Raw genomic sequence first — 989,099 nt, 5'->3', positions numbered from 1 at the left:
GTGCACTGAGGTTAGGCGTTCGGGGGGCGAGAGTGTGGAGTTGGAACTTCCGCACTAAAAGGTGAATTTTAAAAGCCCAGCGAGTGCATTAATCAGGGGATGTGTGAATATATCGGGCTCATGCACACAGAGTGGATTTTAAAAGCTGCCAAGGTACATGCGTATCTACTAGAGCGCACCCATCTCAGAAGTTTTCAAAAAGGGGAAGGGCGAGGTCTAGGCAGGGCATGGGCATTTCGGGGTGTGAACCTGAGATATGTGCGTAAATACTTATGTGATCCAACATGTGCAGAAGGCCCTGCTCTGTAACTTCACTTCTGCTATGGATGACGTGTAAGTTAAAAAATAAAGAAAAATAGGCAGATCTGTGGGGTTTTAAGGGTCAGAGTAATCTGGGGACTGAAGGCTATTAAACTAGGGGTTTTGGAGGAACTCTCTCTTAACAGGGTGAACTGGGGACGTACCCTTTTAAAATCCCACAATTTACATGTAGAAGCAACATTTGCTGGCACTTGTGCACTCTCATTTATAATTTGGTACACATGTATGCGCAGCCAGGCCATTTTATTACATACGTGCATATTTGTGAGTATGTTATAAAATGGCCCTGTCCCTGGGCACGGGCCGATGTATACATGCCAATGTGCGTCCGCGCACTGATTTGAAAGTTACCATTCCTCTTTTTGATTTTAAAAAGTATTAATTTTCAAAGGAGTTACATCCATAAAATTAGCATATGCATATTTAAGTAGCTTATATTAGCATACATCAAAAGTATGTATGTATTTTCGATTTCATGTTCTGGGGATGTTCTGGGATGGGACAAAAGAACTGCATGTAGGTTGCTGTTTTATAAGAGATTTACGTGAATACATTAGGAATATTATTTGTGCAATTTTACACCCGCTAATTATCTACTTTAATTGATATCATCTGTTCTCTGCTATTTTTAGGTTGAAGGTCTGGGTGAACTGGGGGGAGTGCAGTGTGAAGTGGTAGGAGGGTCTCAGTGAATTGGAGACAGACTCAGTGAACTGAAGATCTCCAATGGCAAATTGGTGATTTTAAAGTACACATGCATATTTTAAAATATAACTACTTCTGTATGTAAATCAGGATTTTATCCCTGCATTTTTTCACATGTAAAATATACACGAGTATGTTTCTAAAATAGGTTGTGAAAGTATGCCCTTTCAATGCATTGCAAATATTCATGTGAACTAAAACATACGTGTGTATGTTGGGGGGGGGGGGGAGTGGGATATATGCATATTTTATAATCTGCATGGACCAGATACAGGCAGATTATAAAATACTATAGCATATAGGCATATATATGGGGCTGCTCTGAGATCTCTGAAGGTTATCCCTTATGTGCGTCATTTTACCCACACGAGGTATGCCCTCTGAACAGGAAGTGTAACTGTATGTGAGTTAATCTGTGCATTTACCAGTCTGATTACCAGCAAATGTTCAAAATGAAGTTATACACTTATGTTTGCTTTGAAAAGTTGGGGTAAAGTTTGCATGTAAATAATACATGCAGACTTTACCTGAACACACACACACATAAAATTACCCTCCCTATGAGAATAATTTTCAAATAAATGCACCCAGGAGCATAAATGCATGGATATGACTGTGAGTAGATCTATGCAGGTATTTTATAACATGCGTGTATGATATACACGCGTTTTATAAAATACACGTATCTCTATCCCAGCAACATAGGTAGGTATGTAGACTAGGGATGTGAATCGTATTTCTGACGATTGAAAATATCGTACGATATTTTCAAAATAATCAGAAATCGGGGGCTCCCCGAAACCGATAGGAAAACCCCATGAAATTGTTCATGGGGGTTCTCTTATCGTTTTGGGGGAGAGCGGGAAAAACGGCACACAAAATTAACCCCTAAACCCAACCTGACCCTTTAAAACTAATCCCTTAGCTTCCCCCACCCCCCCAAAACCTGTTACAGGTACCTGGTGGTCCAGTGGGGGTCCCGGGAGTGATCTCCCGATCTCGGGCCGTCGGCTGCCACTAATAAAAATGGCGCCGATGGCCCTTTGCCCTTACCATGTGACAGAGTATCCGGCCATTGGCCGGCCCCTGTCACATGGTAGGAGCACTGGATGACCCATTTTTAAAGATGGCACTGGCCATCGAGCGCAGCCGATAAAAAAAAAAACTGATCAGGCTGGACGAAAAAAAAAATCACGATGTGAATCGGAAGCTCCGATTCCGGTTCCGATTCACATCTCTAAAGTAGACTCAAGCATAAATACATGCAATGCATTGAAAGAATGTATATCAATGCATTAAATGTGTGTATTTTTCCTGCCTATTTAAAAAAATATGCTCATACATTTTACATGAGAAAATAAAGTAGGACTTGCATAAATTGGGATTTATGTACGCAAGTCGATTCATTTTATAACATGTACGCATCAAGGAAATTACCAGTTTTACCAATTAGTCCACCAGTTCACCCAGTTCTTCTCCAGGTCATCAAAACACTCCTAGTTCTTCAGTCTGAACATGCCCCAGTTTACCTAGACCTCCCATCCAGTCAATACTATACAATCAACACATTTAATATAATTTAAACCAGATAAAGAGCAGGTGTAAAATTATGTGAGTAAATTGTAGAGATGTACAATCGTTTTTGCCGAATTGGACTATTTCAAAGAAATAGTCCAATTCGGCATGGGTCGGAGGACCCAAACCCAAAGACGGATTTTCCCCGAAACTTGGGGAAAATTCATTGTTCGGGTTAGTGTGGGGTGGAGGGGCACCTTTATTTATAAAAAAAAAAACAAAAAACAAAACCCACCCAACCCTTAAAATTTAGTTATTTACAACCCCCCCACCCTCCGCCCCCCCTCAAAACTTGCCTAAAATCCGTGGTGGTCCACAGGGGGTCCCGGGAGCAATCTCCTGCTCTCGGGCCGTCGGCAGCCAGTAAACAAAATGGCACCGGTGTCCCTTTGCCCTTACCATGTGACAGGGGCTACCGTGCCATTGGTCAGCCCCTGTCACATGGAAGGAGCAATGGATGGCCCGCGCCATTTTCTAAGATTGCGCCGGCCATCCATTGCTCCTGCCATGTGACAGGTGCCGACCAATGGCACGGTAGCCCCTGTCACATGGTAAGGGCAAAGGGCCACCGGCATCATTTTGTTTACTGGCTGCCGATGGCCCGAGAGCATGAGATCGCTCCCAGGACCCCGCTGGACCACCACGGATTTTAGGCAAGTTTTGGGGGGTTCTGGAGGGTGGGGGCATTGTAAATAACTAAATTCTAAGGGTTGGGTGTGGTTTTTTTTTCAGCAAAAATTGCCGAGAAAAAAAAAACGACCCCATGGAAAATGAAGTTTTCCACGAGTTGGCCGACATGTAGCCCGACCGAGATGCAAAAATGAAGCACATCTCTAGTAAATTGGCCAATCTACATGCGTGTCTTTTAAAATAGCAACTGAATATGAGTAAATGTCAGCCCTGCCCGGAATATCCCTAGACTGCCCCTTTTTTACATGCATATATGTGTGTGCAAAAAATGAAAATATGCATGCATTTTTTACTTTTATAAAATATGGAATACATGAGTCTGTGTGAGGGTGTATGTGTGAGAGAGAAAAGGATCTTGCGTGGATGTGAGTGCAAGAGAGAGAAGGAGTTTGTATGAAGGTGTGTGGGTGTGTGTGTGTGTGGGAGAAGAGAGAGATAGATAGGGAGCCTGTATGAGGATGTATGTGTTTTTGTGTGTGTGTGTGCGTGCATGAGAGAGAGAGGGAGCTTGTATGAGAGGATGTGTGTGTGTGAGAGGGAGACTGTATGAGGGGGTGTGTATGTGAACTAGAGAGAGGAAGCCTGTGTGAGTGTGTGTGTGTGTGTGTGAGAGAGAGGGACAGAGGGAGCCTGCGTGAGGGGCAGTACTGAGCAAGGGGTCAAACTGGGAGTGGAGATAAAGTGGAAGGGATTGAGCCTAAAGTGGGATCGGAGAGATAGTGGCAGGTGGAGGAGTTGGGGTCTGAGAGGGCAAAGTGAAAGGAGACTGGCCAGAGGAGTAGGTAGAGAAGGTAGAAGAGACACTCTTACAGTGAACTCTTAGAGAAATTCTGCTCAAAATATTTAAAATTCTGTATCTTTAAGTAATAACTTTTTTCTGTATTACATTTTAAATTAATTACTTAAATTATAAATTGGCATTTATATTATGTTATTTTGACCAATATAAAGCATGCAGAATTTTTGCAGAATTTTAAGTTTTTGTGTGCAAAATTTTAAATGTTTTTGTGCAGAATTTCCCCAGGAGTAAAGTTCTGAGTGACTTTTCTTGCATAGTTTGTGTTTCTTCACAAAGTGCCTGGTGACAGAGTGAGTTTGTGGAACTGTTACTGAGATGACAACAGAATTAGAATTTTCTTTTGTATGGTGTCCCCACCCCCTCCTGTAACATCATCACAGCCCAACCTTAAGAAGTAATCTGCTGTAGGGGAGGAGAAGATTTCAAGGAAGATTTCCATGCTGAAGAAGAGGAACTTTACCAACATGATCTCCGCTGTGCTGGAAGACCTGCCATACTCAGTTGCCGGGATCATTAGATGGATTCTGCCCCTTCCCACTGACTTCATTGTAGGTCAATGATAAAAGCCAGCCTTCTGCGAGGGTGGGACACTTCCAAAGAGGTGACCCAAAGGGTGTTAGCCTTTGGAGAGCAACTTAGGTAGCAAATTAAGGGGCATATGTACTAAGTATTTTCCCCAGAGACTCAAAATGGGAAAAACACTTTAGTACATCTGGTCCTAAGTGTGAAACTTGGCCATGCTGCTCGTTGCCAAAGAGTTGAAGATTAGGCTGTGTGGCCTTTAGTGGGAGGAATCAGTGATTCTTGAAATTTGATTTTGGTTTTATATAGGGAGGGGATAAGAGGGGTGAGTTTTCTAATTGAGTAGGTGGGTATTAATGATGTTTAGCTCCTTGGTGAGAGGGGGATTTATTTATTTATAAACTAATATATTCAGCATTATATAATAAAACTTACCCAGCGGTAGGTGTTTTTTGGATTAAATAGTTTTATATTCTATTCTATCTTTAATAAGTCTTATACAATTTTAGAAATGTATTGATTTATATTATGATTTGATTATGTATTTATTGTAGAATGCATTGAGTTGTATTATGTATTTGTGATGTATTGGATGTATTTGATTATGCATATGATTATGAATCTTGTATTCTGTTATTTACTTGTGTTGCTGTATACCACATTGGGCAGTCCTTTGATGGATCAGAGAGGTGGTATATAAACCTCAATTTAGTTTAGATTAGATTAAGGGGAATCATTCTAATTCAGTCCAACCAGCCATTTCAGAGAGTAACATCAGCCAATATGGAATGAATTTCTTGATTTTTTTGCACTCTATCCCCAATATCACAGATGACACATTCATCAGAAATTGTGACATGATTTTCAAAATGGAGTTAGGCACATAAGTCTGCTTTGAAAATTATCCCACCAAATTTATCTGCATGCAATTACACCTGTTATTATGTACATGGAAACATTTTGGGAAAATTTTACATAAACGCTTTTGGAAATCCAAAACTATGCATATAAGACCAAACCCCTTCGCAACTCCACTCCTGGGAACCCATCTGCTCAGTCCATGTAAATGTACATGTGTACTGTGTTTTATGTAATTTTGCCTGTATATCACATAGGCAATATTGTAAAAGGCTATTTCTGTGGGTAAAACACTATTTTACCTATAGAAATGCCTTTGAATTACCCTTGCATTTAGTGCACCCTATTTGCAAAAATATTGTACCCTATTTGCTACTAGTGAAACCTATTTGCATATATTTATTTATTTAATTGATGTCCCGCATCATCAAAACATATCTGAGTAAGTAACAATTGAAACATCCATAAAATATAAATATATATCATAAAAATCAAATTGAATAAACATATAAAATAAAATACAAATACCACAGGACACATACAATAAAATAACCATATATAACAATAAAATAACAAAAATCAACACACACATATCACTTGCAGTAATGAGTTGTTCCAGAACCAAAACTTAATTCACCTCTTCCAGTATATAAATTTACTCCCATTATCACATAGCCACCATCATATGCCCAGCCTGCAATGCCCTTTAAAATAATAGTTGATTCTCCCTGACCAACATCATTCTTTCCTCCTCAACATAAATGGACATTTTAATTCAGAAATTCTAAAAGCAGATGGTTAAATTATGTTATTGAAGGCCAAAAAAATAAATGTGTTTTCAATGCTTTATAAAATGTCATTAGACAAGTTTCTGCATTAAGATTTTCTGGTAATGAGTTCCAAAGATTTGGGCCAGCAACATAAAACAAAGGTTCCCTGGATTCATCTAGTCTAATTTGCTTTAATGAAGGAACTACTAATGAATTATGATCAGAAGACCTCCGTGTGCAATGGTTAGTAAATTTTTAAAATGAAAGAAAACTAGGTGCTAACCCATGAATAGCCTTAAAAATTAAGGGCCGGATATTAAGAGTTACGCGTGGGCGTAGATTTGTGCGCACAACCCGGCGTGCACAAATCTACGCCTAATTTTATAGCATGCACACGGGCGCACGCAAGGGGGTGCACAATTGTGCAACTTGTGCGCGCTGAGCCACGCAGCCTTCCTCCGTTCCCTCCGAGGCCGCTCCGAAATCAGAGTGGCCTCGGAGGGAACTTTCCTTTCGCCTCCCCTCCCTTCCCCTCCCTAACCTGCCCCCCAGCCCTACCTAAACCCCTCCTTACCTTTAACTTAGAAGTTGCGCCTACCTCCAGGCAGGTGTAGGTTGCGCGTGCCGGCCGACAGCCAGCCCGAGATCCCGGGCACAGCAGCAAATGGCTGCTGTGCCTGGAGGCTCCAGCTCTGCCCCCGCCCTGCCCCGCCCACTCCCCGCCCCCTTTTTCAAGCCCTGGGACATAGGCGTGTCCCAGGGCTTGTGTGCATTGCTGGGCCTATGCAAAATAGGCTCGGCGCGTGCAGGAGCGGATTCTCGGGGTTATGCACCTAACTTACGCGCGTAACCCTTTGAAAATCCGCCCATAAGAATAAAACCTTAAATTTAATCCTCCATGAGACTGGCAATCAGTGTAACAATAAAATTGGAGTGATATGATCGCATATATGTGCCCCTGTTACAAGTTGCACAGTTGCATTTTGTACCAACTGTAGCGCACGTATTTTAGAACGAGGCAAATATAAGAAATTGTAATAATCCAGTTGATGTTACCAAGGAATAAATTATAGTTCTTAAATCCCTAAAGTTCAAAAAAGGCTTTAGGTGGCACAGCATACAAAGCTTATACATTTTTTTTTTAACTATTCCTTTTATTTGGTGATACAATCCAGTGGGAACACTGGGAGGAGAGGATCACCTTCTTGGTGGCTGAAAAGAATCAGTAAGTACTGCTTAGGGAAATTTTTAAAACTTAAAGCCATTGGGGAGAAGTAAAACTTTTGGGATATATTATTTAATGTGTTTGTGTGTCTGTATTGATTAGCTAGTAGAGGGCAGGCAGGCAAAAACCAGGAGTTTTGTGTGTTTTGTATTAAATAGGCAGTCAGAAAGGCAGGCAGAAAACAGTTTGTATGTTTGTATTTACCAACCCTCCCACCCACCCCTAGGTCATCCTTTAATTTATAGGCAGGAGACACTTTCATATTAAAAAGAAAATTAAAAAAAAATAAAAAAAATAATCAGCCTTTTAACAAATTCAGAAATTCCACACACTTATCAAGAGTTTAATCATTCCCTTGTAGATCACTACCAGATATATAGTATGCAGTCCTACTCGCAGTCTTCTGCATCAACTGTCACATGTATGATTTTTTACCTGCCAGTGAGAAATTGTACATGTGCATCCGATATCTGAAGGCTAGAGTGGCAGACCTGGAGGAAATGAGGCAGACAGAGAGGTATATAGATGAGACCTTCGTAGCTAAGTCCTTCGTAGCTAAGTCCTATCTCCAGTCTGGCAGACCTGGTGCTGCCTTGGAGGAGAAAGGTCTCATGGTTGGAAAGCATCAACCTGGTGCAGCAGGAAAGGATCCTGTAGCAGGGACCTGTTCTCCTGTTGGTGCATTGTCCTCTCGCACTGAGGATGTGTCTCCCAGGGCTACTGCTCAGGAAGGAAGGGTTAGGTCAGCCATCATAGTTGGTGATTTGATTATTAGGAACATAGACAGCTGGGTGGCTAGTGCATGTGAGGATCGCCTGGTAACATGCCTATCTGGTGCAAAGGAGGAGGAGCTCACATGTCATTTAGAAAGAATTTTAGACAGTGTTGAGGAGGAGCCAGCTGTTGTGGTACATGTGGGCACCAACACATAGGAAGATGTGGGAGGGAGGTTCTGAAGCCAAATTTAGGCTGTTAGGTAGAAGTAGTGTTCTATGAAATGCTCCCTGTTCATCTCGCAGGTCATCAGAGGCTGACAGAGCTTCAGACTCTCAATGTGTGGATGAGATGATGGTGGAAGAAAGAGGGATTCAATTTTGTAAGGAACTTTTGGGGATGAGGGAGTCTTTTCCAAAGGGATGGACTCCACCTTAACCAGGGTGGAACCAGGCTTCTAACCTTTAAAAAGGAGATAGAGCAGCTTTTAAACGAAATCAAACGGGAAAGCCAACAGTCGCTCAGCAGCACATGGTTCAGCGGGAGGTATCCTTGAAGGATACTAATGAAGCATTAGAATTAGGGCATCCCAACAGAGAGATTCCAATAATAAGAAAAGTAGTCCAAGTGCCTATAATTAAAAACTCACCTGAGCTAAAAGATTCCAGTTTATTCCTGTCGACTGAAAAGCAGAATGTTAATACAAACAAAAACATATTTTGAAATGTTTGTATGCTAATGCCAGACGTCTAAGAAGTAAGATGGGAGAATTAAAGTGTATAGTAGTGAATGATGACATAGACTTAATTGGCATCTCAGAGGCATGGTGGAAAGAGGATAACCAATGGGACAGTGCTATACCAGGGTAAAAATTATATCACAATGACAGAGAGGAGCATCTTGGTGGTGGGGGAGGTACTTTATGTCCGGGATGGCATAGAGTCCAACAGGATAAAGATCCTGCATGAGACTAAATGGATAACTGAATCTTTTAGGGTAGAAATCCCTTGTGTGTTGGGGAAGAGTATAGTGAAAGGAGTATAGGAGTATACTACCATGCACATGGCCAAGATGGTGAGATGGATAGTGAAATGCTAAGAGAAATTAGGGAAGCTAACCAAATTGGTAGTACAGTAATAATGGGAGATTTGAATTACCTATGATAAATCACATTGTATCAATAAAGTTTTTTACAATTTTTGTGTAGCATTATTCTTATATGAAAATCATTTTGTCATACCTTTATATGTATATATTGGACCGTCATACTACCCACGGTTTACAAGTATGTAACTTGTAATTTTTACCACTATGGATCTTTTTAGTCATTGGTCCACTAAATTATTTGTGTTTCAATTTTGCTAATTTTTCTTTGGTTTTAAACTGTTTTTGTAAAAATATGTGGAGAAAAGTACTTCCCTTGGCTGGCGCTATCGTGCTTCAGAGTCCAAAGTCCGGAGTTTAAGATGCAAGTCCGACAAAAGAAAATGGTGGCAGGGTCTGGAAAAATAAATTGGACCTCTTGTGAAAGTTAGAAAGCTGTGTGGAAGAAAAATCCGGACATTCCTGTTAATCAGTATCCAGAGAATTTTTCGCATAGTGAACTGTCTTGTGCAGTCTCTGAAGCAGCAGCCCACAAAACATGGACACTTCGGACTTGCAAGTTAAATGTAAAACATTGACAAGAAAGGCTAAGAAAGAATTTGAAAAGAAATTGGCCGTAAAGGCAAAAACTCACAATAAAAACTTTAAAAATATATATCCGAAGCAGAAAGCCTGCGAGGGAGTCGGTTGGACCATTAGATGATTGAGGAGTTAAAGGGGCACTTAGGGAATATAAGGCCATCACAGAAAGATTAAATGATTTCTTTGCTTTGGTGTTTACTGAAGAGGATGTTTGAGAGATACCCGTTCTGGAGACTGTTTTCAAGGGTGATGAGCTGAACCAAATCACAGTGAACCTGGAAGATGTGGTAGGCCAAATTGACAAACTGAAGAGCAGTAAATCATCTGGACCGGATAGCATACACCCCAGGGTTCTGAAAGAACTATAAAATGAAATTTCAGACCTATTTCAATTAATTGGAACCTATCATTAAAATCATCCATTGCACTTGAAGACTGGAAAATGGCCAATGTAACCCCGATATTTAAAAAGGGCTCCAGGAGTGATCCAGGAAACTATAGACCGGTGAGCCTGAATTCAGTACCAGGAAAAATTGTGGAAACTGTTATAAAGAATAAAATCACAAAACATTTAGATAGCCATGGTTTAATGGGACATAGCCACCATGGATTTACCCAAGGGAAATCTTGCCTGACAAATCTACATTTTTTTTTTTGAAGGGGTGAATAAACATGTGGACAAAGGTGAACTGGTAGACGGGATGTATTTGGATTTTCAGAAGGTGTTCAACAAAGTCCCGCATGAGAGGCTTCTAAGAAAACTAAAATGTCATGGGATAGGAGGCGATGTCCTTTTATGGATTGAAACTGGTTAAAAGACAGGAAACAGAGAGTAGGATTAAATGGTCTGTTTTGACAGTGGAAAATGGTAAACAGTGGAGTACCTCAGGGATCTATACTTGGACCAGTGCTTTTTAATATATTTATATATAAGCTGGAAAGAGGTACGATGAGTGAGGTGATCAAATTTGAGGATGACACAAAATTATGCAGAGTAGTTAAATCTCAAGTGGACTGTGATAAATTGCAGGAGGACCTTGTGAGACTGGAAGATAGGGCTTCCAAATGGCAGATGAAATTTAACATGGATAAGTACTAGGGATGTGACACGGGCTTCGGAAGATTGAAAATATCGTCGATATTTTCAAAATTGTCAAATTGGGGGCTCCCCCAAAACGATAGGAAAACCCCCATGATATTGTTCGTGGGGGTTCTCTTATCGTTTTGGGGGAGGGTGGGAAAAACGGCACACAAAAATAACCCCTAAACCCACCCCGACCCCTTAATACTAATTCTTTAGCTTCCCCCACCCTCCTGACCCCCCAAAAAAAACTTTTTACAGGTAACTGGTGGTCCAGTGGGGGTCCCGGGAGCGATCTTCCGCTCCCGGGCCATCGGCTGCCACTAATCAAAATGGCGCCGATGGCCCTTTGTCCTTACCATGTGACAGGGTATCTGTGCCATTGGCGCCATTTTTAAAGATGGCGCCGGCCATCCAGTGCTCCCTCCATGTGACAGGGGCCGGCCAATGGCACGGATACCCTGTCACATGGTAAGGGAAAAGTCCATCGGCGCCATTTTTATTAGTGGCAGCCGACGGCCCGAGAGCGGGAGATCGCTCCCAGAACCCCCACTGGACCACCAGGTACCTGTAAAATGTTTTTGGGGGAGTCAGGAGGGTGGGGGAAGCTAAGGGATTCGTTTTAAAGGGTCTAGGTGGGTTTTTTGTTTATCGGCTTGGGCGCAGCCGATAAACAAAACTGCGATCAGGCCGGACGAAAAAAAAACCCACGATGTGAATCGGAACCGGAATCGGAACCGATTCCGGTTCCGATTCACATCTCTAATAAGTACAAAATGATGCATATAGGGAAAAATAACCCTTGTTGTAGTTACACAATGTTATATTTTATGTTAGGAGTTACCACCCAGGAAAGAGATTTAGGCGTCTTAGTGGATAATACATTGAAATCATTGGCTCAGTGTGCTGTGGCAATCAAAAAAGAAAACAGAATGTTAGGAATTATTAAGAAGGGAATGGCAAATAAAATGATGGATGTCATAATGCTTCTGTATTGCTCCATGGTGAGACTGCATCTTGAATACTGTGTGCAATTCTGGTCGCCACATCTTGAAAAAGATATACCGTATTTTCCGGTGTATAAGACGACTGGGCGTATAAGACGACCCCCCCTTTTTTATACATATTTTTAAGAAAAAAAATAATTTTACACTCAAACAGGAGCAACCCTATCTATGAAAAGGCAACACTACAAATACCGTATATCAGGCCCTAAAAACCAATATACCTCTTATTAGGAAAACAGAACTAGCAAGCAGCTATAGATCCCCACACATAAACAATTGTAAAACTATACTAATAAGCAGAATAAATGTTTCAAAACAGCTATGAACAGAATAACATCCAACAATTAAAAACTCATAGAAACTATTAAACATTCTCCAAACACCAATAAAATATTTCAAAAAAGCAGACACATCACATAATATTAAATAATTAAAATGGCAGTCAATCAAGAAAAATAAACTTAAAAAGCCACCTTTCCTTACCCCCTCCAGCAGCTCTCCTATTCCTCTTCCTCTTCCTTAGGGCCCATGTCTCTCACACACACACCATACCAGTCATGCCCCCATGACCAGTTTCTGTCTCTCACGCACCAATCATTTCCCAAACAGTCTTTGACACACACACCAGACACCTTCCTGAACAGTTTCTCTCATGCCATACACACACACAGGCTTCCCACTCCCGTGTTCTGCTTACCGTACATATACGGGCTTCTCACTCTCATAATCACTTTCTCTGTCTCACACACACACACCAGTCTCTCTCTCATTTCCATGCTCACTCTCCACGTGCACAGGCTTCTCATTCCCTGAATCACATTCTTTCTCTCACATTCACACACAGCAGTCTCTTTCTCTCACACACACCGTCACCTTATCAACCAGTCTCTCTCTCATGCACGCGCACACACACACACACACAGCCAGTCCTCCCGCTCCCATGCTCTCTCTCACATAATCAGGCTTCTTACTCCCATGCTTTCTCACATACCCAGATTTCTCACTTCCATGCTTTTTCTCTCTCTCACACTCACATACACATCAGTCATCTCTCTGAGCAGTCACTTTCATTGTCTCTCACACACATGAGCTCGCTGACCAGTTTCTCTCAATCACACACATGCTCTCAATCAAATGCATTCTCTCACTTACACACAGGCTGGCTGCTTCTCTCTCTCTCTCTCTCACTTACACACAGGCTGGCTGCTTCTCTCTCTCTCTCACTTCCACGCCCCCCCCCAGCACAAATAGTAGCTGCAGCAGCTTCCTCCTCCAGCCCCCGCAGGCCAAGAAAGAAGAAACCCATCGGCCGCGGGAGGCTCACGCTGCTGTCTCCTTTCCCGATTACCAGCTCCTTCGACTGCTCGGGGGCCGATGCTGCTGCGCCACTGCTATTGTTTCACGCGGCACGGCTCTTTCTTCCCGCGCATCACTTCCTGTTCCGGTTCAAAGGGGGGGGGGGGGCGGGAAGAAGACAAGGCCAGCCGCGGATGCCACAGCTTTTTTTTTTTTTTGCACCGCTGCCGTTCCCGCTGGGCTTGAACGTGCTTTTAGCCCAGCGGCAACGGCAGTGCGGTGCGCGGGAAGGAGAAAGCCGTGCCGCATGAAAAGATAGCAGCATCGGCCCCGAGCAGTCGAAGTTGCTGGTAATCGGGAAAGGAGACAGCAGCATGAGCCTCCCGCGGCCAATGGGTTTCTTCTTTCTTGGCCTGCGGGGGCTGGAGGAGGAGGTGATGCAGCTACTATTTGTGCTCGGGGGTGGGGGTGGAAGTGAGAGAGAGAGAGAAGCAGCCAGCCTGTGTGTAAGTGCGAGAATGCATTTGATTGAGAGCATGTGTGTGTGATTGAGAGAAACTGGTCAGAGAGCAGGTGTGCCCGGCGTATAAGACGACCCCCGACTTTTGAGAAGATTTTCTTGGGTTAAAAAGTTGTCTTATACGCCGGAAAATACGGTAGTTGCACTGGAGAAAGTGCAGAGAAGGGTGACCAAGATGATAAGTGGCATGGAACAACTACCCTGTGAGGTAAAGCTAAGGAAGTTAGGGCTGTTTAGTTTTGAGAAAAGACGACTGGGGGGATATGTTAGATGTCTACAAAATCAGGAAAGGGCTTGAAAAAGTTAATTTAAATTGGTTATTTACTCTCTCAGATAATAGAAGGACTAGGGGGCACTCCATGAAGTTAGTAAGTAACTCATTTAAAACTAATTGATGAAAATTCTTTTTCACTCAATGCATAGTTCAGCTCTGGAATTCATTGCCAGATGATGTGGTTACGGCATTTATTGTAACTGGATTTTAAAAAGGTTTGGATAAGTTCCTAGAGGAAATATCCATAAACTGCTATTAATTAATAAGCAATAGTAGCTTGAGATTTATTTAATGTTTGGGTACTTGTGACTTGGATTGGCCACTGTTGGAAAGAGGATACTGGGCTTGATGGAACCTTGGTCTGACCCAGTATGGCAATTCTTATGTTCTTAATGATAGGGATGAATCAATATGAACACCCACGTGCCGGACTTGTTTTACAATTGGAATTTGGGTGCTAACTAGTGATAAAGACAATCGTCCTGCACTGGAAACTGATCAAGAAGTCTTACTTCAGTTTTCTTCAAATTAAGTAACAAATTATTAAAAAATATTCAGTTGCTTATAGCTTTTAGACAATGGGAAGCTGTAGCCAAGGCCTCTTTCACTGCTGATTAAAAGGTAATAAAAAAACTGAATATCATCAGCATATAGGCAGCAACCCACTGCAACATTTTCCAAAAGTTGGCAAAGTAAAAAAAAATGTTAGAGTAGCTGATATTGCTGAGCCTTGGAGAACCCCAGTATATAGCGGCATTAAAGCAGAATTAGCATTTCCCAGTCATATGGCTTGTGAAAGATCTGTTAATAAAGATTTAAACCATGCATTAACCATTGATGTGATACCTATATCTTACAAACATGACAGCAAAATATCATGATTTAGGGTATCTGACAACACTAAAATAAAACTTGTACCAATATCAAAGCCATGTCTAAAAACATATAAATATCTAAAAGGCTTTAACCTTCAATAAAATCCTGTAGATATAACAATATTGTTGACTCAATTATTTTCGATAAAAAAATGAAATGAGGTGATAATTATTAAAGTCCCATGATCAGAGTCTAGTTTTTTCAGGACTGGCCAAATGAAAGTTGACTTCAAAACAGAAGGTAAAAAAAACTATCAGGCGAGGAAGCATTGACCAATGATGTTGAAAAATCATTTCTCAGGATTTTCATAAGTGCAGTGGAACATTAATGCATTAGGCACAGAGTATTATTAAGAATGGCCATAATTTCAATAATGCCCTTCGAAGAGACAGCATCAAAAGATTCCCATGTCCGTTCTTCATTAAGAGGAGGAACCAAGATGGGACAAGTTGAATGTGGCAAGTCTTTTACTAAATTCACAACCTTTTTGTTGTGCGCCCTGTCCGCATCCGGCCCGCGCATGGGCCAGCTCACCTCGCTAGCTCCTCTGCAGGTCACGGGTCGGCCTCCCCAGCGGCAGCCGTGAGCTCCTCCAGGCCTTGGTGACCTACGGCGGCGATTGCTGGGCCTTCCATTGTGCACCAGGCCTCACGCCGGAGTTCGGCATCTCCAGTGGCATTGGCCATGCCCGGCCTCTTGTAGGGCCAGGGGTGGGTCCTAGCTCCGCGGCACACCCTGATTGAGTGAACGATATAAGGAAGTCTCTGCCTGCACTTCCTTGCCTTGGCAATTGGGTCGTCACTGTAAGTGTACTAGTTTGCCTCCGCATTCAGTCTTGTTCCAGTCTTGTTCCAGCGTCCTACTATTCCAGTCTTCCAGTGTCCTTCTGTTCTAGCATCTGTCTGTCCTGTCTCCCCAGGTAGTACCCTCGGACTGTCTCTCTGGTACTGACCTTGGCCTGCTCCTTGAACATTCTGTCTGCTGCCTGGATCCTGACCTCTGCCTGCCTTGTGACCTCGTCTGACCTCCGGAACCTGACCCCTACCTCGTTGACTACTCCTCGGACTGATCCTCGGATTCTGACCTCAGCTTCCATTGACCACGTCTCCTGATTCTGGCTCTGTCCCTTGCCTTGTCATCGCCTACGTTGTTCTGGTCTTCCTTGCTCCTCCAGACCTACAGCCTAGAGTCCGACCGCGCTCCCTTACTGTCCGTGGGCACGCCTATCTACTACCTCTCCAGGAAACCCTGCGAGGCCCACCTAAGTCCAAGCGGCCCGGAATCCTACGGGCTCCACCCGGGGGGGACCGCGGGCCTCCAGTGGTGAAGCTCATCCTAGCCTCTGTCTCCTCCAGTGCTGCACCCCCTGGGAGGCAGGAGCTTCCGGGTCCCTACCAGGGAGCCTTTTTCCACTGATCCAGGACAAGGGTCCAACTCCAAGCGCAACACTTTTCCTTAAAAGAAGCATGCTAGCTTCTCACAATTCTCATTTGTGTTATCCAAGAGTTGCGCTTACAGGTTGACAAGTTAGTGTTTTTACAATATGAAACAATTCTTTCACATAATTTTCAGATTAATGAATCTGCCTAGTGTAATAATTTTTTTTTGCAGTGTCAATAGCAAATTTAATAATAGCCTATAAACATTCAAAGTGTCAGCAGACTTAGCTTTTTACCACTCATGCTATTCTCTACTTATATTACATTTAAATTCCCTAAGTGTGCGAGAATTCCAAACACAATTTTTTGGTTTAGAAGAAATACATTTTAAAGGGGCAATGTAATCTAAAGCAGTGTTTAACAAAGATTTCCGTATCTGAACTGCAGAATTCACATCAGAAATGGTATATTTTTGATAGCATAGTAGCCTGAAGAACCTTAAGGGTTAATTTTTATAGAAATTACGTGCGTAAATGTAATATATTATTGGAGCAATTTTCAAAAGCCCACTTACTCAAATAAAGTGCATTTACTCAAGTAAAACCAGTTTTACTTGAGCAAATGCTTTTTAAAAGCAGGCCCTTATTATAAACTAGGATTCTTAATTGCAAACGGTAGTGATCTGACCAGGAAACCTCTGAATTTTTAACAAAAAAGGAGTCATCTAAATGATTTCTTTCCTTAAGGAAAATTAGGTGTGTCCTAATTTATGAGTTGGCATATTGACCTGCTGATCCCAACCTATGTCCAATATGGTACTTAGAAAGTCCTTACAACTAGTTGATAATATAATTACTATCCACAGGCAAATTAAAGTCACCTAAAATGATAAAATCCTTTTTATCCAATTTCAAAGCAAACAGGTCAGTTAATAAAGCATGATGCACATTTAGGAAACCCAAAGGAGCATAAATTAGACACCCTGACCATTGGCCGAAACTACCAACATTTCAAGGTCCAAGACAGAGTTGACCATGTCTTATGACAATTGCAAATCCTTTTTAGCAAGAATCAATAGACCCCCCCACCACCTCTTTTATCTAAATGTGATTGAGAAAACAATTTATATAGGAAGAGGCAAGCAGTTGATTAAACAAGACCAAATTAGACTGTAATAGCTAAGTTTCTGGATGTTGACATTTTAAAATATCAGTGAAAGCATGCAACTTCTTATTAATCAATTGTCCATTTATCAATAAACCAGACAAAATCATATGCTTAGAGTTAAGGGCAGACACTGAAACAGGAACATATTTCAATACTTGACTCCCTCTAACCCATAATGATACCTGCAAAATGGCAATACTGCATAATGACCTTGCCTCATGACAACTGGAATAAAGTCAGTCATTGTAAGCCTTATCTAAAGATATAAAGATAACAATATACCTTCAATGCCTGCAATCTACCAACTTGCCATGAAATCATGCACGAAGGAGTGCACAAAGGAGCATGCTTCTTAGCCACGCCCTTTTGTGCACACAACCAAGGTGTGCATCTGTTATTGTTTGTAAGGTTTTGGGTGGACCCTTGGACACTGTGGCAGATGACCATGCCCATGGGGGGGGGGGGAGTCCCTTGAGGGGCCACAGGTAAGGCTCAGCTTTAGGACACACAACACAGAATTATCTTTTATTAAACAGAGTTGTGAAGCCACCAGAGGTGGCAGTAGTGAGTAGAGATGAAGCCCGGCTGGGCTTGTAGTCCCTCAGGACACTGGAACAGCGATCCCTCAATAGCTGTGCTGTAGTGGAGAGAAACTGATATAGTAGGTACAGTGGAGCATACACAGGGTTCTGGTATAGAGCCTCAATGGTTGATTACTCACACAGAGGTTTCTCCCGGAAGGTAACACAGAAGCTGGAATAGAGGCAGGCCCTCGAGGACGGAGTACCTGGTTCCAGGGAACAGCTCCGAGAGAATATAGATGGTAACTCGCTGATGGTGTAGGCAGCAGTTTCTTCCAAGCAAAAGTGAGCTCAGGCAGCGAGTCCGGGAACATGGGCCCTCGAGGAGCAAGTACCGGTTCCAGACAGCGACCTGAAAGAAAAGAGAGAGGCCCCCGAGGAGCGGGTACCCCGATAGAGTAAGTCCAATAATGGAGAGGCAGAGTAGCTAGGTACAGAGAGCGAATCCCTTCACCTTGCTAACTCGATTAGCTAGTAAGGAGCCCCTTTACCTTGCTAACTCGATTAGCTAGCAAACAGAGTAGGCTTTTGTATCTGGGATGCGTGACATCATCACAGGGGGAACGCCCCTGAGGTTCACGCCAAAGAAGGAATAAGAAGCAGGGCCTCGTGGCGCGCGCGCCCTATGGCAGCTGAACAACATGGCGGGATGCAGCGCTCAAGCCGGACCGGGAACGCCGGAGAGGACGGCAGGCAGATGCCACGGCAGCCAGATGTCCATCGACCGCAGGAGGAGTCACCAAAGAGGTAAGGAGGGTGGAGTGAAGTCGTCGGGCAGCGATAGTCGTAACAGCATCCCACCGGCACTCAGTGCCTCTGGTGTTGGGCATAGGTTTAAAGAGATCCCACCCATGATGTCATCAAAGGGTGGAACTACACCCCAATGCTGAGAGAAACAGGAAGTCCAACAGCAAACCACTACTTGCAAATAGGGAGCACTATGTATCGCCCCAAAATACCCACACAAATGAAAATCCTGAAAACAAAAAATGAACCAAAAACATAAAAAAAACAAAACAAAGATGAAAACATTTTGCATTTTTATAGGATCATTTTGGGATGGGTGATGATATGGGGAATCATGATTGTGAGTTTAATTTTAAACATCTGAGTGGGAGCCTAGGGGCCTGAAAGTTAATTGAGGTTGGAGAAGGCAGAAAACGGAAGGACGCATAAGACCATTGCATTGGCCCTGTGACTAAGACACCTTAAGCTAGACAAATATTTTTTATTGTAAGGCCAGGAAGCCAGTGGTGGTTCCCATTGAGCCTGCGTGCAGCTCTCTAACTCTTTTTCTGCAATACACATTCACTCCATGAAGCTGCCATCCTCCACGCCCCCAAACTAAATCATCTTTTTAAACTTTAAAACACCCTCCCGTTTGTTACCCCCATCACTCACAGGGTCTAAAGGGGGAGGAGTGATCTCTAGTTGCTTCTGCTCAGCTGTAGCCATATGTCAAAATGGTGCTCCTTGACCTGAGGCCAATACTATTTTGGAGTATGGCCATATTACAAAGTGGCACTAGCATTGGGTTAGCTGGTGCTATTTTGAAGTGTCAGCAGTGAGGACAGGAGTGACTGGAGATTGCTTCTGCCCCCGTTTGGAGCAAGATCCAGGGGAGGAAAGGATCTGGTGTGTATGTCTGTGGGGAGGGGAAGATATAGGGGAAGCTGAAGGTGAGGGTTTTGTATACTTTAAAAACAGGGGTAGTCAGTGGGGTGAATGGGGCTGCATTTTAAAAAACACAAAAGAAATAAACAAAAGTGTGTGTTTGTTTTTCTTTATTTTTTTTTTCTGGACAATGAAAGAAAACAAAATTGTATATGTTTATTTTCTCTTTTGTTTTAAACGAGAGCACATCCCTAAAATGAGCTACCCTTTATCCAATTAATAAACTCATTGTTCTTTCTGCAGCTAGATGTATATAAATAATTAAGGTACATGTAAAAAAGATCAAGTAATATTTTCCTCTGCTGTTGAAATTCACTACCCACATGCCATCAATATTGTAATGCGTGTGTGAGATGGAACCTATGGTTACATCACCGTTAAGACCTGGGTGAGCCTTTAGGTCAGCTAGAGAGAGTGCAGGTTAGTGAGAGGGGGAAGTTATCATTCAAATGCAGCCCCTCCCTTTGAGAAGTCTGGATTGGCTGTCCCCCTGGAGAGTCTATATAGTAGCTCCCTATAGAGAACTCAGGAGGCAGTCCCTTTAGGTTTGATTAGAGTTAGGAAGCAGAGAAGAGTTTTGCTTGTTTTTCAGGCCCAGTCCGAGGAGCCAGGCAAACCCTGCCTGCTGGTCCTGACCAGGGTCGGAGGGATTTCCTTATCCAGTCCACTCACTGGCTGGTTAGGATTTTCTCTCTGGGTCTATTTTTCGGGTTTAAGTGGTAGGAGCCTGGGCTCAGGGCATGGGGAACCCTGTGTCTGGGGCTTTGCAGCTTAGGAAAGACCTGCCCTTCAGACCCTCTTCAAGGAAGGAGGTGTCCGTGACTTGCTGCAGGGAGGACCTCTGGTGTTAAACTCAGTTGGGGATAAAGGACTTTGAATTCAAGATCCAGGAGGAAGTTTTGGCTGCCCTTCCTTCCTGTTCGAAGCAAAGAGAGCTGCTTGCTTCAAAGGGATTCCTCCCATCATAGATCCAGAAAGAAGAAATAAAGAGACTGTGTAAGACCTAAGGAGATCCTGAAGATCTGCTAATCGTGAATAAGGGAAATCAAATATCACTGTGGATACCGCATCTAGTGTTTTCACAATCCTGGGGGGAGAGAGAGAAGCTTTACTCTCTGTGCCATAGACTCTACCATTTTTATCAGATTGGAAGGGTTTTTTTGATCAAGCTAAAGAGACCCTGCCCACATGGGGAGTCCACTTAACCTAGCCCTGGAGAGTGGATGTGACCCTGGCCCTGTCATGTGAGTCCTGCACAGACAGAGGGAAAGAGACTGTAAGAAAAGAAAACAAGAGAATTCGGTGGTGCTGTGGTTTGAGTTACTGTGCCATTCATCATCGTTGTTTGAACAATGAAGACTTTTAATTTTGGACACTAATGCATTGATGCCTGAGTATTTCTTTCACACTCACTGCACCCACCAGGAGGAAAAGTCCCCTCTCCCTAGCGTACATAAAGGAAAGGGAAATGTGTAAAAAGGACACCCCTGTCACATCAGGCCCTGGAAGTAACTCTTCCTCCTCACCTATAAAAGATCCGGTCCTTGAAGTAAGGGAGATTGTGAACGAGCTAGCCGGCAAGATGTTCCAGCCTCGAAGAGTAACAAATTCATTTATGGCCCCATCCGTAACAGGGGTGGGTTACATGTGTAAGAATCCTAAGATTATATTTTCTGATCAAAGCAGTAACTCAGCAGTTATGCAAATAATTTTTTCACGGATGCCATGTCATAACATATTACCAGAGCTATACAACATCTCTTGATTCATGACAAAACAGAGAAATATGCTACAACGAAAAGTACATATGTAGATTTCAAAGTACTCAATAGTATTTTACATTCAAATTTGAACACCATTTTTAGATTCTAGCTATTTACTGCAGCAGTAAATTGGTAAAACAAATTTGTTAAAAATTTTATGCAATGCCTGGGTTATGCATTTACTGCCCTAAATAAAGTTCATCTCCTGACAATAATTTTTATTGCTATCGCTTCCTCCTATGACTTCTTATCCCTCATATGCCAAACCTGAACCTGGCTTTAATAACCAAGGCCTGGGCAAGCAACCTTATGTTATGAAAAGGGTCCTGAAATGGTTTAAAAGATGAAGGATCAAGTGACAGCAACATAACACGGGTACTCGGGACCAGTCGTTCAGGCAAGCGCTCCACCTTACTCCCTTTACCTTATACAAATTAGACACTACAACTGATTGGCATAACAAATAAGGCCGCAGTTTATTGAACCTAACCCGAGCCACACTTTAACATTATTCCAAAATTAACTCCCCCACCTCCACCTCCTCTGCCGCATGCCTTTCTTCACTTACCATCGCGGCCCAATGGTAAGCATCTTGGAGCCTCCCCCCCTTTTCACCTACCCCGCCACGTCGTCGGCGAGGGTAAGCTTGCGGCCTGAGCATCGGCCCCCCCCTTGCTCTTTAGGCCTTCTCGTGCAGCAGCCCCAAACTGCACGAGCATTACCCCCCCTCCAACGTGCCCTTCCCAATTCCAAACAATATACAACCAAATAGGGCTCGGGTTTCCGCCTACTGCGACATTCCATCAACAGAAACGAAACAAAAGCGCGGAACGCCTGTAGGGCGGGAGGGAGGGAAGCAAAATCACCTCCGCTTGCTTCACTGCTGGATGCCTCACTGACCGATCCCAGCTAGCCCTACTCCCCTCTTTTCCCCTTAGCCCAATGGCAGCGCGGCTTTTCGAATTGCTGTGCTGCCATTGGCCCCCCGTCCCTTGCTCTCCTACCCCCCACCGGCCCCCCCCTCGCTTCCGGCTGCCGTACCTCCCGCCCGATCCCGTGTTACGTTCGGCGCCCTGGGACGAGCCCGGTTCGCCTCCTTTTAGAGTTGGGATTGGGCACCACGGATAAAAAAACAAACAAATGTATACAGCAGTTTGACTGAAAACATTTTCTATGAAGTTTTTCTGTGTGTGTGTGTTGGTGGGGAGGGTTCAACCTCCTTTAAAAATGTTGCTCATATTTGCAATAGGCAAATATGATCTAAAACAGAGAGACTAGCTGAATGTCCTTATTTTTCTTCATGAATTCTTAATAGAAAATACTTTTCAGATACCTATTACAGTATGCTACAATATCTATTCTCCTTGAATGGTTCTATTCCCTATTTTCTGAAAAGCTTAAAGGTTGATTGGATAGCAAAATTTATTACAAAATGATTTTATTCAAACTGCTGAACATTCAGCTAGTCTCTTAGAACAACCCTATCTAGGAGACATACCTAGTCACATTTTCAGATTTGCCACAGTGTATACATAAGATAGATTTGCATACTATGAGTATGCAGATCTATATCATGTATATCTATTATGGATGTTTAGGCATGCCTCCACAACATGGTTGGGAAATATTATTAGAAGAGAGTTTCAGCCTTTTTTTAGCTAATATATAACTCTCAAGTAGATGGCTTTATGCATCAGAAAAGTGAGAAATAGTCAACTGAGTGCACAGAACCCCAATACAAAGCAATACGTGTAGGCCAAAACCATTCCTCTTAAGCATAACCTGTAGTAGTATTGTAATAGAACATTCCAACATAAGTGATAATATTGTATATTTTTCTATTTTGGCATCACACAGTATATAAAAAAAAAAGTATTAGAAGCTATCTCCAGATGTTTACCAATGACTTAAGATGCCAATGATATGAAATGTCCTGGTTTAATCAACACACTGAATGCACAAGAGTAGCTGCAAATCACATTTCATTTCCAAAATCAAGTACAAATCAATACAATTGAAGGTTCAGAGTAATCAAGCAATTCATGAATCAGAGGATAGAGAGTTTTACCACTCCAAGAAAATAAAAATGAAGAGAAAATACAGAAGTCAATAACTAGTTCTATAGCTTAAATTCAACTAGAGCTAAGAACTAGGAAGAGATTAGAGAACACTTTTTTCCACCTAACAAAATTTCATGTGGTCAACAGCAGCGGAATATTTATAATATAAACTGGAACAGCTGGTTTTTGACATCTTATACATTTGATTTACTAAAAGATATTCATTGTTAAACACCAAATACTGTAGGTAATTATTCTAATAGTGGGCTGCTAATATGTATTAAAACTCTAGCATCTTCTAACAGAGGCTCTGCTGTTACGAGTAATCAGAAAACTTTGCAAGATTTGCTTTCTATGCAGCATCTGAGGTGGCAATTGAAAACTGAATGGTACAGTATTTCACATATTTACATAAAGTAATTAAAAATTTGACAATAAGCATTGAAAAACATTCACAAAATATAATTTATTGAACTTTAATGTATGTATCCAACATATTTTAGAAGACAGCATTGAATGTTAGTGAAATGAGCCTAGTTTCAGAGGTCTATTTTAATTATGCACCTCTTAAAGTGTCCCTTGAGGAAAGCCACAATACATACAAATCAATTTATTGTATTTAAGAATGTAATATGGCATTTAGCAAAGGCAAAAATGAATCTCTTGTTAGCTACCGCAAAAACATGTTTTCACATTTGTGTTCCTAAAGGATAATGTTAAAACATGCACAAGCATGCTCATGAACTCTCGTAGATGGGCAGGCATGTGCAATCAGATATATTTTGTATTATGCACACAAATATGTGCACAGTACTATACAAAATGACGGTAGCTTTCAAAATGGCGCATGGGGTACATGTGTCAGGTCACATCCAAGGACACGGCAGTTTTATAACATGCGTGCCTATATTGCGCGCATATTATAAAATAGCCTGCCTGCATGCACCAAATTTTAAGTGCATGCATGGGTGCGTAAATCTTGCTTCTATCACGGAAATTGGGGGATTTTAGAAGGGATCCACGCCGATGCTATTCCCAGTTTTCCCAGTTTATCCCCAGTTCTTCCAGTTAAGAGAGAGGTCCTCCAAACCCCCCTAGTTTAATAGCCTTCACTCCCCCCAGTTAACATCGACCCGTAATACCTCACAGATCTGCCTAGTTTTCTTTAAAGTTTAACTTACACTGCATCCATAGCAGAGGTAAAGCTACATGGCAGGGGACCTTGGTGCATGGGTCGCGTAAGTATTTATGCACCCATCTCAGGTTCATGCCCCGAAATGCCCATGACCCATCCATGCCCCACCCCTTTTTTGAAAACTTTCTAAATGTGTGCACGGTGGGAGATTTGTGCGTATCTCGCTGACTTTTAAAATCTGCTCGGTGCACACGAGCCCAACTTATTTGCACATCCCCCAACTAATGCATATATTGGGCTTTTAAAATTCACCTTAATAAGCGCAAATCGACCTATTGATAACACGCATATGTGTGTACATATGTGCATGCAATTAGCGCTGTGCACATGTGCACGCATTCGCACACGTCCGCAAGGGTGGCACTTCCGCTTCCTCTAGGGCATGGAAAGGAGAAGCAAATGGAACCACCTGCTAGGCAATTCAACTTCACCACTAGCGACATCACCCATCTGGCATTCCTGGTAGTGGAGTGTAACCCCACCCCAGTGTGCAGGTCTAGCATGGGTGAGGCCATAAAGTTATTTTTAACTCCTCAGGGCAGGGACCCTGACTAGCTCTTGCACCTCCTTTACTTCCCAGGGTGTGGATTTGCTGGATTGGGGGAAGAAAGGAGTCCTTTCAGGTCCCAATGTGTCTTTACATTCCGTATAGCATAGTAAGGGCAAGGTCCGCCAGCGCCATTTTTGTTGCTGGCATCCGACGGCCCTACTGAATGCGATGTGTCCCGGACCGTTCCTGTGGTGGCAGCGGAGAAGCACAGACTTGTTTCAGGTGTAGTGTGTGATCGTAGTGCAGTGCGTGGGTGGGTGGAAGAGGGTACTTTAATTTAAATTTGGAGGGTGTGTGAAATGCGTGGCTTCCCAATGTAGCAGCCAGGAATTTGTGTTTTGCAGTATTTTGGGAGGGTGGGTGAAGTAAGTGACATTGGCAGGCGTGTGGGTGGGGGTGTGTGGTGTGATGAGTGTGGATTTGTGTGTGTTATGAGGGAGTGTGAATGAAAAACAATAGCCCTGTGTGGGGGTGGGGTGTGGTATGTGAGTGTGTGTGTGAAAGGTGTAAGAGGTTGCGCTTGCGCCGACAGCCACCAGATGTCACTGTTTTGTGTAAGCAATTTTAAAACTTGTATTACCTGTCACAGGTGTGTCCTATATGTAATGTAAGTGTATAAGATCCTTCCTTTATGGGAAGTGAATGTTGTGTGCAAATTTGAACGCATTTGGTTAAGCGGTTGGCGAGATTAGCGATGACGTACAAACTATTTAACATTTTTATTTATATAGATAATTTGTGCATTTATAAACTGCAATATATATAATATAAATTAATACAGTTTAATAAGAAATTTTTAATGCAGGTAAGTGCTTGAAATAATTGAGATAAAATGTTTTAAAGTTTCATGCATGATGCATAATGGCTGATGCAAACTACTTTGAAAGCCATTGTAGGGTGCAGTATATGGCTTTATTTATCAATAAGATTACAACTAGTAGGTCTCAAACCTGCATGCCTACAGCCCACCCATGTTAAGCTTGTGCCCACCCAAAAAAATCAATTCTTTCTATGTCACTGGTGTACACTATCTGGGATTGGGAACTTTGGAGTATTCTAAATTCCTGGGTACCCAGATGTAAAGCTATAGAAAAAGGGAGAGTTAGCGGTTTTCTTTCTCATTGCTTAGATCTATGCTTAAACAGCCAGAGACTAGCACAGCTACACTGCATATTTGGTTACAGCCTGCATTGCCATTGTGGTCCTTGTTACTGCATGTTTTATTGCCATCCTTGTTCCCCCTTACTCTATTCCTAGTTGTATTGCTGATTGATCAATAAAATTTGTGAAACAATTTATCAGTGTGGTGTTTGCCTGGAGAACCCTAATATATCAAACAAGAGGAAAAAGGTGGCTTCTTGAGGGTGAGGAGAATCTGCGTGCAGGACTCGTCTCTCCCGGTGCTATTCCGAAACCCGCGATCACCACTCTGTCCCCCTCTATTCACAGGTGCAGAAGAGGTTATCCTATAGCAAACACCCCCTCCCCATACTATGATTCTTAGGAGAATCATACTAGTGTGATTCTCCTAAGAAATCAGACCACTGCCATTGGCTACCTCTAATCTTAGAAAAATCGTTCTGTGGCCTATTTCACTAGCAGTGCAATTCTACTCCTGGAATTTTACTTCATTATTAGACTGAAACAGAATATAAAGCAGCAGAGGCAATCAAAACGTACATACATTTGTACACCATGTGTCCAACATCAGTACGTTTCAACACAATAGGCCAGTAGACATAAAAAAGCTACTTAACTTTGATCAACTTAAAAAGCCACGCTCAGAAGGACAGGCCTCAGCACAGAGTTTAAATGTGCTGATGCAGCTGGAGATGGTCTTCCAAACTCTCTGCTTCAGAACAGGATTGAGTTAACCAGCATCTCTCTGGGCAAGTTTTACCAAGCTACCAGTACCTTTATTATTCATAACATTTTCACCCTTTACTGGACACACTGCTTTCTTCTCCCCGGTATGGATGAAGATGTCACACTGACAGCCTGAAGAGAAAGTTTTCCTTGGAGTAACTTTTCTTATACCACTCTCCCAAGAGTGGCATTAGGAAGGGATATCCTACAAAAGTCAAATAGTTGCTTTAGGTTGAAAGAAGCCCATAGGTCCATCTTTTCTAATCTTCAGCCACGTCACAGGGCATGAGAAAATGCCTGCTCTGCGTCCAGGGTACTGGTTGCTTTTAAATGTGAATCATTTCAGACTATTTAAACAGTCTTATTTTTCATAAATTAAAATAAAACATAAAGTTGACACTTCATGTGTACCTCAAACCACTAATGGCCCACCTGATAGCATGAAGTACACATCTGACCTCCTGACTCCGAAAGCTGAGATGACAGATGTGCTGTCAAAATACACTTCTATCAACTTCATCATGTAAATACCCACAGATGTTATTCAATAGATATCTAAAGGGAAACAAACATTTTAACTTACAAAGTAACCTTGTCAACAGGAACTTTTTACAAAAGACTTGTGTTAATAATTTATGACTTGTAACTGGATCATGCAGGGAAGGCTACTTAACATTGATTTTTGGCCGTGAAAGACGATGAAGGCAAGCTCATTGCTCCCGTGGCACAATACACTGTTCTAATGCTTGCTGATATCAATATTCATAGGCTATTTACATGTAGAAACATCAGGGAAAAAAAAATTCCTTCATTTTAAACTTTCTTGGATTTTGAGTCAAAGCTCTTAAACTCTTCAGAGAGGTCTGAAAACCTTTCATTTACCTTGTAGCTTTGATTTATTGGAAATGCTGTTAAAGATTTTTCCAGTGCTGTAATTGTTACTGAATACAACAATATGAAACTGTTACAACAATGATTTTTTTTTTTACAATATAGGCTGAATTTTTAAAGTCATTTGTACCCATAAACCAGCGTTTTACGCATGCAAATGGGCATTAGAAAACAGCCAAGGGCTCAGTGTGTGTAAAATTACACATGTAACTTGGTTTTGTGTGCAGTTGTATGTGAAATGGGAAGAGGCATTTCAGGATTTTCAAATGGAGCTGGGGCAGAGTTGGAATGTAGGTGCATTCTTTTGGATTTGAAAAAGTATGCACTTAAGTTAACCTGCACAAGTTATGCTCTCAGAAGAACAGATGTAACTTTGTGTGAGTTATTCTGGGCATGTATCAGGTCAATTTTCTGCAAATTTTCAAACATCGGGGGTACAGTTTAAATAGATCTCTTGGCTGTTTTCTAATGTCCATTTGCATGCATAAAACGCTGGTTTATGGGTACAAATAACTTTAAAAATTCAGCCTATATTGTAAAAAAAAAATATCATTGTTGTAACAGTTTCATTTTGTTGTATTCAGTAACAATTACAGCACTGGAAAAATCTTTAACAGCATTTCCAATACATCAAAGCTACAAGGTAAATGAGAGGTTTTCAGACCTCTCTCTGAAGAGTTTAAGAGCTTTGACTCAAAATCCAAGAAAGTTTAAAACAGGCCAATAAGGCATCAACACAGAGCCACCCTCAACATTCCCTCACCTAAACTATCTAAACTTGGTTTCACTAAAGCTCGGGCTATATCCTTAGCTGGACCCGTTCTATGGAACAAACTCCCTCCCTACCTATGGCAGGAACCATGCCCCAAAAATTTAAGCAGAATCTGAAAACCTGCCTATTTAGGCAAGCATTCCCTGAATAACCTTCTAGCCCCCTTTCCGCTTTCTATTCTGCCTTAGTTTATTACTTAATTAGCTATGTAATTAGACTGCAAACATTAAATAGTTATCTTTGTATCTGTATTTTGCCTCCTGTTTGCCCTAACCATATTTACTGATTTAATTAGCTATGTTACTAGACATCCTCCCTGTAATTAGTTATGAGTTCATGTACATATCCTTTGCTCTTACTCCACTACCCTGTTAAGTGGTTCCCCCTTATATGTTTATGTTACATTGCTCGCTGTTTTTCTATAGTATGCCCATTGTTCCTTGTTCTCTGTAAAGCTCGTTTAGCTGCTGTTATGTTTTATGTGAACCGATGAGATGTTCCCAACGTTCCTCGGTATATAAAAGCTTACAAATAAATAAATAAATACAGTTTGCACATAAAAGCTATATGCATACTTTACCCAAACATGCACAATTATAAAATTATCCTCTGAATTTTTATTTAAAAGCAACCAGTAACCTGGAAGCAGAGCAGGCATATACTCTAGGGATGTGAATCGTGTCCTCGATCGTCTTAACGATCGATTTCGGCTGGGAGGGGGAGGGAATCGTATTGTTGCCGTTTGGGGGGGTAAAATATCGTGAAAAATCATGAAAAATCGTTAAAAAATCGAAAAATCGAAAAATCGAAAAACCGGCACATTAAAACCCCCTAAAACCCACCCCCGACCCTTTAAATTAAATCCCCCACCCTCCCGAACCCCCCCCCCAAATAACTTAAATAACCTGCGGGTCCAGCGGCGGTCCGGAACGGCAGCGGTCCGGAACGGGCTCCTGCTCCTGCATCTTGTCGTCTTCGGCCGGCGCCATTTTCCAAAATGGCGCCGAAAAATGGCGGCGGCCATAGACGAAAAAGATTGGATGGCAGGAGGTCCTTCCGGACCCCCGCTGGACTTTTGGCAAGTCTCGTGGGGGTCAGGAGGCCCCCCACAAGCTGGCCAAAAGTTCCTGGAGGTCCAGCGGGGGTCAGGGAGCGATTTCCCGCCGCGAATCGTTTTCGTACGGAAAATGGCGCCGGCAGGAGATCGACTGCAGGAGGTCGTTCAGCGAGGCGCCGGAACCCTCGCTGAACGACCTCCTGCAGTCGATCTCCTGCCGGCGCCATTTTCCGTACGAAAACGATTCGCGGCGGGAAATCGCTCCCTGACCCCCGCTGGACCTCCAGGAACTTTTGGCCAGCTTGTGGGGGGCCTCCTGACCCCCACGAGACTTGCCAAAAGTCCAGCGGGGGTCCGGAAGGACCTCCTGCCATCCAATCTTTTTCGTCTATGGCCGCCGCCATTTTTCGGCGCCATTTTGGAAAATGGCGCCGGCCGAAGACGACAAGATGCAGGGGCGGGAGCCCGTTCCGGACCGCTGCCGTTCCGGACCGCCGCTGGACCCGCAGGTTATTTAAGTTATTTGGGGGGGGTTCGGGAGGGTGGGGGATTTAATTTAAAGGGTCGGGGGTGGGTTTTAGGGGGTTTTAGTGTGCCGGCTCACGATTCTAACGATTTATAACGATAAATCGTTAGAATCTGTATTGTATTGTGTTCCATAACGGTTTAAGACGATATTAAAATTATCGGACGATAATTTTAATCGTCCTAAAACGATTCACATCCCTAATATACTCATGCTCTGTAAAATGTCTGAATGTTAGAAACAAACCTATGGTTGTCTTTCAACCTAAAGAATTATTTGAGTTTGCAGGCTGTCTTCCTAATACCACTATTGGGAGGGTGGTATAATAAACCTTACTCCAAGGAGTAATTTCTCTTCAAGTTGTCAACATAACATCTTTGTCCATACCAGAGAGAGCAAATAGTGTGCTCAAGAGTGTGGTTTTATAACTGTGCTTGACTGGATAAAGTTTGCCCATACTTTACCCCAAATTTTTAATGTGAAGTTTTGTGCATAATTGACCTGGTATATGCACAGAATTACTTGCACAAAGTTATACCCGTGCTTTGGAAATAACTTGTATGGGCTAAGCTATGCACATACCTTTAAAATGAAACAGCATGCACATGGATTACAACTTTGCCTCGACTCCACCCCCCAGAATGCCTCTCCCTAGTTTGCATGAAAGTATGCACAGAACCAGGTTACGTACATACTTTTACATGCACTGAGCCACAGACTATCGTCTATCAGTCATTTATGAACATGAAACATGATTTTATGCACATAAAAGGCTTTCAAAATTCATCCTTTTATGTCTTGTAGTTCTCCTTTCTATTAACAATTAATATGTGGTTTGTGTTTTTGAGTAAGCAGATGTTTTTTCTACACAGAAATCTATTTATAAAAATGCATAACGTTTCAAACCACTGGCAGGTTTTTGGATCCAATACCTGCAATGTTGGTGGATTAAAATTGTATAGTGACTCACCCATGGTCAAAAAAGACCAGGATTTGAACTCAATCTTACCTTGAGAAATCACTATTCTGAGAAAACCACCTCATCCCAGAAAATGCCATATTTATATCATTCATATCGTCTAGCACATTGGTTCTCAATTGCTGGTCCGTGGAGTGGGGGTGAGTAATTTGACTTCCAGTGCTGGTTCTGCCAATTTTTCTTTCGCTGCCTTACCCGTGCCCCACCAGCTGATGAAGAGGCAGAGAAGGAATAGGAAGGGAGTGGTGCAGTCATGCACCAGCAGCCTATTGCTGCTTTGACGACTCCTCCAGCTACGTGCTGACAGCAGGGAGGTAAGCGAGAGAGGAGAGAGTGCAGGGAGGGAGACAGATGAGGGAGAATGTGCCCAAGAAGGGATAGGAGGGAGAGAGTGCTTGGGGGGGTGATGGGGGGAGGGGTAAAAGAGCCCAGAGTGAGGAGAAAGTGGAGGAGTGTGAGAATGTGGAGAATACTCCAACCAATTTCTGACTGTGAAAGAGGGATTTAAAAAAAAAAAAAAAAAGTGGCTATTAAGGCTGCTGCGCTCAGGGACCCCTCTCTCCCACTGGTCCATATTGTATTAATTTAGGAGGGCAGCCAACCAATATTAGGGATGTGAATCGTGTCCTCGATCGTCTTAACGATCAATTTCGGCTGGGAGGGGGAGGGAATCGTATTGTTGCCGTTTGGGGGGGTAAAATATCGTGAAAAATCGTGAAAAATCTAAAAATCTAAAAATCGCAAAACCGGCACATTAAAACCCCCTAAAACCCACCCCCGACCCTTTAAATTAAATCCCCCACCCTCCCGAACCCCCCCCAAATGAGTTAAATAACCTGCGGGTCCAGCGGCGGTCCGGAACGGCAGCGGTCCGGAATGGGCTCCTGCTCCTGAATCTTGTTGTCTTCAGCCGGCGCCATTTTCCAAAATGGCGCCGAAAAATGGCGGCGGCCATAGACGAACACGATTGGATGGCAGGAGGTCCTTCCGGACCCCCGCTGGACTTTTGGCAAGTCTCGTGGGGGTCAGGAGGCCCCCCACAAGCTGGCCAAAAGTTCCTGGAGGTCCAGCGGGGGTCAGGGAGCGATTTCCCGCCGCGAATCGTTTTCGTACGGAAAATGGCGCCGGCAGGAGATCGACTGCAGGAGGTTGTTCAGCGAGGCGCCGGAACCCTCGCTGAACGACCTCCTGCAGTCGATCTCCTGCCGGCGCCATTTTCCGTACGAAAACGATTCGCGGCGGGAAATCGCTCCCTGACCCCCGCTGGACCTCCAGGAACTTTTGGCCAGCTTGTGGGGGGCCTCCTGACCCCCACGAGACTTGCCAAAAGTCCAGCGGGGGTCCGGAAGGACCTCCTGCCGTCCAATCGTGTTCGTCTATGGCCGCCGCCATTTTTCGGCGCCATTTTGGAAAATGGCGCCGGCTGAAGACAACAAGATTCAGGAGCAGGAGCCCGTTCCGGACCGCTGCCGTTCCGGACCGCCGCTGGACCCGCAGGTTATTTAACTCATTTGGGGGGGGGTTCGGGAGGGTGGGGGATTTAATTTAAAGGGTCGGGGGTGGGTTTTAGGGGGTTTTAGTGTGCCGGCTCACGATTCTAACGATTTATAACGATAAATCGTTAGAATCTCTATTGTATTGTGTTCCATAACGGTTTAAGACGATATTAAAATTATCGGACGATAATTTTAATCGTCCTAAAATGATTCACATCCCTAACCAATATACCCTTTTGCCTGACTCTTATGCCAGGGCTTCCCGAGTCTTCCTTCTACCCTACAGTCAGCCACGTTTTCATGATATCCCCAATGACTATGATTAAGATAAATTTGCAGATACCTTGCCATATTTAGCATTCAATATTCCCCAATAATTAGTGATATGCCCTTAACAGATGCATCCACATCACTCAGATATTCTTCCAAGCCAGTTAATTGCCATAGAGATCTATTTAAATTAAAGCGGGTTCCAAGTGCTCCCCTAATCTGTAAATATACTGCTTGGGAATTCTCTTCAATTTCATATTCCTATTGGAGCACAGAGAAGGTTTTAAACCCAGATTCCTCCCAAAGGTTTGCTACAAAAGCTAATCTTTTCCTTCTCCACTCACGAAGTACCATATTAAAGGTACATACATCAGTCCTAGAATTGCTATATCCACTGGGGATATGGACATTAGGGAAATACCCAAAAGGCTAACAACCTACCACCAAGATAGCATTTTTGCGGCATACAAGTTGACTCAGAGGTGAAGAAGTAGGTAGAAGAACCAACGTAACTAACTCAACTGTGTATTCCTGCTCTTTTTCAAGGGGTAACCAACATTTCCCCTTATCAGTAACCAGACCTTTAATCCTAAAAGATGGGATGTCCAATAGGTAAATTAGGCAATACCATAACACATCATTGTTAGCCAGCCATAACCATCTTAATTTAATCCTTGCAAGTTTAAAGTTCCAAATAAATTTAGACATAATATTTATTTATTTATTTATTTATTTGTTGAGTTTTATATACCATCAATCGGTAGAGCCATCACAACGGTTTACAAAAGTATACATTTTTCTTAGCAGTTGTGTAACAGAAAAGCAATGTGAACGTTATACATTTTCTTAGCAGTTATGCAACAGTAAAAACAATTTGAACAATATCAGAAATAAGCACATCAAGTCCAGAGAGCATTATTAGGTTGGATGAGGAGGGTATGCAGGTTCAGGGTGAAGAGAATGTATTAAGAGGTTTACAACTGAGAGTTCAGTTGAGAGTTGGGATGATCAGACATCTGAAGATCAATGTAGAATTTGCAGAACATTAGTGTTTTTAGGTCTTTTTTGAATGTTTTTAGGTTGTGCTGGGTTCTCAGGACTTTAGGTAGGGTGTTCCAAAGTTTAGGGGAGGCAATTGAAAAGGCTCTTTCTCTTGTGGTTGCCAGATGCACATCTTTGATAGGGGGAATGTTTAGGTAACCTGAGTTATTAGAGCATAGGTTTCTTGGAGGATTTTGAGGGATTATGTTTAGGGTGTTAAGACCTTGATGATCATTGTTTAGGATTTTGTGGATTATGGTAATTGATTTGTAAGCAATACGTACAGTAATAGGGAGCCAGTGAAGTGAGATCAATATTGGAGTTATGTGTTCACTTCTTTTTGTTCCAGTTAGGACTCTGGCAGCTGAGTTCTGCAGTATTTGGAGTGGTTTGAGGGATGAAAAAGGTATTCCAATTAGTAAGGAGTTGCAATAGTCGAAGGTGGAGAAGATAAGAAGTTGTAGTACAGTTCTGAAATCGTAGGGGTTGAGAAATGGTTTCAGGTGTCTTAGGGTTAGGAGTCTGTGGTATCCTTCTTTAGTTTTATTTGCTATTTGGTTCTTGAAAGAAAGTTCTTTATCAATGATAACTCCGAGGTTCCTGGTGTGGGTGGTAGGGAGTATAGTTATCATTTGTTTGTCAAGTATTGTGAGGGGTGGCGGAGTTGGATTGGGTTTTTTATCCATGAGTATTATTTCAGTTTTGTCAAAGTTGATTATGAGTTTCAGGGAATTTAGGAGATGTTTGATTGAGATAAGTAGTTCTGAGGTTTTCTTGTAGGTGTCTTCAATCGAATTTTGTATGGGAATAAGGAGCTGAATGTCATCAGCATAGAGGAAGTGTGTGATTTCATATTCTTTTAGTAGTTGGCAGATGGGGAGAAGGTATATGTTGAAAAGGGTGGCTGATAAAGCTGATCCTTGAGGGACTCCAGTGTTGAGGTTGATTATTTTTGATAGGTTGTTGTTGATTAATACTTGGTATGTTCAATCAGGTAAATAGGAAGAAAACCAATGTAAGGTATTGCCAGTTAAACCAATTTGGGATAGTCGCTCCAATAGTATATTGTGGTTCACTGTGTCGAAGGTTGCTGAAAGGTCAAGAAGAATGAGCAAGTATTTTTCACCTTTGTCAAAGCCTCTTATAATAATGTCATTTAGGGAGATGAGGAGAGATTCCATGTTTAGGTTTTTTCTAAAATGATATTGGGATGGAGGTAGGATGCTGTTTGTCTCCAGGTAGTCATCTAGTTGAGTGTGTATGACTTTTTCAATGGTTTTGGCTATGAACGAAAGGTTTGATATGGGACTGTAGTTGGTAAGGATTTCTGGATCTAGGTTGTTCTTTTTAAGGATTGGTTTGATGACAGCACATTTGAGGCATTTGGGGTAGTTGCCTTCGGTCAGTGATAAATTGACAATTTTGGTGATGGTTTTTGATATGGTAGGTTTAATTGATTTGAGGGTTGTTATTGGGATGTTGTCTAATGGATGGTTGGCGGGGTTCATTTTATTTATTATAGATTGAATTTCAATGGTGGAGGCAGTGACAAAGTTTGACCATGATGAGGTTATCTTGTTGTTAAGTTTGGTGTTCTGGTTGTTGTTGGTTATGTTGGATTGGATTAGATGAGATATTTTGTTGTTGAAGAAATCAGCAAAGTCATCGCTTCCATGTTTGGTGCATGAAGACTCTTGGGTGGTTTTGGTAAATTTCTGAACTACTGTGAATAACATTCTGGGGTTATGATGAAATTTGGAGATTTTGTTGGAGAAGAATTCCTTTTTCGCATTGTTGATATTTTTATATTGAGCTAAGTTGTTCCGATAATTATTTAGTGTGGTAGTATTTTTGTTTTTTCTCCATTCTCTTTCTTTTTTTCGGAGTATGCATTTGGCAGTTCTGATATTTTCGTTATACCATTGGTTGTTGTGTTTGGGTTGTTGTTTAGTCTTTGTAATAATGGGATTGATGTTGTCTGCAACTTGTTTTGTGATGTTTAGCCATGATGAGGTAGCATTCTCGGAGCTAGATAGATTGATGTTGTTTAATTCGGATTGAAGATACCATGCAAGTCTACAAAATACTTTTGCCAGGACAGAACAGGGAAGATACTGACATAAATATAAAAGTTTGGGTAAAATATTCATTTTAATCAAGTTATACCTGCCCACCCAAGAGATCGTCAGATTTTCCCAGGATGCTATATATTCTTAATTCCTTCTGATCAAAGTTCCATAATTCTGAGGATAAAGATCTTTAGCCGCTCATGGGACAAAAATACCCAAATATTTAAAACCTTCTTGGATCATTTTGAACACAGAGAAGTAAATAGGAATATTTAACCTGTAATCCAGTGGGAACTGGTCTGATTTATTATAATTAATTTTATAGCCCAATTATGGAGGCATAATATTCAAGCATCCCCATTACAGTTATACCAGACTTAGTAGGTTCTGTGAAATAGATCAAGATATCATCAGCATATAATATCTTGTGTTCTCTACCTCTGAACTACATGCCTTTAATATCAGTAGTTTGACATATCACTGCAGCCATGAGCTTGATTGCTAAGTCAAATAATAGAGAGGAGAGAGAGCATCCTTGCCTAGTTTCTTGTGAGATATCAAAAAAGGGGGATAAGGCACCATTAATCACTAATCTGGCTCTAGGCTTTACGGACATTGCCTGAATCCAGGCTTGAAACCTATCAGGAATTACAAACTCTGATAGGCTTTCTTGGTAGTTTATGTTTGCATGCTTATCAAAAGTGTTGTCAGCATCCAAGGAAAGGATTAGGCCTGAAGTACCCTAACTTTATGCCAAATGTAAGATGTTAAATAGTCTCCTAGTATCAGATGTGGAAATTTTCCCCTTTACAAATCCAGATTGGACCTCATGCACTTTTACAGGAAGGATGCCCTCCAAGACCTTAGCTAGAATGAGATCCAAGTTTAGCTGCGATATATGTGGATCTATATGAAACACATTCAGTGACATCTTTACCCTGTTTAGGAATTAGTGATATTGCAGTATAAGCTATATATATCCCAGATAATCACAATAATCACCTACTGAATTATATAGGGCTATCAAAAAAGGTGCTAGGTCCATGTAAAATTTTGTATAGAGATTAATATGATATCCATCAGGCCCTGGACATTTGCCTCCAGGCAAAACTTGTATAGCAGTGAGAGTTATAGGTGATGCAAGCTGAGCACACTGCTCCTCTTGTATTTTGGGCAAACTTAGCTTCCCCAGAAATTGCTTAAATTCATTTAAAGAAGCAGTTTCAACCTTAGAATACAACTGGGAAAAGTGTTGTACAAATTGTTGTTCTATATCTAAGGGATTAGTCACCATTGATCCAGCTGGATTTATAATCTTCAATATATGTGCCCTGTTAGCTCTACTTTGAACAGCACATGCTAGAAAAGTGCCAGCCTTGTTACTGTGCTCATAAAAATGGAGCCTTGTATATCCCATAGCTTTCTTAATTTTCGCAATATCAAGAGATTTCAGCTTATCAAGAGATTTCTGTTATGGGAGTGGACCCTTGGGCCGGCTGAGACATATGGTGTTGCACTGTGGGGACCCACAGTGGGCGTCGCAGCCGGAAGGCTGCGCTGAAGAGGTGTTCCGAAGAAGGCTTCACCACTGGAAACCCGAGGTCCCCCCAGGAGGAGCCTGTAGGGACCCGGGCCTCTTGGACTTAGGTGTGATCCTATGCGACCAAGGACCAGAGAAGCTGCTGAAGAGGTAGTTGACGGAAGCGGCTGAGACAGAAGGCCAGAAGAGACTTCACCCTTGGAAGCCCACGGCCCTCCCAAGAGGAGCCCGTGAGGGCCCAAGCCGCTGGGACTTAGGTGAATCCTCCGGGCAAGCGACGAACCCGGTACCTGTAGAAGAGGAAAGGACTGAAGCCGAAGTCAGTAGACGAAGCAGGGTCAGAAGCCAGAAGTCAGGAGTCAGAAGCCAAAACCAGGGGCGGAAGTTGAAGCTGGGATCAATGGACAAAGCAGGGTCAGAAGCCAAAAGTCAGAAGCCAAAACCAGGGACGGAAGCTGAAGCCGGAGTCAATGGACGAAGCAGAGTCAGAAGTCAGAGCCAAAGACAGAAAGGAATCCAGATGCAGCAACTAGCAACTCAGAATGAGTGAACCTTGTTGCAAGGCAGGGAAAGAGCCTAGCTGCAGGGTTTATGTAGGCCTGCAGCGTCTGACGTATCGGGACGCAGTCCTGTAGTTTCCCGCGCTGGCCCCTTTAAGTACAGAGCCCCTGCGCGCGCGTGTGCCTAGGGGGCGGGGCCAGATGCGACGGATCACCGAAGTCTCTGAGGAGGGAGCGCCGCGGCCGAGGCCAGAACAGGCCTTGTTGGTGACTCAGCGACTCCGGGCAGCCTCGAGGTAAATGGAGGACACGGGGCACGGCCCGGGGCCGTAACAATTTCAGCTTAGCCCTAGCTTTTTCAAGCAAACGTAAGGTGTATAAGGAACAATTTTGCTTATGTAGATTTTCTATCTCCATCACTTTAATCAGCATTTGAGATAATTTTTCCTCTAAGGAAAGCTTTAAATGTTTCCCAACGAAAAACTGGGGTATAATCTTTTTCAGGATTGAACATATTAAATTCGGCAACTGCATTTTGTAAGAGTTGGAAAATACTTGTCAATTAATACAATATTTAATCTTGTGGTAACTGGAGTTGTAGTGGCTTGGGAACTGCCAGAGGAAAAAGGACGCAGACTCTGGCTGTTTCTTAAGTGAGGTTTATTTACAGTGAAATTGAAAAAAAGTGTACAGCTAAACAAACAAAACAGGCAGCTCACCTTAGAGTTCAGGTCTCTCACAATTAACATAGCATAGTACAAAGCAAAACAAACAATGGGGCCAATGCAATATTGGCGCACAGAAAACACGAGCTCAATGCTTAGTGCCCGCTTTCTTAACACGTGCCCAAACACTTCTTCTGAGGACCTGATGTCATATTTAAATGACCTGTTGCACTAAAAAGGTCATGCTAGGGATAGGGAAAATTGTGCACCCTTAGTGCGTCCTTGACATTGGTGCCTAGCAGACATGGTGGGGGAGGGGTTCAGTACCTGAATGGAGGTCCTTAGGAAAGCTCTTTGAAAACTTCAAATCTTCTCCCTCCCGCAGGCTTGGAACCCCTGCCGGAGAACCTCCTCCGGCAGGCCTGTTCCCGATTGGTCTTTTCACTATTTTTATATAATCATGAACTGACCACCTCCGTCCTATTTTTTATATATATATTTTTTATATTGTGAGGCAACCGGGATGGTGCCTGCTTTAAAATATATGAAACTACCACCTTCTTTCCAAAAAGTTTTTTTGCTTTGTTGAGCTCTATAAAAAAATTGTTTTTCACAAATAGGTGTGTATATGGCAATATTATTCAAGGAACAGATCGGATATACTGGGGAGTTTATGAATGCGAGATTGGTTTCAAATCAGTACAGTGATCTGGATTAAAGGAGGAGGTTCTCCGGCAGGGGTTCCCAGCCGCCGGAGGGAGAAGATTTGAAGTTTTCAAAAGGCTTTCCTAAGGACCTCCATTCAGGTACTGAACCCCCCCCGGATCTGACCCAGAGCACCTGGCTCATCGAGCCAGACCTTGGAGGTTGTCAGACCATTGAAAAAAAATTTTTTTTCTTTTTTTTACCTAACTCCTTTTGTTCCTCCGACTTAATACCCCCATGATATTAAGTCGGAGGAAGTACAGAAAAGCAGTATTTTCTACTTTTCTGTACAACTTTTTGAGGTTCTCAGAAATGAATGCCTACTCTGGGCAGGTGTTAATTTCTAAGTTCAAAAATGTGCATATTGGACGCACATTTTTTTTTTTTTACACTGGGAGTGAATAACTAATAGCGCGCATCACATGCATTTGCATGTGATGCGCGCTATTAGTTTCCCAGCACATTGAATGCATGTTGTGGAGGGCTAATCCCCCTTATAGCATAACGGGCTGTGCACGTGCTTACACAACCCATGTCCAACTGTAGGTTAAACAGTGCGCTCGGCTGAGCGCACTGTATTACATTGGCCCCAATGAGGCAACCCATCTTGAGTTTAGGCAAGTCCCACTCCTAAACAAAGCAGGTCTTTAACTTACTGTCACTCTCTAACCTTAAACGTAGCATATTTCCTCATATGATAGGTCTCTGTTTGTACTCTGGAGTCTGCTTAACCCTTCTAGACCCTGAGGTCTTATACTCTGGTGAAAGGCTTCTCCCTTCACCCAGGATTCCCTGTGGATCTCAATCTTAAGGAATTCCATGTGAGACAAGCTATGCCCGGTCCTTAAAGGTAGTTTGAGGGAATTTTCTGTACATTCCCTCACAAACCTCCATGAAGAAATTCTGGGCTTCATTACTCCAAAATCCAAGCATATAGCAATTGGAAAATGATCTGACAGAGAACCAGATAGTATTTGACTTGAGGAAACATACAGAAGAAAGCTAGGAGAGCACAAATAATAATCAATCCTGCTATACATCCGGTATCTTGGAGAGTCAAACGTATAAGTCCCACTCTTCTGGATGTTGCAGTCTCCAAACATCAGTAAAATGAAGAGTATCAACTATATCATATAGGGCCACATCTGTACCTGATCCCACTTGAGTAGATGAGGTTTTTTCTAAGAGAGGGTCTGGGCACACATTCCTGTCCATACCTATACACAAATTAACACTGTCAAACAGCAGCAGCTTATCTGTCAGTCTTTCTGGTTAACTTTAGGTTCATATATACATGTGAGTGTGAATTGAATTGATTTCAATGTACAATCCAGGATTATATATCTGCCCTCCATATCAGCCAGTGATCTGTATACTATAAGGCAGGGGTCGGGAACCCATGGCTCGTGAGCCAGATATGGCTCTTTTGATGGCTGCATGTGGCTCGCAGACAAATCTACTAAATCAGTGTGTCACCACACTTTCCAGTCCCCCGCTGACCCAGCTGCTCTCCAGTCCTCCTCTGCCCGGGCTTAAAATGCTGTCAGCCAGGGCGGAATGTGGCAGAATAGCTGGAGTCGGCAGCACCGGCATGCTCTCTTCTTTCCGCCCCCCCCCCCCCCCCCCCACGGCCTGGAAGCGGAAGTGGTGAGCATCGGGTGCATGCGCAGGAAGAAGAGACCACACTAGTGTGGTCAGCGTCGGTCCGACGAAAAGAAGCCTGTGCAGCGCGGCTCGGAGGAAAATAAAGGAGAGCTTCAACCGCGGCCGATGGGACTCCTCCTCCGCGAGGGCTGAAAATGAAGGTTAGTGTTGGGAGGAGGCTGTTGCTGCCGCGAGTTCCCGGGGTGGGGGTGGGGGAGAGAGAGAGTGAATGAACGAGCAAGCATGTGTGTTTGAGATCCTGTGTGTGTGAGTGAGAGATTGCATATATGTGAATGATTGAGAGCCTGTATATGTGAAAGAGAGTATGTCTGTGATTGAGAGCCTGCCTGTGAGAGAGAGAGCATGAATGTAAGTTTACGATTGGGAACCTGTATGTGTAAGTTTGTGATTGAAAACCTGTTTGTGTGAAAGAGTATGTGTGTATGATTGAGATCCCTTGTGTGTGAGAGAGATCATGTGTATGTATGATTAAGAGCCTGTGGGTATAAGTAATAGAGAGCATGTGTGTCTGTGTGCGATTGAGAGCTGGTTTAGGTGATGGAGCATGTGAGTATGTGATTGAGAGCCTGTGTGTAAATGAGAGAAAGAGAGGACATGTTTGTAACCATGTGAATGAGAGTCTGTGTGTGAGAGAAAAAGACAGCATGTATTTATGTGATTGAAAGCCTGTGTGTGTGTATAAGCGTGAAAAGATAGACTGCATGTGTGTAAATGTGTAATTAAGAGCCTATAGAAGTGAGAGAGAAAAAGCATGTGTATATGTGAGTGACTAAGAGCATGTGTGTATAGGTGTGTAATTGAGAGCCAGTGTGAGAGAGAGCGCTGGTATGTGACTGAGAGAGGAGAAAGTTCCAAGCAAACCACCCCTCCTCCTGCTAATTCAGAACAATCTCAGGACACCTGGATATCAAACGTTCCCAGGTATGCAGAGCAAAACTTTTTTTGTATCCTTATTATTTTTCATTACTGGGTCTTTGTGTCTGCTATTTTGAAATATTTTGTTGGTATCTGGAAATTTTTTATATGAGTTTTTAATTATTGGATATTCCACTCATCAGCTGTTTCAAAATATTTTCTTTTTGTTAGTACAGTTTTACTGCTGATGATTTTATATTTCTTGATTTGTTTTATAAGGATGGGTGATGTTTCTTTTTTCCTTTGTTACACTGCATACAGAGACTCTGGCTTGTTGCAGTTTCCAATTCAGTTTTTTCTGCATGCTTCTAGTTATGCGTTTTGGTCTCTTTATGCTATGTTAGGTGAGGGTCAGCATGTGATTCAGGTGAGGTTTTCTGCTGGCGTGTAGTTTCTGTGTAGGACTCTATAGCAGCCTGATTTGGTCCGTTTTCCTAATAGGAGATGTATTGGTGTCTTAAGGCCTGGTGTAATATTTTCAGAGACTTATTGTACTTTAAAAGTGTGATCTTACATAAAATGCACACATTTTCTTGTATTTAGTTTTAAACATATTGTATGGCTCTCATGGAATTACATTTTAAAATATGTGGCGTTCATGGCTCTCTCAGCCAAAAAGGTTCCTGACCCCTGCTATAAGGGGTAATGCTTGTCAATAAGAATACAGACCCCTCTGTTTCTAGAGTTGAAAGCAGAGTAAAACTATATGTCCAACCCATCTTCTTTTAGTTTTTCATTCAGTTTTAGTTAGGTGAGTTTCTGCATGCTGTTTTTCAGAGAACAAATATCTGCAGAAAAAGAAAATCTTTGTGGGTACTTTTCCCCAGGGCAATTGTCAAAGGCAAAGGATATGCATACTTTACCTTAGAGAACTGGTGCAAATTCCATGGGAAACAATGACCACAAAAAGCACCAGTGGGCTCTGATGTGAAGTAAAAGTGAACTAAAAAAAGAAAAAGTCTACATATACAATTCCAGACACTCATTACTTACATGAAGAATAGTAAAACCATTGCTTAAAGCAGTTCTATAGCATAAAGAAGCATTATAATGTAGTTTATCAGGGAGCATGACCTAGCAGAACAACAACATGTAAAGTATTATTATGGAACATAAAAAGTATCTACTTACTCTGAGAGTTTAGGCACACTATTATAAAAGGCAGTGCATTTGCTTTTATTTTTTTAAATAGATTTGTAAAGGAACTTTGCAATCATTTATTACAAGTCTATAATTTTGTAAACAGTATCTATTTTAAAAGTTGATTCATTTCTATTTATTATTTATTATTTTTAACATGATGCTTGTAATTTATTTCAAAAAGACCAAGAGTTGGTTTTAAGGCTCTGGTTCAGGAGGCGCACAATGGACATCACTTCCAGAGTGGTGCAGGAAGCATAACAACTGGAGCTAGACTTTGGCAGTCTAGTAAGGCTGGAGCAAGTGCAGGCAATGCTGGAGCTTAGGAACACCGTGCAAGCAAGACTGGAACTTAGGAACAGTGTGTAAGCAAGGCTGGAACCCAGGAACAGACTGGAACAGCATGCGGGTAAGTGTAGAGCTGGAACTCGGGAGCACACTGGAGCTCCGTGCAGGTAAATGTTGAGCTGGAACTCATGTACAGTCTGGAGCTGCATGCAGGTAAGAGTGAAGCTGGATGTCAGGATCAGACTGAAATAGCATGGAGAGAAGGGGATATTTTTAATCCATGTTAATTATTGGTGGTTGTTTAATATATGTGCTGTTTTGAAATATTTTATTTATCCCACACTTCCTCTAATTCTGTTCATTAGCTATTTTGAAATATGTTTTATTAGAAAGGATTTTCTGTTATGATTGCTTTATGTTTCTTGATATTGTTTGATGTTTTTATGAGGCATGGTGATGTTTCTGTTTTTTCCAGTGTTGCACTGCATACAGAGTCTGGCTTGTTGCAGTTTCCAGTTCAGTTTTTGTCTACATGTTTCTATTTATACTTTATGGTATCTTTATTCTGTATTTTGTGAGGATCTGACTGTGTGCATGTGTGACCAAGGTGAGTTATTATGTTATCATGTAGTTTCTGTGTAGGAATCTATAGCAGCCTGGCTTATTCATTTTCCTAATTGGAGGTGTATTGGTGTTTTAGAGCCTGGTATAATATTTGTAGAACTGACTTTTCATAGGTAGGGTTGTTACTGTTTGAGTGCTCGTAGAACTCTTTTGGGATATTGCAATTGTAATTTCGTTTCCTCATGGCTTTCTGAGGGTTAAGCTCATACCAAACACATGTTATAATAAGTCTAATACAAGTCCAGATATTGAGAGGAATAATATACTACTATAAGTCTTTCTATTAACCTCCCTGGTTACAGATACCTCTTTGTAACCAGGGAGGTTAATAGAAAGACTTATAATAGGCCTAATCCATATGAGTTCTAAGTGTCTCTTTTCCAGGGTTTTCTGGTTGGTTTCACAGTAGTACTCTTTGAATGTTAAATATAGTTATAAGTTATTTGTATGTATTACGTTGTTATCCTGTAAACCGGAGTGAAGGCAAAACGCTATACTTCGGTATATAAAAAACCACAAATAAATAAACAAATAAATATAAATATAATACATATGTTGTGATTGTTTTTACCTGAGAATTACCTTTTGCATGTTAAATCTACTGTAAATGCATACTTTTTAATTGTGTGAGGAGGAGGGGTGGAGGGTACAAGGCTGTAAGGTTCGCCTAGGGTTCCTAATTCCTTTGCATTGGCCCTGCCTCCAAATATCAATATAAAGCATCAATACAGGAAAGTATTTGTGATTAGGCCTGGAGTTTAGAAGACTGGAATTAATTTCCTAACTATGGCTATATTTAAACTAAATATGTGTGAAAGGCAACATTAAAAGACTGTTCTTTCTCAGTAGCTTTGCTTCTCTCCTTTCAGAGTGATATATCTGGGCACAGAATACTTTTGCTTTCCTCTGTTTAATTAGACTTGGCGATGCAAATGTTCTGTTTATTCAGTGAATCCCACTAATAATAAATGTAATGGACTTATTAAGAATCCTGACATTACTTCAAACTCTGCTAGTGAAGTGATGACTGTTCACAATCAGCGTGTATGGTACATCATTATCTGCTATCAAATACATCATTCCTGATGCATTTTACAGTATGGTATGAGCTATTAGATAATTGTAGGCCTCTTCATGTGTATCTGAGCTGTAAGTGAAGATGCAAAATCCCATGTTAAATTGAAAAAAAACAAAAACAAAAAAACCACACACACTAGGAGGGTGATTACAGTTTACCATGATGAACAGTACTTTAGTACAAGTTTTGTTTGCTGTGGGCATGGCAACAGCTTGTGTTTAACAAGGTAACAGAATGTGCATTATTTAATTATTAAACAGGGTCTTCACAACCAAATTGGCATTCTAAAATGCTTAATTGCTAAATGCATTGCAAGATATTGGGCAATAGTCAAAGAGATTGTCCAGATACCTTTTGGAGTTCCCAGGGCAAAACCTAAGATTTAAATATTTTCCCTCCTTTCGCTGGCTAAATTTTGCCTGGGCATTTTGTTTTCCACACATAATTTAACAAGGGTGAAAGAGATGGTGCTGGGGGAATTCCGGGGGTATGGTTTCACTGTGTCTGGACTGTGCCAATATTCAGCACAACCTGGACAAAGTTAGCTGGTTAAGTCTGTCCTAAAGTTACCCAGAAAATTTCATCTGGGTATATTCAGTGGAATACTTATCTGGGTATGTCCTACTGAATGTTATTTGGGTAAATGTATCTGGATAACTTTTCTGCTTCCTGGATTGCTCAATATTGACCTCATAATTGTCTCCAATTAACAAATCTTTATTTATGTGGGCATTCCAGCCTGTTTCCTAGACTCTTGAGCTAGGAAGTTAAAGGAGTTTTCTTCTAGACAGGGTACTGGGAACTCCACCCATGGTTCCATTATCAAACTGACTTTCTTGTGGAATGGACAGCCAAAAGAACCCATGCATTTTCTGGATGCTCCAACAATCCAAAACACTTGCTACCCTGTGGGTGCATTTCAGCCATTCTACCTATTTTGTCAAATGTAAAAAAAAAGCAGCCACCTCCTTTATCAGAGAAATATTTACTATGTGATGATAACTTCATAGAAATTGAATACCAAAAATACAATGCATAGGAATATAGAAGATGCAGATTTAGCAAGATATAGTATATCGAACTCCCCCAACTTATTAAGGAAGTGGAATATCATAATGCAGGGATTCCCAAGGCTGGATAGACAACTTTGAAATCTGTACATTTTTATATGGGCCCTTTATGATCAGTTCTTCCTTTTTAAGTATTTTGTTCCAGTTCTCTAGTGTAGCTAATTGCTACTTTTGAAGGGTAGAGGTAATGAATAGTAATAATAGCTCTTGAAATGGAAAAGGCAGAATGCAAATGATGTAAATTGTGAAGGAAAGCATAACAAAGCTTAGTTATACTTACATAGCAGAGGTACTTCACCATGTCATTGGATAGTGCATGCAGGTCTTCTAAATCTATTACTTGCTTCATTTCATTTTAGCCTTTTCTAGAGAAGTCCCAAGTAAAACGATTATATATCTACAGAAAGTAATATTGTAATCTTGCTGTACCAGTCTAGGTATCTTCCTTAGCCATCAGCTTTGGAGTAAAGAAGCATACTACAGATCACAACTTGCTACATAAGAGATGTAGTCAGGCAATACCTCTCAACCAACCCCAATCTGTCAGGAGCACTTACCACCAGAACTGGTTTTAAAACTCTTTTTCATTAAGAATTCCAGGATTTAGAGTCCTGCTTTTTGTATTGACAAAACAGGCTGACAGAGCTTAGAAGGCTTAGCTTTAGGAGTTTAAAACCCAGGCCTCTCTGCAAGTGTCACTCGTGGATTGGAGTTAGATATGATTCAGGCTTTAAGTAAGGTCATACTGTATGTCGCTGGTATTAAGTAGGAATTAACATTGCTCCCCATTCCCCTTTTACTGTTTTCTTCATTCAATTCTGGTGAATAAACAGCACTGTGTATACACTATCAAAATATTAATAATAATCATCATCATCATCATCAAAATTTCAATTGAGTTAAAAAATGTGCTCATTATCTTTTTCTCCCTTAGGACCTGATTTAAGGGTCAGTTTTCAAAGGGTTTAGGTTAGGGATGTATTGGGAAAAAACACTTGTTTCATTTTTTAATTTTGCTACTGGGGTGTTTTTTTCCACAAATTGAACTGAATTTAATGTTTATTTCATTTTATTTAGCTTACAAAAATGAAATAAACTTTAAACTCCCCCCCCCCCCCCCAAAAAAACAAATTAGAAAAAGAAACAGGGGTCCCTGAAGTCTCCAGTCACCACCATCCATCCCTCCTACCCGGCAAAATGCCAAGACCAGGATCCTGCTCTGCCCCCACTTACACAGTCTGGGGGGGGGGGGGGGACCTGCTGATGAGGCCCAGGACCAGGCCTGAGCCGTGACCTCAGCCTAGGCCCTATGCAAAGGCAAGGCTTGGAGTTCTGGTCCCAATACTTTGGCCTAGGCCCAGGCCAAGGCACAATGCTGGAGACCGGGTTCCAATGCATGGGCCTTGACCCAGGCCAAAGCCAAAGCCCAGGCCTGATGTTGGGGTCCAGTGCGGAGGCAAGGTCCCGACGCTTGGGCTTTGGGTCCTGACGCCAGCATCTCGTCTTAGGCCTAGGCTCGGAACCCAAACCTAGTACATCTACACCCTCTTCTTCAAAATGACGGCATCCACTGGAGACGCACTGGAATAAATTAATTTCAGCATGTTTCTGCTCAACGGAGGGTGTCATTATGGTATATATCAATTTAAATGCGGTTGTCTGCAACAAGTATCAACCCATGGGGAATGACGGTTACCTTAGGCAGAAGACCGGCTCCAGACCACCCAGCCTACCAGGTATGCCCTGACTAGCCACTTTGCTTTTCCCTTCCCCAGGAGAGTATGCCATGATATGATTGTTTATTAATATCTCCTTTCCAACAGCCACCTAATATGAAGCAAAAGCTGGTGAGGAGCAAACTTTAACTAGAAAAGATTAAAAAGAGAAGAGTATCAACCCCACAAGACTTCATGCTGCAAATTGTGCTAGCACTTACCGCAGAACTTACCTCAGAAGATTATTATCGATATAGGAAAATCTTTCAGCATAAAAGGATCATATTCATGCTTTACTATTGTATTAATGCAGTATATATTATCAAATACAGAGAATGTGATGTGTTATATTGGTGAAATGGATCAGAAAATAAAGGCAAGAAGGAAACTTCACTGACAGATATGCTTTTATTTGAAATAAAACAGGAAATGTTAACAAACTTTCCCATTTCGTTTCAATTTGTTTTGAAAAGGAAATGAAAGAAAATGAATAAAATGTTGTTCCTTTTGTTTTTAACAGAATGGTCCTGTTGCTATCCCTCCCCTCAAAAAGAATATTCTTCCCAGGGCCCTCTCTCACCATTTGGAACCTTTACCCCACCCAGATCTTGAAAATTGAGAAAAAGTGATCCTTAAAAACTCCTGTCTCACTGATTTTTGTTCCCCAATGGCACCAACCGATCTGAGGCCAGCACAATTTTTTAATACAACCAAAATGGCACTGTCCCCCTGTGTGGCAAACACTGAAAATGGTGCCAGCCTGGAGAACAGACACTGGTGGAGTAGGAGCGACTGGGGATCACTCCTACTCAACTTTCAAGCCTCGGATAGGGTAAGATGGGCTGGGGTTGGAAGTAATGAATATGTTGCATGAGATATTAAAAGGTTATTATTTAAAGGAACAGGTTGTGTTTACTTTAAATCAAAATATTTTAAATTATATAATAGGTTAAATGTTCCATCAGTAATTTTATTTATGTATTTATATTCTGGTAATAATAACCGTTATGCTCAATGGATCAGATAACATGTATAAAATTGTTTGGACATACATAAAATATTACATCAAGCTTAAAAACTTAAATCTGCTGACATTTCAATCATTTATTTATCAAATTTTCTATATCGGCATTCAGATGAGCCATCACAACGGTTTACAGCTTTATAAAATACATAGAATAAATACATACAAAACTAATAAACAATTAAAACCTAAATTGAGAAAGCTTCTAAAAACAATAGACACTTTATACTTTTTTCCTAAAAATCCAAAATTTACTGTTACAATCTGTTAACAATTTTATTTATTACAGTTTCCTTTACAAGAGGAATACTTAATACTACTTAAGTGGGGGTGTGGCACTTTATGTCTGGGAGGGTATAGAGTCCAACAGGATGAAGATCATAAAAGAGACTAAATGCTCAGTAGAATCTATATGGGTAGAAATCCCATGTGTGTTGGGTAAGAGTATATTGATAGGAGTATACTACCGTCCACCTGGAAAAAATGGTCAGACAGATAATGAAATGCTAAGAAAAATCAGGGAAGCTAACCAATTTGGCAGTGCAATAATAATGGGAGATTTCAATTAACCCAATATTGACTGGGTAAATGTAACATCAGGACTTGCTAGAGACATAAAGTTCCTGGATGTAATAAATAACTGCTTCATGGAGCAATTGGTTCAGGAGCCAACAAGAGAGGGAGCTATTTTAGATTTAATTCTTAGTGGAACGCAAGATTTGATGAGAGAGGTAACTGTGGTGGGGCCACTTGGCAACAGTGATCATAACATGATCAAATTTAAACTAATAACTGGAAGGGGGACAAAAAGTAAATCTGCAGCTCTAACACTAAACTTTCAAAAGGGAAACTTTGATAAAATGAGGAAAATAGTTAGAAACAAACTGAAAGGTGCAGCTGCAAAGGTTAAAAGTGTTCAACAGACATGGACATTGTTTAAAAATACAATCCTAGAGGCACAGTCCATATGTATTCCACACATTAAGAAAGGTGGAAGGAAGGCAAAATGATTACCATCATAGTTAAAAGGTGAGAACTTAACTCCTCGCTGAGGGAGGAGGGAGGCGTGGATTGAGAGGTCGCCCCATTTGTGACGTCATCCAAAAGAGCCCCCGGACCATCATAAAAGTCGGGCTCTGCAGCGCGCAGCTGCCGGCACGCAGCCAAAGCCGCACGCCAAAGGGGCGTGCCCCTGGTAATTTTTTTTATTTCTTATATGTTCTTGGTTCAGCTCTCCTTCCCTTTTGATATTTTCCTTTTTCATTGCCTTGTGTTTTGTTGTTAAATTATGGGAAGGAAACTTAAATCCAAGACTTCTTCACCAACAACTCCAGTGTCTAGGAAATTCGGACCCATGGATAACCATATTATACATATGGGTGAGTCCATCGTAAGGGACGAGGTAGAAGGGAACTCCCAGTTAGGGGTATCCCTAAGTCCCAGGTCCGCACAACCCCCTTTACAACCTTTAAGGGAGGGTATTGGTGAAACAAATATAGCTGAAAACCTTCAGTTAGTGACCCAAGACCGATCAGGAAATGGGAGCACTGCACAAGGGAATAGGCAGTTGATTAATGAAATAGAAGAGGAGAGAATAATTGTTAGTAATAGTTCTGTTCCATACCGAATGGTAATGCATGATATAATAGTTGAGGGTGAAGAAAGTAATGTTGAGCCAGAGAATGTAACTCTTCTAGATGTTTGGAGGTTATCTGCAAAAATAGATAAAAAATTGACTAAATCTGTGTCCCAAGTGAATGATTTTTCTCTCCAAGTGAGAGCTAAATTTGAAGACCTGGAAAGTAGGACTATAAAGGTAGAACAAGCGGTTGCAGTATTAACCCCACAAGTAAATGTTTTGCATGTCACCAATACCTCATTTATTAAAGATAATTTGATGCTGCATAATCAAGTTGAATTATTGGAGAACGAATTAAGGTCGTTTAATTTAAGATTATTGAACTTTCCTAAAACTAGATTAATGTCAGCTACTGAATTATTTAATAAATATGTAGTTGAGATATTGGCCTCTGAGATAGATAAAATTCCTGTGTTATCAAGATTGTATTACCTGCCCACTAAAAGATTGCCCCAAGTTCAAGAAGGGGGTACAGATGTACTGAATAGTCCTGGAGTCTCTACTTTTTTAGAGGACTCCATGGACAATATTCATACGAGAGCCACATTGTTGGTTTCTTTTTCTTAAAAAAAGATAAGGATGTATTTTTTTCAAAGTACTTCCAACTAAGGACTATTTTTTGCGGGCAAAAAATTCAAATATTTTCAGATGTTTCATGCGCTACACAAGCGCGTAGGAAACAATTCTTAAATTTGAAAAAACAGGCTCTCGATCTGGGAGCTAGTTATTTCCTAAAATTTCCCTGCAAATGTCATGTAATATTTCAGAATAATAAGTTTATTTTTACTGACCCCACACACTTGGAGCGATTCTTGAAGGCCAAGACTCAAAACAGTAGGTATAAATTTAGTTAAAGGAGTTAGGGTTGTATTAAATGTTAAAGACATGCAGCAGTCAGGAAACTCCTCCTGTACCCCTAGATGTGGGCTAGGAAATGAAATCTGTTATGTATGTACAATTTGAATTGTTTAAAATATTTTTGGTAATCGTTGGTTTATTACATTTGTAATTAAATGTTATAACTCAATAAAATATAAATTAAAAAAAAAAGGTGAGGTAAAGGAGGCTATTTTAGCCAAAAAAACATCCTTCAAAAATTGGAAGAAGGATCCATCTGAAGAAAATAGGATAAAACATAAGCATTGTCAAGTTAAGTGTAAAACATTGATAAGACAGGAGAAGAGAGAATTTGAAATGAAGTTGCCCATAGAGGCAAAAAACTCATAATAAAAACTTTTTAAAATATATCCGAAGCAAGAAACCTGTGAGGCAGTCTGTTGGACCATTAGATGACCGAGGGGTTAAAGGGGCTCTTAGGGAAGATAAGGCCATTGCAGAAAGAATAAATGAATTCTTTGCTTCCGTGTTTACTAATGAGGATGTTGGGGAGATACCAGTTCCTGAGATGGTTTTCAGGGGTGATGAGTCAGACAAACTGAACGAAATCACTGTGAACTTGGAAGATGTAGTAGGCCAGATTGACAAACTAAAGAGTAGCAAATCACCTGGACCAGATGGTATGCATCCTAGGATACTGAAGGAACTAAAAAATTAGATTTCTGATCTATTAGTTAAAATTTGTAACCTATCATTAAAATCATCCATTGTACCTGGAGGGTGGCCAATGTAACCCCAATATTTAAAAAAGGCTCCAGGGGCGAACCGGGTAACTATAGACCAGTGAGCCTGACTTCAGTGCCAGGAAAAATAGTGGAAACTATTCTCAAGATCAAAATCGTAGAGCATATAGAAAGACATGGTTTAATGGAACACAGTCAACATGGATTTACCCAAGGGAAGTCTTGCCTAACAAATCAGCTTCATTTTTTTGAAGGGGTTAATAAATATGTGGATAAAGATGTAGTATATTTGAATTTTCAGAAGGCATTTGACAGTCCCTCATGAGAGGCTTCTAAGAAAACTAAAAAGTCATGGGATAGGAGGCGATGTCCTTTTGTGGATTACAAACTGATTAAAAGACAGGAAACAGAGAGTAGGATTAAATGGTCAATTATCTCAGTGGAAAAGGGTAAACAGTGTAGTGCCTCAGGGATCTGTATTTGGACCGGTGCTTTTTAATGTATATATAGATCTGGAAAGGAATATGACGAGTGAGGTTATCAAATTTGCGGATGATACAAAATTATTCAGAGTAATTAAATCACAAGCGGATTGTGATACATTACAGGAGGACCTTGCGACTGGGAGATTGGGCATCTAAATGGCAGATGAAATTGAATGTGGACAAGTGCAAGGTGCTGCATATAGGGAAAAATAACCCTTGCTGTAGTTACACAATGTTAGGTTCCATATTAGAAGCTACCACCCAGGAAAAAGATCTAGGCATCATAGTGGTTAATACTTTAAAATCGTTGGCTCAGTGTGCTGCAGCAGTCAAAAAAGCACAGAATGTTAGGAATTATTAGGAAGGGAATGGTTAATAAAACCGAAAATGTCATAATGCCTCTATATCGCTCCTTAAATACTGTGTACAATTCTGGTCGCCGCATCTCAAAAAAGATATAGTTGCGATGGAAAAAGTACAGAGAAGGGCAACCAAAATGATAAAGGGAATGGAACAGCTCCCCTATGAAGAAAGGCTGAAGAGGTTAGGGCTGTTCAGCTTGAGAAGAGACGGCTGAGGGGGGATATGATAGAGGTCTTTAAGATCATGAGAGGTCTTGAACGAGTAGATGTGAATCGGTTAATTACACTTTCGAATAATAGAAGGACTAGAGGGCATTCCATGAAGTTAGCAAGTAGCACATTTAAGACTAATCGGAGAAAATTCTTTTTCACTCAACGCACTATAAAGCTCTGGAATTTGTTGCCAGAGGATGTGGTTAGTGCAGTTAGTATAGCTGGGTTCAAAAAAGGTTTGGATAAGTTCTTGGAGGAGAAGTCCATTAATGGCTATTAATCAAGTTTACTTAGGGAATAGCCACTGCTATTAATTGCATCAGTAGCATGGGATCTTCTTAGTGTTTGGGTAATTGCCAGGTTCTTGTGGCCTGGTTTGGCCTCTGTTGGAGACAGGATGCTGGGCTTAATGGACCCTTGGTCTGTCCCAGCATGGCAATTTCTTATGTTCTTAACTGCATGTTCTCTTTTGAAATCTTTTAAGGAAAATATGTAAAATGAGCAATATTTTCATGTTTAATGATGAATTAATATTTAGTGATAGCAGGAATTCAGTATTTTGGCTTTTCATGAGTCTTTTATCAAACTTATTTATTCTGATACGCATGTTGTGTCTGTAAGCCTCTGTTTTTATATCTTGTGTACAAATCGTCTGTCTGGAAATCTTCTGTATGTGTGGTATGTGTGCATTTGTCTGAAACTGAAGTTCAAATCTTTATCTCCTTTGGTATGTATGCGAATATTTTGCAGCTGTCTGTCTTTCTTCATTATGTTCTTATATTATTCTGCAAGGATTGCAGGGGCATCGGTCATATGTTGTATAGTGACCCAATCACCTAGCAGGACAAGGTAAGACAAGCTTTCTATGGTTCTTCAGAAGGAGGTAAAGGTGGAAAGATTTGAACATGGGCTGATCATCTGCTGGCTATATCAAGTGACATACCCAGAAGCTTCCAGATGATTACATCAGAGGTTGTTAATACTTGATCCTTAGTTGTAGACTATTGTCAGAAAAGATCTTTTGTTGGTGATGCCCTTCTTACAGATTAGTTTTCCAGTATTCAGTTCTCCAATGGACAGGCTTTGCTTTGGGCAGGGAAAGGTTACAGTCTCATATAATTTCTTCAACCAGAACATACAATATTCCCATGCATTATATAATAATTCAGCACAAAATACTTCAATCATCTTACAGCGAGAGGATGCGGGGAAAGTGTTTTATTATTGGTGGCCTGGACCTGACATTTTTTCTTTTCATTTTGTTTTGCATTTTTTTTGCTTTTTAATTTCATATGGTTTTTTTTTTGTTTGTTTTAAATAAATGAAAAGAAACAAAACATATGAAAAGAAGAAAAACAACAAAACAAAACAAAATGAAAATACTTCTTGTGCACACAGAAAAAAAGGTGACTCTCCTTTTAGGAACATTTTTCAGGCACAACTGTTGCATCAGTGACCTTATGACTGGGAATTACTAAAAGGTAAATTCAATCAAAACCACCTGTGACTATAAACCATTTCAGATTACAATGATAAAACATAAAGAGAGTTACTAGAGAAAGAAACTGGCTTCCTCACTTATTACTAGAGTCTTTCTATAGCTGCAAACTACTGTTTGTCTCCCTCACATTATTATAAATACATCACACAGATTGCCCCATCCTTTTAATCTATAACTATTTATACCTGTGAAATCAGTAATGGATGGCATAATCTATCCTGCAATTTATTTCTATGTTTCGGCAACATCATGTTTAGTTCATTTTGTACTGATCTGATGAAATAATAAAACTTGGAAGAGGCAAATAAAAAGGTTGCACCTATAACTTGCTTGTTGACTCTTTTTTGCATACCTAAGTCAACAAACCTAGGAATGGCACTACTTTAATTACTCCTAATTGCAATATTCATATATGAACTTCATTTGCTTGCTAAACACTTTCCATTAGTCTTTGTAAAGATAAGTGTCAAGCATTAGATATTACCAGTATTGAGCATTAGCAGTTAACAGAAAATGCAGAAAAATGTGATTTATTATAGGATAACAACAGGATTGTTCTACTGTGAAGTAATTCTTAACCATTATTGCTTATGCTTACCATCAGTCTTTGCATTGATAATGGAGCAATACCTTTACCTAGAGTAATCAAAGCGAAGCTTTGCTATTTTTAGAAAAAAAGAAAATAATCATAGCCACAGTCATTCTTCTCCCAGTTCTGCTTTTCACTGTTTCAAACTAACCATCCCCTTTTCACGCAACAGCTCTAACCTCAGCAGTTCTCACCCTCTTGTGTCTTCTGGCCATGTTTGTGTCCAGAGCTATTAGACTTGCAGGTCAAGGCTGATCACAATCTGCTAGTTAAACACAGGACAGGCTATCTCAGGTTGTTTGTCATGCTTTTTACCTGTGTGTATTAAAATGGATACCTTTTTTTTAAAATAGTGTTTCTACTTAAATTTTCCCAAATGAGAATTTTTCTTGCTGGTAGATTTTAAATTTACTAAGAAAACATAAATAAGAAACCAATATTATCTTAGGGAAGATAATTTGTATAACAAATTTTCACAACGCATAATTAAACTCTGAAATTCATTGCCAGAGGATGTGGTTACGGTGGTTAGTATAACTGGGTTTAAAAAAGGTTTGGATAAGTTACTAGAGCATAAGTCTATAAACTGCTATTAATCAATAAGGATAAGTAGCTTGTGATCTATTCATTTAAAGTTTGGGTACTTGCCAGATACTTGTGACTTGGTTGGCCACTGTTGGACACCGGTTACTGGGCTTGATAGACACTTGGTCTGACCAAGCATGGCATCTCTTATGTTCTATGTTCTTATAATTTATGCATTTCAAATACCCATTGGGTCCAATATTCAAAGATATCTAGTTATCTAAGGGGGTCATTTTCTATCCGTATTGCACGCGAAAAGGGACTTTTCGCACGTGAATAGTCCCTTTTCGCATGCGATACCTTGATGGGGCGGAGTCAGGACCAGAAGAGGAGGAGTCGGGGCGGCATCAGGGCGGACGCGGCGGTAACTTCACTGGCGGCGATAAGGTAAGACCTGTTATCTCCGCCAGTAGCGTGCCTAATAGCACCACCTTTCACGATGGCGCTATTGGGTGCGAAAGCCAGCAGCGATAACATCGCAGTGGTGCGATCCCTGCCGGCTTTCACAGGCCCGCCCCCCCGCTTCGCCTCCCGCCCCCTGTTACCACGGGATTCACAAATCTGTGCGACAATAGAAAATCCAGCCCTAAGTTAGGGCCTGATTCATCATAACATTTCCAATAGACACAGAATGGGAGAAATGCCTTAGTGAATCAGGCCCTTAGCCGGATATAATTTATCTGGCTAGAAGAGATATTCAGTGGCATGGCTATGCCGTTGAATATACTCAGATAAGTTCTAATTAGCTGGTTAAGTTATATCCAGCTAACTTTAGACCTGTTATCAAGCAGGTCTAACATACTTGGTTAACTTAACTAGATAAGTCTGAATATCGGAACTTATCTGGTTAAGTTAATAAAATAAGTAGCTCCACTCCAATCCACCTACTGCCCACTCCCAATATATCCAGCTATCTACTTAGCCAGATAAATACATATCCAGCTAAGTGGCGGCCACTGAACATAGCTGGATAATCAGTGGCTGCCACCTAGCTGGATAAGTCCCTATATATCCGGCTAAATAGTGCTAAATATTGACCTGCCCAGGGTGAATTCTGAAAACATTTAAGTGCATAAAATTAGCATATATGTGTGTGTAAGTAGCTTGTATTCATGTACACACTATTTTATAAACATCAAACACACATGCATATTTTCAGTCTCACTTGGACGTTTCTGAGTGAAAAAGAGCATGATTTAGGGATGTTTCAGGGCATGGCCAAGAGCTACGTGTACAAGTTGTTATTTTCTTAAGAGACTTACGTATATACATTTGGCAACTTATTTACATAATTGTACACCTGCTAATAATCTTGCACAATTGATATCACACTTGTCTATTGTTTACTATTGGTTGGATGGGAGGTCTAGGTAAACTGGGGGAGATCAGAGTAAAGAACTAGGAAGGTCTTGATGACATTGTGTAGGATTGGGTGAACTGGTAGAGGTTTCAGCAAACAGGTGATTTCAATTATGTGCATAGGTTTAAAAATATACCGCCTTCTGCACGTAAGCAGGGTTTTACATGAGCAAATCAATTTTTTGTGCATAAAATTTATTTAAAAACTTTTATATACCGGTATTGGTATGCATACATCATACCGGTTTACAATGTAACTTTAAAGGCAGAAATTACAATGAACAGGGAGGGCGAACAAGGAGGAATATACAAAGAGCAGGAGGTGGAGGAATTAAAGCAATAAATAAAACTGCAACGGACTATTTACAGGAATATACAAGGCGTAGGCAAGATACTTGCGGAAGTCAGTGTACTTAATCAGGGTAGGCTTGTATGTTTTTAAAATAAGTAGGAAAAGTATACGCTTTCAATGCATTGCAGATATTCACGTATATGTTATTAGTTGTGATAATTGTGGGTGGATCCTTGGGCCGGTGGCAGATGACCTCGCCCCCGGGGGAAGATCCCGAGAGGAGCCACCGGTCAGGCTCAGAGTTAGGAGACAGACACACACTAGATCTTTTATTAGACTGTATAGTGAACCACCAGAGGTGGCAGTAGTGAGCTGGAAGAGCCCGGCTGGGCTGTAGTCCTTCAGGCACTGGAACAGCGATCCCAGGATGGCTGAGCTGTAGAGAAACTGAATATAGTGAGTAGGCAGAGTATGCAGAGTTCAGGATCAGAACCTTGATGGTAACACTCACACAATAGTCTCTTGAAGCAGCCCAGAGGCTGGAATGAAGTAGGCCCTCGAGGAGCGAGTACCTGGTTCCAGGGAAAGCTCTGAGAGAGAGATGGTAACTCACTGGTGTTGTAGGCAGAGGTGACTTCCTGGCAGAAGTAGTATTCGGTAGCAGGTCCGTGAACGTGGGCCCTCAAGGAGCGAGTACCGGTTCCAGACTGCGACCTGAAAAGCAAGAGAGAGAGCGAGGCCCCCGAGGAGCAGGTACCCCTGGAAAAGTCAGAGGAGGCAGAGTAGCAAGGTATGCAGAGAGCGAATCCCATCCGCAGCGATACCCGGAGGAAGCCCTTGCTAACTCGAATAGCTAGCAAAAACGAAGACCTTAAGTATCCGGTGAGGATGACATCATCATGACATTTCCTCCTGCTACACGCGGCGACCGAAGACCTGCGCGACCGGCGCCGGAGCCCCACCGGGGGGAAGGTCAGGTCAGTGCTCGGCCTCCCCACCCGGGGGACCCCAACGCCAGCCGCGCGCGCCGAGGCCCAATCCGGCGGACACCACGAGGTAAAGCGCTAAGGCCCGCCCAAATCAGAAACTTACCAGCCAACCAGAGAAAGCCCGACAGGGCTTTAAATCCCGACTGCAGGCGCCATTACCTCCTTTTCCTCCTGCTACACGCGGCGACCGAAGACCTGCGCGACCGGCGCCGGAGCCCCACCGGGGGAAGGTCAGGTCAGTGCTCGGCCTCCCCACCCGGGGGACCCCAACGCCAGCCGCGCGCGCCGAGGCCCAATCCGGCGGACACCACGAGGTAAAGCGCTAAGGCCCGCCCAAATCAGAAACTTACCAGCCAACCAGAGAAAGCCCGACAGGGCTTTAAATCCCGACTGCAGGCGCCATTACCTCCTTTTCCTCCTGCTACACGCGGCGACCGAAGACCTGCGCGACCGGCGCCGGAGCCCCACCGGGGGAAGGTCAGGTCAGTGCTCGGCCTCCCCACCCGGGGGACCCCAACGCCAGCCGCGCGCGCCGAGGCCCAATCCGGCGGACACAACTCGACGAAAAGATATAAAAAGACAAACTAAAAGATTAAAAAAGCAGGGACACACGCTAAGACCCGCCCATAAATAATATAGCTAGCCAACCAGTTAAAGCTCAGCAGAGCTTTAAATCCCACCCAGCTAGGCGTCGCGCGCCGTGCGTCGCACGCCGAAGGAGCACGACAAAGGGGCTTGCCCCTTTGTGTGCCCCTTCGTGTGAACCTGAGCACAACAAGAAACCACCTATGCTAAACGACTCTGCCACACAACCCAGCCTACACTACAGAAGCACGCTACATCAACGTTATCCAATCCATTTGTCCAGCGACCTCATTCTCCAGGGCCCATACACATAACAGCCTTTCCAACACTCACAAGCTGCTCCAGCATGTAATCAGACTCTCCAGCATTCATCCAGCATTCTCCAGCACTCATCCAGCCCCCAGCGTCTCCAGCATTCATCCAGCCTCTCCAGCCTCTCCAGCATTCATCCAGCATTCTCCAGCACTCATCCAGCCTCCAGCCTCTCCAGCATTCTCCAGCACTCATCCAGCCTCCAGCCTCTCCAGCATTCATCCAGCATTCTCCAGCACTCATCCAGCCTCCAGCCTTTCCAGCATTCATCCAGCATTCTCCAGCACTCATCCAGCCTCCAGCCTCTCCAGCATTCACCCAGCCTCCAGCCTCTCCAGCATTCATCCAGCCTCTCCAGCATTCATCCAGCATTCTCCAGCACTCATCCAGCCTCCAGCCTCTCCAGCATTCATCCAGCATTCTCCAGCACTCATCCAGCCTCCAGCCTCTCCAGCATTCTCCAGCACTCATCCAGCCTCCAGCCTCTCCAGCATTCATCCAGCATTCTCCAGCACTCATCCAGCCTCCAGCCTTTCCAGCATTCTCCAGCACTCATCCAGCCTCCAGCCTCTCCAGCATTCACCCAGCCTCCAGCCTCTCCAGCATTCATCCAGCCTCTCCAGCATTCATCCAGCATTCTCCAGCACTCATCCAGCCTCCAGCCTCTCCAGCATTCATCCAGCCTCCAGCCTCTCCAGCATTCTCCAGCACTCATCCAGCCTCCAGCCTCTCCAGCATTCATCCAGCATTCTCCAGCACTCATCCAGCCTCCAGCCTCTCCAGCATTCACCCAGCCTCCAGCCTCTCCAGCATTCACCCAGCCTCTCCAGCATTCATCCAGCATTCTCCAGCACTCATCCAGCCTCCAGCCTCTCCAGCATTCATCCAGCATTCTCCAGCACTCATCCAGCCTCCAGCCTCTCCAGCATTCTCCAGCACTCATCCAGCCTCCAGCCTCTCCAGCATTCATCCAGCATTCTCCAGCACTCATCCAGCCTCCAGCCTTTCCAGCATTCATCCAGCATTCTCCAGCACTCATCCAGCCTCCAGCCTCTCCAGCATTCACCCAGCCTCCAGCCTCTCCAGCATTCATCCAGCCTCTCCAGCATTCATCCAGCATTCTCCAGCACTCATCCAGCCTCCAGCCTCTCCAGCATTCACCCAGCCTCCAGCCTCTCCAGCATTCACCCAGCCTCTCCAGCATTCATCCAGCATTCTCCAGCACTCATCCAGCCTCCAGCCTCTCCAGCATTCATCCAGCATTCTCCAGCACTCATCCAGCCTCCAGCCTCTCCAGCATTCTCCAGCACTCATCCAGCCTCCAGCCTCTCCAGCATTCATCCAGCATTCTCCAGCACTCATCCAGCCTCCAGCCTTTCCAGCATTCATCCAGCATTCTCCAGCACTCATCCAGCCTCCAGCCTCTCCAGCATTCACCCAGCCTCCAGCCTCTCCAGCATTCATCCAGCCTCTCCAGCATTCATCCAGCATTCTCCAGCACTCATCCAGCCCTCCAGCCTCTCCAGCATTCATCCAGCATTCTCCAGCACTCATCCAGCCTCCAGCCTCTCCAGCATTCTCCAGCACTCATCCAGCCTCCAGCCTCTCCAGCATTCATCCAGCATTCTCCAGCACTCATCCAGCCTCCAGCCTCTCCAGCATTCACCCAGCCTCCAGCCTCTCCAGCATTCACCCAGCCTCTCCAGCATTCACCCAGCCTCTCCAGCCTCTCCAGCATTCATCCGGCCTCTCCAGCCACTCCAGCATTCATCCAGCCTCTCCAGCATTCATCCAGCCTCTCCGGCATTCATCCAGCCTCTCCAGCATTCAGTCAGCCTCTCCAGCTTTCTCTCAGCATTTTCCAGCATTCAGTCCAGCATTCAGTCAACCTCACCAATACTTAGCCCAGCATCTTCAATATCGAAACATTGCTCCCAACCAACTGAACCACAACAATGCACCTCTGCACCATACCCAAAATCTGGCATAACCTCAGAAAGCACAAAAACTGCAATTCATCACATCGCACGACAACAAAGGCTTTTACCAATAATGATATCACCTATAACACAAATCTTAGGACTCTCTTTATTTACATTAACTCTATTCAATGCTCAGTCTCTTTCCAAAAAAATGGACATCCTCAGTGACTATCTCATAGAAGTCAACCCAGATATCTGTGCAATTACAGAGACATGGCTAAAACACACAGATACTGTACTTACAAATCAACTGCCCATTCAATCTTATGACTTATTTTCTGTCCCCAGACCCAAAAAAAGAGGTGGGGGACTCCTCCTTGCAGCAAAAAAAGGACTTAATATAACTTTACAACTTACCAACGCCTCCACCAAACTAGAATTCTCCCTCTTTAAATCGGATCAAATCCAAATAGCCTTAGTCTACGCCCCACCAGGTACCCTAGAACTGGATCCCTCCCCACTGATCGAACTTATAGCTAAACACATAAACACTGAAAAACCTGCTATAATCCTCGGAGACTTTAATTTACATGTAGACGCTACTCCACAATCTATCAACTGCCAAACCTTTCTTTCCTCACTCAACCACTTGGGCTTCGCTCAAATTATCAACAGTCCTACCCACAAGGCAGGCCACACTTTGGACCTCATCTTTATTAACGAACTCTTCAACATTTACACCAACCCCACTTGTTTACCAGTTCCATGGTCAGACCACAGAGTCATCCACACAACCCTTAGGATCAACAAACCTCCACCTCAAATCACTACCAAATCCACCATCCAATTCAGGAAACCTTGCTCTCTAGACATACTCAGTGAAAAGATGTCCGAAGCTTTAAATCAACTTGACCTCACAGACGCAACAACTGCTACCACCTCTTGGATCAATATTAACAATAAAATTGCAGATAAAATCTGCCCAACCACAACTAAAACCATACAACCTACATTAGACAATAGAAAACCTTGGTTTACAGCCGAACTTAAATCCCTCAAACAATCTCTTAGAAAAAAAGAGCAAAGCTGGAGAAAAAACTCATCCACTTCGACACAAACCATCTACAAATCCCACCTCAACTCCTACAGGAATACTATCCTTAGAACAAAGAAAGAATTCTATGCAAAAAAAATACACAACTTCATTTTCGACTCAAAGGCCCTTTTTTCTTACGTCTCCTCTCTAACCAAACCATCTCCTCTCACGATCCCAGACCACCAAGCGCTCAACAAAGCTAACGAGCTAGCCAACTACTTCAAGACAAAAATCACTAACCTTACCCATTCAATTACATCCAATAGCCCCACCTTAACACACCATCTAACAACAGTGCCGCAACAAAACACAAGCTTGGACTCATTCGAGCTCACTTCTTCACTGGAGATCGAAAATACACTCAAAAAACTAAAACCATCCTCACACCCATCAGACCCATTACCAACAAATCTCCTCATTGCCATACCAAACACCATCTCAAAACCAATAGCAGAAATTATCAACACATCCCTGTCTCAAGGCTCAGTTCCTAACCAGTTAAAATTGGCAATCCTGAAACCGTTACTGAAGAAACCAAATGCTTCTCCATCAGACCCAGCTAACTTCCGACCGATTGCAAACTTACCACTCATCGCCAAACTGATGGAAAAAATTGTCAACAAGCAACTGTCAGAATATCTGGAAGATCATAACATTCTATCCCCAGCTCAATATGGCTTCCGAAAACGACTAAACACCGAATCTCTCTTATTATCGCTCACTGATACCATCCTCGTGAACCTGGAGAAAAAACAATCTTACCTGCTGGTTCTACTTGATCTTTCTGCGGCGTTTGATACAGTAAAACATACTACACTTATAGACCAACTAACTAATATAGGGATCAAAGGCACAGCTCTCAAATGGTTTCACTCCTTCCTAAGCAACAGATTCTACAAAGTAAGGATAAACAACAAAGAATCGCATCCAATCCTTACAGAGCAAGGAGTCCCGCAAGGATCCTCACTTTCTCCCACCCTATTCAATATCTACCTCCTCCCTCTCTGCCACCTACTCTCAAACCTCAAGCTTACCCATTACCTCTATGCAGACGACATTCAAATCCTTCTCCCGATTACAGAATCCCTTCAAAAAACCATCACTTACTGGAACGAATGCCTACAGCCCATTAAGGAATTACTCTCAAGCCTCAACCTAGTATTGAATGCCAATAAAACCGAAATGCTCATTGTCTCTCAGGATCCTCTCACAATCTCCTCTAGCTTCTCTCTACCAAACGCTAATAACATGTTCTCACCGGACGTCAGAAACCTTGGAGCATGGCTTGACAATCATCTTAACCTAAAAAAGTTCGTAAACAATACCACGAAGGACTGCTTTTACAAACTGCAAGTCCTCAAAAAACTTAAACCCCTCCTTTATTTCTCCGACTTCAGGCTAGTACTTCAATCCATAATATTATCAAAGCTCGACTATTGCAACTCCCTGCTACTAGGTCTACCCAACAACACGATCAAACCATTACAGATGGTACAGAATTCTGCTGCCAGAATTCTAACAAGCACTAACAAAAAAGATCACATCACCCCAATCCTTAGTAATCTACATTGGCTTCCCATTAAACAAAGGATACTCTATAAGGTACTCACAATCATCCACAAAGCGACAAACAAAATAGCTCCCATCACGTTAAGCTTTCAACTCCAACCGCACACATCTTCCAGACCTATCAGAAGCGCTTACAAAGGATCACTGCATGCCCAACAAGTAAAATCATCTCTGAGCAAAAGAGCGCTATCCTTAGCAGGCCCCCACCAGTGGAACATGCTCCCCCCAAATCTAAGACTTGAACCCAATCATCAAGAGTTCAAAAAAAGGCTAAAGACTCTTCTTTTCCAACAAGCCTTCCCAGACTCACAATTCTACCAAGACGGAAAGTCTTCCAAATAAGAAGTATCCCCTAATTATGGTCACCATACCAAATCCTACCTTCAGGTCTCTGCAAATAAGAAGTATCCTCTTCAAATCCTCTGCAAATCCTCTTCAAATCCTCTGCAAATAAGAAGTATCCTCTTCCAAATAAGAAGTATCCCCTAATTATGGTCACCATACCAAGTCCTACCTTCAGGTCTCTGCAACTGGACAACAATCTTTGAGTTCTAAAAATTAATCTTATTTATATTTTCCTCTGCAACTGGACTACAATTTCTAAGTTCAAAATTCATTTTATCTTATTATTTATATTTGGCATGGTTAATATGTCACTATATCCAAGTTAAATATTTAAATTATACAGTTTATATTACATAATTTTATTAATTACAAGTAAAACTATTCTATATTATTTATTATCATTATGTTAAATTGTCATCCAGTTATAATGTTCCATATGTACCACTGTTCTATGTAAAGCCCCCTTATCTCTGTTGGGCAGTTTATCGTTATATGTAAACCGGAGTGATTTATAGTCTCTATAAGAACCTCGGTATATAAAAATTAAAAATAAATAAAAATAAATCTCAGGGGGACACCCCTGAGGTTCGCGCAAGAGCTGGTACTTGAGTCGGGGCCGTGCCGCGCACATGCCCTTAGCTTCAGGAGAACATGGTGGAAGGCAGCATCTAGCCGGTCCGGGGACGCCGGAGGAGGTCGGCAAGATGACGCCGCGGCAGCCAAACTTCCATCAACCAAAGAGGGAGTTGCAAAAGAGGTAAGGTAGGCGGAGTGGAGACGTCGGGCAGGGACGGTCGCAACAGTGTAAGGTGACATACACGTATTTCGTAATCAGAGTATTAGTAATAGATCTCTGCATGGTCATATATGCGCATATATGGGGCCATGCAAGTTATTTAAAAATTATACTCATAGGGGCGGATTTTCAGAGCCCTGCTCGCCTAAATCCGCCCAAAACCGGGCGGATTTAGGCGAGCAGGGCCCTGCGCGCCGGGAAGCCTATTTTACATAGGCCTACTGGCGCGCGCAGAGCCCCGGGACTCGCGTAAGTCCCGGGGTTCTCCGAGGGGGCGTGTTGGGGCGTGTCGGGGGCGGGTCCGGTCGTCGCGGCGTTTCGGGGGCGTGTCGGCAGCGTTTTGGGGGCGGGTACGGGGGCGTGGCTACGGCCCAGGGTGGTCCGGGGGCGTGGCCTCGCCCTCCGTACCCGCCCCCAGGTCGCGGCCCGGCGCGCAAGAGGCCCGCTGGCGCGTGGGGATTTACGCCTCCCTCTGGGAGGCGTAAATCCCCCGACAAAGGTAAGGGGGGGGTTTAGACAGGGCCGGGCGGGTGGGTTAGGTAGGGGAAGGGAGGGGAAGGTGAGGGGAGGGCAAAGGAACGTTCCCTCCGAGGCCGCTCCGATTTCGGAGCGGCCTTGGAGGGAACGGGGGTAGGCTGCGCGGCTTGGCGCGCGCCGGCTATACAAAATCCATAGCCTTGCGTGCGCCGATCCAGGTTTTTAGCAGATACGCGCGGCTCCGCGCGTATCTATTAAAATCCAGCGTACTTTTGTTTGCGCCTGGAGCGCAAACAAAAGTAGGCTATTCGCGCTCCTTTTAAAATCCGCCCCCATAATTTACACCAATTTTCAAAATGAATTTATGTGCATAAGTTCACTTTCAAAATGATCCACAATAACTACATACACTCACCCACACAAAATTATACCTAATCCTTGCAGGGCATAATTTGTGTGAGTTAATTTATACACAGGGCCTGATTTCAAAAAGCATTTACTTGCTTAAAATTGGGTTTTTCTTGTGTAAATGCACTTCAAAAGTGGGCTTTTGAAAATTACTACAATATTTGCCATTGAATTGTCCATAGGATTTCCTCACGTAAGTGCACTTTACATGCATAAATGGCTTTTGAAAATTGCTACGATAGTAGTCACATTTGCACATGTAAATCCTTTTGAAAATTCATCGGTATACTTTTTAAAATCAAAAGGGATGCATGTAATTCCCAGATCTGCCCCATGAATTGCAATTGTACAGGGTGGCCCACGGAAAGGTAGCCCGTCTCCAATACCAGTGCCACGCAGGCAGGCTACTTTTCCGTGGGCCACCTTGTATAACAAGCCAACGCATACATCAGTGTTTCATGCATGTAAATAGCTTTGAAAATTATCTCCAATCAGGGGCGGATTGTGGTAAAATAGTGACCCTGGGGATTTTTCTCCATACTGGCCCATGGGTATCCAATTACACATACAATATAATTTACATATATAATTTACATATATATGCACACACCCCTTAAAACATAAAAAAAAGCAACCCGGCTCGCACATGTCATAAAATCCATGGTCCCAAATACAGAATAAAAAAAGAGACCATGAAGCATAAATAGAAACCTGCAGACAAAATATGAAAAGGAAACTGCAACAAGACAGACACTGTATGTAGTGCAACTTGAGGGGGGAGAGACCCACAAACTAGCTCCTCTCTCTCTCACAGGCACACACTCTAACATGGACATGTTCTCTGTCATATATGCACCTCACTCACTCTTACATGCATGCTCTCTTATGCATGCCCTCCTATTCACATACATGCTCTGCCTCAAGCACTATTACCCTTTCTCTCCTGCACTCTCTCATGCACTCCCTCCTCTCTTATACACACACACACACACGTTGCCTCACCAGGGTTATCTCTCTCTCACTTTCCTTCTGCTACCAGCTGGGTGGGATTTATTTATTTGGTTACCAGCCCTCCTTCTCTCCCCCGCTCCTTCTACCTTTGGCAGTGATGGCCCCTACCAATTCTCTCCCTGTCTTCCATGCCAGGCCTAATTCTGTCCTTTCTACTCACCCACACACCTTCTTTCCCTTTCCTTCCCACCCATCCAATATTCTTCCTCTTCTTAGGTTGTCTTTCTGCTGGGGGGAGGAGAGAGCCTTGCTAGCACCCATCTTCTTTATGTTCTCTCCCTCCACTCACCTCTCATATTCCCTCCTGCACATTCACTTCCTTCCCACCTTTCCCTCTCTGTTGTGGCTCAATAAAAACTTCCCAAGTTTTCTCATCCAAAACAGCTAACTTCCCTCCCAATCAGTTTTCAAAACAAAGATCCTTTAAGTTTGAAATAATTTATTGCAGAGATAATTTCCTATTACTCACAATTATTGCTTCCAGACGCATATGCTTCTAACAGAGATCTTTGTAGCTGGAGATAGGCAGGAGAAGGGAGACAGAGTTCCTTGGGATGCAGGGTAAGAAGACGAGGGTTTGAAGCTGATTAGTCTTTTAGGGTTAAAGTGGTAGGAGGAATGTAAAAAGCTATTCGTGTAACACAGGTTACAAGCACGTGTGGCTTCTACATGGCATGGCTGAGACTGACTCACAGTCTTGGAGAGTGATTACAGGGAAAGTCCCCACAGGCTGGGGCCAGGGGTGAGAACCAATGGAAGCGAGCCTAGGATCCATGTGGCACAGGGGGAACGTGAGGGGCAGTCCCTTCAGCCAATAAGGCACTTAAGAAGACCAAAGTTAGATTGAGAGAGCAGGCAGATCCTTTCCCAATGGGAGGAGCAGAGGGGAGGGGGCTTCTGTTAAAGGCAAACTCCCTTTAAAGGCAAGGCTCCCAGACTTTTATCCTGGGTTACAGAAAGTGTCACAGTGTCAAGACTTCTCAGAAGGGAGGGGCTGTAGTAAACACAGGTGGGCTGCAATGTATACAGACACAAACATGTACCCTTTACTGGGGACAGAACACTCAGGTCGATCCAGTAAGGCCGCGGTAAAAACAGTGAGGTAGTGTCAGGCGCACCCTTCCTCCCCGCACGCACAGTTCTCTTCACTAACTCCCCGATACTCTCCTCTAATCGCATGCAAATGCATGCCGCGGCTGTGAAGCGTTAGGGAAGGGTTATGCCCGCGCAACCCATTTTACTGTATAGGCGCTGTAACAGCGCCTATACAGTAACCTGGGTGCGCTGGTACCTGTCATTTCAAATGACATTTGAAATGACAGGTACCAGGAAGTGTAAAAAAGTTTAAAAAGTGTAAAAAACAAAAAACCTGTGTGTTATATAAAAAAATAAAACAATTTTAAATACCTGTCGGAGGGCCGTGGGTCCAGGCGGCCGGTGGGCGGCGGGCAGCCATCAGCGGCATCCGGTAGTCCCTTCTCCCTTCCCCCTCACTCCCCTGCCTGGATGAGCGCCAAAATCGCATGGGCGGGGCGGCAGCGGGGGGGGGGGGCGGCAGCAGGATCCGGGAGCGGCGGGTAGGCAGCAGCGGGGTCCGGGGGGGCAGCGGCAGCGGGGTCCGGGGGTGGCAGCGAGATCCGGGGAGCGAGCAGCGGCAGCATGTTCGATCGGGCAGGCAGGTAGGTGGCAAAGTAAAGATGGCCGCCTGCACGGGAAAATCGTGCAATTGGCCGCTGAAGACGTGACGTCACACCCCGTGATGCCAAATGTCGTGATGTCACGTCTTCAGCGGCCAATTGCACGATTTTCCCGTGCAGGCGGCCATCTTTACTTTGCCACCTACCTGCCTGCCCGATCGAACACGCTGCCGCTACTCGCTCCCCGGATCTCACTGCCACCCCCGGACCCCGCTGCTGCCTACCCGCCACTCCCGGATCCTGCTGCCGCCCCCCCCCCCCCCCCCCGGTGCCGACCCGCCCATGTGATTTTGGCGCTCATCCAGGCAGGGGAGGGAGGGAGGAAGAGAGAAGGGACTACCGGATGCCGCTGATGGCTGCCCGCCGCCCACCGGCCGCCTGGACCCACGGCCCTCCGACAGGTATTTAAAATTGTTTTATTTTTTTATATAACACACAGGTTTTTTGTTTTTAACACTTTTTACACTTACCATAGCAGGCCCGAGCCTTGCTACTTTTTCGTTTGTTTTTTTTTTGCTTCGGGAGGAGGGGACCGGACGGGGCTGCAGGAGACCGGACGGGACCAGGGCGGGTAAGCAATGTTTTTACACTACACTACACTACACTAACTCCTACTAGGGGGAGGCGGTAAACTAGCAGGTTAAGGCCGCGGCAGAACAGCGGGTTACGGAGGAGATAATATCAGCGCCCGTTACAGTATCGCAGGGGAATAGCTAATTCCTTCATTATACAGCTTTTTCGTTCATTTACATGCCGGGTGCGGAAAGGGTTATGCGTCTGTTTTCAGAAGCGATACGGACGCGTGAAACTGGAGACTGTATCGCCGAATTGCCTTGCGCGCCCGAATTGTGCGCTACGAGCACGTTACAGACGGGCAATCCTCGAGCGGACGATACTGGATCGACCTGACTGTCATCTCTCCCTCTCTTCATTTAAGCCTCATATTCCATACCTTCTGCCTTCTTTTCCCTTTCTCATTCACTCCACTCATTCTCTCAATCTTCTCACTCCCTTCACCTCGCTTACTCTCTCATCCTGTCCCTTCCCTTCTTCCTTAACTCAGTTGTCTTTCGCGGGGGACCAGGGCCTGGCCTTCTTACCAGCGGCTTTTCCTTGCAGCGGCCCGAGTCCCGGCACTCTTTTTTCTTGTTGGGGCCTGGCCTTCCTCCCAGCAGCACTTCCTTGCAGCGGCATCAAGTCCCAGCACTTTTCTTCGCTGGCGGGGCCTCACTTCCAGGGGGAGTACTGAAACTACTGCTTCTGGGCCTCTTCCCTACTTTTTTGCAGCCTCGCCACCTATTTTGATGGAGGGCAGGCAGGGCTGAGGAAGATAGTGGTCTCTTGCAGCCTGCACTAACAGCCACTCGGCACCACCATGGAATCAAGACCACGTGTCCAGCTAGATCGGACCACCGGGGGAAGCCCGCTCCCCCGATAGGCCAATCCACCCCTAGGATGGGAATAAATAAAAAAGCTTGGGGGTAACCTGCACAGAGCGCCAGTTATTAATAGAAATGTGGGGGTAACCTGCACGGAGCTGCAGTTACTACCTTGGGAAGCTTGCTGGGCAGACTAGATGGACCTTTTTGTCTTTTTCTGCTGCCATTACTATGTTACAATGAATACACTGAGTTGATTTGCCCAAAAGAATCAGTTTGGAAGGTACCTATAAGGGATGAACCCGATCTTACCTAAATCATACTATAAACTTATATTGTTATATCCTGATATCCAGCTGCCTCTAGCTTGGCAAAAATCCACAGCTGGTACAATTTCTAGGCAGCAGAAGCTCTGTTTAGCATTCATAATTATTATTACTCCATTTTAGCACTGTCACAAGAGCAGGACAGTAAATATCTGTTTGTTTTATATAGAGGTCAGAGTTTCTCCTCCCTGCAGGACAACTGCACCACAAACATTTCCTGGAATGTCTCGTCCCAGGGGAATAGTTCATGTTTGGACTATGTCAGAGCAGACATAATTCTTATTTTGATATTTTTTTAAGGGGCTATTTGAAAATATAAACAGCAGTGAGTTATTCTAACATATTTTTATTGTAATGAGTAAGTTACACGTCACAGGGCTTTCTTGTGGATTTTTTTTTTTTAAATGCAGTACTTTCCTCTTTCTGATGCAAGCAAAATTCCAGAGAACAGCACCTTGTACTTGTAAAGCAAGTCACACCATTTGTGGCTTTGTCTCCAATTGCTTCAGTGGAACTATGGAAGAAAAAAAATCCTTTTGGCAGACACGTCTAGGCTGAAATGTGCTGTTGTTTTGGCTGCCCAGATTCAAGAAAGGGGCTTTGAGCAAAGAAGCATCTTAAGAGTTAGAAGTAAGCTCTGGGGTCTAATGTTGAAAATACCTGGGCAAAAAGAGGCTCCCCGGCAGAGATTAAGGAGAGGCTTCCTGCAGCTGAGATGTGAAGAGAGAGGGTGTTTCCTGCTGCCACAGTGATGAGGGAAGGAGGTCAATTGCATAACAAAGGTAGGCCCCTGTAGGCACTTGCTGCGGGGAGGGGAGACAAAGGTGGAGACGCGGCTCCAGCTGCACAAAAAGCAAACGTAAAGAAGTGAGCAGAGAGCCTCAGGAGAGGCTTCCATTCTGCTAAATGAACTGCTGCGTGCCCGATAGTGATCACAGTGGCTCTGAAGGCATGGGGCCCGCTGCGATCAACACCAGTCACGTGACTGACCTGACCAGCCCACCGGGGCATGCCCGAAGCCCCGATAGGACAATCCGCCCCTGTCCCCATTAATATTTACTAGACAACCTCGCTCACTCTTTAATGTGTACAAGTGTAATATTTAGAGGGACACTTTTAAGTTTGTCAGTGCAGCTTGGAGGCCCTCAGACACTCAAGCTCATTTTCAAAGGGAAAATCCCTGTGGCGTTTCCCATTGAATATACTCTGGTGACAGCACCTAGTGGGTACAAACCTACCTCCAGCTCTGAGCCAGCTTTGTAGCAGATGCAAAGTACATGCCGCATAGTGAATGCAACAATATCAAAATGATATCACTATCAGGCGGATTTTAAAAGGCCTGCACGTGTCTGGCGTGCCTTGCGTGCACCATGCAAATTTTCAAAGGGGTCCGGCTACGTGCGTAAATCCCAGTACGCGCACAAATTCCAGGCCTCTTCAAAGGGCCAGGCCGGGGAGGGAAGTTCTGGATGGGGAGGGGTGGGGTGGGACGGAGGCTGCTGTCCCAGGGAAGCACATGCTGGCAGCCGGCTGTAGGACATAAATTACTTCTGCTCCCAAGGAGCAGCAAGTAATAACATAAAAAAAATCAGGCAAGGTAGGCCTTCCCCAGTTCCTCCCAGTCCGAGCGGACTGGGAGGAACTGGGGAAGGCCCGATTGCATCGCTGCACAGACTTTGCATAAATTCACCCCTCCTTGCGTGCACCGCCCACACATGTGCGCGCTGGTTATAAAATCCGGCACGCATGTGCGTGCGGCCATCCGATTTTATAGCATGCGTGCGCCGGCACGAGCTTGTTATAAAATCGGCACGTCCATGTGTGAGCACCGGGAACCTCACGCACATGGACACGTGCACGCATGTTGTAAAATCTACCCCTTAGTGCACTTTCCCTCTCCCGACTAGGCTTGCCCCCCCTCCCTTTTCCCTACGCCCAAAGAGAAAATTTTCACAAGCCTTTTTTTTTTTTTATACAGGTGTATATGTGTTTTCCCACATAAAATCTTTGCAAATTGTCCTTCTCATGTGTTAGGGAACTGAGAAATCGACTGCTAACTTTCCATAAATTAACTGCAGGATCGCTGCAGGTTGTGATATTTTTTCCTTGGAATAACACCAGCTATATCTAAAGAAAATATTATCTGAACTTTTGAGATTACCTAGGTCCATAGTTCAGTCATAAAAGTTCAGTTCCTGCAAAGGAAATCAAGAACAAAGCATGAATAGTTCAAGATAAAATTTGTAAGGCTCAAAAGCGCAGAAGTTAAAAAAAAAACAAAAAACCCCAACAACTATCCATTATATATATACATTTGTTTTTATGTGTGTGGGTACATGCAGTATAAAGATGCTCACTCCAAACTGCTGTCTTAGCAAGTTATGACAATTAAAGCCATATCTCAGAGGAATCAGCAAATGGTGGAAATTGTCAAAAATAAAATATTGCAGAGAGAGTGGGAAAAGGACTATTAAAGTTTAATAACTGCCCTTTGCGCATACCACAGCAAGCTGTGTTCCTTTCTGCTTGCTTTCATTGATAAATCTTAAAAACCAGGTTATGGAAGGTTTGCAATATACTTCAATTAAAAATATTGTGCCCTATTCATTTAAACGGGTGCTAACATTTTTATTAGTATGTGTGTCACTAAAATTAACATGCATGCTAAAACACTACTTGGTGCCCTAAATTTTAACATGTAGGAAGTAAATAATGATTACAATAGTATTGCAACCACTATTAGCATTCACATTAATTCACACAAGTGTAAGCTTCTATGCTGTAACAGTGTCTGTGAGCTAAAATGTTGTATACAACCTCTACTGAGCATGTGCTGAAAAGTTGTATAAAAGTAAACCTGAGACAAAGAGATGGTTGTGAGAGCTGAGAGAAGAAGCAGAATACCTGCACCAGGAGAGTGTTAAAATTTTTTCAAGGGGCATACCAAGATTGGCACTGTTGTAAATTTTTGCCATACAAATTGACACCAATCTGGGCCTGGTCCCGGGCCAGCACCATTATATATGACAAAAATTTACAATGGCACTGACCTCAGTCATAGACACTGTTGCGATACCGCTTGTGGGAGGGCCCCGCAAGCAGCCTCACTCACCCCAATGCCGCTTCTGGTTCCTGTGCAGCCCTGAAATGTCGCTATCTTCCGGACACCGCCTGAGGCAGATTGCTGCCCCCTGTGGTGGGAGTGATGCCGCCAGTCTTCCAAATGGCCAGACGCTGCCTCCACAGTGATGGTGGCTCTAAAGTGCAGACATTCCAGCTGATGCTGGCCAGTTCTCTGCTGTCTTCCTATGTGTGCGCACATGCACCTGCCTGTGATTTAAAGGGACCGTGGTGAGAAAAGCCCCGGGGCCCCTTATGATGACATCACTGTCTCAGGCCTTTAAAAGACCACTCCTCCGGTTCCTCATTGCCTTCACAAGGGTTTTCTGTGGTCTCCAGGCCCTTAGAGGTCTCTTGTTCCTGTGGTATTCCTGGTCTATTCCTGTCTCCTGGTCATCAGTGGTCTCCTGTGGTCTTCTGTTCCTGTCTGAGTCTTCAGAGTCTGTTCCTGGTTGTGTCTTTGCCTTTGTCGCTGGTTCAAATCTTCGGAGGTCTGCAATCATGGTTTTAAAGTCTTGTCCAGAGTTCCGAGTTCCGAGTCTGAGTTCCTAGTTCCTGTTCCTGGTCTTCAGAGTGCTTGTATCAGTCTGAGCTCTGCCCTTGTCCTTCCTTGCCTGGACCCCTTGTCTTCAGTCTTCAGCCTTAGCGTCATGTGTCTTTAGAGTCTTCAGTCCTTCGTCTAAATTCAAGCTATTCCTAGACAGTTAGTCCGAAAGGGCTTTTGGAGGCTGCTGGTTCTCATCCAAGGCATCCTAGATCCTGGTTTGTTTTGGTTCCTAGTCCTGTATTCTGCTTCAGCCTTCAGTCTTTTCCAAGTTTTCAGCTCCGCTTCAGCTTCTGGGTGTGGCCCATGCTTGGATTCGCTCACCCACCAGCAGCGTGGACCACGGCCAGCCCTGGGGTTGTGTCGGTTGTGTCGTGGCACAGAGGCTCACGTTCACAGCCATCCATTTCACAACAGGCACCATTTATTTATTTATTTGATTTATATTCCGCCTTTCAGAGACTTCAAAGCAGATTACATTTGGATGCTGTAGGTATTTGCAATAGCGGCAGCTGCGGGGCAGAAGTAGCCAGGGGTCGCTCCTACTTCACGAAAACATTTTCAACAAGAGGGTAAGAGGGTTCAGTGGGGAGGGAGCTGGGATGGATCAGTGGAGGGCTCAGGAGTGGGATTTATTTTGGGTGATGGTGATTGACTTTTTTTTTTTTTAAACAAAATAAACAAAAAGAAATGAAAAATTGTTCATTTTTTAATTTCATTTTGAAAATGAAATGGGAAATTTTGTTAAAATTATCCATTAAGTTTCCGGTGAATGCACATCCCTAGATGTCTTCACCATCCCTGGCACATCCATCCCATTGATGGCAGTGAGGGAGATCTGCCAGCTGTGAGAACCAGATGGATATCGACATCCAACCATTCCCCATCTATGAGCTCCTGCCATTCAGTAATGGTAGGGCAGCAATGGCACATTGAAGCCTCAGTATGTCTGCAGTTGTCTTTGAATAGTATAAGCTTGGGCAGCTGGCGCCAAAGTGACATACTACACATTGGTGCTGGCCACAACTAAGACACTTTGGAACAGGTGTCAGAGCCATCAATGCCATTTTTATATTGCCATATTCCAAAGAAAAAGTCACATATATCGCATGGTTTTTTCAATAAGATATACCCTCATATCTGGGCTAATGCACACTTCCGTCTAACGGCGTTTTTAACTTTTATGTACAAATGCCAATTTGGCTGCCCTTTCACAGTACAATCATAGGGTAACCCTTTTTTTTAAAACCATGGTTAACACTGCCGCTTATTTTTAAGCAGGTTTTTAGGTTTAACTTTTCAAATTTTACCACCGTTTTAACCACCCCTTTTTTTTTTGAAAATTTTTTTCTTTTTTTCTTTTTTTGTTTTCTTTTTTTCTCGGGATAATTTCTTAGAGATAATCAATGGACTTATCTCTTTTCAATAAAGCAAAAGTCCCAACAGCTCATCTGCTCGCTAATACACTTATCTTTTTTTCAATGAAGCAAGAGTCTGTCCGCTCTGCTAGCATGCCCGACACCGCTGGTGTTTCGAAGTTTTTTCTTCGTCAGGGGCTAAATGAGCATTAAAGAATGGAACGGTTTTGCTTTATTGAAAAGAGATAAGTCTCTTGTGAAGATTTGATGGCCTTCGGAGTGAGGAAACTCACTCCAAGAAGAGATTTGGGCAACGTTCTCTCAACCTAGCTTGATGGACACTCTACCTGGGCAACAACAAGCTAGGTTGAGAGAACGTTGCCCAAATCTCTTCTTGGAATGAGTTTCCTCACTCCGAAGGTCATCAAATCTTCACAAGAGACCACTGTTCTGTTCGTACGTCTCATGTTGAATGTGAACGTGGCCCCCAACCCCCTACGCTCATACCTAATCCCCACCTCGAGTTACTAGGTGGGCCTACCATGGGGATACAAATACCTGTCTAGGGAGTAGGATCTATAGCAAGTCTCTCTCTCTCTCTCTCTCTCTCTCTCTCTCTCTCTCTCTCTCTCTCTCTCTCTCTCTCTCTCTCTCTCTCTCTCTCTCTCCCCCCCCCCTCTGTCTGGACACTTTCGTGCAGTGCGATGATTTGTTGGTTTTATGAGGCCCTAAGATTGATGGGGAAAGCGGAGTTGCTCCATTCACACACGCTCTCTCAGAAGCTGACACACACATGTAATGAAATTCTCTCATTCACATACCCTTTCTGAGACATGCTCAGGCACTCTCACACTCTCTCTCTCTCAGATAATGGCATAAACACTTTCACATACACTCACACACATGCTTCTACTGCTGCTCATGTGCTCACATAAAGGTGAATTTTAAAAGCTTGGCATGCGCCAAAAGCAGGAGATACGCGCACAAGTCATGCTCATGTGCGCCCACCAAATTTTAAAAGTCGCCCATCCCACTGCACACACGTCAAAAAGGGTGGGGTATGCGCCCAGGACATGCCCAGGGCATGGGCGTTTTAAGACGCGAACCAGATATGTGTGCATTAATACTTAAGTGCCTGCGTATGTACCCAGATCACTTGCCGCATAAGTTTACTTCTGCTATGGAGAAGGTGTATGTTAAAAAGTATAAAGAAAGAGCCATTTCTGATGTGTATAAAGGGTCTGGGGTAACTTGGGAAAGTGCAGATTATCAAACCAGGGGTGTTTGGAGGACCTAGCTATTAACTGGGTGAACTGGTGGATGAAGTGGTGAAACTGGCAATGGAATGGACATGTGTCCCTTTTAAAATAACCTGGGCGCGCTGATGTACGCTCGCCAAAATATGCCCGTGCGCTGGTTTGAAAGTTACTGTCTTAATGAGTATCCCCTCCTCTGGAATAGCTAACCAAGGGCACTACAGGATCATCATATAAAGTTCATGCCCTTTTTGCTAGCCCTATCCCAGTCTGCAGCAGCCACCTTTGCATTTCCTCCTTTCTCTTCAGGCACTCACTGTCTCCATTTGCTCTGTCAATGTCCTACTACACTGACCTTCTCTGAAATCAGCCCAGCCAGTTCACACAGTGGCCTGATGCAGGGCAGAGAATGTCCCCTGAGTCCCAGCAGCAAAGCAACAAAAAAAAGTTTACTGATGATAAAATAGCCCTTACTGTGTCTTCTGTTCTTCTGCTGCCTTCAGCCTATCATAAGGTGATGATAAAGTTGCAGCAGCTCTTGGTTTTATTTTTTATTGCTGGCTGTGATTTGTTCTTCCAGCAGAGAGAGCTCGTCCATGGCATCATCAGATTCTCCAGGGTGGGTGAAGAGAGGGGAGAGACTGAATCAGCAGTCTGTTCTGAGGAGGGAGGGGGCTGAATCATAAAGCATGGCACTCTAGCCAGAGGTTTCACTCTCTTATTCTTTCCTGCAGCACTCTAGCCAGAGGAGGTCTCACTCTCTTGTTCTCTCCTGCAGTACTCTAGCCAGAAGAGGTCTCACTTTGCACTCTCCTGCAGTGCACTAGGTTGAGGAGGTCTCACCCTCTTGTACTTTTCAGCTTCCAAATATGCTTGGTAACGCTGATAGATATTTAGGAGGGGAGGGGGAGCAGTCATTGCCTTGAAGGTCAAAGTTTTGGGATGGCCATGGCCCCTGAGTCCTGCTTATTCCAATTGGTGTTTGCTTTTGAAGGTGATTGGTTAAAGCATTTAGGATTGCTACAGAAGTACAAGGAGGGGGGGGGGGGGAGGACTTTTATCCAACTAAACTATTCTATGTTGTTCTTCTTACTTCCTTTTCTAAGGAATTCTGGAATATATTTTTTCACTTGTGTGTAGATACATGGAACAAATGCTGTTTTAAGGCATTTTACTCCCAGGCTATAAGGCAACAAAAGGTGAACATTTTGGGAGAGTGTAGACTTTCTATAGCTACTACATATATTCTGAGGTAGAGTATACCAATTTTATCTATAAAGAAGGAATACTCTATAGGAACTTCAGTGTTCAGTGAAAAGTTCAACTATGTGCAAAAGCAAATCTCTGCATAATCTGTAAATGATGCTTAATTTACACCCTACAAAAATATGTGCCCAGAAAGAGACTTTAATTTGTATTAACTGTACTTGTTTGTTCTGAGACAGGGCCAAATTGCTAATCTGTATTATTTCCAGTCCTATTACAACCTTCAGAATGAGGAATCATTGCTCGACTGTCTAATAAACCGAAATTACAAGAATTATATCTGTAGGCATTTCATAAACTGGAAATTAAGAACTGATGGAACTTGGCTATTAGCATATGTGCCACACCTATCACAGTTTAATTTACATTAAATTTGCATATATTATGCCAAAACAATATGCTTGCATTATTCATGATTATTTATTCTAGTCACATGCTTAAGATTTATATCCCTTGAATTGCAAATGAATATTTTAGGCAGAATGTGTGTAAATATAATTACAAGTAATAAACATTAATTGTGTGTTTGCTAAAAAAGCACTTTAGGATATATCTGTAGGTAATCATTATATTTCCTTCTTCATTTTAATGTTCATGCAACCACCAAATCAGATGCTTGACAAAGTTGAGCCGGGAAAGGGTTTGGTCAATGCTTATATACATGAAACTGCGCACACATTGTATTAGGAAATGTTCCACGCACCATATTTTATTTATTTTTATTTATTAGTAATTATTAACTGGTCTCTCTTTCGATTGAGACAGTGTACAATTAAACAAACATACAAATATACCATACCTATTAGCTGTGACTTACATACAGACATATAGGAAATTGGTGGATATAGATGTCAGGTCCATTTAATCTACACAGTCTATATGTTTAGTGCAATACTACAGGTCCTTTATAATCTGTGGAGTCACTGCCATGTCTTTTCGGATTCTGCTGGGAGTCTGTTCCATGTATCCAGGACCCTTTCCTTTTTACTTCTGAATCCACCATTCTCCAATCTCATTACATGTCTCTTTGTTCCAGAACCTCCTATTCCCTCCAAGTTATTCCACTCAGCTTCCTTTTTAAAGTTAAAAGATATGTGATAAAAATGCAAGTCATTCAAACTGAAGACAGTATAAAGCAAACTTTTTCAGATGTTAAGTAACAGAAGTTACTTTTATTAGCAATTTTAATCCAAGAATATATTGTCTATGTCCAGTACACTGTGGAAGTATAGAAGCTTAATTACTCAGTCCTTGACAGCTTTGTGAACTGACTTTCTAAGCATGTCACTGGAAAGCAAATTCTGAACCCTCAAGCGTATTTCAGTTTGCATTTCACTACATCTAAAATGAATGTATGAAAAAAATGAGCATCCAAAGAGTTGAATAGAGTTGTATGCAAATTCTCACTGATGTCTAGAACCTAAGAGCTGGACTTTCGTATTATAAACATACATACATGGACATGAACAAAGAACACAGAAATATATAAGAATGAGAAAACTAACGAATTGCATTCATCTCATTAAATTTATTCTCACTGTTTTATTTCTTGTCTTTTTTTAATCAAGCAATCATAGGTAAGTAAGCATCCTTTCAAACTTTTACAAAATAAAATATTCACCTAAAATGCAGGTTAAGCACTCAGTGCAGGTTGAAACAAACCTGAAGATAAGATGACCGAGGAAGATAAATTTCCAATAAAAGTTTTATGACTACTGGATATCTATCATAGATATGTTTTGTTTTTTTTAATAAGGGATGAACTCAAGCATTTCACATTACATGATGTACTGAACTAAGCAACAAAGTTTATGACTCCTAAAAGAACAGAATCATCATGGAAATCCACTCAGAAAAATAATGGTGCGTTGATCCAGTGAAACCTTTTCAGGCAGTCTAATTTAAGCAATGTCATGAGGTGGAAGTGTCGACTATCAGGGCTGTCATGCTTATCATAACATGTCACTTGAAGAGAAGACATACCAAGATAAATTCCTGCTAAAGAACCATATTATTTAATGGCTTTTAATGACTCCTCTTATATTTTGGAGTCTGGTTATATCAAATTTATAACAATGATAGCTACTGCACGATCTACACTACACATTTAGAGGCCAATATTCAAAATCACCCACTTTCTATCCACAGAAGTACAAGTCAATTTTCCAAATTCTGTGGTGGGCCAGTACAATGGCAAATCTTTACTCTGCATACTTTGCAGGTGCAAAATACATAGGGCAAAGTAAATGTGGAGATTTCTAAAAGAAATCCTTGCATGTACTTTGTTGGCCCGGCCTTAATCCCAACCCTACAGCCTCCCCATTTTTCCTGCATGGGGGGAGAGCAATTTTCAAATGATTGTTTTTGGATTTGTTGTTTGGTTATATATCATTCTAATGGATGTTATTTGTTTTATTGATTTTCTATAGAAGCATTTATATTAATTCATTTTAAGTTAAAAAAAAAAAAGCCCTTATTTAAATAATTTGTTGTGTGCAGCTAATGAACAAGATCAGCATAAATCACACTGGCCACACATGGTTTGAAGGCTGGTACACTTAAAGAAGCGGGAGAATGGGCTTCTTCCTCTTTTCAGCCGCTGGTGGCCTCCCAGACCTCTTCTCTCTTCAGCCACTGATGGGATGGGGTCGGCTGGTGGTCTCCCAGGCCTGTTCCTTTTCTTGCTCACCGGCAAGATGGGGTCTGCCAATGACCTCCCGGGCTTCATCCTCTTCTCAGCCGCTGACAAGATGGGGTCTGCCTGTGACTTCCCGGGCCTCTTCTTCTTCTCAGCCACTTGTGAAATGGGGTCCGCGGGCAGCCTTGTGGGCCTCTTCTTCTTATCGGCCGCCGGTGCGATGTGGGTCACTGGCGGACTCATGGGCCTCTTTCTTTTCTCTATCGCTGCTCTCCTAGATGTGCACGCAGTTGGTGGTGCCAGGGTACCACTGTGCACTATGGATGCTATACCCATGATACCCAAGTATCCAGGACCTTCATTGGATGAGGAGCTTGTATAAAAATGTATGGTAGAAAACATATACAAAATCGTTGCATACATGCACATTATCTGATATTCCTAGAAAAACTGCTCACCTTTCTGGCCTTCATGTGTGGTGTCCAAATAGCCAATCCCTCCTACAGCTGCATCTGATATGGTGCTCAGCACCATCAGTTCTGCTGCAGTGAAGGAGACCTGGCTGGCAGGCCTCTCAGCTCTCATAATGGCCTGCTTCCTCTTGATGAGACATCAGAGGTCCCTCCACTTGTGGCTTAGGTCTTTTACCCTGATGTTGATGTCATAGACTGCATTCAGCCTGTGGCAGACCTTTTCTCACAGCTTCTTCTTCTTCCTATATGAGCCCATTCTTCTGGACTGGGGACCAGAGATGCTGGACCTTCATGACCTGATGGACAAGAAGATCCATTTCCTTTGGTAGGAAGTTGAGCTTCCTCACAAGTGCTCCACTCTATTGGGACATGGTGCAAATAGGAAGACATGCACAAATAGCCAGCCCTTTATACTCATATACACACATAAATTGCACATATTTGCACATGTAAAGAGGTAGGGTATACACAAGTAAATATTATGGGGTAGATTTTAAAAGGAGCACACGTGGCCTATATGTGCGCACGCTTCCCGGCACGCACACATATATGCCCAATTTTATAACATGCGCGTGCAGGAGCACACATGTTATAAAATCCGGGTCAGCACACGCAAGGGGGTGCACAATTGTGCACCTTGCGTGCGCCGAGCCACACTGGCTTCCTCTGTTCCCTCCCCCCTAGCCTGACCTTCCCACCCCTTCCTTCCCCTAACCTTTCCTCCCCCTAGCCCTACTCTAACCCCCCGATCTTTATTTTACCTTTTGTGCCTGCCTCCAGGCAGGTGCAAGTTGTGCGTGCCAGCCGATTGCCCGCCCCCGCTCCGGACCACCTATGCCCCGCCCCTTTTTTCAAGCCCCGGGACTTGTACGCATCCTGGGGCTTTATGCGCACTGCCGGGTCTTTTGAAAATAGGCCCGGCACGCGTAACCCCCCCTATGCGTGTAAATCCTTGAAAATCTGCCCCTATATGTATAAATAATAAAAAATATCAAATATACATGTGTTTGTTATTACTAGCATGAATATGTGTACCTTATAGAGGTTATTTTTAAAGGAGTTACATATTTAAATGTAACATACTATCATAGGAATTTTCAAAAGCCATTTACTTGCCTAAAGTACACTTACATGTGCAAAATCTATGGACAATTCAACGGGATATATTGTAGCAATTTTCAAAAGCTCACTTACGTAGGTAGAGTACATTTACACATGTAAAATCCAGTTTTATGCATGTAAATCCTTTAGAAAATTACCGATACCTCCTATATGTATATATTCTATTGAAACAATTGGGATACCTGCATTTTGGGATAACAGCTTGATCCAACAGCTCTAGGACTTTAGGATGTCATCCAGACTGGACTTGCCTGTCCCTGCCAGTCCCTGATGCCATGGAACCTGCTGATATTCTACCAATGCAAGGTATATATTGGATGTTAGGAAAGCATGACAGGTGAGGATGAATACCTAATCATTGGGATCCTGGATGATTAATAATTAGGCTAGTCCTTTGGTCATGAAATAAAGTTTTTCTCTCCATATGTAACATCACACTTGATTTTCTACTTTCTATCTCCTAGTTATTTCAATGTATGCTCTATCTTAGAATATAGGATTGTAGATAGGTGAGTTACATATTTTTAAATAAATAAAGGGGTCATTTTCCAAAGCGATTGCACGCAATTACTAAATGGGGGTGGCGTCAAACCAGAACAGGAGGAGTCGGGGTGGCACCAGGGCGGTCGCCATGAAGACATCACGGAAAGCGAAAAGATAAGAACCCTTTTCGCTGCCAATTTTGCGCCCAATAGCACCACCTTTTATGATGGCGCTATTGGGTGCAAAAGCTGGCAGGCCCGCCCCCCCCCGCTTCGCCCCCCTGTACCGCGAAATTCAGGAAGCCACGGTAGCTTAGAAAATCTAGGCCTAAATGTCAGGCCCATAATTTCAAATGATTCTCTGCAGCTTATTCTACCCTATCTAGCCCTTTGTCCTGTGAAACACCAATTAAATTAACAGGTCTGAACCAGCTTCATGTGGTAGACAATCTCTGATAGTAGCTAGAACATCTTTGGGGTGAAGATGCTTGTGGATTACTGGTGGTGGAGGTGGGTTAGGGGGTGAGGTCAGAGAAACACTAAGTCCTTGATAGCTCACAATTTGTAACCTTTGTGTGAGAATATTCATATAGCAAAGGATCCTTGACGTGTATTAAAACACAAGGCAATGTAGTCTTTTGTTGCCAGATCTGCATTTCAAGGTAGGCTGGGAGAAATATGCGTATGCTAAACTCCATGCAGGTTTTGTCAGGTAGAACCAGACAGCTTTCTGGAAAAAAGCAGGGCCTTACAAGCCAGGCCAATCAGTGTGAGCATGAAGAGGGCTAGGCTTGTTGCTGTACATTTCTCAGTCACCTGTATTAAGGCTGGTAGGCCTTCAATTTCTGTAGTAAAGCAAAGATAACATTTCTTTTCAATGACATCTGAAGCCTATGGGACATGGAGGTAATCTACCTGACTTTTCAGCAGCAGCCTGCTTCCAGTTAATGCAGCTTCTAACAATACATCTATATAACACCCTCTTCTCTGTTGTAAACTGTACCAATTTAGAAAGGGCCACCTCATATGTGCTCTTTATTGCCATATGCTGAGATATTTGTTAAGGGATACATAATTGTTACTTTATACACTAAACCTATTCTTATGGCTTGGCAGCTCTCACATCTGGTGCCCTTTAAGGAGGGAAGTGGTAAATGTAGATTTAAATCTCAGATTTGATGTCTCCCTTTTCTGGTAGCTGTTTTAAGGGTGCAAGGTAAACACAACTGAATCAAATCTAAATTCTGATGTAAGAGCAGATAAAAGGAGGTTAACAAGGATATCCTATAGCCAAAATTCTCTGACCCACACACAGCCCTGCATGTCACTTGCCATACAGGTTTGATCACTCATTGTTAACCTCCTTTTATCTACCCATACATCAGCATTTAGATTTGGTTCAGTTGTGTTAAACTTGCACCCCTAAAACAGCTATCAGTAAGGGAAACATCAAATCTGATATTTAAATCTACATGTACCACTTCCCCCCTCAAGGGCCCCAGATGTTTTAGAAAATAAACACATATATTAGGGGTGTGCATTCATTTGCAACGTATTGGCAATCCGCAACGTATATGCCATATTCGTTGTATTCGTGGGGGTCACGAAACAGATGGCGAACCCCCACAAATACAATGTATCACTAATGAATAAACCCCCACCCTCCTGACCCCCCCAAAACTTGCCAAATGTCCCTGGTGGTCCAGCGGGGGTTCTGGAGTGATCTCCTGCACTCGGGCTGTCGGCTGCTGGTATTCAAAATGGCGCCGATAGCCTTTGCCCTTACCATGTGAATGGGGCTATCGGTGCCATTGGCCGGCCTCTGTCACATGGTTGGAGTAATGGATGGCCGGCGCCATCTTAAAAATGGTGCAGGACATCCATTGCTCCTACCATGTGACAGGGGCTGACCAATGGCACCGATAGCCCCTGTCACATGGTAAGGGCAAAGGGCCATCAGCGCCATTTTGATTAGTGGCAGCCGATGGCCCGAAAGGGGGAAATCGCTCCCGGGCCCCCGCTGGTCCACCAGGGACTTTCGGTAAGTGGGGAGGGGGGCGGGGGCGGGTGTCAGGCAAGTCTTGGGGGATCGGGAGGGTGGGGGGTTGCAATTAATTAAATTTGAAGGGTTGAGGGTGGTTTTTTTTTAATGTGTCCTTTCTCTCCCCCAAAAAACGATAAGAAAACCACATGAAATTTCGTGGGTTTTCCTATCATTTCGTTGACCACCCGAACCGCGACAAAATAGGAAATATCATCTGTATTTCCTATTTCGTCACAAATGAATGCACATCCCTAATTGTTACCTGCATAAATCTATATTTTAAATCCAGTGGTCGCAGCGTGCAGTTACCTGCTCATGTTTCCTTCTGCTCTTGATGAGTTGTAAGTCTGCATAAATCTCTGTTTAAGCATAAAATGACTGGGTAAGGGGGTGTGGGTCTACTGGGTGAAGTGAGACTGAAGAACCAGAGGTGTCTAGATGACCTCAAAATGGACCAGGAAAACTGGTAGACTGATAAAACTGGTAATGACCTTCATGTAAGCATGTTTCAAATTCTGCTTACCTGCACATGTTAAAGCCGACAAAGTCCTAAAGAAGATACATGCTCAAGTAAGAGCTAAAAATTAAGAGCACGCATACATGCGGTAGGCGTTTTTTAAAATCATACACGTGCAACTGCATGCATGATTTTAAAATTCCAGCAAATGTCCACCTGTGCACCCATGCACACGTATATGGGTGCCCATGCATTCCATTTTAAAGTTACCATCTAAAGTTGCACATATTTTATATAGTGCGAGCAAATCTGTGCACTTGTTATAAAAATTCATGATATGTGCATGAATACGGGCTTGCGCAAAATTGTTTTAAAGTTATCCTCCCTGTATTCATTCCAGCGGGCCACTTTTGGAGGTTCATGTGGTGGGGAATTGGCCAATACCTTTTTGTAAGAACATGGGAGGATCAGCACTCACTCTGCATGCTAGTTTTTCTTCCAATATTCAAAGGACTGGTAAGAGGCAAATTTACCCAGATAACTTTAGTATCTGGGTGAAAGTATAGTCAGTACGCAGCAGGAGACTTTCCTGGTTAAATCTCTCTGACTATTCTGAGGAAAATTAGTCAACCAGCTAATTTCTGGCTCACTGCACCACTAAATATTATATGGATTTCTATCTGTTCTAGCATTTTGCATTATTTTAGCTTGTTCAAGGTGATATCAAATCCATTTTTGCATTATGCAGATTTTAAAACATACTGAATGTTAGCATTTATTTTACTACCTCCACCACCCTTTCATCCCGATCTGAATGTAAAGAAAAAGTCATTCCTCTAGAAGCTGCTATGTGGGCTCAGACTGAGTTATGTTTCAGATGCTAGCTGCAAGAGATCAGGAGGAATAAAAGATTCTAATTTATTTTCATATGTTTTGAATTGTTGGATTAAGGGGTGACAAAGCAACATTTTCAGAGGGAAGAATAGACCTGGAATCATGAGGATGACAATGTTCAAGACCATTTGTTCATGTGAAGAGCAGTTTACCCAGGGAAAAGAGGCTTATCTGAAAAACTGCCCTCCTCTGGCTCACTAAAAGTGCTTGCAAAGTCTTCCATCACGTGAGAACTTATAGCTGGACTGCAAGGAGGCATTACCCGAGGCACGTTTATTTCAGGGAGGAAAACAGCATGTGCATATGACACTTCCACAAGCAATACCCCCCATCACTTGCACAAGAGAACGGGTGCAAAGCATGTGCGCATTGAAATCATTTTCAGAAAGAAATGGCGTGTCCTCTCTCCTTCTGGGGGGTGGAGGGGTGATTTCAGACTGCCTGTTTTAGGGTGCTTTTTACTCATGGACTTTTCATCTGCTTTCAAAGAGAATACATCTTCCTTTAAAACTTTATGCAGGTACAAAGTACTAGGTGGAATTATATAAATAGGTAGATTTTCTATAGAAAATGGTGCATGTGAACTAGAGAATACCATCTGCGCTTGTTATTTTCTGATCCATCCTAAAATACACTCCCCAGGTATACTTCCTCCCAATGCAGCTAAACGTTATGCATACTGTGGAACCAAACGTGCACTTTCTAGCTGTACTGAGAGGGGGCAATTTTCAGGCACCCAATTTATGCAATGTAAATGACTTGGAAAATTGCTTTTCCCCCAAAAGTAGTCTTAGGTTCTTGCCTGCTATCAACACTCGCTTAGGGGAAGATTTTCAAAGCCCTATGCACGCCGGGCCTATTTTCAAAAGGTCCGTGGCACACGTATAAAGCCCTGGGACACGCATATGTCCCGGGTCTTTTCTGAATGGGCGGGAAGGGGCGGGATGGGGGCAGAGTGATGTTCCGGGGGCGGTCCGGGAGGCGTGGCCGAGGACTCCAGCACAGCGGCTGGGGGATTGTGCGCCGGCACAGCACTTGGCCAGTGCGTGCATGTTATGCCTGCCTCTGGCAGGCGTAACTTCTGAAATAAAGGTACGGGGGGTTTTTTATTTTGGGCTGGGGGGGGCGGGACAGGTAGGGAAAAAGAGGGGAAGTTGGGGGAGGGAACTGGTCTCCCCGAGGGCTTGGCGTGCGTAACGTACATTAGTGTGCACCCCTTGCGCACGCCGATCCCTGATTTTATAACATGCGCGCGGCAGCGTGCGCATGTTATAAAATCCGGCGTATACTTGTGTGCATCGGGTAGCGCGCAGAAATGTACCCCGTGCACGTACCTTTTAAAATCTGCCCCTTAATTTACAGCTGCATGGGCTGTTTAAGATAGCTCCCAAAGTCTGTCAACAAACGGGCCGATACAGTAAACTACGCGGGAGAGCGGGAGAGTGCCCAGGGCACTCTCCTATGCATGCAATTCAGTAACTTAATTTATTTAAATTAGGGCCCGTGGTAAAAAGATGCGCTAGGGACACTAGTGCGTCCCTAGCGCCTCTTTTTTGAAGGAAGTGGCGGCTGTCAGCGAGTTTGACAGCCGACGCTCAATTTTTCCGGCGTCGGTTCTCAAACCCGCTGACAGTCACGGGTTTGGAAACCGGACTCCGGCAAAATTGAGCATCCGGTTTTCAACCCGCGAGCCGTGGGCCCATTTTACATTTTTTTTTTTAACTTTTTTTAACTTTTGGGGCCTCCGACTTAATATTGCTATGATATTAAGTCGGAGTGTGCACAGAAAAGCTTCGTGGCAGCATCCCCGGCACCGGCACCGGCACCGGCAGAAATTAACGCCTACCTTTGGGTAGGCGCTAATTTCTTAAAGTAAAACGTGCTGCTTGGCTGCACATTTTACTTAGTGAATTGCGCGGGAATGACTAATAGGGCCATCAACATGCATTTGCATGTTGATGGCCCTATTAGTCTCGGGGGGGGGGGGGGGGGGGGGGGGGGGGGGGGGGGTTGGACGCGCGTTTTCGACGCGCTATTACCACTTACTGAATAAGGGGTCAAGCTAGCGCGTCGAAAACGTGCATCGGAATGCCCGTTAACAGTGCGCTCCATGGGAGCGCACTGTACTATATCGGCCTGAAAGTGAGCAAAAAGCTTGGGTGCTGTCTTCCACTCAATATACATCCAGTTTTGCTGATTCAGACTTTTGACATCTAAATAGACTATTTTTGCGCATGTGGTCCTTTGTAGTTGATCAATGGTGTAACAAAAATACTGCCATGCTGCTCAGATAAAGGGTAATATGTAACCAATTTTGCTTTCCTTAAATGAAGGACGAACATGGCTACAAATCCATTGTTGTTAAAACTGACAGATTTCAGCTGCTGTTAAGTCCTGACAAGGCTACAATCACCTCTCTCACATGCCCTATTTACTCCTCTACCATACTGAGATTTATTTTTTTTTGACCTGGAGGATTTTGTTTGCTAACCTTTAGGTCAGGAACCACTAAATCTAAGTTCAGAATGCAATAATTTCCCCATTTATGTGGCAGCAAATGGAGCGTGTGAGAGCTGGGATTCTAACTTGGTAGAAGAGCCCAGGGCAGCCTGGATTTCTCGCCTTCTCATGCGACTTGATGATCTTGGGCCTTCCCATCTCTCTTCCTGTTGATATTGGACTGCCTCAAGCTTCAAAAATAAATTATTTCGTGCTCAAAGAAGGCAGAAGAAAGGTGTTCAATATTTAGTGCTTACTGGCCTTCTCTATGCTTTCAGTTCTTAGGAAAAAAAGAAATAAAGTGAGTGATTGCTTTGAAGTCAACCTATCTTTATTATGTTCAATATATTGATAATGGCAGGATGCCAAAATGTTTCTGTTTGTTCTTTTGTTCCAGTGGATTGAATACAAATAAAACTTAAACAGGTATTGAATATTGAAGATCTTTCCTCAGACTCAATTACAGGTGATTTTTTTTTTTTTTTTTATCTGTGATTGTCTCCAGTTACAGCCATTTCTATTATGGTTGATTACATTCACTTTTTTTTTTTTTTAATGTGTTGCAGTGGAACAATCCAACAAGCATTCTTCTGCATGCAGAAAAAAAAAAAAACAACAAGAAAAGAAACCAGGGCTATTGCGATTTGATTAATCGCAATAATTTGGTTTGGTGTTGTCAATGTAACAGGGTAGGGCAGGTAGCTTACACCCAATGTTAGAGTCACTTATATGATTTGGATTTCTCCTGCTGGACAGGAGAGAGGCTTGGACTGAAACCTGCAGGTTGCTAAGAAACAGGTTTCCCAGGTGCAAGCGTATCCACAGTCTGGAAAGCTTGAAAATCCTTACTTAGCTGGCCAGAGGGACAGAGACTCTGCCATAGAGACTGTGACACTGCATATTGGTACACTGTCCTGTACTGGAAACGTATCTATCTGTTGATGCTGCCACGAAGCTTCATCGTTGGTTCCAGATTCTGTTGCTGCCAAGAAGTTGTACAGTATATGTTGCTGAATCTGTTTGGCCTAGCAGCCTTAATAAATCTTTCTGAAGTGTTCCCAATGTGTTGGAGTTTGCGTGTTACTGCACCACCTACCCCTAGTCTACCACAGTTACATTATACACTTATTATAAGGAGGGTCATTTTCAAAGGTATTTCCTTGGATAAAATAGTGTTTAAACTGCAGATATAGAGGTAGATCTATAAAAAGTACGCGCATGCGCACTTTTGTTCGCACAGCCAAAAGTACGCCGGGTCGTGTATATTATAAAATTCGGGGTCGGCACTTGCAAGGCTGCGCAATCTCAGCAGCCTGCGTGCGCCGAGCCGCGCAGCCTGCCTCCGTTCCCTCCAAGGCCGCTCCGAAATTGGAGCGGCCTCGGAGGGAACTTTTCTTCCGCGTCCCCCCACCTTCCCCTCCCTTCCCCTATCTAACCCACCCCCCAGCCCTACCTAAATTCCCCCCCCACCTTTGCTGTACAAGTTACGCCTGCTTGAGGTAGGCGTAACTTGTGCGCGCCACCTCGGCATCCGCTGGCACAGGCCGCAGTGCCAGGGGACTCGGGACTGCCCTCCCGGCCCCCCCCCCCCGAACCATTGCCATGCCCCTGGACCCACCTCGGACCGCCCCCTGACCCCTGGACATGCCCCCGGACACCACCCCCAGCCGGCCGACATGCCCCCGGACACGCCCCCTCCCGCCCCTTTTACGAATACTTACACATGAACAGGAATACTGCCTGTTCATGTGTAAGTTTGCCTGGACTGAGTGGAGGTATTCCTGGGAGCAAAGTGGAGGGATTTGGATTTAAGCACATACATTTACATTTTCAAAAATTTACACATACATTTTCCCCAAAATATTTTGTGTATTTACGGCCAAATTTTAAATCGGCCAGGCGTGTAAATCTAATTTGCACTTACATATGTGGCTGAGCTGTGTGTGCGCCGCCTGCATTTTCAAAAGGGCCCGGCCACACGCGTAAGTGGCGATATGCGCACAAGTGCCAGGCCCTGAGAAAGGGCCGGGCTGGGGGGGGGGGCATGTACTGGGTGGGGAGGGGAAGGATGGAGGCCAACCAGGACAGCGGCCATTAGCCGCTGTCCCGGGAAAGGGTGCGCCGGCAGTTGGCTGGCGCGCACAAACTACTTCTGCTACAGGGGAGCAGTAAGTAGTAAAACAAAAAGGGCAGGATTTTCAAAGGGTTACGTGCGTAAATCCGGAGGATTTACGCACGTAACTGGTCTTACACATGCTGGGCCTATTTTCAAAAGGCCCGGCAACGCGAGTAAAGCCCTGGGACGCATGTAAGTCCCAGGCCTTGCAAAAAAGGGCAGCGTGGTCTGGGGGGTGGGGTGGGGCGGGGCGGGGTCAGAGGCTCCCGGCACAGCGGCTATTTGCAGCTGTGCTGAGAATCGCACGCCAGCAGTTGGCCAGCATGCCCAACTTACTTCAGCCCCAGGGCTGAAGAAAGTTTTCAAACAAAAGTGAAAAAAGGTAAAAGGTAGGGGGAAAGGGCGGGGGAGGTAGGGGAAAGGAAGGGAAGGTGGGGTGGAGGGTAAGGAATGGGGGAAGGCAGCGCGGCTCGGTAGCACACGTACATGTATGACCGCGCGAATGTTTTAAAATCTACCCGAAAAAATGTAAGTCACGGGGACGGGTTTAGGGGGTGGGGAGGAGAGGAGAGGGGAAGAGGGAGGGGGTTTCGGTAGGTGGGTATGGAAGTTCCCTCCCAGTCCGCTCCTTAATTGGAGCGGACTGGGAAGGAACTGGGGAAGGGCCGATTGCTTCGCCGCACGTCATTTGCAAAAATATACCCCCCCCCCCGCGTGCGGCCACCAGATTTTATAACATGTGCACACTGGCGCATGCACGTTATAAAATCGGTGTGTCCAATTGCGCTCGCCGGGAACCGCGCACGCATCTTTTAAAATCTACCCCTTAGTTTGCTGGGAAATTTGATGGGATAATTTTCAAAGTGGATTTATGCACATGTGGGCGTGGCTGGGCTGAGTGCAGAAGTGCCAGCAGAGCAAATAGGGGCAGGCGGAGGGCAGGGTCTGGGCAGGCCGGGGGCAGGGCCGGCTGGGACAGTGCCGTTTTGTGCTGTCCCTGTGACTCGCGTGCCGGCAGCCGGCAGGCACGTGCAACTTACTTCAACTCCAAGGATGAAGTAAGTTGAAAAAAAAAATAATTTGGATAGATAGGGTAGGTTTAGGGGTCGGGGAGGAGAAGGAAAAAGGGAGGAAGGATAAGTAGGGAGATAGGGAAGTTCCCTCCCAGTCCACTCTTTAATTGGAGCGGACTGGGAGGGAACTGGGGTAGGCCTGATTGTGTCACCACACATTTTTCACAAAAATCCCCCCCCTTTGCGCACGCGAGTTGTGACCCGCCCGCACATGCGCCGCCGATATAAATCGGGCGCGCATGTGCACATGGGTATCATATTTTATAACATGCGTGCGGCGACGCACACATGTTATGAAATCGGCGCGTCTTTTATAATCTATAAGTGTATCAAATATATATCTCAAAGTCTTTCTTTCTTATGGATCAGCTGCTATATGAGTAGGGAATGTGCCAGTTTTCTTTCACTCCTGACAAGTGCAAGAACATCTATCACTGATAGTGAAATTTTGTTAAAGCAGTCCTTATTCAATAAATCAATTTCACTCTTTCTTTTTGTTTAATGTGCATCCAGTCAACATGAATTCTTCCACAATACAATAAATGACCCGAAGGATATTGTGATGCTATAATGTGGTCAGCGATACACACTATTATACTTAGAGAGATAGGTACGATAATTTTTTTGGCATGGAATGTCATGAGAGTCAGCACATGGATTGTTTTAGCAAAAAATTCTAGAAAATTCCTTCCATGAAACTGTGAATAGCTTGTCATTAATACATTATTTATGTAAACTTTATCAACTTTTGCGCAACCTAGACATGATAGTTTTAACATCTTTATTTTTAGATATTTCATTATATGTAGGGTCGCCATCTGACCCAGGTCAATTGTGAGAGTCTGATCCAGTTCTGGTTTTACTCCTTTGAATCTAAGGACTTCTAATTCCAATATTCCTAAGAAAGGCAGAGTTGCAAGTCCATAAATGCAATGGGGAAAGCCAGAACTGGATCAGATTGCATCATCATGTGATATGCCCAGATTACTTCCATTGTGCTTTGCTTCTGCTCTTTTCTTCTCCCAGTATAGGAAAGATTGACCCATACACTGTACACTGGCCCCAGTTGATAACCTATCCCACCCAAATAGAAAGGTAAAATATTATGCCAATTTAAAAAAAAAAAAAAAAAAATGTAATCCTACTTTCCCATCTCTACCCTTCTGACATAACTCGAGCACTTCCTTGATTTCCATCTAGCAATGCTTTTAATCTGTTTCCCATTTTTCAATTATTTATTAAAAACTTTATATTTATTAAAAAATGTATATCCTGCCTATCTACAATTCTACATCACACTACAAAACCCACTACAATTCTAGGCAATTTACAATCTATACCCCCAAAAGTTGGTCACAATCATAGATAAATATAAATCTGATAAAAAAAAACAGCAAATACAGTCATAAAAGCAAAATCCAACAAAATAAAAATATGCATAAACCCATAATAAACATATAGTGACACAAACAGCAATAAAAAGGCTTGAAACGAGTAAAACATAAAAGAATACAAACGTGACAACAGTTAAAACCAAAAGCAAGTGATAGCCAGTAATAAATGCCGGTCATAAACATTTGTTAAAATTTCTTGAAATATGTCATCAGAGCCGCCCCAGAATAACAAATCATGAGCATAAAACTGGAGTCTATAACTGCTAAATAGATGATAGTGGTGCCTGTTCCCAATCAAATGCAAGGCAAAATAAATAAGCTTTAGGCCTTTTTTCTAAACTGTTTCTGCCTTTGGAGGTCTCATTCCACAACACAGGGCCTACCATATAAAATGAACACTTTCTAGATTTAGCCAGCTGTACCAGGTGAATTGAGGGACTTGTAAAAAAGTTACTGGAGGAGCATCTTAAAGTGCGGGGGATGGAAATTTTTTAAAACACAGTTAAAAACAGGAAAGGGCTAAGCCATGAATAGCTTTATAAATAAATATAAATAAAGAGGAATATCTATCTTAAAATGAATTCTCAAAAAAATTGGTAATCAGAGAAAATTAATAAGAACTGGCATAATATGTTCATGGATATGAGAACCCAAGATCATTCTGGGGGCAGAATTTTGAATCAACTGCAATGTCCTTAAAGTGGTCTGAGGTAGCCCAACAAAAAAAAATTGCAGTAGTTTTCAAATCTCCTTCTCTAAGGAGCGGTTTGATATGCCTAATGAGACGAAGCTTGTAAAAACACTTCTGCACAACACTCAATCTGAGGCTTTATGGAGAGGGAGGAATCCATGGTAATTTCTAAATTACTATCCTGGCACGAGATTTTAATATTTACTCCTTCAGAGGATAAAAAGGTGGAGGTTAAATTGATGAAAATCTAAAAAGGAATACAATGTTTAATATTTGCTGACAACTTATTACTGAATAGTCATGCTTTAATGCTAGTAAGACAAATGATTTTTTCAATAGATTTGGGCAAAGAAGAATTAATAGGAACAAAAATACTGCATATTGTCAGCATAAAGCCAATACCCCACATCTAAGGGGGTCATTCTCTAACGCTATCGCACGTGAAAAGGGACTTTTCGCACGTGATAGCTAGCTTGGGGCGGAGTCAGCCCCGGAAGAGGAGGAGTCAGGGCAGCACCGGGGGCCGACGCTGCAGACACATCGCTGGCGGCGAAATGTAAGATTCCTTATTGCCGCCAGTTTCGCGCCGAATAACTACACCTTGTATGGTGTAGTTATTCGGCGCGAAAGCCGGCAGCGATCGCCCTGTGGAGGTGCGATCACTGCCGGCTATTGCAGGCCGCCCCCCCGCCCACCGTTACCACCGGATTCTCTAAGGTCTGCGACCTTAGAGAATCCAGGCCTAAGTTAGCTAGCAGTTGGCACAAGGGGAACATAATATGCAAATTAAATAAGTTGGTCAATAAGGCTGAGCCTTGAGAGATGAATGAACCAACTCGAACAAATCTTGATTTGGATGTCGACACAGAAATTTGTGGAACATGATTGGCTAAAAAGGACTGGAACCAGGACAAAACTGTGGATGACAATCTGGTGTAGCCACTGTAATAGTATGGAATGATCTAGCATGTAAAATGCAACAGATATATCCAAAGAATAATTAAGTAATGTATTTGGTTGTCAAACCCACATCGAATAACATCAAATATTGACAGTAGTAAAGTCTTGGTTCTGAGCACATGGCAAAAACTGAATTGTTAGTTGTCCAATAAGTGTTGCTCATCAATAAAGTCTTCTAATTGCTCTGGTACCACATTCTTTAAAATGTTTGATAAAAATGTAGAGTGGAGAATGGGCAGTAATTGTTAGTCAGATGGGTCCAGGTCAGGTTTTTTCAAACGGGCACACAGAAGCTCTCTTTAGGCATTCAGGCACATGTCCTTCAGAGAATGATATGTTAACTAGTTTAGCAAGGATCCCTCCTAGCTCAAAGCTTAATAATTTAAAGGTCACATTTGAACAAAAACTCATAGAAGAGAATGTGTTTCTCATTTTAGCCACAATGTGAATGACTTCTTGTTGCGCCGGAGGTGGACCCTTGGGCCGAGGTGGGGTTAATGCTACCCATAGGAGAGATCCTACGGGTCCCCATCTTCAGCAGGCAGAGAGGGCTGATGGACAGAGGCTGGCCAGCGCTTCACCAATACCAGCCCTTTTTCCCCGCGGGTTGAGCCTTTGGGCGCCCGAGCAAGAGCAGGCCAAAGCCTGAATGAACCACATCAAGGACAAAGGTTGAAGAGGCATCTTAAGCAAGCTGGGATCAGGGCTGGCAGCAATCTGGAAGCAGTGGCAAGCAAGGCTGAGGTCTAGATGAGGAGAGAGTCAAAAGGATGGTCAGACGAAGCAGCAATCCAGGGCTAGAGAGAAGCAATGGCGTAGTCAGGCAATGCAGAGGTCGAGGGCTGGAGAGAGGCAACGGAGTAGTCAGGCAATGCAGAGGTCCAGGGCTGGAGAGAGGCAACGGAGTAATCAGCCAATGCAGAGGTCAAACCAGGTCAGCAATCTGAAGGAGAGACGAAGGAACAGGAACAGGAACACAGGAACAAGGAAACAGGAACGAAGGCAATCAGGATCGGGAACCAGGAACGGAAGAGGCAACAAGTACTCGACTAGCGAGGGGACCTGTTGCAAAGGCAGTTTGAGAGAGTGGAGCCTGGGCTTATATACTGGAGCTCTGCTGACATCATCATCCGGGGCTGCGGCCAGGTTCCCGTCGCGGGCCCTATTTAAGGACTAGCTGTGCGCGCGTGCCTAAGGAGGGGCGCAGTGCTGGTCGGGACGGCATCTCTCCGCGGGCCACGCGGAGAGGCCCAACACGGAGCATCAGGAGCTGCAGCAGAGTTGGAGGCACTAGGGGCGGCCCGAAGACGGAGCCAGCGGCCCACAACCACCAGAGATGAGAGACCAGATGCTGGATTACTTTGAAAGAGGTGAGGGGGCCAAGCCACGGGTCTGTGCTGGATATCTCTTGAAAGATTTCCCAAACATAGCCTATTTACGGATCCAAGGTCTTCAGGTAGGTACTGTGAGTCTGAGTTATCAAATTGTTCTACTAACTTTACATTTTTTCCCGAAAAAATACTGCGAACTGATTGAACTTTTAGGGAAAATGTCAACATCACTCTTTGCAAAAAGGATAGTTACTCTTTTTTAGAACTGGGACAGCCAAGTGAAACTCTTAGGCTCAAGTCCAGCAATCATTAAACCCGATATAGGAACCGTTGAGAATTAAAAACATGACAAGCAGTTACTGTCCTGATATGTGAAAGTATTCCTTTACATTGTAGTCTCATTTAAAATTTGTCTTCTGTTGCACTGGTCATTGTCTCCCTGTCTCCGTCATGGCCAACCTGGTCCATCTTTGATTATTTCAAGACTATTTTCAGGTGTTTCCTATTTGCACATTCTCTACCCCCCAAGTTTGGACACAATTGGTAGATTTTCATGAAAGTTATCATGCATCCAATTGGATGGACAGATTCAAGCAATCTTTAAGAGCCTTTCGATATAAATTGAAAAGTGCTAAAAATGGAAGAAATAGTGTCCAGAAATGGGAACATTTTTAAGTCTAGCTAGTACTGCTGTTTAATAACCATTCTTGTGGGGTACAGATGGAAACTTTCTTTGAATTGTATCATGACTGTTCATGTTTCACAATATCAGTGTAGAACTGTATACTCAAAATATTGCTCTGGTGCAGTTGGATGACATAAGTTGATAAAGACTACAACAGCTGACGCCAAATATATTTTAAAAAATATACCTTTTCTTCAAACCATAAAATAGTGATTTAACAAAAGAAATGTAATAGCCTATAATGTACACTTATAAACAACCCATAAAATTTAATGTTTAGAGTAATGGGACAGATGGAGTTTTTGAATACTTAATCAAGTACGGGTCTAGAAATAAATGGGTCATTCTTTATAAGCCTGATGTAAGGATTGAATAATGGGCCTGCAATGCATTTTTAGTGTCAAGTACAGGGAGAATCTACAATGCATGCTTCTAGATGAGAATGTAAAATGAATTAACCACCTCTGTGTTGTTTAAAATAAGATGCCAGATTTATGCTTCCATGTCTATGGGCCTGTATTCAAAAATCATTCACTTAAGTTATTCTAGTGCTTTCTCAATATGATTTGCATAAAATAGTTGTTCATAACTCTTGGTTTTATGCTTACTTCTGTATCACTTAAGTATGATCCTTGCAGTTAAAAATGAAAAATTCAGAACCAACAAAATACAAGTAAACTATGGATCGCGCACCAGTTTGGAGGGAGGGGGAGCATTATTTTCTTCATTGGTTTGCTCTGTGCACCCATATAATATTATAAGTAATTGTTGGGAGGGCCGTTTGCAAAACAATTTAGCCACATTAAAATAGACTAACATGCCTCGACTGCCCTGTCTAAAGATTGCCCTCCTCAGCCTGGCTAAAAGTACACATAGGACCAGATTTTAGTAGGTACGCATGGGCATAGATTTGTGCGTGCAACCCGGTGTGCACAAATCTACTCCCGATTTTATAACATGTGCGTGCGCCACAGTACCCCCCCCCCCCCCCTTCTAGGCCTTCCCCTTACTGCCTTGGGATTTTCTGGGTGTCGCTGATGGAAGTCTTGAAGGAGATTTTTATCGAGAATGTGGTGAGAGGGATCCCATGAACTCTCTTCTGGGCCGAAGCCCTCCCACGACAGGAGGTATTCCCAGTGGTCTCGACGGCGACGGGCATCTAAGACCTCTCTGACCTGTAAAGTGTTCTCAGGTTCCATTGAGTGTTGTGTTGGTGGAGGAGGCCTTCGGGAAGGCCAGGACAGGACCAGAGGCTTGAGTAGCGACACGTGGAACGTGTTGTGAATCCCCATGGAGGCTGGGAGTTTCAGTTGGTAGGTGACTGCTCCTATACGTTGAAGGACGGGGAATGGACCGATGAACTTAGGGGCTAGCCGTTGGGAAGGCAGCCATAGTTGGATGTGTTTAGTACTCAGCCAGACCTTTTGCCCTGGCAGGAATAGAGTTGCAGTCCGACGATGGGCATCTGTGATGTGCTTGGCCCGGTCAGCTGCTTGGTACAGCAGATCCTTCACTTGGTTCCAGAGCCGGCATATGGTTTGTGCTGTAGATTGGGCCACAGGTGAGGGTATACTGAGTGGAACTGGTAGAGGTATACGAGGTTGACGACCAAAGACTACCGCAAAGGGGGACACTTCCGTGACAGGAGTTTAGCACAGTCGTCTTGCTGGTCGTTGACATAGGATCTTAGAAAGGTCTTCAAAGACTGATTAGTCCTCTCGGCCTGGCCAGTTGCTTGCTGATGATATGCTGATGTTAAGTTTAACGAGATATTGAACTTTTTACAGACAGACTTCCAATATTTAGCAGCAAATTTAGGGCCACGATGGGAGACGATTTCTTGTGGTAGTCAATGTACATGAAATACATGGGTTAGGAAGAGTCGAGCTAACTCTGAAGCTGATTGGAGTCCAGGTAAGGGGACAAAGTGGGCCATTTTTGAGAAAATGACCCAGATCACAGTATTTCCTTTTGAAGGAGGCAGATCTACAATGAAGTCTGTGGACAGACTAGACCAGGGCTCGATGGGTGCAGGAAGTGGTTGAAGAAGCCCTCATGGGCAGCCAGTTGGAATTTGTTTGTTGTGCGCAAACCAGACAGGAGTACACGTATTCTTGAGAGTCCTTTGTCATACCAGGCCACAAATAGTGTCTTTGGAGCATCTCAAGATTTCGGGCTCGGCCGGGGTAACCGGCCAGCTTGGAGTTGTGAGCCCAACGAAGCACATGTTCGCGGAGATGGCGGGGAACCACCGTTTTCCCAGCTGGTACTGTGGTGGTGGCGGCAATGGATATGCAGGCTGGGTCAATGATGTGTCTGGGAGTCTCGGGTGTGTTTTCTGGCTCAACAGATCGGGAGAGTGCGTCAGCATGGAGATTTTTCACTGCTGGGCGATAACGGAGCTCAAAGTTGAAGTGTGCAAAAAATAAGGCCCAGCGGGCTTGTCATGGGTTAAGGAGCTGGGCCTCCCTCAGGTGCTCCAGATTTTTATGCTCGGTGAATATTGTGAATCTGTGTTGCACCCCTTCAAGCCAGGAATGCCATTCCTGGAGTGCAAGTTTCACTGCCAGGAGTTTGCGGTCTCCTATGGTATAGTTTTGTTCAGTGGAGGAGAATTTATGTGAGTAAAAGGAACATGAACTAGAGTGCCCTTGGTGGAGTATTGGCTCAAGACTGCTCCTGCTCCAATAGCGAATGCATCGACCTGCACTATGAAAGGGTAGTTGGGATCCGGGTGACGTAAGCACGAGCCGGTGCAGAAGGCCTCTTTTAAGGTATAGAATGCTGACTGATCCTTGGGACTCCACACTCGAGGATCACATCCTTTCCTGGTCATAGCAGTGAGTGAGGCGGCCAGCGTAGAGTAATTGGCGATGAAGTTCCAATAGTAATTTGTAAATCCAAGGAAGTTTTGTAGGGCTCAGGGACCCACTGGTTGAGGCCAATCTTGAATACCTTGGAGTTTGTCGGGGTCCATGGTTAAACCGCGGTTGGAGATGATATAGCCCAGAAATGGGAGACTAGGTTGCTCAAAAATACACTTCTCCAATTTAGCATAGAGATGGTGGTCTCTCAGACACTGGAGGACTATTTGAACATGGGTGCGATGAGACTTCAGATCTTTGGAGAAGATTAGTATATCGTCTAGATACACTAATACGAATGAGTACAAACGGTCCTGGAAAATTTCATTCATTAGCCGCTGGAAAACTGCAGGTGCGTTGCAAAGCCCAAAGGGCATTACTACGTACTCGTAGTGTCCATCTCTTGTGTTGAAGGTGGTTTTCCAGATATCTTCTAGTTGAATCCGTACTAAATTATATGCCCTACGTAGATCTGGTTTGGTAAAGACTTGAGCGCCTTGTAGGCGGTCGAACAGTTCACTGATAAGTGGCAGTAGATACTGGTCCTTATGGGTTACTGCATTCAAACCTCTGTAGTCTATACATGGTCTGAGACTGCCATCCTTTTTCTTTACAAAGAAGAACCCGGTGCCTGCTGGGGAAGTAAAGGGTCTTTACCCAAATTTTCCTTGATGTATGCTGACATGGCTTGGGTTTCTGGGAGTGACAGAGGATAGGTTCTGCCCTTGGGAGGCATGGTTCCAGGTAGGAGTTCTAAGGGGCAGTTGAACTTTCGGAGTGGAGGCAGGATGTCAGTATTTTGTTTGGAGAACACGTCTTTGAATACCAAGTATGGAGCAGGTAACCCCCGGGATGGTTTTAGAGCTTAGGACTGTCGTGGATGGAGACACTTGCCGTAAACAGTGGGTTTGACATCGAGGACCCCACTGGGTGAGTTGCAGGTATTGCCAGTCAAATTGGGGCACATGCAACTGGAGCCAAGGAAGTCCAAGGACCACAGGGTGTGTTGATCGTTTCAAGATCAGGAGGGAGATCTCCTTGTCATGGAGTGTCCCAACAGTGAGGCGAAAGGCCAAAGTACGATGAGTGATACAATCAGAGAGAGGTTCTCCTTGAATTGAGGCAATGTGTAATGGGACCTCCAATGGTTGGACTGGTATCTGAAGGAGTGTGACAATCTCCTTTAAAATGAAATTTCCACTTGCCTCAGTGTACACGAGGGCGGTGGTGGCGAATGAACATGACTCCCTAAGGAGGAGGCAGGCAGCAACAGTTGAGGGTCAGAAACTGCAGTGCCCAAGTTCGGGACCCCTGCCGGGCTTAAGCTTTGGTGTTTCCCGGACGCTCAGGACAAGTCTGGAGGAGATGTCCGGAACCACCGCAATACAAGCATAGACCCGATTTTCTTCATCAGAGACGTTTCTCTGGAGTCAGACGGCCACGGTTGGCAATGTTATATGCAGTTATATGCAGTTCTCACTGCATTGGCTCCTCAGGAGGTTGAGGGGCCGCTGGTAAGGCCTTCAACCAGTGACTCACCGAACGAGGCAGCCGTGGAGCAGAAGGTCGGAGAGTTCTTATCTCCTGATGTCGTTGCCAAAGATCAGGTCTTCCAGAGATACAGGGATCTTGAGGGCTGCTAGCTCACCTTTAAGGGCAGAAGACAGTTCCTTGAGGTAGAGTGCCTGCAGGCAGTCCTCTTGCCAACCCAACTCAGTTGCTAGAGTTCTGAACTCCACTGTGTATTCAGCGAGCAAGTGTGAACCTTGACAGAGGTGGAGTAGGTGGTGGCCAGCGACTGCCTGTTGACCTGGGTCCTTGAAGGTGCATCGGAAGACAGAGATGAACTGAGGAAGCTGGTGAAGAATTGCATTGGAATGCTCCCAGAGCAGGGAAGCCCATGCCAGGGCCTTCCCATCAAGGCATGAAAGGATGAAAGTGATCTTTGTTTCCTCGTCGGGAAAGAGCGAGCGTTGCAGTGAGAACCGCATATAACATTGATTTATGAAGCCTCAACAGAGGCACGGATCCTCATTAAAACTGGGAGGAGCTGGGAGGGCCAGCGGTGCCCGTGAGGGCAAGGTATGGGCAAGAGCCCCTGGGATGGCTATGGCAGATTCCTCCAATTGAGAACGCATCTTCTCTACGGAGGAGGTCAATGCTTCCATGGTCCGTTGTTGTTCTCGGACACGGGTGACCAGACCAGGGATGGCCTGCAAGGCAGGAGACTCTGCCGAGTCCATGGCCTTGGCCTGGTGCAGGATTAGTACGGCCCTCTGGTCAGACCCAGAGAGTGCCTGCCACCAGGAGGCGGAGAACACAAGGAGACAGAGGCTAGCTGGAGCTTCGCCAATAATGGTCCGGGGTTTCCGTAGGTTGAGCCCTTGGATACCCAGACTGCCTGGACTTAGGTTGGCCTCAGGTTATCTCCCGAGAGGTAGCAGAGGGGTGTGCCCACCACGAGCAAGGGTGTCCGGCTGATGCAGAGAGGATAGACGAGAACTGAACTAGAAGATCGGAGACCTCAGGGAGGTAACAGTTCAGGAAGGCCCTCCAGGTGAGACAGGCAGCATCCGTGAGTCTGGTTAGATGAAGGCCACAGATAGCTTCCAAGCAGGATGGTCTGGTAGTCACAGAAGGCCAGAAGAGAGTGTCCGAGTGAAGTGCAAGGGTCAAAGCCATTGTATCAGTCCAGAAGTGGTAAGCCAAAGCAGGGGTCAATACCAGGGTCAGGCCGAGCGTAGTCAAGGCAAGCGAAGGTCAGTTCCAGGCAGCAGACAAAGAGAGTAGTCAGGCAGGCAGTGGTCAGTTTCAGGCAGCAGACGAAGAGAGTAGTCAGGCAGGCAGAGGTCAGTTCCAGGCAGCAGACGAAGAGAGTAGTCAGGCAGGCAGAGGTCAGTACCAGAGATCAGGTCCAAGAAGGTACTGGAAGATTGGGCATCGAAATAGCAGATGAAATGTAATGTGGACAAGTGCAAGGTGATGCATATAGAGAAAACTAACCCATGCTGTAGTTACATGATGTTAGGTTCCATATTACGAGCTACTACGTCATAGTGGATAATACATTAATATCTTTGACTCAGTGTGCTACGGCAGTCAAAAAACTAAAAAGAATGTTAGGAATTATTAGGAAGGGAATGGTGAATAAAAGAGAAAATGTCATAATGCCTCTGTTTCACTCCATGGTGAGACTGCACCTTGAGTATTTTGTACATTCGGGTCACCGCATCTTGAAAAAGATAGAGTTGCACTGTAGAAGGTACAGAGAAGGGCGACCAAAATGATAAAGGTGATAGAACGGCTCCCTTATGAGGAAAGGCTAAAGAGGTTAGGGCTGTTCAGCATGGAGAAGCGAATGCTGAGGGAGGATATGATAGAAGTCTATAAAATCATGAGAGGTCTAGAACAGATAAATGTGAATTGGTTATGTACTCTTTTGAGTAATAGGGCACTCCATGAAGTTAGCAAATAGCACATTTAAAACAAATCAGAGAAAATTCTTTTTCACTCACCGCACAATTAAGCTCTGGAATTTGTTGCCAGAGGATGTAGCTAGGACAGTTAGTGTAGCTGGGTTTAAAAAAGTTTTAGATAAGTCCCTGGAGAAGTCCATTAACTGCTATTAATCAGGTTGTCTTAGGAAACAATCTACTTAATGTTTGGGTACTTGTAACCTGATTGACCACTGTTGGAAACAGGATGCTGGGCTTGATGGACCTCTGTCTGACCCAGTATGGCAACTTCTTATGTTTTTAACATTTATTTATATATGTATATTTTAAGTCTGCCTGCCCTAGAACCTGAGCAGCTTCCCAGGAAAAACAGCACCGTGCCTCATAGCCGTGGCCATCAGCAGTTTAGTGAGCCCCCTATCTGACTTGGGGAGCAGTGACTGAGAACAGCGGCTGTCGGCGGGTTGGCAATCCAAAGGGGAAAGGACTGGAGAGCCTGTCTCCTTTAAGAACAGCTGAGCCTCCTCTCCCTCCTGGGCCGCTGGCCAATCCTGGTGAACATAAAAGCAGGCTGGCCCCACATGTAAGCATGCTGATGTGCTTTTCAAGCCAGCCATCCCTTCTGCGCAGATGCGAGGCCAGCCAGGATTTCCTTCCCAGATGTGGCTGCGCACCCACGCAACCAGGAAGCCATGTGCACTGGGGGTTGGGCAGAGGACACAAACCCACCCATCGATAGGGACCCCTTTTTGATTCCACCCCCAGCTGGGACCCAGCTCATGGAGGTGGTAATTATACATCAGCCCTGGAGTGGAGTTAAGAGCCGCTGAAGGCTGCGCATGGGGTGGAGTGGCAGAGTGACCCATGCTCCCTTTATTGGCGGCATCTGGACACTGCGGGTGCCACAGCTGCTCCTTTTTTTTGGTCCCATCTTGGTATGCCCCAGACTGCCCCTTTATTGTGCAGGTAAATGTGCATGTGAAAACAAAAATATACACGTATTTTTTATGTTTACAAAATAGCATGTACACAAGTACAAGCTGCTTATGTGAGAATATGCTAATTTTACATGCATAACGCCTTTGAAAATTAACTGGTATGTGTGTAATTTTCCAATATAATTTCACCTGCATAAAAAGTAGTGTTAGCCAGCTAACTTCCTTCTGCCCATCCAAATACACCACTAGGGCCACCCACTTTTAGAGTGGTTAAATTTAGCCGCTCATCCTTGGTACATTTTCAAAGGGGTCAATCAATCCACCTGAAGTTATGTGGCTTGAACTTTTAAAAATTTACTGCTAATTTTATACATATAGGTCATTTTTGAAAAAAACTTGCCTAGTGGAATATCTTGACTAGGGTTTGGGTTTTCACCTGAAAATTCAAAATGTGTCCAGCTAGATTTATGTCTGTTATTTGTGTAATTGGAGTTGTGTGAGTGCATTTAGCAGAACTCCAGGTCGAGCTGCAGCATCAGACCTGGGCCCCAGGTCCTGGCCTAGGCCATGGCCCAGGTGTCGGAACCTGGAATCCGGGGCAGGGCTTGGTGTCGGACTTGGGTCAGATTCAAGGCCCCCTGCATTGGGACCCAATCTCTGGGCTGGGCTACAGCGTCAGGCCTGGGCCTTGGCCAAGGCTGAGTTCCAGGTGTTGGGACCAGGCCTCCGGGTCATGCCCCAGCATCAGGCCTGGTTCTGACTAAAGGCCCTGCTATCAGGACCCAGGTTCTTGGCTGCAGCATCAGGCCTGGGCCCACGTACCAGCCAAAGCCTCTGCCTTACATAGGATGAGGTTGTGGCGACCTACTGCATCCTTGGCCTATACAAGGCCAAGGCTTCAGTCTGGGCCTAGGCCTCATTGGTGGTGAATCCCCACCCTACCGGGTAAGTGAGGGCTGGGGTATCCTGGCCCCTGGATTTTTCTGGGAGCCCCCATTTTGTTTTTATGTCCATTTTTTTTATTTAAATGTTTGATTCGTTTTTTTTCACATGAATAAAATAAATTAAATATTCCATGAACTGAAATTCATGGCAAAAATCCTCCTAAAAATGAACCAAGAATGGAAATTGTTTTTCCTTGCACATTCCTAACTGGCAGTTGGCACATGGAATGTTTTATTTCTGGAGCAGAGCAAATAGGGGAGAATGGTAAGAAAGGGCAAAATTATGTTGTTTACTCCACAAGTTTCTGTTGCACCTTGCAAAAATAGTGTTGTGTAAGTTTTTAAAGGCAAAAAGCATGCCTGAAACCCAACTTTTTAATGTGAGATATCTAAAACATTTTTAAACCTAGTAGTTTCATAAAAGCACAACGCATTCCTAATTTGAATTTATTGAATCAATAAGTCAAATGGACACAAACTCTTTTTTTTAATTTGCTTGAAAATGTTTGCTTTGGACAATTTTGCCCATGGATTTTAGACCACCCAGCCTAAGTATATCTGGAGACTTAACTGCTCATTTCTGAGTGCTACGAATCAATAAGAAAGTGGAGGGAAGGTCAAAATGATTCTTGGGGGAGGGAGGGAGAGAAAGAGAGAGCATGAGCTCACCTGGTTTTCATGATCTTTGGTGTTAGGATAAGAAAGAGAAGAAATCCTACTGTGCGATAGTTTTTCATTACTGGGAGATGATGAAGATTTATCTGCTGCTTTAAGTGGCATAATGAGGTTTAAGCAAAATATACTTCTTGATTTTCTTAGAGTAAAGGAATGTTCTCTTAAATGGGAGAAATACGTTGATTATGCAGGAAGTTGTTTTCCAGCAATCTCTGGCACAGCAAAAGCAGTTTACTCACATATAGCTGAAGTTCATGAGCAGGGAAATATGCCAAATGTATGTCTAATTTTCCTTATTCTAGCCTATTGGAATTTGAATGCATACAAAATATTATGCACAGGAGTAACAGGGATAAGCAACCCCCAGTCCTCATGAAGTTCAATTTGCTCAAGAATACAGGATAATGTACATGAGATATATTTGGATGTGTATTATTTCAATTATATGCAAATATATCACATGCATATTTATCAAGGATATCATGAAATCTCAAACCAGTTAGTGTCCATGAGGACTGAATTTGCCTATCCCTAAGCAGTAAATGTCTGTGGGACAAGGTCAAATAGTATCTTTATCCCCATTAACCATCATTTCTTTGGTGCAGCACAAGAAAACTATCCTTGTTTATAAACAAGGCCTTTTGTAACTAGGAATGAGTAATAAGATATTTCAGCTGTTGTGGACACTAGTAAACCCTGAAAACCAATACTAGGTAAAAGTAAAATCTATGGTATTTTGTTATAAGATATCTCATATTAGGAGCATAGTGCAACTTAGCATACAATGTAAATCAAAGGACACTCTTAGCTCAGAGCTTCCAATCAGTTAAATATGTTACCTTCCCTAAACTTACACACCAATGGGTAAGTTTGTTTGTTACTCAAAACAAAAGTGACAAACTTTAGAGAGGGAAATAGTATTTTAACTATTACCACAAAAGCATTTAGAACAGACTAGAGACAATATCATCGGCATATGCTCAAGACAAGGTTTAATCTGCTGTCTCTCGCCCTCAATGGGCCGCAGGCAGTAGTCAGCCTATGAGCAAAAATTGTTTAATCATTTATTGTCTCACGTCTTCCAAAAAATATTTTTTATAATTTTTTGAATATTGTAATTATAGATTTCACGAATTCAAACCAATTCAAATATAAAGCATCTATTGAAAAAATCTCTAAACCAGCTTATTACCCAAATTTTAGTAACAGAGAATACTTAGCCAGTAGAAGGTCATTCAATATCCAACCCGACATGGGCCATGTTTCGACTCAAAAGAGTCTTTTTCAAGGGGAATGGATGTATCAACTCTACTACCGGTAAAATATTCAGAACTCCGGGACGTCAAACTCACATCTCTCCAGTTTAACGCCATGTTGAGAACTGGAGAGATGTGAGTTTGACGTCCCGGAGTTCTGAATATTTTACCGGTAGTAAAGAGAGTTGATACATCCATTCCCCTTGAAAAAGACTCTTTTGAGTCGAAACATGGCCCATGTCAGGTTGGATATTGAATGACCTTCTACTGGCTAAGTATTCTCTGTTACTAAAATTTGGGTAATAAGCCGGTTTAGAGATTTTTTCAATAGATGCTTTATATTTGAATTGGTTTGAATTCGTGAAATCTATAATTACAATATTAAAAAAATTATAAAAAATATTTTTTGGAAGACGTGAGTCAATAAATGATTAAACAATTTTTGCTCATAGGCTGACTACTGCCTGCGGCCCATTGAGGGCGAGAGACAGCAGATTAAACCTTGTCTTGAGCATATGCCGATGATATTGTCTCTAGTCTGTTCTAAATGTTTTTGTGGTAATAGTTAAAATACTATTTCCTTCTCTAAAGTTTGTCACTTTTGTTTTGAGTGATTATCTGAGAGGAGTTTGCTTCTGTTTTGTGATTAAGTTTGTTTGTTTGCATAACATATTTTGGCTGGTTGGCATTGTAATTTTATCTCATATATCTTAATAAGACTTGATTCCTGTAAGTCTTATGATTTCTTGTAAATTGACCCTAGCAAGCAGAAACAAAACTCAGTGCTGACCTTTAACATATGTTTTTACCTTTAATGTACATTTTAGCATTTTAGCAGCCTTGGATAGTTTTATAAGTCTGATCAGTGCAATTTCACTGTGCTGTAATTATCTCCATCCCTTATTACCACCAAACTAGTATGGCTTCATAGAAAACCTTCTGAAAGTACTCTTACACAGCAATGCAGGAAAAACAAAGACAAGGACTATGAATGTTTACTAGAGAACCTTTTTTTTTTTTTAGGCTTGCAGTACTTCTCTGGCAGAGTTCCATGCCTGAGTATTGATACTTTTGGAATGCCTCAGAGCCTCCAAGAGAAAACAAAAAGACAGAACCCAGTAAATGCACTAATCATTTTGAAAGATCAAAGGGAGAGTGGAAAGTACAGAGAATGTCATATTTTATTTGCTGCTCTATCAGAGCTCTACACTTTGTAACTACTGAACAGGAAGAAAGAGTGAGGACAAGACAGGAAACCAAGAAAGCATACTGCTTACTGTAGTTCTTCAATTGCTCTTTACTCTTTTGGCCTATGTCTGATAAAGCACAGTTCCATATCTATCACACTGATGTAATGAAAAGGGAACAGTTCACTTAACAGCGCCCCCCCCCCCCCATACACACACAGGCAAGAATGAGCACAGAAATTTTATTATATAATTATATTTTATTATATAATTATATATTATATATTATATCATTTTCTCTGGTTGAACAAAATTTCAAACCTCCTGCTTTTTGTCTTCAAACCCACTTCAATGCTAGACATGTTCACAAAGAAAATTAGACATAAATTTTGTTCACCCAGAGAAAAGAAGGAATGTTATATTTTGATTGAGTTACATCCTGTGGAAAAGAAAAACGGACATTTTTCATATTGGTGGGCATCTCTGGGAAATAACAGTGTCTGTAATGATTTTAGGGTGGATTTATATGTAATAAGAGGAAGAAATTCTGTTCTGTGTATGTTTTCTGATAAAAAGATTGTGAAAAAACAAAAAGAAATAAAAGTTTGTACACTAGGTTGGATGTACTTTATTTATCCTCATATATGATTATATACCTAATTAAGGGGAGGATTATTAATTAAATAAGTAGTCTGTCTTTTTTGACTATACTGTACTATATATATATATTTACTTAAACATGTTCAATATATTCTACAGTCTACATCATCCATTTCTGTACATAATTGTATAGATCTGGTAATGTTTGAAAAATAATAAACAGTAGTACTAGATGGGGGGAGGGGGGGGGGTCACGTGATATTGTTATAAAATAGCCTGGCTGCACACACATGTGCACCAAATTTTAAGTGGACACATGCACAGGTGCACAAATCCCGCTTCTACCACTCAAACTGGAGGATTTTAAAAGGGGTGCGTACCGACACTATTCCCAATTTTAACAGTTCGCCCCCAGTTCACCCAATTAAGAGAGAGGTCCTCCAAACTCCCCTAGTTTAATAGCCTTCACTCTCCCCAGTTAGTCCTGATCCTTAAAACCCCACAACTCTGTCTAGTTTTCTTTAAATGTTAACATATATGGCATCCATAGCAGAAGTAAAGTTACACCTTAGGGGGCATCAGCGTGCACTGGGACGTGTAAGTATTGATGCACACATCTCAGATTCATGCCCCGAAATGCCCATGCCCCTCCCAGGCCACACCCATTCCCTGCCCCCTTGCAAAAACTTTCTAGATGTGAACGCTGCGAGGGATACACACATATCCCACCGGCTTTTATTATTTGCTCAGTGGGGTAGATTTTCAAACCTGTGCGTGGGCGTACATGTGCGCTCAATTTTATAACATGCTCACGCAGGCATGCATGTTATAAAATCCGGGGTTGGCGCAGGCAAGATGGTGCACAATTGTGCACCTTGCAAGGGCTGAGCCCGCTCCGAGCCGCACTGCCCTCCCCCGTTCCCTCTCAGGCCGCTCCCTCCCAGGCCTCGGAGAGAACTTTCCTACCCCCCACCCCATCTTCCCTTCTCCTACCTCCCCCGCCCTTTCCCCCCTACCTTTGATGCTGTTTTTTTTCTTATTTTGAAACTTACTTTCAGCCCTGGGGCTGCTGGCGCGCGATCCCCGACACAGCCCGGGGCTTTACGCGCGTCGCTGGGCCTTTTTAAAATAGGCCCGGTGCACGGAAACCCGGTTACCCTTTTAAAATCCAGCCCATAGTTCATGTTACCTGTTGTCCATATTTGAACAAATGATTGATGAGTTGAATGGAAAAGGGAAATGGGTTGGGAGGGGTTAGGGATTTGGAGATAGGGAAAAGCACAGGGGGGAAGCTAGTTTGCTTTTCAATATGTTGGCAGGGAGGAAACATCCAGAGCTATTGGAAGCTCACATATGTGCAGTAGCCCATTATAATGGCTCGGATCTAGGCTGGGGAGTCCGAGCCAAGGAGGAAACTAATGTAGCCTCAGGTCTTCTAGTTAGTTTTCACTAGATAAATGACCACATCAAGGATCAGATATGTCACTTGGAATGTGGCAGGGATTGGGTCAGTTACAAAGTGGTACAAAGTCCTGCAAGCCTTACAGAGATACACAGATTGTCCTATGAGCAAGAACATCAGAAATTGAGATGGCAATGGGAGGGTAAAGAAGCCAACCTACCTCAACTTGGGGGGGGAGGCCACAACCGGCGAGCTGCTCCACCTCTGGAGCCAGGGAGGGGGCAGGCTGGCAAGCACGATTTAAAGGAGTGTCAGCCCACCCACCAGTGTTTTTGTTTAGTGTTTTTTTTTGGGGTTAAGGTCTGCAAACTCTGCACCTTCTCAACCCTCCCCCTCCCCTTGTAGGTCGCTTGTGGTCTTGGTTGGAGGGCCTCTGGCAGCCTCACTGGTTCCATTCTGGGAGTATCCTTCTGGTGGATTGCCTCTTGGGCGATTGGCCAGTGATCCCATTACAAGAAAAAGGAAGCAGTGGCATGCGCCTCCTGTGGCCTTTTCGGGGTGGCCTTCCAGGGTGGATCGGGTCCGGCAGGGAATGCAGCCGCTTCTCAGCACATTGAGGGGAGATGGCAGCCTGAACAAGGTTGACTGCAGCTCAGGCCAAGGGGGGGACGACCCCAGCAAGCTCCCAAGAGGATGGGAGGGGATGGCTGTAAAGTTATTTTTGCTGGTGGTTCCTGCATGCCTCCTGTGCAGCTTGGTGTCAGTGGGATATGAGGAGCCTGGCACATCTGGGAGCCTTGGTGGGTATGCCCAGCAGGTGGCGACGATTGGTGGGGGGCTTATGCAGGCAATGGCCACTCCCGGACCCCCCTCCATTCCAGGGGGGTGGCAGATTCCGGGCTTTGTGTTCCTCAGGACAGTGTGGGGGCCTTGGTGTCTGGCTGTTGTGCTCCCAGGGTAGGCTGGGATTGAGCTGGAGGGTGGTGTGGATTGCTAATGTGACTCCTGCAGTGATAGAGGACCCTGCCAGGTGTGTCTGTGGCCTGGCCTTCCATTGGGGCAGGCGGCTAAGGGCAGCCATAGCTTCTAGCACAGCATGACACAAATGGGCAAGTTTCATCGGCAGCACCACATGCTTAGTGCTGACTGTGGGGCCTACAGCGGACATTCACGCCAGTCCCTGGCTAGGATTATGGGGGGCAGTCGTGGTGCAGAAAGTAGGTGGAGGCTTCCCAGTGGTGCAACCTGCTTGCACCATCCTTCTGCGGACGTGGCCCCTTCTTTTTCTCCAGGGCTTCCGGGTGGGCTGGGATTGCTGTGGGCGGTTCCCGGGGTGTCCGGTTGGGAGAGCAAGGGCGGATCGTGAACAGGTTGTAGAGAGGAGGTGGGCATAGAGATGTACCTCTGATGCAAGGTCTTGTGATGCAGCAGGGAACAGCATGGTATGGTTGTGTTGGCAGTGTCTCTCTCAGGTAATGCAGTTCCTGATCAAGCCCGAGCAGAGCTTTCTATGTTCTTTGAGGTTCTGGAAGAAAGTGCGATCAGGTGTGCGGTAGTAGCACAGATGTCTCTTGGTCTTCAGACAGCACACATGTCAGATCTTACATTGGCAATATTATGAAAGTCACAATTAGCTTTTGCTCTATAGATTATTCATTGCATTTGGGACATTTGGTCTTTAGGTGCCCATACTATTCCTGTTTGCAGTTCCCAGGGGCATTGACCGGCTATGGTATTGATCCTATTGGAAAAGACTGCTGCATAGTGCTGTATCCTATATTAGGCAGCTGTTCTTAAATATGACCTCAGCATAGCACTAACTAGTCAGGTGTTCTTGGATGGCCTCTAGCGGTAGTAGCTCTTTCACACTGTTCTTTTTCTCTTCCATGAGCGTATGCCACAGCTAATGACCTTGTGTGCCAGACATGGCAGTTCTTCGAGTGTTCAGCTAGGAGTAATCATGGATGCAGAGCACTGGTGCTATCTTGTGGGTAATCACCTTGTTCTGGCAGGCGAATGGAAGTGTGAATTTTATGCACCCCTATTGTAGTCCATAATATAGGTAAGCTTTAGAGGTAACCTAAAAGCTACCATGTAATATGGTAGGCACATAATCTCCCTGAGATTTCTGATATGACTGAAGTCCTCATGGCTTTCCCAATGTTGCTCAAAATGATAACTATTATTATTTTCTTACTGCAAGGTCTACAAACCCTGGACTATGCAATTTGGCAGCTATATTCTTACCAATTTCATAATTTGTATGGACATTTCATCCCTTCTTAAACATTTTGTTTATGTTCCCATTGCTTCTCCTTACAGGAGTTCTAGTTTGCATCTTAAACAGGCCTATGGCATCCTCTTTGCCGAATCTGGCTGCCCGCCATGAATGTCTGATTCTCTGTCAAGGATATCAGAGCTCATCCCCTGCGCCTCTGGCAAAAAAACCCAAACAAAAACTTGCAAAGGGCATGTATTTCTGAATGAATTCACGTCAGCCTCTTAGTGAACATAAGAAATTGCCATGCTGGGTCAGACCAAGGGTCCATCAAGCCCTGCATCCTGTTTCCAACAGAGGCCAAATCAGGCCATAAGAACCTGGCAAGTACCCAAACTTTAAGAAGATCCCATGCTACTGATGCCAGTAATAGCAGAGGCCATTCCCTAAGTCCACTTGATTAGTAACAAGTTCTGTTCAGCTAAGTTGATAGAAATGTACTTGGTAAATCCCTTAGGGGTCAAGCAATTCAAGGATACCATATTTCCCTTTATTACTGTATACAGTACACCCTGCATAATATACCCCTTGAGTTTTGGATGGGGGCTTTGACCTGCATGGGGCAATATACAGCATGCCATTGCATTCCTGAATGAAGGCAATAGCATATATGGTTGACATCCTGCAATTATCTTCCTTTAGTTTTGGAGGCACGGTGCTATCTCTGCAGTAGTCTGGCAAAGATATTAATTGTCTACATTTATAGGCATATGTAGGCACCAATCCACAGTTTCATCCTTTGGTTTGCCATCTTGACAGCATTATGCAGTTACAACATTGTTATGGCTCCCAAGTTGTTGACCATGAGACTTATTGAACTTTACAGCTTAGGCAGCATTACATATGTCAGTGATATGGCCACACATAGGTTGGTGGGGTGCCCATGGCAAGTGAGGTGTCACTACCTTGGGGCTTGTGGCAGGGTTGACCACTTTCTCTGGTGCACAGCATGTGCAATGTTTGAAAGATGGCCAGGCAGAGTGACAGCTGCAGCTTGATAAGCAAGTTTACAATCATTGCTCAATTCCTAGAGAAGCAGATTGCTCTTAATAGTCTTCTTCACCATAGAGTTCAAAAAGGTCTATTATATTATAAATGCAATCATTATCATTTTGGCAATAAGGTAGGAAGGACTTTAGCAAATATAACTAAAAACTGGGGAAGTCAAAAGTTTTTTCCAGTAATATGCCATACCTCTGAAAAATTGGTAAGTTCTGCTAAAGAAGTGTGTGCAGTTTTCTGGGACTACTATTATACTAATATTAAACTGCCAGCCCTGGTACTTTACCTGATATTCAAGCTTACCTTCATTCAGCCAATCTGCCCAAGCTTAAGAGGAAATAATTAGCAAGGAATATAGGAAGCTAAATTGTTGAAGATTCCAGCATTTGATGGTTACTCGGCAGAATTTTACAAACTTTTGGTTCAAAATATTTCTACTCCATTAGGTAAAATGTTTGAATAGCTAGTCAATTTCGGGCATTTTCCTTTCTCACCAAATAAGGTTACTATTACAGTACTACCAAAGCTGGGTAGGGACCTGCAACTTCCATCTTCTTACCACCCTATTCATTGTTAAACTTTGATAGAAAACACTAGCAAAAATTAAATTATGGCCAATTAGTTAGTGCAGGTTTTACCATTGCTGGTGGGTACAGATCTGATGGGTTTTGTTAAGGGGCGTTGCTCCTTTATTAATGTGAGGCGCATAATAGGGGTGTGCATTCGGATTGACCGCATTAGTAAAACGCAACTCATATTTTTTTTTTACTTAAAAAATTGATTCGACATAAACGATCGGATTTCCCACATATCGAACATAGATATGTTCGATATGTGGGAAATCGCGATTGTTGAGCCAAAATAAAAATATAAACCCCCTCACCCTCCTTAATCCCCCCCCCGACTTACCACAACTCCCTGGTGATGGAGCGAGGAGTGAGGACGCCATTTCTGCAATCCTTGGCGAGAAGCATGTGACGTCGGCGGCACGTCGAGTGACGCCGGCGTCACGTGATTCCCGACTCGTTCGCGCCGGACGGCTCGTTCGGCCCAAAAAGAACTTTTGGCCAGCTTGGGGGGGTCTCCTGACCCCCTCAAGCTGGCCAAAAGTTCTTTTTGGGCCGAACGAGCCGTCCGGCGCGAACTCGCCGGGAATCACGTGGCGCCGCGTCACTCAGACGCGACGTCACGTGATTCCCGGCAAGTTCGCGCCGGACGGCTCGTTCGGCCCAAAAAGAACTTTTGGCCAGCTTGAGGGGGTCAGGAGGCCCCCCCAAGCTGGCCAAAAGTTCTTTTGGGCCGAACGAGCCGTCCGGCGCGAACGAGCCGGGAATCACGTGACGCCGCGTCACTCGACGTGCCACCGACGTCACATGCTTCTCGCCAAGGATTGCAGAAATGACGTCCTCACTCCTCGCTCGATCACCAGGGAGTTGTGGTAAGTCTGGGGGGGGGGAGTAAGGAGGGTGAGGGGGTTTAAATTTTTTTTTTGCACATATGTACATATACCCAACTCATTGGATTTTTTTTATGTCCATATTGGCCGCAAGTGGGACCCCCTTTCGGACATAAAAAATATGAACATAAAATTTTGCTCTGCACATCCCTAGCGCATAATAGGATCCTTGGAGAGCAGTCTTTGGAAACAAATACCCTCTAAATTATTGAGTTTAGATGCAGAGAAGGCATTTGTTAGGTTGGAGTGGACTTCATGTTTGCAACTTTGAGGGCCTTTGGACTAGAAGGATACATCTTGAAAGTAGTCCATACTTTATATGCAGAGCACAAGGTCTCTGTACTAGTTAATGGTTTTATTCAGAAGAGTTTGCTTGAAGTTGGGGCACCCAACAAGGGTATCCATTACCCCCTTTACTTTTTATTTTATCCTTGGAGCCTCTCTTACAGAAGATCTGGGATAATGAACGTATGGTAGGTGTTCCCATTGGTTCCCTAGCAGTTACTCCCTTTCAATTGGCAGTGTTTGTGGAAATATTTTCCTTCATATATCAGAACCAGAGTCTTCTCTGTGGGCACGTGGGGGAATTTTCAAAGTATGGAATGCTAGCAGCCTTAATAATAAATTTTGATAAGTTGGAAGCCCTGCTGCTTTCTGATCAAGTGAAACAGAGAGAATTTTCAAATGCATTGGGCTGCATATTCTTTTACTTTACTTACCTGAGTATTATTCTACATAAGGACCCAGCATATCTAAACAGGGTTAATTTTCAGAAAGTATTCAATGCTACTAAATCATTATTGCAAAGTTGGGAAGATTTTTCACTGTTGTTAGTGGTGCAAGTGGGCCTGTTTAAATGATACTTCCCAAGTGGCTGTACATGTTCCAAAAAGTTCCATGTTACTTAACAAATAAAGATTTGAGGAGTTTAGAGGGTCTTATCTGATCATTCTTATGGAAGAGAGCAAAACCACAGCTAGCAAGGTCAAAATTAATAGGTAAGTGGGACACAGGAGGGATGGATCTTGCTAATTTAAAACTCTATCATATGGCATGTAATCTTCATCATATAGGAGATTGGATTGTGGAAAATATGTATTATACTTCCAGTGATTTGGAAAGAGCTTTTTTGTCTCCCTTAATTCCCTAGCTATATATTGCATGCCTCTCTTGTCGTATTGACAACTTATCTTAGAGCTAGCCCCCTTGTGGCTCCACTAATGAAATCTTGGAAATATTTTTGTACCTATTTGTGTTTGCCTGGTGTATTCTCTCCCTATCTACCTCTTAGGGGGAACAGGAATTTTTACCTGGGAATCAGTTCTCCATTTTTTTATTATGGCCCTCCAAGGGCTTGAAAATAATGTCACAATTTCTTGATGATGATGGTCGGATCCAATAGTTTTCTGTTATTAGGACCTAGTATGAGTTAGATCAGAAACATTTCTCTGTTTATCTGCAAATGAGGCATTATATTCAATAATTGGGGATCACTGATTGGCTACTTGAAAATTGTATGTTTTTATCTGACGTGTTTGATATATCCGACCCTGGTCCTCACACTATTTCCTTTATCTATTGAACTTTGATGAAGAAGGGGAAAGGGCCCTGTTTTGATAAAGAGGTAGGTCTCTGGGAGCAGGAGCTATCGGTAACATTTACATTCCTGCAGTATTTACAATTGCTTAAAAGGATTTGTTCTTTGTCCAGTAGTATAACTTTACATGAAATGCAATACAAATTCCTTAGGCATTTTTATTTTCCTTGAAAGTTAGTTTTGTGGTTAAGATTTCTGATACAGATAAATGTGTCAGGTGCACACTAGTCGAAAGCATGCAAAACAGGCAGTGTAAACAGCACACACATAAAAGGCCAGATTTTATAACATGCGCGCAGGCGTAGATTTGTGCACGCAACCCGGTGCACACAGATCTACGCCTGATTTTATAACATGTGCGTGCAGCCATGCGCATGTTATAAAATCCAGGGTCGGCACGCGCAAGGGGGTGCACACTTGTGCACCTTGCGTGCGCCGAGCCCTAGGGAAGCCTTGATGGCGTTTCCCGTTCCCTCCGAGGCCACTCCAAAATCCACCTTCCCCTCCCTTCCCCATCTAACCTGCCCACCCCAGCCCTACCTAAATCCCCCCCACCTTTATTTTATGATTTACGCCTACCTCTGGGCAGGCGCAGGTTGCGCGCGCCGGCACGGCCGCTGTGCCGGAGGCCGCGGTCCCGCCCCGCCCCTTTTTTCAAGCCCCGGGACATACACGCGTCCCGGGGCTTGCGCACGTCGCTGAGCCTATGCAAAATAGGCTCGGTGCGTGCAGGGGCACTTTCTCGGGGTTATGAGCGTTGTTACACGTGTAACCCTTTGAAAATCTGCCCCAAATTGAATATACAATGAAGAAATAATGTGTGGCAAACTATTTACTGGTCAATATAATTTACAATGAACTTGTAGTAAGTGCATACAATCACAGATATGTCATAAGGTATTGCATTGGATATACATTTATAAAACAATGGTACACACAAGGACCACCACACTAGTGACAAGTCACTGGGACATCAGTTCTGGGATTGCCCTAAGATTAAGAATTTTTGGCAGAAAGTAATTAGTTACATTACTTCTCTAATGGGAGTATCCTTACCTCTTGACACCATGGTATTTCTTTTTGATTGTATGCAAGATATTGTTTGTGGTAATAAGTCTGTAAAGCAATGGATGCGTAAAGATCTTCTTCAAGTGTAAAACAATACTACACTGCTGGATGTCTAAGGACCCATCAACGTTAACTCAGAGGAGAAATCAACTGTATCAGATGTGTCATTGCGAAAGGTATGTGGAAAAAATAAGTATTTTAAGAAGAAGAAGAAGGATTTTCTGCATATTTGGGACCTTTACTTGCAGTCTCTGTCACACAGAGCAAGAAGCCTGGTTCTTAACATGAATACAGATGAAATATATTTGCACACAGTGGAAGCAGTATATGCAAATATACTTCCTGCATATTCATTGTTGATATAGAAATAAAGAAACATAATGGCAGAAAAAGACCATGTGGCCTACCTACTCTGTCCAGCCACACCAACTATTCAGCTCTCAATTCATATTACTTCCTCAGAGATCTTCTTTGTTTATCTTATGCTTTTGAATTTAGATACTGTCCTTGTCTCCATCACCTCCATGGAGAGGTTGTACCACCACTTATCTAAAAAGAAAAGATTACTCTGTATCTACCCCCTTTCACCTTCATCCCATGACCCCTTGTTCTAGAGCCTCCTTTCCATTGTAAAAGGCCTACATGAAAATCTTGTAGGTATTTAAATGTCTTTATCATATCTCCCCTATCCTGCCTTTCCTCGAGGATATATATTTTTATCTTTAAGTCTGTCCCTATATGCTTTAGAATGAAGACCACTGACCATTTTATTTATTTAAAACAATTTCTATTCAACTTATAAGGGATCTGCATGCCAGGTGGATTACAACAAGATAAAAATACAATAAAAACAATAAACCAATTATTAAACTAATAAATACACAATATTAGTAAAAACAAATATACCATTGCAATGTCACTTCCTGCAAAACAAAAATGTTTGTAAATGCTTGTGAAACTATAAAACCTCATCAATATTTCTCAAAGTTTTCGGTAGCGAATTCCACAATAATGGACCAATGACGGAAAAAAGCTCATTTACGAGTCTCCACTTAGGGGTCGATTTTAAGACCTATGTTCAAAGGGGGAGGGGATTTTAGCAAAATACATGCAGCGACGCAATTGGACCTCCCCCAGATCCCTCCTAGTCCGCTCCAATTAAGGATCAGACTGGGAGGGAACTTCCCTATCCCTACCCCTATCCTTTCTACCTCTTCCCCTCTCCTCCCCAACCCCTAACCTAATCCTACCTATTCCTCATTTTTTTATTTTAATATTTACTGCTCCTCAGGAGCAGAAGTAATCTCTGTGCACTGGCCAGCTGCCGGCGCACTTCCTCAGCACAGCGGCTAATGACTGATTCTTAGACTTTGACCCTGCTCGCCTGACCTTGCTTGATTCTAGCTTTGTCCCTAGCCTTGTCCTCACCAACTCTATTCTGGTTCACTCTCCTCCAACCTGTTTCCAGCTTCAAACCTGATAGTACTCCCCCAGTGTCTGTGGGCACGCCGGACTCTGATTCTCCCAGGAGACCCTGCGAGGCCCACCTATGTCCCAGCAGCCTGGGTCCCTACGGGCTCCTCCTGGGGGGACCTCGGGCTTCCAGTGGTGAAGATCTACACTGCTTCTGTCTCCTTCCATGCTCCGCCCCCTGTGGCCAGTCCCTGTGCTACCACAGGTCAAGGGTCCACCCCCGAGCACAACAATAAGTGTGTGTATGCAACAATTGTAAGCTCACAATTACACTTGGATGGCGCCCAATCGAAGGTGGTCTACAGCTGCTATCAGCTAGTCCCACAGCCAGGTACAGATGCTGTGAAGTAGGTCCCTCGATGCAGGCTTTCTCAGACCCTCTGATCCTGTAGCTTTGTTTTCCAGAAATGACCTACCTCCCTACATCTTCAAATCACAGCAGTTTGTATTGTGCACTAGAGTATGTCTCATGGACAAAGTGAGAGGGAACAGTCTCAATGTCTTTGATGGTTCCCTTATCTCCACTTGCAGTCATTCATATTAAACAAAATTCTTTCTTTTGGTAGGTGCTTTTCCAGTAACTACTCCAGCAAGTTCCACTTCCCTAAATACTGTCACAGTTCAGCAACTTTTCTAAAGCAGGAAGGCAAGTCTCTGCTCAAAGTGCTGGCTTCAGCTCTTCTGAATTCCCCTGGGGTTTGTCTGCTTCAGCAGGGACTCGGAGTGACCTGTTCAGCTTTTCTCACGCATGCACTCCCAGTGTTATTCCCAACTCTTAACGTTATCACAGAAAGAGAGATTTAATAATTCCCCTTATTGATTTTGTTTCTCAGGACCTGTTTCCTATTATAAGAAAGTTCTCCGATCCCCTAGCGTCTGTTCCCAGGCAATAAATGTCCGTTTTAACTTGCCTCCGTTCAGTCATCAGCTGTTTTGCTCCTCACACATCTCTTGTGGAGCTCCTGCTGTGATTATTTTCTGGGCAGTAACTTCTGATTTGTGCCAAATCTTCCCATGTCTCTCTGTCTTTTGTTTGCCTTCTATGTGCTTTTTCTCGCATAGCAACTCACAGTCATAGGTTTTCTTAGCTCAAATTACAGCTCCACTTAATAGAATAGTAGTAGCCACTTGCACCAGTACATGAATACTCAATAAAATAGTTTCCCCCCTTTTTTTTAACATTTCTACATTATAATCCCTGAATACATTAGTTTTTCTGAAGTCCAGGATCCTTTGCTTTGAATGAACCTTTATCACATGCACTCTAATAAACTACACCATCTGGTGATCACTGGATCCGAGATGATTGTCCACTACAACATCAGACACTTTGGCTTTTATTCATCAACGTATTTTCCTATAGACACAGAATGGGAGAAAAGCCTTAGTGAATCAGGCAGTTTGTTCCCATGGATAAGCACAAAGTCCCTCCAGTGCAGATTCAGTTACCAGTTGATGGATATCCTGGTATTTCAGGACTGGAGTTGTCTATCTTTGACCTAGATGCATAGTTCTCATACCTAATTTTCAAATTTTATAAATTGCCATGGATGGGGGTCACGTGATGCTCTTCTAGCGAGAAGACGTGGTACAATATATCCACTATTATTTTTTAAAATATATTTGCAATCCCTGCAATATTAAACATTCTTGATAATGTCCAAGGAATCAATACCAGCACTTTAGGATGAAGAAAATGCAAACAACAAATGGGACAGACAAAGAAATTCAGCTAGAAGAGACTGACTCAGAGGAGGAATGGCCTGTGCTGCCAAGCCCTCAAGATAAAGATCATGCTCTGCAGAGAATGTTTGATCAGTTTTCGAAAAAACTCTTGGATGATATAACAGCAAAACTAGCAATTGTAGTGGCAAACCTGGTTTCTTATGTACAGGGAAGCACTGCGTGCATTACCGAGACAGTGGAGCAAGTGGAAGAGGTAGAGATGATGATTATGCAAGCATTAGCAAAGGCTGACACATTGGAAGGAAATATGTATTCCTGGCCGATAAACTAGGTGACCTGGAAAATCGTGGCCGAAGAAAAAACATCAGGGTGGTCGGCTTACCGGAGTCAGCGGAGGGTAAAGATCTGGTACAGTTCTTTGCAAAATTGCTGCTGGGAGTGCTCTGCCTGGAGCAGAAAAATGGCCTCATAAAAATCAAGCTGCCTCATCGGGCACTGGCGGCCCTGCCGGCTCTGAGGGGATGGCTGCTTGCAGTTATTATACGTGGATAAAGCGCATGTTATGGTCAAGGTGAGGCTGGAAAAGGAAATTCTGTATAAGGAGAAAAGAATTTACATTTTTCAAGATTTCTCTCAAATTTTGCAGTAGTGGCATGCAGAGTTCCATGAGGTGAGTGAAGCATGAGCTACAAGAGAGGGAGAGCTCCCTTACTCTATGCTTTATCCAGCTGGCCTCAGGGTAAAAGCGGAGAAAAAGACATACAATTTTGACACGGTTGAAGTGGTGAAGGAATTTCTAAACCTCCACCTGAGGTTAGTCAGACCGCAGTCAAAATGTACAAGCGGTTGAGGCGAGAGGATCGAGAGATGGGCCAAGGGGATGAAGGACAATTACTAGAGGATCGCTACGAGTGAGAATATTATAACCCCCAGATTTTTTTTTTCCGAGTTTTTGGCTATTCACTTTTTGATTGCTATTTTTTATGGTTTTTTGTTTGCCATGAATTGACTGCTGGGTTTGGGTACTCCTGGAGCCATGCAGGTCAGAGGGGAAGCAGGGTAATCCCTTTATACTCAGCAAGTTTAAAGAGTGTGGAGGGAGTCGATAGGAGAATATGGACTGGGCAATTACCTAGTAAAGGAACTGGGATCTCTGGAAAGAGCAGAAAGCGATTTTGCTAACACAAATTATATCACTGAGATGAAAATTAATTTTCTTCTGCCAGTTTTGAAAGAGGAGAAGATAAGCTGTCTGTTCAGTGGCTCTGGGATGCAAGGCTCGGTATTCAAATCCTGGGCCGAAGATTGTCAATTTTTATTAGTTATGATACTTTATTATTATTATTACTCTCTTGGGTCTAGTTTATGCCCTATAGCATTCTGGTGTTGTTTTTATATTTTTTCTTATTTTTTTTTTCTTTTAGCTCCAGGTATGAGGTGTGGTCCTTGGGTACAGTGTTGTTCTTCTCTGAGGACTATATCTCTCATGGCATGGCAATGGCTAAAATGGTTAGGTGGTGGCCATGACATAATAGTTAATACTTGGAGCTTTGGTCAAATATCCAGTGGGTTGATTGCAGCAATGTTGTATGGGGCGAGGGGTTGGGGGGAGTGGGGGTTGAGTGGGTGAATACTGAGTTGATAAGTTGGTTATTGGGAGGGGGGTACTGAGGGAGAGTTAGGCAAGAGAGGAGGGGTGGAGGAGGGGAGGGTTGGAAGGTTGGGGTAATTCTAAAAACTGACACCAACATACAGATGTGCAGAGAGGGTAAGGGCACTGCTCGGTTTATTGGTTACAAAACACAGTTAATTAGGGACGGTCAAAATGGGATACATTTTAAATTCTTAATAGGAAAATGTGAGAGGTGTAATTATAGCTGATATACAAATTACTTCTTTAAATGTTAGGGGGATATCCATACCTGAAAAGAGGGCTAGAATACTCCAGTTTTTAAAGAATAAGGGAACTACTATCGCATTTTTGCAAGAAATGCACTTAGTGCCTCATGCACATAATAAATTAAAGAGGGCCTGGGTAGGTCAGATATGTGCGGTCTCATTCTCATCCAAATGTAGAGGGATGTGCTTTCATATTCATAAAAATGTTGGTCAGTCGTATTTTTACACTAAGGTGGCGGAGGTCTTGGCTGGGTATGATGGCACCAAGTTCTGTCTAGGTGGAACTGGAATTTCAGCCCCGATCCTAGACTTAATGGATCGGGAAAGTCTGGGCAACAGGCTGATCAGGGGGAAGCTTTTGAAATTTGATGCAGCTTTATAGCTTGCTTGATGTGTGGAGAGTTATTTATTTATTTATTTATTTATTTATTTATTTAAATTCTTTTACTATACCGATACTCAAGACAAAGGTCTTATCATACCGGTTTACAATGGAACAGGGGAGAAAACCAAATTAACAATTTAAGAAGAAGGTAAAGTTACATTAAACAGGGAGCGAAACCTGGAAGATGGAAGACAGGAAAGATTTTAAAAAATAACAACTGGAGAGTGATAAAATAATCAACGAAGAACAGTAGAGTAGCGAGACAAAAAACATAGATTTATCCTCGGCGATTATAAACATAATAAGTCCTGTGGAATGAAGAGAATGGGGAGGTGAGCAAGGGGGAGGGGTGGTGTCAGGGCAGGGGCTGGATGGGGGAGGGGGGGGGAGTTAGAAACCTATCTGGATGTAATTAAATATATTTCTCTCCCAGACATCAATCATATAGGCGGATAGATTATTTTTATGTAATACGGGCCTGGTGGTGGCTGTTGTAGATGTTGACTTCTTGTCATGTACTATTTCAGATCACCATGCGGTGATGATACACATCAACCTTTAGGGAGAACCAAGATCTGATAGGTCCTGAAGGCTAAATGGATCCTTGCTGGGACAGAAAGAATTTAGGGAAAAAATAGTTGCGGTTATTGCTGATTTTGATGTGCACAATCCCCCATCCGAATATGATCCTGCATTAAGATGAGAAACTTTAAAAGCTGTTGTCAGAGGGCATATGATCTTATATGCGAGTCATCAAAATAGGCGGAGGAAGTCTAAGCAAAAGAATTAGAAAACCAAATTGTCCTTCTGGAGAATAAACATAAGTCAGATGGCTCAGTAAAGACCCTTAGAAAATTGAGCTTGGCTAGGGATGAATTAAAAGAGCTATAGACATATCAGATTGAAAAATTTATGCATTTCCTAAAGCAAAAATATTATGAACAAGGGGGAAAAGCCAGCTGGCTGCTAGTTAAAATGATTCAAGCCAAGAGAGCGAAATACATTATTTTCGGTATACGAGATGAGATAGGGGGATATAAAAAGGTTGCCATTTGATATTAATGGGCTGTTTGCCATACGTTTTGCCATATTTTATAAGGCTCAACAGGCGCTGGATGAGGCAAGGATTAAAGCTTTTTTGGATTCACTGGCCTAGCCTAAATTGGATGAGAAGGAGACACAGAATTTTCCGATATTACTACAGATAAAGTGAATTGGACAGTTAAGGCTTTGGCTGGGCCAGATGGGTTCATGCTAGAGTTTTACAAGGCCTTTTTGGAACAATTGGCTCCTCAGTTATGCTCCTTATTCAATGACTTGAGGATTCCAGGGGCTACAGTGGAAACCCTTACAGAGGCGAAGATAGTTCTTATCCTTAAACCTGCTAAGGACCCATTGGAGTGCGCCTCGTATAGGCCTATTTCATTAACTAATACAGATATGAAGATTTTGGCTAAGGTTTTACAGTATCAGTTAGAAGATCCAGGAGGAAGTTTTGGCTTCCTTCTTGTCCATAGCAAGAGAGCTGCTTATTTCAAAGGGATCTTCCCCATCAAAGATCCAGGGAGAAGAAAGGAGACTGTGTAAGAACTATAGTGATCCTGAAGATCTGAGTAAAGAAAGCCAACATCACTGGGGATTCCCATCCTGTGTTTCACCATCCTGGGGAGAGAGAGTGAAGATTTATTCTCTGTCCTAAAGACTCTCTCACATTTTTATCAGTTTTGGAAGGGATTTTGATCATCCTAAGAGATCCTGTCCATCTGGAAACTCCATTGTTCTAAATCCAAGAGAGTGGATGTTTTCCCTGTCCATGATATAAGTGAGTCCTGCACAGAGGGAAGAGACTAAGAAATTGAGAAGAGAATTCTGTGGTGCTGCAGTTTGAGTTTTGTACCATTCATCACTAGTGTTAAACAGTAAAGTCTTTAAATTTTGGACTCTAAACCAATTACTCCAGCGTATTTATTTTGCACTCACTGCACCCACTTTAGGGACAAGACTACTCCCCCAGGAGAACTCAAAGAACCAAAAGGAATGTGTAAAAAGGACATCCTTGTCACATTGGGCCTTGGAAGTATATCTTCCCCCCACCTACAAACAATCCAACCCTGGGAATAAGAGGGAATGTGAAAGAGATAGCCAGTGAGAGGTTCCAGCCTCAAAGAGTAACAAATTCTTTTATGTCCTCACCTGTGCAGGATAGGCACACCGGGGTAGAGTTACATATGAATATTGATTTGATCAAAAAGAAGGACACTTTTCTTATGACCACAGAATTCAGATGCTTTTAGCAATGGGCACCTGATATAATACATTTCAACACTGAAATCAGCACCTCTGCAAAATAAGCAAAAAGAAGTGCGATCAAAACAGATGCTTGTATTGAGCGCCCATTTCAATTGTGGGGAACGATGCAATAAACTCCTTTGAGCTCCAGAAACGCACAATTCTCCCTTAGTGCACCCTATTTTATGCTGTCCCGATTTCCCTCTCATTTAAATACTGCATCGGGTGCACAGAGGATGTGGCTGCATGAGTGTTAGGAAAAAGGATGCTCGATCCAAGTGCCTGTTCTGAGCGCACATCTTATTGCATCAGCCCAGTAGATTGTGAGTCCTCTGAGGACAGGGAAATTACCTATTGTACCTGAATGTAACCTGCTTCAAAGTAACTGAAAGGCAAAATATATATCAAATAAATAAATAAATAAAAATTAGTGAGCTAGAACATAACATTTAAAAGCAATAAATAACTAGTCAGAGATTCAGAGAGCATGCAGCCCTGCTTAACCCTCTACAGTCTCCTTAGCTCCATGTGCAGGAAGCTTGCACATTATGGGATGAATTTTCAAAACTTTAAATTCATAAGTAGCCTTTACTAATGTATTTTGTATTTAATAAAAATAAATAATATGTGCAGCATATTTTCATTTTTGCTTGCACATATACGTGTGTAAAAAAGGGGCAGTCTAGTGGTATTCTGAAGCAGGACCGACACTTGTGCACATACATTAGCCAACTTACTAGTGTAGTTTTTCACCTGCTAATTATCTGGTATAAGCGATATTGCACGTCTATTGTGTAGTACTGACTGGATGTGGGGGTCTGTGTGAACTGGGGTGAGTTAAGGCTGAAGAACCGGAAAGGTCTCGATGACCTGGAGAGGACTGGGCGAACTGGTTAATTTCTCTTACATGTGCATGTTTTAAAACTGGCTGACTTATGTGAATAAGTCTTAGTTTACATTCAAGTGTAAAATATATGGCTGTATATTTTTAAAATAGATAGGAAAAGTACACATGTTCAATATATTGATATATGTGCTTCCAATACATTGCATGTATTTGTACAAAAGCATACATATGTATGTGTGTTGCAGGGTAGAGATACACATTTTGTAAAACACATGTATATTATACGCACGGGTTATAAAATACTTTTCATATATCTGCTCGTGGCAATATATGCACGTAGTGCCGCTGAGCATATATATTTGAAAGCTATCCTCCTAGAGGCAGAGGGGGGGGGGGGGGGGACACTGAAACTTTTTTCCTTGCAAACTTTGATAGATAGATAGATATTCCTCTTCTTTTACTTATTTATTTATTTATTTATTTATTTAAAGTCTTTTTTATACCGAAGTATAGCAAAAAATGCCTTCACTCCGGTTTACAGAATAACAACTTGATACATACAACGAGTTTGATACTTATAACTAACAATATGAAAGAGAATCCAAATAAAACAAGCAATGAACAATATAAATGGGTAACATGTAAACAAGATGTTACGGGGACTATTAAGTAATTATTTTAGGTTGAACAAGTCTAACTATGTATAAATATTGCTTATCAGGTTGAAAATAATAATAATAGTAAATATATATCTAACTATGTAAAATATTGCCTGAACCGGTTATAATAAAGTGCTGATGCATTAATTCTATGACAAGACAGGGTAATGTCAGAGAGTCATTTTGGGTGTGTGAGGTATGCTTAACCAATGTCATCTGTGAAAGACTGACTGAAAATCCATGTTTTGAGTTCTTTTTTGAAGGATTTTATGTCTCTGAGTGAACTTAGATAGACAGGTAGGGAATTCCATGCTTTTGGACCCGCAATGGAGAGGGCTCTGTTCCTAGTGTTGGAGTTTTTGGCCAATGGAATAGAGGGTATGGTTAGGAGCAGTTTGCTTGACGTTCTAGTCGTGCGTTGTGGTTTGTGAGTTTGGAGCATGTTATCAAGGATGGTGTTATCTGTTCTGTGGATCGCGTTGTGTATGATTGTTAGTGTTTTGAACTTTATTCTTTGTTCGACAGGTAGCCAGTGAAGGCTCTTCAGTACAGGGGTTATGTGGTCTGATTTTTTTTTGCCGGTTAGAACTCTGGCAGCGGCGTTCTGTAATAGTTGTAGCGGTTTTAGGGTAGATTTGGGTAGACCAATTAGTAATGCGTTACAGTAGTCGAGGCTGGTAAAGATGAGAGATTGCAGGACGGTTCTGAAGTCTTGTTGGTGGAGTAGAGGCTTGAGGTGTTTAAGTATGTGGAGTTTGTGGAAACCGTCTTTTGTTTTCATTGCAATGTACTGGAAGCTTCTTCACTCCATTCTCTGGGACACAGAAACCAAGTGGCAACCCTCATTGTCCTGCACAACATTCAAGCTGTTAATAACACAATTAGAATTTGGTGGAATTCTTTTTGTATTTCACATTTTATTACAATTACAAGCAGCCAGGGCTGGTGCAAGGGGATTGGGTGCCCTAGACACCTTCTGCCTTGCACCGCGCACTCCCCCCCATTCGTGCCTCCCCCAGTCGTGCCGACACCCCCCACCCTGCCACCGGTCACAGCCCCGAGTCCTACCCAGGGGCAGCTCAAGGCAATGTGCCACCTGAGGCGGGGATCACATGCCACTGCTCCCCCACCCCCTGCGCTGCCCTCCAAATTTAAATAAAATAACCGCCCCACCCTCCCAAACCCCTCAAGACTCACGAAAACCCCTGATGGTCCAGTGAGGAGCCTGGGAGCGATCTACTGCTCCCAGGCCGTTGGCTGCCACTAACCAAAATGGCGCCAGTCATCCATTGCCCCTACCATGTGACAGGGGCCGGACAATGGCACTGGTAGCCCCTGTCACATGGTAAGGGCTAAAGGTCACTGGTGCCATTTTGGTTAGTAGCAGCCGATGGCCTGGAAGCAGCAGATTGCTCCCAGGTACCCTGCTGGACCACCAGGGGCTTTCGTGAGTCTTGGGGGGGGGGGATCAGGAGGGTGGTGTGATGGGGGGGGGGGCAGGATGAGGCTAGGGCTGGGCAGAATTTTGAAGGGGCACTTTTTGTCACTTCAAATTCTTCCGCCTCAAGCGGCCGCCTCACCCTGCCTCATTATAGAACCGCCCCTGCCTACCTCTTGCGAGCGGTGGCGGCAAAGAGGAGTGGAGATTTGAATCCCCACTCCCCTTTGCTGCTGCCACTTGCAGCCATGGCTTGCTTGTGGTGGTGCCCAGGCCTAGCTCGACTAATACTTCCGCCTGCCCTGCAAGAAGCTATGCTTCTTTGCAGTCCTTTAGCCTTATGATCCTAAGTTTATAAAACAGTGCTTAGAGCTGAAGTCCCGTTTTGTTTCATATTAAAATTATTTCGTCACCCCTGGCACAAATGGTAAATTAGGATTGTGAGGGCCAACTAGATGCATGGGGCGTCAAGTTACATGCATCTGGTACAGTGCTACACTTTTAGCAAGAAGAAAATCATCTCTACTGAGAGTTATAAACCTGCTTTTGTTAGGGAAAACTAGAATACATCCCATCATGTGAAAACAATGAGGAGAATCTCTCTTTTTCTGCATCTCTTTTTGACGTGAAGCTTTTGTTTACTTACCTGCGGAGCATTTTATTGCCAAGTATTTAGTTTAAAATGTTCGCTTTTAAAAACGAATCTCCTGCTGTGTCTTTCTTTATTCATCTCCATGGTGTCAGACTCTGTATCAGAATCCACTCACAATATACAGAATATACAGAAGAGCATAGATAAGAGATAGGTGTAATTTTCTTCTATTTTTTTAAAGAAAGTTTTGAACCCGTTTTGGCCCAGAAGGTAGAGTAGATGGCTGCCAGTAAACAATTTGAAAGAGGCAGTTTGACAGAGATAGGCAGTCTAAAAATCACAGGCCTTTATTGGATCAATCACAGCTCTGGTTCACATGGAAATCCAATGGAAATGAACATCCCATAGATTCTCAACTACTCTGAGGTTCTGAGCATGATGGATAACAGTAGGACTAACTTTATTAGGGCTAAAAATAATAAGAAAAGATCATGGGAGGAAGAAGCCACAAAGAGACCTTCAGGAAAAAAGAATGAAAAAGTAGAGTGAAGTGACTAAGATACCATCAGATCAATTTTTCATAGATCATTGAGCAGAAAAGATATCCAGGTAATTTTACCTGGTTACTTTTAGCTGAATTTTCAGTTGCATATATCATGCCAGGTTTGTGACTGAAAATTTATCTAACTCTAGCTGGACAAAATTTGTCCAGCCAGATTTAAGCCTACAGTTTGTGCAACTCCAGTGGCCTGGCTACATTTAGACAGCCTGACAATCCGCTCTGATTGACTAAATCAAAAACCTGCCCTGGGAATGCCTCTAGAGCAGCTCTTTCCCCTTTACTTACTGGCTAAATTTGTGCACCTTGGGAATTTGGGAAGATAAATTTAACCAGTCAGCGGGGGCAGGGAATTTTTAAAGTCATAGGTTTACCCAGCTAACCTTGAAAGTTAGTCAGGTAATCTTTTGACAATTGACCGCTGTATATTCAAGTATTGAGATGCTGTTTTACGTTTCAGAGGTTCAAGCAGGAATTGGAGTTTGAGCAAAAGTTATTCCTCGAAACATAAAGACAGAAAAGTCAGTGTTGGAAAATGACTCTTATTAAAAGCTTACAAGGTGCCAAAGATGCAAAACTAATTCTATTACTATGTCATAAGCAAAGAGAGAGGTATTATATAGTAGATACAAAGTTAATATAACCTTGGGTCTTACTATTAATCAAGCTGAAAATGCCTGACAAAACATAATCATAAACATAACAGAAGGGCTTTATAGTTTCACTATGGCATTTGAATTTGCCTGTAGGGAACTATTATGATAAGGCAAATGGTGTGAAGTATAAAGGAAAACTGACAGAAATACACAACTATTAAATTCTTTCCCATGAAAACTTTAACCATCTATTGTGGACATCATAATAGGCACTCCCGGTATTATATCACCTTCATTGCCTTACGTTTAATCAGAGGCCAATGTCCATTTTTTAGAATTTTTATTTTGCACTTTAAAATACACTTATCTTAGTTGTATATAAAGATCATCCTGGATATGGAAAACACAGAGAACACATCCCTAGAATGTGTTCTACAATATTCTCATTTGGCAAAAACTATTGCATCTGTTATTTTCAAACATTGGCACTTTAGTGTTCAGAACTCCATCTTTGACTGCATACAAAAGAGGAAGATAAATCAGGGACTCAGATGTCCATTCATTATTACTTCCAGAGACACCTTTCCAATTGTCACTGCCATCTGGTCCCAGTCAGTGTGGCTTTTGCAAATTTTGTGCACAATCTATAGTTGGCACTCAGTGGACTAAGCCAACTTCAGGGAAAGTAATTAATCTGCTTGGAATCACTAATTGTCTTTCAATGCCCATGGGATGAAGTATATGTTAGATGTACAAAATGCAACATTTAAGGCCCGACTTATTGAACATAAAGTTGTAGGACGGATTTTTAAAAAGTTATGCGCGCCGGGCCTATTTTATAGAGGCCCAGCGACGTGCGTAAAGCCCTGGGACGCGTCTAAGTTCCGGGGCTTGCAAAAAGGGGTGGGGAGGTCTGGGGATGGGGCGTGGGTGGGGCCAGAGGCCTCCACAGCGGCCATTGCTGCTGTGTCGAAGGATCACGTGCTGGCAGGCTTCCTGGCGCGTGCAAAAGGTAAAATAAAAATTTGGGGGGGGGGGGGGTTAGAGTAGGGCTAGGGGGGGGGGGGAAAGGTTAGGGGAAGGGGGAGGAAGGGGGGGGAAGGTCAGGTTAGGGGGAAGGGAAGTTCCCTTCCAGGCAGCTCTGATTTTGGCGTACATGTAGGCCGCACGCGCTTCTTTTAAAATCTACCCCTGTGTGAACACTAGCAGAATTCAGGCTCCGATAGTATCTCACTGTTTAGAGTATAACCATCAATTTAATGATCTCAGATGGGGAATCTTGGAACAGGTAGTAGAGACTCCAAGAAGAGGCAATTAGATTGCACATATGAAGTTGTGGATTTATCATTTGGAGGGGACACTGTGACTTCTAGAGGGCTAAATTTGGAAATAGAATGGTATTCTGTGATTTAAAAATAAAAATAGAAAATTATTATACAGTTTGTTAGCGCATGACAATTATCACCGGATATTCCTTTTCCAGTTTCTGGTTTACACTTTGGCACCAAAAACAAGTCATGGCAAAAGTAGGTAAATTCAAAAGTCTTTACATTTTGTGGTTGTTATTGAAGAACTTAGAAGGCGTTTGTATATATCATGGATATTACATGTGCATTCATTTCTTTAATTCTAAAAAGTTAATATTTGATTCTGAGCACTTTCAACACAGAAAATGTTGATGTGATTGAATGTATTCTTTTATTATTTTTAGTAAAGTCCCAGCAACTAAGATAAAATTACAAAAAAAGAGATTGCTGTAACAAGATGAAATCCTCCTGATGCAGATATTGGAAACATGGTCCTGTGTCAAAAAAGGGGAATGATCTTCTTATACAACTAAAATGTGTATTTTGAAATGCAAAAGAAAAAAATTCTAAAAAATGGACATTGGCCTATGATTAAACATAAGGCAATGAAGGTGATTTAATACCGGGAGTGCCTATTATGTCGGCTACAGTAGATAGTTAAAATTTTCATGTGAAGGAATTTAATAGTTGGAAACTATTATGATATCATATGGGTTGTTTTAAGGACTTTTGGAGTCCAGTATGGAACATCATTGTATGTGAAATAGTCCTAGACAAAACACAGGAACAGTAACTTTCAAATGGGTATACATATGTGTGTCTGTGCGCAGCCAAAGACATGGCGGTTTTACAACATACACGCACAGACAGGCGTATGTTATAAAATAGTCTAGGCTCACGTGTGCCCAATTTTGCAAGTGGGTGTGCACAGCCACGCAAAGTCAGGTTTGATCCGCACAAGTGGGAGAATTTTATAACAGTCACCTTTCTCTGTCTGTTTGTTTAAATTTACACTTCCTCCATAGCAGAAGTAAACCTACACAGCATTGGATTTGGGTGTATGCCCAGGCGTGTAAGTATTTGCGTGTGTATCTCTTGAACCCACCCTGAAATGCCCACATCCCGTCCACACTACGCCCCTTTTCGTTCCACGAAAGATATTTGCATATCGGGAGATGTGATCACATGTAGGTGGCTTTTTAAATCAGGTGGACATGTGCATATTCTACATGCATGAACATCTCCCAATTTTGGCACATACCTGGCTTTTAAAATTCATCACTCAAGAGTTAGTGTCACAAACATATAAATGTTTACGTGGTGGTAGTAGTTGAAAAACGAATACCCCAAAATGGAAACTAACATACCACAAGTAATGAGCAATAATTTTTAGTGACCATCATATTTGGGCAATATGTGTTCATGAATACACATCATTGAATGTGCATCGTACCTCTTATCATTGCCACATTATTTAATCATCGGTCATTTTTTTCAAATTTTTAGTAATGCAGTACTTCAAATGATTATGTCATCTCCTATAATGTATATTCTTATTCACAAAATAGTTACGTCACTTAACTTTTGAGCTTGTGTAATTCACGTAGTCAGCCCAAAGGACTGATTTGTCAACATCCAAGATGTAAAAGTCACCTGACACGGTCCGTGTTTCGGAAAGCGGAGTTCCTTCTTCACGGGGCTAGTTGTTGGTCCGGCGTTGTTCCGGTGTTGTGAAATTCAACTTCAAAATATATCAAAATACAAAAATTAAAGGTATGTGTAGACAGGTTTCAACGTTAATTATAGACAGTGAAATACAATAACAAGTGTGTTTTGTTCTTCAAAATAGGTTTTTAACATAACCGGGTTCCATACCTTATAGACATGTTTGCGTCTTCCGCGGTGTTAAGCGTAAGTGACGGACTATTTAAAGACCGGTTGTCAGTATGACGCTAAATCAGAAATGACGTATGTGACCAAATAAGGAGATGGGGTATTGACAAGAATGACGTGTACAGAATTGGAAGAAGTCGTTCACATTATTCACGTTGTCTCGTCAAAAAACTATAAAATAGAATACCATTCAATAGCCAGCTATAATCTGTGAGGATGTACAGTGTTGAGTTTGTAAATCCATTGTTGTTCTCTGAGATTAAGTATTGCTTGAGGATCGCCCCCCCCCCCCCCTCATTCATCACAATGTGATCAATGACCCTCCATTTAAGATCCTCAAATGAATGCGACTGTTCTATACAGTGTGCCACTAAAGGGGCTTGTAATTTAAGAGTAGATAGACAGTTGTGATGCTCAATCAACCGGGTGCCGATCGGATCTTTTGTATGACCCACATATAGTTTATTGCAAGTGCACATAATCATATAGATGACAGACTTGGAATTACAATCTGTGTGGGTGTAAGCATTGTAATTGGTCCCTTTCTGGTCTGTCCATGTGGGTCTGGCAATGGTTGATGTGCACATGGAGCATTTAATACATGACCAATGACCATGTGTAGAAAGCCACCATGGGATTTAAATCAAAACACTGTTGGTCCCAAAAACCTCAAATTCACTTTTCTTTATGACAAATAATAAGGATCATAGGATTGTTCTGAGAAAGGAGACCAAGCAAGGTAGTACCAGATCAGTTTAAAAAAAAAAATGCACTCCTTTTAGATAAATACATGTTACAGTCATCATATGCATATATTTTAGTATGCTAAGGGTATACTTTTAAAAACAGCTTCACTTTTAAGTGATGTAATTTAGATTTGTTTTTATTCTCTTCCTTTTATGGATACTGATTTTCTTGGATTTAGGTCTTGCAGGTGCAATTTTGAAACTCTGCAGACCTCATGGAGTTTCCTTTTGAAAATGTAGGGGCAAGCTGCATCACAGGTACAGTTGTATCTGTGAAATTTGCATCTGCATCGCAGCAGGCACAAAGTCCATGGTTTCAACCACCAGTGGGGATTTCAAAATGAGCTCTCTACCCCACTCTCAGACATGCTCCTTTTTCCCATGAGTAAAAGTACCCAGGCTATTAAACAATGCACGGCATTTTACCAACAGAAGGCGAGGCCAATTTTTCTGCATGTAAACAGTTGTTTACCAGCAGAAAAATCTTAGAAAATAGCCCTCTCTTTGTCTGTTAGAATTGATCTAGTCTATTTGCCTTCTTCTTTTACTATACTGATTTTAAACCACTGTCATGACTTTATAGTTTACTGATATGTTTTATATTTTATTGTATTATTGATTTTGCTATTTGCCTAATTAATGTATTGCTGCATACTTGTTCTTATTGTATTTATTCTTATCTAGTTACCTTGTTTTGAGTATTATTAGATGTGAAAGTGAGAAACAAATACATTTTGATTGGATTAGCTTTCCAATTAATTTCACAATGGAGTTATATATAACTGATCAAAATTGTCAAAAAGGTGCAACTTTTCTATTTCAATAGTATAGACTCAAAAAATGAAATAGTGACATAAAGAGATCAATTCTACAATCATATAAAGTTAAAAGGGATAATGGCAAGCCAGGAAACTTCTTTTGTCTTCTCAAGAGATCATAATGGATCTCGTCTAAGACAACTTAGGCTACTCAAATCACTTATCCCGACAACATTTGGCACAGCATGCGATACCATCACATTTCTACCAAATAAAGAAAAATATTTTGTCTTTTTTGTCTTTATTTCAAAATATTTTCTGTTCCACATAAAACATCAACCACTGCTTTCAATTAAGATATCAGCATGGGACGAACTTAAGTACTAATAGATGATATGTTATTGAAAGCAGTGATTGATGTTTTATGTGCAACAAAAAAATATTATTTATAGATCATTAGTTTGGGGATAAATTTGGGACAAAAGGAATCCATGATTTTGAGTTTAGGATTCTGATTTGTTTTCTCTGCATGTGTACACTTTAAAGATTAGAATGGCATGTTTTCAAATGTTGTCTAGAAAAGAAGGGAAAATTAATGGTCAACAACTGGAGAAACGAATGTTAAAGAACCCCTTTTAACAAACAACTGAGGAAGGAGATGATAATGTTTACATTTATAAAGTAAAAGAAATAATAAACAAGTTATTAACCTCACAGAATAAAATTTATATTGTGTGTCTTTTGTTCAAAGAGAAGAACTGCAGCTTTAGTTGTGCTCTGTGAAATTACTAGCTTTGCTTACTTGTACTGGAATAATTACACTGGAAAATGGTTAAAAATGCAACTTTATATTCCATTATTGTCAGGAAAACTTGGGTGCTTTATTATCTACTTTGTGCCTATTAGTGCATCTTTTCCAGTAGTTTACAAAGACATCAGATGGAAAAAGACATCATGAGGCCTGCTCCAAGGCCTGGGTCTCGGTGATGGGATCCATCCTTGGGCTGGGTGCCAGCATCGGGCCTGCTCCTAGGCTCCGGCCTTTGCAACTAGATCCGGCCTTGGACTTGGGCCCAAGCCTAAGCCTCAGCCCTAGGGTTAGGTGATGGAATCTGGCCAACAAATGTTTTTTTGTTTGACGCAAACCTGATGAATAATTGTGCTTTACAAAATGAATGAACAAACTAAACCAAATATTTTTCCTCTGCATATTTCTACTAGTGAATAGCATGTGTGTGGCGTTAAAATCTCAAGAGTTTGCATTTTCACAACCTATTTATTTATTTATATGTATTTATTTGCCTACAGCTGAAATAAAAGTATGAGGATTGATAATTATTGTTACTCATTGGTTATCTATATTCTTACACATAGCTGACAATAATAAATTCACAGTAAGGTTTTTTTCTTGACTGAATAGAAATTGTTGATATTTTGGGCAAATGATGAGTTTACTTATAACAATAGATGAATCTTATCCATAATATATCGGGCTTGGTAGTGTGTCTGTCAGTGCATGCGCATGTTCCCCAGCCCGACGATAGATGTCGCTATATCGGGCTTGGGGCGCAGGCGGCTCCCTGGACAACACCAGGTACAAGAGGTAGTCCTGGGGGAATTCTGCAGCGGCCATCATGGGACAGGCTGAAAATAGCTGAGGAGACCCTGGCATGCCGCGAACAGAGTGTTCAACGCGCCCGGGCCTTCATCTTCGCCATGAACGGAGCATGTGCCATGGGACTTGCTCTGTTCGTGGCATGCCGGGGTCTCCGCTGCTATTTTCTGCTCAAGGTGAAAATGGAAGGCCCCCGTGAGCCATGAACAGTGCGCCAGGCCTTCATCTTCGCTGTGAATGGCACAGGTCCCGCGGCATGCCGATGAGAGAGAATGTGTGTCGGGGAGGGGAGAGTGGGAGAGAGCAAGAGGGTGAGAGAGAGAGCATGGGGGGAGATGCCGGTGAGAGAGAATGTGTGTGTGAGAGAGGGGGAGTTGACAGAGAGCATGGTTGGTAAGAGGGGGGTGGGGAGGGTGTGACAGAGAGCATGGGAGGTAAGAGAGGTGGGTGGGGGAATGCTTGAGTGTGGGTTTCAGACAGAGGGAGCTTATATGAGAGGAGGGGGATGCTGGTGAGAGAGAATGTATGTACGAGAGAGGAGAGGGGGTGTGGGGGAGTGCGAGAGACAGCTTGGTTGGTAAGAGGGGAATAAAAAGGTTCACCGCCCAGGCATAGAACGGGTACAGTTGCTAGTCTAATATATTTCTATATTTTCTCAGCTTTTATTTAGGTTTCTTAGAAGCTGCAAACAATCTGGGCATCTCTTTAAACATAGGCATCCAAAAAATCCTCACTTCATAGAGAAACAAAACACATTGGGGAAAAAGGAGTTTCAAAGTCCATGAGGACATTTGTGCTGGTTTACCAGGATAAGCAGATTTTCAAAAGTAAAAAAAATTGCATGCTGGTTTTTTGAAAATTGTATTTCAGTCTGCAGGGATAAAACAATGTGGATTTTGCTCCTAGGCAGACTAGTGAAACTTGCCCTCATTGATGGCCTGATTTTTAATGGCCCGCGTGCGCAAAAAACAGGGGTTACGCACAAGGCCAGGCCTTGCGCGCACTTCACACATTTTAAAAGGGGCGCAGCCATGTGCGTAACCCCTGTTATGCGCACAAAAGCCGGGCCTTGGCAGAGGGGTGGTCCGGGGGGGCTAGAATTGCCCGGTAGTGCGGCCATTTGCTGCTGTGCTGGGGGATCACGCGCCGGCAGGGTGCAGGCACGCGCAACTTACTACAGCTCCTTTGCAGGAGCAAAAGGTCAAAAATAAAAAAATAGGGGTACCTAGGGTAGGGATAGGGGCAGGTAGGATAGGGGAAGGGGAAGGGAGGTTAGGGTAGGGGGTAGGGAAGTTCCCTCGCAGTCTGTTCCTTAATTGGAACGGATTGTGAGGGAACTGGGGAAGCCGGACAATGCATCGCCGGGCGATTTATGCCTATGTCTGCCCTTCCTTGCATGCACCACCCGCAATTTTATAACATGTGCGCACCGGCGCACGCATGTTATAAAATCCCGCGTTCATGTGTGCGCGCAGGGTAGTGAGCGCACATGGACGCTTGCGCGTTCCTTTTTAAAATCTACCCCTATGTGTAATTTGAATTTCAGAAAAACAGCTTCTTTTGAAAACTTCCAGTAATTTTCATGAGCTATCTCTTTTACTGTTAAGCATTATAAAAGAATCCTTACCATTAACCTTAGTACAGTCTCGCTTTGGTGAAGAGCTTCCTTATCAGTTTTATTCTTCATATATGAAGGAGTACATGGCAATGTTGAGAGCTTACATATATCATCTTCTTTGGACGGTTCACATGTGGGCCCAGGTAAGGCCTGATAACAGTGTTCAGGATAATTAATGATACATTAGCTTGGACAAGAAGTAGTCACCACAAAATGTATTCTTTCAATTTCCAGTATTTGGATAAAGAAAAGAAAATGGTTGGAGGATACATTACAGAGTAAATACAAATATTTTTATATCTTCTGAAAAGATTTAGAGATTTAGCTACTGTAATATCAATTTTTTGTATTATCTCTCTCTCTGTGGGCACATACAGTGCATTCAGAAAGTATTCAGACACTTTCACTTTTTCCAGATTTTGTTATGTTACAGTCTTGTTCTAAAATGGATAATTTACATTTAAACATAATCTTAATATTCCTTATTTCCAACAGTGGTTTAACTAAACCATTCATATCATGTCAACAATGAGAGGAATATGCGGGATATGGAAAACATGGGAGATTATTACTACAATTCTTCAAATAAAAGGGTTGAAAGCATAGACCCTGCATACATATTTTCCCTTTTTTAACTGTTAGACACTGGAGATGAAGTTGTTAATTTCCGTAGTTCCAGAAAATTTTGTAATTGCTCAGGAATGAAAAAGATGTATAGCTCCTCTTGTTTTTTAATTAAACATTTACAGGGAAATCTTAAAGTAAAGGAGAAGCCCAGTGTAATAACTTCCTGACGAAAAGCCTAAAAGGATTTTCGCCTTACTTGTGTGGATGCCGCCAGGTCAGGGAACACCTTAACTAATTTCCCTAGGTAATTAATGGGGTACTTACTAAAATACCTTTTCATTATTGCATTAATATCATTGATTGATGATAAAGTTACCAGCAGAGTGCCCCTATCAATCACCTGAGCTGACGAGTCCTCAAGGAAATTTGTTAAATTGCCTTGAAACATCTGATTTGAACCTTCAGGTATTACATTTCTTGGTTTAGGAAGGAAATAACAACTTATTACCAAGGGAGACTCTTCTCTTACAAAACCCAGATTATCAATAAGAAACTTTTTCAATGTAATTAATGGAACTTCTCCAATTAGCCTGGGGAAATTTAAAAATCTTAGATTTAACCTCTTGGCATTGTTTTCCAAAATTTCAATCCGTCTTGTGATACTTTCCCTATCCTTAACCACTGCGAGGTGAAATTCCTGAGTTTTTTTTATCTTTAACCTCAAGCATTTTAACTCTATCTGTTCTTTAATTAGTTTTTGGGTTTGATAATACTCCTGTTGGTTCCCTGACCTTAGTGTATCCACTTTACTGTCCAAAGCCTTAATATTATTCATCATTCCAGCCATCATCTCCCATAAAATGTCTAACGTTACCACCACAGGACGGGTGAGTAAAACTGGGGGCATCTCGTTGGTCAGTTGACTTTCATTCCCTTTAGGGGACAAATTTGGCTCCAGTCCTCCTTCTGCTCCTACTGGAGACAAGTTAGGAATGCCCACAGCTACCTGAGCTTCCATTCCTATATTGCGGGTTTCAAAAATTCCCGCTCCAGGAGTGGAAGAGATGGTATCAACAGAAGCTTCTCCAGTATAATCTTCCCCAAGTCTCTGAGTGGGCAGAAGTCCAGCATTAGGACTTAAGGAGGCTTCCTCTGCCGGCCCAGGCAGTCCTCCCTGACTGTCTAGCACATCAGGCTCCTCTGTACCTACCTTGTTTAAAGCAGGTGAGATCATGAAGCGAGTGATTTCTTGATGAATAGGTGAAGGCAAAGGGATAGAGGGAAAGACCCTCACCTTCCCTTTCATTTTGGGAGGTATAATTTAATCAATTTTCAATCACCTATTCAACTGAAAACATTTAGCTTCTGCTCTAAACTATGCTAACCAATAACCAATTCCGCAAAGATGATCCGAAGAGATGATCAGGCTGGAGAGGAAAAATTTTTTAATGTAATGAAGTAAAGTACCTGTGGGAGCCAGTCCGTCAAAACAGTGATATCCCAGGCGAACTCCAAACGAAATCCAGGCAAAGCCAGGCTAAGCCTGTCATGCTGCGCGCCCCTTAGGCACGCGCGGCTTGGGTGGCGCGCCAGCGTCTGCTGCGCGCCACTCACAGCCCAATTTTGTAGGGCTTCCTGGTTCCACCTCCGGGTCCGCCCCTTGACATCACCGGGTCCTCAGCTGTGGGCTCACCGTTGGATCAAGCAGGAACCGTGTGTCCCGGGGTCCTACAGCAAAGAGCAGCAGACAGGATACCTCCAGCCAGTTCTTTTCTCTTATGCTCTCAAGGTAAGGTTCCTGGAAACCAGATTTTGTAGAGCTTCCTGGTTCCGCCTCCGGGTCCGCCCCTTGATGTCACCGGGTCCTCAGCTGTGGGCTCACCATCGGATCAAGCAGGAACCGCGTGTCCCGGGGTCCTACAGCAAAGAGCAGCAGACAGAATATCTCCAGCCGGTTCTTTTCTCTTAAGATCTCCCTCTATTATTCTTAAATGGAAGAAGTTTGGTGTTACGATTCATGGGTATGTGGGTCCTTTGGCCGAGGTGAGAGGTGGTACCGCCCAGGGAAGGAGCCCCACTGAGCCTCACTGTTGGGAGGCGAGGTCTCGGCTGCGGGATGGTATACAGAAGAGAGAAGGAGAAGGAGAGAGAGGGTGACCCCAGGAGGCGGGCCACGGAGTGACAGCGCAGGTGCTGACATCAGACTCAGCTCGGGACAACTGGAGTCAGGCAATAGGTGTGGCACTACCCGAGGAGTGGGGGAGCTGAGCAAAAGTACAGTCACTGAGGTCATACAGGGTCCGTAGAGATGGTACACGAGGGTTCCTCAGTGGGAGGTCATGGTAGTGGTCCACAGAGCGGGGTATACCGGCGAGGGTTCCTCTAGGATATCACAGCACTGGTCTGCAGAGCGGATTAGACCCAGAGAAGGCTCCACTAGCGATATCACGGCAATGGTCCGCAGAGCGGGGTACACCGGAGAGGATTCCAACGTAGATATCACAGCAGTGATCCACAGCGTGGTTACTCACAGTGACTGAAGACAAAGGAGTAGTTCCAAAGAAAGCCTCAGGAAGCAAGGCAGGCAGGAGTCCGGGTGAAGGCCCTCTGAGGAGTGGATAGCCAAGAGACAAGGAAGGGCCCCCGAGGAGCGGGTACCCCGTAGTCTCACACCACGGAAGAAGGAACCGGAACAAATATTCTTTGAGATGTAAATTTTCCTTTTCTGTATATGTGTATTTCATTTACTGTGTTTTAAATTTCTGAACGAAAAAGTTCTGTACATTTGTTTTGAAAAATCCAATAAATAATTAAAAAAAAAAAAAAAAAGGAACCGGAACAAGTACTGAAGCGAGAGTAGGTGGATTGAGCAAGATGAACTCATTGCCAAGTTGTTGGCTGTCTGGGCTGGTGGGTTTAAATATCTAAGATGAGTGACATCATCTGAGGGGGACGCCCCTGAGGTTCCCACCATGACGTGGTTAAAGTAGGCCCGGGAGCGCGTACACGCGCCTAGGGGACCCCAAGGGTAAGATGGCAGTCGGCGGCATCCATGCTGCTCAGGTGCGCCCGGGAACAGAGGCAGGAAGGCCGGCAGTAGCTGGCAGAGGCTGTGAGTTTGCCCAGTGGAGCCAAGGCAGAGAAAAAGGAGGTGAGCAACAGAGGTCGCAGCTGTCTGCGGCCGTGGAACATAACATTTAGAACCACAAGGACTCTTCCTAGAGCTGGCCAATTGCCCAAACTAAGCAATCAGGGGAGAAGGGCCTTGGTCAGGAGGTGACCAAGAACCCAATAGTCACTCTGACAGAGCTCTAGAGTTCCGCTGTGGAGATGGGAGAAACATCCAGAAGGACAACCATCTCTGCAGCACTCCACCAATCATGCCTTTATGGTAGAGTGGCCAGACGGAAGCCACTCCTCAGTAAAAGGCTCATGACAGCCTGCTTGGGGTTTGCAAAAGGCACTTAAAGGACTCTCAGAGCATGAGAAACAAGATTCTCTGGTCTGATGAAACCATGATTGAACTCTTTAGCCTGAATGCCAAGCGTCATGTCTGTAGGAAAATAGGCACCACCCCTCACCTAGCAAATACCATCCCTATGGTGAAGCATGGTGGTGGCAGCATCATACTGTGGGGATGTTTTTCAGTTGCAGGATCTGGGAGACTAGTCAGAAATGAGGGAAAGATGAATGGAGCAAATTACAGAGAGATCCTTGATGAAAACCTGCTCCAGAGTCCTTTGAACCTCAGACTAGGATGACGATTGACCTTCCAACAGGACAACGACCCTAAGCACTCATCCAAGTATCCATGCCAGATTTTATATTTTACCCATGTCTGTTCGTCTTCCCTCCCATCCCTTTGTGATGTCAAATCAGTATCAATGTGAACAGCTGAGGAAAACCCTACATCACCTGAACCTCTACCTGCTTGCTATACTAGCTCTGTTAAATACCGTCAATCACATCATTATTCTAGTCCATTCCATGTGCAACACATAGAAGAGGTTGAGAGGGCAAGGACATTATATCAGAAAGAAGAGAGTGATTGATTTCTGCTGGGCACTGCCTGAAGCCCTATGAAGGATAGGATGTAAGAGAGCAATGTTGTTTGCTTTGAAGGGATTTTCAATGGCTACAGATTATCAGCATGGAGATCAATTGACTGGTTGAAAGTTTTTTTTGTCAGGTAGCTATTGTATCTCTGTTTTTTGTGTCATATTTTATGTATGTTCTGTGACATCTGAAGTCCATGGGATTAAAAGAAATTTTTATTCTTAAACTTGTACCTTAACAATGAACACAGGTAACTAAAGGACTACTGCAGACTGGGAATGCAGGGTCACAGTGGAAAACTGTAGATGGCTGGTAGTGACTATGGGATTCTCTCACTCCAACCCTCTTCTTCTCTTTGCTCCGGTGATTCAGACCTGACATCCCTAGCCCACTCCTTAATTACAATGTGTTTTTGCATACTCTCTTCCCCCTTCACACTGTGGTAAGGCCTCTATATTTATCCCCCTACCCCTGGTGAGTCTGGAGTTGGCCCTCTCCCAGCCACACAACATCTGTTTCAACATCTGTTTCAAAATCAGTTTTTCGGGAAACAATCCAGAGTGGCTTTCTGGGACCCAAGGAAGTGGACTAGAGCCAGCAGTGTACACTAATTCTGCCTCTCCCCTGGAAATTAAGCTGAGCTGGGGGTGGCAACCTGTTCCTACTTTCCTGCACAAACAGAGCAGAACACTGATCACTTCTGGCCACCCAGGGAAGGCACAGCAGAGCTGAGTGTGTTGGAGCTGCTTACCCAGAGACAGGAGAGCCACATGACCCAGATTTGGGTGTTATGTGTGGTCATAATTGAGAAGGCCATGATTTTTAATGGCCAAGACTAAAGAGACATAAGGTGATTGCCTGTTTGGCCCACTTCTTCAGGCACTACAAGGTGTGTCAGCTTCCTGGCCAAGTTGCTGCTTAGTATATTGGCTTCCCATACTCCCCTATCACCTCCGGTGACCATACTAGGGTAAGGGGGAAGGTGCAAAAGAGTAAATTAGGGGATGGTCAAGGGAAACAGGATCACATTAAATTCGTGGACATAGAATACTGCGGGTGAGGGATTTTACTCCTAATGGGACTGTCCCTTTTTGTAGGTGCCTTCAGGTACCTGCCTGTGTTGCCTATGGCCACATCTGGCCCAGGAGGGAAGTGAATGAAGGGATTGGAGGGAAGCAGAATGAGGGTGAGGTTAATGTGGTGGGTGGCAGGGGGTGGGGGGCCCTGGCATGAAGAACAAGGATCACCACAGCAGAAAGGAGGAGGAAGGCTAGAGAGAGGGAATCCCATTCTGTCAACCCTCCTTCTTATCTCGGTGACTCTCTATCCCCAGCCTCCAGCAACTCACAGTTAGCCTTTATTCTCCAGTGCTTATTGTAATGTGCTTTATTGTTTTAACAATTTAATTGATGTTCTTTGTATTTGAAAATTACAAAATGTATTTTTTAAGATTTCTTTTGCTGTCAGGTTTTTGCTATGTTGTACACCACACCGATCAGGGTTTCTCTGCATGAGCGCTCTATAAGAATGAATGAATGAATAAATAAATAAATTGAGCTCTGCTAGAATTAGAATGGCTGAGGGTTGAGCACTGCAGAAGGCTGGAGGTGAAGGATCACAGGGATAAGTAAGCAGAAAAACATCTATGTGTGTACGAGTGTGTGCATTTAGGAGAGTGATCATTCCAGCCCTGGCTCCTTCCCCTCACACAGTCATTGCTGGGTCACTACCACTTCTTCTTTATTTCCCTGTCCTCTACCCAGCTACTTCCTTAGGGTCTACAAATTAAGCCCACATCTCTTTTTCTTCTCTCCTTCTTTAACCATTCAAATACAGGTCTCATCAAGTCAATTACCTCTGCTGGGGGGGGGGGGGGGTCAGAAAGGCAGAAAGCTGCTGGTGTGCTTGGTGTCTTCCTTGGTCTCCTTAGTCGTGGATGTGTTGCCTGATATTGTATGTACTGAATGATCTTCTCTTGTTCTCTTTTAGTGTGGAATGAAGGGATCTACAGCAAATGCTGTATTGCATTCCTATCTCTCCCACCATACCTAACCCTCTCAGCTGCTCTCCTTCTTTCCCTTTAAATAGTTAACTCACATACTGCCACACTAACTTTGGACTCAGGTACCACCTGCCTGCAGTCCCTCGGCAAAGGTCGGGAATCTGCCCTTCCAGACCGCTCACTGCCTGGCAGGGTTTCTATCCCAGGTAATTTGGGGATTCCAGAGATTTCTCATTGTCAGAAGCCTGTGAGACCCCTGGGTGGTGCTTGGGGAGAGGGCACAGTGACCCTTTCCTGGGAGAGGTGGGGGGGGGGACGGGACCAGAAAAGGGAGACCTGCCTCACTGTGACTTTCCTAGGAGGCAATGGTGGAGAGTCACTGCAGCATCTTCTCATTTTTCAGATATGTTTTAGGAAAGACAGTGTGATTAGAAGTCACAGAAGGGAGGCCAGAGACAGCAAATTTAGGGGTCTGGCTGAAACATTCCCATGTGCCAAGCCAAGGGCAGCAGCACCAGGCACTAATGCTGCTGGACCTCTGCTTGGTGCATGGATGCTTCAGCCAGACACCCAAGGGCTGCTCGAATCACCCTCAGCCCTTCCAGCAACATATGTGTGGCCTGTGCAAACTGCCACTGAGAATCAGGCTCATCGCCTGGAGCAGTTGCTCCAAATGATGAGCCTGGTTCTCCAGCCAGGTCAGCAGATGATGTTGGAAAAGGTGGAGGGTAATGCAGGCCTCTCTTAGCCAGAAAAGGTTGGGAAGTCTGGGTCTCAGCATCCCTGCTACCCTGGTCCAAAAAGGGCGAAGGCCCTAATGGGGTGGGAGAGGGTGCTATGGCTTGGGGTGTGCCTCCTGGAGGTGGGGGACCACCACTGCTGACGCTTCTCCTCCTGATGGTGGCAGGGGTGGGAGAGGAGCAGTCTACTCCTCCCCAGTGGTGGCAGCAGTATCAGCAGGGTCTAGGGCTAGGTCATCTCCGGCCTCCTCAATCTCCTGCTCCTGTTCCTCCTATTCCTCCTTCTCCTCCTCCTCCGGCGATGAGTTGTCATCTGTGAAGAGAACAGTGATAGTGTGTCATATGCTTCCATTCTCTTAGAGTGCATTGCTCTAGTTGGGAAGGTTTAGGGCAAGGAAAAAGCTAATAGGTATGAAGGTATGACATCCTATATGTGGTGCCTAACCGATAGATACATCCTTTGATATTCAGAATACCTATTTCAGCTGACTGTTTTTTGATGCTGCCTTTCATGTTCAATGGGCTGTGTGATTCTGACATGGTTTGAAGTGATGGGTAATGGTCTACATAACAAGGCATCTATGGCCATGAGGTTGTACATACCAGTTGTGTTGGACAGGGCCCAAATCATTTGCATGCAAAGAAATGTTTGCACAGTTGTGAAGTACCTGAAGGTTTCCCAGCTAGGCCAGAGGTACCTTTCAATGAACCCCTCATGATAGCACTGCTGTAACTCTGAGAGCCTTCTTGATGAGTGAATAAGAATTTTTTGTGTGTGAATGAGGATTTTTATAAGTTGAAAGCAGAGGCAGGTTCATGCAGAGCACTAGGCCCATGTGTGTGTGTGCTGACAGAAGCAGGACCTATACAGACCATGTGAATATGGCCTTGATGACTAGAGAAATAACTTACCTCAAACCCCAGCCCGCCAAGCCTGCAGCTGGTCCAGTCACCTCATCTTCTGCAGGCGCAACCACCGGGCCTTCTTTTTTAGGTCCTCAGTCTATAGGAAGTATTAGGATGAAAAACTTGAGTGTGTACTATAACTGTAACAGGGACTTTCATAATGGTCCATCATCATTTTATTTATTTATTTATTTATTTTATTTATTAAGGCTTTTATATACCGAATTTCTTGATACAAATCAAATCAATTCGGTTTACAATGAACTAAGTAGAATATACAATTAACCAATCAACAAGAGATACAGAGCATACAGTTACATTATAACAAGGAAGCCTTAACTTGGAGTAGGAAAATAAAGAAGGGGTGAACGGAGCAATAAATATATAAAGTGCAATAAAATAGAATAAATACTATATACAGTGGAGGGGGCTAGGAGCCAACCTCTCTTTAATGGATATTAGGCATGAAAAATTTGGAAAAGTTTTGTTTACAGAGATGTGTGGTGAACAATTCTAGATCAGGCAATGGAGTTTGTGGTGGGGAAGGCTTGGCTGAACAGCCATGTCTTTAGTTTCTTTTTAAAAGTTGTTAGACTAATGATGTCTGAAGTATGGCTGTTAGCACTCCAAAACTGTACATACAAGTGATACGATGGCACCTGCACAAACATTATACCTGCACAGGCAGTCTGCATGAAGGGCCTTAACACCCTTAACACTATTAAGGTAACTGTGTGGTTCAGGCAGCGGTAATATCCATTTACATAGAGGGGATAGCTTTGTGGAGTACGAAGAACATGCAACAGGCCCTAACAATGTATGACATTGGCTATATATAAAAATAAAATATTCTGCTATAGTAAGAGGCTCTTATTACATTACTTAATGAAAATTTAAAGTGACCATCATATGGTGTCTCTGGTGCCTCAAGGCTTATTTGGTGAAGCCTTTAAAGCCCGAGGACCCGGTATCACTGGTGCGAATGGCTTATTGGTGAAGCCTTAAAACACCAGGACCAGTTTAATCATCGGTCACTATTTTTGTTGTCTTAGCTGTGGCTATCTTAGCTATAGTTGTAGATGTCTCAAAGTAGTGCACAATGCAAAGTTTATGATGTGCACTTATCTCCTGAATGTGGTCCTGAAGTCGATCCTCCCAGGGAGCTTCAGGAAATGTAATAAGAGCCTCTTACTATAGCAGAATATTTTATTTTAATGTTGAATTCTTGATTTCTGCTTCTTGTTGGGTTTCATTACACTTATTGGCTATATATAAACATTAAGGCCAGAATTGTCCAAAATATAGCACCGGAGTAAATATCTTTCTCTCCCGACGCAGCCCATGTGGCGAAACAGTCTGTGTTGGGGGACCAAAACCTCGCTCTAAGTATTCCTGAATAAAAGGTGGAAACATGTGCTTTAAGTCCTCATCCTTTGATTAACTCACCACAAGGATCCGTGATTTTCTAGCGCTATACCAGTTCTACTCATGGTTAGTCACCACTAGCGTATACTGCTCATCAACTCCACTTCCTATTGGCTGCCTATATAATGTTACATATGTATATTAAAATATGCTTTATAATATACATACTATTTACTCTGGTGCTATATTTTGGATAATTCTGGTACCCTCGTACCCTTCTGATGCACTACATACCCACCCCAAGAGCCCCCCATGCACATATTTATTTATTTATTTATTTATTTTTAAACTTTTATATACCGGTGTTCATAGACATATCACATCGGTTTACATTTAACAGGGGAATAAATATATTGAAACTGAGAGGGAAGTATGAAATATAGAGTTACATGTAACAGGGAGTATAAAAACTTGGAAGAGTTTGAAGAGAAATGGTCAGGTGACCTAGGCAGGAGGGGTTAAGTAGATAGAACAATAACTATAATACCCAACCCCAGCCCCTACTGGCTTCCCCCATGTACTACTTATGTTAGGAGCGTGGAGGCATGGTCCTATCTCAAGGGAGGTTGTGAACTCTTGAATCACGGCGCGGCTCAGGGAGGAGCTCCAAGACACACCATGAGAGGTGAGCAGGCATGAACATAGATAGAGCAGGAGCAAGGCTGGACTTGAAGACAAGGTGAGGAATATCTGGAACAGGAACAAGGCAAACTCAGCCCTCCACTGGACCTACACACACCAATGAGACCCAGCAACACAATGCTGGTCTCGAGAGTAGCCCTCCAGCCACTCAATAGCCCTTCCAGACCCGCCACTTGGGAATGACGAGTGCGTGAGGCCAGACGGAGGCTGAGGGCAGGAACAAGAAGACTCAGATGTAGACTTGGACACTCAGAGGACTCAGATGTAGACTAGGATACTCAGAAGACTCAGACGAGGACTTGGACGACTCAGGATACTCAGAGGGCTCAGACAAGGACTCAGGATACTCAGAGGACTCAGAAAGGATTCAGGTTACTAGGAGGTCTCAGGCGAGGATTCAGGAGAAAGTACTGGGTGAGTGCTGCATCACAGCGCATCCTACACAGCTGCCCATGGCTGCTCGCGGACCAATTTGAAAGTGAGGCAGACTCCAGATGAGGCAATGGAACTTGAAGCCAGGACATGACGAAGATTCAGGAGAGGCCTGCACCAGGGCACACCCTACACAGCCGCCTGTGGCTGGTCATGGACCACGCTGAAGCAGAGCAGGTTCTGGCAGAGTCTTAGGCATGGACGGAAGCAGGCACAAAGAACTCCGAAGACCGGGACAGGATTGAAGACTCGGGATTCAGAAGCTTGGCATTAAAAACAGAAGTCTTCTGGAGGCTTGCGCTGCAGACAAGAAGAAGGCCTTGTGCCACGAGGCGCCCTACACAGCCCCCCATGGGCTGGTCATGGACCACAACGGTGGTGCGCCAGGAAGGGTGAACAGACCTGGGAACTGGACGAAGAGCTGAAGATGAGACGGACAGAGTCAGGACACGAACATCGAACATCAGGAACATGGAGCATGGTACCTCAGGATATGGAACATCAGGACATCAGGGGAACTAGACAGCTGGAACATCAGGAACATGAAACAGGCGATGAGGGAGCTCCGACGAGGGACGAGGCCAGGAACATGAAGGTGAAGAGGTTCAGGAACACAAAGAACATGGAACGAAGATCCATCAAGGCACAGGAAGACCACAGATGACCTGGATCAGGAAGAAGACCACAGAAACTGTGAAGACTGGATCCGAAGGCACCGAGGAACTGAGGCTGAGCCCTTTTATACAGCAGGTCCAGGCGAAGAGTGATGTCATCATTGCTGAGGGCCGCGGGGCTTTTCCCACCACTGGCCCTTTAAAATAGCAGGAGAGGCATGGGCCCGCGCCTATGGAACATCTGGGGAGCAGGAGTCTGCAGTGGTGTCCAGGCCGTGTGGAAGGCCCGACAGAAGGCGGCTCCTTGCCGCGAATAAGGTGGAGACAGGAAGTGGCTGAGACGGCTTCCCTGCCGCTCAAACCGAGGACCCTGGCAGTGGCTCCAGCTGCGGAGATGAAAAGACGGCATCGAGCGGCTCAGCCTGCCACGAGGGACAGACGAGAGCGCGGCCTCCAGGCCGCGGAGGACCGCATCGGCAACAGCCTCTCTAAAAGGTAGGGGACTGCCTGCGGGTCCAGCCGTGGGCAGGATCCCAACAACTTACCCCACGTCAATGGGAGGCTACTCTATTGAAATCATCCCTCAGCTCCTCTGGGGCCTCCATTCTCCTCCTTAGGTTGTGCCTCACACCAGTGTGTGAAAACAGCCTGTTTTCATTTTGTACCACCAGGGAAGCCAAGTGGGTGACGTCCCTGGTGGTAAAATTTGGCTGGCGTGCTGGTAGAAGCATCTTGGCGGCACACCTGGGAAGAACAGGAAGTTCCACCCTCGAGGAAGTGTGTGTGACTGAGCGTGCATTTGTGCACGTATGTACATGTACAACCGGCCGCATCTACATATGCGCATTTTGCAAAGTGTACCCACATTTGTGCACACATAATGAAATGCCCTTCTTTGTATATGCGCACCCATCTACGCATGTTCATGGGGTGATTGTGCATATTTCAGAGTTACCGTCCTCGGCTCTCTTGTTCTCAGTTGATGATTCGTTTCTGTTAAAACATTTTTTACAGTTCTAAGTTGGCTTATTGCACATTTTTATTAATTTATGTTGCTGTGTTACTATGATACCTTCTCTGAAGTATCTGCTGCTGCTTTCTCTCTACAGCTGTCGTGTGGACTGTGGGAGCCATCAGACATTCAGGACCTAGTAAACATACAGTGAAATATTTCTCCATGTTCATCATAGTGCACAAAAACTTGTGCCTTACATATTTTGTTTAGAAATAATTTGTGAATTATTTTCCTTACAAAATCTACCTGCAGAAAAAGCAGGAACAAAGTCTGCAAGTAAAATTTTGCCCATAGTAGTAATGTGAAAATTGCCCCTCAAATGCTTAAGGCTAGGTTTCCTTTACTGTCCTGATAATAATGCTCTGAAAAAGTCTACCATCAGATCTTTTTTGTGGCATTCTTCTCAAATGTTTTGAAGCATAAACTAGACATTTTCTTAGCTGATAAATGTTTTTTAAACTCTTATTTTGTTATACATTCCATGCCAAAGATCAGGATTACATAGTCAAAACAAAAAGCAAATACATAGAAAATAAACATATATTTTACTGCCAATCCTATGATCTAGAAAATAAAAATATTCACATTCCCAGTTTGTGGTTCTTGCGAGGTTATAGATCTTTAAAATGATCAAACAAAAGAACTTTGAAACAAAAATTAAAGAGATAGTAGGTAGTTAAACAGATATGAGGCAAAATATGTCATCAATGCCAGCTTTATGGACATACTAAAATAACTCAAGGATAATAACATAAAAAGCCAGGAAATCTAACACCGGAGTTCATATATCAGTGAAAATCAATAAGCATAGCTATTTACCAACTGATGAAAAACTCAACAGATTCATCTATCAAGCTTTCCCCAGACTGACTCTCCCTGCCTCCTCCCCAGGTCATTATCTAAAAATGACGGGCAAGATCATAATCATAAAAGATGTATCTAGGGTGAGCAGGAGGGAACAGAGCTCTGCGGGATACAAGATAACAGGTTCCATGTTTAAAAGGCCGAAAAATTTTCAACTGAAGGAAGAAAGTCTTTCTTCCTTTTCTGTGTCGCTCTGACTACATCTGGAAAAAAACCCAAATTCTAGATCCAATAAACAGAAGTACCTTGTTCCTTTTTAACCAAAGCTGCCTCCACTTTCCACTTTTTCCCAATTGGGAAAAGGAAACACATTCACAAGTTCAAAAAGGTTCAAGTTCCGTGACCTGTCAGAAAATCACCACTGCAATTGAGTGACGGAGTATATGCTGCACTCCTTATGTGCAATATCTTTTCATTGTTTATCCATTGAGACAGATCTGTGGGTGGGTGAGTGAGTGAGGAGGGAGTGCACGAGATAGAGCATGGAACAGGGCAAGCAACTATGCATGAGCAGAGAACACTCCTGAAAGCTGAACATGTAGGTAGGTCTAGCAGGGAAGAGATACAAGGGTGGGAATGAGAGGGAGTCAGATTACAGGAAAGAGGCCTACAATAAAGCAGGCCAAGGCAGAAGGGAGTGCTGGGGCAGGGGCACAGCCATAGTAGTCAGGCCACAGGGGCATAGGAGGGACCCCCCCACATAGTCTGGGTCAGACCCATTACACTCCAATTAGAGAAATGCAGGATAGCAAGCAAGGGGAAGAAGGGATGGAAGAAAGGAAAGGGAGGAGATGTCAAGGAGGCAGGTACTCCCCAAAGAATATATCTCCTGTGTATTTCATGGAAGTAAAACATGTCGTAGAAGAGAAGGATCAGGAAGCAACACTACAACAGAGAGACTCAGCAATGCCAGTGAATATTAGGGATGTGAATCGTTTTCCATATCGTCTTAACGATAGAAATCGTGTGGCAGGGCAAGAAAATCGTCTTAGGCACGATTTTTTAGTTAAAAAATCGTTAAAAATCGTTTTTTCCGATTAGTGCGCACTAACTCGAGTTAGTGCGCACTAACTGAAAATGATACAATTTGACACTTTTCAGGTCAGTTAAGGTCAGTTTAGGAATGAATATGTATTCCTATTGGCTGCCCTCTTATTTATTCATGTTACCAAGTTTCCTACTGACAGTATATGGGGGATGGGAAATGGAAACAGTTGGTAGCTTGACAAAACAAGTAATGTGATCAGTCAATGTGACTAGAACTTGTGCCCTAACCCTGATACCAGGGGTATTGTGATCTTCCTGCACACAGTGCCCTATCCCTATTAATACCAGGAGTGTTGTGATCTTCCTGCACACAGTGCCCTATCCCTAATACCAGGGGTGTTGTGATCTTCCTGCACACAGTGCCCTATTCCTGATACTGGGGGTGTTGTGATCTTCCTGCATGCAGTGCCCTATTCCTGATACCGGGGGTGTTGTGATCTTCTTGCACACATCCCGGTATCAGGGATAGGGCACTGCATGCAGGAAGATCACAACACTCCTGGTATTAATAGGGATAGGGCACTGCATGCAGGAAGATCACAACACTCCTGGTATTAATAGGGATAGGGCACTGCATGCAGGAAGATCACAACACCCCTGGTATCAGGGATAGGGCACTGTGTGCAGGAAGATCACAATACCCCGGAGGAGTGAGGGTCAGGCAGCTCCCCCCTGTCTGTGAAGCCAGCCTCTCACTAGTAATGCAGGGAGGGAGCTGTCTCAGACTTCACCATCCTCCCCCCCCCCTCACCCACACACCATTCACTAGCTGGGACATGGGGGAAGTCAGGAGTGAGGGTCAGGCAGCTCCCCCCTGTCTGTGAAGCCAGCCTCTCACTAGTAATGCAGGGAGGGAGCTGTCTCAGACTTCACCATCCTCCCCCCCCCCCTCACCCACACACCATTCACTAGCTGGGACATGGGGGAAGTCAGGAGTGAGGGTCAGGCAGCTCCCCCCTGTCTGTGAAGCCAGCCTCTCACTAGTAATGCAGGGAGGGAGCTGTCTCAGACTTCACCATCCTCCCCCCCCCCTCACCCACACACCATTCACTAGCTGGGACATGGGGGAAGTCAGGAGTGAGGGTCAGGCAGCTCCCCCCTGTCTGTGAAGCCAGCCTCTCACTAGTAATGCAGGGAGGGAGCTGTCTCAGACTGGTATCAGGGTTAGGGCACTGTGTGCAGGAAGATCACAACACTCCTGGTATTAATAGGGATAGGGCACTGTAAGAGATGACTGTAGTAGATTGAATAAAGATCTGATGTTTCTGCTCTCCTCACACCAAACAAAAACAACACACAAGCAGAGAAGCCCTTCTTACAAAGCTGAGCTAGTGAGTTAAGTAGGAGGAAAAGTAAACATACTTGTGCCAGTGTGGCTACTTGAAAAATACACTTACCAACAATCAATTACATATATTTGAACTGTGTACAGTTCCAGCCAGGACCACCTTTCTAAAATGCACAGTGATTGGCAAATTCAACATGCACTAGCATTTCAGGTGCCTGCTAACAAAAATAATAAACAAACAAGTTCTAGTCACGTGAGTGCTGATCATTACATTACTTTTTTGTCAAGCTTCCAACTGTTTCCATTTCACATCCCCCCAACCATTACCTCAGTATTAGCCTTGGTAACATCAATAGATAAGAGCACAGCCAGCCAATAGGAATACATACATACATATTCATTCCTAAGTGACCTTTACTGACCTGGGAAGTGTGAACACTTTGTTTCATTTTCTGTTGGTGTTCGTTAGTTTCCAGTTCCATTTCCCATCCCCCCAACCATCACCTCAGTGGTAACCTTGGTAACATCAATAGATAAGAGGGCAGCCAGCCAATAGGAACACATATTCATTCCTAACTGACCTTCAGTGACCTGGAAAGTGTTTATTTGTATCATTTTCAGTTAGTGTGCACTAAATCGAGTTAGTGCGCACTAACGGGGAGTTAGTGCGCACTAACTCGAGTTAGTGCGCACTAACACGATTTAACGATTTTTAACGATAAATCGTTAGAATTTCTATTGTATCGTGTTCTATAACGATTTAAGACGATATAAACAATATCGGACGATAATTTTAATCGTTGAAAAACGATTCACATCCCTAGTGAATATGGTGCTTCACACAAGAAGAGAACCACCATATTCTAGACATGGTTCTCAAGAACATCTGCATGTTTTTTGACAGAGACTCTACAAAGATGTCTCTTTGGAAATAAATTGCATCAAAAGGCAGCAGCTATGGAGTTGCACCCAGGATAATAGCAAAAGTGTGAAATAGCTATCAGAACACCAAACAAGGCCTCCAAGAAAAGTAAGCTAAGATTTGTGCCCATTAAAAGAAAATGGATGGTGATTGCATCTGTGGCATTTGCTTTACATCACTGGTACAAAACCTTGCTGAAAGGAGTTGTAAGGGACCTTTGGTTTCTCCTCACTAAAGGAATGTACCATTAAACTGGGGAGGTTTTGTATAGCAATAAGTGAGAGAGGTTTGGGTTTTGCTCCCTCATGTGGGGAACATACAAGTAGTGTGTTCTGGTTGCTTATCATCCCACAGCATCTCCCATCCTCGTGGATTATAGTTTGTATTTTATTGTAGTAAGAGCTCTCTGTTTCCTGTCTTCTAATTGTTTTCTGATTTATGGGAAAGGAGTACAGAGGTTCTCATTTAGGTGTCGGCCTCATCTACCTGCCTTTAAAGATTGTTTGGACTCTTGTAAGCCAAATTTTGAGACTTCCCTGTGAGAGCCAATTTCCCTTGTTGCAGTGGACTGGTCCCTGTTTTTGAGGTTGTATGTGGAGTATGGAAAACCTGCTTGTGCTATGTCTCCTTACAAGCATACACAGTGACAGTGACCTGCTGCAGAGGAAGAATATTTTTGCATTGTTTTGATCTATCATTTATGTTAGTGGCACGGAAGTTTTATTCCACCCTTCCTGCTTCTTGCTTAATTTTTCCTCTTTTGGGTTCAATTAATATTTTTCCCACTTGGAGCTGATAACCCATAGTACCAGGGAGTCAATATACCAAACTTTTGGAAGAGGGAAGTCTTACATCCAGAAAGATTCAGAGGATTTACTAATTCCATATAAAAGCAAGGTATCCCAGTAAAGTGCACTGATAGGGAAAATAAAGAAGTTACAACATAAAGGTAACAAGAACCTTGTTGCTATTGGATAAAGGTTACTTAAAAATGTGAGAGGTGCCCATCCAGTGCTGCCTAAAGAGTAGGGATGTGCAATTGCCTAATTCGTCCTGGGTCGGGGAACTCAAAACCGAGCCAAATTTTCCCGAAATTTCAGGAAAATTCGGTTTTCAGGTTAGTGCGCACTAATGGGAGTTAAAATGTTAGCATGCACTAACGCCCATTAGTGTGCACTAACCCAAAATTTGGATCCCCCGAATTTCAAAGGCCCGAACTGCAGGCTTTGCGCATCTCTACTAAGGAGTGGGAAAAATTCAGGAATATTACAAGGGAGAGAAAAGTACACTTCAGGTGGTGCATTCAAAGAGGATTTCCGGGAAAAGAAATTAAATCTGGGACTAAGTTCTGATTAAATATTGGGACAGTATTGTACATTCTGACCACCTCCAGTGGAAAGAGCAAGAAGGAAATAAATTAGGAGGTAAAGAAGATTAAACTAACTTTAATCTGTACCTCCGAGGAATTAAGGAATTGGATGCAAGGAGTAATTCTATGTAAATATAGAGTTTCCATTAGAAGTATGGACTTTACCAAGAAGTAGAAACAAGAGTATATTCTATCTGCTGTCTTATTATTTATTGCTGCTTATCAATCAAATCAGAGAAGTTAAATATTATTCAATCATCTAACCATTCTATCAGTAAAGAAGTTAGAAACCACAATTTCTCCGTGTGTGTTTATTGGATGCAAAGACAGTGTAAATTTGCAGTGCTGTGAAGTGAAGGATGGATACAGTTTAAAGAATCAAGGTATAAGAGCTATTGTTCGTCCCCACATATTGGAACTCTTGGACCTCAGAGAGTAAACCTATCTAGCAGGAGAAGGAGTTGAATAGAGACCGAAAAGAGTTGTGCAGAAAAGGTCCATTCTTCTTTTCTTTCTATGTGCCCTTAGGTGCCAAGTAAAGAATCTGTCCCGCCCAGGGGTTACATAATGATCCAACATTATCTTCATCCTCCCAGAATTCATGGTTATTAGGGATGTGCATTTGTCCAGGACGAATTAGGCAATTTCACGAAAAATTAATTTCGGGTTTAGTGCGCACTAACCTGAAATTCGGGTCTCCCCGAATTTTAAAGGCCCAAACCACGGGAATACGAGATTTCCTGTGGTGGGCCGAAAACGAATCGGTTTGGGCTTCGCACATCTCTAGAACATGTCACACCCATCCTCCGATCCTTGCATATCCTGTCGTATACAGTTCAAAATTCTCACAGTCATTCATAATTTTATATACAATAACTCTTCTTTCTGGCTATGTACAACCTTACATGTCTACAAACCTGTCAGACACCTCCATTCAGCAAATAAAAATCTTCTAGGCATTCCTGCTACTAAGTTAGCTTGACTTGATCTCACTAGAAAGCATGCTTGTTCTATTGCTGGGCCCTCTCTCTGGAATGCTTTGCCTGACTTTCTATGTTTAACATCTAGTATTAAAGTTAAAAAAAAATATTTATTTATTTTAGACATTTTATGTACCATCGTTCTATTTATAGATCACAACGGTTTACAAAGTGACATTCATAGTTATAACTTAACAGACAAACAATGATTGGTTTTCTATCACATATCAATAACTGGTCTAGTACTTAAGGTAAGGAGTATGGGGATTTCAAATGATAGATAATTTTCCACCTCATTTATTCTCTCAATGGGTACATTTTCAAGTTTTGATTATTATTTTAGTCATTCTTGCCTTTGTAGCTCTCTTTTTTTCTAGTGTTTTAAGTTAGTTTATATGTGTTTTTGAATTGCCATGTTTTTAGTTTGCATTTCAATCTCTTTCTATCAGGTAAAATGCATAGCATCTTGGGCAGAGAATTCCATAGCTTTGGGCCTGCTACAGAAAACACCCGATCTCTTATTTGTATTAGATGTGTGCTCCTTATTCTTAGGCGCTTAAAACCTTTACTGAACCACGATGAATTTAGAACTGTTCTCCAAGCGTTACTATTCACCAACATAGATTATTGCAATTCTTTATTGCTTGGTCTTCCAAAGTCATCACTTAGACCAGTGGTTCTCAACCTTTTTCCCATCGTGACACACCTGACAGGCCATGCTCACATGTGTGACACACTGCTCATTACAATTCACAGTGGAAATAAAAAGTAAAGGTCCAGTAATTATTTTTATTGCTTAAAATTACACAAGGAAAAGATACGTATTCTGTCTGAACAGAAATTGCGTAAATAGTAAACATCCCACACCAAAACAGCACCAATTTCCAGCACTTAAACAGTAACCACCTTACCTAAGAAAAGGCAACACTGAAAATATTACACCAGGCCATAAGGCACCAATACATCTCCTATTAGGAAAACGGACCAAGTCAGGCTGCTATAGAGCCCTACACAGAAACTACACGCCAGCAGAAAACCTCACCTAAGTCACATGTGCTGACCCTCACCTAACAAAGAATAAAGAGACCAAAACGCATAACTAGAAGCATGCAGAAAAAACTGAAAGGAAACTGCAACAAGCCAGAGTCTCTGTAGGCAGTGTAATAAAGGAAAAAAGAAGCATCACCCATCCTTATAAAACAAATCAAGAAATATAAAATCAGTAGCTGTAAAACCATATTAACAAAAAGAACAGATTATTTTGAAACAGCTGATGAGTGGAATATCCAATAATTAAAAACTCATAAAAATTTCTAGATACCAATAAAATATTTCAAAATAGCAGACACAAAGACCCAGAAATGAAAAATAAGGATACAAAAATGTTTTTGCTCTGCATACCTGGGAACATTTGATATCCAGGTGTCCTGAGATTGTTTTGAATTAGCAGGAGGAGGGCTGGTTTGCTTGGAACTTTCTCCTCTCTCTCAGTCACATACCAGTGCTCTCTCTCACACTGGCTCTCAAATACACACCTATACACACATGCTCTCAGTCACTCACATATACACATGCTTTTTCTCTCACTTATATAGGCTCCTAATTACACATTTACACACATGCTGTCTATCTTTTCACGCTTACACACACAGGCTTTCAATCATACACATATGCTGTCTTTTTCTCTCACACACAGACTCTCATTCACATGCTTACAAACATGCTCTCTCTCTCTCATTTTGAAGTCCAAGGTTCTGGGAGTTTTATCTCCATGGAGGTTAAAGTCTCCTACAATTAATGTAGATTCAGGGGATGGAAATACCTTAGTGAATAATTCAATAAGTGGTGAGAAATCTTTTTGGAGTATTCCTGGGGGACAGTAAACCAGTCCTATGTTTAATTGTGGAGATTTTAGAATTGCAACCTTATATGGTGGGTGAATCTCTATCTTGTATGGTGTAAGCTTGAGTTCTTTTTTTTACTGATTATTAATAACCCCCCCCCCCCCCACCACCACCACCTCCTTTTCATTTGGGTCTTGGAAAGTGAAATATGTCGCAGTTGACATTGGATATTTGGTCTAATAGCACATTGTCTTTGTCATTCAGCCAGGTTTGGGTTATGCAACAGATTGAGGGTTTAAAGTCCTCTAGCAGATCATTAATTAGGGGAATATTTTAAATAGAGATTGGGCATTCAATAGAAGGATAGTGAACATGAAGCAGGAAAAGAGTGGAGAGGGGTTGGTTCTTAGTGTGGGGGATCATCTTTGTGTTTCTTCTGTGTTTCTTTTTTCAGGTTTTCCTTCTTAGATCTCCATATAGACCTTGTCCTAGTGTGAGTTCAATATTGCTTATTTGTTCCATTGTGGTAGTAAAACCAGCTAAGGGCCAGTAATTAATGATATAACCACTTTAGGATAGCACTTCAGGCACGCTCCTTTGTGTGCTTGCCAAGGGCACACGCCTCCTAGCGCAAATGCCTTTGGTGTCGCCATTGGGTTTACCTCACCGGGATATTGGGCGGGCGGAGGGCGATGGGTGGGTGGAAGGTGGGATCCCTACCTAACACCGGCAACTTTCTCTCTTCTTCCTTGTTCCGTGGAGGGGTGAATCACCCATAGAGCGATTCTCCGCTGCCCCTAGTGTTGGCGCTCGGGCCGTCTACTGCTGCTGCGGCTGGATGGTCCTCTCCCTGTCTACAGTGTCGCCGCCAGGTTTATCTCTTTAAAAAAGCTTTTGGCAACACAGGATGAAAAGGTTTCTGTCAACATATATTAATATACTAAAGCATATCCGGAAGTATATGTTTTTTTCTGTAAATATTTCATTGTATATTTTAAGTTGTTACATTGTTTCATTTTATTATTGTTTTAATTGTCCTAAGTAGTTTTGTTATCTAACATTGTGAATATTATATTGTACACCACTGTGATCAACATTGTTTGTAGGGTGTGGTATATAAAAAACCTTAAATAAATAAATAAACAAGTTGCCAGGTTACCTGCATTACAAGAACACAAATAGGAACACAATGCATGAGACCTGTAACATTTCTTTGTAGGCATGTCCTACAGACTTTGATCTATGTATGGAAATTTATAGATTTAGTGGGTGAAGGTGGTTTGGGCTGGTTTGGGAGCTCACCTAGGGGTGCAGGAAAACTGGACCTGGAACTTTTAGGAAGGTTAGGCACTTGGTGGGCTATGCACAGATTGCAGGACAGAGGAGTTGCATGGTAAGGGACTTGCTGTAGAAGAATGTAACTTTTCTGATGGCATGAAAAGGGATGCATTGGGGTGTTCTATTGTCTTGGAGCAACACAAAAATATCAGCGGAATTTGATTCATTTTGTGTAATTTCCAATCTGAACCCCAGCCCCCCAACAAAAAAACAACAACAAATTTTGTTTCATTCTGTTTTAGCACCCATTAAAAATGATTTGATGCATGCTAATTGATTTTGTGCACGTTAAATTATTTTAATGCACACTAAAATAATGAAATGAAAAAAAACAAAAAGAGAAAACCAAAAACAATTGTTTTCCCCATATACAGTCCTAGGATGCATGTGGTTTTTTTTTTTTTAGGCCCATTGGCTTTACCAAAAGCATCAAAATCTCTCTGATGCCCAAGATGCATGCTTCTGGACCCTATAGCTATTAGTGAAGGACAGGAATTGGAATAGGCAGGTAATGGCTTTATCCAGAAGTCTGTGTATCCTCATCACGGACACCTGACACAATACTGTCAGATGACATCCAGCCTGAGACTCCTGAAGGAAAAGTGTAATTTTCAAATGTGGCCTGGTCCAGGACCATCAGATCCATCTCAGTGACTCTTTTAGGAATCTGAAAGCCCTGACTTGAGAGGGTGCTATAACCTGAGCATCCTCCCTCTATGAGCAACCTATAATGTTGGGGCAGCAATGGAGTCATCTTTGGTACCTTTCTTTCCTTTGCTACACACATCCAAAGCACTGCTAAAGCATGCTTTTCTTTCTCTATAACATTGCTAAAATTTGACCCTTCTTTTCTGTGCATGCTACCAAAACATTTACTCACTCTCGTATCACTTCCCTCTTAGACTACTTCAACTTGCTTTTCACAGGACTCCCATTGAATCATCTGTCTCCACTGCATTCTATTCAAAATCTGGCTGCACAATTGATCTTTCAACTTTTTTACGACCATATAATCCTTCTTCTCAAGTTACTACATTGAATCCCTGTATGCTTCTGCATAAAGGCCAATCTTGTCTTACTTGCCTACAAATGCATTCATTCTGCAGCTCCTCATTACCTATCTTTTCTTCTCTCTCCCTGCACTCTTCCTCATGAATTCTGGTCATTGGGCAAGTTGCTTGTCTGTACCTTTCTCCTCCATTGCCAACTCCCGATTCCATGTGTTTCACCTTGCAGCACCATATGTATGGAATAGACATCCTGATACGGTACATCATGCTCCCTCTCTGATCATATTCAAGATCAGTCTAAAAATGTACCTCTTTGATGCTACTTTTAAATCTTAAGCACTTCTGAACAATAAATACACTTCCCCACTTTGTCATGTATATTTGTCTTGACTAGATTGTAAGCTGAATGGAGCAGGAATGGTCTTGTATAAGTATCTGTACAGTGCTACATATGTTTAGTAGCACATTAAAAATGCACAATGTCATTATTTGTGAGGACCTCAAAGCTCTACAGAAAGAGCTCTGCATTCAAACCCACCAAACTGGAAGAACTGGTGAGCTGAAAGAAACCATAAATGCCCTGATGGTTGTTAATGATGACATCTCTGAATGTCTTTTGTGTTCACTGGACTGGCAAGACAAGATCCTGATGGCAGCTCAAAACTGTTGGGAGCCTCCTCTTAGGTGGATTTTGTCTGTCCTCATGTGTTTAGTGCCTGGTGCCTCCACCTTGGGAAGAACTGGGTGGGATTTCCCCCTCTTCACCCAGGAAAACCTGGAAAACAAATGGGACTGTGAACAGGGTTGGCAGTATTTGCAACTATATACACATTTTATTAGACTGGGCTGGATTTTCAAAGGTTACACGCATAAATCCCAGGGGTTTACACGCGTGGCCGGACCTTACGCGTGCCGGGCCTATTTTCAAAGGGCCCGGCCATGCATGTAAACCGCCGGGACACGTGTAAGTCCCGGGGTAAGTGAAAGAGGGTCCAGGGGGTGGGGTGGGGCGGGGCTAGAGGCACCCGGCACAGTGGCCATTTGCCACTGTGCCGAGGGATCGCACTCTGGCAGGGTGCTGGTGCACGCAACTTGCTCCTGCTCAGAAGCAGGAGCAAAAGGTAGGACAAGAAATTTAGGGGGATTTAGGATAGAGATAGGGGAAGGGGAAGGGAGGTTAGGTTAGGGGGTTGGGAAGTTCCCTCCCAGTCCGTTCCTTAATTGGAGTGGATTGGGAGGGTACTGGGGAAGGCCTCAATGTGTCGCTGCGCATAATACATACGTGCTCCCCCCCCCTTGTGTGTGCTGAACTAGCAGTTTATAACAATGTGCGCGGTTATAAAATCGCGCAACCATGTGTGCACGCCAGGTAGTGCGCGCACATGGACGCATGCGCGTAACTTCTGAAAATCTACCTCTGTATGACTATATACATTTCTACAAGTATCATATAGTACATTTAGCTATTTGGGGGTATTAGTCCCTATCAGATATCCCCAGAGAGAAAAGACAGAACCTTTTGTTTATTTATTTTATTTAGAACTTTTCTATACCGATTTTCCAGTAACAGAATTACTGATCAATTCAGTTTACATTTTGAACAATAACAACAGTGACAAGTAAATGTCTTACAAGGAACAGGAAGAAAATAACTTGGAAATAAATATGTGGGTTGATAACATAAAAAGTACTATATACAAAGCCTAAAGGTGGGTAGAGGCACTAAACAATGGCGTGGGACTGTCAAGAGGGAGGGTATTGGGTTTTGGACTGCCAAGGAGTTGGACTTGGTTAGAAGAATTCTTTTGGTATTCCTTGTGGTATTTTTGGGGTATTCTTTGGGGTTTCAAAGAAGTTCCAGAGCTGAACTTGGATAGTTCTTGTGTAATTCTCTTGTGTTCCCTTTTTTCCTTCCCACTGTACTCCAAGTTTTATCCATGTGAAGAAATGTAATTGTGCCGATGGGCACTGCCAGTCATAAAAAGGGGATCAATTGTATCAGACTTCTGTTGCTATCTCTTCTGCTCTACTGCTGGCTCCATGTCCTCCTGGGGGAGCTGACTCCCACCTCCCAATCCTTTGCTGGGGTCCATATCTTTCTGGGGGACCCAACTCCATCTCCCAATCAGTTGCTGGGGGTTCTTGCCTTCCTGGGTGAGTCAACTCCATCTCTGCACAGCTAATGCCCTGAGGTTTTCTTCCTAAGTGAGAGAGATTTCTGTTGCTAGGGTTTACAGCTTAGCTAAGCTCATAGCTTGCATTTTGTTCACTGATTATAGCTCTTAGTGATTGCAACTCAGCTGAATTTATAACCTGCTATTTCTTCTTTTGCTCAGCATAAAGAACCTCTTTCTTCAGCCACAAGGTCAGGACCCAAGCAGGATTATAAGAACAAAACAAATGCTAACTCTCTCATCCCACTTTTTTCCTCTGCTCTGAAAACCAGCTGCCTAAGGTTTTGACCTCCCTTGTCAGTCAGGGTGAAGAGCCATCTGTTTGTTAAGGCGATCTTTCAATACATTTCCTACACAAATTCCTATTTTTAGTCAAAGTTCTGCAATTTAGAACTTTGCTCTTATGGATTTATGAAGTGATATTTGACTGTAATTCAGCAGCAGTAAGAGTCAGGGGTAGGGGTGGAGGGGAAGGGGATGTGGTGGTACCATATACAAATCTACAACCTGAAACTGTGACTCATACATCTACTATACAGTCTGATCACCATTCCAGCAGGAGTCTTGATCGCCTTGTTAGCCTTCCAAGGCTGACATCTCATATTACCACTGCCTCTTCCTATTGCAGTTCATTTCAGTGGTAGCAAGATGTCTCTTCTCCGTCTCTTCCCATCTCAGGAGGGAGTTTGGCACTACTTGCAGACTCTAGCTCCAAAGGGCTGATAAATACCATGCACAGTGGCTTGCACATGGCTTAACAAGCGATTGGACATGTGTTTTGGACATGCGTCCATAACCCCTGATACAATACGAGGATTAGCACGTCCAAAACGTGCGTCCAAATCACTGTGTAGCTAATAGCGTTCATCACATATAAATATTCCATGTAGTTGAGGCTATTAGCTAATCCCCATGATGCAAATAATTTCCCCCACGGCCAATGCACCCATTGCAATGCGGCAAATTTTACGCCAGCCTGGGGCTGAAGTAAAGGTATACCATGCTCAAGGGAGCATTGAAAAAAAGAAAAATCCTGCTTTCTGTGATTCCTCCTTATACTATCATAATGATACTAAGTAGGAGGAATCAAATAAAGCAGATTTAGTTAAAAAAAAAGTTCTGGATGACTAATAGATACACACAAGATACATGGTCCAGGCTGTGTATCTTGTGTGTGTCTATGCCGGTAGCGGGAGAAAATGGATGCTCATAGATTGAACGTCCCCAACCCGCTTGACAGCCACCTCTCCTGTGCAGCCGATGCCGAAGAGGTGTTAGGGATGTGTAGATTTTCCCTAGTGCCTCCTTTTTTGTGTGACCCTTAATTTAAATATTGGATCATGCACCCAGGAGAAGTGGCTGGGCGTGCGTTAGGAAAACGAGTGCTCAGCACTCAGTGCCCTCTTTCTGCGCACAAATATTCCATTAGACCCCAAGTCTGCAGTTTCAATATATTTCCAGTTTTTGCTCCAGCCTTGGGAGTTACCTGCTTTCTGACTCCAGTTCTAGGCCTGCAGTTCTGGTGTACTTCCAGCCTTGTGATTTATCTGCTGTCTCCAGTTCCAAGCTTTCAGACCTTGTCTGGTTCCACTTCTGCTCCAGCTACTGCTAACTGCAAGTTTCAGGTTGGTGTCTCTGCCTATGTGAGTGCAAGGTCTTGTTCCAGTTCTGGATCTTGCTGTCTGCAAGTTCAGATCAGGCATTAAGATGGACAGAATGCAACTCCTGATTACTGGATGTTTTTCAGCCCTGCCTAACCTAGTCTGAGCATCCGTATCTGGAGCTAGGGATATGCAGAGGGTAACATTTTCATTTCAGTTTGATATTTTTTTCAGGATTTGGTTCATTTGCTAAACTGAAACAAACATTAAATTACACCCCCCAAAAAAAAACAACTAAAGAACAAAACAAAAAGAAACTCTCCCCCAATGGTCCCCACTACTCCTTACTCCTTCTGTAGTATTGCTCGATGGCTGAAAGGGACAGGAGTGGTCTCATTTGCTCCTGCCCTACCAGTTCATCTTTAAAAATGGCATCATGTTGTTTTACGGCTGCAAAGTAATACTTTATAGCTTTCTTTCTTTTTTATAAGCACTTCTATCCCACATTCTCCAACGTTTGGGGTGGGTAACATAAACAAATTCACAGAGATTGCATAAACAACACAACAAAAAAACTAATACAACTGTCTGGATGCAGTGGGAGGCTAAGGCTCCATTTGCAATGGGAATATTATCAGAGACTTAAGTATTTGGATGTTGTTAGTTCATTTTAGGCGTTGTTAAACAGAAACGTTTTAAGTGCCTTCTGGAATATTTTTGAATCATTGCTGCAATGGAATTGAATGGGCAGTGAGTTGCAAAATGTTGGGCCATCTACAGAGAAGGTTCACTCTATGCTTTATGGCAATATTAAATAATAAAATAAAATAAAATACTTTACAGCTGTACAACATCATGGTGTCAATCAGCCCTGAGACTATTTTAAAGGGGACCTGGCGGGGCAGGAGCCACTGGAGATTGCTCCTGCTCCTTTCAACCTTCAAGCAGCGCTATGGAAAGGGTAAGGAGATGGTGGGAGTCACAGAGGTTTATTTTACATAAAAATTCTCAGCACATAATGCTTGCCATTTACTTACAGTGTACACTGTTTGATGAAATGAAAATTCATTAGAATTTGTGAAGTAAACCCAACAAAAAATGGGTATTTTCAGTTCAGATTGCACATTTGTTTCAAAAGAATTCACATTCCTACCTGGGACTTGGTGTTGCTCTAAGCACCATAAGTACCTTATGGGTGGACATGGACATATAAAGGTAAAAACCATTAAAGAAGTCATCGCAGAGGTCTCTAGTTCAGAGGTGGAAAGATTTAGTAGGACATCCAAACCTTGTTAAGAAGATCCTGCCCTCTGAGTATACCTCATAGTACCCCCTTGATATTTCTATTAGTGATGTACAGGCCTAACATTTTTGTTTAGGTTCATTCTTCTTTTTTTTTTTCAGTTTTGTTCATTTTCCAAACATTTAATTAATCATTAAAACCCCCAAAGCAACCCTCAAAACATAAAAAAGAAATAAATGGACCTCTATGGCAATCCAAAAGAGCTTTATGTGATGGGCGGTGAAAGACTAATATGCAAGGACTGGGAGAGGGACCTTGGTGTGATAGAGTCTGTGATGATCTGAAGATGGTGAAGCAATGTGACAAGGCGATTGCTAAACACAACAAGTGCAGAAAGTTTCTTTTTGGTAAATTTTATAGTTTTATTGTATCATTCATATTCGGCAACTCCACTTGTATATAAATCGGTCCTTTAAAGGGTCCCCCGACACGGACCCCGTGTTTCGCCAGACAAGCTGTGTTGGGAGGGACAATATTTAATGGCACCAATGGGTGTTCCAGACTGTCCTTTAAAGGACCGATTTATATACAAGTGGAGTTGCCGTATATGAATGATACAATAAAACTATAAAATCGACCAACAAGAAACTTTCTGCACTTGTTGTGCTTACACTAATATTGCTGAGTGCAGCACAAGCTCCAGCAGTGGTATTAAGGCGATTGCTAAAGCCAGAAGAATGTTGGGCTGCATAGAGGAATAACGAGTAAGAAAAAAGTGGTGACAGGTCCTTGGTGAGGCCTCACCTAGAGTATTGCGTTCAATACTGGTGCCTATATCTCAAAAAGGATAAAGTCAGGATAGAGGCAGTCCAAAGAAGAGCGACCAAAATGGTGTGGGGTCAGCATTGGAAGACTTATGAGGAGAGGCTGAAGGATCTGAATATGTGCATCCTGGAAGAAAGGAGGTGCAGGGGAGATAATCAACAAACCTTTTTCGTTGGAAAGAAATCAATAGAACTAGGGGGTCATGAAATGAAACTCCAGGGAGGAAAACTCAGAACCAATGTCAGGAAATATATCTTCACTCACAGAGAGGGTGGTGAATGCCTGGAATGCCCTTCCAGAGGAAGTGGTGAAGATGAAAACAGTGAAGGAATTCAAAGGGTCATGGGATAAACACTGTGGATCCCTAAAGGTTAGAGGATGGAAATAAAGAAAAAAAAGAGTGCATGGAGGTAACTGGGGGTAACTTGCTGGTGTGGTAGTTGCTGCCCTTAACACATAAGCTTTGATACTGTTAATGCAACTCCATCATTGCTCTCTGCTTCAACGGCAGTGGGGAAAAGGGGAATGGGATTCAGACAGCAACTAACGAGGGCCCCGACTTTTATGGTTTGGGGAACAAATAAACATGGGGGTAACTAGATGATGTGGTGCTTATTACCCTTAATCACTAAGTCCAATACTTTTGATGCAACTCCAACATTGCTCTCTGCTTTTACAGCAATGGTTAAGGAAACTTGGATTCAAACAGCATCCGAGGGCCCTAACTTTTAATGTCTGGTAAACTGATAACCATGGTGGTAACCTGCAAAGTGCAGCAGATACTGGCATAATCTTGCTAGATTGGGTGGATCATTTGGTCCTTTTCTGCCATCATTTTTATGTTTCTATGTCATCCGCAATCCTCCTCCCACCTCCAAAATAGTAAACTGGTGTTTTCCCAGGCCTCTCTCATCCCCTCCCCTACCCAAAAGAAGATAATATGATCAGACCTACCTGGCTGGGCTTAGCCAAGCCAAGCTGTGATTCCCCTGGACCTCTGCAATCCCCTGCCTGTGCCCTGGATCAAATGCTAGGGATAGGGAGGTCCCCTGTCCCCACTTACCCCATCATGGGGGCTCCCGGTGGACTAAAAGGCAGGAGTGATTCCCACTCACTCCCGCCCTGACAGGTACTAGCTTTGAAAATGGCACCAGTCACATTGAGGTTGATGCCAAAGTGATGTCACTTTGGGACCCCAGGTGTGTCTGGCACCATTAGGATGTATAGCACCATTATGTTGTATGGCTATACAACATAAAGGTGCCATCCACACCTCAGGCACTCACCAAAGTGGCATCACTTAGGTATTGTTCTCAATGCAGCCAGCACCAATTTTAAAGCTACCGCCAGCTATGGCAGGAGGAAGTGGGGATGACTCCTGCACTTTAGTCCACTAGGAGCCCTCAATGGTGTCCAGGGACTAAGCCCAGCCAGGTAGATTCAAGGCCCTTCATCTTCTTTTGCAGATGAGAGGAGGGAGGGCTGAAGAGGGATGGAGAGATCTGTGGAAATCCAGGTTTGCTTTCTTGGGGGAAAGGGATAAGGTTGGAGAGTGTCGTGGATGTCATTTTTTTAAATAAATACATACGGTAAGTACCAGAAAACTTTTGGGTATTATCATCAAAGGCTATTTTTGTTTCTTTCCATTTAGAATGAACCAAAAATGGTCTCATTCATTGTTTTGGGGGTTTTTCTTTTTTTTTTACATTTGTTTTTAACAAATGCACGTACCTAGTTTCTTTGAAGGATTTAGCCCTCACCTGCTGCAGTCTCTTCTTGACTGTGACGCCTTTCTTGGAGACTATGGGAAACATCTGAGACCATGCAGGACACAGAACACATGAGTGAAATATTTGTGCACAATCCTGGCAATGGCTAAGAACATGTGGGAGGGCTCATTATTTCTAGTTTTGAAAGCATTATGCTTATACACATCTTGAGGTGTACAACAATCCTGGAAATCCTCTGAACTTTTTGCTTGGAAATTCATTTGTGCTATATACAGAAATGCAGATTTATTTTTGAAGTGCTCACATGTGTGTTGATGTTTTTCTCTTTTCCAAAGAGAGGTCTAAGCTCAAAGGTTTATTGTTAAACTTTTACTGTGTCATCTCTTGCACATCTCTTCCACCCATAAACCAAATGCTTACTGTTTGCTGAACCCTTTCAATAGCAAGCACACTAAAAGATCACTACCTGGTCTGAGGCAGGTTTTATATGCTACCTGGATGGGCACCTTGGGTAAGTGGTTGGGGGATCACAATAGCATGCATGCCTCTGAAAATCAAGTGTGTGCATGCTGTTTTCCTCCTCCAAACCTAGATAGAAATGTCATTTTTTAATGAGACTAAAATTATGCATGCTATGGAAACCATGAGTCCTTGTAGCCGGAAGGAGGTTAATTTTCAGTCAATGTCAGTTACCCATTTATCTTGGTAAATGCCTTTGAAAATTATTCTCCAACACTATTTAATATGTTATCTTTGAAAGCTTAGCTGTGATCCATATACAAAATATAAGTGAATTTTCAGTTGTACGTGCATATTTTAGCCAAATGAAAAAAAGATGTTCTAGGGACATTTAAGGGTTCTTTGGTTGGAAGCCCCTCCAGGACTTTACACCATCATTCAACAGATCTTAACATAAGAACATAAGAACATGCCATACTGGGTCAGACCAAGGGTCCATCAAACCCAGCATCCTGTTTCCAACAGTGGCCAATCCAGGCCATAAGAACCTGGCAAGTACCCAAAAACTAAGTCTATTCCATGTTACCATTGCTAATGGCAGTGGCTATTCTCTAAGTGAACTTAATAGCAGGTAATGGACTTCTCCTCCAAGAACTTATCCAATCCTTTTTTAAACACAGCTATACTAACTGCACTAATACATACATACTTTTAGCACCATTAACATCCTGAAAATCAAACACAATGTACATGAGCACTTTGTGTTTAAAAATTGGCTGGGTTTGTGTGAGCTGAAAAGTACACAAGCACTTTTGAAATGAGGCACCATAGTAAAAATTAGGGGTGTTTAAGGAAAAAAATTGTTTTGGTTTGTTGGTTTCTTTTCGGGAGGTTTTCCCCATAATTTTGGTTCGTGGAATGTTTGATTCATTTCATTTGTGTGAAAAAAATGAACCAAACATTTAAAAATGGACAAATAATGAAAATGGGGCCTCCCAAGGCTTTCCATCCCTTCCTCCCACCCACCCAGAAAAATGCCAGGGCCAGTATCCCCCTGGCCCCCACTTACACAGTCCAGTGGGGATCTACCAGTGAGGCCTAGGCCCAGGCCGAATTCTCAGTTTTGCAAAGGCTGCAGATGCAGTAGGTCACCACGACTTTGGCCTAGGCCTGAGCTGATGCCCAGACCCAGAACGAACACTGGGACACCTCTGAGAGGCTGGGTTCTGATGCCTGGGCCTCAGTCTAGGCCAGGGCCCTGGCCCAGAGCTGAGGGTACAGCCCAGCCCAGAGGCTGGGTCCCAATGCCGGGGCCTTGACCCAGACCCTGGGCAGGTCCTGATGCCCAGGCCCAATTTTGTGGCCCAGAGGTCGAGTCCCAATGCCGGGGCCTCTGCCCGGACCCAGGGATGACGCTGGGTCCCACACCTGGGCCTTGGCCTAGGTCAGAGCCTGGGTTCAGGCTCAATGCCAGGGCCAGACTCAGAAACCGGGTTTTGATGCCTGGGCCTTGGCCTATGGTCATGCCCAAGTCCAGAGTCCACGCCTCTGAGCAGCGCAGGCAATGTTCTCTTCTTTTGTCTTCTTCAACTGCCATCATCCACTGGGGTTGCGCTAGAGTTAATTAACTTTGGTGCATTCACCTCAGCCGATGGAACCATTTTGATGTACGGCATTGCCTTACAATGCCGTACATCAAAATGGTGCTGTTTAGAGGGGTGAATGCACCAGAGTTAATTAACTCTGGCATGACCCCCAGTGGACAGCATCTGTTGAAAAAGAAAAGAAGAAAGAATATAATATCACTGGAGCTGCTCCAGGCCTGGACCTGACCCTGACCCTAGGCATCAGGATCCTGTCTCCAGGCCAGGCCCCAGCATCACGCCTGGATCTGGGTTTAGGCCTAGGCATCAGGACTTGGCCTGCTCTTCTGCAGATACCCAATGGATCAGGAAAGTGATTTTTTTGGAAGGGGGGTTGGGACTCGGGTCTCAGCCAAGGCCCTGGCATCAGCCTGGGCCTAGGCCAAGACTCCAATGTTGCACTTGGGCCTAGGCCATGGCCCCTTCTTTGGGTCTCGGCCCTAGGCCCGATGCATTCATTTAAAAATAATGCAACAAATAAGGTTTGTTTCATTCAGGGGGGGCCCTTGATTCATGTCGCCCCCCCCCCCCCCCCGAATGATATGAATTGCCCTTATTCGTTGTGTTTTGCACATTTGTTTTAAATGAATGTGCATCCCTATTAAAAATTAACCCTCAATTGCTGGCATTTATAAGGTACTAAGCATTAGGGTCATCCCCTAAATGTCTTTGCAAAACTAATTTCTGGACCCTTACTCAGAAATAAAGTTTTATTTGTCCTGCTGGGTCTTCTTCAAAAGACTCTTTTCTTGTAATCAAACAACATTGAAAATAAAAATGTGAACAAAGATTTCAGTCTGTCTAGTTAGATTCACATCTTCTTTCATCAGAAAAGCAACAATGCTTTTTGTAAATCCCATCTGATTGTATTTCTTATCTAGAGTTTTTAAATACTTGTAACATGAATCTGATTTGGTTATTGTTTAAGCTTCTTTTCTATTAAATCAAATATTTTCTCCAATTTAACTTCAAGAGACAGTGTTATTGTCAAAACATTAGATTCTGAAGAAAATACAGCTGCTGTAGCATCCTTTAATAATTACCTCAGGAGAAAATATCTCCAATAAAGTTGAATCCTCCCAGTGTTTCTCGGGGTTTTGCTTAGTGAAATCCTCACTCTGCATCACAACTAGTGTAGGTACCTTATTAATGGCATGGAGCATGGAGGAGGGTATAAATTCACTGGTTGGCCATTGAACTACTCGGCTTCCCTAAGGTTTTTGGCATCACTGTGACATACCCCTGCAGACCCGTCACAGGCTATCTCAGATACTTCGCTTTCAAGAAAGTTTTCTCTGATATGGTGGGCTCCGACAAAGGTACCTCCTCATGCCATGTTGAAAGGCTAAGTCACAGTCTTCATGCCTCACTACATCAGGCCATATACCCGAGAGAAAGGTCTGATGCACCCGTAGCCAGTAATGCTCTGCTACTCCAAACACAGACCGTCCATCACCTACACATGCTCAAACTGCTAGAAAACCGTATTTGCCGGCGTATAGGACGCACTTTATCCCCCTCAAAAAAGGGGAAAAATAAGGAGTGCGTCCTTTGTGCTGGTAATCAAAATTAACAGCGTCCGTTGGGGGGGGGGGGAGTGTTATGGTGGCATTGGGGAGCATAGGACCTGCAGAATTGCTCCCCGAATCGGGCGGAGCGACACTCCACCCCCCCCACCGGACACTGTTAGTAAGTTTGATTACCGGCGCATAGGACCTGCAGAATTGCTCCCCGAATGGCCGGTGCTAAGGAAAAGGGGCTTGCAGAAGCAGGGCTTCCCCAAACCCCATTTGCCCAGCACCGGCCAATAGGGCAGCGCGCCCTCGCTCCCCGACGCCACTGCGACACTCCTCGCCCCCACCGGACGCTGTTAGTAAGTTTGATTGATTACCGGCGCATAGGACCTGCAGAATAACTCAGCTGTTGATTTTGATTGGGGAAGCAGGGCTTCGGCAAGCCCCATTTGCCCAGCACTGGCCAATCGCACGGCGCGCCCTCGCTCTCCGACGCCACCGCGTCACTCCCCCCCCCCCCCCACCGGATGCTGTTGATTTAGTGCCCCAAAGTTCTGATTATAAGTCAGTTTAACATATGCTAAAATTATATAGAAAAGTATTTTTTCCTTAAAAATATGTATAAAAAAGGGGGTACGTCTTATACGCCACTGCGTCCTATACACCATCAATACGGTATATAGCATGTATGCATGTAAGATGGCTACTAGATTTTGAAACATTTTATATTTAATATGCACACTACTCAGTGTTTTCCTATCACATTATAAAGTGTAAATTAAATCATAACATGAAAAAAGGAGCAGTTTGTTGCAATTCGAAATGTGGCAGATCTTCAGTAGTGCATAAAATTATTCAGTGAAGTGTGCAAAACCTCTGAGCAATTCCAGTCTTAAAGCTTTTCTTCCAACAACCCAAAAGTGCTAAAACAAGAAAGTATAGCTATGCATTTCATCTGTGAAGCAGCTTATTGAATTAATAAGACAAGTCAATTAATGTAATATTCTGTTGCTTCAGGATAAAATATGAACGCAAAAATCAATGGTGCTGTTTACTATTGTAAAACCAAGAAACCAAGACGCTTGTAATTCTGCACTAAATCTCAAATAGACTATAATTTAAAAGAAATAACAGATGTACTGCACAACATATGCAGCATTATAAATTCTGTTTGTTATTACATTCACATATCAGTCTCCATCTCTGGGGGAAATTGAGGCTCCATTCCCAGCAGGAGATCCCTTTTATGGATGGGCAATGGATGACTGACCTGCCTCTAGTTGTACTAACAATTTTTCTGTTTCACACATTAGGAAAAAAAAACCCAGGGTGAAATGTGTTAAAAGAAATCCATTTGACTGGTCAACTTCAGGCAACCAACTTATTTTGGGATGAAGATGCCAGATGTGTCCTGCTGCAATTCCATAATGTGATGCTTTTCCATATGTACCTTGGTTCCTTTGTAGGGATGTGTATTTGTTTAAAACAGATGTGCAAATGTGCAATGAATAAATTCAATTTGTTTCATTCAGGAGGCCCCAAAACAAATCAGGGGCCCCCTCGAGTAAAACAAATCTTATTCATTGCTTTCGTTTTAAAGGAATGCATTGGGCCTACATAAAAATGGCGCCATACATCATTTAACTCCAGCATGACCCCAGTGGACGAAGTCAGTTGGAGAGAGAAGAGCCAAACAAAGAAGACACAGGCTGCGGTGTTGGGCTCTGGCCTAGGCCGAGGCACAGGTGTCAGGACCCGACCTCTGGGCTAGGCACCGGCATTGGACCTAGTTCCAGGCCGAGGTCCTGGCATTGGAACTCAGTCTTCAGCCTGGGCTGTGGCAGACCATGACCTAGGCAGGGGTTTAGGCATCAGGACCCAGCCTTGGACCTGCGTCTGGGTCGAGACCCCTGTGTCGGGAACCAGTTTTCAGGCTGGGCTGCAGTATTGGGCCTGGACCAAATCCCAGGGGTTGGGACCTGACATCTGGCACAGGGCCTGGTTCTGGGCCAAGGATCCAGCATCAGGAAAGACAAATGGGCTGGGCCGTGGCATTGTGGGTTTTGGGCTGGGCTATGGTGTTGGGCCCTAGTCTGGGCTCCAGAATAGGCCAAGGCCCAGGCATCAGGACATGGCCTCTGAGCCAGGCCCTGACATCAGACGTAGGTCCAAGCTGAGGTCCTGGAATTGGGACCCGGTCTCTGGACTGGGCTGAGGCGTAGGACCTCATTTCGGGCCTGGGTTCGGGTTGAGGCCTCGGTGTTGGGACCTGGCCTCCAGACTGGGACCCGGTGTCAGGCCTGGAACCAAGCTGAGGCCCTGTGTTGGAATGTCCATTGTCCCTACTATGTGACAGGGGCTGCCCAATGGCACTGGTAGCCCCTATCACATGGTAAGGGCAAAGGGAAGCCGGTGCCATTTTGAATAATGGCAGCCACCAGTCCGGGAGTGGGAGATAACTCCTGGGTCCCCTGATAGACCACCATGGGCTTTGGATAAGTCTTTGGGGGCTTGAGAGGGTGGGGCTCTGCTGGTGGAGGGGTTTTATATTTAAATAAATCGGAAGGGTTGGGGTGTTTTTATTTTAATGGTGCATTTATTAATCATCCCCTTAAAAAAATGATAGGACAAACCATATGAAATTTTGTGGGTTTTCCTATTGTTTTTTTTTTCTTCCCGAAATGCAACAAAATAGGAAATATCATCTTTATTTCCTATTTCATTGCATACGACTGCCCAGCCCTACCAAAAACGAACCAAAAAACAAAAACAATTTTTTTATCCCTGCACATCCTTATTCCTTTGGCTATTTTCATTTGCAGAATAAAGGCAATTTCAAGGTGTGAAATGTTGTGGCTTCCTGAAAATAACAAATTATTTCAAATGTCTTCCTTGATTCACCTGAAATTGCACCTTCGAAAAATTTAGAAGCAAAAACTATTTGGCGATTTTGGCAAATAAAAATACTTGCATTCTCGATTAGAAAAAAAAAAAAGAAAGAGATTAGATGCTCTTGTCAAAATTACATAATCTCCTTCTCCTCTCCCCAGTATTCTTGTTTCAAAAGTAATCTGAGCTCTCACTCTCACAGTACACATGTATTAACCATATTCTAGATAATTGGGCGCTGTTTCAAGTTCTCTCTACGAGGGAAATGTGAAAGACCATCAGTCGCAGTTGAGCTTTTTTATTGGCTGCTTCACAGTTGTGCAACTCTGAGCTGGGGGAGGCACATCTAAAATTGAACTGCTTGGCATTTAGGGAAAAAGTGAAAATCTGCTTGTTTCCAAGTCCGCGTGCTTGCAGATAGGGGAATGGTGGATGAACAAAGATCCTTCTGGGGTCAGGTTGGTTGGCAAGTTTTGAGTTAGCAGTTCTGTATAAGGGTTTTTGGGACTGGGGGGGGGGGGGGAGCGCAGGGAGTAAATATGTTTTAAATTGCTTTTACAATTGCTTTTAAATTCTTTTGTTCATTTGTTTCGTTTTGAATTGCCTTTGTATGATGGTGTACACTGCCTTAGGCAGATCTTTTATCTAATTTGATGGTATATAAGAAAGAAATGAAATGAAATTATCCATTTTTTGATATGAGTTATTTTCTTAACATCCACAACATCTGGAAGTACATTGAGTTTGTCATGTCCTGATGTCTGCTCAGGACAAGAGCAAGAGGTAAGCAATGTTTGCCTCCACTTTAAACACCTCACTGGCTCATTTTAAAATGCAGTAAACCACTTACACATCCCACATAAAAATCAGTGGGGACAATGGACAAATAAAAGACTCAGAGAAATATTATGGATATGTATTCATTTTTAATGAATGCAAAAAAAATAAAATAAAAATGAAACAGTGGTGGAGTTAGGGCAGGGAAATTCGCAACTTAGCACTGATTTTCAGGACTAGGAACTTAATATACTGGGTCATTTATCAAATTGCATTAGGGCCTTATTGCGTGTGATAACGCCATAATGTGTATGATAAATAATGCAATGCAAAATGCATATGTAAATTAAACATTGAGTATTCGAGTGAGAGGAGTTTGGGCGGAGTAAATAGAAATGAGGGTCTGGTAGCACGGAATGCGATACAGTAATGCACACTAATGCGGGATTTAATGCCAGAAATAACTATACCTTTTTCTTTTGCGGTACGGTGAAAAAACTTTTTATCACACTCCCATGGCCGATATCACGGATCGCAGATATTATCGCAGTGATTATCGCGCATGATAAAACGAGGTATTCTAACGGACACACCTACCAGGCCTTTCTGGGCCAATAAAAACACCTGTTCTTACCTGGCCTAGCTTCCTAAAGCCATAATGTTTGTGGTAAGTTTAATTGTTGGGGGATACTGGATACTTCGGGAGGCTCGCTGCAGACAACAACAAGTGGAATAACAATAATAACCTCAAGAACAGGCAAGGGCAGTTCCAAGCCCTCTTAGGGAAGTCCCTGCACCGGAGGCAGAGCCACTGGTACCACAGGGTCGGGGCCCAAGGCAGCGCTTGGCACGCATGCAGAGACAGTGGAGAAGATACAGGGACCGCATTTCCTCCACATGCATCATTCCTGGGCATGCCAGAGGATTATGTGGTTAGCAGGAGTCGCCTCAGCTCTCGGGCTCTCCTGGAATTATATAAAGAAATCCGAGGGATCCAGATCCCGTCACGGAAAGGTCCCACACTATGCTTGGCCTCACCAAACTGTTGACCACCCTGCATTTCATGGCAACCGGCTCCTTCCAAACAATAGTAGGGTTCATAGGGGGAATTTCCCAAACCACTTTTTCCTGCTGTCTGGACCAGGTCAAAACAGCGATCTCTGACCGTATTAATCCTCAGGCCAGGCAGTACTTGATGGACTTGAAGAAAGGCTTTTATGCCTTCACAAACTTTCCCAATGTTCTGGCAGCTATCGACTGCACCCATGTGGCCATCATTCCACCCAGTGACAGGGAGGAGATGTACCGCAACAGTGGTCAACATGCAAGTGGTCTGTGACGCTCAAATGCTCATCTTCGACGAACCTTTATACTTGGCCAATCGGGCCTGTGTGAAAATTTTGAGGATGGTCTGTACGGTGACGGATGGCAAATGGCACGGGCATGGGGGAGGGGGCTGTTGGGGATGTAACAGCATCGCTGCCATAACAAATGGCTTTTACACTTATGTCTGCATGCCATTGCCCTAGGGTCTGCCTTTTTCTTCCCATGCTGCACAGGCCTGCTAATCTTGTGAGGGCAAACAATGCACTTACCCTAAAGCTCGATGTGGGAGCTGGCACTATACATTTTCTACATTTTCACTTTCTAAATTACTCTGTTCCTATCTTCCCATTGGGAGCAACTGAAATCTCACTGGTTAATCACAAGCTTGAAGTGTCCACACTGCTGGTACTGCCAAATCATGTGTGGCCTGTTAGTGATGCCTCAGCCAGAATGTCGGTCACAGTTTGTCTTGACCCTCACACAACTAAACCAGAAGCAGTGTCCTGTGCATTTTGGGGGCCAGGCATATTCTCTGTGTCAGGGCTCACAAATTGGTTTCTCTGGAGGACATACTGCTGAGCAGGCAGCTATCTGCCCAATCACACAATGAGGTAGCGTTTTTTTCTGCTAGCACAGGTGTGGCAGCTCTTGTGTATTGCTTCAAAGTTGGCTGACTGTTATACACCAGTAGCCTTAGCTCAGTTGCGAGAGCCTGGCATGCATTTGTTGGAATCCCCAGACGCAATTTAGTAGTCCAGAAGAACAAAGTTACATTTGGCTATTGCTATCCTGCACATATACTGGCCGAGAACAATGTGACATGCACCTAGGGTAGGAAAATTGGCCTTTAAGGCTCAGGGCAAAGCTACTGGCTAGCTTCTGTTGTCTTATAGCATGCAGTGATTTGCCAGCCAGATCTGCAAGTGATGCCTTAAATCTGGCATTGCCGCAGGAGATTCTGGGTACAGTTGCAAGACCTGGCTTCTCACCTGCAATTTTGTACATTTGAATGGATGCCATGGATTTACGTAATTGTGTTATGTTCGCCAATAAGATGTTGAAACACATTACGCACATGAAGTCAGTTTCATAGTGTATTTTAGAGTGCACATTCTTGAGGAGTTTAATTTTTTTCATTCCAATAACAGAACATTTTCATAACATTTTTTTTTAAATTGCATTACAGAGTGGAAGGAGCTTGATGGTTGATGATTATATTTACATCATGGTACTGATTACCTGGGTGATAGCAAAGTTAAGCTTAGATGAAACCACCAATCCTTCCACCGGTTTGTGGAGGTCTGCCTGCTCCCAAGCAACAGCAGGCCTCCTAGCTGTCTTTTCTTGGGCTGTGGGGTTTTTATAACCTATACAACAACCTCACTCCTCTTCAGTTGTCATACTGCTGCTGACACGGTATTAGAACAGGTGGTAAATAGACAGAGGTGCCTAATACACAGATTGTGTAGAGGACAAGTGATATGGGGAAATCATCAGCTAAACGTCCCCTAAAATCAGTTGCAGAAATGTGCCACCACTTCCATGTATGCACACAAAACATATCGAGCTACATATGGTAGCATTTTTGTAGGCATTACCTACCAACAAATACATCTGGCAGAGTAAGGCACAAAAGATGTGGCCAGGAGTGGCAGCCTCTTTGTGGAGTGTGCAGGATCTATACTACAGGTAAGCCAGGTGTCTCGAAAAAGGTAACCTCTAATAGGGGTGGTAGCAGGCCTCAAGCACCCCCTCCCCCCCCCCCCCAAACACCTAACCCTCTTTGTCAGCTGAAGGTCTTGGAACCATGTACAACCCATTTCAAGACTAGGTAGAAGAGCATCAAGGATCGGGAGGGGGGTGGGGAGGGGGTAGAAAGGGTACACTATAGGCAGATATCGACTCATCCAGAAACGTGACACACTATATCTGAGGTCGGACGCTGTCAACTTTCACATCCCCCCTTTTTCAACACAAGGAATAAACAGTGTGAGCCATAGGGGAAAATGGTCTTTGACTAAGTGTGACGCCATTGTCTCCCTCTGCGATACAATTGTATCTCCGAGGCACATGATATAAACAGTGGAAGCACAGAATTACTTGTGTCAAAAGACAGTCTATGCAAAATGTATGCACACACACATTGCCTGCTCTGGGGTGGCAATGGAAGGAACTATGAGGTAAACATCACCCACAGACACAGACACAGATGTAGTCCAAAGCTAACACAATACTTCACTCACCCAGACACACACAGGCACACAAATGTGTTTGCCTTTTTTGGGGACAGACTACCTCCAGCAGTTTGTGCATTTACACATAGCCAATGAGTATGTTCCTGGCAAGTCCATATTCCTGCATCATTGATGTCTCTGGCTTTTGGTACATCTTGGGGGGGGGGGGGGTTTTGGGGGATCGGGAGGGTGGGGGGTTGCAATTAATAAAATTTGAAGGGTTGGGGTAGGTTAAGGGGTTTTTTTGGTTTGTTTTTTTTTTACAACCTCCAGTTGGAATTCATTAAATCTGAAGGGTTGGGGTGTGTTTCGGGCTTTGTTTCAGGGGCAGACAAAATAAAATCGGCCTGAACCGCGGGAAAACAAAATTTTCCATGGCAGGCTGATAACGAAGGCCGAACCAAAAGGTTCGGCCGAATCACAACCCTAATCAGTACGTGTGATAAAATGCTTATCATATATGCTTTTCTCAGAAGTCTGTCATGCTGACAGTTGTTCTTAATCTTCTGTGTGTGCTTTGGACTGACTCCCTCATTATCAAGTATATCGTCTCTATTTCTTATTTCGTTGCAAACGAATGTACATCCCTAGTACTGATATGGGCCCCTCAAGCAGAGAGCAGGAAATGCTTGTATTGAAAGAGACCAACACAGAAGCCTAAGCCATCATGCTAACCACATGATACCTCTGGAAGCAGTTGCCCCATACATTCAGCACAGTGACAGGTTTCCCAATGAGGCAGGTTGTAGGCACCTGAGGTCATCAGCTGACAACAGCTTCTCTAGCCTTTATGATGTACACAGAGCTGATGATTGAGAATCTATCAGCACACCTACCCTGCTCACCACTAACTGTAAAAGTGACAACACCACAAGAGGCACAGCCTATAGGACAGCAACTCCTCCAGCTTGGCCACATGTCCTGCCAGCCATGTGAATCAGCAAGGGTTTGCAACCATTAAACCCCTGAAAGGTCATTACTGATCTTGGAAATGGACCATTCTGCAAGCTCTTTGTCCTAGGAGTCCTCAGCTTATGTGCTTTAAGGGTGGCTACAGATAGCATAAGGACGGTAACAGATACTAGCTTTCACAACAAGCAAAGTACTCTGCATATTTTCTTGGGCCATTCATACATATGGCAACACCACATAACTAGCCCTGAGCTAAACTGGCCAAGGGCCTTGCAGCACTGTGACATCTCCATATTTGACTATGGCTACCTGTAACGAGTCAGGCAAGGCAAATAGCTTATAACACACCTTTGCATTGGGTTCAATGATGTCAACCTTTTCTTAGGAGACATATTGGTGCTCTTAGAGTCATTTCAAATGATACTGTGATGTTGACATTTCTGAGATGACTTGCAAATACAAGTGAAGGCATGACAACATTTGATTCCCAATCCTGCCTTCACACAGTTTGACTAGCATCCTTGTGTCACCTCCTTGAGAAGCTAACCTCACCAACATGACATCCCAACGGCTAAGGCCCTCACCATCTGGACATGGTAGTTGACAATTTGCCTAGGTAGGTGTAGCATGGTGCATCACTGTATGGGTGCATGCAACCACAAAGAGAATGTGGGAATGCCACAATGTTGCACAGGCATTTTACCAAAAGCTGTAAGTGAAGGCCTGTTAGGTGAGCACTCTAATGTCAGCTGTGGCTCTGAAATAGCTGAGAAAGTGCTATCAACAGTGTCTTGGCATGCACATGTGACAGAAAACATCCCCAGTACAGGTGCATAACTCCATATGCAGATGTTTGTCAGTTATTTATTTATTTAGACATTGTATATACCGTCGTTTCATGTATAGATCACGATGGTTTGCAAAGTGACATTCATAGTTATAACAACAAACAGACAAACTAAGATTAGTTACAGATGTGGTATTCATGGGTAGGTCTTAATGTCTATCAAAAAATTTTCTAGAGCATATTAAAATTGATCTAGTGCATAATGCAAAGAGTAACGATAATTAGCACGAGATGATGGTTTCACATCTTAATCAGGGGTTGTTTGAGAGTCTTGCATTCTCTCATTTGATTTCTTCTTCATGATAGAATATTATCTTTTGCCCTTCCTGTCTTTGTGGTTCTGTATATTCTGATGTTCTTAAGTTAAATTATATGCATTCTTGAATAGCCATGTTTTTAATTCACATTTAAATTTCTTTCTATCTTGTACAGTACGTAATATCTCAGGCAAAGAATTCCAGAGCTTTGAACCCGCTACCGAAAACATTCAATTTCTTATTTATATCAGATGTGTGCTCCATATTGTGGGAATAGTCAATAGTCTTATACTTTGAGATCTTAGTATTTGCTGAGGATTGTAAGGTTGTAGTGTCAGTCCTAACAATCTGGTGTTATTGGAATGAATGATGTTGAATATTGATCCTATATTAATAGTCTTGCTACAACATTTTGTAATAGTTGTAGTGGTTTTAAGTGAATTACTGGAAGACCTAGTAGTAAGAAGTTACAGTGGTCAAGATTTGAGAAGATTAGACAGTGCAGAAGTCCTCAAAATTTAATAATGGTTTCAACCGATGTAGTATACGCAACTTGGCGTAACCTGTCTTGATTAATTTATTGATGTGCATTTTCATTGTGAGGTTTTCATCAACTGTACACCTAAATCCCATACTTGATTTGAAGGATTTATTTGAAAATATATTGATGAATTTCTATTCAGCCATATGATTTTGGTCTTTTTACGGTTTAATGTCAGTTTAAGTTGCGATAGTTTTTTTTGTATTACTTTCATATAGGTAGAGACTAGTATCGAAGCTGTATTTTCAAATGATCTGGAGAGTGGGATGTAAAACTGTATGGGATGAGGCAGTAAAATGGGAACTCTGTGTCTTTAGGCTTCTGAGCTACTTGTGATTTATAGGATTTCTAGAGTTGTTACTGTCCATGTTCAACACCTGGCTGGAGTCCCATCACATCTATGCCACTGTCTCACCACATGTGAGGGCTAAGACAGGGTCCTAGGGGGAGGCCTGCCTAGCCAAATGCTGCAAACTAGGCCAAACTATGTACACTGTGTTAGTAGTCGTTCCTGAACTCTCTTGTAACACATGTCTCTTTTAGACTCACTATCAGTCACAAAACATTAGGTCAGCCACATGTATTTGGTATTATCTTTAATTTTACTACAATTTTTCAAGTACTGTCTACTGCTCCATTGTCTAGATGAAGTCAAAGTAGGCATATGTCTTTTCTGTTACACACTGACCCGGACAGAGGAGCAGTGAGTCAAAGAAAGATGATAGAGAAGAGAGCAGCTGCAAACACTCCTCGGGCCTCCCTTCCATGGAAGGGGAAGGGGTAATTGAGGCTTAACAGCAAAGTAACATTCTATAAGGCTTTACCGAAGTGGACTGCCACTCAGTGTGGTGTCCTCGGCTTGTGCGGGTGCACATGGGGGATCCAGGGGTAGATACGGAAGTATCTCCATTGGTATCCCATGGCATAGAGTGAGGTTATGGAATACACAGCAGAATATCACTACATCTCCTACTTTGGGTGGAGCATACATTAAAGTTTCACCCGTTATGTCCAAATAGCGAAATCTACTTTTGAGAACTCCGAAGGTGCATTCTATGACACAGCAGGTAGAACATAAGGCCTCGTTGTACCTCGTCTCCACCGGCATGTTGGGAATAGCAACAGGGGTAAGAAGTCAGGTCCTGCACCCATATCCCGAATCTCCTGTGGCAAAGACAGAATGAGGGCATCAATCACACCACAGTCACTTTGAGATCTTGCTGCCAAAGCACAGCATGCAGTTAGATAGTAGAAGCTAGCCTGTAGCATAGCCTCAGCCTTAAAACCACATTTCCATTCCCTAAGTGTATGCCACCTTTTTCTGGAACATTATATGACCAGTATAACATTAGATGAATCTAGGTCACATCTTCCAGACTAATAAAATGCATCTGGGGATTCCACCAAATGTGTGGCAGCCCCTTACAACCAAACTAAGGTTACTCGTTCGTAGCAGTCATCAATCCCTAAAGCAGTACATCAGAGGTGCTACACCTGTCCTTAGCAGAAAACCTCTAGCTCATAGTGTGAATGTGCAGGTCCCTGGCTGCTCTGCAGATTGTCCTCCACAGATACAAATTTTTCAGCCCTGATACAGGGAATATGCTAGGTCCAAAAATGCACTACCTGCTGCTTCTGATTTATCTGTGTGATGGTCAAGACAAACTGTGCCTGACATCCTACTGACCCATCACTAACAGGTCACACCTGATCTGCAAGTACCAGCAGTGTGGACACTTAAAGGTTGTGATTCACCTGTGAGATTTCTAATAGTCCAAATGCAAGGATTGGAAAAGGGCACTTTTTCCAGTGAACCTGTAGAAAGTATCTAGTGGCTCCCTACAGACCAAGCTTTATGGCAAGTGCGTTGTTTGGCCTCACAAGATTAGTAGGCCTCTCGAGCATGGGGAGAGAAAGCCAGGCCCTAGTGCTATGGTGTGCAGACCTACTATACAAGCCGCTTGTCATGTCAGCAATGCTGTTACATCCCCCACAGCCCAAACACATAGCCAGAGATGGAATAGAGACAGAAGCATATGTCTTACCTATGAGCCAACTGTCATCGTAAAGGCTGTCCTCAAAATTTTCATACAGGCCCGATTAACTAAAAATAAAGGAATCGTACGCAGCTCCTAGGTATCTGGCCACCACATTGAGGATTTGCATTCGAGCATCACGGACCACTTGCACGTTGATGGAGTGGAAGGGCTTTTTGTTGCAGAAGATCTCCTCCCTGTCACAAGGTGGGATGATGGTTATGTGAGTGCAGTCGATAGCTCCCAGAACATTGGGAAAGTTAGCAATGGCATAAAAGCCTCTCTTCAATTCCATCAAGTCCTGCCTGTCCCGAGGAAATGCTATGTAGCGATTCATGTGGTCCAATACAGTTATGACTTGATCCGGACAGTGGGAAAAAGGAGTTTGGGACATTTTCCCCACAACCTCTACTGTCATTTGGAAGGAGCTGCTTGCCGTGAAATACAGGGTAGCCAATAGTTTGGTGAGACCCAGCACAGCATGGGACCTTTCTGTGACAGGATCCTGATCCCCTCTGATTTCTTAATTTAAATCCAGGATAGCCTGAGAGCTCAGCCGATAACTACTAACCACATATTCCTCTGGTATGCCAGCAATAAGGCAAGTGGAGGAAAGATGCACTTCCTGTATCTTCTCTGCTGTGCCCGCCTGCATGCCAAGTGCTATTGTGGCCCATGATCCTCTCTCTATGGGGCCAGTGGCACTGGCTCTGATGCAGACACTTCCCTAGGAGGGGTTGGAACTTCTCTTGCCTGGTCTTGTGGTTGTTGTTTTTCCTCTTGTTATTGCATGCGGTGAGCCTCCTGAAGCATCCAGTATCCCCCAACAAGTAAACTTGCCACAAACATTATGGGTTTAGGAAGACAGGCCAGATAAGAACACCTGTTTTTAATGGCCCAAGAGGGCCTGGAAGGTGTGTCTGATAGAATACCTTTTTTTATCTCGCACAATAATTGCCGTGATAATAGCCATGAATTGCGATAATGGCTGCGATGCGCGATAAAAGTTTTTTTCCCCCGATACCACAAAAAAAAGGTGTAGTTATTTTTTATGTTAAATCCCACATTAGTGTGCATGATTCTACCGTGGAATGTGATAGAACACCTTAATTTGCTTTAACTCTTTTCACTTGCATACTAAAATAGAAAGACATGGTTTAATGAAACACAGTCAACATGGATCTACCCAAGGGAAGTCTTGCCTAACAAATCTGCTTCATTTTTTTGAAGGGGTTAATAAACATTGGATAAAGATGAACCAGTAGATGTAGTATATTTGGATTTTCAGAAGGCGTTTGACAAAGTCCCTCATGAAAGGCTTCAAAGAAAACTAAAAAGTCATAGGATAAAAGGCGATGTCCTTTCGTGGATTACAAACTGGTTAAAAGACAGGAAACAGAGAGTTTCTCAGTGGAAAAGGATAAACAGTGGAGTGCCTCAGGGATCTGTACTTGGACCGATGCTTTTCAATATATTTATAAATGATCTGGAAAGGAATATGATGGGTGAGGTTATCAAATTTGCGGATGATACAAAATTATTCAGAGTAGTTAAATCACAAGCGGATTGTGATACATTACAGGAGGACCTTGCAAGACTGGAAGACTGGGCATCCAAATGGCAGATGAAATTTAATGTGGACAAGTGCAAGCTGTTGCATATAGGGAAAAATAACCCTTGATGTAGTAACATGATGTTAGGTTCCACATTAGGAGCTACCACCCAGGAAAAATATCTAGGCATCATAGTGGATAATACCTTGAAATAATTGGCTCAGTGTGCTGCAGAGGTCAAAAAAGTGTTATTGTTTGTAAGGTTTTGGGTGGACCCTTGGACACTGTGGCTGCTGACCACGCCCATGGGGGGAAGTCCCGTGAGGTCAGGCTCAGCTTAGGACACACAACACAGATAGATCTTTTATTGACAGTACTGAGGAGCCACCAGAGGTGGCAGTAGTGAGCAGAGATGAAGCCCGGCTGGGCTTGTAGTCCCTCAGGGCTCTGGAACAGCAATCCAACAATGGCTGTGACAGCGATTTCTCTCGGTAGGAAATCACAGGAGCTGAAGTAAAGGCTGGCCCTCGAGGAGCAAGTACCTGGTTCCAGGGAACAGCTTTGAGAGAAGTAGATGGTAACTCACTGATGGTGTAGGCAGCAGTATCTTCCAGGCAGAAGTGAAGTCCAGGCAGCGAGTCTGGGGACACGGGCCCTCGAGGAGCGAGTACCGGTTCCAGACAGAGACCTGAAAGAGAAGAGAGAGAGGCCCCCGAGGAGTGGGTACCCCAAATAGAGTAAGTCCAATAATGGAGAGGCAGAGTAGCTAGGTATGGAGAGCGAATCCCATCCGTTAAGAGTTCACCAGTACGAATACCTGACCCTTGCCAACTCGATTAGCTAGCAGTAGTGTAGGCATTTTGTATCTGGGATGCGTGACGTCATCACAGGGGGACGCGCCTGAGGTTCGCGCCAAAGAAAGCATTTGAAGCGGGGCCATGCAGCACGCGCGCCCTAAGGCAGCTGGACAGCATGGCGGGAGGCAGCGCCCATGCCGGATCGGGGATGCCGGAGAGGACGGCAGGCAGACGCCGTGGCAGCAAAACGTCCATCAATTGCGGGAGGAGTCGCCAGAGAGGTAAGGAGGACGGAGTGGAGACGTCGGGCAGCAACAGTCATAACAAAAAGCAAACAGAATGTTAGTAATTATTAGGAAGGGAATGGTTAATAAAACGGAAAATATCATAATGGCTGTATCGCTCCATGGTGAGATCGCACCTTGAATACTGTGTACAATTCTGGTCACCGCATCTCAAAAAAGATATATTTGCGATGGTGAAGGTACAGAGAAGGGCAACCAAAATGATAAAGGGGATGGAACAGCTCCCCTATGAGGAAAGGCTGAAGAAGTTAGGGCTGTTCAGCTTGGAGAAGAGATGGCTGAAATGGGGGGGGGGGGGGGGGGGTATGATAAAGGTCTTTAAGATCATGAGAGGTCTTGAACGAGTAGATGTGAATTGGTTATTTACACTTTCAGATAATAGAAGGACTAGGGGGCATTCCTTGAAGTTAGCAAGTAGCACATTTAAGACTAATCGTAGAAAATGTTTTCACTGAACGCACAATTAAGCTCTGGAATTTGTTGCCAGAGGATATGGTTAGTGCAGTTAGTGTAGCTGGGTTCAAAAAAGGTTTGGATAAGTTCTCGGAGAAGTCCATTAGCTGCTATTAATCAAGTTGACTTGGGGAATAGCCACTGCTATTAATTGCATCAATAGCATGGGATCTTCTTGGTGTTTGGGTACTTGCCAGGTTCTTGTGGCCTGGTTTGGCCTCTGTTGGAAACAGGATGCCGGGCTTGATGGACTCTTGGTCTGACCCAGCATGGCAATTTCTAATGTTCTTATATTCTTATTAAAATTTGCATTCTAACTTGCATTGCGCTATTTTTCGTATGTGCAACGAGCATTAGACCCCATTTAACGTGCAATTTGGCCTTAATACAATTTGATGAATGACCATATTTGGCTGCTATGTTTGGATGAAAATAGGCACCTAACATAGGATTCCAGTGTTTATTGAATATTGGCACACTTTGTTTTTAAATTGTAAAATTCATTGTGTTCCCTTGTGGAGGAAAGTATTCTAGAAGTAAAAAGATGCAAGCTAAATATAAATAAATAGAAGCCTTAAATAGAAATAGTATACCTGAGGCACCATTCAGAGCTAGACTTGTTCTAATCTTGAGCAAGAATAGATGCATTTGTGTCTGAGCTACAGTAATGAAGCCTTCTGTGAGCTCCAAATATCTACTCCACATCATAATAAGTATCTTCTTTGTGCCATACCTCTTGCCGGTCATTCTTTTTTACGACAGCTGCTAGTCAGAAAAGCCCAAATATTTTCTGTTTGGTTTTCAGAGGGGAAAAGGAATTTGGGTGAAGCAAAAGCCTATGGAGAATTCCAATGACGTGAGCAGCTTTTTCATTAGCAAAAGGTTTACAGTCCACGTCCACTCCTCTATCTCATATATAGCATTCTTACTATGTTGCCAATATCTTCATATTCTTTTGAGTTCACACCAGTCTGCAGGCAACTAATCAATTCAATGATCTTATTACTAGAGATGTGAATCGTGTCCTCGATCGTCTTAACGATCGATTTCGGCTGGGAGGGGGAGGGAATCGTATTGTTGCCGTTTGGGTGTGTAAACTATCGTGAAAAATCGTTAAAATCGTGAGCCGGCACACTAAACCCCCCTAAAACCCACCCCGACCCTTTAAATTAAATCCCCCACCCTCCCGAACCCCCCCCAAATGCTTTAAATTACCTGGGGATCCGGCGGTGGTCCAGAACGGCCGCGGTCCGGAACGGTCCCCTCAATAGAATCGTGTTATCTTCAGCCGGCGCCATTTTTCAGGAGGAGGTCGTTCAGCGGCGGTCCGGAACCCCCGCTGAACGACCTCCTGCAGTCGATCTCCTGCCAGCGCCATTTTCCGTACGAAAACGATTCGCGGCAAGAAATCGCTCCCGGAACCCCGCTGGACTCCCAGGAAACTTTTGGCCAGCTTGGGGGGGCCTCCTGACCCCCACAAGACTTGCCAAAAGTCCAGCGGGGGTCCGGAACGACCTCCTCCGTCGAATCGTTTTTGTCTATGGCCGCCGCCATTTTGCGGTGGCCATTTTGAAAAATGGCGCCGGCTGAAGACAACACGATTCTATTGAGGGGGCCGTTCCGGACCGCCGCCATTCTGGACCACCGCCAGATCCCCAGGTAATTTAAAGCATTGGGGGGGGGGGGGTTCGGGAGGGTGGGGGATTTAATTTAAAGGGTCGGGGGTGGGTTTTAGGGGGTTTTAGTGTGCCGGTTTTCCTGCCCTCCCCCTTCCCCCGATTTACGATTTTTTAACGATAAATCGGGGGAATTGGTATTGTATCATGGCCCTAACGATTTTTTGACGATTTAAAATATATCGGACGATATTTTAAATCGTCAAAAAACGATTCACATCCCTACTTATTACCATGTATTATTTGGAACTGAAATTTTAGGATTATAGGTTAATTAAACTTTCCTTGTTTTAATGGGTGCACTGAAGCTCTAGGTCCTCATATCTAACATTGGGATTTTTCTGGGCCTAGTTTCAATGGAAGAGGGCATATAAGATCACCATGTGTATGTATGTTTATTGTTGTTGTGTGTGTGTGTGTGTGTGTGTGTGTGCATGTGTCCTCCCTCCCCAATAATTTGGGTTTAGTACCCTAACAGCATCAAATTTTCAGGATATCCTGGGATATCTTTGGATACAGACACATGCCCAAATGCATTGTGCACATCCCAGAAAGTAGGTTCTGAATGGAACATCTTGATTTAATTTGTATTCTTTTGCCTTTTCCAGTGTTGTGCGGTGAAATTTATAGCAGAGAATTTAATCTTGCTCCCTCAGCCCCCTCTTCTCTCCATCCCATCCCAATCCCCACACAGTCTCCAGCTGTCTTGCTCCCTAAGTTCTTGCTCCTCTCCTGCACCCCCCCCCCCCCCTTCTCCAGGTCTCTAGCAGTCTTGCCCTTTCAAGCCTCTCTTCCCAAGATACAGTAAACACTTGGAAACCATATGGCATTAGGCCTATTGTAACATGTATTGATTGTGGGGCTTGGTCCTCAAAAAGCCATGACTATACAATTACAATATAATAAATCTCCCATAGCAAAACAGCACTAACTGCCAGCACTCAAACAGAAACAATCATATCAAAGAAAAGGCAATACTGCAAATATTAAAGCCCCTAAACACCAATGCAAATCCTATTAGGAAAACAGAACAAGCTAGGGCTGTCTAAAAATACCTGTAACATAAAAATGCATGTACCTAAAAATATTGTACAAAAGCTGCTTTAAAAACTATATAGGTCCCTTCTTCAGATGTCAGTTCAGAGACAGGACCTACATTGTCTCAATAGCTCACACAGTACTTTTTGATAATGCATACACAGTCCAATAAAAACTATCACAGCCTGCCAGGAATACAGTTACTCTAAAATACAAATCTGCTGTATGAAAAAAACATTAACTCCCAGGACTCAAACATTAACATTAAGCTACCCAGGAAAGATCAGCAATGAAAATATTACAATAGGCCTTAGAAAACCAATTCTCCTTTTCAAAACAGAGCAAGCCAGACTGCTATAGACCCACTATACAGAAACTATTCATTAGCAGAATCTTTCGCCTTGGTCATACATACAGAATACAGAAACAATAAAATCAAGAAGGGAGGTATTTGCAGGAGAGACCTCTCGTTGAGAGAGGGTTTGGCCAGGACTGAGCTCGGGGCTCCTACCCCTTTAGGGCCGGAGTCAGAGGAACAACATGGACCTGCCTGTAGCCCCGCCCCCGTGAGGTCATCGTTGGGGGACGGACTGTCTTACCTTTAAAATCGAGGCGGCTACGGCGTTGTTTTGGAGGTATTTGCAGGAGAGACCTCTCGTTGAGAGGGTTTGGCCAGGACTGAGCTCGGGGCTCCTATCCCTTTGGGGCCGGAGTCAGAGGAACAACGCGAACCTACCTGTAGCCCCGCCCCATGAGGTCATTGTTGGGGGACGGACTGTCTTACCTTTAAAATCAAGGTGGCTACAGCGTTGCTTTGGAGGTATTTGCAGGGCAGACCTCTCATTGAGAGAGGGTTTGGCCAGGACTGAGCTCGGGGCTCCTACCCCTTTGGGGCTGGAGTCAGAGGAACAACATGGACCTGCCTGTAGCCCCGCCCCGTGAGGTTATCATTGGGGGACGGACTGTCTTACCTTTAAAATCGAGGTGGCTACGGTGTGCAGCCGTCGGCGCGCTGCCTAAGCCGCGTGCCAAAGGGGCGCGCCCCTCCTGGAAAATTTTCTCTGTTTCTTTTATTACATCTTTATGGACAGGAAGGGCCACTGCTGTTGTCTCAACCAAATATGGAAGAGCCTAATCCTTTAACCCAGACAAGTCTTCTTGGACTAAGAGAATTGGCGAAAGTAAATCGTGAATTGACTAATGTAACTGCAAATATAGAAACTGTTGGGGTGCAGTTGGGCCCGGGACTGCAAGAAACAGCCATGGAGCCCATAGTTCCCCTGAATATTACCTTACGGGACATATAGAAGGCTCTAGACAATCTTCAGAAACAATGACTAATTCAATTGAGCAAAATAGAATCACTACTTGTGAATTTAAAAATGTAATGGAGAGACATAATAATCGTTTGATACAATTAGAAGAACAAAGTAAAACCTTGTCTACCCAGATAGATGTACTTAGGGATGAAAATAATTCCTCTATAAAGGGCGGGTTAGTAATCCATAGACAGATGGAAAATCTGGAAAACCAAAATCATATTCAAAATCTTAGGTTACTGAATTTTCCTGAAACCAGATTGATATCTGCCATGGAATTGCTTAAAAAGTATTTGGTTGAGGTGTTATCTATTATGTCAATTGATGAGGCATGTATATCTAAATTATATTATATTTCAAAATCTAGATTAAGGACACAAGTGGATCAAGAGGATATGGACCTTGTCCAACATTCTCCCAATTTAACTTCATTTTTGGAAGTATCTCAAGATGATATACCACAAAGGTCAACACTGTTAGTTACCTTTTGTAGAGAGAGAGAGATAAGAATCATGTTTTACAAAAATACTTTGAAAATAAGGATTACAATTTTTGTGGACAATGGATCCAAATCTTCCCTGATGTAGCCAGAGCAACACAGGTTAGGCGAAAACAATTCTTGACTTTGAAGTCTAGAATGTTAGCCCTGGGGGCAACATTCTATTTAAAATTTCCATGTAAATGCTCTGTGGTCTACTAGAAGAATAAATTTATCTTCCAAGATCCATCCCACTTAGATTCCTTCTTGGCAGATAAAGAATTGGGTTGAGAAATGAAACTGCAATAAAATGATATATTCTCCTATTTTCTGTAAGGTATGATTACAGTTTTCCTATGATTAGTTTTTCTTTCTTTTGAGAAACCTCCCGTAATGTGGACTAAATATTACTGTTTTGAATGTATATGGTAAAAGTAATTGCTTACTTTGTTGTTATTTTCTCAAAACAGAATATTTTCTTGTGTTTTTTACAATGTTAATTGTTTAAAAACTTAATAAAATATAAAGAAAAAAAAAGAAAAAATCAAGAAAAATAAAACATCAATCATAATAGTAAAATGATACTAATAACAATATTTCAAAATAACTGATGAATAGAACATCCACTAATTAAAACCTCTTTAAAATGTTTATAAATTTCCAAAAACACCAATATAATATTTCAAAACAGCAAGCACATCAAATAATATCCAATAATAAAACTAAAGGATTAAAAATCTTTTGTTCTCCGTACTTGGAATTTTTTTTATTTCCAGTCACCCTGAGATTGTCATGGATTGAGAGAAGGAGCCACACACACACACATACACAGGCTCTCTGGCTCTCATACACATGCTGTTCCTGGCAGTCTTGCTCCCCAACCCCCTCTCCCCTTCCAAGTCTCTAGCATTCATGCTCCCCAGTCTTCTTCCCCTCCCAGTCCCTAGCAGACTTGCTCCGTAGCCCCCCTCTCCCCTCCCAGACCCCACCAGTTGTGCTCCCAAGCCCCTCCTCCCCATCCAAACCTCCCAGTCCCCAGCAGTCATGCTCCCCAGCCTCTCTGCCCACCCAGCCTCCCCAGCCCCAGCAATCTTGCTCCCAGTCCCCTCTCCCATCCCAGATCTCCCAGTCTCCAGCAGTCATGCTCCCCAGCCCCCTCTCTCCTCCCAGGCCCCAGCTGTATTGTTTTCCAGCCCCCTCTCCCTTCCCATACTGTCGGTCCCTGATCATTTTCTGCTCAACTCAAAAGCTGGCACCACGACCCTATGAAAAACGATCGCAGGGAACACTTATCCTCTTACAACCTTTCCTCGGATCCGCATGGGTACAGATGCTAGTTCTGAAGGTCCCTTCCAGGTTCCACACTCCCTGCTTTTTGCACGGTGTAGAAAGCAGGACCTTGCTTCTAGCCAAAGCAAGGTCCCATTTTCTGTTCCATGCTGTGCTCTTTGTCAGTCATCATAATGGGCCAGAGGTGCTTCTAGGCTGCCTCCATGATTGGTCCCGCCATTGAGGTCCCCTACCTGCTCCATGAGCCTCCTTCTTATTGGCTCCCTCTGTAGTGCTATTGCAATCAGGAGTGCAGGCTGCTGTTTCCATTGGGCACAAAGATGCATAGCTTAAAATAAAAAAAAAAAAAAAAGATCGAGGGCAGGGTATTCACTGAATCCCTTGAAGGTCCCTCTGACTGCATGCCACTGGCCTTTTCTGTGTGAATGTTTAATCCTCAACAACACTGGCCTTGTTTTCACTCAGGTTCTGTGTGACAGGTTGTGGCATGGTACTATTGTGAGGTGAAGGGAGGAGGCTAAATTTGCTCAGAATGAAGCAGAACTAATTTGTTATTGTTCTGGTGTGCTTGAAAAGAGGACTTGTAATATTTACAAATACACCTACAGTAAAAGTCTTCTGTAGCCATACAATATGCAGACATGATTGATACTGTAACTTGACATGCATTACTGTAAAGATCCAAAGAATGAATGATTTACTGAGCTACGGAGTAAAAAATAATGTAACGGAGAAATTTAAACATCAATTATTATAGACAGATTGACAAATCAATGTCAATGTGTTCAGTTTTGGAGCACTTTATTCAGAAAGGCTGAAGTACATTTTAACGAGTAGTTTCAGAACATGAAATCAATTTCTGACATATTGTACTCTACAAAAGAATGAAAGAGGTCATTAGAAATAAAAGTACTCAATAACAGGGTAGATGTAATGCACTATATGGACCTGGTTTTGTAAAATTCTAAACTGTGGAGAAAGTTATGCACAGGAGTCCCCATGGGGTAGAGTCGAATAATTCTGTAGCTGTTACAAATATCTATCTTTGCAGCATCAACGCTCTCCATACCTCAACTCCACAATTGCTACAGGTTGACTATTCCAGATGTTCGCCCATTTATGTGGCTCAGGAAACTAATCCCTGGAGAAATGAAGTTACCTGATGGAAAGAAAATCCGAATGATAAACTCATCTAATTGTATTTGCAGTTAAAAATTCTCCTTTGTCAAATGAAGAATCTGGTGACCAGAAAGATAAAATATAAGAAAAGAGACAGGCTATAAGTATCTTTCAAGAAGTACTAGTGCATGAGTAAAATAATGGTTTATTGAAAATAAATTATGCTGAAGATCAGGGCTGTGGTTGAGGGGAGCGGTCAATGTGTAGGTACAGGAAATATCCTGGAATGTGGCATGGACAGAGCTGTCAGAGCTCATAAGTGGTGGCCACCATTATTACCACCCACTTGGCATGGGTAGAGTGCCATTTCAACACAGGGAGATAAATTCTCTAGCCACAGCATTACTGAAGATGGTTGACAGAAATCATGGTACTGTTTTTTGTACTGTTGTCTAATTAGAAATGTGGGATTCCAACAATTCAGTGTTAAGCAATCAAGCCAACTTTTGCAAATCACGGTAAATTAAAAAAGTAATTTGCTCTATTTGCTCTTTTTCTATTTTACAGTGAAAGTGACTCTCTTATATGCTCAAATTTTAAAAGCCCAGCGCGCGTACAAAACCGGGGCGGTACTCGCGTGGCCGGGCCGTGCACGTGCCGAGCACATTTTAAAAACGGCCCGACCACGCGTGTATCCCCCGGTACGTGTGGAAGGGCCGGGCTCCTTGAAATGGGATGGGGTCTGGGCAGGGATGGGGGCCGACTGGGACAGCGGCCATTAGGCCCTGTCCTGGGGGAAGCTGGCGCGCAGAACTTACTTCATTATTTAGATGAAGTAAGTTCCAAAATTAAAAAAAAAAGGTAGGAAAAGGGGTTTTAGGGGTTGGGGAGGAAAAGGGAGGCAGAGTAGGAAGGGGGTAGGGAACTGGGTAAAGATCCGATTGCGTCGCCACCTGTGCTTGAGAAAATTCTCCCCCACTGCACACGCAAGCAGTCGTATTTTTAGCATGCACACAGTGATGTGCATATGTTATAAAATCGGCGCGTCCATGTGCGCATGCCGGGAACTGTGCGCTCATGGATGTGCCCGCATGTTTTAAAATCTACTTAATAGTGTATGAGAGTCCTTTTGACTGTACAAATAAAAAAAAAGTAAATCAAATCACTTTTTTTTTTGTATAACTTAGCTCAACTTGCAAGAGTTGGATTGATTGCTTTACGTTGGTTTTTGGCATCCTACTCTTTATATTAAAATACATTACTATTTTCTACACGCCACATAAAATAAATATTGTTTTGCTTTTCATCTTTAAGGGTCAGATCAGTAGCACTGGACCTTCACTTATCTCAGTCAAATTTATGATACTGTGTGGAATCAACAGTAAATTCTAATTAAGGAAAATATATTTGTCACTGTGCTTTTTTCACTTGCTCTATTACAGTTGAAAACTACTCAGATATTGTTAATGGTATGTTAGATTTGCAAGGCAAGTGCCTCTCTTTTGTTTTTAGACCCTGTACACAACTCGTGATCTAGACTCCAGCAACATTCCTGTCAGGCAAACCACTATTTGACACTAAAACCAATTTCATAACTGGATGCAATACAACCTGGTTAAAAAAAGAACTTATAATGGACAAAAGAGAAAAAGACCATCTGAGTAAGTTATTTCAAATAGGGCCTCATTTACTAAGCATTTTCCCCATAGCCACAGAATGGGAGAAAAGCCTCAATAAATCAGGCTTTATGTTTTCAATAATGAGCAAAACAAATCTTGAGCAATAAAATTAGGAGGTGAGAAAAGTAAATCCACAAATAGCTGAGATGTGAGAAACTTGGCAATTCCTTGAGCAATTGCTTTGCTTACTTTTGAAAATTGAGTCCCTGCTACCTCTGTGTGCATTACTGCAGCTGTAACTCTTAATTCTTAACTCTGAAAGTAGCATTGTCAATCCCTACTGAACTTAAAGATAAACTTACCTTGAAAGTACAGTCACAGAGTTTCTGTATAACACCAAGATCAGCAAATTGGGTCTACCATGTTGTCAGCTGGTCCACCATGGGAGAAAAAAAATGACTGAACATGAATAGATAAATATGCAGATGGGTAATAGGCATCTGATTCTTCAGTCACCCGTTCCTGAGCATTGTCCATGGCCCTGATGGTGTCATGATGTGCACATTTTTAATGAATAAAGGGGTGCCATTTTGTGTAGTTCACCAGTAATGTCAAATTGATAATGCACCCCTTTATTCCAAGAATAAAAAAGTAAGAAAATAAAACAATTTTGAATGAAAACTTTAAATAAGAAAAAGGAATGTTGATATTTTGAAGATTCTGCTAAGATTACACCTGAAATTATTTGCTGCTTTAAGGAACATATTTTTCCTAGTAGGTTCTGCAACAAACCATCTATAAAAACTGAAGAAACTTATGTTGTTTGCTTCTTTTGGTTCTAACAAATGGACCAATTACTTGTAGAGGCAGGAAGTCATTATGTTATTGTAACTTTAATCAGGTAAAATCTTACCAACACCCTGGAGCCCTTGTATAAATCCTACTGTAATTAAATCCAATATACTGCTGGCTCAGCTGAGAATTTTAAATTGCACTAAAATGTACATTTCCAGATCTAAAAATGCATCAGGTGTTAAAGTGACAGATGTGAAAGAGAAGGGAAAACCTGTGGGAGAATCTGATTGACTTTTAGCCATGGATTAGTCTCTATGCTAAAGCAGCAACAACTTGTGAATGGGATTTATTACAAGACAGGTGGTGGTGTATGTAAGAGAGAAAAAAAAGTATCATAGCCAGAAATAAAGAGAGACTAGAACGTGGGACTGAACATACCATACCATCAGAAGTTACACATTTTTAATTCTCCTGTTCAGCTGGGTTTATGAATATTGCAATTTTACTGGTGCCATAAGATGTTTGCAGTGACATGAAAATGCCTGATGCATCAGATAGAATGCAAAACCTAGACAAACCTTATCAAACATTAAAAACAACATTTTGTTTGGCGTCATTTAAGGCCAGGTTTATCAAGACTTTTTTTCCCCATTCTGGGGGCAATTTTCAAACAACTCATCTAGTCCCCTTGTACTTTGCACCTAATTTTCAAAGGGAAAATACACTAGTTCTGTCCCTTTGAAAATTGGCCAAAAGTACCCTGTCAAACTTTGTGGGCAATTTTTCATGGCGTCAAAATTTCTCTGGAAAATAACACACATAGATTTGAAAATACAATCTACACGCCCTATTTTCCAATCCCATCCAAAGCACATGCCCAGGAATGCGTTCCCTTAATGCATCTAGAAAGTACATATATTATGAAACAGAGCACTTTTTTTTTTGGGGGGGGGGGGGGGGGGCTGAAGAGAGGGGTAGGAAGGTGGCAAGTTTCAAAACTGCATTTCTCCCAAGTAAATAGGTTTTTGCCTATGTAAATGTCTTTGAAAATTGCCCTCTTTGTGTCAGTGGGAACAGAGTTTAGTAAATCAGGCCTTCAGCTTTGAAGGACTGATTAGCAGTTAAACTGTGCAAAATTGCAGAGTCAGCAATACGGTTTCCTTTAAACTCCTGCCAGCCACACAAAGTTCATGAGATAGTCTATTTACACTTGTAGTACAAAGGGAATCCACAGTCTACCAAAACCGTAGCAAACTCTTAACAACATAGAGTTTTTTTTTACTGGAGAGTTGTCCTTTTCTGCCTTTCGTTCTTTAAGTTCAATAACTAAAAATATTTTCTCAGAAGAGACTAGAAATGTACTAGATATTTTATCAATTAAGTATAAAGAATGGTTATGTAAGCAAAGCCAGCATGCTAATATTATACAGGGGTGTAAAAAAAAAAAAAAAAAAAACCATATTTCTGTGAACGTTCATGTAGAAATGAAAGGAAGCTCTTGATTCAACATTTTAATCTTTTAAATGTCTGTAGCTTTTTGAGATTCAGAGCAAAAAAAAATTTTTTTTTTGGAAGTGAAATTGCCATGTTTTTCTCTGAAACTGTCAGACATCCTCCACACACCATGACATAAAACTGTTGCTCAGCTGCAGGAAAAAGAGAAATGGAAGTATTGTTTAGAAAATTATATTTTTAAAATGGTGGAAAGTAAATTATAGCTCCAAATTGCAACACGGTGATTCATGCTGTGTTTCTTCACCAAAGAGCAATGGTCAGTTTTCCTTCTGAAGTCTAACATTTATGATATTGTTATTTCGTACAGTGAAACCACTGTCAGTATCTGCTAAGAAGTCAAAGTGCAAGTAAGAAATCCATTTGGCTTGTAAATGCTTGAGATGGTTTTAAACTTTCCATGTGGCATCCTGTCCTTAAAAATATTCCTCAAGATGGCTTGGTGTTAGGTTCTCGGATGAATCTGCAACACACAGATAGAAAGGAGCATGACATCTCCTTTAACTATTGCAATAGTATATTGTTCTTACACTGAATAAAGTCATGCACATTGATCACATTGAAACTTCTGAGTGTCTTAAATCACTCCCTTTGGTCTTTATGCATTCTTGTATCCATCAGTTTGTAAGTAATTCAGAATATGCCCAGTTTCTGATTTAAAACCTCTCGAGGAGGTGTCTCAATTAGATCTGATTGCAAACTCTTCCAGGGTTCTATCAGCAGGATAGGAAAAAAGTATTTCTCTTAATCTAAAGTCAATTGATCCTTAACCAGTTTCATTTACCTTTAATAACTGCTTGCAAAAATTTATTCATGACACTGTTAAATGCTTATTTAATGTTATCATATCCCATCCCATCACTTTCTTGAAGATTTTAGCTTTCCACGCTGTCCTGATAGAATAATTACTGCATTTTCTTTAGAAGCCTGGCTGCTCTGTTTGACCATTAAAAGAATACAAGAGTAATATCAGGTTTTAATAAAGATCCCTTTCTAAGCTATGTGATGATTGCTTTAAAATAGCTTCCATTCTTTGAGCAAGTAAGTTTTCTTCTCCCTATAAAAATCTCCTCCTTGACCTTACTGTGACCTGATAGGCACCTTAAGTCAGAGGGAAAAGCAAACCTGATCCCTAACTGGAGGAAAGATATTTCCACAGGCCTCTATGTTGTCTGAATTAATTCCAAATTACCTTGGCAACAGGTGTGTGCTAGTCAAGAGCTGAGAATGGATCCCAATCTGAGGGTCCCATAGCATTGCAGGATCACTCCTGACTGTGCCTTTTGTATCTCCTGTTTCTTAGTAACTACTGCTCAGTTTTCTCTGTTCTAGATCTTCTCTGTGTTTTAATGTCTGAAGGTAACTCTCCAGCTGTTGCTAATAATCTAGCCCAACTGATTAAAGCTGTCTGAAGGAATTTATTGTAACCAAGGAATTAATTATTCCTGACCCTTGTTATGAATTATAGATGGCCCTATTAAATTCTGCTCTATTATAAACTTGGCCATGGTGGAACCACATCCTGTGTGTCCAGGGTGTATTCCTGGGAGTGGGAACACCATTTTGAGTTACTCATCATGTTACCCATTCAAGCTTCCACTACAAACAACTGCTCCACCTCCAGTCCAGTCCAAAGTGTCCAAGACCAACTCTGAAGGAACTCTCCCTGCTCTCCAGTCACCCAGGTTCATTCTCCTGAGGAGGACCATTAAATTCATTAACAGAAAAGATATAAAGAGCTCTTTGAGGCAATATTGTAATCCTACATTTAAACATGTGGAGGAGGGAGATAGTTGGTCCATTGGCACAGAAAGGATATATAGATTCTCTATAACATATATTTTAAAAACCATACAATTTTGGACACGTCTGTGACATTATCATGCCATTGAACGATTCAATCTCAGGTGCGATTTCCCGACTATCCCCTTTCCCAGTCACCGTTTCCATGTGGTCCAGCTGATCATCCCCAGGGAAGTGTAAGCATGTTTCAGGTGGATTCAGAATATAACAGGAATTTAAATAATTGTGTTCTAACTACACAATGTTGAAAACTATATGACACTGTGTAACTGTGCCACTGCCTGTTTTTCTCAAATGAACTTTCAGAAGGTCAGAGATCTGATTTTTTACTCTGCTCATTTAAAGTTCTCTCTCTCACCACATTTAAAGGTAGATTTTAAAAGGAGCGTGTCCATGTGCGCAGGATTTTCATGTCTGCGCGCACATGTGCAGGCGGGTGGCCTGCTCAGCGTGCGGGGGGGGGGGGGGAGGAGTTTAGAAAAATATGCGTGGCAATGGAAGTAGGGATTCCCCCAGTTCCTCTATACTCCTACCTAACTTTCCTACCTTTCCCCCTCTCCTCTCTTATCCAACCCCTAACCCTTTCCTAGCTATAACAATTTTTTTTGTTTTTTTACCTTGCTGCTCCTTTGGAGCAGCAGTAGACTCTGCACGCTGGCTGGCAGCTGGTGCGCGCTTCCACGGCACAGCAGTTAATAGCGCTGTCCCAGCCCGCCATGCCCTCCCTGCCCAGACCATGCTCCTGGGCCACCCCTTTCAGCAGTTCTGGCACTTGTGCACATATCGGGGGTTACGTGTATGGCCGGGCCCATTGTAAAATGTGCGCGGCGTACGCAAGGCCCGGCCACGTGCGTAACTCCCGAAATTTACACACGCACAGCTTTTAAAATCTGGTCTTTAGGGTGGTAATTTTCTAACAGCCCGTTTAAATTTGGCAGCTGAAATGCACATTAAGTTGCACCAAGTTTCATAGCTGTCTAAATTGCCATAAGTGTGTTTTAAAAACTATTCCACCAAATTTACTTGCACACAATTACACCTGTTATTATCTGCATAGAAACTTTGAGGAAAATTCACATGCAGACTTTTAAAAATGCACAAGTATTCACAATAGTGAAAACTTATTTTCAATTCTGCCCAGAAATGTCCTCATCTTAGTTTGGGTAAATGTACTGGAAAACAGGCAGTATATGTACAAGTTTACCAACATACTGGGTGAGCAATTTTGTAAAAAGCCACTTCTGTGTTATGTGCAGAAATGCTCTTAAATTCCACCTAAGAACTCTCCTTTGAGTCTGCTAGGCTACTGGGGTCTTGAAACCTGGTTCTCTCCAATCATGGCTTTGACCTTAACCAAAAGACACATTTTGTTTTGTCTGTTTTCCCTAGATTGCAAGCTCCCCTGAGAAGGATCTTTCTCTTATGTGTATCTGTACAGCAATGTGTACATCTAATAATGCTATAGAAATGTTTAGAAATAGTGAACATATGTTGTTTTGCAGTCACATGTACACTGCATGTATTCAGTCAATCCAAGGAATGAAACAATATTTTATTATATCTGCAAAGAAGGTAAGAACAAGCTCCACTGAGTGCTTTGATAGGAATTGCAATAGGGATTTGTAGGCAAATTGTTTTCGTATTTGTTTTGTTAATTTTGGGAGGATTTTCTTTTAATTCATTTTTTGTTTCCAGGGTTTATTTGTGATTTTTCATTTTCGGCAAATAGTGCACAACTATTTGCCGAAATAGCGTGTACTATTTGCATAAAGCATACACTATTTGCCGAAAATGAAAAATTCACTAAATTGTTTGCTCTTTTTACATTTTTTGATTTGTGTGAAATAAAACAAAAATGAGCTCATTTGTCCCATGTACGCTTTTGTTTCAAAAATGCCTACAATTGCACACGAAAGGCCTACCACCAATATGATCTTTTTATTGCTAACCTGATATGGCAATGGGCTACATTCAAAGGCTTTTACTTTTCACTGATGAGCAGTATTAGATGCTGAGGAACAGTGCTCAGAGTACTGTGCTCTCTTCACACATGGCCTGTAATGGTATAAACCTTTTTTACAGTTGGTAAGTCAGAACAGAGCCTTCAGTAATCCCAAACTATAGTGTAAGTATTTATACCATATTCCACATAGCACTTTCAAACCTAATGAAGCATGTGAGGCTAGGAATTTCTCTTAATTCAAAGAATGTTATATTCTCTATTAGTCCATGCATTTTTAATGATTTTATTCTCTGTAAAGCATTTCAAAATAAGACCAAAATTAAAAATGTTACTGCAATAGAGGATGCATCATAAACCACTCTCCCAGGATGCCTCCTGCCCCTCTAATAATTATAAGGATTCCTGTGGGTAAATATTAGAAATGTGGTACATTGCTAAATATTGCACATTCAGATATTCCAACTGCAGGAAATATAAGAATCTATATGGCTAATCAAAAAGTAACTTAGCAAACCATAATAAAGTCCATTTAGTCATTTGGCTACTAACAAAGAAATATCATATTTTCATCTCTTTTTATGGTTTTGGTGTGATACCCCTCCCTCAGCTTCCCAATATCTTTAAAACCATTTTTTAATTGTGTAATACAGACTTCCAGAAAACAATACTGCTCCTGGAAATATACTTGGAATCTCCAAGGGTCTGATCACTTTTATTGGCCAACAAAAAGGAGGCTGTATGCGAGTTTTCAAGAGTCTGAGACCACATGCATTTCTGAAGAGGGGACCTGTGTGGTTTTGAAAGCTCGCGTGCTCCATCTTCTTTTTTGTTGGGCTAGGAAATAGCTATCGTTACCTACAAAGATTCCTATTTTAATGATGGAAATAATAACTTCACAAGCAGCTGCCCGGGATTCTGAGAAACCTGCACACAGATGATAGCATCATAGTTTGCGTAAATATATGAAAAACAACATAGTGGAAACAAGCTATATCATTATTGGCAATTTAGTGACATTTTGCACTATGGGGTAGATTTTCTAAATCTACGCAGGCGCATACTTTTGTTCACACACCAGGCGCGAACAAAAGTACGCCGGATTTTATAAGATACGTGCGTAGCCGCACGTATCTTATAAAATCCGGGGTCGGCGCGCACAAGGGGTGCACATTTGTGCAACTTGCGCACATCGAGCCCTGCACGCGCTGCCCGTTCCCTCCGAGGCCACTTTGAAATCAGAGCAGCCTCGGAGGGAACTTTCCTTCTACCCCCCCACACCTTTCCCTCCCTTTCCCTACCTAACCCACCCCTCCGGCCCTATCTAACCCTTCCCCCTACCTTTGTTGGCAAAGTTACACCGGCCGGAGGCAGGCGTAACTCTGCGTGCACCAGCGGGCTGCTGGTGCAGCATCACCCGACCCAGGGGCTGGTCCAGAGGCCTCGACCACGTCCCGGGCCGGCGCCACGCCCCCAACACGCCCCCCGGAACGCTCCGAAAATTGAGCCGCCCACCCGGCACGCCCCGACATGCCCTCCCTTGCGAAGCCCCGGGACTTACGCGCATCCCGGGGCTTGTGCGTGCCGCCGAGCCTACGCAAAATAGGCTCGGCACACACAGGGGTTTTTAAAAGGGTTACGCGCATAACTTATGCACGTAACCCTTTTAAAATCCGGCCATATGGGTTCAATTTACAGACTGTCCAGATTAGGACAAAGCCCATACTCGCAGACAATATCAATTTTCAAAGAGAAAGTGCATACTTTCACTTTGAGACTTTAAGCAGTTGCAAAGTTCTCGTATACTTTGACTTTTGCGCTTTGTGGGGTGGATTTTAAAAGGGATATGCGCGTAATCCTTTTAAAAGCCTCCTGCGTGCGCCGAGCCTATTTTTCATAGGCTCGGCAATGCGCGCAAGCCCCGGGACGCGCGTATGTCCCGGGGCTTGAAAAAATGGGTGGGGAGTGGGTGGGGCCGGAGCCAGAGCCTCCAGGCACAGCGATCATTTGCCGCTGTGCCCTGGATCGCGGGCTGGCCGTCGCTGGTGCGCGCAACCTACGTCTGCCTGGAGGCAGGCGCAACTTAAAAATTAAAGGTAAGGGGAGGGGTTTAGATAGGGCTGGGGGGGGGCGGGTTAGGTAGGGGAAGGGAGGGAAAGGTGGGGGGGCGGAAGGAAAGTTCCCTCCAAGGCCGCTCCGATTTTGGAGCGGCCTCTGAGGGAATGGAGGAAGGCTGCGCGGCTCGGTGCACGCAAGTTGCACAATTGTGCAGCCCCTTGCACGCGCCAGCCCTGGATTTTATAACATGCGCGCGGCTGCGCGCACATGTTATAAAATCGGGCGTAGATTTGTGTGCACCAGGTTGTGTGCACAAATCTACGCCTGCGCATAGTTTTAAAAATCTGGCCCTGTGTGAGTACTTTGTCTATGGGCACATAGAGTTTAAAATACAATCTATGTGCATTATTTTCCTTCCCCCTCACACCGCCAATCTGTTTTATGGCCATAAAGCATACAGCAGTATGCGGCTGTAAAACAAAATGGTGCCAGTTTCAGAGCTAGCTGGTGCCATATTTTTAACTAGGACCTGCAGGGCAGGAGTGACTATGAACCAGTCCTACCCCTTTTCCTAAGGAGGCCCCTTCGGAATGGGTAAGGAGTGATGGGGGAGGGTCAAGTGTGTCCAAGGAGAGAGCAGCATTTTGGCTTTTATTTAATCATTTGGCAAATAATGCAGGCTATTTCTCAATAGTGTACAACGTTTGCCAAAACAAAAAAATCTGAACATTTTCAGACATTTCAGAATGACTTGAATTTTAGTTGTAACAAACTTAACTGAAAATTGAATCTTTCATCATGTTTTACACATTTGTTTTAAACAAATACACATCCCTAAGAGATATCTTACAAATTGTCACTTCTACTGCTTGCAGCCAGGATACATCCTTGCAGGGTGTACAGGAGTAACTGGGCAGATTGGATGGGCTGGTTGATCTTTTTCTTTATTATCTATTACAATACTATATTACTGTCATGGAGTGTGAGTTCTTCGGCTGTGATATGGTTGGTACTACCCTATCACGTAAATGGCTGGGCGCACACAGATGCAGACAGACCTGCTAGTGCTGGGACAGAGAAGGCTTCACCTGTACCAGCCCCTTCCCCTGCAGGTTGGGCCCTTGGTTCTAAGGCTGCCAGAACTAGACAAATCACCACAGCTAGGAGATCAGTCCACAGGTCAGCAGGTTGTGGAGAGATGGAGTTGGCGGCCAAATGATTTAGGCAGGCGGAGCTCAGGTGGAGTCGGTGTCCAGGCAAGAGTTTGAGGCAGGCCGAAGTCAAGACAGAATCAGAATCCAGGTAGAATTCAGGCAATGAGAGATCAGTCCGAGGAGCAGCCATGGACAATGGGGGACTAGAGCCAGTGGGCAGAGGTTCTAGGCAAGAATGAAGGAAGGACTGGAACAAGGCAAGGAAGAAGGCAGGAAGGAACTGCAAGCACATAGAGAAGCAGGGATAAAGCAGGTCAAAGAGAAGGGCAAGGATCATGGCAGGCAGGGACTGGATCAAGACTCGGAGCAGGAGCCAAGGCAGAAGGGGCAGCAACTGATCTCAGCGAATGCAGGCGGACCTGTTGCTGAGGCGCTGGCTGGGAGCCCTGCTGGGGTTTAAATGTCCAGGGCTGGTGACATCATCTCTGGGTGCCACGGCCAGATTTCCCGTCATGGCGCCTACAAGCGTGCTGAATGCGCACGCATGTGCGTCTTAGCAGCTGGGCCCCTGCTGAAGGAGAAGCAGCATGGCGGCAGCTGAGTGATACCATCAGCAGAGGTCTGGATAGCGGGCACCAATTCCTGCTTGTTTCATTAGATATTTCTTCAGCTTTTGATACCATCGATCATGACATCCTCTGGTATCGACTTTGAGAATGTGGTATTTCAGGGAATGTTCTGAATTGGTTTTATCTTAGCAACTGTTCACAACAGGTTAAATTTTGTAACGATTTCTCACAATGGCACATGTTAAAATCGGCAGTATTATTAAACCTATTTAGTACCGATTACTAAACTCCTTGCTAATGTTTGTGATGAGTACAAAATTTATGCTGATGACATACAATTTTTCATTCAATTACATCCAACTTGGAGTGAAACCCTGGAACATCTTTACATCTGTATTTTTTTTATTAAACAATAGCTACACCAAAATAAACTATCACCTAATATGTCCAAAACAGAGTTTTTATTGATGCAGAGACTACATTTTACTTTTCATCAGGAATCTAGTCTGATTGATAATTTAAGCTTTCCAATTAAAGCCCCGATAAAAAGCTTAGGGATCTCGATTGACTCTTCTCTCTCTTTTCAGCCCCAAATTAAAGCCATAGTCAAATCAGGGTTTTTTAAGTTATGTGTCCTACCAGGATTAAGACCTCTTTTGCATAATTATGATTTCCGTACAATTGTCCAAGCATCTATTCATCCTCGTATTGACTACTGCAATGGTTTATATTTGGGTCTTCCGTTAAATTCATCCTTTACAGTTGTTACTAAACTTTGCTGCGCAATTGATCACTGGGACTAAACAGCATAAACATATTATCCTGGCACTTAATAGTTTACACTGGTTGCCAGAGCAACAGCGAATTGTCTATAAAATCGGGATGACAATATTCAAGCTAATTAACTTGAATTCTTGTCTCTGGTCCAATGCTCTACTAAAAACATATGAAGCAACCCGTCAATTCAGATATTCTCAATGAGGACTGCTTGCTGTGCCCTCAGTCAGACTTGTTCGCCTCACGACACAAGGGAGTCTGCCTTTTCGGTGGCAGTGCCTATATTTTGGAACACTTTACCAATGGAACTCAGAATGTCTGAATGCATAAAGAAGTTTCGACTCCTCCTGAAAAATATCTTGCTCAAACAAGCATTTGATGAAGAATATCAATACTGACCCTCCTGTGAAATGTGTCTGCTTGGGGTACTGTGATTTCTGTCAAGTATTTATATGTTTTTATCAATGTTTTATTTCTTTGTACGTCGCTTAAGCCATATGTGTTAAGCGATCAATAAATTTTAATAAATGAAATGAAATGCTCATCACGGCACAGCTGCCATACCAGCACTTTGTAACAATTTCTATGTCAAGCAAAGAAGAAACATATATTTTAATGAAAATGAACTACTGTTGAAACTTCTAGGCAAGCCATACTAAATTCCAAGTTTCATTTAAAAATAACATAACAGCTGCTTCATTTGATAGCATATTGTCTTCTGTGGGAATGGATGATATTGATTCAGAGAACATTAGCTTAAATGTTATTAGTAGTGTTACTATGCCAAGAAGGGAAGCAATTTTCCTTAGTTGATTAGGTCTTGTAATATTTATGTTGCCTTAAATTATAAGAGCTTGATAGTCAAACATAGCAGGATAGATAAGTTAGCCGATAAGATTTATCTGGCTAACTTACAAGGGATATTCAACAGCATGGCTATGCTGCTGACTATGACTATCCCCATAAAAGTCTCTGGTTAGCCAGTTAAGTCTTATCCAGCTAACTTTAGACCTGCTATTGAGCAGGTTTAACTCGTCTAGTTAACTTAATCGGATAAGTCTGAATATCGGCACATATCTGGCTAAGTTAGAAAGTCATTTTCTAACTGTATCGCATAGCGATAAGAGGCTATCACATGCGAAAAGTCCCTTTTCACGTGAGATAGCTTGCCAGGGGCGGAGTCGGGGCGGCGAGGAGGCGGACGCGGCGGTATCTTCGCTGGCGGCGATAAGGTAAGGACTGTTATCGCCAGTAGTGCGCCGAATAGCACCACCTTTCATGGTGGCGCTATTGGGTGTGAAAGCTGGCAGTGATAATACTGCGGTGGGGCAATGGCTGCCGGCTTTCGCAGGCTCGCCCTCCCCCCTTCGCACCCCCCACCCCCTGTTTTTGCTGGATTCACCAATCTGCGGTAGAATGGTGAATCCAGGCCTTAGTCAGATAAGTAGCTCCTCCTTGATCCACCCACATCCTGCCCACCACTTATCTGGCCAAGAAGTTAGCTGGATAAGTACTTATCTGGCTAAATGGCAACCGTTGATCGCAGCTGGATATTCAGCCGCTGCCACTTATCTGAATAAGTAGCGCTGAATTATGGTCTCTAAAATTTTAAAGCAGCAGTGCTTTGGAGACATATATTCAAAATGTTAGCGCTCTTCCTCATCACCAGGATGTTTTTCATCTTTAAATTTTTCTTTGGTTCTTGTTCAGGTCCATTGAGGCCCTGCAGTATGGGATTGATGTGCTTCATTCTGTTTCAACCCAATGCTTCTAGTCTCTCTAGAACTTTATCCTTATCTTTGCTGTTCAGTCAACACAAAATCACGCTCCATAATGCAGGAGAGGCAACGCTGCAAATTATAAGCCATACAGAGAAAGACTGGAAGGGCTAAAGATCTACTTTCAGGAAGAAAAAAGGAAAAGGGGAGAGATGATGCAAATATTCAAATATCTATCTGGCTTCAATAAGGTACCAGACGGAAGCATTTTTTCATAGAATGAAAATCTCAATGACAAGTGGTTATCATATGAAGAGGAAGAAAGGAAGGTGCAAAAGGAATGTGTGAAAATTATTTTTCGCTGAGAGGATGGTGCACGCCTGGAACAGACATCCAGCAGAAGGGATAGGGGTCAAAAAGGTGGCAGAATTGTAAGTATGCATGGAACAGACACAAAAGTGAATTTCATGGTAGGGTGAGAAGGAAAAGACAGCACTGTAGGCAGGCATCAATGGGCAGAGTGGGTGGATCAAGGTGTCCTTATCTGCTGACACCTTCTATATTTCTGTGCAACTGAAAAAAATACAATTGAAAAATCTACCTTTGATCATACTTTAAACTGGCTCCTTAAAAATATTCTTAAATAGGGGGTAGATTTTAAGACATATGTGTGTGCGTCCATGTGCGCGTGCTACCCGGCGCGCAAGGGGGTGCACAATTGTGCACCTTGTGTGAGCTGAGCCGCGCTGTCTTCCCCCATTTCCTCCCAGGCTGCTCTGAAATTGGAGCGGCCTGTGGGGGAGCTTCCCTTCCCCCTAGCCTGACCTTCCCACCCCTTCCTCTAACCTTTCCCCCCCCCCTAGCCCTACTCTAACCCTCCCTGACTTTTATCTTACCTTTTGTGCCTTCCTCCGGGCAGGTGCAAGTTGCTCGTGCCAGCAACTTGCCGGCACACGATCCTCCGACACAGTGGGAATGGCTGCTGTGTCGGAGGCCTCTGGCCCCGCTCCCACCCTGCCCTGCCCCGCCCCTTTTTGCAAGCCCCGGGACTTACACATGTCCCGGGGCTTTACGCGCTTCGCCGGGCCTTTTTAAAATAGACGGCGCGCGTAGGGCTTTTAAAATCCAGCCCTAGACCTTTCCATTAATTCTGAGAAACCTAGGGGTGATTATTTTTCTAGAGAGGTGAAAGATCAATGTGTGACTTAATCAAATTTTCTCAAGACTGAGAGGATGGGAGGGCAGTATTGCTTTAATCCAGATTTATTTTCAGAAAAATGTTTTTTAGTTTAGGAAAGATTGTTGTATTTCCTTCTTTACATCCTGAATCACAATTCAGTTACTTAGAGATTTATGTTCATTCTACTAACATCTCATTATATTATATATGTAAAAAGTACATAAAAAGTACATATGTATGCAAGATATGACATGTATTGGTTGTATTCTGAATCATATAGTGTCATATCTTCAGAATCACAATTTATATAAAGATTAATTTAAACATTTTATTTGTATAATCAGAACTTTAATTTATTTTATGTGCTTAGATAGCACTAGTATAAAAATAATTGGAAGGCCTATTTATTCAACTGTGCTAGTTCTAATGCAGTACTTACTTATAACACATTAGAACAGTCTTAATATATGTTAAAGCAATAATGCGGTTCAGTACAATTTTAGAATTAAATGCAGCATTAATCCTGATTTCTATGATAAAATTCAAATTATTTTATTAATATGCAAAGCATGCAAATGAACTCATTCGAATGTTAATGTGGCTTGCATAAGCCGTATTTATGATACCATTTGGGAAAAGTTAACTACAGCTCTAGAACTATAGTTTTCTTTCTGAGGCTGAGCATTTCAGATGTGTTTAGGATTTTTTCTGTCAATAAGTAGGCTGAATTAGCCATGATATATGGGTGATGTTATCCAGCAGCACTGAATGGACTCATCTCTTCAAACAGGTAGAGCCTTGAGCTCTACTGAACATGTGTGGGAATGTTCATGTGGGTGTTGCCTTGAGAGACCCCTCAGTCATTTCTTGTCCAAGCTAAAACATGGATATGTACTCAGTCTGTCAGAATTTGTTTTTAAATTTTGTTTTATTGTCTTTTTTTTCTCTTCAGTTTTGTTGCGTCACTGTCTTAGCAGCACTCCCAACAGTACCTTTCAAAGCTATCAAAAAAAAAGAGAGAAGAAAGTTTTCCACAAAGGTAGAGGACAGATGTTTCTGGAACAGCTACCCCGCCTCTTAAAATCATGAAAGGGAAAAAAGAAGACCATTGCTAGTGGTTTCAAAAATTGCCAGGTGATGTCCATAATTGATGGACACAAACTGTGTTACTGCTGCTTGGGGCCCATCTGCGATTAGGCAAGCTGCTAGGCCTGCAATTGGATGTCCCTATGGTCTCAGTGATCTAGAGCAGGAAAAATAGAGGGCCTGTGTCGATCTTGTAGGAGCTAGAGCAAAATCAATAATCTAGAGTGCAGATTCTTCTGCCTTGCAGGAAAGAAAGTTGAGCCAAAGCTCCTCAAAATCTCCCCTATTGGCACAGACAGCAGCCATGAAGAGTGAAAATGACAGCCATGCATCAAAATTAAAATGGCGCCACTCAGCAAAGCCTCCCCATGCATCGAAGAAGTGTATGCATCGAGGTGCATAGGCATCGTTGATGCATGGAACATTGGTGCTGACAGTGCAGAAGAAATCTGGCTGCTTCTATTCAATGAAGATTCCATTTGCTAAAATGTTCAAAATAAGTTGCAGCAAATTTATGCTCTGTTGAAACCCCTGATGCAGTGTCATAAGAATCACAAAATGTAATATTATGTCAGTCAAAGAAGATGATGTGAAGTGGAACTTGAAGAGGGAAGTGTCTCAATTTTTGAATTATGAAGGGATTTAATTTCATTTTTTAAATGCAAATTTATAAAAAGTTTTAAAAAATTGATATAGGAGAAACAAGTGATTGAACTCTGAGTCCAATGATTATAAGTGACCCGAGAAGCATTTTAGATCTTAAATTAATTTGACCGATGCACAGATGGTATGAAAGTCTCATTCAGCAGCTGATTATATTTTGCCACAATATTTGAAGCATTACATTAAAGAATGTGCATTTTAATAAGTAATTTTTAAAAAAATGATTTGGATGTTTTGATAGTTAACATTAGCAAGACCATCTATTTTTTTACTGCCTAGTTGAGCTGCTGGATTGTTTTATGCCACTATATTTTAGGCTCCATAATTGGAAGAAAACAATTGTTTTTGATGCACAAATTGATGCTCTTTATTAAGTACAGACAATAATTCTGCATTTTGTCTGTTTATTTCAAAGTTTTGGTGGTACAGTCTATGACAGCCACCCAGGTGCAGCTAATACCCTACAAATGCTGCTGGCACAACAATATGCAACTATGTGTTAGGCCCTATAATTGAAAGAAAATTTAAGAATTACTTACAATACAAATAAAATTATCTTTCACATTTAAACGGTTTTTACACGTATTACGTATTTTATAACATTTTTTATATTTAAATACAATTTCACCAGAACCACTGTAGGTATGTTATTATACAACTGAGAAGTGTAAAAGCTCATGCAATCTGTGTACATGATCGCAGTGGGTTGACATGCTGTAAATTTTCATCGTTTATGACTGTTAGTATTGTACATATCCACAATGTAATTTGTTGGGCCTAAATGTACAGTATGATATACACTACACATATACCTGCCTTTATTTTCTTTAATGTACCCACTAATCTCTACTGTACTCACTGCCCTTGGAAACTGAACTCGGGACCTTCCATGTCATTACTAATAATAAGGTTATATGATTACCTTTGATTTTTGAAAATTTTACATCTCCCAACAGTTTTTGCTCAGAACTAGAACAGCCAGTGGCATGTTTTTATGCTAGTGAATGTTTCTCTCTTTTCGCTCATCCTGATTCGTCTTATGAGGTGCTTTGACTGCTATCTGCACTCTTTCTATTTCAGGCCCTACTTAGAAGCCATGAACTGCAAAAATTGGCAGTTGTCTTTTGTCGGGCATAACTGTTAATCTAGTGTGATGTGGGGGCCAGCTTTGTAGCTGTTGTGAAACTCACTGACTAGGAATTCAAATAGAGAGTGAACTCCAAGGGCAGGACACATGTTTTGCTGATGAAACAAACAAAGGGGAATAATAACAATATGCTTTTGCAAACCAAGACATGCTGCAAATGATGCAATCTCGCAGTGGGAGGAGAAATAGGAGTGGAGGGAGTGGGTGGGTGGAGGGAGCTGTACTGATTTGGGGAATCACCAATGCACTTGTCAGAGTACAGATAAAAGTCAAACCAAGTAAGCGCTATTAGAGCCGAATTCTTTGCAGATGAGGTTCTTGCTACTGCCAATTCAATCATACCATATTGTAATAATAACAGCAGACATGTTTAACTTTATTATTCACTTTGCCAATTCTAACATTATCGTCTATATGCTATGATTTTGATTTAGATCTTGATGTTGATATAGCAGACATTCATGTGCATATTGTTATCTGCAACTAACTAACTGAAATGGAACTAGGAAAGGGGGGGGGGAGGGGTATCACTAAGTGAATACGTAACTAAGTAAAGAGCAGCAAAGGCTACAAGGACTACAAGGAGGGACTTGTTTGATATGATTTATTCTGTTTTATGATGGTAACCCTACCATAGCTGTTTACTATAACGGGACAGTATTGATGATCTCATCCTATGTCTGTATCTTGTTGTGTTGTCATCCGTTATCCTGGATCTTGTACCATCGGAATTGAACATTGTTTACCTTCCGTGTTTTCACTGTTATTGTATTTTTATTTCACGAAAACCCAATAAAACATGGTTTCAAAAAAAAAAAAAAATAAAAAAATAAAAGTCAAACCACCTCACAAGAGAAATCAGGATGAGCGGAAAGAGAGAAACATTCACCAGCATAAAAACATGCCGGTGGCTGTTCTAGTGCGTGTGATATTTTGAGCAAAAACTGAAGGGAGTGGGGGTAAAATTTTCAGAAATCAAAGGTCATCATAAATGATGAGAAGACACAGAATTGTAACCCACTGCGATCATGTACACTGATTTTGCAAGCCTTTAAAATTTGCACCGGCATAAAAACATGCCGGTACTTATTCTAGCTTAATAAGCGTATATCTCTGAAGTACCTCACGTGGAAAGAAGTCTTCTTAGTTGTTGTAACCTCAGCATACGGAATAAGTGAGTTCAAGTATACAACTTTTTTACATGCAGTTTTCCACAATAAAGTAGTCCTTCATATGCATCCAAAATTCCTACCAAAGGGTGTCTCTACTTTCTCCATCAATCAGTCCATTGTACTGCCAACTTTCTTCTTGTGGCCACATGCTCATGATGGCGAGAAAAGCATCCACAGACTGTAAAAGAGCACTGAACTACTACAAGAGAAGAATCCAGCCTCATCATCTAGCTTCTTAGCTATTTGTCTTCAGTGACTCTAATAGACTAGGAATAGCATTATCTAAGCAAACTTTATCCAGCTGGATAGTAGGAATGTACATTTGTTTCAAAAGAATTTTGAAAATGCAACAAAAAAAGGCAATTCATTTCATTTGGGGGGGCTGAAATGAATCGGGGCCTCCCAATAAAATGAACCATATTCGTTGCATTCATTTGAAATTAATGCATCAAGCCTAAGTCTAGGCCTGGAGCCAGAGCCTCGCCTAGAGCATAGGTCGAGGCCCAAAGTAGGGGCCACAGCCTAGGCCTGAGCGCAATGGTGGGTCTCTTACCTGATCTGTTGGGGGTATCCAATGGCAAGGCTGGGCCTCGGGTCCCAAAGTCTGGTCCTTAGCCCAAACCCAGGCACAGGCCTGATGCTGCGACCTGGCCCAGAGACTGTCTCAATGTCGGGGTTTCGGCGTAGACCCAGGCCTGATACCATGGCCTCGGCCTAGGCTGGAGGCTGAACTGAGGCCCAATGCCATGACCTGGCACTGAGGTCAAGTCCTGACACCAAGGCCTTGGCCTGGACCCAGGCCCGAAGCCTTGTGCCAACCTGGAAGCTGGGTCTCAACGCCAGAGCCTAGGCCCGATGCCGGGTCCCAGTGCCTGGGCTTCAGCCTCGAGTCAGGCCCAGACTTGGAGTCCAGGCCTTGCACTGCTCCCTCATTGTCCTTTTCTTTCTTCTGATGCAATCTAGCACATTTACCCCACTGGATGGTACCATTTTGATGTATGGCAATTGTACAGCACGCCGTATATCAAAATGGCACTATCCAGTGGGGTGAATGTGCCAGAGTTAATAACTGCAGCACAAACCCAGCGGATGGTGTCAGAAGAAAGAAGAGGATGACAAGGGAGCAGAGCGAGTCCAGGGCTCCAGGCCTGGGTCTAACCCGAGGCCGAAGGCCTGGCATTGGGCCTAGTTCCAGGTTCCTGCCTAGGTTGAAGCCCAGGTGTCGACACCCAACCACCGGGTCATTTTGCGGCATTGGGAACTGACCTCTGGGCCAGATCATGGTTTCGGACCTGGGACTGGGCTGAGGCGCCGGCATTGGGACCCAACCTCTCGGATGGGTCATAGCATTGGGCCTGGGTCTGGGCTAGGCCAAGGTCCAGATGTCCCAGCTTCTGGGTTGGGTCATGGCATTGGGCCTGGGTCAAGGTCGAGGCCCTGGCGTCAGTACCCAACCTCCAGGGTGGGTCACAGTGTCAGGCCTGGGACCAAAAAATGAAGCAAAAATGAAAACCAATATTTTTCTCCTGCACATCCCTACTGGATAGCAGAATGCATTCAGCACTGTTACCCTTCAGCAGGATTTGATCTTACCAATTCAGTAAAAACTCGTCAGAGTTGTGGCCTCCTCCATAGCCCACTTGTGAGAAGATTCTGTGGAAGATAACTGCAAAGCTGCCACTTGGTCAGTGCATACCTTTACATCCCACTACTGTCTAGACACTCTCTCAAATATGGACAGTACATTTGGACAGGCAGTGTTTCATTTTGTCCTCTCTCAGTAGTCTAATGGTGGAGTCCGAGTTGCTTTTTAGTAGTGCTCCGCTGCAACCCTCAGTTTGGGATCCCCACTTATCATGACTAATTCAGCTTGCTTATTAATGGAAAAAGCAAGTTTTCTTACCATATAAAGTATTTTCCATAGATAGTGGGAAGAATTAGCCATGAGATACCTGCCCTTCTTCTTGGAGAGTAGACTACATAGCTAGCTAGTTCTGAAAAGACTAAGTGGGAATTCTTGCACATGCTCAGTAGAGTTCAAAGCTCTACCAGCTTGGGGATATGAGTCTGTTCAGTGCCGTCAGATGACATCATCCATATATCATGACTAATTCATTCTGTTTTACTTGAAAAACAATGTTTATGGTAAACAAACTTGCTTTTAATTTTATTCAAAAGTACATTTTTTTATATTTGCTTTGTATTTTTCAAATCTTTCAAAAATTCCCCCCAAATCTGTTAATTTGTTGGATTTTCCTGGAAGAAAACATGAAAATCCCATTCAGCTTGAACTAAGACAAATTCTAGAGTCTGACTTTGAATTGCTCACACATCTCTACATATGTAGTCTTAAATCTGAGGCAGACTATATCTCATTACTGTAAAAGAAAGCTTGCTGCTTTTACAACTAGTGTTAAAAATGGAAAAAAAGATATTGCTGGGGCATACATATTGAAAAGCAAAACTAATTTCATGTTGTTTCATTTAGTGAAAGGACATAGTGTATTGTCTTTGTTACGAAACTAACATATCAATGTTCTTATATTCCACCCCTCCCCCCTTTTAAATAATGAAATCATACAGAGAATTATAATTGAGGATATCATGCCTATAAATTAATAGGTAAATATATATATATTTTTTTTTGTTCTAGTAGTAGACGACCCCCTCCCCTCTCCAAATAGGTATCACTTACTCTGGTGGTCTTGACTTTATTGCCAGTTGCACACATCCATCCAGAATTATCAGGTAATGTCTTGCATTCTTCTCCTTCTAGACAGGGTTCCATTTCACACCACCATTTTCCAATAACGATAGAAGCTGAGAAACAAAATTATTCATTTAAGAAAAATAAAACACATTCGTTTACAATTTTATGAAAAATCTTTGACACAGAATAGGAGAAAAAACCCCTCTTTGTACATCTGGTCCCTCGTCTTTTCGCATGTTCTAGAAAATTTACAGGATTGAGTGAGCAAAGTGTAATTCTTGTCTGGAGTAAAGTCTAGGATAGGGGCCTGAAGGGTTTTATTGAGTAATCAGATGGTGTAATGGATCACCAGATGAATCACTCACTGGATAGGACTGACCAGACTCCTCTGTAGATAGTTATAGTTCCGGCTAAAACATAGACTAGAATTCTCTTAGAGAACCTTTTCACTCTCTCACTAGTTGGCAAGCTAGACTCCAGATAATAAAGGCAGGCTGCATGGAATTGATTGAGGTATAAAACAGAAGCCTATTTACAGAAGGTAAGTATTTATATAGTCCAGTCCACAAGTAAATTCACAGTGAATGTTTGTTCTAACAATATCTTGAGACAATAGCAGCAAACGCCACATTAAGTCCTTCTCAAACATTTTGGATTCAATAGGCAGACTTACAGAGATAAATACCACAGTATGGGCTGAAGTCCCTACCACCATGAGTAGACTGGTCTTCTCTCTAGCTTCTTGAATCACAAAGTCCAAGAAATATTATTAACCTTGCACTTCACAGATCTAAATCCTACTGATATAGGAGTGTGCATGTGCTTTTAAATAAAATGAAAAAAAAATGCAGTGAGAAGCATTTAATTTTATTTAAAAAAGAAACAAAAGTAGCCCCCCCAAATTATTGTTTCATTGACTTTCATTTGAGAAAGTTAATGAACCCCCCCCCCAAAAAAAAACAACAAAGACTTGAGATGCTACTGCCATGAACAACTTCCCCTAAGCCTCCCACCCCACCAGACCAAAATTATCCCTTCCATTGGTGTCTTAGATGAAGAAAGGGGTGAAAGTTCTCTCCAGTTGCTCCTGTCCCATTGCGTGTGGGGCTGAGAGTATCCTCTAGGGCTCTGGGCTCAGCACTGTCAACTTCAAAATGGCATCCGTGTTATACTTTTGCCCCATCATGTGATGGGGTAAAAGTAACTATGCAGCTGACCAGCACCGCTGGACCACCATGGCTATGTAGATTTGAACTAGGAGGGTTTGGGGGGGGGGGGGGTTACCAAAAGGGGGTTGGGTTTGGGAGGGAGGGGCATGGGCCTGCCCTGGACATGTTGCACTTTTCTTAAATTGTTTTTTTTACACTTTGGCTGCGTTAAGGGATGGTGGGCCTGGGGGATTGGGACAGAAGTTGTCTCAAAACATGTGGGATTCTTTTCATTTCTTGGGGGAGGGATTCCTTGGGCTGCTCTGGCCCTTTAAGAGCAGTGAGACACGCATTAGCATCCTGACGCTCCCAGGGAATATTTAGCTCTACCTCTTCTGGTGTAGCTAACTTTCCATAAAATAATACGACTTGCAATTTTTGATGAAAGCAATGTTATTTTAGTACCATAGAATGAACTATTGACTAGTAATCCCCAGCTCTGGGCTCCTAGTAGACCTGGCTGTAGAGCAGTCAAAGAGTAATTAAACTCACTTCTGCTTATTTCAGAGAACCAACTTTTCTTTGATGTCTTTTGTTTGTTTTTTGTTGAAATCTACTTTGAGCATTTTGTATGAGGGCAGAATATAAATTCTATTATATAAGTTAATAAAATTAAAATACTTGCGATGTGATGGGTTTCAAGGGGATGAAGATAACGCACAGTATTTTAAATTCTGCACGTTATTTCTGCTTTAGGCCATTTACCACCCAATAAAACCCTAACACATCTTGGTAAATCGCCCCGTTAATGAGGCACTTGGTTCCACTGCAAAGATGTCACACATTTATATTATTATTTTTTTTATTACGCCTATTTTAACATACATTTGGTGAGTGCTTTGCCTGCTAAAAGGGTTGAGTAAACTGATCTTCCATTACATTGCAAAAGGGACTTTAAAAAGTCACAGGTTTAAGGCAAGGCTGGAATCATAGTGCAGAACTCTGACTGAGTGCCGGTACTTTAACAAATTCTGGGCATTCTTGTGCTTGATAGGGAAGGCAGCAGTAACAAGGGTGAAAAGTTCAGGTAAAAGACATGAGGGGTGAGGAGCTGGTGTTGGGTTGACTTTGGGAATTTGTACACTCATCTACCCCCATGTGGAAGAATCACAACTAGGCAGGAAATGGATTGGCCAATTTGGTCTTTTTCTCCCGTTATGTACTGTGTTATTATCATTCTCTGCACCCTCAGAGGGAGCCATACTTCACATCTTCCTTTTGTTGTACAGAGGATAGCTGCACAAAATGCAAGCTCTATTTCTCATGAAGACAGCAAAAAAAGAATAAAACAGAAAAACTATCCTGGAATGTGTCTGTCGAAAAGCATGAATGATAAGATACTAGAAATGCCAATATATTCAAATAAAGTGCATTGAGAAAGCCTTATATAAAACATTCAGTTGAATCCAATCTAACCTTTATCCCAAGTGGTACTTCTTTCCTATTATGATGTTGATTGTACCACTGGCTAGTGTAGCTCTGTATTTAAATGAATATATACTGTACTATTCTGTATAATGCACTGGAAATGACTATGTACCACCACTTATCTGCCTAACTCATCCCACCCTCCTTTGTGAAAAATGAATGGCACTATTTACTTTTGCACTGCTGTGTCCCAAACCTGCATTTCTTGGCTAGACAATTTAACTTGAAACTGCATTTGCTACATGCTTACAGTATCCTGGAAGAAAGGCACATATGTTGGATTACTGCCCAGAATTTGTTGATTCTAGAGCCATTTGCTTTTCCCTTTTACGGCTCGGGGAGCCAGATACTCAGGTGGATTGTGTTTCATACTAAATACAACCAAAATAAAACACAATAAAATAAACCCTCATGCTAAGATACTAAGACTAACTCTGACTTGCCTTTGCAGTGGGGAGGTCCCTGTGCGAAACTTCTGGCATGCATTACTATTTAACATATCTGCAGGAAATTATAGCAAATTAGTTTCTTGAAAAGTTATGCATTATGAATTAAAGATACATGATTTCAGGGTTTTAAAGCTATATCCTTTTGCCTGCCCAAAAGAGTGTTACAGCGATATAATCTGGGCATGGATAGTTTTATAGCGAGACATCTATAATGCATCTTCATTCTGTAACCTGAGTAGCATTCAAACCCCCCCCCCCCCCCAAATCTGGCAAATCTTTACATACAGGAATTTAACAGAAAATGCTCATCGATTTAAGTCCATAGTGCATTGATAGATTATGCATTTACATACAGCAAAAATAAATAATGTTTATGCACACATATAAAGAAATCTTTCTCTCACTGTACAGTACACAGACTGTGCATATATCCACATTTACTTATAAATTATTACATAGCTGACAGCTGGGGGAATTATAATAATTCCTATCACTGGCCAATTTCTGGATGAAACTCAGAACTTTTATTCCCATTGGGAAAGAAAAGCTCTTTTTGCTGAAATTTCTCACAATTCAAGATGTTCAGGGTAAAGAACTGATAAGAAGAGACAGAGCAAACGCCTGTTAACGGTTCACCATTTCTCAGTGTTCGCTAAGTTCATTATGCAAAAACCAGAAGTTGGCAGTTTAGAAAATCCAGGAAAGTGAGCCTGCTTGGCAATTATGCAAATTTATTACAGCAACAGAAATCCCCAGAAGCAACACATAAATTCTTAATGATTTAGATCATGCTTCTTCAACACAAAAGCAGATCTGAGGATTTCACAGTACTTACCTAGGGTGGGTTGTTTTTTTTTTTTTTTTTTTAAATACATGCAGAAACTGTAAATACATGAATCTTTTTTAGAACATTCATTCTGTAACCTATAGCTTCATAGGGAAAAAATTTGAGCAAGGGGATCCTTCCATTTTCAATGCAATTTGTTTTAATGTGTGGCTATTCTACTGTGCTTCTTGAGTTTTAAGAAGATGGTCTATTAATTCTTTTGTCACTAGTAGATAAGATTGCTCCAGAAGCAATTCCAGAAGAAGTTATGCGATTTATTAAAAGATCTTAAGAAAGAGGGTTTCTGCTCTATATTTTGTCTTGCAGACTTGGGGTATATGGAATAAAAAACCTGAGATGCTTAATTTTGATTCTCATTTAAAATTCATTGATTAATACTGAGTGTGTTTAATGCTTTGATTTGTAGACGATTATAGGTCCTAGGTACCATACCTCGTGCAGATAGTGTTAAAAATGTAAAAGTGAATTTTGAAAAGGTTGTGCATGGAAAAGTGAGCATATATGCATGTAAATAGCATTTACATTCTATAACCTTCAAATATACATGCGTAAATAGGGCTCGCGTGTAAATATATGTTTGAAAAAAGGGGCGGTCTAGGGGGAGTTCTGGGGCGGGGCACATTAACACCTGTAAGTTGTGTATTATAAGAGAATTGCGCATGTAGATTGGGCAAATTACTCGGATATATTTACACCTGCTCATTATCTGGCGTAAGTGATATTAAACGTATATATTGGGAAGTACTGAATGGGTGGGAGGAGATCTGAGTGAACTGTGGGGAGTTCAGGCTGAAAAACCAGGAGGGCCTCAATGATTTGGAGAAGGACTGGACAAACTGGTAGACCTAATTGGTAAACCTTCTTCTTCTTCTTAACCTAGTAATTCTACTCACACATAGGTTAGAAAATTTGAGGACTTAACATGCGTAAAAGCAACTTGCCTGGGGTAAGCACTACTCAAATTTCGCAATTAAAAACTCCATGCATATATATTTAAAATATAAAGTAAAACACACATACAGCAGTTCAGCACCACTTAAGCTAGATAAGTCTTAAAAGTGCTACTGATCTGACTAACTGGGACATTTATCAAGCTGCATTATGGCTCTAACATGCATTATATTGCATATATTGTGCGATATACACAATCGATATTTTGATTCTCCCCACCTAGATATCCTCCCTTATTACAATGACCTTCTTTGCAAATATGTAGTTTGCCCAGTCCTTCTCCAAATCATTGGGGCCCTCCTGGTTTTTCAACCTGAACTCCCCACAGTTCACTCAGATCTCCTCCCACCTATTTTATCGCAGCCAACCAAGAAGGTGGTCAGCCATGATAAAATAACAACTCCCTCTAGGGAAGCATTAGATGTGCAACGAGAGGCCTGGGACCTGTGTTAGGATCCCAAGGCTCCCAAAGCACATTTAAAATAGCTGTTAAAAAAAAAGAACCACAGTCAAACAGGGAGTTTGAGCCGGGGTCAGTGCTGACCCTCATTTCAACATGGGCCCGCCAGTTGGGGTAGTCCCCACTCCCCCAAAAATGAAAAATATTTTCAATAACGTGCATGGAGGCAGCTCCCAAGTATAGGTTCCCTACCCTACTCCTGGCCACCCCAAAGTGGCTGGGCAAGATCAGGTTGGCGCCATTTTTTAAAATGGCATGATTGGGATGGGTGCAAGGGTGCACCCATCCCAAATGCAGGATCCAGATTAAGTTAAGGTGGGCTCTGGGGAGACCGGCAGGTGGGAAATGGGGGATTTACACTTCGGAGGGGTTGGGTGGGTTGTTTTGAGCATTGGGGGGGCTAGGGGTGGGGGTGGGAGGGTTGTATACATCAGGCAGCCGGGGGAGCTTAAACTTGAGGGAGCTGCCACCACTGTGTGTATTATTGAAAATGTTTTTTTTTAATTATTTGAGGCAACCATGATGGTGGCCCCAGGTGAAATGGGGGCCAGCACTGACCTCTGCTCAATCTCCCCATTTGGCCATGAGTTTTTTTTTATTTGGGGGGGGGGGGGTCAGTGGCCCTTTAAGGCATTGCTGGTCACGTGAGGTTGGGGCTGCCATCACGTTAAAGGGACATTTGCTGATTTCTTTAGTGTCTCGGTGTTGGACTGCAACACAAAAGAACATGCCATACAGCTGCAATGCTTTTTCGAGAGAGGGGCCCCGCTATTGTGGCAACACCCACTGCGTTAGTAGGACCCCCTTCTGCAAAAACACATTGTGACTTGATGAATCTAGGTGTATGTAAGCCTAAGTAGCACTATTTAAGATTTATCAGACTAACTTGAATATCTATTCATGTGTGTTTTTTACATACAGTACAAATGAATACTGCAGGGAAGATTTAGTGAATTACACATATTTTATGATACATGCAGATAATATACAAAACTGGGAGTAGATCTGCATACAGTCATATATAATATATGTGTATATGGCGTATATGCAGGTCTTTTAAAGTTATACTCCCTATATTAAAATGTTTAACATATGATGCAATAGATTAATTTGGGTGTGTGCTCATTTGAAATCCCCTGCACTAGCTGTTTAGCAAAAAGGATTTCATCACTGCCACATCTCTCCCCACAGGGACAGATCATCTCCACATTCACCAGTGCCCCCGACTCCCCCAAAATAAAAAAAAAAGTTTAAAGTATGTATGTGGTTGTGGTGGCAGACCCCCGATGTCCAAGCATTGTGTCATCCACATAGCCAAAACCCCCCTCCCCCTCCTGTTGGCTACCCAAAGGAGCAGTCGCTCTCTCCCTGTCTCCCGGCCCCCCCTCCGAGGAAGCAGCCCCCTCCCCCCACCCCAGCTCCTCCAACAGTCAAAGCCCCCTCTCCTGCCCCTGGTCCCCCCAATAGAGCACTTCCCCCTCCCCCCATTCCCCAGTGCTCCGATAGTCAAGGTCCCCCTCCCCTGCCCCCGCCACCCAAAGAAGCAGCACTCACATCTCGCTCCCCTGATAGAGTGGACCCCATCCCTTTCTCCCTCCAGCGACCCCCTTACCTTAATGTCGATCTCACATTGGGGAACAGGTGCACCCTCGCACCCGTCCCAGTCGGTGCCATTTTCCAATATGGCGCCAACCTCACCTTGCCCCAGCCATGTGACTGGGGTAAAGTCCGGAGATCAGACTCAGGCCACGTTTCAAGAAATGTCCTCAAGAGAGAATATTCTTTGGAATAAAACTGTATTTTAACGGGACTAGAGTTCTGAGAAATTTAATATTCTATGGGGCCAATGTTAAAAGCAGTGCTAAAGCTGCTGTGGTTTTCGCATGTACCTCGCTGGTTTCTGCGCAGGTTTTTCCCACGTTATCTCATGCTGATATGAAATAAAGTATTCAGCAATGGAAAAATGCACGCATAAACCCATTTAAAACACCCATGGTAGGTTCTGCACGAGTGCATGCTAATAGCATGCCAAGGAAGTGATTACTTAATCCTGGGCAATTCAGGGAGCCACTCTAGCAGGGAGATTGGGTGATTGCGGGTTTTTTAATGCGGGTTTTTAGCGTGTGGGTCAGGGAAGAAGTTACGTGAAAGCGCCAGTGTGGAGATCATTTTTTTGATGCCTTTGCGGGTCAGCTAAGCGATGGACAGAACTGGTAGAGAAAAGGCAGCTTCTCGATGAGGCAGAATCGCTGATTTGCATTTCATGCTGTCACTGGCGGTCGGAGTCTGTGGGAAATATGCGCTTGCCAGCAAGCCATTTCATCAGGTTTAAACACTAACTTCCCTTCTCCCTGACATTTGCCTGAATAAAAGCATCACTTGTGCTTAAGTCTCTGCCTGGGAAAGGATACCTGTTGGCCCTGAATTCCTGGGAGAGGGGCTGGGTTTTCCCTAGTCAGAGGCAGGACAAAGTCAGGAGGTATAGATTTCAGCAGCCAATGATATGATCCGTGCACACCCCCTGAGCCAAAGCCAATGGTGTAATGACTCTTCTGTTGCTATGGGAAAGTAGCCAATCATGTAATGACACATCATCTGCCTTTGTATGAATGTACAATAAAAGGAAGAGGCTCGTGAGGGCAAACCCTCTTTGCCTTCTCCCTCTTCCTGCCTGCCATGAAAACTGTCTGAGGCCTCTTCATTACTCCTATAGGAGTCCGATCATGAAGTGGTTGGATATTGCTCTACTCACCTTCACATCAACTTCCGAACCACTCGTTTATAAATTTTTTTGAAAAAGAAAGGCTTTCACCCCAAGAATTGATTGTAGGTGTTCACACAGGTTTCTGCACTTATGTCTGTGCAATTTACTAGGCAGGGCCATGAGCACACATTATGGCACGTGTGTTTGGTGTACACAGATTTTTTGCACGTATCTAATCAGCATGCTTGGCTGTTATCACATTTTACAACTGCCACTGTTTTTTTTTGCCGTGCGCACCCAAACAAATCTGCGCAGAAAAATCAGTGTGGATTTCAGTGCAGGTCTTATTACATCTGCCCCTACATGTCTTAAAAAAAAAACAGAAATAAATTTTATTTTTACATCATTGAAAATTTAAGTACAAGTTAAAAAGCTGTAGGTAATACCTTTTTATTGGACAAACTCAGTACATCTATGACTACTTTTTGAGAGCGGTACTCCCTTCATCCGGTCAGTTCAAGTGGACTAACTCAGTAACAACAATGCATTCTTATTTTTGAAATATATACTAGGAATATGCTGGGGATAAATTTGTTTTTATTCATTTCAAGGTTCCTTTTTTGTGGGGGGAGGGGGGGAGGTGTTCAGTTCATTTAATGTTTATTTCAGTTTGGTTCATTTGCCATACCAAAGCATATTTTACAAAAACAAACAAAAAAAAACCCCAAGAAAAAGGAAATTAGCCCCTGCTCCTTCTAATTAACCCCTACCCCAATCTCCTATTGTACCCCTTAATACTTCCATGGGGTCTCCGATGAAGAAAAGGGCAGGAGTGATCTCAAGTCACGCCTGTCCTGCCGTTCCATTCATTGTCTTTTTCCTATTTGGGTAAAATGAATGCACATCCGTAATATATACTGAAATATCAATGGTTGCTTGTTTGACGTTGACATACTGTAGGTCTACTCTGGAATGCTGGTGATGAAAGTCATTAATATTTGATAACTGTTAAAGAGAAAAGCAGGCTCCTTTTTTTATATGATATATGATTCTATTATATGCTGTGTGATTCTCATATTTTGTAACCACAAGCTATACTACTATGGGGTTTTTCTTTTTCACATATCTTGGTTTCTCAGGGATATCAAGTGCAAGACTGGAAATGAAATCTGAGGAGAGAAATCCCTGCTTTGGTTAAACAGAATTAAATTAAAGGAGAAAGAACTGGAAAGTACAAATCTGTGTACAATGTAGTCTTATTTTCAGTCATTGGATGCATATGTCAGAAAATTCATCAATGAAAAATTACTGCCCTGTTTGGATGGAATAGTTTGGGTAAAAGTGCGTAATATTTGCTCATTTAATACTTGGAAGCATATGTCATGGGACAGGCTTTGGATTCCCAAGGATAAATAACAGGGATTGGTAGAGGATAAATAATGGGCCGGTGGATAGATGGAGATTGACATAAGATCACCAGCTGATTGCAACACTCAGGGGACAGGCACAGTTGAGCGAGAGATAAGGCAATCTGAGCATTGGTCTGATGGATGGCCAGTTTTGATCTGGGTAAGCATGACTAAGCTCTGCAAGGATCTTGTCCTGTTTTGAAAGCTTACCTGAGATCAAGAAAAGGAAGGGCTGCTCAGAAAAAAAATCTTCTAATAGCACCTTAGTAGAGCAGGATGTTAGTACTCACATTTCTAGTAGACAACTAATAATTATTGTCTACACTTTTGGGCTTCGATAATCAGCTTTAAAGTAGGTTCTAAGAAATAAAGCCTAAAGCTATGACTTGGGAATTTGCTGTTTACTTTACTATAAAACACAGTTTTATTTTCTTCTAGTAATAACAAAAAATAACTCATTTCTCCTAGAACAGCTCTCATGCAAGGCTATGAATTGCTAGGAGACCGTGTGATAGTCTGTCAAGCATTAAGTATGTCACCCAAAATGGGTAAAACAGAGTGAACCATATAAAGGTGATTGCATCCTTTGAGTCTGCTGCACTAACCTGTGGGATTTCCTGCAGGTCTGGGGCCTTATTCAAGTACAAACTTTCCACCTATATAAATGTGCTAGATAGATAACTTGTATACCAATCTGAGCAACCAGGAAGACTGAAAAAAGAATTATACTTTAATGGGGTAGAACAGTAGGGATGTGCAGAGGGACGCCATATGTTGCATTCGGGATTCATATTTGTCGGGAGGCAGATACGTTGCATTCAGCAAGGGGGGCCCCCGATATGTACATGCGCTAATTCTTATTCATTTCCCGGCTAAAGTTGAATTAAGTACAACCCCCCACCCTCCTGACCCCCCCAAGACTTACCAAAACTCCCTGGTGGTCCAGCGGGGGGTCCGGGAGCCATCTCCTGCACTCACACACTCGGCTGCTGGTATTCAAAATGGCACCGATAGCCTTTGACCTATGTCACAGGGGTTACCGATGCCATTGGTCAGCCCCTGTCACATGGTAGGAGCACAAGATGGCGCCTGCCATCCATTGCTCCTACCATGTGACAGGGGGCTGACCAATGGCACCGGAAGCCCCTGTGACATAGTGAGGGCAAAGGCTATCGGTGCCATTTTGATTACTGGCAGCCGACGGCCCGAGTGCAGGAGATCACTCCCAGACCCCCGTTGGACCATCAGGGACTTTTGGCAAGTCTTGTAGGGGTCAGGAGGGTCTCCCAAGACTTGCCAAAAGTCCGTGGTGGTCCAGCGGGGGACCAGGAGTGATCTCCTGCACTCGGGCCGTTAGCTGCCAGTAATCAAAATGGCGCCGATAGCCTTTGCCCTTACTATGTCACAGGGCTATCGGTGCCATTGGTCAGCCTCTGTCACATGGTAGGAGCACAAGATGACGCTGGCCATCCATTGCCCTACCATGTGACAGGGGCTGACCAATGACACCGGTAGCCCCTGTGACACAGTAGGTCAAAGGCTATCGGCGCCATTTTGAATACCGGCAGCCGAGGGTGTGAGTGTAGGAGGTGGCTCCCGGACCCCCCCGCTGGACCACCACGGACTTTTGGTAAGTCTTGGGGGGGGGTCAGGAGGGTGGGGGGGGGGGGTGTTGTTTAAATTGGCTCCTTTAGACGGCTGAATAATTCGGCGAAGATTCGTTGTATTTGTGGGGAATCGCGATACGTTTCGCTTCCCCACGACTACAACGAATATGGCCCTATACGTTGCGGATTACAAATACGTAGGAAATGAATGCACACCCCTATAGAACAGGTATTGTACAGATCCACATGCTAGGCCACTACAGGGGGGCAGCCAGTCTGTGGAGGTCTGCCTGTTCTCAAGCAACAGCAGGCTTCCTAGCTGTCTGCTCTTGAGCTATGGGAATTCTCTAACCTGACACAACTCCCTCACTCCTCCTCAGTTGTCACACAGCTGCTGACACGGTTTTAGAGCAGCCTGCAAGTAGACAGAGGTGCTTAATGTAAAGGTTGCGTAGTGGACAAGTGATGCGGCAAATGTTTGCTACTAAATCTAACAACTAGCTAGTTAGTGTCCATTTCACATACAGGCTCATGTAGTGCCCAAGAATTAGCTAAGAGTATGCCTTATGGAGAAGGCAACTGGAGCCAATAATGAAGCTCCACAGTAAAGAGCTTTCTGTCTTGCTGTCTTCCTCTGGAGCATACAAAGAGATTCTGATTGTAGGCCCTAGACCATATGATCTTACCTGCCAGAAAAGTGCCTATCTGGAATGGCCACTGGCACTGTAGCATGCAAGGTCATGTGGATCCCAAATCTTTGACCTAGTCAACCCTTAAGACAAAAAGCACACAATGAAAACAGACAACTGGAAAGTGTTATTTCCAACCTGTGACCACTTTATTTTATAAGAAATGAAAGCAAGTCAACATCTTTGGTAATCACATTCTGCAAGGTCAGGATATCAAATTTGCATGACAGTTCAAAAAGGAGGGCTTTCCTCAAGCTGGCCTCCAAACATTAGTCTTTTTTTTTCTTTTTCCCCCACAACACACATTTCCTATGGACTTAATTCTACAGCCCACATCTCAAACCCACTATCCAAAGATTTCAGGAACTGAACCAGTGGGTACTCTTTAGGATAATGAAAGTAATCCTTCCACTCTCAAAACTGAACATGGTAGTGTTTCTTTCTGTCTTCTATGGCATCATTGCTTTTTGGAGCTCCCAAAAATGTGGCAACTGAAGAAAGCTGAACAGGATGAAAATGTGCTCTCCTCTCGACTGAACTTACTACGTTTTTACATGAGACTTAGTGCTTTTCCTTGATTGATCAACATTGCAACTTATACCATAGGCATAATGGGGCTGATTTTCAAAGGGTTACGCACGTAAGATACACGCGTAACCCCCGAAGAGCTGCCCCTGCGCGTGCCCCGGGACGCGCGTATGTCCTGAGGCTTGCAAAAAGGGGCGAGGTGTCGGCGGTCCGGGGGTGGGGGGTGTGGCTTGAGACTCCAGGCACAGCGGCCATTTGCTGCTGTGCCCAGGATCGCCGGCCGGCCGTTGGCCGGTGCGCGTAAATTACGCCTCCCGGGAGGCAGGCTTAACTTCTTCAACAAAGGTAAGGGGGGGTTCTAGGTAGGGCTGGGGGGCAGGTTAGGTAGGGGAAGGGAGGGGAAGGTGCAGGGTGGAAGGAAAATTCATTCCGAGGCCGCTCCAATTTCGGAGTGACCTCGGAGGGAACAGAGGCCGGCTGCGCGGCTCGGCACGCGCAAGTTGCACAATTGTGCACCCCTTTGCGTGTGCCGACCCTGGATTTTATAACATGCGCGCGGCTGCACGCGCATGTTATAAAATCGGGCGCAGATTTGTTTGCGCTGGGTTGCGCGAACAAATCTGTACCCGCAAGCAGGTTTTAAAATCTGCCCCAATAGTTGCATCCTCTTCCATTATTAGTCTGCACAAAGTGTTAACATTGTGGTCCATTTTTTTTCCAGTATATGTTGATTCAGTCCTGCTTTTACCCCACTGCATTCATGGAGTTGTAGTTCTGATTTCCCTGGATCAACTTGTCCTGAGAAAATGGACTCAACTAACAATTCTATTGTAAACAGGCTACGAATAACAAAATCAATAGGTTTACCAGGCAGGGTTAAGGATGGGGTGGCAGGAGGAAAGATTTCAGTTTCTCTCATGGTCTTTATGTGATAATTTTAAAATTGTTTGCATAAATGCATAAATCTGTGGGTACTTTTTTCACATGCGGACTTTACATTTATTTTCAAATTAAAAGAATGCACAGGCTTATGCTTTGAAAATTACCCCAGGAAAATTACCGGCACACATTTGTACCTGCTTATTTGAATGGGTGGTTTTCATGGCAAAAACTGTGTGTGTACTTTTGAAAATCCAGAAGTATGCCCTGCCCCGGGAATGCCTCTGTTAACCTTGGGTCAACCTATGTGCACACAGGCCCTATGTGCCTAAACGTACCTGCATATAGGGCAGGATTGCATTTGAACTAGATAAATAATGGGTTCATCTATGCAGTTGAGTCTACACATTTTTTCTTGAAGTTTGCATTGCATTTGAGTAAAATGTACGGTAAGTTTGGCACCATAACAATTTGCATCTACACTGAGGAGATGGGATTGTGAAAACTAGGACCTGTGATTACAACAGCTCTGATCCTTACAATGTTGGTTTTTGTGTCTGGGTCTGATGTATGATGCTCCACTTTTAAAATAAATGTTTAATTTAAAGAAGTTTGGTGTTTTGCTTTGTTATTATATATTTCTCAAAACTTAGGTATTTTTTGGATAGTATTCTACAATTTTTAAAAAGACTATTTCCAGATGTCAGTTAAGAAGGAAACAGTTTCTCCAATTGAAGCCCTGAGTTTTGGCCATTGGAGTTTCATTTTATCTTTTCCCCTGTAAGTGTGTGATTTGGTTTTAGGGCAACTATTTTATTAGAACCTGCACACTTTGAAGTATTTCTAGTTGATAAGACTTAATAAATATGTTGAGATTGAGACTATGGCAAAGTAGTTCTAGAGATGTATGATTAGTTTTCTTATTTCTATTTCTATTTTGCGCAACCTGTCCTCCATGTTATGTAGGCTTGTTTATGGATATGTATTTCTTTAAAAGAGATTTGATATATTTGTAATATGATTTTCCTGTCTTGTGTATCATAGATGATACACAAGAAAAAAACTCAATAAAATAAAAAAAAACCCACAACAAAACCAAAATGGTTTTTTAAATTACCCTACCTATAGCTCAAAATAATAAAGTCAAGTTATGATCAGCAGGTATTTTTTTTTAAATTAAGACCATAGTATTTCCAATGATGGAACCAATATGATAGGAAAATACTCTCCTATACTGCTCTTGATTATAACAATACAAAGCAGAATGTTAGGCATTAGGTTTGCTTGCTGAACTATCTTGAAGATTTTTCCAGACATGGAAAAAGCTGTACAGTAAACGTGAGGTATTTAATTCTAATCTAGTTCCACTAGAGAAGATTGATATAAATAAAAACTACATGGGGAACACATTTCAGATGCTGGTAGTGAAAAATACTTTGCTAGCCTAATGAAAAGATATCAATTTTCTCTGCTTAATTCAATAAATTGTGAGTCATTTTCTAAATGGATTAGATTAAAAGAAAACTCAGACTCCCAGTGAGAAGCTGGTGGCACTGATGGAGCCCTTAGACAAGGGAAACAGTACAGGGGCAGGCAAAACCCTTTTAAAGAGCTCCAGATCTATAAAATTGATACAGAATACTATAGAAGTATCTGCAACCTCTGGCTCACCTATTGCTTGAAAAGCAACATCTCAGAGAACTGAATGAGACACATTGTTCCTTTCGTTTTGTTGCAGTGTCATGGGTTGCCAAGCCAATTACAGGTTTGAGGACTTGAAAATTCTAGGGGAGGTGAAGACTGAAATGAAAGAATACAGTATGTGAATGCTTATAAATCAGAAGCTAACTGACCTTTCCCCTTGTGCTGGGAACTGTAACATGGGTATTTGGTCAGGTATAGCATTAACATGAACATTTGACTGGAAGGATCTTTCACAACAAAAATAGACTGCTGACTATTTATTCAGCCATCTAACTATAATAATTTTAATGACATTTAAAGTTTGTCAACCTTAGAATTAATCAATGGTTGGAATACAATACTTTCTGATTCATGCATAAAATAAGGAAGCTCAAGCATTTCTTGCAAACTGCAAAAGTTTTGAAGACCGTGAAATTCTGAAAGGCCAGCTCTCGTGCTATAATAATTATAATCATAATGGTAAAATGATTGCATAAGTGATGGCATTATTTCCTGCAGTTTTATTTAATAGCACCTCAATCACAACTGTAATGTGCAAACTACTTGCAATATTCACTTTTTGTTGTAAAATGGCTACAAAAAGTTAAGAAGAGCACATTTGCTGCCTCAGGAGCCTACTGGGAAATGGTACTTGTAACCAGTGAGGGAAAGGAGTGCTGCTTCATGACACAAGACCTCGGTTAAGAGTTAAGAGCTCAGACACAAGAGTTGAAAGCATATGAGAAGCTGACAGTCATCTGCTGGAAGACTCTAGTGAGAAGTCAGATGAAACAAAGGTTAGAACATTACAGTGTCAGGAAAGAAAACATGATTATAAGATTGCCTAGTAAGGGCTAAGAACAGTGATGCTATCATTTGTAAGCTTCCAGAGGAATGATAACAAAACAAGGAAGGTAAAAGGGATTCAGTGGAAGGCAAGTTTAGGCCAGGCTAATGATACCCCTACATCCTCTTGTTGTGCTAGTGTATGACAGATGTACCTGCCACCATCTTTGCAAAACTGGTTGGGATTTTTAAAAACATTTTTTTATTTGCTGTTCATGGAAAGAAACAGAAGTACATCAAGAAAACAAAGAAAATTGGTTGCTTTTAATGCCATAAATATGATGCAAAAGGGATGAATGCTCTTTGGTATACTGAGATACAGTAGTAATGGGAACTATATTGATGTTAGCACAGATCCTCATTGCCATTAGTTTGCATAATCAGGTGAATGTTCAAAAGAGTTAGGCATGTAAATGTAACATACAATCACAGCAATTTTCAAAAGCCTTTTACCCACATTAGGTGCACTAAATATAGGTAAAACTTATGGATAATTCAATGGCTTATATTGTAGTAATTTTCAAATGCCCACTTACAAGGGTATAGCATATTTACATGTGTAAAACCCAGTTTTAAATATGTAAATACTTTTGAAAATCAGGCACAATTAGAATTAAAACCACTAGGAAATTTCTCTTCCCTATATTTTGACACTTCCTTACGGAATTTAGTTAGATTTTAAATGACTTTTAGTTGAGAGATGTGTCCTTTAGTCTATTTTCTGGATTATACTGTAGAAAATACTTCTGCATGATACTAGAGGTGGGGGAGGGTGGGATGGGTTGGGGAAAGGAGGCAGGGGATTGGAATCAGGAATATGGTCTGAATCTGTATTGAATGATTACGGTTGCACTTTGAATCTGTACTTTAGAAATATGTATATAAGTTGGCTATTTTAATTGGAAAATAATAAAACTAATTTAAACATAAACCCAGCAAAATGACTTTATGTCATGTAGAGGTGTGCAGTCATTTTTAATGAATGAAAAAATAGCAACAAAATGTCATCCTGTTTTGGTAAGGGTGTGAAATTATAATTAGTGCGTACTAAATGAAAATTTGAGGAGCAGTTTGTTAACTAGAAGTATGAGTCTGCATTCACATTGGCTGTCTCCTTAGTTACTTGTTTGTGTTGCCAATGATGCAAGGTGGGGGAGGGGGGATGGCCAGTACCTAGTAAAAAATGTAAACAAATAAGTGATATAATAATACCATCAAGTAGGGATGTGCAGAGGGACGCCATACGTTGCATTTGGGATTCGTATTCGTCGGGGGGACAGATACATTGCATTCGACAAGGGGGGCCCCCCGATGTTTATATGTTAATTCTTATTCGTCCCAGCTAAAATTAAATTAACTACAACCCCCCCCCACTCTCCTGACCCCCCCCCCCAAGACTTACCAAAACTCCCTAGTGGTCCAGTGGGGGATCCAGGAGCCATCTGCACTCACACCCTCGGCTGACGGTTTCAAAATGGCGCCGATAGCCTTTGACCTACTATGTCACAGGGGCTACCAGTGCCATTGGTCAGCCCCTGTCACATGGTAGGAGCAATGGATGGCCAGTGCCATCTTGTGCTCCTACCATGTGACAGGGGCTGACCAATGGCACCGGTAGCCCCTGTGACATAGTAAGGGCAAAGGCTATTGGCGCCATTTTGATTATTGACAGCCAACGGCCCGAGTGCAGGAGATTGCTACCGGTCCGAGTGCAGGAGATTGCTACCGGACCCCCGCTGGACTACCAGGGGCTTTTGGCAAGTCTTGGGGGACCCTCCTGACCCCCACAAGACTTGCCAAAAGTCCAGCGGAGGTCTGAGAGCAACCTCCTGCACTCAGACCGTCGGCTGCCAGTATTCAAAATGGCACTGATAGCCTTTGCCCTCACTATGTATTACATGCTGTTGCTTTTGCTGACTAGAACTTGATGGTAGGGGTGTGCATTTGTTCCCTACGAATTGGCAATCCACAACCTATAGGGACATATTCGTTGTATTTGTGGGGAAGCGATATTCCCCACAAATACAACCAATCTTTGCCCGGTCGACCCCTGTGACATAGTAGGTCAAAGGCTATTGGCGCCATTTTGAAACCGGCAGCCGAGGGTGTGAGTGGAGGAGATGGCTCCTGGACCCCCCGCTGGACCACCAGGGAGTTTTGGTAAGTCTTGGGGGAGTCAGGAGGGTGGGGGGTTTGTTTAAATTGGCTCCTATAGACAGATGAATAATTTGGCGAAGATTTGTTGTATTTGTGGGGAATCGCGATACGTTTTGCTTCCCCATGAATACAACAAATATATCCCTATACGTGCGGATTGCCAATTCGTAGGGAACGAATGCACACCCTTACCATCAAGTTCTAGTCAGCAAAAGCAACAGCATGTAATACAAATGCATATTTTTAATTTGCCAATCCCTTTGTATTTTAGGAAAGGGGCCCTGGCATTTTGGGATATGAATAATTTTAATTCCCCTGGTGGGTGTGGGGGTCACTGGTGAGAGGGGAATGACTTGAATAACTGTAAGGGGTGACAGGTGGGAAATAGACTGGTTGGACTGGTGAATGGTGAGATAGGCAGCCTAGTGTGTGAGTGTGTGTGTGACTGGTGAGAGAGATGCAGCTTGGTATGTGTAGAGGTGACTGATGATAGGGGGAGTGCCTGGGGTGACTGTATGGGGTGACGGGTGGGAGAGACTGGTTAGAGTGGTGAATGGTGACTGGCAAGAGAGAAGCAGCCCAGTGTATGGAGAGTGATTGGTGAAAGGGGGAGTGAATGGGATGACAGATGGGAAATATACTGGTTGGAGTGGTGAATATGGCAGCCTGGTGTGTGAGTGAGTGACTAGTGAGAGGGGAGTGACTAGGGTGACTATATAGGTGACAGGTAAGAGACTGGTTAGAGTGGTTGTGGGTGAGAGAGTGGTAGCCTGGTATGTGGGGAATGATTGGTGAGAGGGGGGCATGACTGGGATTACTGTATAGGGTAACAGGTGGGGGAAAGACTGGTTGGGGTGGTGACTGGTGAGAGAGTCAGCCTGGTGTGTGAATGTGTGTGTGTGTGGGGAGGGGCATGATTGGTGAGAAATGGGTGTGACTGGGATGATTGTATGAGGTGACAGGTGGGAGAGAGAGGCAGCCTGGTATGTGTGGGGTGACTCAGGTGACTGTATGGGGTGAATGGTCACCCCTGACACACACCAGGCTGTCTTTCTCTTATCAGTCATTACCCCAATCAGTCTCTCTTCCACCTGTCACCCCATACAGTCACCCCCCTTAAAAAAACAGACACACACTAGGGGAATTAAGAGGTCCATAATAGTTCTCCATCTAAATGGTTTACCCAGCTTTATTCGGCCTTTATCTGGCTATCTTCTAGCTGGCTAAAAAGTTAGGGAGCTAGACTTTAGCCAGATAAATTAGGGTCAGTTCAGGAATGTAACTGGGAGGAGTTGAGTTAGCTGGCTAATGGGATCATTTTCGTAGCATATCGCACGCGAAAAGTCCCTTTTCGCGTGCGATAGTTAGCTCGGGGCGGAGGCAGCCCCGGAAGAGGAGGAGTCGAGGCGTCGTCGGGGCGGATGCGGCAGAAAGATCGCTGGCTGCGAAAAGGTAAGAACCTTTTTCGCTGCCAGTAGCGCGCCCAATAGCGCCACCATTTATGATGGCGCTATAGGATGCAAAAGCTGTCAGCGATTGCACCGCTTTGCCCTCACTTTGCCCTCCCCACTCCCTGTTAGCGCTGGATTCTCTAAGGTCTGCGACCTTAGAGAATCCAGGCCTAAGTTTGGTTGAGTCAAAGAGCTTTCCTATAGTTAGCTGGCTATATTCAGTCATGTGGTTGCACTGTTGAATATGCCTCCAAAGTTAGCTGGATAAGTTTTTCCAGCTAACTTTGCTATCCAGACAATGTCTGAATATAGACTTCTAAAGGTATGCATATCCCAAAATGCCAGGGCCCCTTTCCTAAAATACAAAGGAATTGGTGAATTCAAAATATGCATTTGGATTACATACTTTTGCTTTTGTTGACTAGAACTTGATGCTATTATTACATCACTTATTTATTTACACTTGCTACTAGGCACTGTCCATCCCCTCCCCTTTCAACCTTGGCAACACAAACAAGTAACTAAGGAGACAATTAATTGGAATGGAGAACTATACCTCTAGCTAATGAACTGCTCTCCCATTTGAAACTTTTTAACTTATCGGTAACATTTTCTATTAACTATAGTTAGTGCCCACTAACATTCATTCAATGTATACTAAGTCCTGTTAGTGGGCACTAACTCTGAAGTTAGATAACCCGAAATAAATATCCCAAACCATTTTAGAAATGAAATCAAACACATAAGGGCAGATTTTAAATGCCCTGTGCACGTAAATCCCAGCCTTTACGCGCGTGGCTAGGTCTTTCGCACACCGGGCGAATCTTCCAAGAGGCCCAGCCATGCGCGTAAATGCTGGGACATGCTGAAGTGCCAGGCCTCTTGGAAGGGGTGGGCCGAAGGGCATGTTTTGGGCAGGGAGGAGCGGGGCAGGAGGCGGTCCGGGACAGCGCCATTGTTCGCTGTACCAGAGCGTAGCGCCAGCTGGCTGCTGGTGCGCACAAGTTACTTTAGGTCGGGCCCTGAAGTAACTTGAAAAATAAAAGGTAAAAAATTTTACAATTGCTTTTTAGAGGTTGGGGGGGGGGGGAGAGAGAGGAAGGGAGGTTAGGGTAGGGGGTAGGAAAGTTCCCTCTCAGTCCACTTCTAAATTGGAGCGGATGGGGAGGGTACTGGGGAAGGCCCCAATGCGTTACCGTGTGAATGTCTACAAAAACGACCCCCCTTTGGGGACATGGGTACGCGCATGTTATAAAATCACGCGTCTACGTGTGCACGCTGGGTAGCATGCAAATGGACACGCACGTGTAGTTTTTAAAAATCTACCCCATAATGACTTGAAATGAAAATGACACACACAAAAAAACAATTTGGCCCTAATGCCAAGATCTCATTACATTTTACAGACATCACACACTATTACTAATAAATTATAATTAGTACTCATTTTATTTTCATTGCAAAGATAAAAGGTGGAGTTGTGCATTATCCCAGGATCTAACAGCATAATCCATTGCTTTGTAGATTGATGTTCTAGACTACAGAGATATGAATCTTATACATTCTTTGTCATGTGTTTTGTCTGTCCATCTTGAAGAGACTGTAAGCTCCAAGGAACAGGGGCAATCCATAGGAAGAATATTTTTCAAATTGACTTCTGCAGGAGTGTTTTTCTATGCAGATGTGGTCTCTTACAAAATTGCCAGCTAGATACAGGTAAATGGACACGCATATATGTCACGTTTGCACATGTTTACCCAGACTGAGCAAAGGCATTCCTGAGGCTTGGAGCTGGGGATGGGTTTGCACGAACATGGTTTGATTTTTAATATTACTACCCTTAACTTAAGGCTTGGGGTTAACCTGTAGGGATGTGCATCTTTTTTTGATGGATGAAATTTTCATGTGGTTTTCTTATCGTTTTTTTGGGGGGAAGAAAGGACACACAGAAAAAAAAACCCAAACCCACCCCGATCCTTTACATCTAACTATTTACAATCCCCCACCCTCCCGACCCCCCAAAAACTTTCCTGAAGTACCTGGTGGTCCAGCAGGGGTCCTGCTCCGTACAGGTTACTAGAGATGTGAATCGGGTGCTGGAATCGGTTCCGGTTTTGGGATCGTGGACCCACAGGAAATTCCGTTTCCCGCGGTCGGGACGGTTTTTGTTTTTGGCTGTCCCGAGCCGAAAAAAAAAACCCCACCCCGACCCTTTAAATTTAATTATTTAGATTTCCCCACCCTCCCAACCCCTGAAAATGTTCCTAAAGTACCTGGTGGTCCAGCAAGGGTCCCTGGAGCTATCTCTCGCTCTCAGGCCATCAGCTGCCACTAATCAAAATGGCGCCGATGGCCCTTTGCCCTTACCATGTGACAGGGGCTATCGGTGCCATTGGCTGTCCTCTATCACATTGTAGGAGCAATGGATGGCCAGTGCCATTTTTTAAGATGGTGCCGGCCGTCCTTTGCTCCTATCATATGACAGGGGCTGGTCAATGGCACCGATAGCCCCTGTCACATGGTAAGGGCAAAGGGCCACTGGCGCCATTTTGTTTACTGGCAGCCGACGGCCCGAGAGCCAGAGATAGCTCCAGGGACCCTTGCTGGACCACCAGGTACTTTAGGAACATTTTCGGGGGTTGGGAGGGTGGGGAAATCTAAATAATTAAATTTAAAGGGTCGGGGTGGTTTTTTTTTCTTCGGCTTGGGACAGCCGAAAACAAAAACCGTCCGGACCGCGGGAAACGGAATTTCCTGTGGGTCCACGATCCCAAAACCGGAACCAATTCCAGCACCCGATTCACATCTCTAGTAACCTGTACGGAGCAGAATTTACTATTATAAGAAACTTGTTGGGCAGACTGGATAGTCAATTTGGTCTTTTTAATGGAATAATTTTCAAAGTGGATTTATGTGCAAAGGACCATTTTGAACATTGGTGTAACTTATGGGTTTTTTTTCACAAACTTTTTTCTTATGAGAGCCATTTGAAAATTATCTCCTATTCATGCCCATATACAAAAGCATACATATGGCATGCACTATAAATTGTGATAATAAATAATAATCTGGATGTCAACTGTGAGTTGCAATCTGAAAAATTTATGACACCCCCTCACAAATATAAAAATACATCCTTAATTTCATGTTTCATAGTTGAATACATTGATGTATTTCCATTGTATACCTTTTAAGCACAGCAAACCAACATATTGGTAGTGTATTTGTATATTTTGAGAGTGCAGTAGAAAACTTTGTACTGCAAAGCAGAATGTCTATAAACTGTACATATGTTCAGAACAAAAGCAAAAAAAATTAAATTTTTCTTAACAAGCAATTTAAAGAAATAATGAAATAACTGGAGACAATTTTCAAAGGAGTTATGCATGTAAATGTAACATACTATTGTAGCAATTTTCAAAAGCCCATTTGCATGCTTAAAGTGCACTTACATGTGTAAAACCTATTGATAATTGAATGGCCTACATTGTAGCTAATTTCAAAAGCCCATTTTGAACCGCTGCTGCTCACCTCATTTTGCCCTGCAGCTCCGATTCTGGCTAAGATGGCCACCACTGCCTCTACATGCTGACCTCCATGGCACTCCCGGGACATCGTGGGCGATCCTAGTCGCCATCTTGAATCTGGTGACTTAGGGCACGTGCGTGCTCCTGCCTCCTTCTTATCACGTCATGGCGGGAACCTCGGGGGCATCCCTTCCGCATGACATCACCTGCCTACGTGTACTTAAACCCCTCGGACCTTCCTACTTACAAGTTAGCAAGGATTCCCATCTTGCTTAATTCCGCTACTCAGAGACGCTTCGCCTTGCTGTTCCTACGTTCCAGACTGAGTGCCTTAGGTACCCGCTCCTCGGGGGCCTTGCTGCGCTCAGGGCTATCCGCTCCTCGGAGGGCCTTTCTCTGCAAGTCTCTTCCAGCTACCTAGTGAGTGCCTCTCGCTTCTACTTCTGTCGGAACCTCCAGTGCTCCCATGCCTCGGGTCTCCACTGTGACTACGACAGTAGCCATTCGGTTGCACACAGGAGTGAGTATCAAGATCTGCTCTACTCTCCTCCTCTCCTCAAGCTGTGTGGATCCTCGGGTTACCCCGCACTGCAGACCACTACCGGATCTACACTGCTCTGTACCTGCTGTGAATACCAACCTCCGGTCTACCCTGCGCTGCGGACTAGTACCGGAGAATCCATCTCGGAGTTATTCTACTCTGGACTGTGCCTACATACCCGTTCCTCGGGTTATCTTCTCTTGCTGTATGATAAAGTCTCTCTGCCTCTTGTGTCCATCACTGCTGAGACCCTGCCTGTCGTGGTGAGTCCCCACAGGGCTCCTCCCTGTGGGTGGAGTCAGCTCTCACCATGAGCCAAGGGCCCACTACCAAGCTAAAGCATAACATTTACACATGCAAAACCCAGTTTTAAGCTTGTAAATCCTTTTGAAAATTACTCCCCATTGTCTTTAACAAAGCTTCCATGACACCGGCTCTTGCTCCTTCTTTTTCTTTCCCACACAATAAGCATTTCAAAAATGCTACTGTGAGAATACTTTTGGAATAGATTTTCAGAATCACCAGTTTAAATTAATTAGGTTCAATTATCACTAGTCACATAATCAAAAACCTGTTCCTGCAACTTACACCTTGCTCTCTTATTTTAGTGTTTTACAAACTATAAGAACTGGGGAAGTGGAAAACATTTTGAAAACAGGACACAAAACCAATAAAAAAAATCAGTAGGGGTGGGAGTGGAGAGGTTTAAAATAGCAGCACCCAACAGCTCTAGCAATCATCAGTAAAAGATCTGGAAAAGAAATATATCATTCACCCATCTCAGGAGAGCAAGACAAGAATGCTTCGCAAACAGACAGAGCTAATACCAAACTTGGGGCTGGATTTACTAATACCGCCGGGCTCTTTGAATCCGCGGTAACGGGGGGCGTAGCGCCAAATAACTACACCATAAAAGGTGTAGTTATTCGGTGCGAAACTGACAGCGATAAAGGTGCTTACCTTTTGCTGTCGGCGCAGTCTTCGCGGGGTGAGCCCCAGTGCCACCCCGACTCCTCCTCTTCCGGGGCTGACGCCGCCCTGACTCCGCCCCTATCTTGGTATCGCATGCAATAAGGGAAAATGACCCCCTTGGTCAGTTTAGAAATAAAAACTCAAAAGTGCCACAGAAAAATAACCCAGTAGATTATTTGTGGAATGGTTCTATTTTTTGAAGATATTTATTTCAATCCTGGCTTTTAAAAGAATTTATGTGCATAAAATAAGTTTCATGCATGTAAATGGTCTTTTGAAACTCCATCAGGGAGTCATGCAGGGAAAAGTATGTGCAAATCCAAATTTCAAATATACTTTTGTCCACACTTGCAAGAGACATTCCTTGCAGTGGCGTTGGGGCTGGACAAAGGATTTACGCGCAACTTTCGATTTGGAAAAGTATCCCCATAAGTCTACATTCAGAAAGTTGACCCCTGCTCCAAGCAGGGTGTAGCTTTCTGAGTGTAAGTCTACATCGAAAATATGCCCATTACTTCTTTGGGTAAGAAGTACTTGTAGACTTCAACCCTATATGTAGGATTATGAAACCATCCTCCCTAGGTACAAACAGGAGCATCAGAACATACTCATCTGTGCTGAGCTACATGTTATCATTTTTTATCTTATTTAAGAGAGATCTACCATCTACTTGGGTTGTAACCACATACGCTATGGAAAGAAATGGCAATATAGCTACATAGTCAAATTGAAATAATTGTTTCAGTTTTCAAGATTGTGGATAAAACTAACTTAGAACCTGATTAACATGGAGAGAGCCATTTCATTTAACACTGGCATTAAAAGTGATTTATTATGTACAGCATCAGACAACTAGAATGGCCCCATTTTCCTTGTCTTTTTATTTGTCTGCACATATGCAACCCATTTCCAATATAGCAGAGTAAAAAGTCAAACACTTGTTTTAACTGAAGTATAATACAGAGAGGCAGTAAATATTTTCAGAAATGAGCACATTTTTTAGCTTAAGTGGTTTAAATGCGATTGGTTTCAATCGGTTATGTAGTTCTTTTGTTTAGCACTTAATTTTATTTTGAAGTTAATAATTGTACATTAATTTAACAAAGTGCACAAATAGATGAGACCAGTGCATGATGCAACCAAATTCTCAACCATTTTCTGTACTCATTTTGAAAATAGAGCAGAATGTATGTAATGAGCGACTGGGCCAGAACTGGAAGGGAAGTCTTCTCTGAGATTAGATGTTAGAGATTTGTATTGAAACAATTTTGCTTTGTTTTCTTCATTTCATTTATTTGAAATTCATTTTTCCTATCATTTGATGTTTATTATAGTCTGTTTCATTTACTTGAAACAAAACAAACTCCCAAACAGGAAAACAAGAAAAAACGGAAGGCAATGAAGGGGCCAGTTTTCCCCTTCCACCAAAGCCCCCTCCTCAGCACCACTGATATTAAAAGTTAATCCCCCCAGGCCTTCTCCTATCCCTCCCACTCTTCCCAGACACATCCTACCTCATCCGTGGGTCGCAAGAAGGCAAGATAGGACAGCAGCAATCCTTGGCTGCTTCTGCCCACTGATTCCTGTTTCCAAAATTATGCCAGCCAGCCCTGAGGCCAGGATCATTCTGTTGTACTGTTGCATGTTTTATACCCATACAACAAAATGGCTAAAAGGTATAACAGAATGGCAGCCTCAGGGCTGCTTGGCACCATTTTGAAAGCAGGAGTGATTAGGGATACCCCATTTTGACTTTTAGCAACCCATAGATGGGGTAAGATGGGGTCATGGAGGGTAAGTGTAAAGCAGAGGGCATGGAGGTATAATCATTTTATTTTGGTAAGGTGGTACTAGGTGGGGGAGTGTTTGGCAGCGGCAGTGGGAGAACACGCTGGGCTTGCCTGAGCTGGCACAGTAGTAGCACCACCTTTGCTTTCCTCCCAAAGATCAAGTACATCACCCTCACTTCATTCCCAAATCTAATTAGCCAAGATCAGATGACTCAACTCAGTCCCTCCGAGGGTGCAGTGCAGAGCACCATGGCCGAGCCATGGGGCTAGTCCAGGCAGAATTCTCTTCAGAAAAATAAGTTGAATTTGAGACCAGAATGAGAGACCTCACTACCTTGTTTTACATTTATTTTATCTTTGTTTTTTAATATGTGACTGCTTCAATAAAATAATCCAAAATACAAATAATCAGAGAAACAGCAGCAGACACTTCTCTAGTCAGCTGAAAAATTTTTAGGAGCTGACAAAATAATGGACTCGAAACAGACACTTTTCAGTTCAGGAGAAAACCCTGTATTTGCATTACGATGCCTTTTTCTATAGTAGACTGGCTTATGAAGCATTAGAGGATAGTAACTGGTTTATGCCCTGTGTTGAGTGGCATGCAAGAGAGTCAATTTTCTCTTTTGTGGATAAAATGGTGTCAGGTACCCAGGAGAGGCAATTATCCTGCAGCTTCCCATAGGAGGATAATGATACAATGCTGAGTTGGCTTCTGTATGTCAATATAACCTCACTAATACTATATTTTTGAGCTGCATTAACATACTGTAATGATATGACCTGTTGACCAACAGTAACAATCGATAATCACAATGACTGAAAGTATGATTTTGTCTCCAGATCGCTATCTTTTTTTAATCAATTTCCATCATGTAATAAAAACTACCATTAGCCAAATAAAAAAAAATCCTATACAATTTACATTGAGAAAGAACTCAGATATTTCTCAATATGTAATAAGGAAGAGTCAAACAACGTACAGAATAGTAGCTGAAGTTACAAGCCTTACCTCACCATCAAAATAACATAGTAGGTAAATTATACTGTGAGAATCAGGATATATAAACTACACATGATTTTCTCCCCTTGACCGCTCCTTAATTTTATATCTATGTAAGGTTAGGGTCCTTTGGACACAACACAGTACTCATCTACAAGGGTTTTTATTTAAAGGACAATTAGTACTGACCTCAGTCCAACAGTCGATTACTCACTGTGAATGTTTAGTTCAGGTCTGATCATGTTAAGTTGCTTCACCAGATTTCAAATTCAAAATCCAGCAATCCAGCTCCACCATGTAGCACTCAGCTGTTAAATTGTCCAAACCCTGGGCCTTTCCTAGTAATACCCTTCTTAAGCACATTATGGACCAAACTGGATTGGGGCTGTGTGTTGCGCTGGAGGTGGACCCTTGGCCTGGTGCAGGATTGGTACGGCCCTCCGGTTGGACCCGGAGAGAGCCTGCCACCAGGAGGCAGAGCACAGGAGGAGACAGGGGCTAGCTGGAGCTTCACCAATAGCAACCCGGGGTTCCCTCAGGTTGAGCCCTTGGTTACCTGGGCCGCCTGGTCTTAGGTGGGCCTCGCAGGGTCTCCTAGAGAGGAAGTGCAGAAGAGTGCCCACCACGAAAAAAGGTTGCGCGGTCGATGTCCAAACAAGAATGTCTAGAGGTCACAGGAGGCCAGAACAGAGAGTCCGAATGGAAAGCTAGAATCAAGGCCAGAGTAACAATTCAGTATGGTCAGCCGAAGCAGGGGTCAGTACCTGTAGTCAATCCGGAAGTAGTCAGATCAGGCAGAGGTCAAGTTCCAGGCAACGATCAAGAGTAGTCAGTGTCCAGGCAGAGGTCAGTTCTGGGCAGCGGTCAGGAGTAGTCAGTGTTCAGGCAGAGATTGGTTCCAGGCAGTGATCAGGAGTGGTCAGTGTTCAGGCAGAGGTCGATTCCAGGCAGCGATTAGGAGTGGTCAGAGAACAGGCAGAGGTCAGGTCCAGGCAGCAATCAAGAGTAGTCAGGAGCAAGCAATGGTCAGTACCATGAGATCAGTCCGAAGGGTACTACCAGGGATGGAGAGACGAAGGAACAGGAGACGCTGGAACAGGAGACACAGGAGACGCTGGAACAAGAGACACTGGAACAAGAGATGCTGGAAGGCAAATTAGACACACTGGAGTGTATGACCCGATTGCCAAGGCAATGAGCTAGATGCTGAGCTGTAGCTTAAATACCCTGCTCAAATGATGTCAGACTCGTGCTGTGCCCGAAGTTTTCCTGCGCTTGGCCCTTTAACTTGGAGATAGCTCTGTGCGTGCGCGCTAGGGGGCAGGGCTGATGCCGAGCCCTGGCGCGAGGACAGCTTCAACAAGGAAGGCCGCGAAGGAGCCGGGGATGCCTGTGGAAGCTGCGGCTGAGCAGTGCAGGCACTCAGGGTGGAGCTGGTGGACAGTCGGGCCAGGTGAGCAGGCCCGGCCACAGAGCAGATGCGGCCGGGAAGCACAACACTGTGTCCTGGGCTATCAGTGATGTCAGGCTGCCTCATGACAGATTTACACTTAATGCATGGACTGTGTACATCGGTATTTAGGTGCAAGTGTTACAGTAACTCTGTGCAAAAGCACCTAACTACCGAAGTACACAGTCCATCCATTAAGTGTAAATCTGCCATGACCCAAGATACATATTCATAGACTAATATTTCCATCTCGCAAAAACTGAATCACGACATTACCCCTATAAAGCCCCAGTCTGTATCCAGTCCTAATCCCTGCTCAGTGTCCTGCCCAAGTCTGTATCCAGTCCTAGTCCCTGCTTAGTATCCTGTCCAGTCTTGTCCAGCCTGCTCCAGTATCCAACCCTCAGCTCCCTGCCTGTTCCATACCCAGACCTCTGCTTCCAATCTGTACATTCCACAATGTCCAGTCTGTGCCTGCCCTGCCTTGTCCAGCTAAGCCCTACTGGTCCCCAGAACCCAAGAGCTCAACCTGTGGGGGAGGGGCTGGCTAGGCAGAAGACCAGACCTTGCCCTGCCATACAGTCCTGTACCACACCTATGGGGGTGATTCCTAACCCCAGCCAGGCACCCCATGACAATGCATAATTAAATTCTGGAAATTGTTGCCAGAAGACATGGTGAAAGCTGTTAGTGTAGCTGGGTTTAACAAAGGTTTGGTCATGTTCTTGTATGAAAAGTCCATAAAACCATTATTACAATGGTCTTGAGGAAATCTACTGCTTATCCCTGGGATAAGCAGCAATAGAATCTATTTATCTACTTGGATCGGCCAGTGCCACTCTTGTAAACAGGATACTGAGCTTGATGGATCTTTGGTCTGACCCAGTATGGAAAATCATATGAATGTTTGTTCTTAACCTCCAACCCCCCCCCCCCCAAAAAAAAAAAAAAATCTCTAAAATGAAAACAAAACAAAAAATAATCACAACGTGCCTTCCACCTTCACCCAAGCTTCAGGGCTATTCTATGGCTTTCTTCCTTTCACTGTATCCTTCCTCCTCTTTCATTCCTACTTTCCTGCTATGTTTCTATTTTTGCAGCCAGAGCCTTATGAGAGGCTCCACCTTAGTAAAAGATGTTTTCCTGTTCAGGGTGGACTGTTTCTTCTGCATGGAAAAAGTCTGAAAACTCTGACAAATTTGAAAGAGGCAGCACACAGATAAAAGGTTGAACAGGCACAAACTTGAAACTTGGAAGGAGTAGTGCCAACTACCCAGGCTGAAAACTCACATGGTTCAATTTTGTTCTTGAACGTTGCACACATCTCTAAAAGATGCCACACGACAGCATACTTCACTTGACCATGCGGAAGTTTGGAGTTTAAGTTAAGGCTAAATACCTGGATTACACTGAAACACTTTATAGGGACTTTACCGATCAATTTATGCAATAATTTTAAAACCACAAAGAAAGATTAGATGGAAAAACACAGTGCTTGTTCTGTCACATTCCACAAAATACAGACTGTGGGCCTGTATATAAAAATCACAAACAAACAAGACAGAGCATGATTTTATGCTCCGACTGATCTATAGCTCATACTATGACAGAACACAAAAGAACAAAGAAAATACCATTGCAGTTAGTCCTTCACTCATATAACAACTGAGCGCCAATGTGATATGTAACTCTTTTATTCAAGAACCATCAAACTTTCAGGTTTCACTTCCCATCTATTATCCAAAAGTAGCTGAAAGGCCTCTGTCCTGAGGCAGCAATCACTGAACTTTTGCCTTCTGTCATGAGACTCGGGTGCACTGGCTGTCATTTCTTTCCCTCGTAAATCCTGCTATTTCATTCTGAAAACCTCCAGCCTTTTACACCCTCACTTGGAGTTTATCAGCAACTGAAGCCAATTCTATTACAAAGCCATCAATTAGTTATCAGGGCACCCAGAAAGGCTGCAGACCACAGCAGGTACGCCCTGGAAGGAACGCGTTGATTATTTTTATTTATATCTGGCCTACAATCCTAATGCAAGTATCTGGTACAGATCAATGGGGAAAATGCTCAGAAATGAGATCACTACAAATACAATCTGAAATCCAAGAGAATAAAAACAACTAGAAAGTACAAAGGGCTGGTGAGCGCTAAAGTTACCTGGATAAATGGACCTAGATATTCAGTGGCACAGAGGAAATTCAAGAAGCACAGTCCTAGCTTTGGTGGATGCATGGCCACTAGTCCTCTCCCACTGCTGCTGCTGCCACTCTCCGCTGAGTCTGCCTTCTTCCGCCTTTGCACCACACCAATGCCGGCAACGGAGATGGAAGCAAGCGGCAACGGTTCCAACCTCTCAGCCAGCCTTGCTCCTCTAGATGGTTTCCCTCCCTTAAAAATACCTACTCAGTTTGATAGAAGGGCTCCTGGTCTTCCTCTTATGTCTCTGGGTATCACCACTGCTACTTGTGCTCGCAGCAGGCGTCTCTGGAAGAAGAATGGTCTTCCTTCTTTCTCCTCCATTGCCACATTTGCCTCTTGATGCCAGCCACATGATGGCATGAAGATGGCAACTGTGCCTATGAATATATTTGGATAAAGTTATCTGGGTAAATTTGGAAATCACTAGGCTTTCGAATATTAAAAAAAAAAAAAAAAAAATAGCAGGTCAGCAGCATCCTGATCCCCCAAGACTGCCCAAGATAAAGAAAAGCAGTGGGCCAACAGCACTCCAATTATTCTCCCTGCCCTATTTCCTACCTATTCGGGCCGATTCAGTAAAGTCTGCGGGAGAGCGGGTGAAGCCCGCTCTCCCGGCACACGCACAGGCCACTCTCTTGTGCGCGCAATTCTGTATTTAAATGAGGCCCGGTGGTAAAAACAGGCAAAAGGAGGCACTAGGTACACTAGCACGTCCCTAGCACCTCCTTTTGGAGTGGAGTGCGGCTGTCAGCGGGTTTGACAGCCGACGCTCAATTTTGCCGGCGTCGGTTCTCGAGCCCGCTGACAGCCACTGGCTCGGAAACCGGACGCCGGCAAAATTGAGCGTCCGGTTTTCGACCCGACAGACGCCGGCCGACTTCAAATTTTTTTTTCATTTTTTTTTCCCTTTTGGAAAGTTTCGTGACCTCCGACTTAATATCGCCATGATATTAAGTCGAAGGGTGCACAGAAAAGCAGTTTTTACTGCTTTTCTGTGCACTTTCCCGGTGCCCAAAGAAATTAGCGCCTACCTTTGGGCGGCTTGGCTGCACATTTTACTTTCTGTATCACGCGGGAATTCCTAATAGGGCACTATTAGGTTCGGCGGATTGGATGCGCGTTTTCGGCCCCTTACTGAATAAGGGGTAAGGGAAAACGCGCGTCCAGTGGCGGGCTAACAGTGCGCTCCGTACTGTATTGGCCTGAGAAATGGTGGGCCAAATCCTCGCGGGCCCCCCCCCCCCCTACTAACAAACCCTCAAAAGTGTCCATGAAGACCAGTGGGAGGAGGAGGAGGAGCTCTTACCTCCTCCCATCGGGCTGAATATTAAGTTCTGGTACAGTGGACAGCTTCTACCACAATATTCATTTATTCATTGCTCTCTGGGGTGAATAAACCAATCCCCATTCAGAACGCAGTCCCTTGTACCCACAGGCCAGAAGTTGTCGCCAGCTGCTGAAAATTGCCCTCCCCATTGTATTGAAGTCTTTAGGCTTGATGAATAGTAACATAACATATTAACACCGATGAAAGCAGAAAAAGCTCAACCATCCCGTCCAGTCTGTCTGTTCTGCTAAGGATATATCCCAGCTGCTAGGCAAGGAGTGTTAATTAATTGTAAGATCTCTCTCTCTCTCTCTTTTTACCCAGGACAGTTTTTGTTATCTTTCTCATTTGTACTCTCCCATTTTAGGCAGGTTTAGCTCTAGTTCAAATGATGCTCTGGCAAAAATTGACAATGGTGTCCTCCCCAACTGATCCCCATTGCCCCTGTCCTTGGTGTGGATTGGCATGGGAAGGAGCCGGGGGTGGGAACAGTGGGGAAGGAGTCCCTCGTCCCTCAGCATATACCCCCTCCCACCTTCCCCAGCATCCACCCCCTGCCTATCCCCCGCTCCTGGCATCCTCTCCCCTATATACTACCCTCCCAGCAACCTCTCTCCTTCCCCAGCAATCTATCCTCTACCTCTTAACCCCCCCCCCATCGTCAGCATCCTCTCCCCACCTCTTTCTTTCCTCATCCCCAACATCCAAATCCTCTCTTTCTTAACCTCCACTCCCTAGTATAAGCTTCCAGTCTTTCCTTTCCTCCCTCCCTTCCTCCCCCACCCCACCCTGCCCCGCTGCTGCCATTGCATCTGTCTGTTTTTCCTGCCTCCTTCCCAGACAAAATGCCTATTTAGCAGGAGGGCTGCTGCCACCATGTCTTCCAGTCTGCGCTGGTCCTGCAAGCACGTTCAAAAACTTGCAGACCGGAACTTTTTTCCAAGCTGAATTTGCTATGTCCAGGATCAGTAGACTGGAAGTGCCGGCTCGCAAGTCTTGAAAGTGCTTGCGGGGGCCAGTACTGACAGGAAGGAGCAGTGGCAGCAGTGGCACAGGCTCGCTCTGCTCCTCCCATCCTTCCGCTGGCATTGGGTCTGGGTCTGCAAGGCCAGAGGTCTGGCATACGTGGCTGCTTAAAGAACCCTGCTTATTAGCCACACATGCATGAACGGTGCAGAGGGAGCAGTGTTGGTGGTGGTGAACCTGGGCTGTCAGTACCCCTTGTTTCAAAACACCCTGGGTGACCGCCCTGTTTGCCCTGCTCAAAAGCCAGCCCGGATCTGTTCAGCATAACCCAACTATTTCCCATTTACCACCCTCAAGAAGACAAAAGTTTTTTGTTTGCATTTAGCTCCATGATTCAAAGATAATACTGCATGAATTTAAGAAGTCATGATACCAATAGATGAATGCTCTGAATGCTGTAGCATTCGACTCTTTCCACTTACAGTCCAATAAATACCCTGTTCAAAAACGGATTCTCCAGGAACAAGATAAAATAAACTTGACATGATCCTTTAATTGGAAACCATTCATCCAAATCTAGTAAAAATGCTTCTCTGAAAGCCTTGTACAGTAACATATTACATCTTTCAAACATTCAGTTTGTAAGCACAAAAGCCTTTTTATGTGCATTTACAATTTGCAAACCACAGCAAAGTAGGACTAAATCAGCTACCACTGTAGTCTTCTAACATATCTCTCAGCAATCTACAGTGGAAGGAAGGCAGGTGTTCCAGGGAAATGTCATTGTAAATATCTTTCTATGGTAGTAAAACACTAAGAAGTCCATATTTAAAGACCTGCCAAATGCAGGGCTGGTTTTTCCATTAGGCAAACTAGGCAGTTGCCTAGAGTGCCAAAGTTTGAGGGAGGCAAAATCCTGCCAGCAAGAGACCCAGAGAGGTGTTGTGCCAGAGCCAATGCCACCAAGGAAGGGAATACCGGAGCTGCCACCAATAGGGCAAGTTGGGGGAGCGGGTTGCATGACCAAAGATTCATTTAGGGTACCAAATACTCTTGCACTGACCCTGGCCGAGTGAGCCAATTACCTGGATAACTTTATCTAGTTAACTTCACCCAGAAATTCATTGGCACTTGTTTGGGTAAAAATGTCACTGAATGTACCTAGATAAAATGAACTAGGCAACTATAGGACAATGCTGTCCAGATAAAGTGAAACCATGCCCTGGGAACATCCCCTTTTTTACTTGGCTAAATTTTGTTTGGGCAGCATTTGCCTGGATAAAAGTTAGTTTGGGAGTGGAAAAATATTTAAAACCTCAGGGTTTGTTTGGCACATTCCAAATTTTAACCACACAAATACTTTGAATATTGATCTATATGTTTCAAAAGAAAAGCTGAGTGACTGGTCAGCAAATGTGATGTATATTTGTGTTTAGAATCAAATACACTTAGGGGCAGATTTTCAAAGGGTTATGCGCGTTACTTACGCACGTAACCCCGAAAACCTGCTCCTGCGCGCGCCGAGTCTATTTTGCATAGGCTCAGCGGCGCATCAAGCCCCGGGATGCGCATATGTCCTGGGGCTTTGAAAAAGGGGCGGGGGACCGAGGCCTCCGGCACAGCGGCTGTGCTGGGGGATGGCGCGCCGGCAGCTGGCCGGCACGCACAAGATACTCCTGCCAAAGGCAGGTGTAAATAATTGAAACAAGGTGGGGGGGGGGGGATTTAGGTAGGGCTGGGGGGTGGGTTAGATAGGGGAAGGGAGGGGAAGGTGGGGGAGAGCGGAAGAAAAGTTCTCTCCGAGGCCGCTCTGATTTTGGAGCAGCCTTGGAGGGAACGGGGAAAGCCATCGGGGCTCCCCTAGGGCTTGGCGCGCACAAGGTGCAGAAATGTGCACCCCCTTGCACGCGCTGACCCTGGATTTTATAACATGCGCGCGGCAGCGCACGCATGTTATAAAATCGGGTGTACATTTGTGCGCGCCGGGTAGCGCGCACAGATTTTAAAATCTGCCCCATAATATTTAGAGTCAAAGTGATCTAGCCCAGTGGATCTCAACTTGTGGTCTGCAGACTTCTCATGGTCCGTATGACCATAATATTGCTTTGTAGGATGCAGGAAAGGGGGGAGGGGGAAAGCAGGGGAGCAGTGGGGCTGGGATCAATGGTGATCCCGCATACAGGAAGCAGCAGCAGTGGTGGAGGTGGTAGTGGTGGGGGAATCAATGCTGACTGTTCATGCAGGAAAGAGAACTGGTGGCACTGGGACCAGCGGCAGCTTGCCAGGACTGGGAGCAGAAGTGCAGCTGCAATAGGTGAAAATAGAGAGAGAGAGAGATTGGTGAGTTAGGCTCAGGGGGGGGATATAGTTTTGGGAAAAGGCAACAGGGGATACAGTGGTGGGAATAGGCTACAATGGGGGAGAAAGAGGCTAGTGGAGATAAACTGGGGTGGGGGAGAGAGAGTGACTGTTAAGGGATAGGCTAGGTAGAGAGAAAGAGACTGATGAGGACAGACTAGGGAGGGAGAGAAAGACTGGTGGTGCCGGGCCGAGGGTGAAAGGGGGGCTAGCGGGGGACAAGCCAGGGAGAGAAATGGAGATTTGTTGGGGATAGACTGACAGAGAAGCATGAGACATTTGTGCATCAAGTTGGGGGCAAGAAAGATTTTTGAGGAAAGGTTAGGTTAGGGGGTGAGAGGTTCTGCTCCTGCCCCTTCCCTGCAAGCAACCTACAGGGAAGAGAAGAGAAGACAGAGAAGAGAACAGCCATTCTGTTTTCTAATCCATCCCCTCCTCTCCTGCAAGGAACCGGAAGGGAGGAGGTAATCATGAATCAAACACAGCAGAGCAAAGTACAGACAAAAAAAAGAGATTTGAATTAGCACAAGTTTCAAACTTGTGAGCAGTAGTGGCAATTGTCAAGGCTTCAACCTTGGCTTTGATGACTAGTGCTGCTGCTCATAATTTCAAACTTGTGCTAATTCTACTCTCTTTTCTTTCTGTACTCAGGGCTTAGTTTTGGTTACTTTTTTTTTCTGAAACCCATGGAATCAGAGCAGAGCTGGTGGTGGCACAGATCATTTGCGATGCCTCAGCCCCCAAAAGAAGCAGAGCAGAGAGTGCTGGAGCTGCTCACTCTGTGATAGCAACAGCCACCAGGCCTTGATTTTATGTCCATATTCAAGTCTACCTAGCCAGATAAGTTGGGACTTGTCTGACTAAGTGGTGCCATTTCAATATTTAGCCACTTTCAATGGCCGCCATTTAGCTGGATAAGAATTTATCCGGCTAAATAGTTAGCCAGCTAAATGGGGGGCATGCTGGGATGCAGCTACTTATCCCGCTAATTTAGCCAAATATATTAGACCAGCTACGAAGTTGGTCTAAAGTTAGCTGGATAAACTTATAGATCGCTGGGTATTTCAGCTGTGCTGCTGAATATTCCAGCCAAGTTAGCTGGAAATGTTTATCTGGCTTAACTTGCTCAGCTGGACAGCAGTTCAGGAGGATGCAAGGGAAAATGACCAAATGCGACGAGACACGGGGCAGATTCTTGAAGGAGGATATAGGAATGCTAGTGGCGGGATGATAGACCATACTTAGTTTCAATAGATTGCAGCCTGGGAACTTGAGTACAAGACAGTTTGAGTTGGCAACTTGTTTAGCTTCAACTAGGCCCAGAGCCAGACATTCATGAAATACGGTTGCCCTTCCATAGCAACTGTAGACCTTGGTTTATAGTGGAATGAACGAATAGCCTTCTAGGCAGAGCTGGCACAATGTTAAAGTGTCACCCTCACATCCCCATATTTCAGTGAGGCACAGAATGTGTAACCTCAGTTACACATGAGATTAAAAAATTAGGAGGGCTTTGTTGTTAACAGAATGTGCATTGAGGAAGCCACAGAAGTCTCAAGAATAGGTTTACTCAAACTGGAGACCAGTGCCTTAATGGGATGTAAAGACACAGAAGTAAGGCACCTTGGGTAAGTAGACTTTGGGGAGTGAAACCTCCTCCTAACCCTAACCATTTTCACTTAAGAGATAACACCTGGTGTGTACCAAGTCAATTTCATAGACATATTGAACAGTATCACTATAAATATGAGGACAGAAAGACCACACATCTAAGTGACATGGTCAGTCTGTAAATAAAAAGAGAATCTAGTAAAATATATAGTCAAGTGAGGTACAAACTTGTCATGGGTCTCTAGGGCTTCCCTCAGTGCTTCCCAAAGGGGCTTATCGAAAGAGTGATCCAAACTTCTGTGTGACCTTCATTCTTAGGGGTGATTTGGGTGCAGGAAACAATAGAAAAAAAAAAAGGGATGGAGCTGTCCACATGGTATTTCTCATGGGGATGTTATTGACGATTACTCACAGAGACATGAGAGAAAGTTCCGGCATTTCTATTAGGTCCTCTTCATGAAGAACGCAGAGATATTATTTTAAACTGATTGCCTGTAAAATAAGGTAACTATCCCTTGTGTATTCAGGGCAACTGGAATAGCTGCAGTGATTTAATAGTGACTGGCAGCATTATCTTTAACAATTTGAAATTGCATAGGTTCCATCAGACGACTTCACAGATAAAATTAATTTTCGAGACATGAAAAGGCCATAATTCCCAGAGAACTGCTGTAGGAAATCCTGAATACATCAAAAGATATCCTTACAAGAAGCAGAGCAGAAAGGAAAGCAGCTCTGCCTGTAAAGTTCTCCTGGAGGACTTAGACCGGTTTACCTTAAAAATAAACAGAAACTTGCTGACTGGAGAGCTCTGTCTTTTACAGGTTAAAACAGGCTGGGAAGAAACAGGAAAGGGAACGTGATTAGATTTAGATAGAAAGGATATCGGAGGGTGGGGCTACTAGCCCTCCTTTGTGGCCCTTGGCCAAACTGGGTCACCCTGAATAGCTAGCAATGATCCTCCAAGGGGAGGGTGTCGTCCCCTCCCCACCGAGGTCCACTACTAGGCTGCTTTGGCCTGTGGCAATGCAAAGCCATGTCCATTACCGCCAGCACTTCCCTCTGCTGATTTATTTTTGTGGCCTCGCCCGCCACACACCCCATAGTGGGGAAAACCTGTGGGGCACCCCGCATGGACCGATGGAAGCCCATGAGATTAAAAGCAGGTCACTCAGCCAGACCTCAGGGTAGGATAGGGAGGCAACCTGCAGTTTCCACTCCTGCTGCAACCACCCTCTCTGACCTGCTTCCAACCCTCGTGGTCTGGCTTCATCATGCCCCATTCCTTTTGCAGGATAGGAGGGCAGAAGGAAGCAACATTTTGTTCCAAAAAGAAAAAGAGCGAAAACTTTCCTAATCAAGTATAAGACAGACTATTTGCAGGAAACCCGTGTTTCCTAAGCATGGTATTACAAATAAATTGTTTTTTTTTTGTACCCACTAATCCACAGTGGGCAAACACAGAACTCGAAACAGCTTCCAATTGATTAGACAGTTTTTTTTCAATACAGCATAAACTTGTTAGATTTGGCCTCAAGACAAGGAAACTATTACATTTGTAAGCCTTTGGTGCCTACAAGACTTGTAGTTTTAATATAATTCATTAGCCTGAACATTCTGACTGTATGCACAAAGCAGTTCAGAATGGAGGCATGGGCCTGGGATTAATGCAAGGCTACAGTACAGTTGGGTGGAAAAAAAACACGTCAAAATCGCAGACCTACCACTGTGATATAGCAGGGACATCCTCTGAAAAGCTGTGCAGATCTGCAGTGGCCCCCCCATGAGCAACCGGCTGGGGTCCTGCTACTTTCAACAGATCTATCCATAAAATAGCCACGGCCATTTAAGCTCCAGCCAGAGCTTGCTGTGGATTTCTGTAACTTTTTTTGTGGATGACATTGGCCTGCATGTCAAATCTCATATTGGTCGAATGTAGTGGTTTAACAGCACAGCCCTACTTGAAATGAATTTGTTTCAATGGGAAACACACCTAACATGATCAGTGTATTGGCAGAAATGAAAAAAAAAGGCAATCCCAGCAGGAATCTGTATTCTGTCCATAGTATTGCAAAGTCATTTCAATAGCAAAAGTGGACATATTCACAGCAGCATATAAATGGTACTACCACACTGACAAACAGGAATGCAAAAGGAGGTGAATTACGGTACTTGTGCCATTCTGAGAGAGAGGAAGAATAAAGGCAAAACTGGAATGGAAAAGATAGGCAGCCATACAAAGAAGCATCTTCTGTTTCTTATCACAGGCTGTACAGTACACATTTATTAAGTCTGAGGGCTTGATTCACTAAGCTTTTCCTCCCATAGAGACAGAATAGAAGAATACCTTTAGTGAATCTGGCCCTAAAAGTCTTTAAAGATGAACTCTTTTGCTTTTCTTTCCAAGTACACAGGGCTGTAAGAATGTATTTAATTAAAATCTACTACTTACGCACGTATATTTAGCAATTGTGTGTGTCCATCCATAAAATGTACTTGTATGCTTCTTAAACAGTCAAAGGATGGTTTTTCACAAATGTACTGGGGACATAGCGCTAGTACAGAGACGTTTACCTCTAGGTCACCGGTGGGAATCTGGGTCAGGCTGGTAGGGACTTAAAAAGCTGGCCTGCATGAAATGAGTCGATGGTCTCATTCCCATTTCAGGGTCCACAGCAGAAACATTCACACAGCACCGGTGGAACCACTAGGCAAACCAGGCTTGGGCCTAGGGGGCCGACCATTAGGGGGCATGAGCCTTGGCTTGTGCCGCCTAAAAGGGGTGGCAGCGTGACTGGGGGGGGGGGGGGGGGGGGGGGGGTAGTGCCGTGACTGGGATGGGGACAGCATGATGAGTGGGGGCGGGCCTAGGGCGCCTAATCCCCTTGCACCGGCACTGCATTCACATCACGTGCCAGTCAGATTCCTACAAATCTCTGAATTCTGTGACACACCTTGTCACTTATTTCTCACAAGGACAGAAGGAAGGAGACATGTATTGTCAAAACAAACAGGCAGCAGCAGCTGAATATTGGTTCTGCATGTCAGTCATTACAGGAAAAATGGTTTGGATTTAACTTGGTAATGCTGGCAAAGAGATCCTTTCACTATTCCCTCCTCCTCCCATGAGATGAACTGAATAAATAGAGATGGATTTTCTGTACAAGTCTCATGGTTATTGGTTACTACCATTCTGAATATAACCATGTGCATTAAAGAGTATGTTGTTGGAGACACGTCTACTGTAGCTTTGGAATTTTATCATCATTATTATTATCATTAGGGTGGGGGGTGGGGGGAGTGTTACTGATAACGTTTCAGTTTGGTCAAAACATTATTTGGGGTTGGTATGAGAAAAACTTGGAACGTAGTCTATACTTGAAGAAGTTTCCTGAGCATATGTAGGAGACAGGGGGTCAAAAGCGCCAAACATAGAGAGGGTAATTTTCTGTGGGTGAAACTGTATTTATATGCCCATTTATAAAACCTGCACACCTGATATGCAGGTATTTCATGTTCATATGTAAGTTTATGTGAGCTGAGTGGAGGCATTCCCAGGGGTGAGGCAGGGGAGAGCTATGTGAGAACTTTTCCCCAAAAAACGTTGTGCACATTTTAACAGGTGTAAGTGTGCGCCGATAGATTTGGTGAGGTAATTTTCAAAGCAAACATACGCATAAGCAGACTTATACACATGTCTGCTTTGAAAATTGGTGTTATTTATGTGTGTACATGCCAGCTAATTCATGCATGAAGTTACTGTAAAAACCTTTGGGCACCAAACTACCTTGGGCACTGTCACGTTTGTAGCCAGATGGTAAGGCAATTGGGGTTTCCACTTTTAAAGCTGGTATGGAGATAGTTTGCACACCCAGGGTATCTGCATCCGAAAACAAATCAAAATAGAAAAATGATTTCAGAGGCACTTTTATAATTAAATTAAATTAAAGGATTTATTTTGCTGGCAAATGGATAATTTTCTAGGTTCTTCACCTCTAGAAACAAGTGTAATTATTGAACAAACAACCCTTTCAATAATGTCAATATTTTCAATGAGAAATAATTAACTTCTGGTACACAAAAACAATTTTTCATATGTGACTCTCATTCTAATTCTTAACACAGTTTGGAATAGAAACTGGTTCCTATACAAAGATTACTTCTTAATGAGAACAAATTTTGAATTTCAACTTTAATTCAAGAAATCTAGTTCTTTGTGTTAACTTGTTACTTCAAGCTCTTTAGGCAATTCTTGAAATCTTCAGGTAAGTATTAATAAGTTTTATCTTTAACCTGTTTTAACTCAAGGACTTTGACCTCTTGTGTGTCATGTGTGTTGCACTAGTGCAATTTACCAAAATTGTGTCACAGTTTGTTGGTGCGCAATTATCTTTGATTGCTGGGTAATAATTTTTGAGAGTGCTGCTTGTGAATGCTGAGTAGAGAGTGCTGACCCAAGAATGATATGAAGCTTTGGTGGCTTGTGATCGAGGAATAGCTCACGCTGGCACAGACTAGACATGCTGGCACAGACTGGACCTGATCTACCACTCTTGACCACAAAGTCTCAGGAGACAGTGGTTCACCTACTACTCTATCTCAAACCAAATCACTAATAAAGACTGACTGCCTCACACTGCCAATCTTCCGCAGACTATATTGTTGCTAGCATGTGTGTATATGAATGACACTGGAGTTCTTGCTATTAGAAATACAAAAATAATTATTTCAGTCCTGTCTAAAGATGATTGCTTTGAGAGAACTCACAAAAGTAAAGAAAAATATTCAATCCACACTCTCTCTCTCCTCTCTTCTCACATTCCACACTTATTTGCCAGTAAAGACAGGAACAAGTTGTAGGACTTCTATATTACAAGTTATGACAAAGATTTATTTTTCCTCTAAGGAAACAACACAAATATACCTTTATTTACAGGTCCTGTGATTAAACACCCTAGCACCTTTATCTGCAGGTGGAGTGTACACAACCTGAAGTCTGTGGGGCTTAATGAAAATTTTTCTTTCTGAGATAGTATATACTTCAATTAAATCAGCTCAGAATCAGACCATCAATCATCCACTTTTCTCACGTCCACTTATCTATCAAAGCTGGAAAAAATACCGCAGACCAGCTATAGAAAGTTAGCCCTAATTTTAATTAATTCCTTACCTCAGAAAAGGATTAGAATTATAATAAACACTATTTTCACATACTGTTAGAAACAGCTTTGCCTGCCTGCAGCTTCTAACACTTCCAACACACAGCTTTCCTATAGTTTCCATGTGCTTTATCTGCAGCCTCTAGCACATAGCTCTTTTTGCAGTCTCTTAACACATGCCTGCCTCAGGCTTGATGACTTTCTCTGCAATCTCCAATGCAGCCCTGCCTCAGATTTCCAGCACAGCAGCTTCCTTGCAGTCTCTAGCACACAGCACTCTTGCAGTCTCTGGCACATAGCTCTCTCTGCCTCAGTCTTCATGTGCATTCTGAAAACACCCTAAGAAGAGATCCTTACTCCTTTGAAGTCTCTTCAAGAAATAGTTCTCATCTACTTTAAAAAACCTTATCCACCAAGAAACCATTTAAAAATACCATGATTAAGGAATGCAGCTTTCAAAAGAATTTTTAGTATATTCAAAACATTATTTTAAGGCAAATTATGTCTCAAATCTTTCTGTGCTTTGCCTCAACTTGGTGTTGCTACACAGACTAGAGATGTGAATCGGAACCAGAATTGGTTCGGATTCCGGTACAGATTCACATGTGGGTTTTTTTTTCATCGGGCCCGATTGCGGTTTTATCGGCTGCGCTTGAGCCGATAAACAAAAAAACCCACCCCAACCCTTTAAAACTAATCCCTTTGCTTCCCCCACCCTCCCGACCCCCAAAAACATTTTTAAAAATGGCGCGGGCCATCCAGTGCTCCTACCATGTGACAGGGGCCGGCCAATGGCACGGGTTACCACTGTCACATGGTAAGGGCAAAGGGCCATCCCTAACACAGACTGATCACCCAGCTGCCTTGCATAGATCCTGGGGTAGGCTATCGTTACTATGGTGTTATATCATGGCATTATCTATGGGATGCAAAGAGTTTTATTTCTCTGACTCCAGAGAATTGAACAGAACACTTTTTTTTACTACATTTTAGATTGCCCATTAAAATGAATGGGAAAATGAACCAATAAAAAAACTTCACTTGCACAATTCAAAAATCACACCAAACTTTCAGGTTAGCTTCTAAATAAATGTAACAGTAGTCTTGTGTCTTTTCATGACTATGGGGGTCATTTATCAAATTGCGTTATGGCATTTTCGCATGCAGAAACCCCTTAATGCATGCGAAAATGCCTTTAATGCATGCGATAGTGCCATAATGCATGGGCGATTGCAAATCTGAAAAAGAGGAGGAGTTAGGCTTCCCACAGTTTTTGCAAAGCCCTATTGCATGGCTTTAACTACACTTTTTTTCAATTAGGGTTAGGCTGTGTGATAGGGCTTTATTGCATGTTTTTTGCCCAGCTGGTTTTAGTATGAGAGAGAGAGAGAGAGAGAAACTAGCCATAATGCCCTCACACTAGATAGGTATTTATATCTCTATGGGAAGCCCACCTAGTCACTCGAGGTGAGGTTTAGGTATTAGTATAGGGGTTAGGGGCCACTTTGACATTCAAAGTGAGACGTACAATCAGCATAGTGCTCTCTTGTGAAGATTTGAGGACCTGAAGGTCATCCAGTGCTCCTACCATGTGACAAGGTCCGGCCAATGGCACGGATACCCTGTCACATGGTAAGGGCAAAGGACCATCGCCGCCATTTTGATTAGTGGCAGCCAACGGCCCGGGAGCGGGAGGATGGCCCGAAGTGGGAGATCACTCCCGGGACACCCACTGGACCAGCAGGTACCTGTAAAAAGTATTTTTGGGGGGTCGGGAGGGTGGGGGAAGCTAAGGGGTTAGTTTTAAAGGGTCGGGGTGGGTTTTTTGTTTATCGGCTCGGGCGCAGCCGATAAACAAAACCGCAATCGGGCCCGATGCAAAAAAACCCACATGTGAATCGGAACCAGAATCCAAACCGATTCTGGTTCCGATTCACATCTCTACTGTTCGTACGTCTCACTTTGAATGTCAACGTGGCCCCTAACCCCTACACTAATACTTAGACCTCACCTCGAGTTACTAGGTAGGCTTCCCATAGAGATATAAATACCTATCTAGTGTGAGGGCATCATGGCTAGTTTCTCTCTCTCTCTCTCTCTCTCTCTCTCCACCCAGGAGCTTCAAAACTACTAAAAATGGCCCACCCAGTGGTTGTATGCAGGAAATACAACAATTCTGAAATGTTTTGCTAGGTATTAGTGCACTTTGCTATAAACTGCCTATTACCATAAAACACGTCTCTTTTCCTATCGCCTGCGATATTTTTCACATTTTGATAAATCCAGGTCTATATTAGCTATTTTAACATTTTACAGCTAATTATATTTTTAACTTACATAATAAAGATTTATTTCCCTAAACCAAGGGTTAAAGCCATATTTATATGACCTCACCTGATGACCACCACCACCAAACCCCAGTTTCTGACAGGTTTTTATTAACTTTTAAACTTTAATTTTCCTACAGGCACTATGTAGACAGCTTCTCACTGACATCACTGCCCCAAGTCTGTGAGGACCCCTTGGCCTGAACTGTAATCATGCCAAGGCTTTGATTACAGCCCTGATGCTGTCTGCTGGCTTAAGCTGGCAGAGGCATCATTCCCAGCGCTGCTGCTACTGCAGTGTGGCACTAGCATTCAGCGGCATTTACCTATTTAAGAAAACTCATCGCAGCACTTCTGGGCTCTCTCTGGCTGCCGGGAGCTCCCCGGGCTCCCATGGCCCTAGCAACAATGGGGCAGGTATTTATTTAAATTTTATTTACCCCATTTACATTACAGAACCCTTAATCACAGTGGGTGAATTTTCAAAGGAAAAACTCACCACAGTTTCCTTCCTCTTGAAAGTCTGACAGCGGGCCTGGTGTTGCAGGAATTCTTTACCCTACGCGGGGTAAGGTTTTCATGATGAGTCCTATGTTTACTTTAGCAGGCCTGCCCAAGCCCAGCCTTTCTTCCACAGGGAAAAGTGCACTTGCTGTGGACAAGATGCATATTTTTTACTCTATACGGGGCAGGGGGACTGCTGTGAAAGGGGCTTTTGCCACAGTTAAACAGTCATTTAATCATGGAAATACCTTTGAAAATTGCAGTATCAAGGAGATCCCAAGTTCAGAAATAGATACAAGTTTCCTAATTTTACTTCAGTTTCTGCAAACATAATCACTCCCTTTTCTTTTAAATTCTATAGTGAACATGTATAGGTTACCATTTACAAAGAGTGAACAGAAACAAATTCTTAGAATTAAAAGTATCAAATATAAGGAGTAAATTCTTGAAAAGTTTTGAAATAAGGGATGTGCACAGAAACAAAATGTCATTTATTTTTGGTTGATTTCATTTAACAAAAATAAAATAAAAACCAATTCCAAACAATGAACAAAAAAAAAAAAAGAAAAGGAAGGGGCCAGATTCTCCCCTCCCCCTGCCAATCACCCTCCAGTGCCGCTGAAATAAAAAAAAAATGTGTTCCTCTATACTGGGGCTTCCCTATCCCCTCACCTTTCCTGTATCCATCTTATCTCATCCATAGGGGTCATAGAAGTTGAAATGAGGCAGATCCAAGACCCCAGTTGCTCCTGCCCTGCCTGGTCCTATTTTTAAAATGGCGCTGGCAGGCCCTGAAGCTGGTGTCATTCTGTGCCAGTCTCAGTGGTGGCTGGTACCAGTTTTAAAAATGGGATTTGGCAGGGCAGGAGCGACCGTGGATTGCTCCTGTGCCATTTTGACGTCTACAAACCTACTAATGGGGACAAAGAGGAAGGGAGTAAAGGAAACAATTTTTTTTTTTTATTGCAGCAGTGCTTGTGGTGATTTGGGTGTCTTTTGGCAGTGGTGGGGGTGGTGGTCCAGGGACTGCAATCTGAAACAAAAAGGAAAATCCAATGAATTCCATTGGGGTTTTTCTTTTCATTTTAATTTAAACTGACTTGTAAAGAAATAGAGTGGTTTTGTGGCATTTTTCAGTTTGTTTCAAAATGAATGCACACCCTTAATTATTATATGAGCTCCATATATATGTAAGATGGATGGATAATATGTTTGTGCAAGATAAATACAATAAAATGCATCTGAGAAAAGTTACGAAACATTTGAAGTGATAATGCAAGCAAATGTAGCAATGGTACAATATGAAATATATAATGTATTTATGTGTTTTTATTAATATACGAGTAGTTCTACGTACCTGATTTGTCCGTTATTTATAAATTAGAGTACAAGAAAATATATGGGTAGATTTTAAAAGGAGCACATGTGGCATACATGTGTGCGTGCCTTTATAGAATCAGGGGTCGGTGCGCGCAAGGGGGTGCACAATTGTGCGCCTTGCGCGTGCCGAGCTGCACTGCCTTCCCCCGTTCCCTCCCAGGCTGCTCCGAAATTGGAACACCCTGGAAGGGAACTTCCCTTCCCCCTAACCTTTCTTCCCCCCAAATTTTCTAACCCCCCCCCAATTTTTATTTTACCTTTTGCGCCTGCCAGCAGCCTGCCGGCATGTGATCCTCCGACACAGCAGCAATGGCCGCTGTGTTGGAGGCCTCTGGCCCCGCCCCTGCCCTGCCCCCGGACTTCCCCGCCCCCAGACCGCCCCTTTTGTAAAGCCCAGGGGCTTTACGCGTGTTGCTGGTCCTTTTTAAAATAGGCCCAGCGCACATAGACCCGGTTACGTGCGTACATCCTCCGAATTTAAAATCCAGCACTTACTTTTTACGAAGACATTCTGAAAGGAAAATCTTAAGGAAAAATATTCAAATATCCTTTGCACACATTTTTTAAAAATGTTGCTCTGAATTTGGTTTTAGACTCTGAAGTCATACTGGACAAGGGCACTATGTATGTCGGAAGAGTGCTGCACATGGCAATTTACATCACTGGACAACTGAAATAAAACAGAGCACAGAGTCTCACTAACATTTTTATAACGTGATCTCTTCTATGGCCCACGGCGTCCGTTCACAGCCATTTAAGACAATCCAATGACCCTACAGATTATACCGTTTGCTGCATGTCAAACTGTCACATTCCCTGTAAACAGTTTTCCTCCAAAGATATAACTCCGAGCCTAGCACACACAATTAAATGTATGGTTAAAAGCACTGTATGTTTAAATCCAGGCATGCCCAGGGCAAGCAAGATGTAGAAGCTGGGCAACTCATTACACAGTTAGTCTACTGATGCACTGTGGATGGGAAAATGAAAGCAGAAATGAATAGATTATATAAGTAAACCATGCTTTTCCTTGGTAGGGAAGACGACTAATCAAGACAGAATGAAAAATAAAGCCTTTAGATAAAATCTTTAAGTGGACACACTTGAGTTGCAAGCTATTTGCATCAACTAGAAGATGAAACAGTAGTTTTCCATTATACTGCAGGAAATAGATGTTCGCTAAATAACTCCTTTAACTTTCTTCTGGCACCTATTGATTATATTCAGTAGAAATTAAGAGTAGAAGGCAATTAAGTTTAAAATTTAATGGCGTTCCGCTGCTGTTAATTTACTGTCTGACCCAATCAATGCATTGCACAGGATAACCATCTATTCAACACGCTGAGGCTTCTAATGTCCTCCTAAAAAATGTAATAATCGTGGATAGCAAAATAAGCAAGGAACTGGAAAGAAAATCCTTTTGATAATAGACAAAACATTCAAAATAAAATGTTTCAGTAAAGTACAAATTAGATAAATTGCATAACCTTGAATGCCATCCTAATAAGAAATAAAATTTAAATGAAGGTAAAGAACGAGCCATTTCTAGTTCAGATTAAGAGTTAAGCTGAACTTATATGAACCAAACCATGTGGGCATGACTGGCTCAAATACATGGCTAGCTGACTACAAAGGTAAAAATATCAACATTTTCACCTTTTATGAGACATCTAACCATCTCTCATGACATATACTGGCTAATTTAAAAACATATTTGTGAGGGATTTTGGTGAGAATCCCAGTACATGAAGAGGCAGACCACCAGTGCTCCAATATTTGGCGAATAACACATGTGGGAGTGACATACTTGCATGCAGCCTCATTTCCAGTGACTCAAAGGTCCAGTCTTTGTCTTGCACCTGCCACACACTACCTCACTTTTGGGCCGATACAGTACAGAGCACTCCGGTGAAGCACACTGTTAGCCCGGGTTTAGCTGCACGTTTTCGGCGCGCTAGCTTTACTCCTTATACAGTATGGGGTAATAGCGTGTCGAAAAAGCGCGGCCAACCCCCCCAAAACTAATAGCGCCCGCAGCATGCAAATGCATGTTGATGGCCCTATTAGTTATTCCCGCGCGATCCAGAAAGCAAAGGCTGGCGTTAATTTCTGCCAACGCCGGGGAAGTGTATAGAAAAGCAGAAAAAAACTGCTTTTCTGTACACCCTCCGACCTAATATCATAGCGAAATTAAGTCAGAGGCCCCAAAATTAAAAAAAAATTTAAATTAAAAAAAAAAAAAAAGTAAATCGGCCCGCGGGTCGGAAGACGGACTCTCAGTTATGCCAGCGTCCATTTTCCGAACCTGTGGCTGTCAGCAGGTTTGAGAACCGACACCGGCAAAATTGAGCGTCGGCTGTCAAACTCGCTGACAGCTGCCTCTCCTGTCAAAAAAGAGGCTCTAGGGACTCTCTAGTGTCCCTAACTCCTCTTTTTACCACGGGCCTTCATTTGCATACTAAATCACGCGCACAGGAGAGTGGCCTGTACGCGCGTCGGGAGAGCTGGCACTCGCCTCGGAGTGCCGGCTCTCCCGCATATTTTACTGTATCGGCCTGGGTTATAATGTGCATAGAACTCTACTAATGCACATTATTTCAACTGGAAAAATGGAAATGGACAAAAACGGAACCAATAACCTCTACAATAAAGTTTCCAATCACATATTGAAGTCTTCAAAGTATCCAGGTGCAACCTCCTTCTGTGGCTGGCTATCTGCTGATACTAGGTCACAGACAGACAGACAGACAGACAGATGGACACAATCTCTATATAGTGTTCTTAATTTACTTCATACATGAAAGCCTACAAAACTGGAAAAAGTCTGAGTCTTGAATAAAAACCTATGGAGCTTTAACACTAGTCAGGGAAGTTTCCAGTTAGGAGACAGAGGCTATCAGGAAAACAATTTGGGACGGATTTTAAAAAGGTTATGCGCGCATGTTATAAAATTGGGCATACATGTGCGCGTGCCAGGTAGCACGCGCACATGTACACTGCCCACGCTCCTTTTAAAATCTACCCCTATATAGGGCATGGGTTGAATTATATTTGCTTTCTCTACCCCTTTGCTCTTCACTACCCCAACTTTGCTAATGATATGAGCTAGACTACAGCCATCTTTCTTAACCATCTGTTTCTATATCATTTATAATAAGCATGGTGAAAATAAATATCAAAATAGTAAAATTATTGTTTCTATGATTTTCAAAATTAGGGTTGATAAAAAAAATCATTCTAAAAAGATTATCCATTCAACTAGACAGTCCAAGTGCTTTGGTTAATTTTTCACAAAGTGCTAGACATATATTGCTTTTAAACAGAAATGAGTGACAAACCACTATCTTAAATACCATATATATCAAGTTATATTCTATACATGGGTTGACCATAGAGCTCCTTGTCAAAAGGGGACAAGCTGGGTTAGTCCTGGTTTATCCTATTACATGAATGAATGTGTTTTGATTTCCCTAACATCAGCAATGGATAAAAGACAATATTGGATCAGTTTAACTCTTTTGACAATTTACTCTATTTATATTTGATATATGTATGTGTGTTTGTTTACTCTTTCAAAAGGTACAAAGACCAGGAAGCACAATGAAGTTACTAGATAATACATCTAAAACTAATAAGAGAAAATATTTTTTTACTCAGCTCATAATTATGCTTTGGCATTCATTGCCAGAGGATGTGGTAAAAGCTATTAGTGTAGCTATGTTTAAAAATGGGTTGGACAAGTTTCTGGAGGAAAAGTGCATAAACCGTTATTAAGGTAGAGTTGCAGAAATCCACTGCTTATTCTTGGGATTAGGAGCTTGGAATCCTGGATTAGCCACAATTGGAAACAGGATACTGGGCTTGATGGACCCTTGGTCTTACCCTGTATGGCAAGTTTTATGTTCATATGTTCTTATATGTGTGTTTATATAGTATATATATATGTGAATAATGTATGCAGGAGGGAGGCAGAGAAAGATCAGGACTAGAAATTGCAGTTGACATGTAAGTGGGTGATCTGAGTTGGGAGGAAAGGGAAGAGGATAACAGAAGAGATGATGGGTTGGGGAGAAATAGAGGAACTTTGAAGGGCCACCATATTCCTTCACCAGGAATCCTTACATTTCTTTAATGTCATTGGTCAATCAAACCCATCCTACCACAACTACTTATCTTTTCTTGCTGTACTCCCCAAATCAAGGATTGAGTGAAAAAACATTTTGAAGGTCAAAGTGATTTTTCCAACCAGTTCATCTCAGCCTGAAGCCCTAAACAGGAATGCATTACACTGACCGGGCTGGTTTGAAGATTCTCCAGTTTCTAGTAGGGATATGCATTCATTTTTAAACAGAATGAAAAATGCAACCAAACAACCATTTTTCATTTTGTTACAAAAATGAATGGAAAAAACTCAGAAATTCTTTCTTTTAATTGACTTTTGCTTTGGAAAGTCAACCCCCCTCCCCCAAAAAAAAAATCAAATAAATAAATAGCCGCCATAACTGCAAAATTAAACAGTCCACCCTGGGCCTTCTTCCATAACTCAACTCCAGGACTGTCTTACCTCCTTCCTAGGTTCTGGTAAGTAGAAAGGGGCAGGAATGATCCCCAGTTATTCCTGCCCTGGCTGATGCCATTTTATTCTTTGGCTGTATGCTGTACATCCGTAAAATATACAGCTGTAAAATAAATTGGTATCAGCCTCAGGGACAGTCAGCACCATTTTGCAACTAAGAACTGAAAGGGAAAGAATGATCTGGAATCACTCCTGCCTCTTTCAGACCCCAGGATAGGGGTAAGAGACTGCTGGAGTGTTTGTGTGTGTGTGTGTGTGTGTGTGTGTGTGTGTGTATGTAGAGGAGGGGGAAAATTCTGCTGTTTTGGCATTGAGACGGGGCCGGGGGGGGGGGGGGGGGCAGTTTATTTTTATTGTTTTCTTTCAGGTTGTTTTAAAAAGAATATTTATTTTGTTTAGTTAACAAAACAACCAAAATAAACACTAAGGGGTAGATTTTAAAAACATAAGCGCTCGTCCATGAGCATGCGCTACCCAGCGTGCACACATGGACGCACAATTTTATAACATGCACATGCCGGCACAGGCATATTATAAAATCCAGGGTGGCACATGCAAGGGGGGTAGAATTTTGCAAGTTTTGTGCGGCGAGACATTGCGGCCTTCCCCAGTTCCCTTCCAGTCTGCTCCACACACTTCGGATCTTTTTTTTGGTTTTTGTGCATGCTGGCTGACTGCCGGTGCACACTTCCCTGGCACAGCGGCAAATGGCCGCTGTACCGGTGGCTTCAGCCCCGCCTCTCCCCGCCCCTGGACAGCCCTTTTTCTTTGGCCCGGCTCATGTGCCCGTAACGATTGTTACGCACGTGGCCAGGCCCCCTTTAAAATGCGCACGGCATGTGTAAGTTCCAGCCACATGCATAACCCCTGTTTTTTTACATGCGCCGGCCATTTAAAATCAGGCCGTAAATGAACACATTTTAAAAAACACTCAAAACAAAAACATTTTCTCTGCATTCCTCTAATTTCTACTATGGTTCTGTGCTTAACCTTAATTTCAGTCAAAAAGTAATATTTTATAAAGCTATTTTACTTGCTCGATTTGAAAATAGCTACTTTGAATAACATTAGCAAGCATATTAATAATCAAAACATACTAATCTTTTCATCTTCAAAGTTGAATTTAAAAAATCTGTTGTCAAACTAAATGGGAAGGAGGCATGTATATTAATATTCCACTTAATAAAAAATCTTTATTGTATGGTTGGTGAATAAAAGGAGGGCAGCATACAAAAGGTAACTGCAGGAAAGCACAGTTGCTTACCTGTAACAGGTGACTCCTAGTACAGCAGGATGTTAGTCCACATGTGGGTGACATCATCCAATGGAGCCCGGCATGAAAAACTTTTGTCAAAGTTTCTAGAAGCTTTGACTGGCACACTGAGCATGCCCAGCACGCCGCTATCTGCGCATCCACGCAAGGTCCCCCTTCAGTCTCGTAACATAGAGAAAAATACAATCGAAAAAATAAAACAACAAAACAGAAGGAGAACTCAACTCCGTGGGGAGGCGGGTGGAATTCCTGAGGACTAACATCTTGCTGTCCTAGGAGAATACCTGTTACAGTTAAGCAACTATGCTTTCTCCTAGGACAAGCAGGATGGTAATCCTCACATGTGGGTGAATGCCAAGCTCCAGGCTGTCCTTGTTAGCAGGTGAGATCAACAGTTATCGAACAAAGTGCCAACGGGCTCAACAACTGCAGTACTGTTGGTTGGCAGGGGACTGCCTGGTTCTAACCAGAGGTTCTAGGCAGGAAGAGTTGGGGGTCAGATCTGGAAGAGATTGTGTAAGATGGTCTGGCCAAAAGCACTGTCCTGTTGACCATCTTTGTCTAAGCAGTAGTGGAACGCGAACATGTGGAGGGAACTCCACGTTGCTGCATGGCAAATTTCGACGACAGGAACCGTTTGCAGATGAGCCACTGACGTTGCCATGGCCCGCCCAGAGTGAGCTTTGATTTGGCCTGTCAGCTGAATCCTGCTTGCGCATAGCAGAAGATGGTGCAATCCGCCAGCCAGTTGGATAAAGTCTGTTTACCCACTGCCACTCCCAGCCTATTGGTATCAAAGGTCACAAAGAGCTGAGTGGACTGCCTGTGACTGGCTGTGTGTTCTAAATAGAAAGCCAAGGCCCTCTTGCAGTCCAAAGTATGAAGAGCCTGTTCCCCTGGGTGGGAATGAGGCCTGGGAAAAGTTGATAAAACAATGGACTGATTGATGTGGAAATCAGTCACCACCTTAGCAGGAACTTAGGGTGCGTACATAAGATCACACAATCATGAAAAAACCTCATGTATGGGGCGTATGTAACCAAGACCTGAAGCTCACTGACTCTACAAGCTGAAGTAATCGCCACTAGGAGACTTTGATTACAAACCCCAAGGATTGCAGAGTCTGCACTGTCAGGGCAAAAGCGCTCAGCGCCCTTGTGCAGGAGTCACTCTTGATCAACCAGTTGTCTAGGTACTGAAAGATGTGCAACTCACGTTGCCTAAGGGACACAGCCACCACCGCTAGGCATTTGGTGAAGACGCGAGGGGCTGAGGCCAGCCCAAAGGGCAGTACCTTGTACTGGTAGGGAGCCTTCCCCACCACGAAGCAGAGGTATTTTCTGTGGCCGGGGAAGATAACTCATGAGAGGCTTCTAGGAAAGCCTCATGAGAGGCTTCTAGGAAAAGTAAAAAGTCATGGGATAGGTTGCGATGTCCTTTCGTGGATTGCAAACTGGCTAAAAGACAGGAAACAGAGAATAGGATTAAATGGACAATTTTCTCAGTAGAAGGGAGTGGACAGTGGAGTGCCTCAGGGATCTGTATTGGAACCCTTACTTTTCAATACATTTATAAATGATCTGGAAAGAAATACGACGAGTGAGATAATCAAATTTGCAGATGACACAAAATTGTTCAGAGTACTTAAATCACAAGCAGATTGTGATAAATTGCAGGAAGACCTTGTGAGACTGAAAAATTGGGCATCCAAATGGCAGATGAAATTTAATGTGGATAAGTGCAAGGTGATGCATATAGGGAAAAATAACCCATGCTATAATTACACAATGTTGGGTTCCATATTAGGTGCTACAACCCAAGAAAGAGATCTAGGCATCATAGTGGATAACACATTGAAAACGTTGGTTCAGTGTGCTGTGGCGGTCAAAAAAGCAAACAGAATGTTGGGAATTATTAGAAAGGGAATGGTGAATAAAACGGAAAATATCATAATGCCTCTGTATCGCTCCATGGTGAGACTGCACCTTGAATACTGTGTACAATTCTGGTCGCCGCAACTCAAAAAAGATATAATTGCGATGGAGAAGGTACAGAGAAGGGCTACCAAAATGATAAGGGGAATAGAACAGCTCCCCTATGAGGAAAGACTAAAGAGGTTAGGACTTTTTAGCTTGGAGAAGAGACGACTGAGGGGGGATATGATAGAGATGTTTAAAATTATGAGAGGTCTAGAACAGGTAGATGTGAATCGGTTATTTATTCTTTCGGATAATAGAAAGACTAGGGGGCACTCCATGAATTTAGCATGGGGCACATTTAAAACTAATCGGAGAAAGTTCTTTTTTACTCAACGCACAATTAAACTCTGGAATTTGTTGCCAGATGATGTGGTTAGTACAGTTAGTATAGCTGTGTTTAAAAAAGGATTGGATAAGTTCTTGGAGGAGAAGTCCATTACCTGCTATTAAGTTCACTTAGGGAATAGCCACTGCCATTAGCAATGGTAATATGGAATAGACTTAGTTTTTGGGTACTTGCCAGGTTCTTATGGCCTGGATTGGCCACTGTTGGAAACAGGATGCTGGGCTTGATGGACCCTTGGTCTGACCCAGTATGGCATTTTCTTATGTTCTTATGTTCTTAACTATGTGGGCCTAAGTTTCCTTGAGATTGAGGGAGCAGAGCCGGTATCCTCTTTTGAGGAGGGGTATCAGAGTGCCCAGGGAAACCATCTTGAACTTTTCTCTTAAGAGAAATTTGTTCGCCCTGAGGTCGAGAATTGCGGCACAAGCCTCTGTTTCTCTTTGGAATGAGGAAATACTTTGAATAGAACTCCCGGCCCCACTGAGGGCAAGGAATGGGCTTTACTGCTCCTGATGTGAGAAGGGCAGAGAGTTCTGTCCAAAGCATGACCTACTGGGTGGACAAACCCAATGATGGATATGGGGGAAGAGTTCTTTGGAAGCCATCTGAAATTGAGCCAGTACTCCTGATGGATTAAGGTAAAGACCCACTGGTCTGAAGTGATGGCCCTCCAGTGGTGGGTGAAGCCAATGAGTCTGCCTCCTACTGGGGGATCCAGTGCCGGGGGTACGATTGGCTGACTCATGCTCCCTCGCTGCCAGTCAAAGCCCTTAGCTGGGGCTTGCTGGGGCACTGGTTGAGGCCTAGGTGCTTGCTGTTGATGGGAGTGGCCCCTGGAGCTAGTTGCAGCATATGAGCTTGAGAGGCAGGAGGGATTATATTTCTTCTGCCTGTAAAAGGACTTCCTAAAACTTGGCCTGGAAGATATCCTGACAGAGGAAGGACCATCCAAAGCGCTAGCAGAGAGCTGTTGGAGGGTTTCATGGTAGTCCTTCAACTGAGCCACTGCATCTCGGACCTTATTCCCAAAGAGGTTGTCAACTGTGCATGGGAGGTCAGCCAGCTTCTCCTGCACCTCTGGATGGAGGTCAGAAGCTTGGAACCAGACCATTCTATGGGCGCCGATGCCCATGGAGAATACTAGGGCTGCAATCTCAAACATATTGTAGGTGGACCTCACCTCGTGCTTGCCAGCTTCTAGACCCTGTAGTACTGTGGCAGAGAGCGACTCCTGTGGCAAGCTCTCAGCGAGGTCCTGGACCCGTTTCCACAGGTTCCAGTTGTATTGGGTCATATACAGCTGGTAGGCGGCAATACAGGCAATGAGCATAGCTCCCTGAAAGACCTTTCTGTCCAGAGCATTGAGCTTCCTATGTTCCTGCCCTGGAGGAGCAGAGGTATGAGTACGAGCGTGCTTGGCCTTTTTAAGGGCAGATTCCACTACCACCGACTGGTGAAGGAAGTGCCGTTTCTCAAATCCAAAGGCCTTCCTATCGAGTGGAGATATGGAGATCGGGTGTTCCCACATCCGAAGGAGAAGGTCCTTAAAAATGTCGTGGATGGGAACCCCAACAATTTCCTTAGGAGCATCGACAAACTGGAGTACTTCCAGCATCTTATGTTGCGTATCCTCCTCTGTAAGAATTTGAAAGGGAATAGCCTCAGCCATGGCCCTGACGAACCCCGCAAAGGAAAGATCCTCTTGGGGGGACCGATGCCTTTCCTCCAGTGGGGAAGGCTTAGATAGGGGGTCAACTGAGAATTCAGATGAAGACTCCAAGGAATACTCTCCCCATGGGTCATAATGGTCTTTTTCCTCACTAAGGTCATCATGGGGCTGGCGCAGGTGAGGCCTGTGGAGGATTCTAGCCCTGGGCTCTGAAGGCTTTGAAGGCACCAAGGGCACCACAGGAATCACTGGTTCCCCTGGCAAAACGGGGACCTAGGGCCGCGGGTGGCCAGAGGGCCCGGGCAAAGGCTCGGGGAATCAAGGCCTCGGGAACATGCATCTTCCTTCTCCTCGAATCCAATGAGCGGCATCGCTCTCAAGGGGGGCATCGGTGGCTGCTGGGGAACCCTCGGGCACCAGCTGCGTCGGGAGGGCACCGAGAAGGAAGTCAAGAACGGGCGCCAAGATAGACGGCTCAGGCACCAGTATGGGGAATGGTGGCAGGGGCGGCTTGATCACAGAGCTCGGAGCACCACACTCTGCATCCTGCGGTCCAACTCCCCCTGAAAGTCCGGTAAGTGCAGGACTGAGGGAGGGGGACAAGGTGTCACAAGTGCTTCCTCGGTCCTCCAAGGAGGCATTGTGTCTGGCACCGATGTTGGTGGAGAACACCTGGGACTCCTGGGTATATCAGAGGATGGGGCTTCTGGGGTCTCTTCGGTGGTGGTACTGCACCGGAACCGGAGCCATGGGCCGATGGTGACTGGTGTCAATGCTTGCGGGATTCTCTCACGGTGCTTGGCCCGTTCATTCCCCGGAACTGAGGAAGTGGAGGATCCCGATGTCCTGGAAACCAGCGAAATTATAGAAGACCGCTCACCATTCCCTCGGTCCTTTGAAGATGCATTCAGAGAAGTAGCAAGGGCAAGTGTGTCAAGAGGCTCAACCCCCAAGTGTTGAGGACTCCGATGCGGATGTGGATGGAGCGGACTTTTGGAACCAAACATTTTCTCTGTTTTATCCAGGCATGCACGTCGGCTCTTGGGGGACATCTGGTCACACAGCTGACACTCTCGGATGTCGTGCGAGGCCCCCAGGCAGAGGATGCAAACCTCAGGTGCATCCATGATGACGGGCACTGGTGGCACCAGCGAAAACCGGATGACGCCATCAAAAAATAACTGGCGCGCGGTCAATGACTGGGGGACACCAAGAGTGGGATACTAGGAATCGACTGCAAAAGGGACAGACAAATATTTTCTACCTACTGTGCCGAGGAGAGGATCTGACTGTGAAGGGGGACCCAGTGATGGGACCAAAGAAAATCCTGATTCTAGAAGAAAAATTGAAGTAGAAGCAGAGCTCTAGAACCGCGAGGCAACTTCACCATGGAAAAAGAGAGACTGAAAGGGGACCTCGCGTGGACACATGGATAGTGGCATGCTGGGCATGCTCAGTGTGCCAGTCAGAGCTTCTAGAAACTTTGACAAAAATTTTCCGTGCCGGGCTCCATCAGATGATGTCACCCACATGTGAGGACTACCATCCTGCTTGTCCTAGGAGAATATATTTTCTCAGAATAATTGTATGAAAAATTAAATTGTAAAACAAGTTTGTCTGCACTGAAATATTTAAAGGAAAGGGGCTGATATACTAAACAGCTTTATCATTGGCCATTAATGATTGCAAAAGCAGTGTTTACCAAGTCACCGATTTTAATGAGATACAAATAAGGCATGCTTTATTGCTGATGGGAAAGGCATATGCATAAATCTAGTTGCACTAATGTGGACATTAATGCAAAATTGTAACACCCCCCCCCTCAAGGTGTAATTAATACATCTGCACTGTATTTTGTGCATTTTAATGTGTTTGCTATTTTGCTGTGCTAACAGATGATGAGCTATTTTGCATACTATTTAGTACTGATTTTGTGTTAACACTAATAAAAGTTAGTTTATGCCCATTAACAGCACTGTTAACATGTGGTAACCACTTGCAGAGAAAGCAGACATTTAATGCATTCTAATGCTTGCATTACTGTTAATGCGCTTTAGTGCATCGGTCCCAAAACCGAAAAATTATATGCGCTATATGTTGCGCATACAATTTTTTGGAGTTGTAGTGAATAACATGCTTTATTTTCCCCCCTCTTTGCAGATGAAGTCATCTGGAATCAACAGATCGAAAAAAAATATGAATTGCCTGCTGAGTTTCCAGCAGTGCCGAAGGAGGACAGGCCCATAGATTTTCCCAGGAGTGTGAAATAATTTACCGGCCTGGCTCGTTATTCATACAGACAGCACATTAATAATATGGAACCCAAAGATCTCTTCTTATCTAGGCCAAGGCATAGGTAGAGAGATGAGAAGCTGATGCCTTGGATTTAAAATAACATTTTTTTCCTTTCTAAAGAAATAAGAAATGATTGAAATCACTTTTATATGGAATAAAAAGGAACCGGTCTTTTGATGCCGCCTAAGTTACACATTGGGTGAACAGAAAAATATTGACTGTCACCATGAGAGGATCTGGCTTGATTTAAGTGCTTCATTTTTAAGGGCCTATTAATGAAAGTGTGGTAAAAGTGCATGTTAAAGCAGTATGTTCAATGCACTATTCATTAAATGGTATAAAGACTTTAGGGTTCAGTCTTCAAAAGAGCACCGAGTGGCCAGTTTATCCCGGCAAATTTTCACCTGCTGATTTAAGGTTATTTTCAGCAACATGTAGTTGGCTGCTCAGCTTGGGTGCCTAGATAGTTATCTGGCTAACTCTGAAAATCAGTACTAGCCAGCTCAAAGCCAGCAATCTCCCAATCTCCTGATCTCATGTAAAAAGTATCCTTCCTTCTTTTGTTCTCACCCAATCTGCCTCCCAGATTGCCAGCATCCCCTGATCTGTAAAACAAACCTCCTCCCCCCCCCCACAGAATGCCAGCTTTTTTCAATCACCCTTCCTTCACAATCTGTAAAAAGAAGTAGCCCTCTGTAGGGCTGGCATCCCTTGATTCCCCCTCACTTCTGTCCACTGACCTTTATAACCAAAAGCTACCTTCCCCCGAGTTCCAGCATTTCCTGATCATGCCTCTTTTCCTTCTACCCAATCTGTAAATCCAGAGGCTCCTCAAATGCCTTTCTCCTCCCAATTCTGCCTTCCATCTCCCAGAACCTCTACAAAAGTTCCCAATGCTTAGGTGTCAGAACAACACCAGATGCCAGATCGGTAGGAGGTAAGGGTGAGTCTTCCTATCATTGGGAGATTTAATGGTGGCTCTTTTTATAAATCAGGGGTGCAGGAGAGGGAAAGAGGGGATTAGGTAATGCTGGCATTTGCGGGGGGGGGGGGGGCTTTAGGTTTTTACAGATCAGACGGTGGGAAGAAGGATCGATGGATGCCGGCATTCGGGGGCATTTTGGTTTTACTGATTGGACTGGCGGGAGGGGCTCAATATTGGCAGGTTCAGGCAATGGGAAGGGGGAAGAGCACCAGGGTTGAAAATTCACCTAGATCTATCCCACTATAATGGCTGTCTACATTTAGGTTACAGCACGCTATTGGCTGTCTTCTCTGAACACCAATTTCGACTCCGTGACTGCCCAGATGATTAGTGACTGAAAAGGGACAAAGAATAAAAGATGGCACCAAAGGGACTACACTTTTACAAAACCACATACTACAGGCCACACTAAGGTGGACTTATTTCAGAAGGCATTCAGTGCATCAATATGAGATCCTCCATCCAACATTACTCTTTGTACAAGAGGCATGTGTTATGTCATTTAGTTTGCTTTACTTTCTATTTTTAAATTGTTATGGATGTTTTATTGTAACCCACCCTGATATTTGGAAGGATGGGTAAGAAATCTATTAAATAAATAAATAAATAAATAAATAAGGTATACAGCATTACTATAACCAGATCAAAAATAATACATTTTAAACCATATTTTGAAATAAAAGGCATTTGTTTGGTTAGTACTGGCTAGTGGCTATTACTGCTTGACTGCCCATGGCAAAATTCTATCAATTAAATATACACAATTGTTAATTAGGCATAATAGAGATACAGTACATATAATTTCATAGTTTTCCCCAATTTCCCAATGGTGTACATTTGAGCACTTTCTCCTACACATACTCTAGATCTGGGCTCATCTCACAAACTTGAATGAATACAAGTCTGACCCTGGGAAGGGAAGGGAGAGGAAAGGAGGAACTGGGGAGCCTGAAGCCATTATATGCTGAAAGCTGAAAGGAACATAGGGAGCCAATGCTCTTAGGCGGTGGAAATCAAGGTGGCTCTATAGCATTGCAGTGTTCTTTAGTGGACTGAAATAGCTTATAGTGACTCCCATAGGGAGGAATGGAAAAGAAATAGTGGTTTTTCCTGACATCTGCAGCAATATCAGAGCAGGTGCATGTGGTTATTCTTCTGTGCTGAACATGAGCTGGACAGCCAGCAGAACAAGGAAAAAAGAAAATCAAAGAAAACAAAATTTTCAGACAAGCAATTTGCAAAAAGAGAAAAAGAAAAGGAACAAGGAAATATTTTAAACAGATATACCCCTCGAGGAAGGAAGAGGGGGGGGGGGGCACACTTACGTCCCCTGCAGAGCTGGGAAGGGGACATGGGTTCTGTGAACTTGGGGCACGATTCAACTGCACACTGTCCAAAATTAAACAGACCACACCAATAAGTTGTGTTCCAGACAAAAGAAAAGTTTACTAAAAAGACATTCAAAGTCCAGCAGAAAAGAGAAAGTCCAGAGAATCCAATTTAAAAAGTAAAGTACAGTTTCTTCAATCGGTTCAAAGTAGAGATGTGAATCGGAACCGATTCCGGTTGCGATTCACATCGTTAATTTTTTTCGTGCGGCCCGATCGCGGTTTTGTTTATTGGCTGTGCCCGAGCCGATAAACAAGAAACCCACCCGACCCTTTAAAACTGATCCCTTAGCTTCCCCCACCCTCCCGAACACCCCCCAAAACTTTTAACAAGTAACTGGTGGTCCAGTGGAAGTCCCGGGAGCGATTTCCCACTCTCGGGCCGTCGGCTGCCACTAATCAAAATGGCGTCGATGGCCCTTTGCCCTTACCATGTGACAGGGTATCCGTGCCATTGGCCGGCCCCTGTCACATGGTAGGAGTAATGGATGGCCCGTGCCATTTTTAAAGATGGCGTCGGGCGTGGAGTTTTCCTATTGGTTTCGGGGAGCCCCCGATTTCTGATGACTTTGAAAATATCGTACGATATTTTCAATCGTCAGAAGCACGAGTCACATCCCTAGTTCAAAGATCACATTTGCAGATAACAGGCTTATGCTGCTTGAGTTCGAGTTTCCACAATAGGATCCCCCAAACCCCATTAAGGCTATTGTTCCTTTAACCCACACAGGAAATCTGCAAATCCCCTTTCTTCAACTCTCAGTTCCCCCTACTTCGCTGGCTTGCTTAGGACAAATCTTTCCACAATTTCTGATGGTCTGAAGTTCTTGAATTGGCCCTTGTCATTTGCAGAAGAGAATCTCTCCGAAGGTCATTCTGGAACCCCAAGAGAGGTTACAGCCCCTTGCTGCCTTCCCTGGCTCCCAGCCACAAAACTGGGCCCCTTCTAACACCAGGCTACAACCCCTTACGACTGGGGGTGTGAATTCATCTGAACAACCTAGACAACATCAGTTCTTGTTGTTTTCAAAAGGAAATGATAGAAGAAAAACACAAAATTTTGTGGGGTTTTTTTCTATTGTTTTAGTGTGCACTATTTCTGAATAATGTGTACTAATCAGAAATAGTGTGCACTCTTTCCGAAACTTATAAAACAAAATAAAAATAGGGAAAACATTAACAAAAATGAAAATCAACCCCCCAACGACATGACATGACATGAAACAACAATTTTGGTCTGCACACCCTTACTTACAACTCCTTCCAGTGCCTTGTTGAATCACTATATACACCATCAAATCTGCCCATTCCTTTTGGAAGATGAATCAATCCTTCTATCATTGAACATCAAGTATCGGTCCTCTTGACTCTCCCATAGCTGGAACATTTCTAGAATTTCCCTAATAGAAAGGTCTAGACACCCTTACACATATTTCAAAAACAGACCTTAAGAAAATAATTTATAATAGCTGTTAATTGGACCTATGTGACCTGCCCTCTACTCTAACATCATCTTCTGTCTTGTCCTCACTATCAAAAAGTATACTTGCAGAAGAATCTGATTTATTACTTTACTCCATTCCCCGGTCACTTGTGGCATTTCCCTGGTTGTTCCTAAAACAACAGGGATCTTGCTGCTTAGGATTTTAAACAAGCTTTGATAATTGCATAAGGGGGAGGAGGATCAGCTTCCTGAAACAGGTCAAAGTGGTGCTACCTTGATCACAAAAAAGAACTAGGGGCTGTGATAAAACCCTGTATTGTTTTCTGTGAGCTGCCACCAGTGTTATTATTGCCCTTGGTTCTCATGAGGTTTTTAGTTTTGAGCAGCAGGCATAGGCTACCTGCTTGTGCTAGACTGAGATTCTTCTTGTCACGACAGTGATAATTTTAGAAATGTGATAAAAGGGGAATTGCTTGATACCACATTAGCAGCGCTGCCTTTCTTTGTCCTGAGATTCTTTTCATACATACTGTCTTTTTGATGCTGTTCATACTTTCCCCCCTAAATTTGACTACAAATTACCACCGATGTGTTCTGTTAATAATATTAATGTCAAAATAGTGTCTGCCTGTTTTGGGAAGGGGGAACCTATCCTGACCCGATGGGCTCCACCTTAACCAGAGTGGAACCAGGCTGCTGGTGCTAATTTTTAAAAAGGAGATAGAGCAACTTTTAAACTAGAGGTTTCCTCTAAGGATATTGGCAAAGCAAGTAAGTTAGAAAGTCCCAACAGAGAGGTGGTGGTAAAAACTGAAAAATCCCAGATGGAATTAAATATAGAACACGCAGATATAAATGACTCCAAATTGCCTGTATCATCTGATAATAAACAGGTTGTGGGTACATATAAAAATAGAAATATAAATACAACTATTTTAAAATGTCTGTATGCAAATGCCAGAATTCTGAAAAATAAGACTGGAGCGTTAGAATGTATGGCACTAAAGGAAGATATAGATTATAATAGGCATCTGGAAAATCTGGTAGAAGGAGGATAACCAATGGGGCATGGTGATACTGGGTACAAACTATATCAACATCACAGGGCAGATAAAATAGGTGGAAGGGTGGCACTGTATGTTAAGGTTGACATAGAGTCAAGTAGGAAAACAATTTACAGGTAAGAATCTGTACTCTGGAAACCTTAAAGACAGAAATTCCAAGGGAAAAAGGGAAGAGTATAGTAGAGGGATATATTACTGCCCACCTGGACAGGATGAAGAAACAGAATGCAAATGCTAGTAAAATGGGCAACACAATAATAATGGGAGACTTTAATTACTTGAGACTTGATTGGTAAATGTCACATTAGGACATGCAAGTGAGGTAAAGTTCCTAAATGTCAGCAATAACTGCTTCATACAGCAGTCGGTCATGCACCTTCCACTCCAATTTACTTATTGGTGGCAGCTCCAGCACAGTGCTCCCTCCATTGGCAGTATTTGCTTTCCCCCTTCTGGGCCTCTTGCTGGCAGGATTTTGCCACCTCCAAAATTTTGACGCTCTAGGCAACTGCCTAGTTTGCCTATTGGAAGCACCGGCCCTGCATGCAACTGATGAAAGCAGAAACTACATTAGCTCTAGTTCTCAGTGGAAAGCAGGACCTGGTGCAAGAGACAAAGGCGGTGCATGGCAACCGTGATCATAATGTAATACATTTGGACATAATCTCTGAAGGAAAACTACTGCACTAGCATTTAACCATAAAAAAGGGAGATTATGATAAAATGAAGACATTTGTTAGAAAACAACTGAAAGGAGCAATCCACAAGGTTAAAATCTTGCAGGAGGCCTGCTCACTGTTTAAAATTACTGTCTTTGAAGACCAGACAAAATATATTCTGTGCTAAAAAAAGGTCAAGGAAAACAAAATAACTGCCAGCATGGTTTAGAAGTGAGATAAGAGGCAATTAAAGACAAAAGGGCACCATTCAAACATGGAAAGCAGACCCATATGAGGACATTAGGAAAAAGCATAAACAGTGGCATAAGAAGAACTGCTATGTTGCTGGGTCAGACCACACAGTCCATCGAGCCAAGCATCCTGTCTCTGACTGTGGCAAACCCAGGCCTCAAGTACCTGGCAGATCCCATAAAGCAGATCTAATTCCTGTTTTTCACTCCAGGGATAGCAATAGCTTTCTTTAGTTTAACTGGCTAATAATGGGACTGATGCAATAACATTTGCGGAAAGCAGGTGCTGACTTTTCAGCGCCCGCTTTCTTGGCGCACGCCATGCAATAAACAAATTAGGGGGTCGCACTAGCAAGGAGGCGCTAGGGTCGCTAGCGTGACCTTAGCGCCTCCTTGCTAACGCGACCCACGCGGTTACCAGCGGTCTGCCGGTATGAACACCGATGCTGATAAACTTGGTGTCAGTTTTCATAACTGCAGTCAGCCGGTTATGAAAAGTGATGCCGACTTTATCTGCGCCGGTTTTCATTACAGCAGGCAGCCGGCCGGTTATGAAAACCGACGCCGAGCATATCGGCGTCGGTCTTCAAAGCGGGCAGGAGAATTTTTTTTTCTTTTTTTTAACTTTAAAAATAAGTATAAAAAATTAATTTTTTCTGCTTTTCTGTACTTTTTTTCAGTGCGATGAGTTATTAACGCCTGCTCCAGGCAGGCGTTTATATCTGAGCGATAAATATGCATCTGAGAAACATCTGAGATGCACATTTATTTTTTTGCATTTGGAGTGAATGAGTAATAGCCTCATTCACATGCATTTGCATGTGATGAGTGCTAACTCATTCACTCCAGGTTGAATGTGCATTAAATAGGCGCTAATCCCCCTATTGCATTAGGGGGTGGATTAGCGCCTATTTAACCCGCTTCCAACAGCAGGTTAAACAGTGCGCTCAGCTGAGCGCACTGTATTGCATCGGCCCCAATGTGTTATGGACTTTTCCTCCAGGACCTTGTTCAAACCTCTTTTAAACCCTTTTATGCTAGTCACCTTGATCACAACGTCTGGCAACTGATTCCACAGCGTGATAGTGCACTGAGTGAAAAAGTACTTTCTACAATCTGTTTTGAATATGCTGGTGTTAGTTTCATGCAGTGTCTCCTGTTTTAGTATTAGTTGAAAAGGTAAATCACCATCTTTTATTTACCCATTCTGCCTTATTCCTAATTTTATAAACTTCTATCATGTCCTCTCTCAGCCATCTTTTATCTTTTTTTTTTTTTTAATAACTTTTTTTTCAAAGAAGTACAAGACAGCCTCTCTCAACATGCATATCTGGTTAAATAATGAATTAATACAGAAACAGAAACCCCCAAGCATTATAGCAAAAATAATTCCTTGCAGTCAACTATCATATTTAATATTCTAATTTGAATTATGCCATTTCCAAAATTTTCCCCAAATCTTGTTGTAAGCCTCTGGTTTAGATTTTAAAACAAAGGTTCTATGCTCCAAGGTGGCCAACTCTACAACTTTATTGCGTCAGACTGAAACCTGCGGTAGCACATGAGAAGTTAGTTGTTTATCTGATTTTGATAACTCCTGTTCATCTCAGCAGTTTACTAAACGTAATTGAGGTGAGAACAAAATATTAGTCCCCACTATAAGAATGACTATCTGTTGAATATGTTCCCAAAATTATTGTATTTTTCTACACCTCCACCACATATGAATATAGCTCCACTGCCCACCATACAGTTGCCAGCACATAGGACTGGAAGCACTAAATCGAGAAAAAAATAACGGGTATCGGTATGTGCGATATAAAAGCCGATGCATCAGCTCCTGATGCTTATTGCAAACAGACAATTTATATATGGATCTCCAAAGCAACATCCAGTCCGTATCGTCAAAATCTGAATACAAATCTGCATTCCATTTCTCTATTAAATTGGGACTAGACTCCTGTTCATCGTTACTATAAAGAAGTGAGTGTGATGAGCTTGGGGGGCCACAACAGACATGATGTCATGGAAGGCATTGGGACTGTGTTTTTTGGGACAAATTTGGGAGGGAGAGGTTTTTAAGTTTTCAACAACTGCAGGAGGAGTTTGGACTACCAGGTCATACCAATTATATATATTTTCAGTTGAGAAGAGATATTTTTAATGATCCTATGGGTCCGAATTCTTTGAGACAAAGGAGAATTTGCCACTCTCATCCTTTGTCTCAAAGAATTCGGACCCATAGGATCCTCCACCGTATGCTCTTCCACCGTATCTCTGATTTATGAAAGGCATACCACATTTTCAGAGTATCTGCTAAAATTGGAGCAGTTCTTTCTAATCTTGTCACCATTGAATTTTGTGAAGCGTATTGCAACAGAGTGGCTAAACTACGTCCCCCAGCCTGTTCTGTTTCCAACTCATACCATCCGGCCACCATATCCATCTCCAGCCGTCCCCTCAAACACGTAAGCCGTGCTGCCACATAGTAATAATAATGCACATTTGGTGATTCAAGACTCCCACAATCTTTAGGGAAGCTGCAATGTAACATATTTAATGTGAGGCACTTTATTTCACCAAAGAAACGAGAAAATCTGGCCTCTGAGCTGTGTGAATACCTTCCCCAGAATTGGGTAAGGGAGGTGCTGAAGAAGATAAAGAAGTTTCAGCAATACTACCATTTTTATCAGGTTGACCCTGCACCCATCTCTTTTCTAAACTGAAGAATCCTATCCAGTGTAATCTCTCATCCATCCCCTTTATCATTTTTGTTGTTCTCCTATGCACCTTTTCTAGTTCCGCTACGTCTTTCTTGAGATGGGGTGAGCAGATATTACGAAGACCGGCCACGAATCCTGAGAGTTAAAGGAGGTGCGACGCGCTAGGGCTGCCAGGCCCCCCTTGATGACGTCAGTCCCACAGTTCTATTTAAGGCAAGCTCTGACAACCAGAGCTTGCCTTTGCAATGAGTTCCCTCCCTAGTTGTCTTGGCTTTTTGCTATTTGCCTTTTCAGCATTCGCCTGACCACTGCTGGAACCTGACATCTGCCTGGCCTACGAATTTGCCTGGCCGCTGCCGTAACCTGACCTCTGCCGTTCTTGCATCCTTCCGTTCCAGTGTCCATCTGTCATGTCCCCAGGTAGTACCTCCGGACTATTTCAATGGTACAGACCTCGGCTTGTTCCTCGTCCTGTCTGCCTGCTACCTGCCTTCTGACCTCGGCCTGCCTGTGACCTCCAGAGCCTGACCTCTGCTTTGCTGACCCACTCCTCGGATTGATTCTCGGACTCTGACCTCTGCCTGCTTGACCACGTCTCCAGATTCTGGCTCTGTTCCTAGCCTGGTCATCATTACACTCTTCTGGTCCTTCTTGTTACATCTGACCTCCAGTTTCGAACCTGACCATGCTCCCCTTCTGCCTGTGGGCACGCTGGACTTTCTACCTGCCCAGAAACCCTGCAAGGCCCACTTAAGTCCAAGCGGCCCAGGTCCCTTCAGGCTCCTCCAGGGGGGACCTCGGACTTCCTAGCCTCTGTCTCCTCCAGTGCTCCGCTCCCTGGGGGCAGTTGTTTCCTGGTCCCTATCTATTTTTTATACTACCATACGTGGTTTTGACTCCAGTATCGACTACACTACTATTTTTCTTGATATTTCTGCTGTGTTCAGCACTCTAAACCACGATATCCTGCACTCTAACCTTAAACATTCTGGCACTGTACGACAATGGTTTATGTCTTTTTTATCAAATCGTCCTCAAGTTATCTTGGTAAACACCATTCTAAATGGTACTGCACTGACTCTGGTGTTCCCCAAGGCTCTTCTTTATCTGCTATCCTTTTTAATATTTACTTACTTCCTCTTTGTCATCTACTAGCTGGCTTGGGGCTAAATTTTAAAATATATGCAGATGATATTCAGTTCATAGTCCCCTATACAACTTCATGGACACTTTTTCACTAATTCACTTATACTTTAAAGCCATCAATACATGGCTAACACATAACTGTTTCAAATTAAATACCTCAAAGATAGAAATGGTTTACCTATCTACTATACCTTACTCCTCGCGCTGCCCACCCTCAGAATTTATATATGAAAGCTACACTATTCCAATTGTAAATCATGCCCGTAATCTTGGAGTGATTTTAGACTTTCCTTGTCCAATAATATCTCTACAGTAGTGAAAAAATCCTTCTATAAAATACATCTGTTAAAAAAACTAAAACCTTTGCTATATCCCACAGACTTCTGCACTGTTCTCCAAGCACTGATCCTAATTGGAGTAGACTACTGTAATTCCCTTTACCTAGGTCTCCCTGATATTGTACTTCGCCCACTGCAATTAATCCAAAATACTGCTGCTCGTCTCATTTTCAACTCAAATCACAGAGATCATATCACTCCTATTCTCCAATCTTTGCACTGGCTCCCAATTAAACAACGTATCCAATTCAAGGTCTTGTCAACTATTCTCAACCTGATTTATAACCCTAATGTCTCTTAGAAGTTCCCACAATCAAAACAGCAAGACTCAATTTAACGAGAAAACATGCTTTTTCAGTAGCAGGCCCTCTATTATGGAACTCACTCCCTGACTCCCTTCGACTACTGTAAAATATAACTGAGTTCCAAAAGGCTCTAAAAACGCACCTATGTTCCTCCGTTTTCAACTCAACTTCTACAAAGCTATGACCTCATGTACATAAACATAGTTTTTTAACATCACTTACTTTTAATATCTACTTTTAGTCTATGTATTTATATTTTTGCTATTCGTAAACTTTGACTTTAATGGTTTTTTAATCTTACCCTATTGTGTGTGTTCTTATCTCTTTTAAGCTCATTGTGCTGGGTGACTCTGTTATCAGAGGCACTAATTTGGGAACTCTTTTTGAGGGAAACACTACAGTTAAAAGCCTTCCAGGATCATCGGCCGGCAGAAATGCTATTCAGATAGTCAAAGCGATCAAAGAAGAAAGCAAAAACTCTAAAGTTGATATTATCACCCATCTGGGAACCAACGGCCTTGCTAGAAACAGCATCCAAGTGGTACAGAGAGATTTCCAGTATCTAGTGAAGCAGATTAGTCACATGTTGGCAACCATTGCCTTTTCAGAAGTGTTATCTGTTATGGAAAGGGGAAGGAGAGGCTAAGCCATATTGATAACTTCAATGTATGGCTCAAATCCTGGTGTAAGGAACAAAGTTTTGGATATCTTGGGGGCTGGGGCCGTGTATAGAACAGTAAAAAGCTCTTTGTCAAAGATGGCTTACATCTGTATTTAAAATGTGGAGAGGGAAAACTATATTCCCAAATATATTAAAAACAAATTAATCAATATATGCAAATAAGGAGACAGGTATCATAAGTAGATAAGGTGCCTACTAGTGTCAATCCACCGTCTCACGCCCACATAGGGCCACAAACGGTATCAGCTTTTATGGCACCATTAGTTGTCATCACGTACCCACTCTCTTATACATATATCTTTTAATTTTAATTTTTTGTTTTTGTTTTTTAATCTCATTATCTTATTTTATTTATCCATGAAATCTCTAAAATTGCTCAGATGCAAAATTATTTTGTCAAGATACTTAGCTCGATCACTGGCGTATTGATATCATCATCATCCAATACTGTATCATAAGTCACAAGTTGCTCCCAACATGGACCATGTTTCGGCTAAAAATAGCCTTCATCAGGGGATTTTCTTTCATACAATTGTTACCGCCTCGCCACGACCCCTTCGTATCTCCATACCCTTATACAGAGCACAAAAGAACTCTTAAGACAGGGTAAACTTTCCAATGCTGATTTTCAATGGTGCCAAAAGCGCCAGTATTGGATGATGATGATATCGATACGCCAGTGATCGAGCTAAGTATCTTGACAAAATAATTTTGCATCTGAGCAATTTTAGAGATTTCATGGATAAATAAAATAAGATAATGAGATTAAAAAACAAAAACAAAAAATTAAAATTAAAAGATATATGTATAAGAGAGTGGGTACGTGATTACAACTAATGGTGCCATAAGAGCTGATACCATTTGTGGCCTTATGTGGGCATGAGACGGTGGATTGACACTAGTAGGCACCTTATCTACTTATGATACCTGTCTCCTTATTTGCATATATTGATTAATTTGTTTTTAATATATTTGGGAATATAGTTTTCCTTCTCCACATTATATCATTTCTATATTGGGAGAGGAGGTCTGACTTCTGTGCTGTGATTGTTACATCTGTCTTTGGCAGGAAAAAGGATCCTAAGAGATAAATTCAAATCCTATGTCATAAGGCATTTAAACTAGATGCCGGGGGTGGCAGAAGGAATTTAGAGTGTCACTCCCCAAATACAAATGCAATGGAAAAGGGTGAAGTGGATAACAAAAGTCAGCAAAATAAGTCACAAAAGGAGTCCAAGAAAAGCAGTAACCTGAACGAGAAAACCTGGAAAGTTATGAGCACAAATGCTCTTAGTTTGGGCAATAAAATCCCAGATCTGCAAGCCCTAATGGTGGAGGTGATCTTGAACATTGTTGCTGTCACAGAGATGTGGTTCACGGAATCTCATGATTGGGATACAACCATACCGGGCTATAACTTGTTAAGGAAGGACAGAGAGGACAGAAAAGGGGGAGGAGTGGCTCTTTATGTCAAAAACAATATCCAAAAGTTATCGATGGGCACCCAAACAATTGTAGAAGGATCCTTACTGTACTAAATAGAACCTCAAAAATGGAACCTTCATAATAAATGTACCAACTCTCTCAAAAACTCTTAAATCCTCGTGAAACGAATGAAAGAAATTTTCAAACTTTAATATGAGAAAAAATTTTTTTGGAAGGAAAGGAATGTTTCATATACGAGATCATAAATCCCCAGCCGGGGTAATATGACTATAAAGTGTAATCATAAACATCCCTCCTCCGACCAATGTGTGCAATGTGTGTACAAAACAATATTGGAATAAAAAACTTTTTTTGAAAATTTTTTAGTAGTATGCTAATCTAAAAATTTTTGACTCTATGGAAGTGGTGCAGAAATGCACTCAAGTGTTCAAAGAATTGTAAAAAGAACACTCCTCGCAGCCTTGATAACTGATCCCAAACAAAGGGTATAAAACTTGAAGAGCCGCTGATGGACGCGACCCAAGAAGGCTTAAACGGCAGTCTCTTATGGCTTACAACAGAAGCTCATGCAACACCCCGACTTATCTGATGATTTGAGCTGCAAGGAAGATGGGGCAAAGAAGAAGCTCTATTGGCCATCCTAAAAAAAGATGATGGGGCATCCATTTTTATTGGAGTGGTTTACAGGCCTCCAAATAAAATGGAAGAACTTGACAGAGATCTGGTTGAAGACATCCAAAAGATGGGAAAGAAGGGAGAAGTGGTGATTGTTGGAGATTTTAATCTGCCGGATGTAGACTGGAGAATCCCTTCTGCAGAATCTAACAGTAGTAGAGAGATAGTGAATGCCCTGCAAGGGGCTCTGTTCAAACAAATGGTAACAGAACCCACGAGGGAGGGAGCTATTGCTACAGGACCGGGCCATGCCCCGATCCCTCCTCCTATCTCAGGGCCAGCCCGGCCCGGCCTGTACGGAGCTCTCTTCAGCCGTGTAGGCCCGATCCCCAGCCTGCCGCGGCTCTCCCTGCTCGAGGGAGACGCCGCCAACTCGCTGCTCTTGGCCCCGCCCCCTAGGCGCGCGTGCGTGCCCAGGGGCTGAGGCTTTAAAGGGACCAGCGCGGGAAATTCAAACGGGACACCCCAGATGATGTCAGACGCTGTAGAGTATTTAAACCCTGCAGCTTGAACAGGACAGGGCCTTGCAACGAGGTTCCTCAGTTGTCTGAGTCTCTAGTTGCTGCTATAATATAATCCCTGGATTGCTTCTGTCTTCTGGATTCTGACCCGGCTTTGTATCCTGACTTCAGCTTCTGCCCCTTGGTTTTGGTATCGACGTCTGACTTCTGGCTTCCGACTCGGCTCCGTCCCACAACTCCGTCTTCTGCTTCAACCCTGGCTTTGGTTTGGATCTCTGACTTCTGACCTGGCTTCGCTCTTGGACTCCGACTTTGGCTTCTTCATCACCTCAGGTATCCGGTATTCGCTGGCCCACAGGCTCCTCCCGGGGGAGCCGCAGGCTTCCAAGCGTGAAGACTCTTCCGCTACCTGGGTTCAGCCATCCTTCGTCCATCTCTTCAGCCACAGCCCGGATCCTTGGTCACATAGGATCCCACCTAAGTCCAAGAGGTCCAGGTCCCTATGGGCTCCTCCTGGGGGGACCTCGGACTTCCAGTGGTGAAGCCACATCCGAGTCTCTTCCGCGCCACCTCCCGGCTGTGGCGCTCGCTGTGGTCCTCCACAGCATACCATCCACTGTCTCAGCCGGCCCAAGGGTCCACGACCGTAACAGCTATACTCGATTTAGTGCTCACTAATGGAGATAATGTCTCTAATGTCTGGATGGGAGCCCACCTCAGCACCAGTGATCATCAAACAGTATGGTTTTATATCACAAATAGGATACAGAGAAGTCGCACGAAGACCCGAGTTTTGCAGTTCAAAAACACGGACTTTGTTGAAATGGGTAAGTACCTGGAGGAAGAACTAGAAGGCTGGGAGAAAATGAGAGATGTGGAACAACAGTGGGCCAAAGTAAAAGGAGCAATTACCAAGGCAACTAATCTATATGTTAGAAAAGTAAAGAAAAGCAAGAGAAAAATTAAACCTATCTGGTTCTCAAAGGAGGTGGCTGATAAAATCAAAGCTAAAAGAACAGTGTTTAAGAAATATAAAGGATCCCAAAGGGAGGATCACAAGGAAGCAGGAAGCATATCTGGTGGAACCGAGGGAGACGAAAAAAGTGATCAAGACAGCAAAAAGTCAAGTGGAAGAAAGGATTGCCAAAGAGGTAAAGTGAGGTGACAAAACATTTTTCAGATACATCAGAGAAAGGAGAAAAGTCCAAAGTGGTATAGTAAAATTGAAAGGTGAAAAGGATCAATGTGTGGAATGAGATGAAGAAATGGCAGAAATATTAAATGAATATTTCAGTTTGGTGTTCACTAAAGAGGACCCTGGAGAAGGAAAGTCGCTAGTTAACAAGAAATTGGAGGGGAGTGGAGTAGATGAAACTCCGTTTACAGAAGAGAATGTATGGGCTGCATAGAGAGAGGAATATCTAGTAAGAGAAAGGAAGTGATGATCTCCTTGTACAGGGCCTTGGTGAGGCCTCACCTGGAGTACTGTGTTCAGTTCTGGAGACCATATCTCCAAAGGGTCAGAGACAGGATGGAGGTGGTCCAGAGAAGGGAGACCAAAAAGGTGGATGGTCTTCATAAAATGACTTATGAGGAGAGATTGAAGAACCTAAATATGTATACCCTGGAGGAGAGGAGGAGCAGGGGTGATATGATACAGACTTTCAGATACTTGAAAGGTATTAATGATCCATGGACAACAACAAACCTTTTCCGTTGGAAAAAAATCAGTAGAACTAGGGGTCACAATTTGAAACTTCAGGGAGGAAGACTCAGAACCAATGTCAGGAAGTATGTCTTCATGGAGAGGGTAATGGATGACTGGAATGCCCTTCCAGAGGAAGTAGTGAAGACTAAAACTGTGAAGGATTTCAAAGGGGCATGGGATAAACATTGTGGATACATAAAGGCTAGAGGATGGGAATGAAGAGAAGAGCCATGGGGGTGGCTTGCTGGAATGGAGGCTACTACCTGGTGATTACTACCATTACTCAGGTTAATGCAACTCCAATATTGCTCTCTGCTTCAACAGCAAGGGGAAATGTGGAAAAGAGGATTTGCATTCAGACAACAACCAACAAGGGTCCTCGGGGTCCTATCTACTTTCTTCCAGGATCCTTCGGCGCTCCTAGGTACTTGCTCCTCGAGGGCCTAGCCTGCTCAGGGTATCATGCACCTCGGACCTAGGGTCCCTCTCTCCATTCTTCTACCAAGGAAGCTACCAGCACTGCTACTCTGTGAGCATCACTACGCTCCAGCTCTTCTTATTCCACCCTTCAGGTTCGGCTTATTCCGCGCTGCGGAACACTACCCAAGCTTGCTACATCTGGGTGAGACCATCATCTATAGAGACTGTCTGAGCTTACTGTGATATCGCTGGCCTACAGTACTATCCCTTCATTGAAGCAAGATTCAACTTACATCAGCAGTACAATAAGGCTTTCTTCCCTCAGTTTCTGCTTACTAGAGTCTAACCTATCGCTGTGGTTCTCCATGGGGCCCCTCTCTGTGGGAGGAGTCATCGCCACTTCGACCAAGAGTCCACAATATGCCACAAACCCAACAGGCAGTTACTACCCTAAACCAATTAAGTCTGATACTTCACTTTGAATGCATATACAGCATTGCTCTCAATGCTCTTTGCTTCAACGGCAGGGAGAAATGTGGAAAAGAGGATTTACATTCAGACAACATCCAACAATGCATTGATCTGTGCAATCTGGGTAAACAAGCATCAGGGGTAACTTGCTTGATGCGGCGGTTACTACCCTTATCCATTAAGCTTTATGCTCACCTTTGATGCAACTCCAACATTACTCTCTGTATTAATGGCGGAGTGTGGCAGGAAATTTGAATCAAACAGTTACCAACAAGGGCCCTAAACTTGGTGGTCAGTGAAACAGATAAGTATGGGAAAATAAGTGTGGGAGCTTGCTGGGCAGACTGGATGGGCCGATTGGTCTTTTTCTGCCGTCATTTCTATGTTTCTATGTATATTATTGTATTTCTACTATTTTTATTTGTAAGCCACTCAGATCCTACAAACCTTTGTATAGGCAGTATAAAAATAATTTAAAAAGAATATATAAATATTTTCCATTTTATTCTCCATTCCTTATTCGATAAATTCTAGCATTCTATTTGCTTTTTTGACCACCGCCACACAGCGAGCAAAGGATTTCCACAAGAACCCCAAGGTCCTCTTCCTGGGTAGTTACTCCCAATACAGAACCCATTGGGCTTATTCTTTCTTCCCATTTTTCCACATTAAATTTCATCTCCCATTTAGTTGCCTGGTCTCCTAGTCTCACAAGGTCTATCTGCAGTTTTTTGCAATCCATTGCGATTGCAATAACTTTGAATAATGTTATGTCATCTGATCACCTCACGCCTCATTCCCTTTTCCAGATCATTTATGAATATATTAAAGAGTTCAGGTCCCAGTACAGGTCCCTGTTGTACTCCACTGATCTTTCTCCATTTGGAAAACTGTTTCTGGTCTTTTAACCAGTTATTAATCCATAATAGAACACTGTCTCCTATCCCATGACACTTTTACTGAGGAGTCTCTCATAGGGGACTTTGTCAAATGCCTTCTGAAAATCCAAATACATTATATTAACTAGCACACCTTTATCTACATGTATATTTACACCTTCAAAAAATTCTAAAATATTGTTAAGATAAGACTTCCCCTTGCTAAAACCATGTTAATTCTTCTCTATTAAGCCGTATCTATCTACTGTATATGGCCAGAGATTTTGATTTTAAGAAATGCTTCTACCATTTTGCCTGGTACCAACATTAGGCTCACCAGTCTATAGTTTCTCAGATCACCCCAGGAACCCTTTTTAAAAATTGGCATCATATTGTCCACCTTCCAGTCTTCAGAATTTGTGGCTATTTTAAATGATAGTAAAACACAACAACATCGCCCTCCAATCCATCCTTAAGAATAAATGAAATTCATCACAACTATGTTTTATAAAAAAGAAGTGAAACATAAAACTGAACTGTAACCTTGCATATGATACCCCCTATGCTTAATAACAGTTTGTTCCTTTGGAAACCCTGTTTTAACACCCCTTATCCCTGTAACCTTGTATTTTGTAAACCGTTATGATGGCGTTATTTTGACGATTCCGAATGACGGTATATAAAACTCATTAAATAAATAAATAGCAAGGATACACTAAAATTTTTAATCGTGTATGCACTTATGCACGTATGTTTGAAAATGCACCAACTGTGCACTAAATTTAAGAGGTTACTCGAGCACAGCTAGCTCACATGTGTCTTCAAAAGGGCTAAGTCGGCTTTTGCGCCTTTATGTCAGTGAATTTTAAAATATGCTCATGTGAGGCACATTCCCAGGTTTCCAATTCGTCTACCAGTTTGTTTAGTTAATAGCGAAGTCTTTCAAATCCACCTGGTTTTTCATCCTGCACACTGCCCAGTTGTCTTGGATCCCTCAACCTTTCCTATAAGCAGTAAAGTTACACGGATATCTGGCATATGCATGCTGCGGGTTTCATTTTTATAATTCGGAATTATATGCACAAGTGTTGACCCTGCCTCGGAATACCCATGTCCCGCCTCTTTTCTGCTCCTTTATTCCTCACTCGCACACAGGTGATTACATGCATATATTGCGGCTTTTTAAAATCTTTGTTGCTCACAACATATAAGAGTGAATTTGAAAAAAGGTTTGCCATAGAGGTCAAAATAGGTAATTAAAAATTTTCCACAAATATATTTGAAGCAAAAAGCCTGTGAGGGAGTCAGTTGGAAAAAATAAAAAACTTCACATAGGCATCTTAATCAATTTAAATAGTAATGATTGTATGGGATGTTATCCAAAAGGAGGAAAAAGACCTCAGAGCTTCTATCTATACCTGTTCTCAATGGAATATTTATTTATTTATTTATTTGTTTGTTTGCTTTTATAAACCGACATTCGTTGGGGTACATGGTATTCAAGAGGTTATATCAATCACAGGTCTTAAAAAAACCTCCAGCCACTTGATTTACTTTTATTTAATCTTAACACTATTTTATCTCATATTTATTCTTTTTTTGTTTTTAATAAAAAAAATGTTTTGAAGAATTCAACACTGGCACTAGTATTCGCAAAAAAATCATATGCTTGTACACTATTTGATATATCCTCAATAGCTCTTTCAAACTTTAAGATAGTGAATAAAAAACTTATCTGAGTTTTGATGTTATATATCCATCTTCTTTTTGATGAAGGAAATTGTAAGCCAAGTTGAATATAACCAAATAGGTGACCGGTAAATGGCTTAAACAATTTAAAGACCAAAGAAGGAGCCGACGTCAGCTAATGTTTCGCCATATAGGCTGTGTCAAGGCTCAACACTTCAGTGCAAACTCTCTGCATCCATGATTTTACTTCAGCGAGCGCTCGCTACTGCAAATGTTTAGAACAAAAATAGTGAATGCTCGCTGAAGTAAAATCATGGATGCAGAAAGTTTGTGCTGAAGCCATTTACCGGTCACCTATTTGTTCTTTTGAGAACAGGTATAGAGGCTCTGAGGTCTTTTTCCTCCTTTTGGATGACATCCCATACAATCATTACTATTTAAATTGATTAAGATGCCTATGTGAAGTTTTTGTCTTTTTTGAATGATCCTTTGTATCTTCACATTTGTCTGTTCTTTTTTGGAATTATTTAGGGATTCAGTTGGGCCACTAGATGATAAAGGGTAAAAGAAGAGGTCAGGGAGGACAAGGAAATAGTAGACTTTTTAAAAAAATGGTATTTATATTCCTCTTATCAGCACTTAAAAGTGGTTTATATTCAGGTTCTGTTAATTTTCTCTGTCTCCAGAGGGCTCACAATCTAACAGGGTCATTTTTCAATTCACATTAGGGCCCTAACGCATGCGATATATATCATTATGCACATCAGTATGCAAATTTTTCATTTAATATGCAAGTGGGAGGAGATAATGGAAATGAGGGTCTGCTGGGAAGGAGTTAATGGAAATGAGAGTCTGCTAGTGTGGAATGCAGTAGAGTAATGCACACTAACACAGTAGAGTGATGTACCCTAATGCACACAAAAATGTTTTTATCGCATGAGGAGAGAGAGAGAGAGAGAGAGAGAGAAAGAGAGAGAGTTTCTTTGAAGCTAGATTGTATTGTACAAATGAACTCCTCTTGTTGGTACCTTTCAATGATTCAAATGATAGAAATTTATCAGTCATACTAAATTTGCAGTTAATTCCTCTGACTGTATATGTAAAAACCATCATCAAACCCACTCTGAGTTGAAAGTGACCCCTCTTTCAGTGCTATATATATATCATGTCATATTGCCTCTATATAGAGTCTCTCTCTGTCATGTGCATTAAAAAACAAATAATGTGTGACATAATAATGTGCTGTGCAATGCAATATTTATCAATGCAGGAAAATAGCCTAACCATGCCGATTTGTTTATCAAGGGTGCTATTTCCACTATATTTATAGCAATTTGATGAATCTAGGGGTCAGTTTGTACCTGAGGCAGATAAACTAAATGAATTCTTTGCCTCTGTCTTTACAGAGGAGGATGTTGGGGTCATACCCACACTGGAAACATTCTTTTATGGTGATGACTCAGTGACTAGATGGAATCACAGTGAAACTAGAGAACATAAAGAATAACAAATCACTGGGACTGAAGGAACTAAAAAATGAAATAGTAGACCTATTTCTGATTATTTTCAACCTATCATTTAAAACAGCCATGGTACTAGGAGGCTATCAATGTAACAAGAATTTTTAATGCAAAACAGTTTTTATTGAGTTTAAACATAGGCAGATACACCTGACAAATTTTAACTTATCATAAAGGGCAGTACACAGAAAAAGGCAAGCCAACAAACATGGTTTCAATAACTTGTCGGTACTTCCCCCAGTTACTCAAATTTATCCACCTACAACCTCCCTTCCCCGCTCCTCCCCCCCTTTTCCCCCGGGTCAGCTCTCCGAATACCACCAATGGTCCACTTATTCCCCTTCGCAACAGATCCCACAGATGTCCCATATATCTCAAGCATTCAGAATATGACTGCGGATTCGATGAGGCAAAGATTGAATATAAGAGTCCCAAATGTGAAGAAAATGACTGTCCCGCTGAAAGGATTCGGCAGCCCACTGCTTGTCCATCTGCATCAATCGATGAAGATGATTCCTCCATTGCCAGAATGATGGGGGATCCTGGGAGTTCCAGCTGAGGATACTTTTTTTCCCCACCGCAAAGGCCTTCCTCAGCAATAACCGTGGTCCTTGTCCCCGAATTAAGCCAATGGGAATCTGTCCAAACAATACCATATTGAGGGGACAAGGAATGGAAGCCTCCAATAGACCAGAGAGATAATGAACAACCCGAGACCAAAACTGCCTCACCCGACGACAACCCCAAATCATATGAAGTAGAGTGCCTTCGGTCCCATGACACTTCCCACATAGCCCCGTGGATACTAGTTTATAGTATACCGCTCTAGATGGCAGAATGTAGGCTTTCCAAAGAAATTTAAACTGCATTTCTCTATAATATGAGTTGGCAGAGACCGAGGCTAAATGTGGGAAACAACGGCGGAGAATACCCGCCGTTACCTCGGTTCCTCCCTCTTTTTGCCAACATTGGGCTAATACGTTGGAAATAGCAGCAGAGGAATTCCCCACCAATTTTTTATAATACTGGGCTAGGGATGGGGTCTTCTGTGAGGATAGTGCAAAAAATGTGTCCAAGGAGGCAAAATGACGAGGCTCTATACAATCATGCGGAAGACAACGGATATAATGGTGTAATTGTAGATATGAGAAAGTCTGTGCCGAAGGCACTCCATATTGCTGCGTTAATGTGGCAAAAGGCAATATCTTACCCTCCCCATCCAAAACATGGCCCAGATATGTAATACCTCGGGCATTCCAGTCTCGAAAGTGAGCCATCTGGGAGCCCGGTGTAAAGTCTGGATTCCCTCTTAGGGGCAGAAAAAAAAGGGCTCTAGGGGTGATCAAGGGAACTATAGAATGGTGATCCTAAAATGGTCAAAGCTATTATTAAAAACAAAATTACTGACCAAATACTGTAAATAGACATAGTTTAATGGGGGAGAGTCAACTTGATTCTTGCAAAGGGAATTCTTCTTGTCTTAGCAATTTACTAGATTGTTTTGAGGGTATAAATAAACATATAGATAAAGGTGAGCCAGCTGATAGTGTATTTGAATTTTCAGAACTTATTTCATAAAGGTCTTCATGAGAGGGACCTTATGAAATTGGGAGGTCATGGGAACGGAGACAGTCATTTTGTGGATTGGTAGCAGGATAAAAGACAAGAAACAGATGATAAGGCTAAATGATCAATTTTGCAAATGGAGAAAGGTTGTTAGTGACGTGCCCCAGGAGTCTGTATTAGAATATGTGCTATTTAGCATATTCATAAATGATCTGGAAAAAAGAACGATGAGTAAGGTGAGTAATTTGCAAAGTATGTAGGGCAAAATAATCCCACCAACAAGTACACAAAGCTGGGTTCCATGTTAGGAGTCACCACTAGGAAAAGGACCTCGGAGTCCTTGTGGAAAATGCCTTGAAACCTTCGGCTCAGTGTACGGTGTTCATCAAAAAGGCAAATAAAATGTTAGGAATTATTTGGAAAGGAACAGAGAATAAAACTGTATTATGATATTCCCTTGTTTAGATCCATGGTGTGACTGCACCTTGAGTATTGTTCTGGTCATCCCATCTCAAAAAACACATAGCAGACATAGAAAAGCTACAGAGAAGGGCATAAAAAATGGTAAATGGGATGGGAAAACTCCTTTATGGAGAAAGGTTAAACAATTTAGGGCTCTTTAGTTTGGAAAAGAGATAATTGAGAGGAGATATAATTGAAATTTATAAAATCACGAGTGGGGTTGAATGGGTAAATAAGGAACCATTATTTACCCTTTCTACCAACATTAGGACTAGAGGACACTCCATGAAACTAGCAACCAACAGATTAAAAACAAATTTTAAGAAGTATTTTTTTCCCTCAGTGTTCAATCAAGCTATGGAATCTGTTGCAAGAGTATGTGGTCAAAGCAACTAACATAATGGGGTTCAAAAAAGGATTGGATAAGTTTCTGAAGAAAATCCATAAATAGTAGACTTGGCATGCAAAGCCAGCGCTTATCCCTGGGAGTGAGATACAAGAAGTAGATCAACTACTGGTGATCTGATGGGTACTTGTGACCTGGACAGGTCACTGTCTGAGCCAGAATGCTGAGCTTGATGGACCTTGGTTGACCCAGCATGGCACTACTGCTCTACGCTACTTTCTTCTTCATTCACAACAGATATGAAGATATAAAATCAAATCAAAATATTATTGTTATTTTGGACATCCTCTCCAGGACTCATTGGAATCATCTGTCTTTTGGTTCACTTCACTGATTGCTGTAGCTGTCTTCTTGTCTTGATGCTGCAAACAACAGCTCTGTTTCTTAATAATACCAGGTTAAAGAATCACTATTAATTTTTCCTGGGACTTGGATATTATTATCTGAGGTTATCCTCCTGGTACTGCCTGACCACTAGTCTCAGGTATTTTTATTCACTAGCATTCTTTAATCATGGTTATTACAAGAATATAGGGGGACCTGATGTAAGGGCGTACAATGAATACTCTCTAGTATATTTGTAGACTATCCTCAATCGAATAGAACCCTTTACAATGCAGATATAATTGATTATCAAGCTCCTGTATTTCTGGGAACCCTGGTGCATTGCAGCATCTATAATTGCAGAAGCTACAGAACTAAGTTTCATAGCTCTGTTCAGACAGAACATATTTGCCACTGTGGTGACTCCAAATTTCATCTGGTATATCACATACTTTGTCAGTCTGCTCCTTCACAGTCCCTGGATCTCCTTTATTTCTGTCAGGATTACACCCTTGTTCTGAATGCAGGGAGAATGACTATAAAGGTAAATGTCAGGAATATATTTTTCACAGTGAAAGCTCTGTATTGAAAACTCTACCACAATACTGAGGATTCTCTAAGACTGTGTCAGGTGGGCCTCTGTTCAGACTTTTCTCACTACTGCTTCAATGAAGCCCTTTTTATCACCTCACTGCTATACATTTCTCTCCAGCTAACTCATTATATTGTTGTATCTTGCTTTGAGCTCTCTATAATTTTTTTTTAACACAAAGGTGCCATATTTGAAGCCTAACATTCCGTTTCTAGCACTATATCATCCTAAAGGGATTCTTTGAGGCATCAAGGAATACTTATTTTGAATTCTTCTGCATGTATTTATTATTTATAAAGAGGCCATCAATGCACACAGTACAGCAAAATGTAAGAAATGATAAAGCAAGGTAATAGAGTTAAACAGAATAACATTATGTATAAATTCAGAATAAACACAAAAACAGATCAATACAGAAGGCAGTAGGTCTCCATCTGGAAGAATTTAAAGTCTAAGTGAAGTCAATAATGATGAGCAAGACGTAATGCTTAACACTGGGTTATTTTTTTCATTTATGTCTAATCTGTATTCTGAGCCTAGGGTAACCTAAACCTAAATTTACTTAATTTTTTCCCCTTACGTTGCCAGGAGATGTATATATTTAAGATCAAGCAAGAATTTTCTGCTTTTCAGTCATTTTTTGGGGAATTTATATGAGTAGGCTCAATTGATTGAATATTGCCATTTATCAAAATCCATTTATTTATTTTTTTTATTTATAGTGCTGTCCCAACGCAATTAAAAACATAAGAAGTGCCATGCTGGGTCAGATTAATAGGGGCGGTTCTATAATGAGGCGGGGTGAGGCGGAAGCTTCAGGTGGCAGAATTTTGAGGCAGCAAAAAATGCCCCCCCCCCAAAAAAAAAAGAAATTGTCCCTACAGCGTCTGCCTCATCTAACTCAATGCACCATGTTACTAGAGCGGCATGAGCATCCCACGTCACCACAGCACGCAAGCTTACCTCTTCTGCCTCGTACTGCACAGCTTCATTGAGCATGCGGCAGTGCTGAAGCCCTGTTCAAATTGTGCTGCTGGCTATTGAAGGAAGCTATAGAGGTGGTGGAAAGGTCTAGTACTGACCACAGTGGTGCTGCTGCTGCTGCTGTTGCTACTACTTAGTCATGCCGGGGCTCTCCCCGTGAAGACACAGAGCTCTCGCAGCCTCTGCATGAAAAACAAAAACCGAAGGTAAGGACTTGGCTTTTCACTCCTTGGCTGCTAAGACTAGAGGCTCTGCACCTTAAGCAACGCACCTAGGTTTACCAACTGTCCGGAGCTTCGTATCGAGATTGGGAGGGGGGGGGGGGGGAGAAGAGTAATCCGTTCCTGCGCTGCATGCTCTTTGCTTTCTGCGTCCAGGGCTTGTTTTTCTGCTGATGCAAGCTGATGGTGGGCAGCTGATGCTCTGGCTGGTGGTGTATTCAGCTGCCCACCATCAGCCAAAGGAAAAGGGGCCCCTCTGTGATGTCAGAACAGAGCAAAACAAACAAAAAAAAAAAAGTCTAGCAAGGCCGTTGGCCTAAACAAAAGAAGAAGTCCCACAGGGCTGTTGGTGGCCCCCATCCTGCTGGTGGCCCAAAGAAGCAAAGAGGCCCCTGCTGTCGCTGTCGGCCAGAACAAAGAAAAAAGCCCTGCAGAGCCATTGGCAGACTCCGATCTTGCCGATGACCCGAAGAAGAGGAAGGGCCCAGAGGCCCTACATGTATGTCAGCCCGAAACAAAGAACAGCCCCATTGGCATTCCCTCTTCTGCCGGCGACCTAAGAAGAAAAGGGGTCTGGTGCCGGCAGGGCTATCAGCTAGTAGAAATAGAAAGGCCCCGCAGAGCATGACTGATCCCATCCTGCCGGCGATCCAAAGAAAAGGAGCGCGTGGACTGAGTTTGCATATATGCGAGAGAGAGCATGGGTGTGTGCATGAGAGAGAAAAAGAGTGCATGGGTGGCTGGCTTTGTGTGTCTGTGAGAAGGGGGGAGGAGTGGAGCACATCTCATTCCTTGCCTCAGGCAGCATTGCGTCTAGCATTCTGTCTCCAATGGTGGCCAGTCTGGATCACAAGTATCTATCAGATCTCCTATAGTTGATCTATTTCTTGCATCTCACTTCCAGGAATAAGCACTGGCTTTCCCAAGTCTTCATGGACTTTTCCTTCAGAAGCTTGTCCAATCCTCTTTTGAGCCCCAGTATGTTAGTTGCTTTGACCACATCTTCTGGCAACAGATTCCATTGCTTGATTGTGCACTGAATGAAAAAATACTTTATATGATTTGTTTTAAATTTGCCATTTGCTAGTTTCCTGGAGTGTCCCTAGTCCTAGTGTTGTTTCAAAGAGTAAATAACCATTCTTTATTTATCTGTTCCACCCCACTCTTGATTTTATAAATTTCAATCATATCCCCTTTTCATTTGTCTCTTTTCCAAGTTAAAAAGCCCTAATTTGTTTAGCCTTTCTTCATAAAGGAGCTTTCCCATCCTAACATTCCATTTTCCTTTTTGACCGCCACATTACACTGAGCTGAGGAATTCAAGGTACTTTCCACAAGGACTTCAAGATCCTTTTTCTGAGTGGTGATTCCTAGGACGGCACCCAGCATTGTGTACATGTAGTTGGTATTATTTTTTCCTATGTGCATTACTTTGCACTTGTCGGCATTAAATAGCATCTGCCAAGATGTCTGAGGATCCTCCTTCTTTTTGGCATTGGTGGAATGCACTACATAATATGATGCAGAAGGAGAGTCTCTCCTGTGGGACTACATTCCATTGTAGGCAAGATTTCTTGCAGTGTGGGAAATCTATCATCTATGATTTTCTCCCAGAGTATTCAATGAAGTTCTCCGGGTGTTGTGAAGACTTCCCCTTCACCAGGGCACCCAAGTGAGCATACTCTACAGCAGGGGTCGGTAACCTTTTTGGCTGAGAGAGCCATGAACGCCACATATTTTAAAATGTAATTCTGTGAAAGCCATACTAACTACAACCCCCACCCTCCTGACCCCCCAAGACCTACCAAATTAATTTACTACAACCCCCCCACCCTCCTGACCCCCCAAGACCTGCCAAAAGTCCCTGGTGGTCCAGTGGGGGTCCAGGGCTCGCAGACATCTTTAATAAAAAAGTAAACATCTAACAAAACCCCCCACCCTCCTGACGCCTCCCAAGACCCCCAAAATTAATTTACTACAACCCCCCACCTTCCTGACCCCCCCCAAGACCTGCCAAAAGTCCCTGGTGGTCCAGCGGGGGTCCAGGAGCGGTCCGGGAGCGATCTCCTGGACTTGGGCTGTCGACTGCCAGTAGTCAAAATGGCGCCGATGGCCCTTTGCCTTCACTATGTCACTGGGGTCGACCAATGGTGGCGGTAGCCCCTGTGACATAGTAAGGGCAAAGGGCCGTCGACACCATTTTGATTACTGGCAGCCGACGGCCCTTTGCCCTTACTATGTCACAGGGGCTACCCACCACGATTGGTCGACCCCAGTGACATAGTGAGGGCAAAGGGCCGTCGGCGCCATTTTGACTACTGGCAGCCGACAGCCCAAGTCCAGGAGATCGCTCCTGGACCACTCCTGGACCCCCGCTGGACCACCAGGGACTTTTGGCAGGTCTTGGGGGGGTCAGGAGGGTGGGGGGTTGTAGTAAATTAATTTTGGAGGTCTTGGGGGGGCATCAGGAGGGTGGGGGTTTTTGTTAGATTTTTACTTTTTTATTAAAGATTTGTCTGCGAGCCAGATGCAGCCATCAAAAGAGCCACATCTGGCTCGCGAGCCATAGGTTCCCTACCCCTGCTGTACAGGCTGGACAAGCTCCTTCTTCTGCCTGCACCACACCCAAACTCCAGCCCTGCTTAATCCTGTCTGTCCCTTGCCTCAGAGCTTCTGCATCGAGTCTCTCTTGGCTCCCTGCTCTAGCCACTTTTGCCTAGCTGCCTTTTCAGGCCTATCCTTGCATTGTCTTATGGCCTTTGGGCTTTCTGACCTCAGCTTTGCCTTGCCTTGTCTCCTGATCTCGTGGCCGTCCGCTCTTAGGCTTGTCTTGCCTTGTAGCCATCTGGCCTTCCTTACTGTGCAGCCTTCTATCCTATCTAGACTTTGCTTAGCTCTGTGGCCTCCCTAGGCCTCTCTCTGTCATTCCCCTCAGTGCCTTCCTGTATTTGGGCTTTGTGTTCCATATTCTGTGTTGTCCATGTCTTGCCCTGTCCTGTCTTGTCTTAGTTTGTTCCTAGTCAAGCCAGTGTTGCCTACACACCGTTCCAGTCTTACCTGCACTCTGTTCCTGAGTTCCAGCCTTACCTGCACGCTCTTCCAGTCCAAGCCCTGGTTCCAGCATTGCCTGAACTCCGTACCTGATAGTCCAAGTCTTGCTCCTGCCTTACAGGGCTGCCCTAACTTTGCTCCAGCCTCATCATGCCATCCCATGCCACTCTGGAGGTGGTGTCCCCTATGCTCCACCCGAACTGGAGCCACAACAAAGTGTGTATTCTTTAGCTAGTATTTGAGTCTCCCTCCAGTTGTCTTGCTGATATCACTCTCGACATGACCGGTGACAGATCTTTCTGAGTGAGATTTTTGAACGCTGAAATGTATCCTGTTTTCAAGAAGGAAAATACATTTTTTTTGTTATGAAGAGGTTTTAAGCCATCTCTCTTCACTGAGAGCCTGGCTGGATCAGCAGGTTCTACCCAAGGAGCCACTCTTCCAGAGCAGCTTAATGGAGTCAAGGAAGAGCGAGGAGACACCATCTGGATTCTCTCCTAATTTGGGACCGGGACACAGGACTGGGTGTTCGGGAAGATGCTGGACTTTAAGGTAGGGTTTTTGCTATGCTAGTAGGGGACCCCTGACCTAGGAATCCTAGATAAGCTGCTAGGAAAACTTTGAGTGCACAATTTACACTATCATAGGAAGCTCAACCAGTGTGCTGAAAGAAAATGACACCTACCCACAGTGGAACACTTTATCTGTAAAGAATAATCTGTAATTGCTCAAGTATTTAAAGATTGACCTTTGTTTGCCTTAAACCAATCAGTAAATTTATCATTTATCATTTAACACCCACCTAGTCCTGTTGGGTTATTCACAGAGGAAGCCAGAGCTATGAATACACACAAGGGACACACTACAATTTTTCATTGTCTGGGTCATAGAGGAGAGTCTCACCCATAAAAAGAATCCACCTCCCTGACAGGGATCAAGAGTTAAGCTGGGAAGGAGTCAGCTAGCTGGAGCAGCCCCAGAGGTTATAAATGTGATTGTGTGCCCTTGCGACTAAACACCCTAGGTAAGGGTTACACAAGCATTCACAGTCCATGTGTGGAGGTAGGGTGAGAGTCTCTCCCTTCAAAGAACTGCAGCATCTAGTAGTGAAATTTTAGGCTTACATACTATATACATGTAGTTTCCAGAGGAAGCTGTCGTCTCTGACTTCTGACAAAGGGCTTTTACTGCAATGGCTGGATTTAATAGGTCAAGGGTATGCAACTCCAGGCCTTGAGTGCCACAAACAGTTCTGAATATCAGGATATCCACAATGAATATGCATGAGATATTTGTATACAATGGAGGCTATGCTTGTAAATATGTCTCATGCATATTCACTGTGGATATCCTGAAAACCAGACTAGTTTGAGGACACTTGAGGACTGGAGTTGCCTACCCCTGAAATAGGAGGTAGGAGTAGGTTAAAAAATTAAGAATGAAAGCTTTTGGCATTGTAGATCCAACAGAGGCCAATGAAGCTGCAATGCCAAAGGGGCAGAAAAAAAACAGTTGGGGGTGCAGCAAATAAATAATAATAATAATAATAATAATGATGTGACAGGTCATTAAATGCTCAATTAAATTTCTTATATCAAAAATGGCAAGTGTTACCTCAAAAACAGTGCAAAAATAAAAAAATACCTTTGAAAAATACCTCTATATCAGGGCTTCCCAAACCTGTCCTTGGGACCCCATAGCCAATTGGGTTTTCAGGATACCCACAATGAATATGCATGAGATACATTTGCATACCATGGAGACTCAGTATATGCACATTTATCTCATGCATATTCATTGTGGATATCCTGAAAACCCGATTGGCTGTGGGGTCCCCAGGACAGGTTTGGGAAGCCCTGCTCTACATTCCTGTTGGAAAGGGAAACCTTTAGCATGGACTGTTATTAGGATACAGCTGGCACTCAAGTCTGCAAGCTCCTGAGCCAGCCTCTCAACCTTGCATACACCAAATAAGGGACATTTTGAGGTAATATAATAGCTTTCCAAAGCTTAAGTCTAACAAAGTCTACAATTGGACACAAATGGGCAGAATACAGATTTGGAATCATTCATGGAATGATCCAATATATTCCTCGACATTTGGAGCATTCCCTGGGGAGAAACTTTGGAGGTTATCACCTTAAACTATTTGATGATCTTCAGCCAGAAATTGTGCCCTCTCCTTGTAGGTAGAATAAATTACCATCAGAAATGTGTCAAGTAAATGACTGGCTAATTTTCAGGCATCCTCTGAAAGGGTATTTATTTGCATCTGATTAATTAGTTACATATAACTCTGATATTGCCTTGCTACTGATGTAATGTTGGGACTATATAATATGTGTTTATTCATTGTGTGCCACTGTGTTGTGTTCAGGGCTGGCTTTTGGGTAGGGCGAACAGGGCACTCTCCCAGGGTGCCATGTGACAAGGGGTACCGCTGACCCAAGGTCACAGCGAACACTGTTCTCTGTGGTATGTGCATGCAAGGTTGAGCAGCCACGCATGACACATTTCAAGCTGTCGCAATCCAGATCATGATCTGGTTCTGGAAGGAGAGTGGGATGAGCAGCAGAAGCTCCTAATGCCATTTAGGGATGAGCAGTAGGAGCTCAACCTTGCATGCACATACCATAGAGAACAGTGTTCGCTGTGACCTTGGGTCAGCAGTACCCCTTGTCACATGGCACCCTGGGAGACTGCCCTCCTTGCCCTACTCAAAAGCCAGCCCTGAACACAACACAATGGCACAGGTGCAATCAATGACTTTTTCACAGGGTGGTATTTACCCTAGGGCCAGCTCTGGTTGCATGTTCATATCTCATGGGCTGTAACTTCTAGTATACTGATCTCATGCATTGAGGTCAGCATATAGGATGTGCTGACTCAAAAGCTTTGAACATGCTCCCAGGGTCGGCACAGACCGAGAGGAATGATAGAAGCATCTCTGCCTCTAAACAGGTATTATGCCTGGGAAGGAGGCAGAAGGAATGAACAGATGTGGTAGCAGCAAGATGAAGGGGAGAGGCAAAAGAGGGATCCTTGGAAGGGAAAGACAGGAGGCAGATGCTAGGAGAGGAGGTTAAGAAGCTGAGGAACTGAATCTGGGGATGGTAGGGTTTAAGAGACGTGGGAGCAGATGCTGGGGATGGGATGATTTAAGAGGCAGGGGAGAAGATGCTGGTAAAATGAGGTGGGGCAGATGTGGGGAAAGAATGAAGGGGATCATGTGCAGGAATAGTGGCAAAAGCCAAGGTTGAGGATGCTGGGGAAGGAGGGGGGGGGGGGGGAATAAGAGACAGGAAGTGGATGCTGGAAAAGTTTAAGGAGGTGGGGGTGGATGCATTAGGAAGAGGGAAACTTCCCCTGCTGCTCACTTGTAGAGAAAGTTTGCATATACTCTCACCCCCGCTGATGCCCGCCAAGGATCAGTGGGGGAACAGGAGGTGCTATCACTGACTTTTACACAGGGTGGCATTTACCCTAGAGCCAGCCCTGGTTGCATTTTAAAAATTGTATTTATATTTCTTTGTAAGCTGTCCTGGATGTTCTCAGAAGGATGGGGTACACAATGGAAAAATAAAACTGAAATAATTTTGCATGATTTTCCTACCAATTTTTTTTCCCATCCTTAAAAACTAAAGCTAGTTTTAGGATGGTTTCTCAGATGCCCCAAAAATGTGGTGGATAATATAAAAACACACTGTTGGATCTCTAAATATGTTCTAAAGATTTGCCAGTCATGACTACTGAAGACATGGTATACAATACAATTAAGTACTGCTGTGGCACAGAAGAACTGTGCATCTTTTACATGAAATAAACTTAATTTATTTAAAAAGAAGAATGAAGTATTATAATCATAATTTACTTGCCATCGACGCAGGAAGGTCTGTTCCGGGTTGTCCCAGCCACTTTCCCAGGTAGACACGAGCATTTTACGGTCTGCGACCTTTCCTCAATTCGATTCTTATTGCAGCATCTGTGCGCCGCTATAACTTCACAAGTTCCTCCTTCTGGTAATAAAGAACATTGGTACTCTGATTAGAAATGACTGCACGGGCTTGCCAAAGCTTCATGCATCCTGCACTTTCACACCTGTAAAAGCCGAGAAAGAATTAAGATGGAAAAGCACTGCCTCCCATTTTTTGCAACTTTGTACAATCCAGTTGTTAAATTTATTTAGGTGGAGGAAGAGGAATGACAAATCATTATCTCTTTGAAACTGTCAAATGCTTGCACTGGGAATGGGTTAGAGGGCGAAAGAGGAAGAGCAGAATAAAGATTACATTTAAAATTCTCCTTTTTTTTTTCTTCCACTGACATCATCTGTTTAGCTAACTTTTTAGCGTCATCTTCTCCCTTTCTTTCATGGTCTGCACAGCTGATTCACACACTTGCACAATGGACAGACAACAGCAGCATCACTGCTCAATCAGACTTGAAAATGCATCCACTCCTAAGAACATAAGAACATGCCATACTGGGTCAGACCAAGGGTCCATCAAGCCCCGCATCCTGTTTCCAACAGTGGCCAATCCAGGCCATAAGAACCTGGCAAGTACCCAAAAACTAAGTCTATTCCATGTTACTGTTGCTAGTAATAGCAGTGGCTATTTTCTAAGTCAACTTAATTAATAGTAGGTAATGGACTTCTCCTCCAAGAACTTATATGTTTTATGTTATACTGCTTTGCATTGCCAAGCCAGTGGCCAAACCTTGATCGGATCTTGCATACTTATTTTGTTTGTGTTAAATGTCTTCTGTATCAATAAATACTGAAGTCTTTATTCCCTCTGCAGTGGATCATAAAGGGAAGGTTAATTTTTAAAGGTATTTATCTAGGTGGATTGGCCTGGATGGAATTAGGTCCATGCAAACAGCTAAAGACATGGCTATTCGGTCAAGCATTCCCTTAACTTACTTAGTCTTCCACAGCTCCCATAGACTGTTTTCATATTGTTGACGTCCAGAACCTATGCTCATGTTTTTACTCATCAATAAGAAATTTCTCCCTCCTTCCCCCCTCCACGAACAACCTTCCTTCCCCCTCCCCCCCCATTAGCAAACCTCCCTCCCCATGCGCTAGTTTCGCTCTAATAGTGCATACTGCTACTGTTCCTAATTATGTTATGTTATATTATCCAAGTTGTTCACTCCCTTGTTCATTGTAAGACATATGTTGTCATTGTTTTCTACTTGTTATAATGTAAACAGGAGTGATAAGTAATTCTGTTACCTGAACTTCGGTATAAAAAAAGTTATAAAAAAAAATAAAAAAACTATAAAAGCCTGAGGGAGTATAAAATGAGGAAATGATGAATCTTTTTTTATATCACCAAATCTTAACCATCTGTATTTTACAATTTGGTTGCTCGTTATGCACATGATTCATAGCTAGCATGGAAGATCATTCTCAGTTCTGGATTCTAGTGGTTGCAAAGCTGCATAGTGGAGCTTGAACAGAACTGGATGATGCCAGCCTATGACAGTTCTCACTTTCATGAAAGCCAAAAACATAGATCCAGAAGTTACCCTTTCTTAAAAACTCAGTCCAAATGGTTTGGATGGAATTTTTATGGGTTTGGCATTGTTAATTGTGTTTTTAAAGCAGCATTGCGACTTATGTTTCAAAAGAAGATAAAATTGATGTCATCTGTCAGCATGCAACATTTAAAATCAAATTTGCTGTGCCAGATTTAGTGAACTTGTTACATCTGGTGGCTAACGGGATGGCTCCGTGAGCCGCCACCCTCACACTTATTACTGCTGCCAGAGGCCTCCCTTTGCAGCAGCGTTCTGCCGTCACCAAATGCTGCTGAACATCACTGATACAGCCATCCCAATCAGGCTGCCGCTGCCTTCTCGTAGGCACATGCATGTGTATACGTAATATAGGCCCCTGTCAGGAATCCCTGAATGGCGTCTCCAAATGTCTTCAGCCTCCTGGCCTATTTAAACAAAGGCCCACAGCAGTCCCTCACCTCAGCAACAGGTCTTTTGCCTTGCAGTGTATGTGTGTTGCTTCCAGTTCCTGGTTCCTATGTCCTGCTTTCCTGATTCCTGCCTTGTCTCTCCAGCCTTGCCTCATCCAGTCTTCTGTCCAGCACTGCCTCGTCCTGCCATCTCATCCATTGTCTTCTGTTTCTCTTCATTTCCCTTTTGTTTGCCGGTAGCCCCTGTGACATAGTATGGGCAAAGGCTATTGGCGCCATTTTGATTCCTGGCATCCGACGGCACGCGTGCAAGAGATCGCTCCCGAACCCCCGCTGGACCCCCAGGGACTTTTGGCCAGCTTGGGGGGGCCTTATGACCCCCCCCCAAGGCTTGCCAATAATCCCTGGTGGTCCAGCAGGGGTCCGGGAGCGATTTCGTTGTCAGCTGCCAGGAATCAAAATGGCGCCGATAGCCTTTGCCCATACTATGTCACAGGGGCTACCGGCATCATTGGTCAGCTCCTGTCACATGCTCATACCATGTGACGGCGCCATTTTGATTCCTGGCAGCCGACAACGAAATCGCTCCCGGACCCCCGCTGGACCCCCAGGGATTATTGGCAAGCCTTGGGGGGGGGGGGGTGTCAGGAGGCCCCCCCAAGCTGGCCAAAAGTCCCTGGGGGTCCAGCGGGGGTCCGGGAGTGATCTCCTGCACGCGTGCCGTCGGATGCCAGGAATCAAAATGGCGCCGATAGCCTTTGCCCATACTATGTCACAGGGGCTACCGGCACCATTGGTCAGCCCCCGTCATATGGTATGAGCATGTGACAGGGTCTGACCAATGGCGCCGGTAGCCCCTGTGACATAGTAGTTCAGAGGCTATTCGGCACCATTTTGAGGAGCACGGCTTGCAGTGGCACACCGGGCATGGAGGGACAAATGGAACCCGGGAGCCCGCTGGACCCCCAGGGATGTTAGTAAGTCTTGGGGAGGGATCGGGATGGTGGGGGGGGGGGGAGGCGGGGTTGTATGTAATGTTTTAAAATGATTTTAAATGCTTGGGGTGGGTTTTTTTTTAGCTTCGTTTCCTGCTTCGTTTTTTGGGCCGGTTTCAGGTTTCCTCGTTTCGTTTTTCAAAAAAACTAAACGAGAAAACCCAAATTTTACCACGAAGTATCCGAGTCAAAAAACGACCCGGTAGAAAAAAACGAAGCACATCTCTAGTAGCTATCACCCTTTGCCACATGTTTAGAGTAGGCCAAAGGTTCTCTCCATGACTGCCCTGATTTACCAATGGGCCCCATTGTAGTGGACATCTGCAGTAGTCTTTAGATATGCCAATGGGATAATGAGCCAAGTTTTGAATGGATAGCCTCTATCATCTGTAGGGGAGAAGTCAGAAAAGAGGAAAGAGAGATATCTCAAACTGATAGGCATTGAGTCCTGGTAGATTCTGGAGTATCTCTCCTGGAGTATAGCAGTAAGACCACCTAGAGACAGAGGAAGAAAATGGACCAGGGTTAGTTGCTGTATCATTGTAGTGAGAGCAACATACCTACCTAGAAGCCAACCCTCAGTGATATGGTCATCCTGGAAGCGGTCATGAATTCCTGACTGTGAGATGATGTAATCATCACAAAAGGATCCCAGAAAACCATGATAATCACCTTGGCATTTGCAGACCACGTGCATGTTAAGGGAGTGGAAGCCCTTGTGTTTGTAGAAGGTGGCCTCATTGTCTGTAGGTGGCCTTATAAGGATGTGAATGCAATTGACAGACCACAGAATATAGGGAACCCTGCAATTTGGTAGAAATTAGTCATAATTTGTTGTTTTTGCTGTCTGCATCAAGCTATATACTGATAGGCTTTCCTGAGAAATGCAGCCAGAAACTGATCTATACATATAGAGGTGGCTCACTGATTTATTCCAGCTGTGACCCCTAGAGGTGTGTGTAAGATGCAATTGGCCAAAAAGGTTTACTGGCATGGAGTGGCCTCTTTGAGTGGAAGGGCACAGGTCTTGCTCTAAATGCTGGCATAGGTATAGTATGCTTTCCTTGTTGAACCTGAACCTGTGCAAAATTTGTTCCTTGGATCCAGAAAATGTGCTCTGGTACTGTATACAGTCTCTAAGGGGTACTTCCTCCTCTTCTTCTTCCTCTGATCTCTCTCCCTCCTCAAATATTGTGCCCTGAGTATCCATAATATTCTTATTTAACATTACTTCACCACTCACCCCCCTACCCCAATTAGCTCCAGTCAGCCCTAGTGACTGACACACACACACACACACACACACACACACACACACACACACACACACACACACCCTCAGATAGCCCCAGTGACACACATAGGAACATAGAAATAACGGCAGAAAAGGACCAAATGGTCCATCCAGTCTGCCTAGTAAGCTTATGGTAGTTTGTGCTGTGCCACGTAGTTACCCCATGCTTATATGTTTCCCAGTCCATAAAAGTCAGGGTCCTCATTGGTTGCTGTTTGAATCCAGTTTCCCATTAGCCCCCCAGTGCTTATCTGTTTCCCACGCTAGTCCTTGTTGATTGCTGTTGAATCCAATTCCCTGTTATGCCTTGCTGTTGAACCAGAGAGCAATGTTTGAGTTGCAGCAAATTAACAGTCTTATTGGTTAAGGGTAGTAACCACCGCATCAACAAGTTACCTCCATACTTGTTTCCCTTTCCTAGAGATGTGAATCGTTTTTGATTTTTGTATCAATCTTCATTTTCATCCTGCCATGGGGAATTTCGTTTTCCCGTGGTTCGGGCCTTTTTTTTCGGGAAAAATCATTTTTTGGGTTAGTGCGCGCTAACTCGAAAAACTATTTTTCCTGAAATTTCGGGAAAAACCTGATCGTATTTCGGGTCCTCCGAACCATGCTGAATTAGACAATTTTGTTGAAATTGTCCAATTCGGCAAAAATGAATGCACATCTCTACCTGTTGCTGTCGGCCAGAACAAAGAAAACGGCCCCACTGAGCCATCAGCGACTCCTATCTCGCTGTTGAGCCAAAGAAGAGAAAAGGCCCGGAAGCCCTACAATTCCATCAGCCCGAAACAAAGGATAGCCCCACTGGCATTCCCTATCCTGCCAGCAACCTAAGAAGAAAAGGGGTCTGGTGCCTGCAGGGCTATAGGCTAGAAGAAATAGAAAGGCCCCGCAGAGCATGACGGATCCCATCCTGCTGGTGACCAAAAGAAAAGGAGAGCATGGACCTAGTTTGTATATGTGAGACAGAGAATGGGTGTGTGCATAAGAGAGAAAAAGAGTACACTCTTTTCTTCATTTCCATACACTTTTTTCCTCATTTCCATCCTTTAGCCTTTAGGGTTCCACAGAGTATTTATGCCATGCCCTTTTGAGTTCTTTCACTGTTTTGGTTTTCACCACCTCTTCTGGAAGGGCATTCCAAGCATCCACCACCCTTCCATGAGGACATATTTTCTGACATTGGTTTTGAGGAGTCCTCCTTGGAGTTTCATTTTGTGACCCCTAGTTCTATTGATTTATTTCCAATGGAAAAGGTTTGAAGTTTGCATTTCATTAAGTGCAAACCTTTCAGTTATCTGAAGGTCTGTATCATATCACCTCTGTGCTTCCTCTCTTCCATGGTATACATATTCATATCCTTCAGTCTCTCCTCATAGGTTACCATTTTGGTAGCCCTTCTTCGGACTGTCTCCATCCTGTCTCTATTCCTTTTGAGATGGCTCCAGAATGAACACAATACTCCAGGTGAGGCCTCACCAAGGACCTGTACAATGGCATCACCACCTCCATGTTCTTACTAGTTATTCCTCTCTCTATGCAGCCCAGCATTCTTCTGGATTTAACTATAGCCTTGTCACATTGCATTGCCAGAAACTATCACCCCAAGATTCCGCACTTGGTCCATGCACATCAGCCTTTCCTCCCCCCTATCTCATACCGCTCGTTTGGATTATCGCATCCCAGATGCATGACTCTATACTTCTTGGCATTGAATCCTAGCTACCAATTCTTCGACCACTCTTCAAGCCTTCATAAATCACTTTTCATTCTCTCCTTCCGGTATGTCCAGTCTGTTGCAGATCTTGATATCATCCGCAAATATACAATCTTTACCTTCTATCCCTTCCGCAATGTTGCTCACAAAGCTATTGAACAGAACAGGTCCCAATACCGATCCCTGTGGCATTCCACGTACCATGGCTTTCTCTTCAGAGTAGGTTTCATTTACCATTACTCGCTGTCTCCTATCAGTCAATCAGTTTGTAATCCACTCCACCACCTTGGCATTCACTCCGAAGCTTCTCATTTTGTTCACAAACCTCCTGTGTGTAACGGTATAAAAAGCTTTGCTGAAATCCAAATAGATGACATCAAGTGCTCTTCCTCGATCCCTTTCTTTAGTCACCCAATCAAAATTAGATTTGTCTGACAGGACCATCCTCTGGTGAATCCATGCTGTCTTGGGTTCAGCAACTTACCGGATTGTAGATAGTTCAGTATCCTTTCTTTCAGCAGCGTTTCCATTTATGTTTCCACCACCGAAGTGAGGCTAACCAGCCTGTAGTTTCCAACCTCCTCTCTGCTACCACTCTTATGAGGCGGGACCACAATCACTCTTTTCCAATCTCACAGCACCTCTTCCATTTCCAGGGATCTATTGAATAGATCCCTGGAAATGGATCTCGAGGACATCTCTCATAGTATCCTGGGATGTACCTCATCTGGCCCCATGAACTTGTCCATATTCAGTTTTCCTAGGTCTTCCCATACATACTCTTCCATAAAAGGAATTCTGTCTAGCCCATTCCCTTCTATGGTCTTGTCATCCAGCAGTGGTCCTCTCTCCAGGGTCTTCTTTGGTGAACACAGAACTGAAGAATTTGTTTAATATTTCAGCCATTTCCTTGTCTGTCTCAGCACATTGCTCCTCGTCACCTTTCAATTTCATTATACCACTTCATGCTTTCCTTCTTTCTCTTATATGTTTGAAAAATGTTTTGTCTCCTCTATCTCTTGGGCAATCCTTTCTTCCGCTTGACCTTTTGCTTTTCTGATTTCTTTCTTCATCTCCCTCATTGTCACCAGGTATTGTTCCCTGTGTTCCTCTTTTTGGGAACCTTTATACTTCTTGAACACTGATCTTTTTGCCTTTACTTTTGCAGCCATCTCCTTTGAGAATCAAATTGGTTTGTTTTTCCTTGAACTTTTGTTTACTTTTCTAACATATAGATTTGTTGCCTCTGTAATAGCTCCTTTTCCAGTTTTTTGCATTGAGTGTCACGTGTATGATTTTTTTTACCCAACTGTGAGAGATTGTATGTGTGCACCCAGTGCAAGGAGCTCCTGGCTTACAGAGAGCGAGTGGCAGACCTGGAGGAGCTGAGGCAGACAGAGAGGTACATTGATGAAACCTTCAGGGACATAGCAGCCAAGTCCGAAATCCAGTTTGGCAGCCCCGGTGCTGCCTTGGATCAGAAAGGTCTACCGGATGGAGAGCATCACCCTGGTGTAGCAGGAAGTGATACTGTAGCAAGGACCTGCTCTCCAGGTGATGTGTTGTCCTCTCACACTGAGGACAAGTATCCCAGGGCTACTATCCAGGAGGGAAGGGTTAGGTCAGCCATCATAGTTGGTGATTCAATTATTAGAAATGTAGATAGCTGGGTGGCTGGTGGCCATGAGGACCTCCTGGTAACTTGCCTGCCTGGTGCGAAGGTAGCAGACCTCATGCGTCACCTAGTTATTTATTTATTTATTTATTTTGTTTTATATACCGGCAACCGTTTGCACATCGTGCCGGTTTACAGATAACTTACAACCAATGATATATAGGCAAAGCCGACAGTGCTGGGGAGGAGCCATCTGTCATGGTACATGTGGGCACAAATGACATAGGAAATTTGGGAGGGAGGTTTTGGAAGCCAAATTTAGGATTTTAGGTAGGAAGCTGAAATCCAGAACCTCCACTAATGTGTGGTGAGTAAGAGTATAGTGATAGGAGTATACTACTGTCCACCTGGCCAAATTGATCAGACAGCTGATGAAATGCTAAGAGAAATCAAGGAAACTAACTAATTTGGCAGTGCAGTAATAATGGGAGATTTCAATTACAACAATATTGACTGGGTAAATGTAACATCAGGACATGCTAGAGACATAAAATTCCTGGATGGAATAAACGACGACTGCTTCATGGAGCAACTGGTTCAGGAACCAATGAGAGAGGGAGCTATTTTAGATTTAATTCGTAGTGGAACACAGGATGTGGTGAGAGAGGTAATGGTGGTGGGGCCAATTGGCAATAGTGATCATAACATTATCAAATTTGAACTAATTACTGGAAGGGGGACAATATGTAAATCTACAGCTCTAACACTAAATTTTCAAAATGGAAACTTTGATAAAATGAGGAAAATAGTTAGAAAAAACTGAAAGGTGCAGCTGCAAAGGCTAAAAGTGTACCACAGGCATGGACATTGTTTAAAAATTCATTCTTAGAAGCACAGTCCAGATGTATTCCATGGATTAAGAAAGGTGGGAGGAAGGCAAAACGATTACCGGCATGGTTAAAAGGTGAGGTGAAAGAGGTTATTTTTAGAGATGTGAATCGGAACCGGAATCGGTTCGGATTCCGGTTCCGATTCACATGTGGGTTTTTTTGCATCGGACCCGATCACGGTTTTGTTTATCGGCTGCGCCCGAGCCGATAAACAAAAAACCCACCCCGACCCTTTAAAACTAACCCCTTAGCTTCCCCCACCCTCCTGACCCCGCCCAAAACTTTTTACAGGTACCTGGTAGTCCAGTGGGGGTCCCGGGAGTGATCTCCCGCTCCGGGCCATCCTCCTGCTCCCAGGCCGTCGGCTGCTACTAATCAAAATGGCGCCGATGGCCCTTTGCCCTTACCATGTGACAGGGTATCCATGCCATTGGCCGGACCATGTCGCATGGTAGGAGCACTGGATGGCCGGTGCCATCTTGTGCTCCTACCATGTGACAGGGGCTGACCAATGGCACCGGTAGCTCCTGTGACATAGTAAGGGCAAAGGCTATCGGCGCCATTTTGAATACTGGCAGCCAACGGTCCGAGTGCAGGAGGTTGCTCCCAGACCCCTGCTGGACTTTTGGCAAGTCTTGTGGGGGTCAGGAGGGTCCCCCAAGACTTGCCAAAAGCCCCTGGTAGTCCAGTGGGGGTCCGGGAGTGATCTCCTGCACTCGGGCCATCAGCTGCCATACTGGGTCAGACCCTTGGTCTGACCCAGTATGGCAATTTCTTATGTTCTTTTAATTTAGCCCACTGTTGTTCCACCTCTCCCATTTTCTCCCAGTCTTCCAGTTCTTCCTCCAGGTACATCCCCATTTTGTCAACGTCCGTATATTTGAAATTCAAAACTCGGGTCTTCATGAGACTTCTTTGTATCTGATTCTCAATATCATACCATACCATCTGATGATCACTTGCACTCACGTGGGCACCTGTCCAGCCATTATAGGCATTACAGACATTATCCCCATTTGTGAGTACTAGGTCCAGGATTTCACTGGCCCTTGTGGGATCCATTACAATTTGTTTTAGCACAGCCCCTTGGAGGGCATCCGGTATCTCTCTAAACACACACAGAGATCCACTTCAAGGTTCGAGGTTCCCCCAAGAATGGAAACAAACTATGGATCAGATAAAAGGACAGACCTGCAAAAAAACAGTTAAGAGATGCCAAAGAAATGTATGGTCAGTTGAGATTTCCCAATTAGCCCTCCGCACCCCTTGCCCTCTACTCCTAGCAAGCTGTTTTTTTCTGCTCTTCAGGAGAAACCACCAAGCTAAATGAAGACAATGAAAATGCTAAAGGCAATGAAAGTTTGAATTTGGAATGTTCAATAGCAGGTGTAAAAGTGGTTGCATATTCCTGATAATGTTTGCACTTACATTCTTTATAAAATAGCAAAATACACATGAACATCCAAAAGATGCCGACACCCCCACAGACACACTTTATTGCTGCACTTTATACTTTTCTGTGCAAACACGCATGTATACGCATATTCGGCCAGTTATTAACATTGCTTATATGCGTGTTTTTTAAATATATGTGCATTTGAAAATTTATTCCTAAGAAGGGAGTATCCAATAGCAGTGGAAGAAGTAAAAATTTAGTTCTGATTTTTGTTTCGTTTTTTTTTTTGGGGGGGGGGGGCCCACATGAAGTTTATTTTGTTTAATGTTTAATTCATTTTTAGTTTAAAAACATGAAATAAACATTAAAAAGAAAAAAAGAAAAAAAAAAAGAAATATGGCCTCCCAAGGGGTTTGGATAGTTTCCTGGAGGAGAAGTCCATAAACTGCTATTAATCAACAGGGATTAATGCCAGCATCAGTAGCATGGGACATGTTTAATATTTGGGTACTTGCCAGGTATTTGGACCTGGATTGGAGACAGGCTACTAGCTTGATGGACCCTTGGTCTGACCCAGTATGGAATATCGTATGCTCTTATGTTAAGAGTGGCATTCTACTCAAGAGGTGAGATTGGAAATTCCATTAGTGAAGGCATCTTTAAAGTTAAAACTGGGGAACAAGCCTTTTCAGGAATAGCATCTGGTATTTGGAACTCTGCCACTGACTCTAAGGAACCTTTCAAGTTATATGCTTTTTCATAGATGGTTCAAAACCTTTTTTTCAAACATTTGGAGCAAGGAGTGAAGGACAGATGAGTTTGTTTGTTAAGCAGAATATATATATATATATATATATATATATATATTGGGGGCAGGGATGTATATTTCAGTTTTAAGGGTATGGTGGGATATTGGTATGAAATGTAATAAAGTTGATTTTATTTTGTAATGGGCTTTGGGTTTTACATTATGTGATATGTTGGTATAATTTATTTTATTTGTTGTAATCTGCTTTGGAACAACTTTATTTGTGGAAAGCAGAATAGAAATCTGTAAATTAAATTAAATGAAATCTACAAGGACTTCAGTTTTCTCCAATAAATTACAGTTACTAGAACTCATACAGTAGCAAATAGGGATGTGCAGAGGCAAAATTTTCATTTGAGTTCATTCGTTTTGTAGCTCACCTCCGTTTGTTTAAATTAGTTTATAAATGAAAAAAAATTCATTTATTCATTTCATTCATCTCATTTGATTCCCATTAAAGGGCATGAAGGAAGCAATACAGCCTATTCTGAGCTTTATAATTGGGGTTTTCTAATCAATTACAATGAAACTTATGGATAGACAACATCAGAAGGGGGAAGAGAATGCTGCCAAGATACCAAAACTGTTGCAAATTGACACCAAAATTGGTAAGAATAGCCAAAGGCACCTTAAAGGGATAAAAGGATAGCAGCAGTGGCAGGAATTCTCCAAGGCACTGTTAAAAGGAGCAAAGCAGCTGTAAGCGTAACAAGAACACCCCAAGGTTTTAAAAGAGGGCACCTATAGCAGTAGCATGAACCCCCAAAGGCAGCACAAAACCACAAAGAATGGCATAAACATCCTAAGGCACCATGAAGGAGGAACAAAGCAGAAAGGTGCAGAAAAATTTCTAGGCACTGACCGAGATTCAGATAAGCACAAAGAATAGCAAGAAGACCCCAAAGCACTAGGGATGTGCAGAGGGACCGCATACATTGCATTCGGTATTCGTATTTGTCGGGGGGGGGGGGGGGGGCAGAAACATTGCATTCGGCAAGGGGGGCCCCCGATCCGTTCATGCGTTTATTCTTATTGGTTTCCCGGCTAAAATTTAATTAACTACAACCACCCACCCTCCTGACCCGCCCCCCAAGACTTACCAAAACTCCCTGGTGGTCCAGTGGGGGTCCAGGAGCGATCGCCTGCACTCGGGCCATCGGCTGCCAGTAATCAAAATGCTGCCGATAGCCTTTGCCCTTACTATGTCACAGGGGCTACCGGTGCCATTGGTCAGCCCCAGTCACATGGTAGAAGCACAAGATGGCGCTGGCGTCCATTGCTCCTACCATGTGACAGGGGCTGACCAATAGCACCAGTAGCCCCTGTGACATAGTAAGGTCAAAGGCTATCGGCGCCATTTTGAATACCAGCAGCCGACGGCGTGAGTGCAGTAGATGACTCCTGGACCCCCCGCTGGACCACGAGGGAGTTTTGGTAAGTCTTGGGGGGTCAGGAGGGTGGGAAGATTGTTTAAATTCGCTCCTTTAGACGGCTGAATAATTCAGTGAAGATTTGTTGTATTCGTGGGGAATCACGATACGTTTCGCTTCCCCACGAATACAACAAATATGGCCCTATATGTTGCAGATTGCCAATACGTTGCAAATGAATGCACACCCCTACAAAGCACCATGAGAGGTGCAAAGCAGCCACCCACAATGACAAGAACACCTCAAGATGTAGAATCTGGGGTATGGCAGCAAGGCAGAGTGTGAGAACAACCCCTAAGGAGTGGCATAAGTGGTATAGAAGGAAGGCAAAGTGGCAGCAAGAGCCTATAGGTGTAGCATAAGGAATATAACAGCAAGGAAGAATGGTAGAAAGATTCCCAAGGTATATCATCAGGGGAATAGATGGCTGCAAGGCAGAGTGGCAACAAGACACCCAAGGTGTAGAGTCAGAGTTATGGCAGCAAGTCTGAGTGGTTGCAAGACCTCCAAGGTGGTACATCAGGAGGGCTCCCGAGGTGTAGAATAAGGGGTATACCAGCAAGACAGAGTATGAGCAAGACCTCCTTGAGTGTAGCATCAGGGACATAGCAACTAGTAATGAGTGGCAGCAGGACCCTCAAGTGTAGCATAAGAGGTACAGCAGCAAGGCAGAATAGCATCATGACCCCTTTTATGTGGGGTATGGCAGCAAGAATCCCAAGGTGTACTGTCAGGAGCAGGGCAGATTCACCTTGATTCTTCCTCTATCCTTTCTACTTGCCCTCATCTCCCACCTTAGCTATGTCCTAATTACTACCTCGCTCAGGAATTTCTTGGCTGCTATACTTGTTAGTTTCATTGCAGCACTTTTCAATGGGCCACAGGCTTGAATGGAAAACAAACAAATGAAAAAAAAATGTTCATTTAATTTGTGGGCACCCTCTATTCATTTCAGGGATCCACAAAAGGAACAAAAAATGGTTTCATTTGTTGCAATGTACCCATTTATTTCAAATAAATGCACATTCCTAGTAGTATGACCCAGAAAGAGGCCAATTAACAAAAGTGCTCATTAGCTTAATCTATAGACATAGGTGCCAATGAGATTTAATGGCAAGAATCTTTCTCATACTATTCTTGGTTTTAAATAAATAAAAAAAGGTGTGATCCCAGAGCATGGTGCTCACATCTTAAAGATGGTCTTGGCTTCTGGGAGGCAAGAACTGATAAGGAACATAAAAAAAATCTCCCAGCTGTTCTGAAACGAAGTGCTAGCCATAATGAGGTACTTTGTAGCATATTTTGCAGAGAGCATACTAGTTTTCCATTTATTTGATTTCTTTGAGCTTTACCTACACACAATCTGTCCAGGTTAGGAGTAGATCTACTATCTCCAACATTAAGAGGCAGCAAGCTATTATTTAAAAAAGAATACATAGTAACATAGTGAATGATGGTAGGTGAAGACTCAAGTCTATCCAGGATCTCCATTAGCTGACAGTAAGAGTACTACTATGGCACAAAGCTTGCCTGAGGTATATTGTAAGACCTGAGGTCAAATGCAGAAATTTAAAAAATATTCCAATAAATTGGGAACTCAAGCATCCTAAAATCATCATAACAGAGACAACCTGAATAGATATTCTTGGTTTTGTTTAACTTTAAAATCTTTTGGTAGTCTAGTTCTACTTTACCTTGGCCCATAGAGGTTGGTGGAGTGTGTGTGTGTGTGTGTGGGGGGGGGGGGGGGGGGGGGAATCAAATTTTATAACTATATAGTTTCCCAACTAGATCCCTGGGGTGAAAATTGCACCCTGTGTGGTGGCTAAAACATCATGCAGGCTTTCACCATGCATGTACTTTTAGCCAGATCAAAAAGAGGCATTCCTGGGAGGATTGGTTAGATTGGGGGAGTAAGCAACATGTAGAATACATAGATAGAACCTTGTTTTAAATCGTGAAAAAAACAATTGAAAACTTTCCATTTTACAGAAGCATTTGGTGATAATAGCTAACTTGACACCCTTTCATCCTCACTGGGATATGATTCTATATGAATCTGCTTCACCCTGAAAGTTTTAAGCTGCACTACGCTTTCACGCTTTGCTACACTATGATCACTGTACTGTCTGAGTTTTGTTTTTAATGTAAATATGAATTTTTCATGTAACTTGCCAAGAACCTCGGCTTGGTGGGTTAGAAATATTTTAAATAAAACAAAAAAAAAAATAGAATGTTCCTCTACCTAAAGAAATAACATGTGCAAGCTTCGTGGATACCTTCTTACCCTTGTTCATTGTAGTTAATTTTCCATTTGCACCTAGGTGAGCTAATGAAAATTGCACCATAAAAATCCAGCACGATACCATAGGCCATGCCATCTTCATCAGCCAGTCAGACTGCAGATGTCATTCATTCGCTCACTTGCAAAGCCATGGCATAAAAGCATTGAACAACTTCACTCTAGTCTATGAGACATGTCACAAACTGATCAAATCCTTTTGCAGCTAAGCGAAAACATCATGGTAGGAAATGTGAAGATGCTAAAATCTGCTAAACAGCTGGTTACTTCCTATACTAACGAGCGAAAAAACTGGTGCACGAGGTCAGGCAGTGGTTTTCTCCCCTCTTCTTTGTTGCAATTAGAGCAGGCTAGAATAAATACCAGTGCTTCCAATGGCTCCGGAATGGTCCCCTACACAGATGACATAAAAGATCCTTGTTAAACTATTTTATAAAAACAAAGATCTGGTGGTAGGCCCTTGATAAAAAAAAAAAATGGGTACTATCTCCAGCTCTAAGGAAAGCAACAACAATTAATTTTTCAAATAAAAATTTTCAATAAGCTACATTTTTTATTTATTGTGAATTTTTGCTTCTTAAGGTCCTCGCTGCCACCAAGGAGTGGTTCATGGTATATGTCATATACCTCCACACATTAAGGGGCCTATGTAGTAACCAGTGTCATAACCGTCCTAGAATATGCTGTACAGTACACAGGCTTATTAATGCCTTACGTATGAAACTAGTGAGATGCAGAATACAGCAGATTTATCATAGCCACATTAAAGACAGAGCAGTCGTGCTAATTCTGCCACATTCAGCAGTTCAGGCTTCCTAGTGTTAACTTGTGCAAAGTCTTAAATGGCTAGTTAAAGTGGGCAACTTTCCCTGAACCTCCCAAAATCAAAATGCAGCACTGCACGTAAGAGTGACAAGCAGAAGAAAAGGCAGCTCTCACCTGCTGGTTATGATTTTAAAGGATTTGAGAGGTAGGTGAGTTTGGTCTGGGGGCTGGGAGTGGAAATTGAAGCAGGTGCAGATGGAATTTTCACTAGCCTGAAGATCTTTTTTCATCATGGAGGGCATCGGGTAGGGGTCTTTGGCCTTTGAGGCTCAAATTAACTAGCCCACTAAAACTAAGTTAACCATGCCTTTTGAAGTCCGTCCATTGTTAAGTAATTTAAATGGTTTTCAAATGAGTCATTTGCATGCACATGAGTGTTATTGCCAAGGAAACAGCAATACCTATAATTGTTCATTAAAACAAAGTACGTTAACACACTTAGTACATGGGTGTTAGCTAATGTCCATATTAATGTGCATTTAACGTGGGTGCTAACGATATCACACATTAGTATATAGGCTCCTAGGACTGCAGGAATAGTATATAGGCTCCTAGGACTACCGGAATACGCAAAAAGAATTCTCCTTATCATATCATCAGTTTTATTGCCCTCCTGCAATTAAGTACACAATTGATAATGCATCAGACAACCCTTACATTTATTTTTATGGCTACCTCAGAAAACAATACCTCTTCTCTCTTGAACATTAGTCTAAAACACATCTGTAGTACATTTAAGCAATATGTTTTACTACACAATCTGTAATGACTCTCTATTGTGAAAATGATTAGTGAACATCATTAAGGGCCATAAGACCTGAGAGCTTTCCCCACAACCCAAAATGGGAGAAATCCCCTCCTATATCTGGCCCCGAATGCAACAATAGAAAGAAAGTTACATTGCAAATGATGGCAGTCTGCCCATTTTTTAGGGTCGTCACTGCTGCTCTGTGTAGGTTACCCCTTGTAATCTGTTTTCATAAAAAAAACAAACATTACAAAACAAAGCAAGGGGCGGCTCAAGGCAAACTGCTGCCTGAGGCGAAGGATGAGATTGCGCTCCCCGGCCCCTCCTCCCAAGAAATGGCAGGGCACAGCTCAAATCATCAAGAGAGCCAAGGGTGGGGGTGGGGGTGTGGGGGGGGGGGTATCTTTGTAGCCTGGCCCTTTCGATGATTTGAAATGCTGCAGAAGGCGGAAAGCAGGGGTTCCAGGGGAGTTCCCAGAGGACTGGCAGACAGTGATAATGTTTCTAGGAAGCTGGCAACCCTGCCACACTCCCAGGAGTTCTGCCTCCCACCTATTCCCCACCATCTGCCCCCTGGAAGAGATGGGTGAATGCTGGGGGGTTGTGTGGGTGGCGCACTCTTATTGGGCCAGGCCAAGGGTATTAGAAGCTCTGGGCGATCCCCCTCCGCCTGGCCCTCACCACACACACAATTAAAAATTATGCATTTATAACAGATTTCACATGAAAAAAGACTTTCAAAGCATAGTTTTCCAAAGTAAAAATATCACAATAAAAAGCACTTGAAACCCATATGGTATTTGTCATATTGTAAAGCATGTTCAGTGTGGGCTTGGCCTTCAGAAAGCCATAAGTAAACTCAATTATAATATAGAAAAGCTCTCATACCAAAACAGCACTAACTGTCAGCATGCACACAGTAACAACCCTACCTATGAAAAGTAGAGATGTGCAGGCAAAAAGTTTTCGTTGCGTACGCGATCCGTATTCATGGGGGGTCAATTCCATTCCATGCGAACGTATGGAGAATTCAATAAGTTGTCGATCTGTAAATACGTTACTACTAAATTAACTACAACCCCCCACCCTCCTGACCCCCTCCCAAGACTTACCAAAACTCCCTGGTGGTCCAGCGGGGAGTCAGGAAGCCATCCCTGCACTCGTTTGTGGTTTCCTCACAGCGCCGATAGCCTGTGTCACAGGGGCTGCCGGTGCCATTGGTCAGCCCCTGTCACATGGTCACAGGCGCCATCTTGTGCTCCTACCACGTGACAAGTCACGTGGCAGGAGGTCGCTCTGGGACCCTCGTTGGACCCAACTGGAACTTTTGGCCAGCTTGGGGGGGGCCTCCTGACCCCCACAAGACTTGCCAAAAGTCCAGCGGAGGTCCGGGAGCGACCTCCTTTCACGCCGTCCGTCCAATCCCAATACTCAAAATGGCGCCGATCGCTGCCATTTTGAGACCTATCAGAATTCGATTAAGGGAACATAGGAGTAGACTTAACACAGGTAATTTGGAAGCCCCAATAGTCAAGCACTGTCTATCCGAAAATCACAAATTCTCTGATTTACAGTGGACCATTCTTGATATGATTCCATTGAACATTAGAGGAGGAGATGTTCATTCCCTCCTCAATTATAAAGAGCAAAGGTGGATTTTTAGACTTTTCTACGTCATTGATTTCCATGAATGATGTCATTGAATGGTCTTCTTTGATTTAAAGGGTTCAGTTATAGCCCTTTAATCATTTCACCTGGTCTATCCTATGCCTTTTTCTGATTGGCCGGATTTGAATCCTTACGTAGCGTTATAAACATCAGTTTAAAGATGGCGGGTCCTCGGATTTACCGCATAGACGCTTGTCTCCAACTTCGTAAGTTTTCCAAAACAAATTTTCAAAAAAACCTAAAAAAAGTTAATATTGTTGTTTAAAAGAGCTGCAGTTTGAAAATGCAATCCAAGAAGGTTACCCCGTGATTAAAATTGACTGAGCGGTCACACTTCTAATAAGTGGACAAAAGTAAAAACGCTGTGGCAGCGGATATGTGCAAGAGCTCACATATGAGGGTGTACCTACTTGCATTAATTGCGTTGGATATATGTGATTTTCTTTATTGTCATTTTGATCACATATTTCACCAGTTTTTTCAGATTAAGTAAGTAAATGGTATGCATCAGGAGTTAAAATAACATGCTAAGCCAAACTAAAATGTGCGCTCAGCATTTTGCATGCACATTTGCTTCTATTCCTCCAAAATAAAAACAATTTCTCCATGCTCATTCCTGTGCCTGCAACTGTGGCCATGGCTTTTCCTGGCTCACAAATCATCAAATCATCTCCACTGGGAGAAGCAGTGACAGCGGCTGCAAGAGGAGGGTGCACGGTGTACATAATAGTACATGCTTAGGGCCAGGGACACAAGAACACTTAGACTCAGTAAAAGGTATAAAGTACATTTTATTTGGCATTATAAGTGTTCTTGGGAGATGCTGGATACTGGGTGCCCTCTGTCTTACAAACTGACCAGCATCTCATTGGATACAGGAAGTGACCCTTCTTTTATAGTTAAACATACAGTATTGTCGAAGTTTCTAGAATTACGTGACTGCCCAAAGACTCATTTACAGAGACACATCATGCTGTTGACATGACAACCTATCCCTGAACTGCCCTGACAAGTTTTCCCAGATGTAGCCTATTTGCCCTCACTCTCCAGATAATCCTTTTGTTCTGTTAATGATCTTATCCAGTGAGATTTCAACAGAATAGTGCCTGAAGCTCCCGCGTTGGTTTCTCCTTGTGACCCATTGAATAGCCCGTCCCTTCATGGTGCCAGCTGGTCTACCTGCTCAGGGACATTCTGCAAGTCATGCTCAGAAAGTCACTCAGAGTTCATTCAGCTCTGACAGGCCACAGAACAGCAGAGGCGTCTGGGTATTTTCCTTCTCCATATTTGTTTGCTGTTCAGGCATAATCCTCAACGGAGATTATTTTTAGACTGCTTCCTTTGATCTGGCTTCAGTGAAACTAAAGGGGGTGGGATGGAGGGAGGAGGAGTCTCCAGCCACTTGCAGCTGCCCAAGCCCTCGGGCCTGTGGCAGGACCAAGCCCAGCTGTTTCATGCCACTTATCATTTTAGTGGCAGCTGTAAGGAAGAAGAGCATGGGCACTCAGCAGCATACCTTTTAAAAAAAAAAAATTGGAGTTCAGGGACTGCTCTGAGGACAATCGCATTAGCAGCAGCATCAACTTCTCTAGGCAGCGCAGTATGCAGGAACAGGGAAGGACTCAGTGTGTGCTCTTTTTCTAGGCCCTGTTGGTGGGAACTGAGGCTTTAAAGAAGATCAAGCGCTGATTCCTGCCCTGTCCTTGCACCCCCCCCCCCCTTGCCTTCAGAAGCTGATTATGCTGCCTGCAGCTTCAGTTTGCCCAGCCACAGGTGTACTTTGCTTTGGGCCCAGGGATTTCTGCTCCTCTCCAGCTCACAGCCTGTGCTGGGTTGTGGTTAATCTGCTAGGGTGAGAGGAAAGACGGGAGAGACCAGACACAAAAGGAAGGAAACAGCATAAGGAAGGGACAGAAGAGACAGTCTGACCAGAGGAAGAGACAGTGAGATTGAGGTGTGCGACTGACAAATAGAGGATACTGAAGGGGGGGGGGGGGAGTTGTGGATTTCAGGAGGAGAGATAAAGAGATGGGGAAGGGAATCAGAGAGGAGGAGTTGAAGGAACAAAATGTGCAGAAAAAGATAAATCACAGAGGTAGTGATGGAGTAACAGAGAGATACTGAGAAAAGGGAGATGGAAAGAAGTGAGCTTCCGGCAGATGGAAGGGAAGAAGAGAAAAAAAAGGGAGAAGTGACAGAATGGAAAGGAGAATCAAGAAAGGTGAAACTCAGGAAGGAGAAAAAAGAAACAAAGGTAAAAGAAATGTTATTTTCACTTTATATACTGGATTATGTGCCTTGAAATTTTTAAATGATTATAGTTTGCCTTCATATTTCTGTAATGTACTGAATTGTGGGGTTTATTTAGTGTTGTAGTTTGCAGTTTATTTATTTTACGATGCAGTCTGTCCTGACAGATTAATACTTTGCTCTTTGGGGCCACCTTCACGCCTGCTAAAAATGCAGGCAATATGGAAAGCATTTCTGCAGGTAATACATGTTTTACCTTTGGAAATGGGCATTTTGAAACTGAACCACCCTGAAGGTGGGTAGAAGTATGCGTGTTGTTCCACAACATACATATTTTTACCCACATACTGTGGAGGCATTCCTGTAGGTGGAGGTTATGCCAGAGGTCGAAACATCGTGAAATTTTGTCTGGAAAATGCTCCTGCAGAAAAAGAAGGTGTCAGTTCAGTGGGCACTTTTTCCTGTGAAAATAAGCAAAGCAAAGCTTTACAGATAGTTTGCTTTGATTATTGGGGTGTGTGAGAGTGTGGGGGAATGACAAGAGTGAAAGTGAGTGTGCCTGTGTGTGAAAGAGTGTGAGAATGATCATATAAGTGTGTTAGTGTGGTTCTGTATATGTGAGAAAGCTTGTACGCATGTTGCAGCAGTGAGTCCCTACCCTCCACCCCGATAATCTATGACACTCTCAGGGTGAGTCAAAATCAAAAGTTCACAGGGAGGGAGCAAGATCCGGACTCCAGCCCTGCCGGAAAAGAAAGCACTGAGGAGTATCTACCGTCTCCTCCCTTTTAGGCATAGAAAGCATGCACAAAACATAAATGCCAACTACAGGTCTTGGCACCAGAACTCCAGCTTCTGCTCTTAAATTATCCCTGAAAACTGTTACACCTCTGACTAGAAGTTACGTTTCCATGCCTAGGAAAACATACTCTCAGCCTTTGCTCCTCTATGCATGGGGCGTGGTAATAACTAATGCCATCATTAGCTTAGGATTTACAGTGGATTAATCAAAGCGCACAGTTTTTATGCGCAAAATTCCTTGCTGCAGTGGCAGTAAAGTTTGCGCACAACTGTGGTTTAAACTGTGTACTCTGCCAAATGTACCTTATCACATCACTCCCCCTCTATTTCTCTGCAGCTCTGCCGAAAGCCTCCCAGGTCCCCTTAGGTCTTGCAGCAGAACATACGCTCTGAGTTACCCAAGTAGTTTGACGCATACACGTATAGGTTGCAGACTATGCATGTAGGGTGGCACGAAAACTCATAAGCTCCAAAATATGTGCATACACCTCTCAGTGGCTGAAGTGTGCATGTGTGCTTACCTCACCAGCTGCCGGCAGACTCTGCTTCTGGGGGCCAAGCAAATTATACATATAGATGACAAATGAATTTATGCATGTGTGTATGGCATAAGGTAACTTTAGACATCTCAGTCTTAACTGAGAAGTAATAATGAAAGCATATTTTTTGACATCAAAATTATCACTTGCGTCTATAAAGTAACAGGGCTACAACTTAGCAGTAAACAAACATAAAAAAGTCAAACAGCAACCCTGATTTGTGTTGTACATTGTAGAAGTCATTAACTATGACTCAGGTAGCAAAACTTATAACTTCTATATTTGACAGTGATGGCAATTTAATAGTATTTGACTCTGCTGAGCTACTGAGAGCATCCTGCGGCAATGAAAGAGGTTGTTTATCAAAATGATAAACACGTTTTCATTTCCTTTTTGGCTGCTTGTATGTGATCAGAAGTCTAAGGCCATCAAGAATTCACTTATTCTGGCCACTGGGCAGGCATTAAGCTATTCGGGGCCATCTGTGCTTGAAATGAGCTCCACTTAATGGACCTTCCCAGGGCAGGTCAGCTATAATGGATGAACGTGTTCATGAATGCATGAAAAAAATCAGCATTTAACTGAAACTTTTTGGGGCTATCATGTACAAACATGATAAGCTGATGGACAGGAGATGCTTTTGGGGGATTTTTTTTTATTGCTATAACAATGTAACTGATGAACATACTTTACCATCTGTAGTTTTTTTTTCTCCATCCACATCTCAATACCCAGCGTAATTGTGCTGATTCTTCAGTGACTTGATGTGGGAAGCAGAGCTCTGGAAGACTTGTCCTAGTCTAACAAAATGAGTATTTACCCACCGCTTCCTTGTTGACCCTTATTTCAACAGCCCACAGAAACCATTTGGTTAAACCGAACACAGGTAGCAAAGTAAACTGCACGCTCCTTTTGTCAAGTACCACTAAAAAGTTTGTATACAATAAAGTTGTACCATTTTCTTGTTCTATTTTCCTGCCCTCAATTGCTCTTCAAGCCATACAAAGTCTCATCAGAGATCACCTCATAGTGTTTTGACTTGTTCACTAACTTTGTGGTGAAGGGTTGGAGTGCAGATTTTAGCTTCTTATGATTCTAAAAACCCCAAATCCTTGTCTAATTTAAATGCTCGTTTGTCTGCGGTATCCAGTTGGCTTACTTTTCACAGACTTAAAGTCAACCCTAATAAAATCAGAGATCACGTGCTTTTAAAGACATAAACCCCTGAGGAATATACTTCTCCCTTCATGACTGGTTTATTTATTGAACTAAAATAGGTATCCCTAAGGCATCAAATTTGATTCCCTTATGAATTTCTCTCCACATATTTCATATTAATGCAGCTTTCCTTTTATTTTTTACATATTATATGCCGACGTCAGTCCTTTGTAGATCCACCTGATCTAAGGACCTTGACCCATGCATAAGAACATAAGAACATGCCATACGGGGTCAGACCAAAGGTCCATCAAGCCCAGCATCCTGTTTCCAACAGTGGCCAATCCAGGCCATAAGAACCCGACAAGTACCCAAAAACTAAGTCTATTCCATGTTACCCTTGCTAGTAATAGCAGTGGTTATTTTCCAAGTCAACTTAATTAATAGCAGGTAATGGACTTCTCCAAGAACGTACCCAATCCTTTTTTAAACACAGCTATACTAACTGCACTAACCACATCCTCTGGCAACAAATTCCAGAGTTTAATTGTGCGTTGAGTGAAAAAGAACTTTCTCCGATTAGTTTTAAATGTGCCACATGCTAACTTCATGGAGTGCTTCCTAGTCTTTCTATTATCTGAAAGAGTAAATAACCGATTCACATCTACCCGTTCTAGACCTCTCATGATTTTAAATACCTCTATCATATCCCCCCTCAGCCGTCTGTTCTCCAAACTGAAAAGTCCTAACCTCTTTAGTCTTTCCTCATAGGGGAGCTGTTCCATTCTCCTTATCATTTTGGTTGCCCTTCTCTGTATGTTCTCCATCGCAATTATATCTTTTTTTGAGATGCGGTGACCAGAATTGTACACAATATTCAAGGTGCGGTCTCACCGTGGAGCAATTCAGAGGCATTATGACATTTTCCGTTTTATTCACCATTCCCTTTCTAATAATTCCCAACATTCTGTTGCTTTTTTGACTGCCGCAGCACACTGAACTGACAATTTCAATGTGTTATCCACTATGACGCCTAGATCTTTCTTGGGTGGTAGCACCTAATATGGAACCTCATTGTGTAACTATATCATGGGTTATTTTTCCCTATATGCATCACCTTGCACTTATCCACATTAAATTTCATCTGCCATTTGGATGCCCAATTTTCCAGTCTCACAAGATCTTCCTGCAATTTGTCACAATCTGCTTGTGATTTAACTACTCTGAACAATTTTGTGTCATCTGCAAATTTGATGCACATTCTTAATTGTATGGATTACAGTAATGATCTTTTTCATGGTCTCACTTTCCATTCAATTCATCATCTTCAATCAGTGCAAAATACGGCAGTCAAAGTCATTTTTGGTTAAGCGTAAGTATGACCACATGACCCCCTTTTTACAGAAACTTCATTGGCTTCCCATTTCCTCTCATATTCAGTTTAGGATTCTTTGTCTAACTTTTTAATCTAATTATTCTGTATCAACCTACTAGATCTCTTCAGTCTTCTAATCTTAAGCTTCTAAAACATCCCTCACCAAAGGAAATTTCTCAAACACACTTGTGAGATGGCATTTATTTTTCTTGCCCCTTCTTTATGAATCTCTCTGCCTTTGTCCTTGTAACGCGAGAAAGAAATTTAAGAAACAACTCAAGATCTGGTTGTTTATCAAAGTCTGTTTATAAGGACTTATCTCAATATGTTGATTTTAATTTGATACACGTATTTGTTATGTTTAATTTTTCCTTTTTTTATGTTTACGTTGTCTTGATTTTATTTTATATTTTATCTGTTTTAAATTTTGATATATTCTAATGTAATGTTCTGCCCACTGTGTACTCCGCCAGCAACCCTCTTTTCCTTCCCTCAACAAGGCAGTGTGCCCCATTCTGTGGGCCTGACAAGCCAGCTACTTCTGATTTTATAGGCCCAGCAGCTGGGAATTCCTGTGATGCCTGCTGATCACATCAGCACCTCCCAGGCATATAAGAAAGTTCAGTGCATCAGACGAGTGCATCAGACTCAGGTTCTATTATGGATTCCTCTGCCAAGTGTCATGAAGTGTGAGCCCTTGAGGTGTGGTGAGATTGGCATTGCCCAGCTGGTCACCCAATCGCTCAGACTGGGACAAGGTCTAGGTTTCATCTGTACCAGCCTCTTCCTCTACAAGTTGAACCCTTGGATTTTGAGGCCGGCAGGACTTAGGCGAGAGACTAGAGAGGAGCGTATAGGCAGAGTCAGTAATCAGGTGAAGGTCAGGACAGGCAGAAGACAAGCAGTGACATGGACCAGGCAGTGTCAGTATCCAGGCAATAGTCAGGGCAGGCAGAGATCAGGCAGTGTCTGTAGCCAGGCAAGGGTCAGGGCAGGCAGAGATCAAGCAGTGTCTATAGCCAGGCAAGTGTCAGGGCAGGCAGAGATCAAGCAGCATCGGTATCCAGGCAATGGTCAGGTACAAGAAAGCAATCTGAAGGGGAAATTAGATCAGGACTTGGGAAAAGCAAAAAGCAGGAGCAGGTGGAACAAAGCAAAAGGTAGGAGCAGGAAAGTCAACATGTACGCAGACATGGCGGGGAACCTATTGCTGCCATGCTAACTATTGCTAGGAGTATGGGCGAAGTTTAAATCCCTGGCCAGCACTGACATCATTGGAGAGTGTTTCTCCTGTTTTCCACTGTGTGGATTAGAAGTGTGGGACAGTAGCATGCATGTCTAAGGAGAGGTGCAGCATGACTGGTATCTGGAACATGAAGGTGGCATCTCAGCCACAAGGGAAATCTGCAGTGTCTTGGGTTGAGTGAGGCGGTTGTGGAATCGTCCTGCAATCTGCCCAACATTACACCAAGGTAATGTTGGAGTTGCATTAACCGTGTGTATGTTTATTGAATAAGGGTATTATCTTCGGGTAGTAGCCGTCATTCCCGCGAGCCACCCACTCTTCATTCACGTCCTCTAGACTTTAGGGATAAACACTGTGGACCCATAAAGTCTAGAGGACGTGAATGAAGAGTGGGTGGTTCGCGGGAATAACGGCTACTACCCGAAGATAATACCCTTATTCAATAAACATACACATGGTTAATGCGACTCCAACATTGCTGTAAGCTTCAACGGCAAGAGTAAACGTGGAAAAAAGGATTTGCATTCACAAAAAAGCAGGGAGTAGCTTGCTTGTTACGGTAGTTACTACCCCAAACCAAATAAGCCTGATACTTCACTTTCAATGCATATCCAGCATAGCTCTCTCAACGGCAGGGGAGAAAGACTGATACATCACGCATATCCAGCATAGCTCTCTGCTTCAACGGCAGGGGAGAAGGTCTCATACTTCACTTTCAATGCATATTCAGCATAACTCTCTGCTTCAACAGCAGGGGGAATGAAGAAAAGTGGATCTATATACAGACAACAACCAACAAGGACTGAATTATTTAGTCTGGGTAAACAAATAAGCATGGGTATAGCTTGCTTATTGCGGCGGTTACTACCCCTAACTAATTAAGCTAGATATTTCACTTAGATGCAGTTCCAACACTGCTCTCTACATTAATGGTGGGGGTGGAAGGGAAATAGAACCAAAAGGTTACTAAGAGCCAAGAGTAACAGATAAGTATGAGAAAAAAAAAAGTGCGAAACTTGCTGGGCAGACTGGATGGGCCGTTTGGTCTTCTTCTGCCGTCATTTCTATGTTTCTATGTATTTTCATCATTCCTGATCTGCCTCCTGTTCCCGCTTGGCTGCCTTACTGTTTGCCCTGATCCTGTTCCTGCTTGTCTGCCTGCTTGCTTGCCATGTTCCTGTCTCCATTTCAGTTCTTGTTGCCTATCCACCTTGGCTGTTTTTCCTTTGCCTTTGGACTGACTTCTGGTAACTGACCTGGCCTGGCCCTTTGACTTTGCTTTGCTTGCTGCCTGCCCTGATATCTGCCTGCCCTGACTTTAGCGTCTTCCTTCATCTCTGTCCGTCCTGCCGGTAGCCTGCAACACATCAGCCGCTGCCTGTCGGGGCCTAGTCTGTGCTCACATGAACCAGGCAGTGCCAATTTTACAGCAGTCCAAGGTTTCATAGTCCTGAAGTGTGACATCTAGCTTGTATTTAATTCAATGTATTTCTGTATTATGTTATGTTTGTTATACTATAACTTTGATTTTATGATTTTTCTGTCTATTTTATTGTACATTGATTTACTGTAAGAAATATGATTAATTAAATCAATAGACTAAAGTCTGCTAAGAAGAAACACATAAATATGCTGCATTTCAACTTAGTGATCAGTCAATAGTCTAGTGTCTGAGGTGCAATATTTCTGTTTACCCAACCTTAGTCAATCATGGGGAGAGTAGCCAAGATGGTGTTGTCCCTGCTGGGCTCACAGTCCTGAAATCTGTTCTCTTCTTTGAGTGATGCCGATAAAGCAAAAGCAAAAAAAAAAAAAAAAAAAGCCGGTCCAAAAAATACAAATGATCTGTAGCACATACAAAGCAGTTCATTAATGTTAAAATGGAGATAACATTTTATTTATTTATTTATTTATTTTGTTTTATATACCGACAACCGTTTGCACATCGTGCCGGTTTACAGATAACTTACAACCAAAGGATATATAGGCAAAGCCTTTACAAGGAACAGTGTGTAACATAAATGTTGCCATGCACATTATTCCTTTGAAAGTTAACTACATCTTCTGCCAGCAACGTCGGCAATATAATGCACTTGCTGATGCTCTCAGGGCACCCCCCAACCCCACCCCCCAAGATGTGTAAAGGGGCAAGTAGCACCATGGTAATGCTCATGACTAAATCCCTGGGGACCTAAAAACTCTGACCCCTTTCACTCCTTTCCCTCGCCCATGCTGGATTAATCCCTTTTCCACCAAGCCCCCTTCACCAGATTAATTCAGATGCCCTGCCCTGTTTTAAAGCCCCTCCTCACCTGAGCACTTTTCTTGCATATAAAGGGCAAAGAGAAGCCACAGGTCAGACAGCACCATTTTGAATTTCAGCACTGGCAAGGCAGGAATAATTTGGTATCGCTCCTGCTCCTGAAGACCAGGAGTTGCCGAGATTGTTTCTAAATCAAATGGGGGTCAGGGTTTGGGATGGAGGCAGGGCTTTCAAGTTAAGTCTGTTGGGGGAACACTCAATTTTACTATGGGTTAGTAAATAGACTCCTTAGTTATTAATACAATAGTTCCAACTGAAGTCTGTATACTAATTGAACTACCAAGCTAGCACTTGACAGATAACTGGCAAATGTTTTTTGAAAAACATACACGTGCATCATAGCTTTATCTCATGACAGTCAAACAATATTTGATATGCAAAACATAAAATATTTATTGCTTTACAACCTATTTTGAAGATATTTGTATGACTTATTTATTGAGATTTATAGATTTTTACTAGCACATTTCATACAAGTGGCCAAAAGAGTCTAGCTTACTTAAGCTATAGGACTTACAATGTATCTATGGCCCAATCTTTTCTTTAGATGATAAATCCTATAAATCTGTGTCTTTTTATTCTGAACTCCTTAACAGCAAAAAAAAGGCAATGCTGCGTATGGTGTGAAATGCCAACTACAAACCATGCCTATGCTGAAATGTTGCTAACTAGGAAAAAATTGCAAAGAAAACAGATACCTTGCAGCTAATTTTGAAAGGGCCTGGGCAGTTCCCCTATAAAATTAGCTACAGGCTAATTTTATAGGGGAACTGTATTCAAAGTGTCTTCATGCTTTACACCTACCATATCTGCGGGCTGTGGATCCAGGATAAAACAGCACACACATACATTTGGAATGCATGTGCATTGTTTTCTTCCTCAGCCTAAACACACCTCTGGGAATGCCTCGTTATAATCCGGTGCAGTGTGAAAGCCGGCGCATGATTTTAGCTGCTATGAGCGAAACAATTTTCACCCAGGGGGATCTACTATTTAGGTTTATAATCCACCTTCCTTCTCTAAAAATGAGAACCCAAAGCAGTTTATAGTTTAGAAACAAGATGCAATAATAAAGAACTATACATAACAGAACAAACAAATACATTAAAAAATAAACATATATAAAATCCCTAAATACCACTGATCATAATATTAACTCTCATGGAGTGGTGAAGGAGAGAAAAAGATAGTAACACATCTCCCCATAATACTTCTTCCCCGTTAACCAGCTGGATCGCTTTGAAAATAAGCACTGTTACTGCTACATTACATATCTGTGCATTACATATCTGTGTAATGCATTTCTGCCAGGTTCCAAGATAAAGGAGATAAGGAGGGTAGATTTTTCAAAACTGAAATGTAAAGAATCACCAGCGATATGCAAGGTTGAGACTTCGCCCAAAACCTGCAGCTTACCTTGCAATTAATATGCTCTAGCTAAAGAGGCAAGGTTTCCAGAGGGACTTTGAAGCATTCTGACAGCTCTGAGAATTTTAGACCTCAGGGAGTTTTCCTTCTTTTCCACCTAACTCTTTATTGCTGAATTTTTCCGCTAATAATGTCATATTCTATGGTTGTGCACAGAAAAAAAAATGTTGTTTTTGTGTTTCATTTGTTTTTTTAATTTAATTGAAATTAAATACCAAAGTGAAAAAAAACAAGAAAACAAAACAAAACAAGAAAAGGCTGGAAAGGGCTGGGTCCCCCTTCTCCCCCAGAATCACAACAATGAAAAAATTAACACCCCCAACCCCCACACTCCCTGCACCCTTTTTATCCCATCCGTGAGTCCTAATTCCAAAATGTTGCCGGCTGGCCCTGATGGCCAGCACCGTTCTGTTAAATGATTGCATGTTGTATGGTCATGCAGCACTATGGTGCCAGCCTTAGAACCAGCTGGCACTATTTGGAAAATGGGAGAAGAAAAGGCAAGAGCGACTGAAGATCACTCTTGCCCCATTTCACTTCTATGACTTCCATGGATGGGATCAGATGAGAATTGGGAAGGTGGAAGAATAGCGTTAATACTTGTTATTTTTATTGAAGTGGTACTAGGATGGACGTGTGAGTGTGTGTGTGTGTGGGGGGGCTTTGGTCACTGTTCTCTCTAAGCTGAGCACGTGCATAATGTTTTTCATAGCCACACCACAGATTTTAAAACCCCCCTCCCCCACCGTGCTGGGATTGATCGATCAATGGCATCACACCTCCCTATACCCCATCCTGGGCAGCAAGTGTTTTGTTTATCCAAACATCAGTTCCTGCTGCCGTGGAGGCAATTTTGCAGCTCTTACAATGAGATCAGCCCTGCAGCAGCAGGAGATGATGTTCATATAAACGTGACTCCTGCTGCCACTTACCCCACAATTTGGTAGTCTGCTGCAGAGCCTGCCCCACGGTGGCTGAAGAAAGAGGTCGTGGTGGCTGCCAGTGGATCCCATCCTGCTGGCAGCCGAAGAGAGGAGGAGGACACGATGGCCATCAGCAGATCCCATCCCGTTGGCTGCTGAAGATGAGGCCCAAGCCGTGGGGGTATGGGGGAATGTGTGTGGTTGGGAGAGAGCCACGATGGTGGTGTGGTGACTGTGTGTGTGTGTGTGTGAGTACCTGGATGTGGGGGTGAGAGCCAGGCTGTGTGTGTGTGTGTGGGGGGGGGGGGGACGACTGCCTGTGTGTGTGGATGTGGATGACTATCTGGGTGGGTGAGATCATGTGTATGTGTGGGTGAGAGGCTGTGTGTGTGTGTGCGTGAGAGAGAGAGATAGAGGCTGTATGTATGTAGGGATTAAGGAACATGAATGTGTATGTGGGGGGTGGGTGAGTTAACGCTTGTGTGTGTGTGTGTGTGTGCATGTGTGTTGCTGGGTGGAAGCCTGAGTGTGTGTGTGTGGATGGGTAAGATCCTGTGGGTGGGAGTGTTTGTGTGACTGCCTGTGTGTGTGATGGGGATGGTAAGAGCCTGTGAGTGGGTGAGACCCTGGATGTATGTTTGTAGGTAGGTGAGAGCCTGTGTGTGTGTATGCGTGTGTATGTGGGAGTAAGTGGCTGGGTGAGAGCCTGTATGTTTGTGTGGCTCGGTGAGAGCCTGTATATATAACTGTCAGTGTGTAGGTGTAGATGGAGGGAGGAAGAGAAGACAGGTGGAGAATGAAAAAACATAAAAAAAAGAGATCCTGTAAAAGGAATTGGGAAAAGATCATGAAAGGGAATGTGAGGAAAAAAAGCCTGGGACCAACTGATAGAAAAATAAGATCAGACAACAAAGGTAAAAAAAAATATATTTTGAATTTTTAGTGATTGGCATATGTTATATTTAGGAATGTGCATTACATATTGTATTTTTTTCTTTCTTCAGTATTCCACTGTTCAGAGTCTCGGGCTTTCAATTTTATTTTTGTCTGATGTTTCTGTTTCTAATTATGTATTAAGAAAAGGTCTGTCTGTATTCTGCATATATAAATGAGGTGCAATATTTCTGATGGCTTAGAGAGAACATTACTTTTGGTGATGATGGTGGGTTGGGTCTGCATTCCAAAACGAAAAGAATATCTAATGAATTTGGTTGGGTTTTTCTTTTCATTTCATTTTGAAAAGACACATAATAAAACAGTGTTTTGTTGCATGGGTCATATCGCTTCATAACAAATACACACTCCTATCATATTCACAGATGAAATCCTATCCACATTTTGCAAACCTCCACTTTTGTATCTAAATTTAGGGCCATCAGTACCTGAGCTTCTATCTTAGTTGACAGCTCAAAGTTTATTTGCTTTGCTTTTTAATATCCATAAGCACATGCCACAGTACATTGAGATCCATAAAAAGTCAAATATATTCAAATCTACAGAGGAACTTGCAATGGCTGTTCCTGGTTTAGCAACTTCACCATCATTCTCAGCTGAGCATGGAATCCCTAAAGAGCAATATTCCAGAGGTTTTTCTCCTACTGACTCATTTATGTATTTATTTATTTAACTTAATATACCTCCTTTCCTTCAAAGTAGCTTACAAAAAATCTCATCATAACAGATACAATCAATCCCAAATTAAGAGCAAGACCCCTATTCATCCCCCTTACCCCATGCAGTGAGGCCAGTTCCAAACAGGAAGGCTGGTTCAGGTGTGGCATTTTTAAAGCAAGAGATGCAAAGAATCAACTGAAGAAGCTGCTAGAATTACAACCTCAAACAGTGGACCGACATCTAAGGATGACCCAGCTACTGCTGAGGTGTTCCTCCCCAAAAGGCTGAGCTGCTGAACTCTGAGGGACCTCAGCAACAAAACTGTGATCATGACTTTTATGCTCTGTCATACTTCTAAGGATTGGAAAGGAAATCTTGTCGCTCCTCTTGACATGTCAAATAATGCCAAAACATAGGTAAGCAGAAAGACAAAAAATCAGGTACATTTTTAAAGCAAATCCGGGGAAAACCTGAGAATCTAGTTATCTGGAACTAGGTTAAAATTCCCCTGGGTCACATCTGACCTAAATTCTCTAATCGAGTTGAAATAATCAGTAGAAAAATGTGTAAAAAAAAAAAATCTATGAAGTAGATGCACAATACCACTTTTTGAAGTACAAATCACTCCACACAGAAAATAACAGGATGAAAAAAGGGAAATAATGAATGTACCCACAGTGTGTGCAAATTGTGCATAGCAGTCATTCTCCCAGAGAGAAAGCACTTTTCTTTAACAATGTTCAGCAAAACCATCCAGTCCACACAAGTTTCAACAAAGTCTATGTCAAGGATATTTCACTCATGTACATGTTGCTGTCATCGCTTATCTTTTTTTTTTCAGGGACTTTCATCTTAATCAAACTACAGCAACAGATCATCTTGCCTGACCAGGAAGAAAAGAAGGAGTTATGCCAAGGAAACAAACAAACTGTTCCTTGAATTCATAATTGACGGATTATTTAAGGCTGTGCCACACTGCTTATTTATCCTATGTTTGTCCTAGCTCTTTATACTCATGCTACAGTTTTTGTGTATGTAGGGTTAGTTACTAACAGCTCGATCCAGTAAAGTCCGTGGGAGAGCGGACTAACGCCCGCTCTCCCGGCGCGCGCACCGGCCCCTCGCCGGTGCGCGCGATCCAGTATTTAAATTAGGCGACGCGGTGCAAACGAGGAAAAAGAGGCGCTAGGGACACTAGCGCGTCCCTAGCGCCTCCTTTTGGCCTGGAGCGGCGGCTGTCAGCGGGTTTGACAGCCGACGCTCAATTTTGCCGGCGTCGGTTCTCGAGCCCGCTGACAGCCACGGGCTCGGAAACCGGACGCCGGCAAAATTGAGCGTCCGGTTTTCGGCCCGACAGCCGCGGGCCAAATTCAAAATTTTTTTATTTTTTTTTTTACTTTTTTTTTACTTTTGGGGACCTCCGACTTAATATCGCTATGATATTAAGTCGGAGGGTGCACAGAAAAGCAGTTTTTACTGCTTTTCTGTGCACTTCCCTGGCGCCGGAAGAAATTAGCGCCGACCTTTGGGCGGCGCTAATTTCTTAGAGTAAAATGTGCGGCTTGGCTGCACATTTTACTTACTGGATCGCTCAGGAATACCTAATAGGGCCATCAACATGCATTTGCATGTTGAGGGCGCTATTAGGTGCCGCGGGTGGGCCGCGTGTTTTCCTCCCCTTACTGAATAAGGGGTAAGGGAAAACACGCGTCCAGAGCAGGGTGACAGTGCGCTCCGACGGAGCACACTTTACTGGATCGACCTGTAAATTAGTTTCACATTGTATCCTGGCATTCTGTAGGTTACGGTTACATAGAAACACAGAATATGATAACAAATAAGGACCATGAGATAATAGAACAAAACTTAAATTAGACTAAACTCACAAGTTATCCATATAAATGACTAATGCAGCATACTGAGCCACTTATCTGATTATAATTTAGTTGTATGAAAAAAGGGTCGTTTCAGAGGCGATCAGGGCAGGGGCTGAGATATCCAGCTAATCTAGCTAAATATCGAGTATATGCGGATAGATTAGCCAGATAACTTTAGACCTGTCACTGCCTCCTCAGCAGGTTGAGCTCTTGGATTCTGGCAGATGGCAGGACCTAGGGCAGAGGTGGAACATTTATATTTAAAATTTATTTACAACTCGCATATATCTTATAGTTTGAAGTAGTTTACATATATAGAAACATAGAAATGACAGCAGAAGAAGACCAAATGGCCCATCCAGTCTGCCCAGCAAGTTTTCGCACTTTTTTTTTTCTCATACTTATGTTACTCTTGGTTCTTAGTAATCTTTCGGTTCTATTTCCCTTCCACCCCCACCATTAATATAGAGAGCAGTGTTGGAGCTGCATCTAAGTGAAATATCTAGCTTAATTAGTTAGGGGTAGTAACCGCCACAATAAGCAAGCTACACCCATGCTTATTTGTTTACCCAGACTATGTAATTCAGTCCTTGTTGGTTGTTGTCTGTATATAGATCCACTGTTCTTCATTCCCCCTGCCGTTGAAGCAGAGAGTTATGCTGGATATGCATTGAAAGTGAAGTATCAGACTTTCTCCCCTGCCGCTGAAGCAGAGAGCTATGCTGAATATGCACTGAAAGTGAAGTATCAGACTTTCTCCCCTGCCATTGAAGCAGAGAGCTATGCTGAATATGCATTGAAAGTGAAGTATCAGGCTTATTTGGTTTGGGGTAGTAACCGCTGTAACAAGCAGGGATGTGAATCGTTTTTTGATGATTTAAAATATCGTCCGATATATTTTAAATCGTCAAAAATCGTTAGAGCCGCGATACAATAACAATTCCCCCGATTTATCGTCAAAAAATCATAAATCGGGGGAAGGGGGAGGGGAAGGGGGAGGGCGGGAAAACTGGCACACTAAAACAACCCTAAAACCCACCCCGACCCTTTAAAATAAATCCCCCACCCTCCCGAACCCCCCCAAAATGCCTTAAATTACCTGGGGTCCAGAGGAAGGGTCCCGGTGTGATCTTTTACTCTCGGACCTCCGGTGCGTTGTAGAAATGGCGCCGGCGCTACCTTTGCCTTGTGATATGACAGGTCAAAGGTAGCGCCGGCGCCATTTTGTTTTTTGTCCCCCGACGTCAGGAGCGTAGGAGATCGCTCCCGGACCCCCGCTGGACCCCCAGGGGCTTTTGGCCAGCTTGGAGGGGGGCCTCCTGACCCCCACAAGACTTGCCAAAAGTCCAGCGGGGGTCCGGAATGACCTCCTGCAGTTGAATTGTGTTGCCGTACGGCCGGCGCCATACGTTTTTCCGTACGGCCGGCGTATGGCGCCAGCCGTACGGCAACATGATTCAACTGCAGGAGGTCATTCTGGACCCCCGCTGGACTTTTGGCAAGTCTTGTGGGGGTCAGGAGGCCCCCCAAAGCTGGCCAAAAGTCCCTGGGGGTCCAGCGGGGGTCCGGGAGCGATCTCCTACCGCAAATCGTTTTTCCATACGGAAAAACGATTTGCGTGCAGGAAGTCCGGGAGCGATCTCCTACGCTCCTGACGTTGGGGGACAAAAAACAAAATGGCGCCGGCGCTACCTTTGACCTGTCATATGACAAGGCAAAGGTAGCGCCGGCGCCATTTCTACAACGCACCGGAGGTCCGAGAGTAAAAGATCACACCGGGACCCTTCCTCTGGACCCCAGGTAATTTAAGGCATTTTGGGGGGGTTCAGGAGGGTGGGGGATTTATTTTAAAGGGTCGGGGTGGGTTTTAGGGTTGTTTTACTGTGCCGGTTTTCCCGCCCTCCCCCTTCCCCCCCCCACTGGACCCCAGGTAATTTAAGGCATTTTGGGGGGGTTCGGGAGGGTGGGGGATTTATTTTAAAGGGTCGGGGTGGGTTTTAGGGATGTTTTAGTGTGCCAGTTTTCGATTTACATGATTTACACGATATTCACGATATTTAAAAAACCCAAACTGCGACGATCCGATTCCCTCCCCCTCCCAGCCGAAATCGATCATTAAGACGATCGATCACATGATTCACATCTCTAGTAACAAGCAAGCTACTCCCCGCTTTTTTGTGAATGCAAATCCTTTTTTACACATTCATTCACGTCCTCTAGACTTTATGGATCCACAGTGTTTATGCAACGCCCCTTTGAAGTCCTTCACAGTTCTGGTCTTCACCACTTCCTCCAGAAGGGCATTCCAGGCATCCACCACCCTCTCCATGAAGAAATACTTCCTGACATTGGTTCTGAGTCTTCCTCCCTGGAGCTTCAAATCGTGACCCCTGGTTCTGCTGATTTTTTTCCGAAGGAAAAGGTTTGTCGTTGTCTTTGGATCATTAAAACCTTTCAAGTATCTGAAAGTCTGTATCATACCACCTCTGCTCCTCCTTTCCTCCAGGGTGTACATATTTAGATTCTTCAATCTCTTCTCATAAGTCATTCGATGAAGACCTTCCACCTTTTTGGTCGCCCTTCTCTGGACCGCCTCCATCTTGTCTCTGTCTCTTTGGAGATACGGTCTCCAGAACTGAACACAGTTCTCCAGGTGAGGCCTCACCAAGGACCTGTACAAGGGGATAATCACTTCTCTTTCCTTACTCGATATTCCTCTCTCTATGCAGCCCAGCATTCTTCTGGCTTTAGCTATCGCCTTGTCACAGTGTCTAAAGATCTGAAGTCGGCGAAACAATATCACCCCAAGGTCTCTCTCCTGCTCCATGCACATCAGCCTTTCTCCCCCCATCAAATACAGTTCATTCGGATTTCCACTCCCCATATGCATGACTTTGCACTTCTTGGCATTGAATCTCAGCTGCCATATCTTCGACCACTCTTCCAGCTTCCTTAAATCCCGTCTCATTCTCTCCACGCCTTCCGGCGTGTCCACTCTGTTGCAGATCTTAGTATCGTCCACAAAAAGACAAACCTTACCTTCTATCCCATCCGCAATGTCGCTCACAAAGATATTGAACAGGACCGGTCCCAACACCGATCCTTGCGGTACACCGCTTAAAACATACATATATACATACATACATAGTTAAAATCAAAACCATAAACAAAATAGACAGTAGGCTTATGAAAATCAGAGGTGAGCCAAGATCAGGACAGGCAGCGAGCAAGAGTAGTCAAGTCCAGGCGGCAGGCAACTGTAGTCAGGTCCAGGCAGGAGGTCAAGATCCAAAGCAGCAATCCGAGGGAGACGTGGACATTTCAGGAAACAATGATGACGAGAATGAGGGAGGCAAGCTGGACAGAAGTAGGGCAGGGGCATGGACTAGGGAAGAAGAAAGGCTATTACTGGCATTAGTGGTATGGGATCTATTTAATGTTTGGGTATTTGGCAGGTACTTGTATCCTAGATTGGCCACTGTTGGAAACAGGATGCTGAGCTTGATGGATCCTATGTCTGATCCAGTATGGCAAACTATTCTGTTCTTCTGCTCTTTATGTTGTATATTGAATATCTCATTAGTACTCTCTTTTTCTAAAATTCAATTCAGGAAACCTGAATATTTCCTTCTATTCAGTCTCCACAGGCTAATTTGGATGACAATTCAGAATGATGATTCAGTTTAATCAATTTAGAATATTTAGAACAGGAATTCTGAAAGCTGTCCTGGGGGACCTCACAGCCAGTCAGGTTTTCAGGATATCCACAATGAATATGCACGAGATAAATTTGCATGAATTGAGTCTCCATAATATGCAAATAAATCTCATACATGTTCTCTATGGATATCCTGAAAATCCAATTGGCTGTGAGGTCCCGAGAACAGGTTTGGGAAGCCCTGATCTAGAACTACATTCTTTTTTTTTGAGGTCCATATTCAGCTGTTGTGCGGCTGTTGTGAGGTCTGTATATTCAGCAGTGCAGCCGTGCCACTGAATATGCAGTTTATCTGGCTAACTTTAGGACAGGTTTATTGGGCAACCAGAGTTAGCTAGATAAGTTATCCAGCTAACTCAACTCCTCCCCATTATGCCATTTCCCTTCCCACCACTTAGCCAGATAATTTCTTAGCTCATTATGCCCAATTCCCTCCCATAGACCTTTCCTAATGTTAGCTAGGGATGTGAATCGTTTTTTGACAATTTAAAACAATCGTCAGATATATTTTAAATCATCAAAAATCGTTAGAGCCGTGATACAATAGCAATTCCCCCGATTTATCGTGGGAATTATGACCCGTATGACATAGTGAGGGCAAATGTAGCGTCGGCGCCATTTTGAATATTGGCAATACGGTCCGCGTGCAGGAGGTCACTCCCGGACCCCCGCTGGACTTTTGGCAAGTCTTGTGGGGGTCAGGAGGCCCCCCCAAGCTGGCCAAAAGTCCCTGGGGGTCCAGCGGGGGTCCGGGAGCGATCTCCTGCACTCGTGACGTCGGGTGACAGGAACCAAAATGGCGCCGGCGCTACCTTTGCCCTGTCATATGGTAAGGGCAAAGGGCCACCGGCGCCATTTCTATTAACGCAGCCGTGGCCTGAGAGCGGGAGATCGCGCCGGGACCCCCCCCCTGGACCCCAGGTAATTTAAAACATTTTGGGGGGGTTCGGGAGGTTGGGGGATTTGTTTTAAAGGGTCGGGGTGGGTTTTAGGGTTGTTTTGGTGTGCCGGTTTTCCCGCCGATTTACGATTTGATGATTTTTTAACAAAAAAAACCATGACGATCAGATTTCCCTCCCCCCCCCCCAGCCAAAATCGATCGTTAAGACGATCACATGATTCACATCCCTAATGTTAGCTGGATAAAATACGGCTGTTTAGGATAACCAGTTATATTCAGTGGTGCAGTCACACTGCTAAATATATAAGCTCAGTTAGCCAAAGAAGTTTATCCAGCTAATTTGTCGAGCTGCACAGCGGCAGAATATGGACCAAAAAAAAATATTGTGATTCTAGATTTTCTAAATATTCAGCCAAGGTCAGCAGCTGCTACATAGCCATTGAAAATAGCCAAATCTTTAAATTTCGCCACTTAGCTGCATAAGTTGGAACTTATGCAGCTAAGTGGCACTGAATATCGTTCTCTTTATTATTATTATTATTATTATTATTATTATTATTTAGTTCTAAAGGAAAAGTAGACTTATGCAATAATGAAGTAATGTTTACTTTTCATAATTAAGAATAATGATGCAAAAAAAAAAAATGGTACCAAACTGTCAATTTTGTAATCAAGGAAATACATTTTATCATGTGGTATATGACTATTTAGGTGCTTCAGTTATGCTACATGGAGCAAAAATCCATGGAGCAAAAATCCAGTCCTTCAACCTAACTCATGTTTCAGAGGATTATAAATAAAAATCTTACATAAATATATATGCAGACTGTGCCTGTAAGACACAGGTTCCCAATTGTACAAGAAGAGCTCTTGGATCACATGAGCATACAGGATGTGAACTGATCTAGGGCAAGCTTATGCATTTCCATCTCAAATAAATACAACCGCTAGGGACCTGGTCGTCTTACCATAAAAAGCCTCACAAATTGATCTCATGAGAAATTTGCACAGAATCTTATTCCTGTGCATATAAAAATATATCAGCAGTGAATCAAAGACAAATGGTAGTCAGAAGAAGAAAACGGGCAGTGTAAGCATATACTGTAACAGTTCAAATAGATTGATTTACAACAGCCTGCAGTGAAACTTTGAAAAAATAGAGCGCACATTGTGTAACATGTAATATCGGTCTAGTATTAGCCTCAATTTGGTGTGGCATTTAGTGTGCCTATAAATAGTTTTAAGATCACCACATTCTTTTTTATTTCAAGGAATTGCATCATAATATCTGACATTCAATTATAATATCCTGTGTAGTTCTATCTTTTTAATATCCAACTGGAAAGCTATTAGGTCATGTGGTATGCACTATAACACTGAAAAATTGGTCTTGTTTAGGAAGAATCATGATACAGCATGAGCAGAGATTCTTTTGAAGAGAGACTCAATCTGTGGCTCAAAATGGCTTGAAATATATTTTTCCAAAGGATTTTGCAGAAATGAGAATATAGCCAACCTATGTGTTTCTGTGTTTGCAGGATTTTGTTTCAAAGCAGCCAACTAGCACTTTTGGATAAACATTTGTATACTTATTTATTTATTTTCCAGTGCAATTAACTTTAAATACATTTCTAGGGAATTAAGCCAAAGACATACCAAAACTGTTGACATAGGGATGTGCCGGGGGAAAAATAGTATTTTGTTTCATTTTCTCATTTCCATAGGAGGGAGGGGCACGGGGGGATTTATTCAGGTTTCAGTGTAATATTTATTTCAGTTTGTTTCATTTGCTAAACCAAAATAAACATTTAATGTAAAGCCCCTCCTTCACAAAAGAAAAAAAAACAAAAGAATGTGTCTCATCACCCCCCCCCCCCCCCCACATGTACACACACGTATTACACTTACTCCTTTTGTAGGGGGTCTCTGATGTCGAAAAGGGCAGGAACAATCCCCAGTTGCTCCTGCCTTACTGGCTTTAGTTCAAATATGGAACTAGATGGCCCTGAGGCTGGCGCCGTATAACAAAATGATACTTGCCTCGGGGCTGGCTTGTGCCATTTTATAGCACCGTCAGAGGGGTAGGAGAGTCTAGGGATTGCTTCTGCTCCTTTCTACATTGGAGACCTCTGTGAAAGGGGTAAGTATAGTCCAGGGGTTGGAGGAGAGGTTTAAGGGTGGGGAAAATTTTGCATCCATTTTATTTTAATTGACTTACACAAATGAAAGTACATTTCATGGAAGGGTTTTTTGTATCATTTTTAAATGGAATACAAGTGTTTGTCACATTTTTCATTTAGTTTAAAAATGAGGGGGAGCAAGATGGTGCTTTGAACCAGACACTACAAACTGCTCTCTGGTTTCTCTATTTGTTTCCTGAACAATATCTTCTAAATGAAAGGAGAAGGTGCATGTCTTTCCTCCAGACACTTCCTTCCTTCCCGGGCAGCAGCTAATTTCATCTTTTGCAATCAGTTTGGCAGCATCTGTGGGGGTATCCAGCCCGAATGCATTGTTGGGTGAGAGAGCACCCATCTCACCTGGGGAAATTAATCTGAGTCTCCTGGATCTATGGCTCCCGTCGGCTCCCGGAGTCATTGAAACTCCTTTGTGTTGCGTCCGTTGGTCTCAGACGGCTTCGCCCGACATGCCTCACCTCTATTTCAGCCTTCTCCACTAGCCTCGGGAGAATGGCATCCATAGCGTCTCCTTGCCGCACCCTCCAGCGTCCCCGGAGCGGCTTTGGCGCAGCATCCTGCCATGTTGACCTGAGGCCTCCTAGGGCACGCGCGCGCACGCACGCCTCACATCTTATTGCAGTGTTGGCATGATCCTCGGGGGCATCCCCCTCAAGTGACGTCACTGTTTCCGACTACAAAAGGTTGCCCATTTGCTGACTCTTGCCGATTTAGCAACGGATTGGATTCGTTCTGGTCTGAAGCTGCTCTGCCACTTCTACTGCTGCTGGAAGCTATCTTCACCCTCTGGGGTTCTACTAACTTGAGTACCCACTCCTCGGGGGCCCTTTGCTTATTTCCAGGTGCCTATCCTGAATCCAGGTACTAACTCCTCGAGGGCCTGTTTGTCTATCCTGGTGCCTGCTACCAATTCTTCTACCTGCTGGAACACTACCTTTCAGCTACAGTGAGTGAGTACTACTTCTCCCAGTCTGTTCATCTACAGCTCCTCGTTGTCTATCTGCATCGGGCCCTATACCACTACTGTGGAACGGGACTCCTCTGCTGAGGATCACAGACTATTGCTACCTATCCTCTCTCTACTGCTTATTGGGAACTCTATCTACTCAGCTACAAGGGAGTGTGTAATAACATCTACCAGTCTGTCTCTCCTACAGTGCCTCACTGGATATCTGCATCGGGGACTTATACCACCATTGTGGGATGGGTCTCCTCCACCGAGGGTCACAGACTGTTGCTATCTAATCCACTCTCTACTGCCACCTCTTGTGAACCATACAAGCTGCATAATAAAGATATATTCTCTGTGTTTGTGCATCTGAGTCTAGCCTGGTGCTACAGTTCCCTACGGGGCTCCTCCCCGTAGGAGTCACTATCACTGTTGATCCTAAGAATCCACCAAACACCTCGATATCATAACAGATTGCTAACTCCATGGATTCGGCTCAGCTCACCACGTTGCAGGCCATTACTGGCCCAGTGAATCACCGAACAACAGAACACGCTGGATAGCTTGACTGTGGCCTTTAATCTATTGCACTCACAGATGAACACATCTACTACCTCAGGTAAAGAAGAAACACCGCCAGAAGTGACGGTTTAAACAGTTGTACCCCTCTCCACTCCTATTCGCATCTCAGGGGAAGCCTGGAGATGCAGGGGATTCCTCAACCAATGCTGTATGCATTTTGCACTTCAACTTAATAATTTTCCCACAGCTTATGCCAAGACCAAGTATATCCTGTCTTATCTGGATGGAAGAGCACTAGCTCGGGCTTCTCCGCTGTGGGAGCGAGATGACCCCATCCTGAGGGACCTTGCTGGGTTTCTGGAAATGTTCAAATCCATATTTGATGACCCTGCCAGGTACACAACCACAGGATCCACATTGGTTCATCTACAGCAAGGTAATAAACCTTTACCAGACTTCACCATCGAGTTTAAGTCTTTGGCTTCAGAGTTGAATTGGGACTCGAGATGCCTGAAGACCCTTTTCTTTGAAGGCCTGAACTCCTGGCTGAAAGATGAATTGGCGGCTTGAGAAATGCCTGAGACCTTGGAGGACCTGATGAAGTTAGCCACAAGAATTGACCAACGACTTCAGGATAAGGTTCAAAAGGTTAAAGGTTTCAAGCGATCTAGCCAGGGAGAAATCCGAGTCAAAACTATACCTAAGCCTATTCAGTCTAAATCGGTTGCTGGCAAAGAAGAACCTATGCAACTAGGCTATAGTCACCTAATTTCTAAGGAGAGAAGAACTCGAAGATTAGGTCTCTGCATGTATTGTGGTCAAGGAGGCCATGCGGTACAAACATGCCCTATCTGTCCTGGAAACGGTCAGACCTAAGTCCTGTGGGAGGACTCTTCTTAGGTCTAACTGCACCTTCTCCTCCACTCTCTCTGCTAGTCTCCTTGATAAACGGATCTCTTGAATTCCAGACTCTTGCCCTAGTGGACTCCGGGGCAGGAGGGAATTTTATACTGAGACGTCTAGTGGAACATCTGCATATCCCCACTATGATTATGAAGCCTCCGCTTCTATTATCCTCTATCCATGGGGAGCCCTTACCGGATGAAGTAACCCTACAAACGGAACTGGTCAGTTTAAGGACTGGAGCTCTTCATAGGGAATCCATTTCCTTCTTCGTGCTAGAAAAGGTTATGCACCCCTTGGTACTCGGGTTACCATGGCTACAAAAGCACATGCCTCAATTCAACTGGGCTACTCTGGAACTTTCACGTTGGTGCCCAGATTGTCATGGCAAATGTCTGAAGGAAGTTTCACCATTACCCTGTATGCCTACGACTCCATTGATGCCTGGGTTGCTACCCCAATATGCATCGTTTCAAGATGTGTTCTCTAAAGAAGCCGCTGATATACTTCCCCCACACAGATCTTATGACTGTGCGATCAATTTGAAACCGAATACCGAACCACCTAAGGGAAGAGTTTACCCCCTCTCGGTGGTGGAAAATAAAGCGATGTCTGAATACATCCAAGAAAATCTGCAAAAAGGTTTCATAAGGCCATCCAAGTCTCCTGCAGGAGCAGGGTTTTTCTTTGTGGGGAAGAAGGATGGAACACTACGTCCATGCATTGATTATCGTGATCTAAATGAGATCACGGTCAAAGACCACTATCCCTTACCACTCATCTCAGAGCTGTTTGACCGCCTACAAGGGGCTAAGATCTTCTCCAAGCTGGATCTTAAAGGAGCATATAACCTTGTTCGTATTCGTTCAGGTGACAAATGGAAGACAGCTTTTAACACCAGGGATGGACACCTTGAGTATTTCGTGATGCCCTTCGGCTTATGCAATGCCCCAGCTGTCTTCCAAAACATGATGAATGACATCCTGCGTGACCTACTCTACCAATGTGTTGTCTATTTGGACGACATCTTGATCTTCTCTCAAGATCTGAATACCCATATTATGGATGTCAAGACAGTGTTACACAGACTGCGGGAGAACCGTCTATACACTAAGCTGTTCAAATGCGAATTCCACAAGGAATCTGTACCGTTCCTAGGGTACATAGTGTCTAACAAGGGTTCCAGATGGACCCACAAAAGCTGGAGAGCATTCAGAAATGGTCCCAACCTACTGGTCTAAAGGCTCTCAGAAGGTTTCTGGGACTTACAAATTACTATAGAACCTTCATTAAGAATTACTCCTCACTGACTGTGTTTTTAACAGCTCTGACAAAGAAGGGTGCCAATGTTGCTAATTGGAGACCCAGGAAACACTAGTGGAGGCTGTTATACCGATGGCGAATGTTGTCTTGGGTACTTTGTCCCCTGGACATCTCAATGAGTTCCATGAATTGCCAACTAAGGGGGTCATTTTCAAAAGTGCACGCAAAAAGTCCTTTTTCGCGTGCAGTCACTAAATGGGGGTGGAGTCAGGGCAGAGTCAGCCCGGAAGAGGAGAAGTTGGGATGGCACTGGGACCGACTCTGCGGATATATCGCTGGCGGCGAAAGGTAAGGAGCCTTATTGCCGCCAGTTTCGCGCCGAAAGGTCTGTGACCTTAGAAAATCCAGGCCTAAGCCAGCTTTGGTAACCTTTGAAGCCATATGGGACCTAATTGCAGGCTTCAGTTATTGTATGAAAGGAACACAATGGCAAAATTGATCCTCTCCCTTCTAAAGTTGATATTATGGGGAATAAAAATGATGAACAGTTACATGATTTAAAAGCCCAAGTTATGGCTCCCGAGTCTGCTATCACCAAAATTCAGTCCTTTAATGTGAAGGTGGTTAAAGATTCAAATAATTTTTCTCATAGAATGGAATCACTTGAGAATTATACTCGGCATCTAAATCTTCATTTCCTGAATTTTGCAAAGGTAGTGTGGGGAAGGATCCCTATTTTATCTTGAGGAAATATTTCCTTGAAATCCTTCTATTTCATGCTGATAAAGTTCCTTAAATAAATAAAATATTTTTTCTCCCTGTGGTTAATAAAGCGAGATCTCCTCAAAATCAACATATTGATGTTTTTGGAAATTAAATTTTGGAAATTAACTCAATTTTTGGAGGACTCTAATGCTGAGATTTATGAGTGTTCCACCCTTCTTGTTTCCTTTATTTCTGAGTAAGGAATGAAGTGATGAAAAGATATTTCAGGAATATCTCCTCTCTCTTTCATGGTCAGATGATTTGTATTTTTCCTGACTTTGATCGTGCTACGCACGAGAGGTGGAGAGATTTTCTTGCTCTTAGGTCTCAGGCTATATCCTTGGGGTGTTCTTTTGTGCTTAGATATCCCTGTAAATGTATAATTCGATTTCATAATGAATGTTTTGTGTTCTTCCTACCTGAATAGCTAAAGTCCTTCATTAACTTGAGGAATATTTTGTCTTCTTCTCCTGGGAATTAATAAGCCCATATTGATTCTAATAATTTAAATGCTGTTATCATACACACTGTGCCAGTTTCTAATTTTTTCTTTTTCTTTTGTATCTGCCATTATTATAGTCCCCCTGAACATTTATCTTTTGGTAAAGATGATTTGTAAGTGGATGTATTTCCTTTTATTTCTTTTTATTATTCTTTTGTTAACAGACTAATCATCTTTTCTTTAAGTAAGGTTTAATTCTTGCTTCAGATTGCTGAAGTTAAAAAAAATGAAGCCACAATCTTACATATGAATTCATGTACAGGAAAGACAATTATTCCAGATAGTCAAACGAAAGCTACAGTTGAAAAGCTATGGGGCAGAGTGTGAGAGGGATAATATTTCACTATACTAGGTCAGAGTACTAAAAAGTGACCGATTTGTATCAAAATGGATAAGTTAAAAGTTATGCACATAGGGGAAGAAAACAATCCAAAATTTTCACTCATATCGAGTATAACTTTCAAACAAATGCATGAGGTGGCATATACAAGCGTATATGATCGCTAGCAGATCTACAATAGTATTTTATAACCCGTGCATGTGATATATGCACATTTTATAAAATATGCATATCTCTACCCTGCAACATACATGTGTATACAGGCTTATGTATGAATACATGCAGTGCTTTGAAAGCATATATCAATGCATTGAAAGTGCATTCTTTTTCTATATTAAAAATACACATGTGAAAATAAAGTAGAATTACTCGCATAAATCAGGATTTACATATATAGGTCAGTGTATTATAAAACATGTGGACAGCAAGAAAATTACCAGTATTATCAATTAGTCCACCAGTTCACCCAATCCTTCTCCAGGTCATCAAGACCATTCTGGTTCTTCAGCCTAAATCCCTCCCAATTCATCCAGACCTCCAACTCAGTCAGTAAGTACTAGATTAAAAAAACATGTTTAATATCACTTACTCCAGATAATTATCAAGTATAAAATAATGCAAGTAAATTGGCAAATCTATGTACGTGTCTTTTAAAATAGCAACTTACTTGCATAAATGTTAGCCCTCATCCCAGAATGCCCATAGGCAGACCTATTTTTACTTGCAGATATGTGCATGTGAAAGTGAAAATACATGCATATTTTTTATTTTTATGAAATATGTAAAATGTGAGTAGAGACTCCTTACACACATATATACTGATTTTTATGCACATGGGGTGCACATGGGGTGCACATGGGGTGCACGCCGAGCCTATTTTGCATAAGCTCGGCAGCGTGCACAAGCCCCTGGACGCGCGTACGTCCCGGGGCTTTGCTAGGGGGGGCGTGTCGGGGGGCGGCGTGATGTTCAGGTCGTTCCGCTGGGGCATGGTTCCGGCCTGGGGGCATTTCGGGGGCATGGCCGAGGCCTCCAAAATTGCTCCCGGGCCGGGGAATCACGCAGCGGTGGCCGACCGGCGCGCGTGAGTTATGCCTGCCTGGGGTTGGCGTAACTTTCACGATAAAGGTAGGGGGGTGTAGATAGGGCTTGGGGGGTGGGTTAGGTAGGGGAAGGGAGGGGAAGGTGGGGGGAGGCCGAAGGAAAGTTCCCTCTGAGGCCACTCCGATTTCGGAGCGGCCTCGGAGGGAACGGGCAGCGTGCGCAGGGCTCGGCGCTCGCAAGGTGCACAAATGTGCACCCCCTTGCGTGCGCCGACCCCGGATTTTATAAGATACGTGCGGCTACGCGTGTATCTTATAAAATCCGGCATACTTTTGTTTGCGCCTGGTGTGCGAACAAAAGTATGCGCGGGTGTACTTTTCTAAAATCTACCCCATAACATTTTGAAAATTTACTCCATTGTGCTTTAGTTTGGCTCCTGCCACTCAGGAAAGACCTTGGAGTCATTTTTGATCTGTAAAAAGATTAGTCTAATGTATAGTAGTGGTCGAAAAGGCCAATAGAACATTAAGAAATATTAAGAACAGGTATACAATAAAATAGAAAACATGACTACCATTGGACAATCTGCAGTACTCCTACAATTTAAACTACATGTGTTGTTTTGTTTACATCAGAAGTGGGGATTCTCCAGTGCTTGAGAGCCACACACCAATCAGATTTTCCAGACCTCCCCAATGAATATTTTGTATTTATTTACAGACATCTGATATTCTACCTTTTTCTATGAATGGTCTTAAGGCAGCTTACAAAACAAGTTTTAACTAATAGAAAGTCATTTACAAACACAGTTGAATGCTGAGCTAGCTTAGCATACAAATGAGGCAGTGCACCTGCACACCTACTACATGCATATTCATTAGAGATGTCGAAAATGAGACCAATGTGTGGCCCTTGAGGACCACTCCTGGTTTACACCATCTCAAAAGGTACACAGAATATCTAAATAATGGAATGAGAAGGGAAGCACAAATGGAGAGACTCAAAAACATGACCTTCAGTTTGGAAAAAAGAATATGGTAGATATGATCGAGGAATATAAAATTTTGAAAGGTGTGGAAAAGTACATTGAGAACTATAATCCATTATGTCTCATAATAAAAGAGCTGGAGGGTACCTAGTTAAAGTACCAGGTGGCAGGTTTCAAACAAATGTAAGGGTGTCACCGGAATGTCCCACATCTTGTGCCTTGAATTTTTACAGACGCTGGATGTGCAATATCATGAACAGTAGGAGTACATAGTATTCCTGGATATTCCCCAGTATGGGTGATTTGGCAGGGAGTGTGTTTAAACAAAACTCATTAGACCACTCTGGCTCATGATCTTTCATCCAGTCTTCCATCCAGGAGGATTCTGAGAGAACCAAAAGAGATGAAGAATAGTGAAAGTGGAGTTAGTCCCACACTCCTTACATTTCACTGAAGATTTGGCCTTGAAGGTTTGAAGAGTGTATTTCTGGTTGGAGTCAGAGAAAGATCTACCAGACTTGGAGATCTACTTTCAGAGACAGTAGAAGCTCATTTGTTCGAGTGTATTCCAGTTCAGTTACTGCTCTATAGAGATCTGCACACCAGAAAACAGGTACCAAAATAGGGAATGCTCAGGGAGGGTCGAGTAGCTCTGAGCTAGTGGGTCCTCATTGTGCAGTCTACTGATTTTATTCATCTACATCAGTTATTCCTGTAAAAGATATTTTTTATCCAACACCAGACCATGTGATAGTGTGTTGTTATTATTACGGGAAGATGTCAGAAGACCTCCAATTAGCCTAAGGGCCTTTAACTTTTCCCCCATCAGGAAAAAAACAGGCAGCATGGATGACAATTTGACCCAAGCACTCCTGTAGGAACCTCTGAGCCTGATGAGATGATGGTGCAGGTGTTGGATCAATGAAAAGACTTATTTCACACAGTACATAGTGAACCTGTGGAAATCTTTGCAACAGAAAATTGTTGAGACAGACTACAACTGGGATCAATATAGACTAGACACATTTGAAGATAGATTAGTTAAATATAAGAACATAAGAACATAAGAAAATGCCATACTGGGTCAGACCAAGGGTCCATCAAGCCCAGCATCCTGTTTCCAACAGTGGCCAATCCAGGCCCAAAGAACCTGGCAAGTACCCCAAAACTAAGTCTATTCCATGTTACCATTGCTAATGGCAGTGGCTATTCTCTAAGTGAACTTAATAGCAGGTAATGGACTTCTCCTCCAAGAACTTATCCAATCCTTTTTTAAACACAGCTATACTAACTGCACTAACCACATCCTCTGGCAACAAATTCCAGAGTTTAATTGTGCGTTGAGTAAAAAAGAACTTTCTCCGATTAGTTTTAAATGTGCCCCATGCTAACTTCATGGAGTGCCCCCTAGTCTTTCTATTATCCAAAAGGGTAAATAACAGATTCTAGACCTCTCATGATTTTAAACATCTCTATCATATCCCCCCTTAGCCGTCTCTTCTCCAAGCTGAAAAGTCCTAACCTCGTTAGTCTTTCCTCATAGGGGAGCTGTTCCATTCCCCTTATCATTTTGGTAGCCCTTCTCTGTACCTTCTCCATCGCAATTATATCTTTTTTGAGATGTGGCGACCATAATTGTACACAGTATTCAAGGTGCGGTCTCACCATGGAGCGATACAGAGGCATTATGATATTTTCCGTTTTATTCACCATTCCCTTTCTAATAATTCCCAACATTCTATTTGGTTTTTTGACTGCCGCAGCACACTGAACCGACGATTTCAATGTGTTATCCATTATGACGCCTAGATCTCTTTCTTTGGTTGTAGCACCTAATATGGAACCCAACATTGTGTAATTATAGCATGGGTTTTTTTCCCTATATTCACCACCTTGCACTTATCCACATTAAATTTCATCTGCCATTTGGATGCCCAGTTTTCCAGTCTCACAAGGTCTTCCTGCAATTTATCACAATTTTGTGTCATCTGCAAATTTGATTATCTCACTTGTCGTATTTCTTTCCAGATCATTTATAACTATATTGAAAAGTAAGGGTCCCAATACAGATCCCTGAGGCACTCCACTGTCCACTCCCTTCCACTGAGAAAATTGTCCATTTAATCCTACTCTCTGTTTCCTGTCTTTTAGCCAGTTTGCAATCCACGAAAGGACATCACCACCTATCCCATGACTTTTTACTTTTCCTAGAAGCCTCTCATGAGGAAGTTTGTCAAATGCCTTCTGAAAATCCAAGTATACTGCATCTACCTTCAAAAAAGTGAAGCAGATTTGTGAGGCAAGACTTACCTTGGGTAATGCCATGCTGACTTTGTTCCATTAAACCATGCCTTTCTATGTATTCTGTGATTTTGATGTTTAGAACACTTTCCACTATTTTTCCTGGCACTGAAGTCAGGCTAACTGGTCTGTAGTTTCCCGGATCCCCCTGGTGCCCTTTTTAAATATTGGGGTTACATTTGCTATCCTCCAGTCTTCAGGTACAATGGATGCTTTTAATGATAGGTTACAAATTTTTACTAATAGGTCTGAAATTTCATATTTTAGTTCCTTCAGAACTCTGGGGTGTATACCACCCGGTCCAGGTGATTTACTACTCTTCAGTTTGTCAATCAGGTCTACCACATCTTCTAGGTTCACCGTGATTTGATTCAGCCCATCTGAATCATTATCCATGAAAACCTTCTCCATTACGGGTACCTCCCCAACATCCTCTTCAGTAAACACCGAAGCAAAGAAATCATTTAATGTTTCTGCAATGGCCTTATCGTCTCTAAGTGCCCCTTTAATCCCTCGATCATCTAATGGTCCAACTGACTCCCTCACAGGCTTTCTGCTTCGGATATATTTAAAAAAGTTTTTTCTGTGAGTTTTTGCCTCTACAGCCAACTTCTTTTCAAATTCTCTCTTAGCCTGTCTTATCAATGTCTTACATTTAACTTGCCAACATTTATGCTTTATTCTATTTTCTTCTGTTGGATCCTTCTTCCAATTTTTGAATGAAGATCTTTTGGCTAAAATAGCTTCTTTCACCTCCCCTTTTAACCATGCCGGTAATTGTTTTGACTTCTTTCCACCTTTCTTAATGTGTGGAATACATCTGGACTGTGCTTCTAGAATGGTATTTTTTAACAATGACCATGACTCTTAGACATTTTTTACTTTTGTAGCTGCTCCTTTCAGTTTTTTTCTAACAATTTTTCTCATTTTATCAAAGTTTCCCTTTTGAAAATTTAGCACTAGAGCCGTGGATTTGTACACTATTCCTCTTCCAGTCATTAAATCAAATTTGATCATATTATGATCACTATTGCCAAGCGGCCCCACCACCGTTACCTCTCTCACCAAGTCCTGTGCTCCACTGAGAATTAGATCTAAAATTGCTCCCTCTCTCATTGGTTCCTGAACCAATTGCTCCATAAAGCTATCATTTATTCCATCCAGGAACGTTATCTCTCTAGCGTGTCCCAATGATACATTTACCCAGTCAATATTGGGGTAATTGAAGTCTCCCATTATTACCGCACTACCAATTTGGTTAGCTTCCCTAATTTCTCTTAGCATTTCACTGTCCGTCTCACCATCTTGACCAGGTGGATGGTAGTATACTCCTATCACTATAGTCTTCCCCGACATACAAGGGATTTCTACCCATAAAGATTCAATTTTGTATTTAGTCTCATGCAGGATGTTTATCCTGTTGGACTCTATGCCATCCCGGACATAAAGCACCACACCTCCTCTCTGTCATTGCGATATAATTTGTACCCCGATATAGCTCTGTCCCATTGTTTGTCCTCCTTCCACCATGTCTCTGAGATGCCAATTAAGTCTATGTCATCATTCACTGCTATACATTCTAATTCTCCCATCTTACTTCTTAGACTTCTGGCATTAGCATACAAACATTTCAAAGTTTGTTTTTTGTTTGTATTTTCATTCTGCTTTTTAATTGATAGGGATAAGTTAGAATTTTTTAGCTCAGTGAGTTTTTAGTTACAGGCACTTGGACTATTTTTCTAATTATTGGAACCTCACTGTCGGGATGCCCTAATTCTAATGCATCATTAGTATCCTTTGAAGATACCTCTCTCCGAACCATGCGCTGCTGAGCGACTGTCGGCTTTCCCCTTTGTTCTAGTTTAAAAGCTTCTCTATCTCCTTTTTAAAGGTTAGCGCCAGCAGTCTGGTTCCACCCTGGTTAAGGTGGAGCCCATCCCTTCGGAAGAGACTCCCCCCTTCCCCAAAAGGTTCCCCAGTTCCTAACAAAACTGAATCCCTCTTCCTTGCACCATCGTCTCATCCACGCATTGAGACTCCGGAGCTCTGCCTGCCTCTGGTGACCTGCGCGTGGAACAGGTAGCATTTCAGAGAATGCTACCCTGGAGGTTCTGGATTTAAGCTTTCTACCTAAGAGCCTAAATTTGGCTTCCAGAACCTCCCTCCCACATTTTCCTATGTCGTTGGTGCCCACATGTACCATGACAGCTGGCTCCTCCCCAGCACAGTCTAAAATCCTATCTAGGTGACGCGTGAGGTCCGCCACCTTCGCACCAGGTAGGCATGTTACCAGGCAATCCTCACGCCCACCAGCCACCCAGCTATCTACATTCCTAATAATCAAATCACCAACTATGATGGCCGACCTAACCCTTCCCTCCTGGGTAGTAGGCCTTGGGGAGATATCCTCAGTGCGAAAGGACAATGCATCACCTGGAGAGCAGGTCCTTGCTACAGGATCCTTTCCTGCTGCACCTGGTTGATGTTCTCCCATCATGAGACCTTCTTCCTCCAAGGCAGCACCAGGACTGCCAGTCTGAAGTTATAAGCTGATTAACATAAAGGGATGTCACTCCAGGTTCAGGGTATCCATATACCATGCTAGAAAGTGGACAAGAATGAGACCGGATGAACAACTTTATATATGTATTATTTATTCTATGCATCCTGTAAGCACCTGTTGTTTGTATCTGTCAGGCAGAAAATGCTGTTCTAGATGGACCTTTTGTCTGACCAACTTTGGGTCTGATTTACTAAGGCTGTTCTCCCATTCTGTGTCTATGGTGGAAAAGTTTAGTAAATTAGCCCTTTGACAATATTTATGGTCTTACGTACTTCTTGTTACATACTTAAAGTGGATGACCATTAAAGGGACTTTATAAAATTCAACCGCATGCCCATAAGTTTTCAGGGAATTTTTGTGCACATTAGAGAAAAGGTATAGCATGTGTGAGGTAATTCTAGTGAGATAATTTTCAAAGCGGACTTATACGTGTAAGTCCGCTTTGAAAATTGGTGTAATATATTTGCGGCACAAGTTATATGGGATATTTGAAAATTACCTTTCCTATACTGACTATCAGTATGGAACTGAATCCTAGAATAAGCTTGATTTGCACATTAGAGCATCTTTGCCTCTTCTGAACCAAAAAAGTAGAAGATAATTGGTTCCTGTGGCTAGTCAAACTTATATTGCATAGTAAATGAAATGATCCAATCTCTGCAAAAATAAAAGACAATGAACTGCAATAAGTCATGCCATTAAGAAACAAACAATATTATTTTAATTGCAGAGTTTCATCAGATGTTGTGAATACTAGATTGATAAAGAGCTAATCAAAAGCATATGAGACCCATCTGTCTAGTTATCCAGGAAGAGGTCTTCTTTTGGCAGTTATAGTTAGTTTTATTGTAACACAGTGCACAGATAAGAAAGATTGCTCTGAAACTGCCTCTGTATAGCATGTCTTAAGTGAAGAGAGAAATCTTGATGGAAAAGAGGCTATTGAGTCAATTGTATCCTTGAAACTACATTTTATACATTTTTAATGTTCTTTCCATTTAGGAATAAGTTACACCTTTTTCCTCGCTTAGGTTCACATTTTCTATTCCACAGTTTCAATAAACTTCAAGGAAGGAAGTTTCTGCTCTAATTTAAAAATGATCTTCCTATAATAGAGCAGAGAAAGATACATCACAGGCAAACATATGGCATAAAGACTACATGGATGAGATAGTTGAAGAGTCCGTATTTGCAGATCAATCTGGCATTGAAATATTTACCACTAACAAAGTAAAATGTTTTTGGTATAAATGTATTTTAAGGTAGAGAAAAACCACTTATTTAGGGCCTGATTCACTAAGCTTTTTTTTTTATTATAAATGCAGACTGGGAGAAAAGCCTATGTAAACAACTGGTACTAAATAATGATGGATTTTTACTCACTGAAATCCTTTTCTTTTGTAAAGCTATTTGAGACAAGATTAAGGCCTGATTTACTTTTCCCCACTGACACAGAATGGGAGGAAAAGCTTAAAGGTGAATTTTAAAAGCCCTGCATATGCACACAAAAATCAGGAGATGCGTGCGCATGTAGGGCTTACACATGCCCGCCGTGTTTTAAATGCCACCTACATGCGCACGTATCTCCCGCTGCACGCACATCTCACCCAGAATAAAAAAGGGGCGTTTTGCGGGCAAGGCATGGGAATTCCGGGCCGGGGCTAAGAGATGTACATGCAAATACTTATGCAACTGGCACATGTCAAGGTCTAGTGCCGTCTAACTTTGCTTCTACTATGGAGGAGGTGTAAGTTTAAAAAACAAACAAGACACAATCCTGAGGGGTTTAAAGATCTGGGATAACTGGGAGAGTGCAGGCTATTACACCAGGGGGGTTTGAGACCCTAGCTCTGGACGAACTGGTGGATGAACTTGGAGAAACTAGTCTTGGCGTGGATGTGTTCCGGTTATAAAATTCACTGACTTGAGTGGCTGAAATCCGATTTGCACGGATAAGTGCTCCTACTCGCAAAATTAGGTGGATATGTACATGCGCCAAGGCTATTTTATAAAGTTCATGTGTATGTGCGCATATGTTATGAAATCACCATGTCTCTGGGTGCACGCCGCTTGCTCCTTTAAATCACCATGTCTCTGGGTGCAACCGCTTGCTCCTTTGAAAGTTACTATCCCTGTGAATCAGACCCTAAATATACAATGCTGACAGCAGAACATGAACAAAAGGAGATGTTACTTTGCAAATATAATCTTTGATCTCTCTACCAACTATTTTATAGAGTAAGCCTCATTTAGCTTTCTCATAAATGAATTTGGTATGTTTTCCTTCTGAATTTTAATCTTTATTGCACAGTCTATCACAAATATCAGAACACAAAATAAAATGCATTTCAAAATCATTTGAGGGAAAGTTGCATGACAGCTGTACGTTAAGCTGAAGACAGTTTTTTTTAGGGGGAGATATGTCTGCTGGGAACTAGACCAAAGCATAGTTACAGACCATCATCAGACAGAACATCCCTTACTGAAGACAATTTTTAAGAGATTTAGCTGTGTAATTAAGGCATCAGGCAACTAGATTCACCTGATTGGAAATGACCTCCCTTTTAGTAGGTAAGTATAGCCACCTATTTTCACTAGGGGACATGGTGTATGTTTCCCTCTGGAACCTGGAATATGTATACCTTGAAACTGGTCAGTAGGTACAATTGGCCTAAAAATGTTTTAAAAATGGGACATATGATTATAAATTCAGGTGCTTAATATATCCTTAATCATTATCCTGTTCTTAATGCAAATCCCTAAAATATTGGTTCATCCTGTTTGTTATATTTCTAAGTGTCTGTGAAAATATTTACTAAACCCATTTCGCTTATTGATTTTATTTGCAGTTAGTAGATTGAACTCTTTTTATTTTTCATTTCAATTTGTACATTCAATTGCATGGAATTTACAAACAAGAATTTTCTTATATTTTAGTGAAATGGTATTAGATGAATTTACTTAAAATGTTAAAAGAGTAATGAATTTCTGGAGGAATGAGAGAAATATGTGATGTCTCCTCTTACCTTTAGCAAGCATGCATCATCCATCTTGTTACCAACGGTAGTAACAAAAGGGATGTGACATGGATTATTTTCCCTCTACCCTAAATTATTTTGATTTACAAGCACTGCACCATTCCTTGCCTGTCCTGCACAAATGATCACTGGAGTTAATAAATTGCCACTTTCACTTGGGAACAATAAAATTCACTTTTTCCTCTTGCATTGTGATGTCAACATGCTAATGTAGAGCACAATGATTTCTTGTTCAGCATAAAATGCTAGCATTTCCATATAAATCAGTTCTTCTAGTATCATTGCGTCTTAGTGCGCTGTCAAGCTGTGAATTTAAACAGCAGCATATGTCATATATTTTTTTGCATAGACTGTACATCAAAAGGCTAAGTATAACAATATTAGTAATATAAATTTGACAAATACTCAACCTGCAGAGTGAGCTGTTGTGATAAAACCTATATTAAATGACATCCCTACTGAGTAGCTAATGAGGTGAGCTTTGCCCTTTTCTATCTGTAGCCCTTTTGTCTATCAGTATTTATTGGACGACAACTGAAGTTGGCATCCCGTTACTGAAGAAAACCTTGCCTTAACCATTATAGTAGTACCTCTGGGATGTAATGACTGATGAACCATGCCAAAGTGGAGCAAAAATCTGAAATTAGGTGCTATTGTGGAGATTCTCAACTCTTTGCATTGCTTTGGATTAGAACTGCTGATCCATTAGCTTTTAGGTACATTTAATTTAAAAGATTCAGGTTTCCTTGTGTTCATTTTAATACAAAACTAGTGAATATAGTGAAACCTAGGCCATCAATGGGCTGTATATTTCAATCTTTATGGACCATGGCTCAATAATAAAATTCCTTACTGTGTAAGTATTGGGTATTTCACTAGTGATCAGTATTGTGGTACCTACTATTGATTTGTGGTCCTATCTTTTGAAAGGATTCATATATATATATATATAGAGAGAGAGAGAGAGAGAGAGAGAAGAGAGAGAGAGAAACAAAAATAAGGCAGTACAAAATCAAGCATTTCAATGATGATATAATCCAAAATATCACAATGTGAACACTCATGTATACATAGAGCTTAATAATTGATAAAGCACACAATTAAAACAATAATACCTGTTATCCTACAAACATTTATTATTTAATAACCAATATAAGTGATTCAAACAACCACAAAGTGAAACCCTTCACATATTTGAGGGAGGAGGAATAGCCTAGTGGTTGGAGCAGTGGCCTATGACCCAGGAGACTAGGATTCAAATCCTGCTGTCACTCCTTGTGACCTTGGGCAAGTCACTTTACCCTCCATTGCCTTAGGTACAAAAAACTTAGATTATAAGCCCTCTGGGGATAGAGAAATACCTACAGTACCTGAATGTTAACCAGTGTGATATCTTGATTGAGATCAATTGTCATTATATAAAAATAATAAATAAATAAATTTAAAATACGCCCCCACCAAAAGAGCACATTCTCTAAAGACATAGATGGTCCAATGCAGAACTAGGTCATGTAGATATTATTTAAATCCTCGCAAATAGCGTTTTCACTGTAGGTTTGCAAGCTGCGAGTAACTCCTCTTCATTGACCACAGATACTTTAAATCTTGAATGCCCTGAAGGCACAGGGATAAACAACTCCTCTCGACAAAGGGTCCTTTATTTCACCCTGAAAAGGGCTTTATCAGGAGAAGGAGTTCAAACGAAGCAACTAGACCATTAGAACTGTCCTTTACAGTGCTTAAATTTTCAAATCATCGGAGCATATTTAAAAACATTGCATTATGTGGTTGAACAACCTGACAGCAGCCTTCCATCCTACAACATCTCAATCTATCTGCTGTAAATTGAAGAGTTCAAAACAAAATTACCATGAATTTCCAAGTTTAAGGATAAGGTATGGAAGGCATAACTGAACTCACGTAACTGGTTAGTAAAATTATACTGCAATTCAACTTATTTGGCTAAGCTCCATTAACATCTTTGCTTAATTCATATAACATTATCTTGATTGGCCTGGCAATAGGAAGAAAAGCTCTTGTACAGACTAAATTGTTCAATTGTCCTTCAATATGTAATGGTAAAGTAGATGGAAACAGATGTGCATGATGATGTAATTAGACTCTTGGGGAAAAATGTTCAAGGGATATAAGCTAATTATCATATTTGGGGTCAAGATGGATTTTTCTCACTGTGCTGTAGAACTGACTGCAGACACAACATACATTCTGCATTTCCACAGACTACTGTGTAGCTAGAGCTGTTAGATAATTAACATAGGCGTCAACTTTTCAAAACAATTGGGTGCTGAACTCAACACAAATTACACCTTCCTAGACTCAGTGAGGGAGTTTGCTCTATAGTGGGGGTATTCAAACACCTATAGCACACATGGAGCTGGCACCTAGGATTAGAAGGTTGAATTTAATGGAATGTTTCTTTTCAACCAGACTATACCTTACAAGCAGATATAGGAAGTTCTCAAACTTAAGACACAATTGGTTTCTGAAAACCAGGTCCTAAGTCAAAACGTTGTAAATCTAAACCAATTGTTCCATAAGAACAATGTTAAAACTGGGGTATTGGTTCTAGCACTAAAGCTTAATCCCTATTTTCATCAAAATTACCCGGAATTTAGTAATATATCGTACTGTACAAAGCACAGACATATATTAAAAAAAATCTTTTTTTTTGTCTGAAGAAGAAAGTGCCAAAATATGCCTACAGGACATTTCATTGACACTGTTTTGAGGAAAGGAAGTCTCTGGTAGTCTTCCTACTGATTTCACCTTGTCAGGTCTCATGGTCAGCAGCACTCCAATGTGTCCGTCGGGAGACACTCAGGTGTAAGTTGAAATAAGTGTTGTAAGTTGGATATCAGGTGTCAGTTTAGGAATGTTGTCACTCTGTATTGTTATAACTCAAAATGCCTTTAATTCAGGGACTTTGTGTATTCAAATACAATGGACGCGGTTAATTTGTGTTTGAAAATAGACTGGGTTTGTGTGGACTAAAAACTAAGTACATACACGCTTTTGAAAATTTACCCCAGAGCACCTTACAAGAAATAAATGCTCCAAGTGCTGAATGGATATTATATTACAGCTTTCACTGTACTGCAGTTTATGTTATAATTCTGTACTACAAAGCAAGGAATTTGAACAAAGGGGGTAGCTGTCAGTAAGAGAACCCAGCAGAAATGACAGGCTCAGATAGTGTCTGAGGGGGAGGGGAGGCATTACTAGCTAGCACACTGGCCTATGATTCGGGAGAAGGTCTGAGCTGTGAAATCAGGACATGCTCATGACACTGTGTGACCAGTACCGGCCAGCCCGAGGTGCAGAAAACCGGATCTCAGGAGTGAGCCAGCAGGCACTCTCTTCACAAGGCAGTGTTTATCTCTGGCACTGAGCTGCCAGGTCGTCCCACTAACCATTTCTTTCCTTTTTTTATTTCTCTTGGAATAAGATGGCTTTGAAACTAGAGGGTATTAAATATTCAAAAATTCTGCTCCTTGGCTTGCTGTGTAGATCTGCCAGCCCCAGGACAAAAAAAAAAAAAAATACATCTTTTAGCTCTAACAGCTGCCAGAAGCCAGAGTTCCTTTAGGTCTCAGGCAAATCTTATATTAAAATCTTAAAGGCTCAACAGTGTATGAACTAAGATTATTGTTATTAAATTCTCAACAGATTACAAGATATCTCCAGCACATATCGTAAAGGACAGATTGAATCTCTGTGATTCTTAACACTTTGGGCACAAAAGAGGTGGGATTTTTTTTTTTCTTGAAGGGTATTTGCCTACAGCATAATGCCAATAATGGAAATAATATCAGATCATATGAAGCAGAAGCTTTTATTCTCCACTGTACCAAGGATTGATGAGAAGAGCACTCTGGGAATTTTCCCTTCAGATTAAATATTTGAGTCATGAATGTCTGAGACAATCATGTTCAGCTTCAAAATTACCTTGCTATCTCAAGCATGGTAAGAAAAAAGGACACTATCTGTATTACAATTAAGACATGAAAAAAAAAAATCTTATTTCCAACAGGTTTATTCAGATGTCTAGCGCTCTGCATGCTTAATGTAACAGAAAAAAAATGTTTTAAGATACAGTGGGGCTAATTCAGAAAGCATTATGACTGGAGCTAAGGGCTTAGCACCAGGCTTAACTCTCTCATCACCTTTACGAAGCAGCACATTTACATTTAGCCCTAAAAATAACACTGTGTTTAAATGAAGGTGATCGGTGAGGATGTGCTTCCATTTCAAATGACATAGGAAATGACATCACCTCCCATACCATTTAATTTTATTTTGTAAACAAAGGGACAGAAAATTGTACTAAATTTTGTTTTTCTCTCCTTTCGTTTAAGGCACTTCCACCCCTATTGATTAAACTGGGAAATAATCCTGACCCCAGAGTTCTTATAAGATGAAGAGAGGTTCCCAAGGGGGTGGGATGGATAGAGGGCAAGCTGGAGCGACTTTATAAAATGTTTTTGGGGGCAAGTATGCCTGGCTGATGTGGTTCCTTTTTATAAAAATAGAAGTAAGGAGGAGGCTAGGAACTACAGGTCAGTTAATATGACCTCTACGGTAAGCAAACTAAAAAAATTGTTGCTAAAACAGAGAATAGAGTAGTTTTTGGAATCCAATGGATTGCAAGATCCAAGGCAGCATGGTGTTACCAGAGGTAAATATTGTCAGACGAATCTGATCAACTTCTTTGATTGGTTGACTGACTAGAGAGTTGGATCAAGGGAAAGCCCTAGTGTAGAATATTTGGATTCAACAAGGCCTTTGACATGGTTCTGCACAGAAGGCTTATAAATAAATTGTGCAACCTTGGCATGGATCCTAGAGTAACTAACTGGGTTAGAAACTGGCTGAGAGGGAGGCGACAAAGGGTAGTGGTAAATGGAGTTTTCTCTGAGGAGGGGGTGTTACCAGCAGTGTGCCTCAGGGAGCGGTCCTTGGACCGGTTCTTTTCAACATTTCTGTGAGTGACATAACGGAAGGAATGTCAGGAAAGATTTGTCTTTTTGCTGATGATACCAAAATCTGTAACAGAGTGGACAGCAGGAAGGAGAGGAAAACATTAGGAGGGAATGGTCTAAGGTCTGGCAACTATGATTTAATGCTAAAAAAATGCAGAGTAATGCATTTAGGGGTAGAGTTTAAAATGTGTGCGAGCGCATCCATGTGCTCACTCTTCCTGGCATGCACGTGGACGCGCCGATTTTATAACAAGCGTGCACTGGCACATGCATGTTATAAAATCCATGGGCCACGAGCACATGCGTGCTGGATTTTATAATCTGTGCGTGCATGTGCAGGCAGCGTAAGCAGGGATGCCAAATTTTGTAAAGGTTCGCACAGCGACAAAATCGGGCCTTCCCCCATACCCTCCCAGTCCGCTCCAATTAAGGAGTGGACTGGGAGAGCACTTACCTATCCCCCTACCTAAACCCCCTTTCTCTTCCCCTCTCCTCCCCACCCCCTTAACCTGTTCCCAAAACAAATTTTTTCTTTCACTACTTACTGCTCCCCTGGAGCAGAGGTAGTTTGCGTGCGCTGGCTGACTGCCAATGCCGACTTTGAAATTGTCGGCTCAGTGTGCTGCAGCAGTCAAAAAAGCAAACAGAATGTTAGGAATTATTAGGAAGGGAATGGTTAACAAAACAGAAAATGTCATAATGCCTCTATATCGCTCCATGGTGAAACCGCACCTTGAATACTGTGTACAATTCTGGTCGCCCACATCTCAAAAAAGATATAGTTGGATTGGAAAAGGTACAGAGAAGGGCAACCAAAATGATAAAGGGGATGAAACAACCTCCCTGTGAGGAAAGGCTGAAGAGGTTAGGACTGTTCAGCTTGGAGAAGCGACGGCTGAGGGGAGATATGATAGAAGTCTTTAAAATCATGAGAGGTCTTGAACGAGTAGATGTGAATCGGTTATTTACACTTTCGGATAACAGAAGGACTAGGGGGCACTCCATGAGGTTAGCAAGTAGCACATTTAAGATTAATTGGTGAAAATTCTTTTTCACTCAAAGCACAATTAAGCTCTGGAATTTGTTGCCAGAGGATGTGGCTAATGCAGTTAGTGTAGCTGGGTTCAAAAAAGGTTTGGATAAGTTCTTGCTAGTAATAAAGTTGACTTAGGGAATGGCCTCTGCTATTACTGTCATCAGTAGCATGGAATCTTCTTAGTGTCTGGGTACTTGCCATGTACTTGTGCTCTGGTTTGGCCACTGTTGGAAACAGGATGCTGGGCTTGATGGACCCTTGGTCTGAACCAGCATGGCAATTTCTTATGTTCTTATGTTCATGCTTCCTCAGGACAGCTGCTAATGGCTGCTGCCCCGGCTTGCATCCGTCCCGCTCCTCCCCACCCAGACCACGCACCCCGGCTCACCCCTTTTTCTGGGCCCGGCAATTATGCACGTATCATCACTTACTTTCATAGCCGGGCCCTTTTGAAAATGCTCAGGGAATGCGCAGGGCCTGGCCAAGCGCATAAGTGATGATATTTGCACATGTACTAATTTAAAATTCAGCCATTAGGATGCAAGAACCCAAGGAAAAGGTACAGTATTGGAAGGGAACCTGGAGCACATCCAGCAGGCAGCAAAGTAGGGATGTGAATCGTTTTTTGACGATTTAAAATATCGTCTGATATATTTTAAATCGTCAAAAATCGTTAGGGCCACGATACAATACCAATTCCCCCGATTTATCGTCAAAAAATCGTAAATCGGGGGAAGGGGGAGGGCAGGAAAACCGGCATACTAAAACACCCTAAAACCCACCCCCGACCCTTTAAATTAAATCCCCCACCCTCCCGAACCCCCCCCAAATGCCTTAAATTACCTGGGGGTCCAGCGGCGGTCCGGAACGGTCTCCTGCAATTGAATCGTGTTGTCTTCAGCCGGCGCCATTCTGCGCCGCCATTTTGCAAAATGGCGGCGGCCATAAACCAACACGATTCGACTGCAGCAGGTCGTTCCGGACCCGCGCTGGACTTTTGGCAAGTCTTGTGGGGGTCAGGAGGCCCCCCCAAGCTGGCCAAAAGTCCCTGGGGGTCCAGCGGGGGTCCGGGAGCGATCTCCTGCTGCGAATCATTTTCCATACGGAAAATGGCGCCGGCAGGAGATTGACTGCCATACACGTATGGCGCCGGCCATACGCAAAACGATTTGCGGTAGGAAATCGCTCCCGGACCCCTGCTGGACCCCCAGGGACTTTTGGCCAGCTTGGGGGGGCCTCCTGACCCCCACAAGACTTGCCAAAAGTCCAGTGGGGGTCCGGAACGACCTCCTGCAGTCGAATCGTGTTGGTCTATGGCCGCCTCCATTTTGTGCCGCCATTTTGCAAAATGGCGGCGCAGAATGGCGCCGGCTGAAGACAACACGATTCAATTGCAGGAGACCGTTCCGGACCGCCGCTGGACCCCCAGGTAATTTAAGGCATTTGGGGGGGGGTCGGGAGGGTGGGGGATTTAATTTAAAGGGTCGGGGGTGGGTTTTAGGGTGTTTTAGTGTGCCGGTTTTCCTGCCCTCCCCCTTCCCCCGATTTAGCTACGGACCGCCGCTGGACCCCCAGGTAATTTAAGGCATTTGGGGGGGGGGGGGTTCGGGAGGGTGGGGGATTTAATTTAAAGGGTCGGGGTGGGTTTTAGGGTGTTTTAGTGTGCCGGTTTTCCTGCCCTCCCCCTTCCCCCGATTTAGCTACGGACCACCGCTGGACCCCCAGGTAATTTAAGGCATTTGGGGGGGGGGGGGTTCGGGAGGGTGGGAGATTTAATTTAAAGGGTCAGGGGTGGGTTTTAGGGGGTTTTAGTGTGCCGGTTCATGATTTTAACGATTTTCACGATACTCTAAACACCCAAACGGCGACGATACGATTCCCTCCCCCTCCCAGCCGAAATCGATCGTTAAGACGATCGAGGACACGATTCACATCTCTAGCAAATAGGAAGAGGAGCTCCACCAGACACAGCTCAGTCTGCAGCTGTGATTCCAGGACTTGAGATTCAACTGAGAGTAGAATGAGCATGCACAAATTAGGAAGCTGTGGCTTATAGAATAATGGGAGCAAAGAAATTGCTGAGTCAGGGAAGGAGGGAGGGGAAAATGCTGAGTCATCCCTGGGTGGGGAGAGTGGAGAAGGAGAGAGAGAATGGAGTGGGGGGGGGGGGGGGGGAACAGAAAACTGATTCACATTATTCCTTCCTTGTTCTTCCACCTTCCTCCTGCTAATCAACAGCAATATCAGTGTGACCAAACTCTAAACTTCTCACAGGGATTGTAGCAAGGCCTCTAGCTGCTAAGGCATGTTTACAAAAAAAATGCACTTATTTACATGTTTTAGTGCATGCTATTGGCAAATAATTAGGGACCTTTGTTTTCAGATTTTATTCTATTTTTCCTGTGAATTTATCAGTGTTCATTATAGCTAGAACAATAATGAGACGAATTAGTGGAAAAAGATGACATTTCTTGGATACATATAATTTTGTCCTAATAAATCCTGATAAATTTCCAGGAAAACTGAAATAAAAGCTGGAAAAGAAGGCCCTTACAAATAGCATACGCAAAAAAATGAAAACAAAATGAGACATAAAAAAAGAAAACATTTGTGCCTAAAAACCCTGTGTGAATAGGACATATCTTCACATATCACTATTGCAAGCTGTAACTTTTACTTGCATGGTGTTTCCCAATCCTCTCCTGGAAGTACACCTAAACACTCTGGTTTTCAAGATATCTGGAATGAATATGTATGAGACAGATTTGCATGCAGTGGAGACACGGTTTATGCAAATCTCTCTCATGCGTACTCATTAAGGATATTCTGAAAACCTAACTGGTTAGGTGTGCCTCTAGGAGGGGGGTTAGGAGACACTATATTAAGTCAACACCTTCTGTGGCAGATTATGATAAATTGCAGGAAAACCTTGTGAGGCTGGAAAATTGGCCATCTAAATGGCAGATGAAATTTAATGTGGACAAGTGCAAGGTGATGCATATAGGGAAACATAACTCATGCTATAGTTACACAATTTTAGGTTCCATATTAGGTGCTACAACCCAAGAAAGAGATCTAGGTGTCATAGTGGATAACACATTGAAATCGTCGGTTCAGTGTGCTGCGGCAGTCAAAAAAGCAAACAGAATGTTGGGAATTATTAGAAAGGGAATGGTGAATAAAACGGAAAATGTCATAATGCCTCTGTATCGCTCCATGGTGAGACCGCACCTTAAATATTGTGTACAATTCTGGTCGCCGCATCTCAAAAAAGATATAATTGCGATGGAGAAGGTACAGAGAAGGGCTACCAAAATGATAAAGGGAATGGAACAGCTCCCCTATGAGGAAAGACTAAAGAGGTTAGGACTTTTCAGCTTGGAGAAGAGACGGCTGAGGGGGGATATGCTAGAGGTGTTTAAAATCATGAGAGGTCTAGAACGAGTAGATGTGAATTGTTTTTTTACTCTTTCAGATAATAGAAAGACTAGGGGGCACTCCATGAAGTTAGCATGTGGCACATTTAAAACTAATCGGAGAAAGTTCTTTTTCACTCAACGCACAATTAAACTCTGGAATTTGTTGTCAGAAGATGTGGTTAGTGCAGTTAGTATAGCTGTGTTTAAAAAAGGATTGGATAAGTTCTTGGATGAGAAGTCCACTACCTGCTATTAATTAAGTTGACTTAGATAATAACCACCGCTATTACTAGCAATGGTAACATGGAATAGACTTAGTTTTTGGGTACTTGCCAGTTTCTTATGGCCTGGATTGGCCACTGTTGGAAACAGGATGCTGGGCTTGATGGACCCTTGGTCTGACCCAGTATGGCATGTTCTTATGTTCTTAGGTTCTTATGCTTGATGAAGGGAGCAAAACACTCAAAAGCTAATCACAAATGACCTAAGTTTAAGGTGAATTTTACAAGACTGACGCACGCCGAAATTAAGGATTGCATGAATATGCTGGGCTTGCGCGGGCCAAGCGGATTTTAAACGCTGCCCGGATGCGCACGTATATGGCACTGCGCACAAATCTCGGACCTTCTCTAAAAGCGCATGGTTCGGAGAGAGGTATCTTTAAAGGATACTAATGATGCATTAGAATTAGGGCATCCCGACAGTGAGGTTCCAATAATTAGAAAAGTAGTCCAAGTGCCTGTAACTAAAAACTCACCTGAGCTAAAAAATTCTAACTTATCCCTATCAATTAAAAAGCAGAATGAAAATACAAACAAAAAACAAACTTTGAAATGTTTGTATGCTAATGCCAGAAGTCTAAGAAGTAAGATGGGAGAACTAGAATGTATAGCAGTAAATGATGACATAGACTTAATTGGCATCTCAGAGACATGGTGGAAAGAGGATAACCAATGGGACAGTGCTATACCAGGGTACAAATTATATCGCAATGACAGAGAGGAGCACTCGGGAGGAGGTGTGGCACTTTATGTCCGGGATGGTATAGAGTCCAACAGGATAAACATCCTGCATGAGACTAAATACAAAATTGAATCTTTATGGGTAGAAATCCCTTGTGTGTCGGGGAAGACTATAGTGATAGGGGTATACTACTGTCCACCTGGTCAAGATGGTGAGATGGACAGTGAAATGCTAAGAGAAATTAGGGAAGCTAACCAAATTGGTAGTGCAGTAATAATGGGAGACTTCAATTACCCCAATATAGACTGGGTAAATGTATCATCGGGTCACGCTAGAGAGATAACGTTCCTGGATGGAATAAATGATTTATTTATTTATTTATTTAATTAAGTTTTTTTTATATACCAACATTCAAGACGGTAGTCCCATCATGCTGGTTCACAAGAAACATGGGTGCAATTAAATAAACTTTACAATTTGAACAATAGTGCAGAAAAGCAGTTACATGTAACAGGGAATCAATAACTTGGGGTAAGAAGGAAAATGAAGATCAGATATATATATATATACAAAAACATTATAAGAGGTGGCTATTAATGATAGCTTTATGGAGCAATTGGTTCAGGAACCGACGAGAGAGGGAGCAATTTTAGATCTCATTCTCGGTGGAGCACAGGACTTGGTGAGAGAGGTAACGGTGGTGGGGCCGCTTGGCAATAGTAATCATAACATGATCAAATTTGATTTAATGACTGGAAAAGGAACAGTGTGCAAATCCAAGGCTCTCATGCTAAACTTTCAAAAGGGAAACTTTGATAAAATGAGAAAAATTGTTAGAAAAAAACTGAAAGGAGCAGCTACAAAAGTAAAAAATGTCCAAGAGGCGTGGTCATTGTTAAAAAATACCATTCTAGAAGCACAGTCCAGATGTATTCCACACATTAAGAAAGGTGGAAAGAAGGCAAAACAATTACCAGCATGGTTAAAAGGGGAGGTGAAAGAAGCTATTTTAGCCAAAAGATCTTCATTCAAAAATTGGAAGAAGGATCCAACAGAAGAAAATAGGGTAAAGCATAAACATTGGCAAGTTAAATGTAAGACATTGATAAGACAGGCTAAGAGAGAATTTGAAAAGAAGTTGGCTGTAGAGGCAAAAACTCACAGTAAAAACTTTTTAAAATATATCCAAAGCAGAAAGCCTGTGAGGGAGTCAGTTGGACCGTTAGATGATCGAGGGGTTAAAGGGGCACTTAGAGAAGATAAGGCCATCGCGGAAAGATTAAATGATTTCTTTGCTTCGGTGTTTATTGAAGAGGATGTTGGGGAGGTACCCGTAATGGAGAAGGTTTTCATGGGTAATGATTCAGATGGACTGAATCAAATCACGGTGAACCTAGAAGATGTGGTAGGCCTGATTGACAAACTGAAGAGTAGTAAATCACCTGGACCGGATGGTATACACCCCAGAGTTCTGAAGAACTAAAAAATGAAATTTCAGACCTATTAGTAAAAATTTGTAACTTATCATTAAAAGCATCCATTGTACCTGAAGACTGGAGGATAGCAAATGTAACCCCAATATTTAAAAAGGGCTCCAGGGGTGATCCGGGAAACTACAGACCGGTTAGCCTGACTTCAGTGCCAGGAAAAATAGTGGAAAGTGTTCTAAACATCATAATCACAGAACATATAGAAAGACATGGTTTAATGGAACAAAGTCAGCATGGCTTTACCCAGGGCAAGTCTTGCCTCACAAATCTGCTTCACTTTTTGAAGGAGTTAATAAACATGTGGATAAAGGTGAACCGGTAGATATAGTATACTTGGATTTTCAGAAGGCGTTTGACAAAGTTCCTCATGAGAGGCTTCTAGGAAAAGTAAAAAGTCATGGGATAGGTGGCGATGTCCTTTCGTGGATTGCAAACTGGCTAAAAGACAGGAAACAGAGAGTAGGATTAAATGGGCAATTTTCTCAGTGGAAGGGAGTGGACAGTGGAGTGCCTCAAGGATCTGTATTGGGACCCTTACTTTTCAATATAATTATAAATGATCTGGAAAGAAATACGACGAGTGAGATAATCAAATTTGCAGATGACACAAAATTGTTCAGAGTAGTTAAATCACAAGCAGATTGTGATAAATTGCAGGAAGACCTTGTGAGACTGGAAAATTGGGCAACCAAATGGCAGATGAAATTTAATGTGGATAAGTGCAAGGTGATGCATATAGGGAAAAATAACCCATGCTATAATTACACAATGTTGGGTTCCATATTAGGTGCTACAACCCAAGAAAGAGATCTAGGTGTCATAGTGGATTACACATTGAAATCGTCGGTACAGTGTACTGCGGCAGTCAAAAAAGCAAACAGAATGTTGGGAATTATTAGAAAGGGAATGGTGAATAAAACGGAAAATGTCATAATGCCTCTGTATCGCTCCATGGTGAGACCGCACCTTGAATACTGTGTACAATTCTGGTCGCCGCATCTCAAAAAAGATATAATTGCGATGGAGAAGGTACAGAGAAGGGCTACCAAAATGATAAGGGGAATGGAACAACTCTCCTATGAGGAAAGACTAAAGAGGTTAGGACTTTTCAGCTTGGAGAAGAGACGACTGAGGGAGGATGATAGAGGTGTTTAAAATCATGAGAGGTCTAGAACGGGTAGATGTGAATCGGTTATTTACTCTTTCGGATAGTAGAAAGACTAGGGGGCACTCCATGAAGTTAGCATGGGGCACATTTAAAACTAATCGGAGAAAGTTCTTTTTTACTCAACGCACAATTAGACTCTGGAATTTGTTGCCAGAGGATGTAGTTAGTGCAATTAGTATAGCTGTGTTTAAAAAAGGATTGGATAAGTTCTTGGAGGAGAAGTCCATTACCTGCTATTAAGTTCACTTAGAGAATAGCCACTGCCATTAGCAATGGTAACATGGCATAGACTTAGTTTTTGGGTACTTGCCAGGTTCTTATGGCCTGGATTGGCCACTGTTGGAAACAGGATGCTGGGCTCGATGGACCCTTGGTCTGACCCAGTATGGCATTTTCTTATGTTCTTAGGGGCGGCATGTCGTTGTGGTCTGGGAGGGGCATGGGCGGTACATGGGTTTTTCGGGACTTTCACCAGAAATTTGTGCGTAAATACTTAATGGATCCGGCTTGCACCATTGTCCCCTTCGGTGTAACTTTACTTCTGCTATGGATGGCAGGTAAATTAAAAAAAAAAAAAAAAAGAGCCACTTTGCAGGGGTTTAAAGGGTCTGGGGTAACTGGGGGGGGTGTACAGGCTATCAAACTAGGGTTGGTTAGAGGACCAATCCATTAACAGGGGGAACTAGGAATGAGCTGGTAAAACTGGCAATGGCGTCGGTGCACGTCCCTTTTAAAACCTCCCCACTTACGCAGCAGAAGCAGGATTTGTGCAAACAGGCGTGTGCCACTTAAAATTCACCAGACATGTGCACACAGCCAGGCTATTTTATAACATACGCGCATGTACATGTGAATGTTATAAAACAGCCTCGTCTCCGGGCGCAGGCCGACGAAAGCGGGCCCATGTGCACCCGTGTGCCTGTTTGAATGTTACTGTCCCTGTCTAATAAAAAGGTATCACCTACAGTTTGTTTGCTGACCTTTATTTCTGCATATCCAAATGGATCAACAAGGCAACCAACCATGTTATTTTATTCTAGGGATGTGCACTATGAAAAGCCTTATTTTGTAAATAAAACGCAACAAAAAGCCTTGTTTTGTAAATAAAATGAACTTCCTGCCACTCCCAGAGATAAACCACCACTTATCCCTGGATATAGGCAACAATAAGTGCATCTACTCTTTGAGATATACTAGATATAGTGGTATTTACTTGAGATTCAGATTGGCCACTGTCAGAAGCAGGATGCTAGCAGGCCTGGATTTTCCAACAGGCACAGTAGGCCTGTGCCTGGGATAGCAAAAATTGGAGGAAGGGGAGGGGGGAAGTTAGCCAGTTGAAGATTTTCCACCTCCCAGTTGTGCTGAATTTCACTCAGCATAGAAGCCTTGCGTTTCCTACTCCAGCACCTTCCATTCCAGTCCAGAGACAGGAGGAGAGGGATAAGACTGGAAGGCATACCTGGGAACTTCTGAATTGTGCTCGCCCTGAGATTTCTGCTGATTACTGTGGGGGGAGGGGGCACGGGAAAGAGAGGGGAAGAAGGTAAGAGAAAGGAATAATGCATAACACAGAAATGTGACGACTTATCATTTGCCCATCCACACAACTGATCAGCTTCACACTCCCAGACCCAACCACTCCTTCCGAGATCCCCTGTGCTTATCCCATGCTTTACATACTGCCCTTGTCTCCTCTCTGTAAAAAAAAAAAAAAATATATATATTTCCTTAGATTACTGCTGAGCCTACCCCCTTTCATCCTCTTCCTATCAACTGTTCCACAATCTCCCTCTTTCTCTGCCACCACCACCACTTTTCCCTCAGCTGGGGATGACCCCATGTTGGGGGTTTGTCTAATTGCTGGCCACAATTAGCCAACCTCAGTTAGTGAAAGAACTCTCAGGTAAGAGATAGGTCACAGAGAAGGAAGATATTTATAACACCTGCTGCAAATGGTGTTATTTTTAGAGTCCTTTCTAGATGTCTCTGGGAACTAAAAGTTATTTTTTCCAAGGGATATGCAGATACTAAAAATGCTTATGTGCTGAAACTATGAGAACTGTTAGCCGAAGGTCAGACCAGAAACCTGGGAGTAACAGAGGGGGTGGCAGTAAACCCCAGACAGTACCAAGCAGATGTGCTGGATTGTGATAAAAACAGTAGGAGGAAGGGGGACTCTGCGCCTGCTTTTTGCAAGTTAGGATAAAAGTAAGCAGAGCTGTGAGAACAGCAGCCTCGCCTGTTACTTATTTCAGACTTATTTATTTATTTATTTATTTATTTATTTAAGGTTTTTATATACCGGCAATCATGAGAACATATCTTGCTGGTTTACATGAAACGGGAGTGCATTAAATCATCAAACTAGAACTGAGGTGACCGAATGTACAGTTACAATTAACAAGGGTAGCAAAACTTGGTGAAGAGGAAGAAATAGGAAAGAATAAAATGGTTAAACGATATACAAGTCAAATTACAAGTTATGTGCAAATGGCATGATTAATGGCTGAATGTTTTAGAGGAGTCCTTGGATTGTGTCCTTGGATTTCCTTGGATTGTGTCCTTGGACTTCCTTGGATTGTGTCCTTGGACTTCCGGAGCTGAACAGATTTTCTTGGGCCCATTTCATCTGTCATTAGGAACCTAAGATTTACTTTCTTTATAGGTATCATTTAATACCTTTCTAATTATTATTATTATTTTCTTGCAATCATCTCTCCAGTGCTTGCTGTTTACCATTTGTGTTATTATCCTCTTGCTTAGGAAGTGCTCAAATAAACCTTCCATCTAATACCTGGATCCTGGTGTACTCACTCAGTGTATGTGTGCATATTTGTGTTGCGCACGCAGGCCTTGGCAATCTGTTGCGGGAGCGCTGGGGAGCGATCCCGCTTCCGGGAGATGAGATGTAACCTTAGGCCTTGGCAATCTGTTGCGGGAGCGCTGGGGAGCGATCCCGCTTCCGGGAGATGAGATGTAACCTTAGGCCTTGGCAATCTGTTGCACTGGGAGGCCTTGGGAACCTGTTGCGCTGGAATGAGTAGAGTGTGCCCTTGGACCTCGGCGAACCAGGAGAGGAGCTCCGAGAAAGCGCCAAGGCAGGTGAGATGGAACCTTGTCTGGGCGGAACCGGAAGCCCAGGCCCTTGCTGACCTGCACGGGCCTCCATGAGGCCAACCATGCAAGGTTGGTCTCTGAGTAGTCCTCCGACCACTCCAAGTCCTTTCGGACCTGCCGCTGAGTAACGGCAGAGGTGGCAGGCCGGACAGGAAGCAGAGGTGAGTCTCAGATGAGGAACTTGGAATGTGGAGACTCGGACACAGGTGAGAAGGTCCCTCAGGCGTCATACACAGCCCAGCCAGGCTGGTCGCGGACCACACTGTCCCCTACGTGCCCTACACAGCTGGTCGGCTGGTTGCGGACCACTAGGGGAGCGGGGCAAGCTCTGGACAACAAACACAGGTCAGGAACGAAGCAACCCCTAGACCCTCTGAGGTCGGGACAGGATACTAGACTCAGGATTAAAACTCGGAACTTGGAACCCGGAACTCGGAACTTTAAAAACAAGGAACCTCTGGAGGTGCGGACTGCTCAGGACTTGGAACATCAGGACTTGGAACATGGAACATCAGGGCTGGCTCATGGAACATCAGGACTTGGATCAGGGAACATCAGGACTGGATCTCGGAACATCAGGACTGGAACATCAGGACTTGGAACATCAGGACTGGATCACGGAACATCAGGACTGGAAAATCAGCATTTGGAACATCAGAACTGGATCACGGAACATCAGGAACAGATGAGACATCAGCAGAGAGCAGGAACATGGATGACGAGGGATCCCAAGAAGACAAAAGAAATGCCAAGCAGGAGCAGGAAGTCTACAAGAGAACTAGCAAAGGCAACTAAGGACTGGAGCAGAGCCCTTAAATAGGGCCAAATAAGGAGACACCCAGGGAGGAGTCCACAGGTGGGGCCCGGGGCATATCCGGCCGCGGGCCCTTTAAATCAGAGAAGGAGGCGCGGCCCCGCGCCTATGGAGGCAGGAAGCAGAAAGTGTAGGACCTTGGACAGCAGCGTCCTTGCCGCTGCGTGCCGGAGCCAGAGCAGGCCACAACCAGGGCCGACACTGGAGTGGCGGCATCCAGGCCGCAGAGTGGACAGCTGGGAGTGGCTTCCCACCGCAAGCGAGGCTGGGGACTACGGCCTCCGGGCCGTGAAGCGGAGATGACTTCAGCGGCTCCTGCTGCTCTGGAATGCCAGCATGGCCCCGCCGTGCTGAAGAAGGAAGGCGGCCTCCGGGCCGAGGAAGGATGTCGGCGGCGGCTCCTGCCACTCTGGGAGGTCCGGGAATGACAGTGGCCTCCGGGCCGTGAGGTAAGCGCCTGCTCGCGGCTGGACCCGCGAGCAGGAGTGCAACAGTTTGTTTGTGTATCGGAGAAGCCCCGAGGTATAGAAGCCCCGAGGTATCTCCCTCTTTCCTGAGAATTAGCCCTGAGGTAGGCCTGTGGGAGTATAGGCAAGCTCCTCGGTATATTCTCTGTGTGTGCGGCCAAAACCCAGAACACCCCAGCATTCCTTACCTTCCTTCCTCCCTCCTTGACCCCAGCATTCTCTTTCCTTCTATCCTCCTATAAGTCACAGATCACAAACTAGTGCACTCTCAGCTAATTCCTGAGTCCTGAAATCATAGCTGCAGTTTCCCCCTACATGCTTCCTGCAGTGTGTGTGTGTGTGTGCTTCAGTTCTACTCTTCCTCAATCTACAGGCTTACTGAAGAGGAGTGGCTGGAGAAGCAAATAGAGAGGCGCTGAGTTTTTCAGTTTCCCAGGAGACCCAGCAATTAATGAAAATTTCCTGAGTCTCGTGGGGTGGCGGGCAGAATCCAGAGAGGTCAGAGCGGACAGCAGGGATCAAAGAAAAGTCACTCTTCTTCCTAAACCAGCTGCTCTCCTGTCATTCACACATGAGGGCAGAAGATGAGCCTGGAGCAGGCAGACTGTGGGGAGTGGGGGTGATAGTACAAACAGTGCCTAGAGAAGCAAATTCCTAAACCCATCACTGGATGCTGGGCTAGATGGACCATTGGTCTGATCCAGCATGACACTTCTTATGTTCTAATAAACCCCCAAAAAATGCAGATGAAATTCATTTTCCCTATTTCATTTTGTTTCAGAAACAGGTAAAGAATCCTATGTGTCACTGAAATTTAAAAATGAGCCCTTATCCCATGCCTTTCCATATCCCTCCATCCTCTTCATACCCGATATTACCTCATCCATGGGGGCCACATTAATGGGGCAGGAATGCTTCGTTTGTTTTTGTTTTTTTTTGTTGTTTTCCATTTTGGAGGGTTGCTTTTTTTTTTATTAATTTAATGTTTATTTAAATTCAGGAAACAAACCAAGCCAAGATAAACATTAAACAAACCGAATTGAAAAAGTTTCCCATGCACATTCTTATTGCATAGCATACCAACATTTTCACTGACTGCCTCAAGCACCCTACAAACATCTCTGTTTGTCCTTCTGGCATGCAATAAGAAGTTTAACCAAAGAGACATATCCCACAGATTAAGGACCTCTAATGGAGAAACTAAACAGCACTAAGTATAACAACTAAGCTGAACCTCAAAATACCTGACAAATTAAAGAGCTCAGAAGAACTCATTTTGATTTTAATGCATATGTGTGAAAACAATAAGGTGAACAGTGGGAACTGTCCCATGAGGCCAATATTCAAACGATCTAGGCACCTAACTCCTCTTATAGCTATTGATTGCTTTGAGTAACCAATACAAGGAAAATAAATGTTACGGGTGATGTACTTCACATGTACTATGCAAACTGAAAACGTTAGTCTGTGGGAAGTGCCCTTCATGTGACAAAATAAAAGTCCACTGAGCCAGATAAGCATCCTATCTAAACTCTAAAGGCGATAGGAAAATATAGTTTCAGTATTTAATACTTTCATCATTTTGCCCTTTACAGGGAATTGTCTGATTTTCCTTATCTTTCTCTGAAAAATCAATTTCAATTTTAATTTTCCAGATGTTACTCTGCTGACTCTTTCCTTACCAATCATGTCTTTTCATTTTGTGCTCTGTTATCAGGTGCTCTGAAAAACAAGGCAGCCAAGTTTTTTCCATTTAGTTGGGGAGCAAAATTTCAGAGAAGGCAAAACAGAGCCGACATCATGTGAAATGTCTTAGCAGAATCAAAATAACAAATGTGTTGAGGAAAAAATGGGGCATTTTCTGTGGAAACATGGGTCATAAACAGCAGTCACCATTGCAATTATTATTAAAAAAATGGTAAATTACAATAGCTAAGATATTCTATAGAGATAAAAAATAGAAAACATATTTGACACCCATTCTCCCACACACAAATACATTTGTTGAATCCTGTTATCAGGAGGGATTCTCCTACTCAGTACATCTTGGCAAAATCAAAGAACTAAAAATAGATTCTATAGCTAGGCTATACCATCTATAACTTCTTACCTTGTTCAATTTAACAAGATAATAATTTCATTCCCAAGAAACACAAGGCATGACACAGAGGTATTTACACTTGGTAACTCCTTTTCAAGATCTTCAAGACAGGAAGGTATCACTTTAGAAAATCACATCATCTTGAAACCACTATAGGACAGATATAGAATCTTATTTAAAATAAGGCAGCCATGATGTTACTGCACATAGAAAATTCCAATCATGACACTCCAGTACTCATGGTTTATATTGACTGATATTCCACTAAACACTAGCATGTCATGATCTGAATTTTCTATATGCAGTAACATCATGGTTGCCTTATTTTAAGATTCTAATTTATTTAATAAAAGTCTGCACCACTGACTGAACATTAGAGATGTGAATCGTGTCCTCGATCGTCTTAACGATCGATTTCGGCTGGGAGGGGGAGGGAATCGTATTGTTGCCGTTTGGGGGGGTAAAATATCGTGATATATCGTTAAAATCGTTAAAACCCGCTAAAACCCACCCCCGACCCTTTAAATTAAATCCCCCACCCTCCCGAACCCCCCCCAAATGACTTAAATTACCTGGTGGTCCAGCGGCGGTCCGGAACGGCAGTGGTCCGGAACGGGCTCCTGCTACTGAATCTTGTTGTCTTCGGCCGGCGCCATTTTCCAAAATGGCGCCGAAAAATGGTGGCGGCCATAGACCAACAGGATTCGACGGCAGGAGGTCCTTCCGGACCCCCGCTGGACTTTTGGCAAGTCTTGTGGGGGTCAGGAGGCCCCCCCCAAGCTGGCCAAAAGTTCCTGGAGGTCCAGCGGGGGTCAGGGAGCGATTTCCCGCCGCGAATCGTTTTCCGTACGGAAAATGGCGCCGGCAGGAGATCGACTGCAGGAGGTCGTTCAGCGAGGCGCCGGAACCCTCGCTGAACGACCTCCTGCAGTCGATCTCCTGTCGGCGCCATTTTCCGTACGGAAAACGATTCGCGGCGGGAAATCGCTCCCTGACCCCCGCTGGACCTCCAGGAACTTTTGGCCAGCTTGGGGGGGGCCTCCTGACCCCCACAAGACTTGCCAAAAGTCCAGCGGGGGTCTGGAAGGACCTCCTGCCGTCGAATCCTGTTGGTCTATGGCCGCCGCCATTTTTCGGCGCCATTTTGGAAAATGGCGCCGGCCGAAGACAACAAGATTCAGTAGCAGGAGCCCGTTCCGGACCGCTGCCGTTCCGGACCCCCAGGTAATTTAAGTCATTTGGGGGGGGGGGGGGTTCGGGAGGGTGGGGGATTGAAGGAGGTAGGATTTGGCAAGGAAATGTTTAAGTTATTTGGGGGGGGGTTCGGGAGGGTGGGGGATTTAATTTAAAGGGTCGGGGATGGGTTTTAGCGGGTTTTAGTGTGCTGGCTCACGATTCTAACGATTTATAACGATAAATCGTTAGAATCTCTATTGTATTGTGTTCCATAACGGTTTAAGACGATATTAAAATTATCGGACGATAATTTTAATCGTCCTAAAACGATTCACATCCCTACTGAACATACATTGCAAAACCTGATGACATGCCATCACAACATGGGCAAATATGGTGTTAATTGCTAAAATGTTCTAAGGGTCCGATTCATAGAAACAGAAAAGAAGATGGTAGTTAAGGACCTTGAGATTCATCTAATTTGTCCAACTCCATTTGTTACGCCCATCGGTCGCAGACGGCTGCGACCACTAATATTCACCTCTTTCTTTGCTGCCTTGTCATCATTGGGCAAAAACAACAACGAGGACTTATCCCGATGCTTTTGAGATAACACAAAATATTTTAGATGCATCGATCTATTCTTTGCCTTGTTCAATACAAATTTGAGAGTGTCACGTTGACAGATCGCGAAGGGAGATAATTATATGCAAGATTAAGATTGAAATTTGACAAAAAGAATCTACCTATGTAGTTCTATTTGACATCAGAAATCATCCCCTGATGCAGCCTTAATTGGCGAAACTCGGCCGGAGTCGGGCTTTGTAATACAAATAATAAATCTTTCCTGTTTCGCCAGTTCATCCACCAGTTTGACCAGACTGGGGCTAGGTCCTCCAAACTCCCCTGGCTCTTTAGCTTGCACTCCCTCCAGTTAACCCTAACCCCCTCAAACACTTCAGAGATGCCTGGAAATAGTTTTATTAAAATGTACCCCTCATCCATAGCAAAAGTCACCCTAGAACGCCTATGCTCCACCCACATTCTACCCCTTTTTTTCTCAATGCGACATAGTCACGCACCGGTACTTGTGCATGCATGTGGGTGGCTTATAAAATTGGGTGGACATGTGCATGTACTACATGCATACCTATCTCCTGATATTGGTGCACGTCTGGCTTTTAAAATTCATCTCTAAATGCATAAATTACCACTTTGTGCCAAATCTGCTTCCTTGAACACCTATCACGGAATCACGATTTATGTGTATGTTCCAGGTTATTTTGTAACAGTCATTGATGCAGATAAAACTGGGTTTTATACATGTAAATGGCTTTGAAAATTCAAAGAACAAATGTAGAAGCAAATAGAATCAAAGTGCCTTGTGGATATTTTTATTGATCAAGACAATACTACTTCAAGGTGAATTTTCAAAAGATGCGCATGTAAAAAAACCAGCACATATGCATATAAAATGGCATATACGTGACTATTTGCTATTTTAAAAAATGCAACATACATGTGAAAATTGGGCACCATGAGTACATTTGTACATGTAAAAACAGGGTGGGCCAGGGGCATTCTGGGGAGGGGCCAACATTTACATGCATAAGTTGCTATCTTAAAACCCTGCCAATGTGACACACATCTTTTACTTGTGTCTATTTACTCCTGCTCATTATCTGGTGTGAGCGTGGGAGGGAGGTAAAATGGGAGGACTTCAGGCTGAAGAGTCAGGAGGGTCTTCACGAGCTGCAGATGGACTTGGAGAACTAATAGACTAATTGATAAAACTGATTATTTCATTGCCACATGCATGTTATAAAATCCCCTGACTAACGTAGAAAAGATGATTTAAGAAGGGGGGGGGGGGGTAAATGCACCTAAATAACATGGGTATATCATGTTATTTAGACATTATATGTTGGGGTTGTGGACCCTTGAGCCAGAGCGAGAGGTGATGACCACCGAGGGAACCCCTCAATGGAACTTGTCTCAGGGAGGTGGCGCTGGTGAAGAGAAGAATCCATGTGGGATGGTTCCGAAGGATCAAGCAGGACGGCCCTCCAAGGAGTGGATAGCCTATGAATGCAGGACAGCCTCCGAGGAGCGGATAGCCTACGAACGCAGGAGAGCCCACGAGGAGCGGATAGCCTATGAACGCAGGAGAGCCCACGAGGAGCGGGTACTCAGAGCATTCACCCAGCGAGACAGGAACCGATCTCCACGAGGAGGCAGAATGGAGTCCAGGCCGAAGATCCTGGGCAGGCAGCGAAGATGCGGAATGAAGATACAGGCCAAAGGTCAGGATGGGCAGCAGACAAGCAGAGATGAGGAGATGAGCCGAGGTCAAACCTGGAGGTTAAGCCAAAGAGTGGGTACAAGGACGAAGGCTGGAACTTCGGAAACACAGCAGGAACACAGAGGCAAGGCAGGAGCTACGGAGACATAGCAGGAACACAAAGGCAAGGCAGGAGCTTCAGAGACACAGCAGGAACTCTGAGGCATGGCAGGAGCACAGTCAGAGAGCAACAGAAGAGACCTGTTGCAAAGGCAATGTGGAAGTGTAGCTGCGGGGTTTAAATACCCCTCTTGGCAGACGTCATCTTCTGGGACCGGGTTGATTTTTCCGCTGCGGCCCCTTTAAGAGGCGGGGTGCCCTGACGCTTGCTGCAGGGAAGATGCCGCTTGAGCTGCACGGTCTGGCGTTTGCGGCCTGCCGCGGAGGGAGGGCCGTCGCGCCGGCCCTACACAGGAGGTAGGGGGGACTGGCCGGCCAGGCGCCGCAACATTATATTCCGACTTATCTGGCTAAATAGGGCTTTTGTTGCTTCTTAGATGGACAAATTTGAATGTATCTGGATAAAGACTGTTTTTCTATTAGACTTATCTGGCTCTCTTACATACCTGGAGAAGTCCGAAAATTGTTACTTAGATGGACAAGTAGCGCTTTTCAGTGCTACGTAATCACATAAATCAAAACGTATCTGGATAAATGCCGCTACTTTTCCAGATAAGTCTGATCTTGCATGGCTTGTGTTTTTTTTACATATGCCCGCATGTTTGCATGCATTTGTACTCATATTTTATAACCTGCACATATCATTTCTGTGCAGGTTATAAAATCCAGTAGTACATTTTTGTGAGCCCGTATACACGCATATGAGCAATTCTGAAAGTTATCCGCCTTCACTAATAACATACGCAGATAAACTTGTACTATGGCATTCCCAACTTCAGCTTCCCTCAATCATGTTTCTGTATAAACTAGTATAACTTGTAAACTGCATGGACATGAAGGAAATAAGGAGGAAGAAAATAATCTGCAAAAATATGAAAGTTGATGGCATCTGTAAGCGAGGATGACAGCTTGGAACTAATGAAGTCAGCCTGGTCACCAAAAAAAGTTAAAAGCTGATTGCAACAGACAGACTCATTACCGTCCAAATGAGCACCAACCCAGTTCACCAATTAAGATTATTATTAATATGTTATAAAAAGAATGCATGCTCCTTCCTGTTCAATAGAATGTTAGAAGAAAATCAAAAGAACCTTGAACAACCCAAGATCTCTCTTTAATAGGCAATATTCTAAATAAAAAAACACCCAACTGTGGCGCCACATCAGTAATGCTACAATTACTAAAAGAGCTTTCCCTTTTTTTTTTCATTTTACATATCTCAATCTCTAATATTTTTCTGGCATTTTCTACAATTTTTTGCTGCTGTCCTAAATCATGTTTGGCTCCATTTCGGGTAGTGCACCTGTTATTCATCACGACATTGCTGGAAATTGGTTCTCTTTTGTGCTGTCACTATGTACGAAGAACTGCACTGATTAACAATGTCAAGCATCACAGTAATTCTCAGGCCTTGTGAACCTTTCTTTCCTAGCAGCCAAGTACTGTCCACAGTGTCCGAGATTTCAACATTTCTGCACCAGTTATTGCATCAAAACAATTGTTTATTTATTTATGGATATTTGATATTCCACATTTCCCAAAACTGGTCTCAAAGTGATTTACAACAAATTTAAATAAACAGCTTACAATCAAAATATGGAATTAGAGTAGCATTTGGAATCCAGCATGGATCATGAGTTTATTCTTCTAGAAGTCTGCCACAGCAATGCTCGAGCTATTGGACTCTGTTTGCAACTTGACTAACTTTCAAACCGACCTGCATTAGAGTATTTATGCATAAATTGGACACGCGGGATAGGTATTCAAAAGCCTTTTGGATGGATAACTGAAATGTTATCCATCTAAATGTCTTAGCCGTGATATTCTGCAACTATTTTGGCTGAATTCTAGCTGGATAACTCTTTATCTTTATTTTAATTAGATATGTCGGGGTGTTCCTGGGAAAGGCAGTAGGCTGGTTAGGTTAATTGGCTAACTCTGATATTTGGAGTTAATTGATTAACCTAATTGGCTAACTCTGGCCGCGCTGCAGGTAGGTCTAAAGTTAGCCGGATATACCTATCCGGATGATTTTTAAGATAGCTGGGTTTATTCAGAGGCGTGGATGCGCTGCTGACTATCCCAGTAAAGTTAGCCGGATAGGTATATCCGGCTAACTTTAGACCTGCCTGCAGTGTGGCCAGAGTTAGCTGGAAAGGATAGGTATGTACCCAAATAGGTATATAGGTCTATCCGGCTAACTTATCTAGGGATTTATGCTAGTATTATACAAATTGTGTGGTGGGAGCTGTAGAGGCTATAAAATACTGCAGAGTTCTGCTCTGAAACTACGTGCATATGTTTCAGTATGCATGGATATTTCAAATGCAAGAAAGCACATACGTTGACTATTTTATTAATATACGCACACATAGGTGAATTTTAAAAGCCCTGCGTGCGTCAAAACCGAGAGACACGCATGCAAGTTTGGCCAGCATGCACCAAGTGGATTTTAAAAGATGCCCGATGATGCATGCATCTCCTGCTGCGCACAGAAGTAAAGAAATTCCAGAAAGGGGCGGAGCATGAGCCTGGTCTGGGTGGGGCGCAGGTAGGTCAGGGCTAGGCCAATAAACGTTTGTGTAAAGACTTGCATGTCCCTGTGTGTGTTGGGGGTCCCCTGCCGGGTAAATTTACTTCTGCTATGGATGGCGTGTAACTTTTAAAACAAAAAAATTCAGGCAAGTCAGTAGAGTTTTAAGGGTCAGGGCTAATGAAGGGGAAGGGAGGCTTTTAAATTAGGATGGGTTGCAAGTCCTATTTCTAAACTGGGTGAATTGGGAAGAAACTGGAAAAATGGCAAATAGCATCAGCGCTTGTCCCTTGTAAAATTCCCTCACTTATGCAATAGATGCTAGAGATGTGAATCAGAACCAGAATTGGTTCTGATTCCGGTTCTGATTTACATCGTGAATTTTTTTTCATGCGGCCCGATTGGGTTTTTTGTTTTTTTTTTTTTTATCGGCTGCGCCTGAGCCGATAAATAAAAAACCCACCCGACCCTTTAAAACAGCTTCCTTAGCTTCCCCCACCCTCCCAACCCCCCCAAAAACATTTTAAATTTACCTGGTGGTCCAGGGGGGTCCCAGGAGTGATCTCCCGCTCTAGGGCCATCGGCTGCCACTAATAAAAATGGCGCCCGTGGCCCTTTGCCCTTACCATGTGACAGGGTATCTGTGCCATTGGCCGGCCCCTGTCACATGGTAGGAGCACTGAATGTCCCGCGCCATTTTTAAAGATGGCACCGGGTTGCGCGCACAAATCTACGCCCGTGCGTAGATTTGAAAATCTGGCCCACTGTGAGTACTTCTGAATCCCACCCCAGAACACTCCTAGCCAGCCTCTTTTTTCTGCCAGTAAAATATACGTATGGAATGGAAAATGCACACGTACTCTCAACTTTTATGACTTAGCATATGTGCATATACATGCTACTTAAATGGATATATTCTATTCTTACTCATGGAACCCCTTTAAGAAATTTATTCTTTAATTTAATAAGATTTCACTTGCCATCTGTTTCCTTTTTTCTACTTATCTAAGTGGACTAAGATAACAACCATCCTACTTCATTCAAATTTTTTATGGAATTTCTCAAATACTTCCTCAATTTTTTAATTTAAATAGGCACATGTGCAAATAAAAAATTGTGTTGTCATGATACAAATACTTACAAAAATTACACAACTACTCTACTAATGGTTTGAACATTCCTTTTGTTCGTTTCTGAAAATAGGGCTTTCAGGGGCTTATTTAAGAAAGCTAGTCTTAATCAAGTTGGAGCAAGGACAGAAATGTTCTGTGTTGCACCAAAGCACTATGAATAGCACTGAGGATATTTATAATTTGGATCAAATTAAAAAGATGCAGCAAAATTCATGCTCTGCTTAAAAAGAACTGGATCTGATGTCAATACTAGAAATAGAGCCACAGTTGGACTCCATCGAGCTGGTTAAACATCAGTTGGAAAATAGCTTTCTCCCCTCCCCCTCTGATCTACAATCAGATTAGGGTAAATTTGCAGGTTTACTATCAGGAAACTTTTGTAAGGCAACCTCAAATGAAAGGACCGAATGTAAGGGGTCACAAAGTCCCAGGGCCACACTCACTGTCTCGGACCTCTCACTCTTCTCCTCATTTTCTCTGCAGTAGTCAGCCATTGGGAAGCCTGGGTTCAACCAGTGGGGAGGAGGAATAGCCTCCGGGGCCCCTAGACTTTTGGGGTGGGTACCTGGTGCAGTATTGTTCCTTCTCCAGTCACTCCTTCAAAGCACTCACTTAGCTGTCCTCAGCAAGCTAGATCTTAACTTGAAGAAACAGGCAGAGACATGGTGTAGTGTGCAAAAAAATAAAGTTTACTGCAACTTAAAAAATAAGATCCAGGCAAAATGTGCAAAAAACCATCAACATGGGTAGTAGAATGATAACTCCAAGCACCCCTGCTCCCTTATCCATCTTGCAGCCTTTGAGCCTGTGTCCAGCTCTCCCTCCCTAGGAATGGGAAAGAAAATTTTGTCTTTTTCTCGCTTTCTCTTCCAAAACAGGCAAGGAGATGGTGGTGGAAAATATTTCTTTCCTTCTCCAAAAAAAAAAACAAACAAAAAAAAAAACCAACCCTGCTTCTTCCAAAATTCTGTTCTTCCTGGGAAGCCCCAGACCCTGCTTACTCTGGGTACAGGGCCATGCAGCATCCAGCCCACTGAACCACTGCTTGGGCTGGGAACAGAGCATAGAGACCCTGTCCTTTCCTCTTAGGGAGGAAGTAGCAGCCCTCCTGAGCCAGAGGCAGAACAAAAAATGAAAGCCAAAATTATACTCTTCTCTTCTTCCTCATGCCAAGGCAGTTCCCTCTAGGTCTGGGAGAGGTCTAGCAGGGCAATTAGCCTTGTTTATCCCATGGTGTAGGCAGGGGCCTATTGAGATCCACCAACAATACTCTTTTAAGAACATAAGAAATTGCCATGCTGGGTCAGACCAAGGGTCCATCAAGCCCAGCATCCTGTTTCCAACAGTGGCCAATCCAGGCCATAAGAACCTGACAAGTACCCAAACACCAAGAAGATCCCATGCTACTGATACAGTTAATAGCAGTGGCTATTCCCTAAGTAAACTTGATGATTAATAGCAGTTAATGGACTTCTCCTCCAAGAACTTATCCAAACCTTTTTTAAACCCAGCTACACTAACTGCACTAACTACCTTCTCTGGCAACAAATTCCAGAGCTTTATTGTGCGTTGAGTGAAAAATAATTTTCTCCGATTAGTCTTAAATGTGCTACTTCCTAACTTCATGGAATGCCCCTAGTCCTTCTATTATCCAAAAGTATAAATAACCGATTCACATCTATTCGTTCAAGACCTCTCATGATCTTAAAGACCTCTATCATATCCCCCCTTAGCCATCTCCTCTCCAAGCTGAAAATCTCTAACCTCTTCAGCCTTTCCTCATAGGGGAGCTATTCCATCCCCTTTATCATTTTTGTTGCCCTTCTCTGTACCTTCTCCATTGCAGCTATATCATTTTTGAGATACGGTGACCAGAATTGTACACAGTATTCAAGGTGCGGTCTCACCATGGAGCGATACAGAGGCATTATGACATTTTCCCTTCTATTAACCATTCCCTTCCTAATAATTCCTAACATTCTATTTGCTTTTTTGACTGCTGCAGCACATTGAGCTGATGATTTCAAAGTATTATCCACTATGATGCCTAGATCTTTTTCCTGGGTGGTAGCTCCTAATATGTATCCTAACATCACGTAACTACAGCAAGGGTTATTTTTCCCTGTATGCAACACCTTGCACTTGTCCACATTAAATTTCATCTGCCATTTGGATGCCCAATCTTCCAGTCTTGCAAGGTCCTCCTGTAATGTATCACAATAAGCTTGTGATTTAACTACTCTGAATAATTTTGTAACATCCACAAATTTGATAACCTCACTCGTCGTATTCCTTTCCAGATCATTTAGATATATATATTGAAAAGCACCGGTCCAAATACAGATCCCTGAGGCACTCCACTTTCTACCATTTTTCACTGAGAAAATTGACCATTTAATCCTACTCTGTTTCCTGTCTTTCAACCAGTTTGTAATCCACGAAAGGACATCGCCTCCTATCCCATTACTTTTTAGTTTTCTTAGAAACCTCTCATGAGGGACTTTTGTCAAACGCCTCTGAAAATCCAAATACACTTCACCTACCGGTTCACCTTTAGCCACATGTTTATTAACCCCTTCAAAAAAATGAAGCAGATTTGTTAGGCAAGACTTCCCTTGAGTAAATCCATGTTGACTGTGTTCCATTAAACCATGTCTTTCTATATGCTCTACAAGTTTGATCTTTAGAATAGTTTCCACTAGGGATGTGAATCGTTTTTCAACGATTAAAATTATCGTCCGATAATGTTTATATCGTCTTAAATCGTTATAGAACACGATACAATAGAAATTCTAACGATTTATCGTTAAAAATCGTTAAATCGTGTTAGTGCGCACTAACTCGATTTAGTGCGCACTAACTGAAAATGATACAAATAAACACTTTCCAGGTCACTGAAGGTCAGTTAGGAATGAATATGTGTTCCTATTGGCTGGCTGCCCTCTTATCTATTGATGTTACCAAGGTTACCACTGAGGTGATGGTTGGGGGGATGGGAAATGGAACTGGAAACTAACGAACACCAACAGAAAATGAAACAAAGTGTTCACACTTCCCAGGTCAGTAAAGGTCACTTAGGAATGAATATGTATGTATGTATTCCTATTGGCTGGCTGTGCTCTTATCTATTGATGTTACCAATATGGTTGGGGGGATGTGAAATGGAAACAGTTGGAAGCTTGACAAAAAAAGTAATGTAATGATCAGCACTCACCTGACTAGAACTTGTTTGTTTATTATTTTTGTTAGCAGGCACCTGAAATGCTAGTGCATGTTGAATTTGCCAATCACTGTGCATTTTAGAAAGGTGGTCCTGGCTGGAACTGTACACAGTTCAAATATATGTAATTGATTGTTGGTAAGTGTATTTTTTAAGTAGCCACACTGGCACCAGTATGTTTACTTTTCCTCCTACTTAACTCACTAGCTCAGCTTTGTAAGAAGGGCTTCTCTGCTTGTGTGTTGTTTTTGTTTGGTGTGAGGAGAGCAGAAACATCAGATCTTTATTCAATCTACTACAGTCATCTCTTACAGTGCCCTATCCCTATTAATACCAGGAGTGTTGTGATCTTCCTGCACACAGTGCCCTAACCCTGATACCAGTCTGAGACAGCTCCCTCCCTGCATTACTAGTGAGAGGCTGGCTTCACAGACAGGGGGGAGCTGCCTGACCCTCACTCCTGACTTCCCCCATGTCCCAGCTAGTGAATGGTGTGTGGGTGAGGGGGGGGGGGGGAGGATGGTGAAGTCTGAGACAGCTCCCTCCCTGCATTACTAGTGAGAGGCTGGCTTCACAGACAGGGGGGGAGCTGCCTGACCCTCACTCCTGACTTCCCCCATGTCCCAGCTAGTGAATGGTGTGTGGGTGAGGGGGGGGGGGGGGAGGATGGTGAAGTCTGAGACAGCTCCCTCCCTGCATTACTAGTGAGAGGCTGGCTTCACAGACAGGGGGGAGCTGCCTGACCCTCACTCCTGACTTCCCCCATGTCCCAGCTAGTGAATGGTGGGTGGGTGAGGGGGGGGGGAGGATGGTGAAGTCTGAGACAGCTCCCTCCCTGCATTACTAGTGAGAGGCTGGCTTCACAGACAGGGGGGAGCTGCCTGACCCTCACTCCTGACTTCCCCCATGTCCCAGCTAGTGAATGGTGTGTGGGTGAGGGGGGGGGGGGTGGATGGTGAAGTCTGAGACAGCTCCCTCCCTGCATTACTAGTGAGAGGCTGGCTTCACAGACAGGGGGGAGCTGCCTGACCCTCACTCCTGACTTCCCCCATGTCCCAGCTAGTGAATGGTGTGTGGGTGAGGGGGGGGGGGGGGAGGATGGTGAAGTCTGAGACAGCTCCCTCCCTGCATTACTAGTGAGAGGCTGGCTTCACAGACAGGGGGGAGCTGCCTGACCCTCACTCCTGACTTCCCCCATGTCCCAGCTAGTGAATGGTGTGTGGGTGAGGGGGGGGGGGGAGGATGGTGAAGTCTGAGACAGCTCCCTCCCTGCATTACTAGTGAGAGGCTGGCTTCACAGACAGGGGGGAGCTGCCTGACCCTCACTCCTGACTTCCCCCATGTCCCAGCTAGTGAATGGTGTGTGGGTGAGGGGGGGGGGAGGATGGTGAAGTCTGAGACAGCTCCCTCCCTGCATTACTAGTGAGAGGCTGGCTTCACAGACAGGGGGGAGCTGCCTGACCCTCACTCCTGACTTCCCCCATGTCCCAGCTAGTGAATGGTGTGTGGGTGAGGGGGGGGGGGTGGATGGTGAAGTCTGAGACAGCTCCCTCCCTGCATTACTAGTGAGAGGCTGGCTTCACAGACAGGGGGGAGCTGCCTGACCCTCACTCCTGACTTCCCCCATGTCCCAGCTAGTGAATGGTGTGTGGGTGAGGGGTGGGGGGGTGGATGGTGAAGTCTGAGACAGCTCCCTCCCTGCATTACTAGTGAGAGGCTGGCTTCACAGACAGTGGGGAGCTGCCTGACCCTCACTCCTGACTTCCCTCATGTCCCAGCTAGTGAATGGTGTGTGGGTGAGGGGGGGGGGGGGGAGGAGGATGGTGAAGTCTGAGACAGCTCCCTCCCTGCATTACTAGTGAGAGGCTGGCTTCACAGACAGGGGGGAGCTGCCTGACCCTCACTCCTGACTTCCCCCATGTCCCAGCTAGTGAATGGTGTGTGGGTGAGGGGGGGGGGGTGGATGGTAAAGTCTGAGACAGCTCCCTCCCTGCATTACTAGTGAGAGGCTGGCTTCACAGACAGGGGGGAGCTGCCTGACCCTCACTCCTGACTTCCCCCATGTCCCAGCTAGTGAATGGTGTGTGGGTGAGGGGGGGGGGGTGGATGGTGAAGTCTGAGACAGCTCCCTCCCTGCATTACTAGTGAGAGGCTGGCTTCACAGACAGGGGGGAGCTGCCTGACCCTCACTCCTCCGGGGTATTGTGATCTTCCTGCACACAGTGCCCTATCCCTGATACCAGGGGTGTTGTGATCTTCCTGCATGCAGTGCCCTATCCCTATTAATACCAGGAGTGTTGTGATCTTCCTGCATGCAGTGCCCTATCCCTATTAATACCAGGAGTGTTGTGATCTTCCTGCATGCAGTGCCCTATCCCTGATACCGGGATGTGTGCAAGAAGATCACAACACCCCCGGTATCAGGAATAGGGCACTGTGTGCAGGAAGATCACAACACCCCCAGTATCAGGAATAGGGCACTGTGTGCAGGAAGATCACAACACCCCTGGTATTAGGGATAGGGCACTGTGTGCAGGAAGATCACAACACTCCTGGTATTAATAGGGATAGGGCACTGTGTGCAGGAAGATCACAATACCCCTGGTATCAGGGTTAGGGCACAAGTTCTAGTCACATTGACTGATCACATTACTTGTTTTGTCAAGCTACCAACTGTTTCCATTTCCCATCCCCCATATACTGTCAGTAGGAAACTTGGTAACATGAATAAATAAGAGGGCAGCCAATAGGAATACATATTCATTCCTAAACTGACCTTAACTGACCTGAAAAGTGTCAAATTGTATCATTTTCAGTTAGTGCGCACTAACTCCCAGTTAGTGCGCACTAACTCCCGTTAGTGCGCACTAACTCGAGTTAGTGCGCACTAATCGGAAAAAAACGATTTTTAACGATTTTTTAACTAAAAAATCGTGCCTAAGACGATTTTCTTGCCCTGCCACACGATTTCTATCGTTAAGACGATATGGAAAACGATTCACATCCCTAGTTTCCACTACTTTTCCCAGCACTGAAGTCAGGCTCACTGGTCTATAGTTTCCTGGGTTTCCCCTGGAGCCCTTTTTAAATATCGGGGTTACATTGGCCACCCTCCAGTCTTCAGGTACAATTGATGATTTTAACTAATAGATCAGAAATTTCATTTTTTAGTTCCTTCAATACCCTAGGATGCATACCATCTGGTCCAGATGATTTGCTACTCTTTAGTTTGTCAATCTGGCCTACTACATCTTCCAGGTTCACAGTGATTTGGTTCAGTTCGTCTGACTCATCACCCTTGAAAACCATCTCCGGAACTGGTATCTCTCCAACATCCTCATTAGTAAACACTCTACCTTCAGCCCCAAAGAAACTCCACTTTGAGTATGCTCAACCCAGTTTACAAGAGGGAGCTTTGAGTAATCCCCAAACCAGGGGAAGGGCCAACACTTGAGGAGGATCTAAAAATGCAAAAATTTCCCAGCAGATGGAAACAGGGAAAATATTTGGTAAGGGTGTGAAGCTATCATTACACACATTTCAAAGTTGAGGAACTTTTTAAAATGAAATGCAACAAATAATTGCCCATACTTTTCAGCAGCAGTAAAGCTGGAATCCAAAAATTCTAGTCAGATCCCAATTTACTTTATTTTTGTGACAATATCTTTGAATTGAAAGGGCAGAGTTGCTTCGAGGGATGTGCTTTCAGTTTCAAATGACATGAAACATCAACAAAACAAGCTGTTTAGTTTTGTGTCATTTGAAAATGACATGAAAAGAAACACCAACAAAATTTCATGTTAATTTCATCAACCTGTAATTTTCATAAGTGAGGCGAGAGGGTCTTGGCTGCTAGTGGACCCATCTCTGCCAGTGGCTCAAGTGAAGCAGAGATAGTCCAGGCCACTGATGGATCCCATCTTGCCAGTGAATGAAGAGAAGGGGAGAGGTGTGGGCTGCTGACAGACCTTACCCACCAGCAAGTGAAGAGAAAAGGAGAGGTCCCTGATATTGGTGAAGCCCATCCCACTATCAGCCAAGGTGGAGCAGCGAATGCCCAGGGTGCTGATGGAGCCCCTCCCACCAGCTGCCAAAGAAGGGAGACAACCCTGAGCGCATCCTACTAGTGGCCAAAGTGGAGCAGAGAAAGCCTTAGCCACAGGTGGAGCTCATCAAGAGAGTAGCCAAAGAGGAGGGGAAACAGCCCAGTCCACTAACGAACCAGTGGTTGAAGTAGAGTGGAGAAGGCCTGGGCCACTGGTAGAGCTTTTCCTATTAGTGGCTGAAGAAGAGGGGAGATGGCCTGGGCCTAGTTCAATGAGGTACCCAAAACAGGCAGATCAGAATATTCCAAGAGGACTAAAATGTATAGGTTTTTAATTTTAAACTGTGTATTTTGTAGCAAGAAGGGATTCCCAGGGGCTCCTGGAAGCCACTTGTTATACTCTGTTTTCATAAAATAATGTATCACTAACTGGCAAGAAACCCTTGATAAGAAATTGGTAGCATATCACTGAATCCCTTCTCTGTTAACATGATGATTAATCTCTGCAGCTGAGGTAATACAGTAGCTATGCTGTTGTTTCTTTTCCTTAGGCCTTACCCACTACAAAAGGGCTCAGTGCCATTCTGACAGATTGAGCTGACACACAAATTAAGATTGTTTTTTACATACTTCCGCCTGGGACACACTCATACTTGGTTATTGCATATTTGTTTCTGAGATAGGCCAAGAAAATTCTAACAAATGCTTCCTTTCCAAACTTCTGAAATCCGACGAAGCTCACAATACAGCAATCATCATGTCATAGCATGCTAATTTTAATCCGTACTGATTTTTCCCTGGAAAACGGTTAGCCAGCTTGGTGAAGGGATCGTATTATGAGGCTGGCAGAAATCCCGTATTCCATCTAGAGTACTGAAAGCATACGTCCTTATCTTATCAGCTGCTTGGCCAATTTTCTGTGTGCTGCGCCAAGAGGATTACATTTCAAACCTGTCAAATAGATGGAAAATCCTAAAAGGAGGGCGAAAGATATAGTTTATCCTTTTGGCACCAAGTGTACAGCAATTAAACTAATATAAAAAAAAAAAAGGTGTTCCACTATTCCTGGTCACCATGGTAACCAGCATGTACTGTAAATAAGTCAATCAGCCTGGCTAAAGAAAAGATGTATTGATCAGATTTTTTTCTGAGCATTCTCAGCTCTGAAAGCCTTTGTGGATTTTTCTGTGCTGTATGTGCAGGGCAACATTACTTCAGTGACACAAATTACACTGACTTGAATTTATTTCAAGTACTTCAAGAACAAATAATGCAAATTTAAATTTGTAATCATAATCCAGTTTTACAATAAATATCAAAATAACCTTGCTATAAGTTTAATTGCCAGCCTCCGCATATAAAACGGGCTTATTATGGGTATATGTTATATTTTTTTTTATGTACCTAAAACATACAGGCATATGTTTCTAAAATAGCAAAGGTATGCATTTTCTTGTATTGGAAATATTTGTGCATACTGAAACATATGCAAGTACTTTCAGAGAAAAAAATCACAGTATTTTATAAACTGTGCAGTTCCCACTGCACAATTTATATCAAATACTAGCATTAATTTCCGCGTCTCTACTTACATGCGTGTATCTACCATGGATAGGTTGGAAATTTAGGCTCCCAGCCTATATATGGTATAAAAGCAACCATATATAAAATCATATATCTGAGTTTACATACAATGCCTAACAAACAGTATATTCATTTTTTATATATTCTATAATTGTGTGAATGGTTTATGTCTGATGTATGTTGTTTGTTGTGATTTGATCACTTATACATTTAGTTTTCATATAATGTAATAATGAATATGCATTCTTTGTAAATATTCATATGTGTTTTTCTGTAAACATCTTATGTATATGAAATTTTGAATATTGATTTTTTCTAATAAAATGTTATATATATTTTTGAAGTTTAATATTACATGATAATTCCTTTTTTTAATATTGAATAAAAGCAACCATGATATATGGGGTGAAAATTTTATGATAGATAAAAACCCTATCAAGAAGCAAATCCTTACAATAAATTGGTGAATTCTTTTCCCTTGAATACGGATCAAAATATTAAACACAGTCTACGGTTTCTCTCTGTTCACTAAATATAAAACCGAAGGCATCATCTTTCCAGTTCTTAGGCCAGCAGGGGCTCTGGGAACCATTCAGGTATGCCATCCGTACAGAGAGTGCTGAAGACGGAGGAGCAAAGGGCCAAGAAAACAAGAAATAAACCGCAAATCACTTTGGTTGCCCAGTTTTGAAATAGTGTATCTTTCGCCAAAGAATTTAGGGGCAGATTTTAATACCTACGCGCGGGCATACATTTGTGCATGCAACCCGGCGCGCACAAATCTACGCCCGATTTTATAACATGCATGGGCAGCCGCGTGCATGTTATAAAATCCGGGGTCGGCGCGCGCAAATGGTGCACACTTGTGCATGCCGAGCCCTGATGGCTTTTCCCGCCCCCCAGCCCTACCTAACCCCCCCCTAACCTTTGTTATTCAAGTTGCGCCTGCCTCTGGGCAGGTGTAGGTTGCGCTCACCGGCCAAGTGCCGGCGCGCGACCCCCCAGCCTAGAGGCCCTACGGAGGCCTCTGGCCACGTCCATGCCCTGTCCCCTTTTTTCAAGCCTCGGGGCATACATGTGTCCCGGGGCTTGCGCGCATCGCTGGGCCTATGCAAAATAGGCTCAGCTCGCATAGGGGTAGATTTTATAAATTTGCGCACATGCGTACTTTTGTTCGCGCACCAGGCGTGAACAAGAGTACGTGGGATTTCAATAGATACGCATGTAGCTGTGCGTATCCATTAAAATCCGGGGTCGACTCAACATAGGCTCAGCGCACGCAGGGGGAGTTTGGGCCAAGTTTTCGTGGGGGTACGTGCGTATCTTACGCCCGTACCCCCTTGAAAATCTGGCCCATAGGGCTTTTAAAATCTGACCCTAAATTTCCCGGATGATCTGGAAGGGAAAGAATTCCACAGTAAAAGTTCTGCAAGCAAAACGTGGACAAAAGATTCGGTGGAACTTTTGGCCAATTTTTAAAATGTAACTTTTTTTTGGCCAACAGATCCACAGTGCTTTTTTGTACAAGATTTTCCATGCACAATTATGTTTTCTGAGGGCTTTTTTCTTTCTTATAATTCCTAAAATATTAAATCTTTAGATAAAAGATTTGCTGAAACTAAACACACCATAGAGTCAATTTTTAAAGGAGCGCGCGGTTCTTGGCTCACATGGACATGGCGATTTAATAACATGCGAGCGCCAGGAACCGCGCTAATGGCGAGGTCCCAGCAAGCCCCACCTCGCCCAGACCAGGCACCCCGGGCCGCCCCTTTTCCCTCAGCCGGCACATCTGCACGTATCGGGGTTTACACACGTGGCTGGGCCTGCTGTAACAAGCGCGCAGCGCGTGAAAGACCCAGCCACGCGTGTAAACCCCGAAATTTACGCTCATGGCCCTTGGAAAATTTACAAAATGTGTCTTACTCATAAAAGGACTTTTTCCCATTCTGCGCCTGTTGGAAAAAATCCTTTTAGAATAAAACCGCATAATATCCTAATCGCTGCACTCTGTATTAGTATTCCATCCATTACACACTCTCTTCTAAATACAATGCTTTAAACTATTTTGATGTGTTTGGTGCATGTGTGCATTTATGAGTGTGTGTGTGTGTGTATATATATATATATATATATATATATATATATATATATATATATATATATATATATATATCTTTTTTAAGGGAACAAGCTGGTTTATATCCTGTCTCTCTTTGTATATCTTTCATTTAATTACCACTGGAAAGGTTAGAAACTTTTATCATGCACACACATTCTCTGGGAATTATCTTACTCTGAAATATAATTAATCATCCGCTGTCATGCTTTTATTATACCCACTTTTCTCCAGAGCATCAGCTTTATTCCTCCTTCATTCATATTCCTCTGACCTTCCCCCTTCCTCTACACAGACCTCAGGTGGATTTCCATCGACTGGTTAGAAATGACTGGATATTGTCAAGCTCATTTGTCAACTGCATTATCAGCTCACAAACATGAGATCTCTGCATATGTTTAGCATTTTCCTTATACAGAAATGATAAGTAGCATAGCAGTCCCAAGTATTAACATGGGCGGCATCTGTCAAATTTGACAGAAATTAAATTTCAAAAGTACTGTAAATAATAAAGCAGTCATTTAAAAGATTATTTCTCAAGAGCATACGCTACCAGTAAACATAATTTGCACACCGCTTACAGCTGTTTCAACGCGAGCTGTTCGCAGTGCTTCATTAAAATGATTTGATTTGTCAGATTCCAGGACAGTTTGGACATTTGCACTCCGCAGCAGTTATGTACAGGAGCAATGTGGCAACATCTTTTGAGTTTTCTGAACTTTTGGACACTCTACACATGGTGACCTCCTACAAGAAAACTGAATAATATGCTTTCCAAACAGATCGCTGTTGACACATTTACTTAACATTGGCTTCTCAAACCACAAACAAAAGTAAGCTATGTTATCAAACGCAAAGGCAGCTCTTTTCAACTCAGCATGGAATGTAAATTACTTTTTTTTGTTTTAATAATGACAGGTTCTCTCCTTAGGTTTCTGGAGCCCGTTATTAGGCCAACAGAAGAGTTATCCGATAGGGGTGTGCATCCGTTTTCGACGTATTGGCGATCCGCAACGTATTTTGTCCTATCCGTTAAATACGTGGGGAGGCGAAACGCATCGCGACTCCCCACGTATTTAACTTATTATCCGTGTAATTTGGTGTGCCCCGCGGCACGCGCTTTTCTTCGCCCCCATTAGCTACTAGCTACCTATGATTTTCACAAAATGGCAGCGCCCATGCCCTACATTCCGGTATCCATGCTGACCTGTCTGACCCTTTCCTGTGAGTCACAGTGATTCACAGGAAAGGGTCGGACAGGTCGGCATGGATACCGGAATGCAGCGTATCCGCGCTGACATTTTGTGACATGCACTGAATGCAGCCAATCGCGCTGTCATTCAGTGCTCTCTGTCGATTTTACTGATGAGCCAGCACTATATAAACATCAGCACGAGGAGCCATGCACTTAATTCCAGCGATGCTGTGGGGGAGGTGGGCTGGGTGTAAGAGAAGGCTGTACTGAGAGATAGGCTAGTTAAGCAAGTTAAGGAAAGAAAAAGCTAATTATTCTTTGTTTTGCTGCAGAGCCAGGGCCAGCTAGTCCTGTTTCTTTCAAGCTGTTTATTTTGGTGATCTCTGACTGAGAAGAGAAGCTGTGCTAGGTCAGCTAGCACTGACCACCATTTAGGGTGTTGGGCTGGCTTGGAGAGATATATTATTTTCAATTTCATCCATTTTTCTGGAGTGACAAAAATTCCAGCTTTTTTAAACTGATTTTTTTAAATTCAAATTACTTAGTCTCTCTGTACACTGGGCTTCACTGGGCAGTTTAACAGACTGAACCTAAATATTGGGTGGGTCTGTGCAGTCAAGTTCCCAGGTAGTGTGCCTCTTTTGTGCTTACAAGCAAGCAGCGTCTGTGTGCACACCACACACATTAGTGCACAGCCAGGCACCTTGATAGTGGACAGTGGGCATTTTTAACAGACTGAACCTGATTATTGAGTGGGTCTGTGCAGTCAAGTGCCCAGGGAGTGTGCCACTTTTGTGCTTACAAGCAAGCAGTGTATCTGTGTACACACCACACGCGTTAGTGCACAGCCAGGCACCGTGATAGCGGACAGTGGGTATTTTGAACAGACTGAGCTTTATTATTGAGTGGGTCTGTGCAGTCAAGTGCCCAAGGAGTGTGCCTCTTTTGTGCTTACAAGCAAGCAGCATCTCTGTGTGCACACCACACACATTAGTGCACAGCCAGGCAATGTGACAGTGGGCAGTGTTACTACTCAGTGACATTAAATCCATAATGTCAGGGAAAGAGAGATGTAGTCGAGTGATTGGGACTGGCAGAGGAGGCACCTCAAAAGACACTAGTGCAACACCACCAGTACAGCTAAAAAGGCAACTGTCGCAATCTAAACTCTTTGTAGGGGATGGCAGTTCCATGCCGAAAAAAATGAAATCTGACCATGATGCATCACCATCGCCACCATTTGTTTCTGGCCCTGTAGTTTTGGAGGTGAGAGAAGGGGAGGCACAGTCATGCCAGACAAAATGTAGACACCCAAAAGCAGCAGGGGGACAGAAGTCTCGACTAACACTTAGCGTTGACAAGGTAGCGCAGTCACTGTTTGCTTCTGATTCAGATGAAGAATCTTCTTGTGTGGGATTCTCATCAGAAACGAAATGTGCAGAAGGGGAGAGATGACAGTGATAAGGAGGAGGAGGAAGAGCAGTCAGCACAGGCACAGAGGTTGACTGAGGCCCCCCCCCCCCCCCCCCGGCATTGCTTCTCAGGGTGCACCCACTACCTCAGCTCTAGTGCCAGCATCCACCCCCAAGGTGTTAGAGAGGGGAGGATCACAAAAGACATCTGCGATCTGGAGACACACTTTAAAGTGACGGAAGACCCGCGTTATGCTCGGTGTAATTACTGTGCCAGGGATATTAGCAGAGGCAAGCAAATGAGACATCTATCTAATTTTGGCATGAACCATCATATGAAGAGGCAACACCCAACAAGATTACTGCCATCTGGGGATGGTGGCAGTACCAGTCAGGGGACCCCTTCCAACCAGTGTGCAGTGGTAGGAAAGCAGCAGAGTCACCCCACGCCCTCATTCCCTTCTAGCAGTCAGGTGGCAGGCCAGCAACCCCCTGACATGTGGCAGAAGCGACAATCCACCATGGAGGAAATGGGATGGAGTGCGGTAACGCTATCCCGGGGTAGGAGGCAGGCAGCCTCAAAAGTTGTAACCAGGACCATTGGGGAAATGATTGCCCTTGATGACCAGCCCTTGCAGTTAGTGGAGAATGTGGGTTTCAAGCGTTTTTTGAAGGTCGTACTTCCAAATTACAAAATCCCCTCCAGAACCACATTTAGTTGAAAGGTCATCCCCAGCCTGTACAAGCAGCGTTGCAGTCGCATGCAAGCACTGCTAGCTAAGGCAGAGGGAAGAGTGCATTTCACCTGCGATATCTGGACCACCATGAATGCTGCACACTCTTACCTCTCTCTGACAGCACACTGGTGGGACATGGCTGAGGCAGGGGCAGCCAGCAGCTCTATTACTGAAGAAGTATCAGGGTGGAGGTGGGCTTTACTGCACACCCACCTGACGGAACAGGCCCATACCACAGCCAATATTCTAGCATGCATCAGACAGATGCTGGAGGGCTGGCAACTACACCAGCGAGACAGGAAAACGTAGGCAGGGTTCTTTGTCACAGCCAATGGTGCAAACATGGTTAAGGCAATAACCGACGGGCGCTTTAAGAACATCCAATGTTTTGCACACACTCTGCACCTGGTAGTGAAGTCAGCTCTGGGCTTGGAGTCCAATGACAAAGATAATGAATACCTGCATAGGTTAATACAGAAGTGCAGGAACATAGCAGCACACTTCCACAGAAGTGTCAAGGCGGGGCAGGTTCTCCGACAAAAGCAGACTGATTTGGATATGCCTCACAAGCGTCTCATTCAGGACATTGCCACTCAGTGGAATTCCACCTTTATGATGCTGGAGAGGTTACTGGAGCTGCAGACATCCCTTCATGAACTTTCTGGTACAATGGACATAGGTGTGCAGAATCCCCTAGGGCATCATGATTGGTTAGTCATGAGCCAGATGGTAAAAATCCTGCAGCCCTTCAAGGATGTCACGGAGGAACTGAGTTCCAGAAGTGCCACCTTGGCTGACATCATCCTTATAGTTAATTTCCTGGATGAAGATTTGGAGGCCTTTAAACGGGAAGAGGGAATGACAGTTGAGGTGCTGCAGTGTCTGGACGTTTTGCAGCAGCAGGTGAAAGACAGATTAAGGCCTTTAACAGACAACTCGCAGCCAGAAAAATTAAAAAACAGCTGTTCAAATTTAAAATCAGCGCCGAGAACGCCGCGAACGGAAGCCCCGCCCGCCCTCCAATAGGAGCCAGCCCAGAGGGGATTTAAAAACTCTTCTGCCCGGCGCCATCTCCTTTTTCTCGCTGCTGCTGCCATCGGGGAAGGCCTGCGCGATCGGCGCCGAGCCCCGCCGGGGGAAGGTAAGAAACAAACACACTCCCCACCAGGCAGTCTCTGTGCCGACAGCGCGGCTTACTCGCAGCCAGAAAAATTAAAAAACAGCTGTTCAAATTTAAAATCAGCGCCGAGAACGCCGCGAACGGAAGCCCCGCCCGCCCTCCAATAGGAGCCAGCCCAGAGGGGATTTAAAAACTCGGTTTTCAGTCCCGGTCACATATCTCAATGCATCTTCAGCTGCCTACCGTTTCAGCACCCTCAGTATAACAGAGTCACCATCAACTGTTTGAAGCTTCAGAGCTCTATCATCTTAATACAGCCTTTTTAACCTTCTATCACTATCCACCAGCAACAGAACCTATCAAACCACTTCTAGACAGCTGCGCCCAAAATTCACATTCCAGACCTGCGCAAACCACGCTAGATTCACACCGATAGCCCGTGGAACGGTCAGAGTTGTCTGCAGTTCCTATCAGATCCTTCAGAGGAACTTCTTAGATCCCACAAAAAGGGACAATTTTTTGACTTCACTCGCCCACCATTCTTCTGACTGGATTCGCCAAGCTTCACACAGCGGTCTTCTAACCTCCAGCATTCCCAGCAGCCAGCCTCTCCAACTAACATTATGCATTCCTACAATATCCCAATCATTCAATACCAAAGGAGAATCTCCATAATCAACCCCACCTATAACATACAAAAAAGAATTATTCCAATCATGACTTCACCATTGAACCAACTACTAGGCCTCACACTTCTTTCAGTCACCCTTTTCAACGCACAATCCCTAACCAAAAAAACACACATACTAAACGACTACCTCCAGGACACAAAACCAGATATCTGCGCTATTACAGAAACCTGGCTAAAAAATACTGATATTGCTCTAATCAATCAACTTCCTATTCATATATACGACATCTTCACCTTCCACAGACACAAAAAAAGAGGAGGCGGCCTTCTTTTAGCTACCAAGAAGGATTTCAAACTATCCGCACATACCATCAAGACTGAGTCTAAATTAGAATTAGGCCTAGTTAAGTCAAAACAACAACAAATTCTACTAGTCTACGCTCCTCCCGGAGTTCTAGAAACAGACCCTTCGCCACTCATAGAATCCATCGTGAAACATATCAACTTAGACCTCCCATCTATGATCTTAGGTGACTTCAATCTTCACACAGACATTATACCTCGCTCCTCAAACTGCGAAGCGCTCCTCACCACCCTCAGTGCGATGGGATTCACACAGATCATTAATAGTCCTACGCATAAAGCAGGACATACTCTGGATTTAATTTTCATCAATTCTAATTTCTCATGCACATCAGTACCTTCTTGCACTCCAATCCCCTGGTCTGACCATTTCTTGATAGAATCCTCCTTCTCCATAGATAAACAGACACACACCTCTCCTCAACTTTCTACCATTCAATTCAGGAAATCATGCCCATCCGAAATACTTGGTGATCAGCTCTCCAAGGAACTCATGAACCTAGACCTCTCCAATCCTGACTCAGCCCTTTCTTCCTGGCACAAGATCACGGAAACAGTTGCTAACAAATGGTGCCCAATAGTCTCCAAAACAATCAATCCTACAAAAAAAGGTAATCAACCTTGGTTTACCCCTAAACTAAAACAGATGAAACAGGAGCTACGTCACAAGGAAAATATATGGCGAAAAACCCCTAACACAACTACCCTGTCTAAGTACAAAGGCTTTCTACATCACTACAGGACCGTGATTCTTCTAACAAAAAGGGAATTCTACGCCAATAAAATTCATCATCTCCAATACGATGCCCAGGCCCTGTTTGCATACGTTACTCAAATCACGAAATCAACCCCTCCGTCTATCCCAGACGAACAAGCTCTATCTAAGGCGAATGAACTCGCTTCATTTTTTCAACAGAAGATACAGAACACGCTCGCCCTTCTACCACCAAATACTCTACCTCTCACCTCAGACAAGAATCCTCAATCACCCAAAGGAGGCAAATTCGACAGCTTCGAATCAATATCATCCAAAGAGATTGAATCCCTACTAAAAAGACAGAAACCATCTAGCCATCCAGCAGATAACATCCCTTCGAAACTTTTGCTCCTCATTCCAAACACGATTTCAGGACATCTGACAAGCATCATAAATTGCCTTTTAACCCAAGGGATTTACCCTGACAGGCTAAAAACTGCGTCACTCAAACCCCTCCTCAAGAAACACAATCTAGACCCTAATGAACCAGCCAATTTCAGACCCATCTCCAATCTTCCATTTTTAGCCAAACTAACGGAGAAGTTGGTAAACTCCCAGCTTTCAGAGTACCTAGAAGATCATGAGATCCTACACCCTTCACAATATGGCTTCCGCAAGGCACGCAGTACGGAAACTCTCCTTATTTCACTTACAGATCATATTATAATGGGTCTAGACAAAGGCTACTCCTTTTTATTAGTTCTGCTTGACATCTCGGCGGCATTTGACACCGTCAACCACTCCATCCTTCTGGATCGCCTAACAGATATTGGTATCTCCGGATCAGCCCACAGTTGGTTCAAATCCTTCCTCTGCAACAGATCATTCAAAGTTAAAATCAATAATAAAGAATCGCCTTTAACAAAATCCACCCTTGGTGTGCCACAAGGATCATCCCTATCTCCAACCCTTTTCAATATTTACCTCCTCCCCCTATGCCAATTGCTAACCGACCTTAATTTAATTCATTATCTGTACGCCGACGACGTGCAGATTCTAATCCCCATTACAGAATCTATTTCAAAAGCGCTTACCCATTGGAATAACTGCCTTATATCTATCACCAACCTCCTCAATAGACTAAACTTGGTCCTTAATGCCTCAAAGACGGAGCTCCTCCTCATCTCTTCAAACGATGAAAATATTCACCTATCATCCTCACACAACGCACTCATCACCCACAAGCATGTGAGAGATCTAGGGGTACTGCTGGATAATAGACTAAACCTAAAGAAAATGGTCAACACCACATCCAAAGACTGCTTTTATAGACTCCAGGTTCTGAAACGACTCAAACCACTTCTTTTTTTCCAAGACTTTAGGACAGTCCTCCAAGCGCTACTATTTGCCAAGATAGACTACTGCAGTGCCCTTCTCCTCGGCCTCCCCAAATCGACCACCAAACCACTGCAGATGATACAAAATGCGGCAGCGAGATTACTAACCAACTCCAGCCGTGGAGATCACATTTCACCCATCCTCAGAAAACTACATTGGTTACCAGTAAATTTTAGATTCCTCTACAAATCAATCACCCTAATACACAAATCTATCCATCATCAACTCCAACTCGACCTTGAAATCCCCTTCAAATTACACTCTTCCAACAGACCAATTAGAGATATTCACAAAGGCACGTTGAATTTCCCCCCTACCAAAGCCTCACGCCTTTCCTCGACAAAAGACAGAGCTTTTTCAATAGCAGGACCAGCTATATGGAACAACATTCCTTCAAGCCTCCGATTAGAACCTTGTCTAATTACGTTCAGAAAAAAACTCAAGACGTGGCTATTTCACCAAGCATTCGATGACCCTCCAGACAATCACTAATCATATTTTATCTCTCCTGGACATAGAGGATAGAGGTCCACTATCCTTTTGAACGAAGGACAATCACAGGTTAAAGCACATTATGCTCTAACCTAAATTCCTTTTGTTTTATGTTATTATTCCTCCTGCCTTTCTTTCTTCCAGCTTTAAGCTTCCCAAGTTTTTTCCTCCTTGTTAAATGTAACTTTGCCTTATTCACCTCTCTTGTTAATTACTATTTTATTTATTGCTTCAGTTATACCCTTGTTCTATGTAAACCGATCCGATATGGTTATTACTATGAAGGTCGGTATAAAAAAGTGTTAAATAAATAAATAAATAATACATGCTCGCCTCAGTCTGTGATCCCCGTGTGAAAGGGAAACTCCCCCTACAGTCCAATTGTCTGTCATTTGTGAAAGAGCTGCTGTTAGCAAATGTCCATGAACAGGAGCGCCATAGGCGGAGACAGATTAGGCTTTAAGCAGAGGTGGAAACAGCAGGCACTTCAGAGAGTTGTGCTGCTAGCCCAAGCAGGAGCAGCACTGTGTCAGCGACAGATAGTACCTCCTCCTCCACGTCAGAACGCCCAAGGCATGTTGCCCATAAAGATTCATCAATTGTGCAACGGGCGAGAGAGAAAGCAGCTGGCATGAGTGACTCTGAGCCCGCCCAAGCAAAGGAGACACCAGCACAGCTGTCAGTGACACGGTATCTCTCAGAGTCAATAGAGAACATGCAGACAGATCCGCTGGCATATTGGGCACACAAGTCCACTGTCTGGCCATACCTAGCCAAAGTGGCTCAGTGATATCTGTCATGTCTACCAACCAGTGTGCCCAGTGAACGTGTCTTTTCAATGACAGGGGATATCATGAGCCCTCACCATTCAAGGCTGGCACCAGAGTTGATGGAAATGCTAGTGTTTTTGAAAGTAAACTTGCCTTTGCATGGGTTTCCAAATTTTCCCTGTGAATGGCAAGATGAATAAAAGCAATTCAAAGCCTTGCAGCAGCTCCAACTGCCTCCTATGCTTCAGTTAATATAAGCACTGCAGCACATGTACCTGACCTCAATCGCTGTGCCTGACCGTCCACTGCCCAGTCCATACGTCCCTACAAGGGCCTGACCTCAAACGCTGTGCCTGACCGTCAACTGTCCAGGCCTTATGTTCCTACAAGTGTTTGACCTCGATTGCTGTGCCTGTCAGTCCAGGCCTTATGTCCCTAGGTGGGATTGACTTCTGTCCTCGACTGCTTTGCCTGTCAGTCCAGGCCTTATGTTCCTACAAGTGTTTGACCTCGATTGCTGTGCCTGTCAGTCCAGGCCTTATGTCCCTAGGTGGGATTGACTTCTGTCCTCGACTGCTTTGCCTGTCAGTCCAGGCCTTATGTTCCTACAAGTGTTTGACCTCGATTGCTCTCTGCCTGTCCATCCAGGCCTTATGTTCCTACAAGTGTTTGACCTCGATTGCTCTGCCTGTCCGTCCAGGCCTTACGTCCATTCCTAATGGCTGAACCCTCTTTGCAAAGGGAAACCTCAGTCTCTGGCAATTAAAACTAGTACTCCTTCACAGCATTGATCCTTAAATAAAACAAAGAGTTTTCTTTAGTTTCAGGGCAGAGAACTTCCTTCGTCTTGCTTATGAAGTCATGATCTGTTTGCAAATGATTAAATCCGAACAATTTGTACCATTATACACTCTAGTGGCCAATCCATTCCAAGGAAGCCCTTTCCTGCTCTTAGGAAAGGTAACTCTCCCCAGTGTTGCAGCCTATCTCTTAGGACCTGTTGACCCATGTTTAACTGCTGTTCACATGGTACCCTGCTCCCTGTCGCCATGCTTTGAAGGCTCGTGCTCCACTCTAGGGGCCAACCCATTCCAAGGAAGCCCTTTCCTGCTCTTAGGAAAGGTAACTCTCCCCGGTGTTGCAGCCTATCTCTTAGGACCTGTTGACCCATGTTTAACTGCTGTTCACATGGCACCCTGCTCCCTGTCGCCATGCTTTGAAGGCTCGTGCTCCACTCTAGGGGCCAACCCATTCCAAGGAAGCCCTTTCCTGCTCTTAGGAAAGGTAACTCTCCCCGGTGTTGCAGCCTATCTCTTAGGACCTGTTGACCCATGTTTAACTGCTGTTCACATGGCACCCTGCTCCCTGTCGCCATGCTTTGAAGGCTCGTGCTCCACTCTAGGGGCCAACCCATTCCAAGGAAGTCCTTTCCTGCTCTTAGGAAAGGGAACTCTCCATGGTGTTGCAGCCTATCTCTTAAGACCTGTTGACCCATGTTGAACTGCTGTTTAGGGGCGAACCCATTCTAGGGAGACCTTTCCTGCTCATAGGAAAGGGAACTCTCCCCAGGTGTAGCCTGCCTGTAACTATCTACCCTCTGACCCATGTTGAACCGCTGTTTGTTTACATGGTAACCTCCTCCACCTCGGCATTGACGATTGTTGTATGTATATTCAAGTTTCATATCACTAAAATGCCAGGAAGAGTGCAGATGATAGCACATATCAAATCTTGATTCTTCTAAAGTATACTTCATCTGTATGTACTCTCTTCTATCTGTGTTGCTAGGTGCCAAGCACACTTTATTAGTACTTCTTCTTAGCTTCGGAATAGTAAAGTTCTTCAAAGCCTCTGTTTCTACTAAAACAACAGCTGGCATTTGGGATTTTACTTCACTTGATGAAGTCCTTTTTATTAGTGTTTTACGTCCAGACGTTTCTTCCATTTTGAAATCAACCTCTTTCTATGCCAAGCTGTACTCTGACCTCTTTCCGGCCTACCTGTCTTTTGTCAAGGATATTCTCACACTACAGACCCTCGGGGTCCTGTGTGTAGCCTGCCTGTATCTGTCCTCTGTCCTATGTTGAACCGCTGTTTAGGGGTGATCCCATTCTAGGGAGCCCTTTCCTGCTCATTGGAAAGGGAACTCTCCCCAGGTCTCTTGTTTGAATATTTGCTACTACCACCAAAATCGGCTCCCGCAGATGCTCCACTCCACCCAGGCATAGTTCATCATGTTTCAGGTCCTAGCACTTGTGTTAGACTCCATGGTCCCTGTTTCAAGATGGGTTGGGTGCACAGTATGCACAGTTGACAGTCCCATCACATGCGGAGCCTCGTCTTGTCTTGCCTCCTTGTCTTTCCCTTATCAACCCACAGGGAACTGACTACCTCGGCTCTGCCAGCCTGTCTTACCCCTATCAACTTTCTGCCACTCTGCCTTGCTGCCAATCACCAGATGACTCACTCAACTCCTTGTGGTGTTATTGCCACTATCATGGTTCCTCAGTGTGTTGGTGCTAGTCTTTCTGCTTGCTATGTTCCCCCTTCATTGTGCTGTAGGATGTCAATGCCACTTGTTTTGCCGCTTTGCCTGTCATGCTGCCTTCGAGGGTTCATGCATCTGTTATCGGTGCTCTCTATTGAAGCTGTGGTGTGTTTTTGACACTCTAGCTGCACTCTTGCCACTTCTGGTACCCCTTTGCACCTTTACAGTGCCTTAGGCTATTCATGCCACTTTGGTGCCACTTTGTGACAGTGTAAGTACCTTGGAGCTCTTTTGTTGTTGTAATGATTGCTCCCCAGAAGTTTCATTAAAATTGATAATAAAACCCCAATTCTGCAGCCCAAAATAGGCTGGAAATCCTTCCCCCATTGACTTTAATGGGAACTGGAAAACGAATTCACATATCAATGTATCGGGGGCACTATAAGTCCGAATGCAACGGAAATGACCCCCGACGAATATGTATCACGAATGCAACAAATATTTTTTGGCTGCACATCCCTATTATCCGATGCTGTACATAAGCTTATGAGACCACCTTTGAAACTCATACAGTTTCAAACACTCATGTAAGACAATCTCTGGACATTCTTATACTGCAGAAATAAACTAGAACTTAGACAAAATAATTTAGAACAACCTATTTTTCTACTACAAGAAGCGAAGGGGACTCTGTAATTTTGGAAAAGATACTGCCCACAGGGTTCTTCAGCAGAGATTACCACATACAGCCAGTCACTACTAATTGCTTAATTCCAATTGTTTATAAATTTTTGTTTTTTACCAGTTTCTGAAATCCTAATCTTTCATTAATGCCACATGCTGCCAACCATGGACCTGACTGAAAATTAGCTTCTGCCTCTCAGAACCTTCTAATCTTTTTCTCTTTCCTTTCTGAAGTTACCTGGCCCTAGAATCTGACTGGCTCCCAATCTGCCTTGTGCGCAGGCATCTTCATATGTGTTTCCCAGAAGTTCCAGACTTATATACATCTTAAATGATAATTTTTACTTTTTTTCAGACAATGGATTTCTACGCGGTTTGAGGCTGCCCATGGATTATGGCGATAGCATCTCTATCCTAGGACTTTCAGGATATCAAGGTTCAAATCTTGGGGAAAATAAAAAGATAGTTTCACTTCTATCTACTTGTGTCAGCAATAGCATCTTCAGAGCAACTGAAGAATTTAAATGAACAATCATAAAATATTTCAGAATATTTTCTGAAAGGAAATTTTATGTTTTGCATATAGGAGGTGAGGAAAGATTTTGCACGCAAGTATCCATGTACTCAGCAACTACATGGTACTGTAGCATAGAGTTCTAGTAGCCATATTGGTCCTGGGGTGAACTGGAATTTCATAAGGCTGTGATACCTTCAAAAGGATCAACAGAAAAAAATGTTGCAGTAAAAGAGCTATCAAGACTGTTTAGGTCTGGTGAAGGGCTCTGTGTGGTGTTGAAAGCACATAAGCTACAAGATTATACGTGCAGTAGCGTCTCAAAAACAATGTTAGGCTTTATTGGGATTTAGGAATGGAAAATAAAACAAAGGATATCATAATCCCTCTGTATCGATCCATGGTGCAATCTCACTTTGAGTATTTTGTATGCATTTCTGGTCATCCAATCTCAAGAAAGATATAGGAGAATTAGGAAAAGGTAATTAGGGATGTGCATGGAAAAAATTATTTCGGTTTTTTTCTTGGATTTTTTTTTTCTGTTTTTCAGTTTAATTTTCTTTTCTTGATTTGGTTTGTTTATGCAAAGAAAAAAAAACAATTAAAAACCCTGAAATAAAAAAACAGACCTCCCTGACTCCTAACCTCATCCCGCCCCCAAGAAATTCAGTCAGGGTCTCCACCGCCTCTCTGAGCCCCCATTTGTCCCACAAATGAAGACTCAGACCTAGCTCATTGGACTTAGCTGAGTTCAGCTGGGGCCTTCCAAGGCCCCTCTGACCCTTCACCTGCCCCCCCTCCCCGAATGTAATTGCCAGGGAGGTCTCTGGCCCTCACTTATCCCTTTTCTGGGTGTCCCCTGGTCCAAAGGGCAAGAGTGATCCCTCATGTATGCCTGCCTTAACTGGCCATATAAAATAATGGCACAGGCTGCACCTGAGGTAGACGACACCAGCTTCAGGTGTAACCAGCACCATTGTGTTGTACAGCTAGGTATGGCAGGAGTAAGTGGGGATTGCGCCTGCCCTTCTCAGCCTGGAGAAGAAATGGCTGGAAGGATATTTGATAGAGGTCAAAAAAATCTTGAGTGGGGTGGAACAGGTAACCAAGGATCAGTTGTTTACGCTTGAAAATAATATTAGGATTAGAGGACACACCATGAAGCTATTAAGTGGCACATTTAAAAGAAATCAGAGAAGGTTTTTTTTTCTCCTAGCACACAAGGATGTAGTAAAAGCAGTTAGTGTAGCTGGATTCAAAAAGAGATTGCACTAGCTTCTGGAGGAAAAGTCCTTAAACCATTATTAGCTGAGGGGTGAATTTTCAAACCTGCGCGTGGGCGTACAATTGTGCACCTTGCGCGAGCCGAGCCGTGCTGCCTTCCCCTGTTCTCTCCCAGGCCGCTCCAAAATCGGAGTGGCCCCGGAGGGAACTTCCCTACCCCCCACCTTCCCTTCCCTTCCCCTGCCTCCCCTGCCCTTTCCCCCCCTACCTTTTTCTTCCTTTTTCTTTTATTTCCAATCTTACTTCAGCCCTGGGGCTGAAGTAAGTTGCGCGCGCCGGCTGACTGCCAGCTCGCGATCCCTGGCACAGCAGCAAATATGGCCGCTGTGCCAGGAGCCTCTGGTCCCGCCCCTCCCCTTTTTGCAAGTCCCAGGACTTACACATGTCCCGGGATTTTATGTGCGTCGCCGGGCCTTTTGAAAACCTGCCCCATGTATACTTGCGAGAGGCACTTCTTATCCCTGGTTATGCTCTATTCTTTGGGACCCCTATAAGAGACAGGGAGCAGGTCTTGATGGGCTTTGATCTGACCCAGTATGGAAGTTCTTATTTCTTTAATTTTTGTTGTTGTCCCAATAGAAGGCATCACAACATATAAAGATTCCAGTTACTGGGACAGCACTCGGACATAAAGGAAGCAAATTTCATATAAAATATAAACCAGAAATATTGTTCTACAAAAATTCATTAAAAATTCTATCATATTATTTATTTCTTCCTCTATTCCATCTTCTTAGTGTTTGGGTAATTGCCAGGTTCTTGTGGCCTGGTTTGGCCTCTGTTGGAAACAGGATGCTGGGCTTGATCTGACCTAGTTTGGAGTTTCTTATGTTCTGACCTAGTATGGAGTTTCTTATGTTCTTATGTTCCAAAAGATCCATGTAAATAACAAATTGTCATTCACAAATAAAAATAATACACTCCATTATTATATATAACATACATTAAAATAAAATTACATGCTAAAATTCAGGGGCTTCAATCTACTCTCTCTTATACATGATAGTGGAGTATTCTCTTGGAGGCTTGAACTGTTGGAAAATTCTTCTCGCCATTTGAATCTTCGGACCTCAATTTTCCTAAACTTTTGAGTGAACTCCCTGACTTTACCTTAAAGAAATATTTGTCACAAGTTCTTGGTATTCCTTCTGGTGAACTTCCTTCAATTACCTTTTTGTCTTCACCTTTTCAATTATCTACTGGTGCCTCTGTCTGATCTCAGTGTCCTCCTGTGAATCTTATTGACTTTGTAGAGTCATCAGGACCAGAAATTATAGAAAGAGTCACTTTGTTAATTTATTTTGTTCTTGACACAGATTTATCTAAAGTGATGTCATTATATTTTAAAAATCTAAATTCTCCTTTCTTCGGGCAGAATCAGAATTTTTCCGGACATTTCAAGGTTAACTCAGCAATGCTGCAAAGGCTTTCTAGCATTAAGGAAGGACACTCTGGGGCTGAGGGCAACTTTCCTATTACACTATCCTTGTAAATGTTTGGTGAAGTTTCGTTCTGAGACATTTTTTTTTTTGGCTCCTGAGTAGTTACAAGCCTTTCTAAACACTAGCGGGCGGATTTTAAAAGCCCTGCTCGCCTATTTTGCATAGGCCGCCGGCATGCGCAGAGCCCTGGGATGCGTGTAAGTCCCGGGGTTTTTTTTTAAGGGGCCGTGTCGGGGGCGGGGCCGAATGACGCGGCATTTCAGGGGCGGGACGCGGCGTTTCGGGGGCGGGACCGGGGGTGTGGTGCCAGCCCGGGGGCGTGGTCCAGGCCTCCGGACCAGTCCCCGGGTTGGATGACGGCGCGCCAGCAGTCCGCTGGCGCGCGTAGATTTACGTCTGCTTCTAGCAGGCGTAAATCGAAGGACAAAGGTAAGGGGGGGGGGTTGAGATAGGGCCGGGGGGGTGGGTTAGGTAGAGGAAGGGAGGGGAAGGTGAGGGGAGGGTGAAAGAAAGTTCCCTCCGAGGCCGCTCCGATTTCGGAGCGGCCTCGGAGGGAATGGAGGCAGGCTGCGTGGCTCGGCGCGCGCAGGCTGCCCAAAATCGGCAGCCTTGCGCGCGCCGATCCAGGATTTTATAAGATATGCACGGCTATGCGCGTATCTTTAAAAATCCAGTGTACTTTTGTTTGCGCCTGCTGCGCGAACAAAAGTACGCGATCGCGCTTTTTTTAAAAATCTACCCCTAGGAAGATAATGATGTCCTCTCCAGTTTTCACAGATTCATAGTGTTATAATAGGATCAGCATTTAGTTTGTTCGGGGTCCTGTTATAGCTTTTGCCTCATTTTGTTTCTTTTTACTCCCCTAAATTTCGACCCCCTTCCTTTATTGTTTTTCTTTAGTATTATGAGGATAACATTATTTTTAATTACGTAAAATATGTAATCATGGCTGAATGTACAAGTGTAAAATCTCTTGGATTTAGAGTTTTGCTTTGTGATCTTTTTTCCCCCTTTTCTATTTATGTTATTCTCTTATTTCTGTGATGAAGTTCTTAATACACTTTGTTTAAAATTGCATAAATAAATAATAATAATTAAAAAAAAAAAAGACATAGAATACTAGGTGTGGAAAGGAGAAAGATTTTCATTTTGTTTTTTCATTTCGTTTTCGGGGATTTGATTTTCCACGAATTTTGTTTTGTCAAATATTTATTTTGATTATTTCATTAAAACAATGAAATAATCATTTATACAAAAAAACCCCCAACAGCAACACAAAAATAGAAAAGGGACCTTCTGGAGGCTACTCAAGCCTCCCATCCATCCCTCTCACCCTAAAAAATTCCAGGGCCAGGGTCTTCCTTGGGCCCACTTACTCAGTATGTGGGGAATCCAACACTGAAGCCTGAGTCTTGCATAGGGCATAGGCTGAGATCGTCGTATAATGCCACTTATCAAAATGATCCCAGAAGATGGCATCTGTTGGCTTCAAGAGTCAAAGAAAATAAGATGGAAGAGGAGCTCTCCGAGGCCTGGGCTTGACCATGGGCCGAGGCCCAGGCATTGGGACCTGGCCTCCGGACTGGGTCACACTAGGCACAAATCTAGGTGTCAGGGCACAGCCTTTGGGTTGGGTACCAGCATCAGGCCTGGGACTGGCCAAGGCCCAGCATTGCAACCCAGTCTCCAGACCAAGTCAGGGTGTCAAGTCTGGACCCAGGCCCTGAGCTAGGCCAAGGTAGAGGCATCAGAATGCCTACTCTGGAACAGGTCCCAACGTCGGGCCTGGGCCCAGGCTGAGGCCCAGGTGTCGAGCATGGGCCTGGACCATGATGCTTTATCCCCAGCGCAGGTAAGTTTTTTATATTTTATGGGGGGTCTTGGTCAAGGCTCTAATGTTAGGCTTGGGCCTCGGCTGAGACCCCAGCGTCATGCTCAGGCCTGGGCTGCAGTTTGTGTGTCAGGCCATGGCCTATGCCTAGGCGAGGCCCCAGCCTTGGACCCAGGCCCAGGCCCTGGTGTCACATTCTGACTTAGGCCGAGGGCCTTGCTTTGGATCTTGGCCTATTCCATAGGCGAGGCCCCTGCTTTGGGCCTGGGCCTGGGCCTAGGTCTGATGGCTCAATTGTTTTCAAATCAAAACGTGAAAATCAACAAAATTTCGTCAGATTTTCAATCATTTCACTTTGATAATGAAATGAAATAGGAAATTTCGTCTAATTTCCTATTTTGTTTTTCCCAAATGCCCATCCATATATAATACTAAACAGCATAAAACATTAAAAACATTGTAATAAATGAAACAGAGATAAAACATAAAATTAATAAAAGATCCACATAATATATCTACCATCACAAAATGCTGTCAAGCAAAAGAAAGTCTGCATAAACAAAAAAGCTTTTAGCTTCTTTCTGTATTTTTTAATGTAATATTTCTTCTATTCTATATAATAGAATACTTTATATGATTCATTGATCTGATACACAAAGTCTTTTCTTCAACAGTTATATGCATGCACCCCCCCCCCCTCCCCCCTGGTTCCTTAAGTGCTCTTTTCCCAGTAATGACACACAAGGCCATTATGACACATGACACATTTATGAATTGGTATTAGATGACCTAACAATGGAATCTAACCTGTGCATTCAAGCCAGATCTTTCTCATCCTATTTTCCCCTTCCTGCGAGAGAGAGCTTCCTGCTAGCTGTGACTATGCTGCTGCACTACAGCATCTATGGCCCACCTCGGGTCAGCATGATCTTGATCTGACAGATCAGATGTTATACTGGATAACTGTCAGCTTGTCCTTCAGCAACCTGTAAATCATGTAGACATTCTAATTCAGTCCCCAGGAATGTGATATTTGTGAAAGGAGAACCACTGCACGGATAACATTTTGTGTTATCCGTGCAGTGGTTCTCAACCCAGCACTCAGGACACACCAAGCCAGTCAGATTTTCAGGATATCCAAAATGAATCTGCATGAGGTTAATTTTCAAACATTGCCTCATTTATATGCAAATTTATCTCATGCATATTCACTGTAATCCTGAAAATCTGACTGGCTAAGTGTATGATGATAACCTCTGATCAACTGTTATATTGAGGGGCAGATTTTCAAAGGGTTACGTGCGTAACTTACGCGCATAACCCCGAGAAAGTGCCCCCTGCGCGCGCCGAGCCTATTTTGCATAGGCTCGGCGACACGTTCAAGCCCCAGGACGCGCGTATGTCCTGGGGCTTTGAAAAAGGAGCCGGAAGGGGGCGGGGGCGGGATCAAAGCCTCCTGCACGGTGGCCGTGCTGGAGGATCATGTGCCGGCAGCTGGCCGGCACACACAAGTTACGCCTGCCAGAGGCAGGCGTAAAAAGGATAACAAAGGTAGGGGGGGATTTAGGTAGACCTGGGGGGCAGGTTAGATAGGGGAAGGGAGGGGAAGGTGGGGGGGAGCGAAAGGAAAGTTCCCTCCGAGGCCTCAGAGGGAACGGGGAAAGCCATCGGGGCTCTCCTAGGGCTCGGCGCGCGCAAGGTGCACAAGTGTGCACCCCTTTCGTGCGCTGACCCTGGATTTTATAACATGCACGCGGCTGCGCGCATGTTTTAAAATCGGGCGTAGATTTGTGCGCACCGGATTGCAAGCACAAATCTGCGCCCACGTGCATGTTATAAAATCTGGCCCTAAGGATGTAAATTAAAGGATAGGAACTTTTATTTTACTTATAATTAATTTCTTGACTTGATATTGCCTTTCTTATTTTCATTAAAGATAAGAATTAAGGGGCTGATGCACTAAAGTACAGTAACATCTGCTGTTAATATGTGCAATGAAATGCAAATATGTTATCATGGATGCTCAAGTACATGCATACAATGTATAAACATTCATGCAGCTGATATCACAAAAACTTAACTACACCTTGGCAAGGTATAGTTATGTTTTTTTAGTGTTAATGTGTCTACCATGCATTTTGCACATTTTAATATGCATACTTATTTGCTGCACTAATTGGTAAAGCATGTTATTACTTCATTAGCAAAGGTTTTGAATTAATATTATTACAAGCTAATTTACAAATGTTAACAGCATCATTGACGTGTGCTAACCATTTGTAATTGACAATGAAGGCACTTAAAAATTATTAATGCTTGGAATAGCATTAAAATGTTTTAGTCTACTGGTCCCCAAAATTAGAAAACAAGATATACATTCACACACACACACGCATATATATATATATATATATATATATATATATATATATATATATATATATTTAGATCATACAGAATATGTAGTATAAGCTATGACTATGATGATAGCCAGTTTGACATTGGTGTGTTTTTGTTTTAAATGTGACTTGTTTATATAATATTATTTATGATATTTATGAATGTTTTTTTGTTAAACTGTTTAGAAAATGTGATTTGCTGTATACAAGTTTCAAATAAATATATAAATACATTTAACAAAACAGAAAAAATCTCTCCAAATAAATTGGTTTTATTCCCTGTGGTTAAAAATGTAAATGACCCCTAAGGATATGGTACATTTCAATAGATGGGCAGGGATACAATAATTAGCATTTACTGATCATTGATCCAAAGAACTTATTTATGAAAGATTGGATAGAATGCTTTCCCATGCATTTTATAGAGGCTTTTGTTTTTTTCACAAAAGTGTGTTTTCTTCTATCTTCAAAGCAAATGTAGCCTATCAAAGCACTGCTGGATGTACATGCTGTTTTTTCTATAGCTATCTGCAGAAATGAAATATTCTACGATGAATCATGAAAACTTGCACCATTTTATTTGTATTTCTAAAACCAGAATTCCTAAAAGATGCACTTGATATTAAAGAAACTGATTCAGCTGAGTATCATGAAAGAAACTGATTTGTGCCGGATTACGTGCATCTTTAAGAGAGTCAAATCATGACAAACACAGACTGAGCTCCATTACACACTCGGTTAGTAGATGGGCCCATAAGCTTGGAAGGTCTGGGGGGCGCACGCGCCACTAACTGATTTTCTTTGGAAGAACTGCACAAAATATGTTTAGTAAAATAGTGTCTCAATCTACAATGGAAAACTGAAAATATTTCCTGTGTCATAGACCAGTGTTTCCCAACTCTGTCCTGGAGGCACACCTAACCAGTCTAGTTTTTAGAACAGTGGCAAACAATATGCATGAGATAAATTTGTAAGTACTGGGTCTCCCATGTATGCAAATATATCTTATGCATATTCATTGCAGAAATCCTGAAAACCAGAGTTATCAGATGTGCTTCCAGGATAAGGTTGGAAAGCACTGTCTTAGACATGCAAAGGCTGGCAGCATAATGCAAGGATTCTCAGTGAATACCACAAACAGATATGGTTTTCAGGAAATCCACAGTGAATATCCATAAGATGTATTTGCATGCATATGGTCCAAGAACAAGGTTAATTTGCTTTTCTTGGTTACCCTGAAAACTAAACCTGTCTGCAGCCCTCAAAGACATGGGGTTGGGAATCCCTGGCATAGGGGTTAGAGCACAGAGTGATTGCCTACACCACCGCCCACTGTGTAATCTTCAACTATATACCTCTCTGACTTCATCTATTGTGTGCTCTGAGGGAGGGACACTACAACTGTGTGACTGATTTTATACAGAGCTGGGCATATGAATGATTAACAAGCAACAGATTATGACTGCAGATAAGGACTGTAAGTCCTATCTAGTCTGCCCAAATTCTTCCTGATATAGGGGTAGATTTTAAAAAGGTGCGCGCGGGCGTACATGTGCGCGCGCTACTCGGCGAGCGCACATGTACACCCGATTTTAAATTTGCGCGCGCAAGGGGGTGCACAATTGTGCACCTTGCGCGCACCGAGCCACGCTGCCTTCCCCGTTCCCTTCCCCTAGCCTGACCTTCCCACCCCTTCCCCTAACCTTTCCCCCCTAGCCCTACTCTAACCCCCCCGACCTTTATTTTACCTTTGGTGCGCGCCGGCCGACTGCTGGCCCTCGATCCTCAGCACAGTGGCAAATAAGGCCGCTCTGCTGGGAGCGTGACCCCGCCCCCGGACCACCCCTTTTGTAAAGCCAGTCGTGTCCCGGGGCTTTACACGTGCCGCTGGGCCTTTTTAAAATAGGCCCGGCGTGTGTAACCTTTTGAAAATCCGGCCCATAATGTGTGAAAGCACAGCTAAGCTCTGTCTTTCCCTTCGTTTTTTTCAGCTAAGAATGTTTGACTTATCGAACACTGTTTTGAATTGCATTACTAATTTTGCTTCTACCACCTCCATGCATCCAGCTCTCTTTCCATTCAGTGCAGTAAAGGTAGAGTGATAGAGCGTTTAATTCCTCTTATTTACAATACATTTCATTTTTCTATCCTGCCCTCCTAAAAAGAAAGCAAAAACAGGATGGCTTACATCTTATCAAAAATGATGATAAAACTAGCAAATATGATCAAAATCACAAATACAAAATAAATAACATTCCCAATGCCTCCAACCCCCATAAGGAGTAGTGACAAAAATTTAAACCAAACACCGACCCTGCTCCAATCCATTCCTACCCAACTGGCCACCAGCATCTCAAAAATCACTCCCTGATCACATCTCATAAGAAATCAAATGACAGGAAATGACTCACCAATATCCCCCAGTGTCCTGCTGTTGGGAAAGTGATCTGAAAAGTATCCTGTAAAGAAAATAAGCACATTGATTAGTTATAGATAGAGCCCTGGCAGCACAAGAAGTTCTTATAAAGTTCTCAGAATTCCTTCTACATTGTATAGATTCATAGGGCTGCCTGTAAATTACAGACAGAAGCACAGAAAGAAAACGGAAAGTAAATAAAATGAAATATAACATGGATAAAATGTAAGAAATGAATGTCCATAGAGACAGAAAAAAGACCATGAGCACAGAAAGAATTTAACAGAGAAAAAAATGCCCAGCAATCCTATAGGAAGGTGGTCATTGATCCTTGCTGAGATAGATTTGAGAAATGCAGCCTGTGAAAGTACAACTGAGTGCCATTATGGAAAAGGGCAGTTACAGCATGTACTTCAGAAAACTTTGTATACAGCATAAGCACTAGCACTACAGGGACAGCAATAGCTATTACATGTATAAAGTCAATTTCAAGAAAAGAACTGGGAACAGCATATGAACCAGCCTCTAATGACTTCTGCACACTCGCCAGATCTCTTACATGCTTTGAGGTAACCTCACAGTACATCCTTGACAACATCTGGAATGTATATACGTTTACAACATTTGTAGATTTCTAACCTCTGAGGCTCTAATTGATTTTTTTTTTGTCATTAAAAGTTCCTTTTTTGTGTAATCCTTTATCGGGGAGGGGGGAGTCTACTGTTTCCCCTAGGGCCATAAAAATATTTGTTAATCAGAGCTGCTTTTGCCATCCTCCCCCTTCTCTCTGCACCTCTCAGGGAGTGAGCTCTTGCTGTGGGGGGAAGGAAATCCTATGTGGCCCAGGTGATGGAGTATCTCTCTTGATGTGTGTGTGTGTGTGTGTGTGTATCATAGCTGCAGTATTCTCCTCAGGGACAAACAGGCTGGATTCAGACTGGGTGTTCAAATAAAGTTTACTGGTTATTTCCAAAACGTCAATCATTGTCCCATAAATGCTCCACAAATGAAACTGTACATCTGAACTATTTACATTGTCTCTTTACTAGGATGCTTGTGTCTATCTCTCTAGCTCCTGGAAGGGAGCTTGCCACTGTCTCCTCATCTGTGCAAGCAGCCCAGTAGATTGGGGAATCCTAGGGGGGAGAGCACCTCCCTACGAGAAGATCCAACTTGAGGCCAAAGTGCAGTACGATGCCCACAAACTGTGCCCTGATCCCTTTGGAGTGGAGATCCAATTGGTAGTCTCCAGATCTTGATGTTATAATCCCGTTCTCGTCTTCCTCTCTGTGTGACTTCTCTGGGAGAGAAGCCTGATGTTCCAGTCTTGACAAAACTATCTCCTTTCTCCAAATTGTGAAGATGGGTGTGAAAAACCTCCATATTAACAAAAAGGGGGAAAATCCAAATGTCTCTATCCAAAATATCTCACCCTGGGTAGTTTTGTCAATGGTCTTACTTGCTCTAGGAAGTAGTCGGGTTACTCACAGGTCTCTAGCCCCTGCTTTCTGTATTAGAGGGTTTGTCCCTCTCCAAAACAAGAAAAACTAATAAATAATCTGTCAAAACGCTACAAAAATATCTCTCTCTTAAAAAAAGGAGGCAAACCCTCTCAGACAGGGAGTGTACTGATGAAGAATTTCCTCTAAAAGCGAGAAAAATACCAAGTTGTGTTGGTGGGCCCAAACTCAGCAGGGTGGAAGTAAAAACAATTCCTTACTCTTCAAGAGCCAACTCAAAATGACCACACACTCTCTACCTTAAGATACATCTTATGCCTTTAGGCTAGCCAATCACAGACAGCTAATGGAGAGACTGCAAGAGAATGGAAAATCCCACTGCTGTTACTGATACTGATGGTAAGGAACCTAGTGTCATCTAGTGGCTAACCAAATCTAGTGGCTAACCAAAGGGTTGGCAACATTTGTTTCTCCTGCTGATGTATCACTAAAGATTTAAAATTATTTAGAGTAGGAGTAAGTAACCTTTCAAAGAAGAGCCTATTTTTTGTATGTATTTGATTAAAATATTTTAAGCCCCATCACATAAGAACATAAGAAGTTGCCATACTGGGTCAGACCAAGGTCCATCAAGCCTTGCATCCTGTTTCCAACAGTAGCCAATCCAGGCCATAAGAACCTGGCAAGTACCCAAAAACTAAGTCTGTTCCATGTTACTGTTGTTAGTAATAGCAGTGGCTATTCTCTAAGTCAACTTAATTAATAGCAGGTAATGGACTTCTCCTCCAAGAACTTATCTAATCCTTTTTTAAACACAGCTATACTAACTGCACTAACCACATCCTCTGGCAACAAATTCCAGAGTTTAATTATGCATTGAGTGAAAAAGAACTTTCTCCGATTAGTTTTAAATGTGCCACATGCTAACTTCATGGAGTGCCCCCTAGTCTTTCTATTATCTGAATATTTATATGCCCTCCCACCTTTGCTCATTGTGACCTTGGGCAAGTCACTTTACCCTCCATTGCCTCAGGTACAAACTTAGGTCTGGATTCATCATTCATCGCAGAATGATGAATCCTGCGAAAATGGGGGGTGGTGGGGGCGAAGAGGGGGCGGGCCTACGAAAGCCCACAGCCTTCACACCACGGCAGTATGATTTCGGCAGCCATGGTGCACCGGCTGCCGGCTTTCACACCAAATAGCACCACCGTGAAAGGTGGTGCTATTCGGTGCGCTACTGCCTACGATAATGTTAGTAACATTATCGCCGGCAGCGAAGACAACGCCGACTCTGCCCCTCCCTGCCATGACTCCGCCCTTGCTCACCCCGACTCCACCCCAATCTAATTTACATGCTATCGAGCCTTTGATAAATGACCCCCTTAGATTGTAAGCCCTCTGGGGATAGGGAAATACCTATAGTACCTGAATGTAATCCACTTTGAAGCGCTGAAAAAAGTGCAAAAAGCGGAATATGTCTAAATTAAAAAAACAAAAAACAAACCCGATATGTACATATGAGGTAAAGTTGTAACTGTCAATTTAAGGAGAATTTTAAAAGCCTGGCACACACATCAATTAGGGGATGCGCGTGCCAACCGAATTTTTAAAAGTGCACATATTCACGTGGAAATGCCGCAGCATGCACATCTCAAAAATTTACAAAAAGGGGCGGGGCATGGGCATGGTCTGGATGTAGCATGGGCGTTTTGGGACCCAGCAAAGAGATGAGCTGTATATAATTATGCGCCCCAGCGTGCACCGAGGTCCCCAGCCACATAATTTTACTTCTGCTGTGGATGACGTGTAAGTCATAAAATAAAAGCATCGAGCCATTTCTGAGGGGGTTTAAAGGGTCTGGGGTTACTGGGGTGAGTGTAGGCTATCAAACCAGGAAGGGTTGGAGGACTTAGCTGCTAAATGGGCAAACTGGTAGACGAACTGGTAAACTGGAAATGGCGTGGGCATGTGCCCCCTTTTCAAATGCCCCCAACGTCCGCGGTAGTTGTGGGATTTGCAAACCCACTTAAAATTTGGCGCACATGTGCGGGCGACATTTACGCGTGAAGTTATAAAATAACCGCGTCCCTGGGCAGGGGCTGACGCATGTGCACAAATATGAGCCCGCGCGCCACATGGAAAGTTACCTTCATTGGTAAAAAGTCCATGGTTTTATGTCTCCTGCGAACCTTACACTAACTTTCAAAACGAAGGCATGTGGGTGTACTTTCATTTTGAAAATGACCCCAGGAAAACTAGTCACACGCCTGAACCAGTAAGGGTAGTTTTCCAGAGAAAAAATATATTCACACTATTAAAAATGCAAAAGGATGCACTTTGCTCCCAATCCCTGCCCAACCCTGCTCCTTTTGTCACTATGGGTAAATTTGTATGCACAGAAAGTGGGCCTATAGTGTGGGTAATTTTCCCAGTATATAGATGGCAATTTTTCAAAAGCCCATTTCTGCTGATAAAGCACTGTTTTGTTTTTCCATTGAAATGGCTTTTAAAATGACCCTGTCTATCTACACACATAAACACTAATTGATATATAACATGCAACAAATTGTTATTGAAATGAGAGAGAGAAAAAATGTCAGCAACCAAAAGAATTCTATTTGTTTCTTTGTTCTTTCAGAAATCAGGTTAACAACTATGAAGTCAATATTCTGTAATTTTGCAAACAGGAAAGTTAGAGGATGAAGTTATACACTTAACTTTATCCAAATATTCAGCGGGTGTTATGCATTTAAGTCTGCCACGGATATTTCTGGATAAAGTTATGCATATAACTATATAGGGATGCTCCCTAGGGATTAGTATTTTCCAAACTCAGGACACTTTTTATGAGTCACAAAACAACTTGGAACACATTCTTTAGCAAAACTGTTATTTTCCTTAGCATAACCCTGTGAATTCAGCTCTGTATTTGCATAATAAGAAAACTCAAAGAGGGTAATTTTCAAAGAATACCACACAACCCCATATATGCGTGTATATAACCACACAGAGATCTACTACAGTATTTTCTAACGCGCAGGTTATTAAATATGCGTATGTCTCTTGTTATGCGCAAATACCTGCAATGCAGAAAAAGTGCATACTTTTTCTACCTATTTTATAAACGTACACATTGGCTAAATTTCATTTGGTTCCTAGATTAAGGATCCAAAAAGGTGGGTGGCTAGCTACTGAGGCAGAGTTAAGATGGAATTCAAAGTTAGAAGCTAAGCACTCATTTTCAGAACTAGGCACTTAAAGTAGAAGCCTAAATCTAGGCAAAAGAATAGCAGCTGTAAAGTTAGGTACCTATGTTTTAGGTTCTTAGATTCATGCGAATTTTCAGCTGAAAACTTAAGGCTGAATTTTCAAATGGCCACACGCATAAAAATCGGCACACGTGCGTGGCTGGGCCCTATGTGCGCCGCACCCATTTTCAAAAGGGCACGGCCTTGCACGTAAGTGCCGATAAGTGCACAAGTGCCGAGCCCTGAAAAAGGAGCGGGCCGGGAGGCGTGGTCTGGATGGGGAGAGGTGGGGAGGGGCGGGGCTGGGCGGGATGGAGGACGGCCAGGACAGCAGCCAATAGCTGCTGTCCCGGGAAGCATGCGCCGGCAGCTGGCAGGTGTGCGCCAACTACATCTGCTTGGAAGGAGCAGTAAGTAGGAAAATAAAATATTTTAGGATAGCCAGATAGGGGTTAGGGGTTTAGGTGGAGAGGGGAAAGGGGAAAGGGAAGGAAGGTTAGGCAGGGGGTAGGGAACTGGGGGATGCCCGATTCCGTCAAAATTTGGCCTCCCCAGCATGCGACGCCCACACATGCGGATTTTAAAATACATCGTGCATGAACGTGCAGCCAACGCCTTTTATGACATGCACGCGCCGGAGCATACATGTTATAAAATTGGTGCATCCATGTGCGCACATGCGCATGTTTTAAAATCTACCCCTTAGATTCTCAATTTAGGAGCATGTATTTAGGAGTTCAGCTTTTTGGAATACCAGCCCTTTGCATGTATGTATGTATATATATATATATATACATATATATATATATATATATATATATATATATATATATATATATATACAGAGAGAGAGAGAGAGTTAATACACTTATGGGCATTCAAAAAAATATTCAAGTGTTCAGTAATACACCAAGTAACTATGCAATTATCACAAACACTTATGATATGTATCTTTTTAACAGGATACTTCTCACTTTATACAATCAGCCAGATATCTGTGCTATAACAGAAACCTGGCTCAAAGAAACCGACCTAGTAATCCTGAACCAACTCCCCACCCACCTTTATGATATTTTCTCCCTTCCCAGACACAAAAAAAGAGGGGGAGGTCTCCTATTGGCTGCTAAAAAAGATCTTGAACTAATCTCTCAGAAAGTTACCACAGCCCCCAAGTTAGAAATTGGATTTTTCAAATCTTCACAATTACAAATCTGCCTAGTTTACTCCCCTCCTGGCCGCCTCGACCACAACTCTTCCCCACTCATTGATTTCATTGCAGCAAACATAGACACAGAGATCCCAGTAGTCATCCTCGGGGATTTCAATCTCCCCGTCGACTCCATCCCCTTACCCCCTTCCTGCGAAACCTTCCTATCCTCCATCTTGGCTTTGGGCTTTAAACAAATTGTCACCAGCCCCATGCACAAAGCAGGCCACACACTGGATCTGATCTTCACAAACTCCCACCTCCTCCATGTTGACCCTCCCATCTGCACCCCAGTCCCCTGATCTGACCACTCGCTTATAGAAACCAAGCTCTCCTTGAATAAAGCACAAACCTCCAACCAAAAACTAATTAACACCATACAATACAGAAAACCCTGCACCAAAGAAGAGCTAACCCATGCCCTTGCAAACAACCTAGACTTACTAGACCTCACCAATGTCGAGACTGCCTACAACTCTTGGACCCAGATAACTAACAACATTGCAGTCAACATCTGCCCACTCATCTCTAAAAACTTAAACCCAAAAACCCCAAAAAAACCTTGGTACACAGCTGAACTAAAGTCACTAAAATTAGAATTAAGAACCAAGGAAAAGAAATGGCGCAAGGACCCATCACCCTCCCTACTAGCTGCCTACAAACTATCTCTCCACATCAACAGAAACATAACCCTTAGAACAAAAAAAGACTTCTATGCTCAAAAAATCCACAGCTACCAATATGACTCCAAGGCCCTCTTCGCCTACGTTTCGAACCTCACTAAAAATAACACCGCCCCTTACCCTAGAGAATGAGGCCACAAACAGATGTGATGAATTAGCACTCTTCTTCCACAACAAAGTGGACAAGCTTATGTCACGATTCTCCACCCCCTCCTCATCCCTCCTCACCCAAAAATATTCTAGCAACTCTTTTAACTCATTCAAACCTATATCCCCCTCCGAGATAATAACTCTCCTAAAGAGAATGAAACCTTCCTCACACCCGGAGGACACCATCCCATCAAAACACCTTCTCACCATCCCAGACCTCATTGCCAAGCTTTTATCAGAAATCATTAACTGCTCCCTCTCCCTCGGACATATTCCCTCTGCTTGGAAACAAGCCTCCCTCAAACCCATACTAAAGAAGCCGAACCTAGACCCATCGGACCTGTCAAACTTCCAGCCTGTCTCCAACCTCCCATTTCTCGCTAAACTTACGGAAAGCGTGGTCAACCTACAACTCATGGACCACCTGGAAAAACACAACACTCTATTCGCTTCACAATATGGCTTCCTTAAGTTCTTCAATACGGAAACCCTCCTAATATCCCTAACAGATACCCTGCTCAAAGGTCTCGACAAGGGTCAGTCCTTCATCTTAGCAATGCTTGACATCTCTGCAGCGTTTGATACTGTCAACCACACTATACTAATTGACCACCTTACCGAAATAGGCATCTCTGGAGTTGCCCTCAGCTGGTTTAACTCCTTCCTCAGCAACAGGCACTATAAAGTCAAAATCAGAACCGACAATCCAACCCCATTAAACTAACTAGTGGGGTCCCCCAAGGTTCCTCCCTCTCCCCAACTCTCTTCAATGTCTACTTACTACCCTTCTGCCAACTTCTTGCAGACAATGTCCAAATACTCATCCCTATCACCGAAACCTTACCTAAAGCCTTTAAGACCTGGGACAACTGCCTCACCGCCATCAACAACCTCCTAACTAACCTTAACCTCGCTCTAAACACTACAAAAACAGAGCTACTTCTCATCTACCCTAGCCACCACAACCTCCTCCCCTCTGATTTACCCTCCCCTTTTTCACAGCACATAACGGATCTTGGGGTCATTCTTGACAGCCATCTGAATCTTAAAAAATTTATCAACCACACTACTAAAGAGTGCTTCTACAAACTGCAAGTCCTTAAGAAACTTAGACCCCTCCTCCATCACAATGACTTCCGAACCGTCCTTCAAGCCACCTTATTTAGCAAAATTGATTATTGCAACACCCTCCTCCTAGGCCTTCCCGCAATTTCCATCAAACCCCTCCAAATGCTGCAAAATGCAGCTGCAAGAATCCTCACTAACTCCCACAGGTCAGATCACATAACACCAATCCTCAGAGATCTGCACTGGCTCCCGATCTCCTCCAGAATACTTCACAAGACCCTTACAGCAATCCACAAAACCCTACACAACCAAAATATACATTGGCTTAATGACTCCCTCCAATACCATACCTCCAACAGACCCACCAGAGCTGCCTATAAAGGATCCCTCTCTACACCCTCCCACAAACTATCCCTTCACATCACCACCAAGGAACGCGCGCTCTCCATAGTGGGACCAACACTATGGAATTCCATGCTGCCCGAACTATGCCTAGAACACTGTACAAAAACCTTAAAATAAAAACTAAAAATTTGGCTATTTTCTCAGGCATACACTTAATAACGCTCTCACCCCTCCCTCCCCCAATAGGTTCCAAAAACCTAGACAGCAAAGATATTTAAGTTTGTAATGGACCATTTTTTGACTACAGCTAATACAGAAAAGTGTACATAGTTTTTTGCTTACTTTTCTACCTATTACACTGTTCAGTCCTCTTGACCCTTTTTTCCTCTTCTCGGCCATCTTGTTCCTTCATCCCCATGTTACATGTAACTTTTCAATTTTTTTCTCTTTCTATCTATGTTCCTATTTTTTTTACCCCGTTAATTGTAAACCAATGTGATATGAAAATGAATGTCGGTATAAAAAAGTTTCAAATAAATAAATAAACAATAATTTTTCTTTTACACTTTTTTTTTAACATTGATTTTGTTCATATCTTATATTAAGCACTCAAATGTCCTATCACAAGCCACTTAATGGATCTAAAAATATCCAAATATCAATTGAACTATTATTAATTATAATTTATAGATGTCTCCAGCACTCAGAGTATACTGTCCCTGAGCCAAATGCTAAGCACACAAACAGCAATTTATATGCGCACACCAGTCTCTCACTCTATCATCTGTCATCCTACACACCAGTCCCTCTCTCACCAGTCCCCTCCCAGTTTCTCTCACGTCAATCTCTCACTCTCTCTCGCCAGTCACCCCCTCACACCAGTCCCTCCCTCTCTCTCTCTCACCAGTCACCTCATACCAACCAGTCTCCCTCCACACCAGTCCCCTCTTTCTGACCACTCACCCCTACTCCAGTCTCTCTCTCTCTCTTTTAACCTTTGCAGCTACACCTTTCATTTTTTTTTCTATTTTCCTCATTTTATCAAAGTTTCTCTTTTGAAAGTTTAGTGTTAGAGCTGCAGATTTACTTATTGTCCCCCTTCCAGTTAATAGTTTAAATTTGTTCATGTTATGATCACTGTTGCCAAGTGGCTCCACCACTGTTACCTCTCTCACCAAATCCTGCGTTCCATTAAGAATTAAATCTAAAATAGCTCCCTCTTTCATTGGTTCCTGAAGCAATTGCTCCATGAAGCAGTCATTTATTACATCCAGGAACTTTATGTCTCTAGCATGTCCTGATGTTACATTTACCCAGTCAATATTGGGGTAATGGAAATCTAAACACCACATGGGCTGGAACTGCACTCTCAATCAATAATCCAAAACACCACAAGTGCAGAAGAACTTGTCGAATCCAAATGTTTATTATTTTTGCAAAATTCATATGGCAACTCCACTGTCAAAATTTTTATGTATAATTCCAATCACAGGTAGGGGTCCCCCGACACGGACCCCATGTTTCGCCCACTGGCTGCGTCGGGAGGGACAACACCATATAATCACACAATCTGAAAATTAAATTTAGACATTTAGCATGGATCCTAGAGTAAAGGGTACAGGCCGAAGTAAAACGTTAGTAAAGTAAAAAATTATTTAACATACCTTCGATAGTTTCAACAGACCGGTTAACAGGGAGTGCAAATGCAATATCAGCGGGCTGGCATTTTAAACGCCAAACCTCATTTTGGCGTGAATGTCAACAACCAATCAGAACGCGAGAATGGAAAGCCAATCAGATCAGGGCAGGTAAGTTAGGTGAAAAAACTAGGTGAAGAAACTCCACTCTAATTCATTAGTAAGGCCACCCCTACTGTCAAAAGTCACAGGATTTTGTACTGTATGGACTAACATGTCTTTCAGGTTCTTACCCCTCCGATATGTAAAACGTAGGGTAGCTTGAAAGAAACGGTCTAACGATAATGCTGACCAATGTTTACGTATCAGGTCTGAGATGGTCTTACTCTGTACCGAAAAAGGTAAAATGCAGTTAATAGAATTATCTTCAGACAAATTCCTCGGTAGAAATAAAAGATCTCTATTGACATAAAGGGCCCGTTTATATGCGCGTTTCAAAATTCTGTGCTGGTACCCCCTAGCGGGGGTATACTCCTTGGTGAGAATATTAAGAACCAAAGGGAAAATGAGCCATTGGTTGAACATTGGACACAACAGCGACATGAAATAACTGATTTAAAATTCTTTGTTCTAGATGTTGTTCGTCCCCCGTTACGGGGTGGTAATTTTTCTGAACTATTAATCAAAAGGGAACAAATATGGATCTATCTTCTTGACACAGTGACCCCTGGTGGCCTTAATAATGAATTAGAGTGGAGTTTCTTCACCTAGTTTTTTCACCTAACTTACCTGCCCTGATCTGATTGGTTTTCCATTCTCGCGTTCTGATTGGTTGTTGACATTCGCCCCAAAATGAGGTTTGGCGTTTAAAATGCCAGCCCGCTGATATTGCATTTGCACTCCCTGTTAACCGGTCTGTTGAAACTATCGAAGGTATGTTAAATAATTTTTGACTTTACTAACGTTTTACTTCGGCCTGTACCCTTTACTCTAGGATCCATGCTTTTGTTTTATAGTATCAATGAAATAAAATGAAATAGACAATGTCATTGACATTGACACCGCTAATACACATACATACACTAAAAATACAAAGCTGACTACAGAAACAACAAAAAAACCACAGAATATATCAAATAATATATATATAAAGAATATATCAAATGTTTATTGATTTTTAAATTTATATATAAACATAGAAAAGTCCTAAAACACTATTATCCATCTAAAAATGGAACACAAAACACCACGTGCCACAATTTTTTACACGTCATTAGAAAAGAACAATTAAAATAAAGTATATATTACTTAAATAAGATATCTTAAATGTTCTGATATCCAGAAAGCACTATTGAAGCTGTTAAATACTCAAATCTTTGCTTTCATAAAAGCTTTAATGAAAGGATATTTATTTATTTATTTATTTATGTATAACTTTTCTATACCAAAGTTCAAACAACAGAGTTAATTATCACTCCGGTTTACATTGCAACCATAAAAAACAGTGACAAAGTTGTCTTACATAGAACAGGGGGAGAGAAAAACTTGGATACAGCTTAAGCATGGGGAGTAACGTGTCAAAACTGGTAAGAACTAATAAGAGTTGGCTTTTTGGGGTAACAAGGTATTCCGAGGGAGGGGGTGGGAATGAGGGATTGTAAGGGGGTTGTGATCTGCTGATATCATCAGTGCATAACATGTCCTTCCCAAATATACGGCACAGGTGGCAAACCAACAATCTTGTAGATCCTTGATGACCGAGAACCACAATAGTTCTTCCTACCCCGACAAGGGCCTGATTGTTTCGCTGCTGTCGGTTTCTTCATTGGGGGGGGGGGGGGGGAGTAAATTCTTATTTTGCCATTGCAGAGCAAAACAAGTTTGAATCAATATTGAGTAGTGGTAAATTCATGATAACATGAGAAGGGTTTGCGACATATTGCTTCCATATGTTGCTTTGACTCAGCTATTCCTCTTGCTCTGAATATTTCACCAAGAATTCTCACGATATGATTTGATTATTTAACTGCTTAAATTGTGTTTTCTGGATATCAGAACATTTAAGATATCTTATTATTTAAATAATACATACTTTATTTTAATTGTTTTTTCTAATAATATGTAAAAAATTGTGTCATATGTGGTATTTTATATTCCATTTTCAGATGGATAATAAAAGTTTTAGGGCTTTTCTATGTTTATATATAAAAATTAAAAATCAATAAACAGTTGATATATTCTTTTGTATATTTAAGGTTTTTTGTTGTTCCTGTAGTTAGTTTTGTATTTCTAGTTAATATTAAAGAACATTTAAAATATTTATTCTTGCTATTTTTTGTTGACTATCTATCTATCTGTCTATCTATCTATATGTATGTATGTCTATATACAGTATGTATGAATATATATAAAACTAATATAAATTATGCCCTCACAAACAGAGCTCATTTCCTCATAGCCTCAGCACTCTTCCAGTCAACCCTCTTCTCTGCCATAGCTCCCATACTCTTCTCCCCCCCATTCTAGCCCTCACAGTCCCAGCCCCAGTATTCATCCCACCATCCTATTCACCATGCACAGACTACCCCAAAGTAGCCTGTTTCTGGGGTACATGGCCCAAACTTCACCACCAACATGTAACCTCAACTCCTCAACATTTTTGCCTATACTGCTGTGTCTGAGCCAAGAACAATGGACTCAAAGTAAACATCTTACAGTCACTGCAACCGAAGAAGCACTGATCTCAACAACTGCTGCCACTGTCCTGTAGCTTCAGTAATGCTGCCCCTGCAGCACTTATCTTCTTTCAAGATTGCTATGATCATGTAACCCCTCTTTGCAAAGCACTAAAGTGTCTCCATGTTCACTTTTGCATACAATTCAAGCTTGTCTTATTTGCCTATAAATGCATTCACTCTGAAGCTCCTCATTGTCTATCTTTTCTTCTTTCTCCCTACACCCTAGAAATAAATTGTATGCTAGTGTTCTTGGGTTTACTGCCTTTGCTTAAATTTTAAATTATTTTTAATTAATATATTCCTGTTAAACAGTTAACGGGGTAACTAGCAACAAGTGACTAAGGAGGTTATTTTCTATGTGTATCGCACACGATAGCAAGCGGTTGGCAGAATCGGGGAGGGGAGGAGTTTGGGCGGCGAGGAGGCGGACGCGGCGGTATCTTCTCTGGCGACGATAAGGTAAGCCATGTTATCGCCGCCAGTAGTGCGCCCAATAACACCACCTTTCACGGTGGCGCTATTGGGTGCGAAAGCCGGCAGTGATAACACAGCGGTGGTGCCAGCTTTCGCAGGCCCGCCTGCCCCCTGTTACCGCCGGAGTTCACCATTCTCTGCGAGAATGGAAAATCCAGGCCTAAGTGAAAATGTATTTTATTTAAAAGGCATGACTGGTAGGGGGGACAATAAGTACATCTACAGCTATAACACTAAATTTTCAAAAGGGAGATTTTGATAAAATGAGGAAGATAGAAAAAAAACCTTAAAGATGCAGCTACAAAGGTTAAGAGTGTACAACAGATATGGTCATTGTTTAAAAATACCATCTTAGAAGCGCAGTCTAGATGTATTCCATGCATTAAGAAAGGTGGAAGAAAGGCCAAATAATTACTGGCATGGTTAAAAAGTGAGGTGAAAGAGGCTATGTCAGCTAAAAAAAACTCCCTTCAAAAATTGGAAGAATCATCCATCTGAAGAAAATAAGAAAAAGCATAAGCATTGGCAAGCTAAATGCAAAATAAAGGTAGGAATAAAGGTTAGGGATGTGAATCGTTTTTTGACGATTTAAAATATCGTCCGATATATTTTAAATCGTCAAAAATCGTTAGAGCCGCGATACAATAACAATTCCCCCGATTTATCGTTAAAAAATCGTAAATCGGGGGAAGGGGGAGGGGAAGGGGGACGGCGGGAAAACCGGCACACTAAAATAACCCTAAAACCCACCCCGACCCTTTAAAATAAATCCCCCACCCTCCCGAACCTCCCCAAAATGCCTTAAATTACCTGGGGTCCAGAGGAAGGGTCCCGGTGTGATCTTTTACTTTCGGTCCTCCGTGCGTTGTAGAAATGGCGCCGGCGCTACCTTTGACCTGTCATATGACAGGTCAAAGGTAGCGCTGGCGCCATTTTGTTTTTTTGTCCCCTACGCTCCTGACATCGGGGGACAAAAAAACAAAATGGCGCTGGCGCTACATTTGACCTGTCATATGACAGGTCAAATGTAGCGCCGGCGCCATTTTGTTTTTTTGTCCCCTACGCTCCTGACGTCGGGGGACAAAAAAACAAAATGGCGCTGGCTTCAGAACAGAGCAGGGGGAGACAACAGAAAGAAAGGATTGGATTAGGAAGCAGAATTCCTCTTCTTTCATCTGCTACATCTTCAACCCCCTCCTCCTGTTCCCTTCAGGGTGTTTATGAGGGGAAGGGCTGGAGCAGGAGCAGAGAGAACCAATACTGTAGCTTTCTTCAAAATATTGAATTTGAAGGGGGGAAACTTCAGTATGTTGATTCTGTGGCAGGTTATCAATTATGTGGGTATAAGCTATGTGATTTCTCCCATGGATGCACGATCACAGAAGGCTAGGGGCTCTGCTTCTTAGTAATGGATAGGGATGTGCAATCGTTTTTCCCGAATTAGGCAATGTCAATGAAATTGCCTAACTCTGAACGGTTCGGGAGAATGATTTTTTCATGAAATTTTGGAAAAAATTAATTTTTGAGTTAGTGTACTCTAACTCCCGATAGTGCAAATTAACCCAAAAATCGGGTCCCTCGGAAAAAAACCCAACCCCGAACCATGGGAAAAACAAAATTCCCACGGGGGTGGGGGCCCCGAAACAAAGCCCGACACAAACTTTTTACCTGAAGCACATCTCCAGTAATGGATGCTTTGTGTTCTAGTTTTTATGATAGAGTTTAAAAAAAAAAAGCTTAATAAATTTGAACTGCATTTAATGAAAATTTGTTTGATCAATTATGCTAAATCAGTAGGAATCATAACTTAGATCAAACCTTTTAAATATTTGCTTGATTCCTATAGTTAAAAAATTGAAAATTGTAACTAACGAACAGCTTGTGAGAAATTATTTACTGTGGTATTTTTACTTTGATAAAAAAAAACCTTACAAATCTATTAGTCCTACTAGCATTTTAGCTAAGCAATGAATATCATTAACTTCAAGGATATTTTATGTAACAGTGGATACAACCATAATTAATATCTATTTCAAATGTAAGTTCAAGAGTTACAAATTAATATTACAATTTTGGGTTGTCTCTGGCATTTTTTTTTAATACAATATACAGTAGACATAAATTAACTAACAAATTAGTTATACCTTTTGACTTATGTGCAATGAAGAGAATTACTGCAATATTAAGGAGTTTTTATGTACAGGGTAGTCTAGTAATTAGGGAGCTGTCAAAGCTTGTTATGTTATCATGTAGCAGTTGGTGTTCAGAATAAGTCTTTCTACTCATGCTCTGAGTGGGATGCAGTTAGCATGCAACTACAGTTTGAAGAGGTTCAAAGGGCAGAATTTAATTATGGCACCGTAAACACTTAATTTTCAATTATTATAACATTTCGGAAGTACCCTTGAGGAAGGACAGATCAAACATTTTCTAACATGAATAAACAGGAAGAGAAAACAACCAACACTAGAAACTGAATGTTTGTGTTGGTTGCTTTATCTTGTTTTATCTTAGCCATTTACAATTTTTGATAAATGTTCCACTTTAAACCGGTACTATACTAATAAAATTGAGCACTTGATAAAACAATAAGCTTGCAAATGGTCCCTGATAACTGCATCTTAGCCATGCAGTCCAGCATCTGTTTTGCTCTCTTTTGAAAATAAGTCACAGTGTTAATAAATAATAATCACTAGTTTTGGTTCGGTACTGAGTTAACTTTAGAGGTGGCAAGGTTCTCTGCTAATATCAAAGAGAAACAGCACAATAACAGTAAAAGAAAGGATGGGGTATAAACAGAGGATCCCTGCTGGCAAACGAATAATGAAGCACTGGGTAATCTTTACCATACAGACATGCAGTTACTTGCACTGACTGGCAGGTACAACCCCAAAGCAGCACTGGCATGATTGTATTATGCTTCCAAGAAAACACTAGGATAATTTGTACAGAGCAGTGGTTACAATCTAAAATAGCACTCGATATGATTGCATCAGGCCTCCAAGAAAGCACTAGGATAACCCGCACAGAGCAGTACTTATAACCTTAAACATCAGTGGAATAATTGCTAGGGATGTGCAGAGCAAAATTTTATGTTCATATTTTTTATGTCCGAAAGGGGGTCCCACTTGCGGCCAATATGGACATAAAAAAAATCCAATGAGTTGGGTATATGTACATATGTGCAAAAAAAAAAATTAAACCCCCTCACCCTCCTTAATCCCCCCCCCAGACTTACCACAACTCCCTGGTGATCGAGCGAGGAGTGAGGACGTCATTTCTGCAATCCTTGGCGAGAAGCATGTGACGTCGGTGGCACGTCGAGTGACGCGGCGTCACGTGATTCCCGGCTCGTTCGCGCCGGACGGCTCGTTCGGCCCAAAAAGAACTTTTGGCCAGCTTGGGGGGGCCTCCTGACCCCCCCAAGCTGGCCAAAAGTTCTTTTTGGGCCAACGAGCCGTCCGGCGCGAACGAGCCGGGAATCACGTGGCGCCGCGTCACTCAGACGCGACATCACGTGATTCCCGGCAAGTTCGCGCCGGACGGCTCGTTCGGCCCAAAAAGAACTTTTGGCCAGCTTGGGGGGGCCTCCTGACCCCCTCAAGCTGGCCAAAAGTGCTTTTTGGGCCGAACGAGCCGTCCGGCGCGAACTTGCCGGGAATCACGTGACGTCGGCGTCACGTGATTCCCGGCTTGTTCGCGCCGAACGAGCCGTCCGGCGCGAACTTGCCGGGAATCACGTGACGTCGCGTCTGAGTGACGCGGCGCCACGTGATTCCCGGCTCGTTCGCGCCGGACGGCTCGTTCGGCCCAAAAAGAACTTTTGGCCAGCTTGGGGGGGTCAGGAGGCCCCCCCAAGCTGGCCAAAAGTTCTTTTTGGGCCGAACGAGCCGTCCGGCGCGAACGAGCCGGGAATCACGTGACGCCGGCGTCACTCGACGTGCCGCCGACGTCACATGCTTCTCGCCAAGGATTGCAGAAATGGCGTCCTCACTCCTCGCTCCATCACCAGGGAGTTGTGGTAAGTCGGGGGGGGGGGGGATTAAGGAGGGTGAGGGGGTTTATATTTTTATTTTGGCTCAACAATCGCGATTTCCCACATATCGAACATATCTATGTTCGATATGTGGGAAATCCGATCGTTTATGTCGAATCAATTTTTTAAGTAAAAAAAAAATATGAGTTGCGTTTTACTAATGCGGTCAATCCGAATGCACACCCCTAATAATTGCATTGGGCCAGTAAGGTAGCGAATAAACAAGTTAGACTGTTTGTATTTTTAAATGGTCAGTCAGTAAGGCAGCTAGTAAGCAGAACTGAGGGTTTGTATTAAAAAAAAAAAAAACAGTAGCCAGAAGCTAGAAATAAGCTAGGAGCAGTGTATACCTAAGTAAAAAGGTTGAAAAGTTCAGTTCAGTTACTCACCTTGGAAAGGTGTTGAGGTAGTGTGATTGGGTTTGAATAAGGACCAACATTTGTTAATCAAGACAGCAGTGAGTCACTCTGGCTGACTAACTGAAGTTAGACTGTTTGGATTTCCCAACCCTCCCACCCCTTGCCTGCCCACCCCTAGCTCATCCTTTAATTTATAGACAGGTGCCACTTTCACCAAAAAAAACAAAAAAAAACCAACAACAAAAACTTTATTGAGAGTTTGATCAGACCCCTGTAGGCCACTACCAGACATATAGCGAATTCACTAATACATTTAAAGGACGTTAATTAGACACATTCCTACTCCCATAGCAAACTAAAACAACTAGGAACTGAACAAAACTGAGATGAAGGCAGCAGTCCAGCAGCAAGGGGGGGGGGGGGGGGCTTCCCAGTCTTTTGCATCGAATGTCACATGTATGATTTTTTACCCACCGGTGAGAAGTTATACATGTGCATGCGATGCACAGAGCTCCTGGCTCTCAGAGAACGAGTCCGATCTCTGGAGGCTAGAGTGGCAGACCTGGAGGAGCTGAGGCAGACAGAGAGGTATATAGATGAGACCTTCAGGGACATAGTAGCCAAGTCCCAACTTCAGACTGGCAGCCCTGGTGCTGCCTTGGAGGAAGAAGATCTCATGATTGGAGAGCATCAACCTTGTGCAGCAGGAAAGCATCCTGTAGCAAGGACCTGCTCTCCAGGTGATGCATTGTCCTTTCGCACCGAGGATATCTCCCCAAGGCCTATAGCCCAGGAGGGAAGGGTTAGGTCAGCCGTCATAGTTGGTGATTCGATTATTAGGAATGTAGACAGCTGGGTGGCTGGTGGGCGTGAGGATCGCCTGGTAACATGCCTACCTGGTGCGAAGGTGGCAGACCTCATGCATCACCTAGACAGGATTTCAGACAGTGCTGGGGAGGAGCCAGCTGTCATGGTACATGTGGGCACCAACAACATAGGAAAATGTGGGAGGGAGGTTCTAGAAGCCAAATTTAGGCTCTTAGGTAGAAAGCTTAAATCCAGAACCTCCATGGTAGCATTCTCTGAAATGCTCCCTGTTCCACGCGCAGGTCACCAGAGGCAGGCAGAGCTCCGGAGTCTCATTGCGTGGATGAGATGATGGTGCAAGGAAGAGGGATTCAGTTTTGTTAGGAACTGGGGAACCTTTTGGGGAAGGGGGAGTCTCTTCCGAAGGGATGGGCTCCATCTTAACCAGGGTGGAACCAGACTGCTGGCGCTAACCTTCAAAAAGGAGATAGAGCAGCTTTTAAACTAGAAGAAAGGGGAAAGCTGACAGTCGCTCAGCAGCACATGGTTTGGAGAGAGGTATCTTCAAAAGATACTAATGATGCATTAGAATTAATGCATCCCAACAGTGAGGTTCCAATAATAAGAAAAGTAGTCCAAGTGCCTGTAACTAAAAACTCACCTGAGCTAAAAAATTCCAACTTATCCCTATCAATTAAAAAGCAGAATGAAAATACAAACAAAAAACAAACTTTGAAATGTTTGTATGCTAATGCCAGAAGTCTAAGAAGTAAGATGGGATATTTAGAATGTATAGCAGTGAATGATGACATAGTCTTAATTGGCATCTCAGAGACATGGTGGAAGGAGGATAACCAATGGGACAGTGCTATACTGGGGTACAAATTATATCGCAATGACAGAGAGAAGCACCTGGGAGGCGATGTGGTGCTTTATGTCTGGGATGGCATAGAGTCCAAGAAGATAAACATCCTGCATGAGACTAAATGCACAATTGAATCTTTATGGGTAGAAATCCCTTGTGTGTTGGGGAAGACTATAGTGATAGAGTATACTACCGTCCACCTGGTCAAGATGGTGAGACTGACATTGAAATGCTAAGAGAAATTAGGGAAGCTAACCAAATTGGTAGTGTGGTAATAATGGGAGACTTCAATTACCCCAATATTGACTGGGTAAATGTATCATTGGGACACACTAAAGAGATACAGTTCCTGGATGGAATAAACGATAGCTTTATGGAGCAATTGGTTCAGGAACTGACAAGAGAGGGAGCAATTTTAGATCTAATTCTCAGTGGAGCACAGGATTTGGTGAGAGAGGTAACGGTGGTGGGGCCGCTTGGCAATAGTGATCATAATACCGGTACGATGTGCAAACGGCTATCGGTATATAAAAATGTCAAAATAAATAAATAAATAATATGATCAAATGTGAATTAATGACTGGAAGGGGGACAGTAAGCAAATCCACGGCTCTCATGCTAAACTTTCAAAAGGGAAACTTTGATAAAATGAGAAAAATAGTTGGAAAAAAACTGAAAGGAGCAGCTACAAAAGTAAAAAGTGTGCGAGGCGTGGTCACTCTTAAAAAATACCATCCTAGAAGCACAGTCCAGATGTATTCCACACATTAAGAAAGGTGGAAAGCAGGCAAAACGATTACCGGCATGGGTAAAAGGGAAGGTGAAAGAAGCTATTTTAGCCAAAAGATCTTCATTCAAAAATTGGAAGAAGTATCCAACAGAAGAAAATAAGATAATGCATAAACATTGGCAAATTAAATTTAAATTGCAAATAGAAGCACTACTGCATGCAAATAATCACAGCAACCAACAGTAAATGTGCAGAATAAATTCAATGTCCACGCTTTTTTATGATGTCATATCTTTCATTTCAAACAGCAACTCCACAGTGTGTAAATTACAGCATTAAAGAAGCAGGAGGGTCCCCCGACACGGTCCCATGTTTCGTCGCGAGGCTGCGTTGGGAGGGACAGCTTAGTACACCGTACTAAGAACAACATAAATTTCCTGCCTGTCCCTCCTGACGCAGCCTCGCGGCGAAACACGGGTCCATGTCAGGGGACCCTCCTGCTTCTTTAATGCTGTAATTTACACAGTGGCGTTGCCGTTTGAAATGAAAGCAAGTTAAATTTAAGATATTGATAAGACAGACTAAGAGAGAATTTGAAAAGAAGTTGGCCGTAGAGGCAAAAACCCACAGTAAAAACATTTTTAAATATATCCGAAGCAGAAAGCCTGTGAGGGAGTTAGTTGGACCGTTAGATGATCGAGGGGTTAAAGGGGCACTTAGAAAAGATAAGGCCATCGCGGAAAGATTAAATGATTTCTTTGCTTCGGTGTTTACTGAAGAGGATGTTGGGGTGGTACTTGTATGTTATTGTTTGTAAGGTTTTGGGTGGACCCTTGGACGTTGTGGCAGATGACCACGCCCATGTGGCGGTCCCGTGAGGGGCCACAGGTCAGGCTCAGCTTTAGGACACACAACACAGAATTAACAGAGTTGAGAAGCCACCAGAGGTGGCAGTAGTGAGTAGAGATGAAGCCCAGCTGGGCTTGTAGTCCCTCAGGACACTGGAACAGCATTCCCTCTATAGCTGTACTGTAGTGGAAAGTAACTGAGATAGTGAGTACAGTGGAGCATACACAGGGTTCTGGTATAGCCTCTTTGGTGGATTACTCACACAGCGGTTTCTCCCGGAAGGTAACACAGAAGCTGGAATAGAGGCAGGCCCTTGAGGAGCGAGTGCCTGGTTCCAGGGAACAGCTCTGAGAGAAAGTAGATGATAACTCACTGATGGTGTATGCAGCGGTTTCTTCCAAGCAGATGTGAGCTCAGGCAGCGAGTCCGGGAACATGGGCCCTCGAGGAGCGAGTACCGGCTCCAGACAGTGACCTGAAAGAAAAGAGAGAGGACCCAGAGGAGCGGGTACCCCGATAGTGTAAGTCCATTTAAGGAGAGTCAAAGTAGCTAGGTACGGAGAGCGAATCCCATCCGTAAGGAGTCCCTTGCTAACTCAATTAGCTAGCAAACAGAGTAGACTTTTGTATCCAGGATGCATGATGTCATCACAGGAGGACACCCCTGAGGTTCGCGCCAAGAAAGGAATTCGAAGCAGGACCACGCTGCGCGCGCGCGGTATGGCAGCTGAACAACATGGCGGGATGCAGCGGCCAAGCCAGACTGGGGACGCCGGAGAGGATGGCAGGCAGATGCCGTGGCAGCCAGATGTCTATCAACCACAGAAGGAGTCGCCAAAGAGTTAAGGAGGACAGAGTGGAGACATCGGGCAGCGACAGTCATAACACCATACTGGAGAAGGTTTTCATGGGTAATGATTCAGATGGACTGAAACAAATAACGGTGAACCTAGAAGATGTGGTAGGCCTGACTGACAAACTGAAGAGTAGTAAATCACCTGGACTGGATGGTATACACCCCAGGGTTCTAAAGGAACTCAAAAATGAAATTTCAGACCTATTAGTAAAAATTTGTAATCTATCATTAAAATCATCCATTATACCTGAAGACTGGAGGATAGCTAATGTAACCCCAATATTTAAAAAGGGCTCCAGGGGCGATCCGGGAAACTACAGACTGGTTAGCCTGACTTCAGTGCCAGGAAAAATAGTGGAAAGTGTTCTAAACATCAAAATCACAGAACATATAGAAAGACATGGTTTAATGGAACAAAGTCAGTATGGCTTTACCCAAGGCAAGTCTTGCCTCATAAATCTGCTTCACGTTTTTTAAGGAGTTAATAAATATGTGGATAAAGGTGAACAGTTAGATGTAGTATACTTGGATTTTTAGAAGGCGTTTGACAAAGTTCCTCATGAGAGGCTTTTAGGAAAAGTAAAAAGTCATGGGATAGGTGGCGATGTCCTTTCATGGATTACAAACTGGCTAAAAGACAGGAAACAGAGAGTAGGATTAAATGGACAATTTTCTCAGTGGAAGGGAGTGGGCAGTGGAGTACCTCAGGGATCTGTATTGGGACCCTTACTTTTCAACATATTTATAAATGATCTGGAAAGAAATACGACGAGTGAGGTAATCAAATTTGCAGATGATACAAAATTGTTCAGAGTAGTTAAATCACAAGCAGATTGTGATAAATTGCAGGAAGACTTGTGAGACTGAAAAATTGGGCATCAAAATGGCAGATGAAATTTAATGTGGATAAGTGCGGAACTTTTGGGCAAGTTCCAATAAAGAATCCCTTGATACACCGATCACTGCCTTTTGTTCTGCTTTCCAGCATTACTGATCGGCTTCCGCTTTGTTTCTTAAGTGCAAGGTGATGCATATAGGGAAAAATAACTCATGCCATAGTTACACAATGTTAGGTTCCATATTAAGTGCTACTACCCAAGAAAGAGATCTAGGTGTCGGTTCAGTGAGCTGCGGCAGTCAAAAAAGCAAACAGAATGTTGGGAATTATTAGAAAGGGAATGTGAATAACATGGAAAATGTCATAATGCCTCTGTATCGCTCCATGGTGAGACTGCACCTTGAATACTGTGTACAATTCTGATCGCCACATCTCAAAAAAGATATAATTGCGATGGAGAAGGTACAGAGAAGGGCTACCAAAATGATAAGGGGAATGGAACAGCTCCCCTATGAGGAAAGACTAAAGAGGTTAGGACTTTTCAACTTGGAGAAGAGACGGCTGAGGGGGGATATGATAGAGGTGTTTAAAATCATGAGAGGTCTAGAACGGGTAGATGTGAATCGGTTATTTACGCTTTCGGATAATAGAAAGACTAGGGGGCACTCATTGAAGTTAGAATGTGGCACATTTAAAACTAATAGGAGAAAGTTCTTTTTCACTCAATGCACAATTAAACTCTGGAATTTGTTGCCAGAGGATGTGGTTAGTGCAGTTAGTTTAGCTGTGTTTAAAAAAGGATTGGATAAGTTCTTGGAGGAGAAGTCCATTACCTGCTATTAATTAAGTTGACTTAGAAATTAGCCACTGCTATTACTAGCAATGGTAACATGGAATAGACTTAGTTTTTGGGTACTTGCCAGGTTCTTATGGCCTGGATTGGCCACTGTTGGAAACAGGATGCTGGGCTTGATGGACCCTTGGTCTGACCCAGTATGGCATGTTCTTATGTTCTTATGAGATTAGAGAGAGAGCACTATCATTGGCAGGACCATTATTATGGAACACATTACCACTTGAGCTAAGACTAATGAAAGATTTAAAAATCTTCAAAAAAAGCTTAAAAACTTGGCTCTTCAAAAAAGCATTCCACAGTGATGTCGCTGAAGAAACAACAAATACATTCAGCTGAAAGTCACCAACAAAAGCAGAGTTGTTTGTTTTTATTATTTTGCTCATAATTAAATATTAATTTAAAAACAGTATGCACATATAAGATTAACCCAGCAATCATAAATAACATCTCCAACCCACTTTTCAATTAGAGTATATTATTGAACAATGTAACCGTAAAATATTGGCACCGCTTGGATAACTTAGAAAACTATCAAACCTATTTCGTGCCTAAATGTAAACCGTTGTGATGGTGCATTACTAAACGACGATATAGAAAAGTTTTTAAATAAATAAATAAATAAATCATGGTTAAAACCCAAACTTAAATTAACATGGGGAGGCTAAATTTTAACATGGAATGGGGATCTGGATGTTGGCTTAATTATTAATCTTGTAAGATGCAAAGTTGAAGATGGAAAGATCTCATGTGGGCTGTTATCAGAAGTGGTGGAGGCCAACACTATCACAGATTTTGGGCTGCTTGGGACAGATGAGGAGGGCAATGCTTGATACAGTGGGAGAGGAATGGTCAGTAGAAAAAAGGAGGTGATATTGCTTTTATATAAGTCCCTGGTGAGACTTCATTTGGAATTCTGTGTACAGTTCTGGAGACCTCACCTTGAAAAGGATATAAACTGGATGAAGTCAGTCAGAAGGTGGCTACTAAAATGGTCAACTATCCTTGTTATAAAATATATGGGGATATGCTTAAAGATCTAAACATGTATGCACTAGGAAAGGAGATCACAGTCTAGAAAATGGGCTAGGAAACATCCCATGGTAGCTCCTCAGATTCATTCTAACAGGGGTGAAGCAAAGCTTCATAGCCTTTGTACATTATGGGGCAGATTTGAAAAGCCCTACGTGTGTAAATCCAACAGGATTTATGAGCATAGGGGGGTCATGTGCAGAGCCTATTTTGCCTGGTGGCGCGCGTGTAAGTCCCAGGCCTTGAAAAAATGGGCGTCCGGGGGCAGGACGAGGGTGGGGCGGGGTGGTTCGGGGGTGGGGCGGGGGCATGGCCAGAGGCCTCCGTATGGCCACTCGGCCGGCGCACGCAAGTTACACCTGCCTCTGGCATAATGCCTGGGTGGTAGCTCCTAATATGTAACCTAACATTGTATAACTACAACATGGGTTATTTTTCCCTCTATGCAGCACCTTGCACTTATCACTCCTGATAAGTGCGAGGTGATGCATAGCAGAACAAGCATGCTGCTATTCCTTGTTGTTCTGCTTGCTTCTTGTTGGTTTATCATGAGTCCTTCCTTGCTTGTGTTCCATGTGTGCTTGGCTCCTGTTCCCTTCTATGCCCTGCCTTGCTTGTCGTGTTTCCTGTTGCCCCCCTGGTCTAGTGCCGTCTGCTTGTCTCTTAGTCCTATCTGTCTTATCTGTGCTTGGCTAGCTGTCCTGGATACTGACCTTGGCTTGGATTTGGATCTCCCTGGATTGCTGCCTGGACCTGACCCCCCTGCCTAGAACTGTTGCTCACTGTCTGCCACCCACCTCAACCCTTGGCTGTCTATTGCTGTACGCTGTCTGCCACCTGCCTCGAACCTTGGCCTGTCTACTGCTGTACTCTGCCTGCCTTCTGCCTCGAACCTTGGCCTGCTACTGGTTTATGCTGTCTGCTGCCAGCCCTGACACTTGCTTGGACTTTGACTTTCAACAGCTTGATGATCCCAGGGACCCACCTAGACCTGCCAGCTGTCAGAACTCAAGGGCTCAATCTGCAGGGAAGACGGTTGGTAAAGGCAAAACTCCATCCCACCTTGGGATGTGTCCACCTGCTGTAGTGTGCCACAATACAGCCCAAGGGTCCACGTTACCTAACAGCCCACCAGTCTTCTGTGTAGAACAATGTCAAAAGTCTTACTAAAGTCCAGATAAGCAACATTTACTATACCCCCCTGATCCACCACTTTTGTCACCATATTTCAAGTTGAGTATATTGAATTATTTTTATTCTAAAACAAAAAAAAAGCATCTAACCAAGGCCACAAAACTTAATATCCATTGAAACTTTTATAAGCAGGTGTGTCTTAATTATAACAATTTTAGCAGATAGAGACTATCTGGCCAGAAGGTATTTTTACACACAGGTTGAATAAGCAACTATAATTGGATTCCATGAAATAGTTTTTCTTTGGTGAAGGTTGTAAATGACCATGGTTGGAAGTTTACGTAGCATGAGGTACTATTCTGAAAAACCATGCTACTAAAGTGCTTTAAAACATTTAAAATGTATACAAAGCCTCGGGAGGTACTTTTAAAGTTATTTAGCCTGAACATCCAATAAAAACTCCTTAGGTTAAAACAGCAGGATAAGATAGCTTTCACCGTATGTACAGTTAGCCAATTTTCCTATTCAGGAATATAGTGTGAGAAACAAAGACACAATACTTAATGTTCCCCGTCAAATATTGAAAAAAAAAAAAAAAGATCACCTACTGTGATTTGCATGCTGTGTGAGTCTAGCGCAACACAGAGCTCATCCAACTACTTAAAAAGTTAGCAAAACAAGGTGAAAAACATTTATTAAAAAACCCCATTTTGACCATGAATGAATGAAATATTGGGTATTATATTTTCCTAGTGTATGGTAAGTTATTTCAAACTAACCTGAGTAGGTTATAATATCCTTTTATTTTATCCATTCTGTGTATTATTTTGTCAACACATGTAAAATGTCTTACCAATAAAGTTATCTGAATTCGAATGTATACAGAACTAATAAAGAGTGTCAGATAAAATTAAACAGACAATGCAATAAGAATATGCATTCATTTGACAATTTTTTGATTTTGGGAAATAGTGCACACTATTAGCAAACTAGTGTGCCCTATTTGCATATAGTGTAGGTGTGTGCATTCGTTGGGCCATTCATTTCATTTGTTTCGTGGATATGCGCGCACTTCCTGGATGTATGGTATGCGCATAAGTATGGATGGTACGCATGTATTTTATTAATGAGTTATGTGCATATCCACAAGAAGAATGAAACAAATGGCCCAATGAATGAACATCCTTGATATAGTATTCACTAATTACTAATACTACATGCTATTTCTCAAAAATGATAAAACAAAAAATAAAACCCCCCAAAATGAAGATGTGCACATTCCTACAATACAAATATGTATATCTATCTACAGTATATCTAAATAGATAAAGTATATCTTAGTTTTCTCTCCTTTAATCCTGCCATCTTTGCTTCCCCTAGCTCAGACAGCATGCTCAAGTGTTTTGGAAGACCCTGACCAGAATGGACCAGCCTATTAACACTGCTGTCTCCGCTACTTCCTTGGTTTGAGCATGCAACTTCCATCCATGCCCATTCTGTGAAAAATGTATGTATCTGATTTTTATCAAAAGCTTTTCAGCACTTCAAAGCAGCCTACATTCAGGTACTGTAGTTATTTCTCTGATCCCAGAGAGCTCACAATCTAAGCTTATACCTGAGTTAATGGGATTTGAACCCTAGGCTCCCTTAGTTCAAAGCCTGCTACTCTAACCACTAGGCTACTCCTCCTTGCTCTCAGGTTTTGACTCTTTGCACATTTGCAGATAATCTGCTATAAACTTCAGCACTTCTGAAATATTCATTATGTGGAAAGATGGCATACATTACAATGTTTTTTCTTATATAGCCTACAAGTCCAATTTACAGGTTTGTTCTATATATAGAATTAAAAAAACGATATGGCTTTTCACTTAATGACATTTGCCCACCACCTCATTTTCTTTTTTTTTTTTTTTTTTTTGGGGGGGGGGGTTTCCCCAGTGTTTTCTCCTTTCTCCTTCTTCCGTTCAGTCAGAGTCAGTGCTGAAATCTTGGTGCCATGAGCCTTCATTTGCAGCTACCTAGGGCTTTTCCCAGTATTTTAATAGATCTTCCTTCCCTCCCTCCCACTGTTCCTACTCTGGCCCTTGCAGTAACAATTCAGAGCCTGGGAGCAATGCACCAGGGCTCCTTCAGGAATCCTGTATAATAGACTCTAAATCCCTTAATGATAACCATGACCCTCCTCCCCCTCCCCTCCCTTAGTAACTGTGAACACAGTCTCTAACAGCATCCTTAGCCTCAGATCTGAGGTATGGAAGATCTAGTCCAGGAAATCCAGCCCATGAACCTTTTGCATGGACGTGAGTAGCACCTGCTGCTAAGTCACTGGGCTGGTCTCCTACCATCTCTTCTTATTCAAAACTACATTGATGATCAAAAAGTACAGTATTAAAGCAAACAGCTGTTTCCATAATATGGTGCCTGCTATTTATCATTTATTTATTTATTATTTACTTAAAGATTTTTATATACCACGGCACGTGTGGCACGTCACCTCGGTTTACAGTAAACATTAAGGGGTAGATTTTCAAAAAGGGCACCCTCGCGTACTTTTGTAGGCGCATCAGGCGCAAACAAAAGTACGCTGGATTTTAGTAGATACGCGCGTAGCCGCGCGTATCTGCTAAAATCCTGGATCGGCGCGCGCAAGGCTACCGATTTCGTGTAGCCGGCGCGCGCCGAGCCGCGCAGCCTATCTCCGTTCCCTCCGAGGCCGCTTCGAAATCGGAGCGGCCTCGGAGGGAATTCGCTAACGCCCTCCCCTCACCTTCCCCTCCCTTCCTCTACCTAACCCACCCCCCCCGGCCCTGTCTAAACCCCCGCCCTACCTTTGTTGGGGGATTTACGCCTCCCAGAGGGAGAAGTAAATCCCTGCACACCAGCGGGCCGCTGGCGCGCCTAGACGCAACCCGGGGGTGGTTCCGGAGGGCGCGGCCACGCCCCCGGACCGCCCCGGGCCGAAACCACGCCCCCGGGCCCGCCCCCGAAACGCCGCGTCCCGCCCCGAAAACGGCACGCCGCTTGGCTCCGCCCCCGACACGCCCCCCTCGGAAAACCCCGGGACTTATGTGAGTCCCGGGGCTCTGCGCGCGCCGGTAGGCCTATGGAACATAGGCGCACCGGCGCGCAAGGCCCTGCTCGCGTAAATCCGGGCGGATTTACGCGAGCAGGGCTCTTAAAATCCACCCCTAATTCAGCAAAGAGCTTTACAAGTAACATATTAAATGGAGCAAAACAAGTAGCATGTTTAACAGCAAACTAGGAGAATATATATCATATACTTAAAGTTAACAAGTGTAACTAGGATGGTAAATATCATAGCCGTAAGGGTAACCAGGAAAACTGACATTGAATTACAAGAGTAAATTTTATTGAAAGATTTGTTATGATGCAAAGGTTGGACAGTGGTTACTTTTTTTTTTTTTTAATTTTACCAATTGGAATTTGACATAAAATTGATTCCTTTCAATCCAAAGCATAACCATGAAATCCAGAGTAACCCTATCTTAAACCCATCTTTCATGTCATTGTATATAGCATTGCATTCTATAAATAGTTCAATTGATAAGAAACAAGTACTGTTCTGACAAAGGTACACAGAAGATTTATTTTCATGAACCAGAGGTAAGATTCTTGGGGCAGAATGTATTAATTTCTCAAGTAATCTGTATCAACCATCAAATTTATAGCACAAAAAAGTACAAAGAAGATAAACTATCTTGATGTATTGTTTGAAAAGCATAATGCTTTTAGCATACTGTGCCAAGTAGGAAATCAGCTGATGAAGATATTATTTTATATATAAGTACATTTATCTACTGTGGACCTTAAAGGGATTACTAAGTATTAGAAGCATTGCATTCAATGAAAATGCATTCGTATAGAGTACAATGACAAAATAATACAAATAATATTTAAACTGAGGTGTGAAAAGAAAAGCATCAATTGCATTCACACAACACCCCCTGGCATGGAGTCCAAGTCATTGATAAAGACTTGAAATCAATCTACTGACTGGCTCAAGAACTTACAGATATCCAGTTCCTTGCATCTCAACTAGAGGACTGTTGCTAATTTGTTAGCATGATTTATCATTTTGCATATTTTGAACTGACTGTATTGATGTGGTGGGGCATTTAATGTATTACTGTTTAAATGAACTGAATACATTAAGAAAAAGAAAAAGAAAAAACATAAACCGAATGGAATATTTTATCGTAATAGTTAATATTTTCTAGTAATAGTTTCATTTGATTGCAGCAAAAGCAAAATTATGCTTATTCTTGGTTTCGCTTCAATAGTACAAGGTGATATTACGTACTAAACTATTAATCAAAATGGATACTGCTATTGAACTAAACTATACTAAAACTTAAGATTTTGAAAGAGTGAAATATATGATGTTAACCATCATATTATGGAAAGTTTAATAGATTTTAATGTGCAAGTCCAATAATTGAAATCTAATGTGTATATTGTAGGGATGTTTTTTCATTTTATTTTATATTTTTATTTTATTGTTTTGTTTGTTTGATTTGTTTCTTTTATTTAAAATGTAAAAGTAAAACAAATGATATTTTAAAAAATAAAAAATGAAATAAAAAATGGTTTGGTCCCACTGGAAATGAAAAAAACCCCACTCCCAGACCTCCCTTACAATGCCACCCACATCTCAAACCCTCTTATCATATTTTCCTTTCTTTGTGGGCCTTGAGAGATCCCCATTGCTACTGCCTCACTAGTGGTTTCCTTAGACATGGTGCTAGCAGATGGAGGCAAGCACCGTTGTTAATTTCTTCCATATAAAATGGCACCCACCTAGGTGTTGACTTGGCTGGTGCCATTTTATATGGAATAAATTAATGGTGGTGCTAACCTTGGTCTTTTGACATAATTTCTAAACATACCAAAAGTGAAACAGGAGACATGGAGGATCACTTTTGAGAATTTGGAAATATGGGATTGATCAAAGGGGGAGATGTGTGAAAAACATTTTGTCAGCAACGGTGGGATTGAAAAATTTTAAAAAATGAAACAAATGAAAATGAATTGAAATAAAATTCTAAGTTTTGTTAAAATTTTCTGTTTTAATTCAAATAAATGCACATTCCTAGGGCAGGGTTAAATGTATCATTTTATATGCTTGGTAAAGTCTCTAAATCTGTGCATCAAACAAAAAACTCTCTAACACATGTCAAATTTATTATGGCATATCATTTCCACATAGTTACTAAACCCCTCCTCACCCACTAAATATAAAACATATAAACATAAAATATGATGACAGATAAGGACCATAAGACCCATCCAGTTTGCCCAATTTCATTTCTAATGCAATACCACAGATTGCAGTTGATTTCTGTCTTTCCCCTCTTCGAATTTTCAAAATGTTACGTGCATCTACTTGCATATTCTGTATTTAATAAAAGTAAAAAATATGCATCTATTTTCACTTTCACGTGCACATATATGCACAAAATAAGGGGCAGTTTAGGGTTATTCCTAGGGGGCGCCAACACTTGCATGCGTAAGTTGCTATTTTAAAAGACACTTATGTGCATATATTTGTCAACTTAATCATGTATTTTTACACCTGCTAATTATCTGGCATAAGTCATATTAAATGTGTTTATGATAAATCTGTTTTTATTTTTTAAATGTGTTTAATATGTAATACTGGCTCAGTGGGAGGTCTGAGAGAACTGGGGGGAGTTCAGGTTAAAGTACCAGGAAGGTCTCGATGACCTGGAGTAGGACTGGGAAAACTGGTGGACTAATTGGTAAACTGGTTAATTTAATTTACATGTGCATATATTAAAACTGACCAATGTATGCAATTAAGTCCTACTTTACTTATTTACATAAAATATGCTCACATATATTTTAAAAATAGGTAGGAAGCGTATGCGCGATTAATGCACTGATATACACGGTTTCAATGTATTGCACAAATTTGCATGTAAGCCTACATACGCGCATAGGGCTGGATTTTAATACCTATGGGCTACATTTTAAAAGCCCTGCACGCCGGCACGCCTATTTTGCATAGGCCGCCGGTGCACGCAAAGCCCCGGGACGCGCGTAAGTCCCGAGGCTTCGTAAAAGGGGCGGGAGGGGGCGTGTTGGCAGTCCAGGGGCATGTCCGGGGTCAGGGGGCGGTCCGGGGCGGGTCCGGGGGCATAGCGATGGTTCGGGGGCAGGCCGGGAGGGCAGTCCCGAGTCCCCCGGCACTGCGGCCTGTGCCAGGGGATGCAGAAGCAGTGTGCGCAAGTTACGCCTGCTTCAAGCAGGCGTAACTTGCACAACAAAAGGTAGGGGGGATTTAAGTAGGGCTGGGGGGTGGGGTAGATAGGGGAAGGGAGGGGAAGGTGGGGGGACGCGGAAGGAAAGTTCCCTCTGAGGCCACTCCGATTTCGGAGCGGCCTCGGAGGGAAGGCAGGCTGCGCGGCTCGGCACGCGCAGGCTGCCGATTTTGCACAGCCTTGTGCGCGCCAACCCCGGATTTTATAAGATACGCACGTACTTTTTTAAGATCTACCTCAGCGTGCGGGCGAAGATTTGTGCACGCAACCCGGCGCGCACAAATCTACGCCCAATTTTATGACATGTGCGCTGCCACGCGCATGTTATAAAATCCAGGGTTGGCGCATGCAAGGGGATGCACACTTGTGCACCTTGCACGTGTCGAGCCCTAGGGGAGCCCCGATGGCTTTTCCTGTTCCCTCTGAGGCCGCTCTGAAATCGGAGCAGCCTCGGAAGGAACCTTCCTTCCGCCCCACCCCCACCTTCCCCTCCCTTCCCCTACCTAACCCTCCCCTCAGCCCTACCTAAACCCCCCAACCTTTGTTTCATAAGTTGCGCCTGCCTCTGAGCAGGTGTAGGTTGCACACGCCGGCCAAGTGCTGGCGCACGATCCCCCAGCACAGCCGCTGTGCCAGAGGCCTCGGTCCTGCCCCACCCCACCCCTTTCCCAAAGCCCTGGGACATACGCTCATCCCGGGGCTTGCATGAGTCACCGGTCCTATGCAAAATAGGCTCGGTGCGTGTAGGGCTTTTAAAATCTGCCCCATATGTTGCAGGGTATAGATACGCATATTTCATAAAATGCAATCATACGCGCGCGTTATAAAATACTTGCATAAATCTGCTCACAGCCATATACGTGCATATATGCCACCTCATGCATTTGTTTGAAAGTTATTCTTTTAAAGATAAATTTTAAAAGAGTTGCACATGTAAAAATGAGCACATGCACTCACAAATAGTGCATGTTCAAACCTCAAACATACGCACTCAATTAATGGTGCGAGAATAAATTTGCTTGTATAAAAAATGAGGTGGGCTGGGGCAGGCCAGAGCATTCTGGGGTGGAGCCAACATTTACACATATATGGTGCTATTTTATAACCTGCGACAGCAACACGTATATAGCCGTTCGTTACCTACGCTCATTTACATCTGCCAATTATCTGCTGTAAGACAGAAAAGAGTCCTTTATAGCCAAATACTGACTGGGTGAGGGCTCTGGGTAAACTGGGGAGTGCACTGGGGGCCTGGATAACCTAGAAATAGATTAGGCAATCTGGTTAGGCTAATTGGTAAAACTGGTAATTTCCTTCACGGGCGCATGTTATAAAATTTGATAATTTACATGCATAAAAGCCGACAAGGGCAAAGGAAAGTAAGTGAGTTATGTTTCCTCGAATAAATGATTAAAATTAGAAGCATAAATACGCACGCATAGCAGATGTGCATCACTTATCCAGATAAATTATGACTTATCCGGCTAAGTGGCAGCAAAGCTGGATAAGTCGTAAAAAGCACTACTTAGCCGGATATGACTTTAAATGCTAGTTATCAATCTATCTTACTTATCTGGCTAAGTAGTGCTTTTCTTTTACCTATCCAGCTGTCTTATGTAGCCAGATAAGTCTTTCAAAGCCGGATAAGTTGACTGGCTCTCTCCTTATCTAGAAATTTATGAACTCACATAGATGTGATTTCTATTTGGGACGTATGTACAAAAAATATTTGTTTTGGGTCATTGTTTGGTTTTGTTTTCTTCCTTTTTTCTTTTCAAGATGATTTTTAAAAGCCTGGCGCGCACCAAAACTGGGAGATTCACACACAAGTCAGGCAGATGCGTGTTGAGTGGATTTTAAAGCCGCCCGGATACATGTGTACTTGCCCCTGCATGCAAAAATCAAAATGTTAAAAAGGGGGAGGGAGGGGGGTGAGGAGGGACGTGGCGTGGGCGTTCCTGGATTTTAACTTGAAATTAGCACACAAATACTTACACGCACAGGCACGTGCCAGGGACCCTGCCACGTAACTTTAGTTCTGCTATGGATGATGTGTACGTTGTAAAAAAAAAAAACATTCTAGGCCGATCAGCAAGGTTTTAAAGGTTGGGGCTAATAGGGGAGAAGGGAGGCTAGTAAACTAGGGGGGGGGGGGGAGCTGGATAACCTAATCCTTACCTGGATGAACTGGGAATGAACTGGTAATGGTGTTGGTACGTCTTTTAAAATTCCCCCACTTATGTGGTAGAAACAGCATTTGAGCACATAGGCGCACATTCACTTAAAATTGCGCGCACATGTGCACATGGTCAAACTATTTTATTATATGCGCACACATACGTGCATATGTTGTAAAATAGCCACATCCCTGGGCATGGGCTGATGAATGCATGCACATTTGTACCTGTGTGCCAGTGTAAAACTTACCATCCCTTTGTTTATTGTGTTCATTTATAACACGTGGCGCGCGGAAACTGCGCGCACATGGATAGCTATATGCTGTTTTTAAAACTGACCCCTTAGAGGATAACTTTAATATATGCGCATGTGCACCCCTATATGCATGTATAGGGGTGCGCACACTCCTGCCCATGTATTTTATAACGTTAGTGCAAATGCGCATGTACGATGTAAAATATACTTAAATCTACCCTACAATATTCATAAGTATTTGAGAGATACAGAATGTATTTTAACATAACCAGATAAGTTTTGGCATCCAGATAAGTCTCAAAAAGTGCTACTTATCCAGCTAAAGTAAGATACCCAGTTAGTAAAGTAAAAAAGTACTACTTAGCCGGATAAGTAGCATTTGAAGACTTATCCAGCTATCTTACTTAGCCAAATAAGTAGTGCTTCTTTGACGTTTTGTAGCTGGATAAATTGAAACCCCTTTTTTACATGTGCAATTTGGTTGTGCATGTTTACTTACATGTGAGTGTCTGGGTTTATAAAATAGGATATACACCAGCACATGCCATTTTACATGCGTGCTAGTTGTACAAGCACAACTTTTCAAAAATTCACCTTTTGATATTTATTTCAAAATTTTAAGAAAGCCAAAACAAAATAGAACAAAAAGAAATAGTTTCCTCTCTCCCTTTCAGGATCACGCTCATTCCTTCCATAGGAGTTTTCCCATGAAAAGGAGCAGTACATTCCTGCCATGCTGGCTCCTGGTTGAAAAAGGCAACAGTACCATATTGTTGTATGACCACATGCTCTACGGTATATAACAAAACGGCATCAGCATCATTTTTGAATCGGAGCCAGCAAGGCAGGAGTGACGGGGGATTGCTCTGCATCTTTCTTCATTAGAGACTAGGGATGTGCAGGTAAAAATATTTGTTTTTGTTATTCGGTTCATTTTCGGGAGGTTTTTTCCCATGAATTTTGGTTTGTGCATTGCTTGATTCACTTCATTAGTGTGAAAAAAATGAATCAAGCAATAATAATAAAAAAAAAAACTGTCAAAAAAAGAAATTGAAGCCTCCCTCCTAGGAGTATTCTTGAGTAAGGATCCCTCCTGGCCCCCACTTATCCGCTCTGGTGGGGATTCGCTAGCATGACTAGGCTAAAGCTTCGGACTTGTATAGGCTGAGACCACGGTATGCTGTCACAGCCTCAGCCGGAACCAGACCCAGGATCGAAGAAATGGCCCAGCCTGGAGGCCGGGTCCTGATGCTGGAACCTCAGCCCAGACCCAGGCCAACATTGCAACTCAACACAGAGGCTGAGTCCCAACGCTAGGACTTCAGCCCAAGCCCAGGCCTGACATAGCAACCCAACACAGAGGCAAAGTCCCGACGCTGGGGCCTTGGCCTAGATCAGAGTCTGAGCCCAGGACCGATGCTGCAACCTGACTCAGAGTCCAGGTACCAATGCCTGGGACTCGACTAGGTTGGAGCCTGCTGCATCCCAACACGTAGGCAGGGTTCCAACACCAGGGGCTAAGCCCAGACCCAGGCCCCAGCCTCCTGAGCTCAGGCCTGGGAATTCCTCTTCAGATCCTCTTCTTTCTTCAGCTTTTCAATGCCAAATGATGGCATCCACTGGGGTTGTACTGGAGGCCGGGTCCTGAGGCCCAGGCGTCAAGATCCAGCCTCTGGGTCAGGTTATGGCATCGGCATGGGTCTGGGCCGAGGTCATGGCACTGGGACCCAGCCTCCGAGTTGGGTCACAGTGTTGGGCCTAAGCTCAGGCTCTGACCTAGGCCGAGGCCTCGGCATTGGAATCCCAGCCTCTGGGTTGGCTCACAGCATCAAGCCTGGGTCTGGGCAGAGGCTCTGGTGCCAGGACCCTGCCTCCAGGTTGGGTCATGGCATCAGGCCTGGGCTCAGGCTCCAGCTTAGGTTGAGGCCCTGGCATCAGGACCCAGCCTCTGGGTTGGGTTATGGCATCGGGCCTATTTCTGGGTCCTGGCCTAAGTTGAGGCCCCAGCGTCGGCAACCAATCTTTGCCGGATATCCAACAGATCATGTAATTAAAAAAAATTTTTTTTTAACTTTCAGAGGTCTAGGCCGAAACCCCGGCATCAGCTCGTGCCTCCGCCAAGACTTGGGCATCACACTTGGGCTTAGGCAGCGACCCCCTGCTTTGGGCCTCAGCATAGACCCTATGTAAGCTCCCGACTTCGAGCTTAGGCCAAAGAACCAGTGTCGCACATGGGCATAGGTTGTAGCTTTGCATTGGGCCTCGGCCTATCCTCTATGCAAAGCCCCGGCTAGGTCTAGGCCCAATGCATTAGTTTAAAACAAAATGAGTGAATACGGTTTGTTTCATTTGGGGGGGGGGGGTGTTCCTGATTTGGTTCCGGACCACCCTGAATGAAACAAATTAGCCTTATTATTGTACTTTTGTTTTAAAGAAATGCACATCCCTTTTAATTGAAGTATTTCCTGACTCCGATCTAATTTTGTTCTGGTTGTATCCCTATTAGAGACCACCCATAGATGGGAAAGTGTTGTCTTTGTATGGGGGGGGGGGGGGGGGAAGCATTTCTCATCCACATTTTCTTTCATTGACTTTCTCAAACGAAAGGCAACCCAAAAACCTGGGGAGATTTTTCTTTCCATTTTATTTTAAATGAAAGAAAAGGAGTGTGTGGAATCATATTTTTCATTTTATCTGAAAATGAATGCACACCTCAAGAAACAGTTCATAACAACCCCCCACTCCCAGGACAGCTGCAATAAAACAAACAAACAAAAAACTCCATGCCTTTCCCATCCCTCCTTCCTTTCAATATTTATTTATTAGCTTGCCCCATCCATGGGATTGTTGTAGTCCAAAAGGGCAGAAGCGATTCCTAGTTGCTCCTGCTCAGCCAAGTCCCAATTTCAAAATAGCACTAGCTGACCCTGAGGCCAGCGCCATTCTGTTGAATGCCTGTAAGCTGAACAGCTTATCCAATAAAATGGCTGCAGCTTCAGGGTGCTGAGGCCGGGGCCATTTTGTTTTATGGCTGAACAACCATAGGGATGTGCAGCAGGGACAGATTCGTCCCATTCGGTATTCGTATTCGTGGGGAGCCAAATCCATTGCATCCATTCTCGGGGGACCCTGATCCATTCATTAGTTACGAATGTATTCGTTTCCCCCCAAAAAACCCACCCCAACCCTTTAAATTTAATTAACTACAACCCCCCACCCTCCTGACCCCCCCCCCCCAAGACTTACCAAAGTCCCTGGTGGTCCAGCGGGGGTCCTGGCACGATCTCCTGCACTCGGGCCGTCGGCTGCCAGTATTCAAAATGGCGCCGATAGCCCTTGCCCTCACTATGTCACAGGGGCTACTGGTGCCATTGGTTGTCCCCTGTGACGTAGTGAGGGCAAAGGCTATCGGTTCCATTTTGAATACCGGCAGCTGACAGCCTGAGTGCAGGAGATCGCTCCAGGACCCCCGCTGCACCACCAGAGACTTTTGGTAAGTCTTGGAGGGGTCAGGAGGGTGGGGGGTTTATTTGTTAGATATGTTGTATTCGTGGGGGTTTGCCATATGTTTCGTGACCCCACGAATACAACGAATAGGGACATATATGTTGCGGATTGCCAATACGTCAAAAATGAATGCACACCCCTATACAACCATACATCATACGGCCATAAAACAAAATGACGCTGGCCTCATGCTGACTAGCACCACTTCGCAACTGGGTTACAGCGGAACAGGAATGACTAGGGACTGCTTCAAACTCCCTGGTTGGGCTTAAATTAAAAAATGATAGCAGCTATTAGGAGGTTTTCTTTGCTGTCTTTCCAAAATGAATGTCAGCAAAAAAAAAAAAAACAGATTTGGGATGAATTTTCTTTATTTTACTTTAAAATGAATTGAAACAAAATTTTCAACTTATTTTTCATTTCGTTTGAAAACAAACGAACACCCCTACTATTTAAGGGTTCAATGAAAATTTATTCACAGTTTTGCAGTGCATTTAAGAGCCTAACTGAAAACAAACCCCTGGAAATCTCAATGCAAGGATCCCATGCACACTGTGGTATAATCAGCAACGATAACTTGTAGCTACTTTTGCTGTTTGTACAGAGCAGATAGTTAATATTGCAAGAAGGGCACCCGCGTTAACAGTAACATGAATTATTACACAGACCCTATACTGTATAAACTTAGTTTAAATCAATGTAATAATGCACAGATGTGACACCAGTTAATTGGAAATATGGAAATACTTTACTATCCTTATCTGCTTTAATGAAATGCAAGCCTTAATCCAGAAGCAAGCAGGCAGGAAATCATAAAAATCAGAGCAGCAAGAATCTGCAGATGGCTGGCATAAGGAGGAAGGAGATCAGTGCCAGGTATAGGAAAGTACATTATAAAATGTAATAATTGAATACTAGAAGAAGGTCAGCTTTGAGTATAGCTAAGTGAGCTCAGCCTAAATGAGAGTTCTAAAATCGAGAAGCTAGAAGTAAATCCTGTGGGAAAGCTGGGTGCAGCCTAGCAAGGAGAGAGAGGAGTGAGATTGGATATATAGTCAAGTTATACAACAAAGCCATAGTACAAAAGAATGCACACCACAACAGTACAATGTTTTGTCATGGTTTTAACTTTTATCAAATCAATTTGTCATGACACATGATGAACAACACCTGTGAACTTTTGAATTCCAATCACCCTGAGATTGTCATGGATTAGTGTATGTGTTGGGGGGGGGGGGGAGTGGAGAGCAGAGGGGAGAGAAGGGAGGGGTGATAGTATGCACACATATTTTCACTCTCACCTACATCCTACATACAGCACATATCCATTCTCCCATAAACACTCTTATTCTCCCACTCAAAACTCACTTCTCTCTCACTTTCACGCACATGCCCGCTAGCTCACACATAACCATTCTCTCTCATACATGCCCAAACCATCTCACACTCTCATACACACATGCCCATACATACTCTGTCTCTCACTCGCTCTCATATACATGCTCATTCATTCTCTATCTCTCCACCCTGAACCCACCAGCAGCAGCAGCTTCTTCCTCCTCCTTTAGGCCTGTGGGATAGCAGCAGCTTCCTCCTCCTCTTCTGATCCCATAGTGCAGCAGCTTCCTCCTCCTCTTCTGGCCCACAATTCAGCAGCAGCTCCAGCTTCCTCCTCATTCAGGCCCGCTGGACGATGCAGCAACCTCTTTCTAATTGCTTTTCACCTGTGAGGTTGAGCAGCAGCGTCCTCTTCTGGGCCTACGCAACTGAAAGTAAACTTCCTTCTGCTTTTGGCTGCAGAGGCCTCTGCTCTCACTGCTGCTTCCTCCTTCCTGCAGACGCTCTTCCTTCCTGCTGCGTGACTGTAGTCTCCTCCTCATTCACACTCACGTGTCCAAGAAAAGGTCACCTGGGCTGCACTGGTGCTTTCTCGGCCCACCCAGAGTTTTCTCAAATTGGCCCAGAGGCCTGGCAATTTGTTTAGAATTCTAGACTCTCCAGGCCAAATCCGGAGATTTCCCTGGTATGAAGATGGGAGGGGGGGGGGGGGGGGCAATTTCCAAATAGCCCATGTAGCTGCAAACTATGTGTGTGTGGTGGGGGGTTAACGCGTGCATTTTATACATATTTGCAAAGAGAAACTGCCAATTTTAATTCTCTTTGAAAATGACCAAGTGAAAACTGCATGCATTAAAAGTGTCCATGGGCTTTGTGCCTGCTGCTATTTCTGTATGCAGTGGAGGGTACAGGAAAGGAGGAAAGGTGACAAAATAGGGCATGTGCTTTTGAAAATCAAAAGCAGACTTGTTTTCCTCCCCTGACTTAAGCATACCTACAAGAACATCCCTTTTACCTGTGGTTAAACATATGAGTGCGGTGGAAGCCCGCATGTACTTGTAGCAGCTCCAGGGTGGGCTGATTTCATGCAAGCCTTTTCAGCTGTGTAAATCGCTATTTGAAAATATGAAACCTGCATAAATGATTTTGAAAGTCACCCTTCTTGTTTTTTGGCATTATATTGCAATAATAAACCAACATGCCCATAGCGTGGTCTGCTGAAAACAAGAGGAACAAAAATTATAAAAACATAGTTAATTCAGACTGTATGTAGTGCTAATGAAGGGTCAGAGCATTTTAATAAATTGCACAACATGTGCTGTTTTAAATTATGGAATCACTAATAACACTATTCATTAGTAAATGAATGGCTGTACCATTTCAACCTCTGAATTAATTGGTGTTGCAGAAATCATCCAGTATTTGGATGCTTTACCGCTCTAATTTCTATTTCTTGACCACAAATGGGTGCTCATGTCAATGACCTATCCTTTGCCCTGTAGCATCCTGACAGTGCATTTTCCATGTCCTTAAAGTTTTAGCAAACATTCTGCTGCTTTTTAAATCTGAGGCTTTGCAAGACTTTCCAGCCTTCTCAATCAAGGAAAGGGAGATAATTTACATACACTGGTAGGACTATTTCAGCAACCCCTTCTATTGAGATGCTGTCTTAGCTGAGAGTGTTTTTAATGTAATCCCATAGTGACTTGTCCTTGAAAAGTTGGCCCATAAGCCTATAGTTTTTGAATGAGAGCTATTAAACAAATGAATGAGAACAAGGCTTCAAGCTTGGATGGGATTCCTGCTGAAATATAAGAGTATGATGATGATGCCCTGGAGTCTTGACTCCATGCTCTCATTGTAATGATCTGGAATAAGGAAGCCATCCCCAGTGAGCTAAGAAAAACTATCATTACTATCTTCAAGAAGGATGAAAAATCTGATTGCGGCAATTATAGAGGAATTGCCCTCCTAGCTACTGCTAATAATATACTTGCCAGTGTATTACTTAATCGTCTTCTTTCTTTTGACAAAGGACTGTTACTCCATTCCCAGTGTGACTTTAAACAAGCAGAGGGACCATAGATACGATCCTCTCTGCTCAGCTACGAGCAGGATAGCCGTATTAGTCTGTATCAGCAAAAATGACAGAGACGGGTGGTACCTTATGAATAACTCGGTCAGCCTATAAAGTGCCAGCAGCCTCTGTCATTTCTTTCTGCTCAACTACTGCAAGAGAAGTGTCATGAACAACATCCGCTCCTTTACATGGCTATCTTTGACCTGACCAAAACCTTCAATTCTGTTAATTGTGAGGCCCTATAGAAAATCCTGCGGAAGCACGGCTCCTCCACAGAGTTTGTGAATGTCCGCAGACAGTCATTCTAAGTAATTTTTCTATGACCAAGACAATTACAGTGAGCACAGCTATAAAACAAGGTTGTGTGCCTGGCCCAACAATCTCTTCTATTTCTCTTGCAACAGTGCTTCACCTTGTATCACCCAGACTCCCTATTGGTGTTCACTGGTAATAAACGGTGAACATTTTAACCTTGGCTTTTCAAATCCAAAACCAAGATCTCGATTACAATTAGGGGTGAACATTCATTATGTGTTATTTGAAAATGATTGAAAAGAAGACCCCAATGAAATTCATTGCATTTTTTATTTCATTTTGTTATGCAGTGTCAGGCCCCTGGCTCAGTTTCCCACCACCGTCAAACTATCCTCCACTAAAATAAAACAACTGAACTCCTCTGGGCCTTCCTCCATCCTTCCATTCCCCTCCCCCCCCCCCCCCGATGCTCGTCCCATCCGTGGGGTTCAAGTAGTCCAAATAAAGCAGAAGCAATCTCCAGTCATTCCTGCTCCGTCAAGCCCTAATTTGAAAATGGCGCAGGCCGGCCCTGAGGCTGGTGCCATTTTGTTGTATGGCTGTAGGCATGACCATGCAACAAAATGGTCTTGGCCTCAGGGCAGGCAAGCACCATTTCTAAATCAGGATTCAGCAGGGCAGGAGCAACTAGGGCTCACTCCTGCCCCACAGAAGGGGGTAAGAGGCATCCAGAGCTGTTTGGAGGCCATAGGGAAAGGCCTGGGGTGGGGGGTGGTTCTCTTTTTAAATGTTGTCGGCACTGAGCTTTTTTTTCAAAGGAGGGGATGGGAGTACCTGGCCCCACAGTTTCTGTTAACTTTTCTATGTTTTCCTGTTTATTTTAAAAATTATTTTATTTCAAATACATGAAACTAACAGAAATAGCCATCAAATGAAACAAAACTCTCCAGCCAAGAAAAAAACATAAAAAGAAAACAAAACTATTTTTTTGTTATTAGTACTGCATACCCCTATTATCTAATGAGCAAGACCAGACTAACTCTTTGGGTTGGTCAGAAACTCAAGGCATTTTATAAAATTTGTTGAAATTTAATTTTAAATTACAATCTGTTCATACTCAACTCAATGAATACGCACAAGCATACAAGATGAGAGAATATTACTTACATAAGGAGATCACAGGCCTGAAACCTAGGAACTCCAATTTAAATCTAAACTCTAGAACCTTCATTGGACCTTATTCAATGAAGATATTTTCCGTAAGTGCAAAAAAGGAAAACGTCCTTTTTGAATCAGGTTATATATTGGCTTACCAGAGAAACTCTTTGTGCTTTACAACTTGCTGAGCATGCTGTGGCTTGGGTGTTATATGGGCTGCCACAACGAGAGCATATTAGCCTGGTAGTAAGAGATCTCCATTGGCTCCCGGTAAAATGGAGATTGAAGTTCAGGCTGTTAGTGATTATATTCAAACTTCTCACAAGTGAACAGCCATGTACTTTACGAAATGTTATTACCTGGCACGTTCCCTGTAGAACATTACATTCAGATGGAACTTGCTTATTGCAGATACCAGCAGTTTGTGATTTTTGACTGGAGCAAACCTGGAGTAGAGCTTTTTCTTATGCGGCTGTTACTGCATGGAATAGCTTGCCAGTTAAGATAAAGAAGGAGCAAAATAGAAGCATTTAATAAAACAGATAAAAGCACTGTTTTTTCAAGAAGAATATGGATAAGGAATTTGTTTAATATGCATGTAGTTTTATTAATATTTTAATATTAACAGTAATGGTTTATTGTATTTTATTTGTTATATGTATATACATTTTATGTGTTGTCTTTGTAAACCACACAATTAATTTTTTGAGCAGATGCAGTACATAAGAATTGTAAATAAATAAATAAGTTTTATTGAATAACCTTGAGTAAGTCACTTTAAATACACTTTTTTTATTTTTAAAATGTCTCCCCTTTAATCCCATCATCTTTATTAACTTTTTGGATGGCATGCCTAAGCCCAGATATCATCCTTCCCTGTCCAAGCCCACCCAGGCCTGACGAGCTTTGATGGTTGAAGGATCTGAATGTGATTCTTTTGAGCTGCAACAAGCAGTGCTACAGTCTGAGCCTAGGGCCGGTGCGCCAGAATAGGTGAATTAGGCAGTCACCTAGGGCACCAGCCATTAGGGGGTGTCAAAAAGCAGCATGTGAGGCCAAGAGCAGAGCCCATCCCACTCATGGCTGAGAGGAGTAGATACTCGTTGGGCCATGAGCAGCAGAGACTCAGTGGCCTACAAGCAGCTCCCATCCTGCTTGTGGCCAAGAAATGCAGACACTCGACGGGCCACGAGCAGCTCCCATCCCTGCTCATGGCCGAGAGAAGCAGAGTCTCGGCAGCCACGAGTGGCACCTCTGTGTGTGTGTGTGTGTGTGTGTATGTGTATGTGAGTGAGAGGGATCTTGTGTGCACAAGAGAGCAATGGTGTTAGTGAGAGAGAGGGAGGGAGTCTGTGTACGGGTGCGTGTGTGAATGAGACAAGGAACCAAAGGGCCAGATTTTAAAACACCTACGCGCGTAAAACCCGGGGTTTTACATGTGTAGGTGGCCTTTCGCGCGCCGGGCCAATTTTCAAAGGCCCAGCCACGCGTGTAAGTCCCGGGGTTGCTGAAAGGGGAGGTCCAGGTACCGACAAGTGCAAAAGGTAGGTTAAAACTATTGGGGGAGTTTAGGATAGGGTTAGGGGGCGGGAAGGTTAGGGGAAGGGGTAGGAAGGTTAGTATAGGGGGGTAGGGAAGTTCCCTCCCAGGCAGCTCCTAAATTGGAGTGGACTGGGCGGGAATTGCGGAAGGCCGCGGGCGTCAGCGCGCGCAGTTTGCACAAATGTGCACCCCCTTGCGCGCAGACCCCTGATTTTATAACATGCGCGCACCGGTGCACGCATGTTATAAAATTGCACGTCCATGTGCGTGTGCCGGGTAGCGCGCACGCGCAAGTTTTTAAAATCTATTTCGAAGTGTGTGTGTAAGAGAGGGGGCCTATCTGACTGAATGAGGTCAGGGCCAGAACCAGGGGCTGGATCCGGAGGCAGAAGGTCTGCCTAGGGCGCCTAATACCCTTGCATCAGCTCTATCTGAGTCACAGCCATTTTCACTTAAAAGCAAAGGTGTAAGGGAATACAGGTGGCACTTTTACAATGAGCTCCCCCTCTCTCCATTTTCTTTTTAAACATATTTTTTCTTTTTTTTTTTCTCCTATTACGCCTCCTTGTTTTTGATGATAGGGCAGTTTAGCTTCAGTACCAAAGCGTTATCGAGCTTGCTTTCACAAGTATTCATTCTATCAGAATAGGACGAGAGGTAACATTTACACGGACTTAAAAATGAAACAGGTGTTAGATCCATGATATGCTGCCACTATTGTAAGCCTTGATTGTCAGCAAGCGTTCTTACAACAATCAATGCTGTTGAAAGACTGAACTCTGGTGAGCTGTAGCATTGATCTTCCCGAAGAGTGACAGATACTAGTAACAACTGCCAGGCCAATAAAAGTATTTCAAGATTAATAAAGCAAGGATTTTAAGTCCTTTCTAAACCGTCTTTTTCATACTTTATTATATACTGGCCCTGTTTTTTTCTTGGTTGAGAAATATTTTTTTCCCCCAAAAATATACCTGCTGTCGGGTGCATTCTTAAGACATTCCAATGGTGAAGGAGAGCTTAGATGTAAGAAATCTTTTCTGCCTACTTCCAAAGTATTGGGACGTAGGGGTAAATGTTCAAAAAAGCCTAGGCAGGGCAATTTTGTAGGTAAATTAGTGCTTTACCTGCAGAAATAGCCTTTTAGAAAGCTACACAACTGATATCCACATAAAATTATACACACACACACACACATACACACACACACAGAGTATTGGCTAAATTTTAAAAGGCCTGTGCACGTAAAACCCAGGGTTTATGCGCATGGCCGGGGCCTTGCGCATACCGCGTGCATTTTCAAATGGGCCCAGCCAGGAGCGTAAACCCCGGTACGTGCACAAGTGCCGGGCCTCTTCAAAGGCATGGGTGGAGGGCGGGGTCTGGGCAGGGAGGGCCGGGACAGTGCCATTGTACGCTGTCCCGGGGAAACGCGCGCCGGCAGCCAGCCAGTGCGCGTAAGTTGCTTCTGCCCTCAAGGAGCACTAACTAAAAAAATGTTAAAAATCTGGGTAGCTAGATAGGCATTAGGGGTAGGGGTAGAGAGTGAAAAGGGAAGGAAGGGAAGGAACGGGGGGAGGCCCGATTGCGTCGCCGCAAGTACTCTTGCAAAATTCGGGCCCCCTGTGCGCGCCGCCCGCACCTGTGTGAGCGGATTATAAAATCTGGCACACATGTCCGTGCGGCCAAGTGTGCGCAACTTTTGAAACCTACCCCACGTACATACATTTACACATATAGGGGAAAGGTGTTCCAGGGGTGGAAATTGGGCAGGGCTGGAACATAAGAACCTACTTTTTCTTTTTAAAAATATGTGCTTACATTCTCGTGGCAAAACAATGCACAAGTGACAAGTGTAATTATCGTATGCACAATTATGCCAGGATCATTTTCAAATCAAACTTACACGCAGAAGTGCACTTTGAAGATTGGTGTAAATTGGGCACATAGCAGCCTGCAAATTTATTTGGCCTTTTATAAAATTACCCCCTAATAAGGATAACTTACCCAAGTACTATTATGTGCATAACTTTAGGCAGAATTTCAAACACAATCTGCTCTCATAGTTCTAGTTTGGGAATTGATCCCCTCAGCAGTATTACCTGTGTGACTTCTTAATGATGGGTGTAGGTCCTTACAAATTAGACGACCCCTCCCAACTCTTAAATCCCAATCCAAACACAGAGCAACTCCTCCTGCTGGACCTGTCCACTCAACAACAAAATAATTACTCAGACTCCCAACCTCCATTCCTCTTCCAGCACAATCACAAGGCTGTCCAGAATCCCTGGAAGCCCACCCAAACACCAAAGGCATCCCTGACCTCACATACCTCTCTGCAGTTAGGAGAGGTGCTTACCTCCTGCTATACCAAACACTGTGAAAATCACGCAGGGAGCACACCACGTCATAGTATGAACTTGAATAAGTGAAGTTTTGAAGCAGAAGTAAGCCAGTACCATTTTAGCAGTGATAGGTAAGACAGCAGGAGGATGCGCCAGAGGTAGGAGGTCTGGGTCTGGGGGGAAACTGAGAAAGTCCTAGCAGCCTTGCAACAGAGAGCCCAAGTTTAGATTGTGAACTTCAGGGAGAAGGTGAAGGGGGTTGGGCATGGTTGGCAGGAGAATGAAGAACTAGTCTACAATACAGTCCCCCTTCAGGTCATTTATTAAATACTGGAGGACAAGCAGCCTTGCACATTCGTGATCCATTATCACACCTGAAACATTACAAATTGGCTGCTGCTGCTGGGTTTCATCTGCTACCAGCCTATACTTGTATTTCAGTTTTTCATCCCCATGGGGTTTTGCGCCCTGGGCTGCTGCCCTACTAACCCATTTCCAGTTCTGGCCCTATTAATGGAATGCATATTATGATTGGCTTGAGCTATTGCTGACAAATTTGTGATCCTATGATCAACTTAAGAACATAAGAAATTACCATACTGGGTCAGACCAAGGGTCCAGCAAGCCCAGCATCCTGTTTCCAACAGAGGCCAATCCAGGCCACAAGTATATCCCACACTACTAATGCTAGTAATAGCAGTGGCTATTTTCTAAGTCAACTTGATTAATAGCAGGTAATGGACTTCTCCTCCAAGAACTTATCAAAACCTCTTTTAAACCCAGCTACACTAACTGCACTAACCATATCCCCTGGCAACAAATTCTATAATGGCCCAAACCAATAAAAAAAAAGGTTTAAATTTGGTATTGAGAAAAAGAGGTATGTGAAGTTAATATACTTTGTAAAATAAAAATTTTATTAAAGTCATTTCGAATATGGCAGAGAACATATGAAAACATGGAAGAGCTGAGACCAATAAAATGAAATGCAATGAGCAGAGGTTCATGTACAGTGATTTTCACAAAAACCTGATTGTATCTTAAGCTTATAATCCTTCCCCAGTTTACGATGTTGCCTTCCAGGGCAATCAAGATTAATTCCTGCAGCAGCCAAATTAGACAATATTTTTTTATTCAGGATATTAGCTGAGAAAAGATTTTTGCAAACCCCACTGGGAACTATCCATTGATCTGAAGGCAGCTTTTTGTGTGTTTTGCTAAACAGCAATGGACAGTGGCTTTTTTCTTCTGGATATTAATCATGCATTAGACAATCTAGCAATTCTAGTGATTTAAGATATTTACACCAATAAAAAAAATGTCCATCCCCATGGGCAAGGAATTCTTGGACTCCTTTTGAGTCTTTCCGTTCACAACAAGAAAATTGCAGTGCACTTTTTGCTGTTACCTGTGTCTTACAATTAACTACTTGGGAAGTGAGTTGAGATCATATTTATTAGATTATGTTTTTTTATCCTAAAATATTTATGGGATTATCTAAGTTTTAAATCCCAGCATTTGGATAAATGGTGCCATTGTTTTTTTATGGGCTATCCCGAAAACCTGCCCCTGTGCGCGCCGAGCCTATTTTGCATAGGCTCGGCACCGCGCAAGCCCTGGGACACGTGTATGTCCCAGGGCTTTGAAAAAGGGGTGGGAAGGGGTGGGGCTGGGGGCGGGGTGATGGTCCGGGGGCGGTCCGAGGGCAGACTCGCACAGTGGCTGTGCCGGGGGATGGCGAGCCAGCAGTGGGCCGGCGAGCGCAAGTTACGCCTGCCGCAGAGAATTTAGTCTTTCAACCATGTGCACCATCTGGTTGTCTTTTCAAGATATTTCAGCAATGAGATAATTTTAAATGAATTTCCAAAATTAAAAATATCTTTAGTACACAATTTTTTCTGTTTATATTTGTGGACACCTAGTGTTGTGTAGTAATGAAATTTGTGTGCAAATCCAAGTGTCTAATGCATGAAGGTCAAGTCTTTTGATAAAATTTAATATGCAGCTGTAATTTGAGGAGGATTATCTATACTTTTGATGTTCAGGTTTTCCTATTGTGAAGTTTAATTTTTTTGCATATTATTAAATTAAGCATACAATAATCACCCAGACTTGTTGTCCAGAACAGGGCACAAATGCAAAGGGAGCTATAATACCAGCATCTCAGTCTTGAACCATCTCTGAAAAATGGCTAGTTTGAGGGGGAGGGGAGGGGGATTTAATAAAGGGAAATAAACCCTTATCTGAATAAGTAACAGCAATGAAATTTAATTGAATTGGAAGCACAATCAGCCACCAGCATAAACCCCCCCTGCTGCTGCTCCCTAGACTCAGTGACAGCCCCTGCAGCCCATCCCGGGCCCCCTCCATACCACTCTTTATCCAGTGCATTTTCTGCCCCACCACTTCAGGTTTCAAAATGGCTGCTGGATGACTAGTTCCATTTGTTGTGACACGCCTCCTTCTGTGACATCAGACCACCTTCTGTGACATCAGATGCTGGGGGAATTTAAACCCGGCGTCTCCTAGGTTTCCTTGCCTTTGCAACACAGTCACCAAGGAAGTTGCTTGCCTGCCAGTCTGCCTGCCTGCCTGCCAGTCTACCTGCCTGCCTGCTTACCTGAACTGCCCCCTGACCGTCTTCCATCAACGGTCGGCCCAAGGATCCACTTCTTGATTACAACAGTTTGCAAAGGCCATGGATCTGGCAGACCTCGCTAGCCTTCAAGCCATTCCCGGACTGGCTCAACGGCTAGTACAGCAGCAACAGGTCTTGGACAACCTGGCTGTCACTGTGGAGCAACTGGCCGCTCGGATGGATGCTGGTCCACCAGTACCAGCTCCGGTTCCGGCTCCGGTGGTGACCCTTCACACTCTTACGCAACTCCCTGCGCCAGCACGGTACGCGGGAGATTCCAAGGCTTGCAGAGGCTTTCTGAACCAATGTAGGCCACCAGACGCTGTCAAGGTGGCCTACATCTTCTCGCTGCTGGACGGTCGGGCTCTGAACTGGGCATCTCCTATGTGGGAGAAGAACGGCCCGGCTCTGAATGACTTGAATGTCTTCGTAGCTGATTTCAAGGCAGCCTTTGATGAACCAGCTCGCCAGACCTCCGCAACCTCCGAATTGCTCCAACTCAGGCAGGGAATTCGGTCCCTGGCCGATTATGCTTTGGAGTTCCGTACCCTCGCACTGGAGGTCGGATGGCGGGACGACGCCCTCCGTGGAATCTTCTTAGAGGGACTTGCTGCAAGGATAAAAGACGAATTGGCGGCTCGAGACCTTCCGGAGGACCTCAATGCTCTCATCGAAGTGGCTGGCCGCATCGATCGCCGCCTTCAGCAGAGGGCCAAAGTGGGGCGTCCTCTCCACCGTTTAGTCATGCTGGCTCCAACCTCTCCTCGCCCATTCCCACCGAGACCACGGGGGGGCTAGCACGTCCACGGAAGTCACATCCGAGGAGCCCATGCAGCTGGGAAGAGCGTCCCTGACACCTGAAGAAAGGCGGCGCCGCCGTAGTATGGGTTTGTGCCTGTACTGCGGGGGCAAAGGTCACTTCCTCGCTCAGTGCAAAGAGCGAGCGGAAAACTCCCGCGCCTAGGAGTAAGGGAGGAGTGCCTCCTAGGTTGTTTGAATGCTGCTCCTCTATGTACCGTTTCTATAACCCTCAGATATCCCGGTGGGTCTTTCAAGACTCAGGCATTCATTGACTCTGGGGCAGGAGGGAACTTCATCGCTGCCAATCTTGTACATCAGCTCTGCCTGGCCACACAATCCCGGGAGCCTCCTTTACGGATTACTTCCATACAAGGTACCTGCCTGCCTGGCCACATTTCTACCGAGACTGCACCACTGATCATGCAGACCGGGATCCTACATTTTGAGGAGATCTCGTTTTTGGTTCTGGAGAACTCAGTTCATCCGGTGGTCCTCGGCCTACCCTGGCTCCAGCAGCACTCTCCAGTGATCCAATGGAGCGATTTGCAAATTACCCAGTGGAGTCCTCACATTCCCTTGGCTCACACCGGCTTCACCCTTCCCAGTCATTATGCGGACTACACGGACATATTTTCTAAGGAAAAAGCAGAACTTTTGCCCCATCATTGTCCTTTCGATTGCGCCATCAAACTGGTATCTGGAGCAACTCCACTCCGAGGCAGGGTGTATCCTTTATCACAACCTGAAACCAAAGCAATGTCTGAATACATTGCTGAGAACCTCGCCAAGGGCTTTATCCGACCTTCAACGTCACCCGCAGGGTGACGTTGAAGGTCGGAACCCTCAGATATCCCTCCGGGATATCTGAGGGTTATAGAAACGGTACATAGAGGAGCAGCATTCAAACAACCTAGGAGGCACTCCTCCCTTACTCCTAGGCGCGGGAGTTTTCCGCTCGCTCTTTGCACTGAGCGAGGAAGTGACCTTTGCCCCCGCAGTACAGGCACAAACCCATACTACGGCGGCGCCGCCTTTCTTCAGGTGTCAGGCCAGGATTCTTCTTCGTGGCAAAAAAGGATGGGTCCTTGAGACAATGCATAGACTATCGGGGATTAAATGCCATTACTAAAAAGAACCGCTATCCGCTTCCGCTAATTCCAGAATTATTGGATAAACTCCAGGGAGCCCGAGTATTTACCAAGTTGGACTTAAGGGGGGCGTACAATTTGGTGCGTATCCGTCCCGGGGATGAGTGGAAGACAGCTTTCAACACCCGGGACGGGCACTACGAGTACTTGGTTATGCCCTTCGGTTTGTGTAACGCTCCTGCAGTGTTCCAGCACCTCATGAATGAGGTCCTCCGCGAACTGCTGAACTCTTGCGTGATAGTCTACCTAGATGATGTCCTCATCTACTCACAGAATTTGACCTCTCATAGTCAACAGGTTTGGCAAGTGCTCCAAATCCTTCGTAATCACCACCTATACGCTAAACTGGAGAAGTGTCTCTTCGAACAGGAGTCACTGCCTTTTCCTGGGTACATCGTTTCAGCTACGGGATTCCTCATGGAAGGTGTCCGCCATTAAGAATTGGCCCCAACCAGTAGGCCTGAAGGCTTTGCAGCGTTTTTTAGGATTTGCCAATTTCTACAGGCACTTTATACCGCAATACTCCCGACTGGTCGCACCTCTGACCGCCTTGACCAAAAATGGGGCCGACACGCGCGTCTGGTCAGCCGAGGCATGTAAGGCCTTCAAGGATTTAAAGGAGGCCTTCCTGTTGGACACTTGTCTGCGCCATCCGGATCCGTCAAGGCCCTTCTTTGTGGAGGTTGATGCCTCCAATATAGCTGTGGGGGCAGTACTGTCTCAAAGCTCCGACTCCGGGCATTTGTTGCCTTGCTCCTACTTCTCAAGGAGGTTTACGCCAGCCGAAGGTAATTACGGTATAGGAGACAAGGAACTGCTTGCCATTAAGTTGGCACTTGAAGAATGGAGACAGTGGCTGGAGGGAGCCGCTCACCCCATCGCGATCTATACCGACCATAAGAACCTGGAGTTCCTCAGCCAAGCTCAACGACTCAACCCAAGGCAAGCACGATGGTCGCTGTTCTTTAGTCGCTTCAATTTTACCCTCAAATATCGTCCAGCATCTAAGAATGTTCGAGCGGATGCGCTCTCTCGGAATGCCATCATGGATGAAAAGGAGGAACCCCTTCAACACGTCATCGACCCAGCAAAGATCGAACTAGCCAGCACCACAATCTCTACACAGGGCAGAATAGTTGTTCCACACAAAGACCGGAAGAAAGTCCTCCAATGGGCCCACGATTCCCTCATTGGAGGCCACGCCGGCAGAGGGAGGACGCTCGATCTATTGAACCGTCATTATTGGTGGCCCCGAGTCCGGCAGGATGTGTGACTTTACGTAGACTCGTGCCCGGTATGTGCCCGACAGAAGCCTCTCGGCGGCCGACCCTGGGGTCTTCTACAACCTCTACCAATACCTACAGAACCATGGACTCACATTGCCACAGACTTCGTGGTGGACTTGCCTCCTTCCGAGGGTAACACAGTAATCTGGGTCACCATAGACCGGTTTTCTAAGATGGTACATTTGGTACCATTACCTAAGCTTCCGTCTGCACCAGAGCTAGCACTTCTTTTCACGCAACATATCTTCTGGGCCCACGGCCTTCCACAGAGCATTGTCTCCGATCGGGGACCCCAATTCACAGCCCGGTATTGGCGTGCCCTCTGCAAAAAGTTTGGGGTACAACTGAACTTGTCTACCGCTTTTCACCCACAGTCTAACGGGCAAACCGAGCGGATGAACCGTTCCCTCAAGACGTTTCTCCGAAGCATCATTTCGCAGAGAAAGGACAACTGGGTCTCCCTCCTTCCCTGGGCTGAGTTCGCCTATAATAACCACACTCACTCGGTTACTGGGCAATCTCCCTTTCAAACGGTCTTCGGACACCACTTCAGGACACCCGTCCCGGTACCTATCGATGTCGCTTCTCCGGCGGCCCAGACAGTGGCTACCCAACTTCACGATCTCTGGAGAGCCCTTCAGCGACGTCTCACCTCTGCAGCAAAGAAAGCACAAAGCTGTGCAAACCGCCACCGACGTACCACTCCAACACTTCTACCCGGTACTAAAGTATGGTTAAGTACCAAGAATCTCCACTTAGCTGGACAATCACGTAAGTTGGCATCCAGATACTGCGGCCCTTTCCAGGTGGCAGAACGAGTTGGTCTGGTGTCCTATAGACTTCATCTGCCATCCTCCATGCGCATCCACAATGTATTTCATGTGTCGTTGTTGAAACCAGTGATATTCTCCCGTTTCCATCGGCTCACGCCGGATGCAATCTCCATCTCCCCGAACGAAGATCCTGTTTACCAAGTACGGGAAGTACGGGACGTATGCTTCCACAACCGCCGATGGGAGTATCTATCGGTCTGGGAGGGCTGCGGCTCTGAGGAGGACTCTTGGGAACCTGCCCGAAATATACTGGACAAGTCCCTGTTAACCCAGTTTCATCATGAAAATCCCAATAAACCCGGACCCTTGAGGAGGGGGCGTAAAAGGGGGGGTACTGTTGTGACACGCCTCCTTCTGTGACATCAGACCTCCTTCTGTGACATCAGATGCTGGGGGAATTTAAACCCGGCGTCTCCTAGGTTTCCTTGCCTTTGCAACACAGTCACCAAGGAAGTTGCTTGCCTGCCAGTCTGCCTGCTTGCCTGCCAGCCTGCCTGCCTGCCAGCCTACCAGCTTGCCTGCCAGCCTGCCTGCCTGCCAGTCTACCTGCTTGCCTGCCAGCCTGCCTGCCTGCCTGCCAGTCTACCTGCTTGCCTGCCAGCCTGCCTGCCAGTCTACCTGCCTGCCTGCCAGTCTACCTGCCTGCCTGCTTACCTGAACTGCCTCCTGACCGTCTTCCATCAACGGTCGGCCCAAGGATCCACTTCTTGATTACAACACCATTGTGTTGTACGGCAGATTCTGTCATAGAACAAAATGGTGGTGCTTGCTTTGGGTCAACTGGCAACCATTTTGAAAGCCAGAAGTGATGGGGAGGAGTGACTCCTGCCCCTCAGATGGGGGTTTGAGAGGCTAGCACCAGGCTGGAGAGGGGGGGGGGGGCATTTATTTAAACTTTAATGGTGAGGATGGAGCCTAGACCACAGTTGTTGTTTTTTTAAGTAAAAGTTAAAAAGATAAAAAAGAAACAAAACAAAACAAAGTCACAATGAAATGAAAAACATTTTGGTGCACATCTGAAATATTATGGCTACATTTATTTTGAATGATTTTTAAAAGAAATTTCATGATATATATGTTAGCTGCTTGTTAAAAAATAGAGATGTGTGAATAACTCATGATAAAACACATTATAGTATATTATTAACAGAGTAGACACTTGTCAGGAGGCAAGGTGTAAATTTATTACCACCAAAACTGAGAATGCTCTTAATCACCCACTAGAGTTTGTTTTTTTTGCAATGGTTAAACATCTTACAGCTACACCTAAGAGAGAGAAATTAAATTATCCACATTGTGATGAGCTTGCAGATTTTTTTGAAAACAAGATTATGAAAATTTGTGCTTATCTTACTAAAGTGCATGGTGAAATGCAAACTGACCACTGTTAAGATCAGTTAGTTGAGAAATGGGCTAATTTTAGGTATCTGCCCTTAAAAGAAAAACTTCAATTAGCCTGTTAAGATCTACTTTTTCTCTGTTGGATCCATGCCCTTTTTCTATAATTAAAAGAGGAAAGATTTTTTTATATCAAGATATACAGGTGATAGTAAAGAAATCATAGATAGAAGGGGTTATGCCAAAATACCTAAAATTACTTACAGTTAGACCTTTTCAGGACTCTAGTCTATTGGTAGAACATTTGCTAACTATCAGCCAGTTTCAAATCTTCCCTCTTCAGCAAAAGTCTTGGAAAAGTGTGTATTATCTCGGATGAGTTTTCAGAGGATACAGAGGTGTTAGATAATTACTAATTTGGATACAGGGAAGCCCACAGCACTGAATAATTGCTATTATCTTTGTTATATACTCTATCATAAATTAGAGCACTGAGAATCAAGTGCTCTTGTACAACTTGACATATCAACTGTGTTTGATACCATTTGATACCATTAGCCAGGATATATTATTTTTGCAGCTGTGTGGTGTGGGTATCTCAGGAGTTGAACTGGCTTGGCATAACTCTTTTTTTGCGGGACAGAGGGCAGTGCATATGAATTGGAGCCTCCTCTTGCTCTTGGTGTGGCCTAAGATCAGGAGTTGTCTACACTGCTTTATTTTATCTGTGATGACAATATTCAGCTGTTTATTTTTTGTGAAAAAGAAAATAGTTGTTTTCCAATTTTGCATTTTTAAGAGCGTCTACATAATATAAATAATGGTTTATTCTTGAATGTTAATAAGACCAGGCTGTTATGGGTTGGGGACAGGTTCATCTAAGGAAGGACTGACCTTATCATATAAAGACACATCTTTATCAAGTTTAAACAGAAGTCAGAAATGTAGATGATATATTAGACTCAGAGTTAACCTTGAAGCCTCATATGCATACATTGCATGGATGGCTTTTTAGAAGTTAAAGTTATTAAAATCTTTTAAATTGCTGTTGCCTGATGACCTGTTCAGAGAACTACTCTTCAGATATTGTTGCTCGGCCTTTTGGATTACTGCAGCAGTTTGTTTGTGAGGTTATCAGCCAAGTTGCTGCAGGTTTTGCATTTAGTCTAGAATGCTGCTGCCCATGTTCTACGTGGTATTAATGTATGGGATCATATTACTCCTGTGTTGTATGGACTATACTGGCTTCCGATTAGATGTCGAACGCAATTTAAAATTCACATTATCATACATAACCTTTTATATTCTCAGAAGATGTCTATTATGGCTGAAAAGTTATAGTTGTACGCTCTTGTGTTCCTGATGACCTTAGCAAAAGAACTACCACTGGAGTCAAGAAGATGTCTGTCTGTCTGTCTCTCTCTCTCTGTATATATATAAATTTACACAACCAATGTCCGAACAATATTTGTAACAATAGATAATTTACTATTGGACTATCATATTAGACCTTCATTGCTTTTCATATAATCATGAGTCCTGTTTGATTTTTTTTTTTTTTTTTTTGCTGAGTTTGATTCCGGGGTTGGACTTGAACCCAGCAAAAAGATGCTCTTGAATAGCAACAGAAAAAATGGTATGTGCAACTCTATATGCAATGTGCTATAAGCTAGCATTCTATTTTTATGTTTATTTCCATTTCTTTTACAGTGTATCATTTGAATATGATAATCCCCTGATGCAGAAAAAAGATTTTGAAACATGGAGCATGTCAGGACTCTTGGGATTATAATATAACAAGCAACCACTGAAAGATAAGTTCTTTGGTAATTTTTATTTGCATAAAAATCAATGAAACAAAAAAACAATGAAATAACAGGACCCATGATTATATGAAAAGCAATGAAGGACTTTGACGGGAGGTGCTTAATATGATGGTCCAATAGTAAATTATCTATTGTTACATATATTGTTCGGACATTGGTTGAATCTTATTTGCAACCCTTGATTTTATATTGAAGTGATATTGTGTCCGAGCTTTCTCATATATTGATCCCACTTTGTGGAATCTTTTGCCTACTGAAATGAGGTCCAAGTGCAATTTAAAGAGTTTTAGGAAAAAGTCTAGGCCTTTTATTTCAGTGAAGGTCTTTTATTTTTTTCTTAATTTGTTACTGTTGTTTTTTGCATATTTATTGCATTAAGAATATGTCTTACACTTGTTGCTGTATTTTATGATTATAATGTGTGCTAATTTTTGTAATCTGCTCTGGACAAAAGCCCACTGGCAAAATGAACATCCCATTGGCAGGATGAAGATCCTTATTAAAATGCTCGATGACATGCCAGTGGGGATTCCCACATCTCACTGGCAGGAAAAATATCCCACAATGGCACCAGGGATGATCTGATGTGGGAGTCCCACACCCCGCTGGCAGGCAGAAGAAGAGACCCATAGGTGTGTTTGGGGGAAGGGAAGTGGGTGAGTCAAAAAGAAGGGAAGGGGGATATGAGTGAATGAATGGGAAGGGGTGGGGTGGGGTGAATCAATAAAAGGGAAGGGGAAGCCATTGAGATGGGACAGAAGGAAAGGGGGTGAGTGACTGAAGAGGAAAGGAAAGGGGAGCCCATTACTGAGAGGGGAGGGAAAAATAGGAAATGAGTGAGAGGGGAGGTAAGGAAAGGAGTTGAGTAAGAGGAGAGAGAAGGAAAGGGGAATGGAAGAGTGGTAGGAAGGGGGGAAAAGAATGGGAAGCAGGTGGGAGAAAAAAGTGGGGGAAAGCATGTGAAGTAGAGAGGGAGCAAGACTGTACAGGGAGTGTGAGTGGGACAGAGTTCAGGGCCAGTGGAGCACTATGGGGACTAGACAGCTTCCTAAAGCGCCAGAGATTTGGGGGTGTCACAGCAGTGGCAAGACTATGGCAATTGTTCCTCCTTATTCTTCCTTCCTGCACAGGTCCAAAGATGAATTTGTGATGCGTGGGCCTGCATAGGTTGGAAGGAGGCAGCACAATTTCTGCAGCTGGAAGGAGCACAAATGGCATCGACCCAAATAGCCCAAATAGCCAGAAGAAAGGAGCAGGAACACCATCGGCCCACAACCTGGGTGGATGAGGTAGCCGGCTGGGCAGAAGATGGAGGCTGTTGCTGCTTGTGCATTCTGGAGGAGAAGAGTGAACATATGTGAGAGACTGTGAGTTTGAGCGAGCATGTGCAAGTAAGTGCGAACATGTGTGAGCATGTGTAAGAATGAACATTTGTGTGTACTCCCTCCCCCGCACTAATGCACAACCACCTCAGGATGACAAAAGGTTCCCAGGTATGGAGAGCAGGAAAATATGTTATCCTTGTTAGTTTTAATTATTGTATGTTATTTGATGTGCTTCCTTTTTAAAATATTTTATTGGTGTTTGGGAAATTAAAATTTTTTTTTATATGAGATGAATTGTATATTATTCTGTTTGTCAGTTGTTTTGAAATATTTATTTTTCTAACTATTAGGTTTACTATTATGCTTGATGTTATATATTTATTGAATTTATTGTTGTTTTATGAGGAATTGTGTTGTTTTGGCATTATTGCACTGCATGCAGATTCTGACTTGTTGCAGTTTCCATTTCAATTTTTGTCTGCATGTTTTTATTTATAGAAATGAAACATAGAAACATAGAAATGACGGCAGAAGAAGACCAAATGGCCCATCCAGTCTGCCCAGCAAGCTACGCACTTTATCCATTTTTATTTTCCTTTTTCTCTCTCCCACCTGTTACTATTGGCTTCCAGTACCCTCCAGCCCTAATTCCCTTCCACCCCACCACCAATTTAGAGAGCAGCGCCGTATCTGCATCCGAGTGACATCCAGCTCAATTAGGGATAGCAACTGCTGTAACAAGCAGGCCACACCCTTGCCCCATACTCTTACCCACCCCTGTTATTATTTTTTGTTTGTTTTTTTTATTTTTTTTGGAGATAGCAGCCCTCCATCCTTCCGCTCCGTGAAAGTGGAACAATAACTACTGGCCACTGGCATCCCGCTCCATGAATGCCTCTGTGGCTACTGTCGCTCCGTGCAGTGTTTGAATGCCTCTGTGGCTACTGCCGCTCCGTGCAGTGTTTTGCTGCCTCCACTTTATGCACACCCTCTAGACTTGATGGATCCACAGTGTTTATCCCACGCCCCTTTGAAGTCCTTCACAGTTTTGGACTTCACCACTTCCTCCGGAAGGGCGTTCCAAGCATCCACCACCCTTTCCGTGAAGAAATACTTCCTGACATTGGTTCTTAGTCTTCCTCCCTGGAGCCTCAGCTCGTGACCCCTGGTTCTGCTGAATTTTTTCTGGCGGAAAAGGTTTGTTGTTGTCTTTGTCTTTTGTGTTCTCTTTATTCTGCACTTGGTGAGGGTCTGTCTGTGTTCTGAATGTGTGCTTGAAGTAAGATATTCTGCTAGGGTGTAATTTCGGCATAGGGATCTATAGCAGCCTGGCTTGTTCTGTTTTCCTAAAAGAAGGTATTTTAGAACCTGGTATAATATTTGCAATTTTGCCTTTTCAGAGGTAGGGTTGTTAGTGTTTGAGTGGTGGCAATTAGTACTATTTTAGTATGGGAGGTTTACTGTATTGTAATTGTAATTTAATTTATTCATGGCTTTCTGAGGGCCAAGCCCTTAGCCAATGCACTTTTCAATAGACCTAATACATATGGGTTCCAAGCATCTTTTTAGAGTGTTTTTTGATTGATATCACAGCAGTACATGTAAATATAAATTGTATGTTGTTGTAGGTTTTTACCTTAGTACACTGTTTTGAATGTCGTTTTTCATGTAAACTCTTCCTTTTTGGGTCAGAAATCTGGTTAAGACATTTTAAAATAAATAAATGCATAATTTTTAATTGATGTGTGTGTGTGTGTGTGTGGGGGGGGGGGGGGGGGAGTGCACAAGGCTGTAAGGTTCTCCTAGGGTTCCTAATACTCTTGTATGTCACAGACTTCCACATTCAGCCAGCTCTTATATCCCCAGGGTGTAGATGCTGGGGAAGGTAGGGCACCCAGGAATGTGGCAGGATTGCCAGCTACCTAGAAATATTATCACTGCAATCTATCTACCACTCCTCTGGGAACCCTGAACCCCTTCCCCCTCCCTTCCCCAGCATTTCAAATCACCTAAAAGGCCAGACTCCAAGGGTGACCTCTCCTCCTCGGCCCTCTTAGTGATTTCACCTGTGCCACATCATTCCTCACCTCAGGCAGCAGATTGCCTTAAGCCCCACCAGGCCCCAACCAATCAGATTGCTTAGAATCTAACCAAATATTCTGTATAGCTGATTATAATTAATATTCAATGAATACATGACCTTGACAGCTATTGAATTATATATATAACAGCCACAGTGAAAAGATTTTGTAAAACAAATATTCAATAATAATCGATTTTAGTTAATTATTAAATTATTGTTCTTCCTTTGTTTATTTTCACACTTTGGGTCTTTAGTAAGAACATGCTAAAGGGATAAACACTAAAAACTGACATATTCAACACAAGCACTTGATTTGTTAGGTTCTGCCCACTGAATACAAAATACTTAAAAAAAAAAAAAAAAAACCAAACCCAAAAACCCTTCATTAACTATCAACTCAATAATTGATTATGTTATTAACTGTGCCAAATTGAAAGTTAGTAAGTTAATTTGAGTCCTGTTAACAAAAGTTGTTATGCAAGCTGCTTTTCCATGTGACAAGCTAACTGCAAAGTTGATTTTTTTGGAATTAGCACAGCCAAAAACAAATGTATTTGTAATGCCCCTTTCTGTTTTCCCAAAGAAGGTGTATTTTATTTCCATGGTTACCTTATGTGCAGATAACATTAAATATTTATATTTAGGAGCGCTACTACATTACCTTTCTTTCTCCAAGTAGATTTTTTTTGTAAGTACAGTGGATGTTTGCAGGATAGTAACCGATTAGATTAAGGGTTATTGCTATATACTAATTTACTTGCAATCTACCTATCTGTGTCTGTATATATTTGTTTCTTATGTACTCAGTGCCTTGTTAATCCACCTTGGACCTACCTTTAGAAAAAGGCAGAATAGCAAATGCTTAAAAATAAATAAATACGTAATGTGCTTCACGATTCATTTTTCTGATTACTTAGCAGCATTCTAAGAGGGTTGCAATGCAGTATGGCAATACCTAGAATCATGCTTCCTTAGAATATTCATCTCTCATTTTACTTCAGTGATTTCATCTATAGGAAAAAAAAAAAAAGGGAATGATCAAAATCTCAAAGATATACTGGCATGGAGCATGTTACCTTCTGATAATCCAAGCCCTGTGGTCACACCTGAACCACACTGCCAACATGAAACATAGCTAGCCAGTCAAAAATGGCTTTGGTTACTCAGTCCTAAAGTTGTAAAAAGTTCATTGGCATCCCTTTCCATTTTCCTTCAAATGCTTTAGTTTTTCAACAAGACAGAATAACGTCTATGAACATTGTGCAGGATGTTGGTTTTAGCACTACCCCTAACTTACTTGATCACATATCAACAATCTGGTTCTGCAAATGTTTCCTAAGCAGAGAGGAATAAGATTAATCCCAAGGTGTTACTGACTGCGGCAGACAACTATTTTGGATCATTCTTTCCTCAGCTAATTATCCTGGATTAGTGCTTTCGATTTTTAATCTAGAAAGTTAAATTGTAGATTGCCTACAGAAAAATAAATATTCTTTCCCAAACATGCTCTCTCCTTCGATATGCTGTACCCTTGCAAGAAAATCCACCAAGTCCTAGAATTCTTATCTACCGCAGTCAGTCAGATTCAGTTTTGAAAGACAAGCAATTCATTACAAAGTTCAGTTTTAGCATTTCATGGCCAGGCCATCCTCGCATTGGCACACGGACATTATCCTATACAAAGTATCAAATACATTTTTGAGTTTATTGCGCCATGCCATTTTGAATTCTAGTTTGGCTGACTTCCAGTTGCATTAATTTGACATTCTATGATCAAACTATCTCATTACCACATTCTGTCTATCTTGTCATCATGGCCCAGTGCTGACAAAAGCAAGAAGTGAACATCTGGAAGGTCACCCTCAGAAAATCTTTTACTTAATTGTTAGCAAACCTGCTGATAACCTTAGGGTTTAATCTACACAGTTCCTATATGTTTCACTCTCGCTTTTTTTCCTAGGATGTGAATAATTTTATGTATGCTCATGCCGTTCACAGATGGAGTGATTCCAGCAGAGTTATTCAGGAGAAAGTGGCAGAAGGAAAGCGGCTTTCTTTTACATTCACAGAATGAGCTTTTCAAGTGGAGCCCTCCCACAGAAAGGCACTTGGAAGCAGGTATCTTGGAGGCCAGAGAAAAAAAGATTCCTCTAATATTTTAGCGATTGGCTGTGAGTACCTGCTTAAATAACATGCAATTTCTGCTAACCCTGATATGCATGGACTGCTTGCTTGCTCATAAAAGTGATGCTTCTGAATTTTTTCATGGCTTCAAATAAAAAGAAAAAACTTTAATACAGAATTCCTTTGCTTTTTATACTTGGAGGGGGGGGGGGGGGGGGCTGTCTATTGACAAAAGTGTGCCAGCACTAATGCAAACATTAATGCACAAAACCAGCATCAGTGGCATAACAAGGGTCTCTGGCGCCCAGGGGGCCAATATATTTATGATGCCTCACCCACATCTCCCCTTCCCACCACCACCAATCACCATTCTCTTTGTAGAATAATACTTAAGATCACAGAAACAGCAGTCATTTCAAATAACACCCTCTACTTGTCTTCTAACTGCGTGCACTGAAAAAAAAAAATACAAAAAGAGACCCTGGGCACCCCGTACAGTCTGGTGCCCAGGGGCTTTAATTCCCATGCCCCCTTCACTTTGCCATTAATCAGTGTTTTCTTTAGCGTATGCCAAAATGATCACTGCATGCTGAAACCTTTAGGAGGTAATTTTCAAAAGGATTTACACGTGTAAAAGTAACACATATTGTAGTAATTTTCAAAAGCACATTTACATGCGTAAAATCTTTTAAAAATTATGTGAAATTTCAAAGCAGTTATGTGCGTAAAAGTAACATTTCAAAAGCTCACTTACATGTGTAAAACCAATTTTATATGTGCAAATCATTTTTAAAAGTTGCCTCCTTACAGGTGAATTTTCAAATGAGTTATGCATGTAAATGTAACATACTATTGTAGCAATTTTCAAAGCCATTTACCTGCATTGTGCAATTAATGTGGGTAAAACCTATTGACAATTCGATGGCATATATTGTAGCAATTTTCAAAAGCCCACTTACATGGGTAAAGTGCACTTATACTTGTAAAACCTAGTTTTAAGCATGTAAATACTTTTGAAAATCAGGCCTATAGTATGCACAGGCACGCGATCCCTGGCACAGCAGCAAATGGCCGCTGTGCAAGACACCTTTAGCCATGCCCCGTCCCTCCCCGCCCCTTTCCTGAGGCTCCGGGACTTACACGCGTCACAGGGATTTACGTGCGTGGCTGGGCCTTTGAAAATTGGCCCGGCACGCATAAGCCTGGGATTTACGCACGTAAGGTTTTGAAAATTTACCCCTTAATTTCTAGATGCCCTGACTTTGTCACGATTAACAGGCAGAGAGAAAATGGGGTAGCTGTGCACACACATACTCTCCTTCACGTTCCCACACACAAGCACACATGATCTTTCTCACTCTCCCACACACATGTTTTCTTTCACTCTCCCACATACAAGCATACATGATGACTCTCCCACATACATACTCACATGCTCTCTCTCCCTCTCCCACACACATGCTGTCTCTCACTCTCCCACACACACATGCACACATGCTCTCTCATGTTCCCATACATAAACACACATGCTCTCTTACTCTCTCACACACAAGTACACATGCTCTCCCTCACTCAAGCACACATGCTCTCTCTTGCTCACTTCTTCATTGACATAATAGGCAGCAGCAGTCTCCTTCTTTAGCCCCTGTGGCCAAGGGAATGACTTCTGGCCATGGGGCAAAGTCAGCTCTAGTATTGGATGTCTTCTAGCAGGATAGGGTGCACTCCTCCTTCTCCTCTGATGCAGCGCAGCCTTGCCAAAATTGATAGTGTAGTAAGCATGGCCTTAGTAATTGGAAAAGCAGCACAGCCCCACCAGAATCATCAGTGTTGCCAGCAGATCCATGTTGCTTTTCCACTTACTAAGGCTGTGCTGATCACTCTATTGACTTCATTGGGGATGATCTGCTTTTTCTCTTGCTGAGGACCTGCCGGCCCCACTGCTCTTGTTGGCACTTGGCAGCACTATGGCACCTTTTGGTAACGGCGCCTTACGACCATGGCCATATTGGCCATAGGCATGCTATGGCTCTGGATACATGCATTCCATTAATTGTGTAAATGTATGTGCATTATTTATTTATTTTAAATACCATTGTTCTATATAAAAACTACAATCACAGCAGTTTACAATAATCAAAAACATTCATAAAAATGAAAATAACAATGCATGTACATAAACTTGAAAACAGATTCTGCTCCATATAATCATTTTCCTTTGCTGTTATTTATGTAACTCCCTTATATGCTTTGATTGTAATTTGTTTTGAAGGCAGTTCTAAATAGCCATATTTTTAATTCTTTTTTTAAGATCCTTTTGTAGTGTCAAATTTTTAGGTAGGGTATTCCATAACTTAGGGCCCGCAATAGATAAAGCTTGTTCTCTCACTTCATATAAGTGTGCACTCTCTATTGATTGAACAGTAAGTAAACCTTTATTTGCCGATCTCAAATTTCTTTGGGGAGTGTGGATGCGCAATGCTGCACTTAACCATTCCGAGTTTTTGTTATAGATTATCTTGTGTATTATAGTTAAAACTTTATTCTGAATTCCTTGCTTAATTGGCAACCAATGCAATGCCTTCAGAATCAAGGTAATGTGATCAAATCTTTTATACCCTGATATTATTCGTGCTGCAGCGTTCTGCAAAAACAGAATGGGTCTTAGTGTAGTAATTGGTAATCCCAACAGAAGTGCGTTACAATAATCAAAGCCTGAATAGAGCATTGTTTGCAAGATAGTCAGAAAGTCATTTAAATTGAATAATGGTTTTAATCTTTTTAGTAAACGGAGTTTGTTATCCTGAATTGATGGTCCTGGTGATATATTTTTTCATAGATAGATTCTTGTCTATTTTATGCCCAGATCCTTAGCAAACTCAGGGATTTCAGTCTTACTTGTTCCTGTTGTGATCTGTGACAAGGGGTTAATTATATCTTTTTTTGCCCAGCCAGATAATTTCTGCTTTTTTGTATATTTAATACTAATTTAAGATGAAATAGTAATCTTTGAATGGTAGAGAAATAAATATTTAAAGTCTTGAGAGAATAATCAACTGATTTTTCTATTGAGTGTATTGCTCATTTTCCCCAATGTTATGGAAATATTATGAGTGCATCAATCACCCACACCCTTCACTGATCTCTTAAGGTGTTCTCATAGCTGACTGAAGGACCCAGACACAGCAGAAAGCCACTTACGTACTGCTTTTGGTTATAGTATTGTAGACATTTGAAAATTAAGCTGTGTTTAATTTGATACTGAAACCAAATTGACAATAAATCATCTGAAAAAATGAATTACAATTAAAACACAATAACCCCCCATCCCCACCAAAACAGCATGTCAGCACACAGAAGTAACAACCTGTCTATGAAAAGGCAACACTGCAAATATTACACCAGGCCATAAAACACCATTACACCTTCTATTACGAAAACAGAATAAGTTGAGCTGCTATAGATCCCCACATAGAAATTACACATTAGCAGAATACCTCACATGCAGAACACAAATAGACCCACACCAAATATAGAATGAGAACATAAACTATAAATAGAAATGTACAGAAAAAAATTGAACTGGAAATTGCAACAAGCCAGATTGTATGCAGTGCAACAATGGAAAAATGGACACCACAGTTCCACATAAAACATCAAACAATAAAATCAAGAAATATAAACTGAGTAAAACCATACTCATAAAATAATAAATATTTCAAAACAGCTGACAAATTATTCAATAATTAAAAGCATTTAAAATTTTTAAAAATTTCCTAAACACCAATAAAATATTTCAAAACAACAGACACATCAACTAACATAATAATTAAAACAAATTAAGATTTAAAAAAAAAATAAAATCCCCTGCTCTCTATACCTAGGGACTTTTGTTTTCCAGTCTCCTTTAGATTGTCATGGATTAGTGGAGGGGGATGCACAAACTTTTCCTTTATCTCACATATACACACTCTCCAACACACACACATTCACTTACTCACATATGCTCGCACTCTCTCTATCACACACTTTCTCTCCCTCCCTCTCTCCTCAGAATGTGAAGATAGCAGCAGCCTCCTTCTTGGCCCCATGAAGCATCTCTCACACACAGATGATCTCTCTGTCTCACATTTACACATACTCTTTCACATGCTTACACACTTTCTCTTTCTCCCTCCCTGGAATGTGAAGGCAGTAGAAGTATCCTCCTTGGGACTGCACAATATCTTACACACACACACACACACACACACACACACACACTCATAAATTCACATTGGGGCAGATTTTAAAACTTATGCGTGGGCATAGATTTGTTTGCGCAACCCGGCATGCACAAGAGGGTGCACACATGTGCACCCCCTTGTGCGCATGTGTGCGCACACAAGGGGGTGCACACATGTGCACCTTGCGCGCGCCAAGCCCGAAGGGAGCCCCGATGGCTTTCCCCGTTCCCTCCAAGGCCACTCCGAAATCGGAGCGGCCTTGGAGGGAACTTTTTTTTCAGTCCCCCCCACCTTCCCCTCCCTTCCCCTATCTAACCCACCCCCCAGCCCTACCTAAATCCTCCCTCCTACCTTATTTTGGGGTAGATTTTAAAAGGTGCGCACGGGCATAGATTTGTTCGCGCAACCTGGCATGAACAAATCTACGCCCGATTTTATAACATGCGTGGCGTGCACTGCCATGCGTATGTTATAAAATCCAGGGTCGGCGCGCGCGCAAGGAGGTGCACAATTGTGCAACTTGTGTGCGTCGAGCCACGCAGCCTTCCTCTGTTCCCTCCGAGACCGCTCCAAAATCAAAGCGACCTCAGAGGGAACTTTCCTTCCTCCCCCCCGCACCTTCCCCTCCCTTCCCCTATATAACCCGCCCCCCAGCCCTATCTAAAACCCCCTCCTAACCTTTACTGTAGAAGTTATGCCTGCCCCCGCCTGCGCCGGCTCTCTAGCCCCCGGCACAGGCTGCTGTGCCGCAGGACTCAGAACCGACCCCCCGGACCGCCCCCAAACCGCCGTCAAGCCCCCGGACCCGCTCCCTTCCTGCCCCTTTTTTGAAGCCCCTGGACATATGCACATCCCGGGGCTTGTGCTCGGCGCGCGCAGGGGCAGCTTTTCAGGGGGTTATGTGCGTATCCCTTTCAAAATCTGCCCCTTTATTTGTTATCAGGTCATATACACTTCTGCATTACCTCTGTTCCTTACGTACACATGATACTAAACCAGAGGAACTCGGCAAATTATACTGCCAAAAGTTAATTATATATTCAATTTTATTTAAACGATTATTTCAAATATTCATGTTACATAAGTTCCACTATGTGCTACAAGAACTCCCAGATTAAGACCATCATAAACATATTTCACCCTACACACATACCATTCATACCACTCATACCACACATCCCAGTTAAATTTGCTAAAATCAACACCCCCTATATACTAACTACCTACATCTCTTATGCCTCCACATCTAATGTTGACATGGACATAAACCAAAATATAATTATAATGGTTTCATTACAACATGTTATAACTGGTAACAAGTACCTACAAAGATTTTAGAACTTGTAATATCATGTCAACAGTATAATGATATGACTTCCATGTAATAGTGCGAACCTCCGGCACGGCTGCATAAATGAGGCCTCGGGACTGCCCCCGGCCCCACCCTGGTCTGCCACCACGCCCCCAGACCCACCCCCTGATCCCCGGACCCGCCCCAGACTGTCGCCACGCCCCCCGGACCCGCCCCCCTTTTCAAAGCCCCAAGACATACGCGTGTCCCGGGGCTTAGGCTCGGCGTGCGCATGGGCAGCTTGGAGCAGCTTTTCTGCCCCATTCTCTCTCTTGTTCTCTCTCTCTCTCTCTCTCTCTCTCTCACAAATGTTCACTTTCCCTCTCCTCAGAACTGCAAGGTGCAAGCATCAGCAGCCTGCTATCTTTGCTCCTGTAAACAGCAGCAGTCTCCTCTCTTGGACCATGCAGGTGGAAGAAGCAGCCTGCTATCTTCAGTCGCATGGGACCTGTTGACATGGCACTTTCCTGTTTTGGGCCATGTGGGTCTGACAGCCACAATAGCTTCTTGTTTTGGACCATGCAGGCACAGCAGCCATAGCAGCTTCCTGTTTTGGGCTGTACAGGCCCTGCAGATGTGGCAGCCTCCTATCATTGTCTGCCAGGGCCTGGCAGACAGCAGCTTTTTCTCTTCGGGTGGCAGGGAGCAGGAACCCAGCAGAATACAAGCAGTCAGGGATTGAAAAAAAAAAACCTTCATGGTGGCCATGGCTGAGACTCAGGGTACTGATATTTCCACTTGGGACACATGCCCTGTGAGCCCAGTCTAATGACACTCCTGCCAGCAGACTTTGCACTTATGCGTCCAGTCTTAAAATTATCCCAAAATGATTTTAGCATGCATTAAAAACCATCCAGCAGGTGCAAAACAAAACAAAAAAAAAAGTAGAAGGAAATGAACAAAAAAACATACAATTCAGTTTTATTCCCTGCATACTCCTAATATTTACTGATAAAGAGGCATTGAGATATAAAACCTCATAAATTACCTCATTTTCTATTACCATGGGTAAATTGGACATATGTTAAATAATGCAAATGTTAACACAGATACTGTATGTCTATTCCAAAAGGATAACTACACCAATTATTGCATTAGTGCCCATGTTAACACATGAATTAATTTGGCACACACTGAAGAGTTCTGTATTTAATTTAGTTAACATTGCATTAATGCCAGCATTAACATACATGTTAAAATTGCACATTGATGCTCTGATTTTAATGAACTTCAATAAATACACCATAAGTCTATTTATTTATTTATTTATTTATTTATTTATTTAATTAAAAGTTTTTATATACTGCACTCTGCATAGTGGTTTACAATAAGACATACATAATAAATAATATTAAATAATTAAAATACAAACTAAAATGCACATCTAAAAAATAAAAATTTAAAAAACTAACAACTTAATCAATTAGTCTCAATAAAATAAGGAACACAAAATAAAGAAATGAGGGAAAAATGAGAAAGGAGCAAAAGCCATGAAAAATGAAGAGATTATGGAAAATGTCTAGGAAAATGTTGTTTCTTCCATATACACACTTACTGCAATTATTACAGGCAAGATCAGAGCTGGAGAGTGCCTATGTCCAATATGGCCACGGCCATAGGGCCTGCTACCAAAAGGCACCATAGTGCTGCCATGTGCAAGAGAAAAAGCAGTGCTGCCTCATCAACAGTGTGATCAGCGCAGCCTTAGTAAGTGGAAAAGCCTTCGACCCTACTGATTATGGTGAGGATGCACTGCTTTTCCACTTACATAGGCCACACTTACCACACCATCAATTTTGGCGAGGCTGCGCTGCATCAGAGGAGAGGGTGGTGTGCACTCTGTCCTGCTGGAAGTAGTCCAATACTAGAGCCGACTCAGCCCTATGGCCAGATATTGTTCCCTTGGCCATGGGGGCTAAAGAAGGAGATTGCTGCTGCTTGCTACATCAAGAAGGAAGTGAGTGAGAGAGCATGTGTACTTGTGTATGGGAGAGTGAGAGACAGCATATGTGTTTATGCGTGGGAACGTGAGTGAGGGCATGTGTGCATGTGTGTGGGAGAGTGAGAGACAGCATATGTGCTTTTGCGTGGGAAAGTGAGTGAGGGCATGTGTGCATGTGTGTGGGAGAGTGAGAGACAGCATATGTGCTTATGCATGGGAATGTGAGTGAGGGCATGTGTGTGGGAGAGTGAGAGACAGCATATGTGCTTATGCATGGGAATGTGAGTGAGGGCAGGTGTGCATATGTGTGGGAGAGTGAGAGACAGCATATGTGCTTATGCGTGGGAATGTGAGTGAGGGCATGTGTGCATGTGTGTGGGAGAGTGAGAGACAGCATATGTGCTTATGCATGGAAATGTGAGTGAGGGCAGGTGTGCATATGTGTGGGAGAGTGAGAGACAGCATGTGTGTTTATGCGTGGGAACGTGAGTGAGGGCAGGTGTGCATATGTGTGGGAGAGTGAGAGACAGCATATGTGTTTATGCGTGGGGAATGTGAGTGAGGGCATGCGTGCATGTGTGTGGGAGAGTGAGAGACAGCATATGTGCTTTTGCGTGGGAAAGTGAGTGAGGGCATGTGTGCATTCGTGTGGGAGAGTGAGAGACGCATGTGTGCGTGTATGTGGGAGAGTGAGAAAGAGCATGTGTGCTTGTGTGTGGGAAAGTGAGGGAGAGCATGTGTGTGCAAAATTACCCCAGTTACTCTCTGCCTGCTAAATCCATGACAAATTCAGGGCATCTGGTAATTAAAAGTTCCAGGGTATGGATAATTGGGAATTTTTTAAAATCCTTATTTTAATTGTTGGGTGTTATTTGATGTGTCTGTTTTTAAATATTTTATTGATGTTTGGAAGATTTGTATGTGCTGTTAATTACTGAATGTTATACTATTCATTCATAGGCAAATTTTTAAAGCCCGGTGCATGCAAATACCGGCAGATATGCGCAAGGCTGGGCCATGGCCGCACCAAGCGCAATTTCAATGCGGCCCAGCCACGCGAATATATCCTGGTACATGTAGAAGTGCAAGGCCTTTAAAAAGGGGCGAGCCGGGGCAGAGTCTGGGCAGGGCGGGGGCGAGGTGGGGCGGGGCCCACCAGGACAGTGGTCATTAGACCCTGTCCCAGCCAGTCGGCTGCTCTTGAGAGCAAGTAAGATCAAAAATAAAAAAATGAGGGCAGATAGGAGTCATGGAGGAGAGGGGAAAAAGGGAGGAAGGATAGGTATGGGAACTGCAATAGGCCTGATAGCATCTCTGTTTTCTTACTAAAATCCCCCCCCCCCTTGTGTGCGCACATCTGCATGCCAATATAAAATCGGGCGCATGGGCACACGGGTATCGAATTTTATTTACTCTTTCGGTTATTTACTCTTTTGGATAATAGAAAGACTAGGGGTCACTCCATGAAGTTAGCATGTGGCACATTTAAAACTAATCGGAGAAAGTTCTTTTTCACTCAACGCACAATTAAACTCTGGAATTTGTTGCTAGGGTATGTGGTTAGTGAAGTTAGTATAGCTGTGTTTAAAAAAGGATTGGATAAGTTCTTGGAGGAGAAGTCCATTACCTGCTATTAATTGAGTTGACTTGGAAAATAGCCACTGCTATTACTAGCAACGGTAACGTGGGATAGATTTAGTTTTTGGGCACTTGCCAGGTTCTTATGGCCTGGATTGACCACTACTGGAAACAGGATACTCGGCTTGATGGACCCTTGGTCTGATCCAGCATGGCATGTTCTTATGTTCTTAACATACATGCGTTGGCGCACGCATTTTTAAAATCGGCGCATCCATGTGCACGCTCCTGGAACTGTGCGCGCCCTGCTTTTAAAATTTACCCCTTATTGTAAATAATATTTTTATTTATTTATTTAATGTATTTATTTATGTATTTATTTAAAAGATTTTATATACTGTCATTCGTGGTTACATCACAACGGTGTACAAAATATTAGCATCTAAAACAAGAGTGGTCTCAATGATAATATAATAAAATACAGTAAATTCATCATTTTAAAACAACTAAAATAGTACAGAATCAAATCTACGGTTAAGTATCATACAGAAATAATCATTTTACCTCAGAAGACTGTGCTTTGAATGTTATTTTTCATGTAAATCTATTATAAATGCTAAATTTTTAATTTCGTGAGAGGAGGGTGTGATGGGGTGGGGGTTGGGGGGGTGCAAGGCTGCAAAGATTTCCATGGGCACCTAATACCCTTGCACTGGCCATGGGCATTGCTGTACAAACATTAGAGATGTGCTTAGTTTTAAGTTTTCGGGTCGGGCACTTTGTTTTCCTATGGTTTTTTTTTTCTTTTTTCGGAAAAATGGATCAACCCCCCCCCCCCCACCCCAACCCTTCAAATTTAATTACCCCCCAACCATTCTGATCCCCCCCCCCCAAGACTTACTAAAAGCCCTGGTGGTCCAGCGGGGTTCTGGGAGTGATCTCTCCCTCCTGGGCCATCTAATGTCACTAATCAAAATGGCACTGGTGGCACTTTGCCCTTACCATGTGACAGGGGCTACCGGTGCCATTGGTCAGCCCCTGTCACATGGAAGGAGCAATGGATGGTCCGTGCCATTCTCAAAGATGGTGATGGCGGTCCATTGCTCCTACCATGTGACAGGGGCCGACCAATGGCACCGGTAGACCCTGTCACATGGTAAGGGCAAAGGGCCACTGGCGCCATTTTGATTCCTGGCAGTAAGTCGGGGGGGATCGGGATGGTGGGGGGGGGGGGGGTTGTAATTAAGTACATTTGAAGGGCTGGGTTGGGTTTGTTTGTTTTTTAAATAAATGTGCCCCTCCCCCCGTGCTAACCCAAAAAATGAATTTTTCCCGAATTTCAGGGAAAATCCGTTTCGGGATTCAGGTCCTCCGAACCATGCCGAATTAGACAATTTCGTTGAAATTGTCCAGTTCGGCAAAAACAAAAGCACATCTCTAACAAACATTGAACAGTCTCCCAACTCGTGGTGTCATGTGTTGTGTAAAGGGGGAGGACTCAGTTTTTCACTTGGCCATAAGTGCCAAATTGCCTGGCTGTGGCTCTGGATAGGGTACAATAAAAATATATAGTTCTCATATTTTTGTTAAAGAATTATGAGTTGCTGATCTATATATACAAAAAAAAAGCAGAGCAATGACCTCTTCACTGTTATAATACTCATTGCAATTATACATAGCATGAATTAGAGCAACACACAATAGAAATTTGAAGCATGATAATTAAAAATACATATATACTTTGTTAGAACAGTTGATAGACTATCAGGTGGGTGGGGAGAAATTAAGAACATAAGATTTGCCATGCTGGATCAGAGCAAAGTACTATCGAGTCCGGCATTCTGTCTCTGACAGTGGCCAGAATGAGCCACTAGGAAGTACCTGGCAGATGTTAAAATGAAAATTGCCAAAATTGTTCACTGACTTGAATTAAAGTATATAACGGGGAGGGGTGGAGAGGAGGTGCAATTTTGAATGGCCCATGTTGCTGGCAGTCTATGCAGGCAGTTTCAGCCCATGTTCATTACAGTCCATTTTCAAAGGAAAACCAAGGGCTTGGGTATTTTTGCACCTGCTATTTATGCTGGCAACCAAGCAAGGCCATCCTGACGCATATGTACGCTGTTTTTTTTTCTCCCAGCTCAAATACTAGAAATGCAGATGGCCAACATTTTCATTTTGTTTTGTTTCTTTTTTCCATTTCATATTGTTGGGTTTGCTTTCAGCGTGCACTATTTTCAAATAGCCTACTTACAAAACAAAATAGTGCATACTAAAATTGAAACAGCATGCGCTAAAAAAATCAGCATGAGCCTGATTTTCAACAGGATCTTTGGACATAAAATACGGCTTTTGAGAATTGCCCAGGGTGGTATACAAATAACTCACACATGTATTTTTACAAACACAAAAATAAAGAGTCATTCTGGGGGGGGGGGGATGTTTGGGGGGGGGAAATTATTTACGTTCTTGCTTTCAGTTGTCAGGAGTATGCACATAAATGCACATGCACACATTTACACCTGCTCCAGAATAGGTTTAAATGTAAACACTAGAGATGTGCATCGTTTTTTGTGTTCATGTCGTTCTTCGTTTTTTGGCCGCCATGGAAAATGTCGTTTTTTTTCGGTTCGGATCTTTTTTTTCGCGAAAAATCGATTTTTAGTTAGTGCGCGCTAACTCCCCATTAGTGCGCGCTAACTCCCCGTTAGCGCGCACTAACTCTTGTTAGTGCACACTAACAAAAACCGTTAGATTTTGTTATTTTTTGTTACTTTTTTTAGTTTTTGTCAGTGCGCGCTAACGGGAGTTAGCGTGCACTAACGGGGAGTTAGCGCGCACTGACTCCCGTTAGTGCGCACTAATCGGAAAAACAAATTTTTGCGAAAAAATGGGAAAATCCTGATTTTTTTCGGGCTCCCTGAAACATACCGAATTGGACAATTTCGTTGCAATTTTCCAATTCGGCAAAAACGAATGCACATCTCTATTAAGTATGCCCTCATTTTTACAGCTCTAATTTTCAAAGCAAACTTTCTAAGTCAGCTTGAAAGTTCAGCAATAATCTGCACACAGTTATAAAATTACCCTTTATTGAAGTCATTTTTTAAGGACTTACATATGTAAATGTAGCATACCATCACAGACATTTTCAAAAGCCACTGACATATATAACCTATGGATAAATCAATGGCATATATTATAGCAATTTTCAAAAGCCCACTTACATGAGTAAAGTAAAACCCAGTTTTATATATGTAAATTCTTTTGAAAATTACCCCTATAAAGGTAGGTTTTAAAAGCCTTGTGTACAAAAAGTGCCAAATACGCACGTAAGTGGGCCATGTGGGTGCTACGCGAATTTTAAATAGCCAGGAAGGACGTGCATACATCAATATACATGCGCCCAGAAAAAGTATGCGGAAAAGGGGCAGGAATGTGCGTTTCAGAGGTGGGGCCAGCACTGATGCATGTAATTCCAATTCTCCTTAGCTGGCGCGCATACGTTACGCTCAGGAGTCCAGTGAACATCAGAGAAAGCGAGGGGGGGGGGGTGTCCCCAGCATGCACTTGGCATGTAAATTTTTATGGGCACATCTCTTGCCCTTCCTCCTACTTTATGTCCACGCTCAGCCCATACCATGCCCTTGCCCTGCCTCTTTTTCTAAACTTTTGACTTGTGTGCCTAGCATGAGATATGTGCATACACGGATGGCTTTTAAAATCTGTGCGTATTTTTGTGCATGGCAAGATATGTGCGTTTATGGGCGCACACGTGGCCCTTTTAAAATCTACCCTATAACATTTAATGTGCACTATTAAGCCGAATTTTAAAAGCCCTATGTACACCAAAACTGGGAGATAGGTTCACAAGTCAGGTCAGCGAGTGCCGAACAGATTTTAAAAGCCATCTGTGTATGAGCGTATCCTCCGCTATGCGCCTAAGTCATAAGTTTTGAAAAAGGGGCAGGGCATCGGCATGGTATGGATAGGGCTTGGGCATGTTGGAGGAAGGCCAAGAGATGTGCCTGTAAATACTTATGCACACAGGTGCGCGCCAGGATCCCCTGCTCAGTAACTTTACCACTGCTAGGGATGGCGTATAAAATATAAACTTTGAGGCTAGTTCTCGGGGTTTGCTGAGTTGGTGCTAACATGGGGAAAGGGAGGCTATTAAACTAGGGTATCTGGAAGTCCTATCCCTTGCCTGGGAATAAACTGGTGAAACTGGCCTGCCCATTTTTAAATCCCCCCACTTACCTGGTGGTAGCAGTTTTGTGCACACATATGCATGCTCTCTTAAAATTATACACACAATGGGCTGGATTTTAAAAAGGTTACATGCGTAAATCCGTCGCCGGGCCTATTTTAAAAAGGCCCGGTGACACGCGTAAAGCCCTGGGACGCTTGCTGACACGCGTAAAGCCCTGGGACGCTTGCTACTTCAAAATAATTGTGCACTGCAAAACGAAATGAAATTGATTGTAATGAAAATGCACATTGAAGTTAAACATACCTATGGGAATACCTCGTTTCAACCTGGCTGAAAGTACATGTGCTACATAATTTTGGCTGGAGGGAAATTTTCAGCCAAGCCATTTTTCCCAGGGAAATGACTTTGAAAACTATCCTGAGTGCACTGGAACACTGTTGGCTGACTTTGGCAAAAACAAAACAAACCACATTCGTGTATTTTGGCCTGGTCCACACAGTAGTAGGTGGTTATCCACAACTACTTTATTTATTTATTTATTTATTTATTTATTTATTTTAGAGTTCAGTTAACTCTCAGGACTATTACTTTCTGCAATAAGCTGAGTGTTACTTTAAATAAAGAACATTGAACAAAAAGACAAGCTGATATCCTAGGGTCTAAATACGAACCACATTAGCATTACCATTGGTTCTCCGTGGATGCAAAAGTTAGGAAACCCAAAAATGTGTAATGAACTCACGGGTATAAACGTTAGGTGCACAGTCCACCCATAATGCTCATGCACATGCACTGCCTCAAACACAAATCCATTCTTCCTCCCCAACAGAAACCCTCTAACATTGCATAGCCAGGCTTTGGAGTCTTCCCAAACTCACCCCAAAACATAAATCGGGGCCTCCAGGGCCCCCAAAACATCCGATGGGCTTTGGAGGTGGCCTCAAAGCCTCTTTCCTCTTGCAACAAAAGTCTCCTGAATTTTCACCAGCGCGAGGAAGCCTGTTTTCCTCCAGCTGGAAGTGGTGCCAAATCTAAAATGACCATCAAACCTGCAAGCATATAAACTTGCAAAGGCAAAATCACTAATGAATTGATTTGCATGATTCTTCAGCTCATTAGTCATTTGCATAATTTTGCAAATGACTTCACTTATGCGAAATAACATAGCATGAATAAAAATTCACAAATACAATTATGTGCACTGTTTTCCATTTTTACATGCATTATCATGTTTGCAAAGATGTTTGCACCTTAACACATCAGCATCTATGGTTTTGGTAAAATAAAAAAATTGTTGGAAGTTATTTAAGCTTCTTGTCACATGTGCAGCACATCAGCGATCCTTATTTTCTAGTCAAGAGAGTTGGAGAGTGTGGAGTGAATTGTCAGCAAATAAAAAGGGATGTCTTGAACTTCTTAGTTTCCCTGCGAAACATAGTCAATAAGTATTGAAAAGGAAGGGAAAATGTCACTCATCAAGAGATGAGACACATGATAAGCTGATCCTCATCACTCAACCTGCAACTAAATTACTTCAGAAAAACTTATTAAGAGAGCCATTTCAAATTCCAAGCAAGGAAAGTACAAAAGGCCAGACTATCAGCTTAGTAGCGGTGCTGTGCACTGCCACATAGAAGGACATGGGTTTAATCTCGAGTTGGGTCTTCCGCTCCCCAGGTGGGCTGAGGCTAGAGCTGCTGCTTTTGAGAGGGGTGGGAGCCCCGATTATTGCACAGTTTTGATGCCCAGTGGCCAGTTTTATGGTCCTTAACTGCCAGGATTTCCGGAAGGAGTTGTGGGGTATGACCCCCAGCCCAGGACTGTTGTTCCCAATGACTGGGCTAGTTGGGAAGGGACATAAAATAAGGGACACAAACTCTGGATTGCTGTGAAAGAAAGCTCATGGCACTGTTGTCCAGCAGGGGTCGAATATGACTGAGTTCCCCAAAGGAACAGGAAGAAATTGCCAATCCAAAAACAAAGACCAAAAAGTCTGCGAATGGATTTCACTATTTCGAAATAGCGCGCATGTTATAAAATTGGCGCATCCATGTGGGTGCGCGGGTCTTAAAATCAACCTCTTAGTAAATTCTCAAGAAAAACTAACCATATTTAGTCATTCTACACAGGGCAATTTTCTAACTAGGAATCTAGCTGCCTAACACTGTGCTTAGGCAACTAGATTCCTTATGAAAATTACCCTACATTTTTTGCAACAAAGTGCTAAGTTTAAGAACCAAAGAAAAGTCCCACTGTAGGGCCTACAGACCCATCACTTACAGATTAATTTTCAAAGGAGTTATGCATTTAAATGTATCATACTATTGTAGCAATTTTCAAAAGCCATTTACCTGCATTAAGTGCAGTTAATGCAGGTAAATCCTATGGACAATTCAATAGCATATATTGTAGCAATTTTTAAAAGCCCACACACAGGTAAATTGCATTTACACATGTAAAACCCAGTATTAAGTATGTAAATGCTTTTAAAACCAGGCCCTAAGGTCTATGATCTTCACAATGGTGAAAATATTACAGTTATCAAAAAATAGTGAGTGATATGAACCATTTGCAGTCCCCTCCAAGAATGGCACAACAGTGTAGCTCTGGAACTTAACTAGAGACCCAAAGGAAGTTTCTGGGTTGTTCTGAGTTGGAGGATGTCTGCAGTGGGTGCAGGGGTGCATATAAAAAGTCCTCTGATATTGCACTGAAATACCTATCCCCGAGGGATCCAGAGTGGAGTAGAGAGTAAACTTCTTTCTCCAGGGCTGCCTTTCAAAGGAGAAAGAGAACCCTTATTTGGGTTCCAGCAGTGAATGAGGATCTCTGTAGGACTGGTGACAAGTGAATGTCAGCTGCCTATCCAGAGGTGCCAGTCCCAGACCATCTGTGTGGAAAGTAAAAGGGGAGAGGGGAGAGAGGAGAGAGCTGCCCAACCAGTGCTTTGATCCAAGCAATCAAAGGAAATATTCAGGTATTTGGACAAAAGGTATAATAAAGAGCTCTTGGGGAGCCAGGACCCTAAACACCAGTAAAAAGGGAAACCAAATTCCAGGAGAGAAGTGAGGGGATTCCACAGGGGTGTGTGTAGAAAAGGATCAGAACCCAGAGCTTATTTGCAACTCAGAATGTTTTATTTATTTGATTTATATTCTGCTTTCTCAGGCACTTCAAAGCAGATTACATTCAGGTACTGTAGGTTTATCCTTATCTTCAGAGAGCAGACAATCTTAGGGGTGAATTTTCCAAAATTTATGGGGGCATAAAATAGTATATGTTACGCCCGTCGGTCGCAGATGGCTGCGACGACTAATGCTCACCTCCTTCTTTGCTGCCTTGTCATTTCTTGGACGAATGGCGGTCTCCACCAGCCACTGCCGACCTGCCTGGCATTCCTGGGACGGCGTGGGTGCTGCTGACTGCCATCTTGTTTCAGGAATTACCAAGTCGCGCGCACGCATGGGCCTTTGTACATGTCATGTAGAGATGTGAATCGGAACCAGAATCGGTTCTGATTCCGGTTCCGATTCACATCGTGATTTTTTTTTTGTCCTGCCCGATCGGGTTTTTTTTTATCGGCTGCGCCTAAGCTGATAAACAAAAAAACCACCCTGTCCTTTTAAAACTAATCCCTTAGCTTCCCCCATCCCCCCAAAACCTTTTACAGGTACCTGGTGGTTCAGTGGGGGTCCCGGGAGCGATCTCCCGCTCTCAGGCCGTCAGCTGCCACTAATAAAAATGGCGCCGATGGCCCTTTGCCCTTACCATGTGACATGGTATCCATGCCATTGGCCGGCCCCTGTCACATGGTAGGAGCACTAGATGGCCCGCACCATTTTTAAAGATGGCGCCAGGTTGCTATTAATTGCATCAGTAGCATGGGATCTTCTTGGTGTTTGGGTAATTGCGAGGTTCTTGTGGCCTAGTTTGGCCTCTGTTGGAAACAGGATGCTGGGCTTGATGGACCCTTTGTCTGACCCAGCATGGCAATTTCTTATGTTCTTAAAGCTTGAGTGTTTGTATGACAGTATGAAACTGTGTGAGAGAGAATATGTGTGTCTATGGGGGGGAATGGGAGACAGCATGTGTGAGAGAGAGCCTGTGTGTGTGTGTGAGAAAGTGGCAGCCTGCATGTGAGAGTGAGAGCATGTGTGTGTACGTACGTATGGGAGTAGGAACCTGAATGTGAGGGCCTATGTGTCTGTGTGTGAGAGAGCATGTAAAAGTGAGAGCCTGTGTGAGGGGGAATGGGAGTCTATGTGTGAGACAGCATGTGAGAGCAAGACCCTGTGTATATGAGTTTGTGAGAATGGGAACATGCGTGTAAGAGCATGTGAGTGTGAGACCCTGTCTGTGTGTGCATGTATGTGTGTGTGGGAGCCTGTAAATGAGTGACAGCATTAAGAGTGAGAGCTTGCATGTGTGTGTGTGGGAATGGGAACTTGCATGTGAGAGAGAGAGAGCATGTGAGCCTTCATGTAAGAGAGAGCATATGAGAGTAGGAGCCTGTGGGGCCGATTTTAATTCCTACACGTGCGGGGTAGATTTGTGCGTGCTACCTGGCACGCACAAATGTACACCCGATTTTATAACATGCGTGCGCTGCCGCACCCATGCGGTCAGGAGGACGCCTTTACCGCCGCACTTGCAGTCTGGAGACCACCGCTGGAGCCTGCTTCTTGTCCCTCATGGCAGGGAGCTGCGAGTTCTTCCTGCTGCCATCTTCAGCGGCAGTGAGCCGCTAGCATCTGTTGGGGCCTGCTCCTCGGTCCAGCCCTGCTCCTCCATCAGCGTTTGTGCAGGGCCGCTGGCCATGGTCCTGCACAACTTCTTGCTTCCTGTTCCTAAGGTGTGGGCCGCGCCTCTTCACAGATATGCCCCGGGCCCCACCTGATGACTGTTGCCTGTCTCAGCCCTATAAAAGGGCTTCTCCAGCACCTGTCTTGCCTTGCATTGGAGTTTCCTGCTCCTGGAAGTCTCGTCTTCCAGCGCTCCGTCAGGTCTTCATTCTTCATTGGAGCTCCATATCCTGTCTCGCCTGAGTCTTCGTTGCTTCCTGAGTCTTCGTAGCTTCCTGATGTTTCATGTCTTCATGTTCCAAGGTTCCTAGTCCAGGCTTCCTGATGTTTCACTTCCTGATGTTCCGAGGTTCCGCGGTTCCGCTCCTCCTTTGCTCGTTCCGAGTCCTCCTGACCCTCCAGCTCCTTTGGTTTTCCAGATGACACCTTGTTGGGGTAAATCCGTCTCATCTGTTCCTGTTTTCATCATTGGAGTTTCATCTCAGCTGGATTCCCTTCCTGCGCTTGACCCGTTCTCTGCATGGTCCATGACCAGCCTCTTTAGGTTGTGTAGGGCGCACATAGGGACAGGGTGTTCCGTGACCAGCCCATTGGGTCCGCCCATGTCAGTGGGCTGTGTAGGGTGCCCTGAGAGACAGTGCCAATGTCTGAACCTTCCGAGTTCCTCGTCTTGTCCAGAGTCTTCCAAGTTCCTCGTCTCGTCCAGGGTGTTCAAAGTTCCTCGCCTCATCCAGAGTCTTCCAAGCTCCTTGTCCACATCCAGAGTCTTCTCGCCCATGTCTTGAGTCTTCTGTGTCACAAGGCCTCTGTCTGCCCTCATCCTCAGTCCGGTCTGCTGCTTCTTGCTGATACCCAGCGGCAGGTCCGAAAGGGCTGGGAACTGTCAGAGGACTGATCAAATACCAACATAGTGTTGTTGGCTTCCAGAAGCATTCAGGTCCAGCAGAAGGTCAGATTTTGTATTCACCCATGCTGGGACACATCTCGCCAACCCTCGGTGCTGTCTTGGAGTCTTCTGGGGTCGTGCCGAGGCCCAAGGGCACACAATCCCCCTCAAATGGGCTTGCTCTCCTAGCGGTCCCTAACACAACACAATTTATTATCATGATTTGAATATTATGAATGATGTTTTATATCTCTTGATTTGTTTGTTTGAGTTTTGCGAGGAATAATACAGCCAGGCTTCTCGTTTCCAGTACAGTTTTTAGTGGCACATTTCTGTTTTGTATTTGGTGAGATTTTGTCTGTATTTTAAAGGTTCAGCTCTTGTGTAACTTGAATTTTTAATGTGAAAATTATGGTACTGATCATCACTGGCTTTTATGGCATTATGGTCCTCTCTTTCACATTTCTATTTTAAACATTAGTTTGCTCTTTATTAATTTCATTTGCATGCAGAAAAATGGTTTTCAATGTTCTTGAAGAAATTTTTTTTTTTCATACACATATTTTATTGTAACTCATGTTAGTGGATTAGGTGATTATTTTAAGGGATGTCTTTAGCTAATTTTCCCTCTAAGGATTGGGTAGCTGTGAGCATAACATTGATAAGTAGTGCTCACAAGGTAATGTAGGAGGGTGGACTGTGTTCTAGGGTACCTGACAACAGCAAATTTTATTGTGAACCACAAACTTCAGCAGTCACGCTTGCCCCTGGCCGTAAGTGATATTAATGGTGTTTATTGTGTAGTCCTGACTGGGTGGGAGGTCTGGATGAACTGGTGGGAGGTCAGACTTAAGAACCAGGAGGGTCTCAATGACCAGAGAAAGACTGGGCAAACTGGTGAACTAATTGGTAAAACTGATAAATTTCCTTGATGCATGCACGTTTTAAAATACACCGACGTATGTGTTTAAATCCCAGTATACATGAGTAAGTCCTATTTTATTTTTGTGTGTATATTTTTAAAATAGGTAGGAAAAGTATGCACATTTAATACATTAGAATACGTTCTTTCAATGCATTGCATGTATTCATGCGAAAGCCTACGAGATAAGTGTATTTTATAAATCACATATATAATTAAAATCAAGGCAAAAAAGTGTGTTGCAGACTGTTCAGTGGTCCAATGATTCATATAGAAGTCAATGAATGGATATCTACAAATTGTGTTCAGCAAAATTTAATGAGTGACAATTGTTTAGCTGTTTGCAGTGATTTTCAAATGCCCTCTGTTCCCCGACATGGGTTCATGTTTCACCATGGCTTCATCGGGAAGAACAATGCTATAGAAAAATAAATGTCAAAAGCCATTTAAATAAACAGTTAACAATTAAATGACAGATCAAAAATGGCTAGTGCAGATAAGGAAATACCTGGTGTACAAACTTGCTAATTGTTTGCAAAAGAATGTAAACATATTAAGGTATACATATTAGAGCTGAAATACTATAAACGAAGTAAGGACTACACTCTATAACTTGTAGCATTACAGCAAAGTGAATGAAAGACCAACAGCTGGTAACTTTCAAATTGGCATGTGAGCACACATGTGTGCACATTTGTCAGCATGAACCAAGGGGGCATGGCTATTTTATAACATACATGAGTATATGTGCGCATGTTATAAAATAGCCTGGCCATGTGCACAAATGCGCCCAAAGTTAAGTGGATATGCGACTGGGCACAGAAAAGCCACTTCCACTGCATCAGTTGCCTGTTTTACCAGTTTTTCCCCAGTTCGCCCAGTTAGCAGCTAGGTTCTCCTACCCCCCCTGGTTTGATAGCCTGCACACTCCCCAGTTACAACAGCCCCTTTACACCCTTCTGAAATGGCTCTTTTTTTTTTTTTTTACTTACACGCCATCCATAGCAGAAGTAAAATTCTGCAGCAGGGGACCTCGTCACGCGTCGGATCATATAAGTATTTACGTGCAAATTTCTGGTTCAATTCTCGAACCGCCCATGTGCAGCCTATGCCCCACCCAGATCACGCCCACACCCAGCCTCTTTTTGAGAATTTCTGAGATGTGCAAGCTGTGGGAGATACACGCGTATCTGGGCGGCTTTTAAAATCTGCTCGGCACACGCCAGCCCGACATATTTGTGCATCCCTTATTGATATGTGTGTCGGGTTTTATGTGTGTAAGTCTTTTAAAATAGCAACATTTGATGGTAACTTTTAAACAGGCGCATGATCAGATGCTCTGAAATTTTATATCGTGCCCACGTGTATGCACATCTTATTAATAGGCCAGGCGAGCATGTGTGTGCTCCTAATTTTTTTTTGTTTATTTATTTTTCTGCAATGTTTATATTAACACAAGAATCTCTTGTACCAGAAACAGAGGTTTATGAGACATAAAAAAACCCCATAAAGTAAACAATATAAAAAGGAAATATTATATCCAAACATTCCTCATAAATAAAAGGAAAAGGAGGGATACCAAGAAAGAAAAGGAGCGACAATAACGATGTAAGTAAGAAAAAGGAATAAGGAGAAAACAATCACCCTAATATATCAAATTTGGCCAATTCTACAAAGAGTAACTTCCAGGTATGTGAATCCAGGGAAAGCCCTAAGTTCTGAAGGTTCCAAAAAAACATAATAGGAGAACCGGGCCCTCCCCCCCTCCCCCTACCATTGCCTGGTTCGAAGCTAACCTGGTGCCGGGTGGGGAAGGGGAGCCCCGATCGTCCCCCTGCCCCACTTACCCAAAGTTCAGAGCTTGAGGGAAGAGGTTCCCGGTCACGCAGGCATCAGCGGCGAACTCCTGTGTCTTGCGGGAGTTCAGCCAATAAGCTGACTAAGTCATCAATGCGACGTGTGTGCGTCGCACATGAAATGTGCGTGTCATTAGGAGGGCAACCACGGGTGCCTCGAGATGACATGCTGGGTCCGATTTATTGGCCCAGCTGTCATTCAAGGTGCCTTTTTCGGGAGGCATATGTGGCATCCCACCTTCCCACCCTTACTCATTTTGCTTGCCGGCACACGATCCCCCGGCACAGCAGCAAATGGCTGCTGTGCCAGGGCCTCTAGTCCCGCCCCATCCAGCCCTGCTCCCTCTCAGCCCCTTTCTCGAAGCCCTGGGACTTACATGCATCCTGGGGCTTTAAGCGTGTGGCTGGTCATTTTAAAATAGGTCCGATGTGCATAAGGCCTCCTATGCGTGTAAATCCTGTATAAGGCTTTTAAAATCCGGGCCATAATTCTTGAAAAGTTCCATAGGAGCAATTAATTTTGTATAAGGAAAATGTAGAACTCTAAGATTAAGGCTTCTCAGGGAATTTTCAATATTTTCAAGCTTCTTTGAATGGATCAGCTCAGACTGATCCAAACCATTTTGAATTTTTTCAACTGAGGCAATACATGAATCCAAAACTTTCATTTTAGCTTCTGAGAATGAACTTATTTTTCAGTTGCCAAAATCCAACAATTAGTGTACAGGTAAATCTTGGTTAAAGAAGAGATAGAGGCTTCAAAGGAAACCAAAACATCCCACACCACATCCAAAGTTATAACAGAGGGTTTAGATAACGCTGATTTCATAACCAGGCCTTCCTGCACCACTTCACCTACTCGGTGCAGTGTCGCCACCTGGATTCCCGAGGGGGACTGGAGTTGAGGCCCGAGCCAGAGGTACCACCACTTGGGGTGCCCCAGAGAAAAGAGAATTCTCTTCACCAGCAGGAACCAAATCCGCCATCGCAGCAGATAAAATGGGTCCACCAATCTCCTCCATGGCTGTCCCTTCTAAAACCGGGATATCTGGATTCACCCCGGAAGAAATCAGCAGAAGCTCCAGACAATCCAACCGCTCTTGAGAAAGGGAGATGGCATAATCAGCTCTCCAGGGCTTAGAGAGATCTCCTCGGCCAGCGGGTTTGGTGTTCTCTCCAAGATGAGTCCTGCAGCGGCTATCGCTCCTGGACTAGAAGTTGGTGTTGTGACAAAATACCCCTCAATCCGTGGCTGATGTAAGTCGGGTAAGGGAGAACTATAAATGTTCTCTCTCACCTTAGCTTTGCACTTTCTATGAGGCATTAGGAAAGGTGGCCCTGGAGAAAAATTGCAAATCGGGAAAGAGGGCTCTTATTTTCATGCAGCGGCCATCTTGGTCCCCAGCGTGTGCTCCTAATTTTAAGAGTGTACGTGCACAGTAGGGAAATGGTTTTGAGGCACGCAAGTGAGGGAATTTTATAAAAGGCATGTTGTCCAGGCTATAGCTAGGTCCTCCAGACCCCTCTGGTTTTTAAGCCTGCACTCCCCCAAGTTAACCCAAACCTTTCAAGTATTTCATAGCTGCTTGGAAATAGTTTTATTCAGACTTACACCTCATCCATAGCAGAAGTAATTTCTTGTAGAAATATGCCTGGACACTTGACGAGGCTTGTAGCTACATCTCTCTTGGCCCTGTCCACTCACATTCTGCCTCTTTTTCCCCTCATACAAGATATTTGTATATCAGTACTTGTTCGCACATGTGGACAGTTTATAAAATCAGTTGGACATGTGCATGTGCTAGATGCACGCCCATTGCTCGGTTTTGGCATGTGTCTGGCTTTTAAAATTAATATTTATGTGCATTACTTGTTGACCCTGCTCCAAATTGTCCATATCCCACCCCTTTTTTATGCATGTATATGTACATATTTTCAGCTTTTATAATATGTTGATTACATGAGTAGACACTAATTAAATGCATAATGATTCGAAAATTCACTCCTTTCTATACCTGAGGAAATAGAAGGTGAAGTGACTTGTCCAAGTTTACAAGGAGTGGCAGTGGAATTTGAATTCTGGTTTCCCTGATTCGGAGCCCAGTTTTATAACCACTAGGCTATTCATCCTCTCAAATTTTTGACTAAAGACAGTGATTCATACATGTTATGTTGAAGAAGTAATGTCATTAGTTTTGAACACCACTACTTGAGTCAAGAGTTGGTGAGCATAACTTTTAAACAACTCCGCAGCCCATATACACACATTTTTGGCTTCAGAGAGATCTACTATAGTATTTTATAGGGGTGGAAAGTGGGAAAATTTCATTTCATTTTCATTTCATTTTGGGGGGAGTTTATTTTGTTAAAAAAAATGAAAAAAACATAGACCCCCCCCCCAAAAAAAAAACAGGAAAAAAAAAGAAATGAGGCCTCCCAGGGCCTCCCGTGCCCCCCACCTATATCTCCTACCCGGAAAAATGCTGGAGCCAAGATTCTTCCCAGCCCTCACTAACTGGGTCCAGGAAAGATCTGCAGACGTGGCCTAGGTCCCGTCCCAATAAGGGGCCTTGCAAGGGGCCTTGGGCAAGGTTGCAGTGACTTACCAAGGCCTAAGCCTCTGCAAGGCTGAGGTTTCGACGGCCTAGGCCAGGGCCTAGACCCAGGCCCTACACTGTGGCCTGGCCCTGAGGCCAGGTCCTGAAGCCTGGACCTAGACCCAGGGTCAGGGCCAAACCTTGATCTCCTCTAGCATCTTTTTTTTGGGCTCTTCTTTGCATCAGGACTGAACCTGATGGTCAGATTTGTATCAGGACTGAACCAGAACATGGCATCGGATTTGGTAAGTATGGGGGTGTCGTTAGGAAGTTTCTCAGGCCTGGGCGTAATGCTCAGGTGAGGGCCTAGACCAAGACCCTGGCATCATGCTTGGGCATAAGCAGCAACCTCCTTATTACGAATGTGGCCTATGCCTAGGTGAAGCCCAGGCTTCGTGCCTAGGCACAATCATCAACTTTTTTTTTTTAAAGGCTTTTAAAATGAAATGAGATTCCAACAGTATTTAACTCATTCCATTTTGAAAATGATCCAAAATAGGAAATTTCATCTCATTCCCTATTTTGTTTCTCCTGAATTCCCATCCCTAATATTTTATAACCTATGCATATCAAGTACACACAGATTATAAAATGCGCATATGTCTATTCCTCAACAAATGAATGAATGCTAATTGCACGCAAATGTCTGCAATGCATATAAATTGTGTACTTTTCTTACCTAATTTATAGATATGCATGTGTATATTTTATGTGCCAAAAAAAGGACTTGCTAACATAAAACCCTGCTATATACATAGAAGTTTGATATTTTAAAATATGTGCATGTAATTGAAATCACCAGTTTGCTGATACCTCTACCAGATCACCAAGACCCTCCTAGTTCTTCACCCTGAACTCCCCCCAGTTCACCTAGATCTTCCAGCCAACCAAGAACAGACAACAGATGAATCTGATATCAATTGCGCTAGATAATTAGCAGGTATAAAACTGAATAAATATATTGACTAATGTATTTCCATAAATCTCTTCTAAAATAGCAATTTATGTGCATAGTTCTTGCCCTGCCCATGAATGCCCCTAGGCTATCCCTTTCTTGCACAGGTAAATGTGCACACAAAACTGAAAATACATGTGCACTTTTGATGTTTATAAAATAGCATGTATGTGAGTACAAACTACTTTCACATGCATATGCTAATTTAACATGTATAACTCCTTTGAAAATTCACTCCTAGGTGACTACCTTGCAAGTCTTGTATTTTGAGCCCTAAAGGTAAATTCTAACCTTCCCCCTAACTCCCATTAAAGAACTGCAGATTTAGGACTAAGACCTTTTATTGAATGATGGCCCTCTTTTTATAGGTTTATCCAGGGGGATGGAGTTACACATGCAATAAAACTTGCATTAAAATCTTTTTTAGCATGAAGGTTAGTTAAAAATTAATATGCATGTTAAAATGCCACTTATGGGCTAGTTAGTTAGTTTATTATATTTGATAAAACCACTTTTCTTCCAATTAAGAACTAAAACAATATGCAAAAAAGTAAAATAATCAGAACAATAATAAAACAACAGATTAAAAGTAAAAACAAATAAAACATACTAATGGGTATAATAAAAATCACATATAGAAATGTCTAAAAGTCTATCACACTTAAATAAGAAAAGAATCAACAAAACAGTCAAGGATCAACAAAATAGCAAAAAATGGTTTTAAAATCTCTGAAGCTTAAGACATGTTAAAATAATGGCATCAAAGCTTTTAATTTCCTAAATTTACTGTATCTTTCTCAAGCCACAGAACAAAGAGAAGGGAATTCCAAAAATTCAGGCCTAAAAGAGCAAAGGCTATCTCCCTCATTTTTTCAAATCTTATTTCTTTAAAAGAGGAGATTTTTAAAAACTCCTGTTGAGAAGAGCTCAGGCTATGCAGTAGAATATAATAGTGTAGCAGCTTAGCAAGATAAGTGGAATACCAAATTGTAAAGATTTAAAAAATAATTTTAAATTGAATTGATAAGGAAAGGGGCAACCAATGAAGATTCTGCAATAACAGAGTCAGATGGTCATACTTCCTTTTTTCTCAAGACTAGCTTCACTGCTTTATTTTGGATTAACTAGAGTCAATGAATAGTATGTGAAGAAAGGCAGTAATATAAGGCTTTGCAGTAATTTAATCGATTCATTACAAGAGAGTGAGTTAATGATTTTAAATTGGCAGTACCCAAAAAGGGTCTTAGATGCTGATTATGAAGCAAAAAGAAATAGGTATTTTGAGCTAATTTAAACACGTGGTTCAAAAGTAAGCTGGGAGTCAAATTTGACTCCCAAAGTAATAACAGTTTTAAGTTGAATCTGAGAACTGGTAATGCCAGGAGATGGAAAATCAGACATATCAACTTTATTTGCAAACCAAACAGCCTCTGATTTTTTAGGATTTAATTTAAGCTTGAATGGTATACACCCCAGAGTTCTGAAGGAACTAAAAAATGAAATTTCAGACCTATTAGTAAAAATTTGTAACCTATCATTAAAATCTAATGAAGCTAATGTAACCCGAATATTTAAAAAGGGCTCCAGGGGGCGATCTGGGAAACTACAGACCGGTTAGCCTGACTTCAGTGCCAGGAAAAATAGTGGAAAGTGTTCTAAACAACATCAAAATCACTGAACATATAGAAAGACATGGTTTAATGGAACAAAGTCAGCATGGCTTTCCCCAAGGCAAGTCTTGCCTGACAAATCTGCTTCACTTTTTTGAAGGAGTTAATAAACATGTGGATAAAGGTGAACCAGTAGATGTAGTATACTTGGATTTTCAGAAGGCATTTGACAAAGTTCCTCATGAAAGGCTTCTAGGAAAAGTAAAAAGTCATGGGATAAGTGGCAATGTCCTTTCATGGATTACAAACTGGCTAAAAGACAGGAAACAGAGAGTAGGATTAAATGGACAATTTTCTCAGTGGAAGGGAGTGAGCAGTGGAGTGCCTCAGGGATCTGTATTGGGACCCTTACTTTTCAATATATTTATAAATGATCTGGAAAGATATACGACGAATGAGGTAATCAAATTTGCAGATGATACAAAATTGTTCAGAGTATTTAAATCACAAGCAGATTGTGATAAATTGCAGGAAGACCTTGTGAGACTGGAAAATTGGGCATTCAAATGGCAGATGAAATTTAATGTGGATAAGTGCAAGGTGATGCATATAGGGAAAAATAACCCATGCTATAGTTACACAATGCTAGGTTCCATATTAGGTGCTACCACCCAAGAAAGAGATCTAGGCGTCATAGTGGATAACACATTGAAATCATTGGTTCAGTGTGCTGCGGTACTCAAAAAACTAAACAGAATTTTGGGAATTATTAGAAAGGGAATGGTGAATAAAACGGAAAATGCCATAATGCCTCTGTATCGCTCCATGGTGAGACCACATCTTGAATACTGTGTACAATTCTGGTCGCCACATCTCAAAAAAGATATAATTGCGTTGGAGAAGGTATAGAGAAGGGCAACCAAAATGATAAGGGGATTGGAACAGCTCCCCTATGAGGAAAGACTAAAGAGGTTAGAACTTTTCAGCTTGGAGAAGAGACTGCTGAGGGGGGATATGATAGAGGTGTTTAAAATCATGAGAGTTCTAGAACGGATAGATGTGAATCGGTTATTTACTCTTTTAGGTAATAGAAAGACTAGGGGGCACTCCATGAAGTTAGCAGGTGGCACATTTAAAACTAATAGTATAAAGTTCTTTTTCACTCAACGCACAATTAAATTCTGGAATTTGTTGCCAGAGGATGTGGTTAGTGCAGTTAGTATAGTTGTGTTTAAAAAAGGATTGGATAAGTTCTTGGAGAAGAAGACCATTACCTGCTATTAATTAAGTTGACTTAGAAAATTACCACTGCTATTACTAGCAACAGTAACATGGAACAGACTTAGTTTTTGGGTACTTGCCAGGTTCTTATGGCCTGGAATGGCCACTGTTGGAAACAGGATGCTGGGCTTGATGGACCCTTGGTCTGACCCAGTATGGCATGTTCTTATGTTCTTAGGTTCTTACGAATGAATAAAGCCAATTTGCAACTTCAGTAAGACAACTGTTAAAACTTGCCATACAATCACAGGACTTAGGGTCAATAGATTCAATTATCTGAATATCATCTGCATAAATATAACACATAAAATCTAAACTCTGTATAAGATTAGCCAGTGGAGATAAATAAAGATTAAAAAAGGTTTACCACAAGAAACATGCTGAGACTGAGATAATGAAGTGTTCCAATCAACTTAGTTAAAGATAATGCAAACTAATTAAGGGAAAATTCCCTGAACCCTAGATCAATTAAGAGTTTTATCAGTAGCTTATGATCAACCATGTCAAAGCCTGCGCTCAACAAGCACCATGAGCACAGTCTTACCACCCAAGCCAATGCTGATATCATTTAGGAGTGCAATTAAAGCCGTCACCATAATATAAGTCTTTGCAATAATAAACTATAGCTATGCAATATGTTTTAGCATGTGCACAGTAAATCATTTTCTCAATAACATGTCCACATCATGTTAACTAAAAAAATACAATAGTTAAATAGTGGAAGCATGACAAGGTCAGTTTTTTATTCTAATTTTAGGAGTAAGTTTAATCCTCCTGCTTTGCAATGACTATTGCATCATAGCACCCCCACTGGGCTTAGGTGGCATGGAGTTAACCCCCATATTCGACAGATTTTTATTTCAGCCAGAAGCTAAGAAGAGGCCATCCTTATCTCATAGCTCACAACTTATATTTATGAAGTTTGAAGTTTGTATGAAAGGGATCTGAACTTGGACCAGTGCTTTTTAATATATTTATAAATGATCTGGAAAGGGGTACAACAAGTGAGGTGATCAAATTTGCAGATGACACAAAATTATTCAGAGCAGTTAAATCACTAGCAGATTGTGATAAATTACAGGAGGACTGGAAGATTAGGCATCCATATGGCAGATGAAATATAATATGGACAAGTGCAAGGTGATGCATATAGGGAGAAATACCCATGCTGTAGTTACACGATGTTAGGTTCCATATTAGGAGTTATCAACCAGGAAAGAGATCTGGGCATCATAGTCGATATTACATTGAAATCATTGGCTCAATGTGTAGTGGTGGTCAAAAATGCAAACAGAAATTATAAGGAAGATAATGGCAAATAACATGGATATCATAATGCCTCTGTATCGCTACATGGTGAGACTGCACCTTGAATACTATATGCAATTCTAGTCACCATATCTCAAAAAAGATATAGTTGCAATGGAGAAAGTACAGAGAAGGGCGACCAAAATGATAAGGGGCATGGAATGGACCCCTATGAGGAAAGGTGAAAGAGGTTAGGGCTATTCAGCTTGGAGAAGAGAAGGCTGAGTGGGAACATGATACAGGTCTACAAAATTATGAAAGAACTTGAATGGGTAAATGCGAATCGGTTATTTATTCCTTCAGATAATACAAGGACTAGGGGGTACTCCATCACGTTAGCAAGTAGCACATTTAAAACAAATCAGGAAAAATTATTTTTCACGCAAAACACAATTAAGCACTGGAATTCATTGCCAAAGGAATTGGTCAAGGCAATTAGATTACCTGGGTTTAGAAAGGGTTGGACAAGTTCCTGGAGGAAAAGTCCATAAACTGCTATTAATCATAATAAGTTAATAGATGAAAAGATACTAAAAAGTGGGTGGAGAAAAGAATACCATGCTATTTATCTTGCAAATGCTAGTGAATTATTTAGATATGACATCTCTTCGTTTACATACATGTACATGCTAATTTTATACTACAAATATTACTGTCTTTTCAGACAGGATTATTGTTCACCTTAAAACCTTCTTGCATAGCATACTAACTTTAGCATGTGCTAATTGGTCTTAAAATGCACATTAAGCTTTATTGCATAGGTCCCTCTGCCTTTTTGCTGAAGTTTTTGCTTACACATTTTTTTTTCTGTGGAATTCTTTTCCCATCCTGAAGCTACAATAAATCAAATATTTGGACAGAAATTGTATTATTTAAAAATTTTACAAGCAAATTCATTTTTAGCCCCGTGATTTGCTTCTTGTCCTATGGGTTTACAATTCAATAAGAATCAGCCCTATCTGGGCTACAGTACCATGAGCCTTCATTTGCAGTTACTTGGGTATTTCTTCTCTATTTTATTTCCCTACACGTCCTGCTATGCTAGCACAATAACAGTTCTCTGTATGAGATACCCTGCAGGTACACCCTTCAGTTGGTTAGTAGGTGTTCATGTTGCTTGATGGTTGGGACACCCTACCTTCCAAGTTCTATAAACACTGCTTCTCCAATAACTACAGCCCTGGCTGACCCAAGGAACAGGAGCTAGACCCGGGAACTGAACCTTGTCTTCTGCACAACAATGTTTAGCGCTATAGCTGGGTAGTTGGGCTGATCACTTTTTTCACTTTTTAATCCTAGCTCGGTCTAAAATCTAAACCCTGTCCTAAGATTTATTTTCAATAATATTGGTTTACGATAAAGACACGTGCTGTACCAATATCCTTAAGTCCTTCAAAATATCATGTAAAAATATAGAACATGGAAGATGATGGCAGATAAGGATCACTTGGCCACCCTGTCTTCTTAGTTAGCCAGATAGATGCCTTTGAAATATGCCCTCCAAATGACTGTAGTGGAGTGGAATAAAGAACATTAGCTCAGTATATTATTGCAATTGACTTCACAAATTTTTAATCCGTGGTTGAAGAAACTAAATAACCTGATTGATTGTGAGCATTCCAGTATTTGGACTGTGTGTGTGTGTGTGTGTGTAAAGTCACTAGTTTGCCTCACAGCCTTATTTTTCAATTTAGAAGGTTTATTATTCACCTTGTAAGGAGAAAAACTCAAGTACAAGATAAACAGCTCACTGTCCAGTATTTCAGAGATCTATTTCATAAAAGCAATAAAGCACTTCAGGGCAATGTCTTTGTTATGAATAAGAACACTTTTTAGGTGCTTAATTTCATGCAATCTCTGATCTTTCTTGCCTCCTGCTATACCTGAATTGTAGGGATATTTATAGCAAAGTACCATCTGTTCTGCCTTATGGGCTGAGTAAAAATAAAAAGATACTATAAATTCTGAAGCTAGAAAATTGCAATTTTATATAATTACACTGATTCACCATTAGACGTGTACAATCCTTCATGCTAGGCAAAGTTGCATTAAGGCTCAAAAAAAGATGAATATTCATGTAAGGTTAACGTGGTGAGCTTTGGCAAGTATATATATGTATTTTTATACTGTGAAATGTCATGCATGACCACAGTTTTTGTATCATAGCTGAGGAAATAACAACCAATCATGAAACATCCTGTAATCCATCAGACACAAACCGATCATTGTGCCTTCTCTTGTATCAGTGCAAAACAATTCAAGAAGGGAAGGCCATGAGGAATTTCTCCCCTTTTTTGCTTTTGTTTTTAATAATCTTCACATTCCTCAGCATTGCCCAGAAGACCTTTTAAACTCAAATTGGTATATTATTGATTAATCCCCAGAGGTTTGGACCCCCACTTAGTGAACAGCAGAAAAATATCAGGGTTTGCTAAATACCTGGTGTCATAAAAGGAATCAGTTGCTGTTGAGTGTGGTTTTTCAAACCATTGGCATCCCCTCTAATTCTATCCCCAATGACATTTTACCCATTTATCCAATTTCATTCAAATTTCAACCACAGACAATAGAGCACCCTGTGTTCCCCATCTCGTACTTTCCATGTGCCATTGATGCCACAGACATAGGGAACCTAACTTTTAAACCTATCTGTGGTACAGAATATGCGTATGTAAGTAGACTCAAGGGGGTAAATATTCAGCTGCTGAGTGGCTAGTTAAGTTAGCTGGATACACTTATCATGCTAACTTAACCGGGATATTCAGCAGTGTAGCTGTGCCGCTGAATATACCTGAATAAGTTAAAGTTAGCCAGATATGTGGTATCCAGCCAACTTTAGATCTGCCCTATGGCACGGTTAAGTTAACCAGCTAACTCTGAATATCGCTCCTCCCTGGAATGCCTCCCACTCACAAGAGAAACTCCCCCAATTTACCAGGCTAAATTCTAGTTGGATAATTTGTTATCCAACTAGAATTTAGCCGGATAAGCCTTTTAAATATGTGGCTAAGCCATTTAGGGCCTCATTTTCTAAAGTATCACAGGCCTGCGATACTTTAGAAGATGAGGGGGCGGGGGGGCCAAAACGGGGGGGGAGGGCCTGCGCTAGCCAGCAGCGATCGCACCGTCGCGGTGCGATCGCTGCTGGTTTCCCACCCAATAGCGCCACCATAGGAGGTGTAGCTATTGGGAGCGAAAGCTGCCTCGAAAAGGCACTTACCTTTTCGCTGTCCGCGGCGTCGGCGCAGAGTCGGCCCCGGTGACGCCCCGTCTCCTCCTCTTCCGGGGACGACTCCGCCCCCATCCTGGTATCGCACGCGATAAGGGACTTTTCGCATGCGAAAGGTCCCTTATCGTGTGCGAGCGGCGTGGAAAATGAGGCCCTCAGATGGATAACTTCATGTACTCCATCTAAATGGATTTTGAATATGTTCCCTCTGGAGATTAATGCTAGTATTTTATAAACTGTGCATTGGGAAATGCACAGTTTATCAAATGTCACATATTTCTTCTCCAAAGGTATGCATGTACGTTTCAGTATACATAAATATTTTCAATGCATGATCTGTCTAACCATTGTGTAAACATAACTGTGTATATTTTACACACAAAATAATCATGACACTGCACGAATAAACACACGGAATTACACGTGAAGGCAGGCATTTTATAATGCATGTATGTATACCGTTTTGAAAATACTTGTGCACATACTTGGAATCACCAGTTCATCGATAGCACCACAAGTTCTACTAGTACTTCTCTAGTTCCACCTAGATTCTCTAGCACTTCACCCTGAACCCTCACCTGTTCACCAAGAACTTCCACCCAAAATGTGCAGACAAGAGACAATTTCGATTTCACTTGATGTCAGTCAAACATCAGGAGTAGACGTGTATGAATAAGTTTGGTAACGTATACATGTATCTTTCTTACAAAATAGCAACTACCATGTGTACTTTTGAACCCTACCCTTGTATGCCCCTAAACTGCTTCTTTTCTTTCCGGTAACATGTATGTGCAAAACTAAAAATGACATGTTTATAATATAGACCAAACATGTGAGCATGCTAATTACATACATATATGTTATTTTTTACACTTGAGAACCCTTTGAAAATTCACTTCACAGTGAATAACAGTGAACGGCAGACAAATATACTTTTTTTGTGACAGCAGATATTCAGAAACACCCAATGTTTGGCTGCTCTTGTCAGGTTCCAACCCTGTTTGTTTTTTTTATTTTTTGTGTGTAAATCTTTTTATTGGCATGAAGACACTGTAACATGAACAAAACAGCTAGCAATAGCAACTGAACAAACATCAGAAACTTGCTGTTTATAGTGGGCAGGTTCAATAGAAGTCCAAAAACAAAATATAAGCTCACCCAGAGTATGGTTCCAGTGTGTTCAAGTACAGTGGTAAAGCCAAGACTGTTCCATTTAAAGTGTATCCAGATCTATTCACTGGTTTGGTAGAGACACACACACACAGGTCAACTTCCTCAGCTCAAACCTCAGGCATTCATATCAACATATCCAAGGATTCGCAAAAATACAGTTCTCAAAGGTCACAGAATCTTTGGTTCCATAGTAGCTCTGAAGTCCTCAAGTTGTAGGGAACATGGTTCTATTCCTAGCAACGTCTTTTCTAGTTCCTGGGATCAATCTATTTCCTCAGGAGTGTGGTCTTTGTCTCTGCCATCAGGCTCTCTGGCAGGTCTATTCATCTGCATCAGTCTATATTCATCAGGGTCCTCCAGTGACTCAGAGGATAATACACCAGCTGCCTTGGCCCCAGTGACCACCAATACTGACAGACATGCACCTCATGAATGCCAAAACAGGTGGGATTGAATTGACACTTAATGAATGTGTTCTTGAATTGCACTATTGTGTGAAATACAATACAGAAAAATTACAGCCATTAAAAAGTCATAATGTAAAAAAAATAATTACAGTAGGTAAAAGCAATAATGGAATTAGAAATACAAGAACTAGTTCAACATGCAGTTAGGAGTGAAACAATTAAATTATTCACATTCCAGTGAACAGATCAGAATAAAAAGAATCACAATTAAAGCTATTGACCAGTGAGGAAGGGAAAATGGTGATTTAGCTTTTTATGGGGAATAGTTTTAAAGGCTTAATCAGGAACTATGAAGGTAGAATGGCTGAGTCTGCCTAAGGGGGGGGGGGCTTTCAACTGGCTGAAAGCACACAGTTTCACAATGTGTTTTACTTTTAGCCACAGAATAAAGAGGCATTCCCAGGTGTGTAACTTCATCAGCGAGACAGTTATGTATGTACCTTTAGGAGTCAATGTTCATACCTGGCTCAAGAAGTAGCAAGATCAAAGGCCAACACTAAAACCAAGCCTTCCCCAGAGCCCTGATCTATGGCTGTACCATCCTGGCACTTGGAGTTCAAAAGAACATCCCTTGCAATGGAGTCCCAGATTCCCTCCTTCCCATCCCAGTACCTGAAGTTGAAAACAACAGTCCTCATCCAAGAGCCTTAATGTGGAAACATTTGCACCTTCACTAATTGAGGGCTGACAGTTGTTTCTCAAGCAGTTTCTCCTGCTCAGGAAAAAAATAATAAAACATAGACATGGTCGAGATCTGTGGATTACTGCAGAACTTAAAACTAAAAAAAGGGATTTGCGTGTTGCGGGATGGTAGTGGCAGAATTCACCTAATTTACAGGCCGATACAGTACAGTGTGCTCCTGTTAACCCGCGTTAACCCGCGTTTGGACACGTGTTTTCGACGCGCTAGCTTTACCCCTTATTCAGTAAGGGGTGATAGCGTGTCGAAAACACGCGTCCAACCCCCCCAAAACTAATAGCACCTGTAACATGCAAATGCATGTTGATGGACCTATTAGTCATTCCCGCGCGATACGGAAAGCAAAATGTGCAGCAAAGCAGCACATTTTACTTTCAGAAATTAGCACCTACCCAAAGATAGGCGTTAATTTCTGCCGGCACCGGGAAAGTGCACAGAAAAGCAGTAAAAACTGCTTTTCTGTGCACCCTCTGACTTAATATCATGGTGATATTAAGTTGGAGGTCCCAAAAGTTAAAAATAATTTTAAAAGAAACATTTTTTTAAATCGGCCCGTGGCCTGAAAACCGGACGCTTAATTTTGCTGGCGTCCAGTTTCCGAACCCATGGCTGTTAGTGGGTTTGAGAACCGACGCTGGCAAAATTGAGCGTTGGCTGTCAAACTCGCTGACAGCCGCCGCTCCTGTCAAAAAAGAGGCACTAGGGACGCGCTAGTGTCCCTACCACCTCTTTTTACTGCCGGCCCTAATTTGAATAATTTTTTTTTCTGAATCACACGCACAGGAGAGTGGCCTATGCCCGCGATTTTTACTATATCGGCCTGTTAGAGAACTTAGGACCTGATTCACTAAGGGCTTTTCCTATAGACACAAAATGGGAGAAGCCTTAATGAGTCTGGCCCTATTTGTACTGAAAGATAATGTAAAAGGTATAGGGATTTAGTTAGGGAAATCAGAAAGGATTATTTCTCTCCTCAGCTTCAAAAATCATTGAATAGACCACAGGACCTGTTGCGTATTGTGCAACGACTAACAGATCTGCCAGAACAAGAGGTTTTTAAGGAGGCTATATCAGCCCAGGCTTTCACAAATTATTGTGTAACTAAAGCCAATGAGTAAACAGGGTGACGAAAGGGAAGTATTACACTGATTAGAGAATGTTGTACATGAAATATTTTGGGAAGCATCTGAAAGAGTTTCAAGTATGGAAATAGAAAAAAAATTGCAAGGTTTAAAAAATTCCTATTGTATGCCTCGTCCTGTGTGCGTTTTTCTACTTTTAAAAGAGGAATTTATTGGCTGTTTCACTGATCTGCTTAATTAATCCTTGACGGAAGGAAGGTACTGTTCCTGGTGCGTTTAAAAAAATCTTTAATTCGCCCAGTGTTAAAAAAGGGCAGTTTATCTATGGATCAACCTAGTAGTTTAGACTGTTTTCAGATTTAATGACTTTGGGGAAAATTGTAGAAAAGATTATTTTTTTTTCTCAACTACAGAAGGTTTTGGACTCTTGCATCAAAATCAATATGGCTTTCAAAAAGGACACAGTATAGAGACTGTTTTGGTCTCTGTTAATACAATTATTTATGATGTTCATTGGACTCTGGAGTGGTTGTCATAGCAGTTTATTTGATGCAGTGTGTCACCCAATTTTATTTGAAAAATTAAGAGAAATTGGGATACGGGGGCAAGTTCTATTTTGGTTTGAATCTTTTTGGAATTTCCATCAGTAACAAGTTAAAATTGGGTCTACAAGATCAGTGATTTAATACAGCAGTGGGATAACTGCAGGGTTCAATTTTGTCCTCTATTTAATTTAATATTTTGATTTGTTCGTTGTGTATTTTACTGGATTCATTTAATACATTTTTTAAATATTATGCTATGTGCAATTGTATTTTTTGGTACAAGGGAATGAGATTTCAGCTAATTCACGGATATTAGAATGTTTAACTGCAGTTAAAAAATGGTTGGATGTTAATGCCATGGTATTGAATTTTTCTAAAACCAATGCATTATGAATTTCACAGCAGCCTAGACCAATATCTTTGAACACTTTGTTAATGGGCAGCAAATTATATTTGTGGAGAAAAAAAAGAAATTTGGGCTTTTATTTTGATAGCTCATTAAAGTTTGTTCCTCAATTAAAATCAGTACTATCTAAGGGTTATTTTAAGAATGTTTTGTCATTTATAATATTTTTTGGATCCATCAGATTATAGAACAATAGTTCAAGCCTTTGCCCTAGACTAACTATAATTCTTTATATTTTGGGCTGCCGAAGAAACATCTGCGGGAGCTCCACTTTTTGCAATTATTTGGTAGTCAAAACAGCTTCATTTGAACATATAACTCCCCGTTTACAACGATTGTATTAATTGTCTACTCCATAGAGACTAAAATTTAAGGACTTGGTAATGGTATTTAAGTCCTTGCAATCTGATAGTCTTTTTTATTTAAGTAGAATGTTTACATTTTATAGTCCATCTAGGAATTTACGTTCCGTAGGCCAGGCTTTTATGAAGTACCAACAGTTGGTGCAGCTTGGCTGCAGGAGACTAGAAATCGAGCCTTGTCCATTGTTGGAACTAAATTGTGGAATGACCTGCCTGTAGAGCTAAAGCAAATGCAGGATACAAACATTTTTAGAAAAATGCTTAAGGCTTGCCTTTTTATGGAAACTTTTGGTATTGTGCAGTGATCTGGTAGAAATATGGATATGCAGTATATTATTCAATGTTGGTTAGTCTAAGTATGTATAAAGATATGTGAAATATTTTTTGTTTTATTGTATGACTGTAATTCACTCAGCATAAGTTTAATACTATAAATAGAATATAAACATTTTTAATAAATAAAATAAACAATGCTTTCCCGCCCAAAAGTTCCCTATTCCTCCTGGAGCTGGGATTCCTCTACTTATAGAAATCCTGATTGAAAGATGATGCCTCAGCCTGGCCCTCCAAAATGGTGATTCCCCCCTCCCTTTTACCCTGTCTGGGCCCCCCTCCCCCCCTCCAAAAGGTTGCCTGATGCCTTAAACTTCACATTTTGCCTAGCCTAGTCCATCCAGCCCCCTAGAGACATATCCCTTTTCCTTTAAAGATGTCAGTGGAGAGATCAGTGATGGGTGGACGTGTATGTCCCTCCTGCCCTGGCAGTACCAAATTCAAAATGGTGCTGGGCAACCTGAACAGTTTGCCCCGAGTAAACTGGCCTCCTTCACTGGCTAAAAGTACACACTGGTTTCCATAACATGCATGCTTTTAACCAGGTTTAGAGATCTAGGACATGTCAGGATAACCATGTCTAATGATCTCAAGGTAGGTGAACAGTGTCACAAAGTAGTGGTCAGAGATAGAGGGATGTTAGATTGCACAGACAGAAGCATAACCAGCAGGAAAAATGCACCTGTACAGGTTGCTAGTGAGACCTCATCTAGAACATTGTGTCGAATTCTGGAGGCCATACCTCAAAAAGGATAATGGATGGAGGTGAAACTTGATCTAAATAGGTGGACCCTAGAGAAATGGAAAGACAGGGTGATATGATGGAGGCATTTATACTTCTCAAAGGTAGAAATAATGTACAAGTAGCACATCATTTTCAGAGGAAAGATTGTTCTACAACAAGCAGTCATAGTACAAGACTCCAAGAGGATAGACTCAGGAACATCAGAAAATATTTCTTCATGGAACAAGTAGTGAATGCATGGAATGACCTCTCAGAGGAGGTGATGGAGATAAGCACAATAACGGAATTCAGGAAGTGTGGGATAAGCCCAGAGGATCCCTAACTGCAAAGTGAGGGGAAAGCCAGAGATCAACTGGGGTCTTTCTCAAAATACCAGGAATGAAACTAACCAAATGATCTTGATGGTCCTTATGTGCTATGGTATTATGTTTCTTTGTTTTAAGATCTTGGAATTTGATGACCACCAGAGGCATCTGACAATCAAAGGTATTTTTGATGCTCTGAATTGATTTGACCTCTTTCTTTATATATATATAAAAGCCAGCACATGGCCTCCAGTCAGACATAACATGGCAGAATTTTCTTTTTAAATTAAATCTTGCTTTCCTATTTATGCAAACATTTGATGACTTCATCTATATCTGAAGTTATTTAAGATCTTTTGCTAGCTTTTCTTCTGTTTCACATTTTGTGCTGCTAATAAAAGTCTAAATTTTCACTCTGTGTAAATCCTGGGCATAGAGGTTTGTAAAACAAAGAAATCTGTTCTGCACCAAGGCCAGAATCTGTATGTAATCACTGAAAAAGAAATCTCTTCTTTTTTCTAATTGCTCTTGTGACTGTCTTGACATCATTGCTTTAGTGAAAGTCATTTTTTAACAGAAGAAACTAATTTAATGACCTGCAATTCTTCAGGTTCGTCATGTTTCCCTGCCGTTGCTGGAATAGTTGCTCATTATGAGGATAATTTTCAGTAGCCAGTGCAGGATTTAAGTCTGTGAATAAAATGTACATGCAGACTTTACCCTGAACTTTCACAGCAGACTCGTGTCTGCTTTGAAACTTGGTGGGTAGAGTTGGTACGCACACAGACACATGCATGGGACATTACACCTGTTCCGGAGCAGGTGTAACTTACTGCATGAGTATTTACATGCAGACTTGTGAAAATCACAATAAAGTGCGTAAATGCATTCCCAACGCTGCCTCTGCGTTCTGTAACACTTCTTGCTAGTCCAGGGATCTAAGAGGGAGAGGAAGGGACCATAAAGCTGAATGGAAGAAAATGTGGATGGGTAGACCATCATGTTCTATCTTTCAACAAAACGTATGTATGAATTTGTGTTCCATGTGTACTTTTCTCTGCACTACCCCCAGATAATTTTCAAAAGCAAATTGACCACATAAACCAGAGTAATTCTCAAAATGACTTCTGCGGAAAAGTAGTGCCATACCCACCCACAGAAATGGCCTTTAGAAAATTGTATGACTGATAAGCATGTAAAATTACATGCCTACATACTGAATACACATATTTTCACATGCGCAGGGGAGAGGCATTCCAGGGGCTGCCGCGCGCATGTTATAAAATCCGGGGTCGGCACGCGCAAGGGGGTGCACACGTGTACATTGCGCGCGCTGAGCCCGAGGGGAACCCCGATAGCTTTCCCCGTTCCCTCCTTGGAGGGAACTTTTTTTTCATTTCCCCCCCACCTTCCCCCACCTTCCCCTCCCTTCCCCTATCTAACCCACCCCCCAGCCCTTTTTAAATCCCCCCTCCTACCTTATTTTATTTCTTACGCCTGCCTGAAGCAGGTATATCTTGCGCTCGCCGGCCAGCAAAATTCTGGCACGGCCGCAAGAAAGAGGCCTCAGGACCGCTGCCACGCCCCCGGAACTGTCCCCGGACCACTCCCTGACCGCCACCACGCCCCGGACCCGCCCCCTTCCCACCCCAGGACATATGCGCGCGCTGCCAAGCCTATGCAAAATAGGCTCAGCGCGCGCAGGGGCAGATTTTCTCAGGTTACGCGCGTAGCCTTTGAAAATCTGCCCCTAAAGGCACAATAAAAGAAGTATTTTTCTACTTTAAAAAATGTGTTTCCTTGTATGCAGAAACAATATTAAAATTAACTGAAATTCATATTTCTCATATAACCCTGAATGCAGGGAATGCTTCTAAGATTCACAGAGTCAGTCACAGATTATATCAGAATGGAATTCATTTTATAGGCCTGGAGTGGGCTTTACAGGGGTCTGGGGAGCAGTGGCGTAGCGAGAGTCTCCGGCACCCGGGGGCTAATGCATTTTGTATGCCTCTCCAGTGCCTCCTATCCTTCTTATACTAATGCTTAAGGTCACAGAAAATCAGTGGCATCTCTAAATAATTTTGGGAGGGGGTGGAGCCTAAATGACATTTCCTCATATCACGCCCACCTCCAGAGCATGCCCCCTGCTTTAAAATTGACTATAAAAAATCTTAATAAGAAAGTCCAAAGGGTCTTCTGTGTAATTTTAAAGAGCTGGCTAGTTTCACACTTCTAGTAAAACTATTAAAATTATTTGATAGCCTCATTCAACTAATTCTATATGGCTATGAGAGTGAAGTTTGGAATGTAAACAGGAAGGGAAAGAATGTCAATATAAATCCTGCACCTCCAGTTCTGTATCACACTGTGCATCCAAGGAAATTCCTCCAAAAACCGAGCTTGAAAGTTTCCATTACAACTCATCATAAAAAAACTATTTTCAAATTCTGGTGTCACCTCACAATAGTAGCAGCATAAACACCTTCCACTGCCAGACACACTGTGAACTAACACAAGACCCCACAGAAAGGACACTCAAAATCTATACAGCAAATCTATCATAACGTAACAGTAGTAACATCAAGGACTCAACCAACAAGAATCCTACCTATGAAAAAGCACAAGTAAACATTATACTGGGTCCCAGAATACCAATACACCACCTACAGGGGAAAACAAAACAAACCCACTTGCTATAGGTTCCCACACCGACACTACATGCTAGCAGAATCTCTCATCTTTGTCACATACTCAGAGCAGAGACAGACCCTCACCAAATACAGCATAAAGGATCATAAATTAGACAAAAACTGAAATGGAAACCCCAAGAAGCCAGACTCTGAGGGGTGGATTTTAAGAGCCCTGCTCGCGTAAATCCGCCCGGATTTACGCGAGCAGGGCCTTGCGTGCCGGTGCGCCTATTTTACAGAGCCCCGGGACTCGCGTAAGTCCCGGGGCTCTGCGAGGGGGGCGTGTCGGGGGTATGTCGGGGGTGGGGCCGATCGGCACGGCGTTTTCGGGGCGGGATGCGGCATTTCGGGGGCGGGCCTGGGGGCGTGGTTTCGGCCTCGGAGGGAATTCGCTTTCGCCCTCCCCTCACCTTCCCCTCCCTTTCTCTACCTAACCCACCCCCCCGGCTGTCAGGGCCAGGGGGGTGGGTTAGGTAGAGGATACACTATCACATGCATACACATACACATGCTTTTATACACACCCACAACCTCTCTTCCTCACAAACACAGACACACTCTCAGGCTCTAAGACCCTCTCTCTACCCCCAACCCCAACACACAACCTCTTTTGTCCCCAGATTCTCTCATACACACAAACACTCTCACTCTCACTGGCTCCCTTACAAATACACACACATACACCCAGGCAAGCTCCCATTCATTCTCACTCACACACACACACACACACACACACATACAGACCCCCAGAAGGCTCCCATTCATTCTCATACTGCTCCCCCCCCACCTCCCAGGCATGCACACATTTACTCTCATACACAAATACACACACATACACCCAGGCAAGCTCCCATTCATTCTCACTCACACACACACACACACACACACACACACATACAGACCCCCAGGTAGGCACCAATTCATTCTCACACACACATACACATACATACATACACACACACACACAGGCAGACTCCCATTCATACACATACACACTGATGGCAGACCCCCCTCTCTTCTTTTGCAAGTAAACTCGGAGCCTCTCTGCATGGCTATCGGGGAGGTGCCAATCGCTGCTACAGGCACTGAAGCCCATTCTGCTACCTCCATTGTGTAGGCCCCAATGTATTAAAAATTTATGGTCCTTTCAATTCCTACATGCTGATCTCGTACATCTTACAGGGTCTTTTTTTTTCTGTTTCTTCTCTCTCTCCACCTGTCTTCTTCCCTTCCTCCCTCACACACACACTCAGGCTCTCATTTTCACATGCTGTCTCTCTCTCTCACACATACACATATACACACATACAGCTCTCACTCTCACATGCTGTTTCACACACACACACACACACACGCACACACAGGCTCTCACTCTCACATGCTGTTTCACACACACACACACACACACGCACACACAGGCTCTCACTCTCACATGCTGTCTCACACATATACATAGCTCTCACTCTCACATGCTGTCTCACTCTCTCCAACATACACACAAGCTCTCTCACTCTCCCATGATGTCTCACACAAAACAGGCTCTAACTCTCACATGCTGTCTCTCCAAACATGCAGGTTCTCACTCCTACACACAGTCTCTCTCTCTCACACACATACACACAATCTCTCAACTCACTCTCTTTGTGGGTTGCTGCACGAAGGGCTCCGCGGTAGCCTTATCTTCTCGGGCCGTTGCGAGGCAGCATCCACAGTGGCTCTGCTAGTGGGCCTCCTCTTCTAGGGCTGCCACAAGTTAGGATCCTCAGTGGCCCTGCCACAAACACTGCTCCTCTTCACGTGGCCCAATACTCCTCTTTTCTGCCTGCATGGCTCCAGCAATGTTTTTCTTCCGGGGCCGCACTGGCAGAAAGGAGAAGGAGCACGTGGAACAGCTCCCCTATAAGGAAAGGCTGAAGAGGTTAGAACTGTTCAGCTTGGAGAAGAGACGGCTGAGGGGGGATAGGATAGAGGTCTTTAAAATACTGAGAGGTCTTGAATGAGTAGATTTGAATCGGTTATTTACACTTTTGGATAATAGAAGGACTAGGGCAGGGGTGGGCACTTCCGGTCCTCGAGGGCCACAAACCAGTCTGGTTTTCAGGATATCCCTAATGAATATGCATGAGATTTGCATGCACTCTGCCTCAGTTGTATGCAAATCTATGTCATGCATATTCATTAGGATATCCTAAAACCTCGAGAGGTTTGTGGCCCTCGAGGACTGGAATTGCCCACCCCTGGACTAGGGGGTACTCCATGAAGTTAGTAAGTAGCACATTTAAGACTAATCGGAGAAAATGTTTTTCACTCAATGCACAATTAAGCTCTGGAATTTGTTGCCATAGGATGTGGTTAATGCAGTTAGTGTAGCTGGGTTTAAAAAAGGTTTGGATAAGTTTTGGAGAAGAAGTCCATTAACTGCTATTAATCAAGTTGATTTAGGGGTAGATTTTAAAAGGGTGCGTGCGGGCACACATGTGCGCGCGCTACCCGGCGTGAGCACATGTACACCCAATTTTATAACTTCCGCACTCAGGCACGCGCAAGTTATAAAATCAGGGGTCGATGCGTGCAAGGAGGTGCACAATTGTTCACCTTGTGCGCGCCGAGCTGCACGGCCTTCCCCCATTCCCTTCCCCCTAGTCTGACTTCCCACCCCTTCCCCTAACCTTCCCACCCAGCCCTACTCTAACCCCCCCAAAAGTTTTATCATACCTTTTGTGCCTGCCTCCGAGTAGGCTCAAGTTGCGCGCACGCGATCGTTCAACACAGCGGCAATGGTCACTGTGTCGGAGGCCTCTGGCCCCGCCCCCGGACCGCCTACGCCCCACTCCGGACCGCTCCTTTTTGCAAGCCCCGGGACTTACACACGTCCCGGTGTTTTATGCGCGTCGCCGAGCCTTTTTAAAATAGGCCAAGCGCGCGTAACCCCCCTACGCGCGTAAATTCTCTGGATTTATGCGCATAGGGCTTTTAAAATCTGGCCCTTAAGGAATAGCCTCTGCTATTACTGGCATCAGTAGCATGGGATCTTCTTAGTGTTTGGGTACTTGCCAGGTTCTTATGGCCTGGATTGGCCACTGTTGGAAACAGGATGCTGGGCTTGATGGACCCTTGATCTGACCCAGCATGGCAATTCCTTATGTTAATACTATAATCAGGATGGATGATGTAAATTGAATTAATTGTGCTGTTCAAATACTGAGGTGAAATTCTTTATTATAATAGTGTTAAAAGAAAAGATACTGATATAGGCAAGTGTGAGCTTTGAAGCCACTAAAGACTTTCTCCTTGCTTCACCTCCTACTTGCCTAAAACTATTTTCCCCTTTCCTCTAATGAGGAATCATAAGGTTCTCTCTTCCTCACTGTCAATATTTTTACTACATTTTAATTATGACCAGATGGGCTCCGATTGCCAGATTGTCTTTTCGCCCCATTATTACATTATATTGATACTGTTCTTTCCTTGTAAATAATTTGCAGAAGTGCTGTAAGTAATTATGTGTAGCAGTTAAAGACATTAATGGTATCTCAGAATGCATAAACCTTAATTCTATGCTCTGTAATGGCCGCATTACGTACATATGTATTTATTTTTATTGTTATATTTATTATAGCTAATCTATTTATCAATTTTTTTTATTGTTATACATCGCCTTGATTATCAGTTCAGAAAGGCAGGTTGCAAGTGATTATTAATAAAACAAACAGGTTCCAGTAGGCAAGTGATTCTCAATCAGGGGTACGTGAAACCCCGGTGGTCCTTGGAAGCCTTTCAGAAGGTACACAACTAGACCTCCAGTGGCAGAGCAGGAGAGGAAGAGTAAGAAGAGGGAGAGTTAAAACATAGTTGGAGAGAAAGCTGGAGAGCAATGAGATTAAAGAAAGATCTGAGAGCGAGGTGTGGGAGAAATAGAAAGAGAAAGAAGACAAGCATAGAAAAGAAAAGAAAATGGCAAGGAGAACCAAGAAAGAAAGTTAGAAAAGATGAAAGCAGGTGTAACCCCACCCCAGTGTGCAGGTCCAGCACGGGTGAGGCCACAAAGTTTTTTATACCCTTTGGGGCAGGAACTCTTCAATCTCTCTCACTTCTCTGGTTGTGTGGATTATTTTTCTAATGGTAGAAAGGAGTCCTCTCAGGCCCCAGTATGGCGTAACTAACTTCCTAGGCTGAATTCCCTGGGTTAGGTGAATTTCCTCTGTGTACTGTGTGCCCTAAAGAAAACACCAGGACCTCCGGATTAGTGACCAAAATTAAGACTTTACTGTAAACAAGTTGGTTTGCTGGCACAATACATATGATTTCAAGCTCCACAGTTCTCTTTCTCTCTCTCACTTAGAGGTAAATTTTAAGAGGCGTGTACAGGTGCACATGTGCGCAAGTTTGCCAGTGCGCGCCAATGGACACGGCCATATTTACAACATATGCACATGTATGTGCTCATGTTATAAAATAACCTGGTCGTCGTGCATGCATGTCCACCACAGTTTAAATGGACCTGTGCAGTTCATTCCCAGTTCGCCCATTTAACCAATCAGCCTTCCTACCCCCTCCCCCCCCCCCCCCCCATTAGTTGGTCTACCTTTGACTCTGTTAGCCCAGACCCTGTAAACCTCATTAATTAGCTTCTGTTTTTGTATTTTATTACTTATATGCCGTCCCTAGCAGAAGTAAATTTGTGCAGTAGGGACCCCTAGTACGTGCTTGTGTGCTAAATACTTACATGCTGGATTCATGCTACAGACCTGGCCTGCCCATGCCCACTCAGACCATTCCCATTCCCCGCCCTTTTTTGGCAAAAATAGTTTTGTGTGCATAACGGAAGGTTCACACATTGCAGTGGGCCTTTCAAAATCCACGCAGCATGCGCGGGTCTCCTGGCTTTGGAGTATGCAAGGCTTTTAAAATTGACCAATTAATAAACAATTCTTGTAGCCTCTGTCTGTGCAAGAGTCTTTGGTAAGGCCGGGAATCCAACCACCTTCCTGGCTTAGGCAGATCAGTGGTTAGGTTAGGGCCCCTTTACTTGGTGGGAAACCCTTCCCAGATGACAATAAAAATCTGTATTGGCACATCGAGTTAATGTCTCTCTCCCCAGGGTTTCGGAGACTCCAGATGTGGATCCTCCGGTTAGATCTAATATTTACTCAAAGTTAGTTGACCTTTATCTGGATGAGGATCCCGGTGGAAAGGATGCTGGATGGAACCACAGGTCCACCGATGGAGATGAAGAGGGGCAGAAAATCACTTCCTCCCTAGTCTTGAAAATAACTTCTTTGTTCCCCAAAATAAACAAACCAGGATGTTACCACCACTTCCGGGGCAGGTCTTCCATAAACCTGGACATCTTTAACACAGGGTTCCCCAGTTCCTGAGTCTCAGAAAGGTCCAGGCCTTCAGCAGGGCTCCTACCGATCAAAAGTCTGAAATCTAAATCAGTCCCCAAGCAACCATTCTGCACCTCAAGTGGAGCGAATAGCAGTTGAGCCCTGACCTGCCCTGGAGGGGTCTCAGAGGGTTTCCAAGGCTCCAGGTAGGCCCAAAAAGTAATTCAGAATAAACCTCCAACTTTATGACTGCCCCCAAAGCCCTTTGCGGAGCTCTGCTAAAAAGCCTTCTACAGGGGATATCCATTCCAGCCCCTTTACTGGGAGGGCTGTCACAGAATGGATCCTCTCCCTAATTCCTTTCTCTAACTGCACTGCAAGCCTAATACCAAGGCTTAATAGTAACCCAGAAAGGCCAGAAAGGGTTAGAGAAAACACCAAAGGGGGAAAAAACCTTTGTAATCAAGATAGAGAAAAACCAAAAATAAGTATAGTATTTTGAGAACCAAGCTTACAGGTGGCCCTTAAGAATCTGTCATTCCCAGAGTAAGCCCTGTACATCTCCTGATGTACCAGGTAACTGGGCTTGCAAACCACATGCGCACTGAATGTTCTGTAAGTGGATAAATGAGGTGCAACAGATTCCTCAGTCATCCTAGAAGAAAAGTGGCAAGCTCCTTGAGAAAAGGGATGCTTCCAATCTGTCTTGTATACTTAAGTATGCTGCTGTGATAAACTTGTCAACAACTAATAAAATGGTGTACTTTCTCAGGCACTCTGAAACGATAAAGAACATGGCTGTCAGTGTCTACCCTTGACACTGAAAGATGTGTTTCTCTTTGGTAATCTACCTTGAAATGTATGATTTCTTAGCTGGTACATTTATGAATACTGATAAAAGCAAGAATCATGACAAATACCAACATCAATATATATTCTTGTAGTAAATGCAAGGCTCACAGTGAGTCCTTTGGAGGTTTGATGTCTTCCTAATTCTTATTTGGTGGAATACATTGTCATTGTTATTTTACTTTTGTTTGCTGTTCTATTTCAAAGCCACTATAACATTTATGTTATGATGCACAGAAGAGCTTAAGGCTTGTCTATCAGAACAATATAAATGAGAATGCTTATGAAAGTTTCTCTACTTTGAAGAATTTATAGATTTGAAAATTAACATAAAGACACATTTGCATGCAATCAGAATAATCAACTCCCAAAACAGAATTTTTGTGTGGTTTGAAACAATAGGAAACTACAAGGGCACATGCTTTGCCCTGTGTTTTTCAAAGGAGCAAACCAACTGCTTAAACAATTGAATATAATGTGTGCACTTTTGTTGTCCTATAATGTGTGCACTTTTGTTGTCCTACATACCTACAGGTACAGTTGTATCAAGTGCATGCCTTGGCAGCCAGCACTGTGATATGTTTTCACCTCACATACTTTGCAGGTACAAATCAAAATGAAATCCTGATCATAGTTTAGCCTACCAACACTGTGCCCACCCCTATCAATGTCACTTTTCCCCAGCAGAGGGAGATGGCATTTTTCAAAAGGGAATTTTTTGCAGGTAAAACTCATTTACTCATGGAAATCCCTTTGACTAATGGCCCCCAAAGGAGAGTTAGGGAAAGATTTTATGGATATTTTGCATGATAAAAAACAGAGGTACAGTCACTAGAATTCTCTGTAGCGACAAGAAGAAGAAGAAGAAGAAGATCGGTAAACACCAAGGAATCTTTATTAGCACAAACCGTTATAAAAAGCCCGACTCAGGCCAAGTTTCGCTCTATTCTGAGCTGCTTCAGGGGCTATTGTGAACTAAACAAATAGACAAATATAAACATACATAAACATATATAATCATATATAAACATATACACCATACGGACATAATTCATTAAATCATATTAAATAATATAGAAGGAAAATAATGAACAAAATTCTTAAAATTATAACAGATTATAAATAGCAACCAAAATGATGGACAGGTGATATATGAAAAACAAAAACTGTGGTACATGCAAATGATATCCAAATGATACAGTTTTTGTTTTTCATATATCACCTGTCCATCATTTTTATATCACCTGTCCATCCTTTTGGTTGTTATTTGTAATCTGTTATAATTTTAAGAACTTTGTTCATTATTTTCCTTCTATATTATTTAATATGATTTAATTAATTATGTCCGTATGGTGTATATGTTTATATATGGTTATATATGTTTATATTTGTCTATTTGTATTGTTCACAATAGCCCCTGAAGCAGCTCAGAATAGAGCAAAACTCAGCCTGAGTCGGGCTTTTTATGACTGTTTGTGCTAATAAAGATTCCTTGGTGTTTACCGATCTTCTTCTTCTTCTTCTGGTCGCTACTTGCAATACTGGATCAGTGTCTGGTTGTTTCTTTGGACCTTTCCTTTTACTAGAATTCTCTGGACCTTCAAACAGAGAGAAGTGACTGCAACTGAAAGGAATAGAATTGAAAGAATAAACCCTGTATAAGGACAGAGCACATAATGAATTGCAGGAAAAAAGAAAAATTACGGGGTAGATTTTCAAAGGGATATGCGCATAACCCCTGAAAACCTACCCCTGCGCTCACAAGCCCCAGGACGCGCGTATGTCCCAGGGCTTTGAAAAAGGGGGTGGTCCGGGGGCAGGGCTGAGTGCTCTGGCACAGCGGCCTGTGCTGGGGCATGGCGCACCAGCAGCTGGCCGGCACACACAAGTTACGCCTGCTAGAGGCAGGCGTAATGCGACAAAATAAGGTAGGGGGGGATTTAGGTAGGGATGGAGGTGGGTTAGATAGGGGAAGGGAGGAAAAGGTGGGGGGGACCAAAAAGGGCCTTGGAGGGAACGGGGAAAGCCATCGGGCCTCCCCTAGGGCTCGGTGCGCGCAAGGTGCACAAGTGTGCACCCCCTTGCGCGCACCGACCCTGGATTTATAACATGCGCGCAGCAGCACGCACATGTTATAAAATTGGGTGTATTTGTGCACGCCGGGTGGAGCACACAAATGTACCCCGCACGCGTAACTTTTAAAATCGGCCCCTATGGTTTTAGATGTATTCAATAGGAGATAATATGAAGTCAACCATGAAGTAACAATGGTGAAACAGGAAGTATGTGGCCAACAGAGAAGAGTATGGTAAAAGAAGATGGACTCAGGAAAAAGCACTTGAAAGGAGAAATCAATGTAGATAGAGAAGAAGAGAGACCCCAGGGCAGAATCCTGGGACACCAAAAGAAGAAGGAAAGGAGCAGAGGTGGACTTGTGAACCAGCATTTGAAGTTCATAACCAGAGATGTAAGATCTGAATCAATACTGAGTGAAGCTGGAGATGCCAAATGAGGCAAGGGTCTCACGGAGAATGGAATGTTCAACCATATTAAAGATAAGTATGGAAGAATGAGAAGAGAGAAGAAATCAGATTTTTTGCAGTAAGACCCCAGTCAAGAAATGAAGAAGGGTGTTTTCAGTGGCATAGTATTGCAAAAACACCAACTGAAGTATATTGATGCTGGCAGTTTTTATTTATTTTATTTATTTAACAGTTTTTCTATACCGACATTAAAATACACATCATATCGGTTTACATGATAACAAAAGGTGGAAATTACAAATAACAGGGGGGGGGGGGGAGTGGAGAACTAAGAACTAAGTTGTTTCCAAAATGCTAGCATTTGGAGATAGACAGTGTACTTGTGCACTTTGGAAAGAAATGTTAGTAGAAATAGCAAGAGGATCAAGAGAGAGATTTTTTTTAAAGGACAAGACAAAGTACAACAGGTTTAAAGACAGGGTTCCAGAAGGGAGAAACTGATTAAAAATGACAGCGATGAAGAGAAATAGTTGAAACATTTAGGTAGGAAAGGAATGGAGAATGGGTCAATAAAAGAAATAATAAGCAACACAAAAAATGAGATTGGAAACAATTTGCTAGGAGAGAGGGGAGAAAGACAAAAAAGTAGAAGGAGAGGAAGCATATGTTTCCGAAGTCGAGGAAGAGTATTGAATGGCGAAGCAGGCTAAGGAAACCTTGTAGAGGAAGCTATGAAAAGTGGCATAGAAAGAAGGAAGTGCAGGGCAGAGGTAAAGATTGTAAAGGCAGGGATGGTTAAAGAAGATTACACAAGGGATAGATAATGAAACGATGCAATTTTTGGCAGAGGCAAAAAGAAGTGGTGAGACATTATATAGGGATTTGAAATTGGCAAAATCAGAGGGATTTTTTTTTCCAGTGGAACTCTGCCTGGTGCAAATGATGTCATGGAGTACAAAGGTCAATGGACATTCAGCCTGTGGGACAGGGCAGGCATGGTTGTTGGAATAATAGGGCAAAGGATAGAAAGGGTGCTAGTGAGAATAGAGTTCATGATTGTTGTAACAGTCATGTATTCAATTCACTGGAAATGATGGGAGAAGGAAGAGACAAAAGAGGTGAATCTGAGAGAAGGGAGGAAATCAAGCCAGGGACACAAGGATGAGACAGCATGTGAAAATTCCGAAACAGTGTATAAAGCAAAGATACATTGAACAAAAAGGTCAGAGAGGTATAGGGATGATAAAGGGCAGGGACATAGGATAGGATTTTAGAAAGATAAGGTCAAGCTTTGACCTGCGATGTGTGGTGTAGGGGAGTAGAATCCCTCGGATCGGTCAACATGAATATTGAAATCATTAGGTAATATGAAGGGGCAGTTGAGTCTGGAAAGCGTTAACAGGAGAGATTCCAGGTCATCGAGAAGTACCGTAATTGACAAGGCTCAGAAGAGCAGTGTATAATAGCAAACAGAATATTAGAGGGCAGAGAAAACAAAGAAAGCTGGATTTCAATCAAATAAGTAGGAGGGAAGGGAAGAAAGGACCAAGAAGGCAAAGAGAACAAGCCCCTGCCTCCATCTCATCCTAGGGGCACTGGGAGTATAGATAAGAACTGACAGCAAAATGGAGAGAACAAGTGTAGTACGATTGTTACCATTTTGTTAATAAGACTGAAAGTGGCTATAGACAAATTTATCCCTAATAAGGCACAGGGGTGATGTAATAAAGTGTGCTGAAGCTGCTGCGGGTTTGTACGCGCATTCTCCCACGCAAAGCCCTAAATGGGTATGTAATAAGGGTTTTGTGCATGCGGGGAAAGCACCTACAAATGAACTTACTGACCCTGTGGTTTTTCCTGCATGAGTGCATGCAAAGAAGGCGATTAACTATTCATGGGCAATGCAGGGAGCCGTGCTGGTAGGGAGATCGGGTTAGTGCGGGTTTTTTAATGTGGGTTTTTAGTGCCTGAGTCAGGGCAGGAGTTACGTGAAAGCACAGGTGTGAAGACCAGTTTTTGATGCTTTTGTGGGTCAGCCAAGTGGTGGACGGAACTGGTAGAGAGGGCAGCTTTTGAATGAGGCGGAATCGCCGATCTGCATTTCATGCTCTCGCTGGTGGTCAGACTCCGATCATGAAAGGGTTAGATATTGCTCTACCCACCTTCACATCAACTTCCGGATGACTAACTTATTCATTTTTTCGAAAAAGAAAGGCTTTCACCCTGAGAATCAATCGCAGGTGTTCACACACCAATAGATATCTACACGGTTTTCTGCATGGATGTTTGTGTGATTCACTACATAGTGCCATGTGTGCGTGTTTCTACGTGCATTATGGCGCATTTGTTTGGTGTGCACAGATTTTATGCACATATCTAATTAGCATTGCGGTCGTTATTACATCCTGCACTGCTACTGGTTTTTGCCATATGAGCCAAAAAAAATCCACGCAGAAAAATCAGTGCAGATTTCAACACAGGTCTTATTACATCGGCCTGTATATGTGTTACAGTTAGTGCAGTACCGATACATAGATTTAAGAACTAGTTGAAAATGTGCTGAGTAGTATTTTGTACATATATCTTTAGATTATGTTCACAAGAAGTCATCGCTATTATAGAACAATGATTTGCAGTTTCCTTAATTTGTGATAACCCTATTACAATATAATATTGTGTTATAATGAGATTTTCCATAAGTCACTGATTAAACAAATGTACAGTACAATACCATTTACCAGACAAAGAACAATTAGGTCATAATCATGTTTCTCCCACAGCCTTGTAATCCCCTGGGACTATAACTGAAAAAAAGTACTGTTGCAAGTGTGCATGTTGCTTGCTCGTATTTTCCAAGCTACATTTTCTGCAAAAACATAAGGGTGACAAGCTGGCAATTTGAACGTAGACATGCAGCTTTGTGTTAGTGCATCTGCTAGTGTGCAAAATAGCAAATGCTACTAGAAAGTTTGTTTGGCTTCACCGATGGAAGACAGTGAAGTACAAAATTGCACTGTTTTGCAGCGAGAGCAATCATGAAAAGGACAGAATGATTTATTAGTCTGCCATGGGGCACCATACCCTAGAGATAGGAATTTGGCAGGATGGAGAGAGGCAACTGGGGGATTCCAAGCCTCCTCTAATGGGTTCTAATGGAACTTATGTCTTCACTTATTTATAACATGTAATGTGTGAAACTATTTCTACAAAATTTTCTGCTGAAGCTTTTAGTTAGCTACAAAAATACCTGTAATTCTCCAATTTAGGTATGTTTTACTTTTTGGGGCAATTTTCAACCTGGCCAAGAGAAGGAAAAATTTCAAAGGAAAAGTACCTAGAGAAAGACTTTTGCACTGTGAGACAGATTTTAAAGTGAAAGTATCTCATATTTGCAGCTGCTTTTAGAGTGGGTATAATTTTGCTGGAAAATACCACATGTATATTTGAAACTTTAATCTATGAGCATTATTTTCCAAACCTATTCTCCACACTTCCCACCGCCCCGGGGAATATCTCAATTTAATTCAGCTAAAAATATGCACTATGGAATTGCACACATAATTTTAGATGGACTAAGAGACCACAATTATCAATCAAATTATCCAGATAACTGGCTTTAAAAATCACACTTTCTATGTATGTGTGTGTACACTATTCTATTTCATGACTTTATGAAGGGGATAATTTTCAAAAGCTCATCTCAGATGTATTAAATTAATCCAATAAAAAGATATCACCCACAATGTGTTTGTTGACCCTTAATTTCATGAATTTTTACCTAATCCTAAACAGAGATATAGCTCAAAATACAATACAATATTACACTTTTGCAAATTTGACATCTTCTTTATATTAGACAGAATTTATTCCAAGCTCGCCTGTCTGCCCAGGGTGTATGTGCTACACCCAGAGGTGCTTTTTGGAAGCGCACTAAGATGTAGCGGCTAGACTAGCAGAATTACACAGGCATGGGAGCACTAAACTGTGCACCTGTAGATCATAGTTTGATTCCCCTTTTCTTCATTCACAGTGAAGTCCATATTTTAAAGACTTATGTCGATAATATTAGCTTTTACCTGCACATATCTGACCTTTTAAAAATATACCCCCCTTTGTCAAGGCAACTTTCTTAACACAAAATCTTTGTGTGGACAAAATGATCTTGACAAAAAGTGGGTGGGCTGGAGACATGGTGAGGGGAGGATAAGATATTGAACTGTAAAGTTCTGAGCAGTATACAGCTAAATTTAACTCACCCCAAATTTATTCTTTTTCATTTACATTTGGACCATCTGGTGCCATGTTCGAACCAGGAAACAATAAGGTAGACTTCTTTTTTATTGCCTCTTTGGAAAAAAATTGAAGAATATAATACCTGTTACGATAAACTTTAACAATGTTATCTTACTTTTGAGAATGCTTATTCTCATGTGTAATTAATAAATTAATTGTGGAACATATAATGACTCCTAGATGATTCTCTGCTTCTTCATCTACTGTAACATCTAGTTTAATTAAACTGGATTGATTTGATACAGGCTTCCTTTATGCTCTTTTTGTATATGATGAATAATCAAATTTATCTAAACATTTTATAAAGATTTGATGTCATGCATAAATTCATAAATAAGTAAAAACAAAAGTTCCATTAAACCCATTAGAGAACACTTAGATTCCCTAGATGCTTCCAGTCTTCTCTCTCTCAATAATGGTGTTTTAAGTTTAAATATTGTCATGGAGGAAATTACCACCCTCACTTATGGAAGGCATACAGGGCTGACACATACAAGGAAGATGGAATAAAGTAATCACACATAAAAACCATACAGTATAAGGAACAGATGTATAATGGGCAAATAAGACTGAAGTTTAACAGTTCAACCTGCTATGCAGGCTTCCCGCCACCAGAGGTCCTCAGTGAGCCTTACCAGTTACCTTACCAGTGAGCCTTACCAGTTACCTTACCAGTCACCTTACCAGTGAGTCTTACCAGTTACCTTCTCACTGATTACCCAACGCCCAAGACTCAACCCTACTTATCTCAGCCTGTCCAGTGCCTCAGTGCCTCTTCATTGAATCACGTCGGCTTTCTGACCTGGCCAGCCTTTTAGTCTCTGGGCCTTTTGCCTTGCCTAGCAGCCTAGTGGCATCCAGACCTCCTTTGTTTTCTGTTCTGTCTTGTCCTTGTCCTGTCTGGGTCTTGTCTAGTCCTTGTCCAGTCCAGTCCTTATCTGGTCCTTGTCCTGCCCAGCCCCCAGTCTGCACTCTGTATCCAGCTCCCAGCTTGTGCTCTGTATACAGTCCCATATCTATGCTCTGTATCCAGTTTCAGAGCTCTGTATCCATAGAAACACAGAAACATGATGACAGAAAAAGACTGCAAGGCCCATCCAGTCTGCCCATCCATCCAATTCATTTAGCATTATAATTCTTATCACTTCTCTAGCAATCCCCTGTAATTACCCCATGCGTTCTTGAAGTCATATACTGTTTTTGTCTCCACCACTTCCACTGGGAGCCTGTTCCACATGTGACAAGAGTACCTGTCCCCATGAGTGTGTATATGTCTCTGGATTGAGCAGCACAAGGACTTTAAGTGACTTAATATTGACAAACTGCTTTTAAGTTCCATGGAGGGAAAATATCCATCAGCTATGTCAGCCAGTTATTGAGATAAATAGCATTAATAGCAAGAAAACGTGCAGAGAACTGACAGTGAATGCAGAATAAATGTTCATTGCTCTTCAAACCTCTCCCTCCCTTCTTGAGGACAGTCGAGCTCTGATGCTGCAGGAAGTGTGTTGGACCAATGGGAGCATCAGAACTACCAGGGAAGCAAGGAGGGCTGTGACCAGTGGCGTAGCCAGAATTGATTTTTTGGGTGGGCACAAGGTTAACATCGGTGGGCTGTAGGCATCCAGGTTTGAGACCCACTAGTTGTATTCTTATTGATAAATAATGCCATATACTGCAACCTACAATGGCTTTCTAAGTAGTTTGCAACAGCTATTATGCATCATGCATGAAACTTTAAAATATTTTACCTCAATCATTTCAAGCACTTACCAGCATTAAAAATTCCTTATTAATCTGTATTCATTTATTTTATATTTTTTGCAGTTTATAAATGCACAAGTATATTATATAAAAAGTAAAGAAAACAATCAGATCCAATCAATCATGTAATAAAACAAAAATTAATGTATTCTTTCATGAATCCTCTTTGCAGAAAGCCAAAAATCATCATAACTACAATAAAATAGCATTAATCATCAGAACAGGTGCAGAGCAGAGCTAGGACAATTCACATTACACATAACATGAAAATAAAATTCAAATTCTGGTGTCACTTCAGCAAAAAATATCCCTCCACTGTTATTTTTTGAAGTAATACAAACTCCTACAAAGAAAGAGACATCTAGAACCTTGCCATAACATACAGTCACAGCACTAATTCTCAGAATTCAAATAAGAGCAACCTTATGAAAAAGCAGAATGCAAATACTACACCAGGCCCTAGAACATTAATACATCACCTACTGGAATAACAGACCAAGCTGGACTACTACACAGAAAGTACATGATAGCAGAATTCAGTCACACGCATACAGGCAAAACAGAGATCGACCATTACCTAATATAGAAATAAGAGACTACAAATTAGAAACAGAAACATGCAGATAAAACCAAAATAGAAAGCCTGAGAAACTGTGGAATACTGAAGAAAGAACAATATACAAACATATAAGAAATGCACATTTCCAAAGATAGCATATTCAATAGGGATGTGAATCGTTTTTTGACGATTTAAAATATCGTCCGATATATTTTAAATCGTCAAAAATCGTTAGGGCCACGATACAATACCAATTCCCCCGATTTATCGTCAAAAAATCGTAAATCGGGGGAAGGGGGAGGGCAGGAAAACTGGCACACTAAAACCCCCTAAAACCCACCCCCGACCCTTTAAATTAAATCCCCCACCCTCCCGAACCCCCCCCCAATGCTTTAAATTACCTGGGGATCCAGCGGCGGTCCGGAACGGCGGCGGTCCGGAACGGCCCCCTCAATTGAATCGTGTTGTCTTCAGCTGGCGCCATTTTCCATAATGGCGGCGCAAAATAGCGGCGGCCATAGACCAACACGATTCGACTGCAGGAGGTCGTTCCGGACCCCCGCTGGACTTTTGGCAAGTCTTGTGGGGGTCAGGAGGCCCCCCCAAGCTGGCCAAAAGTTCCTGGGGGTCCAGCAGGGGTCCGGGAGTGATTTCCTGCCGCGAATCGTTTTCCGTACGGAAAATGGCGCCGGCAGGAGATCGACTGCAGGAGGTCGTTCAGCGGCGGGAGTGTGCCGGCTCACGATTTTAACGATTTTAACGATTTTCACGATACTTTACACACCCAAACGGCAACAATACGATTCCCTCCCCCTCCCAGCCGAAATCGATCGTTAAGACGATCGAGGACACGATTCACATCTCTAATATTCAAATTGCTAAAATCTCAAAATTTTATATATTTTTTTTTTGCCTTCGTTGTCTGATCCTTGTATTTTTCTAATCAGTTGGTCCCTGGTCTCTTTTTCCCATTTTTCCTTGTCACTCTTTTCCTAATTCCTTTTTAGTATCTCTCTTCTATTGTCTTCTTCTCTTCCTCCCTCACATTCACACAGACACACACACACTTTCTCTCACAGACTTCCCTCTTATATTCTTATGCACACAAGCAGAAGCACTCACTCTCATATACTCTCCTCCCCACACACAAGCTCACATTCTCTCTCTACACACACACAAGCTCTCACTCTCTCACCCCCAGGTACTCATTCTTATGCACACACAGACCCACACCCAGACTCCCATTCTTATACACACAGAGACACACATTAAGGCACATTCTCACCCACATACACATTTTCAAGCTCCCATTCTCACCCACACATACACACATTCAAGCTCCCATTCTCACCCTCACTCCCACACACACATTCAAGCTCTCATTCTCACCCACACACACACACACACATTCAAGCTCCCATTCCACCCCCACACACTCATATATAAGCTCCCATTCTCACCCACACATATACACATTCAAACTCCCATTTTAACCCACACATACACACATTCAGGCTTCCATTCTCACCTACACACATGCAGGGCCTTTTCATTAGGCACAGCCACACAGCCAAAGTCCTTCTTTTGCCTCCGCGGGGATGGGATCCTGCGGCGGCCTTGCAACTCCGGCCCTCCTCTTTGCCATCGCGGGGATGGGATCCCACGATGACCTTACAATTCCGGTTCTCCTCTTTGCTGTCGTGGGGATGGGATCCCGCAATGACATTGCTCAAACAGGCTTCTTCCAGTTGTGGTTGGGTAGACCTGGGTCCAAATTGGGTGGGCAACTGCCCACCCAGGCCCACCTGTGGCTATGCCACTGGTTCAGACCAATGGGAAGAGAAGAAAAGAAAAGAAGAGATATGGATTCCTACTGAAAGAAAAAAAGACAGAAGCAACAGGAACTGGACGTGAAAGGAGACAAGCATCTAGCTTTTGTGTGAATCCCACTTAGAAAACTTGTGTGCTACACTAAGAGGAACAGTGAAAGGGAATTAATCTCTCAGCAGGGGATAGGATCGATCTGGGAATAAACTCCTCCTTTGCTGTCCTCCCCTACATCAGGAGACACTGGCTGCAGTTTCCATGGAGGGGGTGATGTTCCTCTGCTAAAGAGCCAATGAACAAAACAATCTAAATCTTGACTCTAATAGTGAGAACCAGAGAGTTTTCCCGGCGCGCGCACAGGCCACTCGCCTGTGCGCGCAATACAGTATTTAAAAGGCCCGGCGGTAGAAACAGGGAAAAGGAGCGGCGGCTGTCAGTGGGTTTGACAGCCGACGGTCAATTTTGCCGGCATCAGTTCTTGAGCCCGCTGACAGCCATGGGCTCGGAAACTGGACGCCGGCAAAATTGAACATCCGGTTTTCGACCCGACAGCCGCCAGCCGACTTCCATTTTTTTTTTCTTTTTTCAACTTTTTTTACCCTTGGGACCTCCAACTTAATATCGCCATGATATTAAGTCGGAGGGTGCACAGAAAAGCAGTTTTTACTGCTTTTCTGTGCACTTTCCTGGTGCCGGAAGAAATTAGCGCCTACCTTAGGGTAGGCGCTAATTTCTGAAAGTAAAATGCGCGGCTTGGCTGCACATTTTACTTTCTGAATCGCGCGTGAATACCTAATAGGGCCATCAACATGCATTTGCATGTTGAGGGCGCTATTAGGTTCGGCAGGTTGGACGCGCGTTTTCCGCCCCTTACTGAATAAAGGGTAAGGGAAAACGCACATCCAATGGCAGGTTAACAGTGCGCTCCATCAGGTACTGTATCGGCCTGATAGTTATATGAATAAGAGCCAACTCTGCAACACTCAGGCTGTGCAAAGCATTTTCTTTACACTTGCATATACTACAGGAAGGAAAAACTGAAATGGGATTTCAATCCTGAGAAACCCTCTGTGCTGTAAACACTGGGATCAACAGTAACTGTCTGCTCAAACAACACACAGTTTGGACTAAACCCATTTTCACAAGAGGGTTCATATCAAGCTTCCTCAGCAGCCTTGTGTAGACATTTGGTTTATTCAGGAAATCAGGGGCTCCACATCATTTCTGTTTTGTATTATTCTTGTGTATGCACCACCAGGACTGAGGAAACCATTTTTTATTTCTAGTAGCTTACATTGGGGTTTGGTGGGCTGCTTGCATGCTTTTTACTGTTTCTTTGGTTGCTCTTGTTATCAAAAGTGACATTCTGCTATTGTTAGCGACATATGTATATGTCGCTAACAATATTTATTTATTTATTTATTTATTTATTTATTTATTTATTTATATATAAAACTGTTGTCCGTCTGTTACTTTGGGGCATTATTCTGCTGTTGTTTTGATTATCATTGCATTTATGTCTTTTCGCCTTTGACCAAAAGTTGTGTTAAAAGTTTCAGCATGTCACAGTTTATCCTGGATCACCTGCTCAGGAACAATGAGTACTAACCGCATTGAATCTAGGATACCTGGGTCATTTCCCCTGTATGTGGACTGGTGGGGTCTTCTGTAGCAAACTACCTCCAGCTATTGGCAGCAGGTTTTTCCCTACGTTGCCTAGTAGGGGTATCACACACACATCTACCACCCTCTCTGCAAAGAAATATTTCCTAAGATTACGCCTGAATCTACAGCCTTTCAACCTCATCTCATAACTCCTTGTTCTGGAGCCTCCTTTCCATTGAAAGAAGACTCACCTCCTGTGCTGGATGCTCATAGTAGAATACAAAACCAGTTTTGTATTCTACAGCTCCTATTGGTAGTTCCAGCCCTTACCCCATTGGCTCTCCCCAGTTACATGTCTTGTCTCACATTGGTTGGAAATTCTGGCACCTTATTCTTTGACTTAAAGCATCTTCACTGTACCATACTGGCAAGCGCTTTACTTGTCTGGAACCTACGCTGTTCACGCTCACTCTTGGATTAAACAAACTCTGATATGACAATACTTGCTTACTGACGGCCTTTTTGGAACCTTTCTTACTCGTTCTAGTATAGCGAATCTGTTTTTAACAATGCAATATACTTGGCTTTCATACTGTGTGACCATGAGGTTAGTTTAACCTCATGGTCACACAGATTTTAAAACCTGTGCGCGGGCGCAGATTTGTTCACGCAACCCGGTGCGAACAAATCTACGCCCGCTTTTATAACATGCGCGTGCGCAAGGGGTTGCACAATTGTGCAACTTGCGCACGCTGAGCTGCGCAGCCTGCCTCCGTTCCCTCCGAGGCCACTCCGACATCGGAGTGGCCATGGAGGGAACTTTCCTCCCACCCCCCCCCCCGCACCTTCCCCCTCCCTTCCCCTCCCTAACCCGCCCCTCAGCCCTACCTAGAAACCCCCCATTAACTTTCTTGAAGAAGTTACGTGCGCCAGCCAACGGCCGGCCCGCGATCCCGGACACAGCGGCAAATGGCCGCTGTGCCTGGAGGCTCAGGCCATGCCCCACCCACACCCCGCCCCTTTTTGCAAGCCCCGGGACATACGCGTGTCCCGGGGCTTGCGCGCGCCGCCGAGCCTATGCAAGATAGGCTTGGCGCGCTCAGGGGCAGGCAGGGGCAGCTTTTCGGGGGTTATGCGTGTAACCCTTTGAAAATCTGCCCCATAATTTTTTGGGTGACATCAAAATACTTTCATTCATTTTTGCAGAATGTCTACCTGAGTGTGGTTCTAATTTATTTCTTGAATCTTAAATTGGTGAATGTTGTATTCCTCTTTGCTCTTAAATGTACCTACTAGCTATTACATTATTCTAATACACGTTCCCTTTTTTACAGAATGCCTGCACATGTGAAAATTGTAGATTAGCGGAATATAAATGTATTAAATAAATAAATAAATAAAAATAAAATGTGCACTAACTGTACTGAATTGGTTGTCTTTGAAACTCATTTTGGTATGTATTATAATTTTTGGTATTATAATTCTGGTTTTATCATACATGTTTTTTTCATATATGATTTTCCCAATGTTTAATCACACAGTTATAACAGTTCACTTTTTATCCTTGCAGAATGTTTTGCCAAATGCTATCTCTGTTGTCAGCAAGTTTTTCCCATGCATTTCTGAATTGTGGTATGTATATACTTCTGCTGCATAGTTTATGTTTCTTAATGCTGTACCTGCCTCTCTTCTTACAATTACTTTCTTGTTTATTCAGAGTTGAACCTTAATTTCTGGTCCCTCCTGACAGTCCCTTCAGCAAAAGACGGCCATGTTTGAGGCTGTACCTTATGTGAAGTTTCACCAATAAACTGATCATCTGAAAACTAAATTGAATTTTTGCAAGAATTCTTCTTCCTTAAACTTCAAACAGCCTTATTTGCACATAACACATTTGCTCCTTGTACAGGAATACAGGGCTGAAATTTAGACATCTAAGAAAAATACTTGCCTCACAAAGGACTCTTCTTTGTGATGTTTCACTAAATAATGTAGTTATTTTCCAAGGAGATAAGCTAACCCTACTCATCGATCTCGGGAACTCGAGTTGAATACTTTCCCACTGAACTCTGATTGTATTGATTCTTTCCTCTTCACCAAGTGGTATATACATTCAATCACAAAAAAGCCAAGCCTAGAAATCCACATATCTTGAGCAACAAAAATTAGCAACAAAACAAAAATTCATGTTCAAAAATAGATGTCAGAAAAATCAGAAAACAACGAAGAAATGTTTGAGAAAGAAGATCAAAAATGTTAATCATGACACCAAAAAACTTCAGTGTGCAACAAAAATAATTTTTTAATTACACTATAATCACTGGCCCAGCTTTATCAAGTTTTGACATGATAGTTTGTCTCGGGGTGAAAAATTACTCATTTTTGAGGATTATTGTTTGATTTCTTTCAATATCAATGATGAAGCCTAGGAAGGAGATTCTTCTAGGTCTCAAATTCCTAATTTTTTTCACTGGTATGGTTATATTTAGAAATTTTGTTTGTTTTTTTCTACATGTGTTTTATATTTTATCATTTATTGTATGCTGTCAAGTCTGTGGGCCTCATTTTCTAAAGTATTGCAGGCCTGCGATACTTTAGAAGATGAGGGGCGGGGGGCAGGCCTGCGCTAGCCGGCAGCGATAGCACCGTCGCAGTGCGATCGCTGCCAGTTTCGCACCCAATAGCACCACCATAGGAGGTGTAGCTATTGGGAGCGAAATAGGCAGCGAAAAGGCACTTACCTTTTCGCTGTGCACGCCATCGTCGCGGAGTCTGTCCCGGTGACGCCCCGACTCCTCCTCTTCCGGGGCCGACTCCGCCCCCATTTTGGTATCGCACGCGAAAAGGGACATTTCGCGTGCGAAACGTCCCTTACCGCGTGCGATACGGTTGGAAAATAAGGTCCTGTGATTTTCAACTATTCCAACTTGGTTTGACTGATTAGAGTTTACAATAAAACTACAAGTTCTTTCATTATCAATGGTTAAAAATCAAAATTCATAGTTGCTACTGTAGGTGCTTCCTAACGAGCTAAAAAAAAGTGTTAACCCTGTGCACATCTGTGTCAGAGGACTATGAATATTGTGGCTCTACAACCTCTGCCCCCAAGATAGATAACATTTCTTTCTGAAACTGTATAGTACTTCATAAATCACTAAGGGGGTCATTTTCTAAGCCTATCGCATGTGAAAAGGGACTTTTCGCATGCGATAGCTTGCTAGGGACGGAAGCTAAGCCACGTTATCGCCGCCAGTAGCGCGCCGAATAGCACCACCTTTCACGGTGGCACTATTGGGTGTGAAAGCCAGCAGTGATTACACCGTAGTGGTGTGATCGCTGCCAGCTTTCGCAGGCCCGCCCCCACCCCCCCTTCACCCCCCGCCCCCGTTACCGCTGGATTCACTATTCTGTGCGAGAATAGTGAATCCAGGCCTAAAATGAGCATGCAGACCATCCTGGCTCCCTTTGCCTCACACCCCTTCACAACCGCACTAAATTGGATTTAAACAAAGAGGCCACAATGTACTGTAAAACAGGGGCTTGACAGACCCAAGCCAGCAATATAAGAACTATGATCTACTAAAATTAGACAAAATCAAGAGCCCCATCCTCAGCAGCCTCGGAGCGAACAGCCAGGGCCCAGGAATCTGCCAACAGCCAACCCCAGCTTCCAAAGCCACCTTGGCGGACCTTCACCTCACCTCTCAGACCTTTCAGATGAGGCCAGCGATGTCGTTATTTAACCTCACTTAACAACTACTGCTTGAAAAAAAGTATTAACTTGCTCCAAATTATCATAGCCCCATGAACGAGATATGACAACAAAATTAACCTGAAATGAACCTATGCTCGGGTCAACCATCACCATGACATTACAGAGCACAAGTGTAACTGAATTCCCTTGGGGCCTGATTCATCAAGGCATTTTCCCATAGGCACAGAATGGGAGAAATGCTTTAGTGAATCAGGCTCCAAGAGAAGGAGGGAAGGAAAGAAGCAAATTGGGAAAGACACTGAAGAAGGATGAGCACATCAGGAATTATATAGAGGGGAGGAGGAGTACCTCACCCGTAAACCCTCATAGGAATAAATTAATCAGAGGCCACTCAGACCTTTGCTTGATTTAAAATTCTCATGAGGATGCAAAACTTAGTAACCCCAGTTAAATAAAACAACAAGGGGGGTGGGGTAGGGGTGGGAATGAGAATGGCTGAGTAGACAAGCCAATGCTTCCTCCCACAGCACATCCCTTTAATGATCCCAGAATGAACTGCTGCAAGGAGAAGAAGGCAGCCAAGGTGGGGGGTGGGGGGAATCATAGGAGCCAGCCCACTGCCATGTTAATGGCGGCAAACCACTTCCTCACCCATTTGCCTTTCACTTATTATTATAAATCAACTAAAAATTCAACATTCTATTGGGTAGTAATTGCTCTGCAATTTTCAATAACAAAAAACCCATAAAAAATATGTTTAGTAAAAGAATCTAAAATTTCAAGTTAATGAGCTGCTGTGAAACAATGCCATGCAAAGCAGCTTATTAATTCAAAATCCAGTGCACCAAGATGTCTTAATGGGCCAGTTTTCGCCAAAAAACAAACGAGCCTCAGAGAAATTTAGCTATCTTTTTTAGAACTTCTCTGGGTGAAATTGCATACAAATTCCATCACTAGCCTGCGGGTTAGCACATGAGCCCCTTTCGAATTAGCCCGAGAAATCTTCCGTTTTGAAATTTACACCTTGCCATCCAGCTAAATTTTGTTGAGGCAAATTGTCACTTAGTCCAAACTTAGACCTAGATTCATCATTTTGCTATAATTTTCGCATGAACAGCACCCGTGATAAAAAAGGGGCGTGGTTAGGGAAATATTTGAGTTACCGCAACGCGCTCTATTTTTATTGTTTTCCATAGGTATTTACTGCAATGTGTGTTAAATTTATCTCAGCCACAATATTTCCACTTTGCAAGCTGAGAAATGTCCAGACAGGCACTCTCTACCTAGGTGCTTTCAAGCTAGGGCGAGAGTGCATTGTAGAAATCTCATTTTTGTGCTCCTTTCCTCATTCTAAATCACATCAAATGCTCACAGATGTGTACTGTCCTGTTTGTTCATCTGACTGTGCATGTAAAACTGGCCCCCAAAGTCAAGACCACCACCAAAGCCTCACATCGAGCTACTAGCTGACCCTCCTATAGTGGTATAAATAGTTGACTAATAGGTGTGTCTTATAAAGAATCTCTCTCTCTCTCTCTCTCTCTCTCTCTCTCTCTCTCTCTCTCTCTCTCTCTACAAACCAAAAATATAAAGAATTTACAGGTACACACAGAGATTCACTTGTGTAGTTACATCTCTTCAGAGAGCATAAATTGTTTACATGCTTAAAGGTGAATTTTAAAAGAGTTGTGTGCATAAACTTGCATGCAAGTAGCACATATTTCCCTAAGTGCTATTTTATGAACCTCAGACATACGAGTGCATGTAAACAACTCATATGCAAAAGGGATGGAACGGAGCATTTTGGGTTGGGCCAACATTTATGCATGTGTTATAATTTTAAAACATGCAAACGCAATGCATGTACAGCTGTTACCTATGCATATTTATACCTGCTAATTATCAGGTGTAAGTCAGAATAAAATTCTTTACACACATAAAAACTGACAAGCGCTAAGGAAAATATGTGAGTTGCACTTTCTCGTGTAAATAGTTAAAATTAGGGACACATATTCACGCACATAGCAGATGTCTGCCACTTATTGGATAATTTTAATGTATCTGGTTAAATGGCAGCAAAGCCGCCACTTACCTGGAAAAGTCTTAAAAAGCTGAAAAAGTAAGATAGCTGAATAAGTCTTCAAATGCTAGTTATCTGTCTGTCTTATCTGCCTATGTAGCCCTTTATTTAAACTCATCTGGCTATCTTACATAGCCAGATAAGTGTTACAGCTCTACTTAGCCTGATATTTGTCACCATTTTGCTAGATGCCGCATATTTTTTTGATACACAAACATGTTCTTGGGTAGATTTACATGTATTTTATATAGTGTGTGTGTGTGTGCATTTGTGTGTGTGTTATAAAATGCGTGTGCATGTGTGCCGTGTCCATATAACTGCATTCATGGGTGCACTTGCACATGTTTTAAAGTTACTAGGAATGTGCACAACTTTTTTTTTTCCGTTCGTTTTCGGGGTGGACCATTTCGGTCACTCCCCAAACCCGAAAACTTTCTTCGCTTTCGGAAATGAACCGAAACCTCACCCCACCTCAACCCTTCAAAATTACAACCCCCCACCATCCTGATCCCCTCCCAAGACTTATTAAAGCCTTGGTCCAGCAGGATCCCGGGAGCGATCTCTCCCTCTTGGGCCATCGGCTGCCACTAATCAAAATGGCGCCGGTGGCGCTTTGCCCTTACCATGTGACAGGGGCTACCAGTGCCATTGGTCAGCACCTGTCACATGGAAGGAGCAATGGATGGCTTGAGCCATTTTGGGGAATGAACCTAAGTAAATACTGATGTGAACCAGCGCATGCAGAGGGCCCCTGCTATGAAACTTTGCTTCTGCTATAGATGCCGTGTCAGTTAAAATTTAAAGAAAAGTAGGGTCAGGGCTAATTTAGGGGAGTGAAGGCTATCAAACCAGGATGGGTTGTTGAACTCTCTCATAACTGGGCAAACTGGAGAAACTGGGACTGTCAGCATACACCCCTTTTAAAATTCCCCAATTAAAGAACATAAGAACATAAGAAATTGCCATGCTGGGTCAGACCAAGGGTCCACCAAGCCCAGCATCCTGTTTCCAACAGAGGCCAAAACCAGGCCACAAGAACCTGGCAATTACCCAAACCCTAAGAAGATCCCATGCTACTGATGTAATTAATAGCAGTGGCTATTCCCTAAGTAAAATTGATTAATAGTAGGGATGTGAATCGTTTTTTGACGATTTAAAATATCGTCCGATATATTTTAAATCGTCAAAAATCGTTAGGGCCACGATACAATACCAATTCCCCCGATTTATCGTCAAAAAATCGTAAATCGGGGGAAGGGGGAGGGCAGGAAAACCGGCACACTAAAACCCCCTAAAACCCACCCCCGACCCTTTAAATTAAATCCCCCACCCTCCCGAAACCCCCCCAAATGCCTTAAATTACCTGGGGGTCCTGTGGCGGTCCGGAACGGCCTCCTGCAATTGAATCGTGTTGTCTTCAGCCGGCGCCATTCTGCGCCGCCATTTTGCAAAATGGCGGCGGCCATAGACCAACACGATTCGACTGCAGGAGGTCGTTCTGGACCCCCGCTGGACTTTTTTGAAAGTCTTGTGGGGGTCAGGAGGCCCCCCCCAAGCTGGCCAAAAGTCCCTGGGGGTCCAGCGGAGGTCCGGGAGCGATTTCCTGCCGCGAATCGTTTTCCTGCAGTCGATCTCCTGCCGGATCTCCTGCCGGAAAATGGCACCGGCCATACGTGTATGGCCGGCGTCATTTTCCGTACGGAAAACGATTCGCGGCAGGAAATCGCTCCCGGACCCCCGCTGGACCCCCAGGGACTTTTGGCCAGCTTGGGGGGGCCTCCTGACCCCCACAAGACTTGCCAAAAGTCCAGCGGGGGTCCGGAACGACCTCCTGCAGTCAAATCGTGTTGGTCTATGGCTGCCGCCATTTTGCGCCGCCATTTTGCAAAATGGCAGCGCAGAATGGCGCCGGCTGAAGACAACATGATTCAATTGCAGGAGGCCGTTCCGGACCGCCGCTGGACCCCCAGGTAATTTAAGGCATTTGGGGGGGGGGTTCGGGAGGGTGGGGGATTTAATTTAAAGGGTCGGGGGTGAGTTTTAGGGTGTTTTAGTGTGCCGGTTTTCCTGCCCTCCCCCTTCCCCCGATTTAGCTATGGACCGCCGCTGGACCCCCAGGTAATTTAAGGCATTTGGGGGGGGGGTTCGGGAGGGTGGGGGATTTAATTTAAAGGGTCGGGGGTGGGTTTTAGGGGGTTTTACTGTGCTGGTTTTCCTGCTCTCCCCCTTCCCCCGATTTAGCTACAGACCGCTACTGGACCCCCATGTAATTTAAGGCATTTGGGGGGGGGGGGGTTTGGGAGGGTGGGGGATTTAATTTTAAAGGGTTGGGGGTGGGTTTTAGGGGGTTTTAGTGTGCCGGTTCACAATTTTAACGATTTTCACGATACTCTAAACACCCAAACTGCGACGATACGATTCCCTCCCCCTCCCAGCCAAAATCGATCGTTAAGACGATCGAGGACACGATTCACATCTCTAATTAATAGCCATTAATGGACTTCTCCTCCAAGAACTTATCTAAACCTTTTTTGAACCCAGCTACACTAACTACACTAACCACATCCTCTGGCAACAAATTCCAGAGTTTTGTTGTGCGTTGAGTGAAAAAGAATTTTCTCTGATTAGTCTTAAATGTGCTACTTGCTAACTTCATGGAATGTCCCCTAGTCCTTCTATTATTTGAAATTGTAAATAACCGAGTCACATCTACTCAATTCAAGACCTCTCATGATCCTAAAGACCTCTATAATATCCCCCCTCAGCCGTCTCTTCTCCAAGCTGAACAGCCCTAACCTCTTCAGCCTTTTCTCATAGGGGAGCTGTTCCATCCCCTTTATCATTTTAGTCGCCCTTCTCTGTACCTTCGCCATCGCAACTATATCTTTTTTGAGATGCGGCGATCAGAATTGTACACAGTATTCAAGGTGTGGTCTCACCATGGAGCGATACAGAGGCATTATGACATTTTCCGTTCTATTAACCATTCCCTTCCTAATAATTCTTAACATTCTATTTGCTTTTTTGACTGCTGCAGCACACTGAGCTGACTATTTTAAAGTATTATCCACTATGATGCCTAGATCTTTTTCCTGGGTAGTAGCTCTTAATATGGAACCTAACATTGTGTAACTACAGCAAGGGTTATTTTTCCCTATATGCAACACCTTGCACTTGTCCACATTAAATTTCATCTGCCATTTGGATGCCCAATCTTCCAGTCTTGCAAGGTCCTCCTGTAATGCATTACAGTCTGCTTGTGATTTAACTACTTTGAATAATTTTGTATCATCTGCAAATTTGATAACCTCACTCGTCGTACTCCTTTCCAGATCATTTATATATATATTGAAAAGCACCGGTCCAAGTACAGATCCCTGAGGCACTCCACTGTTTACCCTTTTCCACCGAGAAAATTGACCATTTAATCCTACTCTCTGTTTCCTGTCTTAATCAGTTTGTAATCCACGAAAGGACATCACCTCCTATCCCATGACTTTTTCGTTTTCCTAGAAGCCTCTCATGAGGGATTTTGTCAAACGCCTTCTGAAAATCCAAATACACTACATCTACCGGTTCACCTTTATCCACATGTTTAATTTAACCCCTTCAAAAAAATGAAGCAGATTTGTTAGGCAAGACTTCCCTTGGGTAAATCCATGTTGACTGTGTCCCATTACATCATGTCTTTCTATATGCTCTACGATTTTGATCTTGAGAATAGTTTCCACTATTTTTCCCGGCACTGAAGTCAGGCTCACTGGTCTATAGTTACCTGGATCGCCCCTGGAGCCTTTTTTAAATATTGGGGTTACATTGGCCACCCTCCAGTCTTCAGGTACAATGGATGAATTTAATGATATGTTACAAATTTTAACTAATAGATCAGAAATTTCATTTTTGAGTTCTTTCAGAACCCTAGGATGCATACCATCCGGTCCAGGTGATTTGCTACTCGTTAGTTTGTCAATCTGGCCTACTACATCTTCCAGGTTCACAGTGATTTCATTCAGTTCGTCTGACTCATCACCCCTGAAAACCATCTCCAGAACTGGTATCTCCCCAACATCCTCATTAGTAAACACAGAGGCAAAGAATTCATTTAGTCTTCCTGCAATGGCCTTATCTTCCCTAAGAGCCCCTTTAACCCCTCTGTTATCTAATGGTCCAACCAACTCCCTCACAGGTTTCTTGCTTTGGATATATTTAAAAAAGTTTTTATTATGAGTTTTTGCCTCTATGGCCAACTTCATTTCAAATTCTCGCATCACCTGTCTTATCAATGTTTTACACTTACCTTGACAATGCTTATGTTTTATCCTATTTTCTTCAGATGATCCTTCTTCCAATTTTTGAAGGATGGTTTTTTGGCTAAAATAGCCTCTTTCACCTCACCTTTTAACCATGACGGTAATCATTTTGCCTTCCTTCCACCTTTCTTAATGCACGGAATACATATGGACTGTGCCTCTAGGATTGTGGTAGAAACAGGATTTGTGCACACGTGAGCGCCCACTTAAAATTTGGTACGCATGTGCGCGTGGCCTGATTATTTTATAGCATGCGCGCATATAATAAAATGGCCACGGACCAGGGCATAGGTTGATGTATGCACGCAACTATGTGCATGCATGCTGATTTGAAAGTTACCATTCCATTCTTTAAAATAAAAAAGTGGAATGGTAGCTTTCAAACAGCCGTGCGTGCATATATGTATGCACGTTTGGCAGCTCACGTGATTGGACATGGCCATTTTATAACATATGTGTGCATATGCATGTATATGTATACACAATTTTATATGGGCACATGCATATGCATGCAAATACCGACTCTACCATGTAAGTGGGGGGATTTTATTACATAAGAGCGCCGATGCAATTACCAGGTTCCCCAGTCCCTTCCCAGTTCACCCAGTTAAAGGTTAGGACTTCCTAACTCCCCTAATTAACCTGCCTCCTTTTTACCCTTTTAGCCCTAATACTTATACTAGTTACACGCTATCAATAGCAGAAGTAAAGATACGCGGATAGGTACCCCGGCATAAATAATTACGTGCTGTTTTAATGTTATAATCTGGGAACACCCACGCCCTGCCCCCTTTTTCCCAAAAACATTTTTATGCACGTGTCGGGAGATATGTGCATACTCACATGTTTAAAAAAAAAAACTCACGGCATGCACCAGCCAGAGAGATGCACGCATCTGCCGGCTTTGGCATGTGCCGGGCTCTTAAAATGTATCCCTATGTGCATAAGTGCTGACTGTTCCCCAGCTCCACCTCCTGGAATTCCTCTGCTCAGTTTGTATAAAAGTACACAGAAAACTAGGTAACATCCAACGTTTATATGAACAGAACCCCAGACAATTCTGTAGCAGCTGCTTACGCCATAAAACCAGATTTTAGGCGTGTAAATGATTTTAAAATTACCCCCCAAAAGGTTCAAAATATTTCTGTTTTCCATACATGACTACTATTATTACTTGACATTTTCTATAGTGCTACCAGGCATAAGCAGTGCTGCACAGATACATTCAAAGACAGACCCTGCCCTATGGAGCTTGCAATATATGAGACAGTGATATATATATAGTAACATAGTAACGATGGAGAGCAAATAATTTTTTAATAGTCACTTAACTATTACAGTGAAACATGTTTAATGTGAGAGATCCAAGATCAGGAAGAAATGAATTTGAAAACTTTGAAAATATAAGCTGCTTGTCAAACCCATTAATAAGGTAAATCAGAATATCAAGGCCTGTGCTTGTCAGTAATTAATGCCCAAGTTAACATTTTGGTGAATGCTGTTGTACAAGTATCCCTTAAAAGAAACAACATTATTCAAGAATGGAGAGCAAATCCAGATACATTTAGAGAGCTACTTAATGCCAAGTTCAGGTGTCATCTTTTCTAATATGAATAGAAAGACTAAATGAACACATTGATGTTAATATAGTCTTCTGTGTCTGGATACAACAGACATGAACAGATGCCAAACATTTCTAACTAGTCAGCAGGACTACAAGAAAATAGCATTAGTAAATGGCATAAAATCATTCTGTTTTGAGCTCTAGCCTGACCCCATGTTTTTAATTGTGTTAGATCTGAAAGCTAGAAGAGACAGCGTGAAAAGATGGCATTCCAGAGGTGGCTGGATCACCCAGTCTGTCAATCGAGTAGTCTAGTCTTTCTTTTGCTCAGATGAACAGACTTAGGAAACATTTTGACTTAGTTTTAATGCATATTTGATTCAAGCTACTTATGCTATTGATAAAGTATAGAACAAAAGAATAAACAAGCTATTGCAGTATATTCAGCAGAGAGACTAAAATTGTATTTATGTTATAAACATTTGAAATTCAGCTTTATTTTTTTTTTTACCCAAAAATTGTCATAAGGCAAATTACAAACAAATGCCCTCATTCACTAAGCCACATTAGGCCATTTATCATGTGAAAAACACTGGGTTTTTTTTGGTTTGGTGCAGTAAATGGGTTTATGAGGGGATAAAGTGAGATATTTCAAATATCTTGTGTTATCTAAGCACCAGCATAATTTATTTATTTATTATTTATTTATTTTGCTATTTTATATACCGTGTTTCCAAGTGAAAATCACAACAGTTTACATCATGACATAAGTATTATTGGTAACCAATTACAATCACGTGATTTGTTCATACATCATTAATTAAAGCGAAACACATTGACTTAGGTGGACAGGGGAGGGGAAAAATATAAGGATGAGGTTGCAGGCAAGAGGTTGCATTTTTAACAATAGGTGCTGTAGGGAAGTAAAGGTGGGAGTTGAGTGAGGTATTTTAGATACATTAATTTGTGTTCGGGTTGGAAGGTGGATTCATCAAGAGTTTGTGGGTGTAGGAGCAAGTGGTGATTTCAGAAAGGTTAAGTGAGCTTGTAGGCATTTTGAAATAACCACATTTTGAGGTCACATCTGAATTCTTTTGTTTCAGTAGTTAGGTGTAAAGTCTCAGGAAGAGAGTTCCAAAGTGCATTAAAATGGATTCAATATTTCCCTAAATTATGCTAATTAAATAATGCAGCTTGCTGAAAAATTCATAAGCTGCATTATTTGAACTGAAATTAACTGCAACTCAGGAGTGTTAGCTAATTTCCTGCAGGTTCATCAGGACGTTAACAAACATCCCGATGCACCATTGGTCTAGCCTTAAAGGGGCTCCTTGTTCGAGAGTCGGTTGCCGCATGAAGTAGTGATAAACCCTGGGCTGTCTGTATAGATACTCCTCTGCTGCTCTTGGAGGTGTCCGTTTTGGCAAAAACATAAAAAAAAAAAAAGGGGGGGGGACAAACACTGGTGGAAGCACCACTGCCCCCAGCACCAAACCCTTCAATAAAAAACCTGGCCCCGAGAGACCAGGACATCCTAATGAACATCTTAGTGGTGTGTTTGACTATCCCACCCACAACCCCAGAACCCCCCCAATGCAAAAGAAAGCTGGACTTCTGACAAGCCCCTCCCCCTGGACTTCCCAAACTTTAAAAAATTGTCATTGTTGGTCCAGTGGTGGCCCGGAGCACCCCCTAGGCTCCAAGCCTTGGTGGCGGCCATTTTACAAAACTTCACCACCTGATCTTTGCCCTAAAGGCTCACACCAAAACAATAAAAGGCCATACTCAAACCTACCTTGAAGAAATCAGGCTCAGACCCAAAAATAGTCGATCACTGTTGCCCAGTCTCCTGCTTTCCTTTTTTTATATAAACTAGTGGAAAAAATGGTCTATTTCAGACACCTTACATTTCTAGAAGAAAACAACATCCTCCATCTTTACAAATTTGGATTCAGAAAAGGAAAAGAGTACGTCCTATTTACCCTTGCCAGCAATATACATCTAAGGTGATGACTCCCTCCTAGTTTTACTAGATCAATCCACTGTCTTTGACACAATCATCCACTCTTGATACAAAAATTAAGGGACATTGCCAACATCTTCTCTAAAATGTCTCTAAACATCTCTCTAAAATAATTACTTGCATTAGGTCCAGCTGCAATACCTATTTTGTATTTGAACTGTGCCACTACGTACTGTAAACTAAGATTTATTATGAAGATCCAAGGTATACGATTACCAGAAATAATGTTGCAGAGGTTATAATGACAACTCATCTACCAAAACGCAAAGTATTTCATCTCTTTACCAATTAAAATAAAATGCTTTTTTTTTCAGTCCCATAGAAGACTGGACAAACATGAAAGATAATTGTACTCACAGTCCTATTACTTAATCACTGGTGCAGAATTGTTTCTTTTTACATCTGTTTTCCCAAAGGAAGTTCTCACATACTACCGTTGTACAAAATTTACAAATTCTCAGGATTAGCAATATAAGAAAAGATGAATAAAATGCGGAGAAGTGGGAGATGAACAGCTAAGCAGCTGCCTCCATCGATAGCTGCCTAGCACCCAGATCAAAGATATTTAAAGCATTTCTTTTTCATTAGTGAAATTTCTGGAAATAAGAGCTTTTATCCAAACTCCTGAATAAAGCTTGTACATCATAGTTCACATAAACCCCACTATTAGAGTTAGGGGCTGATTTTCAAAGCCCTACGCATGTAAATCCAGAGGATTTACGTGTAAAGCCCCAGGACCCATCTAACTCCCGGGGCTTTACAAAAGGGGTGGGGAGGGGGCGGGACCAGAGGCCTCTGGCACAGCGACCATTTGCTGCTGTGTTGGAGGATCGCGTGCCGGCAGGCTGCTGGTGCACGCAACTTGCGCCTGCCTCTAGGAAGGCGAAAAAGTTAAAATAAAAATTGGGGGGTTTAAGATAGGGCTGAGGGGGGATAGGTTAGGGGAAGGGGTGGGAAGGTGAGATTTGGGGGAAGGGAACGAGTGAAACCCGCAGGCGTTGGCGCGTGCAGAGTGCACCCCCTTGCGTGCGCCGACCCCTGATTTTATAACATGCGTGCGCTTGCGCGTGCATGTTATAAAATCAGGCGTATATGCGTGCGTGCCGGGTAGCATGCATACATGTACGCCCGCAAGGATTTTTGAAAATCTACCCCTTAGTGCACATTATTACAACTCAAATAGTGCGCACTAAAGGGTGAATTTTCAAAAGCTGCATGTGTAAAAAATAGCACTTGCATGTGTAAAATAGCATATACAAGAGTATAAGCTATTTTATAAACCTGAACATACACATGTGAATTAAGGTCCGTAAGTAAATTTACATATGTATAAAATGGCTAGGCCAGAGACATGCTGGGAACGGGCCAAGATTTACACCTGTAAGTTGCTATTTAATAATTACACATGTAAATGTGGCACCTTATGAGCCGGATTTTTAAATCTACGCGTGTGCGGGGTATATTTGTACGCACTACCCGGCCGCACAAATGTACGCCCAATTTTATAACATGCGCACGCAGCTGGGTAGCATGCATACATGTACACCCACACATATTTTTGAACATCTACACCTTAGGGCACACTATTACAACTCAAATGCAGCCACGTCTATGTTATAAAATCCAGGGTCGGTGCATGCAAGGGGGTGCACCTGAAAGAACCCAAAATGCCTCTGTACCCAGTTCAAGAGCTTACATGGCCATATGGGGATAGAATACTCTACATGCGATTGTGGTGAAAGGCAGATCTTACAACAGCTTCTGGTTTGCCCATTGCTTGAGCACAGCCTCTGCATAGTGCAGGATCCTGAAATGTGCTCATGAGTGGAAAGGAATATGACTTATGAATGGATATGAGAAGAAGATGGTGATTATATTTTGAAAAAGCTTTCAAATTAATGTGTACAGTGCAAATGCAGCAGCACAGGTGGGATGTTTAACAATCAAAAACTAAGAACATGGATGTTATGTTTGCCAGTCATGGGGTTGGTCCAAGATCTGCAGTACTCATCCTGCACCGACCGCATGACACTTGAACTGCCCCAGTAAGCTCTCCGGCTTCTTTGCGCCAGATGCGGCCACCACCATGCCACCGCTGATAGTCCTGAGGCACGCATGCACATGCCAGAGCCAGACTTAAAGGCCCCAAGGCAGGAAATTGACTCAGGCACCCAGGGATGACTTCAGCGCTGGCTGGAAATTTAAACCTGGCACTCGCTCCCAGCCAGAGCCTCAGCAACAGATATCCTGCCTTATCTGCAGAATGTGTTGCCTCAGCATGTTCCTGTCTCTCCAGCCTGCTTTGCCTTTCCTTGTCTCATCCAGCTTGCTTTGCCTTGTCTCTTCAGCCTGCCCTGCCTTGCCTGGTCTTGTCCAGCCTGCCTTGCCTTTTCTTTCCAGTCCTGTCACCTTTCTCCTGCCTTCTCCTTCGACTGACTTCTGGATTGACCCTTCCCTGGACCTTGAATATTCTTGCTTACTGCCTGCCATTGACCCTTGCCTGGACCTCGACTACTCTTGCCTGTGCCTGAAACTGACCCTAGCCTGGACCTGGTCCTTGTTGCTTGCTGCCTGCCCTGACCTAGCCTGGCCCTGGACCCTCTATCTCTTTTGCCCTGACAGCCCCTAGAACCCAACGGCTCAACCTGCAGGGAAAGGGGCTGGTAAATGTGAAGCTACAGACCCAGTCCTATCCCAGAGTATGCTTGCCAGCTGTTGGTGTGGTCCTAGGGGGTTCACTGTCTAAGCTGTGCCAACCACACCACAGCACTAAGGATCCACTTCCCTTACAACTGAGTTACAAAAAAAAAAAAAACCAACTAATTCACCTACATGTTTTGGTGTGTACAGTAAGGAGTCATATGATAAAAAAAGAATATCAAATCTGTAAATATATATGTAAAGGTAGATGTAAAATGGTGCCGGCCATACGCGTATGGCCGGCGCCATTTTCCGTACGGAAAACGATTCGCGGCAGGAGATCGCTCCCGGACCCTCGCTGGACCCCCAGGGACTTTTGGCCAGCTTGGGGGGGCCTCCTGACCCCCACAAGACTTGCCAAAAGTCCAGCGGGGGTCCGGAACGACCTCCTGCAGTCGAATCGTGTTGGTCTATGGCCGCCGCCATTTTGCGCCGCCATTTTGCAAAATGGTGGCGCAGAATGGCGCCGGCTGAAGACAACACGATTCAATTGCAGGAGACTGTTCCGGACCGCCGCTGGACACCCAGGTAATTTAAGGCATTTGGGGGGGGGGGTTCGGGAGGGTGGGGGATTTAATTTAAAGGGTCGGGGGTGGGTTTTAGGGTGTTTTAGTGTGCCGGTTTTCCTGCCCTCCCCCTTCCCCCGATTTAGCTACGGACCACCGCTGGACCCCCAGGTAATTTAAGGCATTTGGGGGGGGGGTTCGGGAGGTTGGGGGATTTAATTTAAAGGGTCGGGGGTGGGTTTTAGGGGGTTTTAGTGTGCCGGTTCATGATTTTAACGATTTTCACGATACTCTAAACACCCAAACAGCGACGATACGATTCCCTCCCCCTCCCAGCCGAAATTGATCGTTAAGACGATCGAGGACACGATTCACATCTCTATTCAGGAGTGCCTCCTTCTTAGCTATTATTTGCCTCCTGGAGGCCAAAACCACCAGGTGTGAATCAGTCCTTTTGGTAAAGCACTTTACCAAAAATGTGTTACCTATAGTACTGTCCTTGGCAAAGTTGGTACATAAATTGCTGAAGACATAGTTTTCTAATGAAGCTAAATCACTCTAATAAACCCTATGAAATCCAAATGAGCTGAAAAAGGAATCAAGGAGGATTTTATTTCGTAGGTAACATAATAATTTTATAGATTATCATGTTTTACATTGCTTTCTAAACTGAATTCTTAAGCATGAAGTGCCGTATTGCTATTTCGAAATCCTTCAGCAACACCAAATGCACTGAAAATGACTTTCATATGAGCAAAGGAAGTGCTGAAATGCAGCCAGCATTTTAAGTGGCTGTTGGTACCAACTAAGCCAATAAAAATCAAATTGAAGATTTTGTAAGATAAAATGAAAGTTTGCCTTCTGGAGTCCTACCAAGGAGAAGATAGAGGGCTTCAGATATGACCAGTGTGACCAACCAATATCTTAGAACAAATAGTTGCATATAAACCCTTAATTGGCAGAACCATTTATAGACCATAGATTTTTGTCCTTGAATTTGGACAAAAAGTTATGCCCCCTTCCTGCCTTTAAAATACAGTAATATATATAGTGCCCTGTGTACTAAGATTCCAAACCTATCCTGAGGATCCTACACCTAATTAGATTTTCAGGATATCCAGAATGAATATGCATGATAAATCTGCATGCATTGGAGGCACAGTATACACAGATTTATCTCATTATACAGTGTGGTGTGTGTGTATATATATATATATATATATATATACCTTGAAAACCTATTTGATTTTTGGGTCCCCGGGACAGGATTGGGAAATCTTGTACTATTTTTCCCATAGAAACAAAACAGAAGAAATGGAGCACTGAGAGGAGAGGATCACCTTGCTGGTGGCTGAAAGGAATCAGTAAGTTTTTGCTTGGGAAATTTTCTTTTTTAAAAGTTTGGGGTGAAGTTAACTATTTGGGAATATTATTTTGTGTGTTTGTGCTTTTAATAGTCAGTAAGAAGTTAGATGGTTTGTAGTTTTAAATAGTCAGTCAGTAAGGCAGCTAATAAGCAGTAGTTAGTGTGATTATTTTTAATAATTTGTAAGGTAGCTAATAAGCAGAAGTTAGAGTGTTTGTATATTAAAAACAAACAAAAAAAAAAAGTAGCCAGAAGCTAGAAATAAGATAGGAGCAGTGTATACCTAAGTAAAAAGGTTGAAAAGTTCAGTTCAGTTACAAAAGAACATAAGAACATGCCATACTGGGTCAGACCAAGGGTCATCAAGCCCAGCATCTTCTTTCCAACAGTGGCCAATCCACGCCATAAGAACCTGGCAAATACCCAAACACTAAGGGGCGGATTTTCAAAGGGTTACGTGTGTATATTACGTATGTAACCCCAAAAACCCACTCCCGTGTGCACCTAGCCTATTTTGCATAGGCCCAGTGATGCGCACAAGCCCTGGGATACGTGAAAGTCCTGGGGCTTGAAAAAATGGGTGGGGCATGGCTGGAGAAGGGCATTCTGGGGGCAGGGGATGGGTGTGGCCATAGGCCTCTCCATTCCCGCTGTGCCTGGAGATCACGTGCCGGCACTCGGCCAGCACGCCCAACCTATGCCTGCCCAGAGGCAGGCATAAATAACATAATAAAGGTAGGGGGGATTTAGGTAGAGCTGGGGGGCAGGTTAGATAGGGGGAAGGGAGGGGAAGGTGGGGGGGGGGGGGGTAGAACCGGGAAAGCCATTGGGACTCCCCTAGGGCTCAGCGCATACAAGGTGCACAAGTGTGCACCCCTTTGCACGCGCTGACCCCGGATTTTATAACATGCGCGTGGCTGCGCACGCATGTTATAAAATCAGGAGTAGATATTAAAATCCGGCCCTAAGTCTATTCCTTGCTACTGTTGCTAGTAATAGCAGTGGCTATTTTCTAAGTCAACTTAATTAATAGCATGTAATGGACTTCTCCACCAAGAACTTATCCATACCTTTTTTAAACCCAGCTACCCTAACTGCACTAACCATATTCCCTGGCAACAAATTCCAGAGTTTAATTGTGTGTTGAGCGAAAAAGAACTTTCTCCGATTACTTTCAAATGTGCCACATGCTAACTTCATGGAGAGCCCCCTAGTCTTTCTATTATCCGAAAGAGTAAATAACCGATTCACATTAATCCATTCTAGAATTCTCATGATTTTAAACACCTCTATCATATCCCCCCTCAGCTGTCTCTTCTCCAAGCTAAAAAGTCCTAACCTCTTTAGTCTTTCCTCATAGGGGAGCTGTTCCATTCCCCTTATCATTTTGGTCGCCCTTCTCTGTATCTTCTCTGTATCTTCTCAACTATATCTTTTTTGAGATGCGGCGACCTTGGAAAGCTGTTAAGGTAGTGTGATTTGGTTTGATTAGGTACCAACATTTGTTAATCAAGAGAGCAGTGAGTCACTCTGGCTGACTAACTGAAGTTAGATTGTTTGTATTTCCCAACCCTCCAACCCCTCACCCACCCACCACTAGCTCATCCTTTAATTTATAGGCAGGTGCCACTTTCACAAAAAAACAAAAAAACAAAAACAAAACCTTATTGAGAGTTTGATCATGCCCCTTTAGGCCACTACCAGACATATAGGGCAGATTTTCAAGGATTTACGCATGTAGGGGGGTTACGCATTCCAGGCCTAGTTTCAAAAGGTCCTAGTTTCTGCACGTAAAGCCCTGGGATGCGTATAAGTCCCGGCGGTTGAAAAAAAGTGTGAGGCGTAGGCGGGGTGGTCGGGGGAGGGCAGGGGCGGGGAGAGGGCAGGGTCAGCGGCTCCTGGCACAGCGGCCATTTGCCGCTGCGTCAGAGATCGTGTGCCGGCAATCGGCCAGCGTGCATAACTTGCACCTGCCTGGAGGCAGGCGCAAAAGACTATTAAAGATCAGGGGGGGTTATAGTAGGGCTGGAGGTGGAAAGGTTATTTATTATTTATTTATTTAAAGGATTTTTATATACCGGGGCACATTAGAAACATCACCTCGGTTCACAGTGTAACATAACTTAGCAACAAGCTTTACAATAGTTTAATGTCTAACAGAGATAAATCTAAGAGGGTAGGCAGAGATATAATATAGGTTAGGGGAAGGGTGGGAAGGTCAGGCTAGGGGGAAGGGAATGGAGGAAGCCAGCGTGGTACATGTGGGCACCAACAACATAGGAAAATGTGGGAGGGAGGTTCTGGAAGCCAAATTTAGGCTCTTAGGTAGAAAGCTTAAATCCAGAACCTCCAGGGTAGCATTCTCTAAAATGCTCCCTGTTCCACATGCAGGTCACCAGAGGCAGGCTGAGCTCCGGAGTCTCAATGCGTGGATGAGACGATGGTGCAAGGAAGAGGGATTCAGTTTTGTAAGGAACTGGGGAACCATTTGGAGGAAGGGGGGGTCTCTTCCGAAGGGGTGGGCTCCATCTTAACCAGGCTGGAACCAGACTGCTGGCGCTAACCTTTAAAAAGGAGAGAGAGCAGCTTTTAAACTAAGAACAAAGGGGAAAGCCGACAGTCGCTCAGCAGCGCATGGTCCGGAGAGAGGTATCTTCAAAGGATACTAATGATGCATTAGAATTAGGGCATCCCGACAGTGAGGTTCCAATTATAAGAAAAGTAGTCCAAGTGCCTGTAACTAAAAACCTCACCTGAGCTAAAAAATTCTAAATTATCCCTATCAATTAGAAAGCAGAATGAAAATACAAACAAAAAACAAACTTTGAAATGTTTGTATGCTAATGCCAGAAGTCTAAGAAGTAAGATGGGAGAATTAGAATGTATAGCAGTGAATGATGACAGACTTAATTGGCATCTCAGAGACATGGTGGAAGTAGGACAACCAATGGGTCAGTGCTATACTGGGGTACAAATTATATTGCAAGGACAGAGAGGAGCACCCGGGAGGCGGTGTGGCACTTTATGTCTGGGATGGCATAGAGTCCTACAGGATAAACATCTTGCATGAGGCTAAATGTACAATCAAATCTTTATGGGTAGAAATCTCTTGTATGTTGGGGAAGACTATAGTGATAGGAGTATACTATCGTCCACCTGGTCAAGATGGTGAGACGGACAGTGAAAAGTTAAGAGAAATTAGGGAAGCTAATCAAATTGGTAGTGCGGTAATAATGGGAGATTTCAATTACCCCAATATTGACTGGGTAAATGTATCATCGGGACACGCTAGAGAGATAAAGTTCCTGGATGGAATAAATGATAGCTTTATGGAGCAATTGGTTCAGGAACCGATGAGAGAGGGAGCAATTTTAGATCTAATTCTCAGTGGAGCACAGGATTTGGTGAGGGAGGCAATGGTGGTGGGGCCGCTTGGCAATAGTGATCATAATATGATCAAATTTGAATTAATGACTGGAAGAGAGACAGTAAGAAAATCCACGGCTCTCGTGCTAAACTTTCAAAAGGGAAACTTTGAGAAAATGAGAAAAATAGTTAGAAAAATCTGAAAGGAGCAGCTACAAAAGTAAAAAGTGTGCAAGAGGCGTAGTCATTGTTAAAAAATACCAAACTAGAAGCACAGTCCAGATGTATTCCACACATTAAGAAAGGTGGAAAGAAGACAAAATGATTACCAGCATGGTTAAAAGGTGAGGTGAAAGATGCTATTTTAGCCAAAAGATCTTCATTCAAAAATTGGAAGAAGGATCCAACAAAAGAAAATAGGATAATATATAAGTGTTGTGTTGTGTCCGTCGCTGCTCGACACCCTCACTCCACCCTCTTTACCTCTGTGGCGACTCCCTCCGGGTCTGATGGACGGTTTGATGCCACGGCGTCTTCTTGCTGTCTCCCTCCGGTGTCCCCGGACTGGCATGACACTGCGGATCTGCCATGTTGCCTGATGACGTAGGGCACACGCGCGTGTGCGCTCAGATTGATGTACAAGCAAGGGCGCGAACCTCGGGGGCGTCCCCCGAGATTACATCATCTGTTTCCAATAGAAAAAGGTCTCAGTATTCGCTAACGAATTGAGTTAGCAAGGAGAAAGTCTTCACTTCAAGTGGGGATTCGTCCAAGCTACTCTGCCTCCTCGGACTTACCAGGGGTACCTGCTCCTCGGGGGCCTCACTCTCTTTTCTTTATTTCAGATTGCCGATAGGAACTGGTACTCGCTCCTCGAGGGCCCATGTTCCTGAATACTATGAAGATTCTCTACTGCCTGGAAGCTATCGTAGATACAGACATTTGTGAGTTACCATCGCTCTCTCAGAGCTTTTCCTGGAACCAGGTACTCGCTCCTCGAGGGCCTAACCCTTTCCAGCTACTGAGCTTCCTCAAGACCTTATGTGAGTTTTGTCATCTAGTTCTGGCTATGAATACAGCATACCCTGTCTACTCACTGGGGCGGATTTTAAGAGCCCTGCTCACGTAAATCCGCCCGGATTTACGCGAGCAGGGCCTTGCACGCCGGTGCGCCTATTTTACATAGGCCTGCCGGCGGGCGCAGACTCGCGTAAGTCCCGGGGTTTTCCGAGGGGGGCGTGTCGGGGGCAGGGCCGATTGGCGTGGCGTTTTCGGGGCAGGACGCGGCGTTTTGGGGGCGGGCCCGGGGCGTGGTTTCGGCCAGGGGTGGTCCGGGGGCATGGCCACGCCCTCCGGAACCGCCCCCGGGTTGCGTCTAGGCGCGCCAGCGGGCCGCTGGCGCGCGGGGATTTACTTCTTCCTCCGGGAGGCATAAATCCCCCAACAAAGGTAGGGGGGGGGTTTAGACAGGGCCGGGGGGGGTGGGTTAGGTAGAGGAAGGGAGGGGAAGGTGAGGGGAGGGCGATAGCGAATTCCCTCCGAGGCCGCTCCGATTTCGGAGCGGCCTCGGAGGGAACGGAGGTAGGCTGCGTGGCTCGGCGCGCGCCGGCTACACGAAATCGGTAGCCTTGCGTGCGCAAATCCAGGATTTTAGCGGCTACGCGCGTATCTACTAAAATCCAGCGTACTTTTGTTGGCGCAAAATGAAAGAAAGTGAATACACATTCCTAAGGGAAAGTGTGTGTGTGTTTTCCCTTTGTAAATTAGGAACAATGCAAGGGGAACATTTTCAACAGACACTTTTACGTGGGTATAGAGTTGTTTACCCATATAAAAAGCTTTGTAAATTGCTCTGCCCAATGTCATTGATCTATTCTGAAACAAATTCAGTTTGAAATGTTTAATGTTGAAAAATTATAAAGACACCAGACAGAAAAATAGCCTGCTCTAATAAAAACCTTCCAAATGACTTTCTGGTAAATATTCCCAACAGAAATGAAACCATTCCTAGCATGTTAGAAGAAATTGCATTTCTCTATTAATTCTATTTGAAGGAGGTCTGTGCAGTAAATGCCTTTAATACTTTATGTGAAACAAGCTTCTCCATCTAATTAATGCTTTAAAATAGCTGAGGTTTCTTTATAGCAAGTTTCTCTTTTTATTCTTTGAATTTATTGCCCTCTTTTTTGAATATGTGTATCCAAAGCTTGGTACAAGATGCCGAATAGTAGCATACACTCATAAGACAAGCAACTTAACAATAAAAGGGTGAACAAGAGATTAGAATAGCAGTATAAGCTCCAAGGACATTAGCAGCTTGATAATATGTGTGCCTCAAGACAAAACTTTAAATAAATCAACACATTTGCTAGGTTCTAATAGCAAAACAGTAGAAAACTAGTGATTTAACTTAAAAATAAATTACAGCCCATTTCTTTACAGCAAGGTTTCTTAAAATATTGCCAGTGGAAACAATCAAAATATGTCCTTCAATGAAAACAAGAGGCAACATGGAACTCAAGACTAAGATTATTTTCAAAAGATGTCTTCCAATTAAGAGGGTAATTTTCAAAACCATTAATGTGCATAAAATTATGTGCGTAATCCGGTTATGACCCGCACTTTTACATTAACTGAGCAGAAGCGTTCTGAGTGGGAGTGGGGAAGAGGACAGAGCTGGGTCAGAGTCAGTTCTTACACTCCTAAGGTCGGATTTTAAAAGGCCTGTGCATGCATAACCCAGGGTTTACGCGCGTGGCTGGGCCCTGGACGCACCGCACAAATTTTCAAAGGGGCTCGGCCACCCGCATAAACCCCAGTACACGCACAAGTGCCGGGCCTCTTCAAAGGAGCAGGCTGGGTGCAAGGTCTGAGCAGGGAGGGGCGGGGCAGGGCAGGACAGAGACCGGCCAGGACAGCGGCCATTATCTGCTGTCCTGGGGAAGCGCGTGCCGGTAGCTGGCCGGCACGCATAAATTACTTCTGCTCAGTTAATGTAAAAGTGCGGGTCATAACTGGATTACACACATAATTTTATGTACACGGAGCCCCAGGCTGTTTTGTTACAGCCATTGACATGCATAAAACCAAGTTTTATGCACATTAATGGTTTTGAAAATTACCCTCTTAATTGGAAGACATCTTTTGAAAATAATCTGTCTTGAGTTCCATGTTGCCTCTTGTTTTCATTGAAAGACATATTTTGATTATTTCCACTGGCAATATTTTAAGAAACCTTGCTGTAAAGAAATGTGCTGTAATTTATTTTTAAGTTAGGTCACATGGTAGGAGCAATGGACGGCTGGCTCCATCTTGTGCTCCTACCATGTGACAGGGGCCAACCAATGGCACTGGTAGCCCCTGTGACATAGTAAGGGCAAAAGCTATCGGTGCCATTTTGAATACTGGCAGTCGACTTCCTGAGTGCAGGATATGGCTCCAAGCCCCCTGCTGGACCACCAGGACTTTTAGTAAGTCTTGGGGAGGGATCAGGATGGTCGGGGGGTTGTAATACAGTAAATGTGAAGGGTTGGAGTATTTTTTTTTTTAATAAATGTGCCCCTTCCCCCGCACTAACCCAAAAAACAAATTTTCCCCGAAGTTCAGGGAAAATCCATTTTGTGGTTTGCGTCCCCCGAACCATGCCGAATTAGTCAATTTCGTTGAAATTGACTAATTCGTGATAAACGACTGTACATCTCTAGTATTTATACCTCCATATGAGGCCCACCTAGTACCTTGAGGTGAGGTTTAGGTAGTAGTGTAGGGGATTTGTGCAATGTTCTCTCAACCTTGGTTTGAGAGAACATTGTACAAATCTCTTGGTTGTGTGAGTTTCCTCACTCCGAAGGTCATCAAATCTTCACAAGAGTGCACTGTTCTGTTCGTACGTCACATTCTGAATGTCAAAGTGGTCCCTAACCCCTACACTACAACCTAAACCTCATCTCGAGTTACTAGGTGGACCTCCTATAGAGGTATAAATACCTACATACTATAAGGGCCTTATAGCTAGGTTCTCTCTCTCTCTCTCTGATGTGGCAGGGAACCTTGGTGCTTGTCAGATTGTATAAGTATTTATACCCAAGCTTCTGTTTCAAGTATCAAAACAACCATGCCCCACACTGCACCCCTTTCTGAGAGGTTGCAAGATGTGTATACAATTGTATTTACACATATACCCAGGCAGCTTTTAAAATCTGCTCAGCCTGCATGAACCCAACATATTTGCGTATCCCCTAATTAATAGGTGCCTTTTAGATTTACCCACTTTTTCAAATCTAAGCTCAAGATAAGTTTCAGTGAGGTACAGGAGGCATTTCCCTACCCAGAGGGCTTACAATCTAAAGGTACTATTTACTAAGCTTAATAAATCGGATGCTAAATTTGTTATTGTGATGACGGAGGATCAAGTGACTTGTTCAAGGACACACGCGGCATCAGTGGGTTATATGGGATTTGAGCCCTGCCTTCTGTGGCTCTCTTCCCACTGCTCTGAATACAAGGCTCTTCTTCCACTTTCTATAAGACTGATCGTAAGCCAGTCAGAGTCTTTATGTGCACTTAATGGAATGAAACCTCCTGAAAATGGATGCTCAGTGGAGTCCACATTAGCAATGGTATTTCTAGACAGATGACAACTCAAAACAGAAGCCATCACATATCCCAGTAGCGAATACAAGTGTATAAAAAACAAAGACACTGAACCAATTAAATTAACTTAATATGGAACTATGAGTTCTGCAAAACATTCAATTTTAAATTTTTAAAATTTATATTCCGCTTTTCATGACTGGTCAGCCACTATAAAGCAGATTACATTCAGGTGTTATCAGATACATTTCCCTGTTCACAGAGGACTTACAAACTATGCGGCAACTTTAAAACAGGCGCGCGGCTGCACATACACATGTGTCTATGGGCGTGTGGCCAAATATGTGGCAATTGTATATCCTGTGTGCACATATGTGCACAAGTTATAAAATAGTCCTGTCACAGGATATGTGCTCCTAATTTTAAGCTTGTGCACACATAGCAGCATAGGTCGGCTTTGGGGTGCGCAAGTGAAGGAATTGGATAACAGATGCACGTCCAGGCCATGACCAGTTTCACCAGTTCATCCACCAGTTTGCCCAGTCTAGAGTTAGGTCCTCCAAATTCCCCTGGTCCTTTAGTCTGCACTGCCCCAGACCCTTCAAACATAGTTTTATTCAGACTTATACCTCATCCATTGCAGAAATAACTTTACACTAAAATATACCTGGGCATGCACCCAGGCGCATAACTACTTACACACATATCTCTTGGCCCCACCCTGGAATGCCCATGCCCCTTCCACAATCCACCTTTTTTTCCCGACGCAACATCTTTGCACATCGGTACTTGCGCGCACATACGGAAGGCTTATAAAATTGGATTGACTCGTTCATGTGCTAGATGCACGCCCATCTCCCGTTTTTTGACATGCCTTGACACCTTCATGGAGTGCATTTTCAAAAGGGCTCCACATGTAAAAATGTAAATAGAATGTAGGCATTGAGAGTCCGTGATATTTTAAGAACTGTACAGCTCCAGCTGCACAGTTTATAAAGTACTAATATTAATCTCCGCACATCCAATTACAATTACAAATGCTGTACCACAGATAGGTTTCAAAACTGGGCTTCCTGTTTGTAAATATTAACACAGTGCCAACTACTAACATTCAGCACACACCAGACTGGGATTCAGTTTTGGTGACAGGGGTGGTTTGAGGATGCGGGTGGCATTTGCTGATTGGCAATTATAGTGTGGCTGTTGTATTTGTATTTTGATGGCATCGTTTTTATTTTGCATTCTTGTGTTTGCACTGCATTTTAGCTTTGTCCACCACTTTGGGTGATCTTAAATTAAAAGCCAGGAAGGCAGTTTATTGGAGGAATAAATAATAAAATGAAATATTTCTTCATTTACTGGTAGGCACTGTGGGGTAGATATTCAAAGCTGGCCATATAAGTAACATGTAGGTATTTTAAAAGCCCTGCACACGCCAAATGTGAAAGATATGTGCACAAGTTGGGCCGGCATGCACCAAGCAGATTTTATAAGCCATCCATGGATGCACATAAAGGCCAGAGCGTAGACAAGGTCTGGACGGGGCATGGGCGTGACTGGGCCTGGCCAAAAAAGTGCACGTAAATACGCGGACAGGCATGCACTGGGGTCCCATGCCATGCAAATTTACTTCTGCTATGAAGGACCTGTAAATAGGAATACTACAAAATGTAGGCCAGGCAGCGGAGTTTTAAGGGTCGGGGCTAACAGGGGGGAAGGGTGGCTATAAAATTAGGTGGGGGTTTGCAAATCCTGTCTCTAAATTTGGCAAACTGGGAATGAACTGAGAAAACTACCTATGTAAAATTTCCCCGACTTATACAGTAGACACAGGATTTGCATGCACATGTGTACATCCATTGAAAATTATGCGCACATGTATGTGCATTCAGGCTATTTTATACATGCGAGCATATATGCGGTATGTTATAAAATGGCTGCGTCCTTTGGCCCAAGCCGACATAGGCTCGTACATGTGTGCCCACGCTGCTGTTTAAAAGTTACCGTCCCCTCTGGTAAGTAACTTAGCTGCTGAACATATGCACTAGAAGATGAATTTTAAAAGCCCGATGTATGCGTTAATTAGCAGATGTGTGAATATGTTGGGCTTGCACGCACCAAGCGGATTTTAGAAGCTGCCCGGATATACGTATAAATGCCGCAGTGCACACATCTTGGACGTTTTCAAAAAGGGGCAGGGTGTGGGTGTGGTCGGGGCATGGGCATTTGGGACGCAAAGCTGAGATGTGCGCGTAAATATTTCTGTGATCGTGCGCATGCTACGGCTCCCCCCCTCCCACGTAACTTTACTTCTGCTATAGATGCTACGTAAGTTATAAAATAAAGATAAAAAGGCAGATCTGTGGGGTTTAAGGGTCGGGGATAACTGGGGGGGGAGGGAAGGCTATTAAACTAGGGAGATCTGGAGGACCTACCTCTTAACTGGGCGAACCAAGGATGAACTGGTAAAACTGGAAATGGAGTCAGCGTGTACCCCTTTTAAAATGCCCAATTTATGCTGTAGAAGTGGCATTTGCGCACTCCCACTTAAACCTTGGTGCACGTGTGCGCCCAGCCGAGCTATTTTATAACATGCCCGCATATATGCGCACAAGTAATAAAAATAGCTGCTTCCCTGGGAGCAGGCCGACAAACGTGCGCACATGTGTGAGTCTGTGCGCCGGTTTGAAAGTTACCATCTTAGCCGGATAAGTCTACCCGGCCAAGTTTAGACCTGCTCTATGGCGTGTCAAAACTTACACAGATACTTATGCGGTTAACTCTGAATCCCTCTGCCCCATCTGCCCAGTACATGCCTACTTTTTGTACACGTAACTTTTAGCAGTAAAAGGGACTTTATACAGCTAAGCGGCAGCCGCTGAATGAAGGCATTTATGCAGCAGCCACTGCTGCATAAATGCATAAGTCCTGCTTATCCAACTAAATAGCTCTGAATGAGCTTTGAATATTGGGTCCTGTATGTCACAATTCTAATACATTTGCCATTCAAGGCCACTATGCTGCTATAGGGAAATCATGCAGAAGCTGGTATTTTTGTAGCTTTTTAAATAATATTTTGCGGGTAAAAGAGTTAGGCAGCATGCATGTAGCAAAATATGTTGATTGAACTTTACCCCAATTTCAAAACTTTGCCCCCCAAAATGTTCATGTCAAACAGTTCAAAACTCTACCATGGACCAAATGTGGTATAAAAGTGAAAGAGAAAATGTATTACCAGTGCCTGAGTGGCTGCTGGAAAATCCACTTCTGCTCTAAGTTCCAAAATGTAAATCCCTGTCATTTTCTCTTCAGTCATAATCTACATTGTTCGTCGCATGAAAATGTAAATGCTTAAAGATATGTGACATATCCCTTTTTTTTTTCCCCCAAACTTATCTTTAGAGAAATGACCTCCCAAAAAAAACCATGGGGGAAAACCAGATTTATGATTTTTTTAACATGTCCCACAGATATAATCTTCAGTCCTGAATATTATGCTAAGGGATGATGTTATTGACAGACCCACTAAGCATTTTTCTCACAGACATAGAGGTCAATGTTCAAAGGATTTGTCCAGGTAACTTTTGGAGTTACCCCTGCCAAAATCTGAGATATGAATTTTCCTCTTGCTCCCTGGCTACATTTTGCCCATGGAACTCATTACCCACACAAATTTAGCTCAGGTATAAAGAGATGGCATTGGCGGTATTCCTGGGGTATGGTTGCGCTGATATTCGGTGCTACATGGACAAAGTTAGCCTGGTAAGGCTGATGGAAAACACCTGTCCTAGAGTTACCCAGATAATTCAGCAGAACACTTATCCAGATATGTTCTGCTGAATAACTGGGTAGAGTTAACTGGGGAAAGGTACTGGGATAACGCTTGCCGGAATACTCAATAGAGACTTCAGTTCACTGGGAAGATAACTTTTAAAACATTCGGCGAGGCTCCTGTATAGTCGCCCAGAGATCTACTACAGTATTTATAACCTGTGCATATCTGATGCATGCAGATTATAAAATACACTTCTGTCTACCCCGTGTATGTGTGTATTTTTGGTTACGCATGAATACCTGCAATACAATGTTTACTTTATAAACATACGCACACATATTTTACAAGCAAAAAAAATAAATACTTGCTCACAAATTTATATGCAGAAGTTGCAAATTTATATGCAGAAGTTGCTTAGAAACTGGGTCAATTGAGGGGGGGGGGGGGGTGTCAAAGAAACATAAGAAACATCTCGATACTTGATCAGACATTTACAGGGAAATTTAAGAAAGAAAATTTCCCCAATTGTTGAACCTTAGAGTGCATAAGAATAAATTGCTTTTGGTTTTTTCTGAGTCTGTTTTGTGACATCAAGAAACGCTTTAACTTTAAGCTATAAAAAAAAGTCTCTTTACGATGACGAAAGAAAAATCTTAATAGCCAGTCCTTGTTGAGTTCTAAAGCTAAAGATAACAATCAATGTGGCTGGAATGACCATTTCACTATCTGAAGTCTGAATCAAAAAACTCCCCTGCCTCATTACTTTACTACTGCTATGGATACTGTACAAGTCATAAAAGAAAAAAAATCTAGGATAGTCAGTGGGCTATTACAGATTAGGAATAACAATAAGAAAGGAAGTCATATGAACTAGGGGCTAGGAAGTGCTATCCCTTGCCTGGGCAAACTGGTAACAACTGGGAACAAATTGACAATGGTATCAGCATGTGTCCCTTTCTGTTTAAATTAACCAATGCAACCACATACACAAACCTTCAGAGTGCAATGTCTCTTATGTACCCCAAAGGGTGCTACCTGTGTAATAGAGAATTCAGTACAAACTAGTTATCATCACCCATATCATTATATATTACATCACTTCCCCATGGACACAAGCAACACTCAAGCTATATGCTCCCAGCAGATCGTTACGCTCATCTCAGCAACAACTACTTGATATTCCTTCAGTATGCTATGCTCGTCTCGACTGCACTAGGGAACATGCCGGTCCGTCGTTTTAGAACGCTCTACCACTTCAACTTTGTAATATTAATAACACAAAGGAATTCAAGAAAGCTTTAAAAACTCATTTGTTTATTCAAGTATTTAAAGATTTAATACCACCCGACACCGGCAGTTAGTCAACTAATATACTTCATCAAAGCTAGTGCATACTAATGTTGTATTGTTAGTGTATAAACATTTATTTATTGATTTTATTTTGTATTATCATTTTTTAAATATCTATGCATTATTTTGTTATAAATTTTAGGAATGCTTTTATACTGTCTGCCTCAAACTTTGGAGGGTGCAGGATATAAGTGATTTTAAATAAATAAAATAAAAAAAAGAGTATTCAGAAAACAATCAAACATTTCCATTTATCACCTTCTCGTTTCCTCTCAAACCCCCCCTCCCTTGCAGCCCAGAACACATCAGCATTAAACCCTATCCCATTCTTAAAATACCCCATTTACATTGTAGAAGCAGGATTTGTGCACACATTTGAGCATCCATTTCAAATAGTACGCACTTCCAGCCTTTTATGCCATGGCCACAACCATTATAACATAAACATGTATATGCGTGCATGGTATAACATAGACTGAAAGCGTGTTCGTGTGTGCCCTATTTGAAATGAATGCACACATGTGCGTGCAAATCCCGTTTCCATCGCGTAAGTGGGCCAGAGAAGAAGCCAGTATCCCACTACTATTACACTTCCCTATAACATCAAAGATAAAGGAAGCCAGGGCAGGTAAGAAAAGGGTTTTCTTTTTTCCCAGCAGGGCTGACACACACCCAGCAGGGTGTGTGTCAGAAAATCCCTCATTTTATCACTCGCGATAATAGCCATGATAACAGTCGCTATGTCGAGATATAAACTGTTTTTCCCTTCTACTGCACAAAAAAAGGTGTAGTTAAATCAAGCGTTAGTGTGCGTTATTTTTCCATGAAGTGTGGTAAGTATTTTTTATTTACATAATTTTCCAACTTTTGCATACTCATTATCATATTTGCATGAAAATGCATGACGTGATAAAGATCGCGCATTTATCACATGTTAGACCCCTCTTATAGCACTATAAGGTCCTAACGTGGTTGAATGAATGACATTATTAGATGCCTAAAATTGAGATTTCTAAATTTAGGGATGCTATAGGAAATATTGTTTCAAATGATAGCACATCCCTAGTATATGACAGTGGATGTTCTTATGAAGTTAGTTCCCTAAAAAATTATCACATTGACATTTAGTAACCTTTAAGATCAGCCTTACAACATGCACATTGTCTTTTCTGTAGCTGTCATTTTTTTTTTTGGATGGATGTGTTCATATTTATATTTTGTTTTGCCTAGTCACATATCAAATCATGGCTGCTGGAACCTTATCTCGGTCTGGGCCATCTAGATAGCTAAACTTATTTCATTAAGTAAAATAATCTTTCTAATGGTGAGATGACAGAAGATATTTAGATGTAGGAGAAAAATTGAAATTCTTTTTTAATAATTATTAGTTAACAAGAAATAGCTAATAAAACACTTTCAAAAAGCTACACAGGGGCTGATATTCAAAAAGTTCTAGCTGGCAAATTGCTTAGGCATCCCACTAGATCTCTTGAAGGCAAACATTTAGTTACTCAAAAAATTGGTACTCTTAGTGGGGGTGGGGGTGGAGTTTGGTTGGGGGAACAACAACCTGCCAGTACTGAATTTTCAATGTTAGCCAGCCATCTCTGATCAAACTCCTACAGTTTAATTAATTAAATCTAGCCAGTTAAGAGTAGCCAGCTAAATTTAAGCCTAATTTCAGCTGCAATCTAGCCTGTTAGGTTGTGGAAAAAAGTTATCCTAAGGATTGGTCAGCCCCTGTCACATGGTAGGAGCACAAGATGGCGCCGGCCATCCATTGCTTCTAACATGTGACAAGGGCCGACCAATGGCACCGGTAGCCCCTGTGACATAGTAAGGTCAAAGGCTATCGGCACCATTTTGAATACCGGCAGCCGAGGGCGTGGTTGCAGGAGATGGCTCCCGGACCCCCCCGCTGGACCAACAGGGAGTTTTGGTAAGTCTTGGGGGTTCAGGAGGGTGGGGGGGGGTTGTTTAAATTCATTCCTTTAGACGGCCAAATAATTTGGCAAAGATTTGTTGTATTCGTGGGGAATCACTATACGTTTCACTTCCCCACGAATACAACGAATATGGCCATATATGTTGCGGATTACCAATACGTTGGAAACGAATGCATACCCCTACAATGAATATGCATGAGGTATATTCCCCCAAAGTTGCCCAACCCTTTACTATGCTATAAAAATAGGGCAAAAACATAGGGAGTCATTTACTAATATGTTTTCCCACAGACACAGAAAACCTTTAGTAAATCTATCCCTTAGTGACAGGCAAAGCCAGGATACTGGTTCAGTTCTTCTTCCACCAGTACCTTAACATTGCAATACATTCTAGGGGTGTGCATTCGTTTTCGCTGTATTGGCGATCCGCAACGTATATTGCACTATTCGTAGTATTCGTGGGGAAGCAAAACATATCACGATTCCCCACAAATACACGAATCTTTGCCGAATTAAACGGCCAACTAAATAAAAATTTAAACAAACCCCCCACCCTCCTGAACCCCCCCAAGACTTACCAAAACTCCCTGGTGGTCCAGCGGGGGGTCCGGGAGCCACCCCCTGCACTCACACCCTCGGTGCTGGTTTCATCATGGCGCTGATAGCCTTTGTCACAGGGGCTACCGGTGCCATTGGTCAGCCACTGTCACATGGCCATCGGCACCATCTTGTGCTCCTACCATGTGACAGGGGCTGACCAATGGCACCAGTAGCCCGTGACATAATATGGGCAAAGGCTATCGGCGCCATTTTGAGTACTGGCATCGGACGGCCAGAGTGCAGGAGGTCGTTCCGGGACCCCCGTTGGACCCTCAGGGACTTTTGGCCAGCTGGGGGGGGGGGGCCTCCTGACCCTCACAAGACTTGCCAAAAGTCCAGCGGGGGTCCGGGAACGACCTCCTGCACGCCGTCTGTCCGATGCCAGTACGCAAAATGGCGCCGATTGCCTTTGCCCTCATGCAAAATGGCGCCGATCGCCTTTGACCTCATGCCACAGGTATCGACGATCGGCCCCTGTGACATTGTGAGGGCAAAGGCGATCGGCGCCATTTTAAATACTGGCAGCAGATCGCCTTTGCCCTCACTATGTCACAGGGGCCGACCGTCGACACCTGTGACATAGTGAGGGCAAAGGCAATTGGTGCCATTTTGAGTACTGGCATCGGACGGCCGGAGTGCAGGAGGTCGCTCCCGGACCCCCGCTGGACTTTTGCCTCCTGCCTTTTGTCAAGTCAGGAGGCCCCCCCAAGCTGGACAAAACTCCCTGGGGGTCCAACGGGGGTCCCTGAGCGACCTCCTGCACTCCGGCCGTCCGATGCCAGTACTCAAAATGGCACCGAAAGCCTTTGCCCATACTATGTCACAGGGGCTACCGGTGCCATTGGTCAGCCTCTGTCACATGGTAAGAGCACAAGATGGCGCCGAAGACCATGTGACAGGGGCTGACCAATGGCACCGGTAGCCCTTGTGACAAAGGCTATCGGTGCCATGATGAAACCGGCACCGAGGGTGTGAGAGTGCAGGGGATGGCTCCCGGACTCCCAGCTGGACCACCAGGGAGTTTTGGTAAGTCTTGGGGGGGTCAGGAGGGTGGGGGGTTGTAGTTAATTTTAATTTTAGCTGGGACACGAATAGAAATCGCCGTATTAATGCATCGGGGCGCCATACGGCCGAATGCAACGTATCTGCTCCCCGACGAATCCGAATCACGAATGCAACGTATGGCGTCCCTCTGCACATCCCTAATACATTGACAATGAGATGCTATAGTTTCCCAACCACTTAAGGTGCACTAACCCAAGGGCAAATAACTATAACCAGCATAAGTATCTTGGAAACATTTTATAAGACAACATTCACAATACCATACAACACAGAAAACACAAAGGGCCTGATTTTCAAAAGCATTTACATGTTTAGGAATGGATTTTATATGTGTAAATGCTCTTTACCCATGTAAGTGGGCTTTTGAAAATTGCTAAAATATATGCCATTGATTTGCCCATAGGATTTATCCATGCAAGTGTACTTTATGTACATCATAAATGGCTTTTAGAAATTTCGACAATAATATGTTACATTTACGTGCGTAATTCCTTTGAAAATTCACCTGTTAATAATTATTGATCCCCCGGAGGAAGATCAAGTAGATACATCATCAATTTAGCAGCAGCTCTTCTTACTCTACCCTGAGATGACAGGGATCATCCTCTAGACTTTTATTATTAAACAGTATAAGCAAGGCAGCAGAGACCACCAAATTAGAAAAAATTGTCATTAACTTGAACAGCCAAGTACCACTACAGATCTCGTTGGGAAAAACCATAGAAATGGGGCAAAGGGTCCTTTCCACTAAAGTGGAGTGGAGAACCATAACACAATTCCACTGCTCATAACCCTCAGATGGAGCACCCACAGTTGGGAGGGGAGCGACCCACTAGCATATCCATACTAGCAATAGCAGGGAGAAACACTTCAAAATTATTGTCACATTCAATACCAATAGTATATTCCCTTGGGAAAAATACTAATACCCCACTGAAAGGCAATTTTTAAAAGCCCTCGCACTCCAAAGCTGGAAGATTATCTCAGGCCGGTGTGCATTGTGTGAATTTTAAGAAGCGCCCAAGTACGCGCATATCTCACAGTATGCACACAAATGGTAAAGACAAATAAAGGAGTGGGGCATGGATGGGGTATGGGCGGGGCATGGGTGGAACATGGGTGGTCTGGGTATGCATGTAGCATGAAATGTGTGCATAATTATTTACATACACAAGTGCACGCCAGGGTCCCCTACCGCATAACTTTACTTCTGCTATGGATGGCGTGTAAGTAATGAAATAAAAAAAATAAGGCTAGTTAGTGGGATTTTAAGGGTTGGGGCTAAAACGGTAAACGGGAGGTATATTAACTAGGAGGGGTAGGAAGTCCTATACTTTACCTGGATAAACTGGGAATGGATTGGAGGAACTGGTAATTATATCAGTGTGTGCATCTAATAAAATCACCCCACTTACATGGTAGAGCCGGCAATTGCACATACATGCACGCGTCCAAACAAAAGTATGTACACATGTATGCACATACAGCCAATTTTATATCATATACGCATATATGTGTGAATGTTATAAAATGGCTGCGTCTTTGGGCATGAGCCAGCATGCGCACGTACATGTACACCCGTATGGTTGTTTGAAAGTTACCGTTCCATCAACGTGACCCTTCCTGTAACTCCTATAACTTTACCATTAGTTAAGTTCCAGGAAGAACTTACCAACCAGGATACTTTTATTGGAGCATACGTTTATTTATATACCCCTAAACAGGTGCCGTCATTGGGTAACACGGTAAATTAATTCTATAGGGCCATGGAAAAATAGCAGAGCAAAACACCAAAATCTACAGAAGTGGAGAAAACGGACCCCAAAATAGGGATAGCAGAGCAAAATAACAAAACCTCAGTTCAATAGTGGGAACCCATAAAGTAGGTTCCAGAATATAAATAATTATACTGAACACCATCAATTTTAATAGTTTTATATGGAAGATTTTTTTAGAGTAGCAATTTTTTTCTTAATTAAATAATAAAATGATAAAACTGCAATAATTCAACTATGTCAACTGTAACAATTCCCCCTGCTTACGCGGTAGAGCCGGCATTTGCGTGTACATGCACGTGTCTCTACATAAAATATAGAAACACAGAAACATAGAAATGACAGCAGAAAAGGACCAAATGATTCACCTAGCCTGCCCAGCAAGCTTATGCCAGTATCTGCTGCATGTGCAGGTTACCCTCGTGCTTATCAGTTTCCCAGACCATAAAAGTCAGGGCACTCGGATGCTTTTTGAATCGTTGTCATGAAAGCAGAGGGCAATGTTGGAGTTGCAACACAAATATCAGGCTTAGTGATTAAGGGTAGTAAGTGCCGCATCAGCTAGTTGCTCCCATGTTTATTTGTTCCCCAACCCAAAAAAGTCGGGGTCCTCATTGGATGCTGTCTGAATCTAATTCCCCTTTTCTCACTGCCACTGAAGCAGAGAGCAATGATGGAGTTGCATTAACAATATCAAAGCTTATTTGTTATGGGAGCAACTCCCACACCAGCAAGTTACCCCCAGTTACCCCCATGCACTCTTTTCTTTATTTCCAACATCTAGCCTTTAGGGCTCCCCAGAGTTTATCCCATGCCCCTTTGAATTCCTTCACCACTTCTTCTGGAAGGGCATTCCAGGCATTCACCACCCTCTCCATGAAGAAATATTTCCTGACATTGGTTCTGAATCATCTTCCTTGGAGTTTCATTTCATGACCCCTAGCTCTATTGATTTCTTTCCAACGGAAAAGGTTTGTTGATTGTGGATCATTAAAACCTTTCAGGTATCTGAAGGTCTGTATCATATCTCCCTTGTACCTCCTCTCTTCCAGGGTATACATATTCAGATCCTTCAGCACATGTATGTGCATTCAGCCAGTTTTATATCATATAGGCATATATGCACATATACTATATAATGGCCGCGTCCATTCACATGAGCCATCATATTCACATACATGTATACCCATGTGGCTGTTTAAAATTTGCTGTCTTAGGGAATAGCTACTGCTATTACTGGCATTAGTAGCTTGAGATCTATTTAATGTTTGGGTACTTGCCAGGCACTTGTAACCTGGATTGGCCACTGCTGGAAATAGGATGCTGCGCTTGATGGACCCTTGGTCTGACCCAGTATAGCAACTTCTTATGCTCTTATGTTCTCAATAGGTGCAGGATCTCAAGTGCCATCTCCCCTGCCCCCATCCTGACTTCTGCCCAGAACTATTCTCTCCTTTCAGTGCGATCCTCATCCTCTCCTTTCCACTGACAGGAGGAGAGCAGCACTTCGTACCTGTGTCTACCTTCTCCACTGCTGGCACAGGTAGGATGGCGCATCAAAGACAGGCGCCAAAGTGTTATCACTTTAGCGCTATCCTCAAGGAAGCCTGTGTCAATTTTAAAGACCATGTGCCAGGGCTGGAGTGGGCTTCACTCTGGCTCTTACCGTTTCTTCACCAGAATCACTATGAAGGGGATAAGTGGGAGCCAGAGAGGGAGGTCATCAGCCACACCATGTGTCTATGGAGGGAGCTGGAGGGGCCCAAGGAGGCCCTGGCTAGACCTAGGGAGGCCCAGCTGAGCAGGCTAAGGCTCCAGGTTGAAATTTACCAAGCAGAAGGGGTGCTTGAAGGGCCTCAGAGAGGCCTGGTACATTTTTTCATTGTGTGTGTGTGTGTGTGTGTGGGGGGGGGGGGGGGGTGTTAATGTTTTCTTCTATGTGGGAGAAAAACTGAGCCAAAAAATAATCAAAAGACAAAACCCCCCCCCCCCCAAACCTCCCAAAACAAACAACAAACAACAGAACATTTTGGGAATACACATCCCTGTTGTCAATGCTAGGTAAAGAAATAAATAATAGGAGCAAACAATCCTAGCAGGTTGATGAGTTATAATACCAGCAAACAAACCTAAAGTTGAACAAAAGATATTTACTTAAATAAAATCTTCCAGAAGAAGAGAACATATAGTGATGGAATAGTAAGTTTATTCTTATTATCTGCAGCTAACACCCTATAATTAAACTCTGCTCAATACCTGATAACATCTTAGTAGCTTGTTTTAACTTTGTTAGATTTTCATGTATTCATAGAAAGCAATAAGAACCCTAAGTAACTGTTCATTCCTTTGGAGGAAACACATACAGGAGCTTTCTAGATGTAACCTCCTCTTGGTTTGGGGGCCACTTAATTGGAGGGATACAGCAAAGTCCCAGAACCAACCACTGTATAAATCCCAGATATCTCACTCAGCCTCAATGAACCGATCTTCAGTCATAGGTGCCAGGTTCCTCTGAGTGGAAAGAGGTCTACTTCTCCAGGGTCCTTAGTGCCATGGTGGGGATCTATGTCACAATCAGCTGCTCTCATATAATTCGCAGTCACTGATCAGTTTGTACTCACTGGTAAAGGAATCCTCAGCATGTTATGGGCCCCAAACACAGCAAGGAGTCAGCTCTGGTGGTCAACTCCAAATTATACTGAAGTTTGAAAAACAAAATCCATGCGAGTATGGCAAAAATCATGACAAGCAATACAAAAATAATAGTTGCTAAAACTACAGCCTCCTTATCCATGGTACATGATCTTACATCTCCTCTCAATGATTTCGGAATCAGAATCCATACCAAACTCTCCATGTGTCTATGCTTCTTCTTCTAGCATAGTCTAGAGGGAAATAGGTCTCAGAAAACCTCTTAATCTCAAAAATCTCCGAAATTCTTCCACAAAACTTCTCTCAAAACAGTATAGCAGTCATGGCTCACAGTTAACTGGTCAAAGGAGAGCAATCCCGAAAGCATTCACTGCCCACTGTTTACTAGTCATGGGCATGCAACCACCAGCAACCTCCAGCCCTTCCAACAGGGGAGAAAACAGGCCCTTGTGTCAGGAGCTGGTCAAAGCCATAGAAAAAACTCCAGTCTTTCAAAACCTTCTCAACAACGCTTCACTAGCACATCACTGGTGAGCAGAGACCTCCTCTCTCTCTTCTCTAACCTAGAAAGATATCCGTACCCTCCAAATCTCTTTAAGCTCACCTCCCCTCTGAATTTGAGCATGCTCACCCACTAATATAGACGGAGCAAGATTCATCCCAGAAAGGGGCATGGGCTTATCATTAGGGAGGGATCAAAAATGCAAAAATCCTCCCAAAGCGGCCAGAGAGAAAATATTCAGTAAAGAGGCAAAGCCCTCTTTACATAAACATTATTTTCGGACTTAAAATATGAATTTACTGTTGTAAAAGGGTTGAAGAATGGGAAAGAGTGAAAAATCTTCATAAAGAAAAACTTAGGATAAACCTCTGTTTGCTGCAAGTGAATGTTTTTCTCTGAAAATGTTATCAGTGTTCACAAAAAAAAAAAAACCCAACAGCATCATTTTATAGCAAATACTCTGCAAAATGTTCATCTGGTTTCCTCTGACACTAAGCTTTCCTTAATGCACCTAACACTCTACTTTTAAATTTAAATAGAATGATAGGATTATGTATCCATAATTATAACTACAGTCTACAAACCCAATTCAAATGTTTATCCTTTCATAGATGAGATGCAGAGACAGGGTAAAATGCCACATCAGCCAAAGTTAACCTCATGGTTGATTGACTTAGGTTTTTATGTCTGACACATATATGAATGGATACTTTTTTTTTTTTTTTTTAATCGGGTCTTGAGTGTATACTTATATTAAGCACTATACAGCAAGGATACAGATTGTTTTCCTGTGTAGCGAGTATGATAATCTGTTTTAATGGAGCACCTCAAGCTCAGATATAACCTTAAACATGTCATTCATAACAATGACATTGTGTGCAGGAGGAAACATGATGCATTACCTTGTTCTCTCTCATTCCAGGGCAATATATTACCCGTGTCCCTTCTGTAGAGCGCTAAGGACAATGATGGGCAGCCACTATCAATTTCTTTGGGACTGGCTATGTTATTAGAGGCTACCTTCCATTTTTAATGTAACTGCAGCTGCTCCCATCAATTGGCCACAGCACCCATGACTACTCACCATTATTAAAGGGATGGCATTGAATGCAGACTTAGAACCCAGCACTTGGACTTTCATTACTTGTGATCTTCCCTAGATGACTTATTGATATGTTGTCATATACTATTGCCCTTTGTATGTGTGAAAATACAGTAACTTGGCCATAGTATTTATGAATAAAGAAGCAATTTCTGTTATATTTGAGTATTTCAAATTGCTCTGATTGCAGGTGATATGAGGTCAAATAAAATGAAAAGAAGATCTCTCATTCCAAGCTGTATGTTCAGTCCTTGAAGTCGTGTACGTGTATATCATTGCATCTTGGAAGTGCTTATTCAATCGTGTCAACAATTTTATGCAGAAAACTCACAAACGCTTGAATTCTTACAACTGCCCGAATTACTTTTCAGAAGTCTGCTGCATAGCTACCATACATAGAATCTGAACATTTCCTCCAGTTTGCATTCACAGAAAAGGTAAGAAAAGATAGCTACCGCATCAGTTGGAAATGCACCACTATATCTACCTAATGACAGGCTCCGTTACAATGGAAGAAAAAAGATGGGGGTGGAGGGTGGAGAGAAGACAGTAATTTGTATCTGCTCTCTGTTTTATCTAGGAACTCTGAAGGCTAATTGTGGGATGAAATATACTGTACATGCCTCAAGATATTAAACTTGCTAAATTGCTTAACATCAGCCACTGTTTACTGTTTTGAAAAAGATATATTCTCCTGGTATCTGATGGCACATTTCTGTAGGAGATAATTTTGAGTAGTTCCTGTCAAATAAAGTTAGATTTAATGCAGCCGCACTGCTGGTAATAAAAGAAAAGCATTGACATTTTCTTCTTCATAATTAGATGTTGCCACTGATATCTGAAGTGAAGTCACTGTTGTCCTGAATAGTGATTGTTGCCTGGATTGCTCATTGCATTTCCTGAAATTTGTATTGTCCCTCTGGGCATACAGCATCCACCAGAGATTCTTGTACTAGTGATTGAACTGTCATAAATCTATCAGCTAAAATAGAACTCCATTAGTTGAACCCTACCTCAACACACAATGGATATCTCCCCTGTTGCCACTGGTTATTCGTAGCACATTTTGCAATTTAAGGAGTACAGCAGTGCATTATGGTCTAAGAATCTTTTCTGTAGAAGTCACACAGAAATAATGATCTTGAAATATGCGTGAACATGTCTTCTTTTTCCCTACATAACACACCCATCCACTGCTTACTTCAATTCCATTTCAAACTTATTTGTAAACAGATTAAAATACAGTTTCAGCCATCTTTCTTTTCATTGCATGAGAAGACATAGAAATTCCCAGACTGTGTCTGAAATATGGAAATAAGCCAGTACAATGCACACTGAATATTTCTTTTCCCTTTTATGTTTGCATAAATATGTAGAAAAAGAGATCATAAAATTCATATGAAAATGATACCGAGGCAACAGTAAGTTCTTAATATACCAAGAAAATAACTTCAAACATTTTTATTCTTCTGGAAAACATATCCCTCATAGAAGAGATTTGCACAGCTAAAAAAGTCAAACAGACCAATTTATGTATTTTATTTATTTATGAACATTTGATTGTACAATTCAGTTTGTACATCCCTCTAATATGGACTGAGAAAAGGAAAGTCAGGTAAGTCTGAGTGAGAAAACAGGCTAACAATGCTTATATTGTGCCATCAATGTTAAAATGTTACTGCACATATAAGATTACATTGTGATAAATTCTTCACAACTCTGCCAGTAGCTCAGATTTTTTACTGTGAAACTGACCCTTTTGCTGGTTACCCAACCTCTTCCTCTCCTCTCCCATACCCTGCGACTAATGCCCCACAGAAAAAAACTCTTATAGTGGAAACCATGTGCTGCAGCATAAAAAGGTAATAAGATAACAAACTAACAGCAAAAAAATCAGACAATCCCTCATTAACCAATTAATTACAGTAAACAACACTGATTCACAGTATTATCAATATTGTGGCACACATAATCTGTCAGTGGGGGCACATGGTAACATCCCCAGGCATCTAGTCATAGTCATGCTGGATTTCAGGAGAGACTAAGACCCACCTGTCTGTGTAAGTTAACCTGCAGAAGTCACTTTCTCCAATGAGACTGTGTAACTTTGTAAAAGTTAATCTGTGTGTGTACTGAGCCAATTATGCACAAGTTTTCAGAATGAACTTATGCACAGATGTTTGCTTTGAAAATTCAGGGTCAAGTATGCATGTAAAATAAGATGTGATTCGGCCGAACCTTTTGGTTCAGCCTTCGTTATTGGCCCGCCGCAGGAAATTTTGTTTTCCCGCAGTTCGGGCCAATTTTAATTTGGCTGCCCCCCGAAACAATATTCAAAACCTCCCTGACCCTTCCAATTTAATTAATTAGAACGGGGTTGTAAAAAAAACCCAAACAAACCCCAATCCCACCCCAACCCTTTAAATTTAATTAATTGCACCCCCCTACCCTCCCGACCCCCCAAAACTTGCTGAAATTCCCTGATGGTCCTGCGGGGGTCCTGGGAATGATCTCCCATTCTCGGGCTGTCAGCTGCCAGTAATCAAAATGGCGCCGATGGCCCTTTGCCCTTACCATATGACAGGCTATTGGTGCCACTGGCCGGCCTCTGTCACATGGTAGGAGCAATGGACGGCTGGCGCCACCTTAAAAAATGGCGCGGGCCATCCATTGCTCTTACCATGTGACAGGGGCCGACTAGTGGCACCGATAGCTCCTGTCACATGGTAAGGGCAAAGGGCCATCGGCGCCATTTTGATTAGTGGGGGAGATTGCTCCCGGGACCCTGCTGGACCACCAGGGACTTTCGGTAAGTCTTGGGGAGTGGGGGGGTCAGGCAAGTCTTGGGGTGTCGGGAGGGTGGGGGATTGCAATTCATTAAATTTGAAGGGTTGGGGTGGGTTTGGGGTTTTTGGATTTTTAATGTGCCCTTTCTCCCCCCCCCAAAAAAAAAACAATAAGAAAACCACACAAAACTTTGTGGGTTTTCTTATCGTTTTGTCCCCCCCCCCCCAAAATGCGCCAAAATAGAGACGATATTTCCTATCTCGTCGTAAACGAATGCATTCGTTTACGACGAGATAGGAAATATCGTCTCTATATGCCAACTATGTTCATTGGTCCATGCCCAGGGACATGGCTATTTTATAACATATGCAAGTATAGGCACGATTATTATAACATAGCTGGCCACACACACACACACATGTGAACTGAATTTTAAGTGGGCAAGTACCTGTGAGCACAAATCCCTCTTCTACCGTGTAAGTGGGGGATTTTAAAAGGGACACGCGCCAACGCATTTGCCAGTTTTACCATTTCATTTCCAGTTCTCCCAGTTAATAGACAGGTGTCCAGTACCCCCTGGTTTGATAGCCTGTACATCCCCCAGTTACCCTGACCCTTTAAACCTCTCTGAAATGGCTTTTTATTTTTTTTTATGTAAAGTTACATGGCTGGGGGCCTCGGCGCGCATTGGATCGCATAAGTATTTATTTATGTGCACATTTCTGGTTCAAGTCCCAAAACACCTGTGTACCACCCATGCCCCACCCAGACCAAGACCAAACCCCAGCCCTATAGAAGAAGTTTCAAGATGTGTGTAGCGGCATTTATGCTCATATCCAGGTGGCTTTTAAAATCCATTTGGCGTGCACGAGCCTGACATATTCACGCATCCTCTAATTTTGGCACATCGGGCTTTTAAAATTCATTTCATATTGTTTAAAGAGGTAGGAAAAATACATGCATTCAATGCTCTGAAATATTCGCTTTCAATGATTTGCATGTATTCATAATGAAGCATATATACATGTGCATGTTCTGGGGTAAAAATGCGTGGATTATATAATACTATCATAGATTTACATGTAAATGCATATACACAAGTATATGCCATCAAGCATATTTGTTTGAAAGTTATCCTCTCAGGGGCAGATTTTTAAACCTATGTGTGCAGCCTACATTTGTGCGCACTACCCGGTGCTGGGGAGCGGGTTAGGGAGGGGAAGATTGGGGGGGGGGGGGCGAAGGAACGGGGAAAGCCATCGGGGCTCCCCTAGGGCTCGGCGCGCGCAAGGTGCACTAGTGTGCACCCCTTTGCGCGCGCCGACCCCCAGATTTTATAACATGCACGAGGCTGCGCGCCCTGCAAAAGGGGTGGGGGCGGGCTGGGACAGCGCCATTAGCTGTTGCCCCGGGGAAGTGTGCTCCGGCAGCCAGCTGGCGCGTGGAGTTTACTTCTGCTCCCAAGGAGCAGTAAGTATGAAAATTAAAAAAAAAAAAATATGGGATAGGTAGGGTTAGTTTAGGGGTCGGGGAGGAGAGGGGAGAAAGGGTAGGTAGGGCTATTTAATTGGAGTGGACTGGGAGGGAACTGGGCTAAGTCCCGATTGTGTCGCTGCTCGTAATTTCGAAAATTCTCTCCCTGCGCGTGCAAGTCACGAGCCACCCGTAATGCATGCACAGATGTTAAAATCTGCTGTGTATGTGCGTGCAGATATATTTTATAACATGCGTGCATGTTATAAAATGATCACGTCCATGTGCGCATGCCGGTAACCAGACGCGTGCATGCTCGTTTAAAAATCTTTTTGTGAGAATACAGTAGATTAGAGAAGGTAGATGCTTACATAAAAAAGATATGGAATCTGATTCACATAGACAGTAACTAGCTATTAATTACAATGTGTGTGTGGGGGGGAGTGTTGGCAAGATGCACAAAGGGACGCTAAGACAGATAAAAGTATACAGTTTTGCTTGTAAGTGTGAAAGTAAGTGGTTTGGCAGAAGTAACACAACTAGAAAAGTGATACCTTCAAGTGTAATGATCAATTCAAGATGGGCCGGGGCAAATTGAAAAAGCCAAGTTTTTAGTAGCTTTCTGAAAGTTAGAAGGTCTGAGGCTTCTCTGATGTTCTGCGGCAGAGTGTTCCAGGGTGTTGGGACTGTGCCTTCAATATTTGCATGGTCCCCCTCAGCAAACCCATCAGAACCCAGTTGTAAGCCATCCACTCATAAGCAGATGGCTTACAACTTGTGACCCCTCTTGGTCCAGGCCCAGTTAAAGCAATCAAAAATCTCATTGAATATTTAGAAGCATTGCCTCCTGGTTTGGACTCTGCAAGTTGAAACTCAGCTCTCAAAAGACAGAAGTACTATGGTTTAGAGAAGGAGACCTTTCCCACCTAGACAGCAAGGTAATGCTCAGCTGAATGGCTCACCCTTTCAGCCACCAAGTTCAGAGCTTAGGCTACATACCAGACATAAATCTCACAGCAGAAGCCTATGGCTGACTGGTGACTTAAGCAGCTTTTTTCAAACTATATTAACTATGACATATCCAGCCTCTCCTTAAATGCTCATTCTTTGCAGTAGTCATCCAAGCCTCTGTGAATTTTCTGCCTGTGCTTCAACTCACTATTTATTGGAATGCTCATTAAGCTGAAACAGTGACTGCAACTTGTTCAAAATACTGTAACACAACTGCTGAGAAACAAAAACAAATTTGACAGGCTCACACCTACCCTACAGGCCCTCCAGTGGCTTCCAGCTCTTTACCGTACACAATCCATAATCCTAATCCTAGCCTACAAGGTCCTCAAAGGACTTGCACCTCTCTACCTCAACAACCATTTCTTGGAGAACACAAGGCAAACCAGCTTCTTTGCAGACAGATCTCTAGAAAGACATCATGAGCAAGCAGATGGTTAGGCCTGTTGCTATAGATACATGTGATATATGTATTTCTCCAGGTAGGATTTCATCTCTGTGGCGGTAAGAAAGCTTATTTTTATAGACATATGTAGCTTTCAAAATTTAGATGTGATTTCTTATAATTAGCAGCATCCAGCTTTAGGTGAATGGTACAACTACCTGCATGTCTAAATTACACCTCTCCTCTGCCGGAAGATGTGCTGTAGAAGAAATGCCCACTTAATGTATTCTGCTGGTTTACCCTGCAGAACTTTTAGTAATGGAAAAGAATACAAGAAGTTTTTATCTATAGCCTTTACCAGTGCTTGTGACTCGCTGCACCTACTTCTTTGGCCTTTGGAGTATGTAAGATGTACCATTTGACAAAAATCTCTGAAGTGTTGTGTTCATAAAAGGAAGGTAATTCAGGAGATCTAAGTCTAGATTTCACAACCTAAGAACCAGAAGTAACACATAGGTAGCAATAAGGGCAGATGAGAGGAGGATAAAGATTACTTTACAAACCTGTATGGCTAGCTACATGCATGGCTATATATGGATAAGAAAGTGATTGCAAAAGGCTGTCCTGCAAGGGGGCTTTAGTTAGGAGAGGGGAGGGTGGAAATGGAGCAAATCTTTCATCAAATAAAAGACATATGCACAGAAATGTAAAGATTAATAAACTTTTATTAAAATATTAAATAATTGAATAAATTCATTTTAAACTATTTACAACAAAAAAAAATTGGGAAAGGGATGAGAAAACCTAGGAACTAAACGATTTACATAAAAAAGGGTCCAGAAACCTTAGAAATCCAGGTCTGAAAAAGCTAAGGGGGGGCTGGTGGCTGTGGTGGTGGCTTCATGGTTATCAACTCAGGAAGCAGTTACAAAGCCCTCTTGAGCCTGGGCTAGTCATTCCACCACCTCAACCAGCCTCCTGAGGTTGGTTCTGACCCCACTCATCTCCTCCCCCATCCTTTGCATAACCAAGTCAATAGTTGCATGAGGCCCTGCCTCCTGGCCTGGAGGAGGTGCTCTGGTTACTGAGGCAGCCTCTGCGGCTAAAGGATGCTGCGCTGATTCTGGTGGAAGGTGTGGAGGTAGCTCATTCCCTCTCTTGCCCTGCAATAATTAGTAGCCTCAGGACCAGCATTCCAAGGTCTTGGGCTTATAAAAAAAAAATAGGAGGCCCTAAAGGGAAGGGGAGAGGGATGGATGCGGCTAAAGGCCCAGGGCCTCCAGCATTGGTGGGAGGGAAAGGAAGTAGTTGAGGCGTTGCTGTGCTGCCACAAGGTCCACCATTGCTGTTGGTGATGATTGCTGCTGCCCTGTGGCAGATACAGCTGCCGTTGCAGCAGGAAGGGCCTGGGGCTCATATTAATCTTCCTCTTCCTCCTCCTCCTCCTTCAGTGAGCTGATGTTTCTGTGAAGAGAGCAAAAAACTTTGTGTCAGTCCATCTCATGTGCTCCAGGGTGTGATGTACATGATCATACAAGCAGGTAGAGGGCTTTGCATTAGTGGGAGAGGTGCAGGCAATGGTAAGTGCTCCTATCAGTGGGACATCTATGTCCTATAAGGGGTCTCAAGACCATAGATAGGTTCCCAGAGATAAGGAAACATATAAAGCTATCTTTGAAAACATGATGGCTAGGTAGCAATTAGGGTTCGGAAGTCGTCTGTATGTCAGGATAGTTTGTATTGGGCTGTTCCTAGATAGCAAGATGTTAAGGGCCAGGATGCTGCCATTAGCTTATGGGTGTTTGTTGAATGGGAGGCATTGAATTTACTTGGTAAGAGGATATGGAGTAGGATTTAACACCCCCTTGAATTCAATACTATGCCTGTAAGTGCATAATAGGTACTGCTTCATGACAGTGCTGCCCATGACCCAGAGAATAGGCAAATATGTGTTGCGCCGGAGGTGGACCCTTGGGCCGAGGTGGGGTTGATTCAATCCGTAGGTAGGGACCTACAGGTCCCCACCGTTGATAGGTGAAGTGGGCTGATGTTTGGAGGCTAGCTGGAGCTTCACCAATATTAACCCTCGTTCCCCGCGGATTAAGCCTTTGGGTGCCGGGGCCAGCTAGACTTAGGTGATCCTCCGCATGTCATCGTCAATGGAGGGATCGAGGTCAACCCAGAGACAGCAGTAGAGAGAGGGTACAATCTTGTACTGGACGAGGTAGTGTCCCGGAGACTCGAGTGCCAAAGGAACAAAGTCAGACAAGGGTCGCCCGAGCAAAAGCAGGCTGAAGCCTGAATAGGCCAAGTCCAGGACGTAGGCTGAAGAGACTTCGAGAGCAAGCTTGAGTCAGGGCTGGTGGCAATCTGGAAGTAGTGGCAAGCAAGGCTGAGGTCTGATTGCGGAGATAGTCAAACATAAACAAGCAGCGGAGTAGTCAGGCAATGCAGAGGTCTGGGTCTGGAGAGAGGCAATGGAGTCGTCAGGCAAAGCAGAGGTCCGGGCTTGGAGAGAGTCAACAGTGTAACAATATGAAGTAGCTATGCATGAGGTTTTCTTGAATCTGTAGGCAGAGACAAGGTCTTGTAGAATGGCAGAGCAATAGAGGGACCAGTGATATAAGTAGAAAATTGACAAACCTTTTGATATTTCCCCAATGGTCATGCTATAAACTTGCCTCCGTGCTTCTTCTTCCAGGCACACAGCTGGTCCAGCCATTCCCTTTCTTTTAATCTCACTTCCTAGACTTTCTTTTTTGAGATCCTCAATCTATACAGAGAAACAGTAATACAAAGCAATTAGTTCAATGTAGCTGAATTCATGACCTCAAGAAAGGTCTCCAACACACAATTTCCCCCTAACTCACCCCACCTCCTATTACATCATAACCCACCCCAATGCCCCTACCCACCCCCATTGCCTCCACCCCTCATTGCACCCTTACCCACCCCTAACACCCTCTACTCAACCCCTCAATCCCATTGCCCCAACCCAACCCTAACATGCCATACTCGCTCACCCATCCCCCATTTTCTTCTTAATCCACACACAATACCCCTACCCACATACTCCCCTAGTTCCCACATTGTACTTTCATGCCTGCTGATTATTCCATTGGACCCCCAAATGAGGAAGAGAATATCTTCATTTCTCACCTCCAGAGACACCAGCGTATGCATGTACTTGGTGGTGAAATTAGGTTGCTTTGCTGGGAGGGGCCATATTGGAATGAGCCCACCCTGGAAGAAATGGAAATTTACACGCGCCACAGAAAACCATACATGTAGACTATTGTGATTTGCACATATGTATGCGCATAAGAGTTCACTTACATGTAAATATTTTGCACACATAAACATATGCATGTATATTTACTATAATAGACACATATTTTATATTTTGTGCAAGTGTATACGCACAGATTATAAAATACAAACATAGTTTTCTGTTGTCCCATGTGTCCCATGTGTCCCATGTGTGCCAGGTTCTTATGGCCTGGATTGGCCACTGTTGGAAACAGGATGCTGGGCTTGATGGACCCTTGGTCTGACCCAGTATGGCATTTTCTTATGTTCTTATGTTCTTATGTTCTTGTATAGGGGGCTGTGCACAGTTCTTTGAAAGTTATGTTACTTTAATTTTCTGCTCCAGCTTCTCCTTCCTACCCATGGGATAATCATTAGTTTTGTGGGTGTGATTCACATGCCCATTATAAATCACTCAGCTGAGAGGTGAAGTTATTTCTGTGGCCCTTCTGTGGTGGGGGTTTATATGAATGATGAGTTTATCTGCCTTCCTCTGGATTATCACACAGAAATTGCCATTAGGTTATTAAAATAAGGTTGGATTCTGTGTTTCTCAGATTTTCTTCCAACCCAAAAAACAAGCAAACAAATAAATAAACAAACAAACAAATAAATAAATAAATAGATAAATATTACAAATTCAGGTCCCTATGAACTAGCGCCTAATTTTCAAAGCCTTTCCTTGTCCATAATGCTAATCCTTTAAGTTAAATTGTACTACCCATCTCTATCAGACTCTGTAACTTGTATCCTGTATTTAATACTTTTAATTTTGTTTTATACCTTGTTTGACTATTATATATGTTCCTTTTTAATTGTAAACCACCTAGCTCCACCTTGTGTGTGTATATGCGGTATATAAAAACCTTTTAAATAATTAAATACATGAATAAAATAAACGCAACAGCTAGATAACATTCTGCCTAGAGATGTTAAAGTATACATGATTATTATACAGCTTTCATTAAACAGGTTTGCCATAGAACACCTAAGAGCAGGTGTTTTCATTTTTATCTAATCAAATGCAGTCAAGGATCAGGAAAGCAATTCTATACCCAGGGCTAGATTAAGGGGCAGGTCGACCGGGTGCTGAAATTTCACCGTCTCATGCAGGGTTGCCTAGAGCCATAGCACTACATGTGATGTCACCTATCACTGTCATCGGCAGCAGTGTAGCTCCACCAGAATCTGCAGCATGGTTGGTGTGGCCTTAAGAGGAGGAGGAGGAGGAGGAGATGAGGCCCTGCCGGACTTGGCAGTGGGGGCTTTAGGAGGAAAAGTGCCCCAGCCCTACTAGAATCACAGCAGGGCCTTAGGAAGAGAAGGAGTGACGTGGCCTGCTCTGCAGGAAAGAATACTAGGCCAGTACTGGGTCGGTACCGAGGCCCCAAGAAGAAATGATTCCTTTGGCCACGGGGCTGAAGGAGTCTGCTCTACTACTTCAAGAGTGGGGGAAAGTGAGAGAGAAGATGTGTGTGTCTGTGTGTGAACGCATGTGTGTATGTGCATGTCTGTGAAAACACGTCTATGTAGGTGTGTGAAAGTGTGTATGTGTATGTGACAGTGAGAGTGAGAGGTGGTTTGAGTGTGTATGTATGTGTGTGTGTATGTGTGAGAGAAAATGTGCATGTGCGAGAGTGACAACATATGTGTGTTATGCGTGCCGCCCGTGGCAACCCCGTGGCGCGGCCCTCTCACCTCTTCAGACGGACTCCAGCTGCTGGCTGCTCTTCGCTGGCAGCAGTGGGCTGCCAGCTCTGACTTCGGGTTCCCTCCGGTGCCTCCGGCCCTGCCACGTTGCCCAGTGTTGCCGACCAGGATGTCCCTGCTCGTCGGGCCTCTCCGCGTGGCCAGCGGAGAGACGCCGCCACCAGCGCAGCGCCCCTTCCTAGATGTGCGCGCATCAGTGATTCTTTTAAAGAGCCTGTGGCAGGAACCTGGCCACAGACCCGGATACTGACGTCATACCCTTCAGCGTATAAAAGCTCAGGCCTCGCTCCATAGCGTTGCCTTTGCAACAGTCTCCTCTGACTCAGAGTACTCATTGCTATTTCTTGGATTGTCTCATCGTGTGTTCCTATCTTCCTGTGGTTCCCGGTTCCTGTTCTCCTAGTTCCTTTTCGTCTATGTGTTGGATTGACTCCTTGGACTTGACCTTCGCTACGCCTGACTACTCATCAGCTTCTCTCCAGGCCTGGACTTCCACTACGCCTGACTACTCTTCCACTTCTCTCCAGCCCCAGACCTCTGCATTGCCTGACCACGCCTGCCTTCTCCGCGCCCTGACCACTGCCTTGCCTGACTATGTTTGCCTACTCCATATCGCGACTATTGCCTGGACTGACTATACCTGCCTTCTCCGCACCCTGATCCTCGCTTTGTACGACTACGCTACAGACTCTCCTCCGCCAGAGTTCTTCGTTGCGTGCCACAACTACCATTCATAGCCGGCTCCGAATCCAGCCTGTCAGTGACGCCTCTCATCGCCTATCCTCTGGACGTGGACTTTCAAGGCTCAGGCCTCCCTTTGCTCAGATGCCTTCAGTTCCCTATTGTTCCTTTGGCACCTGAGCTCCTGAACCGAATCCAGTCCAGGATAGAACTACGCCATTAACAGACTGCTGTCTCTGGGCTGTACAGCTACTCACCTCTTGCTAACCTCGAGGCCCACCTAAGTCTTGCCGGCCCTGGCACCAAAAGGTTCAACCCGAGGGGAATGGGGGCTGGTATAGGTGAAGCTCCAGCAGTCTCTAGCTTCAGCCCACTCCACCTGCTGACGGTGGGGCCTGTAAGTCCTCGCCTACGGGTTGCATCAACTCCCACCTCAGCCCAAGGGTCCACCTCCAACGCAACAATGTGTGTGTGCAAGTGAGAGAAGGCATGTCTGTGTATGTGTGTGAGAGAGTGTGTGTATGTGTGTGTGTGTGAGAGAGAGAGGAGAAAGTTTGTGCACAACATCCCCCCCCCTTCCTAGTTGCCTGTTAATCCATGATAATGGCAGGATATTTGGAAATCAAAAGTTCCCAGATATAGAAAGTGGGAGATTTTTTTAAAAATCCATATTATTTTCAATTATTGGCTATTTGATGTATTTGTTTTGAAATATTTTACTAGTGTTGTGAAATGTTTATGAGTTTTTAATTATTGGACGTTATTGTATTCATTATCTGTTTTGAATTGTTCTTTTTAATGATGTGGTTTTACTACTATTAATGATATTTATATTCCTTGATTTTATTCTTTTATAATGTATATTTAGGTTTTTTCCATTGTTTCACTGCATACCAAATATGGCTTGTTGCAGTTTCCAGTTCAGTTTTTGTCTGCCTGTTTTTATTTATATTTTACGGTCTCTTTATTTTGTCTGTGTTCTGCATGTATGACTAAGGTTAGGTATTCTGAAAGTGGTCGATTTTAAAAAAATGTGCTCGGGTGTCCATGTGCATGTGCACATGGACGCGGTTATTTTATAACATGCGCGCATCAGCGTGCGCATGTTATAAAATACGATTCCCACATGCACATGCGCACCGGATTTTAATGTCCACGTGTGCATGTGTGGGTGGGTAGCCTCTCCCGCGTGCAACGGGGGCATTTTAAAAACGTACACGTGGCGACGCAATAGGGCCTTTCCCAGTTCCGTCCCAGTCTGCTCCAATTAAGGAGCGGGCTGGGAGGGAACTTCTCTATCCCCCACCTACACTTTCTACCTTTTACTCTCTCCTCCCCGACCCCTAACCCCTACCTAGCTAGGCACATTTTTTTTTTGTTTTAATACTGCTCCTTTGGAGCAGAAGTAACTTCTGCATGCCGGCCGGCTGCCGGCATGTGCTTCCCCGGTATAGGGCCTAATGGCTGATGTCCTGGTCGGCCCCCACCCTACTCCTCCCTGCCCAGACCCCGCCCTCAGGCCCACCCCTTTAGCATGGCCCAGTACTTCACATATCAGGAGATGCGCACGTGGCTGAGCTGTTCGTAAAATGCGCTTAGCATGCAAGGCATGTATCCCATGGTCTTAGCGCATACAGTGCTTTGAAAATTGGGCACTAGTTCATAGGGACCTGTATTTGTAATATTTATTTATTTATTTACTTATTTATTTGCTTATTTGATTCTTATAACCTGCATATTCCTGGTACCAGTTCACAGCAGCTTACAAAATAATACATAACAAAAGAACAATAAAAAGGAAAATGAATCAAAGGGGTGTTTACAAAACAGAAGAGAAAAAAAACTCAGGAAATGGGGGGGCCCTCCATTACTGAAATGCCTGTTCGAAAAAGTAAGTCTTAAGCTCTTTCTTGAAAGCTTTCAAAGATGATGCTATGCAGATAGGTTCCATAGTCTCAGGCCTGCCACAGAGAATGCTCTGTTTTTGGTGATTTCAAGTCTGGCAATTTTAACCACTGGTATTTCTAGAAACATTTTGCCCAAAGATCGAAGTTCACATGATGGCTTGTAGAGTCTGCGTGTAGACTCAAGCCAGGTTTATGATTCATTGTTTAGCAGCTTGTAAATCACGATCAGGACTTTGTATTTCAATTTCCATGTGATGGGCAGCCAATCTAGCTTCGTGAGAGTTAGGTGTTACGTGATCTTTCTGTTTCCTTCAAGTTAAAAGTCTTGCTGTGACATTTTGAATGATTTGTAGAGGATGTGTAGCAGAGAGAGAAAGTCCAAGGTAGAGCAAATAACAATAATCCTTGAGTTAGTGCTTGCAGTGCTTGCAGTACTGAGTGAAAATCCTGTCCTTCAAGAAAAGGTTTTAAGTTTTTAAGAAGGTGCAGTTTGTAAATAGATGACCTTACTGGAAATGTGTTTTTCCATAGAAAGAGTAGTCCATTACAACAACAAAATTTCTAACCAACTGTTTATTGGAAGTTGTTGATCTGGAAGTGCATTGGGGATGTTATGAAAGGTAGTGAGTCCTATGTGCTGAGGTGAATTTGATGCAGCCTCATGGCCAAACCTATGAGGCCTATGCTGGCAGCTGGCAAATGTACCCTGTAGCGGGACAGTCTGGAGGTTCACCTTTACCAGTTGCCTCCCCCGCAGATTGAGCCATTGGGGTCTGCTGGCCAGCAGGACTTAGGCAGGACCCTAGGGTGATGAAGATAACTGAAACTTGTCGACTCGCTCTGTAGTTGTTTATCCCAGTTAAAATCTCCCTGTTTTTTGTAATTCTAACTTCAGTTATATGTAAACCAATGCGATATGATTTCCATGAACATCGGTATATAAAAAGCTTATACATAAATAAATAAATAAATAATAAATAAATAAAATCCAAAAGCACATTGGGGTCAGGGCAGGCAGCAGACTAACAGAGCCAGAGACAAGTGAAGGTCGGAGCAGGCAGCTAGCAAGAGTAGTCACATCCAGGCAAGGAATCAAGTCCAGGTAGCAGGCAATCATGGTCAGGTCCATGCAAGAGATCAAGATCTGGAGAGTAAGGTCAAGTGTGGGGGAGGACACAGTAAAGACATTGGACAAGAGGGATAAAATAAGATAAGGTGAGGCTGGACAAGGAGGGCTGAATGAGGCAAGGCTAGAGGCCAAGGCTGGAAGACAAGGCTGGATGAGGCAAGACTGGAAGGCAAGGCTGGAAGATAAAATTGAACTCAAGCCTTAATTCAGTTGGCAGTGAGTTCCATAATTTTGGCCCAGCCAGCAACAAAGCTCTCTCTCTCACTCTATTCAAATGGGCTTATCTAGGAGAAGGAATGGTTAGTAGTCCTTTATTGCCTGACCGCAGGTTATGCGGAGGCGAATGATGTGAAGCAATGCATTTAACCATTCAGTTTTATCATTATATATTGATATATGAATTAAGAATAAAACTTTGAATTGAATTCTATATGAAACAGGCAACAAATAAAGATTCTTCAACACTGGAGTAATATGATCATACTTTTTGAATGCTGGCAGTTAGTGCTGCTTTGATATAGAAAGTTTATTTTATTATAATTTTGTTTCTTCATGACTCTCTGAGGGCCAAGCCCATGCTCATGGTACATTATAGTAGGTCTATTTCCATATGGGTTCTATGTGTCTTTGTTGCTTTTTTTTGCAGGGTTTTCTGGCTGGCATGACAGCAGTGTTATGAAAGTGGACCCTTGTTTCAAGGTAGATGGCTACCGTCGAAGGGCGAGGCCACTTGGACTAAAGAAACTTGCTAGATGACTTCACCCTGGAAGCACGCAACCCCCCCAGGAGGAGCCCGTAGGGGTCCGGCCACTGGGACTTAAGTGACTCCTCTGAAGACTGTAGAAGGTCTGGATGCAGGTGCCTCCTGCAGGTCGTGGGTTCCAGACGGCTGGCGCCTCCAGCAGGTCGAAACAGTCTGAGGATGGAGTCGAAGAAGAGTCCAAAGCCGGTCCGAGAATCAATATACCAGTGGGGTCCGAGTCCAGTCCAGGGTCAAAACAGGAGAAGGGTCCAGAGCCGTTCCGAGGTCAAGCCAGGAGGAGGGTCCAATGCCGTTCCGGGGTCAAGCCAGGAGAAGGGTCCAACGCCGTACCAGGATCAAGCCAGGAGAAGACACGTTCACCAGTCCAGAAGTCAGAAGCCAAGAATCAATCCACGGAGCAGGGGAGAAGAGCGGAAGGATGAACCAAGAACCAGGAGCCAGGAACACACTCAGGCAGGAACCTCAATACCAAGGCAAGGACTGAATTCTCAGCCCTTGCCTTAAGTACAGGAAGCCAGAGGAGGAGCTTCAGGGGGAGCCATGACACTTCCTGTCATGACTCCTTTAAGAATATCTCTCAGCCGCGCGCGCGGCTCTAAAGAGCAGAGGGGGAGGAGCCGGATCGCCGCGGAGCCACGCTGCCGAACTCAGCGATGACAGTGGCCGGGAGAGGGAAGAAGAAGGGCTGCCTGCCCCCGCAGGCACTCTCGAGCATACCCGGTGACCCGGGTGAGTTAGGTTTGCTGCGCCCGTCGGCCTGGCCTCAGTCGCGGTCAGCCGCGGCCGGCGGCCATGACACCCAGTCCCGGTCGTGGCTTGCCGCAGCCAACGCTGCTAACAAGCAGTGCATATTGATATAATATACATATTCTAAGTGCTATTTATTTATTATTTATTTACTAATTTATTAAAACATTTATAGGCCACATTATTTACCTCAGAAGACTGTACTTTGAAAATCTTTGTTCATGTAAATTCTGTTATTATAAATGAATAATTTTTAATTGTGTAGGGAGGGATGAATGAGATAGCTTTAGATGGGCTTAGGGACTGGGAATGAGTGAGGTGTTTTCTGATGTTTTCCTTCTCCTCCACACTGCCCTACTCTGCTAAAAGAGTGGTTCACAATTTTGATCTGTTGTGGTCCCTTTCTAAAGAAAGAACTTTTTTTTTTTTTTGGGGGGGGGGATTTATAAGTGTTCAAATTGTACCTGTTGTACTATTTTATTTGGAGTGGGTTTTTTTTTTTTTTTTTTTTTTGGGGGGGGCCTGCTCTGGGCACCAAAATGTCTGTCTAGCCATGTTTGTACCACAAGTTATCAAACTATAATTTAATGTTAAAGGTATAATTTGTTGTGTGATCATGTGATTTGCACAGTTAGCCAATAACAATGGTACAAATTACAAAAGTGTCAATTTCAAATAGTTTTCCCCAGGCAGCTAAATGTGACATTTTTCCTTATATTTATTATAAGGAATGGATGATGAATTGTACAAGGGATTTTTTTCTTTCTACAGTTCTAACTGTACCTTCAAATCTTTAGGACATGTATTCTGCAGACTGTTGTTGAGATGTGTGATTCAATTTATAGAACTGACAATAACATTTTTTTGCCTCTCTACAAAATGAATGCATTGCTGCTAGGTAATCTGAGATTTATTAAATTAATCAATGGAGCATAGCCTGTACCCTAAATCTCATTTTTAATTAAACTATCTCAAAGTACCTGTAAGAAGCTAATCCCTGTTTGAATGCAGATAAGTCAAATGTGTACAGGAGCATAGTTTGTGTTTTCAATAATCATGGTGCATCGGTCTACAAATCAGTTTCTTGTTATGCTTCGTGTTTATACGTTATGGAGCTTATTTCGAGATCTTGATGCCCATGTGGTAGTTGGAAACCTTGCATTTATGTATTTAGCTCATGACAGTTTGGCTTGAATACACATTCATCTCTACCTTCCTATAGTGAGTTTAAAGGATCTTTGCTAAAGAGGATTGTTCCATTGTTTGCAAGGAGAACAGAAGTAGTAGTATTATTGGGTATTAGCTCCCCTATGTGGGAACTTGAGATGGTGAGCTGTGTATAAATCTCTGCCACTAGAGATGTGGTGTGGACTTTTTAGCTATCTCTTGTAGAGGCAGCATGTCACTATGCTGCCCCCTGTTTTTTTGTTTTTTTTTTTTACTTAAAAAGGACCCTGGGACCTCTAATGATAAGGTTTGGGGTAAGGAAAAAGAATAAAAAGTGCCTTCACCTAACCTTAACATGTCGTTTTGGAAATCTTTTGCTTTTGGAGGAGGAAAAAGTGAGGCGTGTATGAAGAAGCTCTATGGCATCCAGCAGTGTTTACCACATCTACATCATCGAGATGTTGAAGGAGAAGTATGGAGATACCATCCAGGTACAAACAGGGAAGCAAGGAGAATGAATGAACAACTAGACTAAGGGGGTCATTATCGAAAGCTTTCACACACGAAAAGTCCCTTTTTGTGTGCAATAGTTAAATCGGGGCGGAGTCCGCACCGGAAGGGGAGGAGTCAGGGCGGACTCCGCGATGACTTCGCTGACAGCGAAAGGTAAGATTCCTTATCGCCACCAGTTTCACGCCGAATAACTACACCTTTTATGGCTTTCACAGGCCCGCCCCCCACTTTGCCACCCCACCTCCCATTACCACCAGATTTTCTAAGGTCTGCGACCTTAGAAAATCCAGCTCTAACAGGCCGATACAGTAAGGAGCGGTAGGAAGAGCTGCGTTAGGGCCGGCCGCACCCGTGGTTGCCGCACGCACAGTCCAGCTCACCTACCGCTCAATACTGTATGTAAATAGCTTGCAAATGCAAGCTGCATCTAAGAAGAGTCCGTGAAGCGTTAGGCCCGCGCAACCCATTTTACTGTATAGAGCGCTATACAGTATCCTGGGTGTGCTGGCCTAACGCTTCACGGACACGCTGGTATCTGTCATTTCAAATGTCATTTCAAATGACATTTGAAATGACAGGTACCAGGAAGTGGACGGTTCTCCGACGCTCGGGATTGCCAGTCCTCTCTTCCCTCCTCCCGAAGCAAGCAACAAAAGCGGGAAAAAGCGAAAAAGTGAAAAAAAAAAAATCGAAAAAGCAAAAAAAAAAAAGTAGCAAGAGAGAGAGGGGAGAGAGGACAGGCAATCCTACACTCAGGATTGCCAGTCCTCTCTCCCCTCCTCCCGAAGCAAGGCACGAAAAGCAGTCTTGCTTCAGGAGGAGGGGAGAGAGGACTGGCAGTGTAAAGCAACGAAGCGACTTACTTTTTTTTCCAGCCCGCCTCCAGAGACGGACATCGGCGAAGACGACCGCGGCTGCCCTGCCTCCATCTGCCCGCGAAGATGGACGCATCGCACGGGCGAAAGCGGCCCCTGTGCATGCAATTGGGCCGCTCAAGACGTGACGTCACATGCCGTGACGCCAAATGTCGTGACGTCACGCCTTGAGCGGCCCAATTGCATGCACAGGGGCCACTTTTGCCCATGCAGGCGTCCATCTTTGCGGGCAGCTGGAGGCAGGGGAGCCGCGGTCGTCTTTGCCGATGTCCGTCTCTGGAGGGGGCTGCAAAAAAAGTAAGTCATTTCATTGCTTTACACTGCCAGTCCTCTCTCCCCTCTCGAAGCAAGGCTGCTTTTCACGCCTTGCTTCAGGAGGAGGGGAGAGAGGACGGGCAATCTCGCGCGTAGGATTGCCCGTCCTCTCTCCCCTCTCCCCTCTCTCTCTTGCAACTTTTTTTTTTCGCTTTTTCGCTTTTTTTTTTTTTTTTCCGATTTTTTCCGCTTTAGTTGCTTCGGGAGGAGGGGAGAGGACTGGGGCTGCCCCGGAGACCAGCACCCATGGACGCGGCCAGGGCAGGTGAGCGGGGGCTGGGGGAAGTTTGCTGCCTACCCTTACCCCTGCCTCTAAAGCAGGGGTAAGGATAGGCGGTAAGTTAGCAGGTTAAACGCGCGGCAAAACGGCAGGGTAAAAAAGCGATAGTCGGGGCGCGCGTTACTGTATGGGAGGGAATAGCTAATTCGATCGTTTAATGTAATATACATGCCGCGTGCGGAAGGGGTTACCCGGTGATTTAAGGACGCGGTAAGAGTAGGTTAAAGGGGATAGTGTATCGCGGGTTGGACTAAGGTGGCCGAAAAGTGGGTAGAAAGCGGGTTTGGAACAGGGTAACCACAGCCACCCTTTACTGTATTGACCTGTTTGTTATGAACAATGGGACTTTACTTAAGTACACTTAAACTGGGAAAAGATTATCCTATTCACCAAATTCTGGGAGAAAACTCCAAAACTACCCCATTAATTGGAATGGCTCACCAATAAGACCTATCAAGAAATATCAATTTGCATCAGTAATAGAATATCTTTACTGGACGCTGTAAGTAAAAAATGTACAACAAGATCTGAAGCTGTAAAATGGATTGTAAATAACAAGAGCTGGTAATATTGACATCAAACTTACATCTTTACATGGAAACGAGCAATTGTTTCCAACATGATTATTACTGCTGTTTACAACTATGTGATTAATCGTGCTTTGTACAAGAGACTTTTTGCTGTATGTGTCCATGCTTAGTTTACCGTCCTCTCCTTTCCCTTCCCTCCCTCACCACCCTCCCACATACCTCCCGTATTTCCCGCATTTCAATTCACACCCATGTAAATTTCCTTTATCATGTACATAGTTTCTGACAAAGAACTGTTCAAGATTTTCCTGTTAAAATGTAACCAGTTTTTACCCTGTTTGATGTAAACTGTTGTTATCGCTGTAAACCTTTGTGAAGGCTTGCTCCAAACAACAGCATATAAAATCTGACAAATAAATAAATAAAATAAAAATAATACTGGCTATGACTATAGAACAATGCTCAGGGCCTAAGAAATAATCTTCTTCCTCCTCCCCCTCCCAATAGAGAATTCTGGACTTTCAGAATGTGTGAACAGCAGGAGAAGCCTTTATCAACTTAAACCTTTCGCTGAGGTGTGGTCTTTGGGGTTTTGCCATGGGACGCTAGCTCAGGAGTTACATTCATATAAAAGATTGTGAGAAAGCTGTTAGAAGAAGCTGAAAGTCACTGGGTCTGTCACGAAGTGCTATGCAGGAATACTGAAGACATGGTGAGGGGAGCACTAAGAAATAGGCAGATACAAGATATCTAAATATATATTGGGATGGGGGGGAGGGGGGGAGCTCATGTAATTTATTTACCTGAGTATTGATTGAGTAAATGCCACATGAAGCCATAGAAGGGAGGTAAAGTTCCTAGGGGTCTATTTTCAAAGGGTTTTAACTCCTAACTTTTGGAGTTAGGCTCCAAAATTGGACCTTTTGAAAATTTACTACGGCTGACTGCCTAAATTTAAGCTCTTAGTTTCATTTTAGGATCCTAAAAAGTGGATGGTTACAGAGGTGGAGTTAAGGTTAGGAAACAAAGTTAGGAGCCTAGCACTGATTATCAGAACTTGGCACCTAATTGAGGCTCCAAAATCTAGGCAAATAAATAGTAGGCCTAAATTTAGGGGTCTAACTTTTAAGTTCTTAAATTTATGTTAATTTTCATCTGAAAACTTAGGCACCTACATTTGGCTGAAAATAGGTGCCTGATTTAGGCACCTAATTTAGAAGCCTAAATTTAGGAACTCTGTTTTATTTTTTTTGAATATTGACCCCCTAGATACTATCAATGACTTCATGCAGCAGTTAGTCTTGGAACCAATGAGAGGGGGAACCACATTAGATCTAGTTCTCAGTGGAATGCAGGATATGGTGCAAGAGATAAAGGTGGTGGCTTCACTTGACAAAAATGATCAAATTGTAATTAAATTTTCCATAAGCACTGGAGGGCCTATACTAAGGAAAACTACTACAGTAGTATTTAATTATAAAAAGTAAGACTAAGAAAAAATGAGGACATGTGTTAGAAAAAAACTAAAAGGGTAAAATCACAAGGATAAAAACTTGCAGGAGGAGTAGACGTTTAAAATTACCATTCTTGAGGCCCAGACAAAATGTATTCCATGCATTGAAAAAGGTAGAAGGAAAATCAAACTATCAGCATGGCTTAGTATGGAGGTGAAAGAGACAATTAAAGCCGAAAGGGCATCTTTAAAAAAAATGGAAAGCACTCAAATGAGTAAAATAGGGAAGAACATAAGTATTGCCAAGTTAAATGTAATAAAAGTAATTAAACAGGTTAAGATAGAATTTGAAGAGAAGTTTGCCATAGAGGTAAAACAAGTAATATGAACATTTTCAAGCCTATGAGGGACTCAGTTGGGCCACTGGATGATCAAAGGGTATAAGGAGTGTTCAAGGAGGACAAGAAAATAGCAAGAAAAACATGAATTATTTGTCTCTGACTTTACTGAGGAGGAAGGATGTTGGGGTCATATCAACATTAAAAACATTTTTAATGGTGATGACTCTGTGACTAAACAAAATCACTCCTGTGTTATGGGAAGTCTGGGCAATGTAAAACGGTGTGTGGCTATCCTAAGAAGTGATTTCTATAGAAAGATCACTGTTTGAGTAAGCCCACATGAAAACAGATAAAGGGCTGTATGTGAAAATTACCAAAGGGCAGTCACACACAATTGGCACTGACTCGAAGATTCTGTTTAAATCTTTATTTTTGTCTTACATCCCTTATCAGAGTATTCAGTGTAATCCCCACTTAATAATCTGTCTTAAGTCTGATAATGCCCTTACAGTTACCCCCTTTCTTATCCTCCTAGATTGAAGTCCTTGTATCCTAGTCAAGGGTTCAAGATACCTCAAAGAATCTGGAGTCCCCTTGATATTGACTTTTGGGAATCTGGATCTACTCTCAAAAAAATCGTTACTTTTTAGAGGTTTCCTCAATAGACTTTAATGTCTCTCCATTCATTGTTGACCCTTGGGCGCGATTCCTTATTAAATTCTTCATAATTGTGTACTTGAGATGGGGTGCCTTAGCATGCATCAGTTTTCTCATCATTTGGTAGGTCTTCACTGGCACACGACAATATTTTCATTGATTGGTGGCAGAGATGTGCTGGGAAAAATGTGTTTTGTTTTTTAATTTCATTATTGGGGTGTTTTTTCCATGAATTTCATTTTGTTTAGTGTTTATTTCGCTTTCCTAAGTTTACAAAAACAAAATTAAAAAAAACACTCCAAAAACTGATTTAAAATAATAAATGGGGCCTCCCAAGTCCTCCCTACCATCTATCCATCCCACCCGGAAAAATGCCAGGGCCCTCCCCGGATTCCACTTATCCAGACTAGGGAAGAATCTGATAATGAGGTCTAGACACTAAAAAGCCCAGCTTGGAGGTCTGGTCCCAATGCCAAGGTCCAGGCTAGATTCTGGGGCTTCAGCCTTGACCTAGGACCAGGCCAGGTACCAACGGCTAGGCCTCAGCCCAGGCCCAGCCCAGAGGCCTGATCCTGACACTGGGACCCAGGCCCAAAGCCTAAGCCAAGGCACGGGCCTGGGTCCTGACATCTAAGCCTCGGGCTAGGCCAAGGTGCAGGCTCAGGCTCGATGCCAAGGCCTGGGTCAATGATGCATGGGCCTCAGCCTAGGCCAAGGCCCAGGCCTGACATCAGAGTCTGGCCTGGAGGTCCAATTTTGTTGTCCAGTTCCAGTGTTGGATGGATAGTAGATTTAGATTTAGAATATAAAATAGAATGTTCCTGGGTTGTACATCCTTGCACCTATAATCTAAGTAGCCCAGATCTCAAAAAAGATATTCAAGGAAGACAGACATTTGAGCAGAGAGAAACTGTGAAGGCAACTTTGGAAGGGGCTTTCCATAGAAACTAAGCTGCTTTGCCTAAGTTCCCCTTAGGCATCATTACAGGGGTGAAGGAATGCTAATGCATCAAGACTATGTCAAGGTGACACCAAAAGTGGAATGAAGAGTGGGGCAAAATGGTATCAGTAGTGACAGGAGTGGGGCAAAATGGTATCAGTAGTGGCAGGAGTTCTCCAAGACACCATAAGAGGAGCAAAACAAAAACAAGCCTGGCCAGATATCCCCAAGGTTTCAAAAGTATAATAAAGAACCTCCTAAGGCTGCAAAAGAGGGGCATAGTGGCACCAAATGTGGCCTGAATAGCTTAAGGCATAATGAAGGGGTAACAAAGCACCTTAATAAGCAGAAAACCTGCCAAGGGAATGACAGAGTGTAAAAGCAAGCAAAAGAGTGGCAGAAAGACCCCAAGCATCATGAGAGGCACAAAGCAGCTGCCCAGAGTGGCAAGAACACACTTTGACTGTAACTTTAAAATGAGCACATGGGTGCCCATATATGCACATATGCATGAGTGAACACACATATGCAGGAATTTTAAATCATGCATTCAATTGCGCATGTAGGATTTAAAATACACTAAGCATGCATATGTGTGCTCCTAATTTTAAGTGGTTACACAAATTTAGATAGTTCACATATCTTCCTTAGGACTTTGTCGGCTTTAACCCACGCACATAAACAGATTTTAAAACATTTGCACATGAAGGACAATCCCAGTTTTACCAATTAGCCCACCAGCTTGCAAAGTCTATCTCACAGTAATCCAGAACCCTCTTGTTCTTCAGCCCAGTTTACTCAGACCCCTCATCTAGTCATTTTAGGCTTAAAAATAAATTTCTGCAGATTTATACCTCATCAAATGCAGAAGTAAATATATATGGCTAACAGCTCACTGTGCACTGTGGTCTCCAGATTTAAAATACGGATTTACATGTGCAAATATTGGTCCTTCTGGAATGCCCCTGACATGCTCTTACTCTGCCCCTTTTTCTCGCGAGTTTGGTTGCTCATGCACGTGCATATACGCACGTAATTGGGCTGTTTTAAAATATGAGTTGTTCATATTCAGACCAAATACTTGCATATATGGGCCTTTAATTGCAAGCATCTCTTTTAAAATTTACCCCAAGGCTTAAAATGAGGGGCAAAAGGCACAAACCAAATTGATACAAAGCCCTAGGCAGCTTGGAGGAAGCCTGATGTAATTTTCTCAAGGTGTATCCAGGGCCTGATTAATATAGGCTACATAGGCAAGTGCCTAAGGCACCAAATTCTGAAGGCATCCAAAAATGGGATTGCCCCACTGTTCTTTCATTTCTGGGGATGAAATAATCTACCTAAAGCATTCTGCCTATATGTGCCATAACCTTAAATCCAGCCCAGAGTATACCTTGAAGGCTGAGAGGGAGGAAAAATGGTATCAAAAGCCAGAGGAGTGGTGCAGCAGGTGTGGAAAGGATGACAAAGACAAGAGCAAGAGTCAGCAATTACCATAAGTGAAGGGGATTTGGACAGAATATACTAGACAACTGAAGTGAGGGATACCTGTTTCAATAGGATGCTGGGCTTGATGGACCCTTGGTCTGACCCAGTATGGCATTTTTTTATGTTTCTTATGTTCTAATAGGAGGAACGTGGTTGATCCTACCAGTGGATTAGCATCAAAACCCCTGGAGCAAGGAGTGTGGTCCATCGCAAACAGCACAAAGGTATCTAAACCACCAAGGCATATATTTCACGGAATCACAAACAGCACAAAGGCCTAGACAAGCCTTGATAACAAGATGGGAAACTTTAAAAGAGGGGGGGCAGAAGGAGAAACATATTTTATTTTTTTTATTCACATACTTTTTCTGGGGATAAAACATCCCAGTCTAACCAACAAACAAAAAGAGTGGGAGAACTAGCCTGCAATCTATATTGTAAATAACATGGAGGCACCAAAACTCCAATGCCAGTAATAGGCATGTCAGATAGACATATTAAATGAATGATTCCCAAGGTGGTATAACAGGGGCTGGCAGATAGGCAGAGCAGTAGCAGTAAGACCTTAATGGTGGTATATCTGGGATCTGGAAGGTGGGCAGAGTGGTAGAAGAAAGACCCCCCCCCCCTAAGGTGGCATATGAGAGGCATGTCAGATAGGTATGTGGCAGCAAGACTCCTAAGATGGTACATCTAGGAACTGGTAGATAAGCAGAGCAGTAGTAGCAAGATCCTTAAGGTGATACATCTGAGGCATGGCAAGCAGGCAGAGCAGTAGCGGTAAGACCTCTACAGTGGTACATCTGGGGCCTGGCAAGTAGGCAGAACAGTAGTAGAAAGACCCCCAAGGTGGTACATCAGGGGCACGGCATGTATGCAGAGCAGTAAGACCCCTACAGTGATACATCTAGGGAAAGCAGGTAGGCAAAGGAGTACCAGATAGACCCGGGTTAAATGCATTATCTTGAAGAAGTTCATGAATCTGAGGGCCAACTAAGATACCTTCCTTTCTCTTAGCTTCACCTAATGTTAGAAATTTACCATCAAGGTATTTGAAGGCTGCTTTTTGTTCCTGGCCTTGGCAAAGTTCTTCATGAGATCCAGCTTTATGTATAAGGGTGGTAACAAAATCTTCTTTGATTCAAGTCATTTCTGGTTTAATTTAAGTTCCTTTCCCTTCTTAACTCACTTACCCTCTGCAGTTCCCAAGTCAAAGGTTGTATATACATACCCAGTGGCATATCTTGAAAACTAAAGCCAATCAACAATTTTAAGCATCATTTTTTTTCTCAGTGACCCAGCTTTACTAAAGTTTGACTACATTTATTTCAGAAGCATTTTGACTGAAGATCAGTGATATTGGTCTATACAGATAGATAGATAAAGCATGTGCACACGGGTGCCCGCTCCAGTATGCAAGGGGTGGATTTTATTTAAAAGCATGTGGTGATGCGATCAGGCTTCCCCCAATTCCCTAACCCTCTGACTATCCTTCCTCTCTTTTCCCCTCTCCGCCCTTATACTTAGCCCCCCTACCTCACCTAAATTTGTTTTAAAACTTACCTGTTCTTATGAGCAGAAGTTAGATCTGCGTGCCAGCAACTAAGCGGCGCGTACTTCACTGGGGCAGCTCCTAATGGCTCTGTCCCGACCAGCTACTACCTCGCCCCACCCCTGCCCCTGGCCCCTCCCCTTTTTAGGCCTGGCCACATGCATATTTCCCGGTGTTTGCACACACCGGGGATTTAAAATTGATCCGAATGTGTTTATCCTCTGGTGGTTTATCTGGTTTTGTTTCAAAATATGAAGTGCTGTGCAACATATGAAAAAATGTCAACTTATGTGTTGCAATTGTAATTGAGAACTAGGATAGTTACTGAACATGTGTCCTCTTTTTCTGAATATATTTATCAACACTAGATTTTCAGAATATGTAATGGGGACATGAGGTGACTGGGATTTTTTTGGATCCATGCATATGTATGGATAGCAGATAAGCATATGTACATATTCTGAAAAGTAGGCTCCCTTAGTTATGGGTGGAACTTCTTGTTAAAAATATATTAAGACTTATTGAGCATGAAAGCTGGCTGGACTTTATTACTATGCATCACAATGTATATCCTGCAAGACAGACTACAGAGAGAACTACAGCAAGTCTTGACATGCTTGAGTGCATGGTAATGCTTGGCTTCTAGCTTATTATTTCCTAATGTTATGACATTGGTCTTTGATACTTGAGCATAATTAGGAACTCAAGGTACTGGATTATTGCTTAATGAAGTCTAATTAAGAGTCATTAACCTTTGGTCTGCTTCACATATTTGATGGGCAAAACAGTGTGTGAACAGTCATGGGAAAATATAAAAAGGTGAACTTGACTTAGCATAGAAAACAGATTACATTTTTGAGATGTAAAAGACACCTTGGACCATTATTTTAATTGTGATGGATCAGAGAATTTTGACACATTGATTGATAAAGATGAGCAAGGCATGAGTTGTGAGAATGGATGAACAATTAGCAAATTATTATGAAACATTTGATTATATATATATATATGGAATCGAATATATATGTGTGTGTGTGTGTGTGTGTGTGTGTGTGTGTGTGTGAGAATCCATTCGTTTAGCATACTGATATAAATGGATTTGAATTTGAATGAAAGGAAAATTAGTTTATATCCTAGTTTTAACTGCCATGTATTATGCATGGTCCCAAATTATCAATGAAGTGTGTAAAACTTAGTAGGGGTTACACCTGTCTTCTGTGCATGGAGCATCTTACACTACAGCTGTTATGACTGACGGCCGTGGCAGTCCGCGACCGGGGCCGACTGTCATGGCTGCCGGCTGCGGCAGTCCGCGGCCGGGACCTAACACTTACCCGCGGCGTCAGGTCTCTGCAGAGGCTCCTGCAAGTGCAGGGAGCCTCAGACGGCATTCTCCGCGCGGCCTGGGCCGCTGCTTGGCCAGCCGCGGGACTCTGATTCATGCTGTGACTCCGCCCCCTTCTCAGCTGCACTAGGGCCGCGCACGCGGCTGAAGACAGGATTTAAAGGGGCCACGACAGGAAGTGTCGTGGCTCCCTTCTGTATCACTTCCTCCAGGGTTTTGTATTTAAAGGCAAGGTCTGCTCCTCAGACCTTGCCTTAGTATTGAGGTCTGTGCTCTGTTCCAGTGTTTGGTGTTCCTGGTTCCGTGCTTCGTCCCGCTTCTGCTTCTCCCGGTTGGATTGACTCTTGGTCCCCTGACTTCAGACTGGTGGTGGTGTATTCTGGTATCGACTTGGACTGGCTCTGGACCCTTCTCCTTCTCAGCTCCTTGATCGGTTTCAGACCATTCTCCCGCCTGCTTCTGGACCGGCTTTTGACCCTTCTCTGGACTTCGACCCTTGGACTGGATTAGGACTACTCTTCTGCTATACTCCCGGACTTCTCACGACCTGCTGGAGGCGCCAGCCGTCTGGAACCCACGACCTGCAGGAGGCGCCTGCATCCAGACAGTCTTCATTCTTCTGGGAGTCGCCTAAGTCCCAGTGGCCGTGTCCCTATGGGCTCCTCCTGGGGGGATCACGAGCTTCCAGGGTGAAGTCGTCCTCTCATCTTCAGCAGGCCTCGCCATCTGACGGTGGAGACAGACGAGGATTTTCTTCCTTCTCGGCAGTGCAGACTCTACCTCAGAACAAGGGTCCACTCTCCGGTTCCTAACAGAATACCAAGGCCATGGACCCGGCAGAGGCCTCAGCTCATCAGGCTATTCCTGGACTAGCCCAGGTGGTCATGGAGCAGCAACGTATACTAGAATCCATGGCGGCTTCCCTGGAACGACTTAATGCCCGCCTGGATTCTATGGCCGCAGCTCAAGCCGTCCCGCCACCTTTGCCTTCAGTAATGCAGAATAATACCCGGTCCGTGATTCCTTTACCAACTCCTCCACGATATGCCGGTGACCCGCGTCTGTGTCAAGGTTTTCTCGACCAGTGCAGCATGCACTTTCATCTTCAAGCCTCTCTTTCCAGATGATCTCACCAAGACTACATATATCCTATCATTGTTGGAGGGTAAGGCCCTGGCCTGGGCTTCCCCCTTCTGGCGACGGTCAGACCCAGTTCTACAAGATCTACCTAAGTTCTTGGAACTATTTCAAGTGGTATTCGATGATCCCGGGAAACAAGTGGTTGCGGGTTCCAAGATTTTACAACTTCGGCAAGGAGGGCGATCACTGACAGATTATACCATTGAATTCAGAACTTTGGCCTCTGAACTCCATTGGGAGGAGAACTGCCTCCGGTCCATTTTCTTAGAAGGTCTGTCACCCAGAATAAAAGATGAAATGGCAGCTCGCGAGTTACCGCAATCTCTGGATTCCATTGTGGATTTGGTAACCCGCATTGATCGGCGACTACAGGAGAGAGCACGAGAGGGATCAAGCACGAGGAAGCATATAGCGGGTACCACTTCTTCCTGCTCGGCTCCCACCTCACAAACGACACCTAAACCCGAAGGAACTTTTGAGGAACCTATGCAATTGGGACGAGGTCCCCTCTCTCCAGAAGAACGTCAAAGTCGCCGCAAGGCAGGCCTCTGTCTCTATTGCGGAGGAGCGGGTCATCTCATTGCCCATTGTCCCACACGTCCGGGAAACTCCAATGCCTAGGCTCTATCGGCGGAGTAACCCTAGGCATCACCTCTCCAGCTCCCCCACTAACTCTACAGGTTACCTTGGATTTTGAAGACCATCGGTTCTCCACTCTGGCGTTAGTAGATTCTGGAGCCGGTGGGAATTTTATTCTACAAGATGTGGTAGAGCAGCTACGCATTCCCACCTGCTTGTGTCCAAAACTGCTAATTATATCCACCATTCATGGAGATCCCCTGCCGGGGAGGATAACTCATCACACTGTACCAATGGAATGTCACATTTCGCCGAACCACACTGAGTGCATCTCCTTCTATATCATCCAAAGAGCAATTCATCCTATAGTTCTCGGCATCCCTTGGTTACAGCAACACAATCCACAATTCGACTGGACCTCTTTAAAACTAATTCATTGGGGATCTAAATGCCAAGAGACCTGTATTCATGGTTCAAGCCCCTCGTGCAGCTTCATCTGTGCCTCCCGGCTGGAGGGTCTACCGTCACAGTACCAGTTCTCGGACGTTTTTTCCAAAAAAGCTGTGGACATTTTGCTTCCACATTGAGAATTCGATTGTAGCATCAATTTGATTCCTGGTGCCAACCCACCACGGGGCAGGGTCTATCCATTGTCTGCCCCGTGCTATGTCAGAATATATTCAAGCAATTTACAGAAAGGATTCATCAGGTGCTCGAAATCCCCAGCTGGGGCCATTATTTTCATTGTCGGAAAAAAGGATGGGACCTTACGACCATGTATCAATGGGACCTTGCGACCATGTATCGTGGGCTAAATGCCATTACCATCAAGGACCGATACCCATTGCCGCTTATAGCGGAACTTTGACCGTCTACAGGGGGCCAAGGTGTTTTCAAAGTTGGACCTTCGAGGAGCATATAATCTAGTTAGGATTCGTGAAGGGGATAAGTGGAAGACAACTTTTTTTTTTTTGTTATTAACATTTTTATTAAGTTTTGAAGTAAACTTACAATATAAGTACAGATGCATAACCTCATGTTCAGCAGGAATAATCATACAAAGATTTGTTAAGTCCAGTTCAGGTAAGCAAACTATACAAACAATAACAATACATGAACAAGGCATGAACAGTTCCCACATTTAAACTCTAAAAATAGGTATGAAATCCAACTTCAAGAGGTGTAAATTTATGAAAAGAGGAAGACAACTTTTAACACCAGAGATGGACATTACGAGTATCTTGTTATGCCTTTTGGATTGACCAATGCTCCTGCCGTCTTCCAGCACTTTGTTAATGAAATATTCAGAGACATGCTCTATGTCTGCGTGGTAGTCTACCTAGATGACATTTTGATTTTTTCCTGTGACTTACAGACGCATCGTCAACACGTGGTTCAAGTACTTTAACGTTTGAGAGAAAATAGACTATGCTAAATTAGAAAAATGTATTTTTGAAAAAGAAGCTTTACCTTTTTTGGGGTATATCATTTCTAAACAAGGATTTCAAATGGACCTCGCTAAACTAAAATGCATCCAAGAATGGCCTCAGCCTAATGGCCTACAGGCCCTCCAGTGATTCCTCGGATTTGCAAACTACTACCGTAGTTTCATACAGAACTTTTCCAAGCTGGCAGCACCTCTTACGGCACTCACTCGTAAGGGGGCAAACATCAAGGTCTGGCCCATTGAGGTGGTAGAAGCCTTTCAGGCCCTCAAGCAGTCCTTCCTTCAACAACCCAGACCCCAGACGTCCATTTACTGTGGAGGTCGATGCCTCAGCTGAAGGAGTAGGAGCTGTCCTGAGCCAAAGCAACACCTCGGGGAAATGTCATCTGTGCTCCTATTTCTCTAGAAAATTTTCTCCAGCGGAGCGCAATTATTCTATCGGCGACAAAGAACTCCTGGCTATCAAACTCACGCTTGAAGAATGGCGACAATGGTTGGAAGGGGCACAGCACCATTTCACAGTCTTTACCGACCACAAAACCTGGTGTATCTACAACAAGCTCAACGCCTGAATCCTCGTCAAGCTCGCTGGGCGCTTTTCTTCTCATGCTTCGACTTTGAGCTTCGATATCGACCAGCTATGAAAAACATCAAGGCTGATGCTCTGTCCCGATCTTTCTCCGATGTGGACATCAAGGAGCCAATCCAAAATATTATTGATCCTGCTCGCATTATCCTTTCCACTACATTCACAGTCCCACCAGGCAAGACTGTGGTACCTAAAAGACTTCGTACTAAAGTATTACAATGGGGACATGATTCGCAGTTCGCCGGACATCCGGGCAGAGCTAGAACTCAAACGCTTCTGCAACAATATTACTGGTGGTCCGGCATGCACAAGGATATCCGAGCCTATGTGGATTCTTGTCCAACTTGTGCACAATACAAGTGTCCCACTGGGAAAACTTGGGGACTTCTCCAGCCACTGCCTATTCCACAGAAACCCTGGACACACATTTCCACGGATTTTATTGTGGAACTTCCGCCATCTGAAGGCAATACAGTAATCTGAGTGGTTGTGGATCGATTCTCAAAAATGGCCCACTTTGTCCCACTTCCCTCCCTCCCATCAGCTCCTCGCCTGGCTCAACTGTTTATGCTTCATATTTTTCATCTCCATGGCCTACCACAGCATATCGTATCTGATCATGGTCCTCAATTCACGGCCTGTTTCTGGCTCTATCTTTGCAAAAAATTTAACATTGCCCTGGATTGCACTACCGCATTCCATCCGCAGGCTAATGGACAGGCGGAGCGCATGAATCGTGCGCTAAAGCAATTTCTGCGGATGTACATCAACGCCCGCCAGGATGATTGGGCGACGCTTCTTTCTTGGGCTGAGTTTTCTCATAACTCGCATGTTTGCGCTGCAACAGGAACATCTCCGTTCCAGATTATATTTGGGCGACACCCTAGGCCGCCTCTACCAGTGCCCTTACCAGTACCATCACCAGCAGCTCAGCTTACCGCAGTACAGTTACGTCGGCTCTGGATTCACACCCAGCGCATGCTACGGAAGGCTGCTCATTCCGCCAAGACATTTGCAGACAAGCATAGACGTGCAGCTCCACAGTTCCATCCAGGAGAGAAAGTATGGCTTAGCACACGCCATATCAGATTACGAGTTCCTTCCATGCGGTTAGCCCCACGTTATATTGGACCTTTTCCTGTAATATGTCAGCTTGGTCCTGTAATGTACCAACTCCGTTTACTGACCACCTTGAAGATTCATAACTCCTTCCATGTGTCTCTTCTGAAACCGTTGATCCTCCCCTGACCTTCTTGGAAACCTCCCGAAGTGTCACAGCATAGGGCTGAGGATGAGACCATCTACCAGGTACATGAGGTTCTGGACGTCCGGAAAAGGGGCAAGACATGGGAGTACCTTCTTTCGTGGGAAGGATTCGGACCCGAGGAGAATTCCTGGGAACCTGCTAAGAACATCTTGGATAAAACTCTTCTTCAGAACTTTCACAATGAACATCCGAGTAAACCTAAGCCTTCTAGAGGGAGGCCTAGAGGAGGGGGTACTGTTATGACCGCCGGCTGTGGCAGTCCGCGACCGGGCTGACTGTCTACCGCGGCCGGGACCTAACACTTACCCACGGCTTCAGGTCTCTGCAGAGGCTCCTGCAAGTGCAGGGAGCCTCCGACGGCGTCCTCCACGTGGCCTGGGCCGCTACTTGGCCAGCCGCGGGACTCTGATTCATGCTGTGACTCCGCCCCCTTCTCAGCTGCACTAGGGCCGCGCACGTGGCTGAAGACAGGATTTAAAGGGGCCACGACAGGAAGTGTCGTGGCTCCCTTCTGTATCACTTCCTCCAGGGTTTTGTATTTAAAGGCATGGTCTGCTCCTCAGACCTTGCCTTGGCATTGAGGTCTGTGCTCTCTTCCAGTGTTTGGTGTTCCTGGTTCCGTGCTTCGCCCCGCTTCTGCTTCTCCCGGTTGGATTGACTCTTGGACCCCTGTCTTCGGACTGGTGGTGGTGTATTCTGGTATCGACTTGGACTGGCTCTGGACCCTTCTCCTTCTCAGCTCCTTGTTCGGTTTCGGACCATTCTCCCGCCTTCTTCTGGACCGGCTTTCGACTCTTCTCTGGACTTCGACCCTTGGACTGGATTAGGACTACTCTTCTGCTATACTCGCGGACTTCTCATGACCTGCTGGAGGCGCCAGCCATCTGGAACCCACGACCTGCAGGAGGCGCCTGCATCCAGACCATCTTCATTCTTCTGGGAGTCGCCTAAGTCCCAGCGGCCGTGTCCCTACGGGCTCCTCTTGGGGGGGATCACGAGCTTCCAGGGTGAAGTCGTCCTCTCAACATTTCAGCAGGCCTCGCCATCTGACGGTGGCGACCGAAGAGGGTTTTCTTCCTTCTCGGCAGTGCAGACTCTACCTCAGAACAAGGGTCCACTCTTCAGTTCCTAACAATAGCCTACTGAAGCTATAACAATTTAAATAAGATGTACAAAATATATACAGCAATACATTTTGTTTTATTTATACATATTAGGTATCGTGAACATTAGGGATGTGCAGGGCAAAAATGTTCCTATTTTTTTGTTTTTTTTTCTCAGCTTCAGTTCATTTTAGTGCACATTATTTTGAAATGGTGAGCACTAAACATTTAGTGCTTGCTATTTCATTCTAGCAAGGGCAATTTTGAAATAGAATGTGCTAAAATGAAACAAATTAAATATAATGAAAATGCACATTCTAAAGAACATTACTAGTGTTTAGAATAATCTAGAAGTGTGATATAAAACAGAAGCTAAGATTAGGGATGTGTAATTTTTCATTTCAGGTGTTTTTTTATTCAGGTTTTGGTTTGTTTAATGCTAATTTCATTTCTGTTTATTTGCTGATCAAAAAGAAATATTAAATTTAAAAAAATCAAAAACTAAAAACTAAAAAAAATTAAATTGGTCCTCCCAGGGCCCCCTGCTGCTGCCACAACTGTAAGCCAGAGTCTTTCCAGGCCCCTTCACTCCCCACCCCCCTCTACAAGTGGCTCTGGACCAAGCTGGACACTTCCACCTCTTTAAAAGTCAGCCAGAGATAAGGCTACCCAGATGCCACTTACATCTTCCATAGGATCTTCAATGTAGATGTAGAAAGGGGTAGGAGTGATCCCCAGTCACTTCTGTTCTGCCAGCTTCCATTGCATAATAGAGCTGGTTGGTCCCGAGATCAGCACTAGTACCGTATTTTTCGCTCCATAAGATGCACTTTTTTTTCCCCAAAAGTGGGGGGAAAATGTCTGTGCGTCCTATGGAGTGAATGTAGCGTCTCTCCCTCTCGCGTGCCATCCTCCTCCTCCTCCCCCCAACTCAGCCCAATCAGTATGGCGCTGGTCAAACATCAGCTGTTTGAACCGCGTGCGCTACGGAGGCCCCTCCAGTTCAAACAGCTCCCTGCTGTTCCCAGGGTGCCGCCGACCTTCGCAGTAAGATGCACCCCATGGCACGCTGGGAACAACAGGGAACTGTTTGAACTGGAGGGGCCCTTCTTGGGGGCAGAATTTTATTTTTCTTATTTTCTTCTTCTAAATCCTAGATGCGTCTTATGGTCAGGGGTGTCTTATGGAGTGCAAAATATGGTATTTCATGGCCAGAAAACAAAATAGCAACAGCCTTGAGGCTGGCTGGTGCCAATGTGCAGCAAGAACCAGTAGGGCAGGAAGAGATAAACAGGGGTCAGGGAGACCCTATTTCAGATGCAGGGAGGAAGTAAAGAGGTCCAGAGAATGTTTTTAGATAAGTTGATTTCACTTCATTCCATTCATAATAAATCAAAAATTGCCTTTTATGTTAGAAAATAAAAACTTGTTTAAAACAAATGCACATCCCTAGCAAAGATACATCTACTATTATGATTGCACACTCGCAACCACAGCCTAATTTTCCCACCGGGTATTTTAGGATTTGAGCCTGTAATTTCTTCATCTCCAAACCAGGACTTTCCTGCTGAGCTGAAGGAGTAAACAGGAGAACTTTGATCTGCTTTAGCCAGGATCCTTATATCCTTATTACTCTAACCTGTCACACCTACCAAATTAGAATATGAAGGTAAAGGGATTAGGAAACTAGTGTATGAGTTAACCTTAACTGCAGGTTAAGGGGGATGTTCCTTCAGAAAGAAATGTATTTTTTTGAACCTTCCCAGTTTCACTCATTTTTTTAGATGATCACCAGGGGCTGGAGATTAAAGTTCTGTGTTTTAATTGGGGGTTAGTGCCGGAGGGGGTTGGTATCTGATTTGTAATATATGATGGAGATGTATGTCTTCTTGGAAGAGTTTTCCATAGAAATATTTTCTATTCTTTATCTCCCTTGTATCTGGATCTCTCTCTCTTCTTATTTTGGGATTGCTCTAATTAAGTGGGACTCCCAGGTGGGCAGGGTCTCTTTAGCTTGGTCAAAACAACCCCTTCCAATCTTGGATGTTTCCCTGACCCTCGCATGTCAATCCTGCACAGATAGAGGGAAAGAGACTGTAAGAAAAGAAAACAAGAGAATTCTGTAGTGCTGAGGTTTGAGATATTGTGCCATTCATCACTGGTGTTTGAACAGTAAAGTCTTTAATTTTGGACACTAACACAGTGACTCCAGAATATTTCTTTCACACTCACTGCACCCACCATGAGGGAAAGTCCCCTCTCCCAAGGGAACATAAAGGAAAGGAAAATGTATAAAAAGGACACCCCTGTCACATTGGGCCCTGAAAGTAAATCATTCCGTCCACCAAAAGGATTCAGCCCTGGAAGTAAGAGAGATTGTGAAAGAGCTAGCCAGTGAGTGGTTCCAGCCCCGAAGCGAAATACAATCTTTTATGGCCCCACTCATGCTGGATAGGCACACCGGGGTGGGGTTACACTCTGTAGGAATGATTACAGACCACCAGGCTCATTGTCCGGCCTACTCCTGCAATACCACTAGTTCCAGTCCCAGCTGTTGCCACATCTTTGGCTACTCTGCACTTATCACCACTGTCTGTCAAGGTTTTATTAATCGATGCCTCATCCGTTTGAGCTCCAGGCAGCCGGTTTTCCCTCTGAGCAGGCCAAAGTGGCTTTTGTCATTTCTCTGCTTTCTGGGCAGGCTCTAGCTTGGGCCTCTCTTTTGTGGGGAAAGGATGACCCAATCCTGTTTGACCTCCAGGCCTTCTTGGCCCAGTTTTGAAAGATGTTGGATGAGCCTGGCCGAACCTCCTCGGCAGCTGCTACCCTGCTAGTATTGTTGGGGAGTATGCAGTGCAATTCCATACCCTTGCCTCTGAGCTTCAATGGAATGAAGAGATTCAGACAGCTGTTTTTTTTACATGCCCTGTAAGATAAAATCAAGGATGATCTGGTTGGTCATGAAACCCTTGGCATATTAGGTGACCTCTTTTCATTGTGTCTGAAAGTGGATATCAGCTTCCAGGAAACGTCCAGGGAGCATGACCTTCAATGGTGAAACATATGCCTGGTACCCAAGTTGCAAAGGACTGTGTTCGCTCTGGCCCAGTCTTTCCCATGGCCTCCTGTGGAGGAAGAGCCTATGCAATTGGAACGGTTTAAATTAACCAAAGAAGAGAAAGAGGTTACTGTACCTCTGGCTGTATGTGCTAGCTAAGGCCAATATGCTGCATCTTGCCCTGAGAAGCTGGGAAAATTCAGAGCCTAAGCTTGATGGGAAAGACAACTCTAGGCATCACCCACTCCTCTCGCTTACAGAAAATAGTGTTTCTGGTAACCATGGATTGAGTACCCTGAGCTTTTACACTGATGCACTTCTGGACTCCGGGGCTGCCAGTAACTTTATGGAGGCAGCCTTGGCACAGAATTTCCAGATATCACTGGTCTCCATGAAGAAACCCATTTTCATCTCTTTGGTCTACAGAGAACCCTTGCCAGGGGACATTTATTTTTTCACCAAGCACATGACTGAAGGTGGGGTTCCTCCACAAGAAACGCTTCTCCTTCATTCTTCAGAAGTCAGTGAATTTGATGCTACTAGGTCTGCCTTTGCTATAACAACATGGGTCAGTTACTGACTGGGAATAAGGCGATATCTGTTCTTAGAGTGCACATTGCTTTCAGAACTGTTTGCAATGAGTATACCCCTTGATGCAGCTTGCCTTTTCTGACCTCTCTGTTGTGCCCAGATTGCCCAGAGCCTATGCTTCCTTCACCGCATTTTCAGTAAGAAGCAGGCTGAGATCTTACCTCCTCACTGTCTGTATGATTGTGTGATTGATTTGCTGCCTGGCAAAATACCACCCCGAGGTAGAGACTATCCATTGTCTATTCCTGGAACAGAAGACATTTCAGAATATATACAAGAAAATTTAGAACAAGAATTCATAATGTCTTCTTCTTCAGCTAGAGCTGGCCTCTTTTTGTGGGCAAAAAGGACAGCTCCCTGCATCCTTGCATAGTCTACTGGGGACTAAATGCTATCATGATCAAGGATAAGTACCTTCTATCCCTGATATCCAAACAGTTTAATCGACCTCAAGGCACCTCTATATTCACCAAGGTACAATTTCATCAGGATCTGAGAGGGCGACAAATGGAAAAACCACGTTCAGTATGCAGGATGGTCACTGTGAATTCTTAGTGATGCCATTTGGGTTGTGCAACACTCCCAAAACTTTATTGATAATATATTTCAGAGCCTATTAAACACTTGTGTCATTGTCTACCTAGACAACATCTTAATCTACTCTTTCTTCAACTGCACCACAGCCATGTGAAGATGGTGCTCCAAAAGTTACAGGACCATGCTGGAGAAGTATTCCTTCAGACATTCTGAACTACCCTTCATGAAATATATTATATCTGCTCAGGATCTTCAGATGGACCCTTCCAATTCCAATCCTTCCAATTCCAATCCAGCCTTAAAGCACTACAGCATTTCATGGGATATACCAACTATTATTATTACTAAAGATAGTTTATTCACCACTCTTAATGATCCTCCCATTGACATGACCAAGAAAGGAGCCAAAACCAGGGAATGGCCATTTGAGGCAATCCAGGCTTTTAACCAGCTGAAGTCTGCCTTCCTGACAGCTTCAAAATTACACCAACCAAACACCTCAGTCTTTTGTGCTTGAGGGAGATGCCTTGTCAATGGAAGCAGTGACTGTGCTTGCCCAAGCATCGACCAATGGTAAATTATTACCCTGCTAATTCTCTTCCATGAAGTTCTAACCTGCTAAGAGAAATTATGGCATCAGCAACAGAGAATTGCTCACCATTAAACTGGCTCTAGACAAGTGGCACCACATCTTGGAAGAGGCCACACACCCATTCACAATCTTCACAGATCACAAAAATTTTCTATATCTGCAAATGGCCAAATGATTCAATCCCTATCAGGCTAGATGGTGTTGCATTCAGCAGTCCACAGGATGGGCTCATGGACTGCAGCTGTTCCCAGCTCCTTGCCCTCTCCAAACGCCTCTGACACTGGGGCCAGCCCCAGAATGTCTGTGCAGCTGACCGCTGCATCTGAGAGGCTGACACAGTGGAAGGGAGTGAGACACCAATGCCAACTCTGGGCCACAATCACTCCTGCTGTACCTGTGTCACCAACGCTGAAGTTACTGGCTCCACCCCAGTGAAATGGAGATCTGAAACAGTGCCAAGGGTTATTGAACCAGAGTTTCATGCACTTCTCACTCCAACCAGTACGGTTTCCTAATTAGTCTGAAGACCACCTTCATGCTCTCCCTGTTGGATAAGAAGGCCTTGGCCTGGGCCTCCCCCTTGTGGGAGTGAGCAGACTCCCATCTGCAGGATCTGCAACAGTTCATCTGGGCCTTCAAGTTGGTCTTTGACAAGCCAGGCAGTTGGCCATGGCTTGGAATTCTTCCACCTATGCCAGGGTAGTAGGCCCTTAATGGACTTCACAATAGAGTTCTGAACTATGACCAGAGAACTGAACTGGGGAGAGGATAGCCTCCACAGTATTTTCATGGAGGGGCTATCTTCGCAGATCAAGGATGAGCTAGCCTCTCGTGAGCTCTCTGAATCCTTGAATGGTCTGATAGACTTGGCCGGGAGGATCAATCGTCACCTCCAGCAACAAGCCCAGGAACTCTGCCCACCATGCAGAAGATCACTTGCACTGGCCCCTCATTTTTAGCACCCTCTCTCTTCGCCACCCCTACTCTATCACATTCGGAAGAACCGATGCAACTTGGTCAAGGACGCCTGACCCCCCGAGGAAAGGCTCCACCGATATCAGCTGGGACTTTGCTTTTACTGTGCTGGGACCAGGCATCAGCTCGCACGATGGCCACAGAGGTTGGAAAACTACTAAGCCTAGAATCTAGTGGGGAGGTTACCCTAGGCTTCACGACCCCACTCCTCCATTACAGTTGACGACCAGGTGTTTCCCGTACTAGCCCTGGTTGATTCCGGTGCCAAGGGAAATTTCATTTCTTCCATTCACGGGGACTCACTGCCCAGGTGAATCACACCGACCACAGCAACTTGCAAATATACACTGACATTCTGTACATGGAAGACCTGGCTCTCCATGTCATTGATAAGGTAATACACCCCATTGTACTGGACCTTCCATGGCTACAACTCCACTCTCCACAGTTCGATTGGGCTTCTTTACGGGTGTCTAGTTGGGGCACTCATTGCCACAGCACCTGCCTGCAGCAAGTCAAACCACAACTCCATTTGCAATTAACAGTCACCCTCATGGGGTTATCCCACACCGTATATGGACTACACAGATGTCTTCTAGAAAAAGAGGGCTGAGACCCTACCTTCTCACAGGAGCCATTGAACTGCTTCCAAATTCTGAATTCCTCGTGGCAGGGTGTACCCATTGTCCATCCCTGAGACCTGGGCTATGACAGAATAAGAACGCTCTTGCTACCTTGAATGAAGCGCCCGTGAAAATAACAATAATCCAGTAAAAAAAACCAACCCTGAAAAAGGCATTATTTGCCAAAACATGGTCCATGTTGGGTTGCTTTGAAATAGTTTTGAAGTAGAGTTTGGAATGCCAAGTAAGCTGTTATATTTTTTTCTAACCCTATCCGATACAATCCTAAGAGGTTCTGATAATGGCCAACGATACATTCTAATATTACTAGACCTATCTGCGGCTTTTGACACCGATCATAAAAGCCTAATAGACCAACTACGCAAAAATCTGTCTAGCTGATAAAACTCTAAATTGGTTCAAATCATTCCTCCACAACAGATCATTCCAGGTAAACTTCAACACCACCACCTCAGAGTCAAATCCACTAGAAACCGGAGTGCCACAAGGATCAGCCTTATCTGCCATCCTGTTCAATATATACCTCTTCCCACTTTGCCAATTACTCTCGAGTCTTGGTATCACCTACTTCATGTATGCCGACGACATCCAACTAATCAATCCAGTAATAAACACCTTAGACAATGCCCTCAAATTATCCGCTGCATACCTTAATAACATAAAAAATCTCCTAAATCAAATGAGACTCTGCCTTAACATGGACAAGACAGAATGCATTCTGCTTGAAAGAAAAAACTCAGGAGAACACTCCATTAACATTATAATAATCGACAACACCATCATCAAATTAAGAGAAAATGTCAAATATCTTGGTCTATGGCTTGACACTGAATTGAACCTCAAAAAACACATAACCATGAAAATCAAAGAGGTCTCAACAAATTACTAATCCTTTAATGGCTAAAACCCCTCCTAAATCCACTAGATTTCAGAACCATACTTCAATCCCTGATCTTCACAAGCTTAGACTACTGCAATTTCTTACTATTAGGCTTACCTAAAACTACCACACGCCCACTTCAAATTTTACAAAACGCATCTGCTAGAATACTTACTGGCCACAAAACAGAACACATTACCCCAATCCTAAAATAACTTCACTGGCTACCCTTCGAAAAATGAATACAATACAAAACCCTATCCATCCTACACAAATCAATACATAACGAATTCAACTGCCTTGACAACATCATAAAAAAACATAACTGATGACGAAACACTAGATCAAAACACAAACATTCCCCCAGTCACTTCTGTCAAACTCACCACCATAAGATAGAGAGCGATCTCGATAGCTGGGCCCCAGCTGTGGAATGCCTTACTAGAAAACCTAAGGCTGCAAAACAATACAAAACTATTCAAAAAAAAACAACTCAAAACATGGATATTTCAACAAGCCTACAAAGATGGCATTGGATAAACACCACCTTATGAAACACAACACCCTTAACCCATCAACAACAAGCAATCTTGACCCCCATGCACATAAGTTTGAACCTATACATACTCTTCTCTCTCTATCAGCCACAAAAACATACTAACCAGCCCCTCCCCGTCCCCCCCTCTAAACCCTGTTGAGAATCATATTATAGTTCTGACTATGAAGTTCAATGTGCAAAACACGCCCCCTCTCCTAACCTTTTCTAAAAATCATGTTATAAGAACATTCAGATCAACTACTATGAATAACCATATCTATCCCCCCCAGCTAGCAGAACTACTATTTTTTTACTATGATCTTTGAAAACATTACGATCTCAACCACAACTATTATAATCAATGTTTATTGTTACATTTGCGATGTTCTCCAATATACAAACCCTAATGTTTTTCGTTACGATCCAATATACTAACCCCAATTATTCATGTTATGACTGTAAAAGATTGTTATAATTGTAAACCGGAGTGAAGGCTCGTACCAAACTTCGGTATATAAAAGATTATAAATAAATAAATACATAAATAAAATAAATCATACTCCGCATACTCTGGCTTAAGAGTGAAATTCATTCTTGTCAAGGTATGCACAAATCAACCCACTTGGCTACATTACCTTAAGTAAATAATTTTGTTTTGTTTCTAAAATGTTCTTTTAGTTATTCTTACTGACTCCCTAAGTATATAATAGATCCAAGTTTCATTTAATTATTATAAATGATTTGACCTCTGTACTTGATAAACTGGTGAGGTACAAAAGGACCCTTTGCAAGGAGTCTCTCACCTGAATGGGTTTTCCCATTTCTTGCATAACACCCAGTATTCCAATCAAATTTATACTTATGGTTCCAGACTCGGCATGATTTTTGTGAGTGACCTATGGATCAGGATGTGTTTCACCATAGCCCCAGTTTTGTTATGCTGTGCTTCAAAGGAAATGTGCCTTTTTTCAGGAAACCAAACCTTGTTTTTCTGTCTCTAATCAGCTTCTAATCTCATCTGAATCCTATGTCAGTTCTGCCCTCCAGAAATGTTAATTTTAACCTCTCCTTGAGTGTTTAAAGACCTTGGAAAGGATATCAACAAAAGTCTCATGATGACCTTCCTGATTCCAGGAAGCCAAGTCATCACTTCTTTGATTTCTGAAATAAAGTCACATGCATTTTCTTCTTGCAGAGGAGTATGGACTTCTTTGCCCCATTAGTATATGCAAGAAAGAAGTAAGAAAGAAAGAGAACAGATCTTAGTCACAATGGACTCTACCTCAACAATAAGTACTTCTGATTGCTTCTCTGCCATAGGTTGAAGGGGATAATTTAATCTTTTTCTGCCTGTACTTTCCAGGATAGAAAGGAATTCTGTCCTATTTCTGGCTTGACAAAGTTGTGCCATGCCTGGAGTTTTTTTGTTACCTGGGTGAGGGAGGGCAATGGTATCCTTTTTCTACATTCCAGAGAATCAAGGAAGTGGTGTTGCATGTCTGAAGAAATTTTCAGACTATTTGTTTGACAGATAATAGCAGTGGTTCATCATTTGAGGGATATTCCAATAATGATGAGACTTTCTTCCAGGAGGTGATGACTGTTCTAAACCTGAAGATCACATTTCCTGTGAAAGATTATCCAGCAGGTATGGGTAGAAGTTGTTGATCCAAGAAAATGTGCAGAATAAATTTCATGTCCATGCACAGTTTGAGTGGTGATCAAAATGTTTTCATATAGCAAACTTATATACGAGCGGGTCCCCCGACACGGACCCGTGTTTCGCTGCGAGGCTGCGTCGGGAGGGGCAAATTTATCTTTCACACTCCCGGTCATCCTCTATATTGAAAACATCACAGAATTGTTAAAGATAAATTCGTCCCTCCTGACACAGCCTCGCGGCGAAACACGGGTCCGTGTCGGGGGACCCGCTCGTATATAAGTTTGCTGTATGAAAACATTTTGATCACCACTCAAACTGTGCATGGACATGAAATTTATTCTGCACATTTTCTTGGATTATTTGTATATCGTGTGCAGTATTGCTCCCGTTGTGGATTTTTGGAATTTCTCTATAAGTTGGTGATGCCAGCAGCCAAGATGCCAAGTCCTCCATTGGTACAGGAAAGAGAGGCATCCCATGGCTGGCATTATGGAGGGAGACCTAGAGCTTCATAATCCAGGAAAACACAACCAACACCCTTTAGAAGTATTTTTGGATGCTGCGACATAAGATGCAGAAATGGCAAAATGCTCCACAGCAGGCAAAATAGTGGCCAAAGACATTGTGCATGAATAAGATGGGCCAACATGAGCAAGCTGGAGGGACAATATCTGAGAAATATTTGCCCTATTTATGTACGACAATATTTTGTCAATACTTTTGAGAGAAACAAACAAGAAAGCAGGAGTACAGTGAGTCATTCTTATCACATAAAAACACGGAAGCAGTTGGATGATACTGAACTAAAGGCCACCTCATTTTCAGTTGCTTGTTCTATGGAGACCATAAAATCCTGAAAGAATTGTGGTCTCAACTCATAGGACTTATTTAAACTGGGTTTTACTCGAGTAAATGCTCTTTACTTGAGTAGGTGGGCTTTTGAAAATTGCCACCATGGTATGTTACATTTACACATGTAACTCCTTTGAAAATTAACCCCATTAGGCATCCTTGTTGTCGCTGCACAGTGATTTTGGAAAAATTGCAAGCTGTTATGGGTACCAGATTCCAGGACACCTATCTGAGGAGCGGCATGGGACTGCAGGGCAGGACTCGGGACAAGACAAGACAAGGATCAATCTTCCACCTAATCAGTCCCCACCCCTGCAGGTTGAACCCTTGGGTTCTGGGAACCAGTAGGTCTCTGCGGTGAAAGTACATCATAGTGAGTCCACACAGGCAAGGCTTAGACAAGGCAGGCAGGCTTGGCAGGCAGGACAAGGCAAGGCTGGATACTAAGCAAGACCTGGAACTAGACAAGACAAGGGTGAAACATGGCAAGGAAAGGACTCTGGTACAGACAGGACAGGATACTGGAACAGACAGGGTAAGACCAACAAGGCAGACTAGGGCAGACGTGGACAAGGCAGACAAGGGAAACACTGAACAAAGAAAATAGAAGCCTGAAGGTAGCAAGGCAGGATAAAAGAGAGGGAATAGGTCAAAGGCCTCAAGACAAAAGCATGGCTGGATAGGACTGAGGGCCTCAAGGCAAGAGACAGAAGGCCCGAAGGCCACACGGCAAGACAAGGCAGAAGGCCTGCAGGCCATAAGAACAAGGATCAGGTCACGAAGCCAGAAGTGACACTATGAGGAAAAAAAAGTCAGAATGGCAAAGCAGGTTTACATAGGGCTGGGACTTGGGCATGGCAAGGGCAGTGAGGAGGAGTTTGGCAAGACTAGTAATGAGGCACACTGAGGGCCTCTGCTGGTGGGGAGGCATCGTTGCAGAAGACAAGAAGGAAGGATAAGGCTGCATAGCAAGGGAAATCCTAACAATAGTATTGTACATATATTTTGATAATAAAGATATGCAGGAGGAAAGGAAAGCTGTGGTCAAGTTTGTTTCCTTCTGTGATGTGTAGGTATTGTTTGTGGAGGGACTTAAAAAATGGTATGCACCAGGCATACACCTGACTGATAAGCAGCTGGTAGCTTTCAGGGGTTGTTGTCCCTTTAGACAGTATGTGCCCATCAAACTGTCAAGATTTGGTGGTGTTGTCATGCGGCAAAATCTTACCCTCTGAATGGAAATATCTACTTGGGGAAACAAGCTTTGGAAGAACAGCATAAACAGGTAACCGTTTTGTACAAAAACTTGTACAGCCATGGTACAAATAAGGAAGGAATGTTGTGGGTGATAATTTCTTTTTACCAGCACAGACCTAACACAAAAATTGCTAAATGAAAGCCTCATCTGCCTGGGCACCATCACAAGATGCAAAGCTGAGCCACCTAATGAAATGCAGCCTGATCCCAAACGTGAGAAATTCTCATCCATCTTTGCTTTTTGATAGGCATCTCACCTTAGTTTCATGTGTGCCTTGGATATCTAAAGCAGTAGTGTTTCTATCAACAATCCCTGTGACATGATAATAGTTGGGAGGGAAAAGAAAACCATTTATTATTGACTATAAGAAAATCAGAGACAGGGCGGAGAACTTGAATTACTTAGTATATATGACTACTTGCAAATGCAAATCAAACGTGGCCAAAGGCAATGTTTTTCAATTTGATTGATGGAGCAGTTGCCAGCTTTGTTGTTTGGATGAGAAATCATCCTGCTTGGAACAGCAGATTTCCTTGAGAAAAACTACACCCATTCCTTACTCATCTGGAAGAGCAATTGATCGATGGACTGGTCAATGAAGAGTAGAAAACACCAATAATCTGACGAGGTCAATCAGAACTTCATTTATTGAACTGGACTACAAAATAAAGCATCCGCCACTGCACATGTGGAGGGAAAAAGGGCAAGTTGTGCTTTCTGTCCCAGGGTAGCAGACAGCAAATCATGAATACCTTGTAAGACTGCAAAAGGTTTGCATTCTATAGGGATGTGCTTTTGTTCAAAGAAAACATGAAATTATAATGATATTTCCCATCTTGTTTTATTTTGCTTTTAAAATGAAACAAATGAAAAAGACAATTTTATTTTCCTATGTTTTACTAGAAAAAAAAGTTGTTACTCCTGCAAAAAAAAAAAAAAACCAAACATTCCTGGGCCTTCCCTGATCCTCCCCAGCCACCTCCCTGACTTATCCTCTTCTTGAAAATTTTCTTCTTAGGGCAGAAACAATCCCCGGTAAGTCTTGACCCATAGCTACTGCTATTGGAAACAGTGCTGGTATCATAAATTTGTCAATCAAAACTGCACTGGCTAGGCCTAGTGCCAGGATCTCTATTTCTGACATACACAAATGCATAGTAAATGCGGACAGCTATGTACACATCAAGTCATAGTAACATTTAGAGCACAATTCATCAAGGAACTAGCCGAAGAAATATCATACCAGGTCCATCAGTGGTTAACCGAACCCAGCATCCTGTCTCCAGCAGTGTCCAATCTGGGTTACTTGAAAGAAGTACTCTACAAATCCTAATCAGGAGATCCATTCTCTATTACAGAGGTGTATTGAGGGGGGGGGGGGGGGGTGTTCCACCCCAGGTGTGGCAACAGGGGGAAGGGTGCCATTGCCGCCGGCAGGAAGGTCCTGCGATGGCACGGAACAGTGACGTGGCGGTGAAATCCCACCAGGAAAAGCAAGGACCTACAGTAGTGGCAGAGGCCAGTGGTGCTACTTGCATTTCCTGGGGCCAGCAGCAAAGAACAGGCCCCAGTGTTGCTGCTGGCGCTCTGGGAGCCAGACAGAAGAGGCCCTGTGGTGCCACCAGCAGCTGAAGAAGGGAGAGGCTGGCCCTGTGAGCAGGTCCAGTGGGGTGGCGTCGGGAGCAGGGAGAGGCCCGCGAGGCCAGCAGTGGACCCTCTCACCAGCGGACCAGAAGAGGAATTGGCCTGTGAAGCTGCTAATGGACCCCATTTCATCGGTGTCCTGGAAGAGGAATTGGCCCGTAAGACTTTGGGGGACCCCATCTCACTGGCGGCCGAAGAAAGGAGCCCATTCTACTCCTTCTCGGTGCCGGCATTCACTGTCCAAATCACGTATAGCTAGCACGAGATCAGCATAGAGGAAATGCTAGGCTCGCGTGGTTTGATAAGCACATAGGCCGGCACCCAAGGAGGAGCAACAGAATTGCTCTTGGTGGGGTGGGTGTGTGTGTGTGTGAATGAGAGCTTAACCTGGGGGTGTGGTATGTGTGAATGGGAGCCTGACTGGGGTGAATGAGAGCTTGACTGGAGGGAGGATATGTGAATGAGAGCCTGACTGGAGGGTTATGTGTATATGAATAGGAACCTGTCTAGGGTGTGTGTTTGTATATGTATTTCTATGTGCATGAGAACCTGACTGAGATGGGAGGGGAGGGGAGGGGGGAGGAACCTGTCTGGGGTGTGTGTGAATGAATGAGAACCTGTCTGGTGTGTGTGTGTGTGTATGGGAACCTGTCTGTGGTTTTGTGTGTGTGCGAATGGGAGCCTGCCTCTGTGTGTGTGTGTGTGTGTGTGTGTGTGTGAAGAAAATTTGTGCTGCCTCACTAATCCATGCCTTACTCAGGATGACTGGAAATAAAACATTTTCAGGAATGGAGAGCAGTGAAGTTTCCATCCTTACTGGTTTAACTTATTGGATGTCTGTGTATGCCATTTTGAAATAATTTATTTTTGTTTGGGAAATTTTTAAAATTTTGTATGAGTTCTTACATACTGGATGTTGGATTCCTTAGATCTTTATAAAAATAATTATTCCAAGTATGGTTTTACTAATATGATTGATTTATATTCCTTGATTTTATTGTTTGATGAATGATTTATGAGGACTGGTGATGTTTCTGTTTCTCCATTGCTGCATGGCAATCAGAGTCTGGCTTGTTGCAGTTTCTGGTTCAGTTTTTGTTTATACTTTATAGTCTGTTTGCTCTGAATTTTGTGAGAGTGAATCTGTGTTCTGCATATTTAATTGAGGTGGGGTATTCTATGTTTTAAAAAAACGAGGAGGGGGCAGCACAGTAATTGTTCGCACAGGGCAGCAAAAATGCTAGCACTGGCCCTGCCTGTGAGTGTACGAGCCTGGATGGGTGTGTGTGTGTGTATATGAGAGTGTGTGTGTGTGTGTGTGTATATGAGGGTGTATGTGTGTGTGGGTGTAGGTGTATATGAGAGGATGCCTGTGGATGGTGAGTGTATAGAAGAGTGAGTGTGTGTGTGCCTGTGTGTAGGAGTGGGATGAGAGAAAGGAATCATGTGTGCATGCGTGTGTGTATGTGTGGGTGAGACAGGAATCATGTGTGAGAGATACAGAGGAAGCGTGTATGTGTGAGGCAGGATGGAGGAAACGTGTTGTCTGTCTCTTTTACACACACACACTCAAGCTCCCTCTGTCTTTCACCAAGCGTGTATGTGTGTGAGAGACAGAGGGAGCATATTTTGTTTGTGTCTTTGTGTGTGTGTGTACCCCAGTTCATGACAATCTCAGGGTGACAGGTATGGAGAGTGGGGGATTTTTAAAATCCTTTTTGTTTTCAATTACTGGGTGATATTTGATGTCTGCTGTTTTGAAATATAGAAACATAGAAACATAGAAATGACGGCAGAAGAAGACCAAACGGCCCATCCAGTCTGCCCAGCAAGCTTCACACATTTTTTTCTCTCATACTTATCTGTTTCTCTTAGCTCTTGGTTCTATTTCCCTTCCACCCCCACCATTGAAATATCTAGCTTGATTAGTTAGGGGTAGTAGGGGTAGTAACCGCCGCAATAAGCAAGCTACACCCATGCTTATTTGTTTTACCCAGACTATGTTATACAGTCCTTATTGGTTGTTTTTCTTCTCCCCTGCTGTTGAAGCAGGGAGCTATGCTGGAAATGCGTGATGTATCAGTCTTCTCCCATGCCGTTGAAGCAGAGAGCCATGCTGGATATGCATCGAAAGTGAAGTATCAGACACATTTGGTTTGGGGTAGTAACCGCCATAACAAGCCAGCTACTCCCCGCTTTGTGAGTGCGAACCCTTTTTTCTTCTCCTCTGCCGTTGAAGCAGAGAACTATGCTGTATATGCATTGAAGGTGAAGCATCAGGCTTATTTGGTTTGGGGTAGTAACCGCCGTAACAAGCCAGCTACTCCCCTCTTTGTGAGTGTAAATCCATTTTTCCACATTTCCTCTTGCTGTTGAAGCTTAGAGTGATGTTGGAGTCATAGTAAGCATGTGTAAGTTTATTGAATAAGGGTATTGTCTCCAGGCAGTAGCCGTCATTCTGGCAAGTCACCCACTCTTCATTGGCGGCCTCTTGACTTTATGGATCCACAGTGTTTATCCCACGCCCCTTTGAAGTCCTTCACAGTTCTGGTCTTCACCACCTCCTCTGGAAGGGCATTCCAGGTGTCCACCACCCTCTCCGTGAAGAAATACTTCCTGACATTGGTTCTGAATCTTCCTCCCTGGAGCTTCAAATCGTGACCCCTGGTTCTGCTGATTTTTTTCCTACGGAACAGGTTTGTCGTTGTTTTTGGATCATTAAAACCTTTGAAAGTCTGTATCATATCACCTCTGCTCCTCCTTTCCTCCAGGGTGTACATATTTAGATTCTTCAATCTCTCCTCGTACGTCATGCGATGAAGATCCTCCACCTTCCTGGTCGCCCTTCTCTGTACCGCTTCCATCTTGTCTTTGTCTTTTTGTAGATACGGTCTCCAGAACTGAACACAGTACTCCAGGTGAGGCCTCACCAAGGACCTGTACAAGGGAATAATCACTTCCCTTTTCTTACTCGATATTCCTCTCTCTATGCAGCCCAGCATTCTTCTGGCTTTTGCTATCGCCTTGTCGCATTGTTTCGCAGACTTCATATCATTAGACACTATCACCCCAAGGTCCCTCTCCTGCTCCGTGCACATCAGCTTTCCCCCCCCATCGAATACAGTTCATTCGGATTTCCACTCCCCATATGCATGACTTTGCACTTCTTGGCATTGAATCTGAGCTGCCATATCTTCGACCACTCTTCCAGTTTCCTTAGATCCCGTCTCATTCTCTCCACTCCTTCCGGCGTGTCCACTCTGTTTCCTAAACATTTTATCAATGTTTAGGAAATGTTTAAAATTTGTACAAGAGCTAACTATTGACTATTCTATTCATCAGCTGTTTTGAAATACATATTTTTTAGTATGGTTTTACTATTCTGATTGATTTATATTTCTTGATTGTATAGTTTTGAGGAATAGTGATTTTCTGCTTTTCCATTATAGAAACATAGAAACATAGAAATGACGGCAGAAGAAGACCAAATGGCCCATCTAGTCTGCCCAGCAAGCTTCACACATATTTTCTCTCATACTTATCTGTTTCTCTTAGCTCTTGGTTCTATTTCCCTTCCACCCCCACCTTTAATGTAGAGAGCAGTGATGGAGCTGCATCCAAGTGAAATATCTAGCTTGATTCGTTAGGGGTAGTAGCCGCCGCAATAAGCAAGCTGCACCCATGCTTATTTGTTTTACCCAGACTATGTTATTAGCCCTTATTGGTTGTTTTTCTTCTCCCCTGCCGTTGAAGCAGGGAGCTATGCTGGATATGCGTGACGTATAAGTCTTCTCCCATGCCGTTGAAGCAGAGAGCCATGCTAGATGTGCATCGAAAGTGAAGTATCAGGCACATTTGGTTTGGGGTAGTAACCGCCGTAACAAGCCAGCTACTCCCCGCTTTGTGAGTGCGAACCCTCTTTTCTTCTCCCCTGCCGTTGAAGCAGAGAGCTCTGCTGGATGTGTGAAGTATCAGTTTTTCTTCTCCCCTGCCGTTGAATCAGAGAACTTTGCTGTATATGCATTGAAAGTGAAGTATCAGGCTTATTTGATTTGGGGTAGTAACCGCCGTAACAAGCCAGCTACTCCCCTCTTTGTGAGTGTGAATCCTTTTTTCCACATTTCCTCTTGCTGTTGAAGCTTAGAGCGATGTTGGAGTCACCGTAAGCCTGTGTATGTTTATTTAATAAGGGTATTGACTCCAGGCAGTAGCCGTCATTCTGGCGAGTCACCCACTCTTCATTGGCAGCCTCTTGACTTTATGGATCCACAGTGTTTATCCCACGCCCCTTTGAAGTCCTTCACAGTTCTGGTCTTCACCAGGATCTGGCTTGTTTTTGTCTGTGTGTGTGTGTGTGTGTGTGTGAGAGAAAGAGAGAGACAGAGAGATGGAGGAAGCATGTTTGTGTGAGTGAAACAGAGGAAGTGTGTGTGCATGTGTGTGAGAGAGGTACAATTTGCTCCCTCTCTCTCATACACAAACATGCTTGGTGAGAGACAAATGGAGCATGTGTGTGAGTGAGTGACACCCACACACACGCACACACACTTCCTCTGTGTCTCTCTCACACGCTAACACACACATACATGCTTCCTCTATCTCTCTCTCTCTCTCCCTCTCTCTCACCTGCACACATGCAGACAAAAATTTAACTGGAAACCACAAGCCAGATTCTGTTTGCAGTGTAACAATGGAAAAGCAGAAAATGGCTATCCCTCAAAACAATAGCGCGGGAGATTTTTAAAATCCATATTAGTTTTAATTATTTGGTGTTTGATGTGTCTGCTGTTTTGAAATATGTTATCAGTGTTTAGGAAATTTTAAAAATATATATTGGGGAGGGGAGTGTCAAAGAAGTATCCACCCCAGGTGCCAAATACTCTAGGTACGACTCTGCTCTGTTGTTTACTTCCAGCTCTTGGCAGAAAGAATTGCATTCCCCATGCCTACGTGGCTAATAATGCTAATAGAATAGATCTAAAACTTGTCCAAAACATTTTTGTTCCTTATTCTTTTCTTGAGGTGTGCATGGAAAAAATTAATTTTTTATTCTTTTTATTCATTTTTGTTTCATTTGAAGTTTATTTCAATTCATTTCATTTATTAAACAAGAAATAAAAAGGGAATGGCTCTTCTCCCAAAAGAAACACAGTACCCCCTACATTTAAATACAGAACACTCCTCCAGGCCTTTCCCTGTATCCCTCATATTCCTTCCCCTTCTGTAAGGTATCTAAAGTTGAAATGTGGTGCGAACAATCCCCCATTCCTACTTCCCCGCTGGGTTCTATTTTCAAAATGGCACTGGCTGGTCCTGAGGCCAGCACCTGTATGATATTGTGCTGCTTACTGTTGCCTTTTTCATTTTGCTAGATAACAAATGTGCATCCTTATACTTTTCCCATAGCCACAGAATGAGAAAAGCCATAGTGAATCACCCTTTAGCTGGTTAAATCAACATTATTATAGAAATGGGAATCATATTTGACTGACTTTCATTAAAGTGAAACTCAAGCGGATGAGTAAAGTACATGTTGAATCCTGTAACACGAGAAAAATGGAAATGAGCAGTAATTATAAAACTATGCTGTAGACAATACACAGTGTAATGGCTAGCACAATTGTACAAAGGTCACATGAATTTCAACACCTATTTTTCATGAATTATGCAGTAATATTTCACTTTATAGTCAAATGGGCTCTGTTTAAAAGGGAGTCTCTGCTTGTGGAAACAGTTAAGGAAATGTCACAAGCTAAAATAATTCAATGCATGGTAATGTATCTAAAAATCCCAATTACTTCACTCAACAGATTTTGGGACTGAATTTTTTCAGTTGAAACTTAAAATAAATACATTTTTTTTTTAAAGTAAATTCAGTGCATATGAAGTAATACACTATTTTATTATCTTCACTGAATACAATCAATACTTGCTTGTAAATACTGATGTATTTTATGTAAATGACTTCAATATTATGCAAGTAATTTTCCATATCTTTAACCAAATATATATTAGCTACATAAATACCTGATATATTTAATGACCCCCAGAATCCTATATAAATGCAAATACTACGTTTATTGAATTCAAGGAATTCGCCATCCTCTGTCCTTTTCAGAGGAGTTAATTTAATGTCTGCAACATTGTTCATTTTATTTTAATTACATTTGTCAATGCTATTTAATTGAAACCAGTCAACTACAGAATCAGCACCATGCATGCAGCCCCATGCACAGGTGCCAAATGTAATAAGGAGGGCCCTCAACCCCCTCCCCCCAAGCCTTCCGACTCACCAAACCTGCGGGAAGGTGGGATAGCTGGTCCTTGTTGCCCCGTTTCTTTGTGCATCCAGCTGCAGCACAGCTCTGCCAGGAGGAGAACAAGAGGGGTGTGCTGACCCCCCTCTTTCTGATGCCTTCTTGGTTCAGGCCATGTGGAGGCTGATCACATGGCTTGGCGACCACATTCTAGTTTCATCCTGGCAGGTTACTCAGCTCCTGCCCGCAGGTAGCCCTTGCATCTCAAGGAACTGGCTGCTGCAGACATCAATGAGAAGCCTAGGGAGAGGTGGGCGCAAGATTTAAAAAGGGGACACAATCTCCTATTTTCCTCTTTTGTCTGCGTCTTATTCATCTTGTCTCACAGCGCTCCTTTTCTTGTCTCACACCAATCCTTTTTTTTTTTACTGGATTTGTTTATATTTTGAATTTTATGCTTGTTGAATATTAATTTTTCTGTGATGAAACTTGATTTAATTGTGTACACATTCTATATGCTTTTCATGTTCGAAAATCAATGGGAAGTATATTTCAATGCTGTTGTATTACTCTTTCAGCTGGATGCTCAAGCTATGGGACTAGAGAATGGGGGAGGAGCCTAGGGGAATTGTATTGTCAGGGTACAGTTGATGCCCAGTAGGGATGTGCAGAGGGACACCATATGTTGCATTCGTGATTCGGATTCGTCGGGGAGCAGATACGTTGCATTCAATTACTCATACTTGTTTTATGTTCAATTATATATATTTTAACCCTTGTTAAATGTATAACGTTCTAGCATAAGTTCCTGTTCTCTGTACACCGACGTGATATCTCTGATGAGCGGCGGTATATAAAAAACTATAAATAAATAAATAAATTCAGCCGTATGGCGCCCCGATGCATTAATACGGCGATTTCTATTCGTGTCGCAGCTAAAATTAAAACTAACTACAACCCCCCACCCTCCTGACCCTCCCATGAATTACCAAAACTCCCTGGTGGTCCAGCGGGGAGTCCGGGAACCATCCCCTGCACTCTCACACCCTCGGTGCCGGTTTCATCATGGCACCGATAGCCTTTGTCACAGGGGCTACCGGTGCCATTGGTCAGCCCCTGTCACATGGTCATTGGCGCCATCTTGTGCTCCTACCATGTGACAGAGGCTGACCAATGGCACCGGTAGCCCCTGTGACATAGTATGGGCAAAGGCTATCGGCGCCATTTTGAGTACTGGCATCAGACGGACGGACTGCAGGAGGTCGCTCCGGGACCCCTGTTGGACCCCCAGGGACTTTTGGCCAGCTTGGGGGGGGGCCTCCTGACCCCCACAATACTTGCCAAAAGTCCAGCGGGGGTCCGGGAGCGACCTCCTGCACGCCAGCTGTCCAATGCCAGTACTCAAAATGGCGCCGATCGCCTTTGCCCTCACTATGTCACAGGTACCAACAGTCGGCCCCTGTGACATAGTGAGGGCAAAGGCAATCTGCTGTCAGTATTTAAAATGGCGCCGATCAATTTTCCAAAATCCATGCTCAAGTTGAGATATGGGTACAGTATTTAGGTTTCCAGTATGCCAATTACACAGTCAAAACATATTACACTCAGATGACACACATCCTCCTTTTCTTGATGAAACACTCAAACCTCAGGAATCCACAAAATATTGATGGTCCACCTCTACTTCCTCAGAATTGCTATATTCTCTTAACGTTAATAACTCTTAGGCATATATAATTATTTGTATTGAATGACCAAAATGCAACATCTTAGGTCATTTTTGGTTCTGAATGCAATAAACTGAAAATAGTCTCCTAGTCAAAAACCTGAAAAATATGGGGGATCTGGCATACCGTAGGGACTGGTACTAGATCATGTGCTGTTTAATATATTCATAAATGATCTGGAAAAGGGAACGATGAGTGAGGTGACCAGATCTGCAGATGACACAAAATGATTCAAAGTTGTTAAAACAGCAGATTCATTAAAATCTGTAAAGCAGTTAACAATTTTATTTTTGACATTTATAAAAAAAAAGAAAAAAAAGCTTCTCGTGGCCATAGCAGGCCTTCCCAGCCAAAATCTACTTGAGCTGAACAGGCCAAACTCACTGAGCAATGAATCCATACATTGTAAATCCCAACCTAATTTGCTCATCCTTAATTGAAAGATTTCTTCCAAAATATCCAACTTAATTGTTAGCTTCACAAAGAGCAGCCTACTGTATATACAAATTTCAAATAAACTTCAAAACTTCAAATGACTCAAGACATCATAGTTGTCTGACTTGATGTGCTGAAGATTAACAAGTGAGAGATTAACCTTGATTGCTGTATTCTTCTCAAAATATCACAAAATCCAGGTCCACTCAAATCCTATTGCTCAATATCAGTAAGAGAGTCTCACAAAGCATTTTGTGTGTCAATCATCTTAAACAAGCAACTGGTAACCGAAGTGGATAAAACATGTTTTTTCCTCTTGACATTCCTTAACATTTCAGTTTGCTGAAATTAAAGTCTGCAATGGTCGGAGAGAATCAATATTTCAAACTGTGCAGAAATACGACAGAATGATTATTTCTCCGAGGAAAGCATTACATTTATTGGTTCTTATTTTTAAAAGAGTTTGGCCATAAAAACAAATATGAAAAACTTTTTTTCAAAGAAAACTTTCATGACTATTCAATCTTTGACAGAACTTCCTCTCTTTCCTGTGTGTTCAGGGAAAATAGACTTTGGATTAATTCTGTGAGCTAGTAAAAATTAGTATTTTTTTGCTAGTGTTAGAATTATGAATCTACATAGATGATGGTGACAACTCTGAGTTACTACACAAAATCACTGTGAAACTGGAGAATGTAAACAGACTAAAGAATAACAAATCATTGGGACCAGCTGGTATGAAACCGGGAGTTCTAATGGAATTCAAACATGAAATTTCAGACCTGGTGATTAGCAGCCTATCATTTCATACAGCCTGGAAGGTGGGCAATGTGATTCTAATTTTGAAAAGGGCTGCAGGGGTGATCTGGGAAATAATAGGCTGGTGAGTCTGATGTCATGCTGGACAAAATGCTTCAAGCTATTCTTAAAAACCAAATTACTGACCATATAGACAAACATGGTTTAATGGGGAGAGTCAACATGGTTTTTGCTAAGGGAAGTCTTGCTTTACCAATTTACTAGATATTTTGAAGATGTAAATAAACATATGCTTAAAGGGGAGCCAGTTGATATAGTGTATTTGGATTTTCAGGAGGCATTTGACAAATGCTCCCATGAGACACTCCTCGGGAAATTGGGAGGTCATGAGATCAGAGCAATCCTATTATGGATTGGTAACTAAATACAAGACAGGCAACAGTGGGTAGGACTAAATGGTCAATTTTTCAAATGGAGAAAAGGTCATTAGTGGAGTGTCCCAGGGATGTGGTATATTATAGGGACCTATACTAGGACATTTATTTATTTATTTAGTATTTTTCTATACCGACCTTCATGGTTAAATACCATATCAGATCGGTTTACATTGAACAGGGGGACTGTAACAGAAAATAAACTTTTTTAAACAAGTAAATAAACAGAAGAATCAAAGTTACATTCAACAGGGATGGAAAACTCGGAGGCTTAAGCAGCTGGAAAGAAAGGCCTAAGAGGGCAGAAAGGTTAAGAAACATAAAACCAACATGGTAACATGGCTAGTGCTTGTTAAGTGGTTAGCAGAAACTAGCAGAAACATGTGCTGTTTAACATATTCATAAATGATCTGGGGAAGGGAACAATGAATGAGGTGACCAGATCTGTAGATGACACAAAATTATTCAAAGTTGTTAAAACAGAAGATTTATTGATTAACAAATATTTTTAAATAAATAAACATAGGGAAAAATAATCCCAATTACAGCTACACTGTGCTGGATTCTATACTGCGAGTTACTACCCAGGAAAAGTCCTTGGAGTCCTTGTGGACAAAACGTTGAAATCTTCTGCTCATAGCTCATTGGTGGATAAAAAAGCATATAGAATGTTAGGAATAATCCAAAAGGGAATGGAGAATAAAACAGAAAATATCATATTGCCTCTGTACTGAGCCATAGTGCGACTGTACTTTGAGTATTGTGTGTATTTCTGGTCACGGCATCTCAAGAAAGACACAGCAGAGCTAGAAAAGGTGCAAAGAAAAAAAAAGTTATAAAGGGGGCGCCCACCTATCACAGAGATTATGCAAGCTAGGACTCTTTAGCTTGGAAAAGAAGTTGCTGGGAGGGACAAGAGAAGTTTATAAAATCATGCGTGGGGTGAAATGTGTAATAAAGAATGATTATTTACTCTTTCAAATAATACTAAAACAAGGATCCACACTATGAAACAACCTGCAGACTCAAAATAGATAGTAGAAAGTACTTTTTCACTCATTGTACTATCAAAATGTGGAATCTGTTGCCAGAAGATGTGATCAAGGAAACTAGCATAGAGGAATTAAAAGAGGTTTGGACAAGTTTCTGGAGGAAAAGTTCATAACACATTACTAGACAAGTAGACTCACTGTTAGAGACTGGATGCTGGGCTCAATGGACCTTATTTATTTATTTATTTAGACCTTGGACAATTCTTGAAATCTTTTTTTTTTTAATCTTTATTTTCAGAATTTTCAAATTTTAACAAGTCAAAATAAGACCTGGAATACAACAGATTAACAAAGGAAATGAAAAGAGAGGAAAAAAAATTACATAAAAAAAGATATATCCTATAAGACCACTATGTGGGGACCTAAATAGGAAATAAAAAACAAAGGAAAGGCACAATATCAAATTAATCTCGCTATATAAAACAACTGGATTACAATATCAGGTACAAACAGGGAGGGACCCTTCTCGATTTAGAAGAAAACTTTCCAACTGGAGCAAAGAAAATGTATTTGTTAGTGCCTGTTTTAATAATGCACTTGTAGGGAAATTGCAAAACAAATGATGCACCCATATCAAGCACTAGATGCTTTTTAGCCAAGAAAAGCTTCCAAGTTGAGCCACCTTAGCAACATCAGAAAATAAGTTGAGTTTTTGACCTAAAAAGAATTTGTTAGTAGAACGAAAAAACATTTTCTTAGTCCATATATGATCATTTTCCAAAGCAAATACAACAAGCAGAGTAGCAGTGCCATGTATTTCAATCTGAGAGATTCTTGCAAAAAAAGCTGTCAAATTTTCTAATGCATTAACATGGGATGAAATATAACTATTAGAATTCCCACTCTGTCTAAAAGGTAAATAAAATGCTTTGGTAATAGGAGGAACCGATCCTGGAGGAACTTTCAGAACCTCTATGTAAAATTTCCTTAACAATTCGATTAGAGAAATACTCAAGGATTTAGGAAAATTAAGTATTTACAAATGTAATTTTCTCAAACTATTCTCCAGAACTTCTAATCTACTTTGAATAGATTCCTGATCTTTAATCAAAGATAAATCACATTTCCCTAAAGAATCACACTGTTGTTCTAAAGAGGAAAAGCACTCGCTATTACTTTTAAGAACTTGATCATGGCCAATTACTTGAGTTTGAACTTGTACAACTGAGGAATGGACATTATCAAATTTGGACACCAAACACTGATTGCAATCCAAGGAGTCTCTAGGGTTATCGTGCAGGAGTCTCAAGAACTAAAACTGCAGAAACTGCTCCCACAGTAGGATATAGCAAAGATTCATAGGTGCTCCTTGTTGGGTCCTGAGACTCAGCCAAAGCAAGTTCTCCCACCTATTGGAGGGAACTCTGATCATTTTCTGGTTGCAGAGGGACCTCCACAGAACTTGCTGAGACCACTGAGCTCAAAAGAGATGGTAAGCGAGGGTCAGGGCTGAGGGAGATGGAATTCCCTAAAGAAGCAGCATGGGAACCCATGCCTAACTGAACAAGCCCTGTGGGAATACTCATGCCAGAAGATTGCATATAACCCTCAATGGCTGATTGAGAGAGAGAGAGAGAGAGAGAGGGTACTACTGTAGGAATAGGTGGGGGAAGGTGAACAGCTCATTTTCTCTTCTTCCCCATTCAACCTAAGGGAAACGCAGATAAAGTAAAAGCAAGAGAGAGTAAGCCTTACTTTGGAGCGAATCAAAGTCCATCCACTTGATGAAAATATGGAAAAGAAGAAAAAATCAAAGCTGTGCACCCCTTAGGTGTGTGTGTGGCTTCAGCGACGCACCAGTGGTGGCGGAGCACCACTGAAGAAGGTCTTTTATGGCACTGACTGGCACCAGGAAGTTGACGTCAGACTCTGGGTCGGAACCCAGAAATTGCCACTGTCATGAGCCAGAATGAATTGGAGAGCCCTGAGGTGGTCCAAATGGTCTCTCTCTCTCTCTCTGCTCCAAAGGCAGTTTCCCCTCTCTCTACCAGTCCTGACTTGAAATCTTTTTTGACTGTTGCTGTGCAGCAGCGGTTAAAAAAAAAAAGGCAAATGGAATATTAGGATTTGGAAAGGAATAGAGAACAAAATTAAGAATATCATAATGCCTTTGTATAGATCCATGGTGCCATCACAGTTCTGGTCGCCTCATCTTAAAAAAAAAGACATAATGGACACAGAAAAGGTACAGAGAAGGGTGACAAAATAATAAAGGATTGGATTGGAAAAGCTCCCTTATGGAGAAAGGCTAAACTGATTTGGCTTGGAAAAGAGAGAGGATTATGATTGAGATTTATAAAATCATGAATGGACTGGAACAGGTAAATAGGGAATGGCTATTTACCCTTTCAAACAACACAAGGACTAGGGGACACTCCATGAATCTAGCAACTTCCAGATTTATAACAAATTGTAGAAAGTATTTTTTCACTCAGCATACAATCAAGTTATGGAATCTATTGCCAGAGGATGTGGTCAAGGCAATTAACACAGTGGGGTTTAAAAGAGGGCTGCTCAAGTTCCTGAAGGAAATGTCCATAAACAGTTTGTCATAGATGTGAGCCCTTGGGCTGTGGTGTAGTAGATGCAGCCTAGAGGTGACCCTACTAGGCCCACACAGACAGCTGGTGGACTCGCTCTTGCTAGGACTGGAACTGGAGCTTTACCTATACCAGCCCTGTTCACCGCAGGCTCAGCCTTTTGGTTCCAGGGGCCAGCAGGGCTTAAGTGAAAGTCCTGCAAGGAATAGTCAGACAAGTCGAGACACAGGTGGAGGTTAGTGCTGGTAGCAAGCAAGGATATCCCAGTCCAGGCCGAGGTTGGGGCAGGCAGAGGTCCAAGGAGTTGTCAAAGTCCGTAACAGAGATCAGTAACAAGAAGCAGGCAAGAGATAGTCAAATCCGAGGCAAGGGTCAGAACCAGGAGTCAAGCAGAGACAAACAAGGCATGACTAGGTACAGGAATGAGACAGAGACAGGGCAACAAGGTGTAGCAAGGCAAGACAGGGGCAACAAAGAGGCAAAACAAGCAAAAGGACAAGGAGGCAAGGCACAGAAACGAAGAATAGCAACTTGCACTGCTAGGCAGGAGGTCCTATTGCTGAACACTGGCCAGAGCTTATATACCCAAAGCCTGTGACATCATCTAGAGGCGCTTTGCTGGCTTTCCTGGCTTTCCTGTCTAGAGCCCTTTAGGAGACTACATGTAGAGCACAAGCATGCCTAAGGAGCCTAGGGCCTAAGTGGTGGTGTCCTTCCTCATGCCGTCAAGGTGTTCCGAGCGGTATCTCAGCCATGGTGAGGCCTGCAGCGAAGATAAGTGAAGCTAGTCGTGGGGGGTGCCCTGCAGCTGGTGAAGCGTTACACAATTAGCCAGGTAGACTTGGAAAGGTCAGCGCTTATCTCTGGGAGTGAGATACAAGTAATAGATCTGGGATCTGACAGATACTTGTGAGCCATACTGGCCACTATTGGAGACATGATGCTGGGCTCGATGGATCTTGGTCTGACCCAACATGGCACTGCTTATGTTCTCTTCAGCATAATATGGCCCATTAAAGTATTATAACTACATTCAGGAAAAAGTGACAAAGATCAGCATTTTCAAATATTCCATTTTAAACAACAATATCTTCCTAGTAATCAGACTTCTCTTTTAGCCCATACATGGATTTATATCAAGATTTGGGTCTGTTCCATCAAGATATTTTCTGAGACAATAGCTTGTATTATTCCCATGGCCTTATATTCTGTAAAATTTAGAGGTGTGCAAAATATTATGCACAAGATTTAACCTCCATAGGAAAGATCCAACTAGCCCCCACATTCTCTACAAACCAGATCACTTTTCTTTCAGTTTAAAAAAAAAAAACTGCTGCAAGCCAAGCATCTTCAGGAGTTTTGCAGACTTGACACCAGACCAGCGTACAATTTAATAGTACTGTACAAATGTAATCACAATGTTCATGTAATTCACAAACACAAACAACTCATTTATTTTAAACTGTCATGTAAATCTTCAAAACGTTACAGTAATATTATTTGACCATAACTGAAAGTCAGTCAATTTTTTCATTATAATCTTTGCTTTTCCTTAGAGACGCAAGCAAGCAGTAAGCAGTATATGTTTTTACTCCCATTCTTAGCTGTGCCCAAGTATTACATGATAGCCTGTAGTACAATGCCTTCATTTGAGACCCTTTTAACATTTACCATGGATGTACCACAGCTAATTAAGTCAGATTTCATTGTAAAATATATGCTTTTGTATGAAAGTGTTCTTCCTGACTGTTAATGTAAAACCCCACAACATCTGTCCAAATGCAGTTGAATTGTCATGATGTGAAGAGTCAAGCCCAAAAGTAACTTAAAAGCTCTACTTTCTGTGATTGGCATAGAAGGCAGCAGTTTTAGGACCTCATCTATTAAGCATTTTCCTATAGACACCGAATGGGAGAAAAACCTTAAAAAATCAGGCCCTTAGTGTGCTAAGGATTAATAAGCTATGGAAATATGCGGTGGGCCACCAGTAGCGCTGAATGGCTGCATGGAGTTCATGGACAACTTCATTGCATTTAATGGAGCCAAAGTAGCCTTCCTTGGAAATCACTTTTCACAAATTTCCCCAGCTGTTTAGCAGCCAGTACTGTATATAGTGAACTTGTCTGGCAATAAAGAGAAAGACTACCTGTTCTCGGCACTGAAAAGTTAAATATTCCAGTTTTTTAAATGCATTATTCTTTCAGAACATAGAAAAATACATGCACATATATCGGACACATGGTATCAGACACAAAAAAGGGTTGAATTAGCACAATCTTTTAAGATGATTGAATTATGAATGTATATGAAAGATGCATGAATGGACAGTAGCCAGTAGGGATGTACAGAGGGATGCCATACATTGCATTTGGGATTTGTATTCGTCGGGGGGCAGATACGTTGCATTCAGCATGGGGGGCCCCCGATACGTTTATATGTTAATTTTTATTCATTTCCCGGCTAAAATTAAATTAACTACAACCCCCCACCCTCCTGACCCCCCCAAGACTTACCAATACTCCCTGGTGGTCCAGTGGGGGGGGGGGGGGTCCGGGAGCCATCTCCTGCACTCACACCCTAGGCTGCCGGTATTCAAAATGGCGCTGATAGTCTTTGACCTACTATGTCACAGGGGCTACCGGTGCCATTGGTCAGCCCCTGTCACATGGTAGGAGCAATGGATGGCCGGTGCCATCTTGTGCTCCTACCATGTGACAGGGGCTGACCAATGGCACTGGTAGCTCCTGTAACATAGTAAGGGCAAAGGCTATCGGCGCCATTTTGATTATTGGCAGCCGACGGCCTGAGTGCAGGAGATCGCTCCCGGACCCCCGCTGGACCACCAGGGACTTTTGGCAAGTCTTGGGGGACCCTCCTGACCCCCACAAGACTTGCCAAAAGGCCGACCGCCGGCCCCTGTGACATAGTGAGGGCAAAGGCTGTCGGCGCCATTTTGAAAACTGGCAGCCAACGGCCCGAGTGCAGGAGGTCGCTCCTGAATCCCCGCTGGACTTTTGGCAAGTCTTGTGGGGGTCAGGAGGGTCCCCCAAAACTTTCCAAAAGTCCCTGGTGGTCCAGCAGGGGTCCAGGAGTGATCTCCTGCACTCGGGCCGTCAGCTTCCAGTAATCAAAATGGCGACGATAGCCTTTGCCCTTACTATGTCATAGGGGTTACCGGTGCCATTGGTCAGCCCCTGTCACATGGTAGGAGCACAAGATGGCGCCGGCCATCCATTGCTCCTACCATGTGACAGGGGCTGACCAATGGCACCGGTAGCCCCTGTGACATAGGTCAAAGGCTATCGGCGCCATTTTGAATACCGGCAGCCGAGGGTGTGAGTGCAGGAGATGGCTCCCGGACCCCCTGCTGAACCACCAGGGAGTTGTGGTAAGTCTTCGGGGGGGGGGGTCAGGAGGGTGGGGGGTTTGTTTAAATTGGCTCCTTTAGACAGCCGAATAATTTGGCGAAGATTCATTGTATTCGTGGGGAATCGCGATACATTTCGCTTCCCCACAAATACAATGAATATGGCCCTATACGTTGCAGATTACCAATTCATAGGGAACAAATGCACACCCCTAATAGCCAGGATTGATGCTTTGACAATTGTAACTACTGCTCACAAGTTTCAAACTTGTGCTAATTCAAGCTCTATTTGTGTCTGTTCCTTTCAGAATAGTATTAAGAATGTATTTTTTTTATCAATTTTGGTACATCACTGCTAATTTAACAATAACACAATGGGCACCAGTTCATGAGAGCATTACTTGTTGACTAATTGGCTAAAATACACGAGCATCTTAGCAGTGCTCTCTCTCCCACTTAGATGAAATATCACCATATCTTCCTAATTAAAACTACTCTTTTGCTCTTTTAATTGCATATCTTTGCATATTTACAGTAATTAATGTATCGTGAGAATGGAGCATATTGAGCTGATCTAATATTTTCATTCCTGCTAGATAAATCTGTTAAATTATCACCTACAAATTACAGGCCTTAATTATTATGAAGTTTAATGTGTGTTAAAGGGCTTGTGCACCTCATAAATGGCACTTGGTGAAAATAACTCACATCTGAAATCCAGGAAAGACAGTCAGGCCATTTTAAATGAACACAATTCTCAATGATGAATGTCATAAAAGAAAAAGAACTGACTATACTTTAATGTTAAGTAGTATAGAAAATGATGACTCCTACTGGGCAAATGCAGAATCCCTTTCTGGATTATATCCATAACTACTTTACTGTATTTGAGACCTTCCTATTAAATACTAAGAATTATGCCAATAATACCATGACCTCTATGCCTCCTTCATAATAACGAATGAGTATTAAGGACCATTTTATCTAATGTTTACAATAAAAGTGTATTTACAATTTGGAATGTCATAATAGATATATTGCATTAAACAGCAGTCATAGCTTACAGATTTGTCATCTTGTTATAGCACAGGATAAAAGTTGTCTGTTATGTTACTTTCCTCTGTGTTAACTTGGCAATCTCAAATAAAGAGAAATTGAAAAAATAAAAGTTTGGCAAAACATTTTAAAGGCAACGAAGCAATAAAGCTTACCTTCAAGACTGTAATTGACTTAGAAAGCAGTTCTTCAAAATACCAAATTATATGATTGGCTAAATCGCTTTCTCATTGATCTTATTCCCAATTCTCATTTCTTTTACTTTTGTCATTTTTGCATTTATTTTTGGAATGAAAGGTATGCATCTTTAATTGGAACCCCACACCTTCATTTTTTAAATTATTCTTCAATGCATCAGCTCCTTGCATTGTTTGTCTTATGTTCATAAAGTATTTTACATGTATAATTAGAGTGTTGCTTTTATGAGGTCCTAGTGAAAATGATTTCTTGCATGATGACGCTTCAGTAAAATATTCCAAGTGTACAAAGGTGCGAGCATTATCGATCTCAAATCCAGTCCACTGCATGATCGAGTTACAGTTAGCCTTGGGTCCCTCTCAACTGAAACACAACCAGTGCTTATGGACTTTGCAAAGATTGCCCAGAGAGGACATTGGTAATTAACAAAAGAAATGGAAAATTGATCCAAACCTAAAGGGTCTATCTGAAAGGGATATTATACTTTCAACGTCCAGCTGGATTCTACTTGAGAGTTTTGGCATGCTTCAAGAGAGAATATTCCAGAACCAAAAGGTCAAACCAGATATATGACCACCTTCTGTGGCGTGCTTTACAAGAAAAGGACAGTCAAGGATTTTACTACAAATTGCATACTGTTTGAACTTCGGGGGCAGGAAATGAGATTCTGTCTGGTACTTTTAATACATTCAGCACTGCAGTCATCACATCCCATACACACTATATGACTCTAAAGCCTCAATCTCTGAAAGGAGATTTTAATGCAACTAATATATCATTCCAGGACTAACGGAGATAATCTGTTCAAATATCATCTGTATGAAGGCACAGATGATTGAGGATAGGAATATATAAAAGCTATATTGTATGAGACTTTGTTCTACCTTGAGAAGTGAGACAGCAAGAATATTTAGATGGTAATTTTCAAAGGGACTTCAGCAGCTAAAACAGTGTTTTATCCATAGAAATGGTCTTTCACAAAAATGCCTGCCCGATATGTGGGTACACTTGTGTGCCTGTGTCATCTTTGTGCCTGTGTCAGTTTATCCCAACTGAGTGGCAGTATTCCTGAGGAGGGGTTTGGACTTCTGCATATACTTTTGGATTTTAAAAATTATACATGTAAATTTTCAGCAAAAATTAGCATACATGTTTTAGTGGGTGTGATGTGTGTGGGTAGATTTGGTGGAATGATTTACAAAGCAGATTTTATGCATACAAATTCTCTTTGAAAATTGGTGTAGCTTGCGCCTGCTTTCTTATGCGGGCTGTTTGAAAGTTACCCCCTTTGGACCTAATCCAGCAAGGACTTTTCCAGAATGGCAGGTAAACCTTAATGAATCAGGCCTTTAGGTGGTTAAAATGTATCTCATAGCCCAGTACCGAGTCAGCATTACTGTCGATCAGCACAAATATTCTCAACACGCATAGGAAATGTACAATTCACAAATACTTTCTTTAGGTTACATATTAGCATGTGATTAGTATATGCCACTGTATAGCTTCTACAGTACTTTAAGAATGAGGAATTAGAATGTCAACCTATGGAGAAGATGCTTTGCCTATCTTATTAATTCAAAATAAATAGCTAAGGTAAAAGCCAGCAACTGCAAATGTGAATACAGTTCATTTTAAATTGCAAGGTTTTTCACAGTACTTTTAATGCACTCCTATTTCCATAACAGATGCTCTCTTTAACTACATTGTACAAAAGTTCAGAATGGTATAGATAGCTCAAAACAGCATAATATTCCATCCTATCTAGCAGATTTTCATTGTTAGTAATGAATTATATTGTTCTAGAACTGCTGCTGCTTACTACTCACTTAGAAACCTTGTTAAAACATGCAAATTCCAATATGTTCTTCTACTGTTATTTCTAAAGGAGTTTATTGTGCATGTGGTTGAAAGCTCACATATTCCCTCCCCTTTAAAGCTCAATTCAATAACATAGACGTGACCTTGCCAGCATCCCTCTCAAGCGCCTCTTTTTCAAATAACGTGAGACATGCACAATTATGAAAAGGCAGTAGTTTATTAACATAAACAACCTAAGCCAATGTTCCCTAAAACCCCAGCCTCTGGTGCTGAGGAAAATCTACGCCGTGACTCAGCAGTACACCACAAACATCCCACCCAGGCTTCTGACACCATTCCTTATGGACTAATGCCACCTGTCAAACCCTCTTCTTATGGCTCAACAGCCTGGACAATGATCTCACCATCTTAGTGCTGCCAGGGTATAAGTCCCTCTCAGCCACACCCAGAAACAGCAATCCCAGTCTGCCAACAGATGAACCTATCAGTTTAATAGTGGTTACCCACCACTATGATAAATACATGGGGGAGGGAGGGTGGGTGCCGACACCAGGACCGCCGGCGAGAGAAAAAGGTAGGAGAGATTGCCTCTTAATACTTAACAGGGTGCATAGTCCCAGCCAGGACCCAACAGACTGCGTGGAGCCCAACTAAACATGCTATAGCTCCCCTCCCTACCATCCCATATAAACATATAGAACCAATCCACGCAAGTTAACCTGTACAATGCAACAACCAAACTATGGCTAGAACGACCAAGATAACTATGTTAACAAGCATAAGAATTTTTATACACTCTGTTAAACATCGAAACTTTGTAAACCATTGTGATGGCGAAACCAAACGACAGTCTACAAAACTCGATAAATAAATAAACAGAAGTCATTCTGACTCCTGCTTGGTTCAGATCCTATATAGCCATTAGAAGAGGGGAGGATGCGAAAGGAGAGACATGAAAGCAGTCAATTCCTATTCTTCACTCCCATTGGGAATATAACCAGGTTCCCCAAAGGACAGTTAGCCTCTTGACACCAGGGTGTCTCATGGATGGAAAATATAGGCCCGCCATCATGTTAATAATGGCAGGCCAGAACATCACCCTCCCTGCCCCTTACATATCTTGGATTTACAAGGACACAAACACTGAAACAAGTTAAACTCTTCCCCCCCCCCCCACCTTTCTAGGGATGTGCAGCATCCATAATTTCGTTTCATTTTTATTTTTGTGTTCAGGACTTTTTTCCCATGGGTATCATTTCATTTAATGTTTATTTTGTTTCTGTCCCTTTAAAGAAATGAAACAAACATTTTTCTTAAACACCAAAAGAAAAAAAAAAGAATGGACTTCCCCAGGAGCGCCTTCACCCTCTCCAAAAATGTCTCAGGGCCAGGAACCATCCTGGGCCCCACTTATCCTGTCCATGGGGGTCCTGAGGGGCAGGAGGGATGCCCACTCACATCCTACCCCTGGGTTATCTGAATTGCAATGGTGCCAGTCAAACCTGAGGCCTGCAGCACAGTGTGTCATAAAAATGGCTTCTCAGGACTGGCAGTGCATTTTGTTGTATGGCCATACAAATGTGGGTATATAAGAAAATGTTGTTGGCCAGTCCTAAGAATGCAGGATGGGACAAGTGGGGACCAGGGTAGTTCCCAGCCCCCAATACGTTTTTGGAATGGATGAGGGGGCGCATGGGGAGGTACAGTTTCATTTTTAGGGAGGAATAATTTGAGGTTCCGGTTTATCAGCCCCAGGGAGAGCCCTGGGTTGGCTTGAGGGAAGTCCAGGAGGACTCGGGAAGTCTCTAAGCTACCCCAGAGGGTTTTTCTTACATTTCAAAATGAAACAGAAGTAAACCAAAAAAATTCATTTGGTTTTTCTTCCATTTCATTTTGAAAATGTCATGAAACAAAATAGCAAACAAAGTATGAGTAGACCAGTTGCCTTAGGTCTAGGAAATTTTGTTGAGATTTCCTATTTTGTTGAAAATGAATGCACAGCCCAACACCCCCCATACACACTCAAACTATCTCACATAAAACCGATGTAACATTTTTACAATTTAAGCCATGAACGAGAAATGATTATTTCAACATATTTTTTCAGATTTTATTGCAGTCATGTTTCCAGAATTGAACATTCCTTAAATAAAAAGCCACATGCTGGCAACAATGTAATATACTCAATATTACAGCTTCAACCAAAGTTGTTTAACAGAAATGGCAAGTGCTATTGATTTCATAAATATGGAAGTTGCCCTTCAACTCTATGCCAGATCAGTTAGTGAAGACATGAGACTCAAGGGAGACCTTTTGGTCTGTAAACATCAACTTGTGGTTTATTGCAACACAATACACTCTAGAAATACTGCTATCCTGATGTCTCGGAAATACATAAGAAAAATCTGAAGGTCACAAGCACATATGAAACAGACAAAGAGAGACAAGACCGATTTAAATACATTTAGAAGGCAAGAAGAGAATGTTTCAATTGCTGAATCAACACTTTTGTGACCAACATTATGGTTAATACAACTTTAGAAGGGAAAGCAATATGAAATAAAGAAATTCTTCCTGTTCTTATAGGATTATCTTGTTATAAAATTATCCAATATAATTTCCTATTTCTCTCCTTGTTTTTTTTGGCAGCACAGAACTGTTACAAGCAGAGATCCACTCTTAGCTAAAAAAAAAATGTTTACAGCTATAAAACCAAAAAGACCATACCAAAAGTATCAACTGGGGGGAGTCTCGGGAAGAGTCTTGTACAAGAATTAACTAGACATGTGTGATCTTCAAAATAGGCTCAAAGAATGTGAACAATCTTGGAACGTTTTGAAGGTGTTGCATTTGATGGTCCATGGGCCCACCCCGCAAACCACCGTACTTACCCTTTGGGCCAGGCCTCACCAGCTGCTCACCAACGATGATGCATCTCTCTTCCTTCCCGCATGGCAGGACGCTGCCATCTTCCCTGGGTCTCCCTAGGGCACACGTGCATCTGACTTCATAAGAACATAAGAACATGCCATACTGGGTCAGACCAAGGGTCCATCAAGCCCAGCATCCTGTTTCCAACAGTGGCCAATCCAGGCCATAGGAACCTGGCAAGTACCTAAAAACTAAGTCTATTCCATGTTACCTTCACTTAAAGGGCCTGTGGTGGGAAACGGCCAGTGACACCCTTTGATGACCTCACATGGAAGGTCCTATAAAAAGCAACTGCTGCATCCCCTTTTTACCTCTGCATCCGGTCTCTCTACTGTCCAGTAGTGTAAGTTGCCTCAGCCTTCCTGCTTCTGTATTCTCCAGTTTCTGAGTTTGTATCTTCAATTCCAGCATCCTCGTTCTTCAGTTCTTGTGGTCCTCGTCTTGTTCACCAGTCCTCATGGTCAGCCTTCAGTTCTTCAGTGCGCTTTGCCTTCTGTGTTGCTCCTCATCTTCCTGCCCTGCCTCTCTGTCCCACCTTTCCCAAGACAAATGACTTTGGCCTGACTTCTGGATTTCCTTGGATGCCGCCTGCCACTGACCATTGCCTGACCACTGGACCTCCTTGAATGCTGCCTGCCACTGACCTCAGCCTATGTCCAGTTTTGCCTGCATTATCCAGAAACTTCGACAGATCCTCCAACTATAGGCAAAGGCTCCCACCTAAGACCTGCCAGCCCCGGCTCCCAAAAGCTCAACCTGAGGGGAACCTGGGCTTGTATAGAAGGAGCTCCAGCTGGGCCTCTGCCCCCTCCAACTCTGCCTGCTGATGGTGGAGACCTACAGGGTTCCTCCCTGCAGGTTGGGCCAATTCCTCCTCAGTACAAGGGTCCACGATTCCAAGCTTCATTAAATACATTTTTCACACCTTTTTAAATAAATTCAAAGCAGATTTTGGAAAACTTCAAAGCATGTTTCTTTATATTCCAATGTGCTGAGCCATTTTTTTTTTCTAACTTTTTTGAATTCTCTTTCTTCCATGGATCTAGGAAAAATCTGAAACATGTGTTGAACATAAATGAGGCTGAGATTCACCTGTTTGACTTTAAATAAAAAGTGCAAAACATTTGATCAACCCATCAGGAAGAAAGGAAAAAGAATCTTTGGCAAATCATATAGGTACAGCATCACATTTCGGAACATTAAGAATCAGAACTGCTGAAGTCGGTAAACAATTACACATTTACAAGGGGATGCCAGATACTCTAGGACTTCCAGTTCTTAGCTTCAAACTTGGCTCCAGCTGCTGCTCTTTCTGCACTGAGAAGTGTCAGGGCACTTTAGCCAGGTCTAAAATTTCTTCCATTTTCTCTTTCTTTGTTTTTTTTTTTTAAGAAGACAAATTGTGTTTCACCAGGAATAGTGCTACACACTCAAGGATTCATATAGCTTGCTCAAAGAAAATTATACAATTAAAAAAAACAAAAAAAAACTACTTAAGAAAATGTACATATGGCTCCCTATTTTGTTTGCTGTTAAAATAAGCTGAAAGTAAGTGATTTGGTTTCCCTACTGGAGTAAAAGGGGTATCCTCTTAGCAAATGGTGTACAGGTTTCTGTGATTATACTGTTAGAAAGGAGGCTGCTGAAATATAGGAGCATGTACCTTTTTTAGTTTTGTTTTGTTTTTGGGTTGTTTTTTCCCAGTGGGAAGAGTTTCATTTCATTTTGGGTGTGTAAGGGTGGGTGGGTTCTGTTTCATTTCATTTTGGTTTTAGTATGTACTACTATACAGCAGTGCACTAAACCGTTTTTAGTGCGTAAAATTGGCAGCATGCACTCAACTCCACCAAACTTACCCCCAATAATGATGTCCAAAAAGGGACAACAGCAATCCCCAGTTGTTCTTGCCCCACTGCTGCAGCATTTAACAATTGGTACTGCCTGACCCATTTTGAAATGTAGTTGACCCATACTTCAAAATGGCACTGGCCTCAGGTCAACCAGAGCCATTTTTTGTATTTACTGCATCAGCAAGGCAGAAGCGACTGGGGATCACTCTTGCCCCTCTGGCAATTATCATTGCGATTAAGCTGTAAGGAGGAGGGGAAGGCCTAGGGTGGGGTGGGAGAGAGCCTGAAAGGGAAGCTTTTTAATAAACTGGGAAGAATGGGCTACAAAATAAAAATGATGGCTGAGGCAGAAACCCACAATGAACTGAAAAAAAAAAAATTAAATTTTGTTCATTTTTTTCATTTCAAAAACAAAACAAAATGACTAACATTTCCTATGTCGTTTTAAATGCCAGCGCACTCCTACTGAAATTGTAGTAACACGTATCATTGTTAGGAATCCTATCAGCCTTTCTTGCCTTTGACCCTGCATTGTTTCAGCTATTGGAATTGATCCCAAATGTCTTTTAAAGAAATGAAGTGAGCTAAGATACTTATTTGATGTAATAAAAAAAAAAAAAAGAAGCTTTATCATTCATAAAAGTAGTTCTACAAATTATGCACCTAAGGGCTTCTGAACCAATCTATCATCTCTTTGGAGTGGCTTTCTGTCTCAGATTGTAATATATCTCTTTTTCTAATGACCATATCATGTCTTATTTAAAGGATGCTTCATTAGCATATCTGTGTAAGCACAGATGCAAAAGCAGTTTTTAAAAATGATGGATCACATCACAATATTATAGTTTCTCTTAACACTGAAACAGCTGAACATTTATTACAAATATGACTGAAAGGAGTCAACCCGAACAAAGAATAAGCAGAAAATACCAGAAAGACTGCTACTCAGTTGTTTGTTTGTACCCCATTCATTATTGTGAATCAGAACTGAAAATTAGATGCCAGATTTCTTTTCATACCTTCATCAAAGAAGATGGTCAAAGTTCAAAGCCTTCTAAACAGCTACTTGGTAACTCATGACTATTTGTGTTTCTGGTTCATATCTCACAAACTTGAATCAAAACTCTATTCAGCTTGATTCAGATTTCCTGTAAACCACAAAATATTCCAAATTTTGACAGTAATGACCTATTGAGAAATACTTAGAACTAAAAGCAAGACATGAGAGTTCACAAAGTGTAGATGTACCTGGCTCAAAGAAGACATTTTTTAGTTTGCCCGAATATACCATTCTCAGACTCCATTATCCAGTGGGGTGTGCGTGGAAAAAATGTCATTTTGGTTTGCTTTCATTTGTTTCATGTTATATAAATGTTTTTGTTACTAAATTTAAATGTTGTTTTTAGTGTGCCCTAATTCAAATGGGGTAGATTTTAAAAGGAGCGCGTGCGGTGTACATGTGCACCCGCTACCCGGCGTGCGCACATGTTCACCCAATTTTATAACTTGTGCGCGCAAGTTATAAAATCAGGGGTTGGCGCGCTCAAGGGAGTGCACCGAGCCGCGCTGCCTTCCCCCGTTCCCCCTAACCTGACCTTCCCACCCCTTCCGCTAACCATTCCTCCCCCAGCCCTACTCTAACCCCCCCTCCCCAAATTTTTATTTTACCTTTTGTGCCTGTCTCTGGGCATGCGCAAGTTGCGCGCACCGGCAGCCTGCCGGCATGCAATCCTCCAACAGAGCGGCAATGGCCGCTCTGTTGGAGGCCTCTGGCCTTCCCCCACCCCATACCGCCCCGGCCCTTTTGTAAAGCTCCGGGACTTACACGCGTTCCGGGGCTTTATGCGCATCACCGGGCCTTTTTAAAATAGGTCCAGTGCACGTAACCTTTTTAAAATCCGGCCCATAGTGTGCACTACATCAAATTGGTGTGCATTACTTTGAGGTAGTGCACACGTTTTTGAATGAGCACACACTAAAAATGGATAAAAACACAATTTCTTGGTGTTTTGTCATTTCATTTAAGAAACAACATGGAGTGATATAGAAAATATCATTGACATTGTTTCGTTTCAAATAAAAGCACATCTCTATTATCCATAGCAAAGTACAGAGAAGGGCAACAAAAATGATAAAATAAATAGAGAAGCTCCCTTATGGAGAAAGGCTAAACTGATTAGGGCTCTTTAGCTTGGAAAAGAGATAAGTGAAAGGGGCTATGACTAAGATTTATAAAATCATGAGTGGTATGGAACAGGTAAACAAAGAATGATTATTTGCCCTTTCAAAGAACACTATGACTAGGGAACACTCCATGAATTTAGTGATTGGCAGATTTAAAACAATTTTTTCACTCTGTGCATGATCAAGCTTTGGAATCTGTTGCTAGAGAACGTGGCCAAGGCAACTAACATAGCGGGGGTTCAAAAGAGGATTGGACAAGTTCCTGAAGGAAAAGTTCATAAACAGTTATTAGCCAGGTTCAGCTTTTTTTGAATATCGGCCTCATAGTTACCAGTAATCTCTGATATAAGACAGGTTGCTGAAGAACATCAACATTTGGAACAATCAGATTGTATGATTTATGCAATTCATGTTATGACATTAGAAAAAGGGAAAAAAAAACATTTTATCTCTAAGGACATGAATTGCAAAGATGTTTTTCTCTCAGAAACACAGAATAGGAAAAAAAAAGTCTTACTAATTTAGGCCCTGGGCGTACAAATATCTCCTCATCACACATGTCACATAGGTGTTGATAAAGAGTGGGGGAGGGGAGGAAGGGACACAAGTGCTTTTCTCATTCTGTGTCTCTGGGCATAAAATCTTTTGAAAATTAAACTTGTGGAATTGGTTTATAAGATGCACATACAAGAACATACAAAACTTTTCAAAAATAAGCAAAATAATAGAGAAAATAAAATTAGATTTCTATAGGCACAATTCTTTTGTAAACAGTCTAAAAAGCTGAAATATAGGTGAGAAAACCAAAGATAAAATGAAAGGTTCTCTGTCTCTCTTTCTTTTTCTCTATATTTTTTTATTTTACTAGAAATCACAGACCAGTTCTTGACCTTTAGAGCTTCCAATGATATTCCCAGCAACCACTTAGTTGAGTCCCCAGCAAACTTGGTACTGACTGAATCCTATAAAGAATATATATTTAAAAAAGCCCCCCAAAGCAAAGAAAACCAAACATGTTTTTTTCCTGCACATCCCTAGCACAGAATAGAGTAGCTCCCTGATATCCCAGTCTTTTCTGCTCATTATCCTTTGAAAACTCCCCTCCCCATCATGTCACGTGTGTCAGGAAAACAACATTTCTGTCAATGAGTGTGCATATTCAAAAAGAAGAACGGGGCATATGTGTGTGTGGGGGGGAGGGAGGGGGACTTTTATTTATTTTCTGAATGCACAGACACTTAATATCAGTGATATGCTGGAGAGGATCCCCAGAGACCCTTATTAAATTATTTTGTGATGGCAAAAAGCCTCACTGATTGCAGCAGAACTGGGGGAGGGGGAAAACCTGTTAACAGCACATCTGTAGCACATCACAATCTAAAATACGGAGTAATCGATAAAGTCAAACCACCTGAGCTTCTCAAATACGATTATTGGCAACATAAGGACTTATTTTGATCAAAGGAAAATTAGAGGACATCTCAAACCCCCTACATCTTAGGTGGGTGTCATACGTTTAGAAGTCACAATCACACTTCAGCAGCATCTACTCCTTTGCCTCCCGCGAACACCCAGTGACACATTTTCTCATAAGCTCGCCCTCCACAAATCAATATTTCTTCTGACTTCTTTCAGCACTATACAGTTCTCATAACTGTAGTCTCATTTAAACCTCTCATGGGACGAAAACACTCTTTTCCAGATCAATCCTATCAAGGACTAAGGAGATTCCCTTCAGACCATATCCACTCTCCAATTACAAGGATGCTAGGAACAGCTTCCCATGCAGATTAATGGGTGTAATTTTCGAAGCCATTTTACGTGCATGAATCATGTGCGTAAGTGGCTTGTTACAAAGCTGTGCACAAAATATAGGCACTACAGGGGGTGGGCTTGGGATTTCCACGCATACGTTTTGATGTTTAAAAGTATGCGTGTAAATTCACCAGCATCTGTTAATGCCCTACAAAGAACAGGTGTAACTTTGCGTGGGTTGGTTTGTGCAATTTTTTTAATTTTCAAAGCAAACGTGTATACATTTGCTTTGAAATTCTGTGTAATTTGTTCATCCTTGAAATGCATAAATTATGGAGGTTGTTATAAGAATATCCTCCCTATGCACAGGGCTAGGGGCCTCGCTGGGCCCTCGACTTGTCCAGATTTTCATTTTTCAAGGTATTGGGGTGTGGGGGGAATTAGTTGACTATCCATGACACCACCAATGATTTCTTTCACATTTGAGATGGGGGAGTGGTGGGGGGGGGGGGGGGGGGGGGAACGACACTACCTGCTTTGACAGAGAAAATAGGGACAGGAATGCCACAACTAAAGAGCTGGGTGGTAGGGTCATATTGTAGCATAGCTTTTTTATTTATTTTTTCAGGGCCATGGCTCCTCAAATGGTGGCCCCAAGATAGCTAGGGGCCTCTAAGAAGACCCCTGGTTCTTTATTTTTTTACCTTTGAGGGTGTTTATTTTTGGGGCCGTGTGGCCCTTTAAGGCGATGGTGGCCCTATGTGTTGGGGGCTGCCATCACACGTTAAAGACTTCTGCTATGTTTTGCCTCACAGAATTTTACCATAAGACAAAAAAATGCTGCGATACGGCCATGATGTTCTCTTGGGGGAGGGCACAGTATTGTACGGCCCACAATGATTTTTGGGCCCCTCCTGCTATAAAACATTGCAGCTTAGTGAATCTAGGTCTTAGATTGTGAGCCCTGGATAGACAGGGAAATACAATATCTAAATGTAATCTGCTTTGGAGTGTCTCAAAGGCAGAATATTTATCAAACAAATAAAGATATTGTAGATATTCATTTTCATATATGCTCATGTGTGTATTTTCCCAGTTTCCAAAGCTCTGGGAGCTGGTTAAAGACACAGTAAGGAAAAGCAATTAAGGAAACCATGAAGAAGCATGGCTTTGAAAACGCTTTCCGACATAGATTTGTAAAAGGGGTGGCTCAGGATTTGGGGTGTGGATGTGTGAGAAGGTTGTGGTGGAGGTGTATTTTCGGGGCATGGGAGTATGGATATTTGTGGGAGATATAGGTGAGGTACCTGAGGGAGTGTATGAGTGGGAAGATGTGTGTGTGTGTGTGTGTGTGTGGTTGTGTGCAGTGTTGGTGTATGACTGTAGGTATGTGTGGGTTGTGGGTTTGTGCAGGGGTGGGGTTTGGGTATGTGTGAGAATAGGAGTGTGTTGGTTGTGGATTTGTGTGTGGGGTGTAGGAATGTGAGGGGAATGTGTGTGGGGGGGGATATGCATGGTTATGCAGTGTTGGGGACAGGATGGAATTACATATGAACAAGTATCTGGGGCATATGGATGGAGTATAGGTGGAGTATATGTGTGCATGTGTGGGTGAATGGAGGGAGGTGGTGTATCTGAAATGTATGTGTGGTGGGTGCAAGCAGGGTGTATTACAGACAAATATCAGCCTGGGGGATTTTCTTCAAAACCAGTCCATGGGGTAACTGACTCACTTCTGCTCTCTCTGTGCATGTGCTGCTTCAACAGCCCCAAAAGCACACCAAACTAATTGTTGAAAGGTATATCATGTGACCTGGCATCTGGCAAAACTGAGACAAACATTTCCAACATAAATTTCACATTTTTCCTAATAAACTAAGTAGAGCACATCCTAGACAAGGGGTGAGCAAAGTGAGCTGCCGTCTCCCCTTGATCCATACAATTGGTTGGGCCCTCTACAAATTTGGTTCTCTCTCTCTCATATATTCTGGATTCCTGGTCTGGTGTTAAAATATTTGCCAACCAATCAGCTTTTGAACCAGTTGCCAAGTAATGAGACAACCACGCTGCCAGCCAATGGCTGTACGCGGGCCGTATTGCCAATCTTCAAAATGGCGCCGGCGCTACCTTTGCCCTCACTATGTCATACAGGCGACGGTTGCCCGTATGATATAGTGAGGGCAAAATCTTCAAAATGGTGCCGGCGCTACCTTTGCCCTCACTATGTCATACGGGCGACGGTCGCCCGTATGACATAGTGAGGGCAAAGGTAGCGCCGGCGCCATTTTGAAGATTGGCAATACGGCCCGCGTGCAGGAGGTCGCTCCCGGACCCCCGCTGGACTTTTGGCAAGTCTTGTGGGGGTCAGGAGGCCCCCCCAAGCTGGCCAAAAGTCCCTGGGGGTCCAGCGGGGGTCCGGGAGCGATCTCCTGCACGCGTGACGTCGGGAGCCAGGAACCAAAATGGCACCGGCGCTACCTTTGCCCTGTCACATGATAAGGGCAAAGGGCCACCGGCGCCATTTCTCAACGCAGCCGTGGCCAGAGAGCTGGAGATCGCGTCGGGACCCCCCCACTGGACCCCAGGTAATTTAAAACATTTTGGGGGGGGTTCGGGAGGGTGGGGGATTTGTTTTAAAGGTTCGGGGTGGGTTTTAGGGTTTTTTTGGTGTGCCGGTTTCCCCGCCCTCCCCCAATTTACAATTTTTAACGATTTAAAAAAAAAACAAACAAACACGATGATCAGATTTCCCTCCCCCCCAGCCAAAATCGATCGTTAAGACGATCGATCACACGATTCACACCCCTACTGTATACATCACTGCTACAGCCAAGACTGGGGAGAGCTTGGCCCATGACAACATAGCTCTAGATCAAATTCTGCTTTCCCACATGGAGCCAGGGCTGGTGCAAAGCTATTAGGCACCCTAGGCAAAGCTTTTAGCTTTGCACCCCCGCCCCTCCCCCCTCCCCAGCCCCATTCTTCACACACAAAATTTTAAAATTATGCATTTGTAATAAGATTTTACATGGAAAAAAAAGACATTCAAAGTAAATCTTCTGAAGTAAAAATATTATGGTATGTATACTATGGCTTCAATATTCAAAGAAATCTGTTTAGGTAAATTAGCCAGGTAAGACTTATTTGACTAACTTACATGGGATATTAAGCAGAACGGCTATGCTAATGAATATTACAGTATTTGGTACTACTTAGCTGGCTAAGTTATAACCGTCTAACCCCTAGATTCATCAAAATGCTATAATTTCACATGGAAGAGAGAGAGAAACTCTTTATAAGGTCTTCATAGTAGACAGCTTTTATATCATTATAGGAGGGCCAGCTAATAACTCTAGGTGAGGTTTTGGTGGTGGTTTAGGGTTTTGGAGCCAGATTGACATACAGAGTGAGATGGATCAACAGCACAGTACACCTCAGTAAGGATTTGACGTCATTTGGAGCGAGGAACGTCTCCCAAAGATGAGATTCTTACAATGTTCTCTCGCTCTAGCTTGATAGTACCCTGTTATAGAGTCCATCAAGCTAGGGCAAGAAAACATTGTAGAAATCTCATCTTTGGGAGACTTTCCTCACTCCAAATGACATCAAACCTTCACTGAGGCGTACTGTGCTGTTCGTACGACTCACTCTGCATGCAATAGCATGTATTATGCTATCACATGGTGCAATACTTTTCATTAGTCCCATCCCAAGAAAAATTTGCATTTGCGCAATGGGGTACCATTAATATCATTATGCCATTATCGCGGGTGTTATGGTGTTAACACATTTTGATGAATGACACTGTATGTTAGACCTGCTGTATGGCAGGTCAAACATATCCAGTTAACTTAACTAGATAAGTATGAATATTGCAACTTATTTATTTATTTAAAAACTCTTCTATACCGTTGTTAAGTTAATTCATCATTACAACGGTTTACAGAAAGGCACAATAAGAAAATAATATAATTGGCATAGATTACAAATTAAACATATGCCAACATAGAACGGTAACATATTTTAATAATAGAGACTATGTGTTGAATAAAGGTTAAATGTCGGTTAGGAAACTGTAAAGCTGTTCAAATCTACATTAATATGTATTTGGAGAGATAAAAGAAAAAAAGCTGATTGCTTGGTGTGTCCTTATTTATCGACTGTTTTCCTCCTTCTCTTTGTCTTTCAAGAAAGCTTGTTTAAAAAGCCATGTTTTCAGTTTAGTTTTAAATAGTTTCAAATTTGTCTGCAGCCTTATTTTGAGGTAGCTGCAAAAGTGGCACTGCCCCAATCTACCCATTGCCCAATCACAACTTGTCTGGCTATCTACTTAGCCAGATAAATGACATATCCGGCTAAGTGGTGACTGCTAAATATAGCTGGATATTCAGCAGCCACCACTTAGCTGGATAAGTTCAATTTATCTGGCTAAGTAGCATTTGATTTTGGGCTCTATTTTTACATGAATTGCTGTGATGCCAACCAGAAAATCCTGCAAAAAAAGTTAAAGATATGTGGAAGTCATGGTGTTAGGTGTATTGTAACGCATGTTGGGTGTGGGCTTGGCCCTCAGGAAACTATGAGTAAACTAAATTATAATTACAATATAGTAAACCTCCCATAAAATAACAGCTTTAATTGCCAGCACTCAAACAGTAACAACCCTATTTATGAAAGGCAACCCTGCAAATATTACACCAAGTCCTAAAACATCAATACACCTCTGATTAGGAAAACAGAAAAAGCCAAGCTGCTATAGATTAGAGATGTGAATCGGAACCGGAATCTGATCTGTTCCGGTTCTGATTCAAATCCTAAAATTTTTATTGTCCGGCCCGATTGGGTTTTTGTTTATCGGCTGCGCTCGATCCGATAAACAAAAAACCCCCCCGACCCTTAAAAACCGACCCCTTAGCTTTCCCCACCCTCCCGATCCCCCAAAAATGTTTAAAATTACCTGGTGGTCCAGTGGGGGCGCGGGGAGCGATCTCCCGCTCTCAGGCCATCGACTGCGCTAATAAAAATGGTGCCGATGGCCCTTTGCCCTTACCATGTGACAGGGTATCCATGCCATTGGCCGGCCCCTGTCACATGGTAGGAGCACTGGATGGCCGGCGCCATCTTTAAAAATGGCACGGGCCATGGCCGGCCATCCAGTGCTCCTACCATGTGACAGGAGCCGGCCAATGGCACGGATACCCTGTCACATGGTAAGGGCAAAGGGCCATCGGCGCCATTTTAATTAGTGGCAGTCGATGACCTGAGAGTGGGAGATTGCTCCCCACGCCCCCACTGGACCACCAGGTAATTTTAAAACATTTTTGGGGGGGGGGTCGGGAGGGTGGGGGAAGCTAAGGGGTCGATTTTTAAAGGGTCGGTGGGTTTTTGTTGTTTTTTTATCGGGCCATCGGCGCCATTTTTATTAGTGGCATCAAAATGGCGCCGATGGCCCAAGAGCGGGAGATCGGTCCCGGGGCTTCCACTGGACCACCAGGTACTCGTAAAAAGTTTTGGGGGGGTTCAGGAGGGTGGGGGAAGGTAAGGGTTTAGTTTTAAAGGGTCGGGGTGGGTTTAGGGGTTGTTTTGATGTGCCGGTTTTCCCGCCCTCCCCCCAAATCCCCGATTTACGATTTTTCACCATAAATCGGGGGAATTTCTATTGTATCGCGCACTAAAGATTTTTGATTTAAAAAATATCGGACAATTTTTTAAATCGTCAAAAAATGATTCACATCCCTACTATAGATCCCTACACAGAGCCTACACTCTAATACAGTGATTCTCAACCAGTTTGCCAAGCACTGGCAGGTGTGTCATAGCTCCTGGTGTCCCACTGCCTCACTTGTGCTTCCCTTCTCCCCAGGGGTGGACTGGCCAATGCAGTTGGTAGGGGAGTGCCGCCACCAGAGGCCAGGCCAGCAGCAGCTGAAGAGCAGAGAGACCCTGCGTGCTGCCACCAGAGGCCAGGCTGGCAGGGCCAAAGAGTGGAGAGACTCTGCGTGCTAACTCCAGAGGCCAGGCCGACAGGGGCTGAAGAGCAGAGAGACCCTGCATGCTGCTGTCAGAGGCCAGGCCAGCGGTGGTTGAGGAGCGGAGAGACCCTGCGTGCAGCTGCCGGAGGCCAAGCTGGCGGCAGCTGAAGAGCAGAGGCCAGGCTTATTGGGCCAAACACTGAGAAGAGGCTCCACGTGAGCTTGTGTGTGTGTGTGTGTGAGTGGCAGTTGTTTGTTTGTGTATGTGTGTGAGTGGCAGCTTTTGTGCCTGTGATAGAATGAGTGGCTTGGTGCATGAGTGGCAGCTTTATATGTGCCTGTGGTAGAATGGGTGCCTGGATGCATGAGTGAGAGCTTGTGTGTGTATGTGATAGAATGGGTGCCTGGATGCGTGAGTGAGAGCTTGTGTGTGTATGTGATAGAATGGGTGCCTGGGTGTGTGAGTGGCAGCTTTGTTTGTGCCTGGATGCACAAGTGGCAGCTTTGTGGGTATGTGGTAGAATGGGAGCAAGAGCATTTGTGTGTGATTGAGAGCTTGTATGTAAGTGAGGGAACATGTGTGTGATTGAGAGAGAGACTAGATGGAGGTGATGTCTTTCTGTAAGAGAGAGACAGACTGGTCAGGAAGATGACTGGTGTGTGTGTGAGAGACAGTCTGGTCACACACCCAGAACTGACCTTCACCAAGTACAGAAAGACCACAAATTATAAATATAGAGACAAACTGGAATGGAAAACCAAAACACTCTGCCTGCAATGGAAACCTAGAGAAATGGAAAGAGAAATATAGCACCTAACATAGTCCCAGGATCTACAATAATGCACACAAACTAACCCACACAAAGTTACAGCTGTATTATGGAACACACTCAAACAGTAACAACCCTATCTATGAAAAGGCAACAATACAAATATTTAAACAGGCCCTAATCACTAATACACCTCCTATTAGGAAAACCGAACAAGCCAAGCTGCTATAGATCCCCACACAGAAATAATTGTAAAATTATACTAATAAATGTTACAAAACAGCTTATAAACAGAATAACATCCAACAATTAAAAACTCATAAAAATTATTAAAAATTGCCCAAATATCAATAAAATATTTCAAAACAGCAAACACATGGTAGAATGGGTGCAAGAGCATTTGTGTGTGATTGAGAGATTGGTCGGAGGTGATGTGTTTCTGTGAGAGAGAGACAGACTGGTCACGAAGATGACTGGTGTGTGTGTGGGACAGAGACTGGTCAGGGAGGTGACTGATGTGTGTATGTGTGAGACAGAGACTGGTCAGGGAGGTGACCAATACGTGTGTGTGTGTGAGCCAGAGACTGGTCAGGGAGGTAAATGGTGTGTGTGTGTGTGAGACAGAGACTAGTCAGAGAGGTGACTGGTGTGTGTGTGTGTGTGTGTGACACAGAGACTGGTCAGGGAGGTGACTGGTGTGTGTGAGAGAGACAGACTGGTCAGGTGATGACTTGTGTGTGTATAAGAGAGACTGAGACTGGTCATGGAGGTGACTGCTGTCTGTGAGAGAAATATTGGTCAGCAAGGTGACTGGAGTGTGTGTGAGGAAGAGAGACTGGTTAGGGAGGTTACTGATGTGTGTGTGTGTGAGGAAGAGAACTGGTCAGGGCGGTGACTGGTATGTGTGTGTGTGAGAGACAGAGACTGGACAGGGAGGTGACTGGATGTGTGTGTGTGTGTGTGTGTGTGTGTGTGTGTGTGTGTGTGTGTGTGAGAGAGAGAGACAGAGACAGAGACTGGACAGGGAGGTGACTGGTGTGTGTGTGTGTGTGTGTGTGTGTGTGTGAGAGAGAGAGAGAGAGAGAGACTGGTCAGGGAGGTGACGTGTGTGTGTGTGTGTGTGTGAGGAAGAGAGACTGGTTAAGGAGGTTACTGGTCTGTATGAGACAGAAACTATGTGTGAGTGACTGGTTGTAAGCTCTAAGGAAGAGGACCGTGAGGACAGAGCTTCAGCAGCCACTGCTGCTTCTGGTTTGTGCTATTGGCCTGCAAGGGAAAAAAGTAGAAGAGTTGCTGGAGAGGGTAAGTAAAGGTGGCTTTTTAAGTTTATTTTTCTTGATTGACTACCATTTTAATTATTGGGTATTATGTGATTACCTCAGTTACAGCCTGTGCCAGACCTGCTTGTCCAGCCTCTCCAGCCTCGTCTAACCTGTCCTGCCTTACCCAGCCTGACTTACCATGATGTTCTACTGGAGAAACCAAGCCCTACTGCCCCCCAGAACTCAAGGGCACATCCTGAGGGGGAGGACTGGCTAGGCAGACTATAAACCCAAGCCTTGCCCTATGATCCTGCCCTATTCCTGTGGGATTGCACCCTGAGTCCAGCCTACACCTGCATGATCATGGAATGTGTGGGGGTAGGGTATGTGGGTTAGACTGTATATAGAGGGTGAGAGTTGAGGGCTGTTTATGTTTGGGTGATAGGGTAAGGTAGTGTGTGTGGGTGTGTGCGTGATGAGTCGGTGTGCATGTGATGGGTGAGTGTACAAGTGCAAATGTTTATGTGGCATGAGTATATGTATTTGCATGGGGGTGGAAGAGTGCATGTGGGTGCATTGTGTGTGCGTGTGTGTCTGTGATAGGGTGGGGAATGTGAGGAGTGTGTGTGTGTGTGTGCGCGTGTGTGTGTGTGTGTTTGTGTGAGAGACTGGAAGTGTAGGGGAGGTAGCTTTGAAGATGCTTTTTTGGTGTCATCCATTGACAGCTGTTTCAGTTATTATTCCCCATATCTGTCTCCCAGTGTTGTTGGAAGGGTGAGGGAGGGGCTTTTGGAATGAAGTAACCATCAGGCTCTTGGTACCACCCCCCTGCAATGGACACTATCAATGACCCGCCTGCCTGACCATCAGCGGAGCCTCATAGCTCTGAGATGAGCCGCTGCTTTCAAAACATCATAACCAGCGGGGAAGTCCAGAGAGAGAGGTTCTGGGACATTGCTTTTATCTACCACAGCTTTCCCTGAGCACTGATCTTTGAGCCCCAGACCAACAGGTTCTTGGCCCTGATCCCCCACCCCACACCCACAATGGATGCTATCACTGACCCGCCTACTTGGCGTCATCAGCAGAGCCTCAAATCTCTGAAGCAAGCCGCTGCTTTGGCTCGCCAAAGAGGCTTCTCTCTTTGGGAGATTGAGGGACTGAAAATGCTTGATATATCCTCTCCTATTTCCACTATCTGGGGTAGAGGCAACAGGCAATACTCAACCAATGCTACCCACAATCAGAGGAAACTTTCTAGATGTTTATTGGACATTGGTACCTGTTAGATGTATTCATTATTCTGAATTAGAGTTGGTAGAGGGGGAAAAAGGGTAATCTTGTTTGTACACTGATTAATGTTAGGTCATTAACAAAGAACTGGTTACATATTCATAATTTAATAGTTGACAGGAATCTTGATTTATATGCATCACAGAAACCTGGTTAAAAGGTAAACACCTGGGGCAGATTTTAAAAGCCCTGCGCGCGTAAATCCAGCTGGATTTATGGGCACAGGGGGGTTACGCACGCCGAGCCTACTTTGCATAGGCTCGGTGATGCATGCAAGCCCCGAGACACATGTGTGTCCCGGGGCTTGAAAAAAGGGGCGGGGCAGTCCGGGGCTGGGGCATGGCCAGAGGCCTCCAAAGGCCCGCTAGGCCGGGGGATCGTGCGCCACACTCAGCCGGTGTGTGCAACCTATGCCTGCCTGGAGGCAGGAGCAACTTAAATAATAAAGGTTAGGGGGGGTTTTAGGTAGGGCTGGGGGGGCGGGTTATGTAGGGGAAGGAAGGGGAAGGTGGGGGGGTGGAATGAAAGTTCCCTTTGAGCGGCCCTCTGAGCAGCCGCGGATTTCGGAGCGGCCTCAGAGGGAACAGGGAAAGCCATCGGGGCTCCCCTAGGGCTCGGCGCGTGCAAGGTGCACAAGTGTGCACCCCATTGCGCACGCCGACCCAGTATTTTCTAAAATGCGTGCGGCTGCGCACGCATGTTATAAAATTGGGCGTAGATTTGTGCGTATCGGGTTGCGAGCACAAATCCATGCCCGCGCGTAGGTCTTAAAATCCGGCCCATAGTCTGTAGTAATTTCTCAAGTCTGTCCCCCTGGTTATTCCATTTTCATGAGTAACTAGATTAGGAAAAGAGGAGGAGGGGTTGCTATTATTTTTCACAGCTCTCTCCCCATGAAAAGAATTTTTAGTGACCAAGTGGCTGTATGTGAGAGCCTTATGGTTTTCTTAGATTTTAAAGAACCTATCACTAAGGGGTAGATTTTATAAAAGTACATGCGCGCGTACTTTTGTTCGTGCACCAGGCGCAAACAAAAGTACGCCGGATTTCAATAGATATGCGCATAACCACGCGTATCTGTTAAAATCCGGGGTCAGCATGCACAAGGCTGCCGAAAATCGGCAGCCAGCACACGCTGAGCCGCGCAGCCGGCCTCCGTTCCCTCCGAGACCACTCCGAAATCAGAGCAGCCTGGGAAGGAACTTTCCTTCCACCCCCTGCTCCTTCCGCTCCCTTCCCCTACCTTAACTCCCCCGGCCCTATCTAAACCCCCCCTACCTTTGTTGCACAAGTTACGCTTGCTCAAGGCAGGCGTAACTTGCATGCGCTGGGCCAGCCGCCGGCGCGCCATGGTCCGGTCCGGTGGCTGGTCCGGAGGCCGCAGCCACGCCCCCGATAAAGCGTCGGCCACGACATGCCCCCGACTCGCCCTCGATGATGCACCAGCTGTGACTTGCCCCCGACACGCCCCCCCCCCCCCCCCAGGAAAGCCCTGGGACTTATGCGCATCCTGGGGCTTTGCGCGCGCCAGCAGCCTATGCGAGATAGGCTCGGTGCGCGCAGGGGGGTTTTGGGGTAGGTTTTCGAGGGGGGTACGCACGTAACCTATCTTTTTATGGTACTTTCCACCTGGCACTTCTCAAGTTTTAACTGATTTGTCATAGAATCCATACTAGGCCAGTTGTTGAAATACCCTTTTTTGTGGGGGACTTTATTCTACACTCAAATAATATGGTTTCCTCTCAAGTTACAAGCTTTCTCTCTACTTTCGCTGCTAGTGGATTCTATCAAATTGTTTTTAATGTTACCCATGATAAAGGACACACCCTGGATTTACTATTTGACTCTGAAAAGGCTAGGATCCAAGGTAATTTGATGTTTGATGGATCAGAATATTATCATGGTTAGAACATTTCCTAGTTAAATTTCAATTTAATTATTGTAACTACATGCAAAAGAGGAAGAAAACCAATAAAAATCTCAAACCTAGATTTTAAAAAGTAGACTTAACCAGCTTCGTAGATATTGTTCCAAACTGGAAGGATCCTCTAGACACACATGAAAACTGGGTTAGAAAATGGAATTCAATACTGAGGAAAGGTATGAAATTTGCCGCCTTAGGGCCTCAGGATGGAAGTAATATGGGAATTAGAAGAGCTCAGCCCCTTGGTATACATACAACCCAATTATTAGAATTAAAAAATGTTTACATTGTCTTGAGTGACGTTTGAGGAAAACTCAGCCAATGATAAAAAATTGTGGAAATTCGCTTAAGGGGTAGATTTTCAGACGAGCGCGAACAGCCTACTTTTGTTTGCGCTCCAGGCGCAAACAAAAGTACGCTGGATTTTAGTAGATACGCGCGTAGTCGCGCGTATCGGCTAAAATCCTGGATCGGCGCGCGCAAGGCTATCGATTTCGTATAGCCTGCGCGCGCCGAGCCGCGCTGCCTACCCCCGTTCCCTCCTAGGCTGCTCCGAAATCGGAGCAGCCTAGAAGGGAACTTTCCTTTGCCCTCCCCTCACCTTCCCCTCCCTTCCCCTACCTAACCCACCCGCCCGGCCCTGTCTAAACCCCCATCCTACCTTTGTCGGGGGATTTACGCCTCCCAGAGGGAGGCGTAAATCCCCGCGCGCCAGCGGGCCTCCTGCGCGCCGGGCCGCGACCTGGGGGCGGGTACGGAGGGTGCGGCCACGCCCCCGGGCCGTAGCCACGCCCCCGTACCCGCCCCCAAACCGCTGCCGACACGCCCCCGCAACGCCGCGCGCTCCGGCCCCGCCCCCCGACACGCCTCCCGACACGCCCACTCCGAAAACCCCGGGACTTACGCGAGTCCCGGGGTTCTGCGCGCGCCGGTGAGCCTATGTAAAATAGGCTCACCGGCGCGCAGGGCCCTGCTCGCGTAAATCCGCCCGGTTTTGGGCGGATTTACGCGAGCAGGGCTCTGAAAATCCGCCCCTAGGTGAATACTTCAAAAAGGTTGTATTAGCCAAAAAGAATTTCTATTTGAATATCATTATTGAAGCTTACCATGATCCCAAAATTATTTTAAATTAATTAACTGTTAGTAGATGACAAACTTCAGAAGCTAATTTACAATGACTTAACTGACTCTGATTCTCTTCTTACTTTCTTTGAAGAGAAGATCTCCAATTTAAGAAACCCTCTTTTACAAAATCTTACACATGTTAAACAAACTGAGTTTGACGATAAGCTTCATGCATTTTCACCATAAATTAAAGTCCTGGCTGACAACTTCTGAGCTCAACCTAGAGCTTTTAAGAATGTTAAGCTAAAGTTTCCCTTGTCCAATATTGTTTGTAATCGATTGATGGTTTTTATTTTATTGCATTGTATTTATTATTTACTTTTGCTGTACATCACTTTGGAAAGACTTATTGTATATTTTGGAAGGTGATTCATAAATCTTATAAATAAGTAAATAAATAAATGGAGTGATGGTCAACATTCTACAGCTCTAACAGTTTCCCACAGGAAGCAATGGAGATTTCTTTTTTTTTTTAAGGATCTGAAAATACTGACCCAATGTTTCTGGTTTTCAAACTTTTCAGAGATATTCACATTTTCTTTCTGCATGCCAAATTTTGTCAATTTCTCTCCCTTTTTTGGAGAGTTATTCTCAGATGGCAAACAGAAGGACAGAAGGATGGATATCAATCATCTTGTATGTTGGGAAAGATTTAAAATAGTATATTAGTAATCTAAGTTTAGCAATTGTTTGGCTATTTAATCCCCAAGAGAACTGCCTGATGATGAAACTTATAAGAAAGCCTGAAGGAGAAAGATAAATATTATAAATTCTTTTGCCCTTGCAATAAAATTCTCTTTGTGAAGTAAATAAAGTTTTATTTTGTCCTGTTCAGCTGTTATGTTAATAGAAATTAAAAAATCATGACTATTTGTCTTTTGCCAACATGAATTTAAAAGTCCCTTTAAAAAAATCTCATTAACATTGTTTTTTCCCTTTAGAAGATTCAATACAAAGGAGATTACATCCTGTCTACACCAGAAAAGTGCACATAAATTTTTCACCATCCAATTTATCTTCAAATTTTGTCTTTTTTCATTTTGATTCTAGACACAGAGCTTGCCAGAAAACACTGCAGGTTTCGCAAATGACAGAATTATGGGGATGATAATACTGTCATTTTTTGCACAGATAATGCATAACTAATTAAATCAGCAGCAAAAAATAATTGTCCCACTCCTAGTATTTCCTTATCCTTCTCACCATTCCATTAGAATTTCAGAATTTCTTTGAAGTTGTTTTTTCACAGTTAACAGAGATTCTACACGTCTCTCTTAAAAGAATGACTTTAGCTTTCTATTAAAAATGGCTGCCAGGTAGCTTCCATCCTCACATCCCATCTGTATGCTCAGGACTGCCACTTGCCATACAAATATGGCAAGTGGCAGCAAAACAAATTGTAAGGCAATATATAACAAAGAAATTAAATTAATGAAGGATATACATAATTAGGCTACAATGAATGGGGGGGAAAGCTAAAAAAACAAAAACAAAAACGAAAGAGAAACTGAAAAGAAAAAATTTAATAGGAAAATGATGGGGAAGCTAAACATTCAGAAGAAGCCATTTACTCTATGTAGTTGCAGTACAAACTGCAGTAATTGAAGCCTGGGGAGCTTGAACCAGAAGGTTGAAAGTGGGCTGGGGGGTTGAACAAAATATAACAAATATCCTGAAATTTAACGATATATTTGCAGGGAAAACATAATATAAAGGAGGTTCCTAGCTATAATAGTTTAGGTCTCATAATCAATTGCTTTCTCCTCTTCTGTGCAGTTCAAAGTTACATCTGAATTTTACAAGTCATAGATAAACCCCCCTCTGAATCTGAAAAATGTTTTTAACAGCCATTCTTTATCTGAATCTAGATCCAACTATTAGTGTTGCAGGTGCTGGCACATCAGAAACTGACCTCTCTAACAAACTTGAAAAGACAGTTGAGATTGCTGGTCTTTCAGCACATGCCTCTTGCCCTGAGGGAGTTAAAAAAATGTTTTTAAATAGGCAGAAAGGATGCTGCCAGACCGTCAACATTTCACACAAATATTTTTAAACATATCATAAGGAGAAATAGATAAACATTTTAGAAAATTGATCAGCTGCAAATTCCTGCACTTGACCACATTCTCACATGTCCATTTACACCTTTACTTCTGCCATTCTCCCACCAACACACACACACTCACTCACATCTCTCCCTCTTCCATACACACATGCCCACTCACTTTCACACCCCTGCTCACTTGCACTCAGCTCTCTCTTACTCACCTACATACACTCTCAGATCTCTTCTTCCTACACAAATACACACTCACTCACTCTCACAGACATGCTCATTCATTCTCTCTCCCCCCACTTTCAAAACACACTAGCAACAGCAGACTAACTTGGGCTCCTTGAGCAGCAGCAGCCTCTTCTTTCTCCTCCTGTGCTGCGGACGTGGACGCTGCCTGTTTCTTACTCCTCGTTTGATGCACAGGCAGGAAATCGTAATGTCGATTGGCCAAGGCAAACAGGATAGGGTGGGCAAGTGTTTTGGATACAGGAAACAGGCTGTGCAGGAGCAGGTGGTATCATGAGGAAGCGAAGTTAAGAGTTAAAAAGGTCCGGAGATGGCAGAAATCACTGTTGAGTTCCTCCTTTTTCAGCCATGCAAGACCAATGATGTTCCTTTCTTCTTTCTGGGTCCAAGCAGACTGGTTTTGCTGCAGCACCCGGAGATTTCCGGTATTGGCCTGGAGACCTGGTAATTCTTTTAGAATTCTGGAGTCTCCAGGCCAAATCCAGAGAGTTCCCAGGTATGATGGTCAAGACTGGCAGAGTTCAGACAGAGACAAAGGCAGGCTATGGTCAGCACTCGTAGAGTTCAGGCAGAGCAACGTCAAAGATCAGGCCAGTTCAGAAATAAGAGGACAATCTGAAGGCAAGGACAAACAGGACAGGCAGGAGCAAAGCATGGCAAGTGAAGGCAGGACTGGCGCAAAGACAGGAACCAGAAAACCAGCAGGAGACAGAATCATGAGCAACTGGACTTGTTCATAAGTCACTGGCTCACTGCACTGAACTCCCTTATATCCAGGGGGAGTGGTGATGTCACCAGCTGGTGCCCACAGGAAGTCCTGCATGCAGGGCCTATAAAGGCTCAGGAGCTGCAGTCTACTTCCTAGTCAGAGCCACTAGATGCAGCACAGTGCCAGGAGTTATGTTGAAGAAGACTGCAATCAGGGGGCGCCGCTGGAGAGGTAAGGAGTATTACAGGTGCCTCTATACAACAAAATAGATCTGTCCTCAAAACCCACTGGTGCCATTTTGAACAGAGCACTGTTGCACAAGAAGTGTCTGAAGATTATTCTTGCCCCATGAAGACACTTAAGTCTACAGGTAAGCTGGGAGATGGAGGTGGGAGGGTTCCAGGTAAGTAAGGGGATTGGAAAAGGCCCAGTGGTACTTTATTTTTTTAAATTGAGATTTTTGCAGCAGAGAGTGGATCCTTGGGACTGGCTGCTACTGCCTTTTTAAGATGAAAGGTAAACAAAAATAAATGACATTTCATTCCCAGGTCTCCCGCATGGCAAGAATTTAAATATGGTGTATACCGAGGGAGAACCTGCCCTCTTTCATTAGGTCGCCCTAACAACAGGGGATACTGTGCAGCTTCAGCCCCTGCTTGCTTTTCATATTTCTCCCATACCATTAAACCATCATTCATATATTGATCATCCCACTCAGGATCCCCATAAGGACCTCTAATACACTGACGGGCTACATTCATATCTCTGGAAGATAAAGAACCCTGAGATTTTTCTTTTGTTTCATTTTCAGATTGAAATGAAAGCACATCCCTACATTATTTTTGAATCTTTGGAACACAGGATTTCCCTCTGACGGTGTATCACCAGGCCTTTCAAACGTTGCAAGGGGAAAAATTAACAAGTATGCATGTAAATAACATTTACTCGTGTATATGCTATTTTATAAACCTCAAATATATACGAGTAAATACAGTTTGCATGTAAAAAAGGGGCAGTCTAGGGCTATTCTGAGACAGGTCCAATAGTTACGCATTAAAGTTACTAGACTTACATGTTTAGAGTTGGCGACTTACTCATTTATATTACACTTGCTCATTATCTGCTGTAAGATATATTAAATGTTAGAACATTTGCGGACTTACACACGTAAAAAGCAACTTACCTGAGGTAAGTGCTACTTAAAGTTTGCATGTAAAATCTCCATGCTCACTTTTTTTAAATATCAAGTAAAAAACACAGCAGTTCAGCGCAACTTAACCGCATATCATCCGACTTATCTGGCTAAGTTTTAAAAAGTGCTACTTATCTGGCTATCTTACTTAGCATGAAAAGTAGTGTTCTTTAAGACTTATCAGGCTATCTTTCTGAAACAGATAGGCAGCGCTTTTTAAGATTTATCTGGATAACTTGAATGTCTACGTGCACATATTTTTCACATACATGCAAATGTTGCAGGGAAGAATTACACGTATTTTATGACCCGTGCGTATACGATACGCACAGGTAATAAAATACTGGGGTAGATCAGTGCACAGCCAAATAAATGCATATATGGGCAGAATGCAAGTCTTTTAAAATTATCCTCCCTGGCTACACTTTAGACATTTGGTGGGGCATACAGTGTAAATCATTGAAATCTGACTTTCTTCAGTTTTTGCCCTGGGAATTGAACTATTGGCAGGCAGCTGTATGCATAAGTATGCTGACCAGTCAATCCTCCTTTGCCTCAAGGAAATCTGGTTTTCAGGATTACCAAAATATGCCAAATAACCTAGGTGTCAGTTCAAATATATGTATCTTATGATACCCTGCAAACCAGACCTATTTACAGTCCTTGAGGACCAGTGTTGGCACTCGGTTTGAAACAGTAAAGTTGCTTTAAGTACCTGAGAAAGCTAATGGATTGTCTACAGAAGGCCTCGAGTATCTTCTGCTTTTTTTTTTTTTTTAATTATTTCTTTATTGAGTTTTTATAAATTTTTTACAGATGGCAATTAGCAGCATGCCCTAGACATTACAGGTAGTGTATAAAATCAAATATTACAAAGAATATGTATTAAACACACTATTTCTGACAACACTACCTGTCTGAGTTACAATGTAAACTGAGGGAGAACAAAGTTTCACAGGAGCAACTATAATTTCTCCAAAAATTAAGTAGGAAAGAGGTAGTAGCGGAGTATTTAAACTACGGCTTCTATATCAGTCCCTTCCCTAGCATCGGATTGCGAATTCAAAAATACTTCTAGTTGAGAAGGTTCCATGAAAACATATCTAGCATTATTCATTTTTAAGACACATTTATTTGGAAATCTAATAATCTGAGCTCCTAATTGACGGGCTCTAGGACACATTACCAGAAATCTTTTTCGGCGGAGTTGTGTAGCCCTTATAATATCAGGGTATATCCATATTTTTTGCCCCAAATACAACACATTTCTATTTCGAAGGAACAATCTTAATATATTATTCCTATCTGTTGGTAGAGTGAATTTGACCATTAAAGTTCCTCTTTTCTCCACTTGATCTTCTAAAGATGTCTCCAAAAATTCTGATAAATTCATCAATGGAGATGTACTCTCAGCAGGTTCCACGGGAATATCAGTGTTGAAATTCAAATTTTCACCCACTTGAGTGACTTCTGGGAGAAAATAAATCTTGGATATAATTGGCAATTCTTCAGTCGAAAGATGCAATATCTCTAACAAATATTTCTTAAATTGTTCCTTTGGTGAAATCAATTTACACTTGGGAAAATTAACCACTCTCAAGTTCAAATATCTAATGTTGTTTTCCAAATTTTCCACTCTTTTTTTCCAAATTAGAATCCCCTTGAATTAGGCCGCTTGAACAGTTTGTATCTGAGATATTTTTTAATCCATTTCTTCAATTTTAGTAGAATGAGCTAACACCACTGGATTCAAAGAACTAAACTGAACCTGTGACTCTTTCATCACAGAAGGAAATAATAACGTTTTCCTGCAGCGATATAACATTCCATAAAGTATCTAATGTCACAACAGTCGGTTTAACCAAAAAGGTTTTAGAAGAAATATTCACCACTGAGTGTGACTGTTGTTCTTCCAAGTCCTGGGATGTTTCCTTCTTCCTCCTTCCTTGGGTGGTTGAATTTAGCAGAAAACAGCTGAGACCACTCAATGTCCTGATGTTTTGTTCCTTCAAAGCGGACATATCATCTCTGCTTTGGGATTGCCCTGCCCAGTTCGCAGATAGGCCCACCTCGAAGGCCGTTTCCTCCATGGACGCCTTCTGTCCTGGATTCCTAGCTGACCCAAATGCGCCAGCATAGGCGGGGGGGAGGGGGGGGGTGTGAGGAGTTGCCAGTGCTCAAAGATGTCTCGCCGAGCAGCGTCAGAGCTTGCTCCTCCTCCAAAGCTGCAACCGGACCTCCTGAAGTATTCTCCGCTTCAGTGCAGAATTATTTTTATCATTGTTTGTATCATCTTCTGCTTTTTAGGAGTCTACATGCTAACAAACTATCATTGTGTACCAAACACTGTTGTTTAATTGTAGTCTGCCTTGGACACAACGAGCAAGTGTACAACTATCCTTAATTGTCATTATATTCCAGTTAGTTATTCTAGACTAACACAGTGATATATTGCTTTTTCTCTTCACTAATATTGAAATCTTAGCTGATTAAAAGTTCAAGCTAATGAATTACTTGAGTACTAAAATACAATAATACAGCTGCATTTGTTTATAAAACTGTAGAGCCAAATTATAGGTATCATCAGTAGCACCCATAATTCAGCCATAATTGGCAATTTTCCTAGTGCGGGAATAAAGAATCAAAGCATGCAAATGATTGCTGCGCTTGTCTTTCAGCACCAGAGACCTGCAGTGGATTCATTCCTTATGCAGCATCACAAATGAGACAATTACATGTATTCATTTAGGGGGAGCCTGAAAGCTATAGCATTTCTGAAGTACAGCCAAAAACCCAAGTGCTAGAGCTTCTATCCAAATGTCAATAGAAGCTCATAATGGATGACAGCTGGAACAGAACAACTAAAAACACATTGCTAAGAAAATAGCAAGTTTTGTATATGAGTCATGAAGTCTCACACAATATTATCAGCATTTTTCTGTGTGCTCAAAGTTTGAGCAAGTTTATTAAAAAAAATATTCAGAAAATACTTATTCATAAAAATTTCAGGCCCACACAATGATGTGGTCAGTAAGCTATTTAATCTTTAATTCAACTGATGTTAAAGTGAGAATAACGAGCTACTTGCCCTATGAGGCTGGGGTACTAAAGTCTAATTCATGTGCAAGAATGGCATTTAAGACTTGATTTTCAAAAGCATTTACATGCTTAAAAATGGGTTTTACATATGTAAATGCACTTTACCCATGTATGGACTTATGAAAATTGCTACAATATATGCCTTTGAATTGTCCATAGGATTTACCTATGTAAGTGCACTTTAGGTGATTATGTGGGCTTTTGGAAATTGCTATGATAGAATGTTACATTTACACATATAAATCTTTTTTAAATTACTCCCAGTGCATGTTTGCAATAATGCACTATTTTTCCTTTTAGTGCACAAAGAGGATTTTGCAAAGCATTTTGGCTTTGCAAGTAGTAAAATTTTGCAAGTTCTTATACATGTACAAAATTCTATTTTAATTTATAGTTAGTGTGTTGCTGCAATACAAAAATATGCAAAGAAGTTCATTAATTAGAGTGCATAATAAAACTACATGCAAATTTTGCTTTGCAAAATTGATTTTGGGAGGGAGGAAAACCATATACCTTAATGAGATAGTGGAGGTTTTTTGTAAAATGTTTCACAGAAAAATATACACAGTTGTTTTCTACAAAGAATTTTTTAAAAGTACCGAAAATTGTGAAATTTGGCACACCTTAGTACATTAGATCCTCTGATTCCAAAAATTATATTCTTCAATGTGGCAAGTGCTTTGATTTCAGCTGCTAGGCAGCCTCAACGTACCCTAATTATGACACCACCCTACCAGCAGAGGCCTCCGGTGAGTCCCACTCTGAAATGTTCTCACCATCTTGTCCCTGATCTCATGACTCAGCCTGTCTTGCAGCCTCCCCTCCACCAGGTGACCTCAACAAGCATACTCTCCAGGCTGGTGAAGTTTCTCCTCATTATTCTCGCCATTTCATCGCTGCTCTATGTAATCCAGCCTTGCCACAGCCACCTTGTCAGTTCATGGAGTTACTTTTGGCTCCTTGTCCTGGCATCTGTCTTTCTCACTACCTATCCTCTAGCCTTGTTTTGTGGCCATCTGGCCTTCTGCTCCTAGCCTTGCCTTGCGGCCATCTGGCCTTCTTGCTCCTTGCTCTGTCTTGCCTTGCTTTGCAGCCATCTGACCTTTTTGTTCCTTGCCTTCTGTATTATGACCTATCTGGCCTTATTTGGTTGCCCAGTAGCCTACAGGCCATCCGACTAGCTGCCTTTGGACATATTCATTCTGTGTTACCTTGCTTAATTCTTGTTCTGTCTAGTCGTGTCTCAGTCCTGCCCTGTCCTTGTCTGGTATTGTAGTGTCCTCTCCCAGTCCTTGTCCTGTGCTTTCTCCTAGATCCAGCCTTGCCTGGCCCAGCCTGTCCACAGCTTTGCCACATCCAGCCTGTCCACAGTTTTGCCTGGCCCAGCCTGTCTACGGCTTAGTCACATCCAGCCTGTTCACAGCCTTGCCTGGTCCAACCTGTCTACAGCTTTGCCATATCCAGCCTGTCCACAGCCCTGCCTGGTCCAGTCTGTCCACAGTCTTGCCTGCTCCAGCCTGTCTCCAGCTTCACCTAATCCAGAATGTTCATTGCTTTTGCTTGATCCAGTCTGTTCTCAGGCTTCCCATGTACTGCTGCCGCACTGGACTCCTACTGGCCCCTAGCACCCTAAAGCCCAACCTGTGGGGAAGGGGGCTAGCTAGGGAGAAGACTGCTCTATGTCCTATCCTACATTACTGTGCTACCCCTTGAGCGATGTTCCCTGAACAAGGAGCATGTAACAGCAAGTGAGCCATGATGCTAAAACCCACGAAGTATGAGCATGACTGCTTGTAGGATGTCACTCTTTATTCAAGTCAGTTCTTATTTCTTCCTCATTGGTTCTCTCCCATCCAGGGTAGATAGCAGGCTAGATCTAGGGCCGGCTCTAGACTAACCTGCCCTGTGCGAAAACTGAAATTAGCTTCCCCCGACTACCACCACTGACAAAAACTGCACACAGGGCCAGCTCTAGGGCAAATGGCTTTCTGAGTGAAAATTGTTGATGGCCCTCCCAACTGATCCCTGCTCCTCGGCAAAGGGTAAGGTAGTCAGATGGGGGGAGGGAGAAGGGATATTTCCTACCCCTCAGATTGACATGGATTAGCTGTAGTTGGCACACTTTCTCTCTCCCTGACTTCAGCTTGCTCCCCATTTGCCTCCCCACTCCTACCATCACTAGAGTGCTAGCCTTAGAAATATAGAAATTTACATTATATAGATACAGAAATGCTGCATCTACAGAACAAAGACGTTTTTTTTTCATTTTCTATCAATCATGTGTCTCTAGATCGCACATCACAGCAGAACTGAGCCAAAAAATCTCCAAAACAAATTTTAAATTTTATCTAAATTACCAAGAAGCATAGCATACCGCCTGACTAACTTTATCTGGTAACTTGGCTATAAGACATTACAAGAAAAACTCCTAAGGGCCCTATCTACAATAAAGAAAGCCCTGGTCAGTTTTAGCTCCAAGCAAAACTATTTTTAAAATCATCTGACAGCATTTTAGCAACAATTGTGGAAAATAGCTACAAGATCTTATTCAGATGATATTTAACATGTCATAGATTACACAAATCATACCCACAGGTGTCAGTTAACTGGTGGAGATGAATATTCTCTTATTGTTTTTTTTTTTGGGGGGGGGGGCAGGAAGAAAGGGCACTTAAAAATAAACCGCAAACTCACCCTAACCCTTTAAATTTAATTCTTTCGCATCCCCCACCCTCCCGACCCCACCCCCCCAATTTTTAAAGTACCTGGTGGTCCAGCTGGGGTCCTGGGAGCGATCTCCCACTCTCGGGCCATCGGCTGCCACTAATCAAAATGGCACCGATGGCCCTTTGCCCTTAGCATGTGACAGGATATCCGTGGCATTGGCCGGCCCCTGTCACATGGTAGGAGCAATGGATGGCGCGATGTGTTTCGATATGTTCTTGTCCAGGCCTCTGAGCATGTGGTCGGTAAGGGATAGTAGGAGTGTCTCTGTGCTGAGGAGTTTCTGAAACCGTGTTGAGCCGGGTTTAGAATGTTGTGGTTTTCAAGATGTTGGGAGGGTTGTTTGTTGACAGTTTTTTTCCAGGATTTTGGCAATGAAGGGAAGGTTGGAGATTGGTCTGTAGTTGGCAGGGTCTGAGATGTCCAGATTGGGTTTTTTGGGGATTGGTTTGATTGTGGATTTGAGTCTGTCTGGGAAGATGCCCTGTTCTAGGGAGAGGTTAATGATGTCGGCTATCGGCTTGGCAATGATGTTTGGGACTTGTTTGAGGAGTTTTATTGGGATGAGGTCAAGGGGGTGTGTGGCGGAGTTTGTTCTTCGTATAAGTGGTTCCACTTCAGAGAAGGCAATGAGTTTGAAATGAGTCCAGGAGGGATAGGATATGTTGGGTGATTTGGGTGTTTTTGCGTTGGTGTTAGGGATGTTTGCAATCAGGTTGGTGGTCTTGTTGCTTAAGAATTGCGCAAAATCTTTGCAGATTTTGTCCAGGTTGTCATTGTGGGGGGAGGGATGGGTGGGGCTGGTTAGGTCGGATACATAGGCGAATAGGGTTTTGGGATTGTATTGATAGTTGTGGATCCTTTTTGAGTAGAAGTGGAATTTGGTATTATTGATGTTGGCATTATAGGTGTGAAGAAGGGTTTTGTATTTTTTTTGAGTTCGGTGGATTGATTTCTTCTCCATTTCTTTTCTGTTTGTCTGAGAGTGCGTTTAGTGACTTTTAGCTCCGGAGTATACCATGGGGCCTTGTGTTTGCTGGTGGTTTTGATTTCTCTTTTTATGATAGGGCATAGGGTCTTAGCTGTTTCAGCGTTGATAGCGATCCAAGATTCGACTGCGGTGTTAGGATCGCTCATATTTAGAGAGTTGAGGGCTTCTGGTAGAGATTCGATGAGATTTTCTGATCTGCTTGGCTTGATGAAATGTATATATTTCTTGGCGGGGGTTGGCAATCTGTGTGGGGGTTTTTAGAGCTAGCTCGGACTGGATGAGCTTGTGATCAGACCAAGGGATGGCTGTGGTTGAAGGGAGGGTTATGTTTGAGATGTGTTGATTGATAAAGATTAGGTCCAGGGTGTGGCATGTGAAGAGGAATAGCAGAGAATGAGGGAAAGGATGATCTCAGGCTATTCAGTCCTCATTTGTTATTTTTAATGCCTATTTATATAAAACTTACTCTAGTATTAAACTGGAATTGTACATGGATGAGCTAAAATATTCAATCTGCATGCCGATGTAAGTGACGAAGAAACTGAATTCAAGCTAACTTTGATCCACACAATTCCAAGTTATTAAGTTTCTGTATGCGCATGTATACCATGGAAAGGCATAAAACCAAAATGGTGGTCAGGTTTATGAAGAAGAACCTATGATATGGCAAGAGAGGCTCTAGTCATCCAGTACATGCTGATCTTGACTCTCTTGCCACTCTTCTCAGGATAGCAAGAAGTGGACATATGAGTACACAAACTGATGCTCAACAATACCCTCCTCACAATAAAACCTAAAGTCCAAAGCCTGGGTTTCATCCTGGACTCCAGACAATACTTGGATTCGCAAACTTCCACCTCATGCAACTCATACTTAGAGCAGGCCTACCTGGCCATCCTGACTTACCATTCATCCTTTCCTAACTGAGTCTCTCACAAAAATCCTCTGTACCCCCTACAACTGGTGCAAAACTCCACTGACCAGATGTTATCCAGGTGCAGCTAAATGGACCTCATTTCCCCAGTCTTCCAAGATCTCCATTGGCTTTCATTTCTCTACCAGGTCCAATTCAAAGCCTTATACATTGTCTTCAAATTGCTAAAAGGACCAGGCTCTACCTGTCTGAAATATTGCCTGTCCCCCTACAAACCCTCCCATAGATTAAGATCTGAAACAGAGGGGGCATGGAACAGCTGCCCTACGAGGAAAGGTTAAAGAAGTTAGGGCTGTTCAGTTTGGAGAAGAGACAACTGAAGGGGGAATATGATAGAAGTCTACAAAATCATGAAAGGACTTGAACAAGTTAATGTAAATCAGTTATTTTATCTCTCAGATAATAGAAGGACCAAGGGGGCACTCCATGAAGTTATCAAGTAGTACATTTAAAACAAATCGAAGGAAATTATTTTTCACTCAGCATAGTTAAGCTCTGGAATTCATTGCCAGAGGATGTGGTTACAGTAGTTAGTGTAACTGGGTTTAAAAAACACTTGGATAAGTTCCTAGTGGAAAAATCCATAAACTGCTATTACGGTAATTAATAAGCAATAGTAGCTTGTGATTTATCTAATGTTTGGGTACTTGCCAGGTACTTGTGACTTGCATTGACCACTGTTGGAAACAGGATAGTGGGATTGATGGACCCTTGGTCTGACCCAGTATGGTATATCTTATGTTCAGAGACTCTCCTACAATTCTCTGCCCCTAAAGAAACCAGGCTGGCTCAAACCTACTAGGGATGTGAATCGTTTTTTGACGATTTAAAAAAATCGTCCGATATTTTTTAAATCATGAAAAATAGAGTGCGCGATACATTAGAAATTCCCCCGATTTATTGTGAAAAATCGTTAATGGGTTAGTGTCCACTAACGGGAGTTATTTGAGGGGAGGGCGGGAAAACCAGCACACCAAAACTACCCCTAAACCCACCCCGACCCTTTAAAACTAAACCCTTACCTTCCCCCACCCTCCCGAACCCCCCAAAATGTTTTATGAGTACCTGGTGGTCCAGTGGAAGCTCCGGGACCGATCTCCTGCTCTCGGGCCATCGGCGCCATTTTGGCTGCTACTAATAAAAATGGCGCCGATGGCCCGATAAAAAAAAAAAACCCCACCAACCCTTTAAAAATGACCCCTTTGCTTCCCCCACCCTCCCAAACCCCCCCCCAAAACCATTTTAAAATTATCTGGTCGTCCAGTGGGGGCACGGGGAGTGATCTCCCGCTCTCGGGCCGTCTGCTGTGCTAATAAAAATGGCGCCAATGGCCCTTTGCCCTTACCATGTGACAGGATATCCATGCCATTGGCCGGCCCCTGTCACATGGTAGGAGCACTGGATGGCCGGCTAACTTCGGCTGACATTTCAGGCTGACTAACTTCAGTTAGTCAGCCTGAAATGTGAGATTAGCTCTACAGCAGCAGGAGATGATATCTGATTAAATGCTGTCTTGATGCTAGTGCAGAAGAGAATGGAGGACCAGGATGAGTAAGGAATGTAGCTATTTCCTACTAACCAAAGGGCTGGCCACACTTAGCCTTAGAGGAAGAGTCACTGATGGTGCAAAGAAAGGGAGGAAGAAGAAGCCTGTGGAAATGAGCCTGTGGAAATGAAATGAGCCTGTGGATGGCATCTGAAAGGCGGAAGGGGCTGTGAGAAGAGAAATGAGCCAGGGGCAGGGAGCATTTGGAAGGAGGGAGGGGTTTGAGAAAGGGATAAAAGTCAGAGGAAAGTGAGGGTGAGTGCATCTGAAGGTAAGGGGATAAGAAGAGAAGAGCCTGATGTGTAAAAAGCATATGGAGGGGGGGGGGAGTGGGTGAGAAGGGAAAAGGCTTAAGATGGGAGTTAGAGCTCTTGGAGGGAGGTGGGAGGGGGAAAGGGTGAGAAGAAAAAACCTGAGGGTGGGGATGCGAGCCTCAGATGGCAAGGGAGCAAAAAGGGTAAAGAGCCAGATGGTGGAGGTGCTAGCATCTGGAGGGAGGAATGAGAAGGAAAGAAAGGGTGAAGGTGAGAGCATCTGGAGAGAGAGGGAGGGGGATAGTTGATATTCATTTTGCACAAAGAAATCCCCCATATAACAGAATTAGTGGGAAAGGCAGACCAGGAAGATTTCCCGAGATTTAGAGATATAGAGCAGGGAATGGTTATACATAATGTCTGCTAGGAGTGGTACAAATGAGGGCAGGAGCAGGAGAACTCATGCTAAGATTCACATACAGTTACAATGAAAAGAAGTAACAAGTCAGTTTGTATATGCACCAGATTGTCCAGTAAATTTGTTAGGCAGGGATTTGTTATAAGCCCTGGAAATACAGCTTTTTTTTGCATCAATGAGAAGGGAAAATAGCCTGGGGTGAGGGGGAGAACATTTGGAGGGAAAGGGTAAGAAGAGGGGAAGATCCTCTCAAAGGAGGGGGAAAGCATCTGGAAGAAGGGAGTGAGAAGAAGGAAAGAGTATCTGGAGGGAGGGAGGGATAGAATCCCAAGGAGGGGGTTGTGAAGCGGGAAAAGCATTGAAAGAAGGGTGAGGAGTATAAGCCTTTCAAAGGATGGTTTAGAAGGAGAATATGCTTTGAAGAGAGGGAGCGACCTAAGAGGAATGGGAGGGGGTAGAGAGGCAGTGTAAAGAGATGGGACAGTAGAGGGGGTTGTCACTTTTCATTTGTCACCCACTGTCACCCTCTCTTCAGCTCCTCTATTTTCCCCTTTGTCTCTCACGTCTTCCTCAGCGTCCTATTATCTCTCTCAGGTGTGTGAAGGCGTAAATGTGGAAATCGGGCCCACCATTCCTTTGGCCTTATCCAATGAGTAGTTACATTGCTTCAATACCTTCAGATCATCAGACTCAATCATTCCAAGTTCTCTTTCTCAGTCAGTACATATCAGTCACCTCCCCCTCATCACATATAATCTATATGCTAAAAAAGCTTTAATATGGGCTTTAGTGTATAGACCCCTATATATATTTAAAAATGCACTGGCCAAAATGTTAACAAATCACAAAAGAGTAGTCTTAGGTTATTTCTAAGCAAAATGGGTTGGGAAAAGAGTTAAGACGTGAAGGTGAAACAGGGTGTGGTATGTCCATGTTATGTTTCCTTACGCAGATAGAAACCTAAACTAGTTTAGTGTAGCAGTTCAGCTAAATTGTCCTTAATAGCAGAAAACAGAAGTAATGCATCTCTGCCTTTCCAATAGCTATTTATGTCCAACAATAGGAAGTTTCATCAATTTCACTTAATTTTAAGATGATATAATGCTAATTTGTTACTGCAAACTGTGGCAGAAATCATGGCTTAAATACTGAGAAAAGAAAGCATGCTTCTCACCATAGCGTATGAAATACAAAACTCTCATTATTTCATCATTGATAGCCCAGCCACTTGGTTATAAAATGAATGTCATGTCTCCTCCTCTTCTTCCTTTGCAAATAAATCAATAAATCTATATTTACATTTGCAGGAAAGTAAAGTCAATATTTCTTCCCACTGTTATTTTCTGCTTTGTTTTTTCTCATTCTGAATATGATTTTTAATAGGGGGACAAAACAGCTGTGATACAATTTCATATTATCTGTGCATTTTGAGGGAGGGTACTTTACCCTTCATTGTATGCTTGTATGTATTGGACTGAATTCAATTTTAAATCTAAAATAAATTGATAACTCAACTCTGCTTTTCCCTCTTATTGCCATTATATGTTAACTTGGGAGGATATGTCACATGTAAATGTAACGGTCACTATGTTCACGTTACCATTAAGCCTTGGGTTTTTCTGTATTCAGTTAGAGTAGCATAGGTCAGTGATATGGGGAGGTACCACTGAAATGTAGTCCCTGCCTTTGAGAGTGCTGGAATGGCCGTCCCCCTGTGAGTTAACAAAAGCAGCTCTCTCCTGAGAGCTCTGGGGGCAATGTAGTTCAGTTGTTGAGTTGGGAGGAAGCTCTGGAGTTTTTTCCTTCGTTGGTTTATTTATTTATTTAGCAAATTTTCTATACCGGCGTTCAGACATGCCAACGGTTTACATATTTAAAAGAATAAAATACATTGTTATGAACTAAAAAAAACAGGTTAATATTAAAGTTAAGAAAATAAAAGGCACAGTTTTTGGCATAAGATTCTTAAATAAAATATCACATAAAAGAGTTAAATATTAACTGAGATAACATACAAGTCAGATAAATAAAATGAGTGTTGAAACTAGTAGCACAAGAAAAGGGACAAGTGTTTCACTTGGCTGGTCTCAATCACAACCCTTATAGGCCATGCTAAATAGGAATGTTTTCAAGTTTCTTTTTAAAACCTTAAAATCAGATTGCAATCTTATATCCGAGGGTAACACGTTCCATAATTTCGGACCCGCTAATGAGATGGCTCCCTCTCTAACTTGACTTAAGCTGGCAGAGTTTACAGATGGGACAGACAAGAGGCCTTTAATAGCAGATCTGAGGTTTCTCTGTGGAGTATATAACCGTATAGCTGCTTTTAGCCAGTCATTCTGGTCTCCATAGATTACCTTGTGTAAAATACACTGCACTTTAAATTGAATGCGAAACTCAATTGGGAGCCAATGAAGGGCGATTAAGATTGGTGTTATATGGTCTCTTTTTCTAGTCCCCGATAAGACTCTCGCAGGCCTACCCTTAAACTCAGGTACCATCTGCCTACAGTTCCTGGCTAAGGTCAAGGGAGCATCCCTTTTGGCCTACTAATTAGCTGGCTGAGTTGTTCTTGGGCGCATTTTTGGGATTTTGAAAGTTGCTTGGGTATTGCTTGGGGTGAGGGCACAGAGAATCCTTACCCTGGGGGGTCCAGGATAGGGAAGACCTGCACCGCTGTGACCTTCCTAGGAAGCAGAGGAATAGTGGTGACCTGCTGTAGCATCCTCTGGTATTAAAATCAGTTTGGGGGGAAAAAGACATTTTGGTTAGAAGATCTGGGAGGAAGAGTTTTTGCTGCCCCTTTTCCCTGCCCTATCAGAAGAACAACAAGAGCTATGTGTTCCAAGGGATTCTTTTCCAAATAGGGATTCAAGAAGCATACAAATTGAGTAAGATTTAGAAGGACTGAGGAGTAGGGATGTGAATCGATTTTTGACGATTTAAAAAAATTGTCCGATATTTTTTAAATCGTCAAAAATCGGTACAGTGCGTGATACAATAGAAATTTTCACAATTTATCGTGAAAAATCGTTACTCCCGTTAGTGTCCACTAACGGGAGTAACGCTGGCCATCCAGTGCTCCTACCATGTGACAGGAGCCAGCCAATGGCACGGATACCCTGTCACATGGTAAGGGCAAAGGGCCATCAGCGCCATCTTTATGAGTGGCAGCCGACGGCCCAGAACGGGAGATCGCTCCCAGGACCACCACTAGACCACCAGGTAATTTTAAAATGTTTTGGGGGGGCTCGGGAGGGTGGGGGAAGCTAAGGGGTCATTTTTAAAGGGTCGGGTGGGTTTTTTTTTATCGGGCCATTGGTGCCAATTTTGAGTGGCAGCCAAAATGGCGCCAATGGCCCGAGTGCGGGAGATCGGTCCCCGCACCCCCATTGGACCACCAGGTAATTGTAAAATGTTTTGGGAGGGTTCGGGGGTGGGGGAAGGTAAGGGGTTAATTTTAAAGGGTCGGGCCTCACTAAAAAAAAAAAATAACGATGTGAATCGGAACCAATTCCGATTCACATCACCCACATCACCCATGATCAGATTTTTCCCCCCTCTAGCCGAACCCGATCATTAAGACGATCGGGCACACGATTCACATCTCTAATATATATATATGTTTTACATGTGACTATTGATTTCATTTTGAATATTATAAAAAAAATATAAAGTAAAAACCTAGTTAAAATTTGGAAGGACATACTGTATCTCTAGTAAGCATTTCATAATTTGTCTTCCCAGGTGATCATTGCAGAAAAGATCATTCCTTATTTCAATTCCTAAGGTTTGGAACGATCTCCCTTTATCGATCAGGGAAGAAACATGCTTACTGTGTTTTTGCCATAAATTGAAACCTGGCTGATGACTTCTGAGCTTTGATTTCAGGCAGTTTATTTTAAGACTTTTAATTTTGACTTCCCCTTGACTATAGCATTTTTAATAGTTTATTGTTTTAAGTATTTTACTGTTTTGTTATGATTTATTGTTTACTTTTATTGTATATTGTCTTGGAAGAACTTACTGTAAGTCCTGGAAAGCGAGTCCTAAAATTTTGTAAATAAATTGTATAAATAGAATAAAAAACTGATATGCATGTTTTACATTTAAATGTTTTAACAATACTTGTAAGCTCCAATTTGCCATCAGTTTATTGGCTCAGCTCGGGTTAACCCTGATTGGCTGCCCTATTTAAACCACTCTGCAGACCTTGCTCCTTACTGGTGCTATGAACCCCATGATCTGTATCCTGAGACTCTGTTAAGGTTTGTTTCTGCATTTGTTCCTGCTTCCCTGCCTGGATTCTTGCCTTGTTCCTGGTTTCTTTGACTCCAGCCTTGTTCCTGCTTACTTGCTTACCTAGACTCTTTCCTTGTTCCTGCCTGACTATTCTTGGGACAGATCTTCTGGCTTGTAACCTCTGCCTGGATCATAACACAAGGTACACTTATTCACTTAAAGATGAATTTTTAAAGATCTGAGCATGTAAAAATGAACAGATGCACATGCAAAATAGCACATATTTGTATAAATTCTATTTTATAAACCTCAAATATACATATCCAAGTAATCATGCACAAATTTGCTTACATAAAAAAGGGGCAGGCCAGGGGCGTTCCGGGGCAGGACCAACATTTACATGTATAAGCTGATATTTTATAACTTGCCAAAGCGACACATGTAAATCTGTTACCTGCAAATATTTACAACTGCTAATTATCTGTTATAAGAACTAGGAGTCACGAAATGAAACTCCAGGGGGGATGACTCAGAACCAACGTCAAGAAATATTTCTTCACGGAGAAGGTGGTGGAGGCCTGGAATGTCTTTCCAGAGGAGCTGGTGAAGAAGAAAACAGTCAAAGAATTCAAAGGGGATAAACATTGTGGATCTCTAAAGGTCAGAAGACAGAAACGAGATAAGCATGCAAAGGGGTTACTATCCTTAGCAGAAGGCATGGAGATTACTACCCTTAACCAATATGCTTTGATGCTTTTAATGCAACTGTAAACAATCAACTACAGCTCATAAAAACCTTTCTTTTTCACCTAACACTTTGTTCCTCAAATAATTACACCACAACAGCCAAAAATGTTGCGGGGAAACCCTATCATGGGAACTGTGTATTTTAAAGTCCAATGTTTTTTTGAAAGTTTTACATTGCAATTAAAATGTAATAAAAAATCTTTTGCTTTTTCTTAATTATTGAAAACAATTTTATCTTGCTCTTACTACTTAGCTTTTTTAAGGGCAAGGAATCCAATTCGGGCAAGGGGTCAGGATGAAGAACCAGGACGGTCTTGATAACCTAGAGGTTGACTGGGCAAAGTGGTGGAGTAACTGGTAATTTCCTTCACATGCTCATGTTACAAAATTTGATCACTTACATGCGTGAACACTGACAAGTGATAAGGAAAATACATGAGTTAAATCCCCTCATGTAAATGATTAAAATTAGGAATACAAATACATACTTATAGGAAATTTGTGCCACTTATCCAGATAAATTTGGAGTTTTCTGCATAAGTGGCAGCTCGGCCACTTAGCTGGATAAGTCTCAAAAACTGCTACTTATCTGGCTAAGAAATATTGTCAGATAATTGTTAAAACATTACTTATCTGGCTATGTTGAAAATACATACCCGTATATTTTAGATACACAAGCATGTTATTGGGTAAATTTAAGTGTATATTATATAGTATGTGTATATTATATAGGATATGTACATTTGTGCGCACGATACAAAATATGTGTGATTGCATGTGTACCCATCTATGTTCATTCATCAACGCACTCATGGATGTATTGAAGTTATCCTCTTACTGAGGGCTTGATTTCAAATAGTCCCTGACATGTAATGACCTAGTACTTAGCATAGAGGTAGGCAACTCCAGTCCTCGAATACTGCAAACAGGTCTGGTTTTCAAGGTATCCACAATGATTATACATGAGTTATATTTGTATGCAATAGAGGCAGTACATGCAAATATACCTCGTGCATATTCATTATGGATATCCTTAAAACCAGATCTAATTGCAACATTCAAGGGCCGGAGTTGCCTACCCCAGTCTTAAGGACTATTTATTAAGTATTTTTTCTTGTACACAAAAAATGGGGAAAACCTTTTACCATATCTAGCCTTTAAAATATTAGATGTTCTGGGAAATGGGTTAAAGATTTCACTCTGCCACCGATTATCTAAAAGAAAATTATCTTATTTTACTACACCTCTGGAACCCAGTTAAAAAGATGTTTCACTTAATTTGGCTTTCTTGGTCAATAAATTAAATTATCATTAATCCATATTTAAGAATAACTAAAAAGCAGAAAATGTTGCTTTTACTTAACAGATCATCATGTAGCACAATTATTTTAATTTGTTTAATATTTATTTTTGTTTGGTTCATTTGCTGAACTGAAATAAATATTACATTTTAAAAAACCTAAAACAAAATAAGGTCTCCCTGGGCTCCCACATCACTGCCTAAAGTGACAGGAACACCTCGTTTCCTACCCTCCATTCACACCAGCCCCACAAATAAGCCAGGGTTGGGCAAAGTTGAGCTGGGTCTTCCCTGGCCCCTCAACCCTGCACTAGGCAAATGAACTGGGGAAAGGGCGCCATGCAGAAAGGCGCAGGAGTAATTTCCAGTTGCTCCTTCCCTGCCACCTCTCCTTCTCCCTCAAGGGCATGCTGTGACATGGGGTACCAGTGCCATTCGCTGGCCCCTGTCACATGGTAAGAGCAAAGGCCACCGGTGCCATTTTGATTACTGGCAGCCAATGGCCCAGGAGTGGGAGATCGTGCCTGGGCAGCTGTGCACAACACTGTATATTACACGTGTATAAGTGGAGCCAGCTTTTTTTGTGCTTATTTTCTGGCATAAATTTCTCGACTTATACAAGAGAATAAACAGTAAGTCTTTAGTTTTGCTTGTAAAATATGTACATTTATTTTAAAAATAGGTAGTAAAAGTATGCACTTTCATTGCATTGTATTTATTTAAGCATAAGCATACATATTTGTGTATGTCCTGGAGTAAAGATATATGTATATTATGATATATGTGGCTTATAAAATACTATCATAGATCTAAGCACGGTCATAATCATGCGTATATGCTGTTGCATGTAGTTATTTGAAAGTTTCCATTATATTGTACTATGCAAAAAGTTTTAACTAAGAAAGGGCAACATATGCCCTGTCCTTCGTAGATACTGAAGTTCTGAACAAGGCACTGTTTCTGTTTTCTATGTACAAGAAATATTTACAACTTTGAAGGTGAATTTTAAAAGAGTTGCGCGTGTACAAATTAGCACATGTGTATGCAAATAGTGCACACTCACATAACTGCTATTTTATAAACTTCAAACAAGTGCAAGTAATTGTGTGCAAATACATTTGCTTGTATTAAAAAGGGGTGGACCAGGGGCATTCCAGAATGGGGCCAACATTTTTGCATAAAGGTTGCTATTTTATAAGCTGTGAAAGCGATGCATTTATGGCTGTACCTGAGCATATTTACACCTGCTAATTATTTGGTGTAAGTCAAAATAAAATTCTTTATTGCCAAATACTGACTGGGCAAGGGGTATGTGTAAACTGGGGGGGGGGGGGGGGGTCAGGCTAAAGAACCAGAGGGGTATTGATGATCTAGAGATAGACTGGGCAAACTGGGACACTAATTTGGTAAAACTTGTAATTTCCTTCTCCTGTATATTTTACAAAATTCGACGATTTACACATGTAAAAGCCAACAAGTGCTAAGGAAAATACACAAATTAAAGTTCCTTGTGAAAATGATTAAAATTAGGAGCAAAATATGCACGCATAGCAGATATGCACCATTTATCCAGAAACATTTTGACTCATCCCGCTAAGTACCTAGACTATGGCAAAGTGGCACCAGCAGTGGCAGGAGTTCTCCAAGGCATCGTCAGAGGAGCAAAGAAGCAGCAAGAGGGGGAAGAACAACCCAAGGCTCCAAAAGAAGGCATGAACCCTTGAAGGCAGCATGAGAGGCAACGTGGCACCAAGAGTGGCATCAGCATCCCATGAAGGAAAAACAAAGTAGAAAATGTGGCAGGAAAAACCTCAAGGCACTGATAAAGGGGCAAAGTGGCACAGAGTGGCTCAACACACCAGCAACATGAGAGGTTCAAAGCAGACCCCTAGAGTGACAGGAACACTTCAAGGTCTAAGGTCTGGGGTATGGCAGCAAGGCAGGGTGGCAGAAAAAACACCAAGGGGTAAAATCTGGGTATGATGGAGAAGGTACAGAGAAGGGCAACCAAAATGATAAAGGGGATAGAACAGCTCCCCTATAAGGAAAGACTAAAGAGGTTAGGACTGTTCAGCTTGGAGAAGAGATGGCTGAGGGGGGATAAAATAGAGGTGTTTAAAATCATGAGAGGTCTAGAATGGGTAAGTTTGAATTGGTTATTTACTCTTTCGGATAATAGAAGGACTAGGGGGCACTCCATGAAGTTAGGATGTAGCACATTTAATACTAATTGGAGAAAATTCTTTTTCACTCAATGCACAATAAAAACTCTGGAATTTATTGCTAGGGGATGTGTTTAGTGCAGTTAGTGTAGCGGGGTTTAAAAAAGGTTTGGATAAGTTCTTGAAGGAGAAGTCCATTACCTGCTATTAATCAAGCTGACTTAGAAAATAGCCACTGCAGCATCAGTAGTGTTGCGCTCCTGTCTGCAGGCTGTGCCGCGAGCAGGTGCTTACCTCGTGGCTGGCTGCCCTGGAGCCTTCCGTGCGGCTGGAGCCACCGCCGGCCTTCTGCAGCCCGGAGGCCACTTTCCTGCTTCGGCATATCGGGGCCTGTACTGCGGCCCGTTCCTCCTCCTGCATGCAGTGGCAGGGACACCACTGTCCAGGGCCCTGCCCCTTCCTCCTAAGGGGCGACGCCATGTCTCTCTTCAGGATTAAAGGGCCTGCGGCCGGATATGCCCCAGGCCCCACCTGTGAACTGCTCCCTGGGCGTCCTCCTCAAGCCCTATTTAAGGGCCCTGTAAACAGTCTAGCCTTGCCTTGGAAAGGGGCTAGTCCTCCCTAGGACTTCTCTGCTTCCTGCTCCTGCCCAGCATCTTCTGTCTTCATGGGATCCCTCATTGTTTATGTTCCTGGTCTCTGCTGATATCTCTTTGTTCCATGATGTGTCCTCGTCGTCCATGTTCCTGATGTTCCTCTTCTCCAGACGTCTCCCGAGGCTCCACTTGTTCCGTCCCTGCATGGTCCATGACCAGCCCGGCTGGGTTGTGTAGGGCGCGCAGTGGTCCGAGTGGTCCGTGACCATCCTGGCTGGGATGTGTAGGGTGCTCGGTGAGACAGTTCCATCCGTTGTGGCCGAGGATTCTCTACATCTGACTACAATCATGTTCCTAGTTCTGGATATTACCTCCTTGTGGTCTGTCCTCAGTCCAACTTCAGGATAACCTTCAGATGGGTCTTTCATGCCGGGTCAGAGGTTTTGCCTTCCTTCAAAAGACCTGTCAGGTGCATCGATCACGCCAGGTTCCCGAAGCTCAGTCCTGGACGTTGCTGTCAGGAGTCTTGGCCGGTTACCTTCATCCATCTGTCCTGACGTCCTTCATCTCTGATGTCCAGATGTCCGTATTCCTGTCCCTGGACTCCCTGAGGGGCCGTCATCCATCCTGCGCTTCTTTGCTGCTCTTCATTGAGTGTCCTGGAGAGGCAGGAGGTCCTGCGCTCTCTGGAAGCCCCAGACTTTTACTTCTCTGATTTTAGCCTACTTCTAGATGTTCGGTCTTGACGCCTCCGATGTCTTGGATGCTGGCTACGCCTAGCCTCTCTCAGAGTTTGATTACCTGAGAGAACAACGCCATCATTCAGAGTTTGATTACCTGAGAGTGAGGAGTGAAGAACAAACGCGGACTCCCTGATGAAGAAAAGGTGGACTTTTCGAAACATGGCCGTGTTGGGAGAACATGAGAGAAGTGTTTGTGAGACATGAAAATTTGTTTGGTGTCAGTAATTGAAAAAGAGTTATAACCCCACCATGTTATGCTAATAGGATATAGAAACTGCATATATTTCAAACAGCTTTAGGTGGCAGTAAAAGTTTATTTGAGAATGATATACAAATAATGTCTTCAGAATAAATGAAGGTTTATTTAGTTTGAACAAACTGATGTAGATATAAAGTCTTTAGAATAAGGACTCACTCAGTTTGAATAATTTAACAACGGATAAAGAAAAAATTCTATCTTGTTGGAGTAAGAACATTAAACAGAGCTGGAGGAAGATCGGAAGACATCACAGTTTGAACCTTACAAAAAAATAAAAAAAGAAGTAAGGAATAACAATGGAAATTGTAAGAACCATAAATTTTGATGGAGACATTTAATAAGTGGACATTGAGACATGGTTAAGAGGGTTTATTGAATGATATATAAACATCTTTTTACTTAAATAATAAAAAAAGTTTGCTAAAAAATTGTTGAATAAAATAGAGTGGGAGGGTGGTAAGTTGATTATAACAAAAAAATTGAAGCAAGGCCACGGAGGCATGCATCAAAATATATGAAACTTACCCCAACCTGCAAAAAAAATTATTTTCCAAAATTATAAATTTTTTAAAATATTTTTCCAAAAATACTCTTTCAAAAATTTCTTCACAATAAATAAATTAAAGTTGATAAATATATTAAGGGTGAGATTTTACTAGGATTTAAGAGTATAATTTTTATGACATGCTATTATTTTTATTTCTTACTTGAGCTTGAGCTTGCTACTGGGTGGAATTATGGGTTTCTTGCAAAAATGGGCTTCCCAAATGAAACTTTTATCACATTCAGAACATGTAATTGATTTAACTTTCTAATCAGCATGTTTTTCCTGGTAAGTTGTGAGGTTTGCTTTATTAAGAAAGCTTTTACCATATTCTGTAGTTGAACTCAGCCTGTTCTATTTCTTGTTCTTTTTTAGTTTTGCATAAATTCTCTCTCCTTACTGAAGCTTTTACCACATTCTGAACATCAAAATCATTTTTCTTCAGCATCTTTTCTCTTATGCCCGTATTTATTCCTTCTGATTGAAGATTTTTATGGGATTTTCCCATATTCTGTACTGAACTCAGGCTTTTCCATTTCTTGATTTTCTAGGGTATGGCAAGTAGGCATGTGGAAGTAAGCCTCCTTTGGTGGTATTAGGGTTATGGCTGGGATGCATGAGGTAGCAATTCCCCTATTGTGGAATAAGGGGCCTGCTAGGTAAGCATGTGGCAGCAAGTCCCCTATGGTGGTATTAAGGGCATGGGAAGTAACAGCACCCTCCCAAGACAATGTCTACAAAGGAAATGCACAGTAAATCTCATGTTCACTCTTCAAGATCAGAGTCACTGAATCCAGAAAGCAGCAATAGGCTGTATCACTATGATATGTTGTCTATGTGCTGTGGTCTCCTTGACAACAGCTTAACAGCCTCACACATAACTCACTGGGAAGAGCTGACTGTTAACTTGCTATATAGTTACACTGAAACCTGCTTTCCATTGATGTCTATGCCTCATAGACATCAATGGCCTATAGAAATGAATGGGGGACAAAACAAATGAAATTAATAGGATATGTTTCATTTGTGGGATGACTTCATTTGTTTTGGAATGCCCATTCATTTTAAACAAATGCACATCCCTGTAATTAAACATCATGCCATTCACAGGAAAATATATATAGATTTTATATCTTCTTTCAAGAATGTCGGTATATAAGAATTCTAAATAAATAAATAAATAATTCACAGGAAAATATATGCCTCCTGAGATCAGACAACAAAGCGATCTCAAAACCTTTAAGAAAAACTTAAAAACATGGCTCTTTAAACAAGCCTTTTCTAAAGAGACCGGAGAATAGAGAACATACAGGAACATGCAAAAAAACAACAACCCACAAGCACACAACAATAATCTCACAACATATATGACATTACTTTATTATCGCTCATAACAAACATAAATATTACCGATGTACAGTACTGATGGTACACCTAGACAAAACTTACACTACCCAACTATTGTGCCCCTTTTAAGATGTATTATAACCGAACCTTTTGGCACCTGTTAGAATGTACTATAGTATACATTCACTTACCTTATTTTATGTGCCTATATGTAAACCGTTGCGATGGTATATATCTTTGCAACTGTATAGAAAAGTTTTTAAATAAATAAATAAACTTAAACCTATTAAGACTTTATTTCAATTTCTTGACCTCTAATTTCTAATATACTCTTTAAAGGGTTTCTCCCTCTTTCTTTTCAGAGAGTCAAAAAGAATACTTAATGAGTTTTTTAAACCATCTCAAGATAGTGTGTTGTGGTTTGGTTCATTTCCTAGGCAGAAAACATTTGGAGTGTGCCTAACCTACTTCTTTATTCTGAGAGCCAAAAGAGTTAAAAAAACAGAATTACAGCTAAACATGTAGTACTCTATTATCCTTCAAGTTTTTTCCATTCAGCACATTCAAATTTTCTATATAACAGTTTGCTGAACGAAACCATGCCAACTCATGTCTTCAAAAACACATAATATATCTATAATTTGTTCTAAACTTGCATTCAGTATGCTCACTGACTCCTACCTAATGCTGTCTTTAGCAAACTCTGGGAAAAAAATTCTTTTTTGAAACATCTCAAGTTAAATAAATGTATTTAAATTGCTTCTGAAATTATATTTTCTAGCATTTTCCATGGCCACAAGCTAGGAGAATAACTTGCAAACCTACTCACATTACTAGATTTGTGTGTATAACTGAACGCACAGAGATATATCCTAGTATTTTATAAACTGTGCAGCAGCAGTTTTTTTTTCTCATTTCTATTCTTTATTTATAATTCTATTTCAGATACTTCAAAGCGGATTACATTCATGTACTGTATAAAATACAGCATAGTTCAGCTCTGAAAGTATGCGTGCATATTTCAGTAAGCGCAAATACCTGCAATACATTAAGAACATAAGAATATGCCATACTGGGTCAGACCAAGGGTACATCAAGCCCAGCATCCTGTTTCCAACAGTGGCCAATCCAGGCCATAAGAACCTGGCAAGTACCCAAAAACTAAGCCTAGTCCATGTTACCGTTGCTAATAATAGCGGTGGTTATTATATAAGTTAACTTAATTAATAGCAGGTAATGGACTTCTCGTCCAAGAACTTATCCAATCTTTTCTTAAACACAGCTATACTAACTGCACTAACCACATCCTCTGGCAACAAATTCCAGAGTTTAATTGTACGTTGAGTGAAAAAGAACTTTCTCCGATTAATTTTAAATGTGCCACATGCTAACTTCATGGAGTGCCCCCAAGTCTTTCTATTATCCGAAAGAGTAAAAAACCGATTAACGTCTACCCGTTCTAGACCTCTCATGATTTTAAACACCTCTATCATATCCCCCCTCAGCCGTCTCTTCTCCAAGCTGAAAAGTCCTAACCTCTTTAGTCTTTCCTCATAGGGGAGCTGTTCCATTCCCTTTATCATTTTGGTAGCCCTTCTCTGTACCTTCTCCATCACAATTATATCTTTTTTTGAGATGCGGCGACCAGAATTGTACACAATATTCAAGGTGCGGTCTCACCATGGAGCGATACAGAGGCATTACGACATTTTCTGTTTTATTCACCATTCCCTTTCTAATAATTCCCAACATTCTGTTTGCTTTTTTGACTGCCGCAGCACACTAAACTGATGATTTCAATGTGTTATCCACTATGACGCCTAGATCTCTTTCTTGGGTAGTAGCACCTAATATGGAACCTAACATTGTGTAACTATAGCATGAGTTATTTTTCCCTATATGCATCTCGTTGCACTTGTTCATATTAAATTTCATCTGCCATTTAGATGACCAATTTTCCAGCCTCACAAGGTCTTCCTGCAATTTATCACAATCTGCTTGTGATTTAACTACTCTGAACAATTTTGTATCATCTGCAAATTTGATTACCTCACTCATCACATTTCTTTCCAGATCATTTATAAATATATTGAAAAGTAAGGGTCCCAGTACAGATCCCTGAGGCATATACTTTATCTATTTTATAAACATACACGCATATATTTTACATGTGAAAAAATATAACATATGCATAAAATCCTTATTTATACATGGAGGCAGGTATATTTTAAAATTTGTGCATGCAATTGAAATCAACAGTTTCCCCAGTCCATGCCCTGACCACCAAGACCCTCCTAGTACTTCACCCTGTACTCCCCTCACCCCGTCCACCCCGTCCACCCAAATAGCAGATATCAGATTATAAAATTGTGCAAATAAGTTGTCTAATGAAGTCACATTAAACTTCTGTGCGTACCTCTTGGTCCCACCCCAGAACACCCCTAGACCATCACTATTTTGTGCAGGTAAATGTGCATGCAAAACTGAAAATACACACATACTTTAGATGTTTATAAAATAGCACATTCATGACTAAAGGCTACTATGCTAACTTTCCATGTTTAACTCCCTTTGAAAATGTAATTAAATTGCAGTGTCAAAGTGGATCAGCAATGCATTGAAAAGCAAGGATGTGCCCTTATACAATTTTTTGTTCCATTTTGCTTTTTTTTTGGCACATTTCATTTTGTATTTTTTGAAACAAAACTACAAAATGAAAAGGAAAAGAAAAGAAAGAAAAGAAATAGACCCAGGTCCCCTCCTCCCCCAGCAAAAATACTCCAACACCATTAAAGTCCCCCATGGGCCTGCCCACAACCCCTCCCCCCATGGATCCGTCTTACTTCTTTCTAGAGTTCTCACACACCAAAAAGTACCCGAGTAATCCCTAGGCGCAGCTGTTCTGTCATGTTGATCTTTCAAAATAGGTTGGACATAGTGGGGCTAGATCAGGCTACACCTAGGAAAGCAGAAGAATCTATGTTTAGTTTAGACCTCCTTGATTTTAATGAAAAAAGAAAAAAAAAAAAGAAAATGAGGCAGTTACCAGATCTACTCTGCTTGTTGCTATCATTCTAGAGCCAGAATAATACTGGTCCCGAAAATGTTTTTCATGTTAAACAAAATGATTCATAGCCATTGAACAACATTATTTTTTGATGTATCTAAAGTAATCCAACAAAGGTGAAAGCTGTTTTTGATTTGGAAACAGGAAGTGGGTCACCTTTATGCTTAGATTTCCTTGTAAATGTGAAATTACATTTGAAGGACCAAACAGAAACACAGAGGTACAGTACTGGAATCAGAAATCTTAACTAACATTACTTGTACCTACAAAGGAGGAAACTGATTAGATATTTGGGAGAACTTATTGTATGATTCCATTAATTTCATCAATCACAGCTCCTCATTCAACTGCAATATCTTACAGTAGCTATTGACATGGACATTCAAGGTAGTTGTTAACAGCCCTGTCCTGGATGCACGGGTTTTTCATGATCTCTGTAAAAATATGCATGCAATATATCTGCATACATTGGAGACCCAATGTATACAATTATATCTCATGCAAGTTCATTGTGGCTATACTGAACACCAGACTAGTTAGAAGTGCCTCCTGGATAGAATCGAGAACCACTGATTTGGGGTCTATCTTTTCTGATTATTTCTATGCATTCTTGTCCATTTATTATTCACAGCAGAAACAATGCATTGTGCTTCTGCAAAGACTGATATCCTGGAGAGAAGTCTGGAAAAGTATTTTTCATTAAAAAAAAAAGCCGTCATCACTGCCAAAAAAATAAATACTCTCAGGCCATCTCCAGATACTCTCCATTTCCTCTCCCCTCCCGAATCCTCTTACCCTCTTGCTGAAACTTTCTTCATGGGGGCATGACAGATTCTCAGTTGTTCCAGCCCCAATGCTGTTGCTATTGCAAATGGCGCTAGCAAACTGAGGCTAGAGTCATTGTAAATTTTTGCTGTGCTGTAAACACCCTTGGGCACAAAACTGTCACGTGGGTAGCCAGATGATAGGCTGTTCTAGGTTTCTGCTTTGAAAGATGTTATGGAAATAGTTTGCACACCCAGAATATTGTCACTAGGAACTAAATCACCGGGAAATTTGTTACACTCCTGCTCGCGGTCCCAGCCGCGAGCAGGCACTTACCTCTGCAGCACGGGGCCGCTGCCGTTCTTCGCGGCAGGAGCCACAGCCAGCCTTTCTCCTTCACCGCAGCAGGAGCCACGGACTTTGGTATCCCTTTCCTGTACAGCGGGCTCTGCTGCCTGCTCTAATGCAGCTGGTGCTGATGCCGACAGCCTCTCCATCTTCGCAGCCCGGAGGCCACAATTCCCGGTCTTTCCCGGCAGCTGGAGCCACCTTTGGTGTCTTCTCTGTGGCAGGGAGCCGCTTCCAACGACGGGGTCTGCTCCACGGTCCAGTTCCTTCTTCAGCCCTGCTCTCCAGTGATGCAGCGGCAGCATGGCCGCTGTCCATGGTCCTGCCCACTTCCCCTAAGGGGCAGGGCTGCGTCTTCTTTGCAGATTTAAAGGGCCAGCCCATCTGGCCCCACCTGGATTCCTCCCTGGGCATCTTCTGATCTTCAGCCTATTTAAGGGCCCTGCAGTCATTCCGTCCTTGCCTTCGCAAGGGATTAGTCCTCCCTAGGACTTCTCGTCTTCACTCCTGCTGGTATTCCTTGTTCTTCATGGGATCACTCGTTGTTCCATTCCTGGTCTCTGTTGATGTCTTGATGTTCTGTGTTCCGTGATCCAGTCCTGATGTTTTGGATGTTCGTCGTCCAGCCTTGATGTCCTGAACCCCTGGTTCCTCATCCACCTTTCTTGGTGTGCCATGCTCGTGGTCCATGACCAGCCCATGGGGGGCTGTGTAGGGCACTATGTGGTACAAGGCCTTCTTCTCTGCAGCAGAAGCCTCCGGAGGGTCATCCTTTCCTGTAGCCAAGTCCCGTCGGTCCTGTTCCATGAGGCTCGTTCTGGCCCTCGGATCCATTTGTGTCTGCTTCCATCCATGACCAAGACTCTGCCAGAACCTGCTCCACTCCAGCGTGGTCCATGACCAGCCATGGGCAGCTGTGTAGGGGGTGCACTGGTGCAGGCCTCTACGGAATCTTCGACATGTTCTAGTCTCAAGTCCACTTCTGCTCCTGGAGTCTGCTTCACGTTCAAGCGTGGTCCGTGACCAGTCCCGTGGGTGGGCTGTGTAGGGCGCATTGCGTTGCAGCCTCAATCTAGTACTTCATCCTTAATCCTTGTTCAGAGTCCTTCCAAGTCCTCGTCTGAGTCTTCCTAGTGCTCACAGTCCTTCCAAGTTCCTTGTCTGAGTCTCCAAGTTCCTCGTCTGAGTCTTCATTTTCCAGAGTCTTCGTCTGCCCTTGCCTCCCATCTGGCCTGCCACCTTTGCCTTTCCCAGTGGCAGGTCCGAAAGGGCTTGGAGTGGACGGAGGACCACTCAGAGACCAAACTTGCGTGGTTGGCCTCACTGAGGCTGTGCAGTTCGGCGGGGGCCTGGTTTCCTGGTCTCAGCCCAGGCTCAAACATGTCTCGCCTGCCTCGGTACCGCCTTGGAGTTCTCTGGGGTTGTGCCATGGCCCAAAGGCACACAATTCCCTTGGAAATAGGACCGCTCTCCTAGTGCTCCCTAACAAAATTAATAGAAAAATTATCTCAAAGGAACTTCCATAACCAAATTACAGAATTTTATTTTCTGGCAAATGGATAATTCTCCACTTACAGAAACAAGTGTAATTATTGAATGAATAAACATTTCAATAGTGTCAATATTTTCAATGAGAAATTATTTACTTCTGATGTACAAAACAATTTTCTATACTTGTCTCTCATCCTAATTCTTTAGCACAGTATTTGAATAGAAACCGGTTCCTGTACATGGATTCTTTTTTCACCAAGATACTATCAGATAAGTAGTTTTCTCAGTTTCTTCTTAACGTAAGAACATAATAATTGCCATACTGGGTCAGACCAAGGGTCCATCAAGTCCAGTATCCTGTTCCCAACAATGGCCATTCCAAGTCTCTAGTACCTGACAAGTACCCAAACATTAAATAAATCTCAGGCTACAACTGCTTATTAATTAATAGCAGTTTATGGAGTTTTCCTCTAGGAACTTATCCAAACCATTTTTAAACCCAGTTACACTAACTGCTGTAACCACATCCTCTGGCAATGAATTCCAGGGCTTAATTATGTGCTGAGTGAAAAATAATTTTCTTTTATTTGTTTTAAATGAGCTACTTGCTAACCCCTAGTCCTATTATCTGAGATAGTAAATAACCGATTTATATTAACTTTTTCAAGACCTTTCATGATTTTGTAGACTTCTATCATATCCCCCCTCATTCATCTCTTCTCCAAACTGAACAGCTCTAACTGTATCACCATAGAGTGATACAGAGGCATTATGACATCCATCGTTGTATTTGCCATTCCCTTTTTAATAATTCCTAACATTCTGTTTGCTTTTTTAATCACCACAGCACACTGAGCTGATGATTTCAATGTATTATTCACTATGAAGCTGTTAAACTCATGATTGAACCTGTGATATGGTCAGACCATTTTCTAATTAGTTTTTCAGGCAATATTAATACAAAACCCCTCAAGTTTCTCATAGCAGTAAAAAATTCTTTAAGAGAAAAAAGGTCAGCCCAGAGCAATTTCTGGAAGCCTTTCTTCCCAAAATTCCTGCCCTCACCTATGACATTAACTGTTCAATTCAAGATTGGAATATTTCAATCATTTATACTCGATTCCATCACTCCTAAAAACCTTTGCTTTTCAAATCCACACCCTACTACTCCTTGATTTAACCCTCATTTAAGGAAGCTAAAAACTGAGCTCAGATGTCTTGAGTGCCGTTGGCAAAAACATCCCTTACCTGAGTCCAAAAACACTTTCTCTGCCTTGCTAAGAATTCTTTCTATGCCACAAAAATTCAAGTTGCTGATGGTAATCCTGCTGATCTCTTTAATACTGTTAAATCCCTAACTACCCAGAAACCTGACACTTTTGGACATCGACAATTCTTTTTGCAATAGCATTGCACATCATTTTAGGACCAAAGTTATTGATATACTGAATTTGCCCATTTGCCCATTCCCAGTCCAAAACTACCTCCTGTTACTTGTACTTGGTCTTCTTTCACTGACATTGACTCCGCAACTGTATCGTGTATATTATCCAAGATGAAAGTTTCTTCTAGCCCTGATAATCCATGCCCAGGGCTTCTTCTAAAAGTTGCATGCAAACATATTTCATCTCTGTTAGCACAACAAATTAACCTCTCTCTTAATTCTGGTATTTGCCCTGATATTCTCAAGCAAACTTCCATCCTCCCAATCCCAAAGAAGAAAAATATAGCTTTAACTGATCTCAGCAACTTACGACCCATAGCTTCATTAACTTCATTAAGAAAAGTTATGGAATCAGTTGTTTTACATCAGTTAACTGATTACATTAAAGGGTGGCTGGGGACGTGGTCTAAGTGGGGAGGGGCGGGCTGGGGGATGAGACAAGACAGTGCCATTAGCTGCTGTCCTGGGGAAGCGAGTGCCAGCTGGCTGCCAGCACGAGGAACTTGCTACTGATAAAGGAGCAGGTATGTTAAAAAATAAAAAAAAATAGGTTAGGGTAAATTTAAGAGTCGGGGAGGAGAGGAGAAGAGGTAGGAAGGATAGGGATAGGAAAGTTCCTCCTCAGCCCATTCCTAATTGGAGTGGACTGGGAGAGAACTGGAAAAAAGGCCAATCACATCGCCGCACATAATTTGAAAATTCCCCCCTGCGTGTGTGAGTTGTGGGCCACCAGCACGCCCATGCATGCAGAGACACTGTATTTTATAACATGTGCACGTTGCCACTTGCATGTTATAAAATTGGTGCATCCATGTGCGTGTGCGGGGGTCTTAAAATCAACCCCATAGTACTTATCTACTTCAGGAAACCTTCTTATTCTCCTAGGAGCCAATTAAAAACCCCTTGGTAAGGAAAACATCCTCAAAAAGAAATTTTTAGCAAGCTCAAAACATTCTCTTAAGATAAATTACTTCTTAAATTTTCTTGTGCTTTGCCTTAATTTAGGATTGTTACGCAGACTTGATCACTTAACTGCTTTGCATAGACAATGAGGTGGTCTAGCATTGCTATAGCTTTGCATGGCATTGTCTATGGGATGGCTTAGGAGCTTTTTCCCCTATCTGAGATCTTATTGAATCTCATTTTTTACCACTTTTAACTACGCCCATTAAAATGAATTGGGAAAATTATTTAAATGAAACCAAACAAAAACTCCATTCAGATAGTTTCAAAGCATACCATATTTTCAGGTTAGCTTCCAAATAAATGTAACAAGTGTCCTGTGTCTTTTTATAACCATATTAGTTAATTTAAGTATCTTTGGAATTAATTATATTTGTATCTTGCACATTAAAGAATTTTTCCCCAAAGGGTCAAAACCATGTTTTTGTAATCCCACTTGGTGATCATCAGCACCATACCCCAGTTTCTGATGTGTTTTTGTTTTTACCACTGTTTAATCACAGGGATACATCTATTATTGTTCTCTTCTCATCCCAAATTCTATGAAGAACATAAGAACATGCCATACTGGGTCAGACTAAGGGTCCATCAAGCCCAACATCCATCAAGCCTGGATTGGCCACTCCAACAGTGGCCAATTCAGGCCATAAGAACTTGGCAAGTACCCAAAAACTAAGTCTATTCCATGTTACCATTGCTAGTAATAGCAGTGGTTATTATCTAAGTCAACTTAATTAATAGCAGGTAATGGACTTCTTCGCCAAGAATTTACCCAATCCTTTTTTAAACACAGCTATATTAACTGCACTAACCAAATCTTCTGGCAACAAATTCCAGAGTTTAATTGTGCGTTGAGTGAAAAAGAACTTTCTCCGATTAGTTTTAAATGTGCCACATGCTAACTTCATGGAGTGCCCCCTAGTCTTTCTATTATCCGAAAGAGTAAAAAACCGACTCACATCTACCCATTCTAGACCTCTCATGATTTTAAACACATCTATCATATCCCCCCTCAGCCATCTCTTCTCCAAGCTGAAAAGTCCTAACCTCTTTAGTCTTTCCTAGGGATGTGAATCGTGTCCCCTATCGTCTTAACGACTGAAATTGTCTGGCAGGAGAAGAAAATCGTGTTTGGCACAATTTTTTAGTTAAAAAATTGTTAAAAATCGTTTTTTCCGATTAGTGCGCACTAACCATTGTTAGTGCGCACTAACAGAAAATGATACAATTTGACACTTTTCAGGTCAGTTAAGGTCAGTTTAGGAATGAATATGTATTCCTATTGGCTGCCCTCTTATTTATTCATGTTACCAAGGTTCCCACTGACAATATATGGGAGATGGGAAATGGAAACAGTTGGCAGCTTGACAAAAAAAGTAATGTGATCAGTCAATGTGACTAGAACTTGTGCCCTAACCCTGATACCAGGGGTGTTGTGATCTTCCTGCACACAGTGCCCTAACCCTGACACCAGGGGTGTTGTGATCTTCCTGTACACAGTGCCCTATCCCTATTAATACCAGGAGTGTTGTGATCTTCCTGCACACAGTGCCCTAACCCTGTCACCAGGGGTGTTGTGATCTTCCTGCACACAGTGCCCTATCCCTATTAATACCAGGAGTGTTGTGATCTTCCTGCACACAGTGCCCTATCCCTATTAATACCAGGAGTGTTGTGATCTTCCTGCACACAGTGCCCTAACCCTGATACCAGGGGTGTTGTGATCTTCCTGCACACAGTGCCCTAACCCTGTCACCAGGGGTGTTGTGATCTTCCTGCACACAGTGCCCTATCCCTATTAATACCAGGAGTGTTGTGATCTTCCTGCACACAGTGCCCTATCCCTATTAATACCAGGAGTGTTGTGATCTTCCTGCACACAGTGCCCTAACCCTGATACCAGGGGTGTTGTGATCTTCCTGCACACAGTGCCCTATCCCTATTAATACCAGGAGTGTTGTGATCTTCCTGCATGCAGTGCCCTATCCCTAATGCCAGGAGTGTTGTGATCTTCCTGCACACAGTGCCCTTATCCCTATTAATAACAGGAGTGTTGTGATCTTCCTGCACACCGTGCCCTAACCCTGACACCAGGGGTGTTGTGATCTTCCTGCATGCAGTGCCCTATCCCGCCTGCATTACTAGTGAGAGGCTGGCTTCACAGACAGGGGGGAGCTTCCTGACCCTCACTCCTCCCCTCCCCCATGTCCCAGCCAGTGAATGGTGTGTGGGTGAGTGGGGGGGGGGGGGGAGGATGGTGAAGGCGGAGACAGCTCCCTCCCTGCATTACTAGTGAGAGGCTGGCTTCACAGACAGGGGGGAGCTGCCTGACCCTCACTCCTCCTTTCCCCCAAGTCCCAGCAAGTGAATGGTGTGTGGGTGAGGGGGGGGGGGGAGGATGGTGAAGGCTGAGACAGCTCCCTCCCTGCATTACTAGTGAGAGGCTGGCTTCACAGACAGGGGGGAGCTGCCTGACCCTCACTCCTCCGGGGTGTTGTGATCTTCCTGCACAAAGTGCCCTATCCCTGATACCAGGGGTGTTGTGATCTTCCTGCACACAGTGCCCTATTCCTGATACCGGGGGTGTTGTGATCTTCCTGCATGCAGTGCCATATCCCTGATACCGGGAGTGTTGTGATCTTCCTGCACTCAGTGCCATATCCCTGATACCGGGGGTGTTGTGATCTTCCTGCATACAGTGCCCTATCCCTAATACCAGGGGTGTTGTGATCTTCTTGCACACATCCCGGTATCAGGGATAGGGCACTGCGTGCAGGAAGATCACAACACTCCTGGTATCAGGAATAGGGCACTGTGTGCAGGAAGATCACAACACCCCTGGTATTAGGGATAGAGCAGTGTGTGCAGGAAGATCACAACACTCCTGGTATTAATAGAGATAGGGCACTGCATGCAGGAAGATCTCAACACCCCTGATATCAGGGATAGGGCACTGTGTGCAGGAAGATCACAACACCCCAGAGGAGTGAGGGTCAGGCAGCTCCCCCCTGTCTGTGAAGCCAGCCTCTCACTAGTAATGCAGGCGGGATAGGGCACTGCATGCAGGAAGATCACAACACCCCTGGTATCAGGGTTAGGGCACTGTGTGCAGGAAGATCACAACACCCCTGGTATCAGGGATTGGGCACTGTGAGCAGGAAGATCACAACACCCCAGAGGAGTGAGGGTCAGGCAGCTCCCTCCTGTCTGTGAAGCCAGCCTCTCACTAGTAATGCAGGGAGGGAGCTGTTTCATCCTCACCATCCTCCCCCCCCCCTCACCCACACACCATTCACTGGCTGAGACATGGGGGAGGGGAGGAGTGAGGGTCAGGCAGCTCCCCCCTGTCTGTGAAGCCAGCCTCTCACTAGTAATGCAGGGAAGGAGCTGTTTCATCCTCCCCCCCCCTCACCCACACACCATTCACTGGCTGGGACATGGGGGAGGGGAGGAGTGAGGGTCAGGAAGCTCCCCCCTGTCTGTGAAGCTAGCCTCTCACTAGTAATGCAGGGAGGGAGCTGTCTCAGACTTCACCATCCTCCCCCCCCCCCCTCACCCACACACCATTCCCTGGCTGAGACATGGGGGAAGTCAGGAGTGAGGGTCAGGCAGCTCCCCCCTGTCTGTGAAGCCAGCCTCTCACTAGTAATGCAGGCGGGATAGGGCACTGCATGCAGGAAGATCACAACACACCTGGTATCAGGGTTAGGGCACTGTGTGCAGGAAGATCACAACACCCCTGGTATTAATAGGGATAGGGCACTGTGTGCAGGAAGATCACAACAGCCCAGGTGTCAGGGTTAGGGCACTGTGTGCAGGAAGATCACAACACCCCTGGTATCAGGGATAGGGCACTGAGTGCAGGAAGATCACAACACCCCTGGTATCAGGAATAGGGCACAAGTTCTAGTCATATTGACTGATCACATTACTTTTTTTGTCAGCTACCAACAGTTTCCATTTCCCATCCCCCTAACCATCACCTCAGTTGGAACCTTGGTAACATCAATAGATAAGAGGGCAGCCAGCCAATAGGAATACATATTCATTCCTAACTGACCTGGAAAGTGTCAATAATTTGTATCATTTTCTGTTAGTGTTCCTGAGTTTCCATTTCCATTTCCCATCCCCCAACCATCACTTCAGTGGGAACCTTGGTAACATCAATAGATAAGAGGGCAACCAGCCAATAGGAATACATATTCATTCCTAACTGACCTTTACTGACCTGGAAAGTGTCAATTTGTATCATTTTCTGTTAGTGCACACTAACTGGAGTTAGTGCACACTAACTCCTGTTAGTGCGCATTAACACGATTTAACGATTTTTAACGATAAATCGTTAGAATTTCTATTGTATTGTGTTCTATAACGATTTAAGACGATATTAAAATTATCGGACGATAATTTTAATCGTTGAAAAACGATTCACATCCCTAGTCTTTCCTCATAGGGGAGCTGTTCCATTCCCCTTATCATTTTGGTAGCCCTTCTCTGTACCTTCTCCATCGCAATTATATCTTTTTTGAGATGTGGTGACCAGAATTGTACACAGTATTCAAGGTGCGGTCTCACCATGGAGCGATACAGAGGCATTATGACATTTTCCGTTTTATTCACCATTCCCTTTCTAATAATTCCCAATATTCTGTTTGCTTTTTTGACTGCCACAGCACATTGAACCGACGATTTCAATGTGTTATCCACTATGACGTCTAGATCTCTTTCTTCGGTAGTAGCACCTAATATGGAACCTAACATTGTGTAACTATAGCATGGGTTCTTTTTCCCTATAGGCATCACCTTGCACTTATCCACATTAAATTTCATCTGCCATTTTGATGCCCAATTTACCAGCCTCACAAGGTCTTCCTGCAATTTATCACAATCTGCTTGTGATTTAACTACTCTGAACAATTTTGTATCATCTGCAAATTTGATTATCTCACTTGTCGTATTTCTTTCCAGATCATTTATAAATATATTGAAAAGTAAGGGTCCCAATACAGATCCCTGAGGCACTCCACTGCCCACACCCTTCCACTGAGAAAATTGTCCATTTAATCCTACTCTCTGTTTCCTGTCTTTTAGCCAGTTTGTAATCCACGAAAGGACATCCCCACCTATCCCATGACTTTTTATTTTTCCTCGAAGCCTCTCATGAGGAACTTTGTCAAATGCCTTCTGAAAATCCAAGTACACTACATCTACAGGTTCACCTTTATCCACATGTTTATTAACTCCTTCAAAAAAGTGAAGCAGATTTGTGAGGCAAGACTTGCTTTGGGTATAGCCATGCTGACTTTGTTCCATTAAACCATGTCTTTCTCTATGTTCTGTGATTTTGATGTTTAGAATACTTTCCACTATTTTTCCTGGCACTGAAGTCAGGCTAACCAGTCTGTAGTTTCTCGGATCACCCCTGGAGCCCTTTTTAAATATGGGGGTTCCATTAGCTATCCTCCAGTCTTCGGGTACAATGGATGATTTTAATGACAGGTTACAAATTTTTACTAATAGGTCTGAAATTTCATTTTTTAGTTCCTTCAGAACTCTGGGGTGTATACCATCCGGTCCAGGTGATTTACTACTCTTCAGTTTGTCAATCAGGTCTACCACATCTTCTAGGTTCACCGTGATTTGGTTCAGTCCATCTGAATCATTACCCATGAAAACCTTCTCCAGTACGGGTACCTCCTCAACATCCTCTTCAGTAAACACCGAAGAAAAGAAATCATTTAATCTTTCCACGATGGCCTTATCTTCTCTAAGTGCCCTTTTAAACCCTCAATCATCTAACAGTCCAACTGACTCCCTCACAGACTTTCTGCTTCGGATATATTTTAAAAAGTTTTTACTGTGAGTTTTTGCCTCTACAGCCAACTTCTTTTCAAATTCTCTCTTAGCCTGTCTTATCAATGTCTTACATTTAACTTGCCAACGTTTATGCATTATCCTATTTTCTTCTGTTGGATCCTTCTTCCAATTTTGGAATGAAGATCTATTGGCTAAGATAGCTTCTTTCACCTTCCCTTTTAACCATGCCGGTAATCGTTTTGCCTTCTTTCCACCTTTCTTAATGTGTGGAATACATCTGGACTGTGCTTCTAGGATGGTATTTTTTAACAATCACCATGCCTCTTGCACACTTTACTTTTGTAACTGCTCCTTTCAGTTTTTTTCTAACAATTTTTCTCATTTTATCAAAGTTTCCCTTTTGAAAGTTTAGCATGAGAGCCGTGGATTTGCTTACTGTCCCCCTTCCAGTCATTAAATCAAATTTGATCATATTATGATCACTATTGCCAAGCGGCCCCACCACCGTTACCTCTCTCACCAAATCCTGTGCTCCACTGAGAATTAGATCTAAAATTGCTCCCTCTCTCGTCTATTCCTGAACCAATTGCTCCATAAAGCTATCATTTATTCCATCCAGGAACTTTATATCTCTAGCATGTCCTGATGATTCATTTACCCAGTCAATATTGGGGTAATTGAAGTCTGGTGCATGATAAGTCTTAAACCACCAATTGAGGTGTATTTTAATAGTAATTCCAGATAATACAGTATAGTATTGTTTCTGTTGGCAACTCCATAAACTCAAATAAGAAGATTTTAAACAGGTCCCCCGACACGGTCCCGTGTTTCGCTGGGCTGCATCGGGGGGGACCCAGGGTATATTCAAATCTAATGAGTAAAAGCAAAGTTAAGTCAGAATGATGGTAACAGTGGCTACATAGTAGAACCTATTCAAACATGTACATACCTCTAACGTCATACCCGGAGCGCGCAGGCTCTCACAGATGTGGGATATTTAAACATGAGAAAAAGGCGCGAACGCGGCAACTCTCGCGGGAGCTGTCAAAACCCTCCAAATCTCGGCAGATCCGTCCCTGCAGTGGCCATAAACAGACCTCAATAGAAGAGATTCCACTCAATTTCTTTATTAAGACCATGGGGGGCCACCGTGTTAAACATAAAGATCCATTTCTGCTCCCTGCGACCGAGGATCGAGGGGTAGTCCCCGCCCCGGGTAGGGCGGCCCACCACCTCGATAACCGTGAAGCAGAGCTCAGAAATGGAATGGCCACATTCTGTCCAGTGGGTGACTAAGGGCTCATCTACTCTATGTAGACGAATGTTCGAACATTCTGACTTAACTTTGCTTTTACTCATTAGATTTGAATATACCCTGGGTCCCCCCCGATGCAGCCCAGCGAAACACGGGACCGTGTCGGGGGACCTGTTTAAAATCTTCTTATTTGAGTTTATGGAGTTGCCAACAGAAACAATACTATACTGTATTATCTGGAATTACTATTAAAATACACCTAAATTGGTGGTTTAAGACTTATCCTGCACCAGCGTTTTGTGTCACTTGCGAATGTGCAAGGTTCATGCTTCTTCTTCTTTTGGTAATTGAAGTCTCCCATTATTACCGCACTACCAATTTGATTAGCTTCCCTAATTTCTCTTAGCATTTCACTGTCAGTCTCACCATCTTGACCAGGTGGACGGTAATATACTCCTATCACTATAGTCTTCCCCAACTCACAAGGGATTTCTACCCATAAAGATTAAATTGTGCATTTAGTCTCGTGCAGGATGTTTATCCTGTTGGACTCTATGCCATCCCGGACATAAAGCACCACACCTCCTCCCGGGTGCTCCTCTCTGTCATTGCGATATAATTTGTACCCCGATATAGCTCTGTCCCATTGTTTGTCTTCCTTCCACCATGTCTCTGAGATGCCAATTAAGTCTGTCATCATTCACTGCTATACATTCTAATTCTCCCATCTTACTTCTTAGACTTCTGGCATTAGCATACAAACATTTCAAAGTTTGTTTTTTGTTTGTATTTTCATTCTGCTTTTTAATTGATAGGGATAAGTTGGAATTTTTTAGCTCAGGTGAGTTTTTAGTTACAGGCACATGGACTGCTTTTCTTATTATTGGAACCTCACTGTCGGGATGCCCTAATTCTAATGCATCATTAGTATCCTTTGAAGATACCTCTCTCCTAACCATGCACTGCTGACTGACTGTCAGCTTTCCCCTTTGTTCTAGTTTAAAAGCTGCTCTATCTCCTTTTTAAAGGTTAGCGCCAGCAGTCTGGTTCCACCCTGGTTGAGGTGGAGCCCATCCCTTCGGAAGAGACTCCCCCTTCCCCCAAAAGGTTCCCCAGTTCCTAACAAAACTGAATCCCTCTTCCTTGCACCATCTTCTCATCCACGCATTGAGACTCTGGAGCTCTGTCTGTCTGCCTCTGGTGACCTGCACGTGGAACAGGAAGCATTTCAGAGAATGCTACCCTGGAGGTTCTGGATTTAAGTTGTCTACCTAAGAGCCTAAACTTGGCTTCCAGAACCTTCCTCCCACATTTTCCTACGTCGTTGGTGCCCACATGTACCACGACAGCCGGATCCTCCCCAGCACTGTCTAAAATCCTATCTAGGTGACGTGTGAGGTCCGCCACCTTCGCACCAGGTAGGCATGTTACCAGGCGATCCTCATGCCCACCAGCCACCTAGCTGTCTACATTCCTAATAATCAAATCACCAGCTATGATGGCCGACCTAACCCTTCCCTCCTGGGCAGTAGGTCTTGGGGAGATATCCTCGGTACGAAAGGACAGTGCATCACCTGGAGAGCAGGTCCTTGGTACAGGATCCTTTCCTGCTACACCAGGTTGATGCTCTCCAATCATGAGACCTTCTTCCTCCAAGGCAACACCAGGGCTGCCAGTATGAAGTTTGGACTTGGCTACTCTGTCCCTGAAGGTCTCATCTATATACCTCTCTGTCTGCCTCAGCTCCTCCAGGTCTGCCACTCTAACCTCCAGATATCGGACTCGTTCTCTGAGAGCCAGGAGCTCTTTGCATCGCATGCACATGTACAACTTCACACTGGTGGGTAAAAAATCATACATGTGACACTCGATGCAAAAGACTGGGAAGCCCCCCACTTGCTGCTGGACTGCTGCCTTCATCTCAATTTTGATCAGTTCCTAGTTAAGTTTTAGGATGCTATGGGAGTAGGAATGTGTCTAACGTCCTTTAAATGTATTAGTGAATTCGCAATATGTCTGGTAGAGGCCTACAGGGGTTTGATTAAACTCTCAATAAAGTTTGTGCTGTTGTTTTTTTTTTTTGTGTGTGTGTGTTAAAGTGGCACCCGCCTATAAATGAAAGGATGATCTAGGGGTGGGTGGGGGAGCGCTGGGAGGGTTGGGAAATCTAAACAGTCTAACTTCAGTTAGTCAGCCAGAGTGACTCACTGCTCTCTTGATTAACAAATATTGGTACCTATTCAAACCAAATCACACTACCTCACAACACCTTTCCAAGGTGAGTAACTGAACTGAACTTTTCAACCTTTTTACTTAGGTATACACTGCTCCTAGCTTATTTCTAGCTTCTGGCTACTTTTTGTGGCTTTTCTTTTTTGTGTGTGTTTTGTTTTTTTTAAAATACAAACACTCAGTTCTGCTTACTAGCTGCCTTACAGACTTTTTAAAAAATAAACACACTACCTACTGCTCACTAGCTGCCTTATTGACTATTTAAAAATACAGTCTAACTTGTTTGTTCACTGCCTTACTGACTATTAAAAGTATAAACACACAAACACACAAAATAATATTCCCAAATAGTTAACTTTGCCCCAATACTTTTAAAAAAGACAATGTCCCAAGCAAAAACTTACTGATTCCTTTCAGCCACCAGCAAGGTGATCCTCTCCTCTCAGTGTTCCCACTAAATGTGTGTCATGTTATAAGAACCCCTAAACTAGACCAACATTGTAAATTTCATTAATTTTGAGAAGTTTAATAAATGTATTGGCTTTGGATTCACCAGGGTGCTTCCCAGAGGCTGAAACCTATGTTGGAGCCTCTTATGATATTCCCCATCAAAAACGCCTGTTTACTTTTTATTAATTTTTAAAACTTTTAATTTTTCCTCAGGTACTTCTCTGGGATAGCCTCCTGCTGACTTCATCCCCAATGTCAGCAAGGACCCCTGGGCATTCACCTCTTTTTATTTTATTTTTTATTTATTGCAATTTCACACATAATTCAAGAAGATACACTTGAAATCAGAATGAGTGACAAACTTACATTCTTCATAATGTAAGGAAGAAAATTAACATAGTTAGAAACATAATATAGCCATCAAAGAATTTAGTCACTACTATAGTCCTCAATAAGGAGATTTTAATACCACTATTTTAAGGAAATACAAGTAAAAATCTAACAACAGTAAATAACTGGCAAGTGAAGGCAATATCTGAACAGGCTACATTCTGTCTAAGATGATTAATTGGTCAGTGGTGTCGAACCAGGTACAGAAGTTATCTTATTAGACAAAATGTTTGAAAGAATACATATGAAGCATTCATATATTTTATGACACATTTACAAGGAAATTTTAAGATGAAATATGCCCCTAACTCCAAAACCTTGGGCTTAAGGAGCAAAAGTTGCTTCCTCCTTTTTTGGGATTGCTTAGAAATATCAGGAAAGAAACAACGAGGGTTGCAGGAGTGACCAACTCTTTTTGAGACATTTTCAGAAGAGCAGTAACATCTAGTGGTGATTTTACAATAGGAGAAATTGTTAACACATCACTAAAATCTTGAGGAACCTTCTTAAAAGGTGGACCATAGTAAATTCTGGAAACAAGTGGAAAAGCTTTTTCAAGTATCTTCAGGATCTCAAGCAATTACTTCTTCCATATTTCCCTAGGCGCCATAGCAGGATCTCTAGGGAAGTTAATAAATCAAAGATTGGTATTCCTAAGCTGGTTTTCAAGGTTTTCCAAACCAGTATTAAGCAAACAATTTTCCTTAATATTTTGATGTAACTCCATCCTTTTCCCACTTCATTCTTAAGTGAAACATAATCAGCTTTGATATTACTTATCTTCTCTTCTACAATTTTCATACATATGTCCAGCTTCCCCATTGAGGTAGCCAGAGGATTAATCTGGCTAGTAATATTCTTATTCAACACTTGTAAAGAGTCCCATAACGCATCAGTTGTCACAACCGGAGGTCTTACCAGCTCCACAGAATGGTATAATGGAGAGATTAAATTCTCTGCGACATCCTGACCGCCAGTATCGTCGACAGGCGAGTCCCCCTCTCTGCCTCGAACTTCCTCAGAGGCCGATGGAATTTGCACCGCTTCAACCTCAGCGGGAGGCATTACAGTGTCTTGTGACTCTCTCGAGCCGACGCTCCCACTAACTGCTGTGTTTTTGTGTGGGCCTCAGCAAGGTTAGAGGGGGCAAATTGTTCCTACGGCGAAAATCAGATGGAATACTCAGGGAGATGACCCGGTTCAACCACTTCCGGGTAAGTCTCCAGCGAGCCAAGTAACAGAGTAAGTCCTCCCCAACAGTGAGCATCCATCAGACCCAGAACTACTGACATTGTTCCTTGTTGAGGTAAATCCCATTCTCTGGCCCTTCTTTTCCTGTCAGAGTGGGGCATTTTGAGGCAAAAAAAAACAACTGGGCTCAATCAGCACTGCTCACAGATGCCGAGCCAGCGAGGCCATCTTGAAATCTCTGGGCCTTCACCTCTAACGTGCCGGGGCTTTGATTACAGCCCCGATGCTGTGTCTCTGATCAATTTTGCAGTGACAGCATCTCCAACGTTGCCACTGCATTCTGACCACAGCCACACTCAGTGGCTTTTGTTTTATTTAAAAATTATCACAGCACTTGCACTGCCTACTTTTAGGCCATGAGATCTCCTCAGGCTTCCATGGCCTCTCTTGTCTACCTCACAGACAAGAGGCTCACTGCTGTATTGGGGAATCCCCGGAGTGGTTCACTCCAGGTTTCCCTTGCACAGCCAGCCTCCCCTCTCTATCGCAACTCCTTGCCACTTTTACTTTTACTCTCAACTTAGTGCTGAGTTAGAGGGAAAGAATCCCAGAGTGGCTGGCTCCTCCCATATTGCAGTTCAGTGCCACTTCCAGGTTTTTATGAGGCTGCAGCACCACTGGCTGCATGGTCACTTTGTTCCTCCCGGGCCTCTCCAAAAATATAAAAAAACATCAGGACAATCTTCCATAAGCCTCCCTAGCCCCACCAGTCATCAGGTCTCTGCCTCATGGGCTTCTTTAAGCCAACCCACCCACCTGGCAGGTAATTATTTATATTTAATTTACCCCCCATTTACAGTGCAAAAAGGTACTGGCCAGGTCCAGGCCAGTGCCATTTTATATGGTAAAAATTTTTAATTGTGCCGGCTTCAATTGGCCAGTGCCATTTGCAACAGCAGCAGCTGTGAGGCAGGAACAACAGGGGATTTCTCCTATCCTATAAAGAAATTTTCGACAAGAGGATAAGAGTCTGAGGTATGAAAATTGGGGGAGGTCCCAAAAGCAGGGTTTCTAACCATGTGTTAATATTTTTTTTTATTTTGTTTATTTTTTTTGGTTTAAATAATGAAAAGAAATAAAACAAATTTGAAAAGAGAAACAAACAAACAAAATGAAAAAGAAATATCTGTGCACACCCTTAACATTAGACAGCTATCATTTAATTGATCTTAGTAAATGTACTTATTTAGTCCCATTCTTTCAAGTTGGCATGCCCCAGTGAAAACAAATTCTACTATAAACATATAATTACAATGTAATCTTCTACATGCAGTTTCTGTTCTCCTGATACACCACATTAAAAAAAGAAACCAGTGCTCCTTTTTGCAGTGATATCAACTTTGAATTTATAGTGGACAGCAAGTTGCATTGTCAGGAATCTGGACCCTAAATCATTAATTTGTGTTGTCATACTTGTTCTTGTTCCCTTGAGCTGTTTTGTTTTTTGCAGTCTACTTTATGATTAGCCAGAAGTATGTTTCAACCTTTTCTGTAAATTTTTAACATTTTTCAAAATAATTATGATGTCGAGCAAGACCAAGGTGTGTAACAGACAAGTGAGAGTGAGAACCTAGGAGATTTCTTCTTGAACTTTTCCTTCACTGAGAAGTCCAAGGCAGATGAAACAAGGCTTTATGAATTGTATACCGCCAAGAATCCCCTTGTGAACGGTAAGGTGAATTTCTTGACTAAGGCAATTATTTGTTTCTGTGTTTTTCCTGAATACAGTGTTTTTTTATGCTGCAAAGTTACAGGGCACAAGCAAATGAAATATTGCCAAAAGATGTTTTGTGACCATTTATTCATAGCATTAACCTTGCTGATACAAAAAAGTATGCTATTCCATGTGTTAAATTGGCTTGAGCTTTGCACCAAACCATCGGTAAATCTGCATGGAATTTCAATGCCTCATCACATTTTTCACATTGTTTCATAAATTGTAAGCTAGAAGAACCAAACATTTCTATGAATTTCCAACCAACTTAATAGAACAATTTGTTACTCAGTCACAAACAGGAAGCAAATATCCATGCTAAAGAAGGAAACAAGTGGGCAGACTGCTTGAAACAACAATTCCTAATATGCTATCATTTACTGTGTTCCTATGGATCTGTATATTCTGTTTTCATTCAGCTGTAAAGCTGAGAAAATATTATAATCTTCATGTTAAATGCTTATTAAATGGTTAAACTGAAAAATATCTAATGTCTTACATGGCAAAAGGTTTTTGAGAGAAATTTGAAAGTAGCCAAGGTTTCTTTTACATTACAATTCTTGCCTGTTTTGTGCATGAAAAGCATAGTGAAAACAAATGTATATGACTCATAAACATCACAAATTATGCTAAGGTTCATTACGTATGTTAAAAGTTAACTTAAACGTCAGACAAAGTATTATGGTTGCCCTGTTAGAAGATTGATATATATAAATAGAAATAAAGATCAACCAAATAGACTAACTTTTAAATGGGCGCACCCAGAGACACAGCAATTTTATTACATGCGTGCACATACGCATGTATGTCATAAAGTAGCCTAGATGCGCATATGTGTGCACCCGATTTTGCAAGTGGGTGTGCACAGCTGCACAAAGTCAGGCTTGAGCTACAGTACAGAAGTGGGGGAATTGTTTTTAACAGGCACTCATCCACGCCATGAACAGTTTTACCAGTTCATCCACCAGTGCACCCAGTCTAGAGCAAGGTCTCCCAAAATCTCTTGATTCTTTAGTCTGCACTCCCCCCCCCCCCCCAATTACCCCAGGCCCTGCAAACCCTCACAGACGCATTTTTTTAAAACTTTTACCTCCTCCATAGCAGAAGTAAACTTACGCACATGTGTAGGTACTCGCACGTATATCTCTTAGCCCCACCCTGGAACACCCACACCTCACGTCTTTTTTGTTCAAAGTGAGATATTCGCGCATCAGGAGGTATGTGCGCATGTAGGTGGCTTTTAAAATTGGGTGGTCACATGCATGTCCTACATGCATGCACATTTCCCCAGTTTGGTGCATACCTGGTTTTTTAAATTTACCTCATAGGTTGTAGATAATGATTTTGCTAGTCCAATAAACAGTTATAACTAGCTTTTGAGTGCTACGCCCTAGGAATATGCATTCATTTGAAACAAAATAGGAAATGTCAATGACATTTTATTATCTTTTCAAAATAAAAATTTTGTTGAATTTTCCTTTCTTTCATATTGAAAAAAAAACCAAAACATAAAACAATCCCTTCTAATGCCAGTCTGGGGCTTCCCAGGGCTTTCTCCAAAAAATGTACCAGGACTCAGGACATGCCTGGCTTCTCCAACCCTCCTAAAAATAGTTTGTGGGGCCTGGGCCCCTCCAATCCCTACTGCCTCCTTAAAAGGGACCAGGGACTTCCCCAGCCCCCATTTACTCCTTCCACAGGGTTTCTATTAGTGAAAAGAACAGGAAGGTTTCCCATTCACCCCCCTCTCCCCCCTCCCTGTTATTTGTAATTTCTCTTTCCTCCTACATGAGTTGATTGTAAACTGGCATGATGTGCCCTACGAATGTCGGTATATTAAAAGTTCATAAATAAAATAAAATAAATAACATAATTCACCGTCTATCCCTTGGTCATCCCTTTAAAAATGGTGCCACTAGCTCTGAGACCAGCATCATAGTGGCCACAAAAATGGCACCAGTCTCAAACATATAACTGTACAATAAAATGGTACTGGCCAGTCTTGAAACCTGTGCCATTTTTTAGAGATGCCTGAGATGCAGGAGGCAAGTGGGCATTTCTCATGATCTTTTTCACAAAAGGGACGGGCCCTAACCATGGCAAATTTTCAAGAGGTATGCGAAGTGTTTCAGAGAGGCCCAGGGCGACAAAATTGATAAAGGGCATGGAACGGTTCCCCTATGAGGAAAGGCTAAAGAGGTTAGGGCTATTCAGCTTGGAGAAGAGACGGCTGAGGAGGGGATATGATGGAGGTCTGCAAAATCATAAAAGGACTTGAACAGGTAAATGTGAATTGGTTATTTAATCTTTAAGATAATAAAAGATCTAGGGCGGGGGGGGCACTCCATGAAGTTAGCAAGTAGCACATTTAAAACAAATCAGAGACATTTTTTTCACTCAACGCATATTTAAGCTCTGGAATTCATTGCCAGAGGATGTGGTTATGGCAGTTAGTATAACTGGGTTTTAAAAATGTTTGCATAAGTTCCTAGAGAAGAAGTTCATAAACTGCTATTAATCAATAAGGAATAGTCACTGCTTGTTACCAGCATTAGTAGCTTGGGATCTATTTAATGTTTGGGTACTTGCCAGGTACTTGTGACTTGGATTGGCCACTGTTGGACACAGGATGCTGGGTTTGATGTATGGCATTTTCTTATGTTCTAAAAGCTAGTCACAAATATAGTGTTATCTTTTTTTATTAAATTATTACCTACACCAGGGCTTTCCCAAACCTATCCTGTTGACCCCACAGTCAGTCAAGTATACTGAAAAGTCACAATGAATATGCATGAGATAAATATGAATACATTGGGGCGGATTTTCAAAGGGTTACGTGCATAATTTACGTGCGTAACCCCGAGAATCCGCTCATGCACGTGCGAGCCTATTTTGATTAGTCCCGGTGACGCACGCAAACCCCGGGACACGCGTATGTCCTGGGGCTTGAAAAAGGGGGCAGGGAGTGGGCGGGGCTGGAGCCTCCAGGCACAGCGGCCATTTGCCGCTGTGCCCAGGATCGCGGACCAGCCATTGGCTGGCGCGCGCAACCTACGCCTGCCCAGAGGCAGGCACAACTTCTAAGTTAAACGTAAGGGGGGGGGGGGTTTAGGAAGGGCTGGGGGGTGGGTTAGGTAGGGGAAGGGAGGGGAAGGTGGAGGGGGGCAGAAGGAAAGTTTCCTTCGAGGCCGCTCCGATTTTGGAGCGGCCTTGGAGGGAATGGAGGAAGGCTGTGCGGCTCAGCACGTGCAACTTGCACAATTGTGCAACCCCTTGCACGCGCCGACCCTGGATTTTATAACATGTACGTGGCTGCACACACATGTTATAAAATCGGGCATAGATCTGTGCGCGCCGGGTTGCATGCACAAATCTACGCCCACGCGTAACTCTTAATATCCGGCCCATTGGTTCTCCAATGTATGGAAATTTATCTCATGCATATTCATTCTGGATATCCTGAAAACCTAACTGGGTATGGTGGTATCAGGATAGATTAGGGAAGTTGTGACTTACAATCTATTGAGTACATTTTCAAAGGGGTTAGGTGTAAAAAATTAGCATATACATGCTTAAATAGCCTGTATTTGTGTATATGCTACTTTATAAGCATCAAAAGTATGCACATATTTTCAGTCCATGTACACAATTAACAGCACAAAAAAGGGATGGTCTAGAGGAGTTCTGGGGCAGGGTCAAAATGTACATGTGGAAGTTGCTATTTTATAAGATATTTATGCAAATGCATTAGTCAACTTATTTGAACAATTTAATATCTGCTAATTGATTTGGGCAAGAGAAATTATAAAGTACTAGGGAAGAACTCCTGAGATTCTCACTTTATATCAAATAGAACAAAAAACACACTATCAGGCACAAATAGATAAGAATGCACCCAATTTTTATTAGCAGAGTTTTTCTAACAATAAATAAAATATAAAATTTGCATTTTTAATCATTTTCCAGTTTATTTCAGTACAAGTAAGTAAAGCTTGTAATGTCATTGAGCTTAGCAAGAACTGCACTTTCTCTCTTTCATTACATAAAAACCACACAGTATAAACAATATAGAGTATAAACAATATACTGCGAGTTTATATTGTAAATTGTATATTCTTCTTCTTACTTTATAAGTGCAAAGTTCCTCAATTATTTGTTGTAAAGGGCTTTTTATAATTAGCCTCTCCAGTTCTTACCCATTCATTTTCCTTTCTTTCCTAAACATTTGAAAACATAGCATGCTAAACATAAGGGGGCAGATTTTAAAAGCACTACGCGCATAAATCCAGCTGGATTTACGTGCATAGGGGGTTACCTACGCTGAGCCTATTTTGCAGCAGCCTGGTGAGGAACGCAAAGCCCTGGGACGTGCGTATGTCCTGGGGCTTGAAAAAAGGGGCAGGGTGGGAGCAGTCCAGGGTGGGCCAGAGGCCTCCGTTGGGCTGCTAGGCCAGGGGATCGTGTGCCAGCACTCGGCTGGCACATGCAACCTACGCCTGCCCAGAGGCAGGCAAAACTTGTAAAAAAAAAAAAGGTTAGAGGGGGTAGGTAGTGCTGGTAGTGGGTTAGGTAGGGGAAGGAAGGGGAAAGTGGGGGGCAGAAGGAAAGTTCCCTCCGAGGCCACTCCGATTTCAGAGCGGACTTGGAGGGAACGGGGAAGGCCATCGGGGCTCCCCTAGGGCTTGGCGCATGCAAGGTGCACTAGTGTTCACCCCTTGCATGTGCTGACCAAGGATTTTATAACATGCATGCGGCTGCACACATATGTTATAAAATTGGGCGTACATTTGTTCGTGCCGGGTTGCGTGCACAAATGTACATCCACGCATACATCTTAAAATCCAGCCCAAGGTGAATAAACACAGGAAACACAAATTAGAAGCTTAATCCCAAAATCTTGAATTTTTATTGCCCCAAATTAACCTCTAGGCTAATTAGCTATAATTGTAATGTACGAATGGACTAACCCTTAGAAGACAACTCCATTTCCCAGGCTCCATCTTCCAGGATGTGTAACCAAACACCAACACATTATAGGCTATGATCCCCATCCTTTCCAGTTACTCCAGCAGCTCCAGGCTATCACAAAGCTCACCACCTAGTTGCAACCCTGTGAGGCTCAACAAACATCTAACCCCATCTAAGATTTAAATCATCTTTAGCTGCTTCAGAAGTCTGCCAAATGGAAGTCTTTAGCAGGGTATATCTCTGTGATGCCAGGACCATCTGTGATGTCTAGCACCCCCAGCACTTCCTGTTTTCCTTTGTGATCTTATTAGTTTAGACTAATGCTTATTAGTTTAGACTGTGCTGATGGTTTTGCATGCAGTCAATCATAGGCAGAACTTAGCTTTTCAATGTCCGTATCTGGCTCATAAGTGGCTGATGTCTGATGCTAGGCTTTTTTCATTGGTTAGCCAGATCATAGACATTTGATTAATTGTCCTTCCAGATATCTCATTAGCTATGAATGAGTCATATGATAATCAGAGGGACACTGCAATGTCAGCAAGTCATTATCAATTGGCTAGAGTTCATTTCAAATCTGATTGGATGGCAATGCTGTCAATGTTAGACCTTATTGGTAATTCATGGCATGCTTAAGAAAGTACACAGAACTTTTCTGAGTTTTATATCTGCAATTACTTGTTTGGACATCTTCCCATGCTGTGCTGAATTCTGATACAGGTTTCAGGTCCTTGTTTATCTCACACTCTGCTATAAAATACTTTTTGTGTGATACCTGGAGCAGTTAAACTCAGATCTATCTTACTAACCCCATTCCACCCCTCCCCTTCAGTTTCCTACTTTTGCTTCTAACCAGAGCTAGGAAATGTCTTTGAATATATTACAGGATACATCTGTAAAGGCAGAAGTTAATTGCCTGCCTCTTTGAAATGGATTCAGTCTTTAAGCTTAGAAAGGTAAAATATAATAGAAACAAAAGGTCCCTTGTAGGAATACCTTTACAAAACCAGACTTGTCAGTCTGCTATTTTTCAGGTGGGAGGTTTGGGGGGAGTTCAGGGTGAAGTAACAGAAGGTCTAGTTGAATTGGAGATAGACTGAGATTATTGTATAAACTGCTGATTTCAACTACATACACATATTTTAAAATATGCCCGCCTCCCATTATAAATCAAGGTTTTATGCATGTTTTATTTTTTCATAAGTAAAATATACACGAATGTTTATAAAATAGGTAGAGAAACTAAGTGTTTTCATTACATTTCAAATATTTACCCATACTGAAATATACGTACATACTTTAAAAGATAAAATATGCTGTATTTTATAAACATTGCAGCAACCCACTGAACAGTTTATAAAATACTAGGATATACCTCCACGCATCCACTTATGTGCACAAATCCAGGATTACCAATAGGTTTGAAAGATATCATCCCTTTGTTGACCTTTATACTGTTTCTATGGAAGACAAACTCTTATAAAAAAAATACCCTCCAAAATGTACAAAATTTGAGGTAAACAGAGTTGCTGAAAAATCATATTTCTAGTTAATATTACACTGCACATCATAGTACTAATGTCCTTATGTAATGTCCCTATTCTTGGCCACAATGTAACTTTGCAGCAAATAGAAAACTAAAGTCAGGGTAGGAAATTAATGTATTTTTTCTGGTCTATTTATTTCTCTTAAGTTTAAAATGGAACACCTATTAATCTAACTGAGCTGCAACAAAATGCCACGTGGTAAGCCTCAGCATCTTTTGCCCTTACTTAACTCCTCCTCTGCCATTAGCAGAGGCTTGGCTTAGAAGCAGATGTCATGAATAACAGACACTGATGCTTAAAAAAAAGCATATTTGTTCAATGTATGTCCATTTAAAAAGTCCACCATTTATCTTGGAAAGATCAAGTACATAACAATTCCTGAATGATGAACATTTTATAAGCTTCAAGAAAAGATAAGAAACAAAATTGGCTTGATCTTTAAAACAATTTTTTTATTCTCTTAGGAAAAGGAATCAATTGTAATCAAAGTACTAGTTATCTTCTTTCTTTGGGTCTTTGCTTCATTGTTTTGTATTTTAAAATAATCTGTAAATTATTTAATGCTCTCTTTAAATATAAGTAACTTTGCAAACTATATCATATAAATATGTTGCTAGGGAGAAGGTGTTCAGCTGCAGAATAATTTGTACAGTAAATCACATAGTACATTGATCATCGCTTATGTTGATGCATCTCAAAAGCAAGACTAACATACAAATCTTTCTTTTCTCTTTTACAAAATACATTTCAGCCATGATCTTTCATGTGCAATCCTTATAAGATTAGCCTTTCCAATAGCTTAGTCTAGGTCCTTGTTGTATATTATAGATGCCCCATACAGATGTGGCACACAACTATCCAAAAGGTTAGATGCAATATATACTAACCACTTTTTCCCATAGACAAAATAGGAGAAAATTCTCACTGCGTCTGGTTTTAAATCTCTACAGGCCCTTTGGTATTGCAGATGGTGTAACAAGACTGGTTAACTCCAGACCATCATAAACTCATTGAGGCAGTCCTGTTTAATTCTAGTCAGGATTACACATCCAAGAATTCTTGAAGTTGAATTGTCTATTAGGGATGTGAATCATATTTCGGATGATTGAAAATATTGTACGATATTTTCAAAATCGTCAGAAATCGGGGGCTCCCCGAAACCAATAGGAAAACCCCACAACATTGTTCATGGGGTTCTCTTATCGTTTTTGGGGAGGGCGGGAAAAACGGCACACAAAAATAATCCCTAAACCCACCCCGACCCTTTGAAACTAATCCTTTAGCTTCCCCCACCTTCCCGACCCCCCCCCAAAAAACTTTTCACAGGTACCTGGTGGTCCAGTGGGGGTCCTGGGAGAGATCTCCCGCTCTCGGGCCATCGGCTGCCACTAATCAAAATGGCGCCGATGGCCCTTTGCCCTTACCATGTGACAGGGTATCCGTGCCATTGGCCGGCCCCTGTCACATGGAGGGAGCACTGGATGGCCGGTGCCATCTTTAAAAATGGTGCGGGCCATCCAGTGCTCCTACCATGTGACAGGGGCCGGCCAATGGCATGGATACCCTGTCACATGGTAAGGGCAAAGGGTCATCGGCGCCATTTTGATTAGTGGCAGCCGACGGCCCGAGAGCAGGAGATCGCTCCGGGACCCCCACTGGACCACCAGGTACCTGTAAAAGGTTTTGGGGGGTGGGGGAAGCTAAGGGACTAGTTTAAAAGGTCGGGGTGGGTTTTTTGTTTATTGGCTTGGGCGCAGCCGATAAAAAAAAAAACCCGATCGGGCCGGACGAAAAAAAAAATCACGATGTGAATCGGAACCGGAATCAGAACCGAATCCGGTTCCAATTCACATCTCTATTGTCTATTGACAAAGTAGTATGACATATCCCAGAACTGCAAGGCCTGGAAGCTTAAAAGGCAGGGATGGATTGCCATTCCCCTGCCAGACTGGAGTTATGAAAGAGGCTTAAGTGCAACCAGCAGACAGGCAAGCAAAAAATCTCTGCTGTAAAATTGCTTGTTAATTATCTGATAATGGGATGGAATAATATACTATTCAAACAGGTTCTCCAAACCAACTGCTGTCAAAGGGAGAAGGAGGCAATATCCACAGAGAACAAGAACCTGCCTTCCTGACATGTACAGGATTCCTAGCTGATTTCCTCTGTGGACATGAATTGCTATCTCACAACCTGCTGGAACTGTTGAAAGGATATTACTTGAGTATGCCATTATAAATCTGTACTTTTGATTTGTTCTGATTTTTTTTGTATGTTTTAATTTATGGGTTTTATGTTTGTATTCTATTTTTGATTAATTTTGCATTATGTATTTTACAATACGGCTTTTATTTTTATTGTACATTACCTAGATCCTCAAGATAGGTGATTTATAAATGTGAATACATAAACTATTTACCTCAATACTTGTCTCCTTCATGCTGGAAACAAATAAAATTAATGACTGTGTCTGAATGGAGTCTGTAAGTTGCAATATCTTTTACTGGACCAAGATAAAATTACCCAAAGATGATGATGTACATGATATTTTGAGGCAACATGTCCCATTCTTCAGATGTATTGACAAAACAGTGCTGAGATAAGCTTTTTATTTTCTTGTGTACTATTTTCAGGGACCTGTGTAATATCTGAAAACTGGGAAACTTGCCTATATTAGGGATGTACCTTTATTAGATAGATACCACTGTGAAAATCTTCCATACAAGAAAATGAGGCTGACCAACCTGATGCTAATGCCATTTTGTTGTACGGGAGATTTTCACAGTGGTGCTGGCCTCAGATCAGTTGTACAAGCATGTGGTCATATAACAAAATGGTGTTGGCTTGCCCAGAGGCTGGTGCCATTTTGTTGACATCAAACTTGGCACCAGTCTCAAGGCTGGAGGGCAGAATTTTTCAAGAAGAAGCCAATGGAGCAGGAGTCACTAGAAATCACTTCTGCCCCTTTCTAGTATGAAGATTTCCACAAATGAGGTAGGTGGGACTATGGGAGACCCCAGCCCAGGCTTCTTTGTGAGGAGTCCGAGAGGCCTAGGGAGACCCTGTCTGGCCTTGGCTTAGCCAAGCCTGGGGATGCCCTGTCCTGACTTTTTGGCAGGGGTGGGAGTACAGAGGCCTGGGAAGGACCCAGGACCTGAGAAAATGGAGTGGGGTCCCTGGAAGGGGCACTCTTTGGAGGAATTTAATTTTAAATGAACCAGAAATGTCTGAAAATGTCCAGTCATTGCAGTGGTAGTCCTTAAGTGGGGACCACAAACTGCAGCTTGTTCTGGAACTCAGCTCCTTCTAGAACCCAGTTAAGTCAGGCCACTAGGTGTCATCACTGCATGATGATGGAGACTCCCTCCTGTGAATGCTCCTCTATAACACCGCTAGGCCCAACTGGCTTGGAGACTGGAAGACCTGACCTAGGACTTGAATCCAGGTCCTCTGCATGGCAGGGTGCAGCACTGTGGCTGAGCCATCGAGCCAGCCCCTCACAATTCTTAAATGAAGCACTTTTGGGTAAAAGTACCACCAATTTCTTTTTGCATTCTTTTTTGCCTGCTGGCAGTTTTACTTTTTTATCCCGCTTACCTGAAACTGCAGAAAATGAAATCCTTCATCAAAAAATACGCAATTAAACAAACCTGCAGGCTTCTTGCACTTTTGTTCCTCTGTTTTGGGCCAAAACTTAAGTCTGACCTAAAAGGTTTTACCAAAAAGAAATTAAGCAGGAACTAAGAGGAGAATTTTAAAAGAGATGTGCATGCCAAATTCAGGAGAAGATTGCTCATATAGCACTCGCACACGTCCTCCCGATTTTATAAAGTGGGAGGATGCGCACAAATGTGCCAATGCGTGCACATCTCGCATTGGAGAAAAAAAGAGGTGTGGTATTGGCAGTTTGTGGGTGGGGGCGTTCTAGAGCGGGGCCAAGAGACGTGCATACAAGTACCTATGTGCCCAGGTCCAGTGCCGCATAACTTTATTTCTGCTATGGAAGAGGTGCTAGTTAAAACATATTAAAACCAGGAATCCCTGAGTGGTTTAAGGGGTCTGTGGTAACTGGGGGAGTAGAGGCTGAAGAACAAGGGGGGCTTGGAAAACTCTAGACTGGGAGAAGTGGTGAATGAACTTGTGAAAATGATCATGGCCTGGACACACATCTGCTATAAAATTTCCCTACTTGTGTGGCTCATACCTGATTGTACATGGCTGTGTGCGTCCACTTGCAAAATTGGGCAAAGTTGGGCACCTAGGCTATTTTATAACAAAGAACATAAGAAATTGCCATGCTAGGTCAGGCCAAGGGTACATCAAGCTCAGCATCCTGTTTCTAACAGAGGCCAAACCAGACCACAAGAACCTGGCAATTACCCAAACACCAAGAAAATCCCATGCTACTAATGCAATTAATTCTTCAACATACACCAATCCAAGGGAACACTTGTGCTCTGGTGTTGCTTATGTACGGTGGCTTTATTAAAGGACAACCCATTGGTGGGTGCCCTTATCTTTCGCCCCGTCTATTATTCTTTATTATCCAAATTTCTGTGAAACCATTTTTCTCTTAAATTTTCTGCTGCTTGAGTTATTTTCTTAAAAAACCCCTTATCTCCCCGTTTTCTGAGGCGACCAGCTACTGATGTGTATATACTTATCAAGGCATCCGTCTCAACTGCTTCTCACGGGTATGCGTCTGCTAGCCCGACATGGGCCATGTTTCGGCACCTCCGTGCCTGCTTCAGGGGCTATGGGAGGGGTAGTGCTGTGTCCTAACCAGGTACACAGTGGCTGTTACGTCTCCAACTATGAAGTTAACACAAATAACTCTCATTTCGATTCCTTGTCAAAAAAGTCCTTGTCTATATACCATTTGCACGTTTTAAAACACTTACTTATGTGATGACCATACTTCTGCGTGGACGGCGCCTATCTTCTGTGTCTAAGGCGCACTTGCCTACTCTGCGTGTTTTATACTTACCGCGGGTATCCACCCCTTCACTTCACCAAACCGAGACTAGCTACGGTGTTTGCAATTAGAGTGATTAACGATCCTAGGGAACGCCTCTGGGGACCTGATGGGAGACTGAACACTCCCACGTCCGCTTTTTTTCAACCAAGGAGGCGTGTTCATATTGATTGAAAGGTGTAATCCCACCCCAATTAGTCAATGTCTTTAGGAACGCCTCTGCGGACCTGATGGGAGACTAAACACTCCCACGTCCGCTCTCTCTCTTCAACCAGGAGGGCGTGTTCATTTTTACTGTGGTGTGGTTCCGCCTTGATTAATACTTTGGCATACTGTAATGCTGTGTGCCTTCACTGCCAATCTTAGGCTGTTTGAATTCATGTAACCACTTGAACTGATGTTACTAGGTTGTTAACCTGGTGGATGAGACGTTCTACCTGCTTCTTGATTCTCTCTTCAATCAAATGACTCCTCTTTCATCACCAGTATTCCGATTGTCATCGCGGGGTCCCTGCATACTACGTAGTGAATGTCTTCATGTGTGTTAATTAAATGAAATGAAATGAAACCCTCTGTTGTATTATTCCTCGTGTATGTCATGAATACTGGGGCACTCCTCTTCATTGACGTCTTATCTCTTGAGAGAGATTGATGCTATCCTTATGTTCACGGTGGATTGTGACAGTTTCTTAGGAGAAAACTGTCCAATCTATCTCACAGTTAAGTCCATTGGGAGTAGTGGTATTCCAAGTGTAGATAAATCTCTGCTCCATTTGTAAAAGTTTTGAATTCAGATCCCCACCTCTTGGATGTGCCTGTACCTGGTAGATAACTGCTACTTGGAAATCTTCTAGTGAATGGCCTAATTCTAACCAGTGGTCGGTGAGAGGCGCCCCTTCCACTTGATGTCTGAGGCGGCTCACATGCTCCTGGATTCTGTTCTTCAGTTTCCTCATAGTCTTCCCTATGTAGATTTTAGGGCATGAACACCAGAGTGCATAGATGACTCTTGTTGACTCACAATCATATGTTTGCTGGAATCGATAAGATTTTCTCCCTGGTATGTGAAGTGATGTACCTTCATAAACGAAGTTGCATGCACTGCATTTTCCACATTTCTTATGGTTACCCTGTTGTTCAAAGTGCTCCTCTCTTGATGGTAACAGGTTAGACTGAACTATGAGATCCTTGAGATTTCTGGCCCTAGTCAGGGCAAACATAGGTTTCTCCTGAAACTCTGGATAGATCTGCAAAATAGCCCAATGTCTTAAGATGCTCTTTTTCAACATTTGTGTTTGGGGTGTATATGGTAACACACACACCATCCTTTCATTCCTTTGTGGGGTTTTAGGTTCCAGGAGTAAATCTCTGTTGGCCCATCTAGCCCTTTTGTATGCTCTCCTCACTACTGCTGACGGGTACCCTCGTTGTAGGAACCTGTTGGTCATGTCTTTTGACTGTATCTTGTATTCTGTTGTGGTAGAGCATAACCTCCTTAGACGTAAAAATTGTCCTACTGGTAAGTTGTCTCTAAGATGATTGGGGTGAAATGAAGAATAATGAAGTAATGTGTTGCGATCTGTGGGTTTTCGAAAGATAGTGAAGTGGAATCCTGCTTCTGTCAGTGAAATCTGAATGTCCAAAAAAGAAATAGTTTGATGGTGATGTTGACTGGTAAACCGCAAGTGTTGATTACAGCCATTTAACCATTTTATGAATTCATTCAGTTTTTCTTCACCTCCTCGCCAGATGAAAAAAATATCATCAATGAACCTCTTCCATTTTTCCACATATCTATAATATGGGCTTGTGTACACCCATGTTTGTTCAAATGCTGACATATATAGGTTAGCCAGGTCGGGTGCCATGGTGGCCCCCATTGCTGTACCTTTTATTTGTTTATAAAAAGTCCCTAAGAACATAAAATAATTTTCCTGTAGTGCTATGCTGGCCAACTCAACTATGAAAGCATTAGGAATTCTGTGTGGAGTTTGTGCTGTGGTGAGAGTGTTGGTATACATATACATATCGAACCGACTTGATTCGATATGTATATCGAGAATGTCGGTATATAAAAACCCTAAATAAATAAATAAATAATAATGACCTCTATGGCTTCAGTCTGTGGGATCGAAGTATATAACGCTGTAACATCGACGGTGACCAGTATAGTTGAAGTTGGATCTGGATGAATGTCCTGTAACATTGTCATGAGATGTGCCGAATCTCGGATGTATGATGCTATTTGAGGTATAAACTGGCGTAATGACCGGTCCACAAATTGTGAGAGTGGTTCCAAAAGAGATCCCTTTGAGTCTTCCAGGTGGCTGTTGTAACGATTTGTGAATCTTCGGTACTGTATAGACCGGACACACCGGATGCTTCACCGTAAGGAACCGTGCTTCTTTTTCTGTGATCCAATTAGCCTTATGCAATTAATAGCAGTAGCTATTCCCTAAGTAAACTTGATTAATAGCAGTTAATGGACTTCTCCAAGAACTTATCCAAATCTTTTTTGAACCCAGCTACAATAGCTGCACTAACCACATCCTCTGGCAACAAATTCCAGAGCTTAATTGTTTGTTGAGTGTAAAATAATTTTCTCCGATTAGTCTTAAATGTGCTACTTGCTAACTTCATGGAATGCCCCCTAGTCCTTCTATTATCCAAAAGTGTAAATACCCAATTCACATCTACTCATTAAAGACCTCTCATGATCTTAAAGACCTCTATCATATCCCCCCTCAGCCATCTCTTCTCCAAGCTGAACAGCTCTAACCTCTTCAGCCTTTCCTCATAGGGGAGCTGTTCCATCCCCTTTAGGGATGTGAATCTGGCTTCGGACGATTGAAAATATCAGATGATATTATCAAAATCATCAGAAATCGGGGGCTCCCCCAAAATGATAGGAAAACCCCACGATATTGATCGTGGGGGTTCTCTTATTGTTTTGGGGGAGGGCGGGAAAAACGGCACACAAAAATAACCCCTAAACCCACCCCGACCCTTTAAAACTAATCCCTTAGCTTTCCCCCACCCTCCTGACCCCCCAAAAACTTTTTACAGGTACTTGGTGGTCCAGTGGGGGTCCCTGGAGCAATCTCCCACTCCCGGGCCGTCGGCTGCCACTAATCAAAATGGCGCCGATGGCCCTTTGCCCTTACCATGTGACAGGGTATCCGTGCCATTGGCCGAACCCTGTCACATGGAAGGAGCACTGGATGGCCAGCGCAATCTTGTGCTCCTACCATGTGACAGGGGCTGGCCAATGGCGCTGGTAGCCCCTGTGACATAGTAAGGGCAAAGGCTATCGGCGCCATTTTGAATACTGGCAGCCGACGGTCCGAGTGCAGGAGGTTGCTCCCGGACCCCCGCTGGACTTTTGGCAATCTTGTGGGGGTCAGGAGGGTCCCCCAAGACTTGCCAAAAGCCCCTGGTGATCTAGCGGGAGTCCGGGAGCGATCTCCTGTACTCGGGCCATCTGCTGCCAGTAATCAAAATGGCGCCGATAGCCTTTGCCCTTACTATATCACAGGGGCTACTGGTGCCATTGGTCAGCCCCTGTCACATGGTAGGGGCATAAGATGGCGTGGGCCATCCAGTGCTCCTACCATGTGACAGGGTCCAGCCTGAATACCACCAGAGGTGGCAGTAGTGAGTAGAAGATGTTGAGCCTGGCTAGGCGAGTATCCCACAAGATGCTGGAACAGCGAATCCTCTGCTTGGCTGTGCTGTAGTGGAAAGAGACTGAGAGTTATGAGTACACAGTGAGAAACATACAGAGTCCCAGGGAGAATAGGAGAAGCTCCGAGATAGGGAGAGCAGTCCCTCGAGGAGCGAGTACCTGATCCCTTGGAGTAGAGAGACTCAGTGGTATTGTACATTGTTACATGGTAGGAGCACTGGATGGCCGGCGCCATCTTTAAAGATGGTGGCGGCCATCTTTAAAGACAGCGGCGGCCAGCCAGTGCTCCTACTATGTGACAGGGGCCGGCCAATGGCACGGATACCCTGTCATATGGTAAGGGCAAAGGGCCATCGGCGCCATCTTTATGAGTGGCAGCCGACGGCCTGAGAACGGGAGATCGCTCCTGGGACCACCACTAGACCACCAGGTATGTTTTGGGGGGATCGGGAGGGTGGGGGAAGCTAAGGGGTCATTTTTAAAGGGTCGGGTGGGTTGGTTTTTTTTAATCGGGCCATCGGCACCATTTTTGAGTGGCAGCCAAAATGGCGCCGATGGACCGAGAGCGGGAGATCGGTCCCCGCGCCCCCACTGGACCACCAGGTACTCGTAAAAAGTTTTGGGGGGTTCGGGAGGGTGGGGGAAGGTAAGGGATTTGTTTTATAGGGTTGGGGTGGGTTTAGGGGTTTTTTTGGTGTGCCGGTTTTCCCCGCCCTCCCCCGATTTACGATTTTTCACGATAAATCGGGAGAATTTCTATTGTATCGCGACTCTTAACGATTTTTGATGATTTAAAATATATCTGACGATTGTTTTAAATCGTCAAAAAAAGATTCACATCCCTAGTAACTAGAGGTGAGGTTTTGGTGGTGGTCTAGGGTTTTGGGGCCAGTTTTACATGCAGAGTGAGACATATGAACAGCACAATAGAACTCGGTGAAAATTTGACATGATTTGGAGAGAGGAAAGTCAAACAAAGATGAAATTTCTACAATGTTCTCTCACCCTAGCTTGATGGACTCTCTACCAGGGTACTATCAAGGAAGGGCAAGAGAACATTGAAGTAATCACTCTGCATGTAAAGCTGTCCCCAAAACTCTAGACCACCACCAAAACCTCACCTTGAGTTACTAGTTGGCCCTCCTACAATGATAAATAGTTGACTACTATGAAAGCTTTATAAAGAGTCAATCTCTCTCTCTCTCTCTCTCATTTATCCAGTTAACTTTGAAACACCAGCCCCAATATGTTTAAATGAAAGTTATTATGTTTGGCACTATTGGGGCCAGGAAAATAGGAACCAAAATGTCAACACAACAATAATTTTAATTAAAGCTTCTATCCACATTATGTAATATAGTTACATCTACTAGCACAATTTCAAAATATAACTAAGGTGATGGCCATACTCACTTTGATTGAAAACTTCCCAAAAGAAAAGCTAGACCAGGAGTTGTCAAATTTATTTAAAATATTTATCTTTCACCTATAACTTCATATGCCAGGTGAATTACAATATTTAAAATCAAAAAAGCCAAAATTACAATTTTTTTTAAAAGAGAGAAAATAAAATGCAAACAAAACAAAACACACATGAAAACACAAAATATAATTGGCTTAATGACTGGTTATCCCCCCTTTTTTTGCCTCTATTCAAAGGCTGAGAAAGAAAATGATGCTTAAAATTGTTGACTGCCTTTCGTTTTCAAGATATTCTACTGGGTAAGCATTCATGACCTTTGACTTGGAAATTGTGAAGGATGTGTGAGTTAAGAAGGGAAAGGATCTCAAATTAAACCAAAAAATCAACAATATACATCTTTAACTGAATCTATGAATAAATCTATCACTGGGTTTGGACAGTATCTGCTTTTTGTGCACAACAATGAATGATGCAATCTGAAGCTCATTTTGCATCATACATGATATGAATTATGTTATTCTTATAAGTCATGGATGATGCAATCATAACTCAGTTTACATCACTCTGCTGAACAATTATTGGAGCCTGGGAGGAAAAGTATTCAGCATCCAGTACTTGTTGAATTAAAAAAGATTTTGTTACCACCCTTACATATCAAGCTGGATCTGATGAAGAACTTTGTCAAAGACATGGACAAACTAAAGCAGCCTTCAAGTATACTGGCAGTATATTTCCAAACTTAAGTGAAGCTAAGATAAAGAAGGTGTTTTTGTTGGCCTTGAGATTCATGAACATCTTCAAGATGATGCATTTAACCGTACATTGTGTGGCAAGGAAAAGATGGAAAGTCTTCCAGTTAGTGGTAACAAATTTTCTCAGAAAAAACAAGCCAGACCACTACAAGGCATACAAAACCTCAAGGCATACAAAAGCCTTGGCTGCAAAATGTCATTAAAGATACATTTTTTGCACTCTCATCTAGATTTTATTTCATCAAACTGCAGAGCAGAGAGCAATGAGCATGGCAAGTGATATAACTAGGACATTGCAGCAATGTTAAAACAGTATTGGGGCAAATAGAGGCCATCAATGCTTGCAGACTATTGCTGGACAATGACAAGAGAAATTCCATTAAATGACCATAAGAGACAAGCCAAGAAGAGCCACAAATCCACTGAATAAGGACTAAACTATGTACATATATATACATAATAGCTTTTGGCCTTTTGTTTCATAATATATTTTATTTCTATACCCCTTTTGCTGATTTAACTTTTAAAGTGTTACATAAACAGGACAGGTAAGATATTATGCAACTATAAATATACGAAAAGACCTAAGTTTACAATTTATGATTAAAACATTACTATCTATGTATCATCTATGCAATAGACAAACTAAAAATGTAAAAACGTAAATATCATGGAAACAGTAGCCAATCATCTGGTTTAATTGTCATATTTGAATTCAGCACATCAACATCAATAATAAATGACACATTTTATTGCTGAAGCAGATGTCATCCAAAAATTTATATACCATTGAAGTCTATTCCAGGCACATGGTGCAGCACAGAATTGGAAATTGGCAGTAGAAGAGAAGGAGATAAATAGGATTGATTTGTCTCATGAGTGGAGTGTATGAGGAGGGGTGTAGAAAGAGATAAGAGAGGAGCTGCAGATTGAAGGTATTTGTAGGTAAGTAAGAAGAGCTTGAACAGAATGCAGGAACAGACAGGGAGCCAATGCAATGATTTCAGTGGCTATTTCTAACCTAGACTTAAAGGAAAAGGGGAGGGTGGGCAAAACATGCAGGGTCAGCAAAGGAGACGGCAATCCCAAGAGGGAGAGTTATGGGCTTCTCTACGTTATATCTCCAGCTGCTTTCTCCTTTCACACAGGTGGCCAGTCAATGACATTGAGCCAATTGCCTACTGACATCACCACGTGGCCGTGAGGACCACTGGGAAATCCGAGGATTCAGCATGCAGCCACAAAGACACCATCATCGGGGTAGGGCCACCTCATGCTGCAGAGGCTCCCTTCCCTCACCATATGCCAACTTCCACAATAGCATATGTCCCTCTCCCTCCCCTCGTTGGGTTCCACAACAGTGATCATCCTTCTTTTCCCCCATTTTGAAAGGGCCAGGAAGCATGAAGTCAGCTGAGTCCCCTTCTTCCCGTGCCCCCCACCCCAGCAACACAGCAGAAGGGGGATGTCATGCAGTGTGACTAGGTGGGGAGAAGAAGGAGTTGCTGTCCATGCTGGTGGTGGAAGACAGCTGGAGTGCCCAGAAGGTCATTCTATAAGAGTGAGAGTTGGCTGTGGGTAATTGGCCATCATCAAGGGCCCAACTGGCCATAACATGCTTGACTATGAACATGGCTATGGGGTTAGGCCACTCCCATGCCTTTGCAAAGAAGGCTAGCCCAGCTAGGTGTGAATGGACACTGTTTCTGATGAGATCAGAGCTCTTAGCCTCCAAAATGTATTCCATTATGTTCTTTGGCATCACCCCTCATCCTCATCCTCAACCAGCTAGGAAGAATGTGATCACTTTTAATCCTCTAATGTAGGCTCTCCAAGTGGCTGGGGTGATAGATCGTCATAGAAGCGCACATGTATCATTGTTCCAAAGGGCCAAAAATGTTTTGGCGAGGGCTGTCCCCACATGTCTACCTTCAAGGCAAACTCTCTGAACCAGCATCACTGAAAATGAAAAAGAGAATCAGAGATCCCTTTCCAAAACCTGGTACATAGTAAGATCTTGTGGTGATGTTTAATCTCAGATAGATGAGCACAAATTCTCTGCATCTAAAGGGCATTTGGCAGACTGAATATTTATCTCATTGAATTCAATGGAGTTATCATACCAGACCAATAACCTCCTATTAATCGGGCTGTTGATCCAGACATGCAATGCTACCATAATAGAGAATAACTCAAGGAAGTTGATATTATGGGTGACTCGCACTGCATCCAGTCAGGAAGCCATGTACTAGCACACCATTCACTTGGAAAGTAAACACCAAATCAAAAAAAAAGTCTCAGGTCGGCACTGGAAATAGAAGAGAGAGCTAAATCATCACTCTGTTAAAATCCTCTAGGAAACGTGACCATAAAGCCAGGTGTTCGTGAATGACTCTGGTGTCATGGGTGCAGTGATGGTCGCACAACATGCCCTTCCTTGAAAGAATAATACACCACAGAAACACTTGGCTGATGGGAATAACCTTGATCACAAAGGCCAAACTGTCAATCAATGAGGGCATGCACACATAGCATTACCGTAGGTATCTAGGTAACATTCCTCATCAGCTCAGACATAACTGTAAGTTTATTCAGGGGAAACCTAAATACTAGAGATGTGAATCGGAACCGGAATTGGTTCCAATTCCAGGTTCGGGGACTATCGGTAAAGTTTTTTCATGCGGTCCAAACGTTTTTTCGTTTTTTTTTTAATTGGCTGCGCCCGAGCTGATAAACAAAAAACCCACCCCGATCCTTTAAAACACATCCTTTAGCTTCTCCCACCCTCCCGACTCCCCCCAAAACTTTTTAAAAGTACCTGGTGATCCAGTGGGGGTCCCGGGAGCAATCTCCCGCTCTCAGGCCGTCGGCTGCCACTAATTAAAATGGCACCGATGGCCCTTTGCCCTTACCATGTGACAGGGTATCCATGCCATTGGCCGGCCCCTGTCACATGGTAGGAGCACTGGATGGCCCGCGCCATTTTTGAAGATGGCGCCTCCAAGAACTTATCCAATCCTATTTTAAACACAGCTACACTAACTGCACTAACCACATCCTCTGGCAACAAATTATAGAGTTTAATTGTGCATTGAGTGAAAAAGAACTTTCTCCGATTAGTTTTAAATGTGCCACATGCCAACTTCATGGAGTGCCCCCTAGTCTGTTATCCGAAAGAGTAAATAACTGATTCACATTAACCCGTTCTAGACCTCTCATGATTTTAAACACCTCTATCTTGTCCCCCCTCAGCTGTCTCTTCTCCAAGCTGAAAAGTCCTAACCTCTTTAGTCTTTCCTCATAGGGGAGCTGTTCCATTCCCTTTATCATTTTGGTCGCCCTTCTCTGTACCTTCTCCATTGCAACTATATCTTTTTTGAGATGTGGCGACCAGAATTGTACACAGTATTCAAGGTGCTGTCTCACCATGGAATGATACAGAGGCATTATGACATTTTCCGTTTTATTCACCATTCCCTTTTATACCAATATACACCATTCCCTTATACACCAATATACACCATTCCCTTATACACATTTCCTACTGGGGAAAAAGAACAAGCTGGATTGCAACAGATCTCCACAAAGACACTTCACACTAGCAGAATACTGTACATCAGTTATATGCAGAACGCAAACAGACCCTTGCTAAATACAGAATAAAGAGACCATAATGCATAAATAAAATTATGCAGACAAAAATAAAACTTGAAAATGCAATAAGCCAGAATCTGTATGCCATGCCACAATGGAAAAACAGAAACATTCCTCAAAACATCAAAAAATAAAATAAAATACATAACATTGATCATAATATTTAAAGCATATTAATAAAAAGAATAAATATTTCAAAACAGCTGATTAATAATATCCATGTCCAATAATTAAATGTGCTTGGCGGACAGCAGATCCATCCTGCGGCCCGTCGAGCTTACCTCCAGTCTGGGCCCATTTCAACAGCCTCCTCACAGCGCAATAGATCCTTCCAGCTGAGACGCGGCTGCCTGCCGTGGTGGCTAAGCCATTGCAGACACTGCCACAGGTCCTACTGCAGTGCCTCCCTAGGTGCGTGTGTACCTGACTTGACAGGATTTAAAGGGCCCGTGGTGGGAAATCCACCTTGATGCCCTCTGATGACATCATAGGGTCTCCAGTATAAAGAGCCTGCCTGGACACACCTCCAACACCTTGACAATAGGTTGACTCCATTGGAATAGCGGTTTGCCTCTATGCTCCTGGTTCCTGATCCTTGCCTCCTGGTTCCTGTTCTGCTGTGTGTCCGTTGAGTTCCTGTGTTCTGTTCCTGGTTCCCTCGCAAGTCTAGTCTTCTCCTGAGTTCTCGTCTTCGTGGTCTATCTCCCCTCATCTGTCTTCAGCATCCTGTCTGTCCTGCTGTTCCTCCTCTCCTCGCCCCTTCGGATTGGACTCCTGGCTTTGACTTCGGATTGTACCTTGATGCTGCTTAATCTCTGCCTGCATTTGACTACTGCCTGCTCAGCAACTTGCTTGAATTCTGCCTTCCCAGACCTCTGCCTGAATCATGACACTGAACAAACTCTGCCTGCCTCCAACCACACCCTGCACTAGTCTCTGTTCCCTGCCGCCTGTCCCGACCATTGCTCGTTCTGACTCCACTTCTCTCCGTGCTGGCCTGTAACACCCTATGTGACAGATCTATGTCTCCTCAGAGGCCCGCACCTAAGTCCAGTTGGCCCCGGCACCCGAGGGCTCAACCTAAGGGGAACGAGGGCTGGTATTGGTGAAGTTCCAGCCAGCTCTGCCTGCCAATGGTGGGGACCTACAGGGCTCCTCTCTGTGGGTTGCATCAACTCCACCTCGATCCAAGGGTCCACTCCCGCAACATTAAAGATGCATTCAAATTTTTAAAAGTTCCCAAATGCCAATAAATTGCTGACTTGATGTTGGCTTTGGCCATAAAGGTACTTCTACCACACTTCCTCAACAAGCACACAGGGTGCTACTGAAGGAAGTGTAGTTAATCAAGCATTCATCCTTTTGACCAAGGAGCCCTGGGGTAAAACATTATCAGCTTTTACTTCCCTGGTTCCTTTTTGGCACCACAGAGAGTTGGCAAACAGTCCTCCTTTGAAAGGGGAGGTAGGAAAGCCCCCCCCCCCCCCCCCCCCCCCCAATTCTGCCCCACTGGATTTTATTTTTTCTAACTTAGTCTTGATGAAGACCACAAACCACCTGAAGTAGTCCACCCTAAAGCCAGCCAGCAAAGTTGCAGCTGCCTGCTTCTGTGGATACTGAGACAGCCATGCTTCCAGGGCCTCCCAGTGCACTGAGATGAGGGATCTGGATGCCAACAGATTTTCATTTCTCCTGATTGGCTGCATGTTTCTTAAGACATTTGATAAAGAGGTGAACCATTATGCAATTAGATCACATGTGCTTAAATTAAAATCAGGCAACGAGCAGTTGTTCCTATTAAATTGTTAGCAGACATTTGACAAGAATCTCTGTCCTGCAAAAATATGCTGGCAGGACCCTGAAAGGGGTGAGGGACATGCCTTCCATCGTGTGCCTTCACATTATGTAAATACCCCGACTTGTGAGTGAGTCAGAGATTGATACCTTGGGTTTTCCATAATACCTCAGGGTTACCCGCCATCTTCTCCCTGAGGGCCTCATCATAGTTAAGATATGTGAAGTCTTCATACTGTTTGTAGTTGACTAAAATCGTATCCATATTTGATCAGAGAGCAAATGTCTGGGAGATGTCAGCTCTGCAAACTGCTATGGCCAAGTCTGCAAAAGAGTGTGCTTACTTGATAACCATGACTGGATGGGTTTAATTGATTGATCCTCATTTTTCCTCTCCTGACACATTTGACCCCGCTTCCTGTGACCCTGTAGCAAGTGGAAGATAACTAGAGATGCCTTCTATCCTCCGGTGTAAAGTTCTAGGGATCATGTCCCATAAACTAAAGTAAAGTGGCAGGTTTCTCTGAATGAGTGTCCACTTCGAGAAAGGAACCTCTCAAGAACTAGTGAGCCACTAAAGAAACTCCCATGGCTCGATCTGGAAGAATGTCTCCTAGAGTGCTGCTTGCACCTTCCCCAAGCCTGAGGGCCACTGGTACCTTGAGTAGTGGCAGATGTGACTGCTGATGCATGGCCTGTAGCCTTGGGATAAATAGGAGGTGCAATGAGAAATAATTGATCTGGGTTCCACTCCGATGCTGTTGCCCTGGACTCCAATCTCTCGGCTCAGATACAGTGCTTGCTGGGCTCATGTTACTTCTGCAAAGTTTTGAACAGTGTTTGTCCCTGTGTGAATGCTTCTGAGATACAGAAAGTAGGCTCGGCCTAATGTGATGACCTGCAACAGAAGTGGGGGAAGGAAGGAAACAGGGGCAAGAACTTCCCTATATGATAATACAGGGATATTCTTATTTCTTGCATGATGCCCTGGTCATTTGTCCTCTCCCCGTTCCCTGATCTGAGCAGCAGAGCCACCATCTCTTCCTTGATTCTTATGAGGAAGCTGCTCCATGATGGGGCATGGTGCCTTCCCCTCAAGCCCAAGTGGGAACTGTCCAAGACTCGCAGGCGGTGCAACAGTAGGCATGGTGCCTGCGAGAAAGGGATCCCTTGAGAAAAATTGGCTTTGCGCATTGTACCTACACCAGCTGTGTAGGGAATGCCATCTCCCTGCAGCACCATAGGCTGAACCAAATTGTCAGGGGGCAGCTAACTAGCACACCTGTGAGGACAGCCCCTCCTTTATGCCACCCTGCAATCCCCAAAGAAGGGGCATCTGGCAGGAGTTCTGCAATCTAAGTGCCGGGCACCCCTCCCCCCTGCTAGCGCTCTCCCCATTTGCTGAACCGGGAGCTGTGCTCCTGCCCTACCTCAGTGCTGCGAGCATCTGATCCTCTGGCTGTCTGTAGTGCCTACTTGCTCCATGGGGCAGGGCTGGGCACTCCTGATCTACATACTAGTGAATGTCACCACCACTAATGGGGCAGCTGAGCTTAATGTGGGGGCACGACAGGCCCATATTGCAGCAGCTGACAGGCATTAGCTCAAGTGGACAAGGGCAGGGTCCAAGACGTACTCAAGTGCCAGCAGGAATGGTATCTGGGAGGGATCAAGTAGGGAAGAGCCTTATGAAGCAGCCAAGCAGAAAGGTGCTTAAAATATAAAATAATTTTTAATGGAGATCTTGGCAGCAGATGGATAAGAACCCATTATTATTTTAAAATTCTCCTTTCTTTCCTTTTTTGTTTGAGGTTAACCTGCAACATGCAGGGCTAGCAGAGGAGACAGCAATCCCAAGAGAGAGAGATAGGAACAGGCACTTCTTCCTTATATCCCCTGCTGCTCCCTCCTATCATGCAGGTGGCCACTTGCTAATGTCACCATGTGGCCATGCGGGCTGATGGGATTCAGCACGCAGCCATGGAGCGAGAGTACCATTATTGGGGCAGGGCCACCTCATGCTGCCAGAGGTCCCCTCCCCTTCCCACATACTGGCTTCCGTGACGGAGGACGTCCCTCCCCTCCCTTCTTCTCACTGGCTCCTGCGACAGCAATCATCCTTCTCCCCCCCCCCCCCCCCCCCCCCGAGAGGACCAGGAAGCCCAGTCAGGTGAGTCGCCTTCTTCCCATGCCCCCTGACCTTCCCGGTGACCCCGCAGAAGGGGAAAGACCACCAGGAGGTGAGAAGAGAGGGAAAGAATGGGGGTGGGGGGAGGTTGCCGTCTGTGCCAGTGATAGAGAAGTGGCCTGAGTGCCCCATTACCAGTGGCAACCTCCCACCACGGGGAGAGGGGTAGCCTCCCACTACTTTGTTTTGCTTGTTTGGAGGAGACAATGTGAGCAATTTATCTATTTTAAAAGAAGTTGTTTTATATTTTTATGGTATATTCACAAAATTGCAGAAGGAATTAATAGTTGCCATATGCGCTCATAGCAGAAAAATGATATATTAGTGTTTTATCCTGACTCTGTAAAAGCAGCAAACTATACAAGATATTTTGCCAATAGTAAAAATAAAGAAGATCTAAGATTTCAGCAACTGCAGGATAATGCTGCAATACATTGCACTGAATAAAATGAGTAGGTTAAAAGTTGCTTCCACCCCCTGAATTCTCAGACTGCCTCTCTGTGCTTGTATGATTTCTGAGAATCAGACTTTTGGTGAGAAGTAAATTTCACTGTGCGTGAACAGATTTGTTTTATTGATCGTCTCTGAACAAGAAAGTGATGGAGGAAGTGGATTTTAACCACTTAAGCCTCTGCTCTCTGAACTTTGTTTAGCATTAAGGAATTTCACGGTACAGATGTCTATAAAAAGGGTATTGCTACTGGCCTTCTTGACAGAGAGGGAGCATGTAAGGAACAGGAAATTATTTTGACCGGATCATTAAAAACAGCCAAGTAAACATTTAATGTATGAAGAGGGTTTCTTCTTCTGTATGTTATCCAGATATTGTCACCGTTCAGACCAAGTTTAATAATGAGATAGGCCCAGCCTGCTCCAAAGACTGAGGCCTTAGTGACCTTTGTGAATGGGAACTGGTCTGGCAGAGCATCAGGATCCAAAAGTGTCCAACTGAAATCCACTGCAGCTAGAAATACTCTGGTCAAAGTGATAATGGGTTGAAAAGGACTCACTGCAACCTGGAATTTCTGTTTCTGTCTTTTGCTGTTTTTTATCTGGCAGCAGTTCAAAGTTACATACAGTGTATGTAGTAAATGATGGCAGATAAGCAAAACGGTCCATCCTGTCTACCCAGTTGCGATGCGTCCATCTTATGCAGATCTACATACAAAATCTCATAAACAACCCAATACTGGTACCCCCCCCCCCCCATCACCCATGTCTTACCTCTCAACCCTTTTCCTATTTCTGCTCTCCATATCTGTCTCAAGCTTGTCAAAAATCATTGGAAGGATGACTGCCACCACTTCCATTGCCAGGCCATTTCAGGTCTTGCCATTTTCAAGTATGGTTCTTAGAAGACTAATACTTAAAGTCAGTACCCAGGCTCCCTTCTAAGTCTTATTTCCTAATTTTGTAATATTGAAAATGGGCATTTTAGCCAATCTTCTTCCTCTGGAAGGCCCACCGGGGGGGGTCATAACTCAGAGAATCATCAGAACTGTTCCATTGGTGCTTCAAATATACTTGAGGTTTTGTGCTCTGCACACATTTATTTATTTATTTAAAAGTTCTTCTGTATCGCCTATACAATTGTAGTCTAAGCGGTTTACACTGTTAACATACATAGTTAAAAAAAAAAAGATCATAAATAAAAACAGTAAAACATATAGGTTAAAATAAAATATAGATTACAATTTAAATCGTTACCAAAGACATAATAGCATCATAAAGGTAGTAAAATAAAGAGGTAAGACAAACAAATAATTAAGGAGAATAATTTATTGAGATCTGTTGTGATTATGATCGAATAATGGGTCTTATGTAATGGTCCTTACCTTTAAGGGCCACATTCCTCCATTCATTATTGTTTATGGGAAAACTTAATACTACTATATTCTTTAAGAGAGCCAGAGCAAATACATAAGAGCAGGTTTGGATAAAACTAATTACCATAACTCAAAATTTGTCACTTGCCATCCCTTCCTATAGCCCAAATTGACTCTCAGTTCTGTCTGCTCCTGTTACTTGTACGAGAGATATTATTTTAAAAAAATATATATTGATTTGTTTATAACATGTACTTCATCAGCTTTTTATACACATCTAAGCATACATAAAAATATGAAAACATACAGCTGTATTGTTTCAGTGTAACTTACATCCTGGGGTGTTTTACTACTTATATGGTTTGGTAAGAATGTGGAATTACTTTTTTACAAGGGGTTAAATGGTTAAAATGTGTTGGCTAGGTGTTCTCACATGTTGCACAGATACTGTAGGTTTCTCATAGTAAGATACCCAGACAACCTTTGGCTCTATATCTTGGAAATAAAGGTCAGTCTTTGAGAGATACATTCCCCTCATCAGGTAGCAATGATATCTAACAGTCTTTGGTGTAATAATGCAACTCTATCAGTGAAACAAGAAGACCAGTTAACAGGTCTGAAAAGAAACTAAAATCTCCTAACAGAGTACATTTAGTAAAAGCAATCTCTAATTCTCTGTCTGAGTGATTTTTGTCATTACTGTTGTTTGTGTTAAATTGTTGTATGTTCTTATGTAATTCACCCAGCATAGTTGATCTGATATGGGCAGAATAGAAATTTTGTGAATGAATGAATGAATGACTGACTGACTGAATAAACAAATAAATAAATAAATGTAATTATCTGCTGACAAAAGAGGTACAAAGAAAGTGCAGCTGTACCAGGTTAACAAAATTAGAAAACAAAATATGCAATGAAATATCTGTGTAAAATTACCAAGATATCTATGATTTGATTTCAAAATGTAATGCATTTGCATGATGAATGTGAAAGCCTCATAAGTACTAGGGGTGTGCATTCATTTTTGACGTATTGGCAATCCGCAACTTATATGTCCCTATTTGTTGTATTCGTGGGGTCACGAAACGTATGGTGAACCCCCACAAATACAACGTATCTAATGAATAAACCCCCCACCCTCCTGACCCCCCCAAAACTTACCAAAAGTCCCTGGTGGTCCAGCGGGGGTCCCAACGCGATCTCCTGCACTCGGGCTGTCCGCTGCCGGTATTCAAAATGGTGCCAATATCCTTTGCCCTCACTATGTCACAGGGGCTACCGGTGCCATTGGTCGGCCCCTGTCACATGGTAGGAGCAATGGACGGCCGGCACCATCTTGTGCTCCTACCATGTGACAGGGGCTGACCAATGGCACCGGTAGCCCCTGTGACATAGTGAGGGCAAAGGCTATCGGTGCCATTTTGAATACCGGCAGCGGACAGCCCGAGTGCAGGAGATTGCCCCGGGACCCCCGCTGGACCACCAGGGACCTTTGGTAAGTCTTGGGGGGGGGGGGGGGTCAGGAGGGTGGGGGGTTGTAGTTAATTAAATTTAAAGGGTTGGGATGGGGGTTTTTTTGGGAAACAAATAAATACGTAACTAATGAATGGATTGGGGTCCCCCGAAAACGGATGCAACAGATTTGACTCTCTACAAATATGAATACCAAATGGGACGAATCCGTCCCTGCTGCAATATCCCTAATAAGTACAAGCTAAATATTAACAAAGGAATGGCACTTGCACTGGGACAAAAATGAATTCAGCTTTGAAAAAGGACAGCAGAAGAGGAACAGCAGTTATATAATTAGTCTGCAGATCTGAAATGGAGGGGGTCTGGCAAAAAAATAAAAATTATTAAGGAGGTCTACAAAATCATGAAAGGACTTGAATGGATAAATGTGAATGGGTTATTTACTCTCTTTCAGGTAATTCAAGGACTAGGGGGCACTCCTTGAAGTTAGCAAGTAGCACATTTAAAATAAGTTGGAGACAATTCTTTTCCAGACAACGTACAATTAAGATCTGGAATTCATTGCCAGAGGATGTGGTTAAGGCAGTTAATGTAGCTGGGTTTAAAAAAGGTTTGGATAAGTTCTTCGAGGAGAAGTCCATAAAATGCTATTAATCATTATCATTAGGGAATAGACATTGCTTGTTGCTGGCATTAGTAGCATGGAATCTATTTAATGTTTGGGAACTTTCCAGGTACTTGAGACTTGGATTGGCCCGCTGTTGGAGACAGGATACTTGGCTTGATGGACCCTTGGTCTGATCCAGTATGGCATATCTTATGTTCTTATTTTCTTATGTGCATAGGTAAACTTTTTGTTTCTGTTCTTTTTCATTTTTTTAAATGTGGATATTTGATGGGCCATATTCAAATGCCATTCAGATGAATAATCTAATAGTTATCGGTCTAAATGGCTTACCTTGTTATATAAAGCCCTTATCCAGCTAAATTCTAGCCAGGTAGTTACCCAGCTAAAATATAGCCGGATAAGTCAGGGGTGTTCTGGGAGCAGATAGGAGACGTTCCGGGGAGGAGCAATGTTAGTCAGATAAGTTAACCGGCTAACTCTAATAGTTGGAATTAGCCAGTTAGCTTAACTGACTAACTCTGGTCGGACATAGGGCTGTCCTAAAGTTAGCCAGTTATACATATCCGGCTAATTTTAAGATAGCTGGATATATTCAATAGTGCAGGTGCGCCGTTGAATATATTCTACTAGTAATCTGGTTATGTATAACCTGTTAACTAGCACAGCTACACAGTTTAACGAGTGGCATGTACTGCAGCATGGTTGATGCAGCCTCATAGACAAACCTAGTAGGCCTACTCTGGCAGCTGGTGAACATGCCCTGTAGCAATACAGTCCAAAGCTTCATCAGCTGACTCCACCACAGGTTGAGTCCTTGGGTTCTGGCTGTTGGCAGGACTTAGGCGGGTTCGTATGGCAGTGAAGAGAGCAAGATCCCAAGGGCTTGCTGGGGTCAGGACAAACAGCAAGCTGGAGACATGGAGACAGGACAAAGGTCAGAACAGGCAGCAGGCAAATGTGGTCAGGTCCAAGTGGCAAACAAAGTGGCCAGGTCCAAGTACCAGGCAAAAGTAGTCAGTTCCAAGCAAGAGGTTGATACCAGGAGATCAAGCTGGATGGATGAAGACACATGGAGACAATGGTTGAGACAAGGAGGAGGGGACGAGACAGGCAAGACAAACTGGACAAGGCAAAGCAGGATGAAGCAAGGCTGGACGAAGCAAGCACAGGAACGCAGGACACTCAGGAGTGCAGGAGCAACATGCACTACCAAAGTAGTGCATGTTGCTCCTGCTGAGTGACAGGAAGTTTGCGTTATGCTATCACATGGTGCGATATTGCTCCTCATTTTCTTAAATACCACCCAACCTCCTCCCTAATCCTGCCCCCTTCCCAAAATTTGCATGCACGCCATGCGCTAGCATTATCATCACATGCGTTATGGCATTAAATCATGCATTAACGCATTAATGCTATAATGCATTTTGATAAATGACTCTGTTAGCTGGAATATTCAGTGGTGCAGCTTGCTATTGAATATACCCAGCTAACTTAAAGTTAGTGGGATAATTTTATCTAGCTAACTTTAGACCTGCTCAATAAGTCTAAATATCACCACTTATCCAGTTAATTTAGCCAGATAAGTAGCCATACCCCAGAATGCTCCCATTGTGCCAAGTCAACCTCTTAGCCGGATAACTATTTAGCTAGATACTCTAAATAGTTAACCAGCTAAATGGCGTACACTGAATGCAGTGGAATATTCAGAGCCATTTAGCTGGATAAGTCTGAACTTATCCAGCTAAGCAGTACTGAATATGAATAACGATCTTTAACTTAGCAAAACAGAAATTACACCCCTCTGTGTATTACCCCTCTGTGTATCCACTTACCCCTTCTGTGGGAGCTTTCATGACAGAAAGAGGCAGGAACGGTTTCGAGTCACTTCTGCCCCATGGCTCCACTGTCGCCAAAATGTTTTACATACAGACATAAACAAACAACCATATGCGGCCGTAAAACAAAATGATGGCATGTCAAAACTGTTTGGCCCCATTTTTCAAGTGGGAGCCATGGGGGCACAAGTGATGAGGACCATTCTCACCCCTTTTTGCTATGGAAGGAGTAAGGGGATGGGGAGGTTCAGGAGCCATGGAGGGGTCCAAGGTGGGGGGGTGATGCATTAAAAAAAAATATTTTGGCAAGTAGCTCAAACTATTTGCTAATTGCATGCACTATTTGCTGAGTTGATAATATTCACAAATGTTTGCATATTTTTTAACTTTATTTTTAATAAGGTTATAATAATGAACCATACCAAAAATGTAGTCTGTCACATTTTGCACATCATTTTTAAAGAATGCACATCCTTAACATTTTTCTACATCAGTGAAAATGCTGAAACCGGCACCATAGATAGTGTAAAATATAAATGTCTGCTGTGGTAAAGAACAGCTGGATTATTTGAAGGGGATGTAGCCACAGTAAAGATATCCTATAAACATCCCAGATTTCTTTCAGTGGACTTGGATCTCTATCTGACTGTATTTAACATTTATTAGCTTAAAAGTGGATGTACTACATAAAGACTTGTCTTCTGTTTCCTTCTTTCCTTTCTTATGCGACATTTAGTTGTTACAGTCAGCCTCTAAAATTAGGTTGTTAAAAATTGTATCCCATGGCAATTAACACTAATGGCTCTATTGAAAAGTTTCAAAGAAGATCTTGTTTAATTGGCTTCACTATGAAATTCTACACTCAATTGCATGAGCCTTTTGTAAATTTAGAGTGGTTCCTTTTTTGTTTTCATTAAAACTATAGATTAGAATAAAAGAAAACATTCAATATTACCAACCCTGATAAAATAGCAAATAGGAAATAAATAACAGCCTTTGTCACCCCCTTCCCATTACCTTCCAAATTATCAAAGCTTTTCCACAATAAAAATATGCATTAAATAAAAATTCTAAAAGAATTATGAGGGTAATTTTGAAAAGCATTTCCGCAGGTGAAACCATGTTTTACCCACAGAAATGGATTTTAAAAAAAAATGTCCCACCTGATATGCAGGTAAACCTAGGAGCTTATGTTCTGTTCACATGTAGAGTTACCTAGACTGAACTGAAGAATTCTTGGGGGCAAAGTTGGTGAAGGGTTTGCACTTACTGTACATGCATTATTATTATTTTTTTTAATTTAAAGTTTATTGTGTTTCATTTTCAACACATTTATAAAGCAAGACATGTAAATACAAAAAGAAACACTAAAGGTAATAAACATCAGCACCTAAATAATAACCATGTCCTAGCCCACATAGCATGGGGGGGGGGGGGGGGAGAGTATATATTCAAAGAATTTCTAATTTAAGAAAATTAAATGAAAGAAGTACTATCATACTTGTTTACCAGCATCTAATATCATACCACAGCCTTATCTTTAATAAAAGTCTCCAGATGTAGAGGGTCCATGAATACAAATCTGTTCATTCGAAATGTTACAAGGCATTTTTACACAAATATTTAAAAAACAAAGAAGCTCTAATATCCAAAATCTTTTGCTTTAACAGCAAGAAATGTTTATGATGGTATTGTGTGGGCCTGAATACATCTGGAAAAATATTCACTTTCTGACCACAAAACAACATTTCTTTATATTGACAAAATTTATGTAATACCAACTCTTTATCCTGCTCTGAGCAGAAGGACACCATTAATGTAGTTCTAACTGGAATAATATCAATAGAAGACTCCAGAAAACCTGAAAGCAAAGGGCTCAATATTTGCAAACAGTCCAAGGCTCCTTCTTCGGGGGCTACAACTCTGCTATGGCTAGGAATGTAAAATATTTTATCCTCCGGAAAGGATAGAACTTCCTTTAGATAGTTTTTAAACAACTCATATGGTGATAATCTAGTCATTGGGAAGTTTAGAAACCTTAAATTCTTCCCCTAAGCCAGTTTTCAAGATTCTCCAATTGATTATGTAACATTAAGTTATCCTTAATGCGAGCCACCCCAGTTGACTGTAAAAAGACTAATTGCGGATTTACATTAATCAAAGAATCTTCAATAGCAATTAAATGAGAATCTTGTTCATGCAATTCAGACCTTATATCTACTGTAAATTTACTCAGCTGAACAATTGAGCTCGACATGAACTTTTCAATAACTCGCCAGATATCCTTCAAGGAAATATCTAATGGTTCCTCCTCTTACATAGTACAAATAGGCAAAGACAAAACTTCAGGCAATAACACTCTTGATGTAACTGAAATAGCCTCTGCTCCTTCAACAAGTGCTCCTAAAGTTCTGTTTTGTATAGATGAAGACATCAAAGGAAAAGTTGGAGGAGGGGAACACACATCTACTCCATTCAAAAGACCAGTAGATTCAACAGATGCAGTTATTGCTACTGTAGTACTACTAGTGAAGGCTGTGGAGGAGGTAAACCAACCCCTGGACTTAAAGAGTCTCCCGAAGATAGTAAAGTCTCTATTTCTCTGTCCACATGCGGGAAATCAACCAATCACCGTAGATGTTGGTCCATAGGACCCTGATTTGGGGTTGGTGAAGATGTAGCAACTTTACCTTTTCTCTTCTTCCCCATCTAGTCTATTCCTAACTAGCCACAATGGAGCAAAGTAGGAAAAAAAATTCCCAAGGGGCGCACCCCTTTGGTGCACAGCTTTGACAGTGCGCCAGTGGTTATGCGCCACTGACTCGATGGATTTAAGACTCCAGATGGACACTGACAGCAGACAGGCACAGCCACGCACCAATGGGGAGAGAGGAAGGCGAGCATCACAGCCCTGATCTCACCGGCACTTCTCAGTTCAAGCACCCCGATACATGCATTATTTTGCATTTTAAAAAATATGCATGTAAATTTTCACAGGAAATTTATGCGGACATTTTAGCAGGTACAACTTGAGCAGATATATGTAGTATGATAATTTTCAAAATTGACATGGGCATAAGCCCACTTTGAAAACTGATGTAATTTATGCCTGATATTACATATTACTCCCACATAGAAATATAGAAACATAGAAATGACGGCAGAAGAAGACCAAACGACCCATCCAGTCTGCCCAGAAAGCTATGCACTCTTTTTTTTTTTCCTCTTACTTATTACGCTTGGCTCTTAGTACCTTTTAGTTCTATTTCCCTTCCACCCCACCATTAATGTAGAGAGCAGTGTTGGAACTGCATCTAATTGAATATGTAGCTTAGTTAGGAGTAGTAACCACCTCAATAAGCAAGCTACACCCATGCTTTTGTTTACTCGACTATGTAATTCAGTCCTTGTTGGTTGTTGTCTATATATAGATCCTCTTTTCTACATTGCCCCTGCCGTTGAAGCAGAGAGTCATGCTGGATATGCGTTGAAAGTGAAGTATCAGACTTTCTCCCCTGCCGTTGAAGCAGAGAGCTATGCTGGATATGCGCTGAAAGTGAAGTATCAGACTTTCTCCCCTGCCGTTGAAGCAGAGAGCTATGCTGGCTATACGTTGGAAGTGAAGTATCAGACTTTCTCCATAGATAGAGAAGGTAACCCTTTCTGTGTAATACATGTGCAATACAGTACACAGAGAGTAAATGCATACAGTTCCTTACAATTATCTTGCCAGAACAGATATGCTTTCTAAATTCCAATATCTGAACTAAATGCTAAAAACATAAAACAAAAATTGGGCAGTAATTATAGGAATTAAACAAACTCATTGACTATCAAAATGAAAGGATGGGCTAGCTTAATAGCTCCATGGCAGTACTGTAGTGGACACTGCAGTGTGGGAGATCTGGTTTAGAGACCCAAGACCACCTACCACTGCTTGGGTCAGCCAAGGTTGGAAATGCTGAAGGGCAGACCCAGATTTCCCATTAGGCAGAGTAGGCAGCTGCCTAGGGACACTACACGGAAAGGGTTACCTTCTCTATCCTGGCAGCACTTTCTCATAAGCACCACTCAGCCTGAGTAGTAGCTTCATATTGGACAGGCTAGGAGTTCATGAGCCAGATATATCCAGAGTACTGTAAAAGAGAATTATCACAGGCCTGTGAGATCCTGTGACTTTAAGGGGTGGATCTAATGGGATGCTAACACTCAGGATGAGCAGTGCTTGCAGTAAAGTACCACCAAGGTAGAGAAGGAGGCACCCTTTTCTGTACAGTGCATGTTCAAAGGAAAATCCCTCTTTCCAACCACTCTGACATCCTTGGAGGTGCCCTCCTCCTAGACCCCTGCCTATATGTACTGATAAGTTTGGTGCTTATTTTCAATTGAACCTAAGTTTTCAGCTGAAAAGTCACATAAATGTAGGACCTAAAACTTATATCCTAAATTCAGGATTGCTCTTCATTTGTCTAGACTTAGGTGCCTAGTTCTGGAAATCAGTGCTAAACTCCTGTTTCCCTGTCATAAATCCTCCCCTACCTACTTTTTAAGGTCCTAAATTTAGGAACCTAATAAAACTGGGACCCTAAATGTAAGAACTCAGCCCTTTTAGATTTTTAAGAGATTTAAGAGATTTTTAAGAGCCTAACTACCAAAATTAGGAGTCTAAATCCTTTGAAAATTAATCCCTGTGTTTATAAGTTGGATTTTATAGTAGGCAGGCAGGCACTATTGCTATACATCTCTGAAAATACTCCAGTTCAAGACAAAGCATTCTGCCCAGAAAAAAATCTACTTTGCTGATTCATGTCAAGAAATTCAATGGAAGCTAAATATTTTTCACCAAGATTAAATGCCTAGTACTAATCATTTCTTTAAAACCATTAAATAACAAATTCTACAATATCCATTGGATGATCCTATTTTATTATGTCTTTCCTTTGACAGCATAATTAAAAGCATGTGGTAGTCACAAATGGCAACTTTTTCCCCTTATTTTGTCCAAAATAGACCATTTCCCCATTTCTTTCCTCCAACAATTTCTTACTGTGAAACAATTCTGTAGAAGACTGACATCTCAGATTGGATACTTGTTCTGCTATTGCTATTACTATACTATGGTAAGAAAGCTTTTTAAACATAGGCAGTGACATATGAGAGAAAACCCCGAATATAATGAGCCCCAAGTTCTACATTATTTACGTCACGTTGGACAAATTAGATAGGCAAGGATTACATTCTCCTTTCCCACTGCCATGTTCCCTCTGCTAAGTATAGACATTCCTCCCCATTTCTTGCTACTCAACTCAGTATTCCATGAGTATTATTATTGTTTATTTATACATAGTGGGCCCGATTTTAAAAAGGTTACGCGTGCCGGGCCTATTTTAAAAAGTAAGTCCCGGGGCTTTACTAAAGGGGTGGTCTGGGGGGGCGGGGCATGGGTGGGGCGGTCCGGGGTCGCGGCGGGGGCGAGGGCAGGGACCAGAGGCCTACAACACAGTGGCCATTGCTACTGTGTCGAGGGATTGCGTGCTCGCAGCCTGCCGGCGTTCGCAGGCACAAAAGGTAAAATAAAAATTTGGGGGGGGGGAGTTAGAGTAGGGCTAGGGGGAGGAAAGGTTAGGGGAAGGGGTGGGAAGGGGTGGGAAGGTCTGGTTTGGGGGAAGGGAACGGGGAAGGCAGCGTGGCTCAGCTCGCGCAAGGTGCACAATTGTGCACCCCCTTGTGCGCGCCGACCCTTGATTTTATAACTTGCGTGCGCCTGCGCGCACAAGTTATAAAATCAGGTGTACATGTGCGCGCGCCGGGGAGCGCGCACACATGTACGCCCGCGAGCACCTTTTTAAAATCTACCCCAGTATTATTTATACATAGTACTGAAAGTGCATCTAGTACATTTCAAAAGTCTATACAAGTTGAAACTGCACAGGATAATTAAAAAGACTATATAGATTTTTGTTTTTCTCTTTCTGTTTTTTTTAGGAGGGATATGGGGGAAAGGCAGTTTTCTTCTGCTTCTGCTTCTTTGGGATTCATGTTCAATTAGAAATGGAGCTGGAATCTTATGATACTAGGAGCTTTAATCTCTAACCTGTGAAATTTTTTCTCTCTTATTTTATATCTTCCCCTCCCAACTTACTTTAGTCCAGTCATTATATCAACAGTCCTTAACTGGGGGCCATACACCAGACCTCCTTCCAAAACCCAAAAGCTGTTGCATGATGATTCGGACTCCCTCCCCCCCCAAGTGCATGATTGCTAACTCTGCAGCAGCCCCAACTCCAGCTGATCCTCTGTCGCCAGATTCTCTGTATGGCAGTGTGTAGTATCACCACTGAGCCAACAGGCCGGCCCATCTTTTTCATTTGTATAAGAAGTAGATAGGCATACAAGGTAATAAACCAAAGATTTCACATTGCTGCACTTCATAATCACATAAGCTGCTGAATAAAGTAAATAGCCTTTGGTATATCCTAGCCTTCCCTGCAGTGTTCATATTGTAATAAAGGCATTAAATGAAAAATGATCGTATCTCAGCCTGTCTAAATTTATGCCATACAGATCCGTAATACATTTCTGCAGCAAAGAAGATTGAGAAAGGAATTAGTGAAGTGTAAGAATGATATATTGTAATGGAAAACAGGAAATCTGAAGCAGTTAATATGGATGTTACACTAAAGATGTACCATTTGTAGTCTAATACTACACCTAAGTCTTTGAAACACTGTGCTAATTATATTGTGTATTAGCACAATATTTGAGAATAAATTATGTAGTCAATTAGCAGGACTAAAATATTTAAAAAGGAAGCATTTTGTTGAAAAAACACGCCACGTTTCCTTCAACCAGAAGGAACATCAAAAGGTTGATGGCAAGTCCGACCTATGAACATAATGAGAAGGCACAAAATATTACACAAATAATTTTCCTACTGTTCAAGTTTTGCAATGAACTAACACATTAAGAACAACAAAAATAACATTATATTGTGTTTGTTGTCATTCCTGAGATGGGAAAAAATGGCTGCTACCTATTCTGACTTCAGGTGGAGAACTGATTTCCATTAAATGTGAACAAAAACATGACAAATTGTGCCTCCTGCTCAAATAATGCTACAATCAAATTCATTTATTAAGGGTTAAATTGAAACCTAGTGTCTGGTATATATCTCCCTAACCAAGGGATTTATATACTTGAAAGGCAAAATATGTACATACCAGTATGGCAATGCCTTCCATGCAAGAGAAACAAATTGAATCAGGCGTTTAAAATTAAAAGAAATCGAGAAAACACGTAGAAGGGGGAATCTGTTTTTTTGCAGTTGTTTAAATTACTCCACCAATCATTGTATAGACCAAGGGTTCTCAACCCAGTTTTCAGGATTCACCTAGCCAGTCAGATTTTCTGGATATCCACAATGACTATGCATGAGATAGATTTACATACAATGGAGGCAGTGCATGCAAATCTAGCTCATACATACATAGTCATTGTGGATATCCTGAAAACTTAACTGACTGTGTGTGTCCTGAGGACTAAGTTGAGAACCATTGGTATAGACTGTCAACACTTTGCCATTAATAATATCAATTTGCTTTTGATCAATTTCCAACTATTTTGGGCATAAGTAAGCATCCTTTGAATATTAGCTATATATATATATTTTTTTTTTTTAATTTTTTTTTTTTCATATTTTGCATTCATAAACATTTCACTATGGTCAAGAAATTCCTTATGTTGAAGGGGCCACCTAGCAATTGAATGCTTGGTAAAAATGAGACACTTATGCTTAATTTACTGGCTAATATCACTGTAATACCCCACAGGAATCCTTGCGATGGAATATGGCCTAGAAGCAAGGTCAATGTAGTATAGAAGAGAGGAATGTACCATGTTTGCCACAGCATCCACTTTGGAGGTTGCTTCAAGGGTCTATACCATCATTCATATTAGCAAGTGACCCCTAGTATCTGTGGATATTTTAGTTTGGAGACAAGAGGGTAGAGATTTTCCTTTCAGTTCCCTTAAATTGCAGAGTACAGGATCAAAGCATTGCCTGAGGAGACTTAGTAAATTAAGAGATTTATTTCCAGTTCACATCCAGTGGTTGGTGACTTCTCTCTCTCTCTTTTTAAGGTGTTTACTCATTGTATGATTTTGTTGAGAGGAAGTTTTATTTATCTTTCCTAGAGAGAGGAGCTATGATTTTGAGTAGTTTCCAAGTCACCTGAAACAAAAACAAATGAAAATGCCCACCCTGAGGAACTGAAATGAAAATCTTTGGCCTGCACATTGTTATGATTGTTGTGTATGTATGAACACTTGGCCTGAGGTGCGAGTTGATACAGCCCATGGAGAGGAGCCCCACATGTCTGCACCGTCAAGAGGCGAGGTGTTGGAGTAGCGGGAAGCCCTGGGCACAGTAGTGGGGAGATCTCCAGAGACCAGGAGGTGACCCCGTAGGGTAGCAGACTGTAGATAATACTTGGAGAGTCTGACGAGAGAGGGCACCAGGAAGACCACGGAACAGTGGGCGCAGGAATAGCTGCGCAGGAGATTCTCCGGTAGGGCAGCCCCGAAGGGTGGAGCTGCAGCATAGTGGGCATAGACAGGAGAGTGTAGGCTAACCCATAAGGTGGGAAGCCTGAGCCCGATCCCAGCAGCTCACTTAGACAGGTACCCAGAGATAAGAGGAGAGCAGGCTGAGCAGTAGAGAAGCAGGCCCGTAGAGCGGGACAGCTGGCAGTGGTAGAATATCCTGAAGCAGGCCCCGAAGACCGGGGAAGCTCAAGGTAGTCTCTGAAATGGTAAGTGCAGCCCGAGGAGTGGGAAAGCATGGATAGTCTTGCACAGGCGCAACCCCGAGGAGCGGGGAAGGCCAGCCAAGGACTCACTAGTCACGGGAGACCCGAGTGGTAGAGCTGGTAGCCAGATGCGACCCAAGAGGTGCGGTGCCAGCCCGAGGAGCAGGGTAGGCCAGGGGAGCGAGTCCCCTTAGGAGCGCACACTGACCCCCGAGGAGCAGGTGCCAGACAGGGTCCAAGATACAGGCAGGAAGTGGCATCTCAGAAACAAGAGGCAGGCGTAGGACTCGTACGGAACTTGTTGCCAAGTCGGCTTGCTGAGGGCGAAAATGGAGCTTAAGTACAGGAGTCCGATGACATCATCAAACAGGGATGCCCCCGAGGTTCCCGCTGAAGCGGCTTCAAAGGTGGGCCTTGTGATGCGCGTGCGCACTGTATATAGGCCTTAGGCCTGAGCTATGTATTTCCTGACTCTGCTGGCAACATATTTCACAACCATGTGCTTTGGCAAGCTCAGTACCGGAAGAAGGCAACACCCCAGAGACGGTACCTGATTGGACTATAAAGCAACGTTCATAATTGGATATTAGAAGAAGATAACACACCCAGGATGCGCATCAATGTATTTCTATTGGACAATGAAAAAAGTTTAAAAACTCCAGCCGGGGAGCTCCGCATCTGAGAAGCAAGCTGAATGTCCTTTACTACTGACCTGCGTCTCCAGAGAAACAACGACTTCCTCTTTCCTTGTTCCTCTTTTTATATTGTCTTTGTATTGCTATCAATAAATTTGTCTTTTAGATCAAAAAGCTGTCTGAAGTTACTTTCCCGAATTCCCGCCGGGAAAACATATTGGTGGAGAATGCGGGCATCGCGGACAAGCATTCCTTCAGGAATATCTCATCGCCAGCATCAAAGAAAGTGAGGGTGCCGTCGTTCGGGAGTGGGACCCACCCTGAAGCATCCAGAATCTACTTTGAGATTTTTGAGACCTGAAGCACTTCAGAAACCACTTTGAAGAAGTAAGTCTTACTCTCAAAGAAAAGAAAAAAAAATTGTTCAGTAACTTTTATTATCTCTTAGACCTTGGCGCGCACTGCTATCTGGCAGATCTTGTACAGTACCAATCAGTAAGCCCAAGCTGAATATTTCGACATACCACCTGGGACTCTTGCCTGGAACCCCCGAGGGAACATGCTACAGGGACGGAGTAGGAACTAGTCAGGTGGGCCCCACACAAAAGAAAAAAGAAGCCTTCAGATCAAGCATTCCACGGAATACGTACGTGGAGCTGTCTGGAAAGGTAAGTAAAAACTTGTCTTATACGAGTGAGTCATAGGTTTTTCCGTTAGTGTACTAATAAGTTCGAAAACAGTTGGCAGACTTGACGCTGCCTTCTGGCCCTATCCCAGTTGTTTCGGCGGTAACGCACTGGAGCCCAAGTAATTTAGTAGGAACCGGTAACCAGTCGAACGGAACGAAAAGGAGTAGATAGGTCTTTAGTTAGATAGTTAGATAGTTAGATAGTTGTCTGCAGGCTGTCTCTCCCTGTCCCGCTGTGAATACCTTCGCGTTTGAAGAAGTACAGCACACCGGAAGCGTGAATTCACGGTACGGTGAAAACTACAATTAAGGTAAGGTTGAACCACTCTTTCTCATAAGAGAGTGGCTACACGAAATTTATTATTAATAATTATGTCGAAGTTTTGGTCTGCAATATTAAGAGGTCCCAAGATAGCAGGGGAGGTCTGTCCGTCATGTCCCCTGAGCAGAGTCATTGCTCTGCATAAGCCCAATGAGAAATTAATTCGCAAATGTCACTCTAAGTGGGTTGCGTGGGCAGCAAGGGATAGTTCCCTAGAATGGCCAGTAGGGGGCTCCTTTGACCCGTCCACGCTCATACAGCTAATAGCCTATTTTAAGAACAGGTATAGCAAGCCAAGGGCAAAAGACAATAGGAGGCTAGCGGACCATATACAAGTGTCCAGATGGTTCGCTATGACAGGAACATATTTAGTAGCTATTACTGGTGATAGAGAAGTGTCACCACCCCCATATGATTCACTATATGTTCGTGATTGTGTAGTGCCTGAAGAAACAGTGACTGCAGTGGGTAATTTACATACAGATCCTGCCGTACTTTCAGAAAGGGAAGGAGAACCCCGAGTAAGCCCCACAGTTCACACAAGCACACCCCAACTCAGTACAGTTGAGATTGGAGATGACCTTTTTCAAGATGCTGTTCCTGCATTTGAGGAATACGGCATGTGGTTAGTAGACCCAGTAGAAAGCCCAGTAATTGTAGATGTGCACAATTCAGCAGACACTGGAATGCCAGTAGATTCTGCACCGAGTACTATTCTTGTGCCAGATGATTCATCACCCCCTCGTCCACCACCTCCTCCCACACCTCTTCCTTCACCTCCTCCTACACCGCCTCCTCCAGTATTGTCACCACCTTCTGAAATTCCTGAACCTTTTGACCTGTCACCCATTCCCAGCCTCCGACCTATGCCTATTTTGATTACAGATAGCGATGAGAATACGGAAAGTAGTGAGGAAACTGAACTAGTCACTGTAACTTCAGCTGCCGCTGGTCCTCCAGCAGCCAAAATTGCTAAATTAGATCGTTCATTTTTTTATGTCACTATTTGGGTTGATTCATTTCATGGATGGACACTTGCCTTAAGCCCACAGAAGAGAGTCTGTCCTCTAGAAGGATCCCTGATTGCAATTGCACTGAACACTGTTCGGAGTGCTGGAAGCCGTAACCATGCCTCCAAATGCATGACCAGATGCATGACCTTAGGCCAGGTAGCTTCACTACTGACATCACAGTGGCATAATAAACAGAAACAGTGTCGGCGTGAAATAAATGATTTGGTAAGACAATATAATGGCCTGTTTCAAACCAGATTACGCCAAGTAATGGGGCAAGCTGAAAACATCTGGAAGAAGTGCCTTTCATGGGCCCTTGTATTCCGTTACAGGAAACCTGAGTTTTTAGAGAGCATGTCCCCAGATACAGTGAGTTCACACATATCAGAGAAGGTATCAGCGTATGTAGGACCTTACATTGCCACCTTAGTGAAGCTTGGACAGGACACAGTGTGAACTTAATATGAAATACAGTTTTGAATAGAACCACATTTAGTACGACCATCCTTTAGGATGATCTCCTTATTCTGAGCCTTATTTTTATAGCTATTGCTTGCATTACTGCAATATTCATTTCAGGACAAAGAAGATAAGATAAGAATTTGCTTACCTAGGATGTTTGTGTACATAGAGACTAGTAAATCCTTGCCAGCCTTCCCGATGTCTGTCATGTAAGCCGGAGTGATACGCGTAGCATACAGGAACCTCCAGTATATAAAATCCAAAAATAAATAGATATGTCTCTATAGACTTTGCCTGACTAATTACGTGCTTCCCTGTCTTCTGTAATAGGGACAGCAGCCATGCACTGGGATCAGTTGCATGTGGTCAGTTTTTATCAGATTGAAGAACTTTTGTAATGCCATCACAGACGTTTAGCGACCTGAAATTAATGGGTTTGTGGACAGATATAACGGGTTGCTAAACTTCGCATTTTAATGTATTTACTGGTCTTATTGTTCAAGCTATTAAGATTTAGTTCTATTATCATTTGCAGGTATATTTTTATGATAAGGATTTTTAGTATAAGTAAGTTAATTCTCAAACGGTACCGTATAGCCTTAGGTTTTAAGTTTAAGTTTTTCAGTTTTAAATGTAAGTTCCTCTTTTCAATGTGAATGCATTTTTATTAAGGTGATCACCAAGCGCATGCGATATCTTCCTTTTACAACATGTTATTTCCTTTCTGCTCTAAACTGTACGTTTGTGGTAAAAGAGGGATCAAGGGGGGGAGCGAGACACATCTCCCACCAATATAAATCCCCTTTGCTCTCAACTTTACATACTGATCCTTTATTACGTTACTGACTTCACATCCCTTTAATACTGAACTGGAGTACTGACAAGAACATATACTAGTGTTAAATTTTAGAATCTGAGCTGCTGAATTATGATTCTGAGAAGAGAATTATGAGTTTGACAAGACATTTTAGCTAAAGAGTTAAATTGTATCTTTACAAAAAAAAAAGGGGGAAGTTGTCTGTGTTGCAAACCTGCAGAGTACAGCTTATCTGTTCTGCCAGCACTGGCTGTGCGGTGAACGGAAGAAAAAAAAAAGGAGAAATAGTTTCTAGTTTAAAATGTAGCATATTTAAGTATTAATTATTTGATATTTGAGTTCTAATTATTCTAATTATTTGGTATGACACATTGACTATAAGCTCAGAACATTATTGATTAAATTTATTTAATATTATTGGTTGGAAATCTATATGTACAATATTTGCTAATTTGATATTTCAATTGTATGCTAGTATTTACTTTTCAGGTCTTCAAGGACTTCTACCTTTTGGATAGGACTTCTACCTTTTGGACAGAATTCTGAACTTTTATTTTTCATACACATTTTTTATTTTTGATCTACTCTTTTTGATACATTTTTGATACGAATTTTGAGCTCAAATTATATGTTATCTGTTGTTTGTCCTATGTGATGAAGACAAGGAATGTATATTTGTTGGATGGATGAGTATGTGTCAGTCTAGTGTAACATATGTTCAATGTCATGTCTGGAATACGTGTTATTTGTGGTTTAGCTTACCACAGATGACTTTTCATTAAATGCTTAATTTGCCTTTATGCTACTTTACCATATTAGGTATCTGAAACCATTAAAGAAGCACATATCCCCACTAGGCCGTGATGAATGAAAAGCTGTTACACCTTACTGAAAGCTTGAAAACGACATTTATGGGACTTACTCCATTCTTCCCATCCCTTCTACGGAAGTCTCGGCCTTAACACAGAAATCATCTGTCACTCATCATTGAACTTTACTACTCTTGCTTGATTATATTTTGCCTTTATGTTGTTGTACTCTACATTAATGCAGTTCTCATGATTGTGTGAATCTTATTGCCCTGATCAGATTAGATCCATTCCCAATTATTGTCATCTCTTTAACTGTTATGCATTACACCACAATATGCTTTGTCAAATGTCATTGATAATTGATTGCCATATACTCCAAGCCCATATGCCATTCTGCAAATGCCATGATTTGGATATCTACATACATCTACATACACCTACATGTTACACACCACATTAATTTAAAATACTAAAGTTTTGCTGCTACTCCCAGTTCTCTCATATCCATTATATGATTAATTAAGATGATCATTCATCCCTAGGTCCCATAGATAACTGGTTTGAATCACCACCTATTATATGATTTCATTATTGCTTTCCATGTTGTGTTCATCTCCAGTTGCTACACTCTGCCCTTCCTAGTCCAGACTTGTTCAGATGTCTGTGAGCCAGTGACAGACCGGCGCAATGTGCTGCAGCATGGTTTGTCAGTTCAGCCTTCACACCGTTTTTGGGCAGCTCATGTGAATAGGCTGCGCAGACAAGTATGTCCTCTTCAATTCCAGTACATTTAGTAAGTCCAAAGGTTTGATGTAGTCCCAAATGTTTATATAGTTATTCTTGGTAATTGAAGACAGAATTATGACATTCATTTGATTCCCCAATTCTTAAACATCACATTTAGTAGAGTTTGTAGATACCATCCCATTGGTTACAGAGATTTCTTATCCCTCATCCATATGGATGTCTCCTTCGACATCCTATTCCTAATTTAGATTTGAAGCATTTGTTTATATTCCCATAACGCTCAAATGCATGGTAGGCTAAGGCATAAGCAATAGTACTCCCAAGCGTGGTTTTGCTTCTATTAATTAATTCTAACTATTGCTTCTACTATGTCTCAAATACTCTCAAGTTACTCTCAAGTCTCCGCAGTTAGACAACATCTAATGATGAACATGATTGAATCTTCTTCTGAAGCTAATGAGTGAGAGTTTCTTAAGGATAAGGTTGTATTTTCATAGAATTTGGTTTAATTGACGGGAAACACAGTTCAAAGTGGCTTACATTTCTAAGTGAGTTTGCAATGGTTAATTGTGAGAATGAATGAAGTTTGTTATTTTAATGGCCTGAGATATCATCTGCGAAGACAACAGAAAGCCTTTCATTTACCGGCAGCAATGTTATCTCCTCAGGCTGTTATGCTTAACGATGACGGGTAAGCACCAGGTAGCCAATCATTAGGATTGCGTACCATGGGCAACCTAAGACAGTGGCATTAACCCTGAGTAGAATGATGGATTATTGCTTTAACCATTCTAACCATTCATTGACAATCAATAATCAATCATTGAGAGGAATAATTGGAAATATAGGTCACTGGTATGCTGCCAATAGGAGCACACTACAGAATCTTGGATCAACTGGAAGAAGGCCAGAACAATACCTGAATGAAGAATGAATGTGAGACTGGATGTCAATAAAGCAAAGTACACAATGAGAATGCGTGCACGATTGTGATTGTGATTGTGGATGTGAGTTATGTAAAAAGAATGATTCAACACCATAAAGAATATGGAGGCCATTTTTAACAGTACAAAAAGGTGGGTCATACTAAATTGATGCTATGACCATTTCAATACAGGAAATACAATCTCAGCCTTTCATTGGTGAATCGTTTCCCAACGATTCAAGGGGGGGATGTATATAGGCCTTAGGCCTGAGCTATGTATTTCCTGACTCTGCTGGCAACATATTTCACAACCATGTGCTTTGGCAAGCTCAGTACCGGAAGAAGGCAACACCCCAGAGACGGTACCTGATTGGACTATAAAGCAACGTTCATAATTGGATATTAGAAGAAGATAACACACCCAGGATGCGCATCAATGTATTTCTATTGGACAATGAAAAAAGTTTAAAAACTCCAGCCGGGGAGCTCCGCATCTGAGAAGTAAGCTGAATGTCCTTTACTACTGACCTGCGTCTCCAGAGAAACAACGACTTCCTCTTTCCTTGTTCCTCTTTTTATATTGTCTTTGTATTGCTATCAATAAATTTGTCTTTTAGATCAAAAAGCTGTCTGAAGTTACTTTCCCGAATTCCCGCCGGGAAAACAGCACCTAGGAGGGTCCGACATAGGAGTAGGAAGTAGCGGCGTCCATGCCTCCACGAGGAGGCCCGAGGAACGCGGCGATGCAGGCAGACCCGCGCAGCGAGCAGACCCGGGGAGGGCGAATGTAGAGCAAGCAGTGAGTACTCGTGGTCGCAGCCCGTATGCGACCATCAGGCATTATCACACATCCCTAACATGTTTCGGGTTCTACAGCACAGCACAGTCTTTGACCCCTGGCCAAAGTGTGCTGCAGCAATTGTTAGGCTTAGATGGGGGAATGAGAGGACTTAAAATGGAAAAATCTCCAGGTAGCTGAAAGTAGAGGCTCATAGTGTTACATCCTGGCTTTGACACAACTGGAAGCTCAAAGGAGCAGGAATAGGAGGAAACCGATAGGTCCAAAAATACATTAAGGAGCTCATGGCCTAAACAAAGAAAATCTTTATAGGTGTTATTCAAGCGGAGCTAAATAAAAGTGATTACTCCTAAACAAACCAAGGTCTAGTACAAGTTAGTTACTAGAGGCAAAATTTGCCACAGACAATCCTCCTGTCTTCTAAACGTTTTCAGAAGAAGATTCCCACACACACCAAATGGAGAGAACACTAATTATGGTTTGTCATTGCACATTATCATTCAGTCATTGATTCTTTTTTGGGGTGTGCCATGTGGAAATGCAGTTTCTTTTAAAATTAGGTAAATACATTGCAACCAGCTCATCATAAAGACAGCCTACTGCTGTCTTTAGCATGTATCCGATATTAATGTACATTCTGAAAGACTTGGAACTGAGGAAAGTTGCATATGACAAGCAAATTGCTGAACAAGATACTTATATAAGGACATGTGCTGAAAATACTCTATTAAAAGTTCTGCTCCTGAACTAAGCTTTTTCCAACTATTAAGCAGGTCATTAACCACCCTAATGGTAACAGTAAACAACAGGGCGTGCAGGAAAATGTGTTTTTCTTTTGTTTTTTCCATTTTGGGATGTTTTCAAAATTTGGTTTCAATTTGTTTAATGTTTGTTTTGGTTTGGTTCATTTACTGAAACGAAATAAACATAGGGACAGTAACTTTCAAACAGATGCGTGGGCACACATGTACACGTGTGCCCAGAGATGCAGCAATTTTATAACATATGTGCAGGTTTGAGTTGTGCAAGTGGAGGAATGTTATAACAGGCACACGTCCATGCCTTGGCCAGTTTCACCATTCATCCACCATTCACCCAGTCTAGAGCTAGGTCCTCGAAACCCCCTCATTCTTTAGCCCACTTACTCCAAACCTTTCAAACACCTCACAGATGCCTGTTTGTTTTTTTAAAACTTATTCTTCCTCTGTAGCAGAAGTAAAGTTATGCGGCACTGGACCTGGGCATACATCCAGGCGTGTAGGTATTTGCACGCACCTTTACTGTGCCATGCCAGAACAGCCATGCCCCACCCACACCACACCCCTTTTTTTGTTCCAAGTGAGATATGTGCATATACAGAGATGCACATGCATGTAGGCGGCTTTTAAAATCGAGTGCACAAATGCATGTCCTATTTTCACACATCTCCCAATTTTGGTGCACGCCCAGCTTTAAAAATTCATCTTTAAGGAGGTAATTTTCAAAAGAGTTTCTCATGTAAATGTAACAAACTATCGTAGCAATTTTCAAAAGTTCACTTACACACTTAAAGTGCATTTACATCTGTAGAACCCAGCTTTAAGCATGTAAATCCTTTTGAAAAATACTCCTAAGGGGTGAATTTTCAAAGACTTATATAAGGGTTATACATGTAAAATTGGTATTTATACATGTTAACATACTGTTGAGATAGGCAAATCTGTATGTAAGCTAGAGGCTTATTGAATTGTTCTTTTTCCCTGCCTGGTTAAGGTAAATTTCATTATAAAACAGACAACCTTTGGCGACATTTTTTTGTCAGTTACAGTGGAATGCAAATGCAAATTGTCTTTTTGAAAACCAAAAGAAAGGTTGTTGTCTTGTTAAGAAAGTATATGGTCCTTTTGGCAAAGCTATCTGCTGACCAGCAGAGTCACCAAGTGAACATTTCTGGACAGGGGAAGATACTACAATTTATTATAAATAACTTTCCATTAAGTACTAATTAATATTTGAACTAACAAATAGCATACCTTTGCATCAAAGCTTTGGTAAGATTCGAGCCAATGAGAGAAAGGGAATTGAGCTTTTTAAATTAAGTATATAAGGTGATGCTTTATTTGGGGGGGGGGAGGGGAAGAGGGAGAGAAAGATTTAGTCATAAGGTGAGGCTTTAATTGAAGCTTCCAAATTGTTGCTTTGCTTATAACAAAGGAAAAGCAGTTTCAGGTAGTTGGAAGATTTCTTGCAGTTATTATTCTAAGAAAATTGCTTATCCATTAGACAGGTAGTTTGTTATTTTGTAGTAAGGAAAAGAAAAGTGATTTTTAGGTATGCCCTAATTTTGTTTTATTTCAAGTTAGATGAAGAGTGCACACTATTAATCTTAGTTTAAGTGAGAGGGAATTTCAGAAGATTTGCATTTTTGCAAGGCACAGGGGCAGTTTTTACTTGTGGGATTTGCCAAAATAATCAAAGCAAATGTAAGTGAGTATGTTTTGCTTTGATTATTGACCCAGTAAAAAGTACCTGCAAAATGTAAGCCTATTTTATATTGCTGATACTTTTTCAAGACAAAAATACATGGGTAATTGATTATTCAAAATTACGCAGATAAGTGCCTCCCCAAACCCACCCTGGGAATGTCTCCAAAGATACATGGGTAAAAGTACCCATGTTGCTGACATACTTGTGTACTTTTACCAAAGTACAGGTTGGCAATAATCAAATAGCCCATAGAAATGGCTTTCATTATTTCCCTCTGTTGGGCTCCCGGTGGCGGCTCCCGTGACCGGGTTCTTACCTCCGCCGCTGGCCCTGATAGGCAGACACCCTCTGTGGCGCTATTTCAGGTCTGCACAGGCCTTTCCCCACTGCTTTGTCTCCACGAGGGAGATACCGCCGAGCTCTCTGGGTTGGCCCTGCCCAGAGAGTATGCACATGCGCGAGGAGGTCGATTTTAAAGGGACAGGCGTGGGAAACCATGGCCGGCCCCCAGAATGACATCAGACGCTGGCAGGCTATTTAAGCCCTGGCCCTGCTCCAGAAGATCGCCTTGCAACGAGGTTCTCTCCTGTGTGAGTTTCTAATTGCGTTCCTGTTCCAGTTTCCGTTCCTGATCCAGCTTCCATTCCTGCTCCAGCCTTGTTCCTGATCCAGCTTCCGTTCCTGCTCCAGTCCTGGTTCCTGATCCTTCAGCTTGACTTCCTGGTTCTGATCCGGTACGCCTTCTGGTTTCCTCTTTCTGCCACCAACCCTGATTCTCGGACCGTTCCACCGCTTGCTCCTCTTCGCTGTGACCTCTGGACTTCATCTTGGCCTCAGCCTCTGGGAGACTCTGCCTAAGTCCCAGCAGCTCGGGTCCTCATGGGCTCCTCCCAGGAGGACCTCGGGTCTCCAAGGGTGAAGTCTTCGACTGGTCTCCCAGCATCGTCCACCTCCCAGCCATCACATATTCTGTGGAAATATTCTTCCATCCATCTTCATCCACTGGCCGACTCAAGGGTCCGCCTTCCCTAACACCCTCAGCTTATTGCCTGCGTAGGAGGGTCCCCAGTTGGCTTGTAGTCTAGAACAGGGGAGCTACATAAAGCCAGGGTTCATCTGGTGATGGTTGGGGGGGGGGGGGGGGATGGAGAGGATATTGTCCTAGGCCCTAAATGCGTTATGAGGAGATCTTCTTGCTGTCCACTCATTCCACACTTTGGAAACACTGGTTAGAGATATTCTCAGCTGATAATTAGAGTCACAAAGGGATTCCATGTAACAGAAAGATCCACAGACTCCAAGAAGGGTGTTCAAATTAAAGTTTACTTAAATTTGAAAAAATAAGATCCAATCCAAAAGGATGAAGATCAAAAGTAACTTCAGGAAAAGTCAGAATGCAAACACAAAAGTCTCTGTGCCCATGCTAAATCCCCCTAGTTGTTCTTTCCCCAACTGAACTAGTGTCCATTCAAACAGTCCTTCCCTGTGAAGAGTAGGATAACTCTTCAAGTTCCAACATAAAGTAAGGGCTGGAGAAGTGAAAATCCTCTTATCCATAAATAGATCTCTAACAGTCTATACAAAATTCTCAAAGTCCAAAAACTACAAAATTTACTAAAAGCCAGACATCTCCAACCTCTGTTGTTAATTGGTACAAAGGTAAAAGATGAAGAACCAAGCTCTTCAAGATACTGGGAGGACTCCCTTATTTCAGGAACTGGCTCTAATCAAAAATCCAAAAATCACCACAAAATCTTCCAATCTTCAAAAATGTACTTCTTAGGTCACTTGTATGTAGGGAGATACTAGATGTTTTATTACTATTTGCTGCAAAATATGAATATTGACTCCACAAGATGCACATTGACTTCACATGATGGACACTCATCTTTGTATTTCAGCAAAAATACAAAGATGAGATTTGGCCAGAATAAAAAAACATGTAAAAGTTAACTAATCTGCCTGTTTAACTAAGGAATACATCTTCTCTTCATAAATACTAACTTAAGAAGCAGCCCAGGTGTATTGACACATGATGCACAAGATGCACATTGACTTCACATGATGCACATTGACACATGATACACAAGATGCACATTGACGACACATGATGCACATTGACTTCACATGATGGACACTCATCTTTGTATTTCAGCAAAAATACAAAGATGAGGAGATTTGGCCAGAATAAAAATACAAGTAAAAATTATCTAATCTACCTGTTTAACTAAGGAATACATCTTCTCTCCATAAATACTAACTTAAGAAGCAGCCCAGGTGTATGTTTCAGGGATATGTCCCAAATCTATCTGGATTTGAGGACAGCCAATCCAAGAAGAATGAGCTTATCAGGCAGCTGAACTGTTGTGACCAGGTCAGCTCTCTGTTTCAGGACCGAGATCACACACCATGGTCAGTAGTTGCCAAGCAACAGGATCGGTCATGTGCAAGAAGAGAGCTCCAGCTGTCCAAAATGAAGGAGACACCCCCTTTTTCATGCTCCTGTTTGACTATGCTTGAGCCTTTACATATGCATGTCCTGCCTGTTAAAAGCAGCAGGAGAGAAGGTTTCGGAAGGAGGCTGATGGAAGAAGTCCATTCACACTAACAGAAGACATCACTCCTGCCCCTCCTGTGACAAAGCAGAAGAGCACCTGTGTCCTGAAAGGCTACATGTAAGAAAGTCCTGCTCATTATCTGGCTGTTTGTGTCAAACCTGTCTTTTCTTCTTCAGGGATCAGACAAGCTTCCTTAGTCCCACAAGCAAAAGGGGCTAAGAATGCTTGCTCTCTTCAGCAGAGACTGCTTCTGAGAACTCCAGCCACAGAGACTGCTCCAGAGTGAGACTGATTTAATCTCCTAAAGTTATGGGGGTAGTTAGCTAGCCACATTTATTAATACACCCTAAGCAAGTCAAAATTTTGATATGTTTGTCCTGAGTTCACTAATGATACAAAGTTTTAATCTGCAGAAGCCTATGCTGTGTTCAGTAATATGGAAGCAGGAGTTGTCTGTTCTATTCTAACTAATAAGCCTGAAATGTTTGATCAATAAAAATCTGATTCTGAGCCCAACAGTGTCTTTCCCTGAGCTGCTTGGACAGCATATATAAGAGGTAAAAAGTGGTCAATTTTCTGTGGCGTTGCCCCTCCCCCAGAGTCAGAGAGAGACAAGAGAGGTGAGGAAGTGAGTGGCAATTCCCAGGTTACAGAATTCTCTACACAATCTACCATGTAACAGAGAAAAAAAACCTCTTCTTTTCAGTCAGTCCACCTTTGGGATAGCAAAGACCCTCACAGAAGATCCTTACTTCTTCCAATACTGCCTGCCCTCTGACTTTGAGCATGCTCACAAAGCACTTTATACCCCTGACCCACAGCAAGGTGGTGTTAAGCAAGGGGCAGATTCAAATAATGTAAAAATCCACTCCCACTGCCCCTGCCCTTCCCTTATTGATGCCATAGGGAAGCTACATTAAGACTACTACAAACCTCCTCCAGAGTTTCCCTCTGGCTTTGCCTAGGGATAATAAGTTCACTTTTTTTTACTTCTAGATGGTGTCAATAATGTATTGCCCTATACAGAAGTCTGAGGACTGATTTGCACATCAAGACTGCTGCAGACCTTCTCCAGAGTTTTGTCTGGCTTTTTTGGTGCTTTGGGTCTTCATGCCACTTTTGTTGGTGCCATTTGCACCTCCTTTGGTGCCTTAGATATTGATGTCACTGTTCTTTACCCATCTTTTTGGTGTATTCTTGCCACTGGTAGTGCTTCTTTGCCCCTCTCATGAGGCCTTGTGGTGTTCATTCCTCTATTTGGGCTGCTTTACCCGAGTCATGGTAATTTAGACTATTCATTCCACTCTTGATATCTTGCTCTTCCCTCTGTGGCTGATGTCTGCCTGCAAATGTCACTAAACTTGAATAGAAAACCCTCATTTTAGAGTCCATAATAGGATGCAATGCACACCTATTGTTTTTAATGGGAACTGAATGATCAAAATAAACAAATTAAATTTTGTGATCCAAACTGAATGAAATGAATCACCGAGCCAAACAAACCAAATGAACAAATCAAACTAAATATTTTTTTCCATGCACATACCTAGTCACACCTGTCCCTCCAGGTCTTGTTGACAAAATGGTTCCAGTCAGCCCTGAGGTTGCTGCAATTTTGTTGTACAGCCATACAACAGAATGGTTGTGGATTTTCACAATGGTACCTGGCAGGGCAGGAGCAGCTGGGAATTGTTCTTGTTCCTTTTTGACTTATTCAACCAGATGGGATAAGATTATGCATTCAGGGAGGGTGGGAAGATACAGGAAGGGCTGGGAGTTGTTGATTTTTGCATTTCAGCAGCGCTGGTGTGTTGTTTTTTTTAGCAGAGGGAGAGGGGGAACCTGGACAATTAATTTCTTTATTTTTCCTGTTTTTTTTTTTTAATAATTTTTAAAAATGCTTATTTCATTTATATCAAAGAAAAAATTAAACATCAATGAAATAAAAAAACAAATGATCTGAAAAAAAAATAAACAAAAATTTTCCCCATATACATCTTTAGTTTTGTATAGAATTTAAAATGCAGAAGCTTTAAAAGAGCAATAGTTTGCCCAGTCTATAATACTTTCCTAAATTATTCAGCAGTTAATGAAGTTTATCAGATAAGTCCCTTCTCTTCTCTAATATTTACTGTTCGCTGTTACAGATGGCTCCAAAGGCTCAATGGAAATTAATTTAAATATATCTTTCAACAAAGGCTGCATACATCCATTCTGATACAAACTGTTGTCTGAAAAAACAGACTAGACACACAAGCATCTGCTGGGAACAATCACTATTTCTGTTGTTTGTTCTGAGCAGACGTGTGTTTCTCTGGTAATATTTTGTTGGAATTGTGCGCTTTGTCTTTATAGTGGAATGCGATTGCAAATGCAACTGTTTTTCTTCAGCAAGTTGATTCTAAAGTATTAAAGAAGATCAGAAATTGTACTATTCTGACCTTTCACAAAATACTAGCAGAAAGAAAATTCAAAGAAACAATCACAAAATACAAACAAATACAACTTAGAATAACAGATTTTCTTTTAAATCAGCCAACTTGACTAACATGTGTTCCATAATACAGGCAACCAGGACTTGCTGGCCTCTCCTTGCATCTGTTCCTTTCTCAAATACACCCACATTCATCCCAATAACCACAGGCAACATAATTGGGAATGAAAAGGCAGCTTTAATTAAAAAACACCTACAAATTTCCCAAGCAAATGATTATAATATCTAAACTTTCCCCAGTGGGCATCTGCCACAGCCTCAGCAGAATGCACCACCACCAGGCCAACTCAAATTCTAGGCAGCTGGCACCATCTGCCACCGAAGAGGTCCCCACCACATCCCAGTAAGGATCCCTCATCGGTGTGACTGAACCTAATCACACCAAATCCACATAGGGCTACTGTGATCGATCATACAGCCACCTGGCTGATCTGTCAAAATCATCCTGCACCAAAACTTGCTCTGGTATTCCACCACAGACACAGGATAGGCAGCCTATCCTGTGACCTCTCCAAAGATATGGCCCAAGAGTCTCTCGAAAGAACACCCTCCAAGGCCTCCTGAAATGCACTATTCAAAAGATCTTGCCCTACATCAAATAAATGAACCTCATCAGTCTGAAACTGCCCACTACAAACAGTCAACTACAAAGATTCCAAGCCCATATATCCTTAAGATGACTTCCTCCTTGTACATGCAGCCAGTTGATTAACTTTAGTCCAGGCATGGCCCCAAATTACCTGATCTAAAGCATGCCTTGGAATGATGTCTGACCAACATATCACAGAATTAGGAAGCCAACCCATAAATACAGATATATCCTTCCTCACAGCATCCAACAACTGATGACAGGTCCATTTTCCCAGATCATTTCCTCCAAGATGAATCACTATCACTTTAGTCCAAGCCCAACTCCTCATTAGGACTACAGGAAGGATAGCAACTGATCCTAAAACATTCCTCACCACCTAAACCTTTGTACCTGGTATACCATGCAGCGCTAGGCCCAAGTGTGGACCATAAGGATGCTTCAGAGTAACCTGTGTGCCTATACAGTGTAGGAATTGTGATAATCTATTGCTAAAACCAGTGCTAAGCCCCTTGACCAAGCGGCCAGCAATCTTTTGACCAGAAAACTACTCGCTGGACATCCGCAGTTTTGAGCCTTAATAAAAAAAGGAAAGACCCAAAATATGACCCAAAACCAAAGCTCTAGAAAATGTGTTTTCTTTCAAGAAAGTCACATATGCCATCAACAGCTCATTCATCACTGTACCCCAGGACTAACTCTTAGATAAAAAAAAATGTTAGCACTTGACTATATCCGCTACTATACTCCATCCACAAGAAAGGGGCTAACAAAACTCTCAGAAGTTTACTTTCCATGCCTCAGGACTTCAAATCGCCAAAGGAAATCAGGGACCACTGCTCCATGTAGATCTGTCCCAGGTGCCAGCACTCCAAATGACTCTTTCATAATCCTAAAAACACTGTTCAGTTGTTTAAAACATATCGGCTCAATGCAATGAATAACAACTACACATCTCGTAGCAATTGTTCTCCACTCTTCCATTGTTTACAAAGTGTCTGCTCAATACAATATATGATACCACCTCAAGACACTTGTTCACAGTGTCGGCTCAATGCAATGCATAACACTTCCACATCTCATGGCACTCATTCTCTGATGCTGCAGTGTTTCAGCAGAACAACTGCCTGCATCACAGGAAACGCATCATTTACATTGTCTCTACAGCATCTGTCTCACTTCTACCAAGCAGTGCCAATTTCTGGAACAGTTCCCACTTGGAACAAGAAAGAGAAGCTGCTATTGTACTATGCAAATGCTGGACATGCCAACCCAAAAAGTCACATTAAGTTACAAACAATGCAACACAAACTCCCGCAGCAAATCAGCAACAACACACATTTGGTAGATTGCCTATTAGGGATGTGCAGAGGGACCGCATACGTTACATTCAGTATTCGTATTCATGGGGGGGCAGATACGTTGCATTTGGCAAGGGGGGGCCCCAATCCATTCATGCGTTCCAATCTTATTCGTTTCCCGGCTAAAATGTAATTAACTACAATCCCCCACCCTCCTGACCCCCCGTCTTGCCAAAACTCCGTGGTTGTCCAGCGAGGGTCCGGGAGCCATCTACTGCACTCACGCCGTTGGCTGCCAGTATTCAAAATGGCGCCGATAGCCTTTGACCTTACTATGTCACAGGGGCTACCGGTGCCATTGGTCGGCCCCTGTCACATGGTAGGAGCAATGGTCGGCCGGCGCCCTAGGGACCTCCCCAAGGACCTTCCCAGGGACCTCCCCAAGACTTGCCAAAAGTCCCTGGTGGTCCAGCGGGGGTCCGGGAGCCATCTACTGCACTCACGCCGTTGGCTGTCGGTATTCAAAATGGCGCCGATAGCCTTTGCCCTTACTATGTCACAGGGGCTATCGGCGCCATTTTGAATACCGGCAGCCAACGGCCCGAGTGCAGTAGATGGCTCCTGGACCCCCGCTGTACCACCAGGGAGTTTTGGCAAGTCTTGGGGGGGGGGGGGGTCAGGAGGGTGGGGGTTTTGTTTAAATTTGCTCCTTTAGACGGCCGAATAATTCGGTGAAGATTCATTGTATTCGTGGGAATCACGATACATTTCGCTTCCCCACGAATACAACGAATATGGCCCTATACGTTGCGGATTGCCAATACGTTGCAAGCGAATGCACACCCCTATTGCCTATTAATGACCTGTACCGCATCCAAATTATCACAACAGAGTATAACCTTCCTTTCTCTCAACTTTTCTCCCAAACAATGGGGAATAGCTCAAAAAAGGTAATATTCTGAATAGATTCAGCATCCACCCATGCCTCAGGACACTGCGCTGCACACCAGGATCTTTTACAATAAACCCCAAAGTCCACTCCCCTTGTTGCATCAGAGTCTAAACTCCAATTAAACTGGTTTACCTCACCAGACTGACCCTCCATTAAAGCTGGATGCATAATTCGACTATGATAATTCCTTTTCTGCACAACCTACATTGCTATAGACAAACAACATAGGAAGACACAACCCAAAGTTCAAAGTACCAACAAGATATTGCATCTGCTTTATAATAATTTTCTTACCTCGCAACACATTGTTGACCAACTCCCTTAACTTATTCACTTTGTCCTCCAAGCAAGATACCATTTCCACTGAGTCTAGTTCAATACCTAGCAAAACAAGCCAAGTAACATACCCCTCCATCTTGTTATTGGCAATCGGAATGCTGAACAACTTGGCCCCATAAAAGAAGCTTGCCAAAATTTCTTCACAAGCTCGTGAAGCTGCAGGTCTCACAAATAAGAAGTTATCTATATAATGCACAATTCAGCTTGAACCAGCCACCCATGCTATCACTCAATGCATATAAATATTGCATATTTCAAAATAAGCACATGGTATGGAACAACCCTTGGCAAATAATTGTCAATATATTATTGTCTTTGAAACTGAAAATAATAAAGGAGAACTCACCAGATAAACTGGCAACATGAAAAACTGATTCAATAACCACCTTAGCAATCAAAGCACCTCTGCCACACTGCTGCACCATTTGGACAGCCAAATCAAAAGAAACAAAGGGGTAGATTTTCAAATTGCGCGAATTGGCCTACTTTTGCTGGCGCATCAGGCGCAAGCAAAAGCAACCTGGATCGGCGTGCACAAGGCTATTGATTTTGTATAGCCGGCGCGCGCCGAGCCGCGCAGCCTACCCCCGTTCCCTCCGAGGCCGCTCCGAAATTGGAGCGGCCTCGGAGGGAACTTCCTTTTGCCCTCCCCTCACCTTCCCCTCCCTTCCCCTACCTAACCCACCCACCCGGCCCTGTCTAAGCCCCCCCTTACCTTTGTCGGGGGATTTACGCCTCCCTCCGTCCCGGCCTCTTGCGCGCCGGGACGCAACCTGGGGGCAGGTACGGAGGGCGCGGCCACGCCCCCGGACCGCCCCGGGCCGTAGCCACGCCCCCGTACCCGCCCCCAAAACGCTGCCGACACACCCCGAAAACGCCGCTGCGCTCGGTCCCACCCCCGACACGCCCCCAACACACCCCCCTCCAAAAACCCCGGGACTTACGCGAGTCCCAGGGCTCTGCGCGCGCCGGTGAGCCTATGTAAAATAGGCGCACCGGCGCGCAGGGCCCTGCTCGCCTAAATCCGCCCGGATTTAGGCGAGCAGGGCTCTGAAAATCCGCCCCATAGTGCACAGTTCAAAATTCCTTGGGAACAAAGTCATTCACAGTGACTCAACCTAAATTTTCCTGGCTCTTTCTTTGGAATGACTACTAATAGAAAAATGATTAGAGATGTGCAATCGTTTATCACGAATTAGGCAATTTCGTTGAAATTGCCTAATTCGTCGTGGATCAGGTTTGTACTGGGGGAGGGGCACATTTTATTTTTTTAAATTAAAAACCACCCCAAGCATTACAATTAATTATAATACAACCCCCCCCACCACCATTTTGATTACTGGCAGCCGACGACAAGATCTCTCCCGGACCCCCGCTGGACCCCCAGGGACTGTTGGCCAGTTGGGGGGGCCTCCTGACCTCCTCAAGACTTGCCAAAATTCCCTGGGGATCCAGCAGGGGTCCCAGAGTGATCTCCTGCCCTCGAGCCATCGGCTGCCAGTAATCAAAATGGCGCCGATAGCCTTTGCCCATACTATCCTGTCACATGGTAGGAGCACAAGATGGCACCGATGGCCATGTGACAGGGGCTGACCAATGGCACCGGTAGCCCCTGTGACATAGTAGGTCAGAAGCTATCGGCACCATTTTGAGTGAGGCAGGCACGCCGGGCACGGAGGGACAAATCACTCGCGGGACCCCGCTGGACCACCAGGGATGTTGGTAAGTTTTGGGGCGGGATCGGGATGTGGTGGGGGTTGTATTTAATGTTTTGTAGTAAGTTTTAATGCTTGGGGTGGGGTTTTTTTAGCTTCATTTTCCCGCGTCGTTTTTTGGGCCGGTTTCGGTTTTCCCAGTTTAGTTTTTCCAAAAAACTAACCGAGGAAAACAAAACTTTACCCCGAAGCGTCCAACTCAAAAAATGACCCGGTAGTAAAAAACGAGCTCATCTCTAAAAATGATCATCCTTTCTAAAGGAGGCTCAGGAAACTGCAATCCCACCCACTGCACCAATGATACCAATCGGTTTATGGAAGGTGAATTTCCCACTTGCCCTCCAAAGGACTGTATAAGAAATCTGAAAATTTAAATTGAACACCCCCCCCCCCCCCCACATAATGCTGCTGCTCTTCTATTTTGCTAACTTCTCACACATGGATACATGGCTGCCCCCAAAATTGCCATCAGTAGTCTCAAAAATAACATTACCTCAGCACCCCCAGCCACTTCTCCACCATTACCACACTGCATGCATTTGCTGACCAGATGGTTGGTTGCACACATGGAACACAAATGCTTGAATTTAAAATCCTGAAAGGTTAATTCCAAACAAAGGAAGCACCAGCAAACATCGGTCATTCTGCCTGTGACATTTCCACAGGACCCAATCACTCCACCCCATGAAAGGACTGCCCTTACACTGAAGATGTTGCTCCAGACCTACACACTGCCCCAGGAAACTGATCTGACCCAGATGCTTCATTAGTCATCTGAGTGAGCCATAAGCCCACATCCTGAGTATCCCAACACATACATTTATTTTGCTCCATCTTGTCATAAAAATGCTCATTATAATCAAGACAAGCCCAACCTTCATAATCCTTATGTGCTACCAACAATGCACTATACTGGGAGAGATCATTCATAATGACCCACCTAACTGGCCAATCAAAGGAACACCAAACTCAATTAAGAATTATCCTTGGTACCCTCTAACCATGCCCTGAAAACCTTCCTGCTTCCTTTTTTTGATCTTCTGCTTCCTTTTCCCTCTTCTGCCCTCTAACAAACTGAAAATATCAATGTATTTCTGATTTCTAATTGTTTCATAATAAAAGTGTGACACACCCTCCCAAAGCTGAGTAATAATCATTAAGATAGGAGCCTCCCTGTTCCCTACCTGCCCAACTGGAGCAGGACTCAGAGGTGGAAAAGGACAAAACAAACAAGAAGAGGAAGAACTGGACCTGGATGATAACTCAGTGGAAGGTTTCTGCTCCCTTTGATGCCTACCTTTATGTTTATGGGGTTTTTGTCCCTTTTGTTTACCCCTTGTACCAGCTGCACAGGCACAGCAACTACTGCCAACTCTCAGCCTGGGACGGCTTAGGGTGATCCATGCACTCTACATCTACATCTCCTGGCCTTCAGCTCTCAACCTACAATGGCAAAGCAGAAGACCCCCAGAACCCATCCCCTGACTCACTCCCATACCCACCTACTGGCATCTGCCACTCCTGTGGAATGAAACTCTCAGTGTAATAGCCTTCTCCCTGCCATCCATCATACCAAACTGGCAGCCCCCATGGTCACCAGAACTTGGGACAAATTGTTCCTTCCCCCATAACCCCCAGGCTGCCCAACTAGGACTTCCCTCTTGCAAAGAGGAAAATGCAAACCCATATCTTATAACTAACATCAGATGCAGAGGACCTTCAGGACACAAAACCAGGCCCAGAAGTACTCATAAAATCCACCTGCTCCCCCTAAACAAAAATGTGTGCCAGAAGAGGGAAGACTCTGGGGACCCACAGCACTGATGCCCTCCCAGCATCAGAAGTTTCACCACCTGCCAAAGAGCTGGTTACTGTGGAACTGCCCATTCCCAACCGGAGGAAGAGGCTGTCATCCCTACCATGAAGAACGTCCAACTCTCAGTGGGTCACCATCGAACCCCCTCCATCCTCACCTGCTGGCCAGAAAAAGGAAATAGCCACAGGCCCAGAGAACATCATCGATATGCGGCTTTGAGAACTGTCATGACTATGTACCTGTCCCCACTCCACACTATCTGCCAAAGCTGCACCACTGCTGCAAACAGAGACACAACTGAAGACAGAGGCCTCCAGAGGAACTGAGGAGACATCATGATCACCCTTTCCCCACATCTCAGCCATGCCTATGAGAATCACCACGGATACGACTGCAACCATGAGCACAACCCCGCTCCAGTCCAGCTGTAGTAGGGGTCTCCACCCTGCCAATCGACAATGTTCCAACCTCACCAACTTTTCTCATTGAACAATCAACAACTTCCGTCTGTTGACTACTTGTCCCAGACAACACCTTAGCCACAACTCATATATTGCTGAATACTTGGTGACCACCTCTCCCCTTCATACAAGGTAAGTCAAGGAAAAAACAAATGACCAACAAGTGAGGAAGAAAAACAGCCAGTGGTGACAGGCTACAGCAAAATGGCTTCCCTCCCTTTATGCTGCTCCCCAGGGATCGCCTTCTTTTCCCTTGTTCTTCTGGGACAGAATCAATCAGGAGAATGACCCCACTCCAGCTTGTTGTGAATGCCCCATAGGAGCAAAGGGACCCAGATCTCTCCCCTAATGTCCCTCACCCCCAAACCAAGCCCTTATGGAGCAGAATGAGGCCAAGCTTGGTGCCCACATTATTATGGGCAGCCCAAGACTGGCCTTGTCTGCCCCAGTCAATTAATTTTATGAGCTTCTATGTCATTCTTCATCTGCCTCTGTTTTAGGTATGGCCTCCCATAATCACACTGAGCCTCAAGACTACTTTTGACCTTGAATCTTCTCCAGTTGCCACATTAGCCATTGGTCGCAGAAAGGTTGTGACATTCTGCCTTGATGCCACTTCCTGCATGACAATGGCCTTGGTGATATAACTGTTTAACTCAGGAGACTGAGATGATTTAGAGACCAAACATTGTTCTTAACAGGGGTCTGTTCTATATGTCTCACAGAAAGCATTTAGCATGACCATAGTTAATTTTGCAATATAAAATGGCACCAGTTAGTCCCAGACTGGAGCCATTTTGTAGATAAAAATAAAAAATGGTGCCAGCTTTGGTTCACTGGTGCCATTTTTAATTCTAGTATAGACAGGGTAAGAGCAACTGGAGAACATTACTGCCCATGAACAACAACTTGATAATGAAATGCTGTCTCCTATTATCAGAGGTCCTCAGTAGACCATGGTTCCAGTTGCTTGGTCCTTCAAGCTCTGTCGCTTGAAGGACTTGATGGTGACTGTGATCCTGGTACTCTGTGTTTGTCCCTGCTTTGTATCTTGTTTGCTTAGTCTGTTTTTACTGTGTTTGGCCCTATTATTGTGACCTTTTGTTCTGTCCGTTTGCACTCTGTTTTGTCCTGTTTCTGGTGCTTGCCCTGCCTTTTTTGCAGTTCTTGTTTTGGGGTTGTCTTGGGGGGGGGACTCCTGACCTCCCCAAGACTTGTCAAATGTCCCTGGTGGTCCAGCGGGGGTCCTGGAGCCATCTCCTGCATTCGGGTTGTTGGCTGCCAGTATTCAAAATGGCGCCGATAGCCTTTCCCCTTACTATGTCACAGGGGCTACCAGTGCCATTGGTCGGCCCCTGTCACATGGTAGGAGCACAAGACGGCACCGTCCGTCCATTGCTCTTACCATGTGACAGGGGCCGACCAATGGCACCGATAGCCCCTGTGACATAGTAAGGTCAAAGGCTATCAGCGCCATTTTGAATACCGGCAGCCAACGGCGTGAGTGCAGTAGATGGCTCCCGGACCCCTGCTGGACCACCAGGGAGTTTTGGCAAGTCTTGGGGGGGTCAGGAGTGCGGGGGGTTGTAGTTAATTACATTTTAGCCGGGAAACGAATAAGAATGGAACGCATGAATGAATCGGGGCCCCCCTTGCCGAATGCAACGTATCTGCCCCCCCCCACGAATATGAATACTGAATGTAACATATGCGGTCCCTCTGCACATCCATAATAGGCAATCTACCAAATGTGTGTTGTTGCTGATCTGCTGCGGGAGTTTGTGTTGCATTGTTTGTAACTTAATGTGACTTTTTGGGTTGGCATGTCCAGGGTTTGCATAATGCAATAGCAGATTCTCTTTCTTGTTCCAAGTGGGAACCGTTCCAGAAGTTGGCACTGCTTGGTAGAAGTGAGACAGATGCTGTAGAGACAATGTAACGTATGCAGTCCCTTTGTTCCTGTCTCTGCCTCAGTGGGTGACCTTTAGTCCCTGCCTTCGCTGTGCACCTCCAGTTTAAGTCATGCTGGCCACCAAAACCTAAGGGCTCAACCCAAGTAGGATGTAGGTGGTACAAATAAATCTTGCTCTAACCAGTTGTTCCTGAGTTCAGCCTGCTTTAAGGTTATCCAAAAACCAGCAAGAGTGCCCTAACAGGTAAGAGGGTTTGAGAGGAGAGAAGAATCAGGAGGAGGGCCTAAGAAGGGGGGCACTGCTGACATTTTGTTTTGTGTTTTTATTTTTTTAAATAGTTTGTTTTTTAATTTTGAATAAATAAAAAGAAATGTAACCCCCTCCCCCCCCCCAAAAAAAAAGAAAACACAATGAAGAAAATGGCTGTGTATATCCCTACTGCTGTGAGGGATACAGTTTTCACTTGAGGTGATCTAGCCAGCTAACAGTAATTACCAGGCTAGATTTCTGTGACAACTGACCTTGGTAAGTAATAGTTTCTTAATATCTAGAATATGTAAATGTTCACATATTACATAGTTTATAGGGGAGCAGGAATTAACCCATCAGCAGTACCTGTTGATATATATATATATATAAACAGGTATAAAAAATTTCATGTCTTCAGAAGTCTAGGCACATAAGTCTCCTGACAGTTGTTGACACTTGACAGGTAGATGTGTTCCTTATCTGAAAGTAGGAAATGAACAATGTACCCAATAACTCAAGGTGTCTGTTTCAGCAGATGACAGTAACAATTTAACTGTTATTATTCTAAAAGCATTTGATTACATTTAGACAGGCATATTAGAACTACATTTCTGTTAAAGACACTAAGGTTTGTTTCCATACTTGATTTCTACAATATACAGAGAAATATAAAACTCTTTCAGCAACCTAGGGAAGAAAAAGTTTTTATAAAGTTACAATTATTAGTCTACTAACCACCACATCCTAAATTCTCAACTCTCTAAAAAATGTAATATAAACTATCATTCTCAGTGTCTTAAAGCTTACTTTTATGAACAATACAAATCATTGACAATTGTTATATGGATGTATTTAGCAAACACCAAAATGTGCCAAGTTATTGCACTTTGGAAATACATAAGTGTAAAAGGGGGGTAAAAAAAAATGCCAAGCACTCCAAAACATAAAAAATGTATTATTTCTATATAATATTTTCCATCATAGCTCAGTTTAAGAACTTTACTACTTTATATGACATACACAAGACTTCAAAGTTTACTGTTGTAGACTAAAGTAAGGAACTGGATCTATAAGGAACAATATGGATGTTTATGATTTTGTATAGATCATTTTGCATCCTTATCCCTTAGATTATTTATCTATGGCTCAGTACTAATATTCTTGAAATGTCATACCATCATAAACTTTTGATATCAGTCATGTAGACAGCTGCTGCATCAATTCAACATTATTGTTAACAAATTATAGATGGATAATCTAAGGCATGTTCAGTTTGCTTATAAATAGAATTTACCTGTAACCTGGGTAAGGTCTACCTTTATCCCTCCACCAAGCATGACAAAACAGAACACACTATAACATATTCAAGTTTGGTAAATTGGATTCAACTTTATTAGATGACCTGACAGGAAAATCTAATTGGGTGTTCCAGGTTTCTCAACGATTAATTTCACCCCTACTTTGAGAGAAGGGGGGTGCCTTCAGGAATCCCTTTACGCAATCCTTGTGGACCCATAATTAAAGCCTACCACAGATAGCAAGGCCCCACCTGCTATGGATGTTTGTGGCTCAAATTGGTTCCATAGCCAACTGTGAGACATTGGACCATATGGGCCATGAGATGCAATTTCAACATGAGTCTGGGCACCAACCATAGCCTAACAACATAATCCCCTCAGGCTCCCCTTCCCCAAGGCTGGTGTAAGGGTATTAGGTACCCTAGGCAAAATTTACAGCTTGTAGCCATTCCTCCTACCATCATATCCTCCCCACATGCAATTAAAAATTATGCATTTATAATTATAGATTTTGCATGAACATTCAGTCTTCTGAGGTAAAAATATCACTTACAACATGTATATTATATTTGTTTGCACTGTAGTAATGCCAATGTCATGGATTGACAGGCTGGAGTTAGGGAGCACCCCCACAGAGGCACTATAGGGTTGCAGAACAAGACCGGAGATGGTCTTCTGCCTAACTAACCCTGTCCCCCACAGGTTGATCCCTTGGGTTCTGGGGGCCAGTAGGACTTGTTTTCTTTGGAAAATCAGGGCATGGAGCTGAATACAGGCTGGGAGCTGAAGTCAGGCATAGGCTGGACAAGGCAGGGCAGGCTGCCTGAGACTAGACTGGCTGGATAAGGCACTGGATACAGGTACTGGCTGAGGACTGGATACAGTGCACCAACTGGGGCTAATTCTGAGGCAAAGGACAAGGGCAAGGCCCGGAGAATAGACAAGGGACTGGACAAGGGGCAGGACAAGGACAAGGACTGGACAATGACTGGACTGAACTAGACCAGTATAGGACTGAACTAGACTGAAAACGGGGAACAAGAAAGCCCAACAGGGCATGGGATTGGGCAAGGTAATCCTATTAAGGTAAGACAGGAAAACCCAGGAGGGCACAGAACATGGCAGGGAGGCCTGAAAGGCCACAGAGCAAGGCAAAAGACCAAGAGATGCCATAGAGCAAGGTGAGAGGCCATAAGGCAAGGCAGGAGGCCCGGATGGGCCTCAAGGCAAGGCAGAATGCCTGGACAGACCACAAGGCAAGGCAGAATGCCCAGAAGCCACAAGGCTAGGCTAGGGAGAAGGCCCTGAGACCCTATGGCTAGGCAAGGTAGGAGGCCCCCAAGGCCATAAGGCAAGGAAAGGTACAATAGCGAGGTAAGAGTGGCCAGGTTAGAGAGCCAAGATGACTCAATTAAGAGGCACAGAGGCATTGAGCAGGCTGGGTTAAGTAGGGTTGAGGCTTGGGCTTAGTAGAATCAGTGAGGAGGTAACTGGCAAGGTAGTAGGCAAAGCTCGGTGAGGACCCTTGGTGGAGGGAAGATTGTGCAGCAGGCTGAACCTTGACACAGGAAGACTACACAGCAGTTGAAACCATGACAGCCAACCAGAAAACTCTGCAAAAAAAGTAATATGGGCCCAGGTCTATTGTATTTATTTATTTATTTATTTTTAACTTTTATATACCGAAGTTCCTGTATCGGATACAGATCACCCCGGTTTACAAGAAACTACAACTTCGCTCAAAGGCAGTACATAAAACAAGTGAATACAAGAACTGTTACAGCTGGAACATAAAACAATTGAATACAAGAGCTATTACAATGAACTTAAACTGAACAATCTATGATATGAAATGATCCGGGGGGCCGGGGAAGGGAATTAGATGGGAGAGTTTATACAATCAAAGAAAAGAGGGTGTCGTTTACGAGTATAAAGGTTACGAACATTGGATTATAGTATGCGCAACTACACTGGGTGAGTGTACATGGGGAGCTGAATAGGACTGTTATTAAACCAAGGCCAAAGTTAAGTGAGAGTACATTGTGGACAGGACCAGACTGATGTTAAACCAAGGCCAGGGTTAAGTGTCAGGGAAAGCTTGGATGAAAAGCCAAGTTTTTAGGTTTTTTTTGAAAGTCAAGGGGCATGGTTCAAGTCGTAGGTCCCGGGGGGGGGGGGGGGGGGGCGTGTTCCATTGATGGGGACCTGCTGTAGATAGGGCCCGCTTCCTTAGTGCTGTTTTCGCCGGAGGGGCATGTAGTGTGCCTTTGTATGCACTTCTGATGGGTCTGGAAGAAGTGTGCGGTTTCAGTTGAGTGCTTAATATGAGAGGACAGAGGTTGTGCATCGCTTTGTGTATAATTGTGAGAACTTTAAAGAGGATCCTGTATTTGATGGGCAGCCAATGTAGGGTATGGAGAATGGGGGTGATGTATTGGGTGTGGGCATGGCCCTCAGGAAGCCACGGGTACACTGAATTATAATTTCAATAAAGTAAATCTCTCATACCAAAACAGCAATAACTGCTAGAAAAAGAGTGACAACCTTCCTTAAGAAAAGACAAAACTGCAATTATTTCACCAGGTCTTAAAACACCAATACACCTTGAATTAGGAAAACAGAAAAAGCCAAGCTGCTATAGATCCCTACACCGAATCTACATGCTAGAAGAATATGTCACCTTGGTCACTCATGTAAAACACAAAAAGATCCACATAGACTTACACCATACCATTTCTTCTTCCGGGCCATGTGAGTGGGATGAAGGAGAAGCCAAGCTGTTACCATCTTCTGACCAGTGGTACTCTAAGTGGCTGCTTAGTCCACCTAGTGCTTCCACTGGCCCTGCCTACCCCCAACACTCCCTAAACTAGTAGCTTGAGCACCCTGCCGTGCAGTAATACAATAAATATGTGGCCCCCCCTTGGTTCGGACTACGAATTACCCCTATGCTTGGGGTGGGGAGTACCACATGAGAAATTATATTCACTAATATGATTTATCTTCAGGTTCATAGCCTGAGTGGGAGATGAGACAGGGTCCCAGTCACCTTGCTACCACAATTTTGACCCCTTCCCAAAATCTCTCACTTTTAGCACTACAGATCAGATACAATCATCACACCAGAATAAAACAATAATTAACCCTTTTACTAGAATTGTGTAAGTAGACAGTAAATCCAACCAGACTATTAAATAGGAAAAGTACAATAGTGAAGTATAATATATACTAGGGATGTGAATCGTTTTTTGACGATTTAAAATATCGTCCGATATATTTTAAATCGTCAAAAATCGTTAGGGCCACGATACAATACCAATTCCCCCGATTTATCGTCAAAAAATCGTAAATCGGGGGAAGGGGGAGGGCAGGAAAACCGGCACACTAAAACACCCTAAAACCCACCCCGACCCTTTAAATTAAATCCCCCCCCCCCCCGAACCCCCCCCCCCCCAAATGCCTTAACTTACCTGGGGGTCCAGCGGCACACTAAAACACGGCACACTAAAACCCCCTAAAACCCACCCCGACCCTTTAAATTAAATCCCCCCCTCCCGAACCCCCCCCAAATGCCTTAAATTACCTGGGGGTCCGTAGCGGCGGTCCATAGCTTAAATTACCTCCGTAGCGGCGGTCCGTAGCTAAATCGGGGGAAGGGGGAGAGCAGGAAAACCGGCACACTAAATCGTGTAGTCTTCAGCCGGCGCCATTTTGCAAAATGGCCACCGCAAAATGGCAGCGGCCATAGACCAAAACGATTCGACGAAGGAGGTCGTTCCGGACCCCCACTGGACTTTTGGCAAGTCTTGTGGGGGTCAGGAGGCCCCCCCAAGCTGGCCAAAAGTTCCTGGGGGTCCAGCGGGGGTCAAGGAGCGATTTCCTGCCGCGAATCGTTTTCCGTACGGAAAATGGCGCCGGCAGGAGATCGACTGCAGGAGGTCGTTCAGCGGGGCCCCGCTGAACGATTTAAAGGGTCGGGGTGGGTTTTAGGGGGTTTTAGTTCCCGTGTTTTAGTGTGCCGCTGGACCCCCAGGTAATTTAAGGCATTTGGGGGGGTTCGGGAGGGTGGGGGGGGGGGGGTTTTAGTGTGCCGGCTCACGATTTTCACGATTTTCACGATACTTTACACACCCAAACGGCAACAATACGATTCCCTCCCCCTCCCAGCCGAAATCGATCGTTAAGACGATCGAGGACACGATTCACATCTCTAATATATACTTGCAGTTTGTGTATTTTAAGTCAAGCACTGCAAAAACAATACTGGATATGGCCTGTTAGCCAGGGCAATCAACATACATAAGAATATAAGAAAATAAGATATATCATGCTGGGTCACACCAAGGGTCCATCAAGACCAGTATCCTGACTACAAGACACAAATTCCTGGCAAATACCTAAACATTAAACAGATCCCATGCTACTAATGCTGGCAACAAGCAGTGGCTATTTCCTATTGATAAAAAGCAGTTTATGGACTTCTTCTCCAGGAACTTATCCAAACCTTTTTAAATCCAGATACACTAGCTGCCTTAACCACATCCTTTGGCAATGAATTTTAGAGCTTAATTGTATATTGAGTGAAAACGAATTTTCTCCAATGTGTTTTAAATGTGCTACTTGATAACTTCATGGAGTACCCCTAGCCCTTATATTATCTGAAAGAGTAAATAACCATTCCACATTTACCCGTTGAAGTCCTTTCATGATTTTGTAAACCTCTATCATATCCCCCCTCAGCCATCTCTTCTCCAAGCTGAACAGCCCTAACCTCTTTAGAGCCTTTCCTCACAGGGGAGCCGTTCCATGCCCTTTTTCATTTTGGCTGCCCTTCTCTGTAAAAAAAATAAATAAATAATAAAATAAGGAACACTAACAGAGAAAGATTTTAGGGGAAAAAGAGTTAAGTACACAGCTTTCAAAAATTGTATTTACCCCTAGAGTACTCAAAAAGGGAGGTGAGAGATGCACACCAATGTCACCAGTTTGTAACGGGTGCACCCTGTCCAAAACACAAAATTGTGTGAGGAAAAAAAACAATCAATAAAATGATGAAGTCTCTTAATTGTGGAGCTGACTAGATGAAAAACCAAATAGATGAGCACTGCAGTGTGTAAAAAGTCTCTCTCTCTCCTGGGGAGCTTCTCCAAATGGTTTACATGGTACTAAACAGAAAGCGGGCCTGGTTTCAGTCTCTTACAGGAAGATCAAGATGCACCAGTTTTTCTTTACCAGTACCTGCCAGCAAGGATTTATGCTTGACTCTGGCTAAAAGGCTGAAGCAGTTAAGATGAGATACTGAATTTGTGACAAAAGGCAAGGAAATAAACCTTCTCCCTCCTCTTATAAGACACTCTCTGTGCACAATTTAGATTACTTAACTCAGTCTCTTAGGAGGGTGATCCAACAATGTGCTCCTGGGCTTGGAGATCTCTGGAAAGGAAGTCTCTCAGCTCCTGGCTCCTCTGTCCCTTGTTGGGATTTTACTTGTAGCATGGCTAGGAAGCAAAAACAGCTGTCTGTCTTTCTATTTCCTCAGAGCATAGACATCTGTCTCCCCCTCTCAATAATTAGCTCTTCAAAAGAAGAAATGATTGCAGGACTGCGAGATACACTCCTCTCTTCCTGGCTCCAACCCTTGGCCGTTTCTGCTCCGCACACAGAGACAGCCAAAAGGCGCCTTTTCTCCCTTAAATTGTCCTTTTCTGGCTATATAGTGCTATTCTCTGGGCATGCTAAACAATACAGCCCTTTTCCCCAACTTGTAAACACTGTGAGTGCTGGATGCTGGTCCTTGCAGAACATTTGTCATTCATAAGAGAGCACACAGAGGTTTTTGAAGTATTTTTATATTCCTCCACCTTAGCTGTGGTGGCTTGCAGTTTCCCTAGGGTTGAAAACCCTTTTTTGACAGGTCCAAAACATCACTCAGATCCAGATGCACATTATAAGGCTCTAACACATGATAAAGTTGTGGGGAAGAAACCTGGTTTACAGTGACTTGCTACAAACACAATGAGCTCCCCTAAGATTGCCCAATGTAATGTCACGCGCCACAGTGTACAAGATTCATTCATGATGTATACCAAGGAACAATATTAGACTGACAGTTATTCAAAAACAGTTTACATTCAAAATGAACAAATCCAGCAAAAGGAAGAACAGAAAAAGAAGGGATGGGTGGGAGGGTAGGCAAGATGAGAGAGAGACGATATAAGCAAATAGAATGAAGAAGAGGTTGCTTCTGTTAAATCTCACACCCTCCCTCTCCCCCCTCCTCCACGTTTAAAGTCAGTGCCTGCTGCCAGCCAATTCCTTGGAGGCGCAGGGTTACCTGCAGATGCACAGGAACCTGGGAGGAGCATGAGATGCTGGGTAACCAGGAAGCGTCTATGCATGTGAACCAGCTCCACATGGCCAGAAGAAAGGAGATATCAGAAAGAAAAGAAGAGACACTGACAGCATCCCTTCTTTCTCCCCCTTCAGCTGACCAGTGCTGCAACCGAAAGCCCAGGAGGACAGGAACAAGCCATTCTGCATTCCTGCAGGTCTGGCAAGTTGAGAGGCTTGGGGGGGGGGGGCGGGGGGGAGGATACCTCTCCAGTTACAACCCGTCCCTCTGCATGGTCTGCAAAATGCCGGTCCTTTTCAAGAAGGTTGAGTTCTCCCTAAGTATTCTGTTTCGCAAAAAATGAGTCACTCCATATTGCTTAGAATATCCAGCACATTACAAATACTCTATGATTGGGACATGCACCATCAGTTAGTATTCTGCCTGGCTTAAGGTCCCTTGACTTCATATTTGACCTTTACCTCTGTGTGTTCAGAGAAATAGCTATCCATAAAAATCCCTTTCATTGATTATTCATCTTTAAATAAGTATAACAGGGGCTTTGCCTCTGCTCCCCTTTACCATTTCCGTTCTCCAGGCTAAAGGTGTTCTAGTTTAGGCAGGTCGGAAGGCAGGAGGTGGACCCTTGGGCCGGCCTACCAATGGCTGGGCAGGCCGGGAGGCAGAGACAGTGGCAGGCTAGGTTTCACCCGGAGCCCGGGACCCCCCCCGGGAGGAGCCTGTAGGGGCCCGAGCCCTTGGGACTTAGGAGCTGCAGTGAGAAGTAGAGACAAAAGTCCAGTAACGGGCCGGAAGCCTACCAGGAAAGTCTGAGAGTCAAAGAAGAAAGGCCCGAAATGGATTGCGACCCGGGTAGCCTGGTTAAAGGGCTGGCAGGTTGGAGAGTAGTACGAGGCAAGCCGGGGTCTGGGCGGGCAGCGGGCAGAGACGTAGTCAGAGGCAAACCGGAGTCTTGGCGGGCAGCAGGCAGAAGCGTAGTCAGAGGCAAACCGGAGTCTTGGCGGGCAGCAGGCAGAAGCGGAGTCAGAGGCAAACCGGAGTCTTGGCGGGCAGGCAGGCAGAAGCGTAGTCAGAGGCAAACCGGAGTCTTGGCGGGCAAGCAGGCAGAAGCGTAGTCAGAGGCAAACCGGAGTCTTGGCGGGCAGGCAGGCAGAAGCGTAGTCAGAGGCAAACCGGAGTCTTGGCGGGCAGGCAGGCAGAAGCGTAGTCAGAGGCAAACCGGGGTCTTCAGAATGCGTAGAGACGATCAGGAAGCGCAACTGGCAACAACTAAGCAGTTGGGAACCTCGTTGCAAGGCGCTTGAGTAACGGCTGGGCGCCGGTTATATTGGGAGCTGGGCGTCAGCTCATCAGAGTAGGCGGAGCCGGGCTTCCGGGAGCAGGACGCTCAAGACAGGCGTCCTTACGCGCGAGCGAGGCCGGTGAAGGACGAGTCAGCAATGGCGTCCACCACGTGGAAGATGGGTGAGCAGGGAGAGCTCCGGCACCTGGGCCATGCGGGAACCTGCGGTTGCTGGCGCGGAGGTAGGCAGTTCTGAGCCTGATCAGAGGGGAAGCGGTCGGAACCGCAACAAAAGGAGGTTTTGCATTTTTTTGGTCCTCCCTCTGGTTTGGGTCTACCCCTTAATGGAGGTGGGTTTTAGCCTTCCTTTAAAAGGGGTTGGCAATCCTGTTATTGCAGGAGGGATCAGGAGATTTTGTAAGATCAGGAAGCAGAACTTAACAAACAGGGTCTGAGCTTGCTGTATTTTAGCAGGCCTCAAGGTTCACCAATTAGGAAATCATTTTTGGAATCTGAGAGAGTTTGTGGAGTTTTCTGGAGTCTGATTGGTCTCAATTTGATGGATACATCACCCCTTTCGGGGGGGGGGGGAGGGGCTGCATGCCAGCTTCTTTGATTCTCTACGCTGAGTTAACAGTAGAGACCGACGTATTGGGAAAGAGGCTGCTTTTCTTCAATCTTATTTTTGTGGCTCATGATCCAAAGAGAGCCCGAGTTTTCCACTTTTCACAGGGAGGGTCAAAAGGACACTGATTCAGCTCAAAGAAGGAAGGCAAGAAGAAAGGCTATTATAGATCAAGATACTGGTGCTCTTTTAGTTGCTATTCTCATGTCTCTTTTCACTATTTTTGCCATCTTGGTCTGGATTTTATTTTTAAAGCTGCAATAAACCGGTTTTAAGTTGAACACCATATAAAGCCTCATCAAAAGACTCTACCAGCACTTTGTCCTTGGCCTTACTGATGCTGTCAGGGAGATTTTTGTTAGATTGTTCCCCTCTTGCACTGAGGGCTCCAGAGTTATACCTCCTCCCTCGCCGATGGAACCCCAGCCTCCCGGAGACTTGTTGGTTCATATTTTAAGAAGGGAAGAGAAGAGAGAGAGGTTGGAACATCTGTGTTACAGCCCTCAGAAAAAAAATAGTAGCCCTTTATTCCGTCTCACAACGAAGAGGGGATCACATAAGGAATGCATACAAATATCAGCTGCTATCAAACACTTCCTGGTATATGAAGCAGGAAATGGACTGTTCAGTAGAATTAAGAGCCACTCTGCAGCTAGTTCCTGTATGCTTCAATCAATGAAATATTAACGCTTGTCCATTTGTCATTTGTTAATTAGCAGAATAAGCTGTAGGAAGTCCAGATTACCATGAAAATGTTAATTAGGTCATAATTTATGTTAAACATTTCTAAGTGCAACTGCACAGTATGTCATTTAGCTGCTGCTGAACTTTAGAAATAGTTTGTATTTGCAAATGCTATTTTTCTGGTTAAATAAGACAGTAACTACCTTTCATTATTATTATTATTTGACAAGGGTGCTAGTTTAATTTCTATTCTGCATATCAAGTGCTGTCCTTAAAAGAATCACAAACACATAGGAGCATTATGATTATGATTATTGATGCCATATTCACTAATAATTAAAAATCTACACCATTAAAACCACAGGGCACTTAGAATATTCAAGATCTATTCCTACTGATTCTTTCTACTGACAGAGGAAATACCTACGTGGTGTATCAAAGCAACTTTCTAATTATTTATTATGTAGAAAGGCACTTGAAAAAAAATTCTATTATGTGTTAGATTTTTCTGAACAAACACATTTTTTTCCACAAAATGTGTGATGTTCAAGTAGATATATCATGTACTGCCATTCATTAAAAAAATAAATAAGGAAATATATTACTAGAGATGTGCAGACCCCAAATTTTCAATTTGGTTTGCTTTTTCATATTAGATGTTTTTTCCATCTAGATTTGGCTCATTTAGGGGTAGATTTTAAAACCTATGCTTGGGCATCCATGTGCGCGTGCTACCCGGCGTGCACACATGGACGCCCGATTTTATAACATGCACGCGCAGGTGCGCTCATGTTATAAATTCAGGGGTCGATGTGCGCAATGAGGTGCACACTAGTGCATCTTGCGCGCGCCAACACCCACGGCCTTCCCCTGTTCCCTCCCAGGCCGCTCCGATTTTGGAGCGGCCTGGGAGGGAACTTCCTAACCCCCTAACCTAACCTCACTTCCCCTTCCTCTAATCCTCCCGCCCCCTAGCCCTATCCTAACCCCCCCTGACCTTTATTTTAGCTCTTGTGCCTGCCTCTGGGCAGCCACATATTGCCCCGGACACCCCCACCCCCCCCACGCATATATCCTCCAGATTTACGCGTGTAGAGCTTTCAAAATCTGGCCCTTAATTTTTTTCGGGTCATTTCATTTGCCAAACCAAAAAAAAATATGTAACTTGAAGAAGCAATGGCTTGCCAACCCAAGCAAAAAATTGACCCAGGCCCAGCTCTGAGGTCCATCACTAATGCCTGATTCCCAACATCAAGGTCTTAACCTGGTGTTAGGGCCAGGTTCTGAGGCCTGGTCCCATGGTGGAGGCCTAAGCCCAGCATGGATGACTAGGACCAGGCCTGTGCCCTTCTGTGATCTTCAAAAAAATTATGCTGCCTGCATAAAGTTTAGTGCTGGAGTGACAACACTACAGTGCCTTCCTCCAGAGCAGATGGTGCCATTTTGATGTGTGACCATATGAATGCACATCCTTAATAAAGCACATAATGGTTCTATGAGACTAGTATTTTATCTGTAGTATCTGTACTTAGTTAAAATTAATATTTGCCTATGATTTAACATCCATATTTCCTTATGGAGTTTGTGTTTTTTAAACTAATTTTGACATGGCTTACAGGGCTAATTAGTCATTTTTCAAGAACATGAAACTGTACATTACATTTCCAATCAAACCATAGTGGATAAGAGCAAAGTTTCTTCATGAATGGTATCTTTTATCTCATAGAACTTAGTAACATAGTAAATGATGGGAGATAAAAATCAAAATGACCCATCTAATCTGCCCAGCAAGGTGTTTAGGGTTATAACTTCCACTCTGTGCACGTTACCCCAGTATTTCATTTCCATCCTCTTGCAACTAGGGATAATATGTGTTTTTTCTATACCCTTTTGAATTCATTGTTTTTGTCTTGACTACCTTCTCCAGGAAGACACCCCAGGCATCCACTATCCTTTCCATGAAACCCTATTTCCTGATATTGTTTTTGAATCTACCTCTCTGGGAGGTCCATATCATGATCCCTAATTCCACATCTTCCTTTCCACCGGAAATTGTTTCTCTTCTGCCTATCTGTATCATATTCCCCTGCCTCTGCTCTAGAGTATACATATTTAGGTCCTCAAGTCTCATAACATATGACATTTGGGGCAGACCCCATTCTATTTTGGTTGCCTCTCCCTAGACTGCGGCTATCCTTTCCCTATCCTTTTTGAAATATGGCCTTCAGAACTGAACACAATACTCCAGGTGAGGCCTCTTCAGAGATCTATCCTTTATCCTGCTCATTATGCCTCTTTCTCTATGCAGCCTAGCATCCCTCTGATTCTAGTCACTGCCTTTTCATACTACTTTGCTACTTTTAGATCATCAGAGACTAATACCCCATCCTCTCTCTCCCAGTCCATGTACATTGGTCTCTCATGCCCCCCCCCCCCCCCCATTACATAATGCTCCTTTAGAATTCTGGTTACCAAATTCATGACTGCATCTTTTAGCACTGAATCTTAACTGTCAAGCATTCAAACACTCCTCAGGCTCTCTTAAATCACATCTCATTCTGGTTACTCAAAGGTGTCTATTCTGTTGCAGATCTTATTGTCATCTGCAAAAAGACAACATTTCTTTTTAACCTCTCCAAAGTATGACTCACAAAGATATTGGAACTATAAAATTTCACAACAATACCACTATATTCAAACTCAAAAGCACTAATGTTGTTGCGTTCATGCCTATTCTCGCCCTCGCTCCACCCTCTCTGCCTTTGTGGCGACTCCCTTCGGCTCAGACGGACAGATGTAGCCGCAGCTTCTCCCCCCTCTTGGTCCCGGTATCCCCGGGCTGGCCTGACGCCACGGATCCGCCATGTTCCTGATGACATAATGGCGCGTGCGTGCGCTCCAGACTTTGTACCAGCAAGGGCGTGAGCCTCGGGGGCATCCCCCCATAGTGACATCATCTGTTTTCAATTTAAAAGGTCTTTGTTTGCTATCTAGAAATGAGTTAGCAAGGAACTCCAACGGGACTTGCTTCGGCAGTCCACGCTACTTGCACAATGATCCGAGTCAGCATGGGGAAATCTTTCTCCACTGCTCGACCTTTTCAAACTTACCAGGAGTACCCGCTCCTTGGGGGCTCCGCTCTCTCTCTCTTCTTGATTTCAGGTTTTTAGACGGAATCCGGTACTCGCTCCTCGAGGGCCTATGTTCCCGAAGACTCAGAAGACTCCTATTGCGTGGAGGCGATCGCAGACGTGAACACAGTGAGTCCTATTACAGACAGGAACTGGTACTCGCTCCACGAGGGCCCTTGTTCCTAATCTCTAAGACTCCCTTCAGTCTAAGATGTTATCGCAGGTATGGAGATCGTGAGTTACCATTGCAGATTGCAAATAGGAACCGGTACTCACTCCACGAGGGCCTATGTTCCTAAATGTCTCCTAGCCTCTCTTCTATTCCAGAAGCCATCCCATACACAGTTATTGTGAGTTCTATTTCAGACTGCCTATAGGAACCAGTACTTGCCTGCGGCTCCTGTTCCTGAATACTGAAGACTCTCTGTTGCATAGAAGACATTACAGATATCTACAATTGTGAGTGTATCATCTACCACTGGTTATGTCCAGCAAACCCCGTCTACTCACTCCCTATAGTCTCTCCTTACAGCTCAGCAACTCAGAGATCGTAGTTCTAGTATCAGAGGGACTTCAGCCCTGCCGGGCACATCAACTCACTACTGCCACCTCTGGTGGTTCTACTTCCAGTCTAATAAAGAACTATCTGTGTTTGTCTCAATATCCAGCCTAGTCGGTGTTCCCTCTCAGGATCTCCACTTGAGGGCGCTGTCATCTGCCATCGGCCCAGGGATTCACTATTTCTACTAAGTGTTACTCCTTACACTAATAGAGCGTTATCATCATCTGCCACTCTGTGGGAGCCAACCCACATCAGACCATTATTCCTCTTTCTGCGGAAGCTGATCCATATCAGATAGCTATCTCCCCGTGGGGATCATACAGATTGCTGGCTCATCTTTCTACAGGAACAAAGCATAACAGTTGCTACTCCTTCCCTCTGGGGAAGCAGAGCACTAACAGATTGCTAAACTCCTCCTCCTACAGGAGCCAAGCCTATCAGATTGCTATCTCCTCCCTTGGGAGGAGCTGATCGATTCCAGATCGCTCACTCCACCCTCCTGGTGGGGTAAGCGCTAGCAGATTGCTAACTCCTTGGCAGATTCCGTAACAGATTGCTAACTCCTCCTTCAACGGGAGTATCCAGCAGCCAGATTATAACAGATTGCTAACTCCACCCCCCCCGGCGGGGTGATCGCTAACATATGTGTCAATATAGTACAGAAGTTCATGCTTAATAATGTGGTTGTAAAGGGGTTTCAGCATGCCGTTAAATCACATCTAGCCGGCCAGTCCTGCTAACACTGGACTTCTCTATCATTAACCCCAAAAGTGTTGTGGGACATGTTCAGTTTGTAATGTATCCCTACAGACTAATCTGGTACAGATTGCATCAACAGTTCGACCCATAGAATTACATTATGACACTGATTGTAAGAACTCTGGGGTCATTTATTTGATTAAATATCCCTCTCAGAAAGCTTATCTAGGCAAGACGTCCCACAGTATTGCCACCAGAATGGTGGATCATAGGAACTGTATTAATAAACAATGGTTGACAGCTCCTCTGATGGTCCACTGCATAGAATTCAAACATTCAATCAACAAACTGAGATTCTGTATCACTGATGTAATGTCCTCCGATTGGCAGGAAGAACACTTCAACTAGGTTACTACAGAAGGAACAATCATGGATTTGCCAGCTTAATACGATTATGTCAGCTGGATTGAATGTGGATTTAGACTTATCTTGCTTTCTATAAAGACTGAGTTTAAATCTGTCAGATTTTGTTTACTATTCTCCATTTATTTTATTTTTTGTATTGCAGTTTTGAATAGGAGACTATAATGAAATGTGAGAAATCATATTGTTACCAGTGGAGAAATTGTATTAAGTCCAGTGATCTGTCTCTGATTTTGAGAGTCATGTCAACTGGGGTCTTTTTTTGAAGTAGAACCAAGACTGGTTTTGTTACACCTTCATGTTGCCAATAGGAAACATCTGAGTATGGCGATCAGCTGATTTTCAGTCACGAGACGCATGTCATCTAAAACATGTGTCACCATGTCTTTTGTTCCTTTTTACAACCATGATGTATATAAGTCATACCCGAGGCATTAGAGAGGTTTTGGGCTCTATATTGGCCACTGCAAAATGTAGAGGTTTTGACCTGACACTCACTCAGATAAGTTTCATTTTCCCCTAATACAGTCGGTGTACAAAACCCCAGTTGGTGTCAGGTATATGCTTGGATAAGATATTTACATTCTGCCTTCCTGAATATACTTATGAGTTGGGGACTATTTAGAAGGCTATCAGCCATAGATTTTTCAAATATATTTCACAAAGAATAATGTGTGCACAATAGTTTTGAGAAACACTATCAAAAATGTGACTTTTGGGGTTAAAGATAGAGAAGGAAGGCATTGGCTGCACTGGTCGGCCAGACGTGATTTACCAGCAGGCTGAAACCACTTTACAACTACATTATTATACATAAACTTCTGTACTATATTGACACATAATGGTATTTTTGTGTTTGAATATAGTGGCATTGTTGTGAAATTTTATAGCTCCTTGTCTCTTTTGATTTATATTTAATAATCTAAGCAAGAGTAGAATTTTTTCTTTTGGATGATTCACAGAACTGGCCTCAGAACTGATCCCTGAGGCACTCGAATAGTCACTTTTATCTCTTTTGAGTGACTTCCATTTACCATTACCCTATTTCATCTCTCGGTTAACCAGTTTCTAATCTAGTCCACCTTGGGACTCACTCCCAGGCTACTCATTTCATTCATGAGCCTCTTGGGTGGGACAGTATCAACAATTTACTGAAATCCAAGCAAATGACATTTAGCGCATGTCCATGATATAATTCTTTTGTTACTCAACTGAAAAGATTGATCAGATTTGTTTGGCATGATCTTCCTCTAATAAAATCATGCTGCTTCAGATCTTGGAACCCCCTGGATTGTAGGTAATTCACTATCATTTCCTTCTGTACTTTTCAGTTTCCTAACAAAGAGGAAGATTAACTGGCCTGTAGTTTCCAACTTTCTCTCCGTTACCCACTTTTGTAAAGAGGACCCACAACAACAGTTCTCTAATCTTGTGACACCACTCCCATTCCCAAGGATCTATTGAACAGATCTTTCAGAAGACCCACCAGAAGCAGAGATCCCAGGAAACCCAACTTTCAAACCCTATCTGTGGTACAGCATTTGTGTGCATAAGTGGATACGTAGAGATTGATGCTAGTATTTTACAGATTGTGCAGCTCCTGCTGTTTATTAAATACCATGTATTTCTGATCTTAAAGTATGTACATACATTTCAGTACCCACGTATATCTCCAATGCAGGAAACCACATTCTTTCTCTACCCATTTTATAAATATATGCAGTATATTTTACATGTGAGATAATCATAACACTGCTCAAACTCCAAGAATTAAATGTGGAGGCAGGTATTTTATAAAAGATGCACGTATTCCATTTTGAAAACACCTGCATGTATACATAGAACCACCAGTTTGCCAATACATCCACCAGTTTACCCAGTCCTTTCTCCAGTTCACCTAGACCCTCTAGTATTTCACCCAGACCTCCCATCCAAAAAATGCAGACAACAAAATAAGTTTGATTTCACTTACATGAGTCAATTATCAGGTGTAAAAGTATACAAATAGGTTTGGAAATGCACATATGTATATCTCTTACAAAACAGAAAATATCAAACATACTTCTGAAGCCCGCCCCGGAATGCCTCTAGACTGCCCCTTCTTTTCCCCGGGAAAAATGTATGTGCAGAACTGAAAATACACATATATCTCAATGTTTATAAAATTGTATATACGCATGTACATGCTATTTACATGCTTATATGCTAATTTTACATGCAGAACCCCTTTGAAAATTCATTTCTTAGTATCATAGGATACATCAATGGGTCCTATTTCTACACTTTCAGTTGTATTAATTTATTTATTTATTGTGAAATTAGATCTTACCTGTTCATTTTCTTTCCTCGAGTCCTGCTAGACCAATCTTTACCAATGAGATAACTTTGCTCCATAGTTGCTGGAAATGAGAGGTCACATCTATATTCTTTTCACTCCCATGACTTCTGGTTATAAGACAGGTATGTCCTGAGACAGATGCTAGCATCCTAATGACAGCACCCCAGTGAGCAACAAACTGAAAAAAGGATTAGTATTGTATTTGCTTAATAACTGGAAATCAAATTCACTTTAGAATTGTCCCTATACATTTTATTTTAATGCAATAGAAATAGGGGTGGGGAAGAACTCCCAAATATTTCCGCTCTGCTGCTTTCTGCTAGAATTGTTCCTTATTTCTGAATTTTATTTTTTTCTTTTTTGAGGCTTCCTTTCTCCTAGACATATAAGGGAGAAGGGATGCCAGATAAACCAGGGTGGAACAAAGGAGGAAAGTAGTAAAATATGTATTGCCTACCTTGGCAAGATGTTAAGCTCCATTGGCTGTCACTGTCTTTCTGGGCTGGCTCTGGACTGGTATAGCAGGACTCACGGAAAGGAAATTATCAGATAAGACCTAATTTCACATTTTTTTCTCTTCCTGCTTGACCAATCTTTACCAATGAGAGGTATAAAAGCTGTACTTATGATAGGCAGGAGGAAAACAGAGCTGCCTTAAGGATTCTAACACCAAAGGCTGAAATAACCTTGGGTCCTTACATCCAATCTATTGAATCTTGTGAAGGAGTATGAGGATGACCAGATGGATGCTCTGCAAATCTTGTCCAGAGGCATTGCTGATGCCTCCGCCCATGAAATCTCCTGTGCCTTGGTGAAATGCAATCCTTGATGAGTCCTTAAGCAGATAAGCCAATGCAATCAGCTCCTTGTTTCATCTGGCTTATAAGGCCTTGGAAGCCACTCTCCCTTCCTTGGGCTTCCATGCAACAGAAATAGACTATTGAGACCATACCGGCAGTTACCGGCCATTTGCTTTACAGCAACTGTTTTCTTTGTGATAAAACTACATCAGGGTCTACATGAGTTGATCAGGTTACATGTAAAAAAAAAAAAAAAATTACATAGTGCAACTGATTGTCATTTGTTCCATATTATCTATGTGGTCAACTTTCCTTGTCCAAGAATTTATATCGGAAGTACAAAAAGAACATAAGAACATAAGAAATTGCCATGCTGGGTCAGACCAAGGGTCCATCAAGCCCAGCATCCTGTTTCCAACAGTGGCCAAAACCAGGCCACAAGAACCTGGCAATTACCCAAACACTAAGAAGATCCCATGCTACTGATGCAATTAATAGCAGTGGCCATTCCCTAAGTAAAATTCATTAATAGCCATTAATGGACTTCTCCTCCAAGAACTTATCCAAACCTTTTTTGAACCCAGCTACACTAACTGCACTAACCACATCCTCTGGCAACAAATTCCAGAGCTTTATTGTGCGTTGAGTGAAAAAGAATGATTAAGACTCGCCTCTTTGAACATAGCAGCTGTATTCAAACACAGAAAATCCAGGCTCATATGCTCCAGAACTGTTTAGATCTTGGATATCAATTTAAAGATTTCAAATGGAGTATTCTTGAGTAGGTAGCCCCAGGCCGACAGGAGATGATTGGTAGGATTTGCTAAACTATAGAGAACAGTTTTGGATATTTTTTCTGAATACAATTACTCCATACGGATTTAATCTAGAAGTTGATTGGTACTCTTTAGTTTGAGATTTATATTTTCTATGGCTGTCAATCCTAAAATTTTGGCATATGTCATACTATACAGTATATAAAATGAGATCATTTCTGGATTACAATTTGGCACCAAAAAATATGTTGAGACACTGACTGAAGTAGGTCGTTGCTTTACATTCTTGATATATCTGTTACGCTATGTTATTTTGTTATGGTCTAGCAGTTGTTGAGAAATATATTTCATTATGTGTTATTTCACACACATTTTTATTGTTCTTAGCTATTTGAAGAAATACAGCCATGAAAGATAATGAATGGCTAATTATCAGATATTATATGGCATGAAGACACAATGAATGTACCCCCTGACACAGAATCTTATGTTCAAAACATGGACCATGTTGGGTTATTCCAGCAATGATGCAGCTCTTTTGAAGAGATTAACTCAAAATCATCTAACCAAATAAGTTTTATTTGCAATTAAAAAAATAAAAATGTACCTTTTTACAAAGGATTCGGATTCTCTTTGATAGAATTGGGACAGTGTTTGTCTTGAATCAAGCCTTCTAATTTTCCCCGGACCTTTGTGGCTTGACTGAGGCTGTTCTAATAGTGTTTTTAGATCTTTGCAACAAGTTAACTGTTCATTGGAAAAGGGTATTGTTCCATATAATTGTAAGACAGCAGTGGTGTTCCCTCTTCTAAAGAATGCCAATTTGGATCCTAGGCTATGTAATAACTATCACTGTATCTCTAATTTTTCTCATTCTACTAAGGTCTTAGAGAAGGTGGTAACTAGACACATTATTTCCTTCTTGAAACAAGAGGAAGTATTGGATCCAGCTCAGACTGGATTCAGAAGAGGGTGCAGCACAAAAACCTTAATGGTTTCAATAATGGTTGAAATACTACCTAGGTTAAAGGGAAAAATGAAGTTTTGAACCTTTTGGATCTCTCTAGTGCATTTGACCTGGTGGACTACTCTTTATTGTTAAAACAATGTAAATCTATAGGATTCAGAAGCAAGATACTAAAATGGATAGAGAGATTTTACAAAATAGAAAACAGATGGTGGATTTCAGTTAGAAACTTTGAGAGTGATGGAAGTAAAAAGGGGTGTTTCTCAAGGGTCATCCTTTTCTCTACTATTATTTGACATATTTCTGGTACAGTTAGGACAGTTAGGCCTGAATTTTCTATTCTTGCAGAGAATGATGAATCCCGGTGGTAACGGGGGGCGGGGGCGAGGGGGGGGGGGCAGGTCTGCGAAAGCCAGCAGTGAGCTAATGACTGTATTATTGTTTTATTGTTTTATTTTGTTATTTATCTGCAATTGTCTATTTGATTCTTTTAATTCTGTTGTAAATCGTTTTGGAAAATTTGATCTGGCAGGCGATGAAGAAATAATTTTAAATAAATAAATACCTTATCATGATGGACTGGCTCAATGATTAAATAGAAACCAATTGAAGACCATTGCATTCAGGCTGGTAGTGCCTATTATGAAGGTCCATTGACATTTATTAATTATATGAATTCTTGAATGTGTGTGAGGAAACTCCTTTGCCTAGTAATCTTTTCCTCTACATGTTTTTGACACAGTATTCCACATATATTCATTTCTAACATGGGAAAAAAATGCCAGTATAAATGTGCTTCTTCAGCCCAAAAAACATGGGCTTAATTCTCAATGATTCACCAACCATAAAGTCTAGACCCAGTCCTCAACAAAGAGAAATTGAAATGATTTGTTGTAATTGAGAGATGGAAGGCCTGAGATTTGGCAAAGTTTTCTGACTGAAGGTTAATCAAGATTAGGTTCCATGACCCATACATAATCACCTTAAGTTTACCAGGTGAGCAGAATCATTGGATAATTATGCACAGGACATAATCTCGTGACACAAGCATATGTGATTCTACCTTCTTCAAGGATGAGAACCATGGTATTATTATTTCCTCCAGTTGAAACCAATCTCTGGTGCAACAGAGACCTTTGTGAAGGTCAGAGCCTGAGGCCAGAACCTACAGTTTAAGAGTGACAAATCAGTTAGGACTGAGGACTGAGTCTAGGCTTTATGGTTGATGAATCATTGAGAATTGAACCCATGTTTTTGGGCTAATGAAGCACATTTATACTGGTGTCTGCTTTTTCCCATGCTAGAAATTAATATATAACATTTTCTTGTGACAGTTTGGAATTTTCTACATGTTTGAAGATTATGTATTCTGTTTAGTTTGCTATTATGGGAGGATTGTACAAACTTATTTACCCACATATCATGACATGAGTTTTATTTAGTTTAGATTTGAACAGAAATATATATATGCAATTATTAAAACATTGAAAAAAATGGATTAAATAAAAAAAATTTTCAAATAAAAATTTTGTTTATATATTTTGCTATATTAGGGCATAAGGGTTTACTTCACTATTCTTGTTCTTGTTATACATGAACACTTGATTTATATTGTTTGTTAGCCTATCTTTTTATTTACTATATATACAAGATAGATAGATAGGTCCCTGTGCAAATCAAGCTCAGGCTATGCATCCATGGAAACTACCTGCACAGTTAGAATTTCTGTTCAGTTTTTCCCGTCTAGATAAAATAAAAAACTTCAGAAAAGTAGAAAGAGGAAGGAGAATAGGTTGGAGAGAGAAAGGAGACCAGATCCCTGTACCTAAAGGCATTTATAACTTCAAAGAGAAAGACTTTATTCAGTGGCTCAGGACCAGCAGGATAGGGAGGAGCGGGGAGGAGCGGGGAGGAGGGAATGAAACCCAGCCAGCAAGGAGGTAGGCCATCTTGAAGTTTATGACTTATGTTATAACCAACCTGGAGCTTGGGTTCATGCTCTAAGCCTACCCAGGAGCACTCAAGACAGAGCTTGGTGGCAATAGGCAGCAGTAATAGGAAGTGCTCAGTGAGAGCTAGGTTTTTGTTTTCTATTTTAGATTTGTATAACGTATTATCCTTGTACTCAGAATGGAGTGGCCGTGTATCTGAATACAAAGTGCTACTAACAGCACTGAGGGTAACCTTCACAAAAAGTGACTGTTAAGACTGCATCTGGCTTTCAAGAAGGCTGCAAAAAGGAGTGGTTACAATCCTAACAGCAGAGGTGCTACTGAAGAATATGAGAAACCTGCATGGAACGATGTATTGGAGTTAGGAATTAGGGGAAAAGGACATGGAGGGTCAAGTAGCCCTATACAGTATAACCGCCAAGGGCCACAAACATATATACTGCTTACTTATATACAGAAATGTCATAATTGACTGTTTTACTTAGTAAGAAACTGGCAAGTGCAGACTGACATTGCTTGCAATAGGATTAATAGACATATTATAGTTTGTGTTAGCCATATGAAACTGCATTTGAGATACTGGGATAATATGGAGACATTTTTCCCTGACAGAAAGGACAAGTCGATCACCATTTTAGCACTTAGAGCAGACATGTAGACATTAGAGCCAGATAGTCTTGTGATGGCAAGGAAATAACAGTCTCACTAAAGTTCATCTGCTTCTTTAGATAAGATAAGTTAGACATCGCTGGCCGTATGCCCAGAACTGGACATCTGCCCAGAATGGCTGAGGGTCCAGAAATGAGGAACTGACATGAGGAACTACCTCTAAAACCAAAATAGTCCAGAAGAGAGATTATGTAGCTTGCTTAGAATATGCTGTTTTAGAATATTTTGGTTAAAAGACAGAAACTGTTCTGAAATCTTACATTAGATGCTTTTCTTTTGAGTATTTTTACAAGAAAGAAATATTTTCCTTTACATTTAGAAGAGACATTAAGAAAACATACTGGTGTTCAGAAAGAGAAAGTAACTACAGTAAGCTCAGTCAGCTTAGGGGTGAAGAAGTATTGTATGTTTCTCTGTCAGATAGAGATGAGGCAAGGATGTGTACATGATATGTAACATATAGCTAATGGGCAGCAGAGAGCAAAGAAACCAGAATTACACCTGCGTAAGGTCAGGTCTAGGGAACATAAAAGGAGGAACTCTGCTGCATAGAGTTGGTACAGAGTGGACTACCAACCCTGATTTCAGTCCACTATGACCACTGTCACTTCAGCACCAAAGTCCCCAGTCTCAGGAGAGCCAGAGCCAATGCCCGAACTTCAGAGGGACCAACATAATTGCTCTGCCTCTCCAAAGTGGACCGGAACAGGAGACTGGAACTTGCCCAACTGCATCAGATTGGCAGGCCATGAAAACTGAGCAAGTTACTGAAGACATATCTTTGCTATTGCTAATTCCATCTTCTCTCTGGATTATTCTCATAAATGGTCCTATATATTCACAGTATTTTTTTATCAGTATATTGTTGTTGTTTCCTAGATTGCATGCCTATAGCCATTGCCTTTTACTATATATATACTATATATATATATAGATAGATAGATAGATAGATAGATATATGTATGTGTGTATATATACTACTTTGCTAGTATCTATGAATTTGTCTTATTTCCGCCAGATCATTCAAGGCAAACATCCTACTCCATGGCCACACTACAAGCAACCATGATTAAAACAAATTAGTTTTGGATAACAGTCTCACAAAGTTTGGTGGCTAAGTGGATTGTTGCACAACTAGGTGATAAGACATAGACGAGGTCCTGAGTGTTGGATTAAGCAATGGATTTGTAAAAACCCAACAGAATGACCATTCCTGCCATGGCCTCTACCACCTCTGCCAGTAGGCTAACACTAACAGGATTTGGACATGCTTGGGTCAGATATGGAGGGCAATGGTAAAAACAGGATTGAGTGATTGAGTAAAAGACATGACAGGGAGCTGATGTTGATTTAAGCATTGCACACATCTATATGAACATCTACCTAAAATGGTGGAAAACCAGAGAAAAGGAATCTAGATGTCTAGACTGGGCAGACTGGATGGACAAATTGGTCTATATCTACCATCATTTACTATGTTCTAGAAAAGTATACTGTAGATTAAGGTCCCCGTATAAAGTGGGAGGTTGGGAAGGAAGTAGACTCTATCTACTAAGCACTATATCCTCTATTTTTAATAGAGATATAAGGCATAAGGCAGGGCAAATTTATAGTAAACTGGTCAATAAGGAAAAAAAGTGATTGCAAAAAGGAACTAAAGAAAATAGTAGACAAGAAAAAAACATCTGTTACTGTATTTTAAAGAATGGGTTAATGTTCAGGCCTTTCAATTTTTTTTCAGGCCTCGGTTCTAAACTTCTCCTGTCACTAGTGAAATTAAATGAATGGCTCAATGTCATGCTCAGCAGACATTTATCAACATCATAAAACTTTCATATTATCTCAACCAAATTTGTTGTGAATGCATTTTTTTCTCTTTAAATTAAAGTGTGACATGGCATTTGATTTACACTCCCCTCCCATAGCAATGCAGAAGGTATGAACTTGAAGAGCAAGGATCTGAATCACTAAAGCTTTTTTTCCCCCACCATAGATAGAGAATGAGTGAAAAGCCTTTAGTGAATGAAACCCAAAGTCTAGATAAAAATGCAAGTGAACAAAAAGGAGACTGATTTAAAAAAACAATAAAACAAAAATTCTCATTTTCATTTTTTCAGGCATAAGTCAGAATTCCCAATAAAATATTTTTACAATGAGTAGGTAATGACATAAAATCTTTGTTCTCCCATTGACCAAAATAATTATCTCTGATAAGAGTATGCATTGAAATCAATATGTTTTGTACCATTATGTCATTTCATTTTGATTTTGTTTATATTGTTTTCTTTTTCCATTCTATATCATTTGTTTCATTTAGGTGCTTGTTCTATTTTTAGAATGCATGTACTTTTTTTTAACAATGTGCAAATTTTGCAAATAGTATACTGAAATGCTTTAAAATGCACAGAATCACTTTAGCATGCTGAAATGACATAAAACGGCATTTTGTTAGGTTTGTTTGTGCCAATTCAGATAGAAACTGTCACAAAACAACATAACAAAATGCTGTTGATGTTTTCATGTTGTTTTTTGATGACAACACATCCCTGGTTTCTGTAGATCAAGGCTGAGTAATCATTTCCAAGCAGTCTATGGTGGTGGTTGAGTAGTTCACACTTTCCAAAGTATAGCTCAGTAAATGTGACCAGCCTGACTCCTTCATTAATATCACACCCCAAATAATGCAGTAAACATGTTTTGTTCTCCCAGCCATAATTTCTATCCAGTTATTAACAGTTCTTGAAAAACAAAATTCTGCATGGAATTTGGAGCTGGAAATTAGCTGTTGGGAGACTTTTTCCTTTATATTAGGGGTGGCCAAAAAAACATTTATTGTGGATATCCTGAAAACCTGGTCTGTTTGTGGTTCTCAAGGACTGGAGTTGACCACCCCTGTTTTATATTGAACATGGCTATGGGGAACATGGCTATGGGGAACTATCAATGGAGTAGATCCCAGAAGTAAGGAGCAATATTGAATGCCAATATACCCACATGCGCTGCTATTATAACCATCATCCATCGCATAAGTTACCCTGAATCATGACCATTATAATGACTACAGATAGGGATGCATGGGTGAGGATAACTAAAGTGCTGATACAGAAGTTTTAAAGGTCCAACAATAGGGTAGGGAATTTGAAGTGGTAAAATATAGCACATTCCATAGTCCGCTTCTTCTTGTGTTACCTCTTCTTATAACAAAATGGCTAACGAGTGAAGAATTCACAGTATCCTTAATATCCACATTAACTGCACCAAAGCCCAGCCTTAGCCACAAAGGGATCAATTTTATCAATGGGAGGGAAAAAAATCTCAAGCAACTGACTGAGACTTATTACAATCCCTGTTCCAAATTTTGTTCTAACTTGTTTTAAATTTTCAGTTCCCTGTAAAGCCCTTTTTTGCTACGTTCACGTTCAGAGTAAACCGATGTGATGTTCCCAACGAATGTCGGTATATTAAAAATATTAAATAAATAAATAGATTGATTAGGTATCTGCTTTTGTTTGAACTGAAACAGTAAATTTCAATTAAATGTCTTGTTTCATTTCTTTTAGTTCTCAAAACAAAAACAAATGAAATTTAGTTTGTGTCATTTTGTTTCATTTTCAAATGCCTGTTGTCACCACTAAAGACCCCCCCACAGCACCCTCACCTCAGACTGCATCCCAACCTTTTACCTCATCCACAGGTCTATGGGGCAGGAGCAATCCCCAGCTGTTCCTGCCCTGCTGGGTCTCCGTTTCACAATGGTGCCAGCAGGCCCCAAGGCTGCTGGCACCATTTCATCAGATGGAGGTATAGCGACAGCATTTTGAGATGAAGACCCAGAGGTCCAGGGGTGTCCAGGGGAAGAGGAGGGGTTGCTATGGAGGGCTTTGGTGGCGGCAGCAGAGGGGAAGGGGGTGAGATGGACCAGTCATTTTTTTTAAATAGATGAAATGAAAACCAAATTAAACAAAAAATAATTGTTTGGTGCACTCCCTTAATCTTGATCATTTTTCACTATGATCTTGCCACTTGTGCAATTTATTAATTTATGTGCCTGTCTGAATTTAGAAACTGAAGTCTTATGGGGCAATTGTTTTATTGACCACATTGCCTGCAGGCCCACAGGTGCTTTGTGCTTTGTACCTGTAGGCCTGCAAGCAAATTTTCAAAGGGGAACTCTTCATGGAATTTTCCCTTGAAACTTTGGAGCCGGTTAGTGCCACAAATTGTTCTTTAATTCCTGTGGACTTTGCGCCCGATTTACAACAGGTGCGAAGTCCATAAATCACGTGTAGAGGTTTCAAAATGAAATCCCCACACATTGGCCACCTTGGCATTGCCCCTGCCCATGGCCCCACCCCTTTATGGCATGAGTAAAAGTTCCCTCACTGCAAAACATCCCAGGCACTTTCACCCACAGAGGAGGGAGGCAATTTTCAGCAGATGATTTTGCCCCTGTTTTGGGAAGACTTGAGGAGTGAGGGGATCTTTTGCCTGAGTTGAGTTGGAGGAATGTGGGCTGGTGGGGGACATCAGAATCCCCACTTGGCCTCACATTAACCAGCATCATCTAATGCTAGAAGCCAAAGGGTTAACATACATCACATGGCTTAATGTGGTTTGCACTACTAAATTTCCATATGTATGAACAACTTTGCATGTGTCTGTATGTGACTCAGTGCATTTAAGTATTCTGCATGCTATGCCAGATTTTGGAGCTTTGCTGGTAAATCAAGCATGTAAGTTACTGTTTATGCACTAATGCAGAGGTTTTATGTCCAGAATAGTCCCCAAAGTATACAACTGACCAATGCGCACATGCAGCCCAAGCTTTCGTTTTGCACACTTTTGAAATCGGAGCCCAAAGTGTCTGTGTGATTTCTTCAAAAGAATGAAAGGTAAAATGGTTCCATAACTTCAGAAAACACAGGAATCCTTACTGATCCTCCCAAGAGCTGATATTGCACTCAGTGGTGAGGCAAAAATCGGGAGTTGGGAAATATTTATTTATTTAAAAAATGTACAGTAAAAGTGATTTACTGGTTCTATATGCATATTAAAACAAAGCAACACATTTAAACATACAATCAACCCTAACCCACCCCATAAAACTATATTTTGACACCACACTGCCCGTGCCCAACCTAATACTGCCAACCAGAGCACACCCTACCTCTCCCACTAAAAGGGAACAAGGTAGGCCTTAACTAATTTCCTGAATTTTAAATAATTAGCTTCATTCCTAATAACAACTGGTAGAGAGTTCCAGGTCTGAGGAGGCACAGATGAAAAAGCACATTTCAGACCTTTACCAGATCTAAATTTATGACCATATACAAACTCTAGGCACATGGGCACACATGTGGGCACATTTGTCGGCCCGCACCCAGGGATGTGGTCATTTTATTACATGTGCACATTTTACAAAATTGTTTGGACTCAGGTGTATGTGCGCTCATTTCTAAATGGATGCGTGCATGTGCGCACAAATCCTGCTTCTACCGTGTGAGAAAATGTTACAAGGGATGCACGCTGCTGGTTTTCCCAGTTGGTTCCTAGTTCGCCCACTTAAGGGATAGGACTTCCAAACCCCCCTTGTTTAACAGCCTCCCTCCCCCCCCCCCCCCCCCCCGTTAGCCATGACCCTGATCTGTCAATTATATTTTTGTTTTATTATTTACATGTCCTCCATAGCAGAAGCAAAGTTACGTGGTGTGTGCCAGTGGGCAATTTTCAAGTTTGAATCCTGGAACGCCCATGGCCGGCCCAGACCATGCCCTTGCCCCACCTCTGTTTGGAAGCTTTTTCCTTGTGCACACACACACACAGTGGCATGTGTGCGCATATCCCAGCAGTTTATCAAATCCGCTCAGCGCGCACAAGTCCAACTTGTGATTAGGCTTGTGCCATGCCAACTTTGCAGCCAAATACTTCAGCCCATCAACCCGTATGCACCAAAATGTGAGTGAGAGCAGCTTATATTTAGCCTTTTCTGCCAGTGCAGAGAGGTCAACAATGGAGACGCTCTCCCCCGTCTGGTTCTCCCTCATATCAGCTTTCTAGCACTGTTCTGAATCAATTGTAATCTCCTTATCAAAATATTAGGTAACCCAACCAACAGACCATTGCAATAATCAATAAGTTTTAACTGCAAAATCATTCAAAAATGGTTTCAACTGATGTATTCTCTTTAATTGAAAATAATATAAAATAAAACAATTAAGATAAAAGCTTCACAAAGTATGGCATTTGCTCATGCTTGATGGAAACTGCAATGCAAGACCATGTAGAAATATTGGGGCGGATTTTAAAACCCCTGCGCCGGCGTGTTTATTTTGCATAGGCCGCCAGCGCGCGCAGAGCCCTGGGACGCGCGTAAGTCCCGGGGCTTTTTAAAAGGGGCGTGTCGGGGGCGTTGCCGAATGACGCAGCGTTTCGGGGGCGTGATGCGGCGTTTTGGGGGTGGCGACTCGGGGCGAGGTTTCGGCCCGGGGGCGTTCTGGAGGCGTGGCCGCGGCCTCCGGACCAGCCCCCAGGACCGGAACACGGAGCGGGGCAGCCGGCCGGCGCGCGCTGATCTACGTCTGCTTTTCGCAGGTGTAAATCATGAAACAAAGGTAAGGGGGGGGTTTAGATAGGGCCGGGGGGGTGGGTTAGGTAGGGGAAGGTGGGGGGAGGGCGAGGGAACAGGCAGCGCGCACTGGGCTCGGCGCGCACAGGTTGCACAAATGTGCACCCCCTTGCGCGCGCCGACCCCGGATTTTATAAGATACGCGCGGCTACGTGCGTATCTTATAAAATCCAGCGTACTTTTGTTTGCGCCTGGTGCGCGAACAAAAGTACGCGATCGCGTATTTTTTGAAGATCTACCTCATTTTTATAATGGGCCAGATTTTAAAAAGGTTACGCATGTAAATCCGTGGCGGGGTGGGGCAATCTGGGGGTGGGGCGGGGTCAGAGACTCCAGGCACAGTGGTCATTTGCTGCTGTGCTTGGGATCTCGCGTCGGCAGTTGACCAGTGCGCGCAACTTGCGCCTGCCCAGAGGCAGGCACAAAAGGTAAATTAAAAACTTTTGGGGGGTTAGAGTAGGGCTAGGGGGAGGAAAGGTTAGGGGAAGGGGTGGGAATGTCAGGTTAGGGGAAGGGAATGGGGGAAGGCAGCTTGACTCAGTGCGTGCAAGGTGCATAATTGTGCACCCCCTTGCGTGCACCGACCCCCGATTTTATAACTTGTGCACGCGCATTTTATAAAATTGGGCGTACATGTGCAAGCGCCGGGTAGCGTGCACACATGTAGGCCGCTCGCACTTCCTTTAAAATCTACCCCAATGTGTCTTCTGGAAACCAAATTTCTCAATGCTACCACGAGAAAAGGTTAATCCTGCTTTATTTGAAAGGAGATACATTTACAGAATAGCCAGGATTCTAATATGGTTCCCATCACATAAAGAATACGTCTTTACCAATTCTCTGCATGTCTTCAGAAGGGTGGAAAAGTCTTTAAGATAAATTATTTTTATTTTATAAGTGAAGGACAATAAAAATACAAATGTATCCATTGCAATGTAACTGTGTATGTGGGGTAAGAGAGAACCTCATTTGAAAAAGAAATGAGAATCTAAAATCAAATGCAGTATAATACTGTTAATGGCATGGATCACTGTCAATACATATGTTAAAAGCATCCAGTGATTCTTACTTCACTAATATATGTATATTTTGTCTTTTGAGGACTAAATATATTACTTTAGCAGCAAGAGTTATAAATATGCAAAACAGTAGTTTTTATTCACAGTGTTCAGTATTAACCATAGTCCTGGAAAATTATATAGAGGGCCCGAGGAAGAAGCAGCTGAAAACATATAGCATCAGATACAAACATTCTGAAAGCAAGCAGTGGGCCTATCTGTGGGATATTATTTATTATCATCATCATTTCTATAAGCACATACCGTATGTATGCAGCACTGTACAGGGATATATAGGGGGGGGTCATTCTGAAATATTGCACTAAAGTTAGCCAGCAAATATGCACATAAGTGGCACCAATTAACCCGGCAAAACTACATGCACACAATGACACCTGCTATTTGGTAAGCATGGTTTAGCTGAGAATTTGTGCACATACTTTAAAAAAAAAAGTATGCGCACAAGTCCCCACTCTACCCAGACTCTAGCCCCCTAGAAAACCTCTCCCTTATGTGCATTAAAGTAGGTGCATACAGTGTGTGTGCTTGTAATTATGCACACTACTTTCCCTGCAGACGTTCCTTTGAAAATTAACCTCCCTATAGACAGTCCCTACGGGTACAAACACAAAGATGTGTGACCATTTCATGATACCTGGTTTCCTACTTTGAGGCTGAAACTTGCACATAGTTATCACAATGTTATATGTTTGTGAAAGTCCATAAGTACCCTAGACTAATAAATAAATACATTGGGTCAGCTGGTGACAACAACAAGCCCTAATCACTGCTGTAGCACCTTCCCCACTACTACTTCATGAGGTGTATCAATAAAGCTCATAGGGTGATCCACTATTGTCCTGGACCTCTCATTTGCTCAAACATGCCTCTCAGCAGTTCCTGGGAATGTCAAGGTTCATCCAGCGGGGGGAGAGTAGAACCTCCTGAACCCTGGTGCCGAGGTGGGTAACACAGTCTTTGACATCAAACTCTCACCCCACTCTCTTGTACGGGTCAGTATATACTACTCACAAGGGCAAAAGCACCGGTAAATGAAGCTTGGAGTCCAAGGGCGGCTTTCAACTGAAATGATCCTGGATAAGATAGCAAAAATCATGAATAGCAAAACGGAAATCATAACAACAAAAGCTGTGATTTCTTTGTACATGGTGCAACCTTTGCTCCAAAATCCTTTCCCCCTGGAGTGTTCTCTTCACCAACCAACAAGGGTAGAATGGAAAAAAAATCTCTTTGTTCCAAATTTAGAAAAAAAACAAACTCCAGAACTACTTCTCAAAACTTATGGCCACAGATCCTCACCCTAGCAGGGCACAAAAGTGAAAACCAGAGACCCAGCCGTTCAGGAACAGGGGTTTGCCTGCCCATCAGGAAATGGTCTGTAGGGTCAACATAAAAAAAATTTAAAAAACTCTTCACTCCCAAAAATCTCCCAAACTCCTTACAAAAAACCAGCAGACCCTGCAGACTATCTCTGATCGTGGGATGGAGCAGCCAACTTCAACAGTCTCTGCCTTGCTGTATTCTGGTCACAAGGAAAACCAACAGCAAAATCCAGTGCTGCCAGAGAGGGCTGGATTAGCCCTCATAACAGAACATGAGTCAAAAATATCTCCAATATATGTCTCTTCTTCTCAAAACATCTCCAAAACACCTCGTAGTAAATCCACCAGGGAGGCAGAGAGCCCTTCACACCTCTGCAACCATCCTTCGAGGAGCAGAAAGAGCCTTTGTACATGCTCAGGAGAAAATGTATATCCCTGAGACCAATCCCAAAACAGGGACAGCAGAAAGCAGGGGGAGGATAAAAAAAAAAAAAGCTGAAAAATAGGGGTAAGATAAGTAGCTAAGGCATAGCCGGGCTACATCACTGTCAGGACAACTTTCAAAATGCTCAATGACATTACAAGGTGCTCTGATCTTCCTGAAAATTCAACTGAATTGAACTGAACTGTCTTGTATTCCATTAGAACAGAACTTTCCAACTTTTCATGCTGGTGACACACTTTTTAGACAAACATAATTTCACGACACGGTAATTCAGTCTACTAGCAAACCAGAGGTTAAAGGTTAAATGAACGAAACGTATTTCAACAATTTATAAATAAAACGTATTTCAACAATTTATAAATGAAAACCTTTCATTTATATTAAAAATATATAATATTCCAAGCGCTATTTTCCAAAAAAACAAGCCCAAGCACAATACTGCCCCCACACATTCATCTCTCCCCCTCCCCCAGCACATGTCTGCCCCCCCCCCCCCCCACACACACACACACACACTCATGTACCTCTTCTTTTTGATTGTTGCCAGTTTTTCATGAAAAACAAGCGCTATTTTCCAAAAATAAGCCCAAGCACATGTCTGGCCCCCACACACTCATTTCCCCCCCCCCAGCTCATGTCTGGCCCCCACACACTCATCTCTCTCCCCCCCACCCAAGCACATGTCTAGTCCCCACAAACTCACATCTCCCCCCTCCAGCACATGTCTGGCCCCCTCACTCATGTACCTCTTCTTTCTGATTGTTGCCAGTTAAGTGCTTCACTCCCTTCAGGGTTCAAGCCTGCTGTGGTGTTTAACACCTCCCATGATCACCAGACACTGTTGCTTGCAGTCAGTACTCCTCGTGGCCAGGCCTCATCAGCAGCAGCAGCCAATGACAGGGACAGCTGGGCTCAAGTCCCACCCACCAAGCCCCCAAAAAACGTGATTGACAGCAAATATCGCCCAATAATAAGCAACCCACAAACTGAAAAAAAAAGTGAATCACTAGAATAAAAAGCCCAAATTCACATCGGAGTTGATGGCACGGCGCGCGACACACCTGCACACTGCAGGCAACACACACACACATGTTGCGACACACAGTTTGGAAAGCTCTGTATTAGAAACTAGGAATGAAAACAAAATGGTATTCCGAGGGTGAGCCAAGGATCCCCTGGGTGCTCTGTCTATGGCAGAAATGTCAAAGAAATTGGATGAAAGATTCAAAAACTATTATGGGATACGGACAGAGTGGATGGGGGGTTGGGGGTTGTGGAGAGACAGACGCAGACACATATGGTCTATGGGCTACATAAATCAGCTTTAAGCAGTTTAAAATAAACAGGCTGATGCAATACTCTGTGGGCCTGATTTTAAAAAGCATTTGCTCGAGCAAAACTGGTTTTTGCTCGAGTAAATACACTTTACTCAAGTAAGTGGGCTTTTCAAAATTGCTACAATATATGCCATTGAATTGTCCATAGGATTTACTCAAGTAAGTGCACTTTACTCGAGTAAATAGCTTTTGAAAATTGCTACGATAGTATGTCACATTTACATGCGTAACTCCTTTGAAAATGACCCCCTGTATGTTGAAACCATGCACTGAAATTCAGTGCACAGTTTCTTAATGCACAGATTTAATTATTTTTTTAAACTCCCAATGTAGTAAGCTTATGCTATGCTAAGGCATCAGGACTTAAAATGTGCAGATACCCAGCTAAAACATACATTTAGCACAGGCCGAATGCACATTTTAACTCCTAGGGTTGGGGGCGCAGTTCCCTTGGCCTGGACTCTGTGAGCTGTCTCATGCTTCCTTCTGGCCAATCAGGCTGAACTCAGGCAGGAGGAACTGGAGCTGCTATCAAGTCAGAACCAGCGGGGAACTTACTGCTCTGGGGGCCAGAGAAGGGAGCAGGACCTCTTAAAGGGACAGCAGCCCTATTGGAAGATGTGCCATTCTTAACCTAACCAGTTTCATCTCTGAATTCAGGCCAATGAAACTTCAACCCCCTCAGTGCTGGAAACTTTACTCCACCTCTGACCAGGAGTAAAATTTCCAGCACTAGGAAAATGGAAATTATTCCAATGCACCTCTCTGCATTGGGAGGGAAAAGCTAATGTCCTCAGTAACATGGGATTTCCTAGAGATGTGCAAAGCCCGAACCTTTTGGTTTGGGCTTTGTTTTCGGCCCGTCACAGGAAATTTCGTATTTCCCGCGGTTCAGGCCTTTGAAATTCGGGGGACCCGAATTTCGGGTTAGTGCGAACTGACAGGAGTGAGTGCGCGCTAACATTTTAACGTTAGTGCGCGCTAACCTGAAAACCGAATTTTCACAAAATTTTGGGAAAATTTTATTCAGTTTTCGGGTTCCCCGAACCAGGACAAATTAGGCAATTTCATTGAAATTACCTAATTCGTCCTAAACGATTGCATATCCCTAGGATTTCCTTGTGAGGGCGCTAAGACAAACGCACAGTTTTACCCATATATTTAAGCATAAAACTCCTTGCTTCATTGGCTGTAAGATTTGCATTCACAAAATGTGCGTTTAAATGCAGATAAATCTGTGCATTGGGCATCCACCACCCTCTCTGTATATAAATATTTCCTATGATTACTCGAGTCAACTCCCTTTCACCCTCATCCCATGACCCTTCATTCTAGAGTTATTCTTCCACCTAAATGAGTAAGATTCCATAGTGAATTTTTTTTATATATATAAAAGGTTCCTAAAAATATCAATTTGTTTTAAATGTGCTTCTCTTCTTCTCATACAAAGCCAGTAGCTGGCAAGGCTCCTCTCTGACGCTATGCCCCTTGCAGGGAGATATCACGTTGCAGTACAGGTTTGTTATTCAATAGCAATGTAGCTCCCTGATGGGATACATAAAATGAAGGAAAGGGGTTTCTCTATTTTGAAAAGCTCATCCCTTCCAAATTTGCTTGGTGGGTTCAATATTTGGTCATGCAGATGGTGAAGTGGACGTTTGTAGTGTCAGCCTGGGGACCACAATAAATGCACTCCTTTGACTTGACTGGACAAGAAGGATTCCCCTCACTCCCCTCTATGAACTCCAGTCCCAAATATCCAGTAGTGCTGGCCAAATAAATGCACAAGTCACCATAGTCCAACTTCTAAACACTTTTCCTTTATTATCTGGATGAAACAGCCAGCAACTATTTACATATATATATGACTCAACTATGTACATGGATTCAAAAACAACAGCAAGGCTGAATTTACCAGAAGTCCACTGGCATTCTACAGTCAGGATCTTGGGAATATTAAGCTTACCTTCCTCCATCATTGTGAGATGTCAAACCACCTATGAGTTATATGGGACTCTCCTGCTCCTTCTACAGTTTACCCAAATCCCACACCTTTCTGAGGTTCCCCGGTATGCATACCCATACCAAAATTCATATCCAAAGTAGCCCACACACGCAGCTTTCCATTTCACAAAGATTTATTCACGTCGCCTCTTGTCTCACCTTTATCCCCTCTGGTTTCCGTACCACCTCCCCCCCCCCCAGTGCAAGTTCCCTGGATCACTGCACATCAAGGACTCCTCTGGGGCACTCCTCCACTCAAACTCACTCCACTCCTGAACTCCTGCTCTTTTCCTCTTGGGTAGTTTCTCTAAAGGAGGAACTGACCCACTGCACACTGTGGCCACTGGCCTCTCTATTCCACCCCTCCAGTAAGCTCCTCAGGAGGAGAAGGAAACTTTGCAGTCTCAGGCCTCTTCCCTTGAGGGGAAGAGCCCTAACAGGGTTCCCTGGGCCTACCAGCCCTCAGACTGGCTACTCCAGCAGATCACAGTTCTGAAGGTCCCAATACCCTACCCCACTTCTGGAAAGGGCAGGGATGAAAGGGCAAAGCCTACTAAAGGTTTCCCCGTTTATAGATCCCACAAAACCTTGATCACCCAAATAACAGCGCAAATTTTTAAAAGAACATATACATTATTTTCCAAACATCACTTTAACACATTAATACAATGCTCAATCAGATAAAATGCTATCCAGTGATCTTTAAGTAGTATTACATCAACAGATCTATTTATTTATTTAACAATTCACATTATCCGCAATTCTAACAATGTTCATTCATTGCGGGGAACAACAAGCATATACAAACATACTCATAAAACAGAACAAAATAAAAGGTAAAGTAAAATAACATTTTTTCCAAACAAAGCAGCCATGAACATTCCTGGTTCTCCCTCACCCAGAGCCTTTTATACTGCTACATCGGCTCCAAAAAGGTACACCATATTTTTAGGGGTCTTTATACAGCTAGCTTTATTTTATTTTTAAAACCTATGTGCTCAAAAGTTGTTTTTAAACTCCTTGCAATTTAGTTATTCTTTCCTTTGATTATCCGCCATTTGTTTGTGAATATCACTGCAGAGCACAGATAAAAATTTGTTAAAACTAACAATCTCTTAACCACATAAATAACATAAATCTATTATATATATCAGTTAGAAACATAGAAATGTGATGGCAGAAAAAGACAGTAAGGCCTGTCTAATCTGCTCATCTGCCCAATTAATTTAGCTTTGCAATTTCCATTGCTCCCTTAGAGATCCCCTGTATTTATCCCTTGCTTTCTTGAATTCAGATACCATTTTTGTCTCTACCATCTCCACTGGGAGGCTGTTCCATGCATCTACCACCCTTTTTGTAAAGAAATATTTCCTGAGATTACTCTTGAGTCTTCTATTCCCTTTCACCCTCATCCACCTCTCATTCTAGAGCTTCCTTTCCAGGCCTCCTGTGCATGGAAACCTTTGAGATATTTATAATAAGATATTTATATCTCCCCTATCTCGCCATTCCGCTAAGGTGTACATGTTTAGATCTTTAAGTCTATCCTCATATGCTTTAGAATGAAGACCAGTGACTCCATCCTATTGATTTCCTTTTGAAGGTATGGCCTTCAGAATTGTACAAATTACTCCAAATGAGGTCTCCCCAGGAACTATACAGGGGCAATATCACCTCCCTTTTTCTGCTGACCAATCCTCTCCTTATGCAGCCAAGCAACTTTCTGTCTTTTGCCATTATTTTTTCCCCCTGTTTGGCCACCTTAAGATCATCAGATATAGTCACTCTCAGATCCTGCTCTTCTTTTGTACTCAGAAGAATTTCTCCTCCAATACTGTACCTCTCCCTTGGGTTTTTGCATCCTAAATGCATTACTTTGGAATTTATAGCATTAAATCTTAGCTTTCAGACCCTAGACCCTCAAGCTTCGCTAGATCCCTCCTCATGTTTTCCACATCTTCCTGGCTGTCCACCCTGTTGCAGATTTAGATATCACTGACAAAAAAGACAAATCTTTCCTGACAATCCTTCTGCAGTATCATTCACGAAAATGTTGAAAAGAACCAGTCCAAGAACCAATCCCTGAAGTACATCACTAGTAATAGAGATATGCATTTTTTGCAATAAAATAGGAAATAAAGACAATATTTCCTATTTCATTACATTTTGGCAAGGGAAAAAAACAAAAGGAAAACCCACAAAATTTCATGTGGTTTTCCTTGAGTTGTTTTTTTTTGCCCAAAATTGCACACCTAGAAAATAGAAACATCCAAAACCTGCCCCCAACCTTTCAGATTTAATTAAATGCAATGCTCCCCACCCACCCAACCCCCCAAAGACTAACCAAAAGTCCCTGGTGGTCCAGCAGTGGTCCAGGGAGTAATCTCCCTCTCTCAGCCAGTTGGCTGCTAGTAACCAAAATGGTGCCAACGGCCCTTTGCCCTTACTATGCGACAGGGGCTACTGTTGCCATTGGTCGGCCCCTGTCACATGGTAGGAGCAATGGACAGCCCACACCATTTTGGTTACTGGCAGCTGACCAACTGAGAGCAGAAGATCACTCCGGGGCCCCCTGCTGTACCACCAGGGACTTTCAGTTAGTCTTGGGGGGTCAGGAGGGTGGGGAGCATTGAATTAAATTAAATCTGAAGGGTTGGGGTAGGTTTTTGTTTTGTTTTTTTTTTTTAATGAAAGTATACACGAAAATAAAAATTTCGATTCAGAAGTGGACCAAAATGGCCCACCCACAAAATGAGAAATGAAACGGCATGAAAAACGTATGCACATCTCTAGCTAGTAACACCCCCCTCCTCAGAGAAAAGTCCATTTACCACTACCCTTTATCACCTCTCACTCAGCCAGTTTGTAACCCAGTCAGTCACTCTATGATCCATTCCAAAGGTGCATAATTTATTATTTATAAGTCTCCTATGTTGAACTGTGTCAAAGGCCTTACTGAAACCCAAGTATACAACATCTAGTGCTCTCCATTGATCCAATTCTCTGGTCACTCAATCAAAGAAATTGATCAGATTCATCTGACAAGATTTACCTCTGGTAAATCATGCTGCCTCAGGTCTTGCAATCCTTTGGGTTCCAAATACTGCACGATCCTCTATTTTAGCAGTGATTCCATTAATTTGCTCACTAAGAGGTCAGACTAACCAGCCTGTAGTTCCCAGCCTTCTCCTTACTTTTCAGAATTTGTTAAAAGATTTAATCTACAACTACAAATAATTTGTAAAGCACTACTAGACATACATAGCACTGTACAGATACACCTAAGAGATAGAATCAGTCCTATTCTGAAGGCTTTTTATTGTGTTAAATAAGGTTTAACATAGTCAAGCTATTCTGTCCAGCATGTTAAACCTCTGCTTGAATGCATAAGGTTTGTTCCTGCATCAGATCAACTGTGACAGGTAAAGCCAATCCCAGTTTTGCACCATTGCAGGTATGGAGTTGCAGTTATAATTCCTCTATAAAAAGTAGCACCATCAGGATTAAGAGTTCTAAGAAGAAGAGGCTCAGAGCGAATGTTTCACTAGGGAGAGAATGGTGGATACTTAAAAATGGTTAACCAACATACCAGAGGTGAAAGCAGCCAAAACAGTGACAGAATTTAAGCATACTTGGGACATATATGACAGGCATTAATGTGCTCAAGTTAGGAAGATGACCAGTGACTGAAGAGTATCTGCAATGACATAGAAATCTTAGAGAACTGGGTAGAATGGGTGGGCAAAATGATCCTTATCTGCTGATAATTACTATGCTACTCTGTCATGTGGCAATCTTATTAATAGAGGGAATAGTAGATAATTAAAACAGGTTATCTATGTAAACCATGAAGCTTGCGATCTAAATCTTCATGTTTTGAACACTTGACCTTTCCTCCTTATGGATTCTGTAAGGCGCTCAAAGTTTTTAGGAGATTGTGCTAGTATGCGATCATTCAGAGACTACAAATAAACCATTCATTACAAATGTGATTCCTCCTTAGAGGACAGTGTTATGTAGTTTTTTAGGTTGGCACATCTGATTTGGGTGGGAGCTATAAGCAAAGTTATTTCTGATGATGTCCATTTTACACTGTCATTGGAAAAAAAAAAAAAGTCTGCCTGCAAATGGTTCATCATGTCAGCGGGAACAAAAAATATGAAGGTTATCAGAGACTACATTCCCACTGAAATCCTCCGAAGGAAACTTAAACCTGAAAAAATAAGACCACCACTGTGTCATTCCCTGAACCATGAGCTGTTACTTGTCTAAAATGAAAGATAGCCTGGTGGCCCTCTCATTAATTTATTGTTTTCATTTTGTGTTACCTGGTTGAGAGACATTTGGGCACAGCGCACCTTTACAACTTTGTTTCCAAATGTGACTACTATTCCTCTGTGTCACTCATAAATATATCATCTTCTGGCCTTGGTATATTTTGTGTGTGTGTGTGTTTTTTAAAATTTATTATGAATTGTTAATATTTAGAAAACACATATAAATGGTTATTCCTTAATGGAATTACAGATAGTCACAGTATAAAAATTAATCTGAAGTGTCAATAACATGAAGGAATGCTTTCATTTTTTGTGTTTTGTAATCTTGCAGGTTCCTCCTGTTGCTCTGGGCCCTCAGCTCGATTAGAACCAGGGCTGGGAACTGGCATCAGGAGCCTTCATTTACAATTACCTGAGGATTTTTCCCCTTTATTTATATATCCCCACCCAAAGAACGTTAGTTTGGTCAGTGCAGTGACATTAAGCCAGGAGATGTGAGCTAGGGCTCCTTTTCGAACCCTGCAATCATAATCACCTAAATCCAGCCACTGGGTCGCAACATTGCATAGTAGTACCTGGGGGTTTGGGGGTGGATGGCGACAGTCCAACACTGCCTCCAGTGCATCCACAGCTCTGGCCGATACAAAGAGCGGAAGACCTGAGTCACTGGGCCAGCCCAATGCTTTCTCTTTTGAAAATATTTTTCTTATTTTATGTTTCCTCCTTGAAAATCAAATGCATAAATGTGTTTTTCACTGCATGGTTTGGTTCTAATATGGAGAAAATAATATATACAAGCTCCAAAAAGTCTGGCGTTACCTAGACAATGCCTCCATCATTAGAGAATGCAACGTATTAAGATGAGGTTTAATTAAAGGGAAAGAGCAACAAAATTAGAATTTCTTGCCACTAATGTTAAAGAAGAGTCATTCAGCATTTAAAATTCCACTGCGCTCTGCTATCACTGCTTTTCGAGCTTCATTAATTTTTTCTTCTAAAGTCAGCAACCAGCCTCTTGCATGGTTTGTCTCCTGCTGTCATCAAGGCATTTACATGCATTAATCCATGACAAATGGTTTCATTTGATCCACAACTAACTCTCTGCCTGCCAACTAGAAATGGGTAATAGAAACATGAAGAAAAGCTAAGGTAGCACGAAAAAAAACAACAAAAAAAACCCACCACCTGTATATCGAATTCAGTGGCTTAAAAACTGCATTTAATGAAGTGAAATCAAGCATTAACAGGGCGGATGGCTTCATGGTGAAAGCACCAGGCTCTGAGCCTCCAGTTCCAATATCATTCCTCAGGTGAAACCAAACAGTCCACCTCCAAAACCAGCAACTGCCTGAACAAATCAACTCAAGATCAGGCTACTGAATTAAATTATCAGGCTAAATTATCAGGCTACTGAATCAAATTATCCTGCCTTCTTCTGAAATGTTTAAAGTGGGTATATTTCTTTTCTGACAGATCAGGGGTGGCCAACTCCTGTCTTCAAGAGCCACAAACAGGCCAGATTTTCAGGATATCCACAATGAACAGGCCTGAGATAGATTTGTATGTACTACCTCCATTCTATGCAAATCTATCTCATTCATATTCATTGCAGATATCCTAAAAACGTGGCCCATTTGATGCTCTTGAGGCTTGGAGTTGGCCACTCCTGTGATAGATTATTGGTCAGGTATGATACAGCCTAACAAAATAAAAGCCCTCAAGGCAAGTACAGCCACAAAACATATACTGTCAACTCACAGTTCACTCCTTTGATTGGGACCTTGGTATCCTTGTTCCCTCCCTCCTCCCCCCCCCCCCCCCCCAAACTGCAAGAAGTTTGAAGGCAGCTTTCTAAAGTCCTCAGTTCTTTTTGCTTTTAAAAACCAGCAGATCATTTACCAATATTGCATCCTATAGGGTCCTACAAATGGTATTTAGCAAGCTACTATAAACCAGGATCCTTCCCCCATGCGCTTATCATGTAGCGAAGCCTCACAAGGTGGACTGAGCTGCATCTGGATCTGAGATATGTGTTTTGGACCTGGCAAAAAGGGGGTTTCAACCCTGCAGAGACTACAAGCCACCAAAGCCAAGGTGGAGGAATATAAAAATATATCAAAAACCCCTGTGTGCTCTCCTGTGAATGACAAATGTTCTGCAAGAACCAGCATTCAGCACTTACAGTGTTAAAAAGTTGAAACGAGGTCTGTACTATTTAGCCTGCCCAGAGAACACCACTATATAGCTGGCAGAGGAAGAAGCCAAAGCAATGTTGGGAGACCATTTAAGGAAGAAAAGGCAAAACCTAGCAAGATCTGTCTATGTGTGTGAGGGGCGGGGTTCGCCAGGAGTTGGGGCCATGAACCAGGAAGAGAAGAGTGTATATGGCAGCCCTGCAATCAGTTCTCCTGAACTGCTAATTATCAAGAGGGAGAGACAGAAGTCTGCGGTCAGAAGAAACAGAGGGTCAGACAGTTGTTCTTACTTCATAGCTGAGCTACATAAAAAAATCCCAACAAGGGATAGAGAAGCCAGGAGCTGAGAGACCGAGAAACTTTCTTTCCAGAAAAATCCAGACCCAGGAGCACATGGCTGGATCACCCTCCTAAGAGACTGAGTTAAGAAATCTAAACAGAGAGTATCTTAGCAGAGAAGGAAGAAGGTGTATTTTTCTTGCCTTTTATTACAAAGTCAGTATCTCATTATAACTGCTTACAGAATATTTTAGCAGAGAAGGTTTATTTCCTTGCCTTTTGTCACAAATTCAGTATCTCTTCTTAAAATCTTCAGCTGTTCAGCTGAAGTCAACCCTTGCTGGCAGGTACAGACACACAAAAAAGGACTGGGACAGAGAAGCTTATGGACCATGGTGTTTCTGTAAGAGACTGAAACCAGGCCCGCTTTCTGTTTAGTACCAAGTAAACCATTTGGGGAAGCTTCCCCAGGAGAGAGAGACCTTTCACACACAGCAGTGCTCATCTCTTTGTTTTGTCACCTAGTCCAGCTCCACCATGAAGTGGAACTTCTTCATTTTCGTGCTCGTTTTATTTTCTACACAATGTTGTCTTTGGGGCAGGGTGCACCCTTTACAAACTGGTGACATTGGGGTGCATCTGTTTCCCTCCCCCCCCTCCCTTATTTGAGTACTCAGGTATAAAGACCATTTTTGAAAGTTGTGTACTTCACTACCTTTCTCCTCCCACCTTTTTATTAGTGCTCCTTGGTTTTTTTTTTTTACTATCTATATGAGTATGTTGGTTGCCATGGCTAACAGGCCATACCCAGTGTTATCTTTGCATTGCTTGATTTAAAATAAGAAATCTGTAAGTTTATATTATACTTCACTAATGATGTCCTTTTTTTCCATTTAATGTTCTGGTTGAATTTACCATAGTCTTACATAGTAATAGTAAAAAGGTTAATTATTGTTTTATTCTGTTGTGATGATTTTGTCTGGTCTATGGAGCCATAAGTGCGAGGTTGTTTGGGAAGGGCACAGAATTATGGTATCAGGGTGACTTGGACCCTGCCTCATTCCTCCCTCAGGCTACGAACCCAAAGATAAATCATATTAGTAAATATAATTTCTCATGTGATACTCCCCATCCCAAGCATAGGGGTAATTCATAGTTCAGACCAAGGGGGGGGGGGGGGGGGGGGGGGTGTCCACAGGTATTGAATTGTTGCCCCTTTATTTTCAAGCAGTTTTGATATTACAACTATATGGTATATATTTCAGAGTCCTGGAGTAGCTGTAATGTAAAAAAACAACCCTGTAGGTTCCCATATGCATTAGTATGGTGTCATAACATGTCTTAGCTTTGGTGAAAGGACCATGTGTGCACCAACCATGAGCGACACCTCAGAATGATAGTGTCTGAGGATCTCAAGGTAGCAAAATCATGTGACAAGGCCATGGCTAGAGCCAGAATGCTGGGATGCATAGAGAGAGAGAGGCATAACCAACAAAAAAGAAGGAGGTGATAATGCCCCATACAGATAATTTGTGAGGCCTCAACTGGAATACTGTGTTCAGTTCTGGAGGCCACATCTCAGAAAGAACAGAGAGAAGCTAGAGCCAATCCAGAGAACGGCAACTAAAATGGTGTGGAGGTCTGCATCAGAAGCCATATAACATGAGACTTGGGGATCTAAAAATGTATCCCCCAGAGGAGAAGAAAGACAGGGGGTATATGACACAAAGTTTTAAATTCCTGAAAAGATAGTAGTAATGTACAAAAAGCAAACCCTTTTCAATGAAAAGTACGTTCAGAAAGTAGAGGGCATGTTATGAAGCTTCAAGGGGGGGGTAGACTCAGGACCAAGGTCAGAAAATATTTTTACAGAAAGGATGGTGAATATCTGGAATGCCCACCCAGTGGATGTCGTGGAAAATAAAACAGCACCGGAATTCAAAAAGGCATGGGATAAACACAAAAGATCCCTGAGATGGTAATGAAGCACTTGAGTAGTCTGCACAGAGAGGCAATTACAAACCTAATCAGAAGGCGTAAGGGTAACCTGCACACTGAGCAGTTACTTAATTTTAAAAAAACATGACATTTTAAATTATAGATTATTTTTGTCTCAATTCTGCCAGGTTTCAGGTCATATGATGTTTCCTCTCAGTGACTGACATGATGTTCTTTTGGGAGCTGGAAAAGCATGGCTGCAGCACAGAGAACTCACAAGTGAGTCAGGTATCCCATGGGCCAGTTTTGAAAAAATCCCCCGGGCTGATACTTTCCTACTATTGAAAACTAGTCACAAATGTATTGTTTGTCCTCCTAGAACTTATTTGCTGACCTGTTTGTCTACATATCCAAGTAAACACTGTCTGAAATTTAAAGAAAGCTCATCACCCAATAAAAAATGTTGCTAAGTGAATTTTTATGGGTACCATAAGGTTTGGATAACTGCACAGTTACTACCCTTAACAGAAATATGGGAGTAACCTGTATGGCGTGACAGTTACTACCTTAAAAAGCTTGCTGAGCAAACTGGATGGACCATTTTGATCCTTTTCTGCCATCATTTCTATGTTTCTATGTTACAATTCTGAAAGATCTTGCTGGGCAGAATAGACGAGTCATTTGCGTCTTTTTCTACCTTCATTTGCTATGTTATTTTGTTACTATTAAGGCAGCAGTATGAAGAAATACATTTAACCCAAGCCTACGCCTGAGTCCTGAGTTGGACTTTATTAATGCTCTCCCTCCTTGGACAATTCTTTATGTCTCCCACTGCTTAATAATCCTAGAAACATTTACAATCTCCTCCTGTCAACAATCGACCACTCGTTACATGTTTGATCCTAAATAATTATGTATTTCATAATGTTATTTAATTTAAGTATTCCCAAGTTCCTCATTTCCTTGTTCTCTGTAAGACACACGTGTTAAGTCATTTCAATGTTATATGTAAACCGAAGTGATTAGTAACATTGTTACCAGAACCTCGGTATATAAAAAATGTTAAATAAAATAAATAAATAAATAAATGTAAACACATAGGGGCCAATGTACTAAGACCTGCGCTGAAATCAGCACTATGTTTCTGCGTGCATGGCAAAAAAACAGATAGTTGGGCAGGATGTAATAACGGAGGAGAACACTACCGAGATACGAGCAGAAAATCTGTTCCGAAACAATTATACGCGCCATTATGCATGTAAAACCACGCGCACAAGGCACTATGCATCAACCCATGCAGACATCCACACAGAAAACCAGCACAGAAAACCCACTGGTGTCTGATGGTTATTGGGGCGAAAGCCTTAACCTTTCAAGACAGTTAGTGGTCTTGAAAGGAGTGGGGCTGAAAGTGGAACTCATCTCGGGCCCTCCTCGAAACTCCCTTTTTTCAGCCTGTTCTCTCTCTGACCTTCTGCCATGCTGCAAGGTTTTTGCCGTTGTTCAGCTGACCCACAAAATGTACTGCAGCATCAGAAAAAAAGTAAACGTATTGTAATCCACGATTACACTAGAGCTGCAAGGACACACACCCACACCAATGCCATTGCCAGCAATGAGAAAAATGGTCTGTCCGATTGCGCTTTAATTTAACTCTAGCCCTGACCCAGGCAATAAAAACCCCACATTAAAAAACCCCACGCTAAACATTCTCCCTGCTAGCTTGGCTCCCTGCATAGCCCATGAATGGATAATTGCCTCCTTTACATGCTGTTTTGCATGCACTCCCGCAAAACCTGCCACGGGTTTTTAGTGCAGAGTTGTGCGTGCATTTTTCCAGCGCTGAACATGTTATTATGTTATGCGTATAAGGTCAGCGTGGGAAAAAGCGCGCAATTACCCGTGCAAAGACCCTGCGGCAGGTTGAACCTGGCTTGTTACATCTGCCCCAGAAATTTGAGTGTTCACTGGTAATTTGAGTGTCCTTTGATAATCACATTTTTGGTTTACAATGTTTGGGGATAAAACCAGTTCAAGCAAACTGTTGAAAATCCAATCAAATGACAAAACAAGCCTTATTTATAAAGTAAAGCATTTTTGAAGTATATGTAATAGAGGAAAAAAAGTTGGAAGCAATTTCTGAATGAGCTAGCTCTACAAACCCTTTGAAGGGCACTCTTCTTCATAACACCATGAATACATACACATGGCACTCTAAAAGATTTTGTTCAAAGCAATTATTAAAATGAGGGATTTATTAATTATAGGGATGGAATGTTGGAGTATTGATATTTTCCGCCTTAAATGGATCTTTTTCTTGGTAACTGTGCAAGATAATTCACGTGGCTATGGTTTCTTGGTTCTGAAGAGCATACAATCTAAGGATGAGCAGAGGGAGGTAAATGGCTTGCTCAAGGCCACATAAAAAGGGCTGATTAGGGAATCAAATTAGAGTCTCAACCAAACAGATGAAGCTAATATCTAATAAGAAGTTATCATTGTCTGTAATTTCAAACAAAGAATACCAGGAATGATTTTTCCCCTCTTCAACAGGTCCTCATCTCCTTATTGGTCCTATAAAAGGACTAGCCCTTAGTCAACCTCCATTAGGTATTATGCTGTGGGAGTCAGAGAACGGCAAGGAGCATAGGAACCTGAACCTAAAATTATGGTGAAAGTGATCAATTAATTATTTAATTAAATATGATTGCTGTCAAAGATTGGGCAGTACTGCCTAAAGTGATAGCATGACTGAAACATGCTGAAATCCTCCCTTAAGATATTTCTGCATAGAGATACATGCATAATATAATCCAATAGTATCAATGAAGTTACTGTGAAATATTCCTATTAATTTTATATCCTGATATAAGTTTATTCATCAATATTGCTATAATATGGTTCATTAGATTATTACAACATAGCCATAGAAAGGGTCTTTCATGTAATTAGATTCTTTCCCAAATATACAAATACATCAATAGAGTTTTCAGGATGGAAATAGGTGTCCTTTCTTGCTTTCAACAATTTAATTAGATACAATTAACTCTGGTTCAGCTCTGGAAACCAATTTGTCTTTATCAAGTAGAAATAGTCTCCAAAAGGAAAGATAATTAATGAGTTCTTTCTAGTGCCATGAAATTACATGCTAAAACTTTGCAAGAAGTGCTTAACAGCAGGTCTAAAGTACCCTAATGAAAACATTAACATGATAGAAAGTTCTGTCAAAAATTTAGCAAAAAAGTTTGCGTGCTTTATGGCTACTTCTCATCTACACTAATTTGTGGTCTCTTGGCTTCCAATACAATATATATGAACAATCCACACAGGTGTTCGGTGTAATCTTTTGCATCTCAAGGACTTAGATATATCTAGCTTTAATGCAATTTTTTTTTTTGAGAAGATAACACATGGGAACAGAATATTTGATAGCAAATATTTTCACATTTCTTGAAATATTAACAAATGAGGCATTCATGACTTCATTTAAGCATGTTGAATGATAAGTGGCTGAAGCAAAACCACAGTTGAACCTCAAAGTTATCATAACATTCCAAAACTGACATTCTCTAAGTTTAACGATAAGGTCATTTTTTCAAAAATAAATAAATAAAATTCTTGTGAAATCTACATATCAATTTTTTTATGTAACCACACCCTCCTCCTGCCTCTCCTCTTTCTCCCCTTTTCTCCCCCCCCCCCAAGCAAAGTCTCTAAAATACAGTGTTTCTTCCACTTAGCAAAGACTACTAAATACTGTGTTACTAGTTCCCCCCCTCCACCCTTAGCTTATCCTTCCCTGTCCCTCCCTCCCCCCCCCCCCCTCTATCCCTTCACTGACATCAATGGTCTGGTACCTACCAGCCCACCTGTACATTTATTGCCTTTTGTTAATTTATATTTTTTTTCAAATATCCACCTGTACATATATTGTTTATTGTTAATTTATATTTCAAATGTTCCTATAAAATCTCTCTTTCTCTATCCTTCCTACTGCTTTCCTCTCTCCTCCTTCATTGCTGCACCCCTTCCCCTTACCTGTTTATTGTATTTCACTCTCTTGTAAATTTTGTTACAATGTAAACCGGCATGATGTTCCGACGAATGTCGGTATATAAAAATCAACAAATAAATAAATAAATAAATAAATAAATAAATAAATAAAATGATGGGAAGATTTTCCCTAAAGAAGTCATGGTCCAAAGTAGTAGTGGGTTCAAAAATAATGGGCCCAGAAAACAGCAAGATAGGCAATCAAACAACGCCATGAGGAAACAACAAAAGAGTAGATGCCCAAGGATCTTTTTCAAATCTTTAATTGTTGGAGACGTGTGTTATTAGTTAAAATAGCCCAACTCGCACCGAGTTTCGCCACATTCCAGTGGCTGCCTCAGGGGCTTAAATAAGAGCACATTGAATAAATCTCAATTTCTTTCAAAAAACATCTGCAGTACAGACGTATCTTAATTAAATACCGCTGATGTTCTTAATCATAATAAATTAGATGCTTAGAGGATAATTTTCAAAGGATACTTTTTCACAAATTTTCAAAAAAAAAAAAAAAAGTGCCCGCATACTTTTGCTTTTAAAATCCTCAGAAAGTACGTGCACAAACTCCCCCACACAAAGTTACACCTTCTGCTAGCCTGGTGTAACCTGTTCATTTGGATTTGCACATACAAGTGAATGTTCAAAGGAGTTATGCATGTAGCAATTTTCAAAAGTCATTTATCTGCATTAACTGCACTTAAAGTGGGTAAAACCTATTGCCAATTCAATGGCATAAATTGTAACAATTTTCAAAAGCCCGCTTACATGGGTAAAGTGCATTCACTTAACCCATGTAAAACCCACTTTTAAGCATGCATATGCTTTCAAAAATGAGGTCCAAACTTTTTAAAATGACAGTATGCACACAAATCTGAACTCTACCCCTGTGTGTATAACAGTTATGCACAAAATAGAGCTATGCACATACTTTTTGCGCACAAAGACCAAAAAATTTTCTAATAACCACATTTTATGCATTTAAATGGCTTTGAAAATTCAACCCTGTATACAAACTGAACAGAATGCACAGACTTGTGTGAAATTTACACATAATGGGGCCGATTTTAAATTTTGCGCGCTGGGTACATTTGTGCACGCTACCCGGCGCACACAAATGTACACCCGATTTTATAACATGCGCGCGCTGCCGTGCGCATGTTATAAAATCCAGGGTCGGCGCATGCAAGGGGGTGCACACTTGTGCACCTTGCACGCGCTGAGCCCTAGGGGAGGCCCAATGGCTTTCTCCATTCCCTCCAAGGCCACTCCGAAATCGTAGCGGCCTTGGAGGGAACATTTTTTTTGGTCCCCCCCAACTTTCCCTCCCTTCCCCTATCTAACCCACCCCCAAGCCCTATCTAAATCCCCCCCTACCTTGTTTTGTAGAATTATGCCTGCCTCTGGCAGGCGTAACTTGCGCGCGCCAGCTCGCTGCCGGCGCACCAGGCCTCGACACAGGCCGCTGTGTTGGGGCACGCGGCCATGCCCCCGGATCACCGCCATGCCCCCAGACACGCCCCAGGCCACGTCCCCGCCCCCAGACCACCCATTTTTCGAAGCCCCAATGCCTTGCTTCACACACTGCTATTAGATCTTCCCTTTTCTAAAGGCCTAGAAACAGCTTTAAAAGAAATAAAAAGGGGAAAACTGGAAGATCCTATATATTATGCACTAATTTAAAACTGCATATTTAGTTATTTCTTTTTAATGTATTGTCTCACAGCTTTCTACAGCTCAGTTTGAATATTTGGCTCTGGTCACCCTTCTCAGGCATCATGAACTTTCATTTGCAAACCATTGAGTTTTTATCTCCTGTTTTTTCCTACCTTTCTCCAAAGTGGCATTTCTAATAATGATCCTTAGATAAGAGGAAGCATCTGTGGCTCCCTTTGGAGACTGGGACCAATGCACTATGTACTACCATATGGAATGACAGCCAGAGTTTCCTCGTTCCCTAGGGGCTGTAGATGCTACCGCCAAAGCATTTTCAGTCCCAGTTGACCAGAGAATCAAGAGTAGGGCTCAGAATTAATCTTGGGTCTTCTGTGCAGCCATGGACCATACCAAAATAAATGAAACTAACCTGAATGCAGTAATAAAAGTGTTGCATTATAGAGATGGAAAAATAATAGACTATATGCTCTGGTCCTTATCCAGCCAGAAAACAGTGGGCTAAAACTAAAAGAAAACAGTGGAAAAGGGAACAGTATTGGAATTCAAAAAAGCATGGGACAAGCACAGTGCATGGCAGTGCTCGAGAAAGCAAACAGAATGTTAAGTATTATCAGGAAAGTTATGGATAATACCACAGAGGATATCATAATGCCTGTGTATTGATCCATAGTGTGACCACACTATGGGGCAGATTTTCAAAGGGTCCCGCGCATAAGATACGCGCGAAACCCCGAAAAGCTGCCCCTTCCACCCCCTGCACACGCCGAGCCTATCTTGCATAGGCTCAGCAGCGTGCGCAAGCCCTGGGACGCGCGTAACTCCCGGGGCTTTCCTAGGGGGCGTGTCGTGGCGTGTCGTGGCCAGCGCGTCATTGGGGGGGGTTCCGGAGGCGGGGCCGCAGGTGTGGTTCCTACCCAGGGGCATTCCGGGGGCATGGCCGTGGCCTCCAGAACAGCCCCTGGACCGGAACATGGCACGCCGGCAGCCGGCCGGCGCGCGAAAGTTACGCCTGCCTTGGGCAGGCGTAACTTGTAAAATAAAGGTGGGGGGGAATTAGTTAGGGCTGGGGGGGTAGGTTAGATAGGGGAAGGGAGGGGAAGGTGGGGGGGGCCGGAAGGAAAGTTCCCTCCGAGGCCGCTCCGATTTCGGAGCGGCCTCGGATGGCTGTGCGGCTCAACGCGCGCAGGCTGCCGATTCTGCGCAGCCTTGCGCGCGCCGACCCTGTATTTTATAACATGCGTGCGCTACCGCGCACGCATGTTATAAAATCGGGAGTAGATTTGTTCGTGCCGGGTTGCGCGAACAAATCTACTCCCGCACACACCTTTTAAAATCTATCCCTTGTGAGTTGGAGTGCAGTTCTGGTTGCCCCCATCTCAAAAAATTAGAGCAGAGCTAGCAAAGGTTCAGAGAAGGGTAATAAAATGGAATCACTCCCTTATGAAGTGAGGCTGAACTAGTTAGGGCTTTTCAACCTGGAAAAGAGACAGCTAAAAGGAGACATGCTAGAGGTCTATGAAATTTTGAATGATGTAGAGTGGATCAACAGAGAATGGTTATTTACCCTTTCAAATAAGTACTAAGAATAGGGGACATCAAGCTAATAAATAGCAATTTTAAAACAAACTGGAGAAAGTTTTTTTTTTTTTTTCACTCAGTGCACAATTAAATGGTGGCATTTGTTATCAGAGAATCAGTCCGATACAGAACGGTGCGCTCAGGTCAAGTGCACCATTAGCCCCCCGTTGGACAAGTTCCTGGAGGAAAAGCCAATAAACCATTATTAGCCACGTAGACTTGGAAAAGCCACTGTTTAGTTATGAGAAGAAAGATTGGACCTTTTCTTAGGGATACTGCTGGGTTCTTGTGACTGAATTGACCACTCTCTAGACAGAATGTTGGGCTTGATGGATATTTGATCTGACCTAGTAAGACATTTCTGATGTTCTTATGTTCTCTGAGAGAGAGGAAAGGATTGTAAAGGTAGGTGGGAGATGCGGAGACTAGGGATGTGCAGCCAAAGTTTTTTTGTTTAGATTTGTTTTAATTTTGGGGAGAGGTTCTATTTTTTTTTTTACTTCATTTAAATGTTTATTTGCAGGCCGATACAGTAAGGAGCGGTAGGAAGAGCTGCGTTAGTGCCGGGCGCACCCGCGGTTGCAGCATGCCCAGTCCGGCTCACCTACCGCTCGATACCGTATTGAAATGTCATGCAAATGCAAGCTGCATCCAAGAAGCGTCCGTGAAGCGTTAGGCCCGCGCAACCCATTTTACTGTATAGAGCGCTATACAGTATCCTGGGTGCGCTGGCCTAACGCTTCACGGACACGCTGGTATCTGTCATTTCAAATGACATTTGAAATGACAGATACCAGGAAGTGGACGGTTCTCCTACGCTCAGGATTGCCAGTCCTCTCTCCCCTCCTCCCGAAGCAAGGCGCAGGGAGGGGGGGGAGAGAGGACTGGTGAAACGACATGTAAAGTGTAAAGCAACGAAGCGACTTACTTTTCTTGCAGCCCTCCTCCTGAGATGGACCACGGCTCCCCTGCCTCCTGGGGGGCAGCCGGCGGCGAAAGCGGCCCCGCCGGTGAAGATGGATGCCTGCACGGGCAAAAGCGGCCCCTGTGCGTGCAATTTGGCCGCTGAAGACGTGACGTCACATGCCGTGACGCCAAACGTCGTGACGTCACGCCTTGAGCGGCCCAATTGCATGCACAGGGGCCGCTTTCGCCCATGCAGGCATCCATCTTCGCCGGCAGCTGCCTCCGGGAGGCAGGGGAGCCGCGGTCCGTCTCCGGAGGAGGGCTGCAAGAAAAGTAAGTCGCTTCGTTGCTACTTTTTTTTTTTTTTTCGCTTTTTCCGCTTTCGTTGCTTCTGGAGGAGGGGAGAGAGGACTGGGGTTACCTCGGAGACCAGCACCCATGGACACGGCCAGGGCAGGTGATCGGGGGCTGGGGGAAAGTTTGCCGCCTACCCTTACCCCTGCCTCTAACGCAGGGGTATGGGTAGGCGGTAAGTTAGCAGGTTAAACGCGCGGCAAAACTGCAGGTTAAAAAAGCGATAGTCGGGGCACGCATTACTGTATGGGAGGGAATAGCTAATCCGATCGTTTACATTGTGATGGAGTGCAGCGCTGCCGGGGGCAGGAATGGATAAGATACCATAAGGCGGCTGGTAATACTAGAGCCAGCCAGCAGGGGGAGCCGGTGAAGGTGAGAAACTACAAATCCCAGGTTCCTAGAACCACCACCTGACCTGTGGGGAGAGCCTGGAGGAGAGCAGGTGGCAGACTTGGACTAATGAGTCACACAGGTGAGCCTAGGGAGCTAGAGGAAGGGGGGCGTGCCTAGGTAGCGGCAGTGGCCAGAAAAAGCCAGTGCCAGGAAGCAACAGGAGGAAACGGAGGTAGGTTCCGGGGGAGAGGAATCCTCCAGCTGTCTCAGGGGCACAGCCTAGCCTGAAAAGGGAAACAGAGAACCTGTACCCTAAGGGAAGTTAGGGCAGGTGTGTTTGCGGGTGAACTGGAGAGCCGGGGGGCTCAAACAGTACCTTTAATCCAGCACATGTGTTAAGGGGGTTTGCTGGTGAACTGGAGAGCCGGGGGGGCTCAAACAGTGCCTTTGCTCCAGCACATGTGTTAAGGGGTTAGACTGCTGGAGAGCGGGGGCAGGGTCATTTGTTCAGCTCCTGAGGGGACGGAGCCAATGTAACAGATTCAGCTACTCTGCTTTATAAAAGTGTTTTGAGGAACATCTCTCTCTCTGTGTTATCTTTGGGGGTTGGGGGACTGCTTCAACCCCACGCCATTCAAAGAGAACCCAGAAGCCCAGCAAAACCAGGGCCAGCGGAGACCTGAACCCAGGGAGTCCTGTGAGACTGAGGGACTCCAGGGATATCCAGGACTCGCGAGGGGCCTGAACCGGAGGCAGCGGAGCGGCACCCAGGGCAGCACGGGCGGTGAGCCTTCACAACATCTAATATACATGCCGCGGGCGGAAGGGGTTACCCGGTGATTTAAAGAGGCGGTAAGAATGGGTTAATGGGGATAGTGTATCGCGGGTTGGACTAACGCAGCCGAAAAGTGAGTAGAAAGCGGGTTAGAGGCAGGGTAACCGCGGCCGCACTTTACTGTATTGACCTGTTGGTTTGGTTCTTTTGCTGAACTGAAATAAACATTAAAAGAATAGAATGAAAAAAATAAATTGGAATGGGGCCTCCCTAGGCCCCCATTGCCGCTTCCTGAAGCCTCCCTGGGCCCATACAATCCCTTTCCTAGAAATCAGCTGGGGCCTGGACCTACCCGATTGGGCTGAGCTGAGGCTAGTTGGGGCCTCTGAGAGCCCCTTCAAACCCCCCCCTTTCCAATCACTCTAGAAATCTGCCAGAGCTCTGTGAACTACCCTGGTCTCTACTTACCACTTCCATGGGGATATAAGCACACGAAAGAGAGGGAACAATCCCCCCCCCCCACTGGAATCCTTTTAAAAATGGCACTGGGTAGCCCTAAGACTGGCACCTAGTGGTGTCAAAATGACATTGATCTCAAAGCCAGTCAGTACCATGTTCTTGCATGGCAGTATGTTTGTATAGGGTGCATTTATTTTGAGTAATTCAAACCAAAACAAAAAATGGACCATTTCAGTTTGGAGTTCCCATTTACTTGAAATGAATGCACATCCCTAGGGGAGACTGGATGGGCCATAAGATCTGTCTCTGCTGCCATATTCTAAGAGGTCAATATTCAGCTGCTATCTGTCTGAACAAGTTAGAAAAAAACATGTCTGGCAAATTAAGCAGCATGGCTGTGCCCCTAAATGTGCCTGGATAACTAAGAGCAGGTCTAACTTATCCAACTAACTAAGGGGTTCATTTACTAAAGGTTTTCTCCCATTCTGTGTCTAAAGGAAATATGCTTAATAAACGAGTCCCTTAGCCAGATAAGTGTGAATATTGCTATAATAGGAAAGTAAATCAAAGAGCAGTATGTTTTTTCAAAGAGGTGATTGGTAAAGTAAGGGCAAAATGATTAGCATTCAAAAAGTACAAGGGATCTCATGAACATAAGTAAAGGGAAGGTAGGTAGCCAGAACAGCAAAGGTGAGAAGAAAAGAGAAGAGAAGACAATGAAGGCAGTAAAGTAAGGAGAGTCAGGTAAGATAGTGAAATGAGGAAGTGCGGAGGTGGGATTGTAAGACAGAGTAAAGAAAAGAATGTATGGAGAGTGATGAAGAAAAAAGCAGACATGCTAAACACATCCTTTTGTTCAGTATTCCCTGAAGAAGGGTTTGGAGAAGGACCACCGATTGTTGGCAGAGGTAAACATGGTGGTGGGTTAGATGCCACACCATTTACAAAAGACAGGGGTTTTTTGTGGAAGCAGCACCAGCAGAAGTGGACAAAGCTGCATGACCGGATGGAAGACTGAGAGAGCTCAGAGTGGGGCTATTCAATATCTTCCTTGGAAACAGAGCGCTTGCATGACACTGGAGAAGGGAGGATGTTTCCCTCTTCATAAAACTGGTAAACAAGCGACTGGAAACTACAGACCTATTAGCTGTACTGCAGTGGTGGGAAAATTAAGGGAAATTCTACTGAAGGTAGGGAGAATGAAATTTCTACAATCCAGCAGGTTTCAGGATCCGAGGAAGTATGATTTCACCAGAGGGAGATTGTGTTAAACAAATCTAATCAATTTCTTTGATTCAGGGACTAGAGAATTAGATCAAGAGCATGCACTGGATATGGCTTACTTGGATTTCAACAAAGCTTTTGATACTGTCACACATAGGAGGCTCATAAATAAACGGAGCAGCCTAGAGTTGGTACCCAAGGTGGTGGACTGGAATAGAAACTGGTTGAATGATAGACAACTGAAGGTAGTGGTACATGGAATTCATTCTGCGCCAAGGAAGGTGATTAGTGAAATGTCTCAGGGATCTGTCCCAGGGCTGGTTTTGTTCAATATCTTTGTGAGCAATATTGTGAAAGGAATAGAAGGAAAAGTTTCATTTTTTTAAAAAACCCAGCAAGATCTGCACCATAACACACAAACCTTGTACATAATCATTAGACAACAAATACTTCTTTTTTTGTGATGTGAGAGACGACGCTCACATGCATAATGCACTGGACACATGACCATTATGGGACTAAATATAAACATGTACTCTGCATCCACAGAAACCTCCCGCTTCCTATGGCTGCAGAGCAGAACTAAGACATTTCCCTGTACAACTCACCATACAAAGAAGGTATTCTGATTGTGGTGTCATCTCAATAACAGCATCACAAACTCCCCCTACTACCAGGTGCATTGTAAAATAATACAAACAAACCCCACTCTGTGCACATCTATCAAAGCTGCCATACCGAAGCAGCATTAACTCCAAGAAATGAAACAGCAATAGCCCTACCAATGAAAAGGCTGCAGTTCCCCACCAGTGCAATATCATATTGAGAAAATACAACAAATAAGACTGATACAAATCCCTACATGCTAGTAAAGTACCTCATCTCACTCACACACATACAGAAGACAGCTAGACCTACTTTCACCTAATATAGAATAAAATACCACAAATTACAAATGCGGAAACAAAAACTGGAATGGAAACACCAAGACCTTCTGCATGCAGTGCAAAACTGGAGAACTGAAATACATTTCCTTCTACACTAAGCAAAGTTCAAGGATAGAAGAAATGCATATTCTCAAAACTGACATAGTATGACTCTTATATCCCATCACTCCCCTCCATGCCCCCATCACCCCTCACTTCTCCCAACTACTTAATAGGGATGTGAATCGTGTTTTGACGATTTAAAATATCGTCCGATATATTTTAAATCGTCAAAAATCGTTAGAGGCGATATACAATAGGAATTCCCCCGATTTATCGTCAAAAATCGTAAATCGGGAGGAGGGGAAGGGGGAGGGCGGGAAAACCGGCACACTAAAACAACCCTAAAACCCACCCCGACCCTTTAAAATAAATCCCCCACCCTCCCGAACCCCCCCCCCCAAATGTCTTAAATTACCTGGGGTCCAGTGGGGGGGTCCCGCTGTGATCTTCCACTCTCGGGCCACGGGTGCGTTAATAGAAATGGCGCCGGCGCTACCTTTGCCCTGTCATATGACAGGGCAAAGGTAGCACCAGCGCCATTTTGGTTCCTGTCCCCCGACATCACGAGCGCAGGAGATCGCTCCCGGACCCCCGCTGGACCCCCAGGGACTTTTGGCCAGCTTGGGGGGGCCTCCTGACCCCCACAAGACTTGCCAAAAGTCCAGCGGGGGTCCGGAAGCGACCTCCTGCACTCGAATCGTATTTGCCGTATTGCAAAATGGCGCCGGCCATATGCCAGCGCCATTTTGCAATACGGCAAATACGATTCGAGTGCAGGAGGTCGCTTCCGGACCCCCGCTGGACTTTTGGCAAGTCTTGTGGGGGTCAGGAGGCCCCCCCAAGCTGGCCAAAAGTCCCTGGGGGTCCAGCGGGGGTCCGGGAGCGATCTCCTGCGCTCGTGATGTCGGGGGACAGGAACCAAAATGGCGCCGGTGCTACTTCTATTAACGCACCCGTGGCCCGAGAGTGGAAGATCACAGCGGGACCCCCCCACTGGACCCCAGGTAATTTAAGACATTTGGGGGGAGGGGGTTTGGGAGGGTGGGGGATTTATTTTAAAGGATCAGGGTGGGTTTTAGGGTTGTTTTAGTGTGCCAGTTTTCCCGCCCTCCCCCGATTTACGATTTACACGATTTTAAACAAAACAAAACCGTGATGATCCGATTCCCTCCCCCCCTAGCCAAAATCGATCGTTAAGACGATCGATCACACGATTCACATCTCTACTACTTAATCATCCTTCACATGCTCATATCCCTGCCCAACATTTCTGACACTCCCACCCCTGCATCCTCTTTCCTGTGCCGCCTCAGTTGAGCAGGAGAGAGGCTCAACTGCCCTTCCCTCTCCCCCTTCCCTACCCAGCATACCTCTGAGTACCTCTTTTCCACCCCTTCCAGCTCAGCATCCCAAGCCCCGCATCTCCATCTCTCTCTACTTCCATCTATCCTCCTTGCCCAGCAGCTCCCAGCCCCTCCTTCCTCCACCTGTCCCTACCCAGCAACCCCAACCTTCTCTCCCCATTTCCTACCCAGCAGACTCCTGACTCCCTATCTTCCAAGACTTCCTCTCCAGCATATTTCCCCCTCCTCCTGGCTCCCAGCCAGCAGAAAAAAAAAGTCTTCAGTCCAATCCAGAGTCTCCCTCCCTCTTTACCAGCAGCAGATGAGGGCAAGATGCACTGAGAGGAAGAAGGTGAGGTGGCAGCAGCAGCAGCAGAAATGAGTAGTAGAGATGTGAATCAGAACCGGAATTGGTTCAGATTCCGGTTCCGATTCACATCGTGGGGTTTTTTTTGTCCGGCCTGATCTTTAAAAATGGCGTGGGCCATCCAGTGCTCCTACCATGTGACAGGGGCCTGCCAATGGCATGGATACCCTGTCACATGGTAAGGGCAAAGGGCCATCGGTGCCATTTTGATTAGTGGCAACCGACGGCCCGGGAGCGGGAGATCGCTCCCGGGACCCCTACTGAACCACCAGGTACCTGTAAAAAGTTTTTTTGGGGGGGTCGGGAGGGTGGGGGAAGCTAAGGGATTAGTTTTAAAGGGTCGGAGTGGGTTTAGGGGTTATTTTTGTGTGCCGTTTTTCCCGCCCTCCCCCAAAATGATAAGAGAACCCCCACGAACAATATCGTGGGGTTTTCCTATCGTTTTGGGGGAGCCCCCGATTTCTGACGATTTTGAAAATATCGTACGATATTTTCAATCATCCGAAGCCTGATTCACATCCCTAGTCAGCTGTGGATCTACCCAGCACACATCTCTCTTCCTCATGCTCCTGCTTTCATGTCCAGCATCAGCAGCCTCACTGCCAGGCCAGGCAGGGGAAGATAAAGTTGGTGTCCTGCCGGGCCCATATGAACATGAGTTGGTGGTATCTCGCTCTGATCAGAGTGAAAGAGAAGGGAATAACCTCCCACTGGGCCAGGAAGAGGAGAAGGAAGCAAGAGCAGCTTCCTCTCATATCCAATAAAGGTGAAATCAGCCAGCTCCTGTCCAGACTGATGAGGAAAGAGCAGCCTTCTGCTGGGTCTGCCACACACCTTCCGTGACCTCTCACGACACACTGGTGTGGTCAGAAACACCTGTTGAGAACCACTAGTCTAACAGTCAGTAAACAAAGTTCAATTAGCTTGATAGTATCATCCCAGTTAGAGTGTATGCAGATAAAGAACTGAACAACATCATCTTCGTAAATTCTCACAGGGCCTTGCTAGATTGTTCCTGCGTATACAGTTATTTTTAAACTGAGCAAAAAGAAGGCCACCTATAGAAAAACACATAAAAAGTCAGGAAATTGTCTTACAAGCATGGTCAACTCACAGCAGTCCAATACATTTTGCAAGTTTTAAATGTGTTACTTTGTAATTTAATTCCTTTTAATTTACACAGGAAATTCCCACTGTGTAATGTATCACTCACAGATACTAATACATTTAGATTCAAGCTGTGAGGAAATCTTACCTGCCTGGAGCGCACAGAACAAGAAGTCCCCGATCTCCAGCAGAACCCACATGCTAAACTAAGCTTAACTTGAGAGAACAATGGTGTTGTTTGTAACATTTGAAAACAATGCAATCTTGAATTCCAAAAGAAAAATGAATCTTGCTTTTAGCAGGTCTTGATTTCACAATAGACTATGGCGTTTTTCTGCCATCACATTTCTCTGTTTCTGCATTCAAAAGGAAATAAAGAAATTACCACAGGGAGAAAAGAAAAGAAAAAACTATATATGACAGGGAGAAATTGCTTTAAATCCTGAGGAAACATTGATATTTTTTTTTTTGCTTCTTTTTAAAATACCACTTAACATATATTCGGAAAGACTCATAACTAAACACGAGGGAGATAGATACTTGGAATGTCCTCTCAGAGGAGGCGGTGATGATGATGATAAGAACAATGAAAGACTTCAAGAAGGTATGGGACAAACAGAGAACTCCTGGTGGCAAGAGAATGGTAGTGAAGGAACTATATGCAGCCTTCACTGCACAATGGTTGCAGCCCGGGGCAGCATTTTGCTGCCTGGATGGCATGGGGAAACCTGCACGGAGCAGCAACTGCAACGCAACAAAGGGACACCATGAAAATTCGAAGTTGGGTTCCATGTGGAAATTTGGGTAAATACGCATAAAATACTAATAGCTGCTGTGCAGACTAGATGAGACCTTTGGTCTTTATCAACTGTCATTTACTATGTCACTACGAGGAGAGAAACTTTAAAAGCTAGTTAACTGGGTACAATTTTCAGTTTGAAAATTGCCCATCTTAGAGTGGCTAAAAGAATTTATGGGCTTCCACAGTGTGTGTAGCCAGGTCAAAAAAAAAAAAAATGTCCCTGGGGCTGTTGAGCGTTGAAAACATCATGCATGTTCAGGATGTTCAAAAGTGCACAGGCTATTTTACCTCCCCCCCCCCCACCCCCCACCCCGATGCCAACCAAAAATAGCAGGGACAGAATTCATAGACACTTTTAGCTCTCGTACGTTATACTAGCTAATTTGAAAATTAGTAAAATGTGCACATGGTAAAAGTACTTGCACACTTTGGAACTCCAAAAGCTACTCAAAATTCCCCTCCCCCCCCAAACAAGGGGTTCATTACAGTCATAAAAAGGGCAGCTCTACAAGTGTAACTGCACTAGTTGGAGACTTCAGGGATTTGTAGGCAGAGTCCACTGAATATTCCATGTCTTAGGTTGTTCTCAGGGAGAATGGTGTGGAAGGAGTGTGTAGTTATGAGTGGTGCTCCTCTAGGGGTAATTTTAAGACTAGCTGCATAACTGCATAGTCTGTGGGAACCTTTTAGTCATGGATTTTGCACTAAATTCCAAAGCGAAAGCATGCACATACTTTCACTTTGAAAATTATTATGAAAAACTACTTTGCGCCTGCTAATCCGTGCAGTTACTTTTTTGAGCAAAAATGATGCAAACTCAAAAATAAGAGGGTAGCTTCCAAACAACTCTGCATGGCCCCATGTATATATGTATGAGGCTGCTCGAAGGTCTTATCAGATAAGCACAGATTATAAAATATGTGAATGTCTACCCTCCACAACAATATCTCCAATGAAAGCGTTTACTTTTCCTACCAATCTTAAAAACATGCGTGTGTATATTTTACATATGAACAAAACATTGTGACTCGCTTGTGTGAAACCCGGGTTTATGCATGGAAGTCAGTATATTTTAAAACATTCTATAGGGGTTGTGAACCCTTGTGCTGGGGCACGGTTGATGCTGTCTAGTGAGCGAGCCCACCATGCCCACGCCAACAGCTGGTGGACGTGCCCTGGTCTGGGTCAGGCTGGAACTTCACCTAAAGCAGCCCCATTCCCCACAGGTTGAGCCCTTGGGTTCCAGGGGTTGGCAGGACTTAGGTGGGTCCCAAGCGTGATCTGCAAGAGAGTTCAGAGATGGGCCAAGAGTTGGGGCAGATAGCTGGCAGGGCATACTCAGGTTCAGGGCAAGGTCAGGTCCAGGCGGCAGGCAAGAGATCAAAGTCCAAAGCTGAGGTCAGATCCGGGGAATCAGGCCAAGACAGAGAGGACAAGAGAGACAAGGCAGGGTGAGACGCAGAGGGACAGGACAAGACAAAACAGACAAGACTAGGTAGGACCAGATTCCAAAGACAAGGACAATGGAACAGAGACTGAGCAAGGGCAGGACAGGGCAAGGCCGGACAAGGCTGGATGAGAGGCAAGGCCGTTCGAGGCAAAGCTGGAGTCAGGAACACGATGAAACACGTACTGCAGCATCTATGTGCAGCAAGAGACCCATTCCGAAGTCATCGGCTGGAGGCCTGGTGAGCATTTAAGTAGCCCGCTTAACCAATGGCATTGGGAAGGAAGCACCGCTTCTTCTTTTCCTGCTGCGTGGCATGTTGGGATCAGGACCATGTCAGAGAAGCCGGGGCCTTGGAGGTGCTGAGTGCCTACCGATTGCAGCAGCCTGCCACGACCAGCCAACATAACACCTGCACAAGTAATTTAAATCACCAGTTCACCCAATCATTTCTTTTGGTCATCGAGACCCTCTTAGTTTTTCACTCTAAACTCCCCTCCAGATCATCCTTCCAACCACTGATGCAGTGAAAGTGCCTCACAGCCACTACCAGCTTATAACCGGACTATCACCCTCACAGCTGTCGCCACCTGGTGAGCATTGCAATCTTCACCATTCTTTGCTCTACATACCTGTTACCAGATGTACATTATCTCACTGTATGTAACCTGCTGCACTGTATATCAAATAACTCCCCTACTGCACCCGTCTCCACCACCCTCCTCCTCTTCTCCTCCTTAACCCCTACTACACCACCCTACCTGACTGCTAGCGGTGCCAATATGGCTGCCTACGCAATCCCTCGCATCCACCACCCACTCTCCAGAATACCTCCCCCCCCTCTCCTCCCCCGCCACACCCCCCCTCTCCGCAAATCCCTCATCCCCATCCTTACCTCACCGCTTACACAATTCCTCGGTCTCACCACCCTCTCTATCATTCTTATCAACGCGCAATCCCTATCAAAAAAGACGCCAATCCTCAATGACCTGCTCACGGACTGCACACCAGACATCTGTGCAGTCACTGAAACATGGTTCAAAGACTCAGACACCGTCCATACAAACCAACTCCCAACCACCCTTTATGACATCTTCCCCATCCACCGACCCAAAAAAAGAGGAGGTGGAATCCTCTTAGCAGCTAAAAAATTCCTCAACCTCAAACCCATCAGCATAGCCACTCCACCCAAACTTGAAATAGGTCTATTTAGGGCAGATGCCCTGCAAATCTGTCTTGTCTACGCCCCCCCCCCCACCATCCTTGAGTCCGACCCGTCTCCCTTAATTGAATTTTTTGTAGAATGGATAAAAACTGACACCCCCTCCATCATCCTCGGAGATTTTAATCTCCACGTTGACTCTCTCCCCCCCCACTGCATCCTGCGACACCTTCATTCAATCCCTCCTTGCCATAGGCTTCCGACAAATCATAGTAACCCCAACCCACAAAGCTGGCCATACGCTAGACCTGATGTTTATCAACTCTAGCTTCCAAACCACCACCACACCCACCTGCACCCCAGTGCCCTGGTCCGACCACTGCCTCATTGAAAGCCGACTCTCTGCCATGAGACCTCTTCCTAGTAACCATACACATCACACTACCATAATTTCCAGAAAAACTTGCCCCAGCGACAAACTTACAGATGCATTAGCCTCGTCCTTACCAAACCTAATCTGCTCTGACCCCGACACAGCCTTAGCGTCCTGGAATAGCCTTACAGAAGACATAGCCAATAAACTATGCCCCCTCTCTAAACGAGTCATAAACACCTCTGCGAAACCCTCCAAGCCCTGGTACACCCAAGAGCTAAAAATCCTAAAAAATAATCTCAGACAGAAAGAGAGAATATGGCGCAAGGACCCTACCCCGCAACACTCCTCTAGCTACAAAACAGCATTACACGAATACAGACTATCTACACTCAAACACAAACGTGACTTCTACTCAAAAAAAATCCATGACTATAAATTCAACCCCAAAGTGCTTTTCTCCTATGTCGCCAGCCTCACCACCCCCATCCCTCCTACCATACCAGACTCTGAGGCAGCCGCCAAATGTGAGGAACTGGCCATCTACTTCCAGAGTAAAATCGCCAACCTCCTCTCCAGATTTCCGTTCTCCAATCTCTGTGCCCCCACCACCCTTACTCCTATCCCCGCCTCGTCCCAACCCACAATGGCCATTCTTGACTTCACTTCCTCTAAGGAAATCATTAGCCTCCTTCGTAAACTTAAGCCAGCTTCTCACCCTAGCGACACCATCCCCACCAAAGCGCTAATAGCCATCCCAAACAGCATAGCTAGAGCCATAGCAGACATTATCAACTGCTCCCTCACCCATGGGATGGTCCCAGACTCACTTAAGCACGCTGTCGTCAAACCCCTTCTTAAAAAACCCTCCCTAGACCCTAAAGACCCCTCCAATTTCCGCCCCATCTCCAACCTCCCTCTTATTTCCAAGCTAATGGAAAAAGTTGTTAATTCGCAACTCATGGATTACCTTGAAGATCACGCTATCCTCCATGTTTCCCAATTTGGCTTCAGAAAACATTTTAATACCGAATCCCTACTCCTCTCCCTAGCCGACTACCTCCTCAGAGGTCTGGGCCAAGGCCACAGCTACCTCCTTGCCCTCCTTGACATTTCGGCGGCTTTTGATACCATCAGCCACCACCGCCTCCTGACACGGCTAGAAAGCATCGGCATCTCAGGAATAGCTCTCGCCTGGTTCAAATCCTATCTTTCAAACAGAAAGTTCTCTGTCAAAATTGGAAACAACCTCTCTGCTTCACACCCTTTACAACAAGGAGTCCCGCAAGGCTCATCTCTTTCCTCAACCCTCTTCAATATTTATATCACCCCCCTCTGCCAGCTCCTCACTGACCTTAAACTCAAATTCTATCTCTATGCTGATGATGTTCAGATCATCATTCCCATTCATAGCTCTATATCTGACGCCCTGGAGCACTGGGAAAATTGCCTTGCAGCCATCAACTCCCTCCTCACCAACCTTCAGCTTGCCCTCAACGCAAACAAAACGGAACTCCTCCACATCTCCTCGCAACCGCCTGACCTCATACCTAATGACCCTAAACTTAACCTCCTCTCAGGTCAACCAGCTGTTAGGGACCTCGGAGTTCTCCTTGATCCCAACCTTAGCATGAAACCACAAATCAAATCTATCCTCAAGCAGGCTTCTTCAAACTCAACGTTCTTAAGAAACTCCGACCCCTGCTGTACACCCAAGATCTCCGCACAGTGATCCAAGCCACCCTTACCTCCAAACTGGACTATTGTAATGCCCTCCTCCTAGGGCTCCCCTTATCTTCAATAAAACCCCTTCAACTTTTGCAAAACGCCACTGCAAGGCTCATTACCAACACACGCATACACGAACATATTACCCCTGTCCTCAAGGATCTACATTGGCTTCCCATCCTTTTCCGTATACACTACAAGACCCTGACCATAGTACACAAATCTATCCACACACACAACTCCAACTGGCTTGACCTCCCTTTCACTGCGCCCCTGTCCTCCCGAGCCACCAGATCTGCCAACAAAGGTAATCTACATGTACCGTCCTTGAAGGCAGCTCATCTCTCATCCACCCGTGACCGCTCCATATCCATTGCCGGCCCCGCCCTCTGGAACTCCCTACCCGTCCACTTGCGCCTTGAACCCTGCGCCATCAAATTTAAAAAGAAACTAAAAACATTCCTGTTCAACCAAGCCTACACAGAATAGACCCTCCCTTCCCTCTATTGCTCATACCCCCTAGGTGACCGCCCTTTTCCTTATATTAAGGAATCTAATCACAATGTACATTGTTGTCTTCTTGTCATGACCTCTTGTTGATTTCTTGTTGTTTAATCTATTTTCCCTCCTGCTCTAGGTTAACCCCCTGCCCAGTTCGCCTCCCCTGTTGAAATGTACTTCTAAATCTTTTGTTAATATGTGAACCGGTATGATGTCCCCACTAATACCGGTATATAAAAGTTTCTAAATAAATAAATAAATAAATAGACGAGTCTGATATCAATTATAGAAGATAATTAGCAGATGTAAAATTGCACAAATAAGTTGCCAAATCTACGCCTACAAGTCTCTTATAAAATTGCAACTTCTGCATGTACCTCTCGACCCCACCCCGGAATGCCCCAGATCGCCCAGTTTTTGTGCATGTAAATGTGTATGCAAGACCAAAAATGTATGCCTTCTTTTGATGTATATAAAATAACATATATGCTAATTTTGCACACATAAATATTTTGAAAATTCACCCCTATGTGTATACTTCCAAAAGCTACCCCCGAACCTTGTCTCCAGGAATGTCTCCCTCTAGTGCAGATAAAAGTAGGTTGTACTGTAGTGGATTGACACAGAGCACAAGCAGTCTTTGACTGGCTGGAGGACAGAATACAGTCTGGACCCCATTCTTTAGAGATGTGAATCGTGTCCTCGATCGTCTTAACGATCGATTTCGGCTGGGAGGGGGAGGGAATCGTATTGTTGCCGTTTGGGTGTGTAAACTATCGTGAAAAATCGTTAAAATCGTGAGCCGGCACACTAAACCCCCCTAAAACCCACCCCGACCCTTTAAATTAAATCCCCCACCCTCCCAAACCCCCCCCCCAATGCTTTAAATTACCTGGGGATCCGGCGGTGGTCCAGAACGGTGGCGGTCCGGAACGGCCCCCTCAATAGAATCGTGTTGTCTTCAGCCGGCGCCATTTTTCAAAATGGCCGCCGCAAAATAGCGGCGGCCATAGACAAAAACGATTTGACACAGGAGGTCGTTCCAGACCCCCGCTGGACTTTTGGCAAGTCTTGTGGGGGTCAGGAGGCCCCCCCAAGCTGGCCAAAATTTTCCTGGGAGTCCAGCGGGGTTCCGGGAGCGATTTCTTGCCGCGAATCGTTTTCGTACGGAAAATGGCGCTGGCAGGAGATCGACTGCAGGAGGTCGTTCAGCGGCGGTCCGGAACCCCCGCTGAATGACCTCCTGCAGTCGATCTCCTGCCGGCGCCATTTTCCGTACGAAAACGATTCGCGGCAAGAAATCGCTCCCGGAACCCCGCTGGACTCCCAGGAAAATTTTGGCCAGCTTGGGGGGGCCTCCTGACCCCCGCAATACTTGCCAAAAGTCCAGCGGGGGTCCGGAATGACCTCCTGCGTCGAATCGTTTTTGTCTATGGCCGCCGCCATTTTGCGGCAGCCATTTTGAAAAATGGCGCTGGCTGAAGACAACACGATTCTATTGAGGGGGCCGTTCCGGACCGCCGCCGTTCTGGACCACCGCCGGATCCCCAGGTAATTTAAAGCATTGGGGGGGGGGGGGTTCGGGAGGGTGGGGGATTTAATTTAAAGGGTCGGGGGTGGGTTTTAGGGGGTTTTAGTGTGCCGGTTTTCCTGCCCTCCCCCTTCCCCCGATTTACGATTTTTTAACGATAAATCGGGGGAATTGGTATTGTATCGTGGCCCTAACGATTTTTTGACGATTTAAAATATATCGGACGATATTTTAAATCGTCAAAAAACGATTCACATCCCTACCATTCTTGCACAATTTTAATCTTCACATAACAAACAGAATTCAAACTGCTTACCTTGCAGCACTTCAGCAAAACAACATCAGTAGGTCAGTTACGTTTAAAGAGCTGCCTTCCCCTTCTCCCTGGGGCCTGTCTTGCTCTCCTTTTAGCCTACGCTTTATTCTTTCTCAGAGGCAATGTCCTGTACCCAGAATACCCTGCATTGAGGTGGATCGGGCCCAGCCTGTCAGGACTGGTCTATTAAGGTGTTTCCTGAAAGCCCATTTCCACAGGAAAAACACTGTTTTATCTGAAAAAATTGTTTTTACAGTTACTCTCTTATTAAAGTTTTGCTTAGGTACAAAACTTGCATTGTATTTATCAGTGAAAACGTCCCATTGTTTTCAATGGGGAAAAGAATGATGCAAAAGTAAGTTTCCAATGTTTCTGGTAAAAGAAATTTGCAATAGAAATTCTTAATGTTTCTATTTGGAAGGTTGTCCTCGGGTGTCCATTTTTGCTTAGGGCCTCAATTATTGAAAATATAGATTTCAATTCAAAATGATATACAGCAGAACCCTGTTTTTCAGAAGTAAGCAAGAAATAAAACCATTAAAATGCACTGGCTTGTCCTTCCTCGATTCCTCTGGTAGCCAAATGGAATCAGGAAAAGGCCATGCATTTTTCATATGAGGAAACAGTAATTCACTCATTATCTATTGCAATGGGCCAAAAAAATCATTCTTATTTTTAAGCAAATTCTGTATAGGTCATTCCCTTGGCAGCAGTGGAGAAATTGGGAGAACTGGTGGAAACTACTGTTGCTATCACTCTGTAAACCAAAAGACTCAAAGATTCAAAAGCTTTGTCCAGGTAACTTTTGAAGATACCTGAAAAAAAGATGTCCCACTCTCTGACTAGATTTTGTACAGGTAACTCATTACCTGCACAAAATTTAGCCAGGAAGGCACTGGGGGGTGCTAAATTTCAGCCTATAAGAGCTGATATTCAACGCTACCCTGGTAAAATCTGCTGGGTAAGTCAGGTTGGAAAGATACGTGCCCTAAATTTATCCAGGGAACTTTCGCTGCATAGATTCCTCAAAATATGTTCTGCTGAATATCCTAGTAACGTTATCTGGGCAACCTTAGCTCTCTATATTCAGCAAAACATGTTCTGCTGAATATTTGAGTAACATTATCTGGGTAGCCTTAGCTGCATATATTCTGCAAAACACTTTCTGCTGAATATCTGAGAAACATTACCTGGGTAACCTTATTTGCATATATTCTGCAAAACATGTTCTGCTGAATATCCACGTACCATTACCCAGGTAACCTTAGCCATGTATATTCCGCAAAACCCATTCTCCTGAATAACCGAGTAACATTACCCGGGCAACTTTCCTGCTCACTGGCCACTAAATATCAACCTCCAAGGCTTTTGATGCTACAAAATTTGGAATTGTGCAAAAACAAAACTGTCACCAGAAGGAATAAATCTCTGGGACACTTGATAACCTCATCTATAACTCACCTGGTTTAGTTATTCCTAGGGATAGCTTCACTTTTTAAAGTCAAAGCCTCAATTGTTTTTGGTTTATGTATCTTGACTTGGACTGTAAGCTTCAAAGAGCAGGGACTGTATTTTGTGTGTCCGCTTACAGCATTCCATATGCCTGGTAACACTATACAAATAACTATAATAATATTATGAATAACAATAATACCTTCTAAATCAGCCCAAATATATAGATAGATAGATAGATCTCTCTATACATTTTTTATTTAAAAGATTTTTAATTCACCTATTTTGATATTCAGTTCTAAGCGGAGTACAAATATAACATAAACATTAAAAATAAACATAGAAAAGCAACATAAAAATAAAGCTTTACCCAATATCCAAAACCTAAGAGGAAATTTTCAAAGGAGTTACACATGTAAATGTAAGATACTATTGTAGCAATTTTCAAAAGCCATTTACTCAAGTAAAGGGCACTTACTTGAGTAAATTCTATGGACAATTCAATGGCATATATTGTAGCAATTTTCAAAAGTTACTCGAGTAAAATTCAGTTTTACTCAGGTAAATGCTTTTGAAAATCAGGCTCTAAATGATTAAAGCTGTTTACAAAAATCTTTGTAGTCAGAAATTGCACACAGTTACAGAGGTAACTCGTTCCAAAACTGAGGGCCAGCAGTACAAAAAGCACAGTTTCTAGTAGACCAAAGCCACAGTTCCTTGATGGAAGGAACAATAAGTAGCTGCTGAGAAGCAGAACACAGTGATCAAGATGGGACGTTTGACACAAGATGTTCACGTAAATACAAAGGACCCTCACCCTGAAGGGCTTTGAAGACTAAAACAAAGAATCTTAAACTCAAACCACTGCAACACAGGAAGCCAATGCAAGGCTTGATGCAAAGGGCTAGCCATAATTAAATGGACTGCTGAATTCTGCAGCAACTGCAAAGCCCTTAAAGAGGATTTAGGCAGACCTGCATAGAGAGAATTACAGTAGTCCAGAGTAATTAAATCGAATGCTTGGACTACAATCTGAAAATCTTCTTTAGGCAGTATATAATTCAATTGCTGCAGCAAGTAGAATTTAAAAAAAAATTGGATTTAATGATCACCTTTAACTGTGGCTTAATTGAGAGTCAAAAACAAAACCCAAATCCCGAACAGTGTCTACAAAGCAAGCAATGTCCCGCCAATAGATTAATTTTATAGCTCTTCAGGGACTGGGCTACGAGCAACCCAAACAGCTACAGTTTTTGTCACATTCGGATGAAAACAGTTGCAATCCAACCACTTAATTACGGCATCTAAACAACCCAACATAGAATCAACAGTAGAAGTTAATGTACTACCAACCACTGGAAAAAGCAGCAGAATATCCTTTGCATAGCATTTAAAATTAATCTTAAAAGAAGCCAAAATTGAACACTGAGGTAAATATAAATTAAACAAAACAAGGGAAAGCATGGAGCCCTGAAGCATTCCCTGGCCTACTGTTTTCCACATGGCTGGGGGTCGTGTCTTTCTGATGAGCAGCCTAAAACACTGCTGCTCGTCAGAACGTACGACCTAAACCATTTAACCACCCCTTCCCAAATCCCAAGTGAAGAAAGCCTGTCCAAAAGGATATTGTGATTAACCATGTCAAAAGCAGAGGGCAGATCTAAAGAAATCAAAATTACTCATCTATCACTATATCCAATTCGCATAGCATAAAATCTTAAATGACTAAGGAGAGGAGGAGAATCTCTGTGCTGTGTTTATGACAAAAACCACATTGATGGGGGATAAGAATGTTATTCACCATCAAAAAAAAAAAATTGCACAGCAGGGAAAACACAAGCTTCCCAATAGGCTTTACCAATGTGAGCAAATTAGAGTTACACACACACACACACACACACACACACACACACACACACACACACACTTTTTTCAGTATGTAATAAGGTCATGAATCAAATAGTTCCAGATATTCAGTTATTTGCTCAGATATTTTGCAGAATGGAGGCTTATCAGAACAGCAGCATGGAATGTCTAGTCCATTGCTTAGATTCATGTTAAGCGAGTCATAAATGTTAATAAAGATAAAGGTGGGATGATAATTGTTTCTGGTTTTTATTTAAGTCTATTTCTGAGGAAGAAAATGAGGGGTAATGCTTTAAAGGATCAAGTTTCTTGTCAAAATAAGGGCAAGGTGGTTGCAAGGTGGGTATTTTTCTGATAAGATCTTTAGTAGTTGTAGCAGTAGTAGTAGTAGTAGTAGTTAGGGATCATCAGAAGACATCACGGCATCAGCAGTTAACCATTGGTTGGGTCGGTTGTTTAAAGTTACGTTTCACTAGGCGTACTTATTGAGAAGATGGTAAACATAAACTGATCAAGAAGGAGCTCTGAGCTTTCTTAAGGAGAACTTTTCCTTTAATCAAATAATTTGATGATTATGGGAGGGATCTAGAAAGTCAGCAGGTACTGACTGATTCCCCAACCCCTATTTATTAAACAACAGTCTTCTCACTGTAGCATGATGTTGTTTTTCTGTGGGTTTGATTAGGGTTCATAGGTTCTATTTCTGCAAACTATGACTGATAAATGTCTTTTCATTTATTGACAGGAATCTGCCCATTTGGTAAACTGTTTAATGAAAAAAAATATAAAATGTGTATGCTTGTATTGGGACTGCCACATTGTATGTCGCTAGCTTTCTGATGCACTATTGGACTTGATATTCTTTAAAAATCAATAGACAGCGCTCTATTGATTTAGATGGAAACCAACATAACAATAGTAGAATACTGAACATTACGTTGCTAGATACAAATAATTTCATATCTTCAAATTCATACTTGGATCACACCCTTTAAATGTACATAAAAAAGATGAATATTAAATAAAATGGGCGCACTAAAAAACGCAGATGCATGCACATCTTGCACATGCATGTGTCCGGCCTACTTTATAAACCTCGCACATACACATACAAGTACCGATGGGCAAATATGTCACATCGAGCAAAAAAGGGGTGGAATGGGGGCAGGTGATTGGCGATCCAGGGCAGGGCCAAGAGATGCAGTGTTCCAGGGCAGCGTTCCAGGGCAGGGCCAAGAGAGGTAGCGAAGCGAATGTGGCATGCATCTGATTCATTTCTGCACAAATTTACTTCTGCTATTGATCAGACTGCTTGATGAGTCTGGTTAAACTGGGTGGAATGCAGGCTAAAGAAAGAGGGGGGGTCTTGATGACCTAGATATAGACTGGGTAAACTGGTGGACTGACTGGCTGGTCATTTTCTTCATGCGTGCATGTTTCAAAATTGACTCCCTTGTGTGTGTAAATATCAACAATTCCCAGCTGTTCATGTAAATGCTTAAAATTAGGAACTTCAACTCACATACATGTGCTAAGTCTATTTTATAACATGGTATGTACTTGCACTCAGGACATAAGATTTCAGCATAAGTAGTCGCACGCCCATATACATATATATTGATGCATGCATGCTTGTTTTAAAGTTACCCTCTTTTAGGGTTGCCAACTGGTTCCAGATTTTCAGGATAGGTTGATTCAGTCCTAGTTTTATCCCATTGCATGCTGGGACTTATTCTGATTTTCCTATTGCATTTCCTAAGAAAAGCAAGACTATAAGTACCTGCATACAGAGCAGTAAAACCAGGTCTGGATCAACCTGTCCTGAAAATCCGGAACCAGTTGGCAACCCTGCCCTCTTTGCATGATTCAAATCAATAGAATTTCATAGCATGAACTGGAAGCGGGGTGAATCATCAACATGATGCTCAGCAGCAGTGACTTAGCCAGTTATCTAGCAGCCAGCATAGCCTAACTAAAGTTTCACCTACAACCCAGCTGAGTAACTTATGGTTTGAAATTCACTTCAATCTAGCGGTGCACAAAAGACATAACCAGCTAAACATTTCCCACTAGTGCAGAAAATTCAAGCTAATTGGTTAATTTTCCTCCTCCAACCCCGCCCCCTGTACTCCCCCCATACAAACCCTGCCCCTGGAAATGCCTACATTTTGAGCAGCTAAATATAGCCACCTACTGAAAAAGGCAGCTATGTTTAGATGCTTAGTGGGAGTAACATTTCAGGAGGTCAGATCTAGTCACCTTGTTCCCAAAGGGGCCTGTTTACTAAGCTGATATAAAATGGTACATTACTGTGCTTTTACCACAAACAAATTATCATGAAATTCACTAATTAGTGATACCTGAGTATCTCAGTCTAGTGAATCTCATGGATTCCCTTACTTGCATTGCCATAGCCAGGAAAACCATGTACTCCTAGCCAGTGAGGGATTTAGGAGTTTTGGCACCTCTAGGCACTGTTGGTGCTGTCACCCCCCCCCCCCGCACTTGAATAACAAGGAGCAGAAGGTTTAAGGCACAGTCCCCCAGTTTCCTGTGGCAGCTCAAGGGTAGATCCTGTGGCATAAATTTAAAAATTCTGAAGCAATTTGGCAAACATTTCCATCTTTTATTTTACATTACAATAATAAAGTAGTTTTATACTATAATTATTAGTATAAGTTATTTTATTTTTATTTGGGAGAAGAAACATGATCTCAAGTTTCAATACAAGGAGGAGACCTCAGGGATGGGGAGAGGAAAGGAAGAGATTCAGGAATGGAGTGAGGAGAAAAGGGGAGGAGTGTGAGAAGGAAAGGATGGGAGATGGGGAAGATTAGGAATCTTGGATGGGGACAAGAGAGAGAGAGGGAGCTTCTTGAATTGAGGATGGGGAGGAGAGAGAAGGCAGAGTTGGGGAATGGGTTCCAGAATCTTGGGACAAGGGAGGTTCTAGGATCTGGGAGAGAGAATCCAAGATCAAGGGAGGGAGGATTTGAAATGCAGTGGGTGGGGAGGAGAGGAGGGAGGGTGTCCCTACCATTCTTTGGTTCTGCTCCTCCTTACATCCCCTCTATAATATCCAACCAATATCACATACACATACACAAAAGTGGCACCAATCCCTTCTCTCTCTCTCACACACACACACACACACACACACATACACTGCCCTCTACCCTTATTCCCCTCTCTCACACACAGACATACATCTCCCAGCCAATCAGAGCCGGTGCTAGGTTTTTTTTTTTTTTGCTGCCCTGTGCAAACAATTACTGTGCTGCCCCTCCTCCCCCTTCCCATGATTCATTCTGTCTCTGATCCAGCCCATCAAATAAAGCCCAGCTCCCTCCTGCAATCTATATTTTTAAAAACTGACACGCCCCCACCCCCGTCACATATGCAGAACCCAGACAGAACCTCACCAAATACAGAATGAAGAGATCAGAAAGTATAAACAGAAACGTGCTGAGAAGAACTGAACTGGAACCCACAACAAGCCAGCCTCTACATGCAGAGCAACTATGGAAAAACAGAAACATTACCATTCTTCATAAAACATTAAATAATAAAATCAAGAACTATAAAACATCAATCATAACAGTAAAATCATATTTGTAAAAAAAAAAAAAATATTTCAAACCAGTTAATGAATAAGAGTGTCCAAAATTTCCCAAACACCAATAAAATATTTCAAAACATCTGATGAATAAAAAATCCAATAAATAAAAAATGCTCTATTTCCCCTCCCAAAAAAATTAAATATTTCAAAAGAGCAGAATCAAATTACACCCAATAATTAAAACTAATAAGGATTTAGAAATCTTAGGGAAGTAGTGGACAAGCCCATGCATCTAGGGGCCTTTGCCAACCAGCTCCTTCACAGCATGCCCAATTAAAGCTCCAACCTGCCGGCGTCTGTAGAAGGAACAACCCATGCTCTGCAGCTTCTTACTTCATGCCCATCTGTAATAAGTTTTTTGATTTTTAACCCTCCTTTCCAGATGATGCTCAAGATGGCTTACAGCATTACTCAAACTCATTGTACAATAAGTCCCTGCCTCAAAGGGCTTAGACCATAAGTGGGTTCCTGAAGCAACAGGAAATTTAGCAACTTGCCCAAGATCACAAGAAGTGTTGGTGGTAGAAGTGAGATTATAACCATGGTTAGTGCCAAGGTCAAATGAAAGAAGCAGAACTACCAATACCACAAAGCACAGGCAAAGTGTAACAACCAGGTCTGCATCAAAAAGTCTCCCTCCAATCCCTAAATCACCTCCCCACCCATCAGATCCTAATGCATTTTTTTTCATGAGCCACAATATTTAGACTAAGAAGGTACCAGACTAGTAGTCCCAGAAACGTGCGGGTAGAGTGCAGAAAAAAGCTACCTGGGACTCATCAACCAGAAAGACTCTGTTTCCCAGGGGCAGGCAGACGTGGTAGTCACTGGGCTTGCTGTGGGGTAGAGCCCAGCAGAAAGTGAGGGAGCGGGTCCAGTGTAGCCTGCGCACCGTGCTGCAGATGAAAAGCACGTAGTGAGCGCGGAAGTGCAGTTACAGGTACAGGTAGCAGAAGGTGATGAGCATGGTCACAAGCCCAGCCATGGCCACAGGGGCAGGCTCATGCCTGGACAGCCGCAGGGGAGGGGACAAGGTCCCGGACAAAGCGGGCTAAAAAGGACCGGTGACCAGCACGGACCTGCCCCTCCCTCCCTGTCACCCTGCAGCCAGCCTACTTCCTGGAGTCAGGATGTAAGCCACCCACTGATTGGTCCTTTCAGGCTGCCCTCCAATTGGCCTGCTCCTGTTTTGTCTTCCTTGCTGTTTCCCTCACAGCTCCTGGCCCTTCCTGTTCCCGGCTAGTTTGATTTTTTTTTTTTCGCTTCTTCCAAGAAAAATGTTTACAGTTGTTAAACAGTTCCTTCTTCAGATGCTGGAGGGTTGAGCTTCACCAGCAACCTTTCTCCTTCCTTGCCTCCGGTGGGGCTTAACCTCAGCAGCAAGTAAGGAGAGAGGCTGCAGGCCGCTGGTAGCTGAAGAAGGAGAGAGGCCGTGGGCGAGCTCAACCCGTGGGCAGCCTCTCTCCTTCTTCAGTTGCCAATGGGTTGAACTCTGCTGGTGGCCCAGCAGCCTCTCCTGCTACTGCCGGCCCACAGCCCCCCCCCCCCCCCCCCCCCCCCCCCCCCCAGGCGTGCCACCCCATGCAAATGCACAGTATGCACACCCGGTCGCGCCGGGCCTGTAGCCAACCCCCCTCTCATCTCCCAGCCTCTCTTCCCACCCTCCAGTGGGTCTCTCCTAATCTCCCGAAAATGATCCTCCTTTGTTTTGTCCTCTGCAAGCTTTCCTGTTCCCTGCATGCTGCCTGGACAGAAGGGACTGGATCAGGACACAGAGGACTGTTGTCTGCTGAGTGAGATTCAGCACAGCTGAAATGCAAGAAATCTTCAGCTAGCCTGCTGCGCCCAGAGGTGGGCTACTAGGGTGCTACTAGGGTGCCTATTGACAAATAGGCACCCTAGTAGCCACCCTAGTAGCCTACTAGGCTACTAGGGTGGCTACTAGGGTGCCTATTGACAAATCCAGACCATGTTCCCAACCGAGGCAACATGAGATGGCATCCTGAGGCTACAATGTCCTGGTGATCTGTAGGGGCAACCCCCAGAACTCTCCTTGCACTCCCAGCTAGCTCATGCATTTTAAATAAATAAATAAATAGCCTATGGTTATACCCTGCACTCATTGGCAAAAAGTGTCCCCTCATCTGAATACCCAAATCCCAACCCTCCCCAAACTGGTAGTAGGAGCAATCCCACTTGCTCCTGCTCACAAGTACCATCTTTCAAAATGGTGCCAGCTCATCCCAGATACTCCTGTGCCCCACACATAAAACTCACATGATGCTCTCAAGCTGTAGCTAACTTTCCTCAAGTACCACAGCTTGCAAATATTTTTCACAAGCTATGCTACTTGTTTTAATGCCAATAAACTGCTTTCCATACATTTGCATGGGACCCAGCACACTAGCATGGCCAGACTTCCCCTGATTTAGGGTCAAGGAAATAACACATGAAAGTTTGCGATAACTGCACATCATTTCTATTTAGCTAAAGGTAGCATGTTTTGCCACATAGTAAACATTGTTTAACATATGCAAACAGAGCTCAAGTTAGAGGGCATGAACCTTTTGAAAACTGATCCTTTTGAAAAATAATAAATTATTTTAAAGCCATAACTGATCCTAGGAGCGGGGTCTGTAACTTTGAAACAGCTGCACGGGTGCACATGTATGCGCGAATGCCGACTCATGCCCAGAGCTGCGGCCATTTTATAACATATGCGCATAAATGTGCATATGATATCAAATCGACCGTAGACGCCTACATGTGCACATAATTTTATATGGATGCGCACAGGTGCGTGCAAATGCCAGTTCTACCATATAAGTAGGGGGATTTTATTAGATACACGCACCGACATTATTACCAATATCCCCAGTCCATTCCCAGTTTGCCCAGGTAAAGGATAGGACTTCCTAACCCCCACCCCCACCCGTTAATATGCCTCCCTTTTACTCTTTTAGCCCCAACCCTTAAAACCCTACTAACTAGCCTCTTTTTTTTTTTCTTTCATTACTTACACGTCACCCATAGCAGAAGTAAAGTTACGCGGAAGGGGACCCTGGCGCGCACTTGTGCTCATAAATACTTATAAGCGCACATTTCATGTTACGTAGCTGGACTGCCTATGTCCCGCACATGCCCCGCCCAGACCCCACTTGCCATATGCACATACTCAAGATGCGTCTTAAACTCTGCATGGCACGTACACCCTCGAGATACTCCTGTATCTCCCAGCTTTGGTGCATGTAGGACTTTTAAAATTTGCCTTAAAATGGGGCTCAGTAAAAATTAACATTTCATTCTGGAAAATCAAGGAACAATATTCACTTATCCATTTACTTGCAACTGATAGTAGAAATGTTGTTTCATTCATTGCCTATTGTATGTGCATCATGGGGATTTTAAAATAGTACTTTTCTTATTGAGAACTGAGGTCTTCTTGAATACAATGCATTGTGCTGCTCTTACTGGAGCTTTAATCAGAGAAAACTGAATGATTCTCAGAACTGTCAAGCAACACATTTTCTGCAGAAAGACTTTAGACCAGTCTTGCTTTTGGAGACACCATCTTCCTGATATATTTTGGTGCCTATACTGCTGATTTTGAATGACAAAGCAGGATTACAAACGCTGGAATGCACAGGGATGTAGGGTCAAAAACCAGGAGCTTACAGTCTACCTCCAGAATCAGGATCATTTGGCAGTGCTGCTCAGCTTTGGTGGTTAAAAATACTTCAGCTATAGTGCTTGCTCTGAATATAAGCAAGAAAAGTACAAATCCTTGAATATAAGTTCTATCTTGTATTCATCATTAGTAATATATTTCTATGACTGCTACAGATGTGCTTTTATTTCCAAGTGTAAAGTTTCTAGAATCTGAGACCTCATCTAGTGTACTTTTTCCAGTTCTGGAAGCAATGATCAACAGAGTGATACAGAGCAGAGGCAATCCAGATGAGGTAAGACTCAAGGATCAAAATAAGAATATCCTCTAGATAGAAGATGGAAGGGGACTATTGAGAAACATTTAAATACCTTCAGGGTGTAAATAATGCAAAGCAAACCAGCATTTTTTCATGGAACAAACTTTCTAGAACAAATTGGAAGAAGTGGAAGACAGTAGACATAGGAGCAACATAAGTAAGTATTTTTCAAATTATGGTGAATGAATGAAACAACCTCCAAGGGAAGCTGGTAGACACAAGAGTAAAATTAAAATTCTAAAAGTTATGGGACAAGAACAAAAGATCCTTGATATGGAAAAACATTTTACTCATAGGTAGATATTCAAAAGTTATCTGGCCAACTTAAACAGATTATTCGGCGGCACAGCTACATCACTGAATATACCCACATAACAGTACTAGCCAGATAAGATTATCCAGTTAATTTTAGACCTGCTCAATAGCAGGTCTAATTATCTAGATAAGTGTAATATTACCACTTAGCTGATAAATAGTTATCTGGCTAAATAGTGGCTGCTGAACAAGGACGAATATTTAAACACTACCACTTAATTGGCTAAGTCCAAACGTATCCGGTTATGTGGAGCTGAATATCAGGCCCAATATGTTTTCATTGGAAATACAATACTAGGGTTCCATCAATCATATTCCAAGAATTTTATGACCCATTGCTGGAGATGAAAGAAACAAACGTTGCAAATACTGTTCCAGCTAGTTATGTGACAGAAAATACGGTCATAAACTATCAAGTAAACCACAACCTATTTTACAAATAAAATAGATATGAATGAAAGGCACCAAGTACTCAGTCTGGTGAAAGAAGAGTTCACCACCACCACAAAAACACTAATATGAAAAGTCACTCATTTTTCTTTCCCAAAGTCTGTTAGTTTAATAATCTATATTGGAGAGTAAATGAAACCTTTTCTTAGGATAACTCAAACTTTTGTATTTGGTAACTGTCATGGTATCAAGGAGAGAAAAAGGAAGGCCCACAGTAGCCTTCCCTGCTCAGCTATCCACTGGTTGTTGGATCTGGCATGTATCAGAGATTTGTATTTATTGCATCTTTGTGAGTTTCCTTTACTTTGAAATATTAGGCAGTATGCCAAATGCTGGCATCTATATTCTGTGCCTGTGAGGCTGAGTCAATATTGTCAATCAGATGATCAATGGTCTATCGCTGACCTCCAGCTAACTCTGCAAATCACAAACTGTCTACTGTAATCCTGCCTCCGGCTCAACAGCTTCAGTATTGTATGGTTGCATGCCAACATGGAATTAATATTGGTGCTCCAACTTACAATTCCAACACAAATTTTTTTTTTTTTAAATTCTAACAATTGCTTTCATACCACCTTTACAAAATGTCACTGTTTTGCAGATTATCATTCTTCAAGTATTTTTCCATGACTATTATTCTATAAGGATATAAAGATGATAACTCTGTAAAAGGCCATATATTGTATATGAGACCATGGGGATCATTTTCACTATATAAGAGGCAATTTTGAGAAGACGACATACCTGCAAAGCATGCAACCAGATACATTTTATTTCTTATTTTCAAAGGGAAACTGCATGGATGGTTTCCCCTTGAAAGTTTAGCTAGTATAAGGTATGGCACATGAAATGAGTCTGCATACTTTGCACCTGACATTACTGCAGGTAGTGGAGTGGGGTAAAATAGCATCCATACGTTGGAAAATGCCAAATACGTGGGTCATGCACTGTTTCACTTCCTCAGCCTAAACATGCCTGTTTTTAAATGCAGATAAAAATATGCACCTACAGTACATTTAAGCTGCTCTCAGAAGGCAATTGTTAGACAGGCCAATCTTCTTGGGCAATTTGCTACTTACCCAGGTACAGTAAATGGCTTTGAAAATGGCCTTCATCAACTTTAAAATTCTCTACATGTATATTATTGAGGAGTTATTATCCCTTGAAAAAAAAACTACTAAGCTATAGTTAAAAGATGTACACAAATTCTAGGTCAAACTAGAACCAAATTGATTATAAATCTAGTATGGGTCCGAAAGGAAATGTGGATTTTCCCCAGAACTGCTGGGAAAAAATCCAGAGCAGATTCCATTGACTTGGCCAGAGAACCAAAACAAATCTTTGGACCTCTGTCCCATGTTTTTACTTCTTTCTTTTAAAGAGGTTCATCGAAAACAGAATCATAGAACATGACAGCAAGTGAAGACTAGTCTTCCCAGTCACATCTCCAGTTGTATAGTTCCTCCTTCCTCTCCCTGTGCTTGTCTCAGGTTATATTAAAATCCTATACAGTCCTCATCTCCACTACCTCCACAGAGGCTTTTCCATGCATCCAACACTCTTTTGGTAAAGAAATACTTCCTTAGCTTAATCCTGAGTCTATCCTCATCTCATGAGCCCTTATTCCAGAGCCTCCTTTCTGCTGAAAGAGACTCACCTCCTGTACATTTTATTCCTTGGAGGTATTTAAAAATGTCTTTATCCTATCTCCTCTTTCTCTCCTTTCCTCCAGGATATTTATACACACACACGCATACACACACACACACACAGTATTTAGATCTTTAAGTCTGTCCCCATACACTTTATGATGAAGTTGATCATTTTAGAAGCTGCCCTGAATCGACTCTGTTCAGTTATCCTTTCTATCAATTTGGTTTAAATTGAAAAAGGCTTTAATCAGACTGGATGGCAAGCCTACTTTAAAGAGGTTTGCACATTATTTCTTATTGTCCTTATAATTACTTAAGCATTTTGTCAAGACAACTGACTGACTTCTGGACTGGAAAGGGCTGCCTTGTCCACCCATCTTTGAATCTAGTTACTGAATACTTATCAACTGTTGCAGACCAGAAGTACAATATGGGTCCCATCACTGGAACATTTGTGAAGACTGACAACACAGTAACCCTTGCCAATATGAAATCTATGCACAGTATATGGAAACAGTTATAATTGGTCGATATCTTAAAAATCCCTCAATACACACCTCAGTCAAATATTTCTCCACCAATGAAGAAATACTTATTTAGGAAACTGTGTTCACATTATACCAGTGCTCCCAGGCAGTATAAGCAAATATTTAGAGATGAATTGCAGAAGTCAACTAGGAAATAATAACATTTTTAAGCAGATTCTGTAAAGGCTCTAAAATTCCATGCATAAAGTATAACCCACCCTTCACGTTTGGATGTATTTAGAAAAATGAGGGATAGTGTTTTCCTTGCTTGCTCTTTACCAACTAGCTCTTGAAACTATATGTATCATCTTCCATCTAACCTTACCATCAAGAAATATGTTTTCCAATCTGCTTGATATGTCTAAAAGGTGAGCAGCCTGAACCAGGAGGATAACTTAACCTAGCTAGCACTGAAATCCAGTGGCTATCCCCGGTCATATGGATAGCAGAGGCAATCTAGCCAGCTATAACACCAAGACAGTATTCATCTGCAGCCTTGACAGCTAAGTTGTGGCTGAGAATCCACTCATATCTAGTGGCTATAATATAACCTACTAGATTGCACCCTCTACAGGGTTTTTAAAATTGCCCCTTAAATGACTAAAATACAGTATTTGATTCCTCATTTCAAAATAAGCAGTAACTAAAGGAAAACAAAGATGTAAATTTAATATTGTAAACAAAATGTGGATGCATTCGGGGATCAGGTTGGATGTATTTAAATTCAGACAGTTTCCTGGTTAACCTTTTAACTACTTTCATTTACAAAACTGCATGCGCCTGACAGACTCCAAATCCACAGCATTATAAAAAAAAACACATCTAGATTTCATGTTTGGGCAGCAGAAATCAACAAAAAAAAACCCCCTCTGTTTGCTTTAAAGGATCCCCACTAGCTGGTGTCATGCAGGTGTGAACCAATCTGAATGATGGGGACATCGCATCAAATTCCACTCATCTGTCAATGTAGGGCATTATTTCTTGAGAGACTGAGATTGGCTGCCTGGATCCAGAACATCATCAATCTTGCTCATGTAGGGTGCAGAGAAGCTGCCTATGGAAGGCTTGCAACAGGAAAAGCTCCGCTCTCCCTAAGCAGGTGATGAAGCAACTGTAAAACCTTCACTCTATCTGTATCGCTGCTCTGAGTGAAAGATTTGTCATTTTTCACATTTCCTTGATACTTGGTATGCATTCAGTGTCTTACTGTTCCTGCTTCATAAAAGAGGTCATTTTTCAAGCTTAGGCAAATGTTGCAAAGCCCCCGAATCTGCTCGTCTCTCATTTTTTCTCATAATGTCACTTGTTTCTACTGATTTTTACAAAATGAGATTATGTTTTCCGTGTGCCTTTTTATTTCTTTATTTTTCTGTGGAATACACCAAATTCCTGGCAGTAATTTTTCCTTTTTTTTTGTATCATGCACTGCACTCATTTATACCTTTAAAGGCTAAGGATTCCAACTGAAGAGCATCACATTTTTTTCTATGATTCACTAAGGCTTTTCTCCCTTTCTGTCTCTGTTGGGGGGGGGGGGGAGGGAGGTGGGGAAAGCTCAGTGAATCTGACTATTTGCTAATAAGAAAAGCCAGGTTAAGATGACCACTTGTTTTTCAAGTGTGTCCCAGAGGCATGGGGAGATAAAGTCACTTATCCAAGGTCATATACCAGAAGAAGAGAAGATCCTTGCATTAATGTCGCTGGGCTTCTCCTGACCCTGCAGTCAATGGTCTGTTCAGTAGACCACCTCTTTGTCTTAACTCCAAGAGAGAAAGAAAAAAAAATGTTGATTTATCCTAACCAGCATGGCTGTTCTGTGTCCATTTATCAAAACATGCTCACAAATTTCAGCTCAGAATAGATTGGGGAAAACAGCCTCACCCACCACTATCTAAGAATAATGATCTATTTTCAAAAAACCTAGAATGACAGGTGTTAGAAATAACTAAAAATAGAAATCATCTGTGGGAAACATTTTGAAGTTAAATGCACGTAGGCAAGTTTCTTAAGAGCCTATTATATGGTTTATTTTTGCCATAGTATTTGAAAGAAAACCAGAAGAGGTTGATACAATTGGGGTTTAAACAAAGTTAAAGGTCTGTTTACTAAAGCTGTGGTATGTATTAGGGCGTGTTATTTACTATGGCACCCATAATTTCTAACAGGGCCTATTCACTAACATGATAAACATATGATTATATGTGTTATCATGTTTATATGATTATAAACTTACTTTAGGTCTCTTCTAACAGTATGATTCCTTTTGTACAGGTCTGTGTACACAGACAGAATTATGCAAATAAGAAATATTTTGATGAGTTTTAGTGTCATTTAGCTGGTAGCTTTAAAATGGCCTTTTAAAAAGCACTCCTGAGTAAAATATGCACAAAAGCGATTGTGTGTGAACTTTTACGCATACTATAAAGAGGCGTTCCCGAAGGCCGCAGAGTTGAGGCAGGGACATGCTCTCTGTGCGTACTTTAGATTTTTTTTTTTTTAATAGATGTGCGTAAAGTTACACTTGCTCTGGAGCAGGTGTAACTTGTCAAAGCTGGTTCCATGCACACCCATGAATGTATGCGCAAACATCCACTTTGAAAATTCGGGCTAAAGTCTGCGGGTACTTCTTACCCGCAGACTTTAGGCTATGTGGGCAGTTATGAAAATTGCCTTCCCTAAAACCATTTGCTATTGTAACTATTTCTATAACTTGGTTTTCACATTCCTATTTCTTTTTGTAATGCCTTCTCTCCCCCACAAGCACATTTCTGTAGGCACTGGTGGCCATACAATGATAGAAAGACCTTAAGCTCTTAAACTGTGACATTTACACTTTCATGCTTGGGCCAAGAAATAAAAAAAAAAAGATTACACCAAAGCATATTTGCAAAATAGTTTCATGCAATTTTGAATTTGAGAAATGAAGAACTACCCAAAAATTTCCTCAGATATCTTTGTATCAGAGAATTCCAAACCTACCCAGGAGTGGCAATAAATAAAAATGACAAGCTGATTTACTTCCCTTAGAAAGATTTCAAGACAATCCCAATACTCTCAGTGTATCCTGGGATTCGTTAGTGCATCATGGTCTATACACAGAGGATTCAGGCTCACATTCTACAGGGTTATGCAATGCCACACAACTGAGAAAGTTCAATAAAGTTGCACAAAGCAAAGCAATTGTCTCCCAGGAAATTCCCAGGGAATTTAAGAGCAGAGAGCCACACCATAACTAAAACTAATTAGTCCCATGGCTTGAAAAGTAGACATAAAACCATATTAGAAAGTAATACAGTACCGAATAGACAATATGGAGTCGACTAAAAAGAGGCATGCTTTGAGACAACACTGCCGTCAAAAAGTTAATAGAGACAGTCCAACCATATTCTCAAGAAAGTCATCAGCATGGACATTCTTCTGCTGTCTGAGAGAATCCAGTTCCTACCTGGTCTGTGCAGGTGGTGCTGCTGCAAACTGTGGTGATGAAGGGAGCCCTGACAGAGTAGCAGCGCGCAGGCACTTATCCACAAATACAGGATCCACGACACTGCAGACCTCATTGCCATTCTCTAAATAAAATATAGATTAAGAAATTATTTACCATTGGTCACAACACCGGATTTCAAGAAGTGCAGTGTTCAGGAAGCAGACATCCCTCCCTTCTTTTGTTGCTCTATCAACATTTATCATATGACAAAGGCTACGTCAGAGGAGGACAGTGGAGGAAACAGACTGTCCCCAGAGAAGACTGAAAAACTTTAATAATTCAGCAGGACAAATGAAACTGCCAGCCAACTATTACAAGAAATACTGTACAGGGGAGCCAAATTGACTCAGCCAATGTTGTATTACCCCCTCCCGAAAAAATGTTTTTCTTCTTTTTAAAAAATTTTGCACGGCCAATATTTTGTTGTATATATATATATATATATATATATATATATATATCTTGTAGATTTGGCTAGGAAGAAAGTTGCATATTTTGTATGAATTTTCATTGAAGAGCTCTGGGTGCAAAGCATGGCAAAGGTGAAGTGAATCATCCCCAGTCATTCATGTTTGTGTGATTTGCAGACATGTGATTGGAATCATTTCTGCTACTAAGTGACTAGAGGAAATTTTAAGGTTTTTTTTTTGTTTTTTTTTTTTACAGTCCTACAGAAAATTACCTACATCACCAAGTCCATGATTATTGTTAAGTTTAGTACCTTCCTAGTGAGGAAGAGACTATTGTTTTTGGCTTCTGTAAGCATTAATTTTTAATTACAGCACTGGCTTCCAAACATAGTAATTGTTTCTCAGAATCATGTTCTAATCCCCAGATAAATTCTATTTCCTTTGGTCCAAACTCAGCTACCCTAGATCTTTTTTTTTTTTTTTTTTCTTTCAGGCTAGGCTGGATTTCAGTTCACAGGAAGCAGTCTGAAGTGGGATCCTTGCAAGGTGCCGAGTTAGAATTCAGAACCAGCCTGACTTTTGCAAATAATTTAGTATGGCTTTGTTCCTCAAGCCAGAAATGTAGGACTGTTGGTTTTTTGTTTTTTTTTTTGTACAAGAGTATGCATGGACTACAGAACTAATTGATCAAGCTAACTTTTTACACCATGCTCATTTTAAACGGCCTTATTTCCATCGCCTGCAAGGACCATGAGAAGAACTGCCAGCCTCGGCTATGCTAAGAAGCGGCCAGCCCTCTCCCCGCACCTTCTGCTGCATTTCAGATGACCAAATTAATCAAACTTCAGGCATTCTCCTGATTCAGCCAATCCCAGGATGCCATTTTCTATCCAATAATCCACTCATCTGAACGTTATTCCATCTCGGAAAGGGAGATTTAAAAAGCCAAGACGGTCAGATGCTTTGCTTTGAAATGCTTTGCCTTTTAGAAAGAAATTTGGTTTGCAAATTCAAATTCCGCATGAATGACTGAGCAGCATGATTTGCTGAAAACTACGGATGGGGGGGAGGGAAGGGCGACAATCAAATGTGGGGATGCCTGCATGCAGAGAACAGGAGCCAGGCAAAATCCTTACGGCTATTTGATCAAACTGCCACACTCAACTCGAAATACTTTTTTCAGGGACTTAGAAAAAGAAAATCACGAAACAATCCCACCTGCCTGCCTCCAGCACCAGGCAGCATTCACTTTTAAGTGGAGTGGGATTCTAATCCTCTGCAATCAATGCATTATTCAGTTTATAGTTTGTTCCTCCCTTTCTGCTAACTCGGCTTTAAACCGCACTTTTTCCCGAGCAGCTCTGTGCTTTTTTTTTTTTCCCCCCTAATGAGTGTCACTTTAAAGCTGACTCAGGATCTTTGTACTCTCTGAAACTAACTCAGTCTAAGGGAATTTGGAGGTTCCCGAGGAATTTATATGTCATGCGGCACAAGACAGCGCCTTCTGGCATCTCCAGTCAAGACAGGTTCAAATATATCCGTTATTCAAAATTTCCAGCCAGATATTCCGAGAATCCAAACTTTGGATTGCTCATTTGCCTATCCAGAAATTATATTCCTGGTTAAATGCCTTTGCCATCTTCTCTCTCTGTCTTCTGCCCCAGTCTTCTGTTTCGGCTCTATTTTTCTACCACAATATATTTCTCTTTAGCTCTCTTTTACATTCTCTCAGTCAATCCGCTATTATTCCTTCATCGGCTCACATTGCCATTCTCCCTCCACCCGTTTTCTTTAAAAAAAAAAAAAAAAAAACAACCCAAAAAAACCCACCCCCATTTATGCAAGGAACTGGTTTTCACAGAAACTTAATGCACCAGCCCATCGTTCCGCCTGCTGTGACTGAATGACCTTACAATCTGCTTTCGGAGTCTTAAATCCAAAAGAAGCTTCTTACCTGAATGATCCAGCCGAGAGCAGAGCGCCCTATCTGTGTTCATTGGAAAGATTTAGCATTTTTTTAAATCCATCCGTACAAAAATAAAGGCTGCTCAAGTCTCAATAGCTCCCAAATCTTCTTTTTTTTCAGGATTTTATTTTGAAAAGGGATAACCCCCTCGTCAGCTACTCTAAATCCAGCCTAAAGCATACATCAGCTCTGTATGTGTTGTCAGAAAAGTACCCAAGATTCGAGGGGTGGAAAGCTTGTCATTGCCACTTTAAATCATCTCCTAGCATCACCTTCTTCTGCTTGATGAAGATCTTTGAAGCGAGCTTGAGAAAATTTGCAGTTGCCCGCGCACTCCACGGGATCAGTTTATGTTTAATGACTGATCAGCAGCCCCACTACAGCATATTCAAAGCCAGCTCAGCAGCTGGGACTGCACAGGCACCGCGAGCCACGCCAGGTTGCTTTCCAGTGCGAAGCTCTAAGAGGTTTCCTTCAATACATTCTTGCGCGGTTAAGTACCACGTCTTAAAGTGATACCAACCCCCGCTGCAAACTACACTGCAACGTGTGTATACTGACTTTTAAACGTCGTTTTCATGCAGCTGTATGACATCTGATATTTCCTATAAGATGCAGTCTAACTCTTTTTTTATTATTATTTTTGACTGCATCTATGAATAGGAAAAGAATGGAAAGCAGGGGTGAATTGCATGATAGCCAACAGTGCAAAAAAAAAAAAAAAGAAAGTGGAAAAGTGATAGTACTGAAGTTACGTTTTTATTAGCTGATGTTAAAAAAAAAAAAGCTAAAATAATATTGCTTAAAAAAAAAAAAAGAAAACACCACAAATCACAGTGTCCTGTTCACAATCCTCCCTTTCTCTCTCAGACCCTCCCCTGCTCACAATCCCTCTCCCACTCTCTTTTGCCAACACATTGCTGCCAGATTGCAGGGGAGAGAACAAGGGAAGCAGGAACAACCCAACAAAAGGCAACAGGTGGGTAATAATTTCGGAAGCCAAAAGCTTCTCCTTTTCACCCCACCTGTCACCATTACAGCCTGCCACCAAACACCACACCACACTATCGGGCCGCTACAGTAAAATGCGCGGGAGAGCCAGCGCTCCAAGGCGAGCACCCACTCTCCCGACGCGCGCCCAGGCCACTCTACTGGGCGCACGATTCTCTATGCTAATGAGGGCCCGCGGTAATAAGGAGACACTAGCACATCCCTAGCACCTCCTTATTGGCAGAAGCGGCGGCTGTCAGCGGGTTTGACAGCCGACGTTTAATTTTACCAGCTTCGGTTGTCGAACCTGCTGACAGCCATGGGTTCGGAAAACAGACGCCGGCAAAATTGAGTGTCCGTCTTCCAACCCGCGATCCGTGGGCTGATTTTTATTTATTTTTTTATTTTTTATGATTTTTATTTATTTTTTTAATTTTTGGGGCCTCCAACTTAATATCGCTATGATATTAAGTTGGAGGGTGTACAGAAAAGCAGTTTTTTCTGCTTTTCTGTACACTTTCCCGGTGTCGGCCAAAATTAACTCCTGCCTCTGGGCAGACATTAATTTCTGAGAGTAAAATGTGCGGCTTGGCTGCACACTTTACTTTCTGTATGGCGCGGGAATAACTAATAGGCTCATCAACATGCATTTGCATGTTGCGGGCGCTATTAGTTTTGGGGGGTTGGACACGCGTTTTCCTCATGCTATTATAACCCCTTACTTTATGAGGGGTAATAATAGCGCATCGAAAACACTGCTGCTTTATTGCATATTTACATGTGTGACATTATGGGCACAGAGCCAGTTCTGATTTTTTTCACTGTGGAACCCTCTCCTTCCTCTGCTACTCCTCAGCCTGCTATCCGGGACCAGCCTGCACCCCCCAAGCCGCTGCCTTCCAGCCTGCCAGACAGGGTGAAAGCCATGGCTTCGGCCTCGCCGGCCGCTCAGTATCAACCATGCCATACTACTCCTCCATGTGCTCACTGGCTTGGGTATCCACTATGGTACAAGCTGCGACATAAGCAACAGTCACCCCTTTCACAGATGTTTCCAGTATGCAACACATCTAACGTTATTACTAACATAATCAAGGGGGAGGTGGACGGGAGCAGGAAAGGGAAAAGAGAGTGAGTTACCTGGTTTGTCCCCTTTTATATTCCTAGCTATCCTGTCTCCACCTGCCGACCTCACCCCAGACTTTTCTCCTTGCCTTGTGTCAGAAGGAAATGATGCTCGCAGACAAAGGCAGAAGGGGGAGCCCCCTCCCTCATCAGGTGAGCAACAGCCCCTAGTTAACTTTGCCTGCCCAGGCACTCTGGCCTGGGGGAGTTTTCCTAACTTAGGCAGCTGAAAGCTCCCCCTTTTCACCCCACCCGTCACCATTACAGCCCACCACCAAACACCACACCACACTTCGTTCGTTGGTATAACAGCGCTGTAGCTTTATTATATACTTACATGTGTGAAATTATGGACTATAAGCCAGTTCTGATTTTCTGCACTGTAGAGCCCTCTCCTTCCTCCACTATCCCACAGCCTGCCAGCCAGGATCATCCATACCATGGTAGCAGTTGGCATGGCCATCCAGGACTAGCCTGCATCCCCAAGCCGTGACCTCCAGCCACATCTTCGACCCCGCCAGCCGCCCAGTGTCTAATATCAACCTTGCCATACTACTCCATGGGCTCACAGGCTCGGATACCCGCTACAGTCTGAGGGTATTGAGGACTTGACCCTCCATTGCCCCAGGCCCCCAACAAAGGCTACAGCACTGTTATCAGTATTTCAAGACCCATTCTATTGTATCTTGCAGTGACATGTTAAAAAAGTCATTCACAATGTCAGATCAATACAACCCATCCAAGTGGAAGCTTCCAGCCATATCCAGATTCATTAGCTCTGAATGGCGGCACCCTCTTCCTCACCCCCCACCCCTCACTGAGTGAAGTGACTGGCTTGTGTGTTGACCTTCTTCCAGGATCTATCTACTGGTTTCTATGAACCCCACTTTAGTGGTGAAATGATGCTCAACCAAACAAACCATACCCCTGGGTAAGCTGTGCATAGCCAAGCCAGGTCCCTTTTGATGTTCCTTATCAATGCCCGGGTTGGCATCCTGCCAAGATCATTGCCACCTAAGTGAATCTTCAAATCAGTTGGCCAGGCTCACCGCTGCATCATCACCGGCAAAAGCTGTGACCACCACATACCACGGCACCCATTCCACACCACTCGAATATTTCCTGATTCCTGCACACCCAGCTCTGAGCCCTCTTTTCCATTCTGACCATGAAGGAGTGTCCGACCATCTACACAACCATTGTCAGTACCAATCCTGCATTTAAGCACAAATGTTACATGAAGGTTAATGAGCCACACATAGGCGCGCAATGGTCGTCACGCACATAAGCTGTGCATACAGTGGACTTTCAATTCTCTATATGGTTGCCTTTGGCAGACCCCAGCAAACAACCTCTGATGCTGCTCCTGTTTGGAAGGAATGTATCCCAAAAGTGCTTGGGTCAAGAGACAACGCTACGCTACCAACATCTTTCTGAAAACTGCTGTAAACTGGAACCTAGTTAGGGGGGAACCATCCTCATGTATCAGGAAGTGTGTTCTGTCTCGGGACTGCAAGCCTAGTATGCTCTCAGTTTGCTCACTGGGTATGTGATGGCAGAGGTTGCCCTCGGAACCAACTTTGCCCCTTTGCCCTTTTGGTCAGTCTTTGACTTGTGCATCCTTAGCTGCACCTTTCCATCCATTAATATCACATTGCCCACCAATAAACTGGTGCCACTGCTGTCATTCTTTGCGGATGCCACTAGTTCACCAATGCGCAGAGCCCCAAAGAATGCTAGAGGGAAGGCCAGATGGAAGAGCATTGCTTTAAATGAAGACTGCTATCTTACTGGTGCTGCCTCCCAAAGCTGACACAGAATTTCATGCATGACTGGGCACCTGCTGTCCTAGTGGGGTTTTTTGTTTGCTCAGCCCTTAAATAGTTTCTTGATGGCAATACTCCTGTATGGGTCACCCTTTTTGTAAAAATGTTGAAACCAGCCACTTGTGTAGAGACTGTTCCTTTGGCCAAACCCCATCTCCTAGCCTGCATGATATAATCTACTAGTGCTTTCTCTAATGCTAGAGAAAGGAACAGTGTCCCTGTTCCCACCCCTGCTCCCTTAGAAAACCATATATAATGTTGAATCTTCGCTTTTATTTATTTATTTTTAATTTTTATATACCGACATTCTTGTATCAAATACAAATCATACCTGTTTACATTAAAACAAAGTATGCAGGAAAATAGGTTTCCTAAGTCTAATACATTGAACATTTTTAACAAGGAAATTGTTCACAAGGGATTACTAAATACTTTGAAAAAGGTTGATTAACAAAGGAAAAATTAAGGGAATTAAAAAAAAAGCACAAAGCGTTTACGCCTCCCATGTCGCTAGGGATAATGCTCTACTCAGTAGGTCCCATGTTGTATCATCCCAAAGCGCCAAATGTTCTCCGGTACTGGTTTGCCCCACATGTCCGCTCCGGAAGGCAGCTGCCTGAAAAGAGACTTCTAAGCGAGAGAGAGCATCAGCTATACTGTTTCTTTCTCCCAGCATGTGCTGATCATTAGGGATGTGAATCGTGTCCTCGATCGTCTTAACGATCGATTTCGGCTGGGAGGGGGAGGGAATCGTATTGTTGCCGTTTGGGGGGGTAAAATATCGTGAAAAATCGTTAAAAATCGTTAAAAATCGAAAAATATCGAAAAATCGAAAAACCGGCACATTAAAACCCCCTAAAAACCCACCCCCGACCCTTTAAATTAAATCCCCCACCAAATAACTTAAATAACCTGCGGGTCCAGCGGCGGTCCGGAACGGCAGCGGTCCGGAACGGGCTCCTGCTCTGAATCTTGTCGTCTTCAGCCGGCGCCATTTTCCAAAATGGCGCCGAAAATGGCGGCGGCCATAGACGAAAAAGATTGGACGGCAGGAGGTTCTTCCGGACCCCCGCTGGACTTTTGGCAAGTCTCGTGGGGGTCAGGAGGCCCCCCACAAGCTGGCCAAAAGTTCCTGGAGGTCCAGCGGGGGTCAGGGAGCGATTTCCCGCCGCGAATCGTTTTCGTACGGAAAATGGCGCCGGCAGGAGATCGACTGCAGGAGGTCGTTCAGCGAGGCGCCGGAACCCTCGCTGAACGACCTCCTGCAGTCGATCTCCTGCCGGCGCCATTTTCCGTACGAAAACGATTCGCGGCGGGAAATCGCTCCCTGACCCCCGCTGGACCTCCAGGAACTTTTGGCCAGCTTGTGGGGGGCCTCCTGACCCCCACGAGACTTGCCAAAAGTCCAGCGGGGGTCCGGAAGGACCTCCTGCCATCCAATCTTTTTCGTCTATGGCCGCCGCCATTTTCGGCGCCATTTTGGAAAATGGCGCCGGCTGAAGACGACAAGATTCAGAGCAGGAGCCCGTTCCGGACCGCTGCCGTTCCGGACCGCCGCTGGACCCGCAGGTTATTTAAGTTATTTGGGGGGGGGTTCGGGAGGGTGGGGGATTTAATTTAAAGGGTCGGGGGTGGGTTTTAGGGGGTTTTAGTGTGCCGGCTCACGATTCTAACGATTTATAACGATAAATCGTTAGAATCTGTATTGTATTGTGTTCCATAACGGTTTAAGACGATATTAAAATTATCGGACGATAATTTTAATCGTCCTAAAACGATTCACATCCCTACTGATCATCACCTTCTCCCTTCCCTCTTCCCTCAGCTTCATAATCATGCCTCTCTCCTGGCATCATCATCTTTTTCCCTTCCCTATCCCCCCCACCCCCCAATACACACACACTCCTGGCATCATCAGCATCACCTTCCCTCTCCCACCATCTCTTTCCTCTCCCTTGTATTTTCATCACCACCTTCCCTCTCCCCCCTACTCCCTGGAATCAATCAACATCACCTTTTCTTTCCACCTCATCACCCCTGGAATCATCATCACCACCACCACCTTCCCTTTCCTTCTATCTGTCTCCCCTACCTCCTGGTATCATCACCTTTCCTCTCCCACCATCTCTTCCCCCCACCCTTGCATCATCATCACCTTCCCTCTCCCCTATCCCCAGGCATCATCATTACCTTCCAACATCTCTTCCATACACCCTTGCATCATCATCACTTTCCCTCTCCTTTCACCCCCATCATCATCATCATCACCTTCCCTGTCCCCCTGACATCATTTCCTTCCCTCTGCCTTTAACTCTATCCCTCACTCCTTGGCATCATCATCACCTTCCCCTCTGCCTCCAACCCTCTCCCTCACCTCCTGGCATCATCAATTTCCCTCTCTCCATCTCCAGGCATCATCACTTTCTCTTCCCTCTCCATCCCCATGCCAATCACCTTCCCTTTCTCTTCACCCCCTGGCATCAATTTCCCTCTCCCTCTCACTTCCTGGTATCATCGCCTTCCTTCACTCCTCCACCCCACTGACATCAATCTTCTGTTTCTCCACCCCCTGACATCAATTTCTCTTCCCGTTCCCTTCACCCCCTGGCATCACCTTCCCTCAACCTCACTCTAAGGCATCATTTTCACTTTCCCTCTTTACCCCCTTGAATCACCATCATCTTCTCTCTCCCTCCACCCTCCACCCTTCTCCCCAACCCCCTGGCATCATTACCTTCCCTTCTCTCTATCCCCTCACCCTGTGGCACATTCATCTGTCCCTTTCCCTACTCCACCCCAATCCTTGAACAGCAAAAGTCTGGGAGCAGGCTTACTGAGTGCTCCTTCTTCCTCCTTTGCCAGCTTCCCTCTGTAATCTGAACTGCACGGGGCCAGCAAGTCTCACAAGCCTACAGCACCCCATGCAGTTTTTTCTGTTGCAGGGGAGAGCCAGTAGAGGGAAAGCAGGAGCAGCTGCTCTCCTAAGCCCCCTGATGGCAGGAGGACAACCTGCATGCCAGGAGTGAAAGAGAAAAGGAGAATGCAGCCACAGCACACCTGCACTTCATCCACAGCACACCAGTTGGGAAACACTGGCCTACACTTAGGTGTCTACTTCTTGATCACCTCCACCATGCCCAGGTTGTCACACCATAACACCATCCTCTGGTTGCCAATTTTGGACCCCATATGGCCAGAGCTACTACAATCAGAAACAATTCCAAGAAGGTAATGTTTTTAGTAACACCTGCTTCAAACCAGCTTGTGGGCCACGGTGTCGCACACCATGCCCCCTTGTAGTAAACACCCAAACTCTTCCCTCTTGAGGCATCCAAAAACAGCTCTAGATCCCTGCTGGATATTGGTGGTACCTGCCAGATGGAGACCCCATTGTACTCACTTAGAAAAGAGCACCAAATCTGCAGATCCTCTTGAATACATTGTGATATCCTGATGTAGTGATGTCGCTGCCGAACTCCCACTGTGGAGACCGCCTTTCTGCACAGGAACATCTTGCCCATGGGAACCGCTCTGCATACAAAACTCAAGATGGCCAATCAGGGACTGCATCTGCCCTAAAGTCACCTTTTTTGCTGTCCCCACTGCCTGAACCTAGCACCGCTGCTCCCCAAGCTTGCTGCTGGGTAGGTGAGATACCATCTGCACTGAGTCTAATTCCAACCCTAAAAATGTTAGAGACGAGGCAGGGCCCTCCAATTTTCCCTTTGCCAAGGGAATACCAAAGTCCTCTGTGACTGCCCTGAAGGAGCGCAACTGCTTTTCACACCCCTCTTGATAAGGGGGTGAGAAAGAAGTCGTTGAGATAATGCACAGTCTTGTCACTCCCTGCAACCTGTGCTGTCACCCAGTGAACAAAGGTACCAAGAGACTCAAAGTATGCACACGAGACTGAGCAGCCCATGAGGATGCACTTATCCACATAATACTGTCCTTGAAATTGGAAGCCCAGGAGATGGAAACTGGCAGGGAAAACAGTTAGTAGCCGGAAGGCTGACTCAATATCTGCATTCACCATGAGTGCACCCCTGCCACAGAATTTAACTAGGTTCACTGCACTGTCAAAGGAAGTATACTTGACTGAGCAAAACTTGCAGGGCAAAAAGTCATTAACCAATTCCCCTTCTGAATATGACAGGTTATAAATGAGCCTAAACTTGCCTGGCTCCTTCTTGGGTACTATGATCAGTGGGGAAAAATCAGGTTTGCACATGGAGGGTCCGAGAATGGGTCGGCAATCCAGCTCAATTGCAGCTCCGCATTCATCCTGTCCCAAACAATCTCTTCGAAACGCACTGCAGATGCTGCATTGTGGCAAGATGTGCTGTGGGAGAGGCCCCCGTAGGGAATTACAAATCCACATTTGAAACCCCCACATCTGTGGTTCTTTTATAAGATTCCAGCCACGGGGTCATGTGGCACAGTCTAACTGACATGGAGGCTATGCTGGACAAGACTCCCTTACTTACAGATCAATACAGTAAGGCCGCGTTACAAAGAGTGCGGCAGTGCCTGGCGCACCCTCATTTGCCCCACGCACTGTTCTGATCACATACAGCTCGATACTCTATTTAAATTGCTTGCAAATGCAAGCCGTGTCTGCGAAGCGTTAGGCGAAGCGTTAGGCCCGCGCAACCCATTTTACTGTATAGGCGCTTAATACAGCGCCTATACAGTATCCTGGGTGCGCTGGTACCTGTCATTTCAAATGTCATTTCAAATGACATTTGAAATGACAGGCTCCAGGAAGTGGATCCCAACTTTAACCCATGAAAACCTAAAAACCGAAAATTCCCTCCTCCCGAAGCGGCTCGACATGTGGCAACTTACCTTTTGTTGCTTTTCAGCCCCTTCCCTTCTCTGCCGCCCTCCGGAGGGGGCAGCTGGCAGCGAAAGCGGCTCGCAGCGGTCCACCCCGCACAGGTCCCGGTTCTCCTGGCTCGGCAACAGCTAGGGCTCCATTGGCCCGTCGATTTGGGCGCTCCAGCCTAACCTCTGCACAGCTCCCAGACCTTGCCAAAAGATGGCACCCAACTTGCCTCCCCTCCCCTTACAGCGTCCATAAAATTTATCTAGCATGAGTCTGGAAACCCACCTTACTAGCCCTCCCCCCCTACACAGCACCTAGAAATCTGCCCAGTGTACCCCAATCTAACAGTTCTCACTGTCCCCATTATCCAAAGTACACCGAACACTACCATCACCTGCGATTCAACCTCCATCATCCAAACGTACTTCAGACCCGCAGTTCATTTCCTCCCCTACACATACCCTCCAAACGCACATAGACGGGCGTGCTTTCATTGGCTGGAGCGCCCGTCAATTTGGGCGCACCGGCCAATGAAAGCACTCTGGCCTGGGGGGGGCTTCTCCTAACTGACTGAAGATTTTTTTTCAGCCCTCTACATTCTACTGCCCTTTGCAACTGCCCCCTTTTGCTATATACTACAGCCAGTTCTGTGTTTTTTTTTTGTACTGTCTTTACAGAATAGTGCCAATGGGTGTATGTTAATGTTTCTGATATGCGTATGTAAATGTTAACACTGTTTTTACATGCAGTGAGTTATATGTGGTCAAGGTTTCTACTCACTGCTCATAAGAAGTTGATTCCTCATCTGGCTTACTAACGCAGTCAAGGCAGTGAACCAGTAGGTAGTTTCAGATTTAGATTAATTCAGTTGTTTTCAGTGTCTAGCCATATAACCATAACTGTATATGTTATTACTTTTCATATTTCAAATTCAGGAAATACATGTGCTATATTCCCACTTAAGAATGATTTTTCCTGTGAACTTGCTATATGTAATCACAAAGCAGCAGATCATACGAGAAAAAACAATAAGAAATCATTATGTTTAAACAATTTTATTAAAGTTTATCAAAGTACACATAAACAGTTTGTCCGGGAGCAGTTTGTTCTGCCGCCGCCCCCAGCAGTACTGAAAACAACCATAACAATAACAGAGCATAGTCAGCACCCCCCTCCCCTCCCACCCTACCCTCCCCCCCCCAATCTTCGTCGGTCCCTAGCTTCTATTGTACACTAGTTATAGTGTCCGAACCAACACAAAGTTCTTTTGCGTCCCGTACTGTGAAAATAATCAATGTCCTGGAATATCCGTCAGGTCCAGATGTGCTGCGACTTCAGGTATTGAGAATACGGATCCGAGCCCGATGAGGAAGTGACTGGATATACGGTTCCCAAATGTCTAGGAATCTCTGCCGCATCCTAGGAGAGCCCCTGGAGGAAAAAGACTCCATGTGCATCATGGTATAGAAGAGGTTTCTCCACACCCAAAAAGAGGGTGGATCCACCTCACGCCACTGCAATAAGACCACTCTTTTCCCCACCGCACTAGCCTTTTGGATGAAAAGGCGAGTGCCCATATTCCGGATTCGCAGCTCTGGAATATAGCCAAACAACAGCCATATTGGGGCAATTGGAATAGAAATCCCCAAAATCCCGGCTAGATATTTTGCAATAAGAGTCCAAAATCGCAAAACCGCTGGACAAGACCAAAAGACATGAGTCAAAGTGCCAGTGCGGTCTGGGCATCTGAGACAACATTCTGAAATTGCGATATGTTGTTGAAAGGCCCGTTGCGGCGAAATGTAGGCTCTACCCAAAAATTTATACAACAGCTCGCGATACAAGCTATTACTCGTTATCTGGGATACCCCCCGATAGCATGTACGTAGCATAGTAGCTGTCAGCTGACATTCCCCATCTACATTCCACCGAGCCATCAGAGTTTCAAAAAAATCAGGGCAGCTGGCCTTGTTCAAAGATTTATAATAATAAGAGAGAGTGGGGGCTTTGACCTGAGACAGTTGCAACGTCTCCTCCAAAGTCTGAAATACTCTAAGCATCAGGAAGGCCGGCGGCAACGATTTCAAGTAGTGGTCAACTTGCAGATAGGAAAAAATAGCCTTACGATCCATCCCATAGAGCTCACTGAAATCCTGCCAAGTAAGTCTACGTCCCTCTGGGTGATAGAAATGCCCCAAATAAGCAACGCCCAACTGCTGCCACCTCCGGAACACTTGTGATTGAGTGCCCGGGAGGAACTCAGGATTCCCAGTCACCGATAACAAGTATGCACACACCCGGGGAAGATGCAATCTTTTTGTAAGGGCTACCCAGGCACTTTGGATCGGAGAGACAAGGACTGATTGTGTAAGCACAAATGGTAAGCTACGGCGTTCCATCTGCATAGTGCAAGTAAGAGCAATAGGGGATGTAATCGCCTTATCCGCCTCCAAATACGTATAGGCAGCTTCCCCCAGGATCCAATCACGAAGCACTCGCATATTGCAGGCCAAATTATAAAGCTGCATATCCGGTACTCCCAAACCACCAGTCCCCCACTGTCTCTTCAGCCACGCTAGGGGCAATCTCGCCTTTCCCCCTTTCCAAAGAAATCTCCGCAAGGAGCCATCCAGTGTCCTCCTATCGGAGTAGGCAAGGTGGACGGGTAGGTTCTGCATAATGTATAACCATTTGGGGAGCACCACCATTTTATAGAGATGTATCCTTCCGCTAAGAGACAAAGGTAGAGGCCCCCACCGCTGCAACAGATCCTGCGTCCGCTGAAGAAGCGGAGGTATATTCGCCGAGTATACTTGAGCAGGGTTCGCCGTGATCTTGATTCCTAAATATTGGATTTCCTGAGTAGCCCATTGTAAAGGGAAAGGACCAGGCCATTCCCCCTGCAACGCAACAGAACTGGCCAGCGCTAGAGATTTCCCCCAATTTAGTCGAAGTCCCGAAAATTCCCCCAAACGCGTCAATTAAATCCAACAAAACAGGGAGGGATGTATGTGGCCTGGTGAGATACACCAGGAGGTCGTCGGCAAACGCCATACATTTAAATATCGTATTATGGAGGCGGACCCCTCGGATGTCAGGCGTCCGTTGTATAGACAAAAGAAGTGGTTCCAATTGTAAAACAAATAACAAGGGGGAAAGGGGACAACCCTGTCGTGTGCCCCGCAAAATGGGAAAGGGAGGGGAGCGTTCCCCATTAGCTAATAAGGACGCCTGGGGATCGGTATAAAGCAGCTGTACCGCTTGCAGGAAGAACCCGTCAAATCCCATATGTCGTAGGACAAAGAAAAGATATGGCCACTCCACCCTATCGAACGCCATTTCCGCATCAAAGCTGATTGTGAGGGATGGGGTTTGCATGTTATGACCAATTTCTAGAGCCGTCAGTATCCGTCTAATATTGGACAGGACATATCTCTTCCGTACAAAGCCCATCTGATGGTCTCCCACCAACCCAGGGAGGACCCTCGCCAAGCGGTCTGCTAAGATTTTGGCTAACAACTTCTGATCATAGTTAATCAAGGAAATCGGCCGGTACGAATCCACTCGCAGGGGGTCTTTCCCCGGTTTAGCAATCATCGTGATATGAGCAGTGTTCATCTGTGGGGGGTAACTGCCCTTAGCTATTAAATCCAAAAAAAAAGCCTTCATTGGGGCACAGACTGTATCCAGGATACAGCGATAGAATTCTGCGGTAAAGCCATTGGGTCCTGGGGCTTTCAGACTTTTAGAGTGTAAAATCCCCCCTCGAATTTCCAAATCTGTAATAGGGGCATTCAGTGCCTGCCGCTGCTCAAGGGTAAGCACCGGTATTGATAGAGCCTTACAAAATTGGGTACATTTCTCCTCATTACAGTCACCAGCACTGTATAACTGGGCATAGTAATCCCGAAAAAGGCGTAAGATGGTCTGAGTTTGAGTTTCAACCTGGCCCGTTACATTTTTCAAACCTGCCACATACCTGGCCCCCCTAGATGCTCTAATCAAATGGGACATCATTTTACCAGCCTTATTACCATATCTATATTATTGAAACTGATAATATAATATGCTACGTTTGGCCCGAGAATGTAATACACTATTTAAAGTACATTGTATAGAGTGATACTGATCGCGAAGGGGGCCAGTATTATTACGTAAGAGTTGCCGCTTCACATGCCGAAGTTGATCATTAAGTTGCACTATTTGTGCGTTAATAGATTTCTTCCTATGTGCTAAGTAAGAGATGATATCCCCGCGTAACACAGCCTTGGCCGTGTACCAAAACAATGAGGGATCATCTTTATGTGCCTGGTTGAGTGTGGCATAGTTCGACCATTTCTCTAAGAGGTACTGCTGGAATTTTGGATCATCCACCAAGAAATATGGAAATCGCCAGGATCTATTCCCCGTACGGAGAGATGCTAATTGCAGGTCTACCCACACCGGGGCGTGGTCCGAAATAATAATATTTTCAATGCCTGCCTCACTCACCATGGGAAATGCGTGGCCACTGAGCAGTATATAATCTATACGGGCGTATGTGGCATGGAACTTAGACAAATGGGTAAACTCTTTAACGCCCGGGTTCAGGGACTGCCATACCTCAACCAGGTGCAAAGAGGACTCCAACAGCTCAGGACCTTTCCCCATCCCCGTCTCTCTCCGACTAGTTTGTGAAGTATCCACCTGAGGATCCCGTACTGTATTAAAGTCGCCTCCCACAATAATGATGTCGGACAGGTATGGCGACATCGAAATATCGTTTGGAAATACTGGGCATTATAAGTATTTGGGGCATAAAGATTACAAAAAACCACCCGTCTATTGTATACTTCAGCCACTACAATAATGAAACGTCCCTCCGGATCCTTTATTTCCCTGCTAATCTGCAGCGGTAAATTTTTATGAAACAAAATCGCCACCCCAGCAGACCTGGACGTTGCCGAGGCGTAAGCCACTTGCCCCACCCAGTGCTTACACAATTTCAAATGTTCACTATCGGTGAGGTGAGTTTCCTGTAAGAAGCCAACCGTAGACCCCTTCTTATTAAGGTGAGATAAGATTTTAGTCCGTTTAATAGGGGAGTGTATTCCGCCAACATTCCAAGATATTACACGGGTAAGATTACTAGAGATGCATATGAAGAGCAGCCATACTGAGCAGAGGACTAACCATTAGGCCAGCCTGAACTCTCCCAGCCGGAGTCCAGACTTGAGACTCAATCACATAACATACAGCAATTGAACAAGTACGGAACAAATCAGAACTGAACATCATTAATAACTGTTCGACGAAGATCCCCACCCCCCTCCCCCCTTTCCAGCTGGTCCCCCCCCTCCCCCCCCCCTATCAACACCTGTCCCCATATGCCCGGCACCCAGACTCCCTTGATGGGAAGCCCTGAGCGCTGTGTTGGTGAGGATCACGGAGCCCTCCCTCGCCCCAAGTGGAACCCCACCCTTCCTTCCCCCCTCCCCACTCCCATCCCTGACCCCCATTTGCCCGCTGAGCTTAACATTGGTCACAAAACCTGTAACAATACAAACTGCTCTACCCCGTCAGTTTTCGTGTATATATTGGCTACATAAAAACATTACAAATAAACGTCCAACCACAGAGATATGAATTAAAAGAGAAGCAAGAAATGCAAACTGTCTTAGAGACCCAAACCACCCGAGAGGAGGAAGAGCATACTGGAAAGGAAAAAAAAAAACAAGCCTATAATACTCCAGTATAAGCTCCCCCCAGGCCCGGGAGGGTGGATCGATGCACATAGTCATATTAGGTAAAATAGAATGAGCACCAAGAAAAAACAACTAGAGAGGCCGGATAGTAAATCGCCATAGGAAGGAAGTGTCTTGAATGAAACGCTGCCTCTTGGATCCACGCGGACAGGAACCGCCAGGGAGGACATCCCCAATATCGCAGATTGTAGAGAAAAAAAAAAAAATGCCCGAGATAGGAGAAAAAAAAAAAACCAAACACCCCCTAAGCCTGCTGCCACTGTGCCACTGCAAACCGCCTGAACCTCGTGGGTGTATGGCTTAGGAGCCGGCGTAGATAAGCCGTTTTAATCCAACCATGCGATATCCACGTGCGCACTTCCCAACGCATCCCGCCATGTAGGCCCAAGTCCAGTCCAAATACAGTCCTCAGCGTGGGAAGCCACCAACCGGGGGAAGACAGTAAACAAAAAAAAAAAGTTTTAAAGAGAATGAAGTTCAGGGTCCGCCGGCTATCACTCCAGTCCTCCCTCCCGGACTCCAATCGCCCTGTCATTACATCCTGGGGCCTCTGCCTCATGGAGTCGCCTTACCTTCCGCTTTAGAGGCCTCCACAAAAGCCTTCGCTTGGTCCGGCTGTTCAAACCATTTCACCCCGCCATCTGTCATCACTCTGAGCCGCGCCGGATAGATGAGAGTCGCACGGAGACCCATGTTGATTAACTGGGAGCAGTGCGGGGCCATGGCACGCCGGCGCTGAGATACCCCGGATGAAAAATCTTGAAACAGTAATATCTTTTGTCCATCCACGGACAGGCTACAGCCCCCACGAAGAGCTCTAAGAATGTCAATTTTATGGGCATAATTAAGTAATTTGGCTATCACGGGTCTCGGTCGTGCAGTCTCCATTGGTCGTGGGCCGATGCGGTGCGCCCGTTCCACACGCAGGGGGCCATTGTGAGGGGACAAAGCTAATTGCTCCGAAAGCCATTTTTCAAGGTAAGCTGGTAAATCCGCATCTTTCAGGGACTCCGGAAGCCCTATCAAACGGATATTTGATCTTCTTGACCTATTTTCTAGGTCTTCCAATCTCTGGGCCTGCTGGGTTACGGATGCCTGGAGTGCGTCAATGTCCTTCCTGGCCGCCACGAGGTCGTCCTGATTCTCGGAGACCCTCGATTCTAGCTCCCCAAACCGCGATTCGTACCCGTTCAAGGACTGTTTTAATTCGGCTAACTGCTCAGCGATAGCCCTAAGTTCCGGGCCAATCGCTGCAGTCACAGCCATCTTGATCTGTTCGATATCGGCTCCCATCACCGTCAGGCCTTGCTGTGGGCGGTCTGGGGAAGATGGCGGCTCGGCCCCTCTGATTTTCTCTCACTCCTTTTCCTTGCTTATCATCCGAGTAGCCATATTGCAACAACGATAATATGCTGTGGGTCGTAGCAGCGTTCAGGGAGAGAATATATATTGTGCCAGATGAATTTGCAGGCCAGGGATGGGCGTAGATTGGGGATCGGGACCCGGAGCTAGGGCTCCCACATCCGCCTTCCCCGCTGGCTTACGTGATCTCCTCAGAAATCATTATTGTTTTCAGTTTTGCTCTAAAAATTAACATCTTCTACTAAGTTGAAGGGTTGGAATGCCTATTTCTTAATGTTGGGAGATAGTGGTGTGGTTTATCCTAAGATATTAAAAAATGTAGTATTTTAAGAATTACTAGTCAGCTATTATTTGACGTCAACATTTATGGCTGAAACATCTCATTTTAAATGGTCAAATAATCCTTTCTGTCATTGGGGGAAAGGGAACGTATGTACTCCTTTCAGTTCAATGAGCACAGGTTGTAAACTGTGGGCCTTATCTTTTGTGGTGGTCCTCTTCTAAGCTCTCCAGCTATATGCACATCTGAAAAGAGACTTTTGAGTACCTTCAAGCTTTGTACAACGTCTTTTAAATTGTATTATGTCCTGTGTGGGAGCCAATAAAAGGTATCACAACCTGCAAAATCTGTAGTATTTTCCAGGGCTGATATGGCAACTTGAGCTCAGCATCTACATGCACATCCAATTCATAGCTGAGGGTAGGACAACAGTTTATTGTAAAATCAATACAGAAAACCATGCCTGCTTGTATCTGTTCATGGAAAGCAGGGAGCACCTTCCCTATTATAAAGGCCATATTCATGCAAGTCCAATGGCAGCGCTATGCCCTTAGCATGCAGAAAATCTGAGCTTTATTCCTGGACCTGGCTTCTGCTCTCTAGGACAGTCAGCATTTGGTGTGCTTTTGGAGGTGAGGTTCACAGCCCCTTGGGAGATGCACCCTAGTGCAAGGGTCATGAGCCACTCAGCCAGAGGATTAATCCTGTGATGCCTGGGCTGAATGGAGAGGGGAAATAAACTGTAGGGGTGGGGGGGGGGAGGAAGAGATAAAAACCCAGGGTAGTTATGAAGAAACGTTTGTGGTATTTTAGTCTAGTTTAGGCAAGTTACAATAATGCTAGAAGCTGAAACAAAAGAGGACAATGCTACCAGGCCAAAACCCCTTATATTTCCTTTCTTTAGAGAAACCTTGCCAATTGACGCTATTGCCACAAGTTTCAAACTTGTGTTAATTGAACCCCTTTTTTGTGTCTTTTTCCTTAGAGTAAAGTTCCAGTAGCCAGATTGGACCTGCAGCAAACTTGATTCTTTGTTTGTGATATCTTCCCTGGGACCAATATAAGAATTATCCAAAAAGCTTGTTATGGGAGTCTCTGTTTAGTGGACCCTTGGGACGACCTGCTGGAGACTGGGAAAGGTGGACAATGTCTCTAGTGAATAGCAGGCCGGGAGGCAGAAGTTCAGGCAGGACGTAGATGCTCTTCACCCTGGAAGCTGATGCTCCCCCAGGAGGAGCCCGTAGGAGCCCAACCGCTGGGACTTAGGTGGCTTCACCCTTGGAAGCTGAAGCTCCCCCGGGAGGAGCCTGTAGGGACCCGGCCGCTGGGACTTAGGTGTGTTGTGGATCAGGACAGGTAACTGGAACCAGACTAAGACAGCAGCAATACTGTAACTGGGTTCAGATTCTGGAACCAGGCAGGAACTGTAGCAGGATTCGGGTACTGGAACCAGGCAGGAACAGTAGCAGGCAGGCTGGGACTGTAGCAGGCAGGCTGGGACTGTAGCAGGCAAGCAGGAACCAGGCAGGTACTGTAGCAAGCAGGCAGGAACCAGGCAGGTACTATAGCAGGAACGGAGCGACGAAGCAAAGCAAGTCACTCCGGGGCACAGCGCAACAGGAAACCGGGAAGCTAACCCATTGCAAGGCAAAGACTGGATGGCTGCGGCCGGCTTATCAGGGCCGCGGCGTCTGACGTCAGAAGTTGGGAGGAGTCACCACTGGCGGGAAACGGCCTAGAAAAGCACCCAAGTGGCGCGCACACGCGCCTAGGAGCTGGGGGTCCATGGGAGGACTTGCAGCGGCACAGCCCCAGCGGGGACGCCGCCAACCAGGCCGCAAACCAGGCCTCTGGAAGCTGGAGCAGGTCCGGGAACCCGGAAGTAAGGGCCTGGCCGCGGTGCTCGCGGCCAGAACAGCAACAGTACCTCCCCTCTTTTGCCCCCTCTTAGCCGGTCCGGGTTTACTTGGGTGGTCCAGATGGAACTGCCGTAATAAGTCCTTGCCGAGGATGTTACGGGCTGGTTCCCAAGAATTTTCCTCGGGTCCGCAACCCTCCCAGGCAAGCAAGTATTCCCATCGCGTTGATGAAACCGGACATCCAAAACTTCACGCACTTGATACGTAACCTCGTCTGGTACTGAAGGATCCAATGGTTCAGGGGCCCGGGAGTGGTACCTGGATAACACAAGAAGCTTCAGCAATGACACATGGAAGATGTCATGTATGCGCATGGAGGAAGGTAGGCACAGACGGTAAGAGACTGCTCCCACACATTCGGCAACTCGAAAGGGCCCACAGAACTTCGGTGCTAGTCGTCTGGACGGGATTCGTAGCTGTATATTTCTGGTGCAAGCCAGACATGGTCTCCTGGAAGGAAGATGGGTGCTGGCTGACGATGCCTATCTGCCCACTTCTTAGTGGACTGGGTGGCCTTACGGATCTTTTTCTGGGTAGAGATCCACAAGGAACGAAGCTGGCGAGCTGAGAGTTGCACTGCCGGGAGTGCACTAGGTTCAGGCGAGGGTAAGGGCGGACGAAGTTGCTTCCCAGAAACAATGAGGAACGGCGAACTTCCAGTAGCAGCATGCGTGTGATTATTATACGAGAACTCCGCCCACGGGAGTAATTTAGCCCAATTATCTTGACGTTTGTTCACAAAGGCACGAAGGAAAGTCTTCAAAGTTCGATTGGTTCGTTCTGTTTGCCCATTACTTTGAGGATGAAATGCTGACAAAAGACTAAGTTGCACATTGAAGCGTTTGCATAAGGCTTTCCAATAACGAGCTGTAAATTGGGGTCCTCGATCGAAGACTATATCCTGCAGGAGACCGTGAAGTCTAAAGATATGCTGGGCGAACAGGTCGGCCAGGTCAGGTGCAGAAGGTAGCTTAGGCAAAGGGACAAAGTGCGCCATCTTGGAAAATTGGTCCACGGTTACCCAAATGACCGAATTACCTCCTGAGGCAGGAAGGTCCACGACGAAATCGGTGGAGATGTGTGTCCATGGCTCCACCGGAATGGGCAAAGGTTGCAACAGACCCCTAGGCTTCCTGATGGGTGGCTTTTGAATAGCACAAGTAGGGCATGAGTCCACAAAGGCTTGGACATCCTGTCTCACCGTTGGCCACCAGTAGAAACGCTTTAACAAGTCTAAAGTCCCTTTCCACCCCCCATGGCCCCCAGTGAGGGAGTCATGGGCCCAAGCAAGAACTGCTCTCTGAGAGCAACGTGGAACGACGGTCTTCCCTTGGGAGGACACTGAGGTTGCAGCAAGACTTATTTTCTCAGGGTCCAAGATATATTGAGGTGAATCAGGGGTCTCTTTGACCTCAGAAGAGTGCGAGAGTGTGTCAGCTCGAACGTTCTTCGAGTCGGGCCGGTAGTGTAACATAAAGTCAAACCGGTCAAAAAACAGCGACCACCGTGCTTGTCTTGGATTCAGGCATTGGGCTTGTTCAAAAATGCTAGGTTCTTGTGATCGGTGTAAATTGTAACCGGATGGTTGGCTCCTTCCAACCACTGTCTCCATTCCTCTAGGGCAAGTTTCACAGCTAACAACTCTTTGTCCCCAACACAGTAGTTACTCTCTGCTGGGGAGAATTTCCTTGAGAAATATGAACAGGGCAATAGCTGTCCAGAATTAGAGTACTGACTCAGTACGGCCCCCACGGCCACATTGGAGGCATCAACTTCCACCACGAAGGGCCAGCTGGGATCCGGATGGTGAAGGCAAGTGTCTAACAAGAAGGTTTCTTTAAGGGCCTCAAAAGCTTGATAGGCAGAAGCAGGCCAATCCACCGCGTTAGCCCCCTTTTGGGTGAGGGCAGTTAACGGTGCCACAATACGAGAATAATTAGGAATAAAGTGTCGGTAGAAATTAGAAAAGCCAAGGAAGTGTTGCAACGCTTTAAGACCCCTTGGCCGGGGCCAATTCTTAATAGCCGCCATTTTCTCAGGATCCATTCAAAAGCCGGCTGCAGAGACTATGTAGCCTAGGAACGGCATGGACGTCTTCTCAAAGCTACTTTTTTCCAGCTTCGCGTAGAGACCATGTTCCCTAAGTATCTGAAGCACTTGTCGGACATGCTGACGGTGTGACGACAGATCCTGGGAATAGATTAACACATCGTCGAGGTAAACAATTACGCAGATGTTCAGAAGGTCCCGCAACACCTCATTCATCAGGTGCTGGAACACCGCCGGGGCATTACATAAGCCGAAAGGCATCATGAGGTACTCGTAATGCCCGTCTCAAGTATTAAACGCGGTTTTCCACTCATCTCAGGGACGGATTCTAACTAAATTGTACGCTCCTCGCAGGTCCAACTTTGTGAAAATCTTCGCTCCTTGAAGCCGATCAAGGAGCTCTGGGATTAATGGGAGCGGATAGCGGTCTTGCTTGGTAATAGAATTTAGGCCTCGATAGTCTATGCACGGCCTCAGTGAGCCATCTTTCTTGCTGACAAAAAAGAACCCTGCCCCTGTGGGTGACTTGGACGGGCAGATAAAGCCCTTGGCCAGATTCTCCGCTATGTACTCGGACATGGCCCGGGTCTCAGGTATGGATAAGAGATAAACCCTTCCTCGGGGGGGGGGGGGGGGGGCATAGTACCAGGTAGCAAGTCTATAGCACAGTCATATGGACGATGCTGCGGAAGGATCTCCGCCTTGGCCTTGGAGAATACGTCCGTAAAGTCCTCATAAGATGCTGAGGCACCACGGCAGAGTGCATCAAGGGAAGTACAGGAGTCCTAGGCACCTTCATACAATTAGCTAGACAGAAAGGACTCCATTTGACAATCTGTAGCGTATCCCACTGAATCGTGGGCGAGTGTTTCTGCAACCACGGCAACCCTAGCACCACAGGGTGGACAGCCTTCTCCAACACTCGGAAGGCCATCTCCTCCAAATGGATCGCCCCGGTGCGGACCGTAATGGGTGCTGTGGACATCTGGACAGGTCCTGGAAGAAGCGTCCCCTGGATAGAGGTAATTCGTATCGGGACCTCCCGTCTATGCATAGGGATTGGCAACTGGGAGACTAAGTCCTGCAGGATGAAATTACCTCCAGCTCCGGAATCCAGGAACACCATCGTCTCAAAGGAGCCTCCGGGATTCTCTAAGGTAACAGGGACAGTACATTGAGGAGCTGTAGTACACCCTAGGAGGAGCTCTTCCCGACCTCCTAGGCTCTTGCTGTTTTCCGCACGCTCCTGGCAGCATGCCAAGAAGTGGCCCTTCTGGCCACAATACAGGCACAACCTCAACAAACGCCGACATTGCCTTTCTTCAGCAGAGAGCGGGGCCCGTCCCAGCTGCATAGGTTCACAAGTGGGAGCGTCTGGATGAGAACTCTTGGGCGAGGACACAGGTCTCGGCCCACGAGCTGGACTATGGCGAGAGGAGCGTTGCTCCTTGACCCGTTGCTGTAGGCGGCGATCAATGCGGGCAGCCATCTCAATCAAGGCGTTGAGGTCCTCCGGCAGATCTCGCACAGCAATTTCATCCTTTATGCGTCCGGAGAGGCCTTCCAAGAAGATGGCCCTAAGACTACCATCTTGCCAACATACTTCTTGGGCTAAAGTCCGAAAGTCCATTGCATAATCTGCCAAGGAGCGAGCCCCCTGACGAAGTTGCAGCAGGTCAGACGTAGCTGTGGCTACTCAGGCGGGCTCATCAAAGGCCTGGCAGAAGTTCATGATGAACAGTTGTAAGTTCATTAGTGAAGAATCATTGTTTTCCCAGAGGGGAGAAGCCCAAATCAAGGCTTTCCCATCAAGCAGGGACAGGATATATGCCACTTTCACCGCATCCGAGGGGAACTGCCGAGGCAACAAGGAGAACCGTACAAAACATTGGTTCAAGAAGCCGTGGCAGGTCCTTAAATCACCGACATAATGAGAGGGTGCCGGTAGCTGAGTCACAGAGGAGCTGTGACCCTCGGGGGCCCTGCCAGCGGAAGGCAATGACTCCAGGCGCGAGGATAGCCATTCCACCGTGGCTGCCAAAGTATCTATGCAGCTCTGGTGCTGTAGCATCCTCCGGACCATCCCGGGCAGATCCAAGGGAGCGGGTGCATCCACCGAGTCCATGGCCTTGCAATCTGTTATGGGAGTCTCTGTTTAATGGACCCTTGGGCCGACCTGCTGGAGACTGGGAAAGGTGGACAAAATCTCTAGTGAATAGCAGGCCGGGAGGCAGATGTTCACGCAGGACATAGATGCTCTTCACCCTGGAAGCTGGTGCTCCCCCGGGAGGAGCCCAACCGTTGGGATTTAGGTGGCTTCATCCTTGGAAGCCGAAGCCCCCCCGGGAGGAGCCCGTAGGGACCAGGCCGCTGGGACTTAGGCGGGTTGTGGATCAGGACAGGTAACTGGAACCAGATTAAGACAGTAGCAATACTGTAACTGGGTTTGGATTCTGGAACCAGGCAGGAACTGTAGCAGGATTCGGATACTGGAACCAGGCAAGAACTGTAGCAGGCTTTGGGTACTGGAACCAGGCAGGAATAGTAGCAGGCAGGCTGGGACTGTTGCAGGCAGGCTGGGACTGGAGCAAGCAAGAAGGAACCAGGCAGGTACTGTAGCAGGCAGGCAGGAATCAGGCAGGTACTGTAGCAGGAACGGAGCGACGAAGCGAAGTGAGTCTCTCCGGGGCACAGCGCAACAGGAAACCGGGAAGCTAACTCGTTGCAAGGCAAAGACTGGATGGCCGCGGCCAGCTAATCAGGGCCGCGGCGTCTGACGTCAGAAGTTGGGCGGAGTCACCACTGGCGGGAAACGGCCTAGAAAAGCGCCCAAGTGGCGCGCACACGCGCCTAGGAGCCAGGGGTCCATGGGAGGGCTTGCAGCGGCACAGCCTCAGTGGGGACGCCGCCAACCAGGCCTCTGGAAGCGGGAGCAGGTCTGGGAACCCAAAGGTAAGGGCCTGGCCACGGTGCTCGCGGCCAGAACCGCAACAAAGCTGACATTTTACCATTAGCTTTCAAGACCAGGTAAGTCTCTTCTTCAGATGATATCTACTCAATGATACAATTTTATACTTGAATTTGGCTTCAGACACTTTATTTGTCATAGATGCTTTTAAATTTGTAGTATATTCAGTATGTCCTTTGCATATATTAGATGTCTGGTTACACACAGGAAGGTTTTTTGTGGATGTTGTTTCTTTCACATAGCTCTTCCATGACAATAGAGCTGAATTTCAAGCCCTGCCTGTTTTGAAGACAGTCTTCACTGCACAGCTGAATTAAGTTAAGGCAACCAGTCAGGCAATTAATAGCATGGACAGGGGTGTGAATTTCCCTCATTCATCTTGCATTAATGGAGTGTAAACTGCCTTTTTGTGCCCATTTCAAATGTTATCAGTATTAAGCATGCTATCCAAAAGAGAAACTCAAGTTACCATAAACATGTAATTACATTTTTTTCTGTTAGTTTATACTCCAGTGCTATTTACAGAATATAAGTAATCTTTTACTATGTTTGAGGCGTGGCTTGTACAGTCTTTGCAATCAAAGTATAGATATGGGGACAGTAACTTTTAAACTGCCTTGCGGGCATACATGTACATGTGTATGGCAACACGCAAATGGATGCAACCATTTTATAGCATACACGCTATATGATATATATGATATAAAACTGGCTGTATGTGCATAAATGTGCATGCAATTTTGTATGGACGTGCGCATGTGCGTGCAAATGCTGGCTTTATGCAATTACCAGTTTCCCCAGTCCATTCCCAGTTCACGCAGGTAAAGGCTCCAGACTTCCTAACCCCCCTAATTAACCTTCCCTCCTTTTACCCTATTAACCCCAACCTTGAAACCCCACTAACTAGCCCTGTTTTTTTTTTTTAATTTTAAAAGTTACATGCCTTCCATAACAGAAGTTAAGTTATGTGGTAGGGGACCCCGCTGCACACATTTCAAGTCACCTTCCCAGAGCACCCATGTCCCGCCCATGCTCCACCCAGACTATGCCCATGCCCCATCCCTTTTTTAACTTTTTGATTTGTCACTCACCAGGAGATACACATGTACACAGGTACTTCTTAAAATTCATGTGGCACACACCGGCCCAAGACACACGTGTTGTTATGAAAGTGGACCCCTGTTTCGAGGTAGTCAGCTACCGTCGAAGGGCGAGGCCGCTGGACAGAAGAAAATTGAATGAAGACTTCACCCTGGAAGCACGTAACCCCCCCATGAGGAGCCCGTAGGGGTCCAGCCGCTGGGACTTAGGAGACTCCTCTGAAGACTCCTCTGAAAACTATAGTGATAGGGGTATACTACCGTCCATCTGGTCAAGATGGTGAGACGGACAGTGAAATGCTAAGAGAAATTAGGGAAGCTAACCAAATTGGTAGTGCGGTAATAATGGGAGACTTCAATTACCCAATATGATAAAGAAGCTAACCTTGCACATAAGCAGGTACATAAGAACACTGGTGCAAGTAGAACAATACAGTTCCATTCAATTAGTTAATAAACAGTATTTTATTGTGAATCTTCATGTAAGTCTTCATAATACATTCATTGTGGCAACTCCATTTGTGTAACAGAAGAATTTATTTCAGTCCCCCGACACGGTCCCGTGTTTCGCGGTGGCTGCATCGGGAGGGACAAGACGGTATTCAAATCTAAAATATAATATGAGTAATCAAGAAACGGAACATAAGGCTGCAATATGTATCTTCAAAACATACTTCACATACCTGTATACAGGAACATCAGGAGCGCAATCGCCCGCTGATTTCAACCTGAATTTAAAGAACATAAAATGGCGCGAGAAAGAATTCTCGCGAGAGGCTGAAACTGACAGAGGAACACCTGTGATCGAACCAATACCTGAGGCGGAATAACTAATAAAATTGGTACCACTCTATATCTTTATTCAGACCATGAGGGGAGACTGAATTGAGGGTGAAAATCCAACGCTGCTCCCTCCGACCCAGCATGCTGGCGAAATCACCTCCCCGTGGGGAGGGAGAGACCACCTCCAATACCTGGAAGGAGAGATCAGCGATGGAATGTCCGGCATGTGTCCAATGGGCTACTAAGGGCTCGTCAATCCTAGATGATCTAATATTCGAACAATGTTCTATGATCCGTGTCTTAATCATCCGTGAGGTTTTCCCCACATAGACCAGCGGGCAGGGGCATTGAATAACGTAAATAACCCCTTTTGTGCAACAGTCTGACAAAGAATAAAGGCTGAACACACGTCCTGACACAGGATGTTTAAAAACTGTCACGGACTCCGTATGGCTGCACATTATGCAACGACCACAGGGATTGTGCTGGCCACTAGAGCGAGGTAAGTTTAATGGGGGCACTAGTGAGGTATGCACAAGGAGGTCTCTCAAATTAGTGGCTCTCTTAAATGTGAAGCGTGGGGGACCATGCATTACGTCAGTTAGTGACAAGGCCAACCAGTGGCGTTTCATCATGTTAACAATGGACCTACCTACGGTGGAGAATGGGAGGATGCAGGTAAAGCAAACGTCATCACTCTGTGTGGGGGTACTAAAAAGCCAATCACGATGCGTATACAACGCCCGTTTAAACGCTTTTTTCACAATTCGTGTTGGGTAACCCCTTTCAAGGAATCTGGTAAACATACATTGTGATTGCGCTAAAAATTCCTCTCGTGTTGAACAAAGGCGGCGAAGTCGTAAAAATTGCCCCGTAGGTATATTGTCACGTAGTGCCCGAGGGTGACAGCTGTTGTAGGCCAATAAGGTGTTCCGGTCGGTTTTTTTACGGAAGAGGGTGGTCTCAAAACTGTCCCCCTTCCAAGTGATCCACATGTCCAGAAAAGATATACTAGAAGGGTTAATGCTAAAGTCAAATTTTATGTGAGGGCTAAGTGAGTTAACCCAATCAAAAAACAGAAAGAACTGTATGTCAGAGCCTGTCCAGATGATAAAAATGTCATCAATATAGCGTAGCCATACATGGATGAATGAAGACCACGCTGATGGGTAAATGTTTACTGTTTCATATTCATCCATGTATAGGCACGCTAGACTGGGGGCCATAGTGGCCCCCATAGCAGTTCCTTTAACCTGTTGGTACGTAATATCCTGAAATTGAAAAAAAATTTTTTTGAAAAAAATTTTTTGTCAAAGCTATTTCGGCAAGTTGGATCAGGAAACCTGTAGAGACTCTGTGTGGTAATGGACGTGTGTTCAAAGCTTTTTCGATGACAGTGAGCGCCTCACTTTGAGGAATATTAGAATAGAGTGATACCACATCTAGCGTAATAAGAAAAATTGTAGATTGGGGAACCTCAATTTGTGACAAAAGTGTCATAAAATGGGAAGAATCCCGCACATAAGATTTAATCTGGGGTACCAGTGGTTTTAGAAAAACATCTACAAACTGGGACAAGGGTTCGAGTAAAGATCCAATGCCGGACACTATAGGGCGGCCCGGAGGGTGCACTAACGTTTTGTGAATCTTTGGGAGAGTGTAAAACAAGGGCATGACAGGATGGACCGAAATCAAAAACTTGGCTTCTTTATTGGTAATAATATGAGCATCTAGGGCGGACTGGACCACAGATTTAATATCCTGGAGTAGAGGTCCAGTGGGGTCAGAGGGCAGGGGAAGGTAAAAAGACAAATCTCCAAGTTGTCTCAGGGCCTCGGCTTCATAATCAGATCTGTCTTGAATAACAATCCCTCCCCCTTTGTCCGCCGGCTTGATTACGATGGTTAAATCATTGGAGAGATTTTTAATAGCAGTGGCCTCATCCCTTGATACATTGTATCTGATATATTGATGTTGAGAACAAATGAGTGCGGCATCTTTACATACTAAACGCTTGAAAGCTCCCAGGGAGACGTCCCCCACCCCCGGTGGGGTCCATTTAGATCTAGTATGAACGACCGATGGATCACTGGATGGCGGAAAATCCTCAAAAAACAATTTAAGCTTAAGAGTCCTGAAGAAGCGATGTAGATGCACCTGCAGATCAAATAAGTCCCCTCTTTTAGTGGGAACAAATGAAAGTCCCCGATGTAATACACTTCGCTCCGCAGGTGATAGAATGCGTGAGGATAAATTAAAGACCGTCTCATATTTCACTGCCAGAGGTCTGCCTGAGTCCGATTCGACCGGGGCGGGCGGTTCTGAAGAGACATGGCTCCACGTTGTCGAGTCTGACGAGGGTCCTGCTGCGGTTGTGGTCGGGGCTGGCCCGAGTCTAAAAAAGCGGCAGCAATTGAAGAGTAACGTGATGCAGAGTAGGCTGCTGATGTGGCAGAGGAGTCGCCCTGAGCCGGAGCGGGTACTTCCAAAGTGCGCGTAGAGTGTCCTAGGTTTGTCGGCCCAGCGGTTCCGCGAGCCCGGCGTGTCTGACCACGAGTCCGTGGTGGACGAGTCTCCTCTCCTGCTGAGTCTCCTGAAGAGGAGCTGTCTGCAAACGTGACTTTCCTGGATGGTTTCTGGGCCATCCATTTGTACACGTACCCGGTCTGATAGTCCGCTGTATCTCTTTGAAATTTACTGAACTTAACCGCTGATCCAACTTGCCGAAATAGCTTTGACAAAAAATTTTTTTCAATTTCAGGATATTACGTACCAACAGGTTAAAGGAACTGCTATGGGGGCCACTATGGCCCCCAGTCTAGCGTGCCTATACATGGATGAATATGAAACAGTAAACATTTACCCATCAGCGTGGTCTTCATTCATCCATGTATGGCTACGCTATATTGATGACATTTTTATCATCTGGACAGGCTCTGACATACAGTTCTTTCTGTTTTTTGATTGGGTTAACTCACTTAGCCCTCACATAAAATTTGACTTTAGCATTAACCCTTCTAGTATATCTTTTCTGGACATGTGGATCACTTGGAAGGGGGACAGTTTTGAGACCACCCTCTTCCGTAAAAAAACCGACCGGAACACCTTATTGGCCTACAACAGCTGTCACCCTCGGGCACTACGTGACAATATACCTACGGGGCAATTTTTACGACTTCGCCGCCTTTGTTCAACACGAGAGGAATTTTTAGCGCAATCACAATGTATGTTTACCAGATTCCTTGAAAGGGGTTACCCAACACGAATTGTGAAAAAAGCGTTTAAACGGGCGTTGTATACGCATCGTGATTGGCTTTTTAGTACCCCCACACAGAGTGATGACGTTTGCTTTACCTGCATCCTCCCATTCTCCACCGTAGGTAGGTCCATTGTTAACATGATGAAACGCCACTGGTTGGCCTTGTCACTAACTGACGTAATGCATGGTCCCCCACGCTTCACATTTAAGAGAGCCACTAATTTGAGAGACCTCCTTGTGCATACCTCACTAGTGCCCCCATTAAACTTACCTCGCTCTAGTGGCCAGCACAATCCCTGTGGTCGTTGCATAATGTGCAGCCATACGGAGTCCGTGACAGTTTTTAAACATCCTGTGTCAGGACGTGTGTTCAGCCTTTATTCTTTGTCAGACTGTTGCACAAAAGGGGTTATTTACGTTATTCAATGCCCCTGCCCGCTGGTCTATGTGGGGAAAACCTCACGGATGATTAAGACACGGATCATAGAACATTGTTCGAATATTAGATCATCTAGGATTGACGAGCCCTTAGTAGCCCATTGGACACATGCCGGACATTCCATCGCTGATCTCTCCTTCCAGGTATTGGAGGTGGTCTCTCCCTCCCCACGGGGAGGTGATTTCGCCAGCATGCTGGGTCGGAGGGAGCAGCGTTGGATTTTCACCCTCAATTCAGTCTCCCCTCATGGTCTGAATAAAGATATAGAGTGGTACCAATTTTATTAGTTATTCCGCCTCAGGTATTGGTTCGATCACAGGTGTTCCTCTGTCAGTTTCAGCCTCTCGCGAGAATTCTTTCTCGCGCCATTTTATGTTCTTTAAATTCAGGTTGAAATCAGCGGGCGATTGCGCTCCTGATGTTCCTGTATACAGGTATGTGAAGTATGTTTTGAAGATACATATTGCAGCCTTATGTTCCGTTTCTTGATTACTCATATTATATTTTAGATTTGAATACCGTCTTGTCCCTCCCGATGCAGCCACCGCGAAACACGGGACCGTGTCGGGGGACTGAAATAAATTCTTCTGTTACACAAATGGAGTTGCCACAATGAATGTATTATGAAGACTTACATGAAGATTCACAATAAAATACTGTTTATTAACTAATTGAATGGAACTGTATTGTTCTACTTGCACCAGACTTCAATTACCCTAATATTGACTGGGTAAATGTATCATCGGGTCACGCTAGAGATAACGTTCCTGGATGGAATAAATGATAGCTTTATGGAGCAATTGGTTCAGGAACCGATGAGAGAGGGAGCAATTTTAGATCTAATTCTCAGTGGAGCACAGGACTTAGTGAGAGAGGTAACGGTGGTGGGGCCACTTGGCAGTAGTGATCATAATATGATCAAATTTGATTTAATGACTGGAAGAGGAACAGTGTGCAAATCCAAGGCTCTCGTGCTAAACTTTCAAAAGGGAAACTTTGATAAAATGAGAAAAAATTGTTAGAAAAAAACTGAAATGAGCAGCTACAAAAGTAAAAAATGTCCAAGAGGTGTGGTCATTGTTAAAAAATACCATTCTAGAAGCACAGTCCAGATGTATTCCACACATTAAGAAAGGTGGAAAGAAGGCAAAACGATTACTGGCATGGTTAAAAGGGGAGGTGAAAGAAGCTATTTTAGCCAAAAGATCTTCATTCAAAAATTGGAAGAAGGATCCAACAGAAGAAAATAGGATAAAGCATAAACATTGGCAAGTTAAATGTAAGACATTGATAAGACAGGCTAAGAGAGAATTTGAAAAGAAGTTGGATGTAGAGGCAAAAACTCACAGTAAAAACTTTTAAAAATATATCCGAAGCAGAAAGCCTGTGAGGGAGTCAGTTGGACCGTTAGTTGATCGAGGGGTTAAAGGGGCACTTAGAGAAGATAAGGCCATCGCGGAAAGATTAAATGATTTCTTTGCTTCGGTGTTTACTGAAGAGGATGTTAGGGAGGTACCCATAATAAAGAAGGTTTTCATGGGTAATGATTCAGATGGACTGAATCAAATCACGGTGAACCTAGAAGATGTGGTAGGCCTGATTGACAAACTGAAGAGTAGTAAATCACCCGGACCGGATGGTATATACCCCAGAGTTCTGAAGGAACTAAAAAATCACCTGCGATCCTCTGCAACCGCGGCGACCGGACCGAGTGAAGGCCTGCGCGATCGGCGCCACGGACCCACCGGGGTAAGGCCCTTTAAATTCGCTCTTACCTCCGTTGGATCCGGGCCCGACCACGCGGCTTCCTGTGCCGTCCCTGCCGTCCTCTGACCGCACGAACGCCGCGAAGGCCCGCCCCCCACCAGCAGCCAGCCAACCACAAGGGGCCCTGAGGCTCCTTAAAGCCAGCTGCAGCTCCGAGATCCCCCTCTTCACCGGCGATCCTCTGCAACCGCGGCGACCGGACCGAGCGAAGGCCTGCGCGATCGGCGCCACGGACCCACCGGGGAAAGGCCCTTTAAATTCGCTCTTACCTCCGTTGGATCCGGGCCCGACCACGCGGCTTCCTGTGCCGTCCCTGCCGTCCTCCGACCGCACGAACGCCGCGAAGGCCCGCCCCCCAACAGCAGCCAGCCAACCACAAGGGGCCCTGAGGCTCCTTAAAGCCAGCTGCAACTCCGGCGCCGCGCGCCGTGCGTCGCACTCCTTCGTGCAGCCCATTCGGACTGCCCTGAAGGACTCCGAAGCTTCATCCAGACCACCCTCGCTCTCTCAGCAGGCCCACTGGACCCGAAGCCCACCTGCCAGCCCTCAGCCAAGACCAACCTGGCCTCAGGAACGCCGGAGTGAGTAGGCACCTCCACAGCTCCTTTCACCCCCTTGCCCCTGCCACTGGACTACTCCCCACCCTAACATCTTAATACGCCCCAAGCCGTATTAACTGCATATTACCTACATGGTCTTGCATTGTTATCTGCATAACCTGCATTGTCTTACCTACATGGTCTTACCTTGTCTAAGAACTGCACATTACCTGCATTGTCTTGTATTGTCTAATCCGTATTAACTGTATATTACCTTCATTGTCTAATCTGCAATATCTGCATTGTTTAACCTGCACGGTGTACTATCAGCATTACTCGCACTACTGCACCAGCACTGTGCCCTTTCCCTCAGCCAAACTCTCCCTATACCTTAAACCCCACCCTGTATTGCCCTACACGCTCTCACCACAGACTCCACCCTGTTTTTATTCTCTGTTAGTCCCCACCACCCAAGTCCCCTCACTCTACTAGAACCATGTGCCTACTCCCCATCCCAACACGGCACTGCCCGCTACTACGCAAACCCCCTACAACACCCCCCCACCCACCCATACTTCGCAAATCCCTCATACCGATTATGACCCCACCTTTCTCACAACTCCTAGGTTTAACAACATTAGCCATTACTCCCTTCAATGCCCAATCCATACAAAAAAAAGGAACTATACTAAATGATCTGCTTACAGACGACAACCCCGACCTTTGTGCCATTACCGAATCCTGGTTAAAAAATACCGACCAGGTTTTCCTAAACCAGCTCCCCACAAAGTCATACGATCTCCTCTCCATACCAAGGCCGAAAAAGAAAGGAGGTGGTCTACTCTTGGCAGCCAAGAAAAGACTCAACCTCAAACTCCAAACCACTCAACCGCCACCCAAAATTGAAATTGCACTATTTGCATCCAAATCCCTACAAATCTGCCTAGTCTACGCCCCCCCAGGCCTAATTGAAAAAGATCCCTCACCCATCACTGAATACTTCACCGTCAACATCAAAACAGACCTTCCTACCATTATTCTAGGGGATTTCAATCTCCATGTGGATACCCGCCCCACCACCCCCGCCTGCGAGACTCTACTGGACACCCTCAAAGCCCTAGATTTCAATCAAATCATCACCGAACCCACACACAAAGCAGGCCACACACTCGATCTAATATTTGTGAATTCTAAAATAACCATAGCCACCCCACCCGTAGTCACCCCAGTACCATGGTCCGACCATTTCCTCATTAATGCAACCCTTGAAACCAAACCCCTCACACCTTCCACACAAAAACAAAATAAAACCATCTCCTTCCGTAAACACTGTAGTACGGAAGAGCTCACCCTAGCTTTCAACAAAATAGCTAACAACATCGATCTCACCAATCCAGACACCGCACTACACTCCTGGAACAATCTCACTACAACCATAGCCAATGAACTATGCCCCATTATCCACAAAGAAATACCCGTTACACAACAGGAGAAAAGGAAACCTTGGTTCTCCGCCAAGTTAAAAACCTTGAAACAAGAACTAAGAGCCAAAGAACGCGCCTGGCGCAAACAACCATCGGCTTCACTTAAAGCCACCTATAACAACACTTTACACGCATACTGTCATGCAATTACCCAAGCCAAGCGTGATTTCCACACGGCAAAGATCCACGACTACCAATTTAATGCAAACGCCTTATTCACATATGTCTCAGAACTCACCAACCCCAATGCACCAACTCTCAACGATACTATCTCCAACAAAAAATGCTAAGAACTAGCCCTATACTTCAAGAATAAAATCGACAATATTCTACTTACTCCGCTTCCCAGACAACACTACCCCCCTCCCCCCCATTCCCAATGACAAAAAGATCACCCTTAAAACATTTGACCTCACCACCAACATAGAAGTAGAAGCTATACTAAAAAAGATGAAATCATCCACACACTCTTCAGACACTATTCCTTCAAAAACCCTCCTCTCCATCACCCCCACCATCACCAAACATATTAAGGACTTTATCAACTGCTCTATTACTGCAGGCAGTGTCCCAGACCCACTCAAACTGGCCATAGTCAAGCCCCTTCTAAAGAAACCCACCCTCGACCCCACAGACCCGGCCAATTACCGTCCAATTTCCAATCTCCCATTCTTATCCAAAGTACTAGAGAGGGTTATTAACAAACAACTAACGGAGTATATAGAAGACCACAATGTCCTCCACACTCAACAGTTCGGTTTCCGTAAAAACCGAAGCACCGAAACCTTACTACTAGCCATGACAGACACCATACTTAAAGGTATGGACCACGGAAACTCGTACCTACTCGCCCTACTAGACATCTCAGCTGCCTACGATACTGTCAACCATCAGATACTAATGACCCGCCTAACAGAAATAGGTATCGCCGACACAGCCCTCTCATGGCTCTCCTCCTACCTCACACACAGAGAGTATCTAGTAAAAATCTACAAGCACGAATCCTCACACATACCTATCACGCAGGGCGTACCCCAGGGATCATCCTTATTCTCCACCCTGTTTAATATTTATCTCATACCCCTATGCCACCTCCTCTCCAAACTAGGCCTGAACTTCTTCCTGTATGCAGATGACGTGCAGATTCTCATCCCGTTTCAGGGATCCATAAAAGAACCTCTGCAACGCTGGGAATCTTGCCTCGCCTCCATAAGCGCCTCACTATCCGAACTCCATCTAGCTCTAAACTCGTCAAAAACAGAATTACTCATCATCGCTAAGCAGCCTGAACGTTTCACTCTCCCCATGCGACAGAACAGAATGTTGGGAATTATTAGAAAAGGAATGGTGAATAAAACGGAAAATGTCATCATGCCTCTGTATCGCTCCATGGTGATACCGCACCTTGAATACTGTGTACAATTCTGGTCGCCGCATCTCAAAAAAAATATAATTGCGATGGAGAAGGTACAGAGAAGGGCTACCAAAATGATAAGGGGAATGGAACAACTCCCCTATGAGGAAAGACTAAAGAGGTTAGGACTTTTCAGCTTGGAGAAGAGACGACTGAGGGGGGATATGATAGAGGTGTTTAAAATCATGAGAGGTCTAGAATGGGTAGATGTGAATCAGTTATTTACTCTTTCGGATAGTAGAAAGACTAGGGGGCACTCCATGAAGTTAGCATGGGGCACATTTAAAACTAATCGGAGAAAGTTCTTTTTTACTCAACGCACAATTAAACTCTGGAATTTGTTGCCAGAGGATGTGGTTAGTGCAGTTAGTATAGCTGTGTTTAAAAAAGGATTGGATAAGTTCTTGGAGGAGAAGTCCATTACCTGCTATTAAGTTCACTTAGAGAATAGCCACTGCCATTAGCAATGGTAACATGGAATAGACTTAGTTTTTGGGTACTTGCCAGGTTCATTTGGCCTGGATTGGCTACTGTTGGAAACAGGATGCTGGGCTTGATGGACCCTTGGTCTGACCCAGTATGGCATTTTCTTATGTGGCAAATCAGGTTCTTTTGGCCTGGATTGGCCACTGTTGGAAACAGGATGCTGGGCTTGATGGACCCTTGGTCTGACCCAGTATGGCATTTTCTTATGTTCTTAAGACTGTAAAAAGGTCTGGATGCAGGCGCCTCCTGCAGGTCATGGGTTCCAGATGGCTGGCGCCTCCAGCAGGTTGTAGCAGTCTGAGGACAGAGTCGTAGAAGAGTCCAAAGCCGGTCCGAGGGTTCGATACACAGACAAGGTCCGAATCCAGTCCAGGGTCTAAGCAGGAGAAGGGTCCAAAGCTGTACCAGGATCAAGCCAGGAGAAGACACGTCCACCAGTCCAGAAGTCAGAAGCCAAGAAGCAATCCACGGAGCAGGGAAGCAGAGCGGGACGAAGAACCAGGAACCGAGAATACAGGAGCAACTCAAGCAGGAACCTCAATACCAAGGCAAGGTCTGAATGCTCAGACCTTGCCTTAAGTACCAGAAGCCAGGGGAGGAGTCTCAGGAGGAGCCATGAGAACCTCCTGCATTGGATCCTTTAAAAAACAATCTTCAGCCGCGCGCGCGGCCCTAGGGGAAGTAATGGGGACGGAGCCGAACCCTGAGGAGCCAGCCAGCCAGGCAACGCGGCAGTGGTTGCAGGAAGAAGCAGAAGGGTGGCTCGCCCTGCAGGAGCCTCGAATGCCGTCCGAAGCCCCGGTTAACTATTTCCCCAGCACCCGCCGGCCTGGCCTCAGACACCCGGCCCCAGTCGCGGCTTGCTGCGGCTGGCAGTGCTAACAGTACCCCCTACTTTAGGCCTCCCCCTGGAAGGTTTGGGTTTACCAGGGTGTTTGGAATGAAAGTCCCTGAGCAGAGATTTGTCCAATATATTCTTCGCCAGCTCCCAAGAAATCTCCTCAGGTCCAAATCCCTCCCAAGCTAGGAGGTACTCCCAAGTGGTGCCCCGTCTCTGGACATCCAGAACGTCACGACCTTGATATATAGTTTCGTCCACTGCTTGATGGTGCACATCCTCGGGTGGTTTCCGGCTAGGCCACTTGAGGACCAATGGCTTCAGAGGAGACACATGGAATGAGTTGTGAATTCGCAATGTAGCAGGTAACCGAAGTTGGTAGGTCACTGGACCTAACTGTTGCAGTACCTGGAAAGGTCCAATATAACGAGGAGCCAGTCTCATGGAAGGGACTCTCAAACGGATATGCTGGGTGCTGAGCCACACTTTCTCCCCAGGATGAAACTGAGAAGCCTGTCGTCGATGTAGATCAGCAGATTTCTTAGCGGAGAGAGCTGCTTTCTGTAGCATCTGTTGAGTATGGACCCAAAGTCATTTCAGCTGTGTAGCTGTTAGCTGAGCTGCTGGTGACGGAACAGGCAGGGGTACAGGCAAGGGAGGTCTGGGTTGACGACTGAAGACAATCTGAAAAGGAGATGCCCCCGTAGAAGTACCAGCATGCGAATTGTGAGAGAACTCAGCCCAGGAAAGAAGTGATGCCCAATCATCTTGTCGAGAGTTGACATAAAGACGTAGAAACTGTTTCAATGTGTGATTGGTACATTCCACCTGACCATTAGCCTGAGGATGGAACGCCGTGGTAAAGTCCAGCGAAATCTGGAATTTCTTGCAGAGGTTGAACCAGTATCGAGCCGTGAACTGAGGACCCCGGTCAGAAGTGATGTGCTGGGGCAGTCCGTGAAGGCGAAAAATGTGAAGCATGAACAATTGAGCCAGTCATGGAGCAGACGGGAGGGAGGGGAGTGGGATGAAATGAGCCATTTTTGAAAAGCGATCTACCACTACCCATATTACAGTGTTGCCTTCAGATGGTGGAAGTTCCACTATAAAGTCTGTGGAGATGTGTGTCCATGGTCTAGTGGGAATGGGTAACGGTTGCAGCAGACCCCAAGTTTTTCCCGAGAAGACTATGTTGCATGCAGACTGGGCATGAGTCTACATATGCTTGTATATCCTTGCACATCTCCGGCCACCAGTAGTATTGTTGGAGAAGTGTTTGCGTACGTATTCGTCCGGGGTGTCCTGCTAACTGGGAATCATGGCCCCAGGCCAAAACTTTATTACGAAGACTTTTAGGCACCGCCGTCTTTCCTGGTGGCACCGTGAAGGTAGCAGACAGAATGATGCGGGCCGTGTCAATGATATGCTGTACAGGTTCCTCAGTATCCTCCGTGGAGAATGATCGAGATAAAGTGTCAGCCTTAATGTTCTTATTGGCTGGTCGGTAGCGCAATTCAAAATCAAAACACGTGAAAAAGAGAGCCCAACGGGCCTGACGAGGGTTCAGACGTTGAGCTTGTTGAAGGTATGTCAAATTTTTATGATCAGTGAAGATGGTTATGCGGTGTTGCGCTCCCTCCAACCACTGACGCCACTCTTCCAGTGCCAACTTAATGGCGAGAAGCTCCTTATCCCCAATGGAGTAATTGCATTCTGCCGAAGAGAATTTCTTGGAGAAGTACAAACACGGATGGGAAGTTCCAGAGGTACTGGTCTGACTTAGGATGGCTCCAACTCCCTCAGCCAATGCATCCACTTCCACAGTGAAGGGAAGTCTGGGGTCAGGGTGTCGAAGACATGGTTGTTGAAGAAAAGAGTTCTTAAGTGCCTGGAAGGCTTCTTCAGCCTCAACGGGCCAAGCCTTAATATTAGCTCCCTTACGAGTCAGCGCAGTGAGAGGTGCTGCTAATTTGGAAAAGTTCTGAATAAAGCTGCGATAGTAATTCGCAAAACCAAGAAAGCGCTGAAGCGCGTGTAATCCATTAGGCCAAGGCCACTCTTTGATGCATTTCAACTTGGTGGGATCCATTAGAAACCCCTGTTTAGAGATAATGTACCCCAGAAAGGGTAAAGATTCCTATTCAAAAATGCATTTTTCAATCTTGGCATACAGTCTGTTTTCTCTTAGGCGTTGTAAAACTTGGATGACATGTTGTCGGTGGGACTGTAAATTAGAGGAAAAAATAAGAATGTTGTCCAAATAGACTACTACACAGACATAGAGTAAATCTCGAAATATTTCATTAATGAGGAGTTGAAAAACTGCAGGGGCATTGGTCAATCCAAAGGGCATAATGAGATATTCATAATGGCCATCTCTAGTATTAAAAGCCGTTTTCCATTTGTCACCTTCACGAATCCTGATTAAGTTATAAGCCCCTCTGAGATCTAATTTGGAAAATATCTGGGCTCCTTGTAAACGATCAAATAGTTCAGAAATTAAAGGCAATGGGTAGCGGTCTTTTATGGTGATGGCGTTGAGTCCACGGAAATCGATACATGGACGCAGAGTCCCATCTTTTTTCTCCACAAAGAAGAACCCACCTCCCGCCTGGGACGTGGATCGTCGGATGAACCCCTTCTGTAGATTCTCTTGAATGTATTTAGTCATGGCTTGGGTCTCTGAGGCGGATAATGGGTAGACCCTACCTCGAGGGGGTGATGGCCCCGGAACCAAATTAATGGCACAATCAAACTCCGGATGCGGAGGCAGAATATCCACAGCTATTTTAGAAAAGACATCTGCAAATTGACCATACTGAGCGGGCAAACCTTCAAATAGTGTAGTACAGACATAACTGTCAGCTGACGTGATTTCTTGCAGGCAGTTTTCTCAGCAAGCGGATCCCCATTGAAGAAGTTTTAAGGACGTCCAGTCAAACTGAGGGTTATGACGTTGTAACCAGGGAATGCCCAAAACCACAGGATGTATGGCTCTCTGGATGACATAAAATGAAATTTGTTCTGAATGCTTGGGAGCTATACGACACACCAGGGGAACAGTTTGATGAGTTATCCTTCCCGGCAGAGGATCTCCATGGGTAGAGGATATGATCAATGGCCTGGGGCAAAGTCAAAGAGGGATATGGAGCTGTTCCACTATATCTTGAAGGATGAAACTCCTTCCTGCCCCTGAATCTACTAAAGCCATGGTAGAAAATTGAAGATCCCCAAGTTCCAAGGAGATCTGTAGAGTGAGTGGGGGAGCTGGAGAGGTAATGCCTAGGGATACTCCCCCGCAAGATCCTAGGCTTGGAAGTTTCCCCGGACGTATTGGGCAATGGGCTGTGAGGTGACCCGTTCCTCCACAATACATACAGAGACCCACTCGGCGGCGTCTTTGCCGTTCCTCTGGAAAGAGGGGTCCACGTCCCAATTTATTGGTTCTACAACAGAGCTTTCAGTAGTGGGTGTAATTCGTGAGGCGGAAGTTACTGGACGAGGGGAGTTAGCTGTTGCAAATTTTCTGGAATTAACTCCTTCATGAGCTTTCTTGTAGTCAGTGGTCTATCCGAGTTACCAAGTCTACAATTGCATCCAGAGATCTTGGTAGTTCTCGGGCCGCCATCTCGTCCTTAATCCTGGATGACAGACCTTCTAGATATATGGAGATATATGGATTGTAGGCAATTTTCTTCCCAGTGAAGCTCTGAGGCCAGCGTTCTAAATTTGATGGTGTAATCCGCTAAGGGTCGGCTTCCTTGCCGGAGTTGCAGAAGTTTAGAACCAGCGACCACCTGTTTCCCGGGATTATCAAATATGGCTTGGAATAGTTCCAAGAATTTTGGAAGATCTTGCAGGACTGGGTCCGATCATCACCAAAAGGGAGAAGCCCACACCAGGGCTTTCCCTTCCAATAGAGACAGAATATAAGTAGTCTTAGTGAGGTCATCTGAGAACAACGAAGCTTGAAGCTGAAAGTGCATGCAGCACTGGTCAATAAATCCCTGACACAGACGAGGATCACCTGCGTAATGTGGAGGGATGGGTATCGACATAGCGGTTCTGGTGTTGCTTGGCATTATCAGTGGCACTGGTGGAGAAACGGCCTGAGCAGCTGCCATTGAATCTAGACATGTGTTAAGTCGTTCCAGTGAAGATGCCATGGATTCCAGTATGCGTTGCTGTTCCATGACCTTCTGCGCTAGTCCTGGAATGGCTTGTCGAGCTAAGGCCTCTGCCGGGTCCATGGCCTTGGTATTCTGTTATGAAAGTGGACCCCTGTTTCGAGGTAGTCAGCTACCGTCGAAGGGCGAGGCCGCTGGACAGAAGAAAGTTGAATGAAGACTTCACCCTTGAAGCACGTAACCCCCCCCAGGAGGAGCCCAAAGGGGTCCAGCCGCTGGGACTTAGGAGACTCCTCTGAAGGCTGTAGAAAGGTCTGGATGCAGGCGCCTCCTGCAGGTCGTGGGTTCCAGATGGCTGGCGCCTCCAGCAGGTCGTAGCAGTCTGAGTACAGAGTCGTAGAAGAGTCCAAAGCCGGTCCGAGGGTTCGATACACAGATGAGGTCCGAATCCAGTCCAGGGTCTAAGCAGGAGAAGGGTCCAAAGCCGTACCAGGATCTAGCCAGCCGTACCAGGATCTAGCCAGGAGAAGGGTCCAACACCGTACCAGGATCAAGCCAGGAGAAGACACATCCACCAGTCCAGAAGTCAGAAGCCAAGAAGCAATCCACGGAGCAGGGAAGCAGAGCGGGACGAAGAACCAGGAACCGAGAACACAAGAGCAACTCAAGCAGGAACCTCAATACCAAGGCAAGGTCTGAATGCTCAGACCTTGCCTTAAGTACCAGAAGCCAGGGGAGGAGTCTTAGGAGGAGCCATGACAACTTCCTGTCATGGCTCCTTTAAAAACAATCTTCAGCCCCGCGCGCGGCCCTAGGGGAAGTAATGGGGACGGAGCCAAACCCCAAGGAGCCAGCCAGCCAGGCAACGCGGCGGTGGTCACAGGAAGAAGCAGAAGGGCAGCTCTCCCTGCAGGAGCCTCGAACGCCATCTGAAGCCCCGGGTAACTATTTCCCCAGCACCCGCCGGCCCGGCCTCAGTCGCGGTCCGCCGCGGCCGGCGGCCATGACACACGGCCCCGGTCACGGCTTGCCGCGGCCGGCGGTGCTAATACATGTATCTCCCAGCTTTGACACACGTAGGGCTTTTAAAACTCACCTTTAAAGACTTACTTTTGTGTGGAACCCAATGTACTAAAGATTGTCTCCTGTTTTGTGTCTATGGGGAAAATGTTTAGTGCATATGCCCCTGAGTGTCTCTGGAGGAGTATGTCATTGCCTAGTGCTTCAGCCCATTGGGTATATTCTGAATCATTCTTTCTTTTTGCCAAGTCCCCTATTTGCTACAACCTTTTGATGATATGGTAATGGTAACATCTTTTAATATGCCACATCAAAGAAAGAAAGACACATTGTTGCAGGTATGTTGAATCTCAAGAGTAAAGGTTCCCAGGCACAGATTATTAAGGGCGAATGGTTGGTTATACAAGGTAGAGATGTAGTGAAAGGATTTGATACTTACATAAACTAAATGAAGTTATTTGTGTCATGCAGCATACAAGGAATAACTTTGTCCCTAAAGGACCAAAAACCAAAATGCATTTTGCTTTTATTGCAGTCAGTAAATGCATTTTCATCTGTTTGATCCTGCCAAGAAATAGTTTTGTTCTGGTGTGCTGCATATCTTATAGCACAGTAAACTGAGTTTATTTACATGAGTATTATATTACCTCAGATATAATATATTATGTTCTCATAGTCTATATGCATATTTTTTGTTTACTACAAGGAGGAGCATCATGGAATTTAGCAAAAGGCTTAGAAGTTAATAGACTCATTAATTGATGCTGTTATTCAATTCTGTATATATGGAACCTTTGACCAAAGTACAATTAAGAAAAACAAAGGATAAAATGCAACTGGAAGAGATTAGAATTGTTGTATCTATGGACCTTTGGGCTGGGGTGAAATTGGCTCTACCTGCAGGGAGGAGTCCTGCAGGTCCTCACCACCAACAGGCATCCCAGGCGAAGCAGAGCCTGGTCAGGAGCTTCACCTTTACCAGCCCATGTTACCCTTGGATTGAGTCTTTGGGTGCTGGGTCCAGCAGGACTTAGGTGAAAGTCTCTACTGAGGACTAAGGATGTGGTGCCAGTGCAGGCTATGGTTAAAGGCAGGTGTATCGAGTGTCCAGGCAGGGGTTGAAGTAGGTAGTGTTCAGGCGAGTTGAGAGTCCAGGCAAGGGTCAAGGCAGGCAATGTTCAAGTGAGTCGAGAGTCTGGGCAAGGGTCAATACCAGGTATCCATCCGAGGAAGAGGAAGAGGGATGGATAGGGCAGAGGCAGGCTGGTCAGGCAAGGCAGGAGCAGACTGGTCAGACAAAGGTTAGATCAGGTTGCACAGACAAAGGCAGGAAGCAACATGTATTATAAATGTAGCTGGACCTGCTGCTGAGGCATCTGAAGGGTGTCTGGACTGGCCTTAAATAGGAGCAAGTGGTTGATATCTTCTAAGGGAACTGCAGGGGTTTTCCTGCTGCAGGCCCTTTAAATCCAGGAATGTTGGTGTGCGTGCCTGCAGGAGGGGGCTGACGACATCCTGCTATGCTGGAGGGAATGGTGGCATGCTGCCATGTCAGCAGGAAAGGCCCAGCCGTATTGAGATGAGTCGCACAGCTCGCAAGAGACTCCCACAAGCCACGAAATGCAACAAGAATCACATGACCATCAAAACAGATGGTGAGATGTTTAGACACTAGGCCAGCAAAGTTCAGCAATAGCCAAAAAAAAAAAAAAGCTCACTGAAAGGGAAAGATTTAAAAAAGCAAATAGAAGCTAAAAAAGGTACATGGAAACCACTGGGCTAATGATTGGCATATGGGCTGGTAACCAGGAGAGTAAGGTTCAAATTCTGCTTCTCCCACTAGCACACAAGCGCTTTAGGTTTTGTTGCCATATAGTAAGTTCTTTGAAGCACAGATTTGTTGTACCTGTATGTAATTAGTTGTAAAGTGGCTTGGTGTGGAACACTATTTAAATGCAGGCATAAATAAAAAATGATTCCATAAAAAAGAATCAAGGAGATGAAAAGAACCAACTCAAGGGCTGATGGAGAGCAGAGAAATTGAGAACAGAAAGCCTGCTAGGACTTTAATGGTAAGAAGGGGCCAATTCATGGAGAATACAGTAGATAAGACTGAGGCTTATATCCAATATGGAATGCATAAGGAACTGAAGAGCAAGAATAAAGGGATCAAATTTTCAACATCTTTGTGAGTGATCTAGCATAGGATTAGAGGGAAATGTTTGTCTTTCAGTAGATGACACAAAGCTCTTTAATGAAATGGACACCCCTGAGTGAGTAGTCAGAATGAGAAATCATCTAAGGAAACTTGAGGAGCATCCAAATGCTTGGCAGTAAAGATCCAATGCCAAAAAGTGCAGAATCATACACACGGGGTACATAAATCTGCAAACGCAGTATTAGATTGATGGTGAAGAGCTGATATGTACTGACATGGAGAAACCTTGGAGTGATAGTGTTGGATGATCTCAAAGTAGCAAACCAGTGTGGTAAGGCAGTGATCAGAGCCACAGGGGTGCTTGGGTGCATAAGGAGAGGCATATGAAGTATACAGAAGGAGGTGTTAAAGCCTCTTTACAGGTCATTAGCGAGGCCACACCTAGATTACTATGTTCAGTTCAGAAGGATATACTTCAAAAAGGATCTAGAAAGCCTACAGACAGTCCAGAGAAAAACAAAAAAATGGTGTGTGGTCTGCATTAGAAGCCTTATGAGATGTGACTTGAGGATCTAAATATGTACCTTAGAGGAAAAGAGAGACAGCAGAGATATGATAGAGAAATTTAAACATCTGAAAGGCATTTATAATGTAAAAGAAGCAAATCTTTTTAAAAGGAAAGGAACATCTAGGACTAGAGGTCACAGCATGAAACTCCAAGTGGGTAGACTCAAGAACAATGTTGGAAAATCATTTTTCATGGAAAAGATCTTGGGTGACTAGAAAAACCTCTCGATCTAAGTGGTGAAGACAAAAAAATGGTAAGAGAATTCCAAAAAGCATAAGATAAAGAAGATCCCTAGTGGCAAGAGGATAGAAACAAAACACTGTGGTACCCTGCATGAAGTGGCAATTACAACCCAAAACATCAGTGATATGATGCCATCAATTGCTGGAGGAGCATTGTAAGGCAATAGTAGCATTTTGAAATGTTGGATGAGGAACATAAGTAAGAGGGTGTGGATGTTAGGTTCCATATGAGAATTTATATATGCATCTACCCAAAACAGACAAATTGCTTCTGGGCAGACTGGATGGGCCATATTGGCCTTTATCTGCAGTAAATTACTATGTTACTATCTAGTCTTAAAAGAACTAAAATCCTGACTATAAATCTAGTGAAACAAATTGAGAGAAATTAAAGAATGTTGAGACTTTCTAAATGGCAGGTATTGCAAATAAAACTTACCTGTCTGTAGCAGGTTAGTTGCTGTGTGTTGAATGATCACCACCTACTCTTTGATATTCTGTCCTCATTTGGATTTCTGGACTTCATCCTGTCTTGGTTCTTTTCTTACTGCTTCCATTGCACTTTTAGTGTCGCAGATCCTCCTCTACCAACATTCCATTATCAATTGTTGTGCCTCAGAGCTCTGTCTTGGGTCCTCTTCTCTACAGTCTGTATACCAATTCCCTTGGTGGTCCAATCTCTTCTCATGGTCTTCAATATCATCTTTATGCTAATGATCCACATATTTACCTCTCTACATCAGAAATTTCATCAGGAATCCAGTCCCAAATCTCAACCTGCTTGTCTGACATAGCTGCCTGGATGACCCACCACTATCTTTATATACCCAAAATCCATCCCTTATTTTTTGAACACACTACCAGAACCCTTATCTAATCTCTTATCACTTCCTGCTTAACTACTGCAATCTGCTCCCTACAGGTCCCCCAGTAAGCGATCTCTCTCCTTTCCACTATAATCTATCCAAAATTCAGCTGCACAACATTTTTTGCCAAAGTCACTACATCCATATAACCCCCAAGTCACTACATTGGCTCCCTATCTGTTTCTGCATTCAATTCAAGTTCCTGTTACTTATCTACAAGAGTATTCACTCTGCTGCTTCTCACTACCTTTCCTCTTATCTCTCCCTACATCCTTCCTCATGAACTCCGCTCATCAAGCAAGTCACTCCTACCTATGCCCTTTTCCTCTACTGCAATCTCCCAACGTTTTGCTTTCTACCTGGCTAAACCACATGCTTAGAATAGACTTCATGAGCTGATGAGTCATGCTCCCTCTCTTGCCTTATTCAAATGCAATCTAATAACCTATCTTTTTTAGACTGCTTTTAAATATTAATGTTATGATCAGGAGGGATCGTGAACCCTTGGACTGACGGGAGGTTGATATCACCTTAGGAGATGGTTCCTTAGAGTTCCCTGTTGGGTGGCGAGGCGGAACAGAAGATGGGACTGGCTGGCCCTCAGCGCTGAAGACTGAAACGGCCGTTGAGAGAGCGAAGGGTCATGACATCAGAGCAGAGTCAACTGGATCTTCACCACTGGAAGCCCACAGTCCCCCCGGGAGGAGCCCATAGGGACCCGGGCTGCTGGGACTTAGGTGGACCTTTGAGAGGTCAAGGAGACGTGAGGTCGGTCAAGGGCCAACTGGATCTTCACCACTGGAAGCCTGCGGTCCCCCCGGGAGGAGCCCATAGGGACCCAGGCCACAGGGACTTAGGTGGGCCCTTGGAGACGATGGTCCAGAAGAAGTCCAAGGTCGAGTACCAGAAGGTCGTCGCTTACCAGTCTGAGATCACGCACCGAGGGATCACCACTTGCCAGTCCGAAGTCACACACCGAGGAATCTCTGAGAAGAAGCAGGAACCAGGAATCAAGAATCCGAAGCACCAGAAGACTCACCGAAGCAAGCAGACTCGAACAACAAAGTTGCCAAGTCGAGGAGTGAGCGGAGGAAGTCAGCTTTTATACTTCCCTGTGCCTGGCCCACAAGGCACAGGTGAAGTCAATTTGGAGGATGAGGCCCCTTTAAATCCTGTAAGGAGGCGCGGCCTGACACCATGAGTCAGATAGGGGATTGCGGCCGCCCGCAGCCATGAGGCACAACATTAATTTCTGATTATCCATCCCATAATTATATCGATGGATTTTCAAACGCATTTACATATTTAAAACTGGGTTTTACATATGTAAATGCACTTTACCCATGTAACTGGGCTATTGAAAATTGCTACAATATGCACCATTGAATTGTCAATAGGTTTTACCCATATTAAGTGTACTTAATGCAGGTAAATGGCTTTTGAATATTGCTACAATAGTGTATTGTATTTACATGCGTAACTTTGAAAATTCACTTATTATTATTTTTTATTTCATTTATTTATTTGATTTTATATTCCACCTTTCAGGCACTTCTAAGCAAATTACTTTTGAGTACTGTAGATATTTCCCTGTCCCCAGAGGGCTTTAAATCTAACTGTATAACAAGTAGTGCTATAGACGTAACAAGTAGTAGTAGTAAGGATAATTTACTTTTGAACCTGGAGAAAAAACAATCATTCTTACTGGTCCTACTAGACCTATCCTCAGCGTTCGACACGGTAAATCACTCACAACTCCTAGAACAACTCTCAAACATAGGAATTAAAGGCACAGCTCTCAGTTGGTTCAAATCATTCCTATCAAACAGGTTTTACCAGGTCAGAATTAATAACAAGGATTCTAACCCCATCCTATCAGACCAAGGTGTACCTCAAGGTTCTTCCCTCTCTCCCACCCTGTTCAACGTCTACCTCCTCCCCCTCTGCCATCTGCTATCACAGCTCAAACTTACTCATTACCTCTATGCAGACGACATCCAGATCCTCATCCCTATCACAGAATCTATTCAAAAAACCTTCACCTACTGGGAGAATTGTCTTCAACCAATTAAACAAGTACTCTCCAGCCTGAACCTGATTCTAAACTCCAGCAAAACAGAGTTGCTACTGATTTCATACAACCCGAACACCCACACACCTAACCTGACACAAACCACATCTTTAAACATTGAGCTCTCTGCTGACGTCAGGAATCTAGGAGCATGGCTGGACAATCAACTTAACCTAAAAAAATTCATAAACACAACCACCAGGGACTGCTTCTTTAAACTACAGGTCCTAAAGAAACTAAAGCCACTCCTTCACTTCAATGACTTTCGCCTCGTTCTTCAATCCATTATTTTTTCGAAACTTGATTACTGCAACTCAATCTTACTTGGCCTCCCCTCCAACAGCATCAAACCCCTACAGATAGTACAAAATGCCGCAGCCAGAATCCTAACTAACACGAAGAGAAGAGACCATATTACCCCCATCTTGAGCAACCTCCACTGGCTACCCATCAAACAGAGAATCCTATATAAAACATTAACCATCATTCATAAAGCAATTCACAACGTCGCACCTATATCTCTACAAACCCAACTTCGTCCACACTTATCTTCCAGACCCATCAGAAGCGCCTACAAAGGCACGTTAGCCGCAGCTCCTGCCAAATCAACACTAAGAAAAAGAGCACTCTCCACTGCGGGACCACACCAATGGAATGCGCTCCCACCAGACCTTCGACTCGAACCCAATCTACTAGAGTTCAAAAAAAGGTGAAAAACCTGGCTCTTCAGGCAAGCTTTCCAATAGGCACCTCCTCCTGACTTTCAGATTCAACCATTGCAGGGTGTCACCAACACCTTGCCACTTAATTTTCATACCGTACTTGCTTATTCGCAATTCTAACAGTCATTATTCACCTTTATATAACCGTCTACTGCAGACCATATTCGCTAATAAAGTTCTTTGTAAAAAAGGTTAAATCTGTTAAATGCTATTGTTACATTCTATGTTACTTGTAATAATGTTCAATGATTTATTGTTATTGTTCCATGTTCTATGTAAAAAAAACCCAGGTCTAACTTCCCAGACCAGGGCAACCTCTTTCGTTACTTGTAAACCGGACTGATTTGTATTGCATACAGGAATTCCGGTATATAAAAATTTAAAATAAATAAAAATAAATAAGGAGTGTCAGTGAGAGACATGGGATTTGTTCTCACCCTTCTACTCTAACTCCTCCACCTCATTGTTTCTTAACTATACTTTCTCTTTTCTATTTTACATTTTCCCTGTGAGTCATATAAGGGGGAATTCCAATTGTTTTCTCTATATGAGGGCTCTAAACCCTTTCATTTGTTATCAGTACCTTATGGCTGTATCTTACTTAAGTGAATGTACTCACTAAAATGCAGTTCCAGAGAAGATCAGCTAATGCTTAATAATATATAAGCTATATAGTACTTTATGTTTATTTATTAGCACTCTACCATTTGTACATTCTTGCTTTACCTCTTCATAAGATTTAAATTCCTCTTTTAATGTTGACACTTATAACTCCACTCCTCCGCCAACCAGTCCTCCCCACCACCACCACCAAACTCCAGATTTCCAAAAAAGGTAAAACGAGTACTGTGACTTCATTGTGCGAGTTGGCATTGTAGCCCTACAATGGCTAGATCCAGCTGAGCTGGAAACCCAAAGGAGCAGGAGGAAATTAAAGCACCACCATTTTTTTAAAAAGCCAATGGTTTCAGGTGGTTGAATGTACAATTTGTGACTTCAGTCATGAGCTGCAATGGCTCATTTCTGATGTGTGGGTGGGAAAATTTATTTGAGCTTTCAGGTGGATTTTAAAAGCTCTACGTGTGCCAAAGCTGGGAGATACACGAGTATATCGGGCCAGTGCGCACTATGCCGATTTTAAGGGGCACACGAGTACACACGTATCTCCCAGTACTCGCACAAATCGGGAAGTAAAAAATAGGCAGTGCCAAGGTGAAGTCTGGGTGGGGCATGGGCAAGACATGGGAATTCTGGGTCTATAACCTGAAGTATGCACGTAAGTATTTACCCACACAAGTATGCGCCGGAGTCCCCTAGTGCATAACTTTACTTCTGCTATGGATGGCGTTTTAAAAAAATCAGGGCTCATCAGCGGGATTTGAAGGGTCAGGGCTAATAGAGTAAAAGGGAGGCTATCTAGCTATGTGGTTAGGAAGTCCTATCTTTTCTGGGGCGACATGGAAATGAAATGGGGAAATGGGTAGCTGTGTCGGTGCGTGCCTAGCAAAATCCTTCTACTTACAAGGTAGAGACAGCACTTGCATGCACATGTGCGCATCCATATGAAATTGCACACATATGAACATGCATTCAACTGATTTTATACCATGCGCTCATATATGTGTGTCTGCTATAAAATGGCTATGCCTATTCATGCGAGCCGGCATACGCGCGTACATGTACGCCGACGTGGCTGTTTAAAAGTTACCATCTAAATGAAAAGAATTCAGAAGGGAATCATAGGATATCCTCTCTCCAAATCCTGATATTGCCCAGGGAAGGGATGATAGGGGTGTGCATTTGTTCCCTATGAATTGGCAATCCGCAACATATAGGGACATATTCATTGTATTATTCATGGGGAAGCGAAACATATTGCGATTCCCCACAAATACAACAAATCTTCACCAAATTATTCGGCCATCTAAAGGAGCCAATTTAAACAATCCCCCCACTCTCCTGACCCAAGACTTACCAAAACTCCCTGGTGGTCCAGCGGGGGATCCGGGAGCCATCTCCTGCACTCACACCCTCGGCTGCTGGTTTCAAAATGGCAACGATAGCCTTTGACCTACTATGTCACAGGGGCTACCAGTGCCATTGGTCAGCCCCTGTCACATGGTAGGAGCAATGGATGGCCGGTGACATAGTAAGGGCAAAGGCTATCGGTGCCATTTTGATTACTGGCAGCCGACGGCCCGAGTGCAGGAGATCGCTCTCGGACCCCCAATGGACCACCAGGGGCTTTTGGCAAGTCTTGGGGGACCCTCCTGACCCCCACAAGACTTGCCAAAAGTCCAGCGTGGGTCCAGGAGCGACCTCCTGAACTCAGACCATCGGCTGCCAGTATTCAAAATGGCACCGATAGCCTTTGCCCTCACCATGTCACAGGGGCCCACAGTCGGCCCCTGTGACATAGTGAGGGCAAAGGCTACTGGTGCAATTTTGAATACTGGCAGCCGATAGCCTTTGCCCTCTCTATGTCACAGAGGCTGATGGTCGGCCCCTGTGACATAGTGAGGGCAAAAGCTATCGGCACCATTTTGAATACTGGCAGCCGACGGTCCACATGCAGTCGGTCACTCCCGGACCCCCGCTGGACTTTTGGCAAGTCTTGCCAAAAGTCCAGCGGGGGTGGGGGTCAGGAGGGTCCCCCAGGACTTTCCAAAAGCCCTTGGTGGTCAGCGGGGGTCCAGGAGCGATCTCCTGCACTCACGCCGTTGGCTGCCAGTAATCAAAATGGCACCGATAGCCTTTGCCCTTACTATGTCACAGGGGCTACCGGTGCCATTGGTCAGCCCCGTCACATGGTAGGAGCACAAGATGGCACCAGCCATCCATTGCTGGTGATTTTTTTTAAACAAAATGTTTAATCTATCTTTATTTCAGGGTTATTGCAGTTATGAGAGCTCTTCTAAAAAATGCCTCCTGACCCCCCCAAGCTGGCCAAAAGTTCCTTTTGGATCCAACGAGGGTCCCGGAGCGAACGCGCGGGGAATCACGTGACGTCGGCGTCACGTCGGAGTGACGCGGACGTCACGTGATTCCCCGTGCGTTCGCTCCGGGACCCTCGTTGGATCCAAAAGGAGGCCCCCCCAAGCTGGCCAAAAGGAGGCCCCCCCAAGCTGGCCAAAAGTTCCTTTTGGGTCCAACGAGGGTCCCGGAGCGAACGCGCGGGGAATCACGTGACGTCCGCGTCACTCCGACGTGACGCCGACGTCACGTGCTCCTCGCAAAGGAGTACAGAAATGGCGTCCTGACTCCCTGCTATACCACCAGGGAGTTTTGGTAAGTCTTGGGGGGGGATTAAGGAGGGTGAGGGGTTTAAATTTTTATTTAGGATCAACAATCGCGATTTCCAATGTATTCAACATAGCTATGTTGAATAAGTGGGAAATCCGATCGTTTTCGCCTCATCACTTTTTTAAGTTAAAAAAAAAAAAAGTTGCGTTTTACCTATAAGTTCAAAACGAATGCACACCCCTACTGTTGACTTTGTAGACCCTCAGTCATTGTCATAGGGAGTTTATTGACTTGCCTTAAATCATTCCTTACAAATAGATCTAAAAAAATGTTGATGGTAGCTTTATCCATGGATTCTTGGACTGTACAATGAGGGGAATTCCACAAGGATCCCCAGCCACATATTTTAATATGTATCTTCACTCCCTGGGAACAATTATTAGGATCCAGGGAGTGAAAATTTACATTTATGCTTACAATATTCAGACCCTGATTCCTCAGACTCAATTGTGGAGTGAGAATTAGGGCCAGATTTTCTAATCTACGCGCGGGTATAGATTTGTGCGCACAATCTACGCCCGATTTTATAACATGCGCGCGCAGCCGTGCGCATGTTATAAAATCCAGGGTCGGCGCATGCAAGGGGGTGCACAGTTGTGCACCTTGCGTGCGCCAAGCCCTAGGGGAGCCCCGATAACTTTCCCCGTTCCCTCCAAGGCCGCTCCGAAATCGGACTTGGGGGTTATATGGGTGTAATGACTTTGGCAAAAAATGTTGTGCAGCTGAATTTTGGATAGATTGTAGTGGAAAGGAGAAAGATCGCTTACTGGGAAATCAGAGTGGCCTCAGAGAGAACTTTCCTTTAGCCCCCCACCCCACCCCCGCACCTTCCCCTCCCTTCCCCTATCTAACCCGTCCCCCAGCCCTACCTAAATCCCCCCCCCTACCTTTATTATTTAAGTTGTGCCTGCCTCTGGGCAGGCGAAGGTTGCGCACGCCAGCCGAGTGCGTAGTCCAGGGTGGGGTGGGGGCATGGCCTTCGGAGGCCTCTGGCCATGCCCCCACCCCACCCTGGACCACCAACTCCCCACCCCTTTTTTCAAGCCCCGGGACATACGTGCATCCCGGGGCTTGCGTGCGTTGCCGAGCCTATGCAAAATAGGCTCGGCGCGCGCAGGAGCAGGTTTTCGGGGTTACGCGCGTATTATACATACGTAACCTTTTGAAAATCCACCCCTTATTTTGTAAGTGCAGAGATGTTATTTTTAATTGGACGAGTCTGCACAGATTTAAATCGAATAAGGAAAAACCCAGAGATATCCCTAGCCATGGGCATACAGGACTCATGCTTTAAATCTATTGGCCAATGCCCCAAATCTTTCTGTTTACTGTTCCAGTCCTTCTCTTGGGCAGCATGCAGATGACAGGAAAGAGACTGGAAAAGGGGAGCAGAGCAATTGTTTTCTTCTGTACATATTCACATTTTTTCCACTCCTGTCCCCACAGGAGAGATTGAATGGAGTGGCTATTGCAAGATCATGTGGGGAGAAACAGGAGGGGAGGAACTGGACAAGTTCCCATAACTGTTAACTTTACTTGACTATTATTATTATTATTTTCCAATTGTTTCCTTCCTTTTCTTCCCCTTTTATTTTAATCATTATTTATATCACTTTGGCAGCACATGTAAAATTGCCATGCCAATAAAGTTATCTGAATCTCAATCTGCTATTTTCCCTCCCACCCTGTCCCCTTATGTAGAAAACTCTACTGAGTCTCTACTAAAGGAGCATAGCAAATAATTAAGCGATTAGAGAAAAGAGTAGGTTTAATTGGTTTGCAGCTCCCCCATGTAGAATTCAATGGTGGAGCTCTGACCTATAAAAATCCAAGGCACCATTTTGTAAGTAATAAGTATGGCATTTCAGCTGCTTGTTTCCAGAGGCAGCATGCTTTCATGCTTGCTCCTCATTTTTGCTTTGGGAAGAAGACCTTTGGGCTTCTTGAAAATGTAATGCACCCTTAACTGCTTATCTCATGGGACGTTCCTGGGTTTGGGACAGACCTGGCAGAGCCTCCCCCCCCCCCCCCTCCAACCAGGGCAGACTCTGTCAGTTCTTTCCTTGGTACCTTGTACCTCCACCTGGGAAGAAGGTGTTAGTGGATGGGATTTCTCTCCCTTCAATCCAGAAAATACAAATGGGGCTGTGAACAAGGCTGGCACTATGTACAAATATATATACAAGTTTATTAGACTATATATGCATATACATTTCTACATGACTATGTACATTTGTAAGAGGATATCAGAACAGCACACTTACATACTGATGGTTAGTAGTCTCTACCTACCCAACTATATGCATTTCTACAAGGTAGCACACCCCTAGCTAGTCAGTTTACTAGTCATTTTATCTTAACTTCTGCTTTATCTATTACCTGACCCTGTGTGGATCACCTCTCAGCCAAAAAGGCTGAGAATCAGGCAGGACCACAAAGAGAAGAAAAGAGCATTTATACACCTCTTTATACTACTTGGCCCAAGAAGCTCCCCTCTGAGAGCTTCATACCTAATGAATACCCCTGCTAGTCAGGGTGAAATCTGTCTGCCTCCCAGTTCTGTCTTCCAGCACACTTCTCTCACAAATCCCTTCCCCAGTCATAGTTCTGTAATTTAGGAGTTTAAATCCTCTGGATTTTTTGTTAGTGATATTTCCTACAGAATTACCCAGAAGTCCAGGGGACAGTGACATGCAAATCCCCTACCTGAATGTCTGATTAATCCATTCAATGGTCAGTTAAGTATCCTCACAGCGGGATGTCTGGGGGCTCAGGTTATATAGTTGTATTGTTCTGTTCTTTTCCCTCCTGTAGCTCACTCAAACCTCAGCCTCTTGTGTGTGAGGGGGGTAGGGTTTCAGAAAGAAACAGGGGACCTGGACTAGAAGAAAAGGTGCCTTTCTCCTATTTTACTGATTCCAGCTTTTAACACTTTTGTTTGGAGGAAGAAGATGTAGCAACCGTTCTTTCCTCATTTTGGATTACCTTTTGGAAACTGGTTTATTTTCACCCTATGCCTGAGTTCCCAAGGGCTCAGAGACTCAGCAATGCTACTTTCTAAAAGGAGAGTAGGGGCTTTTCATTCTGAGAAACCCATTGACCTTTGAAGGTCACTGAAGTAATGAATCATCATTCATTTTTGGGAGGAGAAGCTGGATTTTAGAGAAATCCAGTGGCTCCCATTAGGTGTTAAGCACTATACTATCACCTGGATAGTGAAGAGAGGAGACTGGATTGGAAAATAAGGGCTACATACATTCTATTCATCTGGACAACAGTATGTCTTATGGGACTTTATCAACTAAATTGGATTAGATAAACCTGAATCTTTAAATTTGGGAGGGAACTACTAAATTACCTCTACAATTGGCAAGGATTAAGACAGCAACCTAAAGTAGGGGTGAAAGAAAAGATGCATTAAGAGTTACAAAAGTCACAGATTTATTGAAGAGCTGAGCATGTAAATGAATTCTATGGGGAGCTGTAAATAATCATTTCCTCATCAATTATCAGTAAAGTTAAGTTGGAAACCATAATCAACTTCCAGCTTGATGATTATTGCTGCATACAAAGACTGTCTTAAAATGCTCAGGGTCTTGGAGATAATCTTCCCCCTCCTCTCCCCCTGACAAAGAATCATGGAATTTAGAGAGGAATTTAAAACCTGTGTGAGAAGTGAGAAGACCATGGATTTGAGGTGGCTGTGACTCCTCAACGAGGACTTCAGTGCAGGGGCTACACTTGTTTCAACAGGAAGGGAGGGGCTGGACCATACACAGCCAGAGCCTTTGATCCCAGCATTTGGGATGAGGAAGGAGGCATCTAGCACAAAATCAGGGTGCTGTAAGTGATTGATTGGGGGGGAGTGGAGGTAAATGCTGAAAGGAAGTAAGGCAGAGAGTATATGAATGCTTGTGTTTCAAGAGAGAGGTGGTGTGAGAGGGAATGAATCTTGGGGGAAGTGAAGAGGGGTGAATGCTTGGGGGTGGTGGTGGTGGTGCTGGTAGTGGCAGTGTGAGAAGGGGTTAATGTCGGGAGAGATGAAGAAGGGGATGGCCCAAAAGAGGGTGAATATTTGGGAGGTGAGGTTGAATGCTTGGAGAAGCATTCAACCTCCTCCTCACCTAATCTAAATAAATAAATAACTAAATGAAAAGAAAGCATGAGAAGGGTTAATTGTTGGGGGGGGGGGGGGGAGCAGGAAAAGGATGTGAATGTGGTTTCCATCCCATCTCCCTGAAATCAGCAATGCAAACTTGAGCTGTCTGAGGTAATCAGAGAGAACCAGGGTGTGGGGGGGTTCATGAAAGCCATGTGGGAGGATGGGATGCGTGTGGGAAAGTACAGTACCCGAGGGATAGGGTGCAAGCAAGCTGGAGGGAAATTATTTGTATGAAAGAAAGCCAGAGGTGGTAATGGGGTTGAAAAGAGCCAGAGATGGGCATGGTGTTACGGTCGTGGACCCTTGGGCCAACTGAGACGGTGGATGGAGTACTGTGGGAACCCACAGGAAGCGTCACAGCCAGGAGGTGGTGCTGAAGAGACTCAGGAGAAGACTTCACCACTGGAAGCCCGAGGTCCCCCTAGGAGGAGCCCGTAGGAACCCGGGCCTCTTGGACTTAGGCAGGACCCTATGTGACCAAGGATCCAGGCAGGCTCCGGAGAGGTGGACGAGAGGACGGCTGGGCCCAGGAGGCTGGAAGAGTCTTCACCCTCGGAAGCCTGCGGCTCCCCCGGGAGGAGCCCGTGAGAGCCTGAGCCACTGGGACTTAGGAGAATCATCTGGTCCAGCGAGTACCGGATACCTGAGGTGGTGGAAGGAGGCAAAGTTGGAGTCCAGGAGCGAAGCCGGGTCAGAAGCCAGAAGTCAGAGATCCAAAACCAAAGCCAGGGGTGGAAGTTGAAGACAGAGTCGTAGGACGGAGCTGGGTCGGAAACCAGAAGTGAGAAGTCAATATCAAAACCAGGAGCGGAAGCTGAAGCCGGGTCAGAAGTCAGAAGAGACAATCCAAGATCAACGCTGCAACTAGAGACTCAGGGACTGAGTGAACCTCGTTGCAAGGCACTGAAGGAGTCCAGATGCAGGGTTTAAATACCCTGATAGCGTCTGACGTCATCCAAGGCAGGGCTAAGGTTTTCCCGTGCTGCGTCTAGGGGGCGGGGCGAGCCGCGGCAGATCATCGGCGTCTCTCCCTAGGATGGAGAGACACGCTGGAATTCCTGCAGGTCCAAGGAGACCCCGAACCAGCCCGGGCCGTCCCCGAGGTAGGTGGAGGGACCAAGGCATGGCCTGGGACCGCAACACGTGGGATGGGGCAAAGGTGGTGATAGAGAGGGTATGCTTGAGAGACAGTCCAGGGTGGTGAAGAGGGAGATGTTGATAGACAGCTAGTGCTGGTGATGGTGAGGAGGAAAGTCAGCTATGTGATGGGAGTGGGCAAGGGGAAGTGAGTGAGAGAATGAGAAGTAGTGATTAGGAGGAGAGAAGGTTTGAGAGAGAGAGAGAAAGAGGAGTGTTGTGGAGTTAGTGTGTGAGAGCCAATGATTTATCCAAAATTGTTATACATGATGTATCAAGACTACATAGATTCCTTGTTTAGATGTGAATGTCTGTGATGTGACATTTGAAGAAGGTACTTTCGTGATTTCAGAAGTTCATGGGCAGTATATTTAGATAATTTGTACACTGATCCAGTTCTGAGGTTTCAGAATCTACCAAGAATTCCATGTTTGAAATGTAATTTTCAGTGTTAAGGTATTGTAATCTTTTTCTTGTATGGAGAAAGGTGGTGGAGGTTTAAATAATTTTGTAAAAAGAAGATGTGCCTTACCAACCGAGCTGGTGCGAGACCCTTAATAAGAAATTGGAGTTACATCACTGATTATAGGAGAATCAACCTGTAGAGTGTATCTTTTTGGATCTTCCTGGGTGTTTGCTGCCAATTTTTTAAATTGTCCCCATAAGGCCATCAGAATCTCAGTAATACTAGTGTCCTGTATTTTAACAGGATCGTTCTTGAGGGGGTTAATCATGATTATTGAATTTAATTATCAAACTCTCTGAGGAGAGGGGAAGATGCCATGCCCCGAATCTTTTAAGTACCTAGCAATGCCTGTTTGGGATTAATAGAAAAATGCAGACTACAAATAAGTAAATAAAACTGAATTATGAAAATGAGGTCTATTCATTGAATAAGTCTACCAGCTTCAACCACACTACTATTAAACATCTGTTGAATATTAGAGGTTTCTCTAATGTTTTGTTTAATACATTCTATGTCCCACAAAATTAATAATATCTATCTTATATTCGATTCCATCCCTATGGCAAAAACTTGACTCATTGAATGCTGTCAATGTACACAGCAGTTTACACAATAGAACACCTGGTCCCAAAGAGCTTAAACTTAAGTAACTTACAAACAAGAAGGCTTTGTGCCTAAGGACATAGTCAAGGCTGACCTTGAACCTGCCTGATGGAGCAACTTTAATCAATGGATTACATGACTAATATGAAATTTCATAAGTGATGGAATGCCGATAAAATTTAAAATATACATCAAAGCAATATATAATTTGTTGTCCACTTACTGACAGAAATATTCTTTTGCACAGTACTATGCAGTAAAGTGTTCCAAACGTCTTGCAGCTCCAGGTCTCCGTACAAATATTTCCAGACTTCCATCTGTTAGGACACAATAGCAGCTTCAAAGGGATGCAGGAAACCTAAGTCTTCGATTTGTTGCATTTCTTGATTTGCTTTTCTTTGATCTTTAATTGCTCCCCAAGAACAAAACTTGGAAAATCCCTTGGCAACAAGTTCTGCCAACCCAGTCGACACCTGTTAGTTCCGAAAGCTACAAAGCCAGGAACATCTCTGTGATTAAAATTGCATCAGTGGTGCTGAATGATCAATGCAGCATTAAACATATGTTGCAACAAGAACCACACGGTGCCTGAAAACTAACTCCCATGTATTTTTTTATGCTGTGATATGGACACACCACATTCACAGAGGAAAAGAGCACAGGCACATCTTGTTGCTGAGATTTAAAGTTCTAGAGGGTTTTTATTGTCTTTGTGCTGTCTTAAAATGGCAGAAAATGAGCAACTTTCCTATCAGGAAAGCAAATTTGTCAGTATTAGGAAAAAAAAAAAAAAAAGCAACCTAGCACTGTATATCACATAGTTTCTGGTGAAGGAATCAAGTAATACTAATGAATGCAAAACATGTGGAGAGAGATGACATGATCTAGTGGTTAGACTAATGGGCAGGATAAAAGGGTTGAGATCCTGCTTCTCTCATTGATTTCACTGGTCACTTTAAAGACATTTTTCAAAGGTATTTAACCAGGTAAAGTAGCCTGACCAAAAAATGCCTTTCAGGCAGCTAAAAATATGCGGGGGTTCCATAGCGAGCCTCCTTTGAGCTGCATTGAAAGTAGGAGTTCTTGTTGGCATGTTCAACTTGTGGGAGGGGTGGGGAGGGTTGGAAAATAACACGCAAACATGAGACTTCCAAAAGTATGGGTGCTATCTTGTCCCCGCTTGGCTACCCACACAAAGAGCAAGTGCAAAATATGTGGACATTTTTAACCTGTGTACTTTGTACCTGCTCATTTTCATCAGGAGAGGCCCGAAGGCCTATCAGCAATGCACTCTGCACTTTAAAGTCAGTTGGGATTCCATTCTCTGACCTGTTATTTCAGCCTGTTCCTGATCCACCGCTGGCCTGTTTTGGAGCCCCATCCCCATGGGTGAAATCAGCAAGGGTCTACACTGCTGTATTCATAAGGAGAGGTCCGTAGGCCTATCAGCATTGCACTCTGCACTTTAAGATCAGCCTGGACTGCACTCCGACCTGTTATCTAAGCCTGTTCCTAATCCGCTGCTGGCCTGTGTTGGAGCCCTGCTTCCTGTGGGTGACATCAGCAAGCATCAACACTGCTGTATTCATAAGGAGAGGCCCTTAAGCCTTTCAGCAATGCACTCTGCATTTTAAAATTGTCTGGGACTGCACTCTGACCTGATATCTGAGCTTGTGCCTGAACCACTGTTGGCCTGTGTTGGAGCTCTGCTCCCTGTGGTTGACATCAGCAAGCATTGACACCGCTATATTCATAAAGAGAGGACTATAGGCAGGCCTCTGATGGCGGGCCTTCACGAAAGGGCCTGCCTCTTTGTGGGCCCCTTCATGAGACATGAGTGGGTTAATGAATGGGGTTTTGTTTTATGGTCGGTGTTTTGTTTTCTTGATGATGATTCCCAGTGTGGATATATGTTCTATTCCAGCTTGGTATGGTTATGGTAGATATGGGGAGTTTTCTAGGATTGTCCTGAAGATACACCATAGATGTGAAAGTTCTTTAATATATCCTGTGCGCTTACCTATTAAGGATTCAAAATCTGCTGAAATTTTATATATGTCTGATGTTAATACAAGGTTAGATAGAAAAAAGGAAATTGAGATTGCTAATCTTTTCTCAATATGATTTAGATTTTTTAAAAACATAAGAAATTGCCATGCTGGGTCAGACCAAGGGTCCATCAAGCCCAGCATCCTGTTTCCAATAGAAGCCAAACCAGGCCACAAGAACGTACGAACAGAACAGTCCACTCTTGTGAAGATTTGATGTCTTTCGGAGTGAGGAAACTCAGACAACAATGAGATTTGTGCAATGTTCTCTCAACCTAGCTTGATGTTACCCAGGTAGAGAGTTCATCAAGCTAGGCTGAGAGAACATTGCACAAATCTCATTGTTGTGTGAGTTTCCTCACACCAAAAGACAGCAATTCTTCACAAGAACGCACTGTTCTGTTTGTTCATCTCATTCTGCATGTTAAAGTGGCACCTAACCCCTACACCAATACCTAAACCTCACCTCGTGTTACTAGGTGGGCCTCCTATAGTAGCATAAATAGCTGCTTACTATGGTGCCACCTACAGAGGATCGATCTCTCTCCCCCCCTTCCATTTCTTCCCCTCTCCCCCAACACACACACATCTCAGGCCCTTCCCCAGCCTAAAAATGCCCAAAACAGAATTTGTGTAAAAATCACAATTTCTGTTATCAGCATATCACACAGCTTAATGCTAATGAAAAAGGTGTAGTTATTTTCAGCATTAAAACTGTGCGATATCATGTGTTATGGCTTCGCACATTTACAAAATTCCCACCCTTGACTCCACCCCAATCCCTCCCCTTTTAAAAACTAGCATCGCACCATGCGTTATGGAGCTTTTCGCATGCAAAAATACCTTAATGCATGCGAAAATGCCATAACTTTCTTAGTTCAATGTAAACCGATAAGATGTACCCACGAATGTCGGTATAAAAAAGTTGTTAAATAAATAAATAAATAAATAAATAAATAAATAACACAAGTTGGAAAATGACTCTACAAGCCAGATAGCTGACTCCATGCATGAACGTCCCTGCCATGCCCCCGAGTTAGCTGGAATACATTTTTAGCCAGATTAAAAGTTACCCATCTAGCTCAGAACTTGTTAGTAAACAGGGTTTTAAAATCCTGCCATTTGTTCAGCTAAGTTTGAATTTAGCTGGACAAATGGTGCTGAATATAATTTTACCCAGATCTGTGTTATAAGTAAAAGCATGGTGGGAATGCTAAATCATAAACTTACTTTAGCATCTTGTGTTTGGCTGAGGACATGGAGGAATAGCCTAATGGTTAAAGCAACAGAGAAGCCATAATTCAAGTCCTACTGACTCTTCCTTCACCTGACCTTACACAAGTCATTTTACCCTCCATTGCCTCAAGAACAAAGCTAGATTTTAAGGCTTATGGGGACAGGTGAAATGTTTACTGCAACAGAATGTAATTCATCTTGTGCTATCAACAAAAAGGTGTGAACTAAATCTAAATACATGTATAGGATACTAAGGGCTGCTCACCAGCTCCACCAGTGAGCTCTCTGCTCTGGACTCTATGTTCCTGCCTAAGCAGAAATGCATTTTATGACTCCCAAACCTGCATAAGTATGTTTGAGTGCCTTGTATTTTCTCTGCGGGGTAGAGGAATGGGGGTAGGTGTGCATTTATTTGTGGAGCTCAGTGGGAAGGAGTACTAGAGTGTAGGTCAGTAGGCTTGTAGGGGAGTGGGGAGTAAGAGGGGAACATGTAGTGATGGGGTGAGGGCAATTTCTCCCTTGCAATCTACATTATGACTTCTCTCTCCATGTATGTGGTGTGGTGGTGGTGGTTGTGTAGATGAGATGCATGTGGGGTGGCAGTGGAGTAAGGGAGTGATGGGGACATATGTGTTGGGGACAGAGGTTGGGAGTGTGGGTGGGTGTGGGTGTGGGAGTTTTAGGGGAATGAGAAGGGGGGAGTGCTGTAGGGGGTGTGTGTATAGGGGGCGGGGGGGGGGATGGAGGATGATGTGCAGGTGGTACTGGGTATGCTGAAGCTGGGCTGTGTGTGCTCACACTTTCTTCCTGACACTCTCCACTTTGTCCCCACCTGCCAATCTCCACTTCCTTCACCATCCCCCTCTTCTTCATTGTGTGTGTGTGTGTGTGTATGTGATTAGAGGGGGATGCGGTTGTTGATGATGGCAGTAGTGTGGGGTGGAGTATGTGTATGTAGTGGGTGGATGGTTGTAGGGGGATGACTGTGAGTGAGGAGGCCCAGTGTTGGTGTATGGGAGATGTTAAGGCCTTGCAGGTCATGCACAAGTTCCCAGTTGCACTCTCTACTTGTCCTCCTCCATTCTCTCTCTTCTAAGTCACACCCTCACTTCACTTGTCCCTCTCTTATCCTATCTGTCCCATCTACCTCCCCCTCCCCTCTCCTCTGTCCCACTTCTGGCCTCATCTTCCTGCCACTGGTGGAGTTTGGAAAAACTCCACCAGCTCTTTGTACATCCACTGTGCCTTTTTTTCTCTTTGCTGGTGGGGTTTGGGAAACCCCAAAAGCCTTTCCGCTGTTGTTCCCCCCAGCCTCCATCCCTAATACCAAGGGGCTGATTCCACTGGCCCTGGCCCTGCATTGCCTGAGGTCTCCTGCATCAGTTTTGGCGGCATGCCAGCTTGTCCCTGTGCTTCAGATCAGCATTGCTATGCATGTGCAGATGCGCTGCAGTGCTCACCTTTGTTTGAGACTGTGAGAGTGGAATGTGGTAACACAAAGGATTTGTGGATGGGGTTTATATAGGGGGGTGTATGTATGTAATTTGGGGGGGTGGGCGCACTGGGGTTTATATGTGGATGAGTGCTGGTGGTGAATGTTTTTTCTAGTGGTGGAGGTGTGGACTGTGTGTGAGTGGTAGTGGCGTCAGTGGTGTGAGGGGATGAATAGGTATGCAGAGAGCAGGGAATAATATTGCAACTGAGTTCGTAGTTTGTATGGTGTAGGTGTAGAGTGAAGGTGTAGGTATTGAGCATGAGGCAGTGGAGGTAAAAGGTGCATGTGTGGTAGTGTGTGTGTGGTGGTGCTAAGAGGGAGTGAGTGTGTGTGTGCAGAGGTGAGTGGTGTGAGTGACTGTGGAGGGTTTTGTGTGATTGGAAGTGTGTGTGAAGATATATTTTCATAGTGTGAGCAGTGTGCATGGTACTGTGAGGAGGTGAGTGGCTAGGGGTGAGTAGGTATGTAGGGAGCTTGAGTTTTGCACCTTGGTTTGGGGATGTGTGCAGGCAGAGGTGTAGGGGGGCATGTGTGAGTGGTATGTTGCAGTGATGTGAAAGGGTGAGTGGTCTGTAGGGAGCAAGTATTACGACAAGGTTTCCTGTAGTGTGCATGCTGTAGGTGACTGTGGTTAGGGGTGAGTGTGAGGGTATGTTTTTGTGGTGTGAGGGGGGAAAGCCAGATTTACAGGGGATGGGCTGAGTGTTGCAGCTGGGTTTATGGTGGTATGCATGGTTATGTGGCGGAATGAGGTATATTGTAGGTGGTGTGCTGATGCTGTCAGTGATGTGAGGAGGTTATTGTCATGACAGGTTTACGCTGGTGGTGTGGGTGATTGTGTGGGGGTGGAGGTTCAGGTTGCTTTGTTGGTATTGTGTCTTTGTGGTATCAGTGGCGAGAGTGGGGCGAGTGGATAGTGTATGGTGGTAATGGTGTCAGTGATATGCGGCAGAGCAAGTGTTGGTTGTATGTGTGGTGAGTGGCAGTAGGGGGATGCGTGTGGGTGGCAGTGTAGGGAGGTGTATTTCAGGATATGTATTTGTGGGGTGAGGTGGTGGGAATGGTGTTGGGTGGGGGCAGAGGTGTGTTTGTGGATTGCATGCTTTGAGGGGGTGGATGGGGAGAGTGCAGGGATGTGGGCATGCATGCTCATTCTACTCATTCCTACTGTCCCTCTACTTCCTCACTTTTTTCTGCATCCCTCCTGCAAACTCTGCACTTGTAGGGGGATGTGCAGAGTTTGCAGGAGGGATGCTCCATCCCTTCTCACACACTTCCCTTCTTCTACCCCTCCCACTTCTCCCTTGATTACATGACCTGCAGTTTTCACAGGGTGAGTTTCAGTTTTGCTTGCTGGCTCCCAGCTGGCTTTCCTGTTAGTGATTTCCCAGGTGCAGCAGAAGGGGCAGGAGTTGTTTGTTTTCTGGCTCCTTGGTAACCCCTTAGTGCCTGCACTCTCCGCTGGGCAGGTCAGTAACTTGGGTCTGGGCATGCAGTGGTGCATGCACATTTGCTGTCATGCTGAAGTGATTATCTGGAGCCCCCTAATATTTTTATAATATAGGGCTATAAGCAGCAATATTTTGAGGTACTGCTCATATTTTCAGACTATCCATAATGAACATGCATGAGACATATTTGAATACAATTAAAGTGGCATGCACACAAATCTATTTCATGCATATTAATAGAGATAGCCTGAAAACCCAAGCAGTTTGATGCCCACAAGTACTGGGATTGCCTTCCCTTACTGCTGGTTGAACATGGACATCTTAGTATGGTTTTAAATGATTCTTTGCCAATTTATTCTAAAATCCCCAAGTAAGTAGATGACGTTACATTTCAAAGACATGGGTTTTTTTTTACTCATATACAGCATCTTTTGCCTAAGCCACAGCACAACTGTTTTTGATTATATTGTTTTTATAGTCATTTCTTCCTTTAAAGGAGAAAACAGTCCAACTCTGTCCACCTGCAGAGTATTTTACAAGGATGATAACTGTCAGAAGCTGTTTTCTTCTTACAGACTAAGACCTAGAAAGCTGTCCTATTGCAGAGATCTAGAATGATGTTCTTTTTTTTAAAGGGATCAAAACAAATGTAGAGGCAGTTGACTGAGCTGTGCATGTTTTCTTTTTCAAGTGTGCAATTTCTTTTCTTTCACAAGCCTTTTTGAGGTCTGAAATCGTGCACTTCCCAAAAAATAGGAGCTCTAGGCACTAATTATTTTCCCCATAGACAAAAAATGGAAGAAAACCTTTATTGCATTGGCCCCTGGATGTCTGAAAAGCCAAGATAAATGTGTCATTTGACAAAGTTCTTGGGTGTTTGTTTTGCTTCCTACTGAAGACAAAGGAGTCAGTTTTCAAATCCGCGGGAGAGCCGGCGAGCGCCCGCTTTCCCGATGTGCGCCCAGGCCACTCTCCTGGGCGTGCGATACAGGAAAAAAAATATTTAAATGAGGGCCCACGATAAAAGGAGGCGCTAGGGACACTAGCGCATCCCTAGAGCCTCCTTTTTGACAGAAGCGGCGGCTGTCAGCAGGTTTGCCAGCCGACGCTCAATTTTACCGGCGTCGGTTCTTGAACCCGCTGACAGCTACTGGTTCAGAAAACAGACGCCGACAAAACTGAGCATCCGTTTTCCAACCCGCGGGCCACGAGCAGATTTTTAATTTTTTTTTTAATTTTTCCTTTTTTTTTACTTTTGGGGCCTCCAACTTACTATCGCTATGATATTAAGTCGGAGGGAGTACACTTTCCCGGGGCCGGCCGAAATTAATGCCAGCCTTTGGCAGGCGTTACTTTCTGTATCCCGTGGGAATAACTAATAGGGCCATCAACATGCATTTGCATGTTGCAGGCACTATTAGTTTTGGGGGGGTTGGCCATGTGTTTTTGACGTGCTATTACCCCTTACAGTATAAGGGGTAAAAATAGCGTGTCGAAAACGTGTGGCCAAACGCAGGCTAACAGTGCGCACCGCCAGAGCGCATTGTACTGTATCGGCCTGTTTGAGAGGTAGGTTCCTAAACTGGCCCATTTGAGAACTGACTAGGATTGAGTTCCTAGATTTACTAAGCCCTAAATTTACTAAGCACATGTAAATAAGGGCCTAAAATTCAAGTGGCAGAGTTAGGGTGAGGAGAAAAAGTTAAACGCGTTGCACTGCTTTTTAGCACTAGGTAGGAAATGAACTGCAGGTCTAAATTTAGGATCTACATTTTCAGGACATAAATTTAGGTCAATTTTCAGCTGAAAATTTAGAAGCCTAAATCTGGCTGAAAATCACCTTATATTTAGGAACCCAATTTGGGATTGGACATTTTTTTTAAAAATAACCTCAAAGTCATTAATTTTGCAGATTTCACTTCCTAGCTGCCATGTAATGAATTGCATTTGCTTTTTATTTACTCTTTTTGGATGATGTGGCCAAAAGAAATTATGCATGTCATTACAGTATCATGCTTTACTTGTCTAATTGACTGATTATTCCTTATCAGATACTATTTGTAAAGTCAAATTGGGCTGTAAAATGACTGAGCTCCTCCTAGTATATATCAGTTTCCATAGCCAAGATCTATGACTCTTACAGTGTATGTGCATTTGAGTTTTCTTCCTCTTAATTCATTCTGACTTGTTGCTGTCAATGAGAGTCGATGCAGGATCTCATGTGACATCTGTTGCCACTTTTCATTGGTTCACGTTGATAAGAGTCCTAAAACAAAATAAAACAAAACAAAAACAAGACATCAAAGTGTCCAATTCTGTTACTTACCACTTGGAAACTCCAATGCTGATAGTACAAATTCATAAAACAAAATCATTTTAAGCGATAGACACTGTGGGCATATCTCAGCATCATTTGAGAACCACATAGCAGTGTTTCTCAACATTTTTGGTGGCAGGGAATAGTTGACTGACCTTCTAAACTGATGTGGACTTGCTGGCTGGAGAGTAGACGAGGAGGAGTTCGCTCCTGTGGCTGAAGAGCAGAGGTGTCTCATCCATGGCTAAAGCATAAAGGGAGGGGGAGGAGGGAGGAGGGAAGTACATGTCCACGCCACCCCTTTCAGGAGTCTCCTCCAATCCTAACCTAGCCACCCCTAATGTTTTAATTACAAGAATTATGACAAAGGAGTTGTGCTTCTTGCATCCAGAACAGGGTAATTTAAAATTCAGGTCTTCTTATTCTGGAGAACATTGTAGCCAGGGGCTTAAAATATTTACACTGGTGTCAGTTGGGGGTAGATGCTACCCTTTAAAGGGGCCTAGAGCTTACAGCAGCTTTCGTGGTTGCATAGCCAGCAATTTATTGGATATAAGAATAAGAGTTAGAATGGGGGGAGTCCAGGGCCCAGCTGAGTTCAATGGTCATGTTTAGTCTGCTGGCTCAATCAGCTCTTCAGTACCAGCGGTACTGTGGGGCCTGGAGTGAAGCTGCTAACAGGACCCTTTGGCCCAGAGGTTTAGGACAATAGACAATGTCCCACTCATTGCAGCGGGTAACTGGGTGGGAGCTGGTATCTCTCTGTGCAGCTGCAGAATGGGCTTGTTCACTCCTGCAATAATTGCCACTCCATGGAATAGCAAAAATGCTGCCAGGGACTGCTGCTTGTCCGCAGATCAGTGGGTGAGAAGCACAGCCATAGAGCATATTAGGGAAAAGAATGTAATGATTATAACTCCAGCTGATCCTTTGGAAGCTGGAGACAGGTGCTCAGTGTGAAGTTAGATGGTCACATTCCAGAGACAACTTAATTGTTCTTAAACAATGAAATACTTTTTATTTCAAAGGAAAAAATGAGTAGTGCTCCTGGCTCCATAGTAAGTACTTGGCACGAGTGAGGAAGTCTGTAAGAAACTCCCTCAGAACACCTTAATGGACCTGCCACAGCTATCTGGTATGGTCCTCCTTAAGACCCAAGCCAGCAAGGGATTCTGGGCCCAGGAAAGTACCCTGTAGCCTATCATATGAAGGCAGGTCCCAGAAGAGTGGAGGAGGCCTTAAGGAGAAGGCAGCCTGTAGTTGTTGCTGCCCGGCAGTGAGAAGCTGTATTAACTACTGTAATTACTACTGTATTTCTACTTATATTTGACCATTTATTGACATAAGGGATTGTTGAGGTAAGCAGCCTTTATGTTGTGTTTTATTTTGCCTGTAAATAAAGTTTTGTGTTTATGTGGAACCACCCAGTTTGGCCTCACCTTTGTACTACTGGCTGTTTCCCACCTCTTGGCCACTCCTAAGTGACCACATATGGTTTCCTGGTCTAAGTGGGAAGCACAGTCGGGAACTCACTACACAGAGAAGAAAAAAAAACATACAGAATTTTTATCTTTCTGAGACTTGGCTACAGGGACAGCCCAGGACTCCAGTAGAGCAGGCCAAGGGGGCTAGCCATGCCTGAAGAGGGTAAGGAAATATTTAGTTAGTAAGGGCTGAATAGGCCAGAAAAGTTTTTTTTACCTTGTCCTTTATTCTTCCCCGGAAAAGTCATCAACTTTCACAGCTGTGAGAAGTGGAGAAGATGGAACAGGTAATACAGCTCCTCATTGCAGGGCAGCATCAACTACAGACTGCAGTGCAAAACCAAATTTGCCAGCAGCAGGCACTATGAGATCAAGTTATGCAACAAAACATGGTGTTAACCAAGGTGGCAGATGCTGAGCAGACTGCCAGAACCAGGCCACATCCCGGGTCACTAGTAGTACTTAAGATGGCCCTGGGAGAAGACTCCATTTATTTCTTGAAGAACTTTGAACAGATGAACTACCTCTCTGGGGACCCTACTTTTAGAGAGTAGCCAAGCTGCCTTTCAAACTGCCAACCCAGAAAAAAGGGCCACATATGCCAAAGTCAAAATAGCCATTCTAGAGAGGGCAGGACTTACCCTGGAAGCCTACTGACAGTGATTTTGGCAAGGAGTTCTTCCACCAGAGGAAAAACCATGGAACCTTTTCCACAGATTTAAGGATACAACTTGGAAGTGCATGTGCCTGGAAGGGAAGACAAGGATCGAGATAGCTAAAGCAGTTTTGCTGAAATAATTCCTAGATAGCCTAGAATATCCAATGTCTCAGTGGGTGTGCCAACACCCAAATCTTATGCTAGACACAGTGTTGGAACGGCAGAGGCTTATTACCAAGCCCAGTCCCTGCCTGAATCGCCATGGTCAAGGGTGACCAAAATGATAAGGGGCATGGAACAGCTCCCCTATGAGGAAAGGCTACAGAAGTTAGGGCTGTTCAGTTTGGAAAAGTGACAACTGAGGAGGGATATGATAGAGATCTATAAAATCATGAAAGGACTTGAACAGGTTAATGTAAATCAGTTATTTACTCTTTCAGATAATAGAAGGACTAAGGGGTACTCCATGAAATTAGCAAGTAGTTCATTTAAAACAAATTGAAGACAATTCTTTTTCACTCAGTGCATAGTTAAGGTCTGGAATTCATTGCCAGAGGATGTGGTTATGGCAGTTAGTGACAGTGTAACTGGATTTCAAAAAGATGTGGATAAGTTCCTAGAGGAAAAATCCATAAACTGCTAATACTTAATAAGCAATAATAGCTTGAGATCTATTTAATGTTTGGGTACATGCCAGGTACTTGTGACTTGGATTGGAAACAGGATGGACCCTTGGTCTGACCCAGTATGGCATATCATATGTTCTTATGTCTCAGGGGAGACCACCCAAACCCAGGTAGAGGATGCTGAAGCCCTAAGGGCAGAAGGCCCTGACATCAGGGGGAGCTGGAGCAGCCTGATTTTTTGCCTCATTTACAAACCCCAATGGGACCGCCATTTTCAGCTGCAGGGGAAGGGGCCATTTTATATTAGGCTGTCCCTGCAGGGAAGATAAGTTAATGGACGTTAATGCTGTAGCCCCACATTTTTGTAATTTCATGGATGTCCCCAACCAGGTACATCTACTTTTGTGATTGTTGTTGAGCTAGATGGCGTTCCAACCTAGGTATTAATAAGGGAGTGCAAGAACACTCTTCAAGAGAGCTAGTAAAGCAGGTCAAGATTGACTATGACAGAACCATGACCGTGGCATGCATCCACGGGGACCAACAGCAGTATCCAATAAGCCATGTACAACTGAAGACCCCATTTGAGCAAGGCAGGATAGAATTGGGTGTTCTTCCTTGGCTTATATATCAGATGGTGATAGTCCCATCCTATGTGAATTTCAAAAACCTGTTGAGCCAACTCATGCCCAGTTCACCTGCACCCAACAATGAAGAACTGGCATTTCTATAGCTATTCCCTTTAGACGATCTAGATCTGTATTGTAAAGACTCTAAGATCCATAAATTCTGGAGGCAATGCCAAGAGGAAAAGTACAGTTATGCTACTGGGGCAACTGGGGAGGAAGGGTCAGATTCAGAAGAAGAGGAACCACCTACCCAGAATAGCATACCTAACCCCTTTAAGTGTGAAAATGGGCAAGACCTAGGAATTTCAGATGGGCTAAAAGGGAGGCTTGAGAACTTTAAGTCTGCACAGGAGTATATCCAGAGGGTGGATAGAAAGATAGTCCCTGCAGCAGAAAATAAAGATCCCACTCCCCCTTATTTTGTAATGAAGGGAGACCTATTTTACCAGGTAACAAAAGGAAACCTGGAGGGACGAGTGATGGAACAATTCCTAGTTCCCAAGCCCTGTTTCCAGCAAGTCCTGCAGTTTGCACATAGCCATCTTTTAGGGGCCCACCTAGTTGAGGAAAAAAAAACAGAGAGAGAATATTAGCACAGTTCTTTTGGCCTGGTATATACAGACAGATCCAGTTATTTTTCCAGTCCTGCAAATTAACTAAACCTTACAGGGTGCGGCCAGTGCCTCTTATACCAATGCCAATTTTAGAGATCCCATTTGAAAGGGTGGGCATGGACCTAGTGGGGCCTTTAGAGAGATCTACCCAGGGAAATAGGTACATCTTAATTATCCTTGACAATGCCGCCAGATATCCGAAAGTAGTATCTTTACAGAACATAAAGACCCAGACGGTGATGTTCGCCTTAATGGAGGCTTTTTCCTGACTTGGGCTGCCCAAGGAAATCTTAACTGATCAAGGAATCCCATTCATTTCCAAGGTAGTGAAACAGCACTGCACCTTATTCAAGTTAAAAGCTCTGCATATCTCAGTTTATCATTTGCAGGGGGATGGCCATGTGGAGTGCTTCAATATGACGCTCCAAAAAATGTTGAAAATATTTATAGTGGAAGACAGCAAGAACTGGGACTCAATGCTACCCTACATGCTGTTTGCAGTCCGTGAAGTACTCCACTACATGCTGTTTGCAGTCCATGAAGTACTCCAAAGCTTCATGGGGTTTTCACCTTTTGAGTTACTGTATGGGCGGAGACTGAGGGAAATCGTGGACGTAGCTCACGAGATGTAGGAAGAGGATTTGAACCTCTGGCAGAACCTAGTCAACTAAATTATCTGGATGCAAGAATAACTGAAGAGGCCTGGGGAGACTGCCTGCCTATGTCTAGAAAAGGTTCAGACAACCCAAACCCAAGGATGCAATTACCCCATGGTTCAAAGAATATTCCAACTAGGGAAGTGAGTCTTTATCCTTCTCCCATCTTTGGAAAGCAAGTTGTTAGCCCATTGGCAAGGCCCTTATGGAGAGTTTTCTTGGAGAAAACTGGGCCTATGGATTATAAAATAGTTCAGCTAGATAAATGGAAGAAAATTTTACCACATAAATCTCCTGAAGAAATGAGAGACACTAGTGTGTAGAGTGGTACAAGAAAAAGAGTTTGATCCAGAGGTTGGATGTGAAGTAGACCAAACCCAGCTTTCTTTAGGGAAACAACTCTCCATCACCAAGACAGCCAAATAAAATCAGCTAGTGGAGCAAAACAAGGAAATCATCTTGAATCAAGCAGGTAGAACCCACCTTGTGAAGCATGACATCATTACACCTTCTGGAGTGGTCATGCGGCAATAGCCCTATCAGATTTCTGATGCCAGCTACCGCATCATTAAGGCTGAAGTCAAGGAGATGCTCTGGCTTGGAGTTATAAAGGACTCTAATAGTGACTAGTCTTTACCCATAGTACTGGTGCCGAAGCCAGATGCCTCAAGTGGGTGAGCTGATTGAGCGTCTGAGATCAGCCCAGTTCATTTCTATCCTGGACTTTACAAAAGGGTTTTGGCAAGTGCCACTCATGCCAGCGGTGAAGGAGAAGATTACATTCTCTGTGCCAGGTGGTCTCTTGCAATTCATGTCCTCCCTTTTGGACTCCATGGCACCCCCACAACATTTCAGAATTTGATTGACCACTTGCTGTGCTCGCATCAAGGTTACACAGCTGCCTACTTGGATGATATAGTGATCTACAGACTGGATTGAAGACACATCTAAACCAACTGCAGGCTGTGCTAACAAGTCTGAGGAAGGCAGGATTGATGGTCAATCCTAAAAAGTGCTTGCTGTGAGGACAGAAGTCCAGTATCTTGGCTAAACGCTTGAGAAGGGGAAGGTCTACCTACAGACCTGGAAAATTGAAGTGATTACCCAGGTGCCAGTCCCACAAACAAAAGCAAAAGTGAGAGTTTTCCTAGTCCTTACAGGGTATTACAGGAGGTTTATACCCAATTACTTCGAGAAGGTGGAACTTTTACAAAGCTCTTGTTAAAGAAAGCCCCAAAGAAGATCCAATTGTCAGCCAAAGCCGAGAAGGCCTTCCGGACTCTGAAAGAGGCATTATGCTCTGAACTAGTCCTAACAAGTCCAGACTTCACCAAACCCTTCGTGGTGCAAACCAATGCCTCAAGGTAGGCCCAGGTAGGCCTGGGAGCAATCTTAGTTCAAGAGAAGGATGGCCAAGAACACCCTGTAGCATATATATCAGCTGGAAGTTGATGCCAAGGGAGAGACATTACTCAACAATTGAGGAGGCATTGGCAGTTACGTGAGCTTAGAAGCCTATTGGTATTACCTGCTAGGATAGCAGCTCATACGCTTGATGGATCATCAACCATTAATATGGATAAATAGAAACAAGGAATCAAATGCAAGGGTGATAAGGTGGTTCTTGGCCCTGCAACCTTTCAAATATAAGAACTGACATAGAGCAGAAAGGGAACATACCAATGTAGATTTCCTGTCTAGAGAAGTTTCCCTAGTACAGGCAGGTACTCACCCTATTAAGGCTAAGAGGGAGGGTATATAGGGGGAATATAACCCTCAGAACAATTTAAAGGACTAGCTACAGCTATCTGGCCCAGTCCTCCATAACACCCAAGCAGCAAGGGATTCTGGGTCCAGGGAGGATCCCTGTAGTCTAGCATAAGAAGGCAGGGCCCAGAAAGGTGGAGGAGACCCCAGGGAGAAGGCAGGAAGGCAACTTATGCCCAAACTCTAATATTCGATCATTTATTAACAAAAGGGACCACTGAGGTAAGCAGCCTTTATGCTGTGTTTTGTTTTGCCTGTAAATATAGTCTTTTGTTTGTGTGGAACCAGCCAGAGTTTGGCCTCACTTTTGTTCTTCTGTTTCCTATCAAGGGGCCACTTCAGATTGACCATAGCACGGTATTTCACATCCTATTAGGTCATCTTTTGATCACATTTTTTAAAATCAGATTTACATTAATGCGGTTTCTTGTATATATTTCTTTGTCATTTCTGTTCAGTATTTGCCATTTCTAGTAATGCCTTGTTAACAATGAATGCATTGTGTAAATTTGTACAATTTGATATAATTGTCAGCCTTTTTTATTATTATTAATTAGATTCTGGTAAGAATGACAGGAGAAGGTCTTTTTTTAACTTTTGAATAACATGAATAAATTCTTCAACATTTATTTAGTTATTTTATTTATTTAAAATATTTTTAGACTGCAAGCCCATCCAAAGCAGTTTACCTATATAGATAAACAACAGTCATCTCAATAACATTCACATAAAATCAAACAAGCGCATTCCCATATAAATAAAAATCACTTATCTATAGACAATGAATAAAACAATACATCAATCTATCTAAGCAAAAAAGGCCAAGGTAAAATGTAAAAAATAATAGTAATAAAGTTAATGATAGTAATAATAGAGGCTTCAGATTTATAAGTGAAATCTCATTTTATTCTTTGTCATAGATAATGACACTTTCCTAGTTAATATAAAGAAAATAATCAAGAATTAGCATCATCATTTATTTATTTCATGCTTTTTCAACTAGATTTCAAAGCTTATTACATCAGGTTTGGATCCATAGCAGAAACATGGTACAATAAATAAATTCATCAGAGGGACAATGATCACAATCACACTGAGGTAGTCAAATACAGTAAATAAATGCAGACCCAGAAGCTAATCACAATGTGGCAGAACATGGGAGAGAAATACAGAGTAATTACATTGAGGAAAGTAAGGGTTGGATTATGGAGTAGAATAGTTTTTCTTTGCTCTGCTCTGTCCTGTCCACTCCAACTTTGCCTACTCCCTTCCTTTTCTTTGCAAGAAACCAGAGGGGAGGGGAGGAGAATTTATAGGAAGGGAGGGGCTGGTTAGGGAACTGAGTAGCTTTTCTCTGTTCTGCTCTGTGCATTTCAGTCTTTCCTTCTCCCCTCCTATTCTGCAAGCTGCTGCCTGGGAAGGGAGGGGCTGGATCAGCAAACAGGGGACCACCGGCATATTTGATTAACTGGCACTACCATTCCCTATGGATGCCAGATAATAAAGCTGTTACTCTAATAATAATAAAAATGGAAATAGCAACTTCTGACTTTTTTTTCCCATTTAAGTTCAACTTTTAAATCCTGTAACAGATAGATATGGTAGAAGCTACGATTATGTGCAAGCAAAGTTTTCACAGTCAGTTCTACCTGTGTTTTCCTTTCAGCAGCCTCTGCATTTAGATTAATTACTAATTATTTATCTAGTCTCATTAGTATTAATATTCTGATGCCAATTAATTACTCTGCAAGGTCTACGGTGTCAGTCTCACATTTAGGCAATCTTCAGTTTGCAGACAAATTAATTGCCAGTGTTCACTAATCAATAATATTCTGGCAAAGAATGATATGGTATTTTGCATCACTTTAGGAAGATCTTACTTGGTTGAGTGCAAGTCAGTGACAACAAAGATAATTAATTAAAATTCATTGTTACTCTACAGTGATTTTAGGTTTTGCTGAATTGGAAATTTTTCTGCCAATACAATATGGGTCCTTGATTTAGATAAATGAGAGGCATAAATCATAGGAAAAATACAATTGTTAGAGTATTTTAGTTTTCAGTTTGCATTTATACAAAGATCAATTTGTCTAATTGTAGTTTCTCAGTTTTAACAGCTTTTATGAGATTAAGATATCTAGTGCCTTATAACACCTATTGAAATAGAGATTCCCTGTCATGAAATCTCAACTGAATTAATATGTCAAATGACAAATCTCCAATGGCACCATGTACTATAAGATGTAAGCTATCTGATGCATCCAGAATCCTTTACGTGGTAACGGTCTTCATGACTGTTCCACTTCACAGGCTTTTGCAAAGCCATTTTCATTGGAGTCATCCCAGATGTTTGACAGCACCATTGATCCAGCACAGTCGGTCACTGCTAAGGTTTTCATTACCAGAGTACAGCTACGACTGAAACCAAAGGTTTTATTGCAACAGTATATATTGTCATGCCATGGAAAGCACCAAAAGGGGGGAAAAAAATAGCCTGAAATAAATGTGTTGATTGATCAGGACTTTTAGGAAACATCTGTGAAAGTAGATGCGAACTTACCAATAGCTTTCAAGGGGACAGGAAAGTGCTTTCAGCTCAAACGAGCCTGCTTGCCTCATTGTTTTTTTTTCTTTTTCTTTTCTGTGATACTGAGATGCCGAGCATGGAGAAGTGTTTCAGAGCTGTCATGCCAGTGGGTGTTAATGTGCTCTGGTCATTACTGGTACAGAAAGAGCAAGAGGATGCATAACGAAAAGGGATAAAACGCAGATGTGGCGAACATCTTTACATATTTAGCTCACCAGGATGCACACTGAAGAAAGCGCTTCGTCAGAGATGCATCTGTTCATAAACATCCATTTGTTAAATACAAAGCAACATTTTGACAGCCATAAAACAGAAATAACAGTTGTTTGTTTGTATTAAAACATCATTTAAATAAGCAATAACCGTCTATGAGTGGAACAGAACATCTGCGATATCATGCTATTCCTGGCTGAGGCATCTCATGCTGAGGAAGAGCTCGGTTAAATTAAGTTACTGGATCACTTGTGCTTTTTCAAAATGTGGTTTGTAAAAGACAAATTCCTTTACTTTATCTTCTAATAAACAGGTGTTCTCTGTGCACAGAAATATTGCAGATTGTTAGGTTTATAGAAAAATCAGACCAAATGAGCTTCATTCAACATCCCCACCTTCCCTGTGCATCCCACATGGTCTATGTTCCCTTTATTTTGTTTTCTAATTTCCATCTCCATTTCCCAGTTTTGCTGCCTACTTCTACCACTGATTCCCCCCTGAGCCTCTGTCCATGCTCCTGATCTTTGTGACCTCCTTCTTATATCCTTGTCTTTTCTTGAATCTTTAACACCCTCTTTCCCTCCTCCAACATCAATAATCTCTCTTTAAATTGTAGCCATTTCCTCACCTTGTTGACAATATTGACACTCTATAGTATCTGCTTTTCTTCCATCTCTTTGTGAGGTTTATGGTTCTGCAATACCTACCTACTGCATGTTTGTCTTATAAAATCAAAGCATATTCCTCAGTGTTTTTGTAGTGCTCATTCTCATCTATTATTGAGCTTCCAGTGCTTCAGTCAGTCTCTGTTTCTGTTTATTGTTACTGTCTTACTTTTGCTATTGCTAGAGTTTTTGGTATTTTTCTTACTGTTTATTGTTATTGGCCCAGTGTTTGTTGCTATATTTACTGTAATTGCTTATTTAATAATATATTTTGCCATACTGTATTTCAAGAATGCTTTGTACTTTTTTTTTTATAAATGTTTTGAAAGAGATCAGGTTGTGGAAGATTTTTTTATGCAGTGCATTAAAGCAATTAACTCAAAATAATAAATAACAGTAATAAGAAGTGTGCACCTTACTACTCTTGCTCAATGCAATAGATAAATGCAGGATATATATAGGGGCCTCTGCATTAAAGGTTTCTATGCATGCTAAGGATGTATAGCTTGCACAAAAAACAGCATGCTATCCATGGTAAACCGGTCCTCCCAACAGATTGGCTGTTACTTGCTAAAATTAGTGAGTACCAGATTTAAATGAAGAAAGATTATATGCTTATTAGGCTGTAATGAGCACGTGGAAATAGTACCCTCTCCTCCATCCACTATTTCCTGCCACCCACTATGAGAGAGCATAAGCTATTTAGCAAAATGCTAAAACTTGGCTTTTTAAGGAAAAGGTAAAGGCTGAAGAGTTAAGCAGCAAGAGAGTTTAGAGAGGATGGTCAGTAATCACTTATTCATGTTCTATATTTTATATTATTTTGTATTGGTATTGTATGTTATTTATTTTAAAATTTTATGTATGCAAAATTTATAAACCAGCTAGACTCATGATATGTGGGATAGAAAAAAAAGTGAAAAATAAATAAATGTTGCCTAGGACCAGGGCCAACATGTAAGTCTAGGAGGGATGCCATGCCCTGGGGGTCTCTCAAAGCCCTATCAACTCCTTCCCCTCTAATACCAAAAATAAGAGGGGCTGTGTGCCCCCCATGTTCAAAGCACATATTGCTTCGCACCCAACTGGTGGAGCAATATCCCACAGGACTTATGCAAGGAAACCTATTACTCTTCCTTAAAAAAAAAACAAGTAGATTTTTATTCGGTCGCGCACGTAAATTCCGGCCTTTATGCGTGTGTGCGCTGAGCCAATTTTCAACAGCATGTGTGCATGGCCCTCGGCTTTTATAACGTGCATGCTCAGGAGCACTTTGCTGCTTGTTGTCCCAAGAAGGCAGGAAACCTCCAAGCTTAGGGTTGATTGGCGAGGCAACCCTAAACCAGCCTTCAACCTGTCAATTACTTGGGTCAGTTTGTCTTACCTCCCATGATAGAGAGTTGCATATAGATATGTTCCTAGACTTTGATGACAGAGGCAAATTCATCAATGAAACATTGGTATGCCAGTACACCCTTCTCACAGCAATCCTAGAGAAGCCAGTTACCATATCCTCAGTTTATAGCAAAGCTCTCTCTGGTTGGCTGTCCTATGAGTCTTTTCCAAAAGGACAGGCACCACCTTAACAAGGGTGGAACCAGGCTGCTGGTGCTAATCTTTAAAAATGATATAAAGCAGCTTTTAAACTAAAACAAAGGGAAAATCCAACAGTCACTCAGCAGTGCATGGTTCAGATGGAGGTATCTTCAAAGGTTACTAATTTATTTATTTTTATTTATTTAAAAACTTTTCTATACCGTCGTTAAGTTAGATAACCATCACAACGGTTTACTTAAGGGCACAACAATGAAACATATGGGTGGTATAGATTACAAATTAGTTATGTGCCATCATTGTACAGTAACAATTCATAATTATAAACTAAGTGTGTATGTTAAGCTTGTTTATTGGGAACATTTAAGCGGTTTGGTTTTACCATTACAATGCATTGGTAGGTTAAAAATAACAGCTTCTAACTTAGTGCATCTTTATTCCTCATCTGTTTTTCTCCTTCTCTTTATCTTTATAAAAAGCTTGTTTAAAAAGTCAGGTTTTCAGATTGTTTTTGAAAATTTTCAAATTTCTCTGCAGTCTTATTTCAAGTGGCATGGTGTTCCATAGTACGGGACCAGCCAGTGACAGTGCTCTTTCCCTTACTTGCGTGAGACGTGCTGATTTGACAGAGGGGATGGTTAGAAGAGCCTTATTAGCAGATCTCAGGTTTCTCTGTGGAACATGGACGTGTAGTACTGTGTTAAGCCAGTCGGCTTTTTCATCGTGCTTTATATTGTATTCTTTATTCTATTGGAAGCCAATGAAGTTCAGCAAGTGTTCCTGTAATGTGGTCATTTCTTTTTTTGCCAGTCAAAATTGTAGCAGCGGAATTTTGCAGTATTTGCAGTGGCCGAATTGTAGATTGAGGTAGTCCTAATAGCAGGGAGTTACAGTAATCTGTGCTTGCGAATATCATTGCTTGTAGAACTGTGCAAAAATTGTTTGTCGTTAAAAGAGGTTTTAGTCTCCTCAGGATCATAAGTTTTGCGTATCTTTCCTTTATTTTCTGTGAGATGTGTTGTTTCATGTTTAGTTCAGGGTCAACTATTACTCCTAGATTTCTTGTTTTTATTGCAAACTCAATGTCTTGAATTTTTTTGGTTATGAGTGTTGGTTGTATATGGTGAGTGTTTTTTTCGTTCAAGGTGTAAGAACTCGGTTTTGTCAGTGTTAATTACCAGTTCCATCTGGTTTAGGATTTGTCTGATTATTTCAAGATACATATTGGCTAGTTTCATTGTTTCTTCAATGGTGTTTACAATGGGTAATAATAGTTGTATATTGTCAGCATATATGTAGTGAATGATTCCGAGTCCTGCTAGTAGGTGGCAGACTGGGAGGAGATAAATGTTAAAGAGTGTTGCCGATAGGGCTGATCCCTGTGTAACTTTTTCTGAGAGTGCATTTTTTATTTGTACCTGGAAACATCTATTGTTTAGGTATGACTGAAACCATTTCACAGAAGAGTTAAGGCTGTTAGGTGCCCTGGCCATGGACCCACATGGCCAGTTCCCCTTACCTCAGGGGCTAGAAGGCTCGCTCCTGCCCCATTCGCGGCTGGCCTCCATCTCCATGCCACCCTCGGTGGGTGCGGCCTGCTTCCACCTTCCCCAAGTTTCCTGATGCCACTGCCACTGTCCAAGGTCCCCCCAGGTGCATGCACACACAGTTTCCTCCTATTTAAAGGGCCAGCAGCAGGAAAGTCCCCGCAGCCCAGAGTGATGATGTCAGGCAAGACAGGTATACATACCCTGCCTTGCCATCTCATCCTCGCCTCAGCAACAGGTCCTGCTCTCTCGTGAGTGCGAGTTGCTACATTCCTGCTCTGATCCATTCCAGTTCCTTGACCTGTGTTCCTGCTCCAACTCCTGCTCCTCTTCATACCTTGGTTCTGCCCCTGCTTCCATTACAGCTCCTCATCCTCTCGGCTTGCTCTACTGGTTCCTGACTCAGCTCGTCCCTGAATTTTACTTTGTCTGCTGCCTGTCCTGACCTCCTGCCTGCCTACTGACTCTCTGCCTTATCACCTGCCCCAACTCCTGGCTTGTCCTTGGATTCTCCTGTCCACTGCCGGCCCCTACCACTGGTATGTCTGACTTTGCTGCTGTCTTCTTTCATTGAATTGTCTTCACCTGGGGATCCGCTCCTAAGTCCTGCAGGCCCCAGTACCCAAGGGCTCAACCTGCGGGGAATGTGGTGGTATAGGTGAAGGTCCAGTTGGGTCTCCACTTCATCTGCCTCCTCCTTCCGATGAGGAGGTCCTATAGGGGGCTCCCCTAAAGGTAGTGCCAACTTCTTCTCGGATCAGGGTTCCACTCTACCCACAACAAAGGCATCCCAATAGAGAAGTTCCAATAAAAGCAAAAATAGTCCATGTGCCTATAAGTAAAGAATCATCTGAGTTAAAAGATTCCAAATTATCCTTATCAAATGATAAACAGGTTGTTAATACCAGCAAGAAGCATACTTTGAAATGTCTGTATGCCAATGCCAGAAGTCTAAGAAATAAGATAGGAGAGTTAGAATGTATAGCACTGAGTGAAGATGTAGATATAATTGGTATCTCAGAGATATGGTAGAAAGTGGGTAACCAATTGCATGGTGCTACCAGGGTACAAACTATATCGCAATGATAGGGTGGATCGACTTGGTGGTTGGGGTGGCGCTTTATGTTCAGGAGGTCCTAGAGTCCCATAGGGTAAAGATCCTGCAAGAGATTAAATATACAGTACAATCTTATGGGTAGAAATCCCAAGTATGTTGGGAGAAGAGTATAGCTATAGAATTGCCTTTTGGATCATATCATCAGGGGTCCACATGAAAACCTATGGATTGATGTTTAGAAGGTACTATAGACTAGGGATGTGAATCGTATTTCTGACGATTGAAAATATCGTACGATATTTTCAAAGTCGTCAGAAATCAGGGGCTCCCCGAAACCGATAGGAAAACCCCATGAAATTGTTCGTGGGGGTTCTCTTATCATTTTGGGGGAGAGCGGGAAAAACGACACACAAAAATAATCCCTAAACCCACCCGACCCTTTAAAACATCTCCCTTAGCTTCCCCCACCCTCACGACCCCCCCCAAAAAAAACGTTTTAAATTACCTGATGGTCCAGTGGTGGTCCCGGGAGCGATCTCCTGCTCTTGGGCTGTCAGCTACCACTAATAAAAATGGCGCCGATGGCCCTTTGCCCTTACCATGTGACAGGGCATCTGTGCCATTGGCCGGCCCCTGTCACATGGTAGGAGTAATGGACGGCCAGCACCATCTTTAAAAATGGTGCGGGCCATCCGGTGCTCCTACCATGTGACAGGGGCTGAGCAATGGCACTGATACCTGTTCCAAGTCCTGAGGTCCATGTTTCCAGATCCTGTTGTCTGTCCCATGTCTTGATGTTCGTTCCATGTGTTGATGTCCGTGACCCTGAAACCTGATGTCTGTTCCATGTCCAGATGTCTATGCTCCGTGAGTCCATTCCAAGATGTCCATGCATCCATTCCAAGATGTCCATGCGTCCATTCCAAGATGTCCATGAGACCATTCTAAGATATCCATGACTCCACTCTAAGATATCCATGACTCCACTCCAGAGAGACGCCCAGGACTCCATTCCAGAGAGATGTCCGTGACTCCATTCTAGAGAGACGTCCGTGACTCCATTCCAGTTATGTCCCAGTTCCTTGATGTCCCAAGCGTCCTTGATGTCCCAAGAGTCCTTGATGTTCCAAGCATCCTTGATGTTCCAAGTCTCCTTGATGTTCCAAGTTTCCTTGATGTTCCAAGTCTCCATGATGTTCCAAGTCTCCTTGTATCCCAAGTTCTATCATGTTTCTGGTCCTAATGCTCCAGGTCCTGTAGGACCTGTGCCTCCGGAGATTCCCTGCTTTTAGTCCGAGTTGCCAAGCTCCAAGGTTTTATCTTGTCTTCCTAGTCCCAACTCCGGAGAATCCAAGGGGTCGCTGTAACCCTGTGCTAAGAGACTTCCTGAGCCTGTCCCATTCTCCTCGTGGTCCGCGACCAGCCATCTGGCTGTGTAGGGCGTGACGGAGACAGTTTGGTCCATGACCAGCCCATGCTGTGTAGGACGCCTGAGGGTCTTGTTCATCCCTCCTTGTCTCCTGTCTTTCTCTGCTCATCTCCTCAATTCCAAGTCTTCATCTCCACATCTCCAAGTCTACGTTTCCAAGTCTACACCCAAGTCTCTAGGCCTACATCCAAGTCTCCCAGTCTACATCCAAGTCTACGTCCAAGTCTCCATGTCTATGTCCAAGTCTCCACATCTACATCCAGTCTTCCAAGCTCTGTCCAGCTCTGCTCCTGTGCCGCCCATTCCTGCACACACACCTCACCACGGGTGTGACTTGTGTCCCAATCTGAGCCACTCCATGCCAAGGGCTCCGCTCTCTTATGATCCAAGTGATGAGCACTGAGCCCACACCATCGGCTCCCAAAGACTGTGCTCGCAACAAAACCAAACGGGTCTCAAGGCAGAATACAATCAATTTATATTAAAAATTCTATTATAGTGACAGATACAAAGCTTAAGGGGAATTTCAAGGTGGGTATACTAGTGGAAGAAAGACAGAGGGAAGTTGGAGTGATTAAATATAGGAATAATAAGATGTCCTAGGGAAGGGACTACCAGATTACTTAGGGGGTAAGGGATGGAAGATACCCTATAATAAGTGCAATCAGCAAAGCACATCCTTTGTATAGGGAAGGGGAAAGTTGATGGAGAGAGATTCAGAATGGGAGGTGGAAGGGTGCAGAGCATGCAGTTGGGTGAACAAGTTCCAGTATTTAGGTGATAAAAGGGGGTCATTGCTACTGGTCTGGATACTGTTTTCATAGCCTTTGTTCCAGGAGTTCCAGGAGGCTAATGAAAGGCTTGTTTTTTTTTCTCAAGGTAAGGTAAGAATTCTCAAGAAAGAGGGATACTTGTGTTTTATTCCAAAGTTTTAGGGCAAAGCAACAAAAAGAATGGAGTCTGGTACAAGCCAGTGTTGCAGAAGCCAGGGGATGAGGGTAGGGAGAGGAAAGGAGGGCCAGTTGGGAGAAGTGAATATCTCTTGGGGTGGAAAGGTGGAGTGTAGGATAGTCTGGAGCTGAGCTATTTACACATTTCTAGACAAAACTAATAGGCTGACGCAATATAGTGAGCTAGCTGAGCACACAGCTTCACACGAGCGTCCAAAACCCCTCATGCAATAAGGGGATTAGCACATCCAAAATGCATGACCAAACCAATGCTTAGCTAATAGCACTCATCACATGTAAATTCATGTTGATGAGGCTATTAGTTATTACCCCGATGCAAAAAAAAAAAGTGTGCCTGACAGGCATATTTTTACTCTCAAAAATTACCTACACCAGAGCAGGCATTAATTCTTGAGAAGCCCCTAAAGTTTACAGAAAAGCAGAAAATACTGCTTTTCTGATAGCTTAAGGAGAATGGGAAAAAAAAATGAACTTTAGAAGAATGGGGAAAAAAAACATTTAAAAAATGTCACCGGCAGTCAGGTTAGAAAAACAAACTCGTAAAATTGAGCGCCCATTTTTGTAACCTGCACTGACAGCCACCTCTCCTGGGCGCCCGATGCTGAGGAGGCACTAGGGATGCACAATTTCCCCTAGCACCTCCTTTTTACTGCGGCAGCCCATTTAAATATTTAAATCGGTTGCCCAGGAGAGGTGGATCGGCATGCATTAGAAGAGCTGGCGCTCAGTCATGAGCGCCCATTCTATGCGCCTCGACATTGCATCGGCTTGAAAGAGTTTTGAATTGCATCTGGTATTCAACAGGGAGTAGTGCAATTCTCAACTACTTCACCCAGTTTGTTCTTATTCACCCCTGTCTCTGAAACCCAAAGAGCTTCAGTGTATAACAAGAAAATATTGTCTATATCAAGTCTCTCCTCCTCAAAACACTTTTTACAGCATAGCATTCTCGTAAATTCCCATTGATCTTCTCTCTACGAGCCTCTTATTACTACAAAACATTCAGGTATTGCCTCTTCACTTTACAGCCTGCATTTTTCATCCTCTCTTAGGCTTAGCACTATGTCAGTACTCCCTCACCCAGTTTATCTGTCTGGACATTGATTTCAATAGCATTGCATATTGTAAAGACAATCTACAACTAGGCGCAGTTTGTTATAATTAGCAGAAGATAAAATGTGCATGTGTTTACACACAGTGAATCTCCTGACACAGAGAATATTTTCTGAAAGTCCACTCCCTTTCCAATAGATTTCAATGGCAAGAAAACTACGTTATGGCTTACGACTCCCCTGTTGTAGAGTATAATCAATGAACAGCATAGGTCATATTAACAGAAACATCACCTTCACCATCTGTTCTGCTCTCTAATTATAGAGGCATAAAGGACACAGTTCACAACGGTATCATAAAAGTGCAAGGCAGAAGTGATATGGCATGGTTTTATTTAATGTGCCATGTAATTTATATGTTTATCTCATGTTTTAGCTGTAATTAAGATGCCTTTCCCTGAGATATAGTGCATTATTTCTTAGCATGAATCTGGATGAACAGCTGATTCTGTTTGAAGAGTGGAGGATTACAATGTGTGCAGCTCTATTGCTGATCTAACTTATCTGATTAACTTAACTGGATAAGAATGAATATCACTACTTATCCGATTAAGTTAACCAGATACGTAGCACTGCCCAGATCTGCCCACTGCCTGCCCACAAATTAACCAGCTAAAAGATAATCCTGCTTATCCAGGTATTCACACTAAAAGCGCTTTCAATATCGGGCCCCATATTTTTTTTAATATTTGATTTCTAGATGGGAAATTGATCGTGTCACATATTTGAAACTGGTAGAAATGAAACCGAATGGTGAATAATCAATCAAACAATAGCGAAATTCAAAATTCACCGATACTTCATAGACCCATCATTATAAAGGAACTAAACAAATATGACCATCATATAAAAGACAGTAATGTCTGCTTATTAGTAGAAAAAGTGGTCTTTTCCAGACCTCGTCTTAAGTTACAATCATTGGTCGTACAACTGTGTTTTTTTTAATTATTTTTTGTATGCAATCTTTTAAGAAGAATAGAAAATATGAGAACTTAACTTAAAATTCCTCTTGCTCTTAAAGGACAACTGCCTATATTTGAAACCAGCATAGATTCACACAACGCCATACCCAATAGTCGTGTCCTTTTATAAATGGAATATATGCAATTGAAAATTGTATTTGTAGTTACATGTGTTAATGTCCCCTGAAGAAGCTGATTATTTGGAGAAACAAGGACCCATTGTTGGAATGTGAGAATATTTTTGAGAATGTGGAAACATTTTATAGTGGAAAAATAGTAATATTTCATTGTGGATGATTATATGTGTTGATTTTGTGCTTTTAATTATATTAATGAAATAGATTGTTGTCAGATACATTTGTTGTTGGTGATGTGATAGTAGGGGGTTCTGGGGTGGAGCCAACATTTCTGCAAATAAGTTGCTATTTTAAAACCTGCCAAAGTGACGCGCGTATGCCTTTTACTTACATATATTTACTTTTGCTCAATATCTGGTGTAATTGATCGTAAGCATGATTAAAGTGAAAAAATGAGTGGTTAGAGGGTTTGGGTGCAATGGAGAGACTTCAGGCTGAAGAGCCATAGTTATATTGCCATTGTAGTTATCCAATTTTATTAAGACAGGCATGGACGTAGTTTTGTTTAGGTATCAGAACTACAACTCCATGCCTGAAATGGAGAAAAACCAGGCATGGATGACCAGTACATCACCATAATATAAACATACTTTTTATGGCAAATGGGAATTCATATTAATAAATAATAAACAATTTTATTTAGTTCATGCCTTTCAATGCGAGTGCCCAAGGAGGGCTACAGAAAAAAGGAATCTGATTTACCCTATAGTGTGTAAAGATTATTTAGTACTTTTGGAAAAACTGTATCAGCAGAACAATTGCATGTTCTTAGGCATAATATTTAACAATGAAATAGAAATGAAATATTTAAAAATGACTGCTTATAGACCATTTCTCTTAAAATTCAAACACAGACAGCATATTTTGACATAAATCTATATAGCTTGTTTCAGTATGAAACTGGAAAAAAGCATTTTGATGTTGTTAATATAAAATATTGTAATGGTAAAATATAGGGGCTGTGAAAAAATCAACTATTTCTACAATGGGTAATATTTCTACAATTACGCAGTAGACATTAGGAACTAAATTACAGAACAACATATTAAATGCTGTATTGCATCATACCAATGGTCCATAGGGGCATGCACTGAACATTTTGGGGTAGATTTTAAAAGATGCGTGCGGTTCCCGGTGCGCGCACATGGACACGTCAATTTTATGCCATGCGCACGCCGGCACATGCATGGTATAGAATCGGGTGGCCGTGTGCCCATGTGCGCCGGATTTTACAATCCACGTACGCATGTGGATGCGGCGCAAGCAAGGGGGGGTGAAGTTTTGCAAATTACACATGGCGACACAATTGGGCCTTCCCCAGTTCCCTCCCAGTCCACTCCAATTAAGGAGCGGACTGGGAAGGAACTTCCCTACCCCCTACCAAAACTCCCTCCCTCTTTCTCTCTCTTTCCCACCTCCTAAACCCTTTCTATCTATCTTTTTTTTAATTTGTTTTTGAACTTACTTCAGTGCCGGAGTCATCGGCACAACTTATAATGGCACTATTCCAGCCGGGGTTTATGCGTGTGGCCCCTGTTTTACACGTGCAGGCCTTTTAAAATCTGGGCTTTTCTTTGTTTTGCTATTGGATTTCACTTTTGTTTCCATTTCTTCGTTTATACTAAATGAAATAAACATAAGAACATAAGATATGACATACTGGGTCAGACCAAAGGTCCATAAAGCCCAGTATCCTGTTTCCAACAGTGGCCGATTCACGTAACAAAAACCTGGCAGAATCGCAAGGAGAAGATAGATTCCATGCTGCTTATCCCAAGCATAAGCAGTGGCTTTCAGCAACTCCATCCTAATAATAGTTATGGACTTTTCCTACAGAAACTTGTTCAAACCTTTTTTAAATGCAGCTACAGTAACAGCATTCATCACATCCTTTGGTAACGAATTCCAGAGCTTAATTATGCATGGAGTAGAAAAAATATTTTCTCTTCTTAGTTTTAAATGTACAACTTAGTAAGTTCATTGTGTGCCCCTATTCTTTGCGGGGCAGATTTTTAAAAAGTACGCCAGATTTTAAAAGATACGCGCGTAGCTGCACATATCTTTTAACATCCAGGATCGGTGCGCGCAAGGCTGCGCAAAATTGGCAGCCTGTGCGCGCCGAGCCGCGCAGCCTGCCTCCGTTCCCTCCGAGGCCGCTCCAAAATCGGAGCAGCCTCGGAGGGAACTTTCTCTCCGGTGCCCCCCACCTTCCCTTTCCTTCCCCTAACCCACCCCCCCCGGCTCTAACTAATTCCCCCCCACACCTTTATTTCAAAAGTTACGCCTGCCCGAAGCGTAACGTGCGCGCCGGCGCTGGTCCGGAGGCCGTGTCCATGCCCCCAGAATGCCCCTGGGCCGGAACCATGCCAGTGGCCCCACCCCGGAACACCCCCGATGATGCGTCGGCCACGACACGCCCCTGACATGCCCTCGACACGCCCCCCCCCCTCCAGGAAAGCCCCGGGACTTACGCGCGTCCCAGGGCTTGTGCGCGCCGCTGAGCCTATGCAACATAGGCTCGGCGCGCGCAGGGGGTGGAAGGGGCAGCTTTTCAGGGGTTACACGCGTATCTTACACGCATACCCCTTTGAAAATGTGCCCCTGTACTTTTTGAAAGAGTAAACAACTGATTCACATTTAGTCATTCTGTTTGACTCATTTTATAGACCTCTATCATATTACTCTTCAGCTGTCTCTTCTCCAAGCTGAAGAGTCTTAACTTCTTTAGACTTTCCTCATAAGGGAATTGTGCCATTCCATTTATCATTTTGATCGCCCTTCTCTGTACCTTTTCTAATTCTGCTGTATCTTTTTTCAGATGTGGGTACCAGAACTGCACACAGGTCAATGACAAAATCTGTCGCAATGTGCATCCAAGGTTCCTCTGGAGCTGGTAAGGGCTGGAGAAGGCCCCAAGGGTGACCGGCCGGAGGCTTCTGTCCTGCGCAGGTGGTGCAAGATTCAATGTATGCTCGCATGTCCTCCTTCATCGAAGGCCACCAATAGTATCTTCCTAAGGTGGATAGCATATGGGATTGTCCAGGTAACCGGCTAATCGGGAATCATGGGCCCATTTAAGAAGTTTTTTCCTCAGGGTACAAGGTACCACCATCTTCCCAGCTGGAACGGAATGGGTATTTGCCAGAATGACTTTATCAGGGTTGATGATATGGCGAGGTGCATCCGGAACATCTTCTGACGTGAAAGAGCGTGAGAGAGAGCGTCTGCACATGTATTCTTGTCAGCAGGGCGGTACTTGAGCAGAAATTATTGAGACTGGGAGAGTCAGTGGAGGAGATAGTGTAGTAAGATCTAGGAAGAGTCCTCCCATGGATCCTAGGTCTGCATGTTTCCCAGACAGATGGGACAAGATTGAACCGCATGGCCAAGTTGTCCGCAGTATATACAGAGATCTAATCTCTTACGGTAGCACCTCTCCTTGGCCTAATTGCATGGGTTCATCTTCTTCAGTGATAGGAGAAGGCTGGGTCTGGGTTGCAGGTGTTGGTCATGAGCTCATAATCCCAGATGGATATCTCTTAGGACTCTTCATTTCTGAAGAGCGATCACGCAGGTGGCGATCAATTCTGCCTGCAAGGTCAATGAGTGAGTCAGGTAATTCACCTGCTGCCAATTCATCCTTGATGTGGGAGTTAAGGCCCTCTAGGAAAATTGCACGTAGGCACCCAGGGCCCAATGAAGCTCTGAAGACAGGGTCTTAAATTCAATATCATAGTCCGGAAGTGGCTTAGCTCCTTGTTGGAGGTGTAAAAGAGCAGATCCAGCGACTGTCTTGCGAGCTGCATCACCAAATACTGACTTGAAGACAGCAAGAAAACCTGGCAAGTCACTGATGATTGGGTCATTGTGTTCCCAGAGAGGTGAAGCCCAGGCCAGGGCTTTCCCGTCTAGAAGAGACAGGATAATCATAGTCTTAGCTAGTACATTAGGGAAGTAAGTTGGTTGTAATGAGAAGTGCATACAGCACTGGTTGAGAAAGCCCTACACAACAGGGAATCTCCTGAGAAGCGAGTGGGGGCTGGTAAATAGGGATGTGAATTGTGTGCCCGATCGTCTTAACGATCAGGTTCGGCTAGAGGGAGAAAAAAATCTGATCGGTGGTGATGTGAATCGGAATCGGTTCCGATTCACATCGTTAATTTTTTTTTAGTGAGGCCGGACCCTTTAAAATTGACCCCTTATCTTCCCCCACCCTCCTGAACCCCCCCAAAACCTTTTACGAGTACCTGGTGGTCCAGTGGGGGCACGGGGACCGATCTCCCGCTCTCGGGCCATTGGCGCCATTTTGGCTGCCACTCAAAAATGGCGCCGATGGCCCGATAAAAAAAAAAACCTACCCGACCCTTTAAAAATGACCCCTTAGCTTCCCCCACCCTCCCGAGCCCCCCAAAACATTTTAAAATTACCTGGTGGTCTAGTGGTGGTCCCAGGAGCGATCTCCCATTCTCGGGCCGTCGGCTGCCACTCATAAAGATGGCGCCGATGGCCCTTTGCCGTTACCATGTGACAGGGTATCCATGCCATTGGCTGGCCCCTGTCACATGGTAGGAGCACTGGATGGCCGGTGCCATCTTTAAAGATGGCGGCACCCATCTTTACGATGGCGGTGGCCATCTTTAAAGATGGCGCCGGCCATCCAGTGCTCCTACCATGTGACAGGGGCCAGCCAATGGCACGGATACCGTCACATGGTAAGGGCAAAGGGCAATCGGCGCCATCTTTATGAGTGGCAGCCGACGGCCCGAGAATGGGAGATCGCTCCCGGGACCACCACTAGACCACCAGGTAATTTTAAAATGTTTTGGGGGGCTCGGGAGGGTGGAGAAAGCTAAGGGGTCATTTTTAAAGGGTCGGGTGGGTTGTTTTTTTTTATCGGGCCATCGGTGCCATTTTTGAGTGGCAGTCAAAATGGCGCCGATGGCCCGAGAGCGGGAGATCAGTCCCCGCGCCCCCACTGGACCACCAGGTACTCGTAATAAGTTTTGGGGGGGTTCGGGAGGGTGGGGGAAGGTAAGGGATTAGTTTTATAGGGTCGGGGTGGGTTTAGGGGTTGTTTTGGTGTGCCGGTTTTCCCGCCCTCCCCCCTCCCCCGATTTACGATTTTTCATGATAAATTGGGGGATTTTCTATTGTATCGCGACTCTTAACAATTTTTGACGATTTAAAAAATATCTGACGATTTTTTTAAATTGTCAAAAAACGATTCACATCCCTACTGGTAAAGGTACTGCAGTTCGAAGAGAAACCACTTGCAACAAAGCATCTTTGTCAGACGTAGTAGAAATGTTCAGTCGGGAATTCAACTGATTAAAAGCATTGGCCAATGTCTCTAAGGTCCTCTGTTGTTCAGCAATACATTGGGCCAGGCCAGGGATGGCCTGTAGGGCTGAGACCTGAGCCAGGTCCATGGAGTTAGCAATCTGTTATAATCTGGTGTGGTTGTGGACTCTGGATCGTAGTGAGAGCTGACTCCACCCACAGGGAGGAGCCCTGTGGGGACTCACTACGATAGGCATGGCCTCAGCTGAGATGGACACAGAGACTAACGAGACTTTATTAGACTGGAACTGGGGGGTGGGGGTACAATCTGAGTGAAAGGAAGACACAGTCCAGAGTAGTATGTAGCTCCAAGATGTTATCCCTGGTAGTGGTCCACAGAGTGTGGTATGCCGGGGAACTCCTCTCTAGGTGACACACCTCTCAGGGTAGATCCGGTAGTGGCCCGTAGCGTGGGTTATGCCTAGAATCAGCACAGTGGTAGAACAGAGAGGTTCAGGAGGCCAGCAGAACAAGGTAGATGATGATACTCACTCCGAAGTGTAGATGAAGATTAGCTGGGATGAACACGGTAGTGGCCCGAGGCACGGGGTACGCCGGAGGTTCCGTCAGCAAGAGGGTAGTAGCAAGAAGCATACTCACAGAGCTGAACAAACCTGAAGGCCCTCCGAGGAGAGGATAGCCAGAACATGACAAGGCCCCCCGAGGAGCAGGTACCTAAAGTGTTCTATGTTCAGAAGTTCAGGAACAGGTTCAGCATAGTGAAGCAAAGCATCTCCAAGAGGAGTGGATGGTCGCCCGTATGACATAGTGAGGGCAAAGGTAGCGTCGGCGTCATTTTGAAGATTGGCAATACGGCCCGCGTGCAGGAGGTTGCTCCCGGACCCCCGCTGGACTTTTGGCAAGTGGGGGTCAGGAGGCCCCCTCAAGCTGGCCAAAAGTCCCTGGGGGTCCAGCAGGGGTCCGGGGGCGATCTCCTGCACGCGTGACGTTGGGAGCCAGGAACCAAAATGGCGCCGGCGCTACCTTTGCCCTGTCACATGATAAGGGCAAAGGGCCACCGGTGCCATTTCTCTTAACGCAGCCGTGGCCAGAGAGAGGGAGATCGCGCCGGGACCCCCCTACTGGACCCCAGGTAATTTAAAACATTTTGGGGGGGGGGGGGTTCGGGAGGGTGGGGGATTTGTTTTAAAGGTTCGGGGTGGGTTTTAGGGTTTTTTTGGTGTGCCGGTTTTCCCGCGCCCTATATAACGATACAATACAAATGCCCCTGACGATAAATCGGGGGCATTTGTATTGTATCGTGCACTCTAACGATTTTGGACGATTTTAAAATTATCTGACGATAATTTTAATAGTTCAAAAACGATTCACATCCCTACCCCTTACTGTTTAAGGGGTAAAAATAGCTCGTCGAAAAAGGCCGGAGCGCACTTTACTGTATCGGCCCGTGTGTAGGGCAGTTACTGTGGTCAGGGATACATTCACTGTTAGCTGATCTCACCCCACACCATGCAGGCTAAACATTTGTACAGCCCCTGCCTTGAGGAACACTTGGCTAGGAGATAGAAAACCATTACATCCTAGCTTGTTTAAATCTTGGGACCCTGCTTGTACCTACACACACATTTTATACACTCATGCTTTAAACACACATCCTGTTTTTGCAGGCTCCTTTGTAAGGGTGCCTTTTCCCTTAAGCTGTAGGAAAGCACAGCTAAAAAAACCCACAAAATAGATGTTACCTCTGCCATTGGTTTAGAAGGTTATTTTTGTGCCCACATACGTTTGCTATCCCTTGGGGAACTTTGGGGAAATTGACAGAGGAGATAGCCCCAACAAAGAGCATCCCTTATGCTCTTTAACATACAGGCTATGCAACAACACATTAAACATTGTTCTTTATTTTGCCATTAAAAAAAACAAACAATTGTATTATAGCTGACAGCATATCTTCATACACACCAGAAAGACCACTGCACCTTTTCACATGATAAGTGAAATCAGCAAAGCAGCAGCAAACAAAAGGTATATGCTGTCATTCTAGATGTATGTGTAGATCAGACATTCCTGCAATGTTTTCAGAGCTTTAAAAACAACCTGTCCTGTGTGGTGAATAATGAACTGACCACAAACTGCTTTGGTCTACACTGTATACATACAGATAGGTAGAGATGTAACCAATAATGTTTTGCATAGTATGCATGAGCAAATTTACTATGGCATTATGTTTAATAAGGCTGTATTATCTTACTTATAAGGAAGTACCTGCTGGATACAATGCTCACCTTCCTGCTGTAGATATTGCATGGTGTCTAGCTGCCCAACTCCACCCACAGCAGCTTCATATAAAGTGTTCAGCACCAGCTGCTCAGATGGAGTAAAGCTAATGTAGCTGCCTTGATCCTCTGCAATCCTCCGTGCCTGCTTCTGCTTGACATGCCTCCTCAAGTCCTGCCACTTGTGCATCAAATCCCCAATGCTACGGTTGTGGTGGAACACAGAATTGACTGCATGCCTAATCCTCTTCCAGATCTGCTTCTTCCTATAGGCACTGTACAGCCCCAAAAAACAGCACAGAAGCCGATCTAATATAGCAGAAATGCAAAGAAAAAGAGTTGAATCGGTGTGGGGGGTGAACAAAGAATTTATTGATTATTTCAAACAGTGTTCACCCCCACACCGATTCAACTCTTTTTATTTGCATTTTGGCACCGTATAGCCTACAGGGGACCATACAGCAGATTCTGGAACTGCATAATGGGGTAGATTTTATAATTCTACGCGCGCGCGTACTTTTGTTTGCGCACCAGGCGCGAACAAAAGTACACCGGATTTTATAAGATACGCGCATAGCCACACGTATCTTATAAAATCCGGGGTCGGCGCGCGCAAGGGGGTGCACATTTGTGCAACTTGCGCGCGCCAAGCCCTGCGAGCGCTGCCCGTTCCCTCCGAGGCCGCTCCGAAATCGGAGCGGCCTCGGAGGGAACTTTCCTTCCGCCTCCCCCCACCTTCCCCTCTCTTCCCCTACCTAACCCCCCCCCCGGCCCTATCTAACCCCCCCCCCACCTCTGTCGCAGAAGTTACGCCTGCTCAAAGCAGGCGTAACTTTGCGTGCACCGGGCCGGCTGCCGCGCGCCATGTTCTGGTCCAGGGGCTGGTCCGGAAGCCGCGGCCATTCCCCCGGAACGCCCCCGGGCTGAAACCACGCCCGCAGCACCGCCCCCGGATGACGTGCCGACCGCATCAATCCCCCGACACGCCCCCGATGACGCACTGTCCACGTCACGCCTCCCGACACGCCCACCCCAAGAAAGCCCCGGGACTTACGTGCGTCCCGGGGCTTTGCGCGTGCCAGAAGCCTATGCAATATAGGCTTGGCGCATGCATGGGAGTTTTAAAAGGGTTATGCGCGTACCTTATGCATGTAACCCTTTTAAAATCTGGCCCAATATGCTCAACAAGCATGTCCACCTCAGCTGGTAGGAAGTTAGGCTTCCTGATCATCGCTCCACATACCTGAGACATGGTGCAAGTAGGACAGTGAATAGGGCAATTGATATTTTTCTAGGCTGTGTAATTTATGCCCCTCCCTGCGTACATAATGAGCACTGGTGGGTCCGATCTGTGTGCATAGTAGTGAGCACGTGGAAAATTAAAATTGATGTGGCACATGTACATGCTGGCTGATTTGTGTGCACTGCCAATTAACATTTATGAGTGACATTTGCGTGCTGGCTGATTTGTGCATATAGCAATTACAATTGATGGCCAACGTGCATACTCACTAATTTGTGTGTATTGCAATTAACAATGATGCCGCACATGTGCGTGCTGTTTGATGTTGGCACCTGTAAAGAAGATTCATTATACCTACACGTTAATTAGAATGAGGCTTAGGAATGGTGATTCTCCACCCACTCATTATCACACAGCTTGGCTCAAGTGTTAATGATATCCATTGTGAAATGGCTGAGGATGTTTAAGCAATCAAGGGGAGCCTTTTAAAGCTTAAACTATCATTGTGGAGAATATTAACACCTGACTGCTTTGCTGTATGGGGGAGTGGGTAGATTATCACCTGGCCATGGGTTGAGCTTCTCTGTGACCTTGCAATCCAGATCCTGCAGTCTTCACTAGGGTTATTATGTGCTCAAAACCTGGACTAAAGTTTTGCATGCAGCTGCTATAGGAACAGGACTAAAACTTTCTGGTGAGTATGGTTTGCAAATTAAAGCCTAGGGGTCATGTCTATTGTTGTTATCAGTTCAGGGACATTTATGTTGAGAGTTTGTATCTCCTATTTTGTTTTTATGTGTCTTTTCTCTCTAAAAGGATTCATGCCAGATGTTAGATTTCAAACATTACTTTTCTGCTTCCCTCCCATCCCTATGTAAAGTCAATACACTCCCTTGAAACTAACTAGAGAAAAAACAAAAATAACAATAATCTCCTTTTGTATAAGACAGAACTTGACCTATATCGGACAGCAGTTTATGATGCTAAAAAATATATTACACATCACATACAGAAGCATCAAACAACAATCCCAAAACACTATTTAACTTAGTGAAATCCATTACCATCCCCAACAACGACTCAATCCAATACCCTAATGCCAGCTCTCAAACTGAACTCTGCAATTCATTTGGCAAATTCTTTGAACAAAAAATCCAAACTATTGTCACCACATTTCCCACCATGCACCCAACACCTCCACCTCCTGTAATAACCCAGTCCTGGGAATCTTTTGAAATTGTCGCAAGTACTGAAATAATAAATATCATCTCCAAAATGAAACCATCCACTCATCCTCTCTCACCTTGCCCTTTCAGTCTTTTCAAAACAACTAAGGAAAACATTGCGCTCCCAATAGCCAACATAGTCAACTCCTCTCTCCTCAATGGCCACCTTCCAGATAACCTAAAAACTGCAGCCATAATTCCCATTCCGAAGAAATGAAATGCTAATCCAAATTTTGCTGACTTTTGACCTATTTCCTCACTTTCATTACTTGCCAAAATTCTGGAATCTGTAGTCCTAAAACAGTTAACATCTTTTCTTGATTAACAATCTTTACTTGACCAATATCAATTTGGTTTCAGACCGCACTACAGTACTGAAATGCTACTAATCTCTAGCACCGATACCATTCTCCACGGATTTGATTCTGGAACATCCTACATTGCCATCTTTCTTGACCTCTCTGCAGCATTTGACACCATTAATCATCAAATTCAACTGACCCGTCTATCCCATATAGGCATCTCTGGAACAATCCATAACTGGTTCAAATCGTATCTATCCAACCGATCTCAACAAATTTTCATCAATCGTAATCATTCCACATCATTTGCACTAGAAACTAGATTTCCTCATGGTTCTGCCCTCTCAGCTGCATTATTCAACACTTCTTACCCCGATTTGTCAACTTCTAATCACACTTGGTCTAACTTACAGAATCTACACAGACGACATACAATTCTTCTTCCCCACCAAACATACCTGGTCAGACACATTAAAATTCCTCTCCTTATGCCTCACAATGATCAAAAGCTGGTTAACATACAATAAATTAAGTCTAAACCTCACTAAAACAGAAATACTTATTTTAGAAAATCCTCGTTTCGAAAGCATCCCCTCTTTCATTCAACATGACAACTGTACAATAAATATAGTCAATCAAGTACGCAACTAAGGAACCATTCTAGACACAAAGCTAACCCTTAACTCACACACCAAATCTTTCTTTAGAAATTCCCTCTTGAAAATCAAGCTATTGAAACATGTTAAACCCCTGTTTGACCCACTCCACTTTTGCAAAATTGTACAATCACTAATTCTCTCTGGCATTGATTATTGCAATTCTTTGTTATTAGGCCTACCACAAATCACTACCTGCTCATTACAGTTACTACAAAACTCAGCAGCATGGCTTATATACAGCACCAAATCCCATGAGCACATTTCCCTGGTTCTTCACAACTCCACTGGCTTCCTGTTAAGTGGCGTATACAATTTAAAACTCTAATGATTCTTCTCACAATTATCTATGGTAGGGATGTGAATCGTGTCCTCGATCGTCTTAACGATCGATTTCGGCTGGGAGGGGGAGGGAATCGTATTGTTGCCGTTTGGGGGGGGTAAATATCGTGAAAAATCGTGAAAAATCGTTAAAAAATCGAAAAATCGAAAAATCGAAAAACCGGCACATTAAAACCCCCTAAAACCCACCCCCGACCCTTTAAATTAAATCCCCCACCCCCAAATAACTTAAATAACCTGCGGGTCCAGCGGCGGTCCGGAACGGCAGCGGTCCGGAACGGGCTCCTGCTCCTGCATCTTGTCGTCTTCGGCCGGCGCCATTTTCCAAAATGGCGCCGAAAAATGGCGGCGGCCATAGACGAAAAAGATTGGACGGCAGGAGGTCCTTCCAGACCCCCGCTGGACTTTTGGCAAGTCTCGTGGGGGTCAGGAGGCCCCCCACAAGCTGGCCAAAAGTTCCTGGAGGTCCAGCGGGGGTCAGGGAGCGATTTCCCGCCGCGAATCGTTTTCGTACGGAAAATGGCGCCGGCAGGAGATCGACTGCAGGAGGTCGTTCAGCGAGGCGCCGGAACCCTCGCTGAACGACCTCCTGCAGTCGATCTCCTGCCGGCGCCATTTTCCGTACGAAAACGATTCGCGGCGGGAAATCGCTCCCTGACCCCCGCTGGACCTCCAGGAACTTTTGGCCAGCTTGTGGGGGGCCTCCTGACCCCCACGAGACTTGCCAAAAGTCCAGCGGGGGTCCGGAAGGACCTCCTGCCGTCCAATCTTTTTCGTCTATGGCCGCCGCCATTTTTCGGCGCCATTTTGGAAAATGGCGCCGGCCGAAGACGACAAGATGCAGGAGCAGGAGCCCGTTCCGGACCGCTGCCGTTCCGGACCGCCGCTGGACCCGCAGGTTATTTAAGTTATTTGGGGGGGGTTCGGGAGGGTGGGGGATTTAATTTAAAGGGTCGGGGGTGGGTTTTAGGGGGTTTTAGTGTGCCGGCTCACGATTCTAACGATTTATAACGATAAATCGTTAGAATCTGTATTGTATTGTGTTCCATAACGGTTTAAGACGATATTAAAATTATCGGACGATAATTTTAATCGTCCTAAAACGATTCACATCCCTAATCTATGGTAATAATACCTCCTTGCCCTCTGCTTCTCTTCACATATACACCCCATACAGGAATCTCCGCTCAAAAACCAACTCCTACTTCAAGTTCTGTCACCAAAAACTACCAGACTAGTTTCCACCAGAGAGCGTGCATTCTCAATTGCCGGACTCATACTTTGGAACTTAATTCTGCCAGAAATCCGTTTAATCTCAGATAAAAATCTGTTCAAGAAAGCCATCAAAGACAAACACTATCTCTTTATTCAGGCCTTTCCTGATCTATGCAAAACCTTACAAGTGAATTAGTCCTATCTTTTAGTTCATCTCTTATTTATTGATTGTCTCCAATATTTTATTTCATTTAAGATGTTTTGTGTCTTATTTTACTTATGTGTATTTTAAATGATGCTATGTATGTTACATTGTAACCCGCCCCGAACTTTGGAGGGGTGGGATATAAATACTTTTAAATAAATAAATACATACTCTATCAATGAAAACTAGCTGGTAAAATTTTCATATCACATACATATCACATACTCATTTTCATATCACATACATACTCTATCAATGAAAACTAGCTGGTAAAATTTTCATATCACCTGAATCTCTTCTCTATACTATACTAGCTCAGTTTACTAGCTCTATACTATACTAGCTCTTCTCTATACTATACTAGCTCAGTTTAATAGCTTCTAGCAAAACTGTATTCTACAGCTTTGCATATTGAAGCTTTTTGAGAGGTTGAGGGGACCCTTATTACATACCAGCTACAACAGAGCCTATTTTCAAAGCTGGGCGCTGTCTGAAGCTCTTTAAAAGGTATGACGTTAGATAAATTATTTCACTTTTCCTGTCCTAAAGAATATGAGGAGCATGGGGTTGTGTGTACTAGCTTAAAGTTATGGATGTGAAAGAATGGTAAATTGATAGGTAGCTTTGAGTACCCTGTTTGTATGATATAGTATGTATATGCTGTGACATTTAAAGAGTCTGTGATTTAAAGATATATTTTTGCTTAAGCCTGCCCCCTATATATCTCTTCACAGTCTGAATATACGGGATGAAGCACAGGAGTACTCTCTCTCAGAACCCCTCATTCTCTTTTCTGTGCAGATGAAAACCTCCCATCCCTAGAACACTCCATAAGTATATATGTGTACCCAGTTCCCCCTTCACCCTATGTTAATAATGATCCTTTTGGGCAATTCCCCTACCCCCTGTGAGTAATCTTTCCTCTCTCAGCCACATTAGAGTAAACGCGTTACAAAAGAAAGTGCGTGCTAACAGGAGTTAGCACGCACTAACCCAAAAAATGATTTTCACGAAAATTCGGGGGGAAAAGTGTTAGTTTCTCGTTTTACCTGATATATAGCGAATTAAGAAATATCATACGATATTTCTGTTCATTATAAAAATGATTCACATCCCTAACAATGAGTACTACAACTACATTTCGTCTCCATGAAGACCCATGATACTCAGCTTCACTAATGTAACTGTATATCCTGATGCATTAACATCAATCCTGCAACTGGCCCTCATTTATGCCTTCTCTGTGAATTGTTAATTAATTGCTCTCCTAATATCTGTGCTTCTCTAGTCACTCTTTGGCCAACACCAATACATTCTGTTTTTCTTGTTATCTAGGAGCATGCATTCTAATGAATAAGGGATATAGTCAGCTGGGCATAGCAGACTGTCTCATGCACAGTAATTGGGACTACCATGAAAAACTGGCTACCTAGGTTCAAGCCAGTCCTGAGGGTACAATGTATTGATGGACATAACAGCAGCAAGTGAAAAAGCAAGTTCAGTAGCTAAGTAGAGTTACATGGCTGAATGTAAGCATCTAAAAACATGGATACACAGTTAGACATGCTTAGTTAATTTTTAATTGTTATGATGCCTAATCAACCTCACAGTACTTGTAGGCTAGTGAGTGTATTTGTGGGCCTGCGAGCTGATTTTCAAAGGGGTATAGACTTTCCCTTTGAAAATCCTTTGTAGCTCAATGCTAAGGTGCATCTTTACTCTGCATGCTTTGCAGGTACAAAGTACATGAGGTAAAGCAGGTAAAGGGATTTCATAATTAAATACCCATGAGTACTTATACTCACCCACCTTAACCCTGTCCATGGCATACCCCCTTTTCTTAATGGAGGGAGGGATCAATTTTCAAAGGGGTTTGCTCTGTTGGTAAACACTAGTTTATCCAGGAAATCTCTTTGAAAATTGCCCCCTTCTGTTCAATGTAGGATTGCCACTTAAGACAGATCAACCCTGACAGTCTGATCCTGCTCTGGTTTTGTTCCATTGCATCTATGGACATAGTCCTGTCTTTCCTAGAAGAAGTGGAACTACAAGCTCATAGAGGCAATACAGCCTGCTGGGATGGCTTGGGTCAGATAACATAGTAACTAGAGATGTGAATCAGAACCATACAGCCTGCTGGGATGGCTTGGGTCAGATAACATAGTAACTAGAGATGTGAATCAGAACCAGAACCGGATCCGATCCAAATCTTAAAATTTTTATCGCCCGGCCCGATTGGATTTTTGATTATCGGCTGCGCCCGATCCGATAATCAAAAAACCCTCCCCCACCCTCCTGAACCCCCAAAAAAGGTTTTAAAATTACCTGGTGGTCCAGTGGGGGCACGGGGAACGATCTCCTGCTCTCGGGCCATCAGCTGCGTTAAAAATGGCGCCGATGGCCCTTTGCCCTTACCATGTGACAGGGTATCCGTGCCATTGGCCGGCACCATCCAGTGCTCCTACCATGTGACAGGGGCCGGCCAATGGCACGGATATCCTGTCACATGGTAAGGGCAAAGGGCCATCGGCGCCATTTTTATTAGTGGCAGCCAATGGCCCGAGAGTGGGAGATCGCTCCCCGTGCCCCCACTGGACCACCAGATAATTTTAAAAGGTTTTGGAGGGGGGGTTGGGAGGGTGGGGGAGGCTAAGGGGGTCAGTTTAAAGGGTCGGGTGGGTTGTTTTTTTTATCGGGCCATCGGCGCCATTTTTATTAGTGGCAGCCAAAACGGTGCCGATGGCCTGAGAGCGGGAGATCGCGCCGGGACCCCCCACTGGACCACCAGGTAATTTAAAACATTTTGGGGGGGTTCGGGAGGGTGGGGGAGGGTAAGGGATTTGTTGTAAAGGGTTGGGGTGGGTTTAGGGGTTGTTTTGGTGTGCCGGTTTTCCCGCCCTCCCCCCTCCCCCGATTTATGATTTTTCACGATAAATCGGGGGAATTTCTATTGTATCGCGACTCTAACGATTTTTGACAATTTTAAAAAAATCTGACGATTTTTTTAAATCATCAAAAAACGATTCACATCCCTAATAGTAACAGATGGCAGAAAAAGATTGAAATGGCCCATTCAGTCCACCCAGGTAGGTTTTTAGGGTTGTAACTACTGCTCCATGCACATGGCAATCCTAGCTTAATAGGACATTTAAATTAAGTTTTACATATCTAATACTGATTGAAAATTGGTTTCATTTATTGAATTTATAAGTACACACATCTAAAATCCCATTCTGACAGTAAAGCTGCCTTGATTCCAAAGATAAGCTGCCAATTTCTTCTCCCGGGGCTCTCTCCACCTCTGTTTCACTTGGTACGATGGTATGTTTTACAAAATAATTTAATAAGGGGCTCCCAAGAGCCCCTGAAAACCCTCTCCAGCACATCCCTGCCTACTGAGAAGAAATACATTATGGAATGTTCAACAATAATCTTTATGAACACTGTTTTGGTGCATTCAGCAATGCATTTAGGGGTAATTTTGAAACATCATGCATAAGTTATACCAAGTTTCAAAGTGGATTTGCATGCATAAATCCACTTTGAAAGTTATCCTTGCAAAAACCATGCACACACAATTACACCTACTATTTGGTGTGTGTATTTATTTATTTGTCTTCAATATTCCACAGTTCTGTAAGTATTAACTACCAATGACAAATAACATATAAAGTATGCATAAAAAAAGCATTAAACAATTTTAAAAAGCTTAAAATGATGCAACAGACCAGACAGTTAAAACACAGAATGGATAAAACCTATGCATCAATTGAAATTACTCTCAAAAGCATTCATAAAAAATGAGAGCTTAGATAATCTGAAAGCGTAGATAATCTGACTCACTATGCACTTCTTCAGGCAGAATATTCCACAGGCTAGGACCTAATATTAAAAAAGCTTGAGCTCTCGTTTTACTTAAATGATAAAGAGAAACAGCAGGAACAGTGAGTAATAACTGAGAGGAAGAACATAGCATTCATGAAGAATATATATCAAACAATTTTGCCTGCTAAACAGAAAGCTTCACAATAAATAGCCTTATGTACTAATGTTAAAATCTTACTGGATTCTCTGACAAATAGAAAACCAGTGAATAGCTCTCAGGTATGGAGTGATACTAATGACCCAATGGAAACCAAAAATGGATTCATAAGGCAGCATTTTGAACTAGTTGTAGTACATGCATTATATACTGTATTTACTATTTAGGCAGCCCAGCATAAAGGGATTTGCAATAATCTAAATCAGATAAAACTAATGCATGCACCACCAATCGGAATTTTTGAATTCGGATTACATCTCTCAAAGGTTTAATCAGATGCAGTTTCAAGAATGCTGCCCTAGCGGTCTTCTTAAGCTGTGGTAGCAATGACAATAGGGAATCCCAAATTGCCAAGTTTTGCATGCTTTTTAAAATCAAAAGTTCAGGATTTAGCCAGACAACCCCAAGGTTTTCAATTCACTGTCCCTTGTAGTGGCTAAGTTTCAGCCAGGTGAGACAGTACGCAGCTAAAATTAACCTGGATTTAAAAAAAAATGCTGGCATTCCGGAGATAGTGCTTAAATTAATTGAGCAGCACCGATATTCCGCACTACCTTGCTGGGTTTAACCAGGTAATTCTGGTCATGATGGAGAGCAGTTCTAAAGATATCTGAGTAACTTTAACCCTAAGGGGTCGATTTTCAAAACTGCGTGCGTGTGTCCATGTGTGCGCGGTTCCCAGCACACATACATGGATGCCCTGATTTTATAACTCGCGCGTGCAAGCACACACGTGTTATAAAATCCAATCTCCACGCTCCCATGTGCACCAGATTTCAGCATCCGAGCATGCATGTGCGGGCGGACCGTGACTTGCACGTGCAGGAGGAGGAAATTTCAAATTACACACGGAGACGCGATTGGTCTTTTTCCCTCCCAGTCCGCTCCAATTAAGGAGCGGACTGGGAGGGAACGTCCCTACCCCCCTGCCTAAACCTTCCTTCCCTTTTCCCTTTCCCCTTTCCCCTATCCACCCCAACCCCTAACCCCTACCTAGCTACCCCAAATGTTTTTATTTTACCGCTTATTGCTCCTCCGGAGCAGACGTATTTTCCACACACTGGCCGGCAGCTGGACGGAGCACGCTTCCCCGGGATAGCAGCTAATGGCCGCTGCCCAGGCTGGCCTCCATCCTGCCCCGCCCAGACCACACACCCCAGCCCGCCCCTTTTTCAGGGCCCAGCACTTCAGCGTGTAACGGGGGTTATACATGTGGCCGGGATATTTGTAAAATATGCGCGGTGCGCGCAAGGCCCAGCCACGGCGCATAACCCCCGTTTTTTTACGTGTGGCAGGCTTTTAAAAATTTACTTTAAGTGGGTATATTCAGCAAGACGTTTCCTGCTGTATAACTCAACTAAGTTTGTGTAGGTAACTTGCTGTTAGTTGCACCACTGAATATGGACCTTTATTATTATAATTGCCGCTCGTATAGTGCTACCAGGTATACGCAGTGCTTTACAGGGACACATAAAGAACAATTGCTGCTCTTTGGAGCTTATAATCTAAACAAGACAGACAGACAGAGAAGACACATAGCATAAAATTTATCATGGCCTCCCTTTTTTTTTTAACTCAAAGCCTCTTATTTATGTTAAAAAAAAAAAGGGAGGCCATGATTGAGAAAAACTAAACCAGGTGGGATTATGTGAAGAAGAATAAACTTTAATTGAGTAAAGCTGTAAAAAAGAATGAAGCCTCTTAAGAGTTTACATTTAAAAAAACAGTAAGGTGGGTAGGTTTTTCTCAAAACGTTTGAGCCATGCTATCGCTCAAACTTTAAATTGACATTCAGACAGATCAGCATTTCCAGCTAGCTTAATACAGTTCTTTGCAATTTTAAACAATCTACAAGAAATAAAATATTAGAGGACAATACTGTTAAATCAGCAAATAAAATAAACATATTGCCAGCTGAAAATGGCACCCAACAAGAATAGCAAGAATATAATTTTCTTAGCTGAAAAACCAAGATGATTTTTCTGGCAGCAAAAGCCTTCTGTAGACATCCCAGCCACTACATATCTGAAAGGTGGATACCAGGTGTTTCAATTGATAGCAAGGACTACTTTATTTAATTGGGTAAAACTGCAAGAAATCAAGACCTGGGATTTCCTGCCATTTTGTGGCCATTTTGGCTACCCATGCAAATGAGCTGGATAGGAAAATTGTGCCCAAAATTCTCACAGGACAGACCAAAACATTAACTATACCTTACTGAAGTGTAGTCATCTTTTTGGCAAAAAAAGCAGCTCATTATTTAGAAATTTAAATAAACTTTTGTGTATAGCAAACTGTGACAAAGTTTACTACAGACAAGAAGTGAAATTCGCAAATTATTTTGCAAAAGGGATAACATGAAAAACCGCACACAATGCTGAAATTTCAGTGTTTTTGCATTTGGGGGAGGCATTTTATACAGTTCTAGTAGGTTGCCTTCTTTGGTGAATACATTTTGCATTTTAGTACATCGGTCTCTATAAATGGAAATGTGATGGGTAAGTGAGTGGTAGGGAGGAAAGGATTTGGGGTAGGACCAATCAGCTCTTTGATAGTCCTTCTGATTCCAATGCAAATTGAGCTACTTCTTTTACCCCAAAAAGTCAAAGAAAATGTTTAACACACCAAACACAGAGGCTACCTAAATTCCCAGAAAACCATTAAGCCAAGCACCCAATTCCTCATAGAAGTTAATGCCAGAACTTATCTGTATTTCAATGGTCAATCCGACAATTTTTGAAAGAACTCATAAGAACATGCCATACTGGGTCAGACCAAGGGTCCATCAAGCCCAGCATCCTGTTTCCAACAGTGGCTAAACCAGGCCACAAGAACCTGGCAAGTACCCAAAAACTAAGTCTATTCCATGCTACTGTAAGAAAAAAGAAATAACATTAACACTTCAAACTTAAAAGAAAAGGAAAGAGAAACCTCTATCAGAAAGGAAATGCTTCCATGCTTATTTTTGAAGGCTCATAGATATCTTAGGATATGAAATGCTTCCAAATCAAGGTTAACAGAAGCCCTGAGTATTTGCATGCTGTGTTTATATTTTGGGTTGTATTATTTCTGCTAGATAAGTTGTGCCATAGTTTCTGCTAATGTAGTCTTCCATCAATGCCCACTCTGCTCAAAGAGTGAACGAAAATGACTGATCTACAATTTGCATCCTCTTTTCAGTCCATCAACAGAACATTATTAAAACCAGTGAGCCAAGACCCATTAGACCAGCACTCACGTATGAAACAATGCATATGTCTGCTTGTTCCCCATTTTTATGCACTGCTACCGGACTATAAATATTCATCGCAATGTAACTGGAAATTATTGAAGTGAGAAAAAAAAAAGAGAAACAGGGAAGCCATTTGCTTCAATTCATAAACAGCATCTGTTGGGAAGTTATTCATAGATTGCTTCAGGGCCTGCTGAGCAGTAAGCCCATAGAAAAAGGATGCCATTGCAAGCAAATTGGCCAAAACTGCAATGGAGATGCTATTAAACATGATTCACTGACAGCTAGGGAGAGCGATCAGGCACTGGGTATCTTTATGTCTTCTTTTATCACTGGGACACAGAAGTAGCCTCAAGCCAAAATCTCACACAGTTCAAATTAGAAGAGCAAACCTTTCTAAGTTTATTAAGGGCCTAACTAGCAGTAAGAGGAACTTGTGTGGAGCCAGCACACTGAGGGCCTGGATCGCTTAGGCATCGCCCCTCTCAGCACAAGTAAAATCCTTCCTGTGAAACATGGAAAATGTAACCTTTCTCAGAATATATTCCCTGTCAAAAAGGTTAAGGTCTTCTTGAAAAGAGGACTTAAATCTGTAATAGATGAAGACTGAAAACAATATTGCTGCTAACCTGGTTTATTGAACTAAAATAACTAACAATCTTCCCCACCTCCCAAAAAATTAGGAATTGGCAAACATGTCAGAAGTGAAGAATGTAATGCTCAGGAAGAAAAAAAACTACGTTCATCAGCAAGAAATGAAAGCTTCTTCTATTGACCAGCTTAATAATAAACTCAAGCCAAGTTAAAACATGTGATAATACAAAACAGTAAACATATACCACAGTACACACAACATACAATAAACACAACATGCAAAGCTTTGAGTTTATCTTATATGTGCTCATTTTGCTTTTCCTGGAAAGTTAATTCTAAGAAGAAATTTGATGATAAGTGTCACACTTTATCTGCAGTGGATTGATCATACTGTATAGTTTGGCTGCAATTGGGTTTCCAGATGAACTCCTGTTGAAAATTGTTTTACTGACAGTCTGCCAGAATTTTACTGACAACCTAATTTTTTATGCATACACGTTTTACATAATGTGAAAGCATGCAAAATACCGAAAACTCACAAGCCAATTTTTGAGTCAAACTCTCTATTACATCTCGTGCTCTCACTGTAGACAGCTTTCTATACAGTGTGGCTGTTACAAATCAATATTTGGCACACCCTGCAAACAACTGTTCTTTTTAAACTCTGTGGGGAACTAGGAGCCTAAATCTGGGTATTCAGCACTCGTAAATTTTCCAAATTTTCCAATCTAGGAGCCTAACTCCAAAACTCTTTGAAAATTAGCCTGATTGTATCATTTTGTTGTTTTATCCTTTTAATTTAATTGTGCTTATTTCCAATTTACCTTGCTATATACTGCCTTGGGCAGATCTCTTTGAACAGGTGTAAATAAATCATAACACATACGTAAATAGAGCACAATTTTCAAAGGTTTTTTACCTGGGTAAACATGTTTTCTCAAGTAAAAATGCCTTTAGAAAATTGCTTCCCATTCCCACGACTCAGGGTGGGTAAAGGTTTGCATATTTGTTGCACAATGTGCACACTTTGACCTGTGGGTGGAAGGGGGTGAGGTTATGCTGGGAGAGGAAAAGTGTACTTGTTGATTTCAGCATCGAATCACTGCACGCACAAACTGCCGCCACGCTAGTGCAAAGGCATTGGGTCCGCGAGTGGTTTCCCTTCTACCTGTGGACCTGTATGTTGTAAGGGAAAATTGAAAACTGCCTAGTGCATACTGCAGGCTTCAGGATGAATGGCCGACAGCACAATATGCAAGCACAGCTGCATGTCCTCTGACAAAACTAAACTATAAGTGATAAGTTCCAGCATTGAATTTCTTATTTTGTTATTTGTTTCTTGTTTTGTTATTTTCTCAGTCCTAATATAAGCAGAAATAACATTAGGGGCCAGAGGTTTGAAAATGTTCTTCTATAATACGGCCAGTTTTCAGAAGCCATTTATAATTACTCGGGTAAATTGACTGTATAAAAACTGGCCAGCCCATAACCACTTAAAGGTAAACACGAGAATCAACAATACGTGTACTTTTAACTGGGTGAAATGTAGACAAGCCTGGGGCATATTTAGGTCAGGGGAGGTATTCAAGACACAGATTTTGTGTGAAAAATATACCCTCAGGAAAAGCAAGTGCAAGTCCCTGGGGGTACTTTTTCCCCTGGCAATTTTCAAAAAGGAAGTAGCCTCATACTTTCCCCTTTGAAAACTGGTGCAAAGTCTGTGGGTAAAAGTAGCAGTGGACTTTGTATCTATGCAGCAAAATTTGAAAATTGCCTCCTTTGTGCCTTTGGGAAAAGTGATTAGTATGTAAGGCCTGGTGCAGTAATACAGTAGAATTCATTGAAAATCTAACCATCCCGCTCCTTTTGAGGAGAGGTTGAAAGGTCAGTATCATCCTGAATACATTTGCAACTTTAATTAGAGAGATGCATTTTACAATGTGCAGTTGAATTTCATCATATTACTTTTAACATCTCCAATGACTAAAGATTTTGCTAAGTGAGGTTAATGTGCTCACCACTTGTTATCAGCTGAAAACCCCCTGTAGTGCTCATTCCTGTTCTGCTACGTCCCTTCAAGAAATGTATATATATGCTTCCTTCCTTGAACCTGCTGTGACTTCTAAGAAAATAGCTTCTGTGGTCTCAAATCCTCAGACACAATATCATTTTTGGATAATTCGCATCCAAATGTTGGTCCCATAAAAGATATCACAGCCTGCATAGAATCTGGTTTATTTCAAGATCCACATAGTTACTAGAACTCAATGTCACATGCATGTTGATAAACCCTTATCAGTTTTCATCCATCCTCATCTCATTTTAGATTAAAACAGGTCAACATTACCAACATTTTTCCATCTACAGTATATCAACCTTTGCTGTCTCTGTTTTCTTTAATTACATTTTTTTTTTGTAATGAGATCGCTTTCAATGATTTACAAGCACATCTCAACATTTTCAATCCCACCATATTAGGATTTTACCCTCTTTTTACAAGATGATAGAAAAAAAGCAAAATATTTAGGGATTGGTTATTAGGTAAAGATTTAATTCTCTCTGATTATTCATTGGGGCAGGAATTTCCATCACTAATGCATGGCCTTGTATGAAAAGCTTACCCCCAGCGCTCAAATTTGCATAATTGGCAACAATTTTATATTCTATAGCTACCTGCATTTTTTTAGTGTTTTACATCCAGGGCTGAAAGTGCTGTAGTAGATATTCAATCTGTCCAACTTTATGGGAGCTGAGAAAATTCACTGAGTCCAAACCTGAAGGGAACTTAGAGCATGGGCCTGGCACCAATAAGGATGAGGTCATTTTCAGTGGGGCTAAAACTGAAAAGCACTAGAAAATCTATGGACAAGCTCTGGTTGTCACATCCTCAATTGTTTTAGATAATTTAGCATGAAGCGCCAGATTTAGGGATTGGCAAAAGAAGGTCATAAAGCCTTCAAGTTGGCAGGCTAACTACCCACATTGGGGTCGATTTTTAATAAAATGCACGGGTGTCCATATGTGCGCGTTCCCCGGCGCGCGCATGTGGATGCAGCTATTTTATAACACCCGTGCACTGGTGCGTGCGTTATAAAATACGATATCTGCGCATACATGCGCGTTTGATTTCATAATCAGCTTGTGCAAGGGCGGGCGGATGTCTGTCACGCGCGCAACGGGAGGGGACCTTAAAAAAAAATATGAACAGCGACACAGGTAGGCCTTTCCCAGTTCCCTCCCAGTCTGCTCCTTAATTGGAGCAGACTGGGAGGGAGCTTCCCTAACCCTAAACCTATCTTCTGCGCACCGGACAGCTGCTGGCATGCACTTCCCCGGGACAGCGGCTAATGGCATTGTCCTGGCCTGTCCCGCCCCCCTGGCCTGCCCTTTTGGAGAGGCCTGGCACTTCGGGGTGTAATGGGGGTTTCACGCATGGCTGGGCCTTTCTGAAAATGTGCAACGGTGAGCGCAAGACCTGGCCACATGCGAAACCCCCATTATTTATGTGATTGGCCCTTTTAAAATCGGGCCGATTTCTTCAAAGTCTGCAGGCACTTTTTACTTCAATTGGTGCTCCAGTTTTCAAAATGAAAACATGTGGGTACATTCTCTTTGAAAATTACACCAAGAAAACTACCCACACATGTTTACACCTGCTAATCTTTGAAGGTAGCTCCTCACGGACCCAAAAAATATGCACATACTTTTGAAAATTAAAAACTATGCATGGAAGTGCAAGTTGCTCCCCAATCCCGCTCCAGGAATGCCTCTCCTCCCCTGCGAGGAAGGTTACACATGTAGTGGCACTACACCCATAAGTTTACACTCAGTTTTCAAAAAGCCCATTTCCACTGGTAAAACGATGTTTTACCCAAGCAAATGCCTTTCAAAATTACCCTCCCTTAGTTTAAGTTTGATTTGAACCTTTTGCTGAAAAGTTAGTTATTGATAATATGATGGCATTTATGTAGGAGGATTTTTTACTTTTTGGCTTCTATTTTTTGCCAAATGATTTGGCTATATTATTGGGCGAAGTGGTTGAGTTACTATGTATTCTATTTTAGACTGGAGCATTAGATCAGAGGATTTATTTGGGAATGTAGTTGGATGGTGAAAGTTTTATTGATATATGTGGGGATTTATGCATGTTGATGGTGTTTTAATATTTATGGTTTATATTGTTTCATATTTTTATAAATATATATGTTCAGTTGTTGCCTGCCATGTACATTGAATAAGATTCTTCAGGGTTTTGGGTGATGGTGAGGGAGTTTAAGCAGGAGGGATATTTGGGATTGTAATGCATAGATGCTGATGGTTTTATGTATACACCAAAAGGGTACTGTTTTATGTTATGCTAATTTAGTTGTGCTGTATACATTGTTCTTTCTGTATGCCACTTGGAACACATCTTTTGATATGAAAACTGACAAATAAGTGCAAATAAACAAAATATCTAAGAATTTGATATCTAATGATGTTATTTCTTACATGATTCTTCTTGGGATGGTGATGTTGGGGATTGTGATAAGTTCTTTATTTGTCAAAAACTTGGGCAGAAGGAATTCTTTGGGTCTGAGCTCTGTGTCTACTACTGATTCTTGCATATACTGAATTTTTTCCTTCTTTTTAGATTAACAGAGCCATGGAGAAAGCTGCAGATAAGACAGGCCAGGCAGTGTGAATGCTATAAAATTGAATTGGCTTTCAAGAAGTAGATATACACATTTCATGATTCTGGCTGCAAATTCCACAGCTGCTCTTCAGTTTTATCAATCGGTTTGTGGTAGAAAGGAAGGAAGGCAAGAATTAAACTTTTAACATGCATACTGTTAGTAATCCCTTTCAAAATGTTTTGCTAGGTTCTTCAAAATGGTCATGCAGATGGTGATGCGAACCAGTATAATCACAGCATGAGTGTCCATTAACCAATCTCTTCTATCTAGACAGGATAGAAACTCCCCTCCATGAACTGATAAACTCTGCTCACCCCTATGCTGACTCAATGAAGATGAATGACACCATGTTTTAAATGTCCAAATAGTTAACTTTATTTTTCTGGATGAAACAGCCAGCAATTATTGTGAAGCACATTACATAGTAAATAACTGAATAAACTCAGAGACTCATGGGCTTCCACAGTCAGAACTATACATGAAATCACAAAATACTGGGAACATAATAATTATGTTCCTCTATCTTCATCTCCTGATTCCACTTAACAACTTTTACTATGGAGCAATATCAGGGTTAATCTGATTTCTCAACTCCTATTACATGTATCTCAAATCCCAATCCTGGTAGAAGAATGGGGCTACCCTTTATTAGTATACCCATATAAAAATTTACATCCAAAAGGGACCAATTGCAACTTCAACTTACAATCTTAACTCACTCATCTACTGGTCATAGATCTTCACTCCGGATTCCACACTACTTTTCTCCCTATGCAGGTTCCCTGGACACCTGCACCCAAGGGGCACAGTGGAGCACTCCTCATTATGGTCTCATCCCAAATCATGGTCTTGTTATGTGTGCCATCTGTGGCAGTCCCGCAGTGCGGCCCCCTCACCTTCTTACACGGACTCCAGCTTCTGGTTCCTCCTCACTAGCAGCGGTGGTCCGCCAGCTCCGACCTCGGACCGCCTCCAGTGCCTCCGGCTCCACCATAGTCCCCAGCCAAGATGGGGTCAAGATGTCATTGCTCGTTGGGCCTCTCTGCAGAGAGACACCATTACCCGTGCCGTGCCACTCCCTAGGCGCGCACGCATCACTGATCCTTATGAAGGGTCAGCGGCAGGAACCTGCCCGCGGCCCCGGATGATGATGTCAAACTCTTCAGTGTATTTAAGCTCAGGCCTCGCTCCATAGCGTTGCCTTTGCAACAGGTCTCCTCGCAACTCGAGTACTCATTGCTGTTAGAGATTCATCTCTACTCTTCACTCCTGACCCTCGTTGTTCCTGGTTCCTGTTCTCTTCGCTCCTGCTCTGCCTATACTTTGGATTGACCGCACGGATTTCGACTTCACTTTGCCCGACTACGCTTCAGCCTATCTCCAGACCCAGACCTCTGCTATGCCTGACTACACTACAGCCTATCTCCAGACTTTGACCATTGCTTCGATTGACCAATGCTATTAATTTCTCCATGATCAGACCACTGCTTTGATTGACCAATGCTATTGATTGCTCCGTGATCAGATCTCAGCATTGCTTGCCACGGCTTTCACATTGCTGCCGACCCTGATCCAAGCCTGTCATTGACACCTCTCCTAGCCTACTCCCTGGACGTGGACTTATTAGGCTTCGGCCTACCTTTGCTCAAGTGCCCTCAGTCAGCCTTTATTCTATTGGCACCTGAGTTCCAGTATCTTACCCTGTCCAGAGTAGGACTATGCCACCTATCTTCTGCTGTCTCTGGGCTGAACCAATCTCTCTTGCTATTCAACCTCGAGGCCCACCTAAGTCTTGCCGGCCCCAGCACCCAAAGTCTCAACTCGCGGGGAATGAGGGATAGTATAGGTGAAGCTCTAGCGGCCTCTGTCTATCAGCCCACTCCACCTGCTGATGGTGGGGACCCGTAGGTCCTCACCTACGGGTTGCGTGAACCCTACCTCGGTCCACCTCCGATGCAACAGGTCTACTTCCTCAGAGGGAGAAATTACCTTTTATTTATTTATTTATTTATTTAAAAACTTTTCTATACCGCCGTTTAGTAATGCACCATCACAACGATTTACATTTAGGCACGAAATAGGTTTGATAGTTTTCTAAGTTATCCAAGCGGTGCCAATATTTTACGGTTACATTGTTCAATGATATACTCTAATTGAAAAGTGGGTTGGAGATGCTATTTATGATTGCTGGGCTAATCTTATATGTGCATACTGTTTTTAAATTAATATTTAATTATGAGCAAAATAATAAAAACAAAGGTGACTTTCAGCTGAATGTATTTGTTGTTTCTTCAGCGACCTCACTGTGGAATGCTTTTTTGAAGAGCCAAGTTTTTAAGCTTTTTTTGAAGAGTTTTAAATCTTTCATTAGTCTTAGCTCAAGTGGTAATGTGTTCCATAATAATGGTCCTGCCAATGATAGTGCTCTCTCTCTAACCTGGGTTAACTTTGCTGTTTTTACTGAGGGTATGGTTAAGTGCTTTCCACCTCTTGATTAGTTTTTCAGGAGGAGGAAGAAAGCCATGCTATGGCCTTGGGCCTCTCTCCTTGAGAGGAAGAGACCCTATGGGGCCTCACTTCCAATTGGGAGAGTCCCTGGGCCCCACCAGCCCATGGACTGACTACTCCAGCCAGTCACATACTGGAGATCCAAATTAACTGCCATTCTCTGATAACGGCAGGAGTCAAAGGGCAAAAACCCACCAAAAGTTCCTACTTTTATAGCTCCCACTATACTCTGGTCATCCAATCAGAAAACCCCCAGACCTATAAGGAACATCCACATTATTTCACTAACAACACATTAAAAGATCATGCTCACTCCTATAAAATATCTTCCATTTGTCTTTTAGTAGTACTACAACAACAGATATACAAAATATTTTTCAAACATGGTTAATATGTACAGAAGCGGGTCTTTCCCCCCCCCCCCCCCCAGAGCTTCTTGTACGGATACCAAAGATTGTACCATATTTGGGAGTCTCCCGACACATATAATACACACACCATTACAAACTACACAAACAAATAAAATTAAAACCATCGACACTTGGCCAATAAGTTTCAGCTACCAGGTCAAATCCTATCACTGCATGATAACTGTCCTATAACTGTCTCAGGGAATGCTTCCTTGAATAACCATTATTAACCAAGTCTTCAAGCCCTTGAAAAATGTCAGTGTATCAGTTTCCAACCTTAGAACTAATGGTCCACGTGATCAAACCAGCAACCAAAAGAGCTCTAGATCTGGCTAGCTGTTAATGGCAATATTTAAGCCCTGGGAGTCTTCCTTGACTCATAGATCATGTCTCAAGGAAGGGTACACCTGATTAACACATTATGCAAGTATTCTGGACAATTTCTTGCAAGTCCTTAAACATCAACAAAAAACACTAATATTTTGTTTTCCATTTATTTTATTTCATTTAAAAGGCCTTACATTTAAGTACCTTTGGGAGTAGGATTCCTGAAAGTTTACTGTAAAGTTCTATTAGGTATTAATGTTCAGGGTCAATGATAGCTTTTTTGCTGTCCTGTGCGAACAATTACTGTGCAGCCCTCCCCCTCAGTGATACAAACTTTAAAAACTGACACCATCCCTCCCCCCCCCCCCCCCCCCCCCCGAACTCATGGCTGGTGCAAGGTTATTAGGTGTCCTAGGCAAACCTTATAGCCTTGCACAATGCCCCCTGCTCCATTACACTCACACACACACACACACACACAGCTAAAGAGTTATACATTTATATTATAAATGAAAAATATCAAAGTACAGTATTCTGAGATAAAAATATCACTTACATTATATTTACATGCCCTACTGTGATGCCAACTAGAAATCCCTGCAAGAAATACATTTGCAACACATATGATATTAGACCTATTGTGATGTTTATTGGGTGTGGGCTTGACCCTCTGAAAGCCTGATTACACTAATACGCTTCCTATTAGAAAAATGCCTCACCTCAGTCACACATGCAGAACATAAACAGATCCTCACCAAATACAGAACAGAGCAACCATAAAGTAGAAATACAAACACACAGATAAAAACTGAATTGGAAACTACAAGAAGCCAGATACTCTGTGCAGTGTAACAATGAAAAAAAAGAACCCGCACCATTCCTCTAACATTAAACAATAAAATCAAGAAATAAAATAAATACATAATCATAATATTAAAAACATACTAATAATATTATTTAAAACCGATGAATAAAAGATCAAATAATTAAAAATTCATATACAAGTTTATTAAATGTCCCAAACACCAATAAAATATTTCAAAACAGTAGATATAGCAAATAATACCTGAAAAATACTTGGGATCATTTGATTTCCAGATGCCCTGAAATTGTCATGGATTATCAGGCAGAGAGTAACTGGGGTAGTTGTGCACATACATTCCCTCTCATACACACACATGCATTGCTTTCTCTTACTCCCTCACATTCATACACACAGGCTCTCTCACTCTCCCACACACAAGCACACATTCTGTCTTTCACTCTCCCATGCACAAGTACACATGTTCTCTCCCACACACAAGCACGCATGCTCTCTCTCTCTCACTCACTTCCCTTGACTTAGCAGGCAGCAGCAGCAGCAGCAGTGTATCCTTCTTCAGCCCCCATGGTCAAGGGAATGACTTCCAGCCATTGGATTACTTCCTGTAGAGCATGCTCCTCTTCCTCCTCAGCAGCACGACCCCGCCGAAATCAACGGCATGGTTAGCATTGCCTTAGGAAGTGGAAAAGCCACGTGTCCCTGCTGGCAACGCTACTGATTCTGGCAGTGCCGCGCTGCTTCTCCACTTACTAAGACAGCGTTGACCACGTCGTCGATTTCAGTGGGGCCGCGCTGTTTTTTCTTGACAACATGGACCTCTTTCTTCTGCTGCTTGTGGGATCCGATACACTGACAGCATCACCGACCTCCTCTTCTTCTGCCACCAGTGGGATCGGGTCCAACATGGTGACACCATGGACGCTCTTCTGCCGCCACCGGTGGGATAGAGTCCACTGGTGGTACCATGGATCGGGTCCACCAGCAGCAGCAAGGGCCTCTCCCTGCTCCCGACACCGCCTCACTGGGTGTGCCGCCCCATGCAATTGCACGGTCTGCACACCCAGTGGCGCCAAACCTATTAATGTCTCATTATAACACCCCTTACCTCCAAGAAATGTGGTGCATCCTCGGGTCTGATTAGAACCACCTGCATTTCCTGAATCCCTTTTATACTCCAGGCAGCTAAAACTTCCTGTGGGCGCTGCCTAATGATGTCATCCCTACTGCAGTATAAAAGGAAGCTGAGCTAACCACCCAGTGCCTCAGCAACAGGTCCTCTTGCTTTGCCTGCAGTGTTTGTTGCTATTTCTTATCCTTGCCTTGCTTCCTGACCTGCTCTTGGTTCCTCGCCTTGCTTCTAGTCTAGTTCCTTGCCTTGCCTTGCCTGCCTCCAGTCCTGCGCCCTGTCTTGCCTTGTTCCTAACCGTCTTGTTTGTCCCAGTCCATGTCTTGCTTGTTCTTTTCCTTGTCTTCTCTGCCTGTAGCTCTTTGGCTGATTTTTGGTACCTGACCCCAGCATGGATTCTGATGCTGCCTGATCACTTCCTGTCCTGACCATTGCCTGGACCTTGACTCTGCCTGATTTCTGCCTGCCCCTCCTTGGTCTAATTCCTGACTTCAACTGACCTCCTTACAGGACCCATGCCTAAGTCCTGCAGCCCCTGAACCAAAGGCTCAACCCACGGGGAATGGAGTTGGTATAGAAGAAGCTTGACCTAGTCCCAGTCCGAGCGTGTCTGCCTGCTGTCGGCATGGGCCTAGCAGGTTTGCTTGTGTGGCTGTGCCAACCATGCCACAGTCAGAAGGGCCCACTTTCCGTGACACTCATTTTAATTTAGCTGTTGGTTGACTTGTGTAATTTTTGGGGATTGTTTTGTATTTTTACTTTTATCTCACAGTGATTTTTTCCCTCCTGATAAAACAATTGTGAAACATGGCTGATGTAGGGAGATGTCAGTGTCTTTTCAAATCTATGAACAAAACTGGTGGATTAGTTTATTAAAATTCCTTTTTGGTATATGGATGTCTTTCCTCTCAATAGGTTTGACACACTGCATATACATATTGCTTTATGGTCATAAAAACAACGTGGCGCCGGCTGGCCGGCCCTGATAATGATATCATTTTTAAATCTGAACTTGTGCAATTGGGGGTTGGGGGGGTGGAGGTGTGGTTAAGGTCTGGGACCATGGGGAGGTTGCGGGGGAGGGGGAGATGTGCTCTTTTTTTTTTTAACATTTCTAGTTGAAATGAAAAAAACAGAAATTTTCAAGGTTTTCAGAGGCACCAATTATACATTTGAAGTGAACCATACCGCAAATGGATGTTTTGGGTTTGGATTCCACATCCATTTCAAAGCAATGCACATCCCTAATGCTCAATAAGAGACATCTGAAGTTTACTTATTTCTAACTGGAAGACTTACTGTAGCTCATCATTCAAAATCTACAGCTATTTTTAAGGTTTCCTGGAATGTTGTGCCAACGGAAAAACTCATGTCTATGGCAAATGCCGAAAAGAAAAATAAAATCTTCTCTGGTATTTGGGAAACTTTTATTTCCAAATACACAAAAAAAGGAGACAATTAGAGACATTGCCAACCCTAGGAGGTTTTTTTTTCCCAGTTTTATTAAGCCAGCAGTGAGGCCAACTGTGGCATCAATAACCATTAAAGAGTGTAAAAACAGATGGTTGTTAAATACTCTTTGCAGAATGGAGATTGTATCACATTGTTACAGAATGTTTAACAGTTGTTCTGGATCCTGAGTGGAATGAGATGCATCTCTGTCTTATGAATGAGGAGAATATCTGAAATAAAGGATTAAAAAAAAATGTGAGTGGAGGCTGCGGGGGGAGAGATGCAAATGAGTTTGCTTGCAGAGTTTTGCAATGGTGCATTTTTGGCCAAACCTTTTTTTTTTTTCCTGCAACTTCTAGAAGGCAAACAAATTCCACAGAACCTACTTTAGCTCTCCTTATGAGTTTATTTTCCTTTGGCCCTTTCTTGCTCAATTTTTATTGCACCCTCCAGATTTTCTATTGCAGGCTAATTGAGTACATGGATGTATTACGTGGATTGTATATTTATTTGGGGAATTATTCTCTGTGGGAAATTTTCTTTCAGTATTTTTTTGGATGTACGGGTAGGAATTTCCACCAGAGAATAATTCTCCAAATAAATATGCATTCCACGTAATACATCCATGTACTCAATTACATAGACTCACAGGGGAGTCAATTGTGAGCAGCCTTTGTAGTTCCAAAGTACATGAGCACTTTTACCGTCTGTACTTTGGAGCCAGTGGGGAAATTCTACAGGCAGTTTCCTTTGAAAAATAGTTTGCATAAAGTCTGCGAGCAGAGACGGTAACTTTCATACCGGTGCGAGGGTGCATATTGGCGGGTGTGCACTGGCACACGCCCAGGGACATGGCCATTTTATGCATATATACATGCATGTTATAAAATAGCCTGGACGCATGCACATGTGATCCTAATTTTAAATAGGTGCGCATCTAGGCACACGTCTACTTCTACCATTGCCAGTTTCACCAGTTTGTCCACCAGTTCGCCCAGTTAACAGATAGGTTATCCAAACCCCCTGGTGGAATAGCTTACATTCCCCTTCAGATGCCCTATTCCCTTAAAACCCCTCATGTATGGCTAGTTTCAACTTACTCCTCACGCCTAGCAGAAGTAAACTTATGCGGCAGGGGATCTGGGTATGGAGCTGGATATGCGTGCACATCTTTGGCCATGCCCATATCCCATCCAGACCATGCCCCGCCCCTTCCAAAAGCTTTCGAGATGTGCACACAGCGGGAGAGACGCATGCATCTTAGCAGGTTTTAAAATTCGGTCGGTGCATGGAAGCCCGACTTGTGCGTGCATTCCCTGATTGGTGCCTGCACCAGGCTTTTAAAATTTGCCCTTAAAAGCTCTCGTGTGCATGGCACCAGCTATTTGTGTGGGTGACGAGGAGGGTAGGGGAGAAATATCGAGCATACTTTTGAAAATGCCAAGAAAGTGCACAGTTTTACTTCCCTAGCATAAATGCACACAAAGGAATGCACCCCTTTTAAATGCAGCTTTAGTTATGGATGTGGTGAACCCTGCTTTTATCCACTCTCAGGAGGGCAATTTTTAGACACAGCAATTTACCTGGGAAAGTGGCTTTGAAAATTATAATTGTGGAGGATCAGAAGTATTTTGCAGAAACTATAAGCACTATCTTGACAGAAATGAAATTCTAAAAAAAATCTAAAGAAATTGTATTTTTGTTGTTTAACTGCAATTGAGTTATTTTAAAGCATTTTTTTTGCTAATGCTGCTGCTTTAGTGAATTCTTTTGTACAGTTTCTCTCACAAAGTTTGCTTAAAAGATGAGGAACTAACAGATAATAGGACTGACCTTTGATCACTGACCAAAGCATTCCTATTAATGTGAATACTAAAGCTTTTTGATCTTTTCAGGTCAAGCATAGTAATACTTAATCATTTTTATTGCCCTACTGGATGCGCGCTACACAGTACAATGATGATAAGCATTCAGGTCCAAGTCCCTGCTCCAAAGAGGCTGTGTACATTTTCTAAATAGATTTTAAAAATCTGAAATTTGAGTCAGTCTCAAAATTGGCCTGTTCAAATTTGACTTTTAAGTGTTAGACAAGCGCCCTACTTAACAGCAACCAAATACAGCAACATCTGTCCACATGCAAACGTTCTGGTTTTTCTCATTTGGTGCTCTAACGATTAGGTGTTCTGCTATTTAGTTGGTATTCAAGACAGATAGTCTTAGACTGCTTTTAATAGACAATCATGGTGTTGCTCTTTGCTGCACTGAATCCCAGATCAGCCATAAAAACAAATTAGATATAGTAAAATAGAGGTGTATATTCCCTTTTCATAAGATGCATGCACTCCCCAACTAGCTGATCCAATTAATTTTACTCAGTAACTTTCAGCTTTGGTATTTTCGGTCTGACTGTGTATGTGCTGGGGGGAGGGAAAGGGCACATTTTCAATAAGGCACCTAATTGCAAAGTTAGGCATGCAATGTTAATCCCACACAAAATAAACTGATTTTCAAGCATGAGGTACCCACATTCATTATGTCTGAATATTGGGTTATGTGACTAAATGCATGTACACTGCTTTTCCCCTTTTCAAAATGATGGCCTGGCCACCCATGTTATTGGCATAAATGGTTATGAGCATATTTTAAAACATTCAATTGTAGGCTTGAATATTCAGAATGTATCTCTGAAAGTGCTCCTCCCCTGCCTCGGAATACCTTGTATGCAACCGATTTTATGCATATTGAGCATAACTTTCAAACAATATGGATGTACAGAGATCTTCAATTGTATTTTATAACTCATGTGTATCAGATACATGCAACATGTATTTCTACCCTGCAACATACGTGCATATGAATGCTTACACGTAAATACAAGCGAGAATTTCAATGCATTGAATGCATGTGCTTTTCCTACCAATTGGAAAAATATACATGTGTATATTTTACGTGTGAAAATAAAGTAGGACTTGCTGGCGTAAAACCCAATTTATGAGCAATTTATTTTAAAACATACTTGCATAATTGAAAATAAAAGTTTTCCAGTTCCTCCAACAACTCACCCAGTCCTTCTCCAGGTCATTGAGACCCTTCTTCAGCCTTAGCTCCCCCCGACTTCACCCAGACCTCCCACCCAGCCAGTAGTACACAAAAAATAAGTCTGATATCAATTACGCAAAATAATTAACAGGTGTACAATTTTGAAAGTTGCCAAACATATGTGGGTAAGTCTCTTATAAAATAGCAACTTGTCCTGTGTAACTGTTGGCTTCACCCCAGAATGCCTATAGACCACCCCTTCTTCAAGCTTAGATGAGTGTGTGAAATCTAAAATTCACGCATTCTTTCCATGCTTATAAAATACCAATTAGAGGGGGTAATTTTCAAAAGGATTTACACATGTAAATGTAACTACTATTGTAGCAAATTTCAAAAGCCATTTACCGTAGAACCATTGTGTGATTAAGGGGTGCTGTCAGACTCTGATGATAACCTTTACACCAGCGCACGGAGTGTACATGTACGCACATGCATTGGCCTGCAGCCTGGGATGCAGCTATTTTATAATTGACCCAGGTATTTTAAGTGGGCACGCAAATTCCATTTCTACCATGTAAGTCGGAGGAT

General features: G+C 43.3%; 1 protein-coding gene across 1 annotated transcript; it reads right to left on the bottom strand.

Annotated features, from left to right (window-relative positions):
* Positions 1-197,661: 197,661 nt before the first annotated feature.
* TAFA1 (TAFA chemokine like family member 1) lies at positions 197,662-870,089 on the bottom strand. The gene is made up of 6 exons (XM_029601058.1): positions 869,645-870,089; positions 867,239-867,362; positions 421,490-421,537; positions 306,492-306,632; positions 216,192-216,316; positions 197,662-198,672 (listed from the first exon to the last, which is right to left on the bottom strand). Exons 2-6 carry the CDS (start codon positions 867,357-867,359, stop codon positions 198,655-198,657), a joined length of 453 nt encoding a protein of 150 aa, XP_029456918.1. The 5' UTR covers positions 867,360-867,362; positions 869,645-870,089; the 3' UTR covers positions 197,662-198,654.
* Between the last annotated feature and the right edge of the window lie 119,010 nt (positions 870,090-989,099).

This window comes from Rhinatrema bivittatum, chromosome 4 (genome assembly GCF_901001135.1).
Source record: "Rhinatrema bivittatum chromosome 4, aRhiBiv1.1, whole genome shotgun sequence".
NCBI classification, from domain to species: domain Eukaryota; kingdom Metazoa; phylum Chordata; class Amphibia; order Gymnophiona; family Rhinatrematidae; genus Rhinatrema; species Rhinatrema bivittatum.
The sequence above is the reverse complement of the archived record's forward strand: the minus strand, read 5'-3'. Positions and strand labels throughout refer to the sequence as shown.

Coding starts and splice junctions, on each gene's coding strand:
- TAFA1 (XM_029601058.1), bottom strand. CDS start 867,359: ATGGCAATGAGGTCTGCAGTGTCGTGGATCCTGTATTTGTGGATAAGT. Junction 421,538..867,238: donor GCACCACCTGCACAGACCAG/GTAGGAACTGGA, acceptor TTTTCTTTACAG/GATACTTTTCAGATCACTTT. Junction 306,633..421,489: donor CAGGACACTGGGGGATATTG/GTGAGTCATTTC, acceptor CTTTATTACCAG/AAGGAGGAACTTGTGAAGTT.